This window comes from Heloderma suspectum, chromosome 4, assembly GCF_057233095.1.
Source record: "Heloderma suspectum isolate Gila_16-S chromosome 4, 16-S_ref, whole genome shotgun sequence".
NCBI lineage: Eukaryota > Metazoa > Chordata > Lepidosauria > Squamata > Helodermatidae > Heloderma > Heloderma suspectum.
Window position 1 is genome coordinate 37,463,252 of NC_139461.1, and position 1,151,641 is coordinate 38,614,892.

At 43.3% G+C, this 1,151,641-nt stretch overlaps 8 protein-coding genes and 1 long non-coding RNA gene across 18 annotated transcripts; 3 read left to right on the forward strand and 6 right to left on the reverse strand.

Annotated features, from left to right (window-relative positions):
* Window positions 1-105,799: 105,799 nt before the first annotated feature.
* Window positions 105,800-116,421, reverse strand: LOC146346704 (uncharacterized). The gene is made up of 4 exons (XR_014790019.1): window positions 115,902-116,421; window positions 115,012-115,098; window positions 113,490-113,644; window positions 105,800-107,703 (listed from the first exon to the last, which is right to left on the reverse strand). It is a non-coding gene; the product is annotated as an uncharacterized LOC146346704 (long non-coding RNA).
* On the forward strand, window positions 116,291-153,667 carry LRP12 (LDL receptor related protein 12). Of its 2 annotated transcripts, XM_084848957.1 has the most exons (7): window positions 116,291-116,642; window positions 139,367-139,423; window positions 146,312-146,447; window positions 147,883-148,085; window positions 149,296-150,394; window positions 151,232-151,364; window positions 151,968-153,667. In XM_084848957.1, exons 1-7 carry the CDS (start codon window positions 116,564-116,566, stop codon window positions 152,826-152,828), a joined length of 2,568 nt encoding a protein of 855 aa, XP_084705083.1. In that variant the 5' UTR covers window positions 116,291-116,563; the 3' UTR covers window positions 152,829-153,667. The 2 variants fall into 2 exon arrangements, with proteins under 2 accessions (XP_084705083.1, XP_084705084.1); XM_084848958.1 differs by lacking the exon at window positions 139,367-139,423 and having other exon boundaries at window positions 116,465-116,642; window positions 151,968-153,661.
* Window positions 153,668-166,563: 12,896 nt separating this feature from the next.
* On the reverse strand, window positions 166,564-271,919 carry DCSTAMP (dendrocyte expressed seven transmembrane protein). Of its 5 annotated transcripts, none has more exons than XM_084848965.1 (5): window positions 256,393-256,464; window positions 252,798-254,184; window positions 246,328-246,654; window positions 245,459-245,552; window positions 166,564-168,284 (listed from the first exon to the last, which is right to left on the reverse strand). In XM_084848965.1, exons 2-4 carry the CDS (start codon window positions 253,821-253,823, stop codon window positions 245,469-245,471), a joined length of 1,437 nt encoding a protein of 478 aa, XP_084705091.1. In that variant the 5' UTR covers window positions 253,824-254,184; window positions 256,393-256,464; the 3' UTR covers window positions 166,564-168,284; window positions 245,459-245,468. The 5 variants fall into 5 exon arrangements, with proteins under 5 accessions (XP_084705091.1, XP_084705087.1, XP_084705086.1 ...); XM_084848961.1 differs by lacking the exon at window positions 166,564-168,284 and adding an exon at window positions 243,594-244,818 and having other exon boundaries at window positions 256,353-256,618; XM_084848960.1 differs by lacking the exons at window positions 166,564-168,284; window positions 256,393-256,464 and adding exons at window positions 244,466-244,818; window positions 271,777-271,919.
* Window positions 173,939-247,724, forward strand: DPYS (dihydropyrimidinase). The gene is made up of 10 exons (XM_084848959.1): window positions 173,939-174,329; window positions 190,727-190,885; window positions 193,070-193,249; window positions 196,520-196,709; window positions 205,490-205,646; window positions 210,139-210,280; window positions 212,501-212,643; window positions 232,633-232,840; window positions 240,676-240,778; window positions 243,300-247,724. The coding sequence occupies exons 1-9, from the start codon at window positions 174,081-174,083 to the stop codon at window positions 240,748-240,750; spliced, it is 1,503 nt and encodes a 500-aa protein (XP_084705085.1). The 5' UTR covers window positions 173,939-174,080; the 3' UTR covers window positions 240,751-240,778; window positions 243,300-247,724.
* A 54,366-nt stretch (window positions 271,920-326,285) lies between the features above and the next one.
* On the reverse strand, window positions 326,286-943,185 carry RIMS2 (regulating synaptic membrane exocytosis 2). Of its 2 annotated transcripts, XM_084848966.1 has the most exons (36): window positions 942,784-943,185; window positions 884,839-884,871; window positions 884,359-884,445; window positions 865,232-865,442; window positions 803,561-803,829; window positions 703,548-704,461; window positions 646,694-646,902; window positions 645,183-645,302; window positions 636,217-636,316; window positions 633,273-633,396; window positions 630,821-630,867; window positions 629,183-629,295; window positions 616,642-616,689; window positions 614,073-614,203; window positions 601,653-601,824; window positions 600,598-600,751; window positions 582,666-582,734; window positions 566,331-566,487; window positions 562,698-562,811; window positions 535,036-535,101; window positions 525,216-525,323; window positions 514,091-514,162; window positions 511,209-511,271; window positions 508,438-508,512; window positions 506,666-506,743; window positions 504,623-504,796; window positions 503,401-503,510; window positions 460,070-460,170; window positions 418,030-418,202; window positions 416,010-416,276; window positions 392,886-393,127; window positions 336,283-336,424; window positions 333,670-333,782; window positions 331,836-331,937; window positions 330,573-330,712; window positions 326,288-329,446 (listed from the first exon to the last, which is right to left on the reverse strand). In XM_084848966.1, the coding sequence occupies exons 1-36, from the start codon at window positions 942,942-942,944 to the stop codon at window positions 329,228-329,230; spliced, it is 5,478 nt and encodes a 1,825-aa protein (XP_084705092.1). In that variant the 5' UTR covers window positions 942,945-943,185; the 3' UTR covers window positions 326,288-329,227. The 2 variants fall into 2 exon arrangements, with proteins under 2 accessions (XP_084705093.1, XP_084705092.1); XM_084848967.1 differs by lacking the exons at window positions 392,886-393,127; window positions 416,010-416,276; window positions 418,030-418,202; ... (26 more) ...; window positions 884,839-884,871; window positions 942,784-943,185 and adding an exon at window positions 362,109-362,481 and having other exon boundaries at window positions 326,286-329,446.
* Window positions 943,186-979,270: 36,085 nt separating this feature from the next.
* DCAF13 (DDB1 and CUL4 associated factor 13) lies at window positions 979,271-1,020,254 on the reverse strand. Of its 3 annotated transcripts, XR_014790020.1 has the most exons (12): window positions 1,020,080-1,020,254; window positions 1,014,384-1,014,583; window positions 1,013,383-1,013,490; window positions 1,011,266-1,011,355; window positions 1,009,601-1,009,756; window positions 1,008,349-1,008,426; window positions 1,006,496-1,006,578; window positions 1,004,009-1,004,173; window positions 998,067-998,202; window positions 984,018-984,141; window positions 982,135-982,298; window positions 980,621-981,569 (listed from the first exon to the last, which is right to left on the reverse strand). XR_014790020.1 is itself a non-coding variant. In XM_084848969.1 (11 exons), exons 1-11 carry the CDS (start codon window positions 1,020,147-1,020,149, stop codon window positions 981,482-981,484), a joined length of 1,338 nt encoding a protein of 445 aa, XP_084705095.1. In that variant the 5' UTR covers window positions 1,020,150-1,020,254; the 3' UTR covers window positions 979,271-981,481. The 3 variants fall into 3 exon arrangements, 2 of the variants coding, with proteins under 2 accessions (XP_084705095.1, XP_084705096.1); XM_084848969.1 differs by lacking the exon at window positions 984,018-984,141 and having other exon boundaries at window positions 979,271-981,569; XM_084848970.1 differs by lacking the exons at window positions 984,018-984,141; window positions 1,009,601-1,009,756 and having other exon boundaries at window positions 979,271-981,569.
* Window positions 1,020,255-1,020,492: 238 nt separating this feature from the next.
* Window positions 1,020,493-1,046,865, forward strand: SLC25A32 (solute carrier family 25 member 32). Its single transcript, XM_084848972.1, has 7 exons — window positions 1,020,493-1,020,774; window positions 1,025,327-1,025,477; window positions 1,035,409-1,035,494; window positions 1,037,459-1,037,619; window positions 1,039,621-1,039,734; window positions 1,039,995-1,040,140; window positions 1,044,772-1,046,865. The coding sequence occupies exons 1-7, from the start codon at window positions 1,020,561-1,020,563 to the stop codon at window positions 1,044,902-1,044,904; spliced, it is 1,005 nt and encodes a 334-aa protein (XP_084705098.1). The 5' UTR covers window positions 1,020,493-1,020,560; the 3' UTR covers window positions 1,044,905-1,046,865.
* On the reverse strand, window positions 1,045,878-1,056,379 carry CTHRC1 (collagen triple helix repeat containing 1). Of its 2 annotated transcripts, XR_014790021.1 has the most exons (5): window positions 1,055,862-1,056,379; window positions 1,049,776-1,049,997; window positions 1,049,285-1,049,501; window positions 1,047,476-1,048,080; window positions 1,045,879-1,047,221 (listed from the first exon to the last, which is right to left on the reverse strand). XR_014790021.1 is itself a non-coding variant. In XM_084848973.1 (4 exons), exons 1-4 carry the CDS (start codon window positions 1,056,021-1,056,023, stop codon window positions 1,047,938-1,047,940), a joined length of 744 nt encoding a protein of 247 aa, XP_084705099.1. In that variant the 5' UTR covers window positions 1,056,024-1,056,379; the 3' UTR covers window positions 1,045,878-1,047,937. The 2 variants fall into 2 exon arrangements, 1 of the variants encoding a protein (XP_084705099.1); XM_084848973.1 differs by having other exon boundaries at window positions 1,045,878-1,048,080.
* Window positions 1,056,380-1,073,816: 17,437 nt separating this feature from the next.
* Window positions 1,073,817-1,110,818, reverse strand: FZD6 (frizzled class receptor 6). Its single transcript, XM_084848968.1, has 7 exons — window positions 1,110,706-1,110,818; window positions 1,108,744-1,109,124; window positions 1,091,452-1,091,648; window positions 1,087,463-1,088,477; window positions 1,082,334-1,082,482; window positions 1,079,105-1,079,548; window positions 1,073,817-1,077,821 (listed from the first exon to the last, which is right to left on the reverse strand). Exons 2-7 carry the CDS (start codon window positions 1,108,921-1,108,923, stop codon window positions 1,077,656-1,077,658), a joined length of 2,151 nt encoding a protein of 716 aa, XP_084705094.1. The 5' UTR covers window positions 1,108,924-1,109,124; window positions 1,110,706-1,110,818; the 3' UTR covers window positions 1,073,817-1,077,655.
* Between the last annotated feature and the right edge of the window lie 40,823 nt (window positions 1,110,819-1,151,641).

The window sequence follows — 1,151,641 nt, forward strand, 5'->3', positions numbered from 1 at the left end:
CCCCCGGAATCCTCGCCAGCTGGCTCTGCTCCGCGGAGATTCTGCGGAGCCGCCGGCCAGTTCCACCAGCAGCCGGACATCCGGCCGCTGGCTAGCAGGGATGCAAATGGCGGCGGCCATAGCCGCCGCCGTTTGTGTCCCTGAATTCAGCCGTGATAGGCTACATAAAGACTTACGTAGCCTATCATGTCTGGGTTAAAAAAAATACGCGTACACAAATGGCGGCGGCTATGGCTGCTGCCATTTGCATTCCTTATTTTTGGCCATCTTAGTCTACGTAAATATTTACGTAGACTAAGACGAAGACAAGAAAGGGGAATGCAAATAGCGTAGCAGACGCTATTTGCGTTCCCCTTTATTTTCACCGTCTTACTCTACGTAAATATTTACGTAGACTAAGACGGCGAAAATAAGGGGGAACACAAATAGCGGCCACTACACTATTTGTGTTCCCCCTTATTTTCACCATCTTAGTCTACGTAAATATTTACGTAGACTAAGACAGCCAAAAATAAGGAATGCAAATGGCGGCAGCCGTAGCCGCCGCCATTTGCGTACGCATGTTTGTTTGTTTTTAAACCCAGACATGATAGGCTATGTAAGTCTTTACGTAGCCTATCACGAATGGGGGGGGAACAGACTGCAAATGGCGGTGGCGGCGGCCGGTCGGAAGACCAGCCGCCGCCGCCGCCGCCGCCGCTGGAGCCACTGCCATCCGGGACATCCGCCCCAGGTAAGTCTTGTCCAGGGGGGGATCCGTGGGGGGGCATGGGGCAGGCCATTCCGCCATGGAGTTCGGGGGGCTGAATGCACTGGCATTCGGCCTCACCGAGATCCGTGGCAGAATTCTCTGACATCCCTAAGTTCAGCTGGTGCAGACTGCAGTCACCTGAGTATTGGGCGAGGTCATTCAATCACATAATGCCTATACTGCACCAGCCGCACTGGTTACCAGTGTGTTTCCAAGCCCAATGTAAAGTGCTGGTTTTGACCTTTAAAGCCGTAAATGGTTTGGGGCCAAGTTACCTGAAGGACTGCCTTCACCCATATCAGCCTGCTACACTTTAAGATCAGAGAGCTTCGGCTATTGGGCGGTATAGAAATAAATAAATAAATAAATAAATAGAAAGAGAAGCCCTTCTCATTTGCCCACCTGTGAGAGCAGTTAGGTGGGCGACCACATGTGAGAGGGCCTTCTCTGCAGTGGCCCCACACTTTGGAACAAGCTGCCATCGGAGGTCCGCCATGCTCCATCATTGCAGACAATTAAGAAGGCCTTGAAAACATATTATTTTATCTTGGCCTTCTCTTGATATGACTGCTGTTGATGGTGTTTTTGCTGTTGTTGGTGTTTTTATTGTCAGCTTTTATTGTTGCTTTTATCGCTATTTATTGTGTTTGTTTTTATCACTTTTAATATTTTAACTGTTTTTATGTATTTTGTTGCTGAGGGCTGCCTTGGGAGGGCTTCTGCCCTGAAAGGTGGCCAAGAAATTTTTTTAATTAAATAAATAGGACTGCACCTTAAGTTCACATTAAAATGCAAACTGAACAAATTTCTGCACATCCTAAGTGAGCCCCCACTTGAAGTGATACAGCTCAGACACCGTTTTACCAATGTGGGAACTAGGCTGAAGGTAAAGATATTCATCATCATTATACTCTTCCAGATACCAAAAAGATAAAAAGCTGCAACTGCAAACCTTCACACAATTGTGCTGCTTAAATCTGATTTACTTTAATGGAATTTAAGCAGCTTATCTGTGCAAAGGATTGCAATTTAGTTCTTTACAACTGAGTGTTAAGATTTCAATAGCTGGTGGGTTGCAGTCTAACGAGTAGGGAGAATGTGCCAACTTTGTGAAACAGATATACATCCTTTTTACTACATCTTATATAGTGCACACCACTTATAATGGCTCAATCAGTAAAGAAGTATCCACTCGCAGCCTGCCAGTGCCAGTGATATTACGCTAGGGGGAAGGGCTGCTAGCACTACAGGAGTCTGGTGCTTCACATCACAACCCTGGTAGCTCAGATTAGTACTTCTGGAATGGGACAAGGCAGTGGAGCTCCTTTCTGCAAACCCTGCTGACTTGCTCCATTCTGGAAGCACTAGTCTGAACAAGTTCCTGGCTGTGCTGGCAAGTGCTAGCTTCCCATTGTGCTAGCAGTCATTCCCGTTAACACAAGGGCAGTGTTGGATACTGCCTACAGATCATATAAAGAGTCCTAGATTCCTGATCCTATTACACAGCTACAAACATATTCTGTATGTTTGTTAAAACATAATGACATGGAACTGTAGTTTGTTTGAAACTAGAAGCAAAAGATCCCCATCTTCTCATCAGGGATACAAAAGAGCCTCATCATGCTGACTTTCATAGCAGGAAACTATGGTTTCCTGTTACATCTTAACTGGGTCAAAGAGAGAGAGGCCTGCAGGAAAAGCTAGGGACCCAGGGGGACTATAGGCTAGGAAGCCAAAGAATAGCCAGGTCCAGGCCCCAAGAGGCCTTTAACAGTTACATAACAGAAGGATGAATTCTGCCAGATGCAGCTTCTACCATAACTGCAGTTTCATGACCTGGCATGAGGGCCAAGGGGAAGGGCTTAGTTAATGAGTTAGACCCAGACTTGCACTCAGCAGAATTCCACTAGACGAAGGAATGGCAATTTTCTCCAATTCCCCCTTCCCCCTGCAGACCCCAGTGCCACCTCTCACACTGTTCCTACACTAGACCCTCTCAAACAGTGTAGGAGGTGGCGCTGGGTGCTGCAGGGGGAAGGGGGAATAGGATAAAATCCAGTGGCAGTTGGTGGCTCCAATGGCAGCGTGGCAGTGAATACACCCTGGGTTTCAGTCAGAACCAGTGCGAAGCACCTTGGAGAGCTTCTTTAGAGTTCTGGCTGGTTCTAACTGAAACCCAGAATGGATTCACCACCCCACTGAGATTGGATCCACCAGCCTCTGATGATAAAATCACTGCCCCGCCCCCTTCTTTCCACTGAGAAGCCTCCTTCAGGTCCCAGATTTGTCTGCAAATGGAAGGAGCCCTTCCATCTGTGAAGGGGCAAGTCTGGAGCCCAGCCACTGAATTTAACATACTGATAATTTGAACTAGCCAGCCAATTTTTCAGTTGCAGGATTCTAGAATGTTATACACAAAAAGGTGCAGGATTCTAGAATAAAAATGCCAATACAGGATAGGGTGAGTATTTGAACATGAACATTAGTAGAACTGATAGTAAGAAACGGACAAATCTTCGGTATGACAGGATTAGCTGAAGAATGAATAAGAGAAAAGAACAATGGAGAGAATCGAACAATAATTAAAGTATAGGTATATACTGAAGACTGAAGATTATTGTTATTAAAAGGAAAGGAAATAGAAATTAAGATATAGATAAGGGCATCAAAACATAAGAACATGCCCTTGAAGAAGATATCTTTATCGAGATGTGTGAGCATTTTGTCTTGGGCATTGAATATGTTTTGGGCATTGTACTGGGTACTAAATAAATGTTTATTTGTTTTTATTGTAGCGGATGCATATACAAAAGAAGTGTAGTTTCAATTCCAGCTCTCCAGAAATCACATTTAAATCATGGTGCAACAACAGGGGCATTCTTGGTTCTGTTGGAAATGAGTGTAGTGAACAGTGTAACCTGTTGAGTATGTGCAGGGGAAATTCAAGTTACATTAAGCTGACTGGCTACCCTTGCTTTCTCTCAACCTTGTAGAGTTCCTGCAATGAGAACAAGGAAGGTTAGAGTTGTACATCACATTTACGCTGAAAAACCACGAAGAAACACTTCTTTATGATGAAATGAATGCTCCTAGTCTCAGTACGTCTTATGAGAACTTGAATATATTTTTCATTTTAGGCCTGGCCTGAACAGGAGCATAGAAAACTGAGGAAATTAAGAGAAGTACAAATAGAAAAGAACATTACGCTGATATTAGAATTATCTTCAAAGTTTGCCTGAACTTTTTTATTGGCCTTGAGTGGGGTCAATTCAAGAGGTGGGGTCAGAGAGAGAAAGAGAAGCACTTTAATACGCCAAACTCTAATTCTTGTTCATTTATCCATGCAGCCCAGCACTTTTTTTTTTTTTTTGCTCCAGAAACATTTGTTCACTTGTTACAAACCATGTCACAAATCTTCAGTGCCGCAGCTAATATTTTACAATTGATCAAATAAACTAGGGTATGTATTCTAAATATGTGACTTAATGAAAACAACTGAAAGATTTATGCTCCATTTAATGTACTTAGTTGAAGACCCAGGGGGATTGCCAAGGGAGATAAAAACTGCAGTATGGGTTAATGCTTAGTTATCTTTGGTTAACTCTATAGCTTAGTAGTCAAAGGACATGAAAGAAAAACCATTGATAAAAATTAGCCTATTTGTAAATTCCAAAACAGGCAGCTGCCTTTATGTGCAGGCAGCACACTGTAGACTTCTGTACTTCCTAACAAGGGGTTGTAGCAAAACTTCCTTTGCCATTTATGGACAAGGACAATATTTTTATTGATTTAGCATCTGGAGTGGGGAGGGGGGAACTCTCAAAATCAATTTTGTGAATAAAAAGAAAGAAACCTGAAATGATTAAGTCAAACAAATATATTTCCAAGTTATTTTCATTTATTTTGTTAAGGAAAAATGTGTTGGGACATAATTAACATATATCCTTCCATAACATGCAAATGTATCCATCCTACAGCAAAGCCAATGAATAGATAGTTACATTTCTCCAGTGCAATAAAATCAAGGTCATGAAGTAAAGGAAACCCATTAGGGTTAGGATGCCAATTAATTGACTAGTCGAACATTGCCAACTGACCACCTATTTTTTTACTGTTGTTGAATATTGTCAAATATCCCTTGATGTAAATAATGTTATTGTGTAAATATAAGCAGCAGTCTAGCTTTTTATTCCATGATGGCGTCAGCAATAGCAAGAGTGAGGACCGCTTGTTCCACAATCCTGCAAGAGTCAGGATATCACACACATACACACACCTACCTCACTTACGAACAAGCATACCTGCCCTGAAATTTTCTCTGAAGAGGTTCAACCTTCTTCATTCCCAATAAAGTCTCATGGTCTATCTTCTCCTACTGAGCATATGTCATAACTACACGTATCTTTGAATAGGAACACTAGGGATGGACAAAACATTCTACTTTTATTCCGCATCAGTTGCGCATGTATTCAGTCATAAGTCTGTTCCATCCAATTTCCACATCAATCCATAGTATTTTTTAAACCCGCACCAAAAATTGCATTTATTTCTTATATGCAATTTCCTCTACATACTTTGTATGCAATTTTTCCTAATAAATTGCATTTTTGTACATAACATTTCTTAATTTATTTGTATTTTTTTGCAACGTTCCCTAATGTTCATATTTTTCGTATGCAATGTTTGAGCTAGGAACTGCATCACAAAATTCAGAGAAGTTTTTTAATTTTTTTGTGAACCACCCAGAGAGCTTCTGCTATTGGGCAGTAAAGAAATGAAATAAATAAATCCAAATAATAACTATTCCGATCCATATATTAGCCTGGGAAGTGTGAAGTAGGTCATTTTGTTTAAAATGCAGACCAAAAGAAATTCTCCCCCAGCACTAAGGAGCACAGGATTCAGGAGGCAGCATGAAGCAAACATGCACTCAGAACTTTTCATCATAGCGGTTCAGATCACAAGCAAACAGGAGTCAAGGGCTAATAGTGATGCTTAAATAGTGGTCCTAATTCTTACACAACACAATACATCGTCTCTCTCTGCTGAAATCTGGACTGCTGGCTAATAATGTTATTCCATGATTCCACTATGCAAGTCCTCTTTAGGAAGTTAATTCATGCCACAGAGTGTTGAGCTTTTTCTACAAAAAACAAGTATTGTACTGCTGTTTTAGAAGATGTTCCAATCTATCTCCTTTCTCTACAAAGAAAACAACAGCAGCAGCAGCAGCAAACCTAGTACTTTGTGTAAACAGTTTTAAGAAATGTAGGACCAAGCTACATGTTATGTTACTAAGGCTGGTTTAGAGTAGGAGTGGAGAACCTAAGGTCCGCAAGCCAAATCCACCCCTTTTGAGGTCCCAGGGGGGTTCTCCACGACAACGGAAGGAGACGGAAGGAGAAGCCAATTCTTACCCAGATGTTTCAAGGAGCCAGCTTTGCTCCGTGCAGGGCTCCATGAGCACATGTATTGCACCAGTAAAAATTGCTTCACATAACATAGTTCCGGGGGGGGGGGGATGGAGTGAACGTCATCTGACTGGCAAGGGCTGCTCAACCAATAAGAGAGGCTCCCCTCTCCCAGTCCAGGCTCTCTCCCCCCCCCCTTTCTCCTTTAATAAAATCCTGGGAGTTTTCCTCCCCTGCCTTTAGGGAATTAGTGCTTTAAAATATGCTATTTCAATGGAGGTGGGGGGATCTCTGTAAATTCTAATGTGCGCATTTGGGGGACAAGCCTCATTGCCCACAATAGGAGTTACTTCTAAGTAGACACTAATTGGTTTGTGCTGGGAAACACAGGGGGGACAGGAACAATCTCCTTCTCTCCCCACCCCCCACCATTACTTCCTTCCTTAAATAAACAATCATTAGAGGAACACACTGTTCTTGCTGCCCTGCTGAGATCAATTGAAGCTTTGAAGCTTTGACATTAAGGCTCTCTAAATGCATTACTTCAGTAACTTTGGGAGTGCACATTTCTAGAACAAGCCTCATTGACTACAATGGAAGTTACTTCTGAGTTAGACACACACATGTTTGTGCTGGGAAAGACAGGGAGGGAAAACAAATGGATGAGAAACCAGCACCCTTTCTAACCCAGTGCTGCACAGGATCAGGATAATCAAAGGTAGAAGTAGTTACTTCCAAATGGCAAAAAACCAAACAATGGAAAATCGCAGCTTTGAGAAAGCACTTTACAGCCTTTAGGGAATTAGTGCTAACTATACCGCGGAGAACCTGACTTAAGGAAAAGAATCGGACTTTAAGCAGTCTCAGGAAACCCAGTTTTTCCCTGATAAGCTCCGGGGTGGCTGCTGGATTACCACAACATCATGTATCCCTAACGACCTCCAAATGCAGCCAGCTCAGAGTAAGTCACTCATGGAGTCACACACACACACACACACACCCAAAGTGGACCTCCTGGGTTTCCCAGATGGCCATGCACCTTTTCCACTGACCACTGATCATTGGGTGGTTTCACCACTTTTGTGCTATTTTTTCCCCAATTGTAAAAGGCTGAAATGCTTCTCCTAATGTTTGGTTGCTGGTAATAAGTGTTTTGTTTTAAACTAAAATATGCTGGTATTGTTGGTATTTCATCTCCACCCATTTGCCTTCCGCCCCTCCAGTTTCGCCTTCAGCCCTGCACACCACTGGTATGTGGCCCCTGAGAGTTTCTCCGAAAAGCCATTCGGCCCTCAGGTTGAAAGAGCTTCAACACCCTTGGTTGAGGGTTTAAATCAAGCTGCATACTGCGTAGAAGCAGCACTGGCCCATGCCAGGACACAAGACACGAGAACACAGAGCTGCCTCTGAAGAGGAAGGAGCACTCTGGGCTCCAGCATCTTAAAAAGGAAGCATGTGTCTCACCCCTCAGCTGATGGTCCAGGATCAAAAGCACATTAGTTGATGCCTGCCAAGGTATGGCTTTGGCAGGCATGAGGGAGAAGCCAATATGAGGGCTTTGGAGGGACAAGAGAGAGAAGCCAATGTTTTCTGGACAGCTCATAGATCCCTATGAAAGCTCTTCTCACCTACTATTGGAGTGAGATGTGCAGGCGTTAGCAGATGTAACAGTGGCCACAGTGAACTGCCTGAACTGCAACGTACCTCCAACTTCCACCTCTAATTTTTCACACATTTTTCAGGGGTTTCAACTTTAAATATTATACTGTAGTTCTTGCTGTTATGTATACGGTGCCTAAATGTATGTTATAAACCAAATAGGATACACACACACACATATATGGACGTCTGAGCTGTCAAGTGAGATTTCACCATCAGCAGTGGTCGCAAGGGGGATTTATATTTAAAGAGAAAGGAAGAGTCAAGAGGGCATGCTGGGAGGTTGCACCCCTAGCGCTAGTCATAGAATCATAGAATAGTAGGGTTGGAAGGGATTAATACACCATCGAGTCCAACCCCCTGCTCAATGCAGGAATCCAAGTCAGAGCATCCCTGACAGATGGCTGTCCAGCCTCGTCTTGAACACCTCCAGTGTGGGAGAGCCCACCACCTCCCTAGGTAATTGGTTCCATTGTCGTATTGCTCTAACAGTCAGGAAGTTTTTCCTGATGTTCAGCCGGAATCTGGCTTCCTGTAACTTGAGCCCATTATTCCGTGTCCTGCACTCTGGGATGATCAAAAAGAGATCCTGGCCTTCCTTTCTGTGACAACCTTTCAAGTACTTGAAGAGCGCTATCCCATCTCCCCTCAGTCTTCTCTTCTCAAGGCTAAACATGCCCAGTTCTTTCAGTCTCTCTTCATAGGGCTTTGTTTCCAGTCCCCTGATCATCTTTGTTGCCCTCCTCTGAACCCTCTCCAGTTTGTCTGCATCCTTCTTAAAGTGTGGTGCCCAGAACTGGACACAGTACTCCAGATGAGGCCTAACCAGTGCTGAGTAGAGGGGAACTAGTACTTCCTGAGGGGAGCTAGTACTTCCCGGGAGTACATTCATTCCTGTAATGACTAAATGTCAGTAGGGCCTGGTCTTGCCGAAATTAATCCAATCACAATGAAGGGATGAAGACAGGCATGTGTACGTCTATTGACTTTTCACGTATGTGTGATAATTATTGTAACATTTTCAAAAGGCCACAGACCTTTTGATGATAAATACATCTCATTACATGGAATTTTTAATATGTAATCACCCCATGGATCTTCATGTAATTCAAGTATTTATCATGTGTCAATCCTAGCATAACAAGCCTTTAACCTATTTCACTTAATTATAGGCATATCATATGATTTCCTCAAAAAGGCTTCTCCTACTACTACTACTACTTCTCTCTCTCCCTTTCTCTGTTCCCATCTCTGTCTCTAGGCTACATACAATTCAGTATTAAAACATTATTAAAACATAGAATCCATAAAATACTATCACAGTATACACTAAAAAAATCAAATAATACAGAAGCCAAAAGCAGAGCTAAAATAATCAAAAAGGGCAAAACACATCCAAACTGCCATAAAAGCAGAGACTAAAATGTTAATATCAATATTTAAATAATAGTAAAAGTATCAAGATGATGTTAAAAATGTCTAGGAGAACAGAAAAGTTTTTGCCTGATGCTGGAAAGACATTAGTGAAAGTGCCAGTCAAGCTCCACTAGGGAGAGTGTTCCATAATGGGGGGCCACTGCTGAAAAGGCCTTCTTCCTGGTTGCCACCCTGATCTTTCCTTCCTCATCTGCCTGCTCTTGGCTACATCCCTTACTGAGCATGGACTGGGCATGAGAGTCTTTCCAGTCTCCTGGTGTATTCTATGATTACTAATTTCAAGTCCTTTGAAGGCTCTGGCCCTGCTTCCCACACAAGTGATTCACACTGTACATAAAATGCACTTCAAATGCTGCGTTTTTAGTGGGCACACAACACAGGTCTGTACTAACGTGCATTTGTTGAAATCATAACTAAGTAGACCCTTATTTTTTCACTCAGATGGAATTACCTTCAACTGGCTGGTGTCAGACCTAGATATGATGGGGCTAGTGAACAATCTATTATGAACACTTTGGGGTACCAGTCTGACGTTTTTAGCTACCTGAATGACCAAGAAGTAGGGATTTCTCCAAGCCTTCCCCAATTGCTAAGTCTCTCCATGTATTTTATGGCAATCTTTTCTCTTTATACTATTTTGGCATCCATTGTTCTTTGAATAATGTTTTAAATCAAGTGGAGTCAGTCGAAACAACAGCATGTTTTGTGTATTATTTATGACAAGTGGGAACTCCTAAAACTTTCATGGCTGAAGGGAGAGAACTGGGCTCAGGAGAAGAGAAGTGTACCCCCCAAAACAGGGCTGGGGGATACACCATGAAGCAAAGTGAAGTGATTGCCTCAGGCCACAGAGGCTGGGAGGAGGCAGCAAGATGATGCAATAGACAGTTGTGGGTCACATGGCCTGCCCTACACCCCCTAAGCTAGTCTTATGCTTCAGGTGTGGGGGTGGTTGCAGTCCCATAGACAGCACTGAAACAAGAGTCAACTACCTCTCCAGTCGGCTTCTGTATATGGAATGGGAGTGGGCTCCATCTTGTCCTTTACTTCAGGCAACAAAATGCCTTGGGCTGGCCCTGCACCCTAAAGCTAGTTTTCCCCTGAGATGCTTTATGAAGCTTAAAGGATTTTATTAGGGGCAGGAAATGGGGCTCAAAGAATGCATGCCCTAGGGCTCCTTAGAAGTATGAGAGCAACACGTAGTCCCTGGTTCCTGATAGGTTTGAGGGTGGAGGTGGGGAAGGGTTGTTCCACATCATCCCTCAGTATTTTCCTGCAACAGTTGAAGCTATCTGTCTTTTACCACCTGCTCCTGACCTTGCCTTTTCCCACCACCCACCACCCCTTTTAGGCTCCAGTAATGTATTATTTATTAAAATATTAAATTTATTAATCGCCCATCTGGATGGTCACCCAGCCACTCTGGGCAATGTACAAAGCATATAATAAAACAGTTTTATTGTTTTATTAAAAACAATAAAATTCTACTATAAAAACATTTTCTAAAATACCCTAACCCACCCCAAATGCCTGCCTGAACAACCATGTTTTTAATGCACAGCAGAAGCTCATTAAAGAGGGGACATGGCGGAATTCCCCAGGGAGGGGGTTCCACAGATTGGGGGCCACCACTGAAAAGGCCCTCTCCCTCGTCCCCACCAGTCTAGCTGTCCTGGCTGATGGGACAGAGAGAAAGCCATCCGAGGCTGATCTTGTTAAGCGGCCTGTCTGGTGTTGCTGGAGGCGCTCCTTAAGATAGGCTGGGCTGGAACCATATAGGGTTTTAAAGGTCAAAACCAACACCTTGAATTTGGCCTGGAAAACAACTGGTAGCCAGTGCAGCTCCTTCAGCACTGGAGTGATGTGATCTTGCCAGCAGCTGCCTTTATTCAGGCGAGCCGCCACGTTCTGTACCAGCTGCAGCTTCCGAACCGTCTTCAAGGGTAACCCCATGTAGAGCGCATTACAGTAGTCTAAACGAGAGGAGGCCAGGGCATGTACTACCGATGGGAGCAGATGGTCGGGAAGGTAGGGGTACAGCTGCCGTATCAGATGGAGTTGACACAGTGTTATCCAGCTCACAGCTGACACCTGAGCCTCCATGGACAGCTGAGAGTCCAAAATGACCCCCAGGCTGCGGACCTGGTCTTTCAAGGGTAGCCGTACCCCATTCAACACCAGGGCAACATCCCTCAGCCTCCTCTTGTCTCCCACCAAAAGTACCTCGGTCTTGTCAGGGTTCAGCTTCAGCTTATTCCTCCCCATCCAGCCACTCCCCATCTCCAGACATTTGGACAAGGATTCTACGGCCAACCTTGGTGAAGATCTGAATGAGAGGTAGAGCTGCGTGTCATCCGCATATTGATGACACCGTACCCCAAACCTCCTGATGATAGCCCCCAGAGGCTTCACATAGATGTTAAATAGGATCGGGGAGAGGATGGAACCCTGTGGCACCCCACAGGTGAGTGGCCACGGGTCCAAAACCTCCTCTCCCAGTGCTACCCTCTGGTACCTGTCAGAGAGGAAGGACCGGAACCACCGCAATACAGTGTCTCCAATGGCCAACCGCCCCAGGCGGTCCAGGAGGATACCATGGTCAATGGTATCAAAAGCCGCTGAGAGGTTGAGGAGAACAAGGAAGGAGCATTCACCCCTATCCAGAGCCCTCCTCATATCATCCACCAAGGCGACCAAGGCCGTTTCTGTCCCATGCCCAAGCCTGAAGCCCGACTGAAATGGGTCCAGATAATCGGTTTCTTCTAAGTATGCCTTCAACTGCATCGCCACCACCCGCTCAATCACCTTGCCCAAAAAAGGCAGATTCAAGACTGGGCGAAAGTTGTTCAGAACTTGGGGATCCAAGGAGGGCTTCTTTAAGAGCGGTCTTATCACTGCCTCCTTGAGGGCTGATGGCATCACTCCCTCCTCAAAGGTTCACCACCGCCTTGATCCCCTCACCCAGCCTCTCTCTGCAGCTCATAATGAGCCAAGATGGGCAAGGATCAAGTAAGCAGGTGGTCGGCCTTACAGATGAAAGCACCTTGTCCACTTCATCAGAAGGAAGAAGCTGGAACCGATCCCACAAAACCAGTTTGCCACAGACCGCCTCTTCCTCACTAACTGTATCCACAGCGCACAGAGTAACACTCATACTCCAATCAATTTTATCTGCAAAGTGCCTTGCCAAGGCCTCACAGGAGGCCTTAGAATGCTCCAGCGGTTCCGGAGCCACAGGACCGACCAGGCTCCGGACCACTTGGAACAGCCTCCTGGGACAGCACTCTGCACTGCAGACGCGATAGAAGCAGCATAATATTCCTTTTTTGCTGCCTTCACCGCCATGTGATAGGCTGAAGATACAGCTCTGAATGTATGTTGAAGTCCCCCAACACCAATAAGTTAGGGGACTGTACACGCACATCAGAGACCACCTCAAGCACCTCGGCCAGGGAGTCAGTCGTGCAGCGGGGTGGCCGGTACACGAGCAGAATCCCCAGACTGCCCTTCGGGCCCAACCTCCAGTACATGCACTCAGCAACCTTGGTCTCCCGGAGAGGGGGTCTGGTGAAGACCAAGGACTCTTGGTAGATAACAGCCACTCCCCCTCCCCGATCCCCAGCCTTCGACTGCTGCGCATACGAAAATCTGGCTGGCTGGACACATGGCTGCAAGGGTTGGAGCAGCAGCCTCAGCCAGCCAGGTCTCTGTAATACATGCCAGGTCTGCACCCTCATCCAGGATCATGTTGTGAATGAGGGATGTTTTCTGGGTAACAGACCTGGCATTGCAGAGCAGCAAACGAAGGCCCAAAGATGGAGTCACACCTCACCCAGCCATCCTTTGGCTCTGGACGGGCCCAGAACAGTGGACAGATATTAGACATCTTCCCCTTGTTCCCCTTACCTGGCATGGCCTGCCCCTAGCGCTCCGCCAGCACCTGCCACCCAGCCTCAGTATGTTCTGGCCCCCAACACTCCCCCCACTGCCTCCATCTGGTGGACACGTGCCCCCTTGCTCCCGCCTATCAGGCAGGCTACCCACCCCTAAAAACACAACAGAATCCCCCAGAAATTAAAAAAATAAAAAAATAAAAATCCCCTTTAAAAATACTGCCAGGCAGGAGTCCACGGTAGTCATGGTGGCTGCGGCACAGCAGCACCAGCAGGCCCAGCAGCAGCAGGCATGCCTCTTCCCCGGTGGTGGCCGCTTCTCCTGCAGGCCCTGGCCAGCCAGCTTACGTAGCCCCTCCAGGAAGGGGCAGGTGGAAGTCGCACAGCTGGCTCAGTACCTGGGAGCCTGGTCTTGCATGGACTGGCGGTCTGCCAGGCAGAAGTCTGCAGGGAAGGCCTGGTGTTGGTGGCAGCAGCAGCTACAGCAGGCCCAGCAGCAGCAGGCACACCTCTTCCCCGGTGGTGGCAGCTTCTCCTGCAGGCCCTGGCTCTCCATCAGTAATGTCTAGGGATGTTAGAGAATTCCGCCATGGATCCCAGGGGGGCCGAATTCTAGTGAATTTGGCCCCCCGGAATCCGTGGTGGAATGGATTCCCCCCACCAACAGCCCGCGAAAGCCCTGCGAAATGGAGCCTACCTGGCTGCGGCTCTGGCAGCGGTGGCGGCGGTGGTGGCAGCTCTGGCAACTACCGGGCTGCTGCAGCCGCAAATGGCGGCCATCGTAGCGGCCGCCATTTGCGTCCTTACACCGGCCCATGATAGGCTACGTATATATTTACGTAGCCTATCACGGCTAAAGCGGGAACGCAAATGGCATAGAGGACACCATTTGCGTCCCTGCTTTAGCCGTGATAGGCTACATAAATATTTACATAGCCTATCACGGGCTTGCGTAGGGATGCAAATGGCATCCCCTATGCAGGACACCATTTGCGTCCGCACTAGCCCGGCAGCAGCTGGAAGCCCCCCTGCGGGTTGGCCCGTCCGGCGGCTCCGCAGCCTGGCCACGGAGCAGAGCCGGCCGGGCAGGATTCTGGGGGGGAGGAACGGATCACCTCCCCCCTCGTTGAGGATTCCGGGGGGAGGAACAGATCGCCTCCCCCCACCTGCAGAACCCAGCGGAGCCAGGTAAGTGGGGTTTCATACACCCCTAGTAATGTCTGCACACTCAGTATCCACTTTACTATTATCAGGAGCTGATACAGATTGATATTAAAATGGTCATATGTCCTTTTTTACAGAGGACAGTCCACTATTTGAAGGGCTGCCAGGGGACCATCCTCTGTTTGAATGTGTCCCCCATTTGAAGCACTATCCTGTCCAATTTGTCTTCAAAGATAAAGAATCATAAGAACTGTTGCCCATCAACAACTGAGCACCTGAACAGCAGGCTGAGCAGGCAGGCACACAGGTCACCTGGCCACAGTCTTCCGCACTATGGTGAGATGTACTCTATCTCTATTTAAATTATAATCATTACTTCAAACTTTGTACTGGATCTACATGTATAAATTAGCATGGGCACATTTTATGCAGATTTGTATCCTCTTCTGTTCCCTTTTTTGGTAATGCATTTCCTATTTTTTTGGTGATTCATAAGTGGCTATCCTAAAAATACTAGGGGCACTTCTACACCAGCCTAAAACCCTGCATTTAAAACAGGGCTTTCTGCTTCCATTTTAAATGCAGGATCACCACTGACTCCCTTTATATGCACTTCCTTCCCCCCTCTTCTCCCCTGTATCTGAGTCTTCCATCTCTTTCATTGACCTTGCTCCTCTTCTTGCAGCTTTAACTCTTTTCACGGAGGAAACTGTAGCAGAACACAACAGGGTAATTTGATAGCTCATTATCTGCAATCTATTTAAAAATGGAACAAAGGGCATTGAATGCGGGAGATGCCCTGGAGGTTCACAGCGTCATGTAAAGAGCCCTTAAACATCCATGAAGGAGCCATCTCAATCACAGGATAAAAGCTCCGTGTGAAGGAGCCCTACAAATCAGCTAAACAAGCCTACTAGGATTGTGCAATCTATAACAACTAACCCCTATCTTTGCTTCTTATCTCACCTCTATCCTCCAATTCCCAGAAGCAACTATCTAACCCTTTAGGCCAACTGTTCTCAGTAGCATAATAATTCATCAGATACGTTAAACGCCAATGAGAGTAACCCAAGTCAGATACCACCAGAAGCAGATTCAAGCCTTCTATTCCCATGACTTTGGATGACTGGGGTAGTAGTGGGCTTGCTACATTTATATGCAGAGCATACGTTCTAAATGGAGGGAAGTAATAAAAATGCCAAATAACTAAGCACCAGGGAGAGATTTAAAACTAAGGGCACAATCTTGTGCATGTTAGACATGTTGTTCAGCCTTGCCATGGCTGGCTGGGAAACGCTGGGAGTTGTAGGACTTTTTTCTGTCTAAACACGCACAAGTTTGTGCCTTAAAACATAATCTAATACACAATATAGATTTCATTCCATGGTTTCCCTGTGTCCTATATTTACATGCATACTTTACGTAATTTATAGACTTTTTGGTTATCATCCCACCCTCTTCCTCAGTATCAGCATGTTTGTGATCTTTCCTGGCACTGCTTTGATCTTTTACTTTGTTTGTTAAGAACTCTAAATTAGCAGCATGAAGCTGAGCTGTAATTTAGCATTTTATTTTATACAAAGTGAGAGCTGAAAGCCATCAGGTTATGAGTGGAGCCATACATTTAACCATTTAAACCATGTCCGTGGCTTCGGGGGCAGAGGAACCTATTAAGATGTCTACAGCACTTAATTCTGTACACAACTGTCATGCTTTTAATGTCAACCTTAGTCATTAAGGTCGGGGGGGGAGAGAGAGAGCTGGCTAAATGTGCCACTTCTTCACTATATCCTATTATGTAAGGCTGCAGTAACGTGATGACCCAAAGCAGCTCCGAAGCATGAGAAGGGCTTACTTGGTCTTTTTATTAGATTAGGGAACTGGGCAACATAGTGCCTCAGTTATAAAACCATTGAGAAATAAAACCTACTTTTGACTATTCATGAAAGTTAGCGATGTTGCTTAATGATAATTGTGAACTATTTAGGGACCTTCAACCTCTTTGGGTCAGTTGACATATTTGGGGTTTTGAGAGTGTCATAGATGCTCTCACAAAATAGCTGCCATGGGGCACCTTGCCTATTCATACAATGGCTGTCAAGCCAGCCTTAATAAATATTTAAGAAATAAAATAAAAACATCAGGAGGGGCAGGGAGCCTGGTGAGTGCCGAGAGAAGTGTCCATGGGCATACTGGCACCGACTGGCAACACATTGGAGACCCCAGTAATAAATTATTGTCAAGTGACAGGCTGCCACTGTATTTGAAGGAAACGGAGTGCCCAGACCCTACATTCTTCTAACCAAGTGTAAAGAAGCTCATGAAACATATGCAATGAGATACTATGACAGAAATAGAATCTTTAGAAGTTCCAGCTCATAAAAGCATACCCTGGATTGTTAGGTGCATTGGTGCATTCACACCAAGAAATGTAAGCCAGTGAAGCAAGACACATTCATTCAATCACACCGTTTTCTAATATGAAATATCAGTTTTTAAGAAGGAAATTACAGAACAACCTTGTCAATGGATAATGTGTAGTTATAATTCAAGGAGTAGCTAACTTGACCAGTCTCCCTTCAAGGTGTAGGAGGAAAAAGCCCATATATATATATAGGGTAAAGGGACTATCTGGGCAGTATCCAATTGGACACTAGCGCTAATGTAAATTGCATTACACTAGCATAAGCAACCTCTAACACAATGCCAATAATAATGTTTGCTGACGCAATGGGCTTTCCGTCGTGCCACCAAACGCTATTGGCATTGCACTAGAGGTTGAAATCATGGAATTTACTACCACAAGATGTAGTGATGGCTGCTAACTAAGCTTTAACAAAGGATTAGTCAAATTCATGGAGGATAAAGCTATCTGTGGCTACTAGTTACATATACAGAGTGGCCCAAAAGTTGGTATACAGTATAGTTTATTTGCATTTTATTACATAGTTTATTGCATTTACATTTGTTTAACACTGTTTAATCTCATAAGTGTTCGAAATGTATTCCATCAACGTTGCAACATTCCTCGAACCTGTCCAGAACAGTACAACACAAATTCCAGTCCGCATCAATGTCCATAAACACTTCTGAGATGAACTCTTTCAATTCGTCCACTGTCCAGGGATTCCTCTCAAAAACCTTATTCTTTACTATGCCCCCCAATAAGAAGTCCATTGGTGTTACGTCGGGTGAACGTGGCGGCCATTCAATGCTGCCATGTCGTCCGATCCAATGCTGTGGGAAGGTGTTGTCAAGATAGTCCTTACTGCAAAAGCATAATGAGGAGGTGCCCCATCTTGTTGGAAGAGCAGTTCGGCAAAGTTAGCCCTGGTTCTGAGTTGTGGCACTACCACGTCGCGTAACATGTTTAGGTAATTGTTACTATCCACAGTTGTATCGAAGAAAACTGGTCCTACAACACCTTCGCTGGACAGTGCACCCCACACTGTGATGCCTGGCTGGTTCAGTTGAGATGTGATCGTCAAATGAGGATTTTCATCTGCCCAATACACACAGTTATGCCTGTTCATGTGGCCTGACAACTTGAAAGAAGCCTCATCTGACCAGATGATCTTATCAAGAAGGTCTGGTTCGTTAGAGATTTGGTTATGCATCATCTCACAGAATTGCAACCGACAGTCTGGGTCATCCTCTGGAAGACCATGTAACAGTCTTGGACGGTATGGCTTCAATTTCAATTTACGCATTAAGCGTTGCAAGGACGTTCTAGGTATGGATAGCTGCTTAGATGCACATCGTGTGAACTTTTTCGGACTGTTCACAAATGTCAGAGCGACTCTCATCTCATTTTCCTCTGTCATAGATGTCCTAGGACGTCCAGATTTCGGTGCATTAGCCACTGCACCTGTTGCTTCAAATTTATCTCTGAGACAATAAATTGTCAGACATGTTGGTGGAGGAGTGTCAGATGCTTCTTGCCACGCTGTGCGCACCCACTCGGCATTTTCAGTCTTCCAGTACTGCTTTAGAATCCACTTTCTTTGTTCTTGACTCAAGTTCACTGCCATCATTCACAATATCAGTAAAAAGAATAACTAAAAAACTAAACAACTGTATACCTACTTAGTGGTCTCTGATGTGCATGTACAGTCCCCTAACTTACTGGTGTTGGGGGACTTCAACGTACATTCGGAGGCCATCCTCACAGGAGCACCTCAGGACTTCATGGAGACCATGGCCTCCTGGGAGCTGCACCATATTCTAACTGGGCACACCCATGTAGCCGGTCGTGCACTAGACCTTGTGTTTGTTTCTGGAGAAGCAGGGAGTGACCTGGAAGTCGGGGGTATATCCACCACCCCCTTGTCATGGTCAGATCACTATCTGGTGACGTTGGACTTCTCGGTTCCACAACCCCTCCACAGGGGTGGAGGACCCATTAAAATGGTCCGCCCCAGGCGTCTTATGGATCCAAATGGATTCCTGAACGCGCTTGGAGATTCTCTGGGGCATGCCAACGGCCACTCGGTCAAGACCCTGGTGGGTGGCTGGAATGCCGCAATCACTGGGGCATTAGATCGGGTGGCTCCGAAACGCCCTCTCCCCCTGAACAGGGCTCGGACTGCACCATGGTTCAATCCGCGGTTACGAGCTCTGAAACAGGAGGTGAGACGGCTAGAGCGCCGGTGGCGGAAGTCTCGCTCCAAAGACGATCAAACACGGGCTAGAGCTGTATCTTCAGCCTATCACGTGGCGGTGAAGGCAGCAAAAAAGGAATATTATGCTGCCTCCATCGCGTCTGCAGAGTGCTGTCCCAGGAGGCTGTTCCAAGTGGTCCGGAGCCTGGTCGGTCCTGTGGCTCCAGAACCACTGGAGCGTTCTAAGGCCTCCTGTGAGGCTTTGGCAAGGCACTTTGCAGATAAAATTGATCAGATTAGGTGTGTTACTCTGTGCGCTGTGGATACAGTTAGTGAGCAAGAGGTGGCCTGTGGCAAACCGGTTTTGTGGGATCGGTTCCAGCTTCTTCCTCCTGATGAAGTGGACAAGGTGCTTTCATTTGTAAGGCCGACCACCTGCTTACTTGATCCTTGCCCATCTTGGCTCATTATGAGCTGCAGAGAGAGACTGGGTGAGGGGATCAAGGTGGTGGTGAACGCCTCCCTTGAGGAGGGAGTGATGCCATCAGCCCTAAAGGAGGCAGTGATAAGACCGCTCTTAAAGAAGCCCTCCTTGGATCCTCAAGTTCTGAACAACTTTCGCCCAGTCTCAAATCTGCCATTTTTGGGCAAGGTGATTGAGCGGGTGGTGGCGGTGCAGTTGAAGGCACACTTGGAAGAAACTGATTATCTAGACCCATTTCAGTCGGGCTTCAGGCCTGGTCATGGGACAGAAACGGCCTTGGTCGCCTTGGTGGATGATATGAGGAGGGCTCTGGATAGGGGTGAATGCTCCTTCCTTGTTCTCCTCGACCTCTCAGCGGCTTTTGATACCGTTGACCACGGTATCCTCCTGGACCGCCTGGAGGGGTTGGGCATTGGAGACACTGTATTGCGGTGGTTCCAGTCCTTCCTCTCCGGCAGGTACCACAGGGTAGCACTGGGAGAGGAGGTTTCGGACCCGTGGCCACTTACTTGTGGGGTGCCACTAGGGATGGCGGAGAATTTCTCCCCGAAACTTCGGGGGGCCGAGCGCCAACGTGTTCGGCCCCCCGAACAAGTTTCGGGGAGAAATCCTCTGCCCCCCCCGCCCCCCCCCCCCCAGGACGGGACTTACCTTCCCTGAATGTCCCTCCCGGCGGTGGGTCCGGCTGGCGGTTCGTCCGGTGTTCGAGCGGGGCGGGAGCAGCAGCCGGTCTTTCGACCAGCTGCCACCCCCGCCATTGCAATGAAAGGAAAAAAAAAACACGTCCCCTGATAGGCTACGTGATGATTCACGTAGCCTATCACGGCAAGATTTGCAAAGTCAGCCGTGATAGGCTACGTGAATCGTCACGTAGCCTATCACGGGTGACTTTTAAAAAAAAAAGTGTGTACGGATAATGGCGGCCCCCATAGGGAGCCGCCATTCCCCTTCCTTATTTGGTCGCTGTAGTCTACGTCAATGTTTACATAGACTACGGCGAAAATAAGGGCAACGCTATTTGCGTTGCCCTTATTTTCGCCGTAGTCTACGTAAACATTGACGTAGACTACAGCAACTAAATAAGGAACGCGAATGGCGGCTCCCTATGGGGGCCGCCATTCGCGTACGCGCTTTTTTTTTTTAAGTCACCCGTGATAGGCTACGTGACGATTCACGTAGCCTATCACAGCTGACTTTCCAGATCTAGCCGTGATAGGCTACGTGAATCGTCACGTAGCCTATCAGGGGACGTTGTTGTTGTTGTTTTTTTACTTTCGTGTTCGCGGCCGGGCGAGGCGGGAAGCCTCCTCCCCGGCCTGAATTTCGGCCGGGCGAGGCAGGAAGCCTCCCCCCCCGGCCTGAATTTCGGCCGGGCGAGGCGGGAAGCCTCCCCCCCCTGGCCTGAACTTCGCGGGGGGAGCAGCGAAGCGCTCCCCCCCACCGCGAAAAAGCTGCGAGAAAAGGTAAGTGACTTTCGTTCACCCCTAGGTGCCACAGGGTTCCATCCTCTCCCCGATGCTATTTAACATCTATGTGAAGCCGCTGGGGGCTATCATCAGGAGGTTTGGGGTGCAGTGTCATCAGTATGCGGATGACACGCAGCTCTACCTCTCATTCATATCTTCACCAAGGTTGGCCGTAGAATCCCTGTCCAAATGTCTGGAGATGGTGAGTGGCTGGATGGGGAGGAATAAGCTGAAGCTGAACCCTGACAAGACCGAGGTACTTTTGGTGGGAGACAAGAGGAGGCTGGGGGATGTTGACCTGGTGTTGAATGTTGGTACGGCTACCCGTGAAAGACCAGGTCCGCAGCCTGGGGGTCATTTTGGACTCCCAGCTGTCCATGGAGGCGCAGGTGTCAGCTGTGAGCCGGACAGCGCTGTATCAACTCCATCTGATACGGCGGCTGCGTCCCTTCCTTCCCATCTGCTCCCATCGGTAGTACATGCCTTGGTCTCCTCTCGTTTAGACTACTGTAATGCGCTCTACGTGGGGTTACCCTTGAAGACGGTTCGGAAGCTGCAGCTGGTTCAGAACGCGGCGGCTCGCCTGATTAAAGGCAGCCGCCGGCGAGATCACATCACTCCAGTGCTGAAGGAGTTGCACTGGTTACCAGTTGTTTTCCGGGCCAAATTCAAGGTGTTGGTTTTGACCTTTAAAACCCTATATGGTTCCAGCCCAGCCTATCTTAAGGAGCGCCTCCAGCAACACCAGACAGGCCGCTTAACAAGATCAGCCTCGGATGGCCTTCTCTCTGTCCCATCAGCCAGGACAGCTAGACTGGTGGGGACGAGGGAGAGGGCCTTTTCTGTGGTGGCCCCCACTCTGTGGAACTCCCTCCCTAGGGAACTCCATCATGCCCCCTCTTTAATGAGCTTCCGTCATGCATTAAAAACGTGGTTGTTCAGGCAGGCATTTGGGGTGGGTTAGGGTATTTTAAAAAAAAAATTATGGTAGAATTTTATTGTTTTAAATTGTTTTATGGTATGTTGTACATCGCCCAAAGTGGCTGGGTGACCAGCCAGATGGGCGATTAATAAATTTAATAATAAATAAATAAATAAATAAAGGGCCTCACTCCCCTCACTCTCTACACTTAACTGATTTAACTGTCACTCCCTGTCACTCATTCTTCCCAACTGTCATTCGGACTCCACCCACACATCTTCTACTCACACATTCTCTCCCCTTCCCATCAACATTCTAAATAACTGTATACCTACTTTTGGGCCACCTGGTGTAGTATATCTTGCATTAGAGGCCATAGGCCTCTGAATATCAGTTGTCGGGGGAACATGAGCAGGACGATGCTATTGCACTCATGTCCTGCTTGTGGGCTTACCATAGGCATCTGGTTGGCCATTTTGGGAGATCTTATGTGCTTATTTGCTCGCTCTTTATCCATACTGAAAGTAAAGCCAATAGAAGTACTACAGGCAATTCAATATCCCTTACATTTATGTGTGGAAAAACACATTTTAAACCACATTAAACTGAAAATTAAACAAATATATACAGTGCAGGTTTAAGCCAGTCACTAAAATAAAAGTAATGCATCTTTCAGGAAATAATCAACAAAACACCAGGAATGAGAGCACCACCATTCTTTCTGTCTCATTTTCATTCAAGTGAAGCTCACCGTTGGCCTCAAGAAGGAAGAGGGTGTAGAAGATACTCTCTTATTGGGCCTTCGGGGTGGGGAGGAATGTAGGGAGCACAGCGAGCTGCGTTATACTGAGGAAGACCATTGGTCTATCCAACTCACTATTGTGAACATGACACAAGGGTGGTTAATAAGTCACGGTAGCTTGTTAATCACCCCTGCACATGCCGATTGCTGGGCACAGGTGGTCGCGATGTCCGAACCAAGCGAGGGTGGGTGGCTGGAGTGGTTAACAAACCACCCAGAACCATGGTCTGTTGTAGGGTTGCTTGGTAACGACCCCCAGCCCCCACCGTCACCAGGTTCAGACATCATGACAACCTACGCCCAGCAAAGGTGATTGGGGAAATCAGCCAACATGCAACGGGCAGGCATGGGGATGATTAACAAGCCACTTGTGTTGTGTGAACTGGCCCACTGACTGGCAATGGCTTTCCATCATCTCTCAGCCCTACCTGAAGAAACCAGGGATTGTATTCTAGACCTTCTCCATGTAAACATATGCTTTATCACTGAGTTACAGCCTTCCAAATGGCCTTCTCCTGATGTTATTTGACTGGATCTATTTGTTTAAACGCGACCAATAAAAACTTTAATAATAAAAAAGAACAGAGTGGCCCAGATTTGAAGAGATTTCAAAACATTTTTGTAATAAAAAAATGTATTAACTTGTATTAGAATAAAATGATTACAGTAATAAAAGTTTTGTTCTAATAAAAGTGATACAGAATCCTGCAAACTGCCTGCCATGCTTTGTTTTTATGGCAGATAGATCTCCATAGGTGCATGGGGTATGTTCCTCTCTGACAGTTAACAAAATTCTGGCTTACATGCATGAGACTGTATTGCTGGATCAAATCCATGTTATTTGGCAAGTATCTAATACAAAAATTACAGAAGCTCTCCCCTGCACACATTGCTGATCTAAATCATCAACACACACTGATCTAAGCAAATCTACTTGTAAATAAACCCCACTGATTCAATGGAACTTTCTTCCAAGTACATATGATCAATACACATAGGGCACTGACACTGTTTCTACCTATGTGTGAATGTGAACACACTAACAGCACAATACATAGTATGTCTACTCAAGTCCCATTGAGTTTAATGGGAGCTTACTCTCAGTTAAGTAAACCACCCAGTGATCTTTGGCTATTGGGAGGTATAGAAATTTAATAAAGGAAAGGAAGTAGGTATAAGATTGCAACCTAAGGGCATAATCCTATGGGGAGCCTTTCTACGTGAGGCTTCTATTGTGCACTCGTGATTGCTCACACACATGGTAGTTTGTGGGTCCTTCACACGACGTCGTCATCCTCCAGGGCCTCTCCCATGCTTTGCAACCATTATTGTGGTTTTTTCTTAACGAGGAATGTGTGGTATTTTTCCTGAAGGGCCTCTATAATGCCATAGAAATCTCATGCAAGTGTGCAATTCTGCTATACCACAGCACCACCTAGTGGTTGTATAATGGAATATATAGAAAGGCAAAGGGGGGAAATCCTGGGAGGAAAAAATGTGTAAAGGAGCCGACTTAATCCCACAAAGAATCTGGAAGCAGAAACCTCAGTAAAGGTGCGGGTTAAAAGCTTCATGTAGATGTTCACACAATAGATTGGAAGCTTCCAGTAATCCAATGCCCTGCTATTGCCAGCAGGGCAGGAGGCGCAGAAGAGGCTTTTTAACCTCTCTATCCTCCTTTGCTGTATTTTCTGCTAGATGGGCCTCTGAGCCTGTCCAGCTGTCTCGTGCTTCTGGGAGCAGGGAAGGGAGCAGAAAGGCCTTTGGATCTGGTGGATCCACAGCCTCTCCTCTCCCCTCCTCATGGATATTGCACTCTTGAAGGAGGAGGCCTGAAAACTAGGATTCACAGCACATGAAAACAACATTAGCAAAGACAACATTACTACATTAAGGGCACAATCCTATGCATGTTTAGACAGAAAAAGGGCTGGCCAGGCATGCTAGGAGTTGTAGGCCTTTTTTCTGTCTAAACATGTATAGGATTGCACCTTAATTCTATAACATTCTATCTATTGCCAAGGGAGCCCACCACCGGAGAGTTAAGCTAATAGGTGCTTTAAAAAAAAACCTTGTCCAAGTCAGTATATACATATGAGTTTCCTACTGCCAATCCATCACAGGATTTCACTTTCACATTAACAGTTGATTTGCACTCTGTGTAAACCCCATTTATCATGATGACAGAAGCAAAAGACCTTCATGATTTGAAATTCCTTCATAACTTTTCAAAGACTGATATAAGATGCTTGTAACACTTTGAAAATATTACAAAAAGAATTATTTATTTTGGAAGGAATGACTTATGGGGAATGACTGGATATTTTCAAGCAAGACAATATTTTTAGTTTGGGGGGAAAATAGCCGTGAAATGCAATTGGCTGAATATATTCTTTTAACCTGACAAAAATATGAGGCTTGTCTTATGGCCCGCCAGTAATAAAATCAAGACCAGCTGCCACATGGGATAGACTAGGAATTACCTACCAATGAAATATAGAATATAAGGAGTTAACTCAGAAGTGTATATATTCAGTTTCAAGGCTATCTGAGGCATTCACCTAACATAGAAACTTACAAACTAAATGTAAAGCTAGTGGAAAGTTATTGAATTTGGCATACAGAAGGCTTAGAACAATGGTTTTCAAACTGCTTTGCAAAATCCTAGAGCAGCTGCAGAAGAATCTGGATGTGTTCAACAGTGAGGCCCAGTCAGTCTGGCCAGTGTCCCCACATGAACTGTGTGTGCCCTAGAACATTATCCAGAATGCTCAAGGGTTGTTTGGCAAATAATCAATGTACATAAGAACATAAGAAGAGCCCTACTGGATCAGACTATGGGTCCATCAAGTCCAGCATTCTGTTCACACAGTGGTCAACCAATTGCCCACGGGAGACCCACAAGCAAGACATGAATAGAACAGTGCCCTCCCTCCCATGTTCCCCAGCAACTGGTGTACATAGGCATTTATTTATTTATTTATTTATTTATTTATTGCATTTATACCCCACCTTTCTCCCTCTCGCAAGGAACTCAAGGCGGCTTACATTATCCTCCTCCTCACCGTTGTATCCTCACAACAACAACCCTGTGAGGTAGGTTGGGCTGAGAGTCTGTGACTGGCCCAAAGTCACCCAGTGAGCTTCCATGGCCAAGTGGGGACTAGAACCCGGATCTCCCGGCTCCCAGTCCGTCACTTTCACCACTACACTACACTGGCTCTTTGTTTGTTGTTGTTCAGTCGTTAAGTCGTGTCTGACTCTTCGTGAGCCCATGGACCATAGCACGCCAGTCCTTCCTGTCCTCCGCTCTCTCCCAGAGTGTGCTCAAGTTCATGTACATAGGCATACTGCCTCTTATACTGGAGATAGCACATAGCCATCAGGACGAGTAGCCACTGATAGCCTTCTCCTCAAGGAATTTGTCTAACCCCCTTTTAAAGCCATCCAATTTGGTGGCCATCACTATGACTATGTCTCCATGACAACAGAAGCAGAAACTAATGGAGGAGTACCATTTTTTTTTTTTAAAGGCATCAGCTTTGCTGCGCTTTGGTCTATGCAGGGCTCCACGAGCAAGTGCCCCGCACCGGTAAAAATCGCTTCATAGAACATATTTCCTGGTGGGGGTGGGGGTTGGAGTGATGCTTGTTTGATTGGCGGGGGCTGCTCAACCAATAAGAGAGGTTTCCCGCCCTCTCCCCCCTTTTCTCCTTTCCCCTAAAATGCCAGATGCACCTGCATTTCAGGAGCAAGCCCCATTGAGCACAATGGGACTTACTTCCAAGTAGACACATTTGCTTTTGCTGGCAAAGAGGTGGGGGGACACAGGGATGGGAAACCATCCACAGGATCTCTATAACGAAGGTGTGAAGTAGTTACTTCCTAAGGCAATAAACCAAGCCACGGAGAATCGGAGAATCGCAGGTTTGGTAAAGCGCTTTACGGGCTTCAGGGAATGTGCTTCAACCTCTGTATTCAGTTCACGGGGATCTCTGTAAATTGTGATGTGGGCGTTCAGAGTACAAGCCTCACTGAGCACAATGGGAGTTACTTCTTTTAAAGTAACTTTTAAACTTTTTCTATTGTATTTAATGTTTTAACTTTTGTAAACCACCCAGAGAGCTTCGGCTATGGGGCGGTATAGAAATAACAACAACAACAACAACAATAATAATAATGATATAATAATAATACACTAATTGGTTTGTGCTGGGAAACACAGGGGACAGGAAACACCCCTTGACCAGGGTCAAGGCACATCCCTGAGCAGGGCTAGCACACCCAAGCTAAATGCAGGGGGTGGGGTACACAACAGCTATTTTCATCACCAGGAACAAGCAGAATAATAAATTTCTATGCAAGTAGAGGATAAAACATATAGCTCAATCCCAAACTAACATTCTATAGCCGAGAGCCAAAGAGCCACATAACTCATCCCACCCAGCCAAAGTGGCTTGTGTTTTGTATTTCTTGAACAGCGGTCTATCCTGCCACATAGTAAGCCATTTTTGAAATGGAGGGGACTGTCCAACGCAGCTTAATATGTCAGAGGTGTGTCCTTCTGTCCAGTTACATAGCACCCAGCCTGTTCTGGAAGGGGTTGCATTCCCCCACGTTATATGTGCGGCTGCTTTTGCAAATAATTGGGAAACTTCAGTTAGTCCAAAACATGGTGGCTAGATTGCTAACGGGGACTGGCTGATGTGATCATTTTTTGCCAGTACTTCTCCATCTGCACTGGCTGTCAGTCTGTTTCCAAGACTGTGCCCAGTTCAAAGTGCTGGTTTTACCCTTTAAAGCCCTAAAGGGTCTGGGGCTAGGTTACCTGAAGGAGTGTCTTCTAAGTTCTCCCATATTTTAGCTACCCAGACTTTACCTGCCCAGATAATCTTCCGAAGCCCTCCTCCAGGTTTCCCTGCCAAATGAGGTGAGTTGGGTGGCTGCAAAAGAGAGGGCCTTTTCAGTAGTGGCACCCCATTTGTGGAATGCTTTCCCCAGACAGGCTCGCTTGGTGCCTATGTTATGGCCTTGATGCCAGATTATTCTCCCAGGCATTTTAAGGAGTGTTTTTAGTCCTTTGACTGCTTTATTCTGTTGCTGGTTTTAATTTGGTTTTAATGTGCTGAAATGGTTTTATTCATTGTTTTAACTTGGTTTTCTTCTGTACTGTTTTTATTCTTTAAACATGGATGAACATCCCCCTATTCACTTCAAAACCCATCAAGGCTTAGCAGGCAAGCAGCTCCAAAAGTTGAAGTAATGCATCTGAGTATACTCAGAAATGTCGTTTCCTGCTGGGATCATGGGATTTGTAGTTTTCATTTCCAGTAGGAAATGGCATTTCCGAGTCTGTCTGAAGCAGGACATCAGCAGCTGGAGCATAGCAGGCTGGGACAGGAGACCAGCCTGCTTGCCTGCATGGGAGGCAGAGCTCCTTTTCACTGCTAGTTCCCCCCTCTCACAATGGTAAAGGAGAAAAATTGCTTGCAAAATGGAGGGAAAGCCAGGAAAGGGGGATTTAAAATTACAAGCCATTTTGTGAATCGATCCAGATTTGTATGCATCTGAAGCAGCCAGAAATGGCTTTCAATTCTTTGTGGGGGCTGGTTTTATGAGCCCCCTCTTCAGTTTGAGTCCTCACACTATCCTTACTGGGCACAAATTTGCAATTAGGATGCACTTGACCATCTTGCAAGGTTAGGCATTAGATTTCTACCGCTTTACTTCTAATAAGGCAAGAAATATATCCCTCCCTAGTGACACTTTAGGAAATAATAGTAACTATAAGACCACACAATACAAAGTGTCATGTGTAACATATAAATGAATGCGGATGAGAAGTATTCTTGAAATAGTCTGATGTAAGAATCATATAAAGTTGATCAAGAAAATAATTAAATGTAAAATAATTTAAATGTATAGAATATCATAGGTATTTTGAAATACCTATGATATTCAAAGGTATTGAATATCATAGGTATTCTCTGAGGGAGGCTCAGAGGGTGGCAAAAAGGGAGAGGGCTTTCTCGGTGGTGGCTCCCCGTTTATGGAATAATCTCCCTGATGAGGCCCACCTGGCACCAACATTGTCATCTTTTCAGTACCAGGTTAAAACTGCCCTCTTCTCTCAGGCATTTGGCAGCATGTAATGAGTCTCTTGACCATCTCTGGCCAATTGTTTTTGTTTTAGATATATGTTGTTGTGTGTGTTATTTGTTCTGTTATTACATGAATGGTTTTATATTTTATATAATGTATTCTAATGCGGTTTAATTTTTGTGAACCACCCAGAGAGCTTTGGCTATGGGGTGGTATAGAAATGCAAGGAAGGAAGGAAGGAAGGAAATATAACCCCTCACCCAGAGGGTGGGGTGCATGAGATTTAAAATACTTTTAGATTTTAAAAAGGATTTGAATTTCGCAAAAACTCAGAGAAACTGGCCATAATGACACAGTTTGGAGAGATCCTTTTGGAGCTCCTCACAATCCATTTTTATTTTAGCTTCCCTAAATAGTTTTGTGTCATCAGCAAACTTGGCCACTTCACTGCTCACTCCTAACTGCAGATTATTTATGAACAACTTGAAAAGCGTCGGTCCCAATACAGATCCCCATAGGACTCCACTATTTACATCCCTCCACTGGAAGAATTTGCCATTTATTCCTATTCTCTGCTTTCTGTTCTTTAACCAGCTACTGATACATAAGAGGACCTCTCCTCTTAATCTATGACTGCTAAGTTTGCTCAAGAGTCTTTGGTGAGAGATTTTGTCCAAAGTCTTTTGGAAGTCCAGGTAAACAATGTCTACCTGATTGCTCCTGTCCACATGTTTATTTATACTCTCAAAATACTCTAAAAAGTTAGTGAGACAATACTTCTTTTTTCAGAAGCCATGTTGATGCTATGTCAGCAGGGCTTGTCCTTCTACATGCTTTCTAATTTTATCTTTCATAATGCTTTCAACCAATTTACCTGGAATAGAAATTAAGTTAACTGGCCTGTAATTTCCTGGATCCCCCTGGATCCCTTTTTAAAAATTGGTGTTACATTGGCCATTCTCCAGCCCTCTGGTACAGAGGCTGATTTTAGGGACACGCTGCATATTTTTGTTAGAAGATCAGCAATTTCATATTTGAGTTCTTTAAGAACTCTGGGATGGATACTATCTCGGCCCAATGATTTATTAACTTTCCATTTGTCCGTAAGGTTGAGAACTTAATCTTGTACATTTTTAAATTTATAAATTACATCATATAAATTAGCACGTGCAAAGTTCATGCAAATCCGAGTCCTCTTTTGTCCTTTTTGGCAATGTGTCACTTGTTCATCTTAGGGGAAGAACTGCAACACAGTAGTGGAGGAGTGGCTTGAGGCTTACTTCTGCTTCACCCAGCAATGTGAACTAAAGCCACTGCATGAATGATCCAACCAAAAACAGGGCCAGTTCCCCTGATCCCATTCTTCCCCCCAAACAGAGGAAGATCGTCTCAACTGGGCCTCCCCTGGAGGCATGTAGAAGAGGAACTCTTCCACCGTGCTAGTACAGTGCTGCCCTAGCTGAATGGATGAACCATCGAGACACATTCACAAAAGTTCAATTTGCCTGCATAACCTTGGTGCACCAGAGTTCCAGCCTGGGCAATGGACATTCAGGATCTTTTCCCAAGAGCCAGCCTCACAGTGGGAGGCAAGTAGGCAGCTGGCCCCTAGATGGCATTGGACTACAACTCCCATCATCCCTAGCCATTGGCCATGCTGGATTTGGAGTCCAACAACAGCTGGAGGGCTACAGACTCTCCACTTCCTGCCTGAGATGTTCCACTGCTATCACTTCACTTCACCTGCCCCAATTAATCCACATTTTGAGACTGTATGGATTTAGCTAGTTATTTATTTGCAAATGTGCTTTCAAGCCCATATAAAGTGTCATAACACAATTCTCCTGCATCTGTTTTTCTTAGTATCAATTGTGCAGCCTGTGTACTCACAACTGTGCAGTAATGGTTGAATTCATGGTAGCTATAGTACCAGTAAGCTAAAATGGGTTAGGGTGACATAGTACATTCATTGAGGTCAATCAGTGTTCATAGTGTGGTATACAAGCTTTAAGAAGGAGTGCTTCTGGGAGAGATCATAGGGTTAATTCCTGTCTGTTTCGGACTAAAATAGTGTTTCAGAAGGCATTGGTAAAGCCAGGAGGTTAACAGGTTGTCATCCCCACAAATCTCCAGTAGGCATATAAAGAGGTGCCATCATTCTGTGCAGTATAGGAATAATAATTGTGTGTGTTAATTAGATAGATAGATAGATAGATAGATAGATAGATAGATAGATAGATAGATGATAGATAGATGATAGATAGATAGATAGATAGATAGATAGATAGATAGATAGATTATATATCACCATTGGTATGCATCATACTTTACAGAGTACAATAGGACATGTCCCTGCCCCAGGAAACTGACAACACGAAGAGGTAGTACATTGATAAGCAGCAGGATTTGAATTCATGCCTCCTGGTTGTTCCAATTGCAGCTGTTAGTGCCCACTAAGAACAAATGAGTTAAGTGCGGACAGCCGTTCAGCTGTAATGCTGCTATACGGTGATTGGTGCTTTCTATATACTGTCATGGGGTGGGGTAAAATCACAATTGGTGGGATAGCTACAATGTTGTTATGGCTGTCACTGTTACTGTGTGTATTATTCCATCAACATTATCAACATGTTGTTGAGTGAGAACAGAATACTGGCTACCATGCATTGCAGCAAGCAGCAGTATACATCCTAGCATGATCATAGGATCATGCTCCCTTGCACATCTGCTCAAGTGCTCAACCAATGGTACTGGGTCCTAGTGCATGGGCATGTTCTTAGTTTGCCACTTCCTTGCATCCCTGGCTGCTTGAGGTGCCATTGGTTTTGGGAGGGGAAATCTTGTCCCACTTGTACCGTTCCAAAGTTGTGCTGCCATACGTATTCCCAGTAGCACATAAAGTAATTCTCATTCTGCTTTAGTGGAACTTCCATGACACCTGAGATCAGTTCTATTGCATTTAGAAAATTTTAAAAGGAAGAAAGAAAGCCATTTTGTTTTATTTTGCAGCTGGATCACAAGATAAGCTGTTAATGGAGGATGGCTTTTTAATGGTCAGGTTATACAATACAGTCTCTAAGAATTTATAGCATATAGGTAGAGAGGTGCTATACTAAACATTATAATTAGGACTATTAAAGCGCTTGATAACTTTGTTTTTCCTTCCTTGATGAACCGATTAATGCCCCTTGGGTATGTGCTTGAGCACTCAGAAATGAAGGGTTTGGGTGTTTTGTTTTTTCCCTACATGGAAAACACACACACATACACACACACACACACATACATAAAATCTAGGTAATACAGCTAAGCCACATTCCAAACTGTGCCAGGATGGAATTATGAAATAAAAATGAATGGTCTTAAAGGCACTAGGAGTCTCTGGGGAATAAACGATAGAATTTTCTTATATTTCCTGTATATGCAGATAACAAATACATTTAATGCAAGAAGGAAATAGAATTTTAATAGAATTTTTAACTAAAGATCTTGAAACAAAACTAGACATACATTTTAATTGAATTTCTGGCTCAAATTACAGCAAACCATTATAAATCATTAGGAATCAGTTTTAAAACTGCTTTCACTTTTAGCCGTATTACAAACACAGAGGTAAGCTTTTACAGCTACAGATAAGTGTTAATAAATTACCCGAATTTCAAAATTAATGGCTGCCCGGCTGCTTTGGGGAGATATCATTGTGTTTCATGAATATTTTGATTTTGTGATTAGATCAAAATGCACTGAATTCCTAAACAGTCATAACTAAGGTCTGCTGATCATAAACTCTTCTTTTTTAATAAATTATATTCCTTGCAAATCTGCTGATATGGAATAATTAGAAATTGGTTGCCTGCATTTACTGTAAGATTTGCATGACTTTAGATCTCCACCTACTGATCTAGTGGCTGGCAGGAAATGTACATTTTGTACATTTCTAAATATACCTTGCCTGCAGAGATAATGGTTTATATTGTGATGTTAAGAAGGTTTTTATTTGCAAAAAACAAAGCAGTGTCACTTGCCAGTTCTGGAAGACATTGATTAGGCTGTTTATGTCATTCCTATTCAGAACTTATTATTTACAGCTTTTCTGTTTCCATTCCTTTGTAAGAGATAATGATCTGTCTCTTGTAAACTGCTTAAAGTGTGTCTATTTTCCCTCTTTTTAGCAAGTCTTGAAATACATTTTATAGAAATGTGGGTATATTAACGTGGAATGTAAATGCTGCAAAATGCAGCATATTAATCGAACATAGTATCTGCCAATATGATCTTTGAGTGGTATACAAAATATTTAGAGTTAGAGGGAAATGGAAATTGCACATCCATTCTTCAGCACGGAATACTTGCTATCTGACTGTGGCCCTATGGAAACATGTATATTCTACAATTAAATGCACTTTACATTTTAGATGCTGTTCATGTAACATGCCCATATTCATTGTTTCCTACAGATTTTCTGCAAGGCAGAAAGGTATTTTACCCATTATATTGAACCCGGTACTTCAAACTTGGTGTGGGTAATCATTCATGGGCTTTAGGATTGTTTTGAATATGGAACAGTATCTGTAATATTTGTCTATATGTGGTAAGACTATATGTATATGTTGTGTGTGTGTGTGTGTGTGTGTGTGTGTGTGTACTTTTTAACAGTGCACTTTCAACTGCACAGCAGAAGGTCATTGTCTCTGGTGTGGTAGGCAGTAGGCACAGATGATGGGACTGTATACTAGTTTAATAACTAGAATGTTTCTTCATTCTCATAAACCCCTGTCAGCTCTCCTAAGGCTCTGTAGTCCTGAAGACACATCAAGATAACATCCTAGTGCAGTAAGCAAAATGGATAACCTGTATCCTATCTTTACAATTTACTATACCCTTCATATTAGGAAAAGGTGACCTTTCAATCCAGATTATTGCTGCTACTATACTTCCTACTGTTCCAAACCAGAACAGCCACAATCGTCTATAAAAACTGCTCCGTCCAAAGTGATCCCAAAATAGTCCCACAGACTTTCAAGGGATTTGTGCAAGACTGCACAGGAATCTGGAAAGGAGTCTAATATTTAGAAGGGGCAGTAGCTACTGCAAACCATTCCACAAGTTGGTCATTGTGGATTGCATCCAACTGTAGTCTAACTTAACTCCCATTCATTTCAATGGGTCTACTCTAAGTAGGACTATTATTGGATACAACCCACTGCAACTAAGGTGGGTTACACCAACCACAGCATCAACATTAATTTCTTGTTGTTGCTGCTGCTGTTGTTGTTTAGGGTTGCTTTCTTTAAGAGGAGAAAATGGGGGAGAAAGAGGAACAAAAGAGAAAGATAAGGGAGCAAGAATGAGAAGAATTAAGAGAAAGACAGACAGGAGAAAGACAGACACACAGAGGGAGCAATCCTATGGCCGCTAGTCAGTGGCTAGACGGCCATAGGATATCTTGTTTTCCCGGAACCGACCTCGGAGCCCATCCTGGAGAACTGACCTTCCGCCTCCTTCCGTGCGGCCTCGGGTAGCGCAGCAAAGCCCCATGCTCTGCGCTCGCAAGAGGGGCATGGAGTAGCCAAAATGGGGCATTCCGGGGGGCGTTCCAGGGCAGGGAGGGTGGAAATGCCTATACGACACATCCAACGTGTCGTACGGCAGCCTCCTCCCCCGCTCTGCCCTCCCGTGGCTAGAAAGCCAAAAGCGGCTGCCTAGCAGAAAATGCAGGGCAGGAGGATCGTGGAGGGAACAATCCTCTCCATGCTTCTCCTGCTCTGCATTGGATAGGCGGCCGCCTCCAAATTCGGAAGCGGCCGCCTATCTGCGTAGGATTGCGCCTTAACAGTAAAGAAAGGGTTTTTTTAAGTGGATTCAGTCAGTGGTTCTGTCAAGACATGACTTTGCGGCAGAAATCCCATTCAGCAGAATGAGTAGGAGGGTTGCCAAGTGCAGCAGAGCTGGCTTACCCCATCTTGAAATAAGTGACGTAATACATATTGCCATCTAAAGAGGAGGGGACCCTAAAACCATTAAGTCCATAGTTCAAAATTACCTAACTGCACCACTGGATCCAGTGTTGCAGGTTGGACTTAAGTAGGCCTTGGGTCTGAAAAGGCTGAGGACTATTTCTGTAAAGTGTGAGTTAAGGTGATGGGAGAGGTGCAGTGTTAACAAATGTATGGATCCACAGGACTTTCAGGTAGGCACAAATTTGTTATTAATAATCCTTCGGTCCAAGGGCTATTAATCTTTCTTTCTTTCCTTCCTTCTTTCTTTCTTTCGGGACCTTTATCAACAGCCAAAGCTTGTATACTTAAATACCACAAATGGTATTGAATTGGGTGGGGCCAATGTAGTTGCATAAAAACACAGTTTTTACTGCTGTATTTTAAGAGCCAGGCTACGTGGTATGTTGGAGTTCCATGGCAGGAACTCCCAATGCAATTCTCTTCTTCAAAAAGTAGCTGTGGGCTTTAGATTGGGATGAAAAGGAACTTAAGCCCTTTGTCCTGCAATTATTCCCCAATATGAATCCTCAACCACACTGCAAAACCTGCTCTGTGCTGCTGAGGGGAAAACATGTGATACTAACAGCAGCTCTGAGTCTGTGTGTGAGCAAAACTGTGGCAGGGCAAAAGGTGGGACTTACTCCATCTGTGCTGAAGCAGTGATCCAAATACATGCCTCTTCCCCATAGTTGCTTTGGGGGGAAGAAATTTACATTGAGAGTTCCAGTGACCAACACCATGGCTCTAACAGGCTTCTTCGTTATCCATTTTTGCAGAATGGTTTGGGGCCAAGTTACCTGAAGGACCACGTTCACCCATATCAGCCTGCCCACACTTTTAAGATCAGAAAGAGAGGCCCTTCTTATTTGCCAACCCATGAGAGACCATTGAGGTGGGTGATCACATGGGAGAGGGCCTTCTCTGCAGTGGCCCCAAACCTTTGGAACAAGCTGCTATTGGAGGTCTGCCTTGCCATTACAGGCTTTTAAGAAGGCCTTGAAAACATTATTTTACCTTGGCCTTCTCTTGATATGACTGCTATTGTTGCTGTTACTGCTGTTAACGTTGTTGCTGGTTTTATGGTTGGCTTTTATTGTTGGCTTTTATTGTTTTTATGTTTTTATCAGTTTTAATATTTTAACTGTTTTTATATATTTTATTGCTGTAAGCCGCCTTGGGAGGGCTTCTGCCCTGAAAGGCGGCCAAGAAATGTTTTAAATAAATAAATAAACACAGAGTGAGCTTTTCTACACGAAGCATTTATTGACTCACAGTTGTTTATGGATTTACTTGTGTAGTTTACCTGTGTAGTTTACAGTTGTTTACTTGTGTAATTGCGATATTCTACTGCAGCACAGCGCCACCTAGAGGTTATGTAGTAGAAAAACAGGAAAGGAAAAGCTCTTTGTGTAGAACTCGGATCTCAATTCTGCGACAAAACTGAAAGTTGATACAGTGATGGACAACCTCATATAGAAAATCTCTTAAGACTCACATGAAGCTGCCTTGTATCAGCTGAGATTATTTGTCTACCTCGCCTAGTGATGGCTCCTCTGACTGGCAACAGTTCTCCAGAGACTTAGGCAGAGGCATAACCCCACCTTTTACATCACCCACCGCCAGGTGTTTTTCACTAGCATTACCTAGGATTGAACCAGAGCTCTTCTGCAAGCAAAGCAGGTGCTCTACCACTATTGTCCCTCCCTGTCTCTCAAATGCTACAGCAGCCTTCCCCATCCTGGTGCCCTCCAGATGTTTTGGACATTAACTCCCATCAGCCCCAGCCAGTCTGGCCCATGGCCAGAAATTCTGGGAGTTGTAGTCCAAAACATCTGGAGGACATTAGGTTGGGGAAGCCTGGACTAGAGGTATGCTTAGCCTAGCAGCAATGGATTTCTTCCTGTCCATTCCCAGCCTAGCTGGAAAAGCTGGAAGCTTTTAATGCTCACGTAAATACACCAGTGAGGATGAACCGCAATGATCATTTACCACCAGCCAGGTTACTAGCTCATTTATTGACACAGGTTTTTCCTGTGCCAACACATCCTGACCCTTAAGGTGCAAAATCTTGCGCTCCTAACTCTTGCAAATCAGAAGCTAAGAAGCACTCACATACAGCAGTACAGAAGTACCTTCAGGGCCTTGTGCTGAACCACATGGACTGAACTTTAGAAGATCAGTTCTATTCTGTAGCAGGCTAGAGAGCTGCCATCGGTGACACAAAGAGCCAGCCAGAGCTTATCCAGGAGGTGTGTTTGCACAGGCGGTCAAGAGACAACAACAGCCAGTGATGGGTTAAACAGGCCACAACTTTATAACAGGATTTGCAAACAGATGATGTATTTGTGTGCTGTTATCAATTGCCCAAGTCTTGGACAGAATAACGAATCAACAGGAGAAGGCCTACTTGGGCCAAACTTACCATTCCTGGCCCCCTCCATTTCCACAATTGGGGTCACAAAATGTATTTGATACAATCACTTGAGGATTAATGAAGATCTTCAGTATTATGTTTATTCTGAATCGGGTATCACTCCCAGAGTCTGAAAGGTCAGGATGTACTGATTAATCCCTTTGGCGACACTGGCGTGATCGTTTGTGACTCTGTATGCCAAACACATTCTCCCTTAATATTCTATCACTGGCCTCAAAAAGTAGAATAAGGAAATTTGTGAGGAAATTGGGCTTGACACACCTAGCAGTCTCACCCTGAAGGAACTGTAGCCATCCATGTCAGTGAATGTGATTGGGAAAGAGGAACTAAGTGATCACTTAAATGTCTGATCACAGTGACAATAAATTAATGGCAGGAGATAACAGCCATATTCTGTTACCTAGGGATGTGCGAAAGTCACCTACCTCTTCGAAGGGGTGATTCACGGTGGGGGGGAGGCGCTCCACACCCTCCCCCGAAATCCTAACCTGGCTGGCTCTGCTCCACGGCAGCTCCGCGGAGCCACCAGCCGGGTGCATTCGCAGGTGTGCAGAGCCTGTGGACGCAAATGGCGGTGGCCACAGCAGCCGCCATTTGCGTTCCTGGTTTTTTGCCGTGATAGGCTACATAAATATTTACGTAGCCTATCACAGTCTCCGCAGGGACGCAAATGGTGTCCCTGCATTAGCCGTGATAGGCTACATAAGTATTTATGTAGTATTTATGTAGCCTATCACGGCAAAAATGGGGTAGTGAATACGAACTGCACCAGGTAAGTGCTCCGTTTCGCGTGCCTTTCGCGGGGTGGTGGAGTGGGTAGGCTTCGTTCCACCACAGATTTCGGGGGGCCGAATGCACTGGCATTCAGCCTCACTGAGATCGGCAGAATCCTCTGACATCCCTCCTGTTACCATGCGAGATTTGACCATTTTTGTACTTAATTGGAAGTGCTTGAAGCACACAAGAAGAGATGTGCTGAATCAGACCAAAGGTCTGGCTAGTCCAGTATTCTCTTCCCACAGTGGCCAACCAGATGCCTCTGGGAGTCCCACAACCAGGACATGAGGGCACCAACACCCTCCCACTCATGTTCCCAAGTAACTGCTACTGAGAGGCACTCTAGGTACCAATTGGCTTTTCTGCATGAGGCTGTTAATCAGCTGTTAATCAGCTGTATCTACTTTCAGTTTTGTGGCAGAACTGAGATCCAAGCAATACATGAGGAGCATTTCCTTTTCTGTTTTTCTGATACATAACCACTAGGTGGCACTGTTGTGTAGTGGAATAGTGCAAATACACAAGAGGAAATTGTGTTTTCTTTCACTTTCAGAATTAAATGCTGCATTTTCCCTGCTCTAAAAAAAACCTCCCCAAAAATACTGGTTAGACACAAAAAATGAAACTAGAGGGTCATGATATTGTCTAAAGAACCCATGAACAACCACAAATACAAGATCAATGCCTCATGTAGAAAAGCCCACTATCAGTTAGTAGGAGTGATTTTTTAAAAAAACAACAACTGAGGTTTCATGTTTCAAGGAGAACTCAGTTGTCTCACGGAATTTGTATGGGGATGTCAACCAGGAATCTGGATGTGCACTAAGCTTAATGGTTTAATGTCCTGGTTCCTTCCTTGCCTACAGCCACATGACCCCTTTCCCTTGTCCTTTTGGTCTAGTTAGTTTAAGTCATAGGATGGATGAACTAGCTTGTGCTTAACTGTGGCATTCTGGTATGGAATCCTGATCCAGGGATGGATCTGTCACAATAATTGCAGGCTTGACAAAAGAAATCTCACTTCAGAATCCCTCCACTGCTGAAGGGGAAAACAAGAGTTCACCCTTCTTCCTTCTGTAAATGGGCAGGAAAATAGTAATATGAGAGGGGGGGGGAGGGAGGGGGAGAGAGAGAGATCAGCCTTTTCTGCTCAACTGGAACAAAGACTTAGAAGGAGAGAAGTTGATGGCTAGTGATAAGGCTAAATTACCAGAAATCTAAGATGACTTTTAAACACATGCATCATAATTGTATCTCTAAGAAGCAATGACCACTTTTTATTTCAGCATTGGTAGTGTGAGCAAAACTCAAGAGCAGACTGGAAAAGTGCAGAAGTGTTGCGTGGAATCTCAGAAAAAACAAGATGTGGGTCTTGAATGATATGACAGTTTTACACAAATCACCCATCCTGTTTTAGAAAATCGTACTCAGTTGGAGTTGGGTGCTGCTGACGCAAGCCTTTGTTGGGTGTGGGGGAGTGGCAGGCTTATTGATCAAGTCTTGGAGATCCTGAATCTTTCATGAAAATAGCTGGACTGCACATATCTGTTTGTTTCAAATGAAAACAAATGATTTAGCTTTCCTGATCTTGCAGCTATCTGGTAGTAAAGCCTAAGAAAACAATGTTTACAAATGACTAGGGATGCTTGAAGAATTAACATGTGGATCGGAACACAGTTATCCTTATTTTGCACTTCTCTGAATTTTGTAATGCAGTTTTCTATTCAAAAGAACATACCCAAATGCACAGAAAAATGCATATTTTGGGATGAAATAATTTAGAAATGCAATTTCTTTCATATTTTTTAGTTGTAGACTGTGGAAACAGGATAGATGGACTTATGGATGAACTGAACACCTGAAACTGACATGGACTTGAAATACACTGATCCTCCCATTCTTAAGAATTACTGCCAGTAAAGGGGTGGGGTGTGGGGAGAAATTTGATTGATTGCTTGATTGATTTAAACAAGCAAGCTTCATAATCCATGGTTTGAAGTTGACTTGTTTCAGTTAAACTATACTTAAGGCTAACCGCAATTTGTTGAGGCTGAGACATAACACTGCAGTGATTAGTTAAAAACGGGAATGAAAGCTTCCAATCTCCTCCCTGAAGTTGTGCCAGAGGAGAAGGGAGGAAAGGGGAGACTTGTGCCAGAGGATTGCTGCTGACTAATGAGTTGAAGGCAGACCTGTTATAAACTGATCTGTTATGTGATTGACTTTATTGATACATTTACAGCTATATTTTGAATGTTTAATGGATTGTTATTTTATATCTTAATATTTCTGTCTAATTACTGTATTATGAATTGTTTATTCCATTGTTCTATATATTAAGATATTGTGGATTAATTGGTTTTGCTGTTGATTTTTGTACTACTGTTTAATTTTGTCAGTTTCGCTCTAAACCACCTTGAGTAGTTTATATAACTAAAATTGACATTGATGTTGATTCCATTGGAAAGACTAGCACAACTGACCCTGCTCACATGGTTGTATCATCCAGATGTGCACTTTGGCCATGTGGAATCCACTTTGGCCATGTGGAAACCAGCTGCTATGACTAAAGCAGGGGTAAGGAAACTTTTTCAGTCCAATAGCCAAATTCCAATCTGGGAAAGGTCTCAGGGGCTGCATTCCATCTGTGGTGGGGCCAAAGGCAAAGTGGGTGAGGCCAAAATGTGATTCTCACCCATTCTAAGCTTACCCTGAAGTAAGCAGGACTGAATCACTCAGCAGCATTTTCAAAGAGTATCCCAAATACCAAGCATCTGGATGTCTACTCAGATGTAAGCATGAACAGCATGTCTACTCAGAAGTAAGCAGACAACCTTCTGCAGGACAGGTTTCAGAAGTTAGCACAATTTAATCACTCATCAGCTTCTTCCCCAGTCCCCCTCTGCCCTGCAGGGAAAAGCTCTTCTCTCTGATCAACTGCTGACTGAAGATAAGAGCATTTCCCCCTTTTCTACTGAGCACTGAAGAAAGGGAGCCCATTTCTGTGCCCAGAAGGGGAAAGCATTCTGACAGCACAAGGGATTGGCATCAAGGCCAATGTAGACTTCATATTTGCATTGAAGTGATTTCAGGGCTCAACTCTTTCGGGATAGTCAGCCACCCCCAAACTCAGAGGCAGCTGACTATCTAATGCAGGGCAAGCGGAGCATGGGGAGATCCTCTCCTTTGCACTCCAGCCACCCTGCATTTTTGTCTAGACCGCCGATTTTGGCTGTCTAGCTGGGGACATCAGAGCAGGAGTTGGGGAGGCCGGACCGCAGATAGAAAGCACCAAAATGATGCTTCCACAGTCTCTTCCCTTCCCCGCCCCTCGGAATGTTCCTTTTCACCTGTTCCGTGATGCGGTTATGAGAACAGAGGCAGGGAAGAACTGTGCCACCTATAAGGCAGCGGGAGAGGGGACGGGGAGCGCAGTTTCTGGGAACCAAGCTCGGAGCAGTGACTCCAAGTTTGGTTCCCAGGAACTGAAAGATCCTATGGCCATCTAGACACAGTCTATCAGCCACAGGATTGCTCTTTTAAGCACACATAGAAATTGTCACTTTAAACCTCGTTGGTAAAAACAACATAAAATTAGAGGTGCTCTCAGAAGTGGAAAACATGGGAATAGAGGGCCAGTTTCATTGAGATTACTGTTATTACAGAAAGGATATAGGATAGCTGAGGTTGGGGTATATGTGTGTTGTATTGTGTTTATACAGATCCACATTGCCATTGACTGTAAGAGTCAATGGCAATCGCAACACCAAAAAAAGACTGCTGATATAACCCATGATTCAGCAGTCACAGCTCATACCTCTCTGTCAAAGTTCTGCTCCGCCTCCTGAAGTCCCATGAAAAATATGGAGGAAAATGACAGGTTTCTAATAAAACAAAGGGATTAATGTTCTCCAATGGACATCCTATCAGTGTAGATTGTATCCAAGCTAATTGATATCTAAACTGCAAATTAAAGTGATTTGTGCAGAGGCCATTATAGGAAGATTGTGATTATAACATTCTCTTCGTCTTGCTGTGGTTTAGGTGTCCTAGGCAAAAATGATACTATCTTTGCTAAAGTCCAGTACTGGAATACTAAGTAGCAGCTCTCTTCTAGCCCACTGGCAATGCCAGATGCTAACATTTCATACCTGGCCATTATTTCTTTTCATTTTTACAAAGAAAACCCCAAACTTGACATAAAATAAAATCTTGAACCTTCTGTATTCTGGACTCTTGTCCTGAAGCTATTCACCAATATACCCCCAATATATGTTTCAAGCAATTGTAAACTCTTTGTTTGGTAAATGCTGACATATTTTGAACACAATGAGAATGGATTTCTCCCACAGAGAACCTTCGATTCTGCTGATGATTCTGGCAGAATTCTTCACACACACACACACACACACACTTTTTTTACTTGAAGATACAGTGCATGCAGACATATCTTTCATGAGAGATGAAAGTGAGAAAATCTCTCAGAGCTTTTCTACACAAGGCTGTTAATCTCTCTATCTACTTTTGGTTTCGTCACAGAATTGAAATCTGAGCTCTACACAAAGAGCTTTTCCTTTCCTGTTTTTCCATTATATAACCTCTAGGTAGCGCTTTGCTACAACAGAATAGTGCAAATATACAAGTAAGAAAATACCTTTTTGTTCACTTTCAGAAATAGTACCCCATTTTCCCTGTTCTAAAACCCCCCAGGGAAGTGTTCTTAAAAAACAAAGCCAAAAGTGGAGGATCATGACATCATTCCTGCATTGAGCAGGGGGTTGGACTCAATGGCCTTGTAGGCCCCTTCCAACCCTACTATTCTATGATCTAAAGAACCTGTAAACAACTATGAGTAAGAAAACACAAGTGCACAATAAATGCCTTGTGTAAAAAAGCTCTGTCTGTACAGATCCATGCTGTGGTGCTTTAATCTATGAATCTTAATGGAGTCTTCCAAATGTCTTACTGTAATTGTTCTGAATCCTGCATTATTTTAATCCATCATTTTAATATAGCTAACGCGTAATACAGGCAGAAGAAACAGAATGCAAAGTTGGCATTTCTTGGAGTCCTAACAAACTGAGAAAACTCATTAATTTTTACCATTATATTTTCTATACACCACCATAACTGTATTTCCTCAACACTTTCCTTTTGAATTCACCATTTATGGTATATGATATCAGTACACATGGTGGGTGCCCCTCTCCTGGCTGAAACCCAAATTTTGAGCGGGGGAAATCTTATACTTTTCATTATTCTTTTAAAGAAAACTCCAATGAAGCTAAATAATAAAATTGAAAAGAAACAATTTGTTGTCCATTCAGTCCAGCCCCTTGAATGGAAGCAGGATTCTAGCTACAGGCTGCCTTGCCACCATATTTATTCTTAAATACATTAGTAACCCAACCGTTCTCTGGCAAACTCCCATCCTGGAACTGACCAAACTCACATCTGCTTAGCTTCAGCAAGGTTGCTACAACATCTCCTTTCAGAACATATACTAAAGTCAATTTCACTGTCCCTGCTCCTGTGCCTTTAAAAGCAGCATGACACATGGGAGATTTAACAGATGAAGCTCTTTTGGCATCAAGATAAAGTGATGTGTAAAAGTTTCACCTGCTAAATTTCTGGGTGTCAGATAGCTGTTAAAGAGTGGCAAGCTGGCAAACAAACCTTCCACTTAGTGCTGGGACCTAATGGAGCAATTGCTTTTTGCAGTTTCCGTATAGATCTTATGACAAGCCATGGGTGCACATGGCCATACCTGCAGTTGCCATTTAGCTGCGTAAGACAAGAGGAAGATTTGCCAGCTGATCTGCCTATATTTTCTCTTAATAAGCATGCTTCTTTTATGTGTTGTTGTTGTTGTTCAGTCATTAAGTCGTGTCCGACTCTTCGTGAGCCCATGGACCATAGCACGCCAGGCCTTCCTGTCCTGCGCTCTCTACCGGAGTGTGCTCAAGTTCATATTCATTGCATCGGTGATGCTATCTAGCCATCTCGTCCTCTGCCGTCCCCTTCTCCTTTTGCCTTCAATCTTTCCCAGCATCAGGGTCTTTTCCAGGGAGTTTTCTCTTCACATTAGGTGGCCAAAATATTTGAGCTTCAGCTTTTCTGTATGTATTATGTATTATTATATTTATATCCCTCCTTTTTTCCTCTTGCAAGGAATCTAAGGCGGTTTATGTGGTCCTCCTCCTCTTGTCCATTTTATCCTCACAACAACTCTGTGAAGTAGGTTAGGCTGAGAGTCAGTGATTGGCCCAAAGTCACCCAGTGAGCTTCATGGCCAAGTGGGGACTAGAACCCAGATCTCCTGAGTCCCAATCCAGCATTCTAACCATTACACCACACTAGCTCCCTGCTGAGGCTATAAGAAGTCTGAGCACCCTTCCTTAATGCTCAAACAAGCCAGCCAGACCCAAATCATGCCTCAGGCACCATCATGGCTTGGAATATCTCTAGTCACCAGTCCCCCAAACTAAAAATATTACTGTGCCCTCCCCCTGAGTTCTCCGCCAATATTTTTCCTGGCCACACTAGTGAAAACTTCAGGATAATGAGGTTAGCAGACAGACTCATTCAAAAGCATGTAGAACTTTATTATAAAAGGTAACATAACCTTGGCAAGATAATTCACTTTCACCTTTTCCAAAGAGACTGGTTAAAAGTGCACTCAGTAAAGGCATATTGAGGGTTTTTATTTAGCACTCAATATGGTACTCTTCATGTTTTAATTTTTTTACTATGTATTCAGTTGGTATTCTGCTTCTCTCAAACTGCGATATTTCCAGTACTGCGCTGCCTTCTACCATTTGGATCATCCTATGCACTCTGTTCAGTATCAGGGGTCTTGCTCCAGTTGACTGTGTAAAAATAAATGAGGTTTGGCAGGGGTCTGCTACAACCAGGGCCTTTTCAGTTGTGGCTGCAAAACTATGGAATGTTCTTCACAGGGAGGCCTACCAGGTTGAGATGCTTTGTAGCTTCAGATGATAGGCTAAAACCTGACTATTTTTGCAAGGCCTTTGTGCTAAATTGATGCTGGCTGTTGATTCCTTTTTGGTCACTTTGTTTTTTGGCCCTGTTTTGGTTTGGTTTGGTTGTCTGGGCTTTTGTTATTGCTCAGTTCCTGCTGATTTGACCACTCCTGTTGTTTTTGGTTGTTTGTTGTCATGGAAGGTGCAGAGAACATATCAATCAGAAAGCTAGGCAAGAACTTTATGGTCTCTCTTAAACAAGAATAGAACAGGAAACCCCTGACTCAAGCCAAATAAACTAAGTCCAAGGCCAGACTAAACTATATAATGACACCATCCACATATTTCGTCTTACGCTTAGGAGCCCAATCCCAGGGAGATAGTTATCAGCCTCCAAACTTGAAGGCTGATGACCATCCACTGAAGGGTGGCCACAGGATGGAGATGAACCTTGCCTTCATGCAAAGCTGCGTAATGTGGCTTCTGCGGTCCCCTCCCTGCCCCTGGAATCACCCCCTTTTCCTCGTCTCCGCACTCAGTTTCGGAGCTTGGAGATGTAGCTGATGCAGAGAGAACCACACCAGCTACAAGGGGGTGGGGGAAGGGCAGGGAGCACAGTTTCTGGGCTCCAAAGTCAGAGCCCTGGTTCCAACCTTGGATCCCAGAAACTGAAAAGTTCTGTGTCCCTCAGACACTGTCTAGGATTGCTCCCTCCATAGTTTTTCATTTGTTGGTTTATTGTTTTAATATTGTATATAGTTTGATGCCTTGGATTGCCACCTGACAAGAGTGGTAGGATATACATTTATAAAATAAATAATAAAATACATATGTTGGGTATAGCAAATACAGAGAAAGAAGATCAACATTGCAGCACAAGCCATCTAACATTAACCATGCCTACAAGTCCCTCCTCTCTTCCTTTCCTTATGATGTGTTCTATTAAAATATACCCAACATGACCAATTGTAGCAGTGGTTGTACCAGTGAGCACCAAGCCTAACAACATTCATGCTAATTGTAGTTATGCATATTCAGTGGTATAATGCATGATGTTTATGACACTGCAGCTACCCAAAGGAAAAACACAGTAATGTAAGATACACTACTAGGGGGAAAATCTGAGGGAACATATTTTTAAACGCAAGGTCTGAGTGCTGATTGACATGCTTTGTATGATAGTAAAATCTGGCAGGTGCATTAACTTGCATTCCTCTGATCTGTACACATCCGCACTTGTCTTCTTAGGGTACTTGGTAATAAGCTTCTTTAAAGATCCCTGAGTAAGCACTGAAGATAATATCTGGAGTATGTAGCACTCAGTCCTTTTAGAATGGCTTTTTCCTGCTCCTTTCGTTTTCTTAAGAAAATGTCAGTTTAATCATATCTTAATGCTTTGATAATGCATTTCTTTACATAGCTGTAGAACACTCACTTCAGTGTTTTAAAAGAATTAATGTAGATGTAAAAAATGCCAGTTAAATGAGATTTCTTTCCAACAGGCTAATAAAACTGGAGTACAAGCTTTCACCAACTCAAAAAACATTGACACAGTAACACAAAGATGGGAGGCTCTTGTTGACTTTGTGCGCATCCCTGTGGGAGAAACTTGGGTTATGTTTAGGTGGCCTCTCATAATCCATGCATTGGCCAACATTTTATTAAATGAGAGAGATTAGCCATTTTGGCTGCATAATTGTACATGAATCCTATCCCATACAAGCATGCATCCTTATGATCCAACCCTATGATCTGTTGGGCTAGCAAGTACATTTTTAGAATGGGGTGCGCGTTGCACTAGATATGATTGATAGCATTGTGCTTGATCCAGAAAATAATCCAGATACAGAATCTGCTACAAGGCCAGAACCACCATCATGATATGTTGTGTAACAGTATCATGGGAAGCTGACAGTATCTACACCATGAGTGCCTATGCGGTGCCATCTCTCCTTCTTCCTTAAAACATCTGCTCAAGACCTTCCTCTTCTGCAAAGCTTTTGGCTTAACATCTTAGTTGTCATTTGTTGTTCATATTTGTGCTGCTACCATTGCTTCTTCCTTTTCTCCTTTCCCTCCCTCTGTTGTCTTACCATCAGCATGTGGTGTCAGGGCCAGCCCAAGACGCTTTGCTGCCTGAGGCAAAGAACAAAATGGAGCCCCTTCCCATTCCATGTACAAAAGCCAACTGGACTGGCAGGTGAATCTTTCTTGAAAACTGGCAATGGGACAGTGCCCTCCAATATACCTGAAGGCAGCAGGCTTGCTTTGGAAGTGTAGGGCAGGCCACATGGGTCACAGCTCTCTCCTGCAACACTTTGCTGCTACCTCTCAGCATCTGCCACCTGAGGCGACTGCCTCACTCTGCCTAATGGTAGGACCTGGTCTGTGTGGTGTTCTCAGGCAGCTACCAGAGCTGTGGTGACTCAGCAATTTAGGACTTTACATGTTAAAACCATCACTCTAAATTAGGCCCAGAAATGGACTGGGAGCCAGGGCAGCTGACAAAGCACAGGGTAAATGTGGTCAAGCAGTCCCTGTTTAAGCAGCTTGTGGCCCTATTCTGAAGCAACTCAGTTTCCAAACTGTTTTTAAAGGCAGCCCCACGTACAATGCATCACAGTAGTCAAAACGGGGGGCTACCAGAGCATGGGTAATTGCGAGCAAGCTATCTCTATCCAGGTAAGGTCTCAGTTGGCATATCGACCAAAACTGATGGCCATGTAAATGCATGTGGGAAAGGAATATTATTGTGTAGAACAATATGCTTATGTCGTCATCTACCAATTTGACAGTTAACATTTAATTTTGACCCCTTCTTTTAATATATATTCTGTTGAGAGACATTTTCTATTTAATCCATATACGCCAATTACTAACAGAGGGAAGGATCCAATGGTGTCCAGCTGCTAGCGCCATTTCCTAGGAAACCCATCGTGCTAGCCGGCACTATTGATGTTGCACAAGCATTACTTTCCACCAGCACAACATAAATCATGCTGTGCTAGTGGCCGGACACAAATGGATATTTCCCAGAGCAATAAACAGAACAATTTAAATGCAGTTAAAGTCACCAAAAAGTATTGGTTGGATGAGATGCCCATTGTCTTATTCATTGTCATAGAGACATCTCTGGCACAATGCACTTTGTGTCATGTTGTTTGGAATATATTCAAATGGCAGACTTTTTTCCTCCACCACAGAGTGATGTTTGCAGTCACTGCATGGAGGAATCTATTAAATACTTTTTCCTAAAAAGTTCTAATGCGTGATGAATTCTCCCCCCAAATCCAGCAATCTAAGAAGACCCGGGATCCATTATAGCAGGAGTGGGGAACTTGTGGCCCTCCATATGTTGTTGGACTGCAACTCCCATCAGCCTCAGAATGCATGATGGGAGTTGTAGTCCAACAACACCTAGATGGACACAGGTTCACCACGCTGGCACAAGTCTGTCAGACCTTTGGAAAAATCCATTCTTCCACCTTCGGATATCCCCATCTCCACTGTTAGGATTGCTCTGTTAATGAAGTTTGCTATTTTATTGTTTGCAGCAACTTGAAATTTTATAATATTGTTGCTTTACTGATAACTTTTTAGCCACTTGGGAGGAAGAACACCCTAAAAAGTGGAATAGAAGTCTATCAAATAAATGGATGGATGGATGGATGTTATTGGTTAAAAACCCATTCATTTCCAGTTTAGTTTGTTTTGTTTTTAATGGTGGGGGGGTGTTCTGCCTAATAATCAGGCTTTCTACCCAAGGCATTTATTGTGTGCTTGTGCTTCCTCACTCACAGTAGCTTGCAGATCCTTTACACGACATTGTCAACCGCCAGGGTCTCTCCCATGCTTTGCAACAATTATTGCAGTTTTTTTCCTAATGGGGAAAGTCTAGTATTTTTTCTCAGTGTGGCTTTATAGAACCCTTGTGTAAGTGCACAAGTCTGCTATACCACACTACCACCTAGTGGTTATGTAATGGAACATATAGAAGGGCAGAGAAAGAAAGATACCCGGAAAATAACACGGGTAAAGGAGTCGATTTTAATCCCACAAAGAATCCAAAAGGAGAAGCCTCAGTAAAGGTGCAAGTTAAAAGCCTCATGTAGAAAAGCCCCATGTCTGATATCACTTTTGAAAGCCAGCTCTTATAGCCAAAACCTCAGTTAACAGAAACAAGAAACCTTTTCTGGTGACTGCAGAGAAAAAAATTGAAATGTACCTCTGCAGACTCCCGAAATGCTTAACAGTGCATGTATCTGCTCAGAAGTAAGTCCCACTACACTCAATGGGACTTCTGCCCAGGCAAATGTGTATAGGATTGCAGCCCCCAATATTTCATAGGACTTTTCCTGTTCAACCTTCAGTTTACCCCCTCAGCCTCCTCCCACCAAGAGAAATAAAGAGAAACAAATGGGGGGGGGTGAAGAACAAGCAGAAACAGGGCCTGATCCTTTTCCAGGCACCACTTTGAGGTGACAAGCAATGAATTATACATGCGTAAGCAGTGGAGGCTGTTGGCTCCAATGTCAGTGGGGCGGTGAACCTGCTCCAGGTTTCAGTCAGAACACTAAAGTAGCTATCCAAGGTGCACCTTATATAGCTTCTTTAGAGTTCTGACTGGTTCTGAGTGAAACCCAGAGTGGATTCACAGCCCCACTGACATCAGAGCCACCAGCTTCCACTGTGCATAAGTCCCTCACAATTGATGTTGCATGCCTATGTTTTGTATTGAGGGTCATCTGTATCTGAACACACATCATTGCTACCCCAAGCTTTTGTGAAATATGCCCGTATTACTGTCGAGAACAATCTTGCTCTCAAGATCAAGGCAAAGCAATTTAGAAGTGATCTCTTCTTCGTTAAGAAAAGTTCACTCCCACCTTGGCTGCCATCACAACGAAAAGTTTAAAAATGAAGTACAAACCAGGCAGCCACTCACCACAAAATACAATGTTTCCTTCTGCTGATATAATCAATCTGATCAGGTTCAAAATACCACTTGCTTTATTGGAGGGGTTGGATATACTGAGATAGCAAACCGAGAACATAAATTATAGATACACATTTTTCCCCCAGCCTGATTGCTCATTTCCACTTAGATGCAAGAATGGCTTCCTGAAAGCCCTTGATTATTGCAAATTGCTGCAGTGTCACAATCGCAGCCTCATTTAGTTTCTTCTCTTAAAAAAAAATTGTTGAGCTTTTGAACTAGTAATATTAACTCGTATTTTCTTGTCTCCTTGCAACAATTATTCAATCAGGTTTTCTATTGTGAAGGATGGAAGATAAATTCCTCCATAGCCTGAACAACTATAGTGTCATGCATGAACAGCTCAATCTTAGCCTATTTTTTTTTACTACAAATAAAATTGTGTGTTCTTAAATAATCACCAGATAAAGGTTTCTTCTAGCAATGTTGCCTGATGATGAAATAAATGGCTTTATGGTAAAATTAATAGTGTAAACCTGTTCCTGATTCTCCCTCTACCCCCCCCTTTCTTTCCTTCTCTCTTTTATTTTTGTTTCATATGACATTTCTATACAAGTGCACTTCTTGGGTAAAACAGGAGACCATGAGTTTTATTTCTGGTTCTATTACTTGTCCTGTTTTGGATACTGAACAAACTGAACCACCATGTAGCACTTTAGCTATATTTAGTGATATGATTCACCAAGCATCTTTTGCATTTGTACAGGCAATGCCTCTGTACTATACAAACAGTTGAAAATATTTAAATTCCTAGGTGATAGCATAAAATTTGTAGGAGAATCACCATTTTAAGCCTTTGCTTTCATTTATTTATTTCACCTAAAATATCTTGTGTGTTCTCCAATGAACTCGAAGAAGCATACACAGCTCTTGCCCTTCACTGTTTTATCCTCACAGCAACCCTGTGAGGTAGGCTAGGTGGAGAGATAGTGGGGCTGTTCACATGACACAATGGCCCACCATGGGTTATTTAACCCACGGTGAAGCTGCGGTAAGTATGGGGCATGTGCAGCCGCCATTTTGAATAGGCAGCCCCTGACTTGCGGGTTGTGGTGTCGTGCGAACCTGGTGAACATTTATGCAAGGCTTATTTAACCCTCTCATAACCCACACTTGCTGGGTTCGCACGACACAAAAAACCCCGAGCAGGGGTTGGATATGCAACCTGATACCTGCGGTTAAATAAGCAATGACGAGCTGCAGCATGACATCCAAGCCCAGTCAGTGAGTGGCCCAAGTTGAGCTTCATGGCTTAGCTGGGATTTGAACTTGGATTTCCTCAGTCCTAGTCCAATGCTCTAACCACTACACCTACATATGCATAAGGCATGTACAAAGATGGGGAGAAATGCCAAAATTCTATGCACCTACATAAAATTTTTAGACATCTGGACAACCACCTCTGAACAAGGAGATTGCACTTAGCCTTCATAGACATATCCTCCATGGATTCGTCTTATCCAGGGCTGGCCCTATCATTAGGCAGGGTGAGGCAGCTTATTCAGGCAGCAGATGCTGGAAGGAAGGGGCAGCAATGTGTTGAAGGACAGAGTTGTGTGTGCCAGGAAGGAAGTCTGTCCTGCATCCCTTAAGCTGTCCTATTGTCCTCAGGAGCAGTGTGGAGGGCATCATGTTAAAGTCAGATTCTTCTGTAGATAGAATGGGATGGAAGCATTATCTTATCCTTCACCTCAGGCAGCAAAATGTCTTGGGCCCTGATCTTATCCCTTTTGTGCAACACAATTCTATGCATGTCTACTCAGAAGGAAGTCCAAATGTGTTCAATAAGGTTTACTTGCTGGTAAGTGTGCATAGGATAATACCCTAAAGGCATCTAATTTGGTGGCCATCTCCACATTTTATGGCACTGAATTCCAGAAATTGTTTTGTGTAAAGAACACTTTCCTTTTCTCTGCCCTGTATCTCCTGCAGATCAGTTTTACTGGATGAAGCAGAGTTTTAATATTAATTGGGGGGGGGAGTCTCTTTCTCCACACCATGCATAATTTTATAAACTTCTATCATGTCTTCCCTTAGTTGTCAGCTTAAAAAATGTCTTAGCCTTTGTCTTCTTTGATTGCGTTGTTTGCCCTTTTCTCCATGAGCACTGGATCCAGTGACAAATTTTGCATTCAAAAAATCTCAGCTGTAATTTTAAAGAGGCACCTTTATAGCCACCATAGCTTGGAAACAAATGGGGGAGGTGGGGTCTTGAATTCCCAGTGCTTTGCAAACCAGAGTAAATGAGTCATTCAAGTTTCCTAATTTGTATAATTAATTCAGATCAGATAATCTGGATTTCCTTGCTGTCAAATTTAGATTTTAAAATTCCAAAATACAATATTGAATTTCATGTGCATGAGAACATCAGAATCTGGAGCTTACACATTTCAGCCACATTTCGGGATTCCAGGATATGTGAACTAAACAGACAAACAAAAGCCACTCTTGATCTATTTATCTATGAGCGATACCATTTCATACTGCAGGTGAAGCATCAAAGTTCTGAAATTTTCCTCAGATGCTCCCCACAATACACAAAGCTAGTGCGGCAGGGAGAAGATTCTAGATCAGCCTTTTTCACTGACATGCTAATTTGGAGTTTAGCAGGAATATGTTATGTGGAGAAGAAAATAAAGGAGCAACTGTCCACCTGCCTTATGAATCTGCAGAGTCCAGCCACAGATATGCTTAGATGCAGCTTCTGTTCATCTGCTCTTTCATACAGCTGCTAACATACAGAGGAAGAAGTCATGGCTGTGGAGACCTTGCAAAATAAATGCAGATGCAAAAAAGGCTCCTGTAGCCCCCAGTCAAAACACTCCCCCCTACCCTGAGCCCAGGGCTGCCTCCCAAGCACAGCAACTCTGATGTGCCAATAGAGCTGCTCTGCCAACAATAGCTTCCTGTTCATTTCAAGATGGAATTCATTTCCGGAAGGGCGATGCTGACCTTTATGTGCATTTCTTCCTTTGCACACATTGATTTGGATCAGGCAGCCAGGTAATGCTCCAAACCATTTTCAGTTTATTAAGTTTTCATGGGGAGACACGGACCCAGGGGAGGGGGGTGAAATGGTTCTGACAGCATCTTAAAGACTCTGATCTTCCACTTGGGATAAAGGATCTTTTGAAAATATGTCTGCTAGAGGCAAAGAAGCAAACACTAAAGGTGCTTGCCCACTGGTATCTCAGGGCCACGTAAGGCATGACCGTGGCAGACTGGATTGTTCGAATGAGTCTGTCACTAAATCAATATAAAGTGAGTGTGCAAGGGGGGAGCAATTTAAAGGACAGTGTGGGCAGGTGCAAAGGAGGTGCTGACTCAGCCACCAAGTTAGGTTACTTGATAGATCACTTGTCCCCATATGAGCCTGCCCAGGCCTTGGGATCAGCCAAAGTGGCCCTGCTCACAGATCCGCCAGTAGGTACAATTAGGTTGGTGGGAAATCAAGACAGGGCCTTCTTTGGTGGTGGCCTCCCATCTGTGGAACTCCTCCCCCAAGGGATATATTTAGCCCTGTCCCTATTTTCTTCTAGATAGCCCCTAAAAACATTTTTTACTTAAATCCACCTTTGGTTTAAATTACATTGGGGTTGGTTTAAATTACATGGTTCTTGCTTAATTGTTTTGAAATATTTTGTTATTTTTATGCTGGTGAAAGTGATGTGTTTTTGCTGTTCTGTTAGTTTTTAAACTGTAAAAAAACTGGTTTTAAAAATTAGATATTGTTATTTTATTATTTTATTGCATTTTTAAAACCTGTTATTGTTAGCCACTTTGGGAAGACATTTGGTCTTGAAAAGTGGCATATAAGCCTCTTAGACAGATAAATACAATTATAACAAAATAGCCATTTACTTAAAATTAATGCCAAACAATTGCACTGGAGAAAAAACTAATTTATTTAAAACGCCTCCTGTATAATTTTAAAAAAATAAGTAAAGGAAGTGGCATGAACTGAAAACGGCAACACCTTTTAAATCAAAGAGATCTAAATGCATCCACTTGGACTTACACTTTACAACATTTTCACAAAAGTACACCCCATTAATTTCAGTCAAAATTAATCCCACATAAGTGTGATTGGGATTGCAGCCTTGTTAGTAATATTGATAATTTTCTCACATGCAACAATAAAATTGGATTTTGCATTGCCCACATTTGTAAAAGGTATGGAACAGCTTCACTAATTATAATGTACATTAACAGCACGATCCTATACATGTCTACTCAAAATTAAGTCCCATTGAGTTCAGTCGTGCTCACTCCCAGCCCCAGGTATACATGGATAGAATTGCATTCAGTCGGGCTTATTTCTGGGTAGAATGCATAGGATTGCAGTGTCAATTTTAAAATGTCAGTTTTCCATTTTCTGTGTCATATTAGCACTCACAAAGAACACATTCCAGACAGAAAGGGAGTCACCTGTGAAAATACCCATGGATAATATATTTAGGTGAAAACAAATCTTTGTACCCAAACCTCTACTTTAAAAAGGTATTGCAGGGACGGGGTGACTGACATCTGAACAATGTCAAAATAAACTGGAATCTTCATACCAGAGTTTGGGTGGGGGAGGAAAATGACGCTTTTCTAAAGTGGAGTGAGTTCAGTCTTTGCAGCGTAATTCAAATTGGACATGTAATTCAAGTCCTGGAAATTAACCCACTCAACCAAAGCTTGAAAAGCTTTAGATTTACCCAGTCTATCCACAATACAATTTCTTGCAGGTGCACAAGCATCCTGGCTTGTGGTGATACAGACAAACACAGTGTAATCTGTCATTCTAAAGCTCACTGTTGCTAATTGTTAAACACAGAGATCTGTAACAGTCTTCCTGGTTTGTATGGGTGAAATCATACACAGATTCCCACATTTAAATAGTTAAATCAAAACAAGGGTGTTTGTTTGTTTTTAATGGAGCTCTTCAGAGCGCTTCTAAAATTACTTTCCTGGGGATATTGTTTTCCTCTCATTTTTAAACTGTTAAGAAATATGTTTTGAACAACATTCTACTATTTTAATCCACTAGCTAGGATGAAGAGGGGCAAATGCACACAGTGCAAACTTATACATGTCTACTCAGAAGTAAGCCCAAAAGAGTTCAATGGGACTTACTTCAAAGTAAGTGAGAACAGGATTGCAGCCTTAATGATTAACAGATCACCGAGACACCATTTTCTTTTCCAACGTTGCTTCAATGAGCATTTGAATCTTAACTACAGAAGAATAAATATATTTTGGGGAAAATATAATGAGGTTTTTGCATTTGTTAGATTTACAACTATTTAAGGGGTTTCCTTGCGAGCGATTTAGGAAATTTTGGCCATTGTACCAATATCTAATTTGGCAGCTATTCAAGCAACAGTAGAATGCTAAATGAGATGTATTTAAATCTTCTTCCTTATCAGTGAAAAGTAAATATAAAGGGAAGACTTGGGTAAGGTAAGATCAATCCTAAGAACAGGTGAAAGGCATGAAAGCCTTGAAGTCAGGGTAGCACACATGGGATAATTGGTAAATACTAGGACCCAAACATGCACTTGTAAAGGTATTAAACAGCGATTCCCCTTGGTGACAAATATATCACTAGGATAAACCTGTAAGGAAATTAGTCTAAATCATTATTAACCCTTGCATTCTTACAGGGCTGCTTAAAACACCCCAAAATATACTCTATCTCATAAATAAAAATGCTCTAACCTTATGAGAAGGGGATATAATACTTTTTAACAAAACAAAACAAAAACCTACGCAAAACATTAGAGTTTTACCATTATATGGCTTTTCTCCCTTTTAAAACATTTATTAAGCAGAAAGACCTCAGTGACATATAAATTTCATTTTCTATGCCAGGCAGATTAAAATACATCAGCTTCAGACATCATTCAGCAAAGAAATAATTTGAATAGTTCATTTTATTAGAAAAAAGATTTATGTCAGCATTTGACTATGACAAGAGAGGAACTAGAGGCACACGTACAATGCTAAAAACAGATTTTCCATGGAAAGTAGCTGCATTGAATAGAATTGTGTCTGAAATAAATAATGTGATTTGTCAATGAGCAAGTTAACTATTAATGTTGTGGGCAAAACCTGAATTTTCATTCTCAAACATTCAGTACTTGCCCCAACTGAGTCCCTCAGGATTTCATATTCATATTTCTGAGTTTATTAGCTATTTATAAACCTACTGAAGCTCAAATATTTTGGCCACCTAATGCGAAGAGAAAACTCACTGGAAACGACCCTGATGCTGGGAAAGATTGAAGGCAAAAGGAGAAGGGGACGGCAGAGGATGAGATGGCTAGATAGCATCACCGATGCAATGAATATGAACTTGAGCACACTCCAGGAGAGAACGGAGGACAGGAAGGCCCGGTGTGCTATGGTCCATGGGGTCACGAAGAGTCGGACAAGACTTAACGACTGAAAAACAACAACATTTATAAACCACACAATAACATACTCTTGTCCACTTATAATAACAATAAAACATTAAACTACAACAATAAACAATTTCTAAAATTATACAGAGTATATAAACACCAGCAGCAGAGAATAAAATCAGTATAACCAACACTCTCAAGCAGCACAAGAAAATATTTTCAACAGATTTTAAGCTTAAAGTGGAAGTGTTTCAAGCAGGGGTCATCCAGATGCACTTAGACTAGAACTTCCATAACCCCTGACCATTGGCCACACTGGTTGGAGCTGATGGAAGCTACAGTTCACCAACATCTTGAGTGCAACCGTTCCCCTCACCCCCACCGCTGCCCTTTGGTTTAAAAGCTGAAAAGGCTTTGGAAAATGAAAAGGGGTTCAGCTAGTGCTGAAAAGGCCAGAGAGTTTCCCTTTCTAGGAAGGGCATTCCACAGCCATGGTGCCACCACCAAAAAGTCCCTTTTCCCTTCAGGTAACCTGGTCTTAAGACGTTAAAGGGCCTTCAAGGCCAAAAACAGCACTTTGAATTGGGTTCAGAAATGGACTTCAAGCTGGTGCAGATGACAAAGCACCAGTGTGTACAAGGGACAATGTAACTCCCTGGGTTAACTGTACATGTAAAAAAAACAGATGTACCAAGAAGAAGAAATTATCATGCCACTGCTAAACTACTTTTGCCATCTCTTCAGGATACAACAGCCCCAATCCCCATGCAAATCTCCTTTGCCCAGAACAGGTTGGATGACTGGCCATCTAAAATCTTTCTAAATACATAGGAGCCTTACAGGGCAATCCTATGAATATCTACTCAGAGATAAGTGCACACTTAGTTTAATAAGACTTGTACCCAGATACATGTCTTAGGATGGCACTGTCAGCAGCACTTTTAACATTGCCAGAAATGCAGGCCAGTGCATTTCTACACTATATTGTACTATATATTTCTACAATATATATTGTACTATATATTTCTACAATATATAGTACAATTAAACAAAAATCACAGTCCATACCATCCTGGCAACAAAACTATAACATTGCCCTAACATTTTGTATTTAAAATTCCAGTATATTTAAGATTTCAATATGTGAGAAAGTTTGTGCAGTGACCCTTTCTATAAAACTCTACACCCGGCTAATTTATCCATATACATTCAGTCCGACACAGCTCGAGACTATATAACACATGTGGAAGCAGACGTCTGCATGGGAATCCTTAGCCGGAAACACACACACGCCTCTCGGGCAGAACACCTGTTTACACGCAGGGTTTCTCCCCGTGATCCAGCTGATGGAGCTGTGTCTATGCAGAGTCCTAGTAAGAAGGCAATCATTAAACTAATCATCCCTTCAGGAGGAAGAGCAGAGAAGTTGGATTTCATCCCTCTTGCTCACTTCTCTCTACTGCAGCCTTCCCCAATCTGGTGTCCTACAGATGTGTTGGATTGCAAGTTCCATTATCCCCAGGCAGTACCAGCCATGCTGGCTGGGAATGATAGAGATTGCAGTCCAACACATCTGGAGGACATCAGGTTGGGGATGATTGCTCTACTGAACAGTGATTGAATGTTTTCCCAGCATAGGTCTAGATATGCAGCCCCAACTGTTGCACAGCTGAATCAGGGGTGTTATGGTCCGTCTTTTAAATTAGCCAGTCCTTGCACCCTGGTTTTAATTGTCATAAGCATATTGCCCATGAATTCCAAATCATGTGGCATCACCAAATCTTGCAGCAGTCCCCAAGGGCACACAAACAGCATAGATGGTAACATATATCCTATTATGTGAGATATCCTACGTGCAAGCTTATGCACATGTACTCAGAAGTAAGGCCTATTGGGTGAGATTCAAAGTTGTGCAAATGGACTTCCAGTTGTACAACAGAATTTTTCCTTCCCCTTGTAGACTCCAGAGCAGACTTCTGAGCAGGAGACTACAGAGAGGAGGGGAATTCGTTCCATTGGCAGATACGATTGGCTGCAACTCAGTATGTTCAATGGAACTGACTCCCAGAATTGCAGCCTAAAACTTCTTTCCAGAAGCCCCTAACTCATGACTTGACTTATATATGACATATAAGACATATAATATGAAATATATTATATATCACAACTCAGCCTACATTTAGATAAATCTTTAATTTGGGTAAGATACCACTCATAAAATTTAATTTGCATTGTAATCCACCATAGGATATTTATGAAGAGTGACATGCCTTAAATACATTAAATAAATATAAGATCTTAGAAAAAGTTACCTTTGAAGTTTATGCAATAGATTTCTTTGGACCATGACACCAGTTGCTTCTCCATTGTCCATCTGTTCACTGAATATTGCAGTCCTCTCCGCACTACTATCTTCTTTTAATATTCAAGATAGTATGTGACGAGCCCTGATAATTTTCATTGAGCCTATGCCTTTTAGTAAGTAAGGGCGCAATCCTATCCAGATAGGCGGCCGCCTCCGAACTCAGAGGTGACCGCCTATCCAATGCAGGGCAGGAGAAGCACAGAGGGGATCGTTCCCTCTGCGCTTCTCCTGCCCAGCATTTTCAGCTAGACAGCTGATTTCAGCTGATTTCAGCTGCCTAGCCGTGGGAGGGCTGAGTGGGGAAGGAGGCTGCTGTACGACACCTTGGATGTGTCGTACAGGCATTTCCGCCCTCCCCGCCCAGAACGCCCCTAGCCATGCCCCTTTTTGGCTGCTCCACGCTCCTCTTGAGAGCATGGACGATGGGGTTGTTCTGCACTGCCTCTGAGGCAGCGCAGAATTGAGGAGAGGTCAGTTCTCCAGGAACTGACCTCGGAGTGTGGGCTCTGAGATCGGTTCCCGGAAAACAAGATATCCTATGGCCATCTAGCTGCTGTCTAGCAGCCATAGGATTGCTCCCTCCAAAATCTTCACCAAAATACTTCTAAGTCTTGAACGACTGCATGAGGTTTACATAGGTAGTGTATTTTTATTTAATTCCTGCCAATAAGAAAGTAATAAATTATATGTATATGACTGTTCATAGCCTTATGTACTGTCTTTCATCCATGAATAATCCATGCTTTACCATCCATGATGATACTGTTTCTTAACATTACAGAGGAAATGGTGGAAGTTAGCAATTTAGGTAAAATTAATTAATTATTGTAATCCTACTAAAGCCAACAGAGAAGTTCCTATTGAATTATGGATATTTTGGATCAGGGTTCTCAAGGGCTTCTCAGACACGGTGTCTGCATAATACAGACTTGGCTTTGCAATATGCAGACATCATCCCAAGAAGATATTCCTTACAGGAAATTCCTACACCTTCAGTGGAAGGCTCCTAACTTTTGATATCTGTTCTAATCAAAATGATATTATTTGCTTGTTACAAATCCCTTGCTCTACCAGGACAATTTCCCCACTTTGTGTCCCTGAAACCATCCCATGGGAGGAGGTTTTAAAATCCTGGCCTTCTGCCATTCTTTGGGTTGGATCCAGAGAATCCCCAGGAAGTGCGGAAGTTGCCATGACTAGCTTAAGTCCCGTTGATTTCAATGGGTCTATACTCTGACTAAATCTGGATTCAACCCACTGTTTGGGGCACCATCGAGTCTTCACTAGTTCTCTGCTGCCTGCTGTCACTTGAACCCATCCCCGTGTTACTTCTTTATTAAACCCTATCCTCTGTGTCCTCACCGAGTTGCTCAGGATCTATTCATTCTGATAAGACCCCAGGAATCAGAAAGCAGAACAGAAGTCTGCTGAGCCAATCCTCCAATCGTAAGTCAGGCACCAGGTCGCAGAAGTTTCTTGGGAGATTATCTGAGGAACTCTTGAGTGTCAGAAGCTGAAGTTCAGAACAATTTTATGTGAGAAGTGCACCTTCTCTCCAGCGTTCCAGGGAAATATCTACATTTGTCTGAAATCTCCTTGAATTCAATGTCAGAGTGCCAAACTAGGGCTGCTAAGACACATAGGGATAGCGGTGCAGCTACGTACCCTAGACTAAATGGCCTTAAACACACGCACTTTAGAACTGGGTAAAACTTCATAGGTCTCTCCACCACCCCTCCACTGCCACCCCATGCTTTCCAATTGCTTAAACTCGCTTAACTCATAGCACTATCACGACTACAGCAATAAAATGGAGTTTGCATCTGCTGTCCTAAGTTAAATGCATTAACTTATGCATAAACACAATTTTGTTATAGAAAAGGTTAATATATTTTAAAAGAAAAAAAAATGAAATGAGCATCTGTAACCATATACATGCCTGCCTGGCCACCCCAGCTATACATTAAAGAAAAAAGGAAGGAAGGAAGGAAGGAAGGAAGGAAGGAAGGAAGGAAGGAAGGATTCTGTGGCGAGCCACATTAGCCCAGTAGGCCATGGCATGCTCATGCCAGCCAGCCCAGGTGCTCACACTGGGCTGGGCCCATTGGCCCCTGCAGGGCAGGGCTGGCCCTACCATTAAGCAGAGTGAAGTGGCCACCTCAGGCAGCAAATGCTGGGAGGTGGCAGCAAGGTGATGGAGGAGAGATGTGTGGGTCACATGGCCTGCCCTGCGCCCCCTAAGCTAGTCTGTTGCTTCAAGTGTGGTGGAGAATGCTGTCCCATACACATCATTGAAACAAGAATCAACTACCTCTCCAGTCGGCTTTTGTATATGGAATGGGAGGGGGCACCATTTTCTCCTCTGTCTCAGGCAGCAAAATGTCTTGGGCCAGCCCTGCTGCAGGGCCCTGAGCTTGGGCCCTGAGCTCCAGCCCTAGCTGCTCCACTGAGAGATATACTTGGTAGTTGCTACTGAAGTGTCTGATTGTTTTAAAGGCTTAGCAAATCCCAAGTCTAGGTGTCTCCCAAAAGTAATGAGGATATTTTTATATTGGTGCTGGCTTTGAACAGCTGGGGTTATGGGGGAGGGGTTTTAGAATTAGGCTTTAGTAGCCACCCTGAACCTTGAGGATAGGGTCAAACGGGCTATAACACAATAGTGATAGCCCAAACATGGTTCAGATCCAATTGAGGGACTCTCCCCAGTTAAAAAAAGAAAAGAAAAAAAGAGGATCCACTACTCTAAGCAGCAGCACGTTGCTTGCCGCACAAAATCTCTATAGTGTGAGAGGCACCCAGCAATATTTCCCCTGCTCTCCTTATTAAGTACCATTCAGTTATTACGGGCTGTAAAGTCAGAGAGCCTAAAAGAAAGAAGAAATCTTGGGGAGATCTGAGGGTAAAATAGCATATTTTTATTGGTTGAAAGATTATTTGACTTCAGAGCTGTAATGATGATAATTTCTGTGACCGAAAGTGCCCCCCTATGATTAATCAATTATGCAAACCATCACCATTTCAAAGCTAGTAAAAACTTATTTAACGACATTTTTCATGCATCTCATGTCTTTAATATATGATCATTCCCCTTTATCCTGACAGAGCCATCCACCGCAGAGCATCCGGCACCATTCTGCAGCCACTGGAATCACTGGCTCACATTGGGAAACAATTTTTTATTTGGAATAGATTTCTCAGAATTGATTGCTTTAGAAGAGCAGCTGACCATTGCCGGGCAGTCAGACTGTTCCTCTGCAGTGTGCCATAATTTTCCAGAGGAAATGCCTTAGCATAAGGAGGCAGCTGTAGGAACCGTTTCCTAGGCTTAACCAAAACCGACTCCATTTTCGTTTTCCTCTCCACCTTTACTGCCCCAGAAATGATCTCAGCTCAGCTTAGAGCACTCAAGACTGTATATGAGGAACAAGAAGTCATTCAGGCCTTTATTGCTTCACTTCCGGGCTACTTCTGAGCAGAGCATAGAAATAATCCCAAGCTAAAGATGTGCTATTGTGCACTGCACACACTGAGCAAAAGAGGGTTGGGCTCATTTTAGGAAGAAGTTAAAAGCATGCTGTTGTATTGTCCAAAGCTGCATTGTGTGTAAGACAGAAAAACACTTAAAACAAAACAAAACCTATTTCACATTAAAAAACAAACAAACTGGTAAGGAAAGTAATTGCTTAAAATAAGGACATTGCATTTCATTAATTTCTGATACTTCACACATAATAGACGGGAGCTGCACTGAAGTTAGACTGAATGCTGATGGACTCAGAAACCTTAGCTTAACCACTTTGTGCTCTTCCTCTTATTTTTGCATAAAGTCCTTCTTGTTTTCCTTTTCTCCAACAGTGCAGAAGAAAACAAGCCACATACAAAAAAAGGTGCATCCATAATTCCAGAATTGGTTAGAATGGTATCTGTTTAAACCATACGTTTTCCATCACGAGTGCAGATCATAGGGAATTTTGGGGCACAAAAAGACGCCACCTTTCGTGATCCGGATTCCTCCAGTTCACTTTTCCAGCAAGGATCCCATATGTCACAGAGAGAGGTATATAAAAGGGCAACTAAGAATGTATATGTCTCATAGTCACACTGGATATCCAACGTGCTGAGAAGGGCAGGGAAACTGTGCAGCAATCTGCTGGGGCCCAGACTCACGCCCCTCCTGTGCTTGGCCCAGAAGGATACTCCAAGCCAAGGAGCCAGCCCCAAGCAAGAGCTGGGCAGGAGAAAGAGGCAGGAGGCAAGATATTGGTGAGACAGGCAAAAGGGTTTTGGCAGGCATTTCATTACTACAAACAACGTGAATTGGGTCACTGCAGCCTCTTGAAGCAAATGGTTATTCTTCATTTCCTCATCTTATAATCCATCACAAGGCAGATCATTTCTACAGTACATGGTATGCTTCATAGAAAGCTGAGCAAACAGGGGCACTAGTCCACTGGAAATTAAGCAACATGATTTTGTAGTATGTACCATGTTGCCACTGATCCAAACATTATTTCCATATACTTCCACAATGTAATGGAACTCTCATTTGGCTCATAGGTTTAAAATGTATACTTTAGGCCTGTGGGTTTTTCCCTCCCACGGTTGGGTAAAAAAAAAAAATCCCAAAGAATAAAGTTGCATTGCATGGATTCTGCCATAAAACAGATTTTTAGAAAAAGAAAAATGTCTACGAATATTTCGCTATGACTGACTCAAGATCTCCATCTAGTGACCACATATAACTTAACAGTCTCCGTTCCAAGATAACCTTTTTTTTCCTACTGTCTGTAGCTTTGTTTCCACTACACATGTGGGATTTTATCCCTATGGCTATAGAATCTCTTCTGGGTTTTGGTGCATAATGACCAAAATAAAATCAGTGGCGGAATAAGGTATCATGTTTATTTTCCCCCTTTCCAAGAAACTGGTTCATGGCCATTTATAATATAGTAGATCATTATTGGTTTAATGAAACCATAGCAATGGAAACACCAGTAAAATGTCACTGGGAGGATATCACAGGGACCATGGGATTTTTCGGATATTCTTTCCAAGGGGAGAGAGGTCTACCCTCGGAGAGGGAGACCAGACTTTGCAACCCTTCTCCATGAGGCTGCAGAAAGGCCTGCAGTAGGTGATTCTCTGACATTGGAAAGCACAAAAAAGAGGTGTTCTCTGGGTATCCTGGAAAAGTATACAGGACCCAAAGCCCTCCTGTGTCCCTGACATGCACACACCAAGTGAGGAAACTACGCCAGCCCAGGGGCTGGCTTCATTAATTTCTATCCCATTGGGATCAATAGGAAGGAAATGTCAAAAAAGAAGAAAGAAAATGGCTAAATAAACAGGAAAAGAGCTGTGCACATCTCACTTCCCACCAGTGCAACCCAACAGGGTACAGCAAAAAGCAGTTATTCTGCCTCAGTTTTTCCCGCCCTGATTGGTACACTCTGCCCATCTGTCATTCTAAGTACATATATTTGAAGGTCCAAAAGACCCAGTGAGACTTTCTTCTCAGAAAATTAGTCATGTGTGAATATTTCATCTACTATGCTCCATAGTTGTTGTCCCCATTATTGCATTCATAATATATTTTAAATGGGCACAAGAGAAAGGGCCTTTTTGGTAGTGGCCCCACAACTCTGGAATTCTCACCTGGGTGGAATACATATGGCTCCTTCTTTATAGGCCTTCGGGTGGTTAGTGAAGACATTTATTTCAGGGTGTGTGTGTTTTCCTAGATAGGTTCTGTGATCCTGTTAATTTTCCTGATTTGAACTGTATTTTTATGGTTTATGGCTCTGGTGGTTTTAAATGATCTATGCTGGTTAGTATTATTTTTATGGGGTTGGTTTACTTCTATGATTTTATATTGTTTTGAGACAGTTTTTGTAATGCTTATATTTTATTTTGATGAGTAATGGTATTTTAACTCTTTAATGGAAGCTACCTGGGGAAGTCAGTTGCCCTAAACCTGGCTTATAAATATTCTAAATAAAAATTCTTTATGAAATTGAATTTCCTTCTTCCACATGTGTGGACCTTAAGATGCCTTCCTCCAAGAAACTAAGGAGAGAGTAAAGGAATTCCTTCCTGCTACCTGCTTTTTATTCTCACAACAACTTTATAAGGTAGGTTAGGCTGAGAAAGAGTGGCTGACCCAAGGTCATCTAGTAAACTTCATGACTGAGTGAGGATTTGAACCCAGAACTCCCCCCTCCTAGTCTAGTGTACTAACCACTGTTTTGATGGGGCATGAATGGAACAGAGAGGAATCTCCTTTTGCTCCACTTTGCTAAGAGATGGTTTGATAGCAGATGAAGGGAAGGGATGGGAAGGGTATGTTAAAGTACAGCTTAATCACTTAAGGGCTACATGTTATGCTTCAGCTGTGCATAATGTAGATCTTGGGGGGTTCCACCCTTAAAGGTTGTCGGGAAATAATTTTAGATAGGTGAACTGAGAAGGGATAAGAAGGAAAGAGAATTATCTGAAAAGGAAAGGGAGTTCTTAACCCATCCCCTTCCAATTGATTTCCCCCTTAAACGTCCCCCAATCTGTGTGTGTGTGTGTGTGTATGTGTGTGTGTTTGTAGGACTTCTTACCCTGCTCTTCAACCATGCAAATTCATGTAGAGCAGTCTTCCCTAACCTGGTGCCCTCCAGATATGTTCAACTACAACTTCCAGCATTCCTGACCACTGGCTGCAGCTGATGGGAGTTCAAACCTGAAACATCCGAATAGCACCAGATTGGGGAAAGCTGATGTAGGAGAAGGTGGCCCTTTAACTAGCCAGGACCCATGCCACTTAGGGCTTCAACAGTGAGATCATCCAGCACTTTGCACTGAACTGAGGAATGGACCAGAAGCAGTTCAGATGAAATGTTGCCAGAGCATTTAACTGCAGGCAGAACTTTCAGCATGGACCTGACCGGCAGCCCTTCCTTCTTGCCCCTTCTTTTATGAAAATCATCACCTCACCCGAAGGGATTGTTGCCCTTTGCCCCTTTGATGAAAATAAAGTAGAGCAGTAAACCAGATATATGGCAGGTTGAATAAAGAGGTATAATTAAAACGGATGGAAGAACAGGGGCAAGTTTGAAATCATATTGTGCCTGTGTGATTTTCCAGTTGCAAGCAGCAGCTGGAAGGGGCAATTTTCAGTGAGAAAATGGCACAAAGGGGAAAGTTAAGCCCCTCACCCATGCGCCTATCTGGATCAGGACTTCTGTGGCTTTATCAAACTTTGCAAAAATTTTATAAAGAGACAGAAATGAATTTGTGCATCTCTGTCATCATGTCTAGATAGCCCCTTATGCAGGCATCACTGGTGTCTCTCAAAAGTCTGGTTGCTACCAGTCCCACCCATGTGGCCAAGTCACTCCCACACACTTCCCCTTGATTCTACCCATCCAAAGCTCCTCCTTGCTCCACTTCAATCCCACCAGTCAGACACCCTCCTGTCAGCCACAACAGCTAAACAGAACCCCAGTGTTCAGGGGTATTATGGGCTTTTCTGCATGGAGCGTTTAACCTGCACCTTGACCGAGGCTTCTGCTTCCGGATTCTTTGCAGGATTAAGAGTGGCTCCTTTACGCTTTTTTCCCCGGGGTTTTCTTTCTCTGCCTTTCTATCTGTTCCATTATACAACCACTAGGTGGTGCTGTGGTATAGTGGGATTGCTCAACTTCATGAGATTTCTATGGCATTATAGAGGCCATTGAGAAAAAATACCACACTTTCCCCATAAAGGAAAAAAAAACGCAATAATGGTTGCAAAGCATGGGAGAGGCCCTGGAGAATGACGACATCATGTAAAGGACCCGCAAGTTACCGTGAGTGAGCAATCACAAATGCACAATAAAAGCCTTGTGTAGAAAGGCTCTATACCTTTGATTACCAAGTGCTGGGCTCAAACTACAGGCGAAAGTTGTTGCCTGCTTCTTAGCTTCCCAGAGGCCTTTGGCTGGCTGCTGTTGGAAACACCATGCTAGACTAAGTGGAGAAAAGGGCCATAAACTGAGTAGAAGGCAGAGGTGTGGTCTGTGCCCCAAACATTAAGCTCCTCTCGAATCAATCCCACTTCCATTAATTTACCCCTATTTCCCACCTGTCCTTCCAAAAAGACAGAAAACTCCCAATTTTTCTCTCACCTCACTCCTATCCTGCCCAGAGTTCTCCTTCCACGCAGCCTGATCCTGTACACTAGCGGCCAGATCCTCTGTGCCCTCCTCAAGCTTAAAGAGGGTGAACCAAGAAGGTGTGTGAGTGAGTGAGTGATTACATTTCTATGCTGCCCAACAGCTGAAGCTGCAATCCAGTCAACAGCCCCCTGATATGCCAGCCAGCCTATCTTGCCTGTCTCCATTACACTACCCCACCAGGCTCCTGCATCTAGCAACTCTGCCGGCACCAATGTGGTGCTCCAGCTTCCACTCTAGGGGCAAAAAGGGAGCAAACAGCGCAACTTCTTTTTCCACTTCTGAGCTGGCTGACCGGTCCTGGAAAGCACCTCTTAATCACCCATTTAAGGGCAAAACAAAACAAACAAAAGGGAGGAGAGGGGGGTTGTTTGAGGTGACAGCTCAGTAGTCTCTGTTCTGTACAACAACCCCCAGGTGCACTTACTGCTTCAGATGGGAGATTTTTGAAGAGATGTATCCATAGGTAATTCTCCTCCAATACAGACAACCTACAAGGACAAAAAGAGAGGAACAAGATCGTGTACATTAACTTCCTGGACCAGGAAGAAATCTCCTTCTGGCACTGCCTCCCAATCTTTTCTCAGAGTTGTCCTCAATCTTGTTCCTCTGGCTAGTGTTTAATGCCTCCTACAAAAGCTCCAACTTTCCTTAAATTATCCTTTTTATAATGTCACAAAACTTCCTTCAATAAAAACATCTACTAAAAATATTGATGTCTCATTGATTTTTAATGAAACTTCTGTATAACGTAAGATTTACGCTTCTGGTCTAAATATTGGGAGTACACTCTAGAAACCCTTAAAACACGCACAGACACACATGACTTTTAGACACTGATAGACTTTTGTCTAACCCCTTTTAAAATAGCTCTCCACATGTGGGGAGTGTAGCTCTTTGCGTGCGGGGGGGGGTGCTAAGGGTGGACAGAGACTTGCCAATGGGATACCCCGATGTGGGGCGGGGGCAGGAAAGTGGACTGTCCTATACGTGCCTTGTAGCATAGAGCTCAGTCTACCAGGTTTATAGGAAGAAAGAATGGGAAGTGCAGGAAGTAAAGCATTAGAACGTGACTACTGGGAGCCTCAGTTTGATAGTCCCTTCCCCTCCCTGTGCCTAGTAGATGCTAAGAGACGGTGCCTAAGGCCACTTAATGAGTTTGTGGCTAAAGTAAGAGATTATGAGCTTTTCTACACGAGGCTGTTAATCAGCTGTGTCTACTTTCTGTTTCATCGAATTGAGATCCAAGCACTACACAAGTGTTTCCTTTCCTGCTTTTCCGCTACATAACCTCTAGGTGGCACTGTGGTACCGTGGAATAGCACAAATACACAAGAGGAAATCACTCTTTCACTTTCAGAATTAAATGCCACATTTTCCCTGCTCTAAAAAAAACTTGTCGAAAGTGCTAGACAGACACAGAAGCAAAACTGGAAAGTCACAACATCGTCTAAAGAACCCATAAATGACTGTGAGTAGGGAATGACAAACACATGATAAATGTTTCTTGTAGAAAAGCCCTATATTCAATGGAGTGTACTCCCAAGCAAGTATGCAAAGGACTGTAGCCTTACAGTGCAATCTTGCACATGTCTACTCAGTAATAATCCCCACTGAGTTCAGTAGCACTTACCCCCAGGTAAGCATGCATAGGATTGCCGCCTTAGGCACACTTACTGGGGAGTACATCCCATTGAACATAGTGGGGACTTACTTCTGAGTAAACATGCTTCGGATTGCTCTGCACCACTCTTTTTTTTAATCACAGGCATAGAAAGTAATGTAAGCATGATTTTTGTTTTTTAAAAGTTGCTTGCCGCTTCCTCAGACATTAACAGTTTTTGTGAAAGTATACAGCATGTGTCTGCTGCAAATAACTCCCACTATAAATATAATAAGAGAAATCAGTCCTCCCTCTTTTCACTGTGCATTCGTATGTGCTGCAGTCAGCTTGCACCACAGTTATCCCCAATAAAGTGAATGGGACTGTTTTGAGCAACGTGGTCTGAGCACTGCCGCACAAGTGACGGAAAACTGGGCCTCGTAGTTCCTAGACCAGCAACTATCTTCCCATTAGTTCAGTGGGCATACATTTTATGCCGTGCTGTTTGATAAGATAGCAGGAAGGAAGCTATTTTCTGATTTACAGATAGAATATCTGCCTTCACAGTTTTCATGGCAGTTTTAAAAGTTCTAAACACATTTGGTTTCCCATTTGCACTTACTCTGATGGCAGAGACCAGATAAAAACATGTCAAATATTATCACACTAGCAAAGGTTCTTCATTATTTGAGATACAGACCTGGGCCCTTTTTTATCAGATCTCAATTCTTCAGGTAAACCATGAGTCACAAAGTGAAGCATTATGCTATAATGGCTACATTAACAGGGGACCTAAAGATAAAATTCCGGTCATTTTGACTGTGCACCTACTATCATTAGGAAGCTTTCATCTTAGGAGGTGATTTGTTGGCAAAGATTAAGGCCTCAGTTGGGTAAATTGTCTGGTCTTATAAATAAATCAGTTTCTGACGATCCCCTTTCGCCTCTCCTTCCATCTAACTTGGTAACAAAAGTTTTTTCATGAACCACACCTGGAGGTGGCAAGATGGTTGATTAAAATATATCTGACATAATGTTCTACAGCAGCCTCCCCCATCCTGGTGCCCTCCAGATGTTTTGGACTACAACTCTCATCATGCCTGACCATTGGCCATGCTCGCTAATGGTGATGGGAGTTGTAATCTTGGCTGATGATGCTGACCCTACTGGCTGGAGAAAGGATTTGTCGTTCAAAACATCTGGAGAGCCCCAGATTGAGGAAGGCCACTCTAGTTTTGATGAGCACAAACATAGTTTTGATCAGCACAAGAGGCAACTTCAACCAGTGCAGATTTTTAAAATTACATTTTAACATGATGTACTCTGTACTGAATGTTCAGTGAAAATTAAATATTAATGTGCTATATGTGGGGCTGCTCTGAAAAATGTTTGGAGACTTCAGCTGGTGCAGAATGTTGTGGCTAGACCTGGGCTGGTTACAGGCAGCATATGACTCTCTTGTTACAACAGCTTTACTGGCAACCAATCTGTTTCTGGGCACAATTCAAAATGCTGGTTTTATTTATTTTTTATTTAAAATATTTATTGGCTGCCTTTCAGGGCAGGAGCCTTCCCAAGGCGACATACAACAGTAAAACTCACATAATAAAAACCAATGTAATAATAAAAACAGCAAAAACAACAGGTTCTGAATATAAAACCAAGTATCACTTGGGACCAGGCTATCTGAAAGACTATATTCTCCCATATGAGCCTGCCTGGGTTTTAAGATATTAGTGGGAGAGGCTTCCCTTGGTCCTGCCACCATCAGAGGCATGTTTGGTGGGGATGCAGGAGAGGGCCTTCTCGGTGGCTGCTCCCAGACTCTGGAACTCCCTGCAAAGGAGGCCAGACTGTCTCTGTCTCCCTCTGTTGTCCTTCCACTAGCAAGTAAAGATATTTTTATTCAAACAGCCGTTTGGCTTTTAAGCTAGGCTGCTGTTGAAGAGGATGCTAACCAGTAGGGTGTTGGCAGTTCTTTTTGTTGATGTGTTTTAACTGAATTTTGGTTTGTTTTGGAATTTTAGCTGGTGTTAGCCAACCTGAGTGCCTTTTTTGGCAGAAAGATGAAATAAATAAATACATAAAATTATTAAAATGTCTAAAGGCTAGGAAAAATGTGACTCAGGCAATTGTATGCCCACTTTCCTGAGAATAAGTCCCTTTGGATTCAATAAGATTTACTTTGAGTAGACATCTTTAGGAATGTTATTTTTTTATGAATTGTTGTAAATCGCCCAGAGAGTTTCACCTATGGGGCGATATAGAAATGAAATGAATGAATGAATAATACATTGAGCCATAAGCCTACAGCAGACTTCCCCAACCTGGTGCCCTCCAGATGTTTTGGACTGCAACTCCCATGATCACTGACCATTCACCCTGCTGGCAAGGGCTGAGGGGAGTTGTATTACAAAAAATCTGGAGAGCACCAGGTTGGGGATGACTGGGCTAAGGTAACATACATGGTGTGGAGGGGGGAGTGGGGGGTGCCCAATGCCTCTGCCTTTAACAGCTGCATGAGAGGCAGAAATAGGCCTCTGAATGTCAGAAGCTGGGGACAAATAGGGAAGAGTCCTGCTTATAGATGTTTGAAATATCTGGCTGGGCACTATCAGAAACAGAACACTGGGCCAGATGGTCCTATGGTCCAATCTCCCAGAGCTCTCCATGGTCTTATGTAGAAAATTCTACAAGTAAAGCTTTTCTTGGCATGGAGATGACAAGGCCTTACCTGTTGCATTTTTGCTTGTCACACAGCTGGCAATGGCTAGTGAGGGATTTCTTTGTTAAATCATAAAAAGTTTTATCCCCACACATTCCGTCCAATATGAGATCTTCAGAGTCAATCTGAGCAGCATTGTAGCTATGCATAGTTAGAGTCAGAAGCAATACATGGCAGGGGCAAGGCAAACCCTGGCCACAAAGCAAGGGCTAGGAAATGGAGTGGTGCAAGCTTGCATCTAAAAGCCATGACACCAGCAGCCTGCAAGAAAAAGAGGTAGAAACCCTGGTGAATGCTTGTAATATTCAAAGCATAATGCTTTTCCCCATCCTGGTGCCCTCCAGATCCCTTCAGTTCCCAGCTGTGGCTGATGGGAGTTGAAGTCCAAAACATCTTGAGGGCACCTGGTGGGGAAGCCTTCAGTAAGGGTGTAACTCTGCCATTGTTATATGTGGAATCAATCTGGTGATTGATGTGGAACTAGCCATGGATCACCACCAGGCACTGGGTTACATACAACCTAAACAGATTACCTGTTAGCTATTGTGCAAAGAACCCAGAAGGCTCCAGCCAAACAGAAGAACTGTTTGGGGGTAGGACTCGATGGCCTTGTAGGCCCCTTCCAACCCTACTGTTCTATTCTATGAACTACCCCAAACATGCTATTTAGCCAACAGGAAGCTGTCCACTATAACAGTGCCATTGCTTTTAGACTACATACTGTGCTACCAGAGTCCAATTGGCTGGAGGTACCTGTCTCCACAATGGTGGGTGATGCTTAAAAGCATTCCATGTAACTTATGCAACATGCCATCCATCAACCACTTGCCTAGAACATTAGTAAATGCAGCATATAACTGGGCCTGTTTTACACTTGGCCTTAGGCTTGCTCCAGCTCTATTCCTTGCCTTTGATCTCTGTTTTACATCATCTCAGTCATGCATCTCTTTGGATTCTGATAATGCACAACTACAGTGCTGCCCAGATCCCAGGACTATAAAGATTTGACACCACATGCCTGAATTCTCCATGCCGATGCTGATAACTTCTTTGAATCTAATCCCCAGGGCCACAAACATTAAATGCGTATCATCAGATACAAAGGTTGCTACCTTCTTTCTCATGGGCAACAAGCTCCTATAGTTATAACAGCTTCATGACTGGCAAAATGCAAGAGTTGAACCTATTCCTTGTAGAGAGCAGTGGTGCAGCTAGGTACGTTTAGACCCTAGACTTAATAATCGGGGGGGGGGGGGCTTTAGATAGCCATGAGTATTACTTCAGTTGTGAAGCACACCGACTAACAATTCTCTTCCCCCTCCTACCTGGCACCGCCATTCCATGCATTACAACTGCTTCATCTTCAGGAGTCCTTCTCCAGGAGCCCCTGGAAAAGGAACTGAGGTGGGTGGTTACCAAGAAGAGAGCCTTTTCTGCTGTGGCAGCCTGAGTATAGGATGAGCTTCTCAGAGAGGCTCACCTGGCACCTACATTGTGCTCCTTCTGGTGCCAGGTGAAGACTTTTTTAAAAATTTCCCAGGCGTTTTAGTCTTTTAGCTCTCTTGTTTTAAATCTGTTGTCGTATTTTAAATCTCTGCATTGCTGCTAGGTTTTATTCTGTTTTTACTTTTATACTGTAGGTTTTAAATGTTTAAATGTTATGTTGTATTTTATGCTGTATTTTGTGGTTTCGCTCCTCTGTGAAAGGGGGATGCGTAATCAGTAGAAGCCCCCACTACCTCCATATGAGTATCTGGTCACCATGAAGGCAAGCTGCCTTATAGGCAGCAAGTGCTGCTGTGAAACATTATAGCCGAGAAACAGAACAAGGAGCTTCACCTCAAACTTCCTCCATGTGAAATGACCGCGCAAATTGATGGCCATCTCAGCATTTCTGCGCCAATCTGGCAAGCCGGCTTGCCATGTTGCAGCTGTTCCAATAAACTGCAAGTTACCAGCCCCATGTATGGGGATTCCACAATCTCCATTAATATTGTTTACATGAACCCTACCCCACCCTGCAATACCGCACTCCAGATGATGCATTTTATAAGTATCTGTACAGCTGAGAAAAAAAAATCTAGGCACTCCAGAGATTAAATAAAAATCCACAGCGGCAGGATGCCTAGGAAGAGGTAAGTCCTCTGTAGGGTCCCAGGTTTAAAATATACCAATTCTAAATGGTGAGTACCAGATATGGATAGATCGGTGTCATATACACTACTAGCTAATGTACCTGGCTTTGACCGGGTTGGAATAGCTCTTAGTTTGATACATCAGAGCCTTCAAAGAAACATGTCCAGCTGTCAGAGTTGGACACATTGTGCCCAACGCATCTGAGTGAAGCCATGCCCACTGGCACCCCTTGGCATGGCCCTTGCCACAGTGCACCCCTATAGCCCTGTGGGGGAGGGGTCTGTCCATTCCGTTCCCCTGAAGGGGAGCTGCCCCATAGCAGCGGCAGGGGGCAGGCATGTAACTCTGTCCCTCAGCCTACTAATCTCCCCTGGCTTCAGACTGTATGGGCTGCAAAGGTAGGGGCTGGTTAAGGAAGTCTGCCCTTACTGGCTGAAGATGTTGCTGTAGGCAAATATTAATAAAGGTCTTATCTTAAACCAAAATCAATACACAAAGCAAACTGGGTTCAAGAGAACTTATGAAGTGCAAGATTAGGATGGAGCTACCATTAAATACATTTTAATAGCATTAGATAAAATAACAAATCTGTAATACAAAGTGTAAAAAGTAATTATAAAAATTTAATTATATGACAAACCATATGAAATTGTACCAAAATGGAAAATCATCAGTCTCAAAGCTTATTTAACATTCCTGATTTGAAATAATCATATAGTAGGTTATACTAATACACATCAACCTGTCCCAGATGCGTTTCAATCCTGAGGGTCTTCGTCGGTGGGATAAAACGTGTTACCATAAATATAACCCCAAAACATTCAGTTTTGTTAACCATACGAAAACAATTAACCACATGAAGGCAATTAAAATTATACTTCATTAAAGTGTTTTTAAAACAAAATAACCCCAAGGCACACACCCCTAGGGTCCCCTTAGTATGCAGGCCAGGTTTTAGGTGTCTAGGTTTCACAGCCTTGGCACTGATGAATGGACAGAAAGACACACATCCGCTTACATTATTGTAGATAATGGCGGTTTGAGGACTCTTCCTGTAGAATTAGCAAACACCATGACTGAAGCAAGCAGGAAGTACTGTTCTGCTAAAGAAGCAAGAATTAAGAAGGTCAAGTTGCTGCTGTGTAAACTACACCTGGCCAATCCAGAACTTTTATAGCTGGTGTTGCACACTCCTATGGCTGAAGAAGACAACTTGGAGGCCTGAATATGCACTCCATATTAGCTCGCTAGCATAGACCTCTGTCTTTTGACTTCTTTGCTTCAAGCTCTGGTTGCTAAGAGTTACCTCCAAAATCAAAAAATTAAGGGAGGCACAGAATGCAGGAACAAAAAGAAGAGAACTGTTCTCAAATCACTTTGGCAAGAGTTACTTCCACCACCCTTCTGTATACTTTAAATATCACCTCCAAAATCCCAGAGAAAAGCTGAGTATCTGCTGAAAATGATATATAAGAACCCCCTTCCTTTATTTTGCATAGCCATGAGTGGTGGTTTTTCTTTTCACTGAGAACACCCTGTCCTTCCACAGATATAAGGCATGCTCAAATTTAAACAATCTACAAAGGCAGCTTCTGCCAATCCTTCTTTTTTCGTCTCCTATCTTTTTGGCTGGAGTCTGGAGAAATCATTATCATTTGCCCTTGGAATTCAAAGCTTCTCTCTTTCCAGGTTGCCTCAAGGATGTTCTTATCTCTCATTTCCACTAGAGTCACAAGCATTGTGTTGTTGGAAGGAGTACCTTTGGGTTAGTTCCGGGTGAGTATTTTACAGCAATTAATACAGGAAGCATCTTTGTTCTTTAGCAAATCTAGAATAGCAACTGTAATTTTTTTAAAAAAAGAAAAGAAAAGGTATCCAGTAATTTGTTCCATATGCTAAGATTAAAAATTCCATGGACTTCCTTACAGTTGTGTTTGAGCATTTTCATCATAAGTTCTAATAGTGAACTCACCTGTCTGTGCCACTCCTTATATAGCCAAAACAGCACTACCTGCACATGACAGAGGTATCAGCAGCTTTGGGGAAATCCCAAGGTTTGCAGAACTGCAAAAAAAAAAAAAAAAAAAAAGGACAAAAAAAACTCTTAAATTGGGCATGGGGGGGGTGCAGACACAGTCCAATAAAGACTGTGCATGAAGTAGTGATGCTCACAAGATGTAATGACAGCCACCAACTTGGACAACTTTAAAAGGAGATAAATTCTGGATAAGGCTATCAGTGGCCACTGGTCACTACAATATATTACTTCCACTATCAGAGGCAGTATGACTGGCAATGACAATACCAGTTGCTGAAGAACATGTGAGAGGGTGGTATTGGGGTCCACATCCTGCTTTTGGGCTTCCTGTCAGCGTCTGGTTGGCCTCTGTGGAGCCAGAATGCTGGACTAGATAGGCCTGTGGTATGATCCAGCATAGCTCTTCTTATGTTCTTAGTGGCCCCTTGGAATGCTGACAGACTGATAGGGGGGAAATTAAAAATGAGAGGGGGGAGGATGAAGAGGGTCACTCCACGCTGCAATATTTTATTGTAGATTCTACTTCTTCTAATTACATGCCATGCAAAAACAGATGTGCATATCCACCATATGTGCAGATGAAAAACATCTTTATCACAATTCCAGGGGCTAATCTAGTTGAAGGAATGTGCTTCTCACACTTTGGTCCAGTTTTGGGATGATGTAACAACAACACTATAATCTGATATCCACTTACTTACCTATTGAACTCAATGGGACTTCTGAATAGCCATGCACAGGGCTACATTGTTAAGAGAGTTCACGCTAACCACATTCTACTTGCCACTTGATGCATATTAGTGTCTATCACATATTTCTAGAACCAGCAAGAGGGAAAGGCGCCAACTGTATCCAAAAACAGACGAGAAAATGTTCTTAAGTGCCAGGAAAAGTTTTAATAAACCTGACACATTTCGGAAAGATATTTCCTTCCCCAGGGGCCGCTCATCCTTTTCTACATATATCTCGCAAAATCTTGCTGATGCTTCCTCTCTTTCAAACTATGCAGCAATATTTGTCAAAACCTCTCCTCCACATAGGTCGCCTCCCCAAACCCTCCCCCGCCACCTCATAGGAGGTGCGGTTCATCCCTAGTTCTGAGCCACTCCAGCTAGACAGCCAAAATCAGCCGTCTAGCCCCAAATGCAGGGAGAAGATCCCCTCCACACTTGGCCTGCCCTGCATTGGATAGTCATCCGCCTCCGAGTTTGGAGGCGGCCAACTATCCCCATAGCATTGCACTCATAAATATTAATTTATTATAATGAACCATAAATAAAACCTCCAGGCAGCCAATGGATCCCACCTATATTTTTGTCTGTAAAGGGGGGAATGTTAAATGTACCACCCTCTGTCAACAACTAGATTTAAATTCAGTGTGTTCATTCGTTTGTCATTGTTTAAAAAAAAACAAACGTTTTTTTCTTTTTTGCTGCAACAGGCTAACACAGGTACCCCTCTGGAAATCACAACAAATAACTAATCTTAGACAAATAAAAGATTTATATAAGGAAAATGGAATATATCTAAACTGAGGTATATAGGAAAAATGACTTGGCTACAATTCTACAGATTCAGATATACAGAGGTGTATAAGAAAAATGACTTGGTTCCAGAATTCAATGCAGATCCTGCAGCAGATCCTGGATGTGGAATAGTTATTTTATTTATATGTATTATGTTTTTTAATCTGCCCAATAACCAATAGCAGCTCGTGTACTACTACTGACCTTTGGGCAACAGAGGGGATTGATCTAAAAGAAATGCTTTTGTGTTGGGAGCTTGGCACAAGTTTTGTGTACTAATGGGGGTGGCTAAGAAACTGTACATATCTACTCAGTTGTGGGTTCTACTGTGTTTAATTGGGCTTACTCCAAGTTATGTGGTATATGATGCACAATTACCTGGAAGTAATTCCCAATTAACTCAATTGGATTTACTACTAAGTAGGCCCCACTTAATGGTAAAATTGTGCAAGTAAATATGCATAAGATCAAGCTATAAGTTTTCTTTTTTAAATGTTGCATATTCACTAAACTTGCAGTACTGACTCCATTGTAGTAATGGACATTTCCTGTTTCGGTTAAAATGCATTGCAAAATAATCAATAACTTTTAAAGTATATTTATCCTTTTTATGATCAAGTTTGCATTAATCGTTAGAAACTGTAAATTAAAATAGTTTGTTTTTAATAGTTTATTATTTTTAATAGTTCACTGTGTTTCTGATTTTTAAAAACTCAATTGCTACAATTTTTTTAACCTACAGTACTTTTCACTTCATTCCACTAGAGGGTGCTGATCTGTAAGCAGAGAAAATATGGTTGGTTTTGCTTCTTACTTTCTTACCAGAGACAGGAGAAAAAAAAGCTACTTGATTCTTCCAGGTTGCTCTTCTAGGCGCCCCTGTGATTCCGATTTGCTTCCACATCACATAATGATGCTTTTGAATTTGTCCACAGATGCAAAACTAAAGCCCAAAGCCATCGAACTTGCCCACAGATGCAAAAACCATAATACTGTATTTTTAATTGCAAATTTAATCACAGAAAGAACAAAGTCTGTTTCAGACTGAAACACAAAACTTCATCAACATGCAGCTACATGTAAGGACACTAGACTCTCTATTATAGAATTAATAGAAGAAAGACTACTTCGTGGTCAGACCACACATTATGCTGGGAGATCTGTGAACCCCCAAATATCTGTGATGATGATAACTGCAATAGTGAGGGGCCTGAAATTTGATAAGGGGAAAGGTGTGAGGGCTACAGCATTTAACCTTTTCTTCCTCTCCCATTTTACCAATTGAAATCACCCAAACTGCTATTTGATCAGCAATGGGGGGGATGCAGGTGCCTCCCCACCCCACCCCCCTCAACACACACACTCACTTAGCAGATAGAGTGGAGAGTGATTATAGACTGGGGGAAAGGCACTGGCGCAGATTAAACTTTCCATGCCCCCACCCACATGCCTCTTCCCAGATCAAATTAACAGTCCACAATGGCTGCATTTAGTGGGGGGGGGGTGTCAAAAGATCAATTTCTGATTCCCCAGCATAAGACACAGCTCAGCTCTTGCTGAGATTCTAAACCCATTTTTGGTCTGAACAAGGTTGACTGAATGCTCTTCTTCCATGCAAAAAAAAAAGTCCCTGCACACAGAAAACTAGATGTCAGACCCAAGGGTTCTTGCTGACATGCTAGTTTCCTACATGCATGGAATGATTTTGTATGGAGCTGACAAATCATGTGAGCCCCAAGTGCTACAGCCAAGACAGGGGTTTGCCACCTCAATGAGAACTAAACCTAAGATCAGCCTTCCCCAACCACCAGATGTGTTGTGTACATTTTTAATTCTTTTGTGTTCAATAAAATAACCCCTTTTTTGGAATAGACTGGTGTGTGCATGTGTCATTGGGACAAATCTGCTGAGATGTGCTACGATCAATGTTCAAGGATCCCTTAGATGCATTTATCTCGAAACGCGTATACTTATGCATGTGTCTGGAGGGAACATTCATTAACACAACGTTGCTATGAGGATGGAGGGGACTAGGTACAGCACCCTAAGTTCCTTGGAGGTTCCTAACTGTATTTGTACACTAGTTTGTAAATAATAATAATAATAATAATAATAATAATAGGCATGTCATACGTGTATAAAATACACACTGAACCCGGATGTTCTACTAACATACACCCTTAATCCAACACTCAGCATCACTCAGGAATCTACAGAAGTAACCACCATAGATGCACCCTGTCTATAGGTAATACACTGGGCCAGTTCACATGATCACCACAGCACACTGTGGCTTATTTAAGCCATGGTGGGTTGTGAAGCATGCAGGCAGTCATTTTGAATATTCAACCGCCAGTGGGGGGTCACTATGGCTTGTTGTATTGTCTGACTCCAGACAACAGGGGCTGTTTGAGGGTTAAACAACCCTCAAATAACCCTACAACAAACCATGGGTTATTTGAGGGTTGTTTAACCTTCAAATACCCCCTGCCACCCAGGTTCAGACAACATGACAAGCTTCAATGTGCATGGGCACCATAGCTCATTGTGGCTTGAATAAGCCATGGTGGGCTGCGGTGATCCTGCAAACCAGGTCACTGTTTAATGAGCAACTATGTATATCCTGCTTTTTAAGTTAAAGGTTAGAAAGAAACTGTTTTAATAAAGGTAAGAGCTATTGAACTTGCAAAAACAACAAAAAGTCTTGTGCCACCTTCAAGACTGAGAAATTAATAATGCCATAAGAATGTGTTTCTAGCACACAGGGATGCAAGTTTCTAGCACACAGGGATGCAACTCTTTTTTATTCTGGACATTCTCCTTGACTAGCTTTCAATCCGTTTTTTCACTTTCAGTGTCATGCAACATAATTTAGGCCCCAAACTTACCCTGGAATCCTTAACCATTACACTTTTTTCTGCCCCATGCCAATCTGTTGGGGTAGGGCAGAATGCATCAGAATAAAGTTTGGGCTTGAACACAATCAAGTGTTCAAAGATATGGGCTATAGTAAGCAGCTTCATGTAGAACAGGGATGGGGGCTGTGTGACCCTCCAGATGTTATGGGACTGAAATTCCCATAATCCCTCATAAATGACTGTCTAGGGCTGTGGTCCAGCAATGTCTAGAGGGTCACACATTCCCCACCCCTGATGGAACAATGAATCCCAGGGTGCTTCAGTCATACTGACTTGCTATCTCATACCCTTCACGGGGCAAGGTGCATCTTCAGGAAATCCTGCTTATCAGTGATAATGATCTGATCATTTCCATAGTCACGTATCCTGCTGATGAAGAAAAATACTGTGTATTTATTTATTTCATATATTTCTTAGGCGCCTTTCAAGTCCATGGTCTTCCCAAAGCAACTTACAATATAAAAACAGTAAAATTGAGTATTAAACAAATTACAACAGCTCCTTAAATTTAAATCATTTTGAAATAAGCCAGTTAAAATAAAATTTGCTTTCAGATAGATAGATAACAGCAGCAAATACCATAAAAAGAGGTGGATCAACAGATTTATGGATGTTCAAAGACATTGGGCAGTATCCAATGCTGCCACTGAGCTAGTGGGAATAACCGCTAGCACAACGAGAAGCTAGAACTGGCTACCACAACTAGAAGCTAGCCAAAATGGCCGCTTCCAGAATGCCACAAATCAGCGGAGCTCATGGAAGCTCAGCTGACCTGTCCCATTCCAATAGTTTGGGCTAGATTCCTGTTGCGCTACCCAGCGCTATTTTCCAGTTGTGCTAGTGATCTTTCCCACTAGCACAACATGTTTACAGCTGGCAAATTGCCAGCACTGGATACAGCCCCATATGCTCTAAATGGAGCAATAACTTGTAGGTGGAACATGGTAGGTGGTGTCTCAGAAGGGAAATTATCAGCTTGCCTTCATCCATGGCACACAGTTCAGTACTGGCTGCATCCAAGCGCTTCACAATAAGTGAACTGCACCACCTTTTGAACATACATACATACATACATAAAGTGCTTTGAGTTTTAGCATTTTAGGAAGTTCCCAACAAACTTTACAAACTTCTCATTCATCTTTAAACATAAATCTCTTTTGAGTTAATCATTTCAATTTTATATTCCACACTTTCTTTTAAAGTTTGCAGTGGAGATAGGAATGGAGCACATCATCTTCACAGTCTTCTATAGCCCTTTGTCTTTTAAATTAGATTTAAGATAAGCTTCAAGCTCACCAGACAGATTCAGGTAGTAATAATTAACTGCCAACATTCAAATGGCCTTTCTAAGTCAACCCTGACAGTTTTTATGGCATAAGTTCATTAAAATCACAAGTCTATTTGCATTTCTACATTTTTGCTGGATATGTGACTCGTATCTCTTTTATGTTCCTGATCCACATATCAGCCTCCACGCCTCTTGTCATAACCTCCAGTAGCCCATGGTTTGCTTTTTTAGAACTTTAGAAAGTGCCAAGTTCAACAACCAATGATAAGACAGGAGGTAACTGTGATTTACTTTGTCCTATAGATATATCTTCGCCCAACCAGGGAAGAAGTCTGCATCCTAAATGATAAACCTGATTGTTTTAAAGTTAATTTAAATGTTTTGGCTCCATACGAAGGTTCTTCAGATCTGTACTTCTGTGAAGATGCTTGGAACCCTTGCCAAGAGCTATCAAGGCTAGAAACAGAAGCCCTGGCTCTGTATTCAATTCCACCATGTAGTGAGCCACGAACACAACAGATTGTGGCAGCCTCTCCTCAGCCTGCTGCCTTCTCATCATTCCCAGCCAGCATGCCCATTGGCTCCACCCATCCTGCTGGCAATTGGCTCATCTCAACAGGAAGGGCTATAAAAGCTTCCTGTTCAGGCTGGGACTCTATGCTGCAATGGTCTTTTCTGACTGTTGGTTTGTTCTTTGGTTCTGACTTTTTGGCTCTGACCCTGCCCTGGCTCCACTCAACCATTGCTCAGCTCTGATAATCATATATTAGATCTCCATAGACTATTCACAGAATTGCAGTTCCCAGGGTTCCTTAGGGAGGCCATGATAGTTTACATCAAGGGAAAGAAACATGTGGCTAGGATCATCTGAATCAGCAAAACTGGAATTCGCCAAAGTCTCTGACTACCATCTCAAAGGTTGTTCCAACTCAAGTCCGCATCAGATTGTGAGCTCTGTGTTTTTCTTTTTGCATGAAAATCCATGCATATTTTTGTGTGTATTTTTCCAAATGTATGCATCTTTGAAATGTACGTATTCTCCTCCCATAGATTCAAGCATATTTGTGCACATTTTCCAAAAGTATGCATTTTTTCATCCTCATTTTTCAAATGCACACATGTTATTAAACACATTTTGGGGGGGTCCGCAAATCATACTGCAAGCCTGGAAATGTATGGACTTCAACCTCTGATTGCATCTAAATCTGTGTTCTGTCTGGAAGGTCTGAACTAGGTAAATACTGATAAAAAATGAACCGAAATGAATTTCTCCTACCTCCCTACATGTGGCCCTCCAGATGTTGCTGGACTGCAACTTACATCAGCCCTAGCCAGCATATCTAATGGTGAAGGATAATGGGAGTTGAAGTCCCATTAATATCTATACATTCCCTATTCCTGGCTTACACATATAGCATTTGTAATTCAGGTATGATTTAAGTCCTGTAAGACCATTCATTGTGCCCTCTTTGCCAACACAACGCTCCAAAAGTCAGCCTGATGGTCTGCAGTATTAGGGAACAAAATGTTATGTGGGCCAAGGCATGGCCTGGGGGCATATGATGAAGCCACCTTGTTAAAGCTAAACACGCTTAAGTCTGGTGTGGTTGGGAGATCACCTGGAAGCAGTTCATGACAGAAGACAGACAAGGATATTAATGTACTGAAATAAAAATAAATATTATGGGTAGGATCCAACGGTGCCCTACCACTAGCGGTGCCCTACCACTACCACTAGCACCAGCTCCCAGTATGCACATGGCCAGCCCTGACAGTGGCAGCATGCACGTGGCCCCTATGGCCAGCAGCGGTGATGTAGCACTTTCGGGGGCAAGCCCCCAAACAGCCAGACATGCAAGTTGCTGGAAGGCATGACCAGCCACTTCCAGAAACGTGCATTTCTGGTCATTTAGGGGCTTGCCCCTGAAAGTGCTACATCACTGCTGCTGGCCATAGGGGCAATGCATGCACAGGAAACCAGCAGCGCTCACCATCAGCAGTAGAGCACCACTGGATCCTACCCAGAATCTTTAAAACACACACACACAACCCAGGCAGAGTAATTAGCCACCCATTCCACAGTAAAGTCAACTGTTTGCCTTTTGCTTAGCCCCGAGGTCTGCTTTTGAACAGGTTACCTGACATGTATAGTATCCTAAAGGATACTGGAAAAAAGGTATTTAACAGAGATGGGCTACATAATGCATGTATTCATTAACATACAAAGTTTTCTAATATTACCCTGGTGATCATGACTAATCCTAAAACCAGATAGAAAAAAGAATGAACTAGTTTACTGTAAATAAATTAAAGCCTTTCATTTATTGCACTCATTAAAAGACTACATGTACAGTCTTTTTTTACTTTTAAATTATTGCATTGTAGGATTTAAAAGTGATTTGGGATTCTTGAGAGCTACCCTAAGTATAGCTAATAATCACCTCCTTTTTAAATAACTACAAAACTATCTTCTATTGAAATGTAGACAGATATGCAAGACACTAGGTCAGTTCACCGGAAAAGACAAAGAGAAAAGGAAAGCAAGATTAGCAGAACCTAAAATGAATGAATTTAGTGCTTAAAGACAAGAAATGCTGATATTTCGTAATCCTTCTAAGGCTTTTTTTGTGTTTGCAACAGACTTTTTTTCTCTGTCTGTGATATTATGCTTTCAGTAGTCCCCAGGCCAACACCTGCATCTTCACATCTTTGAAAGAGGAGGAGGTGTAGAAAAACTATTTTCTTACCATGGGATTCATCACATGGAGCTTTTATCCTGCTATTGAGATAGCTTTCTCTCGGAAGTTTGTGGGCTCTTTACTGTCCAAGGTGCGTCCTGCAATTTCCCCCAGCCTATCTTGTGTTTTCTGCAAACGCAAAAAAAAACGTGTTTTTTCCAGCCCACGGAACAGGAGCGCCATGACCTCCCCATGAAATTCTCCAGTAGTGGAAGAAACCGCTGTGTCTGCCTGTTGTGGGTGTTTGTTTTCAGTTGGGGGCATGGTCAGGATGACAAAGGCATTGAGGATGGGAGCGGGGCTGTCCGGAAGGAGACCCAAGCAGATTTGAAAGGCGCGAGGGCAAGAATCGCCCGCTGATTGCGACTCCTGCCTCTGCATTTCTCAGTTGGAGGGAGAAGAGGGTAAAATTCTTCCCTGCAATGAAGGGAGACACATCTGATCCCCCACCTCACCAGGCTCAGAAGCTACGTCCTCTGTTGTTTCGGAGCACCCTATTAAGTTCAATGGGGCTTACTCCCAAGTAAGTGTTCTAAGGGTTGCAGACTTACAAGGTGCTCTTATGTCTACTCAGAAGGAAATCCCATTGAGCTTAATGGGGTTTCCTCCCACATAAGTGTGCCAAGGGTTGCAGATTTACAGCACAATCTTACATTTTATGTCTACTCAGAAGTAAGTCAGAGGTTTCCTGGGGGCTGCGAGAAAACGGTTCAGCAGAAGTTAAGCTACGAAATCAGGTCTCCACCCACTCCTTCGCACACGTGCCAGGGAGAGAGGCACTCCCTCCGTTCAAACCAGGTGGCTGCCATGTAAAGATGCCCTTCCTAATCCCACAAAGAAACTGAAAGCAGGATGCTCTGGAAAGGATGTAGGTTTTTTCAGGGGGGGGGTTGCTTAATGTAGAGATACCCCCTGACTAGTTACAGAACTCATTAGGACTTGTGCATGCATAACTGGGTGCAGGATTTCTACTAAAGTGTAGTTGGGCATTTCCCGAGTAGTTCAAACAGATTTTGAAAGTTTTATATCATGCCTGGGTACTAATAAGATCTGTAAGTAACAGAGAAGGGTTAAGTATGCCTACCTCCAGGTTTCAGGCACCATGCAACCACATGTGATTATTCTTCCGCAGTATCTAAATCTGATGGTTCTGCACACCAAATGATTTTTGCTAGGAACAGTTCATATGGGCCTTAATGCTCGCCATGCATTCCAGTGATGTGAATTAGAGCCAACGGGGCGTAATGGAAAGAGCAGCCTTCCCCAAGGTGGTGCCCTCCAGATGTTTGGACTACAACTCCCAGCATTCATAACCATTAACTATGCTGGCTGGGGATGATAGGAACTGAAGTCCAAGACATCTGGAGGATGCCAGATTGAGAAAGGATGGGTTCATACGCAGCCACAGATCTGACTTGGGCCAGGCAGGGGATGTTTATACGAACCCCCATCACACGTATCCTGTCCTACGTCCTAGTGTTTGTTCCAACCATTAAGCATATGTCTGCACTTACTTCCCTGAGCCCCCTGGAGGAAGGATGGGATAAAGGTGTGATAAATAAATCTCTGTACAAGAAGAAGGGAAGATGGCTGTCTATCCCATTGCGTTGATAACACTGCAATAATTATGTGGTATAAATAAAATAAACACACTAAGGCCCTTAAAATATACCGCTTTCTGTTGTTTAAACTTAAATGTACCAAAAAGTGAGCTTCTATCTTGCTGAATCTTGCCCCCCACCCCACTGAAATCTGAGACAGCACCTTAAAATTTTCTTTCCTTGGACACATAGTAGATTTTTCACACAATGAACCTCAAGACAAACAGACTTTCTCAAGCTTTCAACACCTTGAGAAACTGTACCTTTCCCCCATCCAATACTGAGAAAACAATAAAAATGTGCATAGAGACATTACAAATGCTGATTGACGAGGGGAACGATCAACAGATTCTGATCTGGAACTATATTCCAAGGGACCAAATGGATGGATGGATGAATAGGCCTAATGACAATGTATGTTTTCTGCCTAAAATCAGTAATGGGAGAAAGGAAATAAAGATAGCTATTTGTTGCTCAGGGACATATCTCTGGCACAAGATGCAGTTAGGAAAAACACAGATTTACTTGCTTGCATGTAGCTGCCAAACTTCAAACCCTGTTGTTTAAAAAATTATGGTTCATCCTTTTTGAAGGAAGATGGATGCAATAATTCTGCAGTCCAGAAAGTGAACTTATTGATTTAAAATACAGGATGACACAAGGAAAATATTGAGCTCTTTGTTTTCCTTCTATAAAGTTTTGCAGTATATAATGTTAAATTCAAAAACAGTGTCCACAAATGGGGGCTGTTTTTAATGACTGAAAACAGACCTAGAGCAACGGTTGGCAACCCAGTGCCGGTTGGCAACCCAGTGCCCGTGGACATGATTCCCCACCCCCGACTTCCATTCTCCCCCTTATAGGAAGTCCTGGAGGATGCATCTCCATCAGGTTACTTTGGACATGCCTCTTGAAGGCCCATCACTAATTAATACATCTAGGTTTTTAGTTTATCCTTATTCATCTGTGAATATTAAACTATAAAATAATTCTACTCTAACATGCACTATGTAGGGCTGCCCTTAAAAGCACTTAGGAACTCTAATTCATCCAGAATGCTGCCACTAAAATCTTAACTAGGGCAAAGTGCTGGGATCTTGTGACTCCTTTATTAGATCAGCTGCACTGGCTGCTAGTTCATATCTGAGTGCAATTCAAGGTGCAGGTTATTACCTTTAAAGCCTGTCCTTTAAGTTTAGCTGTTGTACCCCTCTTGCGTGTACCATTTGGTGGTGGCAACACATACAGTATGTGGAACTCACTGCCTCAAGAGGTTGGGTCATCTTCCTCTCTATTTGTGTTCCACTGACAATTGTAGACATTTCTCTTTAAGCAAGATTTTGATTCTGTCGTTGCTTAATTTTATTTATTTTTTGTTTGTTTAAGCACTTGCTTTTTTATGCTTCTTTTAGCCTGATAACTGTGTTTTAATGACAGATTATTATTGCCTGCAGTTACCTTAATGGAGGATGCTGGTTACTCCCAGGCTCCCCAAATGTCCTGTTTCAAAAACAAATCACCTGTATCAGCATGCGTTTTGAAAACACATGGCTTCCTCTTCAAGACTGCTGGTAGTTAACAAACAGCAATAAGGTGCACTACCGAGAAACAAGCTTGTTAAGCAGTTCGCAAAATCCAGGCGATGCAGAGGGGACGTCAGTTCCAGTCTGAGGTCCAGTTCATGAAATCTAGCTCAGGAATTCAAAACACATGAAGCACACATGGCCACCAGCAGCAGATAACAACACTGCTACTAGCCACGGCTTGACCAGCCTTGCTGGTTTTTATACAGATCCAACTCTCAGCTGCAGCTCATTAGAGAGCTTTCTGGCAACGCTGGCTATATAAGGACGGCAGTCACAGAGCTGAGTTCCTGGCAGGGCTGGGATTGCTTCTGCACTTCACATGCTGTCTTTTAGAAGGGCTGGGTGGATGCTCCACTTCTGGCTCAGAATCTGAACCATCTGGGGAAGGAGGAGGCAGAGGAAGGAGGCCCCGGATATTCCAGACAGGCCTGCCTTCTCTTTACTTGCCAAGTTGGCATTCTCTCTTGCAGGCTATTCAGTGAAATGATGCTCTGAGGAACTTTAAAACAAGATCTGCCTAGCCCAACATCACCATTGACTGTAACACAACGCAGTGGTATAATCATCTTGGGTACCATCCAATGGTGCCCCAGCACTAGCACTGGTGACGTTGCACTAGCGTAAACCAGTGCTTGCAGAATGTGACTTCTGCTTGCTAGCGCAGTGGGGAAAAGCAGCTATTTGCGGCCAAATTTCAATGGCAAATTGCCACTTTCCCCCACTGTGCTAGCAAGCACTAATTACATTTTACAAGCATTGGTTTACACTAGTGCAGTCATTAGCAATAGCGCTGGGACACCATCTCTTGACATTAAAAGAAAGAGGATCGTAAGGAGCCTAATGGGCATTAGGTTAAGAGGAGGACTTCGGTCTGCAATCTCAAATCCAAACATCTAACCATACTTGCACTGGGGGAGGGGAAGGCCACTCATATGGAAGCAAGTCCTTACTTGTGTTGCATTTTAGGCAATTCTCAAAAATCCTTACAGCATAACCCTATGCATGTTTTCTTCTTGGATGTTAATCCTACTATGTTGGGTAGGGATTATTTCCAGGCATAGGACTGCAATCTTAGAGAAGTCCAGAACTGCCTGTAATTTGAATTGGCTATCATATGGGCCTACAGTGGAGGCAGCTGAAAATTCTGAATGCTCAGACAGCACAGAGACTATATTTCATGTGCCATATATTACTGATGTCAAATATTCTTCAGCATTTCACACTTAGTTCCCGTCCTCCCATGCTCTAGCCCAGTTTTCCCTAACTAGACAAAAAGAGCTATCGGTGGTTAAAAATATCTGTACAGAACCCAGGGAAAGGAAGCCAATACACTGATTACATGCTGCAGAGCCTTCTGGCAATAAATCTCTCTACCACTAGTCTTAAATATGTACTAAACATTGTAAATGTTTCATACAAATAATGAAAGCTCAAAAATAGCTTTCCAAGAAAATTGTTTGCAAGATGACTTCATCACCATGGAAAGCACAACAATTGTTCATTAAGCATTAAATAACCATGTTTTTTTTTAAATGATGCTATTAGTTGGGCTGAACAGGGATGTGGCCTGAACATAAGAAAGCAAACCCAGCTTTGAGCATTACCTCTTACACATAATCTGATTTTCACAGAATTTTATTTCTCTTTTGCTTCACAAATGCCAAATACTGCCACCAGCTTTTTAATAATACCTCTCAGTTTTCTTGAATTCAAAATACCAGCTGTCTTATATCGGGGGGGGCGGGGGACAACTCAGAAGTTAGAATGCCATCTACTGATAGTTCTCCAGGTGATTTCCAATAGATCTCCAAAGGGTTCTGACTCCCAATTGTTTGATGATAATGAGTAAAATTGCAAATCTTAAAAAAATCTACTATGGCTGGCTTCGTATCATGTGCTTATTTCTCAGCCTCAACATCCGTTGCCCTTAAGGAATATTAATTGGTTGTCTTTGACCAGGTCTTTGTGCAGCTCTCTTGGACAGTGTTAGTTTTGTAGTAGAATCCCTGGTCTGTAATAACTCAGACGTAGATTTGAATTTATATATGCAGATTATCTCACTGTATGGCTCATGGGATATAATACGTAACTGACCCCAGACCTTGAGCTACCATATTTTATCTGGCTCTGTCCCTGCCATTAATTTACATCTGTCTCTGGTTGGTGGATCTTTGGTGTTCCAGTAAAAAATTAAGCAGATTAAGCAAGCCTAAAGTCTGCCCAGCTCTGTCTTTCACGACCCTCGATAGTGTCATACTGTTAATTTTTCTATTTGGCTGGGTTGCTTGGGAGCACCTATGTGGACCATAGAATGTCAGTTTTCTTGCTCTAACAAGTTTCCATCAGAAAATCTAAAAGTGTTAGTATTTAAAGCTCAATTTCCAGACCCTGGAGAATATACAAAACCATGGTACCCTTAAAAGGTGTTTTCATGGTAATGGGGAAATGTGCCCTTGGCAATGGTGGTTTTCCAAATGTGTTAATGTGATGCATCAGCTACCAGGACCTATAGAAGTGAATTGTTCATCATTTCCCACTATGATGAGGTTCTTTCTGGTTAGGGTATCTTTCCTACAAGGAACGGCTTAAATATTTGGAGCATTTAGCACAGGAAACATATGACTGAGGGGGGATATAATAGAGCAACCTTCCCCAATCTGGTGCTCTCCAGATGTGTTGGACTACAGTTACCATCATCCCCAGCCAGCATGGTCATGCTGACTAGGTGTGATGAGAATTGTATTGCAACACATCTAGAGGACACCAGATTGGGGAAGCCTGCAACAGTTTTACATGGTGTGAACAGAGTGGAGCCATCTCCTCCCCTCCCTCCCTCTCACTTTAACACACACACACACACACACTACTAGAATTAGGGCAGGGGTGGGCAACAACTTCCATCAGCCCTAGCCAGCATAGTCTATGGTAAGGGATGATGGGAGTTGTAGGCCAAAACACCTGGAGGGCCACAAGTTGCCCACCCCTGGCAGTATTAGGCAAAGGGGCACATGCAGAGGAGCCATTTCCTGTATCAACGCAAAGGTGTTTTAAGTTGTATGTACCTATTATCACCAGGCCACGTTGGATGCTATGTGATGGTATGCAGTTCCTTTTGTTCTTCAGTTTTAAATTACATGGAGAGAGACAGACAGACAGACGCACGCACGCACGCACACACCATTATTTTAGGTTTTAGCCTCTCCAAAAATATTTAAGATAATCACTTAAGGCTGCAATGCTGGACACATTTCGTAGGGACTGCACTGGGAGTTAAACATGTAAACATACTTAAGATTGTGCTGTAAGTGATACTATATACCATATACAATATATGCTGTTTTGTTACAATTCTTGATTTGTTTTATTAACTAAAACCACCAACAATAAAAGAGTTCAAAAATAATTTAAAGAAATAACATCAAGACCTTCCCAGTGTTACTACTTGTCCTTTCCAGTGTATTGGATACAGCAGCCTTCCCAAACCTGGTGCCTTCCAGATGTGTTGTATTGCAACTCCTATGGTGGCTGGAGATTATGAGACTTGCAATCCAAGACATCTGGAGAACACCAGGTCATGAAACTCGGGACAGACATTTGCATTTTAACCAGGAAGTTATGGGTGCAAATCTTCACTCAACCATAAAGGCTGCTGGTATTGACTTTGGGTCAGTCACTATCCCCTAAACTAACCTTCCTCATAGGGTTATTGTGAGGATGGGGGGCACATCTATTCCACCTTGAGATCCTTAGAGGAAGGTTAGATAAACATATAATTAATAATAATTCAGTTTTGTGGAACATAATTTTTTAAAAATATAATTCATAGTTTTCAATTAATGGTTGGCCCTTGGGTATCAAGGAAGTTATCATTAAGCGCCTACCTCTACAGGTCTGTGGGAAAATCCAGGTCTTCAGAACTCCCACTAAAGACTCCTCTCTCATTTTTGCCAACTAATGCAGTCATTCTGATTGCATCCATCTGCAGTTCTTTACAATGTCTTAAAATGAACTGCAGCATCAACAAGAACGTACAACTTTTAAGATATGCACAAGCAATTAAATTAACATCTCTATCATTTCACCCATGTTTCCATAGAAGTCATTTGTTATATGCTGGCTGTGGTCACATTGCAAACTAGGCTATAGTCTTCTGTTGAAATGTGCAATCTTTATTTTCCTTCAACTCTACACAGTACTAATGCATCATTAAAATTGTCTTTACAGTTAGTCAGCACCTGCAGACTTTGATTTGATAAGGTATTGTGTGTGTGTGTGTGCGCGTGCGTGTGTGCGTGTGAGAGAGAGTACAAAGAAGAATAACTAAATATCTGTTGAAGAGTACCATTAGGGCTGCATCATTTAATCAATTAATACAATTAATCAATTACAAACATTTAAATTGAACATTTAAATTACTTAGTCTATTCAGGCATTACAGAAACTGGGTAGATGAAACTGGGTATATGCTGTTTCCCACTTCCTAGCTGAGCAGAGCACAGCAGAGCAGAGGAGGCTGCTCCAGGTGGTCTAGGGGTTATACAAGCAAGCTCGCAGACAGCAAGTCAACGGGGAGAGCAAACAGGAGTTTGCCAGGGAGGTCAAGGGGGAGGCCCCTAACATTTTTTAACACATTTCTTAAAAACATCTTTTTTTTGTAACACACACTTCATACCAGTGGGACTGTGTTTTTAACCTCCAGTGAATGGAGAACAAAGCACAGGCTATTCCAGTACCATCAGAAACCTAGAATTTTAAAGGGAATAGAGACTATGGAAGGAAAAGACTCTCCAGTGGTGGTGACCTGCAAGGTGTGTGCAATGTTTGTTTTCTTGCCTGAGATCAACATGGCCTACATGTGCAACAAGTGCAAGTTGTTGGAAGAAAAAGTAAGAGGACTGGAGCAGCAAGTGTCAACCCTCCAGGGAATAAGAGAACACGAAGAGCTCTGGGACAGAATGGTGGAACTGCAGCAGCAAAGTGAAGAACAGAAGCTAGAAGAGCAACAGCAAGCTGAGGCAGAAGTAGGGATGGCGGAGAATTCCACCATGGATTTCAGTGAGGCCGAATGCACTGGCATTTGGCCCACCGAAACCCACGGCAGAACGGCCTCCCCCCCCCCCGCCACCCCACAGAATCCCCCCGGGACAAAGCTTACCTGGGGCGGATGCTCCGGTGGCGGCAGCTCCAGCAGTGGCGGCTGGTCTCTCAGCCGGCTGCTGCGGCCACAAATGGCGGCTGCCATTTGCATCCTGCCAGGCTGCCGTGATAGGCTACATAAGTGTTTATGTAGCCTATCACGGCAAAGAGCAGGGACGCAAACGGCAGCAGCTATGCCGTTTGCGCCGCGGATCTTTCTGTGATAGACTATGTAAGTATTTACATAGCCTATCACGGTAAAGGCAGCCACGCAAATGGCGACCACTATGCCATTTGCGTGGCTGCCTTTACCGTGATAGGCTACGTAAATACTTACGTAGCCTATCACAGCAGCCTGGCAGGATGAAAATGGCGGCCACTACGACGGCCGCCATTTGTGGCCGCAGCAGCCCGGCCGTGGCCGGAACTCCGGCTGCAGACGGCCCTGGCCGGCTGCTCCGCGGAGCTGCCGCGGAGCACAGCCAGCCACGGAGGATTCCGGGGGGAGGACCGGAGCGCCTCCCCCCCACCGCAGATCCCCCACTGTGGAGCCAGGTAAGGGATTCGTACATCCCTAGGCAGAAGAGGAAACTGCTGAGGTGAGGAAAAAGGAAGTAAAGGATACTCCTTGGAAAAGGGTGACAGTTAGGAGCAGAAGAACTAGACGCCACTCTGCACCAGTGGAAGCAGTGGAGCTATGGAACCGCTTCCAGGTACTTGAGGATGAGACTGGAAGACAGCCTGCAGAGGAAGAATTACAGGTGAACCTGCATGACAGTGAGCAAGAGGCTGAAGGTCAGTCAAGCAAAGGCAATGAAACCAAGGCCTACAACAAGAAGAGAAGAGTAGTAGTAGTAGTGGTGGGAGACTCCTTGCTGCGTGGGATTGAAACCCAAGTATGTTGCGAAGACCCATGGACTCACCAGGTATGCTGTCTCCCAGAAAGATGGATTAGAGACATGACTGAAGGGTTGCCTGCACTCATAAAACCTACTGACAGGTATCCCTTTCTTCTCATCCATGTGGGAACAAATGATATCGCCAAGCAGAGCTACGAAGAAATCACGTCAGACTTTGGGAAGGAAACTCAAGAACATTGGGGCCCAGATAGTTTTCTCATCCATTCTCCCAGTAGTTAGAAGAGGGATAGAAAGGGAAAGAAAAATACTCCGGGTGAATGACTGGCTATGAAGGTGGTGCCGACTCAGGAGATTTGGTTTCTGGGACCACGGGCTATACTTCCTGGAAGATGGACTGTTGGCAAGGGATGGGTTGCACCTCACAAAGGATGGGAAGAATGTGTTTGGCCACAGCAGAACTTCATCAGGAGGGCTTTAAACTGAATCCTACAGGGGAGGGAGATGTAAAGTTGGGGGTAACAATGGAGAGAAGAACTCTAATAGTGCCCAATAATAGTCTTCAGAAACATGTAGGAAGAAAGCCAGACTATAAAGCGCATGGTCTTCAGTGTCTATATACTAATACCCAGAGTATGGGAAACAAACAGAACAAACTTTAACTCTTATTAATTATGGAAATTATGACTTGATAGGTGTAACTGAAACTTGGTGTAATGACTCCCATGACTGGAATACAGCAATTGAAGGACATAACTTGTTCAAAAAGTACCGCAGGAACAGAAAAGGAGGTGGAGTTGCACTATATGTTAAAAATACATATCTCTGCACAGAAATACAGGCGGATGCACTCGGTAGCCCCAACAAGAGCATCTGGGTTAAAATAAATGGAGCAAAGAATAAAAGGAACATGGTGTTTGGAGTCTACTACCGGCCACCCAATCAAGGAGAAGACAAGGATTAAACTTTTGAAAAGCAAATTGCCAATGTTTCAAGGAAGCATGATGTAGTAGTAATGGGGGACTTCAATTTCCCTGATATTTGTTGGGAGACAAATTCTGCAAAACATGGCCCCTCCAAGAAATTCCTGACTTGTGTTGCGGATAACTTCCTCCTACAGAAAGTAGAGGAAGGAACTAGAGGATTGGCTGTCCTTGACTTGATCCTAACCAACAGAGATGACTTAGTGGATAAAGTAGCATTACAGGAACTCTGGGGAAAAGTGACCATGTTATACTCGAGTTCTTGGTTCTAAAGGAAGCAAAAGCTGAGTGTAGCCAGACACGTACCTTGAATTTTAGGAAAGCTAATTTTAATAAATTATTATAAATAAATAATAAGTAAGGTCCCATGGCAAGCAACTCAAATGAGAAAAGGAGTCCCAGATGGGTGGGAGTTTTTAAAAAAGGAAGAAAAGGTGGAAGACAACAGAAGAAGCAAATATGACTTCACAAAAAGCTTAGGGATGACCTGAAAACAAAAAAGGACACATATAGGAAGTGGAAAGAAGGCCAAGTAACAAAGGAAGAGTACAGGCAGATAGCACAGAATTGCAGGGATGGCATCACGAAGGCTAAAGCTGAGAAAGAGCTGAGGTTAGTGAGGGATGCTAAAAGCAACAAAAAGTCTTTCTTCAGCTATGTGCATAGTAAAAGACAGAGGAAAGAAATGGTGGTTCAGCTATTAAATAAGGATGGCAAAATGATAACAGCTGACAAAGAAAAGGCAGAAGTGCTAAATTCCTACTTTGGCTCAGTCTTCTCCCCAAAGAGGTTCTATGACCCCCCTGGCAAAAGCGAAGTACTAGGGATGTATAAATTACATACCTGCCGTTCTGGTGGGGGGGTCCGCAGGGGGGGGGAGGCGATCCGTCCCTCCCCCCGGAATCCTCGCCAGCTGGCTCCACTCCACGGCAATTCTGCAGAGCCGCTGGCTGGCTCCAGAGCGCCAGCGATATGACCGCCATTGCCATATCGTTGACTGGGCTGACTGACTCTGGCCGCAAATGGCGTCTGCTACGCCATTTGCGGCCGGAAAGCAATTAGATTAAGGTAAATGCAGCTGTAAATGGCTGCATCTGCTACGCCATTTGCATCTGGGGGTTTTCACGCAATAGGCAGTCATTACTCGAAGCCAACATGGATTTGTCAAGAACAAATCCTGCCAGACGAATCTGATCTCATTTTTTGATCAAGTAACCTCCCTTGTGGGTTGTGGGAATGCTCTGGACATAATACACCTCGACTTCATCAAAGCTTTCGACAAAGTGCCCCATGATATCCTGATTAGCAAACTAGCAAAAAGTGGGCTAGATGAAACAACGATCCGGTGGATCCACACAGAATCGGACTCAAAGAGTGCTTATCAGTGGGATCTTCTCAAACTTGGGAGAGGTAACAAGCAGGGTACCGCAGGGCTCAGTCCTCAGCCCAGTGCTCTTCAACATTTTTATTAATGACTTGGATGAGGAGGTGCAGGGAATGCTGATCAGATTTGCAGATGACACAAAATTGGGCGGGATAGCTAATACCCTGGAAGACAGAAACAGAATTCAAAGTGATCTTGATAGACTGGAGCGCTGGGCAGAAAACAACAGAATGACATTTAATAGGGATAAATGCCAAGTTCTGCCCCTGGAAAAAGAAACCAAATGCACAGTTACAAGATGGGGGATACGTGGCTCAACAATACTACAAGCGAGAAGGATCTTGGAATTGTGGTAGATCACAAGCTGAATATGAGCCAACAGTGTGATGTGGCTTCAAAAAAAGGCCAAAAGGCCAATGCTATTTTGGGCTGCATTAATAGACGCACAGCTTTTAAATCACGTGAAGTACTAGTTCTCCTCTACTCAGCACTGGTTAGGCCTCATTTTGAGTACTGTGTCTAGTTCTGGTTGCCACACTTGAAGAAGGATGCAGACAAACTGGAGAGGGTTCAGAGGAGGGCAACAAAGATGATCAGGGGACTGGAAACAAAGCCCTATGAAGAGAGACTGAAAGAACTGGGCATGTTTAGCCTTAAGAAGAGAAGACTGAGGGGAGATGGGATAGCGCTCTTCAAGTACTTGAAAGGTTGTCAGGAAGGCCAGGATCTCTTCTCAATCATCCCAGAGTGCAGGACACGGAATAATGGGCTCAAGTGACAGGAAGCCAGATTCCAGCTGAACATCGAGAAAAACTTCCTGACCCTTAGAGGAATATGACAATGGAACCAATTACCTAGGGAGGTAGTGGGCTCTCCTACACCGGAGGCATTCAGGATGAAGCTGGACAGCCACTTCATGCAGGAATCTAGAACAGATGGAAAGCCTATATGCATAGGGGGCTAGGTGCATAGGCTTCCCTTTGCAGATGTCTACAGCTGATTGTGTGAACACTGAACATTCCCAACGGGAGTTGGGAATGGGGCCACTAGCATTAGCTGAGCACAGCCTAGCAGCCCTATTCTATGCATGATAACCCTTTACTCAATGCATACATAACTGGGGTTCCTGGGAAAAGAGGACACCCTCTCCCACAAAGTCACTGCTCTGATCAGTTTTGTGTACTTTGGCCCCTGGGTAGGTAAATCCAGAAGGAACTCAGGGACGAAAATCACAAATTTACAACTTATAGAATCATATAGAATCATAGAATAGTAGGGTTGGAAGGGGCCTACAAGGCCATCGAGTCCAACCCCCTGCTCAATGCAGGAATCCAAGTCAGAGCATCCCTGACAAATGGCTGTCCAGCCTCGTCTTGAAGGCCTCCAGTGTGGGAGAGCCCACCACCTCCCCAGGTAATTGGTTCCATTGCCGTATTGCTCTGACACTCAGGAAGTTTTTCCTGATGTTCAGTCGGAATCTGGCTTCCTGTAACTTGAGCCCATTATTCCGTGTCCTGCACTCTGGGATAATCAAGAAGAGATCCTGGCCTTCTTCTCTGTGACAACCTTTCAAGTACTTGAAGAGTGCTATCATATCTCCCCTCAGTCTTCTCTTCTCAAGGCTAAACATGCCCAGTTCTTTCAGTCTCTCTTCATAGGGCTTTGTTTCCAGTCCCCTGATCATCTTTGTTGCCCTCCTTTGAACCCTCTCCAGCTTGTCTGCATCCTTCTTAAAGTGTGGTGCCCAGAACTGGACACAGTACTCCAGATGAGGCCTAACCAGTGCTGAGTAGAGGGGAACTAGTACTTCCCGGGATTTGGAAGCGATGCTTCTATGAATGCAGCCCAAAATAGCATTTGCCTTTTTTGCAGCCACATCACATTGTTGGCTCATATTCAGCTTGTGATCGACGACAATTCCAAGATCCTTCTCGCTCGTAGTGTGGTTGAGCCACGTATCCCCCATCTTGTAACTGTGCATTTGGTTTCTTTTTCCTAGGTGCAGAACTTGGCATTTGTCCCTATTAAATGCCATTCTGTTGTTTTCTGCCCAGCACTCCAGTCTATCCAGACTTCAGTAGGGAAACTCAGAGGAAGCAGGGGCCTTAAAGATATTACTGGAGGCCATCCAAATAAGTGGTGTTTGTATTTTTTTTCACAGTAAGGATAATCCAGAAACAAGGTTTGAATGTAAAAAGTACTTGCTTTCTAAACTCTTATTTCCTATATTTTTCCTTCCACTCACTTCCTCCTTCCTTCCCCTCCCTCCTTCTGTATCCTGCTTGTCTCTGCCTCCACTCCACTTATTATAAGGGCCCTCTAGAGACAAACTTTTCACAACTCAAAACAAGAAAGTGCTTATAAATATTAGGACACAACAGGGGCTAAAACTGAGGTGTTAGTTGTGCTTATGTACCATACCAGTGTGTGAGGATGTAGACTTATTTTCTTTCACAAATATTTCCAGGTAACAGGAATGTTGCGAACAGATCCATATCTCACAAGGATGGTTCATGGTATGGGGATATGACAGTTTTGCAAGCCATACGTGCTTTTCACTCGGTGAGAGTTTGGCAGGGTTGCAAAAGCAGGATTTTGAAAAGCCTTAAAAAAAAAAAAAAACTGATGGCAGAGAGTTTCAGGCTGCGATCCTATACAACGGGGGTAGGCCACCTGGTACTTGCCAGAGGTTTTGGACTAGCCACTGATGCAGCTAGATAATTTTAGATTCTAGGCCTAATTCTCTTAGGCGGCCATGTCTATTACTTCAGTTGTGAAATACACAATTAACATTCCTCATCTCCCCACACAACCGCCATTCCATGCTTTACAACTAACATTCCAGATATGTTAGAACAACAACACGCCCCTCCCAAACACTCTGAGCATGTGCAGTTTTGCATTTTAAACTCACTTAAAACATAGCACCATCAGGACTACAGGAATAAAACAGTCTGCTTCTGCTACCCTCATCACTTGCCACTCTCTGGTTGGTCATTTGGGCCCCCCCGGACTTTGGCCCCAAGGTCCAAATGTAACTGCGCCACTGACTATAACTCCCATCATCCCTGACCATCAGCTATGCTGGCTGAGGCTTGTGGGAACTGTAGTCCAAAGCATCCGGAAGGTACAAGGTTGCCTATCTCTGCTATTCAAACATATTCTGAGCATAAGTCTCCTCTACTCAAGGAGACTAACTTCTGAACAGACATGCATAGAATTGTGCAGTTAAAAGTTAAAACATATGCATAATGACCCCCCACAATGAATGACAATTGAAATTACAACAGAGATAAGAAAATTGTGCCTGATATTCAGGGATCCCTTTCCTTCCATTTTAATTCTTTGGATTTGCCCTTAATCATGCAATCAAGTCAAAGGCTGGGCCAATTCAACACTGTTATAAGATTATTCCTGAGGGCTGCTTCACAGTCTCCAGGTGTGGAAAGTCTACATGTGTAAAACGGAGTAAATCCCAAGCAGACACAGAACATTTAGAGAGATCTAGTGCTAAGATGTGTACATCTGTATACACTTACGCTCCATCACGCATCCGTCCCAGGGCCAGTGTCAAAGGTCAGCATGATTGGGCACCTGCCAAGGGCTCTAACCCCAGCTGAGTTCTACTGACAAGAACCCTCTGGACATGTTCCTCCTATTCACCACTGAAACCTGTGTGTCCACCCTCCTCTCACTCTGACCCAGGCAATGGTGGTGGTATGAAAAAGGAACAGTAGATTCCACTGCCTATGTATTCCAGGTTATCTACCTAGAAAGCCAGAAGGTGGTAGCAATGAGGTCATAGAGGAGGAGGAGGAGCTACTGGTGAGAATGCTGGTAAGAAGGTAAGAGTAATTGAAGGGAGGGGGCCCAGTGAGGGTGTCTTCCCCAGGGGCACTCCAAAACCTGGAGCCAACAGTGATCTATCCATTCTTTTTTTGTGGTGGATGAATTGTGTGACTGGCGTATTCATTTATGGATGCACATGCACAGTTTCAGATCCACAACACATTCTACACACAGGGAGGACATATTTCTGTACCTTAGCATATAATGTATATAACCTATACCACTGCACCACTGTATGAACTGGACTAAAGTCCCATTCAAATCCCATTGTTTTTATGGTGCATTTGTTCCTGGCCCATCCTGACAAATGGGAAGCTACAAACTGATATGAATATACTTCCTAATTCCTCTGCTTGTTTTATCTCTCCAAATGTTGTAGGTTTTTCTATCTTTGTAGCAATGAATCAATTTAAAGTTTTTATGAATAGAATCCTTGGTAAAGAGAATTCTGTCTGTGTTTCTATCACAGGTCTGGCCTGGCTTTCTGTATGAATTGTGAAATGGAGTGAGGCTGCTGTGACTAGGTTAATAGTAAATTAGCATTTTTCTATTGGAGTGTGAAAGAAGAAGGTGAGAAGCATTGTTAATTCTCCTTCCCTTTAAAAAGCACTTATGAAACTAGTCAGTTATCTCTCAACATTTTCCACTGCTGCTTAACATTCAGCCACAGTAAGTAAAAACCAGCATTGGTTACCATTGTACTTATTAAAGCCAACAGAGCATTACAGAAAAAGATTTACAGTTACTGGGGAAAAAAGTTTTCAGCAAGAATGAAAATAAAATGAAGTGAAGGACAATTGCTTTTTTTGTCTAGTTTGTATACTATCTGTAATTGAAACAATGACCCGCCCACCCAAGAAACATATTACACACTACTTAGTGTGTAATAAATCAACTGCATGCAGTATGAATCATGTTCCCAGATATTTCTGTATGTGTCTAACTAAAGAACTGTATGTATTTGCATATCCACACAGAAATAAATAAATACAGTCTGACCTTAGTGACTAAGGCTTGTTTCACATGTGTACCTGCCATGCTTTCTGCCCCCACCCCATCCTCTTATATGTGGTGCCTTCCATCCAGTGTATATAGACACAAATGTGAGAGAGTCACATTCTGTAACATGCATAAGGATACCATGCCACCAAAGAACAGCCATAGATATTCCTATGCAAAGCTGGAGAAAACCAAAAATGACTCTGTGACAAAGGAAACCTTCTGTCTTCTTACAAATCTCTATGTCTACCATAGACTCTTTCCTTTCCTTTCATTACAGCAAAGCAGAGGAAGCATATAGATCCTGAGCTTTACTTGAATACACAAGAGGATGTTTTCCCCTTAGTTCAGGCTCTGAATGTGTTGGACTGCAACTCCCATCATTCCTAGCCAGCATGGCCATTGGCACTATCCAGAGGGCACCAGGTTGGGGAAGGCTGCCTTAGTTAATCCCATCTGATAGGAACCAATGGGGGGAGATCCTTCCCAATTCACACTTCTCTTTCCTTGTTCCTGTGAATGGCAAGGCTATGCACCTATTTCCGAGGGGTTCCGCCTACCTGAAAAACACCAGCAAACACCTCACATACCCTTTTGATTGGATACTTGCTCTCCCACTCTTGCAGCCCATCCTGGAACACAGCTTAAAATAGGACAGAATCATAGAATCATAGAATAGTAGGGTTGGAAGGGGCCTACAAGGCCATCGAGTCCAACCCCCTGCTCAATGCAGGAATCCAAGTCAGAGCATCCCTGACAACTGGCTGTCCAGCCTCATCTTGAAGGCCTCCAGTGTGGGAGAGCCCACCACCTCCCCAGGTAATTGGTTCCATTGTCATATTGCTCTTATAGTCAGGAAATTTTTCCTGATGTTCAGCCGGAATCTGGCTTCCTGTAACTTGAGCCCATTATTCCGTGTCCTGCACTCTGGGATGATCAAGAAGAGATCCTGGCCTTCTTCTCTGTGACAACCTTTCAAGTACTTGAAGAGTGCTATCATGTCTCCCCTCAGTCTTCTCTTCTCAAGGCTAAACATGCCCAGTTCTTTCAGTCTCTCTTCATAGGGCTTTGTTTCCAGTCCCCTGATCATCTTGTTGCCCTCCTCTGAACCCTCTCCAGTTTGTCTGCATCCTTCTTAAAGTGTGATGCCCAGAACTGGACACAGTACTCCAGATGAGGCCCGACCAGTGCTGAGTAGAGGGGAACTAGTACTTCCCGGGATTTGGAAGCGATGCTTCTATGAATGCAGCCCAAAATAGCATTTGCCTTTTTTGCAGCCACATCACATTGTTGGCTCATATTCAGCTTGTGACCAACAACAATTCCAAGATCCTTCTCGCTTGTAGTGTAGTTGAGCCACGTATCCCCCATCTTGTAACTGTGCATTTGGTTTCTTTTTCCTAGGTGCAGAACTTGGCATTTGTCCCTATTAAATGTCATTCTGTTGTTTTCTGCCCAGCGCTCCAGTCTATCCAGATCACTTTGAATTTTGTTTCTGTCTTCCAAAGTATTAGCTATCCCGCCCAATTTTGTGTCATCTGCAAATTTGATCAGCATTCCCTGCACCTCCTCATCCAAGTCATTAATAAAAATGTTGAAGAGCACTGGGCCCAGGACTGAGCCCTGCGGTACCCCACTCGTTACCTCTCCCCAGTTTGAGAAGGTCCCATTGATAAGCACTCTTTGAGTCCGATTCTGTAGCCAACTGTGGATCCACCGGATCGTTGTTTCATCTAGCCCACTTTTTGCTAGTTTGCTCATCAGGATATCATGGGGCACTTTGTCAAAAGCTCTGCTGAAGTCGAGGTATATGATGTCTACAGCATTCCCACGGTCTACAAGGGAGGTTACTTGATCAAAAAATGAGATCAGATTTGTCTGGCAGGACTTGTTTTTGACAAATCCATGTTGGCGTTGAGTAATCACGGCATTGTTGTCAAGGTCCTTCCAGATGGATTGCTTTATGAACTGCTCCAGAATTTTCCCAGGGATCGATGTCAGACTGACTGGTCTGTAGTTCCCAGGTTCCTCCTTTTTACCCTTTTTGAAGATAGGGACAACGTTAGCCCTCCTCCAGTCATCTGGCACTTCCCCCATCCTCCATGATTTCTCAAAGAGAATAGACAGCGGTTCTGAGAGTTCTTCTGGCAGTTCCTTTATGACTCTAGGATACAGTTAATCTGGCCCTGGAGATTTGAACTCATTCAAAGTAATGAGGTGTTCCTTGACCATATGCCTGTCGATCTCAAGCTGCAATCCTGCCCCTTCAGCCTGTACTTCACCTTTGCCAGGGGGGTCATAGACCCTCTTTTGGGAGAAGACTGAGCCAAAGTAGGAATTGAGCACCTCTGCCTTTTCTTTGTCATCTGTTATTGTTTTGCCATCCTTATTTAATAGCTGAACCACCATTTCTTTCCTCTGCCTTTTACTATGCACGTAGCTGAAGAAAGCCTTTTTGTTGTTTTTAACATCCCTTGCTAACCTCAGCTCATTCTCAGCTTTAGCCTTCCTGACGCCATCCCTGCAATTCTGTGCTATCTACCTGTACTCTTCCTTTGTTAGAGTGTTTGTATTTTCCTTTGTCTTCATCTGCTTCCTTTGTTAGAGTGTTTGTATTTTCCTTTGTCTTCATCTGCCTGGGGATGTCCCCTCCAAGACAATGTACATTTGTATGTCAGCCTAGGGCTCCCATTAAGCAGAGTGATGCAGTCGCCTCAGGCAGCAGATGCTGGGAGGTGGCAGCAAGGTGATGGAGGAGGGGGTTGTGGGTCTCTTCTTTCATTACCCGCTTGCATGGATTCCTTGTTGTGTCCTGAGAAAGGTGAACCCTTCCTCAGTGTATAGAGAGGAAATGCAGCAAGCTGGCAATGTAGGAAGACAGTGATCTCTTCTTTCACTGCCAGGTCGCTTGGATTCCTTGCTGTGCGCTGAGAAAGGGAGTTTCTTTCCCAGCACACAAACCAGTGATGAAGGGAAAGAGTGATCCCTGACCCTTGAGAGAGAAGGGGGAGTGACAGAGAAGGAGAGAAAGAGTTACTCTTAAGTCAGGGGTAGGCAACATGGTTCCCATGGGCACCACTGTGCCCCTGGACACCTTTCTTTGTACCTGCCAAGGTGTCCTATCCTTCCCACTTATTTTTTAAAATACGTTTTATTACCAGCAGTTGGGATTGCTGTGGAATAGGTTTCTGTTGGTGCTGAAACCTGTGGGTTCCACGGAGTTGTTTAGTGTGCTGGGGCTCTGAGCCTGCCTCTACCTTGTACTCAGTCTTTGGGGCAGGTTACTTCTCCTTTCCTATGCCCCCCACGGCAGACATTTAGTGGTGGTGTCCAAATGTCCAGGTCAGTTTCTCAAATTGCCAAATGTGCCCATGGCCCAAAAAGGTTGCCTACCCCTGCTCTAGCTGTGTGGGAGGTGCTCATGGAAGAACAGCTCAAATGTGGGTAGGGTAATGCTGAAATGGCCATAGAAGCATCTCTGCGTCTGAGAAGGAACACGCAAATTAAAACCTGCTATTGGGTAGTATCAAATTGGGGTCTTGCACATACAGCTAACCCCGCTGGGCCTCGGTCACATGCACCCAGCCCCACCGGCCCGGACACGCACACAGCCATGATGTAGCGTTTCTATATCATGTGGCTGCAATGTAACACTTCTGGGGGCAAGTCACGAAATCAGCAAAAATGCTCATTTCTGGAGGGGGCAAGTCATGCCCCTTCCAGAAACAACCATTTGTGCTCATTTCGGGGCTTTCCCCCAGAAGAACTACAATGCAGCCATGCACTGACTGGGGCCCCATCGGGCCTGGATGCGCACACAAGGCCCCAACTGGATACTTCCCCTTGTATTGTAAGTGTATGGGCAAATTGCCTCTAAGAATGAGGGAATCTTAGGGCCAAACTAGATGAGATAGCAGGAGGTCCATGATCCCAATTCCCATGTTTAAAAAAGAAATACATGAAAGTGTGTGTGTGGGTGGGTGTGTGTAAAAATTGTGTCAGGACCGTGGCACTAGAGGATGTTTGTTTTCATTGTTTTGCCCCTAAACTGTTTTCCTGATCTAAATTCTCCACCCACGAAGCTGTTGTTTGCCCATGGGAGTAAGCATGCAAGTAGCAAAGCAATAGCAGTTTGGGGGCATGTGATATGGTTTAGGAAAACAGGTGTCCAAGACTTAAAAAGAGCTGTAGCCTGGATCCAATTTGCCACCTAATCTGCTTTTAAACACTTAGGGAGACAAAAACACAGGAGATTGGATCACAGATCACTGTCTCATCTACTTACTCACAAATTGATCCTATTAATGTTTTGCTTGGAAATTAGTTTGCTTGAGTTCAATGGAACTCAGTAAATATCCATAGGATTACAGCCAGGGCCCAGAGCAAAGGAAGATCTTGCAGGTCTTAGGAAGGAGGTTCTCATGTGTTCTGAGCCCTTCCAAGAAGAAGAAGAAGAAGAAGAAGAAGAAGAAGAAGAAGAAGAAGAAGAAGAAGAAGAAGAACAACAACAACAACAACAACAACAACAACAGCCCTAAGCCAAAATACCTTCTATCACATCTGGAAGGCTCCAGGTGATAATTATGATCGAAACATAGTCATCAAGAGAACAAGACATCTACATCCTACCTATCCTTGTTTGCGTATTAAGCCCTCAAACCATTTTTTAAAAAAACCCTGAGGGCTCTGTGTATGTGTGGGGGGATAACTTCTCAGTCATTTCGGGCATAATCCTATGCATGTTTAGAGAGAGAAAAATCCTACAACTCCCAGCATTCCCCAGCCAGCTGGAAGTTGTAGGAATTATTATTATTATTATTGTTGTTGTTATTATTTTGTTGGAGAATGCTGGCTCAGGGAATGCTGGGAGTTGTAGGGCTTTTTCTGTCAAAACATGCATAGGATTGCACCCTTCATTAGCTTGTTTCCTTAAAATGAAGGGGTACATATCAATTACCTCCACTGTTCAGTAGATATCCCGTTATTCTGCACGTTTCCTTAGGTGCTTTCTCTCACTGGCAGGTCTCTTTACACACACGCACATAAATTTCAGGAACTGTTTGTTGGATGCAATACAAACTTGAAATACCTGCCTCAAGGATAATGTCTCCCCCTGTCCTTCGCAGCCACTGCTGTGAATCCCCCTCCCCCTGTCCTTCGCAGCCACTGGGGAAAGAACCATGCTAGCTGCTTCCTGAGGTCGCAAATGCAGCCTCAGAGGGAAGGAAAAAGGAGTGTTCCAGTGGGTGGGTAGAGGAGAGGCCAGGATATGACAAATCCTATGGCCTCTCTATCCCTGGCCCAGCTCAGCCCCTGACAGCATGCCCTCTCTAGATGGGCTCAAAGTTGTGGTTTCAAAGGCCCATCTAGAGGAAAAACATTTAAAAGGAGGACAGAGAGGGGAAAATTGCTTCCATCCTCCTCTCACCCTGCCAGCAACAGCCCGGCAGAGCACTGGAAACGTGAAACCCTCTGAGATCGGAGTCTTCCATCTTACAAGGGCACAATCCACAGGATTGCACCCTAAGGGACCTTTGAACTTTGGTCATGGAGAGTCTTGGCAGAGGTGACCCAATGATGCATACACACATAGGTCTCTCCAAAAATGGGAATTTTATTGAACGCACAAGAATCAGAAACATACACAATAATTATACTTGGGTTGGCAATAGGCACTATATGTGCTCTAGAGTGGACTCAATCAGTTCATACATTACAAGCACACCTAGATTAGGCAAATGTAGCAAAAGGCAAAATGAATAATGTAGACATCCATGTGCTAGGTTCCAATGGTGGGGAAATTAGCTCCAAAGAACTGCTTGGTATCTAAACTGAAGGCTGTGAGGCATAGAAGACTAGGCCATGGACATACATGGAGTGCCCATATTGGACAGGGCTGTCAGGGTGGAAACTGAGCCCATAGACCCCAGAGCAGTTCTGATTCTGAGGAAGAGCAACAACCCGTGGGAGAGGAGCTTGCTCATCGCTCACAGGCACAGTGGCAGGGAGAGATTCCTCCTGCCAGCATTCCTGAGATAGATAGTGGCCCTGGCAGCGAGGAAGCGGGGGAGGGGGCCTTGCTGGATGCTCGGGGCTGACACAGGGAGCGGCACCAGATGGAGGGCGCCGAGAGGAGGCGCTCTGCTTGCTTGGCGCTAAAACAACGGTCGCGTCCCGAGGACCCAAGGGTAAAAGGGAGGACCTCTCCATAGCCCATAAGTTCAGAGTCTTCCCGCCCTCCTTCAAACGGGGACCAACTGCCTTACCTGGAGCTTAGGCTACTCTGCTAACTACCCCAGTGCAGTTCCTTGCTTAGTCGTTGGGAGATTAGCATCTGAAAGAGTCATTAAGTTGTAAATGGAATAAAGCCTTGGAAAGAATCCTTTTCGCCTGTGTCTTGAGTTGGCTATTGGAGGGGACTGTAAGAGGCAGCTAGGGCGCTCCTGACAAGGGCTGGTCTAAGGCTCTGAGGGAGCTACGGAGGTCGGGGCTAAGTACATTGGGGTCCTAACACTGCTGATGTTACAAAAACCGTATTCTATCCCTGGTAGACTCATCCAATTTGTTTGCTAAGAACGAGAGGGGGCATAGATTTGGTCCAACATGATTTTATTCTGCAGAATAAGGCAATCTTTGGGGCTAGTGCACCAACAAAGACAGCAATCAAGTAGTGTGATCCAGAAGCTTATATACACAAAGTCTTTGGGGGCTGTCTTACACTTGCGCTCTATTAATCTCTTGTCTAGCTGAGAAGGAGACAGGAAACAGGCAACGCCTTTCACATACTCAGGCATGCGCAGAGAGAGGTAGCAGAGAGATAGTCATGTACTATCATGTACTAATGCATACTACATTCTTGACATTCCTGAGTCTCTGATAAGGCACTATATCTTTGCTAGCATGGCAGTTTCATACAGAGGTAGAACACACACACAAATCTGACTACATAGAACAGCTTAAGCTAAGCTAAACATATTAAAGCTGAAATTTCTATAACACTGGGAGAGAGGGGGTGGGCTTCCAGGGTGAGATTGCATGAGCAGGAAGGAGAAAAGGGTTCACATTGGCTTGTCTTTAACAGAGGGTGGTTCACCAAGGCTAGGCCTTCTGCACAGTTACAAAACAAAAAGAGAGGGCAGGACTTGGGTTACCTACACGCCACACATGCACACACTCCAGTTTCCAGTGCTTTGTGCGCAGTCCACTTCTTCTTGCCTCTTCTTCAAGGTTTTTGTCCTCCACAATTTGGACTCAGCATTGCATTGTGCATCAAGTCAGCCTCTCTGGAGAGTTTAACTTGATTACAATGGGGATGAAGAAGAAATAAGGAAAGCCTAAAAGAAAGCCTGGCTGTGGTCCCTCACACTGGACAACCAGGGCAAAGTGGCCAGGCTTCTAACCAAAGAAGAGAAACAGGTTGTCAGGATGCAAGACAGAGTTTATTATAGGAAGACCAATGCGTTTCGGCCTTTTTTCTTATTTTAGGCCTTCAGGGGGCTGTAACATAAATGATAATAACATTTACAAACAGGACAACACCTGGTTAAAACAGTACTGCAATACAAATTGCCACAGGGGCTAATACATGCATAACATTTTAAAAACTATATAAAACCTACTTTACTCCTAAGAATAACATATAAATACATACTTACTAAAGAAAAAAGTCTGCAGAATTTTTTCAGCAAAAGTTTGTCTCCTATGTCAATCTATTGACGACTGGGAAAAACATTTCTCAAATCTTATCTTATACTCTTTTAGACCTCTTTTTTTCCTTACTCTGTCAGAGGTTCCCACGCTGACGTAATCAGGCCAAGGTCTCAAAGCTGCACTGTGCTGTGATAGCTAGGGAGTGTATGTAAATCACCACAGGTCATAGGAGTGGCAGGAATTCAAGGTCTTCATTTGGACCACATGGAGAGAGAGTGTTCAGTCTCAAAATCCACTCAGCTTCTGTCCTCAACAGATATTTCTCCTCCTTGATGAAAGCCTATCCAGTGCCCAGATGGTGCTGAGGTGTGGAGAAATTCCTGAGGTTTTAGCGAAAGGTAGGAATCCTCAGAAGAGCCTGCAGGTGAGTCACCACTCAACTAGAGTGGGCACCTAGGCGGCCCTTTATCTGGGGAAAAGGGGTCTGATGAGGCTTAAACCTAACCCTGAGTTCCGTGGCTTAGTGATTTCAGCAGAGTGGGACCCAACAGACCCAACCAGGACTAAATGGGCTTCTCACACAACCAAGTCATTTCAGCAAAAGGGGCCTGCTTTGGGTGGTCAAGACCTGAGTGGTTTCAGCAAACTGGGACCAGCTGGAGTTGCCAGCACCAAATGTGTGATTTCAGCACATTGGGACTGGCTGGAGGTACCAGAATTCTGAGGACCTGAAGTCCAGGGTTCTTATATGTTTTTTTAAAAGACTACAAAGGCACAAAAGGCCCTGGGTCCAATGAAGACAAGAAAGAAAAGAGGGGAGAAGACTGTTGGAGAAAGTTGAGCTTGGTTTCAGACAACCATATAAAGGACTGAGATGACTTGTGGTAGATCACAAGCTGAATTTTGCAGCCAACAATGTGATGTGGCTGCAAAAAAGGCAAATGCTATGTTCGGCTGCATTAATAGAAGCATAGCTTCCAAATCCTGGGAAGTACTAGTTCCCCTCTACTCAGCACTGGTTAGGTCTCATCTGGAGTACTGTGTCCAGTTCTGGGCACCACATTTTAAGAAGGTTGCAGACAAACTGGAGAGGGTTCAGAGGAGGGCAACAAAGATGATCAAGGGACTGGAACAAAGCCCTATGAAGAGAGACTGAAAGAACTGGGCATGTTTAGCCTTGAGAAGAGAAGACTGAGGGGAGATAGGATAGCGCTCTTCAAGTACTTGAAAGGTTGTCACAGAGAAGAAGGCCAGGATCTCTTCTCAAGCATCCCAGAGTGCAGGACATGGAATCATGGGCTCAAGTTACAGGAAACCAGATTCCGGCTGAACATCAGGAGAAACGTCCTGTTAGAGCAATACGACAATGGAACCAATTACCTAGGGAGGTAGTGGGCTCTCCCACACTGGAGGCATGCAAGATGAGGCTGGACAGCCATCTGTCAGGGATGCTCTGACTTGGATTCCTGCATTGAGCAGGGGGTTGGACTCGATGGCCTTGTAGGCTCCTTCCCACCCTACTATTCTATGATTCTGTGATTCTATGACTTGTTGCTAAAGCCATCAAGGGTCCTAAAAGTGCTAGCTCAGGATGGGCAAAATCTAATCAGGACAGGGTGTGTGCCCCAAATTTGTGGTGCTTAAGACTGGGGAATTCCCTGCCATGATAAACCTGGAGGAAATCACACTGTGCCTGGGGTATATGCATAACTATGTCCCTGACAGCTGTGCCTGATCTAATTATGGGACACTTAATCTAGTGCTTCTGGATTGTTTGATATTGCTAAATCTGGACCGGGGTATGTGACTCAGTGTTGCTGTCCTCATGGCAAGATCATTTGCTAAACTGACCTGTAATGTCTTGAATCCTTCACTTGCTCCATTCTAGCCTGAGTGTCTTAAAAGTGAGCAGACCATATTCTGTCAAATACTAGGGTGGGCTATCTGCTCATGCTCTTGATCCAGGCAGCTTGCCAACAGTACCCATGTTCAGTCAGTCTGTATCATGGAAAGTCTGTACTGTGTGCTTGTTGAATTATTCATCCTATCTCTGGGGGTGCGTCTATATGGCGCCAACTTGGTGCATTGCTTTGTCAGAGCTGCGCAGTACCAGTGGTGCAGATCCCCAGATATCTGGATATATGGGGGCGAGTTACTGTGCAGGGGCAACCACATGAGGGGTTTCCTTGAAAAGCAAAGGTGCGTCAGTTTAGGGGCTCAGGAGTGCGCCCCACCTGAGCGAGGGCTGCTTCAAAGGAAGCTCTTGACTTACCCAGAGGAGTTGCATGTGGGCGCTGGGGGCGGGGGGCTTCCTGAGAGTCTGCAGGAGGAGAAGCACTTCGGTGGCGGCAGCAGTATTTCCACCACCTTGCAGAACTGAGGGAAGAGACAGGGGGCAGGAAGGGGGGAATCCCCATTTTCTCCCGAGGCGCCGGCTACATTCTGCTTCGGGTCTGTGGGGAGGGGGACCTGAGCGTGTAATAAAGTGTGTGGGACTGGCTGGCTCTAGGGAAGGGGAGAGAAAGCTGCGAGTTCAGTGGAGAAAATCAGCCTAAGAGTAGCAGGCGGCAGCAGCAGCAACTCACTTTGCTTTTTACATCCTAATAAAATCAATTCCTTCTTAGTTCTGTAGTGAATTCTTTCTCTTTCTGATCCCCCCCCTTTTTGCCTTTGAAGAGAAAAACAGTCTAGGGTTGGTGCCTTCTCTTTCTTCCCCTCCCGCAGCCCTTTCAAAAGACCTCTTAGTTTTCCTTTGGGCCTCTGTAACTGCATAGCTGTGAGCAAATAGGAAGAAGCCGGGAGGGGAGGAGTGAGAAGCCCACCGCAAACTGCGGTGTCAATCTGAGGCAGGGGTATTCAGCACACAAACCCGCCCTGAACCCACAGCAGCAGAAAACATCAGAGCAAAACACCTCCTTGGAAATCTGCATCTTCCGGGAGAAAGCCACGGATGGCTGTGAAGTCACAACTACGTCATCTATCATGAGGGACCTCGACTCGCACCCACCCTGGAGTAAAAGCCCTATATAGATGGGGCCTGGGATTATGATATGACTTGATATAATGAACCAGACCATTAGTCCATCTAATCCAGAACGGTCTACTCTAGCTGGCAGCGGGTCTCAGGGATCTCAGCAGAGGTCTTTCCCAGTCCGCCACCTGAGATCCCTTTAATAGGAGATTATGGGGATCAATCTACATGCAGTCTACAGATGAAGAGCAGAGAAAGTTCAGTTTTGCGGACGACATATACTTAAGCAAATCAGTTTTAAAGTATTTTGGGAGAGATGCTTATTTTGGAATTGGAAACACAGCCTAACCTATCACAAATTAAAGTTAAAAATAATTTATCAGTTCATTCTATGATGGGAAAGTGAACTCTTTTGTTGTTGTTGTGGTAGTAGTAGTTGTTGTTATTAGGCTATCATCATGGTCTGGTAAACTTAATGTATGATGCAAAGCCTAGAAGAGCAAGCTAATCTAATTATCGAGAGTAGAGATTCTTAAAAATATGTTCTTGTGAGCAAATCTATAAGGGGGAGAAACAGTGTAGCGTTCTGTCTAGTATAACCAAAACAAAATAAAGACAGCTTAGCCACAGGACTCAACCATCAATTCATCCTCAATGCAGGCTGACCAAGGACATAGAAGTCCATGGATTGGATCCAGACATCATAGAATCACAGAAGAGCAGGGTTGGAAAAGGCCTACAAGACCATCAAGTCCAACCCCCTGCTCAGTGCAGGAATCCAAGATACAGCATCCCTGACAGATGGTTCTCCAGCCTCGTCTTGAATGCCTCCAGTGTGGGAGAGCCCACCACCTCCCTAGGTCATTGGTTCCATTGTCGTATTGCTCTAACAGTCAGGAAGTTTCTCCTGATGTTCAGCCGGAGATCCAACCTCTCCCCCTTGCAGTCAGTGTGGAAAAAACCGCACCAGCTGCCTCTCCGAGGTTGGAAACTCGACTTCGGAGAGGGGGAAAAGGGGCATTCTGGTGGGCAGGGAAGGGAAGAGACCGGAAAGGCCAGAATATGAGTTATTCTGAACGTCTTCCAACCTCCTTCCCTCTCCCTCTAAAGTTCCCTTGCCAGATGGGCTGAAAAGCCTGCCTAGCAAAAATACTGGATATCAAAGGACAGTGAGATGAAGATTGCCTCTGCCACTCCTCCCTCCCTGCTGGCTTCAGCCTGGTAGGGCATAGGAAACTCGGAAGCCTCTGAGTCCGGGAGCTTCTGAGCAGCAAGGGGGCAATTGATAGGATTGTGCCCTAAGTTAGTCATGCTTTAGATCAATTGATCTAAAGCAGGGATAGGCAGCAAGTGACCCTTCAGATGTGTGGATCTACAACTCTGATCAGCCCTAGTCAGCATAGCCAATGGTACAGCATGAGGGGAGTTGTAAGCCAAAAACATTTGGAAGGCCAGTTGTTGCCCACACCTGATCTAAAGCATAGTCTGGAATCAATGCTATGATAGACTGAGTAGGGATGCAAAGAGCCTGAAGAAAATAGTGCTGCCCCATTGGTTCCATCGCTATCAGGTATGATGACTGGACAACCAAAATCCCACACAGCTTCTCATGTTATATTGGTTGGGCCAGAAAGCAGACCCAGTCCTCCAAGTTCAAGCACACAAAAAGGCTGGGCTGGAGTGGTCATACAGGAATTTGCACAAACAGCAATGTATGAGTTCCTCTTTAAGTATTCCATCTCAGCTTTTCTGTCTGCCTGAATTTGGAGAACTGGGCCTGTTTCCTGCTCTAGCCTGTGGAACAGGCAATTATGATATGAGAAGCTGTGTGGGATTTTGATCAACATATCAGATAGCAATGGATCTGTCCTTTCCTGCACCATGTTAGAGAGGCTAATCACATCGTCTGAGAACCAAGGCTCTGAAGAGATTTTATGTCCAGTCTACAGATGTCCACATCCAGTTTAAGTGCCTTGTCCTAGTTATAATCTGTGTAACCACAAAATAACAACAACAACAACAGTGAAAGCATAGGATAACATGGTTGGTTCTACCAAAATCAAACATTCCACAGTCAAGAACTGTGAATTCTGCATCTGAGTCGTTTGCTTTGGATGACCTGTTGTGTCAAATCTGCTGGTTTGAAAGTTATCAGGACAAGTTAAGTTTTATCTTGATTTATATATGCTGATGCATCACAAAAATTACTGCTGATCTTTATGAGGAGACATTCAGACACAGCTGGAAAACTTGGCATACAACTGCCTTTGGGGCTTTAATCATTAGTAACTGACAGGCAGGTAGCCAGTTCAGGTTATGGAAAACAAAGTTCATATGCACTTCCTAAAGATATTTTATGAAAAATGCACTGAATTGAAGCAACCTGTAGAGAGATACAAGACTAAACTTGTCTTTCTCCTCTCCAGCCCTACACACTGAGTGACAGTGTTGCCACAGATACCAGCCTTCATCAACATGGTGCCCTCCAGAGGTATTGGACTGCAATTACCAGCTGGCTGGGGAATTCTGTGAGTTGCAGTTCAACACATCTGGAGAGCCCTAGGTTAGGAAAGACTGCCATATACTCTCAAGTATACACTGCCATATACTTACAGTATACAGTGCAAATACTATGTGCTAATATAAATATTATTTTACTTACCTAAACAGTAGTGAATGTGGGGAATTGTACTAAATTGGTGTAAATCTCTTCACTATGAACATCTAATTTGTCCACTGTATTGTAGCACATATTTCTTTTTCTTGAGGAGATCGTAGCACATATTTCTTGTAGCACATATTTCTCTCGAGGAGATTCTAAGTAGGAAAGGATGGACTTTAGAAATGCTGGTATTTGTTACAGAATGTCCCCACATAGCTCTTTTAGATCCCTTCCATTCAGTTTTGTGAATTGTTTAGTGCTATGTTCCTCTTTCCACTACAATTCCCATAGAAACAAGGCATCTACTGCTCATCTTTTGTCTCCATAGAAATGAAGTGTCCTTCTAGTGTCTACAGAATCACAGTAACAATAACAATACTTATAAAGCCTCCCAAGCATCTAGTCACTGTACAGAAATAAGAGTAAAGGCCTTGTTCCCAGGCGTACACTGGAAAAGTCCATGAATCAATGGAAAGGTGGTAAGATATAGCATAAAGGGATTATGGAGAAGATCAGAACGTAAAGCCCTGGAGAACAACTGCTGCTTAAAAATAGTAATAAAGGTGGCATGAATATGTGGTAACTAATTCCAAAGGTTTAGCATGGCAATGGAGAAAGGGCATCACTAGGAACAAGAGTGATTTTAGGTTTAAAAGGTAGAAGGTGGTTATAGTGAGCATAAATAACAAAAAAGAAACAAGAAAAAAATGGAGTGAGAAGAAGGAGTCATTTAAAGGTTAAAAACAACTTAGAAATGCATACAGTGGGTTGAATCCAATGTTAGTCCTACTTAACTTAGAGCCACTGAAATAAATGGGCTTTAAGTTAATCAACTTAAGTCCCATTTATTTTAATGGGTCTATCCTAACTAGGACTAACACTAAATTCAACCCACTAAGAAAGAGAAGCTGATATAAATAATTAAAACATGGTGACTTAGTGGTGGGTGAATGATTAGAGAAGATCCGAAGAGAGAAATTAAGAACAGGAGAGTGGCATTTCAATTGAGACAGATTCTGGAAATCTGTCTCAATTGAAGATTTCCTTCTCTCTAGAGGAGGCTTCCAATGTATCCCTCTGACTGTTTGATGTTCCTAAACAGAATTCTGCAGAAAACTTGTTATTCTACACATCTCAGTGAATTCTACTATGAATCGGAATGACAGTGCAGAGGGATTATTGTTGGGTGATGTTGTATTGCGAGAACACTAGAAACACTAGAAAATACTACTGCGGCTGAAAAGGAGGTACTACTGAGAACAGGAGGTGCGGTAAGGCTGCATTCCCAATCCCAAGATCCCAGGAGACCTTCTGCCATCAATTGCCCTGTGGGAAGTATTCCAGGGAAGTGAGAGAAGCAGGCAAAGGAGGCTGCAGAGCTTGTCCAAGCTGTACTCCCTGCCCACCCCCCACCCCCATCTACCAGTTTTTCAGGTTTTAGGGAGAGCTCCCAATTTGACAATCTCAGGGAAAGAGGGTGGGCACCAGGAGATTTCCAGAAAATAATTTTGAAGTAACCCACCAGTTCTCCCTGTGTGCGTGTTCCAGTGGAATATTGTGCTTGCTGTACCGAGATAATCAGCTGTACCTTCATTTTAGAAATGAAGCACTGTGGGATAAAAGAAAAGCAGAACATATCTACACAACAAAGATTAACCATTTCAATGGAACAGACATGCTCGTCTCTAGGATCTGTAGCTTTTGGGTGGGGGGGATGCTCCTAGTTATCGTCCTTGCAGTTTCTTGTACTGTAGGCACGACTATAATATTAAAAGACTGTAGATCAGAAACAGGCAAGTTTCTGAGTTGACACAGTATACACAGCTAGCTCCCCATCTGCTCGCACACCCCCCGACAGTTAGCATATTCCTCTGACTTGCCCTCATTTACCATATAATATTAAGCATGCCATCCTATGCATCTTTAGACAGGGGAAAGTCCTACAACTCCCAGCATTTCCCAGCCAGCATGGTTGGCTGGGGAATGCTGGGAGTTGTAGGGCTTTCCCGTCTAAAGATGCATAGGATTGAGCCCTAAAAGATTGTAGATCAGAAACCAGCAAGTAAAAAAAAAAAAAAAAAGGTGCGTAGAACCTAGGAGGAAGGAAGTATAGCCCCATCTCAAAGCGAATCGGAAAAGGGGGCACGTGTGTCCCCAAAATATATGCGGAACTTATATGCGAGTCAACATGATGGGACTGGGGGAAGTGTGCGAAGAAGACCCCCGCGTCGTGTCGGATGCTGACAGCTACTTAAAAGGCTGCCATCCTATGCACATTTCCTTGGAAGTGACAGCACAACCCTTTGCATGTGTATTTGAAAGTAAGACCCATTGTGTTCAGTGGAGCCGCAGCAAAATGTCCTAAACACACTTTACCGGAGGATAAGCCTAATTGAAAACAATGGAACTTACTTCCGAGGAAGCATGCAGAGGATAGGGCTCCATGCTGTCCCAAAGAATTCAGAAAGAGCGACTTCCGAGAAAACACGCGTCAGGGTCCAGGGGCACGACTGCAGTCCTCGACGCACTTAATGGGTAAGCCCCATGGTCCGCGTCGGGCCTCCTTCCGAGGAAACATGTTTTTGCTTCCTCGTGTGGGGGTCACTGAGCGGCCGGCATCGCTCCCGCCTCTGAAGGGGGGACGAACGAGCACAGCGACGAAGCGGCGGACCGGCGGAGATGTCCCGCGTCACCACCCGCCAGGCTGCACTCTCCTCCTCCGCGAGAGGCCGGCTCTCCCCGGGTCCCTCCCCGCTCGGGCCAGCCGCTTCCTCAGAGAGAGGCTCGGCTTTCTAATGCGCAGATGCGCCGGCGGAGCCCCTCCTGCCCGCCGGAGGCGGAGAGCGCTGCCCGAGACCGCAGAGGAGGCCGAAGCCGGCGGCAGCAGCGGCAGCTCATGGCTCCCCGAGCAGCCGGTGGCTGAGGAGAAAGCGCGCGCGCGCGGGCGGCGGCGGCCGAGTCTCCCCCGGTGAGGCGACCCCGGGGCCCTCCCGCAGCGGGAGCGCTTGCTGCGCGGCGCGGCGGCGGCAACACCCCCAGCCCTTCCTCCTCCCGCCTCCCCCCGTGGCGGTGTTATGGCCTCTTGCTGGAGCACAAAAGGGTCCCTTGCTTGGAGGTCAGCGCAGTTCCTGCTCCTCGTCGTCTCCTGTTGTGGTAAGTACCGCTCTCGCCTGCCCGCCCGCCTCCCCCCCCCGAACCAGCTCCTCAGTTCCCCCCCTCTCGCGCTCCCGCTTTGTCCCCCAGCCCTCCGTTTACCAGACGATATGGCAGGGGGCGGGGAGAGACAAAGCCGCCTTCGTCTCCCCCCTTCTTGGAAAAGCGTGGTTTATTTCCCCCTCCTCCCTCTCGTCCTTGGCTTGCTTTTTCTGTTTCCTTCTCTGAGTGGAGGGAGGGAACCCCCCAAACAAGCCCTTTCATGCTGTTCACCACGTTCTCCTAGCATTTGGACTAGCATGCCTCGTCGTTCGAGATAACGCAGGTCTCGGACTTCTTCGCAGGGGTTTTATTTAAAACCTCGGCCCAGCTGTCTGCCTCGCTTTGTTTTGTGTGTGCCCCCCCCCCTCTCTCGCCCACACATAAAGTGCCTGCAAATTCGAGGACATGGAGAGTCGTGGGGAATAATTGAAGTTCACGGTGAAAATATTTCTTGCTGTATCTGTTCAAAGCCGACTCGTTTAAAACAGATAGGGCCTGGCTGCACCAGGGTATCTTCTCCACCGCTGCTAATCCTATATAACTCATTTCCGCCCACTCAGCCATCCACGCGTTTTCACGGGAGGTATGTCAGATGTAAACATTAAATTGTTAAAGGTAAGGTGATGGAGTGAGGTCTAATAACATGCATCTGAACTTCCAAAGGTCTTGATGCATTTGCATAGGCCTGTGCTCTTTGGCCTTTCATTTTATTTTTCACCGTTTATTTTTCACATTGATGCCTTTGATATCATAAACAATAAGTTTAAAGTCCAAGACAGGTGATTTCATAGAACTTATTTTCTTAGATATAGTTGACCAAATTACCTCTGATTTTGAAGTTACGCTGGTTTCTGAATACAAAAAGCCTTGTCTATATTTTTACTGTTTTTAGCCCATAGTTTGCCCTGGACTGCATGCAAGTGATGACCTTAAATCACCAGGTTTACGTAATACTTAATTTTAAATACTTAATTCCAAATAGATTATATGCATTTGACAATAGAAGATGTATTAATATGTCTGCTTCGTGGACCTCTGCAACAATGGGGTCTTTCTGGTAACACCAGAAAGCGGTACCAGAATTTTCTGTATATTTGGAGGGCCCTCAAATGTAATGTGGAACAGCGTACTAAGAAAACCTTGACGTTATACTAATGAGGCTGTGCACAAGACACAGGCAGTTTATGCAACTTTATATAATGATTTGTGAGAATCATTGTGGTCCAACAGATAAAGCAAAAGCATTGAGACAATAGGCCTAGGTTTAGATTCTTTTGAGCAGCTGGTTTCCGTGATCAGGAACCCAGGAAGGGTATCAAGATGCTTATTCGAGGTTTTTCCAATTGTGCACACAGATCTGTTTTCACACAGATCTGATGTAAGGGATTGCCTGACTGAATAATATAGATCCTAAGTTTATTTGAGACTTGGTCATCCTGGTTGCTGTCCACACACACATAACAATACACAACTAAAAGCAAGTTTCTCATTTGTCAGCCATGCATTTCCTGAACAAAAGTATGTACTAACTGGTTGCTATAACAGTGAACACACTGATTTGCAACTAAATAAAGCCTTTATACTACCTAGGAATGTAATCTAAGACTTGTTGTCATGCACCTTACAAGCCTTTTGTGCTACATAATTATATCTACATACAGACAAGCTGACAGTTGTGAAATTAATAGATTTGTGTTTTCTCTGTACATGCAAGGACACTAAGCAAAATCACTTGCTTGAAGCGAAAATCCATGAACTGCTGCAGAGTTAGGTGTGCTGGATTGCAGCCAAGTGTCTAGAACTTCAGGGAAAACGTTGCTAATTACTGGACAGAAAGTAGTGTTTCTCCATGAGTTGGAAAGTAAATATTCATGCTGTCTGGTTGATAGTTATAAATAGTTATAATTTATATGACTATAAATGTAATAAATGTGACTTGTACTATATATAGCACCTGAAACTACTTTTCACTACAGTTTTTTTTCATGCATTTGATCCAGGGTCATGAACTGAGCTTTAAGTGATGTGTTACATTTAATGTAAATGTTAAATTCAGATTTCATTTTAAATCAGATTGTTGTTGTTTTTTAAAATATCATTGGAGATGTAAAATGTCTGAACCTTTAGAAGCCGTGGGAAAGAAACAGTTGGGGGAGAGCGGGAAGCAGAGATCTTGTAGGGGAAAGATGAAATATATGCAATATGTACATTGTTATGAAGTCTAAACGAATCTTAAAAGTGTCATTGATAATTTAAAAGGTATACTTATTTAGGCCACCTTTTAGGGTAAAAACACTCCCAGGGTGGCTTACGTAAAATAATCCTATGCATGTTTACTCAAATGTAAGAACTACTCTTATTTAGTGGGGCTTACTCCCAGGTAAGTGAGCATAGGATTGAAGCCTCAAAACTAGTATAAGGATGCATTCCTATGCATGTTTTGGCAGAAAAAGGTCCTATAACTCCTAATATTCGCCAGCCACGCTGGGAGTTATAGGGCTTTTTTCTGTCTAAGCCTGCAAAGGATTGTACCCTGAATGCCCTAATTGTGTACAAGCAAAGTTATGGATGTATTGAATGCTTGAGAGAAATACAAACAACTGCATCCTATGCTACCTAACCACATGTATTTTAGTTATTTCTTAGTTATAGCCTAATTTATAATTGCATTGTAATTCTAGTATTTTAAACTGCCGGGACATGTTGAACATGACAGGCGATAAGCATATTTTTAAATACATAAATAAAATTTCCATCAGATGTAGGAAAAAATATACATTGAAAATATAAACCACACATTTTGTAGAAAACAAAAGAAAGTTTATTATTTAGGGAGAAAGTCTCATACAGTAACAATACTGAGGACTATTGGCATATTTGGATATCCGGTCACACTTTATAACAACATTACAAATATTGAATGCTGTACTATATGGAAAGATCATTCTCTAATGCTGTATATTGTCTTAAATAAAAATCTTCATACTACATATTTTTGAGTGAGTAAAACTGTGGCTTAAAAAGTATTTCAATCATTCTGAGAGAGAATATTACATCATTTTTTTCAGTGTTCCCCCAAATGCCCATTTTTCCTTTAAAAATGGGGAAAAGGTCCTCAGAACAAAATGGAGGTGGGGAGATCCTGTTGTGTTTTTCCCAGGCTGTCGTATCTCTAAATATAACAGATCTCCTCTTCCTCCTCCTCCTTCTAGCTGCAGCAATTTTTATCCAGCCCAGGACCATTTCCATGAAACCTAGTTTACCAGATGTATGAGAAGGAGGGGTGCATTATTATATAACCAGGGGTGCTGGTTATTCTTGTTCAGATCCTCAGCAGTCTGGGGGAATGGGAATGTGGGATCTTTTTTCACACACTTTTTATGGAGGTAATAACTAATATTATATATCCAGCATACTATCCATACTATAGATTTAAATTGGTTTAAAACGTCTTCCCAGGGAACAGTGATAATTATAGTTCTTTGAGCAGGGAGACGCTAAGGATACCTTCACTATTCCCTTTAACCTCACTTTTATTTCTATTTTATTTGCACCCATAGTTAAAGTGGATGACCTTACTGTGTAAATCCATACGTTTAGGTAACATGGCATGTCTGTGTGGATGACAGTGACCACTGGCAACACGTTGGGGACCACTGGTTTATTGTGATGTCTAAACAGTATCCAACATTGTCCCTGTGCTAAAGGAACCTACCACTAGCACAACAGTAAGCTAGTGGATCCTGCAGCAATCAAAAATGAGCCGAAACAGTTATTTCTGGAATGGGGCAGGTCTGCGGAGTCCTGTTCTGTTCAGGAAATGAGCATTTCTACTCATTTCTGGGGTTGCTGTTGGAAGTGTTAGTTCCTCTTGTGCTCACTGTGGGTACTGCTAGCACAACAGAAACAGTGGGAATGCAGCAGCAGTATTGGATGTTGCCTGTTTCCTATTTTTGTATTGTGTGTACATTTGATAAGTGTCCTGGCTGTTCCTTGTTCTAAGTGTCTATTCTTTCATCTCTTTTTTTTGGTGTTTTTGATTCAAATGTATCTTAATAGTATCACTTCATAGAATTTGGTGTGTTAAATCTTTGCTTGAAGGTTTCAGGCTGTGCTTCCGTTGAAAAATGTGCTAGATACTTTCTAGGTAAGAAAGATAAGCCTGGAGCATTCATAGTTAAGGTCTATAAACCTTGGTTGCCATTGTGATAGATCCATGTGCCAGCTACACATTGGTTAGCATTGCTAGACTATTGATACATTGCTGACCCTTGGATTTGATTTCATGCAAGGTTACAGTAACAATTGTGTAATCCACTCCTTCTTCATTGCTGGAAGCCTTTTCTATCCTATTATAAGGAAGATTTTTAGGATCCCTTCTGTTCTTGGCTTCTTAGCTTCTACAATACATCCCTATTTAAACGCATTATGATCACAATCTTTAATGCATTGTGTGAAAGTAAAAGTTTCAGTGGAAGTTACTTCCAAGTAATACCTTTAGGATCTGGCCAATCCTTATCCTATGTTTTAAACCTTCTAAAATAATAAGTTCTATAAATTTGTGGATAGCTCTCCCCCCTGCCCCATTGTAACAGTTCAGTAATATCAAACTCCTCATCTGCTATTCTGATGAAATCCAGTGAACACTGATTGTAGTTTTAAATGGTTATCTCTGAGTTACGACCCTCAAAATCTTTTGTCCCCAGTATTATAAGTGACATATGCCACTGGTCAAGTAGGGAGCTGGAGAAAAGCTCAACAGCAGCTGCTGCTGCACCATGACAACTTTAATGATGTCATGGAGTATGGCAGGGATTCCATCAAAAGCCTGCTACAGCTTTTGATGTGCCCTCCCTTACCACTTTCAGACTGTAGGCCCAGTCCTAAGCACAGTTACTTGAAAATTAGGCTCATAAATTTCAGTGGAATTTGCTTCAACTAAATATGCAGGACTAAGCTGCGCTGTATTCGTAATCAAAGCTTTCCAGATTAGCAGAAATTGATGTTGGGGTGAGCATGCTATTATAAACTGTAGGTCGTGATGGTAAGAAAACCTTGCTATCCACAAGTAGCTAAGTTTCTGTCGTCTTTGGGATACGTAAGAAGAGAGGGGACTCTACCACAGTATGATTTTACATATGCTGTTCACATTGTAACTTCAGCTATTACATTATTCTTATATGTATTTTCCCCCTTATCTTCCTGCTATGAATGGATTGTGCCCCTTTGCAAGTGGATGAGACTTGCCCTCCAAAGTCTAAAGAAAAGATCTTCAAAACAGTCCTTCATTCAGTGAGGTTGGGCCCGAAGGGCAGTCTGGGGATTCTGCTCATGTACCGTCCACCCTGCTGCATGACTGACTCCCTGGCTGAGGTGCTTGAGGTGGTCTCTGATGTGCGTGTGCAGTCCCCTAACTTGTTGGTGTTGGGGACTTCAACGTATATTCGGGGGCCACCCTCACAGGGGCACCTCCGGACTTCATGGAGACCATGGTTTCCTGGGAGCTGCACCATATTCCAACTGGGCCCACCCATGTAGCTGGTCATGCACTAGACCTTGTGTTTGTTTCTGGAGAAGCAGGGAGTGATCTGGAAGTCGGGGATATATCCACCACCCCCTTGTCATGGTCAGATCACTATCTGGCGATGTTGGACTTCTCGGTTCCACAACCCTTCCGCAGGGGTGGAGGACCCATTTAAATGGTCCGCCCCAGGCATCTTATGGATCTGAATAGATTCCTGAATGCGCTTGAGGATTCTCTGGAGCACGCCAACGGCCACTCGGTCGAGACCCTGGTGGGTGGGTGGAATGCTGCAATCACTGGGGCATTAGATCGGGTGGCTCCAAAACGCCCTGTCCCCCTGAACAGGGCTCAGACTGCACCATGGTTCAGTCCGCAGTTACGAGCTCTGAAACAGGAGGTGAGATGGCTAGAGCGCCGGTGGCGGAAGTCTTGCTCCAAAGACGATCAGACACGGGCTAGAGCTGTATCTTCATCCTATCACGTGGCGGTGAAGGCAGCAAAAAAGGAATATTATGCTGCCTTTATCGCGTCTGCAGAGTCCTGTCCCAGGAGTCTATTCCATGTGGTCCGGAGCCTGGTCGGTCCAGTTGCTCTGGAACCGCTGGAGCATTCTAAGGCCTCCTGTGAGGCCTTGGCAAGGCACTTTGCAGATAAAATTGATCAGTTTAGGAGTGTTATTCCATGCGCTGTGGATACAGTTAGTGAGCAGGAGGCGGTCTGTGGCACACTGGTTTTGTGGGATCAGTTCCAGCTTCTTCCTTCTGATGAAGTGGACAAGGTGCTTTCATCTGTAAGGCCGACCACCTGCTTACTTGATCCTTGCCCATCTTGGCTCATTATGAGCTGCAGAGAGAGGCTGGGTGAGGGGATCAAGGCGGTGGTGAACGCCTCCCTTGAGGAGGGAGTGATGCCATCAGCCCTCAAGGAAGCAGTGATAAGACCGCTTTTTAAAAAAGGATCCCCAAGTTCTGAACAACTTTTGCACAGTTTCGAATCTGCCTTTTTTGGGCAAGGTGATTGAGCGGGTGGTGGTGATGCAGTTGAAAGCACATTTGGAAGAAGCTGATTATCTGGACCCATTTCAGTTGGGCTTCAGGCCTGGACATGGGACAGAAACGGCCTTGGTCGCCTTGGTGGATGATATGAGGAGGGCTCTGGATAGGGGCGAATTCGCCTTCCTTGGGGTGCCACAGGGTGCCCTCCTTTCCCCGATGCTATTTACCATCTATGTGAAGCTGCTGGGGGCTATCATCAGGAGGTTTGGGGTGCGATGTCATCAGTATGCAGATGATATGCAGCTCTACCTCTCGTTCAAATCTTCACCAAGGTTGGCCGTAGAATCCCTATCCAAATGTCTGGAGACGGTGAGTGGCTGGATGGGGAGGAATAAGCTGAAGCTGAACCCTAACAAGACCGAGGTACTTTTGGTGGGAGACAAGAGGAGGCTGGGGGATATTGATCTGGTGTTGAATGGGGTACGGTTACCCTTGAAAGACCAGGTCCGCAGCTTGGGGATCATCTTAGACACCCAGCTGTCCGTGGAGGCTCAGGTGTCAGCTGTGAGCTGGACGGCGCTGTACCAACTCCATCTGATACGGTGGCTGCACCCCTACCTTCCTGACCATGTGCTCCCATCGGTAGTACATGCCCTGGTCTCCTCTTGTTTAGACTACTGTAATGCGCTCTATGTGGGGTTACCCTTGAAGACGGTTCGGAAGCTGCAGCTGGTACAGAACATGGCGGCTCGCCTGATTAAAGGCAGCCGCTGGCGAGATCAGATCACTCCAGTGCTGAAGGAGCTTTTCCGGGCCAAATTCAAGGTGTTGGTTTTGACCTTTAAAACCCTATACAGTTCCGGCCCAGCCTGTCTCAAGGAGCGCCTCCAGCAACACCAGATAGGCTGCTCAACGAGATCAGCCTTGGATGGCCTTCTGTCTGTCCCATCAGCCAGGACAGCTAGGCTGGTGAGGATGAGCGAGAGGGCCTTCTCTGTGGTGGCCCCCACTCTGTGGAACTCCCTCCCTAGGGAACTCTGCCATGCCCCCTCTTTAATGAGCTTCCGCCATGCATTAAAAACATGGTTGTTTAGGCAGGCATTTGGGGTGTGTGGTTTGATTTGTTATTCAATAATTTTTTTTATTGAATAGCAAATTTTTTGGGGGGGGTGGTTTGATTTGCTATTCAATAAAATTTTAGGCAATTTTTGTGTGGTTTGATTTGCTATTCAATAAATAGTTGTAGTTCATTGACCATACTTTTGCACATGCACCTACAAAGAAGTGTTGTCAGCGTGAAACTGATTGTCTATGGACAGAATCTGGTTTTACGTTCCAAGCCGGAGACTAGCTTCTCAGAGAAAGGACGTTTAATTTGTAACACCCCTAAGCATAATGACCTGGCTAAATTCATATTCTAAACCAGGTAATTACAAACTTTGACATCATTGATTAACATTTTTCTCTAGACAGCAGCTACTTTCCCTAGTTCCCCCCCCCCCCTTCCACCTTCAGGCAAAAGCAGTTGCTGTAGTAAGAAAACAATGAAAACAGCCCATGCTGTGATTTTATTATTCTCCTGGTAACGGAAAGTTGGGTTTTCTTTCAGGGTAAATGGAGAGCAACAGCTTCCAGATTAATAAGAGTATGAGGCAAGATGCAGGCTGCCAGAGGACTTCTCAGTAACAGGCATCCCTGTACTAGCTGTCAGACTTGGATGCCACTATAGGCACACTGAGGTTTCTGTACAAGTGGTGCCTCATTAAGAGTCTAACGTGTGATTTGGTTGAAAGAGCTGTGATAGGAAAGGTTAAAAGCCCTAAACACAAGAGCTAGAACTTACATTTGGCATGGAAGACAGAAAGCTAAGTTCAAAGGCTTAATGAGGGAGCCATTGTAAGTATAGCAATAGAAAAGAGTAGATGATAGAAACATTCTTTACTCAACTGAATGAAATGAAGCAAGGGTAGAAATACAGTAAGTCTTTAGAGAATGGCGTAAGGATGCATGATGATATATTGCCAAAATGAAGAGGCTCTCTGCCTCAGCAGTGGCTTCATAGGATACTGTCTGGAATCCCTGTGTAAATTACTTTGAGCTTCTCAAAGGAGGAGCAGAATAGAAAGTCTGGGATCTGTAATTCTCTAGGAAGTGTTTTCCCCCTCCTACCCCTGTCAATCTAACCATTATCAGAGTCCACTTTCCATCTCTTGACGCCTGGACACACGGATCATCTAGCATGTATTTGATTCTGCCAAGAAATTTACTTTACATTGTATATGCCCGTTGCATACAATGAATGTATTATACAGTACAATATGTTGGAAGTAACAGATGCGTAGATGCAGCTCAACATATTGAGCAAACATATTTTTAAGTGATTATACTTGTGTATAGTGAGTTTAGCACTTGTAGAATTTTTTCAATATTATGGCAGAATGCTGTAAATTTAATGGTAGAAAGTTTTAACAATGATAATCTTAAACTGAAATAATAAAAATTAGGTTTGACAGATTGTTGAAGACCCTAACAGTGCAATCCAATACATGTTTACTCAGACATAAGTCCCATTAAGTTCACCGGGGCTTACTTCCAGATAAGTGGGTATAGGGTTGCAGCCTAATGTATGTTTTATGTATGTAGTTCATGGTTCATTTAATAATTTGTAGGATAATGAACTCTTTACAAAAAATCTCAATAGTTGCACATTTATTTTGATTTTATTAACAGAAAAATAGTTGTCAAAATATAAAATCAAAGGGTTGTCTGAGAGTGTCTTTTGGCATGCTTTTTGTTTAACTTAGGGCACAATCCTATGCATGTTTAGACAGAAAAAAGGCCTACAACTCCCAGCATTCCCCAGCCAGGATTGCGCTCTTAATAACTTAGTTGCTGAGATTCAAAGTTTTAAGATTTTATATCATGATTTTTAAAAGCAGCCCTCCTACGTGAAGATGATATAAACATGATTTCCACTCTGAGGTCTCATGAAGGAACTTACTCAAAGGGATTCATTGACTTTTCTTAGACACTGAAAAAGTTTTAACTGAAATTGCCTTTTGCTTGCTGGTCATTCATATTTTTAAAACTCTGGGCTTAGAAAACTAGAAAGTCAGGAAAAGAGCAGTAGTCTTGTGTCTAAACTTAAATCTGTGTATCAACATAGTACACTGTAGACTGAATCAAACAAGTGATTCCTGTTAAGCCAAGATATGCACAATCCTTTTACTTGTGTGTGGATCCCTTCTGAGTGAGCAGTGATTAAACCAGCAGGCCATGATTAAACCAGGAAGTCTCTATCTACAGTTCTCAGTTTCATCCAAACTGATACATTCTGGTTCCAGCTTCAGAACAAGCTTGGTTCTGCTTGCTCAGAAGCTTGGACGAAATGGGAAATCATGATGGTCCAAATGCCGCCAGTTTAACAGTAGCATACATATGGATAACTGTCAGTTGTGCTTCTTATTGATGACAAAGAATACACTTATTTTTGCCTTCTACCCAGGAGTCAACAGGAAACATGGTGCAATATGACTTAGGTGCTACTGCACCTTATAGTCTCTACTCAAACTATCTGCCCATTGGTTCCCTGCGAAGGAAGCTTCTTGGATTATGTGGAAAATACTGTTCCTTGCCCACATAGTGACCACTAATGAAGGTTAATGAAGGGGGGGACAGCCCACTTTTGGTGCTGAAAGGGAAGAACAGTCTGTGGAATTGGGCTTCGAGAATGTTTGTATGTATCCTCTTAGTCCAATGTCCTTCACACTCTGCAAGGATCTTTTCAGTGTCAATTGGAGGTTTAGCTGTTCTTTGCCACTGAAAGGATTATTGTAGCATGTTGTAACACTTGTAAAAAATTTTTACAAATCCTCCAGTTATTTTTTTTTAACTCAGAATAGAGTCTTTGGAAGATACATGAATGATTAGGGTTCGAAATTAAAGAAATTGTACTGCATGTTTTCAGGGACTTTCAAAATAGAAGTGAGAACACAGTCAAATTGAAAAGGGTGTACACAACTGGAGATTTAGAAGCTATGGGTGTTTTGGATTTACAGCATGGGTGGGCTGGGGGGGCACATTACTTTTTTGAACCCTGCAGGGGCCATATTCCACCCCTGCTGCTGGAAATGGATGCTGCCAGAATCCCAGTGATTCTGCTACGAAACAGGACACATGGAAAGAACATGTTTTGTTTCCCAACAGAACCAAACTCCTAACACATGGGCTGTTGGGAGCCCCATTCTGTAGGAAGACAAGGTGCATGAGAGGAGCCATCCCTGCCCACAGTTTCTCTGGAGAAACAGAGATTCTGCTGGGAACAGGGCATGTGAGGAGCATGTGCCCTGTTTCCACGCAGAATTTTGTGCCCAGCGGTTCACCAAACAGCAGTTCAGTGCGGTGTCAGAAGTCCCATTCTACTGGGAAACAAGCACTTTGTTTCCCAGCAGAATCACTGGGATTTTGTGGGCAGCAGCAGCAGGACTGTGTGGAGGCACCCAGATGGCCATGGTGGACCATGTGTTGTCCACCCCTGTATTAATTTTTGTAAGTTTTATGAATAATGGAGTGATTGTGCATGAGCCTGGCCTGGCCATGAAGTGGCTTGCAGGCTAGGGCCCACATTTCTTGGATCAGACAAAAAAAAAGGAAGGAATATATAACATTCTCTGTTTCCCAGAAGAAAATAAAAATCTTTGGGAAGGGGGAATTAAACTGTCTTCTGTACAACCAGTTTACTGTTCTAGAAGGGTTTGGTAATCTTACTTAACTGAAGTATTTTCTGTATAAGCATTTGTTTGAATTATATTCTCTTATTTTGGAAAAACTTAGTCACAGGCTTGAAAGCTTGCTTAGTTAATACAAAAGCGGACATGTAAACGCTTGCAATATAAAGCCTCATTCAACAACAACCACTGGTTGTACAACAACAGTGTCTAAAGAAGCAGCCATGGTTTATACTACTGTAACTGAAAATTAATGTAGACCAGGGGTGCACAACCTTTTCGGGGCTGGGGGCCATATTTGGTGATCTATTGGAGGTTGCATGAGAAAGGGGGATATGGCCAGAGTCAAACTTCTCCCACATAACCCCCTCAGTATTTATGAATTTCCCACATCTCCCCACAAGTGTTGAAAATGGAGTTGTATCCCAGCCACCTCACTCCAATCAAGAATTTTTATTCATTCCTAACACCACATTTCCCTACCACTGTGTTTTAATTTTAGCCTTCTGACTTCTGTTTTGAAAACTGCTTTTCTGTGCAGCAGCAGCAGCACTTGGAGCCAGCAGGCAGGGAGTTGGCAGAGAACCATAGAGCACTTTGACCGTGGCTTGCACATAGTCTCCCAGGAGATGATCTAGCTGCCAGGCTCCATAGGCTCTATAGTTTTGACGATGGGAGTGCTGTTCCTAGAGCATCCTCCCAGAAGTGAAAAGATAGAGAAGGGGGTAAGCTGGCGGGAGCGATTTCTGCTGCAGAAAGTAGCAACAACACTATCCATCACAGCAGCTGTCTCGGTGGCAGCTTTGCATGTTGTTTTGGGTGGCAGAGGCTTTGGGGTCTTGGTGGGGCATGTGTTGTGCAGCCCTGTTCTAGACCTTAATGATTTTTTTAAAAGGTGAATGATATAGCAGAGTTGGAGATAGATGCAGCAAGGATGCCATCTGTTCTTATTGTTACGGACAGTTTTCAGCTTGTGCAACTTGATGATGTAAACAAGCTTCTTGGAGGATGAGGCCTGCCACTGGTATCCTGGATCCTTGCCCTTGGCTTTTAAAGTCTGCCAGGGAAGGGCTTGATGTCTGGATCTCAGAAGTAATAAATGCTTCTTTGACAGAAGGAATGGTGCCTATTGCCCTTAAGGAGACAGTGGTTAGGCCCTTCTTTAAGAAAAAAATCAAATCTAGAATCCTCAAACTGTGGGTATTACTGCCAGTGCCTAACCTTAAATTTTTTGTTCTGGAGTGGGTGGTGACCTCTCAAATTCAGGTAGTCCTAATGGATGGTGATTATTTGGATCTATTCCAGAATGGTTTCAGGCCTGGTTTTGGGACAGAAACAGTCTTAGTTGCATTGGTGGATGACTTATGCTGTGGAAATGGACAGGGGAAATGCAACCCCATTCGTTCTTCTGGACCTCTTGGTTGCTTTTGATACCATCAAAAGTGGTATCCTTCTGGATTGCCGGTTTGGGCTTAGGGGCATGGTGTTATGGTGGCTCTGTTCCTATCTGGCCAGTCAGTCTCAGAAGGTAGTACTGCGGACATCTCTGCCCTGTGGCCTTTAAACTGTGGGGCACTGCAAGGTTCCATCTTGTCCCCTGTGCGGTTTAAATTCTAGATGAAACTGCAGGGGGAAGTCATCTGGAGGTTTGGGATGCAATGTCATCAGTATGTGGATGACACACAGCTCTACCGTTGTTTTCTACCTATTAATCCCAGGGAAGCTGTGGAACTCCTGAGTAAGTGCTTGGATGCAGTTTTGAGATGGATGAGGGTAAACAAGCTCAAGCTTAAACCAGACAGGATGAAAGTACTTTGGGTATCCAAATCTTCTGTTCTGCATAAGGTGATTCAACTGGTTTTGGATGGGATTGTATTTCCCCTAAAGGATGAAGTCCATAGCTTGTGGATCCTTTTGGATTGGTTGCTGACTGTGGAAGTACAGGTTGGTGTGTGTTGGTGTATGTATGTGCACGCAGGTGTGGCTCCTAACCCACCGTCTGGCACTGCGTGTGACTCTTGAAGCCAAAAAGATTGCCCAACACTGTTATAAACTTTTCCAGTTAATATCCACAATGTATCATCCAAATGTCTTTGTAAAAAGCTTAATTTTTTTAAAAAAAAATTTAAACCTAAATTTAAATTGACCTAAATTCTTCCTACATTCTTCCACAGTGAATATTAAAACTGTGTGTTTTGTATGTTTTAATGACAAACATCACATCTGAGTTAGTTCAACCCCAGGCTTTGCTAGATCTCAAAGAATTTGAGCATGGCCAGTGTCAAGGGTCAGCATTCAAGGGCTTTTTAGGCTCCTGGACAACCCAAGTCCAGGGAGACCTCTTTGGGAGGGAAGGAGCATTTGGATTCCTCAGCAAACCCCACTCCCACAGAAGTCATGGGATGATCTGTCAGGCTGATTATCAGTGGTGGGGTAACTCCATCCCTTCCTCTCTTTCTGCCATCCCTTTTCTTCTCTTCTTCCCTACCTGGCTCGCTTCTGGGGAGGGACATGATGCTCTTTCCAAATGTCTGAACTGATCTACCAGAGAGTTTTTGAAATTAAGCCAAGGATTGCAGGTTGCCCATCCCTGATCTAAATAATCTTAGCTTCTGCTAGTTGGTCAGCAACTAGAGTGCATTGATAGTTTATTATGAAATGGGATAGAGAAGTTTATTTCTTTTTTTATTATTGATGCACCATCCCTTGAATACAGACATACTGGCAAAAACAGATTTTTAGAAGTGATCATAATATGGCCTATTACAGGTTTAGCTCTGCTTTGATTATACATTTCCTAGTTAAAATCCTACAGTTGTTCCAAGCCTCTTCCTTAATTGTTGACTGACTGGAAAACTTTTGAGCTTTTGTCTTTTTTTCCTTCTAACTCAAGTATTGCTCATCTCCATCAAAGCTAAGGCTTATCTGCTGGAATACATTTTACAAATATCAGTACAATAGGCACCAGAAAGAGTTTAATGGCATTTTGTAGGTTATTCCAGTTTGCTAGGCTTTGTGCACATTTTGATTCATTCATTCATTTATTATTTATTCATTGCATTTATATCCCACCTTTTTTCCTCTTGCAAGGAACCCAAGGCAGTTTACATTCTCCTCCTCCTCTCAGTTTTATCCTCACAACAACAACCCTGTGAGGTAGGTTGGGCTGAGAGTCTGTGACTGGCCCAAAGTCACCCAGTGAGCTTCCATGGCTGAGTAAGGACTAGAACCCGGATCTCCCAGCTCCCAGTCCAACACTCTAGCCACTACACCACGCTGGCTCTCCATTCACAGCCCATATTTACAATTTGTTACGTTAATGGCTGAACCTGAATAAGTTTTAGTTAAACACAGTTTTTTGTTGCCATTATAATGCTAAATTAGGATGATCAAATAAATGCAATTCTTCCTGGAGTTTTTCTTTTTCTCTCTTTTGATAGAACAGTTTTAGTTGTCAGCTATCCCTCAGAAAGCAAAGAGTAACCAACAAAAAGAAGCTGACACCATTTTGGAACTTTGGTTTTTGGTGTGTGTGTTGTTTTTCCATATATAGCTTCATTGCCCAGAAAATGTCCACTTGTATCTCCTGTAGTGATAAAGCAATAAAAGACGTGCTAATATGTCACTGAATTTAAGTTGTGATTGCTCAGGATATACAGGCAGGCATTATGTAGGAAATACTAACAAGTGTGATTCACTTGCATACTTGATTTAGTTAATTACAGAATAGCTGTATAGTAAAATACTTGAAACTGTCTGTCTATAAAGATTCTTGAGCTTCATTGATAGGAGTATCAAAATCAATTGATTTTTTTAAATATTCATATAAAATATTAGTCTAGTTTTAACTATTCATTAATTTAAAACATTTTACCCTGCCTGCTCTTCAGTTGAAAAGGCTTCCAGAGTGGCTTACATAAGATCAATAACAAACAAGATAATTGCTGCCTGCAGGGTTACAATCTAAAATACATGTCACCAAAGGAGAAAAGGAAAGTGAGGGAAGAGGCGAAGAAGCAAACTCAGTCACTAGTTCTTAAAGTTACAGACTTTAAGTTACAAACTTTTAAGTAGCGTGAGAAGATTTCAGGACTAGGGGAAGTCTTATTTATTTAGTCAACCCTCACTAAAAAACTGCCAAACCCGCATGAGGATGGCTTATTAAATTAGTAGTGCCAGACTACCTATACTCCCAACTTTTTTGGTTGCCATATTATCATAGGTAGATGCATCCATTTTAATGATGCTTGCTATTTCATGTGAGTAGATCAGGGGAAATGTAGAATCATTGTGGGTAGCTTGGGAGAATGTTGATATTGTCAGGATGACTGCATTTGTTAGTACTGCTTTCATTTTAATGTTAACATTTTAATGTTAAAACACCATACTGGCAGCATGGGAAGCTGACAGGCCTTTACTGAACTGTCCAGCCTTGTTATCAAAGAAACACTTAGCATTGCTGGAGTGACAGTGTTCACATTGTCTCCTTTTCCAGGCTTCCTGTGAATGGTGACACACCATCTTGCGAACCAGAATTTATCCAAATTACGAAAATCTAATTAGAATAAATTCTAACGTCCAATTTGGCAGGCTTTTGAATAAAATTCACAATTGCTACTTCTGAAAATGGTTTCCTGAGAAGTACATCTGATATTCATTCAGTTGCTTTCTGAATTCTGATTTTATTTTTATGGATATTTTTAATCCTTGATTTCTGTTTCAGTTTTTTTAAGAGGGAGTGGATGGTAGCTTTTTTTCTATCCTGTAGAGATTGTATTAATGTATTTCTTGGACTAAGTTGCCAGTTCTGTTTTTTGGCAGTACTTGGTGATTGCAGTGGCTGTCATTTTTTACACTGTCCTTAAATTGTTTGACATCATTCTGGTGGCTTATAAACACTTGTGAATTCTGAATGACTTTCAGTCTAGTATTGTGAAGTGTATCTTTGACTTTAATCTATAATATGATCATGTGACATGATTTTTGGCTTGCATAAACATTTCCCCCACTACAATTTTATATAAGATTATTTGTTTTATTTCCAGCATCTCTTTTGACATTAATGATTATTTAGTGTAATTCCTTTGCTGAATTTCAACTCCAGATTATTCTCCCAAATGCAGTGACTTTTCTTCCTAAAAGATCCCAACTTGCACACTTTCTGTACTATTTTTATATTACTTATGTACCTTTCTACTTATCTAGGCTGTTCATTTTTTGATTGCAATATATGATCATCATCATTATGATGATCATCATCTCATTATTACATATATGATTAAATGCATCCATACATGTAGTTTTGTTCTCAAGGCCACTAATGAAAGTGTTTGGCAATTCCTTCTGAAACCAATGGTGTAAGGACGGTATATGGCAGGGCCCCCCAACCTTTTTTGGGCTGCGGGTGCATTTGGAATCCTGACAAAGTGCAATAGGCACCGGTGACAAAATGGCCACTGTGTAGGCATGGCTACTCACAAAATGGCCACCATGGAGGGGTGTGTGGCTACTTACAAGATGGCCACCATGCGGGGTCAGGTCAGAAAGACGACAAGACTGCAAGATTGGAAATTATTTCATACATTAACAAATAAATGAAACAAATATAAACATCCCAACATTATCAACAAATAGTTATAATAGAAATACAAACGTCCAAATATTCCTGGCAGAGAAATACAAACATACAGCTGGCCCGCTCTAGAGCAAGTCTTGGCTGTTTGCAAGCACATACAGTGAGCAAGGCAATAGAGTAGACAAATGGGCAAGCACACAGGTTTCAGTCCAAGGAATTTTAAGCTAAGGCGAGAGTGGTCAAAATCCAGGCAGAGGTCAGAACACCAGCAATGAGTCAGGAAAGAAGGAGCAGGCAGCAGCAGAGTAGTCAAGATCACAAGCAAGAAGTCGAACACAGTAGAACAGTCAGATAATGTTACACAGTCCAGAAGCAGGGTCGTTAAGCAGCCCAAAAGGTCAGGAAACAGAGCACCAAACACAGGGCATGATTCAGGAGGCAAGGTACACGGCAGAGGATGGAAGGACCAAGTTGTTCCGACACTGGCTGGGTTTCCAGTGAAGGCTTTTAAGGCCAAAGCCAACCAGACCCACCCACAGCTCAGCTGTAGCAATCAGAGCTCCTTTTCCAGAGCCTATTCCAGAGGAGTCCCTTTCTCCTGGGGAGACTTCTTCTGGATGTGAGCATTCCTTTGCACTGTTGCTGGAATGATTGCTGTGAGGCTGTATCCCACTGAAATGGCACCTATGACTGCAACAGGCTCGAGAGGGGTGCTGTGATCTTTGCAAAGTTGGGTATAAACTGGCAGTAATAGCAAAATCCAGGAGGCCCTGGACGTCCTTAACCCCCTGAGAGGCCTACCAAGATGCTCTGACTTGGATTCCTGCATTGAACAGGGGGTTGGACTTGATGGTCTTGTAGGCCCCTTCCAACCCTACTATTCTATGATTCTAAGACGAAATTGTTTCCACCTTGGCTGGATCCATCTGAATCCCAGCTGGGGATATGCAGTGTCCCAAAAAGACCATTGAGGAAAGATCAAAAGCACACCTTTTCAGTTTGGCGTACAAATTACATTCTCTGAGTCACTGTAACACAACCCGGACACGATGAATATGGTTCTGTAGATGTTTGGAGAAAATAAGACTATCATCTAAATAAATTACGACAAAGCAGTCCAAAATATCACGAGAAATTATGTTCATGAAATGTTGGAAGACAGCTGGGGTGTTGCACAAACTGAACAGCATTATGGTATATTATTGGTGGCCATACCAAGTTACGAAATGCAGTTTTCCATTCATCCCGAGCACAGATTTGGACCAGGTTAGAGGCCCCATGTAGATTTAGTTTGATGTAGACAACTGCTCTTCAGAGATGTTCCAAAAGTTCTGGAATTAATGGAAGAGGGTACTGGTTGCGGACTGTAATCTTATTCAGTGCTCGGTAATCATTGCAGAGTCTGAGTTCTCCACACTTTTTCACAAAAAAGAACAGGGGCCGCTGCAGGAGAAGTGGGGGGTCAAATAAACCCCCTCTTTAAATTTTTGTCAAGGAACTCCTGCAACACAGCAAGCTCTGGTTCTGACAGGGAATAAATCCGCCCGACAGGAATCTGAGCTCCAGGCTTGAGGTCGATAGAACAGTCATAGGGCCGGTGTGGAGGAAGCTGGTCTGCTTCCTTCTTCCCGAAAACATCACTGTATTCCTGGTATTTGGCTGGGAGACCCTTGAGGTCAGTCAATAGCATCTCTTCGGTAATGGATCTCACCCTTTCACATAGACAATGTTCCTGACAATATGGTGAGGCAAAGTTCAAGCTACCCTGGGCCCAAGAAATTTGTGGGTCATGTCAGGATAACCAGCTCATTCATATGTTACACAGTCCAGAAGCAGGGTCGTTGAGCAGTCCAAAAGGTCAGGAAACAGAGCATCAGACACAGGGCACGATTCAGGGGGCAAGATACACGGCAGAGGCTGGAAGGACCAAGTTGTTCCAACGCTGGCTGGGTTTCCAGTGAAGGCTTTTAAGGCCAAAGCCAGCCAGACCCACCCAGAGCTCAGCTGTAGCGATCAGAGCTCCCTTTCCAGAGCCTACTCCTGAGGATTCTCTTTCTCCTGAGAAGACCTCTTCTGGATGTTATTTATAGTATTTTTATCCTGCTCCTCAGCCAGAAAAGCCTCCCAGAGCGGCTTACAATCAATGACCAAAGAAGACAGGCCCTGCCCTCAGGGTTATAGCCTAAAAAAAAAAACTACGCACAAGGAAAGGGAATGGGGAGGGAGGGATGCGATCACTCCTTTGCACAGGAGCCCTGCTAGCCTGTCGCTTGAGGCAACGATGTTCCTGGGGATCAGGGGGTGGCTCAGCCTCTGCCTCAGGGGCAGAGTCCCTCTCTCCTGACAAGGATGGCCCTGCATCCGCTTCCCCAGATGGTTCAGGCTTCTGTGGGTCTGGTGGCAGTCCCTGGTCTGGAATATCCTGGGCTTCTGGGGCCTCCAGCTCCTCCTCTGAGGAGGACTCCTCCAGTTTGGGGCATGACACAACCCTCTAAACTTGCCAGCACCAACCATAGCATGCATAGAAGGATCAGAGGCATGGCTTATCATGGTTTTTTTATGGGATCTTCCTCAAACCAACCTGAAATTGCAGATCTGTGATTTTAAGGTGGTTTGGGGGCAATCACATGTAGAAATCATAAGTAACAGAGTGCCCATTTTTAATCCAAGAACAACCCCAAGGGCCCCTGTTCAGTCACGGAAACAGTCCTCAAATGCAGCATTCGAGGGTTGTTAATGGAAAGAGGAAGAGGCTCACATGCGGCTCGGGTGCGGTGCACAGTTAATTAATGGGCGCCACTGTTACATCCAAACAGGACCTCTAAGTAGCTTCTTTACACATAGGATACAAATATTACTGTATAGTACTAACCAGTATTAAAAGAAAGTTTGCCAATAAAAAGACATCAACAACACAATCCTTAACCCCCTTCGGACAGCCATCTGAGGGGAGGTTAAGATGGGGCAGAAGTGCCCCTTTCCTGGCAGAGGGGTAATCTGCTGAGCAGGCCTGTGCTATGCCTCTGGAAAGCTCTGTAGGCATAGATCTTCAGCTGGTATTTTGGGGAAAGTCGGAGGTAGCTTTGTATTTGCTAGATTCAAAGCCCACTTGTTCCCTTGAGAGGTGCCATGGTAGGGCCCATCAACTACTCTAGCTTGGAGCTGGTGTAGTTAATTTCCCAACTCTTGGTTTCAGTGTCAGGGTTGTTAAACCTGGTATAGCAGGCAGGGGGATTTAAACAACTGGAGTTCCACCTGGCCTCTTGGCAGAAAAATCTGTCCTCCACCCTTCTACCCTGGCTGGCATGAGCCAGCAGGATTTTGGAAGTGGGAAATAGTTTGCTACTTCACTCGCCTGTGTAATAAATGGAACTGCACACCACAGGTCTTAAAATGTGTACCAAGCCTACATTGGTTTTATATGATTTTAGAATTACACCCTGAGTTTCACTAGCTTAGTTGGAATACTCCCCTGTACTGAATCAGGATCATACATATTTATCAGTATATATTTTTATTTGTAAGAGCCCACTGTTCATGTATTGTCATGACAAAGCAGTGTGCTGAGTGCAGTGCGTGACATACGTATTTGGAGGGAAGTCTGTTAAGTGACAAGTTGTAATGGAAGGCAGGCCAAAAGCAGATTTTAACAATCTGATTTTTTCATACTTTATGAAATCAGATTTTTTTTCATACTTTATGGACAATCTGCTTTGGTAACTTACTACTAGGAATGTCAGAGAAATCTGCAACAGATTCAAATGAATTCAGATTTCTATGAATCCATCCTATGGATTCCGCAACGGACCAGCTTTTTCCAAATTTCGCAGATTCTACAGACATGCAGACTGGTTTTTGTTTTTGTTTTTACTTTTGGGGTGGATTTGCATCAGTGCACATTAGTGCAAAGGTGTGTTTGCAACTGAACAAAATTCTCATACAAAAACTCCAATTCTGTCAATGAGCAGACAATGGAACGAAAGACAATCTGCAAAACACAGATGGAATGGATTTAACAAAATTTCTACATCCCTACTTACTACCTCCTTTAAATTAAACAGCACTATATGGTCCTATTTCTTTCTAACCCTGCAACCTTGTGAAATATGAAAACTTCACAGGATCTCTGTGTTACTTGCATAAGGCAAGCTCCTAGATTCAAACTGTCTCTTAAATCTGAGAAATTCTTCTGCAATAAGAAGTTCGTAGATCTCATCTGAGATCCAGCTGTGGGTTTCACAGAGGAAGGAAGACACTGCCCGCATCCCATTGTCAGCCCTGTCCTTACAAGCACATACACACATAAGGGGCACACTCCTGATATGCTCTTAGTAAGTATAATATCTGGAAAGGAGAGAAAGATCACATTCCATTCCCTGAACATATTAAGAGTCCGATTCTGCTTTTTGCAGTAGAACAGAGCTGGAGAAGGCTCTCAGTAAAGAAAGTGGAACTTTTAATTTGGGTTATACTAATCTCCTCCCATCAAAAGGAAAGCAGGTCTTTTTCTGGCAAGGAAACTGGGGTATTCCCCCTCAGCTTCTATCACCAGAAAGTTGAAAAACAGCAGTGCTCTCTGCTGCAGGGATGCTTTACCCGCTGCCTCCAGGAAAAGCATCACAGCAAGGACAAGACCAACTTGGCCCCATGCATCCTCCAGAGAAGGAACAGCTGCAGGCAACTTACTTCGCCCTTCCGTTCCGAAAAGAACCCCTATAAGAACTTTGTAACTAAGAACTAGTGCCTGAGTTTGCCTTTTTCCTCCACTCTCCCAAGTCCTTTTCCTTTTCTGTTGTGTGTTTTAGATTGTAAATCTTATTACTATCTTTGTAAGCTTAACTACCTTTCTCAACTACAGAGCAAGGTAAAAATGTTTTTAAAAATAAGGATTTCTGTTACGTTCTTAAAGTACATCACTTCTTATTTAACTGTCTTGTTATGCAGTAGCTACATTGCCTAAAACAGCCATTCCCAGTTATATACATAACAAGGCAAGAAAAATAACATTACGGAAGAAAAAGGTTGGGGTGGAAGTCTGTGTCATGGGGAGCATTGTACATGGAAAGGGGACTTTAAAGGTTTATCCTTCGTTTGGAAGTCCCATAGGTTAAATTAACCCATGTTCTGGCTGTCGCTAATTGGCAAGTCATTTGCAAGCATATTTTACCACGCAGATTGAGTAATTTTTATTCACAGCACTACATTGTTTGTTGATCCTCTAATTAATGAACAGAAGTAGAGATGCAATGTGGTCATGACACTGGAAAGATGCTGCTATAAAATAATATGGCAAGATTAAGAACTTGACTACTCCTAGGCTTACCAGGTGAAAAGCAGCCAAACTCCGATTGGTCAGAATTCTGATGGTGGCTTCCTCCAAACAGCCTAGAAAAGCTGGAGGGGGCTTGCCTTCGAGATTCAGCTGGTCAGTGATTTTTTTCTCTTCTCTCTGCTTATCTCACTCTGTTAATCTCCATTATTTGTTGGTGGAACGGGGAGGCTGGAACAGGATTATAAAAAGAGTGAAAGAGCACTGGAAGAGGAAACTTAAATTAGACTAAAACATCTGAAATCCCTTATAATCTGTTAGGGGGAAATGAAGCTCTGATGCCTCCTGGGTTCTTTATTTAACTTGTTCACTGTTTGATACAGAATCCTTTTGTGTTTTGATTGTATAATCATTATATTTTCCCCCTATTTGTTCTTCCTTTAAAAATGTAGTAGAAGAGGTCTTGGATCTAAAGTATTTGAATATTAAAGTAGCTCAGTTTTTGTTCTTTTTCTTTTCTGTAATACTATATCTGAAGAATTTCTACAAATTTTATCTTGGAAATTAGTTTATTCATTATGTTTAATTTTAGGAAACAGTGCTCTTGCAGAACGTTCTGAAAATGTGCATATTTCAGGAGTCTCAACTGGTAAGTCATTTTTTTGTAATGTTTAAATTTCATGCATGACTTAAATAGTAAATATTGAAAGCCACCTGGTATCTTATGAAGAGATATTTGGCTATAAAAATTATTACTGCCTTTTGCAGCATGTAATAAGGAATGAAGCAACTGGAACATGGAAACATTTTCATAAGATAAATTTGATACCTCCATGCTCGTGAACAGATTATTCCTTTCTAAATGTTTAATTATTTTTCCAAACATTAAAGAGAAAAGTTGGCCCAAGTTGATTTTTCTTACACCAAAGTTTTGTAAAGTGAAATTTATTGGAATATTCTTTTTTAAAGCAATATTACTATCAATAACACAAGCAGCCATATTATACATTTTCTTTGATAGGGCTTGAAGCAGCATCTGCTGTTCACCTGACTGCACAGTTATTCTAATACAAGGAGTAATTCAGTGCAACACTAATGGAGTACTGGCAGATTCCTTAAGGTTGGCTCCTCTCCTTTGCCACCCAGAAAAAAACTAAAGAGATTGCTGAAGGTCAGGACTTTTGCTCGAGGACAATCATTTGTTTTATTTCATGTATTTATTTAAAATATTTCCAGGCCATTAAAAGCCCTCTCAATATGGTTTACCAAATAAAGTCCCATGCAATAATAAACAGCACAATTAATAAATCAATAAAAACCAGCAATAACAGCAAGCATCAAGTCCAAACAGTACTAAAATCTAACACACAATTACAGTTAAAATCCAAGGATAGTCCAATAAAATCCAATAAAACACAGACAAGAAATGGCCAAAGAAACAAATGGGTCTTCAGAGCTTTCCTGAAATCATGTAATGATGGGGCCTGGCAGGCCCCCGATGGCAACTCATTGCAGAGGTGTGAGGACCCTGTGGAAAAGGCCCTCTCCCTTATACTTGCCAGCTTAACTGCCCTGCAAGGTGGGCAAGTGGGAACAACCTCCATTGCTGATCTTGATGTGCAGACAGGCTGATAAAGGTGAAGATGGTCCATCAAGTAACTTGTTTGCCAAACCTTAAACAATTTGGGACCATGTGGCCTTCCAGATGTTGTTGGACTGCAACTTCTATCAGCCCTAGCCAGCATAGCCAGTGGTGAAGGATGGTGGGAGTTGCAGTCCAATGATACCTGGAACACCAGGTTAAAATTGGCACTTTAAATTAGACTTGAAAACACACCTAACCCATGCAGCTGGTGCAGTATAGCTGCCACATGATCTGACAGCCTCACTCCCATCAACATATGGTTAGCTGAAGTTTCCAAACTACCTTTAAAGGTAGCTGCTCATAGAGCACATTATGATAGTCCAGCCTGGACATTAGTAGTGCATGAATAACCAAGGCAAGGTCTGTCCTCTCCAGACAGCTTAGGCGTACCCTCCTAACCTCATAAAAAACATTCCTGGCTGCTGTAGCCACCTGAGCTTTCCTACTTTGCACAGAGTCTAGGAGGGCTTCCAAACTGTGCACACGGTCCTACAGGGGAAGTGCAACCCCATCTAAGACCATACATTTACTCCATTCATTGTACTTGGTTTCCCTACCTACAACACCTCTGTCTTGCCTAGACTAAGTGTCAGCTACGTCTATTCTGCCAGCACACACTGAAAAGGATGCTTTGGACTAATTTAATTTAATTTAACTTAGCTTAAATTAACATAACTGCATTGGTAGATTTTGTAAGTAAGCTTTCACTAAATACCCAATCTTCATCATTTACATAATGAAAGTTCATACTTTAAAAACCCAGTTGTGCTCCAGCAGTCTGTCTCTAGTTATTTTGTACTGGCATCCATATTGAAAGATCTATAGATGGCTTTTGCATACCTGCTTTGGAGTAAGAAGTAGCTTGGAGTTTTAGAGTCAGTCTGCACTTATTTGGTCTGCTTATAATAAGGTGTCTGGAACTGAAAAGTTATCCTTTCTCTAGTCAACACTGAGGGAGCTGCCTATGCAAATAGTGGGGTGCATAAGCTACCCTGAAGGAGTTCTGAGTTGTTTCTTACATTACACTGGGAAAATGTAGGACTCCTATGTATATGGACACACACCCCAGTGAATGTGTGGTCACTTAGCATGTCAAGCCATTACAGGACGTGGGAGGTCTTTGTGCGCTTCCAGCATTCCCCCTCCCCTTTCCTCTGTCAAGGAACATGAAAACCAATGTGAAATACTTTTTATTAAAAGTTATAGGATATACTAATCTAAAATTGCCCGATGTTTGGTTATCCTGTGTCTGAATGGTTATCCTGTGTCTGAATATTTGGTCTGTCTGTTGTTGTTTTTAACGTAACCTGCCAAAATGGGCTAACATGGGCCACAAATTACATAGTTCAAAGTCTTTACTCTTTGTGGCTCTAAATTCGTAAAGTTGCTTAGGAAAAAAAAAACCAGACAGCCCAAATATTCAAATATAGGATATCTTATCACAAATTATGGAAATAAATAACTTGCAATGGGTATTCCACAAACAGTAAATTTCCACATTCTTTGGTACCTCTCCAAGATACACACAGAGAACGGGGGGATGCCTGAGAAGAGTGCCGTCTCCTTTACCAACCTGCCTGGCCACCGAGGTCATCAGAGCATGTCCCTGGTGGTTCCACATGGACCTGGCTGGAGTCCACCAGGAAAAGAGCCTTCATTGTAATCCCCCCCTTCCTGTGGAACTCTCTGCCTTTGGAGGTCAGACAGGCACCAACGTTGTGTTGCTTTTGGCGCCTCCTGAAGACATTGTTATTTTGAGAGGCCTTCCTTGAGTGACCAGCCACCATTTATTACATTCAGGATCTGTTTCTTTTAAAATGTTTTAATGGTTTTAATATGGTGTTTATTCTTTTATCTTGTTGTTCACCGCGCCAAAATCTTTGATGTGGAGTGGTATACAAATATTGTGAATGAATGAATGAATGAATGAATGAAAGAAACCCACAAGAGGAACAACAATGACAAATACCATAAAAGTCCTCAGCACAATATAGGTCCTCTTCTCTCTCCAGAATGCTTAAAAGGGCTCCTCTTTCTGGTACTACAGCTTGGGCCTGTAGAGACAAGTCTCAGTCAGTAAATCCCAGGCCATAGGCCTTCTCGCCTGTGTGGGCTGACTGAGGTATTTCTCTCCCTCTCCTCCTTTGGTTTACTGTTAAACAAGAAACCAAACCATCCATCACAGTAATTTAACAATATCTTAAATAAAAGATAAATGTAGGCTGGTAGGCCTCAGCCCAGTGATTCATTTACACTTTTGTAGCAGTATTTTTTCTTCTCTTTACAACAGGATTGAGCAACTTGTGGCCTTCCAGGTGTTTTGGCCTACAGCTCCTGTTACCCTTAGCCATAAAAAACTAATGGTGAGGGATCACCGGAGGTGTAGGCCAAAATATCTGGCCACAAGTTGCCCGCACCTACTCTACAACATCACTAATAAGAGCCGCTATCAAGGAGATCTTTTATTCTTTATTTTTAGGCCCAACACGTACCTGTAAAATTAGGGACAGCTCTCAGCCAGTAAATCCCAGGCCACAGATGTTTTCCCTTATGTGGAGTTCCTTATTCAGCTGGCTGAGGTATCCCCCCCCCCTTGCACGTTAGGACAAGTAATCCTTGTTGAAGGTGATTCTTACTTTATACAAGGTCATTATAAGAATTACTGAGAATGGATGACAGGGTTCGCATGACATGATGAGCCACTATGGTTTATTTTTGGGGGGAAAACACTGTGGCTTATTGCGTCATCTGCGTGCAGTTTTCCCCAACCACTGTGTTTTATTTAGCCAAAATAAGCCACCCTGATAAGCCACAGTCTGCAGTGAGATTTCTTTTAGCCACGGTGGCATATCGTGTCGTCTGGCACTCCAGTGTGGCTAAAGAGCACCAGCGAGCTGCTTCGCAAGAGCGGCAGAAACTCCCGCTGCTCTTGCCAAGCAAGGCACAATCACCATTCGAGATGGTGCTCAAACCGCTACTCATGCCCCTTCCTGGCTCCAGTTGTGATTGGGGTCAGCCCCCCTTTTTTATGTTCGTGGTCCCATTGTGCAAAAATGGGACTGGGAACCTTGTCCGCACTTCACTGTAATTTTTCCCATGTGCACAAATGGGAAATGGTATTTTTTTGTTCAGGTTCCTGGTCCTGCACAGGTGCAAAGCAGCGGGAAACTGGCTCCCCCCCCCTTGCACCCCTGCATGTTGCCCAAACATGCCAGGGCACAAGGGGGGAAGCCTGTATCCTTCAGTTTCCCACTTCTGTGCTCCAGTGCAGTATTGGGGGGGGGGAATTAAAAATAAAAAGAGCAGCCCTTTGAATCTCCAATGCAAGTCAGTGAAGATCACCTCCATTGACTTGTATTGGGGATCTAAAGGTGCCCCGTGAGGACTGGCTTGTCCCCACGGTTCTTGGCAGGGGGTAGATTTTGCCCCTCAACCCCTTTTTTATTATGGCTTTTTTATTTTGGGAACCCCTTTTGTTCAAAAGGGGTTCCAAGAACAGAAAATAAAAGGTAAAAATCAGGGGTGGGGGGCCAAATCCAACCCCCTGCCAAGGACGGGGGGCAAGCCAATCCTTGACAGGGAGGTGGATTTCACCCCCAACCCCAATAACCAGCGTGGGGCACCTTTAGATTTCAGTGGAATCCAATGGGATTTACAGGTGCCCATTCAATTCCATTGTAATCTAAAGGTGGGGGGAAATGGGATTTTTTGGTGGGGGGGAGGCATGGGGCAGGGGGAGTGGATCCCCAATAGGGGCATCCCCAGAGGGAGCTGTTTCACCCTGGCACGAAGGGGGTCCCCACTGGGAAATGAGTCTTTATTAAGGCCCTTTCTCCTGCCCCTCATGGGAGCAGGGCGGCAGGGTGGGGGAGAAAATTTTCATTTGCAGTTTTGGGAAGATGTTAAAGCCTCTTTGCCAGCAGTGGCTATGGGGAGAATTGCTCTTTAGTGAATGAGCGTTGATCCTGCAAACCTCCAAGGTTTTATAGCCACCTTGGATTTTTGCTGCTGTCAGTGTCAGGGCATTGGATTTTGAGGGTGTTTTGGATTTTGAGGGTGTAGGAGGGTGTATCCCCTCCTAAGTAGGGGAGGCTAGCTATGAGGTTTCGTCCCGATCTTGCAAACCCCCATGGCGTTATAGGCATCTCACCCTTTTTGCTGCACTTGGGATTTTTTCTTCCCTAGGGTAATTGTGCAGGGTTTTGAGGGTGGATCGGGTGCCTTATGATGGGCGGGGGGGGGGGGATGTGTAGGACATTTTGTCCGGATCCTGCAACCTTCCAGCACTTTAGAGGTGAAACAGCACTGCTGTTTGGGTGGGAGGATTGCAGCAGGATGGGGGTGGGGGGGTGAGTCAAATTACACATAGTAAGCTACTGTGAGTAGTTTAATAAGCTACTCAAAGTAGTTATTAGCCCAGTTGTGTGGCTGGGCATCGTGAACTATTTAAAAAATAAGCTACTGTGAGTAACTTATTAAGCCACCCTGGTTTATCGTGATGTCCAAACGCAGCCACAATTTAGCAAAAGTTACTTATAAGTGTAAAAATTAAATGAATTGCTGGGAAAGATTGAGTTCTATAATAGTTAAGTATTTTTAGCTGATTTGTTTCTCTGGCAGCTGTCTTTGTGTAGATTTGGGAGCAGAAGTTGGTGGGGATTAGGACTTTCCTAGTACTGGTAGTTTGGCCTGTGATTTATATTTTTATAGATGTCTTTGTCATAAATACCCAGTTGTACTCTTCTGTGCTTGAGGCAAATAATTGCATTTTTAAAAACAAGTCAGCATTTATAATGTTTCTTTAGTTTTAAAAATCTGACCATGAATTTTTTTGAAAGGAGATAGTTGAATATCATGCACGGTTCGTTGGAATTTACAAGTGTACATTATTATTTTCTTCTTTTTTTGTTGATGGAACCTCTATATCTTCTTTGTCCCATAACATGAATCCCAAGTAAGAGATTGTTCATTTGAGTACATTTCATAGAAATGAATGTAGAATTCCAAAGAGTAATGGAGTAAGAGCACCACCTAATGGGTGGTTAAACGAAAACAATACAGCTTCTGTAAAACCAAATCTTTACTGCTGGATTGATGAAAAATCTGACTTCTAAATTTCCGAGGCTTGCATTTTTCCATTTTCTACAACTGTCATGTGTGCTGAAGCATAAACCACTTTTTAATTTTACTCCAAGTACACATTTCAGCTTCACAACAAAAAAAAATGCGGGAATACTTTTTTCTTGTTGCTTTATTTACCTGCAGCGTGTTCCTTTTACATGCATCACCTTTCCTGGCATGGCATGTGTGTTTTGTCATTGTTCACATATGTTTGGAAGCTGCTGGTGTATTCATTTTGTTGACTTACCCAGACTAAATTTACCCATTTTTTTCTGCTCTTCAGAATGCAGTTAACAGTGTGCTGTCTGTGTTTTACTTTGTTTAGAATAAAATAATGGAACACTTCGGAATTTGAATAATGTGCTTTGCAAACATTTTTTCTCAACTCTAAGTACGTGTGTATCTGCTTTTGACTTTGTGGAGAAGTGATTGCAATGCTGATGATCCAGTTGTTCATACTTTTTAATGAATATTTTTATTTAATTTTCATTAGAGTTCAGTAATATTTTGCATCTTCATTTGTGTAAAGTCACACAATTAAAGAAATACAGCCTGTATCCAATGGATTCCCTCAACCATTTGGAGCAGATTTGTGGGGTGTATGAGGGATTTCGGGGGGGGGGGGAATCACTGAAAATAATCTCCCTTGCCATTCTGGTGGCAGACATCTTCCATGAGCACCCTAGATGTTCTTCCACTAAACCTTAGGGACTGACTTTTAATATGCTGAAATATCTTATACCTAATAACATCAACTTACATATTTTTCAGCTTGTGGAGATATTCCAGAACAAATTAGAGGCCCAAGTGGGATAATCACTAGCCCAGGCTGGCCTCTTGAATATCCTGCTAGATTGAACTGTAGCTGGTATATCCGGGCAAACCAAGGGGAAATTATTACGATAAGGTAATTTGGGTGTTGAACCTTCTAAAAAATATTGTGGAAGATGTCAATGATAGTTTAAAATTGTTTGCTTATATGTTTTGCTGGTGGAGAAATTAGTTCTTGTAAATATTTTGATTGATTGCTCTTAACTTCCATTCTCTTCGCCGTGTTCAGCTTTAAAAAAAATATCCCTCGAATTAAAGATCCAGATATACAGCAGCAGATAGGTTATGCCAGGCTGTCAGATTTAAAGTAAAAATCTAGAACTAGATTTTTGTGAACTGCCCAGAGAGCTTCAGCTATGTGACGGTACAGAAATGAAATAAATGAAATTTGACTTGGATTCCTGCACTGAGCAGGGAGTTGGACTTGGTGGTATTATAGGCCCCTTCCAACCCTGCTATTCTATGATTCTGTGAAATTATCGATGCCTGGCAGCATTCCTTACAATGTACATATTTGGTTCTGTAGTGATGATCTTACCTGATCAGTAAGTTCAGGAAGTAGATACTTAAGGCAGAATCCAAAGGGCCTCATAGGCTCATGTAACAGCTTTCACTAGCCCAGTGAACCTGTGGGGTTTTCTGATTTGAACAGCCAGTTTCCATGCAGTATTAAAGATTGCTTTTGAAACTACTCTGTTTAAAAAGTTTGCTTGTGTCATGGAAGTCTTCTCCTTGAAAACAACAATTTCCTTTGAGGAACTCGCTTTGGTAGGTTGGATCCAAAGGTACCCTTCTGTATGCAGAAGAGATGTGCCACTCATGGAAGTTTTGTTTCAAAACTCGTAACTACAGTGTTGTGTAATAGTTTTTAAAAATATTATTTTTACTGTTCGCTACTCTGAAATCCCTTTTAGGATTGAAGAGCAGAGTATCATTACCTGTAAGTAAATTAAATAAAAGTGACACTAAACTCCACTTGAGCAGCCTCTTGTACAAGTGGAAGCATGAAACTTGCTATAGAACCTAGGAAATCCAACCTTCAGCAATAGTATTTCAGGTTGCTACTTAGAATGGTTAAAAAATGGAAATAAATCATGTGTATGATATATCCTGCTGTTAGCGACAATAACTTAAAACCTCCTCTCAGTGACTCTGTTTTTAGTGGGAGGGGGGTTGAAATAAAGAGGGGAATTACCCACATTTTCCTAATAGACTTAAGAAAAAGCTCATGTCTATAGTTGATATTTAGATATGATTACCTGCAATTCTGGATTAAAAGCTGTTAAAGTTTTGAAAGGTATTTTTCCCGAGTAGAGAGATAAAAATTAAGATGCAGCTTTGTATAATTAGAATGTGTGAAAACCATGATCCTTAGGTAATGTAGTATAAAACAGTTCCTTGGACCTTGTTGAACTTCATGTCAGTCAAAAACTCATCTAAAATATTATTTAACATATTAGTTAAATGATGATTTTAAACAAAAATAATAAGACAATTTTTGCCTTTTGCAGTTTTCAGGATTTTGATGTTCAAGGATCACGGCGATGCAGTTCAGATTCCCTAACAATAGGGGCCTACAAAAGTATGGAAAATTACAGAGTATGTGGGTCTTCTATTCCATCTCCATATATCTCTTCACAGGACCATGTTTGGATCAGATTTCATTCAGATGATAGTATATCACGGAAAGGTTTCAGATTGACTTATTTTGCAGGTAAGCTTCAAATGCAGAAATGTTACAATAAAACATTTCCTGTTTTGTCTCGATTTGTGGGACAGTGTTTGTAGCCTTGTTTGTTTGAAAAGATTGTGCATTAACCACTCAATGAAAACAAACTTTCCCTTATTTTATTTATTTATTTATTGCATTTATATCCCGCCGTTTTTCCTCTTGCAAGGAACCCAATGCGGCTTACATTCTCCTCCTCCTCTCCATTTTATCCTCACAACAACAGCCCTGTGAGGTAGGTTGGACTGAGTGTCTGTGACTGGCCCAAAGTCACCCAGTGAACTTCCATGGCCGGGTAGGGACTTGAACCCAGATCTCCCAGCTCCCAGTCCAACACTCTAGCCACTACACTGAAAAATGCTGTTGCTAACAGATGTAACTATTACTTTGGATGTCAGTTTGGGACACATTTGAAGCATTAGGTTAGACATGTGTAGTATGTATATTCAAAATATTGATATTGAATTTCAAAGAAGGAGCCTGGTCCTCCCAAGAATTTTAGAGAGTGAGATACCATATTTTACACACTATGCCATTCATCCTTGATTGAACATGCACACATTTTGTATTTGTGCTTTCTTGAATACAAAGCATACAGACCAGAGTACAAAATGTAGCATATGAAGCTGCTCAAAACTTCATACGCTGTTGAATGCGTTGGGTTTTTTTTTTACACCAGTCCAGTTGAATCTGTCATATTGTTTTGGATAAGTTGTTAACTTACTATTTCCAGCCAAATAATTCTTATGACATTGATGAGTGAAAGCTTTAATAGTGTGTCATAACCATGACACACTGACGCACAGGTTATTTACATGAAAGGGTAATGTAGAAAGGGGCTGCACCTGTAGTCCTGCCCCATATGACATGAAGCTTCCAACTCTGCCATCCAAGCATTTGTGTGGATGTCTTCAAACGGGGAAGCAGACCTTTCCTAGATTCTGGAACCAGGATCACACAGGGCCTGGGGGAGCCTACCCACTTAAAGGTCAAGGTGTGCAGGCTTCCTTGCCTCAGACATCTGCACAAATGCTTGGATAGGGCCAGGAGGAGCTGTATTTCATTGGGGGTAGGGCTATAGGCATGACACTGTAGCTCTTTTCTACACATGAGTAATGCATGAAAGGGGCTACTGTAAAATCAGCATGTGATAAACTTTAAAAAATATATAATTTCTTAAATGTGCGATTTTTAGGGAAATCCAGTGAGCCAAGCTGCGACTGTAACCAGTTCCATTGTGCTAATGGGAAATGTATTCCGGAATCTTGGAAATGTAATGACATGGATGAATGTGGAGACAACTCTGATGAAGAAATCTGTGCCAAAGCTAGTCCTCCAGCTGCTGCTTCCTTCCAGCCATGTGCATACAACCAGTTCCAGTGTTTGTCTCGTTTCAATGTTTACACTTGCATTCCAGAAACTTCAAAATGTGATGGAAACCTTGACTGTCTTGACTTGGGAGATGAAATAGACTGTGGTGTGCCAACTTGTGGGCAGTTGCTAAAATATTTTTATGGTACTTTCAATTCTCCTAATTATCCAGACTTTTATCCTCCAGGTAGCAACTGCACTTGGCTGATAGACACAGGGGATCACCGCAAAGTTATTTTGCGTTTCACTGACTTTAAACTTGATGGTACTGGTTATGGGGACTATGTCAAAATATATGATGGATTAGAGGAGAATCCACGCAAACTATTGCGTGTTTTAACTGCTTTTGATTCTCATGCCCCTCTTACAGTTGTTTCATCTTCTGGTCAAATCAGAGTGCATTTTTGTGCTGACAAGGTGAATGCTGCAAGAGGATTTAATGCTACATATCAAGTAGATGGCTTCTGCCTGCCATGGGAAATTCCATGTGGTGGAAACTGGGGCTGTTACACAGAGCAGCAGCGCTGTGATGGCTATTGGCATTGTCCAAATGGAAGGGATGAAACCAACTGCACCATGTGCCAGAAAGAAGAATTTCCTTGCTCTCGGAATGGTGCTTGTTATCCACGCTCTGACCGCTGCAACTACCAAAATCATTGCCCCAATGGTTCCGATGAAAAGAATTGCTTCTTTTGCCAGCCAGGAAACTTCCACTGCAAAAATAATCGATGTGTGTTTGAAAGCTGGGTTTGTGATTCTCAAGATGATTGCGGTGATGGTAGCGATGAAGAGAATTGTCCAGTTATTGTGCCCACCAGAGTAATAACTGCTGCTGTCATTGGGAGCCTTATTTGTGGGCTGCTCCTTGTCATTGCATTGGGGTGCACTTGTAAGCTGTATTCATTAAGAATGTTTGAACGAAGGTAAGTATCCTGTTATAAAATCTAACCTGTATATTATTTCTGATTTACCTTAAAGTATTGTAGTCCAAACATGACACTGGATGGCTACCTTTATTGATGAATTCTGCATTTTTTTTTTACTAATACAAAAATGCTTTGTTAGTACAGTTCTCATTAAGTAGCATGACTCTGAATGCCCCATACTTTCATGGGAGTTTCCACTGCCTCCGTATAGGCAGTCACACCTATGGAATGAATTGGACTTACCCCATTGGTCCTTGGCTGTAGAGGATGAGTGGAGAGAGTCCAATATGCATCCAGACAAGCTACAGTACTGTGTAAAGGCCAGTGACCTTACTGACCAATGCCAACACCAAGAGCCTTTACCCCAAACTAGTATGGCCCAGCATACTGGGGAGACCTCCCAGAATCTACTATGTTTTATGGACATTTTGTGCCAAGATTTGCCATGCTTTTTAATGGACTGCAGCCATACTCGTAAATATACTTTGCAACCCAACAGCATTTGTAGCCTTGTTCTTTGAGATTTTAGGATATTTTGTTTATCTTCTTGTTCATTCACTAAATAGAGTTTGATTAGTCTTGTGTATTTACCACTTTGAAACTACAAATTCAAATTTGATTGTGTGTGTGTGTGTGTAAATTCTGTTCATCCTGTGAAATTTATTGATATTATGAGTGCAATTAATAGTAATAGTATCTGTGCATGGCACTTCAGATTACAAGAGGACAGATCCCTGCCCCAAAAGGGGAAGGAGCAGGCATATATAATGGTGTCGCTCTTATCTATGAGAACTGAATTTGGAGAACATATAATTTATTTGGATTTTTAAATAGATCATTTGAGACACAGTTGTCAAGGGTTGAGGCTGAGTTGTTGCGAAGAGAAGCACCTCCTTCTTATGGACAGTTGATTGCTCAGGGCTTAATTCCACCAGTTGAAGATTTTCCTGTTTGTTCACCAAATCAGGTAAGAGTTTTCATGCTAACTCTAAATAGGTTGCTCTGAGAATTAAAGAAGCCTAAGGTACCTCATCAGTTAGATAGTCCAACTCCTTACTCCAGAAAGATTCTCTAGACTTAAACCATATGTAACATACACATCAGCTCCCTCTAAACCAAGGATGGGGAACCACTGCACGCGGCATCTTTGGGTCTGGCCCATGGCCACCCCTACTTAGGGGAGACAGAGAGAGAAAGAAGGATAGAACATGGGATGGCAGAGAGAAGATGCAGTGGCCTTGTCGAAACTCACTCACTGTTGAAACCCACCCACTCCCTTTTTGAATACAATAATGCAATCCATTTGACCACTGGCGCTGCCCTGGCCATGTATGCCTTTTGGGTTCTAAGCAGGTACCTTTTGTGATAGAATGTAATCCAAAATGAGAATTTAATTGAAAAATGGCAATTTCAAGTTAATTTGCACACTGACATCTTCCCAGAAGGAAGCAAGCATTGTGCATAAGCAAACAATGAGACACACACCCTGATGAATAGAAGTGATTCTGCATTGTTTTATGTTATGTTTTTTTCTCCATTGGACTTAACTGTGTTTTTTGGGGTTTTGCAGGCATCAGTTTTAGAAAATTTGAGACTAGCAGTGCGATCTCAGCTTGGATTTACTTCTATTAGGCTTCCAATTGCTGGCCGGTCAAGTAATATTTGGAACCGAATCTTTAATTTTGCAAGATCTCGTCATTCGGGATCCCTAGCATTGGTTTCATCAGATGGAGATGATATCGCCAGCCAGAATACTAACAGAGAAGCTGAAAGAAACAGCTCTCACCGAAGCCTCTTTTCAGTGGAGTCGGATGATACAGACACAGAAACTGAACGAAGAGATACAGCAGGCGCCGTTGGTGGTGTTGCTGCTACCTTGCCCCAAAAGGTCCCTCCTGCAACAGCAGTGGAAGCAACTGTAGTCTGTGGAACTTCCTTGGTTCAGAATACTAGTGGTAGTATGGACAATGGAAGAGAAGCAACAGGTGTGGAACCCCCAAGTTCCAGTCCAGGACGCCATCAATTCTCTAGTGCACTAAGTCGTATGACTCAAGGGTTACGTTGGGTACGCTTCACTTTAGGGAGATCAAGTCCAGTTAATCAGAACCAAAGTCCTTTGAGACAGCTTGATAATGGGGTAGGTGGAGAAAGAGATGAAGATGATGATGTTGAAATGCTAATTCCTGTTTCTGATGTTGCATCAGACTTTGATGTGAATGACTGTTCAAGACCTCTACTTGATCTCACCTCAGACCAAGGACAAGGGCTTAGACAGCCTTACAGCGGAACACATAATGGAGTACGGTCTTGTAATCGAGACGGCCCCTGCGAGCGCTGTGGAATAGTACATACTGCCCAGATTCCTGACACTTGCTTAGAAGCAACACTGAAAAATGAAACTAGCGATGATGAGGCTTTGCTACTTTGTTAAGTATTGATTGAATGGGTGGAAATGTATGCAAGTTGGAGCAATATTGGTGATTGTTTTGTACTTCATAATTAAGGAGAAAACTAGTTATTTTTTGTTTCAAAAAGAATCCAGGGCAAATCATGTGACTTAAAATTTTTATTGTGCATGACTGAATTCATCTTTATCATGGGGGGACTAAAACAAAAGTTTTCCCAAGTCTGCATACATAATGTACTTCTGTTCCTATTTGGTTATTCTTCAACATTTATCTTCTGAGAGCTTTTCCCACAACTCCTTTTTCTACTAGTATTCTTAAAGCCTGTGAAAGGAAGTGACTATAGACAGGATGTCTTGTAATTTGTGAAAACACATGAACAACAGGTGAATTTTAACGTGTATTTCAGACTTTCCTGAACATTTGCATTTTAAGTATTGCAGAGGTATGCCTCTGTAGCCAGTTCCTCCCTACACGGTAAGGTTTAAAGCAGGCTAAGGTAACCTGGGAAGTGGCCCTCAGTTTCAGATAGTGTTTCAGATGATGTAATTCACAATAGAAACATGGCTGCTCAACCACTTTTGGCTATCTGCCACTCCAGATTGTCAGGCTACTTTGTACAGAATATTTATTCCTTTTTGAAATTAAAACCAGTGTACTATTGCCAATATAATTTAACTGAATATACTAAATGCTGATTATTGCTAAAGTATTCTTTTTTTCTCTTGTGGTTTATAATATTTTGTCTAATTACTGAATGTCATCATGGTGAACTTTTTCAGAGTGAGGAGAGGGTTTCTCCAATACACTGTATATTTTTTCTTTTAAAAGTTCAAACAGCAGTTAACTTAGATAAACTGATGGCAAAAAAATCTTTTGTAGCTTTTATAACATTGACTTTAATAAGTTGGTCAGTATGGTACAACCAAATAAGGTGTAAAAATTCAAAGTAATTTTTCATCTATCTTTGAAGATAGATATCTGAAGCAGTTAAAATATGCATCTGATTCTTGTACATAATGTGTGTTTTTTTAAAAGCTGAACTAGGTACGTATAACTCTAGAAAATATGTTCCAACCGCTAATGGATCTTCTCCCTAATAGGGTTTAAATTTGTTTGGTCGAAAGGGATTTGCACTAAAACTATGTTAAGGTCTCTAAAGAGCTTAGTGCACAAGCACTATCACTTTAAATACTAGTCTCTAATACAGCAATGACTATATATAAATATATATATATAAATATAAATATTTCCATGGCTCTATTCTGGGGTTCTTGCTTTCTTCTGTTGTTCGTTGCGGCGATTGGATCTGCTTTACTAATCTCCTATTTATTCATTGTATTTAAAAGTTGGTTTACCTGGCATCTGTTTTTGCTTAAAACTGTATATTTCAAGGTTTTTATTTTTGTTACATCACGTTGGTGCAAAACATACCAGCAGGAGAAACATTAATAGTTTCCAGTTTAGTGCCCAGCAGGTAGTTATTGTTACTACTAGATGATATCAAGAAATCCATCTTTTGAGAAGGTAAAGATTGTCAGTTGCTGTTATATTTATTCTTTAAGTAGGTTTAATGATTTAGTATGAAAATGTATTTGTGTGTGACTTGTATGCTATTTATTAAATTTTATATACATTGCTGAATGTCATTTTAAAGCATGTTTAAAGTGTTGTGAATTTCTTGTTGTGTTATGCTGTCAGAAAAACTGACAAATGTTTTAAGATGTATCAAATTAAAAAACTGTTATGTATTGAGATACTTTTTAAAGATAAACCTAAAGTTCTATTTGTTTTCTATTTTTGTTTTTGTCTTTTTAAAAACGCAAGTAGAAAACATGATAGAAAATCAAACAGAGGGGTGATACTTTCCTCATACAAACTGAAAAGTGGCCTATTTTGCTATTGAAAATTTTTTCTCTTGAGTCGTTGTATACAGAACTTTCTCTTTCCCCCAAAATATGGGAATATGGCACAAGCAAGAGGATATGAGTTGTTTTAATTCCTTGGAGGTCATTGGAACCGTGAGTAAAGTGTACTGGTCTAAAATAGTCAACCATAGCCAGTACCTCAGCGTCTAAATACAAACTGGATATAGAGAACTCAAAATGTTTCATTTTTTGCATCCATTTTTATTAACCTTTTGATGCTTGGGCCAAACATCTTTTCCTAGTATAAAATTGGAGGGCCGCTGTACTCTTTGCACTTAGATTCAGATATTTTCCGAATCGTTTCCCAAATTAATGGTCAATTTATTTTCTTTGTAACTGATCCTCAGAGCTAAAGCCACCTCATCAATATTGAAGACTGTGTAGATGTAAAACATTTTACTGACATTGATTTTAACTGAGCACTATTAATCTGCGATTAAAGGTTTTATTTAGTAGATTCATTAGGTGCTGATGAAATTGTTTAAAGCTTCCTGCCATAGTAGTTGCATCCCTTACAGTAAATGGGGAAAAAACCCTTTACTCATTTTCCCCACAGCCTGATACCCAGCTTAAATGTTCTGTGGGGAGGGGGTTGTCAAAAAAAAAAAAAAAGGGAGGCAGTTTATCTGGACTGCATGTCTTTTTAAACCAAAATTATGAACTGTTTTTATTTAAACTTTATTTTTGCGGCCTCACTGTAATTTATGTAACTTCAGAAATTTTCACTAATTACCTTCAAACAACTGTTACGGAGTTGCAGAAATCAGAGTCAGAGAGACCACGGAGTGAAGGAAAAAGAGTTGTTCTTTATTTAACGCGCGGGCTTTATGGCTGGAATCACTTCCAAAGAGCCAAAAGCCCAGATTTACATCAGCAGATTGTTTTTATAGATATTGTGACACATAGGAAACGGCTCTTCCTCTCCCTCCCGTGTGGGGTTGCAGTCCTCAACATTTCTTCTCTTAGCACCATTGTTTATATCCCAGGAAATGGGTTATAGGGTAGCCATGATAAGCAGAGAACAGCAGAGCACATGATATACAACTCATATACAGATATACAGAGCACATGATATACAATGACTTTAGCCTTTGTTGACAAGATAAGAAATTCCTGTGTCTCGTCAGCTTACAAACATATATTTCGGAGAGCAAGAGCTCAGCAAGAACATGAAGCATGAGACTGCATGAGGCTACTTAGTCTGACCCCTGATATGGCTGCTACATTCCCCCCTTAAATGCATAATTTTACTACAATTATAGCATTTTTACTAAGCAAATAGTCGTTTAGCAAATAGTCATTATAGTTGCGAAGCATGATAGAGGACTCTGTATCGCTGAGGCAGTAAACAAATTGTGGCCGAGGCAGTAAACAAATTGTTTAAGCAACGCATAAGCCAAGGAGTGCAAAAGCATAACAGTACCCCCATTAATATTACTGGTAAGATCAGAATAAACAATGCCTTGAGCCAGCTGAGATTTGGAAGCCAAGAGGTCAACCAGTCAAGCCAATCTTGTTGTCTTATTTTTATATCAGCTACTATATGGTGCAGATTGTTAATCTGTACATCTACAGCATTACTATTATCAGTTAAATTAAAACAGCAAAGCTTTTGGTGCGTCTCACAACCCAGATGATGAAGAAGGAAGAGGTAATCTATACCAGCTCTATTTTTTAGAACAGCACCTCTTAAGTCACGCAACTCTTTATTTATAGTGAGGTGGCATTTATGCTCTTGGCCAAGCTGCAAGCTAACCGGTTGATTTCCAGACCATCAGCCAAGGCTAGACCTGGAACTCCAACTAACGATACTGCCAGTGCCAATTTTTCTGAGTCTGAGTATAGCTGTAGGTGGCTATTACAATTTTCAGTTAGTTGGAGTGCTCTAGGCTGCCGTCGACGGATTTTTTTTGGCCACGGGGGAAGAATTGGCACCAGGCGGCTAAGGCAACATGGGTGGTTATCAGACAAGTTGGCTGGAATGAATGACCAGGTACGGGAACCACAGGTCCAAAACCATCCATGAGGCAGAAGTATATGTGCATAATTAAAAGATATGTTTTGAATTTCATTACAGTGGAAGGGGGGGCCAGGGATAGCTTTATATTTCCCAGAAGATTTTTGACAATTAATCATTCGTGCACAAGTGGCATTTGTTCCAGCTATGATGGGAGTACGTAGAGTGAACTCTGTAGGGGGTAAGATTTTCGTAACTATGCCCCAGTCAGAATTTTGGGAATAAGTCAAGTTTATATTAAAATTGCTTAACATAGTCTCGTTTTGAATTCTTTCAGGATGCTTACAGACAGGTATTAGGCAAGAGCTAATAAGCCTGTTTGCAGGTATATCTCTTGGTAAACAAAAATGCTTTATTCCAGTGATGTTAGCTAAGTGAAACCAGTAATTATCAGCGAATCGCTGGGACAGATATCCCTCTCTAGGGGTAGACCCCCCTTTTTCGCACCTTATTAAGGAAACACAATGCAACACTACTAACACTACAACACGTATGTTTGATTTTCCTTGGGATTTGACCGTACGCCGGGCAGCTATTCACCAGGCTAGCTGCAGTAGGGTCTAGTCCCCTTTTTCAATTTTTTCCAGTGGCAGGTCTGACCGTACGCAGGGTGGACAGTCTCCCGGTGTGCCCACAGTAAGGTCTAGCCTGAAACTTCTTACTGCTTTTTCAGAATAATTTTTAAAGGATTTTCAGGATTTCTGTTCAGACCCATATCGGGTCTGACCCCCGATATGGCTGCTACAATGGTTCTTTCCACCAATTAACAAGGTTAAAAAAATCAAGAATAATCCACTAGTAGAAAATCAAGAATAAGCTACAACAGGAGTATTCTTATCATAGAATAATTGAGTTGAAAGGGATCATTCAGGCTATCAAGTCCAACCTCCAGCTCAGTCCAGCAATGCAGTATAAAAGCATCCCTGAAAGATGGCTGTCTAGTCTTTGCTTGAATATCTCCAGCGATGCAGAGCCCACCACCTCTTTAGGCAGTTAGTTCCATTGCTGACCAGGAGGAAATTTTTCCTGATGTTCATCCGAAATCTGCTTTCCTGTAACTTAAGTCTGTCATTTCGTGTCCTACAGTCTTGGATTACAAAGAACAGGTTGTGGTCCTCTTCTGTATGATAACCCTTTAGGTACGTAAGTAACATTACAAAGGAAGAGTACAGGCAGGTAGCACAGAATTGCAGGGATGGCATCAGGAAGGCTAAAGCTGAGAATGAGCTGAGGTTAGCGAAGGATGCTAAAAGCAATAAAAAGGTTTTCTTCAGATGCGTAAAAAACAGGAAACAAATGGTGGTTCAACTATTAAATGAGGATGGCAAAATGATAACAGATGACAAAGAAAAGGCAGAAGTGCTCAATTCCTACTTTGGCTCAGTCTTCTCCCAAAAGAGGGTCTATTACCCCCTGGCAAAGGCAAACTACAGCCTGAAGGGGCAGGATTGCAGCTTGAGATCAATAGGCATATGGTCAAGGAACACCTAATTACTTTGAATGAGTTCACATCTCCAGGGCCAGATGAACTGCATCCTAGAGTCATAAAGCAACTGGCAGAAGAACTCTCAGAACACTGTCTATGCTCTTTGAGAAATCATGGAGGACGGGTGAAATGCCAGATGACTGGAGGAGGGCTAATGTCCCTGTCTTCAAAAGGGGCAAAAAGGAGGAACATGGGAACTACAGACCAGACAGTCTGACATCAATCCCTGGGAAAGTTCTGGAGCAGATTATAAAGCAATCAATCTGTAAGCCCCTTGAAAACAATGCAGTGATTACTCAAAGCCAACATGGATTTGTCAAGAACAAATCCTGCCAAACGAATCTGATCTCATTTTTTGATCAGGTAACCTCCCTTGTGGACTGTGGGAATGCTCTGGACATAATATACCTGGACTTCAGCAAAGCTTTCGACAAAGTGCCCCATGATATCCTGATGAGCAAACTAGCTCAAAGTGGGCTACATGAAACAACGATCCGGTGGATCCACAGTTGGCTACAGAATCGGACTCAAAGAGTGCTTATCAGTGGGATCTTCTCAAACTTGGGAGAGGTAACAAGCAGGGTACCTCAGGGCTCAGTCCTCAGCCCAGTGCTCTTCAACATTTTTATTAATGATTTGGAGGAGGAGGTGCAGGGAATGCTGATCAAATTTGCAGATGACACAAAATTGGGTGGGATAGCTAATACCCTAGAAGACAGAAACAGAATTCAAAGTGATCTTTATAGACTGGAGCACTGGGCAGAAAACAAGAATGAAATTTATTAGGGATAAATGCCAAGTTCTGCACCTGGGAAAAAGAAACCAAATGCACAGTTACAAGATGGGGGATACTTGGCTCAACAATCCTACAAGCGAGAAAGATCTTGGAATTGTGGTAGATCACAAGCTGAATATGAGCCAACAATGCGATGTGGCTTCCAAAAAGGCAAATGCTATGTTGGGCTGCATTAATAGAAGTATAGCTTCCAAATCACATGAAGTACTAGCTCAGCTCTACTCAGCACTGGTTAGGCCTCACCTGGAGTACAGTGTCCCGTTCTGGGCGCCACCCTTTAAGAAGGATTCAGACAAACTGGAGAGGGTTCAGAGGAGGGCAACAAAGATGATCAGGGGACAAAGCCCTATGAGGAGAGACTGGAAGAACTTGTCATGTTTAGCCTTGAGAAGACTGAGAGGAGACATGATAGTGCTCTTCAAGTACTTGAAAGGTTGTCACAGAGGGGAAGGCCAGGATCTCTTCTCGATCATCCCAGACTGCAGGACACAGACTAATGGGCTCAAGTGACAGGAAGCCAGATTCCTGCTGAACATCAGGAAAAACTTTCTGACTGTTAGAGCAATACGACAATGGAACCGCTTACCTAGGGAGGTGGTGGGCAATCCTACACTGGAGGCATTCAAGATGAAGCTAGACAGGGATGCCATCCAATAGATGCCCTTTACCCACAATAGCTTGGCATGTTTGGGTTTGGATGACACGCCAACCCATCTATTGTAGGGTAAACAACCCCTGCAACAGACCATGGGTTATCAGTGTGGGTTGTTTGGGAAAAAGAACCCACCCTGATAAGACCGGTCAGGGTTCAGACGACACACTAACTACCATGGGTTGTTTCAGAAAACAACACATCAATTTGGCATGTCATGCGAACCCAGTGTATACTTCTATTAATGCAACCTAAAATTGCATTTGCCTTTTTTGCAGCCACATCGCTGTGCTGACTCGTATTCAGCTTGTGATCGAGTACAACTCCCAAGATCCGTTTTTACACGTACTATTGCCAAGCCAGGTATCCCCCATCTTATACCTGTGCATTTTATTTCTTTTTCTTAAATGAAGAACTTTGCACTTGTCTCTGTTAAATTTCATCCTATTATTCTTTTTTGCCCAGTCTTTTAACCTCTCAAGATCATTTTGAATTTTGTTCCTGTCTTGTCATGTATCAGCTATCTCACCCAATTTTGTGTCATCTGAAGATTTGATAAGCCACCTCTTGAACTCTTCCTGTTGGGTTTTCATGCCATGGAATCCTACCAATCAGTGCTCTGAATTTATTAAAATCACCTTTCCTGAAGTCGTTTATGAAGACAGTTTGATGGTGCTTCATCATAATCAGATTTACATGCTTTTTTGGCTGCTTCAAAAGTCTTGTTGAAAACAGTCATTTTGCATTTCTTGCAACTGCCTCCCAACACAGACAATAAGTTTCAATGCTGTCTTGATATCCAGATTCTTCTGCTGCAGCAGTGATGTTACAGGTTTAAGATAGCCCAGTACTTTTAGCACGATTTCAGTAAGAAAGGGAAAAGAAAGACTACTGATCTGCTGAGCCATCCAGTAGCTTCAGTTTTTAGATGACAAAATTTTTCACAAGGGAAAGATGCATTAATTGAGTATGGAAGGAAGGAATTCTTCATCTGAATGTATAATTTTTGTGAACCGCCCAGAGAGCTTCGGCTATTGGGTGGTATAGAAATGAAATTGAACCAACAGGCGTTTTAAAGAACTGCCTTTATCAATTTGAGCAGCACACCCCTTCTTTAAAAAATACAACTGTTCGCATAAGTAAAAATATTCCTTCATCTCAGGTATAGCCCCAATTGCATGTAATATTAGGAATCTGTGGGCAGATTCCACCATAGCATTGCCCCAAAATAATAGCATCTGTATCTTTAAGAAGAAAAACAAAGACTTTCCTGTTGGTTTTCTAAAATGTCAGTAATAAATGTAATTATTTGTTCGCAAAAAAATTAGGGGGCAGGCCACCCTTCGACCCCCTAGCTATGGGTCTAGTGCCCCATCCGCAAAGGCCTGGATCAATACTAGATCAGAGAATCCACAGACTGCTGTAGTGCACATAATGGGGGCACAGTTTCTGCTGTAGGAACTGACATTGCTACTACTAACTATAGTCCTAATTCTTCACCTTACTCTGCAGATTCCCTGTTCAGCTGAGGATAGCTTCTTGGAAGTGCTTTGAATGTAGCCACTTTCCTACATATCTAGCATTGCAGCCTAGGAAAATGAACACAAGTTGTTATCACACCCTTCCTATTTTTCTGCATTATATGCTATCTGCGTAGGAAATTAATCACGTGTGATGGTCCTCAGTCATGAAATAGGGCAGTTCTTATGGCAGTGCAGCACATTTGTATACAATTAAAATATTTTAACAGTTGCATGGTAATTCCTACATGATAGTGTTAATAGTAGTGTTACAGTAGAGAGCTGCGTCAGAGAGAGAAACATAATGCTTAGGGCTGGATGCTTCCCCCCACTCCCATATGCCATTGCAAACCTTTACAGTGTGGGTTATGCAGTAGCATGTAGAACAATGTGTTGCCATTTATGAGAAATCTGCAGTTATTGAAAGGGGAAAAGCAACTCGCCACAAACAGACTGATATTTTACTGATTCTATGATAAAACCAGTAATTCCCAAGTTGGGAAGAATACAAATGATGTTGCCTGCAAATTGGCAAACTCCTCACAGTGAGCAAAGTACTCTGCAGGTGAAGGTCAGATCAGATTGACCAAGCTAGCTGCAATCTGTTGGATGGCACTTCATATATGACAAGGCCAGGGTATCGGAAAGACTGCATTATCTGATATGAGCCTGCCCAGTTTTTAAGATCTTCTCAGTCCTGCCACCATCAGAGACATGGAGAAGGCGTTCTCAGTGGTTGTTCCCAGGTTCTGGAACTCCCTGCTGAGCGGGGCTAGGTTGGCTTTCTCTGTCTTGTTGTTCCGCCAGCAGGCAAATACACTTTTATTCAGGCAGCCTTTGGCATATAAGCTGGTCTGTTGTTGAAGAGGGTTCTATTGGATTGGGTGGTATTTATTTCTTGTATTGTGTTTTCAAGTGCTTTTAATTTTTGATTGTTTATAGTTTTTTGTTTTAATTTTGGTCTTATACTTTACCACCTTCAGCACCAGTTTTGGGGGACAAGGCAAGACAGAAAGCAACAACAGCCCTATAACATTAGGGGAAATTGTAGCCATAAACTGCAAAGTTTTTGAAATACGCTGCAGCAGCTGACTTACTGTATAATGATTTACTCTCCTGTTTGAGGTGCCCAAAGTCATTAGTAAAGCCCAGGGCATAGTCTGAAGGCACATGAGGCAGCCATCTTGCTGAAGCTGAGCAGGTTTGGTCTGGTCAGTGCTTGGAGGGGAGACTACCTGGGAACCACATTTAGCCACCTTGAGTTCCCTGATGGAAGAAAGGTGGGATATAAATATTAGAAAGAAAGAAAGAAAGAAAGAAAGAAAGAAAAAGAAAGACAGCCAGCCAGCCAGCCAGCCAGCCAGCCAGCAAGCAAGCCACAGTTCAACCATACTTGTCAGTATGTTTTAACTATGTTAAGTTTAATATTCAAGAGAGTTCTGGAATTGCATAAGCTCCATGAATCTCAAGGGAAAGGTCCACCTACTTCCTTTATCTCCAACCTCAACAGAATTTACAGGGATTTATCTCTTCAGCAGTCCAATGTTCCTAAGAGCTGTAATTCACCATCCCAATTCTTGGCTAGTCCATCATACTTCTGTGAGGAGAACTGGCTATGAATGAAACTAACCTTCCTTAACAACTACCTTAGGTTGTGAATGAATTATATCCTCACTCGTGTTTATAGAAGTTTTACCATCCATGGGAGGGAGATTCAAGTGTGTATCACAGTAAGTTATTGAGCTATTACAGAAATGACAGTTTTAAACAGCTATACAGTATAAATAGCTCAGCAAGAAACCTTATATTTGGAGAAATTTAGCTATTCCTTTAGGCTATCGTTTGAACAGATGGACTTTTAAGAAAGCTCTTCTGGCACTCAGGTACAGAGTGGAGGGCAAGAAGGATTTTCCTCAAAGGAATCGATGGGACAATTCTGTCCCTCTACCCATTTGTTTTGCCAAGACGCAAAGGTTCTTTTAGGATTCAGAAGCAATAAACACAAAAGTGGATAGAAGTCAAGGAATGTATTAAACAGCAGGCAGAATGATACAGAGAAACACAAGAGATTGATACTGAGCAAGATAGCTTGCTTCCCCATTCAGTTGTTGGGCACTCCAGGTGAACGACAACAGAGAGACCCCAGTCAAACAGCTGTCACACAGCACCTCAGGGGTCCAGGTCTGTGTCGAAGCTCACTGTTGGCACATTTCTGGTGACTTTTATACTTGAGTTCTCTTGTTGCTATGTGCAGGTTTGAGGACCCTAAATAATCACACTTGGGGTGATGGACAGATTCTGAGGTCTCATAATGTTCATACATTCTTGGACTGACTAAAAAAAAAAAAAAGCTAATGCGAGTGGGCAGTGGCCAACCTAACTGATTCAAGGTTGTACGCTTCCTAAGCAGACAACTGACCTTGGAAAGCAAAGCCTCCAGCCTACAGGCTTGAGAACTCTTAAGGAGGCCAGGTTTTTAAGGTTCTCCAGAGATTAAGGCATGCGAGGAACAACTGTGGCACACCACTCTCCTATTGCCTCAAAATAAAATGGTCTTCCGGTGCATTTCATCTACACCATCACAGTGGGATTGTTAGAAGCGTTATCATGCCCCATTCTCTCAAATTCTCTAGGCAAGATCCTGCCCCAACTTGCTAGGGCAAAAGTCAGTATGATTAAATGGGTAGAAAGTTGGGATTACATGTGGGAAAGTTCAAATCTTCAGATAACCATGAGTCTCTCTGCATGGCCTTAGACAAGTAACACTCTGCCTAAGGTACCTTACAGGGTTATTGTGAAGATAACATGAATTCTCTTATCAGCCCCCTGTGAGGACTTGGAAGTATGGGGTATGAATGTGATTAATCAGTATTTTTAAAAGCCTTTGGCTTTAGAAAGCATCATTATGAGCCTGAGAGGAGATGCCTGGTTTGTCCATAAATTCAAAGTGGTGTATTATGGCTTAGGTTTAAAAGGACTGGGGGGAAAACATAATGAAACAACCTCTTTCCAAAGTATGCCATGTGTGTTTATGGGGTGAGGTACACCATTTACTATTTTCCAGTGGATTATAGCGGAGCTAGCCAGCATTGCCAGCTTTTTTGTGGCAAAACTTTTGTGGCTTTAACAGCTCCATGACAAGTAGAAATTTAGTAGGTAAAGTTTTTCCCTTCTGGAAAACTTAACCTGCATTATTCTCTATCCTAGTGTTAGAGGAACTAACTGTCTAGCTGTTAAAGTTAGAAGCTCCAGTGCCTAGACAGAAAAGCTAAGGATAACCTTAATGACAGCACATTGGTTACTAGCATCCTGGTTCATACATTTGAAGGATGTAGTGCCATGATAGAGTAGCAAGCTCATCTACTTTCTTCTATGAAAATGTTTTACATGAAAGTGTGCTCCACGTAGGGATGTACGAAAGTTCCGCCACGGATCTCGGGGGGGCCGAATGGCAGCACATTCGGCCCCCCGAAATCGGTGGTGGAACGCCCCCCCCCCGGGACTTACCTTGGGCGGATCTTCCTGGCGGCAGCTGCCGGTCTTCTGACCAGCTGCCGCCGCCGCCCTTTCCAGGTTAAAAAAAAACAAAACGTGATAGGCTACGTGAAGATTTACGTAGCCTATCACGGCTGACTTAAAAAAACGCGTGTATGCAAATGGTGGCGGCCATGGCCGCCATTTGCGTTCCTTATTTTGGCACGTCTTAGTCTACGTAAACATTTACATAGACTAAGACGGTGAAAATAAGGGGAACACAAATAGCGTAGACGCTACGCTATTTGCGTTCCCCTTATTTTCGCCGTCTTAGTCTACGTAAATGTTTATGTAGACGAAGACGTGCCAAAATAAGGAACGCAAATGGCGGCGCCCATGGCTGCTGCCATTTGTGTACGCGCGTTTTGTTTTTGTTTTTTTAAATCAGCTGTGATAGGCTATGTAAACATTTATGTAGCCTATCACGGCTGACTGCAGGGATGCAAACGGCGGTGGCTATGGCCGCTGCCATTTGCGTCCCTGCTAGCCAGCGGCCGGATGTCCGGCTGCTGGCAGAGCTGGCCAGCGGCTCCGCAGAATCGCTGCAGAGCAGAGCCAGCTGGCCAGGATTCCGGGGGGGGGAGGAACGGAGCGCCTCCCCCCCCGGCCAGGATTCCGGGGGGAGGGACGGAACGCCTCCCCCCCCCACCATCAGCATAATCCCCGAAAGGTAAGTGATTTTCGTACATCTCTAGCTCCACATCAATGCCCAATTGTTTGGAGGTGAGTTTTCATGATCCCACTAAAATTAGTGGTGCGCGGGGGGCGGCAGATCATTTGATACAGCCCTCCACCAACTGGATGTTTGCGTACAGTGCTCGGTTCATATTCAGCATTATTGCTATGATGTAATCTCAGCCTATTGCCTAAAATTCCACCGCACACAAAATGCTCCCTTGAGCAACTAGATAACAAGGGCAGGGTTTAGACTGTAAAATCTAATTATAATATTTATAAGGCACATTTGATGTGTTCAGTACCTTGCATAAATCATATCAGTAATCATATCAGTAAGTACAGCCTTGGAAGTTAGACTAGTGTAAATCCCTATCTGAAATAAGGCTAAGAGTATAGAAGTGTGCTCAAAGTCATAAGAGCCCTGCAGAATCAGACCAAGGGTCCATATAGTCCAGCATTCTGTTCACACAGTGGCCAACCACAGGGAAACCCACAAGCAGGACATGAGTGCAACAGCACTCTCCTATCCGTGTTCTCCAGCAACTGGCATACGTAAGCATACTCCCTCTGATACTGGAGGCAGCACACAGCAATCTGGACTAGTAGCCATTGGTAGGTAGCCTTATCCTCCATGAGTTTGCCGAATTCCCTTTTAAAGCCGTCCAAAGTGGTGGCCATAACTACATCTTGTGGAAGTTAATTCCTTTGTTTTAACTACATGCTGTGTGAAGAAGTCCTTCCTTTTATCTGTCCCAAATCTCCCACCAACTGGCTTCATGGGATGACCCCACTGGGTTCTAGTATCATGAGAGGGGGAAAAGTGTCTCCCTATCCACATTCTCCACACCATGCATAATTTTGTACATGTCTATCATGTCTCCCCTTACTCAACATTTCTTCAAGCTAAACAATCCCAGCTGTTGTAGGCTTTCCTCATAGGCGAGTTGCTCCAGCCCCTTGATCAGTTTAGATGCTTCCTATCTCCTGCTACCATTTAACTGGAAATAACAGGGATTGAACTGGGGATCTTCTGCAGGCAAATCATATGCTCTGTCTCTTAGCTATGGCCCCCTCTACAGTACACTCCCTGTAGGATGGTGGACAAGAGGGAGAAAGCTTGGTAAAAGCAACTCTGAAGACATTTGTGTTTCAGGACTGATTTATTTTTTAATTTAAAGTTTTTTAAAAATTATTTCTGAAGATATTCACATTCAGCTTTCAGACCTAAAAAAGGATCCCCAAAGCAGCTCACAATGCAATAAAGTACAATAAATATAATAAAACCAGGGGCAGGATTAAAAAACAAAACCCAAAACAAAGAAAGCATACACAATAGGGGAGAGAAACAAATCGAAAAGGCTAGGCAATTATCAGGTCACCCAACAGTTATGAGATGGGGGGGGCGCTCTTGCAGGGAGTTCCACAATCCCTGGGTGCCACTACAAGAAAGGCCCCATCTTGCACCCCAGCCAGTTATGCCCCTGGAAGTGGTGAGACAGCTAGCAGGACATCTGCTGCAGAAAATGGTGGGCCGGATCACACAGGAGAAGGCCATCCTTCAAGTATCCTGGTCCCATATCTTTTAGGGCAGAAGCGTAGAGCCTTAGGCCTGGGGGCCAGATCTGATGCTTTGGGGTTCCCCTGAAGGCCATGCCTCTTTTCTGGCTTTTGTGCATTTTCCTCCATTCTAAAAGGTTGAAATGTTTCTCCTATAGCTTTTTACTGGCAGGAAGAGCTTGAAGCTAAAACATACTGGCATTTTGTGTACTTTGGCCCCACCTATCTAGCCTTCAGCCCCACCCACCACTGGAATGTGCTCCCCCCCCACCTCCCTGAGAGCTTCTCCAAAATTGAATTCAGACCTTGGGCTGAGAGGGGTTCTGCACCCTGGTTTAGGGCTTCAAAGGTAAGAAGCAGCACAAGCTATAAGGAGTTACTCTCTCCTTCATACACTGCTGATCTTCCGTAAAGCTGAGCATAACTGATTCAAGTTCATTATTTCTCATGTTGCACATCGTCATTTCTTGTGTTGTGTTCATCTTTGAAGGCACCCAAGATATATAACCTTGCAACTCCCCCCTGCACAACTTTGCTAACTCCGAATAATGCCCATTCCACACAGCCATTCCATTTCCCTTGGCTTGAACACACACATCCCGTAACTGCCCCCCAAAAGGTTTATGAGTCCAACTCAGGGTGGTATGATACCCATCAGCCAGCTCTGACTGAGGCATGAATACATTCCTGTATTGTATTCCTGCTTCCTGTCAACAGCGCAGTGTTGACAGGAAGCAATATGGACAGTCAATAATTACAGACTTTAAGACTCAACAAAGCAGCTCTTCCCTCTTTTCATTAATTATCTTATGACATCTATCTTAAAAATGGCTATGCCAGGCCTGACCCAACCTGACTCCGCTCAAGATTTATTGTTTTGCTCAACAAAAAAAGGTAGAAAAGAATGGTTAACGTTGTCACACAGCACTTCTTCCTCTTTGTCCAACCCATCCAACACTCAAGGCTTTTTTATTATTTCTGAAAAAAATTATTATATATAAAATGCTTTGTTACAAAGTGCTGTACATAAAAGAATAGCTCAACAATTTAAATACATAATTACAATGATTCTAGTACAACTTAACTCAAAGATACAATATTATAACAATAGTCTTAATAACCCAAATAAACATAAAAGCCAGCAGCATACCTTACTTCAGAAACAACCAACCACTCCCCCTCCTACTCAAAAGGATACGTTTTCAAACTTTTCTTAAACACCTCCAAACTCCCAGTTAACCGTAATGGTAGGGGGAGCGAGTTCCACAGCTGCGGGACAAGGTCCTGGACTGCGCAATACTGGGACACCGCAACCTGTGAAGTAGAGCGGGTCAGAACAGCTTGGCCCATGGATCTAGTGGCCCACCCTGGGACATACCAGGACAGAAGAGAGGATAGATAGGCTGGGTAATGCAACCTTAGGGCCTTAAAGGCCAGGACCAAAATCCTGTAAACAGCCCTGGCCTTCAATGGAAGCCAGTGCAAGGCTCTACAATAACAGGTGATATGAACAAAATGGGGAAGGTCCAGAACAGTCCTGACAGCATTGTTCTGAACCAGGATTAAAGGATGGAGAGAGGAAAGAGGGAGGCCTGCTAGAAGACTATTGCAATGGTCTTAGTGCATGAAACCACTAAGGCCCAAACCAGAATGTCCACAGTCGCCTGAGCCAGGAACCTGTGGATCCAGCGGATATTAATTAAGTAGAAATTACAAGTCCTTACTATGCTCTCAATAAAGGAACACAGCGAGAGACGATCATCCACCAGGACCCCGAGGTCCCTGGCAAGGGGGACTGGGACAAGCTGAATACCTTGAAGGCAAAGGGAGGTAAGCATGGAAAAGAAGGAAAATCAGGGAGGAAAACCAAGATTTCAGTTTTGTCCATGTTCAACTTGAGGCGGTGGGTAGACATCCATGAAGAAATCTGTAGCAAACAATCTCCCACCGATGCCTATTCTCTCTCCCCAAGCTGGTCAAAGGACTGGTAAACCTAAGTATCATCGGCATACATATGATGCTGAAAACCACAATCAGAAATAAGGGAGCCCAAGAGAAGGGTATAGAGATCAAAAAGAAGAGGTCCAGGATGGACCCTTGAGGCACCCCAACCATGAACAAAAAAGAATCTGAAACAGTGCCAGGAAAAAAAAACTGAAAAAGGACGATTTGACAAAATAGAAGTAAACCAGAAAAGAGCAATGCTCATAATGCCCAGAAATGTCAAATATTTGCATTCAGCTTCCAGACCTAAAAAAGGACCCCCAAAGTGGCTCACAATGCAACAAATTAAAGTACAATAAATCAGTTAAATATAATAAAAGCAGAAGCAGGATAAAAAACAACCACCACCAAAGCATACACAACAGGGAAGACAAAATAACTGAAAAGGCTAGGCAATTACCAGGTTAAGAGATGGGGGGGCTCTCTTGCAGGGATTTCCATAACCCCTGGGTGCCACAACAGGAAAGCTCATCTCACATCCCAACCAGTCTTCCCGCTAGCTGTCTTACCACTTTCAGAGGCACATCTGGTGCATAATTTAGTGGGTGGGAAGGATCAGACAGGAGGAGGCTATCCTTCAAGTATCCTAGTCCCATACGGTTTAGTGCAGGTGTGTGATGCTGACAGGAGGGAATATTCATTTGTTGTTGTTCAGTCATTTAGTCGTGTCCGACTCTTCGTGACCCCATGAACCATAGCACGCCAGGCCTTCCTGTCCTGCGCTCTCTCCTGGAGCGTGCTCAAGTTCATATTCATTGCATCCGTGATGCTATCTAGCCATCTCATCCTCTGCCGTCCACTTCTCCTTTTGCCTTCAGTCTTTCCCAGCATCAGGGTCTTTTCCAGGGAGTTTTCTCTTCGCATTAGGTGGCCAAAATATTGGAGCTTCAGCTTCATTATCTGTCCTTCCAATGAGCACTCAGGGTTGATTTCCTTTAGGATGGACTGATTTGACCTCCTTGCAGTCCAGGGGACTCGTAAGAGTCTTCTCCAGCACCACAGTTCGAAAGCATCAATTCTTCGGCGCTCAGCCTTCCTTATAGTCCAGCTCTCACAGCCATACATTACTACTGGGAAAACCAAAGCTTTGATTAGACGGACCTTTGTCGGCAAGGTGATGTCTCTGCTTCTTACTATGCTGTCTAGTTTGGCCATAGCTTTCCTCCCAAGGAGCAAGCGTCTTTTAATTTCATGGCTACAGTCACCGTCTGCGGTGATCTTGGAGCCCAAGAAAGTAAAATCTGTCACTGCTTCCATTTCTTCCCCTTCTATATGCCAGGAAGAGATGGGGCCAGATGCCATGATCTTAGTTTTTTTAATGTTGAGTTTCAAACCAGCTTTTGCACTCTTCTCTTTCACCCTCAACAAGAGGCTCTTTAGATCCTCTTCGCTTTCTGCCATTAGGGTGGTATCGTCTGCATATCGGAGGTTGTTGAGAATTCTCCCAGCAATCTTAATTCCGACCTGTGATTCATCCAACCCGGCATTTCTCATGATGTACTCTGCATATAAGTTAAATAAGCAGGGTGACAATATGCAGCCTTGTCGTACTCCTTTCCCAATTTTGAACCAATCGGTTGTTTCATGTCTGGTTCTTACTGTTGCTTCTTGACCCTCGTACAGGTTTCTCAGGAGACAGGTAAGGAGGTCTGGTACTCCCATCACTTTAAGAATTTGCCACAGTTTGTTGTGATCCACACAAAGGCTTTAGCGTAGTCAATGAAGCAGAAATAGACGTTTTTCTGGAATTCTCTTGCTTTCTCCATGATGCAGCGAATGTTGGCGATTTGATCTCTAGTTCCTCTGCCTCTTCGAAACCCAGCTTGTACTTCCGGTAGTTCTCGGTTCGCATACTGCTGAAGCCTATCTTGTAGGATTTTGAGCATCACCTTGCTGGCATGTGAAATGAGCGCAATTGTGCGGTAGTTTGAACACTCTTTGGCGTTGCCCTTCTTTGGAATTGGAATGTAAACTGACCTTTTCCAGTCTTGTGGCCACTGTTGAGTGTTCCAAATTTGTTGACATATTGAATGCAGCACTTTAACAGCATCATCTTTTAGGATTTTAAATAGCTCGGCTGGAATACTGTCATCTCCGCTAGCTTTGTTGTTACTAATGCTTCCTAAGGCCCACTTGACTTCACTCTCTAGGATGTCCGGCTCAAGTTCAGTGACCGCACTATCATGGCTATCAGGGACATTCAGATCTTTCCTGTATAGTTCTTCTGTGTATTCTTTCCACCTCTTCTTAATCTCATCTGCTTCTGTTAGGTCCCTGCCTTCTTTGTCCTTTATCATGCCCGTCTTTGCACAAATATTCATAGTCAGTAATTAAAGGCTTTTAGACCCAACAAAGCAGCTCTTCCCTCTCTTCATAAATTATCTTATGACATCAATCTTAAAAATGGCTATGCCAAGCCTGAATCCTCTGACTTTCTATCATGTGCCATCTGAGCTCAAGATTAATTGCTTTGCTCAAAAAAGGGAGAAAAGGAGGGTTAACACTGATGCATGGTTCTTCCTCTTTCTCCAACACACTCACCACTCAAACCCTAAGGGCAATGCAGCAGCTGTTCTGTCTTCTCCGCACCAAGAAGAAAAGATTGCTTTGGCTACAAATTATTTCAGACACACAGCCAGGGGAAAAATTTGAATTCCCATCTAGCGGAGCTGGGCAGTCTACTCATATTAACACCAATCTTGCATCAGTTGCACCAGCTATATATCTGTCTCCAGGCTCCATTTAAAGTGTTGGTATTAACCTTAAAAGGTGCAATCCTATGCATGTTTAGACAGAAAAGATCTAAGGTCATGGTGAGACTTTATGGCCAAAGACTAAAGATTTGAACTTAGGCTTTCCCAGCTCACTCTTAGTTTGTTTCTGCACTGACTTGCTGATATGTTCCTTTTAACAGGCTGGGGGAGAGGCATGAGATGATAGCTAAGCTTACAGCTGGGAAGGCACTAATAGAAGAATTGGATAAAATGTCATTGCTAAGGGTGTGGTAAGCCATAGCTTAAAGAAAAGTATTATGGGTTTAATCAAACCATTTCTTAGCCACCTGACAAGGTCATAGTTTTCCCAGGATGGCTTACAGTATAAAAACAATATAAAGATATTAATAAAATCATATTAAATATAAACAATTTTAAATAAAACTTGTTTCAATTAAATACAATTTCAAAATGTCTGTCAACAGCAAATAGCATATCTGTGTTGTTTTTAACCCACTAAGTTTCACTCATGAGAAGATGATTGCTCAGTAGGTACAGATAAAATGTTTGCTTGTATAAAAGGTACTGCACCCGGACTGCTTACCAGCTGTCTGTAGACACCAAATAATTTCAGTTATTTGGGTTTTAGCAAATTCTATCCTTCATTATTCCACTGTGATTTATTTCGTGTAGGGTGTATCTTAGCTGTTTCACTTTATATCTTTAATTTTTAAAAATGCACAGCAACCCTTGTCTCGGGATCCTTCATGACAACTATCTTTGAAGTCACGTACTGGAAAAGGAAAGTATTATTTTTTTTTACCGAGGCTAAATATGTTATTTTATTTATAACTTTTTAAACCACCTAATAAACAAAGTTCTTTGGGTGGTCTACAAATTAAAACACCTAAGGGGCTAAGCATTGATTTTAGGGAGACATATTAACAGTGCAATCCTGTACATGTTTACTCAGAAGTAATTCCTACTGAGTTGAGTGGACTTGTTCCCAAGTAAAATATACGTGAGAATTCAACCAAGGGCGTGGGCATTCAACCAATCCATGTGTAGACAGAAAAAAGTCCTACAAGCCCTAGGATGACTGTAGGACTTTTTCTGTCTAAACAGGCACACCATTGCTACCTAAGGCTGCAATTACTGCGAAGTAAATCCGAACTAGGAAGGCCTGGCATGCTATGGTCCATGGGGTCACGAAGAGTCGGACACGACTGAACAACAAATCCGAAATCGGTGGATACTGATTAAAAACAAGCTTTGGGCTGCAAGGTGCTGTTGACTTTTATGTACCTCAATCCAAAAAGACAAAACTTTTACAAGGAGGATCCGTTTAATAATGTGGAAACTGAGACCGTTGTTTTCGGAAACAGATCCCCACTGAAAAGTACTTCGATTTCTAGACGCTGTTAGTGAACTATAGAGCACAGGGTCTCCGTAAATCTACACTGACATTTTTATATGTACAGCTGCTCAGTTTTCAAAGAGACGCGGCAACAAATGGTCTGAATGTGTGTGTTTTCAAGTCTGCAACTCTACGCACACTTGGACGTTAGTCCCATTGAATGCAGTTGTACACCTACAGTCCTGGGGCTGTGCAGCGCAATCCTCAACACGTTTGCCCGAGAGCAAGCCCCTCTAAATTCAGTAATCCATTACTGAAACAGTAATCCATGTTTGCTGGCGAGTAAGCTAAGCTCGTAGGATTGCAGTCTTGTTTTATTTCAAGACTCTTGAGAAGCCGCTTTCACCAGCCCCGTTGTTTGTACACCGAGGCATACGAAATTGAGGCTACCTAGCGAATAAAACCCTGCGATGTGTTAAGCAATTTTTATTTTTAAATAATTCTCTTAATCCTGCAGATGGCAAGGGTTTTTTTGGGGGGGGGGGGAAGGGGCTATAAGGAAAACGAGATACTATTACCAAAGGAAGCTATGGGTTTCCCATGCATAAAAATAAGCTATGTTTGGGAAGGTATTAGGAATGCTGCTGTACTGCTGAGAAGGTGATCTACTTTCCGGGTATTGTATTCTTTCCCAACCCCCCTCTGGCTCCTGTTGAAATAATAATATATCCCACCGCCACCACTTAGTCGCAGGAGAGATACTGCCAGCGTGGAGAAGCAGCCGCTTCCAGGGGAGCGGGGCGGGGTACGGAGTCCCTAAAAGCGCGCGCGCACAGCCGGGGGCGGGGGGTAATCGCTCGAACTCGCCGCCTCCAGCAGGCGGTGTTACACGTGACTGCAGGGCAGGTCTAAAGTCTGTGGGAGGGAACCTCGAAAGCGCCGCCGCCGCCGCCGCGCCGAAAGCGCAGCCTGCCTTCCCACCAGAAAGGGCTTCCAGAAACGCTTAGGGCTGAGGCGGGCGAGAAAGGGGCCGCCATGCGGAAAGTTCTGATCAGAGGCGGGCGAGTGGTGAACGAGGACTCCTCGCAAGTGGCCGATGTGTACGTGGAGGATGGAGTCGTGCGGGCGGTGGGGCCGCACCTCCAGCCCGCCCCCCTCGCTGGGGTCCAGGTGATAGAAGCCGCCAACATGCTGGTTCTGCCCGGCGGGATTGATCCTCACACGCACATGCAGTTCCCCTTCATGGGGACGCAGTCCAAAGACGACTTCTATCAAGGCACGAAGGTAACTCTTCGCGGACTGCGTGGCTGTTCCCCTCCCTCGCCGCCGCCGCCGGGTCCCAAGCACCTCCGGGGGCTCCGCTGGCACGGAGGGCTGACCGGCTGGGGGTGCCCGCCGGCTGCTGCGGAGAGGTGCGGGTTCCCTCGCGTAGATGGACCTCCCTGCTTCAGGGCCGTGCAAAGCCACAGCAGCGCTTCTCTCTCCCACCCGGATTGGGCGATAGTTACTCCTGCTGGTTGTTTCCGAAGTGTCAGTAAACATGTAGACGTGGGTGATCCGGTAGACATTGTTTACTTGGACTTCCAAAAGGCTTTTAACTAAGTCCCTCACCAAAGACTCCTGAGCAAACTTAGCAGACATGGAATAAAGAGGAGAGGCCCCCTTATGGATCAGTAACTGGTTAAAGAACAGAAAGCAGGGAGTAGGAATGGAGGGAAGTAAATAGTGGGGTCCCACTGGGATCTGTCTAGGGGCCGCTGCTTGTTAGCCTGTTCATAAATGATCCGGAATTAGGAGTGAGCAGTGAAGTGGGCAAGTTTGCGGATGACACCGAATTATTTGGGGTGGTTAAAACAAAATGGGATTGTGAAGAGCTCCAAAAGGATCTCTCCAAACTGGGAGAATGGGCACCCAAGTGGCAAATGCAGATCAGTGTAAGCAAGTGTAAAGTGATGCACGCTGCAGCAGAAAATCCCAACTTCAAGAATAGCCTGATGGGATCTGAGGTAGCGGTGGCCGACTGGGAAAGAGATCTTGGGGTTGCAGTGGACAGCGCAATGAAGATGTCAGCCCATTGCGCGGCCGCAGTAAAAAAAAAAAGGCAAACTCCATGTTAGGCATAATTAGAAAAGGAACGGAGAATAAAACTGCCAATATCATACTGCCCCTATCTATGGTGCGGACACACTTGGAATACTGTGTCCAGTTCTGGTCACCACACCTAAAAAAAGATATTGTAGAGCTGGAAAAAGTGCAGAAAGGGGCAACTAAAATGATCAAGGGGCTGGAGCATCTCCCCTATGAGGGAAGGTTACAACAGCTGGGATTGTTTAGCTTGGGAAAAAAGGAGGGTAGGGGGAGACATGATAGAGGTGTACAAAATTTTGCATTGTGTGGAGAATGTGGATAGGGAGACATTTTTCTCCCTCTCTCAAAATACTAGAACCCGGGTCATCCCATGAAGCTGATTGGTGCGAGATGCAGGACAGATAAAAGGAAGGACTTCTTCACACAGCACATAGTTAAACTATGGAATTGGCTACCACGGGATGTAGCGAGGGACACCAGTTTGGATGGTTTTAAAAGGGGTTGGACTAGCGATGTCAGAGAATTCTGCCACGGACCCCAGTGAGGTCCGGAGTCCGTGGCAGAAAGGATCCCTTACCTCTGCCTGCCTGCAGCATCCTCCCCAGCCGGATCCTCCCCACCAGCGGCTCTGGAGTGCCAGCGATATGGCCACCATTGCCATGCCGTGTTGCTGGCTGACTCTGGACGCAGATGGTGTAGCAGACGCCATTTGTGGCCGTAAAGCCCTTAGTTTAAGCTAAATGCAGCCATTTATGGCTGCATTTAGCTTAATCTAAGAGCTTTACGGCCGCAAATGGCGTAGTGGACTCCCCTTACATGCGCTTCCTTTCCCCCACCCCCTTCTCCCCGAATCTGAGTCTTCCATTATCTTTCATTGATCTCGCTCCTCTTCTTGCCTCTTTAAGTCTTTTCACGGAAGAAACTGAAGCGGAACACGACAGGGTAATTTGATAGCTCATTGGGCTTCATCACACAGAGCTCTTATCCTGCGATTGAAATTGCTCATTCAAGGAAGTTTGCTGGCTCTTTACATAACACAGTGACCCTGCCGTGACCCTCCTGCACTAAATGCCGTTTGTCCCTGTTTGTGTTTCCTCTCTGAAAAGACTTAAAGCCGCAAGAAGAGGAGCGAGATCCCTTTTCCCCAGCCATCAGTCATTTGGTGGTTTCCCAGCTTTGTGTGTTTTTCCCCCATCCTAAAAGGCTGAGATGCCTTTCCTATGGCTTGTTGTTGTTGTTGTTCAGTCGTTCAGTCGTGTCCGACTCTTCATGACCCCATGGACCATAGCACGCTAGGCCTTCCTGTCCTGCGCTCTCTCCCGGAGCGTGCTCAAGTCCATATTCATTGCATCAGTGATGCTATCTAGCCATCTCATCCTCTGCCGTCCCCTTCTCCTTTTGCCTTCAGTCTTTCCCAGCATCAGAGTCTTTTCCAAAGAGTTTTCTCTTCGTTACTAGCTTAAGAGCTTTAAGCTAAAATATGCTGATGATTTTGGCCCTGCCCCTTTTACATAGGAACATAACCGCCCTGCTGGATCAGACCAAGGGTCCATCTAGTCCAGCATTCTGTTCACACAGTGGCCAACCAGCTGTCGACCAGGAAACCACAAGCAGGACATGAGTGCAAAAGCACCCTCTTGCCCATGTTCCCCAGCAACTGGTGTACATAGGCATACCACCTCTGGTACTGGAGGTAGCACATAGCCCTCAACCCCAATAGCCGTTGAGAGACTTCTCCAGGAATTTGTCTAACCCCTTCTTAAAGCCATCCAAGTTGGTGGCCATCATTACATCTTATGGTAGCAAATTCCACAGTTTAACTATGTGCTGTGTGAAGAATTTCTTCCTTTTATCTGTCCTGCATCTCGCACCAATCAGCTTCATGGGATGACCCCAATGGATTCTAATATTATGAGAGAGGGAGAAAAATGTTTCCCTATTCCCAAAATGTGGACTTCAGCCTTGGTCATCACTGGAATGTAGCCCCTGAGAGCTTCTCCAAAATAGAATTAGGCCCTTGGTCTGAAAGACATTTAACAGCCCTGCAATGGAAGCTTGGCACCAAAGGGCAAGGAGGGCACACCATGGGCCAGTTGCAAAGGGACTGTAGCCTGGCAGTTCGCCATCCTCATTCTAGAACTTTAAAAACTGTTATGCGGGGTAGTGTTGCATTTTATTTTTGTTACTGTCAAGAGACTCCCCCCTAATTACTGCTTGATGGACAGGAATTGAACAGTTGCAGCTTTTTTCAGGCGTAGTAATAGTGATGGGTACAGCGGCACCTGTTCAGTTTGTTTCTCAGGCAGCTGTTAAGGGCATCAAGATGCTGTCAGCAAATTATATATATATACATAAGCTGTAAACACTAATCCAGAGAAGCATGCTGGATTATCTGTGTGCATTTAAAAAATAATAATTTTGATTATAAACACTAAAAGTTTACAAACTGGCAGAAGAGTGCAGCAGATAAAACTAACTTCACAGAAAAAATACAATTCTTCATCCATTGGAATGTTCTAACCATTGCAAGTCATTTGTCACTCAAGTGTATTTAATTATACTCATTTTAATATATCTTTACCAACCTTTTGACAATTCGTTCTCTGATTTCAATAGTGAATACATTAATACCTACATTCTAAGGAATCTTTTTTGCTCTCATGCCCTTTCCACAATTTCTTATAATAGGTTATCTTATATATTATTTTATCTTATATGCTGTCTCCGGAGGCCCAAGTGGCCACAGTGGCTCAGAGTGCCTTTTACCAGCTTCAGCTCGTTCGCCAGCTACTGCCTCTCCTGGACAGGGATACCCTGGCCAAGGTGGTACAAGCATTAGTAACCTCAAGACTGGATTACTGCAATGCATTCTATGTGGGGCTGCCCCTGAGGCTGGTCCGGAATCTGGAGCTGGTGTCAGGAGCTGCCCCTTTCCATCTTGAAACTCCTTTGCTGAGGGAACTGCACAGGCAGCCTATCTGCTACTGGGCCAGGTTTAAGATATTAGTACTAATGTACAAAGCTGTAAACAACTTGGGACCAGGATACCTGAGAGAGCCTTCTTCTTTACCAACCTGCCCTGTCACTGGTGGTTCTACATGGACCTATGGCCTGGATGGAGTCCACCAGGAAAAGAGCCTTCAGCATGGTGGCCCCCTTCCTGTGGAACTCCCTGCCTTTGGAGGGCAGGCAGGCACCAATGTTGTATTGCTTTTGGTGCCTCCTGAAGACATTGTTATTTTGAGAGGCCTTCCTTGAGTGACCAGCTGCAGTTTATTAAGTTTGGGATCTGTTTCTTTTAAAACATTTTAATTGTTTTAATATCGTGTTTTATTATTTTATCTGTTGCTCACCGCTCCGAAATCTTTGATGTAGAGTGGTATATAAATATTGTAAATAAATAAAAATAAATATTAAGATTCTTTGCCTAATACTTATTTTCCAGTCATTTAATGATTGGGGTAGGGTGGGGTTTTCCCTCCAATTCTTAGCCACTAAAATATTGTGATTTACATATTCCCTAACATTTAATGTAATTTATTTGATACTGGCTTTCAAAGTCTACCTAATAATAAAACAGTAGGGTCTGTTGGCAACTTATACCCTGTTGATGACCATGTTGATGACATTGATTACATCAATCCCAAACTTCTTAATTTCCCACCAGATATGTTTAAAGTCTGCTTGATTTTTCCTACATCTCCCAACAGTATGCATTATAACTGATACATCTTCTTTTTCAACTCCCATAGAACGTAATATCATAAATACAAGATTGAATCAGTTTTCTTTTGCTGCAACATCCACAGAATAATTAGGGCCATCTGTTTGGCATACTAATTTTAAAATTCTGCATTCAGTTTTTAAACTTTCTCTCCCCACCCCCCCGAGATTTAAATCACAAAGAAAAAGTGGTGACTCTGCTGGCCAGTAGATTGACACAGGAGACCCTCTTTTGCTGAAAGAATTCTGCAGGCTTTTTTCTTTACCCCCTGAAGAAGGCCTAAATAAGAAAAAAGGCTGAAACACGTTGGGCTTTTTACAATAAATTCTGTTTTGCATCCTGAGAACCACTTCCTCTTCTTTGTGATTCACTTTGGATGCTCACCTCCTTCTGTTTACTTAGTCAGAGCTTTAAGCAAAAATATGCTGCTATTTTTGGCTCTGCCCACCACTGGAATGCAGCCCAAGGGCCTCTCCAAAATGGAATTTGGCCCTCAGACTGAAAGAGGTTCTGCACCTTTTCTGTAGAAGCAAATCGTTCTAAAAACCATTCAAGAGGCCTGCAGCATTGGGGCCAAAGTGTATATCCCTTTTGTTGGCTATTTTCTTCTCGTTTATATCATCAGCCAGATATATTGTAATATTGGTAGCTAAGAAGCAAACTACAAGTGACACAGTTGCATGTACCTTTGCCCGGTGTTTTTTGTTGTTGTTGTTTAATGAACAGCAGCTTTAGGAGGGTGCAGTCCTAACCAGAAAACCCAGAAACAGTATTGATAGCTGGCATCCATTTCTGGCATGGTCCACTGAGCATCATTTTAATTTATCACAATACCCCTGATGTAGCCTTGCTCTAGCAAATTGTGGAAAATTAAAATGATGAACCTCAGCCACCCAGTGCTGCCACCACCAGCCATCATCACTGACAGGCAAGCATGCCCATCAACGGAGGAAGGGACATTAGAGTGTACTTTGTTTGCCTCTTCCCCCCTGCCCCCAGTTTAGAGATGACCCTGAAAAGACCAACAGGACAAGGAGTAAGTAGTTTCCCCTCAGGCCTTCCCCCAACCCCAGTCCCCACTTGCTGGATGGTGATGTACATTCCTTTACAATAATTTCCCTCTCCAGTTTTATCCTCCCTAAAAGCATGGCTTTGCATATATTTTTTCCCCTTTTGGATGAAACCAAAAGTTGTTTTTAATTTTTGTTTCCCCTGTATGTACTTAACCTCAGATTGATTTTCTATACAGGGTAGGCTGAAAAACTATTCCACTACAAGGTACATTGTCAGAGTCGTTTGAATAATTTTCTATGGGAATTCGAGGAGCACCAAAGCTTTCAAAAAATATTTTATAATGGATTGATATACCAGTCTTGACACACAGGGCAGAATTGCTGCATCTGCTTTTTTAAGTAGATTGGCTGGGATAATGAGTGGACCCAACATCTTGAGAAACTTAGATCAATAAATTTACTTTGGATCCTATTCATTTGGAACACACACACGCACACACACACGGAGAGGGAGGGAGAGGGACAGAGAGAGAGAATATCAAGAACTGAAATATTCAGTCCTGCTTTATGTAGGTCTTCATCTTCTTAAACAAGCTAAATGAAACATTCCTATATTGATTTCGTTGTAAATCTGCAAAATATTTTGTACAATTTTTAGGTTGTACAAAACCTAAACTTCCATTCAGAAGATCTACTCTGAATGCACATAGACAACCCAACTCTCCCAACTCTATACTTTTTCCCCTGCGTAATGGTATAGGCACTTCAAAGAGACCTGATGGATCAGACTAAAAGTTCACCTAGACTAACGTTCAGTTTTTCAGAGTAACGAACCATATGTCTCCAGGAAGCCCAGAGGCAGGTCATAAAGGTAATAGCCCTTTCCCATTGGTTCTCCTAAGCAACTAGTATTCAGAGGTATACTGCTTCTGATCATAGCTACTAGCCATTAATAGACCATGGGATTTTGTCTAATCCCCGTTTAAAGCTGTGTAACCTAGTAGCTGTCAGCACATCATCTGGCAGTAATTGGCTCAATTGACGGAGCAGTAGAAGCTGTCAGCTGGGGCAGGAATGTTTTCTAGGGATGTGAAGGATGCAATGTGCAACCTGAGATGTACATCCCTGGATGATGTTCACTGATGTGTTGAGGATTCTGAGATGCAGTAGGAGGGTCGTTCATGACTGCAAGAGTTCCTGGAGTGCACCTCTGGGATTACGCTCTGCAGCAAAAGACCTTAGGCCAGCTCTGCAAGTCCCAGTATCCAAAGGTCTGGAATGTAAAGGTAGCAGAAGATTAGCAAGGAAGAAGGATCCCACTTATTTCCATCTGCAGGTCTAACCTAAGCAGTGCACCACCCTTCTGCTTGTGAAACAGTCTCACACGAATTGCACAGGCTGATTACAGGGTACTATATAGTCTTGTTTTGCAAGAGGGGCTTGGATTGCCTTTGCATCTCTTTTAAGGTAGGGGGTTCTTATCAATGAACCCCTGATGGGGTGTGAGCCCTTGGCAGGTGCCCAACCATACCTACCCTTTTTGCCATCCCTGAAGAAGGGGCACAGCTTAGTGGTTAGAGCACTTGCTTTCCATGCAAAATGGCCTTGATTCAATCCCTGGTATCTCCAGGTAGAGCTAGGAAAGACTTCTGTCTGAAACCCTGAAGAGCTTCTGCCAATCAGTGTAGACAATATGGAGCTAGGACCATAAGAAGCAAGCGCCTATGTGCTGGTGTGAAGAGGGCTGTTCCGTTCAGTATTATGACTGATCACAGAGGGCCAAGAGCAGACTCTCCATCGCATGTTGGCTTAAACAGGTCTAATCTCTTCTTGAGCGCTGGGAAATCAGTCTTCGATATTTAGGTCATTCTGGGGGTAAGGTTACTAACCTTTACTGTAAGGGAACAATCCATTTAAAATTAAGTAGGATTTGACATTTTTTTTATAAACCAACAAAAAAACCCTATAGCTAGCAAAGCCAGTGAAAGGTTAGCCAGCTGGCAAACTTATTCCAGGGTCAGCCAGTCTTTGACAGAAGCTATACAAAGGTTCAAGTCCACTATTTGTATGCACTGTGCAATTATGTCATCTATTTCATAGAGTACGGTGTTGCAGTTTTAACCCATTAAATCACATAATTATCTTTATTAATTTAACCCCTTATATAACAGTAAAGTACACTGTGGGACATCTAATGGCATGATTGCATTATGCATAAATATATCATTTACATAATTGCAAATCAGTCTGCAAGTGCTGCAAAGCAATAGGCAGATCAGAAAGGAGGTAGCTTGTTTCCTGGGATAATGGCATTTTCACTTTGTCCTTCATAACTTGACCCGTGATTAAAATGAAGCCAAGAAAACCAAGATACAGTGCCAGCTCTAGGTTTTTGAGGGCCCTCGGACAGGACACCCACAATGGCTCCCCTCCCTCTGTGTCTGTGAGTCTATTTTCTCATCACCTTTGTAACCAGCCTCTAGTCTACCTCATCCTCTTTCTCATCATTGCTACCACTTGCTTGCTTGAGAGGTAGAGACCTGGTAAGTAAGTAGGCAGTGGCATCTGCTGCTCCTCCTCCTCGGTACCACTATTGTCAGGTGAACAAGTGAGAGGCAGGTGAGCAAGCAGATGGCAGTGGTGAAGAGGAAGAGCAAGTCCAGGGGGTTCTTGTCAGTGGGGCCCTTCCGGGGTGTATCCTTGGCAGGTGCCCAATCATACCTACCTTTGACATCAGCCATTCCAAGATAGATACCATTTCAGCCCTCCAAATAAGTTTACTGTTATGCTCACCCCACTTCTCTGAGTGGTTAGAAATTCCAGGGGTGCAACTTTTACCCAGATTTGGTTTTCATTGGAAGGAGGTCATTTGAGACTTATGTGTGTGTTTTTGTAATTGTTGTTTTTGTTTACAAATACATAGATAGATCATAATTGGAGGTGCAGCTTAAGCACTCCAAAAGGCAGCCAAAGGTCACTGCTCCTATATCAGATCTCTAGAGAGCCCCCCCTCCAATGCTGTTAGCTTACCGAGCCTAAACTCCGATCTCTGTGTCTGTCTGAAACTGCAGTCTATTCTGTTATACACAGACACCTAGATCGCATCGTCCTTAGTTGGGATGGGGAGAGAGGTATCCCCATTTCAGGTAGACCAGCAATCTCCCAAATGAAAGGAAGTTACTTGGCAACTTCGTGGAGAGGCAGTACTTCTGGCTCCATTAACCCTCTCCTTTCCAGACTTCCAATCGAACAACATTACCTTATTTTGTGTGTGTGCAGCTAATTGCTAGGGGCCGCAGTGGCTTAGTGGTTAAGACGCTGAACTGCAGACCGGAAGGTTGGCAGGACAGCAGTTTGAGACCTGAGTGCTGCGTGACGGAGTGAGCTCCCGTCTTCAATCCCAGCTTCTGCCAACCTAGCGGTTCGAAAGCAAGAAATTGCAAGTAGATAAATAGAGACCGCTTCGGCAGGAAAGGTAACAGCGTTCCATGCACCTCAGTGTTCAGTCATGCCGGCCACATGACCACGGAAAGATCTTTGGACAGCGCTGGCTCTTTGGCTTAGAAATGGAGATGAGCACCACACCCTAGAGTCAGACACGACTGGTTGGGGACACCTTTACCTTTACACCTTTTTAGCTAATTGCTAAAAAATCTACCTTAGTAGACACTGCTGTCCTTAAGATGCTTGCTTAAATTAATATTGGTGACTTTCTATGGCTGGTGGCTGCTGGATACACCATACCTGCTTGGCTTTGAAACCAGTGGTCAAAGCATGCTTGATTCTGCACTGGATTGTGACTTACAAATGTTTGGTGATTTCTCACAAAGGAGCCAACTCTAAAAAGCTCCCTGAAACTTTCTGTTGATCAGAGAACAGGGAAAGTATAAAGTGTGCTGAACAATATTTATATTTACTCATATAATATTCCTAAATGTGAACTAAAAGCAAAACCTTTGTTTTTACTTTTGTTCCTTATAACTAAATGTAAATGCAAAATTGTATTATACTGCTATCTGTAAACTCAAATCTGTATTGATTTACAGCTGACCTCTGAGAAGGCATGAATGCTTAGCTTGCTGGCCAAGGAGCAAAGATCTTGCAAAAAGCTTTGCTTTGCAGCTATCAGTTCACATTTAGAAAGAGTTTGTTGCAATAAGTTTGCAAATAGGTTAGTTTTCATCCGGCAGCTGATGTTTTGCAAAACTTATTTTTATCAGTTTACAGAGGAACCAAGATGTAGTGTTCTGTGGGTTGATCTGCTAATTTCAGTTCATGAAAAGCTTATTTGAAGACTCAGTAATATTATTTACAGCTGTTCAAAGAAGGAATGAAATCTGCTTAACTGGCAAATCAGTTTAGTAGACTTTAAAATAGCTAGGTTTTTTAGCTCAAAGTGGGAGATTGGTAATTCTTGGCCCTTTCTCCATGAGTGTTGGCCATGCAATACTAAACATAATATGATGTAAAGTGTTGCTGTAGGAAATCATTAAAAAGGCAGACTTAATCACTAGGGAGGATCAGAGGGGTCAACTTCATGTCATACCTATTGCAGAAGTGATGTTTGCTTTTAGTCTAATAATTAAAAGCGTGGTATATCTCTCTGTTCAGGTATTTTAAAAAAATAAGATGTGGTGGGGCATAAGGGCAGCAAAAGGGTAGATATCCCCTTGCATGTTTCCTTTAAAATGCTTACAAACCATTTTTGTAGTTGATTGCATGACATCAAAGGACTGGATTTGGGTAAGTAAAACCTTACTGTAAAGCAAAAGCAAATCAGTATGAAAAGGTGCATCAAGACTGATAAACATGGCCTACGAAGCTATGCTGACTAAACATCCAGGAGCCCTTGGACTATGCTCATTTAAGAATATTACTTTGAAATCCACAAAGCATTGCAGAAGAATTGCAACTGTAAAACAAAGAAACAAAAACACTTGCAGGAACAGCAGTAGGACAGAGAAACCTCATTCCTTAGCAACTGCTTACACGCCTACCCTAAACTGGGAGCAAAGATATGTAAGACCAATAGACAGATCCACATTTTTCAGCTGCTCCCACCTGCCAAGGGCATCTCTACACCAGCCTAAAATCCTGCATTTAAAACGGGGCTTTCTGCTTCCGTTTTAAATGCAGGATCACAACTGACTCCCTTTCCACATGCTTCCTCCTCCCCCCCCCCCCCCCCGTATCTGAGTCTTCCATTATCTTTCATTGATTTTGTTCCTCTTCTTGCTGCTTGAACTCTTTTCATGGAGGAAACTGAAGTGGAACATAACGGGGTAATTTGATAGCTCATTATCTACGATCTATTTAAAAATGGAGCAAAGGGCATTTAGTGCAGGAGATGCCTTGAATGATCTCTGCGTCATGTAAAGAGCCAGCAAACTTCCGTGAAGGAGCAACCTCAATCGCAGGATAAAAGCTCTGTGTGAAGGAGCCCCAAGTCTCCCCTCCCATTCCTAATTGAAAGGCTGGATAGGTAACGTGTGCTTCCTGAAGGTCCAACACTCTTCCCCACCCCCACTGGTAAGCACTGACACTGGTCAGCATAAGGTTCACCAGAGCAGAGATTAAAATTTCCAGAAATTTTGAAGCCATAAAAAAAAATCATTTTTTTCCAGAAAAGAATGGATATTTTGGACAAAATTGAAAAATAAGCAATACTTATATTTTAGAGCTCTTTACAGACCCAAAGTCACTTTGTTGCTCTAGGACAGTCTTCCCCAACGTGATGCCCTCTAGATATTTTGGACTTCAGCTCCTATCAGCCTCAGGCAGCATGGCCAGTGGTCAGGAATGCTGAGCAGGGTAGTCCAAAACATCTGGCGGGCATCAGATTGGAGAAGGCCGCTTTAGGAACATAAGGCACCCTTTATGGGCAGAATCCAACAGGGTGCTGTCTTGCCAAAAGCAAAGGCTCTTTTTGGATTCAGGAGCAATAAGCACACAAGTGAGTTGAAGTCAAAGGGTTTTATTTAAAGCAGGCAAAAGGATATCCAGAAGAATATACAATACCAAGCAATCAGTCCTCAATCAGTTGTCGGGAGCCCCAGGGACGACAACGAGGAGACCCCAGTCTGCGGCCAGCATGCAGCGCCTTCCCAGTCAGGCCTGCATCGAAGCTCCCTTTGGGCAAACTGCAGGGCTTTTTTATACCTTAATCTCTTGAGTGCTACATGCCGCTTAGGACAGCACCTTAATTAGTCACACCTGTTGTGCTTAAGCCCCCTGATGATGTATGTCATATCTGTACCACTCAAAAGATTAGGCGAAGCGGGTGGACAATAGCCAGATGGTACCCTCCCGCATTCCAAGGCCGTCCCATCGTTCATGTTCTCCTCCCTCATTTGAAGGCCGTGCCATCCCCACTTGCAACCAACTCTGAAAAGTGAAGTTCACACTAAAGGCCTTAAGGAGGCCTAAGTTTTAAGTCTTCCAGGAGACATGGGAATAGAAGGAACAACTGTGGCACACCATCCCTATCTCCTCGATAGACAATAGTCTTCTGGTGGTTTTCCTCTACAGATGTGTCTGCCCTTGCTGATGCCTCGTCAAGTTGCACAAGAATTTTTAAAAAAACCCATAGGTGGGATAACCCACATCTTATTTTTTTTATCCATTTTGAAAGGTGGTCTCTAGTGTAAGTTTGGCAATGTCAGTCCCATGCCTATGCCATAGGAGCCAGGCTACTAAGTTTCTTTTAGGTAGAGAGGGTTTGTTCTAGTAGCAGCAGTTAAAAAGGTTTTAGAGTTGAGGCAACATTCCCTAGTGGTGAGGTCTAATTGTGAACTTTATTAAAACGGAGATGGTGAGTTCTATAGACCCAGTCCTCAACGTTAATGTTAAAAAGAGATGCATAGGTGGGATAATCCATTTGCTGTTTTGTCACATCTGGTGACAATGACAGGGTAAACCACGGAGTTCTTTTCACATGTGGGTTGTAGATTAAAACTACATTAATTGACTACTACAGCATCTAACCAGAAGAAGCCCAGAAATACCAGACTCTGTAGAACAAAACCGAAACTCTCAAGAATGCACATTTTCTTCCATATTATGATATAGTGACTCTACTCAGATGGGGAAGCTGAGCATGACTTGGAGCATCCCTAAGGGTGAAATCCTATGAAGATAGTTGCCAGCTCTGAACTTGCAGGCTGGTGAGTATCTTATGCAGGGCAACAGCAGTGTGGAGGTGATCCAGTCCTCCATGCTCCAGCCACCCTGTATTTTCGAGTAGACGCGTGATTTCATGCATCTAACCAGGGATGTCAGAATGGGAGGGGGGAAGCTGCACAGCGCATGGGAAGCATTGTAAAGGGGCTTCTGGGGGCTCCTCCCTGGGACCGCCCCCTTTTCTCCCTCTCTGTGCTCCGTTTCTGAGCCTGGAGAAGCAGCTGGCACAGAGAGAACCGTGCCTGCTACGAAGAGGCCAGGGAGGGGGCATGGAGCACAATTTCTGGCAACCAAGCTCAGAGCCCTGGCTCCAAGCTCAGTTCCCAGAAACCCAAAAATCCTATGGCCCTCTAGATAGTGTCACGTGGCCATAGAATTGCTCCCTAAATGTCTATCAGTAAAAGATACATTAGATCAATAATTTGTAATAAAGAATAGAAGAAATAACTGCTGGGAATCTTACAGAGAGGATTAAAAATCCTTTTCCCTGTGGCTTTATTATTTCCAGACATTTTACATCTCTAGTCTTTCCCTAAAATCTTATTACATAGTTTTTAGAAATCATTAATGGGGGGTAAAGGCTGCGTAACAATATATAAACACTTTGTCTTAAAGTCTTAAAATACTTCATAATCCAAAGTTGTTAAATTTTTCCATGTTTTGGGGAAAAACAAAATAAAAATGGTCCTTCGGGGGGAAAAAATAGGGAAAAACGTGATTTTTGCAACCTAACTTTATGCTGTGACACAGGGAGTCTCCAGGACCACCTCCCCACCAAAGTCTTGTTCTGAGGAAGAGCCCCTCAGAGCGAGGCATTTGGGCTGGCAGCCTCCATGGAGAGCCACGCTAGGCCCAGTCTCACTGCAGGGCCCATGGCTCTCCACACGTGGCCTGTACCCTACTCAGGCAGGCAGCAGCTTCTCCGCAGAGCTGCCATGGCTGCTTTCTTGTTGCAGTATTTGCTGGAGAAAGTAATATTGCAATTATCAAAATTGTAGGGTGTTTTTTTTAAGTGTCTGACAAAGTAGAGAGATGCTTAAAATTATTAACACATTTAGGGTGCAATCTTATGCCTATTTAGACAGAATATGGTAGTGCTGGGAGTTCTAGGACTTCTTTCTATCTAAATGTACATAGGATTGCACCCTTAACAGTTTTATTACTGATGAAGGCGGCAGCTGAAATGCTTAAAAAGATAATTTTAAGTGTGTCAGTCTCTCTCTTATCAGTCACCTTTTAACTTATCTGAGTGTCCGTTTTTCAGTTTTCTGCATTTCCACCTCTTTTGTTCTATGATGTTACCTAGTCTGATCAGATGAATTCAGTGACTACTCAGCACCAACACAGTGGCTTTTCCCTAAGGGATGCAGGCCACTAACAGGCCACTAACAGGCCCTTTTCCCTAAGGGATGCAGGCCACTAACAAACTAACAGACCATTTCATTAGTGTGCATTACTCTGCACCCATTAACCCTGAGCATCATCTGCCATCGCATCTCATTTGCTTCGCCTCTGTTTTTTGTCCCTTAACATGCTTTCTAGTATTCCTTATCATGCTGTCTAGCCTTCCCTGCCCTCAGTAATTTTCGGGTCACCTGCAGGTTACACCACCTCCACACTGAAGTTTACCCTGTTGCCCTGCCTAGGGAGAAAAATATCCCAAGTAGTTTCAGATGGATCCTTCAGCATCCTGAGGGGCTTTTGTTTCTATAGCAAAGCTCTTCTGTATTGCAGGTGCCATATTTCAAAGTCATCACTTCCACCTCCATTATTGTTCTGCTGATAAACAGATTTATTTTTCTAGCTTAGCAGGCACTGGGGAAACTGTTTCTGCTTTAATTGCATGCCTAAGGTGCTTCTGGCTCCCTTCTTCCCATTCTGCAAGACCATCTGGTTGGTGAGGCTCAGCAATCCATAAATGCTGCAGACTTTCCCAATCAAAATATTTGCTGCAGCACAGAGCCTCTAACCTGTCCACACACATACACACCCAGAAGTCTTCCTGGTCTCAATACCGAGGAGGCCATAGCTCAGCGACTGAGCATGAGCTTAGTGTGCAGAAGGCCCCAGGTTCGATCCCGGCATCTCCAGGTAGGGCGGGAAAAACTCCTGCCTGACATTCTGGAGAGTAGGGATGTACGGACTGTGTAAAATCCCCTCCATCTGTGTTTCGTGGATTGTCAGGTGCTTTTTGTTCCATTGTCTGCCCACAGACAGATACGAATATTTTTTTCGTCATGCGGAAAAATATGTAAATAATTATTTACATAAGTATTTACATAATCTACCCTAGTACAACAGGATACCCTGGAGAACATGCTGATGCTAGGGAGAGTGGAAGGCAAAAGGCAGAGGGGCCAACCAAGGGCAAGATGGATGGATGATATTCTGGAGGTGACGGACTCGACCTTGGGGGAGCTGGGGGTGGCGACGGCCAACAGGAAGCTCTGGCATGGGCTCGTCCATGAAGTCATAAAGAGTCGGAAGCGACTGAGCGAATAAACAACAACAACCCTAGTACATAACATTTAGCATGTTGCTCCCCATTCCATTCAACATTTTGTCAGCAGAAATTTACGTATTTTCCTGTGAATTTATATATGTAAATTTCGGGAAAGTAAAAAAAAAAAAAAAACCATCCAAAAGTCCACAAACTCTGCACGGCCTGAGGGGGTGGCTCCACAGCTGAGTCTGCAAGCTGGATTCTTAGAAATCCAAGCTCACTGTAGTCGTCTCGAATTTCTCCAGCATCCCCACTGGAGAGCCATTGCCAGTCAGAGTTGACAACACTGGGCTAGATGGACCAAGGGTTTGCCTCAATATTAGGCAGCTTCCTATGTTTCACATTGTTTCATGCACAGAACGCCTTTGGAATGTACTTCAGCTGAGCAGGTGCTTAATGTTCCTGTTTGCTGCCACTAAGGCCATGTCTACACTGTGAAATCAATGTGTTTGCAAGTGCATTGGTTGGGAAGCGGCAGCATGAAACCACAGACAGTACTAGTTGCACAGCAGGATCAATATAGGCCCCAGAATCCACAGAGGGCAGAGCACACATTAGTTTGCTTCTCTCCAACCTTTCTTTCCAGTGCTTGCCATGGTCATTACAAAATTTGCTTCCTCCCTAGGCCCATATAATAAGCCCCTACATGTATCTTCCCCCAAAAGATCCTTTGTATTTTATATGCCTGGACAGCATAGCTGGTTTGAAAATATTTCTTGCCTCTTACCTAAAATGAGAAAATGATTCTTTTCCACCCACTACACTATTCAAGATAGTCATTACACTATTCAAGATAGTCATTACACTATCTTATTTATCATAATGGATGCAGTTGGAGCTGTTACATTTGGAGGTGTTACATAATGCACAAAATACAATACAGAAAAATAAAGGTAACCTTGCACAGTATTTTGTGACCTTTGATTTGGCCTAATAAAGGTATTATGGTGATACGGATTTGGGTGTTTCTTTGTTTGTTTGTTTGTTTGTTTTTTAAAAAATTGGAAACAAGAAAAAAAATCTCAGCAAAATACCATGAAAGGAATTCAGAAATAAGAAAAATATTATTTTGTATTTAGACCTTTGATACATAATAAGAGCCTGAAAGGTACATTGGAGAACCTCAGAATAGTTCTTTCATGGCCAAATGATGACTGTTTTCTTTTTCTTTTAGGCTGCCCTAGCAGGAGGCACCACAATGATAATCGACTTTGCAATACCTCAGAAAGGATGTTCCCTTCTTGAAGCCTATGAGACATGGAAAAGCTGGGCAGATCCCAAAGTCTGCTGTGATTATGGATTGCATGTGGCAGTCACATGGTGGAGTGACAAGGTTTGTAAATGCCACTGGCATATTTGTCCCTTCAATATGCAGTAAGCAGGGTAAGTGGAGTTTCAGGATAGGAGTAGCAAAGACCGTGGTCCTGGCAGTGGCATATCCATACCTGCAATGTAGAAGTGAAGCCCTCGAAGGCATAGAGCAGTAGAGTGGCCAGAGGACCCAATCCATTTTTAATTAATATTATTTCAATTTTATTTTATACCACTAAACAATATTGCAAGAGTTCATAATTTTCGTAATAAAAAAGTACCGACAATTCCAAAAATAAATAACATGATAAAATAATAATTGTAGTCTCTTGCCATAATTATTTCATGTCATGGAATATTATGTAGTTCCTTGTTACAACATTTGAAATAATTGTCTTCTGTCTCCAGATGACTGTCCAGTGGTGAGTGTTGCCAGGGCTCGCAGGGACGCAGCGCCAGCACTTTTTTATTAGCAGGGACGTGATGACATCTGCCCACTTGGCTCAGAATTCCCTGTTTCCTCTGAGCTTAGCTGTGATCCTCACAGTAGCTGGGGGTGGAAATGGATTTTCCCAGCAACAGTATATTGTTGCAAGCTATCCCTGGTGTAGCGCAAAGTATTGTGGGGTGGCTTGGTCTTGAATGGGCAATTCAGACCCATTAGCTCTACAAAAGACCTGTTCCTGGTGAGGTGAAAACTGCTAGAACTGATTTGTTGATAGGGAACAACACAGCTGCCTTCAGTTTTGGATTCTCCTTGGGCTATGGGGACTGTCATGATGAGCACGAGCACTTCAAAATGTATCACTACGCCACTGGGAAGGTCTTGGGAAGTTCTGCCAGTCTGCCAGTCAACTAAAAATGTCTGTATAGTACATCAAAAGCATGACATACAATAATTAAGCTAATCAGTTAGAAAGATTCAGTGCAAAAGAAATTACAAGAATTATGTTGAATCAAATGTTTACAGCAGATTATTGTGTTGGAAAAAAGTCATAATTATTTAGCTTTTGGCTCAGTTGCTTACCAACATAGGATAGTGTTTTCACTAACGTATATATAAAATAAAGTAACAGTGATTTTCAAACTTTTAGCAAAGCCTTTCCATTTTAATTTGTCTGCTGAGAAACCCCAGAATATTGCAGAGGATTATGGGAAATGTTCTAAGGCGCACACTCAGATCGTGTCGGGGGGAGGGGCGTGCACTGGTCAGGTTAATTGGGCTTCACTATAACTATGTATGGAAGATTCTGTTTCCAGTTTGGGTCTGTTTTGTATGTGTTCATTCATAAATCCGTTCTGTCACATTTCTGCACCAACCCGTGATTTTAAAAGCAAAAAATTTGCATTATTTTTTAACATATTTTTTCACAAAGTGCATATTTTTGTACACATTTTATGCTAAAATAGCATTTTTATATGCATTTGATCCTCAAATATGCATTTTTGTATCCATCTTAACATTAACAAATATGCATTTTGTAGGTATTTTGAACTGAGACTGCGTTGCAAAATTTGGAGAAGTGCAAAAAGTGAAGGATAACTGCTCTCAGATCTGTGTATTTGTGCAGGAAGTGTGAATCACATCAGTTTACTTAAAAATGTGGATCAAACAAATCCTTAGGAATCCCTAGTTATAGTTTGAACTGAGAGTGTGATCTAGAACACATCCAACTCTATCCTGCAGGTGACCATTGCAAGCTAAGTCTTTCGGGAAAACTTTCTTGCCAGAACTGATCTTCACATTGGGAAACCCCTGATAAATTTCCAAGGAATTTTAGGGTTCTCTAAAACACACTTTGGAAACAACCTATCTTTATATGGAAATGCTTAATAATTATCTTGGTATCCCTAGAGCAGATCTTCTTTCTACAAAAAATGTTGCAGACATTAAAGTATCTTTAATTTATTACATTTTTATATCTAACTAAATAGATTTAAATGTATCGGTAGCTAGAACAGGATTACATAACAATCTGTGTGCATTTGTTTTTTAAAAGAAGCATGTTGTTGCTATGAGAATCTGGAAAATTTTGATTGAACAGATCTGATTATAGGAATCATGGTGATATAGGAACAATTGTTGTGTTTAAATATATATCAACATACGTTGCATTTCTTTTAATTTTCAGCACTAAGCACAGAATCAGGAGAGGATTTGGGTTAAATAAATTAAATACATTTAATATTTTTGTTGCGTGTTTAGGTCAAAGAAGACATGAAAATTCTTGCCCAGGAAAAAGGGGTCAATTCCTTTAAGATGTTTATGGCATATAAAGATCTCTATATGGTTGGCGATCATGAATTACTCTTGGCTTTTTCTCAGTGCAAACACATTGGTGCAATTGCTCAAGTTCATGCAGAGAATGGAGATTTGATTGCAGAGGTAATTTTCTGACTTCAAAATGTCATGTGAACCTCACATACACTCCCCAAATAGATTGCAATAAATACTGTTATTTATTTATTTTTAAAAGGAAGAACCCTATTCAGATGTTAAACCCCCCCCCCCCCACTTAGAGAAAAGATATGGAGGCGTGATGGAGACTGGAAATTTTGGCCAGAATGTCACCATTCCCCACGAACTCCACCCCTCCCTACCTTTACATATCCGGTAAAGATCTGAAGGTTAGCCCCACACACCTTAAATATTAATTAATTAATTAATTAATTACATTTCTATACTGCCCAATACCCAAAGCTCTCTGGGCTGTTCACAACAATTAAAACCATAAAACACAACATGATACAATATAAAAGTTTAAAACTACAGTATAAAATAAAAGTAAAAACCAAAATAAAACCTAGCAGCGACACAGAGATTTAAAATACAGATTGAAAACAACAGAAACTGAAAGATTAAAATGCCTGAGAAAATAAGATCTCTGCCTGACATTGGAAAGAGCACAATGTAGGCGCCAGGCGAGCCTCTCTGGGAAGGTCATTCTACAACCAAGTTCCACAGCAGAAAAGGCCCTCTTCTTAGTAGCAACCCACCTCACTTCCTTTGGCGGCGCTCCTGGAGAAGGACAGTTGTGGAAGATCTTACTGCTCCTCCATGTTGCTGCTCCTCCATGTGATTAGGAGGCCTATGTGACTGGGGCTCCCAGTCACATAGAGGAGCCTACTTGCATACCACTAAATGTGCGTTGATTCCCCTTCACACCTCCGGTGGATGTGCATTTGGAAGGGAAGTAGCTAGTGGAAGATGGCTACATAGGACCAGCATAAGGGGCCGTACTCCCACTTCCACATGTTAGGCCTACATCTTCAGGATTTCTTCTGCATAGGGCTTACATTAATGATCCAGTTGGCTGGCTCAGAAGTAGAAGTTCGATCATCATAAATAATGTATGCTAAGGGATCTAATCAATACTCCCTTAGCGATACCGTTCCTTGGGCCTTAAAAGAAATTAACTTAATTCAGCAGGCAGGATCAGATGTGATTAGTTGCCACTGGTTGTGAACCTGCTGCTGCCCTTCAGGAGTGTTCTAGATGGCCTATGGCTGGTGTCTGGGATGGTGGGCAAGCCTGCTCTCACTCCCGTCCCTCCGCCTCAGCTGCCAGTAACACCAGGGTGCCAGCACAGGATGAACCCTAGGCGCCCATTTCATAGATCTCTGGTATTCCACAGTCCTTTCCCCCTGCAATTAGCAGCTTAGGGGAGGCAATTTAAATCAGGTAAGTGGTAGGGGAGAAAGGTTACCCTCCACTACTCAAATTATAGGGGGCTATCTTTTGTGATGCCCCCCCAACTGCTGTTTCAGAAAGCTACAGAAGGCATAATTTGTCCCCCTTACCTTTGTTCAAGGGCCTCCTCCATGTTACACAATGCAGATTTTTCTGCCATGTCTCTCTGTGGTTATATGCCTGGCTGAGCTGTATGTCTGGCTGGTCTCCAGCTCTGCATTGCTTTGTTTAATCAAGCTAGGGTGGCTACTTATGAATCACCTAAAAGATGACAAACATGGGCACTATTTGCATAAAATTGCATATGCTGGTTTTTATAGATGCAACTTTAGAAATGAATTTTCCTATTTAAATAGAAGTACAGTACATCACACAGTATAGTGCGGAAGACTGCGACCAGGTGACCTGTGTGCCTTGTCTGCTGTCTAGGTGTTGTTGATGGGCAACTTCAAGCTCCAGCTGTTCCTTATGATGGCTCTTTATCTTTAAACCAGACCTGGACTGGGCAGCCCTTCAAACAGAGGATGCCTTCAAAATAGAAGACAGTCCTCTGGCAGCCCTTCAAATAGAGGACTGTCCTCTGTAAAACAGGGGACATGGCCACCCTAAGTCAGGCTGTCTATCCAGTTCAACCCATGATCAATGTATGAATTGCAGGGAGGGGGCAATAGTTGCCTGGTCAATGGTGGGGGCAATAAACTTTTGTGATTTCTCCCACCCCCAGAAGGCTAAGGGAGGCCATGATTTTGATAAAATTAGAAGTAGTTGGGATTGGTCTTGCGGATTTCATTGAAGGCCCTCTTACCTTTCCCCCATAATTCGAGCACTTTCCCCCATGCCAAGGCCCCAGTCCAACTTGCCCACCCCCAGCTGGTGTCTCATCTTTTGCGCTGCACAGGTGGTATATGAATCCACCATTAGCACCAATAGTGACTGTTCACCATTAGGACAAGTTCTGTCATGTTCCCTAAATAGGTTAATTTACACCCCACCCCACACACACACACAAGCATGTCAACTAAGCACAGAACAATGTCAGTTGTGCCCTTTTTTCCAAATAAGCACATGTAACCATTGTTTACCTTCAAAGTGGTGATTCATTTTCTGATCTCCTTTGCTTAAAGCCAGTAAAATCCAAGCTACAGTTTCGAGGGGCCAAAGCTTAGTGGCAGAGCACCTGCTGTGCATGGAGAAGGTCCCAGGTTCAATCCACAGCATCTCCCAGTAGGATTAGAGAAGAATCCTGCCTGAAACCCTGGAGAGCCTCTTCCAGTCAGTGTTGACAATACTGGGCTATATGGACAAAGGCTCTGACACAGTATAAAACAGCTTCCAATGCTCCTATGTACACTTGATGTTATATATGTGGTTTGCCCCTTGATTGCAGGATTTTTCTTTCAGAAATAACAGAGCTGATCCGCTGAGCTGGACCCTAACATGGGGTATAGGAAAGATTTAGGCCTTTACTCTTCATTGCAGTCCAGATCACACCTGCAATTTGCATTGTTGGGGATGGACAGACCTCCCATTGAAGCAAATGGGAACTCATTTCCCCATACAAATTGAAGGTGCAGGTGGCCCAATCTGGATCAAGAGTGCAACAGGGTTCAAAGGGCTAATGCCCTTCTACTTCCTACACTAGGGGCCTGTGCTGGCTATTTCTGAAAGAAAAATCTTGCACTCAGGGGCAAACCACATGATTAATACCACATGTACCTTATCTAAGTATAGTGATTTGCTGGATTCTAAACATCACAATACAACTAGTTTCCTTGCTGTGAGATATGGAACGAATCTTGTGTCTAACAAGATTTGTTGCATATTCCACGGCAAGCAAATTAGTTGTATTGCGATGCTTGGAACCAGGATTTCGAATTACTTTGTTAGCTGGACCACAGTTGCTGAGAAGTCGTTAACACTGCTGTTGGTAACACTGACTTGTGTCTCGCTTTGGCTGGCCTGCAGGGTGCAAAGAAGATATTAGCTCTGGGAATAACTGGTCCAGAGGGACACGAATTATCTCGCCCCGAAGAAGTGGAAGCGGAAGCTACGCTGAGAGCAATCACCATAGCAAACTCAGTGAACTGCCCTCTTTATGTAGTTCATGTGATGAGCAAGTCTGCAGCCAAGCTGATAGCGGATGCACGGAGGGAAGGTATGTTTCTTGCTGGACATGTTTGAAGAGTCTAAGGAGGTGCTCTGGAAGCAGGATTCCCAGGTCTCAGGGTCTGACCTTTCTTTCCTTGGTGTCGGGGACGCAGCTCAACCCTAAAGGGAAAAGCTTGGTAGGTTGGGCCTGTACAGGAATTAGTCTGCCTTTCCCTTTACGAATTGCAGGAGAGGAAGGAAAGTACCCTTTCTGTGTGCCCAGAGAGCAACCATTTGCTATCCAAGTGCAGGAGTGCCTGGTGCTACGTGATATGCACGCACCGCATGACATATTCAAGGGAGCAGTTCCACATGGAGGGAGGACCGGCAAGGGAAAATAGAGGGAGTAGTTTTAAGGAAACAGGAGAACTTCAGTCAGCAGAGTGACTGGTGTAAAATCCATCTTACTTTTTTTTTTAGTAACAACTAGGAAGCTGCCTTATACCAGGTAAGACTGTTTGCCTATCTAGCCTATTATTGTACACTGGCAGTGACTTTCTGAGATCTTGGGCACAGGACTTTTCCATCGCCTGCTACTTGGGGTGCTTCCAGACAAAGCTTTTATTACACTATGGGGAATTTTATGGGGGTTCCAGATGTTGCCGTCTTCCTCTCATAAACCTCCCGTGTTTTCCCACTGCTTCTCCTGTCTTTTTTCTCACTGGAGAATCTGTTTTAAAAAAGACTGAATAGCTACATGGTGTCTTCTGGCTGTTAGCGCTAGGACTAGGGATAATGGAGAAATCCATAATAGGTTCAAATGAGTTCAGATTTCATAGAATCATAGAACAGTAGGGTTGGAAGGGGCCTACAAGGCCATCCAGTCCAACCCCCTGCTCAGTGCAGGAATCCAAGTCAATTTCCCTGAAGCAGACCTGCAGATTCCGCAGTGGGCTGGCTTTTTCCAAGTTGTGTGGATTCTGTGGTCTTGCAGACCAGTTTTTTACGCAGCTCCACAGTTTTTGCACAAGTGTACATTTGCAAACAGGAATGACACTCTCGTACATCCCTAAAATAAAAACCAATTCTGTCAATGAGAGGATGACAGAACGGAAGATCCCTGACAATATCTTATCTGATATTGATAAGAAGATCTTATCTGAGATAAGATAAGAAGATAGCCTGTATACAATGTTATGCTTTTTGCTGCACTTTTATTCGTAGTCTAATGGATATTTTGCCTGAAATTTCAGAATTCAGTATGTGGCCAACAGTTGCTCAGTCAATAGTTATAAAATCAGTGTTCTAGATTTTAGTTTTTAATTAAAAAAAAGCTTTAAAGTTTACTGAAAACTGCAATCCCAGAGACTGAAAACACCCCCTATTGGCAGACAGAATTATGGCATCACCATTCAGCTCTTCACACTACGGTTGAAAAAAATCCTCTAGCAGCAGCATGCTAGAGCTGCCCAGGTACAGATGCAGCAGTAAGTCGACATATGCAGGAGCATGTTACATGCATATGTACACAGGAGCACAGCCTGCATATGTGGAGCAGTAATTGAGAACAGTGCCTAAGCATGAGCATCACCACCATCAGCCTGTTTCCACATACTTAACATGAATCAGCAATTTTTTAGTGCAAATGGCACCTCCCTTTTCAGGGAAAAAGAAAATGCTACCTAAATTCAAGCACTGCCCCCAAGTTTGTCTGCTTGGTATTTCTTTTGGGATCTAACTTAAGTACCCTAAGATGTTTCCATATGAGGCTTTTATTGAACCATCACCCTGCCCCATTCATGGACTTTTATGGGGGGTCCAAATGACGTCATCTTCTGCTTATGTTTTCCCACTGCTGCTTCCATTTTTTGTTACCCTGAAAAAATTGTTAAGGAGCAAAAGACGGAATACCTGCACACTGTCTTCTGAATTGTACCGCTAGCAGCCCTCAGTATGAAAACACTGAAGGATTTCTCCTGTCTACAGCAGGATTGAGGTAGCCTGTAAAAGGCTAAGCTAAAGGAACAATTCCTGATTCTGTAATGACTATGCAAATGTGGGACTTCTATTAAAATACAAGAGTTAAGAGAAACTCCCCATTTTCTGTACCATGTTACACTGCTTTTGCCCACAAGATGTCACTGTTGACAGTACTGTAGATCCCACACTGTATGCTGTCCTTTGCCTTTGTAAAATCACTGAATCAAGTGGTTTCAGAATTAAATGTAAGAAACTGCAAAATCAGCCAAAATATGTAGGCCAAAGCGAAAATAAATAAATAAATCTCGAGGCAATCTAAAAGTTTCCGAAAGGAAGGGGTAGAATGTTTGCATTGCATCATGTAGTCTCAGTGATACGCTCTGTACAGAAGTCGCCGGCTAAAATAAATGGTATATATCCTTTTTTCACATTATATGTACATGATATGTTGGACCACAAGTCCCATCATTCCCAGTCAGCTTGACGGTTGGGGGTCATCAGAGTTGTAGTCCAACACAGCTGGAGGGCAGCAGGTTGGGGGTGGGTGCTATAGATGGTGAAAAAGCAAGCAGCCATTCACCCCTGCTTTTACAACATATACATGTAGAAGATGGGAGGAGATGGCATCTAGAGTGCAACTCTTTATACCTGCTGATGTATGTGCTAACACAAGTGTTTAGGAAGGACAGAGGTGTAAAAAACATAACCAGCTGTCACCTGATCAGAGAACTCTGGCAGATAAATGTTACATTGTTGACGAATGTTAAATTAATTTTGATATTTATATTTTTTTAGTTTAATTTTACTAATGTTGATGTGATATGTACTGTTTGCTCCTTTGAGTCTGATTATTTTTCTAGAATGGAAAAACAGGCGAGAAATAAATGAATTTGGGGGTTTCAGACCCAAAGGCCAGAACCAGTATATCTGCAAAGTGCACTTACACAGCACATTTTCAAAAGTTGGTGCAGTAAAAGCTAGGGTATATCAGATGTGGCAAGAGGGATTATTATTATTATTAATAATAATAATTAGAATTAGAATTTCTTAGTCACTTTTCTCTTAAGAAGACTCAAGGTGACTTACAACAAAATTATTAAAACATACAAGATATAAAATAGTTAAAAACGATTTCCACTAAAAATACCAAAACATAACAAAACATCAGTACAGATCATAACCAAAACAACCGATGCATAAAAAGCACATCTCAAATGCCTGGGAATAGAGGAAAGTTTTGACCTGCTGCCGAAAAGATGACAATGTTGGTACCAAGCGGGCCTCACTGGGGAAAGTGTTCCACCGAGAGGTGGGGATGGGTGCCTCCACTGAAAAGGCCCTCTAATAGCAGACATTAAAACATTCCCAGGACATGGAAACTTGAACCTAAGCCCTAAACCTATGCATAGTATGCCTAGAAAATAGATAGTCCTGTCAGAACACTTCACCATTCTTTCTTTTGGCATTTAGAACCTAAATGTTAAGTAGCAGAACTGCCTTTCTTGTCTTACTTGCATAGTGAGTAGGCCAATGAGATAGTTCTGCTATTTAGCAGTTAGGCTCTAAATGCCAAAAGAAAGATCAATAACGCATCTAGTTTAGTTCTATGGCTTTAAAATTGGGCCTTGTTTTCTCAACCTACTATCTGCTCTGGGTGCATATTGAGGTCAATAAGTATTACCACTTGCCAAATAGGCTGGCCAAGTGGTTGTTTGATCACTGTGCCACATAACCAAGTCAGAGATCATGGTTTCCACATTGGTTCAAGCAGGGCTGGCCCAAGACGTTTTGCTGCCTGAGATGATGGATACAATCCATCCCACATAGAGATGTTGGCCAGAGAAATAGCTGAACCTTACTTAACAATGGTGATGGTGCAGCTTCCTCCACCACACCTGAGGGCAGCAAGCTAACTTGGAGGGTGCAGTACAGGCTGCGCAGCACCCACAGTTCTTTCCTCCAATACCTCACTGCTGCCCCACTGTATCTGTTGCCTGAGGCAGCTGCTTCACTCTGCCTAATGGTAGGGCCGGCCCTGGGTTCAAGCCATGATACCTCTCTTTGTTTGTTTTTTCAAAAACTAGCCAGAGAGTCATCACATTCTAAACCTACAGTACACTCACTGTCTTAAATCCAGGCTATTTCTGTTTAACTGGGTTGCAGAGCAGGCTGTTAGTTACAGATAAGCAAGCCCCATTATACTAGATATACCAGTGATTAAGTATGAACATTGCTATCTTCTTTCTTGTCTCAGGGGTGATCTTTAAATTAATAATGACATAGACATTTCTTTATCTCTGTTCTGAGAGATCCCAAGGCATCTGGTTATGTGACGTAACTCGGCAGAAAAATTTAAAGCCGTGCAAGCGCTATTACAAAAAAAAAGTATTTTCTGATGAAACACAGACATTGAAGGACTGACTGAAGCCTTAAATTCACCTTGATGCATCTGTGCCCATTTAATGTTCACTGAGAGATTGGGGGGCAAACAACACACCTTTTGTTGAGAGTGTAACTTTAAAAGTTTTCAGAGCATCCTGGAACGATAATGCTTTTCTATATTAACAGTGCAATCCTAAGCATGGTTAGTTAAAAGTAAGTTCCATTGAATTAAAGGGGGCTACTCCCTACGTTTAGGATTGCAACCGAAAAGTGCTGACCCCTTAGGTATGGTTGCAGTAGATTACTTTGGAATGAAATGAGTTAAGGTGTTTTTTTTAATGCCTTTCATTGGCCATCTTCAAGGGCTCCACTGGGGTTGGAGACAAATAACTGATTTTAAGAGTGTTGAAGGCTGAACAATAAAGTCCTGTGGTGTACACACTCATCCTACTATCGTCTCCGCTCATAGGTATTGTGTGGTCTTGATAGTGTTTCAAAAACCTGTTTGACTAGAGGTGGTAGAGTGGGACAAAAGAAATGTGCTTGCTTCATTTAAGTGCATTTCTATCCCTCCTTTCAGCGTAAAACTCAAGGTGGTATACATAGGGTTCCCAGGTAGTCTCCCATCAGCAACATAGCAGTATGATGTGCCCTCCAACTGAATTTGCACTGTGCACCATGACTAGGATGCCCTGTCGCATCTCCTCTTCAGCTCTCTCTAAAAAGTTTTGTGTGCCTCTGTCTCAGTGGGTTGGGGGTCCGTTCACCAGTGGAACAGACACTGCTGGCAGAATGCATTTCCCCTCCTCACTGTAGCCCTCCATGTACCAAATCTGCTCCCGAGGGTTGGGGAGCCCTCTGGAGCAGATCTATGGGGTGGAGGGGGGAGAAAAGGAAGGGGACAACATCCCATTGCATGAGCAGAAGTCAGCTCACATTTATTTATTTATTTAAAACACTTCTTGGACGCCTTTCAGGGCAAAAGTCCTTCTAAGGTGGCTTACGGCAATAAAATACATACAAACAGTTAAAATATTAAAAAGCCATAAAAAATAAAAACAATAAAACCAGCAATAACGACAGCAACAACAGCAGTCATATAAGGAGTAGGCCATGGTAAAGTAATATGTTTTCAGGGCCTTCTTAAAAGCCTGCAGTGTTGGACCATAGCAGACCTCCAAAGGCAACTTGTTCCAAAGGTGTGGGGCCACTGCAGAGAAGGCCTTCACCCATGTTATCACCCACCTCTCATAGGTGGAGAAATGAGAAGGGCCTCTCTTTCTGATCTTAAAGTGCAGGCAGGCTGGTATGGGTGAAGGCGGTCCTTCAAGTAACTTGCTCCCAAACTGTTTAAGGCTCTAAAGGTCAAAAACAGCACTTTGAATTGGGCTTGGAAACACGCCAGTAACCAGTGCAGCTGGCGCAGTATAGCACATAATGCTGGATGGCGCCCAGAGTGAAACTGCTGTATCAAAACACATAGCACTCAAGGGATTTTAACAGGTAAAGCTTATATCGCCTTTGTGTTAAATTGCCTCCTAATATAAATCTAAAAACTTCCCAGAGCTCTGATCAATTTCAATGCTAAGAGTTATCCTTAGGTGTTGTCTGGGCTGACTTCCAGTTTCTGCAGGTTTTGCTATTGTCCTCAGAGTTATAAAGTTCCCCACCAAGTGCGGCCAGTCCCCAGATGTTGTGCACACACAAACATTCCTACATCACAAACTAGGCTTCAACTGCAATCCTGAAACACATTTTCTAAGGAGTAAGTGCCATTGAATCCAGTGGACTTACTTCCATTATTTACATGCTTAGGAGGAAGCAGCATGTCAGATTATTCTCTCTTGAGAGCTGCTGTGTTTGCTGGTTATGGTTGTTTTATCATACCTGCCAGGATTGTTGTGGGCATCGCACCTAGGAAATGTAGCTGCATATGTACTGCCCTGTTGGCCTGCTAGAAGCGTTTGCTCTGGCCATTGGCAGTCTTGAATTTCCCAGTTTGGGAGAAGAAGCCATGCCCTTCTTACATAACGTTAGGAGGTGAGAGACAGGGCCAGCCCTACTATTCCGTAGAGTGAGGAAGTCATCTCAGATGGGAGATGCTGGGTGATGTGGATGGGTCAGCAGCGGCAGCCCCCTGGCTGTTCCCCTCCATCGGAGGAGAGAGCTGTGTGTTCCAGGCAATCTGCCCTGCATCTCCAAAGCTACTTGCTGCCTGTAGGTGGAAGGAAAGGAGTGACATCTTGTCCTATGCCTCAGGTAGCAAAATGACTTGGGCTGGCCCTGGTGAGCGAAGCTAAGACAGGGAGAAGTGGGGTGGGGGGCCAGGGAATAGCATGGGAGAAAGACCATTGATTACAACTTATGCCACAATAAACCACATAATCTCTTAGGGGCTACAATACTCATTGCCATTTTGCTGATATAGAGTATTAACGTGGTTGCATTTCTGCCATTTCTTCGTTATTATATTTGAGATGCAAAGGACATTAAGGAACTTTTGAAACTCTCGGGTCAGAATGAGATGAAAATGTAATGCAGCCTTCATCTTGAATGAAACAGATTATCTATATCCATTTCAATCTGGCTTCAGGCCTGGTTTTGGAACGGAAACTACCTTGGTCGCCCTGTGGGATGACCTGTACTGGGAGAGGGACAGGGGGAGTGCGACCCTGTTGATTCTCCTGAACCTCTCAGCGGCTTTCGATACCATCAACCATGGTATCCTTCTGGATAGGTTGTCTGGGTTGGGAGTTGGAGGCACCGCATTGCAGTGGTTCCGCTCCTACTTGGATGGCCGACTCCAGAAGGTGGTGCTGGGGGATTATTGCTCTGTGCCATGGCAATTGTGCCATGGGGTTCCACAGGGCTCTATTTTATCCCCTGTGCTGTTTAACATCTACATGAAACCGCTGGGGGAGGTTATCCGGAGGTGTGGGCTGAGGTGCCATCAATATGCGGATGACACCGAGCTCTACCTCTCTTTCTCATCAAACCCAGGTGAGGCAGTGGCTGTTCTGAATCAGGGCCTGGGCACGGTAATGGACTGGATGAGGGCGAATAAACTGAAACTCAATCCAGACAAGACGGATGTACTGTTAGTGGGTGGTTTGTCTGCCCGGCTAAGTGATATTCAACCTGTTCTGGAGGGGGTTGCACTCCCCCTAAAGGATCAGGTTCGTAGTTTGGGGATGCTCTTGGATCCAGAACTGTCACTTGAGGCACAGGTGAACTCAGTGGCACAGAGCACTTTTTATCAGCTTAGGCTGGTATACCAACTACGCCCTGATCTGGACAGAGATAGCCTAGCTACAGTTATCCATGCTCTGATAATTTTTCGTCTGGATTACTGCAATGCGTTATACGTGGGGCTGCCTTTGAAAACGGTCTGAAAACTTCAGCTGGTCCAAAACAGGGCAGCAAGATTGTTAACAGGGACTGGCCAGCGAGCTCATATTACGCCAGTACTTTTCCAGCTGCACTGGCTGCCAGTCCATTTCCGGGCCCGATTCAAAGTGTTGGTATTAACATTCAAAGCCCTTAACAGCTTGGGTCCAGGTTATCTGAAGGATCGCCTCCTCCCATATGTGCCTGCCTGGACCTTAAGGTCATCCTCAGCGGCCCTTCTCTGTGAGCCCCTGCCAAAGGAAGCGAGGTGGGCGGCTACTAGGAGGAGGGCCTTTTCTGCTGTGGCACCCCGGCTGTGGAATGAGCTCCCTAGTGAGGTTCGCCTGGCACCTACATTGCATTCTTTCCGGCACCAGGTGAAGACCTTTTTATTTTCCCAGGAATTTTAGCATTTTAGCTCTTTAGACTTTTAGCTTTGCTGTTTTAAATCTGTATTTTAAATCCCTGCACTGATGCTAGGTTTTATTCCGGTTTTATTCTGGTTGTATTGTTTGCTGTGGTTTTAATGTTTTATATATTTTGTATTGTTTCATTGTGCGCTCTTTGGTTTTAATTTTTGTGAATTGCCCAGAGAGCTTCGGCTATTGGGCGGTATAGAAAATCAATCAATCAATCTTCTCTGTGTTCTCTGGGCCTTGATCTTCGGAAGCTCCTTGTTTCTAGGTTCCCTGTGTCTGTATGGGGTGGTTCGCACATACGTTTACATAATTTGATTTCTTAAAGAAGATTAATCTACAGTTAATTTGCTTTGTTCTTCGCCTTGACTTTGGGGCAGGTCCGAGTGGGGAATATTGGGGCAGGTCACAGTGACGTAACTTTGGCAACCACTTGTCCAGTTGTTTTTAATTCTGTCAAGCTGTGTCCAGAAGGTGGTGCAGGGGGATTACAGTTTGACTCCACAGCCATTTAAGTTAGACATGACTAACTTATGTCCCATTCATTTCAGTGGGTTTAACTCTACATATGACTAAGTCTGGATCCAACCCACTTCATAGTAGCCAGCTATGTATTATAATAGCACTGCAAGCCAGCACTGCTAGTACATTGTTCCTCTTAACATATATATTCTTCCCTCAGGGAGAGTTGTGTATGGGGAACCTATAGCTGCTGGTCTTGGCACAGATGGCACTCACTACTGGCATAAGGAATGGCCCCATGCTGCGGCACATGTTATGGGCCCTCCACTGAGGCCAGATCCTGCCACTCCAGACTACCTCATGGACCTTCTAGCCAAGTAAGCAAGCTCAAAACCCATGCAAAGCCTTTGTTTATGGCTGGGATTTATTTATTTTTTACTCTGTCCTGCTGGGGGTTTTTAAATGCTGTTGTGTATTTTAAAGCTTTATTTGATCTTTAATGTTATAATCTATTATTCTTGAAATATATTTCTTTTAACATGAGCTGCTTTGGGAAATTAGTTTGAAAAGTAGGGTGCATGTAACCAAGAACCTTTCTGCATGAGGCTTTTATTGTGCACTCAAGATTGCTCACTCATGGTAGTTTGCAGGCCCTTTACACAACTCTTCTGTGCTTTGCACGCATTATAGTGTTTTCTTTATGAGGAAAAGCTGGTATTTTTCTCAATGGTGCTATACCACTCGCCATCCTGTGATACCACAGTGCCAACTAGTGGTTGTACAATGAAACATATAGAAAGTCAGAGAAAGAAACCCCCAGGAAAAAAGCACATGTAAAGGAGCCGGTCGTAATCTCACAAAGAATCGGGAAGCAGAAGCCTCGGTAAAGGTGCGGATAAAAGCCTTATGTAGAAATGCCCTTAAATAAACGATGCATGAAATAAAGCTAGCAGGCACATGATAGCCAGCTGGTGAAGTCTGCAGTGTGGATATAGAGAATAGTTTACCACGTGGCGGCTGCTTATAAGCTCTTTACTGCAGGTTTACAGTCAATGACATGAGCCAATCATTTGTAGAGTGAGTCATGCTAAGAGAACTTTGCCACATCTTCCACTGCTATGCTTCCAGTTGGATATGGGAACCTGGTAAAGTTCACTACTTGTCGTTGTTTGGATATAGTGTCCAACCAATGATCTGGTTGGACACTATACTCCGCCAGCTCCCTGTTTGACTATATGCATCCCATGGTATGTTTACAAGTGACAACTATGTGGTAAAAGGTTGGTTTGTTTCTTAAGATTTTTATCTCTTCTTTGACTATCAAGTTCCCAAAGTGGTTTACAACATTTTAAAATAGAATTTTAAACTTTGTCTTCCCAGTTCCATAGGAAGCTGCCTTATATCAAGTCTGACCATTGGCCCAACTAATTCCGCATTGGCTTGAATACAGACTTAGGGAGCAATCCTATGGCCACTAGCCAACGTCTAGAGGGACATAGGATTTTTTGGTTCCTGGGAACAGAGGTCGGAGCCAGGGCTCCAAACATGGTTCCCAGAAACTGAGCTCCCCACCACCTTGTTGCCAGCACAGTTCTCCCTGCGCCAGCTATGTGTCCATGCTTGGAAAGGGCAAGCAGAGACAGGGAAAAGGGGAGGGAAGGAGACCACAGAAGCCGCTTTATGCAGGTTCCCGTGCTCCACATGACCTCCTTTCCTCTCCCTCCCCAAAGCCTTAGCTATACAGCTGAAATTGGCCGTCTAGCTAAAAATGCAAGGCAGCCAAAGCACGGAGGCAGGGATTGCCTCCGTGCTACAGCTGCCCTGCATTGGATACTCGGCAGCCTCTGACTTTGGAGGCTGCCAACTACCTCCATAAGATTGCACCCTTAGTCATATTTAGAGTAGACCCACTGAAATCAATGGGCTTTATGTTAGTCATGACTAATTTAAGTCCTCTTGATTTCAAAGGGTCTAGTCTAAGTATGACTAAAATCTGTATCTGACCCAATGGGGCTGATCACACAGTCTATTAACCCACACTCAGTTGTTGAGTGTGGGTTGAACCATGGGTTGTTTGTTGAACCGTGGATTAGGGCATGCTGTGAGAACTCAGGACTCAGTGAGTCTATACTCACTGGCAGTGGCTCTCCACTGAGCTATAGGAGGCCTTCCCAGGCCTACCTGGAGAAGTTGGGATTAAACTTGGAACTTTTTCCATGCAAAGTGTGTGCTTTCTGCCACTGAGCTATAGTCGCTCCCAACTCTCAGGCTATGGTGCTGCTGTAGGCCATTCCTTCTCACACACACGGCAACCCACCATGGCTTATTTAAGCCACAGTCGGTTGTGGTGCGAGCAGGCGGCCATTTTGCATATTGAACTCCTGGCAGAGGGTTGCCATAGTTCGTTGTGTCATCGGAACCCGGGCGGCAGAGGTTGTATGAGGGTTAAAATAACACTACAACAGACCATGGGTTATTTGACAGTTGTTTAATCCTCAAACAACCACTGCTGCTGGTTTCAGATGACACAACAAGCCACAGCTGGGGCTTGAATAGGTAACTTGGTGCCCATGGGCACCTGAGCTCATCGTGGCTTAAAACAGTGGGCTGCGGTGATTGTGTGAACCAGGTCACTATTTTGTAACCTATCCTTCCTCCACCTTTTAGACCTTGGGAACTGATGGTTACTGCAGTAAGAATGTTTGACACAGTGGAAATTTAAACCTGGCTGTTTGAACTGTCATCTGGTATGTGGGGCCTAAATGGTTCTGCAAAACAACAAAAGGCACAGAACATTCCTTAACAAAGATCATGCATCCAAAAACAAAGCTAAGGAGAGAGAGAAAATGAACACTGCATAGGATCTTTAATTACAGAATCTAACAGTAACATAAAACACACATACTGCCCCCCCCCCCAAGTCTGGTTCTCTGAAATCTATAACAAAATAAGCCAAATGTGTTTCAATGTGGAAGTTTTTATCAGTGGCCTCATTATTTCAAACCAAATCTGTGGAAAAAATTAAAAAACTATTTCAAGTTAGCAGTACCAAAATAAAAAAACCCAAGGGATTGGATCCAATGTCAGTCATCCGCTAGTGCAATGGAAACCGCTAGCAGAACAGATTTCCCTTCCCCCTTGCAGCCCCCCAGTGCCCCTCCCAAATCTGCTCCAAATGGTTGAGGGACCCTCTGGGGCAGATTTGGGGCACATGAGCGGGGAGGGCAGGACAGGGAAGTCCCACTGCAGAAGCAGAAGTCTGCTCATGCAATATTGGATCCAACCCCGTAAATGTATTTAAAAATGCACACCCCAAAGCCCTGACTCTTATATGCAAAACTTCAAAAGGGGGAGAACTAAACAATTCCCTTCAGGCACCTTTTTCTAAATGACCGTCCTAAATAAACTGACTATTTTCAGAGATCACTAGTTTGGATTATACTTCACATACACATACTTCAATTGCCAGACTACAAAGTTATCTCAAAATTTACTGATTATTCCTCAATATGGTCACTGGGGAAAAAACTTTCCAAGAACAATTACCATAGTTTACATTACCGCAAAGTCTCTTTTCTCCTACCTCATAGGTTGAGTCAAAGGCACTGGTAAGTAACTACATTTACCCTGAAACTGTCGGTGGGGTTATATCAAGGCCTTGTTACTGTCTTTCTTATCACAGCCATAAACTGTGAATTTCATTAGTTTAATTAACCACTTCTGTCCCCAAAAGCAAGTGCAGCCAAACAAAAGTGCACCCATACTACAAAATAGCATAATATAAAACACAATGGCTTAAAACACAAACAGCAAATTGTCGAACGGGCAAAAGCTGCTCCAAACTTGCACAAAGTCTAGATGCTGCTGCACCATAAAACAGAATGCTGGACTAGATGGACCCTTGATCTGATCCAGCATGGCTCTTAAAATCCCTACTCCGCCTCCCTCCCTTTCCTCCAGCATTTTGTAACCTATTAAAGAAAAATACGTGCCAAAGCTGTGCCTCCCAAAATAGCTGCATGCCCCCAAACCATCCCCTAATGGTCCCCAAATGGTCAACAAACTCGGTCTGCTGCTCCCAGGGCAACAGGAGCCTAAGAAGCCTTTATTTCTGGCCTTCACTGGCTGCCTGTATACTGCCTGTATCTGTACAATGTGAGACAGCTTTTGCCAGCCATCAACCAACCAACCGCTGTCTTGCTGCAATAATCCAAGAATTGGTATATTGAACTGTTTAGGAGCAAATTGGGCCATGTAGAAATTAGAAATTCATACAGTATTTTCCTAAGTGAAGGAAGTTGCCATCTGAGGGTTGAGTCCAGATTTATGCTGGAACAACTCCATTGATGGAAGTAGGAAGGACTCGCATGAGCTGTGGTGTGTGTGGAGATCCCCCCAAAATCAGGTGGAGGGCCCTTCCGTGAGTGGCGCCCTTCTTCTCATGGAAGGGCCCTTCCTCTTAGGAAGGCAGATCCTGGATCCAACCCTGAGAATGTAATCTTTCAAATACTTGTACCCAGAGTTAACTTTTGATATTGGTATCATTCTCTTGAAATAAAAGTGATTGCATGCTCTTAGTGGTGGAGAACAGCAATCAATGCATCCAGTGTTACCATGAAGAACATCAGACATTTATTGAAAATGTACTTGATTTCCGTGTGGTGCCATGCATTCTTTGTCCCCTTGCTAACCTACATCAGAGTTCTATTCTTTGCTTTTCAGATTTCTTCTTCAACACTTGCAATAATTAAAAAATGAAGCAAGATTACTATAAACAGGTTGTATTATTCTGGGAAATAATAGAATAGGCATGGAGCAGATAAAATAACCTGACCAATTCTCACTAGGAATGTTTTGTTTCCTTTTTAGTGGTGACTTGACTGTGACTGGGACGGATAACTGCACTTTTGATATCTGCCAGAAGGCTTTGGGGAAGGATGATTTCACAAAGATACCAAATGGGGTGAATGGTGTGGAGGACAGGATGTCAGTTATATGGGAAAAAGGAGTGGTGAGTGGGATTTCTTTCATTCTCGTACATAATGACAACAGTAGCAGTAACAAGTTGGCCTTTTGCCTAAGATGCCTGTAAACTCTCAGATATCCCTTGCTGTCTTAGCTCAGCCTTTTCCAACCTGGCACCCTCAAGATGTGTTGGGAGTACAACTCCCATCATGCCCAGCCAGCATGGGAATGGCTGGGAATGGTGAGAGTTGCAGTCCCAACACATACAGAGCCTTCTCTGCCATGCCCCCTCTTTAATGAGCTTCCGTCGTGCATTAAAAACGTGATTGTTCAAGCAGGCATTTGGGGTGGGTTAGGGTATTTTAGAAAATGTTTTTACTGTAGAATTTTATTGTTTTAAACTGTTTTATTGTATGTTGTACATCGCCCAGAGTGGCTGGGTGACCAGCCAGATGGGCGATTAATAAATTCAATAATAATAATAATAATAATAATAATACAGAGGGTGCCAGGTTGAGAAGGCCGCCCTAGCTTCTAGGACATAAACTAGCTATTTCCAAAGATGTGAATTGTGAAGTGATGTGACCAACTTCTCTCCTGGAAAAGAAACGTCTGGCCACTATGGCGCATGCCCTGATAACCTCCTGACCTGACTACTGTAACATGTTCTGTATGGGGTTGCCTTGAAGGTTGTTTGGAAGCTGCTGGTTCCGATTGCAACAGAATAATTTCTGCCATTGGCCATGAGGATCATATAACACCAATCTTATGTGAATTCCACTGGTTAAACAGTTTGGTTTGGGGCTAGATTCAAGGTGCTTGTGCTTACCTCCAAGCCCTTTATTGACTCTGCCCTGGATATATAAGAGAGCATGTCCTCACATTCGTGCTCGCCTGCTCCTTAAGATCTAGCACAGATACTCTGGATTTGGATAATCAGTGTGGGAAACAATGCAGCACTGGTTGTTTCCCAAGCCCCCGTGCCCAGTCACACAATCGGGATTACCCTTATTACCAGTGACACATCATGAGTTGCTGCGTTGTCCAAACCTGGCATGCGGCATCAGCATAGTGTATTTTCACCCACCCTACAACCCACGGCTTGCAGTATGGGTTGCAGGGTGGGTGAAAAAGTACTATGCCCGCGCCGCACGCTGGGTTCGGATGACATGGCAACCCACAACTGACACTGTGTTGTTTCCCCCACCAAAGAACCCATAATCTTCTGTCAGCACTAAACTTGATATGACAAGGTTCATGAAATTTGAAATTGCATGAATTATTTGTAAAAAAAAGAAGAAGAAATAATTAGGGCATGGGGGCTCCAATCTGGTGTGGGACCCTGGTAGAAGATGGGAGGGTTTAACCCTTTCTCCCACTGTGGTCCCAGTCTTGATTGGGGTCCCGCACCTGCTATTTGCATTGGGAGAAGAACTATTTATGCCGATGAAAGCATTCCTCTGAATGCACGTAGCAGATGCGGGGGACTCTGGTTAAAGCGCCTTTCCCCCACATCAGGATCTCAACCCAGGATTGAGCACCTGTGCCTGCTATTTACTTTTAAAAACCATTCACACTATTTGCATGAAAGGCATCATGTCATGTTTAGCCATTAGTGCCACCATGGAGAAGGCTTTCATTCCCTAAATTATGGAACCAAGTGCCTATTGAGGTCCACCAGCTTCAGGACCTCAGCCCTTTTAAATAGGCTTCAAAGACCTGTTTGTTCAGATAAGCCTTTTATGTTTAATGTGCCTGTTTGGTTTCGATGGTTGCTGCATTTGTTCTCTTCCATTCCCTTCCAATAGGTTTCTTGATGTTTTAATTGTATTTTCATTTTATTTTTTGTTCTCCCCTTCAAAATGGTTATAGTGTAAGGCAGGCTATTATTTTTCTGAATAAACCATGCATAACTGAGTAGACACCAACTTCATTTATTATCCTTTTCACTCTGATGGTAGCTACTTTCCCCTGAGCAAATGGGACCAAATTCCACAAATGAATTAGTATTTTAAAGGAGCAAGACTAGAAACCTGGGACTGTTCTTCGGTGCTTTATTTGCATTCTTCAGTACATTGTTGGAAGTTGAAATTTTTGGTGTTGAAACGTCCTGTCCAGCAGATTTCTAGGCTGTTGTTGTTGTTTTGCTTTTGCTTTTGTGTGTCTGTGTGTGGTTGCCAATAGGAAGTGGATTTGCTCACAATGAAGGTGTGTACTTTCCCTTCCTTATTAATATGTGTTTTTGGTTTTCTGTACTGTTTTGCAGCATAGCGGCAAAATGGATGAAAATAGGTTTGTGGCAGTTACCAGCACAAATGCAGCTAAAATCTTTAACCTGTACCCAAAGAAGGGAAGGATAGCTGTGGGCTCTGATGCTGACATTGTTGTTTGGGACCCAAAAGCTACAAGGTATGGCTTGAGTGATCAAATCCCATCTGTCCATCCTGTCTCTGGGCAAAGCAATAGGAATGTATTTTTTAGTCATAAATCCTGATGCTGGGATGACATTCCATTTGAATTATTCACAGGATATTTGGTGCTAGCTACAGCATATCTATGCAAAGGGTTTTGTCTAGTCAGAAGATTTTTTAAAAATCTATCTGGACTCCTGACCATATAGGAAAACAACTATGCTTGTACTTTTACACTAATTGCTGTTCTCCTGAAGATGGTAAGTGATTAAAAATAATCTCCAGGCAATTGCATTTATGGACTAGCTTATGCCCACGTTGTGGTGCCTAAAAATATCTAAATGATGCACCAAGGACTATCACATACTTTGCTGAAAATACATCAGGCAAATCAGACATGCTGTAGCCATATGTAAAAGGTCCCAGGTTCAGTCTCTGGCATCTTCAATTAGGGCTGGGAAAGACTCCTGTCTGAAACCCTGAAGAAACTCTGCCCATTCAGTGTAGACAATATGGATCTAGATCAGGAGTGGGGAACCGCTTACCCAGCTCAAGGGGATTCCCCTCTGACTCAGCAGTTTCTTCTCCTGGATATCACCAGATGTTTTTATCTACAACTCCCATCAACCCTGATTTTTGGCTGGGGCAGATGGGATTTGTAGTTAAAACATCTGGAGGGATCCAGGTTGGGGAAGGCAGGCTTAGATAGACTTTAGGTCTGATCTGGCAGGGCTCTTCTAATGGTTGCAAGAGGCTCTAAAGCTTCGAGACTGGTTCACATATGCATGTACTTCACCCGCTTCCTCTGTACTTTATTTCTGTATATAACACACCTTATAATTTCTTCAGAGCTAAAAAGGCCTTTATTTTATTAATGCAGAGAGAGAAAAATTGACAACAAAAGACAGCAGCTGTAGCAATTCCTACATCGAACCACTTCCAACTGCCAGTATGCTTGGGCATGTTTCACACTTTCATGTATGCCCCTTGATCATTGTGTATCAGATAAATGGAGGCTGGATGTGTGCACTACTCCTATTAAAAGGCATTCTGTTTGAGTATGTGAGAATATACAGACCTTCTATCTGTGATGTTAGATTTCTGAGGAGGCTCATTCTCACATGCAAGTTCTCACTTTATGTTGCAGGCATCAGGCGATGAACATAGATATGTAGACCAGCCCATAGTTAGAGAAGTCTAAATACATGAGCAAGCAGATGCATATGAAGTCATTTTAAATTTCTCTCTGTGGCACCTGCCTCCACTGCAAGCCATTCATTTGCACTAATGCACCATGCGGATAGAAGTCTTGCCACCATGCCTCTGCAAAACAAGATTCTGGGGGATTCACAATGGATGGTGTAAAGGCAGAAGGCTTCTCTGTGTGGTGGGTCGCTGCAGAGGAACAGGTTTCTGTGTAGCTGCCATGGGGAGCAATTTGAAGGAGTCAAGTGGTAGCTTTTTATGTGCTGCCTTAAGCTCCACCAGGGAGATTTCCTTTCACATGAATGTATTACTGTTGTTGTTGTTGTTGTTGTTATTTATAAAACCATCAGTTTGCAAGACTGTTTACAGAGTAACAAGTGAGGCAGTATGGTGGTGTGGGTGGCATGTCATACTAGGATTGGGCAGACCCTAATCCCCACATGGCCACGGGAGCTCATGGGTGACTTGGGCTAGTGACTCTCCCTCAGCCTAATCCATCTCACAGGGCTGTTGTGAAGACCGAGGGGGATGGGGAAGACCATGTTCACCACCCTGAGCTCCTTAGAGGAAGGGTGGAATATATTTTGTTTTATTTCTTTATGTATTTATTTATTCATCTTTTTAGGCTTCCTTGAAGGGTAAAACCCTCTCAAGGATTAAAATAAAACATACGAAAGTATACAAATAGGCAATAAATATACAATAAAACAGTAGACAACACTATAAAACAACACCAATAAAACCTGCAGCCTACAGATTATAGGAAGGCCAGCGAAAACAAGTGGGTCTTCAGAGCCTTCCTGAAGACCTCCTGAGAAGGGGCCTGACAAATCCTTCATGGAAGCTGATTCCTGAAGTGCAGGGCCACAACTGAAAAGGCCCTCTCCCTTGTACTCGCCAGCCTAACCACCCCTGGCTGTGGGACAGAGTCAGGCCTGTACTCCCACCTGCACTCCAGCTCATGAACCTGGAAGCAAAACAACTCTTAAGGAAGGATGGAGCAGCTTATGCACGATAGTATTTCATTTATTTATTTACTACATTTCTATATTGCCCAATGGATGAAATGCTCTGGGTGGTTCACAAATGTTAAAACCATAAAATACAAAAATAAGATAAAATATAGTATAAAGTGTTTAAAACTGTAGCCTAAAACCAAAGTAAAAGCCAGCAGCAGTGTAAAGATCTAAAAATACAAGAACACATTTTAAAACATCAAAAACTGAAGGACTAAAATGCCTGGGAGAATAAAAAGGTATTCAGCTGGCACTGAAAAGACCACAAGGCAGGTGCCAGGTGAGCCTCCCTAGGTAAGGTGTTCTACAACTGGGGTGCCACGACTGAACATGCCATCTTCTTAGTAGCCACCCACCTCATCTGATTTGGTGGGGACGCCTGGAGGGCCTCTGATAATGATCTTGGGAGTCTGGGCAGATACGTAGTATGCACCTAGGGGTGGCAGAACGGCCTGCGCCCCGCGGATCCCCCCCGGGATGAGACTTACCTGGGGCAGATCTTCCGGGAGGCGGCGGCTGCGGTGGCGGTGGCCGGTCTTCCGACCGGCTGCTGCCGCCGCCATTTCCAGTGTTAAAAAAAAAAAAAGAAAAGACGTGATAGGCTACGTGAAGATTTACGTAGCCTATCATGGCTAGGTTAAAAACAAACAAACAAAAAACAACGTGATAGGCTACGTAAATCTTTACATAGCCTATCACGTCTGATTTAAAAAAAAAAACAACGCACGTAAGCAAATGGTGGCAGCTTCATTTGCATTCCTCATTTTGGCCCATCTTAGTCTACATAAATATTTACGTAGACTAAGACGGCGAAAATAAAGGGAACGCAAATAGCGTAGCGGACGCTATTTGTGTTCCCCCTTATTTTCTCCGTCTTAGTCTACGTAAATATTTACGTAGACTAAAAAAGGTAAAGGTGTCCCCAACCAGTCGTGTCCGACTCTAGGGTGTGGTGCTTATCTCCATTTCTAAGCCGAAGAGCCAACGCTGTCCGAAGACGCTTCCGTGGTCATGTGGCTGGCATGACTGAACACCGAGGTGCACGGAACGCTGTTACCTTTGCTGCCGAAGCGGTACCTATTTATCTACTTGCAATTTCTTGCTTTCGAACTGCTAGGTTGGCAGGAGCTGGGACTGAAGACGGGAGCTCACTCCGTCACGCAGCACTCAGGTCTCGAACTGCTGTCCTGCCGACCGTCCGGTCTGCAGTTCAGCGTCTTAACCACTAAGCCACTGCGGCCCCCTAAGACGGGCCAAAATAAGGAACGCAAATGGCGGTGGCTGTAGCCGCCGCCATTTGCGTACGCGCGTTGTTTTTTTTTTAAGTCAGACGTGATAGGCTACGTAAAGATTTACGTAGCCTATCACGGCTGACTACAGGGACGCAAACGGCGGTGGCTACGGCCGCCGCCATTTGCGTCCCTGCTAGCCAGCGGCCGGATGTCCGGCTGCTGGCGGAGCCGGCTGGCGGCTCCATGGAATTCCCGCGGAGCCGGCCGGCGAGGATTCCAGGGGGAGGGATGGAGCGCCTCCCTGCCCCAGCGGAACCCGGCAGAGCCAGGCAAGGCCAATTTCGTACATCCCTATTGCACCACAGTGAGACATTATCATTACTGTTGCCATTTATTTGGCTTGTGGTGCACTTTCCAAAAAGGCTGGCCTTCACTGCATGACATTATGACTGCAGGGATGCATTTCTCCTCCTGGGATTGTTAGTCATTGAAGAAGGCATTTTTTGTCTTAATTTCAAACATAAAGTCTATACTCCGAGGGGGGGGGGGGAATGCATCTGTTGGCTTCAACTCTGATCCTGCATCCACTGTGTTTATCCATTACCTCTGAAATGAGTAAGACTGAAATGATGAGTAGCTTACAAGCATTTAATTCTGACTATGTATTTTACTTACTTACTTACTTACTTACTTACTTACTTATTTATTTATTTATTGCATTTATATCCCGCCTGTTTTCCTCTTGCAAGGAACCCAAGGTGGCTTACCTCCCGACTCCCAGTCCAACACTCTAGCCACTACACCATGCTGGCTCTTACTTATTAACTATTTAAAATATTTTTAAACCACCCTTCATCCTCACGGGTACCAGGGCAATGTACAAGAGAATGATCAAAATCATCATACAATGTACGGTAAAAGCAATAAAACAACATAATTTTTTTTTAAGCAGAAAGGCTGCAGATACAACAAACCGAGAGATCATATCAACCAGTCAAAATTCCTGGGAAAACAAAACGGGCTTGTGCTGGTGCCAAAACAATTGCAAGGAAGGTTGACTAGTTGCATGACCTCACACTTCACCAGAAGGGGGAGCACACGCCCTAGAAGAAGTAACCAAAAGCCAACTGCCAGCCAGCCTCCAGCCACCTGAAATATTGTCCAGTAATTATCAGCAGGTATCTCTAGAATATTCACCATCTTCCAGTCATTCAGAATAGTGTTGGGGTTGTTACTTATATACTTAAGCTGCATGAGATGTCTGCCTCTCCCTGGCAAAAGGCTTCATGCAAGCCATCACTTGATGTGCAGACACCATATGATGGTTAAGAAGAGCCCTGCAGGATCAGACCAAGGGCCCATCTAGTACATGATTCTGTTCACATAGTGGGCAACCAGCTGTCGACCAGGAAACCACAAGCAGGACATGAGTTCAACAGCACTCTCCTGCCCATGTTCCCCAGCAACTGGTGCATATAGGCATGCCACCTCTGGTACTGGAGGAAGCGCATGCCCTCAAGCCTAGTAGCCATTGATAGACTTCACCAGGAATTTGTCTAGCCCCTTTTTAAAGCTATCCAAGTTGGTGGCCATCACTACATCTTGTGGTAGCCAATTCCATAGTTTATGCACTGTGTGAAGAAGGACTTCCTTTTATCTGTCCTGAATCTCCCACCAATCAGCTTCATCGGATAACCCTGAGTTCTGGTATTATGTGAGAGGGAGAAAAAGGTCTTGCTAGCCCCATTCTCCACACCATGCATAATTTTGTACACTCTAGTAATGTCTCCCCCTACCCTCCTGATTATCTTTGTGTGAACTATTCCATAGCATAAGTAAGGGTAGGAACATAGGAACCTGCCTTATTCCAGTCCATTGCTCCATCTAGCTCTGAATTGTCTACATTAAACTGGCCGTGACTTTCCTGGATTTCAGACAGAAAATTTCCCCTATATGGAGATGCCCAGGATGGAACCTAGGACTTTCAGCATGCCAAGCATGTGCTCCACCACTGAGCTACCACCTCATAGAATCATAGAATAGTAGGGTTGGAAGGGGCCTACAAGGCCATCGAGTCCAACCCGCTGCTCAGCGCAGGAATCCATGTCAAAGCGTCCCTCACAAATGGCTGTCCAGCTTCATCTTGAATGGCTCCAAGTGTAGGAGAGCCCACTAGCTCCCTAGGTAATTGGCTCCATTGTCGTATTGCTCTAACAGTCAGGAAGTTTTTCCTGATGTTCAGCCGGAATCTGGCTTCCTGTCACTTGAGCCCATTATTCCGTGTCCTGCACTCTGGGGTGATCGAGAAGAGATCCTGGCCTTCCTCTGTGTGACAACCTTTCAAGTACTTGAAGAGCGCTATCATATCTCCCCTCTTCTCAAGGCTAAACATGCCCAGTTCTTTCAGTCTCTCCTCAGAGGGCTTTGTTTCCAGTCCCCTGATTATCTTCATTGCCCTCCTCTGAACTCTCTCCAGTTTGTCTGCATCCTTCTTAAAGTGTGGTGCCCAGAACTGGACACAGTACTCCAGGTGAGGCCTAACCAGTGCTGAGTAGAGGGGAACTAGTACTTCACATGATTTAGAAGCTATGCTTCTATTAATGCAGCCCAAAATAGCACTTGCCTTTTTTGCAGCCACATCACATTGTTGGCTCATATTCAGCTTGTGATCTACCACAATTTCAAGATCCTTCTCGCTTGTAGTGTTGTTGAGCCACGTATCCCCCATCTTGTAACTGTGCATTTGGTTTCTTTTTCCAGGGGCAGAACTTGGCATTTATCCCTATTAAATGTCATTCTGTTGTTTTCTGCCCAGCGCTCCAGCCTGTCAAGATCACTTTGAATTCTGTTTCTGTCTTCCAGGGTATTAGCTATCCTACCCAATTTTGTGTCATCTGCAAATCTGATCAGCATTCCCTGCACCTCCTCATCCAAGTCATTAATAAAAATGTTGAAGAGCACTGGGCCCAGGACTAAGTTCTGCGGTACCCTGCCCATTACCTCTGTGCAGTTTGAGAAGATTCCATTGATAAGCACTCTTTGAGTCCGATTCTGTAGCCAACTGTGGATCCACCGGATCGTTGTTTCATCTAGCCCACTTTTTGCTAGTTTGCTAATCAGGATATCATGGGGCACTTTGTCGAAAGCTTTGATGAAGTCGAGGTGTATTATGTCCAGAGCATTCCCACAGCCCACAAGGGAGGTTACTTGATCAAAAAATGAGATCAGATTCGTCTGGCAGGATTTGTTCTTGACAAATCCCTGTTGGCTTCGAGTAATCACTGCATTGTTTTCAAGGTGCTTCCAGATGGATTGCTTTATGATCTGCTCCAGAATTTTCCCAGGGATTGATGTCAGACTGACTGGTCTGTAGTTCCCAGGTTCCTCCTTTTTGCCCTTGTTGAAGATAGGGACAACGTTAGCCCTCTGCCAGTCATCTAGCTCTTCACCCGTCCTCCAGGATTTCTCAAGGAGAATAGACAGTGGTTCTGAGAGTTCTTCTGCCACTTCCTTTATGACTCTAGGATGCAGTTCATCTGGCTTTGGAGATTTGAACTCATTCAAAGTAATGAGGTGTTCCTTGACCATATGCCTATCGATCTCAAGCTGCAATCCTGCCCCTTCAGCCTGTACTTCGCCTTTGCCAGGGGGCTCATAGATCCTCTTTCAGGAGAAGACTGAGCCAAAGTAGGAATTGAGCACTTCTGCCTTTTCTTTGCCATCTGTTATCATTTTGCCATCCTTATTTAATAGTTGAATCACCCTTTCTTTCCTCTGTCTTTTACCATGCACGTAACTGAAGAAAGCCTTTTTGTTTCTTTTAGCACCCCTTGCTAACCTCAGCTCATTCTCAGCTTTAGCCTTCCTGACGCCATCCCTGCAGTTCTTTGCTACCTGCCTGTACTCTTCCTTTGTTGCTTGGCCTTCCTTCCATTTCCTGTATGTGTCCTTTTTTTTTTTCAGGTCATCTCTAAGCTTTTCGTGAGGCCATATTGGCTTCTTCTGTCCTTTTTTTCTTGTTGGAATTGTTTGTAATTGTGCCTTTAGAATTTCCTGTTTTAAAAGCTGCCACCCATCTTGGACTCCTTTTCTCGTTAGAATTGCTTGCCATGGGACCTTACTTGTCATCGTTCTGAGTTTATTAACATTGGCTTTCCTAAAATCCAGGGTATCTGTTTGGCTATACTCGGCTTTTGCTTCCTTTAGAACCAAGAACTCAAGTATAACATGGTTACTTTCCCCCAGAGTTCCCGTAACTGCTACTTTATCCACTAAGTCATCTCTGTTGGTTAGGATCAGTCCTCTGTTGGCCAGTCCTCTAGTTCCTTCCTCTACTTTCTGTAGAAGGACGTTATCCGTAACACAAGTTAGGAATTTCTTGGAGGGGCCATGTTTTGCAGAATTTGTCTCCCAGCACATACTGGAAAAATTGAAGTCCCCCATTACTACTACATCATGCTTCTTTGAAACATTGGCTATTTGCTTTTCAAAAGTTTCATCCTTGTCTTCTCCTTGATTGGGTGGCCAGTAGTAGACTCCGACCACCATGTTCCTTTTATTCTTTGCTCCATTTGTTTTAACCCAGATGCTCTCGTTGGGGCTACCAAGCTCATCCTCCTGTATTTCTGTGCAAAGATATGTATTTTTAACATATAGTGCAACTCCACCTCCCTTTCTGTTCCTCCTGTTCTTTTTGAACAAGTTATTTCCTTCAATTGCTGTATTCCAGTCATGGGAGTCATTACACCAAGTTTCAGTTACACCTGTCAAGTCATAATTTCCCTCCTGTATTAAGAGTTCGAATTTATTCTGTTTGTTTCCCATACTCTGGCCATTAGTATAGAGACATTGAAGACCATGTGCTTTATAGTCTGGCTTTCTTCCTACATGTTTCTGGAGACCTCTCCCCAATATAGTATGTGTGTGTATTTCTTCCTGTAGCCTCTGCCCCATAGGAAATACACAGTACCTAAGCAATATAATTTAAGAACAGATGCTCATAGACCCTCGTTCAGATTCTAAGTTCTTCCTCCTTTCCATCCAAGCAGACAGCTGTCTGGCACTATTCTTGCAAGCCCTTCTGTGACATAAGAGTAGATGAGCCAATGGCAGCTACAGAGGCTGACACACTCAGGTCCTCTGGTCAGGGCTGGCTCCAGATTTGGAGGGGGGGCCCTGGGCAAAGCGTCCTGTCTCCTCTGTCAGTGGTCCACAGTGGGCTTACTTGGCTGAAGTGGCAGTACTCTGAGCAGTGCTGGACAGCTGGGTCTAGACACCATTTAAATTCCCTACAGTGCTCTCAACATAGCAGCTCTCTGAGGCACTGTAGGAGTGATGTCTTGCATGAAGCCTTCTGCCAGAAAGAGGGCGAAACTAAATGTTTGTTTAATGACACATAATAGAGCTCTGCATGTTAGTTTTATTTACCTTTGTGTAAGTACATGTAGCGCTGAATCAGATCAGGACCATGGTGCTCTGGGAGAGGGGGTTAAACCTTCCCCCGTTTTCATCTTAATATTCCACCCTCCCATGAGGGGATTTTAAAAACAGAGAAAAAAGTCTCCATTGGAGTCAACAGAGTCCCCCCCCCCATTTTTAACCAACCCCCACCCCACCCCGGAGTGGAATTTCAAGCTGAAAACAAGTGGGAGGGGAAGGTTTAACCACCCCCTCCCCGAACACTGTGGTCCTGATCCAAATCAGGTCCATGTGTTCTCACATGAAGGAAAATACAACTATCACACACAGCTTCACTATGCGTGATTAGACGAACATGTAGTTTGGACCAGGGGCAGACTTCTCATGCTGCTTATGGATGTATGTGTGCCAGGCCAGAAAAGAATAAGGGGAGCTCAGGGCAGGCATCAGCAATGGGCCCAGCCTGGGTCCTGCCAGTGGGGATGAACAGATTTTGTTAGAAATATTCCATCTGTGTTTTGCGGATTGGCAGGTGTCTTTCATTCTGTCACTCGCTCATTGATGGAATTGGATTTTTTAAAAGATGTATGAGAATTTTGTTCCACTTGTGCAAGTGCACATTACCACTCATGCGCATTAGCATGAATTCCCCCACCCCTCGTGATCGGCTACGTAAATATTTTAGTCACCTGAAAAGTGGTGTTGGTCAAAGGAAGCACTTGGTTCAGGGCACAATGGTCTCCTTCGCTGAACACAATATCATCATTTATTGTCAGTGGGTAGGCAGCCAGCTAGCTTTAAGCTCACTAATGCTGACCATGTTTACTCAGACGCAAGTGCAATTGATTCCAATGGGACTTGCTTCCAAGTAATTACACCTAGGATTGTATGTAGCCATAAGAAAAAGAAAACAAAAAATAGGTTCCTTTCACCCAAACTATAGCTACAGGGGGTTGTTGCTCAGATCACTGCTTTTATTTTCATGATGGCCAAGAGGGATTTCCTAAATTCGCAAACTGCTGTTTTAGTCACCTGAAAAGTGGTGTTGGTCAAAGGAAGCACTTGGTTCAGTCTTTCACCCATTCTCTTAGCTGACTGAGAACAGACAAAGATAAAAAGGAGATAAATGAGAAGTACCCTTTTCCAGTCTCCACCTTCTTTTCTTGCCTCCTGCTGCTTCTATAGAAATTATGTTGGCAGAGTCTTTTCTGGGTTTTGATGAAAAATTAGATCTACTTTTCGATTTTTGCTTTGAGTTCAAAAGGGCTGCTTCCTGAACCAAAAACTCTGCATGCCTCTATTAATTTCATCTATAAGCAGATAGTATAATCCATATTACTTTTAATTCTAGAATAAGTAAGACAAGGAAGTGAGCTGGTTATGCAGTGGTATACAGTATGATAGGAAGAGCAACCAGGGCCAGCATCAAGGGAAGGCATGGTCAGGCACCCACCCCTCTGACAAGAGGCCCATGGAATTGCTCCTCCTCTTCAGCATTGCAACCTGCGGCCCAGACAATGGTGGAGGTGAGAAGGAGAAACAGCAGCAGCAGATGCCACTGCCTACTTGCTCCCTTGCCCTCTGCCTGTCAAGCAAGCAAATGGTAGCAATGATGAGGAAAAGATGGAGGAGCAGTAGCAGCTGGTGAAAATGGCAGTGAGAAGGTAAACTTACCGAAGGAAGGGGCCCATTGAGGATGCCTTGCCCAAGAGCCCCCAAAAACTTGGAGCTGGCTCTGGGAGCTTCGTGTAGAAAAGCTCATAAATCCTTTGTGTTTACACATATGTAAACATATTGTATGCTGAAGATGCAGAAATCTGCTTAATTCTGTGCTGCCTTTGCCAAGCTAACATGACTACGATTTAGATTTTGCCTGCCACAAGAGCACAATTTAGATCTTGGCTTTACCTTAAGCTGTCAGCAATCTTGTCTCTTTCACAAGTGTTTCATCCACATTCTTCTGTAATAGCCTCCTTGAGGCAGTCCCTGAACTTCCTTGAAATGGACGAATCAATGATCCTTCTCTTTATTTCCTTTTATGCCTGTCCTTGATGTTCTGTCTTTCCAGTTTTCCTATACGTGAACGTTGGATATGTTTTAAAAAGCACACAATATGGAAACAAATGTAATGCTGCATTTTTAAAAGCAGCACTTTAAAATGGCTGCAGAATCAACAGTGGTAGCTACAAAAGAAGGAAAAGTGGTGGCAGCAGGAACATGGACGGATCATGGAGGCTAGGATGTACTGTTGGGGTGCAGGGAGGGAAGAGGGACTGACTTATATCCTTACCAAGTTTTATACATAACCTTTCTTAACATACTGGAATTTTAAGCTCTTGATCTGGGAATTTTATACTACAACAGGACAATGTCTACTGCCTAGAATTAGTGTTAGTAAATACAACTGATAATGGGCAAATATCACTGCCTTAGTAATCCCATCATATTTTTAAAGATATACTTGTCTGCCACTATTTCTAAATGCAGAGAACTAAGAGAAATTGGTTCTAAGTTTCTTACATTTCTATGAATTTATCTAGGGCAGTTTCATGGAGATTTTTCAGTGCCATTTTTCTTCTGTGCGCAAGGGAAAATCATACACTTTGTCTGCATGCCCTTTTATTTTAGATAAAAGGAAGAACGAAGAAAGAAACAACAAAAGTCAGTCTCAGTGTGAACAGTGTGTATTTCCTCTGTCTCACAAAATGTTGGTTTCAGTAATCCCAGGATCTGACCCGCACTTCTTTGTTCCCCCTGTGCTCCGGTGTACTAGTGGTAAATATGGCCAAAATAGGTGATGGTGATTTGTAAATTATAGATCTCTAGGTGCATTTCAGAAGCTTTTGCCATTAGCTGAACAATCAATACCAGCCAGACATTCAAAGCAATTGCAGGAACTTTCAGGAGCTTCCTGGTAATGCTCTTCAGCAATGAAGTTGTCAGTGATGACAGAAAACAGTCTGATGTGAGACATTATTGAGCTGAGCCCTCTAGAACCATCAAAGTTTCTTTTTAATCAGCAGCTGCTCTTTTCTGCTTCGTTTGCATGTCTAGGAGCACTTTATTATTTCTGTGGCTGTTACCTGGGCTCCGGAAACGCCAGCCCAAACTGTGAAAAGGGGGGTGGGTGGGGGTAGGTTGGTATACTTCATGGTATATCCAGCGTACCTTAATTCTTGTTTTAAATGTCATTACAGACAGTGGTTCCTCCACGCCACCCCTGGCAAGAAGGCAGCTTCAGGCCAATATTACCAGTTAATTAATATTACCAAATAACTTATCTGCTGATCAATTAATTGTGATCTGAATTTTTACAACTGTTCGTGGCACTGCCAGTTGAAATGTCTCTAGATATGTTTATATGCAGAGATTTATATCCAGGAAAGATCTCTCAGCCTGGTTGGTTTGTTTTTTAAGGGCTACAACTTGCAAATATGGAATGCAGTGGTGGGGACACATACTGAGGGGTCTTTAGAATGATCAGATGAAGCCACCCCATATCGAGTTGGACCACCGATCCATCCAGCCCAGTTCTATCTACTCTGGTTGGCAGCAGTTCTCCATGGCCTCAGACAGGTCCCACGCTTGCAAACTGAAGATAGTGGGGATCAAACCAGGAGTTCCTGCATGCAAAACTCTACAAACTAACCATCCCCCAATGCAGTACTGGTTCCAGGGTTTTTGGGGGTGGATGGGCAGGACACCCTCAGTGGGAGTGTCTATTCCCACACCACTATTATCACCAGCTGCTGTTGTTTTTCCTTCTCTTCCTCATCGTTTGTGCCACCTGCTTGCTTGCTAAACAGGGAACCAGTGAGCAAGCAGGCAGTGGCTGTAAGCTGCTCCTTTTCCTCCTCACCACCTCTGTTTGTTTGCTTGTTTGGTCACATCCCTCTGGGTCTGGGAGGGAGTTGGGTGAACGACCCGATTGTAGTGGTGAGGAGGAGGAGCAAGTCCTGGCTGCTTTTGTGAGTGGGCCCCTGCTGGGGTCGTCCCCCCGCATAGGTGCCCAATCATGCCTACACTTGATGCCTGCCCTGTCCCATCTGTTGAGCCAGCCTCATCGAGTGTATGACAGGGGTGGGCAGAAGTTGATCTCCTGGTAGATCTCTGGGTGATTGGCATGATTTTCTGCTTCTCAGTTTTCTATCAAGAGAAACAATTGAACAGTTTTTCCTCCCTAAATTAGGTTGGTGAAAAAGAATGCTTGGTTGAAAACCAGGAGTGGTTTTTTGTGTGTGTGAAAGGACTTCTAATCTTGATTCTGGTACTGATGGCAAATTCTGGGGCTCAGGGCTAGAACACATGTTTTGCCTGTACAAGATCCTGGGTTCAGTCCTTGTCAGATAAAAAATCTCAGTTACAGAAACAAAGGACCTTCCCTGAGATTATAAGAGAGGCTAGAACTAATGCCAGACACAGCCCACAATACTGGGCTTGATTGACCAATGGGCTATCTTGGCAGAAGCTATCTTCATGTATTCATTTTTGCAGGCCGCAAATGGACCTGTACGTTCTATTCTGTACTTCAAACATTTTGGTTTTTTTTAAAAAACTCTCGCAACTTTTTAATGATACACACTGAGGGTTTATGTGTTTCTCTCATTACTTGGTATTGTTTCTGAATCCATAAATTTAATGTGCCAGTGCATTTGTATGCTCTCTTCCCTGAGGAGGTTGTAGATAATTATATTCTAGTCCCTAACTTCTTGCATTATTCACAACTGTGACAGTAGCACCCGGCCAGAATGAGTATTGTGGTAATTATGCTGAAGCCCAAGACAGTGTACCTAGGAAAATTCTGAGGACTAACAGGCCAGGAAGAGGCCAGGAAGAATAAGCCTGAGGATTGCAGCTTTAAGTCTGTTACTTCTGCTAGCTGGCATCTTTGCCATCACTTAGCTCCTGCATCCTCCTGTAACAGCCTGTGCCCCTGCCTCAGCTGGAAATGGTCTTGAACCTGGATTATTGTTATCAGTGGTCAGGGCCCAAAGCCCTACTGCATCGTACCTTTCTGTGGATTTTGATTGCAACCTTCCTTGGCAACCCAATTTTGACCGAAAAGCGAGGTGTAAATATAATAAGGTCAGTAATCAAATTGGGCATGCTCACATCAAAGTTAATGAAGAATGATGCGGCAAAGAAAGAACCAAGGCAGGAAAATAATGAAAGAGCCTGTTTGCTATATCAAGACTTGTGTTTTAGTGGAGAATTATGCCAAATGCTTCAGATGGGTGAATGTAGCCTAATGGTTGTTTTTATGCAAATGTACACAACAGTTAAACACGTAGGTGCTTAATCTGTGGAGGGTTGTAAAATAACAGGGGTACTTCCACACTGGGGTTTAGTGTGGAATCACCCTGCTTCATTCACTCATTGTTTATGGGGTATCTACATGACACCAGGCATTGTCATCCTGCATTTTCACGGTGGTTTTTCCATCTTTCCCTGTGGTTCTTCCATCACATGTTAGTAAGTTCAACACCTTTAATAAAAACTGAGGAGTAGTTCAATCTCCACAGGTGCAGATACGTTTAATGCTACTCTTCCATCTCTTCTAAAGAGCAGGGTTTTTATGTGGGCAATGACAAAAGTGAGGCTATCACAGCTTATAGAATCATAGAACAGTAGGGTTGGAAGGGGCCTACAAGGCCATCGAGTCCAACCCCCTGCTCAATGCAGGAATCCAAGTCAGAGCATCCCTGACAGATGGCTGTCCAGCCTCGTCTTGAAGGCCTCCAGTGTGGGAGAGCCCACCACCTCCCCAGGTAATTGGTTCCATTGTCGTCTTGCTCTAACAGTCAGGAAGTTTTTCCTGATGTTCAGCCGGAATCTGGCTTCCTGTAACTTGAGCCCATGATTCCGTGTCCTGCACTCTGGGATGATCGAGAAGAGATTCTGGCCTTCCTCTCTGTGACAACCTTTCAAGTACTTGAGGACCGCTATCATATCTCCCCTCAGTCTTCTCTTCTCAAGGATAAACATGCCCAGTTCTTTCAGTCTCTCTTCATAGGGCTTTGTTTCCAGTCCCCTGATCATCTTTGTTGCCCTCCTCTGAACCCTCTCCAGTTTGTCTGCATCCTTCTTAAAGTGTGGTGCCCAGAACTGGACACAGTACTCCAGATGAGGCCTAACCAGTGCTGAGTAGAGGGGAACTAGTACTTCCCGGGATTTGGAAAAAGCTTAGCACTCATTCATTCTAATTTTTACAATGGGTGCGAATTTATTATCCCAGTTTCTTTAACAGATCTTTTAATTATTTTAAAAACACTTTTCTGTCTAGAATTTTTTAAATGAAAGAGTGATACAGCACTATAAAACCATTATGCTATAATATTAATTAAAACGAACAAACTCTTTTTGATCACCACCAAAATGACAATGACCAGAAGGGTTTTTTTTTTTTTTAAGTTTATAAGTTGCCCTGAGAATATTTTGTTATAGGACAGCATATAAATAAGATGAATGAACAAATGAACGAAGAATAGCATGTGTGTTATCATGTTATAGTGCTATGACATCATAATACAAAAATTAACATTATGGCATGATAGTGTTATAGCACTACCTTCAGTTCACTGCCATTTTGGCAGGGCTTTTGAGAGAGACTCAGAGAGAGAGAGAAATTAATGTCATAGCATTGTATCTGTCTGGTTCAACACAGTATTTATTTAGGGGACTGCCATACAAGGAAAGCGGAGGGGCAGTCTACACACGTGCAGGAAGTGCCCATAACAGCTGGGGAGAGCAGTCCTGTACCCCAAGACAATGCCTGGGGACACAGGATATTTTGGTTTCTTGGCTCCAAGTTCTGAGATAGGGCTTCAACTCTGAGACAGGAAACCGTGCTCCCCACCCCCTCCCCTGCCCTCTCGCAGCCAGTGCGGGGAAAAAACGTGCTGGCTGCTGCTATGAGCTTGCAAACGTGAGCTCACGGGGTGAAGGGGCTGTTCCCATGGGTAGAGACTGAGGACATGGCTACAGGGTATCCCCAGCCTCCTTCCCTCCCACTCCCTGAAGCCTCTGCTGGATGTGCAAAATCACCTGTCTAGCTAAAATACAGAGCGGGAGGCACATGCTCATAAATTCAGAGGGTTACGAGAACAAAGGTTGCATCCCACAGGATTGTGCCCTAAACAGTCAAAGAGGATGCTGCATATTGTCATGTTTAAAAAGGAACTATTCCACCATCTTGCTTCTGTGTGGATATGTATGGGCTGCACCAAAGAAAGGAAGTGATAATGCTTCTGTGAATGGCAAGGTTTTGCCATTCTTAATGCTCTAACATGCTATAAAGGGAGCAGCTTATTGTTTGTAGAAGGTATGGGTATTTGGTCTGCTGCCCCAAATACCACATGTTGTAGGGCTTGGGTGCGAGAAGGTAGATCAGGCTCCAGGATCTCTGGATGATTTGAAGATCAGAGAGGGGTTTTGGCTCCCAATTGTTTAATAATGGCAGCAACAAATCAGCTTCCCCTTTCCCAAATTAGAATTCCTGTCCTCTAACTCAGATGTAGACTTATATATGGTTATCCCAGTGTATGTAGTATAGTAAATGGCTCCCCTCAGCCCGAGCCATAATTTTGCTCTCTAAGCCACTGTTTTGCGCCTGGATACAGCAGAAGGTCCGAGATTTAATCCCCAGCATATCCAGGTAGGCCTGGAAAAATTCCTGCCCGAAATCCTGGCATCTGACTCAGTATGAGGCAGTTTCCTATGTTCCTATGTTGTACCTCAGGGTTTTAGTTTTAAAAAAAGTTCCTGTAAGCCTGAAGTCTATCCACGCTTGGCATAGGGTTGCCGTGACATTTAGTCTACCTTTAAAGTGCAAAGGCAAATAAACAAAAACATCTGAATTGGGCATGCTCTCACTGAGAACGAATGAGGGTTTTTTTATCACGGAAATTGTGTTTCAGAGTTGCTGCTGGTTATTTTTTATCAAGCTGGCTCAGAACTATTGACAAATTTGATGGATATGAAAGAAGATTGTTCATGTTCTTGTTTTTCCCTTTTACCTCTCCAGGCCGAAAGGAGTGTATAATTGACCCTCCAAGAGATAAGCCTGGTGCTGAACACTAATTGTGTAAATAGGCTATCTCCTCCATGTAGGGCAGGCACTGACACATTACCTCCCCCCCAAGGAAACACATCACCATAAAAGAGAATAGAGTTGCATAAAAGGATCAGGTAGCATGGCCTTGCCCAACCTCATGTGCTCCAGATGCCTTAGAATGTAACTCCCATCATCCCTAGCCAGCATGGCAACCATACTGGCTGGAGATGATGAGAGTTGCACTCCAACACATATGGAGCAAACTTCATTTTAGGCATAGTTAGAAAAGGAATTGGGAACAAAACTGTCAACATCATACTGCCCTTATACAAACCTGTGGTGTGACCACACTTGGAATACGGTGTAGAGTTCTGGTCATCACACCTAAAAAAGGATATTGTAGAGCTGGAAAAAGTGCAGAAAGGGGCAACTAAAATGTTCAGTTGAGGGACTGAAGCATCTCTCCTATGAGGGAAGGTTACAACAGCTGGGATTGTTTAGCTTGGAAAAAAGGAGGGTAAGGGGAGACATGATAGAAATGTACAGAATTATGCATGGTGTGGAGAATGTGGGTAGGGAGACTTTTTTTCTCCCTCTCACATAATACTAGAACCCGAGGTCATCCCATGAAGCTGATTGCTGGGAGATTCAGGACAGATAAAAGGAAATAATTCTTCACACAGCGTATAGCTAAACTGTGGAATTGGCTACCCCAAGATGTAGTGATGGCCACCTTGGATGGCTTTAAAGGAGGGTTACACAATTTCCTGGATTGCCTCTATGCTACCTCCAGTACCAGAGGTGGTATGCCTATGTACACCAGTTGCTGGGGAACATGGGCAGGAGGGTGCTATTGCACTCATGTCCTGCTTGTGGTTTACTGGTCAACAGCTGGTTGTCTACTGTGTGAACAGAATGCTGGACTACATGGACCCTTGGTCTTGGCCAGCATGGCTTCTCTTATTATGTTATTATGTTATTATGTTATTACATTATTATGAGCATGCCAATAATAAAACAAATACATCAAACAGAATTAAAAGCACAACAATAACAGAGTAAAAACAGGCTCAAATCCAACAGACCCACTTATGCACGAAAGGCGTTCTTGAATAAAACAGTCTTTGTTTGCCAGTGGAGAGACAGCAGAGAGGGAGAAAACCTAGCCTCTCTTGGCAGGGAGTTCTAAAGCCAGAGAGCGGCCACAGAGAAGGCCCTTCCATGTTGCCACCAAATGTGCCTCTGAAGGCGGCGGTCTCAATAGAAGGGCCTCTCCCAAAGATCTTAAGCACCAGGCAGGCTCATATGGGAGAAGGTGGCCTTTCAGGTAGCAGGGCATTCTCTTTCCCAGAAACCTTGGAGAACCTCTGCCAGTCATAGTAGACAATACTGAGAGAGAGAGAGAGAGAGAGATGATAAAGAAGTATTTCCAACATGTCTACTGCAAGTCCCTGAGGTAAACAAGAAAATGAAAACATTTGAAAAAGAAATGCATGTCTGAAAAGAACCAAGCAGTAAACATGTGAAGGGAGTTCTGCTTTAAACTGCTAAAGGTTTTAAGGTTTTATATTACATTTGATAATGTTGTAGTTTTAATTTTTGTTAACCGCCCAGAGAGCTTTGGCTATTCAGCAGTATAGATATGTAATAAATAAAATATGGATAGGAGAATTACAAGTGATGTTTGCAATAAATTACAAATCAGGCAAGAGTTATATGAAACAAAGTCTTTTATTTATTTGTTTGTTTATTTATATTTATTTATTATTATCTTTTATTAAATAAGGGTACATATACTCCTCTACTGTGTGTGTCTCTCCTGCTCACTTTCTTTGTGCTGTTGTGTTGAGTCAGTCTTTGGCAGTTCTGTCAGTCTGTGTCTTTCCTTTGTGTCACTGAGTTATTCCCCCATCAGCTTTCATTGGCAAGTTTCGCATTTCGCTCTCACAAACTAAGTTTCCAAACTTACTTATTTTTCCAAGAAACTTAATATGTAAATGTATTGAAGCTCTCGCTTTTGAATCTTTTAAGTCATTTGCAATCATTACATGAACTGCTGTGCTGTTTGTGTTGTGTGTGTGGTGGCTGGGTTTTTTTGGCTGCTTCCAAAACATGGCACCCAAAGGCAACCGAACCAGACGTTTTCCTGCAGTAGCCCCATGGAAGTTAGGAGGAGCTGAGAAAGAACACAACTCAGTAGTTCTTGTTTTCCACAATAGGACTTGTGCAGGAAAATGTCCTGGTACAGTGTGCCTCAAATTTGTAATTTCAAAGACCATCCTAAACACACTTACTGAAGTAAGCCTTGCTTGTTTCACTGGAATATAAGGCCCTCCTCCAGTGCTCCCACCAAATGAGGTGAGGTGGGTGGCTACTAAGAAGGCGGCCTTTTCGGTGATGGCACATCAGTTGTGGAGTGCCCTCCCCAGACAGCTTCGCCTGGTGCCTACATTGTGGTCAGGTGAAGACCTTTTTATATTCAGAGGCTTTTTAGTTCTTCAGTTTTGTTTTTAAATGTGTGTTTTATTTTTAGATCCTGCTGGTGGTTTTTACTCTGGCTTTATTTTGTTTTGAGCTATTAAAGGTTTTATATTATGTTTTATCATGTATGTTAGGGTTTTAGTTTTTGTGAAACCACCCAAAGAGCTTTGGCTGTTGGGAGATATAGAAATGTAATACAGAAATAAAGAAGGGTCATTGGGATTGCAGCCTTTACCATGCTTCTCAGTTTTTCTCAGATCTCAAAGGTCTCAGTAGAATTTTGGTGCTTCTAGATGAGGCTTTTACGGCATCACTGCTCTGCCTCATTCATGGAGTTTTACAAGGGGGTTCAAGCAATAATGTCTTCCGGTCGTAGCCCTTCTGCATTTTCCCACCATTTTTTCCATCTTTTTCCTTACTACAGAAAACCCGTCCAGGAAAAAAGACAGAATGGCTGCACAATGTCTTCTGATTGGTAGCGTTAGAAACCCTCTGTCTGGAAGCACCCTTTTGAAATCTTGATTTAAAAAAAAAAAAAAAGCTGTAGCAACATTTTGCATCACTCTTCTTTTCAAACACAGGACAATCTCAGCAAAGTCACATCACCATGCCAATGACTTCAATATATTTGAAGGTATGGTCTGTCATGGTGTACCAATTGTGACCATTTCACGAGGCAAGGTGGTTTATCAAAGTGGAGTCTTCCATGTCACAGCAGGAGAGGGAAGATATATTCCATGTGCACCATTCCCTGAATATGTCTACAAACGGATCAGGCAGCGGGATCAGGTGCGTGTCTATGTGTTTTTAAAAATCTGGACTGTGGGGAGAAATAGGTGGGTTTCAGCAGGCCTCAGGAAGAGTGGACCACGGGTTGTACCCATGTGCAGTTATGGAATGCACCAAGGCTAATGGGAGCTAGGGGGTGGGATTCAGCAGGCCTCAGGAAGAGTGGACCACGGGTTGTATCCATGCGCAGTCATGGAATGCACCAAGGCTAATGGCAGCTAGGGGGTGGGATTCAGTAGTTAAAAACCTCTCCACACACACCATAGTCCCTATTTCACATCTCCCCTGCAGCTGCCATTGTTAAAGGAAAAAACAGACAAGTGCCATGTATTCATGTATTTAACATCACATCTTTTTTGACCCTTGGTGAGGGTGATTTCATAATAAAAACCTCATCTGGAAGAACCCAGAGTTCAGAACCTAAAATGGAGAGAGATGCAATGGAATCTAGTAGCACACTTAAAGCACAGTTTTACATTTTAGGCCTTTGCATAGCTTGAGGGTTAGGAGTACAAAAACCATTCACTTTCTTCCAATATGGACTATACCGGTACATGATATGTATGTGCCGTATGTCTCAGATGAAGAAAACATCTCCTAATGCATATTCTGTAGCTGCAGTCCTATGCAATCCTTAATGTAAATGCTCCAGCTACAGTCTTGTGCATTCTTTAATGCAAATGTTCCAACTGTGATCCTATGCAGTTTGGCTGCCTAAATTAATCCCCACTGAAGCCAATCGGGTTTTAACAGACTAACATGGCACAAAACTGCATCCCCTGCCCTAACTTTTCATTCTTTGCTCTAAACAAAAACTTGATTGTTTGAGGCTGCAATCTTATGTACACTTAGCCAGGAATAAGCTCCATTGAAGCTTACACTGGAACTTGATTCTGAGTAAAGATGCTTATGATTGCATTGTAAATTATTTGTATCTTACACTGCAAGATCAGCAATGTGTTTTTTTAAAAATAAGAGAAAATCTGCTAAATATGTATTCAGGAATATAGCATTATCACTAAATAAGTCAGCAGCACCAGACAGGCCGCTTAACAAGATCAGCCTCGGATGGCCTTCTCTCTGTCCCATCAGCCAGGACAGCTAGACTGGTGGGGACAAGGGAGAGAGCCTTCTCTGTGGTGGCCCCCCCTCTGTGGAACTCACTCCCTAGGGAACTCCGTCATGCCCCCTCCTTAATGAGCTTCCATCGTGCATTAAAAACGTGGTTGTTCAGGCAGGCACTTGGGGTGGGTTAGGGTATTTTAGAAAATGTTTTTATTGTAGAATTTTATTGTTTTAAACTCTTATTGTATGCTGTACAGCGCCCAGAGTGGCTGGGTGACCAGCCCGATGGGCGATTAATAAATTTAATAATAAATATAAATAAATAGCAGGCAAATTTTAAAAGATGTAGAGGCCCCCCCCCCCGCCCCTCCATGATCAGGCTTGGACTTTGATAAATCTCCAGAGGGGCACTCCAAAACTCTGGAACATCTGTTCCAGCTGTTTTCACATGTAGAGTGTATACCAGTCAAATTTGGTGCAAGGCTAAATAACTGCAAGAGATCATCCATCACTTACTATAAAAATTGCACCAGAATGTAGGGACAGAGGCTTATTTTCCGGAATAAAGGGCTGACACTGTTCAGAGCATTAAAGAGCAACATTTGGACATTGATTTTCTAGAAGAAAAATACAGAAAGGCAATGCAGGATGTAGGCTGCTGCACCATGGGCCTAGAGGCCTACAAGGATGGGTTAATTTAAATCAGGTTTGCGTAAATCATTATTTAAAGTTTTATTTGGATTGCCAAGCAAACGTTTTCAATTTAAATAATTGATTAGAATTAAAAAAGAACCCTTTCCATGCCCGTTTCCATGCCTGTTTTGCAATTCGTTGGTATAACTGTTAAAACATGTTCTAAGCTATAATAGGTAGATTTGTTTGATCTGCTGCATAGAGTGATATTATTAGATTTTTTGATGATTTTAACATTATAGAAAATACTAAGTGCTTTATTGCCTTATTTAGAGCATAATTTAACTCTCTTTAAGTCCAGCTTTCTAAATGTTCTTGATGTAAGCTGCATGCATTAGGATAATACAGTTCAATTAAACAAATAAAACAGCAATACTATGTATTGTTGTAGAAATGAACCACAATTCTGTTTTGGAGTACAATTCCTTCAGAGACTTTATTGGCCAAAGTAAAAACAAACTCAACAGCTCTTGAGGAGAAACCCAAGCGACACAGAAGGTCCATACTGCGGTACTCTTCCCAGTATTTCACAAGAAGCCCAATACATAGTCTTGCAAGGTAGCATATGGATTAACTGATTTACTGAAGCATCAGCAAAAATGGGAAGGGTCAGCAAGTTATAGGAGGGGTCAAACAGACAGTCACGAAAAACATGCTTAGCAGCCCCAGTTTTCCCCCAACTTGTTTGCCACCCAACCGCTAATGGCTGGTAACCGCACTTTGTACTTATTCTTTTCTAAAATTATATGTTTAACAGTTAGCATATTTCTCCACTGTTAGTATATCTCTTACCCTTTACCCTCCTCACTGCAAACTGCTTTTTCAGCAGCAAGGCCTAGCAGGCCTCTAAAGCTTAAACCAAAACACTAAAGCTTGAACCATAATACCTTCTTAAATTCCTTGCTTCTACAATATGATATACCCTAACCAAATATACTAAAACTATATTACTAAAGGAATTTTAAGAGATATTAATAGCAGAGAAAAAAAATTAGTAGCTAAAATTGAACTTAAATTATTTCAAGTAACACTGGGAAACATGTGCAGTACAATCTTATGCCTGTTTACTCAGTAATAAATTCCACAAAATGGGGCTCACTCTCTCAAATACGTATGCATAGGATAGCAGCCTTAGCCTGCGATTCTGTGTACCCTTGCCTGGGAATAAGCCCATGGAACAGAATGGCACTTACAGTGCTGGCTCTAGGTTTCTCAGGGCCCTTGCGCAGAACTCCCTCAATGGGGTCCTTCACTGAGTCTGCCTTCTCACTGTGCCATCGTCGCCAGTGCTTCTTATCTTCTTGCTCATCATTGCTACCGCTTGCTTGCTTGCTTGATAGGCAGAGAACCCGTGAGCAAGTAGGCAGTGGCATCTGCTTCCCCTCCTCCTTCTCACCACCACTGTTGTCTGGGCCAGAGTGAGAGGCAGGTGAACACACACGTTGTAATGGTGAAGAGGAAGAGCAAGTCCAGGAGGCTGTTGTGAGTGGGTCTCTCCTGGGGTGTGGGCCCTCTGCAGGTGCCCGACCATGCCTACCCTTGATGCCAGCTCTGGGCACTTAGTTCTGAGTAAACATACATAGGAGGATTGGTGTCTTAGTTACTAGGTGGATATTTCTTGTGTCCAAGGGCCGCAAGTTCATTTGCAGTGCCATGGCCACTACCTACACCATGGGCAAGGAATTCATTATGATTCAAATACATCCACCTATATTACTCAGGAACACTAACAATAAATTGCATGCAGTCTACTGTGTCCTTCGCAGATGTATTTTCTAAAAAGTTCATTTGTGCTTTAAGAGAATACCACAAGTACAAAAAGGGAAGACCAGAAATAAAACAGAAAAGGTATTGCAAGTTAAGATAGGCTGTGGAGATAGTTCAGTGAAGTTATATTAATCTTTGAAGTAACTGAAGGTGCCCAAACAAGGTATTAGTGAGCAACGGTTATACATCCCTCCAAGCAGTTCCTCCTTTATTGATAAATTAATTTCTATTTTTAAAAAGATCTTAGCTGCAGTTAGATGCTACTGCCACAAACCCATTACATCTCCTTTATCACTTCAGGCAACTCAGATGCTACTGCCACAAACCCATTACATCTCCTTTATCACTTCAGGCAACTCAGATGCTACTGCCACAAACCCATTACATCTCCTTTATGAGTGCCTGCACTCATAAAGCCCTCTGACAGGTATCCCTTTCTTCTCATCCATGTGGGAACAAACGATACCGCCAAGCGGAGCTACGAAGAGATCACGTCAGACTTTGAAGCTTTGGGAAGGAAACTCAAGAACTTTGGGGCCCAGATAGTTTTCTCATCCATCCTTCCAGTAGTTAGAAGAGGGATAGAAAGGGAATGAAAAATACTCCAGGTGAATGACTGGCTACGAAGGTGGTGCTGACGAGAGAGATTTGGATTCTGGGACCACGGGCTATACTTCCTGGAAGATGGGCTGTTGGCTAGGGATGGGTTGTACCTCACAAAGGCTGGGAAGAATGTGTTTGGCCACAGCATGAAGAATTTCATCAGGAGGGCTTTAAACTGAATCCTACGGGGAAGGGAGATGTAATGTTGGGGGTAACAATGGACATAGGCGCATGCACTGCAATGGAGAGAACAGCTCTGATAGCGCCCAATAATAGTCTTCAGACACATGTAGGAAGAAAGCCAGACTATGAAGCACATGGTCTTCGATGTCTATATACTAATGCCCAGAGTATGGGAAACAAACAGAACGAACTTGAACTCTTAATACAGGAGGGAAATTATGACCTGATAGGTATAACTGAGACTTGGTGGGATGACTCTCATGACTGGAATACAGCAATTGAAGGATATAACTTGTTCCAAAAGAACAGGAGGAACAGAAAGGGAGGTGGGGTTGCACTGTATGTGAAAAATACATATCTCTGCACAGAAATACAGGAGGAGGAGCTTGGTAGCCCCATCGAGAGCATCTGGGTTAAAATAAATGGAGCAAAGAATAAAAGGAACCTGGTGGTCGGAGTCTACTACCGGCCACCCAATCAAGGAGAAGACAAGGATGAAACTTTTGAAAAGCAAATAGCCAGTGTTTTAAGGATGTAGTACATGATGTAGTAGTAATGGGGGACTTCAATTTCCCCGATATTTGTTGGGAGACAAATTCTGCAAAACATGACCCCTCCAGGAAATTCCTGACTTGTGTGGCGGATAACTTCCTCCTACAGAAAGTAGAGGAAGGAACTAGAGGATCGGCTGTCCTTGACTTGATCCTAACCAACAGAGATGACTTAGTGGATAAAGTAGCAGTTACAGGAACTCTGGGGGAAAGCGACCATGTTGTAGTTGAGTTCTTGGTTCTAAGGGAAGCAAAAGCCGAGTGCAGTCAAACGCGTACCCTGGATTTTAGGAAAGCTAATTTTCATAAACTCAGAACAATGATCAGTAAGGTCCCATGGCAAGCAATGCTAGCGAGAAAAGGAGTCCAAGATGGGTGGGAGCTTTTAAAAAAGGAAATTCTCAAGGCACAATCACAAGCAATTCCAACAAGAAGAAAAGGTGGAAGACAACAGAAGAAGCCAATGTGGCTTCACAAAAAGCTTAGGGATGACCTGAAAACAAAAAAGGACACATATAGGAAGTGGAAAGAAGGCCAAGTAACAAAGGAAGAGTACAGGCAGATAGCACAGAATTGCAGGGATGGCGTCAGGAAGGCTAAAGCTGAGAATGAGCTGAGGTTAGCAAGGGATGTTAAAAACAACAAAAAGGCTTTCTTCAGCTACGTCCGTAGTAAAAGTCAGAGGAAAGAAATGGTGGTTCAGCTATTAAATAAGGATGGCAAAACGATAACAGATGACAAAGAAAAGGCAGAGGTGCTCAATTCCTACTTTGGCTCAGTCTTCTCCCAAAAGAGGGTCTATGACCCCCCTGGCAAAGGCGAAGTACAGGCTGAAGGGGCAGGATTGCAGCTTGAGATCGACAGGCATATGGTCAAGGAACACCTCATTACTTTGAATGAGTTCAAATCTCCAGGGCCAGATGAACTGCACCCAAGAGTCATAAAGGAAGTGGCAGAAGAACTCTCAGAACCACTGTCTGTTCTCTTTGAGAAATCATGGAGGACAGGGGAAGTGCCAGATGACTGGAGGAGGGCTAACGTTGTCCCTATCTTCAACAAGGGCAAAAAGGAGGAACCTGGGAACTACAGACCAGTCAGTCTGACATCAATCCCTGGGAAAATTCTGGAGCAGATCATAAAGCAATCCATCTGGAAGCACCTTGACAACAATGCCGTGATTACTCGAAGCCAACATGGATTTGTCAAAAACAAGTCCTGCCAGACAAATCTGATCTCATTTTTTGATCAAGTAACCTCCCTTGTAGACCGTGGGAATGCTGTAGACATCATATACCTCGACTTCAGCAAAGCTTTCGACAAAGTGCCCCATGATATCCTGATGAGCAAACTAGCTCAAAGTGGGCTAGATGAAACAACGATCCGGTGGATCCACAGTTGGCTACAGAATCGGACTCAAAGAGTGCTTATCAATGGGACCTTCTCAAACTGGGGAGAGGTAACGAGTGGGGTACCGCAGGGCTCAGTCCTGGGCCCAGTGCTCTTCAACATTTTTATTAATGACTTGGAGGAGGAGGTGCAGGGAATGCTGATCAAATTTGCAGATGACACAAAATTGGGAGGGATAGCTAATACTTTGGAAGACAGAAACAAAATTCAAAGTGATCTGGATAGACTGGAGCGCTGGGCAGAAAACAACAGAATGACATTTAATAGGGACAAATGCCAAGTTCTGCACCTAGGAAAAAGAAACCAAATGCACAGTTACAAGATGGGGGATACGTGGCTCAACCACACTACAAGCGAGAAGGATCTTGGAATTGTTGTCGATCACAAGCTGAATATGAGCCAGCAATGTGATGTGGCTGCAAAAAAGGCAAATGCTATTTTGGGCTGCATTCATAGAAGCATCGCTTCCAAATCCCGGGAAGTACTAGTTCCCCTCTACTCAGCACTGGTTAGGCCTCATCTGGAGTACTATGTCCAGTTCTGGGCACCACACTTCAAGAAGGATGCAGACAAACTGGAGAGGGTTCAGAGGAGGGCAACAAAGATGATCAGGGGACTGGAAACAAAGCCCTATGAAGAGAGACTGAAAGAACTGGGCATGTTTAGCCTTGAGAAGAGAAGACTGAGGGGAGATATGATAGCACTCTTCAAGTACTTGAAAGGTTGTCACAGAGAGGAAGGCCAGGATCTCTTCTCAATCATCCCAGAGTGCAGGACACAGAATAATGGGCTCAAGTTACAGGAAGCCAGATTCCGGCTGAACATCAGGAAAAACGTCCTGACTGTTAGAGCAAGACGACAATGGAACCAATTACCTGGAGAGGTGGTGGGCTCTCCCACACTGGAGGCCTTCAAGACGAGGCTGGACAGCCATTTGTCAGGGATGCTCTGACTTGGATTCCTGCATTGAGCAGGGGGCTGGACTTGATCGCCTTGTAGGCCCCTTCCAACCCTACTATTCTATGAATCTATGAATCACTTCAGGCAACTCAGATCCCCAAAGGTACTTACCACATGGACTCAGATCATGAATAATTTTAAATTTCACATAGTTCAATAAACTAACATACACAATTGAACAATGGGTATTCTCTAATCCAATAGAAATGACAATATTAGGAGTGTACCTCAGATGGTCCATCTGCAGTTCTCATGTGTAAACAGAGACACAGGTGGACTTCTAGTAGAGAGCTCAGAATGGTGGTAGTTTGAGGAGGTGAGAAAAGTGGCCCTAAAACAGGAGTGGACAAGATATGTGGGCCTCCTGGCCCTTCCTGTGGCTGCCACCAACAAATTCGCTACCAAATTTAAAAGGCCTAATTTTTCCTTCTTTTGAGGAACACAAATAGTAGGTTGCCTCCAACCTAAAGCCTGCCACACTTTCATGCATTTTAAATGCCATTGCGAATTAAGTCTGCACCAGGGAAATGGCAGTGTGCCATTTGGTTTTGGCCAGTTTTTAGGAAGCGGAATGAAGCATATAAAAAATGAAATGTGTCATTGCAGGTCTGCCAGCCTGTTCCTGTCAAGCGAGCCCCGTATGCAGGCAAAGTGATTTCATCCACTACAGAACGAAAATAAATCCCACAGTACAGTTCGTCATCTGCAGGTAACTGTCTCACTCTGCCAATGTAAACTGCTTCATCCTAGTTCAGTTCTACTTGCATGCAACAACTAGTGGGTCAAGATCCACATCAAAAGGTTATATAGCTATTATTGGAACACTTGCCTTTACTGCTATTTTTCAGAAAAGTATGTTTCATTACGCATTTAGGTCAGTTTCAGACTATTTGAACTTCCATGCTTCTCAGCTAAGGAAGCCTTAGAATTGTGGATCAGAGAAGAGACCAGAGAATAATTCAGCACCCTCCCAAAATTACAATTCCCATTATTTGGGGGGGTGGGGAGGGAGAAGGCAAGAGCCATTGGTACTGTAGATGTGCCTCATGCAGCATACAAGAATAATTTCTCTGTAACATGCAGCCTCTTCTCCCAACCCCCACAAAAGGCCTTGTCTGTTTAGAAAAACTGGGGGATTGATTGGTGCCTTTTAGGTTCTTTTAATTCCCTTTGTTTAAGCTCCTCACATTTCTGGCTGCCTGATCTGTACTTGTAGCCAGACATGGCAGTATGACATGCATGTATATTAATTATACAGAAGTAACAAATGAAGTTTGGTCAATGTTCATTGTCCCTGAGATCTACTGCCAGTTCTTCTCGTCCTCTGGGGACCACGGGCCTAACTAATTGATTTGTATATGTTCCAGGGCCTGTAAATCATATCAATAGTACTGCCTCCGCCGGTTCCTGGGACCTCCATATCCATGATTATTTCACAGTGCTTGTCTTTCACTGCTGCTGTCAGACTTCGTTGGCTCCTCCTGCCTGTGCAGAGGAAATGCCAGTAGGAGCTAAAGAACTCTGGGAGTTGTAGATCCTGAGAGACCACGTCTCAGAGGCAGACACACTTATCTCTGTCTCTGACAAGGGCCTGAGCTCACAGCTCACTGTTCAGGCTGTCATTTAAGACCAGTTCAGGCATTCCCGATGTGTGTTGATTAAATACTTGATCGTCACTGCCATCACCCTCTACACACAGAAGGCAACTTTGTGAAGAGGGAAGCCTCCTCCATCTGTGTGGGTTCCCCACATGATCCAGAATGCTTCACTACTTCAAAGGCTTAGCTTTACTTTAAAAACTGGGGGGTGTTTAGATGTTGATGTTTGTGCCACTGCAGCTACTCAGAAGTATGGAATCAGGTGTTAATGCAATGGGTTAGGCTAAAAGAATCAGCTAACTATATTTTGTGTTGCCCTAACTGTGATTTATGCCTACTAAGGGATATGGCAGAAGCAATAGAGTTTGTGCCATATAAAACTGGACCTGTACAAGGCATAGGAAGAAAGGTGCAGTGGCAGAATGATGGATTTTTCTAAACCACCTTCAATTTCTTTGGTCCTGTGAGAGTCTCTACAGAGCAAACTTTCGGCCAGAACATCACTGGCAGCAGTAATCAGAAGGGAGAAGATGGGAGGATTTTAGGTTATTGGGTTTGCACCAGCATCCCTAATAAGGTTTCAGTGGGCACCACTGCACCTGAAAGAGCAGGCTGAGGTGCCCACCAAGGTGTTTTCCCCTGTAAAAGTGAACAGAGTAATTCCTCCATTCAATTGTACAGAAGGAAGATAGTCTTTACTGAGAAAAGCTGGAGCTGGGGGCAAAATGCCCCCTCCAGCTGATTTTCAGCCAGGAGGGCTTTTTTGCTCCCTATACAAGCCTTTGAGGAATTGCTCCTTAGGCTTGTACAGAAGCCCCCCTGTAGAAAAATGACTGAAGGACGGATGAAGTCCACCCCCCACCAGGGATCCTTGTGACAACAACTTCCTTCCTTCCAAGGAGGGAAGAAAGGAGTTGGGGCTGGGGGGAGAAAGAGGAACCAGAGAGAGGGAGAAGGGAAGGAAGAACAGCCAGAGAGAGAGAGAGAGGGAGGGAGGGAGGGAGGGAGAGAGAGAGAGAGAGAGATGCCAGAGAGGGAAGGAAGGAAAGTGAGAGATAGAGAAAGGACAGAGAGCGGAAGGAAGGAAGGAAGGAAGGAAGGGGAAAAAGAAAGGAGCCAGAGAGAGAGAGAGAGAAATAGGAGCCACAGAGAAAAAAATAAGAGCCAGAGAGAGAAAGAGAAACTTGCCAGGGAGAGGGAGAGAAGGAAAAAGAGAAAAGAGCCAGAGAAAGGGAAGCCAGAGTGGTAGTACATACGCGCGTGTGCACACACACCCACACACAGGCACACACACTCTTAAAAATTTTGTGATTGCACTCCACCTCCTTACAGCAGTCAGTTTGCAGTAGTGCCCAAGGCACTTTTTCAAAATGCCGTATGTGCCCAAAGACCCAAAAAGGTTGGAGACCCCTAGTCTACACAATATTCATTTCCTCTGTTATTGAGGAAGGGACAGGACCTCTACAAAGGAACAAAAACTATAGCTTCAGAGGTATGAAGAAAACTATCATAATTCTTACAAGCTCTTTATGCATTAATTCTGCTATTGCCTTGCTTTGTGGTAAATTGCCAAGTAGAAGACATCTTCCTTTTGAAGGTTTATATTCTGTCATCGCCCTCTTGTCTCTGTAGGTCAAAACCAGACAAGAATTATTCTGATTCCCTGCTTAGGCCTTCTGTTTTGGAGCCATATTCGCCTGCAATTTTGATTTCAAGCCTTGAAGATTCCTGAATGATTTACCACTATTTACCAGCTGTGATTATCCTATTGAATAGACTTTCTCTCTCTGCTGTTTTGCTGCCTCCCTTGGAAACTTTCAGAACAACGTTCTCTTTCACTGAGGACATTATATTCCCATGTCGATATTTTCTTAGGTCCACTGTAATTTTACATGAGAACACAAGAGAAATTGCCACACCCCAGGTCCATATTTATATTAGGTTTTAATATACTCCTCAGGATTAAGATGTCAAACTGAAATGAGTTATTGGATCGGCCTTTCATGAGGAAACTACCAACAATATGGGCAGTATCCTATACTGCTGCTGCACTCCCACTCATTCTGTTGCACCAGCAGGACCCACTCGCTGGCACAACAGGGAGTTAGTGCTTTGTAAAGGAACCCTGGAAATGAGCAGAAACACTTGTTTCTGGATTGGGACAGGTCCACAGAGCTCCCTTCGCAAGCTCTAATGACCTGTCCTGTTCCAGAAATGATAGTTTCCACTCATTTCTGGTTCCTTTACAAGGTGCAAACACTCCATTGCGCTAGTGATAGGTTCCACTTGCGTTTGGGAATCATAGGATACTGCCCTATGTCTATAATAATAGGATAAAGCTATCACATAATTGCACATGGATATCCATGTACTTTGAGGTCAATCACTGTCGCTGTCCCACTACATGGTATTGTGGTTCTCTCGGCCTCTTTTTATATCTGGCTTATAGCAGCTAGGCTCCTTGGTGTGGCACCATTAGAGCTCATCCAGTGTGGATCTGATGTCTGAAAAATCAGCACACATGCCCTCACTGTCTCTTAGAATGAACAGTGCTGAGCTGGATGGACCTTTGCCTGGCTTGGATATAAGGCACCTCATAACTGCTAGTAACTCACTAATCTCAGGCAAAAGTATTCCCAGCCCTAATACATGAGGTCCTGTAACTAGAGATGACTGGGATTGAACCTGGGACCTCACACAGGCCACTCATATGGTTTTACAACTTAGTGATGACCTGCTCTGTTGCCCCACCTATCCTATCCCTACGGTTGGAAAAGAATACTCAGTTCCCCCTAACTGAACTCTCCAACCTTTTATTTGCAATCCCACTGGTACAAATGCATGCTCCCAGCACATGGAAATGAAGAATTGAACCATGACCCAAAACATGTCGAAATGCAAGTGTGGAGTAATTTCTCTGGGGAAATGAGTCATTCACAGTGTTGAGATTTTATAACAGAAAAGAGACACACACAACCTTTCAGCATTGTCTACATTATAGGTCATACTTCAGGAGTGTCAGTGGCCTGGATCCTGCCAGTTTTGATTGCCATCCCAAAGCAACTGGGTCAGCCCATCATTAATTTTTCAAACTGCGGCTGATCTTATCTGTGGATTTTTCTGGAGCAAACGTGACATCTTTTTTCATTGCCTTTAAAAAGAAGAAAGTTCTGCATTTTAGAATGTGGATGGGAAGGGCGAGTCAAAGGCGCAAGTCGAGGATTTCATACACAGTGTCACGGGTGCATGCAAGAATGAAGGAGGAGATGGGGGAATTTGAGGTCACGGCACCACTAGAAGCAACATTAGAAAAGAAATCCAGTAACCCTAATTGGCTTTGAATAACTAAAACCCTTCATTTCAAATCTGCATCGTTCATATTGAAAGCTAAAGTTCTTTCATCTGTGAAAAATAAAACTTGAAGTGGAAGGTGGCTGGAGGGACTGATGACACTTGGGTGATGATAGATATATAACAGGAAAGAAAATACCCACCCATGCAAAAGAACAGTGGAAAAGATAAGAAAAAGGCGGCAGAAAGGAAAGGGAAAAATCTGAGTTCTCATAGAAGGCATAAAGAGGCAGACTGAAACAATATTAAAAAAAAAAAGTGAAGTACAGAGACGTATTTCTTTCCAGGATGTCAGGATAACAACTTTGTACATTTTGATGACTTCAAAACTGAATGATGAGGTGAGATTCAGAGGTGAGATCAGTGAACCAGTGTAAGAAAAATCAAATGTGCCAGACGGTTTTTTCACTCATAGAACTATGGATTTCTTTAAACATTACCTTTACGTTGTTAAAAGCTGCTGTCTTTTTCCACACATGTTTCTTTCTTCCTGGCATTTCTCATTGCTCGGAGTATTGGGAACCAGAAATGTAACTGAGAAGAAAGGGAAAACATTTATTTTTACAAGTGTGAATACCAGTGATGAAATTGCAGGTGCCTTACCTAGCTTCTTTCTTTGTCCAGAGCAGGGGTGGGGGGAGAGCTAAGTTTTTACTCTCCTCCTTTCTTCTCTGAAGAAGAAGAGGGAAATAATGAGCAGCTTAGCACCCTTGTCAAGCAAGATGGATGCTAAGCATTCACTCCCCTTCATCTTTCCTGCAGGGGAAAGGGAAGCTTTAGTTAGGAACAGAGGAAGCTGCCTAAGTTATACTGCGTCAGACTGTTGGTCCATTTAGCCCAGTATTGTCAACACTGGCAGTGGCTCTCCAGGGTTTCAGGCAGGATTACTTCCTAGCCTTACCTGGAGATGCTGGGCATTGAACCTGGGACCTTCTGCATGCAAAGCGTGTGCTCTACCACTGAGCCACAGCCCCTCCCAGGTACTTAATTCAGGGATCTAATCCCCCTGAGCTCATGAGAGTCATTACGGCAGTGATTTGGCTGGGGATATGCGTGCAGTGCAACATGAGACCAGCCAATGCAGAAGTGGCTTCCATGTTTGTCAAAACATTTCCCTTCTGCCATGCACAGGGAAAGGGGGAAGCATCAGCACTGATGCCAGCTTAAAGATAGAATTGAGTCTTTACAAGGTACAATGATTCTGCTGCCTAGTCCCATTAGATGGAACCTTTGTGTGGTGGCTTCTAGGACTGGGGTTTCAGTTTTAGATTCTCAGCTAGCACTGTGTTCCATGCTGTTTGTAATTTACCGTTGCAATCCAGTTTAGTTTCCTTTTCGCATTTCTCTCGGAAAGCTTTGATCTTCTGTTTAATAATTTTTTGTGCAGATACTCTATCCGTTTCATATCTGTGCTTGGAAAGAATGACGTTGTCACCAGTATTTTAAGTTGTGTAAGCGTAGAAGTCAACAGCCCAAGCACTGTTAAAGTGAAGACGATGGCTCCCAGTTGGATCCATGTTGTAGAGAGGGAAAAAATTGGTTTGGGGATACAGGCTTGCTCAAAGAGAGGAATCTTAAAGGAAGTCTTGTGGTCAGCTATCTCCCCATTATTGAAGATGAATTTATAAGCATTTTTCTGTATAGGAGAAATGAAAACAAGTGATAAAAATGAAGTTAGAATTAGTGTTGATCCCTCCTAATACACAGTATTTCAAAGGCAATCATGTGGAAGTATTCCAACTCAACAGTAAAATTCCTCCTAGAATTCTCTGTGTGTGTTTTTGTGTTACAAGACGTTAACAGTCTCTTAGTTCAAACTTCCTTTGGGCTATTGCTTAAGCAAATAGCATCCCTTTGACAAGTAGTGTCTTGCAACAGCAGCATATGCATTGTGGTTGAGAGGGATTAGATAACAAGAACTCTGCTGGATTGGATTCCTGGTCCATCTATTTTCCAACAGTGGCCGGCTAGAGGCTTCTTGGAAGCTGGAGAGCTGCATGAAGAGACTCACCTTCCCCCCCTATTCCCCCAGTAATTGATATTTACTGTAATCTTTGTCAAAGAAAGCTTTGGCTATGGGATGGTATCAGAATGTAATAAAAATAAATTTAGTGGCATAGTGCTTCTGAACCTAGAAGTTCCATTTAGCTAATTCCTCTTGATAGACCTGTCCATAAATTTGCCCAATCCCTTTTAAAGCCATGTATGCCTATGGCTGTCATCACTTCCTGTGGCAGCAAGTTCTAGGAGTGTGCATTTGTTTTACAATAAATGAAAAATCAAACCAAATGGGACGCATTTGGTTCATCTTTTTGTTTGTTCTGAAATTAATGCCGTAAGTTCTGAATGACTGATGAACAGATACGAATGGACTTGTTTTTGTTGTTCCATTCATAACTCATTTGCTACTCACACATGCATGAGGCGAACTTACCTTTCTTGGGCAGCCACCATTTCATTTTCCCAAAATGCCCCAGAAAAACTCATTCTAGGGGGGAAATGGCAGCTGCCAGAGGGGATGGTTATCTCTCACATGCACATGCCCCAGAATAATATGACATCTGGGACATTCTGGGAAAATAAACTAGGGGCAGCCACCAAAACTGGCTCCATTGCTGTTTCCACAGGCAGTAAAATCCAGAAAGGGAAAAGCAAGTCAGAAAAACCACGATTAAGCCAAATGTACAATTAAGAAAAACCCCAATTAAACCAAAGAAATAGAGAAAATGTGATTTTAATGAATAAGTAATAAAACAAATGAGGCTTTGAATAATGAATATGAATAGAATAACGAAATGAAAACAATCTTGCATATGATTAGCGAACTTCATAAATGAATTATGAATTGAAAAAGGAACTTGTTTTGTCTGTCTGAAATATACTGCCAAGTAAGTTTATTGCTGGGTTCAAGTATTATGGGAGAGGGAGAAAAAAAATCAATCAACAACACACCATGCAGAATTATGTAATCTTCTATCCTCTTTCTGTCATCTTCTTTCTAATCTATATAGCTCCAAACATTTTAGCCTTCCCTAAAATTGAAGATGCACCAACCTTTTGATCATTTTGGTTGGGCATTATTATACTGGCTATTTTATTTTCAGGTTAGTTAGCTCCCCTAGCAGGCATGTTTCCAGTTCCTAATGGTGGAGCTAGGAGGTTGGGACTGGGCATGGGGGCAAATCCCACATTTTCTCTATAGCATTGATCACTCCCTAACATGTAGTGCATGGGAAAGTTTTGAAATAGGTGTGTGTGTGTATGAAGAAGTTTCTGCTTTATTTCCCCTCTAAAGAGTAAATTACCTGACACATAGGAGGAGGGAAAGGAAATGTCCCTGTCCCATCACACAGCAGCAGGTGTTAATTAAATCCCTTCCTGTTTCCTTGTAATTGGAAGCTAAGCACAAGTTATATTGGTGAACCCAAATGCCCTGCTCTCTGGAACACCCGAGTTTCTTATAATTGCTTCTTGGATAAATGGTTTCTTTAGGGGAGAAAGCAAAAATTGATTGCTCAGCAGAACCAGCTTTAAGAGGAAGTAATGGGAAATTCACCTGCTGAGAAGCAAAAAAAATTAATGCAAAAGGAAAGAACTTGGATGATGCCTCTAAACCAGGCAAATCTCTTGATGTCTATTAGAAATTATTTAGTTCTCAAGCATACCAAGGGATTGTGCCCTTTATGTAAGGGGGTCATCAGGATCCCCTCTTGCATCTATTTGGTAGGCCTATAAATCAGCTCGCACAGCCAGCTATTGATCTGAATTAAATAGTTCTAAAAACTGCACACAAGTAATAACTTCATATAACCAGTTTAAGAGATATCAAGAACAGGATACGTTTATCACCTCCTAGTATATCCTCCTGTCAGGGTTCCTCTTATGACCTGAACCCCCTGAGCAGCTCCTTACAGATCTCTTGCCTTCTTAAGATTCCCACCTTCCTTCTTTTAAACTTCCCCTTCCTAATAACATGGGGTTTAGGCTATAGATGTGGGGTGATTGGCACACCAGACACTTGAGATTTAACCACAACAGATTACTGGTAAATTAAAGCTAGCAAATCACAACTAAAGGCATTTACACAATAGAGCTGAGTGATATAAAAGGCCGTAAAAGAAAATAAAAGTTGCAAAGTGCAAGTTCCTTTACCCTATCTGTACTTAGATTCCTCCAGCCCGCTTCTTCCTGCTCTGGTCATCTGACTCTGCTCTCACTGCTCTGGTCTTTCTGGCTCTATTCTTTTATACCATCCTCCCCCCAAACCAAAAGTACTGCTTCAAATCTGAAGAAATGAAACTTAATTGGGGAAATGAAACTGAAACTTAGCCGGGGAAATGAAGCTGCTCCTCTCAGGGATACCTCCTCCCAATAAAAAAAAACAGGCCAATAAGCCTGACGCTCTGTAGGCCTCAAACCTTCACACCTCCCTTAGTAAGGGACAGTGTATCTCATATCAATTGGGGTTGACTCTGGTCAATAAGCAGAAAGCACTCTGCACATGTTCAAGCACACTCTGATTTCCAACAAGGCTACAGCTACAGAGAAATATATAATAAGCTAGTTCTTCATATGGGAGACTTAGATGTTGTTGGTTTTGGCTGGAGCTTACAGGGAGATTCTGTCTCTCTATCTCTATCTCACTGTATGGAGAAAAAGAACCTCCAGAACTCCAGGGCTTCTTCCAGATCTGAGAGTCCTCTAGTGGCCCTCTTCTCTGTCAGTCCTGGTGGGCTTACTTGGCTGTGGTGGCAGTACTCTGGGCTGGGGGGCTGGGTCTAGCCACCCATTTAATTTCCCACAATGCCCCACAGTGATGCTAGGTCCCCCAGGGCAACCCTCAACAGTGGGCCCTGACAAGGGTTTGGGGCCCTGGCATCTGCTCAAGGGTCCGAGGTGCTGACACCAGCCATATATATATATATATATATATATATATATATATATTCTATCCTGCTGTATATCATTAAGATCTCAGCACAGCATGCAGATAAAATCAGTGTAAATAGTATAAAACAATAAATAAGTTAAACACCTAAAAAAATATTAAACTATTAAGCTAAAACCAGTTAAAATCTAAAACAGAGAACAGCTAAAACAATGCTAGGGAATGCATGTAGCCCTCAAAGGCTTTGGTAAAAAGCCACATTTTTACTTGGTGCTGAAACAAGACCAATGTCTGTGCCAATTGGGCCTCCAAGGGGAGGGCATTCCACAACCAGGGTGCTACAGCAGAGAAGGCTCTCTCCCATGTCCCACCATACTCTTGTCCCATACCGCTGTCCCAGTGCACCTTCCATTCAGACCTTGAAGAAAATTCTGGCTTGAGTACAAACAACAAACCAGCCTGAGCCTAATCTTTAAAGTAATAAAGTCTCAGGCTGTTTGTTGTCTGTTTAAAGTTTAATGGCTGAGTTTTGAGCTCAACAAGCATCATGAGTTTATGAGCAAGGAGTGAGGTCAATCCCACTTCTCTAGGCTTACCCCTGCCTATTTCTCCATCCTGTAAATAGTGGTAGTAATTGATAATAAGGGCTGTAGTGCGGATGGTATGAGAGGAGGATTCCCTCCCACTACAATTCCACAGATCTTTATAATCCTGCTGCTGTTGCTGTGATTACAAATGAGTAGTGGGAACAGTTGTGAACTCTTTTCCTCAGCAGCTGATGCTGCTCTGTAATATTAGCTTGATATGCAGCCATCAGCAGGGGATCATGTTTCTAACTAGGGATGAGGGAGAAGTTTTTCAGTTCATGAACTTACAATACGAACTTAGCTAATTTCACACCTTTGAACCGCCATGTGAACTGAAACTCAGTTATCCTTTGAAATTTGGAACACTGTTTCTTTGCAGTGGAGTTCTCCAATCAAAAAATGCATACAACAATGCATACATTAGGGGAAATAATATTAAAATGTATTCTATTGGGAAAACTGCTTGCAAAAATGTGTATATTAGGGAAAAATTGATTTATTAGGAGAAATGTGCATGAAAATGAATTTTCATGTTATCTTTTAAAAACAAAATGGTCAGTGTTCAGGACAAACTGAACATAAGACTAAATAAATTCTCAACATTCAAGATGAACCAAACTTAAGATCTGAAAACTGAGAGAAACTAAAATTGACAGACCTATCCATCACCATGTAATTCACCACCCCCTCTGCAGGCAGTCATGCTCTGCAAGTCATTCGCAGGCAAGGAGGATCCTTGCAGGGCCTTCTCACTTCCCCCTGCCTCTTGCTCTCCAAGGTAATGTTTGTTTTGCTTGGGGAAGGCTGAGGAGGGAATGCAGGGAGGGCTGGGGAGCAGTGGGGCTAGGGTGCAAGCTTCATTTTGACTTTGGCTCAGCCTGAAGGGGGTTTGACATGACTTGGAAGTGGTGCTAGACTTGTCAAGCTGAGGATATTCACATGTTGAGCTTCCCTCAGTTGAAGTCTTGCCTAGGAGCAAATCAGGCCAAGGTTGTTTGGGTAAAGCAGAAACCCTCAGAAATGGTCTGGACAGCCGAGTCCAGTTTTTTCACTTGCCTTGCCTGACTTCTTCACACAGCACATAGTTAAGCTATGGAATTCACTTCCACAAGATGTAGTGATGGCCATCAACTGGAATAGCTTTAAAAGAGGATTGGACAAATTCATGGAGGAGAAGGCTATCAGTGGCTACTAGTCCTGATGGTTGTATCCTACTTCTGGTATCAGAGGCAGTATGCCTATGTCCACCAGTTGTTAGGGAACATGGGTGGGAGGGCACTGTTGCATTCAATTCCTGCTTGTGTGTTTCTCTTGGGCAGCTGGTTTGCTGCTGTGTGGACAGAATGCAGGACTAGACAGACCCTTGGTCTGATCCAGCATGGCTCTTCTTATGTTCTTATACACCATGGTGATGGAAACAGCAACTACCATATTCTCCTCACATCTCCTTGCCCTAGAGTATTTCTTCCAAAATACAGTCTCCTACCATGACTGGGCCTACATAGAGCACCTTGCTCACAATTCCCAAGATAGAGACAGTGGTTGGGATGAGGGATTATGAGAACATGTCCTTCTCTTTTCCCACCCAAGGCAATCCACTGCAGTTGATCAAAGGCAGCAGGTATGTCTTGGCCAGGGGGAGAGAGGCTTCTCCTCTTCATTTCACCATCCCACAGTCCTTTATCCCGATAGCTATGTCCATACTTGGGCTCATGATCTGAAATATTAGGGAAAAAATTTGGAATGTGTGAACATGCAGTTGCCCTATGCTGTGCCAGACTATTGGTTCATCTAGCTGAGTACTGTCTACTCCAGCTTTCCCCAACCAGGTGCCCTCCAGATGTGTTGGACTACAACTTCCAGCATCCCCAGGCAGCACATGAGATGCCAGGTTGGGAAAGGCTGGTCTACTCTGACATCAGTTTGCTACATTTGGGGGCAGAGGACTTTCTTTATCCCCTGCTACCAGAGATCTTTATAAGTAGAGATGCCAAGGATCTTCAGCATGCAAACAATGCTAGAACCTGTGCTTTACCACTTAGCAATGGCACCTCCCAAATTTTGTGCCTCTGACCTCTCTCCACACCAAACATTCAGCTTGACTGAATGATGGATGTTTCAAACCACCTTTTTACATGTGTGTGTGGGAGGATGATATTTACAGGCCTTTAAAACCCAGGGCTTTTTGTGCTGTGCAACCCACAGGCCTTCTGTACTTTGCATAAGTTTATTCTGCGGAAAAAAATTGTATCTATAGCAATAAAAGCCAGAGAAAAGTGCTGGTACTGTAGTTAAGATACTTACATGGTAATACAATTTCAAATGGACCTCTAGCTCAGGGAAATCTTGGAGATGCTTGCTCACTGAAAAAATGAGCCAGTAAAGCAAATAATCTACTGCTGCAAAGAGAGCCCAAATACAAAGGTTAGCAAGCACGGGGAGAAAAAAACGTGCTGTGCATTTCCTTTCTTTGTGCGTTTGGCAAAAAGATGGGACCATTGTGTACACATTTCTTTCTTCTTTGCTGAGGGGAAGGACTGAGAGCTTTTGTTGCTGCCACAGCTGCTCATTGTATCTAATAAACTCCTTTGTAATGTAAGTGTTCTTAAACTTGAGGTTGTGCGTGCTCAGGAATTTTCGGAGGAAGAGATATGTCCCAAGAAGAATGAAAGCAGTCCCCAGAAGAGGGAGCACTTTCTTCCCCAAACACGACTGTAGGGCTAGTATGGAGGAGATTTGGTTGGTGACATTCTGGATGACCACCATTGTTTTGTTCAGCCTGAGTTTCAAGTCTTCGTCTGAAACTGAATAAGACATACTCAGCTTGTCATCCAGTGACACTATATCTTTAAATGGATTGCTCAGGGCCTTGGTCTGATAGTAAATCCACCAAATTGCTTTAATGTAGTGGCTGAGAAAGGAAAAACGCTGGGATTCAAGGATACAACTTACACTATCTGCCAGCTGCTTGAGGTTGTGGAAAATATTTTGGATGTTGCCAGCTACCACTACACCAGTCCCAGCAGCGATTAGGGTGTTTCTTCCTTCACGCAGTCCGCAGGAAAGGAAGAAGAGAGCAGCAAAGCAGCGTAGACACCTGAAGAAGCACAAACTTATCGAAAGAGTAATCCAGGAAAATAGGCATGTGACTATAGAAAACGTGGGATAGTCCATTAATAAGGAATACCCGGCTAAGAACAGGAACACATTTGCTATTAAACTGACGGAGCTGCAGATTGCAAACAGAAGCCAAAGGTTCTTGCAGCCAGGCTTCCTCTTGGCCACAAAATGCTCCCATACATGCTGAGCAAATGCAGCAAAAGAAGTCATTTTCTTCAGGGGTCAGGAGATCCTGTTATGGCGGGTGAAGATGGAAATAGACAAGAGTAAAATGTGTCTTTGAGAGGTCACCTATGGAGTTTGTGCTTTAATGAAGGGCCTTGTTCAAAATGGAACGATTTACAAGCCAGTTCTCACATGCCTCCAGGCTAACCAGACTCGGGCATGATCAAGCCAAGAAAAGTGCACCGTGTTCCAGAGTGTTTGATCTTGCATGGAGGTGCCGCTGATTGTCTGTATCCTGTCTTCTCGAAGACCATCATGGGAGTTTTCTGACACATGGGAAGGGGTGGCTGCACAATTGAGCTGGTGAAAAATGATCATTTGATTGCTCTGCCGCTTATCCAGATTGCTGTTCAGTGTAAAAAAAAGGATGAATGGGGAAAAAATAATTCAACACAAATGCATTCAACAACTATCTGTGTGATCATATTTCTTACATACACACACACACCCCAAATGTCACAGGGCATTCCTTCCTTTTTTATTTTTAAAATTATAAAAATCCCAGCTGTTTAAAGAGATCAGCTATACAGTTTACATTTTACCTGGAAACATAACTTAGCAGCTTTCACTTGTTACTTGCTCCTTCTATTGCTTCAATAGAACAAAATGTCTCCTAAAGAGGCAGCACTGATTTATAAGCATATTAGCTTTTTAACACAACACAATCAGATTCTAATTAAATAAGACAAACTTTTCCAATTTTGTCCTGTAATGAGTCTGTTGTCTTAATAAATATCATTTTATAAGGATAACATCTTTTGTTTTTAACTGAAATGCAGCAGGTTACTGAGCAGTGGGGTAGATGTTTATACATACACAGATCTTAAGATTATTAATATCCTTCTCATTTGCAGTTTTTATTATTCATGTGTCTGTATTTTTATCCATTCTGATTCTAAAACAGACATAAAGTAAGAAAAGGATGGAATTTTCCAAAAGTTTATGTCCTGGAATCAAATACACGTCGAATAACATCTTTCCCCATATGAACTCTCCCCATCACCTGTGCAGATTCCCATCTCTGAGGGAGTAATAATATTATTTGGATGCCTTTGTCCTAGCAGCTCTTAGAATGTGGTCCTAAGGAAAGCCTGTCAATGTCTCTCTCTAATGATATTCTAGGAGAAATGCTAGGGCAGGTTCAGTTTCTTTTTCAGGGTATTTTATCGCTGATATATTGTGGCTGTTGATGTTCTTATTTGCTTGTGTTTTATTACAATGTGTGAGTTATAGGCATAATCAACAACTTTACAAAGCGTCACAATGTTTATAACAGGATCGTTGGTTCGAGCAATTAAAGGTGCAATCCTATGCATGTTTAGACAGAAAGAAGTCCTACAATGGCTGGGGCATGCTGGGAGTTGTAGGACTTCTTTCTGTCTAAACATGCTTAGGGTGATGCTATAAATCACCAATGCATACCTGATTTTGAACATCCGCTGATTAGATACTAAATAAATGCTTCATTGTTAAAGATAAATATTTGTTAACATTGCTTATAGCAGAGGTGGGCAACTTGTAGCCCTCCAGATGTTTTGGCCTACAGCTTCCATCAGCGCTAGCCAGCATAGCGAGTGGTAAGGGATGATAAGAGTTGTCCAGAAAACATCTGGAGGGCCATATGCTGCCCACCCCGGCAAACGGGGGCAGCCTCCCCAGTCCACTGATTCTACACTGTCTTGCTCAATGTGGTTCCACACTGCTGCTGCTATTCTAAATACGTCCAAAGACAAATGTATTTTCCCGCTTTCCCTGCAACCAGCAAAATGGCGATGTGGGCCAAAACTGAGGCACTACTACAACTATTGATTTGCAGTGCAATCCTAAGCACACTTACTAGGGAGTAAGTCCCACTAAGACCATTGATTTACTTCAAAGTAAACAAACTTAGGATTGCACTGCACACCTGCAATTATATGCATACTTAATTAGATGTAAATCGATACATAGCCTAAGAGGAGAATCATAGAATTATAGAGCCAGAACAGACCTTAGAGGTCATCTGGTTGAAGCCCCTCCTCAGTTCAGCATCTACAATGTAGGATGCAGTTACAACATCCCTCCAGCCTCTGCTTAAATTCCTCCAGTGATCTGTCTCCCAAGGCAGTCTGTTCTGCTGTCAAACAGCCATTAATTAGGAAGTTTTTCTTAAGGGTGAGCCAAAATCTGCTCCCCTGCACTCATTGGTTCTACTCCTGCCCTCTGGAGCAACAGAAAAAAGTTCTACATGACAGCCCACCAGATGTTTGAAGGCAGGTATAATGTCTCCCCTTAATCTTCTCTTCAGGCTAAACATACTCAGCAATTTCAATCATTCTTGATAGGACGTGGTTTCCAGACCCCTCACAATCTTGGTCATCCTCCTTCAGACATGCTACCGTTTGTCAATGACCTTCTAAAAATATGGTGCCCAGAACAAGACAGTAAGTACTCCAGACATCTGACCTGACCAGAAAACAAGGGAAATGTGTTACATATTTCTGCATGGATTTTGACAGATATATTATTACCCACCTGGAGTGTACTTGAAAGCATAATTCTGAAGATTACTTACAGATTTTCAGGCAAACCACCTTAAGATTTTTCATGTCGTGGTGTTTCTTGTCTCTGAGGAGAAGCACTGACTAGTGCTTACAAATAAGCTTTTGATGAGTCACTCCAGACATTTAACCCACCCACCTAATGAGTCAGACAAATGATGATCCTGAAATGGTTCTGGTTTTGATGGTAATAAATGTGGAAGTATTTGCAAGAAGAACCACTGCTGATCTGGACACAACAATACATATCCTCAAAGGAAGATTAAATATAGATTCAGTTGTGTGTTGAACATCTTCTTAAGGCTGAACTAGATGAGACATTAAGCCTGTGATTCCCGTTGCATGCTTGCTTTTTCGTTATTAAATAGCAGTCACAAGGGAGGGTGACCCAGACATGGGAGGGGCAGTGTGGGGGAGGGGCTTTAACCTTTTCCTCTGCCACAGTCCCAACTTGGATTGGGACCCACCATGGCTTCTATTTGCCCCAGGGGTCAAATAGCAACCTAGGCCAAAGAGCAACCATGGGGAGCACCCATCTGGATCATGACTAGGGTGGGTACAAAGGTTAACGCCATGATTCCAATCTGGATTGCCCGCCTCACAACTGCTATTTAGTAAAGAAAATCCAAGGATGGAAGAGCCAGTCTATCAGTGAACAGTTTAATTATAATGAAGGTAATCAATGGAGACATGGAACTGATCTGTTGAAATCAGACAAAGGGAGTTGTTTTTAAAGTAACTTCTAATTTTATGTGCCTATTAATGTGCCTTAATGTCCCATGTGTGCCTATTTATGCCTTCATCGGAAGCCCTGCTCCAAGTGACCCTACATGCTATGATTCTGTAGGAGGCTGTTTGTGAGCAGGCCTTTCAGTGGTGGCCCCCCAATTGTGGAATGCCCTCCCAAGAGGAGAGGCTCATCTGGTACCTTCATGGTTGATCTTTCAGTGCTAGACAACTCCCTTTTTATTCTCTCAGACATTTTAACTTGCTATACCTTTTTATTGCCCAGTTCTATTTTGTACTTTAGATCTTACGTTCTAAAATTGTGTTGTGTTTTGAGCTGTTTTATCTTCGTGACTGTTTTAAATCTTGTTTGCTGCCTTGTTGTTTCGGTCTCTGTTTCGAATGCTTATTGTGTTCTTGCTACTGCATTTTATTGTGATTGTATCTTGGAGTTCTTGATTACAGTTATCATTGTTTTGTTTTTATGCTGTATGTCACCCTGAGAGCCTACAGGGAAAGCCATAGGTTAAATAAACAAATAATGTTGCATGTATAAACTCTTATTAATAACTGCATTGTTACCCCCGCTTATGAAAATAGAAACTAAACATTTCTCAGCAAGCGCTTAGATGATCATCAAAGGAAAAAACTATTTGGTTACTACTAACTCTTATACATAGTTATGTATAAGAACTACTATTTTTTTACAGTCTTGTATACTGGGATAACAGGAAAGGAACCTCTAAGAGTTGCAAAAGTAACTCCTTGAAAAGGCAATAATTACTGAAAGGAGAAGCAGTGGAATATAGGGAAAAGCAGTGGAATATAGGGAAAAGCAGTAGAACTATACCATTTATAAAATCAGGATCAGAATTTATAGGGAATTTGTTTTGCTTCATAGGCAAAAAGGGTTTTGTCCCCCACTACTACCATGTGTCACATGACTTATGATAAACATTTCATGGAGAGAAGTGGGGTAGCGTGAGAAAGGAGAAGTGCAACTGTGTTGTAACAGTTTGTAATGATTTGGTTTGGTGTAAATGCGACTGAAACAGAACTAATGCATTTAGGTTCAACCAAATGCATAAAGAAATACAGTAGCAAAGTCTTCCTGAGGGCCATCCCACAAATTCTAGCAGCAAAATGAGGTTGACCACTGAGGGGACACTCAACAGGTAGCTACATCCAATCTTGATGAATGTACCTCTTTGAAACACATGTTTGCAAAGACATTTGTCTCATTCACATTTTTAGGTGCACACACACAAAAACACGTTAAGTCTATACCTAAAAATTGTAATGGCCAAAATCCAACATGGAGTTAGTTATGCTTCTGCCCCATTTATTTCAATGGTACTTAAATGCACATAACTATGCACTGGATTGTGGTTACTGTGTGAAGTGCCCGAGACACAATTCCACACCTCATGGTCCCATAAAGTAGAGAAATGTGAGTAGGAGTGTTCGCAGTGCTTTAAAGTAATTCTTCTATTTTTTTTGGAAATACTTTTTATTCTATTTTTTTTCTTTATAAATGAAATAAACAATACCAACAACCCAGTCATTATCTACAGTTTCCAACAATACAGGATTCTTTAAAGTAATTCTTAATGAATCTCATATGGGACATCTGAAATACTGTATTCATTACTGCAACGTTCACGTGTGTACATGTTTGCGAGCGCAAACACGCATATATGTTTGTTGTTGTTGTTGTTAAGTTGTGTCCGACTCTTCGTGACCCCATGGACCATAGCACGCCAGGCTTTCCTGTCGTCAAGTACCTAAAACATTGTGGGGATGATCCAGTTTTCTGCCTCATCCCCTTGCAAATATGCTGCACCATGTGGCCTCTCCCCTCCAGCCGCTTCTCTCACTGGCATCCCTTGTAGATGCAGGCAGCTTTGCGCACCTAATGTTATGCATAGGGGAAGGATCCAATCAGACCCATTTTCTAAACTATCTAGTGATCCTTTGCAATATATGTTGTATTCAAACATGTTGTTATTCTGTGTTGTGAATGTGTTCTGTATTTGTCCTTTGCAGAATTATTTTAAAAGAGAAAACTTAAGTATTAAAAAAAACACCAGAAAAGGATTTGTCAGGTATCCGGTAGGTTAGATTATTATTAATGATCTGGGAAGAGGAATAAAATGTATGCCATCCATAACTGAAAGTGATTCCAACACTTTGGAGAATAAAGGAAATCTTGGCATACTAGAGAACTAGCTGTAGACCAAACAAACGAATTCCCAAGATAACCTGAACAGCCCTTGTCCAGAAAAATTTATTGGCACCTAAGACCCATTCAAATCAATGGGACTTAAATTAGTCACAGTTAATTTGTGCTATTGATTTCAACATGACTTGTTGTTCAGTCGTGTCCGACTCTTCGTGACCCCATGGACCATAGCACGCCAGGCCTTCCTGTCCTGCGCTCTCTCCCGGAGCGTGCTCAAGTCCATATTCATTGCATCAGTGATGCTATCTAGCCATCTCATCCTCTGCCGTCCCCTTCTCCTTTTGCCTTCAGTCTTTCCCAGCATCAGCATCCAGTGACTTTTCTCTTCGCATTAGGTGGCCAAAGTATTTGAGCTTCAGCTTCAGTATCTGTCCTTCCAATGAGCATGAGATTTCCTTTAGGATGGACTGATTTGACCTCCTTGCAGTCCAGGGGACTCGTAAGAGTCTTCTCCAGCACCACAGTTCGAAAGCATCGATTCTTTCAGCCTTCCTTATAGTCCAGCTCTCATGTTACTAATGGGAGAACCATAGCTTTGATTATATGAACCTTGGTCAGCAAGGTGATGTCTCTGCTTCTTACTGTGCTGTCTAGGTTTGCCATAGCTTTCCTCCCAAGGAGCAAGCGTCTTTTAATTTCATGGCTACACTCACCGTCTGCGGTGATCTTGGAGCCCAAGAAAATAAAATCTGTCACTGCTTCCATTTCTTCCCCTTCTATATGCCAGGAAGTGATGGGGCCAGATGCCATGATTTTAGTTTTTTTAATGTTGAGTTTCAAGCCAGCTTTTGCACTCTCCTCTTCCACCCTCAACAAGAGGCTCTTTAGATCCTCTTCGCTTTTGGACATTAGGGTGGTATCATCTGCGTATCTGAGGTTGTTGAGAATTCTCCCAGCAATCTTAATTCCGACCTGTGATTCATCCAACCCGGCATTTCTCATGATGTAGTCTGCATATAAATTAAATAAGCAGGGTGACAATATGCAGCCTTGTCGTACTCCTTTCCCAATTTTGAACCAATCGGTTGTTCCATGCCCGGTTCTTACTGTTGCTTCTTGACCCTCGTACAGGTTTCTCAGGAGACAGGTAAGGTGGTCTGGTACTCCCCTCCCTTAAAGAATTTGCCACAGTTTGTTGTGATCCACACAATCAAAGGCTTTAACATAGCCAATGAAGCAGGAATAGATGTTTTTCTGGAATTCTCTTGCTTTCTCCATGATCCAGCGAAAGTTGGCGATTTGATCTCTAGTTCCTCTGCCTCTTCAAAACCCAGCTTGTACTTCCGGTAGTTCTCGGTTCATATAATGCTGAAGCCTAGCCTGTAGGATTTTGAGCATAACCTTGCTGGCATGTGAAATGAGCGCAATTGTTTGAACACTCTTTGGCATTGCCCTTCTTTGGAATTGGAATGTAAACTGACCTTTTCCAGTCTTGTGGCCACTGTTGAGTCTGTTGAGTTTTTCCAGTCTTGTGGCCATTTTTTGGCATATTGAGTGCAGCACTTTAACAGCATCATCTTTTAGGATTTTAAATAGCTCAGCTGGAAGACTGTCATCTCCGCTAGCTTTGTTGTTCATAATGCTTCCTAAGGCCCACTTGACTTCACTCTCTAGGATGTCCGGCTCAAGTTCAGTGGCCACACTATCATGGCTATCAGGGACATTAAGATCTTCCCTGTTTAGTTCTTCTGTGTATTCTTGCCACCTCTTCTTAATCTCATCTGCTTCTGTTAGGTCCCTGCCTTCTTTGTCCTTTATCATGCCCGTCTTTGCACAAAACGTTCCCTTGAGATCTCCAATTTTCTTGAAGAGATCTCTAGTCTTTCCCATTCTATTGTTTTCTTTGATTTCTTTGCATTGTTCATTTAAGAAGGCCTTCTTGTCTCTCCTTGCTATTCTCTGGAACTCTGCATTCAGTTGGGTATATCTTCCCCTTTCTCCCTTGCTTTTCACTTCCCTTCTTTCCTCAGCTACTTGTAAAGCCTCATCAGACAGCCACTTGGCTTTCTTGCATTTCTTTTTCTTTGGGATGGATTTCATTGCTGCCTCCTGAACAATGTTACGGACCTCCGTCCATAGTTCCTCAGGCACTCTGTCTATCCGGTCTAATCCCTGAAATCTATTCCTCACCTCCACTGTATATTCATAAGGGATATGATTTAGGTCATACCTGAATGGTTTAGTGGTTTTCCCTACGTTCTTCAATTTAAGCCAAAATGTAGCAATAACAAGCTCATGATCTGAGCCACAGTCAGCTCCAGGTCTTGTTTTTACTGCCTGTATAGAGCTTCTCCATCTTTGGCTGCAAAGTACATAATCAATCTGATTTCAATATTGACCGTCTGGTGATGTCCATGTGTAGAGTCGTCTCTTGTGCTGTTGGAAAAGAGTGCTTGCTATGATCAGCGTGTTCTCTTGGCAAAACTCTATTAGCCTTTGTCCTGCTTCATTTTGTGCACCAAGGCCATGCTTGCCTGTTATCCCAGTGATTTCTTGACTTCCTACTTTAGCATTCCAATCTCCTATGATGAAGAGGACATCTTTTTTTGGTGTTAGTTCTAGAAGGTGTTGTAGGTCTTCATAGAACCAATCAACCTCAGCTTCTTCGGCCTCAGTGGTTGGGGCATAGACTTGAATTACTGTTTTGTTGAATGGTTTGCCTTGGATTCGTACTGAGATCATTCTATCGTTTTTAAGGTTGTACCCCAGTACTGCTTTTCCCACCCTTTTGTTGACTATGAGTGCTACTCCATTTCTTCTAAGGGTTCTTGCCCACAATAGTAGATATGATGGTCACCTGAATTAAATTCGCTCATACTTGTCCATTGTAGTTCGCTGATTCCCAAGATGTCGATGTTCAATCTTGCCATCTCATGTTTGACCACCTCCAGCTTACCTTGATTCATTGATCTTACATTGATCTTACATTACATTCTAAACAATATTGTTTTCTCCATTCTGCCTTCTTTCCTGGATTTCTAATCAGGTGCGGGGCATACATGTGATAAGATTCTCCACAGTGCTTCCTTAAACAAGTGGAAACTCTCAAGGATGGCAGTAATTTGACAGCATTCACTTATTTGCTCCCAGCATCTGATATCCAAAATATACACTGCCTGACTGCCTCTGAACATGGAGATTCAGTGTAACTATATCATGGCTCTTATTCAACATGAGTATCTCTAATTCCTCTTTAAAAAGCTATATAAGCTAGTAGCTCCCGACACTGTTCCTATGATTTTGAACCAGACTCTAACATGGGCTCTGAAATTGGCTGAAATCCAGGTTCTGTCACAAGCTCACTGGCAAGTCACTTTTTCTTAGCGTTTCTGTTCTCCTAAATAAATGGGTATAATCTATAAAAATGGGTATTTATTTATTTTTTCATTTCTATACTGCCCAATAGCTGAAGGTCTCTGGGCAGTTATAATATTACAGATGGATATAATACCAATTTTAAATATTATTATATTATATATTATTATTATTTTACTATAGATGGATGTAATACCCATCTGCAAAATGGGTATAATTATCTAAACCAAATCAGTTTGAAAGGAGGAACAGCACAATTTGATGTTTATTGAGAAGTCAGTCCCATTCAGTTCAATGAGACTTTACTCACAGGAAAGTGTGTATAGGATTGCAGCCTATGGGTACACATACTAAGTAAGCTTAATGGGGCTTACTTCTGAATAAGCATGCTCAAGGTCACACTGAATGGAATAAAGATCACACTCAAGTGACACTATTGTTATGCCCAGTTCCTGAGACAAAATCAATTTAGGTGATTAAAAAATGAAGTAATATATAGATAAAATTGGCAGAGTTATGCATAGATTTTGGGGATGTCTGAACTCTTTTGTATTAAATATATTCTGCAAAAAATAAAACCACTTGCGTGAAAACTATCATGTTTGAGATCTGAGTGTGATTTTCTGGACAGCTGGTTCCTCCAGCAAGTGTTCATAACATTGGAGCATGGGGCCATGCTGTTTCACCATTGCAACAGACTTGACATCCACAGAATGGCTCTGTCCCTGCTGTTTCAAGGGCGTCTACCAAATGAGACACACAGCATGCGGAACTCATCAGAGCTTCTAAATTACATTTAATGGAAGAGTGTAATTGAATGCTCCATGAGGAGCACCCCTGACATACATCAGTATGTCAGTGTAGTATGTATTCTTTTCCATAGATGAGTGTTGCTGCCTCAGAAGAAACACTGCACAGATCTTCAAGTGAGAAGGACAGATTTAAGAGCTGCTCTTCCTGCAGCCCAGATTACAATAGTGGGGGAAGGCAGGGAAGAGTGTGTGTGAACATGTGCTGGTCAGGTTTGTCATCAACCGCCAGCACCCTCCAACAGCTGCTGGGGACTCAGCACCCTGGCAGGGCCCATGAGCACTGACGTCTGCTTCCAGGGCTCCACACGAGGCAGCTGGGTGTCCTACATGTGAGGTATTGTGGGAAATTTAAATGGTGGCTCTCTGCTGGTTGAAGCACTGTTGCTACTGGCCACCAGGTAACACTTCAGGGTCCCACCAATGTAAGACGGAGCCCATCACAGGATCTTTTGTAAAGGGACCCCTCAAAACAGTGCTGGTAACTCTGTTGGGCTGGAATGTAAACTTGAAGAAAGGAAATTCACTTATTTATTTAAAATATTTCTTGGCCGCCTTTCAGGGCAGAGGCCCTCCCAAGGCAGCTTACAACAATAGAATACATAAAAACAATTAAAATATTAAAAGTGATAAAAATATAAAAACAATAAAACCAACAATAAAAGCCAACAATAAAACCAACAATGATGTTAACACAGCAGCAACAGCAACAATAGGAGTCATATCAATAGAAGGCCAAGGTAAAATAATATGTTTTCAAGGCCTTCTTAAAAGTCTGCAATGACAGAGCATGGTGGACCTCCAATGGCAGCTTGTTCCAAAGGTGTGGGGCCACTGCAGTGAAGGCCCTCTCACGTGTAGCCACCCACCTGACTGCTCTCACAGGTGGACAAATGAGAAGGGCCTCTCTTTCTGATCATAAAGTGAGGGCAGGCTGATATGGGTGTAGGCGGTCCTTCAAGTAACTTGGTCCCAAACTGTTTAAGGCTTTAAAGGTCAAAACCAGCACTTTGAATTGGGCCCAGAAACGCACCGGTAACCAGTGCGGCTGGTGCAGTATAGGCGTTATATGACTGAATTGCCTTGACCCCACCAATACTCTGGCGGCCGCATTCTGCACAAGCTGGAGTTTCTGAACCATGAGCACTGACATCTGCTTCTTGTAATCACAGTTACAAGATGGGGGATACGTGGCTCAACCACACTACAAGCGAGAAAGCTCTTGGAATTGTTGTCGATCACAAGCTGAATATGAGCCAGCAATGTGATGTGGCTGCAAAAAAGGCAAATGCTATTTTGGGCTGCATTCATAGAAGCATAGCTTCCAAATAACGAGAAGTACTAGTTCCCCTCTACTCAGCACTGGTTAGGCCTCATCTGGAGTACTGTGTCCAGTTCTGGGCACCACACTTTAAGAAGGATGCAGACAAACTGGAGAGGGTTCAGAGGAGGGCAACAAAGATGATCAGGGGACTGGAAACAAAGCCCTATGAAGAGAGACTGAAAGAACTGGGCATGTTTAGCCTTGAGAAGAGAAGACTGAGGGGAGATATGATAGCGCTCCTCAAGTACTTGAAAGGTTGTCACAGAGAGGAAGGCCAGGATCTCTTCTCGATCATCCCAGAGTGCAGGACACGGAATCATGGGCTCAAGTGACAGGAAGCCAGATTCCGGAAAACTTCCTGACTGTAAGAGCAATACGACAATGGAACCAATTACCTGTGGAGGTGGTGGGCTCTCCCACACTGGAGGCCTTCAAGACGAGGCTGGACAGCCATTTGTCAGGGACGCTCTGACTTGGATTCCTGCATTGAGCAGGGGGTTGGACTCGATGGCCTTGTAGGCCCCTTCCAACCCTACTATTCTATGATTCTATGATCCTAAAATGCAGGACACGGAATCATGGGATTCCAGGAAACCAGATTCTGGCTTAACATCAGGAAAAACTTCCTGACTGTTAGAGCAATATGTCAATGGGACCAATTAGCTGGGGAGGTGGTAGGCTCTCCCGCACTGGAGGCATTCAAGATGAGGCTGGACAGCCATCTGTCAGGGATGCTTTGACTTGGATTCCTGCACTGAGCAGGGGGGTTGGACTCGATGGTCTTATAGGCCCCTTCCAACCTTACTATTCTATGATTCTATGAACCATCTTCAAAGGCAGCCCCACATATAGCGCATTACAGTAGTCCAGCCTGGACATGACTAGTGCGTGGATAACTGAAGGAAGGTCCGTCCTCTCCAGATAGGGCTGCAGTTGGCGTTCCAGCCTAAGCTGGTAAAAAGCACTCCTGGACACGGCAGCCACCTGGGCTTCTGCAGTTTGCTCAGAGTCCAGGAGGACTCCCAGACTGCACACTTGGTCTTTCAGCGGGGGTGCAACCCCATCTAAGACCAGTTGTAAACCTCCATCTGAAGCAGTTGGTTTCCCAACCCACAGTACCTCTGTCTTGTCTGGATTAAGTTTCTGTTTGTTCACTCTCATTCACCTGGAGTCCGTGGTGGAATGGCCTCCCCCCCACCACCACCCCGCAGAATACCCCCAGGATGGACCTACCTGGTGGCGGCAGCTCCGGCGGCGGATGAAGCGGCGGCTCCAGCCCCTGCCGGGCTGCTGCGGACGCAAATGGCATCCTGCGTAGGGGACGCCATTTGTGTCCCTATGCTAGCCCTTGATAGGCTACATAAATATTTATGTAGCCTATCACGGCTAAAGCAGGAACGCAAATGGGGTAGGGGACACCATTTGCATCCCTGCTTTAGCTGTGATAGGCTTCGTAAATATATATGTAGCCTATCACGGGCTAGCATAGGGACACAAATGGCGGCCACTACGACGGCCGCCATTTGCGTCCGCAGCAGCCCAGCAGCGGCTGGAGCCACCGCCGCCACTTCATCTACCGCTGGAGCTGCCGCTGCCGCCACATCCACCACCAGGTAGGTCTGTCCTGGGGGGATTCCGCGGGGTGGCGGAGGCCGTTCCACCACGGACTCCGGGGGACCGGATTCTAAAGAATCCGGTCTCACTGGAGTCCGTGGTGGAATTCTCCGCCATTCCTATGTGAGGCCACCACACACTCCAGCACCTTGCCCAAGAATGGCAAATTTGACACAGGGCGGTAATTATCTGGAACCATAGGATCTAAATCTGGTTTCTTCAGCAAGGGCCTCACCACAGCTTCTTTCAAAGCTGTGGGGACCTTGCCGTCCCTCAAGGAGGCATTTACTACCTCTGAGGTCCAGATATCCAGCCCAACTCTGGCAGATTTCACAAGCCAGGATGGGCAAGGATCTAAAAGGCAAGTAGTAGGCCTCAGTCCTCCAAGCAGTTTGTCCACTTCCTCAGGCTGCACAAGCTGAAAGGTATCCATAACATGACTAGATGCTGCACCAGCCCCGTCCATATCAGACTCTGTCAAAACAATGTCATCCAAGTCAGTGTGAATACAAATGATTTTATCTGCAAAGTGTCTGGCAAATTGTTCACAGCGGGCCTTGAGGGTTCGAGTTCTTGTGTTCCAAGGCCTACACCCAAGAGGCCTTTAACCACATGAAATAGCTCTGCTGGACAACACTGAGCAGATGCAATGGTGGCGGAGAAGTAGGATTTCTTCACCACCATCACCGCCACAGAATAAGATCGCAAGTGGATTCTTATCTGTGTTTGATCATATTCAAAGTCTTTTGCCATTTGTGCTCTAATCGTCAACACAGTTGTTTCATTGCCCTTAGCTCCTCAGAATACCAAGGAGCTGACACAGTTCTATGACTAGGTCAAGGACATTTGGGAGCAATCATCTCAATAGCCTGGGTCATCTCCTCATTCCAAACAGTGACCAGGACTTCGGCAGGACCGCCTGCTAAGCCTGCAGAAAAATCCCCAACAGACCTCATAAATCCATCCAGATTCATCAGTCTCCAGGGGCGGACCATCAAATTTGGTCCCCCACCCCTGCGGAGGTTACATGTGGCCTGAAGGTCAAAACTGATCAGATAATGATCTGTCCATGCCAAAGGAGTCACTACTGGCTCCCCCACCTGCAGATCATTTTCTCCCAATCCAGTACAGAAAACCAGGTCCAAAGTGTGTTCTGCCACATGTGCTGGGCAAGATATTATTTGAGACAGGCCCATGGTTGACATGGCAGCCATGAAGTCCTGAGCTGCTCTTGACATAGTAGCCTCAGCATGAATATTAAAGTCCACCAACACCATACGCTTTGGGGTCCTCAGCATCATGCTCAAGACCACCTCAGTCAGCTCAGGCAGGGAGACTGTTGGGCAGCAGGGTGGGCAGTACACCAGCAGAATCCCTATCCTGTCTCGGGTGCCCAACACTGGGTACAGACACTCAAAACTGGCTGACTGTTGGATAGGGAATCTGACCAGGGGGACAGAGTCCCTACAGACCAAGGCTACCCCCCCACCCCTCTAATCGAGCTTGGTGCTGCACAAGAAATCCTGGCAGACACATTTGGGAGAGACTGACTCTTCCCTGTTCATCCAACCAAGTTTCGGTAACACAAGCCAGGTCGGCATGTTCTTCAGCTATAAGCTCAGAAATGATGTTACCTTTCTGAGTAACCGACCTGGCATTCATCAGCAGCATCTTCGGGCTAGAGGGGCCTGCAGGCAAGACACCAAAATCACGGAGGTTGGCAGGCGGACTAGAGGGGGTTAGAGCACGCAGGTGTCTCAATTGCCTCCCCCTCTCCCAATGTCGTCGCCTCCCACCACCATAGCACCCTCTGCCCAGCACTACATCTATAGTGGCCTCAACTTCCTCCACCGGTAAACGCATTTCAGTCCCGCTAAAGCCACATTCCAGGTTACGGTTACCTGATGGCGCTCTCCCGTATTACAGACAATACTGATAATATAGATTGACACCCTGGAGGAGGTTAGGTGGTAGTACCTCCCCCCAGGAGTAGATGTTCCTGCTGCTGTTTTTGCTGCTGTACCTGCGTCTTCCAAGGTGGAGGGGGAATTCTGCTGTGCACTCCTGCGTGCGTCTCCAAGTGCATCGCTAAGTGCACACTTAGTGCCGCACTTGGAGACGCAGAGGCGCTGCCTCTGCATGCCATGCCTTATATATACCTGGAGGGACAGCAGAGGGTGAACTCAGTTTGACTGATGGGCTGGGAAGCCAGCAAGATGTCACAAACAACCAAACTCCCAAACTCCCCGCCTCCTTCTCTCCCTCCTCCCAGGTGGCTGCTGTGGAAAGGAATTAAAGGTGAATGGTTGGCTGTTTTTACATACATTTCAGAATGTAAAGGTCTTGCATACACAAGCCCTGTCCAGGCATTCAGGTGAATGTGTGAGGGATTAAAGGGGGTAGAGACCTGGGGCCTTGGATATTGGCCATGTCCCCTATATCTCCGGATGCACTGGTCCTGCTCACCTCAGTTCAGATCTTACAGTGTTGAAATGGCAAGGTCTAAAGGGAGCTTTACTCATATTCGCTTGAACGTGAGTAGAACTCTCTGTGCGACCAGGAATCCTGACAAGACAGGGTCTACGAGCACACAGAATTCTACTCGTGTTCAGGTGAACGCGAGTTGAAGTCCCTTTCACACCTTCCTGATCCAACATGACAAGGTCTGAACTGAAATGGGCAGGTCCAACATGCATGGCCTTGACTCACTACTTTCTTTAAGCCCTCATGCCTGAATGCATGATTAGGGTTACACTCCCAATGGTGAGATGAATTATGCTTCCCTGTAAGGATTTGCAGATGAAATATTATGAAGCAGAATATTATTTTTTGCTGAATTCTCTTATCCATGCATGTGTATCTTGCAGCTGCTATTAATTTGTGAGGGCATCTATAGCCTTCTAGATTTTTTTTTACATGCAATGGCCATATCCTGCAAGTACCGGGTTAGATTTAAGTTGGATCAACTGAACTGGCAGAAGTGAACTTCTTTACTCCCTCCTTCCCACAGAAGCGCCTGAAAATGCTACAGAGAGAGTCAGGAAACCCTTGCTAAATGAGGTGAGCTGTGGTTGTGGGAGGATCTCCTAATATCAGGCAGAGGGACCTTCCGTGAGTGGAGTCGTTCCTCTAGCAAACAGTCCCTTCCTCTCGCAGTGAGCAGATCTTGGATCCAACCCATTATTTATAATTTCTCATCAGCCTCAGCCAAACTCAACCAAGCCCACTCCTTCCCATGCCAATAGATTTTGGGCATTCTCGGCCCAGATTTCTAGGCTGGCCCCTATAGCTAGCAACATCAGGGCAGAGGCCGGCTTACCACAAAAAGTTACTTCTGGTAAAGGATTATGGGACAATGTGGCCTGGAAAGGGTCAAGACCACCTCCTGTGTCAGCTTACATCAGTGGCTGGGTTTGTGTCCATGTTAAAAGGGCACCAATCACAAACTGATGCTGTAACCAAGATTTTTTAATAACACTTGTCAGGTCTTCCAAAATATCTATGACCTTGTTAGCCCCTGATAATGAGCTTATAAACAGTAACCTCAGCGGGTATTGGAGGGCAGAGCTGCCATATAAAACTTGTTCAGGAGTGACCGCTACAAAGTGATTGGAGCTGCCAGCTCACTGCCTTGATTAACAAACCCCATAAATACTACTTCTCCCCTCTTCCACATCTGCCTGCTGGTGCAGTGCAGTTCTGTTTGCACAGCCTTAAAAGTTGGACATCAAGGAAAATCTGCAGTACTCACTGCATTTTTTAACCTCTTTTCTCTCCATTCAGTTCTTTGAATCCCCTGCATAGCATAATTACAGTTTGTCTCCAGCATGAAACTGAATATCCTGGCCAATATTTATTAATGCAGGTTGCACAGCTCTGTCATGTGTCTCCTAAATAGTCTTGTTTTGATTTATGTAAGGTTTTCAGTTCATGCATGACTGACATGAGGCTATATTTTAGCTGCTGCTGTAACATGCAGTGTGATTCCTTTCACCAGTGCTCATTTTGTCTCAGGGAAGGTTTCACTGGGTGGTCCACCGTGCGTCAAGAACAAACAACAGTAACACTACCAAAGATTCTACTGCAGCATATTCTATTTAAGCCAATTACATTTATTGTTCTCCTCCGCATGAGTCTGCCTGAGCAAAGTTAGCTAATTGCTGATGTCCTTTTTCGGCATTCTGACTTTAGGGAGTAAACAGAGCCAAAGGATCTGCTTTGGAAGTATCAGCGCTCTGTGTTTGGAAGTACAGATCTCTTTTTGCAGTTTGAAAGGTAGACAGAGAGGAAAGAGCATTGGATGGGGGAAGAGGGCTAGCACAAGACATTTTGCTGCCTGGGGTAGCGTAGCAAATGGTGCCCCCTTCCCATGTCTAGGTACACAGTGCCCAAGGCTAGTGGAGTTATTTTGGCACCTGGGAGGGAAAAGATTCCTACAAGCAGCTTCCCCACCCCCACCAGCAGTAAAAATACAATAAAAATACATTTAATTTTTAAATTAAAAAATTTAAAATTTTAAATTTTTGTTGTTAAAATTTTACCAACTAGCTGCCCTTTCATGACACCCAAAATTAGCTGCCAGAAGCAGCCAATTCACTTTGCCTAATGGTTGGGCTGGCCCATTTAGTTACAGTGCTGTCAACATTGCTTAATTTTTAACTTTTAAACTAAAGCAAAGGGACAAAACATTGCAGTCTGTAGTGTTAGTAAAATTACTTAATAGCATCTCACAATACTAGATGTGTTTACATCAGTGATCAAATTACAAGGGTAGGCAGAAAGGGCCTGCCCTCTACTGTTTTTTAGAAAGCTGTGGGGCGCGTAATATAGCTACAGTTATGTGGCTATGGGAAAGCCAGAAAAAGGAGGGCTGGATTTATTAAAGGCCTCCTATCATTTTCCCCATAATGTGAATACTGGTTTACATGACCAAAACAAAACTGAGGCTAGTTAAATAAATAAAAGAGCACAGAACAACCAGCTGTAATTTCTTCAGCTTGCTTCCTGTCTCATGATAACTGATCATCTACAGCAGGGGTGCACAATCTTTTAGGCCCCAAGGCCCACATTGGGGGTCTGCTGGGGTGGCGGGGGCCACATATACACACACACACGTGCACCTTCATACATACATGCACATGCAACTCACATTCACACACACAAACACCACTCACTCATTCCCACTGTGCTTGTCTTGCATAATTTCTAATATTGCAACACCTTTAAGACAGGGGTATACTACCAGTACTGCATTCCTTTGGGGGGTTCCCCTATGCCCCCCTGATATACACCAACTACTCCCACTCACATACACATCCCCTCACTTCTCCCCGCACTCACTCACATATACACACACCTACTCACTCACAGTTTTAAACCTTCCTCCATTGCTGCCCCAAAATGGCGGGGAAGGGGGGGCATCTAGGAAAGGGCACTACAGGTCCTGCCATGGAAGCCTTGTTCCTAGAACATCTCTGGATCGTCACAGGAAGCACGCAGGAACTTTCCGGTAATGCTTTCTAGGATGCTCTGGGAATGAGGCTTCTATGGCAGGGACTATAGAGCCTGTTCCTAGAGCATTATTTCCTCACCTTTTCTTTTTTTTCCCGTCTGCAGTAGATGCTGAGGGTCTTGAGGCCTGCCAGACAGGTCTTGGGGGTGTTACCTGTGGCCTGCAAGCCACACTTTTTGCACCCCTGATCTAGAATCTACATCAGGGCTCCCCAATGTTTTGGGTCCAGTGGAATCTTGTGAGACTGTCATGGGCACTCTTGACAAACTGGTTGCCACGGGGGCTTGCCCATTCATGAAATGGCTTGCCTTCTACGAAACAACCATGTCCCAGAAGATAAACTGGTGAGGATAAGAGAAAAGTACACAAAGCCACTCTTTTGAACCCAATTAAGATGGTTCTGGAGGGCAGCACTTTGCTGTGCAGCATGCCAGCCTCCCACTTATTTTTTTTTTAATTACAAAAAATCTAAAGAAATAAAATAAAAATCAGGATGGACAGGCAGTCTGGCAGGCATGAAGATAGGAACATTGGTGCTCACAGGCACCATGCAGACTCCAGGCCTAGACAATAGTGAGATACTTCTCAGAAGGAGGCATATTTCTTCTCTAGAGTGATGAATACAGGTGGGGCCATGGCTCAGTGGTAGGGCACCTGCTTTGCATGCAGAAGATTTTATTTATTTTTTATTGCATTGCATTTATACCCCGCCTTTTTTTCCTCTTGCAAGGAACCCAAGGCAGCTTACATTATCCTCCTCCTCTCCATTTTATCCTCACAACAACAACCCTGTGAGGTGGGTTGGGCTGAGAGTCTGTGACTGGCCCAAAGTCACCCAGTGAGCTTCCATGGCCGAGTGGGGACTAGAACCCGGATCTCCCAGCTCCTAGTCCAACACTCTTGCCACTACACCACACACTGGCTCTCAGTGTGTCCCACTGAAGATCCCAGGTTCAATCCCCAGCATCTCCAGGTAGGACTAGAAGAACTCCTGACTGAAATCCTGGAGAGCTGCTGCCAGTTAGTGTTAACACAGTTAGTGTTGACTGCGCTAGATGGACCCAGGGTCTGACTCAGTATAAGGCAGCTTCTATGTTTCATATATCCTCCTTTTTTCAAATATGCTGGGGCCCCATTATACATGCACTGAAGGAAAAGGGACTTTCACCCAGCCAGGATACAAGAGATTATAATTCCAGCGTGCTTGGCAATGCAGTGCAAGGGATTCTGATGCAACCCTCCCAAACTGTGGTGCAGCCACTTGGAGACAGCAAGATGTCTTGGATCAACTCAACCACTGGCCTGCTCAAATGAGGCTCCACCTTTACACATGGAGCCAGCATTTATCAGTTCATTAAGTTCTCAAGGCGCCTTAAAATAGCTTTCCCACTGATGCTGTTGGAAGTGGGATCAATGTAAAAGACATTAAAATTCAGAGTGGTCAGTGATTCATAATCCTGTCCACATTTTGTATTGGTGGCTTGCATGCAATAAGTAAAATCGACACATTAGACAAAGCATTTCTCTGCGATTACCCCAATCCCCAGAGCACATCAGTGAGATGGATGGTAACTGCCAAGAAATCAGCTCCTCAGAAGCCAGTTTTACTGCAGTATCTGGGTTAATTCAAATTATTCCCTTCGCCACTAGTGGCTAAACTAATGCAGTGATGGTGAATCTCATTTCCTGAGCCATGATTGGGAATAAAACACAATAAAGTTTCAAGTTAATATGAACAAACAAAAGGGAGCTGCTGCCTTTTGCATACAAAATTAAATGTCACCATTACAAACTCAAGATATAGCCAAAATAATTTTTCTTAAGGATGCAGGAGATAATTAATCTAACTATGAACTTGGAAACAAATGCAAGTGTTATATTATGAGTCACTGCTTTGGGATAAAATTTATACAGTTACGTCAACTGCAAGATTTTGAATGTTTCTATACAAGGCATTTATTGTGTGCTTGTGATTCCTTACAACTGTTTATGGGTTCTTTAGACAATGTCACGGTCCTCCAGTTTCATGTCTGTTTTTTCAGAGCACTTTCCTGTTTTTGTTTTTTTTAAGAACTGGGAAAATGGAGTATTCTTCATTTTCCTACTCATGTATTTGCTGTTCCACTATAGCACAATTCCACCTAGATGTAATGTAGCAGAAAAGCAGGAAAGGAAAAGCTCTTTGTGTAGAGCTCAAATCTCCATTTTGTGATGAAGCCGAAAGTAGATATAGCAATTAACAGTTTCGTGTAGAAAAGCACAATCCTATGCGTGTTTAGAATGAAAATAGTCCTACAACTCCCAGCTGGCTGGAGAATGCTGGGAATTGTAGGATTTTTTCCTGTCTAAACATGCTTAGGATTGCACCCTAAAAGATACATATTTATTATTAGTTTAGATTTAGATTCCCTCCCCTTACCCCTAGATATCAGGACCAAGACCCATATTTCATTTCTGATCATCTCCACAGCACTATGGGTTGTCTAATCTCTCCCCGCATTTTCATACAAAATGTCCCAAATGTGGATGCACTGGATGGGGAAAAGGGAAAGGAAAGGCCAGGCTAAGAGGTGGGGGTTCTTCATAGTGGGGGGAGGCTGAGGAATGCAAGAAAATCATGGTTTAAAAAAGTAACATGGCCTCCCCCAAACCTCTGAGGACAAGAGCTGTGCAGGAACACTGCTGTCATGCTGCCAGTGAACACTGGAGTTAAAGATCAATGCGCAGTCAGAAGTGGGTGGTATTAGAAGCCTAATCCCAATATGATCCTTTAAGCTAGGGGTGGATTGCTTCTTTGCAATTTAAAGCATTAGGGCAGCCTTCTCAAAGCTGTGTTGGACTACAGCTCTGAGCATCCTCCAGCCAGCCATGCATTAGGGAATTGTGTTGGCCAAAAATGTGTCACTGCCAGACAGCAGCCACATCCCAACCTCCCTGGCATCACTGCTGTTGGGTTCTTATTCTTGACCACTCCATGGAGCCACTGGGCAAGTAGAGTCACTGGCAGGCAGCAGCCATGTCCCAAGTGAAGGAGGAATCAGTGTCTGATGACCTTTACTCTTAGGCATGTGTTCGCCACGTCTCTCCTCCCCATGGAGATGGGTAAATGGGATGTGCCTTCAAATAGACACCCTACCTAGCATGGCTAATCTACTTGAACCATAGTGCTTTCAATGCAACATATGCTCAGATGTGTCTCTCAGTGTACATACCACCCAAAGCAATGCAACACAGATAGACTGTGCACACTTGGCATTTGGGATGCACATCTCAGTGTGGATTCTATCTATATACACCATGCTTTCAATGGAATGTGCATTTGGCTGCACATCCGAATACATGTTGCATTGAAAGCAAGTCAATGCAGGCAGACTGTGCACACACTGGGATGTGCATTTGGATGTGCTGCCTACACAAACCACCCCCACACGTACAAGGTGTACTTATTTCTATTGCATAGATGGGAAACTGAGGAGTGTGTGTGCATGCGTGTGAAAGAGATCAAAAGCAGTGATAGGTGACGAGATACAAAGGAGGACAAGGCTCTTGTGCTGAGTAAAAGAGGAAAGTTTGACAAAAGCTGCTTGTAATGCAGGAATGAGAAAATATGGATCTGCTGAAGTTACTGAAGTTACTTGCTGAAGTTAAAATCTGGATCTGCTGTAGAAGGTACCCTTCTACACTACAACTGAAGGTATACCCTTGCATCAGGATATGCTAGCCATTGATGGCTGAGCTAGGATCTGAGTCTAGGATTCCCAAATTCAAGTCTAAAATTAAGTGCATTAGAGCCCAGTGTCTTCATGCAGCAATGCAACAGAAACCAATCAGCTTTAGCTACGCCAGTCATGGAGAAAGTTTATGGGTCAACATTCTAGAGATCTGAGTTCTAATTCTTGCAACACTATTGGGGTAACATATGAACCCAATGAACCCATCTTTGGTGTGAATTTGGTCTGTCAGATTTAAATCCATCATCTCTTAAATCATTCCTCCCACCTATCCACCTATTCCATCCCATGCAAGCATGCGTGCATCCTAGATCCATGCCTATGGCAGATACATCTGCCATTTGGGGTGCAATCCTATTGAGATAGTTAGCAGCCTCTGAAGTCAGAGGCTGCCAAGTATCTAATGCAGGGCAGCCATAGCACAGAGGCGATCCTTGCCTCTGTGCTCCGGCTGCCCTGCATTTTCAGCTAGATGGGCAATTTCAGTTTTCTAGCCATGGCTTGGGGTGGGGCGGACAGAAAGGGGCTGGGCGATGCAAAGGAAGCTGTGTAAAGCAGCTTCCACGGTCCCCTTCCCACACCCAGGACCACCCTTTTCCACCATCTTCATGCTCCATTTCCAAGCACAGAGACGTAGCCTGTGTGGAGTGAACCATGCTGGCTACGAGGGGGCAGGGAGCGTGGTTTCTGGGAACCGCATTTGGAGCCCTGGCTGTAACCTCAGTTCCCAGAAACTGAAAAAATCCTATGGCCCTCTAGACAGTGTCTAATGGTCATAGGATTGCTCCCTTAGCAGATGGCAACGCCTGTTCTTCCCTCCAGTTTTCAAGCAGCAGCTGGTAAGGAGCAATGAATTTTGGTGGCTGAAGCAGGAAATGAAAATGGCACCCCCATGGCGGTAAAAAATAAATTAAATAATTGACAGTTTGCTGCCAATTTGGTGAGAAGGAGAAAAAGAAACAAGTGAGACCAACTATCATCATTGGTACCTCCACATGCCAGAACAGGGTCCTTCCTTCCCTTACAGAGGACGTTAGAACAAATTGCATTACAGCAAGCAAGTGAAGTGAACTCTTTCTGTAGCCATCTCCACTTGTTCTGGCTGGACAGCATCTCCTTCCCTGTCAGAGCAGGCTATTTAAAAACAAAGTGCACCTTTCTAAAAAGTGTAGGAGTGAGAGGAAGTTCTGAATTTCTACATCATAACAACAATGAAAATAGAATGAAAATTTTATTAACGAAATATTTATTAACATTTAGTTGTGCATTTGTGGTTTCAGAACTGGAAGAGGTAGATGACTAGAAGTAAAACAAAAGTATGTTGTGAAAGTGTCATATTTTGGGATAAGGGGAGTTGGGATGTGCGTACCAGCAAAACTTGAGTTTGTTGAATTTCTCCAAATTCCACCTCGAAGCTTGTTCCATCTCGTGGCCATATCAGATTACGATCTTGTTTTATTTCTTTTCGCGTGAACATTAGTATTTTCATGCATATTTCCCCAGATGTATCTATCAATTCTGCATGTTTTTGAAATGTACGTAGTCATCTCCCATTGATGAAAGTGTGTTTGTGTGCATTTTTCAAAAGTATGCATTTTTCATGCACATTTTTCAAATGTACGCCTACTGACAAACACATGGGGGGCATTCTTGAATCACACTGCAAATGTGGAAATGTGTCCACATTTTGTTCGAGTCCATGTTCGGTCCGGAAGGTGTGAACTGAGTAAATCAAAAACGAACTGAATGATTAAAGGGGAGTAACAAGAAATGTAAGTAGTGGGTAGAATTCATTATTTTCTGTTTGGCCCTTTTCGTTTCTGTTATATCTGTGTCTCCGATTGATAACACCTGAACACAACGTTGTAGTAACATCTTTATTAGGCAAATTCTTGTTTGCCTGCTTGCCTGTTTTTCACTGATATACACAGAGACAGCAGAAGCCTGCAGAGGCTTGTTGAATATACAGAAAAGTTTCCTCAATCCATCCAGACTTTTCAGATTATGAGCCTTTTGGGGATAGAGATGGAGACTGAGAAAATTGCTTTATACATTCAGGCTGAACTCATTGAACAGGACGGGGTATAAATATCATTCAAAAATTTTGTAATCCACTTTGTATATAGTTGAATAGAAAAGAATGATTAAAATATATAAAACAAAACAAAATAAATAAATAGCATTTTTCATCCGCAAATTTTTCCTTTTAGTGGTTTGGGATGTTCATATGAATCCACCCAACGTACTGTTATAAAACACCCTTTCTAGTCACCTACAGTACTTAGCAATTTTGACAGCATTTCATGTTACACAGAATTAAAGTCTAGGGGTTGGATCCAGATTTATGCTGGATCAACTGCGCTAGTGGAAGTGGACTTCCCTGACCCCTCTTTCCCACAGCAGGCCCCCCTCCCCACCCTGAAAACATCACACAGAGATTCAGGAGACCCTACTAAATGTGGTGAGTTGTGGTGTGGGAGGTTGTGGGGGAATTGCCAAAAATTGGATGGAGGGATCTTCTGCAAGTGGAAGCCAGATCCTGGATCCAGCCATAGGAAATGACAATGTTACTATCCACCTGAGTTTGTATTAGGATTAGGGATGGGCGGATTCCCTACCTGTCGTTCCGCGGGAGGCTACGATCTGTCCCTCCCCCCGGAATCCATCCAGGCCGGCTCCACTCCGCGTTGATCCTGCAGAGCCGACCACCTGCTCTGCAGGATCAATGGCGAGACTGATTTGACCTGGCCGGATTCCGGGAGGAGGTGGAGGTGAGTGCTCTTTTCCACCACAGACTCCAGGGGGCCAGATTCTTTAGAATCTGGCCTCATTGGAGTCCGTGACAGAATTCTCCGCCATCCCTAATAGGATTAAGGCTCATCCATAACATTTTACCAGACTACATCCATGATAGTTTTGTAACTGGTACAAATAGAGGCTGCTGCAATTTTTCTTGAACAAGGGCGCTTCAATGTAAGACACTCTCAGTAAATCAACTGTAATTTTTATTGACAGAAACACTGCAAGTTTTTTGTGAATGCCTACCTGCAGGGGCGTTGCTAGGTTCTTAAAAGATCCAGGGCACAGGCCCATAACACAAATTTGCATATATATAATATATCCGAGTCTAAGGGCACCTCTAATATATATGTGTGTGTGTGGTGTCTGCATGTGGTGTGCTTGCGTGTGTGTATAGATTACATACATACATAAGAAGTGTGCACTGACCCCCCACCCCACTTCAACTCAGACCCCCGATTCAGCATTTTGGAAAACATCCTGCTTCTGCTCGGGCCAATTTGTAGTCAGATCACAGGTCAGCACCAAACCTGAGTCAAGCTTTGGAAAAAGGAGTCTTTATGTTTCCTGTTGACTGGCATTGGAAATTAAAGAAAAACTGTTTTCTCTTGGTCAGAACTGGATGATTATTTCACGCATAGTAGCCCCCTAGAAGGGGAGTACACCTGCCCAATGTCAGAAAAATAGGTGCAGGGTTCATATTTTGATTTTCTTTTAAAGGGAACTGCCAATAACATTTTTATTACTTGGAAGAATTGGATAAACATTTCAGGATTCATTACCACATCAGAGGAGATTGTGTCTCCAAATTTCAGAATGATAGCCACAAGGGTTTTTGTGCAAGGGTGGCATTGACGCATTGAGGTCTCCAAAAAAGGACATACTTCTCTCCTTATTTTCCTTGTGGACCATTGTTCTGAAAATTACAGACAGCCTAGAGTTGTCCCCAAGTAAGAAACCAGCAAAGTTTCAGAAGGATAGTTCATGTGGAAGGGGAATTCTCCAATTTGGGGGAGGGAGTGATTTGCTTTCCCTTCCCTTCACCCCTTCCCCAGTAGTTTTTTGGGTAAATTTGTATGAAAATGCACAGGTTATTAGAGGTGTCTCCCAGGCAAGAAACGTGCAAGGATATACATGCATGCAAATTTAGAATGACTAGAATTTATTTACATTTCACCAATATTGGAACATAGAGAGCAGGAGTTGCAGGAGAACATGGGTGGGAAGGTGCTATTGCACTCATGTCCTGCTTGTGGGTTTCCTGTGGGCATCTGGTTGGCCACTGTGTGAACAGAATGCTGGTCTGATGCAGCATGGCTCTTCTTATGTTCTTAAATATAGAGTGCCTCTGAGCATATGCAGAATGCTTTCTTTCATCACTGAGCACTTACATTCTCCCCCCCCCGAGTTCTATTCCCCTCTATGCAATCATCCCTCCTCATCCTACCATCCTCCAGCAACAATTCATAAAAACAGATGTCTTGTTTTGTGCAACTCTCCTCTACCGCCTGCTTGTTATGCACAAGCTCTCAATGTATCTCCCCCCCCAACTTCATTTGTGCCAAGACTTCACTAGGTTTCAGCCGATGAGTCTGTTTTCAAAACTAGAGCTCATTTATGGAGAAACTCTGAGCATGTACTAAGTGCCTTTCTCTCAACAGTGAAGCTAAAGTTCATGCAAAATGAAAAAAACCCACAAATGACAAAACTGAGCTGAAAGGGTAGTAATTTCATTAGACGGAACTGGGTAGGCACTGTATTAAGCCTGCAGTACCATGCTCACCGTTCAGCAGTTATTTCTGAGTAAACATGCAGAACATCAAGGTGCAAACCTTCCTGCAAAAGTAACTCGTGCTGAAGTCCTATGCACACTTTCCTGAAGGTAAGCCTCATTAAACATAATGGGGCTTCTGAGTAGGCGTACATAGGATTGTATAAATGAGCAGTATTTATCTCCCCTCCACTTAAAAACAACAACCAAAAACTCCTATTTTTATTAAAGCTTTCTGTTCATAGGAACATAGGAAGCTGCCTTATACTGAGTCAGACCCTGGGTCCATCCAGCACAGAATTGTTGACACTGACTGGCAGCAGCGGCTCTCCAGAGTTTCAGGCAGGATTCTTTCCTAGCCCTACCTGGAGTTGCTGGGGATTGAACCTGGGACCTTCTGCATGCCAAGCATGTGCTCTGCCACTGAGCCACAGCCCTTCCTGTTGCTGGGCAATGGCAACTGACAAACAAAACAGCCCCAGATTTGTTTCTCTGCAACCATGTGAACCCACTTTTCTCAAACACTTGAGTGAGAAGAAGAAAACCCTTATCTGTTGTCTTGTCTGTTTGTATAAAGTCAAATACAGTTCAGAACTTCTCTTGCCCACTGAAGAGAATCCTCTGTAAGAATTCCTCAAGATATGCTCTGGGTGGAATAAAGAAGAGAAAGAAAGGATAGGGGAGGGAAGAAGAAAAGAAGAATGGTGATTGGAAATGCAGGGGGGGGGGGATAGAGTGAATTCCCTAAGCCAAGTGGCTCCTTTCGGAGAGGAGTACTTCAGAGGAATTTAGGAGGCTGTGGCAGGTTTGTAAGAATTGCATGTACTTAAATGAACTTTATGAGGTGAGGTGGCGGAGGGCTTTTTCTGGCTTTTTGTTAACTGTAGAACCTATTTAAAAGCCCCAGCAGTTTCTCGATCATGACGCCACATAGTCCTAACCCTCCTTTTGAAACAATTTGAGTCCTACAGTTATTTCAGAGAAATCAAAGTGGAGGGGGAGAAAGAAATTTGTGGAGGCTGATTGGATCTGTTGCTGTACTGAAGCCACTAAACTTCTGCAGAATCCAAAACTTCCACTTTGGGGCAGTAAAATCAGGTGCTGTGTGAAATACCAGTATTTCACATGAAGCTCTTTCTTCCCTTCCTTCTCCCTCTTCAAAATTTCATGGCAAGCAAGCTCCCAACAGTGGGCATGTAAGAACAGAAAAGTAGGGGGAGAGAGGTTTTTTGCACCTCAAAAAAAACCCTACACCAGAGATTAGGGATAGTGACTCCTAATGGTCACCTTAAATACCATCTCATTAGGATCTCTAATCCCCTGTGTGGCTTGGCAGTTTTTACTGTTTTAGTCTTTGAGAAAAGGAAAGTTTACGCTTGGCTAGCACAAAAGCCACTGGACCTAACTGTCTGAAATTTGGCAGGTTAAGTCAGCTCCATAGGGGCTGCCAGGCCCCCAAATTCCACGCATGTATGTGGAAGCACATAAAAAAATACAGCTCTTTGCTTTGACAGATTTTCTTGAAAATAGCAAATTTTACCTGTGACTAGCATAAATACCACTGGACCTAACTGCCTGAAATTTGGCTTATTCAATCAGCTCCACAGGGGCTGCCAGGTCCCCAAATTCCATGCACTTATGTATAAGAACAAAAAAATTATAGCTCTTTGCTTTGATACATTTTCTTGAAAAAAAATTTTTTTACCTGTGGCTAGCACAAAAGCCACTAGGCCTAACTGTCTGAAATTTGGCAGATTCAGTCATCTATATAGGGGCTGCCAGGTCCCCAAACTCTATGCACTTATGTGTAAACACACAAAAAATATAGCTCTTTGCTTTGACAGATTTTCTTGAAAATAGCAAATTTTAGCTGTGACTAGCACAAAGGCCACTTGACGTAACTGCTTGACATTGGGCAAGTTCAATCAATTCCATGGGGGCTACCAGGGCTCCAAATTTCATGTATTTATCATACCAGATAAAAAAGTTATGGCTGTTTCTGTTTTCCAATGCAAGTCAATGGGAAAATGTTTTTAAAAATGGCAATTAGGACAGCTCAAAAGATCCAGGGCACAGCTCAAAAAAGATCTGGGGCCATGCCCAGGTGGGCCTAACTATAACAATGCCCCTGCCTACCTCTCACTAATACATAGTTCACAAGTAAGTAGAAATCTAATTCTAATTTGGAATAGACCTTACTATGCCATGGCTCTAATATAGTAAAGTAAGATTAAAACCTCTCAGGTATGGGTTATTATTTATTTATTTATTTATTTATTTATTATTTCATTTCTATACCGCCCAATAGCCGAAGCTCTCTGTATTATGTACTCATATGGAAATATAATCACTTTGACTGAAAGCACTAGAAAGGTTTTTCTTCACTAACCAAGTCTGAATAAATCTTCCATTAATTAGATAGCTGAATATAAATCTTCTTATGAGACTTTTGGTAAATGGTGCTCAGCACCTTCCCACCAATGTCCTAGTTTTTCAAAGAGATTGACCAATATTTCCATCAATGCTTATGTAATTTCTGGTAGAATGGGTGGTTTTGCTGAATGCACTTAACAGAGTTATGATGGAGAGAAAAACCTGAGGAATAAATTAAATACGTAATGCATTAAATAAGTGAGGATGGGAATTAGACCCTGAAAGTGATTCAACCCTATTAGTCTTCCCCAGATGTTCCAAACATATTCATCTCAATATCAAATGGAACCTACAAGTCCGCTATATTGGCTGGATATCAGCTAATATAGGGAGGCAATATTTGTCAGGACAAATATTATGTTATATTTCGAAGACACTATAGCCCTATTCAGATGTTCACTGATGTTGTAAAACGTAACATGTGAGGAGAGGGAGTGCTGTAGACAAATGAGACAATGGATTCCCCCTTCTTTCCTGTCAGGTTATTTCTGAGATGAAACAATAATGCTGAGAAGTCCATTCCATGTTTTTCTAGTAGTTGTAACATCTGGAGCAGTTCAAACCCAGGTTTTACTGAGGACACAGCATTCAGACTAAACCATGGGATAGCTTTACAAGAATGAGCCATTGTGAGCCTTAGGTTCATGCACTTCACCATCACCTCTCCTCCTGTGGCATGGCTGAGGGGAGACCAGAAGCTTCCAATTCCATTTTAGATAAACCACAGTTTAGTGTGTCATCCAAAAGTTAAACTGTGGTTTGTTGAAACATGGTTTTAAGTTGGCTTAACCACAGTTTGTTGGGTTCAGACAACACAACAAGCTGTGGTTAATCTAAAATGGAAGCAAAAGCTTCCAAACTCCTTCTCATAGCTGCACCAGAAAAGGAAAGAGGAGGTGAGAGCATGCAAGCCCCATGAGTATCTACAGGCTGAGCCCGCTTAGTCAGCCTTGAAAGATTCTGGTAAGCATAAGCAGAGATAAAACATTTCCAGAAATGTTGAAGCCATGGGGGTCGGGGGACCAGTTTTTTCTCAAGATGGGGGACACTGGGAAAGCAAATTGAAATTTTGGACAAAATTCTTATTAAACCTAAACTAATTTTACTGGCTTGATTATAAAATTTCATAACATAATTAGCTAATTAAAATTGTACAGTTTGGCATATTTATGAAATTTACAGAGCAATTTAATGTATTTATTCAAATGTTTTTCTGGGCTACCTTTTAGGGCTGACGGTTTTACTGGCGTTACCCCTGTGGTTTGCATAGTGGCTTCGCGTACCGACATTTAGACAGTGAAGCATTTCCAGGGATGGTACTGAAGTAAGTGATCAAACACTTTGTGAGTTAATTTTAGTGTCAGAGGTCACACATCTGTTTTAGAGATGGCTCTGTGAACCTTTCTAACAAAAAGCTTCTAGAAATTATGGTGACATGTGGGTAAACTTCTATATTGTAATGTAGGATAAGACCCTCAGCGTAGGCAGCAATGTATTACTACTCCTGCTGCTACTATTACAATATATTAGTAGTAGTAGTAGTAGTAGTATTGTAGGAATCAAATCCAGAAATCTGCATCTCAGCCTGGACTAATTCTGTGCCATGCTACAAACTGTTTCCATAAATCATTTCAAACTTTGTACACTATGGAAATAAAGCATTTGCCGGACATTGAGTGGAAATACCAAATGAGTAACTGCGCAGCAAACAAGGGCTAAAGACACTTCCTGTTTCCAAAGGATTATAACTAATGCTTCTGAACAATCATACCAATGGGAAGTTTCATAAAGAGAAGTGTATTTAAGCCTTAAATTTTAAGAGATTGTGGTGTTGTTAATACTCACATGGGATACAGCTGATCTTTTGTCATAACAACTATTACTAAACTTTGGCAGACTTCAAAGCCTGCAAACTAGAATGCTTTCATGGCTAAGTTGCAGGTGTGGAGCAAGATCCAAAGAAATGGTATGAGCACACAGCAAAGAAGCAATAGCCACAGCTCAGTTTTTGTAACTGTGGTTGGTTTAGGGTCCTTGCCTTTCTTTATATTAAAGATAATTTGGCATCCTTCCAAGAATTTGGTAGCCCAGATGACAATCTATACTCATAAAAAAAATTAGGCAGTATCCCAATTCTTCTCAAATTGGGGAGAGGTACCACAGGGGGTACTGCAGGGCTCAATCCTGGGCCAGTGCTCTTCAACATTTTTATTAATGACTTGGATGAGGAGGTACAGGGAATGCTTATCAAGTTTGCAGATGACACACAATTGGGCGGGATAGCTAATATCCTGGAAGACAGAAACAGAATTCAAAGTGATCTTGATAGGCTGGAGCGCTGGGCAGAAAACAACAGAATGAAATTTCATAGGGGTAAATGCCAAGTTCTGCACCTAGGAAAAACAAACCAAATGCACAGCTACAAGATGAGGGATACTTGGCTCAATAATACTACAAGAGAGAAGGATCTTGGAATTGTAGATTGCAAGCTGAATATGAGCCAACAATGTGATGTGGCTGCAAAAAAGGCAAATGCTATTTTGGGCTGCATTAATAGAAGCATCGCTTCCAAATCCCGGGAAGTACTAGTTCCCCTCTACTCAGCACTGGTTACGCCTCATCTGGAGTACTGTGTCCAGTTCTGGGCACCACACTTTAAGACGGATGCAGACAAACTGGAGAGGGTTCAGAGGAGGGCAACGAAGATGATCAGGGGACTGGAAACAAAGCCCTATAAGGAGAGACTGAAAGAACTGGGCATGTTTAGCCTTGAGAAGAGAAGACTGACAGGAGATACGATAGCGCTCCTCAAGTACTTGAAAGGTTGTCACAGAGAGGAAGGCCAAGATCTCCCTCTGAAGATTGCAGTGTAATAAGAGAAAAAATCAGTCAAGAATGATATCTGATTTCCTTCATATCAAACTTGGGGTTCTCTAGGACAGTTTTCAACACTAGCTCTTTTGAAATACTAAAAAACAAACAAGGTATCTCTGTCTACATTTTTTCTTTTAATATGTGCTGAATTAATATGATCAGCATTCAGTATATGGATAAATACTGATTCATCTCCTTACTAACGAGGCAAAAATATCTTCTGACTCTGAGTAAACTATCAAATTGTCACCTTTGGTCTTTTCTATAGTTCCTCTGATCTTCAAATTAAATTTTCATCTTCTAACATTTCCATCCATTCTTCCAAACACTGTGCTTTATCATATGCATTACAGATTTTTGTCTCACAGATTTCAATTCATTACAAAGTCTTTCTAATACAAACAACTTTCCAAAAGATGTTCTTTTACAGCTATTTGCTCTTTCTGTAAAACTTCAGTACTTAATTGTTTGAAGCATCTGTTCATCTCTTGTTTTTAATTCCTCATATTTTTGTTCACATTTCTAAACTCTCACTAGTACCTTACTTAACTTCTTCTAATAGTCGCATTTTCTTCAAATGCTTAAAACTTATTGGTAAACCATTTGAATTAGGTTGAAAGCATTTTCTTAATATATTCTACTATTAATACTTGATGTTCCATATCTAGTGATTCAGCTCTATACCTTAATGTGCTTTACTCTTTTTTCTTTCTTTTTTTTGGGGGGGGGGCGCTTTGGTACTCATGGCAGAAAGACAAGAAATCATCTCAAGCGGAAGTTGTTAACTGATGTGTTTGTACCACACCATGCTATTTATTATATTATTTATATCCCACCTTCTTTCTTTTCTATTTTATCCTCACAACAACCCTATTAAGTAGGTTAGGCTGAGACTGGCCCCAAATCACCCAATGAGTTTCATGGCTGGGTGGGGATTAGAACCCGGATCTCCCGAGTCCAACACTGTAATCACTATACCACACTGCCAAAATTTGATAGGGCTATAGAGGGGCCACATAAATGGCTGGTGGGAACTCTGGCCTATGGTCCCTGTTCTACAACAGTAAAGCCATGCCAAAGCGGAAGTGAGCTGCAGTACTCTGCAAAATTGCCTCAGGAGGGATGCCAATGCAAGCAGCTTAGGGCCTGCGCCCAAGACCCAGAAGGGCTGCTAGCTAGAAGATGCACATCAGAGGGAGCCCAAAGCACACTGCCAGCCTGCCTCTCCCGGTCCCTGCAAAGGGTCTTCTAGCCAGCTACACAGGGCCCCTTTTATTCCCAGCCAGACTCACATGCTGGTACTGCTGCTGTCAATGGTGGTATTCTATGAAGGGACACAAGTTGTGCTGCTGCTGCCTTAACACTGCACCGGACCAGAAATTTTGTATTAGGGCTACCAGGCAGGGAGGGGCCAGCCCAGCCTCATGCAAGCCCCATCCCAAGCCAGCCGGGAAAGGAGAGTGTTTGGGCAGAGGTGCTGGGAAGCACATAGAATGTCAGGGTGGAAACTGAGCCGATAGAACCCCAGAGCAGTTCTGACTCTGAGGAGGATCAGTAATCCGTGGGAGAGGAGCCAACTCATCCCTCACAGGCACATCAGCTGGCGGAGATTCCTCCTGCCAGCATTCCTGGGATAGATAGTGATCCTAGCAGTGAGAAAGTGCGGGAACGGGGCTTGCTAGACGCTCGACGCAGATGCAGGGAGCGACAAGCAATGGAGGGGTAGTGCCCGTTTGGCGCGCAAGCAACGGCTGCCTCCTGTGGACCCAAGGGAAAGAGGGAGGATCTCTCCCTAGCCCATAAGTTCTGGGTCTTCAAGTGACTCTCCTTCAAACGGGGATCAACTGCCTACTCGGAGCATAGGCCACTCTGCTGTTTCTTGCTTAGTCGCTGGTGATTAGCATCTGAAAGAGTCATTAACTTGTAAAAAGATTAAAGCCTTGAAAAGAATCCTTTCGTCTGTGTCTTGAGTTGGCTATTGGAGTGTGCTGAAAGAGGCCGCTAGGGCGCTCCTGTCACAGAAGATGAGTTTCTGGAGCCACAAAGTTCTTCTCTGGCTCAGCTGCTGTGTGCTGACAGCAGTGATGTGGGGGAGGCGGCACCAACATTGTACCTTGCCTAGGTCACCAAAATACTTTGAGATGGCCCTGCTTCTTCCACATAAACCAACCCACCAATTAAGACTCTAATTGCAGGTTCTTCTGCAGTAGCCCCAGTCTTCATTGCTCAGGCAGATGGCTACCTAACAAAACGACTTTTCTGTGGTCGCACCAAAATGATCGAACTCCCTTCCTAGACATGTTCACCTGGCATCTTCTTTGTTATCCTTTATCCATCAGAGACCAGCCTGTTCTCCTAGGCCTTTAGTGGTATTTTATGATCACTCTTTTCCTTTTAATTGATTGACTTGATTGCCACCTTGAGGGGGTTCTAACCTTAAAGGCAGCCTAAAAATAATTTCAATAAGAAGTTAAATCAGTAAAAAACTAGGATTTTTAATGTGCTGTTTTATTCTGTTTTCTGCTGTTTTTAATGTGTTTTGTAAGTCTTATATTTTGGTGTTTATCATGAAAAACAGGATAAATTAAATTACATTAAGATTATCCTGTAACTCCATATATTTGCATGGTGTCTTGCAAAGGGAAGAGAACACTACTGGTAACATGGAACGAATATAGGTGAACGTAGTTACACATTCTTAAGTTCTATTCAGTTGAATATTAGGACTAAAGCAGAGGTGGGCAGAAGGTATATTGGAATCTACTGTTAGGTTGATGGATGAATGGCAGTAGATTGGCAAGGGTTTCCATCTCCCAATTGTTTAATAATAGCAACAATAAAAAGGCTCCCCCACTCCAAAATTAGACTGCTAGAATCCCTGATCTGTTGTAACTTGCAGAGCAATCCTAACGCCCTGGGATGGCTGTCTGAGGAGGGTCAGGGTGGTGTCTTTCTGTCACAGAGAAAGCACATCCACACTGGCAGCCCCTGATACATCTGCAGAAAGCTCCATGGGCACAGATCTACCAGTGGTGCATTTCTGCTGGTGGCAAGTCCCAAACATTCCAGGGACAAGAGCAAGGCAGTAAAGGTTTGCGAATCAGCAAAACTCAAGCTCACTGGAGCTCTCTGAATATCATCTTGAAGCTCGTCCCGACTGAAGTCCATATCAGATGGCGAGCTTTGATGTGTTTTTTTCCACATGAAAATCTGTGCGAATTTTTGTGCACATTTTTTCCAAATGTACACATCAGTTGTGTGCATCTTTGAAATGTACACATTTTTCTCCCACTGATTAAAGCATACTTGTGCATATCTTTCAAAAGTGCACATCTTTTTCATGAGCATTTTTTAAAAGGGTGCATGCTGTCAAATGCAATTTTTTGGTCTGTGAATCACATCGCAAGCTCGGAAATGTACGGACTTCAACCGCAGATTGCATCTGAGTCCATGTTTGGTCTGGAAGGTACAAACTAGGTAAATCCTGATCAAAGATGAACAAAAATGAATTTCTCATACACCCCTACAGGTCCACTGGACCCAAAGCCCCACTGTTCCCCAAGATGCCCGGATTAAGCTGCTCAGTTATACCAGCCTGCAGCTGGCACAGCTAATTCTCCCCCAATTGGTTTCAGTGGGGCAGGAGAATTCCAAAAAATATCTGCCAAGCTGAAATGCTTGGTAAAGCCATACGTTGCTTCCTGCCCCAGCTGATGTGAGGTAACTGGGCTCTGAAAATGGTGTACAATCCGCTACTTCTTCCCCCTACTCCACCCAGTTAGGATTATTCTGCCCAAAGTAGATTTATTTGTACTAACATATGTAGGGCATCCCAGTGTATGGCTCATGGGATGCAGTAGGTGATTGGCTCCATCCTTTGAGCCACCATTTCGCATCTAGCTCCACCCACACAATTAGTTTGCTCCTGGCTCTGGTTGGTGGACCTCAGAGTCCTACTGAAAAACAGATTCCATAAGACTGAAGTCTGCCTGTTTCAGTGTGGTCTAAGGGATTAATGCAAAGTCTTCAAGAAAGTACTGAGAGCTTCAAAGGACTGGAGAAAGAGAGACAGAGATGGGTGGCACTACATTGTGTAATATAAATAATAAAATATAAATTAAGAAGACTATGTCCAACCAAACTTTCTAGTCATAATCAATGCCATATGGAAGGTGAATCTTTTAAAAAAATCAAAGTAATGTCAGCCATCAGTTCATTGATAATGAAATGCATAGCTAATGTTCCTCTTAAACCCAGAACCCTTCCATTACCTGTCATTAGTATAGCTACTTGACTGCGCTGAAATACTGTATTGTTTCCAGAAATGCACTGTCTGGAACATCCAAGGTTGTCGGCCACTTTGCATTTTCCAGTATTTGTGCTGCAATGTCAGTCCTGGAAGGACTTTTTTGGCATGCTGTGGCGATCCCTCTATTAGCAGAATACACAACCTCTGCTAACCTCCAGCTGACGAGTACAAGCTCGGTCCTATTTAAGTCAACAACCAATGCTCCATTAAATAAATGAGAAGGATGCTTGCAATAAATTTTGGCTAGCCAACCAATGCAACCAGTACTACCTACTGTCTGAGTTGTTTCCTTTTGGAAGGAAAACTAGTATCCATTAATTTCAATGCTTCCTTTCCTTAAGGAACTGAAACAAATATTTTAAAATAAAATTTCCATGTCTTTGAATGAAAACAGCCACACTGCATCAAATCAATCATCTATCTAGGCTGTACACCAGTGTCACAGGTTCTGGATTCTGGCTACTCCACAGAGACCAGACACCAAACCATCCTGGGCCAGATCAAACACATTTTGCTCAACACGCTAGCAGTCGTAAACCATTCTTGGGCATGAGCTCACAATAATAACTGTAATAAACATAATGTGTGTACTGGATGGTCACACCCACAACCAGGAGCAATTTCCAGCAGCAATTTTTCAATCCTTTACAGTAAAAGTAATTGCTGCTGGCCTTATCCAAGACAGCCCAGATTTATTTATTTATTTTATTTAGAATATTTGAGGATTGCTTCTCCACTGAATGAGTGCTCGAGGTGATGTATAATAAAAATGCAAGGATTAAAATACATAAAAATACAAACACTTAAAACATATTTTAAAATCAAGGAATAATGATTTAAAAAGAGTGCAGTATTAACTCTTAACTGTTCAAACAATATTGTATACACCTGTCATCTAAAGGACACTACGGAGGAGGCTAACCTAGCCTCCCTGAGGCGGGTGTTCCACAACTACACAAAAGTCCCCATTACAAGTGCCGACCAGCTTCACCTCTCTAGGAGGTGAGACACACAACAGGGCCTCAGATGATGAGCACAAATTTCAGGCAGGCTCATACAAGAGGAGACAGTCTTTCAGATACCCTGGCCCCAAGCCATTTAGGGCTTTATAGATAAGAACCAACACTTTGAATTGAGCTCAGAAACAAAATGGAAGCCAGTGTAGCTGTTCCAAGATGATGTAGTATCATCTGTAAAATACACACCACACAGACGTTTAGCCACTGCATTTTGCACTAGCTGAAGTTTCCAGACACTCCTCAAGAGCAGCCCTGTGTAGAGCACATTACAGTAATCTAAATGCAAGGTGATTAAGGCATGGATCATTGTGGCCAGATCTACCTTCCCCAGGAAAGGATGCAACCGGCGCAACAAATGAAGTTGGTCAGAGGAACTCCTGGCTGCCACCAACGCCTGACCATCCAGAGCACTGCTAAAGCGAAATGCATCCAGAAGCTGCATACAGGATATTTCAGAGGGAGTGCTACTCCATCTGGACCAGGTTGTACAACCAGTCCTGGGCTGGCTACTGACTAACAGGACCTCCATTTTATCTGGATTGAGTCTCTGTTTGTTTGCCCACATCCAGTTCTTCACTTCATGTAGTCACCAGTTCAGGACTTCCACAGCCTCCTTGGCATCAGTTGAAAAGGCAAGACAGAGCTGGGTATCATCAGCATAGTGATGAGACCCAGCCCCAAAACTTACCTTCCAGCAGGCAAAGGAAAAGGCAGAGCTGCCAGTAGCTGTGGGCACTTCCAGTCCCCAGTGAAGGGTTTTTTCCTCCAAGGATGCTGGGACTTGAAATCAAGGGCTGGGAGTGCCTGCAGCCACCCTTCCCCTGCCCAAAGGTTCTTCTGGCTTTGGGCTGAAGAAAGGGGAGACAGAGGCAAAGTAGAGTGGATGCTTCTTGAAAACCATTGATGGCGTCATGTGAATTCACTTAGAACATGCGCAAAGCCTCAACATCTTTAGAGGTGGATGCAAACATGCCTATTCATCCCTACAAAAAAAAGCAGCACCATTAAACAAAACTCTGGGGATCAGACTACAGAAGAGCACATTTAAACAGATCTTTTAAAAAATAAACTTTCTGAAAGTTTGTGGAGAATGTGGATAGGGAGACATTTTTCTCCCTCTCTCAAAATACTAGAACCCGGGGTCATCCTATGAAGCTGATTGGTGGGAGATTCAGGACAGGACAGGAAGTATTTCTTGACACAGTTAGGGATGTCAGAGGATTCCACCATGGATCTCAGTGAGGCCGAATGTCAGTGCATTCGGCCCCCCCAAAATCCGTGGTGGAACAAAGCCCCCCCGCCCCACCACCCCATGAAAGGCACGCGAAACAGAGCACTTACCTGGTGCCGTTCGCGCTGCTTTGCGAATGGCGGCCGCGTCTACAGCCACCATTCGCTTCCCCATTTTTGCCATGATAGGCTACGTAAATACTTATGTAGCCTATCACAGCTAACGCAGGGATGCCATTTGCATCCCTGTGGAGGCCGTGATAGGCTACGTAAATATTTACATAGCCTATCATGGCAAACAACGGGAACGCAAATGTAGGGATGTACGAAACACCTACCTGGCTCCGCGCTAGGCAATCCGTGGGGGGGGGAGGCGCTCCGTCCCTCCCCCCGGAATCTTCGACGGGGGGGAGGCAATCCGGTCCTCCCCCCCGGAATCCTGCCTAGCCGGCTCCGCTCCGCGGCCAAGCCGCAGAGCCGCCAGCCAGCTCCGGCCGCCTGCAGCCGGACATCCGGCCGCTGGGCAGCCCCGTAGGGACGCAAATGGTGGCTACGTAAATACTTACGTAGCCTATCACGGCTAACGCAGGGACGCCATTTGTGCATAAATATTTACGTAACCTATCATGGCAGGGGGAAAAACCCAAGCGTACGCAAATGGCGGTAGTTGCCGCCATTTGCGTATGCTGGGTTTTTTCCCCCCTGCCGTGATAGGCTACATAAATACTTATGTAGCCTATCACAGCAGGGGGGAAAAAACCCGCCGCCATTTGCATACGCTGGGTTTTCCCCCCCACCCACCATGATAGGCTACATAAATATTTATGCACAAATGGCGTCCCTGCGTTAGCCGTGATAGGCTACGTAAGTATTTACATAGCCTATCACGGCTATGAAGAGGAGGAAGGGAATGGCGGCCGCAGGACGGCTGCCATTCACAAAGCAGCATGGACGGGAGCAGGTAAGTGCTCCATTTCGCGCGCCTTTTGTGGGTTGGGGTCGACAGGGACTTCGTCCAACGCACCTTTTGTAGGTTGGGGGGCGGGAGCTTCGTTCCATGATGGATTTCGGGGGGCCGAATGCACTGGCATTCAGCCTCACCAAGATCAGTCGCGGAATTCTCTGACATCCCTACGCAAATGACGGTGGCTACAGCGGCCGCCATTTGCGTTCCTGTTTTTTTGCTGTGATAGGCTACATAAATATTTACGTAGCCTATCGTGGAAAAAAAACAAGAACGCAAATGGCAGCTGCTGTAGCTGCCGCCATTTGAGTCTGCAGGCTGCACATGCCTGCGAATGCACCCGGCTGGCAGCTCTGCAGAATTGCCGCGGAGCGGAGCCGGCCGGGTTAGGATTTCGGGGGGAGGCGCTCCACCTCCGCAAATCACTCCTTTGAAAAGGTAAGTGACTTTCGCAGATCCCTATACACTTTGCATAGTTAAACTATGGAATTTGCTACCACAGGATGTAGTGATGGTGACCAATTTGGATGGCTTTAAAAGGGGGTTGGACAAATTCCTGGAGGAAAAGGCTATCAATGGCTACTAGTCTTGATGACTATGTGCTGCCTCCAGTACCAGAGGCAGTGAGCTGGGGAACATGGGAGGAAGGGTGCTGTTGCGCTCATGTCCTGCTTGTGGGTTCCTGGTTGATGGCTGGTTGGCCAGTGTGTGAACTAGCTGGACTAGATGGACCCTTGGTTTGATCCAGCATGGCTCTTCTTATGTTCTTATGCTCTAAAGTTGGGATGGAAGGAGCTAAATGAACCTCCTGAGGGAGGGAGCTCCAGATCCTTGATGCCAACTCTGAGGAGCCTCAGTCATCATCCATTTTGGGCCTTCTCCATTTGGGAGAAATTTCCAGTGAGCTGTGGCTAGAAAATGCAAAAAAAGATAAAACAATTTTCAGTTGCTATGAGGGTGCAAGCTTTTGGCTGAGATATTTAATCAGTCAGGACACTGGGACAGCTAAAACAGAGTTACCAACTTACAATGATGGTTCTTCTTGTGAGCATATATGGTGAACTACGGGTAAGCAACTGGTGCCCTCCAGATGTTTTGGACTACAACTCCCATAATCCTTGATCATTGGCTGTGACTGATGGAAATCGTAGCCCAAAATATATGTAGGGCACCAAGTTGCCTACCCTATTACACATGAGGGTTTCTCACCTCTCTGGATAAAGGACTTGGCCACTATCTAACTTAAGTTAGAACCTGTGGGATACAGTGGGGTACAAATATAACACATAAGTGATTAGTAGCCTGAAACACATTTGCATGGCACAAAGTCCCATTTAGTTCGTAGGCACTTAACTTTAAAGTCAACGTGCTTAGGATTCTGCCTAAGAAATATCTGCATTTTACATTAACTCTGCTGTTCCTCGGAATTAGCTTTCCAGATCCAGCATCAATGTAAAAAACATAGCAATGGGAACATAAGGGGTATGCACATATATTTGTTACATGTTTCCCACTTCTCCAAGCAGTGAGAAGTTTCAGGGGATGCCCTTGCTTGGACCTGACTTCCTTTGGATGGAGGCATCACACTGGATGTCCTGTAGTATTTGCATTTATTTACAAATATGTAAAAATCCTACAAGCTAGGCTTCAGCAGTATGCGAACCGAGAACTACCGGAAGTACAAGCTGGGTTTCGAAGAGGCAGAGGAACTAGAGATCAAATCGCCAACTTTCGCTGGATCATGAAGAAAGCAAGAGAATTCCAGAAAAACGTCTATTTCTGCTTCATTGACTACGCTAAAGCCTTTGATTGTGTGGATCACAACAAACTCTGGCAAATTCTGAAAGAGATGGGGGTACCAGACCACCTTACCTGTCTCCTGAGAAACCTGTACGAGGGTCAAGAAGCAGCAGTAAGAACCAGACATGGAACAACCGATTGGTTCAAAATTGGGAAAGGAGTATGACAAGGCTGCATATTGTTGCCCTGCTTATTTAACTTATATGCAGAGTACATCATGAGAAATACCGGGGTGGATGAATCATCGGTCGGAATTAAGATTGCTGGGAGAATTCTCAACAACCTCAGATACGCAGATGATACCACCCTAATGGCAGAAAGCGAAGAGGATCTCAAGAGCCTCTTGTTGAGGGTGAAAGAGGAGAGTGCAAAAGCTGGTTTGAAACTCAACATTAAAAAAACGAAGATCATGGCATCTGGCCCCATCACTTCCTGGCATATGGAAGGGGAAGAAATGGAAGCAGTGACAGATTTTATTTTCTTGGGCTCCAAGATCACCGCAGACGCTGACTGTAGCCATGAAATTAAAAGACGTTTGCTCCTTGGGAGGAAAGCTATGGCAAACCTAGTCAGCATAGTAAGAAGCAGAGACATCACCTTGCTGACAAAGGTCTGTCTAATCAAAGCTATGGTTTTCCCAGTAGTAACATACGGCTGTGAGAGCTGGACTATAAGGAAGGCTGAGTGCCGAAGAATTGATGCTTTCGAACTGTGGTGCTGGAGAAGACTTTTACAAGTCCCTTGAACTGCAAGGAGGTCAAATCAGTCCATCCTAAAGGAAATCAACCCTGAGTGCTCATTGGAAGGACAGATACTGAAGCTGAAGCTCAAATATTTTGGCCACCTAATGCGAAGAGAAAACTCCCTGGAAAACACCCTGATGCTGGGAAAGACTTAAGGCAAAAGGAGAAGTGGACGGCAGAGGATGAGATGGCTAGATAGCATCACCGATGCAATGAATATGGACTTGAGCACGCTCCGGGAGAGAGTGCAGGACAGGAAGGCCTGGCGTCCTATGGTCCATGGGGTCACGAAGAGTCGGACACGACTGAACGACTGAACAACAACAACACATATGTAAATTGAGCCCAGGTGGAAGGAAGCACACCTATGTGCTTTCTTAAGCTGTTCTATGAGAAACAAAGCCGCTGCCCTACATCAGAACTGTTATGTATTCTGTGGGTTAGTTACTGATTTTGAACCTTGGCAGCTTCTGTAGAATTGAGAACAGCAACAGTGGGTGGAGTTTCTGCTACGCCCTCAAATCTGTGTGTGCTGAATAAAGAGCAGTTGTGTTTGAAGCCCCCTGATTCCTGCAGTCATTCCTACTACCAATACAACAAGACCCTTAAGCAGTTCTATAAGAAACAAAGCCACTGCCCTACATCAGAGCCCCAGAGACAGCTAAACAGTGCCTTCCAGAGCTCAAAGCTCACTCTGTTACCAGAGGGGAAGCTGTGTTAATCTTAGGGATGTCAGAGAATTCCGCCACGGATCTCGGTGAGGCCGAATGCCAGTGCATTCGGCCCCCCGAACTCTGCGGCAGAATGGCCTGCCACCCCCCCACCCCCCGCGGATCCCCCCCAGGACAAGACTTACCTGGGGCGGATCTTCCGGACAGCGGCGGCTCTGGCAGCGGCCGGTCTTCCGACCAGCTGCCACCGCTGCCATTTCCAGGCTTGTGTGTAAAAAAAAAAAAAAGACGTGATAGGCTATGTAAAGATTTACGTAGCCTATCATGGCTAGGTTTAAAAAAAAAGAAAAAAAAGACGTGATAGGCTACGTAAATCTTTACGTAGCCTATCACGGTTGGGTGGGTTTTAAAAAAAAAAAGTACCGCGTACGCAAATGGCGGCGGCTACAGCCGCCGCCATTTGCGTTCCTTCTTTTTACCGTCTTAATCTACGTAAATATTTACATAGACTATGACGGTGAAAAGAAAGGGGAACGCAAATAGCGTAGCGGGTGCTATTTGCGTCCCTTTTTCATTCACTATTCTAGCCTACGTAAATCTTTACGTAGGCTAAAACGGTGAATGAAAAAGGGACGCAAATAGCACCCGCTACGCTAGTTGCGTTCCGCTTTCTTTTCGCCGTCATAGTCTACGTAAATATTTACGTAGATTAAGATGGTAAAAAGAAGGAACGCAAATGGCGGCGGCTGTAGCCACCGCCATTTGCGTACACGGTTGGTTGTGTGGTTTTTTGGTTTTTTTTACCCAGAGCCCTCCGCGGCCGGAAATCCGGCTGCGGACGGCTCTGGCCTGGCCAGGCTGGGCTGGGCCTGGCCAGATGCTCCGCAGAGCTGCTGCGGAGCACAGCTGGCCGTTCGAGGATTCTGGGCGGAGGAACGGAGCGCCTCCCCCCCCCGGCCAGGATTCCGGCGGGAGGGACGGAACGCCTCCCCCCCACCATCAACATAATCCGCGGAAAGGTAAGTCACTTTCGTACATCCCTTAATCTGTTGCAGCAAAAACAACAAAGAATCTGCCAATTTGAGCTTAGTACTTCATGCATCTGATGAAGTGGACAGAGTCCACAAAAGATTATGCCAGAATAAATGTGTTAGTCTTTAAGGTATCACAAGACTCTTTGGGGCTTTTCCGCCTCTCCACTATGTCTCAGCAGTGGTGTGGTGGAGCCAGGGACGCAGCACTGGCACCTTTTTTTATTAGTGATGTATACTTTACTTGCATATAGATAACCCGCCAAGCTCAAACAGCTACTCACATACAACAATGGCTTTTAAACTTTTTATATTGCATTTAATGTTTTGACTTCTGCAAACTGCCCAGAGAGCTTCAGCTATAGGGCGATATAGAAATGTGATTAATAATAATAACAACAACATCAACAACGGACCACCCCAAATGGACAACACTGGAACCCAGCCTTGCAACAAACACCACTGCCAGCTCTGCCCCCACATCTACTCCGACAACACTGTCACTGGACCAAACAGCTGCAGACACACTGTCAGGGGAACATACAACTGCACATCCTCAAACGTGATATATGCCATCATGTCTCAGAAAGGCCCTTCTGCCATGTACATAGGCCAGAGACTGGACTGTCCTTACGCAGGAGAATAAATGGGCACAAATTTGACATTAAAAAGGTAACATCGACAAACTTGTACGGGATCATTTCAACCTTCCAGGTCATTTGGTAACGGACCTCAAAGTGGCTATCTTGCAACAGAGAAACCTTAGGGGCAGAATTCAGTGTGAGACCTCAGAGCTGGCATTTGTTATTAAGTATAACACTTTGGAACTTGGCTTGAACAGATCATCCAATTGGCTTAGTCATTATGGTCCATAGAATTCAAGTCCCATCTTGTAGTTCACTTTCTTTAATATTGTAGATGTTTCTTTAAATTGAAATGGAATGTTTGCTCCCTACCTACCCGTACCTGATTTTTCCATCTTGTTTCTAGCCATTCCTGCATTTGACAAAGTGGGTTTAACCCACAAAAGCTCATGACTTAGTAATAAAACACTGTTAGTCTTTACGGTGCTGGACTCTTTTTGTTTTCATATCACAGAACAACACGGCTGCCCCATTCGAATCCCTAACAAAAGGAAGGTGTTACCTGGAATGGCTGGCCAAAACAATATGAAGCTGCCACAGTCTGTCTAATCCAGGGATGTTGAACTTCTTTAAGCCCAAGGGCTTCCATTCCAGAGAAGCTCTTGGTGCCATATTCCAGCAACTAAGCCTTAGGAGAGGTATTTCAACCTTTTTGAATGGGGGGGGGGGAACATCACAAAAGCCAGGAAAACCCCAAACTATTGGTGGCTAAGGGAAGGCAGTGGGGCCAGTTTTTCAAGGTTGGTGGACTGCACCCCACAGAACCAAACACTCTGCTGTACGAACAATCCTCCAGGTTTTATTTAAACAAAGGCCCCTCCACAGAGCTCTCTCAGCATGCCGCCTCTCTCTCCTCAGGCTAGAACCAGTGGGTGTTATCCTCCATTACTTCCTGGCTCCTCCCAGGAAGCACACCCCATCAAGGCCCAGTCCAGCAGTCCTTTCATATTGTTACAGCCAGGGGAATGGGCACGACCTTGTGGGGAACCCTGGAGACCTGAACTGGGACCCTGGGCCTGAGTTTCTGGATATAGTATATGTTACTGTTGTGTTAAGAGCAACTCCCAGAGGACCTCTAGCAGGAAGAAATTGGTCACAGAGCTAGGAGGTGGAGGGAATTTGGTGCAGCAGTCTGAGCCTGAGGCTTGTACTTAGTATGGATTAATAAGTTGATACCTCAGTTAATAAATAGTTATATTTGAACCATCGTGCCTCAGCTGATCTCAAGAGAGTACTGCATGGTGACAGAAGTGGCCACAGACTCCTGAATATTGCACAAAGAAATACCTAGTGAACTGTTCCCCCACCCCCCATCTCAAAAGAATACTACACTGCACCCTGATCTAATCGAATACTGTCTGCTTTGACTGGGGAGAGATACCCAGGGCTGCAGGCATATGTTTTTGCAATATGGCAGAATTCAGAGCAGAAGGGTCCAGGTAATTTGATTATGAAATATTTTATTTTATGTACACATACAAACACACACACATATACACAATCGCTGTAAGTGTAAAGTGGTGACTGTTCTCAGGTGTTGACAGGAGTCTAAGCAACCTTCATTTTTCAGGAATTACATTCAGACATCTGTATCTTGTAATTCCTTTGTGCCAAAGTGAGCCTTCCACAGCCTGTTTTCAGAGCAAATGTTCGAGTGAATTAAGGTCACATTACTGCCTGAGAAGTAGAACACTGTGTGTTTGCCAATCTGCACGATGCCGAATGCTGATTCATATACCCTGAGAACATTTTAACAATTGTTTTGCAGCTAAATATGAAGACGCTGCTAAATTCTCTAGTTTATAATTTTTGGAAAGGGCATGACTGCGAGTACTCAGAAAACAGTCAAACCACTAGAGAATCAAAATGAGAAGGTGGCTAGCTTGTTAGCCAGACATAGCTCTCATTATGTCCGTGTAATATAGGTTCTAGCACAAGGCAGTGCAATCCTGTTAAATCTTACACAGAAGCTGGAAAACGATACCGTAAATTAGTCTGGGTAAAAGCCTATTGTTGTTACCGCATGTCCTCATCTCCACATATATGGCAATATACATGTGTACCTGAATGACACAAATCGGGCTTTAACTAAAAGTCACAGTGTGTCATGGCAGGAATTAAGCCACCCAGGCGGGGGAAGGAGTAAAGAGGCTCACCTCTATGATTTAATACACAAATATAATAATTACATTTGCAGCATTCAGGTGGAACTGGCAGTTATTTGGTTACGCCAATAGAGAATGTAGGAGATGAGGAAAGACCAGATGAGACAGAGCAGTGTGTGCCAGTGATAAAGGAAGGCAGAAGAGGGCAAATTGATCCAGATAAGGAGAGAGGAAGGCAACAGAAGCTAGACATGCAAAGAGCCTAATGGGGTTGGAGAAATGTAAATTATACCTTTGCCTGATGCGGAATCGGAGAGGCTAGAGAGGAGACAGAACCAGAAAGGGCAATGATTTTTGAGAAGAGGTTTTTCCTCACACAAAAGAAAGATGAAAGGCTACAGATGATGCGGTTTGATTTTTCCTGCTGTGGGGGTTGAGCACAAAAAGGTGCAGGGTGCAAAAAGGAAGTGATGGGCATCTTTTGGGTGTAGGTTCCCAACTTTAATGGGTGCTGATGCATTCAGTGTATTGTTCTTAAGATGGGTTCCCCAGTGTTTTCTGCGTGGTGCCTTTCCTTTTTAGGGCTCTCAATAGCCAATCAGTTGGTTAATAGAGAGGCTTGATTAGACTGGGACTGTAGGGAGGATGGGATTTACACAATCTGGAGGTCCATACCTGCTGAATAGAGGGTGGGAACCACTCCTTTTGTCCATATCCATAGAGGAAAAGCATGCACATGCTTGTAACGGGGGGTTGGACTCGAGGGTTGGAGTCGGGGGTTGGACTCGATGGCCTTGTAGGCCCCTTCCAACCCTACTACTATTCTATGAACCCTACACAACCAGTCCAGTATAGCAAAATGGAGACATTTGAAGTTAAGGTGCCAGGGAAACAGTTAAAAATGATAGTGGGACTTACTGTTTTGGCAACAATACGGTGAACTCCAAAATGATGTTTCTGGAGATAGGCAGTGGTTTTTAAGTGGTATGCAAAAGGCATCATTGCCTTTGGTGTACACACACATTTATTTTGCCCACTATCATCTCTAGTCAAAGAGGTTTTGCGGGGTTTTCTTAAAAGTACAGAAACCTGCCAAACCTGTTTACCAGACACTATAATGGGAGGAGTGTACCACCTGTAACAAAACCTCTTCCATACTGCATTCAACAGTCCGGAGAGAAAAATAATAATTTGTCTGTAACATATTGAGAGGCAGCGTGATGTGGTGGTTAGGCTGGGACCAGGGAGATCCAGGCTCTAGTCCCCACTCCCACCTTTGTCCTGCGAGGCCAAGGAGTGGGGCGACCCAGGCAAGTGAGGTCTGTGTGTATAGCAGGAGGTTAGCCTGTGCTGGGACTGGATCTGAAAAGGAAGCAGAGAACTGGCATGCTCTCTGCGGGAAATCCTGTGGCACTGTGGGCTCCCCTAGAGACAGCTGATGGAGAGCAGGAATCTGTTGGACTGTTACAACTATGGATGCTCATCTTACATTCAGTCTGTATGCATGTGAAAATAAAACTTACGTGACAAATGCCGCGAGTCTCCAGTATCCCCCTTCTAAAGAAAGTGTACCCCGAGTAAGTGGGGTGCAAACATGTAAGAATATTATACACACACACCGTGCAAAGTGTTCTGAATGAAGATGAAGATCTGAGGGCAAAAAATGCTCATAGGAGTATAGATGTGAGGTACAAAGCCCCCTATTAGGTCAGTACCAAAAACAGATTAGTCCAAGGGGTTTTAAGGCAGCTAGAAAAGGCAGTAGTGGCTAAGCCCACTGCGATTTTTGCACAAAGCCCTGTACAGCTGAGCATTCCAGCTGTATCTGCTGCTTTCCTCTTTCCTTTTTCAAACAATGGTGTGTTGCATGTGAAGAAATAAATAAGCAGACCTGAAGCCTCCTCTGCAGCATGCAGCATCTCCTACTCATGTGCCTGGGAGTGTGACTGCTGCAAAGTGCCACAGACACAGTCAGATTGTGGATGTGTTAAGAGACTGGCAGGCTGTGGGATTTGGGAACATTGTTGTTAGATAACATTGGAGGCAAGCAAGCATCACCGGGGTTTTGTTTTCGCTTTGCAGTGTGCCAAGATTGGCAGTAGTATCAATTGCTCCCCTGGTGCAAAACGCTCGCCTCCAAGGACGAGCGGAAAAGCTGAAGCTCCTTCATCAGAGGCAGAGTAGAGCCCAACTAATTGGCAGGAAAGCTGCAGATACAGTACAAATAAGACACAGCCTCTCTTCCCCAGCCACTTCTCCCTCCCTTCTAAACCACTGAATACATTATCAGGAGTCCCTGGTCTTCCAGAATGTCATGTGGGAATCCCTTTTCAAACAACTTATCCACAGTGAATGCATGCAGAGAGAGAGAGAGAGAGAGAGAGAGCTTGGTGGAAATGCCTACCAACCCCCCACACTCAGTCAGCATACTATCAGTTGAATGCCTGCATGGAACCTGTGACCATGAGCATGCAGTTTATTTATGTATTTATTTATTACATTTCTATACCACCCAATAGTCAAAGCTCTCTGGGTGGTTAACAAAAATTAAAACCACAAAGTACAATATAAAACAATATAAAACATAAAAGCTTAAAACTACAATATAAAAGTACAGCCAGAATAAAACCTAGCCGCAATGCAGATATTTGAAATACAGATTTAAAACAGCAGAGCTAAAAGACTAGAATGCTAAAATGCTGGGAAAATAAAACGGTCTTCACCTGGCATGAAAAGGAGTACAGCGTAGGCACGTGGGAAACCTCTAGGGAGCTCATTCCCTGTGCCCTCCATGCAGAGCTCTCCATGGGGTCCCCAACCATAGGAAGGGAGCCCTGCAGGTATAGAGTTGAATGTTTGTAGACTCCATGGAAACATTCCACTCTACAGGCATTTCTTTCAAACAGGGATAGAGTGTTCCCTTATAAAGGGACCTTGGAGCAGGGGTTTTCTATCCTTTCTGGTTCACATGCTAGCACACAACTGCACATAAGGTAGTCTGAGTGAGGGCAGAAGAGGACATTGGTCATAGTGTTTTTACACAGCTTCTTATGTGGAGCTGCCCTTCCCTTGCTGACGTATGCATCTTACTGGTTTGCAATCTGGATAGGTGGGAGATTCAGTATGGTCTGCGCAGGAACTCATATGGTTTAGGCTTGTATAGCACACAGTGGTGTCATGGTAATTTTGAAGTGCAGGGACTCATCACGACAGTCTCCATAGTGGCCCCCAAGGAGAGTCCAAAAATTCAAGCAGCTATATTTGATCCATATCAACAAACCAGTTTTAGCCATTCTCATCTCTACCAGGAGCAGGTCTTTTGTAAAGCTTTTTGTTGTTGTTTATTTGCTCAGTCGCTTCCGACTCTTCGTGACTTCATGGACCAGCCCACGCCAGAGGTTCCTGTCGGCCGTCGCTACCCCCAGCTCCCCCAAGGTCGAGCCCGTCACTCACCTCCAGAATATCATCCATCCATCTTGCCCTTAGTTGGCCCCTCTGCCTTTTGCCTTCCACTCTCCCTAGCATCAGCATCTTCTCCAGGGCATCCTGTCTTCTCATTATGTGGCATTAATTGCCCATTCAAGACCAAGCCACCTCAAAATACTTTGCATTACAACAGGGAACAATACATGGTTGCTGATCAAATTAATTTCCTCCCAGCTACTGTGACGATTTCAGCTAAGCTCAAAGGAAACAGGGAAGCCCGGGTGGGGGAGCTGGGGGGCGGGGCAGGCAGATGACTTCAGCATCCCTGCTAATAAAAAAGTGCTGGTGCTGCATCCCTCTGAGACCTGGCTCCACTATGCCACTTACAGTACATAGCCTTCTGCAGACAAGCACCCAAACTTGATGGTTATTTAGAATGCGAGGGTATCAGCGGGGGGGGGGGGGACACACCTGTCTGCTTGTGGCTGTGCCATTAGGATTATTATATTAATTTTGGGACATTGCCCTGTTTGAGGCTGAGGCCTTTGGAGGAGCTGCTGTCCAGGGGTGATGCAGAGCTAAGGCAAGTACCTTCAGTGCCTGAAGTAGATGGATTTGAGAATCAGCCGATGAGGAGCCGGAATAAACAAATAGTTCTCATCCATCTCCTACTGCCTTTTCCAGCCCAGGGTGACACGCAAGGCCTCCAAGGAGAGACTGTGATGGGATATATGGTGCCATAATATTTTTCACCATAAAATATGGGTCAAATACAATAAATAAATACAATAAATACAGGTCAAATACACCACCAATATGTGGTGCCATAATATTTTTCACCATAGGGGATCATGAGTTTTAATTCAGCAGAGAGATGTAATACCGTAAATGCAGACTACCTCCGTGCCTTTGTGTATGCAATATCTTTAGACATGACATCATGTGGTCTAGACAGTGATGATATTATATGTTACATCTTCATCCTGTGCTCCTTCCAACAAATTCAGGGCTGTATGAATGATCCCTCTTCCTTTATCCCCACAACAATCCAGTAAGGTACATTGCTCTGAGAGTTTATAACTGGCCCAAAGTCACTCAGTGAGCTTTGTGACCGAGCAGGATTTGAACGTAGGTCCCTCTGGTCTAATTGCTGGCGCTTGTTGATAAGCAGCTAGATTGAGCAAGGGGCCAGTCTAGCCCAGAACCTAGGGTCCACATCCCTTCCCCTTTATTACTCACTTGCTTCCACCAACATGCTCATAGCTGCATGAGACCCAAAGGCCCCATCTGCTACTCTGCATTTCCTGAAAAAGAGGAAGAAAGTGCAGGAAAGTTCATATGTGGGGTAGCCTACATTTTTCCAGCTGAAAACAGCTGTGCAGAGGTTGATTTGGACCAAAGAGCTAGTTATAGGATGGCCACTTCGAATTGCCAAAAAAGGGGACAAAAGATGACACAGATTTCCATCAGATTTGCATATCTGAATGTATAGTTATAGATGCACATTTAGAAATAAGTATTATAATTTAAATAGAAATACAGTACATCTCGCCACAGTGTGGAAGACTGTAACCATATGACCTGTGTGCCTTGCTCAGTCTGCGGTGGAGGTGCTGTTGGTGAGCAACTGCAAGGTCCAACTTGTCCTTCTGATGGTTCTTTACCTGATAGTACCTTTTTTACTGGACATAGGCAGTACAGCCCTTCAAACAGAGGGAACCTTCAGAATAGATGACAGCCCTCTGGCAGCCCTTCAGATACAAGACTGTCCTCTGTAAAAGAGGACACATGGCCACCCTAGCTTAGCCACGAGAAAGGCATGTGGCCTGATTTGGTCCATGGTCTGCCAGTTGCTGACTACCGCCATACAGCCCACCAGCTCTTTCCCTTTCTTCTCAGTCCTTTTCTGCCTGCTGGAGAGCAACCTCGCCATGGCTATTGCTACTGCGCAGCCATCGGAAAATAACTGGCTGTTCCTTGTCGATCAGAGCTCCCTGTGCTATTCAAGTAGGTTCTGAAAGAGTCAAGCAGCTTTTCGCATCACCATTACATTACATTCAGCTCAGCAGGGGATGACACAACAGTGATTGTAACGTGGATTATAAAACGCTTATAGAAGCACTTTTATAGGGTGAGCGTTTCTAAACTAGTAGAAATGCTTTAAACAATGCTTTCAGAGCGCTGGAACAAATGTAGCTGACGGATGTTATCCCAGAGGTGGGGTCAGAGACGCTTCAGTGATGCAAAGCAGCAGCTGAAAATGAATCCTCTGCAGTGGAGGCTGGTGGCTCTGATGTCAGTGGGAGGTGAATCCACTCCGGGTTTCAGTCAGAACTCCAAAGGACCCATCCAAGGTACTTAGATAGCTCCTTCGGAGTTATGACTGGTTCTGGCTGAAAACTGGAGTGGATTCACCACCCACTGACATCGTAGCCACCAGCCTCCGCTGATCCTCTGAATGACTTCCACCAAAGCAGGGCGGGTGGAGGGACAGGCAGGTGAAGGCATAATCGTTGTTAGAGGAGACCTTGTTAAGTTTGTTTCCAAATAAGCCCAAGGGTCTCTCTTCCTCCATTAGCTTGCCGTGGAGTGCAGAGCTCTGCAAGAGCGGCAGGGTTCCTAGATCTCTTACCCCATACTTCCATGCCCACCAGATTGGCAGGAAGGGGCGCGCTGTGCAACCACATAATACACACACACATAAGGTGGGAAAGGGCAAGTGAGGACAATCCATGAATGAAGCAGGGGTATAGTTCTATGGATCAATGAGTTCTATGTTTGCATTTCCGTGCTTGCTCTTCTATGGATCAAGGAGAACATTTCGTCTGCAAGCTGGGTAGGTGTAGGATGCTGAGCCCGTTGAACTCCCAGTACTGAGAACTATATACCCTCCTTTGCGCCAGCTTTCCTTTCTCTCACCCCACAGAGAAGGACCCACTGGCAGTGTGCTCTCTGCTGGCTGTGTTATTATTTATTTAAAATGTTGTTTGAACAGCCTTTCAGCTCCCAAGGTGATAGACCCTTTTAAAAACAATAGTAATGCCTATTAGAACCACCAATTAAAAGCAGAACAATCTTTAAAGTTACCAAAAATCAGAGGGTGGAGTCTAAAAACCATCAAAAGCCAGGCGGAACAGAACAGGTTTTACAGCCCCGCATAGAGAAAATCTGCCTCCCTAGGGAGGGAATTCCCCAGTTGGGGCACTGCTGGCCCAGTTGAGATGGCATGGCAGTGCAGGTAGTCAGCAGTTCCGCACTCACGCAACCTGAGGGCCTCACGGATTTCGCATGGCCCTATGCAATCTCAGACGTGGGCCAAGCTTCTCCGTCTGAGTGAATTGTTGCCTGAATAAAGAGGATCATGCTACCCTCAGACCGCCCTTACCTGCTTGTCCATCTTCTCAGTCCTTGCTTGTTTTTGGACCACCATCCTTGCTAGTACCTGTGTATGCCCCTTCGCCCCAGCAGCCCTTTGTGCCAACCATCTCGGTGTAGATATTTGCCGTACATCATCATTCACACACGCGCACAAACTCACATGCGTACATGTGCAGTGACGAACACGGACTAAAGGGATCTCTACCAAAGGTGTGGCACGCACACAGCGGACTTATGCAACATATTTCAACAAAGTGGGGAAACAGCTACTTCTAAAGGGGTGGCGGGGAGGGAATAGCTCAAACAACCATTCAAGTCTGAAATGTCAGACTTTATCCGTCACACGCACACATTACAAAAGAGAAAAATGGTTTGGTTCATAAACCACAGCACATGGACCAGTATACTAATACAGAGCGCGAGAGATGGAAATTGAGGGAATTAGCGTTTGCTAAATCAGGAGTAGAAGGATGAGGAATGCTATATGACCACCAGGGGATCTCAGAGGCTGGTGTAAACAGGCCATGATGGGGGCAACTTGAATACATGTAAAGGAGGAAAAGAAAAGAAATAGAGCGTAGGTGGTTATAATTACCGAGTTTCAGAGTAAGGGGAATCCAAAGACACAATTTCCTGACTGGTCATGAATATTGTGGGCACAGGTTACTTTCAGATTTCCCAGATATTAGTCACAAATCAAAATGGGGCAAAAGCCTCAGCCTGCTTAGGCATTCTTGAATACCAAGTTCTCCAGAAAGAGCCAATAGATGATATATCCTGATGGATCCCTTGAACTCCTGAACCCTTGGTAGTCGTAGCAAAAACTACACATCTACAGACAGCCTGTGTGTCTGAACTCCTCTGTAATACGAGGAGGTATTAATTTTGTGCTGGGAGTAGCCAGAGGGACGTTTGTGGGACTTTATTTTCATTTGGAAAGATTGGTACACTGGCATGATGAGATATGAGCTAGCAAGGGCAGGGGGTGATTTTAGAGGTTTGGCTGCAAGAGGCAGGTGATAGTTGAGGGATGGGGTTTACAGGAAGGTGTTGGAGAGCTGCTACAGTGAATAATTTGCAAAAAGGACAAGTTTAGAGTGGAGGCAGATTTTAAGGTTGGGGTGGGCAACTTTGAGGGATCTTCAGGTCATTTGGGGGGGCCAGACCCCCCCCATGGGCTGCACTCCTGCTGCCTCCACCAGCATGCTGCCAAATTTGGCGGTGGTGGCGAAAACATCAGGCAGCTAAGACAAATTTCACTTTTTTTCAAGCTAAATTTGTCTGTATTAGCTTTCCGTAGTGGTTTCCCACTGAAATCCGGCAACAAACCCGCATTTTTTGGCCACCGCAAATTTCAGCGGTGCAGTGGCAGCAGGGCCTGCACTGGAGGGGAAGCGGGGGAGGGGCCTGAAAGCACCTGCAGCCTGTGTGTTGCCCACCCCTGTTTTAAGGGCTTGGTTTGATGGGGAGAGAAGGAGGTCAAATCAGTCCATCCTAAAGGAAATCAACCCTGAGTGCTCATTGGAAGGACAGATAATGAAGCTGAAGCTCCAATATTTTGGCCACCTAATGCGAAGAGAGAACTCCCTGGAAAAGACCCTGATGCTGGGAAAGACTGAAGGCAAAAGGAGAAGGGGACGGCAGAGGATGAGATGGCTAGATAGCATCACGGATGCAATGAATATGAACTTGAGCACGCTCCGGGAGTGAGCGCAGGACAGGAAGGCCTGGCGTGCTATGGTCCATGGGGTCACGAAGAGTCGGACACGACTGAACGACTGAACAACAACAACAACAACATGAGGCAAATGACTTGGCAGAGTGGGAGGGAGTGTGGAAGCAAAGAGTAGCTGGCACATATGTATGTTGCTGAACTGAACGGAGTTGGAGGATAGTTTGCTGATGGGGGTTGTCATCATGGAGAAAGTTTTGTATTTATTGGAGGATGTAAGCTGCCTTGAGTGCCTCTATTGAGTTAGGAAGGCAACGGGTATAAATTATCCAAATAACAGTAAGATAGAAACACATTTCCATTTGGGGATCATCCCTGACATTCAATGTACTAGCAAGGGGGTTAAAAGTGACTTGTTTGTTTTACTTTACAAATAAATTAAATCTCCCAATTTGTTTCTTCAGCCAGTATTTTGTTTGGAAGAGTGCAGGTCATTAATAAGTTGGAGTGGAAATCATGCTCCTGATCCAGTCTGAATTTGTCAAATGGTGAAGCACTGAAAATTTCACCAAGTACTCAGCTCACAACCTAACTCACATTTTCCCACACCATTTTAATCAGCATGCATGGTCAATATGGGATAGGTTATGTGCTTGCACATGGTAGAACAAGCAAGCAAGCAACACCTCTGGCCAAGCTGTGTTCATCTCCATTCTCCCTCAATCCCAACAACACAACTTGGCAATTTGGTCTCCAAAGCACATGTGATGCAAGAGATCCATGAATGATTCCTCCAATTTTTAAAAGAATGTTAAAATAGGAACAGAAGACATTTGCTTTATCAGAGTGGCTGGGATGGGAGAGAGAGGATTTAGCCCTTTTTTCTGGTGCCACTTCCCTGTGTTTACTTGCCCCCTCCTGAGCTGCTATTATGTCCATTGATGGAAAATACACAGGGGAGATCCAAATACTTTGTGTGACAAAGTAGTATTACCTGTATGTGATAGTGGTATTAAAAGTATGGCTAAGACTGGATCCAACCCACATCCAGCATTTATACCTGAAGTCCCTCTCCCAACCCCCAAAGCTAACAGCAGCTTGGGAGTGGGAAAGGTTAAACACGCCTCCCCCCAGCACAGCTGCTCCAATCAAATTCATAGCCTCTGGTTTCCATTTTAAAGTAATAAATAAATGAATATAAAATAACATCCTCAGATACTATCACAGATCTCCCATATATCCTGTGGTTGGGCCCTTAGTCTACCTGGTCCCAGGTATGGGATGAGAGTGACTCTTCTGTACTTATTTGTGAAGCCTGCGGGGGTGGTCTTAAAGAGTTTTTAAAAGAATCTTAGACCAAGATGGTGAGCTCCTGGTTTATAGCATGCACATGTCCTATACATATAGGCTGCAATCCTATGCATGCTTAGATGGAAATAAAGTCCTATGACTCCCAGCATGCTGGCTAGGAAATCCTGGGATTTGTAGGACCTTTATCCATCTAAACATGCATAGGATTGTGCCTTTAATATATATTAAAGCAAAATTGGCTGATATAGCCCAGGCAACAACTGACTGGCAATCAGCAATACAGTACTTTGCTTCCTATGATGATGGTGATGATGTAGTATTATGTACACTAAATTGATGGCAGAAAGCCCATGTAGGAGGCATGTAGGTCCTCTCCATTTACTGCCTGTAGGCTTGTAGGAAATGCCATAAATCAAATTGCTAGAGGATTATGTATTATACCGTGGTTGGTGACTGACATGTAGCTGAACACCCACCCATCCCCTACACACATTAGGTAATGGACTGGTTGTACTACAAGCGGCATAAAAGCCACCTCTGGCATTTCCCCCTTCTCACTGACTCCCCAGTTGTATGGGATCTGCACTGTAATTGGCTGTTGTACAAGACTTGTTTCTTGTACTGAACACTGCATGCCTGTTTCACAGAAGCACCGTTCCAGTTGTATACAAAAATGTCAAAATGGTAAAATGAATGGCTGTACAAATAAAGGAAAGTACAATGGCAAATCTAGCAGGCTACTCAAGGTAGAGACCTAGTAGAGTAAGTAATGGAAAGTACAGACTCACAAAACACTAGATAAGGCTAGATAACAGCCTCTTTCTTTGGCTACTTTCAAATACCCTGTGTGTGTCTGTGTGTGAAATAAGGTAGTACCTTTTCAGTAAATCCTTTGATTTCATCTTTTAGTCCTCATCCCCGAGTGCAACAAAGACTAAGGTTCCAGTCCTGTACATGTTTATCTGGGAGCAAGTCCCATTGAATACAGTGGGTCTTACTTCTGAGTCAAGAAGAGCAATTGGATAGGATTGTGCTGAAGTAGTTCACCCTTACCTTCACCTCTCCCTTTCTTCCTCCCTCCTCCTACCCTTCACTTTGATGTCCTCTCCCTGTTCCCACTATAAAACGTTCAGCACACTCCTATGCATGTCTACTCAGATGTCTAATGGAACTTACTCCCAGGTAAGTGTGTGTAGGATTGTAGCCTGAGGCTGTAAACCTCCTGCCCTTCTGGCTTGTGTTATTTTGTAAAGGAGAGGCTGGAAACCTGTGGCCCTCCAGATGTCATTGGAAAACAAATCCCATCATCCCTGATTACTGGCCATGCTTTCTGGGGTTGATGGGAATTGATCCAACGACATCTGGAGGGCTACAGGTTCCTCACCTCTGCTGTAAAGCTTTTTGTATGTAGATCAGCGGTAAGCAACCTGCTGCAGTCCAGATGTTGTAGACTACAAACCCCATAATCCTTTATCACTGGCTATGCTGGCTGGGGCTTATGGATGTTATAGTCCAAAACATGTGAAGGGTACCAGTTTGTCTACCCTGGTGTAGGGTTGGATCCAGATTTACACTGGCTCAACTGCGCTGGTGAAAGTGGACTTCCCTGGCCCACTTCTTCCCATAGCAGTCCCTCCAGCAACCTGAAAATGCTACACAAAGAGTGAGGAGACCCTGCAGAATGGGCTGAGCTGTGGGGAGGAGGGGGACCCCCAAACATTGAGCAGAGGGCCTTCCATTAGTAGAGCCCTTTCTCTTGGCGAAGGTTGATCCTGGGTACAAACCAAAGGTGGTGCCATATATAAATTAACTAATAATACCATACTCTGCAGCATTTGCCAGATGAAAACAGGGAGATGCTTGTAACATTTCAAGCCTCAGCTCTGGCAAGGGTTCTCTTTCCCCCCTGGCTATTTGTTTATTTTGTATTAATTAATTTGCCCTATATCTTCCATCAGTTTTGAAGCCAAGAGGGTGGCTGTCAAAAGGTATCTTGGGGAAATGTAATTGTCCTACGCTCTTTGATTATCAACAAAGTTCAAACTGTACATCAATAGCTGAGTGCAGCATGTGAAATGGCAGGCACTACCCGTCATAGTACCTTTGTGTTCATGCGCACACATCTACAAGCATGCACACTAAAGGCAAGCTGCAACTACTCCCGGCTCAGAATGCTAACTTCCAGAGACTATGGGGAGGGAACTGGACCTTGAAGGATCAGGGGTGCTTCCAGGCAGAGCTTTGATCATGCTGTTGCCCTGCCTCATTCTTTGAATTTTATGAGGGGTCCAGATCTTATGCCTTCCACTCATAACCCCCTCCCCCATGTTTTCACGCTGCTTCTTCCTTCTTTTTTCTTATTGCACAAAACTCCATTACGGCAAAAAAGACGGAAGAGGTGCAGAGTGCCTCCTAATTCATAGCACTAGGAGCCCTCCGTCTGGAAGCATACTAACAAGTTTTAACTGGCCATCTTCAAAAGTCATAAATAGGGACCCAAAATAAAGGTTAATAGGGGCAGTTAAAACATATGTAATGCCTGCCTTAATTTGGGATGCTTAGCACAGCCGCATTCCAGTCTGGGTAGAACCTCCAAGTTTTGTTCTTCCTTTAAAGCCCATTTCCCCTCCCCCCCCCCCCCCGCCCGCCGCCCCAGCACTAAATAATTTCTCATTTGGGCCATAACTGCGCTCCCTTTCTTTCCAAGGTGAGGAACAGTGGGAGCCAAAATGAGTTCAACAGTGCTCTAATTGCTAGAGACATTCCAGAAGATCTGCAAGCTTTCTGTATTTATTATGTTTGATCTATTACCGAAGCATTAAATATGACATGCAAAGGACACAACCTTTAAGGAACTGTAATAATGAAGTATGCATGACTTAACAAAATAAACCCTCTCCCCGCCTCAAAAGCCATTTCTGCCAGATGGATAGTTTCCTGCTCTATAAATCTTTTGTTCAGTAGCAACCTGTTCCCCCCAGCCCCTCTACACACACATCCCCCGCCCCCCATGTGTATATAAATGTTTATATGCAAAAGTACACCATGTCCACATAATAATAACAAAACATTTTAAAAGGGCAGCTCTGTAACAAGTTCAGGGTTCTTTTTTGCCTTATGCCTCTAGTCAGGCATGGGCCTTCTTCCAGCCTCCAGGTGGCAATCTTGCTAAGTTTCACATTTTCAAGTATGCAACAGCACTCTTGAGTGAAATGCATCTATTGCTGGTATTCCAAAAATAACAGGCAGCATATTTCGTGGAGTGCAGTTCATAAAACTAGTTTTTTTTATTGTTCTAAGGCACCTACAGGCTAGAAAGGCAGGGTATAAATGCACCAGTAAATAATACTTGGAGGCTGTTCCAAGTGGTCCGGAGCCTGGTCGGTCCTGTGGCTCCGGAACCACTGGAGCATTCTAAGGCCTCCTGTGAGGCTTTGGCAAGGCACTTTGCAGATAAAATTGATCAGATTAGGTGTGTTACTCTGCACACTGTGGATACAGTTAGTGAGCAAGAGGCGGCCTGTGGCAAACCGGTTTTGTGGGATCGGTTCCAGCTTCTTCCTCCTGATGAAGTGGACAAGGTGCTTTCATCTGTACGGCCGACCACCTGCTTACTTGATCCTTGCCCATCGTGGCTCATTATGGGCTGCAGAGAGAAACTGGGTGAGGGGATCAGGGTGGTGGTGAACGCCTCCCTTCAGGAGGGAGTGATGCCATCAGCCCTCAAGGAGGCAGTGATAAGACCGCTCTTAAAGAAGCCCTCCTTGGATCCTCAAGTTCTGAACAACTTTCGCCCAGTCTCAAATCTGCCATTTTTGGGCAAGGTGATTGAGCGGGTGGTGGCGGTGCAGTTGAAGGCACACTTGGAAGAAACTGATTATCTAGACCCATTTCAATCGGGCTTCAGGCCTGGGCATGGGACAGAAACGGCCTTGGTCGCCTTGGTGGATGATATGAGGAGGGCTCTGGATAGGGGTGAATGCTCCTTCCTTGTTCTCCTCGACCTCTCAGCGGCTTTTGATACCGTTAACCATGGTATCCTCCTGGACCGCCTGGAGGGGTTGGGCATTGGAGACACCGTATTGCGGTGGTTCCGGTCCTTCCTCTCCGGCAGGTACCACAGGGTAGCACTGGGAGAGGAGGTTTCGGACCCATGGCCACTTACTTGTGGGGTGCCACAGGGTTCCATCCTCTCTCTGATGCTATTTAACATCTATGTGAAGCCGCTGGGGGCTATCATCAGGAGGTTTGGGGTGCGGTGTCATCAATATGCGGATGACACGCAGCTCTACCTCTCATTCAAATCTTCACCAAGGTTGGCCGTAGAATCCCTGTCCAAATGTCTCGAAACGGTGAGTGGCTGGATGGGGAGGAATAAGCTGAAGCTGAACCCTGACAAGACCGAGGTACTTTTGGTGGGAGACAAGAGGAGGCTAGGGGATGTTGACCTGGTGTTGAATGGGGTACGGCTACCCTTGAAAGACCAGGTCCGCAGCCTGGGGGTCATTTTGGACTCCCAGCTGTCCAGGGAGGCTCAGGTGACAGCTGTGAGCCGGACAGCGCTGTATCAACTCCATCTGATACGGCGGCTGCGCCCCTTCCTTCCCGACCATCTGCTCCCATCGGTAGTACATGCTCTGGTCTCCTCTAGTTTAGACTACTGTAATGCGCTCTACATGGGGTTACCCTTGAAGACGGTTCGGAAACTGCAGCTGGTACAGAATGCGGCGGCTCACCTGATTAAAGGCAGCTGCCGGCGAGATCACATCACTCCAGTGCTGAAAGAGTTGCACTGGTTACCAGTTGTTTTCCGGGCCAAATTCAAGGTGTTGGTTTTGACCTTTAAAACCCTATATGGTTCCGGCCCAGCCTATCTTAAGGAGCGCCTCCAGCAGCACCAGACAGGCCGCTTAACAAGATCAGCCTCGGATGGCCTTCTCTCTGTCCCATCAGCCAGGACAGCTAGACTGGTGGGGACAAGGGAGAGGGCCTTTTCTGTGGTGGCCCCCACTCTGTGGAACTCCCTCCCTAGGGAACTCCGTCATGCCCCCTCTTTAATGAGCTTCCGTCATGCATTAAAAACGTGGCTGTTCAGGCAGGCATTTGGGGTGGGTTAGGGTATTTTAGAAAATGTTTTTACTGTAGAATTTTATTGTTTTAAACTGTTTTATTGTATGTTGTACATCGCCCAGAGTGGCTGGGTGACCAGCCAGATGGGCGATTAATAAATTTAATAATAAATAATAATAATAAATAAATAAATAATAGATACAGCCTGACAGTGGTTCAATGCCTATGCAAAGTTATTATCGGTGCTGAAGGTAAAAGGAAATTAAAGCGCACCCATGTGAACATCTGTCGCCATCAGCATTGAACCCTTGTGTGCAGCATCTTTGTGCAGGTTTCCCTGCTGATTGAACCACCAATCTGCCTAAAAGGCAAGTGGCCGCTAAAACCACTAATAAACGTTCCAAGAGCATCTCTGCCAGGATGTGCTGAATTTTAGTCAGGTGACTTTCAGGCAGCTGCTGATTGGTTCATCCTCCCCCTATGAAACTGCAGTTCCTGCAGCACTTCTGTGGGCAGAGTGACTCTGATCTCAGGTTCCTGGTGGCCAGAGCTTTGCACAGAAATTCTTGACTGCTGTGACAGTTTGCCTTGTTGGCAACATGCAAGATTCATGCTGCTAGCTCTGCTTCACTGCTCTCCTGGGTTTTGAGTCCGGACCCCTATTATCTAAGGGCTGTAGAGGTCAAAACCAGCATTTTGAATTGGGCCTGGAAATGAACGGTAAGCTACTGCAAATGTCAAAGCATTGGCATAATAGGTTACGAGTCTAGCAACCCTATTCAGACCACTTTCAAAGGCAGCCCTACATACAACACACAACAGGTAACCAGATTGGAGTTTTCTGTTCATAGCATGGATAACTGAGTACAGCTTCTCTCTGTCCAGGTAGGGTCACACTTGGCGTATCAGCCTAAGCTGATAAAAGACATCCTGAGCCGCAGAGGCCTCTTGAGGCTGTAGAGCTGGATCAGTGAGCACCCCCAAACTGTGCACCTGAGCCTTTAGGGCATGGGTGGGCAAACTTTTGGGGTTTGGGAGCCTCACTGGCCCTGTGGAGCACATTGGGGGCCACACAAGTGGTGAGTGGGGCAGCAGTGCCCGGGCCCAGGACACACACGCATTCACACACACTCCTCCCTCTCTCTCTCTCTCTCTCTCTCTCTCACACACACACACACACTCGTGCTCTCTCACACACACACTCTTGCACACAAACCCAAACACTTCTTCTCATCCCCTCGCTCCACTATCATGATCAGGATCACGTGGGAGGGGGGAGGCTTCAGACTTGCGCCCCCGCCCCGTGATCTGATCAACATGCTATTTGCGAGAAAACAGGGATTCCTGAATCAGGATTGCTGGGAAGGGGGTGAGGTTAAAGCCTCCCCCCCCCCCGCGATCCCAATTAAGGTCACTGTTTCCTCACTGGTTATAGAAGTGAGGAAACAGCAGTCCTGATTGGGACTGCTGGCGGCAGGGGGAGAGAGCCCCCCCGCTTGCAATCCTGATCAAGATCACTGTTTCGCAAGCATCATACCTCCATCCTTCTTTTGCTAGAGGTTCATCTGTTTCTCTTCGTCCCCCATGATATCGGATATGGCGGGGATGTGGGGCGATGAGAAGAGCTCATGGGTAGTAGAAGCTTTTAAGTGTAGATCCATGAACATGTTTGTGGTTTGTGTATGTGTGTAAGTATGCAGGGACTGTGTGGGTGTGGAATGCATCCAAATGCTCATCCCAGTGTCTATCTGTTCTACATTATTTCAGTGGAGTGCACACTTGAAATAAATCAGGTGTGCACCCAAATGTGCATTCTGCAATACAAATAAAGAGCCTCCACACCCAATGTTAATTTAAATGTGCATCTGAGTGCAGATAGTCCACATCCATGGTATGACACCCACTAGAACGTGCATTAGGATGTGCATCTGATGAGTATGAATTTTTTTGCAAGCTATACAACCTGGATAGGCACCTGCACTGAGATGTACATTTCAATGTGCAGCCTCAGCCCATTTCCGTTCAGCTGGGCAGAGTGGAGTGGGGATGTGAACAGTCCATCTTGTAGCTTATATGTTATTTCAGCCAACAGGGAGAAGCATTTCCTTTCAGGAAATAAGTTTCAGTTGCCCCTGAGCAAGAGTCTTCAATCTAAGTATGTTAATCCTCGATGAACTGCATTGCTTCTTGTGCACTGTCAGCACAACAGGCTCAGGGACACAGCGAAAAGAACTATTGGTGGAAAGGAGTATAGAGAAGTAAGCTGGTGGTACTGTCACGGGGGGGGGGGATGAACTGGTTAACTTGAAGGTATGAAGGGGGTGCATGAGCAGTAGTAGTGTGTCTATGATGCAGTCCTTGTGCGACTAGTATGTGTATGCATGTGCTTGGGGAATGGGTGGAAATAAAGCATTGCAAAAAAAAAAAAAAAAAAATAGCCACAGTTTTGGGGGGTGTCTGTCTACTTGTTAAATTCTATTAGTGTTCCTGAAATTAAAATTAATATAATAATAGAAAAGTACTGCTTGGAAATTATACTTGAATTAACTATTCATTATATAATTCTTCTAGAAGTTATTGAATTTCGATCAGTCCACTGCAGAATCTGCTTTCTTAACCTGGTCTGCAGCCTAATGGAATCACTCATATTAACCCTCAATGTATGAACCCATAGTGAACATACTCGTAGTGATAACAAGTGCTCCATAGCTGAACACAGTAATTTTAAGCACAACAATAAGCAAATCTATGAGGGTCTAGAAGGATTCACAGGAATCTGACGATTTTTTTTTTTTAAATCTTCTACGGCTGTGATTTTTAAGAGCAGAGAGCAAACTTCTGTCTGTCTCAGAAGAACCTGCAGTTTGTTTCACTGCAAGGACTAATTTCTCCTTTACACAGCACACTTATGGGAAGACCATTTCTTACAAACCTTACTTGCTTCCTATAATGTAATACCAAATTGGCCATTGGTCAAGAAACCAAAGCACCCCACTTTTCGCCCAGTGAATATTTACACAAATGTCCATAGCTAGGAGCAGTGCTGGCTCCACATTTTGGAGGGCCCTTGGGCAAGACACCCACAGTGCCCCTCCCTCCCTCCCTCCCTCCCTCCCTCCGTGACTCTCCCTTCTCACCACCATTGTCACCAGCTGCCATTGCTCCTCATCCTCTTTCTCATCATTGCTACCACTTGCTTGCCAGGCAGAGAGCCAGGGAGCACACAGGAAGTGGCATCTACTCCTCCTTCTCACCACCACCATTGTCTGGGCTATGTGAACAAGCAGGTTGCAATGGTGAAGGGGGCTTGTGTCAGCGGGCCCCTGCTGAGGTGTAGTTGAGCAGGTGCCCAACTATGCTTGCCCTCGACACTAGCCCTGGCTAGCAGAGAAAGTTGGTGTGTACCCAACTTGCTTCCAGTGGAGCAATACAATTATGGCATAGCTATGTTGAGCAGAACTCAAGGCCCACTGGTGAAGTGATCACTGGCATCAGCACCCGGGAAGACCCAAGGCCCATGGGTATATATTTGGTGGGATCCCTAATTCATTGATCCTGCTGCTTTCCTGGTGCTCACAATACCTTTAGGGGTGGTGCATTTAAGGACTGTGGAAGTGATGTGCGGAACACAGTCTTGGAAGGGAAAGACAGGTTGGTACCTGTAACTGTAATTTTTCAAGAGGTCATCTGTGCATTCGCACATATGGGCTCTGTGGCTGTGCAGAGACTTGATTCTGGAAACTTCTATAGCAGAGGAGTTTTGGCAGGAACCCTTCCCCCACTGTCTCAGTGTGCATGTCCCTTGTGGGTTCCCACTTATTTCTTCAGTTCCTTGAGAGTGACATTGTAGCCTCAGAACCAAGAAGAAATAACTTCGGTATCCAAGATTGAGCTCAAGTATGACACTGAAGAAGGGACGGCAGGTGGGTTGTGTGACTGCACAGATGACCATTCAAAGAATTACAGTTATAGGTAGCAACCTGTCTTTCTTCTTCATGGTCTCTGTGCATCACACATATGTGTGAGTAGCAAGCTAATTTACAAGGTGGTGGGTCGGTGTCCTATTACAATACAGAAGAAAGGATAGTATGACCAAAAGTACAGTACTTTAGGCAAGAAGGGAAAGTCAGGTCTGAGGACCACCATGTCTTGGTGAAAAGTGAGGTAAGGCTGATCTATTTTGAGGGCACAGAGTTCACTGGCATGATGTGCAGAAGTAACAACCACTTTCCAGGAGAGGAGGCACAAGTCTGTGGTCACCAGTAGCTCCAAGGGCTTGGACGAAAGTGCCTTTAACACTACTGACAGGCTCCAGCTCGGTATTGTGGAGTTAACAAGTGGTGTAAGATTCCTGATCTCCTTTAGAAATCTCTTCACTGTCAGATGTGAGAAAACTGAAAACCCCTCAACAGAAGGGTGAAACACAGAGCAGACACAGCAGACAGATAAACTCTTAAAGATGAGAGTTTGAGTCCTTTCTCAAATAGGGACAGCAGAAACTGGAGGATCTGATGCAAGGAGCACCAGAATGGGTGAAAACCTCATGCTCAAGTAAAGGAGGAGAAAGCAGTCCATTTCTTCGCATAAGAGCGCTGCATGGAAGGTTATGAGTGGCATCGAGGATTCTCTATATCAATGCCGGGACCAGTTCAGTCTCTGTCACCCAGTCTTCCACACCATCAAGCGACAGGTTGCAAGGTCCGGATGCCGGACTATCCCAGTCCCCTTGGTGACACAACGGATGTGACAGGAGACGATGGTATCAACCTTGTGCCATTCTGAGCAGTGGGGTGAACCAAGGCTGGTGAGTCCAACACGGGGTTACGAGTATGTGCTCGGTACCATCTGTCCCAATCTTTACCAGATGTTTGTAATCAATGGGAATGGAGGGAAAGGGTAGTACAATGCTCCCGTCTATGTGAGAATGAAAGCATCTCCCAACAAACCTGTATCATAGGCTGCCCAAGTGCAAAAAATCTGCAAAAAGCTTGGCAAACAGCATTACACTGTATGGCAAAGAGATCCACCTCCTGTATGCTTCAGTGCTGAAAAAGCATCCTCAGAACCAGCTTCCATTCGTGGTTGGCTAGCTTGGTCCGACTGAGCTCATTGAACAAGACATTGTCCACTCTGGCAACATGGATTGCGACCAATCTGATCAGATAAAGTGAGCACCACTGGAAGATCTCGAGTGTCAGGACAAGGAGTGGAAGCGATCTCATATCCCCTTCCTTGTTCAAGTATGTGATGGCCATCATATTGTCCAAGGTGACCTGGACCAGTCTGCCTGCAGGTCCAGCTCGAATGCCTGAGGGGCCTTTCTCACTGCCCTGATCTCTAGGAGGTTGATATGCTGTTTCACCTCTGTGGCCAACCATTGTCCGTGGACTGTGAGGCGCAAGCAGTGAGTTCCCCATCCCAAGAATGACACATCAGTAGTCACTACTTGGGGTGGCGAGGGTTGAAGGAAAGGCCTGCCCTCTGAAATTGGTTGGCATCATCCACTCTTGTAAAGAGTCCCTGATGTTCCATAGAAACTGCAGCCTGGTCCAATGGGTGTTCCGCTTGGTATTAAAGTTGCATATGAGCCAGTTCTGGAGAGGCCTTATATGCAAACGAGCATAATGATCAACAGACATCGTCACAGCCATCAGACCCAGTAGGTGCTGGGTCTTAAATGCTGACATGGACTTGTGATGAATGATCTACATTGCCAGCAAAGTCAATACCTCCATTTGCTCTTGAAGGAGAAAATTTCTGCCCACTCTGGAGTCCAGCAACACTGTAATAAGCTGAAGACTTTGGGTAGGCTGTAGATGAGACTTCTCCAGATTGAGGCAAAGTCCTAGGCCCTGAAGGAGATTGCAGGTCCCCTATATCGACCAGAGAAGACAGTTTTGTGTCGACGCCACCAACAACCAGTTCTCAATGTATGGGTATACCTTGACCCCCTGCATCTGAAGATGGGAGCAGACCACCACCATGTACTTGGTGAATATTCTCGGAGCAGTGATGAGGCCGAAGGGTAGCACCTGGAACTGATAGGTGTTGCTACCAATGGCAAAGCAGAGGTAGAGTTGGTGTGAACCCCTCTATGGCAATGTGAAAGTAAACATCCTTGAGGTCAACAGAGGCAAACCAATCTCCTCGGGAGAGGAGAGGAAGAACAGATGCCAGAGAAACCATGCGGAACTTTCTGGGCCAAATATACAGGTTTAGCTCTCGGAGGTCCAGGATCAGCTGGAGTCCTCCATCCTCTTCAGTACCACAAAGTATCTCATGTGGAACCCATTGCAGAGATGCAAATGTGGTACAATGGCTTCCTTCCTGAGAAGTGTGTCAACTTCTTGGTGGAAAACAGGTGATGGAGCCATAACTCCCACAGTACCAAGTGGAGGGAGGGTATCCAACTCGATCCTGTAGCTCCTCCATATGGTGGAAAGTATCCAGGAGTCCATGGTAATATTGGTTCAGGTAGAGAGAAAATGGGACAGAACAGTGCCGAACAGTGCTTGGGCGGGAGGAGCAGCTGGCTGAAGAGAAAGCAGAGACAGTTAAAGATGCTGCCTATTTTCTCTGTCACTCATCTAGAGGAAGGAATGCTACTTCAACACTGAGAAGGACTTCTTGAAATGTGAAGGCTGCTGTCGCTGCTGTGGGGCAGTCGAGACAGGAGGTTGGTATGGAGCACAAGATGGTTGAAACCATCGTCACTATCATGTGGCTGTAGGCTGTGGCTGGAACCCCATTTTACAGGCTGTTGTCCTGGCTTTTTGCATCAAATCCAATGCCTCATCTATTTTGGCATTGAATAAGCATTGGCTGTCAAAGGGGAGGTCCTCTATTCAGGACTGAGCCTCCTGAGAAAGTCCCACTGACCTGAGCCACACGTGTCATCAAAGTGCAATGGCGCTTACCAGAAATTTGGTGTCACAGTCCACGTGGTTTCTCAAGGTGTTTATCTGCTGTCTGGACAGCTTCATCGCCTCACTCCGAAACACACGGGCTAAAGCTTTCTTGTCCTCAGGTAGATGTTAAAAAAATTTCCTCACTTTGTCACAAAGGAACAACTGGTAACTGGATATAGCAGGCTGACAGTTGGAAACTTTAAGGCCAAGTGCAGCAGAAGAATACATTCTCCATCCCGAGAAGTCAAGGCGTCAGACCTCCTTATCCACTGGTGAGGAGGGAGCTCTACTGGATTTTCCCTGAGGTGCTTCAATCACAATCAAAGAGCAGGGTGGTTAAATAAAAATTCCTCATCCACCTCCTGCGGCCGATACATCCCCTCCAGATGCTTTGATGTGGGAGGCATAGTGGAGGGGGCCTTCCACGACTGTTTAATTGTGTCCTTCAGTGCAGGTAAAAATGAGATTGCTACCAGTCTGGCTGCATTCATGTTGATGCAATAAAAAACTGGGTTCTGCACCGTTGGGGTGGCCTGTTGGGTAGTGAGCCCCAATAACTGAGCCATCCTCATGATTTGGTCTGAGAATTGCCCAAGATCTTCTGAAGGTGAAATTGCATCCAGAGACCCAACTGCTGCATCTGGAGATGATAGAGGAGGACATTAAGACAAGAGTGATGTGGAATCGGACTCGTAAACCCTCTGTGCCAGATAGTGGCAACCTTTCTGCAGGCAGTGGTAGTGGTAGAGCAGTCTGCTCAATATCCTGGTCCTGTGGATGCTGCAGTGTCCAGGTGGGAGAAAGTAGCGTAGCTGAGGCCAGTAAATGTTGCCTGGACAGCGGACGAGGTGGGCTGTGCAGCTCTCTGGTGACTAGCAGAGGAACAAGAAATGTCTCCTGTGGTTCAGGAGGTCTCGAAACTGTAGCTGATGGCTGGGTTTGGTACCAAGGAGGTGCCCAATCTGAAGGTCTCTCTTGAAGAAAGTATTGGTGCCAGCTGTAAGGATCTTCTCTCTGCTCATCCCAGTCTCAGGGTCTTCTGTATGGGGAGTCCCAATCGTAGCATCTGCCCCACTCCGAAACCAGAGACTTGGACTGCTCTCACAGTCGCTCGTAGAATCTAGGGGGCTGACTCTGCCTGATGGATGCAACCGAGATGAGGGAGTCAAGGAGAACCTGCGCGTCTATCTTGGGGTCTGTGTCCCCTTGGGAAATGGTGAAAACGAGGTGGCCGAGCAGGAAGTTCAAGCAGGGAAAAGTCCCAGATCTCACCCAAAGTAGACGGAATCAGAATCGGGTCCGATCTCAGCATCAGTATCGCCACTGGGATAAGAAAAAGAAGCATTAGTGTAGCAGCAGGTATTGCCCTTGGTACTGGGGACACCAGTTGATCCTGAGGCCTCGTTGGAGAGTCAGCAACGACTATCGATGTTGGAGAGTAAGACCAATCCTGAGGTGGGGAACGCAGCCTGACTTGGTCCTGAGGGGAACCTGATAGTATCTTTGACAGCTTTTTCTTATTTTTTTTACTTCCAAAGAAGATTGACCTGCTTGCTTTGGCATTTTGGCCTTTTTTGTCAACTTCTTGGCCAATGAAAGTGTCAGCGTCTGCTCTGGAGTAGGGGCTTATTCGCAGTTGGGGGAACTTGTGTGGGACCCTGGGGGGGAGGTAACCCCCAACACTTGTGCAGGTGCAGGCAAGGCAGGAATACCCCCAGCCAAGGGGTTAGAAACCTGAGCTATTGGTTGGTCTGTAACCACCTCAAGGGCTTTCTTCCAAAGCATGGCTTTTAGCCGATTGGCACAATTTCTCCGAGCCTGTTTTGAGAATGCCCTTCAGTGAGGATGGGCCTCAACAACGTGTCCTTCACCAAGTCAGAAAAGACACAGCGAATGCCCATTGGGTGGTGGTAACTTGCTCCCACAATGAGAACACTTTCTAAACAGCGCCTTGAGGGCCGTACACCTGCAAGGGCGATCTCAGGATCATGAAACACAAAATAAATAAATTAATGCAGAAGAAAAAGGCAAAAATATATAATGAGGGAGAGAAAGGAAAAATAAAATCTCAGCTTTTTAATGACTTTGCTTTCAGATGAACAGAATGCAAGAGAAGTTCCCAGACAAGGCTACCACAATAGCGGTCAAAAGAGAACTGAGGGAATAAGTGGGAACCCACTAGAGACATGTGCACTGGGACGGTGGGGGAAGGGTTCCCGACAAAATTACTCAGCTATAGAGGTTTTCCAGATTAAGGCTCCACACAAGCGCAGAGCCCATCTGTGTGAATGCACAGAGACCATGAAGAAGAAAGAGGTGTTGCCTAGAAGCTGCTGCTTCATGCATTCATGTATGCAGGTTCCTGTAAGAACCTGCTACCCTTGTTGCTTTTCTTCATCTATCCAGTTCAGGAGACTAGGAGAAAGACAGACCTGGCAAGTACCATGCTTTCACTAGAAAGGGGCAGGTCTCTCTTGCCCCGAGCTGGCGTTGGGGGAGAGGAACAGACCTCAGCGCAGGTCTCCTGCCTGAGCTCGACAAATATAGAGTCACTCCTACATGCAATGGCAGTGTGTGTGTGTGTGTGTGTGTGTGAGAGAGAGAGAGAGAGAGAGAGAGCACTAAATCCACTACTCAACTACTGCTGCCAAGCCCAGGCCACCATTGTCTCTGCCTCTGCCAAGTAATGGCAGAGGCAATACCACTACCACTTCCTCTGTTTTCATTAAGCAGCAGATTCGTAAAGTGTTCCGCTGTCCTCCCCTCCCCTGCTTTCGTGGAAACGTTAGGGAATGCCCTGGTGGCTCAATAGGACTATCTCCTTAGCCCACTACTTATGTTACCCACAGAATCTAAAGAGACTTATAATGGTTCCTTATGCCACTACTCATTTTACCTATTAGTGACTACCTATAAGTCATAAGCACACCACTCTTAATACTACTAGTAATCTTATATAATACATAGAAGAAACAAAGAGTTTTTTACATACGGGAAAGAAAGACAGGCCCTTTCCACAAGCTCACAATATAAAGCTTTTCAGATCAGGCCATGAAGCTTTAGTACCCTAAGCAGGATTCTTGAAAAGGAAGTCCCATTGAAATCAGTGGCATTTACTCCCAAGTAAATGAGAAAAGAACCAAATTGCTCTAGCACTGACAAGCATTCTTTTAGCTGCATTGACTGCAAGGCACTTCAAACAGGAATTTATTTTCCTCCTTGCTTAGCATTTTTATTCCACAGCACATGCTGGCTCTATATTTTTCTTTAATGGCTGCGTTCTTTCTTCTTGGATTCAAGCTGTGTGTTAGTAGTCATGAGCTCCGTACGAGGCCTGGAAATAATATGCTGGTAAACAAACAATGTTATTGCAATTTGGGGGTGTTGTTGTTGTTGTTTGGAATTCACTTGGAGTTCCAACCATTTTGTCTGCTTTGCACTGCAGTCCCTAAGGTCTTCCTTGAGAAGTGAGATGAACAAGAGCTAGGAGAGCTGATTTGGATATCAGAATGACCAAAGGTTCAGAAGGGAAGCTCACTTGTGCATCTGCATCCCTTTTTCTAATGCAAAATGAAGCAAGGACTTGTGCTCAAGCATATGGATTTTGCTGTGGCAACTTCATACTTTAAATACAGACATTCAGAAGTGCAATTTTTCACTCTTCTGAAAATGCTAGCTTTGGCTCAACATCCAAATTAGCTGTGTTTTTTAAAATGTGTGTGTGTGTGTGCGTACAAACACACACACACACTTACTGTGCTACTGACTTCTAGGTGAAGAAAGATAGGCCTAAAAGTGGAATTCCTTAGACGTCTTTATTGTCAGTTATTTGCTGGCCAAGGACACCCAGATAGGCCCCAGGACAAACAGAGATTTGAACCCAGGTCTCCCTAGTAAAAATGTGTAACACTCTATATACTACATTGGGCTGGCTCTCTGTAACTTCAGGGATACAGTGATCAGCCTGGACCTGCCTTTGGAGAAGTCCAGCAGTTTGAAACATTTGAAACCAAAAGATACAAATACCTATGGATTTTCTGCTACCCCAGCTCCATAGAAATGATGAGAATTGTGTAAGCGCATCTTCCATTCAATTCAATCGGTCTTGCACAGGAAAAGTTCTTAGCAGATTTTCCTTAAATACTTGGTGGTTCTTTTGTTTTCCAAGAATTATGAGAACATAGGAAGCTGCCTTATACTGAGTTAGATCATTGGTTCATCTAGTGCAGTATTGTCAACACTGATGGGCAGCAGCTCTCCAGGGTTTTGGACAGGAGTTTTTACAGCCCTACCTGGAGATGCTGGGAATTGAACCTGGGTCCTTTTGCATACAAAGTATGTCCTCTACCACTGAGAAACGGCCCCTTCCTCCACCAGTGTCTCTGAAAAAAAAAAGATCACCAGTGAAAAGATCACTTTTTGGGAAGATCACCAGTGCTTTTTGAAAAAATGTAACAGGAAAAAGAATCATGAATTCTGTAAAGAAAATGTTTTATTTAAAGTGTTAAATACCATCACCAGAATGAATTTGATTTACATTAGTTGGTGTACATTAACAGGCCTAATCTGCCCTTTTCTCCCTCAACTCCAATTTCCTTTACTTTTAAAACAGACTATGTACAAGACAGCTGTGGTCACTGGAAGAGTGCTATTTACATGACTAAATTATAAGTAGAGTTGCAGACATGTGAATATTAAAAAAAATACAATCAACTTTGAAAATAAATACTGCATAATGACCAGGTATGTACAGACCTTCCATCCGGTCATGTCCTTCTTGTCTGAATTAAAAATAATTATATATAGGAAAATGCATAACAAAATGCATTGACTGCATGTCACAGTATCAGGAACAGAGTCATAAAAAAATTGTTTTACTCCTGGGGATAATGCATGTCTTTAGTATTCATGGATTGGTCATACACAGGTGGTCAAATTATTTCAATCCACACAGCTTACCGATCATCTTTTACTTAACCTATATATAAACTTGTAGGAAAAAGAGATCCTTCTAATCTCAAGTAATTCCTTAGGGATGCAAGGGCTCTGGTACACAAATGGAATTCCCACCAGCAAAAGCTTCCCCATTTATTACAATGTAGGGAGTAGTTCCATGAGCACATCTCTTTCCACTGGTGTACAGATGGTGTTCTAGATCATTGGATGGGTGCAATTTACCAAGTGTTTTAGCTACATAATGCCTATTCGTTTCAATGGTGCTCATGCATGGTACATGGAAACTTAATGGGCTGTACTCATAGTTTTGATTTATGTCTAATTGCACCATATCAAACAAAGGGCGTTAGAAGAGATACCTATTCTTCCTTTCACCTTCCTATGATTCATGTACATTTTGGGATACTATTACAGATCTTTCATACAAAATCAGAATATTTGTGTGCATGGCCTTAAATTTAAACATTACGTATATTAAAATGTCATTGCAATGCTTCAACATTAAACAATAGTTATGTATTAAAGGCATCTAAAGACACAGAAAAAGGATGATGCACTTGAACATTAACAAGTTACATTCCCTTTCATCAGGAGATGAGAGATCTGGCCTTAACAGTACCTCAGCCTTTCCATCCCTCCTTCCAGTGGTATGATGCACGAGACAGGTGTGTGTTTGTTTCTTCAAATACCTGGGGCGTTTGCGTTCGGCTCTTGGTGATGGTGTCAAAAATTAGTAAATTGCATGTACTTTAATTAAGGCGTTTAAAATCAAAAGGTGCAATCCTGCCATCTCTTAGGGCATGTAAGCAGCACTAATTTAAAGATTAAGTAGGTGCAGGACTGAGGCTCAAAATGTGACTTTTTAATGTCAGGCTCATATTTACTGATTTGCTATCACAAACATAGTTTATGAAAACTGAACAGAACAGCTTAATTGCTATTTGTTGTGACCCTAAATGGGTAGCAATTTGTTTCGCTCAGCGCAAATGATAAGATGCTGATACTGTTGTCTTGCTATTTCTTCAAGACTATCCAGAAATTATAGTTCAACCTTTGAATGAATGATGCTGGTGCTGAAAACAAATTTATTAAAGACATTTTACAAATGGCCACATGATTCCAGTATTTTGCTGCAGAATTTAATTGGAAGGTGAGAAAAAAGAAAATAGGTTTCCATGCACTGTACAATAAACTGCAAAAAGTTCAATTTCTTTTATCAAATACATGCTGAATTATTGTAATGTACTCCCCAAGCCATGTTGCAAAATTCTTTTCAACATGCTTGAAAAAAGTTCTTAAACAATATCTTTCCCTCAAATATTTCAGAAATGCAGTAACATCTGCAACTCTGAACCAAATATGGAGCATGAGTAGTAAGTCAAAAAGTAGCCATTTCAGAGTATAATGATCATCCTGGGAGGTAGGAAGGGAATGAGAGAGCAAAAGGAAGGGTGGACAAGAAGGGAAAGGAAGTGTACAATTTGCACATATTGTTGAACTTTACAAGGTTTGTACCTTTTACATTTAAATAAATTTAATATATTACACTTATTTCTTGTCACATAAACATAATTTTAAATATTTGCTAGAAATTATTAATTTTTCATTTATGTCTGCAAAAACACAGACCATGATTGGTTTAAAGAATGATAAACTTGGTGTGTCTTATCACCCTGTTGCATTCTCTCCCTTTTAAAACCATGCACTAGTGAAATTTATTTTAAAAATAATATAAATTGTTGAAAATGGCTGATTTATTCTTTTTTTGCAAGTTGCAGCCCCAAGAAAATAATTTTAAGTGTTCAGCATAATCTGTGTCCATGCAAAAAAGTGTCTTTGATTTCATACAGTACAGTATAGCCACATAATTTGTTTTCAGAGAGTCCACACGCTGGGTTTGACTCTAGCAGTAGCTGGAGTTACGAAGCCTGCCACTCTAAGTCTTCAACCTGATAAGGCGAGTTTCCTCTGCCGTTAATAATTGCAGTGACAGCTGGTTTTCCTTTAATGACCCTCTTTTCTTCCTCCTGGATGACTTGTGGCATGGCTTCTTTGGGTAGCTCCATATTTCTGTGGCATAACCAGGCTTGGGGAGGCTGGGGGCGGGCAGGAAGGGGCAGATAAAGAAAAGGGAGCAAGAAAATAGATGTGCCATTGAAAGGGATTCTTGTTGCATGAGACAGCTTGATTCTTTAGTTTAATCCATGGCTTCAGATTGGACTAAAAGTCGAGTGTCACTGAACTCCAAACCATTCAGTTCTTTCCAGCTTCACTCCTTCACCTGAGGACTTCCTTTAGAGCACAATGTGTGCAACTTCCTCTGAGAACACAGAATCGCTTTATAGCCCTAGAAACAGGCTCCAAAGACACAACATTAAGCATGCAGTGTTACCAGGGTTTGCGACCTGTTATTTATTTATTTTTTTGTAACGCTGGTTGCTATGACAACAGTTTCACAGCTGCTATGAGCGAGCATAAGAAGGTCCTGTTGAACTTTCCAGAGATGACTGGGAAGGCCTTCTTGTAAGGGGGGCCAGAGTTGGATCTACTAGGGAGGAAGGGGGGAAAAGTTTGAACCAGCCAATCACCATATTGGACAGGTCCAGTTCATCTAAAAGTATCTGTGCCACTCCCATAAAGGATTTGTGATCCATACGTCCATAGTCTCCCCACACGATAATCTGTTGGATTAAAAAAGAAGAAATAGATTTTAGTGGGCAGGGAATGACGTAAATTCTTCACGTCAATTAACAGGATGATCCAGAATCATTAAAAACCAAGAGAAGGTTCACCCTCTCCCAAGATAAGTAGTATGATGAGTGGTTGTTGTTGTTGTCCAACTGCTTTTATGGGTATTTGGGGACTTTCTCACTTTGATCTACTGACCGAAGCCCAACAGAGACCACTCTGGATAGCTCACTGACTTGTGGAGAGTGAAGTCCAGGCTGTGGTAGGAATAGGCTCACGTTGTATCTTGCCTCATGTGCACAGGCTAGGATTTAGTTTACTCAGAGCTGAACCTGATAGGAATTTCAACCTCTTTATCCATTGTTTAAAATGTATAGCCTAACCATATGAAAGATTTCTTGGAAGTAAGTTCCATTAAATTCAGAATGCCTTCTGTTTTCTGCCATTATGCTGTGCTTGGTTTTTAATCTGCAGTTGGATTTGGTTTATCTGCTACAGTTTCCAATTGCTTTGTTACATGATGACTGCTTATTGTTTATACTTTAATTGTTTTATTGCTCTTTTAATTTTTTATGCTCATTTGTGTGTCCTTGGGACAGAACAGGATAAAAATAATAAATGTAAATCTAATGTGATCTAAGTGCTTACAGGACTGTAGCTTTACTTTTTTCACCATTAGAGAGCATTTCATTATCATACTTTTATCAATCTACCTTGATAAAAAATATTAATTTTGACTGCCTACCCTGCTGCGAGTTAGGATACCCCACTTCCTCCTTTCAAACATCTGCAGGGCTACAAGTTGCCCAACCCTGCCCTAAAGGATCAGGTTTGTAGTCTGGGGTTGTTCTTGGATCTAGCATTGTCACTGAAAGCACAGGTGGCCAGATTACCTGAAGGATTGTCTCCTTCCATATACACCTGCCTGGACCCAAAGATCATCTTCAGAGGCCCTTATGCGGGTACAGGTGGATACTTGTGTGAAATTATTTAGATAGGATAATAGAGAGGTTAAGCCCTTTGCTATGTCAGAAAGCAGTGTAAGGGGGAAGTCAGTCTTAGGCAATGATGCTGAAATGGAGGGGTTTTTAGATATTTATGGCTACGGGTGCAAATTACCTGTAAAACTTTTCCTTGGGGACTCTCTTCAAATGACAACAGCTGCTGATAAAGAGGTTCCAGTGTTTTTCTTGCCACCTTTGTTTTCTTTTTGGCTATACAGACTCCATTTTCTAATAGGTACACCTTTACATATGGTGCTTTGAGGAGAAAAACATAAAGATTGGTTAAGAGGTCAATTTTCCACATTACCTACACTACATGCAAAATCCTGAAATTTAGTTGATAAATATTTTAGTTAAATACATCCCCATACATTGCATTTATGAGCATATATTCCCAACTGAGACACTTGTACATTCTGAACAGCCAGCCTTGTCTTTCCTTCCTTTCTCCCCCTCCCTTAGCAGTATGCACATTATGCAGTAAATCTTGGTTTCAACAAATGTTGATACTATTGTTTCATGGTAAAATAAATGAAGCTGGAACAAATCTTAGTCTTAATTCACTGCTATTCTGTTGTGATTTCCAGTACACAGATTTCCAGTATGGAGACCAATTAATAGATGGTGAAGTTCTGGATCCCAAGACTAGTAAGAACTTCCATAAGTATGCCCACTAATTAAATATGTTAATTTATAGAATTAACTATGTAGTTAAAACACTTTTATGATTTAGGGAGCAATCCTATGTCCCCTAGACAGCTTCAGCAGGACATAGGATAGTTCAGATTCCTGGATCTGAGGCCGGAGACAGTGACCAACCTTGGAGGCAGGAAACCGAGCTCCCCACCCCCTCACAGCGGGTGCGGAGGGAACTGTGCTGGCTGCTTCTATGAGCTTGGAAACATGAGCTTGTAGAGAGGTTAAAAGGGGTGTGCTGGTAGGTGGGGAGGGGAGGAGACTATCCCCAGCCATCCCCAGCTTCCTTCCCTCCCATTCTGCGAAGCCTCCGCTCAATGGGTGAAAACGCCTGGCTAGCTAAAATGCAGAGCAGGAGGCGCGATGCGCCTCCTGCTCTGCACTGGATACATGTAAGACTCCAAGTTCGGAGGCTTACAAGTACCCAGGGAGGATCAAATAGGATTCAACCCTTAATATATAAAGTAAAAAGCTCCAATATATCACTCAGTAAGAGAAGTTGGAAATTCAGTTTAAAAAATTGAATAGTCTGAATTGTGTGGGTGCCATTCATTAGAAGAGAGCTCTATAGAGGTGGCCTGTGAGACAAGCCCTTGGCTATTGTAGCTAAAACAAAATAGGTTTATGAGACAAATTGCTCATGTGCTGTCACAGTGTTATCTGTTATGCATTTTTCTTTTACCTGGCAGTGTCTTTGAACCTGGTTTTACAACAAGGCCTCGGGCTCGTATTATTTCCACCTCCAACTGTCCCTTTTTGTCCATCATTCCAACCTGGATATCACCTAAGAAAGAAAAGAAATCCAATTACTGCAATAAAAAATAAAATAGTTACATTGCAATAATGTTCTTAATAGGAAATTATTTTTTCCTTTCCCCTAAAATTATAATCATATAAAGAGGTCTTAAGTAATTAGCCCTTACCTCACCAGCAAGCTCATGTAGAAATATAGGCATGATAACAAAGGAATTATTTATGGTATACACTTGGCTAGAATCTCATCTTGCCTCTCTCTTCAGCACATGTGCCAACATCCTCGGTTATGGGACTGACTAAGAGATTTTAAATCCTCATTATAAAGAATTTATAGCATTGGCTATATTTGCCCAAGGCCAAGCCTAATTCATGAGAAATGCCGGGTTGGATGAATCAGAGGTCGGAATTAAGATTGCTGGGAGAATTATCAACAACCTCCGATATGCAGACGATACCACCCTAATGGCAGAAAGCGAAGAGGATCTAAAGAGCCTCTTGTTGAGGGTGAAAGAGGAGAGTGCAAAAGCTGGTTTGAAACTCAACATTAAAAAAACTAAGATCATGGCATCTGGCCCCATCACTTCCTGGCATATAGAAGGGGAAGAAATGGAAGCAGTGACAGATTTTACTTTCTTGGGCTCCAAGATCACCGCAGACGGTGAGTGTAGCCATGAAATTAAAAGACGCTTGCTCCTGGGGAGGAAAGCTATGGCCAACCTAGACAGCATAGTAAGAAGCAGAGACATCACCTTGCCGACAAAGGTCCGTCTAATCAAAGCTATGGTTTTCCCAGTAGTAATGTACGGCTGTGAGAGCTGGACTATAAGGAAGGCTGAGCGCCGAAGAATTGATGCTTTCGAACTGTGGTGCTGGAGAAGACTCTTAGGATCCCCTGGACTGCAAGGAGGTCAAATCAGTCCATCCTAAAGGAAATCAACCCTGAGTGCTCATTGGAAGGACAGATAATGAAGCTGAAGCTCCAATATTTTGGCCACCTAATGCGAAGAGAAAACTCCCTGGAAAAGACCCTGATGCTGGGAAAGACTGAAGGCAAAAGGAGAAGGGGACGGCAGAGGATGAGATGGCTAGATAGCATCACGGATGCAATGAATATGAACTTGAGCACACTCCAGGAGAGAGCGCAGGACAGGAAGGCCTGGCGTGCTATGGTCCATGGGGTCACGAAGAGTCGGACACGACTGAATGACTGAACAACAACAACAAGCCTAATTCAAAGGCTAATGGGGAGTATAACTTCAAAGTTTGGCTTAATAATACATCGATGCTGTTGAAGAGTTACGTATCTAAAGCTATTGCGCCTCACACCTAATCTTTTTGCAGACTTCTTTACTTTAAAATATTCTGCAGTGACATTAATGCAAACCCTAGTTTATGTATAAGGTGGGATATCATCCATCATGAACACTGACAGTTGCTAGCTTTGCACCTGAAGCTGTGCTTTTCACAACAGGATAGAAGTGCTCCTTTGAAAAAGTGAAGAAGGATTGTCACTATGGGAAAGTTAGGAAGCAGAGTAGGGCAGGAAAGCTGGTAGACACAAATTATTTAGATCATATTTTCTATTCAAGTTTAGATTTCCAAAAGTTGTCAGCAGCCACAGCTGTGCTGAGTTTTTCTGTGGCTGAGAGGTGATTTCTGCATTAAACTGTAACTAAGCCTGAATCGATCCAACAAGTCTGAAGTGAGCACAATTGTTATCGACTAATTCAAATGGCAACCAAAATGGTAACATTTCTTACCCATTGCTGGAGTAGCCAGTGTTTGGCGCCCAACAAGCTGCGCAGGACCAAGTCCATCCAGAAAATCACTGAACTGGCTGTCGGCAGCCAACCGCACACCAGGAAAGATCAAACTATTGGAAAATAAGTTTCTTTTTAATCACGTTTCTAAAGTAAAACTCTATTGACTGTGTTATGAACCTGGCCCACAACAGGGTGTTCATTTACATATACGGATCTACAAATATTATCAAGGATAAAATGATTTTGTAGGTATTCTAAAACATTCTGTCAGGGGCAAGTCAATCCTCCATTATATTTTCCTAGAATACTGACTGTTCCTACCTCTCCTCCAAATGACATTTCTTATGGCACAAGAAGGCATTTACTACTGCAGAAGAACGAATCTGGATTCATACCCCTCTGCCACCTATCCATATTACATTTGATATTAAAGATTTCTATGTCCTCATTACTTGGCTTCACGGAGTCTAAGCTGAAGCCAAAAGTCTCTAGCTCTGCTTGCTGAAAGGGTGAGAAAAAGGAATATTTTCTGGGAAATCACTAAAGTTAGATATTGTTACTGAATAAGACTGTTAATTCAAAAGTTGAGAAACAACTTTCCTGTGTTTTTATTTAAAGACGTAAGCACTTTTCAGACGTTCAAAGACTACAATGATGGTGTGCAGAGGAGGCAGACCGTAGGCAGTATCCAATGTGACACTACTAACATAAATGACACTGTGCTAGCATAAACTACTGCTAGTGCGACTGGTGTGATGGGTTTCTCTGGTGTTCTGACCCTGACCTAAGCATGTTCATTTAGAACATCTAGAAAGAGGCCATGCATTGTAGCTTGGGGTCAGAGCTGTGATGATGCTAGTGTCCCCCCCCCCCCAAGTGAGCTTAGCACACCCACTTTAAATATCTGAAAAGGACTTTGGCTAAGATGGGATGTGTATGTATCTTCCTCAAGAGCATGATAATCAAGAACACTTGCCAGTCTTTGATTGTGAGCTGTATTTATTTCTGATTAATATTTATATTCTGCTTTTCCAAGAGAATATTGAAAACTGTTTATTATCTTCCTCTCCCAATGTAGCACTTTGAATAAAGCTGTCGTGCCTTATCTGAACCACCAAAAATTCCTTTCAGTATGCTTATCTGCATGTGCATCCTTCTGAGGCACTGAGGCAGGCAGCCTGAGGACCCTAGACTGCAAAAGCCTACCCCTTACCTTTCCAGCAAATATGACCATGTGCGTAATCTGAACTAATGTCAAAGGTGTAGTGTCAAAACTCTGTAAATAAAATATCTCCATTTATTTTTGCATCTTAAAACACTCTAGTTATGTTGTCTAACTAGGCAAACCATATTACAAAGTATCAAACTTTAATGGAATTAGTATAATATATTTTTAAAAACATATTCTAAAAAAGAAAATCTATGAATTTGTGGACCAACATCAGACACCATCTTTAGAAGGAGAGTCAAAGTTGTGGTCAATTATGAAATACTTAGTTGATGACTGAGGACAGGATCCAGAGAACTGCATTCAGAATTATGCTTGCACATGGGCTTTCTTGTCTCCTCCTTCCCGCTGCAGTCCCATACATCTCCAAATAGCTGTTCCTGAGAGTTAAAGTACTCTCAGGAATAGTGTGGGATGTGGCCCAGGGAAATACTGCTGGAGGGGGAAGACTGGTGGAAATCCAGATGTCCCCACCACCTTGAGGAAGCAGAAGTGCCTTCTAGTTAGGTAAGGGGCTCTCTGGAACCTGCCCTATGAAAGCAAGGAAATACTTTATAGAACAGGCCAAATATATTCAGTTATATTCACTACTGGAAGCGCCTATGGGTGATGAAGGGCTAGTATAATATACGTACAAGGAGTGTGTCATGCACTTGCTACAAAGTTCTGAGAAGTTTAAAAAAACCTGACACCCCATATCCTACTGTATTACATTAATGTCATTGCACTGGAATCACAAAGATTAATTATCATGTAACTTGAAATGCAGGGCTGTGATGCTAAAGCTGATACACACAGGAATAAGCCCCATCAAACCCAATGACATCTTCTTTAAAAGTTAATATACTTAGGATCAGAAGCATTAATAGAAAAAAAGAGGTTACAGCTGCAATCCTATCTATGCCTTCTGAGAGTAAGTCCCACTGAACATAGTGGGATTTACTTTTGAATAAACACACAGAGGTTTGTGCTGTAAAAGTAACTAACCCATTCATCATTAATTTATTAGTCGAACAGTAGTATCCAGTGTACTTTACAATTTCCTATACAACATATAGCTTGGATGTCAGTTATATCTAGAGTCTCACTGGTTGAATGAAAGAAATATAAGCCCAAACCATTCTATTCCCAAAACATGTAACTCCCATGGAATCTCTATAACTTTTACTTCTCGTGAACTTGCTTTGTTCCCCATATAAATACACCAGACACATATATTCACTCTGTATTTCCAGCTGGGGATCCAGCATGTGCACGAAAGGAGGGTGCACCACATCAAAGCCCAGAATGACAAACATCCTGTTGGAGAGAAAAAAATCAATGGGCCTTTATTTCTTTTATTTAATTTTAGGATAAGAACGTCATAACAAACTCTGACTTACTTCCCCTCGGAGCTGTAACTGTTCATGCTGCCGTCTGTGGATTCGCGGCTGGCTTGACGCGTCATCCAGTTTCTCATCTCCACAGCCAATCCAGTTTCTGTGCTTCTCTGGACTGTGCTCTTTAACTTTTTGCCACCTGCTTCTAAAGAAATATAACAAAATGCTTAGTTGCATCAAATCTCTGAAACAAACAGAAATACCTGAAAGAGAACAATATAATCAAATCAATCCAAACCATGTCTGGTTTTACATAAATCATATTTAAAAACACACATAGAAAACACAAAAAACACTTGTGCAAATGAGGGCAACATCATAAATACTTAAAATATATTAGTTCTATAATTTACTGCTTTTTAACAGCAGTATGGACTATAAAAGCCTGATCTCAAAATATATTAAATTCATACAGTCAACCAGATTTACACTGTATGCATGAAAATAATTTTGGTTGAATAAGACCAATTGTAAAGAAACATCATTGATGAACTAACACCTATCATGGCAGCCATTGTAGGAACCTTCATATTTGGTTTGTATTTATGTAATGCAAATTACACAGTGTATAAAGTGATGTAATACCTTATAGTTTAACTTACGGTAATAAATAGGTTTTGCCATGACATTTTAGATTTGGACTACTTTTAAAAAATGATTTAGTGGTAATATTCAGGGAATCATCCTTTATCTAGCCATTTGAGGCTACGACAGTGAAGCAGCGTATAGTATATAAAATTGCTACTTCGTCACTTGAATCCTTCACTTTTATTTGTATGCTCTCTTCCATGTCCTCAATAACCTTTAAAAGTAATGGGCTGATGGAACATATTCCCCCTCCCCCTGAGTCATGCCCCCTTCCCCCAAATCTGCTCTAGAGAGTTGGGGGACCCTCTGAAGATATGGGAGGGAGGGGAAATTCTGTTGCATGAACATATCCACTCATGCATCTTTGGATGTTGCCTATTGTTACTGTTTCAAGGAATGTTTAAAGCGAGAGCTAAACTTCACTTTAATGTGATTATTTATCATAGTAATTAAAGCTGTAATGACATTTGCAAGGATGGGCATATTAATTCATGTTTCCTAGTGCAGACATTATAAGGAAAGCCACTTGATCTCTCTCTCTCTCTCTCTCTCTCTCTCTCTCTCACAAACACACACGTGCACCCCCCCATCAGCCTGACAGTTTTACAATGTACAAAAACTAGAAGTCATTAGAGTCAATTTGTTCCAGTTTTTAGAGTAGTGAAAAATACATTCTATGAGACATATGAACATTATACTCTTAAACCAAGTAATGACAAATATAGAACCATCAAAACAAAACAAAAATTTAAATGCTAAAAAGCTGAATGAATACAGTGGGTTGCTTCAGAAGATCCATAAGCAGAATTCTGCAGGATGGAGCACAGGGGCAGGCGACCGATTACCCTCTAGATATTTTGGACTACAACTGCCATAATCCCTCACTATTGGCCATGCTGGCTGAGGCTGGTGGGAGTTGTAGTCCAAAAATCTGAGGGATACCAAGACACCTACCCCAGTATAGGGCTTTCCTGCCTCCTTCTTCCCGCTCTAGTCCTTCCTGATACCGAAAAGCAACTGCTGAGAGTCAGGGAAAGGTATGGGATGTGCCACAGGAGGCTGCAGTTGGATGGAGAATTTGGTGGGAATACGAGATATGAAAAATATAGGCGGAAATGCCTTTTGCTTACACAAGCAGCTATTTGGACCCAACTTATTAACAAGACGTTCAAGAATTTATTTCCAATCTCTATTTTAAAACTTTACAGGTTAAGCTCAATTCTACATTTCCAAGATGTGAAGTCAAAATATGTTATGTTGTTACATTTTTCAGTACAAATTCTATGGATTATAAATATTTGATACACATTGATGCTAGGAGGTTCATTGCAAAACTAGACAAAATCAAAGATAAAGAAAACTCAAAAAAGCTCATTCTAATATGACTGTAACACGACTTCCCAGATACTAGTTGACACCAAACACATGTAATTGCATCTGCCACTGCCAATCTTGTTTAACCAGCATGAGTTTATAGTGAAGCCTAAGCATGCGTAACCTAAACAATTGCACATTTCTTCCCTCTTTACTGCTGCCTCCATGTCCCTCCCCTTCCTCTAATGAAGGCTCCCCTGGACAGGGACCTCTTCTCTTATACTCTGTAAAGTGCTGTTCACACTGATGGTGCTTTATAAACAAACAACTGTACTCACTGACCCAGTTTGCACATTGCCAACAACCCAGTTAACGAACTATGGAGTGTTAGAAATGCAGTCAGAGCGAGTGTGAGTGCTGGTTCATGTGCGCCCATCTGCCTCCCCTGTGATAAACAACCCGGAGATGCCTTGTCCCTGGGTGGTTTATATATGACGTCTGAACCTGTAACTCTGGGTTGTTGGTGAGAGACACCCGGAGTTTGAAGCCATTTAATCAACGTGAATGCAAAATGGTTGAGTTTGAATTCCAGGTTCGGATGTCATGTCCCTGGATTGTTTATTGCAGCAGAAGCTACTAGCTAGTGCACAGTTCCTGCTGCATTTCCAACAACCCACGGTTCATTAACTGTGGGTTGTTGCTGATGTGCCAACCTGGTCACTATCTCTTCAAAGGAGGGGAAAGCTGTGGAACAGCCATTTTGTTTCAGCCCAAAGATTTTAAACATTTGTATAAATGAAATAAATAAATAAATTCACCTATATATAATTTACCTTTAATTCATAAACTTGTCTGACTTTACAATGCATCATAACAAAAACATTAACGGCAAGAGTCTCATTTCTTTTTCTTTCCTATGTTGATTGACTTTTCCCGTATCATTTTCCTTACATGTTTCTATCAATATCTCCTACTGACAGGGGAGAGAAGTCCTTATTCATTCCTGTCACTGAAATCATGCAGTTGCTCCTGCAATATTCTGCAAAACCATATGCTTCACATGAACTAAGCACTCTGAACATGCTAAAGTGCTATTTAAATGGTAAATATTATTCTGAATATTTACAAAATTCTAGGTTGAATGATAAAACCCCGTCCATAGGTTCATCATACTTCCAAAACAGTTGCAATATTAATATAATTTTTAATTATGAAAAACAGAACCAGTCTTAGATCCTTTGTCAAATATAGTGCTAAGAGGAAATAAGATATGCCCACAATTTCTATGATAAACTCTTAATAAGATTTTGATACATATCCAAATTGGTACATCTGGAATTTTTCAGATCTTGCAGCGTAAAGTACAATGCGGGAGAGGACTTGTTACTATATTTAGTTAGGAAACTGTTCATTATGGAAAGTATGCAAAACGTATGCACTGAAGTGGTGATATAGTCTATTGTATGTAACTGGAGCAGGACAATACAGCATGACTTTTAATATTTTGTACCCTTAGTAATCAACAGGTAAACTCTCACTGACAAGAACATCACAGATTTCTGTAAAGATACAAACCGCAACAGATCTCTGTCTTTCCAAGAAAATATCTGTAGTGTTGCTGTAGTCATTGGTTTCAGAATATGAGAAAGAGGCAAGGGTTGAAGTTAATCTCCGTCCTGGAAAATATATTTTGGTGGACACAAATCTTTGAGCTTCACCAAGCTCTTTTTCAAATCACAGGGTAATATTGTTGGCTCTTCTCCTTCTAGGTCAATTTGCAATAAATAAATACATAAATTTGAGCTGGGCAAATAAACAGTGGCTATTTTATTGCTAATCTTAGGCTGTAACCCTATGCACATTTACATGAAGTCCCACTAAACTCCCATTCTGATCTGGGCTGGAGCAATTCCCCTACAAGGAAAGGTTACAAAGGTTGGAACTTTTTACTTTAGAAAAAAGGCAAACAAGGTTTGAAATTATTGAGGCTGATAAAATTACGCATGGAATGGAGAACTGGATAGAGACACATTTTTCTCCCTCTCTCGTAACACCAGAATCCATAGTCATCTGAAAAGCTGATTGGTGGGATATTCAGGAAAGACAAATGGAAGTGCTTCTGCACTTAGTGCACAGTTAACCAGTGGCGTTCATTGCCACAAGATGTAGTGATTTAGTGACCACTAGCTTAGCTTTAAAAGTAGGTTGGATAGATACATGGAGAACAGGCCTATCAATGTCTTCCAGTCATAATGGCTGTATGCTACTTCCAGTTTCAAAGGCAGTATGTGTGGCGAAGGGCTTTTACTCTCGTGTCCTGCTTGCGGGCTTCCCTTAGGTGGCTGGCCACTGGGGGAAACATGATCTGTACTAGATAGGCCTTTGGTCTGGTCTAGCTGGACTCTTCTTATGTTCTAAACATACATGAGACTTTTCAGAGCAGACTTTTTAGGGGCAGCTTGTGGGGCACTGTGGGCCGGTTTTAACCCCCCAGACACTGCCTGCCCCCTCGGGACTGCGCTGCCACTGTAAGCTGCCGAATTTCAGCGGTGGCAGCAGCAAAACAACTGGCCTGGGTTACATCCCTTTTGAAGTACTGTAACACACTTTACATGAGACTGCCTTTGAAAAGTGTTTGGAAACTTCTGGCGCTCCACAATGCTGCAGCCAGAATATTGACCAGGGCCAGTTATGTAGAGCTGTGTGAGCTTGAATTTACGAAGTCATATAAGCATATGCAGTTAATAACATTTGTCATGAGAAACTGGATAATACAGATGATATATTGGAAATTATGTCACACAGAACATTTTAAGGTGTGCACACAATACATATTATGGGGATATCTAAAGATGTATTATAGAGATATACACAAAAGGAAGAAGGCATTGGCTACTGCATTTGTTTACCTCTTTCTTAAATGGTCCATAGGATTCATATTATTCTAGCTTACTTTTATTTGCAAACACATGTTTTAACAACATGATATAAAGCACAACTTTACATATAAATTTGCTCATAGTACAATGTAGAATCTCTTCCATCTTCATACCTTCACCTGGGCATCTTTAATTTAAACACTGTTCTATATTACAATGTACATTTTATAGTCATTATACAGTATTAGAAATGAGTGTACAATATGGTGCATTTGAGCTTTCCTTCCACAACCTATGCAATGACATCTGTGTGCCTCCAACATGGGGCTTCATGCCACAAATTAATCATGTTGACAGCTATGACTACGGCCATATGCTTAAAAGAAGGTAGGGTGAATGGAGGCTGAAGAGGTCCCCAGGCCAAGGACACAGGTTTGCAAGGTAAAGAGGAAAACTCATTTGGATTATTACATGGTCCATTTTTTACTTGGAGAGAGAGACTTGTATTTTAAAGGATTTGTTTAGAGAGGAATAAGGTGTTGGAGGAGAATTCTGAGGGTGCCTTGGACTGCAAGAAGATCAAACCAGTCCATACTCCAGGAAATAAAGCCAGACTGCTCACTTGAGGGAAGGATATGAAAGGCAAAACTGAAGTACTTTGGCCACATAATGAGAAGACAGAATACGCTGGAGAAGATGCTGATGCTAGGGAAAGTGGAAGGCAAAAGGCAGAGGGGTCGACCAAGGGCAAGGTGGATGGATGATATTCTGGAGGTGACGGACTTGACCTTGGGGGAGCTGGGGGTGGTGACGGCCGACAGGAAGCTCTGGTGTGGGCTGGTCCATGAAGTCACGAAGAGTCGGAAGCGACTGAGTGAATAAACAACAACAAAAAGGCAACAAGGCAATAGTTGTCAATGTACTGTATATATGATGGAACTAAAAGAAAGGATATTCATGACAGCACAGACAGATATAGTGGGCTGGGGGTGGGGGTGGGGAGGCAGCCCAGTTGTTATTAATGAAGACGATGCAACAGGATAGAATCATAGAATAGTAGGGTTGGAAGGGGCCTACAAGGCCATCGAGTCCAACCCCCTGCTCAATGCAGGAATCCAAGTCAGAGCATCCCTGACAGATGGCTGTCCAGCCTCGTCTTGAATGCCTCCAGTGTGGGAGAGCCCACCACCTCCCTAGGCAATTGGTTCCATTGTCGTATTGCTCTAACAGCCAGGAAGATTTTCCTGATGTTCAGCCGGAATCTGGCTTCCTGTAACTTGAGCCCATTATTCCGTGTCCTGCAGTCTGGGATGATGGAGAAGAGATCCTGGCCTTCCTCTCTGTGACAACCTTTCAAGTCCTTGAAGAGCGCTATCATTTCTCCCCAGTCTTCTCTTCTCAAGGCTAAACATGCCCAGTTCTTTCAGTCTCTCTTCATAGGGCTTTGTTTCCAGTCCCCTGATCATCTTTGTTGCCCTCCTCTGAACCCTCTCCAGTTTGCCTGCATCCTTCTTAAAATGTGGCACCCAGAACTGGACACAGTACTCCAGATGAGGCGTAACCAGTGCTGAGTACTGAGCTTCTGGGTTTTGGAAGCTATGCTTCTATTAATGCAGCCCAAAATAGCATTTGCCTTTTTTTTGCAGCCACATCACATTGTTGGCTCATATTCAGCTTGTGATCTACAACAATTCCAAGATCCTTCTCGCTTGTAGTGTTGTTGAGCCATGTATCTCCCATCTTGTAACTGTGCATTTGGTTTCTTTTTCTTAGGTGCAGAACTTGGCATTTATCCCTATTACATTTCATTCTGTTGTTTTCTGCCCAGCGCATCAGTCTATCAAGATCACTTTGAATTTTGTTTCTGTCTTCCAAAGTATTAGCTATCCTGCCCAATTGTGTGTCATCTGCAAATTTGATCAGCATTCCCTGCACCTCCTCCTCCAAGTCATTAATAAAAATGTTGAAGAGCACTGGGCCCAGGACTGAGCCCTGTGGTGCCCCGCTCATTACTTCTCCCCAGTTTGAGAAGATTCCATTGATAAGCACTCTTTCAGTCCGATTCTGCAGCCAAGTGTGGATCCACCGGATCGTTGTTTCATCTAGCCCACTTTGAGCTAGTTTGCTCATCAGGAGATTATGGGCACTTTGTCGAAAGCTTTGCTGAAGTCGAGGTATATTATGTCTACAGCATTCCCACAGTATACAAGGGAGGTTACTTGATCAAAAAATAAGATCAGATTCATCTGGCAGGATTTGTTCTTGACAAATCCATGTTGGCTTTGAGTAATCACGGCATTGTTTTCAAGGTGCTTACAGATGGATTGCTTTATAATCTGCTCCAGAATTTTCCCAGGGATTGATGTCAGACTGACTGGTCTGTAGTTCCCAGGTTCCTCCTTTTTACCCTTTTTGAAGATAGGGAAAACATTAGCCCTCCTCTAGTCATCTGGCACGTCACCCATCCTCCATGACTGCTCAAAGAGCATAGACAGTGCTTCTGAGAGTTCTTCTGCCAGTTCCTTTATGACTCTAGGATGCAGTTCATCTGGCCCTGGAGATGTGAACTCATTCAAAGTAATTAGGTGTTCCTTGACCATATGCCTATCGATCTCAAGCTGCAATCCTGCCCCTTCAGCCTGTACTTTGCCTTTGCCAGGGGGGTCATAGACCCTCTTTTGGGAGAAGACTGAGCCAAAGTAGGATTGAGCACTTCTGCCTTTTCTTTGTCATCTGTTATCATTTTGCCATCCTTATTTAATAGCTGAACCACCATTTCTTTCTTCTGACTTTTACTACGGACGTATCTGAAGAAAGCCTTTCTGTTGCTTTTAGCATCCCTCGCTAACCTCAGCTCGTTCTCAGCTTTAGCCTTCCTGACGCCATCCCTGCAGTTCTGTGCTACCTACCTGTAGGGATGTCGGAGAAATCCTCCACGGACCCCAATGGGGCCGGATTCTATTGAATCTGGCCCCCCGAAGTCCGTGGAATATTGGATCACCTACCTCTGCCTCCCTCGCAAAGTCCTCGCCGGTGGATCCTGCCTGCCATCGGCTCCAAAGCCCCAGCAATATGGCCTCCATTGCCATATTGCTGGCTGGACTGACAAACTCCGGATGGGAATGGCGTCCAGCGTAGCGGACGCCATTTGCGTCTCTACTCTTTGACATGATAGGTTACGTAAATCTTTATGTAGCCTATCGTGCGAAGTTATAGGGATGCAAATGGCGTATTTGAGTTCCTGTTCCTTTGCGTGATAGGCGACGTAAAGATTTATGTAGCCTATCACATCAAAGAGCAGCGACGCAAATGGCATCCGCTACGCCGGACGCCATTTGCGTCCACAGTTCGTCAGTCCAACCAGCGATACGGCAATGGTGGCCGTATCGCTGGGGCTTCGGAGCTGGCTGGCGGCTCTGTGGAATTGCTGCGGAGCGGAGACGGCCAGCGAGGATTCTGGGGGGGGGGAGGAACGGATCACCTCCCCCCTTGGTGGATACCCTGCGGACGGCAAGGTAAGGGATTCATACATCCCTACCTGCCTGTACTCTTCCTTTGTTGCTTGGCTTTCTTTCCTCTTCCTATATGTGTCCTTTTTTGTTTTCAGGTTATCTCTAAGCTTTTTGTGAAGCCACATTGGCTTCTTCTGTTGTCTTCCACCTTTTCTTCTTGTTGGAATTGTGTGTAACTGTGCCTTCAGAATTTCCTGTTTTAAAAGCTCCCACCCATCTTGGACTCCATTTCTCGTTAGCGTCGCTTGCCATGGGACCTTACTGATCATTGTTCTGAGTCTATTAAATTGGCTTTCCTAAAATCCAGGGTACGCGTTTGACTACACTCGGCTTTTGCTTCCCTTAGAACAAAGAACTCAAGTACAACATGGTCGCTTTCCCCCAGAGTTCCTGTTGTTGTTGTTGTTTATTCGGTCAGTCGCTTCCGACTCTTCGTGACTTCATGGACCAGCTCACACCAGAGCTTCTTGTCGACCGTCGCCACGCCCAGCTCCCCCAAGGTCAAGTCTGTCACCTTCAGAATATCATCCATCCATCTTGCCCTTGGTCAGCCCCTCTTTCTTTTGCCTTCCACTTTCCCTAGCATCAGCATCTTCTCCAGGGTATCCTGTCTTCTCATGATGTGGCCAAAGTATTTCAGTTTTGCCTTTAATATCATTCCCTCAAGTGAGCAGTCTGGCTTTATTTCCTGGAGTATGGACTGGTTTGATCTTCTTGCAGTCCAAGGCACTCTCATAATTTTCCTGCAGCATCACAGTTCAAAAGCATCTATCTTCCTTCGCTCAGCCTTCCTTATGGTCCAGCTCTCGCAGCTGTAGGTTACTACAGGGAATACCACTGCTTTAACTATGCGGACCTTTGTTGTCAGTATGATGTCTCTGCTCTTCACTATTTTATCAAGATTTGTCATTGCTCTCCTCCCAAGAAGTAAACATCTTCTGATTTCCTGGCTGCAGTCAGCATCTGCAGTAATCTTTGCGCCTAGAAAGACAAAGTCTGTCACTGCCTCCATGTTTTCTTCGTCTATTTGCCAGTTATCAATCAAGCTGGTTGCCATAATCTTGTTTTTTTGAGGTTTAACTGCAACCCAGCTTTTGCACTTTCTTCTTTCACCTTCATCATGAGGTTCCTCAGCTCCTCCTCGCTTTCAGCCATCAAAGTGGTATCATTTGCATATCTGAGATTGTTAATGTTTCTTCCAGCAATTTTAACTCCAGCCTTGGCTTCATCAAGCCCAGCACGTCACATGATGTGTTCTGCGTACAGGTGGAATAGGTAGGGTGAGAGTATACAGCCCTGCCGTACTCCTTTCCCAATCTTAAACCAGTCCGTTGTTCCGTGGTCTGTTCTTACCGTTGCTACTTGGTTGTTATACAGATTCCTCAGGAGGCAGACAAGATGACTTGGTATCCCCATACCACCAAGAACTTGCCACAATTTGTTATGATCCACACAGTCAAAGGCTTTAGAATAGTCAATAAAACAGAAATCGATGTTTTTCTGAAACTCCCTGGCTTTCTCCATTATCCAGCGGATATTGGCAATTTGGTCTCTAGTTCCTCTGCCTTTTCGAAACCCAGCTTGTACATCTGGCAATTCTCGTTCCATGAACTGCTGGAGTCTACCTTGCAAGATCTTGAGCATTACCTTACTGGCATGTGAAATTAAGTGCCACTGTTCGATAGTTTGAACATTCTTTGGTGCTTCCCTTTTTTGGTATGGGGATATAAGTTGATTTTTTCCAGTCTGTTGGCCATTCTTGTGTTTTCCAAATTTGCTGGCATATGGCATGCATCACCTTGACAGCATCATCTTGCAAGATTTTAAACAGTTCAGCTGGGATACCGTCATCTCCTGCTGCCTTGTTATTAGCAATGCTTCTTAAGGCCCATTCAACCTCACTCTTCAGGATGTCTGGCTCTAGCTCACTGACCACACCGTCAAATCTATCCCCGATATTATCCTTCCTATACAGATCTTCCGTATATTCTTGCCACCTTTTCTTGATCTCTTCTGCTTCTGTTAGGTCCTTGCCATCTCTGTTTTTGATCATACCCATTTTTGCCTGGAATTTACCTCCGATATTTCTAATTTTCTGGAAGAGGTCTCTTGTCCTTCCTATTCTATTATCTTCTTCCGCTTCCGCGCATTGCTTGTTTAAAAATAATTCCTTATCTCTTCTGGCTAACCTCTGGAATTTTGCATTTAATTGGGCATATCTCCCCCTATCACTGTTGCCTTTTGCTTTCCTTCTTTCTTGGGCTGCTTCCAGTGTCTCAGCAGACAGCCGTCTTGCCTTCTCGGTTTTCTTTTTCTTTGGGATGTTTTTTGCTGTCGCCTCCTGAACAATGTTGTGAACTTCTGTCCATAGTTCTTCCGGGACCCTATCTAGTCCCTTTAATCTATTCTTCACCTCCACTGCATATTCATGAGGAATATTAGTGAGCTCATATCGAACTGATCTGTGGGTCTTCCCTATTCTCTTTAGTCTGATTCTAAATTGTGCAATAAGAAGTTCGTGATCTGAACTACAATCAGCTCCAGGTCTTGTTTTTACCAACTGCATAGATGTCCGCCACCTTAGGCTACAAAGGATGTAGTCAATCTGATTTCGGTGTCGACCATCTGGTGAAGTCCATGTATAAAGTCGTCTCTTAGGTTGCTGGAAGAGAGTGTTTGTTATGCACAGTGAGTTGTCTTGGCAAAATTCTATCAGCCTATGTTGTGCTTCATTTTGTTCTCCCAGACCATGCTTGCCTGTAATTCCAGGTGTTGTTTGACTACCCACCTTAGCATTCCAGTCTCCTGTAATGAAAAGAACATCTTTTTTTTGGTGTACTATCCAGCAGGTGCTGCAGATCCTCACAGAACTGATCTACTTCTGCTTCTTCAGCATCTGTGGTTGGGGCATATATTTGGATCACTGTGCTGTTAAATGGCTTACCCTGAATTCGAATTGAGATAATTCTGTCATTTTTTGGATTGTATCCAAGCACTGCTTTAGCCACTTTATTATTAATTATGAAGGCTACTCCATTTCTTCTGTGGTCCTCTTGTCCACAGTAGTAGATCTGGTGGTCATTTGATGTGAAGTGGCCCATTCCAGTCCATTTCAGTTCACTGACACCCAAAATGTCTATATTTAATCTTGACATAGCCCCAATAACCACATCCAATTTGCCCTGGCTCATAGATCTTACATTCCAGGTTCCTATGGTGTGTTGATATTTAGAACATCGGATTCGTCGTTCACCACCAGCACCATCAGCTGCTAGCCATCCTTTCAGCTTTGAGCTAGTTGCATCATCACATCTGGGGCTAGTTGAACTTATCCTCTGTTCCTCCCCAGTAGCATTTTGACCATCTTCCGACCTGGGAGTCCCATCTTCCGATGGTATACTGACATATCTCTGGTTGTACTGATCCATTTAGTTTTCATGGCAAGAATACTGGGGTGGGTTGCCGTTTCCTTCCCCAGGGATCATATTTAGTCTGACCTCTCTGCCATGACCTTCCCGTCTTGGGTGTCCCTTCACGGTTTAGCTCATGATGTCATTGAGGTGCTCAAACTCCAGCACCACGACAAGGCAACAATCTCCTTTGCTGAAGTTCCTGTAACTGCTACTTTATCCGCTAAGTCATCTCTGTTGGTTAGGATCAAGTCAAGGATAGCCAATCCTCTAGTTCCTTCCTCTACTTTCTGTAGGAGGAAGTTATCTGCCACACAAGTCAGGAATTTCTTGGAGGGACCATGTTTTGCAGAATTTGTGTCCCAACAAATATCGGGGAACTTGAAGTCCCCCATTACTACTACATCATACTTCCTTAAAACATTGGCTATTTGCTTTTCAAAAGTTTAATCCTTGTCTTCTGCTTGATCGGGTGGCCGGTAGTAGACTCCGACCACCAGGTTCCTTTTATTCTTTGCTCCATTAATTTTGATCCAGATGCTCTCGATGGGGCTACCAAGTTCATCCTCCTGTATTTCTGTGCAGAGATATGTATTTTTCACATATAGTGCAACCCCACCTCCCTTTCTGTTCCTCCTGTTCTTTTGAACAAATTATATCCTTCAATTGCTGTATTCCAGTCACAAGAGTCATCCCACCAAGTCTCAGTTACACCTATCAAGTCATAATTTCCCTCTTGTATTAAGAGTTCAAGTTCGTTCTGTTTGTTTCCCATACTCTGGGCATTAGTATATAGACATCGAATATATAGACATTATAGTCTGACTTTCTTCTTACATGTTTCTGAAGACTATTATTGGGCGCTATTAGAGCTGTTCTCTCCATTGCGGTGCATGAGCGTTCGTCCATTGTTACCCCCAGCTTTACATCTCCCTTCCCACCAGGATTCAGTTTAAAGCCCTCCTGATGAAGTTCTTCATGCTATGGCCAAACACATTCTTCCCATCCTTTGTGAGGTGCAACCCGTCCCTTGCCAACAGCCCATCTTCCATGAAGTATAGCCCATGGTCCCAGAATTCAAATCTCTCGCACCGGCACCACCTTCATAGCCAGTCATTCACCCTGAGTATTTTTCTTTCCCTTTCTATCTTTCTTCTAGCTACTGGAAGGATGGATGAGAAAACTGTCTGGGCCCCAAAGTTCTTGAGTTTCCTTCCCAAAGCTTCAAAGTCTGACATGATTTCTTTGTAGCTCCGCTTGGCGGTATCATTTGTTCCCACATGGATGAGAAGAAAGGGATACCTGTCAGTGGGCTTCATGAGTGCAGGCAACCTTTCAGTCACGTCTCTAATCCGTCTTCCCGGGAGACAACACACCTGGCGAGTCCACAGGTCTTCGCAACATACTTGGGTTTCAATCCCACGCAGCAAGGAATCTCCCACTACTACTACTCTTCTCTTCTTGTTGTTGTAGGCCTGGGTTTCATCGCCTCTGCTTAACTGACCTTCAGCCTCTTGCTCACTCTCATGCAGGTTCCCCTGTAATTCTTCCTCTGCAGATTGTCCTCCAGTCTCATCCTCAAGTACATGGAATTGGTTCCACAGCTCCACTGCTTCCACTGGTGCAGAGTGGCTTCTAGTTCTTCTGCTCCTGTCACCCTTTTCCAAGGAATATCCTCTACTTCATTTTTCCTCACCTCAGCATTTCCCACTTCTGCCTCAGCTTGCTGTTGCTCTTCAAGCTTCTGGTCTTCACTTTGCTGCTGTAGTTCCACCATTCTGTCCAAGAACTCTTCGTGTTCTCTTATTCCCCGGAGGGTCGCCAGTCGCTGCTCCAGTCCTCTTACTTTTTCTTCCAGCAGCGTGATCAACTTGCACTTGTTGGAGGTGTAGGCCATGTTGTTTCCAGGCAAGAAAACAAACATTGCACACACCTTGCAGGTCACCACCACTGGAGAGTCTTGTCCTTCCATAGCCTCTTTTCCCTTTTTGTGTCTAGCTTTCCCATTGTTCTAGACTAGGCTGTGCCTGGTCCTCTACTCACTAGAGGTTAAAAGCCCACTGGTGTGGAAGTGCATGTTACAAGAAAAATAATTTAAAAAAATGTTAGGGGCCTCCCCCTTGACCTCCCCTGCCGAACTCCTGTTTTTCCCCCCGTTCGCTCGCTCTGGTTGCTCGTTCGCTTCTGTAGTCCCTGGACCAGCTGGAGCAGCTTCCTCTGCTCTGCTCAGCTGGGAGGCAGGAAACAGTGTATCTCAAGTTAGAGCTTGAGCGGCCTTGATGACAGGCCCCCTGGGTTGAAGGTACTACTGCTGAATATCAGGTTTCTTGAATGGGAAAACCTTGGTGGATGCTTCACCTTGGTGGATGATGTTGAGGACTAGACAAGGGGAGTGTATTTCTGTTGATTCTGCTGGACCTCTCAGCAGCTTTCGATACCATCAACCATTTTATCCTTCTGGACTGCCTGACTAGGTTGGGACTTGGAAGCACTGTTTTCATGGTGGCCCTGCTTCTTCTTGGGCTGATTTCAGAAGGTGCAGCTGGGGGATTCCGATGCAAATTACCCTACGCAAATTAATGTAACTGGATTTTTCCAGAAAAACCACAAAACTAGATGATACCATGCAATAAGGTGTCATGTGTGACTAGAATAGAATCCCTTAGCACATATAAATATGAACACCTATTTGAATTAAGGTATGGATGGAAAGGGACAGTCACATCCTTCCTCTGCAGGTGTGCCAGGGGTTGTATTGTAATAGCAGCAGGCGTTTGTGAATGGCTATGCATCTTCATATTTTGGTTTGTGTAGTCAGACACAGAGACATCCAGTCCCTACCTCCTCATATGGATCGCTGATGTTTAGATCTGCCTTTTGTGGCTACGTGTTGCAGCACCCCAAGTTACAGCATGTGCACTGTTTGCATGTGCAAAGTCCCTACTGTGTAGGCAAACATTAACAAATATGTGTAAGTTTTTAAAACAATGTACCAAATCTACTGAAATAATATGCAAAGCTTTGTTAGGATTTAGTGAGATAAATTTTGGCCTAGAAGGAGATAGCTACCCCAGTCTTCCACAGCCTGGTGCCCTCCAGATGTTTTGGACTTCAGCTTCTATCAACCCTAGCCAGCTTGGCCAATGGTCTGGAGTGCTGGGACTTGTAGTCCAAAACATCTGGAGGGCACCAGGTTGGGAAGGCTGGGATACTCAGTACTGACACTGTCCACATCTGACCCAGTTTAAGGCCTATTTTTTTCCCAAGGCAGACCTTAAGAGATGTCAGAATGCTCTCACCTGCTGTCCAAATTTAGCTTCTATTTTTCGCAGATAAAATCTGTGTTAAAAGACTTCAGATTTTAATAACCTCCTTACATCATTTAAAACCAGCACGTCTTTACTGTATTATTTTGGCTGAAAAGAAATATTCAAACAGTATATGTGTGAAAAACTTCGATAAAGACCCTTCGGGCACTTCTGTCCATCAGCACTTGAAGTCCACTTCACAATATGAGAGAAATGGGTGAAAACAGCCAGATAGCAATGTGCATGACACTGCTGAACTATATTTAGGAAGACTCTGGGGCATTAAGCATCAGATCTCACTCAGACAGCATAACACTTTCTGTTGTAATTCACTGTCTGAATCAGCAATCTGTAAAGTAGAGAAGAAGCAAAGTTGACCTGTATTCTACGAGGTGCTGAGAAATCACCTTGCTAATTTTAGGGTACAATCCTATCAGGTTTAGACAGAAAAATTCCTATAACTCCCAACATTCCCCAGCCAGTCATGCTGGCTAGGGAAGCTGGGAGTTATAGGACTTTTTTCTGTCTTAACATGCATAGGATTGCACCCTTAAATACTGAGGAGCTTTTGTACAATTGCAGGAGGCAACATCTGTTGGGAAGGGCAATATAGAGTGGCAATCTCCTCACAAAATCTTGTTCTGATGCAACAAACATCAGGGACAACCAGAAAAGAAATAATAAGAATTCATCTGAGACATCTGAGTCCTACCTATGGCACATACAAAAGAATCAAGTCATGCACCTATAAGAGGGATTGCTTGTAAAATCAGGTCCTGAAACTATTCACAAGCTATATGTAACTCAGGACAGATCTACTGTACACATTATGAAAACAAAAAAAAAAGGGGGGGGGGATACTGTACCACTTCAGAAATCTGGTGGAAGTTCCATGTATGAATGCTCTCCCATATAAAAAAAACCTCCCTGCCTGAGTGGTTAACGTCTCAGGGAGAAGAGTCCTAAGGCATCTCTACATTAAGAAATCCACAGTCCTCACATTGTGGAGCCCTTTCTGTGTTCACTGCGGGCTCACAGATAGTGACCATGTGATTGCTGAGAGGGGAAGTTTTTAATTTTCAATGTTGTTGTTGTTGTTCAGTCGTTCAGTCGTGTCCGACTCTTCGTGACCCCATGGACCATAGCACGCCAGGCCTTCCTGTCCTGCGCTCTCTCCCGGAGCGTGCTCAAGTTCATATTCATTGCATCCGTGATGCTATCTAGCCATCTCATCCTCTGCCGTCCCCTTCTCCTTTTGCCTTCAGTCTTTCCCAGCATCAGGGTCTTTTCCAGGGAGTTTTCTCTTCGCATTAGGTGGCCAAAATATTGGAGCTTCAGCTTCATTATCTGTCCTTCCAATGAGCACTCAGGGTTGATTTCCTTTAGGATGGACTGATTTGACCTCCTTGCAGTCCAGGGGACTCATAAGAGTCTTCTCCAGCACCACAGTTCGAAAGCATCAATTCTTCGGCGCTCAGCCTTCCTTATAGTCCAGCTCTCACAGCCATACATTACTACTGGGAAAACCATAGCTTTGATTAGACGGACCTTTGTCGGCAAGGTGATGTCTCTGCTTCTTACTATGCTGTCTAGGTTGGCCATAGCTTTCCTCCCAAGGAGCAAGCGTCTTTTAATTTCATGGCTACAGTCACCGTCTGCGGTGATCTTGGAGCCCAAGAACGTAAAATCTGTCACTGCTTCCATTTCTTCCCCTTCTATATGCCAGGAAGTGATGCCATGATCTTAGTTTTTTTAATGTTGAGTTTCAAACCAGCTTTTGCGCTCTCCTCTTTCACCCTCAACAAGAGGCTCTTGAGATCCTCTTCGCTTTCTGCCATTAGGGTGGTATCGTCTGCATATCGGAGGTTATTGATAATTCTCCCCGCAATCTTAATTCCGACCTCTGATTCATCCAACCCGGCATTTCTCATGATGTACTCTGCATATAAGTTAAATAAGCAGGGTGACAATATGCAGCCTTGTCGTACTCCTTTCCCAATTTTGAACCAATCGGTTGTTCCATGTCTGGTTCTTACTGTTGCTTCTTGACCCTCGTACAGGTTTCTCAGGAGACAGGTAAGGTGGTCTGGTACTCCCATCACTTTAAGAATTTGCCACAGTTTGTTGTGATCCACACAATCAAAGGCTTTAGCGTAGTCAATGAAGCAGAAATAGACGTTTTTCTGGAATTCTCTTGCTTTCTCCATGATCCAGCGAATGTTGGTGATTTGATCTCTAGTTCCTCTGCCTCTTCTAAACCCCGCTTGTACTTCCGGTAGTTCTCGGTTCGCATACTGCTGAAGCCTAGCTTGTAGGATTTTGAGCATCACCTTGCTGGCATGTGAAATGAGCGCAATTGTGCGGTAGTTTGAACACTCTTTGGCGTGGCCCTTCTTTGGAATTGGAATGTAAACTGACCTTTTCCAGTCTTGTGGCCACTGTTGAGTGTTCCAGATTTGTTGGCATATTGAATGCAGCACTTTAACAGCATCATCTTTTAGGATTTTAAATAGCTCAGCTGGAATACTGTCATCTCCACTAGCTTTGTTGTTAATAATGCTTCCTAAGGCCCACTTGACTTCACTCTCTAGGATGTCCGGCTCAAGTTCAGTGACCGCACTATCATGGCTATCAGGGACATTCAGATCTTTCCTGTATAGTACTTCTGTGTATTCTTGCCACCTCTTCTTAATGTCATCTGCTTCTGTTAGGTCCCTGCCTTCTTTGTCCTTTATCATGCCCGTCTTTGCACAAAACGTTCCCTTGAGATCTCCAATTTTCTTGAAGAGATCTCTACTCTTTCCCATTCTGTTGTTTTCCTCGATTTCTTTGCATTGTTCATTTAAGAAGGCCTTCTTGTCTCTCCTTGCTATTCTCTGGAACTCTGCATTCAGTTGGGTATATCTTCCCCTTTCTCCCTTGCTTTTCGCTTCCCTTCTTTCGTGAGCTACTTGTAAAGCCTCATCAGACAGCCACTTTGCTTTCTTGCATTTCTTTTTCTTTGGGATGGATTTCGTTGCTGCCTCCTGAACAATGTTACGGACCTCCGTCCATAGTTCCTCAGGCACTCTGTCTATCAGGTCTAATCCCTTAAATCTATTCCTCACCTCCACTGTATATTCATCAGGGATATGATTTAGGTCATACCTGAACGGTTTAGTGGTTTTCCCGACGTTCTTCAATTTAAGCCGAAATTTTGCAAGAAGCAGCTCATGATCTGAGCCACAGTCAGCTCCAGGTCTTGTTTTTACTGACTGTATGGAGCTTCTCCATCTTTGGCTGCAAAGGACATAATCAATCTGATTTCGATATTGACCATCTGGTGATGTCCATGTGTAGAGTTGCCTCTTGTGCTGTTGGAAAAGAGTGTTTGCTATTATCAGCATGTTCTCTTGGCAAAACTCTATTAGCTTTTGTCCTGCTTCATTTTGTACACCAAGGCCATGCCTGCCTGTTATCCCGGTGCTTTCTTGACTTCCTACTTTAGCATTCCAATCCCCTATGATGAAGAGGACATCTTTTTTTGGTGTTAGTTCTAGAAGGTGTTGTAGGTCTTCTTAAAACCGATCAACCTCAGCTTCTTCGGCCTCAGTGGTTGGGGCATAGACTTGAATTACTGTGATGTTGAATGGTTTGCCTTGGATTCGTACTGAGATCATTCTATCATTTTTAAGATTGTACCCCAGTACTGTTTTTCCCACCCTTTTGTTGACTATGAGTGCTACTCCATTTCTTCTAAGGGATTCTTGCCCACAATAGTAGATATGATGGTCACCTGAATTAAATTCGCCCATGCCTGTCCATTTGAGTTCGCTGATTCCCAAGATGTCGATGTTCAATCTTGCCATCTCATGTTTGACCACCTCCAGCTTACCTTGATTCATTGATCTGACATTCCAGGTTCCTAAACAATATTGTTCTTTATAGCATCGGATTTTCTTTTCACCACCAGACACATCCACAGCTGAGTGTCCTTTCGGCTTTGGCCCAGCCGCTTCACTCTTTCTGGCGCTACTTGGAAATACCCTCTGCTCTTCCCCAGTAGCATATTGGACACCTTCCGACCTGAGGGGCTCATCTTCCGGCGTCATCTCTTTTAGCCTTGTGATACGTTCCATGGGGTTTTCTTGGCAAGAATACTGGAGTGGGTTGCCATTTCCTTCTCCAGTGGACCACATTTTGTCAGAACTCTCCGCCATGACCTGTCCGTCTTGGGTGGCCCTGCACGGCATAGCTTATGGCTTCACTGAGTTACGCAAGCCCCTTCGCCACAACAAGGCAGTGATCCATGAAGGGGTTTCAATGTTCCATAGATCTAAATAAAACAGCACCATCTAGTGGTTGTTTTGATAGCTCAACAACTACTATACACAGTAAGAAAAATCCAGGATATTTTATTAGCTCATTATCTCTGGATCTTTTTAACATGTAATAACTGGGAAATACTTCTGGATGTGCCCTGGATGTTGATGACATCATGAAAAGGACCCACAAATTTCCATGAGTGACCCACCATGAGTGCATGATAAAAGCCTTGTGTGATGGCGCTCCGAATTTAGACTTACACCCTCTCCCCAAGGTGTGAGTCTAATGTACATGCACAATGTTTTTCTCATACAGGAGAGCATTCAAAACATGTGATCCTTATCAGCTTCATTTATATTCTGAAGCTATGCATCTGCTTTATCTGAGTATGCTGTAGATCAACAGCAATAATATGTGCACACAACACAGACCATGTTTCTGCTGAAAATGCCAGGAAACCTACCCCATCTTTTGGCAGATGCACCCTATGTGTTGTGTTATAATCTGTTGCTTGGTAAGGCTACAGTAACAGCTGCAATTTTTGAAGCCACACTTTCTCTTATGCCACAAATGGATTATGCACCACTGTGCAAAGCAGAATTCACTTGAATGCACAGTAGAGCAGTGAAGAACAGAGGATGGCAGTGGCTCTAGAACAGGAAAATGATGGCTCACGGACACATCAGAAGAAATGGCCTCAACTTTTTGTCAGAAATGTCTGCAAGATTCTAAAGAAACAAATTAATTCAAAGAGGTCGTGCATTCTAAACGATAAAATATGAGGGGTAATGTTATTGTTTTTACCCATTGGCCATAATAGCAGCACATGTCCAAACAGACATCCACAAAATGAAAGTCAGACCCACATGCATAAAATACCTGGGGACCATTCAGGACAAATTCATCCATAACTTTTTTAGTTTTAAGAGGTATCAGTGTTACAGTATTGTCTTTTCAACAAATTTGGGTAATTATTAGCAAGTAAGGTTTCAATTCTACACATGCATACCTGAGAGTGAGCCCCCTTGGATTTAATGTATTGGATTATACTGTAAAAGATCTAATTTTGCAAATAAGACCTATATCCTCACCCTTGCAATAACTGGGAGAACCAGTCCCTCACTCTCTTCATTATCAGGCAGCAGAACAAACAGTGGGGTAAACAGTGGGGTACTAAGTATTAGTCCCATCTGCACCACAGACACCATGTAGTTCATAAGATGCTTTTCAAAATCTGCTAAAACAGCCATTGGCATTTGTTGAAATCTAATGAGAATGCTTCTGCTCAGGGGCAATTTTCTTATAGATATTAAATAACCTTACAGCTCATGCCAATCTTTGAATAAGCATGAGATATTTCTGATTGCACACGGTTGAGGACTTCACAAATGCAAATAAATGCTATCGAACTCTCTTCCAGTGGAGATTCAGCTGCTCCCACACTGTTGTCAGTTAGGCACCAGTTAAAGACTTATTTTTTTGTGCAGGTGATTGGGGTATAGACAAGTGCTCTACTTGTATTTTGACTGATTACTTGTGTTGATGGTTTTATTGTAATTTTTAATATATTTGTTATTTTAGAGTCATGATTTTAATATTGATGCGGTGTACTGTGTTTTATATAGGTTGGTAGCTCCCCTGGGCTCTTTGGGTAGTATCCATTACTGCTGCTCCACTTATGCTATTGATATAGCGCTACAGGATGCGAATACTGTATGGTGGAGCATCAGGTTTCCCTGAAAAACTATCACGCCAGCATACGCTGTTGGTGTTGTGCTTGAGGTTGCTTATGCTGGTGGATGTCAATTGTGTAAGTGGAGCAGCAGCCTTGGATACTGTCCTTTGTGAGGAAGGCTGGGATATAAAAATAAATAAATAGACAGACAGACAGACAGACAGACAGGCAATAGCTATGTCAACCAGGTGATGCCAAATCAAAACACTAATCATTTGCCACACTACCTTGAAAGCACCTGCTCCTGTCTTGGAAGTTAAGCAGTGACAAGCCTGGTTAATACTTGCATGGGAGACTGCCTGGAAATACTGGATGCTATATTATTTAGAGGAGGCTGTACCTAACTGATAGAGCACATGGTTTGCATGCGAAAGGTCCCAGGTTTAACCCCTAGCACCTCCAGATAGGTTTGGTAAACCCTACCCTAAACCCTGGACAGGTACTTTCACTCACTGTTGACAATACTTGGCTAGAAGGACAAATGGTTTGACTCGGTATACGGCGGCATTCTATGTTCCTATGAATTACGGCATTTCCTTTACAACACCGAAACAACAACAAATTCAAACACACTTTCATTGTAAACATACTTTCAGCACTGGACCTAACACTATTTTGTGTTGGTATTATTCTACTGTCAGCAGTAGATTAACTGCGTGGCGGTCCCCTTCCTTTGGAACTCCCTGCCCCTGGAGGTCAGGCAGGCGCCAACACTGTGTTGCTTCCGGCACCTCGTGAAAACAGCTCTATTCCAGGAAGCATTCCTTAACTGACCAGCCACGTTTTTTACTGGCATTCTGTTTTTTAAAACAATAATTTTAATATGGTGTTTTTAACTCTTTTTATCTTTCTACTATTTTACCTCTTATGTTCACCACTCTGGAATCTGTTTTAGATGTGGAGTAGTATACAAATGTTATAAATAAACAAACAAACTGTGTAACTATATTGGGTAATTAAAAGATAATTAAAAAGTGATGCTTGCTTAACGTACAGAACATACAATCAGGAGTTCGCTGGGTGCTTTCACATAGACTGTTATTGTGCAATCGTCCAGCCTCATTAATGGAATTTTATGGGTGGTCCAGATATTGTTTTCCCACTTTCCCCAAGTTTTTTCTTAACATGGAAAATGAAATAAGAAGGGAAAGATGAAATAGCTACACAGTGTCTTTTGATTGGTAGCGGTAAGAGCCATCCATCTGGAAGCACCCACTGTCTACAGGAGAAGTAAGGCCCCAAAGTGTTTATGTATATTTTTACTCCAATTACATGTGGCATATTACATGAGGCTGGGGCTTTACTTCCCCTTACAGTCATTCATGTAATATATTGGTGGCTAGAATCTAGCCCAATAATCACTCTACACATAACAGCAAAATCCCACCTATGCTACTGTAGCAATGCCACATGTAACTGGAGTAAAATGTACATAAAATTAATTTTGAGAAGTTTATATAGGCAAGTTCTTACTTTCAAGCTCTTACTACAAAACTTCTGTGTGTAATGTCTTACATTAATTTAACTAACATGCTTTTAACTACCTCAAGTAGGATTATTGTAAACAGCTCTGCTTTCTTTTTGTTAAAGTTACTGCTTGTGTCAGCCCTATCTACAAGGAGCACCACAGTGTTAAGAATTCAGCATTTTGCTCTGGTTTAAAGAGTGGCGGTACCCACTTTTAAGATGATATGGATCATGGGGTACATTTATAAAACACCCCCAGTATTGATTTCAGTAGATGTGTATGCTTACCACAAAGCAGATATTCACGGCACACGCTATGCCAAGAAGAATAATGGGTTGATGTCCATTATTTTCCGATGAAGAGATGTGTATGAATTCCTGCACACACCAGAATTATAAAGTAATTCTCTTGCTGTCAACCAATTAAAAATCCAGTTGATCACTTGCTTATATTCAATCAATCTAATGTAAAATACATGCATATTATAAGGGTCATAACTAGGGATGGGCAAACCCACCGTGGTCTGCGTTGTGTGCCGCTCACCGGACCCTCACGGCTGCCTGCCCCTGCTTGCCCTGTGCGGCAAGTCACTGGGCAGTCCACGAGTGCCCAGTGAGCAGTGCACAGCTGCCTGATCCTTTGCCAAGCTGCCATTTTGTGTAAAAATGGTGGCTCACCCTTTTTGTAATGGCCGATTTTACGCAAATAGTGACAGTAAAGCAGCCATTTATGCAAGATTACAGGCGTAAATGGCCATTTATGCCTGTAATCTTGTGTAAATGGTTGCTTTTCAGACACCATTTGCATAAAATTGGCCGTTATGAAAAAGACTGAGCCACCACTTTGTGGTCTGGTGAGGGATCAGGGATCCCTGCGCTTGCCTGACTCCATGTGGGCCGAGTCAGGCAAGCGCAGAGATCTGTGGACTGGCATCTGGGGGGGCCAAGCCAGTGATTTCTTGCTGGGCCTCGAGCCTCAGACAGACACCCGCGACATCCCTAGTCATAACTCAGTGGCACCCTTTGCATGCAAATGTTCCCAGGTTCAACCCCTGGCATCTCCAGTAGGGCTGGGAAAAACCCTGAACCCTGAAGGGTTGTTGCCAGTCAGTGTAGAGTTAATACTACTGACCTAGATGGGATCAATGGACTAGTGTAAGGCAGCTTCCTATGTTCCTTATGTATGATTTAATAAACAAAGCTACGATTGGCTATTAGACCAAAATCCAATGTTTAATATTTTCCTTTTATTGTATATTTCAGTAACAGAAGAGAACTGAAATAATCTCAAGAAATAAACAAGCATTACTTAAACTCCTAGTCTCACTGATTAAAATTGGCCTTCCCTCATTAAAATTGGCCTCTACCAATTAATTAGCTAGAGGTTTAGTGGATTAATATAAATGATGGAGGTAGCAATCCTATGGCCGCTAAACAGCGGCTAGACAGCCACAGGATATGCTGCTTTCCTGGAACTGACCTCCCCCCACTTCTGCTCTGCCTCAGAGGCAGCGTAGAACAGCCCTGTCCTCCACGCTCGCAAGAGGAGCGCCGAGTGGCTGGAAAGGGGCATGGTTGGGGGTGTTCTGGGGCGGGGAGAGCATAGCTGCCTGTACGACACATCCTATGCGTCGTACAGCAGCCTCCCTCCCCACTCCGTGCTCCCACAGCTAGGCAGCCGTAATAAGCTGTCTAGCCAAAAAAGCAGGGCAGGAGAAGTGCGGAGGGAACAATCCCCTCTGTGCTTCTCCTGCCCTGCTTTGGATAGGCGGTCGCCTCCGAGTTCAGAGGCGGCCACCTATCTAGATAGGACTGCGCCCTAAACTGATTAAGGGCACGTCCTTGCATGTTTAGACACAGAATGGAGCTGGGGAATGCTGGGAGTTGTAGGACTTTTTTCTGTCTAAACATGCATAGGGAAGCTTATAGCCCCACAATTTAGCAGTCTCTACAGGTTTTCTTTCTCAGAAGCCAGCAAACAACACAAGGAGGGGAGGGGATGATGGAAGCTTTCCTTTGGAAAGCAAGATGGTGGTATGTAGGCTAAAATGAGCAGGAAACAAACCACAGAGAGTCAATATGGAATAAAGTGCCTAGCTAGGATTGTGAAAATCTAGTACAATTCCACTCAGCCATGAAACTCACTGGTGACCAGTCACGATCTCTCAGCCTAACTTACCTCACAGGATTGTTGTGAGGATAAAACTGCGGGTGGGGAGACAACCATGTACTCCATGAGCTCCTTGGGGGAAAGATGGGATAAAGATGTAGTAAATAATATCTCAGAAGTAATTTTACAGTTCAGGAGGTGATGTACTATGAAGGTATTTTACATTATGTTTATATATTGGTCTTAAATACATCTATTTCTAGCCACATTATGGTTTTATAACCTATCCGTAGCTGAAGCATCAAAATTCTTCATAATTCTTCATCAGTAAGAGTCATTTTACAAGGATGTTACCCTGGAACTGCAGTCCATGAAATCACTCATACCTCTGATTTGTTGACACATCTGTATGGTGAAGCAGAGACTGAAATGAGTTGAATCAAATTCTGAAACAACCTGAGGCTCTTGACTCATTTCTCTTTCATCCCAGGATAAGTGAGCCACGGCAGAATTATCGCCAGAGTTGTGTGAGAAACACAGTGGCTGGTAAATGACCCAAAATATTTAGAACAGGGATATGGAGCTGGTGTAGTGGCTAAGGCTGCAATCCAATACACACACCTGGAAGTAAGCCCCAATGAATGCAGTGGGGCTTACTTCTGAATAGACACGTATAGAATTGCACTCATAGAGCGTGATCTGGGAAGTTATTGTTCAAATCTCATTTCAGCCATGTACATAACAGGTCGCCATAGGAACTCAGGCTGACCTACCTTTTAGAGCAGTGCAAGGCCTACTAAAATGGTCTACACATTCAAAAACCACTATATAAATGGTAGGCATTATTATTACTATTATTATCAGAAACTTCTTACAACTGTATTATTATTATAAACTTTTTCGAATTGCTTCTTCATGTAAACACAGGCTTTTGTCAAGCCGTAAGAACCAGGAGATAATCTAACTACACCCTTCACAGCGCAAATTCACTGTATATACGCAGACCGAGTATTAGCGCTGCCTGGGCGCCTCCCGGCCCCCCAGGAGGAGGCTCCCTTCAGCGCATGGGGCTCGAGACCTTCGCCGCCGCGCCAAGCAGCCCCTCGCGGGCTGCAGGGCGAGCGAGGCACACGCACACCACGAACACGGCCGCCCCTCGCCGGCCTTTCGCCCACGCTTTCCCACCAAGTCCGCGCCTCACCTCCGCCGCCTTTCTTCACCTCCTCCTCCTCCTCCTCCTCTAAGGAGTACATGCAAGGGAAGTAGACGGCGAGCGCTTCGAAGGAGGCAGAGAGGCTGCTCCGGCTCGGCGAGCGCTGCATGCTGCGCCCCCCGCTCGCGCTCTGCCTCCCCATCCTGTCGCCGGACTTGATCCTGCCGCCGCGTCTGGCGCGGTGGAACAAGTAGCGAGGCGTCCCGGCGGCGGCCGCAGGTGCTCCTCGGAGGGCGAGCGGGGACTCCGCGGACGGGGCGGAGGCAGCGCGCAACTTCTCTGCCTTTCCACCAACCCAACCCCGACGGCGCCCGACCCTCCCGCGGCGCCCAGCAGCCGCGTAGCGCGCGCCGCCTTGCGTGCGTCTGGCCAAGGGGGCGCTGCCTCCGCTTCCAGCGCGGCCAATCGGCAGCCAGGCCCGCTGCCTTCGCCGGGTTGCTCTGCCCTGGAACGCTCCCTTCGCGACAGCCTGTCACCGTGCCGGGCAGGCTGGCAGACATGACACGGGGGAGGAGGGCGGCAAGGCAGTGGCATGTGCAGCTCACACGCTTCGTTCCCGGATGGCTGTACTGTTGACTTCAGCCCGGTTTCACGGCCAGGAGGAGAAGCGGTCGTAATAACCGCTGACAAACTAGTTTTGCACACGAAGGTCTGCAAACTCTGGCTCTGCAGGCTGTCAACACCACGTCACGTAACAACGGTCTACCAGTTTGGTTAGCTTGCTGGCCGAGCGAAAACATGCTTGTGGCCAGCTCCGCGCCCTCTGGGCAAGCCCCCCTCCCCCGCAGGCTTCTCCAATTAAGAGGGCGGTGGGGAGTGTGCCAGAAGGCACTGAGCACTTCCAAGCAGCAGCGCCCAACACCCCCTCAGGCATCACCCAAATGATCCCAAGAGGGGTGGCCAACACCCCCCTCCCCTTTCCCAAGGGAAGGGCTGGTGAGGGCCGGGCCGGGCACTGCTGCTTAATGATACTGTGAACATCTCCAAGCAGTCACTCTTACTCCCCGACACACAACGCGCGCGCACTGTTTTTGTAAGGGAATGGCCAGGTGGGGGAATGGCCAGTTGGGCGCAGTTGTTTGAAGGCGCCCTGAGTGCCTTCAGGCAGCGGTGTCCAACCCTGCCCTACCTACCTTCCCTGCTCCTGAGCAGGAAAAGTTGGCAGGTGGGAGGTGTTGCCTGTTTGTCTCTGTATGGCTCTCCAAAGTCCAGGGGCCTGTGGAAGAATCATCTCCTTCCCACTGTTCTTCACGGGTCTGCCATCACAGGTTTTGTTGATACACCTTGGGGCTTTTGAAAGGCATGGCACTCATTTTGCAGGAAATAACTGTAACTACAACAATCACACTCCCACTGGAGTCAATGAGGACCCTCAGACGTTGGCCTCCACACCTAAGATACTGGAGTAATTGCAACAAACCAAATAGCCAATCACAACTCAGCACCAAAAAGCCCTGGCGAGGATCGCACTTCACATGTGTAGAAGAGTGACATGGGACAGCCTGTAACATTCAGGCATCAAGTCTGTAACACTGCGAGTATACAAGCAGGAACTTGGTGATGGGGATTTTTGGTGAAAAGGCACTCAGCAGTTTAAGACAAACAACAATGAAGAGAGATGGATAATGCTTGTGTTCACAAACCCCTTGCAGGCATGCTGCCTCTGTACAGAAACAGACACAATTTGACTGCTACTGGGAGAGGTAGGGCTGCAAGGATTAGGTACGCCACATGGTTAAGTAAGGGAGGGGGAACCTATACCTTAAGCATAACTCTTGATCTTCCAGCTCCACAAGGACCCCAAGAAAAGAGAGATGTGTGTATAGTATACTAATGCCCATTGACACAGAGTGTCTCCCCATCTTCTGGAATATGAGGAAACTGTATTATTTATTACACTTCTATACCGCCCCATAGCCAAAGCTCTCTGGGTGGTTTACAGAAGTGAAACAACTGGTTAAACAACTCTCCTTTATTCAGTAGTGTCTCTGACTGCTATGCCATGTGAAATAACAGGGCTGCTGCTCAACACAAACCCCGAAATCCAACAAAGCCATTTCTTTGTTCGTGATCGTCAAATACTATACCGATTGGCACCAATGGCTAAACACATCTGACTCGCTCTTTCTTGAAGGACAACAGCCAGGGCTCATGGTTCAGAACCAACAAAACCGAAGATAGAGCACCACTACAGCTCCATTTATCAGAAGAGTGAGCATTCTTGTGGCCACAACAGTATCCCCCCAACAGGGGAATAGCAAAATATCAACATTGAGGGGAATGCTAGGTGGGTGCACGTCACTGGGAGAGTGGAGAGTTTGGCTGAAGCGTATGGGATGGAAAAGCACATAGGGGCTGACACCCTTACACACTCGAGATGAACTGGAAGTGTGAAATCATATGATCAAAAATGACAAAAGTGTGTGAAAAACATACTTAACAAGTTGATTATTTCATCAGGAAATTATGTTGTTCTCCCAGAAATCCTTCCAAAGGAAAAATACAAATATAAAATGGCTGTTTTGCTGTGTCTTCACCTCTTGTTTCTCTACCTATGCTGTCTTGCACCCAGGTATGCCACCTAGAAATGCTACCTCCCAGGAAAGGAGGCATAGGTCCACATTAGCAAGTGGCTCAAATGTCAATGAACATGTTTTTAACACAACAGAAAGGCTCCAGCTCAGTACCATAGAGCGAAGATGCCAAATTCCTGACCCCTTTTAGAAATCTTTTCGCTCTCAGATGCAAGAAGACTGAAAATTCCTCAACTGGAGGGTGAAACACTGAAACAGCAGACTGTTAAACTCTGAGGGAGGAGATCTTGAGTCCTTTCTCAAAAAGGGATAGGAGGAACTGGAGAATCTGGTACACAGAGCACCATTTTGGATGGAAACTACTGACGAGCAAATGCCACAAAGGTAGTCCACTTCCCTGAGTAGGAGCGCTGTGTGAAAGGCTTACATGCAGCATCTAGTACTCTCTGCACCCCACCCTGGGCTGCAGGATTGTCAGTTATGCAATTGTTCATGCTGTTATGTAGAGAGTTGACAGATCCATGTGTCAAATCTGACCGTTCTCCCTGGTGAGGAGAGACAAAGTTGATGGGAACCACTGGTACCGACCTTAAAGGAGAGAGCCAAGGCTGGCGTGGCCACCAAGGTGTTATCAGTATGCAGTTGGTACCATCCGTCACAATCTTTGCCAGGACTCTGGTCATTAATGGGAAGGGAGGAAAGATGTAAAACAGAGTTCCTTCCCATTGAAAAGCAAAGGCATCCCTCATCGAGCCTAGACCTTATCCCACTCTGGTGCAGAAAGTGTGACAGACAGCAATGTTCCCCAACGCCTGAGGAGATCGCTCAGAACAGACCTGTTCATCTCCCATTCATGGGAGGTCAGTATTGTCCGACTGAGGTGATCAGCCATAACACTGTCCACACCTGCTACATGAATCGCCACTAAACCTATCCAGCATGGTATGCACCAGTAGGGATGTTGGAGAATTCCACCACGGACTCCAGTGAGGCCGAATTCTTTAGAATCCAGCCCCCCAGAGTCCGTGACGGAACGGACTACCCTCCCGCCACCCCCTGAAACCTGGCGGCGGCTCCGGCAGCGACTCCAGGTTGTCTTCTGGGCTGCAGCGGCTGCAAATGGTGGCCATCGTAGCGGCCGCCATTTGCGACCCTGCCAAGCCTTGATAGGCTACGTAAGTATCTATGTAGCCTATCATGGCAAAAAAGGCAGGGACGCAAATGGTGTAGCGGCCACCATTTGCATCCCTGCCTTTTGCCGTGATAGGCTACGTAGATACTTACGTAGCCTATCACGGCTTGGCAGGGACACAAATGGCGGCCGTCATGGCGGCTGCCATTTGCGGCTGTAGCCCGGCTGTGACTGGAAGTCCAGCTGCAGCCAACCCCGGCCAGCATCTCTGCGGCCTTGCCGCGGAGCGGAGCTGGCTGGGGAGGATTCCGGGGGGGGGGAGGGACAGATCGCCTCCCCCCTCCCGCGGACGGAGGTAAGTGGGGTTTCGTACACCCCTATCACCAGTCGAAGATATTGAGTGAAAGGACTAAGTGTGGAAGCAACCTGGTACCTCCTTGCTTGTACAGGTACGCAATCATGGTTGTGTTGTCCGATGTTATCTGGACCTGCCTGCCTGTCAGGTCCAGTTCAAAAGCACAAAGTGCTTTGTCCACTGTCCTTAGCTTCAGAAGATTTATGTGTTGAGTGGCTTCACTGGTGGACCACCTGCCATGCACCGTTAGTGTCCTGCAATGAGCGCCCCATCCCAAAAGAGAACACATCTATATTCAACACCACAGATGGGGATGTTTGGAGGAATGGGAGCCCAAGCTGGTTGGTACCACCCACCATCACAGGTAGTCCTTGATATCAGATGTGAGTGCCAGCCTGGTTTGCTGAGCATCAAGCTTGTTGAAATTGTGGATAAACCAGTTCTGTAGGGGTCTCCTCCACAATTGTGCATAGCAAATGACAAGTTGTCGTTGCAGCCATAAACCCCAGTAAGTGTTGGATCTTGTACGCTGTGGTAGATTTGCTTGCTAGCATGTCTGAAGCAAAAGTGACTAGTACTTTTAGTCTGGTGTCAGGTAGGAAACCCATCTCACTTGGGAGTCCAATAACTTCCCTATGAACATTATACTCTGGGTAGGCACAAGATTAGACTTTTCCACATTGATATATAGTCCTAGACCTGTGAGGAGATCACAAGTCACCTCTATCAATCTCTATCAACCGTAGGAGCTGACACCTCACTGATGCCACCAAAAGCCAGTCATCGATGTAAGGGTAAACTTCTATGCTCTCTGCAACTGAAGATGGGCACACACAACTGCCATATACTTTGTAAACGCTGTCGGAGTGGTGGCGAGGCTAAAGGGTAGGACTCTGAATTGGTAGGTGTTGGTACCAATGGTGAAGCGCTGGTAGTGCTGATGAGACTGCTCTATGGCGATGTGGGAGTAAGCATCTTTGAGGTCAATAGGGACAAACCAGTCTCCTCGGGAGAAGGAGGGCGAGAATAGATGCCAGTGTAAACATGCAGAATTTGGAGGGTGAGATGACCTTGTTGAGTTGCTGGAGAAGTGGTCGAACTAAGGCTGCCATCCCTTTTCGGTACTGTGAAGTACTTGGAATAAAAGCCTTCCACCAGTTGGTTGTGTGGGACCGGCTCGATTGCTCCTTTGTTGAGGAGGGTTTGTTTGGTAAGAAGGACTGGGGATGGAGCGATCACCTTCACGGTATCAAGTGGAGGCATGGCATTGAATTTGATGCGATATTGTTTCTGCACTATGGTCAGGCCCTATGAGTCTGTTGCGATGTCTCGCCAGGCCAAATGGTATTTTGATGTGCATGTCCTGAAAAAGGGAGGTTGTTGGTAGGTTGGGAGAGAAAAAGGCAGCAAGTCAAAGGCACAGTTTGCCCCTGCTGTCTGACTTTCTGCGGTAATCACAGAATTTGGATTGCTGGAAAGACTTTCCTTGCTGGCTTGACTGTGGGCATTGCTGCTGCTGCTGCTGACCTAGCCTGGAATTGTGGGGACGGTATCGAGGGGCAAAAGACTGGAACCAACGATGATGTCTAGGCTGTTACTCATGTTGTTGTGGGAGGAATCTCTTTCAGTGGGCCATGGTACCCGCTTTCTGTACTGTGTCAAATGCCTCGTCCATCTTGGCATTGAACAAGCCTTGCCCATTGAATGGTAGGTCTTCTATTCTTGTTCTTGTTGCCTGTGGAAGACCAGAATACCAAAGCCAAGCACGGTGTCGAAAGGTAACTGAACTTAGGGATTGTCAAGGGCTCCTTGGAGGGCTCTCTCAGTCTAATCCAGTAGCCAAGTTTAGACGCAGACAAAGGGATTCTTTTCAAAGCTTTATTCTTCTTTTACAACTTAACAACTCTACAGGTAGCAACTAGATCTGAGCAGCAGCATCCCTATGCCCTAAGTTGGAACAGTTGGTCCCCGTTTGAAAGGCAATTACTGGCAGACCCCTGAATATAAGGACTAGGGAGGATCCCTCCCCTTTTCCCTTGGATCCTCTGGGCGCAACCGTTCTTTGAGCGCCAACCGGGCACTACGCCTCCTTTCCGCGCTCTCCATTTGGCGCCGCTCTCTGCGTCTGCGCCGCGCATCCACCCAGTCTGCTATCGGTGCTGGGTCACCCCCTGGACAGCTTTCTAATCTAGGAATGTTGGTGGGAGGAATCTCTGTCAGCTGCGGGCCCTGGGAAAAAGGGGTGTGCTCCTCTCCCAGGAGTGACTGCCCCAGGACTTTAGAGTTGTAATCTGCGTGATGTTGAGATGTGTTTAACTGTTGCCTCAACAGCTTCAACGCTTCACTTCTAAAAAGACAACCCATCTCTTTTTTATCATTGGACAAATGATCAAGCAGCTTGCCCACTTTGTCCCACAACAGCAATTGGTAACCTGACAGTGTCATTTGATAATTAGCAATCTTCAGGCCCAACGAAGTGGAGAAAGAAAGTCTCCTGCCGAGCAGATCGAGCCTCCTCCCTTCTTTGTCGATGGGAGAGGAATGTGCCTTTTTCGCCTTGCCTGGCGCTGCCTCAACCACCATGGAATTGGGTGCCAGATGCTTGAACAAGTACTCTGTGTTGGTGTCCTGAAGGCAGTGCATATCCTCCAGGCACTTCAGTATTGATGGCACCATGGAGGAGGCATTCCATGACTATCTGATGGTCTCATTGAGGGTAGGCAACAAAGGAATAGCCGCTGGCTTATAAGATTCAGCATTTACGGACTCACAGACAGGGTCCTGGATGGACAGAGCAGCCTGTTGCATCTCAAGCCCCAGAGCCTGTGCCATTTGATCAGCAAATTGACCCAAATCCTCAGAAGGAGACGGCTTAATTGGTATTGACCATCATATCTGCCAAGGAGAGTGAGAGTGGACATGAAGACTCAGAAGCAGAGCCGGATTCGTATCTCTCTGTTTCAGACAAGTGTGGCTGCACTGTTGGTTGTGTGTATCAGGCTGTGATATTGATGCCACAACTGGAATAGACAGTTGAGTTTTAAACAAAGTTTGTACTAAACTTTGCTGTGGTGGTTCCCAAGGCAGAGTCAGTGGAGACTTATACAAAGGAGGAGGCAGGACAACCTGTGGAAGGGCTGCGAAGACACTGACATTGGTGGTACTGGCTGATCTGGTGGCTTTGCGATGGTAGCTGATGGCTGGATTCAGGGTCAACTTTCTTCCCAGACTGGGTGCTCAGGCAAATGGCGATAGTGCCCTACAGGGTTGTCATTGTATTCAGACCATTGCATTTGCCTGACATGTCTATGGTGAGAAGAATGCTTTCCCCAATCAGAGTGTGGAAATCTGAAACACTCCCAGTACCAAGAAAGGTCTCAAACAGATGTACACATCCTGTGAGATGATGCTATGGAGTACACAGACTCTGCTGATCGTTGATGCCTATCTCATCTGGGATCATAATAGTCATCTCTGGGCTGCAGTGGATGGGGTGACAGCTTCCTGATCTCACCCTCTGATGTAGATGTGAGAAGGAGGGGCTCCCTTTGTGGGACAGGCACCCTTGGTACTGGTGATGACAGGAGCAGCAGCGTGGGTACCAGTGCTGCTACCAACGGCATCGGTGTTGTCAGGATGGAGGCAGGAGGCTTGTCTCCAATTGGTGTGCCTGGTGGTGGAGCAGGCAGTGGCTGAATTTGAGGGACTAAATTTGAGGTGGTCTTCTTTGGTTTTATGTTCAGAAGACAAAAGGGTAGATTTTTTAGAACCTTTTGCTTTCTTTGAAAATATTTTTGTGAACATCAACGCCAAAGACCAACCCAGCGCTGGGGGGGTCTTGGGTGCCTGGCGAAGCATGACGTTGAGGGGATTTGGATCCCAATGCTACAGGCTCTAAAACTGCCAGCTGTGGTGGAACAACAGCCTCCACCATTTTCTTAGGGCCCTTGACTGACTCTAACACTCTCTTGCACAACGTGGCTTTCAGCCAGAGTGATTTTTCCTTGCCTGCTTTGAGAAGGTGTTGCAACGTTGACAAGTTTGCACAACATGCCCTTCTCCCAGGCAGAACAGGCACAGATTATGTCCGTCCCTGTGGGGTAATTTTGCCTCACAACGGGTGCACTTTTTGAAAGGCGCCCAGAGGGCCATATCTCCATGAGGGCTTTTGTGAAAGATACAAAAAAGGAACAAATAAAATGAAAAAATGTAGAAAAAGACATAAATACAATAGTAATAGAAAAAGATAGAATAAAACCTCAGCTTTTTCATAAGAAAAGCAATGAAGAGAGAGAAGGCCCCACGAGGCTTACACAATGGTGGTCAACAGCATAGTGAGGGAAGAGGCAGGAACCTGCTAGGGATATGCGCACTGGATGGTGGGGGAAGGGTTCCCGCCTAAAACTCCTTAGCTTTAAAAGTTTCTGATATGAGCTCCACGCAGGCATAGAGCTGATATGTGTGATGCACTGACACCATGAAGAAGAACAAAAGGTTGTCTCTTCATCTTTAATCACTAGTTTGGACTTTTATGTGGCATTTCATTTATAGATTGTTAAATTACAATTAACTCACAATGTGCCCTTCATATTGACGAAATTCAATCTACTTCCCGTGTCTCTCGAAAGAGTCTGTGCATGGATTATTTTGGTGCTTTCTTCTTTCAAAAACCTATTTTGATATTTCTTTCTCCCTCCCCCAGTAGATCTGGAGTAAGCTGTAGACTCACAAACAGCCGCTCCCACTACTCCCTCACTCTTCCCCACTCTGATTACTGTGGAGTGAGATGAGTGTTCAGACCAGATTCCGCAGTTATTTAAACATGGTCTCTTCTCTTACATTGGGAGATTGAACTCTTTTTAAAGATGGCTGGTGTGAAAGGGAAGAAAGAGGGCTCAAATCTGAGGTCTGCTCCCAGTCTCTTTCTAGAGAGAAAAATAATGCCTAAACAGGACCGAAGAATCACAGTCTTCCCTGTCTTACTGACTACAGTAAGTTCTTATTGAGATTTTTTTTTTCAAAAGTCTTGTTCCAGATCTCAAGTCAGTAAAAATTAACTGTAAGGAACTAATATTTTATGTAGTGAGTACCTAGCTATCTCCCCAACCAGAAATACTGCTTTGGCATGTAATAACTGGTGTGATTATACATCATTGAGAATATTGTTTCAGATTGAGGTGCTTAAGGAATGATTAACCATAATTTGAGGAATTAGAGCAGGAACGGGGAACCTCTGCGGGCCAAATATGGCCTGCAGAGGTTCCCATCTGGCCTGCCCATTTCTTCCCCAGGCCCTATCCCCTCTTCAGGCAGGAAAAACCTCTTATCTTTGATCAACTGCTGATCAGAAGTAAGACCTTTTCCCTGCAATGGAGGATGGGCAGTTCCTGGGAGGAAGCTCCAGAGTGAGGCTTGTCCTGCTTACTTGTGAGTAGATATGCAGAGTCTTGGTATTTGGATGCTACTGGAAAGTACTGCAGAGTGATTCAGTCCTGCTTATTAAAGCAACAAAAATCTAGTATTTAGCTATACAAAATTTATTTCTGTTATAAATATTGAAAAACAATGTTATTTAAGCTTTTAATTTGTTTGATTTTTCACTGAGGGCATCTCTACACCAGCCTAAAATCCTGCATTTAAAATGGGGCTTTCTGCTTCCGTTTAAAATGCAGGGTCACAACGACTTCCTTTTTCACGAGCTTCCTTTTCCCCCACCCCTTTCCCCCTCCTTCTCCCCCTATTGGAGTCTTCCATTAAATTTCATTGATTTCGCTCCTCTTCGAGCCACTTATACTCTTTTCACAGAGGAAACTGAAGCAGAACACAACCAGGGTAATTTGATAGCTCATTATCTGCGATCTATTTAAAAATGGAACAAAGGGCATTGAGTGCAGGAGACACCCTGGAGGCACACGGCATTGTGTAAAGAGCCCGTAAACTTCTGTGAAGGAGCAGTCTCAATCGCAGGATAAAAGCTCTGTGTGAAGAAAGCCTAAGTTAAGCATTCATTTTCTGGTTCAGGCAACTTACATATTTTTTTGAACAAAACCAACCAAACCAAACAAAAGTGGCTCAAGTGACCACCTTTCTTTAAAAGGACACACAAAATAAGTCACAATGCTGAATACATCCTTTTGTGAGTTTTAGAAATGAACAAACTATTAAGCCCCTTCAGCTTTAATAGCACATATATCTTTAGGATGGCACATAACAACAGCTATGCTGTTGCAGCATCACCATATATGATGCTAGCATGCCTTATTAGGATGTTAAAGCAGAAGAAATGTTAAGGATTAGGATATTCCACTACACTGAATAAACAATAAGTTCAGATTTTACTTAGGTTTGGGGAATAAGGCAGCCATTTCAACATTTAGAGCATAAGAAGAGCCATGCTGGATCAGACCAAGGGTCCATCTAGTCCAGCATTCTGTTCACACAGTGTCCAATTGCTGTTAACCAGGAACCCACAAGCAGGGCATGAGCACAACAGCACCCTTCCACCCATGTTCCCCAGCAACTGGTGTACATAGGCTCACTGCCTCTGGTACTGGAGGTAGCACATAGCCATCAAGACTAGTAGCCATTGATAACCTTTTGCTCCAGGAATTTGTCCAACCCCCTTTTGTCCAGCCCCCTCTTAAAGCCATCCAAACTGGTGGCCATCACTACATCCTGTATACCACCATCCTGTGGTAGCAAATTCCATAGTTTAACTATGTGCTATGAGCTACATCTACATTTGAAGATGTACATCCTCAAGTATAGAAACATGAATGACCTGAGAATTTAGCATACAAATTAAATTAGAGGACAACTAGAGTATAATGAGATATCATATGCAGCTAGCAGGATGATATATATTTCCTATCTGGTATTGGCAGTTCATATATAAGAAAAGCTTATTTTTGTTCTATAATAATGTCTCTTTGGTGTAGCCTCTAGAACCCCATTTTCACACTTATCCATCTTGGGAACCAAATATTACTTTCATATTCATTTACATGTGTGCCATTTAGTATCTTAGAAAAAATATGGGAGGGAGGAGGAGATTTTTCTTTAATTACAAAATTGTTTCAGAGTAGCTCTATTTATAAGGATAACTAACAAAAGCCAACAATGAAGTTTCACTAGATGTGGTGCCAGGAGTTGATCACCCATACATGGGAATGTATCTGAATACTCAAAGAAGACCTTATGGGATTATGGTTTTGTACTTAGCTAGTGATTACATATACATAATTAGCAATGATCGTTTTTCCAATAATTGAACCTGCCAAGAGTTTTAGACTATATAGCAACTTTAGAAAGTAATTTTCTCTCCACAGTGCACTCTCAGCTGCAGAGATTAGCCTTAAATAGCTGCCAGGCTTATTTTTTTTAAGGACCCTTTCTAAAAGATTATTATCTTAAAATTAACTGAGCTTGGAGTTTATGACTTTCAAGTTATTCGGTCTGGCTCCAGTCTGGGAAAGAGGCTATAGTGCAAGTGATGAGACTCACTGGCAGTCTGTGGGACAGATAATTAGGAACAGTTAGGTCCAGCAAGAGAACATAGCAAGGACGAGGATTAGTTCCTGGAAGGCAGCCAACCTATGACTATGTAAGGACCCAGGCATGTGTCATGCAAGGGTGACAAAGGTTACAAGGTCGAACACTGAATCCAGATACCGAACTATGTTGCACTAGCAACTGCTTCTCTGAGATAATCTGCCTTTATAATTTAATTCTATAGAATACACGAGAGAAGCATTTTAAACAATAAAAAGCATTTTGAATGTGTACATTTGAATGTATTTAGAATTTCTTTCTAGAAAATTCCATGTCATATGGATACGTCATAAAACTTTCTCAGTGGATGATATTAAGAATGTCAAAGGCAAATGATCCAGAGGAACAGCTTCTCCAATGACCAGGGGTAAGGAGAGCATAGCCATCCACGCTTTTCCAACCCAATTTGGTGAATATAAATTCCCCTCAAATTCTTCTTCTTGATGTCCACTAATCAACTTTGAGTGCTTTTTTCAAGGAGAATATCTGAGGTAGATATTCCTACTGCCAAGGCAAGGAAAAGAGACATTTCAAAAGAGACAGTTCGAAGGAGGATCCACTGCCAGACCAACTTCTAGAGGTCTGCTTGCTTCACCGGCCCAATGTAAAGAGTACTGATTTACTCAATCTTGCCTAAAACACATGAGTTAATATCTGTGATGAATTAAAGCTGTTTCAAAAGTGGATTACTTGTGACTATGCTAGCCAGCCTGCCATTTTTGCCTTCTTGGCGTTGAGAACAACTGCATATATGGAAAATAGTAGGGGTGATGGTCATATCAGGGATCCCAACATAAACTCTATTTGACATTATCTCTGGATTATACTTATGATCTGAGACAAGTGACACTTAAAGTGGTACATGGGGAAGCCAAGATTTGAACCAGGGACTCCTAGCTCAAAAATCATGCTCTGAACAACCCTGGTATAAAAACTGATGTCCCTTTGACCTTTGTAATATTGCCATATGTTTACTGGTTAAAAAAAAAAATCAAAAAGATTTAAAATGGAGACCATGTCATAATTTCCTAGAACAACCCTGTTGTACTTAACAGGCTGCAATTCTAAAACCTTATAGCAGCCCCACTAAATCTGTTTTACTACTGCAGAGTGAGAGGTTTGAGTATTACACAAGGGAGAGTATATCCCTTCATGCAGAACTGATTCTTTTTAGAATTAATGTGTTTTGCTTCCTTTATATACAAGTTCCTTCAAAATAGGTTTGTCATGATTTTGTGTTCTTTCTTGGGGTTTTTTTTTTTTTTAAACACAATTCAGTAGCTACCATGAAGAATGAGCCTTGAGCATTAAAGCAAGTTTTCAAGGACAGAAAATGTAATGCAATTTAACACTGGCAGTAAGCTAACACTCCCATCCTCTACATTGTAGTTTTGTTCATTACATGGGTCAAAGAGGATCAGCAGCTTTGTGACAGGATGCCAGTGAGACTTGCAGATACTTGATCAGGTGCTGCTATTTCAATGATCCAGCAGAAATTACAAGCAGAGTTAAATAATATGGATTGCAGAATGGTTTATACTATGATGCGCTGAATAATCATGTGATCCTAATTTGATTTCTCTTCCAATCCATTATTATGCCTATGTATTTTTTTTTCCTCAGTGAGACCTGGAGGACACTATACACCAGGGGTCCCCAACCTTTTTGAACCTGTGATCACATTTGGGAATTTGAGAAATTGCTGTGGGCACCATTTCAAAATGGCTTCCATGGAGGATGTGGCTAGTGACATAATGGCTGCTGTGGGTCAAAAGAGGTGGGGGGGGGAGATAAATAGTAAGGCTGGGAGTGGACAGAAATAGCAAGATAAAGGGGTAGGTGAGAGAGAAAGAGCAAGGCTAGGAAGGGAGAGAAAGAAGGATGCTAGGATCTAGGAATGGAGATAAAATAGCAAGGAAAGGGGTTGGATAAATAGCAAGGCTAGGAGCTGGGAGGAAGGGAGGGAGCAAAGGGGAAAGTTCTGTGTGGACAGCAGAAGATTGGGTGGATCCAGGAAGCAACTCTTTCCTTCTCTTCCTGCCTGCTGAATAGCAAAGCAGTGGTAAGTTCAGGAACAGGAAGGAGAACCTGGTGTGCTAATATTTTTCAGTTGTTTTAATTAAAAATACATTTTTGAAGGGGGCAGGGAGTGGAGAACTTTGTGGGCACCGTTTGAGGACCCTGCTGGTGCCATGGCACCTACTTCGATCTCCAGTGACAAGGCTGGATCAGTCAGCACCCCCAGACTGTAACCCTGATGCTTTGTAGCAGGTGTGGGCAGCTTTGGGAGATCTGGAAGCCATTTTTACCCCCATACTCCTGCCAGAGGTACCCCGCACAATAATAGCATCCATAGTGGCTACAGAGCGCCAAAAGGGTCAAAATCCACATCAGTGGAGGAGGGACACACACACAACAAGCCTGTGGTGGGGAACGTGTGGCCCTCCAGATGTTGTTGGATTGCAACTCCAATCAGCCCTTGCCCACATGGTTAATGCTGAGGGATAATGGGAGCTGTACTCCAATGACATCTGGAGGGCAACATATTCCCCATTCCTGCACTAAGCAGACCAAACCCCAACTGGCAACCTCTGCTAAGAAAAAACAACAACAAAATTTGCAAGTCTTTTCTATTACAGATCTCTATCAAATGAATGCAGAAACCACTCAAAGGATTTTCTCTGTGTTAGATTTCAGCATGAAACAGACTTTGATACTTCAGCCATTAAGAAGGGGTTTGTTTCGTTTTTTGCAACACTATTTAGACAGTCCTGATGGCAGAGATAGCCTGGTAAACATTAGATGAACATGGTGGCAAATAGCAGCCTCCTTTCAAATCCGGTATTTCAAACCAGATGTTGTGAAGTCAACTTTCCTACTATGGCAACATGCAATTCATTGCGCAAAGTGACAACAGACAGTATACAATCAGTTACCACAATTCATAGGAGCAGACATGAAAAAGAAAGAGATGCTATATACATAACTTTTTTCTGTCCTAAGGAAAATAGCTGCTCAATTAACTTTGTACTTTTCAACCTTGCCATTGTTCATAATAACCATTATTTAAAATGACCTTTGTTTAGCATTGCCATCATAATCATCACCCGGCAGTACTCAAGTGTGTTAGCTGTAGTAATACCATTTTTGTGAAAGTGTTGCTCATCCCTATCTGTTTAGGAGCAGTTCCTGTAACTATATTTATATTTCGGTCATCAGCCAAATAAAATACCAGCCAAACAAAGCAACAGCTGCAACTACTCTTGGACAGAGATAGCTTGGCCACAGTTACCCATGCCATGATTAACACCTAGATTAGATTTCTACAATACATTTCCTTTGAAGACTAGTTAGAAACTTCAGTTGGTACAATATATGGCAGCTGGATTATTGATTAAAACTAGTCTCATGGACCACATCTCAACAATGTGAAAACAGCTCCATAGGCTTCTTGTGCATTTCCTGGTACAACTCAAAGTACTGATGTTGACCTTTAAAGCCATTTATCCATCTACTACTCCATTATGAACATGCCTGGTCATTATGATCTTTTCCAAAGGCCTTCTATGGGCTTCTTTGGAAGTTTGATGTTTGGTGACTGGATATTTGACGTTTTTGTGTTGGTGGCAGTGGCCTGATTGTGGAATAGTCTTCCCAAACATGATCCCCTTTTATTTGTCTGGGCTCTTGATGAACAGTGAGTTTAATTTTATTGCTGCTTTTTGAGAGTTATTATGCTGTTTATTGCTTTATACTATGTTTTAATTATTTTATTGAATTGTAATTATTAACGGTATTGTGTTGTAATTAAGGTTTATGTTTTGTCCACCCCAGAAGACACCTTGATTTTTTTTTTAATTAAAAGGCAGGATACACATATTTTGAATGAACAAATAAGCACTGTAAATTGTTCCTTTTACCTCAGTGGCATGGTCTGTGTCCTTTGATTCCCTGAACTTGTCTTACTATGTGAGCCTACGCATGTTTACTCAGAAATAAGTACTGCTGTATTCAATGGAGCTTATTCCTAGGTAAGTGTACAGTAGCGCAACCTTAAGACACCGAGAGTAGTATGTTGCTCCTGCACTAGCAGGATGGACTGCTAATGCAACAGGAACTAGCATTTCCTGAAAAAACTGGAAACAAGTGGCAACGCTTGTTTCCAAAACAGGACAGTTCAGTGGAGCTCTCAGAAGGGAGTTCTGCTAAACTGCCCTTTCTGAAAATGAGCATTGCCCCTTGTTTCCATGGTTATTTTTGCAATCACTAATTCCTGTTGCACCACGGGTCTCTTCCACTAGCGCAACAGAACTAGTGGAGGTGCAGAGGAACTATAGCAGGGACCCTCAGCGTGGCATCCTGTTGAAGCCCTGTTAATAAGACCCATTTTGTGTACCATATTTGTGGAAAATAATTAGTTTTTAACATCTGCATATTACCCACTTTGTTTCAAGGTGCTAGCTTAGTAGAACAACAAATTTTAGTTCCCAATTGTAATATTGGAACATTCTCATTTACTATTTAAACATGTACATTTAGTATCTTTTCAACACCTGTCTTGTGCAGTTCTACTCAAATAATTGTTGCCTAAGTCATGGTGATTTCCCTTTAATTCTTGCCAGGAACATTGCAAGCTACATAATGTTCATTCCAGTCATATATGACTAAGATAAGATTCTTTTTTATTGCAGCTCCTTCCATTCCAACGGCACTTCTTCAAACCTGCAGTTTGTCATAAAAATCCTTACCAACAGATCTGTCATAAAATGGTTTAAGCACTTCGACATTCCTATGCAGCATACCTGGAGATCCACAATGGGAGAAATAACATTCAGTGACAGGGCATCAATCACACTACTTAATGAAGCACTACAAGGCACTCAAGTGAACAACACAGTGGTAAGACCTAGAAATCCAGTGCAAGCTACTAGTGCCATCTATACAAAGACGATATCAGCATATGCTAACATCTCTAAGGCATTGTGGAGATAAATCTCTTAATAATTAAGAGCAGCTGGATATAAGGATTTGGGGTCAATTCAGCTAAGCATAACAATATTTGAGGATGATGGCAGGTTCACAAGTACTGTTTATTGCCATCCCTGCATAAAAGGCTGCCAAGAGATTTAGCAGTGATAACAAGGGCAATGATCAAGGATACAATATATTGACTTACAAGACCTGACTCCTCCTCAGTACTCCCACTCTGTCTGGTATATTCAAAACAGAGTATAATATGAGCTGCTGTTAATGCCCAAAGATTGGGTTCTCAGTTGTATTGCTATGTCTAGGAAACTGATGGCAAATTGACACTGTGATATAAACATGCAAATCACATGGTGTGATTATCAAAACTTCTTTTACAAACACATAATATGGACGAACGTAGTGTAATACACCCTCATCTCTTGCCTTCCTAATTTGTGTAAGGTTCTTTTCTTATCTTCTCTTTTTCTGATACATTCAGTTTTTGGAATTGCACAGAAAAGCTCTTCTTAGTCACTGCATCTGGTTATCAGTGATGTTCTGTTCTATATCTGCTGTTGGCATAGACTAAAGCAAGAGGAAAAGCAACTTGCTAAGAGAGGTATCTCATTCCAGAAATTCTCATGGGCTCAAAAGAAGAAATCAAATGAGCCTTATTAAGATGTGTTACATTTTATTTCCCCTTCATGGATCACTGCCTTGTTGTGGCGAAGGGGCTTGCGTAACTCAGTGAAGCCATAAGCTATGCCGTGCAGGGCCACCCAAGACGGACAGGTCACGGCAGAGAGTTCTGACAAAATGTGGTCCACTGGAGAAGGAAATGGCAACCCACTCCAGTATTCTTGCCAAGAAAACCCCATGGAACGTATCACAAGGCTAAAAGAGATGACGCCGGAAGATGAGCCCCTCAGGTCGGAAGGTGTCCAATATGCTACTGGGGAAGAGCAGAGGGTATTTCCAAGTAGCGCCAGAAAGAGTGAAGCGGCTGGGCCAAAGCCGAAAGGACACTCAGCTGTGGATGTGTCTGGCGGTGAAAAGAAAATCCAATGCTGTAAAGAACAATATTGTTTAGGAACCTGGAATGTCAGATCAATGAATCAAGGTAAGCTGGAGGTGGTCAAACATGAGATGGCAAGATTGAACATCGACATCTTGGGAATCAGCGAACTAAAATGGACAGGCATGGGCGAATTTAATTCAGGTGACCATCACATCTACTACTGTGGGCAAGAATCCCTTAGAAGAAATGGAGTAGCACTCATAGTCAACAAAAGGGTGGGAAAAGCAGTACTGGGGTACAATCTCAAAAACGATAGAATGATCTCAGTACGAATCCAAGGCAAACCATTCAACATCACAGTAATTCAAGTCTATGCCCCAACCACTGATGCCGAAGAAGCTGAGGTTGATCGGTTCTATGAAGACCTACAACACCTTCTAGAACTAACACCAAAAAAAGATGTCCTCTTCATCATAGGGGATTGGAATGCTAAAGTAGGAAGTCAAGAAATCACCGGGATAACAGGCAGGCATGGCCTTGGTGTACAAAATGAAGCAGGACAAAAGCTAATAGAGTTTTGCCAAGAGAACATGCTGATCATAGCAAACACTCTTTTCCAACAGCACAAGAGGCGACTCTACACATGGACATCACCAGATGGTCAGTATCGAAATCAGATTGATTATGTACTTTGCAGTCAAAGATGGAGAAGCTCTATACAGTCAGTAAAAACAAGACCTGGAGCTGACTGTGGCTCAGATCATGAGCTTGTTATTGCTACATTTTGGCTTAAATTGAAGAACGTAGGGAAAACCACTAAACCATTCAGGTATGACCTCAATCATATCCCTTATGAATATACAGTGGAGGTGAGGAATAGATTTAAGGGATTAGACCTGATAGACAGAGTGCCTGAGGAACTATGGACGGAGGTCCGTAACATTGTTCAGGAGGCAGCAACGAAATCCATCCCAAAGAAAAAGAAATGCAAGAAAGCCAAGTGGCTGTCTGATGAGGCTTTACAAGTAGCTCACGAAAGAAGGGAAGCGAAAAGCAAGGGAGAAAGGGGAAGATATATCCAACTGAATGCAGAGTTCCAGAGAATAGCAAGGAGAGACAAGAAGGCCTTCTTAAATGAACAATGCAAAGAAATCGAGGAAAACAACAGAATGGGAAAGACTAGAGATCTTTTCAAGAAAATTGGAGATCTCAAGGGAACGTTTTGTGCAAAGACGGGCATGATAAAGGACAAAGAAGGCAGGGACCTAACAGAAGCAGATGACATTAAGAAGAGGTGGCAAGAATACACAGAAGAACTATACAGGAAAGATCTGAATGTCCCTGATAGCCATGATAGTGCGGTCACTGAACTTGAGCCGGACATCCTCGAGAGTGAAGTCAAGTGGGCCTTAGGAAGCATTACGAACAACAAAGCTAGCGGAGATGACAGTCTTCCAGCTGAGCTATTTAAAATCCTAAAAGATGATGCTGTTAAAGTGCTGCATTCAATATGCCAACAAATTTGGAACACTCAACAATGGCCGCAAGACTGGAAAAGGTCAGTTTACATTCCAATTCCAAAGAAGGGCAACGCCAAAGAGTGTTCAAACTACCGCACAATTGTGCTTATTTCACATGCCAACAAGGTTATGCTCAAAATCCTACAAGCTAGGCTTCAGCAGTATGCGAACCGAGAACTACCGGAAGTACAAGCTGGGTTTCGAAGAGGCAGAGGAACTAGAGATCAAATCGCCAATGTTTGCTGGATCATGGAGAAAGCAAGAGAATTCCAGAAAAACGTCTATTTCTGCTTCATTGACTATGCTAAAGCCTTTGATTGTGTGGATCACAACAAACTGTGGCAAATTCTGAAAGTGATGGGAGTACCAGACCACCTTACCTGTCTCCTGAGAAACCTGTACGAGGGTCAAGAAGCAACAGTAAGAACCAGACATGGAACAACCGATTGGTTCAAAATTGGGAAAGGAGTACGACAAAGCTGCGTATTGTCACCCTGCTTATTTAACTTATATGCAGAGTACATCATGAGAAACGCCGGGTTGGATGAATCACAGGTCAGAATTAAGATTGCCGGGAGAATTATCAACAACCTCCGATATGCAGACGATACCATCCTAATGGCAGAAAGCGAAGAGGATCTAAAGAGCCTCTTGTTGAGGGTGAAAGAGGAGAGTGCAAAAGCTGGTTTGAAACTCAACATTAAAAAAACTAAGATCATGGCATCTGGCCCCATCACTTCCTTGCATATGGAAGGGGAAGAAATGGAAGCAGTGACAGATTTTATTTTCTTGGGCTCCAAGATCACTGCAGACGGTGACTGTAGCCATGAAATTAAAAGACGCTTGCTCCTTGGGAGGAAAGCTATGGCAAACCTAGACAGCATAGTAAGAAGCAGAGACATCACCTTGCTGACAAAGGTCCGTCTAATCAAAGCTATGGTTTTCCCAGTAGTAATGTATGGCTGTGAGAGCTGGACTATAAGGAAGGCTGAGCGCCAAAGAATTGATGCTTTCGAACTGTGGTGCTGGAGAAGACCCTTACGAGTCCCCTGGATTGCAAGGAGGTCAAATCAGTCAATCCTAAAGGAAATCAACCCTGAGTGCTCATTGGAAGGACAGTTCCTGAAGCTGAAGCTCCAATATTTTGGCCACCTAATGCGAAGAGAAAACTCTCTGGAAAAGACCCTGATGCTGGGAAAGACTGAAGGCAAAAGGAGAAGGGGACGGCAGAGGATGAGATGGCTAGATAGCATCACGGATGCAATGAATATGAACTTGAGCACGCTCCGGGAGAGAGCGCAGGACAGGAAGGCCTGGCGTGCTATGGTCCATGGGGTCACGAAGAGTCGGACACGACTGAACGACTGAACAACAACAACATTTTATTTGCTACAAAACTAACAAACCCAAATGAAAGATAGAAAGGGGCAACAAATACACACAGCATACTCTCCAGCATTTCACGAATGAAAATAGGGGCATGCTTGTAATATCTCATGTTAAGTAGGGATGTGGATTGGATTCAGATAACGGTTAAGCGGAATCAGGCCCCTTTGAATCATTTGTGGTGCTTCCTAAGGTGAAGTGGGCTTCCCTCTGAAACCATGAGAACTGAAGCTGGGTCAGAACAAGGCTTCACTATCAATTCATGCTCAGAGATGCAGACATTCTATCTCCTCTCTAAATAGCACTGTTTGATTTCATTTCTCTAAAATGCTGATAAGTGGGGGAGGGAGTACAGTTGAGTGACTGACAAGTCCCCCTTCTAATTCTAGGGCACATTTTGCCAGGGGCTCCAAGGCGCGCAAGGATGGATGGCGAGGTGGCTATTCTTCCAATACCACCAGGCTTCACTATGAAAAATGCTTAAACCGGTTTTCAGTCACTAGGCCCCTGCACCTATCCTTCTGAAACTTTGCAAGTTTCTTAGGGACACCTCTAGGCTATTGGTCATTTTCAGAACAATGATCCACAAGGAACACAGTGGAGTAAGTGTGTCCTCTTTTGGTTACCCTCAAAATGTAAAACCTGCTCTTACATGAAAACCCTTGTGCCTATTCATCTGAAACCTGGCAGGCTAAACCCCCTCAGAATGGGCAACTATACCTGAAAATTTCATCTGATTCTGCCAAGAAATAAAAAAATTATTGACAGTTCCTTAAAAAATGAAAATATAAAAGTGCACAGTACAACCCCACCCCACCCCGCACCTATTTTTCTGACATTTGGCAGGCCTAATCCCTTCCTAAGAGGCTTCTATGCCTGCAAATATTATCCAACTCTGATGAAGAGGAAAAACATTATAGTTGTTTTTAGGAGCTTCAGCTGAAACAAGAGGCAGTGGCCAGCTTTCTGTTGTGGATGGGTCTTAGAGAGTAGATAACACCAGCCCCAGCCCCAGCCCCAGCTTACACTGGGGCTTCCTGATTTGTTGCTCCAGATTTTGACTTACAGTGTGGTAAACAGCTTGGATTTCACATACCTTAGAAACGGCCTTTCCTTCATGTTTCATCATATAAGGAAAACAGCCTTCTCCAAAAGAATGCCATCTTCACTAAACCACCTGTGTGCAAAATCCATACTACAAGTGCCCAAAAAGAGGTGCTATTTATAGCTACCCCCAAATTATAAAACACTTTCTTACCAGCATTTGAACACTTCTTTGAAATGTGTATTTATGCAGGCCAGTTAATGCCTGAGATTAAGCAGATATGAGATGATTTTAATTATGATTTTAATATGCATTTGATTTATTAGTTTTACTGCATTTTGATTTTAGTGCTGTAGCCCAGCACAGGCCACTGGAATGGGGAGGCCTAAGAATCCAAAGTATATTACATAAAAGTGCAGCCTTTAAGTTTAAGCCAGATGAGAAGGAGTTTTCTAGGCACTGTGCTGAGAGCAAATACATTCCAGGTCAGATCAGTCTTTCAAGGGAGAGAGAATTCTTCACAGGAAAGAATATTTATCTGTGCTTTCAGCGCCAGCAGCTGGGAGGAATATGATGGGGTAAAGAAATACAGCTGACATCAGAAAAGCAAACACTCCCTGTCTTAATACACAAACCAGAAAGATTTTTTTATTCGAGTACAAGCACTACCATGAACAAAAATGTCAAGCTTCATAACAGGTTCACTTAAGCGTCAAGGAACTTTGCAAAGTGTGCTAAGTTAATGAGATAAACGATTTCTGTTACTGAACAGGAGTCTTGAATAAACAGTACACAACCTTTCTCATTCATAACTAGAGATGTAAAATTTCCAGAAATTTTGAAGCCATTAGTTAAATAAATTGGGGTGGGAGAGCAGGAAGACATGCTTTTTTAAACGAAATATAGTATAATGGACACAGGCAGGAGTGGCACCTCATACCCTGCCTCCTCCATGCTCCCTCCACCAAATTACAGGAATACCAGTTTATTGCTGCTCACCTGTGATTTATTGTAAATTCTGTAAGAGTGCAATCCTATGCATGTTTAGTCAGAGAAAAGGCCTACAGGAATGCTGGGAGTTGTAGGCCTTTTCTTTGACTAAACATGCATAGGATTGCACCCTTAGTGTCTATATTCTCTATTCTTTTCAGCTGGGTCCAAGCCATGGAACTCTAGGAGGAGAGGGGAAAAGGATTTGCATTTTTGTCTCTTAGTAGTTAATGCTTTTTCAGAAGCTTCCCAGTCTTCCTTCTATACCAACTTGGACATGCCTGGAATCCATGCCAACATCCTACATGCCTGCATCCCTAAGGGATGCTCCCAGGGTTCTAGCCCGACTGGGAAATTTGGAACCGGGGAAATTTGGCTACGTGTCCTGTTTGTACATCCACATACTGCTTGGCCAGAACTTCCACCCATGGAGTACTTGATAGACTCCAGTAATCTCCTCCTGCACCTTGATATGGTTCCTTCCTACTAAGGGAACCCTCCTATCTCACCCTATTCATGTCCCCTTCACTATCTATTTTACAATGAGCAGACTTCTCTAATGAAGTCCCTTCTAGGATTTCAGCCACAGTGCCTCCTTGTGGAGATAAGTATCTTGTTTGTTGCTTTTCTCAGCCTCTTGTCACACTCAGCTGCCTCTTATCACAGAATCATAGAATAGCAGGGTTGGAAGGGGCCTACAAGACCATTTAGTCCAACCCCCTTCTCAATGCAGGAATCCAGGTCAGAGCATCCCTGACAGATGGCTGTCCAGCCTCGTCTTGAACACCTTCAATGTGGGAGAGCCCACCACCTCCCTAGGTAATTGGTTCCATTGTTGTATTGCTCTGTCAGGAAGTTTTTCCTGATGTTCAGCAGGAATCTGGCTTCCTGTCACTTGAGCCCATTATTCCGCATAATGCACTCTGTGGTATCATTGAGAAGAGATCCTGGCCTTCCTCTCTGTGACAGCTTTTCAAGTACTTGAAGAGCACTATCATCTCTCCCCTCAGTCTTCTCTTCTCAAGGCTAAACATGCCCAGTTCTTTCAGTCTCTTGTCATAGGGCTTTGTTTCCAGTCCCCTGATTATCTTCATTGCCCCCCTCTGAACCCTCTCCAGTTTGTCTGCTTCCTTCTTAAGGTGTGGCACCCAGAACTGGACACAGTACTCAAAATGAGACCTAACCAGTACTGAGTAGAGGGGAACTAGTACTTCACGTAATTTGGAAGCTATACTTCTATTAATGCATTCCAAAATAGCATTTGCCTTTTTTGCAGTCACATTACATTTTTGGCTCACATTCAGTTTGTAATCTACCACAATTCCAAGATCCTTCTCGCTTGTAGTATTGTTGAGCCATGTATCTCCCATCTTGTAACACTGCATTTGGTTTCTTTTTCCTAGGTGCAGAACTTGGCATTTATCCCTATTAATTGTCATTCTGTTGTTTTCTGCCCAGCGCTCCAGTCTATCAAGATCACTTTGAATTCTGTTTCTGTCTTCCAGGGTATTAGCTATCCCACCCAATTTAGTGTCCTCTGCAAATCTGATAAGCATTCCCTGCACCTCCTCCTCCAAGTCATTAATAAAAATGTTGAGGAGTGCTGGTCCCAGGACTGAGCCTTGTGGTACCCCACTCGTTACCTATCCCCAGTTTGAGAAGATCCCATTGATACGCACTCTTTGAGTCCAATTCTCTCACTACTCTTCCATCTCTTCCTTCTGCCACTTGTTTTTCTATCTCGTTAGTACTCCGTCTTCTCCTTTCTCCTCTCTGCTTTCTCCATTTCTCCTCCCTCCTCCCCTTCCTCCTCTTTATTTGTAAGTTGCTTTCTCGCAAGATTGTGCCCAAAGTGGCTCATAATATATCAAATGAAGAGCAATAAATATAACAAAATATGACAAGCAACCACAGTGTCAATAATACATGCTACAAATGTCATCAGTCATTCAACTTCATAGAAAACAATACAAATATAAACTGACCTAATCCAACATTTTAAAACCAAACACAAGCGAGAATAAAGATTAAGACAGAAAACACACACCAGCGCCCACATCCCACATCATTGGTGGGCACTGCAATTTGTGATTGCTCCAAATCAGTGTTACCACTGCCACTGGGGGCAAGGGGGGGCACAAAGGGGGAGGATGGTCCACCAAATCCCACCACCTGACAATATGCAATAATACTTTCTCACCAAACCTAAACTTACTTTAAAAACATGAAATGTAACTTAGTTTAGCACCTAAAATTATATTGTTCTGCAAATTTATTACATTTAAGAGTATAAGGGGGCAATCCTACAGGATGAAACCTGGGTTTTCGTAAGCCTCTGAACTTGGAGGCTTACGAGTATCCAATCCAGAGCGAGAAGTGCATTGTGCGTCCTGCTCTGCATTTTATCTAGACAGGCAATTTCGCTTGTGTAGTGGAGGCTTTGGGAAGGGAGAGGGAAGGAGACTTGGGATACCTCATAGGAGATACCTCCCATCCCCGCCCCTGAGAACACGAGCTCATAGCAGCAGCCAGCATGGTTCTTTCTGTGGGAAAGTGGGAGGGGGTGGGGAGTGCTCCGAGCTTGGAGCCAAGAAACCAAAATAACCTCTCTCCCCTGGACACTGTCTAGGGGGCATAGGATTGCTCTCTAAATGGCTTTCTTTTTTAAAAACAATAATTACAAATATACTAAGTGTTAGAAATGGAGCTGCTTCACTCTAAAAGTATACCATCTCTTTTTTGCCAGTTGGGAAAATGTTCAATAAAAGTTGAACATCAATACTGTAATTAGAAAAAGTTTGTAGATCTCCTTATTATCAGATAAACAGAAGACATTGAGAAAACTCAGAAAACAAACAACCTTAGCCTGTAATTAAGAGTAGTAATAACTTTGGATATTCAGTTATATTTTTATAATTCTATGCTCAATGCTATTTTATCATTATTCACAGCAAGTGCCATAGTTAGTATAGTTAAGACAAAATTGACTGTCATACATTTATTAGAATCACATCCTGCTCTATCTGAGTATAAAATATATCCTTGCAAATATTAGCCTGACTCAAGTTTATTTCTCTAGTTACAATCAACATCTGAAAGATTCAGAGCTTCCTATGCCGAACTTCCACTTTGAGCTTTATGGACTTGAGAAAACAGAAGGTTTGCATTAATTAAATGCTTTTCAACTATTTTCACGTGATAATTTGTTACTTGGTTTTGTGTGAGTACTCTCAAACATTCATCAGCATATTACACTTGTCTCAGAAATGGAAGGAGTATGAGGCAAGTAAGAAGCAAGATAAACTGGAGACTGTTTTGTATAAAAGCTTTCCTACCATTTGCAAGAGGAGTGTCTTGGCAAAGATTGCCAAGTTGCAACCTTAGCCCAAATACTTCGAGGTATTCTGTATTCTACGAAGTCTGAAAGACTGTTCTGCTCCATTACTGAGTCCTAACAGTGTTGCTTTGTTAGTAATTCAATAAAATGCAGTAGCACGCCTATCATCACTATCATTTCCACCTTTGAGTCTTGAATCTAAGAGATTTGCAGCAGTGCGAACAATCTGAGTAACAGTATTTTTAAATGCTAATTTTAAAAGTATTTTGGGCGCAATGCTATTACTTCCATGCCCGATGTTCATAAGCCTCCAGACTCAGAGGCTTACAAGCATCTAGTGCAGTGAGAGGGATGGCGGAGGCGATCATCACCTCCGCTGCTCCCCCTGCTCTGCATTTTTGCTAGATGGGCTTTTTTGTCCATCTAGGTGGGGCGCATCGGAGGGGGAGGGAAAGCTAGAGAAGCTTTGGGATAGCTCGTATCCTGGCCTCTCCAGTCCCCTCCCCTCTCTGCCCACTGTAATGTTCCCTCTCCCCCATCTCTGAGGTTGCTTTTCCGACCTCAGAGAGGCAGCTGGCATGGTTCTCTCCACCAGCTGCAAGGGGGAGGGGAGTGCAGATTCTCAGCTCCGAGACTGGAATGCTGTCTCCGACATCAGATCTGGGAATCTGAGGTACCCTATGGCCCCCAGATGCCATAGGATTGCTCTCCCCATTCATCATGCTGCAAGAACATGTTTTTCAATTTCCTGAACATTTTTCAATTTTCCCATCTTAAGCCTCAGAGGACACCACCCCCCACATTTTCCCACTGACTTTTTCTGGACCTTCATATCTGTTTAGTATGGCATTACTGGACAAATTATGAGCCACTAAAGTACTATCAAATTTTTAAAAATATTGACATTGAAATAAAGAAGTGACCATTTGTAGGCATGCAAATTACAGTAATAGACTACTGCATTTCATATAAAATACATTTATAAAGAGTAGTTCTTATTTCCGCATAGTAATAAGAATTATAAGAGTCATTGTAATAAGAGTTATAGAACAGGAGTTATAAGCTGTCTTTTAAAATCTACAACATGTTAATGTCAATGCCACTGGAAACAGCAATTATTTCCAGACACAATATATATTCAGTATGTCCCACGACATTGATCTTAAGGCACAGGATGCAGCAAACATGCCGAATCTGAGCAGCGATGGGTCTGGTCAGTGCCTGGATTAGAGAACACCTGGAAGCCCTATGTACTCTAGCTTGAATTCCATGGTAGAAAAGCAGAACATAAATGTAACAATAACTAACACAGACATGTCAGAGAGAGAGAGAGAGAGAGAGAGAGAATGGTTTGAGCAGCACAGAGGTATTATTGGGAGCCCTTTAGCTACACAACTTCTTAAAAACATTAATGTCATTATCTTTACAGTGTATTTTGGTAATGTATCTGCTCTGTATTCTGCCACTGCTATGCGTACAAATTATATATATATATATATATATAATACATTAGGAAAATATCACAAAACATGGGATAACACTGATGCTGCAGGAGTGTTATGCTGATGTCACAAGCACATATTTTGCAGTACAAATATTTAGAATCTAATGTGGCGTAACATATTTTTGGAGTAATTTATGATCATTTTCCTTCTGCTGTTTATGAAGGTAATGCTCAGTAGCACTAGTACGCAGTAATATTTAGAAATGAAAATGCACCTTCTATTACTCACTCATAAAACAATATCACATGTTCCTTACTATGGGTTATTTCACCTCAAACTGCAGAGTGTAAAGACAGCCTTTGTTGGCATTATACTAGCCTGCCATATAAGAAAGTGTGAAGAGAAAAGTGTAACGGCAAACAGTACACAACCTCTTAGGATTATGTAGCCAATATATCAGAGAGCAGGAAGAACTGTGAGTATTTATCACAGTCCACACAGCCAGCATGCTATACAACCGCTGCAACAGGAAGATTAGGAGGCCATGTCAGCTGACTTTCCACTAATAAAAAGACAGTATGTAACAATAAATATGTAAGAATTACATAACTGTATAATGGTCAGCTATTGCATGCTAGTTATTACAACATTTACTTTTACACGTTTACTTGTAACTATTACAAAAAGTTACCTTGTAACAATCTGCGAAAGTCCAATGATTTCATAACATAGCTTTTACCCCCCAAATCATATATTTATTTTAACTATAAGAGCATAAGGGAAAGAGGATGCTCTATGCTATCTTAAATCACAGCCTGCTTTAAGGAAGAAAATATTAATGTCAAACAATTCTTTCTTTAAAAAGTGATAGGCATTTGAGGTGGTATAATGATACAGTATTAAAACTTAGTCATATTTATGAAACTCTGGCATGTAGATAATCAACATGGATCTAATTTAGAGTATAACTAAATTTTAGACATGAAATCCATGTCTTGATGTCCCCATGGGATGCCCAGTTCTTTTACTTTTCATTAAATTCCCCTCCTGACCACGAGCCTAATAATTAGCTCCTCTTCAGTGGTTAGTCTTCTTCAGTGCCACATGCATACAGTCTTGTTCGGAATCTAACAATTGACTTAAAACCCTGAAAACCTTAAGCTTTATTTAAAACGGAATAAAAGAAAGTATATTGTTCAGATATATGTTTGAAAAGCTACACTGTGGAAAGCTGATACTCATAAACCAATTCTACAGAGAAACTGCCATGTTACTATGCAATCAGGTCTATTTGCAGATATTAAAGAATGAGCTGTAATCATATGGACGTATGCAAAATTGAACTGCCTATATGAATTCTGCCAGCCTTGCACATGCCTATTTGATCAAGGAACTGAAGATCATAAAGAGGTGCATTTTAATCCACCCATTCAGCAACTGACATGTCGGACACATGTTGATGGGCCACATGAAGGACCCAACAGAGAGCTCAATGCAGCGTAATTACATTCTGACCTTTCACAGGTGAGTATTTCTTTCTAAAATTATATGGTGTATTTTGATATACCTTTGCCCAACCAGTAGAAAGAGACTGATATCATGAAACCTCTAGAAGCAAGGCGGCATTGTTGAAAAGTAATCTTAAAAAGTCAACAGAACTCACTGAACAGTTCAAGTAGCAGTACCCTACAGAGATTTTACTTATTAAAAATATTTACTACAGTTAGGGTGCAATCCTATGAGGATAGGAGTCCGCCTCCGAACTCAGAGGCGACCGCCTATCCAATGCAGGGCAGGAGAAGCACGGAGGGGATCGTTCCCTCTGTGCTTCTCCTGCCCTGCATTTGCGGCTAGACAGCTGATTTTGGCTGTCTAGCCAACGGAAAGGCGGACTAGGGAAGGAGGCTGCTGGCCAACACATAGGATGTGTTGTACCAGGATTTCCACCTTCACCACCCTAGAACGCCCCCCGGAATGCCTCGTTTTGGCCACTCCGTGTTCCTCTTCCAAGCACCAAGCGTGGGGTTGTTCCACGCTGCCTGTGAGGCAACGTGGAAGGGGGGGAAGGTCGGTTCTCCGGGAACCAGCCTCGGAGCATGGGCTCCGAAGGCATTTCCCAGAAAACCACGTATCCTATGGCCGTCTAGCCGCTGACTAGCGGCCATAGGATTGCTCCCTCCCTCTGTCAGTTTAATCTTAGGGCACTCAGTACACTGCCTGGTCTCTTTAAGGCTGCTTCACCTGTTCCAATGCTTCCTCTGGCATACATGCTTTGACATTAATTAAATAGTAGTGTAAAAAGACACAGAAGGCTCTCTTAGTGCAAGGCACCGTACAGATATGCACTTCAGACCTAAATACACTAGTACAGCCTTCTCCAACCTGGCGCCCTCCCAATGTTTTGGGCTACATCTCCCAGCATTCCTGACCATTGATCATGTTGGCTGGAGCTGATGGGAGTAGTGGTCCAAAAGATTTGGAGGGCACCCGGTTGGGGAAGGCTGCACTTATGTCTGTTCCAGAGAGTCTAGAAATACAAATTCAAAGAAACTGTTGTCAACATGCACAATATTACATGTTTAGACTATGATTTGTGCAATAAATCCAACATTGTGGCTCACTGCGTTTAATTAGATGTTATACAGTCTTTGCACCAATGTTGTTCTTCATTTTTCAAGAGATGCTGACTAGCAAAGAATTTAACATGGTAAGGTATAAACACACCTCTTTTCATTTCAAATAGGTTGCAATAACTCAAATATTCTAACTAACGATCTCATTACAGAAATGTGTTTCCAGTTGCCTGCTATTTCTGCACTTTTGTATCCAAAAGTGGATGGCCTAAGTATAAAAACAGAAATCTTTCCTCTCTTTCCTAGAACACTTACATTTACGTATAGTACCTAAAATTGAGATGGCAATAAATAAATGCTGAATAGTAATTTCAGCTTTAACCTATAACCAGTGATGGTGATTTACTGCAATAGTAAGTACATTTTGAAACTGAAAAGAAGTAAAAATAGCAAGAAGTGAAACTATTATTCACTATGCTTAAAATACAATATACAACCTTGAAAGTGGCAAATACCAACCCACGGCAACAGAAATATAGAACAGGGTGTTGGAATATTCATTTAGAGGGGAGAAATCACACCAAATAAATTAATTGTACCAGCTGCATTTAAGCTGTTTTTCACAAACCATTAATGCCAATTCCCAGAACATAAACACAGCATGTCATGTTGGTTCCTGAAAAGAGAAGAGATTACTGCACCCAGTGTTGTCCAGTGAGCATACACATGCAAGCCACAGTAGTCCGGTCCGAAGGAGGTACTGGTTAAATAAAGTGGCTTAATAAACACTCTGAAAGATGAATTGTTTCAGCTTCCTCAATCTTTCCACCTAGGAATCTAGGTAATAATTATTCAGTTTATTTCTCATCAATAATAATGCATTGGAGTAAAAACTGGAATCTTGTTCCTACCAGTTTGGCTGAGCTGTGAGGTACTTCTGCTTTTCCGTGAAAGACCCACAATTGCTACCATCTTTGCGCCAATGCTGGAGCGTCGCTTTTTGCCTCCTGCACCCACAGTGCCCACTGCTGTGTCAGACTGGCTGCCATCGTTCTTCTCCAGTGTGTACATCTCCCCGCTGATGCTGGTGCTCTTCGTTATGTTCTGTCCTGATGCACCCATCTGTCTGCTTTGCATTTTGGATGTAAAGACACTGTCAGCCGGTGGATGGATATACAATGCAGTAAAAAAAGAAAGTAAAAGGGAGAAGACACAAAAGGAAGGTTTCAGATGGAAAGCTTAGGGAGATTGTAGGGAGAAGCAATTAATTCACACAGAAGATAGCTTTAGCTAGCAGCAGAAATTGACAACTTTTTTCATTTCAAGCTACCCTTAATGCTTGATTGTACTTGTCACACCATATATCTTATTTGTAAATCTTACTGAAGGTAAGCAAGACATTAATACTTTGTTTACACACAGTATGTCAAATTGTAACGATACTTGTGTACTATGCATAAATCTGAGACGCCATATATTTTATTATATTTTTATTGTAGAATTTAATGTTTGTGTTTTTAATAACAAAAAATTACTTCAGTGCAGACTCATTGATGGCAGATGTACATTTGTCCAATCTACAATTAAACAAGCTTTTACATAGAAAAAGATTGTTTAGGCAGGACAAGCGAACCAAAAGAAGTACAGGAAGGAACTTCCAGAAGGGTAGCTGTATTAGTCTGTTGCAGCAAAACCAACAAGGCGTCTTGTGGCATCTTCAATACTAACAAATGTCTTATGGTATAAACTTTCATGGACAGTGTCCACTAAAGCATATGCCATGATACATTTGTTAGTCTTTTAGGTGCCACAAGGCCCTTTGTTGTTTTTACAGAAGGGAATGTTACTTATCATGTGCTTTCTCTGCTAACACGTCTTAGCTGCAGATCCCCAACCACACCAATTTAGTTTTTGCACCAAGTTCTTCCTGAACATGCAATTACTTTTTACTGAAAAAACTTGCCTTAATCTGAGATTTGGTTGTTAGATTGCATTACAGCTATGCTGTGTCTGTGTCTTCCCATCAGACATATCAGTTACCTCTTCAAGAAAACAAAGTTGCCCAACTGTAATTGTTGTTCTTTAAGAGTGCCCCACATAGCCATACTTATGGATGGGTGGCCAAGGCAGCCACTTTACTGGAAACTGTTCAGAAGTAACATCAAACACTGTGGGAAGGCCCCTACCACTACCTATCAGCAGCTGGAAACTATATATAGGGTAGCCTCTTCTTCCTCAGTTCAGAACTCAAATGCAGCAATAGCAAAATATAGCATGTAGGCTCTGAATGTGGATGTAGGCCGGAGTGTGACCATCCACAAAGTACAAAAATTACAGGTAACCAACTTTGTTTTTTTTGTATGTTGACACACATATAGATGGCTAGCAAGCTTCCCTAAATAGGAAAGAGAGAAGGAGCATACACATAGTCAAAGCCTGACAGGACTCTAACTCTGGTATTCTTGCAATGTACTCTGACAGGATGCAAAAATGGCAACTTCTCACCCTTAATTGCCACACCGCCACATCAATGCAAATTTCCCATAGTGTAGCAGTGTACCAAACAGAGGAACTAGTTCCCCCTGCTGGTTATCAGAGTATGGTTTCAAAGGGACTGCCCTTGTCCTGGGTTGTAAATAGCTTCAATTGAAAACTTTACTATATATTTTAGGATAAGGAAACCAGAGCCTGCCGTGCAGAGCTGACCTGCTTGCTTGCTTGCTTATTTATTTATGCATCCTTGTTCAGCTACAGCCAGATTAAAGGACAATATGAGAAGTGGATGGAGAGGAGAGCAAAGGTCCTATCTGCTCTGAAATCCTTTACATCGGGGTGCAGAACTTCAGGCATGGGTTCCCAATCCAGCCCTCCAAGGGTCCCAGAAGGACCCACCCCTTCCCTAGCCCCACCCCTTTCCCTGAACCATCAGTGGTTTTTGAACAGTTCCCCCCCTCCCCCAAGGCTTAGTTATTGGCAGAAAGCGCTTTAAGCTAACATATGCAGGTATTTTGGCCTGCCTTTGGCCCCACCCATCACTGGAACGAAGCCCCTGAGAGGTTCCCTGAAATGCATTTTGGCCCTTGGGCTGAAAAAGTTTCTGCAGCCCTGCTCTACAGCTCTACAAACTCAAAGAGATGGACAGGAATGTGGCTACCCGTCACAAAGTACATTATAGTGCTCAGGAGGTGCCCCTCAAAGAGCTGGAGGTTTAGGGGAGGAGACCCAAACAATGCTTTTGGAAGGCCATTAGCAATCAGACAATTGAGAGTCAGTGTGGTGTAGTGGTTACATTCTTGGACTGGAAATTGCGAGACCCGGATTCTAGTTCCCACTCGGCCATGAAACTCACTTGGTGACTTTGGGACAGTCACTGACTCTCAGCCTAACCTACCTCACAGAGTACTTATGAGGATAAAATGGAGAGGAAGAGGATCATGTACGCTGCCTTGGGCTCCTTGGAGGAAAGGTGAGACATAAATGTAACAAATGCAATGAAGATATGAATTTCTGGTACGCAAAACAGCACTAGATTCATTTAAAACGAGCAAACAATAGCTCACAAAAAATCACGAGGGAATCATATGTGATTCTCCCCAAAAGGCAAAAGAGGCTAGGGATGTCAGAGAATTCTGCCATGGATCCCAGAGAGGCCGAATTCCAGTGAATTCAGCCCCCCGGAAGCAATGAAGCAACCCCCCCCCCGCCACCCCGCGAAATGGGCCTGGAACGGAGCCCACCTTGTGTTGGCCGTCTGGTGCTCCACGAATGGCAGCCGCAACTGCGGCTGCCATTCATATTCCGTCAAATGGCCATGGTAGGCTACGTAAGTATTTACGTAGCCTATCACGGCTAACACGGGGATGTCATGGCTAACACAGGGACGCTAACACAGGGACGCCCTGCGGAGGCCGTGATAGGCTACATAAATATATACGTAGCCTATCACGGCAATAGGCAGGAACGCAAATGGCAGCCGCTGTAGCTGCCGCCATTTGCGTCCCTGTCTTTTGCCATTATAGGCTACGTATATATTTACGTAGCCTATCACAGCAAAAGACAGGGGCGCAAATGGTGTAGCCCCTGTCTTTTGCCGTGATAGGCTACATAAATATATACGTAGCCTATCATGGCAAAAGACAGGGATGCAAATGGCGGCAGCTATGGTGGCCGCCATTTGTGTCCCTGCGCAGCCCAGTGGCCGGATGTCTGGCTGTGGGCGGCCCCAGCCGGCGGCTCTGTGGAGTCGCGGCGGAGCGGAGCTGGCCGGGGAGAATTTCGGGTGGAGAAACGGAGCGCCTCCCCCCCACCGCGAATGACCCCACGTGGAACAAGGTAAGGGATTCGTACATCCCTAAGAGAGGCAAAGAAGGCAATTCAGTGTCAGGGTGGAAACTGAGCCAATAGAGCCCCAGAGCAGTTCTGATTCTGAGGAGGAACAGCAATCCGTGGGAGAGGAGCTCGCTCATCTCTCACAAGCACAGCAGCTGGCAGAGATTCCTCCTGCCAGCATTCCTGGGATAGATAGTGACCCTGGCAGTGAGAGAGCGCTGGAGGGGGGCTTGCTGGATGCTCAGTGCAGACGCAGGGAGCGACAACAGATGGAGGGCGCAGAAAGGAGGCGTACCGCTCGTTTGGCGCGCAAGCAATGGTCGCATCCCAAGGACCCAAGGGAAAGAGGGAGGATCTCTCCCTAGCCCATAAGTTCAGGGTCTTCTCGTGATTCTCCTTCAAACGGGGACCAACTGCCTTACCTGGAGCTTAGGCTACTCAGCTATCTTTCCCCAGTGCTGTTCCTTGCTTTGGTGCTAGCAACTAGTATTCTGAAAGAGTCATAAAGTAATAAAGGAATAAAGTCTTGGAAAGAATTCCTCGTAGTCTGTGTCCTGAGTTGGCTACTGGTGGGGACTGCAAGAGGCAGCTAGGGCGCTCCTGACATTCAGGCCCACTGTCTCTCAGGTAACTGGGCAGCACAGCACCTTAGGCAGCTGCTCATAATTATATAGCAAAGCTGGGTTAATTCTTTAATCTTCACTTTTTCTTCTTAATTTGTTTTTGCAGTTCACTCTCCACTTCATTTTTTTTTTAAACCTGTTGTTCTCCTGAAGAGATTTCTTAGAGCAACAGGATTTCACTACTGAATGATTTAAAAAAGACATTAAGATGAAATTTCCCTCCCCTTGTATATGTGAGCTTTGCCTGAAGACCTCTCTGGGGTGGCATTCATTTTAACTTTGAAGGGTTCCCTGCCAAGTGACCAACTGCAAGGCAAATAGGAATGTGGGTGGATTGATTGTAATTTGGAAAAAGGTATGGGGCAGATGGTGTGGGGCTTACTGGATGCACTTCCCTCTTAATTATGGTGTGCTTGCCTCCAATGTGCACATGTACCCTAAGCTCCATTTGGTGCCACCAGCCCCCACCCCACCCCCATTCTACCCCAGCAGTCCACTCAGCATGTGTGTATTGCCTGGTGCCACCTTGTTAATAATGCCAGCACAGCCCTCAGCATTAGGAGGTGGTGCTGGCATCATAAACAGGGAGGTGCTGGGTACTACATGCATGCCAAGTGGGCCTGGAGCTCTGTTTGTTATAGCCAGCACCCAGCTGAACTGCAGCAGCTACAAGTGGTGGCTCTAGTAGGCCATTGGCAATACTAGCAATTGCCCCACAGTGGTGATGCATAGGGGTTCTTAAACCTTTGGCAACTTCCTTCTAGGAATGTGCAGAATCATGCCCCTTTATTTCACTGGCGTTTTCCACATTTTTACCTATTTTCTTGGATATGCATGGCAAGCCTGCAGACTGTTTTGGATAATGCCAGCATTTGATTATCGCCCCAGCCCTCCCATCCTTACACCCACAGCAGCAGGAGATGCCAGGGATTGGGCCTAGAACCTTCTGCATGCAGAGCAGGTGCTCTGCCACTCAGCTATGGCCCCTCCCTTAAATGGTAGGTAAGGTTACAGGTCAGCCTGAGTTTTAAATTGTTGAGAAACGCTGGCATGGTAGTTAATAGCACCGTCTATGAACTGGGAAGTCCACAGTTAAAATCTCACAGTGGCAGTTAACTACTCACGGAATGGTGTTAGACAAGCTACTGTCTCTTAAGTCTTTGCCCTCATTTGCAACATGGGGATAACAGGTAAGGGTTACTGAAGTAATGTAGGGATGGCGGAGAATTTCTCCACGAATCTCGGGGAGGCCGAATGCCAACGCATTCGGCCCCCCAACATTGGCGGTGAAATTCTCCGCCCCCCCCACCAGGATGGGACTTACCTCCCTCGAATGTCCCTCTCGGTGGCGGGTCCTGGCAGCGTTTCAGCGGCGTTTCAGTGGGGACGGCGGCCGGTCTTCCGACCGGCTGCCGCCGCCGCCATTACAAAGTAAATGTAAAAACACACCAACACACACACACACGTGATAGGCTACGTAACAATTTACGTAGCCTATCACGTGTGTGTGCTTTTGTGCTTACTTTTTTCTTTCGCGGCCGGGGAGACGGGGCGCTTCTCCCCGGCCTGAATTTCGGCAGCGAGGGATGGGGCGCCTCCCCCCCGGCCTGAACTTCGGGGGGAGAACCGAAGCGCCTCCCCCCCACCGCAAAGCAAGCTGCGGGACCAGGTAAGGGACTTTCGTCCATCCTTAAAGTAATGTAAGTGAAATGTTTCAACACATAGGAAACGGCTAGATAAATACGAAGTATATTATAACATGTTATTACTATTTTCAGCTAGATGAAAAACTAGATCAGTTTGGACGGAACAGGTGATTTCCAAAGGCTAATGGTTACTGAACAGCTTAGCATATAAATATACCCTAGGAGAAATGGCTCTGACTAGCCTAACTGCACACTGAAATCTATTGTGTATGCAAGGCCAAGCTCCCGCCTTACCACTTATGTGTTTCTATTAGACCAGGCATTTGGCAGTATAAGTTTTAATTGATCCTGGAATGGCTTATGGTTATGGTTGTTTGCTTTGAGATTGCTTGTTGAAGTTGTTTTAGATATATGTTCTTGTGTATATTGTCTGTTTGTGTGTGGGTTTTTTTAATGGAATTGGCTTTTAAAATTTGTATATTGTATTTTTAAATGTTTTTAATCTTTGTAAACTGCCCAAACGGCCTTGGCTATTGGGTGGTATAGAAATGTAATAAATAAATAAATACTAATATCTTATGAGACTGATTCTACAGGCTGTGCTTTGATTCAGTAACTCATAGGATCTGGCACTGGGGCCCTAGCAAAGATGCAAGGACACCATTGGTGGCCTCATACCAGTGTTGGCACTAGATCTTAAACCCACCATAGGCAGAGAAGGAGTGATTTATAGTTCTGTGCCAGTGAATTCATCCTGTTCTTGCTGCTCAAGGATATTACAGTGCTTGGTTGGAGCTGGGGGAAATCCAGGTGGGGCAGGCTATACAAGCCATGAAGGCTGGCATAAATGTGTGACAGCCAAATGCAAAAGTAATTTAGGATATAGGGGTTTCTAGCAAGCAAGACAGGGCTTGTATGCTATGACACAGCTGAAAGCAAGATGTGCCTTCAATCTGAAATTGCCTTAAATTCAACTCCTGCAATGTTTTCATTGTCCTCAGTTTACATAAAATATTACTATTACTTCCTCATCTGAATATTGCCTCATCATCATCATTATAATTCTCCATTCTTAAGAAACACAGACAATATGTATGTTAATACACTGATTTACTGTGGTGTTTCTAGTGAAATAATTTTGATGATTTTTAGTTGCTGTAGAACTAAACCTTAATCTGAGTCATGCCTCTTCAGATTTCTTAATTTCTGTGGCTTTAGCACAAGCCCTATTTCCTGTTTAATGAGGCATTCCTCCCCTACTGATTTGCCAAAGTAAGTGAATGATAACAGTTTTTTCAGGGCAATTTTGAGGCAAAAGTTAAGACTTTCAAGAGACCTTTCCTTCAAGAATATGTACGCTTTCAATTGTCAGCAGACATCAAAGGAAAGGGTCACTATTGGTTTTCAAATTATAATGACTCTGAAGTTCTCCCTTGGATAAAGACTGATCATATTTACTTAGGCCTTGTTTTCAATTAGGTGTCTAGCCTAAACCGCTTCAGACTGTAACTGGAAGCTCATATGACTGAATGATCTCCCATACAACCATTTCCCATTGAAAACTAGATGTCAGGGAGAAAGATTCTAGTCTAGCCTTCTCCCTGACATGTTAGTTTTCTATTTGCAGGGAATTCCTGCATGTATGTATGAAGTGCTCAATCACATGAATTGGTACAGCCCAGACAAAGGTTTACAACCTCAGAGAGAACTAGGCAAACGTCTTTAACAACTACATTTTTTTTAACCTGGGCAAGCATTAATCTTGAAAATGTCAGGTGGACTTATACTGGTAAGCCAAATGCCAAGTGAAATGCTCAAGCTTCTTTGTTCTCAAATTTGTCTAGACTGTGCTCTTAGAGGCCAAGAGTAAACGAAGTGTTGACCTTAGCAAATTATATAATTGATATACGCAATTATATAATGTGTTCTTTATGCAAATTGCATAATTTTTTCTTTAGCTTAATAACGTCATTAAAGGTAAGGATAGTTCTAGAGATATTGTGTGTTTGTATATGTATATTTTGGTATATTTGCCCCCTCACCCTGCCCCTGCATCTAGCTAGAAACATAGGAAATGCCATATACTGAGTCAGACCACGGGTCCATCTAGTTGCCTTCCCTGACTATAACTCCTACCATCTCCAGACAGAATGACCACTGGAATTCTAGCCCAACACACTTGGAGGGCACCAGGTTGGAGAAGGTGGCCTACACTGACTAATAAGTTGCTCTCTCCTGAGTTTTAGATACATGATGATTAAACCTGGACATGCAAAGCATGTGTTCTGCCACTGAGCTAAGGCACTCTCCCCATACTAAGCCTAGTATGACAAAGCTTGATAAATCATGGTTTAAAAGCATTATTACCTGGAAAGCACATATCCACACCTTACAAATTTTATTTGAATTACATTGACTGGGTTCGCACAATACAACAACCCACCATGGGCAGCCAGCCATGGTGGGTTGTTGTGTTGTCCAAACCTTGCTCATTCTCCATTGGGTGGCTTAATTTTCATGAACAAGCCATCTTGAGGACCCATGGGTCGTTGTGGGGTTGTTCATACCCATGGTGGGTTGTCGTGTCCTCTGAACCTGGGAAAGCAATTCTATCATGGGTTGCCAGGATCAGCTTCAGAGCTGCTTTACAAAAGTGGCAAAAAAGTCCGTGCTGCTCTTTGCAATCTCGCCAGTGCCACCTCCAGGCTCCCTCACCCATGACTGCCCTTCCACCAATGCCCAAACGGCACTTTGGAGGGGCTGTCACTTGTTCACCACTTTTTTTTTCTTTTGGTGCTTCGGGAGCACGCAAATGTGTTTGTAATTTTTAAAAATTCCTGTTATTTTCTAAGCGTGCAAGAGGACACTTCTACCTGTCCAATATGCCTTGTCAATGTCCTTGGATGCTTCAGCTGTCAAAAGGAAACTGAAGTGAGATAAACAGGTGTGCCAAAGGGGGGGGGGGAACGACACGATATCTTCCACTTGGCAATGCAATCCTCTTGCTTTCAAGTGTTGAACTGACACTTGTCAGTATCCTCCTCCCTTTCAATACTTCCCCGACTCTCCCCTGCAAGTCCAGAAAGGGGAGATACTGGCTTCTATTCAGAGCAGCTCTGGAACACTTGTGAAGGAATGGTAAGGAGGAGGAGGAGGATGATATACAACCCCTTTGCATACTCCCATAGCACTGGGGGGGAAAGGCAGTGCATGAAAAGAAGTAGCGATCAGAGTGGGGAGGGGCCGGGATGAGGAGATGAGGTGGGTTCTGCCACGAAGGAGCCTGGAATATGTGCTGGAGCTGGCTGGAGGACTGAGGGGAAAGGAGAGGGAGAACAAGCCACAGCAACCCGGATCATCTGTCAGGCATACCGTGGATTGTTCTGTGAACAAGCTACCCACCATGGCTTATTTGCAGGGTGGCTTAGCGTGACGTTTGAGCCTGCCCATGCGCACAATACATATTAGAACTAACTGTCAAGGTAATAAGGGCTTAAATACAAACAAGGGTCAAGAGCTTGGGTTTTTTTAACATCACACCAAACTTAGGGATGGATGTGAATGAGCTATAATTAGCTATCATTCAGAAATACTGTAGTAGTTATTTAGTTATAGCCTTATTACATTTATTAGAACACACAGACACATAAACACGGGGCTCCCTCCAAGATAAAAGGCCAGGTCTTAAATTAAACTTAAGATTTAGCTGAATCTGAGAATACCAAGTAAGTGACCTGTGAGGCTGGGCCACTACCAGGCACACCTTTTAGGCTATGAAGTGGACAGTCTTTCTCTTCAGCTTGTCAAATAAATAGCCAAATTTTAAATGGAATGTCAATAATGATGTTCCTTCCATTCATAAGTCTTTTTCAGGCAGTGCTACTCTGCAAAAAAAAGCACCTATTCTTTAGCAGAGTGACTAAAATTATGTGCTTAAGGATGTGTAATTGAGTTAGATAACTTTAATCATGTGTTCAACTCCAGTTGAATTCATGTTCACTCTTAAGTGATTTTCTGAATAGGAAGAAAGAATACAATCCTGCTTAAAGCCAGTAATAAAACATTAAAATCAAGAAATGGGAAGTGAGGCATTCAGCTATGTCTGAAATCCAACATGACCCTGAAAGCAAAACTGTAGAAGGAGAATTTTTAATTGTGTCATAAAAATGAGATTAAATAATACTGAAAAAGCTGTTTTCAGTGTTTCAGATTTGAGGCAACAAATTGTCAAAAATATATGAGATAAGAGAAATCCTGACACAACCTCAGGGTAAGAAGAGACATGGTTGACCAGTTTCATGCAATAAATTAAAAGGTTGCTGTAGAGAAGATTTGTATAATTAGCAACAACACTAGAAGTTAAGAAATATCCATATATAGCTATAAATTCTGCTATGGAGAGTTGGGTGATAATGACTATGGAAATGACATTAGGGGATGGACAGGTTTTAAATAGCCAGAAATGCCATGGGAGAGTTAGTTAAATTAAGATACATCACTTCTAATTAAACTGTACTTGAATTGTCTTCCACAAATGCAGTAACCAACAATTAACATAATCCAGGAATAATTCTGTATTGTTTTTTCAGGTTTACATGTGTTATTGTTAATTAGAAAAACAAGTAAAAGTAAAAATAAACATGGAAGAAATATATATTAAGATCCCACAATTCTTTATTTCAGAGCTTTCACTTTACATTCAAATCCTGCCCTCTACCCCACGTTGCTTTTACCCCTGCATTGTGCTGAATTAAATGTATACTGTGCAGAAAAAAATGGCTACATTGTATTGAGAGAGAGAAAATCTGCCCCTCCATATAAAAGAATAAAACTAGAAATAACATGGAGTTTCACACTACACATAATATATGAACTACATATAATAGAGGCTAGCTACACCCTATATATGAAAACATGTAACAGAACCTGCCACAAGAAAGAAAGAAAGAAAGAAAGAAAGAAAGAAAGAAAGAAAGAAAGAAAGAAAGATAGATAGATTTGGGAAGAGGGACTGTAGCACAGACTTGCAGTGGGAAAGTGCTTAACCTATTTCCTGCCTGCCATTTCTCTGCTCCAAATCACCCTCCCAAGCTATTTCTCTCCATGTTTGAAACCTCCCAGGAAGAAAAACAGCTTGGGAGGGATGATTTGGATCAGAGAAGTAGCAGGATGGGGAAAAGGTGAACAATCCTATGAATGCTGCTGTGACAAAGGATCGTTTGACATCAAAGGCTCCCCTCTCCCAAGAAAAGGCAGTGATATGTCTTGATCGATTAAATATATATTTTTAGAGAGTAGGTTGAGAAGTTCCATCCACATTGGACCTTGGTAGTTTCCTGCCTCTTTTGATGGATCCCAGGGGAAGGACCGTAGCTCAGTAATAGAGCACCTGCTTTGCACGCAGAAGGTCCCAGTTCAATCTCCAGCATCTCCAGGTAGGGCCCGGAAGAACTCCTGCCTGAAACTAGGGATGTTGGAGAAATCCTCCACGGACCCCAATGAGGCTGGATTCTATTGATTCCGGCCCCCCGAAGTCCGTGGAAGATTGGATCTCCTACCTTGTCTTCTAGCGCGAAGTCCTTGCTGGCGGATCCTCCCTGCTGCCAGCTCCAAAGACCCAGTGATTAGGGATGTTAGAGAATTCCGCCACGGATCCCAGGGGGGCCAAATTCCAGTGAATTCGGCCCACTGGAATCTGTGGCGGAACTGAGCCCCCCGCCTCTCCACCCTGCGAAACGGAGCCTACCTGGCTGCAGCTCTGGCGGCTCCGGCCAGGCTGGTGCAGACGCAAATGGCGTCCCGAGTAGGGGACGCCATTTGCGTCCCTATGGTAGCCTGTGATAGGCTACGTAAATATTTACGTAGCCTATCACGGCTAAAGCAGGGACGCAAATGGTGTCCCCTACTCAGGATGCCATTTGTGTCTGCACCAGCCTGGCTGGAGCCGCCGCCGCCAGAGCTGCAGCCAGGTAGGCTCCGTTTCGCAGGGTGGAGGGGCGGGGGCCTCAGTCCCGCCACAAATTCCGGGGGGCTGAATTCACTGGAATTTGCCCCCCCTGGGATCCGTGGCGGAATTCTCTAACATCCCTAACCATTGGGTCTTCGGAGCTGGCAGCAGGGAGGATCCGCCGGCGAGGACTTCGCGCTCGAAGACATTTCTATTTACATAGCCTATCATGGGCTACCATTGGGACGCAAATGGCGTTCCCTACACAGGACGCCATTTGCATCTGCACCAGCCCGGCAGCGGCTGGAGGCCCCACTGTGGGTTGGCCTGGCCGGTGGCTCTGTGGCCTGGCTGTGGAGCGGAGGCAGCTGGGCAGGGTTCTGGGCGGAAGGAACGGATCACCTCCCCCCTCATTGAGGATTCCGGGGGGAGGAACAGATCACCTCCCCCCACCTGCGGAACCCGGCAGAGCCAGGTAAGCGGGGTTTCGTACACCCCTACCAGTGATATGGCCGCCATGGCCGTATCACCGGACTGCAGACGCAAATGGCATCCGCTACGCCATTTGCGTCCCTGCTCTTTAACGTGATAGGCTATGTAAATCTTTACGCAGCCTATCATGGTAAAGAGCAGAGACGCAAATGGCATCCACTAAAGTGCAGGACACAAATGGTGTCTGCTACGCCAGATGCCATTTGCGGATGAAGACCAGCGGCTCCGCGGACTCGCTGCAGAGCGGAGCCGGCTGGGGAGGATTCTGGGGGGAGGACCGGATTGCCTCCCCCCCTGCGGACCCAGGTAAGTGGGGTTCGTACACCCCTACCTGAAACTCTGGCAAACTGCTGCCAGGCATTGTCAACAATACCGAGCTAGATGGACCAGCGGTCTGACTCAGTAGAAGGCAGCTTCCCGTGTTCCTATGACTTTGTAGACTCAAGCCTACTCTGACCATAGTCACAGGGCCCTGACAGGCTTGTGTGCCCAAAAGTTTCTGGCCACACTTTTAGCGTTGTTTGAAATCCAACATGATTCTGAAAGCAAAAGGGAATTTGGCCACATAAGCCCACTTTACATCCCTGAAACTTCTCTGTTGGTTTTCTCCTCGCTCCTAGAGCATCTGGTGGACTTTGCCCTACTTGTACATTCTCAGCCCAGTGCCATACTTTCTTTTCCAGCTCTCTCCACGTCCTGGTGATGCTATTCTGGGCAATAGGATCTGCGGCTGAGCAGGCTAGCTTCGTCGGAAGAGGAAGTGGGGCAGCAGCAGGTGGTGACGCTTCACATCTATCCTCTGCCATGTCTGCTCCAAATCCATCCTTCCCAAAGCTGCTTTTCTCCCGCCCAAAAAAGTCATTACGTCTCTGATACATGCATTTGCACGTAATGTGTAGGCCCTAACTTAAGGTTTTGGGTTTTTCTACATTGTCAAGAACAGTACGTATAAACCCTTTTTATCTGTGAACATTGTGAATTATTTTTACAAGATACTGCTACAATGTATTTGTCAGTCAGGACATATTTACAGGATTTGAATCAAGCCAAATGTCAGAGATAAAATGCAAACAGCATAGTGGAAGAACAGAGATAAGAATGAAGATATGACAGTGGGATGTAAAGATGTCAATTTTCACAGAGTAATTATGACTTAGAGACAAAAAATAATCAGCGTAGGAAGCAGCCTTCCCTAAGCATAAATGATTAGGCTGCCATCATGAACATGACTCATTGAAGTGATTCACCAAGAAACACTGGAAATACTTTTATTTCTTAGCTCAATATAAAATCCAAGTTTTTAAAAAATTAAGTGAAGATATGCTTGAAGATCAATGCCTGTTTTTAGAACTGAATATAAAACACAACTACAGGCAGCAGAGGAAATCTTGTTTGCTGCATTTAATTTATACAGGATTAGAGACTATATCACTGAGCAAAATAACTTTGATAAAATCAACTGAAAATCAATTGTTTTATAATTCCAGAAATATTTGATATCTTGCCATTCAACTTTAATTTTTTAATAAAGAATCCCAAATGTAGTTTGTAAGAAGGTAGGTCTGTTATACACGTTATACTTTTCAGTGGGAAACTGTGATGTTTCAAGTGGATGCACAACTTTTTTTGTTCATGGTACACTATGGCTTGGTTCAGACATAATAAACAGTGGTATATCATTACATGCAACAGCCCTGGACTCATGCACCCCACTCCCCTCTCCTCCTCCAGCATGGCCATGAGAAGATCAGACGTTTCTGCTACTCATTTCAATTTAACCTTATGTATGACCCCTCAACTGTGGTTAATCTTAACTACAGTTAGTCGAAACAAACCAGCTTCATAACCCATGCTTTGAAGTTGGTTTGTTTCAACTAACCATAACTATGACTAAACACAGTTTGTCCAGGTTTGGATGTCACCACAAGCTGTGATTAGTCAAAACAGAATGCTTTTGCACACCTCCTGGCCATGTTGGAGGAGGAGAGGGGAGAAGGCAGGCAGGACTCATTCTCATAATTATAAACCATGGTTAATCATTATGTCCAAAAGAGGTTTATGGATTACTCTCTGATCATACACATATTAAATGGGAAATTCTATTATTTCATGGGAACTTATTTCAAAATGTGTGTAGAATAAAGATATAAATTAGGGCAGGAGTCTGAACTAGATGATCTCTGGGCTTATTCCTTGTATGTGATTATATAACCTGGATTTTGTGGATTAACCTTTAATCCAAATATGTATCGGATTCTGTTTAAGGTCAGAGGGTTGGGCTGATGACCTTTGGGCATGTTCTACTCTTATGATTTCCATGATGGGCCATAAGTAAGTGATAGAAGTTCCCAAAAAGGTGTGGTTGATACAGCAGTGCAGTGGTGATACCTCTAACAATCCTTTTAAAATGTGAGAAGTACTGAAGAAGAAAGGCAGTTTAATAGCTTTCAACAAAATAGAGTGGAATCAACATATCAGGAGGTTTGTAATTTGGCTCTTGCATTTGATCTCTGGGGGGTGGGGGTAGGTGCTTTGGCATCCTTTAGAACAATTTGTGCTGTCTATATACAGCAGGGGTGGGCAACTTGAAGGCCCTCCAGATGATGTTCCTACACTCTCATCAGCTCTAGCCAGCATAGCCAATGGAGAGGGATTATGGGACTTGTAGGCCAAAACATTTTCCAACCCTGCTATAAATATTTTACTACACCAACTTACTGATATTCCAAGTTCTAACATCATCTGATTCCATTGTACCATGTTTCTGTACTGCAGGATATTTTTACCATACGGTTATCTCTTTATTTTGCTTACTTTGTGCAGTTAATGTAGTGGTTCTCCAGCCATAGGGCAGGTCTCCTTTATAGGGTAGAAGCAGGGTGCAATGTTTCAGGGAGAGATAGGATCCCTGAAACAATTTTGTTTATTTTATTTACAATATGTATATACTGTTCCACATCAAAGATTTTGGAGTGGTGAATAACAGATGAAAGAATAAAACACAAATTAAAACAATTAAAACATTTTAATAAAAACAGATTCCAAACTTAATAAAATGCGGCTGGTCACTCAAGGAAGGCCTCTTGAAATAACAATGTCTTCAGGAGGCACCGAAAGCAACTCAATGTTAGCGCCTGCCTGACCTCCAAAGGCAGGGAGTTCCACAGGAAGGGGGCCACCATGCTGTAGGCTCTTTTCCTGGTGGACTCCAACTGGGCCATGGGTACATGTGGAACCACCAGGAAGGCAGGAACATGACCTCTGATGACCTCAGTGACCGGGCAGGTTGGTAAAGAAGAAGGCGCTCTCTCAGGTATCCTGGTCCCAAGTTGTTTAGGGCTTTGTACACTAGTATTAATACCTTAAACTTGGCCCGGTAGGAAATAGGCAGCCAGTGCAGTTCCCTCAGCAAAGGAGTTACAAGCTGGAAAGGGGCAGCTCCTGACAACAGCTGAGCTGCTGCATTCTGCACTAGCTCCAGCTTCTGGACCAGCCTCAAAGGCAGCCCCACATAGAACGCATTGCAGTAATCCAGTCCTGAGTTTTCAAATGCCTGTACCACTGTGGCCAGGCTATCCCTATAGCTGGTGAACCAGCTGAAGCTGGTAAAAGGGCCTCTGAGCTGCCACAGCCACTTGGGTCTCTAGTGACAATGACTGATCTAGGAGTACCCCCAGACTACGAACCTGACCTTTCAGAGGGAGTGCAACCCCATCCAGAACAGGCAATGAGCCTATCTCCTGGACTCAGAACCACTCACCCACAGGGCATACGTCTTGCCAGGATTCAGTTTCAGTTCATTGGCCCTCATCCAGCCCATTACTGAATTCAGGCACTGGTCCAGGACTTGCACAGCCTCTCCTGATTCAGATGTCACAGGGAGATAGACCTGCATACTGATGGCATTTAGCTCCAAATCCCCTAATGACTGCTGTAAGTGGCTTCATATAGATGTCAAACAACATTGGGGTCAAGATGGTACCCTGCGACACCCCGTACCTCAGTTGCCAAGGGGCTGAGAAATAGTCACCCAATGTTACTCTCTGAAATTGGCCCCGTAGGTAAGACCAGAACCACTGTAACACAGTGCCTCCAATACTCATCCCATTGAGTCGATCCAGGAGGATACCATGGTTGATGGTATCAAAAGCTGATGAGAGGTGAAGAAAAATTAATAGGGCTGCACTCCCCCTGACCCTCTCTTGATAAAGGTCATCCATCAAGGCGACCACGGCTGATTCGGTCCCGTAACCAGATCGAAACTCAGACTGGAATGGATCTAGATAATCAGTATCCTCCAAGAGCACCTGCAGTTGTTCCAGTCTTCTCAAGTAAGTTCCCTAAGAAAGGGGTAATTGTGACTGGATGGTAGTTGTCTAATACCGTTGGGTCAAGAGTGGACTTCTTCAAGAGTCACACTCCTGCCTCCTAAAGAACAGCAGGGACCACCTCGTCCTACAGGGAAGCATTTATCACTCCCTGGACCCACCCAGTCATACCCCCTCAGCTAATTTTTTTTAGCCAAGAGGGGCAGGGATTAAGAGGGCTTGTAGTCAGTCGCGTTGCTGCAAGCACCTTGTCCACATGATCAGGCCGCAGTAACTGGAATGGATCCCACAGAATCAGGCAGATGGTGACATCAGACACCTCAACTGGAACTACAATAACAACAGCGTCAAGTTCGCCGTGGAGAAAAGCGATTTTGTCCTCAAAGTGCGATGCAAAAAGGTCACAGCAGATCTTCGACGGGGCCAGGGCCCCATTTGCCAAGGAGGGTATTAACAACCCCCAAACCACCCAGGAGAGTTCTGCTGGATGGCTACTTGAGAATGCAATGGAGGCAGCAAAATAAGCCTTCTTTGCTGCCTGTACCATCACGCAATAGGCACGATTATGTGCTCTAGAGCAACTGTCCCCAACCTTTTTGGGACCAGGGACCGGTCCATGGAAGACAATTTTTCCACGGACTGTGGGGGGGATGGGACCGGGCCACAGTAGGGGTGTGGGAACCCCCCTTACCTTGGGTCTGCAGGACGGGGAGGCGATCCGTCCCTCCCCCCTCCGGAATCCTTGCTGGCCGGCTCCGGCCGGGGAGGACTTCTGGCCAGTGGGACGCAAATGGTGTCCGCATAGCAGATGCCATTTGCGTCTCTGTTCTTTGCAGTAATAGGCTATTACTGCAAAGAACAGGGCCGGAGCTGGCCGGCAGCTCCACGGACTCGGCCAGGGCTGGCAAGGATTCGGGGGGGGGGACGGGACCCCATGGAGCCAAGGTAAGGGGGGGTTCCCACACCCCTCTTGAGGCCTGGTCCCTAACAGGCCACGAACCGGTACTGGTCCGCAGCCTGGGGGTTGGGGACCCCTGCTCTAGAGTGTGCTTGGTCATCTTTGCTTTGGCACTCAGGTGCAATCAAGTTGATGTCCCTCCGCATCTCACTGTTCCACAGTGAGGCTAGGGCCTCAGCTGGATCACCAGTGCTCTCCACTGGAAAATCCCCAAGAGCATTCAGAAATCCATTGGATTCCATCAGTCTCCTGGGGTGGACCACAGAAATGGGTCCCCCACCCCTGCAGGAGTGAAGTAGCACCATGAGTTCAAATCTCACCAGGAAATGGTCTGACCATGACAATGGGGATACTTGGACACCCCCCCCTCAATCGTCAGACCACCCAGCTCACAATTTGGAGCAAAACCAAACCAAGGGTATGCCCTCCTTCATGTGGTCGGCTGATGACAAACTGAGACAGCCCCATGGTTTTCATGGAGGCCATACAGTCCTGAGCTGGAACTCCAGAGGCAGCCTCAGCATGGATGCTGAAGTCACCCGGAACCACTGTCCTGGGTTCCTCCAACACCACACTTGAAACTGGCTCTGCCAGCTCCGTCAGGGAGGATGCTGGGCAGCAGGGTGGGCAGTACACCAGCAGCATCTCCAGTCTCTCTCTATGGCCCAACAGCAGGTGCAACCCCTCAAGGCCTGCTCCAAGGTGGAGTGGTTTTCTGGTGATAGAGATGGAGGTTCTATGAACCACAGCGACTCCCCCCCCCCCCGCCCCTCCAACCTATGTTGGTGCTGCACCGATTGCCCAGGTGGGCAGAGCTTGATGCCTTGCTTCTTATTTCTCCAGCTAAGATGTGGGTGGATAGAATTCCCCGTGGTAAAATCCCCTCATTGCTTCACATTGGATTTCTGTGAGTTGACTGCACACTCACTGAAAAGAACAGAATTCAGAAAGAGTTGTTGCCTCATTCTTCTGATGATTCTTTTATACATGACTTTTAGAGGTCAGTAGTCTTTTTAGCAGTTTCAGGTGGAGTAGTTGGCTGTAGTTTGTGTTTTAACCCTCAAAACAGAATTGTAAGCCAGATCAAAACATTGCTCAAATTACAGGGGTTCAGATGTGGTCCAGCCTCCTTACCTTTTGTGATTGCTTTGTTAACTACTGTTTTAGAAGGGCATGGGGAGGTATGATTTGACTAAAGTTGGGGTGCTGGTAAGGTGCTGGGACTTGTGGATGAACTGGTGGTTTGTGCTTGGAATGTGAAGATGACCTAGGCTCTTGATACAATTGCTCCTGAATATCCTTGACCCAGGTGTACTTCTGTGGGAGCTCCTTGGTACCCCAAGGAAATGAGAGCAATGAAATGCTTTGGCCAACAACTAGAGCACAGGTGGCAAAAGATTAGTGATGGGCACAACCAAACACATTTCAGAGCTTACTCTTTGCCAGCAATAGCAGTGAAGAAATATTAATTATCCATCTCCATTGCATTTGCTCAATGCTGGCCAGTGGAGCTTTTTTAAATGGTGAGAAGCCTTCTTTTGGTAGGCTTTGGAGAGGTGGTGGAACACTTGAAGGCCTGCTGTGACCAATTTGCTTTGTATTTTGCAGACAAAATTGCTCACATTTGTACCAGTTTGGATGCCATGATTTTAATAGAGTCATAAATGGATGCATCCAGAATACCATCTAATCATGCTGTATTGGATTGATTCAGCCCATGCAGCCTGAGGATGTGGAGAAGTTTATTACAGGGCTGAGACTCTACTTGCTCCTTGGATCCTTGCCCCTCCTGGTTGCTAAAAGCTGTCATGTCTTGGCTTACCATCTGGACCTCGGAAGTGGTAAATACCTTTTTGAGGCATTTCCTACTGTCCTTAAGCAAGCAGTTAAAGAAATTAAACTTTGATCCTATGACTCTGAATTATCATCCAACATCTCATGTCCCATTCTTGAGTAAGACACTGGAAAAGGTTCAGCTTCTCAACTCCAGGCAGTCTTGGATGACACTGATTATTTAGATCCATTCGAATCTGGCTTCTGGCCTGGTATGGGGACAGAATCAACCTTGGTCATTCTGGTGAATGACTTATGCTGGAAAAAGGACAGGGGGCTGCAACCCTGATAGTTCTCCTAGACCACTCAGCAGGTTTTGCTACCATCAACCACAGTACCTGGGGTCGTCTGGCTGGAGTAAGACTGGGAGGGGGGCATGGCGTTCTTCAGTGCTTTCCGTGGATTCACTGCTTTCTGGAGGGACAGGGTGGGCTTCTATTCCATCCCTTGTCCCCCATGCTTTTTAACATCTAAAAGCCGCAGGGAGAATTCATGCAGAGTTTGGGCTCAAGTGGCATACGCGTGCAGATTACACATGGACCCACCTCTCATTTCCATCTCCCGATCCTTGGAGGCTATGGGAACTCTAAAGGTGTCTGGAGGCGCTTGTGGAATGGGCAAGGGCAAACAAGTGAAGCCTTAATCTGGATAAGAAGATGGAAGTTCCCCACTGTAGGTGGGGAAACCAGCTGATCTGGGTGGAGGTGTGCAACTGCCACAAGATGTAGTGATGGCAAACAATGTAGACAGCATTAAAAGGGGATTAGACAAATTCATGGATGACAAAGCTATCAGTGGCTACTAGTCATGATGGCTATATATTACATCCAGTATCAGAAGTAGTATGCTTCTGCATGTGAGTTGCTGGGGAACACAAGTGTGAGGGTGCTGTTGTGCTTATGTCCTGCTTGTGGGTTTCCCATGGGCATCTCATTGGCCACTGTGCAAACAGAATACTGGACTAGATGGACCTTGGTCTAATCCAGCATGGCTCTTATGTTCTTATGATGTTGGATGGGATTCCACTCTCCCTGAAGGACCAAGTTCGCAGTTTGGAGGTTCTGCTGGACTTGGTACTATCAATGGAGGCACAGGTGGCACTGGTTGCTGGAAGCGCCTTGCATCAGTTTTGGCTGATTTACCAGCAGCAACCTTATCTGGAGAAAGAGGACCTGGCCACAGTCATTTATGCCCTGGTTACATCCAGATTACTGTAATGCCTCCGCATGGAGCTGCTTTTAAGTATGATTCAGAATCTTCAGAATGCAGCTGGTTCAGAATGCTGCTGCACAGTCGCTTGTGGGAGCCAAGCGACTGTTGCATATAACACCTATTATAAACTGGCTACACTGGCTTCCAGTGTGTTTCTGGGCTCTGTTTAAAGTGGTGGTTACCTTTACAGCCCTAAATGATTGAGACAAGGTTCTTTGAAGGACTTCCTACACCTATACATACCTGCTCAGACTCTAAAATCTGCCACCAAGGAGCAGCTTACAGGCCTGCCATTAAGAGGTTGGTGGGCATAAGATACAGGGCCTTTTCAGTGGTGGCCCTGTCTCTGTGGAATGTTCTCCCATGTATGGCTTCCTTTCTGGCTATTTTTAAATGGGCCTTAAAGACTTGGGTAATCCAGTCTGCTTTAACTGAATAAGGTTGCTAATTTATACTTTTCACTGCCGTTGATATCTATTAATTATGTTAGATGGTAAGTGTTTTAAGTTTTACATACTTTTATACTTTTAATTGTGAACCTCCTTGGGAGAGCCTTTTGCCCTGAAATGCAATATAGAAATTCCTAAATAAATAAAAACAAATACATTTCATTAAAGGCCAATTACCTCCACCACACCCACCAATAATTTGAGCACTAAATCAAACTCTAGTTTCTGATCTGTGTTTGCAAGGCAAGTGCAGCCTAGTTTGCCTCAATTCAAGAAAGAAGGGAGAGAATTGCTACACACTAAGGATGGGTGAACAGAATGAACTGGGCTCCCTCAAGCATTCCATTCAAACTTCAAACATATCAAGGAAAACACACAAATGGGTTCAATTCTATTTATCCATCTTGGTACCATCCATCCCCAAAGCCCACCCCACCAGTCCTCTTCCCCTTCAAACTTATTCCCCCACTTCCCTTGTAAAAGTAAATAGGTGCAGTGGTCTGAACAGCTAACATGGCGTTGTTTTCCCCCTCCCTCCTTACTTTCTCTGACACTCCAGTATACTGATTAGCTGCATGCTGGGGTGAAGGATCTCGGCAGCCCATGGGAGACTGGTGGCCCATGGGAGTTCTCACGAGGGCTGCTGCCACTGCAAGAGAGAGAGAACTATATTCCCTATGATCCACCAGGTTCTATCTCCCCTGCATGCTGCTAATCAGTGCACTGGAGCATCAGAGAAGGCAGGGTGGAAAAAATCCTCCCTTTCTCCAATGCTGCTGTTCATGCCACTGTGCCTATCTTCTCTTACAAGTGAAGGGGAAAATATGTTTTGGGTGGGGTGGGTGCTGGTGGGGATGACTTCTGGGGAGAACAGAGGGCAACAGGAATGGGTGAGGAGCTGGAAAGGAACTCTTTTTTGGCTTGTATTATAACCTCATACCATTAGATGCCCACACTAGGTCCCTCAAAGCAGTACTGGTCCCTGGAAAACATGGGTAAAATCCAACAGAAATCCTAATGAGAGTAAAGTCTTGACTAACTTAAATCCTATTCATTTGAATAAGTCTACTCTAAGTTGGATTTTACCCCATGAAACCATAACAATGCAAATGTAGTTTTAAAATTTATGATTTCGGTCTGACCCAAATAACTGTGAATATTCAGAAGAAATAGCACCTAAAAATTACTAATGCTTAAATGTACATACCCGTATTTGGTAATAATTAAAATCAATGTGACTTATTTCAGATTATTTCAAATTATGCTTTTATGACTGAAATGTTGCTTCACACACAACAGACCTACAAGCAAGTAACATATGAATTGAAAGAGACTTTAAGACCCATACACCTAGTACAGTTACTATACAAATGAACAAGATCAAGATTTCAGATCTTTCCGGATGAGGCAATGCAAATATTCAAGATATTCTTTTGTAGTGATGTCACCAGATAAAAGATAATTTCTCTGGAAAAGGTCATGTCTGGAATGTGAAAAACTACTGTAACATTGAATACTGTCTTTGAATACTTTAATAATAGTAGCACTTATAACAGTACTAATAATAGTACTTAGTATTTCTATAGCACTTTCTCTAAGGTTGTTCAAAGCTCAGCATGTAACATTAAATAATGAATTCTTAAAACAACCCAGTATTATTATACTCACTAATGAAATGCCTGTCAGTATGACAGGCAGGATATGTGGTATGTATATTGTAGGGCTCCGCAGAATTGTAACTCGATCATGAGATTCCTGTTGGTGAAGGTTAAGCCACCCATGATTAAGGATAATGGGAGCTTTTGTCTATTGTGTTCCACAGAAGCGTAACTACATAGCACCACCACTTAATTTACATATATTGTGGATTCTGTTTGTCAGAGTGTGTGATAAATCTCTGGGAATTGGTTGGCTTGTATAATGCCACCCAATGAGTTCCTGCTTGATTTGAACCGAGGAACCAAAGATGGCCAGTTCATAATTGACAGCCTCAGTCATTATGCTCTGCATTACAGCATGGCTGATGTACCTGTAATTCATTACTTCCTTTGCAAAAGCATTACAGTAGACAGCATTTGCTCAACTATTGAAATACTATGTCTGAACAAAGAGAATATAAACAACAAGCTATTGCAAACGATGGAGGGAGTTGCAGGGAATAGGGTCAAGGCATGAGGAAAAATGCCAACAACTCTCTAATAAATGGAGATCTATTTACCTGAGATCATCTTCTGAGTATCTCCTTTGCAAATCCTCTTTATTACTCGTTTCTGTCCCTTCCTCAATTTGTTCATCTTGGGCTTCTTCATCTGCTTCTGGTGCTTTGTTTTCCTCCTTATCACAGTTCTCTGTCACCTCTTCCCCTTCCCCCTTTTCATCATTTTGTTCATCCTTCACTTCTTCCTCAAGCTCCTGATTCTCCTCCTCCTTGGGGAATATCTCCCCAACCCCTTCCTCCCCAACCTCTTTTCTTTCCTCATTTGATCTTCCAGAGTTAACAAAAATTGAGGAAGCATGCAAACAAAAAAGAAGACAGAAGCTAGTTAAGGAGACTTGAGAGAAACCAAACATGCATTCACTAAGCAAAAAAGAAATTCAACAGAAATGTCATACAATAAATGGAATAACGCAGTGGTGACAGAAAAGCATGCTGGCTAATTCTTAAAACATTGTCTAGGGAAAATTTATTTATTACATTTCTATACTGCCCAATAGCCAAAGCTCTTCTCATGATGTAACCATGCTTTCTAGGAGCATGTAAAGGGAAAACAGTTTGTATAACAGGCTAAATGCCATCTATACAGATATTCTGTAGTGCAGAATAAGATCAGCATGGGTAGTTTCCTAGTAGTGCACCCTATTTATGAAGCTCTTTGGTATTGTATGTGTATTCATATAAGTGTAAGTGTATGTTTCATGTGCAAGCATGCACACACGTGCACATGTACACAGATGTAAACTCAGTCTGAATTCTGCAAACATATATACCTATTCCTAGCTGTCAGTTCTCAGGCCAATTTCAGTATGTGTTGGGAAAACGAAATTCTCACAGGCCAGCATTCCATCCCATGCTGGACTTTATGAAGAGGTAGTCACTCCTTTCTAGTCTTCCACCTCCAGAATTGCTTGAAGGGTATTTAGGATGGTGAACCAGCTTTCTTCACAGCTACTGCTAATATATTTCCTTCCCATGTGAGGCTGCTACTCTGTCATGTCAGCAACACACAAGCAACTCATACTTTGCACTATTATTATAACAAGTATATTATGAGGTTTTAACAGTCTAGCTAGTATAATTATTCTTTAACTATTTGGGGGTAAACTTTTCAAAGAAGATACATACAAATCCCCATTTTTGTGTTTTTGCAGTAATCATGGTTACATGTATACATGTTTCAAATGTCTGATGGGGAACTTGTTTCTGACGGGGAACTGCTCCAGCAATCTGGGTAGCTTCATAAATCAGTCTGGCAGTCAATCTCTAGCATCTCTGAATCCTCTATAGAGTGGTTAAATATGTGTTACACTGAAGAAAAATCTCGTAAGTACAGGATGTGATACATCAAAAGGTGAAATCTGTAGTGTCCTAGGGCTATGCAGAAAGGAAGCTTAAACATAGCCTCTGTCCTGCCTCCCACTTGGGCCGTCCTTGGTTCGCCTTCCCTTGGCCTCAAAAACAGTGTGGTGAACTCTGAATGCTTGCTGTAAACTGTATGTTTTTGTGTCATCTTCTCTCTCATTTTTTGTGGGAAGATTGCATGAATCACCCACAAATCACCATACCCACAGTAGGCTCACGAATGTCATAGGTTCATGTATATAGTAGGCCTAAGATTTTACAAAAGGAATGTTTAAGTACATGTAAGATATATTGAATCTATACCTCTTTGTTATAGGCTTATTAAACGTAGCCATTAAGACACATAAACAATTTTCTGTTATAACCTGTAAAATATTGTGATGTCCTTTCAATTGTATTTTCAGTCATCACAAAAATGACTGTCTTTAAACTGTATTTTTAGACACTGTCCATGGCTTGAAATTGCCAGTAACAGGTTCATTTCGGACATATATAGCTCAAGTCTATAACCGCGAACCGCTCCACTGTCACAGAAAACTAGCATAACATTTCTGGAAAGTATTTTGGAAGCTATGTTACTTGAACAAAGTGGAAACTGCAGAAAAGAGATTTGCAGTTCAAAACAAATCTGAAATTTGTCAACTTCACAGTTTCTTACCTAATTTTCTTGTTTCCTCTCGGTCGTTCCGATTGCACAGACATATAGCTAGTGCTGCTGAAACGTGAAGCACTACTGGTCCTTGATACTGCTGACACATCGCTTACATCACTGTCTGAAGACTTGTTGGAAACATTGTCAGAGCCTCGTTGAGGATCCCGCCCTGACCGATACTGTTAAAAAAAGTAAAAGATGAGTATATAAAGTCAGTCAGTATAGCCACAAGTCAGCTGGAACCTCTCTATACCAGTACTTTAGCTGCCAGTTTTACAAGACCCTTACAGAATAAATAGGACTGTAATTTATTTATTTATTCTGCAGGTGTTGCAATGGCATCATTACAAATTAAATAAGTAAGATTTATTTAACTAATTTAAAACATTTCAAGGCTGCTTTTTCAAAGTTCTCAAAGTGGCTTATGTAAAATAAAAATACATTAAAAGTAAAATAATAGAAAAATAGCTAAAAATAGCTGATTTTTAAAAGAAAATAATTTTAGTCATTGTGTGAAAACCCTACAAAACCAGAACCAAGTGATATATCCACCAGGATGAAATAACTGTTCCAAAGCATTTGATGCATTTCATACTCCTAAATGCAACATACTATAATTTTTAGGTTATTATATAATATTTCATCAACACTTCCATTTTACATGCATACCTGTAGCTATAGTAACTGCTATTTAGCTTTTACCATTTCTATATTCTGTGTGCTATATACATCATACTATGTTTGATGTTTATATGTATGTTAATATCTATGTCTAAAGCATCATTATTGTTCAATAATTCAGTGCCATGGACCAGCCAACTTCAAGATTCTTGGGAAGCGCTCTGTTTTCCAGTGTTCTGGAGGCTGGAAGTATACTTTGCAGAGCTGGCCCTACCATTTGGCAGACTGAGGTGGTCACTTCAGGCAGCAGATGCTGGGAGGTGGCACCAAGATGGAGGAGAGAGCTGCATGCCATGCAGCCTGCCCTGTGTCCCCTAAGCTAGCCTGTTTCCTTCAGGTCCATTCGAGGATGCTGTCCCATTGCCCGAATTGAAGATTCAACCATCAGTCCAGTCAGCTTTTGTCTATGGAATAGGAGGGGTCCCATGTTGCTCTCCACTTCAGGCAGCAAAATGTCTTAGGCCAGCCCTGATACTTTGCCATGCAAACAGATCTCCTCACAGGTGATCAGGCTCCATAACAAAAATTGGCACCATCCAACAGCGTGGAGTAATAGTTATGGAACTCATGTGGTCAGGCACAGCTGAGGTTTATGGCATTAGTTCTGTGGTGTTAGGGCCGGTTCACGCATGACAACTTGCATGTGTGAATTAAGCCATCCCATTTCAAAGTCAAACCTACTTCACAGGGTTGATGTGAAGAGAAATTATATTATGCTCTGAACCTTGGGAACTGGTCTACACAAGAAGCAGAATAAGGTGGTAGAATTAAGAAGTGGAAGAGTGGACTATGCCATTTAAGGTTGCAGGTGGGGGGTGCCGCTGTTGAACGCTTCTCCACTTCAAAAAAACTCTGAAAGTATTTTTTTTTTAAAAGAAATCTACTACATCAGGGAGAAATGTCTTAGACCAGCCCACTTCCTGCTCTATTAGTTTCTACTTGCAGGTGCAAGGAGTTTTTGTACTTGTTGTTTTTACATAGGGGAGCATTACAAACGTGGTTCCCTCACCTGAAGTAGTTTAGTCTATTCTACCCCTCAGTTCTCTATCCTTTTATTCTCACCTAATTTTACTGCATGAGCAAATGAAGCCTAAATCAAATGAAGCCTGCCTAAGGACTGAGATCTGTTGGAGGAGCCCTCCTTGGGATCCCACCAGGGCAAAATGTACATTACGGTGGGACATGGGAAAGGGATTTTTCTGCTGTGGCATCCCGGTTGTGGAACGCACTCCCTTTGGAGGCCTGATTGGCACAGACATCGGCTTCATTTCAGCGTCAAGCTAAAACATGCATTTTTGCCAAAGCCTTTGTGCGCTAATTGGATTCCCTGAATTTGCACACTGTTGTAACTGTTTTAATGTTTTAGATTTTAAATTGGTATTAGCTAGCTTAATGATTTAGTGTATCATTGTAAAGTACACATTGTAAAGTACACTTAATGTAATGTACACTGTTTACATTGGTTTTATCTGTACACCGCCCTGAGATCTTAATGATATAGCGTGGGATACAAATGTTTTAAATAAATAAATAAATAAAAATAAACAAAACCATACTTTATAACTGAAAATATTGGTGAAGTTTGTGTAAACAAAAAAGATAACATATCTCATTTTAGGAATATTCTATAGTATAGTTCCCATAATCGAGAAAGGAATTATTATGTAACTTTAGTTTAGAAAAAGAACTCTCTGGCAGTATTCTACTGTGTCACTGTGCTAGCATAAACTATGTTCCAGTAGCATAAGCGACTTGTAGTGCAACAGCAATAGCATTAGCTTGCAAGGTGGGTTTTTTGGGGAATCCCATTCTGTAAGCATTGTCCCTTAACCAGTACAATGTAATGTGCGTTGTCACAATGACACGATAGGATACTGCTCTTTGTGCACATATTTCCAGGTGAGGTGCAGCCAGTGGCTACTGGAGAAAAAACTTTTTCAGTGTGGCATCCTAGGAATGGAATTCCCTCCTCAGAAAGGCTCACCTGGCAGCTATTCATGCGGTCATTCTGGCGCCAGGTAAAGACCTTTTATATTTTCTAAAGACTTTTAATTTGTTTTAGCTTGAAATAGTTTATACTCTCTGCTGCTTGGTCTTTTATGTATAGCACATTTTTACTGTTGTGTTTTATTGCCATTGCATTTTTATTGGTTTTGTGAAAAGCCTGAGACAGGAAGAGGTGCAGTTTGGCCCCCCACCCAGGCTAGCTGGTTGCAATTTAGCACAGATGGACTGGACAAAGACAGAGGTGTATGATGAGCAGGAGGGGCAGGTTTGGCTTTCTAAGCAGCTGAGAATGCTGAGGAAGGGCGAGAGAAGAGAAGGGCTTACAAAGCAGCGAAAGTTTGCAAGGGAGAAGATGTAACACTGAAAGCACCAGAGAAGAAAGAGTCTGGTAATGATTAGATGGTTTGTAGGAGGGAGGGATGCTCAGTCCTCAACACCTGCGATGATAAGCAGAGACTCCTAGATGCAAGAACAGAGACCTGGAATGGTTCCAAGAACTGTTATCTGACATAAGAGGGGGCTGAGAACAGGAATGTACGAAAGTCACTTACCTTTCGCGGATTATATTGATGGTGGGGAGGAGGCGCTCCATTCCTCCCCCCCGGAATCCTCCGCGGCTGGCTGTGCTCCGCGGCAGCTCCATGGAGCAGCTGGCCAGGCCCAGCCAGGCCAGAGCTGTCCGCAGCCGGTAAAAACGAACAACCCCCCCCCGCGTACGCAAATGGCGGCAGCTAGGGCCGCCGCCATTTGCATTCCTTATTTTTGCCCTCTTAATCTACGTAAATATTTACGTAGACTATGACAGTGAAAATAAAGGGGAACGCAAATAGCGTAGTGGGCGCTATTTGCGTCCCTTTTTGATTCCCCATTGTAGCCTACGTAAATATTTACATAGACTAAGACGTGCAAAAATAAGGAACGCAAATGGTGGTGGCTGTAGCAGCCGCCATTTGTGTACGCGTTATTTGGTTTTTTTTAACCCAGCCAGCCATGATAGGCTATGTAAAGATTTACGTAGCCTATCACGTCGAGTTTTTTTTTTTAAACCTAGTCATGATAGGCTACATAAATCTTTACATAGCCTATCACGTCTTTTTTTTTTTACAAGAGTGGAAATGGCGGCGGTGGCAGAAGCCGGTTGGAAGACCAGCCGCCGCAGCCACCGCCGCTGCCGCAGGAGCTGCTGCCACCCGGAAGATCCGCCCCAGGTGAGTCTCGTCCCAGGGGGGATCCCCGGGGGGGGCAGGCCGTTCCGCCACGGAGTTCGGGGGGCCGAATGCACTGGCATTCGGCCTCACTGAGATCCGTGGCGGAATTCTCTGCCATCCCTAGATCTTGTTGATAGCCCCACAGTTTTTATTTCGCATTTTTATTTCGCAGGGTAAATTGCCCTGAGAGATTTTTCATAGATAGGCATATACATATAAAGAACAAACAAATGAACAAATGAAATTTCTCCAGGCAATGATGCCCATTTCAAATGACTCCAGCCAGTGATATCCTAGGGTGTGTATAGTCCCAGTCAGAAGATTTGTAATAGCTCCCATCAGCTGTTCAGGAAGGGAGTGGGAAGGAATGAAAGTAGCTGTCAGTGGATTCAATGACTGAATTTGTTATAGAAGTACAATAAATTATGAGATGAAATAAATTTCTGCTACCTCAGATCCTCATGTAGTCACAACTAGACACACTATTAACACACATGAAACAAACAAACAAAAAACAGCATGTCTAAATATTCTGATTTAAGAAGAACTAAAGGAGAGACCCCAGAGAATTATTAATGAGAAAGCATTTAAAGCCACGGCCATGAGGAAAAAACAGACAAAACAACGTAAGTTACAGAAAGGGCATATATAGTTGATCTTCTCAGAAATCAGTAACTAATTTGTAATTAGTAATTGAAATCAAGCAACTAAATAAATATAAAGAACAGCTGTTGGGGGGGGGAACCAAGAGGTCAGACTTTTGTTGAATTTAACAAGGTGTACGCTATGTTTTACAGTTGGTAGACTTGTAAGATAGCTACTTGCAAGGTGGGATGAGGACAATATTTCAGGAAATATCTTCTATCTAAAGTAGTTCATTGAGTGGCATATTCTTCCAGAAGCAGGCAGCTTAGCTCTTTTCAGTGTATTTTAAGACAAGCATTGAAACATACATCAGAAACTGATAAACTGCTTCTAACATTATCTCTAGTTTAGGGAAACTATGGAAAAATGCAGCTCCCCCTACTATACTGACCTGGTTTTTAAGAGTCTGGGATTATGTAGAAGCTGATCCATCAAATCAACTTCTAAAACCCTTACTAACCCTGACACACTCTTTGCTAAGTGGAACACATTTACTGTGTAAGCTGAAGGTGGCCCTGCCGTGGGCAGAATTCCCATCCCAGTATAGTTCTTTTGTTATTACAGAAGAAAATGGCCACAGTTACTAAGACTAGAAATGGATGTATTATTATTTTCAGTAGGACGTAATTATCTTTCAGCATTTTGTCTTTATTAACTGTGAAAATACTAAAGGTTAATTAACAAGGACTGGATCCAGACTTAAGTCATATTTAGAGTAGATGCAATGAAATCAAGTTTGTCATGACTACATAAACGCCATCAATTTCAGAGGGTCTGCTCTATGTATGACTAAGTCTGGATCCAACCCAAAAAATTAAAAATGTCATATCCTCATGGGGACCTGCTGTACAGGAATGATTCAAAATACAGTAATAACCATGGACTAATTACAAGTGGCCTAGTCATGGTGGTTGTAATGCGTACGTTGGCTTGGTAGAAGTCATATACTTGTTTTGTAACCATTTAGAATTCTTTGGCTGTTTTAACCTGGCGAGATAAAGTTATCCCAGACAATGGGTTGAATCCAGACTTAATTACACTTAGAGCAGACCTACAGAAATAAATGGTACTTAAGTTATTCATGACCGAATTAAGTCTAATAAATTTAAACGGGTGTACTCTACTCTAAGCATCACTAAGTTTGGATCACCAACCCATTGCCTTTTGGGTGGCAGTGCTGACTCATTTGTTTTATCAATTTGTCTAAAGATTCTACACAGAGTTCACCCCAGACTTGGCCTGAATATACTCAGTGGTCATATTCTCTCATTTGTAGCTTTTCAGTATTTGTTCAGAATTTGAAATTTTTAAAAATCATTTTTACCTTCTGAGTTCAGTATATGTTACCTAATGTTTTGAAGCCAGCAGTTACCAATGAAATCTGACCATCAGCCGTTATTTCATATCCCAGCTAAAAGTAGTTTTATATTAATGTAGAAGATATGTTGTTGTGGCAACAGCTAATAAATATTTAATGACAACAATTGTACTTGAGAAGCGCTTCCTGCTTTCTATAAAAATAGACATTCTTTATTTTCACATGGCATTAGAGCTCAAAGTGCACCATTTCATGTATGTACAGTGTTTAAAGCTGATTTTGCTTTCACCCCCATACAAATGATGCCAAAATTATTGAGCCTTTACAGTTCAAGCAAGTGCCACTGGCCAAGGTTTATTCTTAGTACTATGTGCTCCCCTTTGGAAGATCCTGGCATAAATTGGCATCAGAAAACAAAATATTATGTTGGTCTACCAGGTTTAGGAATGAAACAGAATGTTTTGGGATCCTTGAAAAACCCACTATCTCTGATAGTAAAATATATTTGTTTAAATGCTATTTTTGAATTTTCTTGATTTTTCATTATTTTGCATTGGCTAGTACAATTTGTAATGAAAACTTTGTAGAAAAGCATTAAAACTAAACAACAAAGAGTTAACAATGTTATATTAAGAGAAATACAGAAAAAACCATTCTAATACCATTTCCCAGCATTAGCGTAGATATTTCTGAACTGCCATTACATAAATAATAGATATGTTATCAGATATGTTTTAGATTTTATTTGGTTTTATGTTACTTTGGATGTCTTTAGGCAGAGAAGCAAATTCAGAGATATTGGCTTGGATCCTGAATACCCTTTTGTTGGTAGGAGCATTCTGTAAGCAGAGTTCTGCTCATGGGATACTCTTGCCAGTGGAAGGGGGTAGGTGACTTTCTCCAGTTCCACCTTCCCCTTGAAGCCCCTTGCACCCCTGAAAATTTGCTCTGGAGGGTTTGGGGACCCTCTGGAATGAGTGAGAGGTCTGCAGGGGAAGGGGGCAATCAGCAAAAAATTTGCATCACCCCTGTTCCGCTAGTGGGATGTATCAAAAACCTTCTGTGAACAGGAGGAGCCCCTGCCTTCTTAAAAGGGCCACTTGTGATTATAAATAAATTATAAATAAATAAATAAGTTATGAAAAACTGATGTCTGTAACTCAGTTGACACACACAGTTAAAATAATTGCTGCTGTGTCTCAATACAGTTTAATACAGTACTGCTGATCTCATAAGTCTGGCTCAGTCACTCAATTGCTTAAACATCTGATTAAAAAAAAAAAAGATTTCCCACTTCCTTCGTCAGAACAAACATAGATACCCCTCCCCAATAATTTGCTAAAGGTAAGTCAGTTCATATATTTTACAATTTTATGTGGACATATAATTCCTTAAGGGTGCATGGTAAGTGACTAGAAAATGGTACCTTCTTAAATGCATTACTCTTTATCCGCACCCACAGGGCATGCCTGTAATGGGAAATGGTAATGTTCAGAGTGTTACTCAGGTTCTATTTGGGGGGTACTGGGGACAAGGCCTACATGGAATGGCATAAATCTTTGGTTTGGCTCATAAATAGCATGACTGTCTGTCTCCTGCTGGAAGAGAGGGCAGAGATTTTTATTGGCCTGGACCTCTGGATTCTGAAATGAGGAAAAAGAAAAATGTTTGCTGTGGTGACTAGGCCTTGGCCAAGCTATGGCACAATGGAGCAGTATGGAGAAGGTACGAAGTTGGGTACTGCCAATGGCTCTTTGCTCAGAGTGTACCCTAACAAGACCCTAGGATCACATTAGCTCGCCAAGACAAAGGGGAGCTGTTTCTGGGCACTAATGAAAAGTGATGTAATGACCTTTTCCCCCTGATTTCCCATGTACCAATACAGAACCGAATTTTTAGTTATGAGGGAATGGGGGAAAGAGAAGGAACCAATCAGACAACAGGAAGAGGTTTGGGGATATTTTGGAACAGAAAGAAGCTTCAGTTCTTTTTCATTAGACTCCATCTTAGCTTCAGCTCACTCGCTTTCACATACAAGTGAGTTTTTTTTTCTCCTCTGATGACTTCTGTGTGCTTAAATATCGCTCTCTTCTCTCAAACACAGAGAGAAGGAAACTTTGTTTTTAGATGCAATTATTTTTGCTTGCAATAATTTAACAACAGGTTTGGGTTTCTGTGCTGAGTTTTCTGCAGATACTTTGCTCAGCTCAGATTAATCCTTGTTACTTCCTTTTTGGGAATTTTTTTTTCTCCTTGACTCTTATTGGAACTGTTCCTTGTTATCTTTACACAGAGCTAGCTTTTTCATGGGTGAGATTTTTTGTTTGTGATCAGCTTTGAATACATCTAGATTTTTAAGGTTTCCCTTCCTTTTTTCTTCTTTTAATTTCATTTACTTTAATTTCTTGTTGAGGCTTGGGCTTCACTACTTTATTATTAATAAACATTTTCTTCAGTTCCTACCTCAATTAATTTTCTGTTTGAATTCTACTGGATCCTACACCTTGGACCCTGGGACTTTCATCCAAGACCATATGAGTCTGTCTCCACTATTTGGAATAAGTAACTCTAAGTCTTTCTTCCTTAATTTTTAGACCAAACTGCTGTACAGCTGGGAACATAATATGTTTTAACTTAGAGGGCTGGTGGAAGATGAGGGCAAGTGTAGGGTGTGTTTTTTTTGTTTTTGAACGGGCTAACCGTGGTTAATTTTGTATATTATAATCCTTGTATGTAAAAGCCATTTCACCTGATGCATTAATCAAATTGTACTATTTATTGTACTATTTACTATATTATATTTTCTCTAAAGTTCATTTATTTTCTTGTTCATTGTGCCTTCATCTCATAGATGTGATTCCCTGTTTATCAGTTGTGATTTCAATAAACCATTCAAATATAAAGCACCTGTAAATAGCCTCAGGTCATCTTTGGCCACATCCTCTCACCTACTGGGCAAAGAAAGAACTTTATTTTCACAGAACACAATGAAGAAACATAAGGCAAGGAATACCTTTGTGACAGGTGGGGAAACATGTCTGGAGGAAGCAAGAACACGTCTACTTTGTTAAATTAATGATTTTTTTTATTACAGAACACTTAGTTAATAATTCATACCTATTTACGATCAAATAAATAAAAGATTTAAATACAAAACATTAAAACTGAAAGATGGGAAGGATGGAGATAAAGATATGTAGAATGCAGATTGGGGAAGAGAAGAAAAATAGCACAGAGATCCATGTCGGGTCTGAGGTAAGCCAGGTGCAGTATTATTCCGCTTACTCTTGTGTTAATGTCTTTTTGGTTGTAGTGTATCGTAAAATATACCAATAAGCAAGCTTCGTTTCATCTAGTTTCATTTTGTGGCTGTACTATGTGACCTCCTTCCTGGGTGCAATGATATACATGTCCTCTAGCCAATGCTTGAGTTTAGGAACAGATGTGTATTTTCATGTTTATAACCAGGGTTCAATAATATTCTTTGTGAGCTAAATGCAGAGGTAAGCTAACATACCTCCTCCCTGTAGTTAGCCTATGGAGCGCAGAGGCACAGCTCTTTTGGGGACTGGCTTTCAGCTTACGAAGGAACATGGTTGGGAGGTGGTGCTCAATGAGCTTTCGTTGGCTCAGCCCTGACTCCATTCCATTTTCTGCCAGCTGGCCCAACTCTCCATGCAACAAGTCAGGCCAGCTGGCAGAATTTCTGGGGGTGTGCGTGTGCGCGCATAAAAGAACATTTGTGCAAATTGCAGCCGCCAATAGGGATGTCAGAGAATTCCGCGACGGAACTCGGTGAGGCCGAATGCCAGTGCATTCAGACCCCCGAAATCTGTCGCGGAACGAAGCCCCTGCCCCCCTCACGAAAGGCGCGTGAAACGGAGCACTTACCTGCTCCCGTCCGTGCTGCTTTGCGAATGGCGGCTGTCCTACGGCCGCCATTCACTTCCTCCTCTTCATAGCCGTGATAGGCTACGTAAATATTAAGTAGCCTATCACGGCTAACGCAGGGACGTAAATACTTACGTAGCCTATCACAGTGTGGGGGGGGAACCCCCGGCGTATGCAAATGGCGGCGGCTACTGCCATTTGCGTACGCTGGGTTTTTTCCCCTGCCGTGATAGGCTACGTAAATATTTACGTAGCCTATCACGGCTCAATACAGGGATGCAAATGGCGGCGGCTACGACAGCCGCCATTTGCATCCCTGCAGGGCTGCCCAGCAGCCGGATGTCCGGCTGCGGGCAGCTGGAGCCGGCCGGCGTCTCCGCGGCTTGGCCGCGAAGCAGAGCCGGCCAGGCAGGATTCCGGGGGGAGGGATGGAGCGCCTCCCCCCCCCCACGGATTGCCCGGCGCGGAGCCAAGTAGGTGTTTCGTACATCCCTAGCCGCCAATTGCATAAATTTGCATAATTTGTGCAAATTTTGGCTGTGAATTGCATGAATTTGCATAATTTGTGCAAATTATAGCCATAACTTGTGCAAATTATGCAAATTTGCAGCCAAATTTGCACAAATCTCCAGCAAAATTTGCACAAATCTCTTATTTGTGGAAATTACAGGAATGACCAAAAAAAATGCATTAAAAGTCCCTGGAACTCGGGGAAACTGATGTGGCTTGGCTTGCAAAAACCAAGCCGAGTTTAGCGTGCTGCAGAAGTCCAGGGAGCCCCAAAAGGGCCAGTTTTCCTGGCAACAGACATCCCTATGTACCACCAGCTGAGGGGCTGGACTGGGTTTCTGATGCTTAGCCCAGGACTAGTTGTGAGGAGCTTGTAGAACCCAATAAGGAAAGAGCAATCTGTAGGAGGATCTTTGAGGGAGTGAGTGGAAAGCCTTCACCCCTCCCCCAGCAATCCTGATACAAGAGGCTCTCCTCTCCCTCCACTAGACATCCTCATACAGATCCCTCTTTCCTCACTGGACTGAGCGATCTGTATTGTTGGTAGCAATGGTACAATTGGCAAGAATATGGTGGGGTATGCATGTGTCAGAGCACCCAGGGAGTGCCGTTAAGGCCTTGGGGCCACAGGTTGTGCACGCTTGGTTTATATCTCACTCCAATTCCTTCCAATTATTAATTTATTCAGTGTAACCTGTGCAATTTGCAGTAAAACATCTATAATATGGGTATCAGTATATGGACCATATATGTTGTTGTTGTTGTTCAGTCATGTCTGACTCTTCGTGACCCCATGGACCATAGCACGCCAGGCCTTCCTGTCCTGCGCTCTCTCCCAGAGTGTGCTCATGTTCATATTCATTGCATCGGTGATACTATCTAGCCATCTCATCCTCTGCCATCCCCTTCTCCTTTTGCCTTCAGTCTTTCCCAGCATCAGGGTCTTTTCCAGAGAGTTTTCTCTTCGCATTAGGTGGCCAAAATATTTGAGCTTCAGCTTCAGTATCTGTCCTTCCAAGGAGCACTCAGGGTTGATTTCCTTTAGGATGGACTGATTTGACCTCCTTGCAGTCCAGGGGACTCGTAAGAGTCTTCTCCAGCACCACAGTTCGAAAGCATCGATTCTTCGGCGCTCAGCCTTCCTTATAGTCCAGCTCTCACAGCCATACATTACTACTGGGAAAACCATAGCTTTGATTAGACGGACCTTTGTTGGCAAGGTGATGTCTCTGCTTCTTACTATGCTGTCTAGGTTGGCCATAGCTTTCCTCCCCAGGAGCAAGCGTCTTTTAATTTCATGGCTACAGTCACCGTCTGCGGTGATTTTGGAGCCCAAGAAAATAAAATCTGTCACTGCTTCCATTTCTTCCCCTTCTATATGCCAAGAAGTGATGGGGCCAGATGCCATGATCTTAGTTTTTTTAATGTTGAGTTTCAAACCAGCTTTTGCACTCTCCTCTTTCACCCTCAACAAGAGGCTCTTGAGATCCTCTTCGCTTTCTGCCATTAGGGTGGTATCGTCTGCATATTGGAGGTTGTTGATAATTCTCCCAGCAATCTTAATTCCGACCTGTGATTCATCCAACCCGGCGTTTCTCATGATGTACTCTGCATATAAGTTAAATAAGCAGGGTGACAATACGCAGCCTTGTCGTACTCCTTTCCCAATTTGGAACCAATTGGTTGTTCCATGTCTGGTTCTTACTGTTGCTTCTTGACCCTCGTACAGGTTTCTCAGGAGACAGGTAAGGTGGTCTGGTATTCCCATCACTTTAAGAATTTGCCACAGTTTGTTGTGATCCACACAATCAAAGGCTTTAGTACTAAATGCTCTCTTTCTATTTGTAGCTGTACTATAAGGAATATACTTTCTAAATCAGCTAGGAAGTTTAAGTGTTCAGATTTTATGTAGTAAAAGTACTGCTGCTCCTCTAGCCTTTTTAAAGATGTCACTGAAGACTTCTCTCAGCGACATTTTCTGAATTGTGTTACTATCTAGAACTGGAATGCGCTTTTTCTGAAAGAGGGCTATACCACCTCTGAGTTTATTAGGAACTTTTCCCTCTTGTTATGGCTATTATGTATTTCAAACAAAGGCCACCTCTCATAGCAGTCTGCAGTTTTATTAGAAAAATATTAGAACATGAATGAAAATTTCGAACACTAAAAACCAGTAACAGAGAACTTCTATAAAGGCAAAATAAAACCACTAGATGAAAAAAATGCTTGTACAAATAAAAAGGGGGTCACATGGTGCTGAAAAGATAACAGAGGCAGTGCTAGGGGAGACTTCCCCAGGTCCCCACCTGCCTCACCTCAGATGGTGGAAAGAAGGATCCACAGAAGGGTTTCTGACAAGGATCTTAATATAAGCACAGGTTCATGTGGGAGGAAGTGGTCCTTGAGATATCCTGGCCTTAAGCTGTTTGGAGCTTTAAATGTTTATTTATTTATTACATTTATATCCCGCCTTTTTTCCTCCTTAAGGAACCCAAGACGGCATAAATAATCTTCTTCCTCCTTCATTTTATCCTCACAACAACAACCCTGTGAGGTGGGTTGGGCTGAGAGTCTGTGACTGGCCCAAAGTCACCCAGTGAGCTTCCATGGCCGAGTGGGGCCTAGAACCCAGATCTCCTGACTACCAGTCTAACACTCTAGCCACTACACCACGCTGGCTCTCAATGTTAAAACCAGCACCTTGAATTGTGCAGCTGCTTCAAGACTGGCGTGATGTGTTCCACATACTTAGTCCATTAGTAACCTTGCTATTTTTTTTTGTACAAACTATAGCTTCTGAACTGTCTTTAAGCCTCATGTACAATGCACCGTAGTAATCTAAGCTACCCAGACCTCTGTTTCACATTCTAAGCTATGTTTTAGTATAGCAATAAAGAAAATATACAGATTTAAACTCTCATTTCTTCAAAGCAAATTAATGGTGAAACTAAAAATCATTTTAAGTGTGAATTGTGAGGTAGTTGATATCCTCATCGCCAAACGTCTAATGCTGAGTCCATCAAGATATGCACCAAAAACATGCAACAGTGTTACGTGAACTCTGCATGTTATGCTTAACGGGGGGCAGGGGGGAGATATTGCTTGATTTACTCATTGTGCACCACAGAAAAATGCATCTGAGAATACAGATATAGAGTACCCCCATATCCCCCATACCCAAGCAACACTTAGCCTTTATCTGTCCTTTTCTGCCCATCTTTAAAGGTGAAAATTTACCTAAGCTTAAGTGGAATGATCCCTGGCATGTCAAACCCTTCAGTACTCTGCTCCCATCCTAGCCATTAGTGAAAAAAAAAGTTTTTAAAACTATACAGAACTTCAATTCAAAAAGTAGTTGAAAATAGCAAGGGACTGTTATTGAATATAGTGGTCCAAATAATATGTCTGAATGAGTGAAACCTGGAGATCTTAGCTTTTATGGCTATGATCCACTGTTATGTCCAACCCAATCAAAATAGGCAAGGTAATGGAAATTTATATCACAGAAATTACTCTAAAGTTTTAACACAACCTTTGCATACTTTTGTATTACAAAAGAGAAAGAAGTTGTCTAGCTAGAAACAATAATTTTGTCGAAAAGCTAACAAAAACTTCTAACATAAAATAACTGTTTAAGCTGACAGGCAAGGATAAAGTCAAATACGCTGCTTGAACAAAAACAAGGCACTTTAAATAAAAAAATCTATATAATGGGCCAGAATAAGAGCAACGGGGACTCACAGATGTTATAATAATACTCTATTATTAAGGAAAATGAAGTTCACCCCAAACAGAACACCATTTACCCTGGAGTCTTTAAGATGTTACAAAACCACATTATGCTTTTGCATTCCTGAAAAGAAAACATAGAGATGAGCTGGATGCTAGATATTAATTTTGTTCTCTCCAGGAGACACTTCAAAGAGTTTTGTGGTTAGTGTGTGCAGTGCATAATCTGAACAACAGGTAAAGCAATAAATAAACCTGTCATGTTAACTTCTTCCTTCACCATGTTCAGGTTGTTTTAATAGATTCAATGGTCTATTCAATGGTGTACTGCCTCACCAGGTTTCCTGAAGAAACTGTTGGTTCCACAATATCTGGCTATGAAAATCACTATCTATTCATTTATCTGATAGAAAAAAAGATCTATTCCTGGCTGCTCTCTTGGCATTGTTAAAGACTCACCTTTGGTTGTTTTCTTTAGTGTAGAATGGAGACAGCTTAATTTGGATCTGGTCATGACCCTGGGTGAATTTCCATTTACTTAAGCTCCGTGAAGCAGATCTTCTTTAGTTTGAAAGCAGTATGGTGTAGTGGGCTGGAACTCGGGAGATGGGGTTTTTGTCCCTACTTGGCCATGAAGCTTATTGGGTGACTTTGGGCCAGTCACTGACTCTCAGCCTAACCTACCTCACAGGGTTGCTGTGAGGATAAAATGAGAGGAGGAGGAGTAAGACACCATGGGTTCCTTGGAGGAAAAAGGGCGAGATATAAATGTAATGATAAATAAAATAAACAAATAAACAAATTATGAATGCCATTGGAAAGTCCCTTTCAGCAACCAAATTGTGATATGACCACTCATCCACAAGAGAGGTCAAGGACGTTGTTAAGTACGGTACTCTTAAAGGAAATTTGATTCTCTTTTTCTACCTTTTTAGTGACTCAAGTAATGTGCAAGGTATTCCTATGTTCTCAGGTTATTCATTTTTAACTAGAAGGGCTTTATTCTCTTTCCTGCAAGGGGAAACAGTCTCGCCTCCACTGCAGTGGTGTTATTGGCACACAGAAGACTCAGCGTTCCACATCCTCATTCTCTCATTTGCTTCATGGACGTTTGGAAGGTGCTCACAGCTGCTTTTATGCCAGTGGTGCCCTTGGCCATCATTTGCAAGAGGATAAAACAGAATGGAAACATTTCTCCTTTCTGCTCAGGGGGTAGGCCATTATCAGAGGCAGCTGGAGCAGCAGGTTCCACAACCATGTTATTCAGCTCACTGCCACTTCCCTGGTGTTACTTGTTTTTTTCCCCAAAAGTTTAGAAATAGACATTTACCACTTGCCTGAAGCACAAGGTACACAATCCCCATTTGCCTATTTCATGGGGACCAAAGTAGTGGTGGAACAGGAGCATGGCCTTTCAGCTCAGCATCCCAACCCTAAGTCCACTCAAAGAACTACATTTATCACCTTAGTAACTGAGGGTCCATAAGAGGGAAGAATCTGTGGATAAACTAGTTTTGCAGTGGTCTCATGCAAAGCCTTGCCAGAAAACTGCTGTGGCTGCAGCCATGAAACCCAGTAGTTGTTGTATGAAATGCACTTTGACAGTTTGAGTGTGAGTGGCATTGGCAGCCAAATGAATGATGGTTAGAGATGACCAGCATGACAGCTATACATTTGGTGAGGGCCCTGGCAAGATCAAGTGGTGCGACCTGAAACTAGAAGCAGCAGTCCCCAAAGGCAAATGAATCAGCCAGATGCTGATGTGAAGATAGATATCTTTGAGATTGATGGATGCAAACCCTCTGCAGCAAGGGGAGAATATTGACAAGTATCACAATCCTGAACTTCCTGGGCCTGATAAAGGTGTTTAACTCCTGAAGGTCCAGGAGAGGATGGAGACTCCCATCTTTCTTGGGAATGGTGAAGTACCTTGAGTAGAACCCAGTGCTCCCCTTTCTGAGGTGCGCATCTCTTCCTCTACAGCAGGAGGACACAGGTTGGTGGCGTGATAAGAGTCTGTCCAAAGGAAGAAGGTCAAATTCTTGAGCTTGGTAATGGGCTGAATGAGGGTAAACAAACTTAAATTAAATCTGGACAAGACAGAGATACTATTGGTTAGGAAGCCTACCAAGGTCCAGGGGTAGCATGTCAGTCTATTCTGGATGGGGTTCCACTCTCCTTTAAAAATCCAGTTCATAGCTTGGGAGTACTCCTGGAACTGGCCTTGTTATTAGATACTCAGGATGCTGTTTTGACTCATGCACCAGCTGCTTCTGTTCCTGATATAGTCAGACCCGCTGGCCACGGTCCTACATGCCTTAGTTAAATCCTGATTGGGCTACTGTAACAGGCTGTACAAGGGGCTGCCCCTGAAAACCACTCAGGAATGTCAATTAGAGAGCCAGTGTAGTGTAGTGGATAGAGTGCTGGACTGGGAGCCAGGAGATCCAGTCACAGACTCTCAGCCCAACCTACCTCACAGGTTGTTGTTGTGCGGATAAAACGGAGAGAAAGAGGATAATGTAAGCCGCCTTGGGTTCTTTGCAAGAGGGAAAAAGGCGGGATATAAATGCAATAAATAAATAAATAAATAAATAAGTTGCAATTAGTGCAGAATGCTGCTGGTAGAATTTTGACTGGGGCAAAGTGCTGGGATCATGTGACCCCTTTATTCTATCAGCTGCATTAGCTGCCAGTTAATTTCTGAGTGCAATTCAAGGTCTTGGCTGTTACTTTTAATGTACTAAACATCTTGGGCCCAGGCTACCTGAAGAACTATCTCCTCCCATGTGAACCTGTCCATCCTTTAAAATCAGCGGTTGTGCCTCTCTTGCATGTACCATGTCCTTCTGGGACACGACTGGTGGCAACTGCATGACTGGGCTTTCTTTGAGGAAGTGCCCCATATGTGGAACTCCCTGCCGCAAGAGGTTAGGTCATCTTCCTCTTTATCTGTTTTCCACTGGCAATTGAAGAAATGCATTTTAATGACATCCAGAATCTGAGAGGAGCTCTTCTGCTCCTGAAGATAGTAACAAAGCCATCAACAAGGTTGGCAGCAAGGGTTTCAAAGACAGGCAGGTTTGTACGTATTGGTGCAGGCACTGTTGGTATTGACAGACTTAAGGACTGTTGGTGGCATAAGTGCAGGCACAGAAATGAAAGGCACGGCCTTGAGTGGTTGATACAGATACAGCTGGTACCAAAGAAGCCATGTTGCTACCAAAGCAATGGTAACAGAAGTCCTGAACAGTGCAGAAACAGCAGTTGTCATCACTACAGAGGCAGATGATGCAGCAGGGTTAGGTCTTGCCATTGACATTATAGTTGTCAGGAGCCCCTTGTCGGCCTCTCTCAGTAGATTCCAATAGCCAACTCAAGACACAGACAAAAGGATTTCTTTTCAAAGCTTTAATTCTTTTACAACTTAATGACTCTTTCAGATGCTAATCACCAGTGACTGGAACAGCAGAGTGGCCTAAGCTTCAAATAGGTAGTTGATCCCCATTTGAAAGAGAGTCACTTGAAGACCCAGAACTTATGGGCTAGGGAGAGATCCTCCCTCTTTCCCTTGGGTCCATGGGAGGCGGCCGCTGCTTGCGCACCAAACGGGCGCTACGCCTCCTTTCCGCGCCCTCCATCGCTCGTTGCTCTTCGTGTCTGCGTCGAGCATCTAAGAAGCCCCCCTCCTGCACTCCCTCACTACCAGGGTCACTCTCTATTTCAGGAATGCCGGCAGGAGGAATCTCTGCCAGGTGCTGAGCCTGTGAGGGATGAGCTGGCTCCTTTCCCACAGATAGTTGTTCCTCCTCAGAATCAGAACTGCTCTGAGACTCTCTGGGCTCAGTTTCCACCCTGACAATAGTAGATGGAGCAGTACTGATGAGCTTATGTTTTGGTACGCATCTTGTAGGTGATTCTGGAGCTTTCTATACATGTCCAAAACATGGCAGCTGCAGCCATGGTGACAGCAACCTGTTTTGACACCAGTACCTTGGAAGTGAGTAGTAAGACTGATGATAGTGATGGTCATAACTCCAGGATTCATCCCAAAGTATACAGGTCCTCCAGGATTTACCCTATACTGCAGGATGGCAAACAATACTTCAAGTAGACAATGAATGATTATAACCTGTAATTCCTTGAATGTTTGGACCTATCATATTCATGGTAGTGTTTATCAGAAGGACAGCAGCATGAAGAATGCTGCGAGGCCACCAAGAAGCCCTTGGAGACTGCGGATGGCTATGAGATGCTGGATCCATAACAACGTCATGAGTGAGTGCCCTTAACTGTCCAGTGTGAGACTAGTACAGCATATGTTGGTATCAAGGAGCAGGGTCAGGGGTTCAGGATGCACTGGTGGAATTTGTGGAAATTGGATACTAACTTCTCCAGTATAAGGGTGGGTGGAGACTGCAACTTCATATCAGTCCCAATGGCTGCTGACCTTGGATGTGCTGTACAGATTACTGTTGCTCCAAGACTCCATTACCAACAGTGTCTTATCCATCTCCTTTTTCCTTAGGGGTAGAAGATGCATGCCGCTTTGATGTTTTAGTCAGAATTTTCTAAACTCTGTGAAATGGGGGTGTCAATCGGTACTGTTCCCTGTACCAAAGTGGACAGTCCCAATACTGTAAGAACTGCTGGTTTGATGTAGCCTCTGAATGGGTGTCAACTCACCCTGAAGACAGGAGAATGCATCTAGCATATCCATTAGAAGAGTGATGGATGGTGCCAGGACGGCCTTTCATGCCAGCCACTTCCAGCACTTTTCCCCAGAGGAACACCTTCAGATGCAAAGCCCAGTTGCTTCTCGCCCTCTCCTGGCATGTGAAAGCCTGGCAATGTTTGCTGGAGTCCACATGATGGCCCTACCCCAAGAGAGAGGATGTGGCCATCAATAGGTGGTAGCTTACTCCTGCAATGCTACCTTCTGAGCCATAGGCCCAAGAAGACATCAGTGAAGGTGCCAGAAGCACTCTGAGGGGAGGGGGGCACACAGAAACAAAGCGCAAACCAGAAAGGAAGAATATTTGAGAAAGAATTAAGAAAAGAAAAAGAAATTATGAAAAGGAAATTAAAGTGTTTTTTTTTAAAGCTCTGGTAAACACAGTGAAGTTTGACTGAGGCAGAAAGAGAATTGAGCCAGAAAGCAGGAGTAGAATTTGAATGTATGCATGTAGTAGAACCTGTATGTTGGACTGCACAGAGACCACAAAGAACCAATAGCAATAGTAAATTGTAAGTGCATTTAAAAAGTAAGTCATTTGTTTAACTGTCAGGCACAATCATAGAATCATAGAATAGTAGGGTTAGAAGGGGCCTACAAGGCCATCGAGTCCAACCCCCCAATCAATAATGCTGTTTCTCTCACAAACCCATGACAAATGTATTACTACTTACAATAGCTAGTCATTGTGAAAAATATAGCCAGTCAAGCCTATCTATTCGCTAATACAGCCCCTATTGTAAACATAACTATGAACCCTCACTATAATATGTCCATATATTTCATGTCCCCCTGTTATCTTCCTATTAAGAATGCACAGATTTAGATCCAAAGACCGAACAATCAGAAGGCTGTTCACACAAGGATCCTTCCTGTTCCCTCCTCTACCCTGCAGACCCCTCTGTCCCCTGAAAAGACTCTCTGAAAAGACAAAGTCCTTTCCTGAACAGTATGGGCTGTAGTTCCATTCATGGAAGGGGCCTTGCCGTGATTTTGCACAAGCCCCCCCCCCCCACCCATCACATCTCCAATATCTAGGGATTACTAGTAGGACCTGCAACATAATGTTGCAATGTATTTTCACCTCCCAACAAGAGTGATCCTATTCAGAGTTCCACCTATTACCTCCAACCAAGCACAGCATTCCTCTCTTCCCGCATTCCCCAAATTTCCGGGATTTTTCTAACTCAACATTCCATGGCTATTGCTCAGTCCTCATTGGGTTGTCGTATGTGTCTATTTCGGAGTACCCCTTAGGTTTTGTCCTTAAAAACTGTTGTAATTCTGTAAACCTTGAGGTTTCACTGACCACGCTAATACCACCCTCTTGTTTCTCAGTGGACCTGTTTTGGCTCCATTCATTGGCGCTCATTTGTTGTCTGGGTTAGACATTAGAGGAAGTGATTCCTTGCAGACTAAAATCTAATTCCTACAAGCCAGAGAAGCATGCAGTTAATTGCGAATACCCGATGGGACTTCAGAATTCTCAAGCAGCAACTCCCAAGACTCCATCACAAACTGCTTCTGAATGTCAAGAATTTATTTTTATGCACAACAATATCTGAGTCCAATACCCCTCTCTGTGCTTAAGGTTTTGGTGTTTTTTTTTAATTTCACCCTGTGTCATCCAATTAGAACAACAATGTGGAGCAATCTTGAAAGACCAAGTCATATGTAAAGGAAATTCCTGCATTTTAAGTATTATCTTTACAGAATGTTATAGATCCTTTAAGAATTTTATTTTGATGGCAAAGTATGATGTTATTTTTGTAGTTCACTGTTCTTTATATAAAATTAAATTGTAACACTTTTCCTTGGGCTTGTCAGTACTTCCTATGAAAATGTCAAGAACAGCTGGACCAACTTGGGGACCATCTGGCAAGTTTTCATTCCCCAGAGACCAAGGCCCCTGGGTAATCTATGCTACAATTGCTCACAATGAAAATATTAATTCACCTCTTTCCATTGTATGAGAGACTGCAGGATGTTTTAATTATGGGCAAGTTAATAGACCTGATGAGGGTGGTTAAAGAGAAAAGTAAGTTAAACTTTATGAAAGAGTAAGGTACACTAGACCTTATGGCATGAAAAGATCCCCTTTAAAGGCATGAGGTGAAGTGGTAAAAGCAGTGGTACAGGAAACCTTTTAATTTTGTTGATATCATTTGTTAGATTACACTGGACTATATGAATGATTAAGTAGCTTGATAACAGTATAGTACAAGACAGCCCTAAGACAGCTGTGAAAATCTGTCCGCACAGGGCTGCCTCTATATGGCGCCGCGTTGACCCCACCCCATCGCAATTGCACAGTGATTCGGCTTCGAGTCAGCATGCCCTGTGATACACTCGTGATGTACTGCGCACTTCCCTCACAGACTCGCTGTGCCCTTTTTTTTTTGCCATTTTACTGAAATGCGCAGCTGTGTAGTCCTGTGAGTGTGGAGGTGCGACACTTCAGTGGCTGCTTTGTATCTGAGGGGCTCTGCCGTGTCTTTCTGTCCTTTTTTAGGTGAAAAGTGGGTGTTTTGTGCTCCTTCATTTCTCCACCATCAGTTTGTCAGTTCCCCAGCCTGAGACTCTTGCGATGGTTCGCACTCACAAGCGTGACTGCTACGTGCACAGCCATCGCCGGAGCGATGTTGGTGCTTCCCCAAGGCCCCCCCCCCCCAGCCCTTGGGTACTCAGTCCACAACCGTTGTGAAGATACGAAGCTGCAAAACTGTGCGAAAGTGTGATTAAATAGATACAAAAAACACCCCTCTGTGCCTCCGTAACTGCGCAGCTGAGAAGGGATGGGGGAGTAAAGGGGCATCATAGAGTGATGCAGTCACCACACACGCCTACAACACGCCCACTGTAAGATGTGAAGTCAGTTCAGGGAAGGAACAGATGTCCCACAACCATGGGGGAACCCGTAGCAAACACCCCAAATCTCAGTAAAACTACTCCTTTTTCTGGGCGAAAACCGGATGGCTCCGAAGTCGCGACTGCATCATCTAGCACGAGGGACCTCAACCTGCACCCGCCCCAGAGTAAAAGCCTGGTGTAGAGGGCCCAGATTCTTTTGCATCAGACTTTGTGTCTGATGTGTAGAGGCTAAGGATTGGATGGGATGGAAGGTCAGGGAGAGACACTTTCCTAAAGGGACTGCCTAGGTAGGACCTTACAGAAATAACGTATTGTAGACAGACGGTGAAATGGAGCCAAGGAACAATTCCAAGCTCAGCTATAAGGTGTAGTTTAAAGTACAGGAAGGAGGGTGTTAGTGGTGGAACAAAGATAGCCAGCACTATGTCGTATTAAAAAAAATCCAATTTTAAAAACCTCTAGGACAACGGTGGGCAACTTTGGCCTTCCAGATATTTTGGTCTACAACTCCCATAAACCCTGACCAGCACAGCTAACGGTGAGGGATGATGGGAGTTGTAGACCAAATTGTCTGGAAAGCCACAAGTTGCCTACCCCTGTTCTAACGTTTCTTTTTAATCACTTCAGATTTTTGTTTGTTTGTTAAAGTAGCCATTTTACTTTAACAAAAGTTAAAAGCTTACTTTTACTGGGGAGCCATTTTCATGAACCAAGGACTGTTTTGTGTTATGCTTTACATTATAATGCAAAAATTAAACAGTCTCTGGCTTGAATCCAACAGTGTCCTTCTGCCAATGAAATGGAAACCGTTGGTAGAAGGGATTTCCCCTCCTGCCTGTAGCCCCCCCCCCCCCCCGCCATCTACTCCAAAAGATTAGGGAGGTCTGCTCACATAATATTGGATTTAACCTTCTGGTTAGAATTGTATCTATGATTTTGGCATATTCTTTAATTAATTTAATGGCAAATGTGCACAAAAGTAGCATCATGGAAAAAAATAACAAAAATCACACTAAAAGTTTCACAAAGGGAGCTAGAGAGCAGGGACACCAGCCCCAATCCAGGTAGTTATATGTGACTAGTTGTACTAGAATGTGCATGGGACGGTGCATTTAGAGGCACATCACGCTAAAGGCACAATCCTATCCATGTTTGGGGAGAAAAAAGTCCTAGAACTCCCAGCATTCCCAAGCCAGCAGTGTGATACAGTGCAGATTAGGAGCATTTGGAACTTTCTGAATAAGCAAATCATGCACATGAAGAAACCCTCTTCTTCATACAGATCTCCTGTGGACTGGAGTAACCACCCACAGACCTTCTTCTAGGCCAGTGGGTTGATCCTTCCTCACCACGGTAACATTGCCTATGTGAGAGAGCTAGGAGAGGGAGGAAAGTAAGCCCTTCTACACCTTTCCTTCCCCCATGTTCAGAGGAACTAATGATTCTCCCTTTGTGGGAGGTGTTGTTATTCTATCCTGAGTTCAATAGTTTAAAAATCATTTTCCGCTCCCTCCCCAGTTTCCCCTCTTTCCATTTTTATTCTCTTCCAGAGGTCATGAGGACTCTTTTAGCAACTATAGAATTTTAGCAACTATAGAATTGAAATAACATGGAATGCAATGAAAAACTGGTCACTCTTGCAGTTCTAAGCCTCCCAGCTACTTAAAGTATCAAGCCACTGCTACCGGAGGGGATTTAAAATATCAGTATCAGCAAAGCAGTGGTAATGTCCTCTTAAAGTTGTTGGAAGTGGCTTTAATTTTCCAAAGGACCAAGATCAATAGGACAAGCATTAGGAGATACAGCAGTGTCCTTAGAAGTGAAAGAGCTGGGTAACAAGTGCCTTTAAACTGCACACTGTAGAGAAATTATTTTTCCTGATGCTGTTGGAACCTGATATGTGAGGAGATCCAAAGCAAATAACAGAGTTAGAACAGCTGCTGGTAAACCAGCTGAGGGCAATGACTGGAACTATTAGTGCTGGCAACCAAGCAGCAGTGACAGTGTGGTCAATAGTTGCCTCCCAACTGGTGACATAGCCAATGACAAGACCAATGTTGTAAGGATCTTTATGGAGCTGGATGGGGCAGGTGCCAGTGCCATGGGTTATATATGAGAATGGCCCTGTTGCCATAGCCGTGTAAAAGAAATAAGTTATAATGTATGTGTTAGTCGACATACATTATACATACATTATAATCATGCGGAGGCCCCATTTGCAAAATTTCTTTCCCCTCAAAAACAAAACAAAACAAAAAACAAGTGCAAAAAAAATGTTAAGTGGAGTCTCTTGCATGATTAGGAGTTGGTGTCTGTCTATCTATCTATCTATCTATCTATCTATCTATCTATCTATCTAAACTTATTTCTACCTTTAAAATATATATAGCATTTTAAGGGTAGCCTCATGCACTTTCCGCAAGCAGCTACAGCCACACTGCATGGGGAACTTTTAAAGGAATGCAGCAAAATTTGCAAACTAACCAGCCCTAACTGTATGAAGGTTTAATTTCCTTTCTATACTCTATATTGAGGGTCATTTTACACTTTTCATTTCAGGCATTTCCAGACAGCGTTTTGGTAATGTCTGTCTGCCGGCCCCATGGAATCTCTATTTAACTGCAGCCTTGTTGGCAGGCAGAAGGGCTTGGTGTTCATGCATGATGTCATTCATGCCTGGTCCTGCTCTAATAAGCATTTCATAACCCCTGCCCCTTTGAGTATTTTAAGTGTGATTTATCCACACCCCAAGATAGAACCTTTTGCCCAGTTCTGAAGGCGTTCCCCTAATAAAGGGGGGAATTCTAGTGTCCAGATTCATATTGGTTTAGGTTCCTTCTGGAATCTGCTGTTTTGGAATAAAAATTTATATTCCTGATACTTTATTCTTTGTATTAACATGGGTTTGGAGGCAGCACTGGACAGTGGTCAATTTCATAGGCCCTGACTATGCCTCAGAAATGGATTTTAACTCCTAAATCCTGTAATTCGAGCAACTGTGTACTAGTCTCTACCTCACTGCCACACCAGGCAGAATGCTTAAAAAATATTTTCTTCTATGTGTTGAATTCTAAGTTAGCAGATTCCCTTTAAAAAATCTATTGCATTAAAATGCCAATTGTCTACACATACCTACAAACCTAAGTGCTCTGTTGTGCTATATGCTACTGGTCAGATGTTATTTTAAGTTTTATAGGAAAAGCTGAGATACTCCCAAATGCCATGGAAAGCTGGAGTGTTGACAGCAAATAGTTACCTTTCTGTCTTTTTAAAAACATTAATCAGGTATTGGCTGAGAGTGCAAATTTAAGAGATTGTAAAAGGCTCCCTTTGCGGCCCAGGCTAACAGTGCAGTATAACATAATGGGTAGACCTTTTTTTCATAAAGGGTAGAGCTATTCCCTTTTTAGAGAAAACCTTGCCCACACTAATGACTGTAGTGCACTTCTTTATATCGAGGTATAGCCCTGGTCACTACTTGAAGCCCCTGAAGGTTTGAAGTTCAAAATGGAAATACAAACATTTAAATAAAACTACAGTTTAACAGATTCTACACCCCCAAATGTCTACCAGTTTAACTACAATCCTTAGGCTTGCCACCAAAATAGAAGAGGTTTTACAATGTTCTGAAAAGTGTTCACTGGGGCATAAAAGACAGAAGCAAGATTTTTGGCATGTTGGGCCCTTAATCCTAAGAAGTCTATAATGATTTTATAGGCCAAAAAGGCCTTCATGCACACATTATTCAGAAGATACGAGGAAGCTATTGCAGATGCTGGAGGTTAGATGTGAAATGCTATGGCTACATACATCTGGAAAGTGAGTTGCCATCTTCTACATAGTAGTCTATCCCTTGCATTTGGGGTGAAGAAACAATACATTTGAAATAACCAGACACAGTCTTGGTTTTCAGATTTGCTAGACTCATTCCCATCCCTACCCCTCCACCATCAGTAACATATCAGTTGGCAGGTAGATAAAATGTTTTAGGCCTGTCTTCCGAATGACAGGAATTCTCATAAAAGCAACTTCACAGAATTACCCAGTGTTTGCATGTTTATGAGAAGATCAGACCACACAAAAAAAGAATTTTTTGTCTTTGGCTTGTATTTCACCAACTATACTGGATTATCAGGTGACAATATGTGTGTGTGTGGGGTGCATGTTCTGAGGAGGCCCACATTACACCTGTGGAAAACTGCTTCAGTGTAAATCTACTGCTGGGGGTGTTCACACTGGCGGTAGACTCCAGAATAGGAAATTGTGGGGGCGAAGCAGAGGTGATTTGGATCTGCAGGAACTGGCATAACTAACATTCCCCCTTCAGTTTCTATTGGGGGGGGGGATTCTGGAAAGAAAGACCCACTGAGCTAAAAACAACAACAGCAGCCAAAGCCCCTCCCACCCTGGCTGGCATTAGCCAGCAGGGCTTTGGAAGTAGTGAAGTATCCACCATTTCTCTTCCCTCAACCCCTAGTGCTTATGCAAATGCTAGATTTTTTGCTTTTTACTGACCATATCTGCTGTTTTTCATAAAGCTGGTCAATAAAGCTTCTTGCTTTGCCAGAGCATTTTGTTCTTTATCTAACTTGCATAGTAATCCTACCTCTTATTTCCAAATAGTATAGAATAAAATAAAGTATCATCCCCACCCCCTTCATGGATCACTGCCTTGTTGTGGCGAAGGGGCTTGCGTAACTCAGTGAAGCCATAAGCTATGCCGTGCAGGGCCACCCAAGACGGACAGGTCATGGCAGAGTTCTGACAAAATGTGGTCCACTGGAGAAGGAAATGGCATTGGCAACCCACTCCAGTATTCTTGCCAAGAAAACCCCATGGAACGTATCACAAGGCTAAAAGAGATGACGCCGGAAGATGAGCCCCTCAGGTCGGAAGGTGTCCAATATACTACTGGGGAAGAGCAGAGGGTATTTCCAAGTAGCGCCAGAAAGAGTGAAGCGGCTGGGCCAAAGCTGAAAGGACACTCAGCTGTGGATGTGTCTGGTGGTGAAAAGAAAATCCAATGCTGTAAAGAACAATATTATTTAGGAACCATATTCTAAACATAGCCAACAAAGGTCCGTCTAATCAAAGCTATGGTTTTCCCAGTAGTAATGTATGGCTGTGAGAGCTGGACTATAAGGAAGGCTAAGCGCCGAAGAATTGATGCTTTCCAACTGTGGTGCTGGAGAAGACTCTTACGAGTCCCCTGGACTGCAAGGAGGTCAAACCAGTCCATACTAAAGGAAATCAACCCTGAGTGCTCATTGGAAGGACAGATACTGAAGCTGAAGCTCAAGTATTTTGGCCACCTAATGCGAAGAGAAAACTCTCTGGAAAAGACCCTGATGCTGGGAAAGACTGAAGGTAAAAGGAGAAGGGGACGGCAGAGGATGAGATGGCTAGATAGCATCACTGATGCAATGAATATGGACTTGAGCACGCTCCGGGAGAGAACGCAGGACAGGAAGGCTTGGCGTGCTGTGGTCCATGGGGTCACGAAGAGTCAGACACGACTGAACAATCATCCCCACATCTCCAATATTACAGAATGATTCAATGCTCTCCTCATATAAATCTTGTTACTTCAGATCCCTCTGTGAACATGCAGATATAGGGAAGTCACATTAAGTCACATTACACTGTGTTGTCACATTCTCTGGTCACAAAAATGACCACAAAATGGTCACAAATGTTACTTTGAGAGAGAGAAAGAGAGAGAGAGAAACAATGATAACACAAGCCCAAATAATCTTTTGCACTAATTAGGCAATATATAGTTTGGTAATTATTATGTATTGGTGACAATTATTCAAGACATCAATAACCTTTCTCCGACTTATATTAAAACTGTTGATATCCCCAGACCCTTCCCTATCATGTCTAATATTGCACAATGTTTTCATTTCTAGTATATTCAAGCATTTATTCATCCATTCTTTCTGAGCAGGTATTGTATTTGCCTTCAAGTGAGTGTCTTGACAAAACTATTTTAGCTGCTACTAATAAATTAATGACAAATTCTCTCTTCCAGTTTCTGGTTGCAGGTTCTGTCCTAACATGGTTGCAGGTTCTTTCCTAACACTCAAGTGCTGTTATAGAATGTATATCCTGGATGACATATTTATTTATTAGATTTATATGCCACACAACTGGCAAATACCCTCAGGCTGGTTTCAATAATAAAAAAGCCAAAACAATAAAATAACAACCAAAATAATAGATACAACTAATGAAAATGGCAAAATATTAAAAACATTAAAGAGCCAGCAGTAAAGTAAATAATCAGAGCAACAAATTACAGATTAAATTCCTACAGGAAGAGGAAGGTCATAACCCACTGTCTAAATGTATACGGTGAAAACCCCAGGCAGATCTACCCGGGAAGGGCATTTCGCAAATGGGCCACTACAGAGAAGGCTCTTTCCCTGGTTGCCAACCATTGCACTGTTGTGGGCAGCGGCACCCACAATGGGTTTGAGCCATGGGACATGTCCATAAAGATAATGACTTGCATAACCAAGGTGCATTTCCAATATCCATATACATTTTGAAGAAATATTTTACTCAATCTCTCATGAATTTAGAAGGGTTGACACAAATGTAAATCAATTTAAGAAGAAATTGATTAGATCACAATCCTTTTTTCCTTCATACATCTTTTAAATTTCCTCAGAATGCCAGCCACATCCTGTATGCTGTGATTTCCTTTATCCATCATCAGATACATAAGTGCATTATAGTCTCCTCCCACAATCAATTTCCCCCCACAAAATAATTTAGTTAATTTTCCTATCAAATCAGATTGTTCTAAAAAAAAAAAAAAAAAAAGCATTTGAGAAGCATTCAGGGAATATATAGCTCCTTCTCCCACCCGCCATACCCTTGAGGAAAATATATTTCCCGTCACCATCTTAAATTTATGCTTTATTATAACATTAATTTAAATGCTCCTAAATAATATTGCAACAACTTCGGTTCTAGTTTTAGGGAATGCTGCATATTTTTCTCCTCCAAAAATTAGGTATTAACTTTCCTGCGCCAAATGAGACTCCTGCAAAACTATTTACACATAGTCATCTGATCTGAACAGTCTACTGATCTCCACTAAAGTGGATTTTAATGCCATCGCCATTTTTAGTTGTTCTATCATTCACAAAGATAAGGAGAAGTAAAAAAAAAAAAAAAAGACACTGATAGTGCAACCATATACATGTCTACTCAGAAGTAAGTCCCACTGAGTTCAATGGGGCTTACTCCCAGATAAATGGATAGAGGATTGCAATGTAAACAAACATAGTATTGGCAAATAAGACATTATAATTGTGGCTTTTTCTTGATAGCCACAAACCTGACTTCACTAAATGCCAATTTTGTAAATTTCAGAATCTTTTCTACCATGAGCCTCAATTATCTAGTACTCAATGTTTGTTATCTCAAGGTTATCAACAGTGTGATAAACATTTATGCCAAAACCAACTTTTTCTCATCAGCCAGTTTAGTATACCATTATGCTCATTACATTTTTTAGGACACCAACCAATTCCATTACCCCAGTATGTGAAAATTTATCTTTACTAAAAACATGTATTATTAGTACTATTTTTTCCCTTCCTTGCTCCCCATTTTAATCAATGGTGAATAATTTCCCTGGCAAATTGCCAAAATAAGCTAGTGATTGGGAAGCAAAGACAAGCATGCATCTCAGATATAAAAATATAATATCCAATTACCAAATAAAATGTACAAGGAAATATAAATTCTTGTGGCTTGTAACACAACCCATCCAACTAAGGAGCTTTCCCATAAATACTACTCTTAGGGTGCAATTCTATGCATGTTTATACAGCAACAACAACAACAAAAATCCTGCAACTCCCGAGTAGGGCTGGCTGGGGCGTGCAGGGAGTTGTAGGGTTTTTTTGCTGTCTAAACATGCATAGGATTGCGCCCTTATATATATACATCTCTTAGGTCCATCTATGCCTAAAGTCAGCAATCCTGTGTAGGTAAGGGCTCCAATGGACACAAGAGCTAACTTTCCTGAAAGGGCATTTACATTCATTTAACTGGAGAAGGAAGTCTATGTGAGCTGTGCTGTGCCCTCCTCTGAAATAAATGGGTGCAATCCTATGCATGTTTAGCATGGCTGCCTGGAGGGATGCTGGGAATTGTATGACTTCTTTCTGTCTAAATATGCATAGGAGTGCGCCTTTAGAAATATATCATCCATAAACTCTGCTGTTTCTGCTATGGATATGTATTGTTCTGAACTATGATTTTTGTACTGGATTATATTATATTATGTTGATGTCATCCTGTTCTCAAGTTGTCAAATAGAATATAAATGTCAGGATAAATAAACAAATAGGATTTCATTGGTAGGCTGCAATGTAAAGATCATGACACTTCTAAGCATACTTACATAGAATGCTACTGGCATTAGAAAGACTGACTTCCTATTAAATTTGCTTAGGATAGTGCTGTAATGTTTAATTGATTAATTGAACTGATTGATTAAAAAGTTGTAAACTGATTTGAAATGTGTCCTCAGTTAATCAGGCATAATTTTAGATTGGGTGCTTATCAACCCCCTGTGCGACCAAACTGCTTTTTTTCCCCTATGAGCCATCAAAGAGGAGGCTACAGTGGATGTTGGAGTCAGTCCAAACATCGTTCTGCATAACAGCCTCCATAATGCCTGCTCCCAAGAGTGACCCACTACCGGAGAGATGGAAAAACTGCTCCCTTGCCACTGGGTGCTTCCAGATAGGCAGCGCCTAATGCTATATGTCCATTCATTGCTCTTCCAGAATATTTAAAGGAATGTCTCCTCCTGTATGTATATGTTTGGAACCTTAGGTCATCTTCAGAGGCGTTCATCCGGCTGCCCTCACTGAAGGAAGCTAGGCTGGTGGCTACAAGAGAGAGGGATTCTTCTGTTGGTTTTGTTGTTTCCTGTGCTGTTTGTTGTATTATTTATTGTATTATTTTACAATAATTGTATTATTTTAAATAGTTATATTGTATTTTATATTTTTAACTGTTTGGCATTTTAGTCTTTTAACTGTGTGTAATCTGCCCAGATAACATTGATTATTGGGTGGATTAAAAGTATAATAAATAAATAAATCTATGTGCAGACTTGGAAAATGACTTTCCACACTGCCAGCGGTATCATGGTTTTAGTATGTGAACTTCCTGCTACATTCCATTCACACGTGTGTGTGTGTGTGTGTGTGTGTGTGTGTGACATAACCATGTGGGTGGGGAAGCGGAAGGTACAACTCATCTGAACACTGCCTTAAAAAAACCCCTTCCCTACCCTTTTTTAAAAAACAAGCTTCCATTTATGTTCCTCCAAATTTCTCTCTGCCCCACCCCCCAGGTAGCCCCGCCTCAGCCACATAATGACAGAAATCCCATCTGATTGGAGAGCATTCCCCAATGTAGTGAGTTGGTTAATAAGCAAAAAGTGGACTTCACAGTGTTATTTGATGCTGGTAGTAGACCTGTGTAATTTAGCTTAACCAGTAGCTTTATGGTTAAGAAAGCAGGCTGTTTACACCAAGTCTTAATTGGTTTCAAGAAAGTACAGCTCCATATGTCAACAATTGTACATTGCTAACCCTTGTCCAATTATCTCATGAAATGAATGAGATAAGGGTGCTTTGCCTCAGTTCTCATGGAGGAACTGGAATGTTGGGGCCTCTCTCTTTAAGCTCAGGAGCAATTATTTTCCAGGCTAGGATGCTTTGAGCCGGGGAAGCCCCCGTTCTCCTAAATTGTGTGTGCTGGCCTGCCTGTCAGCTCATGAGCTAGAGGGGGCATCTAAGCAGAAAAGCTTATAAGATCCAATCCACAGGATTTGAGCTTTGGCCTTGCTTCAAGGGGCAATGTGTGCATAGCCAGCTTGAAGAAACTTGTGGCCCCAGGAACAGCTTCTCCATCTATCTTGGGGGTCTGGATAGACAATCCAGCTATGACAACTTCATTAGCTGCAGAGAGGTGTGACCTTCCTTTGCATGTATATTCTGCAGCTACTTTCTATTAATAAACTGTCGTCTTTTTGCACAAGTAGCTTTTTGGCTGGGACCTGACAGAATCAGAACCCCAGATCAATATACCCAAGGATCCTGCTCCTGATATGATCCTCCTGTACTGGAAGGACAGTCAATTCCCTTCCTTCCCTGCTCTCTACAGAGAAACCCCTTTTGCTCACACTGCATTTGAAAAGTAGCAATGAAAGGGACGGGGGGAAGCACACACACAAATGTTGAAACAAGTTGAGATTTAAAAGAGACCCCAGGTGCTACTCCCCGTTCCCCCAACACAGACACTTTACTCAAAATACAAAAATTAGGATAAGGGAGGTGATCCTCCATCAAGACTGCTGATTAGCTAATTTAAAGCAAACAAGAACAAGACAGGTTGCTACCTGTAACTGAAGTTCTTCAACTGGTCATCTACGCATTCACACATATGGGCTCTGCACCTGCATGGAGCCTCAATTCAGGAGGCTTCTATAGCTGAGGAATTTTGTCAGGAACCTCTCCCCCGCCATCCTAGTGCACACGTCCCTAGCAGGTTCCTACTTATTCCCTCAGTTCCTTGAGACTGACATTGCAACCTCATAACTAAGAGAAATTTACACAAAAAATACCTTCAGTAATCAACATCAAACTCAAGTATGACACTGAAGGGGGGACGGTGGGTGGGTTGTGCAAATATATAGATGACCACTCAAAGAACAACAGTCACAGGTAGCAACCTGTCTTCTTCTTTGTGGACTGTATGCATCAAACATATGGGCATCAAACTAACTTACAATGGCAGTGGGTCGTGTCCTACTATAATACAGAGGAGAGAATGGCATGACCAAAACTACAGTCAGCTCTAGCCTGAACATCCAGTCTGTAATGTTTTCCAAAGGTGGACAGTGTCGATCAGGCTGCGGTGCGGCACAGTTCAGGGATGGCAACCCCCCTATCAAACATGACCAATGTCGCTACCACACAAGTAGAGTGAGCTCAGACTGGGGCAGACAGTTCAAGCCCAGCTAGCTCACATGATAGCTCAACAGTCTTAACAACCCAAGACATGAAGCACTGAGTCAAGAGAGGCTGGCCTTTGTGCTTGCAACCGTAGCAGACAAAGAGGTGCGGTGACAGTCGAAACTGTTCAGTGCTCGACTTATAAAAGGCCAAGGTACGACAAATGTTGAATGTATGCAGGGTTGACTCCAAATGTGTAGAAGGAGAAGCAAAGAAAGCAGGCAAAACAATGCCCTGATTTAAATGAAACTCAGACACAACTTTAGGTAAAAAGGCACAGTCAGGTCTGAGCACCACTTTATCTCAGTGAAAGGTGAGAGAATCTTGGTCTACTCTGAGTGCACAGCACTCACTGGCATGGTGTGCAGATGTAACAGCCACAAGAAACACCACCTTCCACGATAGGAGGCATAGGGCTTTGATTAAAGTGCTTTAAGCACCAGAGAAAGGCCCCAGCTCAATACCGTAGTGCGGACTAGTGGCGCTGGATTTTTGATCCCTTTCAGAAGTCTTTTTGCTGTCAGATGCATAAACACAGAAAATCCCTCAATAGGAGGGTGAAACACAAAAACAGCAGAGAGGTAAACTCTGAGAGATGACAATTTGAGTCCTTTCTCAAAAAGGAACAGGAGAAAATGGAGAATTTGGTGCAAAGAGCACCAGTGTGGGTGAAAACCCTGCTCATGAGCAAAAGCAGAAAAAGCAGCCCATTTTCTTGAGCAAGAACGCTGCATAGACTGCTTATGGGCGGCATCCAGGCCAGAGCCAAAGGGGCGTCAATCATCCGATTTCTTTGGCTGTCAGACTCAGCCCTTCTCTCTTGTGAGGAGAGATGGGTGTGATGGGAGCTGTCAGTACTGACCCCTTGCCATCTTGAGTAGCCAGGCAAACCAAGACTGGTGCGGCCACCACGGTATCACGATGATGCACTCTATGCCATCTGTCATGATCTTTGCCACGACCTTAGTCATCGGTGGAAATGGGGGGAACAGGTAGAACAGCGCTCCTGTCCACTGAAACACGAAGGCATCACCTATCTATCCCAGGCTTTGGCCCGCTCTGCAACAAAATGTTGTGCAAACTGCATTCTCCCTTGTGGCAAAAAGGTCGCTTTTTGGCATCCCCCAAAGCTGGAAGAGGCTGTTCAGAACTGTTCTGTCCAACTCTCACTTGTGGGAGGTCAGCATAGTCCAGATGAGCTGATCAGCCAAGATATTGTGGACACCAGCCACATGTAGCGCCACAAGTCCAATTCGATGGGCTATGTACCAGCTGAAGATGTGGAGTGTAAGACTGATCAACAGGGAAGATCTGGTACCTCCCTTGTTTTTCAATTACGCGACGACAGTCGTGCTGTCTGAAGGGACCTGGACCAATCTGCCCACCAGGTCCAGTTCAAATGCATGAAGCACTTTCTCCACTGCTCTTAACTCCAGAATGTTGATGTGCTGTGTGGCTTCGTTGGCTGCCAAAGTGCATGGACTGTGAGGCCCAGATAGTAAGCTCCCCATCCAGAGAGTGACATATCTGTAGTCACAACCCTGGATGGAGAGAGCTGAAAGAACGCCATGCCCTGGGTTAGATAGCTTGGTACTGACCATCATCAGAGAGAATCTCTGACATCCAGGGGCAGACAGACTCTGGTTCGGCAGGCATCCCGATTGGTACTGAAACTGCGTATGAGCCAATTTTGGAGTTGTTGCATATGCAACGAAGCATAGCGAATGACAGCTGTTGTCACAGCCATGAAACCCAGGAGAAGTTGGACTCTGAGCGCTGTGGTAGATCTGCTAATTTGCAGCTCTAATGCCAGGGAAATCAGCATCTTTACCCTGGTGTTGGGTAAGAAGGCCCCGCCCAGATGGGAATTCAATAACGCCCCTATAAACTGGATCCGCTGTGTCGGTACAAGATGCAATTTCTCCGCACTGATATAGACTCCAAACTCCTGAAGGAGATTGCACATCACCTCTTTCAACCAAAGAAGTTGATCTTTCTTTGACGCCACCAACAGCCAATTGTCTATGTATGGATAGAACTCTATGCCTTGCAGTCGCAGGTGGGAGCACACCACTGCCATACACTTGGTGAATACCATCAGGGCAGTGAAGGCACCGAAGGGTAGCACCTGAAACTGGTAGACGTTGGTACCGATGGCAGAGGTAGCGTTGGTGCGATTCATCTATGGTGATGTGAAAACTGGCATTCTTGAGGTCGATAGAGGCAAACCAATCTCCTTGAGAGAGGAGAGGCAGGATATATGCCAGAAAAATCATGCGGAACTGCCTGGGTGAGATGAACAGGTTCACAGCTGTCAAAGGTCCATTATCGGCTGAAGACCTCCATCCTTCTTTGGTACCACGAAGTCTGTTGAGTAGAACCTGTCCTGAAATTGAGTTCGAGGGAAAGGCTCAATCGTCCCTTTCTTGAGGAGGGTCTGAACTTTGGTATGGAAGATCAAGAACAGAGCAGTCACTGGTACACTACCATAGCAGGTACACATTCAAAAGGGGGCCCTGAAGGACATACGCCTGTGAGGGCGATCACGAAGCTCGTGAAACAAAAGAAATTAAAATAACAAGGACACAGATAGAAATACTTGATAGAAGAGGGAAAAGAAAGAAAAAAAAACTTCAGCTTTTTGTCAAAATACGTTTTTTAAAACAGCAAACAATGAGAGAAGCTCCCTATGAGGCACATGCAATGGCAGTCGAAAGATAACTGAGGGAAGAAGTGGGAACTTGCTAGGGACATACACACTAGGACGGGGGGGGGGGATTCCTGCCAAATTCCTCAGCTACAGAAGCTTCCTGAATCGAGGCTCTGTGCAGGCACAGAGCCCATATGTGTGATGCATAGAGACCACAAAGAAGAACATTCCCCCCCCGGCATAAGTGCCTCTCTGAACTCCTTACAAGTTGCAACTTTTATCACTACACCGTTTAGTGTCATGGTTTTAAAAAAATAACTATTGGAATTAGACAAATAATAAAGTATTTATAAAAAATAACACTTGTAGATCCCCACCTCAAACCCTGTCTTCAATTATTTCTCTAAACCTCTCTAAAAGCTTTTAAGCAGTAGGAACCCAAAGTTCTGTCAGCAGGAGACTTTGGCTGCACCAACTGGCCAGAGGGAAGGGGAGCAGAGCAGAGTCTGGAGGCAGCAGCCACACCCATTTTAAGTCTGAGGAGAAGGTTAATTAATTCCTAATTCTAACACAGTGAGGCTCTTCAAAGTGTGGGGGAGGGGGTAATTAGGGTAGGATCTTGCATGGAGAGGGCAGGCAAAGATGGGAGATGGATTCTTCTTTTCTCTAGGGATGTACGAAAGTCACTTACCTGTTCGTGGATTATGCTGATGGTGGGGGGAGACGTTCCGTCCCTCCCGCCGGAATCCTGGTCGGCTGGCTCTGCTCTGCAGGGATTCTGCAGAGCCGCCGGCCGGCTCCGCCAGCAGCCGGACATCCGGCCACTGGCTAGCAGGGAGACAAATGGCGGCAGCCATAGCCACTGCCGTTTGCGTCCCTGCAGTCAGCCGTGATAGGCTACGTAAATCCTACGTAGCCTATCACGTCTGACTTTAAAAAAAAAACAACACCGCGCGTACGCAAATGGCGGCGGCTGCGGCCGCCACCATTTGCGTTCCTTATTTTGGCATGTCTTAGTCTACGTCAAGATTTATGTAGACTAAGACGGCGAAAATAAGGGGAACGCAAATAGCGTAGCGGACGCTATGCTATTTGCGTTCTCCTTATTTTCGCCGTCTTAGTCTACGTAAATCTTGACGTAGACTAAGACGTGCCAAAATAAGGAACGCAAATGGCGGCGGCCGTAGCCACCGCCATTTGTGTACGCGCGGTTTGTTTGTTTTTTTAAAGTCAGATGTGATAGGCTACGTAAACATTTACGTAGCCTATCACGTTTTTTTTTTTTAAATCTAGCCGTGATAGGCTATGTAAATCTCTACGTAGCCTATCACGTCTTTTCTTTTTTTTTTTAGACTGGAAATGGCGGTGGCGGCAGCTGGTCGGAAGACCAGCCGCCGCAGCCGCCGCTGCCAAACCACCGCTGGAGCCGCCGCCGCCCGGAAGATCCGTCCCAGGTAAGTCTCGTCCCGGGGGGGGGGGTGGCAGGCTGTTCTGCCATCGATTTCGGGGGGCTGAATGCACTGGCATTCAGCCTCCCCGAGATCCGTGGCGGAATTCTCTGACATCCCTACTTTTCTCCCCCTGCTCTTGAACAAGCTGAACCACACAATGGATAGAGTGATGGGCAGGGAAAGAGTTGTGCTAAGTGGTGATAGTTTAACTACCCTATAAATAACTGCATACATCAAAACCATGCCTCTTGGGAAAGTTGAAAGAGTAGCACTAAGGCTGTATGTAGAGTTTGTGCTGCTTTCCTGTGCTTTTGAAAAGACCGTATTTTCTGTTGTCTAAAAACATGGAAGCAGCATGGAGAAAACACAGCGAGTCAAGGATTTGATTATGACATTGTGTAGTTTCCTCATAAAAGTGAGTGAACAAAAAGTGGTAATTCTAGAGTATATACCTCTAGGGCAGGTCCTCTTAGGGATCAGTAGCTGGTTAAAGAACAGAAAGCAGAGAATAGGAATAAATGGTAAATTCTCCCAATAGACGGAAGTGAATAGTGGGGTCCCAGAGGAATCTGTATAGGCACCAATGCTTGTCAGCCTGTTCATAAATGATCTGGAATTAGGAGTGAGCAGTGAAGTGGGCAAGTTTGCGGATGACACCAAATTATTTAGGGTGGTTAAAACAAAAAGGGATTGTGAAGAGCTCCAAAAGGATCTCTCCAAACAGGGAGAATGGGCATCTACATGGCAAATGTGATTCAATGTAAGCAAGTATAAAGTGATGCACGTTGGGGCAAAAAATCCCAACCTCAAGAATAGCTTGATGGAATCTGAGCTAGTGGTGACCAGGAAAGAGATCTTGGGGTTGTGGTGGACAGCTCAATGAAGATGTCAACCCAGTGTGTGGCTGCTGTAAAAAAAGGGAAACTCCATGTTAAGCATAATTAGAAAAGGAATTGAAAATAAAACTGCCAATATCATACTGCCCCTATCTATGGTGCGGACACACTTGGAATACTGTGTACAGTTCTGGTCACCACACCTAAAAAAAGATATTGTAGAGCTGGAAAAAGTGCAGAAAAGGGCAACTAAAATGATCAAAGGGCTGGAGCATCTCCCTTATGAGAGAAGGTTACAACAGCTGGGATTCTTTGGCTTGAAAAAAAGGAAGGTGAGGAGAGACATGATAGACGTCTACAAAATTAGGTGTTGTGTGGAGAATGTGGGTAGGGAGACATTTCTTTCTTTCTCTCAAAATACTAGAACCCAGGGTCATCCTATGAAGCTGATTGGTGAGAGATTCAGAACAGATAAAAGGAAGTACTTCTTCACACAGTGCATAGGTAAACTATGGAATTCGCTACCACAGGATATAGTGATGACCATCAATTTGGTTGGCTTTAAAAGGGGATTGGACAAAGTCTGGAGGAAAAGGCTATCGACGGCTACTAGTCCTGATGGCTATGTGCTATCTCCAGTACCAGAAGCAGTGAGCCTATGTACACCAGTTGCTGGGGATCATGGGAGGGAGGGTGCTGTTGTGCTCATGCCCTGCTTGTGGGTTCCTGGTCGACAGCTGGTTGGCCACTGTGTGAACAGAATGCTGGACTAGATGGACCCTCGGTCTGATCCAACATGGCTCTTCTTATGTTCTTATGTTTACCTCCTGTGGAAGCACCCACACTCACTGCCACCACTGACAGCAACATGGAGCAGCTCTAGCCTCTGCTGCCCACCTGTGTTGGAACCACCGAAATCCCACTTGGAAAGGCAAGCCAAGACTTTGGGCCCAAGTTTGTTTCCTTGTGGTGGGACTCAGAAAGTCTAAGGAGCTCTTGGCAGTAGCAGGGAGCACATTCTTGGTGGCAGTAGCAGCAGCAGGAAGCTTGGCAGTGCCAGGGCAGGTGGCAGAAGCAAGGACGTCCATTCAGTGAGTGGCACTTGGCCTGTGGTGAGAGTGGCAGCAGTGGATCAGCCTCACCAGGTGCCAATGGTAAGTTGTTCTTCCTACTCTGCTTTTTGTGTGGTGTGTTGTGCAAGTTTGAATGAGTGCACTTTCTCTCTCTGTGTGTGTATGGTCATGATGTCAAGTGGTTGTGAGCTTTTTGAAGGATATGTGAGTTCAACTCTGAGCAGGCACTAAGGATGCAATTCTGGTGCCTGCTCACAATATTCTATTCTGCATATTTCTGACTTACTACCAGAAATACGAGCACAGGGTTGCAGCCTTGTAACTTGTATGAATATGGAAATTTAATTAATTAATTAAAACTCACATGATTAATCTACTAAGGTATCTTTAATTGAGTGACAGCCCTGGTTTAGGATTGCCGTCCTAAGCAAACTACTACTCAGACTAGGAGGGATATTTCTATTTATGTTTTTACTTTTTCATTTGATCAACTATGACAATTGGATCAGCTTATTTCCACCATATGAGTGAAATAAAACAGAAATGCAATTCAGAATCTGTTGGTCTTCTTTGATACCTTTGCTTTCATAAAAGGAAAACTATTATTAGATTTCTGGAGTAAACACACTGCATTCCTCGGTAAGAAACGCTTGGACAATCACTAGGCCAGATGATTTAGAACTTAGAAGGAAACAATGCGTTTATGGTTGGACAGAAGTTATTCGGCATTTCAAGATAGGCTTCAACAGAGCCAGAATCTCATTCTAAGAAGCAAAATATTTACTTATACCTTTTGTTTCTCCCCCCCCCCAAATAATATTATTACTCATATAAGAAAGTGCTAAAACTATTTATGAGAACAAGAAGATGGGCTAGCAGTTTAAACCACAGCCCTTCAGTTACCAACTTTTATGCAAGAGGGCTTTTCAGCTCCTCTCTCCTGGCAGCAACTCCGTGTGTCCCCTGAAAAGACACCCTGAAAGTTGGGGGGAAGTCAAAGAAACCAATGAGATTCATTTAGTGCAAGTATTTCCAGCAGTGTAATCTTACAAAAAAGACATAAATTCTTCATACTAGTAATCATGCTTATTAAAATAGGGTTTATGTTTCAAGTGCTGGTTAATCTGGTTTCAAGACACCTTGCTCGATCCTTTCAGCAAATACCAAATATACAATGATGGCAATTAGTCTTTCTTTCTTAGCAATATTTCAAAGTGTGTAGCTAATAAGTTGCTTATTAATTACCAATGGTCACTAGGTAATATTATATAATAAAGCATTAAGCAAAAACACATTTATGTCATTAACAGACTCTGAACAGTCAAATCCAGTTTCTGATAGCATACTAATTTTCATATCACATGAGATAAATAAATAAAACCTGGCATAATATAACACGGCCTACTTTTTGTTAACTTGGATGTTTATGTTCCAGCAGCAAGAATAATACTATCAATCTATCAATTTATATAGAATTTGACAAAGATTATCTATCTGATTAGGCTACAAAGTAAGTCCATGGATATGGCAGCACCTGAAGCAATAATCCCAGTTTATATGCCAGATATTAACTATCTGCTCACTTAAATAATTTACAGTGCAACTCTGAGGTAAATGAGTACAGGATCGAAGCCTTAAAATTTAAAGCAGTGGCAGGGAACTTGTGCCCCCCACCAAATACTGTTGGACAACAGCTCCCATCACAAACCATTTGCCATGCTGTCTGGGGCTGATGGGTACTGGAGTCCAACAACATCTGAAGGGCCACAGGTTCCCCACTCTTGCTCGGAAGTGTAAAACTCTGTGAAAATAAGAGCTATATTAAAGGCTTTATTATATTTTTAGACATACAGCATAAGAATGAGGTACAGGATTTAGTGGATTTATTTCTAGGGATGGCGGAGAATTTCTCCCCGAATCTTCGGGGGGCCAAGCACCAACGCATTCGGCCCCCTGAAATCGGCAGTGAAATTCTCCGCCCCCCGCCCCCCCCCGGGATGGGACTTACCTTTGGCGAATGTCCCTCCCGGCGGCGGGTCCCGGCGGCGGTTCGTCGGCATTTCGTCGGGGGTGGCAGCCGGCCTTCCGACCGGCTGCCGCCGCCGCCATTACAAAGTGTAAAAAAAACACAAAACCCCGTGATAGGCTACGTAACGATTAACGTAGCCTATCACGGCTAGATTTCCAGAGTCAGCCGTGATAGGCTACGTAAATCGTTACGTAGCCTATCACGGGTGACTTTGGAAAAAAAAAAGCGCGTACGCAAATGGCGGCGGCCTATGGGCGCCGCCATTTGCGTTCCTTATTTGGTCCCGGTAGTCTACGTAAAGATTTCTTTACGTAGACTACCGGGACCAAATAAGGAACGCAAATGGCGGCGCCCATAGGCCGCCGCCATTTGCGTACGCGCTTTTTTTTTTCCAAAGTCACCCGTGATAGGCTACGTAACGAGTTGCGTAGCCTATCACGGCTGACTCTGGAAATCTAGCCGTGATAGGCTACGTTAATCGTTACGTAGCCTATCACGGGTTGTCTTTTTTTTTTTCCCTTTGTTTCGCGGCCGGGGAGACGGGGCGCTTCTCCCCGGCCTGAATTTCAGCCGGGCGAGGCGGGAAGCCTCCCCCCCCCGGCCTGAATTTCGGCTGGGCGAGGCGGGACACCTCCCCCCCTCACCTGAACTTCAGAGGGAGAAGCGAAGCGCCTCCCCCCCACCGCGAAGCACCCCTGCGAAAAGGTAAGTGACTTTCGTACATCCCTATTTATTTCTGAATGTTAATTCCACATATGTACTTATTCAATCATTTCCTCTCTTTACTGTTTACTACGCTCATCTCCTATTATTGGTCCATACCACTATATAACTAATTGGTGATTTATCACTTTTTGACGCAGGCAACTACTTTACATTCCTGCTAGTTTCTATTCCTACCATGCCAGTTCTTATTTATATTCCATGAGAGCTTGGCATAATTCGAGTTTTAAAGATGTGTTTTAAATCTCTCAGTTGCAATTCTATACACACTGACATGAGTGTACCATTAGCTTGGATTCCCACCACCCCTTTGAGCATGCAGAAAACACTTTTTCAAGTACACAGAGGAAGTGCATCGTGGCATCCAACCCTTCAAGGCCCTGACCTTTGGGGAAATTTTGGGGAAATGGGAGAGAGGGGATGCTCCCTAAGACAGAAGATGAAAAGCTCTCTTGTGCAAGGAAGTGACTTCATACAATGAAGCAGCATTCAGTGGGATTTACTTCCAAATACACAGGTACAGAATTGGGCTCTTAATAAAAAATGCTACCCATGTCATGACTATTAGCGTCTCACCGCTTGGTTAAGTTAGACAGTTACACACTTTGGTGCTTTTCAAAACAAAATGCCCTTGCCTTAGAATGATGATCCTGCTCCAGCCTGGAGTCTGATCCTGCTACCTGTTTGTACTTGTTCATTTTCATTTGGCGGTTTCTCTCTTCTACATCCATAGTACCTGTTAAATTCAAAATGAAATAATCAGTTAATTTGCAATTCTATTTTTTAAATGAAATCAATATTATAAGCACTTCAAACTATAACAGAGAATATTGGAGATTTACTTAAATGAGTGTGTATGTACTTCGACATAAATGTTAAACTCATTACTTTGTTTGTGATGAATAAGACAGCTACAAAGGCAAAAATAAACCCTTAGAGAAACAACCCCTCCACTTGTGAATTTCAGTGTTTTAACTTCAACGGTACAGATGATAAACATAGTTCTAATAGAAGGGTCTGACTAGGTATGATGCTGCTGCCAAAATATGCAAGAGAAAAAGACGCATTTAATTTTAGAAAAACACCACATGGAATATATAGATTTCCCAAATGGATGATAACTGATATCTTCTATTAATCTATACTCCCTTTTTAATGTGCCACTAAAAAGGCCAGATTAACATAGTCAACACAAAATAATGTTTCCCCATAATGTTCATGTATTGAAGTTGTCTTTTAAGTTTACTTTACAGATGGTCATGAGTTGACTTCTATGTGTGAAAGCTGATTATGTGTATTGGGTCTATGGAGCAGTTTAATAGACAGCAATAGCTACCATTTAGCATTTTTTAATGTATTGTGAGTGATGCATAAATCATTTGAATATATTGCCAAATATGGCGGTCTCTAGCAGTGTGGAAGACGATCTTAAGAGAAAAATCCTGTTTATAGTTAACAGAAAACTACTTTTTCTGTTTAAAAGTACCTTTTTTTGGCTAAAGCATCAAATCACATGGGAACAAATCACATGAGAAAAGCAAGTAATATGTTAGCATGTAGAAGCTAACAAAAAGTATTCTATTAATGGCTACTGTGTTGATGTACTAAGATAGCCCCAATAATCATTTCACCAAGTCAAGTGTCAAACAGCAATTGCAAACATTGCATAATAATAATTTGTTTGTGTGTAACAGCAGATTAAGCTAAGCAGAAGGATACTAATATTTATTTATTTGCAGTAACAATCTGGAACAGAACAGAACAACATAAGAAGAGCCATGCTGGATCAGATCAAGGGTCCATCTAGTCCAGCATTCTGCTCACAATGACCAACGAGCTGCCCCATGGGAAACCCACAAGCAGGACATGAGTGCAACAGCACCCTAAACCCTCAACTTTTCCCCAGCATCTGGTGTACATAGGCAAACTGCCTTTGATACTGGAGGTAGCATATAGCCATCAGGACTAGTAGCCATTGATAGCCTTATCCTACATGAATTTAACAGAACACTACAGCAGTCAACTTTGAGAAATGTATAAACAATCTCAGAATGGCAGTCTACGAGAGGGAGAGAAGGACAGCATGCATACAATGAGGTGAAAACATGTTTTGTTTTGTTTTAAAATAGCAAATTGTTACCGATACTCTTGCTAAAAGGGGCTTTTGCAAAATATGCAGGATACTTTGGTCAAGTACATTTTATTTTCTCTGGACTGCAACCATTATTTGGTAACCATGCAGTTAAGAGGTCTGCTCTTCTTGTTTAGACATAATTATTTAAGAATATTTAAGCAGAAGTTTTTTAAAAAAAGGATAGTAGAATTAGGCTGAAAGATTTTAGCTGCAAAAACTGTATTGAAGATTAATTATATTATTGCAGTATTGGATAGTGTTTTTTTTCTGTAAACAACCCGCAAGAAGTGCGGGAAATGATTTTACAAGTGGAAGCTGCAGCTACTGGCTATTCACATTTAGGAACCTTAATCATAATAACAACAACAACAATATAATAAAAAAACCTAAGACCAATGTTCTACCAACAGGCAGTATCCATTACTGTCCCTGTACCTTGGCTGCTTGTGTTGAGTCAGTGGAACCCAACTCTAGTGCAACAGGAAGCTAGCCCTTCCTAGAGAAATCCAGGAAACAAGCCAAACTGCTCATTTCCAGAGCGGAGTTCCCTTCTGCTAGTTCTCCTGACCTGTTCTGTCTGGGAAAAGAGTGTTTTGGTTCGTTTCCAGTTGCTTTAGGAAGCAGTCGCTTCCTGCTGCGCTACCAGTGGGTTTTGATGGCATGCAGGCAGCATTGGATATTGCCCAGTTTTAACAACTCTTCTTAGTGCTCCCTTCAGAAGCGTTACTTTGATGAGCACTGAACAGTCCATTTAATGTAAATTCTCAAATGTGGTTATGAATTAACTATGTCCCTAAGCTAATGTACAAAACACAAACTAGAGAAGCCAACAATTTAAACAGGAAATATATATTTGCCATTTGGTTAGTTGAAAATTAGCTTTACCAGCTTTTGCCTGTTCACTTTTTTTCTCCTAGATGGTGGTGTTAACACAACTATAATGCTATAAAGGCATAATGTTGATTAAAAAATAAAATGTAAGCAAATTAACAGTCCCCTCTGTGTGTGTCCCCCCCCCCCCATGGGCAAAAGGAGGTGATCCTATGTGGATATAACCCACAGACTATTTGTCAAGGACTTTAAACCATAGACTTTAACCCTTAATCCTTTCTTAAGGAAACATTTTCAAATGTTCACATCCTGTTGTTGTGCAGGATAGGCTAGTGGCCCTTTTGTGTTCATATTGCTCTTGGGAAAGCAATCATGTCTACAATGTCTAAGGTACAACTTTTTAACAAGAAAAAATTATTTCTCCCATAGGATGGTGCTTGTATTGTTTTCCAAAAGAGATTTACATGTTTGTGATTAGTGTTGTGTTTTTGTTGTGTTTTTTAAAATAGGACAACATAGTGATGGGACAGATGTCAGTTGTACTGCTTACCCCAAAGCAGTTTTCCTGATTGCATCCAACTCTACTATTTCTGGAAAATAGCAGCTGCTGAAAAGTAACACTGCAGCTTTTGTTTTAAATAGTGAGATCTGAGCCCTTTATAGAGGCAAAAAATGTTTGAAAATGCAACTACTCAAAGAACAGGAGAAAAGCAAACCCCACTGTTTAATACCTGACTTACAGCTATGATTGTTTTCATATATATTCTTGCTCATTTCTGTGGTCTGACTATCATTTACCATTACCTTGACTTGGCAACCAGTACTACCCACAGGGCAGTATACAGAATATTTAAATCTCTGACCATATGGCATTTTAGAGAACCTTTTTTGGTATCCCCCTTGCCCAAAGATAATGAAAATCTTTGAGATGTGAGCACTGAGATACTGGGTATCTAACAAGTAGCTTTGGTGAAAAAGTAAACCTGATCCCAACATTGAGGCTTTAAACCATCATGTTAATTTCAAATGTAGAACGCATATTTAAAAGGCTCATATATGGATGAGGGGGGGAGTGGAGGATCTGGAATGGACATTCAGAACCTAAAAATCTGTACAGGTGAATAATGTCACTGCAACTGCATAAACTGTAACACTGCACAAAAGCTAAATTCAATATGCACATATCTTGATGTGCACTTGCCTGATGACAAAGCATTCTGCCTCCAATCTGATTACGCATGTTGCAATATCTCTGCGATGTTACAGAGGATCACAGGGCCCATGTGCCACAGCCTCCTTATGACACTGCATTAGATTTTGGGGTACACCAGCATGCTTCATTGACCGGGCTAAAAATATTGCTACCAGCTAAAAATATTGCTACCCCAAATAACCACTTGGGCTGTTCATGCCTTTCTTGTTTAGGATAATGATTAGATGTGAAAATTAATGATGCGCTTGATAGGAGATGGCATTTCCATACCATTTCAAGAAGCATAATTATCCCTGTCATAAGGATAATAAAGACCTACACAGGTCTTTACCAACTGAAATTTCAAGGTAGTGACCGACAGGATATCCTTCTAACCATTCTTGAAGTACATTAACCCCCATTTTGTTCCATGAAGTAACAAGACTTTGGGAAAAGGTGCATCCACTAGTGCCTAGTGCTAATGAGATCTTTGCAGGCCCATAAGCCATAGAATAGTGCCACAATGCAGCTGTTACAGAACCAATAACACTCACAATAAAAACCAGAATTGAATATAATGACAACTGAAGTCCAAAAATAACTAAGAGCTACCCTGGGAATGGATGTCAAAATCTAGGCAGTTAGGTTCATGTTTCTATATATATCCTGAAATAACAATAACGATGCAAGATGCCAAGTCAGGAGGATGTGTTTGTGAAAAATGGTTGGTCTATACTAGTTTTATGTTCAGCTGAATTTAACAAAGAGTATGCAGATATAAATTAAAGTAAAGAAAAATACTTGGTTTTCATATTTGATAGTATAAAGATGGGAATTAGCAATCAAAAGAGGCAGCCCTGAGATCTACACAGCTTGATACAAGGGAGGAAGGTGATTTCCAGTACAGCTGCACAGGCTGCTTAAGACTCTGACCTACTGCCTGTGTACCTGTTAGTTGAAGCAATGGAGGAAGAGGGACTGAAGGTGGGGTTCCCTGGGTTTCACACCCAATAGGTTGGTGAAGCAGGACATCAGGATGGCTAAGGCCTTGCAACAAGTAGTTGCTTAGAGAGTCCACAGAGTGCTAGAAGGCCATGACTGCAAAGAGGGCTACTTGAGGCAATGATTTTTTAAATACAATATTTTCATCCCAAGGCATACACTCAGTGCACATACTACAGGCTGTGACATCTACAGAAGAAATAATAAAACATTCAACATGCTGCCCTACCTTCATCCCCATTCTCTGGCACTGTGATGGGTAAAAAAAGACGGGGTGGGGGTAAAGAAGAGAGAAAATGCAAAAGAAAAAGAAGATAATAAACAGAAATCATGAATTTAAAAAATAAAATATGCATGAATAAAATTCACCAAAACATTTTTTTCTCCAGGCTATCAACCAAAGTTAGTGTTCTATTTTTACAAATGTATCAACATTATTGGAAGCGTTTGTGGGTCCTGAGCGCAGCCTTACCAGAGGAGCCCCCTGGACATTTGTTCATTTCTAGAATCATTAACACCTTCTACACAAAAAGCAGCACAGCAGGTGTCAGATATAGTTAGTGTACACTTCCTTTGTGTAGAATGACAGAAGAATGAAAAAGAAGTATGCATGCTATATTTTAGCACAATGAATCTTCACAATATGCAGCCACGTAGTACTAGCAGAAACTGAAAGATTCAGTATTGTTTCCAGTAGCTCCTTTAAATATTTTTGTAGGTTATCCATTTGTAACAAGGGTATGATCTATAATGGCATGAGTAATAACTGGATAATTTTGGCTAGCTGGAAACAGTCAACCAGGAAGCAGCTGCTTTTGAAGACTGAACCAAATGCTTAGTGGAGAGACTACAATGGAGCCACTGGGATACTGGCTGTGAACAGCTAGCTGACCAGCAAACACAGTGCAGGAGGTTACTGAAAAAACATAGTGAAAAGCTTGTGTATAGTGGACTAGATATGTATAACATTATTAGAGACAACCCCCACTATGAACGGAGAGTCTGCCCAGAATCCCATTCAGAATACAGTGTTCTTGGAGCGAATTCTCAATTTCTGTGGGACGTAAGCAATGTTAGAAGGACCTGGAACCTGGACTCGTGCACTGCTTCAGCTATAGCGGGCAATTCTTGAATTATGCTGTCTAGTTTGTCTGAACAGTGGAGTAAGTCATGGTTTCATGCAGCAGCTATAACGTATGTAAGGGACTCACCCACCTTGATCAATGGAAAGTCTCCATACTAAAGCCACACATTTGTGGAAACACTGATGTAGACACTTTTCACATGATAGTGCTGAAGTGCCAAGCCCCTTACATTCATGTGTGTGTCTTCTTGAGGGTACACACACACACACACACACACACACTGACGTAGAGGCATTAACACTATTAAAAACCGTATTTTTCATGGAAATTCCTCCTGTCCACTACCTAGCATACAAAACAAAGTTATACGAGAGAAAGGATACAAGTAGAGGTCTTGAAAACATTTTAAGCAATATATGTGTTCCTAAGAATTTCATTCAATCAAAAAAGTACAAGAGTAGAAGAACTTATCACATAGTACATTGAAATCAAAGGTAGATGATTCACATGTCAGCCAATGCTTTTTCATCAGGATTAATTTGCTTGTAGCTATAAACATATGTTAAAATGAGAGTGTTTCTAAAGTATGTCCAGAATGTATGCTTAATGTGAGTTCTGAATGAACTTTTATATTTATATAATATGGAGACTGGATGTATTCATTTCCTAAGAAAGCACAACCATAAGCACATGCAGCTGACTAACCCCATATTGCTTCCCTGTTTAGCCTTGCCTCCCTTCCTCTGTTGCTTGCCCCATGTAGGATTTTAGATTCTAAGTTCCTCAGGGCAGGCACCTAACCTCTTGTAGTCTGTAAACCTCCACGCATACTGATGGCACTATATAAATAAAAGAATATCAACATAACACTTTCAATCTTTTGATAAGGTCTACATAGATTGTCTTTTACACACCACTTGTACAACCAAGATTTAACACTTCTTAGAGAAGCCCCAAAATGAGCAGAAACACTAATTTCTGGATTGGGACAGGTCAGTGGAGCTCCCTTATGAGAGCTCAGCTCACCTGCCCTGTTCCAGAAACAAGCGTTTTTGCTCATTTCTGGTTGCCCTTGGAAGCACTAAATCTGCATTCTGCAAGTGGTGGGCGCCGCTTACAGAAGGGTACCGGCAAGGTGCAACAGAATCAGCGGGGGCGCAATTGTCCCATTGGATACTGCCCAATACTAAGTTGTTATTAACACTACTTTGTGAATGGTCACTGCAGTCATTTTACATATAGCTAAGCTTTCATGTAATTATCATTGTTTTTATTTCTTGCATTTCATGGCATTTCATTCCCCTCTGACCTCATTGCTAATATTGTTTTCTTCTCCTTACATTTGTGAGTGTGTGTGCGCGTGCGCGTGCACGTGTGTGTGCACACGCATGCATGTGTGATCCTGAGCTGACTCAGGATGATATTCTATTACTCTGAAGAGCTCTGATCCACAGAGCTTATGCCACAATAAAATTGTTAGTTTTCAAGGTGCCACAAGAGTCTTTGTTGTGTTTGCATACAAAAGTGAAATGGACTGAAAACAGTGTGATCCGTCCACCCCTAGTTTCCAGTATCAAATTCTTTCTGAGAAGTAGTTATAAAAACAAGCATATAAATAAAAACTAAAAAAGCAAACTTAAAATATCTGTGCCATTATAATAAAAATGGAACTTTGTTATAATATTTGTAAAAATCCTTGTTTTTACAGATTAAATCACTAATTTATTGTTGCAATATTAAAAACCCTAAAGATGATTAAGAATAGATAAAGCCAACATATGACAGATAATACATTTGCTGTCTCATTTGTTACATATTGAATGGAAAATTATTGACAGTGCCCTGCCTCTAGTTTTACAATCTACAATAATGCCAAATAATTAAACTAAGGGGCTAGCTGACGGTTTCTTTCATTTTAATTTAACTAGATAGAATACAGAAATTTGGTGCACAACCTTAGTCCAAAGGATCCAGATTACTAAAAAAGTCTGAAGAAATAACATTTTTATGCCTCTCGCCCAAAGCTTGCAAAATAAAAGTACAAGATCTATTATTCCATTTCAAAATACATTATATATACCAAGTGCTTAATTTCCACCTTGCTAAGATGCATGGCACAGTTTGAGTACAAAGAACACCATACAACTTTCTGTTTCAGCCTCTTGTCTCAGTGAGAGCCTGGCATTGTAGAGTACTATGAGGTCCAGTTCACACGGAGGACTTGAGGCAAGTCAAGTTCAGTGGATTCTGACCAAGCAGAAGTCAGGTTTCCCAGACAGGCAGGAAATAGAGCAGCAATTTAAATGCTGAGGCTGGAAGCCAGACAAGCTTGTCTGTATGTTGTTCCAACAAGCTGGTGTTTGTGACTGGGCCTTAAGTATGGTTTTAGCTTCCTTTAGGCTGGATAGCTCCAGCTCCCTATTGACTTAGGCTTTCACCCGTAAAGGTGAAAGTTTCAGCATTTCTGTTGAAAGTTTCCGTTTCAGCACTCTTGGGCCGCAACAAAACAGAAGTGGTTGCAGCACAGTGGTAACTTCATCGCTAGAGCCCTCAGAATTTGAGGATGGCAACACCTCTGGATGTAGGGGAGCTGGTCTCTGCGGCGTTCTTGGAGAACTAGGTCCTAAGGAGGTGGGAACCTAATGGCGCCCTTCTCTATGTGAGCCATCTCCCTGATTCATTATGATGAGGACAAGGGCTTGGGGGTCCTGGACTAGGACATACACTGACTTAGGTAAGCTGCTGTTGTAGAAGCTCTTAAAAGGTTGTGTGAGATTAATTGGGGGCTTGGGTTTTGTAATAAAGAAGCAGGGCTTAACAAGATATTTTTTCTTCTTCATGCCTTCTGAGCAGTTCATGGAAGATATTTTACCTACATTCATTTTTTTAATCTGACACTTGTTGGACAGGGAAGATGCTGTGACTAACGGCGGATCTACATTACGCCTGCCATCACAATGAAGTCGGGGTCCTGTCGGGTTAAACACACTCGCATTAAACATGATTATCCACACTCACCCATTTTCCCCGTTGGGGTTCTTGATCGAATGCGCGAGCTCGGTTCACTCTCTGTTTTCCTGCTCTTAAAGATGGCGGCTCTCACTGGAAGAGCAGAAACTCTCCCTGTTTCTGCTGATTCCCTGCCCACCGCCCCTCTCTTCGTGTGTGTGTGTGTGTGTGTGTAGGGATGGTGTGAGCATCCTGTTGGGGCTTGAAGCCTGGTGAGAGCTTGTCCCTTGCTGCCGCCGCTGTAGCAGGTGGGGGTGGAGGGAAGGAGGCACCTATCCCCTTCTCCCCCCCCACCTGCTGGAGGCCAGGGCAAGAGGCTGGGGGGTGTCTGCCGATGCTCTTTTCCCCGCACCATCCCTTTGCAGCTAGTGTGAGGAAGGGGGGCAGCAGCAACGGGGCCCAGCACTCACTTTGGGGGGGCTGCCCACTTCTTTGAAGCTTCAAAGAAGACCATGAGATGACATTGCATAGGTTCCTTAGCAAGGGAAGTTTTATCATAAACCACTTACTCAGGAGTAAGCCACACTGAACTCAATGGCATTTACTATTGAGTAGACATAAGATCACCCTGTAGGTCTGCAAGCCTCGAGTACGCCCCATTGAGCCCCATAGGTTGCTCTGGAACAAAAGAGGACATTGCTTCTCAGCTTGGTGGAGTGGGGGATCACAGGTGTCTCCCTTCATTGCAGGGAGGCATTTTACCCTCTGCTCCCTCCGACTGAGAAATGCAGAGGCAGGAGATGCTCAGGTCGAGGGGGTGTGCTTGCATCTGCGAAGACTGCCCAGTCAAGAAATTTATGCTTGTGTGCAGGGAAATCAGGCTGGAGAAAGGCTATTCTTCGAAGATTTGAAGATATGAAAAATTGAAGTTAATGCCGTAATTAAAAAAAAAAAATCACCTACAGGGAAATACAAACACCGCCATATATGGCCAGGCGTGGGAGGTGACTACGACCTTGTAAGGTAATGAACACGGCAGAGAAGAGCACATGAATGGGAAATACCTGGATATCAGGGTATTGAAAGTGAGAGCAGAGAAGTGGGAAATTCCGGTCCCAATTCGAGGCAGGTCCTGCATAGTGTGAAAGACGAGTGGTGAAAGCTTATTGGAAGCAAAAAAACCCGTTAAGTGTAGATCGGGCCTAAGTGAAGGGAAGGAAATGACTTGGGGAGTCCTGTTACTAAACATTAATAATTTTCTGTCAGCTGAATCATCAGCCATAGTATTTTTCTGCATAGGATTTGTGGGTTTGGAGATGGGGGCATGATGATACAGTGGCTCTACTCCTACCTGCAGGGTCATTTCCAGAATGTGGTGCTGGCAGTTTACTGCTCAGCTCCATGGTATCTATGCTACACTGCTCCACGGATTTCTATCTTATCCCCTATGTTCTTTAACACTGATACTAAGTTTCTGGGAAAGGTCATTTGGGGATTTGGAGTGAAGTGTTATCACTGTCCTGATGGCACCTAACTCTACATCTTTTTGACATCTGAGTCAGGTAAGGCAAAAGCTTCCTATAGAAATATCTGGGTGAAGATTTTACACTGTAAAATAATGGAAATTGGTATTGTTAAGATTATATGATATTGAATGGCAAAATACGACATCCTTGGTGGTTAAATTTTCTTTTATTTTTGGCATTCAATTCTCAAGTGGGAGTAAAGGGGCTAATTATTTAAGAACCATTTATGTTTATAAGCCTTGGGTTGCATTTACATTGGCTCATATAAATGTTCTACCATCTGCCATGTTAGAGAGGAGATTTAACAAGGATTCTTCATTACAACCTTATTGTCCTTGTGGTTCAGGTGATTTAGAGACTATAATGCATGTCTTGCTACATTGTAATTTCTATTGGGATATTAGGAGAGAACAGATTATGTCTCTATTATCTAAATTGCCTGGCAGAAACAATCTGTTTTATGTATCTTATTGTTTAGCTGACATCATTCCTGAAGTTACTGAAAAGTTTTGTTAAGGTTTTTTTCTGTTGCAGTTAAGCCGAGAGCCCAGTTGACATGTTCTTGATTTGTCTACTGTGGATAATATACTGTTCTATATGCCTCTGAATATATATTTTGTTGCTCTATATATCTTTGTATATATATTTGGTATATCTTGCATTCTCAATCTGGTCATGAACCATAATAAACAGATTTGGATTTGATGAGGCAATAGAGATTTTGAACTGGTGCCGGGATTCAGTAATGGGCTGTTTGAAAGTGAATAAATGTGAACTCAGTCCTGACAAGACAAAGGTTCTGTGGGAGAGTCATGGTTTGTTTCTTCATGAAGATGGTGTTCAATGTGTTTTGGATGGGGCTGTACTCTCTCTGAAGGACAAGCTAGGGTTGGCGGAGAATTTCTCCCCGAAACTTCGGGGGGCCGAGCGCCAACGTGTTCGGCCCCCCGAACAAGTTTCGGGGAGGAATTCTCCGCCCCCCCGCCCCCCCCCCGGGACTTACCTTTGGCGAATGTCCCTCCCGGCGGCGGGTCCGGCCGGCGGTTCATCGGGTCTTCGTCCGGGGCGGGAGCGGCAGCCGGTCTTTCGACCGGCTGCCGCCGCCGCCATTCCAATCAAAGAAAAAAACAAAAATGCCCCCGTGATAGGCTATGTGACGATTAACGTAGCCTATCACGGCTAGATTTGCAAAGTCAGCCGTGATAGGCTACGTAAATCGTCACGTAGCCTATCACGGGTGACTTAAAAAAAATAAAATAAAAGCGCGTACGGATAATGGTGGCCCCCATTGGGAGCCGCCATTCCCGTTCCTTATTTGGTCGCTGTAGTCTACGTAAAGATTTACGTAGACTACAGCGACCAAATAAGGAACGCGAATGGCGGCTCCCTATGGGGGCCGCCATTTGCATACGCGTTTTTTTTTTTTTTTTAAGTCACCCGTGATAAGCTACGTGACGATTAACGTAGCCTATCACGGCTGACTTTGCAGATCTAGCCGTGATAGGCTACGTTAATCATCACGTAGCCTATCACGGGGGCGTGGTTTTTTTTTTTAAAAAAAACTTTTTAGTTCGTGGCCGGGCGAGGCGAGGCACATCCTCCCCGGCCTGAATTTCGGCCGGGCGAGGCGGGAAGCCTCCTCCCCGGCCTGAACTTCGCGGGGGGAGCAGCGAAGCGCCTCCCCCCCATCGCGAAAAGCTTCGAGGACAGGTAAGTGACGTTCGTCCATCCCTAGACAAGACTCACAAGTCCTGTTCAGACATTCAAAAAAGGGTTAACAACAACGCCTGAGCAGAAGGAGCTCCAGCCCTGCCCCTCTCCTCTGTCTTGTTACTCCATACTTGTGGAGGGTGACTATCTGAAGAGAGCCTCCTGTATCCGTGGTGGCTCTCCAACTGAGCCAAAATGTGGATTTTCAGTGTTCTGAATTAGTACAGAATGCAAATGCTATAGTTTTAACTGGGACTGATTGCTGGGAACATATCCTGCTGATGCTGAAAGAACTCCTGGTCTATTTCTAAGCAAAAGTCAAGGTGCTGATGCGTACATATCAAGTCATTGTTTGGAATCCTAAAGGAACGTCTGATGGCATATCAGTCTTCCTGACGCCCCGCAGCTCTACTGATACTCTTCTCTGATGCCCTGGCTCTTGTTTGCCTGGCACTGCTTTCTTTTCAGTGTCAGGCAAAGAACTTTTATTCTCCCAGGCTTCTGAGGCTGCAATTCTATAATCACTTACCTGGGAGTAAGTCCCATTGAACTGAATGGAACTGACTTCTAAGTAGGCATGCTTGTAATTGTGCTGTTAAAAACTTCTTTCTTTTAATTTCATTCATCGGCTACTTTTAATTGCTGTTTTATTGTTGTTTTATGATTTTTTTTCTTTGATGTTGTTTGTATTTTTTTTAATTTAGAAAAACAGAATCTTATGGAATCATGGAATCTTATGATGAGATTATATATAGAATAAATAGAAATAATCAACAAACAACACCCCCTAAAATTGTGTTTCTCTTCAAATTGTGTTTCTCTTCTCTTCAAATGTCTTCGTTTAAAGTGCTTTGCATGTAGCAGCTGTCATGATCAGCAATCTCACATCTATCTACAATGATCCCTGAATACATTTCTACATGTGCCATACAATATTTTTGAATGCCATCAGACAAAATGATTTTTAAAAAATATTCTCTGCTGATTTTTCTTTTGGTGTTGGCAGATTCAAATCTGGGCAGGAAGCCCTTTCTTCTTGCTGCATTAGAAGCCTTTGATGCTGGTCATTTTTATGACTTGATAATGGAAGTTAAATTAAGATCTCAAGCTTCTTTTAATGGATGATTACGAAGTTGTGGCTTAAATCTCTTGTCAGTCTGCCATTTTGTTTAGGTTGAAAAATATGTACACAGAGCATCATCAAAACAAGGGCAGAGCTCTTAGCCCATAATGGATATATTATTTTTTGCTGTAAGAACATGGCTTGAACTCATTATGTTTAGATTCAGCCATAATGAAAGGGCTAAAGAGCCCTGTGGTGTTGAAAAGGGGTTTGAGACAGAACATGCCTGAATGCCTTGGCATATGCATAGGTAACAAAAAGGTGACTAGTATTCAAACAAAAGAACAAGTTCTTGGGGGTGGGAGCTGGTAGGCTTTTTAAAACAACTTCTGAAAAACATGTTACCTCCAGATATACTCTAACCAGCTCCAACTTATAACTGCTCTAAAACAAAATATAAATAAACACCTGTGTTCATAGGCTCCCATGTTACTCAGACCAAGCGGTTGGTGATAATGGCTTTCTCAAAAGTAGCTTTTCCTAGCAGATTGACGAGCTGTGATTTTAAACCAACATACAGGGAGTAAACGATCACGAGAAAAGTTTTTACCAGGCGTAGTTCCTGTATTCTTGATACCCAGAGACCTTAATTCAACAGGATCTAGAACTTTTCAGCAATTTGGGGGAAGCTCCCTGCAATTGTTTTGGGGCATGGGATGGGGGTTGGCTTACCTTAATGTTATACAAGTTGTCCCCCGCTGCCACTTTTGAACAGCTAAAAAAAATCTCATCACAGACACAGCTGCTCATAGCAGTGAGGCTATTCACACAGCATCCTATTCATGTTTCCTGTGTGTTGGGACAGAAGAAAAACTATGGGAATGATGCTACCTGGGTATTCTTCTGGCCCAGGCCCTAGGAAATGTGGACAGGATGCTGCATGGAGAGCCTTATATCTTAGGACTTCACTCCCCCTGAAAGAAATCAAAAATCTATCTCACTTCATAGGCAATGAAGAATTTGTGAAACTGGGGGAGTGATTTTCTGCATAGCTCTGACATGCTCTTATAGAATCAATATAGTTGGCCATATTCCACTTCCCCAAATGCTGGGGATTTGCAGGGGCAGTACTATCTCAGCTTGATTTCCTTTGGATGAGAGCACTGGAGACTTAAGGCAGGTGATGGTGTGTGTTACCTTCCCCAAGCCTGATCTTTCATTCAGACACAGAGAGATTTGCAATTATGTCCTAACCATTTGCTCTCATCAGTTGGGCGTACTGGATTATTAACCAGCAATCTGCCTATCAAAGGAATGAGTAGCTAACAGTGTGCTCTTTTGAGCTATACAAAGGATTATGGGCAAGAGACAACCGCTGACCAAATTTGAGAGTCAAGTGGAAAGACTGCAGGACTGACTGGGGATATCTGTCATAATCTGCATAGGGGTTAGCCTTACTTAACATTGTGCAGCATTAATTCTCTTTCAGATACTGAAATTGGATGCCAGTTTTATCTTTCAGCATTAAGTAGCTTTGAAGGCAACACAGTAACTGCTTGTTTAAGACCCATGAGGGGACTCCTTGGTAACCTCCATTTTTGCAAGACAGACAAAGAGAGTATGGTTTTCCAAGAAAATCTGCCACACCGGCAAGCGCTATTGGTGTTGTGCTAGAGGTTGTTTACACAATGTAATTTATGTTAGCAGCAGTGTTGCATTGATACTGCCCCAGAATACATCTAGGGATACTGGAGGAATCTGTTGTGGGGTGCAGCTTGCCGAGCTTTAGTCGGCTCAACCCCTTGGACTTTGGCTCGCTTTCCTGCAAGGTGGCACAACTCGTTTTCCATCGAGTTGAGCCAACTTGCAGAGTTATGGCAGTTTTGTGTGTGTGTAAAAAGCGATCTGCACAAATTGTGGCTGTAATTTGCACAATTTACGCAAATTATGGCCATCAAATCCATTGGGTCCAAAAAGGCAATTACTTTCCCCCCCATTGTGCAGTATTGTTCCATTCACGCTAAGATCCTGATCCAACATACTGGGTTCCACAAGTGTTAGGCTCTTGGCCAATGTTGCGCAACATGTCTGTGCTCTTTATTTACTGGCAAATTTCAATCTGTGCATGTTGTGATACTGCTTGCACAATGTTTTCACAGAAATGCACCACTGCTAAAACTCTTCTGACAGAACTAGGGATGTACAAAAGGTACTTACCTTTCGGGGATTATGCTGATGGTTGGGGGGGGAGACGTTCCATCCCTCCCCCCGGAATCCTTGCCGGGGGGGAGGCGCTCTGTTCCTCCCCCCCGGAATCTTGGCCGGCTGGCTGTGTTCCGCAGCGATTCTGCGGAGCTGCCAGCCAGCTCCGCCAGCAGCCGGACATCCGGCCGCTGGCTAGCAGGGACACAAATGGCGGCGGCCACAGCCGCCGCCGTTTGCGTCCCTGCAGTCAGCCGTGATAGTCTATGTAAATGTTTACGTAGCCTATCATGGCTGATTAAAACAAAAAACAAAAAAAGCGCGTACGCAAATGGCGGCGCCCATGGGCGCTGCCATTCGCTTTTCTTATTTTGGCACGTCTTAGTCTACGTAAACATTTACGTAGACAAAGACAGCGAAAATAAGGGGAATGCAAATAGCGTAGCGTCTACACCATTTGCGTTCCCCTTATTTTCGCCGTCTTAGTCTACGTAAATGTTTACGTAGACTAAGACGTGCCAAAATAAGGAACGCGAATGGCGGCACCCATGGGCGCTGCCATCTGCGTACGCACATTTTTTGTTTTTGTTTTTAATCAGCCATGATAGGCTACGTAAACATTTACGTAGCCTATCACGGTGTTTTTTTTTAAATTTAGCCGTGATAGGCTATGTAAATCTTTACGTAGCCTATCATGCTTTTTTTTTTTAACTTGGAAATGGTGGTGGTGGCGGCAGCCGGTCGGAAGACCGGCCGCCGCCGCCGAAGCCGCCGCCAGGAAGATCCGCCCCAGGTAAGTCCCGTCCCGGGGGGGTGGCGGGCCGTTCCGCCACCGATTTCGGGGGGCTGAATGCGCTGGCATTCGGCCTCCCCGAGATCCGTGGCGGAACTTTTGTACATCCCTAGACAGAACACATCTGAACCTAACCCAAGGTTTCTAGTCACTGTGTGCAGTTAAATAATCAACAGCTTCCAGAACTAGCGTATCACAGGACCCCAAGCTATCATGCATTATATTTAGTAAGACAGACAGCCACAAACAAGCAATGGACATAAACAACAACTTTGACAGTTTTCTCTAATTGTGCCTATTCTTGAATACACTCTGTTTTCTTCACTGTGGATATTACGAACTGCTCTGACACAATTAAACCATAGTCTCCTCACTAATGCATATTCAGGATTGCTTAATGAAGACAAGATACCCCTTAAAGCTCTTATACTCACAAATAACATGAGTATAAATGATGAAAGGAGATATTTTTCTTCTCCTTTCCAAGTTGCCTGTGTGAAATGGAGATTCTAATCTGTGTTAATTGTTGTTATTACATAGCCAGGAGATAGTAGCTATTTTACAGAGTACAGTCGTGTGATCTTACATATTTATTTAATATAGAATCACTACAGTACCTTCTAACCAATTTTCGCCTTGTGTTCCTTATAGAAAACATCACTATTCAACAAACAGTCATTATCCATTCCCTTGGCCCTGCCAGTGTACACAATACAATGAGGCTGTGTCTAATTGGAAAACAGAATATGGCTCTTTTTTTCCCACCAGACACTACCTCATTCAGTGTTCAGGACAGACAGTGCTCTTATTTGCAGAGCAGGTCACCCATCAAGCACTCAGACATTATGAACTGACAGAATTATGTTTGCATGTACAATTTAAGAGATGGACTATGTGTCCTGATACAATGCAACTAATGAGGTCATTAAGCATGATGCTGATTAATAAGCTGCGGTAACTAAGTACTCACACTGACTTTCAGAATGATACTGTTATCATTTATAATTTGCAGGTGCTCCAAAATGCATAAATATTGAATGCTAAAGTACTCCCCAAATAGACCTAAATGTAATATATATATTACTCATTCCATTCCAAAGATAAAGGCAGGCAAAAAGAAAAAAATATCACCATTAAAAATGTTAATTATGACTTACAGTGTAATCCTATACATACCTATTAGAACAGGAATGGGCAACTGCAGGATGTCTGGGGGCCATTTTTGTCCCCTGGACCCTCCTGGGGCAGGGGGCAGGACGCCTGTCAGGAGCGCCCTCGCTTCCTTCTGAAATCCTCAAGTAGCCAGAATGATAGGGCTCTTTTCCAAGGCTTTATTTCCATTCAACCTTACAGATGCTAATTGCAGGAGCCTAATGAGGGAAACTTAAGAGAGCTGCCTACTTGGGGTTTCTAGCCTTAGTGAATCAGTTGATCTCCATTTGGAGGTAAAGGCGGGAAGCCTCTGAACTTAAGGGCTAGGAGGTGAAAGTAGGACTTTCCCGTGGGGCATCGGGGCGCAGCTGTTGATGTCGCACCAAGTGGGCTGAGCGCCTCCTCTCAGTGCCCTCCATCTCCCACTTGTCCCTGTGCCAGCGCCTAGCGTCCCGAAGCTCCAGCTGTCCCTCCCCCTGCCTGCCAGGGTCACTACCACTCACAGGAATGTGATCAGCGAGGGGCTCTGCCTACTGCAGCACCTCTGAACAGCGTGCGGGTTCCTCTCCCACCGTTTTTATCTCTTCCTCAGAATCAGAACTGCTTTGGGGCTCTATGGGCTCCGATCCAACCCTGACATCGCCCTCTGCAGGCACTGAAGAAAGTAATAAAAATGAAATGCTGTTCATAGTGACTACAGAGTGCCAAAAGAGTCAAAATTAGATTGCAAATATGCTAATTTTGATCCTTTGGGTGCTCTGTAGCCACTAAAGATGTCACTTTAAAAAAAGCAATTTTTTGGTTCCTATTTCAGGGGTCAGTAGCTCTACGTGGCAGTGTTTGGGAATGAAGGGGCAGGGCCCAGTGTGCAATGGAACACTGGGGGCAGGGCCAGCATGCAAATCCCTTTCCCCAATTTGAGCCCTCATGGGTTCTTTTAAATGTATGAATAGGACTTCTGTTGAACCTGAACTGGAACAGAACTAGGGATGGGGGAGAATTTCTCCCCGAAACTTCGGGGGGCCGAGTGCCAACGTATTCGGCCCCCTGAAGTAGTTTCGGGGAAAAATTCTCCGCCCCCCCCCCCCCGGGATGGGACTTACCTTTCCCGAATGTTGCTCCCGGGTGGCGGGTCGCAGCGGCAGTTCGGCAGGGCTTTGACAGGGGCAGGGGCGGCAGCCGGTCTTTCGACCGCCATTCCAAGAAATCTAGCCATGATAGGCTACGTAAATCGTCACGTAGCCTATCACGGGGGCGTTTTTTTTTTTTAACTTTTTATTTCGCGGCCGGGCGAGGCGAGGCACCTCCTCCCCGGCCTGAATTTCGGCCGGGCGAGGAGGGAAGCCTCCCCCCCCGGTCTAAACTTTGGGGGCGCAGCGATGCGCCTCCCCCCCACCGCGAAGCAAGCTGCGAGACCAGGTAAGTGACTTTCGTGCACCCCTAAACCGAACTGGGGTGAGGTGGGGAAATCAGATTACTGGTTCAACATAACTCCTGATGGAGTACACTCACTGGATCCACAGAATCAGAATGAGCACATAACACAAAACCAATATCTAAGAGGATTTATATATTTTGAGTTTGTACAGACTTCTTTACTCTGACCTCTTCAAGGACTAGGCCTGGGATGCATTAGGTTGTTACTGGAAGCTTGCTTCGTGTTTCTGACAGGAGTTTGGACACACTGACCTGATTCGCAGGTCACAGTAAACCACCGTGGTTAAATTCACCCGTGGGGCTCTGAGATGCATGCTGGCCATCATTTTGAATATGCAAGCCATAGCTGGGGCAGACCGCGGCTTGTTTGTTGTGCAAACCTGGGCATTGTGGGTTACTGGAGGGTTAAACAACCCTCCAATAACCCTAGCACAACCCTTGGTTTATAGTGACATATAAATCAGCCCAATCTGTTTAAGACTGGTAATTAAATATGAAATCAATTGAAAAATATATACTCAGTTTTGTGATTACTAAGTCCCTTCCTTTCCTTCCTCTTTAAAATTAATTTGGTTGCTTCACACATATCCCTGATTGTACAATTAAATTTAAATATTACAAATAAAATAGGTGTTTGTTAAGTATTTAGAATTAATTTGTTGTTTCATGCATGCTTTGTAGTAGTTAATTGCTGAGAAAGTTGCAATCATTTCAGACCTATTAGCTTGCCACATCCCATTGTGCAAATGAAAAGCGGGTATTAGGCTTTATCTTTTAAATAAAGAAATATTTACGTTTTCTCAGCTGAACCATACCTGAATTGGTTGGTTATATGGTGCTGAACCAGTTACTATATCATTATTGGCCCAAGCTGGAACCAAACCAGAACAATTTCAGTTACAACTGAACCTGTACCAGAACTGAACTGGAAAAAAAGGAATTGTTTGACCCTCTGCTTAGAGGGAAGTCCCAGGGAATTTACTGGGGCTTATTCCCAGGTAACTCCATACAGGATTGCAGCCCTAGAATAACGGATAAGTGATTGCAGTGTTTCTTTCACATGAAAACAAGATCATCTTTAGGAAACACGCACACACCCTGCCAAATTCTGCAATACCCAGATCACTTGAGAGATGGTCGGTGAATTAAAACAAACTAAAGTTTATGGGGCTTTGTTAACCATTAATAACAATTTTTGTCACTTTTTTTACATCCCAAGTACAATTTCCCATCCAATTAATCCCACAGAAAGGCGTGAGATTTCCAAATCTTGGGCTCCAAGATCACCGCAGATGGTGACTGTAGCCATGAAATTAAAAGACGCTTGCTCCTTGGGAGGAAAGCTATGGCAAACCTAGACAGCAGAGTAAGAAGCAGAGACATCACCTTGCCGACAAAGGTCCGTCTAATCAAAGCTATGGTTTTCCCAGTAGTAACGTATGGCTGTGAGAGCTGGACTATAGGGAAGGCTGAGTGCCGAAGAATTGATGCTTTCGAACTGTGGTGCTGGAGAAGACTCTTACGAGTCCCCTGGACTGCAAGGAGGTCAAACCAGTCCATCCTAAAGGAAATAAACCCTGAGTGCTCCTTGGAAGGACAGATACTGAAGCTGAAGCTCCAATATTTTGGCCACCTAATGCGAAGAGAAAACTCCCTGGAAAAGACCCTGATGCTGGGAAAGACTGAAGGCAAAAGGAGAAGGGGACGGCAGAGGATGAGATGACTAGAAAGCATCACCGATGCAATGAATATGAACTTGAGCACACTCCGGGAGAGAGTGGAGGACAGGAAGGCCTGGCGTGCTATGGTCCATGGGGTCACAAGGAGTTGAACACGACTTAACAACAACAAAGGCACATTTTGCATAAGAAAAATCACAGTCTGACCCATGGTATATATTCAAATAAAGAATTATAAATATTTTTGAAAAGTCCATTCACATATAGATTTTGTTGAAACAATCGAACATTGTTGAAGTCACGTAGCCAACTTACTGAATTCAAAGAAGTAAATACTGGCTTGATCCTAAGATACTTCACCACCAACTAAGCTGGATTCACCTACTGCTGTGCTACCATACCCAAATCCATAATTTTGCATGAATAGTGCAGACAGATCAAGCACCACAAATACTGAGGTGGAGATGTCAGTGTTCCTGCTATCAAGTGCTATGCTGCGAAGAAGAGGATAACTATTCACACTTCCTTCCTGAGACTGCAGTATAAACTCTATGTCACCCTAATGATAACTGGAATCAGACTAGTGACCCATTGCAGGAATAGCTGATATTCTCATAAGTGCCCTAGAAGTGTATTTTGCCATAAAACACACCTCCTTCTTGAGGTTCTCTAACAGGTGTGGGCTGTATTCCCTTGCAGATAATCTGTCAAGGGCTGCATGTGGGTGATAGGTGGAATCAATGCCAGTAGTGGACAGGGCCAGAGGCAAAAGTGGTTGAACCGCCGCTTTTCTCCTTCTCCTGCCTTCTTTTCTCTCTCTTTCTGTCACCCCCTTTCTCTCTCTTCCTCTTCCTTCCTGCCCAGCAGATCATCCTCACCAGAGGTCTGAACTGTTCACGTAACAGAGGGCTTTTCAAATTAGGCTGAAGGCCACATGAAATTAGGACAAGTGCCACAGGTTGCCCACCCCTGCTCTATAATAAATTGGGCAACACCTGACAGTAAGGAGTGTAAGCACCAGGGCATTACATTCAATGCTAAAATAAAGTTGCAACATTAAAGTAGGGATCTAAGAGAATTTTGAATGCAATTTGCTTTGCATTAGACAACTTCATAGAGGATAAGGCTATCAATGGCTACTAGTCCTGATGGCTATATGCTACCTCCAGTATCAGAGGTAATATGGCTCTGAATGTCAGCTGCTGAGGAACACAAGCGGGACAGTACTATTACACTCATGTCCTACATGTGGGTTTCCCACAGGCAGCTGCTTGGCCGCTGTATGAACAGAATGCTGGACTAGATGGACCCTTGGTCTGATCCAGCTCTCTGCCTCTCTCACACATTCAGTCTCTCTCTTTCTCTCTCTTTACAGTAGTGGCTCTCTCTCACAAGGGCCCTCTAGCTTTGCCGTCACATTTGCTTTAGTAGTGGCCAGCTTTAGGAGTTGACAGGAGACCTACTACTTATCCACTGTAAGGTAAAACTATAGATTTTAGCACCGTCTAGGCCAGATGTTTTATTGTTAATGTTTGTTGTTTTTATGGATTTTTGCTGTTTTATCATTCTATGGGCTTTTATTATATGGGATTTCACTGTTGTAAGATGCTTTGGGAGCGTTTCTATCCTGAAAGCTGGCTTAGAATATTTTAAATAAAGAAATAAAATGAAAAAGGTGGCTGGAGGTGGGGAGGGAAGAGGAGAATGGAGGCGCAATCATCCAATTAGCTAAGGAGGGGGAGCTCAAGAAGCAAAGAGCAATGTGAGCGGCTACCTTCTGCTGCACTGCACAAGGCATTTCGGAGCAAATTGTATGTGCCAGCAAGTGAGAGAGTAATGGGAGATACTACAGCACTAAGTAGAGTGGATGATATCAATGATGAGAAAAAGATCCATTACAATCCAAGGACCAAGTGAGCCTGTCAGAATTTGCCTGCCTGATGACTTCGTGACTGACTGATGTCTTGCTTATACAGTGTGGAAGGGGATGGGGAGGAGAGATTTGAAAAAGCCCCAGCTGAATCTGATGTACAGCACTGCTGCCTGAACATGGTGTGTGGGAGGAGAGGGCCCCCATGGCCCAGGAATGGCTCCCAAGTTGCCTCAGTGATGGTGCCTGGAGGCAAACTCCTGTTTGAAAAAAAGTCCTGCTTGAAAAATAGTGAAGATCTCTGCTTTAGGTAAATAATGGACACTCACAACCACTCTACTTTCCTACCAGGCATTCTGTAGCTGAAAATACATGAGGACTTGGGCTGCTTTGAAACCCTTTCAACTCTTTCATATCAGCTTCTACCAATCATGCAGGCTTTTGTTTAGTGCCCCTATCCAGGGAATGTTTTGAAAAGCACCTGGATCCTGATCAGCCTAGTTTTACTGCCCAAAAAAATCATACACAATTGCCTTCCAACTAGTAACATAAACAGAAATTTGCTACCCAAGATACTTGAATTTTAACTAGATTGGACAAAATGATTCCTAAAAAGCTCTGAAATAAGTGAAACAAATCATAGAACAAAATCCTAAAGACCAAGGCACAAGGGGTTTCTATATGTAAATATAACTGCTTGATGTTCTGGTTTGTGGCCTAATACTGGTTTGTGATAGACTTAGGGGTGTATGAAACCCCGCTTACCTGGCTCCGCCGGGTTCCGCAGGTGGGGGGAGGTGATCCGTTCCTCCCCCCAGAATTCTCGATGGGAGGGAGGCAATCCGTTCCTCCCCCCCCCGGAATCCTGCCCAGCTGGCTCCGCTCCGCAGCCAGGCCATGGAAACGCCAGCCGGGCCAACCTACAGCGGGGCCTTCAGCCGCTGCCGGGCTGGTGCGGACGCAAATGGCGTCCTGTGTAGGGGATGCCATTTGCGTCCCTACGCCGGCCCATGATAGGCTACGTAAATATTTACGTAGCCTATCACGAAGAAAAAAAAAACAGCGAATGCAAATGGCAGCGGTAGGGATGTACGAAAATCACTTACCTGTTCGCAGGTTATGTTTATGGGGGGGGAGGCATTCCGTCCCTCCCCCCGGAATCCTGGACGGCAGGGGAGGCGCTCCGTTCCTCCCCCCCCCCGGAATCCTCCTTGGCCAGCTGTGCTCCGCGGCGGCTCCACGGAGCAGCCGGCCAGGCCCATCCAGGCCAGAGCCATCCGCAGCCAGATTTCCGGCCACGGAGGGCTCTGGAGGGGGGGGAACCACGAATGCACTGGCATTCGACCTCACCGAAATCCATGGCGGAATTCTCCACCATGCCTAGTGGTAGTAGAGAATCTATAAGTATAGTCTAAAGACCTAACTCTAGAAAGCTTAAGGTATAGATATCCTCTTTAAAATGGTAGCCAATGTTAAATAGGGGCTAAAATGTTGTCAACCAAAATGATGAACAAAGATATAGATCCCTGCTTAGTAAAGAAACTCATTTGTTAGACTGGGGCTCATCACTGATTGGTTCAGATATCATGGACAAACTATGGTTTGGCCATTGAGCCTCAGGTTTACTCTCTCCACCCTCTGCCTGTCCCCTCATGTACTCTAATCCACTAATTTTTGGTATGAGCAAACCACAGTTTGCTGTAACGTTTGAATTAGGCAAAATATGGTTTGTGTAAATCATTGCTTGTCTCGAAGCCAGAACTGGAAACACAGTTAAAAATTGGGAGGTGAAGCTGGGAGGAGGAAGAACATGAATACAAAGCCTGTGTACTATGGTTTATACCTGAATCGACACACTCTTTTTCAGCCTTAACTTTTTTACAGATATTTTGTTATGAAAAATTTAACTTCCTCTAGGCTGCTGTGTGTTTCCTTAAGGAACAATAAGGTAGCATTGTGATAATTAAAATAACAGCAAACATCATATTTAACACAGTCAATGAAGAAATGAAATCGGTGTCAAAACTGAAGAAGGAAATTTATCCAGAGCATACAGTTCAGCATTAAATAATGTCCAACAAAGGTTTGACATTTTGCAATAATTAAGTACAAGAAACATATTTCCTGTGGGTCAACATCTTACATGCCAGAGATGATCAGGTCAAAACTAGTGCACAGTTTAGAAGATGAATCCAGGCAGGTTTGTAATGCTTGCCTCAATATAAGGCAAGCAATACAACCTTTCCAGCTCAGATTAAAGTCAACTCACCACCCTACTTGCCATTGTCCCTGCCCCTCACCCATCCATATGCACACCTCCAAACCTCATCCCAGCCCGTTCCTTTTTTCTGCTCCAGAAGTGAAGGATGGGAGGGGGATCTCTCTCTTCCCTCTCTAATGTCTGACATCCTACTATAGCCAGACCTATGTTAGTAGTGCAAGGGTAGGCAACTTTGGGGGGCTTTGGGCACACTTGGCCATTTTTGAAACTGTCTTGGATGTCACCAGAAAATGGCTGTCATGGGAGCCATGGAAAAGGACAAGTAATCTGCCCAAAGGACTGAATACAAGACAGAGGTGGAGTCTACATCCCAACACACTAAACAACTCTTTTGAACCCAGAGTTTTCAGCACCAACAGAAATCTACTTCACAACAACCCCAGCTGCCAGAAAGAAAATTTGTGAATTTTTTTAAAAAGGTTGTGGGGAGAGGTAGGGCACCTTGAAAGGTGTCCAGGGGCATATTGGAGTCCATGGACACCATGTTGCCTACCCCTGTAGTAGTGCAATGACCCAAGTTAACAGTGCTGTAAAAACTAAACTGCCCAGTATGCCAGGTCAGGGAGGGAGAACTCCTTCCCTTTCCCTGCTATAGCTGGGAAAACAACATAGGTAGGAGCATGGGAGAAGGGTCTTGGGGGAGGAGGCACACAGGCAGATAGGTGGAGGGGTGCTGGATTTCTACCTGAGGTTAGGAGACAGATTGGACCCTGTCACACTCCCAGTGACATAATCAGAGAAGTGGCAGGGTCTGAAATAGGTTTGGAATTGGGTCTGAAAGAACTGAGCTATTTTCCAAGATAGGCCAATTCTGAATCAAAACTCTTTATAAAATACTGCTCCTATCCTGCAACCTGATAAGACTTTCACAGAATCTTCTTTACAGGAAAATAAACCTGAAGTGCTTGCATTTCTTTAATTTCTCTAAGATGTTTTTTAAGAGAGCGATAATCAGAGCATAGGTAATCTATTCTATTAAACTAATCTAGTAGGAACCTCGAAATCTTAATACACAGAAGGACAGTGGCAGTCAAAACAGAAATTAATATGAATGAAAAAGTTTTCTTCCCTGACTTGTTAATGTAGTGTATCATTAAAATTGCTGCTTTAGTGTTCTGTATATTTTGTAACCTTTCCAGAATAATTAATAAATAATTTACATTCCTGTGTAGTGATGACAAAAGAATAGAGGAGCAGGAGAGAGAGAGAGAAGGAAGGAAGGAAGGAAGGAAGGAAGGAAGGAAGGAAGGAAATCATGTATGTAGACATGTATGAACGAAATGTGATGACAAAAATCACAGGACAAGTTTGAAGGAAAACAGAACAGAGAAAACCAGTAGAAGAGACAGACCTGTGTTTCTTCTCCACGATGAGTCCATTTCTTCTGTTATCACATCATGTAATGGACAGACAGAGACACAAAGAAGATGGACGTGAGTGGATGTACTCAGAAGGTAAAAACTGACACTGAGGGAAAGGGCCACAATTGTTTGAGAAAGAAACCTGTAGTGCATAGTCAGTCAATGGGAAAAAGAAAACACAGCAAACACTAAAAGGAATAAATTATCCATTTGAACCAGAAAGGATAAGAAAGATAAAGTTAGTGATCTAGAGAGAAAAGCAATGTTACACCTATCTGACCAGTGCAGCTGGAAAGACTTAGGAAAAAAAAGATTAAACATTTGTTTTGGGGTAAAGTTAAAAATTAATCCAACATTTCCCATATCTATATTAGTAAATAGTTTTAAATCTTTTAATAGTATTTTTCAGTGAAGTTGAACCAGTTTTACATAGCAGGAAAATCACATTTTCTAGAAGAGGAAACAAAACCAATGCTTCTCAGAATGCCCAAGTACAATGAGTACTCATCAAATAAATGCATAAATCTGAAATATTATTAAACTAAACAAATTAAGAGTGCAAGACAAGGTAAGTGAAAACTGGCAGCTTGACCTCAATTGGATTTACACTGACACAAAACTCAGCACATCCATGTCTCTCCCCTGACATTTCTGCCAGAAAATTATTTTTCCTATCACTCATGAGCTTCATATCTGATATATTGATCAAGCAAATAATACAAGCCAAGCACACAGAATGAGACTAAAATGTTACATTAAAATCTAACTTTCAAAACCATCCACTTAAAGCAATATATTTGTGCTGGGGAAATTTCCATTCCCTTAATGGAGGTCAGCATAAATTACCAAACAACTATTTGTCCCAAGAGCCCTCCATATATTCAAAACCTTATCACAATTCATGAGCCCTGAATTTAAGCTAATGCACAGATGCATCTGCCCATCAAGGCTGTCTGTGTTGGCTCTTTAGTAGACACACTGAAGCTGCATGGAGCAGTGGGAAATTCTTGGTGAACTAGATGCTCTATTCAGTATTTGAGCAGAAGAAAGGAAATGCTGCTACAGGAACCTGGATTATAGGGATAATCAACCCATGAAGAATTTAATACTGGAAACATTTTTCTTGTCCTAGGGTAAGCTGGAGACAGATTTCCTACAAAAAGCAAATAGAATAGGCTGCAGAGGAAACTAAAGAAGAGATGTATGCCTTGTTTGGAAGCATGATGATCAAGGTGCATGTCTACTAACAAAGGTGTAAATAAGTTGAGTGCTACTTGGAAGTGCAGCCTGAGCCTATGCATGTCTACTTGAAAGTAAGTCCCACTGAGTTCATGGGGATTACTCACAGTAAATGTGCACAGAGCAACTTCCTCTTCTATATCCCATGATAATATTTAAGATTGACCAAGAACATTTTAACAATATAAAGTTAATAGACACAATCGGTAATAACAACAGAACAATTTCTAAGAGTAGGAGGTTAAATAAAAGTTTCATACAAATCAGTAGGCTTGGATTTAGATAGATTTCTCATGAAAAAGGGTTCCAGAGTTTTAGGGTCATAACTGAACACAGCCTACTAGGCACTCTCATCAGTCTTACACACCGGCCCTTTTCAGATATTCAAGATGTGGATAATGAAAGCACGGAGACAGATTCTGCCCCCAACTTATGTGTGTTCACTAGAACATCTGCACAGAATCCTGCACACAAAGCTGAATACACGGCGGGCCTCAGCAGCAGCCACTGTAATGAATACATGTAGGCTGGGGTGGAGCCTGCTGACAGGATGCTCCACCACTCACGTTTATAGTCCCCATTTTGAGTGCTTGATAAGGGCAATTGAAACAAAGAAATCTCAAGCAGGGCCTCCTCCATAGCTTTCAATTTGTAAATACACGTTGAAGGGCACTCCCTCGAGCAGGGCTGGGCAACTTGTAGCCCTCCAGATGTTCTGGCCTACAACTCCCATTAGCTCTAGCCACCATAGCCAATGGTAAAGGATGATGGGAGGTGCGAGCCCAAACATCTGGAGGGCAGCAAGTTACCCACCCCTGCCCTCAAGTATGCAAGACCTGAGCCGTAAAGGGCTTTACTGATCACAAGCACTCTGAACTAGAGCTTTTCTTGCAGCCAGTGTAGCTACTACCACATACTCCCCACATTATACTTATTAATAGGTGGGAACTTGTACGTCATACTACTTGAAGATTCAAAGCACTCTTCAGCAATAACAAAAACATAGAGCACATTACAGTAGCTAATACCCTAGATTACAAAGGTTTGGACAATGCTGGAGAAGTTCTCATATTCCAAAAAGAGTTGCAGCCAGCAAATTCCTCCTGAAGTATAAGTAGTCTGGGCTACTCTTTCAGCACAATCCAGTTATGCGGCGTGTCTCAGTCCAGAGCACTGGAGATCTTCAGCGGTGTATAAAGCCTTTTTAGTATCACATCTCCAAACCCCTTATGCAGGGATTTGCTATGAAACCATTAATAACGAAGTATGTACAGAAGATCTATAAATGGCCCATGGATACGGAAGTTAAAAAAGGTGGCTTTGCACCTCCTTTATACTGCATAAATCTTTTCTGTCCCAGGCATACCAGGTTCTCTGACCGCTAGTGAATTTTAGAAATTCCAAAATCTTGATGAAACATCAAAAATGATTCAGTCTCCAGATTATGAGATTTAAAGTTGAATTGTTATTAAGGAATTGTGGGATCATCACAGGGGCTCTTCGAGAAAATAGTGTCAGAATAATGTTTTGAGAGAACATGAGCACATAGGTCCTTTAGCCCCAGTTCCAGGGAAAGGCAGTGTTAAAACCTGACACCTACAATCTCCTATGTACTCTTGAGGCATTTTATAGGCAAGGGGGAGGAGGAGGGGGAGGAGGAGGAGGAGGGAAGAAAAAGCAAGGAATTGAATGGAAGGATTATTTTCCAATTGACCAATTCTTCCTGGGCAAATGACCGCTCACCTATTCAGTAGAACATAATTCAAAGGAAGAGGGTGAAAATAAAGTCATGGGTCTGGTCTCTTTAGCACCACATTAAGGATTTGGGGATCCATTTCCTTGGTAAGGAAAAGCCAGGCCCTGTAACCCACCTACAATATAGTATCAGTACATCTTAATGCATAACATTTGTTAAATCTTCATAGTTTTTTTGCAGCAAATGTACTCTCTGTATTCTCAAAATCCAGACTGAGCAACTTTCAAATACAACAATGGCAGGGTTTTAGCCATTCAGATTTCTTATTTACTTCATGCTTGCTTTCCTATTCTCTTAAAGAAAGATGATCCTGTTTTAGGATGAATCTAACAATCCATTCACCTCCATACACCACTGTTTGTTTACCTTTCTCTCTTAATAAACCCTCCTCCCAAAATCCTGTTTTCTATTTATTTTCCTCTTCCTCATTCCACCCTACTCCTCTACCTTTCCCACTTTTGTCTCTGTCAAACACCCCACAGTGAAAATGATCCAGCCCAACCCCCCAAAAATCTACATGGCTTAGGTCATTTAATGGCCTTCAACATGTTTAAATTCCTGATTTTCAAACATATAGATTATGACAAAAATAATGGAACATTTTAAAAAAGGAAGGTCAATATACTAATTTAAGCCAAGCACTTTTCTAATTAAATGTGCATTCTAACACAAGTGGCTCTATTTTTGCTACTCTAAAAAAGAAACTGTGCCACATGACTAATCTAAATAATTTCTACATACTAAAAAAATAATAATCACAAACTGAAAAAAATAAGATACATTAAGCACACACTAATTACAAAAGCATGAAATGTAACACTTTTATAGTCTCATGCTTTCAGGTGGTTTTCCAAACCCTGACAAACCTGGCTGAGTATGATGTTTCTTTTTCGGCAATGATTTGTCATCAGTTATTGTACCATTCACCTTTTTCTGCTGGTCTTCCCATGTAACTTCTAGCGTAAATCAAAAGAAACCAGAGCTTGTCAGAAACATTAATTAACTTCTGTAAGATACCTATCTTCATCTGATGCAGTTTACTGTAATGTAATGCACAATCATTGACAGGCCCAAAGCTATGTTCTGTTTGTTATTCATTGAACACATGGGATTTACAAGCATTTAAATATGTTTATCTTGAAACTTCCTATTATATACATTGCCAGATAACATAAGCAAAGTCATTTTTTAAAAAATAGTATTTTAATTGATTGATTGATTGATTGAATTTTGTGCTATGAACATGCATGGTGCTTTACTGATAGGACTCTGCCCAGAAGAACTTACAATCTAAAAGTTAACACAGGGGAGGCAACAGAGGAAAGTGGGGGAGAGATGAAGTCTGGAATAAATTGGGGAATATGCATTTATTTCATATACACATACATTGGCTTAGTTACCATAGGGTTCTTTAGTTAATTATTTAGGCTTACTTATTAGTAAGGCTCTTCTACCTCAAAGATTTAAAGGAAAGAATATGTTTAAAAACAGGAAGAAAATACAAAATAAAAGACATTGCACATTTTTAAAAGTCAGTTTACTGCAAGTTAACAATTTAGGAAATAAAGAATTGCCTTGTTAGATCAGATCAAAGTTTCCAACAGCAGCCAGCCAAAAGACTGTGGAAACTAACAAGCAAGTCATGAAGATTATAATCTTCCCTCTGCTGTTTGTCCCTAATGTCTGTAACTGAGAAATACTTGGCTCTGAACAAGGAAGTTCTAGTCAACTCTCATAGCTTATAGCTTTGATAAACCTATGCACCATCATTTGTTTAATCTTTTTTAAAGCCATCACCATATCTTCTAATGGCACATTCTACAGATTTATTATGTATATTGTGGAAAAAGTACTGCACTGCCACCTATTAGCCTAATTGGGTGAACTATGAAAAAAGTAGAAAAAAATGTATCTATTGGGTTGGATCCAGATTTACTCTGAATCAACTGTGCTGGTGGAAGTGGATTTCTCCACCCATTCCTTCCCATGGCAGCCTGTCCAACCCCTTGAAAATGATACACAGAGTCAGGAGACCGTGTTGAATTGGGTGAGCTGTGGTATTTGTGGGGGATGCGAGATCCCCCAAAACTGGGAGGAGGGACCTTCCACAAGCAGAGCCCTTATTTATTTAATTTATTTAAATATTTTTTGGCCACCTTTCTGGGCAGAAGCCCTCCCAAGGCGGCTTACGGCAATAAAATACATTAAAAAATGTGGGAGGCAGATCCTAGATCCAGCCCACTGTATCTATGGCATTCTTAATTTTATAAAACCCTTAACATATGGTTATCACCTTTGTCATCTATTGGTCCTACTACTTCTCTAGCTGTTTTCCTGCCTCTAAAAAAAGTTTTCTAAATTCTTACCAGAAAAGGTCTCATGTGAATAGGGAAGGCCAGGCTGCACTGATAATGGATGTCTCACCCCCTTCAAGTCACAGGGCTCATCAACTGTTGTAACATCAATATTTGGAATTTGCTTCAATCATTCACCCACATTTTGATTCAAAACATGACCGATCCATTTGCAAGAACAGAAACTGCTGACCACGATTACCAATTGTTGTTATCTCATGAATGTATTAATGACACCTCACTCTGAATGGCATTACCTGTTGGCCTCTAATTTAGTGAGCAGGAGAAAAGAAAGTCAGGCTCTATGTTGATTGTACTGATACTATTTCAAGAAGGTAGCCCTGTTAGTCTATTGCAGAAAAAACAACAAAGAGCTTTTCTACATGAGGCTGTTAATCAGCTGTGTCTGCTTTTGGGTTGCTGCAGATTTGGACCCAAGCACTACATGAGGAGTGTTTCCTTTCCTGCTTTTCTACTACATAACTTCTAGGTGGCATTGTGGTATTGGGAATAGTGCAAATACACAAGAGGGAAGTGCACTTTCTTTTGTTTTCATAATTAAATGCCACACTTTCCCTGCTCTAAAAAAACTCGCAGAAAGTGCTGGTTAGACACAAAGCGAACCTGGAGTCATGACATTGTCTATACAACCTGTAAACAACTGTGGGTAAGGAATGATAAGTACACGATAAATGCCTCGTGTAGAAAAGCCCAGAGTCTTGTGGCACCTTAAAAATTAACCATTTTTTAAAACACCTGAGAAACATTAATATGCACTACAGTGTTGAATTTTTAATCATTTCACATTTTCAGTGAAAATAGTTATAACGCATATTTTCCTTTTGCAGGAACTAGATGCAAAGGTTTTGAACAGTGCCACAGGAACTTTTGTGATAATGGCAAAGAAGAGGAAAGCTTCAAATATGTGTTCATTAATGTATGTTATGTAATGCACAATGACAGTCTCAGTATTCAGCAGTTCTGTAAAAGCAGTGCCACTCAGCCTCACTTGCATTCTCATCTGAAGAATTCTGGCTTTTCGTGAATGAGTCAGCAGCATACTGGTGCAAGCTGCTGGGTTGTTCCTACTTAGTTCCTTCTGCATGCAGCTAAATGACTAAACAAACAACTAAACAAGCCATGGAACTTCCATCCATTGTTTTTTTACTAGGATGTGCAAACCAGGGACTTTTCCCCAGACCAGCCAGACTAATAAGCCATGTTTTGTTCTCCGCAGTTTATGACTCTGGCAGTATATTTTATGAAATGTAAAATTAAAAAATGGGGAAAACCTCTACACTACATTTTCCGAGTTTTCACTTCCTTCAGGAAGTTTTCAAATTAATTCATCAATGCAATCATATGCATGTATACACAGCAGTAAGTTCAAGTGAGTTCAATTGGACTTACCCCATGCCAGTGTGTATAGGATTGCAATCTGAGCATACCAAACAATTTCAAGTCAAATGTCAAGCTTCAGTTTCATCCTATTCCTGTCTCAACTGTTAAAATGCCATGGAGCTACTGCCATTCATGTCATCTCTACAATAGCTCATCTACAGCAAAACATGCATATTTAAAACAATAGTGCATTGCAAATTTGGTAAGTACAAGTGGGACCTGTAACAAAATGTTGCAGTCTGAAGTGCTCCTGTTTAGGGGTTCTAGCCAGCCACCTAGCTATGTCCTCTTCCAGGATACTCCATTCTATCCTTCCCCCTGGATTTCCATTCACACCCCACAACAATCAATCAGCATTCTGCGCCCACTGAGCACTCACAGTCTGCATTGGACTATTTTTATTTTTCCCTTAGTGTTTTCCCACTAGAGATGTTCTGTACATCTGCAAACCCTGGGATTTCCTTTAACCTGCCTTTAGAAGAACTTGTTCCTCTTGTGAATGGACGGTGCCAAATGCCAATTTAGCTACAAACGGTTTCACATTCTGAGAATGAGTTTGCTATTAGTATATAAGATAACCCATATATTATTAGTCTGCTGCATATGTCATGAAATTCCCTTATTTTAATAGTAGCAAAAAAATCACATTTGCAGAGTCCTGGACAGATAAATAATCCAAAGAATGCCATGCAAAAAGCGATTGAAAGATGTACCCTTCCTACTTCCCCCAAGTGCCAAGAGCCCTCTGGTCATCACAGTTATGCTGTGGAAGTGCATAAAGCCTGCACTTCGGTTGGGACAGAAGACACCTTGTTTAGCATAGGTATCCATTTGCCTAAGCTTATGATTTGCTGTCTCAAAGTTAACTGTTTTATGCCACAAGTGAGAAGAGGCATCACATGGACCCAATTTCAAATTCCTCTCAACCATCCTAGTCTTACAACTGTGCATATTTATTCTGTAGGCATTATCTGAACTTATACATTGAAGTAAAGAGCTCCACTGTGATGTTTTCGAATTGAGAGGTAGACTCCCAAATGATGGGAGAGCATATATTTATCAGAAGAACTGAATGCACTTAAGTCTTCTGTAGTCCTATAATGAAAATTTGCTATTCAGCTTGTCACACATGCTTGTTTTGGGGTCTTGCTGAAGAAATGTAGAAATGTATAAAAATGCATCATGTAAATCCCGTTCTTTTGTATTTGTGTGTTATAATGCCTAGCTCATATCATTTTATTCAGCCTTCTTATATAAGTAATAGTTGAATATAAAGCTGTTATTAAAATAGAGTAATTATATAGTACTATATGGGTGTTCAGTTTCTTATTTCCTACTGCTGGAAACTGGATAACTATCAGAGTTTTAACACAGAAAAAATGGATAGGCAAAAGGAATAAAAACTGTTTCTATTTATTACATTTTTATCCCACTCTTCTTCCAAGGACCTTAGGATGGGAGACAAAATACCCCCCTCCCCACCAATTTTATGCTTACAACAACTCTGTAAAGTATGATACATAGAGAGAATGACTGGCCAGTGAGTTTAATGGCTGAGTTGGGATTTGAACCTGGAACTCACTGGGCTTAATCCAACACTAACCTCTAACTACTACACCACACTGACATTTTCAATGTTAATAAGTGCAAATATGTGGACTTGGAGCCAGAAGAGATTATTCTAGCAGTTGACCATTATTCTAATTTCTAAAATTGCTTTTCTATGTTGCTTTAAACATTTGAACTCTTTAAATAGTAATCAGATTTATTTAGATTTAGCTTTTAAGTTAAATCTAAGTATCAGTGTCTGATCTGGAAAAAAAGCCTAAATCTAAGAAAATGAAAGAAAAATGAATATATTGCTGCAAGTTGAGCTACAATAAACAAAACAGTTGTTCCTAGACTCTGATGCTTTAGTGTGTCAGAAATTGGTTTAGAATCCGTTAAGGACCATAATCACAAAAAGTTATTCAGATTTTTTTTTTACTAAGATGCAATACAGTAATAGTGCCAGGACACACAGAGAATTAACATCTACCATGCAAGCACATAACTCAGATTATAGGATACATAAGTCAGATTCATTAGCCACAGTCTCTTCTATTCTGACAAACATACCGAGACATGGAGACATAAGCAGAATAAAGTTCTTGCCTACACAATAGTACAAAAAAGATAGAAAACTGTCTTACTGCTCTTTATGCTGGGCAACCTCCTTCCCTGTAAACAGAAATATGATTACCGTTCTTGTCTTGATAAAGGAATGCAATGGTCAATGTATACTGAAATGTGGGGAATTTTAAAGGAACACAGCACAAGAAGCAGAAGATGCACCCATTTTATATTAGGCAGCTCCAGGCTATGTTCAAAAGAAAATGGAGTTGGAACTAGGGATCTACAGACTGTAAAATCTGCTCCATCTGTATTTTGTGGTTTGTCAGGCGCCTTTTGTTCTGTTGTCCACTCACAGACGGATGTGAATATTTTCTTCATCACGCAGAAATATACACAAATAATTACGTAAATAATTACTTAAGAGGTTTCGCAAGTATTTACACAATTTACCTTAGTACGTAACATTTAGCATATTATCCCCCATTCCGTTCAGTTTTTCCTCAGCAGAAATTTGGATATTTTTCTATGAACAAATATGCATAAATTTTGGGAAAGTAAAATAAAAAAAATCTGAAAGTCCACGGACTCCGCATGGCCTGAGGGGGTCGCTCCGCAGAGGATTTTGAAGGTCAGATGCTTAGAAATCTGAGCTCATTTTAGTTCGTCTCGAATTTCTCTAGCATCCCGAGTTGGAACCACAGTTGCATGAGCAGAAGGCTTTTCTACCTGTTTCTCTCTGTTACAGTTGTCTCTGCCTGCTGAAGAGCATCTCCAGGGGTGGGGGACCCTCCAAAATGGTGTGGGATATGGCATGGGGGTTTGTAGCAGTAGGGGAGGCATCTTGTGGAAGTGAAGGGGCATTTCAGGGGCTGCAGTGGGGAGGAGGGGTTGGGAAAGTCCCATTGCATGACCCTTCTTCCACAGGCCAAACTCTCTTCCCTTGTATTAATTGATTAATTTAGCTTTCATTATGTAATAATTAAAATAGAAATACGTATTTTCTCAGTCTGTATAGTAAATGGGCAGGGCACTGAAAAGATACTGGGTACTGGTGAAAATATAACAAAAACTTTGGAAGAAACAGGAATTTTGAGGATGTCATAACACCTCATAAATAAATCATGTACCAAACTGAGATAAACCCAGGAGACTCTCTACTTAATTGAACCCATACAGTAGGCACCAAGCAGGAAGCACTGGTCAAAAGGCAGCAGGGAATATGATGGCAGAACAACTGAAGACCGCTTGGTCTAACCAAGGTAAAAGCAGAACTAGTAAGCTAAAAGCAGGCTCAAACAGACCTTGGAAAGGCTTCTGGCCTTGGATATTTTGTGAGGAATATAGCTGAAGATAATGAGAGTTAGAGTGGATCTATCTGTTCTATTATCATTGTAACCTGTGAGTAGAGGCACCAAACCAAAGTGAATTGTTATACATGCTCAGCAAAGTTAGAAATGATTAATATCTCTCCAGCCTCTCTCAAAGGGGAAGGTAATAGAGGACCTTTTGCTCAATTGCTCACAAGTACCAAAAGAAAACTAGGAATGTCTATGTTGGTAATAAGACAGATCCCCACATGGGATGTACCTTCAATTCACCTGGTGCTGTAGACACTAATTAACTACATAGATAGTATCAATAGTACAAATTAGGTTTGCAACAAAATGTTACAGTGTATCCTCCTCACTCAATAACAGGAGTCCTCCTGTTCAGGGGGCCAACCAGCACCTGAAAGTAAGGGGTTCAAGTAGACGAATTCATTTTCCTCCTCCCACCATATCATTTTTCTGTGTTGTTTTCCAATTGACACTCAATATTTTGTGGCTCTTGGAGGCCCCTGAACATGTTCACTCCTCACTGGACTCTTGGGGGGGGGGAGGCTTGCCCTCTTTTTAATTTAAAAGTGTACTTCCGCATTCATCAGGGCTCACCTGAGCATCTTTATACCTCCCCCTTGATTCTCAGTGGCCCCATTTTAGCTCCAATCCTGTCAGCACTCAACCACCTGACTTAACTATTAGAGGGAATGATAAAGTACTATAAATAACAACATATAGATACATTTAACATTACAAGGAATTGTATTTAATGAAGTAGTCCTCTTCACAATGTCCTACTCAGTTTTAGTTATTTATTTATTACATTTATATCCCGCCTTTTTTCCTCCAAGGAACTCAAGGCGGTGTACATACTCCTCCTCCTCTCCATTTTATCCTCACAACAACAACCCTGTGAGGTGGGTTGGTTGTCTTGTTTAACTGTTCCATTGCATTATTTGAGTTCCATGAATCTTCATGAACATGTTACAAGTATTCTCAATAGAGTGGAAATGACTACTGATCAAAATTTTTGCTTTTCTGAGACAGTCTTCACATTTTAGGACATAAATCCACATAATAAAAACTATATCCCTTCTGCTATCAAGCAACATACAGAATGAACAGCACAATAAGTTATGAGTAGATAGATATTTATGTCTCTGTACATAAACAGCAGTTAGATCAAGGTAGGATCACACAGTAAAAGGTAAAGGTGTCCCCAACAAGTTGTGTCCGACTCTAGGGTGCGGTGCTCATCCCCGTTTCTAAGCCGAAGAGCCAGCACTGTCCGAAGACACTTCCGTGGTCATGTGGCCGGCATGACTGAACACCGAGGTGCACGGAACGCTGTTACCTTTCCCGCCGAGGCAGTACCTATTTATCTACTTGCAATTTCTTGCTTTCAAACTGCTAGGTTGGCAGAAGCTGGGACTGAAGACGGGAGCTCACTCCGTCACGCAGCACTTGGGTCTCGAACTGCTGTCCTGCCGACCTTCCAGTCTGCAGTTCAGCGTCTTAACCACTAAGCCACCGTGGCCCCAAGGATCACACAGAGGAAAGACTAAAAGGCTTTCTCCCCCAACCTTCTTTCCAAGAAGTCCAGCATCCGGTTTCCCACTGTGGTTGACCAGATACCTCTGCAAAGCCCACCAGCGGAGTTTTGTTGCTTCCTAGCAACTCTACACAGTATTCCAGGTGTGGGTGGACCACAGATTATTATGTAGATATATTAGGTTATTATGATACTGGCAGTTTAATTTTCATTCCCAAAAGCAAGTCAACCATCCATCCAGGTCATCCACTAGCCACAGATCAATCCACACAATACAGATTACAGTGTGTCAAATGACGAGTATATGCACCCCAAGAGATGCTTACAGATCAATAGCTCCAGATCCGCAAATTCTGACCCACCAAGCCAAAGGCAGCCCACCAGCCATGTATGGTGATCCACCAGAGACTCCATAAACCTCCTATTTTCATTGGCTGTCCAGAACTGCAAAAGCAGAGGGGCTTGCCATGGCTAGTGGACTCATTCATCTTGATGCGAAACTAGTTATACTAGTCTAGTCACAATCCAAGTGGGCCAAGCAACACTGCAGGACAAGGCAAGGCAAGGGATAAAATAGGAAGACTCACAAAATTAAAATTTACCTAGTTCTTGATTGAAATTGTTCTTATAAAATTGTTAGAACTTTGGTCTCTCTTTATTGGACACTGGAATAAACATTTCAATAAAATGGGACTGAAGAGTATATTTCATTGCCAAGTATAGTTAATGTCAACTATCTATGTAGTTAATTAGTGTTTAGTTAACACTTCTGTTTTCTTTGTGTGTACTAACATATATCCATTAATATTTTTCTATGCTTTCAAATTGCATCCTTATGTTGTATGTTTTGAATTTGTTTTAATAAAATGTTCTGAGAAAAATAAAATTCTATAGAGAGCACTGAGATTGAGATAGCTTAATCAGGCGATAATCATACTAAACTGAAGCACTGATGAGAGCATCCAAGATAAGTAAGGCATTTGATGTGCCAGTCAGGAAATCAGTGAAAGTCAATGGTGGCTTTAAGGCCAACAATAAAGCTGCTAATACTACTTGACATATTTAGTACAAATGATGTGCTAGATGTTGAAATAAAACATGCTTACAGCATGTAACAAATCTGTGTCCACTAGTATACCATGATCTTACAATGGGTTGAATCCTGACAAAAGCTGGCAGAAGAGGGTGGGTGAAAATGGCTTTCCCACTCCCTGTGGCAGCCCCCCAGCTCCTAGGAAAGACTCTCTAGAGGGTCAGAGGACCTGCTCTGCTCATGAAAGATCCTTCTGCCGATTTTCAGCAATACCCCCTTCCCTCTCAGCCCCCTCACCACAGCCACCATATTCAGCAGGATCCTCCACCAGGGGAAAAGTGACAGAAAAGCCCATCCTCTTCTCCCAGCATTTGTCTGGATCCAACCCTGTGAAACTAGCCCTATGAGTCTAAGGTGTCTTTGCACTGATTCTCCTTGAATAGCAATCCCCATGCTTCATGACAAATGTCTTTTAAAACTGAGGAAAATTTCAAAAGCAATTTGTGATATGGCATGATACGTTTGAAATAAAAAAAAATCCAGTGGTCTCTAATGAAAACCTCTTGTATTAGTCTAAGTAGCTTTTTGGATCATGGCCAATGTATGTATGCAATAGTATGTATGTAGTATGCAGTTAGTATGACTTTATCATGACCATGAAATCATTATGTGATTCTCACTGTACTATTTTCCATAGGTTAGAAGTCTACTTTTTTATGCAACAATGTACTTTATTTCCTTTTTATTTTAACATTTAACTGCATTACAAGCATTTTCAAAACACAAAAGACTGTAGGAAAGTACAAACTGGGATGATGATCTCTGAACAAACATTTTTCTATTTCATGAAATTCAATTCTACAATTGCAATATACACAGCAAATAAAAAATCTCATGATAGTGTATGGAAAATAACATATATTAAATTTGCGGTCATAAACATTGACTGCAATTGATATAATCTTACAGCTTCTTGGCTCACAGAGCCTATGTAAATGTAATGAACCCCAACATCTTGGTTAAAGGATAAGGAGTGGGATAAGGACTTTGTGCTTCTTCCCTTCTCCCATGCTAATTCTCGCTGCCCAAGCTAACCTCCTTAAAACTTACATCAGCAGCAACCTTAATTATGGTTAACACTGAGCATGATTTGATATTAATCAGGATTAGGAACCACATGTTACATCTGTCCCCACCCACATTAATTTATGTTTAACTCCTTTCCTTTTCAGCATATTTTACCCTTAAAGGTGTCCTAAAAATAATTTTAAATAAATAAAATAAATCAAAGTATTAATTTTCAGTGCAAATCCTGCAACTCCTCAACTCTGATTTCAAAGAGTACTGTTATTTGTCTAATTAATGTATGCTGATGTAGGTAAATGTTAAGCTGTTGAGACATAGCTCAGTAGTATCAGTGTTTATCTAAAGCAATTCCTAAGTTACAAAAGGTGGCTTTTGAACAATGGATGTGTTACAAAAATAAAAGGTCACATATCTGAGTAACGTAAAATATATTTTAAAGATTCAAGATAAAATCTATAAAATTAAGTGATATCAATTGCAGCTGAGTTTATTTTTGCTTACAAAGCCTCCCTGGAAAAAGGCTTACAGCAGAAAACAAACCCTTCTTTATGTACAGACCTTCATAAGGTTCTATCTCCTTGTCTCCATTGTCTAGGGAAAATAAAAGTAAAACAGAAAAGGGAACCAAAGCATGGGATTAAAAAACCAGAATGTTTATAAAAGGTATGAAATGTATCTTCATTTGGAAGAGGAAAAGAAGGGAAAGCTCATCTGGTCAATGAAACAGAGCTTTGGCAGAGTATCTGAGAAGTCTAAATATGAATACTGAAACTGTAGTTTATATTCTGGACTCATGAGTATAAATTTTCCTGTTTAAAAAATCTGTAATGAGAGCCAAGGAGTGGAAAGTGTGATTTAACAAAACATAATTGAACCTGATTTGAGACCCAGCACATTTAAAATTAGCTATTGTCAGGGTTTGACTGACTATCCAGGCGACCAGGCCACAATCTAGAAAGGGTTGTTTAGTAGGTGAGGCTGCAACCCTTTACCCACTTATTTTGGAATAAGTCCCATTGAACTCAATGGGACTTACTTCTGAGTAGACATGTACAGGATTGCACTGCACGTGTCTTCACTGGTCAGGCCCCTTACTTTGACTGGATGTCTTGCTGTAGCTGAGGGAATGTATTTATTTATTTGTTGGTTTGTTTATTTCATTTCTATACCGCCCAATAGCTGAAGCTCTCTGGGAGGTTCACAAAAATTAAAACCAAAAAGCACACAGTAAAATAATATAAAATATAAAAACATTAAAACCACAATATAACAATACAACCAGAATACAACCAGAATAAAATCTAGCAGAAATGCAGAGATTTAAAATACAGATTTAAAACAGCAAAGCTAAAAGTCTAGAAAGCTAAAATGCTAAAATGCCTGGGAAAATAGAATGGTCTTAAACTGGCACTGGAAGGAATACAACGTAGGTGCCAGGCGAACCTCACTAGGGAGCTCATTCCACAGCCAGGGAGCCACAGCAGAAAAGGCCCTCTTCCTAGTAGCCACCTGCTTCACTTCCTTTGATAGGGGCTCACAGAGAAGGGCCATTGAGGATGATCTTAAGGTCCAGGCAGGCACATATGGGAGGAGGTGATCCTTCAGATAACCTGGTCCCAAGCCGTTAAAGGCTTTAAATGTTAATACCAGCACTTTGAATCAGGCCCGGAAATGGGCTGGTGGCCAGTGCAGCTGGAAAAGTACCGACATAATATAAGCTAATTGGCCAGTCCCTGTTAACAATCTTGCTGCCCTATTTTGGACCAGCTGAAGTTTCCAGACCGTTTTCAAAGACAGCCCCACATATAACACATTGCAGTAATCCAGACAAGAAGTTATCACAGCTAGGCTATCCCTGTCCAGATAAGGGCATAGTTGGTATACCAGCCTAAACTGATAAAAGGTGCTCCATGCCACTGAGCTCACCTATGCCTCAAGTGACAGCTCTGAGACCAAGAGCACCACCAAACTATGAACCTGATCCTTTAGGGGGAGTGCAACCCCCTCCAGAACAGGTTGAATATCACCTAGCCGGGCAGACGAACCATTCACTAACAGCACTTCTGTCTTGTCTGGATTGAGTTTCAGTTTATTGGCTCTCATCCAGTCCATTACTGTGCTCAGGCCCTGATTCAGAACAGCCACTGCCTCACCTGGGTTTGATGAGAAAGAGAGGTAGAGCTCGGTGTCATCTGCATATTGATGGCGACTGAGGCAGTTTCCATTCCAAAACCAGGCCTGAAGCTCGATTGAAATGGATCTTGATAATCCGGTTCATTCAAGAGTGCCTGGAGCTATCCTGCAACCACCCACTCAAGCACCTTGTCCAGGAAGGGGATGTTGGCCACTGGCCTATAATTGTTAACGTCCTCCAGGTCCAGGTTAGGCTTTTTCAGGAGTGGTCTGATTACTGCCTCTTTTAAAGCGGCCGGCACCACTCCCTCTCTCAAGGAGGAATTTACAACTTCCAGGACCCAGCCAGACATCCCCTCCTTGTTTGATGTAATAAGCCATGAAGGGAAAGGGTCAAGCACACAAGTGGTCAACTGGACTTGGCCAAGTACCTTGTCCGCATCCTCAGGTCTCAATAATTGAAACTCATCCAATAAAACTGGACCAGACATTGCTCTGAATGCCTCTACCAATGGAACTGCATTAATCATGGTGTCCAATTCATGACGAATCTGAGCAACTTTATCTTCTGTGACGAGTGCTGTGAAAACTCGTCACAGCGTGCAACTGAGGGTTCCAAAGTCTCTCTCCCTGGCCCAGAACGTAACAGGCCGCAAACCACTCAGAAAAGCTCCGCTGGACGACACTGAGAAGATGCAATGGTGGTGGAAAAGAACTGTCTCTTTGCCACCCTCACTGCCACAGAGTAGGCTCGATAATGAGCTCTAACCTGTGTCCGGTCAGACTCAGCACAAGTTTTCCTCCACCTGCATTCTAGCCATCTCCCCTCTTGCTTCATTGCCTCAGGTGTATACCAAGGAGCTGGCTGGGCTCTGCTCAGAGGGAGAGGACGCATGGGCGCAATTGTGTCAACCACCCGAGTCATCTCTGCATTCCACAGAATGACCTGGGCAGAATGGAGAGGTGGTGTTAAGCCATTGAGAGCTGGCAGATAGTTTATACTGTGGAATAACACCTGTGAGCAGATGCAGCATGACCCATCTGACTGGCAATACTAGCACCTAGCCTCTTTCTCCAACAGCCATCAATAAACACCTCCCTGCAAGCCTTTGTATGAAATGGGGGAAATAACATGAGTGGAAATGAAAATATTGTTACAACATATAGCACAAAATATGTGGCCACTCCTAACTGTGGTCCATTGTCTTGTTTTTATTCATTTAAAGACTAGGGTCACAGACGTGCTCCAAAATTTTAACCTTCATATTTCTCCATATTACTTTAAATATTCTTATAAAAATAACATTCATATGGCTGTTGTGGCACACGTTATGATAATGTATAATCCTAAATTCCTGTGAAATGAATGGAATTAATAATTACTTGCAACCTTTTAAGACGGGGTCGTTTATGATATGTTCATCATTATAAGACTTTACAGGTAAAATTCTTACCTACATTTTGATTGCAATGGAAACAGGAAAGATCATGATCTATATATTGTTTCTATCATTGTGATGACAATTATAGAAATCAACAGAAAGTATTAAAAGCTGCTGAAAAAGTAACAGGCAAAATAAAAACACATCTCTTGCAAAAAAAGCAGTTCCAGACTTTAAAAGTTCAAAGATTTTAATTCAAAGCTACAGTAAATATTATTTCCTTTTATACTTCAGTAACAACATCTATGAACTTTAAAAAGCTCACTTACTTCTCTCCAGTGTCCCCTTTGGTGGGAGTTGTGGCAATTGTCTACCTCTGCGTCCCGCTACTGGAGTACCTGATGGACTTGTTTGGACAGACCCCGTACGAGCATGTGACCTATAGGACACATCAAGAGGAACTGTCAACTGTAAGATACATTTATTCTTAGATGTCTGGAGAACAAATAAATGATGAACGTTTTTTATGCATGTTGAACCATTGTTGGCATTGTGGCCGCTCGGCCATGTGCGTTTATAAAGGCACAGTTACTGATAATCTGGAAAAAAAAGCCAAAATAATGCAAAAGGATGATACACGACATGGTTATGTAATTGCATCTGTTACTTGTCTATGGAAATGTATGCAGAAATATATGCACACAGATGCATTAACACATACAGAAAGAGATATACAGAAAATTGTGCTTTTGCATGTGTTTTATGTTCATGTTCAGCAGAAGGATATGTATGATTTAAGAATTCAGTTAATACATTGATTCAGTGTTTTACTCAGCTTGAGGACAGGCAATAAAGCAGAGGTACATTTCAATGAGTGAAATTAGTAATAACATCATTGTTCTTAATTATCATAATTCACTATTGAAAAGCAAAGAGGCTAGAAAATAATTTGATTTGGACAAAGTCAGCTTCTCACATTTCTTTGCCATCTTCATTGTAATTTTTATAGAAAGGGTTTATTTATTTCAATACTGCTTGATTATGAATACAATACATTACTTAAACGGGAACAATGCAGAACATGCACACAGCAAATCAGAGAAAACAGTGGTTAAAACAGTGGTTAATACATAAAATTAGTTCAATCAAATTTAAGAAACTGTTTTTTGAAAAAAGTTTCATTTGATGTTATGATGGTTATTCCATAAGCGATGCCTGATGACCACATACAATTTCTCATTCTGTAAGAGAAGTACATGGTAGTTATGAGGTGCTTTAGTGTGACAAATCACCCAGGATTCCTGATAAATGAGAAATCACAAAACAAATGTAATTAATTGTGTAATTAATTATTGTTAGTAAACAAATTACAATGGCAGCCACACCATTATATCCCTAATGGAATATAAATAGTGTGTTGACGTTGGCAGGGTTAGTATCTACGGCTAGTAGTGAACAGCCAATGATGAAAGGCAATACCATTGAGCTTTCTGGAAAATAAAAGAGTGAATTGGTGGGGCGGGATTAGTCTGATTCAATTGTCTGTTTCACCTCGATAAAGCAGGTGAGGGAGGGGCAGATCTTCCAGTCATTAATGAAGGCATCGATCTCATGAGGTTTGAGTCAGGACGCTCAGTGGATCGGGAGCGGGGGCTGGGCCGCTCTAGGACAGGACGTTGTTCTGTTGATCTGGATCTTTGATATGGTAGTCTAGGTTCCCAATTCCTGTAATGTTAGTCAAAAAGCAGCTCAATTGACCTTTATCTGTGGTTATGCATTATGTCGCATCATACTGTGTTTGGAGATGACCATCATTAAGTACATTTCTAACAATTTCTTTTAGTTTGCTTCTTGATAACACACAGATGCGTGTTAAATAAGTGTACTCCCATATACAAAAAAATGGTATATGAATGAAATCATTTTAAATATCTCAATAATGGGATGAGCTACAGTTTGTTCACTAGCGTATTCTGTATTAAAATGGGGTGGTGACTATGTTGTGAAGATTCCAAGAATTAAACATGCTGAATTGACTAGACAACTCAAGCCAAGTGAGTGGCCCATGTTCAGATGTAACAGCAGTGTCTGGTGGCAATTCGTTGGTTAATTAATTGTGGGGATGTGTGCTGCTTGCAAACTGCTTCTGGTTTCCTGGAACAACCTACGAATACAGCATTTGTAAGGTTGATTCTGTGATGTCCAAACAGGGGCACTTGGGCTTGTTCATGGGTTAAACAACTGCAAATTAACCCAAGAACAAACCTTGGGTTTTACCCATGAACAACCCCAAGTGCCCCTGTTCAATGTGACGGAAACAACTTACAAATGCTGCATTTGTAGGTTCCAGGAAACCAGAAGCAGCTCACGTTTGCCTCATACATAGTGCACATCCCCGCAATTCGTGGGGTAATCAATCCACAAACTGCTGCCAGATGCTACTGTTACATCTGAACAGGGTTATTGTAAAACTAAAGTCATATCTTGCATTCTCAGTCAGCAAAGTATACATTAATGACTGTATAGTATACCAAGATTACTAAATATAAACAAGGGATTTCAAGTTCAAGCTACAATGAAATATTCATAAATAATGTTTCCCATTTACAAAATAACGTTGTCAATCATCAGGCATAACTGCAGAAGGGGATAAAAAAGTTTTAAAGCAGATCAAAATTATCTGCTATTGAACAACAGTTATATGGCCTATACAGTAATACTAGCTGCACCGCTGAAGGAAAGAAATATAAAGCATATTAGATTGAAGGTGCTGGTATGACAGTATAATGAGAGAATGCAAGAAGCCAAAATAAAAGGCATAAAAAGTTTCCAAGTAATTATACAAATATGATGTAGCACAAAAAACATTTGAGGAATTACTTGTAAACTTGTAATTTAAAATAACTATAGGATTTTTGCAGCATGAATGTAGGGGCCTTAAAATTTGCAAAGATTGCTGTGGACATGAAGAAAATATTGGGTAACAAAACTGTTAAAAACAAAACAACAACTTCATACATTCATTTTGACTCATGGCTTGTGATTGTCTTCAACTGAAGTTTTAAGAAACACCACAATTACCCTATTATGCATAATGTATTTTTAATTTGTTTACAAACAATTCATTTAGGAAGTGAAGTGACTTCTGTACATTTCACAGAAAACTAAATTTAAAATAGTATTAAAGCAAGTGAGAGAACACAGTTGTATTATGAATCCCTTACATAATTAACAGCCAATTAAACTCCCATGTATCCAAAGCTGTCCTGTGGAGTCTGAATGATATGAATGGAAATTGCCCAATAATACATCACAGTTTCAATTCACTTTAATGGGATTTGTCCTGGAGAGGTTCATGATCGCTTGCCAACCTTTCTCTTGGAGGCAGTAACTTTGTGGATTTCTTTTTAATAAAAGCAACCGAAACAAATGCAAATATGTGCCTTCAGTGTGGTAGTAAATGAGAACCCCACATACAGGTTTCAGAATAATACCAGCCACTAAAAGCCTCAATCTAAAGCACCTAACAAGCAGACATACTGCACTGCGAAACATAATTGCATAGCTAGCCTCACACACACCCACGAAGATTACCTCCTGTTTTCTTCTGGATCTATATGTTCACTTTCTGAATAGGAAGCTTGGTCTGCCAATGCATCCACTGTTTCACTTCTTTAATGTTAAGGATAAACAAAGAAAGTCACCTTAGCTTGCAATAGCTGTCGCTCAGCTGAGACAAAATTTAAGGAGGGGTTCAATGCTACATTTGAAAGAGAGGTGTACATTCATGTGGTGGCAAGGCAATATGCTACCTTTGACTACAGATCTTAAGTGGAGGGTGGGGGAGAATGATTTACCTACAAAAGAATGTATTAAAGTTATATATAACTTAGGTCCCCTTATCAAATTATATTAATAGCATGGGAATTGCTGCATTATGGCTCCTTCCTGCACCAAGAAGGTAATATCAGAAGCTCTGGGTCATATGGGATGTATCCAGGAGGAGCAAAGCTGTTTTAAAGAGAAGCTCCTCCTGAGTAGTTACCCGCATGTCATGAAAAGCAGCTCCTATACTCCAAAGGTAATCCAAGAAGGGACCCAACAGCCAAAGGCTTTCTTATTCCACCTGCAGAACTAGAAGTGAGGGAAATAGAAGGTGCTTTATATACAAAAGAAAAGTTACTCAGGGGGTGGGGAGTCCATAAGAGGATCAATAAAAATGTAACTGCTGCAACCAGCTTTCCCTGAATACAGAGGACGGGCATACTCTTCAAGGTACTAGCTTTAATTAACCTATGTTTGTCTTACATCTCCTTGGACTTTCAATGGAAGATCCTTGCCTTGCCATATGTTTTTAAGTTTTTCAAGCATATGTAACTGAATGTAAATCATCCCAATGATATTCAGTCATAACTTACTGTTTCTCTAATAACTGCAAGCCACATAAAAATAAAAGTAGATTGCAACTACAATGAAAAATAAACCTCAAAATATTACTTAAAGTGTTTTGAAACTCCTTCTGTATTATAAAAAAAACCCTGTTTTTGCATTCCACTGCTTACTTCGCTGCCCTTCATCTTTTACTGGCAAAAACCAGTCAATTTTCTTATCAATTTGTTGGAGAGCTGAGGAAATGGGAAAATGCATCCAGATCTATGCTTCTTCACTAAGCATATAGATTCTGCAATTTCAGTGGGCTAAAAGTCATCATGAACACAGCATCTACAAATCCTTCAAACATTTCAAAATGAGAACTTAAATTGTTAGCTAAAATGTAACTTGACAAGCTAAAATGTCTTGTGATAAGAAATGAGTTCCTTGTGTTTTATGTACTACCACAATCATTTTGTTAGTGTCTAAACACAATATTTATGTATACCTTCAGTTGATTAGAGCACCTCATTTTTTTTTTAAAAAGTACAAAATCGTTCTTGGATACAAAACTTAAGTATAATTAAGTGAAGTGATCAACACAGACAGTCTTTAAAGTATAGGCTATTGCTACAATGAGCAAATTAGGAAACATGAAGATGCATGGACATCGTTAGTGCATTGCTTCCCAGTAGATGTGTTACCTGCTTTCTTATACACAGTATTTTGTATGCTGTGCATGATACCTCACACATGATGGCAGCAGTCAGGTTAAAACAACAACAAGATCACCAAAAAACAATGAATGTATCTGTGACAAAGAGACGAAAACATGAAAATGCAGCAGAATTATGGTGCATTTTAATTACCATATATGGCTTTTTCTACTTCTAGATACACTGACCACACCGCAGAAGGAATACAAACAAATGAATACCTAGGAGCGCCACATCTGTAAGTCTGTACCAGCTACTTTTTTTTTTTACTGGGAATACCTGTCAGTATCTGTGGAAGGCTGTTGGATTTCAATCCTTGGACATGCTATTCTTCTATTAGCTATTGGAATTTTGCTGTTTGGTTATAGACACAAGATCTTTTATTAGCAAGCCATCAATAACCATTACTACAAACAGATTTCTATTTCTTAACCAAGTAAAAATATCTAGTGATAAGCTATAAACAGAATATTTTTAAATGGTTAACTCGGTTGATTTTATTTTAAGATTTTTATAATCAATAATACTATATACTGATACTGTATATCCTCATATTATAAAATTAATATTACAAATACTATTATAATAAACGTAATGTATCACAAATTTATCAAATAGAGATCATAATATAAAGTATGTGAGACAAACCATATAATATGTGAATACATGATAATGCAGCAAACTACAAATATTTTCAATGAAGCTGCATCTATCTGCAGAGGAATTCATTTCCGCTGGTATGTGTATGTTATGGCTGTTAAGCCATATAACCCGCAAAGGTTAAGGACAGCAGTAATGAATTTCTCCAAAACATTTATCACAGCAATGCATCTGTTTGTGGAAATTCATCATTAAAAAAGTATTTCTAAAAGCTTTAAGAAGCATTTCCCCACCTTTTCTTCCTATAAAGATAACAAAAAACCAAATCTAAGAAGCCAACTTCAGAGGTAGAAGTAAATTTCTGATTAAATTTTAGAAGTTAAATTAAACAGTTTCCTAGACCTGTTTTAACAATATTTCACTATTTACTTCAAGCTTACCTAGACACACAGTCAGATTTTTAAAAAATCAGGTGTCCAATCCACAAGAACCTCTAATGCTAGTCTGAGAAGAAGATTCCTTTCTTTCCTAGATCCCAGGAAGTCTGGATATCCCATCTCTGCAATGTTCTATACTATTTATATATATTATATAGTATATGCAGTATTTGCACAAGTTTTATCTCATCCATTACAGAAGGCACACAAAATTTCTCTGTTCTGTTAACATGAGTACTCAGACACAATACAAGTAGTAGAAGACAATCCTATTTATTATTATTGCCTAAACAACCCATCTAAACTATGGGTTGGATCTACAGTAAGTTAGTTGCATTTAAGTCTCACTGAAATCAGTGGGGAATTTAGTCATGATTTAATAAGTCCCACTGATTTCAATGGGAAATAAGTGTGACTAACTTCAGAGCAGAATCTAACATCACACAAGCGGACAGCTGCTTGTGCAACACTTCCTTTTTTCTCCTGCTCCCTGCAGACCCCACAACCTCCGAAAATCTGCTCCAGAGGATCCCCCAACCCTCTGGAGCAGATTTTTAAGGGCACACAGGGGAGAGGGAATTCGCTTCAGTCAGCAGGGTGGATTCCACCCACTGGATTCCACCCATTGTTTGGATCCAAGCATATATGATTTAAATTAAGGATCACATCATAATTTGTGGAACGAAAAGTATTTGCCCCAATGCCAGTAAAAAGAAAAGTAAAGAAATGCTCATAGTATCTTGCATTATTCTTGCCCCATTAAATACCATGTACACTATCTAGGGGTCCATGAAATAAAGCCCACTCAACAAAATCTTTTGGTTGTTCCATTTTACTGTTCCCCAAGCAACATACTTTCATGGCAAATGCATTTGCTAGAACAAAATAAAAAAGGAGCTGTGTGGGCTTTCATCCTTCACTGCTTTCATAATAGTTTCTGAAAGTTTCTTCTGTGGAACACTATGCAAATATCTGCCCAAATGGACTCTCAACCCTTCACATGATGTACAGTTTCCTCATTTTATTTTCCACTGAAAAATAGAAATAGGCTACTATTTGGGCTTTTCGTAGCCTATACATGGCTGGCATAAAGTTTAAATTGGTCCTAAGAATACATTTGGCACAATACTGAAGCTTATCAAGAATGAAAATACTTAATAATAAAAAATACATGGAAAAAAATGAAGAAAAGGTAGATGATATCACTACTACAATATCCCTATACCATAGTAAATTGCAATAAAAAGGAACTGAGGCTCTTTACAATTCACAACATCTTTCTTGATATAAGATCACTTCACATGGTTAGGGGAGGAGCTTGGGTTTTTGAACAGAGTAGCAACAATTAGAACATTCCTAAGGCTTTCACTGCTGATAAATCCAAGTTCAAATGCTACAACATCAAATATATATAACTGTAAATGGACAGAGTTTCACTTAAATAACTTCTACTACACTGTTTCAGACTCATTGCCTCCCAGCTGTGTCATCTGGTTTCTACAAAAGATTTTCCAATAAAAGCCCAGATTCATATATTTGAAGCATATTTCCTATTCCTTCTCTTCTCATGGTAACGCTGAAACTAGCTCTGAAAGTAATAAGGCAAAACACACCTTATTAATTAATTTAAATGTTGTGTCAGCCCATCCCAATTTTGGATTTAAAATGGATCCTCATGAGAGGCTGAGATACAATTACATCACCTGTAAATCTGACTGAGTGTGGCGACCCACTCAACGACAAAAACAGGTTTGCTTATCTGCAACTGTTGTTCTTTGATAAAGACCTACATACAGTAACACTTATAGATGTTGACCTATAGTGTGACTGAATGTGGAAAAATAAAATAATGGAAACGTCGTACTAAAACCTAAGCTTGCTTAGGGCTAATGAAAACAGAAATTAAGGATAACTTCCTTTTATCGGGTGTGAAACCCATTTATATAATAAAATAACTCTACATTTAAATTATGTCTTTAATTATAGAATTGTAACACTACACTCTTTACTCACCCGTAGTTTTCAGCTGAACCATTGACTACATGATCTGCCCATGAACTTGCACCATTGTAATACCTTTGCAATGCAGTTAAAATAAAGACATGTTATAAAGATGAAGCTATTTTCATAATAACATTTTTCATGAAACATCTTTTTCATCCTACTAATCTGGCAATTATTTCCAGTATTTTCCACATATTACATTCAATGAATTTGAAAATGTATCTGGAAAATTAGACTTTTTTGGAGAATAAATATACATGTATTTTCCCCTTTACATCTTAGTGTATTCAATCACTGTCAGCACATTTAACCTATTATCTTTTAATATTCAATCAATGGATTGTTTGGTTTTCTGTGTCACATTGTTTTTGACAGGAGTTGTGTATTTATGAGATATATTCAAAGCACCACAAAGAACATCATTTTTTCCAGTTAAAATATGCATGACCCAACAATCATTCCTATCTTATTTTGCACTTCACCACATATCTGCATAACTGGCCCAAGAGCTCTGCAACAGTGAGAGCTGCTTCACTCTCTACAGGCAACAAATCTGTTTGTCATCCTCGTTAAATGTGTGAGGGACCCATGACCAATCCTGGTTCTCTGCTACATATAAGTATATGATGTATACAGCTGGAAACTTAAAAGTGGCATCCAATGGATACCTCCAGCCAAAAGTACAGCTTCCATGAGTGGAACATGTAATGATGTAGTTACTATGTTTTAGTTAGTATGCAGTTAGCATGCTTTAGCCTAACTATAAACATTGGGAGAAGCAAATATTTGAGTTGCAGTAATTAATAGATCTAATATTATATGAGTAAAGTTTGCAAAAACTGTGTTTCTATACGTTATGGTGTAATTTAATCTAATTTTTTGCTGTTTTTACAATCCACAGGTTCTTTATCATAAAGTAGGGCTGTGAAACATGTGCCCCTTCAGACATTTTGGCCTACAACTCCCATCATCCCTCACCACTAGCTATGGTGAAGGAAGTTGTAGGTCATAACATCTGGAGAGCCACAATTTGGCTGCCCCTCTGATAAAGCAATCCCATTGGCTCCAATGAATTTATTCTCAGTTATGTAGATTGTAGATTAAAGAAATGACAAGACTATTTATGACAAAAAGATGTGCTAACATAACTGAAATTTGAAATAAAACCTGTCCTTTGTTATATAAGGATGTGGGGTGGTTTACTAAATTATAAACGTGCCTTTCACAAAAAAAATCTTCAATAACAAAATTGTTAAAACAAAAAGATGATTAAAATAGAATGGAGATTTAAGAATATATATTGCTGTAGATACATAAATATGCACATAAATACATAAATTGTCTTACATAAGATCAGAACTTTCAATAGTATTCATAAATAATGCAAGGATAGATGTTTTTGTTATATTCCTTTCTGTTTAGGCTTTACAATTTCTCTCAATATACTCAACTGTAAGAACCTTAGGGACAGGGATATATCTGTTTTTGCCTATGAAACTCTGAAGGTGCTATGTACATTGAAAGTGCTGTATTAAGTAACAGCAGCAACAAGAATAATGTAGCTATTGTATATTCCCAAAATGTTTAGATACAGAATATTTTATTTATTTATTTATTTCATTTCTATACCGCCCAATAGCCGAAGCTCTCTTGAATAAAGTATATCATAGTAATGAAACATCATCCATGTATGGATAGCTATGTATGCTATTTGGAGCGGGGTGCACCCTCTACCTAGCTCGTATCTCTAGCAGTGGTTAAGACTATCTAGACTTGCAAAACTACTTTGAAGGAAACTAGGAAAGTGCCCACTTCTCATAGATATCATTAGCCCTCGCCATCCAGAAACTCTTGGCAACCTAAACAAATACACACATTAGAACAGGTATGGCAGGAGAGGAAGGAGGTGAGGTATGTTAAGCTGCAAGGGTGCAGATAATTTCCCATCCACCATAATTCCCCCACTAGTGCCACCTAAGCAAGGTCCCCACAATCTGTGGGGGGCCTGGAGTTGATTGCACTTAGAACATCCAATTGATCATCAGTGCCCCACAAGCCCTGTCCCTTGACAGTACTTGTGCAGCATTGCTGACATCTTAGGTTGGGAGAAGCCTATCAGTAAAGAGAAGCTTCACCATCCAGCAGCATTACTACAGATATGGAACGCCAATGCACACACAAAGCTTACACATAGATCCCCACATTGTATGTGTGGAACATTTGCCAGCACAGAGAAGAACATGCATTCCATGGGTCTGAAGAGCCTCACATTTCAGCTACATATGCATCATAGCACCACAGAAGCTTGGATTCATTCTCAAAATACCTAATTGTTGACAAAAGAACACAACGACGCTTAGCTGCTATGCTCAGTAATGGTTACCTGAAAAACTCAGGGGTTCATGGCACTGTTTTACCTCCTATACCTGATCTTGTATTTTATGTTGTGTCAGCACTTTTATTAGTTTTATGTTGTTGCTTTTATTGTGATTTATTTGTGGCATTATTATTGTGATGATGGTGATGATTACTCACTTATAGAAATGTATTTTAATAAATTCAATAAATAAATAAATAAATAGTGCCTTCTGAGAAGAAGTGTGGGATTATTTTCTTCTCCACATTGATGGTTTTCACTCCTGTCTCAGCTGCATACATTCTACCAATTTATAGCTTTCTAGTGAAAAAGCACTGTGCAGTTCATGCAATATTAAAACTACTCACTGCTGGTACAAGCCATTAAAGTAGATTGTTTGGAATAACATACTACAGGAAGAGCACAGAAAATCCAAGTATCACAATTCTTATCCATTTCAAAATTCTACTTCATGATGTTCACAAAATGCTACAACACAAATTCTTATCTATATCTACTATATACATCAAAATACCTTTCATGAGTAGGGGAAATATCAGTGTCATCAAAATATGTATTAGGCACTCTTCCCTCCTTCCTACTCCTCCTGAACATAAAATAAACAGCAAAGATATTTTAAACATTTTACAATTGACTTAAGTGCTCTAAGTTCTTTTCTTATTTTATCACAGAAGATAATAGTGATGATTTATTTTATTTATATCCCACCTTTCATCACAAGGAACCCAAGGCAATATATAATTATCATTATTATAATGCTGATCCACCGTTTTGCGGCTCCATGATGCAACCCAGCAAACATCAAGAATACCTAAAGGAGGAACTACACAATACAATGCAAATATTCTGTGTTGAAAACAGCAATTTCCCCCTTCCCCTCCATTTCATCTAGTTCAAATTATTATCCCATTTCCTGACATCATTAAGGAGGTTCACATGACACCCCACCCACACATCCTGAAAGCACACGAGAGGGTTGCAAGGTTCCATTGGCTAGCCTTGCCCTCCTGTTGGCAATGCATGTTCTGGCCACTCATCTGGCAACCTTGTGAAGGCCCTATGTGCATACCAGCATATGCACATAGGGCTCACCTATATGTGAGGGGGACCACTAAACACACAGCTGGTGGGATATGTGGCTAGTGTACACAGTAGTGGCAGGGCAGGGCTTTGAACACATATGGGGGTTGTGTAAACTGCCCTATTATGTTGTGTGTTTCCCAGCCTCTGCTAGTGGCAGACAATGATATGGAGCAGGGATATATCATAATGAAATCAGGACATGGGTAAGTACAGAGATGCCCTTACCTGTAAAAAGTGTAAATGAATAACTCTCTGTACAGTCCTTCATATGGGATCTGAACCTGGGCAGGTGAATTTATAGAAACCTCTAGAGCTTTTGGAAAGTGAGATGGTCCTTCTCTGCTATTCAACTAGTGTATTTTCTTGCCGAGCACCTGTGTCACAGAGCGCCCAGTTCCTACGTATGCTTGGCTATTGGTGGTAAGGTCAGCTTGGTCCTGGGCAGTTGTAGGTGAGGAACATGCACTGAAATTCTATTGTATAATTAATGCACATGGTGGTAAGAACCCAGTCATCCAACACGATGTTTAACCATTAATTCTTGAAATGTACAAGTCTATTGCCAGCTCTCAGCAATATTTAGGACTGTAAATGCATTTAGTCAAAGGTACTGTGTGACAAGAGTCTGAATGATTTTTAAGTGAGGACCAGGGATGTTGTGAGAAATCGAATAGGGGTGCCAGCAAATGTGAGTGCCCCATTACTTTTTTTGCAAGTAAGTTTGAAGTGAAGTTTGGCTTTTCACCGAAGCCTTTGAGAGCTAAATGAATTCCCTAAAGTTACACACTATTTTAAGTGTTTAATTGTCTTAGATTTTCTAATTGGTATTAGCTTGTTTAGTGGTTTAATATGTTTTTAGCTGTTTAAATTATTCATTGTTTTATACTGTTCAAATTGATTTTATCTGTATGCTACCCTGAGATCTTAATGATATAGGGAGGGATACAAATGTTTTAAATATATAAATGAATGAATAAAATCTCAGTTGTGTGCTTCTACTAACCCGTTCCCCTTTCTTCAAGGGTCCACACCTTACTGGTGGCGGTGTCAGTGGCAAATGCAGCAAGTTCTCCAGTTCCCTTGTGAAGCATTAATTCCCACAGGGACTGAGACTACAAGTCCCAATATGCCCAAATGGGAAATTTATGCTACTTGCAATGGTTCTCCAATGGCCAGGAGGCCTTATTCACAGCAGAAACTGACATAATTTTTCTACTGAAATCTCTGATCTGCCAGAGATCTGGAGTTTCCAGTGTTGCCTCTTCTGCCTTCCCTGTTGCCGGAACGTTGATAAGCCCTTGGAGAGCAGGCAAAAGAGGCAGTGAGGGGGATAGAGCTGGGAGTTCTGTGAGAGCCCTTAAGCCTTTGACAGTATGAAAACATAATTAAGAACATAGGAAGAGTCATGCTGGATTAGATCAAAAGCTTATCTAGTCCAGGATTATGTTCACACAGTGGCGAACCAATTGCCTATAGGAAGCCCATAAGCAGGACATGAGCACATTTATAGTACCCTCCTACCTGTGTTCCCCAGCAACCGGGGCATACTGATTCCGATACTGCAGGTAATATATAGCCATCATGACTAGTAGCCACTGGTAGCCTTATTCACCATGAATCTCTCTAATTCCTAAAACCACCCATGTTGGTGGCATTCACTATCTCTAGTGGTAGTGAATTCCATAGTTTAACTATGTGCTATATGAAGAAGCACTTTATTTTATTTTATTTTATAGTGAATCTCCCACTACCCAGCTTCACTGGATGACCCCAGGTTCTTGATGGCTTCTGCTTGCATCAAGATATTTATGCTCTAGTAACATAACTACACATGTAGACATCCTCTCCAAAATGAAATACGGATATTGTCCCATAAATGTTTGCAAGATTGGTATATGAATGACCAGAGAAGAGGATAAGAATACCATGCACCCCATAATATTCAGTTTCTTATCCATTCTGCCCATGGGAAGTATGTGTGTATTCTGTCACTTTTTGCCCAGTGTTCCACAGCTAGTAGGTTGGGAATGGCATGAGGAAATACAATGGAACAACCTTCTTGTTTTAGTCAGTACATCACCTCCAACTTTCATATCACTAGGGGTGAAGTAGGTTACCACTACAGGTCCTTGGTAACTTTCATGAGGCTGTGAGTCACTCCAAGACTGCCAGTTCCATGACTCTAGTATAGGATCTGTCTTCCATATCAGTGCTGAATGGACTTGGATTCCAAGGGATTTTGTCAAGCTCAGTATTGGCTCACTGTAAAACTGCGCTGGTGTCCACCTGGTGACACTGGGGAGTTACCCCCAACTCTTTCATCTGATAACGTTTCTGATATTACGTCTGACTCCAAATCAGTGTGTTAAGAGGCAGTATCAACCGTGTGTTCAACTGGAGTTAATTACAGATCCCTCATCTGCCTAAATGTCATCTAGATTCATATGTTGGACCTCATTGTCAAGTAGATGAACGGGATGAGAAGGCCTTGATCCTTTGTTTACAAGTCAGGAATCTTTGGTCTCAAAAAGTATCTCCATGGGCCTGAGCTCTCTTCTCTATCTCCTGGGAGCTGAGGCAGGTTCTGGTGCCTTTCCTAAGGCCACATAAATTTGTTCTGTCTTATCTAGCTGGGAAACTTCCCTTCTCAGAAATTCAGGTGTGTTGTTGCTCTGGAATCTGATCTGACACATCCTATCTATGTATCCTCCATGATAAACTCTACGATATATAGGACATCATACTGTAGCCTGACTGTCCCAATTCCACACCTCCATATAGTGTAGATACTACTGGTATGATGTGTGGAAACCAGAGGGTGCAGAGGTCCAAAGTTTGAGCTAGGTCTGTTACTGATTACAAGTAGCCATCCTGCAGTATTCATGATGGAACAGTCGGTAAGGAGTCTTGAAGATAGGCATGTTTTCTCATCTTGTATTGGGGCAATAAAGTTACACCTTTGTGAGTGGCATTTCTTCTTCTTTGCTACAAGTCCCTTCTTTTATTTCCCTTTCCAATATAAAATCTATGAAATCAGTCTTGGCGTCTTGTGCAGGGAAGAAGTTTGGGGCATCCCAATTATCTCCTGAAACTTCTCCAGCACCATAGTCTTCAGCATAACAAGGTGCAATGGATGTTTCCATCTTTTTCTTATCAGCTTGAATCAGCTGAGTCTCTGTTGTATTGTATCCCTTCTTGTCTGTCAGAACAAGGCCTTCAGGTCCAATGGCGGTCTGGATATATGAGCGGTCTTGGACTGGGCTACCATACCACCACACTCTTCAAATATCCTATATGGATACAACTCCAACTGAGAGCCCCTCCCTTCTGCTACTAACTGCCACTGCTGAGGCCAGCAGAGGGAGACAATGCAGCAGTGAAGCACCCTCCATTGTTCCTGGATTCACCTCTCCCTCCTGCTACTAACTACCACTGAGGAGGACTTCAGAGGAAGAGAAAGCAGCAGTCCTTCCACTGTACTAAAATCCAAGTGCATGAACTGTTGAATTTTACAACTAAGAATGTAGTGCCTGAATTTGCCTTTTTCCTCCTCCCTCCCAATCCTATTTCTTTTTGTGTTGTATCTTTTATGCTGTAAGCCTGTGGGGTTTGTAAACCACTCTGGGGCGTTTTTGGCTTAAGGGTGGAATAGAAACTCTATAAATAAATAAATGGATTCTACCCTCCCACTCTGCAGGGGTGACAAACTCTGTGTTGAAGAATCAAAGAATAAATGAAGAATAAAGTATTTCATACCCCTGCTTAAGAGGAGAAAAGACACTCCTCAGAGGTGAACTCAGTGGGCAAGGTGCTTACCTTACCCCAGGAACCGCTCTGTGCTAAAAAAGACATTAGTCAAGAAGAGGAAAAGGAGCAGCTCGAAGTCCAAATTTTCTAGAAATTTCTGCAATATGGCCTGGACATAGCTGCAAATCCCATATGTGGGACTACCAAGAGGCCACAATGGAGAACTCCATGTCATGGAGGAGGAAAGTGACATGAAACATGTAGCTGCTGTTTTTGGCAGCAGCTCTCCACTCTTTGCAATATATTGTTCCACCTAAAGTTCCAATGAAATCAAAGGAATTAAAGTGCATAATCTGCATGGAGTTCAATGGGATAACAGGCACATCTAACTTTTGCTGGATTGTGCCCATAATTAAAATAAAAATATAATCAAAGCTGAATGCATTTTAAAGCCTACATAAGAACTATTAAATTGATGAGCATTAATATATTTGGACAGCAGTCTGCATTAAAATCCCCTTCATGGATCACTGCCTTGTTGTGGCGAAGGGGCTTGCGTAACTCAGTGAAGCCATAAGCTATGCCGTGCAGGGCCACCCAAGATGGACAGGACATGGCAGAGAGTTCTGACAAAATGTGGTCCACTGGAGAAGGAAATGGCAACCCACTCCAGTATTCTTGCCAAGAAAACCCCATGGAACGTATCACAAGGCTAAAAGAGATGACGCCGGAAGATGAGCCCCTCAGGTCGGAAGGTGTCCAATATACTACTGGGGAAGAGCAGAGGGTATTTCCAAGTAGCGCCAGAAAGAGTGAAGCGGCTGGGCCAAAGCCGAAAGGACACTCAGCTGTGGATGTGTCTGGTGGTGAAAAGAAAATCCAATGCTGTAAAGAACAATATTGTTTAGGAACCTGGAATGTCAGATCAATGAATCAAGGTAAGCTGGAGGTGGTCAAACATGAGATGGCAAGATTGAACATCGACATCTTGGGAATCAGCGAACTCAAATGGACAGGCATGGGCGAATTTAATTCAGGTGACCATCATATCTACTACTGTGGGCAAGAATCCCTTAGAAGAAATGGAGTAGCACTCATAGTCAACAAAAGGGTAGGAAAAGCAGTACTGGGGTACAATCTTAAAAACGATAGAATGATCTCAGTACAAATCCAAGGCAAACCATTCAACATCACAGTAATTCAAGTCTATGCCCCAACCACTGATGCCGAAGAAGCTGAGGTTGATCGGTTCTATGAAGACCTACAACACCTTCTAGAACTAACACCAAAAAAAGATGTCCTCTTCATCATAGGGGATTGGAATGCTAAAGTAGGAAGTCAAGAAATCACCGGGATAACAGGCAGGCATGGCCTTGGTGTACAAAATGAAGCAGGACAAAGGCTAATAGAGTTTTGCCAAGAGAACACGCTGATCACAGCAAACACTCTTTTCCACCAGCACAAGACGCGACTCTACACATGGACATCACCAAATGGTCAATATAGAAATCAGATTGATTATGTCCTTTGCAGCCAAAGATGGAGAAGCTCTATACAGTCAGTAAAAACAGGACCTGGAGCTGACTGTGGCTCAGATCATGAGCTTCTTGTTGCAAAATTTCGGCTTAAATTGAAGAACATAGGGAAAAACCACTAAACCATTCAGGTATGACCTCAATCATATCCCTTATGAATATACAGTGGAGGTGAGGAATAGATTTAAGGGATTAGACCTGATAGACAGAGTGCCTGAGGAACTATGGACGGAGGTCCGTAACATTGTTCAGGTGGCAGCAACAAAATCCATCCCAAAGAAAAAGAAATGCAAGAAAGCCAAGTGGCTGTCTGATGAGGCTTTACAAGTAGCTGAGGAAAGAAGGGAAGAAAAAGCAAGGGAGAAAGGGGAAGATATAGCCAACTGAATGCAGAGTTCCAGAGAATAGCAAGGAGAGACAAGAAGGCCTTCTTAAATGAACAATGCAAAGAAATCGAGGAAAACAACAGAATGGGAAAGACTAGAGATCTCTTCACGAAAATCGGAGATATCAAGGGAATGTTTTGTGCAAAGACGGGCATGATAAAGGACAATGAAGGCAGGGACCTAACAGAAGCAGATGAGATTAAGAAGAGGTGGCAAGAATACACAGAGGAACTATACAGGAAAGATCTGAATGTCCCTGATAGCCATGATAATGCGGTCACTGAACTTGAGCCGGACATCCTAGAGAGTGAAGTCAAGTGGGCCTTAGGAAGCATTACGAACAACAAAGCTAGCAGAGATGACAGTATTCCAGCTGAGCTATTTAAGATCCTAAAAGATGATGCTGTTAAAGTGCTGCACTCAATATGCCAACAAATTTGGAACACTCAACAATGGCCACAAGACTGGAAAAGGTCAGTTGACATTCCAATTCCAAAGAAGGGCAATGCCAAAGAGTGTTCAAACTACCGCACAATTGTGCTTATTTCACATGCCAGCAAGGTTATGCTCAAAATCCTACAAGCTAGGCTTCAGCAGTATGCGAACCGAGAACTACCGGAAGTACAAGCTGGGTTTCGAAGAGGCAGAGGAACTAGAGATCAAATCGCCAACATTCGCTGGATCATGGAGAAAGCAAGAGAGTTCCAGAAAAACATCTATTTCTGCTTCATTGACTACGCTAAAGCCTTTGATTGTGTGGATCACAACAAACTGTGGCAAATTCTGAAAGTGATGGGAGTACCAGACCACCTTACCTGTCTCCTGAGAAACCTGTACGAGGGTCAAGAAGCAACAGTAAGAACCAGACATGGAACAACTGAGTGGTTCAAAACTGGGAAAGGAGTACGACAAGGCTGCATATTGTCACCCTGTTTATTTAACTTATATGCAGAGTACATCATGAGAAACGCCGGGTTGGATGAATCACAGGTCGGAATTAAGACTGCTGGTAGAATTATCAACAACCTCCGATATGCAGACGATACCACCCTAATGGCAGAAAGCGAAGAGGATCTCAAGAGCCTCTTGTTGAGGGTGAAAGAGGAGAGTGCAAAAGCTGGTTTGAAACTCAACATTAAAAAAACTAAGATCATGGCATCTGGCCCCATCACTTCCTGGCATATGGAAGGGGAAGAAATGGAAGCAGTGACAGATTTTACTTTTTTGGGCTCCAAGATCACTGCAGACGGTGACTGTAGCCATGAAATTAAAAGACGCTTGCTCCTTGGGAGGAAAGCTATGGCCAACCTAGACAGCATAGTAAGAAGCAGAGAGATCACCTTGCCGACAAAGGTCCGTCTAATCAAAGCTATGGTTTTCCCAGTAGTAACGTATGGCTGTGAGAGCTGGACTATAGGGAAGGCTGAGCGCCGAAGAATTGATGCTTTCGAACTGTGGTGCTGGAGAAGACTCTTACGAGTCCCCTGGACTGCAAGGAGGTCAAATCAGTCCATCCTAAAGGAAATCAACCCTGAGTGCTCCTTGGAAGGACAGATACTGAAGCTGAAGCTCCAATATTTTGGCCACCTAACGCGAAGAGAAAACTCTCTGGAAAAGACCCTGATGCTGGGAAAGACTGAAGGCAAAAGGAGAAGGGGACGGCAGAGGATGAGATGGCTAGATAGCATCACCGATGCAATGAATATGAACTTGCGCACACTCCGGGAGAGAGCACAGGACTGGAAGGCCTGGCGTGCTATGGTCCATGGGGTCACGAAGAGTCGGACACGACTGAACGACAACAACAACTGCATTAAAATATCTAAACCTGTATAATAATATCTCAAATAAGATTAGGAAATAGTAGAAAGCTATTTCATGACAATGGCCCACAGTTTGATCTTGTTTTGTTGTAGTTTATTATTGAGCTGAGAGGAGTTTGATGACCACTGTTTTAGTTATTCTGCCCTCCCTGCCCACTGAGAGTCATGAGGGTTTTGTCATTTTTTGCCTAGCAAATACTTGACAATATAATAATCAGAAGCCAAATACACTAACATCTATTCGGCTGAAACTAATACATTGTCTCCAATTTGCAGATGTGGAAGGCTCAGGGCTGGTTTGGTGCATGGTTCCTTCATGAGTCCCTTAACAAATTGCAGAGCCACAGTGCCCTCCATAACCGCCAAGGATTGGATCTGAATCTTCTACAGAAATAGCACGTACTTGGATGCTCTCTGATCTAGGCATTCAACATTTGCTAGTTGTATAAATTAAATTCCTTGGTAGAAGACATGGGTGTACTATCAACAACATTTTAATCTGGGAAACTGTCTGATGCAGTCTTTGAATCTGAGAGCTTCACCACATGAGGTTAAAATCCTGCATCCTTACCAGGGCTTCTGCTTCCAGATTCTTTGTGGAATTAAGATCGGCTCCTTTACATGGGCAGACACATGCTTTGAATCAGGGAACTCCTTTTTCAGCAAGTTCTATATGTTTCATTTTACAGCCACTAGATGGTGCTGTGATTATAGCGGAACTGCACAATTACACACAGCCAATATATCGGATTAATGTTCCATATCAGGTTATCTTCAGTCTTTTAAAAAACGGGATAAAGGTCAGAAAGCACAGGCGGCACCCTGGAGGTTGATGATGTTGTGTAAAGGACCCGCAAATTTCTGTGAGTGACCAATCACAAGCGTGCAATAAAAGCCTCCTGTAGAAATGCTCTGTGTTACATTTCAATCTCAGCCTTATGTTCTGAGTCAACAGTCATTGAACATTTAGCATCATCTGTGCCACAAGGTAGTGGAGTGTCCAAAGCCAATGACTGACAAATTTCTGTTACTGATCTGGCAAATTTCTGTGAGTGATCTGCGGTCTGTGTGAAAGGTCTGTCACCCCATTTGGGCAGAAAGGGCTTATGCTTGGATCTCTCATGAGATCTCAGATATCATCTCTGAGGCATTTAGAAGGAGCCTCCATAGAAAGTGCCTTCTGCTTTGCACTGCTGGGCCTTGCCAAATTGTCATCTCTCCTAATTGCTCATTAAACACGGGAAGCTTGGGTTATTTTATTTATTTATTTAATCAATTTATATAGTGCTTACCATACCTAAAAATACATCTAAGTGGTTCACAAAATCAAATATTAAATATATATCATAATAAATAAAAAGTCATCAAATAAAACATTTAAAATCAAAGGCATGGATGAGACATATTCTCCATTTCCAGTGTAAATGTCATTGCTCAAGTATCTGGAATACAAGGTTGTGCTGAAACTTAAATAGTGATGCTCATCATCTGCATACAGTGGTTAGGAATGACAGGTAGGATTTCATGGAACCAAAAAGGAAATCTCCAATCAGTGACATATGTCTGCCGGAGGTGTTCTGCACCAAAGCAATCTGGTTTCCATGGTGGGTTTAATATTCAAGCTGTCTCTGGAATTCCTCTACCATTGGGGAGAAGGTTGCATGAGTGGTACCTGATATTCCTTGCATATTCCTGATATTCCTCAAATAGAGGAAAGTATGCCAACATGGAATTCTGGGCCTTTGCCACCTAAATTTCCTATGTGATATCCATTTAGAAATCTTCTTGACAGTTCTTTGGTGAAAGTCTAATTGGTATCAGATGAATACCTAGTTGGTATTCTTTGCTGGCACATCATACACCTCATAATTCTGCTGGATATAAGACTGCCACAATTTTTCATAACTGCCTTCATTCCAGGGTTTTGGAAGATTTCTTCAGATCCACATCCTTTATGGAAGTTTTATGCATCCCTTTTTCATGACTGTGTGAGGTTAGGACCTCTGTCTGAGGGTCTGAACTGATCTCCTCTGCAGACTCTGAGCCACTGTGTTACTCAGGAGATTCAATAGTGGAAATTTAGAGATGAGGTTTTCAGGGAGGCCATCTCTGAAACTGCCAGTCTTCTCTCTCCACTGGACAGCCCTAAGTCTGGATTCTCCAACTGCCATGACTCATTTATAAATTTTAGGCAAAGACAGTGCCCATCCAACTAGGCAATCATGTCCCTACACTTTTCACACTTGTTAAAGAAAAAATGTTTTGCCATAAAATTCTCAATCTGAGGGACTCTCTAAGTCATTAGTGTCAACTAATCATGAAGAGAACTACACACACAAACTGTGGCTTTCTCTCCCGCTCAGGTCAGGAGGCTAACAGCTCATTATACCATGGCAGCAAGTTCCTTATATATCTTACCATGGAACTGAGTGGGTGAGGCAATAACTCCACTCCCTTGACTGAGTTTCTTCATGCTATAAGACATAAGTCAAAGGGAGGGGAATGAGCACCTCATGTTCCGAAAGTTCAAGTTTTCATGATTTAGTATGTGCAGGCACAGAACCCATTTGTAGGACTGAAAGAGAACCAAATAGTTATTTAAATATGATATTTTTGATAACTGAATTTTTCTGTTATGGAATGAATAAAGATACATAAATGTGAGTAAAGTGACATATAGTAGTAGTAAAACAAAACTAAAGAACCAAGGGTGGAATCCAATTACATTCTTCCACTAAACAGAACTGCTTCTGTCAGAGGAACACGAAGGGGGGGGGGGGGGCGGCGGATTTTTCCCCACCCTCTGCAACACCCCAGCCATACCCTCAAAATCTGCTGTGGAGTGTTGCAGAACCCTCTTGAGCAGATCAGGGTGGCAGGGAGCTGCAGAGGGGAAAAGAGGAGGAGCAAGTCCTATTGCATAAGTAGACTTCTGCTTGTGCAGTGTTCTTCTTTCTTCCAATGTATCATTTAAAACATAAATGGCTGCTTTCTGAATGTCAGTGAAGTACTGCCTGTTTATGTCTGATGTGGGAGGCTAAATAAACAGTCCACACCAATTATACCTCTCAAATTCATAGTAAGCACCCTCAGAATAGGTACGGCACATCGTACGGGATCGAAGTAATCTGATTGCATCTTCACAAAAGATAGGATACATTGAGTGATCCTTGCTGCCAAAACATAAGGGGTGAACATGAAGCTAAAGTAAGAATAGGCACACAAGCGAATACCTTTCAGGCACAAAGTTAAACATTACTCACAGAAGCAAATAAAAATGAATTAAATAAGAAAAGCATTGGCCAACTCAGAACTGTTATGGAGATAAAGCATATTAATGCATACATGTTAAATTATGGTTAGTGCAAGTTATTCTCAAAATAAGAATTAAAAAACTATAATGTTTTGGACTCTACATCTAAGAACAGGAGTCTCAGTGCAGTTCCAGATGTTACCAGAAGTGGCACCAGTCAAATGTACAAGGGACTTTGGTGACTGCCCAGCGGAGATTTTCCCAGGGAAAGTTCAATAGCCATATATGTGGTAGTTCACACATTTCTATCCACAAGTTCCCCTTCAAATACTACCAGACAAATGTGGAGATAAAAACAGGTTGCTTACCTTTAACTGTAGTTCTTCGAGTTATCATCTGTGCAATCACACATACGGGTTCTGCCTCTGCAGAGTCTCCATGGGAATCTTCTAGAGCTGAGAGTTTTAGGTGGGAAGCCCTCCCTTCCACGCATGCCTAGAGGGCAGTGGCCCTGCCTTTCCCCTCTGTTTCTCTGAGGATGCCATAGCAACAGCCCCAAACCAAGAGGATAATGTAATACATCCCAGAACACCTGTAGCAGGGTAGGAGGTTTGGTTGTGTGACTGAACAGAGGGCCATTCAAAAAAACTGCAGCTATAGGTAAGCAACCTGACCTCCTTCTTCATGGTCTCTCTGCATCACACATAAGGCTGACTAACCAGGTGACTTAACAAAAGGAGGAGGAAACAGGTGGTCAGAACAGTGTAGATGAAAGCACTGTCTGTCCAAAGGAAGCATCCTTCCTTGCTCAAACATCAAGGCAATAGTGTTTAATAAACATAATGGGCTGAGACCAGGCAGTAGCCCTGCATAACTCTTGGAGAGAAACACCTCTCAAAAAAGCAAATGAAGAGGCAATAGCCTGAGTGGAGTGGGCCCAAACCAAACTTGGTACCAGAAGCCAAGCCAGGGCATAACAAAGTATAATTGTGTCGAAGCCCCAAACAGAGTTGTGTCACAACCAGAGAGCCTTTACTTTTACCCCCATAAGAAATAAAGTGTTTGGGGTTCTTTCTGAAGGAAGCTGTCTGATGTTGATAGAAGGCCAGGGCCCGTCATACATATACGGAGTGAAGGGTGTAGTTAGATCTGGAAAAAAGACAGGAAGAATAAGGTCCTGGTTGAGATGGAAGGAAGAAACCACTTTTGGTGGACAGGTTGGATGTGGTCTGAGCACCACCTTATCTCTATGAGGGTCAGAACACTGGGGTCAGAACAAAGCGCAGCCAGTTCACCTGCTCTTTGTCCAGAAGTTATGACAACAAGAAAGAACATTTTTAAGGTAAGCAGATGAAGGTCGGACATAGCAAGAAGCTCAAAAGGTGTGGACATTAGGGCAGTCAAAACAACGGAGAGACTCCAGGTAGGAATAGGGTTGGAAAATTGAGGGTATAGATTCTTAAGTCCCTTGAGGAATCTCTTTTAATTGGATGAGAAAAAAAACATTGTATGCCTTGAATCCGACAGTGGGATGCAGTCCTCTCTTACAAAGTGTCAAGAACTGAAGAACATGATGAAGAGAATAGCTGATGGGATCAACAGGAACAGAAATGGCATATCACAGAAATGCTCTCTATGTTACTGAGGCCTGATGATATGGACAAGGTGCTTGCAGCAATGTGACCAACCACATGCCCTCAATCCCTGCCCCTCTAATAAAAGCTAGCCGAGGAGGTATGTCTGGGTGGGTTCAGGGAGTGATAAATGCTTCCCTGTGGGAAAGGGTGGTCCCTGCTGTCTTTAAGGAGGGAGCAGTGCGACCTCCCCTGAAGAAGCCCACTCTGGACCCAACGGTATTAGACAACTACTGTCCAGTCGCAAATACCCCTTTCTTAGGGAAGGTACTTGAGAGGATTGTGGTGGAGCAATTATGGATGCTCTTGGAGGATACTGATTATCCAGATCCATTCCAGTCTGGGTTTCGATCTGGTTACGGGACTGAATCAGCCTTGGTTGCCCCAATGACCTTTATCAAAAGAGGGACAGGGGAGACCAACCCTGTTAATTCTGCTCAACCTTTCATCAGTTTTTGATACCATCAACCATGGTATTCTCCTAGATCGACTCCACGGGATGGGTATTGGAGGCACTGTGTTACAGTAGTTCCAGTCCTACATACGGGGCCGATTCCAGACAGTAACACTGGGTGACTACCCCTCAGCCCCTTGGCAATTGTGCTATGGGGTGATGCAGAGTACACCTTATCCCCAATGTTGTTTAACATCTATATGAAGCTGCTGGGAGCGGTCATTAGGAGATTTGGAGCTAAATACCATCAGTATGCTGATAACATGCAGCTCTGTCTCCCTGTCACATCTGAATCAGGAGAGGCTGTGTAAGTCCTGGATCAGTGCCTAGACTCAGTAATGACCTGGACGAGGGCCAATAAACTGAAGCTGAATCCTGGCAAGACAGAAGCCCTGTGGGTGAGTGGTCCCAGGTCCAGGAGATAGGCTCATTGCCTGTTCTGGATGGGGTTGCACTCCCTCTGTAAGATCAGGTTCGTAGTCTGGGGGTACTCCTAGACCCATCATTGTCGCTGAAGGACCAAGTGGCCGTGGTGGCTCGGACTGCCTTTTACCAGCTTTGGCTGGTTCGTCAGCTACAGCCTGTCCCAGACAGGGATAGCCTGGCCAAAGTGGTACAAGCATTATTAACTTCAAGACTGGATTACTGCAATGTGTTCTATGTGGGGCTGCCCTTGAGGCTGGTCCAGAACCTGGAGCTAGTGCAGAATGCAGCAGCTCAGCTGTTGTCAGGAGCTGCCACTTTTCAGCATATAACTCCTTTGCTGAGGGAACTGCACTGGCTGTTTATTCGCTACCAGGCCAGGTTTAAGGTATTAGTACTAGTGTACAAAGCCCTAAACAACTTGGGACCAGGATTAGGGATGTACGAAAGTTCCGCCACGGATCTCGAGGAGGCCGAATGCCAGCGCATTCAGCCCCCCAAAATCGGTGGCGGAACGGCCTGCCACACCCCCCCGGGACAGGACTTACCTGGGGTGGATCTTCCTGGCGGCGGCGGTGGCTCCGGCGGCCGGTCTTCCGACCGGCTGCCACCACCGCCATTTCCAGGTTTAAAAAAAAACAAAAACAAAAAAAGTGATAGGCTATGTAAAGATTTACGTAGCCTATCACGGCTAGATTTTTAAAGAAACACCGTGATAGGCTACATAAATCTTCACGTAGCCTATCACGGCTGACTTAAAACAAAAACAAAAAAAACGTGCGTACGCAAATGGCGGCGCCCATGGCCGCCGCCATTTGCGTTCCTTATTTTGGCACGTCTTAGTCTACGTAAACATTTACATAGACTAAGAAGGCGAAAATAAGGGGAACGCAAATAGCGTAGCATCCATGGGCGCCGCCATTTGCGTACGCGCGTTTTTGTTTTTTGTTTTAATCAGCCGTGATAGGCTACGTAAAGATTTACGTAGCCTATCACAGCTGACTGCAGGGACGCAAATGGCGGCGGCTACAGGTTTGAAATTGGTACCATCTGATTGGAGAATAACTGAATATTCTATAGATGCCCTTTGGTCCTAAATTTAAACATAGGTGGTGCGATGGAATGTTGGTCACACCAAAGTTGGAGGGTTCTGACTGGAGCAAATATAAGGAGCTATTGAAAGGCAGATGCTGGGGGAGTTTGCCTGGGAAGTATTTTGCCAGAGGGAGGGTCTTTGTGAGAGCCTGGGAAGCCTGAGGAAGACATAATCCAGGAAGATGAGCAACCGTAAGACCAGGAAGCCAATCTGAATGCAGAGAGGATGTGAGGCAGAAGCTGAAGAAGATCTGCAAGTGAGGAGAGGAAGGCTCCTGGAGCAGCCTTCAGAGGAAAAAGCTGAAGCCTGAGTGTCAGCTGGTGGCAGTGGTCTGAAGCAGAGAAGGTGCTGGAACAAACTGAAACACTTCATGGGAAGCCTGGTGAACAGCCTTAAAAGTTCCCAGTGGAAGTCAAACCCTACCAGAGAGAAAGAAAACTGCCTTTCAAGCCCTCATTGTTAGGCCTGTGAGTTAACTGGAATGGAGCTTGATGGGCTTCTAACACCTGATTGGTGGTAATGGTAACAATATAAAGCTATGTTTTTAAACCTTGTTTCTAAAGTATAGAAACCTTGTTTCTAAAGTAACAGCAATCTTAAATAATAAACTTTCTCATTTTATTTCATAGAATCATAGAATAGTAGGGTTGGAAGGGGCCTATAAGACCAATGAGTCCAACCCCCTGCTCAATGCAGGAATATAACATTTATTTTTCAATAAAATACTATATATCTTTCTTTACTTTCCCTACCTTAGGATAAAGAAAAAGGAAAGGTTCCTCCTGTGCAAGTACCTGGTCATTACTGACCCTTAGAGGGACACCACTTACGCTGGCGTTTTCATGGCAGACTGTAGTGGGGTGGTTTGCCATTGCCTTCCCCAGTCGTGATTACCTTTCCCCCAGCAAGCTAGGTATTCATTTTACCGACCTTGGAAGGATGGGAGGCTGAGTCGACCTGAGCTGGCTACCCGAGACCCGGCTTCTGCTGGGATCGAACTCAGGTCGTGGGGAGAGTTTCGGTTGCAATACTGCCGCCTACCATTCTGCACCACATGAGGCTCTACCTTAGGATAAAGGCATATATTAAATAAAGGGGTGGCTTAATGGTGGCAGCTGAAGTGAAGTGTGGGATTGCCGAGTGATGAAAGGTGATCCTCACAAGTGGTGGCTATAGCAGTAGGCATGTCCCAGTAAGAAGAGATGTTCCTCCATATTTGGTGATAGCAGTGGGATTGTGCTAGAGTAGAGGGCAATCCCTAAGGCTAGTTTTATCACAAGGGTCAATCTGCTCAATGGCCCTTTTCTGGGACAATAACGTGACTTATTCTTCCAGAGGGGGAGTAGAGGCCATAACCCACAAGAGGCCTAAAGGGGAAGCCAAATGGAATTCGATCAGGTGCCTGACTGTGCCGAACAATGGCAAGAACCCCTTTGTCTGTGGTACTGCAGTGCCAAGCCTAGGGGTGTACGGATTCCCCACCGTCTGTTCCGGTGGGGAATCCATGGGGGAGGGGTGATCTGTTCCTCCCCCCCGGAATCCTCCGGAGCGGCTCTGCTCCGTGAGGATTCCAGGGAGGGGGAACCAGCTTGGGGCCACTTACCTTCCCTCCTGCCAGCCAGAGCCGTTCGCCTCCTCCCTGTCCCTGACAGATCTCCATGTCTTAAAAAAAAAAATGGTGATCAGCAGGATGTGCCCATAGACTTATACACAAAATAGAGCCTATGGACACATAGACTTAGACGCAAGATTCATGACTCTATTTGTATCTAAGTCTATGGGCACATCCTGCCAATCACTTTTTTTTTTTTAATTAAAGAAAAGACATGGAGATCGTCAGGGTCAGGGAGGAGGCGAATGACTCTGGCTGGCAAGAAGCAGCCAAGTGCCGATCTGCCTCCAGTCCTCCTGAAGCAGAGGTAAGTGGTCCCGATCTGCTGTGGATTCCTGAGGCTGGATTCCAAAGAATCCGGCCTCATTTGAATCTGCAGCAGATTTCTCTGACATCCCTAGCTGAGCCTCATGATACCTGTTTAAACGGGTGTTGAAGATTGGAACGTTGGCACCCACAGGTCCTGTGGTCAAAGACACTGCTTATGTCCATCCCCTGGCTTCCAACACAATTGTTGTCTGTACTGAGTCAAGGGGAAAGGTCTCTTGGACTTCCATCTTCTAAAAGGTTTGATCAGTTGAGGAATAAGTTGGCTGACACTGGCACTGAGGCCTACAGCATGAGTAGTAAGGTTGTTGGGCAGAGCCCACCCCCATCTTCTTCACAGATGGGATCAGGTTTTTTTGATGAGGCCTGCAAACCATAACCGCCATAGAGCAACTGTCCTTGCCATGGACTTTGTCCCACAGTCTGCCACATGCTTAGTTGTGTCGGCACCTTGTTTGGCCAAGGCAACGGCTTCATCCTGAAAGAGATGTGCAATCTCTTTCTTGTCATCCTGCAGATATTCAAGCAAAGAGGTGGTTTTCTGCCATAGGAAGAACTGGTATCAGGCCATACAGGCTTGGTAATTTTTAATGCAGAATGACAGTGCAGCCATAGAATAATTCTTGCATACTACAGCATCCAGCTTGTGGCCTTTCTGATTGGTCGGTGACAAGTGAGGCTTCAAGGATGCCTTGTTATGGCTGGATGTTGGGTCAGGTGCTGGAAGAGAAAGGCACAATTATTGTGTTGGACACGGTAGAGATTCTCCATTATTTTGGATGACAGAGGAGCAGAAGAGGGCTTTTTCCAGGACTCCCTTGCATCTGAGGAAAGAGGGAAGAACTTGTAATACAATGGGTCCAGTGGATTTGGTCTGGACAAAGTCCATTACTGGGTCATCAACTGAGGTATCCACTTCTGTACTATCAAACCTAAGGATCAATTGTTCTGTATAGGGATGATTATCCTCTGCTGGTGATGGTGGTGAGTGACTTCTGACTCCCTGATCTGGAGAAGAGTGGACAGGGGTTGACTAGGGGTTGATAGTCATTGGATTCTAATTCTAACTGTATTGGTGGATCAAGTGATTCCTTTGGAGTAGCAGCAGCAGCTGGATCAGGTGCTGGAGGACAACTAGGCATAGTCCAAGGGACAGATGGTGTATGAATGGTAGTAGGGACCTGCACCCATGACTCTACAGGGGTTGCATGGAGAGGAACTTCTTGTGTAGGTGGGACCAATGGCATTGTTCCATGGTTTAGGGGCAGTGGGACTGAAGCTACTGGGACAGTTGGGAGTGCTGGAGATATGATAACTGGTGTCTGTGGTACCAGTGTTATTGGCTCTGATACCATAGGTCTAGACAGAGTCACTGTAATAGTGTGATGTTTCTGTAAAGCCACTGATAATATGTCATGAGGATCTTTTGAACTCCAGCAATACCTCTTAAGTCCAAGGGGGATATGGTGCTCTTTGTAGTGTCTTGTTAGGGGATCCATCTGTTCCAGAATTGGGATGGCAAGCAAAAGGAACTACTGTCATAAGGCTCTTGCCAGGATGATCCCCATCTTCTTCTGCCCGGGTAGAAGGAGATAGAGTGTCTCGAATAGTACAAGTTGGGTGAATCCCTTCTGGAGACTGGTGAATCATGGGGATAATGCACCATTCACAATTCAAGGCAGCTTTCGATGGGTGACCAATGGACATGAAGCGTCTTTTATCTCCCCTTCTGACATACAGCCAACAATGCGGACCTCATTCAATGCCATGGGGGAGACCCATGGGGGACCCATCACGGGGTCACAGCAAGAGTGGTGGTGGCTGAAGTGGTTCCTGTTGGGAAACAGCCAAATGGCCCTGTGAGACGAGAGAGAACATGGATGTAGGTGACTTTGCATCTCTTGCTGGTGGCTTTGAAGTTTTCCTCTTTTTTGCTCAGGTGGACTTGCTCTTCCTTGGGATAGAATGACCTAGTATTAGCAGTCATTCTTGAGGAGAAGGTGCCAGAGGTTGTACTCCTGATGGAGCCATGATGGTAGCCAGAGCCAATGGTCAGATGGGGCCAATAATGATGGTACTGAGACTTATAAGGAAGCCAGAGCAATTGTAAGTGATGGCTTGGAAGTCTGGGGTGAGAAAGATCTGGACTGCTTTACTGAGTTCACTGCTTGTAAAGTGTGTTCCTACAATACGGCATGAAGACAGAAGAAGTGGTTCTGCTGTGCTTGTTTGGTAAATCCTTGGCAGCATGTACTGGATTCTACCACATGCCTTTTGCCCAAACAGAACAGAACAGGTAGAGATTGTGGCTGTCAGTGGTAGCTTGCTTCCACAATCCGCACACCTACTGAAAGCAGCCTGAAGGGTCATAGGCTGCTGAATGGGACTGCAAAGGTGGTATGGTGCCGATGAAAAAAGTTAATGCTAGTTTGAAAGGAAAGAAAAAGCTAGAGAAAAAGAAACTCAGCTCAATCAGCAGAGATGAGTGATTTAGTTTGGACAAAAGCTCTCAAGGCGGAGGCTGCTGCTGGAACGGTCAAACAAAAACCGGGGGGGGGGGGGAGGCAGGAAAACCACCCTCTAGGCATGTATGGGTACGAATGGGAGGGAGGGAGGGCTTTCTGCCTAAAAGTCTCAGCTCTAGAAGGTTCCAACAGAGGTTGAGCAAGTGCAGAACCCATGCGATGCACAGAGAACTTGAAGAATAACTGGTATTTCTCCAGTGACATCTAAACCAACTCTCAGTATTGATTCTGATGTAACATTTTCCATTCACACAATGGCCCATTCCAAGCAGATGCAAATGTAATCCCCTCTACAAACATCTGAACCTACTGCTACACTCTCAAAAAAACAAACAAAAACAAAACACCACCCTCCCAAGAAGAAATCAGTACTATCAGTGCTGGTAACTTGTTGGGTAAAAGGAACTTCATGGTCTCAGTCTGGAAGACTTCTCTCCCTTTTAAGTGATTATTAACACTGTCAGAGGCTGACCGTGAAAACCATCTGTCAGGAGCATTCTGCTTGCACCCCAGAGTCAATAATAATAATACAAAACATTTATACGGCATCATGCAAGTAATCCTTACAATTATTTTGTAAGGTAGGTCAGTATTATTATACCCATACTGCAGCTTGGGAGCACTGGAGCTGAAAGACAGATGCTCACATAAAGTAACCTAGTGAACTCACACCTTCAGCTATGCCACACTAGCATTAATACGTATTCTTCCCATTGTTGTTGTTTATTTGGTCAGTCGCTTCCGACTCTTTGTGACTTCATGGACCAGTCCGCGCCAGAGCTTTCTGTCGGACGTTGCCACCCCCAGCTCCCCCAAATCAAGTCCGTCACCTCCAGAATATCATCCATCCATCTTGCCCTTGGTCAGCCCCTCTTCCTTTTGCCTTCCAATTTCCCTAGCATCAGCATCTTCTCCAGGGTGTCCTGTCTTCTCATTATGTGGCAAAAGTAATTCAGTTTTGCCTTTAATATCATTCCCTCAAGCGAGCAGTCTGGCTTTATTTCCTGGAGCATGGACTGGTTTGATCTTCTTGCAGTCCAAGGCACTCTCAGGAACCTCCTTCTGCAAATGGTCAGCAATGCCTGGATAGTGACTTTTTGATGATATGAGATTGTGATCTTTTAGAAACTATATAGGGGTGTATTGCCCCTGCAGTAGGCTTCAAATTCTACTTTTGAAGCCTACTGCAAGGGCAATACAAGGTGGAAAAGCTATCTCAGAATGGGTTATCCCATATCTTTTTCTGGAATTACTAATGAGCAAAATCTAATATCTGGAGTTCGAAGACAATGTTGATGATCAAGTGCTTTATTTCACACAACAACAGGGCAACAGTTGCTATCAAGTGCAACTTGCTCTGTACTGGTTAGGCAAAACATTGCTGTTTTTAGGACATTACAAGTAATACTTAGTTAATACTAATGCTATTAGTAATATTAATTATTTTCCCATAAAACACATGTGAAACTATTCAGTAACCTGAATAGTTTGAAGGGAAAATATACGTTCAAGCAGGGATATGCATTTATACACACAGATTCACACAAAGGGAAACAGATACCTGGCATCTCTATGATGGTAGTCAGTGGACTGAGTATGATGGGACCAAGGCAGAGTGAGATAATGACTGAAAGCACAGCAGAAACAAAAATAAAAATGTAAGACAATGAAATGAAGACAGGCTACTATACATCACAAAATAAGAAGCTGAAGGATAGATGGCGTGAGGGCAGAACAGCTACAAAATCATAGTCTAAAACAGTGAAATAGCTGTCAAAACTGTAGTATTCACAAAAGCAGACCAAAAAATGCATAAAATACTGAATGACTCAAATGGATATGTTAATGATAGTTTTATCATCTAAAGGCACAATTTATAACTTTGCCCCACTGCACTGTGCTAATGCACCTCTCTTGCCGCAATGCCAGTGCAAGTAGCTGAGCCCCAGGCAACCTCAGGTATATATGAGGCCGGAATCTTGTGCAGCAGACAGGTCAAAGTAATTCATTATATCAGGTCCTGTTGTTCGTGTGATTACTGAAAAGGGTAACTGCCCCAAAGTAAATACATTCAGAACAGGATGAGGCAATAAGCTGAGCAGTAGGTTTGCAAAGGTACCCCAGTGTCAACTCATAGAGCCATCTTGGCATGTCAGAGCAGTTTAGAAACAAAGAAAACCCCCTTGACCACTTGATGCTAAAGTAAGTACATCCTGCCTACCCCTCCTCAAAGGTGCCCGTATTCTTCCCCACCACCACCATCATGGGGGACAAATGGTCCCATGAAAGTGTATGTATGGGGGGGAAGGGATTCTTCCCCGCCCTAGTTGGCTTCTTCCATTTATCTAGGTCCACTTTTATGTGGTGAATTATTGGGCCAAAACTGATCTTACGCATACTATTTAAGTCACATGAAAATTTGATCCCAAGGTAACTGATTAGCTTGTAAGAACATACAACACTAAATCTTGCTACAATACTTGCTTTTTTCTTTTCTTTTTTGCATTTCAGTACTTGCAATTAAGTCTGGAACATATGCATCCAAAACTCTAACTTCTTTTGTTAGTGCAAGCACATTGTATTTTGCTTTTTAAAACTGCACCAAATGCAGCTGCTATGAGAGGAAGTTAGCATGGGCAAGCAGACACTACAGGATGCCTGAACATTACAGGTTACCTGCAAGCCCTTTTAAAAACAGGTTTTGCTTCTTCAGAATCTGGCAGAGCCCTAGTCAAAAACATAAGACAATTTTTTTTTATTTTATAATTAAACCCAGCAGTCAATAACAAAAATCTCATATATGGAGGACTATTGAGAAATGTGACCTTTGCAGCTTCAAATAGGAAGTGATCTGATCTACATCTACATCTTCTCTTCCTGCAGCCTACAGCTACAAGAAGAGAAGGGTAGTAGTAGTGGGAGACTCCTTGCTGCGTGGGATCGAAACCCAAGTATGTCACGAAGACCCATGGACTCGCCAGGTATGCTGTCTCCCGGGAGGATGGATTAGAGACGTGACTGAAAGGTTGCCTGCACTCATAAAGCAGGTATCCCTTTCTTCTCATCCATGTGGGAACAAGTGATACCGCCAAGCGGAGCTATGAAGAAATCATGTCAGAATTTGAAGCTCTGGGAAGGAAACTCAAGAACTTTGGGGCCCATATTTTTCTCATCCATCCTTCCAGTAGTTAGAAGAGGGATAGAAAGGGAACGAAAAATACTCTGGGTGAATGACTGGCTATGAAGGTGGTGCTGATGTGAGAGATTTGGATTCTGGGACCACGGGCTATACTTCCTGGAAGATGGACTGTTGGCAAGGGATGGGTTGCACCTCACAAAGGCTGGGAAGAATGTGTTTGGCCACAGCATGAAGAACTTCATCAGGAGGGCTTTAAACTGAATCCTACGGGGAAGGGAGATGTAAAGTTGGGGGTAACAGTGGATGAAGGCTCATGCACCACAATGGAGGGAACAGCTCTAACAGCACCCAATAATAGTCTTCACAAACATGTAGGAAGAAGAAAGCCAGACCATGAAGCACATGGTCTTCGATGTCTATATACTAATGCCCAGAGTATGGGAAACAAACAGAACGAACTTGAACTCTTAAAACAGGAGGGAAATTATGATTTGATAGGTATAACTGAGACTTGGTGGGATGACTCTCATGATTGGAATACAGCAATTGAAGGATATAAGTTCTTCAAAAAGAACAAGAAGGATATAACTTCTTCAAAAAGAACAGAAAGAGAGGTGGGGTTGCACTATATGTGAAGAATACTTATCTCTACCAAGATATCTCTCTAGGTATCTCTACCTACAGGAAGATGAGATTGGTAGCCCCATCGGGAGCATCTGGGTTAAAATAAATGCAGCAAAGAATAAAAGGAACCTGGTGGTTGGAGTCTACTACCGGCCACTCAATCAAGGAGAAGACAAGGATGAAACTTTTAAAAAGCAAATTGCCAATGTTTCAAGAAAGCATGATGTAGTAGTAATGGGGGACTTCAATTTCCCCGATATTTGTTGGACACAAATTCTGCAAAACATGGCCCCTCCAGGAAATTCCTGACTTGTGTGGAGGATAACTTCCTCCTACAGAAAGTAGAGGTAGGAACTACAGGATCAGCTATCCTTGACTTGATCCTAACCAACAGAGATGACTTAGTGGATAAAGTAGCAGTTACAGGAACTCTGGGGGAAAGTGACCATGTTATACTTGAGTTCTTGGTTCTAAAGGAAGCAAAAGCCAAGTGTAGACAAACCCGTACCCTGGATTTTAGGAAAGGTGATTTTAATAAACTCAGAACAATGATAACAACTAAGGTCCCATGGCAAGAGACTCTAATGAGAGATGGGTGGGAGTTTTTAAAAAAGGAGATTCTCAAGGCACAATTACAAACAATTCCAACAAGAAAAAAAGGTGGAAGACAACAGAGGAAGCCAATGTGGCTTCACAAAAAGCTTAGGGATGACCTGAAAACAAAAAAGGACACATATAGGAAGTGGAAAGAAGGCCAAGCAACAAAGAAAGAGTACGGGCAGGTAGCACAGAATTGCAGGGATGGTGTCAGGAAGGCTAAAGCTGAGAACGAGCTGAGGTTAGTGAGGGATGCTAAAAGCAACAAAAAGGCTTTCTTCAGATACGTCCATAGTAAAGGACAGAGGAAAGAAATGGTGGTTCAGCTATTAAATAAGGATGGCAAAAAGATAACAGATGACAAAGAAAAGGCAGAGGTGCTCAATTCCTGCTTTGGCTCAGTCTTCTCCCAAAAGACGGTCTATGAGCCCCCTGGCAAAGGCGAAGTACAGGCTGAAGGGGCAAGACTGCAGCTTGAGATCGATAGGCATATGGTCAAGGAATACCTAATTACTTTGAATGAGTTCAAATCTCCAGGGCCAGATAAACAGCCCCCTAGAGTAAAAAAGGAAGTGGCAGAAGAACTCTCAGAACCACTGTCTATTATCTTAGAGAAATCATGGAGGACGGGTGAAGTGCCAGATGACTGGAGGAGGGCTAATGTTGTCCCTATCTTCAAAAAGGGTAAAAAGGAGGAACCTGGGAACTACAGACCAGTCAGTCTGACATCAATCCCTGGGAAAATTCTGGAGCAGATTATAAAGCAATCCATCTGTAAGTACCTTGAAAACAATGCCGTGATTACTCAAACCCAACATAGATTTGTCAAGAACAAATCCTGCCAGACAGATCTGATCTCATTTTTTGATCAGGTTACCTCCCTTGTGGAGTGTGGGAATGCTGTGGACATAATATACCTCTACTTCAGCAAGGCTTTCAACGAAGTGCCCCATGAGATCCTGATTAGTAAACTAGCTCAAAGTGTACTACATGAAACAACTATCAGGTGGATCCACAGTTGGCTACAGAATTGGACTCAAAGAGTGCTTATCAATGGGATCTTCTCAAACTGGGGAAAGGTAATGAGCAGGGTACCGCAGGGCTCAGTCCTGGGCCCAGTGCTCTTCAACATTTTTATTAATGACTTGGATGAGGAGATGCAGGGAATACTGAACAAATTTGCAGAGGACACAAAATTGGGTGGGATAGCTAATACCTTGGAAGACAGAAACAAAATTCAAAGTGATCTTGATAGACTGGAGCGCTGGGCAGAAAACAACAGGATGAAATTTAATAGGGATAAATGCCAAGTTCTGCACCTAGGAAAAAGAAACCAAATGCACAGTTACAAGATGGGGGATATATGGCTCAACAACACTACAAGAGAGAAGGATCTTGGAATTGTGCTAGATCACAAGCTGAATATGAGCCAACAATGTGATGTGGCTGCAAAAAAGGCAAATGCTATTTTGGGCTGCATTAATAGAAGCATAGCTTCCGAATCCCGGGAAGTACTAGTTCCCCTCTACTCAGCACTGGTTACGCCTCATCTGGAGTACTGTGTCCGGTTCTGGGCACCGCACTTTAAGAAGGATGCAGACAAGCTGGAGAGGGTTCAGAGGAGGGCAACAAAGATTATCAGGGGACTGGAAACAAAGCCCTATGAAGAGAGACTGAAAGAAGTGGGCATGTTTATCCTTGAGAAGAGAAGACTGAGGGGAGATATGATAGCGGTCTTCAGGTACTTGAAAAGCTGTCACAGAGAGGAAGGCCAGGATCTCTTCTCGATCATCCCAGAATGCAGGACACGGAATAATGGGCTCAAGTGACAGGAAGCCAAATTCTGGCTGAACATCAGGAAAAACTTCCTGACCGTTAGAGCAAGACGACAATGGAACCAATGACCTAGGGAGGTAGTGGGATCCCCCACACTGGAGGCATTCAAGATGAGGCTGGACAGTCATCTGTCGGGGATGCTCTGACTTGGATTCCTGCGTTGAGCAGGGGGTTGGACTCGATGATCTTCTAGGGCCCTTCGAACCCTTGTCAGTTGGATTTTGCACTTCCTGAGTATTTCAATAATTTTAAACTCAAGAAATATTATCAAAATACATTTTAAAAAAGTGTATTTTAAGAGAAAATATGTTTGGGGCACAATCCTATCCAGATAGGCTGCCGCCTCTGAACTCGAGGGCAGGAGAAGCACGGAGGGGATCGTTCCCTGTATTTTCGGCTAGACAGTTGATTGTGGCTGTCTAGCTGCGGGAGGATGGAGCGGGGGAGGAGGCTGCTGTACTACACACTGGATGTGTCGTACAGGCATTTCCGCCCTCCCTGCCCCGGAACGCCCCCAGACACGCCCTTTTTCGGCAGCTCCGCACTCCACTTGCGAGCGTGGACGGAGCTGTTCCACATTCCTCCATGTGGGGAGGTCAGTTCTCCGGGAACCGACCTCGGAGCCTGCGCTCCAAGGTCGGTTCCCGGAAAGCAAGATATACTATGGCCATCTAGCCACTGTCTAGCAGCCACAGGATTGCTCCCTCCATAATGCAAACGTGGGACGTGCAACAGAATGTTTCATAGAATGTGTAGAGTGCTCCTGTCCAGGATACTCCATTCCATTCGCCCTCCTGTCCTATTTGCACTCCCAATAATCATTCAGCATTCTGTGGCCACAGAGCATGCTCAGACCTCAGTGGGCTGGTTAGGGTTTTTTCCCCATCCCTTGAGGTTGTTTTTTTCCCTAAAAAGTTTTTACATTTCTGCAAACCTTAGGATTTCTCTGAGCCTGCCAATACCTCCTTCTAGTGCATGGATGGTGCTGTTTGGGCTATATAAGCAACAGCATTTGCAGATGAACATTGGAGATAAAAGAGTGATATTTTGAGAGAAAATAAATATAGAGATGTGTTGTTTGCAAGAAAAGAATTTAAAAATGAGAAAATATATTTAGAAAAATGTATTTTGAGGATTTTTTGTGTGGATTAAAAATATTCTCAAATTAATGTAAAAACGAGAGGGAACAGACTTATAGATGAATACATGCTAAAGTAACATGGACCAGATGATTTTACCATCTCTACTCATATTTTGTCCATTTCAACCCAAATATCTTTTTATTTTGGCTAAAAAAGGACCCACAAATATTGAATGTTCTTCATGTTATAATAAAGAAGGTGGGAATAACTGAGTGAATATACAATGTATTATTTTACAGTACTTACTAATTAGTAATGAAAAAAGAACAAAATGGTAATGAAGAGACCAATGCATAATAAAATCTCCTCCTGAATGCACCTTTTGAATTTCAGTGTTCACCTTTGGAATTACAAAAACACTGGGCTGGATCCAGATGTAGTCATACTCAGAGTAGACCCACTGAAATCAATGTCCCATTAATTTCAATTGGTCTACTCTAAGTATGACTAAGTCTAGACCATCCCAACATCGTTGTATTTTATATTCAAGACAAAGAGAGATGAGAATCTTAGATTCAGATTAATTTATACTTAATCAGAACTGGAGACAAAAAGAAGATTCAGAATCAAGAACAGCCATACTTTCTTATATAAGCTTAAATAATCAATTCACTTTACTTCATTATAATTCCAGATGTTATGTTAATGAATAACAGCACAGTTTTATTTGTAATTTCTTTTCCAATTTTTGAAAGTTTCTCATAAAACTGGGTTTTTCCAGTTCAGTATTTGTCTTACCAAGGTTACTTTTTATAGCACTTAAAAAACAACAGTGAATTGTCATGGATCATGTAGTAGCCTGTCATTTCAAGGATTTCTCATTTTGGCAGATCAAAATCAGTAGCTCTCATCACAATTCAAATAGCAACGCAGCATGATTTGTTGGTCTCAGGAGATACTTAAAGCTAATGCTTACATAGAGATTTAAGCTCTCTCATTCCATGGGACATGGCTTGTCTGAATCAGGAAAATGCAACCTCAGTATATCCTGCCTTTATCAAGATGGAGCATACCATACTGTGGGCCACCATTATCTAAGAAATTACTACTGGCCAGTAATATAATTCAGAGTTCATGCAGGTAATTTTCTGTGGATTATCAGGTATTTCAGCTCTCTCACCAAAAACAGTTATTCACTGGAATGATGCCTTAACAAAGGAAAAGTAATGAATACTGCCAGGCATGGCTGATTTGCTTACCTCCTCCTTTCCTGTCACCTTCTCCCCATTACATATAAATCAATTTGAGACTTCTCCAACAACATTCATGGCTCTCTTGCTGCTATTCCACCTTAGATTTAATTTTTATTTAACTTTATGAGTCATTAATATCAGACATAGAGATTATTCTGGAGGACACTGATATTGCAAACATGCATTTATGGAATAAACAGCTACAATAGCTTTTTGAGGTACATATATGCTCAAACTTCACACAGAAATTTTAACCTACATTTCTCCTTATGACAGGAGTCTACTAGGAATCTTGTGACAAAACTGAAAAGGAGCTACTGTGGAAGGTTTTTTATCCTGTTGCCTCCTTTGTCCAGCTGAAGAAAACTTTGCTGGAGGTTATAAATTTCTTCCAATCATCACCATGTGAGATAGGGGAAAAGCCTTTCCCATACCCTCTCTACTATTATCAAAAGTTAGCAACCAGTAGTACTGATTTCCCTCCAAGAATGGCCAAAACCCAATCCCACCATTGCTCATCCCATATGGGATAGAAAGATCAAAACAAATTCAAAAAGAGAAGATAGTATTTATTTAATTGTATTTATATCTCATCTTTTTTCTCCAAGGAACCCAAGGTGACGTACATAATCCCTCTCCTCTCCATTTTATCCCCACAACAACAACCCTGTGAGGTAGGTTGGGCTGAGAGTTTGTGACTGGCCCAAAGTCACCCAATGAGCTTCCAAGTGGGACTAGAACTCAGATCTCCCAACTCCCAGTCCAACACTCGAACCACTACACCACACTGATGTAGTGTACTGTATGTAGTGTATACACAGATACACTAGTATGTATCTGAAAATGGCAGCTGAAAAATGGCAGACCTAAGAACAAAGAGGACAGAACCAACTAATCACCAATTAGAGACTCAGCTAGTATCATTCATAACTTGGTTACTTCTGGATTGAACTCTTGTAAGACATTCTATGTGCTCATGATGATGGCTGCAAACTTCAGCTACTTCAGAATACCACTGCCCACTTGCTATTGGGTGTAACTTGGCGTGAACAGATTACAACTATTCTGCAATGTCAACACTGGTTACCACTTTGTTTCTAGGCCCATTTCAACATTCTAATCTTGATCTTTAAACCATATATGCTCTGGGCCTGACAATCACAGGGAGCATCTTTTTTTGACATATCCTCCACGTCATACCCCAAGCTTTAAGAGCAGCCAATGAGGCCCTTCTCTTCTAGATGAAAGGCTGTCATCCACAAGGAGCAGAACCTTTTCTCTGTGGTAGCTCCAGAACTTTGGGATGCTCCCAAGAGATCCATTTGTCTTTTTCCTCCTTCTTCCTTCACACATGAAAGGAAGGAATTGGAAGTTTTAACTTTCGCTTTTGAATAAATCGGAATTTCTCATTACACCTGAACTCAAGAAACTGTTGTTTGTTTGTTCGTTTGTTTAAAAACATTTCTATGCCACGTTATATTATAAAAATACCAAAGTGTACAAGTAAGATAATACAACCCCCCCACAACAATAAAAAAAGATTAAAAAAAACCCAGAACAATTCATAAAAAATACAATACCCAATCTAGCAGTAGTGTATATTGATAAAATCAATAGTCAGGAAATGCCTGTTGAAAGAAATATGTTTTTAGCAAGACAGAAAATGACAATATCGTTGGTACATGCCTTATGTCCAAGGGGAGGCTGTTCCAAATAATAGGTACTATCATTCCGAAGAACTTCCTCCTATGAAGGCTCGGTGACTGTGGTTATTTAAACCATGGTATCAAATGAGTTTGAGCCTGGTTTGTCTAATCAAAGTTAGAATAAACAAGTCTGCTGAGTTCAGATATAATGGGAAATCACAGTTTATTTAAAGTGAATAAAGTTAATTTTATTTTTAAATTTTATTTTTAACCTACAAATTAACTTTTAATGTTAAGTTAAAAGTGAAAGCAGAAGCCTTCAATCTTCTCCATGCATGGAGGGCAGGGGAGTGCGCAAGCCTGAGGCTGATGCAGGCTGGTTCCCATAAGAATAAACTGTGGTTTGTTATTAGATTTGAACTGGGTGAATGACTTGCTGAAAGTCATTATAATTATTTATTATTTATAAAAGTTCCTAATATGAATTAGGAATTATACCAAAACAGAAAACCACATCCCCGCCCACAACCTCATTATCTAAAAGGGTTAGTATAGGTCAACATTTCACATCCAGCTTCAACTTTTGCCTGCTATCTAACCCAAACACTCTCAAAATGGTATGATAAAATTATATAATGGTTCATACATGAAAACCAACCTTTCTCCACACCACCCTCATTATGTAGAGAACTGGGTTGTACAAGGATACAGTTTGTAGCAACCAGCAAATATATCCAATTACAGTGGCCATTTCTCTAGTTGTAGAAATAGCTATGGGTCACTGCCAGCTGTATCTGTGAACAGACCAGTTTATATTGAGATTTCCCCATGCAATCCTGTATATATGAGGGATCATATGAAGAAAATAAGCAGTCTGAACCAACCCATATTCTATCAAATAAGTGCAAATTAGTGTCACCTCTCTTGTGATTTCTGATTATATGTGTCCATTATCAGCAATACGGTTATTAAATATGGTTATTTATTTAGATTAAGATGAATTAGGAAATGTAACCTAATTGGACTGGTTCAGATGCAGTGTTCCTGGCTTCATAGACCATGGTTTTTAAAGTCAGGAATGAGATTCGGGCCTGCACACTGCTCCCTCACTCCTCCCCTACCAGGGTAATATCCTGGTTATTAAAACAACATTAAACCATATTTCCCTGTTTTGCATATAACATGAACTCTAGTTTACACAAAACAGGATCTCTGCGCCAAAGCTGGTGCTGAAGAGAAAGTGGGGAGGGGAGGGGTGAGGGAGGAGTGCCCAGCTTGACACTTGTTCTTGGTTTTATAAACCATGGTTTATGAAGCTAGGAACATTACTTCCAAACCAGCCCAGAGGCATTCATAATACTTGAAGAAGATGAGAAAGAACCTTTTAGGCATGAGATACAAATATTAATTAAAGGTACATGAAGATCTTCAGAACAATGCTTATATAATCCTGTTGGAGAACCATCTGTACTAGTGTTTCTTCTCAGCAAAAAGCTATTAAATGTGCTAATTTCACTCCAACTAATTTCATGCTTCAAAGAGAGCATATTTCAGTATTGTGAAATTAACCTTTGGTAGTTGGTAATAATATTAACAGAATTTCCCATCACTTACTAAAGAACCATCATATGTCTAAGCAATGTCTGCTCATTTGATACTCACAATCACTGCACCCATTCTGGAAAGTTCAGGGTATGCCAAAAAAATCACAGTTAGGTAAAGGAAATCATGGCAATTGGCAAAAAGGGAGAAAATTTACATGTAGTAAAAATGAGAGATGGAAAATGAAGTTATTACCTAATGTATTTAGATTCTTCTCATAGACAGGAGAAAGATCCTATCTCTGAGACTGGGTAGAAAAAGATAGCAAACACTTCCTGAAAAGGCAAGACCTCTCCCCAGATCGCCAGGAAGGTTCTATGACAGGATTTTATTTTAAAGCCAGGTGAACAACAGGGAAAGAATTAGGGATGGCGGAGAATTTCTCCCCGAAACTTCGGGGGGCCGAGCGCCAACGTGTTCAGCCCCCAGAACAAGTTTCGGGGAGAAATCCTCCGAACCCCCCCGCCCCCCGCCCCCCCCCCGGGACGGGACTTACCTTCGCCGAATGTCCCTCCCGGTGGCTGGTCCGGCCGGCGGTTCGGCGGGTGTTCGAGCGGGGCGGGAGCGGCAGCCGCCATTGCAATGAAAGAAAAAAACAAAAACGCCCCCTGATAGGCTACGTGACGATTCACATAGCCTATCACGGCTAGATTTGCAAAGTCAGCCGTGATAGGCTACGTCAATCGTCACGTAGCCTATCACGGGTGACTTAAAAAAAAAAAAAGCGCGTACGGATAATGGCGGCCCCCATAGGGAGCCGCCATTCCCGTTCCTTATTTGGTTGCTGTAGTCTACGTAAATGTTTACGTAGACTACGGCGAAAATAAGGGCAACGCTATTTGCGTTGCCCTTATTTTCGCCGTAGTCTACGTAAACATTTACGTAGACTACAGCGACTAAATAAGGAACGTGAATGGCGGCTCCCTATGGGGACCGCCATTAGCGTACGCGCTTTTTTTTTTTAAGTCACCCGTGATAGGCTACGTGACGATTGACGTAGCCTATCACGGCTGACTTTGCAGATCTAGCCGTGATAGGCTACGTGAATCATCACGTACCCTATCAGGGGGCGTTTAAAAAAAAAAAAAAAAACAACTTTCGCGTTCGTGGCCGGGCGAGGCGGGAAGCCTCCTCCCCGGCCTGAATTTCGGCCGGGGCGAGAAGCCTCCCCCCCGGCCTGAATTTCGGCCGGGGCGAGGCGGGAAGCCTCCCCCCCCGGCCTGAACTTCGCAGGGGGACCAGCGAAGCGCCTCCCCCCCACCGCGAACGTCCTTCGACGACAGGTAAGGGACTTTCGTCCACCCCTAGAAAGAATTAGCAGCTTGCTTGAAAGACAAGAGAAAAAAACCTCTGACTGATTCTCTACAATTTCAGCACTCAGAAGAGACCAAGAGTCTGTATCACAGGACACAGCACCATCTGGTGTGTGCAGATGCTCTCCCATCTCTAAGAAGAATAGAAAATCACCAGGTAAGAATTTCCTTTTTGCTCCTCATAGGAAGGCACCAAGATTCAGGATGCGAAAAAAGCAATTGTCAGGAGCACCTTGGCGGCCTCTCCCAGTAGATTCCAATAGCCAACTCAAGACACAGACAAAAGGATTTATTTTCAAAGCTTTAATCTTTTACAACTTAATGACTCTTTCAGATGCTAATCACCAGCGACTAAAGCAAGGAACAGCAGAGTGGCCTAAGCTTCAAATAGGCAGTCGATCCCTGTTTGAAAGAGAGTCACTTGAAGACCCAGAACTTATGGGCTAGGGAGAGATCCTCCCTCTTTCCCTTGGGTCCATGGGAGGTTGCCGTTGCTTGCACGCCAAATGGGCGCTATGCCTCCTATGCCTCCTTTCCGCGCCCTCCATCAGGTGGATTGCCTCAGCAGCAATGGAGCATGCACATTTTCCGCGGGTTCCCGGGATCGCTCATCTGGCCCGTACCCCTTCCAGTCCACTACATATTGCAGGTGGTCGCGAGAAAGGTGGGAGTCCAGAATCTCCGTGACCTCAAACTCCTCCTCCCCCTCTACTAGCACTGGTGGTGGGGGGAAGCTGACCGAGCGATGAGGGTCGCCAGAAGCCCGGTGGGACAGCAACGACTGATGAAAAACAGGATGGATCTTCATGGACGGGGGGAGAGCCAGGCAAAAAGCAACAGGGTTAATCTGGGCCGTAATCTGGAAAGGCCCTATGTGGTGAGGCGCGAGCTTCCTTGCGGGCGAGTGAGAGGGGAGGTATTGGGTGGACAGCCAAACCCAGTCCCCCAGTTGCAGAGACGGACCTGGCTGGCACCGCCGGTCTGCAGAGGCTTTGTAGGCTGACTTGGCTTGCTCGAGGGATTCCCTAAGAGGTGGTGTACCGCTCGCAACTCCTCTAAAAAGTCATGGGCCGCTGGCACTGAAGAGGGAGCTAAGGTGGATGGGAAAGCCTTGGGGTGGTAACCAAAATTGGCAAAAAATGGAGTTTGGCGGGTGGAAGCATGGCAGGCATTGTTATAAGCAAATTCTGCGAGAGGCAGCAAGGAAAACCAGTCATCTTGCTGGTAATTGACATAACAGCGCAAAAACTGCTCCAGAGTTGCATTGGTACGCTCGGTCTGACCGTCTGTCTTGACATCCTGACACACACAAGGCCACCAAAAATCCCGCGTCACTCCGTGCAGGGTCTTGGCGAAGCCAAAATGCCCAGCAGTGGGGGAGTCGTGGCACTGATGGAGGACCTTCTCGTGGAGGGGTCTAGGAGGCACATAGATCTGGCTGGAATGGTAAAGCAGGCCACCTCGCAAAGAGAAGGGGGTAGAATGGGGGGAGGCAGAGGCTAGCCCCAATTCCTCCACTTTTGTGCGAACAAAATCATCCTGAGCCTGTGCAGAGTGAAGGAGCTCCTCCCAAGAGCGAGGCACCGCAGCTGTCCCCAGGCTCTGGGGGGGAAGAATCAGAGGGGGGGATCCCCCTCACCCCCTGGCTGGAGGTCCGGCTTATGAGAAAGAGCATCATCTGCTTGTAGGTTGTCGGAGACCTTCACATGGCAAATCTTAAGGTGGAACCGGGGGGAAAAAAGCGTCCATCTAATCTGGCTCTGGTTTAAGGCACGGGCTGTCTGAAGATGTTCCAGGTTGCGGTGGTTGGTTCTAAGTTCAACTGGGTGCTGTGCCCCCACCAGCAGATGACGCCAGGTCTCCAAAGCGGACTTGATGGCCAACAGTTCCTTCTCCCAGATGGTATAATTCCTCTCAGATATGTTCAGCTTCTTGGAGTGGTAGGCGCAGGGTTGCAAACCGCAGCCTGCCCAATCTGGCTGAAAAAGCACCGCCCCCACCGCAAAGTCAGAGGCATCAGTTTGCACTACAAAAGGCTTCCTCGGGTTGGGATGCAACAGGATCGGCTCAGAACTAAAAAGCTTCTTAAGTTCCTTGAAAGCCTGTTGGGCAGATGCCACCCAACGAAAAGGAGATTTCCTGCCCTTAAGGAGGTCTGTGAGAGGAGATGTCAGCCGAGCAAAGCTGGGCAGGAACTTTCTGTAAAAATTAGCAAACCCCAGAAAACGTTGCAAGTCCTTCTTGGTGGATGGAGCCTGCCAGGAGAGGATGGCCTGGACCTTTGCAGGATCCATCCTGATACCGTTAGCTGAGATAATGTAGCCAAGATAGTCCAAAGAGGTTAGGTCAAATGCACATTTCTCCAGCTTGGCATAAAGATGGTGCTCGCGGAGGCGCTGGAGGACGGCGGAGACATGGTGCTGATGGGCGTGGGGGTCCTCAGAAAATAGAAGTAAATCATTGAGATACACAATGAGGAAAGTGTCCAAATAGTCCCGGAAGATGGCATTCATAAAACGCGAAAACGTGGGGGGGGGGGCGCAGGCGAGCCCAAACGGCATCACTAGGTATTCATACGCTCTGTACCGGGTGCTGAAACACGTCTTCCACTCATCCCCCTCCCGGATGCGAATCAGATTGTAGGTGCCACGCAGGTCCAACTTTGTGAAAATCTTGGCTCGCCCCAGGCACTCCAGCATCTCAGGGATCAGGGGAACGGGGTACTTGTCGGGGATCGAGACCGAATTCAAGGATCTGTAATTGTGCACCGGGCAGAGTTCTCCCGATTTCTTGGCCACAAAGATGGTAGGGGCGCAGGCGGGGAAGTAGGAAGGGCGAATGAAGCCACATCTGAGGTTTGTGTCCAAAAACTCCCGCAGAGCTTGAAGTTCCGGCTCCAACATCGAATACAGTCGTCCAGTGGGGATGGTTGCCCCCAGAATGAGGTTAATGGCACAGTCAAATGGGCGGTTGGGGGGGGGACTGGTCGGCCTCCTTCTTGTCGAAAACATCCTAAACAGCTGCTTACTTCTCTGGGAGGATCACGGTAGCTGAAGAACTGCCAGAAGCAGATGAGGAGGGGGAGGAAAGGGTTAAGGCCTGGGCTGAGACTGGTGCCTCGGTCGGGAGGCAATGCTCCCGGCAGTAGGGAGATGCAAACTCCACTTGCTGAAGCTCCCAAGAAATCTAAGGATTATGCTTAGAGAGCCAGGAAACACCCAGCACGATTGGGTATTGGGGAACCTTGGCCAAGTGAAACTGAATCTGCTCAACGTGGGACTGGGCGCGCAGACTGAGTGGAGCTGTAATCCGGGTCACTGTGCCCGAAAAGAGGATGTCCATCTATGGTCTCCACTGCCAAGGGGGCAGAAAAAGGAAGGGTAGGAATCCTGTGGAACAGGGCAAAGGTTTCATCCATGAAACTGGTCGTAGCCCCCGAGTCCACTCAAGCCAGGGCCTCCACCCCACCTCACTGGGAGGAGCAGAAGTGAACATGCAATAGCAGATGGGAGGGTGGGGGGGTTGTGAAAGGCACTCACCGGGTGTGGAACTGACCCCCACACTGGAGACCTCCAAAAGGCTCGGGGGGCAGCCTAGTCAGGCCTGGGGGCGAAGAGGAGGAGGGGGAGGAAGGAGAGGAGGGGGAGGCAGAGGAGCTGCGGGTCTAGCGCAGCAGGTTTTGGCGAAATGTCCCAGTTTTCCACACCGAAAGCATCGGCACTCAGCGCGCCGCCACTCTAGTTCCTCCGGCGGCAGTGGGGCTTGGGTAGCTCCCAGCTGCATCAGGGTCTCCTCCGCCCCCACCGCAGGGGCGGGGGGTGGGGGAAGGAAATGGGGGGAATGGGAGGAGGGAAATCTCGGCCCCCGGCGCCCAACCGGGTCTGCCGGCAGCTCTCCAGCCGACTATCTATTTGGAGGCAGGTCTGGATGAGATCCTCCAAAGTAGGCGGGCTAGGCGTGCATGCCAACTCATCCAAGATCTCGTCGTTCAAACCGTCCAAAAACTGAGCCACCAGCGCGGCATCATTCCACTGTAAATCCTGCATCAGCAAGCAAAAAGTTGTCGCATAGCTGGAAACTGAGTCCTTGCCCTGCCTGAGGCGGCGAATCTCCTGAGAAGCCGTCTGCATGCGCAGGGGGTCACCGAAAAATCTGGCCATCGCTGTCATGAAACCTTGATAGTCCCCGAGCAGGGGGTCATTAGCGAGAAGAAGTCCCGAAGCCCATTTAGCTGCCATGCCTGAAAGTAGGTTAATGATGAAGCCCACACGAACCTGTTCTGTCAGGAAATCCTCAGGTCGAAGGCGCATGTACAGCTCCGATTGGGCCCAGAAAATCTGAAAAAGTCCTTTCTCCCCAGAAAACTTCTCTGGCAAAGCCACCAGGCACTTGCGGCGGCGGGGGGGGGGGGGGGAATCGGAGGTGGTGGTGGTTGAACCACAGCTTGCAGATTCTGTGCAGCAGTTGTCAGTTGAGCCACTTGGTCATAGAGGATCTGGTTCTCTTGAGCCAGAGCTTGCACTGCCGGATCCCTGGCACCCTCCATTCAGCAGGAGGAAAAAAAAGAGAGGGAGAGAGAGAGAAAAAAATAGGAACGGGGATCAAGCTGTCAGGAGCACTTTGGCGGCCTTTCCCAGTAGATTCCAATAGCCAACTCCAGATGAAAGGATTTCTTTTCAAAGCTTTAATTCTTTTACAACTTAATGACCCTTTCAGATGCTAATCACCAGCAACTAAAGCAAGGAACAGCAGAGTGGCCTAAGCTTCAAGTAGGCAGTTGATCCCCGTTTGAAAGAGAGTCACTTGAAGACCCAGAACTTATGGGCTAGGGAGAGATCCCCCCTCTTTCCCTTGGGTCCATGGGAGGCTGCCGTTGCTTGCATGCCAAATGGGCACTACAACTCCTTTCTGCGCCCTCCATCGCTCGTCGCTCTTTGCGTCTGCGTCAAGCATCTAAGAAGCCCCCCTCCCGCACTCCCTCACTGCCAGGGTCACTATCTATCTTAGGAATGCTGGCAGGAGGAATCTCTGCCAGGTGCTGAGCCTGTGAGGGATGAGCTGGCCCCTCTCCTACGGATTGATGTTCCTCCTCAGAATCCGAACTGCTCTAAGGCTCTCAGGGCTCAGTTTCTACCCTGACAGCAATATACCCCATGGCGGGCAAGTCCAGCATCCAGCAAGACAGGATCCCGAAGACTCTGAAGAAAAACATTTGTCTGACACTGTTTTGGATGAAGCAGTATCTTTTACTTCCTTCAGAAGAAATCCACAGAGGCTCAAGTGGCTGTATTGTGAATCTCCTTCAAAGGCAGCCTTTCCCAAAGACTAGTGAGGCAGTGATACCTCTGGTGGAGTGGATTTTAATTTCATTGAAACTGATGAATATAATGGAACGATCCATGCTCTAAGCCTGAGGAAAGCATGGTCTCCACATGATCTTGTCTGATCTTGGAAGCTAAGCAGGGTCAGCCCTGGTTAGAACTTGGATGGGAGACCACCTGGGAATCAGGCTTCTTGTGCTGAGCAGGGGGTTGGACTCAATGGTCTTGTAGGCCCCTTCCAACCCTATGATTCTATGATCTTCTATGATCTAATTCCCCAGGAAAAACTGGCTAAGAAGGTCATTTATTAAGAATTATGAGTGAAAGGCCAAAAGGAGGGCCACAGACTGCCTGATGAGACCTAAGTATACAAAAGAGAAGGCTCAGCATTCAGAATTCCACCTAGGTGCGTCAGATGCAGAGGTGTTTTGCCAGCACTAATTTCAGATGTGTCTGACAATGCGATCTGCTTGTACATGAGATATCATAGTATCTCTATGTTAGACAGAGATACCATGTTTAACCTCTCAGGTGCAGTGAAACTAACAGATCAGGAAGGTAAATGGCTGCATTTACCTTAAACTAAAGCCTTTACGGCCACAAATGACATCCCAGACACCATTTGTGTCTGTGCTTTTCATTAACGTGATAGGCTACGCAAATATTTCCGTATTTGCATATCCTCTGGCAATCCGGAATCCGAAGAGGATTCCGCACGGAGGTGGGGTAAGTCTTCTGTTCTGCCACAGACTCCGGATTCTAAAGAATCCGGCCTCATTGGAGTCTGTGGTGGAATTCTCCGCCATCCCTACTTCCAGCAGAGATAAGATACGGGGCTTCCAAACAGAGGGCTTCTAGTGCAACCACTCAGAAGGCAATGTGCAGCTATTCTGTCTTTCCTGCCTCAACAGATTTTCCTTGGAAAGGAAAAAGTCAAAAGAAGCAATGAAAAACACAGGAGGGTTACAAGTGTAGCATATTGCCTGAACCCCCTATAAAATTAAGTGAATGAGGCAAGGCGATGGCAGAATAAAAGCCTTGTCTGGAAGCCACCTTGTCAGCTCTTCACTAATCTTCAAATCTTGTTTTCTTTCTCTCTTTGTTTCAATTTTTTGTATGTGCTTCTCAACTCCTGTAAGCAGCCCTGAGAAAGTCTTTCCTTTCAGGATGATGCCTGGGGATCTAGGAGAGGTCCCATCTCCTCAGGAAGGGCTTCTTAGTACTGCCAATGTCGGTTCTGAGCTGGAACCTTTCCCTCAAGAGAATGGCTTCATTCTTACAAGGGGGAGAAAGTGCCAAACTCAACTTTTGCAAGTGATTTTCATCTAAAGCACAGGATAGTGTCTAACCACCCTTTTCATTGAATGAAAGTGATCGAATGAAAGGTGGAAAAACAGTTCCTGAGCTTTCTGGATGACAAATCTTTCCTTTACCTTTTTCTATCAGGCTTCCAATTTAGTTATGGAATCAAGACTGCTTTAGTTGTTCTGATGGAGGATATTTGTAGTTAGAGGTAATGCTTCCTTGATCTCTCAGTGACATTTGACATTGTACATTCTACAGTGTAGAACATGGCACCTTATTGCACCATTTGGAATATCTGCATAAGGTTGCAAGGGTTGGCATTGGACTGCTTTTGCTCCTTTTTGTTGGAGCAATTCTACAAGACGCTTATTAGAAATACCTGCTCTGTCCCTTGGCAGATGAGGTGTATTACTGGGTTAAGTTTTGTCACCTCTCACCTGAAGTTCATCTGAAGCTGCTGGGAAGGTAACACAGAGTTTAAAGGGTTAGCAGTCATTGGTACACTGATGACACCCAGATCTGTAATTCCTTAGTTAAATGACCAGGAGCAGCTGTCACTGTTTTGAATCAATGCCGGAAAGCTGTTATCAGATGGATAAGAATTAACAAGCTAAAGCTGAATCCAGACAAAGCAGAATGCTGGTTTGGAGACTGCAGGTATGTGATCTACCTGCTATTGAAACAGATACTTTAGCTTGGCTGTTCTTCTAAATCCACTGCTGCTGTGAGAAAGGCAGGTCTAAAGGTTTTGCTTTTTTGTAAGCAAAAGTCACCAGCTGTACGTTTCATCAGCTGCATCTGATATTCTAGCTGCATCCATGTCATTGTAATAAGGTTGCTCTTGACAACAGTTTAGAAACTACAATTAGTGCAGAATGCCACAGGCTACCTGTTGGTAAGGTTGGTAGATAAGAACATATTCAAACGATTTTGTGCCAAACGCACTGGCTGACAGTGAGCTTTCATGTCCAATCTAAGATGTGGATTCCTAACCTGAAAACACTTCAGGGCCTGAGGCTGACATTTCATAACCTTTTATGATCTCAGGTGAGAACACTGCTCAGAATACCCTCCTTTGGGGTGGTTAAATTGACATGGGTAAAGAGCAGGGGTTTCTCAGTGGTTGTCCCAGCTTTGTGAAGTAGCTCCCCAAAGACATTTGTCAGTGTTCCTCCTTTCTGATCTTAGGCTCCTCTATAAAGCCCAACTGTCCCAGAAGACCTTTGGTTAAATGGAAGAAATAATGTACTTTGGTTTTGGTGGCGATGATGTTTTAAGTGTTAATGTTCACAGTTTTGTGTTTGTTCTCATTTGTTTGTTCTCATTTATTTATTTTCATTTCTATACTGCCCAATAGCTGAAGCTCTATTCTTAGTTTGTTGTATTACATGAAATTGGTTTGAATTTATGTTGTGAGCCACCTGGAGCAACTCTGGAAAGGTGGAACATAAATGTTTTAAACAAACAGGGAAGTGAACAAACATGGTTTTGCATACTCTCAAAAACTGGGGACAATATTGGATATGCTAGACAATTTCAATAATATCATGTGTAATATTAGATTTGGATATATCCTGGAGGGGTAGCTGTGTTAGTCTGTGCATCAAAAACTACAAAACGTCCTGAAGCACTTCAAAGACTAACACATGTATTGTGTCATAAGCTTTTGTGAAACATAGTCCACTTCGTCATATACATCGTCTCAGCAGCTTATCTAGCTAGCTATCAATATACAAATACACCAGCATAGAGATGTTATTACAAAGTGAGACCAGTATGCTGAGTAATGCAAGAGACAGGTGCATCCCATTACTGCTCAGAATCAAGTGCAACAAATTCCAGGGTAAAAGAATTCCAATTGAAAAATCCATCCCTGTTAGTAATAAACTGACAAATAAAAACGGTTTCCATGTTTACTATTCATCTTGATTTTCTGATTTATTGCCAGTACAGTATGGGTCACAGTCCAAAGGGAGCATTTAGCCTTTTCACTAGACCTTGATTACAATTCACGCTACATAGTAATAGGACACATTTATCCTATATCTTCCTTTTTCATGTGTGTGTTTGTGTTTGTGTATGCGTGTGTGTGTGCGGGGGTGGGTGCATGCACTTGCATACACTTGCCTGTTTATATCTGTATCTAGCATATCATTTAATGAATCTGACAAAGTTCACAAAAGCTCATGCCATAATAAAACTGTTAGTCTTACGTTGCCACAGGATTCTGCCTGCCTCCGGTCCTAATGTAAACATGCCTCATAGTACTACCAGCTGTATTGGCCCCAGAGCCCTGAGAATAAAGCACTGTACATCCCACTACCTGAGCACATTTCACCCCCTTTTTAAACCAGAGTAAACAATGATCTCTTTTGAGGACACACCTGGAGATAACCGTTCCAAGACCATCCATTTTGTACCTCAGGCTTCTCAGGTAGTTAGAGGCTTGAGGTCCAAAACTCCCCCAACATACCAGAGTTCCAGTTGACTGGGACAACTGAAAATCATGCACATGCTATTTAAAGTTATTATTTACTCATGTCACTGGGTTCATACAACATTACAACCCATTGTGGGTGGTTGTGTAAAACAAGCCATGGTGTGTTGTCGTGTCGTCTAAATCTGGACCACTTCCCGCAGGGTGGCTTGCTTTTCCCCAACAAGCCACCCTAGCAATCCATGGCCTGTTCCTGGGGTTGTTCAACCCTTGTGTGTCATCTGAACCTGGTAGAGTCAGCCCATTTTGGGTTGCAGTGATCGGGTAGCGAGCCACTTGGCAAAAGCAGCAAAACCTCCTGCCGCTCTTCCTGAGCAAACTTGCCCATGCTGCAGTGACAGCCCCTCCACCAATCCCCAACTGGCACTTTGGGGGGACTGTCACTCGTTCACCAACCCTTAAAAAAAAAAAAAAATCAAGCTCTGACAGTTACACAAATGGGGCCAGAATACATACATATATATTCGGCCCCAAGAATTTGCACAAAAGACTTTGTGAGTTTTTTAAAATTATTTTGCCAGTTTTGCACAGTTGCGCACTTGCGTCTGTCAAAAAATTATTTATATATATATCCTTGCCTTGCCTTGTCTTGAGTATTTCAGCTGTCAAAGGCAGCAAAGTGCAGTATGAAGCGTACAAGGAAAATGATAAAAGAAGGCTACATAAAGGCTAATTTATGCAGGTTTGACAGTGATGGGTTGAGAAAAGCGGACCAGATTGCCTGCTTTGCAAAGTTGTCCTCAGGGTTTGAGGTGTTGAGCTGACACTTGTGGGTGTCCTGGTTCCATTCCACACTTCCCCAAATCTCCAGCAAGTCCTTTTAAGACATATCTAGGGTCCACCCCCTTTTCACAGCTCCCATTTGGAGCAGTTGCTGCCATAGGTGCAGCAATATGTGCTCTGTTCACCAACTTTTCTTCTTTTTAAAAGATGTCTTCATGTCACTCTTGCACAATTCTGCAGGAGCAACTGACAGCTGCCGGGGATGTGGTATTCGTGTTAAATTCCCCCATGTTTTACTGCTTTGCTGTGAATTTGCCTTCTTTCTCCAGTTCTGTCAATGTCCTCAACCTTCGTCCCCCACCCCACCCCACCTTCTGCTTGACGCTTCTCCTCCGCTTTCATGTGGCACCGCTAAAAGAGTGCATGCCTGTCTACCCAGAACCTTCCAGATTGTTGGGTGCCATTTTGCCCCACTGCTGCAACTATGTCCAGCAGGCATGGAACCTATTGGGGGCTGGATAAGTTTGAGAAGCTGCTTGACCTGGTCTGCGAGACAGGAGCAGCGGGTAAGCTGATGGCCAGTAGTCTGCTGCCAAATGCCTCAATTTTGGGGAGGAGCGCATGTGGACTTAACGCTGCAGGGTTCCGAAGGACTGCTGCACAGACAAAGTCAAAATTAAAGGCCAATTTCTTTAAGGCCATGGACATGTTTGAGGGTAGGCCCCCAAAACAAGATATTTGTGTATACACTTTTGAATGCATAGTAGAACCATACTAAACTTCTCAACCTTAAGATCTTTAAGAAACATAAACTGTTTTAATTATTATTAATTTAATTATGTGCATTCAGTCTCATAGAACTATCCTGAAGTAATATGTCCATGAGTAACAACTCTGAAATTATGCTCTTGGTGTCTTACATCAATACTAAAGTAATACGCATCCTAATAAAATGCTGAATTACTGGGACAAAATCATGTGTCTCTTTGTCAAATTCTGTTTTATGTTTTAGATCTAATGTCAACTCTATCAGGAGAGGAAAAGTAATACTGTTATCCTCTCTTCCCATGTCCTTGAAGTAAAAGAGAGAGAGAGAGAGAGAGAGATTGAAAAACTCTTTGTTGGCACGTTTATCATTCAGTGCAGCACTGGAGGTGCATCAGTTATATAGAAAGTTTGCTATCTGAGACAAGGCCTGGGAAGGATATTAAACACAATCAATTTAGCATTGGTATATTTTGTTGTGATGGCCCCAGAGAATAAGAAGCAACAACAACAAACAGGCAAGCTATTATCATTTACTGGACCAACAACAGTAGCTTAAAAAGTATGCTGTTTCTGGTTTACAGAACTCTGTCAAGCAGATGCCTGGAGTAGTGTTTTTAACTCAATAGCCTGCATACCTTTTCAGCAACACAAGTTCATCCATTAAAAGATACCATCTCTTACCTAATGCCACAACATCTGTAAGTGATGGCCTCAAAGAGTATTTCAGTGCTCTAGGCCACAGCTTTTTCAGTCTAAAAGAACAGCTGCCCATACCAATTCTGCAATATGCCTTCTTCCTCTGGAAATTCTGAATAGAATCTGCCATTTGTTCTTTTATAACAGGAGGTAAAACAAAGGGGTATTATCACTAAGCAATATGCCATCTCCCACAAAAATATATACAATATATACGTTTTGTGGAGCATTTTGCATACTAAAATCTGCAGTACAAGTAATACATAATAATAATCAAACAAATAATTATAAATAATAATAATCAAACAAATAATAATAAAAATAATTATTTCATGCTTAAAAAAAACCCCTGCCTGTTTAAGACCACAGTTAAGGCTATCTCATGCTGGCTCAAGCTCCACAAAGTCAGGAAATGGAAGCTAAGGCTAATGCCTTAATAGCCATGCCCCGTGATCAGTAATGATGTTGTGCAATGTCACCCACACTTTTTCTTGGGAAAGATGGAGTGCCTGGGACCAGCATAGATGCCCCAAAGTTGTCCTGGTCCTGTATTGCTTTATGAAGCATCTGAACCTCCCTGAATCGATTGAGGAATACTCCTTGAGATGCCTCTTTGTTGTTTGTAAGCTTTTAAGCAAGCAGTTTGTGACATTGCACAGTACCATTCTACTAGCCTTAGCTTCCAATTTCTTGGCTTTATGGAGCATGAATCGACATGAGATAGCCTTAACTCTGGTCTTAATCTGGCAGGGTTTTTGTTCCCTATTTCCCTAGTTTTTAAAAAGGAAATTTATTATTACAGTGTTCTGAAATAACAAAAACACAAACTAAAAAACAAAACACAAACAAATTATTAATTGATATATGTACAAATGAATAGATGTGTCTCAGTATGTTCAGAACATCTTACTTCTGAGTAAGCCTGCACAGGATTCCAACATACATTTTTCCCTTTCCTCACTCTCTTCATCAGTGATCTGTCAGTCAGTGAGAGTGATTCCTTCATCCTTCAAAATTACCTCACTCTTACCTCAGTTAGCAGTTTCCTGCTACTCTTCCCCACTGTCAGAATGCTGATAGGAACAGTGGAATTTGTCTCAAAACACTTGAGTACTGGCAGCATTCTAGCTTCAAGGTGAAACTGAGCATGCCCGACATAACTTTGCCCACAGTCACTGCCATAGGTTTCACGAGGCAGAAAAACCTCAGAATTTGCTTGAAATTTCATCAAACTAATGAAAGTCACACCTCCTCAACAAGCCTGAATAAAATACACAAGTAGTTTTCCCTAGAATTTGAAACAAATACATGATATGCCGAGCTGCACCTTGGAGTAAAAACTACAAATGTGTCAGTTTTCAGCACCTTTAAACTAGCTGTATCTGTGGCAATTTGTGTCAGATCAGTTTAAAATCTTGCACAACTGTAGACCTCATCAGGTAGATTATGGATTCCAAGTTTCAAGTTATAAGCTCAACAAGTCTTGTTTTTATAAGTAGAATTTTGAGGCTTATAACGGTGGAGGCTTTTTTTCACAACATTGCTTTAATGAAGCCTATTCCTAATACTAGAAATTCAGAGAAAAGTGGGTATTATCATAGAATCATAGAACAGTAGGGTTGGAAGGGGCCAATAAGACCATCGAGTCCAACCCCCTGCTCAACACATTATCTTTAGCAATGTATAAAGAAGGTGGGCCTGAAGGTACACGACAACTTCACAAACTCATTGAAAAAATCTGGATGAGGGAGGAGATCCCAGCAGACTTCAGGAATGCCATAATTATCACTCTCTTCAAAAAGGGTGATAGAACAGATGGTGGAAACTATCGAGGCATCTCCCTTCTAGCTTTGTTGTTGTTTATTCGGTCAGTCGCTTCCGACTTGCCATGACAGCAACAATCTTGGATAGCAATGGCTCTCCAAGTGATTCATTTAAAGTGGGATCAGGCGTTAAACAGGGATGCGTTATTGCTCCAACTTTATTCGCTATCTTCATCGCTATGATTCTATACTATGTTGAAGGAAAACTTCCCACTGGTGTAGAAATTATATATCTAACAGATGGAAAACTTTTTAATCTCAGTAGGCTGAAAGCAAAAAGTAAAGTAATTACAACCTCTGTCATAGAACTTCAATATGCTGATGATAACGTAATCTGCGCACATTCAGAGGAAGATGAAGATCTCCAAATTATCCTAGACGTCTTCGCAGAAGCATATGAAAAGCTCGGCCTCTCACTTAACATAAAAAAACCCAAAGTGCTTTACCAGCAAGCACAAACCAACCCCTCTGTAGTGCCATCAATCCAGCTTAACGGTGTGATGCTGGAAAATGTCAATCACTTTTCTTATCTTGGCAGCCATCTCTCCACAAGAGCTGACATAGACGCTGAAATTCAGCATCGACTGAGCTCTGCAAATGTAGCATTCTCCCGAATGAAGCGTAGAGTGTTCGAGGATCGGGACATTCACAGGGAGACCAAAATGCTTGTTTACAAAGCCACTGTATTGCCGACCTTACTGTACGCCTGTGAAACATGGACCATCTATAAACGCCACGTCCAACTTCTTGAAAGATTTCATCGACACTGCCTCCAAAAAATTCTGCAAATTACTTGGGAAGACAGACGGACTAATGTCAACATATTGGAAGAAGCAAAGACCACCAGCGTTGGAACAATGTTTCTCCAACATCAACTTCGCTGGACTGGCCATGTTGTTCAAATGCCTGTTCATCGTCTTCCAAAGCAGTTACTTTATTCCCAACTTATGAATGGAAAACGGAATATTGGTGGACAGCAAAAGAGATGTAAAGATGTTCTCAAAGCTAATCTAAAAAAATGTAACATAAGCATTGAGAACTGGGAAGCTCTAACCCATGAGCATTTCGACTGGAGGTCAGCCTATATTAAAGGCGCTATGGACTTTGAAGAAGCACGAGTACAGGGCGAAAGAGAGAAGCGAGCTCGGCGGAAGGCACATCAAGCAAATCCTCATCGCGGTCGCCTTCCACCTGGAAACCTGCGTCCTCACTGTGGGAGGCTGTGTGGATCCAGAACTGGCCTTCACAGCCACCTGCAGACCCACTGCTAAGACTCTACCCCTAGAAGACAATCTTACTCGGTTACGAGTGATCACCATGATGATGAAGAATTTGGTACATAATGTTTTGAGAAATTTTAAGTATGTGAAATGATTATCTTCCCACCCTGCAACATGTGTCAAAGACACTTAGCCAGTTTAAATTTGCATGCTCCAGCTTAACTTGCTAGTGCATCAGGCTGTAGCATTCCTAATTCCAATGATGGAATTTGTAGTAAGGAAATTTTATTACAGCTAAACAGTCCCAAAGCACAATCCACTCAAAGTTACGTCATTTAAAGAATGAATGATTTCAGTGGCCGAGTTAAACAGATTTTTAACTTTACTTCTGAAATCAGTGGGACTTGTAATGTCATTTACTGTTTGAAAATCTATATATAGGAACCCAAAGAGCATTGTGTAGCCTTTCATGCATGCACTAGGCCTTTTCCATCTCCTCCCTTCCTCTTTCCACAGAAGATCCTGTATCTCCTAAAAAGACAGAATAAGGGAATGCCCTGGAGCAGCATTGATTTTGTTTTCAATCTGGGGCTACACATAGAAACAATTATCTGCAGAGGGACTGTGCATGTACTAAAGCACCTTAGGCATATGGACAAGGCTTCATTGGATCCCAGCCAACGAAATCTGTAAAATGTTAAACTTACCACTAGCTAACTCTCTTTCTGCTTAAAAACTATTGTAAATAATTAAGATAGTTTGAATATTCCTAAAGATGTAGTTCATTTTTTAAATTCAAGTTTTAAAAATGTACCTGTATGATTGTGGCAAATACAGGCCTGGTTTGCACATAAAGGCAACCCAGTGTTCAAAAATTCTGGTTACTGAGAGTGAGCCAGCCACCATGCTAGACAACAGAGCTCGATTGCTCCTGCTTGGCTCCTCCTGCCAACAGCAGTGGCTAGACAAGGCAGGGACTCTATCCTTGGCTTGGTTAGAATTACTAGGAACCCTGTATTAGGAACTCTGGTTTGTCTCTTCCCAACCTGAGATGCTAGTACATCTCAGTTTCTATAACTTCACAAGCAAAACTGTATAGAATGCCCTAATGAAATGCACTCCCACAGAAAACATAGTAATTCACTATTAGGAACCTCTAATCCCACCCACCCCAGCTTATATACAGTAAAAAACAGCTTCAACTCTTCTGTGGCATATGCAAAGAAAAGCAGCTTTCCTCTTTGGGAATTGGTGGTGCTATAGAAAAAACTTTAAGAAAATCCTCTATTTGTATACGGACAATTGAGGGCAGTGGTGTTGCACCAAAACAACGTCTAGAATTCGGCTTTCCATAAATATTGTAAATAGATAAGAATAATCATATTGGTAAACGGTTGGATATTTCTAACCAGTTTGAAACCTCTACAAACACAATATGTAAGTCAGAGTTATTATTCCAACGCTTGAAGACAGTCAAAGTAAAATAAAAGGCCAATGGAACCATTTCTACAGTTTGGCTAAAAAGTACTTTTTGCAGGCTTTCCTGGTTCTTTCCTCAAGTTTTTCAGACAGGTAAATGCATAATATGGAATTACTTATAAGTAATATACAATACACAACGATAATTGAAGGAGACTAATAATTTCTAGGACAGAATTTTTCTATGTTGTTTTTGTAAACTGGAAAGGCTGAATTTTCAATAGCAAACCGAAATGATTCTGCTTTGCTGAAATATATTATTGTTTCCATTGTTTACTCTGTTACTTTAGAATATCTACCTCTCTCTGTCTGGGGAGTTGTGATCATCCATTATTCGATGTCTATCCATTCGGTTCATGGTACTGTGATGTGCAGGAGTAGATCGGGTCCCTCGAGACCCCTGTTCCACATTCCTACTGAAGAAACAAAACCATCAGTGTCATAGAGGGGGGAAATGAGCAATTTCCTATGCTAAACTCTAAAATGAATCCTGTTAATGAAAATGTTAGCCGTAACCCTTAATATTCTTGACTCTGACATAATATCTTCAGAGCTGATAGGTTTTTGTGCTTCTGCATACATGACATCTCATTGCCCAACTGTGAATTTTGGATGGTATCTTATGTAAAAGTTAGCATGTGGTGCAGAGTCTAAAAAATTATACAAACTCTATGAATCTTGGTTTGTATATAAAGCATTAAAAAGAAGCTTTGAGGCCTTTTGGCTGAGGAGAGAAATTTCAAAATTTCAAAATACAATCAAACTTGAGGTATCAGTAAGGAGGGAGTGATACTTCTGTGTACTGATTATTTACATACCTTCCTGTTATGACCGACAAACACTTCTTTGTATTATACAACTTTACTGTCCATCACTTAACTAATACCAGATGGAAACAAAATCAGAATTCTAGAAACTAATATTCAAGTTCAGAATAAAGCATGGAAATTGGGACTACTGGTGCAAAACAACCAGTGTGCGCTAAATAAAACCTGGTTAAACGGGCAACTGGTGAATCTTTTTACTGGTTCATGTTGTTTGTTGAAATATTTCTTAAGGCAGGAGTAGAGAATTCGTTCTATGGAGGGGAAGGTCTGCAGGAGGGACTGAGTAATTCAGTGACTCCTGATCACTTATATATGGTTAGGAGTACCAGTGTTACAAATGTACCAGCTCTAAGTACATATTTTCATTTGAATCCTATGAAATATAATTCACGTGTTCTCCTCATTATGTTTTCACTTCTCTTTAATGAGCTACTTTATGTATGTATGTATGTATTTATTACATATCTATACTGCTCAATAGCTGAAACATTCAGGTAGTAATTTCTGTACACTTAGTACTCCCTAGGTTCACAGAAGTAAATGTCTGAAAATAAAAATTTTAAACCTCAGAAAAATAGACATGTAAACTTCCAGGACACTTGGAATATTGAGAGCACAAAGATAAGAAATAGCTACTGTAACTCATCTTATTGACAGGAAAGGGAACTTATAGGTTCACACTGGACACCAAATAGCTGTCTTTGCTGCTACCTTTTGTTGGAGGTGGGGGACTGGCATACATACTGGCCCAGTCATAGCTCTGGGATTTCTCCACTGCTTCCTATGGGCAACTCTCACTTCTGGGGCTGAAGGAACCAGAAGTTGTCTTTGGTTGAGGGTAACTGAGCTACGGAATGTTGTAGGATCCATTTAAAAAGGAACAATTGAGGAAAGAGGAGGAAAGGAACTCACCTACTACAGCCTTTATAATATCTTCGAGGTAAGCATTAGAAGCAGGGGGTGCATGCTGTGAATCTGAAAAACTCTTTTCCCCATGCTATACCCCCTCCCCACCCACTAAAGAGTGGGTGAATAAAATGTTCAGGGTTCAGGGCTGGCTGGCAACTTTGATTCTAAGCCCGTTAGCACTATATAGTACAGTGGGGGAGAGAGTGGGAAAGAAAAGAGGTGTCTTCTGCAAGCACCAAACTGCCACAAAGTTCCTGTTTATTTTATATATGTATTTATTTAGTACATTTATATTCTGCCTTTCTTCCATCATAGAACTCAAGGTGGTGTACAGGGAATTCCCATCCAAGCATCAACCGGGTCAAGGCCTGCTTAGTTTCAGCAAGGTGACTGCAACACATGCCCTCAACCCATGCCTAGTATCGAGGCTAGCCAGAGCCCTGAACAGAAGCACTCCTTTTAGAGGCTGGAGATATTTGTCTATACCTTTCTCATCCTCCCTGCCCACCCTCCCCCTTGTACCCCATTTGGGCACTTTGATACTTCTTGATCCTATCTTACATAGCACCCAGTTTATATATATACCAGAAAAAATACATGAGGACTGGCAAGCATAAGTAATAAAAAGCCCCACCCAAATATTCAGTAACCTAACAAAATGAGATCCCACAGCACGTGGAATATACAGCCAAAGCCGCAGAGTGCATAACCCTTCATACATTGCATAGTTGTCATATCACATAATGTTCTAGGGAAGAAACACCCAATATATATGCCTGTTTACATAGTATTCTTATGTGTATTTCAATTGTAAGCTGCTTAGAAGACAATCTTGGTTGAAAAGCAGGGTATAAATCTGATGAATAAATAGATAAATAAAATTTGCATTCTATTTTCTTGAGGTCATTAACATTTCCTGGCTACAAATATGATTTGGGAAAATCCAAAAACAAATTCTTTAACACACAAGTGTATGTGTTGGAGTGTGATTTTGCAGGTTTCCAGCTGTTGGTATATAACTACAAGTCTCAGTAATTTATTTATTTAATTTCCATACTGCCCAATAGCTGAAGCTCTCTGGGCGGTTCACAAAAATTAAAACCCAAAAGCACACAGTAATTCACTAGTGTACTAATAACTGATTATTAGTATGGTTTGATTATTTTTATTATTACTAAGAAAAAAGATTAGCCTTAATGTTGTATTTGAATGATACATACTCATAAAAATGCTTGTGATCATAGCCCTCAATAAATAAGTTATTCCCTAGCTTGTATATTTATCAAGTAAGAATCTTCCATTTTAACTGATAATCTGCAATGTTAGGTACGCACAATGGATGCTGGGGTAGAATAGAAGGCCTATGAAGAGAACTGGCCCTTGGTGTCTCAGCAGCTTATTAATATTCCAACAGGTATGTTATTGTACTGAAAATGAATTATTATGTTAGAAACTCCCAAGAAAAAGTTGCAAGACTCTTTTGTAGCAGAAAACTTTAGTTTTTCAAAATAATAGCAGTTAGTATCAGTATCACACATTTAACTGGACGATTGCAAACTTTGCTCCATCTCTTTATTTTTGTTTCACTGTGCAGAAGATTTTCCTACACACCTAAGGCCTTTCTGTGCTGAACAGAATTTAATGAGTACTTTTAATGTTAATATTGAAAAAGTCATACTGTACTCAAGTGGGAAATATGAGTTCACCAGTCAGTGGATATTGTTACACATACAAGAAATATGTGATGGTAAAGTAGTATAAAAATATAATATGCATAAAACCTCAGGTCATCACTAATATAATTATGAGCAATGGCCTTTGCTTAGGTATATATGTGCGTGCGTGCGTGCGAGTGTGTGTGTGTGTACCTATACTTATAACAAAAGATAGGTAGACCACACACTGTTGGACTTTTGGAAATACAAATGAACGAACAATAATTCTTGTTCTGAATGGAATGACTTCTACTGTATGTCTAATCATTGCCAAAGGGAAATAAAGAAATATGAGGTAAATGATGAATAAAGCACATCACTATATTATAAACAAAAATATTTCTTTAACTGATATAGAAAAGCAAAGTAATTTTCCTGTTCTTCTCTCACTCATTACCTTGGGTTTACAGGAATATTTTCAGTAGCTACATGATTTCAAGTTACATTCCCCAACCCCTCCTAAATTGATACAATAATTTACCTTTGTAGAGGCGGGACGCTGGGAGACCATGACCTGGTCCTTCCTATACTGTCTCCGCGGTGAGGGGACCCTGACCGAGAGCAATGATTGGATGACATAACTTGTTCTGGCACTGATAGCGTTGAGCTTTGAAAATCTCTTCCATTATGTCGGTAATCTGGGGGGGGAAAAGTTCAGAGAGCTGAAATACATGCACAAGTGTATTTGCTAGATTAGTACAGCCATTAGAAAAAGTCTCTGTCTGGAGAAAAGATGTCATAACATATAATATCAGATTTTAGTAATTATTAGAAGTTAATATTTATATAACACTTTTCAAATTGCTCAAAGTACTTCATTTATGCTGCCAATAGAACAGAACACTCATAAGAACATAAGTAGACCCTGCTGGATAAGGCCAAAGACCTATGTAATCCAGCATCCTGTTTCCCACAGAGGCCAACCAGATAGCTAAGGGAAGCCCAAAAGCAAGATGTAAGGGCAATAGCCTTCTCCTGCTGTTGTTCCCCAGTGACTGGTATTCAGAGGAATGGCTCTGAATACCAGTCTGATCCTGGATCCGGATGTAGTATAGCAGCCACTGATAGCCCTATCCAATCCCCTTTTAAAGCCATCCAAGTTGGCAGCCATCACAACGTTTTGAGGTAGTGAATGCTATAGTTTAACTATGCACTGCAGGAAGGAGTACTTCCTTTGTCCTGAAATTCTCACCATTCAGCTTCACTAGATGATCCTGGGTTCTAATATTATGAGAGATATTATGTCCGCTTTCTCCACACCATGCATAATTCTGTAAACCTTTACCATGTTCCTCCCTTATTCCCTGATCTTTTCTAAATTAAAAAGCCCCAAGCATTGGCATCTTTCCTCATTGGGGAGTTGCTCCAGCCCCTGATTATTTTGGTTGCACTCTTCTGACTTTTCCCAGCTTACAATATCATTTTTGAGGTGCAGCAACCAGAACTGTATACAGTATTCCATGCCAGTCGTACCATAGATTTGTATAAAAGCATTACAATATTGACATAATTATCTTCAGTTCCTTTTCTAATTATCCCTAACATGGAATTCATGTTTTTCACAGCTGCCTCACACTGGGTCGATGTTTTCATTGAGCTGTCCACCACAATCCCACAATTTCCTGGTCAGTCACCATCAGCTCAGATCCCATCACTGTGTATGCGTGAAGATTTTTTTGCCCCAATGTGCATCAATTTACAATTATTTACTGTCATGCCTTCCCCCCTCATGCCTTCCCCTGTCCCTGGCACTGCAGTCTGGGAGGAAGATTCATACTCAGGCAAAGAAGGGACTGATAAATTTGGGGGCTACTCAGGCAGTGGACTGTCAGAATGGTGAGAGCGGGCCTCTACCTGGCTTCTCAGTGGGGAGCAGGCCAGAGGAGTTGGACACTCCTTACCAGCTGCAAGATTCAACCTTGAGCAACATGCCTGCAGCTCAGGAGGCTGACAGCCCTTCTGTGGGGAACAAGTATGCCAGAGACTCAGCCAAGAAAGGAAGGGTTTCAAACCTGTCTCCTTGGAAACAGAGGTGTCTAAAGAGAACAGAAAAGAGATGCCCGCTTACTTAGACGTAGTTCATGCCTGCAGGGATAGGTGGACTGGCAAAGACCTCTAGGTGCCCTACCTGTGTTTAAGCAGATGCAGAACTTGGGGAGTTTCATGGATTCAATGTCTTTAGTCCCAGAAAGCTCTCTTGCTTGGACTATACCTGAACCTTGGTCTTTTGGCTTGCCTCAACATTCATGTTCATGGGACCTTGCCTTGGAAATTCCTGAACTCTTGTACGTCTAGAAACCTGTGCCTTTGAAACTCTATCTCAGACTACATCACTAGTCTTCAGGATCCTGCTCCCAGTTTCTGTTTGGATTGTGTCTTGGAACCAAATGCTGGATTTACAACCCTGTGTGTGCTCCTAGTTGAACTAACTGATTTATTGGGACTATAACCTCTATAAAGTTTCCATGCTACAGACTCTAAGGGAGTGCTTGTGTTTCCATCTCATAGAATCATAGAATAGTAGGGTTGGAAGGGGCCTACAAGGCCATTGAGTCCAACCCCCTGCTCAGTGCAGGAATCCAAGTCAGAGCATCATCTCACTACAATAAAGACAGTTGGCTGTTTATTTTAATCTTATGCTAAGTTGTCGGTGTTACAATGGAACCAGGCCTAACGTTTACACCGAACATATTTATTTATTTAATGTCCTGCCTTTCTACCAAAAAACAGCACTCAATGTGGCTACTTCATTTTCCCACTTCATTCCCCATTCACCCAGCTTGGAGAGATCCTTTTTTGTTTTTACCACATGGAATAATTTGGTGTTAGGAGTAAATGTAGACACCTCACTGCTCAGATAATTTATGAACAAATGAAAAAGCACTGATCCCAATACGGATTCTTGAGGTACCCCACTTTTTAATCCTGCTCTTACACCCTCAGTCCCAAGTTCTTGTTGGCCTTTCAGCTCCATGGCTCCACTTCCTAACATTTCATTAAGCACTTACTTTTCAGCCCACTGCTTACTTTATTTATTTTTTATTTACAGGTTGTTCCAAATACTACAAAATCTCCCACTAAGTTGTGTTAACATATAGTTAGTTGTATAACAATTAGAAACAACAATCTCTTTCAGTGGAGGCATGAAAATAACTTTTCCAACACAATCATACCAATTATAATACAATACACTGACTTAACACATATATTTCTGAAGTTGCTAGATCTCCTGGCCTAAGCCTATTCCAATAGTTGATAACAGGCATCCAGCTGATTTGAAGTTTGGATGGAGTTCATTCTTCCCTCCCATAACAGCTTATAACTAGTTATTTTATGGATCACCATAATAGTCCAAATCTTCTTTTTCAGTCCACTGCTTACTACTGTTATCTTTCTTTGAGCCACTCTGACTCTTGACCATTCTTTTTTAATGTTCTAGCCCTCTTGTATGTACCTTACGCCCACTTTTGCCAACAACATGCAGCTTCTGCTGTTATGCCCTATGTGAGCATGACATGTATTCCTTGCCTATCTTTTCCTCAGGTTTCTTCCACATATTTTGCTCCCTTCCTTCATCACCATGACACAGGCCTACCTACCTTATAGGTTCCCTATTTCTTGGGCCCTCTTCCCTTTCAGTTTTGCAATCATCACTGTCCTTATCCACAGTCCTTCCTGACTGTGAGGTTTTAATCCCTAGTAAACTTTTACGACCCTCACAAAAGCTGGTTTGTTTGCCAACATTCTGTTATTGAGTTTCATTACCTCAGCAGTTGAAATGCCAGTGAACATTTGTTGACATCATAGGACTGCTGCCAAGACTGCCAGCAAGATGATATGACAGGGGTGGTAGCATTCCCAGCCCCTTGCATAAGCCTTTGCCGACAGAGGTTGTTGCAGTAAAAGATAATGCCCCACTTATTCTGAATCATTTAATTTCCAAGTAGAAACACAATAACAGTCTATACCAAGAAAATTAAACTATACTATTCAATGCTCAACAGGAGGAAAAATAATTCTTGAAGAAGTAAGAAATACATTTCATAAAGGTGAAGGCAGAGTATGAATGCTAAATTTCATTGTTTCACATTTTAAATAAAGCAGTCCCTCATCTGGAAAATACTACTTTGTGGTATGTTACAGCTAATGTGCTCATAATGCACTTTCACTGGTTCCATGGGGGAGTCCTTTAGCATTACTAACACTTAGTATCTTAATTAAAAATCTGGAAGGTGGGGGAGGTTGCCAACATGCCCATTAAATGTGCTGATTATATTCGAAGGGGAGCTATTACAAATACAAGGCAGAACAGAAAAATCATGAGACAGCCTTAAGAGAGGCACAACCTGGAAAAAGGCAACTTAAAACATCTAAAGTATAAGAATCAGAAAGATTATTTGCAGGACAGTTACCATATCTGTTATATTCAGTGGAAGACATAGATTCACTATAGCCTTACTGAGTTCATGGGATCTCAGCAGCTATAAGGAATGATTTTGGAAAGCTTTGGGAGAGGCCAATTTGTATGCAGACTGAGAAGCAGCAAGAGGCTCTGTTTCCCTTCTCCATGTTGCCTCACCCTAGTCTCTTTTTCCTGACCACAGGTTCCAAAATGGAAAAAAAGCTTTGAGGGGTGATTTAGAGCAGTGGTCTCCAACTTTTTTGATTTCACACCCCTATCAGTAAAAGATCTTTGAGCATGCACCCCCAATATGTGTATATGCATTTATAAATGATATACACGTACTACTTCACTAATATATTATGTATATTATAACATGTACACTAAAATAGAAATTAAAACGGATGAGGTAAAGATGAAATAAATATTTTTAAAATAATTTATTTTATTTATTAAAAAACCTTTTTGCTTTCACTAAAAAAATGTAATAATATTTTTTAGTGAGAGCAATGTGATTGAAGATGCTTCATTATTTTTGAAAATCTTAGTTTAATGCTTTGTGATACAGCATTCAAAGTTCTGGTTCTAAGTTCAGTTTATTTCGATACTTGGTTTTAACGGCTGTCATAGCTGAAAAAGATACCTCACAAAGATACGTAGATACAAATGTTAGAAGTGCATCTAACTGCACTTACTAAATCATGATACTCATTTTTCAATCCCATTGATCAATTATGCAAAGGTTTTTGTTGAAATTCAGCTAGTAAACTTCCATATTCCCTGATGTCAATCAGTTGTTCTTGCAAACTAATCGGAAGGTGTTGCATTTCTATATTTTTAACAAATACCCAAACAGGGTTCAAAACCCAAACAGGTTGGAAATTCTATTTCCATGTTTTTAAGTGTGCTAATATGAGAGTTTTTATAGGTGACACAAACACATCATTTTCGGCAACAAAATCACATACCAATGGAAACATTTCCAAACATCCATTTTCAAAATTCTCTCGTGCTACGGAGCACGAGTTTCTTTTCAAAAGCGGTTACTTTCTCACTGTTAAAGCATCACCTTTACCTTGAAGGGACAGATTAAGTGTGATTTTTTTCAAAGTATCTCCTAGGTAGCATACTGACAGCCGCTTGTCATCACAGAAAAGGTCAGCAAATCTGGCGGAAATTTGCTGTCCTTCGGCAGAATGGCAGCTGCTCTGGTGCCATGGCCGAGCAAGCAACTGTGCCTTCCTCTGCTGTGGCTGGCAGAGACTGGCGCAGTTGCTCTCGGTGGCCGCAGCAGAGGCAGGATAGGATTGGAGAAGAGAGAGAAATGCCATGGAGCAAACTCTTCACATGGAGCTCTCGGCTCCCATCCTATCCTGCTGCCTCTGCTGCCACCATCACTGCACACAATGTCAGCTTTTTGGGGCAGCAGGAGGCTTGTGCACCCTGATGGATCAAGTGGCTTGTGCACCCCAATGGATCATCTTGCACACCCCCTGGGTTGTATGCACCCCACTTTGGAGACCACTGATTTACAGAACCAGGAGGCAGGGTAAGGATCAAACACTTGCTCCCCCTGCCACGCATAACTAAAACCAGAAACTAAAAACCCATATTTTTGCTAAAATCTGGGCATGGGCATTGGGCAGGAATGGGGTGGGGGAAATGGCTGTGAGAGCTATTTAGTTGCAGTTGCAACATATTAGACACAGCAGCAGCTCATTGGATTTGGAGAAAGCACATCAGGTGAAAAGGGGTTTAACTGGAAAGTTGTGCGTGGAGAGGGATTAGACTGGAGCAATCCCTCAACTAGGATGCAGTCATCTGCACAGCAAAAAAATCCTGAACTGTGTAAATGGAAGATTGTTCACTCCCCCAAAATTAAAAGGTATGTTGGGGGGGGGGGGGATATCTTTCATGACGTTGTTGTTGTTGTTGCATGGGTTTATTTATAGTCCCGTCAAATTTCTTACACAGAATAGCAGATTAATCTCTTCAATACAGGATGGTTCTGACATGTATGCCAGCATACCAAACTCTATCATGCAGTTGCTAAACCTGAGAAACACAGCATTAGTTTGCAACTTGAAGCAGAACACCAATAATTAGGTGACGCTAATTCACCACCTTCTGGAAGCACCTATGATATAGGAAAATGTTAAGCAGTTTGCAGAGCACGCAGTTCAATGCACAGCTATTTTAAATAAGCTGCACACTAGGGTATAACCAAAAAATTTCAGCACAGAAAAGAAGGCACTATTACAGCACTGGGAAGATAACTGTTTGTCAGCATCTCTACAAAGGAAGTCTGATCTTCAAAGTGCCCTCCTGGCACAAGACCTATGGTAGTGAATGTGGCTTATACAAGCAGAATATTTAACATCTGGGTTGTATATTTTTTCGCTAAGTAATAATATTAGCCTGACAATGTTCTTGAAAAGATAATGAGACGTTTTCACATCAAATTACAGTACAAACTAGATGAGTATTTTAAACCAAATAAACTACAAAAAGTTAACACCTACCAATTAGGACTGGGAAAACCCCTCATCCTAACAATTTTTGAATTGTTTCCTAGAAGAACTCTCGCCTCTAAGCTTTCAGATGTATTTCCTTCTGATCTGTCATATTCAGGACTGAACATTATGACCTATTGAAGAGTACACTATCTGGCCTCTACCATTATCCTTCCTCTTGATAATGTATATCAAACTATGGCACCAAAGCTAGAACAACCATTTAACACTATTACTATAATGTAGGCTGCCCACCAATTGACTTCTTTACAAAACACTAGAATTTGGGAGAAGGAATTGCACTTATGGTACTATACTACATCCATCTGGTTTGAGACTGATGCTGGAACAAAACCTGGGGAAACTGGCATTCTGTTTTGTGACAACAGGATATATGTCTAGTATTTCTAACTTCTTTACTATTATGTCGAGAACTTTGTCATTTAGACTGTGCAGTGTGCTCTTTGTCCTACTAAACTAATATGCTCTCAAGGTGCTACTAAAATCCAAAATAGTTATTGGCTGCATTCTGATGTTTGTGTGATGAGAACAAGCTGTAGAGAGCCTCAGGCTCATTCACACATCCTGCTCTCCCCTCCCCTGGCATAGCTATGAGGAGTCTGGAAATGTTGACTTGCTGGTCAGATAATCATATGTCACATATATTCATTTGTGCCCCTTTCCATGTTCTTTTGCAATGAGTTTAGGTTGTTTTTTAGGTCTCTTATAGCCTGAGAGACCACAAAAGGAGCTGAAGTTGTTTTGTTATATTGTGGTTTTTCATGAATACAGAATATTACATAACCCCGTCCCGTTTTTGTCATCCCAATATCCCGTTTTTGTCTCAAGTAAATATGGTCAGCCTAGTCTTGACACATGTGATGCATGTATCAAGTTCATAATGTGTCAAGTTCATAATTATCTGATTCAGAATACAATTTTGTCCAGCTTACAATTCCTGTCTCCATTACTAATGAAGTCCCTTGTCCCTAAGGATGGATGAATCTGTTTCAATTTCTACAACTTTTAATTTTTTTGAAGCTTACGTTCATTCCATCCTGTTCCCACATCAGTTTGTGAATTGTTTGGTAAGAAGTCAGCAAATAAATTCATACACATTTTGGCTAACGTATGCCCTTTGTATGTATTTCTCCTAATGTATACATTAAGAGAAATGCATACAAGAACACATATATTAGCAGAAATACATATAAAATGCATCCATTAGCAGGGGACCAGGGGAGGAACCAGGTAACAAAGGGTACAAATCCAAGTTTGCTCCTGATCTGTCTTTCAAGAGAATCCCAGGGGAAAAATAATGTATAACCAGGCCAATTTTATAGAAAGCATAGCTTGGAGTTGAATTCTTGCTTAATCATATGAGACCATAATAATATCAGAACAGCCTCGCTGGATCAGACTAAAGGTTCATCTAGTTTCCTTGGGGTAACTTAAAAGTCTCCATATTAATTCCCAGCATCTCCAATTATACTATGTCAGAGCTGCTTTGGACACTACCTAGCAGTGAAAAAAAAAGTGAGTTATTCATGCACACTAACGGGATGGCAAAGTCTCCTGCTTAAGGCCCTCAGGAACTAGGTCCATCATCTGCTGCTCGTCAGAGTTAACACCATTCAACTAGATGGACCATTGTTTGATTTAATAGCAGGTGGTTCCAATACCAGGCATGTCAAGGCTCTTCAAAAAAAAAAAAAAAAATCACCAACATGATCTCATATAAGAGATATTCAAACTAAAAATGGGACATGATAGGGCTGTATAGAATTATGCATGGTATAGAGAAAGTAGATAGGGTAGAAGTCTCCAACCTTTTTGGGCCCATGGGCACATTTGGGAATTCATGGAACTGCTGTGGGCATCACCACAAAATGGCTCCCAAGAGGATGCAGCTAATCACATAATGGCTGCTGTGGAGGCTTGGCTAGTCAAAGGACAAGTAATTCACCCAAGAAACTGAGTACAAAAAGAGAAAGGGTCTGAACCGTAAAGCCAATCCACATATCTGACCTCACAGAAGCATAACATTTAAGGTTCAATCCTATACATGCTTACATGGAACCCAACGGGAACTACTTCTAAGAAGACCTACATAGGGTTGCTCTGCTCATCCTATCCACCCAGACACTCACATCTTTCCCCAGCCTCAAAGGAAAGGAAAATGCCTCCAGCCCCAAAAGGAGAGAAAAAGTTTTCCCTGCCTTGACCCCAGCCTCAGCCACTTCATTCCCCACTCTGTGTGTGTCTGTGTGTTCCCATGCATTTGTGAAGAATGAGAGAAGGGGCCGGGAAGGGAGAGAAAAGAAGAAAGGCTAGGGGCTTGGAGGAGGAAGAAATAGCAAGATAAAGGGGTGAGAGGGATAGAGAGAGCGAGGCTAGAAGCTGGGGGTGGGATAGCAAGGCGAGGGGACAGAAAGAGTGAGCTGGGAGGGGGAGGAAAGGTGAGGTAAAGAGATGGTGGGGAGGAAGACCAAGGCTAGAGGCTGGGAGTGAGGGAGAAAGAACAAGGCAAAGGGGTAGATGGGAGAGAAAGGGCTGAGGGAGAGAAATAATGAGGCTAGAGGCTGGGAGTGGAAAGAGAGAACGAAGGAGAAATGTCTGCATGGGCAGAAGTCAATCAGGCAGGCCAGGAAACAACTCTTTCCTCCTGTTCCTCCCCACCAAACAGCTGATTAGCAGCAGGTTCAGGAACAGGAAGAAGAACTTGGCACCCTAAAATGTTTCAAGTTATTACATTTAAAGTAATTTTTTGAAGGGGGCAGGGAGTGAGATAGGTAGTTGCTGGGGACCCCTGAGATAGGTATTTGTTTTTCTCCTTCTCTCATAATACTAGAACCTGAGGTCATCCAGGTATTTTGAGTTTTTTCCCGTTTTATTAATCATGGATTTCTGTATTGTATGTGTAAGTTGCTTAGGGACTGCTTTTTGCAGTGGGAAGCAACGCATAATTTTACCGCTACTACTACTAAAGACGACGCAGCTGAATAGTATGAGATTCAGGACAGATAAAAGAAAGGATTTTTTCACACAGTGCATAGTTAAACTATGGAATTAGCTACTACTAGATCATAAGAACATAAGAGCCATGTTGGATCAAGCCAAAGGCCTATCTAGTCCAGCATTCTGTTCACACACTGGCCAACCAGATGATGATGATGATGATATTTATTTATGCCCCACCTTTTCCCCAGTACTGGGACACAAGGTGGCTTACAAACATTAAAACATATACAATGAAAACGTATGAAAATATACAAAAGTTAAAATATAATTAAACAACAATACAATTAAAATTATATTAAAACATTAAAACAGCATTTTAAAACAGCATTTTAGCAGCTTACCCCCAGGTTCCAACTATGTCCCAAAGGCCTGCTGGAACAAGAATGTTATAGCCTGCCTCCGGAAACACACCAAGGAGGAAGCCATCCTAGCCTCCCTGGGAAGGGTGTTCCACAGCCGTGGGGCAGCCACTGAGAAGACCCTCTCCCAGGTTCCCACCAAACATGCCTGTGACATTGGTGAGACTGAGAGAAGGGCCTCCCCAGAAGATCTCAGGACATGGGCAGATCCTAAGGGAGGTTACGGTCTTTCAGATAACCTGGACCAGAGCCATATAGGGCTTTATAGGACATATCCAGCACTTTGAATTGAGCCTGGAAACAGACTGGAAGCCAGTGAAGCTGTTTTAACAAGGGAGTTGTATGCTCCCTGTAGCCAGCCCCAGTCAACAGTCTGGCAGCAGCTCTTTGGACCAACTGCAGTTTCCGAACACTCTTCATAGGCGGCCCCAGGTAGAGCACGTTGCAGTAATCCAAACGGGATGTAACTAAGGCATGTGTCACCATGGCCAGATCAGATATCTCCAGGAACAGGCGCAGTTGACGCACTAGTTTTAACTGTGCAAAAGCACTCCTGGCCACTGCTGAAACCTGAGCATCTAGGCTTAGGGCTGAATCCAGGAGCACCCCCAAACTGGGAACCTGAGTCTTCAGGGGGAGTGCAACCCCATCCAACACAGGCTGAATCCCTATTCCCTGATCTGCCTTTCACCTTACCAGGAGCACCTCTGTCTTAACTGGATTAAGTTTCAATTTGTTCTCCCTCATCTAGTCCATTACTGATACCAAACACTGGTTAAGGACAGAAACAGCTTCCTTGGAATCTGGTGGAAAGGAGTGGTAGAGCTGGGTGTCATCAGCATATTGGTGGCACCGAACTCCAAAACTCCGGACAACCTCGTCCAGCGGTTTCGTGTAGATATTAAATAGCATGGGGGACAGAACAGAACACTGAGGGACCCCACAAGCTAACGGCCATGGAGTCGAACAGGCATCCCCCAACACCACCTTCTGAGTTCGCCCCCCTAGGAAGGAATGGAGCCACCGTAAAACAGTAACTCCAAGTCCCATCCCAGTGAGGCATCCCAGAAGAATGGTCGATGGTATTGAATGCCGCTGAGAGGTCCAGCAGAACTAACAGGGACACACTCCCTCTGTCCAGTTCCCAGCGTAGGTCATCCACCAAGGCAACCAAAGCTGTCTCTGTCCCATACCCAGGCCTGAAACCAGATTGAAATGGATCAAGATAATCCATTTCATCCAGGAACCCCTGGAGCTGGGAGGCCACCACACGCTCTAATACCTTGCCCCAAAATGGTATGTTAGAGACTGGACGATAGTTATCTAGTATGGTGGGGTTCAGGGAAAGCTTTTTCAACAGAGGTCTCACAACCACCTCTTTTAAGCATAATGGAACAATGCTTTGTTCCAGATTGGGATGTCAGAGAATTCCACCACAGATCTCGGTGAGGCCAAATGCACCCCCCAAAATCTGTGGCGGAACGAAGCCCCCCCACCCCCCCACCCCATGAAAGGCGCGCGAAACAGGACACCTACCTGCTGCCGTTCATGCTGACTTGCGAATGGTGGCCGCGGCTGCCATTCGCTTCATCACTATAGCCATGATAGGCTACGTAAGTATTTACGTAGCCTATCACAGCAAAAAAAAGGGAACGCAAATGGCGGCGGCTATGGCAGCTGCCATTTGTGTTCCGTTTTTTTTTTGGCCATGATAGCCTACGCAAATATTTACGTAGGCTATTACGGCAAAAGAGAGGGGTGCAAATGGCGTAGTGACCACCATTTGCGTTCCCCCCTTTTTTTTGCCGTGATAGGCTATGTAAATATTTACGCAACCTATCACAGCAAAAAAAAAAAAAAAGGGAACGCAAATGGCGGCCGCCGTAGCTGCCGCCATTTGCGTTTGCTGTTTTTTGGTGTTTTTTTCTGTGATAGGCTACGTAAATATTTACGTAGCCTATCATGGTAAAATACAGGGACGCAAATGGCTGCGGCTACGGCAGCCGCCATTTGCGTCCCTGCAGGCTGCCTAGCGGCCGGATGTCTGGCTGCGGGCGGCCCCGGCTGGCGGCTCCACAGAATCTCCACAGAGTGGAGCCGGCCAGAGAGAATTTCGGGGGGAGAGACGGAGCGCCTCCCCCCCACTGCGAATGTCACCCTTCGAAAAGGTAAGTGACTTTCGTACATCCCTAGTTACAGAGAGGCATTAACCACTCCCGTTGTCCACTCAGCCAGTCCTCCTCTGACCTCTTTAATAAGCCAGGAGGGGCAAGGATCCAGCATACATGTGGTGTCTCTCACCACTCTTGTCCGCATCCTCGGGCTGCACAAATTAAAAAGAATCCAGATACCCATGGGAAGACCACAAGTAGGACATGAGTGCAACAGCACACTCCCACTTGTGTTCCCAAACAACTGGTATATAGAGGCATACCGCCTCTGAATCTGGAGTTAATATATAGCCATCTCTACTATTAGCATTGACAGCTTTATCCTCCATGAATTTGTGTAATCATGAGTGGGAGGGTGCTATTGCATTCATGTCCTGCTATGGGCTTCCCATAGCCATCTGGTTGGCCATTGAGTGAACAGAATGCTGGTCCAGATAGGCCTTTGGTCTGATCCAGTATGACTATGTTCTTAGGTTCTTAAAAGTCTGTATTAGACAGAAAAACAAGTGGGCTTTATCTAATACAGGTAAAGACATGGAATATAGTGGTTTTAGTGGTACTGGTGAATGTCTTTCTGCTGTTGTTGGACAAAGATCAAATAGTCTTCTATTCCTCCTCTTCCTGGAACTCTTAGTAGCAATATTTAAAACTGCTGAACAATTTATCACTGTTCTTTCTGGCACAATTCAGGAGAATATTCAAAAAGAATTTAAATCTTTCAGAGAGGGAGACATCACCTAAAAAGGATAGCAATGAGAACTGGCTTCGCAGGACCAGGAGGAAAGGCCTCCTAGCTTATGTATCAAGGGACTCACTTATGATTAATACCAACAAGCAGCCTCTAGGATAAATGATAAGCTATACTGGATTGATGTGTCAGTGCCACACTGGTGCCACACTGACCTACTGTCAAGACCCACAGGAGAAGTTCAGACAATAATTCCACTTCAGACACATGGAAGGGGCAGAAACAGTTGTTATCAAAGAACTTGAAAATAATTATTGGAAAACTTAAAATAAACAGATGTCACCTTACTAATCATTATAAAACACATTAATAATAACTAGCAGTAAATGCTTGGTTATCTTTCTAAATTCTCCTTCTAAATTTAAAGGAGAAGACTCTTTCTAAATTCTCCTTTTCTCTTTTACCCTATTCTGACTACACTGACTCTCCTAACTGCCTTAATACTCCTGCCTGACACATATGGTTCTTCACTAACATTATAAAAAGCCTAAGGCATTTACACCTCTCCCAGCTTTATGATGATATATGCCACCTTCTTATAAACAGAAAGTGGCATCTGTAACAAAATGCCCACCTCCTAAGAGGTGACTCCAGAGAATTTATGTTCATGGCTCCAGACAATTTGGAATAGGACCTCTACAGTGCTGTTCAAGCCTTTCCAGGAGGGAGGGGGTTCAAGAGTGGGAAAGGATAAAGGACACCATTTTCCTTCTCTCCTCCCCACCCACTGCCAGCTCAGCAGGCTTTCCCCTGCTCTGCTATACAGCACTAGAGGGATGCCAGCCCTAAACTTCAGTATTTTATAGCTATATAGTGTGTGGTGTGTGGCATGCAGTTCTGGAGATGGTAGAGCATCCTCCCCAGTCTAATCCCCCATTCCAGGATACTTAGTATAAGCTTTCAGGTCTTGAGTCAGTCAATTCACTGTCATCCTTTGCCCTTCTTTTTCCCTTTTTCACCGCTTTTCCACTAATACACAAACATTCTGTTTTACCCCAGCTGTTTGTGTAATGTTTTTAATGTACTTATTACTTTATAATGTTTTTACATTGAATTTTATATTGTATTTTATGTATTCTTTAGGTAAACCACTTAGACATCTTAAGATCTCAAGTGGTATAAAAGTAGTGTGTATGTATGCATGTAAATAAATAAATTCCATGCCTCACATTGTTTTCAGCTACATACTTGATGGATACATTAACAGACATCTGCCTGACCTCTAGTTTCTTTAGACCCTACCCACTCCATGCCCCCACCTTGTGGGCTCAACTGCCACCAACAATGCCATAAGCTCACAGGTTCCCGTCAAGTAGTTTTGCTTTTTTAAAAAAGTCATTTTGTTTTAATTCACAGACCTACGTAGTTCTATATATCTAGGATGTCCCCCGAGTATGTAGAGACTCACTACAGTATTTTTGAATGGCATTATTTTGTTTCCCAATTGACAGGCACTCAACCATGTTAGTGTGCTATTAGAGGGAATTATATAGCATACAAAAAGCAATACATATTACCCTTATATTAAGCTCTTTAGGGAAACCCCACTGTTTGCTTTCTTTGAAGGTCTAGGTGCAATTCCTGGGTCCCTCTTCTTTTGTGTCTGGGCTGTCCTACAGTTCTACTACTTGTTGTGCCAGCTCATCACTTACTCACAAGAGGTGTTGAATATTCATTACAATTCTTTCGTCTTCTTATTATCTTCATGGTGAGAGAGTCCTGTACATTTGCTTTCCTGTCTCTAAAACTCAAATTCAGCCACCCCAAAACCTGGTTCCCTCCAGATGTTTTGGATTTCAACTCCATCAGCCCCAGCCAGTATGGCCAATTGTTCATGAATGCTGGGAGTTGTAGCCCAAAACATCTGGAGGGAACCAAGTTGGGAAAGGCTGCTTTAAATTATGAAAAATGGCTTTAAGCCTTGAGATTTCATTAGTCAGGGGTGTGGAACATGTGGTCCTCCAGATGTTGGATTACAATTCCCATCATCCCTGACCATTGGCCATGGTGGCTGGGGCCAATGAGAGTTGAAGTTCAACAGCATCTGGACCCCACCCCTGCTCTAGTTGTCGAAATGTGGTTTCATTCTGTTGCTTCTCAAGTTTAATTTTGCCTTCTGTAGCTTTGTTGCAAACCAGATTTTACTTTTCTTATGCCACTTTCAATTTAGCTTGTGGAGATGCCATCTCCTTCTGCTGTTCTTTCTCTTTCGCCTGTACTGACTAATTTTCTTCCTATGAATAAGCAAGGATCTCACCAAACTGGTCAGATCTACAAGGCTTTCCCAAAAAATATCCTTTGAGGTATAGCATGTGATTTATTCCCTGGTCTATACCTTTCTTTAGAATTCACTCACACAAGTCTAGCTTCTTCAGGATGAATAAAGCTGTCAACTGCATGATTTGGCTGGTTCTGAATAACTTTAAATTGTTGTTTGAAAAGGTCTTTCCACCACTGTTTGAGTTAGGAAAACAGACTATGATTTCCTGATTCATTTTTTACACTTGCATTTTTTGAGTCTAATACACAATGTAACTTTCCCTGGCATATATGAGCCTTTTGTACCTGGGTTTTCCAATGTAAGGACTTTCACCTGGTGCAACATCAAATGACTGGGATGTCTGTGGTGCTCTTTCTGTTACCCAGTGTAATGTCTCTCAACTTGACAACTCTCAACACGTCTCTATAAAGCCCACTTCTCTACATCTCTGACAAAATGGGTTGCTAATGAGAAAGTGTGCTGGTACAGAATCATAAACCAAAAATAAAACCTGGCTTATGATTCTGGCTTGTTAGGACAGCAACAAGCAAGGGATCCCAGTTTAGATGTAATACTTAACAAACCATGAACACAAGTTTCCTGGTTTAACTGCTCCTGCTGGCAGGAGGAACCATGCAGGAGCAATCGGGCAGCAGGCACAAGAATGCATGCTCCTTCCCAATAAGCCAGAATCCTGAAGAATACTGATTTATCATTATGTCCAAATCAACTCAATATGTATCAGGTGAAGTTAACTGGGCTGGATTCCGAGGAAAGCAAGTGGTAGTAATAGCAATAGCAAATCAGTTCAAATTTTTACCAAATATTTAGAAGATCGGAAGACACAATAGTTTTTCCAATCACATTTTGTTTGTTATGCATGAATGCACGTAATTTGCAGTGCTTGCTAGTTCAAGCTAGACAAAACATGAAAAGGATTTGAATATTTAACTTTAATATTTAACTTTTATATTTCTCATTTTTCTCTAGATTTAAATAGCTTATGAATGTTTTCATTTTAATAAGTGTGCCTCTACAACTGATAGTTTTCTAAGTTTCTCACTCTTATGATGCCATTACTTCATTATTTCCATAAGCAGCATAAAATATCTGAAATCACAAAATAATAAATATCTAAAATATTTCAACATATATTGTTAAAGAAATACTTCAGATATCATACAAATACAAAAGTACTAATATGAACCCTTTCTATGTCCCATTCACAGTGAAGTTATCTCATGGCATTTCTAAAATGAACAAGAAGACTTTTTGTTTAAACACTTTTGTGGAAAAGAGAATCATAGCAGAGTTCAATACAATGTGTCTATAAATTTGTTACCTGACACTACTCCTATTCCATCATCACAATCATAGTCCGAGACTTCACTATCACTTATTCGTTTGGACCCTGAAAAAAAGAGAGAGAGATAGGATTAATTATAGTTATTATATTAAATGAGTGCTACATTTATTGAAGTTTACTTATAATCATTAATAAGGCTCAATAGCTTTGTACGTATTCATTTGTCTCCTGTAAGAAAAATTATAGCTGTGGACATACGTAAAAAGTACTATTTTAAATATTACAAGAAGAGGCACAGCACTTACTAAAATAAGAGCTTAATCATCAAAAGCAAATTCTACTCCATTAGTAAAGTTTAAGAATAGGTGACATAAGAAAAAACATACTAGGCTCTAGTTTAATTTTATACAGGCAAGTTTACCGTCTTCTCTGTTTTCCTCAGAGTAGAAGAAAGATTGTCCAAGAGTTTACAACCCACCACATTTAACTTATTTGTCAACAGTACAAGAATCCTATTGGGCAGGAGAAAACAAGTTACCCCTCTTTGAGAATGCAAATAAGATACGAAAGGACTAGCATGGAGCTGGGTAAGTAAAGATGCTGAACAGATTGTATCTTTTACATATATATCCCTCAACAGTTGTGTAGGTAGGTCTCAAATGCAGTGGGAAAAAACCATGGGGAACACAGAATAAGCTCCTCCCTTCTTCCATTCATGCAAGGACCAAGGGGGCTGTTGTTCAATGTAGAATGAAATACAGCATAACCAAAGGGGCCATCTGGGCAAGGCTTTGGGGTAGAGGTCCAGGGCTCAGCCGAATGAGCAGAAGGGCCACCAAATGCAGCAGGGATGGCATACTGACATAAGTGTAGATTACAATTTAAGCCCAGAGCCTAAAATCAGCTAACTGTACCACTGAGCATAACCTTAATTAAATACATCCTTCCTCTTGAACACCAGGGCTATGCTTTTGACAGAGCAACCATTTAGTGTATGATTAGAGCCCAGTACTTTGGGTATAAACATAAAAAACATTCTACCATTGGATATAATTTCAGTTAACCTACTTTATCCCAAAACTGTGGAACTGCATTACAAGGGTATTATTAACAACGATGTATTCCTGCCAGTACAAAGGTTTCTAACTTCTCCACAGCAGTCTCACTCCAGGGTTCAATACAGACTTAATGCCATCTATCGTCAACAATTATTAAAGGAATGGGAATGGACCACAAGACTATGTGCTCATTACCTTCCTATCACTTCTTAGGCAAATTCCCTTTGCTGCCCCTTACCATGGTTTGGTGACATCTACATTGAAAACAGGAGGGAAGAGAAGCAGGGATATTCTACCGCCTTTGGCCCTCCCTCAACTGTCACCTAGTAGAAGCCATTTCAGCAGGCTGCAGAGCAGCCTTGGCCCTCCCTCAGCAGTCACCAGAGGCAGCCATTCCATCAGGCTGCAGAGCAGAAGGAGGAAAGAGAAGCACAGATATTGTATCTTCCTGACCGTTAGAGCAATACGACAATGGAACCAGTTACCTAGGGAGGTGGTGAGCTCTCCCACACTGGAGGCGTTCAAGACGAGGCTGGACAGCCATCTGTCAGGGATGCTCTGACTTGGATTCCTGCATTGAGCAGGGAGTTGAACTCGATGGCCTTGTAGGCCCCTTCCAACCCTACTATTCTATGATTCTATGATTCTATGTATCCTCTCTGCTGAGAGACCAGTTGCCTTTGGCCATCCCAACTGGGCATTATAATAACTGTAACCTGAACTTGCTTTTTTTCTCCTCCCTCCCCATCCTTTACATGTCATGTCTTAAATTTAGATGGTATACCTGAGGGTAGGTACTGTCACACTATTTATCTTTGTAAGCCGCTCATTTAAATGCTTTAAATAAACAAACAAACAAAAACCCTATGCTTAATGTTAACCATGATTTGTTCATAACCTAACATTTAAAACCAGTGTTTGAAGCTGATTAGAAAACTTAAATTGGAAGTAAGTCCGGATTACTTTTAACTTTGGTTAACTTGAGTGTAAACATCATGTTGAACCATGGTTAAGAGGGCAGTGTAATTAATATGAGAGATAGAAGGGACTGGCAAGAGAGGCGTCATCCTTTGACCTGTCCTCGATGCTTTGCTATAACTGAGCATATGTAAGCATGTTCTTTGGGTGATGAGAGCCACACTGAGCAAAAAAGTATAAGGAGAATTCTGTCAGTAAGTTTTAAGAACTATTAAAAGCCAATGTTTGTATAAAAAGGCAATTATAACTTTGTTTCATCAGACCTAGGACTCCAGAATGACATAAATCTCAAGATTTATTCCTAACATAGAGATTAAGGGATGTGGACAAACACAGCTTCAGGTATAGGTGTTTAGAATCAGAACTATACAGCAGAAAAAATGCAAAGGAAGTATAGATCTAATGCTTAGCAGCTAATTATTACTCTTAACAGAAGATGCAGATACTAAATTGCTCTGTATTCTATTTTCTTTTTATGTTCCATGTCTCTTCCTCAGAGCCCCGCAAAGCAACTTACAGAAAAACAAAAAGAACAAGAACATAAAATCACATTAACAAGTTAAAAAACTATAGTTCTTAAAATAATACATTTTAAATAATATACTCAAACATCACAAAACATGACCAGAGATAGGCGAGGGTTAGGACTGGAAAAGAGCAACTGAAAGAACATAAAACTAGTTTCAGATTATTGTCATTTTGAGGCTGAATTCATGAACTGAACATGTTGCATTTGAATAGGTATGTAAATCAGTTGATGAATTATATAGTACAACACACAACAGGACTCACATCAAGAATAAGAGATATTTAAACATTCATGGACCAGAAAGAAGAGCTGAAATGGCTTAACAATATACATCCTATCTTTGTTTTTCAACGCATAAAAGGAAGACAGATAGGTAAAAATCAAATCCTTGACTGAAGAACCAGAAAAATTGCACTGTTCTATCATTCCTTGTACTATTTTAAAGCAATGCTTTTGTAAGTACCTAAAAGAAAAATAAATAATGGCTGGAAGAACAAATAAACAAAAAAAAAATATTTTCTTCTTTGACACTGTAGTAGTTTTCATGGATAAAAGTAGAAAATGTAATGTACCCTGACACTAGCAAGGCTTTCCAAACAATTCCACCCAATAAATTTGAGCTGGGGAACATTGGCTGGAAGACCTTGGTATCAAGTTAATACACAGCTTGTAAAAATCTAAGAATGAAATAATATGAATGGACTCTAACTGGGAAGCAATGGGTTAGATTCAGAATAAGTTAACTGAACTTCAGTCCCACTGAAATCAGTGGGGCAAGTCCATTATAATTTAGCTTGTCTAATTGATTTTAATGGGAACTAAGTTCAATCCAACTCAATATAAACTGGAGTCCCAGGAGAATCACTGCTGGGTTCTGGGTTCTTGTTCAACATTGCTCTTAATAAATTTGATGAAAGAAGAGTCTGTGCTATTTGCATAAAATATGCGGATAGCACAGAGTTGGAAAAGATAACTATTCCTGAAGGTAGAATTAAGATTCACTATGATATGATAAATTGAAAAACTGAGATGTAAAAGAAAAGGCAAATATAAAATGCTAAACAAGTTGATGGCGGGGGGGATAAACAAATATTGGACAAAGATTATAATTATAAAGCAGCTTTTCTGCAAAGTAGCTAGATTTGATAGAAGAGATAACAATATGAACGAATTTTAGCAAAGGAGCAAAAATGAAAAATACTTCCATATAATAGGATGCAGCTGGAATACTATAACTAGTTTAAGCAGAATAAGGAGGACAACCTGTAGAGGATTTGAGAACAACAAAGATTATGCTAGAGAAAGATTAAAGAATGTGATTAACATTTGAGAAAGAGACTTGATAAATAATTACATAGGCCAATTTCTAGCCTCCATATTGTGGTCATGCTTCAGGTTCCAGCATGCTGTCCTCTCATCTCCTGTAGAGGCATGTGCAGCTTAAAATGGCAATGTGGTTAAATAATAATGGAGGTGGTACCTCCACATGCAGAGCAAGGCACTGCATCCATTGTTTCTATCAACAGTACCGCAACCATTACCTCCACAAAGGGCTGGCCCACATTGAGGGAAATAAGGTGGATAAGCCAATGACACCCATGTATTAAGGTCTGAAAATGGCACAGAAAATATGTAAATCACACTGTACGATTAGGTACAGATGTCTGAAGATGACACAGAAAACTCTTTAGTGTGTAGTGGGTGGAATTTGATTATAAAAGTGGAGTATTATTTTTACTGATCACTCAGCAGGGCGATTACAAATTCATATTAATACTAAACATTTATTGATGCTTTACTGATAGTAAGTTATTTATACTGAGTGGAAAGGCATTATCCTCAATAGTATTTTACCTACTTGGTTTTGCATTAGTAATAGAGAGCTTCGGCTATTGGGCGGTATAGAAATGAAATGAAATGAAATAAATAAATAAATAATTTTTAATAAGTCACAGCATAGTGTAGAGGCACAATTTTTATTTTTTAACAAAACTCTCAAAAACTATGGGATATAATCAATGTACTTACTAATATTGTTATATACACCCTCACACAGTCATAACAAATAGAATTCAGACAATCACTGGATTTTTCAGCAAAACACTTATAGTGCTAAGCAACTAAAATTAGAAATAATGCAAATCCACAGAGCAAATTACCAGTTGAACTGTGCACAAAGTAGCAGAAGCACATCAATAACATAAAATAAACTCTGTATATGTATGCAAGCAATAAACAGCATGCTTATAATTTACCTGAATTATATGAATATAAGCCTTTATCTGGAAAACAAATGTTAAAATGAAGTGATATCAGAAAAAATACATGAAGTCTTGGCATGCAACAGGGATGTTTATAATCTGGAGGCTTAGGCATAGATAACTGCAATCACAGTTTTTATATGGAAGAGCAGTTATGAATTACCTAGTTAAAGCTTTACAGTACAATCCTATGCATGTTTACTCGATGGTAAATCCTACTGTGTGCAATAGGGCTAAGTAATTTAATAATCCTAGTAATTTAGAATTGCAGTCAAAGAGTTTATTTTTAATATCCATACAAACCAGAACACAACATTATGCAAAATGAACTACAAAACACAATTCCTGTGAGGATTATATTATTTTCAATGTAATCGAACGGCAGTACCTCTTCTGTCCACATGCAAGTGGGACCCACCACTAGCACAATGGGGAGCTAGCAGTGCTTAAAGCAACTGGAAAAGAGCGGAAACACTAATTTCTGGAACAGGGCAGATCAGTGGACCTTACAGAAGGGAGCTCTGTTGACCTGTCCTGATTCGGAAACAAGTGCTTCTGCTAGTTTCTGGGGTTGCTTTGGGAAGTGCTAAGTCACCATTATCCTAGAAGTAGGTCTCCTGCCCTAATGGAATGAGTAGGAGTGCAGTACTCATTCTGTAAAAGAAAGAGTAGGATCCAGTACATTCAGAATATGTACTGCATACTGCCCTAAGTAACTAACAATGCAGTCCTCAGCAAGTTATATGTACTGGACAGGGATAGAATTGCCACTATATCCCTTATGCTGGTGGATAAAACATTATGGCACCATAGGAAGTTTATGGTAATATAATATTACTACCAGAATTACACAATCAGTACTAGTTCACTGCTATACTAGGAGTACAAAGGATAAAAATAGAAGAAGGGGGCATGGCAGTTAGGAGCAAAGCTTAATCAGATTCCTAAGCTAACTCAGAAATTGGTTTTTGTCAGGTTTCCCAATCCCCACAGTGCACATGCTGAGGCAATCTCACACCAGATACCCAATCAGTGAGATTTCTTTATTACAGGAAATCTCACGGCAAAAGCTTAATGGTTACATTCTTTAGAAATCATATAGCTGATGGTCAGTAGCTATAGGCTCTATGCAATTCCAGAACAGTTCAAAGCTAAACACTACTTCCATGACTGAGATCCTCATCAACATGCTTTCCCCATTGTCATTCTCCACGGTTCTGAACACAAGGGAAGGGACTCTGGACTCCTAGGTACCTAATCCAGGCAATCCTGTCACAGAGTTCCAACCCCAGCAATGGAAAGGGAATGATTCCTGGAGTGAACCTATCAGGAATCAAGGGATAACTTCTTGAAGGGCCTAAACAAACCACACCCATAGAGAGTCCAACTTTGAATCTTTTGTTGATAACTCTAGGCTACATGGTCAATGCCTGTCAAGATCAAAGTAAGGGTAATCCCAGACACACAGGGAGTTCCGTGCCACCACTTTCGCATTGGTAGGGATGTACGAAAGTCACTTACCTTTTCTAAGGGTGACATTTGCGGTGGGGGGGAGGCGCTCTGTCCCTCCCCCCAAAATTCTCTCCAGCTGGCTCCACTCCGCCGAGATTCTGTGGAGCCACCGGCTGGGGCCGCCCGCAGCCGGACATCCAGCCGCTGGGCAGCCTGCAGGGACGCAAATGGCGGCTGCTGTAGCCACCGCCATTTGCATCCCTGTATTTTGCCGTGATAGGCTATGTAAATATTTACGTCGCCTATCACGGCAAAAAACAAAACAGCAGACGCAAATGGCGGCGGCTACGGCGGCCGCCTTTTGCGTTCCCTTTTTCTTGCCATTTTAGCCTACATAAATATTTACGTAGGCTATTATGGCAACAACAACGAAAAGGAACACAAATGGCGTAGTGGCTGCCATTTGCGTTCCCCTTTTTTTTTGGCCATAATAGCCTACATAAATGTTTACGTAGGCTAAAACAGCCACAAAAAAAAAAAAGGGAACGCAAATGGTGGTGGCCATAGCCGCCACCATTTGCATTCGCTGTTTTTTTCTTTTTTTTCCATGAAAGGCTACGTAAATACTTACGTAGCCTATCACGGCGTCCCTGCATTAGCCATGATAGGCTACGTAATTATTTACGTAGCCTATCACGGCTATGATGAGGAAGCGAATGGCAGCTGCATTCGCAAAGCAGCGCGAACGGTAGGGACGTCGGAGAATTTCTCCATAAATCTCTGGGAGGCCAAATGCCAACGCATTCGGCCCCCTGAAATTGGTGGGGAAATTTTCCAACACCCCCCGCCCCCCCCCGGGATGGGACTTATCTCGCGCGAATGTCCCTCGCGGCGGCGGGTCCCGGCGGTGTGGCGGCGGCGGCCGGTCTTCCGACCAGCTGCCACCACCACCATTTCCAAGTAAAGTGTAAAAAAAAAAAACCCGTGATAGGCTACGTAAAGATTTACGTAGCCTATCACGGCTAGATTTTCAAAGTCAGCCGTGATAGGCTACGTAAATCTTTACGTAGCCTATCACGGCTGACTTTGGAAAAAAAAAAAAAGCGCGTACGCAAAATGGTGGCGCCCTTATTTTCACCGTAGTCTACATAAATCTTTACGTAGACTACCCGTGCCCAAATAAGGAACGCAAATGGCGGCACCCATGGGCGCCATTTGCGTACGCGCTTTTTCCCCCCAAAGTCAGCCGTGATAGGCTACGTAAAGATTTACGCAGCCTATCACGGCTGACTTTGAAAATCTAGCCGTGATAGGCTACGCAAATCTTTACGTACCTATCACTTTTTCTTTTTTTTTTACACTTTACTTTTTTCTTTCGCGGCCGGGGAGACGAGGCGCTCCCCCCCGGCCAGAATTTCGGCTGGGAGGGGCGGGGCGCCTCCCCACCCGCCAAGAACTTTGGGGGGAGAACCGGAGTGCCTCCCCCCCTCCGAAAAAAGCTCCGGGACCAGGTAAGGGACTTTCGTCCATCCTTAGCGAACGGCAGCAGGTAAGTGCTCCGTTTTGTGCGCCTTTCGTGGGGTTGGGGGGCGGGGGGCTTCGTTCTGCCACGGATTTCGGGGGGCCGAATGCACTGGCATTCAGCCTCACCAAGATCCGTGGCGGAATTCTCTGACAGCTCTACGGATTGGGAAGTCCACACTGCATGCATCCAGGCAGAGGAAAGTCCAAAAGTCGTAGATCAAACCCAGCCTGCCAGTATCCTGAGCTGACAACAAACAGACATACACAATCCACAGCAATGAGAGTTGAAGTCTATGAAAAGCCTCACAGTACTTTTCATGGCAAGTCCTTAACAATCTAAAGTTCCAGTCCCTGTGCAGACTGCCTCCAAAAGCACAGACGATGATTTATCCAAATAGAGAAGGCTTTGGGTAATGAAGATGAGATGTACCTAGCAAAGGCTTTTCACCTTTGCATCAGCTTAAAAGGGAAGGCATGACTGTAAGACACCCCCTCCAGATCCCTTGACAGGCAAGCGACTTTAGCCTTTCAGCAAGGCCTCTGTCTAAACAGGGTGTCACTACTCAGCCCTCCAGCTGTGATGCTTCAACCTGGCAACCCTTCTGCAAACCCCACCCCACCTCTGTGCGGTCCTCACAGCCAGCTTCCAGCCTCCCTGCCTGCCACGGCCAGACCAGCAGGTTGACAGGGAGTTGGGTGAGTCCCCCTGGCTCTGCTCTGGGAACACTGACAGAGAGAAGCTCACACAGATTCTAACATTCCAGAGGCTGAACAGGCCCAAGTGCTTCCAGGCAACTTCTAATCAAGTCTTGGCTATAACCTACAAGGCCCTGACAGTTCTGTCCCTAATGACAGTGTAAAGTCATGCCAACAATAGGTGGAGTATTTGAAACCACTCCCATTGCAATCAGTGGAGTGCCCAAGAAGATGACTGCCCACCACCTCCTCCCCCATATCCTCATATCAGAGGACAGGATTCTAACTAACTCAGTAGGAAATCACGTCAAACCACCCATATGTCCCGACAGGGAATACAGCTCATGCATCAAGACATGTGATTATGCTATTCTGCTCCTATACCTAAGAACTATTCACTCTGCAAAAACATTAAACAGCCAAGGATAACAATAAAGTAAGAAGGATGGCACTTAACTTATCAGATCCCTTATAGCAGGCTTGTCCGATCTGGGTCTTCCAGATGGTTTGTTCTTCAATCCCCATCAGTTCCAGCCAGCATGGCCAATATTCAGGATTGCTGGGGGTTGTAGTCCAAAACATCTGGAGGACATCAGGCTGGGGAAGGCTGCCTTAGAGGTACCTCTGCCTCAGGACCACTGGTACAAGCACCCACCAGGAGTTTCAAATGGGCAGTCCTATAGAGGTAATCAGGTGTGGTGGAATCACCACCTTTTCTATCCATCACCCCCATGTAACCCAAGAAAACAGGTATTTGTGAAAAGCATTCAAACTTCCATGGCCTTCGTCAACCACGAAACCAACGACCGAGATCGCTATCAGACCGACTACACCTGGCTCTTTGAAGGCAGCATGCCTCTCATGCCTGGCATGTGCTGGAACGATGACGCCATCTGCTACATCGGACCAATCTGGACCAAGAAGCCACACGTGGAGGAATACCAACACTGTGACATTAGCCACACCAGGGTGATGGCCTTCAGCCAGCCTCCCCCCCAGATCTTCATCAAGATCCAGCCCAGCCCACCCTTGTTGGGACCAACACAGCCATTGACGCCTTCACAGTTGACGCTTACCTCAAGCAGGAAGCCCACTGCATAGTCACCTACAGCATCAAGTGGGAGACCAAACCAGCCAACAAGTACACCAACAACCTCCCGCCTCAGTATGCTCCCAGACTGGCTGGGCCTCGCTACTTCACCCCCACTGAGAAGGGGCACATGATCAAGAGCAGTTTTGGCAGTGGCTGGGATTACGAGAATGTACACTGAGCGTGCTCGAGATGGAGGTGGCCACAGCCTTGATTACCTTGCATTATTATCCCATGCTTCATTCATAAAATTTGTAAAAACTACAGAAATAAACTCAATAGTTTGAGCAGCAATACAAGTCTATGAGTCCTTCATGTCTCACATCTCATACTTTGATTAGCCATACACAAACACTTCCCCTTTTTATGCAAGTCTTCCTGTGGTTAGCCATTTCCTCCTTCCAGCCACTCCTTTCATTTTTATTTTTAGCTGATCTGCAAGTCTTTCTATCCCTGCCCCTGATATAGGGAAACAGTGTACTGGCCCTACAGCCCTCCATTACTCAATAGGTAGAATGTACCATTGATCACAAACTCCTCAAATTCAGGTGAGTTTCTACCATGCACTAGTGAAGACAACAGAGAATATGTCACTTTTTCCCCCTTTTTTTTTTAACACAGAGAACTTTACTCTATTCATTGTTACTGCTGGCCAAACTCATGTTTCCATGCAGGATCAGAGTATGGAGCAGAACAACTTGGAGGCAAAGTTCCAATAGAACTCCCAACAAGGGATGGTCGCGCATTGCCTCAATAACATTATCTTCCGTAACCATTAAAAATCAGAAATTAAACACAGAAGTATTTAAACACTCTGCCGTCACTCGCACTCCCCGCTTCTTTTTTTGTGCCCCCAATTCCATCCATCATTTCATGGTTAGCCCTGACATCGGAATCAGACAGACTTTGATCTGTGCAAACCATAGCTTGCCTCCCAACTGGAACTGAAACATATTTCAAACTATGTTTTCCAATTCTGGTATGTAGGCAAATTATGGTTTGTGCGAACTGTAATTTTACCTGATTCAGATGTAATGGCAATTTATGGTTTGCACAAACCAAAAAGTGAATCAAAGCACATAGGATGGGTGGGGAGAGGAAGCCTGCAAGCCTAAGGTGAGGATGTTATGAGCCAAGCTAATGTCATATAAACAATGTTCTCAGAATCTGTCACTATGAATTTTGAAAACCTATGATGGAAAATTTGAAGTATACCATAGATCAGCTATATTTTCTATAGTCACCCTAATTTTTCTCTACTGGACAAACTTTTTTTTGACATTATTTTAACTTCAGGCACCTTATAATGAGCTTTAATATCACTGCACCTTGTTCAATACCATTTTTGTTGAATTACAGATCAATCCTACACAAGGTTTCTGAAGTAAGACCCACTGAGTCAATATGATTTCCTCCCAAGTAAGTGTGCATAGGATTGCAGCCTCAAATAACTCATTCATGAGTTATAGTACAAATTATAGTTATATCTCCTGGGTAGAAATGATTCCAACAAACAAATCAACATAACATGCCCAAGAGACTGATTCCATAAAAATATGTAAAAGCATGAAAGAGAAAAAATGTATGTCATTATTTTACTTATATATATATATATATATATATATATACTTTAATACATTATCCACGATGGAGCCTCTGTTGCCAAACAAATGAAGTTACAATAATACTTCATACTGGGCTAGTCCAAAAATTGGTAACAGTACAATAAAATGATTGCCCCAAACTCAAGCTCATTCTCATTTTCGCTTATATTACATTTTCTTATGAATAATAACTCTGTGTAGAGCACTCTTGGGGAAGTTTGTTTGTTTGTTTAAAACATTTGCATCCCGCCCTATATCATTAAGATCTCAGGGCGGCATACAGATAAAATCAATTTAAACAGTATAAAACAAAAAATAATTTAAACAGCTAAAAACATATTAAACCACAAAACAAGCTAATACCAATTAAAATCTAAAACAATAAAACAGTTAAAACAGTGCGCTACTTTAGGGCCCCTCAAAGCCTCTAGTAAAAATCCATGTTTTTACTTGGTGCCGAAATGAGACCAATGTCTGCTCCAATAGGGCCTCCAAGGGGAGGGCCTTCCACAACTGGGGTGCCACAGCGGAGATGCCCTCTCCCACATCCCACCATAGTATATGTCTCACACTGGAGAGACGTAGAGGAGGGCCCCTCCAATAGATCTCAGTCCTCGGGCAGGCATATATAGGGAGAGGTACTCCCTCAAATATCGAGGTCCCAAGCTGCTTAGTGCTTTAAATGTCATCACCAGAACCTTGAATTTCAACCAGAAGTGTATTGGCAGCCAGTGGAATTCCTTTAAAACTGGTGTTATGTGATCTTTATGAGAAGTTCCAGTCAGCAGTCTAGCTGCTGCATTTTGCACTAGCTGCAACTTCCAAGTTGTCTTCAAGGGCAGCCCCAAGTAAAGTGCTTTGCAGTATTCTAATTGGGAAGTTACCAGCACATCTGCTACTGTGGCTAGGTTATCCCTGTCCAGGAATGGCCATAGCTGGTGGATCAGCTGAAGCTAGCCCCAAGTACTCCAGGCCATGGCGTCCACCTGGGGTTCCAGTGACACGGATGGATCTAGGAATAGTCCCAAGATATGCACCTGATCCTTCAGGGGGAGTGCAACCCCATCCAGGACAGGTCACTTATCCAATTCCCAGACTCAGGAACCACCAATCCACAGAGCTTCCATCTTGTCAGGATTTAAAGGTAAAGGTGTCCCCAACCAGTCGTGTCCGACTCTAGGGTGCAGTGCTCATCCCCGTTTCTAAGCCGAAGAGCCAGCGCTGTCCGAACACGCTTCTGTGGCCATGTGGCTGGCATGACTGAACACTGAGGTGCACGGAACGCTGTTACCTTTCCCGTCAAGGCGGTACCTATTTATCTATTTGCAATTTCTTGCTTTCGAACTGCTAGGTTGGCAGAAGCTGGGACTGAAGACGGGAGCTCACTCCATCATGCAGCACTCAGGTCTCGAACTGCTGACCTGCCGACCTTCCAGTCCGCAGTTCAGCGTCTTAACCACTAAGCCACCGTGGCCCCTTGTCAGGATTTAGCTTCAGTTTATTGGCCCTCATCCATCCCATTACAGTCTCCAGGCACTCAGATGTCTCTGGACTCCAACTCCCATCAGGCATGGCCAATGGTCAGGGATTATGGGGTGGTAGTCCAAAAACATCTGGAGGGCCACAGATTCCCCACCCCTGGAGAAGCATGAATATTTAAATAATAAAAATGAAGCAATGGGTATAATTTGAAAGGTATAAGAAGAATACAGGAGGAAACATGCTAGATCAGCCAAAGATCTATCTAGACAAGCATCCTATTTCCAGCAGTGGTTAAACATGTGTTTATAGGAAGCTAACAATTTGTGCATGAAGCCTCCACTGTTTGCCACAAGCAACACCTATTCCTCTGCTATTGCTTCTGAACACAAAAACTCCATCTAACTATCAAGGGTAATACTGAGAGACCATTCATTTGTCTAATTCCTTTTTGAAGCCATATAGGCCTTGTCTACACATGCAGAAGAATGATGTGGGAATGAAGTGTGAAGTCCTGAGACTGTAGAATGTAATGTACCACTTCAGTTTGCAAGTGGAGATAACATTTTTAATAGTCCCCATGGTTTTTTAAAAAACTCAGTGTAAATAGAAACTAGCACAGCAGACAGCAGGTTGGGCCAGTACCTTTCTCCCAAATGTTACTGGTAGGGGTGCAGGGAGAACTTGTAGACAGATGTATTTGTTGGAAAATATGGTGAGACTTATAGCAGAGTTGCCTTATACAAGAAAGTGTGATAACACAGCATTTATTGTTAGAGGAAATAAATGCAGGCTAGAGACAGTTCAAATCGACTTACTTTATTAGTGCTTTTATACATATTGTTGAAGAAAGCTATCTAACACTGTTCAACTACAAGCACTCCCTAAAGCTGGGTGCATGAGTGTAAGTAAGCTGTGAAGCCCTTACTCATTGTTGTCAGCTTTATTCATAGAGCCTGACAATTGGTGAGATGGTTGGAATTCACTTCTAGTCCTTAGGCCACCCTGTGGAGAATATAGCACTTCCATCTCTGTCCCTGAATGCAGATGTTGGTTATTCCTGCACTAGACAATCCACAATGCAAATTTTGGACTTGCATACCCAAGTGGTTGTACATTTCCTTGTATTGCAATCTTAAAATCTGCAGAGTCTCCTTTTGACAATTTCATCAGTGTACCAGATGAATACCAAAAGGCCTTGGGTGCTTTCTAAGGTGCAAAGAGCAAAGTATCAATGTTTTAAACAAGTAAATTCAGCATTGCTTTATACTGAGGAATTCACTCATCTAACAGAACTAACTAAAGTTGGAGACAAAAAATATTCTGGAAACAAGGACAAACCTACTCTGTTTTGACGGCTTTAAATATTCAGGATTACGCTAGATTTCAATTGGGATTTGGTGAGGTACTTTTATTGGTATTTTATACCAGATTTCTAAATGTTGTAATGTGTCGAGAGCTTCTGCAATTTTGTTGTTGTTCAGTTGTTCAGTCGTTCAGTCGTGTCCGACTCTTCGTGACCCCATGGACCATAGCACGCCAGGCCTTCCTGTCCTGCGCTCTCTCCCAGAGTGTGCTCAAGTTCATATTCATTGCATCGGTGACGCTATCTAGCCATCTCATCCTCTGCCGTCCCCTTCTCCTTTTGCCTTCAGTCTTTCCCAGCATCAGGGTCTTTTCCAGAGAGTTTTCTCTTCGCATTAGGGGGACAAAATATTTGAGCTTCAGCTTCAGCATCTGTCCTTCCAATGAGCACTCAGGGTTGATTTCCTTTAGGATTGACTGATTTGACCTCCTTGCAGTCCAGGGGACTCGTAAGAGTCTTCTCCAGCACCACAGTTCGAAAACATCAATTCTTCGGCACTCAGCCTTCCTTATAGTCCAGCTCTCACAGCCATACATTACTACTGGGAAAACCATAGCTTTGATTAGACGGACCTTTGTCGGCAAGGTGATGTCTCTGCTTCTTACTATGCTGTCTAGGTGTGCCATAGCTTTCCTGCCAAGGAGCAAGCATCTTTTAATTTCATGGCTACAGTCACCATCTGCGGTGATCTTGGAGTCCAAGAAAATAAAATCTGTCACTGCTTCCATTTCTTCCCCTTCTATATGCCAGGAAGTGATGGGGCCAGATGCCATGATCTTCGTTTTTTTAATGTTGAGTTTCAAACCAGCTTTTGCACTCTCCACTTTCACCCTCAACAAGAGGCTCTTTCGATCCTCTTCGCTTTCTGCCATTAGGGTGGTATCATCTGCATATCGGAGGTTGTTGATAATTCTACCAGCAATCTTAATTCCGACCTGTGATTCATCCAACCCAGCGTTTCTCATGATGTACTCTGCATATAAGTTAAATAAGCAGGGTGACAATATGCAGCCTTGTTGTACTCCTTTCCCAATTTTGAACCACTCGGTTGTTCCATGTCTGGTTCTTACTGTTGCTTCTTGACCCTCGTACAGGTTTCTCAGGAGACAGGTAAGGTGGTCTGGTACTCCCATCACTTTAAGAATTTGCCACAGTTTGTTGTGATCCACACAATCAAAGGCTTTAGCGTAGTCAATGAAGCAGAAATAGACGTTTTTCTGGAATTCTCTTGCTTTCTCCATGATCCAGCGAACACTGGCGATTTGATCTCTAGTTCCTCTGCCTCTTCGGAACCCAGCTTGTACTTCCGGTAGTTCTCAGTTCGCATACTGCTGAAGCCTAGCTTGTAGGATTTTGAGCATAACCTTGCTGGCATGTGAAATGAGCGCAATTGTGCGGTAGTTTGAACACTCTTTAGCATTGCCCTTCTTTGGAATTGGAATGTCAACTGACCTTTTCCAGTCTTGCGGCCATTGTTGAGTGTTCCAAATTTGTTGGCATATTGAATGCAGCACTTTAACAGCATCATCTTTTAGGATTTTAAATAGCTCACCTGGAAGACTGTCATCTCCGCTAGCTTTGTTGTTAGTAATGCTTCCTAAGGCCCACTTGACTTCACTCTCTAGGATGTCCGGCTCAAGTTCAGTGACCGCACGATCATGGCTATCAGGGACATTCAGATCTTTCCTGTATAGTTCTTCTGTGTATTCTTGCCACCTCTTCTTAATCTCATCTGCTTCTGTTAGGTCCCTGCCTTCTTTGTCCTTTATCATGCCCGTCTTTGCACAAAACGTTTCCTTGAGATCTCCAATTTTCTTGAAGAGATCTCTAGTCTTTCCCATTCTATTGTTTTCCTCGAATTCTTTGCATTGTTCATTTAAGAAGGCCTTCTTGTCTCTCCTTGCTCTTCTCTGGAACTCTGCATTCAGTTGGGTATATCTTCCCCTTTCTCCCTTGCTTTTCGCTTCCCCTCTTTCCTCAGTTACTTGTAAAGCCTCCTCAGACAGCCACTTTGCTTTCTTGCATTTCTTTTTCTTTGGGATGAATTTAGTTGCTGCCTCCTGAACAATGTTACGGACCTCCGTCCATAGTTCCTCAGGCACTCTGTCTATCAGGTCTAATCCCTGAAATCTATTCCTCACCTCCACTGTATATTCATAAGGGATATGATTGAGGTCATACCGGAATGGTTTAGTGGTTTTCCCTACGTTCTTCAATTTAAGCTGAAATTTTGCAACAAGAAGCTCATGATCTGAGCCACAGTCAGCTCCAGGTCTTGTTTTTACTGACTGTATAGAGCTTCTCCATCTTTGGCTGCAAAGGACATAATCAATCTGATTTCGATATTGACCATCTGGTGATGTCCATGTGTAGAGTCGCCTCTTGTGCTGGTGGAAAAGAGTGTTTGCTATGATCAGCGTGTTCTCTTGGCAAAACTCTACTAGCTTTTGTCCTGCTTCATTTTGTACACCAAGGCCATGCCTGCCTGTTATCCTGGTGATTTCTTGACTTCCTACTTTAGCATTCCAATCCCCTATGATGAAGAGGACATCTTTTTTTGGTGTTAGTTCTAGAAGGTGTTGTAGGTCTTCATAGAACCGATCAACCTCAGCTTCTTCGGCATCAGTGGTTGGGGCATAGACTTGAATTACTGTGATGTTGAATGGTTTGCCTTGGATTCGTACTGAGATCATTCTATCGTTTTTAAGATTGTACCCCAGTACTGTTTTTCCCACCCTTTTGAGCTTCTGCAATAGGACAGAATAAATTAAAAATTGTGAGATACTACTTTAAATGAAATCAAAGAGAAAGCTGGATATTTAAAGTGTTAAAGATTATATTTACAACACCATATGCATATTTATGAAGTACACCTATAAGGATACTTTTGAGTGAAGAGACTAACATATTAGTTGAAAAGAAAAGAAAAACTTATAGAAAAGCAGAACAGTCATTTAGGGCACAATCCTATGGGGTGAGCCATTGTGAGACAGAACCCTCCGAACTCGGCTTCTGTGTATCCAATGCCCTGGCAGGCTGAAGCCAGCAGGATGGGAGGAGCAGCGGAGACAATCTTCACCTTTCCATCCTCCGATCATTGTGTTTTTCGCTAGACTGGCTTTTAAGCCTATCTAGCAACAACACTTCAGATGAGGAAGTAAGGAGGTTTGAAGAGGCTCAGGATAGCTCATATTCTGGCCTCCCCACTCCCCTCCCCTCCCCACCAACTGGAACACCACCATTTCCCTCTCTCTGAGGTTGCGTTTCTGACCTTGGAGGCCAGCCATCACAGTTCTTTCTGTGCCAGCTGCAAGGGGGCAGGGGATAGATCTCCAACTCCCCCTTCCAACATCAGAGTGCTGCATCCGACCTCAAAGAGGGGAATCACCACTATCCTATGGCCCCTCAAACAATGTCCTGGGGCCAAAGGATTGCTTTTTTAGAGAAGCTGCACACTAGTATTACTATCAGTAATAAATTAACTATCTATTACTAATCAAAGCCCTGTATATTGTGATATGAAGCCTTCTATTCTCCTCCAGAGTTTTGTGCATGAAACACAAAGGTAAACTATTATTATAAACAGTCATCTTTATATAAAGCATATATAGACTGTTGTAAATATTATAATATATGGTGCATTATAACAGCTACATTGTGCAAAGCAACATTATTCATACATTATATCTATATCTATATACAAGGAGGGAAAGGAACCAGGAAAGACAATGTTTCTTAATATAACAATGAATTCTCAATATGACCTTTCCTGAGTACCTAAAAAGCTCAATCAAAATACTAAAAGTAGTGCTTAAGAAAATGCCAGTACTACAGATGCCATCTTCTCATTGTATGTATTTCCAATTAAAATAAAACATGTTATGTATTCCACTCAAAAATGAACACACCATTAATAGAATTAATAACCTACTTTGCAACCTTCGCGTGGGACTCTCCCCATGAAGCTGTCGGCGTGGCAAATATGGTGAAGGGTGGGGAAGTGGCAATGAGGAGACATCGTGCGTCTGAAGTTTGTACCAGTGAGGTTCATCATCCAGAAGTGCTGTCTCTAATTCAATTAGAATCTAAAAATAGAATAAAATAGAAGTGTTCCACTATAAATGTTTTATAAATTATACACTGGCCCAGTTTGCACGACATATCAGGCTCATCGGGGGTTATTTAACCCATGATGAGCTGCAGCACGTCCTGGGAGACATTATGAATATGCAACACCTGATTGGGGTTTATCGGGGGGGGGGGTTGCTGTGTCATGCAAACCTGGCCACTGTGGGTTTATAAGAGTTAAACAACCCTCGTATAACCCTACTACAAACTGAGGTTATACCCAGTATGTCACGCAAACTGGGTCATTATGTTGTATTCTTATACTTCTAGCATTTCGTGTAAATTTAATGGCCAAATTGGTAAGTAAATAAGAAGCTCCATGCTGAATCAGACCAAGGGTCCATCTAATCCAGCATTCTATTCACACAGTGGCCAACCAGCTCCCTGTGGGAAGCCCAGAAGCAGGACATGAGCACAATAGTACCCTCCCACTCATGTTCCCCAGAAACTGGTATATAAAGGCATATTGCCACTGATACTGCAGCTAATATATAGTCACCATGACTAGTAGCCACTGATTGCCTTATCTTTCATGAATTTGTCTAATCCCCTTTTAAAACCATCCATGTGTTAACTAGTTCCTTCTGTGCATGGCTAATCTGGGGGCTTGGTGAATGGCACTGGACAATGGGGGAGAATTTCTCGGTGTTATCTTTTGCTTAGTGATATTGTTCTCTTTTCTACTTTTCTACTCACTCAGAGTACACTGAATATAATGCTGACATTATACTGTTGTTAGTGACGGTTAGTATCATCAGATCCATAGGATACGAGATTTTTTTCAAAGAGATCTTAATATTTTACTTTAAATAGTGAAAATGTTCTTATTGTTTACAATTAATGGATAAGACTGAATACCTCTCCTAAAAATTCACTTTCTTCCTCACGAACTCGTGCTTGGTCCCAAAGAGTAATTTCCAACATTCGTTCTCTAAATTCTCTCCGATGAACTGGAGAATAAATGAATGTTTGGTTCCATTTGGGTTCTAACGTTTTCTTTACTGTTTTTGTTCTTCTTTTGTTCTTATCACTGCAATTGAAAAGTACAAATTAAAGGTGTTACTATTCTATTGAACAAAGGATCTGTAATAACACTTGTCAGAACAAGAATAAGGCTTATTGCCTGGATTCAGGAAGCTTGCTGCAGATATATTAACAAATATGAATGAATACTCACAAAACCCTTCCATACACAGATATACTACTTATATGCTGTATGCGTTTACTGAAGTTATGTTTTCATATGAAAGTAATATGACATACACCAATATCCAAAGAGGTACACCTAATGACAAGTTTCTTAAAACACAAGACTCCTGTGCCATATTACAAACTAGTAATATTCCAGTTCCAAAAATGGTTTGCCATATGGCATGAAGGACAGCATTTTGAGAAACAAGGGTCCAAAGCCCACTTAGGCATGCAGAACTACTTGTGCAGTCCTTTAGATCCATTCCATGGTTTATTTGCTAATATGATGAACAGAGTTTTGTAGCATCTTAAAGACTAATAGATTTATTGCAGCATAAGCTTTCATGTACTAGAATGCTTATTCCACAATAAAATCTGTAAGTCTTTAAGTTGCAGCAGGACAATCCTTTGGACTTTCTTTAAAGAACTAACACAGCTATATCTCTGGAATTCACTAATATACTTATGTATGTAATTATTAAATTATCAGTATACAAACTGGTGAGAGTGCTGGACTGGGAGCCGGGAGATCCGGATTCTAGTCCCACTCAGCCATGGAAGCTCACTGGGTGACTTTGGGCCAGTCACAGACTCTCAGCCCAACCCACCTCACAGGGTTGTTGTTGTGAGGAGAAAATGGAGAGGAGGAGAATGTAAGCCGCCTTGGGTTCCTTGCAAGAGGAAAAAGGCGGGATATAAATGCCATAAATAAATAAAAAACTCCTGCAAACTATAGTAAAAGAGAGAGAAAGCGAGAGGAGTGAAATTATGATCTAGATTGACAAAACAAAGAATAATGGATCTAGAGAACGTCTTGCGTGAGCAGAAAACAATGAAAGATCCCCAATTTCTACCAATTCCCTTATATCCAGTTGAAGCCCGTGCACCACATCTCACATTATTCTGGAAGGCCCCCTAACCCAAAGGAAGAGAGGGAGGAGGCACAAGGGGCTACAGCAGGAAGGAGGATGTAGGAAAGCTCCATTTCATGTTCAGAACTCTGCTAACAGTTCTCTGACAGCCAAAACGGACATTACTTTAAATCTGTATCTAGCAGCTATGTCTTTTTTTGCCTTTTTACTCTAGAATATGTGCAGGGGGCCTGATCCAGATCTTAAGCCTTCCTTATATTGCATGCTAGGGCCCCAGTCCAAATTGGGGCCCTCTGCATCTACTCTAGAGTAAAAAGGAGTTTCTGCTAGATATGTTTTTAAAGTAATGCCTTCTTTGGTCCTGAATCCCACCCAATGACAGAATCCAACAACTTACTTCAGAGCAGCCCTTTTATTGCCACTGGTACTCTTCCAGAAAATATTGGTTTTGACTGGGGTGTTATTAACTATATTTTAACACTATAGGTTTGGTTAGTTTGGGAAACTGAACATTATTTTGTACATTTTTCTCTTGTATAATTTTAGTCAGAGCTTCACATCATTACCTAATTAAATGCTTGAGTTGTTTAACTGCACTTTATTTCTACCAGGTTATTTTTCCATATAAAAGAAATGTATTTTTGCCTAGTAAGTTTATTCTTCAGAGGGGGAGGGGGAGACTGCTTTGCTGTCAGAAGAGAACTAATTGAATAGAACAAGCTGCTTTGACTTTAAACTTGAAAGGAAACATTGTTGATGTTCAGTCGTTAAGCCGTGTCCGACTCTTCGTGACCCCATGGACCATAGCATGCCAGGCCTTCCTGTCCTCTGCTCTCTCCCGGAGTGTGCTCAAGTTCATATTCATTGCATCGGTGACGCTATCTAGCCATCTCATCCTCTGCCGTCCCCTTCTCCTTTTGCCTTCAATCTTTCCCAGCATCAGGGTCTTTTCCAGAGAGTTTTCTCTTCGCATTAGGGGGACAAAATATTTGAGCTTAAGCTTCAGTATCTGTCCTTCCAATAAGCAGTCAGGGTTGATTTCCTTTAGGATGGACTGATTTGACCTCCTTGCAGTCCAGGGGACTCGTAAGAGTCTTCTCCAGCACCACAGTTCGAAAGCATCGATTCTTCGGCGCTCAGCCTTCCTTATAGTCCAGCTCTCACAGCCATACGTTACTACTGGGAAAACCATAGCTTTGAGTATATGAACCTTTGTCGGCAAGGTGACGTCTCTGCTTCTTACTATGCTGTCTAGGTGTGCCATAGCTTTCCTGCCAAGAAGCAAGCGTCCCTTATTTTCATGGCTACAGTCACCGTCTGCGGTGATCTTGGAGTCCAAGAAAATAAAATCTGTCACTGCTTCCATTTCTTCCCCTTCTATATGCCAGGAAGTGATGGGGCCAGATGCCATGATCTTCGTTTTTTTAATGTTGAGTTTCAAACCAGCTTTTGCACTCTCCACTTTCACGCTCAACAAGAGGCTCTTGAGATCCTCCTCACTTTCTGCCATAAGGGTGGTATCATCTGCGTATCTGAGGTTGTTGATAATTCTCCCGGCAATCTTAATTCCGACCTGTGATTCATCCAATCCGGCGTTTCTCATGATGTACTCTGCATATAAATTAAATAAGCAGGGCGACAATATGCAGCCTTGTCGTACTCCTTTCCCAATTTGGAACCAATCAGTTGTTCCATGTCTGGTTCTTACTGTTGCTTCTTGACCCTCGTACAGGTTTCTCAGGAGACAGGTAAGGTGGTCTGGTATTCCCATCTCTTTCAGAATTTGCCACAGTTTGTTGTGATCCACACAATCAAAGGCTTTAGCGTAGTCAATGAAGCAGAAATAGACGTTTTTCTGGAATTCTCTTGCTTTCTCCATGATCCAGCGAATGTTGGCGATTTGATCTCTAGTTCTTCTGCCTCTTCGAAACCCAGCTTGTACTTCCGGTAGTTCTTGGTTCACATACTGCTGAAGCCTAGCTTGTAGGATTTTGAACATAACCTTGTTGGCATGTGAAATGAACGCAATTTTACGGTAGTTTGAACACTCTTTGGCGTTGCCCTTCTTTGGAATTGGAATGTAAACTGACCTTTTCCAGTCTTGTGGCCACTGTTGAGTGTTCCAAATGTGTTGGCATATTGAATGCAGCACTTTAACAACATCATCTTTTAGGATTTTAAATAGCTCAGCTGGAAGACTGTCATCTCCGCTAGCTTTGTTTTAGTAATGCTTCCTAAGGCCCACTTGACTTCACTCTCGAGGATGTCCGGCTCAAGTTCAGTGACCGCACGATCATGGCTATCAGGGACATTCAGATCTTTCCTGTATAGTTCTTCTGTGTATTCTTTCCACCTCTTCTTAATCTCATCTGCTTCTGTTAGGTCCCTACCTTCTTTGTCCTTTATCATGCCCATCTTTGCACAAAACGTTTCCTTGAGATCTCCGATTTTCTTGAAGAGATGTCTAGTCTTTCCCATTCTATTGTTTTCCTCGATTTCTTTGCATTGTTCATTTAAGAAGGCCTTCTTGCCTCTCCTTGCTATTCTCTGGAAATCTGCATTCAGTTGGGTGTATCTTCCCCTTTCTCCCTTACTTTTATTTATTTATTTATTAATTATTAAATTTATTAATCGCCCATCTGGCTGTTCACCCAGCCATCACCCATGGGCGATGTACAGCGTATAATGAAACAGTTTAAAACAATAAAATTCTACAATAAAAACGTTTTCTAAAATACCCTAACCCACCCCAAATGCCTGCCTGAACAACCACGTGTTTAATGCACGGCGGAAACTCATTAAAGAGCTTTTTGCTTCCCTTCTTTCCTCAGCTACTTCTAAAGCCTCATCAGACAGCCACTTGGCTTTCCTGCATTTCTTTTTCTTTGGGGTGGACTGAGTTGCTGTGAAGGCAGCAAAAAAGGAATATTATGCTGCCTCCATCGCGTCTGCAGAGTGCTGTCCCAGGAGGCTGTTCCAAGTGGTCCGGAGCCTGGTCGGTCCTGTGGCTCCGGAACCACTGGAGCATTCTAAGGCCTCCTGTGAGGCTTTGGCAAGGCACTTTGCAGATAAAATTGATCAGATTAGGTGTGTTACTCTGCACGTTATGGATACAGTTAGTGAGCAAGAGGCGGCCTGTGGCAAACTGGTTTTGTGGGATCGGTTCCAGCTTCTTCCTCCTGATGTAGTGGACAAGGTGCTTTCATCGGTACGGCCGACCACCGGCTTAACTTGATCCTTGTCAATCTTGGCTCATTATGAGCTGCAGAGAGAGACTGGGTGAGGGGATCAAGGTGGTGGTGAACGCCTCCCTTGAGGAGGGAGTGATGCCATCAGCCCTCAAGGAGGCAGTGATAAGACCGCTCTTAAAGAAGCCCTCCTTGGATCCTCAAGTTCTGAACAACTTTCGCCCAGTCTCAAATCTGCCATTTTTGGGCAAGGTGATTGAGCGGGTGGTGGCGGTGCAGTTGAAGGCACACTTGGAAGAAACTGATTATCTAGACCCATTTCAGTCGGGCTTCAGGCCTGGGCATGGGACAGAAACGGCCTTGGTCGCCTTGGTAGATGATATGAGGAGGGCTCTGGATAGGGGTGAATGCTCCTTCCTTGTTCTCCTCGACCTCTCAGCGGCTTTCGATACCGTTCACCACGGTATCCTCCTGGACCGCCTGGAGGGGTTGGGCATTGGGGACACAGTATTGCGGTGGTTCCGGTCCTTTCTCTCCGGCAGGTACCAGAGGGTAGCACTGGGAGAGGAGGTTTCGGACCCGTGGCCACTTACTTGTGGGGTGCCACAGGGTTCCATCCTCTCCCCGATGCTATTTAACATCTATGTGAAGCCGCTGAGGGCTATCATCAGGAGGTTTGGGGTGCAGTGTCATCAATATGCGGATGACACGCAGCTCTACCTCTCATTCAAATCTTCACCAAGGTTGGCCGTAGAATCCCTGTCCAAATGTCTGGAGACGGTGAGTGGCTGGATGGGAAGGAATAGGGTGAAGCTGAACCCTGACAAGACCGAGGTACTTTTGGTGGGAGACAAGAGGAGGCTGGGGGATGTTGACCTGGTGTTGAATGGGGTACGGCTACCCTTGAAAGACCAGGTCCGCAGCCTGGGGGTCATTTTGGACTCCCAGCTGTCCAGGGAGGCTCAGGTATCAACTGTGAGCCGGACAGCGCTGTATCAACTCCATCTGATACGGCGGCTGCGCCCCTTCCTTCCTGACCATCTGCTCCCATCGGTAGTACATGCCCTGGTCTCCTCTCGTTTAGACTACTGTAATGCGCTCTACGTGGGGTTACCCTTGAAGACGGTTCGGAAACTGCAGCTGGTCCAGAACACGGCGGCTCGCCTGATTAAAGGCAGCCGCCGGCGAGATCACATCACTCCAGTGCTGAAGGAGTTGCACTGGTTACCAGTGGTTTTCCGGGCCAAATTCAAGGTGTTGGTTTTGACCTTTAAAACCCTATATGGTTCCGGCCCAGCCTATCTTAAGGAGCATCTCCAGCAGCACCAGACAAGCTGCTTAACAAGATCAGCCTCGGATGGCCTTCTCTCTGTCCCATCAGCCAGGACAGCTAGACTGGTGGGGACGAGGGAGAGGGCCTTTTCTGTGGTGGCCCCCACTCTGTGGAACTCCCTCCCTAGGGAACTCCGTCATGCCCCCTCTTTAATGAGCTTCCGTCGTGCATTAAAAACGTTGTTGTTCAGGCAGGCATTTGGGGTGGGTTAGGGTATTTTAGAAAATGTTTTTATTGTAGAATTTTATTGTTTAAAACTGTTTTTATTGTATGTTGTACATCGCCCAGAGTGGCTGGGTGACCAGCCAGATGGGCGATTAATAAATTTAATAATAAATAAAAATAAAATAAGGGATATGATTTAGGTCATACCTGAATGGTTTAGTGGTTTTCTCTACGTTCTTCAATTTAAGCCGAAATTTTGCAACAAGAAGCTCATGATCTGAGCCACAGTCAGCTCCAGGTCTTGTTTTTACTGACTGTATAGAGCTTCTCCATCTTTGGCTGCAAAGGACATAATCAATCTGATTTCGATATTGACCATCTGGTGATGTCCATGTGTAGAGTCGCCTCTTGTGCTGTTGGAAAAGAGTGTTTGCTATGATCAGCGTGTTCTCTTGGCAAAACTCTATTAGCCTTTGTCCTGCTTCATTTTGTACACCAAGGCCATGCCTGCCTGTTATCCCGGTGATTTCTTGACTTCCTACTTTAGCATTCCAATCCCCTATGATGAAGAGGACATCTTTTTTTGGTGTTAGTTCTAGAAGGTGTTGTAGGTCTTCACAGAACCCATCAACCTCAGCTTCTTCGGCCTCAGTGGTTGGGGCATAGACTTGAATTACTGTGATGTTGAATGGTTTGCCCTGGATTCATACTGACATCATTCTATCGTTTTTGAGATTGTACTCCAGTACTGCTTTTCCCACCCTTTTGTTGACTATGAGTGCTACTCCATTTCTTCTGAGGGATTCTTGCCCACAGTAGTAGATATAATGGTCACCTGAATTAAATTCGCCCATGCCTGTCCATTTTAGTTCGCTGATTCCCAAGATGTCAATGTTCAATCTTGCCATCTCATGTTTGACCACCTCCAGCTTACCTTGATTCACTGATCTGACATTCCAGGTTCCTAAACAATGTTGTTCTTTACAGCATCAGACTTTCTTTTCACCATCAGACACATCCACAGCTGAGTGTCCTTTCGGCTTTGGCCCAGCCGCTTCACGCTTTCTGGAGCTACTTGGAAATTCCCTCTGCTCTTCCTAGGGATGGACGAAAGGGACTTACCTCGTCCCACAGCTTGCTTCGCGGTGGGGGGGAGGTGCTTTGGTTCTCCCCCCGAAGTTCAAGCGAGGGGGGGGAGGCGCCCCGCCTCGCCCGGCCGAAATTCAGGCTGGGGGGGAGCACCCCGTCTACCCGGCCACGAAAAAAAAGTAAAACACACACACACACCCGTGATAGGCTACGTAACGATTTACGTAGCCTATCACGGCTAGATTTCCAAAGTCTAGATTTCCAAAGGGTGACTTTGAAAAAAAAAAAAAAAGCACAAACGCAAATGGCGGCTCCCATGGGGACCGCCATTTGTGTTCCTTATTTTGGCACGTCTAGTCTACGTAAAGATTTATGTAGAGTACGGCGAAAATAAGGGCAACGCAAATAGCCCTTATTTTCGCCGTAGTCTACGTAAATGTTTACGTAGACTAGACGTGCCAAAATAAGGAATGCAAATGGCGGCGCCCCATGGGCGCCGCCATATGCGTACCTGCTTCTTCTTTTTTTCCAAAGTCACCCGTGATAGGCTACGTGACGATTTACGTAGCCTATCACAGCTGACTTTGGAAATCTAGCCGTGATAGGCTGCGTAAATCGTTACGTAGCCTATCACGGGTGTGTGTGTGTTTTTTACTTTACTTTTTTTTTTTGCAATGGCGGCGGCAGCAGCCAGTCGGGAGACCGGCCGCCGCCCCCGCCCCCGATGAAATGCCGCCGAACTGCCACCGGGACCCACCGCCGAGAGGGACATTCGCTGAAGGTAAGTCCCATCCCAGGGGGGGGGGCCGGCGGAGAATTTGCCCAACACTTTCGGGGGGCCGAATGCATCGGCACTCGGCCTCCCGAAGATTCGTGGAGAAATTCTCCGCCAACCCTAGCTCTTCCCCAGTAGTATATTGGACACCTTCCGACCTGAGGGCTCATCTTCCGGCGTCACAGCTTTTAGCCTTGTGATACGTTCCATGGGGTTTTCTTGGCAAGAATACTGGAGTGGGTTGCCATTTCCTTCTCCAGTGGACCACATTTTGTCAGAACTCTCCACCATGACCTGTCCATCTTGGGTGGCCCTGCACAGCATAGCTTATGGCTTCACTGAGTTACGCAAGCCCCTTCGCCACAACAAGGCAGTGATCCATGAAGGGGGAAAGGAAACTTATGGAATAATTAAACTAAAACATCTAAAACTACCGGCCTTAAAAGAAAAGGCAATTCATGTGAAAATTATTTTAAAAGGAACAAATTATAATTTCAAAGTACATTCATTTTGGTGCTTCCAGAATGACTTAATATTAAAACAGGTTTTATTTCTGTATATGTAGTATATATGATACGGAAGGTAAATCTTATGGAAAGAAACTTCACTAACCTAGCTATTATAGCAGTGCCATTGATTTCAGTGAAACTGCCAATTTATTTAACTTGTACCCCGCCTTTCCACAAAGAAAATGAAACTCAAGGCGGCCACTTAAGGAGATGTATGAAATAGATACTGTAAGTGAGGACCCATAAACTCTCATGATGAGTGCATGAATCAGGACTAGGGACAGGGAAGTAATTCGTTTGGTACCAAATTTGCACTTCCCGAAATTATGCATATGCCAAAATCCAGTTATATGTCAATATCTGCACTTTTCTAAGTTTGAGATGCAGTTTGCAAATTTAAAAAATGCAGGCAAACTTCCCACAAAATGTGTATATTACAGAAAACAGCACTCAAAGACTTTATTTTACGAAAATCACAGAAAACGCATATATTTGGCAAGTGCGAACAAAAATCCATATATTTTGAGAATTGTGCACAAAATATGGGCAATTTTTCATGCAGTCTTTAAAAAACATCTATTTTTGTGCACATTTCTCTTAGTATATTCATTTTAATGAAATTTCCCCTAATATTATGGAGCTGTTTGCATATAATGACAACCTATCGGTTTAAAAACTGATGGATTGTCATGCACAAGCGGGAGAAAGCGGGCACACTACCTGCAGTGCTCGAGCCTCTTCCACTTTTACTCTACAACCCACAATCTGCTCCTTTGTAGGTTGTGGAGTGTGATGTGCAAACCAGAATCACTGGGTTGTTTAGGGGCTAAACAACCCAGCGGTTAACCCATAGTTTGTTGTTGGATTAACTGATGGGTTGTTTAGCCCCTAAACAACCCAGCACTCCAGGTTCACATATCATGCTCCACAAGCTATGAAGGAGCAGATCATGGATTGCGGAGTAAAAGCCTGTTGCCATTTGGATGGATTGCCCTCTGATGCGGGATTCAAGTGTCTGGAGGGCTATGGCAATAGCAAGAAGCTTGAGTTGGTTGATGTGTAGGGTTCTCTCCCAAAAGGACCACAGTCCTCTGATCATGAGTGAACCACATTGGGCTCTCCAACTGTGAAGGGACACATCCGTGGTGACTGTTAGGGAAGGACAGGGAGTCCAGAAGTTGAGCCCCTGTAATAGGTATGTCCACCAGTATAGGGTATGTTAGACTGAAGCAGGAAGAGATAAGAGATGAATGCAGGAGTTCATTTCTGGGTTGAAGATTCGTAGGAACCATGACTGGAGTGGTCTCATACAGAGGCATGTTAAGAACATTATTGAGTTGGTGGAGGCCATGAACTTGAGGAGGAACTGGATGCTGATTGCTTGACACTGGTGGGTAGCTTCTAGTTCCAATGTGAGGCATCATAGGGTGTCTGCTCTGTCCTCTGGTAGGTTAGGTGCGGGCTCATTAGGAGTCAAGAAGTGCCCCTATGAATTGTTGGGTTCGAGATGGGATGAAATAGAATTTTTCTTTGTTGACCTGCAGGCTGAGGGATTACAGAAGCATAAAGGGCAATGTTGAAGTTGTCTATGTATGGAAAAATGATGGTCCCATGAGGGCTCAGATATGTTGCCACTACTGCCATACATTTCATAAAGACTCTCAGAGCCATAGCTAAGCCAAAAGGGAGAAGCTTCAACTGGAAGGGTTTGTTGCCCAAGGCAATTCTGAGAAAGGGGTGAGAAGCTGGGTATATAGCAATGTGGAAGTAAGTGTCATGAAGTGTCATGAGGATCTATTGTTACAAACCAGTTTCCTCTATGCAGGAGGGGAATAGTGTAGGAGAGCATAGCCATCCTGAATTCTTTTGGGTTTATATCCCAAAGTTCAAGTATAGGTCGGAGACCGTCATATTTTAGGAGGACTGTAAAGTACCTGGAAAAGAAAGCAGTGGTCCTTTGAGCAGGAAAGAGGTTTTCTATCACGCCTTGCTCAAGAGAGTGGCAATTACTTCTCTTAGAACCTGAGTAGGGCAAGTAGTGCCAAGTTGGGGGGGGTTGAATTTGATGGAATAGCCTCAGGCGATGATAGAAAGTAACCACTTGTCAGTGGTAATGGACCTCCAGGTGTGAAGAAAGGGTTCAAGCCTGTTCTGCTGAGAAAAAGCCTGAGGTTGGGCTCCTCTGTAGGACTTGAAGACACTGTTTGGTTTGGTCAGGGTGTGTGTCACGAGTACGCTGGCGGTATTTGTTCTGAAATGGCCTTTTTGAGTGAAAGGAGGAGTATGAGCCTTGTTTGGAAGCTCAGCTCAGGCCCAAGTTGGGTTGATGCCATTGTGGCCATTGGCATTACCAGTACAGACATGGCCAGTTGGTGTAAGTCACTGAGGATTGGGATCACATTCCCATCTTCCAAGCGGATGTTTTCATTTTGTAGATGTGGTCGAGCGTGTCATCTGTGGATGCAGTGAAAAGGCCTTCACCATTGAACGGGAAGTTCTCCACTTTCGATCTAGCTTTCCTGGTGAAGTCCTGCAGTATGGAGCCAAGCACTGCAACTCAAAGAAACAGCGCCTGACACAGCCTTTGAGAAGTAATCAGCCGTGTGGTGGGCTGTGTGATGAACTGTGGGCCTGCTAGCCAGTGGGATTCAGTTTGGGATATCATTACCAGGTTTTTTAAGTCTTCCAGGAGATGGTCGAAGGAGGTTGCTGCTTTTTCCCATAAGAACTGTTGGTAGGCTCCCATGAATGCCTAATAGTTCACCATGCAGAGTGACAGAGCTGCAGTGGAGTACATTCTGGTCCCTTCAAGCCCAATTTTCTTCTCTCAGAGTCCACAGCAGCAGAGTGAGGCTTTTTTTTTTTTTTTTTTAAGGGGAAGGAGCAATCCTCTTCTTGAACCCTATACAGATTCTCTTTTTTTCCAGAAATGGGTGGAAGAGTAGAGGGTTTGTCCAGAATTGCTTGATTCCATGTAGTAATGTTGGAAGAATTGGGATGATAACTGCTAGAGCTAAGTCTGGTTGTACCCTTTTAAAGACCAGATCCATGACTGGGACTGGAAGGACTTTAATCTCTAGTCCAAAGGATATGTTCCATGTATGGCCTGATGTCATCCAACAGGGAGAGAGGATTTTGATCCCCGTAGCTTCCAATGAGGAGGTTGAAGCTCAGACAGAAGAGATGGAAGACGAGACTGAGCAATAGTTGTCCTGTGCTGAAGAGGGGTCGTTAGTCAGTGTTTATATGTTAGGGGCCAGTCATGGCTGGATAAGCGGTGTTCTGTTTCTCCTGACCTGCTGTGTAAAAGTCTGGCACTGAGTAGAGGCGTCCACTATGTGTGCCTCTCTGAGGCAGAGAAGGCAGTTAAGAGTGTCCATTGGTCAACAGTATCTTCCTACCTCAGCAGGTGCAATTCCTGAAGAAGGCCTTAGAGGCAGTGATAAAAAGAAAGAAAGAAAGAAAGAAAGAAAGAAAGAAAGAAAGAAAGAAAGAACGGACTCAGAGAAGATAGGAAAGTAAAAGAGAGAAAGAAAAGAATTATTTTCAGCATCCCAGGAGGGGACAGTAGAATTGTTAGCTATTTTTAGTTGTGAGGTAAGAGAACGTTCCAAATGGTGCTAGTTGTTGCAGGAGACGAAAAGGAACAGGAGTCACACCCAGACCATGTGCCAAGGAGGTGGGAGGGGTTCCCGCCTAAAACTCTGTTTGGCTCTAGAATATTCCAAATGACTGTTCTGCACAAGCATATAACCCCCATATGTGTGAGTCACAGAGACCACAAAGAAGAAACAATGGTAATCTGAAGAGGCAGATTAATGTATGTGATTGTTTGTATTTATTTCCTCCTGCTTAAAGGGTTCTGGGAGGATTATAGCACTTGTTTACTATTCGTTACTGACAAGTTAACCGTTACAACATCCTCCAATATTTGATACATTTTGTAATATTATCTAGAGTTACATTCCAACACAAATGTGCTCCTCATTCTTGCATTTCTTCTCTCACAAAAAAATCCCTTTTAACAAGACCTAATGGGAGGCATGTTATGACTGATACTAGTTACCAAACACTGATAATTTTTCCACAGAACATATTTTTACAGAACACATGTGTTAATTTCTAATAAAATAATTAATCCCTTCCTTCATCCTACCTTCTGTCAGGAAGAAAGTAAATTTTAACATAGGGATTCCTTGGCCTCCCATCTTCCCTTGAAGGAAGATCCTTTGCTCCCAATATTGTCACTATCAATTGATGACCAACTTTGTCATACCACAGTTTTATCTGTAATGAGAAAATATGCATTAGTCAGCCCGAATACTACAAAAGTTTATGATAAATGTAGCTTTTACCTTCCATTTTGTCTGTTTTACTACTGCAATGAAGATAATTTATGTCATTCTAATTTGTGATATCAAGGCACAAAATGATAGGATATGCTATAATAAATGTAATGAAATGTCTACAATATTTAGCACCATCTTCCATGCAGAAAAATATTTGTGTTTTTTTACTTCTGGTGTGTGTGTGTGTGTGTGTGTGTGTGTGCACGCATGTGTGTGTGTAGGGTCTACAGATATCCTACCATTGCTGTACATGATATGAATTCATGAGTAACTAGTTCCTACTCTGATTAGTATATGATATATAGTAAGGCCATGAAATAAAGTTGTGGACACTATAAACCTACCCACATTACAGCAAGTTTACATCCAAGATAGAGACATCTCCTACATGCAAGTATATAGTTACCATCTTACTGATCCAACTCAAAACAATTAGTTAAATCAATATGGTAACCACTTATATTTCTCCACTTTTTTTGAAGTGTTACAAAGTAAATTCATCTCCCAAATGTCTAATAGCTTACAATTCGTGCAGAGTCCTAACAAATGTTTAGTTATCCTAGCATAACCATTATGCTACCAAACACTTCTGCAGACAAGACAGAATAAGGGTATCTAAAATTCAAGACTATCATATGATTGTGTGGTGATCTATGACTATTACTATTAAATGCAGGATGAAAAGGAAGTATAAGGATTCATTTGCTCCATAGAAAGAATTGCTAGTTTTGATGGGAGCAAGAGTATTCTCCATAGACCGCTGAGCTAATGCCCAACACTTTTTGGGAAAAAGACCACCATATCAGGTCATGTCACTCCACACCCACCCAGGTCAATCCTAGTTTGACTGGTTATTTTCACCTTTAACAGGATAAACGGAGCAACAATAATTCTAGGATGTTTTGATTCACTAGCAGTGCAATCCTATACATTCCTTCTTAAAGTAAGTCCCATTGAATTAAGAGTTTAAGATTGCAACCTAAAATTGATTGTATTTGTGGATAATCAAGACAGGCTGTACTAATTTACCGATATCTATTTAAACTCAGGTAAGATATTGTGCTTTTACAACATTATGCTTAAATGTTGTCTGATTTTAACACCATTGTCAAGAAATTGGCTAGAATACTATACTTCATATATTAAGGGCTATTTTCAGGTAATACAGGATTTCAGTTAGGCAGGACCTATCAGGAGCTGAACTGCAACAGATGCCTGAATACATTTTATTTAAGATCCATGTTTGTATTTTTCCTAAACTATCCAGCATAAATGAACAAAACTCTGTTATGCAATATTATCAACAATGTCCTCTTATTTTCCATTTTAGTGGCATAATAAATTGTGTAGACATTATGACGGTGGATTCTAGCCAAAGAGTTGAAGTCATTGGGCTTTGCGTGTAGACTCTCTGTATCCCATTTTGTTCTCTGTGACCTATTTCATGTAGCTTTAATTTAAAGTAATAAGTCCTCCCCTTTCTCTACAGTAACAAAAATATCAGTCTTACAAGTCAAAAACTTTTATTTTTATATTTTAAGCAGTAAAATAGCATAAAAATAATAAACTTATACAGCTTTTAAATGAAGGATGAATATTTCCACAATAACGTTTTATAACAAAAGCAAGTAATGTTGTCTATAACAAAATAAAAAAAATAGAAAAGCATGCAGCAAAGCAAGATAAGCATTATGACATTCTTACAACCTAGAGTTGGGTTAATCTACGGTACCTTAAAGGATTCCTAATGAAAAAAGGCAAACAACTTGCACCCAAATAAAACTGTAGAATATAGTAGCACTAGTAATGATGAAAAATTACTTTGCATTCATTTTTTGTTTTCAGTATTTCAACAAACATGTCAAAATGCAAGCAAGGTACCAATTCCTTAGACAAGGTACAAATTTATTTGCCCATCTTCTCCTCTTTGAACTATTATTCATTTGGAAAATGCAAAAAGGAAGTATTAAATATGAAATGAGTGATTTAAAGAGACATCAACTTTGACAGAATGAGGCCAAACATGTAAAGCACAAGATTAACTAGTTCAAGATCTGTATTTATGTCATAGAAACAGTTATTATTACTGTTAAAAACTGTGTTTGTTTAATTAGATATAGATATAAAGCAAGACTAAAAACTAGTTGTCTCTTTAAATTTGAATTTAGTATTCTTATTCCCATGCAGTACTTTTCAAGCTGCTCACAAGACAATATGGAATTTGTTAATATGCTCTGAAGCAACACATTAAAAAAATGAAAATGAGAAAAACGGACCAAACTGTGATGTTTTCCTACTATGCATTTTCCAAGACAAATAAAAGAGAAAAAAACAACAACACAACTTTAGTTTCTGTCAGGCAGATAAAGCCTTTACCTGAACCCTAGGAACAAAAGGCGCTGTTCTTCTACTAAGGCTTTGGCTCTGGTAAGCAAAATTAAAGAAAAAGCAATAAAACAAAACCAAAAAGACAACACGCTTAAAAGCAAAAGACTAAAAGTAAAACAAGGACACACAACTTTAAATACCGCTATACACCAAAAACATGTTTATCTAAAAAGATAAATTAAATCTGCAAATGTATTATTAAAAATCTAAAAATTCTGTATGTTCTTCTAACAACTGTATTTTCATCTGATTAAGAAATTATCTAATCTGTTTCACATTCCAAGTGGCATATGCTAAAAACTGCCCCCCCCCCATTGCTGTTCAAACTTCCGCTTCTTCCCATTTCTCTATACCAGAGCAGTTCCTAGAGAGGATTTTCTATGTGTAATGTCCATCACAATAAAGGACATAAGATATAAAACACTAAGGTTGTAATCCTATACACAATTACCTGGGAGTACGCCCTGTTGAACACAATGGGACTTATTTCTGAGTAGACATGCATAGGATTGGGCTGAAAGGCTACAATGCTATACCCACTTACTAGGGAGTAAGCCCCACTGAACACAGTGGGACGTACTTCTGAGTAAATATGCACAGGATTGCTCTTTAAAAGGTGGATAATAATTAGTACAGTATAATGTAAAAGATGACTATAAAGCATTATTAACAGCTCTAAAACAATATATTTCATAATTTTCTTTATTGTGTGAGTCAATGGTAACTTTCCTACAGTTAAAACCAACATTTGTTGGGAGCACTAAGAAAATTAAGAATTTCTAAAACAAATTTATAATACTTCAAGATACTGTTAATTAGAGCCAAAGCCCAGTCACAGACCTAGGCTCAGAATTAGCACATGTGAAGAAGTAATAAAAGAAAAGAATACCATTGAGCATGTACAGAATGCATTTCTCCAGCACTGTCCAACCATAGCCTGCTGAGAGTAAAAAGCGAGGGCTTCCAGGCAATTTCATCCCCAGTAATCCTCATCTTAAAATTAACTAATGATAAAATTGAAAGGTGCAATATACACAATTTCTTAGCAACCTTGGTAGGAAGTATACGCATTATAATTAATATCATCACTACATGCAGTTACACTTGTGCAAAATATAACAATATAAGAGCCTATGTTTTGACATCTCCAAAAATCAACACTTCTGAAAATGGATTCACCTGAAATCTCAATATGTATTGATTCATGTACAAGATTGGGTATCTGCCACAAAGTGACTGAAAAGAAAATCACTTGATAGTGGAAAATATATTTTTTAATTTTTTTTTTATTTCTATACTATCCAACAGCCAAAGCTCTCTAGGAGGTTCACAGCAAACAAAGTATCTACTCTTAGACAACTGGTTAGTTTCATACCCTCCATTCTCTAAGCACAGGGCAAGTTATACAAAATTTCCTTCAGAGGAGAAAACACATTAAGAATTATGATGTCTTTGTAATACGATGTACAGGTTAAGCAGGCATTGAGGGGGAAAACACAAAAGCAAGCAATACTAGTCTCAAAACAACTCCAGGACCCCACTCCAAATTATTAATCCTGCTCCCTAGTTAAATGTAAATATTGCTTCCTCATTCTTCTGCTTTTGCTCTTTGTCTGACCAGGAAAACTGATTTCAGTCTCCACTCCTGCATTCAGACGTAACTCAGGGTTCATTCCAGAAATCTCTAACAATGGTTGCCTTGCTACAGTTGCTCAATAATGGCCATTGATATGACACATTCATGACGGACAAAGTCAAAAGGAAGAATCAGTTTTTATGTCTTCTAGGAGAGTCAGTCTTAACACAACCAGTCGTTGTGAATAAAGCCAAAACGAAATAATTGGCTGGATGTGCCAATAAGGGGAAACAAACATGAAAACACAGGATGGAACAGATTATACACTTTGTTTTAAAATGGGAAAGATGGTAAAATACATATATCCTGGCCAGGACTGAGAGTAATGTGGTAGACATTGTTTACTTGGACTAAAAGGCCTTTGACAAAGTCCCTCACCAATGACTCCTGAGCAAATTTAGCAGACATGGGAATAAGAGGAGAGGCTTAGCGTTTTTTAGAGCAATGCTTTTTTGTTTAGTTGATTATGTAAATTTGTTGTATTTTTTGTTATTTGCATTGTAAGCCACCTAGAGTGGCCAGGTAGCTGGCCAGATAGGCGGCTAATCAATCAATCAATCAATCAATCAATCAAAAAATAAATAAATAAGGATCAGGAACTGATTAAAGAACAGAAAACAAAGAGTAGAAATAAATGGTAAATTCTCCCAATTGAGGGATGTAAACAGTGGTGTCCCACAGGAATCTGTATTGGGACCAATGCTTTTCAACTTGTTCACAAATGATCTGGAATTAGAAGTGAGCAATTAGTTTGATGATGACACCAAATTATATAGTGTGGTTAAAACAAAAAGGGCTTGCAAAGAGCTCCAAAAGGATCTCTCCAAACTGGTAGAATGCAGATCAAAATGGTAAATGTCAATGTAAGCAAGTGTAAAGTGATGCACATTGGGGAAAAAAAAACCCAAATCCACGTATACACTGATGGGATCTGAACTAGTGGTGGGGATGGCATGAGAGTCCAAAAAGGGAGTGGAGTCCGATGGACTCCCCCCCTTCCTGCCTCCCAGACCCCACTTGCCAAACCCTGGGGTACTGACAGACCCGGCCACCAAGAGCCCTGGATCTTGGTGAGTAGCTGGGAGCACCGCAGCACCCCAGCACTCTTGCCCTGGTGCTGGGGGCTGGCTGCACAGGGATCTGTCCTGCCTCTGCTGGCTGTCAAGGAAGCCCTTGACAGCTGGCGTGGGAGGAAGGGCCTTGGCAGCACCCCAGCACTCTCACCCCGGCCTCCTCAAGAAGAGGCCAGGGCAAGAGTGCTGGGGGCTTTCTGCACCAAGGACTCAACAGTCAAGCTCTTGTGCGCACAAAGCACAAGGGCTTGACTACCAGAGTCCTTGGCGTGGAAAGGAGGGGTGGCTCCGCGGACGGGCAGGGTGAGCAGGGAGGTTAGCTGAGTGGGTCCGGGCCACACGAGCTGGGGGGCAGCTCATCGAGCTCCCCCGCTAGGGATCTCAGAGAATTCCACCACGGATCTCGGGGAGGCCGAATGCCAGTGCATTCAGCCCCCCAAAATCGGTGGCGGAACGGTCTGCCCCCCCGCCCCCCCGGGACTTACCTTGGGTGGATCTTCCTGGCGGCGGCAGCTCTGGCGGCGGTTCGGTGGCGGCAGCGGCTGCAGCAGCCGGTCTTCCAACTGGCTGCCGCCGCCACCATTTCCAGTTAAAAAAAACAAAAAACAAAAAAAGTGATAGTCTATGTAAAGATTTACGTAGCCTATCACGGCTAGATTTTAAAAAAACACCGTGATAGGCTACGTAAATGTTTACGTAGCCTATCACGGCTGATTAAAAAGAAAAAAAAAACACGCGTACGCAAATGGCGGCGCCCATGGGCGCCGCCATTTGCGTTCCTTATTTTGGCACGTCTTAGTCTACATAAATGTTTACAAAGACTAAGATGTGACAAAATAAGGAACGCAAATGGCGGCGCCCATGGGCGCCGCCATTTGCGTACACGTGTTTTTTTTCTTTTAAATCAGCCGTGATAGGCTACGTAAACATTTACGTAGCCTATCACGGCTGACTGCAGGGACGCAAACGGCGGCAGCTACGGCCGCCGCCATTTGCGTCCCTGCTAGCCAGCGGCTGGATGTCCGGCCGCTGGCGGAGCCGGCTGGCAGCTCCGCAGAATCCCTGCGGAGCAGAGCTGGCCAGCCAGAATTTCGGAGTGGAGGGACGGAGCACCTTCCCCCCCGGCCAGAATTTCGGGGGGAGGGACGGACCGCCTTCCCCCACCACAAATCTCACCCTTTGAAAAGGTAAGTGACTTTCGTACATCCCTATGCCCCACACCCCAGACAGAGATGGGGCCGTTCATCATTAGCTAGTGGTGGTTCACCAAGAAAGAGATCTTGGGATTGTGGTGGACAGTTTGATGAAAATGTTGACCCAGTCTGTGGCTGTTGTGAAAAAGGCAAACTCCACATTACATGTAATTAGAAAAGGAATTGAAAACTGTCAGTATCATACCGCCCTTATACAAATCTATGGTGCAACCACACTTGGAATACTGTGTACAGTTCTAATCACCATACCTAAAAAAGGATATTGTAGAGGTGAAAAAAGCAATTCCCCTATGAGGAAAGGTTACAACAGCTGGGACTTATTAGCTTAGAAAAATGGTGAGTAAGAGGAGATATTATAGAGATTTACAAAATTATGCATGGTGTGGAGAACGTCAACAGGGAGACATTTTTCTTCCTCTCTCACAGTACTAGAACCCAGGGTCATCCAAGGAAGCTGATTTGTATAAGATTCAGGACAGATAAAAGAAAGTACTTCTTCACACAGCACATAGTTAAACTATGGAATTCAATTCCACAACATGTAGTGATGGCGACTATTTGAATTGCTTTAAAACTGGACAAATTCATGGAGGATAAGGCTATCAGTGGCTACTAGTTTAAATGGCTATATGCTATCTTCAGTATCAGAGGCAGTGTGCCTATGTACATCTGTTGCTGGGGAATGCAGGTGGGAGGGTGCTATTGCACTCATGTCCTGCTTGTGGGTTTCCAATGAGCAGCTGGCTGGCCACTGTGTGAAAAGAATGCTGGTAGGGATGTCAGAGAATTCTGCCACGGATCTCGGTGAGGCCGAATGCCAGTGCATTCAGCCCCCCGAAATCCATGGCGGAATGGCCTGCCACCACCCCCACCCCCTGCAGATCCCCCCCGGGGCGAGACTTACCTGGGGCGGATGTTCCGGACAGCGGTGGCTCCAGCGGCGGCTGGTCTTCCGACCGGCTGCCGCCGCCGCCATTTACAGTCTCGTCTTTTTTTTTTTTTTACATAGTAGTGATAGGCTACGTAAAGACTTACGTAGCCTATCACGGCTGGGTTAAAAAAAAAACGTGTACGCAAATGGCGGCAGCTATGGCTGCCACCATTTGCATTCCTTATTTTTGGTCGTCTTAGTCTATGTAAATATTTACGTAGACTAGGACGGTGAAAATAAAGGGGAACACAAATAGCACCCGCTACGCTATTTGCGTTCCCCTTTCTTTTCTTCGTCTTAGTCTACGTAAATACTGACATAGAGTAAGACGGCGAAAAATGAGGAACGCAAATGGCAGCGGCCGTAGCCACCGCCATTTGCATACGCGTTGTTTGTTTTTTACCCAGAGCCCTCCGTGGCCGGAAATCCGGCTGCGGACGGCCCTGGCCTGGGCCTGGCCAGCTGCTCCGCGGAGCTGCCACGGAGCACAGCCAGCCGTCGAGGATTCTGGGGGGGGAGGACCGGATCGCCTCCCCCCCATCGAGGATTCCGGGGGGAGGGACGGAACGCCTCCCATCACACCATGAACAGAATCCGCAAAAAGGTAAGTGACTTTCGTACATCCCTAAATGCTGCACTTGATGGACCTTGGTCTGATCCAGCATGATTCTTCTTATGTTCTTATGACTGGCTCAGTTTCTAGTCAGAATCCCATCTGAATTCTTCTTCACTAGACAAAGAAACCATTTAGAATGCCCTAATACTGGGGTTGGCAACCTCTAGGAGCTGAGGGTGGGTGAGTTATTGTGTCCCACCCCCAGACCCCCTGCAGGCTATCCGTCTGCCCCCACTGATGTACTGCCAACATTCAGCAGCCTCCATTTAAAAAATGCAGTGGTTTGCTGCAAAAATTCAGCAGTGCAGTAACGGGGGGTATTTTATTTTAAAATAGGCCCTTTTGCTGTGCTGCTTTTGCCTTTTAAGTGTTAAGTTATTTTTTCCTTGCCACTGCCATGGCACCCAATTTCGGCAGCAAATTCAGAGGCACAGTAGCAGTGGAGGCCCTCCAAAAAGGCCGATGGGGACTGCATGTGCCCCATGGACTATAAGTTACCCACCACTGCCCTAATGCATGCTAATGACACAAAAGTATTTTTCTGCCTATTTCTTTGAGATCATTATATTGCTAGTATCTCTTCTGATGCTACAGATCATTTATGCATTTTAATCACTTTGAATGTTGCCTTTTTTTACTATATTTACTGATTGCTTTTCCTCATACGATTGCAAAAACTCAAGCTAGAACATTGTATAAGCCAAAAACATAAAAATAAATGTTTAACCAGAACGTTACATTTCTTCCGGAAGAATACAAGGAGGCAGTATAGATCTTGGAGTGCTGCAATAATATGCTTTCAGAAATACATTTCATTTAGGAGGAGGGTCATCACATACTGCGTCCACCTCAGTTTCTGAAGTTATTAAGGTCAATGCCAAGTACAGCACTCTCCAGTAATCTGTCCTCAAGGTGACAAAAGCAGCCTTGTCAGGTAAAGTTAGTAAAATGTACCCTTTGCCATTGCTGCAGAATGGAGTTCCAAATAACACAATGGAACTAGGAGCATCCAAAGTAGTAGTGGAAGCCTAGGTAATAAGAACAGGTCAAAATACGAGTATTCCTATCCTTCCTGTCTTGTCTGGGTTCAAATTATATCAAGCTTATCTGCACACAGATCCCCACCCCCCTTCCCCACAACAGCCAAATACCACCACTTCTGTCCTTCCTCAGAATTTTGATTGGCTGCTGATGTACCCACTGTTTGGTAGGTAATTATAGATGACCAACTTGGACATCGACACATGCACACTGTAGTAAGTGACCACTTGATAGATGATTATTTATAATCATATGTATTGTCAGCTGAACCTTGATTATAGAATTTGGGTACTGCTCCACACATGTTGGTATTTTATTAGCTTTTAATAACAGGGTTTTATACAGGTTCCTTAAAGGGCTCTTAACACAGGCCTGTAGCAAGATTCAAAAGGGAAGGGATGAAAAGCTGGGAGGGGTGGAGTCTGGAAGGTGAATTGTACTTAAGGAAACAAGTGCACACTCAATTCACTGTCCCTGACTACAATAGCAGGACCTGGTCCAGATGAAAAAGAATGACAGAGCTGTCATCAGAACACCACTCTGATCACTCCACACCACTCCAATATTCTGCAAGATTTCCCTAGAAATTTAATACATGCATGGAACAGTAAGGTGAGCAAGGTAGATTCCTGTATGACCCCATACAGATTCCTCTATTCTATCCCTTTAAACCTTTCTGTCAATATTTCAAGATCAACAATTAAAAGGTAGCAAAAGATCTAGTGGGCTTTTGATCATTATCAAAGCAAAAAACCTAGACCAAGGCTACAACTGCATTCACAGAACTGTACCCAAGCCTACTCTGGAAGGGATCTTCGAAATCAACAGCATTCAAATGAAATTGCAGAGTGATTGCTTATTTGTTAGTCTTTCCTAAAAATTGAACATTGGAAACAGATTTGTAACAGGTGCAGGAATACATGTCAAGATATATATCTTTTTTTAGTACAGACAAGACAAGACAATCACTTAAAGATGTTCTGGCACATTGCCAGAGGGGGAATGAAAAGAAAGAGGAGTGGGGGTAGAGTGCAACATCATCTAGTTTGCCAAGTTTTTAACTTCTTCCATATCCATCTCACAACTGGTCATTTAAACAACTGTTGACTGCAACTGAAACTAATCCAAGTAAACAATATCCAAACAAAATTATTATAGCTAACATATTAAACTCTGTTGTCTTATCACATCAGCAGCCACCACACTGTCTGCAAAATATGCAGCATACTCATCACTTCAAATAACTATTTTTCCGGATTGAAACAGGTTTCTCAGACCTTCCACTGCTTAGAAAACTCTACTGCATGGCACTCTGAGGATGCAATAGAAGCAGCAAAGAATTATTTCTTTACCACAGCTGTGGCCCAGTCCCTAAAATAATCCAATAGGTTGTCTTCAGTATAAGCTAGAGGTGAGCCAAGCACTTTTGAAGGTTCTTATGCTCAGAAACTGGCTTGAGAAGGATAAAAAGTTTCACAAAATCTGCCTCACCCATCCATGCTTTTGTTAACCTTGCTGTCTGTTTATATTGACCTGGCAGCAGGGTCATGGAAGCAATGATGTTTACACCTTTGTCTCCCATTGTCTGCTATCTGCTTCAAGTTTTCCACCAGAAGAGAAGGGTGTGGAGGCAGGAACTCACTTTGATTTGGTTTCATGACAATGCCATGTGGAATCTGGAGTTTTCCTGAAGCCTGAAGTGGTGTGGAATCTAATGAAGTGGGAATGAGATGTCTTTTCAGCTATTTGGAGTACTTGGGCACAATCCAGCAAAAATGTGTCCTGTACCCTCTGAAGTGAATGCTTTTACTTCAAAGAAGAGGTATATCTGCACAACAGTCAAACACTCATACCTACAGTGTTTCTTCTCCATCCCTGAAATATAGCAAAATTGTGTACTGTCAAAACAGCCCTCCCTATAATAGGGTTTAAGTGTTCCCCAGAGGACACAGGGTAAATATGTATAGAAAAAGTGCCCCCGTTGACATTCATACCCAGGTAATACTCCATAATGCATTGGTGAAAGCAACAGGGAGAACAACCATCTTTATTGGTAAATACCAAAGACTCCGCTCCACCTATGGCCATTGCTACCTATATACTCATGACCCTTGCATGCTAAGAACTAGGAACACAGCAGCAGAATAGACAATAACTAGAGACAGAGTTCCAACTAGGCATGGCTGTCAGGGTGGAAACTGAGCCGATAGAAACCCAGAGCAGTTCTGATTCTGAGGAGGATCAGCAATCCGTGGGAGAGGAGCCAGCTCATCCCTCACAGGCACAGCAGCTGGCAGAGATTCCTCCTGCCAGCATTCCTGAGGTAGATAGTGACCCTGGCAGTGAGAAAGTGTGGGAGGGGGGCTTGCTAGACGCTCGACGCAGACAGCGATGAGCGATGGAGGGCACGGAAAGGAGGCGTAGCGCCCGTGTGGCGCGCAAGCAATGGCTGCGTCCCATGGACCCAAGGGAAAGAGGGAGGATCTCTCCCTAGCCCATAAGTTCAGGGTCTTCAAGTGATTCTCCTTCAAACGGGGACCAACTGCCTAACCCGGAGCATAGGATACTCTGCTGTTCATTGCTTAGTTGCTGGTGATTAGCATATGAAAGTCATGAAGCTGTAAAAGGATTAAAGCCTTGAAAAGAATCCTTTCATCTGTGTCTTGAGTGGGCTATTGGAGTGTACTGAAAGAGGCCGCTAGGGCACTCCTGACAGCAGCGGAGAATTCCGCCATGGATCTCGGTGAGGTTGAATGCCAGCGCATTCGGCCCCCCGAAATCCATGGTGGAACGAAGCCCCCCTGCCCCCCCCACTCCGCGAAATGGGCCCGGAACAGAGCCTACCTTGGTTGGCCGTTCTGGTGCTCCTCGAATGGTGGCCACGTCTGCAGCCGTCATTCGCACGTCTTTCGAAAGGCCGTGATAGGCTACGTAAATACTTACGTAGCCTATCACAGCTAACACAGGGACGCCCTTTGCATCCCTGCGGAGGCTGTCATAGGCTACGTAAATATTTATGTAGCCTATCATGGCAAAAAAAGGGAACGCAAATGGCAGCCGCCATAGCTGCCGCCATTTGGGTTCCCCTTTTTTTTGCCGTGATAGGTTACGTAAATATTTACGTAGCCTATCACAGCTAAAAAAGGAAACGCAAATGGCAGCCGCCATAGCCACTGCCATTTGGGTTCCCTTTTTTTTTTGCTGTGATAGGCTACATAAATATTTACGTAGCCTATCACGGCTAAAGCAGGAACGCAAATGGCGTAGGGGACACCATTTGCGTCCCTGCTTTAGCCGTGATAGGCTACGTAAATATTTACGTAGCCTATCACGAGCCGGCGTAGGGACGCAAATGGCGTCCCCTACACAGGATGCCATTTGCGTCCGCACCAGCCCGGCAGCGGCTGGAGGCCCCACTGCAGGTTGGCCCGGCCAGCGGCTCTGTGGCCTAGCCGTGGAGCAGAGCCAGCTGGGCAGGATTCTGGGGGGGAGGAATGGATCGCCTCTCCCCACCTGCGGAACCCGGTGGAGCCAGGTAAGCGGGGTTTCGTACACCCCTAGTTCCAACAGAACTCTTTTTATCACAGGGACAGATAGTATCTCAATGACCAAATCTCCCCCAACAGAGGAGGTTCCACAGGTGGATGCCAGGAGAACTACCATTGTGAAATTGGGGCATGCATCATGGAAAATCATCTAAGCATCAGCAACCTTTTTTATTATCTCACTCTACCAAATTTGATAGAGCCCTAACACAAGTACTCTCAGTTCTCATCACTATCCTTAGTCCTGCTACCATCACTATCCTCAGTTTCTTTTTCTCTCTATAGGGAGCAAAGCAGCCTTCCAAAATGCACAAAACTTATGTACACAGAAATTTACACATACAGATCCATTCCAGATGAGGGTTAACTGGACTGGGTCAACTCTCTGCTGTTTCCTACGGTGGAGGAATAGAGGTATAGCTTCTCTCATTAGAGAGGCATTATTCAAGTTTTATAAGCAGTCTCCTTTGTCTAGAGAATGATACAACAAGAATGGGAAGGATCCAAGGATTCATCTCAGAGCCTCCTCCAGCTTGTCTATCCCTGCCCCGCCCCAACCGAGCCATCTACTACCAAGAGCCCTGTAGGAGGATCCCAGGAGAGCAAGGCAGGCAGACAAAGACCACCTCAGAGCCTGTGTAGTTTGACTTTCTCTGCCCTCTCAAGGCCATCTACCTGTTGGAAGGATCCCAAAAGAGCAAGGGAGGCAGACAAAACCCACCCCAGAACCTACTCCAGCTGGACTACCCCCTCCCTCCTTAGGGCAATCTGCCACCAGCTGTCCTGTGGCAAGGATTCCAAGACAAAGAAGAAAGCAGATGAGGATAATGCCACATGCCCATACCTGTTCCAGCTGGACTGTTCTGTCCACCTACCTGTCCCATCAACCGCTGCTGTGTGTGAAGGATCCTGATGATGTCTTGTATTTTTTATATTGTCTATTGTGTTTTATTAATGAATGTTGATGTTACTTGTAAACTGCCTTGGATTTATATCCTAAAAATTAGGATATAAATAATTCTAACAAGTAAATACAATATATCACAGAGCAAAAGAAAGGGTAAGATATGCTAGTTTGGAGGAAATCAGAGGCCATGTAATTCACTGGTTTTGTTACAACAAAGCTGTCTTAAAGCACAGTTCCCTAATGATGTCAGCAGATGTAGTGTGGGAAAACATTTCAGCAGCAAAGTGATCAGTAACAGGAGTTACTTCTTCTTCTTCTTATTCTTATTCTTATTATTATTAACATTAATGAACCCCCAGTGCCTTTGGAACATCTACGTAATTCAGGAGAAATTAAAAGGTAGCTCTAAAAAAACTATTCGATTCTTGAACAAATACTTTCACTTCAATGTTACTTCTACGGAATAAATTCCCAGTTGACTGTGTGTCCTGCTGTCAAATAAGTCACTTTTCTACTATTAAGTGAAATTTAACAATAATGTGAAAACATTTATTTAATATGGATTAAAATCAATTTGTGTTTTTCTTGGTTTGGGAAGTAAACTAAGCAGTTTTGTAATCTTCTCTCTCTCTCAATCTCTCTATTATTATGGAAATCTGTTTTTAAAAATCAGATTCCCATTTCCCTATATTTTGTATATTCCAGTGCCACAAATTCTTTTTGTATTTATTTTCTACCTTATTCACCACTTAAATATAAACTCTTCCAAAATTGCTTTTCCTACTAAAAGAACATTGTTAGTTACTTTAGTGGAAGCAGATGAAGATTTCAAAGGCTGCACACTTCTGAAGATTCTTCTTAGATTTTCAAAAAAGAAAAGAAAAAGGAAAGTGGTTCACACTATCCGAAATTATTTGTGAGTGTGAATGTGAAATCTTGCACTGGTCTTAATGGTGCAACATAGCCACAGTGAAACTGAGTAGCATGAGAGTGATCAGGAGCTAGTGGAGAGGTTTCTAGAATAACTAAGGGTGCAATCCTATGCAGATTTAGGCAGAAAAAGTCCTACAACTCTCAGCATTCCCCAGCCAGCTATGCTGGCTAGAGCTGGCTGGGGAATATTGGGAGTTGTAGGACTTTTTTCTGTCTAAACATGCATAGGATTGTGCCCTTAATGTCATAAAGGAATCTTCTCAGGGAACAGTTGTGGAAGCCTGTGAATTCTAAAACTTCAGTTCTCTTAAATTACTGAAAACATGGGTCTAATTTTCCAATTACATGTATGGGAATCTACATTATCCTTGCATATTTTTGCTAGAACCTATCGTATATAGCTGTTGTCAACTGTGCACATTCATGATGTATATCTGTAAATGGAAAATATAATTCTAAGAACTTAAAAGATTGTGCTTAATAAGGTGCAGCCTCATCCATGTTGAAAATCTGCTGAATGAAAACAGAATTGAAGACAGCAACAATTTTAGTTTACAGATACCTGGCATTTTCCATTAGATGTATTTTATTACAAATAACAAAGTGAATAAGACCCATCAAATGTTTACATACTGAAAGTTGTCCAGATAAGAACTGTGGAACGTCTCTCAACATGCCAGGACTCATGGGAGAAGTGACTGAAATAGAAGGCCGGTCCATTTTTTGAGATTCAAATGAGCTAGAACCTGAAAGTACAATTTTATTAATAATATCAATTATACAATTTTATATTCCGATTATGTAAACATTAGGACTGGAAGCATTTGAACATAAAGAGAAAAACATACAAGCAGTATGGAAAAAGTCACGAGTGAATATTAACACTTGATTTAAAACTCTAAAGATGAAAGGTGAAAAATATAAATGGAATGCTGAGCAAATAATGGGCACAATGAGGCCAAAGCTAAATACTTATAGATCCCATTTATTTTAATGGGAAAGTAAAGCATATGCTTTAATCATACCTATTTAAATTAATATAACATAAACGTACTTAACTTTGGCTGGATTGTGTGACTTATTCTTAAAAAATCTACCATAATAAATATGTAGAATCCCTGTCAATTCTAAAGCTCAAATCATACACCTAGTCACATGAGCTTTTAGACTTGATATTCAATGGGACTGATTAATGGTTCAAGAAATTTAATTGGGACTCATTTGCATTAATATTCTTCTTGAGGAGTGCAGCTCAGTTCTTTTATTACCTTTGTTAAAAAATACTTAAATACAAGAACTTGTATTTTGTCATTTGGGTTTGGCAATATCAAGTATTCTTAAAGTAATTGTTTGCTTATTAAATTACATTTAGAATAAGTCCAGGACAATAATATTTTACAATAGGAAAATAAATATTTTCTTTCTCCAGTGAGAAGAAAATGTAACCGTCTTTTAAATACTGTATTTGCAAAAGCAGTATAGCTATTCTCTTCAACAATAAACTGGTGACTAATGCCTGAAATAATTACTGAGGTTTGTGTCATCCTTCAGCCATAAAAATACTTTGAAGCTGAAAGCGGTACACAAATCCAAAATCAGGAAGGAAGCAGCATCACAGTCCTTTCACAGTTGTTCAGATGCACCTGCCCAAACATCATTGTTTTGAGCTATTGCTCTGGCCTGCTGGTATGCCCTGTTCTTGACATATGCCGCAGAATATTGTCATATAACAAAAGACTGGCATGGGGCCAAATCTTAAATGCTTGGGCTGCAATCCTACATACACCTACATGTGAGTACGCTCCATTGAACTCAATGGGGCTTACATCTAAGTAGACATGCTTAAGATTGCACTCTTTAAGAATATTTCTTTGGTGTACTGATTTCTTTAAAATATAAAAATCCAGATATTAAATGTGTATCATGAAATGTATTTTATTTAATAAAGCTGCAGTATACAACATTAACAAAAAACAGGAAATTAAAAAGTTAGGATTGGCATCAATCCTATTTTTACACACTGTGTTTTCCCCCTTTTTAATAAAGAGTAGCATGATTTTTAAAAAAACTACCATAACATTGTATTTCCTGACTTCTGATAGTTTATTATTAAACAAAGATGGGAAAAGATAGAAGACATAGAAAAGAGATACCTATACAGACACAAACAAAGAGGCAAGATTTAGAAAGCACATAAACATCTTTTCAATTTCCAGCTTATGTTCAAATATCTGCCATTACATCTATCTGACCCAGAAAAATGGAACTTACTGGACTCCAACTGTGTCTGTGTACTGTCAGGTATTCTGGGAATATCCCTGCAATTATGAAGAACAAAACATGCTTAAACTTATCTACCATTTACAGAGTTAGTAAGCAAATAACAATTATGAAATTAAAAGAGGGAATACCACATAGCAGACTAGCTAAATCACAGAAAAGATAACATTAGTTGTCTATATACACATATGAATTAATAGGCTACACATCCAGCATTGTGCAACAGAACCTCCATTCCCTCTACCCCCACCATACCCCCTGCACACACCCACATCTGTTCCAGAGGTCCCCCAATTCTGCTTAACAGATTGGGGTGGGGGGATACAGAAGGAATCCATTTGCCAGTGGTGTCCATTCTGCTAGCACACAGACATCATTGGATACTACCCAATATTTTCATACAGTTACATGGATGCAGCTAAAGGAGCAATCCTATGGCCACTAGACACTGTCTAGAGGGCCACAGGATATGCTCATTTCTGGGAACCAACCTTGGAGCCCGTGCTCTGAGGTCAGTTCCCGGAAAACCAATCTCCCCCCTCGTCTGCACTGCCTCCCCATCCTCCGCGCTCAGAAGAGGAGTGTGGAGCAACTGAAAAGGGGGGGGTTCGTGGTGGGGACAGCAGAGCTGCGCATACGACACATGCAATGTGTCGTATGGCAGCTTCCTCTCCCAGTCACCACCCCCGCCGCCACTAGACAGCCAAAAACAGCTGTCTAGCGAAAAATAGCAAGGCAGGAGAGGCACAAAGGGAACGATCCCCCCTGTGCCTCTCCTGCCTTGCTTTGGATAGGCGGTCGCCTCCGAGTTTGGAGGCGGCCGCCTATCTAGTTAGGATTGTGCCCTAAAAGACAGAGACACAGTAATATATTATAAGGACCAACAAATTGTTTTAAGGGCAGTTTTATTAATTGCAAGGAGATTATCTCATGGGCATGTATACCTGCTGAAGTACACTGTACTCATGGGCATGTATACCTGCTGAAGTACACTGTACCTGCATTGAATGCCCTCCAGGTCCCACAAATGGTTTTGATATTTCTCAATGCCTAAATCAGATTGGATGCAAGTAACTTTTACAGAAATATAGAATGCAGTAAGTTCACTTAAATCCCATTGATTTCAATGGGGTTCAAATATACTTAGATTTCTTTTGATTGTTCCCTAAAGAGTATGTCTTTAGTTCTTAATTATAGTTTAAAGTACGTGTTTGCACTGCATTTCTGTAGCTGTGCAATTTAAATGGACAGGTTCAGACTTAACAATGAACTATGCAGTACAACAACAAGCCTGCACAAGCTTCAGGGCCATATGACCCGCCGCACCCCTAGTTAACAAACTATGGTTGGATCCCAGTTTGTTTTAATCACAGTTAGAACAAACCATTGTCCACCATGTTTAGATGTTATGGGGAACTGTGGTTAGTTAAAAGCTGGAAGTGGAAGCTTTCAATTTCTTCCTCTCATGTGTGAAGGGGGGGAGGGAGTCCCAGAGTCCAAGACAAGATGAATGCAGGCTTGTTTCCATAACAACAAACTATGGCTTGTCATTTTGTCTGCACCAGGGCTACATGTTGAAGCATTTATAAAACAAGGATACACACTAATCTGTACAGGATTATTGTAAGAAAGCCTTACTATAAGAAAACCTAGCTATGGTACTAAAAACTGATCTGTATCTATTCTATAATTCTAGACAAAAATATAAAATCAGACAATGACTATTTGTTTTATCCATAACTTTATGAAATGGTACTATTTTAGTAAAATCATTACATTTGTATATGCACTAAGAACTCCAAGCGGGACAATGAAATACTATTACTTATTAAAATATGTCTAGCCCAACTTTCCACTATAAAAAATACTCAAGGTGACTTTCAATAAACAATAAACAGTAAAACAATAAAACAGCCTAACATTAATAATACAAAGCTAAACAGCAGTACAGAATAAACATCAACCCGCATGGATATTGAGAGCTATTTTTAGTTAAAAGCTTGGGTAAATAGGACAGACTTGGCATGGAACCTGAATGATTAATGCTTCGTATTTAATAATTCGCCTGTTAGCCATAGGAAACCAGGAATTATACTCAGAAATAAACCAGAAGCTAATGCAGATCCTTCAATATTGGTGAGATATGATCACTATGATCAGTTCTAGTTTGAACCTGGCAGCCATGTTTGAAGTTTCCAAATATTTTATGAGCACCACCACATATAACAGATTTCAGTAAGCACTGCAGTACTCAAGAAATGCATCAATGCAAGGGGAAGGAGGCAAGCTGAGGTTAAAGAAGTTAATTGGTTATGGAACATGCAGCCATTACAATCTTTCTGTTTCTATAAGAGCTTTTAAAATCAGTTTGGAGCTTTTTTTAAAAGCAAAGTCTGTGCATGTTTTAAGCAAGTAAAGAATGGAATCCCTAATAACAACTCACCCAATTGGCCTCGAAACTACAAGCTCCACTTGTGGCTCTGGTTTGGATTCTAGAATGATATTGTACACTTCTTCAAAAGTGGCTCCTTGCAAAAGTCTTCCGTTCCATTCTAACACTTCATCACCTGAAACAGTAGCCACAGAAGTCTGTTTAGGAAGGGAAATGTGTTCTATGAACTGATGTTTGTGTGTGGACTACTTAACCTAATTTGTAAATTGTACAACTTTGACTTTTTTTGTTTAATATAGAAAGGTTTGTTTTTAAGCTACAACTTAGTCCTAGCCTTACCTGTTTTTTTACTGTAGAATTTTGTTTTAAACTGTTTTATTGTATGTTGTACATCGCCTAGAGTGGCTAGGTGACCAGCCAGATGGGAGATTAATAAATTTAATAAAAAAAAATACTTAAGGTGGCCACTTATAAATCGTCAAAAATGAGGAAGTGCATTACCAAAAAGAAGAAGACAAAAGAACGTAGAGATCTGCACAACATTTGCACTTACAAATTTATATGTATACATGCAAATTTAGAAATTTATTTATTTATTTATTTTATTGCATTTATACCCCGCCTTTTTTCCTCTTGCAAGGAACCCAAGGCGGCTTACATTATCCTCCTCCTCTCCATTTTATCCTCACAATAACAACCCTGTGAGGTGGGTTGGGCTGAGAGTCTGTGACTGGCCCAAAGTCACCCAGTGAGCTTCCATGGCCGAGTGGGGACTAGAACCCAGATCTCCCAGCTCCTAGTCCAACACCCTTGCCACTACACCACACTGGCTGTTTATTGTAAATTACAATATTGTAAATATTGTAAATTACAATATTTATTGTAATTTAAATTAAAAAACAGTACATCTCAGCATACTGTGGAAGACTGTGACCAGGTGACCTTTCTGCCTGCCTATTCAGTCTGCTGTCCAGGTGCCAAGTTGTTGATGGGCAACAGTACTTATGGTTCTTTATCTTTAAACTGGAATTTGACAGGATAGCCATTCAAATAGAGGATGCCTTCAAAAAGAGGATGGTCCTCTGGCAGCCCATCAAATGGAGGACTGCCCTCTGTAAAAGAGGACACCTGGCCACCCTAGAATTCATAAACACACTTTTTCTACCCAAATCAAAGAATTCCTCCTAAGATAATATTTTGCTTTACAGAAAATGTGTGTGATGAAACAGAATTCTCCCACTGATGTAAATTACCAGAATACTCTCAAAACAGAACAGTTCCCTTTGCACTATTCATTTTGTCTCATATTCTACTGAACACCCAACTGAATCCAGAGGCACCAATGAATACGTGTTCAAAAATAAATCTGTTCAGGTAGTAAAGCACTGGTTTCAGCAATAATCATGTTAAATGGTCATTTAAAGACGTCAATGGGTGAAAGGGGCCTTATGATTGGACCATGAAATTGAGAGCCTAGTTTAAGGGAGCTGTACATTAGGTTGAAAGTTGGAAATAATTTGCAAGCTTCAAACTAAGAAAAAGTGTAATTGCATCCCCCTAGCATAATTTCCCATGGGATAAAGAATATCAGCATAATACAACTGATCCTAAGCACATTGTGAGAAAGGCTCTTTGGCTGCAGTAGAACTTACATAAATGTGCTTACAATCAAAGTTAAAGACACCTATCCCACCAGGAATTATTTCCTGGAGGAGTGTCTACCTAGGAAAAAGAACAAAAAAGAAAAAAATATAAGCTTGATACTTTTCTTAGTAGTTTCCTTTCTAGGCCTGCTTCTGGGAGGACTAACTGAAATTGGGGTTCTCCTTTCTCAGACAGTTGCTCTCTGATAGTGAAGGTTTATTTCACATAGAATTTATATATATTCCATGTAACTTATGCTCTATTACATCCATATTGGACTACTACAATGTTCTGTATGTGGGACTACCTTTGGAGACAGTTTGAAAGTTTCAGCTAGTGCAGAAAGTGGCAGCCCAATGGAGCCTAGAAGTGTGGGTAATAAATAAAAAATGCATTTTCCTTCTTTATTTCCAATGGGCAAAATGCAAGGGGAGGGCTGGGTTAGTTTGAGGGGGTGAATATAAAAGAGGGTGGGATCTAGTTTGACCAAATTTTATTAACTTTGCCTTGTTCTGATGAAGTTGTTAAATAGTCAGATAATCACAATGGTATATTGTATAATCTAACAAGAGGCTAATGGCAGTGATTAAAAGGAATGAGTGCCTTATTCATTACAACAGCAGGAATCGATCTATGTTAAGTTTTTTACATAGACAGTTATTTTGTTATTTCTTGCCCAACGTTCAGCTTACTAGCTCAACAGCTAGTGCTACTTCTCTTGTGACTAGTATGCTGACTTTATATTATTACAGCCAGTGATTTCCACATCACATCTGATGGATGGGGAGGAGGGGGAGGCACAAAGCAGCCATCTCTTTTTCCTCTCCCAGCGATGGCAACTAGTTGTTCTCACGGCATTTTTCTTACCATATCTGCCCTTCAACTCCTTATTCAAGCCACTAGCACATGTGGGCAGTAGCTTGATTGAAAACATGAAGAAAGGGGAGGGAGTTCTTCCTCCACCTTCCTGGCTTTCAATATTTAATAATGTCATAGCTGTTGCCACACCTCCAGGAACCTGAAATTCAGCATGACTAAGATATATATATTGCCTATTTTATATGCATGAACTGTATCAGACCTCTAGTGGGGAAAGAGATTTTATTTGTAGAAAGCAGCAAAATAGGAGTGGTGTAAATTAGCATAATAAAAAATGAAGGGTATACCACAGAGGCTGAAGAACATATAGAAGGGATAACCTCAACTCTTGCAACAAAATGTAAGTTTTGCTTTTTAACTGGCAGTATTCTCAACAGCACAGTGGTAAATCATTGCACTGAATTCATAGTAAAATCAAAATCAAAATGGCCCCTTCCCACTTAGAGAATTCAACTGAATGTCCCTCTCATACCTGGCCTAAGATGTCCCACTGTATCAGCTAAACTTCCTTTTTTTACTTTGGTGATAAATGCACATAGCCGACCTGATTCAGTCATTTTTCCTCCTACAACCTGTTTGAAAAAAAGGAGGGAAAATATCACAGCAATATGAATATAGTAACAAACTACCAGTAAAGTCTCTCTCAAATCAGTGATAATCAGCTGCCCAAACACACAACAAATATACTATGAATTTATGGCATGCTGAGTACTGAAACCAGCCCATTCAGAGTTACTGAGAAGTCCTCAAGGGAATTTTCCAGAGTAAACATTTGAACTTTTGTGACCAAACTCTATTAGTTCCATAAAGTTAATTGCCCCAATCCAGTAACCTACTCCCTGTGCAGGAAAGGCAGATTGCTTATCTGCAACTGTAGTTTCTTCAAGTGGTCATCTGTGCATTCACACATATGGGCTCTGCGCCTGCATGGAGCCTCTATTCGGGAAAACTTCCATAGCTGAGGAATGCTGGTTTTTTGGGCAGGAACGCTTTCCCACCATCCAAGTGCACATGTCCGAGTGAGTTCCCACCGATCTCCTCAGTTCCTTGAGACCACACATTCTCGGATCCAAGGAAAAAATCCTCGGTATCAATACCAAAAAGATACTGACACCAAAGAGGGGACGATGTGTGGGTTGTGTGAATGCACAGATGACCACTCAAAGAACTACAGTTACAGGTAAGCAACCTGCCTTTCTTCTTCACGGTCTTGGTGCATCACATATATGGGCGATTAACAAGCCAACTTACCGGTGGTGGGTAGTTGTGTCATCATAACACTGTCGGCAAAACTAGTCTTCCAAACTTGCAATCCAATCTTGCATGCACATCCAACTTGTAGCGTTTGACAAAAGTAGATGGGGTAGACCATGTCGCAGCTTTACATAGGTCCTGCAAATGCTGTGGACGTCGCCATCGCGCTTGTCAAGCATGCTCAAATCTGAGACAAAGTGTCTTGACCCATAAACTGGTATGCTAATTTTACAGTCTGATTTTTCCAAGCAGCCAGTCTTTGGGATGATACAGGTGAGCCCTTATTGGGGCCACCATAGCAGACAAATAATGTCTGCGATTTTCAAAAAGATTAAGTTCGGGCTTTGTAAAAAGCCAGTGCCCTGTAAACATCCAGGTTATGCAGGCTTCTCTCCGAAGAAGGTGATGAGAAGAAGGCTGGGATAACCACCGGCTGGTTTACACGAAACTCGGATACCACCTTCGGCAGGAACAAACTGTCCAGTCAAAGAACAACCTTGTCCTTATGAAACACAGTAAAAGGACTGTCGATACAGAGAACACACAAATCTCATGCCCTCGTAGCTGAAATGAAGGCTATCAAGAAAACTACTTTCCAAGAAAGTAGACTAATGTCAATAGTAGCCACTGGGAAAGGTCTCGGTCTGGCACCATTACAGGGGAACCAAATTCTGTAGTCCATGCAAAAATGGTTTGGTGAGTGGATGCTTAAACACAGAAGATCCTTGTATCTGCCCTCTCATTACTGATATTGCCGCTGCATATTTTATACTCTAATTGATTAATACTTAAGTCCCTTCTTAAACAAGTGATGAAAGGAATGACCAAAAAAAATTGTAATTGAACAAGAAGAGGGGGAAAAACCCTTAGACTTTGCAAACTTTCAGAAAGTTACCCATTTATTATTGTAAGAGTGACAAGTAGCTGGTCGCCTTGCAGCATCCAATATTTTACTGAACTGGAGAAGGGACCAACCCAGTCAATACCTTGAAGGAATGCTCCAGAAGGTCAGCTTCAATGTATGTATGTCCAGATGCCAGATTCTTCCCCAATCCTGGGAGATCAAATGCCTTATGAGTGGGAGATTAATGAAGTTGCCTTTGGCCATGTCTGACAGGATCGTGAATGAAGGCTGTCTTGGCCACCATGGAGCAATCAACAGGCAATTGGTCCTCTCCGGAGGTAGCAGAGGAAATGTAGGAAAGAGATAGAAGAATTCTCCGTTCCAATTAAGGAAAAATATGTCTCCTAATAACGAATGGCCTGCTCACGCTCTCGAACAAAACTTCTTGCATACTGCATTCAACGGTGTTGCGAATAAACCCACTGACGGACAGCCCCATCGTCGAAATACTTTGCGTAGGATGACTGGAGTTCCCACTCATGGGCTGTCCAGAAGGTGTGACTGAGGGAGTCTCCTAAGATGTTTTCTGTCCTAACTATATGAATAGGTTGTGATGTGTATGCTCTTGTAAATTTTTAGGGTAAGGTCCACTAGCTTGGATGAGTGCCCCCGTTTGTTCAGATGCCAAAGAATGGAGGTATTGTCCATCAGGAGTTGAACGTGTCTGCCCTTGAGGTAAATTGCAAAAACCTGAAGAGCCTTCCATAGTGTGAGGAGCTCCAGAAAATTTATGTGAGCTTGATGCTCCACTGGCAACCAACGACCTTGGATTTGCAAAAGCCTGCAATAAGCTCCCCACCCAGTTAGTGAGGCATCAGTGGTGAGAACTCGAGATGGAGGGAGTTGCAGAAAAAGAATGCCTCGATTGAGACTGTTAGAATCCATCCACCAGTGAAGGGATTGGGCAATGTGATCCAGAATTCTGAGTCTAGTTTGACTAGCATTGGTCTAGTTGTAGGAAACCCGGATAAACTAGTTCTGCATGGGCCACATTCTCATTTGAGTCCACTCCACTACCAACACCATCGCTGCCATATGTCCTAATAGACAGTGGATGTCATATGCGGAAACAAGTCTCTTTCATGATAGAGTGCTCGCCAATTGTACTAGTTGAACTACACAGTCCCAAGGAAGATAAGCATGGCCTATAGTGGCATCCAAGAACGCCCCTATGAATTTTATATTCTGAGTAAGGGATAAGCTGGATTTATCCTTATTGAGACAAAGTCCTAGAGAATCAAGAAGGCTCCAAACAAAATTGACAGAATGAATCATGGCCTCTTTGGAAATGTTGACCAGGAATCTAAATAGGGGTAAACGTTAATGCCCCTGAGCTGGAGATATGCACAGACTACTGCCATGCATTTTGTAAACACCCTCGGTGCCATGGCAAGGCTGAAAGGTAGCACGCGGAACTGAAACATATCTGGTCCTACTGCGAAGCAAAGGAACCTCCAGAATGGCTCTTCAATTGCTATGTGGAAGTAAGCATCTCTGAGGTTCACCACTGTGAACCAGACACCTTTCCGAAGGAGGGGAGGATTGTTGAAAGTGTAGCCATCCTGAATCTCTTGGGTGTGAGAAACCTGTTTAACTTCCACAGGTCCAACACAGGGCAAAGATTGCCATCCCATTTCGGAACTGTGAAGTAACAGGAGAAAAAACTCTCTGGACAAAGTACACTGGTGTCAGAAGCACCTTGGCTGCCTCTCTCAGTAGATTCCAACAGCCAACTCAAGACACAGACGAAAGAATTTCTTTTCAAAGCTTTAATCCTTTTACAACTTAATGACTCTTTCAGATGCTAATCACCAGTGACTAAAGCAAGGAACAGCAGAGTGGCCTAAGCTTCAAGTAGGCAGTTGATCCCCATTTGAAAGAGTCACTTGAAGACCCAGAACTTATGGGCTAGGGAGAGATCCTCCCTCTTTCCCTTGGGTCCATGGGAGGCGGCCGTTGCTTGCGTGCCACACGGGCGCTACGCCTCCTTTCCGCGCCCTCCATCGCTCGTCGCTCTTTGCGTCTGCGTCAAGCATCTAAGAAGCCCCCCTCCCGCACTCCCTCACTGCCAGGCAGGGTCACTCTCTATCTCAGGAATGCCGGCAGGAGGAATCTCTGCCAGGTGCTGAGCCTGTGAGGGATGAGCTGGCTCCTCTCCCACGGACTGTTGTTCCTCCTCAGAATCAGAACTGCTCTGGGGCTCTCTGGGCTCAGTTTCCACCCTGACAACTGGATGGCTCTCTTCCAGAGGAGGGATCCCATCTCTAGATGTAATGCGACCGATGGCGGGGTCACTCAAACGGTTCCCACTGTGGGGAGAAAATCAAATTTGATCTTGTAACTGTGTCGAACAATAGCCGACACCCACTGATCCAAGGTTATCGCACGCTACGTCAGGAGGAAGAACAAAAGACAGTCGTGTAGGCCCAGGAGGGAACGACCAACGTGGGCTGGTACCAAGTCAATGACACCGTTTGGAGGAGGTGTCCGCCTTATTATGGGAGGTAAGGAATCTAGTAGCAGAATACTGCTTCCTCTGCTGGTGCTGCTGTGGCTGGTACTGAGAAGTAAGGTCTGCAACTTGCTTTTTATAGTATGAAGGCTGTTGTCTAAACCAATGGCGAGGTCTGTATGTCTATTGCTGTTGAAGTTGTTCCCATCTTCTTAGCTGTTGTTCTGGCATTCTGCACAGAGTCCATCTGGTCATCCATCTTAGAATTAAACAGGCCTTCTCCATCAAAAGATAAGTCCTCAATTCTAGAACGGGCCTCGGGTGTTAGTCCTGTGAACCAGAGTCAGGCATGTCGTCTCAGTGCCACCGAGCCCACCATTGACCTTGCACTGCAATCCACTTGATGTTGATATGTTTGAGTGACAGTCTAACTGCCTCCACTTGGAATACTCTGGCTAATTCTCTCTGATCTTCCAGCAGGTAAGTACATAGGGAATCCATCTTCTCCCACAAAAATAATTGATAACGGGACATCATGGCTTGGTAGTTAGCAATGCGGAGTCCCAACACTGCTGATGAGTAAAATCTCCATCCCATAAGGTCAAGTCTGTGTCCCTCTTTATCAACTGGGGACATGTCAGAGTGTTGCGATCATCCCTGAGCTGATTCAACTATTATTGAATTGGGATGTGGGTGTGAAAAAAGGAATACGGCATCCTTCTCCTGCACCTTGTACACTGATTCTAATCTTTTAGATGTAGGGGCCATTGAAGACAGGGCAGAAGATGTTTGTTTCACTGTTTGAAGAAGGGGTGGTAGGAACGGGATCACTACCGGTACCAAAGACTCGGAATACACTGCATCAAAGATTGGATCTCGAACCTTTTCTGTCAGCTGTTGCACCTCTATTCCCAATGACTGCGCCATTCATAGAACTTTTTCTGAAGAATGGCCCATATCCTCCAAAGTGAAAGCTCTATCTTGAGCACCCACCACATCATCCGGAGAAGAGATAAACGGTGGAATGGAGGAATAGGATGAAGAGTCCAACTGATAATCTTCCGCTGAGCGGTGAGATAACTTCTTTTGAGTGGCAGACTTCAAATGTTCACTTTGTTCCTGCACTGGTGGGGTTGGTAAAGGATGACTTGGAGGGCTCCTATCCATGTTGTCTCTAGCTAATTGTAAAGAGGTGGAGCGCGGAAGGCACCAGTGGTGGCAGCTGAGAAACCTCAGTCTCTGGAGGGCGTGAAACAGAAGCTGATGGACGGGATTTGTATTGAGGAGAAGTTGCTCCTAAATATCTCACACAATCATAGATTATAATCTGTCTCTTTTGAATAACCAATCATCTCATTGATAAGACCTCCAGGGAGGCATAGACCAGCCCGAGTATTGATCCCACTCCTGCTGGGGAGAGCATGGTCTACTGCGGTAATCCTCATCATAACAGTGAAGGCGTGACCGGTACCGAGGGACAGGATTCCCATGAGCTGTCGAAGCATGTGATCTCCCGTATCAAGAGCTTTGTATTCCTTGGCCATGGTATTGTGCCTCCAGAGAATGGTAGAGTCAATCCTGAGGACTGAGACTGGGTCAATGTCGCAGGGGGGGAATCTCTAATCTCCCCTTCCGAGACGGTAGACAGAGGATCCAACAGTACGGTGGCAGTCGGTAGCAAAGGCAATGTCTGGATCAGTGAGTTCAAAACTGACTGTGAGGTGGAGGAAGAGAGCTCATCAGTGAGGTGGAGGAAGAGAGATCCCTGACTTAGATGCTCTTGGTGGAGTCTTTTTAACCTCTTTTTTCTTCCTTTTTTAAGAACAGCCTCTGTTGCTGGCTTAGTGTGCTTGGCCTTTCTGGATGTTTTCTTAGCCACCAAAACTGCCAGTGAATGGCCAGGAGTAGGTGGGTCTGCTCTCTCCACCTCAGACGAGGATCGAGGAAGACAGGCTAAGTCAGAGATTGGCATCTACTCAGCTCCTGTGGCGCCGGAATGAGATCTGGACTTCTGGGTGTCCACCGCATGAAGAGCCTTTTGCCACAAAATCACCTCGAGTCTATCAGAACAATTTTTATGGGCTTGCTTGGAGAAAGATTGACAATAGTGGCAGGTCTCCACGACATGAGCCTCCCCAAGACAAAGAAGGCATAAAGAATGGCCATTAGAAGGTGGCAATTTGCTGCCACAATGGATGCATTTTCTGAAAGGGGCCTCCAATGCCATACACTGATAAGGTGAGAAAAAAAGAAATACTAACTAACCTACTTTTCTTTTCTTTTTTAGTAAGAAAGGACAAACAGCGAGAAGAAGTCAGGAAGTCGAACAAACACAGCAAAAAGAAACAACCTCAGCAGTCTAATCCTAGAAAAAAACATACAAAGTTCCCAGAGAGGCAACAGTAATGGTAGTCGAAAAGGAACTGAGAAGATCGGCAGGAACCCACTCGGACATGAGCATTGGGACAGTGGGGGAGGGTTTCTGTCAAAAAACCAGCATTCCTCAGCTATGGAAGTTTCCCAAACAGAGGCTCTGCGCAGGCACAGAGCCCATATGTGTGATGCACAGAACCCATGAAGAAGAATTTATGGGTGCATAAATCATGCAAAAGTCAAACACATACCTTTGCATGTGCAGATTGATTCCTTCCACTGAATTTACTATTTACATACAGAAGATCCACGTGCTTTTCTGATCATACACATATTTCTAAATTGGGAATTCTGTACAAGTTTTTATGGAAGGGAAATGCTGAAATGGTGATTGTGGGCCACTCACACAAAACCTGGAGGCAAAACACCGTAGATCTAAAAAGTAAAATTCTGCTTCTTGAAGTAACTATTTTAAAACAATTGTTCTTAAGCAATAGTTTATGATTTAAAGACAACAGTAATTTTTCAGCTTGTCAAAATGCTAAAATACTTTCTCATGAAACCATTTCAGGAGTGCAAAACAACCTATTTAATGTATTTATTATGAGCTGATACAATAAAAGAGCCCAATAATATACGAACTCTGTGTGTGTGTGTGTGTGTGCGTGCGCGCACATGCGTATACTTGCATATATATTGAATGAAATAAGTTGTTCTGCACTGGTGAAATGAATTCACTGGAGGTATTATTTTAGCATTTTGACAAACTGGAGAAGTATTATCTTTAAATCTTACATAGATGAACTGATACAAATACAAGTGCCCAATAATCAATTGATACTTACATCCAATAATTATAATATATACGTGATTTTATTCAACCCAAACCATATGTTACAAATAATTACATGTAATAGAATCCTGATAAACTTTTTAAGAAAGGAAAAACAGTTTGGGAGAGGAAATTTAAGGTGCAAAAGTAGCAGGAAGACAAGTTAAAAGGCAAGTTAAACACACACACCCTTTCCTTTTGTCCTCCAAATTGGCCCTGAAAAGCTGATTGTCCTTTAAAATGAACAGCTGGAGTTCTGTTACAGCTATTTATGTATAACATGTAGTTAGGCACTAAATGTAATTGGTAAGTAAATATAACATACTCAAACTTTAATCTACAATAAACTTGTTATTTCAATGGCACTTTCATCAGTTAGAGTTCCAACCAAAAATGTGAGAGCAAGTTAACATACTTTATCATATTTTTTGTCGTAATATTTTAGAAGTGCATGATATTATTTATTATTTATATAGTGCAAGTATTATCAATGTGCACAGTGCTTTAGAGCATAAATTGTCAACTTGAGCTAAATCCATTGCTAGATTAAATGGAGAGTTTCTGGATTAACCAAATATGTTGATAGTATGTTCTAATGAGGTATTCTTTCATTCTAGTTTTTTAAAACTGCAAACCCTTTCATGGTGTATTGGCCCCAGGAGCGAGCCAAGTCATTTGTAGTGTTAGAGGGGCCTAGAGATCCATAATGCTTGCTTAAGTTCATTATTGGTGCAATTCCCATGCTAGTAAGCCTCTGAGCATGTGCAGATGAGTCAAGGGCCGATAACAGCCTTCTCAGTGCATTCCTTACTAATGAGGAGAATGTCTTATCTCTGATGTGCCTGGGAAGCAAAGTCTGTTAACAGATGGCTGTGCCTGAGAACCAAACACTTCTAGCCTATGCTGAGAATGAACGCTAGGGGCATGTGCTGCTGTTCCGCTGCTTATCGCTAACCTGTAGAGTATAAGACCCATTGTACCCAATGGCTCGGGGTTCAGAGAAACTGTCTGATCCAATCATTGGGTAAGCCTGTGTGCTGTAAGTTACTCAATAAAGTACTATTTGTAAGTAAACCTTTGAGTCTGATTTATCACTATCATGGCACTTCTAACCTAAGAGTTCAAAGCCCATGGCCAGGGCAACACACATGGGATATAAAACTATTAACCCGCTCCACAAGTTACTCAGTACAGCTGTAGATGAGGATTTCAGTTCTGTTAGCCTTCATAGTACCAATCCCATGTTGGGATGGTAGATTCAATCCTCCATACCTGTGATTATCTAGGAAGGATCACTAAGAATGTAGTCCCTGATAGATAAATTATTATTTTTCACCCTTTTGCACATGCTAGGCCTGATTCTAAGGGCAGCAACACATGGAAACTGTACAGTCTTCTTTTGCTGCATTAGGCTACAAAAGTACACTCCAGCAGATGAAACTCTGCAACCCACTTCCATTTAAATTTGGCTGAGCTCAAAGTTTTTTACTTGGTAATACATGATTAAAGCAATTTTCTCTTTATAAATTAATAAAAAGCACAATAATTATAAGTTATAATGCACTTTTAGATGATATTGTAAATAATACCTAACATTTTGAAAAAATATAAACTACTACTAACCTTCAGTCCAAGCATTGCTCCAGAATCTCTAGGCACACTTCCATCTTTTAGTCGTTTGTTTAACAAAATTCGACCAATTAAACGGTCTCCATCTTTGGATGGCTGCCAGGTTACAGGATGCTACAGGTTACAGTTAAGGGGGGGTGGGAATCAGTAAAATTTAGTCTCAGAAAAAATCATAATATCAACTTTATTTCCAGTTGCCAGTTCTAGCCATTGTGAAATAGCTATGATTACACTACTATTGGCTTTATATGTAGAAATTAGGACTGCTTTCAATCCATTAGGTCATCCTGTCATTTCTCAAATCTCCCTAAATGACTTAATTCCAAATGTACCTACATCACAGCTCTACGCTAAAAAGCAATTAATCAATTTAGATATATCGCTACGGATTATGTTATTATTTGTACACAGTGAACATCCTATCTGAATAGAGACAAAAGGAATCGGAATGTTAGATCAGAAGCAATAATCATCATGCTAAAAAAGAGAGGCTGAATTAAAGCTGAATATAACTGAGACATGTTCTCAGGTAGTCCAAAAGTGTCGTATTAAATTTCTTCTTTAACAGCCTTAACCTAGACATTCTTACTTGGAAATAAATCCCATCAATTTCAGCAGGACTTGCTTCCAACTATGGGTACCAAGGTCACAGTCTAAGATCCTTTTAAGTTTAAAGAATATGAAGTAATTTCATATGTCCATGCAGCTATATTGGAACAGTTATTTGTTTACCATGCTGTTACTACAAAAATGATACATATCAATGTTACTATATCATATAGCCAATGTATTATAACGTAAAATCTATTTAAATCACATTTGATTTTGTGTAATCATAGCACTTTTTCACATCTGTGCAGAAGTTTCATGCCCTCACACATGCAAAACTTAGCATGCACATTTTCCCCTCATTATGTCTTAACAACACTAGAAAGATTTATCACAAGTCTCAAATAGAAAGCAAAAACAAACAAAACACACAAAGCAGATGGCAAAGAAAAATACAACACCATAAAGCCCAAAAAATGACACGTCAACAAAACAAATGAGTGAAAGTGGCAATGAAAGGGAAAAAAGAAAAACAACGTTTCTGTTCAAACAGATGCAATTTTTTTTCTCTCCCCACCCCCCTTTTTTTTCAACCTGGGAATTAAACTTATTAATTAATTTCAACCCCAGGGGCATCATAGCAGTAATCAAACATGCCAATCCAGAAGATATCTCATTTTTTTAATCACTTTATGGTTTACGGTGACGTCACCAATACTATTGTGCGACCATAAAAGCGATGCTTCTTTTTAGTGCCTGAATAATGTTTTGTACGTATGTTTCCAAATGTAAAAACAGCAGAGCAATCCAGGGGTGTGGTTTTGTTTTTCTTTTCTGCACCTTCAGAAATGTTAGATTAGACCTGCCTTTTTATTACTGATCTGTTTTAATGAGTGACAGAGAGCAAACAAAGACCAAATGAGCAGATTTAAATGCAGGCACAACAAAGCCAGTACCTTTTCACTCTGGCTATGCTCCTCATTTAGAGTTGTGCTACTACACGTGTCTACCCCAGAGTCTTTAATCTGAGGCTCGGACCATTCCAAATCCTCTTCCAAAGAGTGGCCACCAAAACACACCATTTTCTTTTGTCTTTCAGACAAGGTGTTAGAGTCCGATAAAACTGCCTGCTCACTAGTTTTTCTTTTTCCCCTTTGACTGTCCCCTACAGGTGCGGGATAAAAAGGATACAAGAAAGAAAACATGCAAAGATGTAAATAAAACAAAGGAAACATGAAATGGTAAAGGAAACGGAATGGTAAGGCTCCACATGTCTCACCAAAGACATTGGGGATGCCTCACTGCTATGCCAAGACGTATGGTCCCAGTTGTAATCCATGTCTCCTGTGAGAATCAGACAGACAAGATAGCGCAGTAAAGGAAAGGTGAAAGAAAGGACAGACAAAGATATAATAGACTTTGCATTTTTAAAATCATCCTGCCTACATAGCTTTTGACTTACTACCATATTTTTTAGAAAAAGCAGAAATTCCAAAAGGATGAAAAATGAGGTGTAGAAGACAGTGAACGAGTGTGTGTGTGTGTGTGTGTACTCTATATACATAGCATATAAGGTATTTGTAGATCTGTACAATTTGAAGGACAGATACTGAAGCTGAAGCTCAAATATTTTGGCCACCTAATGCGAAGAGAAAACTCTCTGGAAAAGACCCTGATGCTGGGAAAGACTGAAGGCAAAAGGAGAAGGGGACGGCAGAGGATGAGATGGCTAGATAGCGTCACCGATGCAATGAATATGAACTTGAGCACACTCTGGGAGAGAGCGCAGGACAGGAAGGCCTGGTGTGCTATGGTCCATGGGGTCACGAAGAGTCGGACACGACTGAACAACAACAACAATTGCTTTACATTTCCAAACATGACAAAAATATTTTAGAAACATTATGAATTTGGGAAAAACTTAGGAGATTCTAAAACATTGAAAATGTTCTGTTTATTTCAGCAGGGCCTATGTCTAAGGAAATATGCTTGCGGATCAGGATGTTTGGCTGTATTCTTAGATCCATAAATCTGAAATAAGCTCCACTGAAATCACTGGAATTTAAGAAGTGGAATGAAGCAATCTGTCCCCTATGGAGGTTCATGCCACAATCAGGTGACACAATACTTATTGATGTTAGCTAAAGATTAATTCAGTAACTGTTCTATAATGTATATAATCTTTCTTAACATGTATCTAGAAAACATTCAAACCATTTTTTTCTCTAAGACCTATAATAATAAATATAAGCAACTATAATTAGGGGTTTAGAAATCTGCATAGCTGAGATTGTGCGATATCACTTCTAATATCTGGTGGCTTCACAGAAATCTATCAGCAATTATACATTATAATAAATAACAAGTTAAAAGCTGGCTGCCAAAGCAAACCTGAAAATAGGTGGGCAGCTTCTGCTAATTTTATTTGAATTTATTTATTTAAATAACAACAGTGGCGTCAAAAGGCAATCAAGGTTTATAGGTGGGACTCTCTTTATTCTACAATTCCTGTTCCATTGTCTCCCCACCCAGCATGCAATGTTCACATAATCCAAATTTCCTACTTCAGGCAATTAGACAGAAATGTTCCAATTTTTTTAATCATATAAAATCAGACCATTATGTATATATACGTATTCTAATTTATAAGAATCTTTCCAAAAGCTGTATTGAGTTTAATGGCAGTACAAATTTGGAAACATTTTTCACGCAGATATCTAGACCCCTTAGCTATAATAATGTCTAAATATTTCAATGCTATATTCTACTATACTGCCTTATTTTTTTCAAATTGTTGACATACCTGTCAAAAAATGATAGACTGTTAAGAAAGGGTACAAAATAGTCCTAAAGTTAAACTTTGTCAAACCAAAGATCAGGTTTTACATGCTAAATTATAAGAACTGGCTGCTCTTCATCCAAAACAATCGTTAAGAACTATGTATAAAATATATAATTGTAATCAACGATGTATTAAGAATGTTTAGAAAATTCAGTCACATAATACAATACATTCGTTCACAACTTATTCCCCTCCTCCTTTTCCTTTTGTACATGTGAAACAAGCTCTAAACAAGGGGTGGGGGAATAACACATATATGGAGGTAGCAAGGATGAGATAAAATGTAAAGAAACAGAAGAACTATTTAGGAGGTGTAGCACTTTGGCACAGCACTATATGTTCTTGCATGTCTCCGCTCATTTCTCTCTGCAAAAGATGAAATATATTTTCTGCAATATTCAGCAGGACTGCAGCCCTATATTTAGGGGAATTTGACCACCCAGGAACACAAGTGGAGGTCCCTGTTTAAGGTTCTAGCAACAGATATGTATGTTTCAGTTTCTACAACATTCAGACTTTTTTTGATGCACAAATTCATTCAAATTTCCACATCAGGCTGCAAAAATTTTGGTAAGAAGTCCACATGAAAATTCATACTCATCTTTGTATTCATTTTTCCCAACGTACTTTTCTATGCATTTCTCAGGTAACTGCATTGCAGTATTTGGAAAAGTGCAGAAACTGATGGAAAATTGTGTTCTGGTTTGCATATTAGTTTAGGAAGTGTGAACTGGTTCAGTTTTTATCAAAATCTGAACAACACTAATCTCTCCCCATCCCTAGTCAGCCATGCATTCCATCCCCCCCTCCTACCCCAAGATTTACATCTATGTTTTCCTTCTCTGACATTTAGCCAGCATTTCATGCCCACTGAGCATGCCCAGAATTCAATGGGCTGTTTTGGATTAGTTTGTTTTCTAAGTTTTTTGTAGTTTTATAAACCTTGGGATTTACCCAAGCCTATTGAAACCTCCTTCTTGTGCCTGGGTGGTGCCCTTTCGTCTATATAGAGAACTACATTCAGATAATTGAAAATAATCCAGTGATTACTGGAAGCCAACATGGATTTGTCAAGAACAAATCCTGCCAGACTAATCTGATCTCATTTTTTGATCAGGTAACCTCCCCTGGAGCTCTGGGCAGAAAACAACACAATGAAATTTAATAGGGACAGATGCCAAGTTATGCACCTAGGAAAAAGAAACCAAATGCACAGTTATAAGATGGGGGATACTTGGTTCAACAATACTACAAGCGAGAAGGATCTTCGAATTGTTGTAGATCACAAGCTGAATATGAGCCAACAATGTTATGTGGCTGCAAAAAAGGCCAGTGCTATTTTGGGCTGCATTAATAGAAGCATAGCTTCCGAATCACATGAAGTACTAGTTCCCCTCTACTCAGCACTGGTTAGGCCTCACCTGGAGTACTGTGTCCAGTTCTGGGCACCACACTTTAAGAAGGATGCAGACAAACTGGAGAGGGTTCAGAGGAGGGCAACGAAGATGATCAGGGGACTGGAAACAAAGCCCTATGAAGAGAGACTGAAAGAACTGGGCATGTTTAGCCTTGAGAAGAGAAGACTGACGGGAGATATGATAGCGCTCTTCAAGGACTTGAAAGATTGTCACAGAGAGGAAGGCCAGGATCTCTTCTCGATCATCCCAGAGTGCAGGACACAGAATAACGGGCTCAAGTTACAGGAAGCCAGATTCTGGCTGAACATCAGGAAAACTGCCTGCCTGTTAGAGCAATACAACAATGGAACCAATGACCTAGGGAGGTAGTAGGCCCACACTGGAGGTATTCAAGATTAAGCTGAACAGCCATCTGTCAGGGATGCTTTGACTTAGATTCCTGCATTGAGCAGGAGGATGGACTCGATGATCTTATAGGCCCCTTCCAACCCTACTATTCTATGATTCTATGATAAGTTTGCCATTAGTATATAGGATAGTACTAAACCATTTCCCAACCACCATGCCCTATAGAGCCTCAGGACTCATAAAGGATGGGCCACATGGGTCCTGGCCCTATCCAGAAAGCCTCTAGCCCCATCATTGGCATCAGTAGTAGAGGACTGGGGAGTACCCAGGCTGTAAATCTGCCACAGAGCCAGGCTGTGGCACTGGCTATCAGATGCTGTGATGCAGTCAGGAAGCTGAATGTTTGGGAGGTAGGGAATCAATCACAGACTGCTGTACCGTGGACTGAATCCAGTGTTGCATGAGTGGATATCAGCTCACAAGATGGGACTTTCTCCTCTACCCCTGCAGCCCCCACCCTCCAAATGTGCTCTGGAGGGTCCCCCAGTCATCCTGAACAGGTTTTAAGGGTGCATGAGGGCTACAGGGGGGAAGGAGAATTGCGCTCTCCCAGTTCTGTTGATAGAAATAGTTCCGTCACAGAACAATGCAATTGGATTTCACCCCATGTTTATGCACCAATTTTTTTCTTGTTTTTGGACAAGAACAGTTTTGTTCTTGTTCTTGGTGGTGGTGGTTATATCCCTCACTCAAAATAAAATTTTGTACGAGTTCACACCTTATCTGTGGCATGAAGTGTCACCATAGCTTAGGGAGTGGCCATAGCTCAGTAGCAGAGCACAGGGATTACATGCAGGAAGTCCCAGGTTCAATCCCTGGCATCTCAAGCTAGGGCTGGAAAAACTCCTGCCTGAAACCCTGGAGAGCTGCTGCCACTCAGTGTCAACAATACTGGGCTAGATGGGCCAATGGTCTGAGTCGGTGTAAGGCAGCTTTCTGTGTTCCTATGTGAAGCTTGAACATTATGCTCTTCTGCATTAGTACTGTCAAATGCCCAGTTCTGACAATTTACTGCCACTCTGTGTAGGCTTCTAAATATCACGGAATGTGACTCAAAGCAACAAAGCATGTGCACACACACAGACACACCAGAAAAATGCACAGATGGGCTGTAGAGGCATGTGCTTGGAATGTAATCCATTTCTAAGTATTCAGTTTTTTTAGTAAGTTATGGCCTTAAATCCAGTGAGGCTTGTGGGATTTTAGAAAGGAGCGATTCTCACTTCCCCAGAGGATCTATCACTCCTGCTTTAGTTTTTTATTACCCAGCTTAATTTCTTTCTCATCCTCACTCCTCAACAGTTTTCTGCTCTAACCCTACAGGGAATGCTCTAAAACTAGGCAACAGAAGAAACTGGTCAGAGTCTAATACTTATGTATACTTTACTGGGCAATGGGTTGTGGCTGAGAGCTGTGCAGCAATTCTCCACCCCCAAAAAACCCTTAACACGAATTTAGAGCAAGGGCCTCAACATTTGCAGTCCATATATGAAACAAAGTATAATGAAGAATGGCTTACAGATTTCAAAAAGGCAATAAAGAGAAACTGGTGCTGAAAGCTAAAAGACAACTTGCTTCTGTACTGCTAAGAAAAACACCTCAAAGAGATACAGTATTTTGACCAAAAGAGACCAGTCAGCAGATCCAATGAAGATCTCACATCTGTACAAATGGTTCAAAACTAGATGTAACAGTAAACACATGGTTTGCAGTTGAATTTGTTTCATGGTTTTAGTGTTAATGGCAACAATGGGAACACTGATTTTCATCAGGAGCCCAGTGTGCGAAGAAGGAGTGTATGAAAATAAAGTCCTATGGGGAAATGTTGAAGGAACCTGGTATTTAGCCTGGAGAAGAAAAGACTGAGATGTGGTGGGGGACATGATAGCAAAGATATCTGCTGCTCAAGAGGGCAAGACTAGATCTAATGGGCTTAAATTACAAGTGGGTAGTTTTTGTCAAACTTTAGAAGAAACTTCTTAATGGTAAGAGAAGTTCAGTAATGTAATCAATTACCTAGGGCCGTAGATAACTCCCCCTCACTGGAGGTCTTCAGGCAAAGGCTGGACAGCAATTTTTAGGGATGCTCTAGATCCAGATTTCCTGCATAAAGCAGGGTGTTGGACTAGATAGCCTACAAAGATCTCCACCTCTATAATTTTATGACTGCTTACATGAGTGTTAGCTTCAGCCCCACCACATGCCATGCCATTCACAATTATAAACCAACCTGCAGAAGTGGCTTTACAGGAGACTACAGGGCGAAGATGGAGCTGAAAAACCTCTATTCCATGAGCAGAAGTCCACTGATAGACCTTAGGGTCCACCCCAATATATCTGATGAAAATTTCCATTGAAGCAATTCTAATATCAGAAGGAATTTTCAATTTCCTTATGGCGAATGTATGGCTACAATGCTCTTGACCGTAGTAAGTCAGTAGTGCTAAAGTGTTCCACAAGGATGGAACCAATACAGTATTTCCTACTTTCGATTCAATATAGTAGTAGTGGTAGTAGTAATTTTATTGTGTAGTTAAACCCATAACAAAAACAGAAGTAACATTCAGAGTCGAACAACAAGTTTAGCTCTCAATTTCCTAGCCACCAGCATAAGGAAACACATAAGGTAACATAATTTTAGTAATCAAATAACAGAAAACATAAAAATTCACTAGGTTAACAAAATTCTTTCTGAGCCTAAACTCAGACAAATATTTTTACATGGTTCCTTATTAAGCGGGCATTGGGTAACATAATAGACAATATCCTCAGTAACAGCTTTATAAAACACACAAGAATGCTGTTCCAATGGTAATTTCTTATAATAGCATTTTAAGATAGCAGAGGGCATAACTAAGTCTTAGTGCTGTAAAAGCATTCCTATGTGAAGTTAAAGTAATCTAGAAGAATAGATGATTAATGCATCAGTCAAGAAGTCTTTTCCAAACACAAAAAGCCTTAACTGAGATTTGGACGTGAACTGAAACTTAGTTGACAATCAAGACCTCTAGCAAGTGTCTGTAATGCCATTATTTTCCTTTGAGAATTTAAGGGAGAGTCATACACTTTACAGACTAAATATTAAGATGGCGAAGTTAATATTCTATTGTGAAAATTTAGAAGCTGGACTTGTATTTTATCCCAAACAGAAAGCCAACCTGCTTCTGCACAGACATGAGTGGCAGGGGTGCCAGCAAGCATGTAAAGCTCATACTCTCTTTAGAAAATACTTTTGCATCTTCTCCAGCTGCTGAACTCATGGTTGACTAAAGTCCCAAAACTGTACCATGTTCAACTGCATATAAAAGAATACTAATCCTTCTGTTCTCTGTGGCGGGTAGATGTGCATCTAGTTCCCCAAGCAGTTGAACCAAATCATTAATATAAAGCTTTAAAAAAAGGGGTGCCAGAACACACCACTGCTGAACTCCCTTCATAGTTGGAATTGGGTCAGGTAAAAGCCCACACAAAATACTATTAAGGGGGACCTTAACAGTTAAGGTTAAGAAGAAAGGTAGCATATATTTTGGATTATTGAGCTATAATTCTGCAGAGCAATTGTCTGTGTTTTATCCTATTCTTAAAAATGGGATGAAACACAATTTCCATCCTAGGAACATAGGAAGCTGCCTTATACTGAATCAGACTATTGGTCCATCTAGCCCAGTATTGTCAGCACTGACTGCCAGCAGCTCTCCAGAGTTTCAGACAGGAGTTTTTCCTGTCCTACCTGGAGATGCCAGGAATCAAACCTGGGACTTTCTGCATGCAAAACATGTGCTCTACCGTTGAGTATGGCCCCTCTATCCCGGAGGAACTAAACCTGTTGAATTAATCTAGGTGAACAATTTAACAAGAACAGGGGCCCGCCAGTTAGAATACATTTTAAACAGTTCTGGGGGCAAAACATCCTCTCATGGAGCCTTATTTGGCATTATTAGATCAACCAAACATATGACCACAGTTGAAGTTACTGGGTCCCCAAATAGGGAGAATTCAATATTCTACAATGGGAGTAGAAATTGTCTAAGAACTATATAATTTAGTAACATAATTAGCCCAATCAACAGAAATCTGAGCCTCAATGATCCCTCTTGCCTCAGTCAAACTATGGGCAACAATATCCCCAACCTTAAGCTCATTATTTTCCATGGCAGCTGAACCCAAGGCATCCCACTGAGTTCAATTGTATTCTAATTTTTTTTAAGAATAAAGTGTTTATAAAAGGATCTAAATTTAATAAGCTCTTGATGCTACTTCTGTTTTCAATTCAGAATGTTGTCTAGAAAGTTTAGCTGGAGTTTTCTTAGCAACGGTTTCAGTATATCTACTATATGCTGGCACATAATTGAAGGGGGAGCTTCCCCTAAAATGCAGTAAGAACAAAGTAAGATTAATTCCTTAGATTTATCTCCCACCCAGGCCCCATAAGCTTAATCAAAGAATTGGAAAGGACGTCACACCATCTCAAGAATTCAATATAGAATTCTCCCCATTAACAGAACATGACAGTGGTCGGATGTGATTTTTCAAAAATTACCAAATTATAAAAGGAATACTGATGATAAATGCCAATGACAGCTTCGTTCCCAACACTAAGAGAAGATTCAGCAGCAGGGGGTGATTTTCATCAGACTTCTTCCCTCTCCTCGCAGTCCCAATCCTGATTGCCCCACACACATCCCTCCTCTTTAATTTTTTTTTAAAGAATAATGCAACACAACCTATTTGTTTTAATATACGGTGAAATTTAGAAGGTGATTAGAAAAAAAATTGCCTAAATATAGAGTTTGTAATACAGATCTTGTAATACAATACAAATACATAATAAAGACCCCTTCATGGATCACTGCCTTGTTGTGGCGAAGGGGCTTGCGTAACTCAGTGAAGCCAAAGGTATGCTGTGCAGGGCCACCCAAGACGGACAGATCATGGTGGAGAGTTCTGACAAAATGTGATCCACTGGAGAAGGAAATGGCAACCCACTCCAGTATTCCTGCCAAGAAAACCCCATGGAACGTATCACAAGGCTAAAAGAGATGACGCCGGAAGATGAGCCCCCCAGGTTGGAAGGTGTCCAATATATTACTGGGGAAGAGCAGAGGGAATTTCCAAGTCGCGCCAGAAAGAGTGAAGCGGCTGGGCCAAAGCCAAAAGGACACTCAGATGTGAATGTGTCTGGTGGTGAAAAGAAAGTCTGATGCTGTAAAGAACAATATTGTTTAGGAACCTGGAATGTAAGATCAATGAATCAAGGTAAGCTGGAGGTGGTCAAACATGAGATGGCAAGATTGAACATCGACATCTTGGGAATCAGCGAACTCAAATGGACAGGCATGGGCGAATTTAATTCAGGTGACCATCATATCTACTACTGTGGGCAAGAATCCCCTAGAAGAAATGGAGTAGCACTCATAGTCAACAAAAGGGTGGGAAAAGCAGTACTGGGGTACAATCTCAAAAACGATAGAACGATCTCAGTACGAATCCAAGGCAAACCATTCAACATCACGGTAATTCAAGTCTATGCCCCAACCACTGATGCTGAAGAAGCTGAGGTTGATTGGTTCTATGAAGACCTACAACACCTTCTAGAGCTAACACCAAAAAAAGACGTCCTCTTCATCATAGGGGATTGGAATGCTAAAGTAGGAAGTCAAGAAATCACCGGGATAACAGGCAAGCATGGCCTCCATGCATCTTAAGGAGCGCCTCCTGCAGCACCAGACAGGCCGCTTAACAAGATCAGCCTCGGATGGCCTTCTCTCTGTCCCATCAGCCAAGGACAGCTAGACTGGTGGGGACGAGGGACAGGGCCTTTTCTGTGGTGGCCTCCACTCTGTGGAACTCCCTCCCTAGGGAACTCCATCATGCCCCCTCTTTAATGAGCTTCCGTCGTGCATTAAAAACGTTGTTGTTCAGGCAGGCATTTGGGGTGGGTTAGGGTATTTTAGAAAATGTTTTTATTGTAGAATTTTATTGTTTTAAACTGTTTTTACTGTATGTTGTACATCACCCAGAGTAGCTGGGTGACCAGCCAGATGGGCAATTAATAAATTTAATAATAAAATAAATAAAATAAAATTGGTGTACAAAATTAAGCAGGACAAAGGCTAATAGAGTTTTGCCAAGAGAACACGCTGATCAGAGCAAACACTCTTTTCCAACAGCACAAGAGGCGACTCTACACATGGACATCACCAGATGGTCAATATCGAAATCAGATTGATTATGTCCTTTGCAGCCAAAGATGGAGAAGCTCTATACAGTCAGTCAAAACAAGACCTGGAGCTGACTGTGGCTCAGATCATGAGCTGCTTCTTGCAAAATTTCGGCTTAAATTGAAGAATGTAGGGAAAACCACTAAACCATTCAGGCATAACCTAAATCATATCCCTTATGAATATACAGTGGAGGTGAGGAATAGATTTAAGGGATTAGACCTGATAGACAGAGTCCCTGAGGAACTATGGACGGAGGTCTGTAACACTGTTCAGGAGGCAGCAACTCAATCCATCCCAAAGAAAAAGAAATGCAAGAAAGCAAAGTGGCTGTCTGATGAGGCTTTACAAGTAGCTGAGGAAAGAAGGGAAGCGAAAAGCAAGGGAGAAAGGGGAAGATATATCCAACTGAATGCAGAGTTCCAGAGAATAGCAAGGAGAGACAAGAAGGCCTTCTTCAATGAACAATGCAAAGAAATTGAGGAAAACAATAGAATGGGAAAGATTAGAGATCTTTTCAAGAAAATTGGAGATCTCAAGGGAACGTTTTGTGCAAAGACGGGCATGATAAAGGACAAAGAAGGCAGGGACCTAACAGAAGCAGATGAGATTAAGAAGAGGTGGCGAGAATACACAGAAGAACTATACAGGAAAGATCTGAATGTCCCTGATAGCCATGATCGTGCGGTCACTGAACTTGAGCCGGACATTCTAGAGAGTGAAGTCAAGTGGGCCTTAGGAAGCATTACTAACAATAAAGCTAGCGGAGATGACAGTCTTCCAGCCGAGCTATTTAAAATCCTAAAAGATGATGCTGTTAAAGTGCTGCACTCAATATGCCAACAAATTTGGAACACTCAACAGTGGCCACAAGACTGGAAAAGGTCAGTTTAAATTCCAATTCCAAAGAAGGGCAATGCCAAAGAGTGTTCAAACTACCGTACAATTGCGCTCATTTCACAAGCCAGCAAGGTTATGCTCAAAATCCTACAAACTAGGCTTCAGCAGTATGTGAACTGAGAACAACCAGAAGTACAAGCTAGGTTTCGAAGAGGCAGAGGAATCAGAGATCAAATCGCCAACATTCGCTGCATCATGGAGAAAAAAAGAGAATTCCAGAAAAACGTCTATTTCTGCTTCATTGACTACGCTAAAGCCTTTGATTGTGTGGATCACAACAAACTCTGGCAAATTCTGAAAGAGATGGGAATACCAGACCACCTTACCCGTCTCCTGAGAAACTTTTACTAGGGTCAAGAAGCAACAGTAAGAACCGGACATGGAACAATCGATTGTTTCAAAATTGGGAAAGGAGTACAACAAGGCTGCATATCTTCGCCCTGCTTATTTAACTTATATGCAGAGTACATCATGAGAAACGCCGGGTTGGATGAATCACAGGTCAGAATTAAGATTGCTGGGAGAATTATCAACAACCTCAGATACGCAGACGATACCACCCTTATGGCAGAAAACAAAGAGGATCTAAAGAGCCTCTTGTTGAGGGTGAAAGTGGAGAGTGCAAAAACTGGTTTGAAACTCAACATTGAAAAAACTAAGATCATGGCATCTGGCCTCATCACTTCCTGGCATATAGAAGGGGAAGAAATGGAAGCAGTGACAGATTTTACTTTCTTGGGCTCCAAGATCACTGCAGACGGTGACTGTCGCCATGAAATTAAAAGACGCTTGCTCCTTGGGAGGAAAGCTATGGCACACCTATACAGCATAATAAGGAGCAGAGACATCACCTTGCCGACAAAGGTCCGTCTAATCAAAGCTATGGTTTTCCCAGTAGTAATGTACGGCTGTGAGAGCTGGACTATAAGGAAGGCTGAGCGCCGAAGAATTGATGCTTTCGAACTGTGGTGCTAGAGAAGACTCTTACGAGTCCTCTGGACTGCAAGGAGGTCAAATCAGTCCATCCTAAAGGAAATCAACCCTGACTGCTTATTGGAAGGACAGATACTGAAGCTGAAGCTCAAATATTTTGTCCCCCTAATGCGAAGAGAAAACTCTCTGGAAAAGACCCTGATGCTGGGAAAGATTGAAGGCAAAAGGAGAAGGGGACAGCAGAGGATAAGATGGCTAGATAGCATCACCGATGCAATGAATATGAACTTGAGCACACTCCAGGAGACAGCGGAGGACAGGAAGGCCTGGCGTGCTATGATCCATGGGGTCACGAAGAGTCGGACACGACTTAATGACTGAACAGAACGACAAATACATATCTGGTGTGAAAATATCAACAAACTGTGCTATACTATAATATGCTTTTAAAATATTGTTGCAGACAGATCATGAGCAGATGTTAAGTGTCAAGATGAAGGCTACCAGAAATAAAAGACAAAATTACTTTAAATAACTAATAAAAACATCAATTTTAATTGATACTCAATACGCGTAACATGAAGTTATACACTAAGGTAAGCCTTATAGAGACATTTGCTTACACAGAAGTGCTTGAAAGTACAAGAACATCATTATCTAGAATCAATTCCCATCTGTAACTTAATTGGCTATCCATTCATTGTGACTGAAGATCCGCTAGGTGTTTATTGATCAAATCATGTTTCCCACTCTACCCCTTTCCCCAATCATGCTTAGCAATTTTTTTGCAACCAAAACCAGAGAATAATTTATCTGAGAACTTGGCTTGCAGCACGAGACAGCCATCCAACAAATCAAACAGCTTCTAAGGGTGCAATACTGTGTATGTTTAGACAGAAAAAAGTTCTACAACTCCCAGCATTCCCCAGTCAGCCATGCTGGCTGAGGAATGCTGGGAGATACAGGATTTTTTTCTATCTAAACATGCATAGGATTGCACCCCAAGTTGATTAATGAAATAAACAATGATATTGTTTTTAAAATCAATATGAAATTTAAATATATTTTCTAATGCAGATCCAACTTTAAGCAAAATCTTAAATATAAAATATTTCATCTAGCATCTTTTTAAAATTACTACATCTATTTGCTCTAAGGGCTTTAAAGGGAAAAATACTTAGAAACATTTAATTTTACATCTTAAGACCAAGCTACATGTTACATGGAGTTCTCTGTTATTTTCTTCCTTGTATTGTGAAAAGCTGCCTCAATAAGCTAGTAGTCTGAGAAAAGAAAAGCCAGATAGTGGAAATTTGTTAGCCCTTTACCCAACCATTGTTTTTCAGCTCAAAAATGTCCTTCCCCCAAATTTTCAATCTGGGTGGATAAGACAGTGGTACTCGGTATCTTTTCTCCAAAGATGAAAAAGCAACTTGGGGCAGGCAATTTTGACCTGAAATAATGATGGGAGGGGAAAGAGTAAAGCAGCTTTGCCCTGGTTTGTTTTTCCCCACTCAGACTAGCAACCTGCTTCTAGGCAGATTTCAGTTAAAAAGTACATGGGGGAAAGTAATGTGGAATTCCAGATCTACTTTGGCTTTTAGTGATAATCATTACAAAGCCTACCAGTTATATTCTGATTTTCCTGCTTTTGACTTGGAAATTGCATTATATAGTAAGTGACATATAAGTATAAAATTCTACCTTGCAGACAGGAAGATAATACAGCTGCAATGACATGTATAATGTTTATATGGGAGAAGCTCATTGCAGGAAATTACAATACTCATCATTCCCCACATCTTTATTTTTCCCTATTTTGCCCAACTTTCTAAAAAGCATTAACAGTTGTGTACATACACACAGTGTGTGTAGATGTGATGGTGGCACAAACCATGTGTCAGAAAGCAGGTTCTGTTGAACACATGTGAAGGAACGGGATGCATTAAAGTGGTGAAGCAGTAGGTAGGAAGGGGCAATGAAAATTCCTTCTCCCCAAAAATGCACTCCACCAGCTGCTTTTTTTCTGTTCTTGGGATCTGGGTGGAAGAAATGCAGCCAGGGAAACATTTCACGGGAAAACTTGAAATATACATGAAATCGCTCCCTTACTCACCTCTTTTTATATCTCTTTGGCATCAACCTATGTAGGGATGTCAGAGAATTCCGCCACGGATTTTGGTGAGGCCGAATGCCAGTGCATTCGCCCCCCCCAAAATCTGTGGCGGAACAGTCTGCCACCCCCCAGCCCCCCCACGGATCCCCCCTGGGACAAGACTTACCTGGGGCGGATGTTTCGGGTGGCAGCGGCAGCAGCTTCGGCGGCAGCTGGTCTTCCGACTGGCTGCCACCGCCGCCATTTGCAGTCTTGTCAGGGTGTTGTTGTTGTTGTTTTTTACAAGACGTGATAGGCTACGTAAAGATCTACGTAGCCTATCATGGCTGGGTAAAACAAAAAACAAAAAAAACCGCGTACGCAAATGGCGGCTATGGCCACCGCCATTTGCGTTCCTTATTTTTAGCCGTCTTAGTCTACGTAAATATTTACGTAGACTATGATGGTGAAAATAAAGGGGAACGCAAATAGTGTAGTGGGTGCTATTTGAGTCCCTTATTTATTCGCCGTTTTAGCCTACGTAAATATTTACGTAGGCTAAAATGGTGAATCAAAAAGCTACGCTATTTGCGTTCCCCTTTATTTTCGCCATCATAGTCTACGTAAATATTTACATAGACTAAGACGGCCAAAAATAAGGAACGTAAATGGTGGCAGCTGTAGCCGCCGCAATTTGCGTACGCGGTTTTTGTTTTGTTTTGTTTTTACCCGGAGCTCTCCGCGGCCGGAAATCCGGCTGCGGACGGCTCTGGCCTGGGCCTGGCCGGCTGCTCCACGGAGCTGCCGCAGAGCATAGCCGGCCGTGGAGGATTCCAAGGGGGAGGAATGGATTGCCTCCCCCCCGTCGAGGATTCCGGAGGGAGGGACGGAACGCCTCCCCCCCCACCATCAACATAATCCATGGAAAGGTAAGTGACTTTCATACATCCCTAAACCTATGTTCTAAAAAATGGGTCTATCGCCACCACAGTACCATGCCAGGCAACATTAATTTAGAAGCTAGTTCAGCTTGTACATTAGAAAAGAGGACAAAGGAGCTCTTCCATTCATTCCTAATAGTACAAGAGTCAGACAAAGTAGAAAACACAGAGTTCACTTAAGCATGGGATTATAAGGATAGTATGCCTACTGACACTCATTGGCTGCAAGCGCTTTAAAGGCCACATATATTCTTTCAGGTATTATGGTTCGTCTGTCTGATCTCTAGACAATCCAGAAGCATTTTGACTTTCATTTTGCATCTGCTGTGCACAGACAAAATACCTCAGACCATTTCTATTCACCTGTTAAAACTTTCTGCAGTCCTTTTCACCAACAAAAGCCTTTTGAAAAGAGCAGCACCTTAAATTTGGATATAATAAAGGTCTGTATATAATAAGAAAGTATTTTCTTTCTCTGGGACAGGCAGTTATTCTACTGATATTAAATCATCTGACACATTCTCATTTTTGTCTTTACATTTATCAATAATAATCTCCTTTATTTTTCCTTCAGGATTTTCATTGTAAAATAAAGTTGATCATTTAGCTCCTTAAAATCAAGTTGCATTTTAAAAGACTGTATCAAATTATTTCTTACCTACTGAAATTAGAATTTGGAATATAGCTTAAAAATCTAGAATCTCCAATGTACACTATGGGATACCATGGGTTTTTAGCAAGTGTTACAGCTAGTGCAACAACTAATGCTGGTCAAGCATCTTTTCAATGGCTTTTGGAACACCTTGTTCAATAGTTTTTGGACTATTGCCTTGTACAATGCAATATTGTACAATGCAAGAGCTAGGGGATATCTTGAGCAACAGCTGGCGAAAGGGTTGTGCGATGACTTGTGGAACAGAGTGTGAAACTGTGTGCAATTGTTTGTGCAAACAGAATAAAAAATAATTTGACACTTGTGCAACGATGAAAACATGGGTTTGGCAAGTGGTAGAAGCTTTGAGCTAACAGAATTACATCACTGGATACAACCCAATATGTGAAAAAAAATCACTAAAGGATAAGGTTCTTCTTCAACAAAAGCACTTATAAAATTCCTGAAGACATCTCTAAAAAATAAGTAGGTGTTTCCTACTTATTTTTAATACCAGACTTCCATTTGTCTGTCCTGATCATTCTGAGTGCCCTTTTCTGCACCTTTACTTTATCTATGATATCCTTTTTGAGATGCAGTGTTTGGAACGGAACATAATATCCAAGTTTGGTTGTACCATAGATTTGTATAGTTCCACAGAGTATTTGGAAATCCTTTGATCCCTTGGTAAAAGTGCAATCTTCCTATGGCACCTATTTATAGAAGAGTGAACCTGAAATGCCCATATCTCTCTTGAGGGTAATATAGATTTTAGCTATTTGTACGTAGCAACAAGGGTCTAAGTTGAAGAGATTTCTGATTTAATGACAGAAGAAGAGTATGAAAAATCAAAGAAGCACCACAGACATTCTCTCATGTAAAATAGCCCAGAGAAGATATTTCCCAAGTTACTTTGCCTTCCCTAACTTTTTTCTATTTCTAATATTCAGGATATTCTTTCTAGACTGCTGGGAGGTCAAGCTGGCTTTGACAAACTGGCTTTGAATTACTACATATTTAAAACTTTATTTTCAGTGTTAGAAAGTTAGAAAGGCTTCTTTCTAACCTGCATACAATGGATCTAGTAGAGGGAACACTCTAGTAGAGGGAGCTGCTATTTAGGAAATCCTGCATAGGCGCTAATTGGGGATTTCCACCCAATTTCAACCATGGTAGGTTGAAAGGAGCACATTTTGTCAGGACCACAGCAGGGAAGAAAGGAGTTAAGCTCCCCACTCCCCACCTGCTGTGATCCCTATAATGATCAGATCTTCACACACAGCTGCTATTTATATTTTTTAAAACATGCACATTAAGTGTAAATATGCTTTTAATATCACACCTAGTTTGACTCTAAGAAGTGAGATTCTCCTATCCTCTTTTGAGTTGATACCTGTTGATACTGTGTTACAACTTCTCAGCTTTGGTAGGTTGACTTTCTCAAGTAATCTTCATTAGGTGCTCCATCCTTATAGATTGCTTTAGCAAAACCTATATATCTATAATCCCTTACTAACTAAAAACCCTAAGGAAAGAGCTGGTGGAATTGGGCTGCAAGGCAGTTGGTGACTGGCCTCCCTCCCCTGGCAGTCTCTGGCGCTCATCTCAGAAAAAAACAGAAAAGAATTATACTGCATTCAAAAGATGTTATCACTCAGAGTTTGGCAAGTAAGACACAGTGAAGGTTCACCTCACCAACAGCTCAAGAGAAAAGGGAACCAGTTGGAGAAGCTATTGTCAAAAGTACTGGCACCATGTCTCAGGAACTCCAAGGAATGCAGGCAGTGAATCTAAAATGTTCTGTCATCCAATACAGAAATGGATGGTGGTGGACACCAGGAGATGGCTTTTCGATGAAGGCGTGGTTTATCAATTTAAATAAATTAATGAATAAATAAGGATATGTACAGAGTATGTCTGGCCACTGCAATTCCAAGAGGAGAAAGGTAGAGTCTAGGAGGAAACTGAATGGGACAAGGATAATGAGGAGCCAAAAGCATTCCCTACACAGTGAAACAGCAACTATTCAAGGGGACCAATGTGTGGTATAGCCACACCTGTAATTCTCTCTAAGCCATGCAATAAGCCCAGACTGAGGGCTGGGTAGAATCAGCACATTAAACATGCTGGTGGAGGAAGTTCCACAACTTTGAGCCAGCAAGAATTGTTCTTGGTGTGCCTTTACTCTCTGAACATGGCCGACTAAGAGGGCACTGAAAAGTATTCAGTACTCCAAGGTTCATGACAATTCCCTGTAGCTTAATATCTCAAACAGCACATGTATACACACACACGCATGCATGCACATGCACACTTCCTTTATGAATCTAGTAAGCTATGCGATGAACCTTCAGACATTTTTAAAAAATCTCTGATTTCATGAAGAATGTTCTAGTCATGGCAGCAATTATATTGATGTGTTCCAAGCTGAAAGCCAGCAGGAGCCATATGACTAACAGCGAGTTGTTATACAAAATGCCCATTATTCATCAATTTAATTTCCTCCAAGTAGCAACTCTTATGCTGTATTCTCCTCTCCTGTGGTTTCAAAATTAGTGGCATTAAATATTGACAAGAATTTTATCATACAAAATTAAAGACCATTAATTGCAATAACAACATTAAGAATCCAGCTAGGGATTTCTTTCTTTATGAATTAAATGAAATATTTGTAACTTACCTATCTATTGATACAGAGGAACACAAATTTTGTATTAATAAAAAGGCCATGAGACTAGGAAAAAATGGTTCAGTCTTTTCTAAGATTTATCAAGAAAAAGCAGTTTATGGCACTCACTCATACCCCAGATGTGGATACAGGCACATTGTTTTGTTAAAAAGATAAATGATAGTAGCACAGCAATAAAAACAAGTCCATTACCTAACAGCTCAAGGAAGGGGAAAAAACATGAATAAAAATAATGCTATGGGCTCCCAGCACATCAGTGACCACACCAAGTGGTACAAGCCCATTTATTCTCAAGGAGTAAACAAATGTTCACCTTCAAATTTACTCATAAGGAAAAAAAAGAAATGTTTTCAGGGTATTTCACTCTCTAATGCTGGGATCCCGAACATGGTGTACCCAGATCCGTCCACTGGCACCTGCCAACCTCCCTGACCCTCCTGATTTTTTAATTTTAAAACTGGGAAGCTGCTTTACAGCTTCCATCAGTCTATGGCATCCAGCCCATAGGCATTCTTAGAAAACAGAAATGGCAAGAGGCTGCAGCCTAGTACATCATTTTGAAAAGCAACCAGATGCCCAGAAATCAAAAGGAAAAGGTAAGCTCGGCATTGTGGAAAGCATTTTGGAAGACTAGGGCGGGGGAGCATCCTGGGGGATTAGAGGGAGAGGCAGGGAGTGAAGGGGGATTTTGCCTGTGCTCTCTGTATGTGTGTGTACATGTATATTGTCTGAGGTTTTGGTATGGTGTATGTTAGCTGGTGTCTTTGCCTGAGAGTGAGTACACGAGTTTTGCCTAGATTTTTTTTGATGTAGTGTATTTTGCCTGGGCGTTCTAGGGGGAAGGAGGGTGTATTGTCTGGGGACTTTTTGTGTGGGTGTGTGTTCTGCTCTATCTGGGATTCAGTCATCTACTCTGGGCAATAGCTCAGGTGAGGAGGCACAACATGAGAGAGATGACTGGAACAAGAGCTGATGTTGAACAGCATGAGGGACAGAATAGAACCCTGTGGCACCCCACAGCTTAATAGCCATGGGGTGGAACAGGAATCCACCAATACCACTCTCTGGAATCAGCCCTGCAGGTAGGAGTGGAACCACTGTAGCACAGGGCCCCCACCTCCCATCACGCAGAGCTGATTCAGCTCAATGGTGACCATTTGATCAATGGTGACCATTTGACCATTTGATCAATGGTGTCAAAAGCCGCTGAGAAATCAAGGAAGATCAACAGGGTAGCACTCCCCCTGTCTTTCACTCAGAGTAGGTCGTCAGTCGGTGCAACCAAGACCGTTTTAGTGCCATACCCTGGCCTGAAACCAGACTGAAATGGATCCAGATAATCAATTTCCTCCAAGAATGTCTGAAGCTGCCCAGCCACTACATGCTCAAGCACCTTGCCCAAAAAGGGGATATTAGCAATAGGTCAATAGTTCTCACATACCTCTGGGTCCAGGGAGGTCCTCTTCAGGAGAGGGTGCACTACAGCCTCTTTCAAGGTGGCAGGCACCACCACCTGACAGAGTGAGGCATTTACCCCCCTGGACCCACCTAATCAATGGACTCTAGATGTCTCTGGACTCCAACTCCCATCTAGCATGGCCAATGGTCAGGGATTATGGGGGTGGTAGTCCAAAAACATCTGGAGGGCCACAGATTTCCCACCCCTGCAGGAACCACCCCCTGACAGAGCACAGCATTTACCACTTCCTGGACCCACCCAGCCAATCCACTCCTGCTAGATCATATAAGCCAAGATGGGCAAGGGTCAAGCTTACATGTGGTGGGCTGGACTGATTCAAACGTCTTGTCCACATCATCAGGCTGCAACAACTGAAACTGATCCCAGGAAACACAACCATATGGAGCACTAGACACCTCCTCAGACTCTGCGATAACTGTGGTGTCAAGTTCTGAGCGAATACAAGCCATTTTCTCCTCGAAGTGCCCAGAAAATTTATTACAGCAAATGACCGAGGATTCCAATCCCAGTTTCTCTGAGCCTGAGCAAGCTCTCAACAGGCCCTTCACCACTCGGAACAATTCTGCTGGGTTATAAAAGACCAGGGTTAGATTTGTTTAGCAGAGTGATCCCGAGAGAACGAGAAATGCATCATATATGCTTAGGCTGGCTTCACCCACTATGCCTTCCATTTAGGTAAATATGAAACTTTTATATTGACTGTTAGATTGAGACGAACCAAGGTTTTACCATGTTAACAATATGCTTGCTATTATTTTCGTTATATTCTTAATGGGCATAACTTGTGTGTATTGAGGGTTGTTTGTAATCTGCCTCATCTTAGCTAAAGCTTGTTATTCTCTTAGACTGTTTGAGCAATTATATATACATACATACATACATACACACATATATACATATATATCCATATTTGTGTTGTCTGGCTTGAGAGATGTTTCAGGGACCACTACCCATACATTAATTCTTGAAACCCTAAACACTTGGTAGAGATTTGCAAATCTATTACTGAGTTGGGGTCTGTCCTTAAAGCCGTTGTATTCTCTCTTGATCTGGTGAATCTCAGATACACCCGGTCAGGTTTGGGAAACAAACTAGTTGGGTGGAGCAAGAAAAAGTTACTTGTCTCAAGAGGAGATCCTCAAAAATTGGGCTGAGGGACCTTCTGGGAGTGGAGCCATTCTTTTCATGGAAGGCAGGTCCTGGATCCTTAAGCTGCAATAATTTTATTAGAAATAATGTATCTCAAATATAGATGTAAAGAGCACACCTGACCTGTATCACACCCTTTGCCCTTCAAATCAGTCCCCCTTGAGCAGAAATAAAGAATATATCCAGTAGCAAATAAGAATCAGGACTTTAATGCTAGTAAGATTCAACATTGGGAGAAACTATGAAGACTCCTTATACACTTTCAAACTGCTTCACCAGTTATACAGTAAGCAGTCCAGTCCCAAGAATGTACATCACTGAAGTGATGTACACAGCAGCACGTATATACAGTGACAGCCTGTGTGAAGAAAGTGGGGCAGGTCTGTCTGTAAACTGCAACTCCATTTTTAATCTTTGTAAACTGTCCAGAGAGCTTTGGCTACTGGGCAGTATAGAAATTTTTAATAATAATAATAATAATAATAATATCTTCCTATCAAACATTGCTAAGTACATAGGTTTGGGTCAGCAACTCCATAGGGCTGACATGTTTTTATGATAGGGCATCATAAGGCTCCATCAATTCAGTTTTGCACTACTGTTTTGTATTATATTATGATGGAAATTCCTCTCAGCAAAAATGGCATTACTTTTTAACTCACTATAATACACCAGTACAATGTTCCAATTCCTCTTATTATTATTACTTCATTCTCCTCTAAGGTTAGTACCTCAGATACCCACATTTCATAGTAAAGTGATGTTCTGGGTTTCCAAGCCTACAAAATAAGGAGTCTGGAGGTCAGTAAAATTCTTTGTTCCCAGACCTGTTCTTCCTTAGTGAAGGCCTAAACTGAGAAAATGGCCCCTAATCATATGTATTTTTCCAAAGAAACAAGAGGAGTTTAACAGTATGTGTATATACTTGGCTACTTCTTCTTGTAAAGAAGAAAGAACATTATAATTTCCAAATGTGTTCTGTACTAAATTTGCCAGGATTCCAACACTAACTTACCTCGCCCCTGAGTCTGACAAGCTAGAGTTCCTGGTTGCACATCACACTTAAACAACAGAGGGACAGAGCATTCCTGGACTGTTTAGCTGCTCCTGTTTGCAATGCAACCAATTAGGCAGCATGCACCAACACACTACTATGTTCACAACAACTCAGGGTTAAAAAAAAAAACAGGCCATGGCAACTATGGTTTTGAAGTGGGTTTCCATAGTTAAGAGAGAACCTAATTTTATTAACCATAGTTTGGATTGGGGTACATGTAAAACTATGGCAAGGGGAAATGGTTTTGGAGACAGGAAGGAGGAGGGAGTGCTCATTCCTGAGGCTAGCTAATCTCCAAGTGAGGTTTACAGACAGCCACCATTACTTACACACTGAGCTGTTTACAAGAACAACTTATATCCTGCTTTCATTATACACAATGCTCTGGTGTTCAGAATACTCAACAACTGTACTTACAGATGGACATCTTGAAAGAGAAAACAGTCTTAAGGTGTAAAACAAGGCTATAACTTTACATTAGAGTTCATTCATTTTGAGACCATCATGGAAAAATAGAACTAATTCAAACCCATGGGCAGGGAAGTGGCAAATAATTTGCCTTTCCCAGAAAGCATCCTCCCCCTATAACTTAGTCTGCAATTAATTAATAATTAAGGGCCCTGTGCAAGTTTAGACAGAAAAAAGGCCTACAACACCCAGCATGCTGGGGCATGCTGAGAGTTAGAGGCCTTTTTTTCTGTCTAAACTTGCATAGGATTGCACCCTAAATTGTGCTGATTCGAGGATTTATTTGGAGGGGGGCGGGTTCTACTACCCTCTGTTTAATTTTGAACAGATTTCATTCAGTTTTCTCACTCTGTGCACTAATCTCATTGTATACACTGAGAATATGAGAAACACTAAGAATTAGAGACTAGCAGAACACAGTTGCTTTGAAGAAACAAACAAAGCACAGGGGGCATAGGAAAGATGAATTAAGCCCAACTTAGTAATGCCTGCTTTGGTTTTCTCTAGGTAATTAAACAAAATAACAACAGCAACAAAAACTTTTGACTAAGAATACTCAGGTCTCATTAAATTTAATGAGAACTTTAAGTGTTCGGTGCATTAAGACCAGATGAAACAGCTTTGTGACTTCTGCAGTTTATTCACTCCACGGTAAAATGACTTCATTTATATTACGTATCCAAATAACCATAGCAATTTCACACAGAATGTGGAGTTTCTTTTGGGATGTGGAGCTCAATATGAAATGAAACCAAAATATAAACCACACAATTTTTACAATAATAAATATTCACCATGTCATCTGAGAAACTTAAGGCTGTTAAAATCAAGTTCACAATCTGTTTACAATTTCGCCTGTACAGGCCCCATTGAAAAGAATATGAACCACAGTAGTGCCAGCATTGCTCTTGAGTAACTTCCATTCCTTTCATCTTGACTTATATAAGAAGTACCCCTAGATAGTAAGTTAGATTAGTCACTGTCTTACCAAACAATAAACCATATTTATAACTCTGTTTCAAATGTCAGATCATGTACTGCTTAAACGAGAGGGATTCGGTTGCTCAATTCAATATTAAACAATGAATCAAGCCTACCAAATAACTGGCAAAATGTTACGTGTTGAAAATAGTTTCCAATTATTTTCTGCCAATTGTCATGTGCCTTTAAGTAAGAAAATTCTTTAATTCTAAACATCAACGAACAATAAAATCAATCTATTACTTGAAAGCTCCTCCCCCCCCCCCTTTACGCAAAGTGACATAGAATAAAGATAATCCAACCTGGATGGCATTTAGAGTGAAAGACAAATCTGCATTTTTTCTTCTTCCTTCCTTCTAAAGATTGCATGGTCAGACATCCTTGCCATCAGTTTCCAGAAATAATCATTTCATAGCAGTTAATATTTTTCTTAGTCTATATTCTGCAGCCAGATCCTGTTCTGATGTCACATTCTTCAGATAAAACTGAGTTATTTCCAAAGATTAATCAAAGGGTGGAACTAAGGATTAGTTTGTTTTATTCACTGATCCATGCCATCCATTCTGCTTCATTCATTTTAGTAGCTAGTGCTTCCAATTCCACCTCCAGTGATGTCACCAAAAGTTGAAATTTATGCTGAGTTCAAATTTGCTCAAACATACAACTTATGGAAAATTCATCTTCCTTTTTAGGTCAAAATTCAAATACTGCTTTTTCTCAGTTTGTGTTTCCTCTGCTAAAATGCTGCTTGAAAATGGGAGTAAGCTTCCTTGCCCAACTGAAAGGATTTTATCATCCTTGCAAAATAATATTTTGTTGCCTGTGCACAGGCCAAACTTCAAGCACCGTCCTTCACACATTCCATTTTGTGGCTATTAGGTGCACTTATTCAGAAAGCCACTATTCTCTCAACCACGATCCCTTATTTGTGATATAGGGCTGGTAACACTAACCTGCCTCCTTACAGGGTTGTTGTAGGGATTACTGTGGTAATATCTGTGAAGCACTTTGAACACTCAACAACTGCTGGCCACACAGAGTTGTGTTGATTCCACTGGGCAAAACAGCAAAATGAGACACTTGTATGAGCAGCACTCAAGGCAAAGTCCAAAATGGGAATGCCCTACTGCAAGAGTTCCCACTCTATGCAACTTTCAGGTTTTTGTGTGTTTTTAGCTACTTCTTCCCACACTTCTACTTTAGCATTAAATCATGCTACAAGGGTCAAACTAGACATGACGTTAATTATGTGAATGTAATTAACTTAACATTTTTCAAAAATGTAAATAGCAGCCATGGGGTGGGCAGTGGGGGACAGCTTCAGAACTGTGGGAGGTATGGAAAGAGAGTTTACTGGGTTGCCAGTATGGAACCTTTGCCTGGGTGCCCCAGGACCACCGCTGGCAGCATACGGGCAGCCCCTGCCACTTGCAGCTGCAATGGACAAGCATCAAAATGAACAAAAACTCTCCTTTCAGCTTGGGGCAAAACTTTCCCCCTCCAAAGATGAGCATTTCTGCTCATTTCGGCATTTCCCAGAAACTCTAAATTGCGGCCACCAGCGGCAGGGGCCGACTTTGCGTGCACTGCCACTGGTGGGCCTGGGGAACCAGCGCAAGAGTCCCACTGGATTCAACCTACTGTTCCCCTCGTCATGGTCCCAATGACTATCCCCCCTGAAGCTGCTATATGCTGAGGGGGACTGAAGGGGGAAAACAAGCTACAGCAAGTGCCCAATCTGTGAGGTTAGCGAGTGAACAACCAACCCATGGTGACTTATTCTGAAAGTGGCTTCGCGTGATGTGTGAACATGACCTCTCTCTAGCTTTAAGCCTCTCATCCCTTAGAGCAATATGAAGATAAAGATAGACTACACTATATGCCTAATATGTAATGTGTTTCTTGAATTAATTTATTTACAATATTTATCTACTGCTCCACATCAGAAGATTTCAGAGCACTGAACAACAAAGGTAAAAGAATAAAACACCAGGTTAAAACAGTTAAAACATTTTTAAAATGACAAATTCCAATAAGGTCGAATTTAATAAACTGCGGTTGGTCACACAAGGAAGGCCTCTCGAAATAGCAGTGTCTTCAGGAAGTGCCGGAAGGAACACAATGCTGGCACCCGCCTGTCTTCCAAAGGCAGGGAATTTCACAGGAAAGTGGCTGCCACACTGAAGACTCTTTTCCTGGTGGGCTCCAACAAGGCCATAGGTCCATGTGGAACCACCAGGAACATGCCCTCCGATGACCTCAGTGACCAGGCAGGTTGGTAGAGAAGAAGGCACTCTCTCAGGTATCCTGGCCCCAAGTTATTTAGGGCTTTGTACACTAGTACTAATACCTTAAACCTGGCCCAGTAGCGAGGAGGCAGCCAGTACAGTTCCCTCAGCAAAGAAGTTGCACACTGAAAAGGGGCAGCTCCCGACAACAGTTGAGCTGCTGCATTCTGCACTACCTCCAGATTCCAGATTCAGTCTTGAGGTTACTAATGCCTGCACCACAGTGGTCAAGCTATCCCTGTCCAGGAGAGGCCATAGTTATCAAATCAGCCGAAGCTGGTAAAAAGCACTCCAAGATGCCACAGCCACTTGGATCTCCAGTGACAATGATGGATCTAGGTGTAACCTGATCTTTCAGAGGGAATGCAACCCCATCCAGAACAATAAGCCTATCTCCCGGACTCAGGAACTACTCAGCCACAGGGCAGGAAATGGATTCAGTTTATTGGCCCTCATCCAACCCATTACTGAGTCTAGGCACTGATTCAGGACTTGCACAGCCTATCCTGATTCAGATGTCACAGGGAGATAGAGCTGCGTGTCATCAGCATACTGATGGTATTTAGCGCCAAATCCCCTAATGACTGCTCCCAGCAGCTTCATATAGATGTTAACAACATTGGGGACGAGATGGTACCCTGTGGGACCCCATAGCTCAATTGCCAAAGGGGCTGAGGAATGGTCACCCAATGTTACTCTCTGAAATTGGCCCCATAAGTAGGACTAGAACCACTATAGCACAGTGCCTCCAATACCCATCCCACGGAGTCAATCCAGGAGAATACCATGGTCAATGGTATCAAAAGCTGATAGAGATCGAGCAGAATTAATAGGGATGGACTCCCCGGTCCCTCGCTTGATAAAGGTCATCCATCAGGGCGACCAAGGCTGATTCAGTCCCATAACCAGATTGAAACCCAGGTTGGAAAAGGTCTAGATAATCAGTATCTTCCAACAGCATCTGCAGTTGCTCCACCCTCTCAAGTACCTTCCCTAGAAACAGGGTATTTGTGACTGGGCAATAGTTTTCTAATACCGTTGGGTCCACAGTGGGCCTCTTCAGGAGTGGTCGCACTAGTACCTCCTTAAAGACAGCAGGGACCACCCCTTCCTGCAGGGAAGCATTTATCGCTCCCTGGACCCACCCAGTCATAAGCCCTCATCTAGTTTTTATTAGCCAGGAGGGGCAGTGATTGAGAGGGCACGTGGTCGGTCACATTGTTGCAAGCACCTTGTCCATATCATCAGGCCGCAACAACTGGAGCTGATCCCACAAAATTGGGCAGATGGTGGCATCAGACACCTTGACTGATACTGCACTAACAACAGCATCAAGGTCGCTGTGGAGAAAAGCAATTTTGTCCTCAAAGTGCTATGCAAAGAGGTCACAGCAGGTCCTCGACGGGGCCAGGACTCCATTTACTGGGGAAGGTGTTAACAGCCCCCGGACCACCTGGAAGAGCTCCGGTGGACAGCTACTTGAGGATGCAATGGAGGCAGCAAAATAGGCCTTCTTTGCTGCTTGCACTGCCATGCAGTAGGCATGATTATGTGCTCTAGAGCATGCTCGGTTGTCTTCATTTCGAGTCTTGTGCCATTTGCAATCTAATCGACATCCAGCCTGCTTCACTGCCCGCAGCTCCCCAGTACACCAGGGAGCAGAATGGGCTCCACAGCACCAGAGAGGGCACTCAGGTGCAATCAAGTCGATGGCCCTCCACATCTCACTGTTCCACAGTGAGGCTAGGGCCTCGGCTGGATCACAAGCTCTCTCCACTGGAAGATCCCTAAGAGCACTGAGAAATCCATTGGATTCCATCAGTCTCCTGGGGCGGACCATCTAGGTAGGTCCCCCACCCCTGTGGGAGGAGAGTAATGTTATAAGTTCAAATCTCACCAGGAAATGGTCTGACCATGACAATGGGGTTACTTGGACCCCCCATCTCACAACTTGGAGCAAAAACCAAATCAAGGGTGTGCCCTACTTCATGTATTGGGCCGATGACATACTGAGACAGCCCCATGGTTATCTTGGAGGCCATGAAGTTCTGAGCTGGAACTCCATAGACAGCCTCAGCATGGAAGTTGAAGTCACTCAGAACCACCGTCCTGAGTTCCTCCAACACCACAACTGTGACTGCGTCTGCCAGCTCAGTCAGAGAGGATGCTGGGCAGCAGGGTGTGTGGTACACCAGCAGCATCCCTAATCTGTTTCTATAACCCAACACCAGGTGCAGCCCCTCAAGGCCTGCTCTAAGGTGGAGTGGTTTCCTGGTGATATAGATGGAAGTTCTATGAACTACGGTGACTTCCCTCCACCCCTGGCCCTCCAACCTATCTTGGTGCTGAACCGAGTACCCAAGTGGGCAGAACTGTGTCAGGTTGACCCCACCCAGCTCACCCACCCAAGTCTCACTAATACATGCCAGACTGGCCCTCTCATCCATGATTAAATCGTGAATGAATGTACTGGTGTTAAATAGCAGCACCACAAGACAGGAGGGCTCAGTGGAAGAGCTACCAGGTACATGACAGTTAGAGGAGGGGGGTAGAAATGGGAACAGTGTATAAGAATTACTGTGACCATAATTTAAAAAATGCCCTGCCTTGCTGTGTTGATGTAAAGATTACTGAGATATAGGTTAACTGCTTTCAACACTTTAAAGTACAGTACCTGTACTAACTATTATAGAGCTGCAGTAAAGTTACATTTTGCTACCAACACCCCTGCCCATGTGGCTCATACAATTTCAGTGGATTTCCTTTAAAAAAAAGAAAGGAAGAAAAGAAGGAAATTAAAAAATCCTTTGCTTTAAGCAAGAGTTAAGGCATTTACAAATTAACTCATGGGCCACAAGCATGGGAATTATAAGTTCAGGTGCCCACTCTAACTCCATGTCATGTTAACAAAATCTATAGTCTCACATTGTGTGCTCACTTACAACGTAGCCTCCATGCATCCACACTTTCCCTTTATCTTTCAGCCCCAACACTCTTCATCTGCAGACTGGGGAAAACAATGAAATGTTGTGTCGAAATGTTATGGGACTGGGGGTTGAGCTGGATGTCCTACTGGAATACCTTCCAACTCAACGATGCTTGGCTTTAAAATTTCTGTGAATGGTTTTTCTGTCAGTGTAGATTTCCTGAGGCATACCTGGTCAGAACCTTGGACTTGTCAGGCATCCTGGCAAAGTTCCCAGTACCTTTCCTTTGTTAAGGAGATTATCTGGCATCTCTAAACAGATGGCCTTTTGAATAATGAGGAAACAGCCAGGGTCTGTTCTGGAAGGGTGCTTATCTTCCCCATTCCCTTGGCTCTGGACATCAAACTGTGTGTGTGAAGAAACTGCAGTATGGAGAAAGGCAGACTGAAAACAGAGAGCTATTGGCTCTAGAAGCATCTTAGGATGCTGTCTGTTCCCCTAGAAATCTGTGTGGGAGCAGTGAATTTCAGGACATCTGTCAGAGTGTTTAATGCCATATCTCCACCTATGCTCAACTTCCCTATTTGTATGTAAACACAACTATTACAGAAAACAGGTGTGTTGGACATAAGAAAGAAAAAACAAATCCATATAGTATAATAGGTTTATTGGGACAACACAAAGATACAAAAAATGTACAAGCTTTTGAGATTTCAAAAGCTCGAAAAAATGTGATCTTTGAGTTGGCTTAATAAAGGTAGCTACACTATATGGATTTTGAAACAAATATTACAAAATGCCAGTAGGCCTCCAGTTACCACATTCCAACCCTGGGTAAATTCTGCACTCCTGAAACTTCTCTCTGCTTGAAGAATTGGGATGTGCATAACAATAAGATATATACTTTTAAATTCTAAACCTTTAATTCTGACAACCCATCTTCCTCCCACTTTTTTTGCATCTTTAACCAAAAGTAAAAATAGCAAATTAACAATTCAAGCAATATCAGAGCTCTGCTCTTCTTGCAAATTCTAACTATGTAATTAACTCATATTAAACAGAGCCAACCTGTTGCAAAGTCAAATGCTAGGCATGCTTACTCCTAAATGTGAGATTTGCCTCCTTCTTTGTTTTGGTGACCTCTGTATCACTTCATCATGATATAGACACTTGCCCCAATGCCTGTCTGTCCCCAGTTGTGTGTCCCTCTCTAAATCTTCCATCTATCAACTTTGCTCCCCCTCTTATTTTATACAGACTGTCACTATTAATGTATGCCATTCTGACCCAAATGAAACCATATACTGAAAGGACTGGATCAGTGTAGACCTAGCTGGCCAATGCTCTCATAGCGTCCTGAACTTCAGTGTTAACTTTTAATCTGCTGAGGAACAGGAGTAGGGCTGAAAGACCAATGAATATTTTGAATGCTTGGAGGCTTTATTAATTAATTAATTTATACATACATACATACATACATACATACATTTACTGTTTGGATGGCACAGAAATTAAGGCAGCCACCTTAATTTACAATCTGCATTCTTTTTGGTGCATGGATTAAGACTCTTATCTTCAAACTTTTTGATCCTAGAGTTATATCTGGCATTGCATTGCATTCAGAGATGCCAGTGATGCAAATAGGTATTTTTTAAATGAGAAGTTGTACAAAGATTCTTCCTTTGTACTGAAACACACTTGTATGCAAAATAAGCAAATGCCTCCAACAATAGAGGACTATACAGCTTTGTAATGAAAACTGCAGTATGACTGTAATTCGTATTACATAACTGATGTCCACACATTCTCCAATTTCCAAGTAAACAGATTATATAACTAGAGCCCTCAAAGAGAATCATAATCTAAGTGCTCACTACGGCATCAAATGTAAAACTTGAAATATTTTAAATTAAATGCTTGTCAACAATATAATGTGTGTAACGATCTTTGACAAAGCAAACAAAGACAATGAAATCATAGCTAAATTTTTATCCTCACAGATTCACCACATATTTCCCTGAAAGAACATCCTCACATTAATGTAGATTAGTTAGGTCAGGTTTTCAACTGAAATGAATTTTAGGCCATAATCAAGAAATTATGCTATACTAAACACTTTGGAGCTATCTATACAGTTTTATGCAAACATGTGGGATCAGTGTAGTAATCCATTCGTTATTGGGAATGACACAGCGGCTGCTTTTTTAGGCAAACAATAAAGCAAAGACCTGATTCAGACATCAACAATCTTGGTCTGAAAAACCATAGTTTACTGGACTGAAAACAAGCTTTTTTCCTGTGCCTTCTCTCATTGGCCCCTCCCTCCTCCTTTTGTGCACCTGGCTTTGAAGGAGATATTGGCCACATTTGGACTGTCAGCAGGGGAAACAGCGCAATGTCACAGGTTGCCATGTCATTTGAGCCCAGGGCGCAGAACAGTGGGGATGGCTTCTCACCCACCCCACAACCCCTACTGCAAGCCATGGGTTGTAGGGTAGGTAAGAAGCCATTCCCGCAGAGCCACCCACCAGATTTGGACAGCATGGCAACCTGCAACATGGCGCAGTTAATTAGGGAAATGCCGGTTGTGCAACCAGCATGCATGGCGGAAGCAACCCATACTGCGTTGTTTCCCCCGCTGATCATCTGAATCTGGTCAGTGATGTTGGTTAAACCATAGTTTCCTGTGATGTCTGGGGTTTAGGATGCAATCCTATGTATGTTTAGACAGAAAAAAGTTCTGTAACTCCAAGCATTCCCCAGTTAACTAGCTGGGGAATGCTGAGATCTGTAGCACTTTTTCCTCTCTCTAAATATACATAAGATTGTGCCCTTAAGCACTATTTACAAACCAGGATATGACTTCAACTAACCTCTGATTGACTAGGTAAATATACTAAATAAGCACATTTCTAGGTACCACAAATGACTGGTATCTTTAAGCATTAAGCCAACACAGCAAAAAGAGGAAATTCAATTCTTCATTTAATACAGAAGAAGAATGAATGGTAGGTGGCATAGTTCTCAGAGAAGAAAAAGGACATTGCATGGAAGTTGGAATCTTGGGAAAGGAATCAATATGAGTCCTGGGAAGAAGTAATGCAAGATCTGCTCTGTTTACCAATTTGCTTTCAGGCCAAACTCAAGGTAGTGGTTCTTACCTTTAAAACCCTATATGGCCTGGATTCAAAATATCTGAGAGAGTGCTTTCTTCTATATGTATCTCCAGCTGCACATTGATCCAATGAGATTCTGGCAAGGCTGACACTTCCATAAGAGGTAAGGCTGATTTCAAAAGCGAACAGAGCTTTTTAGTAATAGGCCTATATTTATGTAAAATCCCTGTCATCTGAGATTTGCCAGATCCAAGAACCTGGGTCTGTTTGGCTATGCCTTTTACTAGCTTTGTGTCAGGGTGGAAAGTGAGCTGATAGAACCCCAGAGCAGTTCTGATTCTGAGGAGGAACAGCAATCCGTGGGAGAGGAGCACGCTCATCTCTCACAGGCACAGAAGCTGGCAGCATTCCTGAGGTAGATAGTGACCCTGGCAGTGAGAGAGCGCTGGAGGAGGGCTTGCTGGATGCTTGACGCCGACAGTGACGACAGCTGGAGGGCGCGAAAAGGAGGCGTAGCACTCATTTGGCACACAAGTCGCGTCCCGAGGACCCAAGGGAAACAGGGATGAACTCTCCCTAGCCCATAAGTTCAGGGTCTTCCCGTAATTCTCCTTCAAACAGGGATCAACTGCCTAACCGGAGCGTAGGCTACTCTGCTATTCATTGCTTAGTCGCTGGTGATTAGCATCTGAAAGAGTCATTAAGTTATAAAAGGATTAAAGCCTTGAAAAGAATCCTTTTGTCTGTGTCTTGAGTTAGCTATTGGAGTAGACTGAAAGAGGCCGCCAGGGCACTCCTGACACTTCAGCTGGTTCACCAACTATGGCCTCTCCTGGACAGGGACAGCTTGGCCACAGTGATACAGGTGCTAGTAACCTCAAGACTGGATTACTGAAATGTGGTATATGTGGGGCTGGCCTTAAGTCTGGTCTGGAATCTGGAGCGAGTGCAAAGCACAGCAGCTCAGCTGTTGTCGGGACCTATCCCTTTCCAACTGATGCAATGAATATAAACTTGAGCACACTCCAGGAGAGAGCGGAGGACAGGAAGGCCTGGCATGCTATGGTCCGGGAGAATTATCAACAACCTCAGATACGCAGACGATACCACCCTAATGGCAGAAAGCAAAGAGGATCTAAAGAGCCTCTTGTTGAGGGTGAAAGGGAGAGTGCAAAAGCTGGTTTGAAACTCAACATTAAAAAAACGAAGATCATGGCATCTGGCCCCATCACTTCCTGGCATATGGAAGGGGAAGAAATGGAAGCAGTGACAGATTTTATTTTCTTGGGCTCCAAGATCACCGCAGACGGTGACTGTAGCCATGAAATTAAAAGACGCTTGCTCCTTGGGAGGAAAGCTATGGCAAACCTAGAAAGCATAGTAAGAAGCAGAGACATCACCTTGCCGACAAAGGTCCGTCTAATCAAAGCTATGGTTTTCCCAGTAGTAATGTATAGCTGTGAGAGCTGGACTAATTTAGGGATGGACGAAAGTCACTTACCTGATCCCGAAGCTTGCTTTGCAGTGGGGGGGAGGCGCTCCGTCCCTCCCCCCAAAATTCTGGGTGGGGGGGAGGAGCCCCGTCCCTCCCCGCCAAAATTCTGGCCGGGGGGAGGCACCCCATCCCTCCCCGCCGAAATTCTGGCCGGGGGGGAGCGCCCCGTCTCTCCGGCCGCGAAACCCCTTCTCCTGCCGGGACGCAAATGGCGGCCGCCATAGCCACCGCCGTTTGCGTCCCTGGCCTGCAGTCAGCCGCGATAGGCTACATAAATGTTTACGTAGCCTATCACGGCTGACTTTGGGGGGGGGAAGTGCGTACGCAAATGGCGGCGGCCATGGGCGCCGCCATTTGCGTTCCTTATTTTGGCACGGGTAGTCTACGTAAATATTTACGTAGACTATGGCGAAAATAAGGGCAACGCAAATAGCCGTCATTTGCGTACGCGCTTTTTTTTTTTCCCCCCAAAGTCAGCCGTGATAGGCTACGTAAACATTTACGTAGCCTATCACAGTATTTTTGAAAATCTAGCCATGATAGGCTAGGTAAATCTTTACGTAGTTTATCATGTTTGTTGTTGTTGTTTTTTACTTGGAAATGGCGGCGGAGGCAGCCGGTTGGAAGACCGGCCGCCACCGCCGCACCGCTGCTGCACCGCTGCCTGGAGCCGCCACCGCCAGGGACATTCGCTCAAGGTAAGTCCCATCCCGGGGGGGCGGACCGTTTCTCCACCAATTTCGGGGGGCCGAATGCATTGGCATTCGGCCTCCCGGAGATTCGTGGAGAAATTGTCTGACATCCCTATTAGGGATGGACGAAAGTCCCTTACCTGATCCCGACGCTTGCTTCGCGGTGGGGGGGAGGCGCTCCGTCCCTCCCCCCGAAATTCTGGCAGGGGGGGAGGCACCCCGTCCCTCCCCGCCGAAATTCTGGCCGGGGGGGAGGCTCCCTGTCCCTCCGGCTGTGAACCTCGTCTCCTGCCGGGACGCAAATGGCGGCGGCCGTAGCCGCCGCCGTTTGCATCCCTGCAGTCAGCCATGATAGGCTACGTAAACATTTACGTAGCCTATAACGGTATTTTTGAAAATCTAGCCATGATAGGCTAGGTAAATCTTTACGTAGTTTATCACGTTTGTTGTTGTTGTATTTTACTTGGAAATGGCGGTGGAGGCAGCCGGTCGAAAGACCGGCCGCCACTGCCGCACCGCTGCTGCACCACTGCCTGGAGCCGCCACCGCCAGGGACATTCGCTCAAGGTAAGTCCCATCCCGGGGGGGGGCGGGGGGCGGACCATTTCTCCACCAATTTCGGGGGGCCAAATGGATTGGCATTCGGCCTCCCGGAGATTCGTGGAGAAATTCTCTGACATCCCTATTAGGGATGGACGAAAGTCCCTTACCTGATCCCGACGCTTGCTTCGCGGTGGGGGGGAGGCGCTCCGTCCCTCCCCCCGAAATTCTGGCAGGGGGGGAGGCGCCCCGTCCCTCCCTGCCGAAATTCTGGCCGGGGGGGAGGCTCCCTGTCCCTCCGGCCGTGAACCTCGTCTCCTGCCGGGATGCAAATGGCAGCGGCCGTAGCCGCCGCCGTTTGCATCCCTGCAGTCAGGCGTGATAGGCTACATAAATGTTTACGTAGCCTATCACGGGTGACTTTGGGGGGGGAAAGCGCATATGCAAATGGCGGCGCCCATGGGCGCCGCCATTTGCGTACGCGCTTCCCCCGCCCCAAAGTCAGCCATGATAGGCTACGTAAACATTTACGTAGCCTATCACGGTGTTTTTTTAAAATCTAGCCGTGATAGGCTACGTAAATCTTTACATAGCCTATCACGTTTGGGGGGGTTTTGGAAATGGCGGAGGCGGCAGCCAGTCGCAAGACCGGCCGCCGCCGCACCACTGCCGGAGGTGCCGCCGCCAGGGACAATCGAGCAAGGTAATTCCCGTCCTGGGGGGGGGCAGACCGTTTCTCCACCAATTTCGGAGGGCTGAATGCGCTGGCATTCGGCCTCCCCGAGATTCGTGGAGAAATTCTCTGACATCCCTACCAGTAGTTGCTTCTTTTTGAGGAGAGTTTGTTACACAGAAAAATTTTGTACTGGCACAATCTTTAATATTCACTGATGTACATGCTCTTTTAAACTATTTACCTGCTTCGTGGAAATTAACAAATAGTCAGTGTAAATGGATTCTCTGCACCCTTTTGACAGCCAGAAGACTGATATTACAACACTGGAAGGATAAACACACTCCTCCTGAACTGAGGATCTTACAACACTTCCAATATTTGAAAGGGTGACATAAAAACATCCCCTTCAAATGGATACTTATGGGGATATTTGGTCTACTTTTGTTACAGCCCATATATAATTGCTAGAAGGCTGTATACATTTCATACAAATCCATGTATGTATATTTTAAAAAATGGAATTATTTTAAAATTGAGTGTTCGCAAGCACCGTGTTGGGGACCCGTGGGCATCGGGACCCCCTACTGTAATTGTATACTGGAGGCTTCTTGGGAGCCATAACAGAAAGATGTTTTAGTGAAGTACCCCAGCAGGTAGGAATTGATAATGGTGTGTTTAAAGCACAATGTTTACCAAGTATCAGAGGTAAGAACAGTAAAACAACTTTTAAACGTAGCATAGAAGTGTGGATTGGGAGAGAGTTTGTTTTCATTGCACATTTGAGTGGTCAGAGGAAAATCCCCACGTTACCAATTTATTGTTGGTGCTGTTGTATTTTATTTTATTATTTATTTATTTACTTGCTTGCTTGCTATTTATTTATTTATTTATTTTGTTGATCACCCATGTGGCTGGTCACCCAGCCACTCTGGGCGATGTACAACAACAAAACAGTTAAAACAATAAAATTCCACGTTAAAAATATCATGAAAATACCCTAACCCACCCCAAATGCCTGCCTGAACAACAACGTTTTTAATGCACGACGGAAGCTCATTAAAGAGGGGGCATGACGGAGTTCCCTAGGGAGGGAGTTCCACAGAGTGGGGGCCACTACAGAGAACGCCCTCTCCCTCGTCCTCACCAGTCTAGCTGTCCTGGCTGATGGGACTAAGAGAAGGCCATCCAAGGCTGATCTTGTTAAGCGGCCTGTTTGGTGTTGCTGGAGGTGCTCCTTAAGATAGGCTGGGCCGGAACCGCATAGGGTTTTAAAGGTCAAAACCAACACCTTGAATTTGGCCCGGAAAACAACTGGTAACCAGTGCAACTCCTTCAGCACTGGAGTGATGTGATCTCGCCGGCGGCTGCCTTTAATCAGGAGAGCCACCACGTTCTGTGCCAGCTGCAGCTTCTGAACCGTCTCCAAGGGTAACCCCACGTGCAGTGCATTACAGTAGTCTAAATGAGAGGAGACCAGGGCACGTACTATCGATGGGAGCACATGGTCAGGAAGGTAGGGGCGCAGCTGCTGTATCAGATGGAGTTGGTACAGCGCTGTCCGGCTCACAGCTGACACCTGAGCCTCCATGGATAGCTGGGAGTCTAAAATGACCGCCAGGCTGCGGGCCTGGTCTTTCAAGGGTAGCCGTACCCCATTCAACATCAGGTCAACATCCCCCAACCTCCTCTTGTCTCCCACCAAAAGTACATCAGTCTTGTCAGGGTTCAGCTTCAGCTTATTCCTCCCCATCCAGCCACTCACCATCTCCAGACATTTGGACAGGGATTCTACGGCCAACCTTGGTGAAGATTTGAACGAGAGGTAGAGCTGCGTGTCATCCGCATATTGATGACACCGCACCCGAAACCTCCTGATGACAGCCCCCAGCAGGTTCACATAGATGTTAAATAGCATCGGGGAGAGGATGGAACCCTGTGGCACCCCACGAGTGGCCACGGGTCCGAAACCTCCTCTCCCAGTGCTACCCTCTGGTACCTGCCAGAGAGGAGTGACTGGAACCAACGCAATATGGTGTCTCCAATGCCCAACCCCTCCAGGCAGTCCAGGAGGATACCGTGGTCAATGGTATCAAAAGCTTCTGAGAGGTCGAGGAGAACAAGGAAGGAGCATTCGCCCCTATCCAGAGCTCTCCTCATATCATCCACCAAGGCGACCAAGGCCGTTTCTGTCGCATACCCAGGCCTGAAGCCTGACTGAAATGGGTCTAGTTAATCGGCTTCTTCCAAGTGTGCCCTCAACTGCATCACCACCACCCGCTCAATCACCTTGCCCAAAAATGACAGATTCGAGACTGAGTGAAAGTTGTTCAGAATTTGGGGATCCAAGGAGGGCTTCTTTAAGAGTAGTCTTATCACTGCCTCCTTGAGGGCTGATGGCATCACTCCCTCCTCAAGGGAGGCGTTCACCACCGCCCTGATCCCCTCACTCAATCTCTCCCTGCAGCCCATAATGAGCCAAGATGGGCAAGGATCAAGTAAGCAGGTGGTCGGCCTTACAGATGGAAGCACCTTGTCCACTTCATCAGGAGGAAGAAGCTGGAACCGATCCCACAAAACCGGTTTGCCACAGACTGCCTCTTGCTCACTAACTGTATCCACAGCGCACAGAATAACACTCCTAATCCGATACATTTTATCCGCAAAGTGACTTGCCACAAAGCCTCACAGGAGGCCTTAGAATGCTCCAGCTGTTCCAGAGCCACTGGACTGACCAGGCTCTGGACCACTTGGAACTACCTCCTGGGACAGCACTCTGTGGACGCGATAGAGGCAGCATAATATTCCTTTTTTGCTGCCTTCACTGCCATGTGATAGGCTGAAGATACAGCTCTAGCCCGTGTCTGATCGTCTTTGGAGCGGGACGTCCGCCACTGGCACTCTAGCCATCTCACTAGGGATATCAGAGAATTCCGCCATGGATCTTGGTGAGGCCAAATGCCAGTGCATTCGGCCCCCCGAAATCCGTGGCGGAATGAAGCCCCCCTGCCCCACGAAAGGCATGCGAAATGGGACACCTACCTGCTGCCGTTTGCGCTGACTTGCAAATGGTGGCTGCGTCCACCATATTTTTTTTTTTTTTGCCAAGATAGGCTACGTAAATATTTACATAGCCTATCACGGCAAAATAAAGGGACGCAAATGGCGGCGGCTATGGCAGCCGCCATTTGCATCCCTGCAGGCTGCCCAGAGGCCGGATGTCCGGCTGCGGGTGGTCCTGGCCGGCGGCTCCACGGAATCGCCAAGGTTCAGAGCCGGCCAGAGAGAATTTTGGGGGGAGGGACAGAGCGCCTCCCCCCCACCGCGAATGTCACCCTTCGAAAAAGTAAGTGACTTCCGTAGATCCCTACGTCTCACCTCCTGTTTCAGAGCTCATAACTGCGGATTAAACCATGGTGCAGTCCGAGCCCTGTTCAGGGGGAGAGGGCATTTCGGAGCCACCCAATCTAATGCCCCAGTGATTGCGGCATTCCACCCACCCACCAGGGTCTCGACCGAGTGGCCGTTGGCATGCTCCAGAGAATCCTCATCCATAAGACGCCTGGGGCGGACCATTTTAATGGGTCCTCCACCCCTGCGGAGGGGTTGTAGAACCGAGAAGTCCAACGTCACCAGGAAGTGATCTGACCATGACAAGGGGGTGGTGGATATACCCCCGACTTCCAGATCACTCCCCACTTCTCCAGAAACAAACACAAGGTCTAGTGCATGACCTGCTACATGGGTGGGCCCAGTTAGAATAAATAGGGTGCAGCTCCCAGGAAGCCATGGTCTCCACAAAGTCCTGAGGTGCCCCCGTGAAGATGGCCTCTGAATGTACATTGAAGTCCCCCAACACCAATAAGTTAGGGGACTGTACACGCACATCAGAGACCACCTCAAGCACCTCGGCCAGGGAGTCAGTCGTGCAGTGGGGTGGACGGTACACGAGCAGAATCCCCAGACTGCCCCTCGGGCCCAACCTCCAGTACATGCACTCAGCAAACTTGGTCTCCCGGAGAGGGGGTCTGGTGAAAACCAAGGACTCTCGGTAGATAACAGCCACTCCCCCTCCCCGATCCCCAGCCCTCGGCTGCTGTGCATACGAAAATCCAGCTGGACACATGGCCGCAAGAGTTGGAGCAACGGCCTCAGCCAGCCAGGTCTCCGTAATACATGCCAGGTCTGCACCCTCATCCAGGATCATGTCATGGATGAGGGAGGTTTTCTGGGTAACAGACCTGGCATTGCAGAGCAGCAAACGAAGGCCAGAAGATGAAATCACGCCTCCCACAGCTATCCTTTGGTTCTGGGCAGGCCCGGGACAAGGGACAGATATTACGCATCTCTCCCTTGTTCCCCTTACCTGGCATGGCCTGCCCCTCATGCCCCACCAGCACCTGCCGCCCAGCCTAGTATTTTACTATTGTTGACTGTTTTAAATTGTATTTTTATGGTTTCCTGTTCTCCACTTTGAAAAATTTAAATTGAAAAGTATATTATACATCTAAATAAATAAATAAAGGTATTTCATACATATTTCATTCATTCCTATGTTTTACTTTCTCAGTGGTCCAGGAAACTATCTTGTTCTTAGCCATTCCATGACACATTAGTAACTAAACGATGAAATCTTTTATGTTTAACATTCCACAAGCAAAGAAAATGTCTCTTTTAATGTAGAGGTATCCATTCTGACTTGGTTCACATGACACAACACATGGGCTGTCAGGGATGAGCAGGAGAGAGCAAACACGCTGCCTGAAATGTGCCCGCCACTTCCGCTTCTACTTAGCAGTTGATGATCAGCTCCATCATAGATTACTTAGCATGTCATCTGAACCCAGACTGCTGGATTGCTTAGGGGCTAAACAACCCAGCAGTTAACCCATGGTTTATTTAGTTCACAGAGTGGTTCCAAGGAAACCCATGTGAAACAAAGGAGAGACAACGTAAAGGAAATGCCCATTTATTCTAAGAGTTAATGGGTTACTACTGCAGTCTCCTGCTTAAATTTGGAACTTTTGGCATCCCACTACCTGCTCTCACACAGAAGAAAATGTCAAAGTAGTTTGGACTCCACAGTGCCAAGCTATGTTTGATTAATTAAGGACGTTTTGATTTCTTTACCAATTTTGAAAACTCCAAACTATGACAAATATGTTTATGTGGCTACTGATGCCTCACACACTGGGATAGGAGCAGCGTTGCTAGAAGAATATAAAGGCGCTAAGCATCCAGTTGTATATCAGAACAGAAACTCATTGCAAAAGAAAGAAATCTGTCATCCGTTCAATACGATCGCCTTGCAGTTGTATGGCACTGAACAAACTGAGAACCTATCCCTGGGGACATGATTTCACCATTCTGGCTGCTCATTCAACTTTACAATAGCTATATATACTATGGGCAGTATGCAACACTGCCTGTGCACTAGCCGACCCACCTTAACCAAATGGAATCAAGCTTGCAGATCCTTAAGCAATGGAAATGAGCCAAAACACTCATTTTGGAGGATGCTCTTCATTCACCAGTATCAAGTGGCAATCCAGTCAGCTTCTGCATGTGGAATGGAGGAGGGGACGCCATTTTGCCCGTTGCCTCAGGCAGCAAAATGTCTTGGGCCAGCCCTGACTCCAGGACACATACACCAGAGATTCTCAGCATGCTATGAGGCATCCAGGTTACACTGGGACTTCCTAAGGGTGTAAACGTCAGACCTGGATATGATGTAAAGGAGAGACTTCTCAGCAACAATGTTCTGGTCTGGAGAGAGAATGTATTAATATTGGGGGTCATCTATCCTATTTTCTTTTACATTTTTGTTAATGAGCTTGCAAAATATTGTTATTTTACTGGATTCTTCTATAGATTTTAGAAGGAACTGTTTAAAATTTATCAAGCTCTTTGATTTTTGGTCCCAACCATTCCTAACTTGCCATGGTAATGAAAAGAGAAAGGGGGAGAAAACTCTTCTCATTTACAACTGTTGCATAAGTCTTACGGGACGTTGTCTTACGGGAGAGTTTCCAAGAGAAGATAACTCAAGGGGCAAGGGAGACTCTATTCTCCCATATAAAGAGGTTAAACATATATGAGCATTTAACTGATAATACCTCTATACTCCTGTTGCTGAGAACAAAGGTATCAAGCTTTATAACTGGGGTGAGGGATTAGGACAGGAAATTAAATTAAAATCGTATTCCTTGAGACCTAGCAACCTGAAGATTTTAACCTGTTGGCAGTTTCCCTCACCAGGTAAAACTGGGCACCTACAATTCATTTAACCACACTCACATTCTCACTGACATTGCTATGTATCATTATTTCATACCTGTAACTTGGGATGACACTTTGTGCATCTGATGAAGCAGACTGTACTCCATGAAAGCCAATTCCATAGCCCTGTTAGTTTTTAAGATGCCATAATATTCTGTTGTTTTTATTTCATTTCTGTACGTCAACAAATCTATATATTGCCATTTTAAATGTCATAGAATCATAGAATAGTACAGTTGGAAGGGGTCATTGTGTGTTTTTCAAATGCCAAACATTTGAAACATTTATAAACTTTCTATATTACCTTAAAATATCTAAAAAAATTAAACATAATGGCTTTTAGCAGAGGTCTAATAGAACAATGTTTAATTACTAAAAAAAAGTGGTAGTAAATGCGTTTAATCATATATTATCATTTTTTAATCAATAGGACATAATAGATCTGTCATATTTAAATGTAAAATTCAAAACTAAGTGTCAAATTAAAATGTTAACTGAGCAATCTTATGGTTCCTGGGAAAGTGTCTCAGTGACCATAGGATATGGCCAATCGCCCCTGCTATGACTTCAGGAGGGGGAATCTGAAATTGGATCATTCTCCTCCCCTTTGCAGCTGCACCACAGCAGCTGCTCTTCTGAGGTTACAATAGCGGAAGAGCTTGAGAAAAAAGGGAACAGGATGGTGGGTGGGGAGGAGAGGGAGTTGGAGAGGGAGATGGAGAGGGAGTTGGAGAGGCTAGGTTCTCTGTTGTCTGTTCTGCCCAAAACAAGGTAGGTCAGCCAGATGAGACCTGAGCCTTGTCTAGCTGAAAATGTAAAGAAAAGGAGGAACAAGAGGCGTTTTCACCTCCATCCTCCTGCTACCCAACCTGGCTTCTGCCAGCAGGGCACTGGATAGACGGAGGGCTCTGGAGTCCTCTGTCGATGGAGCAGCAATCCCGTAGGATTGCACTCTAATTCTAATTATTTTACATAGGTTACACAAATAAGAAGCAAAGCAACTGATGTTCACCACCTTAAATCATAGAAAAGATTTGTCAGCCAGTCAGAAAAGGGAAGCAAATCTCTTCTCATTTTCATTAATACGCTTTTAGCACTAGATTAATTTCCATATACTGAAAAGTTGAGACACATACTCAGAGAGTCTTTGCAAAACTTTCAGCACTCTGCATTACAAGCTCTACAAGTAATAGGCAAACATGGAAATTGAAGAGCTTTTTAAAAATTGTTTTATAGGAGCCTGCAAAATTAACCACATTACCGAAATGCCTTAACATCATTTAATAATGTTCATTTCTAAAGTATACAGGCTTTTAGAACAATCATCCGTAGACACCCTCTGGGCCAAATGTAATCTACAATTGCTCATGCTGAAAGTGGAGCAGGAAAGAAGGATCTCAACAATATGCAAAAGCTAAAGTATGATTATACTTGAATTATTCATATGCATTATTATCTCCTGCTGCTCTATCCCCAGTGGGCTACTGAAGTCCCCTCAGTGGGTTTCCTGAAGTCCCCAGTTTCATAAAATCATAGAATAGTAGGGTTGGAACGGGCCTGTAAGACCATCGAGTCCAACCCTCTGCTCAATGCAGGAATCTAAGTCAAAGCATCCCTGACAGGTGGCTGTCCAGCTTCATCTTGAATGCCTCCAGTTTGGGAGAAACCACTACCTCTCTAGGTCACTGGTTCCATTGTTGTATTGCTCTAACAGTCAGGAAATTTTTCCTGATGTTCAGCCGAAATCTGGCTTCCTGTAACTTGAGCCCATTATTCCGTGTCCTGCACTCTGGGATGATTGAGAAGAGATCCTGGCCTTCCTCTCTGTGACAACCTTGCAAGTACTTGAAGAGCGCTATCATATCTCCTCTCAGTCTTCTCAATGCTAAACATAGGGATGTACGAAAGTCACTTACCTTTTCGCGGAATTGATTTGCAGTGGGGGGAGAGGCACTCCGCCCTCCCCCCAGAATCCTCGACGGGGAAGGAGGCAATCCGGTCCTCCCCCCCGGAATCCTGCCCGGCCGGCTCTGCTCCGGGCAGCTCTGTGAAGCAGCCGGCCAGGCCCGTCCGCAGCCGGAGTTCCGGCTGCGGACGGGCTGCTGTGGCCGCCATTTGCGTCCAGCCAGGCTGCCATGATAGGCTACGTAAGTCTTTACGTAGCCTATCAAGGCTGGACAAAAAGAAAAAAACAAAAAAACCCGTACGCAAATGGCGGCGGCTACAGCGGCCGCCATTTGCGTTCCCTATTTTTTGCCATTTTAGCCTACGTAAATATTTACGTAAGCTATTATGGCGGGGGGAAAAAGGAACGCAAATAGCATAGTGGGTGCTATTTCCATTCCTTTTTTTTTTTTGCCGTAATAACTTACGTAAATATTTACGTAGGCTAAAACGGCGAAAAATAGGGAACACAAATGGCAGCCGCCATAGCTGCCACCATTTGCGTACGCCTTTTTTTTTCTTTGCATGGCTTGCCGTGATAGGCTACATAAATACTTACGTCGCCTATCACAGCAAAGACCAGGATGCAAATGGCAGCCGCAGCACCCGGTTGAAACACCAGCTGCCGCCGCTGGAGCCGCCGCCGTCTGGAACATCTGCCCCAGGTAAGCTTCATCCCGGGGGGAATCCACAGGGAGGAGGGGGGCAGGCCGTTCCACCATGGATTTCGGGGGGCCGAATGCCAGTGCATTCGACCTCACTGAAATCCATGGCGGAATTCTCTGCCATCCCTAGCTAAACATGCCCAGTTCTTTCAGTCTCTCTTCAAAGGGCTGTTTCCAGTCCCCTAATCATCTTCGTTGCCCTCCTCTGAACCTTCTCCAGTTTCTCTGCATCCTGCTTAAAGTGTGGTGCCCAGAACTGGACACAGTACTCAAGATGGATCCTAACCAGTGCTGAGTAGAGGGGAACTAGTATTTCCCGGGATTTGGAAGCTATACTTCTATTAATGCAGCCCAAAATGGCATTTGCCTTTTTTGCAGCCACATCACATTGCTGGCTCATATTCAGCTTGTGATTGACAACAATTCCAAGATTCTTCTCGCTTGTAGTGTTGCTGAGCCACCTATCCCCAATCTTGTAACCGTTCATTTGGTTTCTTTTTCCAAGGTGCAGAACTTGGCATTTATCCCTATCAAATTTAATTCTGCCCAGCACTCCAGTCTATCAAGATCACTTTGAATTTTGTTTCTGTCTTCCAAAGTATTGGCTATCCCACCCAGTTTTGTGTCATCTGCAAATCTAATAAGCATTCCCTGCACCTCCTCATCCACGTCATTAATAAAAATGTTGAAGAGCACTGGGCCCAGGACTGAGCCCTGCGGTACCCCACTCGATACCTCTCCCCAGTTTGAGAAGGTCCCATTGATAAGCACTCTTTGAGTCCGATTCTGTAGCCAACTGTGTGGTTGTTTCATCTAGCACACTTTTAGCTAGTTTGCTAATCAGGATCTCATGGGGCACTTTGTCAAAAGCTTTGCTGAAGTCAAGATATATTATGTCCACAGCATTCCCACAGTCCACAAGGGAGGTTACCTGATCAAACAATGAGATCAGTTTCGTCTGGCAGGACTTGTTCTTGACAAATCCATGTTGGCTTCGAGTAATCACTGCATTGTTTTCAAGGTGCGCTTACAGATGGATTGCTTTATCATCTGCTCCAGAATTTTCCCAGGGATTGATGTCAGACTGACTGGTCTGTAGTTCCCAGGTTCCTCCTTTTTGCCCTTTTTGAAGATAGGGACAACATTAGCCTTCCTCCAGTCATCTGGCACTTCATCCGTCCTCCATGATTGCTCAAAGATAATAGACAGTGGTTCTGAGAGTTTTTCTGCCAGTTCCTTTATTACTCCAGGATGCAGTTCATCTGGCCCTGGAGATTTGAACTCATTCAAAGTAATTAGGTGTTCCTTGACCATATGCCTATCGATCTCAAGCTGCGATCCTGCCTAGGGATGTCAGAGAATTCCGCCACGGTCTCCAGTGCAGCTGGATTCTAAAGAAATCCTTGGCGGAACGGCCTTCCCCGCCCGCCACCCCGCAGAATCCCCCCGGGATGAAGCTTACCTGGTGGCGGATGCGGCGGTGGCAGCGGCTCCAGCAACTGTGGATGCGGCGGCAGCGGCTCCAACTGGTCTCCTGGCCAGCCGCTGCCAGGCTCCTGCAGCCGCAAATGGCGGCCATCGTGGCAGCCGGCCATTTGCGTCCTTGCACTCAGCCATGATAGGCTACGTAAATACTTACATAGCCTATCACGGCTGACTGCAAGGACGCAAATGGTGGCTGCTACGACGGCCGCAATTTGCGGCCGCAGCAGCCTGGTCACAGCCAGAACTCCAGCTGCGGCTGGCCCTGGCCGGCGGCTCTGCGGAGCTGCCGTGGAGCGGAGCCAGCCGGGGAGGATTCCGGGGGGAGGGACGGAGCGCCTCCCCCCCACAGCGGATTGCCCGGCACAGAGCCAGGTAAGATTTTCATACATCCCTAATCCTGCCCCTTCAGCCTGTACTTCGCTTTTGCCAGGGGGCTCACAGACCCTCTTTCGGGAGAAGACTGAGCCAAAGAAGTAATTGAGCATTTCTGCCTTTTCCTTGTTATCTGTTATCATTTTGTCATCCTTATTTAATAGCTGAACCACCATTTCTTTCCTCTGTCTTTTCCTATGCACATATCTGAAGAAAGCCTTTTTGTTGCTTTTAGCATCCCTCGCTAACCTCAGCTTGTTCTCAACTTTGGCCTTCCTGACGCCATCCCTGCAATTTTGTGCTACCTGCCTGTACTCTTCCTTTATAGCTTGGCCTTCCTTCCACTTCCTATATGTGTCCTTTTTTGTTTTCAGGTCATCTCTAAGCTTTTTGTGAAGCCACACTGGCTTCTTCCGTTGTCTTCCGCCTTTTTTTCTTATTGGAATTGTTTTTAATTGTGCTTTGAGAATTTCCTTCTTTAAAAACTCCCACCCATCTTGGACTCCTTTTCTCATTAGAGTTGCTTGCCATGGGACCTTACTTATCATTGTTCTGAGTTTATTAAATTTGGCTTTCCTAAAATCCAGGGTATGCATTTGGCTACACTCGGCTTTTGCTTCCTTTAGAACCAAGTACTCAAGTATAACATGGTCATTTCCCCCCAGAGTTCCCATAACTTCTACTTTATCCACTAAGTCATCTCTGTTGGTTAGGATCAAGTCAAGGACAGCTGATCCTCTAATTCCTTCCTCTACTTGCTGTAGGAGGAAATTATCAGCAACACAAGTCAGGAATCTCTTGGAGGGGACATGTTTTGCAGAATTGGTCTCCCAACAAATATCGGGGAACTTGAAGTCCCCCATTACCACTACATCATGCTTCCTTGAAACATTGGCAATTTGCTTTTCAAAAGTTTCATCCTCGTCTTCTTGATTGGGTGGCCGGTGGTAGACTCCATCCACCACGTTCCTTGTATTCTTTGTTCAATTTATTTTAACCCAGATGCTTTCGATGGGGTTACCAAGCTCATCCTCCTGTATTTCTATGCAGAGATATGTATTTTTAACATATAGTGCAACTCCATCTCCCTTTCTGTTCCTCCTGTTCTTTTGGAACAAGGAATATCCTTCAATTGCTGTATTCCAGTCACGAGCGTCATCCCACCAAGTTTCAGTTACACCTATCAAGTCATAATTTCCCTCCTGTATTAAGAGTTCAAGTTTGTTCTGTTTGTTTCCCATACTCTGGGCATTAGTGTATAGACATCAAAGACCATGTGCTTTACAGTCTGACTTTCTTCCTACATGATTCTGAAGACTATTATTAGGCGCTATTGGAACTGTTCTCTCCGTTGTGGTGCATGAGCCTTCATCCATTGTTACCCCCAACGTTACGTCGCCCTCCTCCATAACATTCATTTTAAACCCTCCTGATGAAGTTCTTCATGGTGTGGCCAAACACATTCTTACTAGCCCTTGTGAGGTGCAACTTGTCCCTTGCCAACAGGCCATCTTCCAGGAAGTATTGCCCATGGTCCCAGAATCCAAATCTCTCACCCTGGCACCACCTTCATAGCCAGTCATTCACCTGGAGTATTTTTCTTTCCCTTTCTATCCCTCTTCTAACTACTGGAAGGATGGATGAGAAAACCATCTGGGCCCCAAAGTTCTTGAGTTTCCTTCCCAAAGCTTCTGCAAGGGTTTCTATAAGAGTTACAACAATGAGAAAACCTGAGAAAATGATTTCCGGTCAGAACCAATGTCACCCTTGTAGCACCCTGTGGAGTCTCTGCGGGAGGCTATCTCAAACAGCTTTTTAAAAGGTTGAAAAACCTTTTCATCTCTCCCTGGGAATGAAAAGGGGAGTCAAGGCAGCATCTGGATTAAGTCTTGGTAAATTAGTCACCTCAGCAAAGCGGCAGGGGGGCTGGATTCCAAGACTACCCTTCCAGAGCTTAATCATCGCCAAAAGTTCTTTTGAAACTCCTACTTAAATAGGTGAAACTAGGGCTGGCATGCTGCATTTAATTTATGGATTAAGAAATACCAACAACATCTGAGGAATGGGTTAAGAAATATTAACAATATTTTAGGGTATCTGAGGACCTGCAAGATCTGTTTGAAGAGAAACATGGCTACAGCAAGGACAAAAAAAGGAAATGCATCTCCGCCCACTCCCCCCGTACCTCCTTTGGCAAAGGTGCCAAGAACTGAAAATATAGGGGAGTTATTTACTCTGATAAAAACTTTGTCTTCGCAATTAGCTGAATAGACTAAAAGGCTGGATGTAATTCAAAATTCCATCACCACCCTGCAAGGGGTTATGGATTTAATTAACAACTCTTGGCAAAAAAATGGAAGCAAAGGTTAACGAGCTGGAAGATAGGGTGGCAGCCAATGAAACTACGTCACAAGCATTTAATGACTCGCTCATCAGAATTTCTCAACTGGAGGCTTTTACACGCAGAGCTAATGTACGTATAATTGGCATTAAGGATGTGCCTAGTGACATAAACTTGTCTACTTTTGTAGATAAGCTTTTGCATGAGATACTCCCTGTGCCATCTGATTATTTACTTGATCTTGAGCAGGCATTTCATGTGCCAAATGCCAAAGGGACTGCCTATATGATTATAGTCCAATTTGCAAGAATCTCCACAAAAAATTATATCCTGTGTTTGGCAAGAGGGGGTGGAAATCCTTTTTGGAAACAAGATAAAGTTATGTTATTTCCAAATTACATTAAAGAAATTGCTGAGAAAAGAAGACAATTCATCAAGGCGAAAAATCTGGCAAAACAAATGAACTTACAATATTACTTAAAATATCCTGCTACATTGTGCATTGTTTCTGAAGGTCAGATGAAGAAGTTCCCGAATCAGGAGATGGCGGAGGCATGGCTAAACACAAAAATGAGTGAGATCTCTGTTACAGCCCCATGAACTAGAATTCATAAACAGGTTTTGTTAGCTGGTTATGTCTAGTCTGAGTGACTCAGATTAGGCTAGAGTTAATTGCTTATGTATATATCCGTCTGCTTTCTCTTATTTTTCTTTCTCCTTTTTTTGGAAAAAAAACCTTCTTCTTTAAAATGGATATGACATACTGTACCTAAATATACTGTTTGAGGGTACATAGAAACGTGCACAGTCATTTATATATCTAGTATAAAATATATTACCGATTATTGTAAGGCTGTTTTTAACCTTTATTATCATATAACATTATAAAACTTATTAGTGATTTGTTATCATTATTTATCCTTTTTAATTTCTCTCCTTGATGATGATGAGGAGGAGGAGGAGGAGGAGACTGGCTATATGGTCATTGGAAATGAATTGTAGGCCTGCTTCCTTGTTATATGACTGATGACATGATAAGATTAATCATGCTATATTGAATTGCAATTTTATCAGTGTTATAAGTATAATTTTTAAGTGAATGGAATTTGAAGCCCGTGTGTACTGGGGTTTAAATTTAATCCTTTTAAATAATTTTTTTTCTCTTTTTCTCTCTTTTTTTTTTTTTGCTCCTTTCTGATATTGTTGTGTCCTCTTAAGAATATTGTATTATTGGGAAGCTGTACCTACCGATTAGGTTGTTGGTATTGTTTATTTCATTTATAAAAATAAAAAATAAAATAAAAAGTATTTTCAAAAACAAACGAAAAAAGAAAACCTGAGAAAATAATTATTGGGTTTTCCTCAACTTCCTTTATATATTTGCTTCAAACAAGGCCCTGAATGAGACTGTGAAGATCCTACAGAAAATAAACCAGAATTACATGGGTATATGGAGAATCACCAGTACATATTTTGTCAGGGGCCAACATATGAACATGTATGAGAGAGGACCATGGGTACCACACTGCTATGTGGGACAATCAGCTAATATTATGCTTGGGTGAGTCAGAAAGACTGCAATCATTTCTGTCAGGCATCCATTGGAAGCATGGTTCCTTTTTTCACACTAATATCTATTAGGGATGTTGGAGAATTCCGCCACGGACTCCAGTGAGGCTGGATTCTTTAGAATCCACCCCCCCCCCCGGAGTCCATGGCAGAACAGGGCAATCCCCCCAGCCACCCCATGGAATCCCCCCATGACGGAGCCTACCTGGCGGCGGATGCGGCGGCGGTGGATACAGCAGAGGTGGATGCGGCTCCTCTTCCGGCCGATGCCGGGCTGCTGCGGCCGCAAATGGTGGCCGTCGTAAAGGCCGCCATTTGCGTGGCTGCCTTTTGCTGTGATAGGTATGTAAATACTTAAGTTTAGGGATGGCAGAGAATTCCGCCACGGGTCTCGGTGAGGCTGAATGCCAGTGCATTCGGCCCCCTGAAATCTGTGGCAGAATGGCCTGCCACCCCCCCGCCACCCCCCGCGGATCCCCCCCAGGACGAGACTTACCTGGGGTGTATCTTTCGGGCGGCGGCAGCTCCGGCGGCAGCTTTGGCAGCTGGTCTTCCGACCGGCTGCCGTCACCACCATTTGCAGGGTTTCTTTTATTTTTTTTTTACAGAGACGTGATAGGCTACGTAAGTTTTTACGTAGCCTAAAACGTCTGGGTAAAAAAAAAAAAAAAAAAGCATATGCAAATGGCGGCGGCTACGGCCGCGGCCATTTGCGTTCCTTAGTTTGGGCCGTCTTCGTCTATGTAAATGTTTACGTAGACTAAGACGGCGAAAATAAGGGGAACACAAATAGCGTCTGCTACGCTATTTGCGTTCCCTTTATTTTCGCCGTCTTAGTCTACGTAAACATTTACATAGACAAAGACGGCCCAAACTAAGGAACGCAAATGGCCGCGGCTGTAGCTGCCGCCATTTGCGTACGCCTCCCCCCCCCAGAGCCCTCCGCGGCTGGAAATCCGGCTGCAGACAGCTCTGGCCTGGCTGGGCCTGGCTGGCTGCTCCACAGACCTGCCGCAAAGCACAGCCAGCCGCGGAGGATTCCAGGGGGGAGGAACGGGTCGCCTCCCTCCCCGGCGAGGATTCTGGGGGGAGGGATGGAACGCCTCCCCCCCCACCATCAACATAATCCACGAAAGGTAAGTGACTTTCGTACATCCCTACTTACGTAGCCTATCACAGCAAAGAGCAGGGGCGCAAATGGCAGCCGCTACACCATTTGCACCCCTTCGCTTACCCCGTAATATGCTATGTAAGTATTTACGTAGGCTATCATGGCAAAGGGCAGGGGTGCAAATGGCGGCTGCTACACCATTTGCACCCCTTTGCTTTGCAGTAATACGCTACGTAAGTATTTACGTAGCCTATGACAGCAAAAGGCAGCCACACAAATGGTGGCCGCTACGCCATTTACACCCCTTCTCTTTGCCGTAATAGGCTACGTAAATACTTACGTAGCCTATCACGGCTTGGCAGGGACACAAATGGTGGCCAGTATAGCGGCTGCCATTTGCGGCCACGGCAGCCCAGCCACAGCTGGAACCTGGCTGCGGCCGGCCCTGGCCAGCAGCTCCACAGAGTTGCCGCAGAGCGGAGCCGGCCAGGGAGGATTCTGGGGGGAGGGACGGAGTGCCTCCCCACCACCGTGGATGCCCCTGAATGGAGCCAGGTAAGGGATTCGTATATTGCTAGTATCTATGGAATACTGGTAACAAACCTGCGGAACAAGTTCCACAGAGGTTTGTGGAACTCCTAGATACAGGCAGGGGGTATGTGGGCCCTGCACAGAGTCAAACCTGCACTCCTCTGTGACTCCGTACTGCTGCCCACACCCCACCCAGTACGCTAGAAAAAAGTTACAAAGATTTCAGATTATGGGGATTGTTAACCACCCTGAACACCAACAAACCATGGTTCTCAAGATGGCTGGTTGAAGAAAAATAAGCCACACTGCATGGTTAACAAGCCACCCTGCAGAAAATGTCCTGGGTTCAGACAACATGCTAACCCATGGTTCAGCTAACAACTCATAGTCCAACAACAACCTACACTCGACCACTGAGTGTGGGTTAGCATGTTGTGCGAACCCAATCAATGTCTAGTTCTGTTCTAATCCAGGAAGTATCAAGGTTTGGTCTGCTTTGTTTGATTTCCTGAATTATAATCTAATACAATTTAGTTATAAGACTGAGAAGTTGGTCCTAAGTATGCAAAACCAAGGGTTTATCTCACAGGCCTTAGAGTCCTAGCATTACCATTTTTTAACACTAGATCTTATTAAAGTAGATTACCACATTTTGTCTCACATTACAATTCAGATAAGGAAACCATTTCCACACACCTAAGAGAATTTAACAACTTAAGGGCACAATCCTATGCATATTTAGACAGAAAAAAAGTCCTACAATTCCCAGCATTCCCCAGCCAGCCATGCTAGCTGGGGAATGCTGGTAGTTGTAGGACTTTTTTCTGTCTAAACATGCATAGGATTGTGCTCTAAGGCTAATATTTTTCTTAAAGTTAAAATTACAGTAATTATTACTGAATTCTATTTCAAATTAAAGCTAGCTGCATTTCTGTATTTACTTATGTTTTATCAATTGTGGAGAAACAGGTAGTAGAAACCTAGATTCTAAGTGGGCCTTTTTTCCTACTATCCTAAATATAATTCTGCAACTATTCTGCTTTTCTTTTAGAATCTGACTGAAGTGGTTTGGGACTGTTATATAGTCCTTGCAAAGTTCAAGGAGATTAATAAAGAAGTAAAAATATTCGGACTTTGTGAAAGGCTGGCACAAAGATAAGTTCAAGTCTTTTGTCCTAGATCGATGACAAAGACATGCACTAAACAAAGTAATGACTGACATCCTATTCCTAAAGGATTGTGTTGTTGCATGTTATATCTGCTTGAAATGCTAGATTAATGGCAACACCATGTCTTGTCTTGTTGCATTAACATAACAATTGGCACAGAAAGTTTTACTCCGTGTCTGTACCCCAACCCCTACAGTACTATGTCCTGAAGTAGGAGGAAGTGCCATGAGGTAAAGCAGGCACCATGTGGTGTGGGAAGACAGAGTAGTTAGTAACACTGCTCTGGATCCCATGCAGTTTCCTGAAGCTCATCTATAGCAGATTTCCATCTGTATTACCCAGTATGGTTAAACACTGGCATGTACCTGATGCACAACAGCTCTGTAGTATGACATCAACTGTTAAAACATAGATATACCATCACTTAGATACACACAGGTAAAAGACACAGCTCTAGCCATAAGACCGATTTAACAAACCACAAAATTAGCTACTGCATACTTAAAACACTTAAATCTTCTAGCCTGATGATACTTCCACTGCCATGTGGGTAACAACTCTTTGTGCTTAGCAGAGGAAGATACATTGAGATTTTATAGATTTAGCTCAGAGATGGCCTGCCATGAAATGCACAAAAAATACCAACTCTCACCATATCTCAGCAAAAGACAATGAACACAAATCAGTAGTGTACATTAGAAGACACAAGCCACAACTGCAAGATTTAAGACACTTATGGAGATGGAGAAAGAAATTTGGTACCATGCTATATAGCAATCTGCCATACATTCAGAAATAGAGGGTCATGAGCATGTAGTTTAGAAATTTGGTCTCTTCCACACCTTGTCCTTCACTTCTGATCCTCAAACTAGAGCTAATGCAAAGGATATCAGAAAGAGGGACTCCATAAGTGCGAGAGAGAGAGAGAGAGAGGGAGAGAGAGAGAGAGAACACCCACCAAAATCTATAAGGATGGATGTAAATATATCTGTGAGTGTGTGTATAAGAAAAAATGCATGTGTGCTTTTGGGAAATTGACCTGGTGATACCACAGCGTGGGGAAAAAGTAGTTCACAGCTCTACACTAGAGGTTAAGAATGGACAACTTCCACATAATAAAGATGACAACAATAATCTCTTAGTACAAGTTGAGACCTTAACTTTTCTTTTATAATCAGCAAATGCATTTGATCTAGAAAGCACTACAGAGAAATATGACTATATGATAAAGGTTGCAATCCTAAGAACACTTACAAGGAAGCAAATCTTCCTTCCTAAGCCCAAGTAAACATTCATAAGGGGCATGTTTCCACACTATCAGCTTCACTTTGTTTGCAACTTTGTTGCAATGTTTCCCCAATCGCATGGTCTCCTTTTCCAGTTTCCACAGTGCTTAAAGTCCCCTGTAGCCTGGGGCTCTGTGCTATTTCCACTGGGCTCTAATTGAATTATTTTCTTGAAGGATGGGTGGAGTCTGGGTTGGGTCTGATTACCTCATCAGTGTTCCCGCCTCCTTGGCCGTGTTTCCAAGACAACGGAAGGAGAAGCTAATGGAGGAGTACGGGATTTTTAAAAAGGAATCAGCTTTGCTGTGAAGAGGGGCTTCCCCCCCACCACCTTTCTCCTTTCCCCTGAAAGTCCAGATGCACCTGCATTTCAGGAGCAAGCCTCACTGAGCACAATGGGAGTTACTTCCAAGCAGACACACATATGCTTGTGCTGGGAAAGGGGGGGGACACAAAGAGGGCAACTAGCCCCCATTTTAACCCAGAGAACCTCATTGACCACAATGGGAGTTACTTCTGACAAGACAGTAATGGGTTTGTTGTGGGAAAGAGAGTGAAACCAGCCCCCATTTTAGTGCACAGGATCTCTATATGGAAGCTGTGAATGAATTACGTCCTAAGGCAATGGACCAAAGCCTTGAAATTGCCCTTAATCGCATTTAAGGAATTGGGTTTAGAAGTGTATCATTTCAATTGAGGGGGAATCTCTGTAAATTCTGATGTAGGCATTCCAAGGCAAGCCTCATTCAGTGCAATGGGAGTTACTTCTGAGGAGACACTACTGGGTTTGTTGTGGGAAAGAGAGTAGTAAAGACAAAGACGGAATCCAGCCCCCATTGTAACCTGCAGGATAGCTATAATGAAGCTGCAAAGTACTTTCTTCCTAAGGCAATTCATTGGAGTCTCGCTTGGTCACTTAAACGCATTTAAGCAATTGGGCTTTATAGTGTGCCATTTCAATTGAGGGGGAATCTCAGCCTCATCCACAGCAATGGGAGTTACTTCTGAGGAGACACTAATGGGTTTGTTGTGGGAAAGAGACCGAAACCAGCCCCCATTTTAATACACAGGATCTCTATATGGAAGCTGTGAATGAGTTACGCCCTCAGGCAATGGACCAAAGCCTCGAGATCGCACTGAATCGCATTTAAGGAATTGGGCTTTGATATGTGCCATGTCAATTGAGGGGCTTCTCTGTTATTTCTGTGGTCATTGAGAGGGCAAGCCTCATTCAGCACAATGGGAGAAAACGCCCCTTGACTGGGGTCATGGGCTGTGTTCTAGTGCTTATTTTCAATGATGTTTTAAAAGTTCATCCCTGCTCCAAAATGGCAATGAAACTTCTAGGAAACAGGGAGGGAAAGGGTTGGGTCACTGAGGTCAGAGCGACACACAGCTGGGCTACATGCCCCATGGGCAAGACTATGATACTGGACCCAGTGCGATTGTGGAAACAGGTCAGTAATGAAGCTGTGGTAAGCTGGAAAAGTCAGGCTATAAGCAATCTCAATAGAAGCAGTTTTTCAGAGATAAAATGCGGGGCTGGTGTTGAATGGCCATGACATCATGGAAACACAGAGACCTCACTGCGCAGCCAGGTTGGAGTAAATCACTGGTAGAAACACAGCCAAGGCTTACAATCCAAAGGATTTGGTGTAAGGGTCCCACTGCTGGTTAAAGGAAAATCTTTGCTCCAAAGTGCTGGAACTCTGCTTGGGACCTTATAACAGCTGAAGAATCCCAGCTCACAAGCAGGGAGAGAGAGATGTGGACACTCTTGGTACATTAATCAGAAACAAAGAGCCCACAGAACAGCTCCAGAGGTATGGGTGAGGTTTCAAGGCCATTATTTTATTAACAGAGAGAAATTTAGGGTTTTCAGTGGAAAGAAGGGCAGAGCAAGCTTCAATTGTTTACTGTAGCATTTCACTTTAGCACCACTATTTGCTTACACTGAAATAGTTGAAATACATCACAGCATCCGAATGTCAAGCACTCAAACGAACGCTCTGACAAGTTACGACATTACCATTTCTGCTAAAGGGGTATGCGTGTGTGTATGTGTGTATATTCTTGTGCAGATGAATGCATACTAGAACTCTGAACCACTGTTGTTCAGTTGTTCATCACCCTCGTTTGAATTCATGCGATTAATATTAGCCACATCCTTGTCTTTAATCAATGCACAAGAACAACACAGCAAAATCTTCTATATGTTCATGTCATGAACATTTTTGTTATAACTGTTTTCCTGTTTTAACCATCACTGAGGGTCAAACTAGACATGATTTGTGATTCCTGATTTTTTTCATACTTGAAAGCAGCCGGGGGGGTGGCCTGAATTAGATCAAGACATCAGTCTTGAAATTAGTGTTTAAGCCTTTCCCCCATGCCATTTTCCTAATTAAAATTGCCGTCCCTGGAGCTATTTATTTATTAAATTTCTATACTGCCATTAGCCAAAGCTCTCTGGGTGGGTTTTGAGCTACTATTAGCCCCACTAGGAAAAAAAGACAGATACCTGCACTGTCTCTTCTCTACCTACGCACCCTCCATGCACACACTGTGAGGCTAATGCATCTGCTTGTGTTTTATGTGTGTGTGATTTCAATCAGGAAAATAACAGGGAGGAAAGGGTTAACACACACACCCAGCACCATTGTCTTGATTCAGTTCAGCTCCACCCACTCCATACCAGGGTAGATTTGTTTGTTTTTTAAGCTGGTATCTCCTGTGTCATGTATAGTTTAGCTCTTACAGTTCTGACTAATTTGTAACTTCATCCAAACATATTGATCAGGGGAACCATATGTGTAAAAACTAACAAAAAACCCATCAAATACTTGCCGCATGCAGATTTAGAGATCTTTCTCTTTTACAGGATTAGAACAAAATCCATCTATACAGTAAGTCTCCAATGAAATTAGATGAAAACACACTTTAAAATTACACCATCTAGGATGGAAACACATAGTAATTAATTGCTTCTCTGTTTTTATAGATAAATAATGTAAAATAAAGCAATTTTGTCATAAAAAATGATGCATTATATTTTGGCTACAATCATTAAGGCAAATGAGAAAAAAGTCTTACCTTTCTCACTAACACTTTCACTTTCAATTTCTACATCATCACAGCTGGTATATTCTGGAGTAGAGGCCAACTCTTCTTCAGAGCTGCTCAGAGAAACCTGACGCATTTTACCCCCTTTTTTTGTTTTATGAGGCTTTGGTGGTGGAGGCCTAACTGATTCAGACTGGTCTGAACTTAGTGAATCATTTCTTAACATGGTTTCCATTTTTTCACGTTTTGTTTTCCGTACAGCTGAGCTGGGATCCAAATGGTGCTGTTTTCTTAATGAATCAGTTCGCCTCAGATCTGGCCTATCAAAAGGAATTGGACTCCTCCTAGGTGTTGGAGGGCTGTGATTTGTGGTCCTCTGCCGATTGGGACTTGGTCCCTGAGTTCTTTCCATTGAATATGAACGTTGGTCCATGGCAGCTCTGCGTTCAGATGCAGACCTTTGCCTTGATGGCCGTTCCATTCTCATCATAGATATCCGTGAATCTTCCAATTCAGTATTTGCCAAAGACACATCACTGTGCCTTCGTTCATGACGTGCTCGGGACACTTCAGCATGAATACGCATCTGTTCTTCATATGGCTGTGGTTTGACAGGATAACGAGCCAAATTAGGATCACTTCGGTATCGTGCTTGGTACTCTTCTTCCCGCCGCTGTCTCTCATATTCCTCTCTATTCTGCAGAACATCTTCCTCTAAAGTATATTCCCTCGAACGTCTGCGACTTCTCCTGTTAGAATCCCTGTAGTCAACAAGTTCAGGTTCTTCATATAACTGAGATCCATGTTGTGATCGTCTGTCTGTATAATCTGATGGTGATCTTGGCATTGCACTGTCTGATGTTGCATACTGTGTATAGTCGTCTCTCTCCTCCAGTTGGTTGAACCTTCTGTTCTGATCTCTGGATATTGATGGGCTTCTCTTTCTAAGTAATCAAGAAAAACAAGGAGAAAATCTTGTCAATATTTCCAATACTTAAAACGTACCTGTTACCTACTAATTCAGAAGTTACTGTTTTCAACTGACTGAATTACAGTAAATGTATTGGCTTTCTCATAGCCTGATGTAGTATAATGGACTGAGGCTGAATTAAAAAAATCTCCAATTCAAATCTGCCAAAAAACTCTCTAGGTGGCCTTAGGAAAGCCACTATCGATAGGCAGTTCACATGGCTCCAAAGCCCACCGTAGGTTTATTTACCTGCAAAGACTACAGTGTGTGCCAGCTGCCATTATGAACATGCAAGGCCAGGGGTTGCCATGGTTTGTCGTGCCATGTGAACCTGGGCAGTGGAGGTTATTTGAAGGTAAAACAACCCTGCATAATCCTAAAATAGACCATGGGCTATTGTAAGGGTTACAAGATAACATATGAGAAACATCTGCACACTCAAAAGTATTACATTAAAAAATATTAAAAGCTTAATATTACTATTTTTAGTTTCAATAAAAACCTAAAGCAAAGTACACGTATTGTTCATATACATCATTATTTTTGCACTAATTAGAGATAAACACACATACTAAGATAGGGTAACTTAAAAGGAAGGTCAGGGAAGGAAAGTTTCCTGTCCCTTCCTCCTCCATGCAACCACCTATACTTCCCAAAAAGCCTCTCCAGAGAGTTGGGGGATCCTCCTGAGAGGGTTTTCGGAGGGTGCAGGTGGCTGTAGGAGAGAGGAGGGGATGGGAAACTTTCCTTGTGTGAAACCTGTGATGTGGGTTTTCCAGAAACTTTTCCAATGCAAATTAAGTTCATTTGCATAGGGTCATTTGTATAGGAAACGTTTTAGTTTGTATTGGAAAATTTTCAAATGCAAATTAGATTCATCTGCATAGGGTCATTTGCATAGGAAAATTTTCAGTTTGCATCAGAAAATGTTCTGATGTTCTAGACCTAGAGAGATCTAATTTCGCAGAAGGTAGATCTCCATATGTGTTGGATTTCAACTCCCAGAAGCCCTTCCCAGCTTGGCCAATAGTCTGAAATCCTGGGAGTTGAGGACCGTTAACATCTGGATATCTTACTTTCTGCCCAACCCTGCTATACACATTTACCTAGGATCAAATTCCATTGAACTCAGTGGGTTGGCTCCAACTGTGTTTGTTCGCCAGCAGAACAGACACACCCGGCAGAATGGATTCATCCCCTATGGAGCCCCCCTGTGCTACAAATATCTGCTCCAGAGGGTTGGGGGACCCAATGGAGGAGATTGGGGGGTATGGGGGCTGCAGGGGGGAGGAGAGGAAGGGAAATTTCCATTACCTACTTGTAGGTCTGCTTGTGTGACACTGGTTGTCATCCAATATGTCTACTTCTTAGCAGACGTGTGTAGACTCGCACTGTAATTTCACTTATCTTAAGATCTAAGCCATACTTAACTATAGAGCATATTTCAGAAAAGGAGAAAGAAATTGCAAGAGAATACTCTGACATCCCCTTCATGGATCACTGCCTTGTTGTGGCGAAGGGGCTTGCGTAACTCAGTGAAGCCATAAGCTATGCCGTGCAGGGCCACCCAAGACGGACAGGTCATGGCAGAGAGTTCTGACAAAATGTGGTCCACTGGAGAAGGAAATGGCAACCCACTCCAGTATTCTTGCCAAGAAAACCCCATGGAACCTATCACAAGGCTAAAAGAGATGACGCCGGAAGATGAGCCCCTCAGGTCGGAAGGTGTCCAATATGCTACTGGGGAAGAGCAGAGGGTATTTCCAAGTAGCGCCAGAAAGAGTGAAGCGGCTGGGCCAAAGCCGAAAGGACACTCAGCTGTGGATGTGTCTGGTGGTGAAAAGAAAATCCGATGCTGTAAAGAACAATATTGTTTAGGAACCTGGAATGTCAGATCAATGAATCAAGGTAAGCTGGAGGTGGTCAAACATAAGATGGCAAGATTGAACATCGACATCTTGGGAATCAGCGAACTAAAATGGACAGGCATGGGCGAATTTAATTCAGGTGACCATCATATCTACTATTGTGGGCAAGAATCCCTTAGAAGAAATGGAGTAGCACTCATAGTCAACAAAAGGGTGGGAAAAGCAGTATTGGGATACAATCTTAAAAATGATAGAATGATCTCAGTACGAATCCAAGGCAAACCATTCAACATCACAGTAATTCAAGTCTATGCCCCAACCACTGAGGCCGAAGAAGCTGAGGTTGATCGGTTCTATGAAGACCTACAACACCTTCTAGAACTAACACCAAAAAAAGATGTCCTCTTCATCATAGGGGATTGGAATGCTAAAGTAGGAAGTCAAGAAATCACCGGGATAACAGGCAGGCATGGCCTTGGTGTACAAAATGAAGCAGGACAAAAGCTAATAGAGTTTTGCCAAGAGAACATGCTGATCATAGCAAACACTCTTTTCCAACAGCACAAGAGGCGACTCTACACATGGACGTCACCAGATGGTCAATATCGAAATCAGATTGATTATGTCCTTTGCAGCCAAAGATGGAGAAGCTCCATACAGTCAGTAAAAACAAGACCTGGAGCTGACTGTGGCTCAGATCATGAGCTGCTTCTTGCAAGATTTCGGCTTAAATTGAAGAACGTTGGGAAAACCACTAAACCATTCAGGTATGACCTAAATCATATCCCTGATGAATATACAGTGGAGGTGAGGAATAGATTTCAGGGATTAGACCTAATAGACAGAGTGCCTGAGGAACTATGGACGGAGGTCCGTAACATTGTTCAGGAGGCAGCAACGAAATCCATCCCAAAGAAAAAGAAATGCAAGAAAGCAAAGTGGCTGTCTGATGAGGCTTTACAAGTAGCTCACGAAAGAAGGGAAGCGAAAAGCAAGGGAGAAAGGGGAAGATATACGCAACTGAATGCAGAGTTCCAGAGAATAGCAAGGAGAGACAAGAAGGCCTTCTTAAATGAACAATGCAAAGAAATCGAGGAAAACAACAGAATGGGAAAGACTAGAGATCTCTTCAAGAAAATTGGAGATCTCAAGGGAACGTTTTGTGCAAAGACGGGCATGATAAAGGACAAAGAAGGCAGGGACCTAACAGAAGCAGATGAGATTAAGAAGAGGTGGCAAGAATACACAGAAGAACTATACAGGAAAGATCTGAATGTCCCTGATAGCCATGATAGTGCGGTCACTGAACTTGAGCCGGACATCCTAGAGAGTGAAGTCAAGTGGGCCTTAGGAAGCATTAGTAACAACAAAGCTAGCGGAGATGACAGTATTCCAGCCGAGCTATTTAAAATCCTAAAAGATGATGCTGTTAAAGTGCTGCATTCAATATGCCAACAAATCTGGAACACTCAACAGTGGCCACAAGACTGGAAAAGGTCAGTTTACATTCCAATTCCAAAGAAGGGCAACGCCAAAGAGTGTTCAAACTACCGCACAATTGCGCTCATTTCACATGCCAGCAAGGTGATGCTCAAAATCCTACAAGCTAGGCTTCAGCAGTATGTGAACCGAGAACTACCGGAAGTACAAGCTGGGTTTCGAAGAGGCAGAGGAACTAGAGAGCAAATCGCCAACATTCGCTGCATCATGGAGAAAAAAAGAGAATTCCAGAAAAACGTCTATTTCTGCTTCATTGACTACGCTAAAGCCTTTGATTGTGTGGATCACAACAAACTGTGGCAAATTCTTAAAGTGATGGGAGTACCAGACCACCTTACCTGTCTCCTGAGAAACCTGTACGAGGGTCAAGAAGCAACAGTCAGAACCAGAGATGGAACAACCGATTGGTTCAAAATTGGGAAAGGAGTACGACAAGGCTGCATATTGTCACCCTGCTTATTTAACTTATATGCAGAGTACATCATGAGAAATGCCGGGTTGGATGAATCAGAGGTCGGAATTAAGATTGCTGGGAGAATTATCAACAACCTCCGATATGCAGATGATACCACCCTAATGGCAGAAAGCAAAGAGGATCTCAAGAGCCTCTTGTTGAGGGTGAAAGAGGAGAGCGCAAAAGCTGGTTTGAAACTCAACATTAAAAAAACGAAGATCATGGCATCTGGCCCCATCACTTCCTGGCATATAGAAGGGGAAGAAATGGAAGCAGTGACAGATTTTACTTTCTTGGGCTCCAAGATCACCGCAGACAGTGACTGTAGCCATGAAATTAAAAGACGCTTGCTCCTTGGGAGGAAAGCTATGGCCAACCTAGACAGCAAAGTAAGAAGCAGAGACATCACCTTGCCGACAAAGGTCCGTCTAATCAAAGCTATGGTTTTCCCAGTAGTAATGTATGGCTGTGAGAGCTGGACTATAAGGAAGGCTGAGCGCCGAAGAATTGATGCTTTCGAACTGTGGTGCTGGAGAAGACTCTTACGAGTCCCCTGGACTGCAAGGAGGTCAAATCAGTCCATCCTAAAGGAAATCAACCCTGAGTGCTCATTGCAAGGACAGATAATGAAGCTGAAGCTCCAATATTTTGGCCACCTAATGCGAAGAGAAAACTCCCTGGAAAAGACCCTGATGCTGGGAAAGACTGAAGGCAAAAGGAGAAGGGGACGGCAGAGGATGAGATGGCTAGATAGCATCACGGATGCAATGAATATGAACTTGAGCACGCTCCGGGAGAGAGCGCAGGACAGGAAGGCCTGGCGTGCTATGGTCCATGGGGTCACGAAGAGTCGGACACGACTGAACGACTGAACAACAACAACTCTGACATCAGTATTATTTATAGAAAATCAATGCTATTCTGAAAGTTTTTATTTTATATACAAAGTCAAAGAACATAGGCTTAATATATACTTAATTTGTAACATGGAGCCACTTAGGTAAAAGAAAATTAACAATATAAGCATTCACCAATAATACAAGTATCCATAGTATTGTAAGTTTTATGATTTTAGGCCAGTATTTACCTGCAGTTGACTCTTTCTTTATAATAGTTCCCACCTTATAATAGCAAAATGCTGCTTGTTCTCTCTCTCTCTCTCTCTCTCCCTCTCTCTTTTATGCTTTTCAAATAAGTATAAAACACTTTTTGAAAAATGAAAATATAAGCCAAAGAAATGCTCAGAAAAGCTTGAAAATACATACTTATCTCCTTTCCTGCTTCATGCCTCTCTTCAAAGTTATCAACATAGCTTCACAGTTTTGAAATAATTTCATTACGTTATTGACTTCCAAGAAATACAAATCAAATCCTCATTCACAATTGATGAAAACAAATCTTTAAGAACGGGGTATTTATGTATCATCATGCATAAAACTTGGTATGTCCCAGATCGCAGAGGTGTATTGACTAAGGCATAGTGAGCTGAGAGCCAGAATGCCTCGTTTTAAATATCACATCATGAATAGACTAAAGGGCAATCTACACGCTACATGTTAACAGGTACAACCATCCCCCAAGGATTAAGCACCCCCACTTTCCCTGTAGTTTCTGTTCTCTAAATTTCACCTCCCCCAAAGTGACTTTTCTTTAAAAACAACAAAAGGTGTCAAAGGTGCAACATACATTCATGTACAACATGAAATTAGCCTCCAGGTGGCCTTACGTAAGGCCCCAGGCCTGAACCAAGCTATTCGTAGTTTTAGAGGGGCTTAGATGCCCCATAATGCTCTCTGACTTTGGTTCAGAAGGCTGCTGTTTTGTTTTCCCTAACAGGCTTCTTGATTTACCAGGATGAGTCAAAGAGTAATGAGGCAGCCTCAAGCACATTCCATACTAACGAGTGGAGTGCCTTATCAAGATATGCCTGGGAAATGAAGCTATGTTTAGGCTGAGCTGCAGGTGTCTGTGCTGTGGAAGTTGCCTTCTGAACAAGCACTGCTAGCCTATGATGGGAAAGCTGTAGACGGATGCTAATTAACACTTGCTGTTGTCATGCTGCCTCACTGCTGGCATGTATGGTATAAAACCCATTTTACCCCATGGCTCTGGGTTCAGAGAAGCTGTCTGATCCAACCATTGGGTACGCCTGTGTGCTGATTGTACTCAATAAAGTACTCCTTGTAAGTAAACCTGGATTTATTTATTTATTTATTTCATTTATACCCCGCCTTTTTTCCTCTTTCAAGGAACCCAAGGCGGCTTACATTATCCTCCTCCTCTCCATTTTATCCTCACAACAACAACCCTGTGAGGTGGGTTGGGCTGAGAGTCTGTGACTGGCCCAAAGTCACCCAGTGAGCTTCCATGGCCGAGTGGGGACTAGAACCCGGATCTCCCAGCTCCTAGTCCAACACTCTTGCCACTACACCACACTGGCTCAGTGTGATCTGATTTATCACTATCTTGGCACCTCTAAATTAGGAATTCGCAGCCCGCTACAGGGGCAATACAACTGGAGCAGCGAGCAGGGTGCCAAGAATACTGCTATGTTCAGATTCCAAGGGAAGGAGGATGAGGTTGTCAGCGTGTTAAACCAACTCCCGGACTGTCCACAGTTGGAGCTGTGGGGTCCGGCTGCAAATGTGGGTGTTGGCGTGTTAACCGACTCCCGGGCTGGCCACAGTTGGAACAAACATCACAAAGCCATCAGTGGTCCTGAGCGGACCGGGAGTAGGCATGGCGGAGAATTTCGCCACGGATCGCGGTGAGGCCGAATGATAGTGCATTCGGCCCCCCCGAAATCCGTGGCAGAACGAAGACCCCCCGCCCCGCGAAATGGGACCAGAATGGGGCACCTACCTGCTGCCGTCCGCGCTGCATTGCGAATGGCGGCCACGTCTGCGGCCACCATTTGCTTCATCCATATAGCCGTGATAGGCTACGTAAATACTTACGTAGCCTATCACAGCTAATGCAGGAACGCCATTTGCGTTCCCTTTTTTTTTTTGCCGTGATAGGCTACATAAATATTTACGTAGCCTATCACGGCTAAAGCGGGAATGCAAATGGCGTAGGGGATGCCATATGCATCCCTGCTTTAGCCGTGCTAGGCTACGAAAATATTTACGCAGCCTATCACGGGCCGGTGTAGGGACGCAAATGGCGTCCCCTACACCGGACGCCATTTGCGTCCGCACCAGCCCGGCAGCGGCTGGAGGCCCCGCTGTGGGTTGGCCCAGCCAGCGGCTCCACGGCCTGGCCGCAGAGCAGAGAGGCAGTTGGGCAGGATTCCGGGGGGGAGGCACAGATTGCCTCCCCCCCGTCGAGGATTCCGGGGGTAGGAACAGATCGCCTCCCCCCACCTGCAGAACCCAGCAGAGCCAGGTAAGCTGGGTTTCATACACCACTAACCGGGAGCATGCCCAGAGGCCGAGAAGGACTGCATGCCAGTGTCTCTGGAAATTGCATTGGAATCTCTGCAGCTGGAAAAGTGGTCAGCTAAGGAGGTGCAGAGTGCAGGAACTCTGGCATGGCTTGTGCTGACAGCATTGCAAACTGTCGGGCAGAAAGTGTTAGAACAGAGAGAGAAAACAGCAGAAAAGCTCAAGGACAAGCTGGGAAAAGAGCAAGATTTAAGGCTGTTAACTAAAGAAATGTTGCAAGACAGCCTAGTCTCTAACGCGGCATGGGAGCGTGAGGCTGAAGGAGCAGGCGTTAAACTGACACACCGAGCTCAGAAGAAATGCCCACAGCGTTCCAAGGTGTGCAACGTCATCACCTCACCCGATTGGGATGAAACCCCTAAGAAGTGAAAACTGAAGATGAAGACCCAGGAGATGAGGCCAAGAAACAAAATGAAGGTGAAGAAACAGCCCCCAGGTCACAGGCTAGACCCCTCTTAGAGCAGAAAGTGTGCCAGAGGATGGTCCCAAGGCAGAATGAAGCGAAGAGACCACTTTTAAGATCTCTGTCAAGGTAACAGTGTTTAGCTTTGAACTGTTTTAGAATTTCATAGAGCCTGTAGCTACTGACCATCAGCTATATGATTTCTGAAGAGTGTAACCATTAAGCTTTTGCCATGGGGTTCCCTCCAATAAAAGGAATCTCACTGATTTGGGCGTCTAGTGTTGGACTGCCTGAGCATGTGCGCTGAAGAGATTGAGAAACCTGGCAGCATATTCCTGACCAGGCCAAAAACGCGCTACTACCATGCTCCTGCAAGATGCAAACAAACTGTGCAAGCTGTGAGACCCAACCTGATTAAGAAGAAGATATCGTAGTAGCTGTCTCCAAAAACAGTGAGACCTGCATAGCTGGCTGGCTGGCACTGTAAGTGATGTTACAGTTGCAAACTAAGACTGTTTTCCTGTTTGAGGCCCCAGTGGAAAAAAAGCTGACCTGAGTCATTTGTCACCCCTGACAAACTAAAGATTTGGTTGCCCTGTACCTCATTGTGTCTTGTTTTGAACCTGGGACTTACAAATGCAAACAAACTGTGAAACTCTACTTTCAAGTCCTGCAAATCACCCCACCCGCCTCCCAAAGAAGATTGATGGCTGTGTAAAGAATGCAAGTATAAAGTGACCCCCATATCCCTTCGGCGTCCTGAGTTTCACCACTTTGCTTCTGTGTGCCAGGTTGAGGGAGAAGAAGGGTGTGTGTGTCATGTTGTGAATCCCTGGCTAGCCTAACTGGTGATATATAGCCCCAAGTGTTTTCCCCCTCACTCACGCCTCCGTTTCTTTAGTTCTCGTTTGAGAAGCATTTAAAAGTACAATTGTTGTTCCTTTGCTGTTAAGAGCGGTGCAGTTCAAAACTGCCCTGTAGCTGTAAGTTTACTTTTGCAAAGGGGAGGGGATCATAGCCAATATTATAGTGTGTAGAGCCACGTGAACAGCTTTAAGAATGACAGCCGATGTCAAGTTCATCTTTTCTCCTTGCAAAAGAGATAGTTTTGTTGTTTTTAATGTGTTTAAAATAGGTTAAATTTAGATCTCCAAGTAGACCCATTGAAAGCTCAGAAACACTGGCAATGTGTTTACAAGCTCTCTAGTTAGACAGTCGCTTCCCCTCAGCAATCTCTGAGCAATTAAGCCGAGAACATTTGAGGGGAGGGGAGTAAATTTTTAGAGTAAAGAGTTTCTTGAGAGCAAAAATAATGTCAAGGCCCAGCATCAGTACTGCAGTAGGCCTTGTAAGTTATTGCCAAGATTTGATTAGAAGTAGCCTGGAAGACTTTGGGCCTATTCAGTTTTTAGAATGTCAAAGTCTTTGTGAGCTTGTCTCTGTCATTGTTCTCAGAGCGGAGCCAGAAGGAGTCACCCAACTCCCTGTCCGCTGCTGGTCTAGCCTTGGAAGGCAGGGAGGCTGGAAGCTGTCTCTGACAACCTGACAGAGGCAGAGTGAGATTTCCAGAAGAGTCGCCCAGGTTGAAGTGTCACTGCTGGGGAGCTGGCTGCGCAGTGCCACTCTGTTTAGACAGAAGCCTTGCTAAATGGCTAAAAGCCCTTGTAACTGATGGAAAGGCAGGGAGCCTTTGCTGGAAAACATCTCATCTTCATTGTCCAAAGCCTTCTATGTTTGAATCCATCATCGTCTAGGCTTTTGAGAGACACTCTGCACATGGACTGGAACTCTGAACTGTTAAATACTTGCCATGGAAAGTACTGTGAGGCTTTTCATAGACTTGGACTTTCATTGCTGTGAATTGTGTGTCTGTGTTTGTAGTCAGCTCAGTGTATGGCAGGCTGAGTTTAATCTACAACTTTTGGACTTCCCTCTGCCAGAACTCATGCAGCGTGGAGTTGCCGATGCAAAAGCGGTGGCCTAGAACTCTTTGCATGTGTGAGTATGCCCTTCCCTTGATCTTGATGGGCCCTGACCATGCAGCCTGGAGGAGCAGTATTATTGCTAGATCTGCTCCACCATGTCTCACTATGCAAGAAGTGTTTTCCAGTCATGGTGTTAGATTTCAATGAAAGTTTGTTGTGTACATTTTATGATTTCTTAATACTATGTGATACCTGCAAACGTCATTACTGTCAGTTGCAACTTCAAATGACACCGAGTGTGGTTCTCAATGGTTTGATGTCAGTGCCACCCGGGACAGAGCCTTCAGAGTTAACACACAGAGGGCAAACAAATCCATGAGGATCAGAGAGGGGTTTGAGCAATTACACGATGGGATACGATGGCTTACCCCCTTAAAGGTGTATGCCCCACCACAGCCATTAGTGTGTTGGGAACAAGCAAGACACAACAGAGAAGCACCACACTTTCAATTACAAGTGGGGTTCAGTAGGGGGTGCCAGACCAAACATGCATGCCCTGGTGACAATGCCCAAGGATGGGTGTCCACAAATTGGAAAGAGTGCCCTGGCATTAACTGGGCCACCCCTAATGGTAGTTATTGGATCTGTGGAGAAAAAGCGTGGCCATGGTTGACCCCAGGGTGGATTGGAAGATGCTCCCTGGGACTGCTGTGGGGTCCCTATAGGTTTGTGAATACCCTGAAGAGCCCTGCAATAGGTAATTACAGGGCTTGGAAGGTGAGATGGCAATGAGACATCTTCAGTTCAGCTGATTATGACTGGAGCTTATTCCCTGGGGGTGGAGTAACCACAATAATGTACAAAGTTAACATTTTTGGAAGGACAATGGAAACGGTATTGAACAACACTGCTGAGGCGCTAGAAGCCATTGGGATAGAGATGACAAGCATGAGAACTGCTGTTTTGCAGAACCACCTGGCCTTAGACATGATTACAGCAGCCCAGGGCGGTGTTTGTGCCATGCTGCAGCAGGAACGCTGCCTGTCAAGCAAAGTGTGATAAATTACAGTATACGGGTTTTGTATGCACAAAGTGAGAAGATACATCACCTAGAAGGGGAGTCCCTCTTCAACCCAATTTCAGACTGGAATCGGGGTGGTGGTGGAAGCAAGTGGTTGCAATAATTCTGACTGTTATTGGCAGCTTTATAGCTTTGTGTGCTTGCTCATATGGCTGTCGCATTTTAAAGTATATATTCAAGTAGTTATCAACCCCCTGGTGATCAAATGGCAGGGCAAAGAAGATCCGGCCCTCTGGGTAAGAAGAGATTGTGATGTGAAGATTTAATCACCCTTTGATCATCTGGGGGGGTGGAATGTAAGGCCCCAGTCCTGAACCAACCTATTAGTAGTGTTAGAGGGGCTTAGATGCCCCATAATGCTCTCTAACTTAGGTTCAGAAGGCTGCTGTTTTCCCTAACAGACCTCTTGTTTTACCAGGATGAGTCAAAGGCCAATAGTGCAGCCTCAAGTGCATTCCAAACTAATGAGCTAGATGGCCTTATCAGGATGTGCCTGGGAAGTGAAGCTTGTTTGCTTTAAAGCAACCAGGTGTCTATAGTGGGAAAGTTCGGATTGTTTTCCTTCTGAGCAAGCACTGGTAGTCTATGATGGGAAAGTGGTAGATGAATGCTAATTAACGCTTGCTGCTATCATGCTGCCTCACTGTTAACATGTATGGTATAAAACCCATTTTACCCCATGGTTCTGGGTTCAGAGAAGCTGTCTGATCCAACCAGTTCATTTGTTTTGCCAGATTTTTCTTCTTGGTAAATTGCCTTCTTTTATCAGCAACCTCTTTGGTGTAATCCGAAAACAGCATAACTTTTATCTTGTTTCCAAAAAAGGTTTCCACCCTCTCTTGCCAAATGCAGGATATAATGTTTTGTGGAGATTCTTGCAAATTGGACTATAACCATATAACCAGTCCCTTTGGCATTTGACACACGGAATGCCTGCTCAATATCAAATGAATAATCAGATGGCACAGGGAGTATCTCATGCAGGAACTTATCTACAAAAGTAGACAAATTTACATCAGTAGATAAATTTTTAATACCAATGATACGTACATTTGCCCTGTGTACAGAAGCCTTCAATTGAGAAATTCTGACTGAGAAATTGTGGAAAAAAGCTTGTGATGTTGTTTCATTCCCTGCCACCCAATCTTGCAGCTCGTTAATCTTCACCTCCATTTTTTGCCAAGAAGTGTTGATTAAATCCACAGCCCCTTGCAGGGCAGTGATGGAATTTTGAATAGTATCTAGTCTCTTAGCCTGTTCTGCAAATTGCAAGGACAAAGTTTTTATCAAAGCAAGTAACTCCTCTGTATTTTCGCTTCTCGGAACCGTTGCCAAGGGAGGTGTGTGGGGAGTAGACGGAGAACCTTTTTTTCGCCTTAAAGTAGTCATCCTTCTCGTCAAACAAATCTTGCAGGTCCTCGAATATTGTTGATATATCTTAATCCATTCCTCAAATGTTGTTGGTGTTTCTAAATCCATAAACTACAATGGAGCACGTCAGCCCTATTTTCTCCTGTTTAGATAGGAGGTTCAAAACAGCTTTGAGCGATGATTTAGCTATGGCAGACTAGCTCCAGAGTCCAGCCCCCCTGCTAATACGCAGAGATAGCTAATCTTCCGAAACTTGATCCAAAGCTGCTCCTGCCCCCCCCTTACATTCCATGGGGAAGAGGAAAAGGTTTTTCAACCTTTTATAAAAAGCTGTTTGAGATAGCATCCCGCGGAAGCTCCGCAGCGTGCTGCAAGGGCAACATTGGCTCTGGACGGAACTATCAGCTCCTAAACATTCTTGAACTACTGCTTCCCCTGCCATCTCTGCAGAGAAATCTTCAAAATCGTAACTGACTAATGTAGATTCTTCACAGTATTTTAACATTAACTTCCAAAAGTTTAATCTGTCAGTCATGAACAGCTACTTTAAATAAACGTCAACATGTAACTATTTATTCTTCATCTCACAAAATTTGAGATTTGCCTAGCTGGCAATGACAATCAGCAACCACACACATGGGATAGCCAATCCCTGTCATGTTAGCAGCTGCCCACGCATGCCCAAAATCTGCTTTGGAGGATCCTCTAACCCATTAATATAGCACTACCAATGCACACAGTACTGAACGTCTGTCATGGCCCAGAAGTAAGTGAAGACAGTACCATCAGTGATGTTTCAGATACTGATGGTGATATGACATGCGCTTAAAACACTGAGGCCCCATTGAAGTCACATCTCACTGTCCTCCAAACCTGAAGAATCATCCATCCATCTTGCCCTTGGTCGGCCCCTCTGCCTTTTGCCTTCCACTTTCCCTAGCATCAGCATCTTCTCCAGGGTATCCTGTCTTCTCATGATGTGGCCAAAGTACTTCAGTTTTGCCTTTAATATCCTTCCCTCAAGTGAGCAGACGGGGCACTCCTCCCCGGCCTGGATTTCGCCGGCGAGGGATGGGTGCCTCCCCCCCGCAGCCTGAATTTCGGCCGGGCGAGGCGGGGCGCCTCCCCCCCTCGCCTGAACTTCGGGGGGAGAAGCAAAGCGCCTCCCCCCCACCGCGAAGCAAGCTGCGGGACAAGGTAAGTCCCTTTCGTCCATCCCTAGATATAAGTGGATTTTTTCCAATCTGGTGGCCATCCTTGTGTTTTCCAAATTTGCTGGCATGTGGCATGCATCACCTTGACAGCATCATCTTGCAAGATTTTAAACAGTTCAGCTGGGATACCGTCATCTCCTGCTGCCTTGTTATTAGCAATGCTTCTTAAGGCCCATTCAACCTCACTCTTCAGGATGTCTGGCTCTAGCTCACTGACCACACCGTCAAATCTATCCCCAATATTATTATCCTTCTTATACAGATCTTCCGTATATTCTTGCCACCTTTCCTTGATCTCTTCTGCTTCTGTTAGGTCCTTGCCATCTTGGTTTTTGATCATACCCATTTTGGCCTGGAATTTACCTCCGATGTTTCTAATTTTCTGGAAGAGGTCTCTTGTCCTTCCTATTCTATTACCTTCTTCCGCTTCCACGCATTGCTTGTTTAAAAATAATTCCTTATGTCTTCTGGCTAACCTCTGGAATTTTGCATTTAATTGGGCATGTCTCCCCCTATCACTGTTGCCTTTTGCTTTCTTGCTTTCCTTCTTTCTTGGGCTGCTTCCAGTGTCTCAGCAGACAGCCATCTATCTTGCCTTCTTGGTTTTCTTTTTCTTTGGGGCATTTTTTGTTGCCGCCTCCTGAACAATGTTGCGAACTGCTGTCCACAGTTCTTCCAGGACCCTATCTACTAAATGTAGTCCCTTAAATCTATTCTTCACCTCCACTGCATATTCATTAGGAATATTTGTGAGCTCATATCTGCCTGATCTGTGGGTCTTCCCTATTCTCTTTAGTCTGATTCTAAATTGTGCATTAAGAAGTTCATGATCTGAACTACCATCAGCTCCAGGTCTTGTTTTTACCGACTGCATAGATGTCCGCCACCTTTGGCTACAAAGGATGTAGTCAATCTGATTTCGGTGTCGACCGTCTGGTGAAGTCCATGTATAAAGTCGTCTCTTAGGTTGTTGGAAGAGAGTGTTTGTTATGCACAGTGAGTTGTCTTGGCAAAATTCTATCAGCCTATGTCGTGCTTCATTTTGTTCTCCCAGACCATGCTTGCCTGTATTTCCAGGTGTCGTTTGACTACGCACCTTAGCATTCCAGTCTCCTGTAATGAAAAGAACATCTTTGTTTGGCATACTATCCAGTAGGTGCTGCAGATCCTCACAGAACTGATCTACTTCTGCTTCTTCAGCATCTGTGGTTGGGGCGTATATTTGGATCACTGTGCTGTTAAATGGCTTACCCTGAATTCGAACTGAGATCATTCTGTCATTTTTTGGATTGTATCCAAGCACTGCTTTAGCCACTTTATTATTAACTATGAAGGCTACTCCATTTCTTCTGTGGTTCTCTTGTCCACAGTGGTAGATCTGGTGGTCATTTGATGTGAAGTGCCCATTCCAGTCCATTTCAGTTCACTGACACCCAAAATGTCTATATTTAATCTTGACATCTCCCCAGTAACCACATCCAATTTGCCCTGGCTCATAGATCTTACATTCCAGGTTCCTATGGTGTGTTGATCTTTAGAACATCGGATTCGTCGTTCACCACCAGCACCATCGGCTGCTAGCCATCCTTTCGGCTTTGAGCTAGCTGCGTCATCACATCTGGGGCTAGTTGAACTTATCCTCTGTTCCTCCCCAGTAGCATTTTGACCATCTTCTGACCTGGGAGTCCCATCTTCTGATGGTATACCGACATATCTCTGGTTGTACTGATCCATTTAGTTTTCATGGCAAGAATACTGGGGTGGGTTGCCGTTTCCTTCCCCAGGGATCGTATTTAGTCTGACCTCTCTGCCATGACTTTCCCGTCTTGGGTGTCCCTTCACGGTTTAGCTCATGACGTCATTGAGGTGCTCAAGCTCCAGCACCACAACAAGGTAACGATCTCCTTTGCTGAAGACTTGTTGTGTATAAATGCCAAATCCTCCAGTGAGTCACAGCTAGTGCCTTGCAGCAATGCCAGAATGCATAGCAGGCCACAATGATACCACTCCTTTAAGAGTGGGCCTAGAACCGAGATCTGTGAACCTGCCTTCGCTCAGTAATTTAAGAGTTCAATAAAGGATCTGGCCTTTGCTGGCACAACATTGCTGTTGCCCAAGCTCCTGGCCCCAGGTAGTGCTCTCTGTTTATTAACTTTATATCAATTCTTGCCAATAGCCTAGCCAAGCTCTTTCCAGTCCAGCATTCTCATCTGACATCCTCCACTGTCTTTGTCCTGAGGCTTTGCCTGCCAAGTGACACAGTGAGGACCACAGGCTTCTGACTAATCTGGAGCCCAACAGGATTCAGTTTGTTTCATTCATCCTCTTTAAGAAAAGTCACTATTATTCCCATTTTGCAGATGAAGAATCCACAGCCGAGCCAGCAATCCCAGATATAAGACCATTGGAAACATCCATTTCGAATTTTACATAGGCAGAGAAGAAGGATGTATCTTCATAAATATAAGCCCTCATTAAATTCAATATTATGTGTGACATTTATTTAAAAACAAAAAGGTAATTGCACCAATAATTCATTTTAACCAATGAATGAATGGAATGTGTAATGAAATCAATCTGTCAAGGGGAACGGCTAAATGTTCACATGTAATGTGGCAAACCAGAAGGTTTTTAAAACTCTGGGTTAGCATGAGTGAGTCAGCATACTAGTGCACATGGCTCAATCGCTCCTGCTTGGTCCAAGAACAAACCCAAGTTTACAACTCTGGCTTGTCAGGGGAAAGCTACGCCAGAGTCCCCAATTCAGATGTAGCTAACCAAGACAGAGACAGAGAGTCCCTAACCTGTTTAACTACTCCCACTGGCAGGTTAAGCATGTGGGAGCTATCACGTTGCATGCCCTAGTATGCTGGCCTGCTCACAGCATTTTAAAAAACCTCTGGGCTGGTGTTACATGTAAATCCCCCCGGGCTGTTCGCATGATCTAACAGCCCACTGGGGCTTATTTAAGCCATGGTGGGTTGTGGCACATACCGCTCACACGAATGGCCACTTTGAATATTCAATGCCCAGCTGCAGCTCGTCATGTTATGCACACCCATTGACCATGGGTTATATGAGGGTTAAACTATGGTCTGTTGTTGGGTTATGTGAGGGTTGTTCACACAACACGACAAGCTGTGGCTGGGTGTTGAATGCGCAAATCCGGCCTGGCACGCACCACAGCCCGTAGTTGCTTAAATAAGCCACAATGCTTTGATCATATGAACCATGTCAGTGTGTGCAGGAAATATGTGGACATTTCTGTGGAAAACATAAAAATAGAAAAGATTGCTTTGGATTGCTGGGAGCCAAAGAACTACTTTATGCATGCCCTAGCCCAGTAAGACTTTTTCCTTTTAAACAAGAAGCCCCATGCCATATTGTAACTTGTTTTTGAAACACCCCTTACTTTCAAAATAGGTTTAACATGTGGCTTAAGGATCTCCTGTTTCAGAAAACACAAGCTCAAAACTTCATTAGGTGTGCAGAACAGACCAAGTCATGCAGATCATCAGATATATGCCTAAATATATGCACATTTGTAGTTCAGTAATGCTACCCCACCCCCCAAAATAGAAACCTAAATTCTTCCATTCTCTTGTTCTGAGTGTTTTAAAACTGTATTAAAAGTTCTGCTATATAGTGCTTTAAACAGAATGATTCTCAGGATGATAGCAAAATCATCCAGTAAATATTTTTTACCCAAAGCTCATTAACACCATTAAAAGCCAAATTAAAACAGCTAGAAGAAATGACGTGTTTTACCTCATTGCTGCTTTAAACATTTTACATGTTCATATATCTGTGAAGCAACACTTGACAATCTGGGACTAACTTGTCCCATTGATTTCAATGAGTCTACTCTTAAGCACGACTAAGCCTAGATAGAACTCTATACTTCTACCCTAAGTGAAGTTTCTGAACATCAACTATAATACAAAATGGTAACTTTAATGAGCTAAATAGATAATATGCTCTTTTTAAATGGATGCAACTAATTTGCCATTTAACAGTTTCTCATAGAAAGCATGATGAACCAGATAAAAGAACTGCGTGCCATGTGGAGTACAATAATTATTTTTGTCCGGTCAATTAACAAATAAAAACAAAGATAACAACAAATCAGATCACATCAAATTTTTAAGTACTATTACTGTGCAATCTTTACTAGCCAAATGCCCAAAATTTGCACTTTCAAAAACCATAAATAAATTCTAAAGTCTATAACTCTACAGATGGTGATATTCTATTTGCAATGCTAATTTTAAAAAGCAAATATATTAGCCTTTGGTAAAAAATAAAACAAAATACGTTTTCATTTAAAACACTTTCTCATTTAAAGCCTACAATATACACATATTTGCTTTTTTAAAAATGACTTTTTAATACCCCTTCCCAAACCCCAATATTTTAATAAATGACAAGTTGACAAATTAATTTCACAGTTAGAGTCTGTGCATTTCTTTCCTTCTTTACCTTTTGAACAGCCACTGCACATCTGGGAAGTCAGGAGCACCAAATTCCAGAGAATTCATCAATCAATCAAGTAGTAGTGCAGCCTACTACTTCATTTAATCCTTCTAGCTTTGAGGAAGCTACATGAAATGTCACTTAATTTAGGAGCCCAAACTTCCAAACAATTTCTTCATAGATCTTTCCCTACCTCATACTACAAATTATAATGTATCTGGCGGGAAAGGATGTACTATATTAAATAAAATTACTAGTTATTTGAGTCTGAATGCTGACCTAACAGAGAATCTGTAGAGAACATGAGAGGGTTACAGTTTAATGCTGTTACCGTGTGCTGTATATAGCTGGAGGTCAAGTAAGAATTTACCCTATAAGGAGGATTATAGTACTTAGGTGATTAGTGCCTTGTTACAGTAGTATTGCCTGCAAAATGCTCATCACCAGGAATTTTAAACTGTTCAGAATTGTCTAACTTTAATGTTATCACATGAAAATATGGTTTTTAAATATGTTTAGTATCTTGTACTGAAACACATCTCAAACATATCTAAAACCTATACTGCTAAGTTGCTGAAACAATTTGTACACATTTTTAAAAGCTTTTTTCCAAATAATCTGTTCATAAATTGCTGAGCATTTGTTTGCAAGTTATTGGATATGAAAAAATAAAATGTAGGGGAATTTGCCCCTACATTTTATTTATCCATATCCACAAACTTTTAAAAAGGCAGTGAAAATTAATTTTAGTGTCTTTTTTATGGAACCAAACATGAAAGAAATGTGACCTTCAGAAGTGTAACATACACCAAATGTATGCCTAGCTTCCCCTACTTGGGAAATAAACAAATCAACCTTTAGAAAAATCATCTGTTGCAAAAATTAAGGACTATCTAGTGCAAACACACAAAGCAGAATAAATTAAAGTACATTTTATTTTTATTCTCATGCTTTCATGTCCCAAAAGTTATTCTCATACAGAACATATGATTTAGGGCAGATTTCACATTTATTTTTGGGATTATTTCCACCTGTGTGGTGGCAACCACTATATAGACAAAAGGGTTTATCACGCTGAAATTTAGTAACACATTTATGAATACTACACCAGGGAAAAGCAGCCCTGTGTTACATATTGCTACGGTGTTCGCACGGTGCTCCCCACAACAAAGACAGGAATAAACCCAAACAATGAAATTTTGAAGCTCTAACAATAACCTAAAATAGCCTTCCCCTACCAGATACTCTTCAAATGTTTGGGACTATAATTCCAATCATCCCTGTATGTTGTCTGGAGCTTATGAGAGCTGCATTGGAATATACATTGCAGAAGGCTGACCAAAAAGCTCTCTTCTTCAGTGTTAGCGTACTGAACTAACTGAACTAGTATACTGATAGGCTAAGTCCTGCTCTCAGAAATGTTCTTGGTAGGATGAAAACCAGGCGTCTACAAATTATGTCTGGATTTAGTAGCCAAGAATGTTCTCCTGGACAGCAAAAATATAGTAAAAGTGCGTTTGAACACATGCAGAGTCCCTTTCCCTTTCCACCCAGCAAGAGGCAGCCTGTCCCTCCCACAGAATTAAGGAGAAGGGCTAATAGCACAGATGGCATTGTTCCTGATAAGCCTGCATCTCCAGCAGGTCTCTTTCTGAAAATTAAACAGTCTCCCACTTTCCTGGCAAGCCCTAGCACGTCACAGCAAGCATCTGTTTTCAAAACAAGGGCTTAGAAAGGCAAAGAAACCTACTGCAGATTTTTCTGGACCCACTCTCCTAAGGAAACCAACTCCAGATTTTTCTTCCTTCCCTGCAGCAGCTCCCATTCACAACCCAGCCTTTTGTTGTTGTTTGTTCTTCTCTTTCTTTTCTTAATCAGCTGCCAGAGGACAAAAGAAAGGGAATTGTTCCTTCTTTTTTCTTTCTAGTGTGGAAAGGGAATTGAGAAATAGAAGCTGGGGAACAGAGAAAGGCTGATGAGGTAGAAACACGGAGGGAAGGAAGAAGTAAACTATTGAAAGAAATAAAAGGGAGATCTGAGATTGCCCTCTAACTTCTATCCAGTCAGTCCATAAATTTACAGAGCAAACCTTCTAATTGTTCTTAAAATATCTATCTGCAATCTGAATGAAATGGCAGGAACTTGTTGACTAGGAGATATTTGGAAGGAATATATTCTCAGAGTGAGGGGTGGAAGCTGGGGCTGCAAAGGTTCTTTAGCATCTGCTGTTGAGTTCCAGGAGGAGAATAGTGCTGGGGAAGGGAAGCAAAAGAGACTGCATGGGGGAAATAGCTTTGCACATGGAGAGGGAGAGAAACTAAAACACCATACTGAGCAGCACCAGAGAGTAGTTGAACAAACTCTCTCCCAGGTTTTTCTGGCAGGCTACAATAATGCAACTTCCCTCCCTGTTCGCCAAGATCAAAGTCACTGGCCTGCTAGGAAGTGAGTTTGTTGAAGGCTAACTAAAATTAGCACAATACAGTGCCCTTAGCCAGGCAGTCCAGAAGGGTATCATGATCAATAGTACTGAAAGGCACTGAAAGGCACTGAAAGGTACAGAAAACCACTGGGGATACCCCCACCTATACAGCTACCAGCATAGGCCATCAACCAAGAAGATCAGGGCAATTTCAGTCCCCAAAGTAGGCTGGGAACTGGACTGAAATGGGTATACATAATCCGTATCTTCCAAAAACATTTAGTTGGGCCACCACCATATGCTTGGGTACCTTGCCCCTAAAAGGGAGATTAAATACTAGCTGATAGTTATCTAGAATGGAAGAATGTAAGGACGTCTTTTTAAATGATAGTCTCACCGTCTATTCCTTTAACACAACTGGCACCCTGTCTTAACATAAAGAAGTGTTCATAATGTCCACTCTTTGGATATTCCCTCCCATGACAGCTTTAATCAGCTAGGATGGGCAAGGGTTGAGAATGCAGGTAGTTGGCTTCAGACTGCCAAGGATCTTGTTTACTTTCTCAGGATGAACACACTGCAAAGTATCCATAATGAAAGGCCAAACGAAAGCTTCAGGCACATCCATAGATACACAGCAATTAACTTGTACCTTAGATTGGAAATGATACAAGTGATTTTATGTGCAAACTGCTGTGTGAACTGGTCAAATAAGGCCACCACGGCTTCCTTCCCCCCTTCACAGAAGCCAAGATGTTGTAGAGCCCTCACCAATCAGAATAGCTCTGCTGGCCTGAACTGAGCTGACACAAGGGTGACAAAAAATAATACTTCTTTTCCACCATCACTGCCACTGAGTAGGCCCTAAAACAGCTGTAGTCCATGTTTGGTCATATTTGTCATTAGTTTTCTATCATCGCTCTAGTTGACCCTGCCACTTAATATTGAACCAAGCGCCGAAGAAGTCCTGAAAGTGGCCATCAGAAAGCAAACACAAATTTAGAGATGTGCTTACACTAGCATCCAAAGAAGACCCAGTTACTGCACGCAGGTTTGATCTAGTCCTTAAACTAAGTTTGTTGTTGTTGTTCAGTCGTTCAGTCGTGTGCGACTCTTCGTGACCCCATGGACTATAGCATGCCAGGCCTTCCTGTCCTGCGCTCTCTCCCGGAATGTGCTCAAGTCCATATTCATTGCATCGGTGATGCTATCCAGCCATCTCATCCTCTGCCGTCCCCTTCTCCTTTTCCCTTCAATCTTTCCCAGCATCAGGGTCTTTTCCAGTGAATTTTCTCTTCGCATTAGCTGGCCAAAATATTTGAGCTTCAGCTTCAGTATCTGTCCTTCCAATGAGCAGCCAGGGTTGATTTCCTTTAGGATGGACTGATTTGACCTCCTTGCAGTCCAGGGGATGCCACTTCTTAACTTTGAGGTGAGGACTCTAAAAGACTACCTCAAAAGGATAGTAACAGTAGAAACTTGCCTGAATTTTATACCTACATAGATAAGAACCCAAAACTACCAAAATGGGACACCCTGGCAGTGTACTTCTGAGGCTGCAAAATAGTAGTCATAAATGCTCTATTTGCTCAGAAGAAACGTATAAAAAAGATGCATTCAAATATTTTGGACAGAGTTTGAAAGGAAGCAGGAAAAGCATATGTGAAATAACCATGCATAATAAGAGCTCTGTCAGGAGCGCCCTAGCTGCCTCTTGCAGTCCCCACCAATAGCCAACTCAGGACACAGACAACAAGGATTCTTTCCGAGACTTTATTCCTTTATTACTTTATGACTCTTTCAGATACTAATCACTAGCGAGATAGCAAGGAACAGCACTGGGGAAAGATAGCAGAATAGCCTAAGCTCCAGCTAAGGCAGTTGGTCCCCGTTTGAAGGAGAACCACGGGAAGACCCTGAACTTATGGGCTAGGGAGAGATCCGCCCTCTTTCCTTTGGGTCCTCGGGACGCAACCGTTGTTTGAGCGCCAAACGAGCGGTACGCCTCCTTTCTGCACCCTCCATCTGTTGTTGCTCCCTGCATCTGTACTGAGCGTCCAGCAAGCCCCCCTTCAGCGCTCTCTCACTGCCAGGGTCACTGTCTATCCCAGGAATGCTGGCAGGAGGAATCTCGGCCAGCTGCTGTGCTTGTGAGAGATGAGCAAGCTCCTCTCCCATGGATTGCTGTTCCTCCTCAGAGTCAAAACTGCTCTGGGGCTCTATTGGCTCAGTTTCCACCCTGACAAGCTCAACATGAAGATGCAAAGACGGAAACCACATATACAGTTGGGGAAAGGGATCAGTTTATATTTTCTTTTTTTCACAGCTGTTATATATGCCAAAGTGGTTAAATGAAAAGGTCTTCACTTTACAGTATAGCTTTTGCTGACTGCTTTTAATGCTTTAAGCTTGCCCTCTATCCTCTCTCATGTTAAAAACCAGCCCTGCTGCTGACTTAACCAGCTAGACTGCACAGGCATATGTCAAATGCCATTTTGTCACTATGAAAGTAATTTCTGTAGATATACTCTTATGTCTCCTTCTCTTGGAGAAATATGTTTCTGATGAATATCCTCAAAATTCATCATAAAACATCAACACTGATTCAGTTTACACAGACAGAAGAGGAGAAATATGTTCAATTCAGACGTCATGTTTCCTAATCTCCCTTTCCAGTTCCCCTTTCTCGTATGATCCCCCCCCCCTTCGGTAGTTTTCAATAACCATAGTTTCCCATTACAGATTAATCAGCGCTAACTATGATTGGCACTAACCAGGATTCCCTCCAAACCATTATTTGAAAAAGGGTTTTATTAGCGCTAATTCTAATTTGGACATAGCAGCAAACACAGAAAGAACAAGGGCATCTGCAAGTAAGGGGGAAGGGGGACGGGGGGAAGAAGTGCGCATGAACTAAGAATGTGCACTAGAACACACCCAAAATTCTCCTGCAAGCTGCATGTTGCAGAGGAAGTTCAATGGTGTGGGCCAAGATGTTTTTCTGAGAAACTTGTTTACCATTATCTTCTCACTGAGAAGCTCCTGAGAAGTGTCCAAAGAACTCTAGATTTTGAAAGTCATTGATCTCGAGACAGGAGCTGTATGAAACCTACAGAAAACATAGGGACAGAGCACATTCACTGATATTTAAGAAATGGCATTCCTGTGTATTTTCTCTGTTCCAAAAAGGGATTCTTCCACTGTTTTAGCATCAGTCAATAAGGATTGTGTATTGTGAAACTGGGTTCTTAGCTGGGGTTGTATTTCCCTTTCTTGTTTTATTCTTGTTTTATTCTGGTTGTATTGTTATATTGTGGTTTTAATGCTTTTATATTTTTGTATTATTTTACTGTGTACTTTCTGGTTTTAATTTTTGTGAACCGCCCGGAGAGCTTCGGCTATTGGGCGGTATTTATTTATTTATCATATGGCACATTCACATCGCGTTACAATAAAAACATAGAGCATAATAAATATGAAATATAACATATAGACAGGAAGATCACAAACGTATGTCTAGGTTACAGATATAGTTTTTTGCTTCAGTTGTCACAGCCAGGAAATCAGCAAAATCTCCATTGTAGGCTCGGTTTTGACACTGTCACTATGTGTTGGATAGTTTGTTTTTCAGCCCCACAATCACAATTTGATGATGTTATTTTGCCCCATTTATAAAGGGCATCTGCACATCTACCATGACCCGTGCGAATTCGGTTCAAGGTTGTCCATATTGCACGGGGCTGGTCAAATCCAGGTGGTTTTTCCAAGATGCAGGGCAAGCTTCGGCACTGTGGAGGACAGTTTCCTAGCCAATGTTGTTTCCACATGTTGTGGATATTAAAATCATCTTCTAAAAGAGCTTTAGTGGTAGAAATGGCTAGATGTCTCGATCTTAGCCTGTTTCACTCCAAGTAGGTTACGTCATTTAATATTGGTAGCTGGAGATCGTTGATAATCTTCCAATATTCTTGAAGAAGGGCACTCTTTTGTCTTACATCCGGAGGTGGTATGTGGCTCAAAACAGGCAGGCAGCATGTGGGAGTAGGTCGTATCGTCCCACTAACGATGTGCATTGACTCATGCAGTTGTGTATCGATCTTTCTCGTGTATGGACTATTAAGCCACACTGGGGCACAATACTCTGCTGCTGAGTAAACCAGACTGAGTGCGGTCGTTCTCAGCGTATCCGCCATTGAGCCCCAGCTGGTGCTAGGGATATACAAAAATCACTTACTTTTTCGAAGGGTGACATTCGTAGTGGGGGGGAGGCGCTCCGTCCCTCCCCCCGAAATTCTGGCCAGGGGGGGAGGTGCTCTGTCCCTCCCCCCCGAATCCTGGCCGGCCGGCTCCATTCCGCAGGGATTCTGCGGAGCTGCCGGCTGGCTAGCAAGGACGCAAATGGCGGCGGCCATAGCCGCCACCGTTTGTGTCCCTGCAGTCAGCCGTGATAGGCTACATAAATGTTTACGTAGCCTATCACGGCTGATTTAAAAGGAAAAAAAACACGCATACGCAAATGGCGGCGCCCATGGGCACCGCCATTTGCGTTCCTTATTTTGGCACATCTTAGTCTACGTAAACATTTATGTAGACTAAGATGGCGAAAATAAGAGGAACGCAAATAGCGTAGACGCTACGCTATTTGCGTTCCCCTTATTTTCGCTGTCTTAGTCTACGTAAATGTTTACGTAGACTAAGATGTGCCAAAATAAGGAATGCAAATGGCGGCGCCCATGGGCGCCGCCATTTGCATACGCACGGGTTTTTTTTTCTTTTAAATCAGCCGTGATAGGCTACGTAAACATTTACGTAGCCTATCACGGTGTTTTTTAAAAATCTAGCCATGATAGGCTACGTAAATCTTTATGTAGCCTATCACTTTTTTGTTTTTTGTTTTTTTTTAACTGGAAATGGCGGCGGCGGCAGCCGGTCAGAAGACCGGCCGCCGCTGCCGCCGAACCACTGCCACCGCCAGGAAGATCCGCCCAAGGTAAGTCCCGTCCTGGGGGGGGTGGCAGACCGTTCCGCCACCGATTTTGGGGGGCCAAATGCGCTGGCATTCGGCCTTCCCGAGATCCGTGGCAGAATTCTCTGACATCCCTAGCTGGTGCCACATAATTTGTGTAGAATGTTATTTCTACTTCTCAGTTTGGGAGCAGTCTTCATCAGGTGTTCTTTATAAGAAAGTGTCCTATCCAGTGTGATCCCAAGATATTTGGGATGCATGTTATGATTGAGCCGGTTTCCCTTAAATTGAACGTTGAGCTCTCTGCCTGCTGATCTATTGCAAAGGTGGAAGCATGTTACTTCCATCTTTGTTGGATTGGGCTGTAATCTCCACTTATGAAAATATTTATCCAGTATGTCTAGATCGGAAGTGAGGACATCTTCAGTTGTCTCAAAGGATTTATGTTGTGTGGCTATAGCCCAATAATCTGCATAGCCAAACTTCCTAGACTTTGTGTGTGGTATGTCAGCTATGTATAGATTGAAAAGGAGAGGTGCAAGAACCAAGCCTTGTGGTAGTCCGTTGTTTAAAATTTTAGGGACGCTGGTATCCTCTCCTATAGTCACAGAGAAAGTTCTTCCAACAAGCGTATTATCAATAAGTCGGATAATTTTTTGGCATGAGGTTACTTGTATTAATTTATAAAGTAGTCCATGTCACCACACTGTATCATATGCTGCACTTAAATCTATAAAGGCAACTGACGTCAGTTGCCTTTATTGGGTGGTATAGAAATGAAATGAAATAAATTAATTAATTTCTAGTCTCTACAAATATAGAATGGCTGTTGAGCTGCCAGAGTTTCATAGACTGCTCTTTTGGAGTCTAATAGGAAGACTTTCCTCATATTCTCCATATAGTTAGTTTTACTGTTTACTTTGTTGCTGTTGTTGCTTCCTGTCTTCGGAAGTCAGGCAGGCGCCAACACTTTGTCGCTTCCAGCACCTCCTGAAAACATTGTTATTTCGAGAGGGCTTGCTTGAGTGACCAGCCACGGTTTATTAAATTCAGAATTTGTTTCTTTTAAAATGTTTTAATAGTTTTAACATGGTATTTTATTATTTTATCTCTGCTGTTCACCGCTCCAAAATCTTCTGATGTGGAGCGGTACATAAATATTGTAAATAAATAAATAAAGGAGGGCTAATGAACTTCTGTATTAAGATTCCAGTGCCTACCTACCAGATCCGACACTACTAGATCATTCCTTATTGCCATACTGTCATATCCAAATAAACAGAATCATCTTTCCTTTAAAAATATTTGTTTAAAGCACTTTAAATTACTTTTAAGGGCTACAGTCTCACAAAGCAACGTACAATGCAAGAAACAAAGATAAAAATTGCCACATCAGCACACATACAGGATACTGAAGAAATTGCTGAAGAAACACCCCAAATGATTTTTAAAATCATATTTACTATAAAGATTAGAAATAATATACCAGCTAATATATTATCACAAAGCACTTAAAACTGCTTGTCAACTTGCATTACACCTAAAGCCTTCACTGAAATTTAGAAAATTATGAAAAGTAACAAATCACTGTAGTGCCCGTGTTTTCTATGGTAGTGAATTGCAGGAGGGGTTTCAGGATAGGGCGCTTACAAGTGCAGTCGGTGAGGAGCTTCTTCCCTTATTTGTTCCTTTAAAAAAAATGTTTTTTCTCTTTTAAAAAATACTTCTTAAGGTATTTAAAGCAGTGCAGTGGCAATGGAGCTCTAGCCACCAATGCTGCCATTCTTCATTCCCAGAACGCCTCTGGAAGGGACATGAGTAAGTCCATACATGCCAGTGACTTGAAAAGGCATTCTTAAAAGAAGAAGAAGAAGAAGAGGAAGAAGAAGAAGAAGAAGAAGAAGAAGAAGAAGAAGAAGAAGCCGCCTTGCTTCCCCCCTACCCCGCAACAATTTTGAGGATCCTCAAATAATTTCACCTCTCTCTCCTTTTGCTTCAGGGATTTGACCGATGGCCCCACAATTTCAGGAAACCACCCATTCCCAAATCAAAACTAAGATATCAGCCCTTGATTTATTGCTCATGTTTTTGAAAGATTCAAATTTAACAGACAGCATGTATGTACCAATTTTATGTCAGTATAGTTTTTATGCAATTAGGAAACCAACATAATACATGCTAGATTGCTCTCCATTATGTTCTTAAATAGAAAAAAGCAACCCCCTGCTATGTTCAAGTAATACATTCTGCAAAATAAATGCTTCAGAAGTTTAACTTTAGTACAATTGTAAACATACAATCCTTCCAGCCAATAATAATAACAAAAGCATTTTCTTTGTTTACTTTTTTATAACTGCACACAGAAATATAAAACACAGTAGTAGGTAACTGAACAGACAAAATGTAGCCTCAGTCAAACTTTTACAAAGACAAGCTCTTTTTAAAATATCTCCAAAACAGCAACTAGATGACTAAAACAAAATATGCAATGTATTTGAGAGCCAACATAGTGTAGAGTGTTGGACTAGGACTGGAGAAACCCAGGTTCAAATTTGCAATCAGCCAAGAAGATCACTGAGTAACCTTGGACAGGTCAGCTTAACCTACTTCACAGGATTGTTAAAGAAAGGGGAGGAGCCATGTACACTGCTTGAGTTCCTTATAGAAAAGATGGTAAAAAATGTAATAAAACCAATACATTCTATGAGATATGCCAGACCAATCATATGTCTAACTTGTGATAGAAGACTTGATATAGAAATGGAAACCTATGTTGCAGCTATATTATTTGTAACTGCTAATTAAGAAAGCCATGTTTGTTTTAGTGGACATTGTTACATGATCTTGTCTAGCCATGTATAATTATTCACAAGTATACTCCAACGACACATGTAGGAAACTTTAACCAAAGGTCACAGTGCATCATGACAGAAATTAAGCCACACGAGTTGGTGAAGTAGTAAGCAGACAAGAAGGCAGAGATCACGTACTTGAACATACGGTTTATTACAAAAATAGACAGAATAGGTATATTAGCAGCATTCAGATGGAACCAGCAATTATTTGGTTAAATCTATAGAGGAGGTAAGAGAAGGGGGAGAAAGACATAGCAGCATGTAAGTGATATAGAAAGGTTGAGGATGGGGAACTGACACCAAATTAGGAGATAGAAGACCAGTAGAAGCCAGACAGGTACACAAGCAGGTAGGACAAGAGACCAAAAATGTAAATAATGTCTCATCTGGTGCAATACAGGTAGCTGTTTTGAGAGTCAGAGGCACACAAGAGAAAACAGGGAAATGAGGGAAATGAGACGAGAGCATGAATATTACCTGTCCACAGTGAAGGGGGTAAGAGGGGACTCTTCCTCAAGGGAATGCTATGAATAGGGAGACTGTCCTTTTTACTGAGGCATCAGGGTCAGTGAATGAACTATCAATGAACTACCAATGCGCTGAAGCACTCTAGCCCCTACATAAAAGATGGAATTTGTTTTCTACAAGCATCCAAGATAGAGGCTCTGATAGTGAAAACAGGCACTGGCAAGCCTTGGATTCCCATTGTGTCCTATATGGCACAGAACTTTTCAAAACATGGGAAGAATTCTTTTCTTTCTGAATCATTGTTTGGAACCAGTGACAAAGTGGATGAGAGTGAACAAACTGAAATGAAAACTGGACAGGACAGGGGTGCTACTGCTTAGGAAGTCTACTGGTCCACAGATAGAATGTCACTCCCTTTAAAAGAGGCTGCATTCCCCTTAAAAGAACAGGTTCAGGAATCAGCTGTATCTAGGGGCTTCTTCACATGGAGCTTTTATCCTGCTGTTGAGATTGCTCACTCATGGAAGTTTGTGGGCCCTTTAGATGACATCGTAAACCTCCAGGGTGTCTCCTGCACTAAATGACCTTTACTCAGTTTTTAAATAGATCGGAGGTAGTGAGCTATCAAATTACCCCACTTGTGTTCTGCTGGAGTTCCCTCTGTGAAAAAGGAAACGCCACAAGAAGAGGAGCGAGATCAATGAAACATATGGAAGACTCAAATAAGGGGGAGAAGGAGGGGGAAAGGGGAGGGAGAAAAGGAAGCACATGTAAAGGGAGTCCGTTGTGATCCTGCACTTAAAACGGAAGCAGAAAGCCCCCTTTTAAATGCGGGATTTTAGGCTGGTGTAGAGATGATCTAGGAATGCTTTTGCTCAGCTTTCGCTGGTGCGCTAGCTGTGTCCATTCCTGGTACAGTCAGATCTGACCATGGTCTTACACATGCTATATGGGGCTTTCCCAGAAAACCACAAAGAAACTTCAAATAATGCAGAACCCTGCTGCTAGAATCTTGACTATGTCAAAGTGCTGGGATCATATGACCCCCTTATTGCATCAACTGTACTGGCTGTCCATTTGTTTCTGAGTGCAATTCAAGGTGCTGGTTATCACCTCTAAAGCCCTATGCCCACCCATGTAAACATGCCTGTCTTTTAAGATCAACTGCTACATCCCTCTTGTGTGAGCCATTGCCTTCAGAGGCATGGTTGGTGGAAATACATGAGAGGACTTTCTTGGTGGCAGTGCTTCATATGTGGAACTCCGTGCCCCAAGTGGTTAGGTCATCTTCCTCTTTATCTGTGTGCCATCAGCATGTGCAGAGATTACTTTTTAAACAAGCAAGTGACTCTGCTGTTGCTTAATTTTATTACTGACTATTGGTTTTATTTGGAGGGGGGTTGCTGCTGGTATTACCATGTTAATAATGTGTTTTAATGATTACTGTTCTTATATTTTCTTTATTCTGTAAGCCACTATGAGCAACTCCTTTTCTGGAGAGGAAAAGCAGGGTAAAAGTTCCTTAAATAATAAATAATAATTTCTAACAATAATTCCTACTTAAAAATTCAGGTTGTGAGGAGGGTTTTTTCCCTAATACAAGGAAGACAAAAAGGTGTCAATGACACTGATGGGATGCTGCCTAGGGATTACTCTCTTAAAAACAGAAAATAAATGGAAAGTAGCAGCAGCAACAATATTTTAAAAGCAGAAGATAAATATCCAGGAAGCTAGAAAATTTAAAGATATATAAATTTCAACAGAGATGAACAGTTTTAAAATGCTGCTTTAGACCTATCGTTAGCAGTAAAACAAGTAGCAAGATAAACATTTAAAAGGCCTGAGAGAATAAAAAAGTATTTGCCTGGTGTTAGAAAGTTAACAATGCAGTTAATTGTTGCAGTACCAGTGCAGTACCAATGCAGTACCAGGCAGGCCTCTCTAGAGAAGGCATTCCACAATTTGGGAGCTACCACAGAAAAGGCCACTCACAAGTGACTGAAAGTCAGATAAAAAAGGGAAAGCTGTAAGAGATAACTATTTTTTCTGTTGCCGAGGTTAATACCAGCTTTGGTGGGGACAATTTAGTTTGGGGAAACAATGACGTTATTTCAGTTAACATTCAAATGTGTACTGCTGGAGCTTAGAGCAAAAGTATTTCACATTCAGCTACCAATCAGATTATATTTGAAAGGAAGTCCCACTGAGAGTGTGGTGGTCAGTAGGACTGCTCATTAGTAAAAATACATACTTGCATCTTTATGATAAAGACCCACCGAACTCAGGATAAACTTCAAGCATCTTTTTCAAAAGAATCTTTACTACAGTTTAGACATAGCCTCACAGAAGATGGATGTGGAGATAACAACTGAACTAGTCTGAAAAAATAACTTTTGACATGCATCCCAAGTCTTTATGCAGATATAGTTGGCTGAGGCTGTGCTAGACTGACTGAAAATTTCCACAATGCCATATGTAACACTTCTGAATGCAATTCCATAGGTGGTGGGATCTGTCTAGCTTGTACAGCAACATTTGATGGGCATTTTAGCATAAAGAAGCAACTATGCATATTTACTCATGAACAGTCCCAATAATGTCAGTGGGACATTACCTGTGCCATCTGGACTGCAAGAGGGATTGCCTCTCTTGGGTGATTTCAAACATCCACATACAGTATGGAACTGGTGGCAAGAAGTGAAATATCTTGGCCCTACCTGGCACTACACTGCAGTAATGGAAAAACTGACTAAATTGTTATTTCCCATGCTACAGACTATAAAATATATGGAGTTCTCATTCTCACTGATTGACCAGCACTGTGCTGTGCGACTGCACTATTAACTCATATTTAAGGCCTGTTTTTCCATCCCAAAACATCATCTTTAGTTTCAAATGACATTTATATTAAATCTGCATAACATATTTTGAAATCAGCAATGCTTCTTGCAATAGCTTATAAATAACTAATAAAGCACTTAAAGCACAATGAAACCTGAATAATGCCTTCCTTGATCAGTAATTAGAAAAAGCACTTTGTTCCTCAGTACAGCTGAACTGAATACCATAAATGGATTTTAATTTAGCATACCTTTGCTGTTGATTGAAAACTCTATTCAATCATCCAAGTTTTAAAAATGCATGTTAAATTAAGATCATCATGCAGACTGCTGAAGTTTTTTATATTTCACAGTGAAGATTGTCAGGTGAATCATTTTTCTCTATGAAAATACATCTAATACTAAAAGGTAACATTCACATTAATATTGTCATGTCTCTATAACATATACTTCTATGTACAAAAATGCTTTTATTTTCCAAAGGAAAATGTATACAGTACCGGACATAACTATAAACTAATGATAATACAATATTATTTTATTTATAAAATTGATTTCTTAACAATGAAGCAAAGCAAGCAATGTCTTATCATTAGCTATATACTAGGGAACCCCAAAGGGCCTCCGGGCTTGAGGTTCTGCACTCCCGCATTACAGCTTTTCACATAGTAAGTAGCAAGCAATTGCATTTCTTTTACAGAAATTTCTAATGGGCAGACAGAACATCCATGTGCCTAGCCCTTAAGGAAGAGGTGGAAACCATTTTTCTGTCCTGGGCCACATTCCCTCATGGGTAATTTGTCAGAGGCCATGTGCCAGCAGTGCACAAAGCCAAAGCCAGTGCCCTTTTCTCTCTCTTCCTCTTCCTCCCAACATAGTGGGCAGCTACAACATGTAGTGATGGCCACCAATTTGGATGGCTTTAAAAGGGGGTTAGATAAATTCCTGGAGGAGAAGGCCATCAGTGGCTACTAGTCCTGATGTTTATGTGCTACTTCCAGTATCAGAGGCTGTATACCTGTGTACATCAGTTGCTGGGGAACATGGGCAGGAGGGTGCTGTTGTGCTCATGTCCTGTTTGTGGGTTTCCTCTGGGCAGCAAGTTGGCCACTGTGTGAACAAAATGCTGGACTAGATGGACCCTTGGTCTCATCCAGCATGGCTCTTCTTATGTTCTTATGATTACTATTACTAGTTACAGATTACTATTGCCAGAAGTCTGAACTGATCACTTGCAGAGGGCATTTGAAATTAGGCCAAGGGCCACAAGTTGCCCACCCCTGCCCTAAGGAAAGCCTTATCTTGGTTCTCACTGGTGAGGTCTGAGTCAGGGGTGTGAGAAAATAAATTAGACATATACATACTTTGCATATTGCTGCAACATTACTAATGGCCAAATAACTGCCTGGCATAAAGTTCAGAATGTTCATGAAGGCTGCATTAATTTAGCATGAAAGGAAAAAAAGCTGTTTGCAAGTTAACTATGGAGGTGTTCACATGACACGCTAACCCATGGTGGATGACAAACTACGCACTGTTGGTTGTTTGGCAAACAACCAACTGTGCATAGTTGGTGCTCCCCTCCCCCCAGACAATCAGACAAACAACCAATAGTGAGTTGTTTGTTTCCCCCCTCCTCCCCCTTCTTCCACCTCTGGTCCTCCTGCCCAGCCAGGCAGGTATCCCAGATGCCTTTGTGGCAGAAACCATATCCCACCATCCCTCATGCTCCCGCTACATCAGCAGCCTGTCTCCAATTGATCTGCTTTGTGTTAAGGGCATCTTCCTCTGCCTTTGCCACACCTCCCCTCATTCTTCACCTGTTTGCTTCCCTTCCCTTATCACTGCCCCGCTTTCTCCCTGGTGCTAATTCCTTAGCTGCTGCCCCCCACACACACCCTGCACCATTTTCCTAGCTTTTGCCAGCTCCCCCCTCACCAGCAATAAACCAACAACACAGAATAAAAACAAACTTTTTATTGATGTACAAAGCAGCTTTTAGGGTGCCTTTGGCTTGCTTAATACTTGACTTGCTTAATACTGCTTTGAATTTACTAAGGCACTATCTGGCATAATTTGGGGTTGGGGGAGGGATGGCTAGGTTGAGGGGGCAATGGTCAGTGGCAGTGAAAAGAGAGGGAGGTACAGTCTCCTTGGTTCTGGAGAGGATGCATCTACTGTGCTGGAAGGGGGGATGCTTACATCATGGACAGAAGGGTTGATTCCACTGGGATGGATTAGGGCACTGCTTGGCAGAAGGGGCACTGAGCCATGTGGTTTAAGTTCCTTTACTCATGGGACACACGCAGGTTATGGTTCCAGATGCAGTCAGCAATGGCAGGGCACACCCATCTTGCCTCCTGGTGAGCTGCAGCTTTGGATGCCAGATTCAGGGGCATCAGTGGGAGCTCATTCCCACTTCTATCAATGGGCACCGTGTCGGTTTCTGTCCCCACTCCTGGGATGTCTCGATTGTCCTGAAGGAGCACATCTCCCCCTGATTTACAAATGTTGTGCAGAATGAAGTAGGCAACTATTATGTCTGGCATGAGATCGTCCTCAACATCCAGGAGTATGTAAAGGGATAGCCACCGTACGTTTAGGCGCCCAAATGCACGCTCCACAGGCATTCGGGCATAGTTGTGGTAGTAGTTGAAGTTTTTCTGTTTGGCCATCCTAGGAGCACAGCAGGGCACCATCAGCCACAGTTGGAGCACAAAAGCCTGGTCGCCAAGAATGAGGGGATGCATGGGCAGGCTGCTCACTGTCACTGGGGGGGCTAGTGAAGAATCTCCCCATTCTGAGCTGGTATGCCAAAGGTGAATTCCAAAAGATAGCCGTGTCATGGCTTCTCCCCGACACACCTGCGTAAATGTCCATAAAGCTCCCTTTGGCATCCACAAGTGCCTGCAGGACCATGCTGTAAAAACATTTTCGATTGTAGAACTCTCCCCTCCCTGGGGAGCGGGACTAGAATGCACACATGGGAAGAGAGTCTGAAGGAACCCCAAATCGTGGAAGCCCCTCATGTTCTTTCTCTTGTCAACAACCTTGATGATGTCAGAGAGGTATTGCTCATTGAGGATGTGCAGTTTTGCTCTGAAGATTTTGCAGGCAGTAGACTTGCCAACTCCAAAGACAGTGCTGAGTGTCAGGTAACCCAGGCTGAAAGCCAGTTTGTATAACGTGAGGCTTAGGCATTTTTTTACTCCAACTGAGCAGTGCATCACGGTATTGCTGGGCTGGATTTTGGGGCCAATTTCCGAGGCTATGAGTTCAATGTTCCCCGGGACATGCGGAAAGTTGCTCTAAATCTGGCATCATCCCAACCATCAACATCCAGCATTAACGTCCAGGCTGCTTCTGTCCACGGAAGGGCCCAGCGGTGCACGGCACACCCTCCTTTGCACCTGCAGCATGCAGGTGCAGAAAAGCAGGTTGGAGATCCGTTTTAGCTGTGAGGTGGCAGCACACAAGCAACTCCTCCTGCTCTGCACAGTGGTCAGCAAGGGCTTTCACTGCAAATGTCCACTGCAGCAGAAAGAAATGCTTCTGCAGCCACTTCTTCCTCCAAACGCTTGACAGGCCCAGGGCCTGTGTGTGTGACACCTGCTGCAGAGACAGGAGGAGAGAGGACAAGAACAGGAAGGGGGCATGTGGGCAGTGGGGCTGCAGGCAGAGGCGTGTGAAATGTGAGCCGCTAGTGGCGCTACTGTTTTTGGCACTGAGGTAAATGAAGGGAGGCTAGCGGGGGAGGGAAGTGGGGGGGGGCAGAAGGAGGTGTGAGAAAACTGAGCCACTATTGATGCTACTATCTCAGGTGCTGAGGTCATTGAAGGGAGGGGGAACAGGGGACGGGGAGCAGTGGGGCGAGAAGGGGATGGGGGAGCCAGGCAGCCATGTTTGTTAGCTTGTGAAGTTAGTTGGGGGTGCCCAGGCAGAGTTTGCTCCTGAAGACTGCGTGCTCCAAGTGGCACGGCCTATGGGCAGCAGCGAGCAGGTCTTTGTTCATAGCCCAAGACCTTCTTTCATTTTCTAAGAAAATGTGTATCTCCTCTCCAAGACTCAGACTAGTTTTGTATTAAGCAAGAACCGGGAAGAAGGAACAGAGCTTGAGGGAGATACAGTAAACAAGCAGAAAGAAGCAGAAAGTACCACTTGCAAAGATACTGTCAGGTATCGCAGGACGTCTGTTTGTTGATCCAGCACAGCTATCCATCCTCTCACTGCGTGTTCAAAAACGTCAGCAGCAGCCATTCATGCGTGCACAGACTGCCCAGATTAGTGGATTGCCTGTGCACACGCCCACCCAGATGCAGGATATTATCAGGAAAGAGTATTTGCTCTAGCTCCCCTCCAAGTTGTTCCAGGGGTTCCCCAGTCTGTGCCAGGGACTTCATCATCACCTGATCTAAATTGACAATGCTATGTTGTGTTCGTTGCTCCTCCTCTTGCTCAGTCAGCTGTCTCTGCATGACCGGGCATAGGGGCAGCAGTTCTTGGGCACAAGCATCCATTCCTGCGCCACTGGTCTTGAGCTCCAACTGCATCTCTCCTGGGAAAGCACTCCAGAAAGCTTTCCAAATGGTGGTGCCCAGCCCCATACTTTGCAGTGGTGCCAGTCTCACCTCTGTTTGCAAGGATCTGTCCTGTGGCTCTTTCTTGAGAGCAGAAGTAAAATATGTTGGTCTGCTTGTGCTAGATGAGTAGGTTGGTGGTAAACTCATCCCAGAAGGGCAGCAGGGACAAGATCTCGGGAACAGAGATCACTCATGAGAACCACAGCGACTGCATTTTTGGCTGCTCTTGCTGAGTGGCTATGTAAGCGATTGCCATAACTCACGCTTAGACAACACACCAACCCATCGTTGGCAAAGCAACTCATACTGCAGACCATGGGTTATCAGGGTGGGTTGTTGGGGAAAAACAACCCACCCTGTGGAAAACTGTCCAGGTTTGGATGATGCACTAATCCATAGTTGATTGTTCCAGAAAAGAAACTATCATTGGTTCGCATGTCATGTGAACTCTGTCACTGTGACCTTAACTACTAGGGAAAACTTCAAACTATTTTTGCTTCCTCATATCTCACATTATAAAACTATTCAATGACAACAACAAGAACACAAGACAGCAACAGACCGAAGTTCTGATACATCTGATCACCGATCAACTTTCCTCTCATAAGGGCAATTGGCTAGATTTGCCTCCTAATGTTCAATTTATCAACAGTTTTCGTCAACAGTTGGTTTTGAGTGTAACATGGTGGCTCTCAAAGGACAACTGATATGGGTTTGAGTTCTACTGTTTTTCTCTTTTGCAAGTTTAGGGTCTTCTGGTTACTCATTTGTGCGGAGTACAGCACAGTCCTTTTCCATCATTACTTATTTCACATGTGTATAAAAAAAACCCTTGGCGAAACCCCTTGGAGAGCCAATATGGGCTGAATTTTTATCAACAATCATTTAAAACAAAGATCTGTTTCATTTAATCACTTTGAAGCTCTGAAAAAGCTGTCACTCTTAGCTTTGCATATGTTTGACTGAAATAGAAACCCAGATACAACAAACTGGCTGGATGAAACATAACTAATGTTGATGTGATGAGAACTGTCATATAACCACTTCTAGTAACCTGGCTAGAAGACTGTAAACCCAGTTTATAGACTCATATTCACAAAAACCAAAAGGCCATCTAGTCCTTGCAGCAAGATAAGACCAACCAGGGGAGATCTTCACGACAATGGAATGAGAACTGCATTAGAGTATTATCTGGATTTTCATGGAATCGGCTTTGGTCCGTCAGGGACACAGAAAGCAAGATAAGTCGAGTGTACTGTACCTTTAAAACCCAGTTTTCAGGGGTCACACAGTGCTTGAAAGGAACATATTTCTGGGTGGGGTAGGGGGAGTAGAACTGAATGTCATCAGACTGGCAGGGACTGCTCAACAAATTAGAGAGGCTTGTTTCCCGGCTCATGCCCAGGCTCCCCTCTGCTACTACATTTCTATGAATGGAGAGCAACTCATGTTTCCCCATGTGTGCACTTTTGCCTTAAGAAGCCAAAATCCCTGGTTCTCAAGTGCAGAATCTGGAGGATCCCCTGAGAGCATCCCACCCACCCCCAATTTCACCACATTCCAGCAACCTGCTGCAGAGTTATTCCTCCCACCCCATTTTTCCCCATGTGTGCACTTTTGCCTTGAGAAGCTAAAATCCCCGGTTCTCGAGTGCAGCATCCCCTAGTTTTGCCCCATTCCAGCCAACTGCCGTGGAGTTATTCCTCTCTCCCCTATTCCTCAATGTGCACACTTTTGCTTTGAGAAGCTAAAATCCCCGGTTCTCAGGTCCAGCATCTGAAGGATCCCCCAGAGAGCATCTTACACCCCCAATTTTGCCCCAATCCAGCAAACTATTGTGGAGTTATTCCTCTCTCCCGTTCCCCAATGTGCACACTTCTGCCTTGAGAATCCAAAATCCCTGGTTCTCGAGTGCAGCATCTGAAGGATCCCCCTGAGAGCAGCCTACCCACCCCCAATTTTGCCCCATTCCACCAAACTGTTGTAGAGTTATTGCTTACACACACACACACACCTTTCTCCTTCTCTGGGCACTTTCTCCCTGCTTGCAATGACAGGCTCCGGAGTTCTCACCAGATTGGAGAAGTGACTTTACATACACAATATTGGAGATCTGATTTAACACAACAGTGGAGAAGCAAAGTAATGCAAACATCAGAGAAGTGCATCATCATGGAGGCTAATTACTGATGAAATGGGAGAGCTGGGGGATTCTGAAAGCTGGAAAGGCTCAGTGAGGTCATGGCCAGGTGAAAGACACACCCCTGGGCAGGGCTATCATGCCAATGTAAATGTAGAGGATAGGGGCATACAGCATCAAAAGCACAGAGAACCCAAATTAAAGAAATAAAATGGAGTAAGGGTAGTCTCAGAAAATTCAGCTTTTTCACCAGAAATCTGTGGGATGGCTACAGATTGGCCACGACGTCATCTGCTGCCAACAACTTCGAAATGCTCCCAATTTGCAGCAAATCCCCCATAAGGACAGCCCCTAGGTGCCAGCAAATTTAGCCAATTGCCTTGAATGCAGTTCAGGCAGTTGTACTATGCAAAATAGAATGCAAGTGTTACAGTTTAACAAAAAAGAAGATGCAGTGTAGTAGATTTGTGCTACTGGAGCTTTAGCTGATGTATGGATACTACTACGACGACGATGACAACAACAACGACAGCAACAACAGTTGTTGTTTCAAATTGCTTATCACTTAATTTATGCCAGACTGGACAGAAATTATGCCAGTTTATCATAGCTACCCTATAAAACAGTTGTTGGATGAAAACGTTATGAGTCTATATTTAAAGAGAATGTGTCTTTAAGGAGCTCTCTTTCTGAACCACCTGTAGAAAAAACCAGGGTGATCTTAAGACAAAAGTGGACAGGACTATAACAGGCACCGAAGCTTTACAAGTAGATCCTGATTATCCATAAAATACTAGCCCTTTCTGACATAAACTACTAGCCCTTTCTTAAAAGCTCCTGGACCAGCAAACTCCACCTAACACATGCAAAATATGAAATCCTGAAATCCAAAAACCATGCAGAAAATAGAGTCATAGAGTCATAGAATAGTAGGGTTGGAAGGGGCCTACAAGGCTATCAAGTCCAACCCCCTGCTTAGTGCAGGAATCCAAGTCAGGGCATCCCTGACAGATGGCTGCCCAGCCTCGTCTTGAATGCCTCCAGTGTGGGAGAGCCCACCACCTCCCTAGGTCATTAGTTCCATTGTCGTATTGCTCTAACAGTCAGGATGTTATTCCTGATGTTCAGATGGAATCTGGCTTCCTGTAACTTGAGCCCATTATTCCGTGTCCTGCCATCTGGGATGATCAAGAAGAGATCCTAGCCTTCTTCTCTGTGACAACCTTTCAAGTACTTGAAGAGCACTATCATCTCTCCCCTCAGTCTTCTCTTCTCAAAGCTAAACATGCCCAGTTCTTTCAGTCTCTCCTCATAGGGCTTTGTTTCCAGTCCTCTGATCATCTTTGTTGCCCTCCTCTGAACCCTCTCCAGTTTGTCTGCATCCTTCTTAAAGTGTGGTGCCCAGAACTGGACACAGTACTCCAGATGAGACGTAACCAGTGCTGAGTAGAGGGGAACTAGTACTTCCTGGGATTTGGAAGCTATGCTTCTATTAATGCAGCCCAAAAGAGCATTTGCCTTTTTTGCAGCCACATCACATTGTTGGCTCATATTCAGCTTGTGATTGACAACAATTCCAAGATCTTTCTCGCTTGTAGTGTTGTTGAGCCACGTATCCCCCATCTGGTAACTGTGCATTTGGTTTCTTTTTCCTAGGTGCAGAACTTGGCATTTATCCCTATTAAATGTCATTCTGTGGTTTTCTGCCCAGCGTTCCAGTCTATCCAGATCAGTATTAGCTATCCCGCCCAATTTGGTGTCATCTGCAAATTTGATAAGCATTCCCTGCACCTCCTCCTCCAAGTCAGTAATAAAAATGTTGAAGAGCACTGGGCCCAGGACTGAGCCCTGCGGTACCCCACTCGATACCTCTCCCCAGTTTGAGAAGGTCCCATTGATAAGCACTCTTTGAGTCCGATTCTGTAGCCAACTGTGGATCCACCAGATCGTTGTTTCATCTAGCCCACTTTGAGCTAGTTTGCTCATCAGGATATCATGGGCACTTTGTCGAAAGCTTTGCTGAAGTCGAGGTATATGATGTCTACAGCATTCCCATGGTCCACAAGGGAGGTAACTTGATCAAAAAATGAGATCAGATTTGTCTGGCAGGACTTGTTTTTGACAAATCCATGTTTGCTTCGAGTAATCACGGCATTGTTTTCAAGGTGCTTCCAGATGGATTGCTTTATCATCTGCTCCAGAATTTTCCCAGGGATTGATGTCAGACTGACTGGTCTGTAGTTCTCAGGTTCCTTCTTTCTGCCCTTTTTGAAGATAGGGACAACATTAGCCCTCCTCCAGTCATCTGGCACTCCACCCATCCTCCATGATTTCTCAAAGGGAATAGACAGCGGTTCTGAGAGTTCTTCTGCCAGTTCCTTTATTACTCTAGGATGCAGTTCATCTGGCCCTGGAGATTGGAACTCATTCAAAGTAATTAGGTGTTCCTTGATCATATGCCTATCGATCTCAAGCTGCAATCCTGCCCCTTCAGCCTGCACTTCGCCTTTGCCAGGGGGCTCATAGACCCTCTTTTGGGAGAAGACTGAGCCAAAGTAGGAATTGAGCACCTCTGCCTTTTCTTTGTCATCTGTTATCGTTTTGCCATCCTTATTTAATAGCTGAACAACCATTTCTTTCCTCTGCCTTTTACTATGCATGTAGCTGAAGAAAGCCTTTTTGTTGTTTTTAGCATCCCTCGCTAACCTCAGCTCGTTCTCAGCTTTAGCCTTCCTGACGCCATCCTTGCAATTCTGTGCTACCTGCCTGTACATTTACATGTGAATTCAAGCATGCAGTCATGTTTCAATTTTATCCCAGTCTTCACTGCTGGCTAGGCTATGGGACTGGAAAGAAGTTACATGGGCAACTAGTACTCAAACTGGCAACAGTACACACTTCATGTACATGAGGTGGGAGATCAACTGGAAGCAGGAAAAGGAAACTGAAGAACCTTATAGTAGAAAACTGAGGAAAAGGTTTAAGGGGAGTAGTTAAACTTCTGAGCAAGGTCCTGGTAAATTTTCAGAGACTAGTACAGAGAAAAAGGGAAGATGTGTTATGTCTTTCCCATAATGCAGTAGGAAGACACATTAGCATAACATAAGGATAGGGAAAGACAGAGGAGGACATATAATTTCCAGTTGTAGCAGAGAGAGGACAGAAGGTGAAATAGAGGAAGGGATTTGGTGCCACTGCTCAAGTAGCTCTGTCTGCTTGACAAGCATGCTGTTTTTCATGTTTTGGGCAACGTGAGAGAATATGTTTGGAGTCAACAATATCTGAAAGAGCAGTTTAACATAATTGTAACAGAATTTTAACAGAACCACAACCAGCACTGGTTATCAGTGTTTCTTAGCAATGGGATAATAGATCTTAGTATGCGTCTAACCATTCCCAGGCCTCTTGCACCCTGTCCTTCCTATAGTTAATTCTATTAACTGCAAACATGGTCCTTCAGCAGGAGTGCAACCCCACCCAACTACTCTCATACCTCCATCCAGATAAGAAGGTTTCCCTAAACAATGCTTCCATCTTATCTAGATTAAGCCTCCACCTGTTTGCCCTTATGATGCTAAGGATAAATGAACCTGTCAATTTTGGTTTCTCCCATTTTCTCATTTTTCCAATCTTACGTTTGGTTGCTTGCTCCTGAATTTTGATTAATTTTTTTTTAAAGTTTGCATGGCTCTTCTTATGTTTTTACGTTCCTTCATCTTCCTCGTGCAGGGAAGGAGAAGCAGGCACAAAGTTAGCTCTGCACTCAGTGATGCTTGCTAGAGCTTCTTCAAGGCCCAGATAAGTGCGCTTCACTCATCTTTCACCACTAGCAAAGCCAAGCACCAACTAAAAGAGCTATAGACAGCACTTTGACCCAATTACATCAGAGGGAGAGGCCCCACCCATCTGGCCCATTGTGGGAGCTAGCAAAGCAAACCAGCCCTGGACCAGATATGGTTCCCCACCTCTGAACTAGGCAATGGGATATAATTGGTAACCAAGTGGTTTCTATGCCTAGAACATGCTCAGATCTTTCACCATGACAGAGTGAAAGAAGGAAGGGTAGCCCTGTATCAAATGGTTCCCATTTGAGTTCAGATTTGACCTAATGCATGGGTATCTTCATGGATTAATAGTTTTAAGAGGGGAGAATATCCAGGTTTTCACATTTTTTTCGAATATGTCCATTCCATCCTACTTCTTTCAAGCACAGATAAGAATTCCTCTTACTCCTTTAACAACTGGAGCACAAAATGATCATGGCAGACTGCACATACCAAGTTCTTCTAAATTCTGCTCCTTCTTTTAATACAGCACTTTTCCTTCTCCCTGTGCCTTTTTTCAAATGAATCCCAGTTTAACTGAGAAATAACTCAATTTTTTGTTAATCCTTTACTGAGAATACATTTTCAGAACAAAGAAGACCTTTCTCTTTCAGAAAGTGTATTGTATTAAGGCAGTGTTTCCTAAATGTCTGACAGCTGACACATGTTTTTCTAAAGTAAAATTAGACACAAAATCTTACAGTCCCCCCTGAAAATTTACTTTTAGAATGTGTTAGAGCAGGAGTGGGAGGACTTTGGACTTGCAGGATTTTCTTTGTTTTTATTAGAACTCCAGGTTCCATCAGCTGGAACCAGGTCCAAAATATGGAGTCACGTAGGGATGTCAGAGAATTCCACCACGGATCTTGGAGAGGCCGAATGCCAGCGCATTCGGCCCCCGAAATCGGTGGCGGAACGGTCTGCCACCCCCCCGCCACCCCCCGGGACAGGACTTACCTTGGGCGGATCTTCCTGGCGGCTCCGGCGGCGGCCAGTCTTCCGACCGACCGCCGCCATTTCCAGTTAAAACAAAAACAAAAACAAAAAAACGTGATAGGCTACATAAACATTTACGTAGCCTATCACGGCTGATTTAAAAAAAAACAAAACGTGCATACGCAAATGGCGGCGCCCATGGGCGCCGCCATTTGCGTTCCTTATTTTGGCAGATCTTAGTCTACGTAAACATTTACGTAGACTAAGACGGTGAAAATAAGGGGAACGCAAATAGCGTAGACGCTACGCTATTTGCGTTCCCCTTATTTTCGCCGTCTTAGTCTACGTACATGTTTACGTAGACTAAGACATACCAAAATAAGGAACGTAAATGGCAGCGCCCATGGGCGCCGCCATTTGCGTATGCGCAGGTTTTTTCCTTTTAAATCAGCCGTGATAGGCTACGTAAACATTTACGTAACCTATCACAGCTGACTGCAGGGATGCAAACAGTGGCGGCTATGGCCGCCACCATTTGTGTCCCTGCTAGCCAGTGGCCAGATGTGCGGCCACTGGCAGAGCCGGCCGGCGGCTCCACAGAATCCCTGCGGAGCAGAGCCGGCCGTCCAGGATTCTGGGGGGGGGAGGAACGGAGCGCCTCCCCCCCGGCGAGGATTCCGGGGGGAGGGATGGAACGCCTCCCCCCAACCATTAGCATAATCCCCGAAAGGTAAGTGATTTTCGTACATCCCTAGAGTCAGGGGTGCAGACATACACTGAGAATTAAGGAATAAAGTTGCCTCAGAGCTAGGGATGGCGGAGAATTTCTCCCCGAAACTTTGGGGGGCCGAGCGCCAACGTGTTCGGCCCCCCGAACAAGTTTCGGGGAGAAATCCTCCGAACCCCCCGCCCCCGCACCCCCCCCCGGGACGGGACTTAACTTGGGCGAATGTCCCTCCCGGCAGCGGGTCCGGCCGGCGGTTCGGCAGGTGTTCGAGCGGGGCGGGAGCGGCAGCCGGTCTTTCGACCGGCTGCCGCCGCCGACATTGCAAGAAAAAAAAAAAGCCCCCTGATAGGCTACATGACAATTAACGTAGCCTATCACAGCTGACTTTGCAGATCTAGCCGTGATAGGCTATGTTAATCGTCACGTAGCCTTTCAGGGGGCGTTTGTTTTTTTTTAAAACTTTCGCGTTCGCGGCCGGGGCGAGGTGGGAAGCCTCCCCTCCGGCCTGAATTTCGGCCGGGGCGAGGCGGGAAGCCTCCCCCCCCGGCCTGAACTTCGCGGGGGGAGCAGCGAAGAGCCTCCCCCCCACCGCAAACATCCTTCGAGGACAGGTAAGGGACTTTCGTCCACCCCTACTCAGAACACATGCTCAGTCTGGGAACTGAGTTCACAGTACTGTCACTTTTCCCAAACTTCTCTCAGTTTCAGCAACAATCCTATACCAACTAACCTAGGATTAAATACAATTGAATACAGTGGGACTTACTCTAAGTAAATATGCATGGGATCGCACTGTGGGGGGAGAGGAAACCTTTCACAGCACAGTTCTATGCATGTCTACTCAGAAGTAAGTCCCACTGAATTCACTGAAGTTAATACCCACGTAAGTGGGTAAAGGATTGCAGTCCTCCTTGTTGCTATTGTTTACTAAAACTGTAAGAAACCCTTGCCAATCTACAGCAAATCACCCAGAGATCTACCAGTAGACTCCAACCTACCTACTGCCCACTCCTCTATTAGAGTAAGAATTGTTTGCATTTCTGCACAATTCACTGTTATGGGTGTGGCTCCTGCTTGAAAGGAGGCAAACCCAGAACAATGAGTCATGAAGAGACATAACAGGCAGGCTCATTGGAGGAGAGATAAATCTGTTGTTTCTCTGTACTGCATGATCCAGTCGCACCAATGCAGAGGCAGGACAGAATTACACATCCCCAGTGGAGGCTGATTGGAAGGAGCCAAGGCCATAGAAATGAATTAGGCAGAGATGCAGCAAGCAATTTATTCTGTAGCTGGGCTCAAAGGAACCTTAATTATTTAATTAATTTAATTGCTTGTGCCACACTTGTATGTCCCAGTTTTGTAATTAATACAGTAATATAAATGAGCATTTCATCCACCCATGGTGCAATCCTATAATTGTATGCTGTAACTTCATGGAGGAGATATCTTAGGAGAAGGACAAAGAACGTTTAAAGTTCTTCAGCTTTATTATGTACTTCAGATTAGAAAATGCAAGAAAAGAAGGAAGGAGGAGTTGAGCTGAGTTGAAGGGGAGATGCTATGTTTGTTTTCTAGAGGTGCCTATGCAAAGAGAATGGAGAATGAAGAGTTTGCTGTAGCTCTGATTACACAATTCTCATAATACGTGGGGAACATGTGACATCAGACTGGGCGAAAGAGGAAAAATGGTGGAGTGCCTGATATGGTGCAAAGGAGAAGGTACAGAGGAAAAGCACTAAAAAGAGGGAGGAGTGATGACAACACGGGTACAGTCTGGTCTCAATGCCAAGTTACCTGCGTTTATTTAGCAAAGACAACTAAACAGACAAGCATGATGCCCCACCCCCACCCCCTGGCCAACCACATGGGATAAGGCATTTATTACACTGAACTGTAAGGTTTTTTTTCAAGTAAACATGCAGTGTATGCTTGCAAGCATTTGGATCAAGTCTCTAATTCTGGTTCTAGCAAGATAGCAAAAACAATGAAGAGTTCTATGGCACCTTAATGAATAACAAAATATTGTGGCATAGGTTTCTAGGACCCACTTTATCAGATGCATCCACAACAGAGATCAGGGACCCTGAGTTAGAAAAAACATGTCCAAGGTCTGTCTTTGGATTGGGCTGGCCACAGCACTGACCATGTCAACCCCTTATTTCCACCTTATCTTCTACAGTGGACAGAGATAGGTTTTTCTCCCTCTCTCATAATATTACAATCCAGGTCATCCAATGAAGCTAAAAGGTGGGAGATTCAGGACAGATAAAAGGAAGTACTTCTTCACACAGCACATTGTTAAACTATGGACTTTGCTACCACAAAATGTAGTGATCGCTACCAAAACATGGATGTCTTTAAAAGGGTATGAGACAAATTCATGGAAGATAAGGCTATCAATGGTTATTAGTTATGATAGCTATATATTACCACCAGTATGAGAGGCAGCATGCCACCATATACCAGTTGCTGTGGAACTCTAGTGGAGGGTGCTATTGTCCTCATGTCTTGCTTGTGGGCTTTCCAGGGGCATTTGGTTGGACACCATGGGAACAGAATGCTGGACTAGCTAGTCCTTTGGCCTGATCCAGCAGGACCCTTCTGATGTCCTTAATTTCAGTTGCAAATGCCCTACCCTGCAGTAGCATTACAAGGCAAACAAGGGGTTAGGAACATTTCCTTGTAATGTGTCGTTCCACCCTCACTTCTGCTCTAAAAGAGGAACAACAACAAGGTTTACCCCCTCCTCAATCCCTCCAAGGCACAAGCCTTTTTAGACCAGATTATTTCCTAAGATTATTATTATTTAACTACTATGTGCAAAACAGACCTCTTTATTTTGTAATAACCTTCAGAAGTGAATATGTCCTAAGTTGTACAGTAATATGTTCTTTAAGATCATGATAATTAACAAAGATGTTCAAGCTTTGGCTATGATGAAGCCAAAGCTTGAACATCTTTCCAAAACAAGCGCAAAAAACTGATATCTGGACAACCATCTCTATTGCCCATGGCATTTTGATAATTGTTCTTATTCCTGATATGCCAGTGTCAATTACATTTATTCAATTTATTGAAAGATTACCTATCTTTATCATGCTACTTCCTGTGTGGCTGCAATTTATCTTCATCTCGCTCTCTCTTTCTCACTCTCTCTTTGCCTGAAATTCTGAGACCCATCATATTCCTGCCTTCAATATAGCTCTATTTTTGCCTCAGTTTCACTACTTGGCTCTCACCCAGCATAGCTACTGACTCTGTCTCTCGATGATCTCTGACTTCCCAGTTCTGACCCTGCTTGACTCCTGGCTTGGGACTGCTACTACATATTTCAGTAACCCCTGACTTCCTGGCTCTGAGCTCTACTCCTGTGCCAGAAGATAGCTGGAGTTCAATTACCACTGTTCCTAAAGGAGGCTCTCTGTGGCCCTGACAGCTTGTCTCACTGCATTCCATCAAGCAAGGCATTGATAGAGGCAGAAAGGAAAAGTTGGCTGGTAAATCAAAGAAATTCACACAAACATGCCTCAGTGTTGATGTAGAACCAAAAGAGCAAGATACAAAAGAGAGCTGTGGGGAATTTCAACTGCCATTTCTTGAAACTAGCATGGACTCCTAAGGCCCACAGCTACTGTTTACAGTGACATAAACAGCTTTTGCAATACTTCGACTTTTTGTCATGACAAAGATTTAGACTATACTTCCTTTTGCATTTCCATTATGCCTTTTTGTCATGGTGCAGCAAAGTGAAACAACGGCAGGAGCTCCATCTCTTCAGACCACTGCTGCTACCTCAGTGCTGTGTTGCCTTTATCTGTTGTGATAAAATAGGAGTCTACCTGGCATACAGTTTTGCTTATAACTGAAAACAAAATATGGTGGTAATTCACAGGAGGTGTGGACATAACAGATCAACACTTAGTTTTTTAGGTATGTGAAAACCAGTTTGTCTTCCTTTGACACATTCGCTTCAGTTTTCCAGAGAATCCTACTTCTGTGCTTGGGATTTTGAATGAAATCCCCAAACTGGATATTCCCTCTTAAGAGATATTTATGCTCATTCACTGTGATCATTTGCTCGGAAGCATGCACACTGTGTAGGAGCACTGTATATGTAACTTCTGGTGTCAGGTATAGAGGGTTTGCCCCTGCGCTGCAGCACCGTTTTGCGGCCCTGACAGTTCCCAGGAACTCCAGTTATTAGCACTGTGTATTTCTAATTGAAAATAAGGTGAAGAATAAATATACTATTATGTGAAATAACATGAGCACAGCCTACTAAAACGGAGGCCATCTTAACAGTGTTCCAGAAGCATGCTGAGACGCAATGAAAAACTACTGCAAAATTTCAAGCAATAGACTTTTATTTGTGAAGAGACTACTTTAAGAAAAGAACCAAATAGTTCATCTATCTCTGCAGTTCTTTCATCAAATGAAAAGAGCAGTAATACATTCTCAAGAATAATAGGAACACCAAGTAATAAAAGTGAATAAAATATAATGATTTCAGCCACACCATTTTCACCATAGATCAGACCTCTAGCTAAAGTAAAGGAGAGCAGTTCAGATATACCTTGATGCTGAATTTTAAGAGAGTAAACTGTTCTTACGGTTTTGGTACCGCTCTTGTAGATTCATAATGTAATTACATTGTAAACAGATTCTTATTACATTTTTACTGAGTGCCAAGGTTATACAAAAAGCGTTGAAGTCAGTTTGGTGATATGTGAATAGACTGATTAAGAAAAATAGTTGCATCTACAAATCCAGAAAATTGCTAGAAAAATATAGCATAATTTCTTCAGTGTCACTATATTCATTAATATGATAATGTTAAAATATCTATGCCAATATTCCTGGGAATCACATAAGATTTTCATGACTGAAAATAACAATAAATTGTTTTAGGGACAAATGGGGCAGGGCCAAAATACTAATAATCTTAAAAATGAGCATTAAAGTTCATAGTATAAGACAGCAACCACTGTGATATTTATTTTTAAAATAAAATATATTCCTTGCTTTTTTAATAGGAGTAGGTAAATAGCAAACATCAAAACAGAGCTCTCTGTCATGTCTCTGCCATGCACAGTGCCTATGATAAGAATAATTGTTTGACTATCCTCAGAAACCATTAGTTGTCTCATGCCCCTCTGTGGCCAAGATGGACAAAAATTCACCTTCTCACTCTTAAAGAGCAGCAATTAAAAAATAGATGAGAGAGAAAGCTGTTGTAGGCAATAAAGGCACTATGTTTTAATCCTCAAACAATAACAAATTAGGTCAAATGCACATTCCAAAAGTGGAGTTATATTGTTCTGTGAAGCAATTTTCAGCAGAAAAGATGCTCATTCTTACGCAATGGTGTGTTCATCTGAATATGCCCAAAGCATTTCTGAACTCCATTGCATCTAAAGAACACTACTACAAATAGAGCTTCTGACAGCCCAGTATCAATACATTCAGCTCTGAGGGAAGAAATCAGAAAGCCAAGTAAATCTCTTCCAAAATGAAGGGTTTTCATGAAATGTAAGAACCACTTGGGTAACTTAACTTTAAAATGCTAAAGACTGAATAGGTGAAACCCCACAAAACAAAAACATCTAAGGAAATCCGCCCTTAAACTAGATTGAGGCAAATGCAAACATTTAATTAGACCCATGTTAAATTCATTTTCAGAGTAGAATAATATATATCCATTCTTCATCAGCTTTTACTTCAATTGCCACACAAAAAGACACAAAAATTAGTTCATTCTATGTCCCAGCAAACTCAAAAACAGAATTAATCTAACAATGGAATTTTATAATAAAATATAAAGTATTTTATAAAGTATAAAGGCTGAAATAGATTATATATTCAACCCAACACACATTAGTATGATCTGTGCAGTAGCCCTGGGCTTCTGTGCAAAATTGTGCTGCTTCAGCAGAATGGAGTTAGGAATGGTAGGAAAATGACACATCTTTGGGAGCACACAACATGCCACAATATCACATGCATATAGGCCAGAATAGCAGTAATGCAGTGTAGTTATTAGAAGCAAAAGGATTAGCATATAAACATGAGGCTCCAATTAAATATATAGCTAATAAAAGAAGAGCCACTCAGCAAGCTTCCTAAGTGCAAATGGAGTTGGGGCTGGGAAGCTACTTCGAAAAATTCTGTTGTTACTGTGACATGAATGTGAGAAGCTAACACATACTCAGGATTCCACAAAACAGAAGTGTGTGTGACTGGCACACTCAAGGAATATAGATTATTATGCTACATTAATAGTATGATACACAAGCATACTGGCTGCACAATGTTTGCATTAACATTTTCTTTTCAGAGCTTACCAGTCAGCAGCTCATTCTCTGTCGTGTAACATTTTAGCTACAAATAGTATCAGAATTGCTAAGGAACCTTTCCTGCTTAATCTCTAAAAAAAACACTAATTTTAATATTGTTCTATAACATGAACTAGATTATGATTTGTTTAAAAGGGTGCCATAGCTAGTTCGCCCTGTGTGAACAGACTACTGGATAAGATAGACCTTTGGTCTGATCCAGCATGGCTCTTCTTATGTTCTTAGCATACCTCTCTTTTCAACAGCTTAAATACTCTTTTAAAATATGAACTAGTCATTAATTAGTTTTGAAGAAAAAGAGTAACAGATAAGATGCACACAAGTTGTTCATAATTATGACATTAATGCAAAACAATCTCAAATGAGCAATAAATCAATACATTTTTCAGTTTATTATTGATAGTAAGCAAACTGAATTCATGCACACTCCTCTGACAGCACAATCCTATACATGTCTACTCAGAAGAAAGTCCCACTGATTTCAATTAAGTTTACTCCCAGATAAGTAGGTATGGGATTGCAGCAGGGCAAATATAGGCCTTTAAAAGTTTGCAATGAATAAGCCTGTGTATATTTTATTACAAGAACAGGCTTAGCCTGTTTTTAATGCCACTTATACACTGTTAAAGACATAACAAGGTCTTCCCAAAAGCACATTTGCATGGAGAAAGAGAGCCAGTGTGGTCTAGCGGATAGAATGTTGGGCTGGGAGTTGGGAGATTCAGGTTCTAGTCCCCACTCGGCCATGGAAGCTCACTGGGTGACTTTGGGCCAGTCACAGACTCTCAACCCAACCCACCTCACAGGGTTGTTGTTGTGAGGATAAAATGGAGGAGGAGGGCCATTATGTACGCCACCTTGGGTTCCTTAAGGAGGAAAAAGGCAGGATATAAATGAAATGATGAATGAATGAGAAATAGCTCAGGATTTCTTGAAGTAATAAATAATCCTCAGCCTAAAATTATAAAACCAAGCATGAGGTTTCTGTTCTCTCATAAGCCATGGAATATGGATACTGCTATATGTAAATCATATCAAATGTAATGTAAGATTTAAAGAAACAAAAAGCATGCAGAGAAAAGGAATTTGTGCTTTCACAAAAAGCGAGCATGCTGTCTGCTGAACAGAACAGAATAGGTTTGTGTGTGGCTGAGAACACTAAGCTAGTTTGCAGGCCTTAGGATATGCACTTGGATGCAGTGTTTTGTATGGATTATTTCCAATTCAACCATTTTCATTCATTTTGTCAAACTTTTCAAGGATGAAAAAAAATCTAAGTCCAAGGGAAAACTATTCTTTTAACTACAAGTTGTGATCCTGTAAACTGGGTTATGTTGCTACAGAATTTATTAACACAGTTACATCATTTTGAATGGATCATCAGTTTAATTATCACTAATAATAATAATTGGGAAATTTAGAAAGTGATGCAAAACTTGTTTTAACAATCCTAAAATAATGGTCGGTCAACTGAAATCAAAAGAACTAAAAGCAATAATCAATGAACAACTAATAGCCTTATGATTAAATATATGGGATGTACTCCGTGGGTCATTTCTCCAAATTTTCTCAATAAAAAAGATGGAAGATTACATTTTCTGTTCAGAGTATTACTTGCTCTTTCTAGAACATTTCTGATAATGCATTGCCATTATAAAAACAACTGCTTGCTTTCTCCCTTGTCCATCATCACAAATGGTTCCAACTAAATATTTTTGATCCTCTCCTTAAATACTTAAATCATTCTTCAAAGTTCTAAACACCAGTTATGCAGAGGATGCCTATTAAATGCCACAAAAGATGCCAATTAATATACAATGCAGGATAGCTTTAAACACATGTAAGAACCTTAAGTACAATTAACAACCACTCGCTGTAATTAACAATACCCTCTCTCCCATCACCTCACTAAAAAGCAATGGCAACCTATAATGAAATAGTGCTTAAAACTGGCTGACCTGCTACAAAGCACCAGCTAATCATTCATATTGTGTCTACTTAATAAGCTTATTGAAAAGTGCTAAGCACAGAAAGACAGCCCCCACCTCCCCACACCCACGGATATGCCTTCGGTATATTTTGCAAATTCAATACAGGACTTCTAATTTACACCCTACAGCAAATTCTTTACGGTTAAGCAGTCACAACCTTGTGCATTGCCATATTCAAAGAGGAATTATTTTGCTTCATAAATATTCTATGAATATTTCATGACTGTATGGAATCCATACTTACTGCTACCTATTCGATCATGCTAGCTAAAGTATTCCAAAGGTACCCATATTGCATGTTTTTTAATGCAGTAATGCAGTCATTTAATTCCCGCAGAACAAGTTTAATTTAAATACATTACACAAAGCAACAGATGACCTATGGAAGACTCATTGCTACTATAAACATCTTAATATTTCAAGCTCTGTTTGACTAGTCATTGAAAAGCAAGCACATGCACATACTGCTGTCATGAACATTCCAATGCTAACGGGGAAAATGCTACTTTCCTACTTACCTAGCATTATCCAATGTTTGTGCAAAAAGATCATTTTGTAAAATATTTGGAGGAGATGAGAAAACCCCATGAAAATGCGATAACACAGAATTGCAGACCTGGCGCAATGTCTCAAATTGCATTTTTCTCTCTTCCTTTCTATTCCTCTTTACCACCTGTGCAAAAAGTCATCTGTTTTGCAGTCACCATCAAATGCAGATATGCCAATCAAGTTCCATATTTCTCCTGATCTCGATAAAAACTGTAACTAAATGAACAGGGGTTGATAGCTAATTGTACAGTCATTATTCTTCTAATTCAGTCGTGAAAGATTTAGCACACGCACTGCTTTCTCTTCACTGTAGCAAGAATTCCAAACAGCAGTGATCTTTTTGGGCATTCCCAGCTGAAGTGTGAAGCTGAGCTGCTTTCATGTAGTCTATTCATATTTCTCTAAGCCTCTTTAAAACACACAGTGTATAGATGCTGTCGTCAGGAGTTTCAGCACATCTGGCTGCCAGCTATAAAATCTCAGAAGTAATAAAAACGAGGACAAGGCATCCTCACACAGTTACTACTGCCAGAGAGGAGGAGGGAGGAGGGGGATTTCTGCAGCTTCTGCTCCTCCTTTCCGCCCCAGTAAAAATGACTAACACCAATGACGATGTACATAGGTCTCTTTTTTCTCCTTTTCGAACTTGAAGGCAGCAGGACAGGGTAGAAAGACCCCTCTAAAAATAGCAACCATATTCTTCAAATGATAACATACAGCAAGAAGAATATAACAAAAGGCCCTTTGTCTCCACTTTTTGAAAAGCTATATTATATCTTGCATAAGATAAAAGGTAATTCTGTCTTTGCCAGTTTAATTTATTTCCACGTACAGCTAAAAAGAACATCATACAGACTACACTTGGTTATCGTTCTATTACTTATTACACATATTGTGCTCACAGCATGAAGACAATGATTTATCACCAATTTTGCAAAATCTTCCAAAACAATTTGCCACTTAAATATACAGTGTGCTTCAAAAGTGGAAATCTGCTGCACCCTTCGGCAGATTACTGCATTCTATTCACTTAATGTTAGCAGCAATCAAACCAGTGAAGTACTCTGTTCTGTAGCTATCAATCCTTTCAGCAAAATATAGGACTGTAGATCTATCAGTCCAATTCATGTACAGTGCAGCAAGACAGTGACTTCCCTGCACGACTGTTCATCTAATGGAACACAGTTAAAGGTTTTATAGTGTAGTGTGCATAGCAGATAAAACCTAAAATACAACCATCTGTGAATACAAATGATCAGCTCACTGTTATTCACTATTCTGTTAGGCCAATTTGCAGCTTTAGAGTACAATATATGCTATCACCATCAAAGGGGAAAATACCAATGAATCAGATTTGTTTTAGAATATCTAATGTTCACTATGCTACATTTAATATTACACCAACCACTTACAAATTCCCCATATAAAATAAAATACAATGAGGGCTATTATTAAAGCCTGCATACTGAAAACAATTCTAACCCCTAAAGAAAAGAGAATAAGCAAGTTTCAGCTAATTAAGGAAGTGCAAAGATAGGCTCCAAAGGGAACCCCTACAGGGCTAAATGGATTATAGCCACAGTACTCCATGTTTCAGAGTGAAGCATAGAAAGATGGAGGAAACATGGAAGAAAGAGACAAATGTAAGTCATGGCAAAGGAGGGGGTATTCCATACTAACATGTGTTAAATAACCATTCCACTGCATAATGCAAAATTAATCAGTTATCACCTTTCATTTTTTAACTAAAAGAACAAGGTTACGTCTTACATTTTCTAGCAACATGCCTCACTGAGACATGTTAACATTTGCCTGATTAAGGTTCAACAAATAAAATGTGGGCATGCCAGAAGTATAATCTTTTCTGAGTCTTGCAGTGGATCAGTACCATGTTCTAGATAAGCTTTTATTTCCTCATAACAGTACTGAAATGAGGCAATATTAATGCATCTTACTACTGCCAATGTTATTGGTATTCAGTCCACATGGCATTGCATACAGCTAATAGCTTCATTCTGTTAGTGTTCAAATGTTCGTTGTTTAAAAGTGGACATAGATATTGTTAAAATCTTCTGATAATAAGTAGATCAGATATCTGGAAATTGGGGTTTATTTATTTTCTTTTTTTTACATTTTTATCTGCTTATTATGACTATAGAGAAGTCATAGTTTCCTATTTGGCACCCAAGGATAAACATGGTATCATCCTGTTTGTTACATTGACATAATTAGAATAAATTTACAAAACTATTCTGGTGCAGCATAGTATCCCGCATAAGGTAACAAATTCAGTTGGTCTTTAACAGTACAGTCCTATATCTCTTCTCAGAAGTAAATCCCATTATATTCAATGAGACCTACTCCCAGGTAAGTGTGTATAAGATTGCAGGCTCATCATGTTTCAGTCTAATACTGCAGGGATGGCTAAAATGCGGCTCAGTAGTAGGGATGGATGAATCTGATTCACTTTCTATAGCATTCCAAAAAAATTCAAGGACAAGTTAATTCCATCCTGTTTCTACATCAGTTTGTGAATTTTTTAAAAGTACACACACACAAAAGTCACAGACATTTTTGTATGCAATTTCCCCTAATATATGCATTTTTTCCAGCAATTTCCCCTAATTATGCATTTTTGTACATTTTATTGTAGAACTGAACTGCAAAATTAGAGAAGTGCAAACTAATGTGCATTCTTGTTCAGATATTAATTCAAGAAGTGCAAATTAGGGTGGCCCATATAAAAATACAAACCAAACCAATTTCTTCCCCCATCCCTATTCAGAAGCATACTGTGGCTTGCAAGTCATTCAGGTGTACTTCCTGGGCAGTTACAGAAAGGGATCGTCTCAGATAGTGTCAGGCCCTTGCCCTCATTCCTTTTCCAGCCAAAGACTGGTGAAGAAGGCAGAACCACAGGAGGGTAGAAAGTGGCATCAGCTTGAAATATGGGAGACCAAAGGGCTCCAGACTCAAGGGAGACAGCCAGCGTGATATATGGGAGACCAAAGGAATCCAGACTGCAGAATGTTCTCGCCAGGAGAGAGACAGAAATGGAGAAAAGATACTACTGGAAAAGGAGGAATTGGCAGGCTGTGATGAGAGTTGTTGGAGGGAGATGCAGAAGCAGCACAAAGAGTGAGTTGACATTGGGGGGTGGGGGGAAGCAGCAGCAATAGGAGTAATCATATTAACATTTTTGTGCACGGCTGTCAGGTCTAAATAATTTGGCAAGTGCTGCCAAATAATTGTTATGAAATGGTAAAGCAAAGGAGATTCTTGAAAGTCAAAAAAAAAAAAAGCATATCCTTCCTTTTGCATTTTCTGAGATTACATGCTATCACTAGTCTACAAGAAAAAGGTAGTTGTGTTTACCCAGAGCTAATTAGAAATTGGTTTGGTAAGACGAGCGTTCATCCTATCTACTCTTCTTTCAAAAGCATTCTTAGGATTTTAAAACTTTCCATTTGATTTGAAATTATCCTTATGCTACTGCATGACCGTATGCTTCAGAATAGCTTTGGTTTTGCTTCAGAAAAATGATGATTTCGTGAGACTGGACATCAGTTGCCAAATCCTTAATGGCAATTAAGGATTGGAACAGAAATGGAACACGGGAAGCTGCCTTATACCGAGTCAGACCATTGGTCCATCTAGCCCGGTACTGTCAACCCTGGCTGGAAGTGGCTCTTCAGGTTTGCAGGCAGGATTCTTTCCTAGCACTACCTGGAGATGCCAAGGATTTAACCTGGAACATTCTGCATGCAAAGCATATGCTGTCCCTGAGCTGTGGTCCCTCCACTGCAAAGACAGAATACCTCTTCTCACAAGGAATGAACATGGGTACCAGGCCAGTAATGGTCTGGATTAGTTCTAGAATATTCCTTTTCCCAGTTTACTAGAAAGCCATGTTCCTATAGCACCTCCAGGTACAGGGGCAGGGCTTTTGGTTTCCACTGTTTCTCCACAGAAAGATCTGATGAAGGGTCTACCCATGAACCCTTGTAACTAAAGGCGAGGAACCAATACCACTAAAAATCTTGGTGAGGGTTCTGGATAACACAGAGAGATCAAATGGCAGTACCATATACTGACAATACCATACCATCAAGTGTAATTACAAACAGGAACCAATGGGATGGTCATGTCAGAATGTTCAAGTACATGCCCTTAATGTCTCATATGGATGCAACCTGGTGAACTGTCCCAGTGGCCAGACCTCAGAGACTATCTACTCTGCCCTGAGCCATGGTGTCCTTTCAGATCTCAAATCACCCTTGTTGTTATTGTTTTTTAGAGTGAAGGAAGTTATGGACCAGCTGGTTTCCTTGATATTTGAGGGGGGGGATTCTTCCATAGGCCCAATGTTCAAAATCCTGTAAATGGACTGTGATGGGAGACAGTTACCTGGTTCACATGGCACGACAGCCCACTGTGGGTTAATTTACCCATGGGGGCCGTTGCATGATGCATCATGTCAGGCACCCAGCTTGCTGTGGCTTGTTGTGCTGTTTAAACGCAGGCAGCATTGGTTGTTTGAAAGTTAGACAGCCCTCAAATAACCCTAAAACAAGCCATAGGTTTTCTGAGGATTGTCTAGCCCTCATACAAACCCTGCTGCCTGAGTTTACATGACACAGCATGCAAAAATGGTGCCCATGGGTACCTGGCATGACATGAGAGCCCACACAGGTAAATTAAGTCACGGTGGGCTGTTGTGTCATGCAAACCAGACCAGTGCTTGTCATGATTTTTAAAGACTAGCAAAATGATAACACAAAATGGCCTGTTTTTTGGTGCCTGAATGAGAAAAGAGCTGATGAATGAGCAATGCTCTTGAGTATGCTCTTCACTCTCATTCTATCCTCTTGAACATCCAGTTGTAGGAAAGACTTTCTGTCCCATGTTGTCTGAACCAGGAATCTGTAGATTCCAGGATATGAAATTAGCATCTGGTTAAACCATAGTTACCCTCTGTAGCTGAACCTGTGAGAGCAGCAGGGAAGGAACGAAGGGTTCACTCAAACTCATCACTCTTTAATGCATCAACCTGTGTTTTACTGTAGAAACCTGTTACATCTACATCAGGCCAGTTTCTTGTAAATATAAAAATTCTAGATACCATATGCCCTGGGCATGTTTGTAATCACCACTGGTCACTGCTGGTCTGGCTTCAAATATTAAAGAGACTCTGGAGCCATCTTCTTGCCTGGCTTGGCCTATGAGACAGAAATCAGTGGTCAAGCAATTCAGCTTGTGTGGGGCTGCCTGCATGAGTTGCTGAGACAAATGGCAAAATCCTACATTAGGCCCCTAAATCAGGAACTTGTTACTGGACCCACTAAAGGGGAAGCATAGAAAGGAATGAAATTATTTACTCAGGGCCCAGTACTGGCTTGTCTGTGCCTCTGCAACAATGTGTTCATAGGGTCACCAAAAAGCAAAGTCTTTGTATACAATATCCATACTGGTGTGATCTTCAATAGGTTACCCACCTACCATGAACAGAGACATATTTAGAATCTTTTAGGAATGCTGGCATCATGGCCCTGACAGAGAGGCATCTGCCATGTAGGCAAGCTGCCAAAGACAGCTTATTAATTGTGAACTGTGCCCCGAAATGGCCCTATTCTTCTTTCTTAAAACCAGCTAACAAGTAGAGAGGCCTTAAGAGCTATAGCTGAAAAGATGAAGATTCTGCTGAGGGCAAGCTCCACGTTCCTCTGTGTCATCTCTGGGCAAACTATCTCTTTTACAGGAACAGATGTGCCCTGCAGATAGCATGTGCAATTTCCTGCACATATACATGGACAAGCTTATTTTCTTTTGAGGAATGTCATTCATTTGTTACTTGTCCATGTGTTCCCTACAGCCAAATTAACCTATAACTTCTCTCGCCAAATCTACAACATTTGCCACATTCATCCCAAACAGTCGACAATATTTGTGAATATTACACAACATTACAGTAGTTTAGCCAATAACTAGGGGGCTCATAGGCAGGCAATGTAAACAGTCAGATTTTAACCTATTGTATACAAGGTTAATCTTTGTTATAGATTTTTCCAAAAATCAATTAATGCAGATTTCAGAAAAATTCCAAAGGCCTCCTTTAGATCAAATTTTTATTCTTACCGAAGAAAGGCAGCCAGCTGCACTTTATTATATACTGTTCTTTTGCACCCCCATGAAATATGATGCTGAGAACTGAGTACTAAAGATTTAGGGGTAGTCAAATAACATCTGAACAAACCATAAAAAGAGCACTAGCATTCCACCAATGGCAAGCAATAAGCATAGTTACAGTTACAAGATTTCAAGCCAATTCTTTGAAAAAATTTAACAGATTATTTCAAATAGTTTAAGATCAAAGATCTTCTAGAATGTCTCTTGATAACGTTTCCTCAGTTATCTTGATTCTAGGCAGGAGTGTGGCCCGCAAATGAGTCAAGATGGACATGTAGGCTTTGTCTCCTGTCTCTCTACCCACCATAAAAAACCTTGACACTGCTTGCAGTGTGGATGACACTCTCTCTGCATTTTGTGGAGTGGCATGAAGAGGAGCTTTGATCAGACCCCAGAAAGAGGTCTTAAAACTTATTTCCCTCCTCGAGACAGTTTGGACCTTTCTCCCTGACTGATATCGTCACTACTTGCATGGCACCAGGCTTGACAAAGGCCTCAAAGCAGCTGAAAGGCAGTAGGGCCCTGCAGGAGGAAGACAATCTGAGAGCACTATTTCAACAGTTCTATAGTGAATTACAAGAGGACTGGTCAAAAGCACTGCAACCCCTTGATTTGAAATTGACCATGTTCTCTACAAAATTTATTAAAGTTGAGGATACAGCAAACATGGCTATGGAGCATAGCTTTATTCAGCAGCAGCAGCAGCTTAAGCACCTCAAAACCATAACCCAAACTCTCCAAGATAAAGTGGAAGATTTGGAAAATTGCAATTGATGCCAGAATATTCATGTCTTGATGGAAGGTGAGGAGGAGAGGAATGTAACTAAACATTTGGTGACCTGGTTTGGAGAACTCAGTCCTAACATGCCAATCTTATATGTGGACATTGAGAGGGCTCATTGTGCCCTTGGCCCAAGCAAAGAAGCCCCAGACCAGCCCCATGATGTTATAGTGAGGTTCACTAATTATTACAAAAACGCCCAGTTCCTCAATACACTTAATAATCTTAAAACAAGAAAATATAAGGATTTACCAGTGCAGATATACCAAGACCTCGCCAGGAAACACTGCAGAGAAGAAAAGCTTTATTTTCCCTTTCATTAGCAGACTGAGAGAGGTGGGAATTAAACACAGGTGAGGGTTGCCCTTTAAGCTCATTGTTACCCATGGTGGCAAGGTCCTCACTACAATCACCCAGAGACAAGCTGTAGTTATGTGTGAAACCTTAGATGTACCAGTACCTCAAGCTGAAAAACTTTCTGAAGAAGAGAGTGCAGCTGATCTTCTGCAACCTCCTCTACCCAAGTCAGGATGGCACAAAGTACAGGCCTCCCAGAGAAAGAAGAGAACCAGATAGAAGAAAGAAGCTGGCTGCCTTGTCCTATTGTTGTCGTTGTTGTTGTTGTTATCAGAATCTCTATACCACCCCATAGCCGAAGCTCTCTAGGCGGTTTACAGAAGTTAAAACATTAAATACAATATGCAAAGTTTAAAAAGCTATTTACATAAAAGCACACAGACAATATACACAAACAACATATAACTAAAAACAACTTTGAACAGTCAGACATAAGTAAAGATACATCCAGGACCAATTAAAACTCATCATGTGCTGCCAAATGCCTAGGAAAAGCAATAGGTCTTAACCTGGCGCTAAAAAGATAACAATGTTGGCGCCAGGCAGATCTCATCAGGGAATTTGTTCCACAGATGGGGGACCACCACTGAGAAGGCCCTCTCCCTCATTGCCACCTTCTGAGCTTCCTTCGGAGGAGGCACCCGAAGGAGGACCTTAGATGCTGAACATAGAGTATGGGTAGGTTCATTTCAGGAGAGGCGTGCCATCAGGTATTGCGATCCCAAGCCATGTAGGGCTTTATAGATTAAAAACAGCACTTTGAATTGAGCTCAGAAGCATATAGGCAGCAAGTGCAAGTGGGCCAAGTCAGTCTTATATGTGCAGACCTTCTAGTCCCAGTTATCAATCTGGCCACTGCATTTTGCACAAGCTGCAGCTTCTGAACTGTCTTCAAAGGCAGCCCCACGTAGAGAGCATTGCAGTAATCTAACTTGGAGGTTACCAAAGCATAGCCAACTGAAGCCAGGTTATCCCTGTCCAGATGGGGCATAGCCCCAGTTCTACCAGCAACTATCTACCAGAGTTGGTAGAAGGCACTCTGTGCCACTGAGGCCACCTCAAGTGACAATTTTGGTGGACTGCATGCAACTTTCTTAAGTGTGATACTCTACATATTGTTTATCACTTGGCAGGTGAAGAAGAGAGGTGTCATAGGTTATGGGTCAACTCTATCTCAGTTACTCTTCAGGAAAACTTGGAAGGCATGGTCCAGGTCAAAGGTATTGGTTCCTGTCCTGAATGGGTTTATTTTTCTGGTGTTCTTGGGTGGGGTGGGGAGGTTCCTTTAGATGTTCTGAACATTATTTAGGACTTCACCTCAGACTCATGGTAAAGATATGACTGACCTTAAATATATGTCACTTAATGTCAAAGGGTTATGCTCTGAGGTGAAAATGCAGAAGGTAGTCAAAGCAGTTAAGAGGAAAAAGGCCAGATGCACTTTTATTGCAGGAAGCTCACTAGAGGGTGTCTGTGAAAAGAGTTTTAACTCACCCTCCATTGAGTGAGCAGTTCTGCACAGGAAAAACAACCAAACGTTGTGGAGTTGCAATCATTTTTGCTAAGCAGTGCTCATGTGTGGTGGAAACTGTACTTAAGGATCCAGAGAGGGCACTAGGTTATAAGATCGGTGGGTGGCAGGGAACTGACTATAGGTTCATTCTATGCTCCTAAACAATCCCAAGGAGCGTTTATGATTGATTTCCTCAACACCCTGGAGGGATTTGCTTTAGGGGAAGTGGTGGTAGGAGGAGATATGAATATGACATTAGATAAACATCTGGATAAATATCTTCACTGCCACATCTTGCCAGAGTCTCAGGGAAAGTTACTGAAAGTTTGCATGAGAAGGGACTCATAGAACCGCTGTCTATTCTCTTTGAGAAATCATGGAGGACAAGGGAAGTGCCAGATGACTGGAGGAGGGCTAATGTTGTCCCTATCTTCAAAAAGGGTAAAAAGGAGGAACCTGGGAACTACAGACCAGTCAGTCTGACATCAATCCCTGGGGAAATTCTGGAGCAGATGATAAAGCAATCCATCTGGAAGCACCTTGAAAACAATGCCGTGATTACTCGAAGCCAACATGGATTTGTCAAAAACAAGTCCTGCCAGACAAATCTGATCTCATTTTTTGATCAAGTAACCTCCCTTGTAGACCGTGGGAATGCTGTAGACATCATATACCTCGACTTCAGCAAAGCTTTCGACAAAGTGCCCCATGATATCCTGATGAGCAAACTAGCTCAAAGTGGGCTAGATGAAACAACGATCCAGTGGATCCACAGTTGGCTACAGAATCGGACTCAAAGAGTGCTTATCAATGGGACCTTCTCAAACTGGGGAGAGGTAACGAGTGGGGTACCTCAGGGCTCAGTCCTGGGCCCAGTGCTCTTCAACATTTTTATTAATGACTTGGAGGAGGAGGTGCAGGGAATGCTTATCAAATTTGCAGATGACACCAAATTGGGCGGGATAGCCAATACTGATCTGGATAGACTGGAACGCTGGGCAGAAAACCACAGAATGACATTTAATAGGGATAAATGCCAAGTTCTGCACCTAGGAAAAAGAAACCAAATGCACAGTTACCAGATGGGGGATACGTGGCTCAACAACACTACAAGCGAGAAAGATCTTGGAATTGTTGTTGATCACAAGCTGAATATGAGCCAACAATGTGATGTGGCTGCAAAAAAGGCAAATGCAATTTGGCACTGCATTAATAGAAGCATAGCTTCCAAATCCCGGGAAGTACTAGTTCCCCTCTACTCAGCACTGGTTAGGCCTCATCTGGAGTACTGTGTCCAGTTCTGGGCACCACACTTGAAGAAGGAGGAGGAGGTTCAGAGGAGGGAAATGAAGATGATCAGTGGACTGGAACCAAAGCCCTATGAAGAGAGACTGAAAGAACTGGGCATGTTTAGCCTTGAGAAGAGAAGACTGAGGGGAGATATGATAGCACTCTTCAAGTACTTGAAAGATTGTCACAGAGAAGAAGGCCAGGATCTCTTCTTGATCATCCCAGAGTGCAGGACACGGAATAATGGGCTCAAGTTACAGGAAGCCAGATTCCAGCTGAACATCAGGAAAAACATCCTGACTGTTAGAGCAATACGACAATGGAACCAATTACCTGGGGAGGTGGTGGGCTCTCCCACACTGGAGGCGTTCAAGACTGGGCTGGACAGCCATCTGTCAGGGATGCTCTGACTCGGATTCCTGCATTGAGCAGGGGGTTGGACTCGATGGCCTTGTGGGCCCCTTCCAACCCTACTATTCTATGATTCTATGACTCCTGGATGTCTGGAGGGAAAGAAATAAAACTGCAAGGGACTACACATTCTTTTTTCCCAGATATCAAATATACTCACACATTGACTATCAATTTATATCAAGATCACTGCAACATGTGGTTCATGACACTGAGATAAGTTTAATTGCGATGTCCAATCACACTCCGATTGCCCTGACCCTAGAGCTATGTGATTCACAGGAACATACTCTAATCTGGAGGTTAAATGTTTCCCTACTCACTCACCAACCCCTTATGGATAAAGTAAAGGCTTGTATTCAAAATGTCTTAACGAAAATGTCCAGCTGGGGGTTTCTCATGCTTTATTATGGGACACTCTAAAGGTGGTCCTGAGGGAAGCTTTATTCAAGACGCTTCCATAAAAAAAAAAAAAAATCTTTTCCTCAGGAGCAAATACTGAAGGAGATTTAGAGCCTGTCAGATGAACACAAATATCCTAATCTCACAAAGTATATGCCCTATATCAGATGAAGAGGTAAAAGATTTAATCCAAAAGCTTAAACCTGGGAAATCTCTGGGACTAGATGGCTTCATGGGGGAATTCTTCAAAATATTTTGTGAGAACCTGTCACCACATTTTAAACTTCTTGTGAATAGTGCCCTGGATGGGGAGGAGGTCCCACATACATGGAGGAGGGTCAGTGTGATAGTACTCCACAAACCTGGCAAAGATCCCAGTTAACGGACTCATACCGTCTGATCTCCCTCCTTAATCAGGATGCAAAGATTCTCACAGGTGTTGACTAAACTTTTGAACTTGTTTATCACTGAATATATCTATGCTGGTCAAACAGCACATGAGTACATCTAAATGGAGGGTGCTCAATCTAGTACACCACAGGGCTCAGTCTAATACGCTGATGTCTTTTTGTCACGTAATGCCTTTAAGGCTTTCGGACATTTGGAGTGGCCCTATATTAATGAATTACTGAGTGGCGGGGTGGGGTGGAAAACAGTTCCTCACAGGAATAGGAAAACTGTATAAAACATCGGAAGCCCTTATATATACACCAATGGAATAGACTCCTTACCGGTGCTACTGGACAGAGGCACTAGATAGGGGTGTCCTCTTTCTCCTGTTTTGTTTGCTCTGGTGATAGAACCTTTGGCCCATATAATTAGGGTGGATCCCAGAACCAAAATTATTACTATTAGGGACCAAGAACACCTAGGGCTCCTTCACGCCGAGTTTTTATCCAGCAATTGAGATTGTTCCTTCATAGAAGTTTGCGGGCTCTTTACATGACGCCGTGATCATTCAAGGTATCTCCTGCGCTAAATGCCCTTTGTTCTGTTTTTAAATAGATCGCAGATAATGAGCTATCAAATTACCCCATTGTGTTCCACTTCAGTTTCCTCCGTGAAAAGAGTAAAAGCGGCAAGAAGAGGAGCGAGATCAATGAAAGATAATAGAAGACTCAGATACGGGGAGAAGGAGGGAGAAGGGGGTGGGGGGAAAGGAAGCACATGAAAAAGGGAGTCGTTGTGATCCTGCATTTAAAACAGAAGCAAAAAGCACCATTTTAAATGCGGGATTTTAAGCTGGTGTAGAGATGCCCCTAGTAAATCTGTTTGCAGATGATGTGCTTTTTTGTCTTTCAAATGTGGAAGAGGCCATGCCTGCACTTGCAGAGATTCTTTCCAAATTTAAAAACAGCTAGGGATTACAAATAAATTATAATAAATCCGTGCTGCTATGTATAAATTTTCCCAAGCAATCTAATGGAAAATACAAAATCAGTTTCATCTGAACCCTAAACTTTAATGCATGCAATCTGCCAGCTAACGATATGCAACTACAACCCAATAATTAAAGGCATTGAACAAGAACTATAAATGGAAAAAATAAACCTGCTTTATTGGGTAGGATAGCATCTTTTAAATGATGCTATTGCCCACATTATTGTTCTTATTCCAAATGATTCCCATAACACCCTCAGAGGCTAAGTTAAAAGGTGGCAAAAGATGGTGGAGTGATACATGAATAATGGCAAATGGAGCAGATTACCTAAGGGGGCAATATACAGACATCAGGAACAGGGTGGGTGACCAATACCCAATCTTAAATTGTACCTAGCAGTCTTTCAGATTCGCCAGCTTATCTCCATCATTTGTAGGGATGAGATGGCTCCATGGGTAATAATGGAAACCCCTTGGAACACTCCCAACATGAGGTGCTCATGTTTAGGAACCTCTCAAATAATTTTTTTGTTGAATTAAAAAATCCCTTTTTCGCAGCCACACTACAAAAACGGAGACCATGGGCTAAGTTCCTTGCACCCCAAAGTCACCATTTGTAGATGATCTGGCATTCTGGGGCCTTTGTAGATGATCTGGCATTCTGGGGCCTGCAAACACTCCCAATATAAGTCATGGGAAGAAAAGGGTTTATATCATTTATGGGACTTGTTCCAAGGGGGGAGGCAACTATGGCAACTTTAGAACAGATTTTCTCAGGAGAAGAGTTGAAATGGATGCTCTTTCACAAAAAAAGTTGTATGCCAAAAGGCGGTCCCAAAGGCCATTAACCATTTTTGAAGATCTTTGCATGTGGGCAGTAATGCTGCTTTGAAGGGGTAGTATCATCTCTCTATTGATGGCTATTGCAGGATACTTATAGTAGCTCACATGGTTTGAAAATCCAATGGGAAATGAACTTGACATGCAGCTGTTAGAAGCCTAGTGTAAACAGATTGGGTATCCTCCCCTCTCAAAACCATTTTGGCACAAATCAGAGAAGCGTCTTTAAAAACTTTGTATAGATGGCATTTTACCCCTATCAGATTTTCCAAAATTAACTCAGGGATGTCTCCACTATGCTGGAGGGGTTCGGGGTGCAGAGGAATGCTAATACATATGTGGCCGGAGTGCCCAGTGCTTCTTTAATATTAGTTGGCTATACTTCATATTTTAAGCAAAATAACAAATCAGTCAACACTAATTTGAACTTGAGCACACTCCGGGAGAGAGTGGAGGACAGGAAGGCCTGGCGTGCTATGGTCCATGGGGTCACGAAGAGTTGGTCACGACTTAACGACTGAACAACAACAACAGTGACATTCCAGAGGAGCTCCAGGATGGAGGAGAGGTGACTGCACAGAGACAGACACTGCTTCCCCTCTTATATAACCTCCATAAGCTGGAGTGGAGTGTCTCCAAATATTTATGTATGTATGTATGTATTAATCGCCCATCTGGCTGGTCACCCAGCCACTCTGGGCGATGTACAGCATATAATAAAACAGTTTAAAACAATAAAATTCTACAATAAAAACATTTTCTAAAATACCCTAACTCACCCCAAATGCCTGCCTGAACAGCCACGTTTTTAATGCACGGCGGAAGCTCATTAAAGAGGGGGCATGGCGGAGTTCCCTAGGGAGGGAGTTCCACAGAGTGGGGGCCACCACAGAAAAAGCCCTCTCCGTCGTCCCCACCAGTCTAGCTGTCCTTGGCTGATGGGACAGAGAGAAGGCCATCCGAGGCTGATCTTGTTAAGCGGCCTGTCTGGTGTTGGCACTCCTTAAGATAGGCTGGGCTGGAACCATATAGGGTTTTAAAGGTCAAAACCAATACCTTGAATTTGGCCCAGAAAACAACTGGTAACCAGTGCAACTCCTTCAGCACTGGAGTGATGTGATCTTGCCAGCAGCTGCCTTTAATCAGGCGAGCCGCCGTGTTCTGTACCAGCTGCAGCTTCCAAACCGTCTTCAAGGGTAACCCCACGTAGAGCGCATTACAGTAGTCTAAACGAGAGGAGACCAGGGCATGTACTACCGATGGGAGCAGATGGTCGTGAAGGAAGGGGCGCAGCTGCCGTATCAGATGGAGTTGATGCAGTGCTGTCCGGCTCACAGCTGACACCTGAGCCTCCATGGACAGCTGGGAGTCCAAAATGACCGCCAGGCTGCGGACCTGGTCTTTAAAGGGTAGCCATACCCCATTCAACACCAGGTCAACATCCCCCAGCCTCTTGTCTCCCACCAAAAGTACCTCAGTCTTGTCAGGGTTCAGCTTCAGCTTATTCCTCCCCATCCAGCCACTCACCGTCTCCAGACATTTGGACAGGGATTCTACGGGCAACCTTGGTGAAGATTTGAACGAGAGGTATTGCTGCGTGTCATCCGCATATTGAAATATCCACAGAGATGCACTGGGAGTGGGGGGACATGAGAGGGATGCGGAGCTAAATCTGCCCCAGTTATCCAAAGACATGGAGTGGTCAAGTTTTGACCTTCTCAATTTTGTTAGCACTGGGCAGCCCATTTACTTTGTCTCCAGAGAATACTGAACCAGCCCTTTCTGTATATTTCCTCCCCTTCATATGCATGTTCATATCTCTGTTCCATTTCTTGGTGTGACAGAACTCTTAGTGATCTGTGTAACTTTCCAGGGGGGAATCTCCACAGCAATGGGTTTAGTTCACTCTCCACTTCATTGTGTTTTTTACTAGAGTTGAATCTGCTCCGTCTGGGGACACACGGGGGTCGAAAACCTGGATTAACCCAAAGCTAGCCTGGGGCTCTCAGCAGGTCACATGCAGTTTACTGCGGATTGTTTGGGTGGCTACTGGGTGGAGTCTCATCCACGTCATCATTTAGAGAGCCTGTTCCCACCCTCCCACTCTCACTTTGTTCTGCCCCTTCTGCTTTCTCTGGCCAGTGTGTGTGTTAACACCCCCACCCTCTCCAACCTATTTCTGACCCTAGCCACCCAATTTTTAAAAAATTATTTTCTCTCTAAAACCACAATAGCACAATAGTGACAGGACTAAATACGCAGCAGCGACCCCTTACATTACCACATTAGTGGGGATACTCAATCACTTTAGATAGAGCCTGCTTTCAATCTTTAACATCCCTGCCCCCTTCTGTGCATGTTTACTCAGAAGTAAGAAATAAATCTCGCTCCCCTGCAGTGAAAGGGTTAAAGGCTAACTGTAGTAACTAGCTCTAAAGCGCTCTTTCGCTATAATAGTAATCATAATCATAATAATGAGAATCCCTTCCAAAATGGGCAAGATGAAATCTGAATTTGAAGACTTATTTGTGAACCCATCCCCCAGATCTCCCCCACCCCAATTTCACTGCATTCCAGCAATCTGCTTCAAATTCAGTCTTCACATTCAGGTTTCACCTTTGGAAGGGATTCTCCTTATCATCATCATCATCATTATTAAATGTTCCTCTTTTTGTTTCTCAGAACTCCTCTGGGAGATGTTGGCTGCAATTCTAAACCCACTTACAGGGGAGGAAGCCCCACTGAACCCAATGGGGCTTACTTCTGAGTAGAGATGCATAGGATTGCAATGTTCCCTGTTTCTAGTTCCATGACCACCTGAGCTCTGGAGGACTGGGAATTCTAGTTTCTTCAGGGAAATCTAAAGAATTCTTCTGAAGCAATTCTTCAGATTTCCCTGAATTATTGCCAATGGCTGGTGATGTGATATTTTATTTTATTTCCTTTTTTTCCTGGCTGCTGTTCTCTTGTCAATTGCATTTCTGTTCACAAAGAAGTCTTTAAATTCAGATTTCAGCTAGCCCATTTTGGAAGGGATTCTCCTTCTCATTTGTTGTTGTTATATTATTGAATATTCCTCTTTTTGTTTCTCAGAACTCCTCTGGGAGATGTAGGCTGCAATCCTAAACCCACTTACAGGGGAGGAAGCCCCACTGAACCCAATGGGGCTTACTTCTGAGTAGAGATGCACAGGATTGCAATGTTCCCCATTTCTAGCTCCCCACCCCACCCCAGTTTTGCTACATCCAAGCAACCTGCAGAATTACTGCTCCCCTCCCCATTTTTCCCCATGTGTGCACTTTTACCTACTGCTTCCACCCACCCCACTCTTTCTCCTTCCCCCTGGTCGCAATGAGAAGGCAAGATAATTACTGCAATAAAGCAATAAAGTGAAGAAAGGACTTTGTATAACAGAGAAACTACAGAACATCAAAGAAATACAGCTTTGCAATAGCGATCTAAGAGAGCAACAGAGAAATGAAAGAGCGATTTAGGGCGAGTTGCCACAGTTAGCCTTTAACCCTTTCACTGCAGGGGAGTGAGATTTATGTCTTACTTCTGAGTAAACATGCACAGAATAGGGGGGATGTTAAAGACAGAAAGCAGGCTAACTAAAGTGATTGAGTGTCCCCACTACTGCAGTAATATGAGGGGTTCTTTGAGGTGCTCTGGTTTCTCAGTTATTATGTAAAATTCCATCTCTGCTTTGTCGCTTTATTGCAGTAATGTTATTTCTGGTTTACAGGAGCATTCATAACATAGTAGCAGTGGGAAGCCTGGTTAGGGGCGGGAAACAAGCCTCACTCATTTGTCTCCCCACATTTTTTTTACTGTATGTCCACCCACCCCATACTCCACTTATAAATAACTCCACTCCCCCCCTCCCCAGGCAGCTGTGGTTGGTGAAACAGGAGCGCTTACTTCAGTTTCACGATGGAGTGGCAGTGCTATTTCGACGTTGTGCTTTTAAGGGGATTTTTTTTAAAGGTAGAGGCTGCCAAGCAGAATACACCTATATTTTCGGGGGGATGACCACCAGCTGTTAGTGGTAGGCTAGGCGAAGTAAATACCATGAGGAAACTCAGAACTCCTGAACGGCCAGCTGCAAAATGGAGGAAACATTGGTGAAACACAGGGAGGGGAAACATTGGGGGGAAACCCCTTAACTGGGGTCAGTGAGGTCATGGCCAGATGAAAGACACACCTCTGGACAGGGCTATCATGCCGATGCAAGTGCAGAGGGTTAGTACACACCACAACAGAAGTGCAGGCAAGCCGAATTAAGAAAGACAATTGAACTAAAAGTAGTCTCAGAAAAACCATTTTTTCCACAAAAATCTCTGGGATAGCTGCGAGATGGCCACGATGTCATGTGCACAGTACAACCTCCAAACACAGCCAACTCGCAGTAAAAAGCTTGTGGAGACACACACGCACACACCAGTAGCATATGGAACTTCTAGGCAGCTGGAACGTTCATAAACATTCTATGAAGCTCAGTTTCTAGGTAAATAGCTAGAAAGGCTTGAAACAAGATCCGTTACAGTCACTTGCCATGGAACTTTGAAGACTGCCAGCTGTTTCACCTAAAGGTTTGTTGTTGTTCTTTGTTTTTCTCAAATTTATGTAATGTAATTTGGGGCAGGGGGAATCATTTCCTGGGTGGGATTGGGAATCAACTGTTTCAGCTAAACCCAATCCAACTTTCTATGCATCACTTTGTAAAGTAGAGAAGCATCTTTCTATCCTCACACTACCCACTAGAAGTGGTGGCAGTCTCAGCCCTCATGATGGCTTTTACAGCAGCAGTAAGTGGAATGGATTCAGACTATCTTCATCCCCAAACCATTATGGGGGGCTTGTCTTGGGCACAGGAAAATAGAGCAGCAAGTGGCACCACTCAACTGAGTCCATGATGAAGACTTGGTGGTTACTGGGCTAACATGCAGCTGGGTGGATGTGTGAATACCAGCCTTTATAACAACCTTCCCCAACCAGGTGCTGTCCAGATGCATTTGAACTACACCCCCATCATCCTCAGCCAGGCTGAGGAAGGCTGCTGTGTAATATCCTCAGCAGCAGCATGCTAGCCCTGTGACCACCAGATCTTGGGCTCCAGGAAAGACTACAATGCGGCGTGTCACAGAGTTTTCCTGTGATATGATATGAATGTGCACTTCCCTCCACCTGCCATGATTTTGAAGAATTTTGGGGAAGAGTGTGGCCTAATTTGACCCTTTACTATTTTTCTTGTTGTTGTTTATTCGGTCAGTCGCTTCCGACTCTTCGTGACTTCATGGACCAGCCCATGCCAGAGCTTCCTGTCGGCCATCGCCACCCCCAGGTCCCCCAATTATCATCATCATCATTGTCATGATGATGATAATTATTTATTACATTTCTATACCGCCCCATAGCCGAAGCTTTCTGGGTGGTTTACAGAAGTTAAAACATTAAAATACAACATATGAAGTTTAAAACCCGTTTACATAAAAGCACACAGACAATATACACAAACAACATATAACTAAAAACAACTTTGAACAGTCAGTCATAACTAAATACACTTCCAGGACTGATTAAAACCCATCATGTGTTGCCAAATGCCTAGGAAAAGATATAGGTCTTAACCTGGCGCTGAAAAGATAACAATGTTGGTGCCAGGCAGGGCCTTAGATGCTGAATGGAAAGTTCATTTTGGGAGAGGTGTGCCATCAGGTACTGCAGTGCCAAGCAGTGTAGGGCTTTATAGGTTAAAGCCAGCACCTTGAATTGAGCCCAGAAGCATATAGGCAGCCAGTGCAAGTGGGCCAAGTCAGTCTTATATGTGCAGACCTTCTAGTCCCAGTTATCAATCTGGCCACTGCATTTTGCACAAGGTACAGCTTCTGAACTGTCTTCAAAGGCAGCCCCACGTGGGGAGCATTGCAGTAATCTGACTTGGAGACAACTGAAGCCAGGTTATCCTTGTCTAGACAGGGACAAAGCTGGGCCACCAAACGGAGTTGGTAGAAGGCACTCCGTGCCACTGAGGCCACCTGAGCCTCAAGTGACAAAGATGGTTCAAGGAGGACCCCCAAGCTACGAATCTGCTCCTTCAGGGGGAGTGCAACCACATACAAAACAGGTTGAACACCCTCCATCTGGTCAGCAGAACCACCCACCAACTGCATCTCAGTCTTGTCTGGATTGAGCTCCAGTTTATTAGCCCTCATCCAGTCCATTGTCCCAGCCAGGCACTGATTCAGCACATCCACAGCCTCACCTGAAGAAGGAGGAATAGAGCTGTGTGTCATCAGCATACTGATAACAGTACACTCCAAAACTCCGGATGACCACACTCAACGGTTTCATGTAGATGTTGTACAGCATGGGGGACTAAACTGACCCCTGTGGAACCCAATATTGGAGAATCCACAGGGTCAAGCAATGTTCCCCAAGCACCACCTTCTGCAGCCAACCCTCCAAGTAGGAGCAAAAGCACTGCAATATAGTGCCTCCTACTCCCAACTCAGAGAGCCGTCCCAGAAGGATACCATGGTCAATGGTATTGAAAGCTGCTGAGAGATCAAGGACAATCAACAGGGTCACACTCCCCTTGTCTTTCTCCTGAGTCCTGACATAGGTCATCACGCAGGGCGACCAAGGCTGTTTCCATGCCAAAACCTGTCCTGAACCCCAAATGAAATAGATCCAGATAATCATCCAAGAGTGTCTGGAGCTGGCTTGCAACCACCCTCTCAAGAACCTTACCCAGGAATGGAACATTTGCAACCGGCCTACAATTAGTAAGGTTCTGTGGGTCTAGGGAGGATTTCTTCAGAGTGGTCTCACCACTACCTCTTTCAGGCACCTCGGGACCACACCCTCTCGCAAGGAGGCATTAATCACCTCCCTAGCTCAGCTGGCTGTTCCCTCCCTGCCGGTTTTTATAAACCAAGAAGGGCAAGGATCCAATATGGAAGTGGTTGCACAAACCTGTCCAAGCACCTTGTCCATGTCCTCAAGCTGTACCAACTGAAACTCATCCAAGAAAACTGGACCAGGCTGTGCTCTGGACACCTCACCTGATTCACCAGCAGTAAAACTGGAGTGTAAGTCCCAGCAAATGCAAGAGATTTTATCTTGGAAGTGCCTAGCCAATGCATTACAGTGGGCCTCAGATGATTCCATAATGTCCTTAGGGCCAGAATGTAATAGGCTCCGGACAATCCTAAAAAACTCCGCCGGGCGGCATATGGAATATTGAGTAGAGGCAGTGAAATATTTTTGCTTGCTGCTCTCACTGCCTTTGAGTATACCTGGCCGTAGGCACACACCAGAGTTTGATTGCATCCACTAGGAGTTTTTCTCCACCTGCACTCAAGCAATCTCCTATTTTGTTTCATCCCTCTCAGCTCTGTGGTATAACATGGAGCTGTATGAGTTCTACTCTGAAGAGGGCACTCAGGAGCGATCGTGTCAACTGGCCGGGTCATTTCTGCATTCCACTGGTTGACCAGGGCTTCAACAGGAGCGCCAGCCATATCAGCCAGAAAAACCCCTGGAGCCCTCTGGAAACTACCTGGATCCATTCGCCTCCAGGGGTGGACCATCTTAATAGGCCCCCACCCTTGCAGATGGGAAAAGCTGCTGTAAGTCTAAACCTCAGCAGGCAATCATATGACCATGACAAAGAGACTGATGCAAATTCAGATCACCATCTCCATGTCCAGTTGAGAAAACCAGGTCTAGAGTATGCCCCGCTACATCTGTTGGGCCGATGACATGTTGGGATGGTCCCATAGCTGTCATGGAGACCATGAAATCCTGAGCCATCTTAGACAAGGTGCCCTCAGCATGAATGTTGACACCCCCAGAACCAACAGTCTGGGGCATCTCAGCAGCACACCTGAGACCACCTCCGTCAGCTCACCTGGAGAGTCTGTTGAACAGCGGGGTGGGCAGTACACCAACAGAATACCTAATCTGTCCCGCTGACCCAGCATAAGGTGCAAATACTCTAGACCAGTAATCACAGGGAGCCTGCAGAGGGAGATGGAATTCCTATAGACCACAGCAACCCCACTCCCCAGACCTCAAGCTTTCCCTGATGCTGGACCAAGTACCCCGGTGGGCATAGTTGGAAGAGAAGGACTCCTCCCTGCTCACCCACCTCAGTCTCAGTTATACATGCCAGATCAGACACCTCATCCACTATTAAGTTATGCATGAGGGAGATTTTATTTTGCACCGATCTGGTATTTAAAAGCAGCATCTAGAGACCCGAGGGCAAGCTGATAGGGTAACCACCAAACCTGCGGGTACAGGGAGGACCAGAACACAGAACAGCAATTAACTGTTTGGGCTGCATTCCCAGACAGTTTTCTGCCAGTGGTTTTCTGCCAAAAGTAGAGCCCCTTTTCTGTTTTGATAGAGCCCCCCCCCCACACACACACACACTTCCATTCCTGGTGGTCCACACTGAAACTCATCAGCTCAGCAAAATAATATACACCAGGGGTAGGCAACCTTTATGCGCCTTGGAAGCATCCGGCCATTTGAGAAATTGTCCTGGGCACCACCACAAAATGGCTGCCATGGGAGGTGTGGCAAAGGACAAGTAACCTGCTCAAAAGACTGAGTACAAGGTAGAGGTGGGGTGTGAACCCTAACACACTAAACAATTCCTTTGAAGCCACAGTTTTCAGCACAAAAACCTATTTCACAATAATCCCAGCTGCTGATGAAACCCTGGGGACCTGCTGCCACTAAGTGTTGACAATGCTGGGCTAAATGGACCAATGGTCTGACAGGCAGCTTTCTATCTTTGTACACACACACACAAACAGAGTGGCCCAAAACTAGGTATTGTTGTTGTTGTTTATTCGGTCAGTTGCTTCCGACTCTTCGTGACTTCATGGACCAGCCCACGCCAGAGCTTCCTGTCAGCCGTCGCCACCCCCAGCTCCCCCAAGGTCGAGCCCGTCACCTCCAGAATATCATCCATCCACCTTGCCCTTGGTCGGCCCCTCTTCCTTTTGCCTTCCACTTTCCCTAGCAGCAGCATCTTCTCCAGGGTGTCCTGTCTTCTCATGATGTGGCCAAAGTACTTCAGTTTTGCCTTTAATATCATTCCCTCAAGTGAACAGTCTGGCTTGATTTCCTGGAGTATGGACTGGTTTGATCTTTTTGCAGTCCAAGGCACTCTCAGAATTTTCCTCCAGCACCACAGTTCAAAAGCATCTATCTTCCTTCGCTCAGCCTTCCTTATGGTCCAGCTCTCACAGCCATAGGTTACTACGGGGAATACCATTGCTTGAACTATGCGGACCTTTGTTGTCAGTGTGATGTCTCTGCTCTTCACTATTTTATCAAGATTTGTCATTGCTCTCCTCCCAAGAAGTAAATGTCTTCTGATTTCCTGGCTGCAGTCAGCATCTGCAGTAATCTTTGCACCTAGAAAGACAAAGTCTGTCACTGCCTCCATGTTTTCTCCCTCTATTGGCCAGTTCTCAATCAAGCTGGTTGCCATAATCTTAGTTTTTTTGAGGTTTAACTGCAACCCAACTTTTGCACTTTCTTCTTTCACCTTCGTCATGAGGTTCCTCAGCTCCTCCTCGCTTTCAGCCATCAAAGTGGTATCATCTGCATATCTGAGATTGTTAATGTTTCTTCCAGCAATTTTAACTCTAGCCTTGGCTTCATCAAGCCCAGCACATCACATGATGTGTTCTGCGTACAGGTTGAATAGGTAGGGTGAGAGTATACAACCCTGCCGTACTCCTTTCCCAATCTTAAACCAGTCCGTTGTTCCGTGGTCTGTTCTTACCGTTGCTACTTGGTCGTTATACAGATTCCTCAGGAGGCAGACAAGATGACTTGGTATCCCCACACCACCAAGAACTTGCCACAATTTGTTATGATCCACACAGTCAAAGGCTTTAGAATAGTCAATAAAACAGAAATCGATGTTTTTCTGAAACTCCCTGGCTTTCTCCATTATCCAGTGGATATTGGCAATTTGGTCTCTAGTTCCTCTGCCTTTTCTAAACCCAGCTTGTACATCTCGTTCTCGTTCCATGAATTGCTGGAGTCTAGCTTGCAAGATCTTGAGCATGACCTTACTGGCATGTGAAATAAGTGCCACTGTTTGATAGTTTGAACATTCTTTGGTGCTTCCCTTTTTTGGTATGGGGATATAAGTTGATTTTTTCCAATCTGGTGGCCATTCTTGTGTTTTCCAAATTTGCTGGCATATGGCATGCATCACCTTGACGGCATCATCTTGCAAGATTTTAAACAGTTCAGCTGGGATACCGTCATCTCCTGCTGCCTTGTTATTAGCAATGCTTCTTAAGGCCCATTCAACCTCACTCTTCAGGATGTCTGGCTCTAGCTCACTGACCACACCGTCAAATCTATCCCCAATATTATTATCCTTCTTATACAGATCTTCCGTATATTCTTGCCACCTTTTCTTGATCTCTTCTGCTTCTGTTAGGTCCTTGCCATCTTGGTTTTTGATCATACCCATTTTTGCCTGGAATTTACCTCCGATGTTTCTAATTTTCTGGAAGAGGTCTCTTGTCCTTCCTATTCTATTATCTTCTTCCGCTTCCACGCATTGCTTGTTTAAAAATAATTCCTTATCTCTTCTGGCTAACCTCTGGAATTTTGCATTTAATTGGGCATGTCTCCCCCTATCACTGTTGCCTTTTGCTTTCTTGCTTTCTTTCTTTCTTGGGCTGCTTCCAGTGTCTCAGCAGACAGCCATCTTGCCTTCTTGGTTTTCTTTTTCTTTGGGACGTTTTTTGTTGCCGCCTCCTGAACAATGTTGCGAACTTCTGTCCACAGTTCTTCCAGGACCCTATCTACTAAATGTAGTCCCTTAAATCTATTCTTCACCTCCACTGCATATTCATTAGGAATATTAGTCAGCTCATATCTCCCTGATCTGTGGGTCTTCCCTATTCTCTTTAGTCTGATTCTAAATTGTGCAATAAGAAGTTCGTGATCTCAACTACCATCAGCTCCAGGTCTTGTTTTTACCGACTGCATAGATGTCCGCCACCTTTGGCTACAAAGGATGTAGTCAATCTGATTTCGGTGTCGACCGTCTGGTGAAGTCCATGTATGAAGTCGTCTCTTAGGTTGTTGGAAGAGAGTGTTTGTTATGCACAGTGAGTTGTCTTGGCAAAATTCTATCAGCCTATGTCGTGCTTCATTTTGTTCTCCCAGACCATGCTTGCCTGTAATTCCAGGTGTTGTTTGACTACCCACCTTAGCATTCCAGTCTCCTGTAATGAAAATAACATCTTTTTTTGGCATACTATCCAGTAGGTGCTGCAGATCCTCACAGAACTGATCGACTTTTGCTTCTTCAGCATCTGTGGTTGGGGCGTATATTTGGATCACTGTGATGTTAAATGGCTTACCCTGAATTCAAATTGAGATCATTCTGTCATTTTTTGGATTGTATCCAAGCACTGCTTTAGCCACTTTATTATTAATTATGAAGGCTACTCCATTTCTTCTGTGGTTCTCTTGTCCACAGTAGTAGATCTGGTGGTCATTTGATGTGAAGTGCCCATTCCAGTCCATTTCAGTTCACTGACACCCAAAATGTCTATATTTAATCTTGACATCTCCCCAGTAACCACATCCAATTTGCCCTGGCTCATAGATCTTACATTCCAGGTTCCTATGGTGTGTTGATCATTAGAACATCGGATTCGTCGTTCACCACCAGCACCATCGGCTGCTAGCCATCCTTTCGGCTTTGAGCTAGCTGCATCATCACATCTGGGGCTAGTTGAACTTATCCTCCGTTCCTCCCCAGTAGCATTTTGACCATCTTCCGACCTGGGAGTCCCACCTTCCGATGGTATACCAACATATCTCTGGTTGTACTGATCCATTTAGTTTTCATGGCAAGAATACTGGGGTGGGTTGCCGTTTCCTTCCCCAGGGATCGTATTTAATCCGACCTCTCTGCCATGACCTTCCCGTCTTGGGTGTCCCTTCACGGTTTAGCTCATGACGTCATTGAGGTGCTCAAGCTCCAGCACCACAAGGTAACGATCTCCTTTGCTGAAGAAAGTAGGTATACAGTATAGTTTATTTGCATTTTATTACATTGTTTATTACATTTACATTTGTTTAACACTGTTTAATCTCGCAAGTGCTCGAAATGTATTCCATTAACGTTGCAACATTCCTCAAACCTGTCCAGAACACTGTGACACACGGTACGACACAAATTCCAGTCTGCCTCAATGTCCATAAATGCTTCCGAGATTAACTCTTTTAATTCATCCACTGTCCAGGGATTCCTCTCAAAAACCTTATTCTTTACTACGCCCCCAAAAAAGAAGTCCATTGGTGTTAAGTCGGGTGAACATGGCAGCCATTCAATGCTGCCACATCATCCGATCCAATGCTGTGGGAAGGTGTTGTCAAGGTAGTCCCTTACTGCAAAAACATAATGAGGAGGTGCCCCATCTTGTTGGAAGAGCAGTTCGGCTAAATTAGCCCTGGTTCTGAGTTGTGGCACTACCACGTCACGTAACATGTTTAGGTAATTGTTATTATCCACAGTTGTATCGAAGAAATCTGGTCCTACAACACCTTTTCTGGACAGTGCACCCCACACTGTGACCCTGGCTGGTTCAGTTGAGGTGTGATAGTCAAATGAGGATTTTCATCTGCCCAATACACACAGTCATGCCTGTTCACATGGCCTGACAACTTGAAAGAAGCCTCATCTGACCAGATGATCTTATCAAGAAGGTCTGGTTCGTTAGAGATTTGGTTACGCATCATCTCACAGAATTGCAACCGACGGTCTGGGTCATCCTCCAGAAGACCATGTAACAGTCTTGGACAGTCAGGCTTCCATTTCAATTTACGCATTAAGTGTTGCAAGGATGTTCTAGTTCTAGGTATGGATAGCTGCTTAGACGTACGTTGTGTGGACTTTTTTGGACTGTTCACAAATGTCAGAGTGACTCTCATCTCATTTTCCTCTGTCATAGATGTCCTAGGACGTCCAGATTTTGGTGCATTAGCCACTGCACCTGTTGCTTCAAATTTATCTCTAAGACGATAAATTGTCAGACATGTTGGTGGAGGAGTGTCAGATGCTTCTTGCCACACTGTGCACACCCGCTCGGCATTTTCAGTCTTCCAGTACTGCTTTAGAATCCACTTTCTTTGTTCTTGACTTAAATTTGCTGCCATCATTCACAATATCAGTAAAAAAAATAACTAAACAACTAAACAACTGTATACCTACTTAAGGGCCTCACTCCCCTTACTCTCTACACTTAACTGATTTAACTGTCACTCCCTGTCACTCACTCTTCCCAACTGTCATTCCGACTCCACCCACACATCTTCTACGCGCACATTCTCTCCCCCTCCCATCAACATTCTAAACAACTGTATACCTACTTTTGGGCCACCTGGTATATGTATATATATATGTGTGTGTGTGTGTGTGTGTGTGTAATTTTTTTAAGTGTGTGTGGGGGGGCAATTTAGCAGGTGCCAAGAAAAGTGTCCAGGAATGCACTGGTGCCTATGGGCACCATATTGTCTATCCTTGATATTCACAGTTCAGAAGCACTGTAGTCTTCAGAAACACATCGTTTTTAAGGTAACCGTTTTAAGTTTTAAGCTGTCAACAGTTTTGATTCCTGTTATGTATCTACAATTGAAGCTTTATTCTAAAAATGGGTGAAGCAGAAAACAAACAAACATGTGTCTCTGTTCTGGAAGAAAAAATTGGCATAGCAATAATTAACTGATGTTGAATTAGGAGGTATCGAAATGCAATAAATAAATACATAATGGATGGCTATTGTTCATACCTTAATCTTTCGCTTATTAGTAAGTAGCCCCCTACAACAGATTAAACAATTCTGGCACCAGTCTAGTCAGGGCCAGCCCAAGATATATTCTGAACAAGGTATTATGTAGAACAGCAAATGGTCACAAGCGCGCGCACACACACACTGCTTCCCAAGTCAAGTTGCATAGTACCCAAGGATGGTCGAGTAATTTTGGCACCTGAGGCAGAAAATCTCACAAGTATATCTCTCTGGGAATAAAAATACAACAACAATAAATTAAATAAGTAATAATTTGTTGGCTTTTTATGACACACAGGAATAATGGTCCAATAATGGGTGTTGGACTCGATGGTCTTATAGGCCCCTTCCAACCCTGCTGTTCTATGAATGACAGTAGTTACAATGCAGCACACAGTTAAATTCACTAAAATCAGGGGTGGGCAGAAGGTAGATCTCCAGATGTTTTGGACTTCAACTCCAAGAAGCTCCTGCCAGCAGGGACAGTTGTCAGAAATGCTAGGAGTTGAAGTCTAAAACATCTGGAAATCTATTTTCTGCCAACTCCTAACTTAAATTCTATCAAAATCAAGTTTCAGCATTAACTTTGGACTGTATTGTCCCCTTAAGTAATATGAAGTATAAGAGACGGCATACAAGACATGTTGACAGAGTAGAGGGCAAAAAAAAATGCTGTAAATGTACTTATACATAGGAAAAACAGGAATGTGGGCTGTTAAGAAACTTTTAATTATGATTATATTGTGACCCTAAATTTACTGTTACAGTTTATCACTACTGTTCAGTACATCATTTCTCAATCTTCACTAATCTAGTAAGTTATTTCAGAGTTCATCCACATTACTCTTTGCCAAGGGGCTGCTCTGCTAAGAGTGATATGATACAGTTTCCTCTTTCCTGGGAGCACAGGAACAACTTGGATTAATCTTTAGTTTCATGAAATAAAGTTAATGAATGGTATAACTAAATAAAGAATTATTCTCCATAAAGCCCTCTGTAATTTTTAGGAGCATTTTGCTCACAAAATCAATTTAATCTGAAGTAGAAAAACTCTTTATTAGAACAGTTAGGGTGCAATCCTATGGCCTCTAGACAATGGCTAGGTGGCCATAGGATTTTTTGTTTTCTGGGAACTGACCTTGGAGCCAGCGCTCCGAGGTCAGTTCCCAGCAAACTGCCTCCCTGCCCTCCCCCACCACCTCATAGGCGGTGCTGTTCGTCCCCAGCTCCACACTTGTAAGAGCAGTGCGGAGGAGGGGAAAAGGGGGAATTCCTGGAGGCAGGGAGGGGGGGGGATGGCAGAAGTGCTGGTATGACGCTTCCTATGTGCCGTCCAGCCTCCCCTCGCCTGCTCCGAGCCACTCTGGCTAGACAGCTGAAATTGGCCATCTAGCTGCAAATGCAGGGCAGCTGGAGCGTGAAGATTCCCTCTGAGTTCGGAGGCAGCTGACTATCCCCATAGGATTGTGCCTTTAGTATCTCAGTTGCTTTGCTGAGCGTCTGACTGCAAATGGTACTAGTTCACAGCTCAAAGTTTAATACATTAACATTTACAGGATCTCTTGTTTTACTTTAAAAAAAGATAAATCTGTAAAATCCCTGGATTTAATACTAAATTGTGTTGCCCAGGACCTAGTACAAGATGTAAATGTTGTTGAACCAACTGGAAAGAGTGGCCACAGTTCTATCAGATTTAATATATATTTAAGTGGAAAATTGCCAAGAAAGTCCAACACAGTCACATTTGACTTCAAAAGAGGAAACTTCTCTAAAATGAGGGAACTGATGAAAAGGAAATTGAAAGGGTGAGTCAAGAGGTTAAATCCCTTCAAAATGTTTGGAAGTTACTCAAAACCACAATAATAGATGCTCAATTAAAATGTATACCACAGGTTAGGAAAGGTTGTACCAAGTCCAATAGGTCACCAGTTAATAAACAGTGTCACGGAAGCTATTAGAGAAAAGAGGGCTTTCTTCAGAAAATGGAAGTCTTACCCAAATGAGGAAAGCAAAAGGAGGCACAAGCTTGCACAAAAGAGATGCAAGCAGACAATAAGAGTGCAAAAAAAGCATTTTGTGGAGCGTATCGCTAACAACATCAAGGCCAACAATAAATAATTCTTTAAATATATCAGAAGCAGGAAACCAGCTAGGGAGGCAGTTGGACTGTTGGATGACAATGGAGTTAACGGAATACTAAAGGAGGATAAGAAGATTACAGAGAAACTGAATGAATTCTTCTGAACTGTCTTCACTGCAGAAGATATAGGACCAATACCTGTGCCTGAACTGATATTTTCAGGAAGGGAGTCTGAAGAACTGAGGGAAATAGTGGTGGTGACAAAAGATGAAGTTCTCAACCTTATTGACAAACTGAATGTAAATAGATCACCAGGCCCTGATGGTATCCATCCTAAAGTTCTTAAAGAACTCAAATATGAAAATGTGATCTAACAAAAATATGTAACCTGTCCCTAAGATCAGCCTCTGTACCAGAGGACTGGAAGATGGCCAATGTAACACCAATTTTTAAAAAGAGATCCAGGGGGATCCAGGAAATTACAGGCCAGTTAGCTTAACGTCTGTTCCAGGTAATTGGTTGAAAGCTTTATTAAGGATAAAATTAGTAAGCATATAGAAGGACAAGCCCAGCTGAAAAAGAATCAACATGGGTTTGGCCAAGGTAAGTCCTCTCACACTAACCTTTTAGGGTTCTTTGAGAGTGTCAATAAACATGTAGACAAGGGTGATCCAGTCGACACTGTTTATTTGGATTTCCGAAAGGCTTTTTTTTGATAGAGTCCCTCACCAAAGACTCTTGAGCAAACCTAGCAGTCATGGAATGAGAGGACAGGCCCTCTTATGGATCAGTAACTGGTTAAAGAACAGAAAGCAGGGAGTAGGAATAAATGGTAAATTCTCCCAATGCAGGGAAGTAAATAGTGGGGTCCCGCAGGGACCAATTGGGACCAATGCTTTTCAACTTTATTTATTTATTTATTCGTTTCATTTCATTTCTATACCGCCCAATAGCCGAAGCTCTCTGGGCGGTTAACCAAAATTAAAACCAAAAAGTACACAGTAAAACAATACAAAAATATACAATCATTAAAACCACGCTATAACAATACAACCAGAATAAAACCTAGTAGCAATGCAGAGATTTAAAAAACAGATTTAAAACAACAAAGCTAAAAGACTAGAAAGCTAAAATACTAAAATGCCTGGGAAAATAAAAAGGTCTTCACCTGGCGCCGGAAGGAACACAACGTAGGTGCCAGGCGAACCTCACTAGGGAACTCATTCCACAGCTGGAGTGCCACAGGAGAAAAGGCCCTCTTCCTACTAGCCACCCGCCTCACTTCCTTTGGCAGGGGCTCATGGAGAAGGACCGCTGAGGATGACCTTAAGGTCCGGGCAGGCACATATGGGAGGAGGTGATCCTTCAGATAACCTGACCCCAAGCCATTAAGGGCTTTGAATGTTAATACCAGCACTTTGAATCAGGCCTGGAAATGGACTGCCAGCCAGTGCAGCTAGAAAAGCACTGGCATAATATGAGCTCATTGGCCAGTCCCTGTTAATAATCTTGCTGCCCTATTTTGGACTAGCTGAAGTTTCCGGACCGTTTTCAAAGGCAGCCCCACGTATAATGCATTGCAGTAATCCAGACAAGAAGTTATCAGAGTATGGATAACTGTAGCAAGGCTATCTCTGTCCAGATCAGGGTGTAGTTGGTATACCAGCCTAAGCTGATAAAAAGTGCTCTGTGCCACTGAGTTCACCTGTGCCTCCAGTGACAGTTCTGGGTCCAAATACACCCCCAAACTACGAACCTCATCCTTTAGGGTGAGTGCAACCCCCTCCAGAACAGGTTGAATATCACCTAGCCGGGCAGACAAACCACCCACTAACAGCACCTCTGTCTTGTCTGGATTGAGTTTCAGTTTATTGGCCCTCATCCCGTCCATTATTGTGCCCAGGCCCTGATTCAGAACAGCCACTGCCTCACCTGGGTTTGATGAAAAAGAGAGGTAGAGCTGGGTGTCATCCGCATATTGATGGCACCTCAGCCCACGCCTCCGGATAACCTCCCCCAGCGGTTTCATGTAGATGTTAAACAGCATGGGAGATAAAACAGAGCCCTGTGGAACCCCATAGCATAATTTCCATGGCACAGAGCAATAATCCCCCAGCACCACCTTCTGGAATCGGCCATCCAAGTAGGAGTGGAACCACTGCAGTGCAGTGCCTCCAACTCCCAACCCAGACAACCTATCCAGAAGGATACCATGGTTGATGGTATCGAAAGCCACTGAGAGGTCCAGGAGAATCAATGGGGTCGCACTCCCCCGTCCCTCTCCCAGTAGAGGTCATCCGACAGGGCGACCAAGCAGTTTCTGTTCCAAAACCAGGCCCGAAGCCCGATTGAAATGGATCTAGATAATCCATTTCATTCAAGAGTGCCTGGAGCTGTCCTGCAACCACCCACTCAAGCACCTTGCCCAGGAAGGGAATGTTGGCCACTAGCCTATAATTGTTAACATCCTCTGGGTCCAGGTTAGGCTTTTCCATGAGTGGCCTGATTACCACCTTTTTTAAAGCAGCCGGCACCACTCCCTCTCTCAAGGAGGAATTTACAACTTCCTGGACCCAGCCAGACATCCCCTCCTTGTTTGATGTAATAAGCCCTGAAGGGCAAGGGTCAAGCACACAAGTGGTCGATTGGACTTGGTCAAGCACCTTGTCCACATCCTCAGGCCTCAATAACTGAAACTCATCCAATAAAACTGGACCGGACGGTGCTCTGAATGCCTCTACCAATGGAACTGCATTAATCGTGGTGTCTAATTCATGACGAATCTGAGCAATTTTATCTTCAAAGTGCCATGCAAACTCATCATAGCGTGCAACCACGGGTTCCAAAGTCTCTCTCCCTGGCCCAGAATGTAACAAATCACAAACCACTTGGAAAAGCTCCGCTGGACGACACTGAGAAGATGCAATGGTGGTGGAAAAGAACTGTCTCTTTGCCACCCTCACCGCCACAGAGTAGGCTCAATAATGAGCTCTAACCTGTGTTCAGTCAGACTCAGCACAAGTTTTCCTCCACCTGCATTCTACCCATCTCCTCTCTTGCTTCGTTGCCCTCAGCTCGGGTGTATACCAAGGAGCTAGCCGGGCTCTGCTCAGAGGGAGAGGGTGCATGGGCACAATCTTGTCAACTGCCCGAGTCATCTCTGCATTCCACAGAGCCACCTGGGCTTCGACAGGAGCACCAGCCATACCAGCAGGAAAATTCCCCAGAGCCCTCTGGAATCCATCAGAATCCATTAGCATCTGGGGCCAGACCATTTTAATAGGTCCCCCCACCTTTGCAGAGGGGAAAGGTTGCCAAGAGTCTAAACCTCAGCAGGAAGTGATCTGACCATGACAAAGGGACAGATGTTAATTTCTCCACTTTCAGATCACCATCCCCCTGCCCAGTTGAGAAAACCAGATCAAGTGTGTGTCTTTTTACATGTGTTGGGCCGATGACATGTTGGGACAGCCCCATGGTTCACAGACTTGTTCATAAAATGTTCTGGAATTAGGAGCGAGCAGTGAAGTGGCCAAGTTTGCCAATGGAAAACAAAAAGGAATTGAGAGGAGCTCCAAAAGGAACTCTCCAAACTGGGAGAATGCTTATCTAAATGGCAAATGCAGTTCAATGTAAGCAAGTGAAAAGTTATGCACATTGGGCAAAAAATACCAACTTCAAGTATAACCTGATGGGATCTGAGCCAGCAATGACCAACCAAGAAAGAGATCTTGGGGTTGTGCTGGATAGCTCGATGAAAATGAGCCAGTGTGCGGCTGCTGTAAAAAAGGCCAACTCCATGTTAGGCATAATTTGGAAAGGAACTGAGAATAAAACTGCCATTATCATACTGCCCTTATATAAATCTATGGTGTGACCACACTTAGAACACTGTGTACAGTTCTGGTCACCGCACCTAAAATAAGATATTGTAGAGCTGGAAAAAGTGCAGAAAAGGGCAACTAAAAGATCAAGGGGCTGGAGCAACTCCCCTATAAAGAAAGGTTACAACAGCTTGGAAAAAAGGCGAGTAAGGGGAGATATAATAGAGGTGTACAAAATTATGCATGGTATCGAGAATGCGGATAGGGAGACATTTTTCTCCCTCTCTCATAATACTAGACCCTGGAGTCATCCCATGAAGCTGATTGGTAGGAGATTCTGGACAGATAAAAGGAAGCATTTCTTCACACAGTGCACAGTCAAACTATGGAATTCGCTAACACAAGACGTTGTGATGGCCACCAATCTGGATGGCTTTAAAGGGGGTTAGACAAATTCCTGGAGGAGAAGGCTATCAATGGTGACTAGTCCTGATGGCTCTATGCTACCTCCAGTACCAGAGGCAGTATGCCTATGTACTCCAGTTGCTGGGGAACATGGACAGGAGGGGGCTGTTGCATTCATGTCCTGCTTGTGGGTTTCCCGTGGGCAGCTGGCTGGCCACTGTGTGAACAGAATGCTAGACTAGATGGACCCTTGGTCTGATCCAGCATGGCTCTTCGTACATTCTTATCTTCTTAAGACAAAGTCAGCATAGCGACAATAAGACATAGTCATAAAAAGTCTTTCAGAACAAAAAGGTCTGCATAGCACCTCTAAAGACAGCAAGAGAGGGAGTTTCTCGGTTTGCCCTGGGGAGAGTATTTCACAACCATAGCACCACCACTGAAAAGGCCCTGTCCCTGGTACTGACCAATCTGATCTTAGTTAATGACAGATCAGTGAGGAAGGCATGTGAAGCTAATCTTGGGACTTTATCTAATGTTAGTCTCACATAAGTCCTATTCATTTCAGTGGGTCTACTCTAAGTTGGACTAACATTGGATACAATTTTTAGGACTCAGGTAGATTCATATGGGCAAACACGGTCTTTCAGATGTGACTGCCTGTTTTGACAAAAAAACAGACTACGGTTTCTGTTCCCACATATAGTTTCACAAATAGTGACCAGATATTATTCCTGGAAGCGCCGCATAGAGAAATTCATAGGAGATGTTGCAGCACTCCAGAAGGATAGCCAAAGATATAATTTCCTCTTATCCTGCCTGAAAGATTGAGTTGAAAGGGAAAGTGGACCAAGCCAATTCAGTCATTCTTGAAGTGATATTCAAGATAAAGCATTGTTCCTTTGTGCCCAGGCATAGTACAATGAGATGAGCAGATACTTTCAAGAGAAGTTATGAGATAAGGGCCTCAGTCCCACAGACAAAAAAAATGAACAAGTGGCCCAATACTCTGATACTTAGTAACAGCAGCTTTTTGGTGAAGGAAGGGTGCTTCACTGCAGTTCTTTCAGCTGTACCCCAGTCTGTTTTTGTCTTCAGTTTACTACCAAGCAAGGCGGCCAATGCATCTGTGTCTGTGAAGCTGTGATTCAAAAAAAGGGGGAAATTGCTGGACAGGCACTGCCTACCAGCTGGAGCATGCCTGTATCTTCAGAAGGTACTGGGCTCCTCTTGTGCCCTTCATTATATTAGCTCCCGAAAAATGACCTGGAGCAGGCACATGGCAGTCTCTGAATTAATACTTTTGGGATGATATGTCATGTTTCTGCCAGCTAGAAACAGATTCTTAAGGTGACCCAGAATGAAGATCCAGAGGGCCTGCTGATAGCACTGGAAAATGGGTCAGGTGCCCAGTTTTCCCAATCAGCATAGTGAGGCAGAATGTGTTCCTTAGACATTCCACTCAAGCCGACAACACTGGTTGAAAGGATGAGATACAGAGATACTGAGTGCTGGAGTGGCCATCTCATAGTGTCGCTTTTCCTTTTTGGTTAATATTCAGTCTTCTCCCCATTCCCCTCATCAGGTGAAGACCCTATTAAACACTGATGTAGTCAGTGGTGCAGTGGAGCCAGGGCTCACAGATTTGAAACACAGGGACTTTTTGATTAGCAGGAATGATGTAATCTACCACCCCCATCAGACTTCCCTGTTCCTCTGAGCTTAACTGTATTTCTTACAGTAGGTGGAGCAAAATGGATTTTTCCAGCAGCAATATATGGATTTTTCCAGCAGCATAATTGTTCTGGGCAAAGTATTTTGAGGTGGTTTGGTCCTGATGGGCAATTTAGACCCATTTGCATTACAAAACACATATATAATACAGATAGAGAAAGATGGATCAACACAGTTGCCTGAATTTTTGGATTGTCCTTCGGAGCACAGCTACGGGGATTGTCATGATGAGTGCCTGCACTTCAAAATTTACCACTACACCGCTGGATATAACTAAGAAGAAACTTATCTAAAGCTGCAATCTTATGCACACTTACCTGAAAGTAAGTTCCAGTGAACACAGTGCAACTTACTTCTGAGTAAACCTGCATAGGATTGTTTTGAAAAAATGATTTTATTTTTACTATTTGTGTTTAGCCACCGTTGAGTATAAGATTGTAATTTAATATCTGAAATTTCCTGGCTGTTATTGATTGGGGGTTTTGTTCCTGTTTCAATGCTATTTTGTTTACATATTTTATCTGGAAATGCCTTCTATGGCTATAAGTTAGGGTTACACATAAATAGTGTTTGTCTCTTGTTTAACTCTTTTGTCTCTTCTCAGTTTTTCAGCTAAAATAATGTACTTCTCTTCTACAAAATATTGTAAGTTGTCATGATTATTTCTTGCCATTTATAAACTATTGTCATTTTGCATTTTAAAGTGGTTAACTTTATTTTCTAATAAAGTGAATTATGTTATTTTAGGGAACAAAACCAAATAGTATCCTGCAATGGGAATAACAAAGTGAGATCCCCTGTTTTGAGGTAGAATCCACCATAGAAAAATGTTCCAATCAGATTAGTGTATAGAACAGGAAAACAGCATGTGATCTTCCAAGTGATAACACACGGTGCCACCTTCAATGAGCTGTACATGCTAGAAAAATATGAAGATAAAGACTCCAATCCAGAGAAAGCTAACCAAATAACTCTAGAAATATTAATAATCTACAAGAAATTTTACTAAGGAACATGCACACACATGTAGATTTTAAAGTATTTGCTTGTTTCTTTTAATTATATGCCTTACAATTAGAGGTACAAAACTAGCATTCTAGAATTAAAGGATTTTTTTAGAAAAGGAAAAAGGAAAACCAAAGAGAAAAAAAATCTGGCATTTTATTTCTTCCTTGATGTAAAGTAGAACAAGCAATTTTTTCCCCTCCTACACAAAAGGGAAGAGCCAAGTTAATAGTCTCACTTGCATTGCTGGCTAATGTGGTTAGTTAACAAACCAGGATATCAAGCTAATACCTGATTCTGGTTTGCCTTAAGTTGCCACAGTTAGCCTTAATTTGTTACCCTATTCCTTCTGCATAATTTTTCCATGCTCATTAGTACCTACAATATATAACAACTCACTAGTCATCAAATGCAATGCCAAAGGTAACCAATTAAATTACATCGCTATCCTATATTGTTGTTGTTGTTCAGTTGTTAAGTCGTGTCCGACTCTTCATGATCCCATGGACCATAGCATGCCAGGCCTTCCTGTCCTCCACTCTCTCCCGGAGTGTGCTCAAGTTCATATTCATTGCATCAGTGATGCTATCCAGTCATCTCATCCTCTGCCGTCCCCTTCTCCTTTTGCCTTCAATCTTTCCCAGCATCAGGGTCTTTTCCAGGGAGTTTTCTCTTCGCATTAGGTGGCCAAAATATTTGAGCTTCAGTATCTGTCCTTCCAACGAGAAGTCAGGGTTGACTTCCTTTAGGACTGATTGATTTGATCTCCTTGCAGTCCAGGGGACTCGTAAGAGTCTTCTCCAGCACCACAGTTCGAAAGCATCAATTCTTCGGCGCTCAGCCTTCCTTATAGTCCAGCTCTCACAGCCATACATTACTACTAGGAAAACCATAGCTTTGATTATATGGACCTTTGTCGGCAAGGTGATGTCTCTGCTTCATACTATGCTGTCTAGGTTTGCCATAGCTTTCCTCCCACGGAGCAAGCGTCTTTTAATTTCATGGCTACAGTCACCGTCTGCGGTGATCTTGGAGCCCAAGAAAATAAAATCTGTCACTGCTTCCATTTCTTCCCCTTTTATATGCCAGGAAGTGATGGGGCCAGATGCCACGATCTTAGTTTTTTTAATGTTGAGTTTCAAACCAGCTTTTACACTCTCCACTTTCACCCTCAACAAGAGGCCCTTTAGATCCTCTTTGCTTTCTGCCATTAGGGTAGTATCGTCTGCGTATCTGAGGTTGTTGATAATTCTCCCGGCAATCTTAATTCCGACCTGTGAGTCATCCAACCCAGCATTTCTCATGATGTACTCTGCATAAAAGTTAAATAAACAGGGCGACAATATACAGCCTTGTCGTACTCCTTTCCCAATTTTGAACCAATCAGTTGTTCCATGTCTCAAAGCAAGTCCCATTTAGTTCAGTGGGGTGTACGCCAAGGTAAATGGGTATAAGATTGCAACCTTAGTATTGTTATTATATCCTGATTAGCAAACTAGCTAAAAGTGGGTTAGATGAAACAACGATCCGGTGGATCCACAGTTGGCTACAGAATCAGACTCAAAGAGTGCTTATCAGTGGGATCTTCTCAAACCGGGGAGAGGTAACGAGCGGAGTACCGCAGGGCTCAGTCCTGGGCCCAGTGCTCTTCAACATTTTTATTACTGACTTGGAGGAGGAGGTGCAGGGAAGGCTTATCAGATTTGCAGATGACACCAAATTGGACGGGACACCTAATACCCTGGAAGACAGAAACAGAATTCAAAGTGATCTTGATAGGCTGGAGCACTGGGCAGAAAACAACAGGATAAAATTTAATAGGGATGAATGCCAAGTTCTGCACCTAAGAAAAAGAAACCAAATGTACAGTTACAAGATGGGTGATACTTGACTCAACAATACTACAAGAGAGAAGGATCTTGGAATTGTGGTAGATCACAAGCTGAATATGAGCCATAATGTGATGTGGCTGCAAAAAAGGCCAATGCCATTTTGGGCTGCATTAATAGAAGTATAGCTTCCAAATCACGTGAAGTGCTAGTTCCCCTCTACTCAGCACTAGTTAGGCATCATCTGGAGTACTGTGTCCAGTTCTGGGCACCACACTTTAAGAAGGATGCAGGCAAATTAGAGAGGGTTCAGAGGAGGGCAATGAAGATGATCAGGGGACTGGAAACAAAGCCGTATGAGGAGAGACTGAAAGAACTGGGTATGTTTAGCTCTGAGAAGAGAAGACTGAGGGGAGATATGATAGTGCTCTTCAAGTACTTGAAAGGTTGTCACAGAGAGGAGGGCCAGGAACTCTTCTTGATCATCCCAGAGTGCAGGATGCGGAATAATGCGCTCAAGTTACCGGAAGCCAGATTCTGGCTGAACATCAGGAAAAATTTCCTGACTGTTAGAGCAATACGACAATGGAACCAATGACCTAGGGAGGTAGTGGGCTCTCCCACACTGGAGGCATTCAAGATGAAGCTGGACAACCATCTGTCAGGGATGCTTTGCCTTAGATTCCTGCACTGAGCAGGGGGTTGGACAAGATGGTCTTATAGGCCCCTTCCAACCCTACTATTCTATGATTCTATGATTTTATGATTAGTAGACCTTCAACCTTACACAATAAAAGTACAATCCTATGTATGTTTAGAAAGAAAAAAGTCCTACCACAAAAGTTGTAGGACTTTTTTCTGTCTAAACATGCATAGGATTGCAACCTAAGAGTACTCTCATTTGAGCACATTAAAAGTTGTGGACATTGTTTCAATCTCAGAAACAATACATTTTGTCCATACTTGTTTGAAGCAAGTCATCCAAGCTTTTTGCTGGCAACATAGGCCAGCTAAGGCCTTCCATGTGTGTCATTTTGATCTAGTTCCCCAGAAATTACTAGCATCAATAAGAACTGTTTGGTGATCCACAGACAGAACTTTGCATAACATTGATTTCCAAAGTTACTTATAAAAACACCTATATAGTTGTGTTAAGCTGAGAACTACATTCTGGTCTCCTTATCACTGATTTTCTATTAATTACCATGGGCAACATCAACCGTAACAAACCACTCAGAAATAGACAAAAATGAACACATCAGTCCACAGCAAAAGCTTTACTAGTACCAGTTCCCCTAACAGCTGTCTTTTCATAGTATTTATAGTCATAATGGCAGGGTCCTAAACTAAAAATACTAGCAAACTGCATAGCTCATTATTTGGATTCATTCCTGCATGATGTTATCTCTGTGATCATTTGTATTCATAAAACAATCAACACGCTTCTACTTTTGTGGATTCAAGGAAACTAATGACATTACTCTCATGTTCAAATATGGCATCAGGTTTTGAGGTTTGTCTTTGGAATTTAAACATCTGCCATGTTGAGACTCAAATGCCACCGACAATCTTTAATGTACACCAACTAACCCTTATTGACAATTGGGGTTTTAAAAGTTTGAAATTATTACTCCAGAATAATTTGTCCACAATATTCAGATTATTGTTTGGTAATATGAATGTTTTCAAATGCAATCATGTATTAGATAACTTGTGAGGATTCTTTTCTTTTAAAAAAGAGATGAACCTGCACACAAATTCAACTTGTAATGATTTGTTGTCAGGACTTATCTGTAACCATACAGAACTAATCTCTACTTAATGACCCAGTTTGACTATTTGGAAGCTTTGCAAACAGCTTCTGTCAACTCTGTCTCCATAATGGCTGAAGGAGTAGGCTTCTGGTTCAACTAGCAATGGTAAAGAACTTGTACATTCACAAACAGGAAGATCTGCCATGAAACACTGTCCTTCTCTAGATTAGTAGCTATAATCCAGGAAGGAGAACTTCCAACTAGTCAAATACATAAACTTTTAACTTAATTCAAAAAGAAAAATCTTCTGTTCTTTTATAAACATTACACATGAAGCTGTATAATTATATGCAAGAACAGGAAGACTGCAAAAGACTCCCTCATCATGCCAAATTCATCCTTATGCTGGATAGTGATGCTAAGGGTAACAATTTATGCAGAAAATATCAGACATTGGAACTTCTAAACCCCTGTAGTAAGTCATCACATTAATTCCTTTCATTTAACCAACTGGAAATCATATAAACAGTAAGATTAAGGTAAAATCTGTCCCTCCACAACTCTCCCAGTGCCTCTGAAACACAGCTAAATCTGCATTTGGCCCTAGACACTACTTCAAAAGCGAAGGGCCCTTCCACAACAGCCCCTTTCTTTAAAATTTACATCATTAACTCCCTTGGTTTGCTGGAGAAACCCAGGTTCAACCAAAGATGGGAAGGCAACATGGAAAACACTGGAATGCAACAATTTTGTAGCAAACACCTCGCTTAGAAATGGTAACTTAAAAACCAGCTGGTATTTAAGCACTGGCAAGATGCATTCCCAATGCTCAACCTCATTAGTAGCCTAGCAGGTGTACTTTGCTCAGAAACTGCAGTTTCCATGCAGTCTATATAGGAGTGGAACCATCAAAGCACTATGCCACTGACTCCCAAGGCAGTTTCTGTGGCAAAACCAGGTCTGAAGCTAAATTTATTTTTTATTTATTTTAAATGATTTTTAGACCATCTTTAAGGGTGGATTGAAATGGATTCAGATAATCAGTGGGCAGGAAATCCAGAACACACACAGAAGAATTCCTCCAGGCAGCATTTGCTTGGTACAAATTATAGAATCATAGAATCATGGAATAGTAGGGTTGGAAGGAGTCTATAAGACCATCGAGTCCAACCCCCTGCTCAATGCAGGTATCTAAGTCAAAGCATCCCTGACAGATGGCTGTCCAGCTTCATCTTGAATGCCTCCAGTGTGGGAGAACCCACCACCTCCCTAGGTCATTGGTTCCATTGTCGTATTGCTCTAACAGTCAGGAAGTTTTTCCTGATGTTCAGCCAGAATCTGGGATAGCCGATCATCTAATTCCTTCCTCCACTTTCTGTAGGAGGAAGTTATCAGCAACACAAGTCAGGAATTTCTTGGAGGGGACATGTTTTGCAGAATTTGTCTCCCAACAAATATCGGGGAAATTGAGGTCCGCCATTACTACATCATGCTTCCTTGAAACATTGGCAATTTGCTTCTCAAAAGTTTCATCCTCGTCTTCTCCTTGATTGGGTGGCCGGTAGTAGACTCCATCCATCACGTTCCTTTTATTCTTTCCTCCATTTATTTTAACCCAGATGCTCTTGATGGAGTTACCAAGCTCATCCTCCTCTATTTCTGTGCAGAGATATGTATTTTTAACATATAGTGCAACTCCACCTCCCTTTCTGTTCCTCCTGTTCTTTTTGAACAAGGAATATCCTTCAATTGCTGTATTCCAGTAATGGGAGTCATCCCACCAAGTTTCAGTTACACCTATCAAGTCATAAATTTCCCTCCCATATTAACAGTTCAATTTCATTCTTTTTGTTTCCCATACTGTGGGCATTAATACATAGACATCAGAGACCATGTACTTTATAGTCTCTTACATGTTCTTTAAGACTATTATTGGGCACTATTAGAGGTGTTCTCTCCATTGTGGTGCATGAGCCTTCATCTTTTGTCACCCCCAACTTTACGTCTCTCTCCCCAATAACATTCAGTTTAAAGTTCTCCTGATGAAGTTCTTCATGCTGTGGCCAAACACATTCTTCCCAGCCTTTGTGAGGTGCAACCCATCCCTTGCCAACAGTCCATCTTCCGGGGAGTACAGCCTGTGGTCCCAGAATCCAAATCTCTCATGTTGGCACCACCTTCATAGCCAGTCATTCACCCGGAGTATTTTTCTTTCCCTTTCTATCCCTCTTCTAACTACTGGAAGGATGGATGAGAAAACTATCTGGGCCCCAAAGTTCTTGAGTTTCCTTCCCAAAAGCTTTAAAGTCTGATGTGATTTCTTCCTAGCCCTGCTTGGTGGTATCATTTGTTCCCACATAGATGAGAAGAAAGAGATACCTGTCAGTGGGCTTTATGAGTGTAGGCAACCCTTCAGTCATGTCTCTAATCCATCCTCCTGGGAGACAGCATACCTGACGAGTCCATGGGTCTTCACGACATACTTGGGTTTCAATCCCACGCAGCAAGGAGTCTCCCACTACTACTACTCTTCTCTTCTTGTTGTAGGCCTTGATTTCATCGCCTCTGCTTGACTGAGCTTCTTGCTTCCTCTCATGCAGGTTCCCCTGTAATTCATCCTCTGCAGGCTGTCCTCCAGTCTCATCCTCAAGTACCTGAAAACTGTTCCATTGTTCCACTGCTTCCACTGGTGCAGAGTGGCTTCTAGTTCTTCTACTCCTAACTGTCACCTTTTTCCAAGGAGTATCCTCTACTTCATTTTTCCTCGCCTCAGCCTTTTCCTTGCACAGACCTTGCAGGTTGCCACCACTAGAGAGTCTTTTTCTTTCCATAGAGTCTATTCCCTTTATATTTCCACCTTTCTGATTGTACTGGGATAGCTGGTGCTTTGTCCTGTATTCACTGGAGGTTAACAACAGAGTCCCACTGGTATGGAAGTGTGTGTTACAAGAAAAACAAATTTTAAATAATTGTTAAGGGCCTCCCCCTTGACCTCCCCTGCCAAAGTCCTGTTTGCTCTCTCTATTCACTCGCTCTAATTGCTCGCTCTCTGGGAGCTTGCTTGCTTGTATAGCCTCTAGACCAGCTGGAGCAGCTTCATCTGCTCTGCTCAGTTAAGAGACAGAAACAGACTGAAACTTCCCGCCCACACAGCTGCTGGGAGTGCTCAGGCCACACCCCTTCAATTGAATTGGAGCTCTCAGGAGCACATGCTGAGCACATGGCTACTCAGAATGGAAAGTCCCATGGGCTTACTCCAACCCACTCACCACTTTCCCTTTGTCTCCTCTTCCACTGCAACTCCCCTGCCAAACTCCTGTTTGTTAAGTGTTATGTTATGTGTATTTCAAGACTGTTTAACCCTTTTGTTGAAAACAGTTTTTTGCTAAAAATCACCCCACATGCTGCTTTTCTATTGGGGAGCTAGGGGAGATACAGGGAGCGATAAACTATTCAACAGCAACCCAGCAGCAGCCCAACAATGGCTCTTCTCCTGCTCTGAGGTGTGTCCATGGCTCAGGAAAAGCAACTGAAGTATCAGAAAGAACCATACCCTCAGTTCCCCACTGTGGTGCCCACAATACTGTCAGCGGCCTTGAAAGTGCAGTTGGCAAAGGCTATTTTTGTTTTAGTCTTCAGAAATAAAGGAGATAGGAAGGAAGCGAAGCGGTTAGCGGGGGAGAAAGAAAGAGCAATTCTTTGAGGGAAAGGGAGTTAGGGAGCACTGCCACCGTCTCCAGCCCCATCCTCTTTCTCCATGGCACCCTCCATCAAGGAATGCTGTGGTGGTGGCTGCTTCAAATATGTCGTCAAGGTCCTGCTTCTGTTTCTTGCATCCCCTCTGAAGGGGGAGAGGGTTGCTCGGCCATCTGTCACCCATGGGGGGAGCACCCAAAGGATTGCCTAAATGGAGGCCAGGGAAGATTTGAGGGGGAGTGCCTGTAAGGGTTGGCATGGGAAGATGTTGTGGAGGCACATAAGGATACACCATGTATGGAGGTTGCCGATGTTGGCCTTGCAATGCCACTTGCAAAGATTCTGTCAGGGATCGCAGGACGTCTGTTGATCCAGCACAGCCATGCGTTCTCCCATTGCACATTCAAAAACATCAGAGGTAGCCATTCCCACCTGCACAGACTCCCCAGATTCACTGATCACCAGTGCACATGCCTGCCGGGACCCACGGATGCTATCACTTATCATTCGCATAGACCAAATAGACAGTACGCACTTGCTGACCCATCTTCTCTTTTTCTTCTCAGCCATTTCCTTGGACAGGGAATATGTGCACTTGCCAGCCATACCAGTTGCACTCACCATTTCCCACGTAAGTTGCAACCTGTCAGTTTTGTGCTTGTTGCACAGATGCACTGCCCACTGCGCATTGGTCAAAGGTGGCTCTTCTGCAGCTGTGTGTGTGTATAGCATTCTTTACTCACAATAGAATTTCTGGTCTGAACGCCAACACAATGTTAACCTTTCTTGTCTTACTCCCTACTTCTAGACTAGGTAAAAACACACTGTTTGAAAAAGGTTAATTTGCATAATTTTTACGCCATTGCAGAATTCATCACACGGAACTGCTCAAACCTCAAAGCTGTAAGCACCATGATTGCCATGCTCAGTTTCAGGACACAGTTTTCCCTTCTCATATTGGGTGAGTTTGCACAGCACTTAAATATTTCTTTTTTAATTGTGTAAAATCATTCTCAATTAATCAACTGGATAATTAGCTAATCATTACTTGAATACTGATTGACTGTCTAATTGGCTGATCAATTATCTCAATCTACTAGTTTATAAAGAAGTGTTTATGAATACTGAACTTCCAATCTAAGACAATTTCCATCCATTTTTAAATATGAAAAACAGGTTTCCTAAGTAATAAAGTGGAATCAAGCTGTACCTGTTATCACATTTACAACTGGGTTTCTGTACACAGGTGCACCAAGATCTGTATGCAGGAGGACTAGGGAGGTCCCAAGCAGAGTACCATGAGTTTCTCCACACAACAGCTCTATGGTCTCAGTCTCTCAACAGTTCAGCCAGACACTAAGAACTATACCCTTGACAGCTCCATTGTCCCTCTTTTAACAATAAAGAGCTCATAAGTTTCTATTTCCTGTACATAATTAAGGGAAAATATGAGCAATGAATATTTTTGTTCCATCTTCCTTTAACAATGAGTACAGCTGTCAGACACAGTATTGGGTCTTTCAAGACAATGAATATAATTAAGGAACACTTGGAGCCAATCAGTATTTGACCTGTCAACTGAAAACGGAGCAAAGGACAATGAGCAGGAAATTAAAAAAGCAATTTGATTTGGTCGGTGCTAGTAGGAAAGCTTGATTTGCTTACATTCAGGACAATCACAGCCAAAAGGGGGTAAAAAATAAATGTACTAGCCAATCAAGATTTCAAAGACTGGTAATTTTAACATAATTATTTTAAAGATAGCCATTTAATTTAATCACAGTTACAAGGAATACCCAGCATTATATATAAACTAGATATTTTATATAGATATTTGGCTATTGGGCAATATTATAATGTAATTAATAAATACATACATACATACATATACTCGGAGACAGTTTAAATAGCCTCCAGATTCCTATTAGAATACAGAGAATTCAAGCTTCCATTTTTAAAGAATCTTTCAGTGCAATCCTATACTTGTCTACTCAAAAGTAAATCTACTATACATGTCTACTCAAAAGTGAGTTCAATGGTGCTTATTCCCCAGCAAGAGGATACAGGATTCCAGCTTTGGGCTGCAATCCTATGTACTAGAGTAAGATCCATTAAGGTAAATGGGTCTTACTTCTAAGGAGACATGTATAAGATTGCACTAGGCCACGAACCTACACACACTTAGAGTGGTCAAGTGAAAAAGAGGACAGGGCTCCTGCACCTTTAACAGCAGTGTACAAGATGGAATTTCAGCAGGTGTAGTTTGCATAAAAAGCTATACCTGCTGAAATTCCCTCTTCTAGGCAACTATTACAGGTGCAGGACCTGTCTTCTTTTGCACCTGGCCATCCTACACATAAGTAGTAGGGAGTAAGCACCACTGAAACAACGGGACTAATTTATAAGTAAACATGCACAGAATTGTGCAGCAAGTCATTTTTCTGGGTAATGATACATTTGTGACTGTGCTGGCAACAGTGCTACAGAACCAAGGAGGCAAAGAGAAAGTTAAAGTCATTATGCTTTTGAACTTGTATGATTCGGATTCTGTGTGTTTGTATGTGTGTGTGTATGTGTGTGTGTGTGTGAGTGAGAGAGAGAGAGAGAGAGAGAGAGAGAGAGGAGAAATCTGACATTTTGGACTACAGTAAATTGCAGTTATTATGAGCTTCTGCCATATTTACTACTAACCTACATCTAATTTATGCTGCAGAGTTAATGATATAGGGCAATATTCAACTGTGGCATTCTGCTAGTGCAAATAACATTGCACTTGAAAAAAATAGGTTCCGAACTATGTGCAAGAGGAGAATCCAACTAGAGTTACATTTGTGCAAGTGGTTGCACAACTTGTGCTCATTATGCTTAAGCAACCCATTGTGCAACTGGTTATGCATTATGTTTGCATAAGCCATTGTGCAACTGGTTGTGCATTACATTTGTTCAATCCATTGTGCATTACACTGGCGCAACTGGTTATTCAAGCAGTTGTGTAACCAGTTGCACAAAGGGTTGTGCAGGCATAATGTGCAACCACTTGCACAATGGAAAGGTACGGCAGTGCTCCAGTAGCACTGTTCGAGTTTGCAGAATGACACCACTGGATACTGCCTACTTTGTGTCCTATTCACTCTACTAGGGCAATATGTACCCCTTTCTAATTTACAAAATAGGTGTGCTTCCTCTTCCAGCATCATTCCAATATAAATGGTAAGTAATGAAATAACAACACAGACTTTGCATACATCTGAAAATAATTAAATGTGTCTTTTGGTTCTCATTGGCTAAAGGACTTACTAAAACGAGATAATCTGACTCACATGACAAATGAGCCAGCACCTTACCTTTCTACTGTGTCACCTGCCACCTTTACTCCTGAGCCATTTATGGAGTCTTGCCTCGTGAGCCCTTGAGATCTACCTCGTTCCAATGATGCTACAGATTGTTCTTGCAGCTTTGCTTTTTTCCCTTGAGGTGCTTCTTCGTTCCGAAGTCCTCTAAAACCGTCTTGATCAGACCTTTGTGGTGTATTTGTTCCACTATTATAAAACCACGCTCCGGATTTTGTGAGGATTTCTTGTTGTTTTCGGCACGAGTTACATACCCACATTACCTACACATAACATGGGGAGATGTATATTAGTTTCCTAAAAGAAGGAAAGATAAGAACAATTTCATACCAAGTATATGCCAAATATAGGGCTACTTTTCCAGAAACAGGCCTACATCTATCACTTCCTAAAAATAATAATTAAAGATATTTTAATTACAAGTTTAACAATGTAAACAAAAGAGGCAGAGAAAAATAATTTAACCCAGAAGTCTTATGATGTGTTTAATAATATCTGACCAAAAAAAAAAAAGCAAACGCAGACATCAATGCTTTGAAGTACAGTATTAAAAACAAAAAATATTTTCTAGCAGTGCAATCCTATCCTAGAAATGCCTGCCAATCCCACAAGCTTACTCACAAGTAAGTTCACACCTCACAATAACCTAGAATTGCTGAAAATGCTGGCTTACTCCAAACGAGCAAGATGCTGATGGATACTGCTCAAAAAAAGCCCACTTGGCTTTTCTTCCCAATGGGAGCAACTAAACAAAACAGGGAACCTCCACCCATGGTATGTTTACTGTTATGTCCAAACTAGGATCTATGGTTTGTTCCTCTCCCAACAAGCCAGGATCATAAGCCAGAACTTGTTCTTGGCTTATGATCCTGGCTTGTTAGAAGATACATGCATCATAGATAGAAACTTGTCAAAAGAATTGGCTGTGTCTCTCTATTGAGTAAACACTTAGACTGGGTTTGCACAACTCGCTAACCCACACTCAGTGGTTGATTGTGGGCAGTTGTTGAACTGTGGGTTGTTTGTTGAACCATGGGTTAGCATATTGTCTGAACCCAGGACATTTTCCGCAGGGTGGCTTCTTAACCACGCAATGTAGCTTATTTTTCTCAAACAAGCCACCTTGATGGTTTGTTTTGGAGTTGTTCAGGGTGGTTAACAAGCATACACAACACACTAACCCACGGTTCAATGAACAACCCACAGTTCAACAGCAGCCTACACTCAACCACTGAGTGTGGGTTAGCGTGTTGTATGAACAGCCTCTTAGTAGCAAACCAGGATTTCTTTCTGCATGAAGTTGTTGCCAGAGATCCCGGTTTGGATATAATGGTAAACAAACCAGGGATGGAGGTTCCCGGGTTTGTTTAGCCACTGTCGCTGGCATGTGGAGCCTGTTCACTGTAAGTCAAAATTTTCAGCAATTCTGGCCTATCATGATGTCTGAACCAGTAAATATGTTTAGGATTGCAGCCTACCCGTCTCAGGAGTAATTTTCTCCATGCATAATTTTGGCATTAAAATCCAAAAACAATGAAATGGACTAAATAATTTTAGTCACTCATCAGACTATAAAGATGTAAAGATCTATCTAGCCCAGCATCCTGTTTCCCGCAATGACTGACCAGATGCTTCCAGGAAGACCACAAGCCAAGCTTGAATGCAAGCAAGAACCCACCCCTGCTGTTGCTTCCCAGCAACTGGCACTCAGAGGCATATTGCATACATAAATATAACACACATAAATAAAAAGTATGTCTTTCATAATAGTTTACATGACTGACAGGAAAGATTCTAGGCAAGAGAACCGCTACAAAAGACACTGAAATTCTGGGACACACTGGTAGACAGGCTAGGGGGCATTTTTAAAGAAAACTGTTGTAGAGCAGTAAGAGTGGATTATGGGAGTCTTGTGAGACATGTCTAGCAGCAATGCAGCATTCAAATGTGGAATCAGGACAAAATGTGGAATCAGGAAAAAATGTGGAATCAGGAAGTTGCACAACTTCCTTACATAATGGTGTACACAATTTTTCCTACTCCGGATGTATGAAGAATGTCATGTAACACATATAACTCCAGGAAACAAAACTTTCAGCTTTGCAACATTTCTTACTTTTAAAAGTTTGAGTACAACAATCCTAGCAATAATATGGCTGGCATATTCAAATAATGCATCTCTACTCATATATGGTTTATTAAACTTCACATGTTACATTTTTTAAATGTACACTTAAAAAGTTAAAAATATGAATATGAAAAACAGGTGTTTGAGAACACATGCATCATAGAGACAAACTTGTCAAAAGAATTGGCTGTGTCTCTCTGTTGAGTAAACACTTAGTAGCAAACCAGGATTTCTTGCTGCATGAACCATTTGAGTTATAAAAGATGCAGCAAACCTGTCTGCACACTCAGCAATAGGTCAGAATATTTCAAAGTATATTGACTCAGGATTGTTATCCTGAACATTGTATGCAAGGCAATATCCCTTAAGATGTGGAAAGGACAGTTGGTAGCTGGTAACATTCTGGTAAAGTGTTTCAGAAGGTGGTAGGATGGCCCAAGAAGGCATAGGTGATTGGCGGACATCACTCATATTTTTCCCCCCACTAGACAAGGGGAGGAGACAAGTGAATTCTGTGCATGTGGTAGGAAGTCAGTTGGTACTGGAACTGGATCTGAAAAGGAAGCAGATAGCTGACTTTGCTTTCTGCAGGAAATTCTATGGTACTACGGTTTCCCTTAGAAATCTCATGGGAACAGGAATCTGTTAGAATCCTAATGCTGTGAACCCTCATCTTACAGTCATCCTCTATAGATACGTAAAGAAACCTCATATCAGAGAAATGCCATAAGTCTCCAGTGGCATCTAAGGAAACTGAACCTCAAGTAAGTGCTGGAGCCCCTGAAACTTCTCACCACTTGGAAATGAGATGCACATATCAACAGAGTCTGTGTTCTCACCTCATAGGCCTGTGATATTGCAAAGTGTTCTTCTAATTTCACATGCTAGGAGGAAAAGAAGTGGTGCTTCATGCGCTGCAAAAAGACATGTGAAACACTACTTCTCACCCTACAAGCACACTATGTGATACAATAAAATACAGTATTAAACAAGCATGCTTGTTAGATCAGACATGGTGTCTTGTGCACTATGCCAAGGCCTCTTAGCTAATCTCTCAGGATAGAGCACAGGGAGGCATGGGAAGGGAAATGGTGGCAGGATGGTGAATTGGGAGGGAAGGCCAAGAGTAACTTTGGACAGGCAAAAGGAAGCACCACTTGTAGGTCTGACTTTCAGCAAATCAGTGCCCTTCCCAGCTGAAGCAGGAGCTACAGAAAACTAGATTGTGAGCCAGAACTATCCTCTAAGTCACCGGGTGACCATCATGGTTTACATGATCACTTATCCTGGTAATGAAATTGCAGATGAGCCAGTTCTGCAGAGGTCTCATATGCAGATGGGGATAGTAAATGACTGCGGTTGTTGCTACCATTAAACTGAATAGGCGTTGAAGCTTGAATGCTGTCATGGTTCTCCATACAAGTAACTCTGCTGCCAGAGATGTCAGAGCAACAACCCGATCCTTGGGCAGAAACGCGCAGCCCAACTGGGAATCTTAGGAGTGCTCCTATGAACTGGAGTATTTGTGTAGGTTGTAGATGGGACTTCTCCTGGTTGACATTGAGGCCCAACTCCTCGAGGAGACTGCAAGTCATTTCTATCGATCAAAGAAGTTGACACCTGGTTGACGCTACCAATAGGCAATCGTCTATTTATAGATAGTCCTCAACACCATGCACCTGAAGTCTGTCCTGATCACAAAGCAGAGGAATAGGTGGTGTGATTTCGCTATTGCAATATGAAAGTAGGCATCTGTCAGGGTTGTATCTGAGCCCATAGAGTCCCAAAGCAGCTCTGATTCTGAAGAAGAGAGGCAACTCGTGGGGGAGGAACTCTCTCAGACTTCAGAGACGCAGCTGGAGGGGGAGCCCCCCCCCTTCTCACATCCCTGGGAGTGACAGTGAACCAGGCGTGGAAAGGGAAGGACAACCTGAACTTTTAGACGCGAGGCGCAGAGTGAGGGCATGAGCGAGAGATTGCAGGGGCCGAGCTTTGGTGCTCAGCCCGATTGGCTCAACATCAACAGCTGCGCCCAGAAGCATCATGGGAGAGGGCCCTCCCATCCCTTAAGTTCAGAGAATTGCCGCCCTTTTCTCAAACAGAGATCAACTGACATACTTTCCCTTTGAACCCCTAGATGGCTGTTCCTTTGTAGTTCTCTGAGTCTCTAGCAATTAGCATTTGTATGCCTCATTAGGGTAAATGGAATTAAAGCCTTGGAAAGCAGCCCTTTTGTCTGAGTGTTGATTTGGCTATTGGAGTATTCAGTAGGCAACAGGGGAACCTTGATAGCATCCTTTAGGTCGATCAAACCAGTCTCTCTGGGAAAGTAATGGGCAGATGGATGATAGGGAGACCATGTGGCACTTCCTGGGTGTGATGTATGCATTTACCTCTCAAAGGTCCAGGATCAGATGGATGCCTCCTCAAGAGGTTATGATGTGGACTCTCCTTATCGACTGGTGAGGAATGTACTCTCTGAGATTTTCCTTCTGTCACCTCCCCTACAATCAAAATAGGGCTGGGTGATTGAAGGGATATTCAGCATTAGTGTCCTGGACCCGATACATCCCCTTCAGATGCTCAGACACAGAAGGCATAGAGGTAGGGAGCCTTCCACAACTGTTTTACCATGTCCTGAAAAGCAGGAAGGGGGATTGCCACTGGCCAAGAAAGTTCCATATTGACCATGGCAAAGACCGGGTCCTGAATGGTGGGTGCTGCACATTGTGTCACTAGTCCCAGAGACTGGGCCATCCAAAAAATCTGGTCAGAGAATTGACCAAGATCTTCTGATGGCGAAATTACACCTTGAGATCTGACAGCCTCATCGGGGGAAGACAGAGAAGGATGAATAGAAGACTGAAACACTCTCCCCTGGAGAGTGGAGATGCTCCCAGGGCCACTAACCTTTGAAAGAGTTGGTCCTTTGCCCCTGTCTAGTGCGAGGGGCCTGTTGAAGTAGAAGGAGCTTCAGTCATTTGATGGACTGGCGGAGGGTGTAGCACCTGTTGCTGAGCTGATGAATTTGGTAGCTGCAAAGAAGGTGCAATTGCAGGTAGGGGGTGGGGAGTTATTACTGGATAGAACAAAAGAAGAGTTGAAGGTGTCTGACTTGAAAGCACTAGCAGTATCTAGGTTGCCAATGGCTGACTACCGGAGGAGGGGAGAGGAACATTCCTTCATCATCTGGTGGCCTCGATACTGTAGCCAACAGCAGACAACGGTACTGATAGGCCTCCCAATCACAGGAGTCTGTGCAACAGTAATAGTAACGGGTATTGCATGGATTGTTACGATCCTCTTCCCAATCTCAGGCTCTCCTGTATGGCATGCTCCAATCCGAGTGCCTATCCCAACCTGAAGTCAGAGAGCTTGATCAGCATTGAGCTTGCTCATATGGTATAGGTGCATGACTCCTCTGAATTGAGGCCGCCGAGAAAGAGAATCTGGTGAATCATGACATCTCTCCTGGTATCTCTCATACCGCGGTGACAAGTATGGACATGGTGGCAAAAAAGATGGTTCTATCATGGAAGCATCCTGGATTTCACCCTCCAATGTCGATGTGATCGGGTCCAGGTCTCATGTAGGGACCAAAACAGCCACTGGAATCAGTGACAGTGGCAGCGGAGGTTGAGCAGGAGTTGCAATTGGTACCGGTGATTGCATACAGTCCTGAGACATTCACAGAGCAATGGGAGGAGCGATTGGTACTAATGATCGTGGACAATCTTGTGATGTTGGTGGAGGAGCAGGAAGAGCTATCGAAACGGGTGACCGTGATTGGTCCCATAATTACTTGGCCAACTTTTTAGAAGTCTTTTTCTTCTTTTTAAATTCAGAAGAAGGGAGACCAGCCTGTTTCAACTCCATAGCACTTTTTTGTGCAGTTTTTAGCCAACAAAAGTGACAACGATCTCCGCTCAGAGATGCATGTCTCGATGATTGAGAGAGATGCTGAGGGGACTCTAACCCCAACACTTGAACAGGATTTGGTGCAGAAGAAATTCCCTGAGGAGGGCTATTAGGAGATTGAGCCATTCAACTGCCTAGAGCGCCTTCCTCCACAATACCACTTTTAAGCGATCTGATGGATTATGCCTAGCCCCTGGCAATGTGGGCAGGACTCAACAACATGCCCTTCTCCCAAGCAAAACAGGCAGAGCAAATGTCCATCTATCTGCAGCAACTTGGTCTCACAGCGGACACACTTATGAAAAGGCGCCCTAACAGCCATATGTTCTTTGGGCAATCACTGGATTGTGAAAACAGAAACAATATGAAATAATACAAGAAGAGATAGATAGAGATACGAGAGAAAGAAGTAAAGAGAATTAAAACCTCCGCTTTAGCAATGGTATAAGACTGAGATCACAGAGAAGTTCCCTCACAAGGCTATCACAATGGCGGTTATAAGAGAACAGAGGGAATCCGCAGGAAACTGCTAGGGACATGCACACTAGGACGGTGGGGTAAGGGTTCCCACAAAAACTCCTCAGCTATAGAAGTTTCCTGAATTGAGGCTCCATGCAGGCACAGAGCTCATATGTGTGATGCACAGAGACCATGAAGAAGAACATGGGAAATCTCACCCCTGAAGCTGCTATTAGACTCAAAATGGAAAAAAGACCATTCAGCTCCTTCCCCGCATCTCCACACCATTATCTAATAGTAGGTTGGGGGGGGCACTTTAGATCCCCTTCCTCAGTGTCAATGCTCCACCTCATGGCTGCCTAAAATAAAAAATATCAAGAGATCCAATCAGATTTGTTTTGGCCTTGACACATCCTTGAAATGCCAAAGCAAATCAGAAATGGAAGTATTTAGGGGTTGTTACCATAAATGTTCATTTAAACATCTCATTACTAGAGGTACATGACAAAGTATCATATAAATAAACCATAGTAAATTAATCTCAAAATATATGGGCTTCTATGGCAGGAGTGTGATCTGCATGTTTTTAAAAAGGTACTATATCAACTTTTTGGGTGAGTCTCATGTTGCATCTTTTACACCTGTGCGCTTGTTCTACAAAGTGTGTTCCATATGGGACTACAATATCATCTCCATACGTTTGACATAATAACTACATATGTACACATATACAACATCCATATGCATGTTCAGCAATCTTTATCTCCTGCCATTGTGGGCTAAGGACTGCAATTTATTGGATAAGAACACAAAAGGATTTCTGCATGTATTTCCCCTTTACTACAGGCAGCTAAAATATAATTCTACAGCCCTGTAGCATAGGCCTAGATTCTCTTTATATTCATATATACATACATATACATACACACACACACACACACACACACACTATAGTGTTTATCTCACATACTCTGAGTGTGGTTTTATCCAAATGGTCCTCCAAAGCACACCACATATTTCTTCTGCATAATCCTCCCACAAATCCATCAACAATTATAACAACACTATATCTAGTCTTAGTGTTTGTGGGGGGAAATATGATTGTTCAGCCTTTTTTAAAAATGAGGGAGAGAAATAATTGTACACACTGTAGAGCTGGACAAGGGGGCCACATCATTTCTTGACGTAAAAGCTTTCACATACACAGATTTATTTATTTATTTCCAATATTTGTATACCACTCCATATCAAAAACAGATTTTGGAGCAGTGAACATAAAAGATAAAATAGTAAAAGAATAAAAATATTAAAACACCATATTAAAATTATGCTTTTTAAAAACAGAATGCCAATAGAAATTGTGGCTGGTCAGTTAGGGAATGCCTCCTAGAACAGTGCTACTTTCAGGAGGCACCAGAAACAACACAGTATTAGTGCCCGCCTGGCCTCCAGGAGCAGGGAGTTCCAAAGAAATCCAGTCTTGAGGTTACTAGCACCTGTACCATTGTAGGCAAGCTATCCCTGCCCAGGAGAGGCCATACCAGCCAAAGCTGGTAAAAGGCACTCTGAGCGGCCATGGCCACTTGGGCCTCCAGCGACAGTGATGGATCTAGGAGTACCCCCAAACTATAGACCTGATCTTTCAGAGTGAGTGCAACCTCATCCAGAACAGGCAATGAGCCTATCTCCCAGACTCGAGAACCACTCACCCACAGGGCTTCCATCTTGCCAGGATTCAATTTCAGTTTATTGGCCTTCATCCAGCCCATTACTGAATTCAGGCTGGTCTGGGACTTCCACAGCCTTTCCTGATTCAGATGTCACAGGGAGATAGAGCTGTGTATCATCAGCATACTGATGGCACTTGGCTCCATATCCCTTAATGACTGCTCCCAGCTGCTTCATATAGATGTTAAATAACATTGGGGACGAGATGGTACCCTGCAGAACCCCATAGCTCAATTGTCAAGGGGCCAAGGAATGGTCACCCAATGTTACTCTCTAAAATTGGCCCCGCAGGTAGGACCAAAACCACTGTAACACAGTGCCTCTGATACCCATCCCACAGAGTCAATCCAGGAGGATACTGTATTGCCCCCGCAGTAGGCTTCCAACTGTCAATTTATAGGTGCCAAGATAGTGATAAATCAGATCCAGGTTTACTTACAAGGATATACTTTATTGAGTACAATCAGCACACAGGCATACCCTATGGTTGGATCAGACAGCTTCTCTGAACCCAGAGCCATGGGGTAAAATGGGTTTTATACCATACATGTTAGCAGTGAGGCAGCATGACAGCAGCAAGCACCAACTAGCGTTCATTCTAGGGATGTATGAAACACCTACCTGGCTCCGCGCCGGGCAATCCGCAGTGGGGGGGAGGCACTCCGTCCCTCCCCCCGGAATCCTGCCTAGCCAGCTCCGCTCTGCGGCCAAGCTGCAGAGCTGCCGGCCGACTCCGGCTGCCCACAGCCGGTCATCTGGCTGCTGGGCAGCCCTGCAGGGACACAAATGGCAGCTGTCGTAGCCACCGCCATTTGCATCCCTGTATTGAGCCGTGATAGGCTACATAAATATTTACGTAGCCTATCACGGCAGCGGGGGAAAAAACCCAGCGTATGCAAATGGCGGTAGCTGCCGCCATTTGCGTACGCTGGGGTCCCCCCCCCCCGCTGTGCATAAATACTTACGTAGCCTATCACGGCTATGAAGAGGAGGAAGCGAATGGCGGCCGCAGGACGGCCGCGATTCGCAAAGCAGTGTGGATGGGAGCAGGTAAGTGCTCCGTTTCGCGTGCCTTTCGTGGGGTGGGAGTGGCGGGGACTTCATCCCACGCACCTTTCATGGGGGGGCCAGGGGCTTCATTCCGCGACAGATTTCGGGAGGCCGAATGCACTGGCATTCGGTCTCACCGAGATCCGTCGTGGAATTCTCTGACATCCCTAGTTCATTCCCAGCATAAACTAGCCGTGCTTGGTTCTCAACACAGCCACCTGCAGCTTGGCATAAACATAGCCTCACTTCCCAGGTGCATCCTGATAAGACCTGCTCGAGGCTGCCCATCCCTCTTTAACTCATCCTGCTAAATCAAGAGGCCTGTTAGGGAAAACAGCAGCCTTCTGAACCAAAGTCAGAGAGCATTATGGGCCATCTAAGCCCCTCTAAAACTACTAATAGCTTAGTTCAGGCCTGGGGCCTTACAGATACCATGGTCAAAGATATCAAAAGCCGATGAGAGATCAAGCAGAATTAACAGGGTTGCACTCCCCCTGTCCCTCTTTTGATAAAGGTCATCCATAAGGGTGACCAAGGCTGATTCAGTCCCGTAACCAAGATGAAACCCAGATTGGAATGAATATGAATATGCTTCCCCCTACCCGCACCCCCCCCCGAATGATGACACAGTTGTGGTTGAGGAGTCACAATTTTATTAAGCTTAACAGGAAGATCTGCAATGAGCAACAACATGTAATTGGCTAAGAGCAGACATCCAGCCTGCAGCTGATGAAAGCCTCCACAAGCCTTTTGTAGGGCAATCCCACACTGGCTTGAAGTCCCATGACTGAGGTTATCCTACATGGGCCTTTCGTTGCCAACCCACCTTGAAGGTGGGCCAAGAGATCACTGAATGTTCCACCCCACCCCCGCTGGGCAGTGTTCAATGGGGTAACAATTTAGGGTTAAGGTGCTCCACCCCCCAGCCTTTCATTCCCTCTTGACCAGGCTGGCAATGACAGCTAGGCTGTTGAATGCACCCATTCCCCTCCAGGCCCCTTGGGGTGCTCACCAAGGTGTGTTAGCTAAACTGACTGGGTGCCCACACTACCTGCCTGCTGTGACCAAATAAAGCCAATCAAGCCAAATTAATCTCACCACCACAAGATCCAGTAAGGAGAAGGTGAAAAAGGTCCCCCAGTCAGGGACACCAAAAAAATTCCTACACAGCTCCCAAAGGTGGCTAGCTAATCCCAATCAGTCATTTAGGGTGGAATGAAGTGTGCTGTGCCAGCTCCAAAAGAGGCTGAGCAGAGGGCGGGGCTAGCCGTAAGAGGTAAACAGACCAGCCATTCCATTGGCTCTCGGTGTACACATGGGAAGAATGCACCAGACCAGCATATCCCGTTCTGCCCAAAGGGCCAAGGGTGAGTAAAAACACCCCTCTGCTGAAGAGGCAGGTGAGTGGAATTCCCTGCTATCAAAAGCAGGGAGTGAAATTGACAGACTCTTCTACAGCATTGTCAGGGGAAGAAAAGGAATTCAGAGCTGTCAAATAACGTTGTTTTAAAATCATTAAATGGAGCAGCATTATTGACAAGAGAGAGGGGGTAGTCCTGCTGCTGTTCATCAGTTTGTAAATCTGCGGTTCTTTTAAATATAGTAGATGAGTATTTCTGTGTTGGAGCTATACAGTCACTTCCATTCAAGTAGATGGAAGTTTGAAAAAACAGCCACACCTTTAGATGCTACTGACATTTCTGGACAAGATGCTTGAGCTCCAGATAATGCAATACTTTTGGAGGCAGCTATTTATCTAGATTAAATTCACTCTCATTTTCAGCTTGGCTTGGGACAAAAACTGTCCAGGATGCTCTGCTTGATGACCAGGAATGGAGTACGCTGCACCAAGGTAGTGTAACAGTGTTGATTTGGTAGAACTCCTGGCAACTTTCAGTATCATCAACCATGGTATCTTTTTCAACCACCTATCTGGGTTGAAGGGCTTGAAGATACTGCTTTGCAGTGATTCCACATGAGTGCCTTTTACCAACTCTGGTTGATTCAGCATGACTGAAAGATAGAGACCTAGTTCCTGTCATTCATGCCTTGGTGACTTCCAGATTAGACTTCTGTAATGATTATGTGGGTCTGCCCTTGAAGATGGTTCAAAAACTACAGTTCGAAGAGAACGTTGCCACCCACAAGGTGAACATATTATACGTGTTCTGAAATATCTGCACTGGTTACCAGTTTGTTTCCAGGCCCACTTCAAGATCCTGGCTTTGAGCTTTAAAGCCTTACATGGTCTGGGCCACAAGTATCTCAGTGAGTGCCTTCTCCTGCATTACACCATATACACACACACACACACACACACACACACACACCCATCCCAAAGATCTGCCAATGAGACACTGCTCTGGGTTTCTTTCTCTAGAAAGGTAACACTTTAATCTACTGGGAACAGAGCTTTTCTTGTGATGTCTCTGGACGTATGGACTGCACTCCTTGAGAAATTACCTGGGGAGGTGGTGGGCTCTCCCACACTGGAGGCCTTCAAGACGAGGCTGGACAGCCATTTGTCAGGGATGCTCTGACTTGGATTCCTGCATTGAGCAGGGGGTTGGACTCGATGGCCTTGTAGGCCCCTTCCAACCCTACTATTCTATGATTCTATGAAATCCGTGTGTGTTGTTCACAGTGGTGACAGTGGAGGCTGGTTGCTCCAATTTTGGTGGGGCTATGAATCCATTCCGGGTTTCAGTCAGAACCAGCCAGAACTCTCAAGGAGCTATCCAAGGTGCTGAACTATTGTGGGGATAGAATTTAGCACCTTGTATAGCTCCTTGAGAGTTCTGGCTGTTTCTGACTGAAACCCGGAATGGATTCACAACTCTGCTGAAATCGGAGCCACTAGCTGTCAGGGTGGAAACTGAGCCAATAGAGCCCCAGGGCAGTTCTGATTCTGAGGAGGAACAGCAATCCGTGGGAGAGGAGCTTGCTCATCTCTCACAAGCACAGCAGCTGGCACAGATTCCTTATGCCAGCTTTCCTGGGATAGATAGTGACCCTGGCAGTGAGAAAGCGCTGGAGGGGGGCTTGCTGGATGCTCGGTGCAGACGCAGGGAGCTATGACAGATGGTGGGTGCGGAAAGGAGGAGTGGCGCGCAAACAACAGTCGCGTCCCGAGGACCCAAGGGAAAGAGGGAGGATCTCTCCCTAGCCCATAAGTTCAGGGTCTTCCCATGGTTCTCCTTCAAATGGGGACCAACTGCCTTATCTGGAGTTTAGGCTACTCTGCTATCTTTGCCCAGTGCTGTTCCTTGCTTTGTCACTAGTGATTAGTATCTGAAAGAGTCATAAAGGAATAAAGGAATAGTCTCGGAAAGAATTCCTATCATCTGTGTCCTGAGTTGGCTATTGGTGGGGACTGCAAGAGGCAGCTAGGGCGCTCCTGACAGCTTGGTCCCCGTTCCTCTTTTTTTCTCTCTCTCTCTGCTCCTACTGCCTCTGGAGGCTGCCATGGACTCGGCGGTACAAGCTATCGCGAAAGAGAACCAGGTTCTTCGTGATCAAGTGGCTCAACTGACGACTGCTGTACAGAGTCTGCAAGCTGTGGTTCAACCCCCACAACCTCCGATTCCCCCCCGCCACAAGTGCCCGGTGGCTCTGCCAGAGATGTTTTCTGGGGAGAAAGGAGTTTTTCAGATTTTCCGGGCCCAATCGGAGCTGTACATGCGCCTATGACCTGAGGATTTCCTGACAGAACAGGTTCGTGTGGGCTTCATCATTAACCTACTTTCAGGTAGGGATGGACGAAAGTCCCTTACCTGATCCCGAAGCTTGCTTCGCGGTGGGGGGGAGGCGCTCCGTCCCTCCCCCCGAAATTCTGGCTGGGGGGGAGGCGCCCCATCCCTCCCCGCCGAAATTCTGGCCAGGGGGGAGGCGCCCCATCCCTCCCTGCCGAAATTCTGGCCAGGGGGGAGGCGCCCCGTCCCTCCAGCCACAAAACCTCGTCTCCTGCCAGGACGCAAATGGCGGCGGCCGTAGCCGCTGCTGTTTGCGTCCCTACAGTCAGCCGTGATAGGCTACGTAAATGTTTACGTAGCCTATCATGGCTGACTTAAAAAAAAAAAAAAAGCGCATACGTAAATTTGCATTCCTTATTTTGCCACGTGTAGTCTACGTAAGCATTTACGTAGGCTACGGTGAAAATAAGGGCAACGCAAATAGCGTTGCCCTTATTCTCACCGTAGTCTACGTAAATGTTTACGTAGACTACACGTGCCAAAATAAGGAATGCAAATGGCGGCGCCCATGGCGTTGCCCTTATTAATAGCGTTGCCCTTATTTTCACCGTAGTCCACGTAAATGTATATGTAGACTACACGTGCCAAAATAAGGAATGCAAATGGCGACGCCCATGGGTGCTGCCATTTGCCTACGCGCTTTTTCCCCCCCCCAAAGTCAGCCATGATAGGCTATGTAAACATTTACGTAGCCTATCACGGTGTTTGTTTAAAAATCTAGCTGTGATAGGCTACGTAAATCTTTACGTAGCCTATCACGTTTGTTTGTTTTACTTGGAAATGGCAGCGGTGGCAGCCGGTCAGAAGACCGGCCGCCGCGCCGCCGCCGCTGCTGCACCACCGCCAGAGCCACCACCGCCAGGGACATTCGAGCAAGGTAAGTCCCGTCCCGGGGGGGGCGGGGGGGTGGCAGACTGTTTCTCCACCAATTTTGGGGGGCCAAATGCGCTGGCATTCGGCCTCCCCGAGATTCGTGGAAAAATTCTCTGACATCCCTACTTTCAGGCGTGGCAGCTAAATGGGCTTCGGGACTTCTTCTCGCTAATGACCCCCTGCTCGGGGACTATCAAGGTTTCATGACAGCGATGGCACATTTGTCATGAAACATTTGTCAAGGTTTCATGACAGTGATGACCGCCTGCGCACGTAGACAGCTTCTCGGGAGATTCACCACCTGAGGCAGGGCAAGGACTCAGTTTCCAGCTACGCGACAACTTTTCAGTTGCTGATGCAGGATTTACAGTGGAATGATGCCATGCTGCTGGCTCAGTTTTTGGACGGTTTGAATGACAAGATCTTGGATGAGTTGGCACGCATGCCTAGCCCGCCTACTTTGGAGGACCTCATCCAGACCTGCCTCCAAATAGATAGTTGGCTGGAGGAGCGCCAGCAGACCCGGCAGGGCCCCGGGGCCAGGATTTCCCTCTTCCCATTCCCCCACGTTTCCTGCCCCTTCCCCCACCCCCACCCCTGCAGTGGGTTTGGAGGAGACCCCGATGCATCTGGGAGCTACCCGAGCCCCACTGCCGCTGGAGTAACTACAGCGGCGGCGCGCGGAGCGCCGATGCTTTCAGTGTGGAAAGCTGGGACATTTCGCCAAAACCTGCCATGCTAGACCCGCAGCCCCACTGCCTCCCCCTCCTCTCCTTCCTCCTCCTCCTCCCCAGGCCTGACTAGGCTGCCCCTCAAGCCTGTTGCGGTCTCCAGTGTGGGGGTCAGTTCCCCACAAGGTGGGTGCCTTCTGCAACCCCCCCCACCCTCTCATCTGCTATTGCATGTTCACCTCCGCTCCTCCCAGTGAAGTGGGGTGGAGGCCCTGGCTTGAGTGGACTCTGGGGCTACAATCAGTTTCATGGATGAAATGTTCGCTCTTTTCCACAAGATTCCTACCCTGCCTCTCCCTGCCCCCTTGGCAGTGGACACCATCGATGGGCATCCTCTTTCTTCGGGCACGGTGACCCAGACTACAGCTCCGCTCACTCTGCGCGCCCAGTCCCACGCTGAGCAGATTCAGTTTCACTTGGTCAAGGTTCCCCAATACCCAAGCGTGCTGGGTGTTTCCTGGCTCTCTAAGCATAATCCTCAGATTTCTTGGGGGCTTCAGCAAATGGAGTTTGCATCTCCCTACTGCCGGGAGCATTGCCTCCCGACTGAGGCGCCAGCCCCAGTCCAGGCCTTAACCCTTTGCTCCCCCTCCTCGTCTGCTTCTGGCAGTTCTTCAGCTACTGTGATCCTCCCAGAGAAGTATGCGGCTTTTTGGTATGTTTTCAACAAGAAGGAGGCCGACCAGCTCCGCCCCCCCACTGCCCTTTTGACTGTGCCATTAACCTCATTCTGGGGGCAACCATCCCCGCTGGCCAGCTGTATTCGATGTCGGAACCGGAACTTCGAGCTCTGCAGGAGATTTTGGACACAAACCTCAGACGTGGCTTCATTCACCCCCCCTCCTCCCCCGCCTGCGTCCCTACCATGTTTCTGCGCAAAAAATCGGGAGAACTCTGCCCGGTGCACGATTTCAGAGCACTGAATTCAGTCTCGATCCCCGACAAGTACCCCCTCCCCCTCATACCGGAGATGCTGGAGCGCCTGGGGTGAGCCAAGATTTGCACAAAGTTGGACCTGCATGGCGCCTACAATCTGATTCGCATCCGGGAGGGGGATGAGTGGAAGACGTGTTTCGGCACCTGGTACGGAGCGTATGAATACCTAGTGACGCCATTTGGGCTCGCCTGCACCCCCCCCCCATGTTTTCGCGTTTTACGAATGCCATCTTCCGGGACTATTTGGACACTTTCCTCATTGTGTATCTTGATGATTTACTTATATTTTCTGAGGACCCCCACGCCCATCAGCACCATGTCTCCGCCGTCCTCCAGCGCCTCCACGAGCACCATCTTTATGCCAAGCTGGAGAAATGTGCATTTGACCTAACCTCTTTGGACTATCTTGGCTACATTATCTCAGCTGACGGTATCAGGATGGATCCTGCAAAGGTCCAGGCTGTCCTCTCCTGGCAGGCTCCATCCACCAAGAAGGACTTGCAACGTTTTCTGGGGTTTGCTAATTTTTACAGAAAGTTCCTGCCCAGCTTTGCTCGGCTGACATCTCCTCTCACGGACCTCCTTAAGGGCAGGAAATCTCCTTTTTGTTGGGTGGCATCTGCCCAACAGGCTTTCGAGGAACTTAAGAAGCTTTTTAGTTCTGAGCCGATCCTGTTACATCTCGACCCGAGGAAGCCTTTTGTAGTGCAAACTGATGCCTCTGACTTTGCGGTGGGGGCGGTGCTTTTTCAGCCAGATCGGGCGGGTGGCGGTTTGCAACCCTGCACCTACCACTCCAGGAAGCTGAACATGTCTGAGAGGAATTATACCATCTGGGAGAAGGAACTGTTGGCCATCAAGTCCACTTTGGAGACCTGGCGTCATCTTCTGGAGGGGGCACAGCACCCAGTTGAAGTTAGAACTGACCATCGCAACCTGGAACATCTTCAGACAGCCTGTGCCTTAAACCAGCGACAGATTAGGTGGGCATTTTTTCCCCCCTGGTTCCACCTTAAGATTTGCCATGTGAAGGCCTCCGACAACCTACAAGCAGATGTTCTTTCTTGTAAGCCGGACCTCCAGCCAGGGGGTGAGGGAAATCCCCCCCTGATTCTTCCCCCCCCCCCCAGAGCCTGGCGGTAGCTGCGGTGCCTCACTCTTGGGAGGAACTTATTCACTCTGAACAGGCTCAGGATGCTTTTGTCCACACAAAAGTGGAGGAATTGGGGCTAGCCTCTGGCCTCCCCCACTCTACCCCCTTCTCTTTGCGAGGTGGCCTGCTTTACCATTCCGGCTGGGTCTATGTGCCTTCTAGACCCCTCCACGAGAAGGTCCTCCATCAGTGCCACGACTCCCCCACTGCTGGGCATTTTGGCTTCGCCAAAACCCTGCACGGAGTGACGCAGGATTTTTGGTGGCCTCGTGTGTGTCGGGACGTCAAGACCTATGTCGCCTCCTGCCCAACCTGCCAGCAGGCAAAGGCCCCCTCAGGCAAACCCACAGGCTTACTTCACCCCCTGCCTACTCCCTCAGGACCTTGGAAACTGCTCTCCCTTGACTTCATCACTGACTTGCCTCGCTCACATGGTAAGATCACTATTGTGGTGGATTTGTTTTCTAAGATGGCCCATTTCATCCCCTGCTCTGGGTTGCCCCCAGCCAAGGAGATGGAGGCATTTTTTTCAGCGCATATTTTCTGGCTCCACAGATGGCCCGAGGGTCTCATTTCGGATAGGGGGGCCCAATTCACTGCCCATTTCTGGAGGGAGCTACTTGGGCTTCTCCATGTGACATTCCGTCTTTCCTCCACCCACCATCCACAGACCGACGGTCAGACCGAGCGCACCAATGCGACTCTGGAGCAATATTTGCACTGTTATGTCAATTACCAGCAAGATGACTGGTTTTCCTTGCTGCCTCTCGCAGAATTTGCTTATAACAATGCCTGCCATGCTTCCACCTGCCAAACTCCATTTTTTGCCAATTTTGGTTACTGCCCCAAGGCTTTCCTGTCCACCCTAGCTGCCTCTTCGGTGCCGGCGGCCCATGACTTTTTAGAGGAGTTGCGAGCAGTACACCACCTCTTACGGGACTCCCTCGAGCAAGCCAAGATAGCCTACAAGGCCTCTGCGGACCGGCGGCGCCAGCTGGGTCCGTCTCTGCAACTGGGGGACTGGGTTTGGTTGTCCACCCAATACCTCCCCTCTCACTCACCCGCAAGGAAGCTCGCGCCCCGCCACACAGGGCCTTTCCAGATTATGGACCAGATTAACCCTGTTGCTTTTTGCCTGGCTCTCCCCCTCTCCATGAAGATCCATCCTGTTTTTCATCGGTCCTTGTTTCTGGTGACCCTCATCGCTCGGCCGACTCCCCCCCGCCGCCAGTTTGAGGTCACGGAGATTCTGGACTCCCGCCTTTCTTGCGGCCACCTGCAATATCTGGTGGACTGGAAGGGGTACGGGCCAGATGAGCGATTCTGGGAACCCACGGAAAATGTGCATGCTCCATTGCTGCTGAGGCACTTCCACCAGCTGTACCCTCACAAACCTGGGGCCCCAGGGGAGGAGCACGAGGGGGGGCCTCATGGTAGCGGGGATGATGTCAGGGTGGAAACTGAGCCAATAGAGCCCCAGAGCAGTTCTGATTCTGAGGAGGAACAGCAATCCCTGAGAGAGGAGCTCGATCATCTCTCACAAGCACAGCAGCTGGCACAGATTCCTCCTGCCAGCATTCCTAAAATAGATAGTGACCCTGGCAGTGAGAGAGCGCTGGAGGGGGGCTTGTTGGATGCTCGGCGCAGACGCAGGGAGTGACGACAGATGGAGGGCGCGGAAAGGAGGCATGGTGCGCAAATAACAGTCATGTCCCGAGGACCCAAGGGAAAGAGGGAGGATCTCTCCCTAGCCCATAAGTTCAGGGTCTTCTCGTGGTTCTCCTTCAAACGGAGACCAATTGCCTTACTTGGAGCTTAGGGTACTCTGCTATCTTTCCCCAGTGCTGTTCCTTGCTTTGTCGCTAGTGATTAGTATCTGAAAGAGTCATAAAGGAATAAAGTCTCGGAAAGAATCCTTGTTGTCTGTGTCCTGAGTTGGCTACTGGTGGGGACTGCAAGAGGCAGCTAGGGTGCTCCTGACACTAGCCTCCGCTGGTAGGTGAGGACCTTTTTGTTCCACCAAGTATTTGGGAATTAGTTGTATATTCTACTGTTGCTTTCATGGGGTTTTAAATTGTTCTTTTCTGCTGTTTAACTGGACAGGTTGATTTTATTTTTGTATGTTTAATTGTTTTGTGAAGCCTTGGAAACATTTTTGTTGAAAGGCAGTTTTGAAATAGTGTGAATCAATCAATTAATCATATGGTTTGTTTCTTTGGGGAAAAAAAAACAAAGGTTGTCTGAAAAGATTCTGGTACAGCATCCACTTTTAAATTCACCATCATCCTGTATTGCAGCTTATGTGCAATGATATTACCACGGGCCTCTTACAACATTTCTTACAATGTTTCTCACACATTTATGGCAAGTAGAACACATGAGTTGCACTAATTAATTAATAAACTATTACATTTAGAAATATGAATTAGAAAAAGTATTCAAAAGCAATTCCCCAAAATTACAGCTTTTCACTATATCACAAATATCACATTTTATTTTTATTCATATTACCTATTTGCCACCTATAATTTAATTACATTATAACCTTTTTGATTACAATCACACAAACTGATTAGAATAGTGCATATACTAATTTTTAAAAACCTGGAATATGGCTTATTTTGAAAAGCAAACACACCATCCACACAGCCATTTTTCAACACTATGTTATTAAGAGAGCTGGCTATTTATAGCAAAGGTTGAAACACCACCTTGTGCCTAGTACTGGTATTGCGTTGTTCTCGAATAATGTCCAACATGATAAAACACATTTAATATTTTTAATATATTCTTGGTTCATTCCCCTGCCCCCTGCCTGCCACCCCCTCGTTAAAATGTGTGTGAGACGATTTTCTTTTCTGTGGGTACAAGACTGCATCTTAAGGCCTGCCATGTGATTCAAAGCTCCACCACGTTTTCAAATTCACTTGGGGGATCTCTGAAAACACAATGAAGATGCAGGCATAGTGCTGAATTAACACTGAAGTTAAATGAAGGAGCAGCTAAATTACTCCTAAAGATTTATAATTTGATAACGTGTACTGTATTCCAATATTATATCTCAGATATTATATACTGATGAGGACCAGAACTGGCTGTGACTACCCAGGAAAGAAATCCTGTAATCAGTATAAAGCTCTATGAAAAGATCAATTCACATGTGCTATAGAAAGGGGGGAAACCAAATTTGGTGTGAATACTTATTAGGAAGGCAATTAACAGTACAACAGTATGCATTTCATAATTATCTGGATCGTTTTAATCTTGTTTCTGGCCTAGTTTTGGCAATAAAACAGTTTGGTTGCCCTGATGGATGACCCATGCTTGGAGATGAACAGGGGGAATGTGACACTGCTCTTTCTCCTTGACCTTTCAGCAACTTTTGATCCCACTTTTGGTATGGTATCCTTCTGGAGCAGCTGTCTGAGAAGGGAATTGGGGGCACTGTGTTTCAGTGGTTCCATTCCTACCTGAATGACTGCTCTGCTCCATGGCAATTATGTTATAGTGTACCACAGCATTCTGTTCTGTCCCCATAGTACAACATCCACATGAAACCACTGAGAGAGGTCATCAGGTTGTCCTGGAGTGTGGTGTTATCAGTATGCTGATTATTTCACCTAACATTATTTCTCCTTTAATCTGAGTCAGGTGAAGCTATGGAGTGCTAAACCAGTGTCTGAGATTGGTAAGGACTGAAACAGTTAAACACGATCACATTTTTTTTTTTTTTTAAAGATACTGTTGGTGGGTGGTAGATGGTGGGTGGCCTGTTTTGGACAGGGTTGCACTCTCACTGAAGGACCAGGTTCAATCTGGGGATGCTAGTTGTTCTAGCCCTATCTTTGAAGGCCCAGGCTGACTTGGTAGCAGAAACTGCCTTCCACCAGCTAAGGCTGATGGCAGCTAAGGTCTCTCCTCACCCAGTGGCTAAGCTAAGGGATAGCTTAGCCACTGGGCAAGTTCATACATCACACTAAGCCACTCTGAGAATAAGCCACAATGGGTAGGTGGCTTGTCTGTAACTCCTGACAATTGCCCACATGGCAGCTTGCCATGGTTTGTTTCTCCTTCAGTCCCTCTCAGTCCTTCTGGCCACTGCCAGTGCATTTCCCGGCGGGTTCTGGCAGAAACCCTCGTTTCCTCATTCTCTACATCAGCACCCTTTATGCAACTTGTCCGCTGGGGTTACCAGCTCATGAGGGAATCCCACACACATCAGATCGTCAAAAGGATTTAAGTTTCTGAGCCCTTATGAATGTGGGAACATGTTATCAAGCTATTTTAATTTTTTAAAAAGCTTTAGGGGTCTTACACAAGTGTGCAGGACTGCAAGACCACCTGTCTGCTATTGAGCCCAGCATATCCATATCCCCCTCTTCTCAATGTCCTCATCAATTTCATCCTCCACTTTGGCACTTCCCAAGCAAAACTCCCCCTGCCCACCACCACTGTATCAGATCGTAAAAAGGAAATAATTTTCTGAGCGGGGGGGGGGGGGCAGGTCTTGTGCAAGAGCACAAGTCTGCTATTAAGTCAAACATACCAATAACCCCTCTTATCAATAACCTTGTCAATGTCATCCTCCACTTCAGGGCCTCCCTTGCTAGTGAACATCCTTTTTTAAAAAGGAGTGCTTCGTATTTTACTGAAGGTGAGGTGAATCGGTAAACATATGCAAATTTCAAGGTAGACAAATGAGACAGATTGCTAAAAATATGCAACTTTCATGGCAGAGTAGTAAAACAGAAGAGAAAATTGTGCAAATTTCAAGGCAGAGCAGTAAAACAGAATTCCTAGCAAAATTCCTAGCAGCGGACGTTTACTCCTGAGCGCTTGCGCAGGACTGGAAATAATAATTTAAAAATTGCAAACACGTTTGAGACATTCTCTGATGTCCTTTCTTCAAGATTTCTATGAAAAAGGTTAATAAAAATCCATCCTGAAGTGGAGGGCACTGAGAAGGGATGAGGGACGATAGTGGCAAGAGCAGCAGGGGTTTTCACTGCTCTTGCTGGGTGGCTCTCTAGCCATTCTCAACAACCTATGATAAAATTGCCCTGCCGGGTTTGCATATCAGAACAAGCCAGCCTGAGGTCAAGCTACCCTCAACAACCCTACTACAAGCCATGTGTTCTCAGGGTGGCTGCTTTGTGAAAAACAACCCACTACAGAAAAAATGCTCAACTATAAGGAGGCAGAGCAAAATACTCTGATACAAGAAGAAGAAAGAAACCTCAACGTTTGCCAAAAATGCTATTTAAACAGCCAAATGACAAGAGAGCTTTCCTTACAAGGTGCACACAATGGCGGTTGAAAGAGAACTGAGTGAGGAAGCAGGAACTTACTAGGGACATGCGTACTGGACAGCAGGGAAGGGTTTCCTGCCAAAACCTCCTCAGCTGTAGAAGCTTCCAGAATTGAGGCTCCGCACAGGTGCACAGCCCATATGCGCAATGCATAGAGACATGCAAATCAGAACACTGTTATTCATGCTCCGCTAACATCCCATTTAGATTACAGCAATGCACTGGGGGTGGGGGGTGCCCTTGAAGACATTCTGGAAAAAGTGCAGTTTGCAAAAAATACAGCTGCTAGGTTACTAGTCAGGACCAGCTATGCGGAACATATTTCAGCAGTTTTAAAACAACTAAACAGGGTCCCAGTACATTTCCAAGGCCAATTCAAGTATTAGTTTTAACCTTTACAGCCTAGTATGACTTGGATCCATATTACCTTAAAAGAGCACCTCCACCCACATAGGCTTGTCTGGTTTTTAAGATTTTCCTCAAATCCCCTATTTCAAGTCTACCAGCTTCAGAAGTTAGATGAGAGGGGACCCATGATAGGACCTTTTTGGTTGTGGTGCCCTGACTCTGACTCTGGAATTCTCTCCCCAGGGAGGCTCACTTGGTATTCAGCCTGTCTTTCCAGCATCAAGTGAAGACCTTTTTATTTGCTTAGGCATTTTAGATGTTGCATTTTTAAGCACTGTATATAACCTGGCTTACTGTCTCTCTGCTACTTTGCTTTACTCTGGTATTTTTACATATTCTCCTTTTTTAGATACAGTATATCTCCAATTACCAGGTACTTAAGGTAAACAACAGGAAACGGCTATCACCATCATGTCCTGCTTGTGACCTCCCTGAGGGATGTGATTGTCCTCTGCTGGAGACAGAATGTTGGATGGAATGGACCTTTAATCTCATCCAGGAAGACAAATTTTAGGTTATTATGAAGAGTACCAAGTGATATGTACAGTTTTATGTTTCTTGGTATTTTTTATATTCCTAACAATAGAAGCAGGCATTTTGGGATAATTGCACCATATGCCAGGCAGCAACCTGAAAAAATGACCTTTGCAAATGATATCAATGGCTCACAAAGAGCCTGATAACACAATGTAACCTTTAACATTCTTTTGTTCACATTACTGTGACCCCAAAAAATATTTGCTAAAAATTATGTATATAAAAATTAGGGCTCCAAGTTTGTACTTAGATTAATCAACTCTTCTAATTTAGTCTTAGACTCACTTAGATTAACAGCGTTCCGTGCACCTCGGTGTTCAGTCATGCCAGCCACATGACCACGGAAGCGTCTTCGGACAGCGCTGGCTCTTTGGCTTAGAAACGGGGATGAGCACCGCACCCTAGAGTCGGACACGACCGGTTGGGGACACCTTTACCTTTACCTTTTTCACTTAGATTAATCAACTCGCTGATTAATTAGCAGAGAGTCCAGTTTTAATTGATAAAGATGAGAGTTAAGGAAGCACTTGCTTTTCTATTTACTTACTACATCTTTATTCTACCTTTCTTCCATGGAACTCAAGAACAGAAACAAAGGGTTCCTAGGCATTTAGCAGGTGCAGGCTTGCTCGGCTTCAGCAAGAGTGCTATACTGTATTAACTATTTTTAAAGATATTTTGGTTTGGTGCCTTACTATAACAGGGAATGGGATACTTCCAGATCTAGTTCTTTTCATCAGATCCATGTGAAGTGGTAGAGACACCCTGAGTCAGTAAAGGACTGGATGAGGTCTAGGAAACCGAAGCTTAATCTAGGCAAGACAGAAATGCTCTTGGTTCAACAGTCAAGGGGAGGAGGTGTTCTGGAGGGGTTGCACTCCCTTAAAGTTCAGGTGTGCAGCTTGGAAGTATTTGACCTGGTTTCCATGGCATGAAGTACCTTTAACAAACTTTGGTTGGTGTGTCAGTTGTGACCTCTTCTAGACAGAGATAGCAGCCCTCTTTAGGCATTCAGAAATCTAATCATGAAAGGGAGATGGGTACACATACTCTGGTCCCATCCTCTCCTCCCCCTGACCTTCCTGTGTTAAACCAAAAGGGCTGAACATTGGTTGTAACCATGTTTGGTTGAATATGGTTATACCCTGCTGCACAATGAGGAACCCTGATAGTGCAGGGGTCCCTGCTGCATGGAAGATTATCACTGTGTTCAGCCAAACACAGTTACAGCCTCTTTTCAGACATTTGAATGCCTGAAGAGGCTTTGTCTTACCATAGTTATCCATGCTCTGGTAACATCCATGGTTGGCATCCATGCTGCCTTTGGAGACCATTTGGAAACTGCCACTGGTTCAGAAAAAATGTGCTAAATTATCTGGGATACCACCTGGGACTGGTATTTTGCCAGTGTTAGAAAGTTCTTCCAGTTTGTTTCTAAATATGAATTAAAGATGCTGGTTTTATCCTATAAGGTTCTAAAGGGTCTGGGACCAGGGTACCATGTTCTCCCATTCTTTAAGATAATCTTCTGAAGCTCTGTTCCATGTACTCTTGAAGTGCCCAGGCTGGAGACAGGGCTTTTTCTGTGGCAGTACCACACATATCAAACACCCTCTCCAGAAATACTTCTTTGGTGCAAAACCTTTATCTTTCAGGAACCAACTTAGGCTGTCCTGTTCTCCCAAGGATTTGATGGCTGACTGATTTATTGCTTTTGTTGTTGTTCATTTCCTAAATTGAATTTCACAACTGATTATGTATTAGATCTGAATTTTATTGATACTTGTTTTTACTTGCTAGCCATTTTGGAGACCCAGGAGCTAAAGAGCATCTATAAATGTTTCAGATACGTTAGGATACATTTGAGATGGTGCTTCCTCCTAATAATGAATGATATTTTATTGCTTAAATTATCATACTCCCTTCAATATCACAAAAAGCCCACAATCTTACATTTTTGGTGATATGCAAAAATTATTTAAATGTAAGCAGTTGTGGAATTAATTGGATAAAAGACAGTATGTCAATTAACTAAACATTCTTTAATCTATTGGCATTCCTAATAAAAATAACTATCAACTGTTTTTTCTTTAAATCTGCAAAATCTTCTGATACGGGGCCTCCGCTGTTCATGTAACTTTACAGTGCAGTCATAAATGACAAATAAAGTGAAAAACAGACTTCTGCACTAAGTTGAAAGGAATTTCAGTCATTACTCTCTATCTTCCTGCTAGCTATAATGGGCCATCACATATCACAATTCAAGTATTAGATAGTTTTTGTGTGGATAAATACTAATGCACTTCCAGAGGTTGAAGACAGGCCATTCAGGACTTGAAACAGACCTCACTGGAGGTTTAGAGAAAAACCTTAGGCTGTGCTAAGATATAAGGCAAAAAAGAAAAGAAAAGAGAAACAAAACATTTGAGAAACTGAAAGGCCTGAGCTCCTCTCCTATTGAATGGGATTTTGGCCAGCTGAGGAGATTCATAGCGGTGCCTCTCCAAGAGCTGCAGCCATACGTTTGGTGACCATCCCATCTTTCCTTTTCTTTAACTGTGCAGATTGCAAGGCAGAAAACAGTTCCTGCTTGCCTGTCTATTTTCTACTGAAACAAAGACTCTCTCCTACTGAATGGATGGCACTTGGCTGGCAGCTAAGGGGAAGAAGGGCCAACAGTCTTTCAGCTTGTTGGCTCCTGATACTGGCTCCTCAAGGGCCAATCTACATATTAGAAATTATATGAGAGATGTGTGATTGGGTCTCCCCACATTTTAATTTTTGCTTAAAAGGCGCCTTGGGGAGAATCCAGATTTGATCAGATTATTGGTGCTGTGGGAGGGACTTTTAGCTTTTCCCCTCAGAGGTCCCACATCTAACTTAAGAACATAAGAACACAAGAAGAGCCATGCTGGATCAGACCAAGGGTCCATCCTAGTCCAGCATTCTGTTCACACAGTGGCCAACCAGCTGTCGACCAGGAACCCACAAGCAGGGCATGAGCGCAACAGCACCCTCCTGTCCATGTTGCCCAGCAACTGGTGTACATAGGCTCACTGCCTCTGGTACTGGAGGTAGCACATAGCCATCAAGACTAGTAGCCATTGATAGCCTTTTCCTCCAGGAAATTGTCTAACCCCCTTTTAAAGCCATCCAAACTGGTGGCCATCACTACTTCCTGTGGTAGCGAATTCCATAGTTTAACTATGCGCTGTGAGAAGAAATACTTCCTTTTATCTGTCCTGCTGAATCTCCCACCAATCAGCTTCATAGGATGACCCCAGGTTCTAGTATTTTGAGAGAGGGAGAAAAATGTCTCCCTATCCACATTCTCCACACCAGGCATAATTTTGTAGACTTCTATCATGTCTCCCCTTATCCTCCTTTTCTCCAAGCTAAACAATCCCAGCTGTTGTAACCTTCTCTCATAGGGGAGATGCTCCAGGGCTTTGATCATTTTAGTTGCCCTTTTCTGCACCTTTTCCAGCTCTACAATATCTTTTTTTAAGTGTGGTGACCAGAACTGGACACAGTATTCCAAATGTGGTCACACCATAGATTTGCATAGGGGCAGTATGATGTTGGCAGTTTTAATCTCAATCCCTTTTCTAATTATGCCTAACGTGGAGCTTGCCTTTTTTACAGCGGCTGCACACTGGGTTGACATCTTCATTGAGCTGTCCACCACAACCCCAAAGTCTATTTCCTGGTCAGTTACCACTAGCTCAGATCCCATCAGGCTATACTTGAAGTTGGGATTTTTTGCCCCAACGTTGCTGTTTGCCCTCCTGTAAAAGAAGACAGAGATAGAGTTCTATTCTTCCCCTATGGGGATAACAGCAGGAGGAGGATTTAGACTGGGAAAATGGCACAGGTGGGAAGGGTAAATAACTCTGCTCTAGTGCCTTTGATCTGTTCTGATCAAATTCAGAGCCACCACTGCTGCTTTTTAAGCAAACTTGAGATGCTTTTCACAGTACGTCAGCCTTTCCCATACTGGTGTCCTCCAGATGTTTTGGACGATAACTCCCACCATTCCTGACAATTGCTCATGATGGCTGGGACTAATGGAAGCGGAACTCCAAAACATCTGGAGGGCACCGGGTTGAGGAAGGCTGCAATACTGTATTGAAAGAAAGCCAATTCAGCACAGTGATAATCCATAACAAATATTATTACCATGACCACAATACAACCATTTTTGTGAACTGCCCAGAGAGCTTAGGCTATTGGCGGGTATTGAAATGAAATGAAATAAATAAATAAATCACTTTCTTTTACTCATAGAGAAAATACAAGTCCTAGGACCAGAGATTCATTTATCTCTGGAAGTCAATATAAGGAAGCCTTTATGTTGTTTTAAAGGTGTATTTACATTACACAATAATTTATAGGAAAGTATCTCCCATTCTTTCCCTAAGCCACTAGTCTGTGCTGCAGGACTTTCTTTCATGCAGTAGTGAGAGGATAATATAGAGTTAGCCAAATGCCAGTTCCTCTACACTGCTGATTTTGTCATAGATCTATACTAATGCATTTGGCTACTCCTGCGTGACCCACAAACAAGGGGAAAGAGCACAGCAGAAGTTAAAACTTGTTCTCACACTAAACCCAAGGTTCTTAAACTATTTCATAATTAGTTCCTTTAATTATAAAGCAACCTGTTCAATTACATCTGTACACACCAAAACACTACAAACACAGGGAATTCTACAAAAACTAGGGTTCCATTACCAGTCACTATAGCAATGTGATGTGGGTACACAGCCACCATCACTTGATGGCTATCACTTAAACTGAATATGAAGGCATCCTGTTGTTGTTTTTTACAGTGGAAACCAGTACAGCTGATCCTTTTAAAATCCATACAAAGAAGTGGCCCCTACAACAAAATGTTGCCATGCGTGAATGCTCCTGTTGAGGGCTCCAGCCAGCCTGGAAGTTAGGACCCTCTCAGTCCTGTTCAGACCTCACCTCCTGGGGAAATTCGGGGGAGGAAGGCAGGGAAAAGGACCATTTCCCAACCTCTGAGGCTTTTCCCTGCTGTGCTATAGAGTGCTACAGGGCTACCAGCCCCAACCAAGGCATTTTATATTTGTATATATGTGGGTTCTGGAGAGTTCCTTTCCTCTTCTTCTGAAACCTCCCTTCATAGTGCAGGATGGAGTTTTTCACTTTACTGCATGCATCCTCCAAGCCCTAAACCCTCCTCCAAGATACTTAATATAAGCTATCACAGGCTTCAGAGGGTCCATTCCCTCTCTTCCTCTACCTCCCATTTCCCATTTTTTTGTGTTCTGTTTTGCTTTCAACTTACACCCTAACCTTCCATGTCTCAACTGCTCTCAACCACAGACTTAATTGATAGACTCATACAATCTCCCTGACTTCTGGTTTCTTTAGACTGTTTTCCTCCTTTCTCTATAGGCTCACTTGCCATCAGCATTCTGTACCTCTTGGAAGCTCACAGGTTCTTCTTAGGATTTTTAGCATTTTTTATGTCCTTTATTTTACAAATGTATATACTCGAGTTTCTAGCATGTAATAGAAACCACTATCTTATTTTTGAGTGGCCCTGTTTCCTTAAGTGCACAACTTGACTACAAGTAGAACTTTCTGTGTGATTGGGAAACCTGATTTATAGAGAGTTCTATTTGCATTCAAGGAAACTTGAGAAGAACTCCCCTGCAGACCATGGCATTCCATACAGCAACGGCAGGGACCTGAGGGGGCAGGGATGGTATGCGCAGAGACGTTGGGGCTCATCAGAGTGCACATACCTGTCCTCAGTTTTAGCCTCATGCATGAAGAGGACTATAATTATGGCAAAATGTAGGATATAGAGTAGAGCAGGGGTTAGACCACATCTAAGGGCAAGGTTGGCATAATCTGGGATAACAAAACCTACAAATTTGCTGTAATAGTTTGAGAGGCTGAAGTGAGCTGAGCATGATATACCTCTCATCGTAAGAAAAGTGAGAATGTACACTGTTGCAATAGAGATTCAGAAGTGTTCTTTGGCTTCCACAAACAATAGACACAGCTCTTTAGGAAATAAACCTAAACAATTTATTTTAGGATAAAACACAATAGAAGCCCAGAACCTCTAACTATAGCCAGCCATCTTAACAGCAGCAACAAAGGTTTTTTTTCCCGCACACACTACCCTGTGGGCCACACAGATGGCTCCTCCTCCAAATATTAACTTTCCACTCACAAAACTACTGTTTGCATGTACTTTACCATATGCACAGGACTACCGTCTTTTGACTACCATCTTTTCCCACCCTTTGCAGTTCTGTTGCCTCCTAATTTAGAATTATTTAGAATTATCTGTTTATGACTCAACATCATGAGGATTACACTCTTATGAGTTTGTAGTAGCAATATCCTTTAGAGCTTATGATAGTAGAAAGTTGTCCTTCCTTTCTATTAACATTTAATCTACTTTCAAGAACAAACCAATTTAGTGTACAAAACCATGGGACTCATTCAGGGAAAAAACTCAACTAGAGCCAACCTTAGAGCAACATGTTAGCAAGCCTTGAGAACTGGCAGCTTTCTATACAATCAATTTTTGTGAAATAAACATACATTTGTTACTCATTGGTTTCATGAAGTCCATACACAGTGTCCTTCAAGGTTCTGACTCTATTGAAAGCATATCACACTTCCCAAGCACTCAAAACAACACTGAGAAAATACAAGATGACCTCAATATTGCACAATCATATGACGATGGCTAGTGTAATACAGAAGTGACATGGGCTCCCAGGGCTTCTGGAGGTGGAGGGATAGCCCAAAATCAGGTGAGGGCATCTTGCATGAGCTGCTTTCCACTCATACTACGCAGGATCCAAACCCTTATATACAGATGCGACACTGGGTTACCTCATTAAATAAGGGGTTAAGGGAATATTGTACACAAAGGACTGGATCCAACCTTTGTGCAAGAGGCCTTCCTTGCCCTCTCCTCCCTCCTGCAACTCCCCCTACCCCAGGTGCTCCAAATCTGCTCCACAGGGTCCCCCAACTATCCAGAGCAGATTTTGGGACATGGGGGGGGCTATAGGGGGAAAGGAGAAATCTATTCCACCAGCAGTTCCCTTCTGCTGGTGGAACAACACCATCATACAACCAACTATATTTTGGAAGTCCCTAAACTTGAATTTCATTCTTTCAGAGGATGACTTGTAGGTCAGCTGATAGTATCAGCTTTTAACAATAGGCACCTGAGGAAGGGGGCAGCAGGATGAGCCAAACTGGGGAGATGAGGAAGCTATTACTATAGATATATAGGTTCTACTTTGCAGTTATTTATTATTTGTATTATTTAAAGCTTTTTATCCCAGTCTTACAAAGCAGCTTACAAAGATTAATATTAGTCCCTGTCCTCAGGCTTACAATCTAAAAGACACGACACAAAAGGAAAAGGGATTAGGAGGGAAGAGAACACAAAGCTGAAAGGGATATTTAATACCACTGAAGTGAAGACAAAGATTCAGGGTGATCTTCACAAGCTGGAACACTGGGACAAACAAGCAAATTTGATTCTGATTGGCTGGGAGTTCCAGCTAGGTGGGAAAGAGTGGTTGGGAAATGACTGTTGATCATTACGAAGCTGACAGTTAGGGAGTGAGATAGTCTGTTGTTACTGAGGAAGAAGGTCTGCTGTTTGGTGGGTGGTGTTATAGAAGAACTAGGAGAAAGCTGAGGAGAAAGTGAATAGCTACGGTGTGTATATTGAGCTATTCTTTCTCTGTGAGATAACCATACATGGCTGGTGAAAATAAGGAATAGGGAGGAGGTGTCTATGTTATGCCAGGAGGCTGCCCTAACATCTTGCCAAATGGTTACCCAAGCAGGCATTAAAACCCAAATAAATAGTCCAAGCAGCCAGAAATACAACAGGAGGAACTCTGGTAGTCAGAGGAAGACTGTACCCAAGACCTGGACCTGGTTGTGAGTGTATTTGGCTGTGGTGGAGGTTTAGGGAATTTGGCTTGAGGTAAAAGAAGTAATTAGGAGGCTTGTAGCAGCAACAGTATCTCAAGCAGTCTATTGCGTTAAGTAGTCTATTGTCAGTAAGCAGTCTACTGAAATGCCCAAAATAAATATTAGTGTTCTCTTACGTACAATATATCCCTTTAATAAATTAACTTGTTTAATAGTTCATCTTGTCTCTAGAGTTGGTGCCCATCTCACACCTAAGTCTCTTATACCAAACTACTAGGAGGTTTTAAAGTATTCTAAGAGCACTGTTGGCAGTGGAAAAGGGTCGGCTTGTGGAACTCTGAGTTATAGTTGCAGAGAGTTCCTTACAGAGCAATGCTATGGTCCCCTGGTGAGCATCCCAAGGACCATAGGATTGTTCAGATTCCCCATTCCAAGTTCAGAGACAGGACTCTGACCTCGGAAGGGTGAGTCAGAGATCTGCCCCGCCCCCCGCAGCCAGCTCGCAAAGAACTGCCCTGGCTGCCGGCTCAGGAGGAAGAAAGGAGGTGTTCCAGTGGTCAGCGAGGGAAGGAGACTGGAGAGGCCAGGATACGAGTTATCCTGAGCCTCTTCCAGCCTCCTTCTCTTGTCCTTTGAAGCACCCTTGCTAGATGGGCTAAAAAGCCCATCTAGCAAAAGCCCATCTAGCAAAATCTGCAGGGTGTAAAGATGAGGAGGTGAAGATTGCCCCTGCTGCTGCTGCTGCTGCTCCTCCTCCTGCCCGGCTGCATTAGATGATTGGACGCCTCCCAGTTCTGGGGCTCCCAATCACTGAGGGTGCAACTGATAGGATTGCACCCTTAGGCCCTGAAATATAAGCATTTGCTAAAAATAAGAAACCCCACAGGTGGGACTGCCCAGTGAAGGAGCAGTTTCCCCATAGGTGGTGGCAGTGTGGGAGAGAAAATTCCCCACAGACCCTGCTCACCATGATCATGTAGTCACCATAGGCCCAAAAAGATACTAACAAGATTAGGTATGCAGCTGCGTACACCATCCCTCAACCTCTTCCATTAGCAAGACTGTGGTAATGCCATCACTGAATTCTTTGCTCTGTGTCCCAAGCACTTACTAGAGTAAGCTGACACCCAGAGTTCAATACTGTGCCATGTCGTGAAAGCACCTTTTACAGACTCACTGCAAACATATTCATTTTATATCTCAGATACTAACAGAAACAATGTCCAGTAGCAGCGTAAATTAACATCATAATCTGACTTGCTTAATAGCCAAAAAACTACTTGTTTTAGTAGATGATAGATTATTTAGGATTAGTCCACAGACCATTTACATTTCTTTACAAATAAAAGGAAAATGCACATACCAACAAAATATATGTTTGTAACAGTATAGGGACAGCAGTTGCATACACTTAAGGTTAAATTAGGAAAATCAAGGTTCAGCATTTGCAAGTATCTTGGCTTTAGTATTTCTCTTTGGACCCCAGGAAAGTGGGGAAAGTATAAAAGATCCTCTTCTCTTATTTATTCTAGAGAAACTTGCCTTTCTACTGAAACATGTTCTCTTGCAAGGGCAGGTAGCATCTACATAGGTTTCCACCGAATATTCCTTGCATTCCAGAAGGATATTGTATCCACAGAAGACAAAGCAATGGTAGCTTTCCCCATCTCTGCTGTTTTCACCAAGTACACAGAGGTGGATTTCTGCAAGAACTTGTGTGGGAGCTGAATGACCGCTATTCTGATTTTTAAAATTTACATGCAATATTTTTAATTAGAGGTTTTTAGACCTTAACATCTTTTGGGCCGAGCAAATCTATGAATACATTCTATGTTGTTATTTCCATTCCATTTTCCTAAGACTTGGCGTGGTGCCAGTGGAAAAAACTGCTTTAGCTCAGCTAAAAAGCAAGCTATACAAATACTTCAAAGAACTCAAATTTGTTCTATAGTTGTTAGAATCACTGTGCAAACATCTGCATCCAAATACACTTATGTTGTTCAAAGTGTAAAAGCAAACAAATTAGAGAAAATCATTATAAAACCATCTACCATGGGTGCTCTCGTACCTAATTACAACTTGTAAAAAATATATATATTGTTACATGGACCTTCAAGAATGAGAAGGTCAGATTATAGACCTACGATCAACCCTTAATGGCATGAGTTACTGGAAGACCTAAAGGGCATTGCCTCTTCTGTATAAGACCAATTTTTCAGTATAAATGTAGCACAGAGCAAAGGAAGGTAGGACACAATTGGGGCATCATTCCTAGTGAATGACTGGGTTCACACGACCACAACAGACCATGGATTATTTGAGGGTTGTTTAACCCTCAAACAAACCCTGCTACCTGGGTTTGGATGACACGACGAACCATCGCAACCCACTGCTGGGGGAATGAATATTAAAACTGGCAGCTGGCACATGTGGCTTAAATAAGCCACAGTGGGCCGCAGTGATCATGCAAACTGGATCAATGTGGGTGAGAGTAGGGCATGTTCCATAGCTTGGTGTGAATGGGATGCCAACTTGCAGTTCTTTGTCACTTGATTATGCATGGCTTCTCCATCGTGGAGTTAAAGGTTTATGGCATGGCCATGTATGGCCACTCCATTGTGGAGTTACAGGTTTATTGTTCTTTCCTAAAAATAATAGTTATCACTGACACATTTTGTAAACCACCTTGGCTGGTTCCAGAAAGATGGCATAGAAATTATGTATATATACAGGACCCCAAACCTCGATATGGTATCACCCCTAAAAAGACTTGGGGGGGGGAGGTATCTAAGGGAAAGACAAGGCATTACTGGGGAGGAATAAATGAGTCTTCAACTCTAATTATCTTCAAGAGAATCCCAGAAACAGGAAAAAAAGCATGTGATAGAATATTACAATAGATTTTCAATTAAAGATGGGGAGGCACATTGAAAGAGCAGGGTTTCCTGGAGACTTACAAGTGTTTCTGTTCACAACATCTGGAAATATTTGAGGGCCAAAATAGATGAGATGGCAGAAGATCTGTGATTGGAACTCCCATATTTGTTGGTTTTTAATTAAAAGCTACCATGGGATAAATTTAATTGAATTGGGGCAGCACTGAAAAGGGGAATTAACTCTTTCTCCAGCAAAATTTTTCCCAATCTCCCCCCACCCCATAGCATAGAGCAAATTCAAGAAAGATCTAGATTTGTTATTTTCTCATCTTGAGTGGGCCTTAATAGAAAGTATTCCACAGCAGGCTCAATTTCCACTCTTACCCCTCAACAAAGTTCAGATGCTCAGAAGCTAGTTTTTCCAATAAGCCAGTCCATAGACCTCTCAAGATTTTTTTTAACACCAGTAACACAGGAGTAAACACACAGCTGTAGCTGGTTCTACACTTTCTGAACACAGGAAATTATTTTTTTTTGTAATGACACTCCTCTTTCAAAAGAACAAGTTGAAAATTTAAATTTGTATGATAATTCCAGTATATATGTCAGAATAACTACAGGGGGCAGTTTATCAGAAGTAATTCCTGTGAATAACGGAGTGCAACAGGAATGCCTGTCAGCACCATTTTTATTTAATTTGTATCTTAATTATATAGTTTCCTCTCTTTCTGAACTTTTCCCTCTCTGATTAAGAAAATGCAGGTTGCTTACCTGTAGCTGAGTGGTCATCTGTGCATTCACACATATGGGCTTTTTGCCTGCACGGAGCCTCATTCAGGAACATTTTCTAGCTGAGGAAAACATGGGGGGGGGGCAGGAACCCTACCACACCATCTACTGTGCATATCCCAGTGGGTTCCCACCCATACCCTCAGTTCCTTTAGACCAACTAAATGGCCTCGTTACCAAGGGAACCAGCTCACTCTGACATCGACAACAACAGTGACATCACAGCAAATTGGGAACAGTGGGTGGGTTGTGTGTGAATGCACAGATGACCACTCGAAGAACCAATAGTTACAGGTAAGCAACCTGCATTTCTTCTTCGTGGTCTCTGTGCATTACACATATAGGCGATTAATAAGCTGACTTACCGGTGGTGGGAAGGAGCATTGTTGTGTCCTACTGGAGAATCGATGACAGGACTCCAAGGCCAAAATTGCAATCTTCTCTCACCCGAACATCCAATTTATAGTGCAAGATGAAAATCAATGGCTTTGACCACGTCGCAGCCCTACATAAGTCCATTAGTGACACTCCCCTACTGAAAGGGGTTGAGGTAGACATGCTTCTAGTGAAATGAGCCTGGATGGGACCATCCAACGTCAATCCTGCAAGTTCATAAGCCAACTTTATAGCATGCACAATCCACAATGCAAGCCTCTGACAGAAAACATACAAACCCTTCTTAGGGCCTCCACAGCATACAAAGAGCCTTTGGGATTAGATCTCATAGATCTTATAGAATCATAGAGTTGGGCCTACAAGACCATCGAGTCCAACCCCCTGCTCAATGCAGGAAGCCTGATTCCCAGGCAGTCTCCCATCCAAGTACTAACCACGGCTAACCCTGCTTAGCTTCTGAGATCAGACGAGATCAGGCGCATCCAGCCCTTTGCTTGTGCTTTACAGAATGGTTCCATCCTGGACTTGTAGAATGCCAGTGTACATTTAAATAAATGTACATTTATTTATTTCATTTCTATACTGCCCAATAGCTGAAGCTCTCTGGGTGGTTCACAAAAAAAATCTAAAGTATGGAGTGTTATCTCCAACTGAGAAGATGTCACCGGGGAAAAAGTGGGAAGGACAATATCCTGATTCAAGTGAAATTCAGATACAACCTTTGGAAAGAAGGCTGAATCAGGTTGTAGAACCACATCCTTCTGAAATTTAAGATATGGAGCGTCTATTCGAAGGGCACAGAGTTCACTCAACCTCCATGCCATAGTTATGGCTATCAAGAATACCACCTTCCAGGAAAGAAGCTGAAGATCGGTTTTAGCCAGTAGTTCAAGCAGTCTTGAAGTCAACATCTTCAAGACCACCAATAGACTCCATTCCAGGATGAGAACTCAAGTTGGAGGAACTAATTTTTAAGACCCTGAAGAAACTTATGTGTCACTGGATGGGTAAACATTGAAAACCCATCTATAGGGGGATGGAATGCCAAAATTGCAGCTGAGTAGACTCCAATGGAGGCAAGCTTTAATCCTCTTTGAAAAAGACTGTGGAGGAAGGTAAGTATAGCTGGTAACAGATCAGAGTAAGGATCCAGTCCCCGTGAAGATGCAAATGAGAAGAAATTCTTCCACTTACTGTCATATGCCCACCTCGTAGACCGCTTATGAGCCACTTGCAACACTGCTTGAACCCTGGCTGGCAAACAAGTTAATTCGAATGAATTCTCCATGCCGTGAGGCTTAGGGTGTTGAGGTCTGGATGCCAGATGTGACCATGATGTTTGTCCAGTAACATCGGTATTGATGGCAGCCTTTGGTATTTCCTGTTCACCGATTTGAGTAGGATGGCTGCCTTGGCCTCCACGGCATTATCAGGATGCAGTATGTGTTGTCAATCCAAGTATTTTGCAGCACCTTGGCAATTCGCGGAAACAGAGGAAACATGTAAAAGAGGTCTTCTGACCAAAGAACTTGAAAGGCATCCCCTAGTAAACTTTCGTCCAGACCTTCCCTGGAGCAAAACCTGTTGCAGGCTGTATTCTGACTGGTAGTGAAGAGATCTGTCGGTGGTGTGCCACATCTCCGAAACAGAGAGTGGAGGGGAGAATAAGACACCTGCCACTCATGCGACATTAGATAAGTCCTGCTTAGGGAGCCTGCCTAATTGTTGTCTTTGCCTGGTAAGTGTAGGACTAATTCCTCTGTCCGTTGCCCAGTCAAGAAGATTGACAGTCATGTCCACTAGACCAGGGGAATGAGTTTCTCACTGCTTGTCCAGATACCATAACACTGTGGTGTTGTCTGTTAGCACTGGAATGTGCCTGTGAGAAAGGTGAGTCTCAAAGGATTGAAGAGCCTTCTTCACCACCAGGAGTTCCAGTGCATTGATATGGAGCAATTTCTCGTGCGTCTGTGAAAGACTTTGGGTCTGCAGCAAATTGCAATGTGCTCCCCATCCTTGCGGGGACACATCAGTCACCAATACTTGAGATGGAGGCATAGGTGTGACTGGCATGCCAGCTGTAAGATTGCAAGACTGCATCCACCAAGTCAAGCTGCTCACTACATCAACTGGTACTATTTAATGCATTCTGCGAGCATTGGTAGTGAAGCCAAAAGACTTCAGAAACCAGGTTTGCAGGCAACTCATGCAGCGTCTCACCCAGGCTACCACATAAACTGTAGATGCCATGAGACCCAGTAGTTGCTGGATTTGGAAAGCTGTCATCCTGCAGAATTGGGAAATTTTGTGATCCAGCTCTACTAATGTGTGACGCCTGTCCCAAGGTTGATAAGCCCTCACAGTTGTTGAATCTAAAACCGCACCAATGAAGAGGATCACCTGTGTGGGTTCCAACCTGGATTTTTCTTCGTTTATTATTAGGCCCAAGAAATTCAAAAAGTTCCTGATGAATACAATTGCTTGAGAAAGGCAGTGTTTGGACAATGCCACTGTTAGCCTGTTGTCCAGATGCGGATACACCTCAATGACTCAAGTGCAAATGTATGCACACACCACTGCCATACATTTTGTAAAGACATGTGGAGCAGTCGCCAGGCTGAATGGAAGTACTGTGAACTGGAACATCTGGTCTCCGATGACAAAATGAAGGTACTTCTGATAATCTTCCCAGATGGCAATGTGAAAGCAGGTCTTTGAGGTCCACCAAAGCAAACCATACACTGTGGCGAAGAGGCATAATAGTGGCTAAAGTAGTCATCTGAAACTTTCTTGTCCTGATAAAATTGTTGAGACACCTGAGATCCCGAATAGGATGAAGTCCTCCATCTCTTTTCAGTACTGTAAAGTAATGGGGGGGGGGACCCTGTCTCTCATTCCATAAGGCATAACTCTTTTGATGGCTCCTTTCGTCAAAAGCAAATTGGTCTCAAGCTTCAGAACCTCTGATGCTGCTGTAATCTGTAGGGTACTGAGAGGAGGGAGGACTTTGAACTCTATCCTGTATTCAGATTGGATGATGTCGAGGACCCACTTGTCCAATGTTATAGTTATTCAATTCGGCAGAAAACAAGACAGGAGGGAACCAAAAATGGGTGGCGCGGTGTCAACACGAGTCTGGAATCAAGGTAAGAATCATAGAATCACAGAATAGTAGGGTTTGAAGGGGCCTATAAGACCATCGAGTCCAACCCCCTGCTCAATGCAGGAATCTAAGTGAAAGCATTGAGTTTAGAGGAATCATCCCCTTAGAGCATGGCTGGTGAAAACGGCCAGAAGGGTGCTGTTTTGTCAGGGACTATTGTTGGTAAATCCGTGGAGTCTTATTGTGGTATTGGCAAGGTTGATGGAAATGCTGTTGCCTAAACCATCTTTTCTGCCTATATGGCTGCTGTTGGTACCATTGAGAAATTCCCATTTTCTTAGCAGTGTTTTTAGTCTTCTGGATTGCATCCATCGCCTCATCAGTCTTAGAATTGAAGAGGCCCTCCCCATCAAACAGAAGGTCTTCTATCTGCAACTGTGCTTCTGGCATCAAACCCGCTGACCTAAGCCAGGCATGTCTGCGAAGGGCTACCGCTCCCACCATCGCCTTCGCATCACAGTCGGCTTGGTGTCGAGTGGTGCTGATTCACTGACAAGATAACTTTACTGCCACCAACAGAAAAATTCGAGCAAGTTCCATTTGGTCTCCTGGAAGGGAGGGCCAAACTTTTTTCCCACAAGAAAAGTTGGTATCATGACATTGTGGCCTGATAGCCACACAGAGACCAAGTGCGGTAGAGGAATAAATCCGCCTGCCTAGCAAATCCAACCTGCGTCCTTCCTGGTCAGACAGTGAGGCATGGATTTTCTGGGACTTTCCCCGTGACAACTCCACAGTAATAGAATTTGGATGTGGAAGAATAAACAAAAATCCCACATCCTTTTTGTCCCACCTTGTAGACCGATTCTAATTGTTTTGATGTGGGAGCCATGGACAAAGGGGCCTTCCAAGATTCTTTTACAGTCTGAAGCAGAGTAGGGAGGAAAGGAATAGAAACTGGAGCCGATGCTTCCATAGATACAACATCAAAGACTGGGTCCTGTAATTTCTCAGCAGATTGTTGAGTCTCCATCCCTTAAGGCTGGGCCATCCTCAATATCTGTTCTGTAAAATGGTACAGATCCTCCGAAGATGAGGCTCCCTCATGTACCCCCACAACATTGTCTGGGGAAGAGACTGAAGGCAGTACTAAGGAGACAGACATCGAGTCTGATAGATAACCTTCAATAGACTGTGGAGATGCTGCTGCACCATGATCCTTCTCCTTCAATGCCGACAGAGACAGAGGCGGGAGAGGACGAGACGAAACTGATCCCATGGTGTCAGTAGCTAATATAGGCAGTGGTTTTTTTGTAGGCCACGGTTGTCCCCTCATGGAAGTGGATCGAACCAGAACCAGCAGAGGAAGTAAGAATGGTTCCTCTCGCGGTGGCCTTGAAACAGTCACTGATGGTACAAGATGATACCGAGGGGATGTTGCTCCCAAATACCTTGTACGATCATGGAGCACATCTCAAGGATAGTGCCAGTCATCATACTGATAGTGCATCGTAGGCAGAAAAGACTAATCATAATATTTGTCCAATTCACATACCAGTGAACACGATCTATGGCCTTCTTGTAGCAATCATGGTAGGGTATACCTGATCTCTCAGAATGAAATGAACCTGGTGATATATTCTGGTATAGGCACTCCCTTGGTACTGGGACAGATGGCAACTGCACCTGAGGTGATAAGCCATAGGGAACTGTCGGTGATGAGATGGCTCTAATTTCCCCTTCTGATGTTGAGGCTGTATGCAACAGCTCTGGTAACGATACCGAAGGTGCTCTCAGTACTGATAATGAAACAGATGGCGCTCTCAGTATTTATTTATTTATTGCATTTCTATCCCACCTTTTTTCCTCTTGCAAGGAACCCAAGGCGGCTTACATTATCCTCCTCCTCTCCATTTTATCTTCACAACAACAACCCTGTGAGGTAGGTTGGGCTGAGAGTATGTGACGGGCCCAAAGCCACCCAGTGAGCTTCCATGGCGAAGTGAGGACTAGAACCCAGATCTCCCAGCTCCCAGTCCAAAACTCTCACCACTACACCACACTGGCTCTCAGTATGGAAGAGTCCAATAATGGAAGCGGTGTCAGAATCAAAGTTTGGCATTCTTCCTGCATAGGTTTAGAGGGATGAACTCTTTTATCGTGGGCCTTCTTTCTCTTTTTTCTTAGGGACCTCAACTAACGATTTTAAAGCCCTTGGAGTTTTTGCTTTCTTAGAAAGCTTTTTAGCCATAGAGACAGTCAGGAATCTGCCCAGCGTGGGTGGATCAGCTCGACCCCGTGGTTAGAGTCAGAGATTTGGCCTGTTGAAGAGCAGGAGATTGCACTTTCTCTGCTATCGCCTGCATCTGTGAAGTAGAAGCCTTTAAGTGAGCAGAATCAACAGTTTCTAAAGCTCTTTCCCACAAGATTGCCTTTAAGCAGTCTGATCAGTGATGCTTAGTCTGTTTCGTAAAGTTCATACAATGGCAGCAGGTCTCCACAACATGTGATTCGCCCAGGCAAAACAAGCAAAGAGAATGCCCATCAGTGGGGGATAGCTTGCTGCCACACTGAATGCATTTGCAGAAAGGGGCCTTAACGGCCATACATCACCTTACTGTGATTAAAGATTGCAAATACAGTAAGATAAACTGCATAACTAATTTTAAAAAATTAAGAAAAAAAAGAAGAAAGAAAGAAAGAAAGAAAGAAGAAACTCTTTAACTACCTCAGCCAATAAACTGCAAAAGAGCCAATAAGCTGCAGCCAATAAACTGCGAAAGTCCTAATGAGGTGTCCTTTCAACAAGGCAGTAGAAAGAGAACTGAGGGAACAGGCAGGAACCCACTGGGACACGCGCAGTAGATGGTGGGAGAGGGGTTCCTGATCCCTCCCCAAATGTTTTCCTCAGCTAGAGAATGTTCCTGAACAAGACTCCACGCAGGTGCAGAGCCCATATGTGTGATTCACAGAGACCAAGAAGAAGAATAGGAGTATTTCTATTTTATTGTATGCTGACGCTGCTATTCTTTTTTCACACACCCATTTGGGGATGCATAGACTTTTGAGAGCCTTAAGTTCATATTGCACTAGGGAACTTTTACAAGTTAATTATTCCAAAATTAACATTTTGGTGTTTGGGAAGAAAAGGAAGAAATACCGATGGAAATTAGATAATCAGGTGCTGGAGCAGGTTGACTCATATAAATAGCTGGGTGTGACATTTAAAAATTCTGGATCCTGGTCCACTCATTTGAAAGCCTCCGCACTGGCAGTTAATGTATCGCTAGTGCTGTTTTTCGTTACTTAGCTGGATCAGGTGGGAAGTTAGTGATGCCTCTGCTTGGGCTTTACAAAACCAAATTACTGTCCCAACTCCTGTATGGAGCCCCTGTGTGGGTTAACTCAGATATCACAGCCCTGAAATCAGAACTGCACAAATTTCTGACTAGAGCCCTGGGTGTGCCTAGATCCACCCCAAGGCAATTGTCTGAAAGAAAACAGCCTGTTGTTTGGTGGGAACTTTAGCCTAGAAGGCAGCTATTTATTTCTGGCTTAAGATCATTTTTCAACAGGCCTCACCTCTTGTTTTACTGGCATTTTAAGACAAAGGGGCAGAATCATGGGCCACCTAAATGCATGAAATCATTTCTAAACTGGGGTTTCCAGTGAGCTATTTGATTGCAAGGGGCTATGATGGTGCCCGTCTGGAAATCTAAAGAAGTCTGATTGATACTGACTTTCAAGACTACAACAGCACTAGTGGCCAAGTGTTGTTCCAACATGCTGCATAAAGGTTTTACAGCCCTTCCTGGGAAATTGCCTCCAGATCTCTCTTTTATCTACCCATGATAGCTCTTAATTAAATGCAGATTAAACACCCTGTAGTTAATGGGGGTTAAGAGATGCTATAGTGGCCAACTTAAGGTGAATACATATTGTCCAGTTGGATGCCAGAAGGTAGAGGATTTGATTCATTTTCTTCTGGAATTAACAGTATATCCAGATTTTATTTGAGAACTCGGTACCTTGACCCTCTTACTGCTGGCATTAGATATAACTCCTCTTTGAACAAAATCTTATTTTTATTGGCTCTAGGGAAGAGGGTTTTTTTATCTCAGCAGATGACAATATAGGCTATTGAGCTATTTTCATTAATTTAATAATTTTAGTATACAAATCAGTTGTTGATGATTTGTTAAATTACTACTTATTTTCCTGTTATTATATCTAGCCCAATTTTCTTGTATGTTGACTATGTTTTTAGTCATATATTTATGCAAAAGCTTGGTTGGCTATTGAGCAATAAGCTGCATTGAATGAAATTAAAAATCACGACCTATACCTCAGGCTCTAATGCTAATCTAGATGCTTTGTATTTCAATGAGGTTTGCTGAAAAACAAAATTTGTGCAGTGGGTTGCAGATACTTTAATGAAAGAAGAGATGTTCTGGACACCCTTAAACTGGTAATAAGACAAGCCACTCAAAAGAAACTGTAGCTGACCACAGTCAAAGTTAACCATGGGCTATCACAGGAACGGCAACACATCATCTGTCCTCCATCCTAAGGGTCACTTTGTTGTTGTTGTTCAGTCGTTCAGTCGTGTCCGACTCTTCATGACCCCATGGACCATAGCACGCCAGGCCTTCCTGTCCTGCGCTCTCTCCTGGAGTGTGCTCAAGTTCATATTCATTGCATCGGTGATGCTATCTAGCCATCTCATCCTCTGCCGTCCCCTTCTCCTTTTGCCTTCAGTCTTTCCCAGCATCAGGGTCTTTTCCAGAGAGTTTTCTCTTCGCATTAGGTGGCCAAAATATTTGAGCTTCAGCTTCAGTATCTGTCCTTCCAATGAGCACTCAGGGTTGAAGGGTCATTTTACTTAGGGCTAAACTAGATATGACATGGGGGATCCATGAGCAGGATCTCCTATAGGGGTTTTTTTTTAATGTAAGAGCAGCGACGGGTGGAATGGTCTGCTTCACACTAGGACTGTGGCACTGAAGGAGGGGGATTAATTCCATCACTACCACCACCACCACCACCACCCCAGTGTCATTTTCCTGATTTAAAATTGCTCCTAGAACGTGCTACTTTGCCCATGGAGAAAACATATTGTTATCCATGTTTTCTACATGGGGAAAACACCACCTTCAGGAGGGTTATTTAAATTGGGGAAACTGGGAGGAGGAGCATTAAACACATACACCTAGCTCTGGAATCCAAATCTCCCATCTTGCAGCATTTACATTAAAAAAAAGCAAACCCCACCCATGGGGGATCTTGTTCATAGATCTTCCATGTTATGTCTTGGACAATTGCTTTCAGAAAGAAAAATGCTGGAGAAGGAAGGGAAAGTGTTAACTTAGTCACCCTTACTACTCTTCCTAGTTAACAAAAAAGGAATTCTAAAGTGTTTCAGTTCTGATTCATGCTTAGAACACCATAAATTCTGAAACAGAAACACTTATCTGCAAACATTTGTTCTAGAGCCACAATTGACCTGAACTCCCTAGAAAATATCCCCTGAATGTTTAGAGTCATGCATCTTCCCTTCAAATGTTATGATGTTAACCACAACAAACACTGGTGCACATCTCTCATGGTAAACATGGAAGCCACATGCCCTTAGGTAACTATCCTGGGTCATTGTTTTTCTAATCAGCTTTCCCCAACCTGGTACCCTCCAGTTGGTTTAGAGTACAACTCCCGTCAGCCTCAGCGAACATGGTCAATGGTCAGTGATTATGGAAATTATAGTTCAAAGCATCTGGAGAGCACTAGGTTGTGGAAAGCCACCAGAGATGTCTCTGGCTATTAACATGATCTCATATCCCACAATGAATAAAGAGACCCTGATTCTGCCAAGAGCCTTTGCGTCTCCTTTTCCCTACCATCAATGTATAACTCACTCTTTGAACTTGTAAACAAATCAGAGTTGTCAGTTTCCTAGGAAAAGCTTTGGACAGAGGAGTAGCACCAGAAAAGGGGTGAGGGTGGAGATAGGAACTTGAGCACTCTCCGGGAGAGAGTGGAGGACAGGAAGCTCTGGCGTGCTATGGTCCATGGGGTCACGAAGAGTCGGTCACGACTTAACGGCTGAACAACAACAAAAATACACCTTCTTAGAATTAGTGGTACAATTACAATGCAAAAGTGCCAAGCTGGTTCAGCAAGTACAGAATAATTATTTTCAAATTTTGAATATGTCGGAACGGAGAAATGTGCTTGGTTTCTCTACCAATCTGTTATTCTGTTACAGGATGGTGCATGCAGACCTCAATTGTTAGTCTGCATCTCTTCATGCTTGCTTAATACTTTGCTACTCTATGCTTTATTGTTGTTTACTGACATAATCTACAGTTGGACTTCAGATTGTATAATTTTTAAAATGTAATGTTAATTTAATGCAGGTATAAATAACAGCCTTGAAAAATAGTAAAATGGCAAACCAAATACGTGTAGTTATTTAATAATAACTAAATTACAGCTAAATGCGTTACCTAGAATTTACATTTTTATCTGAGAAATTCTAAGATATTGCTGAATCTTCTACCCCAAGTAATCATGTAAAACACATAATCATTTTCTACCTTAGGTAATCATGTAAAATATGTCACATTACATAATTTCCCCACCAAATCCAAGATCTCTCTGCCAACTACATAGTATAAGAAGGGAAATTAATTGAAATGATGTTACCCCTTTGGTGCAGGGGGAACCTAAAATGGTCACTTATACAACTTGCCCACAAACTACAAATACATACGGCTAAGGATCTAATATGGCCTTTGGTAGTCAATCAATTCAAATATTAAGTTCTTACTTAGGTTATTATTTTATAGAACAAAGTCAATGGAGATCTGTTGAAAGCTAAAATTACATAAATAGATGTTTTAACAACATTTGATAGATGTGTTATATATACATTAAAGTTCATTAAAAGTACACCGCAATATATAATTTCAGATACATGAAATTGTTGCTTTCCTGGTTACCATCCTTATCAATGACCCAAAACTCCAATAACTTTTCTTATATGCATAGATTTAAAAATTCAAAAAGCTGTTTATACAACCTGTACAGAGCAAATTATCTTACAGACAATGCTGAGACTACATTTTTAAAAATCCACAAATACCAGCCCACACTTATTAAGAAACTGAATTTAGCTACCTGAAATCCATGCTTCTCCGCTGATCCCCATGATGATGAATATAGACATCTTTTTATTATTAAGACCAATGCATTTGTATTGATCTGTTTCTTATATTTTGTACTTTGGAGAATTGCCTTGTTAAAACAAGATAGATATTTAAAAAGGGAAATAATGTCGTGTTGTAAACTTATTGTATCCAAGATCTTTAAAATATGAGCATAAGCTTGCTTCTCTTAAACCCATACTCTTGCTGTAGCATCTCCAATGTACATAAAGGTAAAAAGAAAAGCTTGCCATAAATTACCGTTCAAAAGAGAATAAAGCATTAATTAACTATTTTAAAAGGGGGATTAATCCAGTTGTAAGCAAGGACAGTCCCATGTAAATCCCGAAGTTTTCAATCAGCTGCACTTTATATATACTATCCATACAGAACTTTGAGCACACAGCCAAGGACAAAAGAAAGTCTAGATATATTTTCTACTTTACCGTCTTACTAGCAATGTCTTCATTATTTATATATATCGGCACTGGTTTCCAGCAGCTGAAGCCAAATCTATCTTGTTAAATATTCATAGTCCCCTGCTGTGCCATAATGTCCAACTGTACTAAAAGAAGCCTAGGTGTGCTGTTACACACCTGTGACTAAAACAAGGGATTTGTTTAGCTAACTTTGATAAAGGCCTATGCCTGAAACTTACCAGTATTCGATATCGTTTCTGAATGCCTCACCAGGTGGCAAATGTAACTTAACCGTCAAACGCAATTAAACATTCTGCCACTGTATCGGAAAAGCTTTTAGAGTATGTCTCCACTGATGTTTTGAGGGAGGGGCTTTACTTCAAATGGAGACCACACACTTTGGATATGTAAGGTCTCAGGCGCAATCCCTGGCTTCTATAGTTAAGGATCTCATGGGTCTGACGAAAATGACAACATTAATCTCAGAGAGCCTATGCCAGCCAGGGCAGGCAACACTTGGCTACACTGATCATTGGTCTGACTCACTATAAGGCATTTCAACATGTGACATTTCCTATTAATGGCAGATCTCACAAGTCTTCAGTCTTTTGAGATCTACTTTGATTTTACTAGAACCCCACAATCCAGCAACTGGAGCATGGTGCAAAAGACATTCACTTAGAATTAAAGAATTCTGAGCCCAGTTTTTGAGTGCCAGTCTTTCTCCACCAAAACCAACTCTTGATTACACCCCACTCCCACCCAAGCTTTCTTCATTTCAGCAGTATAATTTAAGGCACAGGTGAGGGTGGATTCATTTAATTGCTGCCACTGTTAAACAATTGGGGAGTAGAAATCCTTGCCATTGGCAATCACATCGCCAAGAGATCTACCAGTAGATACAGATCTATCTTCTCTTTGATCTTTTCTTTGGCAAAAGGGCGGTGACCAGAAAATACAGTCAGGGCCAGAAATACTGGAACACTGGATAACTGTTTTGGCAGTTGGCCTCTGTACACCACCACATTGAAGTTGAAAGGAAACACACCCAGATGGGAGCGAAGTCAGGACTTCCAGTTGTAATTCAAGGGGTTGGACAAAAGTGGGGCACTAACCATTCAGGAAGGATAGCCAGTGGCATACACACACACCCATCGTTGGTGGCTCACAAGTAATGGAACAAACCAACATCATTTCAAACTTAAGAATCGCCTTTAATACCTGGATGAAAATCCTTTGCAGTCAATGACTGCCTGAAGTCTGGAACCCATGGACATGACCAAATGCTGAGTTTCCTCCCTCAAGATGCTTTGCAAGGCCTTCACTGCAGCTGCCTTCAGCTGCTGCTTGTTTGTGGGTCTTTCTGCCTTCAGTTTTGTCTTCAGTAAGTGAAAAGCATATCCTATTGGGCTGAGATCAGGTGACTGGGATCATGAGCTGTTCCTACCCTTCTCCATACTTTTCTCTTCCCATCATTCTGGTACAAGTTAATCTTGGTTACATCAGTCCAAAGAATCTTATTCCAGAACTGGGCAGGCTTTTTTAGGTGTTTGCTGGCAAAGGCTAATCTGGCCTGTCTGTTCTTGAGCGTTACCAGTGGTTTGCACCGTGTTGTGAAGCCTCTGTATTTACATTTATAAAGCCATCTCTTGACTGTAGATGTTGACAATGACATGCCTACCTCCTCACGAGCGTTCTTGACCTGGATAGATGTTGTGAAAGGGTTCCTCTTCACCATGAGCAGAATTCGGTGGTCATCCACTTTAGTTGTCTTCTGTGGCCTTTTGCTGTTGCTGAGCTTGCCAGTTAATTCCTTCTTTTTCAGGATGTTCCAAACTGTTGTATTGGCCACTCCCACTGTTTTTGCTATCTCTCTGATGGGTTTATTTTGTTTCCTCAGCCTAATGATGGCCTCCTTCACTCGCATGGACACCTCTTTGGACCTCATGTTGGGAGTTCCAGTGAACAGCTACTAAATGCAAATGTGACACTCAAAACCACCTCCAGGCCTTTTATCTGCTTGATTGGTCATGGGGCACCCAGGAAACAGGCCACACCTGGCCATGCAGCTGCTTGTCAGCCATTCGTTCCATTACTTATGAGCCACCAACGATGGGGTGTGTGTATGCCACTGGCTGTCCTGCCTGACTGATTAGTGCCCTGCTTTTGTCAAACCCCTTGAATTACAGCTGAAAGTCTTGACTTCGCTCCCATCTGGGTGCATTCAACTTCAATGTGGTGGTGTACAGAGGCCAACTGCTAAAACAGGTAGCCTTGTTCCAATATTTCTGGCCCTGACTGTATATCCTTAGAGCATGATTCACTTTCCACTCAGGATCCTTTTGGTTATAAATGGGCAATTCCCTTTTGCCAACAAAACCATTGGAGAGGGAATTGGGTGTGGGTTACTATTCCCCCTTTTATCATAATCATTTCCATGCTGTAGCAGATAAAGGCTAGCATAAGCATGAAAGAACCATATTGTCCCATTTCTGTTCTTCCAGGGAAGTGATCCTGCAGAGCCAACGAAGTTCACTAAGAATCAGACGCTTTAAGGCCAGAATGCCGAAGGGCAACAGAGCTAGCCCCAGCACCATCAAGGTTCACTAAGGGACCAGAGTACTGAAGGACAGGGGAGTTGTCAAGCTACATTAAGCAGGTTTTATCAGATGTCAGAGGCCTAGAGACCAGATTACTGAACACTGTCCAGGTATTACAAACCAGGAATTAGGACAAATGATAGTTGCTTCAGCTGCTTCCAGACAGCAACTGATAGTTTTGTGGTCAGTCAAACTGCCCCACACTTCTGAGTGCATACTGGGTACTTAAATATGGTCAAGGCAAGTGTCCTACATAATAAAGATGCTGCCTTGAGTAGACTCTTGACACTAGATGATTCGTGCTGCCAGTTCTGAGCTTCTGTTTAGGATGGACACCATCTTTGTTCATGCAATCCTTGAGATCCCCAAGAGCATAGAGTCTCCAGGCTCTGCAGGGTGGAGATTTTGGAGCCAGGTGGGGTGATCCCGCAGGTGCCCAAGGTGTGTCTTCAGTTGGTGTTTGGAGATTTTCCTCAGGGCACACTGACTTCTCCTGGTCCCAGTAAGTGCTGGGCTCATGGTGGGGACCTCCTTCTCTGAGATGGTCTCATCCAATTCTAGTTCTAGACATGGGCTGATCTTGACATCAACAAGTGCAAGCCTTGCCTGGTATAGTTAGGGGCATTTGGGGGACCAACAGGGGTCTTTTTGCAGATATAGGTGATGTCTACCATGGGAAGAGGCCCTGATCTCTGCTCTTTGCACCAGTTTTACACTGTCACATACACACCCTGAAACCTTTCTGCTAAAGAGAGAGAGTAGCCTTGTGTCCCTAGTCATTTTCTGTTGTTCTAGGTTTAAAAGACTATTCCTTCATGAAAGCTATAAAGCAAGGAAATATAGAGCTTTCAGATAAATACAAATGTTTTTCCTGCCATCAAGTCAACTGTCTGAGGGAAGAACTGTGTAGCAAGAATAGTCCTGCCCTCCTGGCCTGAACATTAACTGCTCTGCTCCCGGATCTGAATTGGGGATCATGTGCTTCCAGGAATAGTTACTCTTTGCTGACACCAAGACAGCCAGAACTGACCCTGACATCGGGGTCAGAGGAGGGCAACTCTAACAAGCCCCCGCACCCAGAATTCTAATTGCCATCAAATCGGTTGCCTGAGGGAAGAACTGCATGGCAGAAGCAGCCCTGCCCTCCTAGCCTGGTAATTATCTGATCCATTCCCAGATTTGGTCTCGGGTGAGGGGAAAACAGGTGCTTTGAGGAAGGGGTGGATCTTCAAGCTAACCTAAACCCGAGTAGACATTGAGGTTGGATGGAGGAATATCTACATGTGAAAGCTTGCCCTGGCTGTAAAGTGTTTTGAGAATTTTTTGTTGAAAAGTAGTATCAAATATTCCAAATAATAATTTAAAATTTTACAAATTTTTGCAGGCCTGCTGAAATCTTAAGAAGGAATTTTGCACAGAAAAATGGGAGTGGGGGAGGCTGCAGAATGATCTCATTTCAGAAGACACAAAGGAGGATGAATTGCCAATGTCTAATAGGCTTCCATTTTCACAAAGTAAATTTGTAACCAAACAATTGGCAAATTTACTAGGAAAAAAGACTGATTTCCTCCATGCACATGTTTAATAGTAAGCCCCAGTGATCTCAAAGGAATGTATTCCCAAGCATGCAGAGGACTGCAGTTAAGGTAGGAAAAGTATGGGAAAGGAAAGGTTACGGATTATTTGCCTGATATGAATTAATTCAATTACAGACGCTTTGAAAAACTGACCCTATATCGCTAAAGAACCACACTGAAGTCATTAGAGCTATTGTCATTAGTTGGGAGATTTTACGGTTCTTTCTTAAGGTATCAAAAGTTGATGAGGAGAGAAACCCATGGAGAATTAATTTTAATTTATATTACATTTATTTTTCAGAATTATATGTTAACTTTCCACAAATGTAAATGCCACCAGCCCTGCGAGATTTCGAGCGTGCCCTTCGCGGACTTCTGCACCGCGCTCCTGCGCAGCCAGGCCAGAGTAGCGCGCGGGTGGAAACACCGCCAGGGACTGGGACTGCACCAAGTGGGCCGTCCGCCATCTTGGCCAGTCGGAACGGAGCTCAGTGGAGGCCAGAAGCCTCAGAATCAGCGTGCTCCCAATCACCTGGGCGAGCGCAGCTGCAGGCTGTCACCCAGTCAACCCACCTGCTGCTGGCTGAAGGGAGGCCACCCTCCCAAACCCAATGTGGCAAACAGCAAGCCACCTACCACGTGGCACTTATAATTTGATTTCTGCCATTTATTTTTATTTTCACTCTGCTGTAATTGTGGATTAACCACCCACCAGCAGTGTGCCACCGGAGAGCGCTGGAACTGGACTCTGGACATAGGCATTGCAAATATTTACAGCAATATAGCCTTGTAGTGAGACATATATTATTTACACCATTTTTGTTTGACTTTTGCTTCTCTACTTCATGTGTTTTTGCAGCTAGGCTCCTACCTGGGCCTATGTGTCCTAATATGTATTGTAAATACTTTAGTTAATTTTGTTTATTTTTCACATTTTCTTGCACATATTTACATACATTTACTCATAATTGACAACAATGTATGTTATTATCTTACAAATCATATATTTTTAAAATAGAAATGAAAGGTTTTCATGAGATATGTTTTATCCCCATACATTTCGTTATTACAATTTATGTATGTGTCCGTATCTCTTATAACGGGTTAGTTTAACCTCCAGTTTGCTAGTAAAACTGAATTACCGTGTCACAAAATGATGCATGTCTAAAAAGTGTGTCACCAACATGAAAAGTTTGGAAAGCTCTGTTCTAAGGGATCAATATCTAATTCTTGGGTTTTATAGAAATAATTCTTGGATCCATCTTGAAAGTATTAAAAGGTAAAATAAGGACTATTTTAAAAGAAGGCAATGTCTACTAAAATTCCTGCTTTTCAGAGCTTTTACTATGAAAAGATCTGAAAATGCAGAGGACCTTATGTGGGCTTTTGGTAAGCGGAAGGGACAGGTTTTAATTCTATAACTTTCTTCTTCCTCCTTAGGAATCCAAGTATCAACTTTCATGCCCCTAGGTCAGCCTTCCCTAACTTGGTGCCCTCCAGATAATTTCAGAGTACAATTCCCAGCATTCCTAACAACTGAATTTGCTGGCTGGAGCTGATGCGAGTTGAAGTCCAAAAGATCTTTAGGGCACCAAGTTGGGGAAGGTTGCCCTAAGTTACTGACTACCCCATCCCTCCATGCCAAATATTATTGCATTAGTTACATTTAAGTTACCTAACCAGTTGTTCGTGGTAGCATCTCACATTAGCTGATGAGAAGTGGAGTCTACAATCTAACAACAAATACATTTGATAAATGTGTTAGTTTAAATTATCAAAATAATTTGCATATTTAATGTTTCAATTAATTCAACTTGCAAAACGTCGGTTTTCCTGGTGATGCAAGTTTGGCAATTAACTTGCAGTGAGCTGGTCTCTGATGGTTACATTCAACGCATCATATTTTTAATCCAACATAGTTCAACACTGTGTTTCTCAGCTCAGCAATCAAGATCAGTTCAGAATCCACCAATCCAAATATTTCAACCCTCAACACCTTAGATTTCTCTTTGTGTTACTCCAGTAGCAACTTCAAAAGTCAATGTGGCACAAAAATGGGACTCTTTCTTTCCTGTGTCAGAGGCAATGTACATTCCTTAATATTATGTTTAGGTATCCATTCCCTAGCTGGGAATGCTGAAAGCTCACTGCTAGAGCACAATCTATGAATGTAGAAGGACCCAGGTTTCAGTCATTCGTATCACCAACTAAAAGGATCTCTGGTAACAAGACTTGAAAAGACCTTCCTCTACCTGAGGGCTTAGAGCGCCACTACACCATATAGTACACGTCATGTACTATTCTAATATCGTACTGCTTCCGGTAAGATTTCCTGTACACATTTACAGCAGTCACATTGAGAGGATGTTGAGTAGTAAATAGGCATTACTTTGAAGCAAACATAATTAGGACTTAGAATTACAAGATTATAGCAAGATCCAATGTTTCCATGTATGCACTGGGTCTTTTGAAGAGCTCTTCCCACAGCAGCCCCTCCCAAAAAAAGCTAATCACGGAACGCTTCAGAACAGTACCCAATGGAACACAAGAAGCTTCAATAGAAACTGAAAATCAGTTCCTGTAAACGAAAATGTTCCTCTAGACACTTGGAAGGGTTCTTATTTATTTTATTTAAGGGCATTTATCCCCCCCCCGACTCCCTGCTCCCCACCACACACACACACAAACACAATCTTCCAATGTACAGTGCTCAGGGTGGCTTACAGCAGGTAAAGAACATCTACAGACGTATTCATTAAATGTAAACAAACAAAATAATAGATTTAATCTTACACTCTTAAACCTCTTGGGTGGAAGTCCTCAAATCATTTACATCATAACAGTCCCAGAAACTTCTAAATTAACGGTTTCAGTGAATAAATACTTCAGGCACAGCTCACTACAGACTTCCTCTTGCGCAAATCCTTTTCATTTCAAATGTTACCTTCACAAAGGATGGTAAATGCAGCTAGAGAGTTTTCAGTACTACACAGTGCAATCCTGTATGTTTCTACTGAGAAGTAAGGCCCACTAAGTTTAGTGGGGCTTGCTCCTAGATAAGTGGGTATAGGATTGCAGCCTAAAAGTTGTAAAATTTGTTACAGCCATGCTTTCTTTCTGTCTGTCTGTCTTTCATCCAAATAAGCTACAGCTGCATTCAAAGCACATTATATTTATCCTAGGCCTCATGTGTTTTTCTGTTTTCTGTCAGCCGTGGGAGTGAAGGGAAGAGTACTTTAAAATGCCATTTAATACTGTACTTTAGTTTATATTCATGATTTTTTTCTCCTGAAAACAAAACCAGCATTTAAAATACTGTAGATATCCATGCATAATGTTATTCTTGTTTTAATAATAAGGACCATATAATAGTGCAGCATGGGATACTTCTATACATGAATGTTTAGAGATTAAAGGTCATTAAGGCCTACAATATTTTATTCCCTAAATAGCTTCTTTATGTTTTTTGTAACTTCATCATCATGTGGATTGCAATACTATGCACATCAGAAATAAGTCCCACTGTTTTCATGGAATAAGTGTGTTTAGGGCTGCAGTTAGTAAGATTATATTGTGAGCCATTTGGGGACAGTGACAAACATCTCAATGAAATGAGGCCCGGTTAGCCAATGAGATAAAGTAGGCTACAAATAGTAATTATATATCTATTTCAATAGCCGCTATATATAAGGCTCTATTCCTACAATCTCATATAGCAACATTCAACGGAAAACCAATTAATGCTGAGTCGATTATTCGTTTTGCATTTTTATCCACTAAACTGCACAAATATCATATGCAAATTTTAAAACAACTAACGATTTTGGTGACAGCTGACTCATACTACTCCAGCCTTCCTCAACATGATGCCCTCCAGAGGTTTTGGAATTCAACTCCCATCAGCCCCATGAGCAAAGGTCAGGAATGCTGGGAGTTGTCACTGAAAACATCTGGAGGGCACCAGGTTGCGGAAGGCTGTACTACAACTACCATAGATATACAGTATCTTTGTATCTTTTTTGCCACTGTAAACAAGAATGAAAGGGAAAGTCACATCTTCAACCATACAATGGACATGCAGCAGGGAACCACAACTATTAGAGGTCTATGGTGAAAGTGTACGTCTGTAGTGCATGGTGATATGTGTCTCCTCGTCACACATTATATATTTATCACAATAACATCAGGCAAACACCCATGTCCCCACAGTGCTGCTAAACTCTGAATCAGTCCCAAATTGCACCTCGGTAAAGGGAGGACAAAACCCAATCGAACATGAAAAACCAAACCCCAAATTATCTGAGACAAAAGAAAAGTTTCTAACCACTTTATCCTCCTGGAGAGCATATCCATGAAAGCAAGTAAGAAAGAACAGGAAAAGACAAAAGAGAAAAAGGAAGTTACTTCTATTTCTGAAAAATACCCAGCGACTTCTGTTAGTAAATAGACCACAAAGAAGTTATAATTGCAAAAACCATATTAAAAGTAAATTGCCAAAAAAGTTCTATTAGCGTGAATAGAAATGAGCACTATAGTTGCCAACAATAACACCTAATATCTCAGTCCTCCAGGAATGTCAGTATTGCTGAAGGCTTTTCATCTCCACAGAACTTGCAAACCACTAGACAAAACAGCAAGGCATTACATGACAATAGATGCACAAATAATAGTTTAGCTAATCAAACAATGGTTTATAATTATGTCATAGTAATTTTGGCTATGCTGGCTAGGGATGATGGGAGTTGTAGTCCAACACAACTGGAGGGCACCAAGTTGGGGAACACTGGGTTAGAAGGAGGGCTGTATATATGCCACAATGATATACATACAGCCACAATGGAGGGCTGTATGTATACCACTTTCTTCTACACATTCTACACAGTGTGTAGAAGAAAGTGGTACTGGGCACAGAATTCAACTTCCTAAGAATGTCAACTTTGATTTACAAAGCAAAACAGCAACAGGGTTCTAGTCAATACAGCTGCAAAGCTACTCTTGAACGTCTATGCCCAAAGTCTGCTGAAATCCTCCAAGTGAGAGGGGTGACTGAATATTTTTCTCCAAGAGTTGTAAGAGGGACTTCAGTGCCCTGCAAATCTCCTTAGCCATTCCTACGATGAGCAAAACAAGAATTATGGAAATCATTACAAATTGCAGACTGTATTATACATAATAAATTATGCAAATCAGCTTGCTTTGCATGATGTATACAGATTGAAGAATGTAGCTTTTCCTGCTCTAGAAGTTAGATAGTTGTTTTAATATTAAAATGGCAGAGTCTTGTGGCACCTTAAAGACTAACAAATTTAGGGAGCAATCCTATGGCCACTAGACAGTGACTAGATGGCCATAGGATATCTTGCTTTTCAGGAACCGACCTCGGAGCCCGCACTCCGAGGGTTCCCAGAGAACTGACCTCCCCCCACTTCCGCGCTGCCTTGGAGGCAGCGTGGAACAACCCCATGCTCCGCTTTCGCAAGAGGAGCATGGACCAGCCGAAAAGGGGCATGTCTGGGGGGCATTCTGGGGCAGGGAGGGTAGAAATGCTGGTACAACACATCCAATGTGTCATACAGCAGCCTCCTCCCCGCTCCGTCCTCCTGTAGCTAGACAGCCGCAACTGTCTAGCCGAAAGTGCAGGGCAGGAGAAGCATGGAAGGGATCATTCCCTCCATGCTTCTCCTGCCCTGCATTGGATAGGCAGTCACTACCGAGTTCGGATTGCACCCTTAGGATTGCACCCTTATTCTGGCAGGGACTATAGTCCATTTAATCTCAAAAGTTTATGCCAGAATAAATTTGTTAGTCTTTAAGATGCCACAAAACTCTTTGTTGTTTTTGGTACAATAGGCTAACACAACTACCCTCTGAAAATCATTTTAGGGCACAATCCTATGCATGTTTGACAGAGAAAAGGCCTACAACTCCCATGGCTGGCTGGGGAATACCGGAAGTTGTAGGCCTTTTCTCTGTCTACCTAATCTCCCAAAATCTCTAATGGTATTTTTAATATAAAAGTTATTTGTGTCAGTATTTTTCTTTCAAAAAGTATTTGAACTCTTGCGATTAAGTGTTAATAACTTCATGTCATTCAAATGCCAGCAGTATTACAGCTTCTGTCTGACACAGATGTAGAGGTAAAGAATCATAACGTATCATGTCGCGGTAGGTATCAATTATCACACTGGCCCAGTTCACATATAATGGCCAAACCATTGGCTAAACAACCCAGAGGTAACCCCTGGTTTGTTGTTGGGTTAACTGTGGGTGGTTTAACTTCTAAACAAGGGCTTCCAGATTCACACGTCACACAATAACAACTGTGAATGCTTAACTGAAAGCAGAAACCGCTTAACTGAAAGTGGAAGCGACAGGCTTCTCGCTCACTCGTGCTACATATTGGCAATTCCTGGGTTAAACAACCCAAGAATTTCTATTATGTGTGAAACAGATCATTGTAATGAAAATGAAACGGCCTCCTTTTTCTGTACAACGTATGTGGAAAGGAAACAGAAACGTCACTTTCCTTCCCAGCAACGTTTGAAGTTTCGGTTTGCACAATACACGGGACACAGCAATGATAGTGGAAGCTCAGCTGCCAGCTTCCATTTGATTTAAGTAAGTTTAGAAAAAAGAAAAAAGGAAGACCACCCACCAACCTCCTGCCACCCAAAGGGAATCATTATGTCCACCCTATTTATTATTAATTGAATTATTTACTGTATTATTTTGTTTATTCAAAATATTTAGACACCACCCTTAATTACCAAATCACAATTTAGGACAGTAATTATGTGATGATTAATGAATGGGTATGATTCAAGAGAAATTGATTTTGGAGCAGAATCTGGATCATGTGGGTGAGAAATTAATTGGTGGTAATGTGTAAATTGATTGAGCTGATATGGGGTGCACATTAATTGATTTTTCTTTTCTTTTTTGATGATTATGATGATTTGGTTAAGAAATTAGCTGGCTTTCCTTCTGTCAAATGCAAATTCTACTAATTATTTCTGAATGAACGTATATGCATATAAATAAGCATGTGTAAATGTTATGCAAATTTATGTCTGACAGGCCTGGAGCTTGAATCTGTTATCTATCTATCTATCTATCTATCTATCTATTTCTATACTGCCCAATAGCCGAAGCTCTCTGGGCGGTTCACAAAAATTAAAACCAAACAACACACAATAAAACAATTTAAAATATATAGAACATTAAAACCACAATATAACAATACAACCACAATAAAACCTAGCAGCAGTGCAGGAGTGCAAGGCTTCCAGGCCTTGGAATCCAGCTTTGGGAAAGGGACTTTAACTACTAAAACTCTGTAACTACTCAAGTTCGTATGAGCTGTGTCCTTTTTACCCTCCTGAGACAAAGCCAATTTTGAAATATCCCATTTTTGTTTATGAACGTATGCCATGTCAGTCTGATTTCCTAATAATAAACCTATATTTCAATTATACTGCCTTAGTGCACCTATGAATTTAACCCCACGCAGCATGCCTGCTCTGCTTGACTAGAGCAATACGACAATGGAACCCATTACCTAAGGAGGTGGTGGGCTCTCCCACACTGGAGGCATTCCAGATGAGGCTGGACAGCGATCTGTCAGGGCTGCTCTGACTTGGATTCCTGCACTGAGCAGGGAGTTGGACTCAGTGGTCTTGTAGGCCCCTTCCAACCCTACTATTCTATGATTCTTTGCTACTGATAACCAGATTTGGGAGGGGTGGGGCGTGTTATGTGAAAAGTTGGGGTGGTACCAAGTAAGAACTAGATTAATTTTTTAAGGTTTATTGGAACCAGTGGGGGCAAAACACACAAGCTTGGCCTTCAGTCTTGCCATATGCACTCTTTGGTGAACATGACATATTTTATGAGCATCAGAAATCACTTGCTATTAGAACTGAAGATGCCCTGGAACATTTTTAAGGACTACAGAATTGCTCCATTGTTTGGCCTAATACTTTTACTTTTCACTTATTTCTGGCTCTTTTTGTGGTAATATCACCAAAGTCTTTTACCCTGAGAGTAGTTAATTCACTGTTATGGTTTTCAAACTTGTGTTCCATCTGAAAATTTTGAATAATCAGAATAATAATTCAATATGTGAAAAAACATATGCATAAAACAAAAAGATCCTGCTTTAGAAGAAGTGAAATAATCACAATGGTGCTCATTTCTCTTTTATTAGAATTTCACTTACTAGATAAAGTTGGATGATTGTACTATAATGATGGCTCTTAACTGTCTCAGGTAATTTTGTAGCTCTTAAATGTCTCGGATCCTTAATGCAATATTAACTTATTTTTATGAAATAATGATCACTTTCTAAAAAATTTAAATACTTTACACACCTGGAATCAAGAAAATATACTGGGTATATTAAACCAGCAATGCTTTACTTCCTGGCCCCCATTCTGCATGCTATTGCAATTGTAGCCCATAACTGCCAGGGATTTATGAAGCCTTTCATCAGTTCCATTGGGACTATGACCCATACTTTGGAAATCAATAAGACGTGTAAAATTGTTTGTGACTTTTAGAAACACTACCTTATTGAAATCACAGTATGTTGCTAAATCAAACATCAACCTACCCCTGGAAAAAATGATTTAAGAGAGCACCTGCTTGAGACAAATTGAATCTCTGACCAGACACATTCCAGTACCACATTTGATTCATCGTTTAGAATTGTTAAGTGACATTCTAGTAATCATACTTGAAGGCAACACTGTCTAATGTGAGTAGCCTGAGTAGAATATGGAAGTGTTATGGTATGGGATGTTTTCCTTTTATTCTTATGCCCCCTCCTCCATTCAAACCTGGAGAGTCACAAAATGTATTATCATTTTAGATCCTATTTCCAGTAAGTGCCTGCTTTAATGTAGCCAAACAGCAAAATCCACGAACAAGAGGGAGGTATCGGCAGCCTCTGGGGAACCCTCAGGTTTTCAGAAATCCAAATAATCTTGGCGGGGGGGACCCTAAAGGGGGACACACAACCAGAAAACCCCCAGCCCAGTGAGGACTGATCATGCTTAGTGGACATGGAATGCTGATGAAAAGGAACTCAAAATGGCAAGTGCGGTTCAATGTAAGCAAGTGTAAAGTGATGCATGTTGGGGAAAAATCCCAACTTCAAATATAAGCTGATAGAATATGCTAGCAGTGACTGACTAAGAAAGAGATCTTGGGGTTGTGGTGGACAGCTCGATGAAAACATCAACCCAGTGTGTGGCTACTGTGAAAAAGGCAAACTCCATGTTAGGGGTAATTAGGAAAGGAATCAAGAATAAAACTGCCAATATCACACTGCCCTTATACAAATCTATGGTGCAATCACACTTAGAATACTATGGGCAGGAGGGTGCTGTTGAACTTGTGTCCTGCTTGTGGGTTTTCCATGGGCAGCTGGTGTGCCGCTGTGTGAACAGAATGCTGGACTAGATGGACCTTTGGTCTGATCCAGCATGGCCCTTCTTATGGGGGAATGCATTGCAGTGGCTAGAAAAATTGGACAGAGGAAAACACATATAGATATAAAAATGGTAGAGATAATAATCTCATTTTATGGATAGGGCATTTCCTGGTTAACACTGAAAACCCATTTTTAAATGGTTCCAGGGACAGAAATGAGAAATGCTCATAGAACTCAAGAGAGAAATCCAAAATTTTAATGAAGCTGGGATTGACCACCCATGTATCCACCACACACATACTAGAAAAAAACCTCCAAAAGGTAGCAGCAAAGCGTTCTTGCTGTTTCTAACTTCTTATTTATTGTGAAACATAAAACATTTCCCTGTTCATGCAAATTCCAAGGTGAATGCAGTTAATTGTCCCCATAATGCAGGGTGGAAGGGGCTCTGACTGGGAGAGAATAATGTATCACATTGAATTCTGCGTTCAGGCACTGAATCGTTTACAACAACAAAAAACTCCACTGATGACAATTTAGTGTGTTTTTTTTTCCTTCCCCATGCTGAGCGGGGGGGGGGGGGGGGGCGGGAGGCAATTTTTTAAAAAAAGCAGCTGGGTGGGAAGGTTTAAAACTCCCCTATCCATGCACAGTGGTCCCAATACAGATCGGGGTCCACACACCTTCATGGAAGTAAATAAAAGAGTGAGGATCAGCTACACACTGTGTATTTAAAATAATGTGTAGTTAGGCCTTAGACTTCCTCCCAAACCAAATGAAGCACTCAATTGCATACACAAGCCCCATTCTCCACTGACTTGCATGCAGACTGGTTGCACTTTTAAATGTTCAAAAGCTACCCAATATATTGCACATGAAGACTCATGTTAGAGCAGGGACTCCTTTATTTGATGCTAACTTTTGTTTTTTCAACCCCTCAGCCACAGGCTCAGGTAATATAGGCTCACAAGGGATAGACTTCAACATTTTGTAGCAGTCCCCACTTGCATATACTACTACCAATAAGAATGCTCACACTTACGTAGCCAAAATGATGCCACCTATGCACAAGAGGGAGCTATCAGCAGGCTTGGGGGAACCCCAAGGTTTGCAGAAGTTCGAAATATATTTAGGAAAAAAAAACTAAAGGAGGAGGAACCCCCAAAACAGTATAATGAGGACTATGTGTGTTGACAGAATGGTGACTGACTGTAGAGGATGGAAAGGGTCAGAAAAAACTGGGTGGAAGGGAAAATGTAATGGAGTGTCTGGAAACCTGAACAGGAGCACTCCACGTTGTAACATTTTGTTCCCACTTGCAGGTCTTTACTCTAAATCTACACATTCACACAGTATGGGAATTATATGTAATTGGCATTTTGACAACCCATAATAGGCTTCCATTTCTTTACAGCCAGGTTAGGAAGGAAGGCAGTTCAGAATCAAGGACCACATATGATATATAGTGCAAGCCAGAGAACTGTATATAATTTGCATACTTGGTTGAATGTATGTGTGTGTATGTGTATATGTGTGTGTGTATATATAATTTGAGTATCATTTTTCAGGTGATGGATTTGTTTCACTTATTCTACAATACATGAAAAATCTGAAACAGACTGAAAATTGTGACTGGCCTTAGAAATCTAGAAAAATAGATGTGGGATTATTTTTATGTAAAGGAGACACTTCTGCAGATAGCAGCTTTGAGGGCAAATAACAGCTTGAGGGGCAATTTTCAGCAAGAAAAATGTGGGAAGGATGGTCAAACCCTTCTTCCTCCACACCATGCGCCTGATATTTGTAAAAATAAAAAAGGCATGAGAAATTCCAAGCACAGGATTCAAACACACCTTTAACAGAACATGTATTTTGACCCCACCAGTTCTGGCCAGGGGAAGAAATGCACTTCGGCTATTTGAATGCTTAATCCAGACTCACAAGTAAGTCCACAAAAGTTACCAGCCCACAAAAAAATTGTTAGCTGGCTTACCTGCTCTTATGGGTGTGTGTGTGTGTGTGTGTGTGAACACCCTTTAACCACATGCCCTTCAAAGTCATGGGTGAAATAGCTGGTCTGGAATAGCCAGGTTACTAAAAAAAAAGAAGAAAGGCCTGGAGTGCAATCTATGGCTCCTAGAAGAAGGCTGTGACTGGGATTTGGAAAAGGTATCGATATGCACGAATTCTTCCATTTTACCACTTTACAATTACAGCAACACCATTTCATGCTGACCTCACACACCAACAATAGCAGATATTTCCAAAGTGATAACATTAACCAACATCAGAATGAAAGCTCAGGTATACTCTTCATAAACATGTATCTTACCTTGTTTGAGCGTAAAGACACTCTTCCTCCACAACGTGCACAGAATTTAGTTTGGCAATATGAACAATTATGGCCACAGCCATCAGCAAATTTTGTTTTGTGGCAGATACCACAGGTTGGAGCATCACCCTTCTGCTCCTGCTGTTGCTGTGATTCTTCACCCATCTTTTTCACCTGTTCTTTATACATTTCAAACTGTTGGTGCAATTTCCTGCAGAAGAAAATAGCAAAAGATTTGTAACATTCAAGTAAGAATAGGAAAATAGATCTGTCAGCTGATTATATTTTTAAGATTTAACTTTTATTACCAAACTGATTAATTTCATTTTAAAAGCATATGTTTATTGGCCCTGTTCGGATGTAATGGCAGTTTGTTCTTGGGTTAACATGGGGTTGTTTAAGCCACAAACAACCCCAAATGCATCTGTTTGGACATCCAAAAACAACCTATGAATGCTGCATTTGGAGGTTGTTTCAAGAAACCAGAAGCCGCTCATGTGCAATGTGCATCCCCACAATTTGTGGGTTATTACATTTTATTTATTTATTTATATTACATTATAGTCTCAAATAATTGCACAGGTATACTTATGTTTTATCCAGTTCAGTTAGACTATTATATGAAAATTGCATCCAACTACTCCCTGTATCGAGATAGTAACCCTGTTCAGACATAACTAACCCATGAATTTCCACCGGACACCACTGTTACATCCGAACAGGGTCACTGTCTTGATGTAGGGAATAGCTGGATGCTATTTCTGTATATTAAAGGCAAAAGGAGAAGGGGACGGCAGAGGATGAGATGGCTAGATAGCATCACCAATGCAATGAATATGAACTTGAGCACACTCCGGGAGACAGCGGAGGACAGGAAGGCCTGGCGTGCTATGGTCCATGGGGTCACGAAGAGTCGGACACAACGACTGAACAACAACAAATTTCTGTATAATAATCTAACTGAACTAGATAAAACATAGGTATACCTGTGCAATGCTTTGAAACTAGAATGTAATAATCAAACATGCAACTTAAGAAGAAGACTCCTTTTCTCTACCCAACAGGTCACTACATCCGAGTTCTGAACAGCAATAGTCAGGCAAAGCTAGAAAATGGTAAAGACAGGAAAACACAAGGGCTAAGCTACCCAGAGGAACTCTCACTCCTTGAAACTGGCTGACATCTCAACGATGTAAATGCACTCACCATTCTAATCTACCTGGCCCATTCAGTATACAACTGGCCACAGTGGGAGAAAGCAGAAAATGCATCCACTCTGTGGGCACTGTGACATGGTTAGGTGAGTGCCCGAGAGTAGTTAGGCCCCCCAAAATGGAATAATTGACTCTAAATCCTGTAATGCTTTCTTAGTTGTGCCTTCTAAAGGAAAATGGATGTGTAAATGGGTACATGAGCCTAATTAGCCTACTGATAAAAGGACGCTAGTATGAAGATCCTCTCAGGGATCCCATAGTTTAGCCCCCTATGGTACCTAATAAGGGGGAGGCTATAGCCCAATGCCTATCTGTAAACAGAAGGGAAGGAAGATGTGTTTCCTGCCACCCAAAGACCATGATCCACAGTTTTAAGTGTGAAGAAGTCCTGTGCCCTTTTATGAGAATCAGAATTTCATATATATGAAAATGTCCCTACCCCCACCCCTACTGGGTGTGCATATACAGTACCAATGCAGAGGATGACTAGTAACCAACATTCTGAAAAAATAGAAATTGCATTTTAAATTATTTAATGTTCTTCCTGTTTTGTGCTCAGTTCCAACTTATTCCCTGTTCAATGTGTCTATTATGCTCAAACTACTTGTGATCTGTGTTTAAATCTGGGTCTGACTCATTCATCTATAAAGCAGGGCTCCAAAGTTTAAGAGAAGCCTTTCGCAACATGGGGTCTCCAGATGCTGTTAGACCACAATCCCCATCATCCACAGCCATCCGGGCCAATGATCAGGGATGATGGCAGCTGTAGTCTAACAACATCTGGAGAGCCCACATGGGGAAAGTCTGTTTTGGAGGAAAGGGAGCTTTTTAGTAAAGGGAGCTAATCCTTCACATACTCACTACTTACGTCCCTCAGCTTGGCTGAGAATAACACCACAGTAGAATCCAGCTCTGCTCAGTACATGCCCTTCTTGTTCTAAAAATTGGACCTCCATCCACTGTTTTATATGTGATTGGGAGAAGCCCTGATTGAAAAAAATGGGTCTGCCTCCATTTCCATTACATATTATTTGAGCATAAACTGCTTAGTGAAATCACATGGAGATTTGAAGATAAATATGTACTTAGAAGCTTTAATTGATTATAGCTCCTGGGGATGATCAATAACTCCTGTAATCTAGAGGTAGACAGAACAACTCTCACTGATAACATCTGACCTCTCATTGATAACGTTTGACCATATGTACGGTGCCTTGGGTATTCCTAGGCCCCTCACTGCACCTATATTGTCAGGGTACAACGGGGGCTAGGGGTGCTTTTCATCACCTTGATCTAGTGCATAGGTTGTACATTTTTCTTTGTGACTCAAGCCAAACAACTGTCATTCACACCTTTGCATACACACTAGAATGCACGCTACATAAGGTAACTGAAGACAGTTTGCAGGACACAGCTAGTGGAAAATACAGGGACTCATCTTCTCAATGGAATGAACCATCGGAAGCATATTGTACTGGTCCTCCAGAAACTACATGGGTTTCTATAGCATTCTAGATATGATTTAAGTGCTAGCCATTACCTGGGATCTATATACCTTCCATACTACCATGGTAATTAGCTACAACAGGAGGCAGATATATATTTAGATCTCTGCAAGAGAATCCTTTGAGCAAAGGGAACTCCAATGACTGAGCTTGGCAACTGTTACAACTAAACATTTTGACAGGACAACAGGAGATTGAGGTTGCTGTAAGGGTCTCACTGCATGGCCATGGGGGTAAAGTTAACACACCATGCTTTTTACACTAGCTAAATTAAACAAAATACACCAAAATGCAGCTAAACCTTATGCAACAGAACCCACTTTAGGGGGAAAAAAACTCATAAAACCAACAAAAATATGAATTAATAAGACCAGCAGGTGCCATCCAGTGCTTTACACAGAATCTCACATCCATTAATATCTGCCTTCTGGGCAGAAGTTGTAAGTTTGTGCTTGGTGAGAAAGTCCGTTTCCTCAAAGCCTAGGTAGCTAACTTGGAGAAGCTGAGAGAGGCAGAGAAGTATCTAGACAAAACTTTCTGGTACACTGTAGTGGGATCCCGCTGTCATCTGTTCTGAATGGCAGAACAGGATAGTTAGCTAGACCGCTGCAACATTAGCTCAGATTTGCTTAACCTCTGCCCATCCTTAAAAACAGTAAGAGTCATCTCTGAGTTAAGAGGTGGTACCTGAGCATTAGAGAGTACAAGAAAATGCAGCTAGAGTTAGCATCCCAAACTGTTGCTTTACTAACCTACAACAAAGAAGAACTCAGGCACAAAAGATTAGCGAATCGAGGATTTGAAACATTTACAACTATGTTAAGTAAATGTACATAAAGGTAAAAAGTACATAAAATCCAGTGAATGAAAGAATACATATTATTTCAGTAATGCTAAGAATGATACACAATTATTGCTCTAAAAGTATCCCTCTGAAGGCAACTACACATTATAGTATCTGACCAAACAATTGAAAGCTGGTGTAGAGAGAAGAAAATTACTTATTTTGGCAGAACTCTCTGTTTGCTCTTTTCGTTCACAGTGTTCAGTACTGAATAAAGTTGAAGTTTTTGTTTATTAATCTAGCAAGTCTGTCCACCCCTGGCAACATGCCATCCAGCAAGTGGTTTGTAAATACAATGCTTAATGTAAGACTCAAATGTAAACAAGGAGAAGAGAGCTAAATGTCCAATTAAAAGGTAATTGAATAAATATGTTACACCATAGGTCTGCATGTATGGTGCTCTTATTACTGGTCTGCACTTATTACTGCAGGCTTCTTCAGAAAGTATATATTTGTTTTACTCTCTTTGATAACATTGTTTCATTGTTTACTGGTTCAGGTAGAGATACCACCAAAGTTCACTACTACCTGTTTCAGAAAAGAATTTCTCCAGCTTATAGTGCTCACCTGTCATACAAATCTAGTACCATTCCCTGAAGTCTCGAGTTCAAAATGTTGGCCAAGTTCCTTAGCAAGTGCACGTCAGCTGGGAGCACTAGGACATGTAGTTTCCAGGGCAACCAGATAGTGGGGATAGCAGTCAGGCACCCTGGAAATGACAAGTCACAGGATTCCTTCCACTATCGTGCAATATCACAGGTGCAGAGACCTGGGACATATCATTTCTAGGGCACCTCCCATTCCTAGAGCTCACTCAGGTGACCTGGAAAATGACATTCCTCCAGATCTCTGGCATCTGGAATGCTAGTGTTTCAGGTGCCATGAAGGAATGCAGGCACTGCAGAGAGGCATTCTAGTCACTGCTGCCACCACTGTATAGTAGTTTGATGCAAAGGGAAGGGAGTGGCGGGTCAGGACTGAAGAGCGTGTAGGAGAATCTGGGTAGACTCACAAATTGGGAAAACTATTTTCCGATATTTTGGGAAAATAGCTTGTATTAGTCAAGCACATTCCAAATCAAGTCAATGGGTGTTCTCTCATTACTAGAACTAGCTCTTTAACCATCAGCGTACATGTTCCATGTACAGTCATGGCCAGAAATATTGGAACAAGGGTAACTGTTTTGGCAGTTGGCCTCTGTACACCACCACATTGAAGTTGAAAGGAAACACACCCAGATGGGAGCGAAGTCAGGACTTTCAGCTGTAATCCAAGGGGTTTGACAAAAGTGGGGCACTACCCATTCAGGAAGGACAGCCAGTGGCATGCACACACACCCATCGTTGGTGGCTCATAAGTAATGGAACGAATGGCTGACAAGCAGCTGCATGGCCAGGTGTGGCCTGTTTCCTGGGTGCCCCATGACCAATCAAGCAGATAAAAGGCCTGGAGGTGGTTTTGAGTGTTACATTTGCATTTGGTAGCTATTCACTGGAATCCTCAACATGAGGTCCAAAGAGGTGTCCATGCAAGTGAAGGAGGCCATCATTAGGCTGAGGAAACAAAATAAACCCATCAGAGAGATAGCAAAAACAGTGGGAGTGGCCAGTACAACAGTTTGGAACATCCTGAAAAAGAAGGAATTAACTGGCAAGCTCAGCAACAGCAAAAGGCCACAGAAGACAACTAAAGTGGATGACCACCGAATTCTGCTCATGGTGAAGAGGAACCCTTTCACAACATCTATCCAGGTCAAGAACGCTCGTGAGGAGGTAGGCATGTCATTGTCAACATCTAAAGTCAAGAGATGGCTTTATGAATGTAAATACAGAGGCTTCACAACAAGGTGCAAACAACTAGTAATGCTCAAGAACAGACAGGCCAGATTAGCCTTTGCCAGCAAACACCTAAAAAAGCCTGCCCAGTTCTGGAATAAGATTCTTTGGACTGATGTAACCAAGATTAACTTGTACCAGAATGATGGGAAGAGAAAAGTATGGAGAAGGGAAGGAACAGCTCATGATCCAAAGCATACCACATCATCTGTCAAACATGGTAGAGGCAGTGTTATGGCATGGGCATGTATGACTGCCAATGGAATTGGGTCACTGGTGTTTACTGATGACCTGACTGCTGATAAAAGCAGCAGGATGAATTCTGAAGTGTATAGGGCTATACTTTCTGCTCAAATTCAGCCGAATGCTGCCAAACTGATAGGACGCCGCTTCATATTGCAGATGGATAATGACCCAAAACATACAGCAAAAGCTACCCAAGAGTTTCTCAAGGCAAAGAAGTGGGATGTTCTTCAATGGCCAAGCCAGTCACCTGTTCTCAGCCCAATAGAGCATGCTTTTCACTTACTGAAGACAAGACTGAAGGCAGAAAGACCCACAAACAAGCAGCAGCTGAAGGCAGCTGCAGTGATGGCCTGGCAAAGCATCTCAAGGGAGGAAACTCAGCATTTGGTCATGTCCATGGGTTCCAGACTTCAGGCAGTCATTGACTGCAAAGGATTTTCAAAGGAAAGCCACCAATGATGGGTGTGTGTGTATGCCACCAGCTGTCCTTCCTGAATGTTTAGTGCGCCACTTTTGTCAAACCCCTTGAATTACAACTGAAAGTCCTGACTTCGCTCCCATCTGGGTGTATTTCCTTTCAACTTCAATGTGGTGGTGTACAGAGGCCAACTGCCAAAACAGTTATCTTTGTTCCAATATTTCTGGCCCTGACTGTAACTCCTTCCCTTCCCTTAGCCTAGCTGCAACAGTGCAGCTAGATAATTTTAGTCTCTGGACTTAATGGTCTTGCCAAACTGCCGCATGCATTAAGTACATTTGTTAAGGACATTTTGTTAATGTTACTTTTTAACGTTTCTTAATGTGAAGTACATTTTCAAGTACACAGCTAACATTTCTCTTTTCCCCATCACCACCCGCCACCATTCCATGCTCTACAACTGATTCTACATTCCTGATATGTTAAAGTAAAACAAAACTGTTTGCCAGAAAATGAAAAAGAAATCCTCAGAGCATGGGCAGTTTTGCATTTTAAATTCACTTAAGTAACAGCACCATCATGACTCCAGGAATAAAATGGAGTTTGCTTCTGTAGTCCTGCTGCTAAACACATTAGTAGGCTGTAACCAACTGGACACAAGTGCTAACATAAATTATGTTGCACTAGCGTAAGGGACCTCTAGTGCAATGCCAATAGTCTGCTAGTCAGCTAGTCTGACAAGTTTTCTGGGGATTTATGTTAGCGCTCATGTCTAATTGGATACTGCCCACTTACTTGGGAATAAGCACAAATTTGATGTAGAAAATGATAATATATTTTTAGAGAAAAAATAATAGAATAACCTCTGTAACCATGTACATGCCTGCCTTCCTGGATGCCCTCTGACAATAACATGTCTTTAAAAATAAGAAGAAAGAATGCTGTGGTGAGCAGTGCAAGCCCCATAGGCGTGGTATACCATGCTTGATGTTGGGCCTGTTTGCACCTGCCACTCTCTAGGTGGTTATTTGGGGGGCCCATGAGCTATGCGCCCTGGACATCAGCCTCAAAGTCCAGCTCTAGCTATACCACTGTGTACCTGACCCCTCAACCAGCATGTTTATAGTAAAATATACTTTTAATTTACAGTAAACCATCAAAGGAATGCAATCTTTTAAAAATTGTAGTGTAAAAATAAGGGAAAATATTACATTTATGAAGAGCCTGCTATCTCAGGTATTTTGAGATGATGTAGAATAGATAGCAGTCATCTTTTTTAAAGCAACTCAGAGAATCTGCTACTACTGGGACTATATTACCTGTACTAGTAAGTGAAGAATTAACTTTCTGTAAGACTTCATCTCACGTGACGAAAATAAACAAGTGCCAAATAATAGATCAGTCTACCTTAACTCAGAAATATAACACCCCTGGACATTACAGTATCAGGAGTAGAATGAGTTCATTCCACATCATTTACAACATTCATGAGAGTGTTCAATTATTAAGTAACTTGTATCTTTTTACTGCTGCAACAGTATTGTTCTTACTTGATGGCTTTCCTTTTTAATGAATAGGAGATAAGCATGAACAATGCTGGGTGTACTAGGGTAGTCAGGGATCAGGAGTGTTTACCACTCCATCATCTAATCTTGCCCAGAGCCGTGTATGTGTGACAGTAGAAGAAGGAAAAGACCTGGAGCTATCTATACATGATGCTTTAGCCACTGATGCGTGGTACTACCGCAGCTGGTGATGCAATTATTTTAATGCAGGAGATTAAAATTGTTTCTATAATTAAAACTCTAAATAAAAACAGGGCAGAGGCACTGGCAGGAAATACAATCGTAGATAAAAAAAGGAACCTATTAGACTATGGAGGGCAAATAATCATGATAAAACCTGGCTGCCACATCACATACTGAAGGAGAAGGGGCAAAATAAACATAGATCTTGAATAAATGCTTTCCCCTACTACATTCTTTCCACATTGATATAGCAACACCCAACACAGGTACATAAGCCCAGTTCAAACATTTACTAAGCCAGTGAGAGTCTTTACATGATATGGGAAAAGGCACATCTCCTCTCCACCACAAAGATAATGTTATGTATGACTTTGGCATTCCGTGCAGATATCCAACTGTGCAGAAGGCCTTATTTTTTTTTTTTGAGGGGGAATATTCATGAAAATGGAACATCTGCATAACTGGGCACTGGCTTAGAGCACCCATACCATTCATGACATTATATGCGTGGTGGAGAGAGGAAGAAAGTGGCCATTCCTCCGTCATGCAGACTCTTGCTGCTCCAATAAATATTTGAATTGAGACACAGTTCTTATCTGTTGTTTTAGTTGTTTTTAGTGTTGTTGTTTTTTGGTTTTTTATTGTTATATTTACTATTGTTAGGTGACTTGAGGCTTTGGCAGTAAGGCAGGACAGAAATCTAGGAAAACAAAACAAACTAGGGATGCTTCCAGATGAGGTTTTTATTGTGCAATCGCACGCCTTATTCATAGAATTTTACAGGGTTCAGATGCTGTTGCCTTGCTGACCACTTTCTCCATCTTTTTCCTCACCAGAAAAAAAACAATTAAGGAAGAAAACATGGGATAGCTGCACCATGCCTTATGACTGTTGGTGCTAGGACCCCTTCATCTGGAAGCACCGTAAGACTATGGCAGAGTCACGATGGAGAATGTAATGTTTGTAGAAGATCCATTCCTTCATCTAGGCCAAGATTTCAGAATCTCCTTGGCCCAGTACAAACTAATCTACCTCAGGACATATACTAGATAGGCAAGGGAAATTCTGGAAGGAAGAATACAAGTCTGCTTGTGGCTGTATGCAAAGAAGGAACTATGAAATAAAACTGCATCTACTAAACTTAGTCTGAATCCAGTTTCTTATTTCTAAGTGTCTCAGGGTTCTGAACATGACAGCAATCACCACAAGAAAGAAAATACCTCTACAGTGGTCTAGACACAGGGCTGTAAAATTCAATACTTTGTTCTCATTTCACTTTTTGTAAGAGAAGATGAGGACAAAATGCTTATTTTATTTTATGTAAATGACTTATATCCTGATTTCCACCAATGGTCTCAAAGATTGTCACTGAAGCCTCAACACACTAGATATATTTCCATATGATCAGTGCTCCAAGACATGCTGGTAGATGAGAAAAACATCAAGATCTACAACAAGCTCTTAAAGAACTACACAGAGCAAGGCATTCCCCATTCTCTTCAAAGTTTCGGGAATAAATCCATGCATGCTCAATGTTTAACATACTTTCCCTGACCTAGTAAACACTGTCAGCATTCAGATGATCACAGGGGCGAAAGAACCCATTGTGGGTCCCCCCCCCCGTGTCATCCAAACCCAGTGCACAGCGCAGTAGGAGTGGCTTCTCACCCACCCCACACCCCTACTGCAAGCCATGGTTTATGGGGTGGATAAGAAGCCACCTGAACAGCATTCAGATAACACAGCAACCCGTGCTGCTTCACAGGTAATTATGCACATTATGGTCATGCACACAGCACATGCGGGGGCAGGGGAAGAACCCATGATGTGTTCTTTCACCCCCACGATCATCTAAACCTGACCACTGTTCTCTTCCTGAATTGCACATTCACATGTTATTTCTGCTGATTATAAAGAAAGGGAAGCACTGCAAGCAATTATGAGTGGAGGGGGGGTGTAGAAAAACTGGAAGAAAACGAAAGTATGGCACACCAAACTTTGCAAACAATGCCATGCCTTTTTGCAAAGAAGCAGATTAAAGGAACTTTTATATTTATGCACAGATACGCCCTAATGGATTCACATCAGCTTGGAATCTTTTCATAGAAATGCATGTGAGACAGGAAATCCATTCACAAGGTCTCAGAGCTCTGGTTCTGACAGTGGCTACAGGCAGCACTTCTGTTTGTTCCCTCTATTCTCGCCAACCTGCTACAGGGGCATTGCAGTGAAGTACTTTCACAAAAGGCAAGTGATTTTTTTTTTTAATAGTCCAATGGTCCCTTTTTACCAGGGACAGTCCCAATTCCTAGTAAACCACTGTCCCTATCTTACCTTTTGATGAGATTCTGGGGGAGCCTTTTCAAAATGTTATTAGTATGAGTTGTAGTATGAGTTGCAAGTGTTGCCACAGAGGGATTACATCTGGTCTCTAGGACATGTTTATATAAATATATGCATATGATCACCAAGGAAGCCACGCTGATATAGAGCCCCTAACACAGACACACACAGTATTTACCAAGCTGATAAACGTGTTCATGTGGTAGTAGAATAGGTTTGTCCCCCTTCCCTCCACCACACAGATTATGTCCCATATGATCCAGGCACTCTGTTAAATGGCAGGCTGTGCACTACACACTACAGCTGGTGAGATTCAGTTATAACTTTTGATGAGATATTATAGGACAGTACTGTTTTTTCTGAATATGAACTTGAGCACGCTCCGGGAGAGAGCGCAGGACAGGAAGGCCTGGCGTGCTATGGTCCATGGGGTCACGAAGAGTCGGACACGACTGAACGACTGAACAACAACAACAACAACAACTGTTTTTTCTAGAATATCTTTAAACAAAAAAACAAACAAGCCCTCTGCTTTTAAACAAAAGAACAAATAACTATCTTCCTTTGATGGTTAGTACCTCATATATTTCCAGTCAATGCCAAAAAAACTGGATAATCCTACTGGTCCCCTCTAGCTTTCTACCTATGAAATCCAAAAGCATAGTAAACAATGATGTCCCAGGGCTAGTACTCTAAATATGTAGGTTAGGCCTAGGTGCCAGAAGGAGAAAAAAACAGTGGGAGACACATTTTTTGGCAAAGTGAAATGAGCCATTGTGAGCCAAGAAAAGGAGGGTCTGGGGGACTCTCATTATATTACACTGAATGGAATTGTCTCAACTAATCAGAGCACAATAATGCTATTTGGTTACTGACCCACAGACATATGGCTCCAACTCTCTACTTTCAATATAACTTTACAAGTCTGATCTGCATATGAACCTGCAGCATTTTTTCAAGCATGTAAGTCCATTATCACGATACTTCTATACAGATGTATGGGACTACTTTGCTTTCTTTGATTCAGAAACTTTTCTTTCCTACTCCTACTTTGTTTCCCAGTTCTTGTCTTTGCACAAAGTTCCAAATGCAACCAATGAAGGAAACAATTATGTCAATTAAAAAGACTCTGTCCTCACAAAGGAGATGTTGGAAGGGTGCCAACCACCATATATTTCTTCAATCTTGCCATTTGGAATAACTGAGGGTATTTATTTCATAATAGGGGAGTAAATCATCTGACCAAGTTGCCTCCCTGGGCCCAAGCAGAGCTAGTCATGGGATACAACCCCTAAGATAGCCACACCATGTCTGTTAGGTTGATTGACTTTGCCTTTGATAGCTTTTGGTAGGACTTAACCACTGCCTGAATTATGTGCAGCTGAGAGTAGCTTCTCTACTCATGGATCCCAATGTTAAAGAGAAATGTTATGTTTATTCAAGGTAATGTTTTTCTTCAGAAAAACTCATGGAGAAGAACTCTCCATTTTCATGCTGTCAGCCACCTTCCACCCGCTATATTCAGAAAACATCTCAGCTGATTAATCCTTCAACTTTATCCTTTGTTCCTTGGGTATCTTCCCTGGGAAGCTTCACATTACTCTCTTTAGGAAAAATATAATTAGCTATTCTATTCTAGTGTAACATCATCAGGAAGACATATAAAAGAAGATTAAAAGCATGTTTAATCTGACTGGAAACCACAGGCACTAATATGCATCATCATAAAGTATTCCTAAAGGGTATAGCTAAGGTTATACATAGGATTCTTATTTAGGAATCTCCATACCATCACATGGTTATTTCTTTAAGATATACACTTATTTCTTTAAGATTACACTTCAATTATGCACATATCTAATAGACAATTCTTTAGCATCAAACATCACATTACATATAGTTCCTTTACTGTTTTTACCAATTGGGTTTGGGGGTTTTAATGCAATCTCTTTCTTTGCCACCTTTTTGTCTGCTCAAAATCACTATCACTACCCAAGCTGATTTCCCACTCATGGAGAAAAATATATAGGGTCATATTTTCCCTTTTAGGAAGAAAAATAGCTGCAGCAGCATCTTGAGCAGACAAATAGTCCTCTGCTCAGAAATCCCACTTGAAGCCATGTTTGGCTACTTTGAAAAAATTCTGATGAAAAAAACAATCACAGAACTACAAGTAAAACATAGTTCGACTCTTATATTTACTCTCAGCCATAACAGGGCCTTATAGCTTTTCTTAAGAATATGAACAGTTGAAGTGGGTCACACAGTGATAGCTATTGTTCCTTTGGAACAAAGACCTATGCAGTTTTATTTGTATAGTTAAAAATGAAATCAAGACGACATCTTCAAAACTGTGCAGCACACTTCAAAAATAGACAGATCAGTGTAACACCCCATTTCTGTGCCCTAAATCAAACTATCTGTTGCTTCCTTCAAAAGTGTTATAACTGTTTGGAAAATTAACTCCTTCTTTGTGTAAATTATTACTTATTGAATTATTCAAATATTGTCATCTATTTCAAATAGCATTCTTTTTTAACACCTTTAAAGGTATTCACTGTTAACTTCTATTTGTGCCCAATGAAGGAGGTTAATGAGATAGCAATGAAGTAACTAGTTGAGACACTGGCTGGGTTCACATGTAACACTGACCCATCGTGGGTCACATTCTGGAACAGCCCAAGATGGGTTAGTGTGTCATCTGGGGGGTGAAATGCCCGCCCACAATCATTAAATTACCCACCCGGGTACCCACCTTCTGCAGTGGGGGTAAGGGGCCTCTGGGTGACTTACCATTTTGTGTGGTGGGCATTCCATTGATAAATCCTGGTGCTCCTTCAATAAATGCGGCCACCTAGAGAGACAGCCGCCTAGAACATCAGGAACTTCTGGCAGTGCTTTAGCTGGCGCAGGCAATTTCTATGGTCAAGATTGCCATCTGCCGGATAGAGCAGCAGCTGCAACCCCATTCCTGCCGCTGTGATGCACAGCTACCACGATGGGAGGACGACAAGGAACTCACGCTGCAGGGATAAGGGAACCACGCTGCGGAGCGTGGTTCCATGGCTGTGTGTGGGGCACACACGTCATGGTTCCCTTTCCTCTCCCTGCACCGTAGTTCCCCTCCCCACCTTCCCCCCATGATCATATGAACGTGCCCATTGACTGGATTTGCACAACATGCTAACCTGCATTTAGTGGTTGAATGTGGGTTGTTGTTAAACCATAGATTGGTTTGTTGAACCGTGGATTACCGTGTTGTCTGAACTCAGGACATTTTCCACAGGGTGGCTTGTTAACCATGTAGTGTGGCTTATTTTTCTCAAACAAGTTACCGTTAGAACCCATGGTTTGTTGTTGGGTTGTTCAGGGCAGTTAACAAGCCACACTGCATGGTTAACAAGCGACCCTGTGGAAAATGTCCTGGGTTCAGACATCAAGGTAACCCATGGTTCAACAAACAACCCACGGTTCAACAACACCCCACACTCAACCACTGAGTGTGGATTAGCATGTTGCATGAACACCCCCAATGTGCCAGTTTCCACAATCAAAATAAGTCACCATGGTTTATTTAATGGGGATTTTTGAACCCAGTTTTGGTGCTAAATTCTTTTAACATTATATTCATGTACATCCCACAATTTATCTGTAGATTCTAAATAAATAACCCCCATTCAACATGTGGTAATATGATTTATTTATAGCAGTATCTATGTGAATTGTGCCTTACAAAATATGATGGTACAGGCCCTGTCCCAAGGAGCCTACAATATAAATCAACATAAGTGGGAAAGAGGATCATGAAAGAAATGGAGGCAGGGAAAAGAGGGGAACAATATTGATATATTTCACTTAGACATACAAGTTTAGTTATAGCAGAGCATGGGGCTAGAGGGTTGGTCCAAAGTTGTCACAGAAAAGGTGGATTTTGAGGAGCAATTTTGAGGAAATACGAGAGAAGGACTCATGGAGGTATTCTGAGAAGCAGTCCTAGGCATAAGAAGCAGCAAGGGAGAAAGAGCAGAGTTGTTTGAGGAACAGGAGACCTTTGGATGGCTGTGCATGGTGGAGCTGAGCAAAGGTCACAGACAAGGATGTGTTTATTTATTTATTTCGTGTCCAGATCAAACTTTGCTCTGCCAAAATGTAGCCACTGCCACAGCTTTGTCATTAGCTTGTTGTAGGTCGTCAACAGTACAAGACTCCGGCAGTAATCGACACACCATCAGATGTGCTGGGTCTTGGATTTCTCCACATTCACATAATGTATTGTCGTCAACCAACAACCCCCACTTAAATAAATTCATCTTACATTTTGTTACCTGCACCCTCATCCTATTCATTGTCCTCCAAACTATATAAGGGAGAGTATTTCCAGCAGCCATTTCTTCCTTCGTTAAAGTACTCGAGTCGGTATGCTCATTCTTCCATTTACTTATCCGATTCTGTTCTTTGGTCCCCTCTAGGATATTAGTTCTTGACATAAAGCTCTTTCTAGATCTAAGTTGACGAATTGGGGGAATATATCCACTCAAAGGGTGACGAGAGTCAATCTCTTGCTTAGTTCTTTCGGCATCTGCTTCTACTTCCCATCTAATCTTAGGTGGAGCAATGCCAACAAGAGAATATAGTTTATTAACGGGTGTCGGTTTGAGCCATCCCGTCACTATGCGCATTGCCTCATTCACAGCAATATCTACTTGCTTCACATGTGCCGATGTGTTCCATACTGGTGCCACATATTCAGCAGTAGAGACAGTCAAAGCCATAGCCGATGCTTGTAATGTAGCTGGCTGGGCTCCCCATATATAGTTTGTCAATCATCGGATAATGTTATTCCTAGCACATACTTTAGCCTTAGTATTCAGGCAATGTTGCTTAAAAGAAAGTGTTCTATCCAATGTAGCACCCAAATATTTAGGTGTTGGACAATGTTGTAATCTATTCCCTCTCCGTGTAATATCCAGTTCAACTCCTGCATCTTGATTACGAAGATGAAAGGCACATACTTGAGTTTTACGTGGATTTGGGTTTAAGTGATGATTATCATAATATCGCTCCAGTTCTTCTAAAGCCCAGGATAATTTTACAACACACTCATCAAAACTTGGTTTTTGTATAGCCATCGCTGTATCATCCGCATATATAAACATTCACGTATTGGCCGAGGAGGGTTAATCGTTAGTATATATATTATATAAAATCAGGGAGAGTACGCTTAGGAAAGGTAAGGATTCATTCTTTTGCTTCCTCCATCTACTGTTCTTACCATTCAGAGTCACATAAAACCTTCTATTTTGAAGGAAACTCCCTATAACCCTGGTGAGCTTATGATCTCCAGTAAAGTTGTCTATCTTGTGCAGCAATTTTCTATGATTGACTGTATCGTATGCCGCAGTAAGGTCAATGAACACCACTCCAGTGATTAGTTTTCTTTCATATCCATCCTCTATGTGTTATGTGAGATTCAATATTTGTCCGGAACATGACCTTCCTGGTCTAAAACCAGCTTGTTCATTCATGATCTTTTCATCAAGAGTCTCTGCCACTCGATTAAGAATCATTCGCTCCAACACCTTGTAAAGATGACAGATAGTTATGGTCGATAGTTCTTTGGATCAGTTATATCCCAACACATCCTTGTGGTTTGAACACCAGATCAAACAACAAGGATGTGTTGGGATATAAGACCAGAGAAATAAGGCGGTTCAAAGACATGGAAAGTTTTAAAGGTAAGGATGTTATGCTTGTGCAGGTACAGGTGCAGAAGTGGACAAGAAGTCAGTGTAGGGATTTATGGAGGGGCATCATGTGGTCAGAGTGATGAGAGAGATGAATGATGAATAATTTTAGCAGCAGACTGCTGGATAGAGGTGAGCAGACAAAGGGCAGTATTTAAGTCACAACACTAACTCTAATGTAAATTACATTGCTCTAGTGTAAGTGAGGTCTAATGCAATGCGAATAGCTGGCATGATGGGTTTTCCAGAGAAATCTATTGCTCCAAGGAACACTACTGGCATTAGAAGCTGCTTATGCTAGCAAAATGCAATTTACATTAACACTAGTATCGTTGGTTACTGCCCATTGAAATTAGAGCCCCATTTGTTCAGCATGCATTTTAACTCCATTGACATAAACCTGTTTACATCATACCAACTGATGCAAGATTAATCTCTTAGTTGTTAAAAAATTCTTACCACAATAATAGATGAGGTTCTGCATTTAGTAACATCACAGTCAATTCATGTAGCATTAAGACTAACTGATTTCAATGGAAATTCTAAGTTGCTTAGGACTCTGATTTCAGTAGACAAGCTAGGAATACTAGACACTCTAAGAACGCAATCCTATGAATGTTTATTCAGAAAAAAGCCCTACAACTCCCAGCATTCCCCAGCCAGCCATGCTAGCTGGGAATGCTGGGAGTTATAGGGCTTTTTTTCTGAATAAACATCCATAGGATTGAGCCCTAAAATGCTTTTTTTTTTAATAACTCCCTGCCACCAATTAAGCTTATACAGGATTATTTATTTTCATAGGAATATTTTAATTTTGCAGTTTTAACAACACATGCAAGGATATATTTGTCTATAACTCTGATTTAATATTTCTGAAATATCATCATAGAATCATGTTTAATGTCATAGTTCTGGTGGAAGTTGTTGGTATATCTCATCCCAGGCACATTGGGTTGTTTTATAAAGTTACTTTTCAACATAAAGAATGACCTAAAGAAATAAAACTTAACATAAATCATTATCTCATGTCTGGATTATCACTAAAATTATAGCCAAAATTATCAGTGAAATCATATAGTTCAATCATACAGTAAAACAGAAACAAAAATACAATTGCATACTCATTACTATTGTGAACTCTCTTTCACTCCTTTTCTGTAATTTCCACATATAAATGCAGTATTAAAAGCTTCACTAAAAATGTTATGGGATTTCAAAACATGCAGTTTGAGTAAAATCAGTAATATTAAATTGAAGGGTAGTGAGAAGTTTCTCCATTGCCCAGCAGAAAAGTTCCACTACACTCACAAAGATCTATCTGCCTCAACCAACAGTAAAAGCACTATATGCATGTCTAGCATATATATGTCTAGCATGACGAGGGATGTAGAGGGTGTGTAAAATCCATTCCATCTGTATTATGTGGTTTGTCAAGCACCTTTCGTTCTGTCATCTGCCCATTGCTAGAGCTTGATTTCTTTCTTTGTTTCTTAATTTGCACAAATGCACACTTGCATAAATGCACATTTACACAATTTCGCACATGTGAAAATGCTCAAATCCCCCCAAAATGTGCATTTCCATGCTTCAGCCTATGGGGGAAATGCACATTTTTGGCTAGGTTTTTTATTTTGTGTATTTTTCTATAAGGAAATTTGTGCAACATTCAGGAAAGTTAGAAAACCAGTCTGCAAGTCCACATAATCCACCCAACAGGGGACTACTGTGGAATCCACCGGCTGGATTCACGAAAATCCAAACTCATCTGGTTCCATTGCGGATTTCTCCAACATCCCTACTCTGGACCATAGGCTGAGTTTTTAATTTTACAAATTTCTCTAAAGACAATAATCAAGTTGGAAACCCAATTCTTTGTTTAAGCATGATATATTCTTAGTATGCCATACTGTGACAATCCTTATATAACTGTATTTTCCTATGTTTATATAAATATAGATTTAATATTTCCATAGAGGAAAAACTGGGCTTGAGATTCAAATCCTAACTTGCATTTGCATGTGTATTGCAAGACCTTACTATAAAGCCACAGACTTTTGTAAAGCTGTATACCTGTGTTGGGAACACATCATTCAGGACAGGAGTACAATTTCATATATTAATACAATAAAGAAACGAGTAATAAATTCTGTTTCCAGGAGTGATCCAACTAACTGTGTTCAGGAAGAACCTGAGAACAAGTCACATGCACCAGTAGGGGTGTCTGACATGGCTAATTTATGTCCCATTTTGCTGTAGCCATTGTATTACTAGCACGGAAGTAATTTATATTAATGTTTCAAAATGGTTAATAGGTTGACATAAGCATAAGAGATTAATCCCTAAATATCTTAAATCCCACTCATTTGAGAGCCATTTAAATACCTCAAGATGTCCCTATATCCTGTTCTTTAAAAAAAAAAATCCTACATCTATAACTCTCTAATGTTAGATTAAACTTAAGTCTGAGCCTTCTAGCTTTGCCATTTCTGTCACAACTACAGCATTTTAAATTAAAAATATGAGCTCTTTTTTCATATGGTTTCTTCAAGAGAAATCCATCTATGCATGACAGCAAGAAACAAAGCCAGTATCTGTCAAAGCCTTGCAACAACAGATATTGTAACAGAATGATAACAGTGATGACAGAGGGCTGGATGCGTCCGATCTCGTCTGCTCTCAAAAGCTAAGTAGGGTCAGCCCTGGTTAGTACTTGGATGGGAGACTGCCTGGGAATCAGGCTTCCTGCATTGAGCAGGGGGTTGGACTTGATGGTCTTGTAGGCCCCTTCCAACCGCATGATTCTATGTAGGCAAATGCTATTTGTATATAAACATCTTGGGAATCTACACTACTGGTCTTAAAATTTAAGCGCTTCATGCATATCAATCATATTAACTTGGAGGGAGTTCTACACATGAACTTCATGAAAGGAACTGGTCTGATGCAGAACAGGAAGCTCTCTTACTAACCAAACTGGAGACCAGGTTCACTTTCTCTTTGCCAATGGAAGCTTGAAAAGCAACACGAGTTATACAGCCTTGTCCTGTATGTGTTAACTGAGCAACAAGTTGCACTGAGTTCAGTGGAATTTACTCCCCAGTAAGTGTGCATAGGACCGCAGCCTCAATTTGTAAGTTGTTCTTTTAAAGGTGTTATCTATTATTTAAACATACTCTCTTGTATGTTTTAATGCTACAGAATACTTAGTCTACAGATAGCAGCTTACTTACGTCTGGGACTCCTTTTCATTTTGTTGTTTTTGCTGTGGCTGAAGAACGTTATTTACCAGCTCAGTGATCCCACTAAAGGGAAACCACCTGTTTAAATAAGCAAATAATGTGACTAAATAACCAAATAAAATCACACTAGTATAAATGCTTTCTTACCCAATAATAATAGTCATATAAAGGCAGAAAAGCTACAGCCAATGGGAATATTCACTGCAATTTAAGTAAGCCACTATTAGGATGTAAGGGAAATAAAGTTTTACACTTAAATAGTCCACAAGCAGGTAGCAAGAAACTACATCCAACTAAAATGTGGATGAAGTAAGAAGCTGCAGGCAGCTCTTACAAGCCAATCAAAAAGCAGATGACTAACTGCAGCCTCTCATATATTAGTTAAACCTAATACCATCAAAGGTGCAGAAAGCAGAATATGGCAAAAGTAGAGAAGTCAAGCCCACTGCACTTTTAAGATTTATTACTTACTGTGTCACTTGAGGTTTTTGTTCTTCTTTGACCCTAAAAAGATAAGTTTGTGCAACTGAGTGTGGTGTACTAGAAAACAAATCCTACCTTCAATCCTCTGTCTGTTTCTCCCTCTCTCTTTCTCTCTCTGTGTTTACTACAACTTTCATCTAGACCAGTTTTCTACTAGGTATTAACGTAACATCACAAAAACCTAAAATTCTTAATTAGTGTTGTGAGTCATATTTTGTCATTAACATGTCATTATTTTTCAACATAATTATTTGGAATATTAGTATTTTAAGAACTATAATTAGCTATGGGATCAATAAAATGTATTTAATCCTAAATTACTATAATAAATTTCATCCTTTATTTTAGTAAGTTAAAAGCAAGATAGGGGCTAGATATATACTTTAAAAAATAAATGAAATAAAACAAATATTGCAGCTGTTCATACATTTGTAGTAGAGGTAATCACTATTATCTCCAAAGTAACTTCATAGTTTCTCTGTAAAGTCCACACATTATGCTTATGGTAAAATGCATGGCTCAAAATGCTTATAGCTCTGTGGGGTTCCTTGTTATAATCATCAGAAGCACAGAACATGCAAACATTGGGAGCAAGTAGATATCAAATTGCATCCTCTAACCAAACACAAATATAAAATGTGAAGAAATCTATAGTTCTCCCTGGTTTGATAGAAAATTCTCTATTTTGATAAATAACTTAGAATTATGTTACAGTTTTTGCATGGTATATTTACCAAAGACTTTTTGTTGAAATTATTTATATTTTCAAAGTTCAAATATTTACATATTGCTCAGTGCTTCATGAACAATTTTGTAGGGATGTACGGAAGTCCCTTACCTTTTACGAAATTTGATTCGCGGTGGGAGGGAGGTGCTCCGTCCCTCCCCCCGAAATTCTGGCCGGGGGGGAGGCGCCCCGTCCCTCCCGCCGCGAATCCTGGCCGGCCGGGTCTGCAAATGGCGGCGGCTGTAGCCGCTGCCGTTTGCATCCCTGCAGTCAGCCATGATAGGCTACGTAAATGTTTACGTAGCCTATCATGGCTGAGTTTTAAAAAAACCCCGCGCGTACGCAAATGGCGGTGCCCATGGGCGCTGCCATTTGCGTTGCTTATTTTGGCACGTCTAGTCTACGTAAACATTTACGTAGACTACGGAGAAAATAAGGGGAACACAAATAGCATAGACGCTACGCTATTTGCGTTCCCCTTATTTTCGCCGTAGTCTACGTAAATGTTTACGTAGACTAGACGTGCCAAAATAAGGAACGCAAATGGGCACCGCCATGGGCACTGCCATTTGCATACGCGTGGTTGTTTTTTTTTTAACTCAGCCGTGATAGGCTACGTAAACATTTACGTAGCCTATCACGGTATTTTTTAAAAATCTAGCCGTGATAGGCTACGTAAATCTTTACGTAGCCTATCACGTTTTGTTTTGTTTTTTTAAAGTTGGAAACGGTGGCAGTGGCGGCCGGTTGGAAGACCGGCCGCCGCCGCCGCACCACCGCCGCCAGGGAGATTCACCCAAGGTAAGTCCCGTCCCGGGGGGGGCGGGGGGGGCAGACCGTTTCGCCACCGAATTCGGGGGGCCAAATGCACTGGCATTCGGCCTCCCCGAGATTCGTGGCGAAACTCTCTGACATCCCTACAATTTTGTAAACAGAAGATTTTAAACATTCTGTTAGGCTACATCTTTCAATTCACACCAGATGCTATAGGTCATGCTACCTTTCTCTACTAAAATCAAGGTATTCTCAACCTGAATAGAAGTGCCAAATGTGTCCAATGCTGCTAAGGTATAAATATGAAGCTTTTTAAGTTCAAGGAATACCCCCAAATTGTTTTTGTTTGTTTACATGATGCTATGTGGCAGTAGCTTATACTCTAAAGTCTGCTTTCCCACAGGATAGAGAACAGGCAACTGATGGCCCAATAGATTAGACAATGAATTTGTCCTTCAGGCTTCCTATCTGGCCTTCAGCATAATCCTCTTAGTTCCAAGGGCATCCACACAGACTCACAGTTTCACCCAAGCTGAAGCACAAAGGGCTCTTCAATCCTTACTCCCTAGAGTGCAAACAGAAGTTGTCCTGATTAATAGCAGCTGATACGTGTGTGTGTGTGTGTGTGTGTATAATATGCACATCACACACATATTTCATGTATTGTCTAGTCTGGCCGTGTTTGGGGCTCTTTCATTGTTTTAAAATTCCTCCGTGTTTTTGGTTTGTGTGAGTGTCATGTTGGTGAGGCAGTCAATCAGCAGAGTCAACGTTGCTGACGCTTCAGCCCTGGCTCAGTTCAGAAAATGCCCCCTGTTAATTAATTGTTGACCAGGATTACAGGTAATTCTTATTATGGGCACAAGTACGAACTTTGCTGATTGCGTCTCTGAGACAGAAGGATGATGGAGTGGAGCATGCTTGCTCGGCATGTGTGCCGAGAAAATGAAGAACGCTTCATAGAGAAATGGGTTGGACTGATGCAGTCAGTGTAGTGTAGTGGTGAGAGTGACGGACTGGGAGCCGGGAGATCCGGGTTCTAGTCCCCACTTGGCCATGGAAGCTCACTGGGTGACTTTGGGCCAGTCACAGACTCTCAGCCCAGCCTACCTCACAGGGTTCTTGTTGTGAGGATGCAATGGAGAGGAGGAGGAGAATGTAAGCCACCTTGGGTTCCTTGAAAGAGGAAAGAAGGCGGGATATAAATGCAATAATAAATAAATAAATAAATAAATGCGAAATAAAGCTAAAGTCATCTTTGAAATAATGGGAACACTTCAGTAGCATGCTGATATTATAAAATATCTCACACATTCTTTAACGTAGTAAGGAAGTATTTTTGTCCCTTGTTCCTGTAGAATATAAAAAGCTGCTGGGACTTATATCACGTTATGTCAGATTACAGGTCCATCTAGCCCAATATTATCTATTCTTACTAGCACAGATTCCCCAAAGCCTCCAGCCCTGACATCCCTGTAATTGGAGATGCTGGGGATTGAATCTGGGTCCTTATGCATGCATGTATGAGTTCTACCAGTCAGCTATAAGCCCGCCACACATCTTTGATAATAAGCTAATATATATCAAAAGCTATTTTCTAAATGCAGAATCACAAACTGAACCTTGCATTTCAATAACACCAAAATGAAGATGCTCAGGTATATTTAATATAGGACCCTTCTTTCCTTCTGTGTGTGTACATGCACACACACATACACACTCACAGATGTGAAGGCTTGGGGGGGGAACAGAAATAAAAGGAGGGGTTAAGAAAAAACATATTTTTTCCAAATTTTCCAAGAATCCCTGGCAAAAACGGACATGGGAGGGTTTTTCTGCACCCCCTGCCTTGTCTGGGTTTTTTTCCAGGCCTTTACATCTTGACACATATACACATGCACATGTGTATAACAATAAAAAATATTAAATATTATAAAAAATATAATAAAAATATTATCCCATTTTTTCTATAAACCATGTCCAGACAGAATAGTTCTTAATTTCAAATATTATTTTTTCATCCATTCAGTTTGGTCAGAATATGTCCATAGCACTGTCCACTCCAATTTGCATCTTATGTGGATTCAGTGTTAGGTTCCTCTCTCTGTATCTTTCTAGCTATGAGGTTTGCATCATGTTCCACACGTGTGGTTCCATGGATCAGAATGTCATCTGTGATGGCCTCACATCCTTGTAGTCCTTCCAAGACTTCATGGGCTTTTCTCTGGGAGGTTTCTTGAGCAGAGGAGATACCAAATGGTACCCTCATGAATCTCCATCTTCCAAATGGTGAGTTGAAAGTAGTCAGGTAACTGTTTTCTTCATCCAGTGTTAGCTGCCAATATCCTGACTGCGCAGCTAGCACACTGAAGAACTTTGCCTTGGAGAGCTTGTATGTGATGTCATCCAGTGTAGGAAGTCGATAAAGTTCCCTCATGATCACTCGGTTGAGATCTCTAGGATCCAAGCATATTCTAAGTTCCTCTGTGTTTTTATTTTCTGTTGCTACCTTTGAGCTTACCCATGGTGTAGGAACTTCCACTTTTCTGATCACTCCTATTTGTTCCACGCATTTCAGCTCTCTTTCTATTCTGCTCCTAAGTGCTATTGATACTTTCCTGGGAGCATGAATGACTTGGGTGGAGTCAGGCTTTATCTTTATCTGGCATGTTCCTGGTTAGCATCCTAGTCCTGCAAATACATCTCCAAAAGAGTCCATTATTTTTTGCTTGTTTAAATGTTCCTGTTCTGGTGTGACCAGCTTCACAATTTTGATTAATGCCAATTCTTGGCAAGCTGCAAATCCTAATACTGGTTGTGCAGGAGAGTCAATTATGTAGAAATTAAGCTTGTGCACGTTGCCTTGGTGTTCACAATCTAGTGTGTATTTCCCTATCACTTTAAGTGGATGTCCCCCATATCCAGTCAGTGCAGGAATTCTTTTTGTTTCCAGCTTTCCCTTTTTTGGATACATTTTCAAAAATATCTGTGATGGTATGCAATTTACTTGTGCCTCAACGTACATTTTGAACAACAAATTCTTTCAAGCTGCCCACTTTTATATTTAAAAGCTTCATCTGCTTCTTTATCTTTGGCAGAAACTGTTGCTAGGAAACTGTTCTTTGCAATTTGGTGTCATTGCATTGTCCTCACTTTCTTCTACAAGATTTACCTTCTTTTCTTTGCGGTCTTTTGCTTTACAAATTTTTGCAAAATGATTTTTCTTTTTGAAATAGTTGCATGATTTGTCCCATGCACGACATGCTGCTGCACCAAGGTAGTTTATCTTGCTATTTTGTGCACTGTTTCTACACAGGGATTTTGCCTTTTGCAATGTTGCTTGTTTGCTGAATGCACCCTTTTTTCAAACTGTGAGTACTTCCCTGGTTTGTTTTTAAGGTTGGTATCTGTGCTCTTGCCATTTCATGAGCTCTTGCCATTTTTACTGCAATTTCTAAAGTTAATTTGTCTTCCTGTAATAACTTCTCCTGTATTTCTTTGGAGTTTGATCCCATCCAGATTCTGTCTTTAATCATATCATCTGCATCATGGAATGCACAGTCTCTTGCAATTAGGCCTAGCTGTGTTACCCAGTCATCTATGGATTCAGCCTGTCCTTGATGCCTTTCATCCAAGAGTTTTCTCTGCACAGACCCATTTTTGCATGGAGTACAATATGCCTCAAACTTTGCAAATATTACCTCCAGCTTTTTCCTATCCTCAGGGTACAACTGGCCATTTGCAGTCCATGATCTACTAATGTCCCTTCCTTTCTGGCCTATGGATATAAGGAACTGTGCAACCTTTTGCTCTTTAGACCATTTGTCTGCTTCAGGGCCTGCAAACACTAATTCCATAATTTCCCTCCACTGTGATCAATTTTCTGCAACATTTCCAGAATCGAAATTCAGGGGTCGTACTTGCCTTGGACTTGAAGCCATTCTTTCTATTGTTTGCTGAGTCTAGATCCCACATGTTATGTCTTGTGCTGATCAGGGTAAAGAAGACACACACACACACCAGCATGCAGGGTGAGCTAACAATAAACTTTACTCCTCCCAGTAGGCAAATATATATACAGGAACTACCACTGCTGTCTGGTGGCAGTGAATGAACTATGCTACTTTTACATACATTACACTAATTCTGGACATCCAGTGTTCACAGTCCAATTTGACTCCAGCACTTTATATCTTCAAAGCACAACTCTCCCTTAGTTTGTGTTGTGAATGTTCAAGACTTCCAGCGCAACAGACAACACACTTAATAACCACTTGTGAAACAGTTAAACATATTCCCGATTGCCAATTTCTACCTCATTCCTCAAAATCCATGTACACTGTACTTAAAAAGGGTCACAATCATACTAAAAAATAATAAGCAATGAAGCACAGAGCATGAGAAGGGGATGCTTCTACTGATCACTTTCCAGTGAGAATCCACTACAAGCACCCTACCCTGCATCCATCCCCCAACTGCAGCCCAATAGAAAGAAAAAAATCTGGTCTTTTCATTAAGATCGAGTCAGGATTATAATGTTTCTTGTGAGTTGACACTGTTGAATTTTAATTTTGCTCATTTTCTATCCCTGAATTCAAATTAGCTCTACAAGAAACCATTGTTATTTCTTATTCGGGGCCACTGCGTTTAACCTTTACTGCTTACTTTAAAAAGGGTGAGAACTGGACTGAATAATACATAAACTGTTATTGATCTGCATAGATAAATAATTTAGTATTTTCTGTATAAAGCAGTGTTTTTTAAGCTTGCTGAACTTGGGCCCATATTCTAGATTTATTCTGCCTTCATCCCTCCACTCTCAACCCAGCACCAAACTGCTGTTCCAAATCAGAGATCTATATATACAGCCTGCTCTGATATGCAAACATTTGTAGACTGGTGCACTACTCCAACTCTGGCATGAGAAAAGGCCTGGGTCTTCCTAAAACCAAAGACAGTGAAGCCGCATCAGTACAAAGTGGCAGCTCTTCCCAAATGATGGGACAAGCGGAGGTGCAGGTATCCCCCAAAATCCAATGTGAATCAATGAGATTCCTCCACTAGAGGGTATTCAAATCAACCGTGCCTTGCTGGTTTTCTGGAGACAGATTGTATTAACACCTTGGAACACCTTTTGCTCTTTCCTGGAATGTAATTACGTCAGCCTGTTCTCAGGGCATCCTGTGACCAGTTTTTGATCTAGAGGTATCAAACTGACAGGATATCAAAATGTATTAGAAATGTTTTTTTCCATTTCAATGCTTATCCCATAACCAGTGTTATGGTGTGCAATGTGTGTTACAGTGGTCAGAATGTCAGACTAGGGCTGGGGAGACCAAAGCTCAAATCCACCCTCAGCCACAGAGCTCACTGGGTGATCTTGGGCCAGTCACTATTTTTCAGCCTAACCTATCTCACAGGTTTGTTGTGAAGATATGGAAGGGCGAGAGGAAGAATCATGTATGTCATCTTGAGACACTTGGAATAAAAATGGAATATAACTATAGTAAAAAAAAAAAATTAAATCCTCTAAAATAACACCTCCATCAAAGGAAATTTTACAGCCTTTCTAGGCAGCTTGGTTCACTGTCCCATGATCTTGACAGCTAGGAAATATTTTCAGATATTCAGCCAAATCTACATTGCTGCAACCTGAATCCAACTGTCCCCTTTTCCTCTCTCCAGTGGCCTGGTGAACTCATTCCTCTAACCCCACTCCTACACACATACACAGAGGAAATAGGTTAACTTCAGTCAGCAGTCAGCAGTATCTGAGTTCTCCTGTTTCAGAGCGGCTCCAGGTGGATGGCAGGCACAACTGCAAGAAATATCCTCTCAAAGTCTGCATAAGTATCAAAAGGCTGTGACTAACAATTACTTCTGTGGAGCAACGGAAGCAACCTCCCCTTTATCACTAGCTTTAATCCAGCAGTGTAAGCCTGATAACTGTATAAATGTAATGGATAGCAAGAGAGGGGGCTGCCTCAGGGAGAAAGCTTCCCCACACCCACTCATAATTGCAACTGCTTGCCCTACTCCAATATAAATCAATGGAAGACCGAAATTGACAAATCCTGACAGAAATCAGCTTCTGGTCCTCTCAATATTGTTCTGATGAGAAACTTTAAAAAAAATGTAAATATTCTTGAATGGTGGGGCAGCAGTAAAAGGACTGTGAAGCCTTGCATTTGTGTGTATATGTGTGTGGTTATTTTTAAAGGGTCACATAAGCATTGTTGAATATGTGAATAAGCAGCCACATAGAATGAAAAAAAAAAACCAAGCAAATAATTTCTCAGATTTTAAAAAAATTAAAATGAAATAAAATAAAAAGTAAGCTTTCCCTGGCTATACAGTTAGTTGAATAGAATGCAGAGAAGCCATTAAATTCAATTATGGGGGGGGGGGGGAATAAAGCATAAAAGGAAAAAATGTTTGAGGAGGGAAGAGAAAAACAAACCAACCCAGGCACCAATTCTGAGAAGTTATATATTCTTTCCTATAATGATCAGCTGGAATGGAAACAGTTCAGGCAGAGGAAGAGCCAAATGGAGCTGGTATCTCAACAGAGTTGAAAGAGTGGCCCTGCTTCCCATCTCTTCCCCCGCTGCAGCCTGATGGAATGGCTGTTGTCAGGTGACAGTTGAAAAGGGAGGCCGGTGGATAATTTATTTGTTTTTATTTTAAATTTTTACATCCTGCCTTTTCACTATAAAAAGTCCTTGAGATGCCTTACATCACAATTAAAATCACAATAATAGAAAGATCCGAAGTCCGCATGCACTAAGGGTGCAATCTGTGCTGGCTGGGGCACACTGGGAATTGTAGGACATTTTTCTGTCTAAACGTGCATAGGATTGCACTCTAAAATAACTGACCAATACCAATTACAAGAATGGCCACCAGATTGGAAAAAATCAACTTATATCCCCATACCAAAAAAGGGAAGCACCAAAGAATGTTCAGACTATCGAACAGTGGCACTTATTTCACATGCCAGTAAGGTCATGCTCAAGATCTTGCAAGGTAGACTCCAGCAATTCATGGAACGAGAATTGCCAGATGTACAAGCTGGGTTTAGAAAAGGCAGAGGAACTAGAGACCAAATTGCCAATATCCGCTGGATAATGGAGAAAGCCAGGGAGTTTCAGAAAAACATCTATTTCTGTTTTATTGACTATTCTAAAGCCTTTGACTGTATGGATCATAACAAATTGTGGCAAGTTCTTGGTGGTATGGGGATACCAAGTCATCTTGTCTGCCTCCTGAGGAATCTGTATAATGACCAAGTAGCAACGGTAAGAACAGACCACGGAACAACGGACTGGTTTAAGATTGGGAAAGGAGTACGGCAGGGTTGTATACTCTCACCCTACCTATTCAACCTGTACACAGAACACATCATGCGACGTGCTGGGCTTGATGAAGCCAAGGCTGGAGTTAAAATTGCTGGAAGAAACATTAACAATCTCAGATATGCAGATGATACCACTTTGATGGCTGAAAGCGAGGAGGAGCTGAGGAACCTCATGACGAAGGTGAAAGAAGAAAGTGCAAAAGCTGGGTTGCAGTTAAACCTCAAAAAAGCCAAGATTATGGCAACCAGCTTGATTGAGAACTGGCCAATAGAGGGAGAAAACGTGGAGGCAGTGACAGACTTTGTCTTTCTAGGCGCAAAGATTACTGCAGACGCTGACTGCAGCCAGGAAATCAGAAGAGGTTTACTTCTTGGGAGGAGAGCAATGACAAATCTTGATAAAATAGTGAAGAGCAGAGACATCACACTGACAACAAAGGTCCGCATAGTTCAAGCAATGGTATTCCCCGTAGTAACCTATGGCTGCGAGAGCTGGACCGTAAGGAAGGCTGAGCGAAGGAAGATAGATGCTTTTGAACTGTGGTGCTGCAGGAAAATTCTGAGAGTGCCTTGGACTGCAAGAAGATCAAACCAGTCCATACTCCAGGAAATAAAGCCAGACTGCTCACTTGAGGGAATGATATTAAAGGCAAAACTGAAGTACTTTGGCCACATAATGAGAAGACAGGACACCCTGGAGAAGATGCTGATGCTAGGGAAAGTGGAAGGCAAAAGGAAGAGGGGCCGACCAAGGGCAAGGTGGATGGATGATATTCTGGAGGTGACAGACTCGACCTTGGGGGAGTTGGGGGTGGCGACGGCTGACAGGAAGCTCTGGCGTGGGCTGGTCCATGAAGTCACGAAGAGTCGGAAGCAACTGACCGAATAAACAACAACAACCAATTTCTAAAACCAAGTCATACTTGGTTTTAGTCATACTTAGAGTAGATCCACTGAAATAACTGAAGTGATTTCAGTGGGTCTACTCTGACTAAGTCTGGATTCAGCCCAATATTTTAACATACACAGGTATGGTATATTTTGAAAATGATTTCTAACATTTTCTGCTAATAATGCTCCTTGAGCCACTTTGTTTCTAAAATAAAAATATTAAGACAGAAGGGCCAAAGCTACCTAGCTTCAAGTCTCTACTTACAATACAAAGTTGAAGCATCTCTACACCAGCCTAAGATCCTGCATTTAAAATGGTGCTTTCTGCTTCCTTTTTAAATGCTGGATCACTATGGACACCCTTTACACGTGCTCCCCGCCCCCACTTTTCGCCCTCTTTTCCCCCCTTATCTGAGTCTTCCATATGTTTCATTATACAGCCTCAAGATGGTGCTGTGATCTAACACCTCTTATTGCAGCTTTTCCTTTTTCATAAGGGAACTGAGCAGAACTGAAGTGTGGTAATTTGATAGGTCATTTTCTCTGATCTTTTAAAAAATGGAATAACAGTCATTTAGCACAGGAGATGCCCTGGAGGTTAACAATGTCATCTAAAGGGCCTGCAAAGTTCTGTGAGTAACCAATCTCAATAGCAGCATAAAAGCTCTGAGCTCTGTGTGAAGAAGCCCTTGATGCTAGAAAAGTTCCTTTCAGCCATATTTTCCCAGTGACATGAGCTGAGCAGTAACATTTTATTGCTATCGTGTGTAAAAATCGTATATATAAAGATATATGTGAGTGTGTCTGTGTGTGTGTATAATTTGCTGGAACGCTTTTGAATTTTACCAAAAGCAATTTGGTAAATTTTCCCCCAACATTTTATGCATACTTTCTAAAATCTACAGAAGGGCTTCATTACACTGCACGCTACAAACCTAATTTAGCAATACATTGTCAAAACCTTAGGAGTTCATTTTTTAATTTTTTTTTAAACTATGGTCACTTGATTTCCTCATTTGCATACCAATGAAACAGTCTTTTTTCAGAGCACTAAAGCAGAATCTCCGCAAGAGGTCCTGACACATTCATGTCTGAAAAGAAAAACAGAAGCCAACAGGCCAAATGGCCCAAACAAAGTAAATACACCAATACACCAGTTGGCAGTTGCTCAGTCTCACAGCTATGTCTGGATCTTCCAATAGCAGCTAAGTCTAGGAATACTTCTCATCAACTCTATATAGCAGAGCTTTCCAAACTTTTCATGTTGGTGACACACTGTTTAGACATGCATCATTTCGTGACATGGTAATTCAGTTTTACTAGCAAACCGGAGGTTAAACTAACCCGTTATAAGAGATACGGACACATACATAAATTGTAATAACGAAATGTATGGGGATAAAACATATCTCATGAAAACCTTTCATTTCTATTTTTTTAAATATATGATTTGTAAGATAATAACATACATTGTTGTCAATTATGAGTAAATGTATGTAAATATGTGCAAGAAAATGTGAAAAATAAACAAAATTAACTAAAGTATTTACAATACATATTAGGACACATAGGCCCAGGTAGGAGCCTAGCTGCAAAAACACATGAAGTAGAGAAGCAAAAGTCCAACAAAAATGGTATAAATATATATGTCTCACTACAAGGCTATATTGCTGTAAATATTTGCAATGCCTATGTCCAGAGTCCAGTTCCAGCGCTCTCCAGTGGTACACTGCTGGTGGGTGGTTAATCCACAATTACAGCAGAGTGAAAATAAAAATAAATGGCAGAAATCAAATTATAAGTGCCACGTGGTAGGTGGCTTGCTGTTTGCCACATTGGGTTTGGGAGGGTGGCCTCCCTTCAGCCAGCAGCAGGTGGGTTGACTGGGTGACAGCCTGCAGCTGCGCTCGCCCGGGTGATTGGGAGCACGCTGATTCTGAGGCTTCTGGCCTCCACTGAGCTCCATTCCGACTGGCTGAGATGGCGGACGGCCTGCTTGGTGCAGTCCCAGGTGGCGTTTCCACCCACGCACTACTGTGGCCTGGCCGCGCAGTAGCACAGTGCAGAAGTCCGCGAAGGGCGCGCTCGAAATCTGGCAGGGCTGGTGGCTGCTGTCACTTCTCCGCGCCTGCATCGGCCAAGCTCTGCTCCCAAGGTGGCGCCTCCCCTCCCCACTCTTCGCCCCGCGCCTCTACCTCGCTGTACTGCTCCAACACCGCCAATCATGTGCGCCCTACGTCAAGACGCCACATGATCCTAAAGCAGCTAATGTTAAAGCAGCTAAGCCTTAGCTGCTTTAACATTAGCTGCTTTAGGAAGTTCCGGGGGAGGAGCCAAGGGAAGCAAACGCGAGTAAGGGAGCTCTGCGGTGCCCTTCCGCACAATTTTCTGCATTTCGCGCAACACCCTACACACTGCCGCCGACACACTAATGTGTCGCGACACACAGTTTGGAAAGCTCTGCTATATAGTATGGATGTATAGACCATTTTTCACAATTGGATCTAGTAACCATCATGTATGCCTCACACTCTTTAGATTTTTCATAAGGCAACAAGGTCTATATGATACTGATTGACCCTGAAAACTTTTTAGAAGCTTTTGCTAGGAGAAAACACAGTAGCCTACTTCCTGACATGGTGTGTTGTATATTATACCAATGTTCCAGCATCTCCCCAGGTTAGCTGTAGTGTTCTGAGGCACTTCAAGGCACTACTTTTAATTTATTAACGGTACAATCTGATCTATGTCTATTCAGAAGTAAGTCCTGTTGTTGTCAATGGGGCTTCCTCCCAGGAAAGTATGTATAGGATTTCAGACTAAAGCAACCTGGGTCCTAAATACCTTGTGTATACTTCCATATACATGTCCCATTGCAATGTCCCACTATAAGCCAAGAATGGCCTCCTGAGGCTACCTCCTTAGTGATACCATGAAATAGTATCTGACAAGCATTCTACATGACTTCTACCCAGCTTTTAAACTCTCTTCCATCCAGGTCTGACTCTGAAGAAGCCCAAACTTCATCCCAATACTTTGTTTTCAGCCAAATATTTGATGATCAGGATAGAACAGGCCTAACAATGAAAGACTGTTATTACATGAAAAATGTGTTACTTAGTTAAGATATCTATCCTACTTTTTGAACCATATGGGTTCACAAGTGCTGTTTTAAATCTTAACTATAATTTAAATAATGTAAATACTGTAAATAGCCTGACTAAAATTATCTAGAATGTATTGCTATGCATGTCTACTCAGAAGTAAGTCCCACTGAGTTCAATGGGGCTTACTCCCCTCCCAGGTATGTGTGTATAGGATTGCAGCCTGAGAGAGCAATCCTAAGGGCAAGGAGCCTGCACAATGCAGTGTTCAGATCTCAGAGGCTCCAATCTATCCAAGCCCTGCTGGACACCTGCTGGCAGGACCAAAAGAATGGAAGAAGCATTTTGTTTTTGTTTTCCCCTCTGTATTTGTGCTTTTTAACTTAACAAAACAAAAAAATCCTTCCCAATGCAAGCAGTAGAAGGGAATCCATTTAGATCAACCTCAGAGCTGGTCTAAATTCACCTCTGTGTTGGGGGCATGATTGGGATCCTCAGCCTCTCCCTCCCTCCCACCAATTGCCACACCCCCAATATGCCTCTTTCCCCCCAAATGTCAGAGATCCAACCCCATGAAGTGAGCCATTGTGAAAATGTCTGCAGTGATGGGGGGGGGGCAAGAGGGAGGCTCCTAAATTGGGGGGAAAAACCTCCAAAGTCAGACCTTCATCTAAGAACCCGAAGAGGTTTTTCCAATCAACCCTATGGCCCCAGGGATGCATCTCCACATCCACAGGATTGCTCTCTTAATGATCCAAACTATATGATTCAATGGCCGTGCATTTTCAGACAGCCAAAATAACTCTATCCCCTGAGTAACAATGAGGTGAACTTGGTAAGAGAATAAAATTGAAACACTGGCATACAAAAAGCATCAGAGGTACATGACGTTAACTTTTTAAAGATATTTTTTGACAGCCATACAGCAGGAACAGCAATTATCTTCATTGCTATCCTACCCTATGTTTTCCTCACTCTGGTAGCCAATTGCTCCCATTTTTGAGGGAGCAAGCTGCAAAAGAAAGAAAGAAAGAGAGAGAGAGAGAGAGAGAGAGAGAGAGAAAGAAAGAAAGAAAGAGAGAGAGAGAGTCAGTTTGTGTTGAATATGGAGAGGAGCAAGAGCTAAGGGTGCAATCCTATCAGCTGAGCCTTGATGATCAGAAGCCCTGGAACTTGGAGGATTTTCATCATCCAATGGAGTGTGGGAAGAGCAGCGGAGGCAATCTTTGCCTCCCTGTCCTCCCACCCTGCATTGTTCGCTAGGCGGGCTTTTTCTAGCAACAGTGCTTTGGAGGGGGAGGGAAGGAGGCTGAAGAGCTTCAGGATACCTCATATCCTGGCCTCTCCACTCTCCTCCCCTCCTCACCCACCAGAACACCCCCCTTTCCCCCCTCTGAGGTTGCTTTTCTGACCTTGGAGGCACGCCAGCATTTTTCTTTCCCAGGTGGCTGCAAGGGGGCATGGGTGGGGGTGGATCTCCAACTCCCCCTTCCAAGGTTAGAGCACTGTCTCCGACCTTGGAGGGGGAATCCTCAGACAACATCTAGGGGCCATAGCACTGCTCCCTAATTGTGTGACTGTATTGCTCTCTGGTGTGTCCTGCCACATGGCCAGCCCACTCTGTGCTAGTTGGTTGGGGGTGGGACATGAAAAATGGGCCAGAATTGAGACTATTTTTCCGCTATCCATGTCCAGGAGACAAAAGGGTACCAAATCCAATAAGACTTCTATTTGGTCACAGTGGGAATAAAATGCAAAACTAAATCGGTCTTTGGTCTGATCCAGCACAGTTGTTCTTATGTCTTTATAACATTAAGCAGAAAATGTATTATTATTATTATTATTATTATTATTGACATTTATACTTTTATTTATAATATATATCCCAAAGCAGTTTACAATACAAAACAATATGTAGGTGGTTGCCATCAGTGGGAATTGTGTATCTAAATGCTTTTTTTCATTTTAAAATCCTTCATGCAATAAGTGATTCAATACTTATTGTGACATGTGACACTTGCACACTTCATACATTTGAGTAGCTTAGAACATAAACTGCTATAAGGTAGTTAACTAATGCAATTTAGTTATCTTCAAAAAAATTGTACTTGCTGTTAAAATTCTATTTGGTAGTCTGATTACAGCCATTTAATAATGCACTACATTGATTATCACACATAAACACTGAAGTTTTAAGTCAATATATTTTTCTAGGGCGGTTACTATTATTTTTTTCAGAGTAGAAATGTAATACTAGCTCTGTATTTTATTTCTGTGTGCTCTATTGAACAATGAGTTATTCAAACTTTTGCATGAAAGGAATTGCTGAATGTTTAATAACTGAATGAATACAGAGCCTTATTTACCTAACAATTCATTATTCTAAACCAAGGAACTCAATGCTCTAGTTACCAGTTAATTAGGAACATTTATTCATGTTTGTTTGCATTTGGTGTATTCATTTGAAATGAACAGAACTGTCATTCATTAAAAGACAATATGTTAGTGGCAGTCTGTAAATACAAAATGCCATTAACGACCAACCCAGATAACAATACAATTGTAAAAAACCCCATGAAATTAGACTTAGTAGAACTGAATGTCTGACGAAATTTGTTTACAATTTAATTTTCTCCCCAAAGGATTATTTCTTTAAAGGTTCTTTAAAACATTATTTCATTTTATAAGAAGTAATGTAATACATATTACTAACCCATACAGTAACATACTAAAACAACAGTACTGTAATGTGAATTGTACGTGTAATGTCGTGAATAAAAGGCTCCACAGATTGCTGATAGCTGTGAAAAAAAAGTAACTGAAACTACAGCAATTATATTATTTTCTCTTAACAAGCAAAATATTTCAACAGTTAGAAATACATAAATGTTCCATTGCATAATTAGCAATGCAGTTTTCAAAATGGATTAAGTTGTTCAGGAACAAAAAGAGAACTATATGTTACTTGTAGTATGCAAATTACTTTAAAGCATTAAATCAACCTGTAGTTATTACTATTGTTAATACACCAAAAATTGTTAATATTTTAATGGTTTTGACCATGAGCCAAAGTACTAGTTCCAATGTTCCATGTGCACACTGAGGATTTTTAGAACCTTTCTGCTTTAAGCCCTGAATCACTCAAGTCACCACTCCTGAAGTTGAAAGTGAGATTAATTTAGGGCACAATCCTATGCGTGTTTAGGAAGAAATAAGTCCTACAACTCCCAGCATTCCCCAAACAGCATTGCAAGAAGTTGCAGTTCTTATTTCTGTCTAAACATGCATAGGATTGCATGTAAGTACATTGGGCTGCTAACTTCCATTTAAAAAGGGTAAGCTCCATTTTACTGAACCAGAAAGGCACTCAGCCTAAAACATATATGCATCTCTTACGCCATGATTACAACAAGCTTAACTCTTCCCCCTCTCCATCTAGTGATCAATCAATCATCAGGGCCAAACTAAATAAAATGTTAAATGTGTGAATCAGTGTATCTGATCTTTCCCAGTTAGAACTGGGACCATGGTACACAAGGATTTTTTTTAACCCTTTCCGCCTGCACTACATTCCTGTGCCACTTCCATTCCTTCTGATGGCATTTTCCCTCCCAGGACTAATAAGAACCTCAGGACAATTTCCACTGGAAAGTGTTTTTAAAACCTCCCCATATACCTTGGTGGCATTTAATGTGTCTAGCTTGGCCCTCAGTGTCTAAATTGCTCTAAAGCAGGGGTGGCCAACTTCTGGGGGTCCAGAAGCCAATTTCTGACTCCCAGAACCGACCAGGGGCCACACACATTCCGCCGATGAAATTGCCACTGCCAAATTGCCACCAAAATTTGGCAGCAATTTGGTAGTGGCAAAATAGCCATGAAAATGTGGGGGGGGTTGCTGCCACTGCTGCACCACCAACATTTGCTGGCCATTCAGCAGCAGCGATGTTGGGGCAGCCAGGGTGCACAAAAAAGGCTTGGGGATGGGGGTTCATGTGGCCTGCAAGCTGTGTGTTGCCAACCCCTGCTTTAAAGGAATGTCACTCTTCCTAGGCAGACTAGTTCATAAGGGTGAGAATTAGAAAGTCTTCCTGTTACTTTCATTAGCATGAAAAATAGAAACCTATTATTAGAATAAGCTTCCCTGGTTGATTTTCCATAAGCCAAGTTGCTGATGTGTAAGATATGATTGGTTTTTAGTCACCAGGGGTGATGTACGATGAATCTGCCATTGTTATCCTTTTTTTAAAAAAAATCCTTCTGATCCTTCATTATCTATCACCCTTTCTCTTCTTCTAAAGTTCTTGAATGCATTGTTCTCTCCCAATGAGAATAATAACTTCCTCTCCTAGTGAGACTTTCTTTCTCTCTACCAATTGTGGTGTGCTTTTATTCATTCTTAATAGTTTCCAGCCTGCATTACCTCTTTTTTATTCAACTGAGACTGATGTAACCCAGATTTTAAGTTATCCTATTGCAATGAAATCTAAGGGGTGGTTTTCTGTACTTCTTCTGATAGTTCTTTATTTGGCCTTGGTACTGTCAAACATTCTTCTCTTCTCTTAATTTTTCAAGTACTGTTTTGTCATGGTTTTAATAATCTTTTCTTCTCTTACTTCTCTTGGTATTTCAAGTATTATTTTGTCATGGTTTCAATCATTTCTTTTTCATTGCTCCACTAAGGTTTATTCCAAATGACCCAGTTTTTCATATTTTTCCTTTCCTGTAGAACAGGGGTAGACAACATGGGCCCGCAGGAACAACTACAGCCAGGCACCTCCCCCTGTGCCCAGAAAGTGCCCTGGTGGTATCTGTGCATTTTTGTGGTTTTTTAAGTAAAAATATAGGGTGGCCAGGAACACTTCAAACTGAAGCTGTGGCCTCCATTCACCTGCCATCTTTATTCCCCAAAATGCCACTGAGTCCATGTGTACCCAGAGACATTTTTAGGAAGTAAAGATGGTGGGTTGCTGGAGGCCAGGGCTTCACTTTTTAGCACTCTGGGCGGCCTGAAAAAAAAAAAAAGGAAGGAAGGAAGGATGAGATAGACTCTATTGTCACTGTTTGGTAAGGGAGAAGGCTTGAGGATGGCAGTAGGGTCACTGGGGGAAGACTGGGGGGTGACCTAACGGAGTGGGAGGAAGCAGGGAGACTAGGCCTGGTATGAGGGAACTCAATGGGGTAGACAGAGGAGGCAGGGATACTGGGGGGGCAGGGAGAGGTGGTTACAGAGAGCAATAGGACCAGTTAGTTGGGTGGCTTGACGGTGTAGGAGAAAGCGGGGGGGGGGTCTGTTTGTGTTGTGACTATGGAGCAAGAGTGTGTATCTGTTTGTGTGTGTGTGAGGAGTGACAGAGGGAAATAATGAATTGGGAGGGGGAGGTGATCCTGAAAGAGAGAAAGGAATGACTGGGGTGAATAGATCTTGTATGCTGGAAGTGTGGGGTAAGAGGGAGGTGGGGGGAGAGTGTATGGCAGGGGAATGATCCTGAATAAGAGAAAGAACTGTAGTTTCCAAGGAGTTGGTTTGTGTTTTGGGGTTCAGACTCCACTTCTGCCATGTATTCAGGATGTTGAGCAAGTTATCTGTCTTTTAGCCTCATCAGTTTGTTTCTGTTGAAGCAGAAAATGGTGGGTTCAACAAGTGGATTTCTCTTCTGAGGCTCAGACCACACCTCTACATTGTATTCAAGCCCTTGGGCAGATTACTTGTATTTTAGGCTCACCACTTGGCCTCTTTGTGAAGTGTGTGTTTTGTGACTGACCGTGTCACAATAGAAACCATTTTGTGACAGTGCCCAGGACACTTTATCAGAATTCCAAATGTGCTCACCAGGTCCACAAGATTGGAGACCCCTGCTATAGAAGTTCTTCAGGGATCAGTATTATACCCAGGAGTTAAATTTGCTTTGATTTCTTGGGTTTGATTTCTCTCAGCCTGTGGATGGCACATGATAAGCGGTAGGTTTCTTGGGGAGGGCCTGACAGTCTCCCACCTGTGGGAAGCATGGAATAGCTGGATCTGATTTTGTAGCTCACAGTATAGTGACAGTTTGCAAAACAAAATTGAAATTTAAAATCAGCATGGGGTCATGCTGATTAAGTTCTTTGCAAGGTGGCATGGTCATATTGCACATGGGCTTGGAAGGTGTATTGATACAGCAACATTAACTCCAGCATTCAAGGGATAGAGTTAGTTCCTAACACTGGAGCAAGGAAACAAATGAGGCCAGATCTTGGTGGTGCTAGCTCAGAGCAGCAGCACTAACTTGGTCAGTACGCTAATTTGAAAAAGCCACATAATCTGCACAAATTAAGATAAACCTATTTAAGTATGCCAGTAATGATAGGACCTGAAAAACAGATTTTCATCAATTATCAAAAGGATTCTTGTTTTGGCTCCTTTTCACAAGCAACATGAAGTGTTTAAACATTACATGAGATGGCCAGAGTGAGTATAAGACTCTTTAATTAGTGCATGCTCCACTGTAGAAAACGGGCGTTGCGCCAGAAAAAACATTTTGAAACTTGACTCCTAGGAATGAAATGGAAGCAAAGTTCACTTTCACAGAGATGATTTTTTTAATCCTTCTGGATGAAGCTGACTCACCATCCTAACACTCAAATGAGCCATTCAGCTCAGTTTATTTTTAAATCAAACCTTCAGCAAAACATTGCTATTTTTATACTTTGCTGTCAATATAAATAAAGCCTTCTAATCAGTAGTCCAAAACACTTTTGAACATACAAATGGACTTCTCATTAATTATTTGAACCCAGAAACGAGGAGCACTCCAGACTCTTGATTTAGAGTAAAAAAGTGTCTTCATACAAAGGTTTCAATTAAACCTTCCCCATGATGTTCCAAATGAGTCTTGTCTCCTTAAAACTAAAATGGCAACATTAGACTAGATTACTTTCTATGTGGAACTAAAATCAAACACCATTGTAAGGAAGCTGTAACCTATGGCACCCAGCAGATTCAGATTAAAGTCACAGTTCATATCAAATCATTTGATCTATTCTGATCACATGAATTATATCTCAATCTCTTCCTATCACAATGACAGATGGGGTACAGTGAGTAATGGCTTAAGTCTTTACTTAATTTTTAGGGCTTTCAGATAAGATATCTGTCCAGTATTAGACTGGCAAATGTGGTTACATATTGTAAGTATATGTTTTGGTATGGTGGCAATGTACATAGGACTGGCCTTACTGCTCTTTTCTTCTGTACAGACTGCACATTCTGCACTGTTGGTCATTCCTCAAACACAGATATGGCTTCATGTAACAGCAGCTTGTTTTTTTAGGGAGCAAAGGGCAGCAACTCACTGCCTATCTGCCAGAGCCCCCCAGGGGCACACACTCTGTCTCCTATCCTCCATCCCCCCCCCCGCCCTTAACTTGCATTATAATCAAGAATTGTGTTCTGCTTCTGCTGCACATGCATCACTCAAAGGGTCAATGTCATCACTGACTTTCAGATAGGCATTACTGTGCGAGAGAGGGCAGGCACAGTGTGCAGGTGACCACTTGGCCTAACTCCCAAATATGGTCCTCCTCCAGTTCCCCCAAACCAATCAGGTTCCTGCATTTAGTATGTAAATGGACATTCATAGAGGATGCCCACACACAATAGCAGTCTTGAGGGGGGGTTCAACTTTTCCCCCCATGCTTGCACAGACAAACTCCATGGAGCTCTTTTCCTCTTATTCGAGATGAGGGCAGGCCAGGGAGAGCACTCACTGAGCAACATGGTCAGTGGCCTGAGCGCCTGAACACCTTCCTTTGAGCAACAGAAGCAGCAGATGACGGGGGGAGGGGGGAGAGAGTAGTGTGTTCACTGCCCACCCCTGACTTTTAAGTATAACTGTGAAAGAGTAAATGAATTATTTCGTCAGCTGAATCAGGAACTTTATTTTTGTTGTCTGTCACTGTGTTTATCGTCTTTAACACCACTATTGTCATTGGCTTTTTCTTAAACGTTTGTTGAATGTGTGGAAGAGAGAGAGAAGGGGAGGGGGGCAAAAGCAGGAAAGAACTTGTGAGACTGGGGTTGAACTCAAACAAGTTTCTTTATTTATTTTTCTATCGCTTAGCAGGACTGATGGACATATTAAAAAGCTTACTATCTAGCTCAGAACAAAATCTGCTCCAAACGTTGTGGGTTAAAGATGCACCATGCATTTTCCCACTCATCACTCACTCTGACTGTGTACAACTTGCTGCAGCTATTTAAAAACCTTTTAAACACTAGTTCCTTTTCAAAGAACAAGATCCCAAGCTGAGACTACTGGTTGCAACTAGTATCTTCATCCAGAAAGCACACAGAGTAGGTGAAATAAATGTGATCCATGTGAGTAGGATACAGGAATAATAATTGCATTTTTATCTGTAACCTCAGTTTCTTTTTTTCCCCATTCCCCCCCCCCCCGTTTGACTTTTCTGTGCAATGGGAGTAACTGGTAGAGCTGAAATGTGGGGGTCCAAAGAAATGCTTTTCTATTGCTGTGTGGATTTCCCCCACAGATTTGTGCTCATGGTCTTGAATTTATTTGCCTCAGTTTGCCTTTTCTGTGCAATGTGGGTTGCTGTTAGAGCAGGCAAATGTGAGTTCAAAAGAGTGCTTTAGTGTGTTGTGGGAATCAGACCCCAAACTATCCTTTGCAATCATGTTCTCTGTCGAGTGACTTGCCTATTTGCATTTCTGCAAAATGGGTTGCTGCTGTACGTACCAAACAAATGTGAGTTCACCTTTTCTCCAAACATAGAGCTAAATGTGACATCAGATAACCCTTCTGAACCATGGTATGACAGTACTGTTAAGTTTAATTTGATAAGTAATTCCAATGCATAGCTTACATATTTTAGGGTCTTTTCATGAGAGGAGGATAGGGAGACTTCTAGATCTAGTTAGCTCTGCCTACTCAACTCCTTGGTTCCACCTACAGTAGGTGCCTGTCCTTTGCCTCACCAGCCCCAATTGGCCCCAGCTGTCACTGACTTCATGACACATTTCTCTGTCTGTCTGATGCAGCAAGCTCATAGGTATATCACCTGCATGATTTAAATTGGCATTCAACATATTTTTATATTCAAAGATTAGTCAGCCACTGAGGCAAACTACTGTTTTCCATTGGCTATAAAACCCAATTTTAGGTATATGGGAGGCCCCCATGTCGGCTATGTGGCCAATTCACTTGAGTTAAGCCACAATAATGAATTGTAATAGTAAAAAGAAAAATCTATTACTAGCTATTCTCCAAAAACTGCAGATATACCAAAGAAAACTAAATTCTAATAATGATAGGGACTACAGTGAGTGAACTCTCTTGGCATTTAAGATAAGCAGAATAGTATCAAGTGAAATAAAATAATACTAGTATCAACATTAAATAAAAATGACTTTTTAAAAAATCAGACCCACATGATTAAGCAAAAACAATTTTGACAACGGATTAGAATTTATTTTCTTCCTTCCTAATACTGTGTACAATACAAACCTATGCGTATTTACTTGGAATTAAGTTCCACTGGGCTCTAAGAGGCTTATTCCCAGGAAAGTGTACATAGGATTGCAGCTTTCATTTAAAAATCATATGTATTTACGCAGCATTTATCCTTTTTGATTATTAGTTCTAAGTTTCTTCACTATCACCAAAAATAGTGGCTTAATGTATGACTTCTGCAGTTCCTGCAGAAATCATAGGGCAACATACTTTCTGTATTGCACTTGTATGTCTTAAGGCTATGTTAATTTCCTATCTTTTTTTTACCCATGGAAACATTTCTGACTTTACACTGGAAACAGAGAAAGTACAAGTTCTGGATGTAGGAGACAAAAGCTTGTATGCAGTTCCTCTTCCCTTTGGTAGAACAGTGCAAGATGGGACTATATACTTTCTCTCTACTAAGTCAGAATAAGAGATATTGATGGGATTGGTGTGTGTGTGTGTGTGTGTGTGTGTGTGTGTGATGAGTGCTCTGATGTATTTTGAAGTATTCCAGGTGCTGGCATATCAAGACTCTTACTGACTATATTGCTGCTCACCAGTATGGGGGAAAATGTTGAGAATCACCAATTTCAATTAATGGGAGTCCTGCATTTTTCCTCAGTCATTTGTGAGAATGACAATTATTCACACATTGTCCTTTGATTCACTGTTAGATCCCAGATGAATCTTACTAAACCAATGCACTCACCACATCAGGAATTTCTATCCACAGAATCATGGAAGGCAGTAAAGGCGCAGTCCTATGCATGTTTAGACAGAAAAAAGCCCTACAACTCCCAGCATTCCCTAGCCAGCATGGCTAGCTAGAGAATGTAAGCATGCATAGGATTGTGCCCTAAGAGCTTTTCAAAATAAACTTTACTACAGAAGCAATAATAAATGTCTGCAGAGAACTCATGAGGTATCTCTGAGTAAAGAGATGTGTTGATTCCTACCACAAATGTAATAGGTTAATAAGGCTGAAAGCATTAGAAATAGAAGCCAAGGTGTACATGATGAAATGCAACAATTTGTTGGGATGGACTTCTATAATTAAATGTGTGCCCTTCTTTCATGCTTTGTCTGGTTAACCCCTTGTTTCAAGAAAATTGAAGAGGAGAGACTACAGCCCTGTGGTAGAGCAAATGTTTGCATGCAAAAGATCCCAGGTTCAGTCTCTTGCTATTCTAGACCCCCATCTGAAATCCTGGAGAGCCACTGCCAGTCAGTGGAAACAAATACTGAGCTAGATCAACCAATTATTTATTTAACAAATTTACGCTCTGCATTTCCTGAAAACAGTCCAAGGCAGACTAATGGTTGCACTTGGTATAAGGCAGCTTCCTATGGTTTTTTAAAAATGAAATAAAATCCCTTGATTCTACCAGACATCAATGTACAAAAAGACTATAAGCCTCAGTGCAAGACTATTTCTATTCCATGGTGACGATACCAATGGAGAGGGCTTGTTTCTCTGCCACCACCCACACAGTCTCATTCAGCAGAGCTTTTGGGGGTGGTTAATCAATTATTTGTATAATTGTGATATGATGTATATTGGAAGATATGGAACTCTCTGTGGCCTGCTGAAGTTTTGTTGTTCTTTGTAGATAAAATCACTGGCATCCATTCTGACCTTGACTGCACTGTTACATCATAGTCAATACTGAAGTACGGAAAGCATCAAGGTCCTCCTTTGATCACGTTTTGTTGGACAAATTTCAATTGTTGACATCAAAGGTATAGACAGGATACTTGGTTCTGTTCATACCATGGCTTGTCTGCTTGAGCCTTCTCCATCCTGGTTGGTTCTAGCAAGTCAGAAGAAACTGGTGGCCCAAGAACTTATTAGCACCTCATTAAGGAAAGGTGTATTACCATTATTTAGAAAGGAAACTGTAGTGAGGTCATTATTAAAGAAGCTTTCCTTTAATCCTACAGATCTGGGGAATTACTAGCTGCTATTGAATCTTCCATTCTTAGCCAAGGCGGCTGAGCAGGCTCTGGCCAAGCAGCTCCAGGATGAAATAGAATATATAGATCCGTTTCAATCTGGGTTTAAGGTCGGGGCGCAGTAGATGACATTGGTTGCCATGATTAGCTTTGCCAGGAGAGCGGTGGAGGAATGTGACATTGTTGATTCTCCTGGACCTCTCCACAGCCTTCAGTACTGACCATGGTCACCTTCTTGATTGACTGGTAAAATTGGAGCTAACAAATTGCAGCAGTCCCACTTGGAGCTTGCTGGGAGATGCCAGAAGGTGATGCTGGGGACTGTAGTTCCTTTAGGTTGGGAGATCTCTTGTGGGGTTCCCAGGAGTCTATGCTGTCTCCCATGTTGTTTAACAGCTACATGAATCCCCTTGGGGAGGTTGTTTTACAGTGCACTGCAATCAATATGTGATGACATCCAAATCTGTTTATTCTGTCTAAATCAGGTATGGTGGCTTCATCCCTCAGTAGGGTTGGTAATAGTAGGACTGGATAACAGTGAATAAATTGTAGCTGAACCCAGGCAAGAGGGAGTAGCTCATGATGGACAGTCCTAGTTCTGGTTAAAATGTCATTTGTGAATGGGTTACAAACTCCCCCATAAAGAGCAAGATTATAGTTTGGAAGTGTTGCTTGATGTGGGACTTCTGGTCTTCTAGGCTGAGGCAATAGACAGAAGCATATTTTATCAGCTGCCACTAATTTGCCAACTATGGTTCTTTCTGGAATAGAGAGAAATCTGGCCATTGTGGTTCATGCCCTGGTTCAACCTCCTACTGACTACTGTAATGCAGTCTACATGGGGCTGCCTTGGACAGTCTAGAATATAGCACTAGATTGATTTCTACACTCTCCAATAGCTGAAGCACTCTGGGCAGTTCACAAAACAAAACATAAAACCATAAAATACAATAACATAATAAAACATAATATAAAAACCTTAGGTTTAAAACATAGGGTATCAGCACCTAAGAGAAGTAACCTTAAGACACACCTCCAACTCCCGGATAAAGGACAATGGGTGAAGGGGAATCTGACCAGGAGACTAGAACCATGACTGGCTGCTGTGCCAATAAATATCTTCCAAGCAAGTGAAATAACACTCCCTCCTCCCAAGACCTCATGGCTCTGTCTCTCAGTGGGAGCAAAAGTATTAGTGCCTTTTCCCCCTGAGTAATCCAGTCACCTGGAACTGAAGGATCAGCTGTGTACCCCAACCACACTTCACACAGCTGGGTAAATCCTGACATTACAGGGAGGGTTCCAATATTCCTTTCCTTCCTATATATATTTTTGGCCAGTGATGAGAGGTCAAGCACCAACACACTGGTGAGTCTGGGGATTTTTAGGGTAAGCCCAGGGCTGTGTCCTCTGAGGCACTAAATTCTACAGTGACGAAACTCATGACACTCTCCAATATTTACTTATCCTATTATTCTTCATTAGATTGAACTAGAATTTCTTAGTATCTTAGTGAAAAGTAGACCTACTTTGAGAATCAAAGAAAAGTATCCATTGTCTCACAAAACTTACAAAACATCATGACACCATATTATATACTACATTAACTCATATATTACAAAATGTAATGCAAAATAGTTAAACTCTGAAATAGTTAACTATGATAAACAGAATTCAGTTCTTTGTATTCACCCCTACTTAAAGACTCATCTGAAAACTTAGGAGAAATAAATACTGTATGAGGCTTCCATCTGTAAAAAAATTAATATATTTCTAAAGGTACTAGGACATTGTACTAAAACTCTCGTAGCACATTGCCAGCAAGTGCAATACAAAAACACATTTAAACAACCTGTTATGCCAAGCAACCTGACAGGTGGTTTGTGACAGAAGCCATTGATCATTCTTTGTTTAACATAGAACAAGCTGTTACTTAATAACATAGTGAACAAAACATTTCTAACACTTGCTGCACACGCAATGTATTAAAAATGGCAGGAAGTGGACCAGCTGCCTTTTTCTGTAATTATTTCCTCTGATTTTAGTTGCCTAAAGTATCTCCGAAAAAGCTTCTCTATCACTTTTTAAATTAAATAATAAACATTATCAACCCAGTTTAAGATTTGCAGTGCTTGCATTCAATGTGTCTGTTGACACATATGGCATTACAACATCTGATGCACTGCTGGCACCACAGATTTGTTATACTGACATTGCAGGTAGACATATACGCCAAAATGTTTAAAGTCAAGCATTGGGTTCTCATCCTCAAAGCACTCTTTGGTGAAAGCCCAACTGAGGTGGACTGAGGGATACCTTGAAAGACCATTACATTCATCCTTTGTAGTATCAAAACATGAAATTGGCATAAACAAAGCTCCCTGCTTACCTGGGAGCCATGTTGCGGAGGAGAGGAACACGGTCCTGGTGGAAAGGAGGGGAGCAGCAGGAGTCAGCACGGCAGCACCAGTGGTCCAACCATGAGGGGAGGCCTGGGAGCCAAGCAGGATCCTGGCTGGCTCAGCAGGAGGCGGGGCTTTGTGGATGGACTAGAGAGAAGACTACCTCCCTCAGGCCCGCCCATGGCTTATAAATCCAGGCCTTCCATGCGGCTTCAAGCATTGCTGTCGCCGATTTCCCCACCCACTCCAAGGTAGCATATATCTTGCTGTGGAGTAAGGTCAGTAGGCAATTAATGGGGCTGGGAAGGAATTTTACCCGCATATGAACTGGCACCACGGTGCAGGGTTTTTGCCTTCCCCATTGCAAGAATATTAATCCAGGTGTTGGAATTGTACAGTATTGGAATTGTGTGGCACGACAAGTATAACTGGTGGGTGAGCTATGCAAGCTTTCCATTCTTAGTCACAACTTTGTAGGCATAGAAGGCATTGGGATGAATCCACTGGAAAGGGGGAGCAGGAGCAGGTTCTCTGTTCCCCCATGGAAGGGTCCCCATAAGAGACTTTGGGCATGTGGCGTCAAGAGTCAGCCCAGCATGGGGCTGCGATCCTGCCATACCCTAAGGAAGCAGAAAAGGGGCTCACTTCAACAGTCTGTGGCATGATGCAGGCACCTGACTCCTGACTCCCCACTGAGGCCTCTGGCACGTGGGCCAGGGGGAGGGAATGGACAGCAAGCAGGCTGCCCAGTTAGCAGATCCATACTCTATGCTCCCGCCAAAATTCTATTCCAAGCTGAAACCAATAAAGTTGTGGTCAACCAAGTCTGTCTTGTTTTGTTCCCCCTCTTCCCCACCCTTCCACAAAGGGACCAGTTACGTGCTGCCACACACAACAAGGGGCTTCTTTGGCTTATTCTGTGAGTGTTGGGAGAAGCAGCCTTAAAATAAACAGAAGGCAACTGGATTACCATGAGCAAGTGATGTTTTCTAACGACTTCTATTTCTGAGCAGAGAATTGACTCATATTAATTAATGGAACTCCATCCTAAGGGAGATCCACCAGGCCTGCTCTGTGGAGACTTGTAGATGACAAGTGAAAACCTATGTCTTTCATCAGGCCTTTGATCTTCTGGATTTAAAACTCTTTTGGTTGCTGCTATTATTTTAAGTAATACTATATTGCATTTGAATAATTTTAGATGTGTTAGGTATTATGTTTTTATTCTTGACTGCAAACTGCTTTGAAGGCCATTGAGATGAAAAACAGTGCATATAACAGCTTTACCTATATTACAAAATCAGCTGAGAATTTCCTTGTATTTAGCCTATTCTAAGCTGCCTGTGTGACAGTGAAGCTTATTAAAACATAAATGTTACTTCTATAGCACCCTTTCCATATTAGAACAATGGTGTCTGAAGACAAAAGATAGGGGAAGGCATAGTGATGCTCCTCACAGTGCTGTTGTGTTCTACAACTGCATATCTAAAAAAAGAAATAAAAGCGCATAAAACACCTTGGGAATATATTGTCAAGATAGCTTTTAATTCATGAAGATTAAATAACTACCAGAACCATTGCTGAATATAAGTTTGGAAAATGCCCGGGGTTACAGAGGCCAGTGTGGTACAGTGAAGTAAGTTGTGTCTGAATGTCCAAATCCCCACCTAGCTATAAAGGTCACTAAATAGCCTTGAACAGGTTCTTATCTCTTAACTGGATGTATCATTTTACACCAGGTTGTTTGGGATTAAGTACTTTGGTTATATTTTGTGGCCCTTTTGAGACCGTTCACTTTCGTGAATGAAGAACGTATTTATATAGCACATTTGTACTGTTTCATATACATTATCTCAGTAATCCTATAAGGTGGGTCAATAATAATATCATTGGCTTAAATCCAACATCACTCAAGTGGACTTCCACTTGTGCAACAGGACTACTCCTTGCTTTCCTGCCCCCTGCAGCTCACCTGTGCAACCCCTAAATCTGCTTCAGAGGGTACACCAACCCTCCACAAAAGATTTGAGGGGTGCAGACAGCTGTAGCAGACCGTGGAAGACCATTCTGCCAGTAATTTCCATTCCACTAGCAGATGTAAACAAGTAGATCCCTACATGCAAACAAGAAGCTGAGGGGAATTATGTAGTAAATTCTACATGAGGATTATGGATAGGGACACATAACCACCCCTGAGCTCACCTCGAAAGAGATCTTTCTTCTTCTTTTTTGCACACATTTGGAAGAAATGCACGCAAAGCCCTTGAGGGCACTCAAACAATGCCTACTCTATTTCCACCTAGAAGAAAAGGTTACAAAACAATTTCTAAGGATTTGGGGCTCCACCAATCCACTGTCAGACACTCTACCCAGGAGTGGTCGTCCTACCAAAATCTCCCAAGAACAAACTGGCACATCAACCAGGAAGTCAAAAAGAACCCCAGAGTAACATCCAGGGATCTACAGGCCACTCTCGCTTGGCTAATGTGAGCGTTCATGACCCAATGATCAGAAAAAGACTGAACAAGAATGGTGTTCATGGGAGGATAGCCAGGAGGAAACCACCGCTCTCTAAAAGAGAACACTGCTGCCCATCTGAAGTTCACTAAAGACCACATAGATGAACCCCAAGAGTTCTGGAACAATGTTCTCTGGACAGGCGAGTCAAAGGTAGAACTTTTAGGCCTCAATGAGAAATGGTACATTTGGCAAAAAACAAACACTGAGTTCGAATAGAAGAACCTCATCCCAACCACCAAGCATGGTGGTGGGAATGTGATGGTTTGGACCTGCTTTGCTGCCTCAGGACCTGGATGCTTGCCATCATTGACACAACCATGAATTCTGCAGTGTATCAGAAGATTCTAGAAGAGTATGTCAGGCCATCCATCCATGAGCTGAAGCTGAACCAAAAGTGGGTCATGTAGCAAGAAAATTATCCTAAACATACAAGCAGATGTACAAAAGAACGGTTGCAGAAGAAGAAATTCTGTGTGTTAGAATGGTCTAATCAAAGTCCAGACCTAAACCACATTGAAATGTTGTGGCAGGACCTGAAGCAAGCTGTTCATGTAAGGAAGCCTCAAATGTCACAGAGTTGAAGCAGTTCTCTAAGGAGGAATGGGCCAAAATTCTCCCAAACCGATGTGAGAAACTGATCAACAGTTACAGGAAACGCTTATCTGAAGTTGCTGCTCAAGGGGGTGCCACCAGGTACTGAATCTAAAGGTTCACATACCTTTTTCACACATGGATATTGATTGTTGAATCAGTTGTGGATAAATAAATGTTGAAAAAGCATCATGTTTATGTGCCATTTGTTTAATCAAGTTATTTTCTTTATCTAGGATGATGGGGTTAGATTAAGACCTAATAACACTTTAGGTTGGAAATATGTGACAATCCTAAGAGGTTCACAAACTTTTTCTCGCCACTGTAAGCCCAATTTCATAAGTGACAGCCCTGCTAGATTTTCCAGTCCAGCATGCTGTTTTGAATAGCGGAGAGCCATATAGAGCTTTTCTATATGAGGCATGTATTTTGCACTCATTATTCCCTACTCACAGTTGTTTATGGTTTCTGGGGGGACAATGTGACCCTCCAGTTTAGCTTCTATGTCTAATCAGCACTTTCAGCATATCTAGAGCATGGAAAATGTGGCATTTAATTGTGAAAGTAAAAGGAGGTGCTATTCCTTTTTCTATATAGTATTTGCACTATTCCATTATACCACAGTGCCACCTAGAGTTTATGTAGCAGAAAAGCAGGAAAGGAAATGCTCCTCATGTAGTGCTCAGATCTCAGTTTTGCAACATTTGACATTTTCTGTTATGATATACACTAGATAAAATGGTTCTCAAACTGAAACTAGTAGAGGGGAGGCAACTAGACAGCTCCATGGTACTTTTAGCACCATGGAACCTCAGCTTTCCTTTTAAAATTACATTTTAGTCCTTATGATTACAGAGAAAATTGAAAACATGGAGCAGTGTTTGATGAAATCTCAGAATCCAGATGGGACTTCCAGTAGTCAAGCTGGTGGGACTTAGTACTCTGCATCAATCTCTGTGACCTTCACTCACTGACAGCAGAATTAGATCCAGACTAGTACTTGGCGGAGTTCCACTCACACTGGAGGAAGGCCGTGGTGGAGGTGATCTTCATGATTCCTGGTTCCCCCTGTGTCTCCAAAAAGGTGCTCTTGAGGGCTCTGGAGCAGCATGAGAAGCAACACAGGCATCTGCAGAGGGGAGGGGGAATTGATGATGATCACCCTCCCACACCTTCCTCCAGCAGGAAGCCTCCAATGGATTCCCAATGCATTCTGTGAACAGAAGAAGTCCTTCACAGAATGGCCAATCTGAAACCGACCCATACAAAAGAATTCAATAGAACCAAACAGACATTTCTCTGTATAGAATGCACACAGTCCAAGTTTTGCTTCTATGTTCCACCACAGCAAGTCCTGTCTCCTATTATTTCTGTATCATTTATAAGTGGTGTGTATCAGCACAATGATACATTGCTGATAGTGACTGGATTCTGTATTTGTTGTACAAACAAAAACAAAAAACACCTTGCTGAGTAAGACCAGCTGTTATCTATAGTACTGGAAAATGAAGAACATATGCATGCTATGGTTGGTGTTAGTTCTTCACCTTATTGTAAGAGCTGCTAAACATGGGTGGAAAGACCATACAGGGTTGATATGCCCTTTTTGGTAAGTGGGTTTTTTCTGTGGAACTTAAGGATAACATGTTTAAATAATATTTTTGTTTGTTCTGCATTTGTAACTGGGTAAAGAAGGGTGTAGAATGGCCTTTGTGATATGTGAGTAGATATTCTATTTTATGCTATTTTAAGACTTGCTACAAAAGATCCTACTGTTTATTACAGATTTATGAATGAAAGCTTTTCCCAGATTTTGCAAGTAAATATTAATACACTGAATAATTTTTATGTTCTACTACAATAAACAGTTTTACTACCAATGTTTTCAATTTTTTTCTGAATCTAGAATACCAGGAATTCACCATTTTATGGATTTAATGTGGGATATAACCGATTTGATGTTTATTTGATACATCTGCGATGCTAACGAAGTTGTGTATACCAAAACATTTTGATATGTTATCTAGAATCATTATGCAATTTTAAAGTGATTGGTCTGTATGGAACTCTTGACAGTAATATTTTAAGTGTTGTTTTATATGAGGTGGTTTACATATATCGTCTTTTTAAAATTATTATTATGATTTGAAAGGGTTTGTTCATGTTTACATGTTTGTATGAATATATAAGGTATGTTTGTCTAATAAAATACTTCAATTGATATAGATGATGCTGGTAATGAAGAGCTGTTCTTTGTATAGTGCAATATACAGAGATGGTACTATATAAATAAATAATCAGGTTCTGGGGTTACTGGCTCAGTATTGTGTAGCAGTCTGATGCTAGATTTCATATCTTGGCAGAAATTATTGCGGTATTTCTATTTTCTTGGAAATGTACATGTTCCTTTATAACGAATCATAATGAATAGTTTCAAAATGCTTAATTCCATAATAAATAATTGATAGTATATGTGGCTTATTTCCACACACACCCATCCTATATGTCCAGTGTAAGAATATTTACCTACCCTGCTGCACCAGTAGAAAGTCTTGTGTCAGTTCACAACATTCATATAGCACAGCCACAGTGAAATGGGATAAAATATTACACTGCCATACTGCTTGATCTGCTCTTCACTAAATGATTATTTACTAGCATTGCTGGTTTTAGGATTCATTATAAAAGAACATGTAGCATCAGACTGCCACACAATATTTGGCCAGAAACCCCAAAACCTGATTATTTATTTATATAGTACCACCTATGTACATGGAACTTTACAAAGAACAGATTTGGCAGCTTCCTACAACAAAGGGCTTAAAAACTTTTTTTTAAAATACACAAGGAACAGTAAAGGAAGGGAGAGAAATTGAGGCAGGGGTAAAGAGGGGGAGAACATGCAATTATTTCAGTACACGTACTGTGACTTAGTTACAATAGGATATTAGGACTAGGAAGTGTTTCCAAAGGCTTCCTGGAAACAGTGAGTTTGGAGGAGGGATTTGAAGGAAGTAAGGGAGATGGTCATTCAAAGGGGTTCTGGGAGGCAGTTCCAGGCAGAAGGGGCCTGGAATACAGGAAGCAAAGGAAAGAAGAATCACACAGAAAACCAAGGGTTCCACGGAGCTTCATTTTCTCCACAAAATTGTCTATACAAATCTCATTGTTAAAAGTATTATTGCTACATTAAAAAAAATTCCAAACAACATAATTGAAATTAAAGGATACAGAGTTGGTCCATGAGAATCCCATAGGTCAGGGGAAAGGAACCTCCAGCCTGAGAGCTGGATGAGACCCATAGAGCCTTCCTATCCGGCCCATAGCCTCCTCTGTAACAGACTCCACACAGCAATCAGGCTTTTTAAAAGACTAATTGCTGTGCTCGGTATTCTTATATTGAAAAATATTTTGTTAGGAAGTGGTGAAGCAGGAATTTTGTGTTAAGCCTTTCTCAATTTCTCTCTTCACCAGGCATGGCTACCTTTGGTCTGGCCATCCTTCCTGCACTATTTAGCATGTGCGTTACAGGTGCACTGATGACACTCCACTCACCCTCACCTTGTTTCTCCTCCCAGTAAGGGTCTTGGCATCTCTTCTGCCCTGCCTCCTTGCTTCAGGGATCACTAGTATGTCTTGTCCCCAAGTAAATGTAGGTTGCTTACCTGTAACTGTAGTTCTTTGAGTGGTCATCTGTGCATTCACACATAGGGGCACTGTGCCTGTGCTGAGCCTCATTCGGGAAATTTCTAAAGCTGAAGAACATTTTGGCAGGAACCCTCCCCCACCATCCATTGCACATGTACCAGCAGGTTTCCACCCATTCCCTCAGTTCCTTGAGGCTGCCTAGTGTGGCCTCAAATCTGAGGGAAAAATCACACCTCGGTACCAACATCAAAATTGGCATTGACACCAAAGTGAGGATGGTGGGCGGGTTGTGTGAATGCACAGATGGCCACTACAGTTACAGGTAAGCAACCTGCTTTTCTTCTTCATGGTCTCTGTGCATCACACATATGGGCGATTAACAAGCTCACTGACCAGACTTGCCCAAAAGCCTGACAACACCTGACAACGGCATGACTTGCCCAAAAGCACAGTTGAAACGTGCCTTCACATCCAGTTTGTAATGCTTTACAAAGGTCAAGGGTTTCGACCACGTCGCCACTTTACATAAGTCTGACAATGGCACACCTTTGCAAAAGGCTGTAGACATGGCTACCCCTCGCATGGAATGTACCCGGATGTGAGATGGACGCTCCAAACCTGACATTTCATAGGCTAAATCAATAGTTTGCACAATCCAGGAGGCCAGCCTTTGAGAAGAAACAGGGCAACCCTTTTTGGGACCACCATAACAAACAAAAAGTTATTGCATGTTACGGAACAATGCTGTCTGTGACTTATAAAAAGCCAATGCTCTCTTTACATCCAGAGCATGCAACTTCCTTTCCAGGTCAGAAGATGGGTCCGGGAAAAAAAGTTGGCAGTGATATAGATTGGTTGACATAGAAATCAGAGACCACCTTTGGTAAGTCAATGTCCGGTCTCAGGTCAACCTTGTCCTTATGAAACATCATGTAGGGATGATCCATCCATAAGGCACAAATTTCACTAACACGTCTGGAGGATGTGATAGCAACCAAAAAGGCCACTTTCTACGATAGCAACCAAAATCCGTAGTGGCCAGAGGTTCAAAGGGCTTTGAAAAAATGGTGTGCAAAACAACAGAGAGACTCCACTGAGGTACTAGAGTTCTTACTAGAGGTGCCAAATTCTTTAAGCCCTGCAGAAACTGACGAGTAGTGGGGTGAGTGAACAGGGAAAAATCTTGAACTTGCCTTCTATAAAAAGAAAGCTGCCAGATGAACCCTTAGGGATGACAGTTTAAACCTTTCTGAAACAAGCGATGCAAAAACAAAAGAACATTTTCAATGTATCCCTAAAGGAGATCAAAACTACAGAGACTTGAAAACTTCAAAAACGATGACTGCTTAGCCGCATAGGATCGACGCGTAGCCACTTGCGAGCTGCATCCAAAACTGCCTGGACCTTAGAGAGGAGTCGAGTACCAGTACTCACCGCTGAATCCTCCAGGCCAGTGATTTCAGGGTGTCAAGATCTGGGTGCCAGATCCTGCCTTGATCCCAAGAGATCAGATCCAAGGATTGCAGAAGATGCAGGAACTGCCTTTTGGACAGATGCAGAAGGGCTGCAAACCATGGCTGCTGCAGCCACCAAAGAGCAATCAAAATGCAGTCCGTCCTGTCGCGTGCTAGTTTTTGGAGCACCCTCGAGAGAAGGGGTAAAGGGGGGAATAGGTAAAACAGTTCCCTGTGCCAGCATAGTTGAAAAGTGTCACCCAACAACAATCGACTGATCCCTGCTCTCATGCAGAATCTCTTACATATCACATTTGATGGAGTCATGAACAAATTCGTCATGGGCCATAGAATCATAGAATAGTAGTATAGTAGGGTTGGAAGGGGCCTATAAGACCATCAAGTCCAACCCCCATTTCAGCAATTGGCCAACCCCATTTCAGGAAGAAACGATGCAGGATGGAAGTAGACATCTGCCACTCGTGGGACCATTTGCACAACCAGCTCAGAGTGTCCACCAAAACATTTTCCTTGCTGGCAATCATGAGACATACAAGCTTGGACAAATGCACGCAGCCTTGCTTCTTGATGTGCCACAACACTGCTGTATTGTTGGTCAGGTTTTGCATATACCTTCCTCGAAGGTGAGTCTCGAATGCATGCATCACCTTTGAAATGGTGAGAAATTCCAGGAAGTTCATGTGATGTTTCTTTTCCACTGCAGACTAGGTTCCCTGGATCCAAAGTGGACCAGACTGAGCTCCCCATCCCGAGAGGGAAGCATCTGTTGTCAATATCCGAACAGGCGATGCTTGGACGAAAGGAGCACCTCGACATAGGTTGCGTGGCTGCATCCACCACAGGAGAGAATCTGCTATTTTGTCTGGGATCCTCAAGTGACAGCACCAGGTGGCGGAATTGAAGTTTCGGAGCAGCCAGTTTTGTAGTGGTCACATCCGAAGCCTCGCCCAATGAACAACTGTTACCATTGCCACCATATGTCTCAAGAGTGTCTAGTGTGAGCGGTGACTAACTGCTGAGAATAAAGAGTCTCTGCGAGGGCAATCAACTGCTCCTGTCACTTCCGAGGAAGGTAAGTGCGTGCAACTGTCAAATCCAGAGTCTATGTCAATCCCTATGAAATGGATTCTTTGAGTTGGTTTCAAAGTTGCCTTTTCCCTGTTCATGTACTGGCCCAGTGCTCCCAGAAGGTTCAGAACAATCTCAATGGCACAAGAAAGGGAATCTTTGGAGTCCAAGGCAAGAAGCCAATCATCCAGGTAAGGGTAGAGTTTGATGTCTTGAAGTTGAAGGTATGCACACACAACTCCAATGCACTTTGTAAAGACCCTCAGAGCGGTTGCCAGACCAAAGGGCAGGACTTGAAATTGGAACATGTCGGCACCAATGATGAAACGCAAGTACCTCTGGTGAGTCCCTGCGATCGTTATATGGAAATATGCCTCCCTCAGGTCTATGCTCGCAAACCAAACATCCTTCCAAAGGAGAGGGAGGATCGAGGCCATCATAATCATTCTGAATTTTCTGGGAGTTATAAACTTGTTTCAGTTCCTTAAGTCTGTGATCGGATGGAGGCCTCTGTCCTGCTTCGATACAGTAAAGTACTGGGAGAAGAAACCGCCCTCCGGCTGGTATAGAAGAATGCTTTGGATTGCTCCCTTTTGGAGCAGGGTTGTTGTCTCCAAGAGGAGGGCTGGCAACAGAGGAGTGACATGAACAACACCCAACTGGGGAAGGGTATGAAACTCTATCATGTAGCCCTGGCTGATTATATTTAACGCCCAGCTGTCCATTGTTATTATCTTCCAGGTGGGCAGAAATCAAGCCAGGATGGACTCAAAAAACGGTTGGGTGCAGAGACTGGAGACAGCAAACACCAGAAAGTCAAAGCCGCCACTTAAAGGAAGAGTCAGACCTACCACGACCCTGACGAAACTTTGCAGAAGGAGCAGTCTGCTTCTTTTGCTGCTGAGGAGGCTGGTGACGAGGATAACAATCAAACTGCTGCTTGGTCATGTACAGTTGGTGGCAGAACCACCTGCAGGATTTGTACTGTCGCTGTGGAGGTTGAGGAACCAAACCCATCTTTCTGGCGGTAGTCTTCACCTTCTGAACAGAGTCCATTTGCTTGCCAGTTTTGGCATTAAAGAGCCCTTCACCATCAAAGGGCAAATCCTCAATTTGTGAGTGAACATCAGGAGTTAAGCTCGCAGACCTCAAGCAAGCATGCCTCCGGAGGGCAATTGCACCAACCATTGACTTGGCGCTACAGTCAGCTTCATGACAGGAACTGTTAATCTGCTGCCTTGACAGTTTGACAGCTTCCACGTAAAAAACTCTAGCAAGGTCCCTTTGGGCCTCTGGGAGATAAGCACAAAGAAGGTCAATTTTATCCAATAAGAACAGTTGGTATCTGGCCATCATGGCCTTGTAATTTGTCACATGGAGACTGATAGCAGTGGAAAAATACATTCACCTTCCCAAAAGATTCAACCTTCTCCCCTCCTTGTCAACAGGCAAGGCATGAACATTTTACAACCACCCTTGCGCCAACTCCACAATTAAATTCGGTCATGGATATGAATATAAAAATGCCACATCTTTCTCTTACACATGGTAGAGGGACCTGAGCCACTTAGATGTCAGTACCATCGATGACAGGGCCTTCCGTGATTGGTGCACTTGTTGGAGGAGGGACCACTACTGGTTTCGATGATTCAGTATGGACTGCATGAAAAACTGGATCCTGAACATGCTGCTCCAGTTGTTGTGCTTCAATAGCCAACAAATGGGCCACTCTCCTAACCTGTTCGGCAAAACTAAACATGTCTTCTGAAGGAGAAGCACCCTCCTGCATTCCAACTACATCATCTGAAGAGGGAACAGAAGGTGGAACGGAGGAGTATGAAGACGAATCGGACTGGTAATCATCAGCCAAATTATGAAGTGAAGATGGTCCAGGAGCCAAGGACTGGAGGAAGGACCAGTTGCACCACAGGTGAAGGTGGCATCTGTGTCTGCTTGGCTGCTACTGACTGGCTCCATACCAAGGATAAGGATCGAGGAGCTAAAGGTGGAGGTGGAACAAACTCATCTCCTGTGGGAGGATGAGAAATAGTTGCTGACAGCTGCAGATGGTACAAAGGCGAGGCTGCACCCAGTTACCTTGTTCAACCATAATAATAGCCTCAAACCTGAGAACAAGGCTAGTCAGTCCTCAAAGACATAGCACCAGGGTGGTGGGTAAGACCGCTCTGAACCTCTATCCCAGTCACCATGAGGAGACCTGGACCTCTCCCTATACTGATATTCATGACAATGTTTGCCATACAGAGTTTTTTGGACCTGAACGTTTCAGAAAGAAGGAAATTATGTTCTCGGTCCCAGCAAGGGGACAGCAATCAGTGTCGAGGAGCCTCATCTCAAAGACAGCTGGTGATCTCCCAATGGGGAAAACCAGCTGTGGGGGGGACAACTCTAAGGTTTCACCTTCCAATGCCACAGAAATTAGCTCAATCACAGAAATGGTCAGTATTGATGAAAGAACATGAATAGGTGAATTCAGTAAAGGACGGGATGCTGGAACCTTAGGTTTCGAAGGCTTATCACCAACCCTCTTTTTCTTTTTTTCGTCTTCTGCTAGCCTCTTCTTGAGGCTATCAGATCCTGACTTTGGAACCTTAGCCTTTTTTTAAACCTTCCTCACAGCCGAGAGGGCTAAAGAGCACCCTGGAGTCAGAAGGTCGACCTGCTCAGCAGAATGTGAGGGGCAAGGAGACAACGGCTACGAGGAAGATATAGGAGCTGCTGTCTTCTCCTTTATACCAGAGTCGGCTGAGTTTTTTTGGACCTGTGGCCAACAAAGCCCTCCTCCACAGTTCTGCGTTGTGTCTGTCAGATCTATTCTTCCGTGCCTGTTTAGTGAATGACTGGCATAAAGAACAAGCGTCAGGCAAATCGCCTTCGCCCAAGCAAACAAGGCAAAGAGAGTGAGGGTCAGTGGGGAGCAACCTATTCCCACATTTGACACATTTATGCAACGAGGCATTTGTGGCCATAAGAAGACTGCAGCTATGGTAGTGTCAGGGTGGACACTGAGCCCATAGAACCTCAGAGAAGTTCTGATTCTGAGGAGGAACAGCCGTCCGTGGGAGAGGAGTGCGCTCATCCCTCCCAGGCTCTGCAGCTGGCAGAGATTCCTCCTGCCGGCATTCCAGACATAGATAGCAGTCCTGGGAGTGAAAGAGCATGGGAGGAGGTCTGGCTGGATGCTCGACGCAGATGCAGAGAGCGACAAGCTATGGAGGGCGCGGAAAGGAGGCGTAGCGCCCGTTTGGCACACAAGCAACGGTCGCGTCCAGAGGACCCAAGGGAAAAGGGGAGGGACTCTCCCTAGCCCATAAGTTCAGGGTCTGCAAGTGATTCTCGTTCAAACGGGGACCAACTGTTTCCAACCCGGGGCATAGATTACTCTGCTGTTCATAGCTTGGTCGCTGGTGATAGCGTTATTAAGTTGTAAAAGGAATAAAGCTTTGAAAAGAATCCTTTGTCTGTGCCTGGAGTTGGCTACTGGAGTAGACTGAAAGAGGCCGGCTAGGGCCTCCTGAAAGGTAGATGACAAAAAGCTGAAAAAACAAATGATGAAAAAAATCTTTCTTTTTTTTAAATGACAAAAAATACGAAGACAACTAGAAAAAGACAAAAACAGAAAAAACAGCGAAAAGCACCTCAGCACCAGCATTAAAAACACTGACAAAAAGTTCTCCATGCATGGAGGAAGCTTCCTGAAGGGGCTACCGCTAGGCGGTTGAAAGAGAATTGAGGGAATGGGCGGGAACTCGCTGGTACATACACAGTGGACGGTGGAGGAGGGTACCTGCCAAAATATTCCTCAGCTTTAGAAGTTTCCTGAATGAGGCTCAGTGCAGGCACACAGCCCATATGTGTGATGCACAAAGACCATGAGAAAGAAGAGAGGAGCTTCTGCTTTGAATCACAGGAAACAGACACCCCTAGTCATGCTTTTCATGCAGGGCTCATAGGGTGGACTTCTTGGGTGGACTTCTTGGGTGGACTTCTTGGGTGCCCTGGACAGGCTCTCCCTGTGCTAAGCCTCCCTCCCCATATTCCAGGGCTTCCTTCATCGCTACCCTACCCACAGCTTAGACTCCAGCTGGCTCCTCTGGGTCCCTGTCCTGCTGAAGCTGCTGCTCCTGCTGATGGAACTGTGCCCAGAGGTCAATTTCCAGATAAAGATTGGTTTCCACTACATCCTCTGCTCCATTCTAACCTCAGCCTCATCTACCTGCTCTGAAACAGAGGCAGGACTATGCACAACGTGATAATAATAAAAAAAAATTGGCCAAAGCTTCAAATGCCTCTATGCCCTGAGATCTGATGCAAAGGATTTGGAGCACTTCCAGAATGAGGACCACTGTGCCATCATCTTGAACCATCAAAGTAGCCTTCCTCTCATAGCAACCCTATCTGCACCTTTGTCACCCCTCTCTGCAACTCCATCTGCCAGATACTTCCTCTTTCTCCCACCTCTTTTCTGCACTCTCCTCTCTCCTCTGTTTTTCTCTTCACACCCACAGCGTTATGCACTCCCATTTCTCAGCTACCCTATTTCTACTCCGCATCTCTAAAGTATTCCCCTTTCCCTTTGCATCCCCAGGTCTGACACCCTCTCTTTCTCTCACCTACCCCATCTCTCACCTACCCCAGGTCTGACACCCCATCTCTCACCTACTTCTATTTCTCTCTATCACCGTTTAATTCATCATTTAATTTATAAGCCACTTTTCCACAAAAAGTGACCAAAGCAGCTAACAAAACAGTAATACAAAAACAAAAAACATACTAATACATCATCACAATAGTATATCATTACATTAAGAAACTTAATATTTCACTAATACTAACATTATAACATTTCAAATTAAATGCAAAATAGGCAAAAATCAAACATTACAACACAATAATAATTAGTATTTATCAGTAAAGTGCAAGCAGAGCCAAATAAACTAAACCACTCCTATGTATTAAGGCTTGAATAAACATTACAAACTGCAAACAGCTACCCCAGAAATACAAAGTTCAGAAAATAGCAACCAGATATCTTACTGCCTACAGCAACTGCTCTCTCCCACACTCTACTCTCTCATGCTGGTGCAGTTCTCAAAGCTCCAACAGAAACAAGAGTGGTGGCGTTTAGTCTCTTCCCCTGCACTCTGGATGTTTCCACTGCTTCTGGAGGGCCTGTAGTGGCTGCAGATATATACCTAGCCACTGTGGAAACCAGGTGTTTTCAATTTCCCCAAGACAGAGTTCACCATACTCCACTCTCTCATTGTACACCTTATAACACTCTTTACACCTTATAACACTTTACACCCCCATCTCTCACCTGTCAATTTCTTTGTACCTCATCTGAGTTACCACCTTTATTCTCTTTATGCACCATACCACTCTCAAATTCTCTTTTTTTTCCTCATACCATACTATTCTCTTTTCTCTGCATCCCAATCTTCTACCCTTTCTTTTTCTTCTTCCCCATGATCAGCTTCAGTACGTGGAAATGGAGGGTGCCATCTTGTTCTTCACCTCAGGCAGAAAAATATCTTGGGTGAGCCCTGTTCACTCATCCCATATCACAAACTGCTTTTGAAAGCCCTGTTCTTTGAGAAAACCACCTTGGGCTCACAATTCTTTGGATCCTGGCCTGACTTCAAGATGATGTCTTAAAGATTGTTCTCATTCTCATAACACTTTATTTTAGATTCATGTTTCTTGTCTACCTTCTACTTAATACAATATGTACTTAGTAAGGTGCATACATAAGGGGAAAATGTTTTATCATGCCTAACATTTTTAGACAGCAAAAGGCTAGAGCTTACAATGAAAGTCAGCAAACATAAGAAAAGAAGCCAAAACCAAATAGGCTTGACAGTCCAGATTTGACTAGAGCAGTCTGCTGAAGTGCCATTATACACTGATAGAGAATTTTATTTTATGTTGAGTTAGCTTATCTGTACATAGAGATATAAAGCTTAAACTACCCACATCAAATATTGGAAATACTTCTGACTTAAATGCTTCTTTTAACACTTCCCCAGTCTTTTACCATCTATGACTAAATTAGATATATTTAACTCTAAATTAGATGCTATTTTTGTCCTTCCCACCCACAGAGATTTGGTCCTTTAGGGACAGTCACTTACAGGCTCTCAATACTAAAAAGGATTTGAAAGAAAGATACTGGGACAAAGATAACTCATGACAGAGACACTGGTACTCCATCAATCTACAGGCTATGATCCAGATGCACGCACACACAGGGTTGGATCCAGGATCTGCCTGGAGGGACTGCTGTAGAAAGAGCAGAGAAGTCAATTTCTGCCAGTGCAGTTGATCCAACGTAAATCTGGATCCAACCCACACTCTCTTTGGGTATCAACAAGAGACTGCATGTACACCAATCCTTCTGTCTATCCTCAACCCCAAAGCAGTATTGTGTGCTATATAGGAAGCTGGTTTTTGAAGCTCTTCCAAGTTTCAAACAAGGGCAGGAGCTTCTAGAAAAAGTAGAGTTAAAAGCCTTGCTGCAAGTCCAGACTACCACACAGCTTGTGGGATGAGGATTGCCATCTTTTTTTAATTACATAGTAGATTCCTCAGAAAAGTTCTTACAATATGGCCAAGCACTCTGATGCTACATTTCACTATTCCCATTTTTTTTAATGGATGAAGTGAAGCCACCAGCAAATGTTCAGACACACATTTTCTTGTTAAGTCCAAATTATGAGATGCAAGTATGAGACTTGAGACTTGAAAAGTTCCTGGAACTTTCACGTTCACAAATCTCTTGCTCATGGCTAACAATTCCAACATTATATGATTTTCTAGCAGCCTCCCTAAATATGTTTTCCAAATACAAATTGAAAAATGTGTCAGAAGCAACTAAATACAAAGCAGAGTAAGAATTAGTTTCATAGTTAATAAACATGAAAAGAACAGTTTGCCTGAGCAACAGCCAAAGCAGGACAAGTTCTGATATACTGTATAAACATACAAGAGTTCAGTTTATATCTGTTCCTGATTGACAATTTGGGTCTATTTTATCTCGAAAGTTTGAGGTTGCTATAAGTCCTATAACCTTTACCTGGAACTTACTTCTGAAGAGAGGTACATTGGATTGTGCTGTGACTCTTCAATGTTAGTAGCACACAAACTCAGTTTAAGGAGGATGGAGTCAAAGTCCCAAGGAATAGCTGTGTTAAGTCTGTTGCAGCAAAAGTCTTGTTGGCACCTTAAGGACTAACAAATGTATTATGGCATAAAAGCTTTCATGGGCTAGATTCTACTTCATGAGATGCATGAAGTGCCATCCTAAATTGGCTGCTATGTATACACATGGAGGGGGTGGGGGCAGGAATTGGTAGCAATGACGTTGGAGATAAATTAAATGTAAAATGAAGAGACTGTGATAATTATATTAAAGCTTAAATCCATATCAATTAGTTACAGTGACCATTCACAAAACAGTTTTGATTTTAACACAAACATCCAAACATTTATAAGTTAATTAACACCTGTTGTGAGATAAAAACCTGTTATGTCAATTCAGGCCACAGGTGATTATATATATATATATATATATATATATATATATATATTGCATTTATACCCCGCCTTTTTTCCTCTTGCAAAAGGAAATAATAAAACCAAATTTCTTGGTAAGTTACAAGTCTGTAGTTTCATGTGGGAGTCTCCCTTTGAAGTTTTTTTGTTCAAAAAAGCCCACTTCAAAGTCAGTGAAAAACTGCCCTGATCAAAGTGTCTCTTTACAGCAATATATGTAAACAAAAATGTATTTAAACTGATTTACTAATATCTTTGAAGAAATCATGAGTGATATTCTCTTTTTTACATCCATGAAAAATGCCTTGATGGCTATTTTTGTAAGCATTCTGATTTCCACTTCTATGACGGTAGCATAAACCAAATTTGAAAGTTTGAGAAATGTTGCTGTTGTGAAAATGAACAGAAAGAGGAGGGAACAGATAATTATCCTTTCGGGGATTATGTATAACATCACTAAGTAAATCTGATGTTAAACATGTATTTGAAAAAGGTGCTCAAAAACACTGTCACTTTTATTTTAAAGGAAAAGTAGCCAATGGGGTGAGGAGAAGCTATCATACAGTAAACAGTAAATAGGAATCTCTCCTCCTTTTCCCTGTCCCTTCAGCAGAGGATGAAAAAGAACCGGGGGGAGAGACTCTCCAGCCAGAACTCTCCAGGTGTTCCCTCCCCTACAAGGCAGCATCAACCCTCTATGCTGCACTGCTCAGAGGGAGACAGCAGGTGAACAGTTAAGCAGAAGTGTCTGCTCAGACTTTCCCTCTGGGCAGCATTGTGGGCCCAGTCCTCCCTGCTGTGGTGCCCAGAAAGGGTACACAGTAGAAAAAAGAGACAAAGTCTCAGGATGTTGAAAACATAGTTTTATTCTCTGAAGCAGCCCAACACTTTTTGGCCCTGTATATTTGCATTTGGGCCTTCTTCAGGGGTTCAGATTTTTTTAAAACTACCTTTTTAAAATTGCCTCTGAAAACTCGCTCCCATAGGGATTCAGCAGCCGACAATGGTGTAACAAGGTCTTCATTTTACAGTGGTGGGGAAAGTAGCAACAAGCTCAAGCTACAGGAAAGGAGAAGGGGGGGACACACTAAATCTAGGCCTTGCTCCCCAGTGAAACAGTCAGTCAGTAGAATGTAATCCTTTACAAAAGGGCTAACTATGCACAGCCCCAGTGTTTGGATTGGATCACATGAAGGACCTGTTTGTTTCTTTCATACTCTATTCATCTCAAGATCCAAACATAGAATCCTACTTCCACAAACAAAATGGCCCTTGGTGGGTCACTGTCCCAGTATTCTACACTGCAGGTATAACAGGCTGGTCTCACAGTCTACAATATCCTGAACTAATCTTGGATGTGTTTACTCTTTCCTTCTTTCTGGCAAGTGAGAAGCTTGCCTCAGCAAAATAATTTCCAGGAATGAAACATGCATTTCAGCAAACTTGGGCTCACACCCAAAATTAAGCCAGTCTCAGAAGAAACCCAAGACATCATAAACAGACAATTAGTACAACAACTTTTTCCACATTTCCTTACTAATACAATTAGCTGAATTTATGCAAAGCCAGTTTCAGTATGCCAGGTTCTGGGATCCTGGTGTTTGAAGAGAAATTCCTGAATACCAAGAAATGTGTGGGGCAAACAGTCTGAAACTTAGGAAGCTGCCTTATACCATGGCAGACTATTAGAATCATAGAATGTCCATCTAGCCCAGTATTGTCAACTACTCTGACTGGCTGTAGCTTTCCAAGATCTCTTTCCCATCACCTGCTACCTGTTTGGTGTTTGTTTTTTTGTCCTCTTGAGTGAGGCCTTCAACAGAGTTAGAGCAATTGGCTGGTTTAACAAAAATGTGAAGGAAGATGAGGGACACATGCATGTAATGTCAAATAGATAAAAGGGAAGAGTTCGTCATTATTCCAATTGCTCATGCTGAGTTTATCTTTATTTATATTTTGTAACAACAATGTATCAAAAAGATGACTGGTAGACTGTTTCAAGGGAGATACGTTCTAGAAAGACAATCCCCTAAAGGACCAAGTCTGACGTCTGAGGTTGCTTCTGGACAAAGCTTTGCTCCTAGATACTTAGGTCAGGAGTATCTTTTGCAGTTAAAGCCGATTAATCTGACAGCACCACTTCATTGATCATAGGGGCTTAGCCACTGTCCTCTATGATCTGATAACCTCTTTGAGTGATTAATGCATTAAAGTGGGGCTGCCCATAAAAACAGTCCAGAAATATCAGCTAGTACAGATTTCTATTGCTCACCTCATGACTGTAGTGGATTACAAAAAGCACACTGATGTTTCCTCATCTGCACTGGCTGCTTGTGTGTTTTCAAGTCCAGTTCAAGATGCTGGCTGTCATCTAGAAAGTCCTGAATGGCTTGGCCTGCAGGAACATGTTCTCCCACATGAATCACCTTAGACCTTAATCAAGAGAGACTTTGACCTGAATCTTCTGTTTTCAGGAAATTAGATCTGGTGATGCTCTGAAGCCATTAATTGTGCAATATCTTTCCTAGTAAGGTCTAATAGGCCATCTCATAACTGAGTATTTGACAGTCAATGAAAACCTCTCTGTTCTCTTAGGATCTTTAAAATGCCTGAGACAGTTGGGTATAGTGAACTCTAGAACTTCACCCGAGCTACTGGCTTGTTATATGTTTTTACTTTTGTGTGTATTTTGGTTTTAAATGTAATGTCTTAAAATATTTTGAACTCCATAAATGTGCATCTTTTTACTTTTTTGTGTAAATGTTTACATTTCTTCTTTGACTATTCTCTAGAAAGGCCACTAATATATTTTAAATAATAAACAAATAGTTGCGAAGAGCTGAACAAGAGCTACATGGTAAGCAGGGTACGTGCACAGAATAAGCTATTGATTAAAATGTAATGAGTGAATTAGTTTTTCTGAATCAGTTAGTTAGTATAAGAATCGATAACAGTGTTAGAGAGATCATATTATATCAGATCCTACACTGAGCCAGTGTGGTGTAGTGGCAAGAGTGTTGGACTAGGAGCTGGGAGATCCGGGTTCTAGTCCCCACACAGCCATGGAAGCTCACTGGGTGACTTTAGGCCAGTCACACACTCTCAGCCCAACCCACCTCACAGGGTTGTTGTTGTGAGGATAAAATGGAGAGGAGGAGGATAATGTAAGCCGCCTTGGGTTCCTTGCAAGAGAAAAAAAGGCGGGGTATAAATGCAATAAATAAATAAATGAGTGAGTGAACAATCCCATATTGCTTAGAGTTAATTCCCCCTTCTCCCAGCCTTGTTACTTCTTATGAACCCTTGCCCTTTCCCTTCATCTTTATCTTGCCTGTCTTTCTTAGAAGGCAAGTTCTCTGTGCAGGTATTATGGCATATCTGTATTCTATACATTGCTTAGCACAGTGATGGTGCTAGATGAGCATATGAAGATGCCGTCTTCCATCAGAACATTGGTTCATCTAGCTCAGTACAGTCTACTCGAAGAGGCAGCAGATCTCCAAGGTCTTAGGCAGAGGTCTTCCCCAGTTCTGCTACCTGAGATCTTTTAACTGGAGATTGAAGCTGGAGCCTTCTGCTTGCAAAGCAGGTGCTCTGCCACTGAACCATAGTGCTACAAATAAGTGTAGTAGTAGAAACAACAGCAGTAATAGCAACCATAGCAGTGATAGGTGGATATATTATACTTTGAAGTCCCACTTGTAAGCCAAAGCCCCAGTGTGATATCCAAAGAATATGCATGTTGTGAAACATAGTCCAATAGCTTACGAACTCAGGTTTAGGACAAGAGAAAACCTAAGAAAGGTTTTCTTAGGTTTTCTAAATGTCCAACTTTCATTCTTTTACTGACGTGGTTCACACAACATGACAACCCACCATCAGTGATCATCCCTCGTGGGTTGTTGTGACATTCGAACCCAGTGTAGTTTCTGTATTAGTGGCTTATTTTTCATGAACAAACCACCCAGAGAATCCATGGCTTTGGCATGAGTTATACAGTGACGTCAGCATGACTTCTTGGAAAAGGCTACTGAGGTGCTCAGCAAGAGTGGCAAAAAACCCTCCCGCTCCTCGCAATCTCACTAGTGCTGCCACCAAACTCCCTCATCCCTTGTCAGTGCCCCCCACCCTATACATCAAGAAGAAATTACACCAAAGACTGTCCTGAACCCATTCACAATCCTTTGTTTAATTTTTTATTTTTGGTCCTGCACAAGTGCACAGATGCAAAACTCTGCCACTATGAAATTTGCATATTTTTTGTGAGCTGCCTCACTGCTCTGAAACCCATCAGAGACGAGTGGAGGGAAGTGACAAGCATGAAGTGGGGGGGGAGCCAAAAGCAGCCAACATCTGCATGAGAAGGAGCTTTTGGGGTGGGTGTAATTACTGCGGGAGTATGTGAAGCAGCCTTTAAAAAAAAACCTGTTCACTAGCAAGGGAAGCATAAAGTGGAGGATAAAATTGACAAGGTCATTGATAAGAGGGGGATAGCAGACAAGCAGTCTCGCACTCTTGCACAAGACCCCGGAAAATAAAATACATTTTAAAAAGTTGCAAAAGTGTTTGTAAGTGCTCAAAAAATTAATTCTACTTGGCAATCTGATGCCGGGTGGGAGTTTCCCTCAAGAGCCAGCAACCCCAGCAGACCAATTGCAGAAAGGGTGCTGAAGTAGGGACCGAAGAAACAAGGAGTTCCACCACAAAGGTGCCTGGGACACATGCTGGGAGCTGGTGAGAGGACTGAGGGGAACTGAGCAGGGAAACAAGCCATGGCAAGCCTCAGGGCACCCAATCGTCTATCAAGTTAGCAAGCAAACAACCAACCCATGGTGGCTTACTCTCAGGGTGGCTTAGTGTGACATGTGAACTGAAGTATCTTTCTCCATTAATACTTCCTAACAACTTCTTCACCATGCTCTTCTTTTTTCTTTTTTTGTTTAAGCTGATAAGAATAATACCATTCCCACTCCTCCCCACCTCCAAAATGTTGGAGTTTCTTATATCTACCATGAATTGGTTTGAAGTATTGTTTTTTTTTAAAGGGGGTAATCAGCTTTAATGTGTATGGGTACAATCGTATGTGACAACAGCAGCACCTTTTTTCACAGGCGCAGTGGCTCCTTCTCACTGTTAACAACCTGATTGTAAGGAATGTGAAAATCAGTAGAAAAAGCAAAATTAAAGTAGGTATCCTGGGGTTGACCACAGTTACTAACTAAGTGCAAACAACTATTAGCCTCCTTTCCATCTCCGAACTTTCAAATTTGCTGTTTGCTGTGCCTGAAATGACTCCTATAGAGCACACTTTTTGTCCTTCAGTTTCCTCAAGATGCTTCTTCAGCGGTGCCTTTTCTGAACCACTACAGTGTTGACATCCACATTTTCCTGCTACTCCTGCTTTCCCTCATCTCATCCTCATTGTTCATTGTCAGGCCTAGGCCAACACAAAGGCCTTGTTCGGATATTCTGGTTTGTTCTTGGATTAACTTGGGGTTGTTTAAACCATGAACAACTGTAACTGCTCCTGTTCCTATGTCACAGAAACAACCTACAAATGCCACATTCATAGATTGTTCCAGGAAACCGGAAGGTGCACGCAGATGGCTGAGATACAGTGCATGTCCCTGCAATTTGTGGATTAATTAACCCATGAACTGCAGTCGGACACCACTGATGTCCAAATATAGTCATAGTGACAGAACATTGCATCCCATCTCTTAGGGCTAATTCCAAAATTTATTTTAAGGCATGAGTGTGCAGAGCACTTCATACAAATGTCACAATACATAGTTTGAACAAGCAATGCGCATCTTCACTGGGAATCAAACACAAATTCCCTTTCCTATGTGCATTTGCAAGCAATTTAGTTCATAGAGTTGTGTGCCAATGTATTTCAAACAATAACTTGAGAAGAAGCCAAGAGCTATGATTTTCTACTAGTGCATCCAAAAACATAATTTGCTTTTTAGGAGCAATATCCTTTTGTGGATAGTATATAGCTATATATTTGGTTTGTTATGTGCTATAACATGCTGGTCCTCCTCAGCATTACAACTAACAAAGCCACTTTTTCAAAAACCTACATTCCTATTTGCAATCCCCCACCCGCAATGTTTAAGAGTAAGAAGAGCACAAAGCACTCATTATATATGTATTTATTGTTTCCCATACGTTCTCAAAATCCAGGACAATTACATATATCAATGACATCAATATATCTACACAAAATGAAAAATACACAACCCATTCTGACAAGGCAGCCTACAGTCTTCAAATTCCCTAGAAAGCCTACTGAAAAAAAGGTCTTGCAATGTTTTCTGAAGCTCAGCAAAGAGGTGCACTTACTATGTCAGCAGAAACCATATTCCAAAGTTTAAGGGCTGCTGCCAAAAATACATTACACCATGCCACAGCTGTTCTCGTTTCCCTTGCTCATGGAATACTGAACAAAGCATGACTGGAACTCTTAACAAGTGGGGTTGGGGCACTGTTCATATAGGGAGAAGCAATATTTCAGATACAAAGGTCCTACACTTTATAGAACAAAGTCAGCACTGTGAATTGGACCTAGAAGTCAGTGTAGTTGCCAAACAACAGGTGGTTAAACTTTCAACTACCTGCTCCTGCAAGGATTCAAGTTGCAATATTCTGCATCAGCAGAAATTTCCAAACTATCTTCAAGGGCAATCCCACTAAGAGCACATTACAATAGTTGATCCTTGATGTTACAAAGGAAGGGCAGAGCCTTTTCACCTATGGTGGCCAGATTATGGAAATCCATCCTGTGAGAGGCTCCTTTTGTGATAGTTTTTCAGCAAATCCTAAAGGTATTCTAATGTTTTTGCCATTCCTTTGGGCTGAATTAGATTTTTGTCCCTCCTACTGTAAGTTTTTTCTTGGCTCAATCTACTTTTAGTTCTTCATTTTTATCATATAATATTTTGTTTTGCATTTTCAAAGTTTGTGTTCTAATGTTTTTAATGATTGTAAGCTGCCTTGGGGGTTGATTTGGTCAAAAGGAAGAGGATAAATGCTTAGGTAAAATAAATTAATAAAACGATGGGGGAGCGATCTTTAACTTTCATGGACTTGATATGTCAGCTGCACCTCCTCTTGGAAAATAAAGGTGAAGGAGGGGCAGAAGCACACAGACTTAATTTTATGTAGCATATTTATAGGCAATTCAGCAGTTATACTTTACAGGAAATGGAAATATTGTCAACACAAACTTTCTTCTAAGCCTGTTTCTTCACAGGAATAAACTTAAATTTAGAAAAAGACAACTACTGAAAAATATGATACAGACCTAGTAAACTCATTAATGGTTTTAAGAAGGTGATAATCCTAGAATTAGGAGATACCTAATTCAAATTAATCTTCAACAATTTTAAAATCAAAAATTATTCACAAGACCCACCACTAGTACTTGAAATTCAAAGGTGTTGACAATTTGATAGAAACAGGAAAATTCATGTCTATTACTAACATGGTAAAAACATTTTGATGGTGGCCCTTTGGCCCCAAACCTATACATCTGCATGAGAATAGTGACCTGGTTCACATGACACAACAGTTCACCGTGGGTTAATTTACCTGCAGGGGCTCTCATGTTGTGCCAGGTGCCTGCAGGTGCCATTTTTGCATGGTGCCCATAGGTGCTCAGCTTATCGTGGCTTGTCGCATTGTGCAAACCCAGGCGGTGGGTGTTGTTTGAGGGTTAGACAACCCTCAAATAACCCTAAAACAAGCGATGGCTTATTTGAGGGTTGCCTAACCCTCAACCAACCCCTGCTGCCTGAGTCTGCACAACATGACAAGCCATAGCGAGGTGCAAAAATGCAAAAATGTCACCTGCAGGCACCTGGCACAACATGACAGCCCCTGCAGATAAATTAAGCCACAGTGGGTTGTTGAGTCGTACAAACCAGGTCAGTGTCTCTGTAATATTGGTACAATAGACCATGGCTTGCAACTTTGCTTTGGCACAACTGTTGGTACAGAAATTTCAAGACTAATTTATACATGGCCCCAGATATTATACATGATGGGGAAATGTGAATGCTCATGTTCTTCCACCACACCTACAACATGATAAATGATGCAGCTGAATGCACAAACAATTCATACAATCTTCCCCTCCCATTTTGAGAGGGGGGAAATGTGCAAATCATCCATTCTTTTATTTAATATTTAAATAATAATTTATTCCAGAGGATTTCCAATGTAAACACAATGCTCAGGGAGGCTGCAGTTTATGTTGTAGGAATAATGGGAGTGCCAGAGTGTTCACATTTCCCCATTGCACCTGTATAAAGCTATGTATGAACTTGGCCTCAGAACTGGGAATTGTCAGGCTCAGAATACTGTGTAAATGGAACTATTGATTGTGCTAGGAGCCACCTATGTTCCTGAAATTATAAATAAAATACAACAGGGCCATTGAACATTTAGGGCAGTATACAATCCTGCCCTTGTGTAGGCAGGAATGACCACCAGTGCACTGGGAAGCTAGCAATTCCTATAGCAACTGGAAACTAGATGAATCTAGCATTTCTGGAATGGAACAAATCAGCAGAGCTCACAGAACAGCTAGTTTAGGCTAGTTTCTGAAGTTGCTGTAGGAAGTGCTAGTTTCCTGTTACACTGCCAGTTATTCCCACCAGCACAACCTAACGGGTGCCAGCAGATTGCCAGCATTAGTTACTGCTCATAGTATCATATGGGAATAAATTGTCCTAAAGAAAAAAATGGTATTCACTAATATATACAGAAATGCCCTCACCCCGGTGCCAGCTTGTCTGGCTGAAAGGGGGGGGGCCATTGCGGGTGGGTGGGGTGACAAGATGTAGGGGCCTCTGGTTGGTGCACCCCAGTGGCACCACCATGCAGGGAGGGGCAGGCTAAGCTGCCTTAAACTCAGCTCCCCCTCCCAATCTCAGCTCTCTGGCTCGACGCAGCTCCCTCCCACCCTCCCCTAAGCAGTGTGGGTTTTCTTACCGGTTGCCCTTTTAGGAGCCATGTAGGAATTTTTGGCTCACAGTTCGATTGGCCTATTACTGTGCGTCTTTTTTATCTACGTCACACTGTTTTGCGGGTCGAGTGTGTCCTGTAAGGGAATATGGTCTTTATCATCGGTCACATTCCAGTTGGCGGCTAGGACGGGCAAAAACAGGAAAGTAGGGATGGTGTGCATGCAGAGGCACCTTATGGTGACAGGTGACGCCTGAGGCCCCATGAACTGGGGGGATAAGGGTTGCCTGGGAGACCAACCCTACTCACTCACCCAGGTGTTGTGCAGCACCGGGTTGGGGGTGACACCGGAAGGTCTACCTCCCCCAGAAGGGGCAGTCTGGAGGGATGGCGAGATCACCGCCACCCCTCAGGCTGGGTGTGTTTTTGCCCAAGAAGTGCCAGCTAGCCGCTGACACAGTTAGATGCCCGTCCTAGTTACCCCTTTGCAGCTATTTCAATAAATGTGGCCCAATTTTCAACCCAAGCTTGTTGCCTGCGTCTTCTTTAACCCATCTCCACTCGCAATTATCATCCTAGAATCTCACATTTAGTCCTATATTTTAGTCCACAGAACAAAAGTTTGGCAAGTGAGCTAAGTATCAACAATTAGTAACAAGTACTGCAATTGACAGATAATGTTAATAGCAATATTAATCTTCAATATATAGGATACCTTTAAAGGAGAGAACAATCTTAACCGCAACAGAATTATCTGGGATCATCACAGTAGAAACCCATGAAAGTTCAACTCCCTCCACAAGAACGCTGCATGGGATCACCTAGTGCCTTTACAATACACAACCTGTCAAAAGTAGGTGCCCCTGCAAAATGGCAATTTCACATGTCATCAACTTCCATCAAATCCCAGCAGGAGTGTATGCTGACCTTATCAGTATGAACTCCTGCTGATTCTAACTCTGCGCCACTTCTTTTTCTTCAAAAGAATCATAGCAGGAGAAGAAAGGACTGCAGTGGGTTTAGGGATATACACGCATACATATCTAAGTCTATGCATAAGTTTGCCCTGGGAAGAGGAAGAGAGAGAAAATAATTGATGTAACAGATGCTAGTGATACTGCTGAATGCTCTTCTGGTAAGCAGTCCGATACCATAGTGACAGACTCATTAGACAATCTGAATAAAATAGAAATGGCACAGAAGAAAAAAATCAGAGGGGGGCTAATATCCAACTGGTTTCCATTCATCAATGCTTATATAAAACTTCGTATAATTTACACCTTGCAACACCTAGCAAATAAGCGTTGTTAAGAACTCTACAAGTGTCAGCCCCATTTCTGAATAGGTAATCTTATGTGCAAAAATATCTTAATTTCAGTGAATTTTTTTTTTCAATGAAGGAGGTATGTGAGAAAGCCAAACTGACAGGTCAAAAAGATACCTGGAAGTTACTTCCTCTTTTTAAATAGAAGTAAGTTATTAACCTAGGAAACCTTAAACTAATATTAGTTTTGTTATATAAAACTGAATGTGCATGAAATCGCATTGGCATTCTTCAAACACTTACATCCTCTAACAATGAATTCAACCACAGGAAATATTTTAGAAACAATTTTGAGACAGAGAGGACCTCTCTTTTTACAGTGCCACATAATTAAGAATTGTATATCACAGTACCAGAAAACAAGAGGTCAGGATTTGCAAAATGATCATCATGTGTGAATAATATCATGATGTGTTGCTTTGCACCAGTATCACATGCATGCCCAGGATCATGCCCAGGATGTTGCAACTGCAAAACAACATTTATGAACACAACCAGGAATCACTATTATCACCAGAAGCCATATAGTGCTATCATGTAAAACTGTTACCCTGCACAGAAATGGACAAAGATGGGGAACAGCATGACAGGAATAGGAGTATGAACTCCTCAACTAACAAATTATTTAAGTTATTGCACAACATACATATACTTGCTGTATGGTACGGACTTAAGGTGAGATTGCCACTGACACAGAGCAAAGTATGATAGACTCCCTTTTTTACTCACATTTGCTGCTCCAGCTATGTTCTGTGTACTTTTTCATCTATTCTACGCGTATCATCAGGATCCAGATGGCAGTCTAAGGCTGCAATCCTACATACACTTACCTGAGAGTAAGTCCCACTGAATTCAGTGGGGCTTATTTCAGGATAGACATGTACAGGATTGCACTATAAGATCTCTTGTTAAGATGTCATGAGAAAACATATAGACAGGAATATAAGAGCTGTGCTGGATCAGACCAAAGGCCTATCTAGTCCAACATTCTGTTTGCAGTGGCCAATCAGATGCCTATGGGAAGCCCACAAAAGGACATGAAGGCAATGCAATAGCACCCTCGCACTAGTGCTCCCCAATAAATGGAATGTGGAGACATGCTGCCTCTGATAAAATCTGTCTGCCTGATCCTATACCAGTTTGAAAATACTAACAAACCACCATTCATCCATTCATAGTATATTATAATCATGTTTTAGGAGAGAAGGCCTTCCCTAGTTTTCACATCTAACTATCTTGGACTGGTATGAATGTGAAATGTACGTAAATGTATATGATTTTTATCTAAACTCTGCTGAGAATTGTTATCCCACATTTTGCAACCATATGAATTTCTTCTCTTACAAATTTGCTTGTACTCTAAATGTTGATATAGTCTATCACAGCAAGATTTGCTCACCTACAAATACAAATCCTTTTTCACTTACGAATCTTTCGTTTATATATCTTTTATTTATTTATTTATTTATTGTATTTTTAACCCGCTCCTCAGCCAAAAAAGGCTCCCGGAGCAGCTTACAATCAATGAACAAAGAAGACAGTTCCTGCCTGCAGGTTTACAATCTAAAAAAGATACAACACACAAGGAAAAGGCAATGGGGAGAAAAAATAATTAGGTAGACTGTCAGCAGGGCTGGTGGGATGGCCCTGTTCCCCTCCCCCTCACCTCCCAAAGGAGGGGCAGTCGAACTGGAACAGGCCCTGATGTTCGCTTTGCCTGCTCCCTCGCTCTTTCTTCTTCCTCACAGGGCCATGGATGTCAGTTAGCCCTGTGGGGCGGCGGGGCGGGTGACTCCAACTGGAGCAGGCCCTGATGTTCCCTTTGCCTGCTCCCTTGCTCCTTCTTAATCCCCACAGGGCCATGGATGGCAGTTGAGGTGGGGTGGGAGGCCTCCAACTGGAGCAGGCCCTGATGTTCACAAACTACTGGTTAACAACCTTGCATTAACTTCTTCATTAATAATTATGAGAGATTTTACAGCTATAAACTTTTAACTTTTAAATGCAGAGAGAAATATACTTGTACCTATACACCAAACTTGCAATTAAAACCTAACAATGTATTCCAAACTTTATATTCAATATAAAAACATCAAAATTATATTTTACTCACAGGGACTGTGTATTTAAGTACAACTAGTAACTAGAAACATGCAAAATACTTTTGTATAAGTTAATGCTATTATTCAGTGATTGGCAATGTCACTGCTTACTTGCATATTTTAAAACCAAAACTGCACATTATTAATCTGCTAGATTTGGATACATTATTTTTAAATACATATTTAACGTGTAGCAGTCAAATAGAACACAAATGTCTGCTCATGTTGTAAGTTACTATAAATGATTAGTTAGGTTTGGAGTGGCAAAGCTAATTTGATTTTTTATTTTTGTTAATATAAGTTATAGTGTCATTCTTCAAAGTGCAAACACATCTCATTATTATTGGTAAGTATAAGAACCATGTGAAGGCTTTATGCGCCTGTCCCTCTTTATATGGAGATAAAAATTACCTGAAAACAATTATTTCTTTTTCCATGATCATGTTGCTAATGATACACTGATTCTAACACAAACCATCAACTAAGCCAGAAGCCTACTGGAAGCTTTCAGCTGCAGATTTTGAATCAGCAGTTCAGCAAGACAATGGGTTAACATCACTGTGAATGCCTAGTAATTTGGCTGGGTATTTTTAGCAGTATTTAAACTCAGAAGCATTTATTCTGACCCTGTGACAAAATGGTACACTGTGTCTGTCTCTCAAAATTAAAAACACAGCAGTATAAATTACAGCAGTACTGTAATAACTTTTTCATAAAGCAGTGAATAATAATTTAGAGGTCAGTACAGCCATTACATAAGAAACAGAGACATTTTCATGTTGATTACATGATGTTTGAGAAACATAGAACACTCAAAGACTATCGTTTCTACAGACTCCATACTAACAGGCAAATAACGGTTCATAGGACAGACCCTCCCCCAACCCTTAAAACGTTGCAAGACCACAAAAGGAGTTTGCATTTCAGCCAGTCAGGAAACTTCACCATCCACAACGCATGCATATAAGAACCCAAAATTCATGGGAAACATGGCTCTTCCTAACATCACTGGCAAATGGATCAGAACTGAACCACTTTGCAAGAGAAAGTGAGGTAATGGAGCCGAGGATAAAAGAAGGAATGTCATCAGAACCACAAAACAGTCCCCCTAACCCTGCCTGGACAGCTCCTGGGTGCTGAAGTTACTGAGCAGCTCCGCAGCTGTGTGGATGTGGCGGCTGGCTGCTCTTGAAGCCTGCAAGGCCTGCGCCGCTGCTGCTGCTAGCCAGTGACTAAAGGAACCCACAGGTGCAGAGAAGGGCTGCTTGCCAGAGCGCCAACTGGGCAGCAAGGAGCAGGTGAAGGAGGGGTAGGAGAGCTACACGTTGCTGGAGGAAGATGGCGGCTCTTGCAAACCCACCTCGAGACAGACACTAGAGTACAGAGCCTGGGCCTTAGCGGTACGTTTCTGCTCTGCCAGGGGTGTGCTGGCAAGACAGGCGGCGGGGGAGGTCAGAGACTGTGGCGGCGGCTGCGGCGCAAGGCCGCTCTGGACGCGAGTGTAAGCCTAGTTATTGCGAGACCCCTTTCCCAGCCGTGCCGCCGCGTCTTTCCCCTCAGACCATCAGCTTCGCACACGCCGGGTTGCAACAGCACCGGTGCGGCCATATTGGGTGCTTCGCCCCAGCCCGTGCCTGGACGGCGAATAGGAGCCTGAAAAGGGGGGAGGGGAGGGAACACTTCGCTCTTTTCCTCCCCCATCTCCAGCCAGAATGGACGGGGAAGAGGCAGCCAGCAATCAGGAGCAAATGCACTGACAAGCAGCCTTCATGGCTTCTCCTAAATAATTCCCATCAGGCGTCTACCCCCCGACACAACCCACACCACTCAGTCAGCCCTGCACAATCCAGGCAATGCCCTAGGAAGAGGTGGGAACCGAGGGGCACAGCTCCCCCCTTCCTCTCCTGAGTGGGCCACGCAGCGGGAGTGGGGGTGGGGAAGGAAGTGGCCCTTACTTGAGCACGGATTGCTCCTTCTCTTCTTCCTTCTTCTGGCGATCCATAACGGCCTGGATGATTTTCCTTTCTTCCTCCGTGAGGTGGCTGAGGTCGGGCATCTCGGCCTGAGGTGGAGGAGGCTGAGCGGGGCCGCCCCGGGGCCCAACAGGAGCCGACATATTCGGTGGATGGAGCTTCAGCAACAACACTCTATATTGGGAAAACACTGGGCTAACTCAGGCGGTGGCAGCACCAGCAGCCGCCGCCACCGGCGCTGGGTGAAATACATACAAATCAATACACTTTTTAATCAATCGGCAGCCTAATTAATGCCCTGCTGGGGGTGGGGGGCAGCCGTCCGTGGGGGTTGGGTGAGGTGGGAGGGGAGGGGAGTGACAATAAAGGATTCCTCCCCCTTCCACACACACACACAAGCCCTCAACCTGCTCAGTGGTGAGGAAATGGGGGTGGGGGGGGAGAAGAGAGACAGTAATAATGGGGGGGGGGCTAAGAGACCTGGGGTGGAGGATGAGCTTCCCCGGGAAAACTGAAGAGGGAACACGCACTCACTGGGGGACAAATGGGGAGGGGGCAATAGCACAACATATAGAAAACCTGAGGTGAAGAGCCGGGGTAGGTGAGGGGCGGTAGTGCTGGGCGGATACCAGTCTGAGGTGGGATATGGGGGCGGGCGGGCGGGGAGAGAGTGGGGGGTTACACCAACCGAAGGCGCCCCCTGCTTGTGGTTAGAGAGGAGGTCGCCTGGCGCCGGGGCAGGGGTGCCCTCGTGAGGCGTGAGGGCCGGGGGCTCGGGGAGCGAGCGGAGGGGGAGAAGCGTCGGGCTGGCTCGTGCTGTAATAATAATGGTGATGCTGATGGTGAGAGAGAAGCCCCGCTGGCACCCTGAAGCGCGGAGCGGGCGAAAACCCCTTGGGGCGAGGGCGAGTCCCGGGCGCCAGCAGCTCCAGCCGGCTCATAATTCCAACCCGCTGTCCATGGAGAGGACCGCGGGGCAAAGCAGCTCCCGCCGGCGGCTTCCTTGTCCTCCTCCTCCGCTGCCACCAGCAGCAGCTGCCGTTTCTGCCACCCGCGCTTCAGCAAGGCCTCGCCGCCGCCGCCGCCGCCTTTGGCCGCCTCGCCCGGCTGGTCTTCTCTCAGCTCCGCTGCTGGCTACGAGCCGCCTAACCCATCGCATCGCGGAATTAGCGGGGGGGACGGGACAAAAACGGGAATCACGGGAACGGGCTCTTCATCTTCCTCCCCGCCGCTCCCCCCGCCCTCGCTCTTTCTTCCCCGTCTCCCAGGCCGACAGCGACGTTTCTGTCTTGTCGCCCAAGGCGCGGGAATGGGAGAAGGAAAGGGAAAAAGGAAGGGGGGGGGAGAAAGACAAGCCGCTTTCCGCACGGCCTCGAGAGAAGGCGTGTGACACTGACGCGACGCGCGGCGGGGCCGGGGGGAAGCGGGGCGTGCGGGGAAGAGGGCGGGATGGATCTATCTATCTATCTATCAGCGCGCCGTCGGGGAGTGAGGGAGAGAACAGACGCGATAAATATCACGCGAGGCCGGAGGAGGAGGAGCCAAGCACCGGGGACGCGCGCGGAGCGGGCTGGGCCCAGCCGCTCCAGGGAGGGAGCGACGGGGCGGAGCGTCCCGGTGAGAGACTCTCACAGCCGTTACTTCTAGTGAGATATGGAGGTTGGAATGGAGCGGGGCGGCGGCGGCGATAAGGGAGGCGGGCCCAGAAAATCGGCTCGTGGGGGAGGACGGGATTAAGGGACAAGTCTGGGCCGGGGGGAACCTGGGGGAGGAAGATGTGCCACCCCAAGAACGGATGAGTTGAGGGAGCTTCGCGACATGAAACGGCCAGGACGTATATTCGAGAGCACCTAACGCGGATTAGCGGCTCCTCGACCATCTTAAACCAACCTGTCGTTTCACAGTTAGGGGCGGCCCTATGAGTGAATGGCAGTTGGCCAAGACGTTAATAGGGAACAAGACAGCTGCATACGACATGGGAACTGAGTACAGAATGGGTAAAGTGGGGGCTCCAATCTGTGTTTGTTTTGGGGGGGGATTATATAACCACGGAATGGTCGCTGTTTTGGAATCATTTAATTAAAGAATACAAGATTGTGATCCAGTGTATTTGGCGCTAGTGCAGCTGTGGCCTTTTCAGTATGTATGCACACCAAGGTGTCGGACCAAGGTATGAGATAGTGCCATAATCCAGGACATACAATATAGTATATATACAGTCCTCCATCCACCCTGGTATGGTTTTGCCTCTATTCTACTGAGTTAGGTAGTAGCAGTAGCACAGTGAATGAAGTGCAAGAATGCAGCCCATCCTGTGCCGCTTGTGACACACCCATGCCTTAGGTTACCCACCAGCGCACTGATGTCTCTGTATGAAGACAAAAATCTTTACAAATCATAGATCCAGTACTTTGTGGTACCACCATGACACAAGAACATGGAGCCATGGTATGGATCTTCATAATTGTAACATGAAATTCCCCAAATCTGCCGTCAAATTATGCTTGCTTCCATCTCTAGTGACCACAGTAAAAATCAAGGATCTAGCACTTTGTGGCATCAGTAAGACACAAATGAATCCTGAAGATGAATCCTCTTGGCATTTGGATGCCTCCAATCTACCATTATATCCTACTTCAGTCCATGGTACACCACAAAATTAACAGATCCAGCACTGTGACACAAGAACATATTTTCAAGGCACTGGTCCTCATAGTTTTTACACAATTACCCTACATCCACTATTAAATCACAGCTCATATCAGTCTTCATGAACTATAACATAAAAATCAGATTCAGTATGCCTTGGCACAAAAATATTGATTCAGGGCATAGATCCTCATGGAGGCACTTTACATCCACCATCAAATCACAGCTTACCTCCATGTCCGCAGTCTGCATCATAAATATGTCATTTCTTTGTGAAATACCTAGATCTGAAGCATGGATTATTATTATTTTTACATGGAAATGCCCCAACCCCTTCATGGATCACTGCCTTGTTGTGGCGAAGGGGCTTGTGTAACTCAGTGAAGCCATAAGCTATGCCATGCAGGGCCACCCAAGACGAACAGGTCATGGCAGAGAGTTCTGACAAAATGTGGTCCACTGGAGAAGGAAATGGCAACCCACTCCAGTATTCTTGCCAAGAAAACCCCATGGAACGTATCACAAGGCCAAAAGAGATGACGCCGGAAGATGAGCCCCTCAGGTTGGAAGGTGTCCAATATACTACTGGGGAAGAGCAGAGGGAATTTCCAAGTAGCACCAGAAAGGGTGAAGCAGCTGGGTCAAAGCCGAAAGGACACTCAGCTGTGGATGTGTCTGGTGGTGAAAAGAAAATCCGATGCTGTAAAGAACAATATTGTTTAGGAACCTGGAATGTAAGATCAATGAATCAAGGTAAGCTGGAGGTGGTCAAACATGAGATGGCAAGATTGAACATCGACATCTTGGGAATCAGCGAACTAAAATGGACAAGCATGGGCGAATTTAATTCAGATGACCATCATATCTACTACTGTGGGCAAGAATCCCTCAGAAGAAATGGAGTAGCACTCATAGTCAACAAAAGGGTGGGAAAAGCAGTACTAGGGTACAGTCTCAAAAACGATAGAATGATCTCAGTACAAATCCAAGGCAAACCATTCAACATCACAGTAATTCAAGTCTATGCCCCAACCACTGATGCCGAAGAAGCTCAGGTTGATCGGTTCTATGAAGACCTACAACACCTTGTAGAACTAATACCAAAAAAAGATGTCCTCTTCATCATAGGGGATTGGAATGCTAAATTAGGAAGTCAAGAAATCACCGGGATAACAGGCAAGCATGGCCTTGGTGTACAAAATGAAGCAGGACAAAGGATAATAGAGTTTTGCCAAGAGAACACGCTGATCATAGCAAACACTCTTTTCCAACAGCACAAGACGCGACTTTACACATGGACATCACCAGATGGTCAATATCGAAATCAGATTGATTATGTCCTTTGCAGCCAAAGATGGAGAAGCTCTATACAGTCAGTAAAAACAAGACCTGGAGCTGACTGTGGCTCAGATCATGAGCTTCTTGTTGCAAAATTTCGGCTTAAATTGAAGAACGTAGGGAAAACCACTAAACCATTCAGGTATGACCTCAATCATATCCCTGATGAATATACAGTGGAGGTGACAAATAGATTTAAGGGATTAGACCTGATAGGCAGAATGCCTGAGGAACTATGGATGGAGGTCCGTAACATTGTTCAGGCGGCAGCAACGAAACCCATCCCAAAGAAAAAGAAATGCAAGAAAGCAAAGTGGCTGTCTGATGAGGCTTTACAAGTAGCTGAGGAAAGAAGGGAAGCGAAAAGCAAGGGAGAAAGTGGAAGATATATCCAACTGAATGCAGAGTTCCAGAGAATAGCAAGGAGAGACAAGAAGGCCTTCTTAAATGAACAATGCAAAGAAATTGAGGAAAACAATAGAATGGGAAAGACTAGAGATCTCTTCAAGAAAATCGGAGATATCAAGGGAACGTTTTGTGCAAAGACAGGCATGATGAAGGACAAAGAAGGCAGGGACCTAACAGAAGCAGATGAGATTAAGAAGAGGTGGCAAGAATACACAGAAGAACTATACAGGAAAGATCTTAATGTCCCTGATAGCCATGATCGTGCGGTCACTGAACTTGAGCCAGACATCCTAGAGAGTGAAGTCAAGTGGGCCTTAGGAAGCATTACTAACAACAAAGCTAGCGGAGATGACAGTATTCCAGCCGAGCTATTTAAAATCCTAAAAGATGATGCTGTTAAAGTGCTGCACTCAATATGCCAACAAATTTGGAACACTCAACAGTGGCCACAAGACTGGAAAAGGTCAGTTTACATTCCAATTCCAAAGAAGGGCAACGCCAAAGAGTGTTCAAACTACCGCACAATTGCGCTCATTTCACATGCCAGCAAGGTGATGCTCAAAATCCTACAAGCTAGGCTTCAGCAGTATGCGAACCAAGAACTACCAGAAGTACAAGCTGGGTTTCAAAGAGGCAGAGGAACTAGAGATCAAATCGCCAACGTTCGCTGGATCATGGAGAAAGCAAGAGAATTCCAGAAAAACGTCTATTTCTGCTTCATTGACTACGCTAAAGCCTTTGATTGTGTGGATCATAACAAACTCTGGCAAATTCTGAAAGAGATGGGGGTACCAGACCACCTTACCTATCTCCTGAGAAACCTGTACGAGGGTCAAGAAGCAACAGTAAGTACCAGACATGGAACAACCGATTGGTTCCAAATTGGGAAAGGAGTACGACAAAGCTGCATATTGTCGCCCTGCTTATTTAACTTATATGCAGAGTACATCATGAGAAATGCCGGGTTGGATGAATCACAGGTCAGAATTAAGATTGCCGGGAGAATTATCAACAACCTCAGATACGCAGATGATACCACCCTAATGGCAGAAAGCAAAGAGGAGCTAAAGAGCCTCTTGCTGAGGGTCAAAGAGGAGAGTGCAAAAGCTGGTTTGAAACTCAACATTAAAAAAACCAAGATCTGGCCCCATCACTTCCTGGCATATGGAAGGGGAAGAAATGGAAGCCAGTGTGGTGTAGTGGCTAGAGTGTTGGACTGGGAGCTGGGAGATCCGGGTTCTAGTCCCCACTCAGCCATGGAAGCTCACTGGGTGACTTTGGGCCAGTCACACACTCTCAGCCCAACCCACCTCACAGGGTTGTTGTTGTGAGGATAAAATGGAGGAGAAGGAGGACTGTGTATGCCACCTTGGGTTCCTTAAGGAGGAAAAAAGGCGGAATATAAATGCAATAAATAAATGGAAGCAGTGACAGCTTTTATTTTCTTGGGCTCCAAGATCACCGCAGACGGTGACTGTAGCCATGAAAGTAAAAGATGCTTGCTCCTTGGGAGGAAAGCTATGGCAAACCTAGACAGCATAGTAAGAAGCAGAGACATCACCTTGCCGACAAAGGTCCGTATAATCAAAGCTATGGTTTTCCCAGTAGTAATGTATGGCTGTGAGAGCTGGACTATAAGGAAGGCTGAGAGCCGAATAATTGATGCTTTCGAACTGTGGTGCTGGAGAAGACTCTTACGAGTTCCCTGGACTGCAAGGAGGTCAAATCAGTCCATCCTAAAGGAAATCAACCCTGAGTGCTCCTTGGAAGGACAGATACTGAAGCTGAAGCTCAAATATTTTGGCCACCTAATGCAAAGAGAAAACTCTCTGGAAAAGACTCTGACGCTGGGAAAGATGGAAGGCAAAAGGAGAAGGGGACGGCAGAGGATGAGATGGCTAGATATCATCACCGATGCAATGAATATGGACTTGAGCACGCTCCAGGAGACAGCGGAGGACAGGAAGGCCTGGCTGTTATGGTCCATGGGGTCACGAAGAGTCGGACACGACTGAACGACTCAACAACAACAAAAATTCTGCCCAATAGCCAAGGCTCTCTGTGCGGTTCACAACAGATTTCACACCTTCTTTGCTCTATGTGAGTTGATGAGAAATTGATTTGGGGAGATCTGGGTAAATTAATTTTGTGGGTGCAAAATGAGTGTTGGGGTGTAAATTAATTGGGGATATTATTTTGAACATTTGGGACTCAGACCCAACCTCTGCCTCTACTACATTTGTGACCTTCATTAGTTTGCCTTCCATAAAATGGATATTGTACCATCAAATGTTGGGTCAAAGGAGTGAAGAAATTACAGATGTTTTAAGTGTACAGTTTTGGGTGACCGAATTTGATTCTTAGTAGATACAAAAGGCTAAAGAGGAGCACAGAGGTATACAAGAGTAGCTGAGGAAAGCAAATCACTTCAGGCAGAAAGCAGAGAACGAGGTGATACAACTGATGAATGCAACTGCTTCAGAAGCTGCCAATATGCTTTCTCTGGGCTTGTGTCCAGAGCAATGCCTCTAAGGACAGAATAAGGTCTCCTTCGAGGACTGGCAGTCCTGCACCACCCTTTTAAACTCAGCCTCTGTGGCTAATTGTTGCCTGAGGCAGTCTATGGTATCTTTACAAACCTTAGGTTCTCTATCTTGAGCTGTTTATTTTTAAATGGCTGATAAAGCTGCAAGCGCATCCCCCAGACGAAACTATCTTCTTTCAATTCCTTTATTTGATTCTGAGGTGAATGATCTGAAGTGTTAGAACAGCTTTAGAGCTCCCAGTCCTCAGGATGAGATATCCTACTCTATCTTTGGGAGGAGCTGCTCTGGGCACAAGTCCCAGAAGGCAGAACATGGCAGTGAACACAAAAATGTAAGTATGGTGAACCTCATGGCAGGGGGTTTCAATAGATGTGATGCAGTCAGTGGCTACCCATGAAGAGACCTTCCTTCAGTCTGCCCAAGTCAGGGCACTAGGAAGTCAGTTGGAGCCCTTAACAGTAGCTACTGTGGATGGAAGACTAGCAAACTGTGACCACAGAAGACAATTAGAAGCCCTAACCAAAAGCTTGACTTCTCCTGGCAGTACTCAAAAGGTGAAGGTTTCCTGAAGGTGTGAAGGAGAAACAATCTGATTTTGAAGGAACCGCTACAGAATTATCTCTTTGAACAGATTCCACCAGCATATTATGCAACAGGAGTTTCTCCAGGGATTCTACTGCAGATTCTGGGGGTGAGCTCTGAAACAAATTAAAATCTGGCATGAGCAGTCTGACTGTTGGGTTTCCTGGATAGGCATGAGTTTTATGCTGTGGATTAGATAGGCTTAATTTCTATCTATGCTTTTATGTAATTGTTTTTTGGATTTAGATAGGATATGTTTTAAAATAATTTTATATTGATTTTATATGTTGGTTGTAAATCTGCTGATATTGTATGATTGTTTTATTATTGTATTTGTTGTGTAAACCACTTTAAATTCATTTGTAAAGAAAAGCAGTGGTGAGAATATTGAAATAATAATTTAGTGATCAAAACACCTGCTGGTTTAAGACTACAGTTAAGGCTATCTCATGTTGGCTCAAGCTCCACAAAGCCAGGAAATAGAAAGCTAGCTGATGTGCTCCTTGATCAGTGATGATGTTGTGCAATGTCACAATTTGTGCTTGCTTACAACTTATCTTCCATGCACCTACACTTTTACTTGGTCTTTCAGGCCCAAATCCAGATGGGGAGATGGAGTACCTAGGACCAGCAAAGATGCCTCACATTGTCCTGGGCCTTATGAAGCATCTGGACCTTACTGTTTTGCTAGAAGAATCCTCTTGTGAGTTTATCCACGCCAGTTTGCTGCTTAGGATGTAGTGGGTAGGATGGGTTAAGCAGTGAAAGGGAACCCTTTTCTAGCAATAAGGCTAGCTGCTTCATAACACAATACAGGACCAAGACAAGATGGGGCATCTTTTGTGACCAAAGGGGAGCAAAGGGTTAAAATTTGAAATTTTGTACAACTGTAGACTTCCTCAGGTAGATCATGGATGCCAAGTTTCAAGTTATTAGCTCAGCAGGTGTCATTTTTATAAGCAGTAGAATTTTGAGGCTTATAATGGTAGAACTTTTTAAAAAACTCACCTTTAAAAAGGGTCACTCCCATGCCCTTTAACAACGATAGCAACAACAACAAACAACACACAAATGCTTATGCTATTATACATTTGTTAGCCTTTAAGGTGCTGCAGGACTCTTAGTTGCTTGTTTTACATAGAAGTCTAGACTGGAATGACAGGTTCGGTAAAAACTGAAAGCTACCATGGGCTGTGATTCTTTCTATGCCCAAGAGTCTATCCCTGGGCACCTCTGAAGTATAGATTTTGATACTTCGCATTGGAAGTTTAAGAGTGGCAAACTAATTCAATCGTAGACCGGAAGTGATTGTGCGCATATCTCTACAGTGATATGAGCTTTTCCGTCCCATCTTCCCAGAGAGAACAAAGGGCGGGGGCCTCTCCTGTCAGCACCAAAGAGTTAAGGGCGGTTGGCACGAAGGGTGAATCACCTCCTCAGCCTCCCATCCGTAAATGAGAAAGTTTTAGCCAGAAAACCACAAGTGGGGGTCAAGTCGGCGACTTCAGTCGCCCCTTGAGCTCTCGGCTACGGCGAGAAAACGAGGGACTGAGAGGTGGAAGGACGACAATTCATGCCTCCCCCAGCAACTCGGCCTTGCATTGGCCGTCCAGCACGATGCCCTGGGGCAGCCGGGAGCACAAGGCGGTGGAGTCCGGTCTGAAGAAGGCGAGCTGAACCTTCGGCTAGAAACACCAAGGTGCAGAATAGCAAATAGAAGGGCGAGGAAGTCCTTCAGGAAATGTCACGTCATCTTCCAACAGTGGAGGAAAGAGGGCTGCTGTGCAAAATAAGGCAAAAGAGGGGTGTGCGTGTTATCTCGCACGTTTGCTTAGGGGCCCATTGTATATCCTAGAAATCCCACCTCAGACCCTGAGGAGCACAGCCTAGAGTGGCTGCTATAATTTAAGAATTCATATTTAAAATCCAAATTCGTACCAGGCTGATTTCTTAACCCCTGTGCATTTGCTTTCATACCTGAATCCTTACATGTCTTATACAGTGCAATGCCCATATCTATGAGTGTCACTGAGTTCAATAACAAAGATAGCCATGCTGATCCATGAGGGGGGTGGGGGAGATCCAAATCCCACAGTCGATCAACATGAAGGAAGTGATAATGCTAGCAGGAAAGAAAACACAGGGACTACAATCTTATACCTGCTTATCTGGAAGAAAGTCCCATTGAACTCAAATCAAAAAACCACAGTTGGGCAATACCTTTATTAGGATCAACCAAAATTTCAAAAAAATGTGCAAGTTTTGAAGTTCTCCAGAACTCCTAATCAGGCTAGGTGGTACAAACATTGTACCACCTAGCATTGCTAGTTGTAATCCCATACCTGCAGCACCTACCACTGATGCATTCTAAATGGCAGACCTCATGGCTATAAGATCTGGTCAGATTTTTTGACTTTTCAGTTTCTTCCTCTATCCCCTGCTTTTTGTACTACCTAGTCTGATGAAGAGTTCTGAAAAGCTTGCACATAATAGTAGGAGCTGCTTGGGATTTGGTTGTGTCTGCAATAGCCGTGAGCAGTGGAAAGGGTTTATTTGAGGCATGCTTCGCTAGAGCTTTCTTCAGAACATGTTGAGTGCCCAACAATACTCTTGAGTCATCATGTGCAGCGTGCAGTTCAGACATCACCAAGCAAAGACAATTTGGCTCAGGCCTACCAGGGGAGAAGTTGCTATTTATGAGTAAGCTTAAGCCCAAGCAGCTCTCATTTTAGAAATTAGGCTTTGAATAGAAATACGCCAAGATTACTTGACTGGCACAGCTGACTCATTATAGGCATAATAAAGCAGTGAGATCAATAAAAAAAGGCTGTGCTTTATTATCCCTAAGGGAAGCAAAGAAGTCCAGAGCAAAAATCCTTTGTAGTATTTCAAGATTCGGTTTATTCATCCACCAAATACATGGGGAGGTAGAACAAGGAAAGGCTAATGTGTTTGGCAGTTTTTAGTTTAGAGGGGGGAAAAGATGACTAACAGTGCAGTCCTTTATGTTTACTCAGAAGTGAGTTGAGTCTAGTGGGGCTTATTCCCAGGTAGCTGGGTACAGGATTGCAGCCTTACAAGTACTTTCAGCCTTACAAGTAATTTCAGCCCAATTCTTTTCAGTCCACTCAGTCAACAGAGGGGGACAGGAACCTGTGATGAAAAAGCCACGTTCAGTAAGCAAGCCATTGCTTTGCTACTCCAGTATAATGCCCTGTCTTGCACTCTCTTCTATTTTTCACATACTCTGATAGATGTTGTTTCCCGTTTAGAATGCATGCTGTAATTGGAGTGGCAGGAAGGGACATAAGTTTTAACTTTAAGATATGGATTTCTTCCTCTTATAACTAAAAAAAAATTAACAAGGAAAGGTAGTCACATTGACTATAAGAAAAAAAATCCAAAATCCATTTTATAGCAATAACTTTAAATACTGCCTACCCAGAGGTCACAAAAGCAGTAATAATAGCATAAGAGAGACTGCATTTAAAAAGACAGGGAGAACAAAAAAAAGTCTTAACCTGCACCAAGAAGATAACAATGTAGATGCCAGGCCTAATGTACTATGGCTGCCCCTGTTCCCTTACAAAGTCCTTTCAGGATGTGATTGCATTGAAAAGGGGACAGGAAGGAAAGTTGTGCATTGTGAACTGCCCAGAGAGCTTCAGCTATTGGGCGGTATAGAAATGAAATAAATAAAAATAAATAAATAAAATTCATCCTTCCCCTATGACCATACTTGGAATACTTTGTACAGTTCTGGTCACCACACTGAAATAAAGATAATGTATAGTTGGGAAAAGCGCAGAAAAGGGCAACTAAGATGATCAAGGAGCTGAAGCAACTCCCCTATGAGGGAAGGTTACAATAGCTGGGATTGTTTAGAGGTGTACAAAATTATGCATGGTGTGGAGGAAGTGAATAGGGGGGTCTTTTTCTCCCTCTCTCATAATACTAGAACCCAGGGTCATCCCATGAAGCTGATTGGTGGGATAGTTAGGACAGATAAAAGGAAGTACTTCTTCACACAGTGCATAGTCAAACTATGGAATTCGCTACCACAAGACTTAGTGATGGCTATTTATTCTTATTTATTTATTTAAAACATTTCTATCCCACCCTATATCATTAAGATCTCAGGGCAACGTACAGATAAAATCAATTTAAGTATAAAACAAATAATGTAAACAGCTAAAAACATATTAAAACATTACACAAGCTAATACCAATTAAAATCTAAAACAATAAAACAGTTTAAACAGCGTACAACTTTAGGGAATGCATTTAGTCCTCAAAGGCTTTGGTAAAAGGCCATGTTTTTACTTGGCACCAAAATCAGACCAATGTCTGCGCCAATTGGGCCTCCAAGGGGAGGGCTTTCCACAACCGGGGTGCTACAACAGAGAAGGCCCTCTCCCACATCCCACCATAGTGTATGTCTCGTAGTGGTGGGATGCAGAGGAGGGCTCCTCCAACAGATCTCAGTCCTTGGGCAGTCATATATAGGGAGAGGCACTCCCTCAAATATCGAGGTCCCAAGGCATTAAGGGCTTTAAATGTCATCACCAAAACCTTGAATTACAGCTGGAAGCATATTGGCAGCCAGTACAATCCCTTTAAAACTGGTGTTTTAAAGTGTTATACGATTTTTATAAGGTGTTCCAGTCAGCAGTCTAGCTGCTGCATTTTGCGCTAGCTGCAACTTCCGAGTTGTCTTCAAGGGCAGCCCCATGTAAAGTGCATTGCAGTAGTCTAAACAGGAAGTTACCAGCGCATGTACTTCCGTGGCTAGGTTATCCCTGTCCAGGAAAGGCCATAGCTGGCAGATCAGCTGAAGCGGCCCGAAGTACTCCAGGCCACAGAGTCCACCTGGGGCTCCAGTAACAGGGATGGATCTAGGAGTAGTCCCAAGCTACACACCTGCTCCTTCAAGGGGAGTGCAACCCCGTCCAGAACAGGTTGCTTACCCAATTCCTGGACTCGGGAACCACCAATCCACAGAGGTCCCATATTGTCAAGATTTAGCTTCAGTTTATTGGCCCTCATCCAGCCCACAACAGCCTCCAGGCACTGGTCCAGCACCTTCACCGCCTCTGACGACAGGGAGAAATAGAGCTGAGTATCATCAGCATACCGATTATACCCTACCCCCAAACTCCTAATGACCTTACCCAATGAGTTCATATAGATGTTGAACAGAATGGGGGATAGAATAGAACCCTAGAATCATAGAATAGTAGGGTTGGAAGGGGCCTATAAGACCATCAAGTCCAACCCCCTGCTCAATGCAGGAATCCAAGTCAAAGATAGCTGTCCAGCTTCATCCTGAATGGGAGAGCCCACTACCTCCCTAGGTAATTGGTTCCATTGTTGTATTGCTCTAACAGTCAGGAAGTTTTTCCTGATGTTCAGCTGGAATCTGGGTTCCTGTCACTTGAGCCCATTATTCCGTGTCCTGCACTCTGGGATGATCAAGAAGAGATCCTGGCCTTCCTCTCTGTGACAGCCTTTCAAGCACTTGAAGAGCACTATCATATCTCCCCTCAGTCTTCTCAAGGCTAAACATGCTCAGTTCTTCCAGCCTCTTCTCATGGGGCTTTGTTTCCAGTCCCCTGATCATCTTTATTGCCCTCCTCTGAACCCTCTCCAGTTTGTCTGCATCCTTCTTAAAGTCTGGCGCCCAGAACTGAGTATTCAAGATGAGGCCTAACCAGTGCAGATTAGAGGGAAACTAGTACTTCACAGGATTTGGAAGCTATACTTCTATTAATGCAGCCCAAAATGGCATTTGCCTTTTTTGCAGCCACATCTCATTGTTGGCTCATATTCAGCTTGTGATCTACCACAATTCCAAGATCCTTCTCGCTTGTAGTATTGTTGAGCCAAGTATCGCTCATCTTGTAACTGTGCATTTGGTTTTTTTGTCCTAGGGGCAGAACTTGGCATTTATCCCTATTATATTTCATTCTGTTATTTTCTGCCCAGCACTCAAGCTGGGCAGATCACTATCAAGATCACTTTGAATTTTGTTTCTGTCTTCCAAGGTATTAGCTATCCTGCCCAGTTTTGTGTCACCTGCAAATTTGATAATCATTCCCTGCACCTCCTCATCCAAGTCATTAATACAAATGCTGAAGAGCATTTTTCGACTGAGCCCTGTGGTACACAGCTCGTTACCTGCCCCAGTTTGAGAAGGTCCCATTGATAAGCACTCTTTGAGTCCGATTCTGTAGCCAACTGTGGATCCACCTGATAGTTGATTCATCTAGCCCACTTTTAGCTAGTTTGCTAATCAGGATATCATGGGACACTTTGTCAAAAGTTTTGCTGAAGTTGAGATATATTATATCCACGGCATTCCCACAGTCCACAAGGGAGGTTATCTGATCAAAAAATTAGATCAGATTAGTCTTGCAGGATTTGTTCTTGACAAATCCATGTTGGCGTCACGGCATTGTTTTCAAGGTGCTTACATATTGATCACTTCATAATCTGCTCCAGAATTTTCCCAGGGATTGATGTCAGACTGACTGGTCTGTAGTTCCCAGGTTCCTCCTTTTTGCCCTTTTTGAAGATAGCGACATATTTCTTAAAGTCTGGCGCCCAGAACTGAGTACTCAAGATGAGGCCTAACCAGTGCAGATTAGAGGGAAACTAGTACTTCACAGGATTTGGAAGCTATACTTCTATTAATGCAGATTAATATACTATTCTATTAATATACTCCTCATCCAAGTCATTAATACAAATTAATGTAGTTCCCAGGTTCCTCCTTTTTGCCCTTTTTGAAGATAGCGACAACATTAGCCCTATACTTTTTTGCCCTGTAGCTCCCAGGTTCCTCCTTTTTGCCCTTTTTGAAGATAGCGACAACATTAGCCCTCCTCCAATCATCTGGCACTTCACCTCTCCTCCATGATTTCTCAAAGATAATAGACAGTAGTTCTGAGAGCTCTTCTGCCAGTTTCTTTATTACTCTAGGATGCAGTTCATCTGGCCTCTGAGATTTTTATTTATTTTTTTTTATTATTATTATTATTATTATTATTATTATTATTATATCCTGCCTTTTTCCCAATACTGGGACTCAAGGCAGCTTTACAATGTTAAAACTAATACAATTAAAACCTATAAATAGAAATATAAATACAAGTGTACAAAAGTTAAAAATATTATTAAATCATCAATATTAAAATTATAAAAATATCAAAACATTAAAAGACAACCACCACAACAAAAATAGTATCCATACGTCATATTTTCACAGGTCCAGACTAGTTACCCCCAAAGGCCTGCTGAACAAAAAAGTTTTTCCATGCCTACGAAAGCATATCAAGGAGGGTGCCACTCTCACCTCCCTGGGAAGGGAGTTACAGAGCCTTGGGGCAGCCACCTAGAAGGCCCTCTCCTGTGTTCCCACCAGGTGTGCCTGTGATGATGGCAGGATGGCAAGAAGGGCTTCCCCTGAAGATCTCAGGGCACAAGTAGGCTCATAGGGGAGACACAAGTAGGCTCATAGGGGAGAATACAGTCTTTCAGATAACCTGGACCCGAGCCATATAGGGCTTTATAGGACATGACCAGCACTTTGAATTGTGCCCAGAAACAGACCTGGAGCCGGTGAAGCTGTTTTAACAGGGGAGTTGTATGCTCCCTATAACCAGCCCCAGTCAGCAGTCTGGCAGCAGCTCTTTGAACCAGCTGAAGTTTCCAAACACTCTTCTGAGGCAGCCCCACGTGGAGTGCGTTACAGTAATCCAAATGGGATGTAACTAAGGCATGTGTCACTGTGGCCAGATCAGACCTCTCAAGGAATGGGCACACCTGGCACACTAGCTGTAACTGTGCAAATGCACTCCTGGCCACCACTGAAACCTGGGCATCCAGGCTCCCGGCTGAATCCAGAAGTGCACCCAAGCTGTGAACCTGTGTCTTCAGGGGGAGCGTAACGCCATCTAGCACAAGCTGTATCCCTATTCCCTGATCTACCTTTCGACTGACCAGGAGCACCTGTGTCTTGTCTGGATTAAGCTTCAATTTGTTTGCCCTCATCCAGTCCATTACTGCCAACAGACATTGGTCCAGCACCCCAACAGCTTCCTTGGAATTAGATGGAAAGGAATAGTAGAGTTGGGTGTCATCAGCGTACTGGTGACACCGAACCTCAAAACACCCGACAACCTCTCCCAGTCGTTTCATGTATATGTTAAATAGCATGGGGGACAAAACAGAACCCTGAGGGACTCCACAAGCCAAAGGCCGGGGAGTCGAACAGGAGTCCCCCAGCACCACCTTCTGGGTCTGCCCCTCCAAGGAGGAATGGAGCCACTATAAAACAGTGCCTCCAAGTCCCATCCCAGCAAGGCGGCTCAGAAGGATACCATGGTCAATGGTATCGAAAACTGCTGAGAGGTCCAGCAGAACCAACAGGGACACACTCCCCCTGTCTAGTTCCCAGCACAGGTCATCCACCAAGGCAACCAAAGCTGTTTCTGTCCCATAACCGGGTCTGAAGCCAGATTGAAATGGATCTAGATAATCTGTCTCATCCAGGAATCCCTGGAGTTGGGAGGCCACCACGCACTCCAATAACTTGCCCAGAAATTGAATATTGGAGGCTGGCCGATAATTTTCCAATATGGTGGGGTTCAGGGAGGCTTTTTTTTTTTTTTTAAACAAAGGTCTCACCACCGCCTCCTTCAAGCAGGCTGGATCTCTGCCTTGCCTAAGGGAGGCATTAACCACTCCCCTTACCCATGAGATTTGAACTCATTCAAAGTAATTAGGTGTTCCTTGACCATATCCCTATCAATCTCAAGCTGCAATCCTGCCCCTTCTGCCTGTACTTTGCCTTTGCCAGGGTGGTCATAGACCGTAATGGCCATGAGGTAGAACAGGAATCCCCCAATACCACTCCCTAGAATCAGCCCTACAGGTAAGATCAGAACCACTGCAGCACAGTGCCCCCAACTCCCATCCCGCAGAGCCGATCCAGTAAGACACCATGATCAATGGTGTCAAAAGCTGCTGAGAGATACAGGAAGATCAACAGGGTAGCACTCCCCCTGCCTTTCACCCAGAGTAGGTCATCAGTCAGAGCAACGAAGGCTGTTTCAGTGCTGTACCCTGGCCTGAAACCAGACTGAAATGGGTCCAGATAATCAGTTTCCTCCAACAACGTCGGAAGCTGCCCAGCCACCACACGCTCAAGCACCTTGCCCAAAAGGGGAATATTAGCAATGGGGCAATAGTTCTCACACACCTCTGGGTCCAGGGAGGTCCTCTTCAGGAGGGGGTGCACTACAGCCTCTTTCAAGGTGGCAGGCACCACCTCCTGACACAGTGAAGCATTTACAACCCCCTGGACCCACCCAGCCCATCCACCCTTGCTAGATCGTATTAGCCAAGATGGGCAAGGGTCAAGCTTACATGTGGTGGGCCAGACTGATTCAAGCGTCTTGTCCACATCATGAGGCTGCAACAACTGAAACTGATCCCAGGAAACACAACCAGACGGAACACTGGACATCTCCACAGACTCTGCGATAACTGTGGCGTTGAGTTCTGAGCGACTTTCTCTTCCAAGTGCCTAGCAAATTACAGCAAATGCCCGAGGGTTCCAACCCCAATTTCTCTGAGCCCGAACGAGACCCCAACAGGCTCTTCACCACTCAGAACAATTCTGCTGGGCGACATTTCAAGGATGAGATGATGCACGCATAATAACATTTTTTTGCCATCCTCACTGCTGCATAATAGGAACAACAAAGAGTCTTTGCTAATCATCAGTCATACTCTCTCTGAGACCTGCATCACCTGCACTTCAGCCATCATCCAGCCTGTTTCATTGCCTGTAGATCATCTGTAAACCAAGGTGAATTATGGGCTCCACAGCACCAGAGTGGGTGCTTGGGAGCTATTGTATCGATGGCCCTTCCCATCTCACTATTCCATAGTGAGACCAACGCCTCGACCGAATTGCCAGCACTATCAGCCAGAAAATCCCCCAGAGTATTCAGGAATCCATTGGATTCCATAAGTCTCTGGGGCAGATCATCTTAATCGGTCCCCCACCCCCATTCCTCCTCCCTCCCCTGGGATTCACCTGAGCACATATACAACTTTAAAATAATATAAAATTAATAACAAAAGGCCAGTACAGCCAGACAAACAAACCAGGCCAGTAAAAAAACTAGCAACAACATAACATTAAAATAGGCTTACTCCCCCTCCCCCCTCAAGCACTCCACATTCCTACACTCCCATAAGGCTGTCATCCAGGCTATGGCTAGCCTCTCACCCTAGCCAATTGCCCCCACCCCTCAGCTCTCACCTAAGGGATGGTTGGAACTCAGCCTCCCCAGCTGTCCCACATTCTCACCCTAGAATAGCTCACTCACCCAAGACATTCACACCAGAGAGAGAGAGAGAGAGAGAGAGAGAGAGAGAGAGAGAGAGAGAGAGATGCTCCAGAAGGGGAGGAGGTGGGGTCTCCCCCTCCTTGAAGGCGGGGCCCAAAGGGGCACACCCCCTTTGGTAGAAAGCCCACCACCTCAGCCAGCCAACTTATATGTTTCCTTCCAAGAAAGGACAGGTGGAGGTTGTCAGCAACACCTTGTGCAGTACTCAGGGGCCTGGTCCTGCAGGGAATGGTTGTCTGCATGGCAGAAGTCCACAGGAGCTCTGCCAGGCAGAAGACCACAGAAGAGAGCAGTGCTGATAATAGTGGTGGCGGCGGCGGCGGCGGCGAGTAAGCAAGCAGCTGCAGGCACTCCCTCTTCCCTGGATGGTGGCTTCTCCTCTTTCTCTTACAGGTACTGTTGCACTCATGTCCTGCTTGTGGGTTTCCCCGTGGGCAGCTGGTTGGCCACTGTGTGAACAAAATGCTGGACTAGATGGACGCTTGGTCTGATCCAGCATGGCGCTTCTTATGCCACTTTATCCACACCCCCCCCACACACACACACCCTCATCTCCCCCTCTGCTGTCTTTATTCCTGACAGCTCCAGACTCATGTTTGCCTTGTAAATATACAGCAGAAACCCCACAAAAATGAAAGCACTTGCTGTAAGGAAGCAAGGTTAAGAGCTTCTTTCCTTCTCATCCCTTCTCTGACGCAGATCCCCCCCGCCACCCTCCTGAGGGCACTTTGCAAGGGAGAAGAGGGGGGAAAGGCTCTTTGGCTGCAGTGTAACAACAAACATATTATGGGCACCTTTTGCTTGCTGTTTGTTCTGCAATTGAAAGGAATCCCAGGGAGAAATACTGCATAGGAATCATGTGAAGGAGTGAAAGCATGATTGAGTCTGTTCTGCATATTATTGGGAAAATGTCTTAAGGTATCCTTTGAGTTACTTTGCATTTTACAGTTCAGACTCATAGTGACTGTCTTATTTAATATTCCATTGGATCTAATTAAATATCTTACTCATCTTATGCCAAGATAACAGCAAACACCACAAATTACAGGTATCTCAGCTGTTGTGAAGCAACCCTCTGGAACGTTTCTCTGCTGTTCAATATACCGCTGGTGTAGGGAGGTGAGGATCATTTGTTTTAAAGTAACGAAAGATCACCATTCACAAAAATTGGCTGTTGTCATGCTCTTTAAAGGTTAAATTGTTCAAAGGTTAAATATCCTGCAGAACACACCAAATTCTGCAGTTTTCCTATAGTCTTCGGGACTCCCTTAAACATGCAGCTTTGCATTTAAAAGGCCATAAATTGCTTGGAATCTACATAGCTAGCCTTTTTCTCCATTTGGAATCTGACACAGTCTTCACATACTCCTATGAAATAAATTAAAAATTCAGGATAGAGATGCATTATCATGACTTGTGCTACTTATATGGTGTTTGCTTCTCTTTAATGTTTACCAAAACCTAGGCCCGGGTATCTCCTGGAATTCCTTGGGGGTGGTATTTCATTAATCGTTTGCATGTTTAATTTGCTCCATTACCTTGAGCATCCCTGGTAGATCAGACACAAATTCAAATAAAAATGTATACTAAACAATCTCACTATATTTTGGAAAGACCAGCTATATGTGTAATTCTGTGGGAGATAAATTCTACAGCTTTCCAAAAGCTCCACAGCATAACCCCCTGCCTAGAAGGGGAGCAGGATTTGGCAGGAAGGTGGATTGGGAGGCAGGTTGGAAATGCAAACGTAATCCTGCTGCAGTCATATGCTTGAAAGATCTAAGCAAACTCAGTGTGTAATGGATATTCAGTGGTGCCTTAAATTTCACATTGTAATCAATTAGCACCAATGCAGTTATCAAAGGTTTATGGTTGCCATATTTACACTAGGTGGTTACATCTTAGCCTAACCAAGGTTTGTGGATGGGGTTTATAGATGATTCTTGTATTGGGCTATTGATGAACACAACTTCACAAAACTGTAGATAGAAACACATCTTCAGACACAGGTAAAAACAGATCATGGTGTTGGATTATTTTAAAACAGCAAAGATTCTATATCATACCTTCATCTTGTGCTCTGCAGGACAAATATCAACCGTGGAGGGAGGCAATTTCAGGTAGGAAAATGGCATCAGTGAAAGAGTTAAAACCTCTCCCCCACTGCTATGGTCCCAGTCAGAATTGGTCCATCCCATTCTACAACTGCATTTCCATTTTAAAATTGGGAAATCCAATCATACTTCTCCCACTGTATCATTTAGTTCCACCCACATCCTTTTTTATGTTCTTTTCAAAACTAGAATAAAGCAGACATACTCAAAGAATAAAAGATACACACTACAGGTTCATCACTCATCAGGTCTGCAAAGGTCAGTAAAAACATTCTGCTTTCAAATCAGTTGGTTGATTTTTCTCCCCTGCAGAACTAGTGAAGCAACCTACCAATGTTACTAACCTCATAAAAAGAGCTACTATTTTTGAAAAGTAGAAACAATAGAATACAGTCCTGGGAGGCTGTGTGTTTAAGAGCCCGTAAGGCGCAGCCAATCTTTACTTGCCATTTTGGAATTACCAGGAAGGGGTTAACAGAATCCCTCTAAGAGTGCTTCCAAATGGACAGGTCCTAGCACTAGAAAGCATTGTGCAGCTATTATGTCTTTCTCTCCTTAAGGGTTTTTTTGTGCTAAAAAAAAAAAGATGGAAGAAGCAATGGGAAAACATAAGGGATTTATGCATGGAAGACCAGGTAAAATTCTGTGAATGAGACAGGGTGATTGCACAATAAAGCCTTGTCTGGAAGCCCCCTAACACAACATAGCCTCAATCTAGGTTGTACTTTTAGAAAGGCTATGATCAATTGTGTCAGAACTAGCAGAAAGGTAAACAGTGTCAGCAAAGTAATTATAAGAAAGGTCAGAATTAAAAATGATTTTCCCTTTTTTAAGCATCATTTTTAAACAGTCAAAAATATGGGAGACATCATCCCCATTGCTACTACAGCTAGAGAAGCAAACTGCAGAGCAAAAATATGCTGTCATTTGTTCAAGAACATTTCTTGCTGACTTTATATGTATCACCTATAGAAGTTAGTTTTTAAATGATATCAACTTATCAGGTTTTTAGGAGTCCTTCCTTTCAACCGATACAGCCATCATTGTCCCAATTTTCTTGCAAGGAAGGAGAAACATGATCTGTTCTCATCCATATTATCTTGCATACAGTTTTCATCCATGGTGGATGGATGAAATTATTAATTAATTATTAATATCTAAGTTATTAATATCTAAGTTACCTGGATGAGTTACACTTGAAAATGTGCCTTAAGGGAACACCATTCTATAGAAATCAGCAACTGCAAACTAATTAAAAATTTGAGGACTGATGATTAGGGGATTAACAAACTTTGATCTTCCATTAGCAAAATTCCACATTTTTATTGGAATAGAATGTTTCCAAACAACAGGTAGTATACAATGTTAGTCCTACATAGAGCAGACCCATTGAAATGAATGGGACTTAAGTTAGTTGTGACTAATTTAACTCATTCATTTAAATGGGTCTACTCTACTTAGAACTAACATTGGATACTACCCATTAGTTACTTTATAACCTGATCAGAAGGGTTATAAGCTTGAAGGCATGTTTAATATACAAATATACAATTTTGGGATATTTATTAACATTCCTGTTATTTACATTCAATATTTCCTTTCCGCCATGCTGAACTCTTTGCTAGTAAATGGATATGATTTTTAGAGAAACACAAAGGCCTGTATCAAGCTAAATAAATGCACAACAGTAGGCTGTTGTATGTGAGTTTCTCCTGGTCCCATTTTTATTATTCATGTATTTTCAGTATTCAAATACCGCCTATCATGTTACCATTTCCAGGAGGTTTCCAGGTGGTGTCAAAGAGATTAAAAATATAGACATTCCAAATGTAATATATTAATATATTGTATATTTAGGAGATAGTTGGAAAGAATAATCTGCATCACTGATAGCAATATTCACCAGGAGGGAATTGGGTAGCAGACGGAAGAACAAGGCACCCAAGGGGGAGCAGTTAAGGCCTTTGGTGTGTATGTGGGATCCCAGCCACAGGCTGTGCACCCCTGATCTACATGAAACCATTAGGAGAGATTTTGAATGATTTGGATAAGGTATCATCAATATGCTGATGATACCCAGCTCTGTGTTTCCTTTCCATCTAATTCAAGTGTGGTGGTTGATGTTCAGAAGAGTTTGAGATCAACGGGAGCAGGATATCTGAAGGGCTGCCTTCTCCCATATGAACTTGCCCATCTGTTGAGATCTTCATCAGAACCCCTGCTCCAGGTGGCCCTGCTATCTGAACTAAGGCAAGTGACAACCATAGCTGGATGTTCTGGTGGGGCACACAAACTCCGGTGTTTCTTCCCAAGAGGATTTGTTTGTTTAGTTTCTTCCCTTCTCTCTCTGGTGGCAGAAGAAAATTATTCCATTTGGTCAAGGTTTTGGAGACAGAGAAACTTTTATCTGCTTCTGTTTTACCTGTAATATTTATTTGACTTTAATGCTTGTATGCATGCATACTTACATATATGAATGAGTTGTAAGCCACCCATATACATTTGGTAGAAAAGTGGGATGTAAATATTTTACAGAAAGATTTTTGTGTGTGATGATGAAAGAGCCAGTTCTTCATTCAGGACATCAGTGTTGTTGTTTTAACCGTCCTGATAAGATCTGGATATCTGGCAACCTTGTTGTTCAGTAGTGTCCGACTCTTTGTGACCCCATGGACCATAGAACACCAGGCCTTCCTGTCCTCCGCTCTCTCCCCGAGTGTGCTCAAGTTCATATTCATTGCATCGGTGATGATATCTAGCCATCTCATCCTCTGCCGTCCCCTTCTCCATTTGCCTTCAATCTTTCCCGGCATCAGGGTCTTTTCCAGTGACTTTTCTCTTCGCATTAGGTGGCCAAATTATTTGAGCTTCGGCTTCAGTATCTGTCCTTCCAGTGAGCACTCAGGGTTGATTTCCTTTAGTATGGACTGATTTGACCTCCTTGCAGTCCAGGGGACTCGTAAGAGTCTTCTCCAGCACCACGGTTCGAAAGCATCGATTCTTCGGTGCTCAGCCTTCCTTATAGTCCAGCTCAAACCGCCATACGTTGCTACTGGGAAAACCATAGCTTTGATTATACGAATCTTTGTCACAAAGGTGATGTCTCTGCTTCTTACTATGCTGTCTAGGTTTGCCATAGCTTTCCTCCCAAGGAGCAAGCGTCTTTTAATTTCATGGCTACAGTCACCGTCTGCAGTGATCTTGGAGCCCAAGAAAATAAAATCTGTCACTGCTTCCATTTCTTCCCCTTCTATATGCCAGGAAGTGATGGGGCCAGATGCCATGATCTTAGTGTTTTTAATGTTGAGTTTCAAACCAGCTTTTGCACTCTCCACTTTCACCCTCAACAAGAGGCTCTTGAGATCCTCTTCGCTTTCTGCCATTAGGGTGGTATCGTCTGCGAATCTGAGGTTGTTGATAATTCTCCCGGCAATCTTAATTCCGACCTGTGATTCATCCATCGCGGCATTTCTCATGATGTACTCTGCATATAAGTTAAATAAGCAGGGCGACAATATATAGCCTTGTCGTACTCCTTTCCCAATTTGGAACCAATCGGTTGTTCCATGTCTGGTTCTTACTGTTGCTTCTTGGCCCTTGTACAGGTTTCTCAGGAGACAGGTAAGGTGGTCTGGTACTCCCATCTCTTTAAGAATTTGCCACAGTTTGTTGTGATCCACACAATCAAAGGCTTTAGCGTAGTCAGTGACGCAGAAATAGACATTTTTCTGGAATTCTCTTGCTTTCTCCATGATCCAGCGAATGTTGGCGATTTGATCTCTAGTTCCTCTGCCTCTTCGAAACCCAGCTTGTACTTCCGGTAGTTCTCGGTTCGCATACTGCTGAAGCCTAGCTTGTAGGATTTTGAGCATAACCTTGCTGGCATGTGAAATGAGCGCAATGGTGCGGTAGTTTGAACACTCTTTGGCATTGCCCTTCTTTGGAATTGGAATGTAAACGGACCTTTTCCAGTCTTGTGGCCATTGTTGAGTGTTCCAAATTTGTTCGCATATTGAGTGCAGCACTTTAACAGCATCATCTTTTAGGATTTTAAATAGCTCAGCTGGAATACTGTCATCTCCGTTAGCTTTGTTGTTAGTAATGCTTCCTAAAGCCCACTTGACTTCACTCTCTAGGATGTCCTGCTCAAGTTCAGTGACTGCACTGTCATGGCTATCAGGGACATTCAGATCTTTCCTGTATAGTTCTTCTGTGTATTCTTTCCACCTCTTCTTAATCTCATCTGCTTCTGTTAGGTCCCTGCCTTCTTTGTCCTTCATCATGCCCGTCTTTGGACAAAACGTTCCCTTGATATCTCCAATTTTCTTGAAGGGATCTCTAGTCTTTCCCATTCTATTGTTTTCCTCGATTTCTTTGCATTGTTCATTTAAGAAGGCCTTCTTGTCTCTCCTTGCTGTTCTCTGGAAATCTGCATTCAGTTGGGTATATCTTCCCCTTTCTCCCTTGCTTTTCGCTTCCCTTCTTTCCTCAGCTACTTGTAAAGCCTCATCAGACAGCCACTTTGCTTTCTTGCATTTCTTCTTCTTTGGGATGGATTTCGTTGCTGCCTCCTGAACAATGTTACGGACCTCCATCCATAGTTCATGAGGCACTCTGTCTATCAGGTCTAATCCCTGAAATCTATTCCTCACCTCCACTGTATATTCATCAGGGATATGATTTAGGTCATACAGTGGTTTTCCCTACGTTCTTCAATTTAAGCCAAAATTTTGCAATAAGAAGCTCATGATCTGAACCACAGTCAGCTCCAGGTCTTGTTTTTACTGACCGTATAGAGCTTCTCCATCTTTGGCTGCAAAGTACATAATCAATCTGATTTCGATATTGACCATCTGGTGATGTCCATGATGTGTAGAGTCGCCTCTTGTGCTGTTGGAAAAGAGTGTTTGCTATGATCAGCGTGTTCTCTTGGCAAAACTCTATTAGCCTCTGTCCTGCTTCATTTTGTACACCAAGGCCATGCTTGCCTGTTATCCCGGTGATTTCTTGACTTCCTACTTTAGCATTCCAATCCCCTATGATGAAGAGGACATCTTTTTTTGGTGTTAGTTCTAGAAGGTGTTGTAGGTCTTCATAGAACCGATCAACCTCAGCTTCTTCGGCATCAGTGGTTGGGGCATAGACTTGAATTACTGTGATGTTGAATGGTTTGCCTTGGATTCGTACTGAGATCATTCTATCGTTTTTTGAGATTGTACCCCAGTACTGCTTTTCCCACCCTTTTGTTGGCTATGAGTGCTACTCCATTTCTTCTGAGGGATTCTTGCCCACAGTAGTAGATATAGTGGTCACCTGAATTAAATTCGCCCATGCTCGTCCATTTTAGTTCGCTGATTCCCAAGATGTCGATGTTCAATCTTGCCATCTCATGCTTGACCACCTCCAGCTTACCTTGATTCATTGATCTTACATTCCAGGTTCCTAAACAATATTGTTCTTTACAGCATCGGACTTTCTTTTCACCATCAGACACATCCACAGCTGAGTGTCCTTTTGGCTTTGGCCCAGCCGCTTCACCCTTTCTGGTGCTACTTGGAAATTCCCTCTGCTCTTCCCCAGTAGTATATTGGACACCTTCCGACCTGAGGGGATCATCTTCCAGTGTCATATCTTTTAGCCTCGTGATACGTTCCATGGGGTTTTCTTGGCAAGAATACTGGAGTGGGTTGCCATTTCCTTCTCCAGTGGACCACATTTTGTCAGAACTCTCTGCCATGACCTGTCCGACTTGGGTGGCCCTGCACAGCCTAGCTTATGGCTCCACTGAGTTACGCAAGCCCCCTCGCCACAACAAGGCAGTGATCTTGCTTTAATTAATTTCTATTCCAGTAGGTATAAAAATTGCCTTTGCTAAAATATTGTATTATAAGCCAAACACCGGGACTGCTATAATTGCACACCTTATTATTAAAGTGCAGTAGTAGTATGAGAAGTATCCAACTGAGCCCTTGTACAGGCAGCCCCAGCCCGCTGGCCCCAGTGTGCGAGCAGCTGGCCCCAGTGGTGGTGCATGCACAGCCCCTACCACTAGCAGCCAGGGGGAGCACCATATTGAGTGGAAACGCTCGTTTCTGGAAGGGGCCAGTCGCACCCCTTCCAGAAACGAGCGTTTCCACTTGTTGCAGCGCTTCCCTCTAGAAGCTCTACATTGCAGCCACCAGGGTAGGGCCCACGCGCACACTGGGGCCAGTAGACTTGGGCTGCCCATGCAAGGGCACCATTGGATACTGCCCCTTATTTCCCCCCTAGCAAATGAAGTCTGCAATCATATGCATACTTACCTGGGAGTAAGCCACATTTAATTAATTTATAAATGTGAGTTGCCTTTTGGCCTGAATAGGGTCCCAAGCAACTTACAATTAAATCTTAAAACAATGTTAAACTAAGTTAAAAAAAAACTTTAAAAACAATTTTGTTTGACCTGATGCATAGGATAGGGCTGCAAGATCACTAATGATCTCTTGGGGAGTGGGGGGGGGGGCTTGGTATGCTATCTTGGGAAAAGCTTCCTGTTGCTTCTAAATTACTATAAGCTCAGAATATACCTTATCTCAAAGAATACAAACATACAGTGAAAGTTTATAAAGACCAACATTTCTTAGTTTTGGGCATTTTACTGTGCTTGGATATGAAACTGCATTAGACCAAACTGACGTCAGCAAACATAGTTTATTCTTCTTCAAAACAGAACGTCTGCAGAAATACTCCGTTAACAGAAAGAATCAGAATAAGACTTCACCAAATTATTGTGTATTTAATACTGTTTCTATTTTCAGATTTCTAATAAGCAGTCAGCAAAATGGCCACACTATCACCCAGCATCCTCATTTGCAAACTAAATAGGAAGGGTGAAGGTGGAATCGATCAAGATCTCTCCAAAGGGACCCTTAAATAAGTGGCAAGCAACCACATATCACACTCTAGGTTGCCCTGGGGGGAACTAGCAGACCAATTTACAATGCTCACACAGATAGATATTTGACACATTCTCTAGCTGAGCCTCAAGTACTATAGCCAGGTTGGAAACAAATTGGCAAATGTCCAGAAATCCAGTCTCATCCAAGTACACATTCTACAAAGTTATCCCCCAAAGACCAACAGCTTACTGGGAAATCCATAATTGCTTTATTGAGCAAATGCCAGACATTTTGAAGCGGTCTAGCAGGCAAATCTTGTCACGTAACAGTACATTTGGGTGCAGAGAACTGACCTGCCATCAACATGTGGTGTCTTTGGGTACCTATCAGGGCCCCCATCAGCTCAATACAGCCCAGAACTGATGATGCTTGCCCTTAAACCAGCACTCCAGTCTGTGTACTCGGTGATTTGGTCTGAGGGAACTGCCATCTTTATTTCCCAGAATGCCCCATAGTGACACTGCATCAAGTAGAAAATTAAAATGGCAGCTCTGCATTCTGTTGCTGCTGCCACCAAGTAACTCATAGCACCAGAAAGCTCACTGATGTAGAAATGGCCTACCGTAAGGCATTTTTTTGAGGACCCCTTCAAAAGTGGAGATGGCCCTGCAACGTAATTTACCAGGCCTCTCACCATCCTGAACAGTTCTACTGGAAGATATTTGGGAGATACAACAGAGATATGGAGAATTACTGAAGGACCTGCCAGGCTTGTATTGGGATGTGTGTGTGTGTGTGTGGGGGGGTGCACGCATTTCCTGAGCTATTCCGGTAATAATTTATAAATTAATGGTGATTCAATAAATGCTTTGTCCTTTCATCAGCATTGGTAATTCAGAATTCTTGATGGCAACATCTGAAAATTATTATGTCTGCTCTCTCCCTCTTTCCTTATATTTTATATTGACTGCCTTATATACATCATTCCAATAAGATGGGAAAATGAACTCATGTTTGTTCCAATGGGACACATACAGGATACATTCCACTAGAATGTTATCATTGTGTAATGCAGGGGCCCCCAACAGGGCTTCCAGGGGCATAGGTATTTCCTCAAGGCCTTTAATCGCACCCTTGTGGTGATTTCTATATATACAAGGCATGTCTGCTGACTTCCTGGTTGTGCTATATTTTTAAGTCTATGGACCTGGTTGCTCTATATTTTAAGTCTATGTACCTCAATTTGCCATTTTGACACGCCCCCTTGCTCTTTGATTGGCCAATCAGTTACAAACTGGTGTCCTTATTCCCATTCTGTGCCTGCTAGGAGTGGAGTGGGTGTGAGTGGTGGATGGCTGTGTTGTTGGAAGGGAAAGTTAAGTGTTCCCCTTGAATGCAAACTGGCAGTACAGGGATGGGACCGAGTGGGCTGGGTTCTTTTCCATGTGAGATGGGAGCACAGGCAAAGGGAGGGCATTTCCTGCCTGCTTGCTCACCCTCCTATCTGCATTTTTAGGGTGAGGGGGATGGTACTTGGTCTCCAGCCCTTTATTTTTGTGTGTTGGGGGGGTGTAGTGTTTGTCCTCTGTGCCCTTCTGTTTATTTGTTGGGGGTGGGTTGGTAAAGCAATGGAATTTCCAGCCCGTTCACTCATCTGCCTGCATTGCTTTACCTCCAGGCCTTTGTGTTTGGGGTTGTGGTGATGCGGGGGCATTTCCCATTATCACCCATAGCCGCTTGCCTTGTGTTTGCTGTGGCACTTTGAATGTTTGGTGCATGTGGGGAGCACATGCGAAGTTAAGGATTTTGCTGCATTCTTGCTCAAACGCCTATACTAGTTTTGTTCATTGTGCATGTTAGACTTCTGGGCTCACTGGCTGCCCCACCAACCCCATTTGTTTTTTGCAGTGCATGGTGGTGGCTTTTTATGGGGAAGGGGGGAAACCAGAACCTTTCCCTGCTTGCTTGCCCACCTGACTCCTTTCTGACCTGATCCCCCCTCCACAGTGGCCATTTTGTGAGTAGCCATGCCCCCATGGCAGCCATTTTGTCACTGGTGCCCATAGTACTTTGTCAGGATTCCAAATGCACCCACAGGCCAAAAAAGGTTGGGGACTCCTGGTGTAATGTCATATTCCTGGGAGCAGCACATTGGAACAACCGGCAGAGCGGGGCTGACAGGGCCACAAGAAACACCAAACCCTCTGCCTCATCTGCTGTTACCGGCTAGCAAGAGTACCTTCTTACCTGCCTTTTTTGCTGGCTCTGTGGGACTGTTTTACGCTGCAGCTTGCTAGTAAGGGTTTGCAGCTGGGGACTGTGTGGTGGCTGGAGTGGGCCAGAACCTCACCTATGAGTGGAGCAGCTCTGGGAAGAGGCTCATAAAGGACTAGCCCTGCCATGGCAGGGGTGACCCCAAAGTGGGTTGCCCCCAAAGTGGGTTGCCCCTTTGGGTTGCCACGTGGGCGAGCGTGTCCCTCTGATGGTCTGGGAGTAGGAAGGTTGCCAGGTGTGAGAGAGACAGGCCTGTGACCCTCACCTAGGGTGAGAGCCTGGGTGGGGAAAGTTTGTGGTGTTTGGAGGCCCCCGATGAGTGAGAATCGGGGTGGAGAAATGTAAGTGCCATCCAACTAGGGGTGGGATATCATAGACTCATAGGGTTGGAAGGGGCCTACAAGACCATCGAGTCCAACCCCTGCTCAATGCAAGAAGCCTGATTCCATATAGCCACCTGTGTAGGCTTATTACTTGGGTGAGCCACTCAGGGGAGCCACAAGGGAGCAGAGGGCCTAGGTTGTACTTTTAAAAAGTGTTGGTGGGTGGTGGGCTTATGGGGCTATGTTTGTGATTTTAGTGGTGGGTTGCCTACCTGATAGGCAGAAGTGAGGGAGGCATGTGTCCATCTGGTGGAGGCAGTGGGGGGAGTTCTGGGGGCCAGAATATATTGAGGCTGGGCAGCAGATGCTGGCAGAGGGCCAGGGGCAGGCCATGCCAGGTAAGGGGAGCAGGGGAAAGATGTATAATATCTGTCCCGTTTGGGGACTGTACAGAGCCGAAGGATGGGTGGGGGATGCGTGACTCCATCCTCTGGCCTTTGTCTACTGCTGTGTAATGCCAGGTCCATTGCCCATAAAACATCTCTCATCCATGACATGGTCCTGGATGAGGGTGTGGACCTGGCATGTATTATGGAGATCTGGCTGGCCGAGGCCACTGCTCCTACTCTTGCAGCCATTTGCCCAGCTGGATATTTTTATGCATAGCAGCCAAGGGCTGGGGTTCAGGGAGGGGGAGTGGCTGTTACCTAGCTGGAGTCCTTGGTCCTCACCAGACTCTATCTCCGGGAGACCAGGGTTGCTGATTGCATGTTCTGGAGGTTGGGCCCGAAGGGCAGTGTGGGGATTCTGCTTGTGTACCATCCACCCCGCTGCACGACTGACTCCCTGGCTGAGGTGGTCTCTGATGTGTATGTGCAGCCCCCTAACTTGTTGGTATTGGGGGGACTTCAAGTGTACATTCGGAAGCCATCCTCATGGGGGCACCTCAGGATTTCATGGAGACCATGGCTTCCTGGCAGCCGCACCCTATTCCAACTAGGCCCACCCATGTAGCGAGTCATGCGTTAGACCTTGCGTTTGTTGCCGGAAAGGCGGGGAGTAATCTGGAAATCGGGGGTATATCCACCACCCCATTGTCATGGTCAGATCACCACTTGGTGGGGTTGGACTTCTTGGTTCCACAACCTTTCCACAGGGGTGGAAGACCCATTAAGATGGTCCACCCTAGGCGGCTTATGGATCCAAATGGATTCCTTACTGCACTTGGTGATTCTTTAGAGCACGCAAACGGCTGCTTGGTTGAGACCTGGTGGATGGCTGGAATGCTGCAATCACTGGAGCATTAGACTGGGTGGCTCCGAAATGCGCTCTCCCCCTGGACAGAGCTCAGACTGCACCATGGTTCACCCCATGGTTGCGAGCTCTGAAGAGGGAGATGAGACCGCTAGAGTGGCGGTGATGGAAATCTTTCTCTGAAGATGATCAAACACGGCGTAGATCTGTAGCTTCAGCCTACAACGTGACAATAAGAGCAGCAAAAAAGGATTTTTGTGCTGCCTCTATCACGTCCACAGTGTCGTCCCAGGAGGCTGTTCCAAGTAGTCCAGAACCTGGTCGGTCCAGTTGTTCTGGAACCAATGGAGCATTCTAGGGCCTCCTGTGATGGATTTGCAAAGCGCTTTGCAGATAAAATCAACCGGATCTGTGGATAGTTAGTGAACGAGGGGCGGCCAGTGGCAGACTGGTTGTGTGGGATCAGTTCCAGCTTCTTTCTTCTGATGAAGTGGACAAGGTGCTTTCATCTTTAAGGCTGACCACCTGCTTGCCCATCTTGGCTCATTATGAGCTGCAGGGACAGACTCAGGGAGGGGATCAAGGCGGTGGTGAATGCCTCCCTTGTGGAGGGAGTGATGTCATCAGCCCTCAAGGAGGCGGTGATAAGACCACTGTAAAAAGATGCCCTCCTTGGATCCCCAAGACTTGAATAACTTTCACCTGGTCTCAAATCTGCCTTTTTTGGGCAAGGTGATTGAGTGGGTGGTGGCATTGCAGTTGCAGGCACACTTTGAAGAAGCCGATTATCTGGATCCATTTCAATCAGGCTTCAGGCCTGGGCATGGGACAGAAACGGCCTTGGTGGATGACATGAGGGCTTTGGATAGGGGAAAATGCTCCTTCCTTGTTCTCCTCCATCTCTCAGTGGCTTTTCATACTGTCGACCACGGTATCCTCCTGGACCTCCTGGAGGGGTTGGACATAGGGGATACTGTATTATGGTGGTTCCATTCCTTCCTCTTTGGCAGATACCAGAGGGTAGCTCTGGGGAAGGAGACTTCAGACCCTTGGCTGCTCACTTGCAGGGTGCCACAGGGCTCTATTTTCTCCCCAGTGTTATTTAACATCTATGTGAAGCCACTGGGGGCTATCATCAGGAGGTCTGGGGTACAGTATCACCAATATGTGGATGACACACAACTCTAGCTCTTATTTAAATCCTCACCAAGGGTGGCTGTAGAAACCCTGTCCAAGTGTCTGGAGTCAGTGAATGGCTGGACGGGACGGAATAAGCTGAAACAACCCTGACAAAACCGAAGTACTTTGGGGGGGAGACAAGGGGAGGTTGGGGGATGCTGATTGGGTGTTCAATGGGGTGCGGCTGCCCATGAAGGACCAGGTCTGCAGCCTGGGGGTCATTCTAGATTCCCAGCTGTCCATGGAAGCTCAGGTGTCAGCCATGAGCCAGGCAGCACTGTACCTCCATCTGATATGGCAGCTGTACCCCTACCTCCCTAACCATCTGCTCCCATCAGCAGTTCATGCCCTGGTCTCCTCTCGCCTAGAGTACTGTAATGCATTCTATGTGGGGTTACCCTTGAAGATGGTTCAGAAGTTGCGATTGGTGCAGAACGCAGCGGCCTGCCTGATTAAAGGCAGCCGTCAGTGAGATCACATCACTCCAGTGCTGAAGGAGTTGCACTGGTTACCAGTTGTTTTCTGGGCCCAATTCAAGATGTTGGTATTGACCTTTAAAACCCTATATGGTTCCGGCCCAGTCTATCATAAGGAGCATCTCCAGCAACACCAGGACGAGATCAGCCTCGAAAGGCCTTCTGTCTGTCCCATCAGGCAAGACTGCTAGGCTGGTGAGGACCAGGGAGAGGGCCTTTTCTGTGGTAGCTCCCGCATTGTGGAATTCCCTTCCTAGTGACCTCCGCCATGCCCCCCCTTTGATGAGCTTCCGCTGGGCTTTGAAAACCTGGCTGTTCAGGCGGGCATTTGGGATGGGTTAGGGTTTTTTAGAGCAATGTTTTGCTGATTATGTTGTATTTTGTGTTATTTGTATTGTACGCCGCCTAGAGTGGCCAGGTAATCAGCCAGATGGGCAGCAAATAAATAAATAAATAAATAAATACATGCAGCTTATAAATCTCCTTCCTCGTGCAATCCTACACATGTCTACTCAAAGGTAAGTCCCACTGAGTTCAATGGAGCTTACACCCGGGTAAGTAGGTAAAAGATTGGAGCCCTATCTTTCTTGCTGTCCTAACTCCCCATTTCCATCTTAAGAGCTCCATTCTAATCACAACAGTATCATAGATGATCCAGGCAGGATGATTCTTCTTACCTATCACTCAAGAAAGGTTGTAATGTCACCAAGCAGTTTCCCAACAGCAGCAATAAATTTTGACAAAGCAGTGTTTCATTTGGCACTCTCCAATTATAAAACTAGGTAGAATTACATTACAAGACCAATCCTATCTGATTCATAATTGTGATTAATTCCAGTAAGATTTTCTGAGCTTTGGCACTTTGAAGAGCACCACTTTAGTCATATTACTATAAGTTTGCCAATTCTAATTTTATTGACAAGCATTTACTCTGATTTGATTATTCTTTCTGCCATCCAAGCAAATGTGCAATATAGACAAAAAGGTCTATTCTGGATTGCATACTGTTCATCAGAAACCAGGTTGCTAGAGAAATGTTAACCATTTGATAAAATTAAAATATGGAATAACTGCTAACTATACTGCAGTAAATAGAAATAGCTGTGAATGCATGACTGTAGCTGATTAATTCATGCATTCAAGTTCTTTCTTGACTTATGTAAATGGCCTACACTCTACAGCAGGGGCTGTACAGTGTAACAGGGGGAAAGCACATATTTCACATACAGCATCACATGCTCTAAAAGGCTCATCTAAGATATCAGGAGTGGCTCAAATCTATGAGCTCCTGGCTCATGAACCACACTGCTCAAATGAATAAACCATGCTAGTGAATTAAAAAAAAACATTCACAAGTAATGTATGAAGCAGCCCTTGGAACTCTAGTTGACAAAGTGACAATATTCAGTCCTCTCTCAAGCCTTTTTAGAATAAGCTGCTCTCCTTTATTGCTGTGTGTGTAGCCACACACAAACGCAGCAGTATTAAATAGCTAAAGAGCCCAGAACCCCAATTAATATGGAAGACTTCAGCAACAAAGTCATGTGCTTTTGATAATCTTCCTACTTTGTGCAAAGCCTCCTAAAAACGTAAGGACACAGAACTGAGCTTTAGGATGTTAGATTTGAGATATTACATTTATATAATGTAAAGGGGGTGGGTGAGGAGTGTCATTACAGAAGAACCTCTGGGGAGGTCTTCCAGGAAGGTCTACTGGGGTCTCCCACAGACCTGTTGTTGGTGTTTTTCCCTCCCAACATAGTGATTTAACCCTTCTATGACTAAGATCTCTAAATAGAAATTTACACGTCTATGGGCCTGCATAATACGTTGCAGTGTATAGATGCTAAACATGCAATAATCTACATTATATATTATTTCCTACATAAAAATGATTTAAATGTAGGAAAAATGAAAGGTACATAGCCACTTTAATTTCTATTACAAATTAATCCATCCTTAGTGTATCCAAGATCAGTTTGCCCATTAGACAAAATTGTCCAACCCACTGAGATTGTAAATGGCCACCAGATAGTTACTTGCTGAGAGTCTATGTTGGCCCCCGATCATGCTTCAGATATTGGATCTAGAAACAGAATCATATATAAACTTAGCAATGTCTGTCATGCAGAATGGTTCTATTCTTTGCTGCTTGATTTTATTCCATGCTGCTCTTATTTTTTTTAATGTTTGTACTGTATGTTTTTAATGTATTGTATACCCCCCAGGGAACTTTAGTTACTGAGCAGTTTAAAAGTACAGTAAGTAAATAAATGCAGAATTACATAAATTGTATTTGCAGGCATCCCTTATACATCCTCAGTTTGCGGTGGGGGGGCAGGGAGAGAACAGGCAGAAATCTTTCCTCTCAAAATAGTTGGGGGGATTGGTATATCAGTCTGTATTAACTACTTAATGGCTGGATTCACACAACACGATAACCCACACTCAATGATTGAGTGTGGGTTGTTGAACCATGGGTTGTTGTAATGTGGGTTAGCATGTTGTCTGAATCCAGCCATGCTAACAAACCATGGTTCACAACTCAACAACAAACCATGGGTTCTCTTCATGGGTTGTTTGTAGTTAACAAACCATGGTTTGTTAGCACAGCTGGGTTCAGACAACACGGTAACCCACATTTAAACGACAACCCACACTCAACCCTTGAGTGTGGGTTATCATGTTGTGTGAACCCAGTGAATGAAATAGCGTGTATGCTCATTGCATTTGCAAAAGGCACAAAACTGAGAGTGAAAGCAAACATCAGCAGGTAAGTTAACATTAACGCCGATCTTGATAAACAGGTCTCACTTCTAAATAGTACAATTCAATATTAATTACAAATGCAAAACACTATGCAGAGATAAAAGAAACCTGTTATACCCACTAAAAAAAAAAAAAGCATTAAAGCTTCCTTTATCCAAGAATATAGAAAAACAAAACAGTAAAATTATGTACTGGGAAATAAAGATATATACATAATTATAAAACTCAAAATACTTTTGACTGTCTTATAATTTCGATAAAGATATATTATTAATTTAAGCAGGTAGCAAATTATCCCATGCCAGATTACATTTTGATAAATCATATCTATTCAGGCCCTTATATGCACTTATAGAGCCCAGTAATTAAAAAATAATAATCTTAATTTTGACTCATAGACTTTCCCAACAATTGCATTCTATTTCATCCCACATTTTGACATCACTCTTCTAATCCAATTACTTACCTTATGCTTCTTTAATCTTCAATACATTTTCTAGTCAGGATATTTTACACTGATGCTTTTGGAACTTAACAGACAGCCATAATGAGTAGGGCTTATTTTGAAATGGGGATTTATCAGGAATGTCCCAGTATCTTCCAACTGCAAATTCTATTGCAGAGTGATGCAGCTGCAAATATTGTTCATGGGTTTGTTTGCCAGGGTTACAGTTTTGCCTTAACTTAACAAAAGAACAGGCTCCATTCCTGAAATAGCTTATCTATAAATATACCTTTACTTACCCAGCTGTACCAATTAAATGCTTCTCCTTCCATCTTAAAAGCAAGATTACTCACTTTTTAGGAAGAATGTGGTTTATTTTGTCCTAGATGCTTATGCCATGAGAAATCATTTCCTGTCACCAGTACATAAAATGGCACAAGAAATTTGCTGATGTACTTCTTCTGTTCCTCATCTGTGAAGTGACATTTTTGTATGGTCAACATCCCTTCCTTCTCCGGGTCCTTTGTTCTGATGGATCAACTCTCCTGTGGGACTCTCTACATATTAGGCCCTCCTCTGAAACACTAGCACTTGGGATTATCTTAATCCTGCCCTTGTCGCTTAAAATGCAAGAAGCCCCTTGTTGAAGGCCCAGAAACAGATTGTTAACCCAAACCCACGGTTAGAAGTAGTGCTCATGGAGAAGCTGATTATAGCTCACTATGACTTGTCACAAGGAATAAGTAGCAGCTAATACAACTGAAGCAGGCAGCATACACAGTGGAAAGTTCAAGAATCATCAGAAGGCTGAATGATAATTGATCAGAAGAAACTGCACATACTTTATTCTTTATGTGTGATATAGACATATGCACAAAACCAGGGAAATGCTAATTAAGGTGTGATCTGTTTAATCTCATTCAGTGCCAACAGTGCTGCTCCAGGTTTTGGAGGGCCCTTGGGCAAGACATTCCCAAGGCCCTCCTCCCTCAGTGAGTCTATCATCTCGTCACCAGCTGCTATTACTCTTTATCCTATTTCTCATCATTGCTTGTTTAACAGGCACAGAGACTGCAAGCAAGTAGGTAGAGGCATCTACTGCTCCTCACACCACCATTGTATGGGCCAGAGCAGAAGGCAGGTGAACCAGCAGAATGCAATGCTGAAGAGCAGGAGCATGTCCAGGAGGCTCTTGCCAGTGGGTCTCTGCTGGGATGTGGGCCCTCGGTAAGTGCTGAACCATGCCTACCCTTGATGCCAGCCCTGAATGCCAACAGACCTTCCAGAAGTTTTACGTTTTTGCCTTATGCAGAACTTTTAAGAAATCATAGGAACATAGGAAGTTGCCTTACATCATATCAGGCCCTTTCTCTACCTAGCCTGTCAGTATTGTCTTCACTGACTGGCAGTGGCTCTCCAGAGTTTCAGACAGAGGTCTTTCCCAGACAAGCGATGAATTATTATCCCTTGATCAAGTAACAATTTGAGGCCAGTTCTGTTGTAGTACTGTCTCTCAGGAGTGCTTATTCAATTACTCCTGTAGAAGACTGCCGATGGAGAACATTGGTAATGGTCTATGTGAATCTTTCAAGAAAGACCCATGAGTAGGATACTAAACTTTTACTAGTTTAGTAAATAAGTACTCGAAGTACCTACATTGTCAGTTTCACACACACATGCCTCCACAATAATACTCTCAGATATTCTCAGTTAATTGCTTATTACTGTTCTGACATCATATCGTGTAAGCAGGGAAGTCTGTTAGTTTAATGTATGCAGGCTATTACCTAACCTAAAAATGTGGATTTAATGCTACAGGATCAAATCACAGAGGTGCTGGAGACATATCACAACATCCTAGAATGAAGGAAACTCATAATTTACTTGCCCCACCTAGGAAAAGAGTCTACCACATAAAGACCTGGTTTTCATGACACGACACCCACTCTGGCTTAATTTACCTGCAGGGGCTGTTGCATTGTGCCGGGTGCCTTAACTGCAATACATTTTCCTTGTGTCTTATCTGCTCTAAGATAAATGTGTATTATCTATACAACAAAGCCATGGCTAAAATTATTTGATGGTGTCTCGATTACTTAACAGATTCAAATTTGGGTAGTAAGGAAATAAGCAAGAGAAATAAATCTGTAGTGACTCATCACTGCTGTTACTTAAGTTAATTTCAAAAGATTTAATTTTACATTAGGCTGAGCAAGATTTGTTTCAATTTTGTACAAGATGGTCCACTTCTGGTTACACATAGCATTGTAGGAAATGCTCAAGTCTGAAAGGTATTTAGTTCTATGGAAATAAAGTTAGTGTGCCAAAAATGGAAGGATCCACCTAAAGGAATGGCATGTCATAACCTCAAATTAGAATATTTTATTACTATATGTATTCCTTGAGTGATAGTCAACATTTCACACTTTCAATAAAAAATTGGTATTAAGAAAGATACAGCCATATATATCAAAGGCCTGATCCAGCCAGTTAAGGATTTTTAAGTTCCACTTATTTAAATAAAAAAGTTAAAAGCCTGCTTAACTCTCTTAAACTGAAATTGATAGAATTAGTTACTGATTTTGGCTGGATTATGTCCCAAGGAAAAGAAGATAAGGTTTTACAGTAGATATCAAATCTTTTCAATTAGCCACATTCAAACCCTTGATATATCTTTTTCTGTTCCACATTGTTTTAATTAGATAGCTACACATTTCTATTCAACACAAATCTTTGCTTTAATGTCATATCTTGTTTGTCTTTTTCAGGCAACACAAAATGTATGCCCTGGTTGTGCAACAGAATGAAATGCTATTGGAGGTCACAAAATTAGCTTTCACTATAGCAATAGCAAATTTAACATAGGTCCTTACAACAGCCTTTTTATGCAATATCCAAAAGTGGATGATTTCACCATGACAAAGAAAGAAATATTTTAAAAAGAAAGATTTTTGGAATAATATGCTGTAAAAAATGCACAATGTTTAAGAATTCAAACACTGCCATCGGTAATCCTATAAACTATTACTTCACTACAGCCACAATGTGTTTCTTCTTCTCCGACATAAGCGGTAAAGTTCCAGGCTTGCTATGTTTCTGGCGGTTCAATTCCCTAGAATGAGAAACATCAACATTTAGTTTAATATGTTTTACTACTTATGGCTGAAAAAAACTAATTGCTTAGTTATTATTCTATTGCTTCTAAAAAAATCATATAATCTACTGAAAATGACTTATATTTGGGAGATTATCTATTTGTCTGCAAAATCAAAACCTTCCCTTCCCTTTTTTGTAGCCCTTGAACATAAAGAATCATTACCACCAATTTTGCCTGCCTCATCTCCCCTATTGACTCAGGCAATCCAATTGCTTAATTCAGCAAATAGATATTATTACAGAATCAAGGTTGGACAGGAACCAATGTGTTATCTAGTCCAACGTCTTGTCCTTAGAAGGATATTCAATAAATACAACTTCCCAATGGACTGTTGTCGAAATATTTTTTTTGTAAACTTCAATGAAGAAAATTCTATAGGCTTCCTAGGCAATTTTAAAAGCTGAACTGCTTTTAAAATTAGCATATTTCCTCTAGATGTATTCAGAAGTGCAACTGGTTGACTGAAACCAAGGCTCAACATAGTATGCAATTTAACAAAATAAAATGGGGGAAAGTGTACTTTCGCCGACGAGCTTCTCTCATGATGCGCTGCTCCTTGGCTTGGCTATAGACAGCCTTTGGTAAGTGACGATGGCGATTTATACGTTTGATCTGGGGATGGTGCTGAAATTTTTCTTTCAATTTTTGATTGTAGTTCATAGCTGCCTTCTCTCGAGGAGCAAGCTAAGGAAAGAAATTCCGATGATAAAACTGTACAGGTGATTACCAAAGCTATATTCCATAAAGCCAGAACAGTTTGAGAAGTGTGAGTTTTCCCATAAAGCCTTGCTGATTACCATGCACTAGTGGATACAGGACTCTAGCTGTAAGAATGCAAAGAACATGGCAGAGCAGTACCTGGCAAGTATCAGTTAAACTGTGCAATCCCACACTACACAAGTGTGAAAAAACAAACCTAGATTAGTTGAAACATAGGAACATTGGGAATACAGGGACCTGTCTTATATTGAGTGAGACCATCAGTCCATCTAGCTCAGTATTGTTGACAATGATGGGCAGTGGTTCTCCAGGGTTTCAAGCAGGTGTTTTTGCTTCCCTCCCTGGAGATGCTGGCATGCAAAGGCATGCAAAGCATGTGCTCTACCACTGAGCCATGGCCCTTTCTGTGACATTTCAAAGATGTCACAGAAACTGTATATTCTTTTCCTGGCTCACCACAAGCAGGCTATTCAGGCTGACAGAAGCGAGAATGAGAAGAAACAAACTCCACTGACACATTTAGGGTATAATTCTACACATGTTTAGACAGAAAAAGGTCCTACAACTCCCAGCATGCCACAGATAGCAATGCTGGCTGGGCAATGCTGGAAGTTGTAGGACTTTTTTTCTGTCTAAGCATGCATAGGATTGCACCCTAAGAAACCCTTCAATTAGCAGCTACCTCAGAATAGAAGTAGCAGTCATTAAGTAGTCCCTGGAGTAGATTAATAGACGATTTCCTTCCAACAACTGTAGAAGAAAAATGGCCAAATACTATGGGGATTTAAATCAAAGTTGAACTGAAGGAAACTGATTTTCAAAAAAAAAAAAAAAAAAAACAAGCACCACCAAGTTAATTAGAATTTATTTTCAAGTATTACTTTTATTTCTTTATTTAAAATATTTGTATCCTGCCCTATACCATTAAGATCTCAGGGCAGCATACAGATAAGATCAATTTAAAAAGTATAAATCAATCAATAAGTTAAACAGTTAAAATATATTAAACCATTAAGCAAGCTAATACCAATTAATAATAAAAAACAATAAATCACTTAAAACAGTGTACAACTTTAGAGAATTCAATTATCCCTCAAAGGCTTTGGTGAAAAGCTATGTTTTAACTTGGTGCCAAGTTGAAACCAATGTCTGCACCAATCAGGCCTCCAAGGGGAGGGCGTTCCACAACTGGGGTCCACAGCAGAGAAACCCCTCTCCCATGTCCCACCATAGTGTATGTCTCGCACTGGTGGGATGCAGAGGAGGGCTCCTCCAACAGATTAGGGCTTTAAATGTCATCACCAGCACCCTGAATTCCGACCAGAAGTGTACTGGCAGCCAGTGCAATTCCTTCAAAACTGGTGTTATGTGATCTTTATGAGATGTTCCAGTCAACAGTGTAGCTGCTGCATTTTGCGCTAGCTGCAACTTCTGAGTCATCTTCAAGGTCAGCCCCATGTAAAGTGCACTGCAGTAGTCTAATGGGAAGTTACCAGCACGTGTGCTACTGTGGCTAAGTTATCCCTGTCCAGGAATGGTGGATCAGCTGAAGCTGTCCCCAAATACTCCGGGCCACAGCATCCACCTGGGGCTCCAGTGACAGGAATGGATGTAGGAGTACTCCCAAGTTACGCACCAGCTCCTTCAGGGGGAGTGCAGCCCTATCCAGGACAGGTTGCTTACCCAATTCCCGGACTCAGGAACCACCAATTCACAGAGCTTTTGTTGTGTCAGGATTTAGCTTCAGTTTATTGGCCCTCATCCAGCCCATTACAGCCTCCAGGCACTGGTCCAGCACCTTCACCGCCTCAGCCAACAAGGAGAAAAAGAGCTGAGTATCATCAGCGTACTGGTGACACCCCACCCCAAAACTCCTAAGGACCTCTCTCAACGGCTTCATATAGATGTTGAACAGCATGGGGCATAGAACAGAATCCTGTGGCACCCTACAGCATAATAGTCATGGGGTGGCACAGGAATCCCCCAGTACCACTCCCTGGAATCAGTCCTGCATGTAGGAGCAGAACCACTGTAACACAGTGCCCCAACTCCCATCCTGCAGAGCCGATCCAGTAAGATACCATGAGCAATAGTATCAAAAACCACTGAGAGATCCAGGAAGATCAACAGGGTAGCACTCCCCCGTCTTTCACGTGGAGTAGGCTGTCAGTCAGAGCAACCAAGGCTGTTTCAGTGCTGTACCCTGGCCTGAAACCAGACTGAAATGGGTCCAGATAATCAGTTTCCTCCAACGTCGGAAGCTGCCCAGCCACCACACGCTCAAGCACCTTGTCCCCAAAGGGAATATTAGCAATGGGGTGATAGTTCTCACACACCTCTGGGTCCAGGGAGGTCCTCTTCAGGAGGGGGTGCACTACAACCGCTTTCAAGGTGGCAGGCACCACCTCCTGACACAGTGAAGCATTTACCACCCCCTGGACCCACCCAGCCCATCCACCCCTGCTAGATCGTATTAGCCAAGATGGGCAAGGGTCAAGCTTTCATGTGGTGGGCCAGACTGATTCAAGCGTCTTGTCCACATCATGAGGCTGCAACAACTGAAACTGATCCCAGGAAACACAACCAGACAGAACACCGGACACCTCCACAGACTCTGCGATAACTGTGGTGTTGAGTTCTGAGCGAATACGAGCAACTTTCTCCTTGAAGTGCCTACCAAATTTATTGCAGCAAATGACCGAGGGTTCCAATCCCAATTTCCCTGAACCCATGCCAGATCCCAACAGGCTCTTCACCACTCAGAACAATTCTGCTGGGCGATATTTTGAGGATGAGATAGTCGAGATGTAATAAGATCTTTTTGCCATCCTCACTGCTGCATAATAGGCACAACAAAGAGTCTGCTTAAAACTGCAACCTAAAACTTATAGGTATGCACCTTGCTTACCTAGTGCCTACCAGCTATGAGGTACTCAATCCAATTCAAACCAAGATTTAAAATCTGCAAACATTAGCATAAACCCATTTTATTTTTCATTATGTGTTTAAGGAAACAACTCACACCCATTGAGTTCGATACAGCAGTCTCATGAGTAGAGTTCCGCTTGTGGGAAGGGCGCTCCTGGCACCTGCTAATGCAAAGGAGGGGAGGGGATTTTTGAAGATTCTCCCTCCCCCCTGAAAATCTTTTTGGAGGGTTGGAAGACCCTTCAGAACAGCTAGAGATGGTGCAGGGGGCTGCAGAGGAATGGATCAAACATTTTAAAAAGTAAAATATCACCTTCCTTCTCCCCATTCTGCTAAGAAGGGCCTCAAATACAAGGACACCTTTAGAACTACATAGATAAGTCCCCACATTCCAATTTGACACAAGAACGTTCATATTTACATTTTAAGCTTGCAGTATTCTGAAAAATGGCTATCAGCCTATTTCTCATCATTTAGCTTTCTATTCTTGAATGTTTAATTCACTGAAAACGTTGTTGCTCCAGTATTTTAGGACTGAAATAGTTCTGAATTTCTGCTGATGGCAAGTAAACTTATCTTACTGTTAAAGACACAAATGAGATTAGCCTTTCTTCCTGAACACCTTTACTGGAATTTCTCTTATAGAAAGCACTTCAGTAAATTATGAAAAAAAATCACCAAGCAAGTTGGAGCACAAATGCCTGAAAAACCTTGCTGCTAAATCCCTGATTATTCTGACAAGATAAACAGATGGCAGAAGTCACCGTTTGGGGCTTGAAATTAAGTCCTAGAATACATTAAAAACCTAGATGTTCAACTGGAGTCATCTCCGCTCTTAAATAGGAGATATTTAACTGTATTTCAACATTAGTTGACATTTCGAGAACAGAAATACAGTAGAACTTCATCAAAAGGGCTTTAAACTGAATTCTGTGGGGGAGGTAGACATAAAGTTGGGGGTAACAATGGACAAAGGCACATGCACCACAACGGAGAGAACAGCTCTAATAGCACCCAATAACAGTATTCAGAAACATGTAGGAAGAAAGCCAGACTATAAAGCACATGGTCTTCAATGTCTATATACTAATGCCCAGAGTATGGGAAACAAACAGAACGAATTTGAACTCTTAATACAGGAGGGAAATTATGACTTGATAGGTGTAATTGAAACTTCATGGGATGACTCCCCATGACTGGAATACAGCAACTGATATAACTTGTTCAAAAAGAATAGGAGGATCAGAAAGGGAGGTGGAGTTGCACTATATGTTAAAAATACATATCTTTGCACAGAAATACAGGAGGATGGGCTTGGTAGCCCCATCGAGCGCATCTGGGTTAAAATAAATGGAACAAAGAATACAAGGAATATGGTGGTCGGAGTCTACTGCCAGTCACCCAATCAAGGGGAAGACGAGGATGAAACTTTTGAAAAGCAAATTGCCAATGTTTCAAGGAAGAATGATGTAGTAGTAATGGGGGACTACAATTTCCCCGATATTTGTTGGGAGACAAATTCTGCAAAAAACACGGCCCTTCCAAGAGATTCCTGACTTGTGTTGCTGATAATTTCCTCCTACAGCAAGTAGAGGAAGGAACTAGAGGATCAGCTATCCTTGACTTGATCCTAACCAACAGAGATGACTTAGTGGATAAAGTAGCACTTACGGGAACTCTGGGGGAAGTGACCATATTATATTTGAGTTCTTGGTTCTAAAGGAAGCAAAAGCTGAGTGTAGACAAACGTGTACCCTGGATTTTAGGAAAGCCAATTTTAATAAACTCGGGCAATGATAAGGAAGGTCCCATGGCAAGTAACTCTAATCAGAAAAGGAATACAAGATGGGTGGGAGTTTTTAAAGAAGGAAATTCTAAAGGCACAATTACAAACAATTCCAATAAGAAAAAAAAGGCGGAAGACAACAGAAGAAGCCAGTGTGGCTTCACAAAAAGCTTAGAGATGACCGGTAAACAAAAAAGGCCACATATAGGAAGAGGAAGGAAGCCCAAGCTACAAAGGAAGAGTAGAGGCAGGTAGCACAGAATTGCAGGGATGGCGTCAGGAAGGCTAAAGCTGAGAATGACCTGAGGTTAGCAGGGGATGCTAAAAGCAACAAAAAGGCTTTCTGCAGCTCCGTGCATAGTAAAAGACAGAGGAAAGAAATGGTAGTTCAGCTATTAAATAAGGATGGCAAAATGATAACAGATGACAAGGAAAAGGCAGAAGTGCTCAATTCCTACTTTGGCTCAGTCTTCTCCCAAAAGAGGGTCTATGACCCCCCAGGCAAAGGCAAAGTACAGGCTGAAGGGGCAGAATTGCAGCTTGAGGTCGATAGGCAGATGGTCAAGGAACACCTAATTACTTTGAATGAGTTCACATCTCCAGGGCCAGATGAACTGCATCCTAGATTAATAAAGGAACTGGCAGAAGAACTCCAGTAGCACTGCCTATTATCTTAGAGAAACCATGGAGGACGGGTGGAGTGCTAGATGACTGGAGGAAGGCTAATGTTGTCCCTATCTTCAAAAAGGGCAGAAAGGAGGAACCTGAGAACTACAAACCAGTCAGTCTGACATCAATCCCTGGGAAAATTCTGGAGCAGATTATACAGCAATCAATCTGTAAGCACTTTGAAAACAATGCAGTTATTACTCGAAGCCAACTGGATTTGTCAAGAACAAATCCTACCAGACGAATCTGATCTCATTTTTTTATCACCTCCCTTGTGGACTGTGGGAATGCTGTGGGCATAATATACCTTGATTTCAGCAACACTTTCGACAAAGCGCCCCATGATATTCTGATTAGCAAACTAGCTCAAAGTGGGCTACATGAAACAACTATCAGGTGGATCCATAGTTGGCTACAGAATCGGACTCAAAGAGTGCTTATCAATGGGATCTTCTCAGACTGGGGAGAGGTAACGAGCAGGGTACCGCAGGGCTCAGTCCTGGGCCCAGTGCTCTTCAACATTTTTATTACTGACTTGGAGGAGGAGGTGCAGGGAATGCTTATCACAATTGTAGATGACACAAAATTGGGTGGGATAGCTAATACCCTGGAAGACAGAAACTGAATTCAAAGTGATCTTGATAGGCTGGAGTGCTGGGCAGAAAACAATGGAATGAAATGTAATAGGAATGAATGCAAAGTTCTGCACCTTGGAAAAAGAAACCAAATGTACAGTTACAAGATGGGCGATACTTGGCTCAACAATACTACAAGCGAGAAGGATCTTGGAATTGTGCTAGATCACAAGCTGAATATGAGCCAACAATGTGATGTGGCTGCAAAAAAGGCAAATGCTATTTTGGGCTGCATTAATAGAGGTACAGCTTCCAAATCCTGTGAAGTACTAGTTCTCCTCTACTCAGCACTGGTTAGGCCTCATCTGGAGTACTATGTCCAGTTCTGGGCACCACACTTTAAGGATGCAGACAAACTGGAGAGGGTTCAGAGGAGGGCAATGAAGAGGATCAGGGGACTGGAAACAAAGCCCCGTGAGGAGAGGCTGGAAGAAGTGGGCATGTTTAGCCTTGAGAAGAGAAGACTGAATGGAGATATGATAGCGCTCTTCAAGTACTTGAAAGGTTGTCACAGAGAGGAAGGCCAGGATCTCTTCTTGATCATCCCAGAGTGCAGGACATGTCATGGTCCTCAAGTGACAGGAAGCCAGATTCTGGCTGAAAATTAGGAAAAACTTCCTGTTAGAGCAATATGACAATGGAACCAATGACCTAGGGAGGTGGTGGGCTCTCCCACACTGGAGGCATTCAAGATGAGGCTGGACAGCCATCTGTCAGGGATGCTCTGACTTGGATTCCTGCACTGAGCAGGGGGGTAGACTTGATAGTCTTATAGGCCCCTTCCAACCCTAATATTCTATGGTTCTAGTCCTAAACAGTTACAGGATACATTTTTTCTTGCTTGTTTAACCAAGGTATCCCATAATGGTTTGTTTAGTCAGCAATACATTCTAGGCATTCCTGCTGTGCAAATTGTCAATGCAATCCAAATTAAAAGGCTTTCATGTTAATTAAAGGCAATTACTTTTAAAAATGGTAGCTGACAGACTGTTTCCTGCAGACAAAAACAGTATTGTAAATTTAAGTGCACAGCACTCCTGGATTATTGCATAGGTGAACGTGCGCATAATTGTGGGGCGGGGGAATTTCCTATAGGAGGAAAAGTGGCAGTACAATGGCCACAACTACTCATAGGAAGGACAGCAGTATCTCTTTAAACTAAGGCATTACTTTTTACAAGGAGATACCTGGAAGTGGAATAGAAGCTAAGGACATGTCTCAGGATTAGGCACAAACTGTACCTGGCATTCACATTATGTTCAGGGCACTATCGTGTCATGAATACATGGCACAGACATTCTTCTGTGTAGATGTCAACCCCACATTAAACATTTTAAATGTCTGGGCAAAAGAACTGGTGCCAAAAAGAGAGCATGGTCAGGAAGCCATTAGGAAATGTACAAGACAGAGAAATGAAAACAATGAGGTGCTACACGTATCAGTTACAAGTGACTGACTTCGCAGGCCCCGTCTCTTGAAAGCACAACTTCAATCTGAAGGGGCTGTCTGGCCAGCCTCACACTATCCTACCAGTCTAGTCCTAGGACTCAGCTCTAGCTGCCATGTCACAAGGAGCCATTGCACCATTTAAAGCCTGGTATATGGCTGGTATGGTACCCTACCTGCCAAAAGCCCTCAGTCCACAACTAAAAATATGGCTAATACATATCAATCTCCTATAAGTTAAAAGCACCCACAAAATGCTCTGCGAAAGAGATGGAGGTGCCACATATCTTCCAAGTCCTCAGTAGATAGATACTGCCAGCTTTCTGTTGTGGCACGAATATATCCCATAGCAAAAACAAGAAGCATCTTCCAGAGCAGCAACATAGCGGGCTGTCCCTGTGCTAGTTGTTGGACTATGTTCAGATGACGGTAAAATCATTGCACAAAAACAAAACTACTTTTACAAAATATGCATTACTCTGTAACACAGTGAAGTTTATGTTTGGCAGAGTACCAATACTGGCCCCGGTACTCTTGTGGCTGTAACAAGTAGACTTCATTTATCTCTACAACAGTCACCCAGAATATCATAGGCTTAATTGTCAGTGGAGTATGGACAGGGTAAGAGACTCTGGCTCCTGTGGGGATGCTGTTCTTGCTTGAGCATTCCACCGATTTTATGTAATGAGTGCAACGCCAAATACATTAATACATCAAAGGAAACATGAATGTCAGAACTGATGAATACTGGGGCAGCCCCAGTGTCAAAGTACAGCCTACCAAGTGAAAATAAACATTCATCAGCTATGGAAGTTACAACGTAAGCAGCGTATTTAGGTCTAATCCTAAAACATCAAAGAAAATTCTACAATGTATGCCTGACAAAGAAGAATTCTGTAATTATCTAGATCAGCCTTGCCCAACCTGCAGCCTGGGGATGATGGGAGTTGTAGTCCAACACATCTAGGGGGTGCCAGGTTGGGTAAGGCTCATTTAGATATCATTACTAAAAGCTCTTCTTATTGATAGTGAGTTGGATCCAGATATATGTAGAGTAGACCCATTGAAATCAGTGGGACTTCAGTTAGTCATGACCAACTTAAGTTCGATAGATTTGAATGGGACTACTCGAAGTATGACTGGGCTTGGATGATGGTATTGGGGAAAGAAGCCATTTGGATAATTCCCCACACTGCAGTGCAGGTTGGCGTGCTGTCTGAATGTGGCACGGTGGAGGTGACTTCGTACCCACCCTACAACCCATGACATGCAGTAGAGGTTGTAGGGTGGGTACAAAGCCAACCCACGCTGCAGTGTGGGGAATTATGCAAATGGCTTCTTCCCCTTCACAATTGTCCAAACCCAGTCATACTTAAGAATAGATCCATTCAAACCAATGGCTTCACCCCCAGTCCAAACATCACCTATGACTAAATCTGAATCCAATCCAATGTTATTTTTAATTTAGCCTGCAGAGCACTTTCCGTTTTAAAGACTCTTGAATATTTTTCTTTAGAAGCTTAATATTTTGCAGTATCACATAAGCATGGAGCTGGATGACAGAGTCTACCATTTAGAGGGGCATTTAACCTAATATCTACTAGTGCTTCAGTCTCCTATACCTCTAAAAAAAGAAAGAGGATTTGTGTGCAATTCAATGGAGCAGAGCAAAAACCTTAGTCAATATTTATTCAACCCAGGAAAGCAAATGGCATTTTTGTTGTTGAACACCTCCACACAAACATTCAGCAGCTAAGTCCATTGGAGCAATGGAGTGGTAGAAACTCCTCCACACACAAAAAGAGCCGGGGGGGGGGGATCTGACCTGAGATTAGGCATTATAAATGACACAGTAAGTCATGTATTGTATTTATTATGATGAGCTTCCTACTGGATCCAGGGACTAAGTCTGTCATAGCAGGTGTGAGGATCCCGGAAATGCCATCCTATATATCAGGGACGCAGAACTTCCAGCCTGTGAGCCCAATCCAGCCTGTGAAGGTTGCCCATCCAGCCTATAGAGGCTTGGACTCCTTGTGCAGGCTCCTCTCCAAGCTTCAACTTCCTGAAGGCTAACGAGAGCTGGGGGAGGAAGCAGGGAAAAGAATCCCCAGTGTTCTCTCCGAACACAGATTATACAGATCTCCCTTATTTTGTGTGCTGCTCACCCTCCCAAGCGTGAAGTGTTTCTCCAGCTGAGGCACCGTGTGGCTTGGCTGGGCTGGCTTGGCTGTGCATGGGCCTTCCCCAGCTGAGGAAAGCTCATGTGCAGCAAAGCCGGGCATAAAGGGGACTGCTCCCCTCCACCCAGACTTCCCCAGGCTAGAGCCAAGTCTGCCCTCCTGATGGGGAAGGTGTGGGACAGGCAAAGCCACCCTGGCCAAGGAGGATCCAGGATGGTTTTGCTGCATGCTGGCCTTCCTCAGTCAGTGAAAGCCCCCGGCCAAAGTGCTGGCTGGAGGAGCTCCACTCCACTTTGGCCAGGGACCAAATGACATCAGGGGTATGGCCACGCCCCCGCAATGTCATTCAGCATGCAGAGGCTGGGGGGGATGTCATTCAGCATGCAGAGGCTGGGGGGGATGTCATTCAGCATGCAGAGGCTGGGGGGGATGTCATTCAGCATGCAGAGGCTGGGGGGGATGTCATTCAGCATGCAGAGGCTGGGGGGGATGCCATCCGCCCCCCTCCACCTGAAAGAGGTTCCCCACCCCTGCTGCATGTCATTAGAATCATTCCTAAAGCCTATAAACCCGTACTACTCTTTTATACCCTACAACTGCCTCAGCTCTGCAATATATTCAGTTCTCAAATTATGAGTATTGGGCTGTAAGTGTCTAGAACTTTCCATAAGCAGGTGTTGGTGGTTACTCTGTGAATGGAACACCATGGACATTACTCATATCCATTTCATTTCGAAACACTATTTCTCCTCAGTAATCACCAACTCCTGTTTATGTAAAGTTCTGGACACTTACAGCCCAATTCAATGCATAATTACTCAGAAGTAAGCAACACATCTGTTTAATGGGGCTTCCAATCAACGACTGGGTTCAGGCAACACATCGCAACTCGTTGTGGGTAATGTAACCCATGACAAGCCATGGTTTCTGCGGGTGCCACATTGCCTATGCACCCCTCGCTCAGGGTTGTTGTGTTGCACGAACCCAGCAAGCATGGGTTATGTGAGGGTTAAACAATCCTCGCAAAACCCTAAAACAGACCATGGGTTATGCGAGGATCGTTTAACCCTCACATTATTCGGGCTCACCAAGTTCCCACAACACAACAACCTCTGAGCCGGCTGCATGCATCCTGCATGCACCACAGTCACATTACAGGTTAAATGACCCACAGCGGGCTGTCGTTTTGTGCACACAGCCCGAATGTGTACAGATGTGCAGACTTAGCCACCAAGTAAGTGGGCTTGACCCCTTCATGGATCACTGCCTTGTTGTGGCGAAGGGGCTTGCGTAACTCAGTGAAGCCATAAGCTATGCCGTGCAGGGCCACCCAAGACGGACAGGTCATGGCAGAGGGTTCTGACAAAATGTGGTCCACTGGAGAAGGAAATGGCAACCCACTCCAGTATTCTTGCCAAGAAAACCCCATGGAACGTATCACAAGGCTAAAAGAGATGACGCCGGAAGATGAGCCCCTCAGGTCGGAAGGTGTCCAATATGCTACTGGGGAAGAGCAGAGGGTATTTCCAAGTAGCGCCAGAAAGAGTGAAGCAGCTGGGCCAAACCCGAAAGGACACTCAGCTGTGGATGTGTCTGGCGGTGAAAAGAAAATCCGATGCTGTAAAGAACAATATTGTTTAGGAACCTGGAATGTCAGATCAATGAATCAAGGTAAGCTGGAGGTGGTCAAACATGAGATGGCAAGATTGAACATCGACATCTTGGGAATCAGCGAACTAAAATGGACAGGCATGGGCGAATTTAATTCAGGTGACCATCATATCTACTATTGTGGGCAAGAATCCCTTAGAAGAAATGGAGTAGCACTCATAGTCAACAAAAGGGTGGGAAAAGCAGTACTGGGGTACAATCTTAAAAATGATAGAATGATCTCAGTACGAATCCAAGGCAAACCATTCAACATCACAGTAATTCAAGTCTATGCCCCAACCACTGAGGCCGAAGAAGCTGAGGTTGATCGGTTCTATGAAGACCTACAACACCTTCTAGAACTAACACCAAAAAAAGATGTCCTCTTCATCATAGGGGATTGGAATGCTAAAGTAGGAAGTCAAGAAATCACCGGGATAACAGGCAGGCATGGCCTTGGTGTACAAAATGAAGCAGGACAGAGGCTAATAGAGTTTTGCCAAGAGAACACGCTGATCATAGCAAACACTCTTTTCCAACAGCACAAGAGGCGACTCTACACATGGACGTCACCAGATGGTCAATATCGAAATCAGATTGATTATGTCCTTTGCAGCCAAAGATGGAGAAGCTCCATACAGTCAGTAAAAACAAGACCTGGAGCTGACTGTGGCTCAGATCATGAGCTGCTTCTTGCAAAATTTCGGCTTAAATTGAAGAACATAGGGAAAACCACTAAACCGTTCAGGTATGACCTAAATCATATCCCTGATGAATATACAGTGGAGGTGAGGAATAGATTTCAGGGATTAGACCTGATAGACAGAGTGCCTGAGGAACTATGGACGGAGGTCCGTAATATTGTTCAGGAGGCAGCAACGAAATCCGTCCCAAAGAAAAAGAAATGCAAGAAAGCCAAGTGGCTGTCTGATGAGGCTTTACAAGTAGCTCACGAAAGAAGGGAAGCGAAAAGCAAGGGAGAAAGGGGAAGATATACCCAACTGAATGCAGAGTTCCAGAGAATAGCAAGGAGAGACAAGAAGGCCTTCTTAAATGAACAATGCAAAGAAATCGAGGAAAACAACAGAATGGGAAAGACTAGAGATCTCTTCAAGAAAATTGGAGATCTCAAGGGAACATTTTGTGCAAAGACGGGCATGATAAAGGACAAAGAAGGCAGGGACCTAACAGAAGCAGATGAGATTAAGAAGAGGTGGCAAGAATACACAGAAGAACTATACAGGAAAGATCTGAATGTCCCTGATAGCCATGATAGTGTGGTCACTGAACTTGAGCCGGACATCCTAGAGAGTGAAGTCAAGTGGGCCTTAGGAAGCATTAGTAACAACAAAGCTAGCGGAGATGACAGTATTCCAGCCGAGCTATTTAAAATCCTAAAAGATGATGCTGTTAAAGTGCTGCATTCAATATGCCAACAAATCTGGAACACTCAACAGTGGCCACAAGACTGGAAAAGGTCAGTTTACATTCCAATTCCAAAGAAGGGCAACGCCAAAGAGTGTTCAAACTACCGCACAATTGCGCTCATTTCACATGCCAGCAAGGTGATGCTCAAAATCCTACAAGCTAGGCTTCAGCAGTATGCGAACCGAGAACTACCGGAAGTACAAGCTGGGTTTCGAAGAGGCAGAGGAACTAGAGATCAAATCGCCAACATTCGCTGCATCATGGAGAAAGCAAGAGAATTCCAGAAAAACGTCTATTTCTGCTTCATTGACTACACGAAAGCCTTTGATTGTGTGGATCACAACAAACTGTGGCAAATTCTTAAAGTGATGGGAGTACCAGACCACCTTACCTGTCTCCTGAGAAACCTGTACGAGGCTCAAGAAGCAACAGTAAGAACCAGACATGGAACAACCGAGTGGTTCAAAATTGGGAAAGGAGTACGACAAGGCTGTATATTGTCACCCTGCTTATTTAACTTATATGCAGAGTACATCATGAGAAATGCCGGGTTGGATGAATCAGAGGTCGGAATTAAGATTGCCGGGAGAATTATCAACAACCTCCGATATGCAGACGATACCACCCTAATGGCAGAAAGCGAAGAGGATCTCAAGAGCCTTTTGTTGAGGGTGAAAGAGGAGAGTGCAAAAGCTGGTTTGAAACTCAACATTAAAAAAACTAAGATCATGGCATCTGGCCCCATCACTTCCTGGCATATAGAAGGGGAAGAAATGGAAGCAGTGACAGATTTTACTTTCTTGGGCTCCAAGATCACCGCAGACGGTGACTGTAGCCATGAAATTAAAAGACGCTTGCTCCTTGGGAGGAAAGCTATGGCAAACCTAGACAGCATAGTAAGAAGCAGAGACATCACCTTGCCGACAAAGGTCCATATAATCAAAGCTATGGTTTTCCCAGTAGTAATGTATGGCTGTGAGAGCTGGACTATAAGGAAGGCTGATCGCCGAAGAATTGATGCTTTCAAACTGTGGTGCTGGAGAAGACTCTTACGAGTCCCCTGGACTGCAAGGAGGTCAGATCAGTCCATCCTAAAGGAAATCAACCCTGACTGCTCATTGGAAGGACAGATACTGAAGCTGAAGCTCCAATATTTTGGCCACCTAATGCGAAGAGAAAACTCCCTGGAAAAGACCCTGATGCTGGGAAAGAATGAAGGCAAAAGGAGAAGGGGACGGCAGAGGATGAGATGGCTAGCTAGCATCACGGATGCAATGAATATGAACTTGAGCACGCTCCGGGAGAGAGCGCAGGACAGGAAGGCCTGGCGTGCTATGGTCCATGGGGTCACGAAGAGTCGGACACGACTGAACGACTGAACAACAACAACAAAAGTGGGCTTGGTTAGTATTTTCGCATATGTACAGAAAGAGCCAAACATAAATCTGTCTCTTGTTTCTAAGAAGAAATATTCTGCAACATGTGTGGACAACCTGACCAAAAGGTATAAATGAATAAAAGGTATAAATCCATGAAGTTTCTACTCTGTTTAGAACAGTTAGTATGGAAGCTTTTTTAGAAGGCAGATTAATTTCAAAACGAGAAACATGATCTAAACTGGTCTCTTTCCTTAGCGATTTAAACCGCATTTACATTGCCTTGACTTAAATCAATATACCCTCTGACTTGCTCAATACCCTCTGAACGTTCTCAGCAATTCATCTTCTTGTAAATGGTCTTGCTCAGTATCCCTGCATCAGTACTCAGATACACAAGCAAAAAATCATTAATTTTACATTTAGTTCCTTGCAGCTTTAAACACAGAATACTACAGTACTAAAGATATGTGGGTCAATATGTACCCTACTGCATTTGGTGGTGGCAGATTTCACAGAGCTAAAAGGCATAATAGGACCCAACACGTGAACAATGCCACTGTGCCCCAGGATTTCCTGGGCCCAAGCCAACAGCTATTCACAGTCCTTCTACTAACGGTCCATAGAGCTGGCTGGTAGATGTGGCCACTAGGGAAAGAGAAGAGGCCAATGTGAGGGTAGTCTCCTTCTCTCAAGCCTCCATTTCATGCCTCCCTTCAACTCTATGTGCATGGGGATCTATTAGGGGAGACTCCTTTCCTCCCTTTGCTCCAGCCGCTTCAAACAAACTCGCCTCACTTCCCCTCCCTCTGCTGCACACCGCAATGTTTTGCAAAGCCTCACAATGATCAGCTGATTTATGTGCACTTTTGTTTTTAAAAAGAACAGAGAAATGCATTCTATATAGAATTCTACACACTGAAGAATTATACAGTGGAATATGTGTTGCCACATAATGAAATGCTCTGTCTACTGCACAGTCACAACATACCAAGAAGGGTATGAGAGCTTAATAAAATACAGAAAAAGTACAAGCAAAAACATAAAGGGGTTAAAAGATCTTCCTTGCAATCGAAAGCACCTCGAGGGCACCAGGTTGGGGAAGACTGTGCTAACCCACAGTTTAGCACAAGGCTTGCATGCTCCCCCTGCTTCAGTTTTGGATTAACCACGTTTCAGCATTACATCCAAAACCTCAACTGTGATTAATCTTAACTATGGTTAGTGGAAACTAGCCAGCTGCAAAAACTATGTTTGAATGTGGCTTGTTTCCACTAACAGTAGTTAAGATTAACAGAGTTTGTTGGGCTTTGCAAACATGGTAAAACTGTGGTTATCATAGAATTGAAGTGAAAGCTTCTGAACTCTTCCCCACAGCTACACTGGCGCATGTCCAAATAGGGAGCATGCCCAAATATGGCCACAATTGTTACATTATGTTGAAAAATATCATCTATAATAAAGAAATAAACTCAAGACAGACCGATTGCAATGGGTTATTATTTTCAAGCAATGAACGATGTCAAATTAAAGATTAGTATTTTTTTAAAGAAGTTAACCAAGGCTTTTTCTGCATTGCCAAATTTCATTATTTTGTTTTAAAAATATAAAGTGAATCTAAGGTTACTTACCACACCCAGCTTTTCAGAAGCATTCGCTTTCCACAAACGAATGTTCATTTCATCAGAGCCACACAAGATATACTTGTTGTCAGATGTCCATTTGACAGTGATAACATGCTGCATTCGCTTTGTATGATAGACCTCTCTGAAACAACAACAAAAAACTAGAACATTTATATTTTTCTTCCATTTCAATCATTCATCTTCCTTTCATTTGGTTAAGTGCTATTCTATTCCTACAATGAAATAAAGTATATTTTTAGGGTATGCAGCAAATATTATAGATAAGGAATATATTGTACCACTGAGAAATTACTACTTTGGTATAGAAGGCTCAAGAAGCTAATCTGAGGTACTTGTTGAAAGATGTCCTTAAATTAGACAAGTAGTTTGTCTGATTTAAAATTACAGTTTAAATATTTATATCTAAATATTTATATCTAAATATTTATAGGAGCATAGTCTTAATATATTTTTGCTTAATTATTCTCAAGAAAGATCTCTATTCTCAGGCAAACACCCAGAAGTTACCCAGTAAACAAGAGTGGTCACGTGAATCAACTCTTTTGTTATTCCTGAGAACTTCATCCTGATGGCCCGTTCACATGAATGGCCACAATGAGTTTTCATCAGCCCAGACTAACCTTCAGCTATGCTTTCATGAACTGAGTTGGTTGTGCAATTGCCAATACTAGGTGCTGAACTTAATACTGATCAGCTTTTGACATTCAGTCAATCAGGAGCTCAGTCAGCAACAGATTTCCTGTAGTTGTGACTACGTGCCAAAAAGTAATTGGCATATGTGTCATTAAAAGGCCGCTTAACAAGATCAGCCTCGGATGGCCTTCTCTCCGTCCTATCAGCCAGGACAGCTAGGCTGGTGAGGACGAAGGAGAGGGCCTTCTCTGTGGTGGCCCCACTCTGTAGAACTCCCTCCCTAGGGAACTCCGCCATGCCCTCTCTTTAATGAGCTTCCACCACGCACTGAAAACTTGGCTATTCAGGCAGGCATTTGGGGTGGGTTAGGGTATTTTTTATGATGTTTTAATGTATAATTTTACTGTTTTAAATTGTACTGTTGTACATCGCTCAGAGTGGCCAGGTGACCGGCCAGATGGATGATTAAGAAATTCAATCAATCAATCAATCAATTTAAAAATACAAGTCTATAGTTTAAAAATGAATGCATAGGATATAAAACAGCTAGAGTCTAATGACTATTTATATGGAGTCTTTATCCACCGAGTAGTCTAATTTTTCTTCAGTTTAGATCAGAAAATGACCAAAGCCTGTTACAATGATGAATATACATCCTTAGTTCCATATTATTATTCACAGAAGAGACGGGGGTGGGGGGGGACACAACAAAACCAGAGTCCCCCACATTGGGCTGTGCTCATACATAACATGGTTCTAGTACAACATGGGAAGGAAATAACAGCAACCACTGCATCACATGAGTTCTCTTAATCATTATGCCATTTATTAACTACTTTGTAGATGGCCCAGGGGGAATAACTGCTACTGATAACTATAGAGCAAACCTCCTGTTTACTTGACTTATTCTAGATACAGTACATTCCAGTCCACGTCACTTCCAATGGAGTGACATGTGTTGGTATTAGCTGTCAATCTGGTCCTAAATTTTACAACACAATCCTGTATCTACTCAGACTTAAGTCCCAATGAGTTCAATGAGGCTTACTAACAAGTGGATATAAGACTGCAGTCTTAATTTTTTATTTGCCACTAACTGGTTACATTCATACCTGTTCTCCTGGTCCAGTCACAATCCCTTAAGTGGGCATCTCTAACACTAGTTTTGTTGTCCTCCTTTATCTTTGCTGTGAATGAAATGGAACTACAGATGTGTATTCATCATTATACTGTGCTTTGGTCATGTTCTCAATTTTATGGAGGATAAGACTCCCAATGGCTACTAGCCATGAAGGCCATATATTACCTCCAGTATTAGTACTTCTATACCAGCTGCTGGGAAACAGAAGCAGGAGGTTGCTGTTGCACTCATATCCTACCTGTAGGCTTCCCATAGGCATCTGCTTGGCCACTATGGAAATAGAATGCAGGACTACGGAGGCCTTTGTTCTGGCCTAGCACAGCTTTCCTTATGCTCCTGTCATAGAGTTCTGCTGTGGTGCCTGTGAGGTTCTTGCCCCTTCCCTGTTTTATTATTTTTCCAGGGCAGCTGGGCATGCTGTGAAGTGTAACACCTGCCAAGTCTCCTCCTGCCCACCATCTTCAGTTGCCCAGAGTACCTCTGGGCATACATGGAACCCCACATGCACCTAGAGACACTCTGGGCAAATTAAGGAGGAGGATGGCTGGACCCTTGGCAAGTGCTGCACTTCACACCATGCCCAACTGCCCTGAAATTTTATTCGGGGGGGGGGGAGGGAACCCCTTCTTGCTGGCACCTGAAAAGCTGCTGGGAAGGATGTGACCAGAGACATTTATTTTGCATGTATGACAAATGAAGAGAGAGAGAGAGAGAGAGAGAGAGAGAGAGAGAGAGTGTGTGTGTGTGTGTGTGTGTGTGTGTGTGTGTGTGAGAGAGAGAGAGAGAGAGAGAGAGAGAGACAGAGACACAGAGAGACACAGAGAGAGACAGAGACAGAGACACAGAGAGAGAGAGAGACAGAGAGAGAGACAGAGACAGAGAGACACAGAGAGAGAGAGAGAGACAGAGACAGAGAGAGAGACAGAGAGAGAGAGAGAGACGGACGGACAGAGACGGACGGACAGAGAGAGAGACACAGACAGAGAGAGAGAGACAGAGAGAGACGGACGGACAGGGACGGACGGACAGAGAGAGACAGGGACGGACGGACGGACAGAGAGAGACAGGGACGGACGGACGGACAGAGAGAGACAGGGACGGACGGACGGACAGAGAGAGACAGGGACGGACGGACAGAGAGAGACAGGGACGGACGGACAGAGAGAGACAGGGACGGACGGACAGAGAGAGACAGGGACGGACGGACAGAGACAGGGACGGACGGACAGAGAGAGACAGAGACAGAGACAGTGAAGGGTGGGATGCATGCATGCAACAGAAACAGAGTGAGAGTGTGTTGCAGGGGTGAACCAGGGACAGAAAGGATGTGTATGTGAATGGGCAGTGATTTGGGGAGACAGAGACTGGGGCGGGGAGTTGGCTAGAAGAGGGGAAATGAGTGGACTGAAATTTAAAGTTAATTAACAGGAATCGGCTGGAGTAATGAATTTGGGGGAAACGGATCTGCGAGTGATATTAATTTGGGGACATAAATTAATTTTAGAGGAATTTATTTAGAAGTGATTTGAGGAAATTGACTAGTTTACTGTGAAATGCATGTCCTGTTGGAACAGAAAACTGTGGTTTCAAAGGAGCAGTTTCATGTTTTGCTACTCAGACCCCCACCTCTGTCTTATACTCAGCTTCTTAGGCAAGTGATTTGTCTTTCAGCCTCAGTCTGACTTCTGTGAAATGGGTGCTTTGCCCCACCATGAAAGCCATTTTGTGACAGCACTCATCATACTCTCTAAATCCCAAATGTGGCCACTGGCTCAAAAAAAAGTTGGGGACCGCTGCCTGAGAGTCAAGGGATCTTCTTATTACCCTAACATTAAAATGCATGGCATATGTAGTGGCTGTTATTGAATTCTCATAAAAAATAGAAAGTACATATAAGGACTTGGTTGGTACTAATTTTTTCAAATACAATTTTAAGTGTACTAAAATTGGAAGCCTATACTCTTCTCATGAAAACAAATTTTTATGCAAGTTTGGCAAATTTTTCCTTCTGTTAGCCTTTCAAGTTCTCTTTTAAAAAATAGTTTTGTTTGCTCTTGTAACAGATTTTAGAAAAAAATCACCCTTCATGGACAAGAGCAATAAAATAGCATATGGGTGGATAACTTGATTCTTTCATTTAATCACACAAACATCTGCCTCATTTGCCAAGGACTCTCAATGAACTTAATAAACAGCGTATCTCTTTTCTTCTTTCTTCTCAAGTTTCACATTTGGAGTTTAATTAGGAACATAAAATAAGCCATGGCTTCCGAGCCCTTGGGACTGTGACACAAGCCTATTTGATTAAACCAATAAGCTCAGAGGTGTGGTTTTGGTAGGTAAAGAATTACATATTTATGTGCAAGACCCATGGTTTTTAAAGCGATATTGTCAAAGAGGCCTACATAATCCTAGAAGCCAATTTAAAAACAAATAAATTATTTTAAACTGCCAAGATTGCATTATGGATGAAAATTGAGCCACTTTATATATAGATCCTGAACATACACGCAGCAACTGAGAGGACATGTTAACAGCACAAAATGCAAGGAATTGCGAAACGCTCTGCATACATGAGTTGGACAAGTATTACTAGGGATCTGGATTCAGCCTTCACTTCCCACTGGAGTAGAATCACTTAGATGTTTGAATCAGCAGCACCACATATGCATGTGCCCATGCCTGTTTCCACAAGCACGTCGTATTCTTTGGATCACTGCAACAGGGAGGAAGGAAGTCCTGTTGCTTTGTGCATACATTTCTGTGGCCAGGATTGAATCCCTGCAACCAGTTGTGTGTGCCCGAAGGTGTCCTGCTCTAGATTGAGTCTTGGCTATTTATAAGCAAGGAGAGAGAGCGATGCAGTAGAGTAGTCAAGTTAGCAAGCAAATGGTCAAGCACATGGGTTTCAGTCCAAGGAGGTTTAAGCTAAGGCAGGAGCGGTCAAAATCCAGGCAGAGGTCAGAACACCGGCAATGAGTCAGGAAACAAGGATCAGGCAGCAGCAGGAATAGTCAAGATAACAAGCAAGAGGTCAAACACCGTAAATCAGTCAGGTACATTACGCAGTCCAAAAGGTCAGGAAACAGAGCATCACTCACAGGGCATGATTCAGGAGACAAGGTACACAGCAGAGGCTGGATAGACCAAGTTGTTCGAACGCTGGCTGGGTTTCCAGTGAAAGCTTTTAAGCCCAAAGTCAGCCAGACCCACCCAGAGCTCAGCTGTAGCAATCAGTGCTCCCTTTCCAGAGCCTACTCCTGAGGAGTCCCTTTCTCCTGAGGAGTCCCTTTCTGGAGGCAAGCACTCCTTTGCATAGGAGCCCTGCTAGCCTGTCACTTGAGGTGACAACGCTCCCAGGGATTGGAGCTGGCTCTGCCTCAGAGACAGAGTCCCTTTCTCCTGACAAAGATGGCCCTACAGCCACTTCCCCTGAAGTTTCAGGCTCCTGTGTGTCTGGTGGCAGTCCCTGGTCTGGGGTACCCCGGGCTTCTGGGGCCTCTAGCTCCTCCTCAGAGGAGGACCTCACCAGCCAGGGCATGACAGAAGGGGACTTGTTTCTCAAGCAGCAGCCCATCATGCTGCATGGTAGCAGGAGTGGAGAGGGGCTGCAGCTCAGTGGTAGAGCACATGCTTTGTACGCAGAAGGCCCAAGGTTCAATCCCTGGCATCTTCAGGCAGAGCTGGAAAAAAACACCTGCCTCAAAAGCCTGGAGAGCTGCTGCCAGCCAGTGCTGGCAATACTGGGCTAGATGGATCAGTGGTTTGTTTCAGTATAAGGCAGTTTCTGATGTTCCTATGACATGCAAAAGCAAACATTCCACTGGGTGAGCGTAAGTCCTCAGGCTAGTCTGAATTAGCTCTTTGGATTCTTCCCAAAGCAAGTGTACTTTAATAGTGGAGATACCAACAGAACAAAGCAAAAGGTTTTAGAACTCAAGAAGACTTTAGTTTGTATGGTATAATATAAATTTTAAGAAGTAGTCAAAGAGTGAAATACTGGACTAACTGGAAAGTCAATAACTAAGGAATTAAAAAATGCAAGCAACAATGGTATGAGGGATCAACCACACTGAATAAGTTAATGAGAGTATTAAGATTGGTTGCAAAAGAGGACACATCACAAGAGAGGCTTAATTGTAAAATCACTGACCTGCTGTGACCTTTGTCTACAGGAAAAATGCGAATAGATTTATCAAAGCTGGCAGACACAAATTCTTTCCCAGTAGGAGAGTAATCCACATCAAGAACTGCAGACACATGATCCATATGAACCATTAAAGGCTTATCAAGAAACCGCATATCAAAAGTATACAAGCTACAAAAGAAGGAAAATAATGGCATTATTCTCAATTTCATTATATTTGATAGTTCAAGCATTTGTAGTAAAGGCATTGTCCCAACTGGATAAATTCTGGCATAATCAAATATTTTTGAAATATCTGGGCATTTTTTCCTACATAGCTAACATATTAAGAACCCCAAACCATTCATTGGATTAAAAACATCTAACTCTTATGTTCTATTGGCATCTTGGAAAGAAGTTATGATAACATCACCCTTGCTCTAAGATCTACAAGTTACTTTTAAGCAGCATACATGCATCCAAGCCAATATACAGCTTAATTGCTTTCAGTGGGTCAAGTACCATTAAGGCTTCACTTCAGTTAAACTGGCACCCTGTTTTAAACACATTAAATGGAAGTTAAGTCTCATCCATTCAAATAAACTTACATCCATTCAAGTTGGTGGATTGGGGATCACAAGCTAAATCACCTTAAATCCAAGTATTCTAGTATAACTGGATTTTAGATTGACCCATAGCAAGATGACCATGGAGGAGCAAAACATTGTTAAATTCAACAGCTAAAGTGTGCTCACATATAAGATCCCCTCAGGCTCTTAATTTTAATTTATATTCAAGTAGTATTAGGTACAGGAGAAGATGCGTATGCATTGATAAACATGGGATCATACCTTATAGAATAAAACGGTAGCTAATGTGCAAATAATAAAAATGAAAAAATATGGACAGACATTTATTCATGTGGAACAGTATGCTAGTTAAGTAGGACCAGGCGCCAAAGAATCACACAATTCTACACATGCCCCAGGAGGCTTGGTGCTTGCATCTCTCAAACAGAATCCCATGTTGCACAGCAAACTGTTTTGAAACTTAAGGGATTTTCAGAAGCACCCTTCAAGAGCAGCAGGATCTGCAATTTGAAATAAAACTATCTTACTGAATGCACCCAAACTCTTGGTTGCACCATGGCAGATGCCATGGTCACATCCAAATTAGGTTACTGCAACACACTCTATGTAGGATTGCCTTTGAAGAGTGTTCAGAAACTTCAGCTGACACAACATGGTACCGAATGGGGCCAGCTGCTTTGATCACATTGCACCAATATTGTATTGTATTATTTTCAATGGCTGCCAATCTGTATCTGGGCTGTTCAAACTGTTCATTGAGACCTTAAGGCCTGAACAGTTTGGAAGGTGAATCCCGTAAGGATTACCTCTTCACCTATAACCCACTCACACTATTAGATTTGTATTATATCCCACCACCAAGTTATGGCAGGTAGGTATGCAGGACAGAGTCTTCTCAGTGGTAGTGCCTGCTTTGTGGAATTCCTTCTCCCTGAATATTCATTCAGTTCCTTCACTCCTTCCCTCTAAATGCCAGCTGAAGATGCTCTTGCTTCAGTGTGCTTTTGATCTAGATGGTAACTGACTGTTTAGTCTTCCTTTATTGGAGTTTGCTTCTGGTTTTAGCATTTCCCTTTCTGAATTTTGTGGATCAAAATGTAATGGTGATGTATATTTTAATCATTCTTGATTTTTTACGATTGAGTCCGCATAGAAGGAAAATGGGGTAAAATACTTTAAATAAATGTTTATTGAAATAAATAAAGTAGCTCTTTGGATTACAGCTAAATTTTAAAATCCAACAGCCTCCTTGTGACTTAAATGAAATAATTTCCTTAAGCTAGTCAGAAGTCAAAATGTAACTTTTATGAACACCCTGTGGAGGAATTTAAAGACATGACTCTCCAATACTCTCAAGGTCTGGTTTATTCCCAAAACACAGCTGTGTGATGGTTTCAAGCCTGGGCAAGAGAAGAAACCCTATTGCCACATTCCATGAGCTTATATACTTTTCTTTAGCATAAGTACATCTTTGTATGCTCAGAGATTAGAACTACACAGGAACAGCATAAGCAAGGGAAGCAATTCAGTATACACTAGCCATTTCTTGTAGACAAGCTTATCAGTAAAAACAAAACCACATATTCTTAAGCAACTCACTAAACTGGAATTTTCCAGGTTAGGGTACACCTTGACCCCCAAACAATTTGCGGTTATTAGTTCTACACACAAACCAACTCCTTCTACGCTCTTCTTAGCTCTTGCTTGGCCTCATTTAGTTCACCATGCTTTGCAACATTTGTTATCATGTTCTGGTCTTGAGAGAGACCTTAGTTCCTACTTTCTATCACTTTACACTTTCTGGTACTTTTCTACACTTCTCCACAAGCCTCTGCTCCAGCTTTCCCCAACCTGGTGCCCTACACAACCCTGAACAAGTAAAGGAGTCTAAATAGAGAGCAAGCAAGACTAAGATAATTCTTACTTGTAGTCCTCATTTGCAGCAGTGAAAATGAAAGCTTCCATGGGATTCCAGCAAAGCGTATTTGTTCGCATATCCAAGATAACCTGAGAAATTTTAAATATTGGGAAGCAGATGTAGAGAAGCAAGTTTTCAAACATTTATTGCATAATTAGTAGAAGTTATACAGATGTGTTAACAATCGGTGCGAGTACTAATGTTTTCCCAAAATGTCGATAAAAGGTGCAGAATATGCTAGAAGTGGCATCAAGTATCTTCTAATCCAGAGATTACACTTCTTATTATAGGTATAACTGGCTGGCTGGGGCATGTTGGGAGTTGTAGTCTAACACATCTGCAGGGAACCAGGTTTCTCTACAAGCTGCTGTACAACCATCACAAGGACCTTGCATATAAATATACATCATAATTTCCCCATAAAAAGCAACATTTTCTGTACAATCGTTGCCCATCCATCTTTAATGAAGCAATAGATCAACAATTAAGTGGCTTCTATCCTTATGTAATCAGCCATCACTAGTGTTACATCTTTACTGTATCATGCTCAGAACTATAGGTTTGGAGATTCCTTAGGTATTTATTTAGGGTAGGCTTGTACATAAGATGGATATTGTGAAATTACATTAATTGGTTTAAAGCCAGTGCCTGGAACATACTTGCAGCAATTTGCTTTGCTGTTAACAAGGCTCGAAAAAAGCCAGATGGCAATGAAGAGAGACTGCCCTCATCCTCTTGCTGAAGAGATAAAACTGACAACTTCCTCTAGCCAGACCTCTACTTGGCAGAAGGCTGATTAGTTGAAAAGTACTAAGTAGTCCATATGTTATATGGTCCCAGTTGAAAGGGAGCTTTAGCAATGCTAGCGACAGCTGGGAGATATTGTAAACCAAGGAAGAAAGTCTGTTACCGTCAGTCCATGAATACCTTTCACCTTTACTGAACCCTGAAGAGCTTTCTAATTTCTCATTCTACAAGACATCTATTTGCACATAATGATCTTGTACCACTATTTGGCAAATAACTGCATTAATTATATAACTAACTGAATTAGAGAAACAGAATTTTCCCTGCATAGTGTAACCTGTTCTAATACACAGGTAATTTCAGTATTGAACTCATCCAATATCCATAATAATGAAACATTCCAGAAAAAGAAAAACTAAGCACTTCACATGCATTCTTAGAATCTGTCTGCAAGCCCACAATCCTAAATTAGGAATGAGAAAGGTATCACAAAAGTGTCCAGGGTGTTTTCTTCCATGTCCACTCTATTTTCAGTGTTCTATGACTTTATATCATTTTTAACTGTGTTCAATTACTTTACATATTACCACTATTTTCCTGTAACAGCATACAGCAGGGGTGGGCAACATGTGGCCCCCACCAAATCTGCCTCTGAAATTCAGCATCACAGCAGCAAAAAGGGGCCGATTTCCCCTTATTTTCAATTAAGTAAACTGCGATTTGCCGTCGAAATTTGGTGGCATGGTGGCAAAAAGGCCCATTTTAAAAGAAAAATTGCCCCCTTTTTGCTGCCACGCTGCCAGATTTCAGTGCCAGTGGGGGCTGGGCTGTGGCCAGTGAATTCCAAGGGCGGGGGAATGGCCCCCACACCCCCAGAGGCTGCCCACCCCACTCTACAGTGATCTCAAAGTCAGCTATTTTCTACATTATATATGTCCCATGTAACTCTAGATTAGGAGAACCTAAGCCTATACGAGCACTATGAAAATGAAGTAGCAAAACTTAATGTATAACTTATCTCCCAAGGTTAAAAAGAAAAAAAAAATGTGTACATATGGGTTCATGCATGTATGTCCACACAACACGCAGAGCTTTTACAGATCATACATTACCTTCTTCAGTGCAGTTGATTGTCTCATGTCATATAGCACAATATTCCTGTCCGAAGCACAGCTTCCCAAAAGATACATCTGAAAAATTGGTTGTACAGTCATTCTTACTGTAAATATCATTAGGCAGAAAGCATAAAATTCTTAAGCAAAAATAGCAGGTGCCAGGTGAAAATAGGTATAATATGTACAGGAGCTGTTTTAACAGTGTGGTTTTCAGAGGCATGTGCATATCAGCTGCGTTTTTAAATCTCCTGTTGCTTAAAAAAAGTCAATTGGAGGGATCAAATGCAAAATTTTCCCAGTTCTCATGCTTTTAAAACCAAGGAGAATCTAAAAATAGTTTGAGTGTGGGTGGAAGCAATGACAGGGAAACTCTTAAAATTCCTCAGTGCACGCACTGCATGCAATCCTCAGGCACATACACTGAGAGGTCTGCTCTTTTCAGGGTTAATGTTCCTATCATAATACATCTCACTAAAGAAAAGAAAAATTCTGAAAATCTAGTGTGTAATGTTTTTAAAAATCCCTACCTTTTCACCTCAGATGATGTTATCCTCCCTCTGCTTTTCCTTTACATTAATCTGCCAACAGGCTCCTGTGCTTTCCTTCTCTGAATTCCAGCTTTCATCACAGCCCTATTCAGGTGTTCTGAACCTGAACTGAACAAGCATGTCAGGAGAGGGAAAGTGCCAGCCCTGCCTCCCTACATCATATTTGTCGCCCTCCATCTGAAAAGGAGAGCCTCTGTATCTGTGGATCAAAAATGCTGGAAAATCAGGGTTCTTGCTTGCATGAAGAGCCTCCATGGATACAGGGGGCTCTCCTCTTCAGACTGTTGCCCTCCATAAGTAGATGGCGACAAATGCAATGACGGAGGGGAGCAGGGCTGGAGCGCTTCCTCACCTCATGGGTTTTTACTCTATTCACGTGCAGATTCTTTTCTGTGAACATCTCCTTCCCACTCCCACTGCCCCATTCAGCTGCTATCCATCAAGCCATCTCCCCGCTTCCAAAATCTTTCCTCAAAACCCACCATGCCTTGCCTTCCATAGGCTGTCCTTATCTGTGCTTTCAGCAGTAATTTAATGCCTTCTGATCTCCCGTCACCATTGTCTTATTTATTCAAGTTGACCTCCCAGTCCACTGGTAGGATGCGTATCTATGCCTGCATTTCATGTAACAACTACCATGTTGTTGGTACTAAAATATTTACAGATAGTAGTTATAGTGGAATATATAAACAAATCATTACCTCAATTGGATTGAATTTTACACTGCTTATGCTATCGACTCCCCAAGTCAAAGAGCATAAAGGACTGGTTCTCTGTTCATCCCAGATATCAACCTGATGACCACAAGTAGCAAAAACAGGCTCCTTCCAATGGTGATCAATTCCAGTGTACACGGTCTTTAAAATGTAAATTTAAAAACAGAACCAATTATTGATTTTATACTGAGAAGTTTTTGTTGTGTTAGGCTAGGAGCCATGAAGGACATCAGCAGAAGTTTGGGCAAGGAACCCTTGCCCTATGAAGGAGTAACATCTGGCTGTTTCAGCAGCTATTCAGCAGTAGCAGGTATCCCTTCTGAAACCCACTGTGGCCCAGAGATTCAGCAGCAGAGTGACTGCTGGAATATCTGGGGGGGGGGGGAACAATCTTGCCTCCCCCAGTAACTCTTGCATCTGCTGCCAAGGGCCAGAAGCTGCAAGAGACATGAGCAGCAGCTTAGGGCACAATCCTATGCATGGTTAGACAGAAAAAAGATCTACAACTCCTGGCATTCCCCAGCCAGCATGGCTGACTGGGGAATGCTGGGAGTTATAGGACTTACTTCTGTCTTAACATGCATAGGATTGCACCCTTAGAGGAGCATATCCCACCCCATGAAGTACTCTTAACATCCCAATTGTCTGTTTTACAGTATTTCAAATGTATTGCAATCCACTTCAAGAAATTTGGTTAGTAGGCACAGTATAAATATGCCGAATGCATAAATAAGTATTTTAAAGTTACAGGTCTCACCCTGTATACAGCACTATTGAGTACCTCAAAACCACCATGTATCCAACACTGCTGTTGGGATTCTGTTGAGATTCTGCACTTTCTCTTGAACCCACGGGACCCACTGCAAGTGCAACAGGAAGCTTACACTTCCTAAAATAACCTTGGAAACAAGCCAAAATGCTAATTTCTGGAATAGAATAGGTCAGTGAAACTCCGAGACTTCCACTGACCTTCCCCATTCCAGAAAATGATGTTCACTCAACTGTATTAAACTATAGCAACTTGTATGTATGTTAACTTATTTTGAAGTTGCTTCTTTCTTTCTTTTTTTTTTTACTGACTGTGGTTTTGTTGAAAGTGTGATCAAAATAACAAATTAGAGAACCTGATATCAAGAGCACCAAAAATATAGGGTAGTGTCCAACACTGCCCATGCACTAGCAAGACACACCACTAGCACAACAGGAAGCTAGCAGTTCCAAAAACAATAGGGAATGAGCTGAAATACTAGTTATTAAAGCTAAATAGTAGCTATTCTCTTAATCCAATTTCCAGAAACTTTTAGTATTGAAATATTGACACCCCTTTACTGCACTTCAAGAGAAAGAGAAAATAACCACCAGCACAAATATGAACACCTGGATGCCACAATTTATAACAGCAGGACACAAATACACAAGAAATATGGCAAGATAATTATTATAAACTGGAATTGTAGCAGTATAGTAAGGGCACTAAACCATGTGAATACTGTCTGATGAAAGCATTCAGTGACACCCTTTTGACTTCACCTATGACACAGCAGATCCAAGATCGATTGCGCTCTAGGTCATATTCAAGTAAAACAATGCCTGCATCTGAATTTTGGATGTACAAAGGAAAGGAAAGCCAGACAACAAATAAAGTAATACCTTTCCAAGAATTGTACTTATTGGTTCTTCTGTTTCCCCATAAGTTGGCCCTTCCATTTTCCAATGCTTCACCGTTTTATCATCACCAACCTAATAATTTTGGAGAAAACAGATGGAAAAGTAATTTCCATAGCAAGAGGTTTACAACTTAATCCTATGCATCTTTAAGTGGAAGCACCAACTAAGTATGCACAGGGCCGCAGTCTTAGATCAGCCTCCCAAACACACTTGCATGGAAGTAAGTCCAACTGAAATCAAGGAGTCTTACTTCAAGTAAATTAGTTTCCAGTTTTTCATACAATCAGAGCTTCCATCCTGGAGAAACATTTTCTATTGCTCTGCCTCATGTCTGCTTAATCATCTTACATCTGTTATGGAAGAGAATTATGGAAGCTACTGTATATCAGAGAGCAGCACAGTGCACTGAGAAATAAATGATGAATGAATCAGAGCAATTAGCTATAGCAGTGTCAGAAGACATCCATTCTAACACTGAAATCCTATGCACACCTGGAAGCATCAAAGTACTCGGTGGGACACATTGGATCAAGCTTTACAACAGAACATTTTTCATAAAATGCCCTATTAGATTCTTTTGATTCATCTCATGATAATCAACAGACATGTTTCTACCAAACAGAGATTTTATTTATCTATACTGTATACTGCAGGGTCACCAGTCACATAATTTATTGAACTGTTTCCTAAAAGCAAAATAATTACATGCACTGAATTACAGGGTACACACTTTATTTTCTGATGGCTGTATGCTGACAGAAGCAACTTCACCAGCACAACTGCAGGGTGGGGGAGGTTTCCCATGCCCACTGCAGCCTCCCCATGTGCCTCCAAAATCTGCCTCAGAGGGCTACGAAAAACTCCAGTGCAGATTTTTAAGTGGCACAGAGAGCTGCAGACATGAGGAGAGAGGGAGACAGTCCTGTGTGCTAGCAGATGCGCACCAGCACAATGTTTGATTTTAAAAATCCTCTCTCAGGGTTAAATCTGATACATCGATCCCTACTATTCAGCCATCTATAGTCTTCTTCAAACAGAGAACACAACCATTCAAGTTCTTCTTTGCATGTTTGGAATCTCAAAACAGGAAGCAGACACCTGCAACAGCAGGAGTGGGTTGCAAGGTTGTCTTATGCCTCAGCTTTCTTTAGGTTCTCAGAAAAGAGGACTAGTTTGAAAGACTAAGTGCTAAAGATTGCACAAAGAACATAAGAAGAGCCATGCTGGATCAGATCAAGGGTCCGTGTAGTCCAGCACTCTCTTCACACATTGGCCAACAAGCTGCCTGTGGGAAACCCACAAGCAGGACATGATAACAGCACCCTCCCGCTTATGTCCTCCAGCAACAGACATTCAGAGCCATACTGCCTCTGATATTGGAGGTAATATATAGTCATCAGGACTAGTAGCCATTGATAGCCCTGTCCTCTATGAATTTGCCTAACCCCCTAACAGCCATTCAAATCGGTGGCCATCACTACTTCTTGTGGTAGCAAATTCCAGTTAAATGATGCGCTGTGTGAAGTACTTCCTTTTATCTGTCCTGAATCTCCCACCATTCAGCTTCATAGGAAGACCCTGGATACTAGTATTATTAGAAAGGGAGAAAAGTTACCCTTTTCTGCCCTTTTTTTCAATTCTACAATATCCTTTTTTTAGGTGCAGTGACCAGAACTGTACACAGTATTCCAAGTGTGGTCACACAATGGATTTGTATAAGGGAAGTATGTATGATAAGCATGATATTTTATTTTTGATTCCTTTCCTAATTATGCCTAACATGGAATTTGCCTTTTTCAGCACAGCTGCACACTGCGTCAACATTTTCATTGAGCTGTTCGCAACAACCCTGAGATCGCTTGCTTGGTCAGTCACTGCCAGCTCAGATCCTATCAGCATATATATGAAGCTGGGATTTCTGCCACAATATACATCACTTTACACTAATAGGACAACAAATAAGCTGCAGTAATAAGTGAGAATCCTAAAATAAAAGTACTCTATTAAGAAAACAAAATGCAGCATGGAAAAAGTGAACAAAGAAAACAACTACAGCAAGCATTCAAGTATCTCTCCTTAATTCTCTCTATTACACTTACAGTGAAAAAAGAAGTACCACAAAACCGGGTACACATTCCTCTCACAAAGCCCTCATGTGCTTGCAATATACGGATGCATTCACGCTTCATCAAGTTCCAAATTCTAACCTGTTAAAAACAAACAATAACATGCTTATAAGTAGTTAGGGGTTTTGTTTGTAACAAAGCAGTTGACGCCTATTTGAAATTTAGAGATAACCAATTTTATTTAAATATTTGTTTCAGTTTTTATGGTTTGCTGCTGCTACATCTAGCAAAACACAGTAAGCTGCTCCACTGTGGGAGCTGGATGGGGACCAGGCAAATACAACTGAAGTAGGTTTTAGTGGCTAGAGTTGATTTTACAATTTGGCTTTTGAATGGTTGCAACTCACAGAGCTTGGGGTGAAATTTGCTGACCTTCCAAAGAGAAGCTTAGAGATGCAATTTTCACCAGCCAGGATGATAAAAGGTCCAATGCAAAGCTAATCATTTGTACTCCACCATCACAGTGCAATACTATACATGCCTACTCAGAGGACAAATCCCACTGGAGTTCAATAGGACTTACTTCTAACTAACTGAATATAAGGACTCCAGCCCTAGGAACCTTCTATGTTCGTAGGCAACACCAACCAAAATCAATCCAGATATCCAATCCCTCATGCGATAACTGGATCGTGGCTTTCTGAACTGACAGGTTCCTTACCCACCCTTCTCCCCAAATACTTGCCTCAGGAGGGAAGGAAAGCATGCACAGAGAAGAAGGAGTAACAGCTGTGGCAGCTTTAAGCCAAGACTACCTGTTTCCATTTAAATTGCCCTTGTTCTGGGGCACAGGAGCAAGCACTAAAACTAAGAATGCAACCTTGCTCACTTATAGCCACACACCTGACTGAAACCCAATAAACCTTTTCTTGAATAACTGAACATAAAGCAACAACCACAGTAAGAACATGACATGATCCTTTCCACTAGCTTTAGACAACTTAAAGAACACAAATTCTTAAAGTTACACTTACCTCTCCATCACATGCTCCAGACAAAACTGTAGACAAGCTCTGTGGATGCTTAGCCATGCAGTTAATGCCATCCCTATGACCATCTAATGATGCAACAAAAGGCTTTGCAAATACACGGTCTAATTTTGTTGCATTTAGAGCCCGTGTATATTCCCGCGGAAGCTCAAAAGGATGTAATGCAGGATCATAATTCCGTGGAACTGTAAGACAAATAATCAAATAAACATGATATAAACTGGGGGTGAAATAGCCATAACGTGCTTTTGTTTTGCTTCTTATGCAGTTTGCAAGTAGTCCATCAGTATTTTGGAAAACAAAAATGTTATTCATGGCTAAGATCAGCCTTACTAGCTTTAAGTTTGAAAATCAGATATAACTTTACAGCACCCTGTTGAAGCAGATCTAGCTGAGATCTTGTTCATAAACAATGAATTTTGTTTTGAAACACTTGCTTCTATTTGTCACAACATACATTTAGGGTGCAATCCTATCCAGATAGGCAGCTGCCTCCAAACTCGGAGGCGACTGCCTATCCAAAGCAAGGCAGGAGAGGCACGGGGGGGATCGTTCCCTCTGCGCCTCTCCTGCCCTGCTATTTTCTGTTAGCCATTTTTGGTTGGCTAGCCACGGGAAGGCCGACCAGGTGAGGAGGCTGCTGTACAACAGATTGGATGTGTCGTACACACAGCTCCACTCTCCTCGCTCCGGAACGCCCCTTTTCAGTCGCTACATGCTCCTCTTCTGAGCGCGGAGGACAGGGCTTCCCTGCACTGCCTCGGAGGCAGTGCGGACGTGGGGGGAAGTCAGTTTTCCAGGAACCAACCTCGGAGTGCGGGCTCTGAGGTCAGTTCCCGGAAAACTGCATATCCTATGGCCCTCTAGACAGCGTCTAGTGGACACAGGATTGCTCCCTTAAAGACTTAATTTGTTTTACCTTTAGTACCTGGCACGGTCCAGTACATTTGTACCTGGCACGGTCAGGCAAATTTTGGGGCCCACTACAGCTGACATCAGTCTCCTCTCTTTAAAAAATTCTTTTGAAAAAAAAACACCTCATACCGTAAGGAGAAGTGCTAGGCAAGGCAGAGGCATACACAGCAGGTGTCAGGTCCACAGGCATGGCGAATAAGGAAGTTAGTGATGGCTGCCTTGCATCCAACACTTCTCTGTAGAGCAATGGGTGACAGGGCTACAGCCACTGCTCACTTCCTTATCACAATGCCCCAGGCCCTGCCACCGATACACACTTCAGGGGCAGGGCTCAAAGGCATTGCAAATCAGCAAGTTAGCAGAGGCTGCTGCTCATGCATAGCGCTGGATTGGGTGAGTACCGGGTGGCTGGAGCTGCGCTGCTTGCCACCAGTCCCCTCTGTTGTTAGCTGCTCCCATCCCTATCCGCCCCTGCAAAGCTTTGCAGGGAGGCTTACCAGGGAGATGCTGCTGGCCCTGGCCCTGTTTCACTTCACAAATATAATCTGAGCTCTTAATAAACCATTGATCAAACTGGGAAATGACAAAAACAGAAAAAATTTAACATGTTCAATAGACATGCTTACTTGTCTCCTATGCTCCTACAAATGCACAAGGAGAAAAAACAGGAAACTATAGCATTCTACCTCAGGATATATTGTTAGCATCATGATTGAACAGCTTCTGCACCCATGTTTAGATATTTGTTTATTTGAGGTATTTATACCTTGCACTTTCAATCTCAAAAGAGACATTCAAGGTGGTGTAAATCAATTTTTTAAAATTCAATAGATATTAAAACAACAATAAGAAAAATGGGATAGTTCTGTATTGTACGCAGATATTTGAACTGTTTTGACTTTAGTAACATTTAGACATACTCAATTTGTAACTAAGTTGGTAGCCTTTTGTCTTCCCAAGCTGTAAGATTTTTTTTACTGATCCCTTAGTTTTATGTACTTTGTCTGCTATGGTTCTGTCTCCTAACCTTTAATTTTTTACAGGTGTACACTGTTATTTTAAAATATGTAGAAAGCTGCCTTGAGTATTTTCTTAATATGGAACAGTGCTACATACACAAGTCAGCAACTCACGAGGTTTCTTTGTGGTGTCACCACTCACAAGTTTGATGAAGCTGAATAACAGCGCAATCCTATACGTTTCTATTCAGAAGTAAGCCCTGTTGAGTTCACTGGGATTTACTCCCAGGTAAGTGTGTACAGGATTGCAGCCTAGAAATCTCTCTCAGCCTGAATGGAGAAGGGCTCAGGCACGGCATGCATGAGAGAAGGGAAGGAAGACATATCATGACTAGATGCCTTAACTGGCTTACTGAGTGCAAGGATGTTTGCCTTATCAGCAACAACTGCAATATTAATGACCACTGTTAATAATGTGGTTGTTGGTTTCTGCATTAAACTACCTTCTGACCCCCACTGTTTACAATTCTTCCTTTCCCACCAACCACATGTACTGTATGTAAACCTGAAACTCTCCATAATACTCCATGCATCTAATGAAGTGGGCTATAGTTCATAAAAGCTTTTGCCAGATTAAATTGGTTAGTCTTTAACATGCCACAAGACTGTCATTTTCGCTGTAACAGACTAACATAGCTACTGTCAGGAGTGCTTCTGAGCGCAGGGAGTGCGAGAGTAGTTCAGATTCTGAAGAACCGCCAGACATGTGGGAGGTATGTTCCCAGTAGGGATGTACAAAAGTCACTTACCTTTCCGCGGATTATGTTCATGGTGGGGGGGAGGCGTTCCGTCCCTCCCCCCGGAATCCTTGACCAGGGGGGAGGCGATCTGTTCCTCCCCCCAGGATCCTCGACGGCCGGCTGTGCTCCGCGGCGGCTCCGCGGAGCAGCCGGCCAGGCCCAGGCCAGAGCTGTCCACAGCCGGATTTCCGGCTGCGGAGGGCTCTGGGTAAAAAACAAAAACAAAAACAACGCGTACGCAAATGGCGGCGGCTACAGCGGCCGCCATTTGCGTTCCTTATTTTTCGCCGTCTTAGTCTATGTAAATATTTACGTAGACTATTACAGCGAAAATAAAGGTACGTAGGCTAAAATGGCGAATCAAAAAGGGACGCAAATAGCGCCCACTACGCTATTTGCATTCTCCTTTATTTTCGCTGTAATAGTCTATGTAAATATTTACGTAGACTCAGACGGCGAAAAATAAGGAATGCAAATGGCGGCGGCCGTAGCTGCCGCCATTTGTGTACGTGTGTTGTTTTTTTAACCCAGCCGTGATAAGCTACGTAAGTCTTTACGTAGCCTATCACATCTATGGGGGGGAAAAAACAAAAAAACCGACAAGACTGCAAATGGCGGTGGTGACAGCTGGTTGGAAGACCAGCCGCCGCCGCCCGGAACATCCACCCCAGGTACGTCTCGTCCCAGGGGGGGATCCGCGGGGTGGTGGTGGGGTGGCAGGCCATTCCACCACAGATTTCGGGGGGCCGAATGCACTGGCATTCGGCCTCACCGAGATCCATGGCGGAATTCTCTGACATCCCTAGTTCCCAGGCAGTTCCAGACATGGCTAGGCAGGCTCCTCAGGTTTCAAAGGTCCAGCTGGAGGAGGAAGGTCCCTCTTCACCCCCCCCCCCCATGAGAGACAGTGAACAGGGAGAGGCGGGGTTTGGGGAATCTGAATTAATAGATGCAAGGCACAGACGCAGCGTCAAGAGGGAGATGGCCAGGTCGGAACTTAGGTCTACCCGATTGGCCCTGCATGAACAGTGGTGCTTAGAAGCCTCTCGAGAGAGAGGGACCTCCCCCACCCCTTAAGTTAGGCTAGAGAGACCGACTTTCTTTCAAACGGTTGGCAACTTTCATAGCTATCTTTGAACCCCCTGAAGGCATTCCCTTGTAGACTGAGTGTCACTGAGAATTTGCATCTGTATGAATGGATTAAAAGCCCTAGATTGAAGCCCCTTGTCTGTGTGTGATTTGGCATTTGAAGTTCGGTGAGGGCAAAAGGAATCCTGACAGCTACTCCCCTTATGGAAATTGTTAGCATAGTTCTACAATTCTAGAACTGTTTTTCCACTGATAGTTTATTCTCTATGTGCAGGGAGATGTCAGAACACAAGAAAAGCAGAAATAGCTGAGAGGAGCAAAACACAAGCAGAGGAACTGCAGGACACTGTTGGCAGACAATGCATTTTTCTTTTGGCCCAAATTGAATGCCAAAATGGCATAGGTCATGACTCAAGCGGCATCTCACTCTTTTGAAGCCACTGTGGCGATACAAGAACAGCATAAGAACATGAGAAGAGCCATGTTGGATCAGACTAAGGATCCATCTAGTCCAACACTCTGTCCACACAGTAGCCAACCAGCTGCCTGTGGGAAACCCACATGCAGGACATGAGTGCAACAGATTTAAAATTGAGATTGATTGAAGAAAAATTGATGTTCCATGTATACTGGACAACACAGAAGCTTGGTAAGAAGCTGGCAAGCTCTGCTAGATGCTGACAATGTAATGAGGACAATGCCTCACTGAGGCATATGATGTGGGCATGTCCTATACCGGCTTCCTTTTGGTTGTAAATCATTACTCATATAAATTTTGTTCTTGAAAAATTTCTAATAGCAGCAGCTGCACATGCACTTTTAAATTACATCCCTGTGATATGGGGATTAACAGATGGACAGCAAAAGTGGATACTGAAAGCCTTTACAGTTGCAAATAGTCCCCAAGCTTGGAAGGGAAAACACCCACCGCCTATCATTTAACAGCCTGAAGATCCTACTGCTCTTGCTACATTTGAGCATATTTCCTATAACCATCAAAGTTGTATGGATGCTTATTTAGATATATGGACTGCTTACACTAACATATATATTTGAAATTAAAATGTTAATAATCTCCCTCCTTGTGTTTTTTTTCTTTTCCCTATATCAAGGGAGATGTTAATGATTACTGTACATTCATGTTTCATGATATGAATTCCCCCTTTTTTGCTTTGTGTGTGTGTGTGTCTGTTGTTGTTGTTGTTACAGTTGTGATGCAAATAAAAAGTAGCCATTGAAAGCCTTACCCTCCATGAATTTGTCTAACCACTTTTTAAAGCCATCCAAATTAGTGGCCACCACTACATCTTGTGGTAGTGAATTCCACAGTTAAACAATGCACTGTGTGAAGTACTTCCTTTTATCTGTCCTGAATCTCCCACTACTCAGCTTCATAGGATGACCCCAGGGTCTTGTATTATGAGAGAGAGAAAAGTGTCTCCCTATCCACTTTCTCCAAACCATATATAATTTTGAACACCTCTCTCATGTCTCCTCTTACTCACCTTTTATCTAAGCTAAACAATCCCAGATGTTGTAACTGTTCCTCGGAAGGGAGTTGCTCCAGCCCTTTGAACATTTTGGTTGCCCTTGCCTACTACACCTTTTCAAGTTCTACAATATCCTTTTTGAGGTGCGGTGACCAGAACTGTACAAAGTATTCCAAGCCTAGTCGCACCACACATTAGTATTCGGCTACTTTGAACCTGAAAAACTTCGTCGCTATCCACTCATCGTTCCCTAAAAAGCGTCCCTCTTCTCAAGTAACACCCCACCCCCGTTTCTCCTCCTCCTCTATCTAGTACAGCCTTCCCCAACCTGGTGCTGGCTAGGAATCATAGGGGTTGTATTCCAACACATCTGGAGGGCACCAGGTTGGGGAAGGGTGACCTAATGGAGCAACGGTTTTCGCGCTCACCCCGTTGAAGGTCGTGCTTGGTCTCGCGCACATAATCATCCGGGTTCCGGCTCAACACCTTCACCTTCATCCCTGGCGGCTGAAGCCCAGTTCGCTCTGTCAGCTACGCTCTCCGCAGAACCACATGGAACGCACAGAAACTGAACCCCTCCAAAATAACTTCCGGGTCAACACTGGCACGGTAAGTTTGCACTTCGGCTTACGACAACAGCCGAAGAAACAGACGGAGAAAGAGAAGCCGGCCGCTTCATGATGACGTAAACGTATTAAAACACTAGTCCCGCCCTCTCGGGGACACGGCTGTTAATGCCGCAATGTGATTGGAAGAACCACGTGGGAGTGACTGGCCGGCCCCATCTACGGGAGGAGAGAAGCGGCTGGGCAGTCAAAGGGTAATTTAGCCGTGCCCTGCCACGTGACCGGCGACGGTGCGCGCTGGGGGTCATTTAAAAAAAAATCCTCCTGGGTTTCTCTCTCCTCCATGAATCCTGCTACCGCCGCTCCGGCCGCCCAGAGGCCGGCATGTGCTCTGGCGGGGTCCGCGTCTTCTGCTGCCACTAGCACTCCTTCGGCCCCACCAGCGCGGCCCCTCTTCAGGCATGTGCGCTACGAGAACCTGGTGGCCGGGCTGAGCGGCGGCGTCATCTCCACGCTGGTGCTGCACCCGCTCGACCTGGTGAAGATCCGCTTCGCAGGTGAGGCGCCCCCCTCCGTCACCTGCCCTCCCTCACGGCGGTGATGATGTCATCGGCCGGCCCCACGGCCGCGACCCCCTCCCCCACCTCCGTTTCGCCCTCGCGGCACGCGCCCTGCTCCGCCTTCCCGGTAGCCTCTTCGCGGGCGGGTGGCTTACTTCGCAGTGTTATTTATATGTGTTGCATTTCTTCCCGCCTTTCTTCCAAGGAATTCAAGGTGGTGTATATAGTCTCTCCCGCCTCCCCTTGTAATCCTCATAGCAACCCTGTGAGGCAAGTTCAGCTGAAAGGGTAGTGATGGCCCAAGGTCAGGGCTGAGTGAGGATTTGAACCCGGGCCTCTCGTCTGAGGCTAACTGCTGAACTACGCTGGTGTACAGTAAATACGCGCATAGTCTTGCTGTAGTAGCCTGACTTTATGTAGGGTTGCGTGCTATTGAGTGCATTAATTTCAGTGGACTTAAGCATGATTTTACACTTGGGAGCGACATATGCGTAAATTAAATTTGGAGGTAGAGGTGATGGGCATAGAGAGCGTCTTGTGGTGATGGGTGTATGAATTGTGGTCGCTCAAAGCTTGTTTTGCAGTGTAGTAGTATGCAAACGTCAGCCGGACAGCTCTATGTTGAATAAAGAACTGGGAAACAAACCAGCTTCAGTTTCACTGCATACAATCTAACCATAAAAGTTGATTCAGACAACCAGATGTGCAGCAACTTACAGTCAGGCGTGTGCTAGAGAATCTTGCTCAACATGCTTTTGTTAAGCCTGGCTTTTCAAAGTTTAGGTGCCATGGGATGGGTGGATCCCTTTAGGTAAAGCAATTTCATGTGGACTTCACTGTGCCATGATGCAAGAGTTACTGTATGACAGGAAATGGAATTTGCCCGGATTGTGAGTTTACATAGTCATGGATATAAGTTGCAGAAGTCGCATTCTAGGCTTAAACAACAAAGAGTCTTATGGTACCTTAAAGACTAACAAGTGTATTCTGGCATAGGCTTTCAAGTATTGTGTCCACAAGACTCTGTTATTGTTGCTGCAACAGACTAGCATGCCTATCTAGCTGTAATGCTTCAGTATAGAACTGAAATAAAGAAATATCTCTTTTGAAATTCTAGACTTAGTTATTTCCCAAATCAGGGTCCATTGTTAAGTGCTTGTCTGAAGATATCAGAAAATGGATCATGGTAGCAGTTACGTATGTTGACCATGCAGTCCTATACACATTTATCCTCAGAAAGTATCATGATAGAGAACCACCCTAACCTCCATAAGATCCACTTGGATGGATTTACACTATCATTTCTGACAGGAAAACATCACCATGGGGTGAAGCTTCCTTCTGCTGAAGCCCTATTTTGGAAGATACAATATTAACCACACTTTAAGGGCAGTATCCAACGGGGCACTTATGCCCCTGCGGATCCCTTCCACAAGCGGTGGGTGTGACTTATTCCATTGAGCAAGCAGGACCCACCGGTTATGCAATGGAGATCTAGCACTTCCTAGAGGAAGCCCCAAAATAAGTGGAAGTGCTTGTTTCTGGATGGAAACAGGTTGGTGGAGCTCCCTTATGTGAGCTCTGCTGGCCTGCCCCTTTCGAGAAACAAGCATTTCCACTGGTTTCAGGTTGCCCCTGGAAGCACTATGGAATGGGCAGGACACAAAGGAATCAGTGGGGACATTAGTGCCCTGTTGGATACTACCCTATGAAACAATGGCCCTATGCAGACCTCACACTAAGCCATCATGTTTAGGTGGTTTTTGCTAACCACAATGGCTTAGCATGTCGGGGTGGGGGGAGAAAACCACGTTCTTCATGGTTAGCAATCACCCCAGTTAACCACCCCCCTGCCACTGGGTTAAGAGGCCTTCAGGTGGCTTACCATGTTGTTCTGCGGGCTCCCTGGTGGTTAAAATGGGTTCTGGAAGACTTCCATGTTGCGACCATAGAGTCTGCTGTCTAGAACATCCGCCATTGGTGGTGATGCTCCAGCTGCCGGGGACTTTCTTTATGGTCGCGTGGCTATTTTGGATGCCACAATGGCCGCTGGGAGCCCATTAGCGCTGCAGGGAACGATGGGATGCGCGCTAACCATGCCGGAATGATCACCAGGTAGCTACAGAGGGTATGGTTAGCAGAGCACTGCATGGTTCTGCAATTGTTTGGCGGGCCCACGTATTTTGGTTTTGCTCCGCCTCCCTGCCCCAGTTACCCTAACCACCCTCTCCTCAAGCGCGTCTGAACAGGGCCAACGTTTTCCACAGTGATACTTAGAATTGATTATATTGATTACAAAGCTTTACCACAAGAAAGTGACTGTGAGATGACATTTCCTTTTCTAAAAGTAACATGAATGCCCTTCCCATTACATATTGCATACACACAGAAATATCAGCCTGGTGAAAAAAGATATTTAAAAGGTGATACAAAAACATTAAATCACTTAGGATTGAAAGCTACTTGAAAATAGCAGCTTTGGTAGTTGCTTACATAGTTCTAGTAAGTTGTGTTTCTGTGGATTGATTTTCTGTTGCACTCTTACAGAGTGATTGTAATCCCCACTGCTGCCAGAGAGGAGCTCCATTGATGGGATGGCACAGCTGCTCTAGAAATCTCCAGTATGCCTGCGGAAAGCTCCATGGGCTTAGATCTATTGTTGGAGATGTTGTTGTTGTTGTTCAGTCGTTCAGTCGTGTCCGACTCTTCGTGACTCCATGGACCATAGCACGCCAGGCCTTCCTGTCCTGCGCTCTCTCCCGGAGCGTGCTCAAGTTCATATTCATTGCATCGGTGATGCTATCTAGCCATCTCATCCTCTGTCGTCCCCTTCTCCTTTTACCTTCAATCTTTCCCAGCATCAGGGTCTTTTCCAGAGAGTTTTCTCTTCGCAATGGAGATGTTGGAGATGTGCCCCCTGGCAAAGTGGCCCAAATAGGGCATTCCAGGAGTGGGGTGGGGTTGGCCTTTTATCTACTGAATTCAAAGCCCCCTCACCCCTCCGACGTGGCCCTGGATTGGGCTCAGGAACTATGGCAGACTGAAGCTGATGTAGTAAGTTTCTCTCCCATTGATTTCAGTGGGAGAGAAAAATGTTAAGGAAATTACTGCTGGGGAGAAAGCCACTGTCCCCAGAACCTGCCCTGTTTGCAGTGAGCCAGCAGGGCTTTGGTTATAATGGGTTATCTGCCATTTAACTCCCCCCATCCCCCTTGGGATTGCTGTGTTGGTCTTGAACATATGAAGCTGCCATATACTGAGTTAGACCACTGGTCGATTTAGTCCAGTAAATCTACTTTGACTGGCAGTACCTCTCAAAGATGTCAGGCAGTGGTGTTTTTCAGCCTGCTTTTTGAGATCTCCTCTTTTAAATTCAGAGGCCAGGGATTGACCTTTAACTTTTCTACATGCAAGACATGTACTTTTCCACTGAGCTGTCCTGAGCTATCATGTACTGGGCTTGTTACCTTAGTTCTTTCTGCATCTTCTATAATAATGTGCCACACATCTGCAAGTTTGTCTGTCTTTTCCTCCTGAATCATAGAATAGTAGGGTTGGAAGGGGCCTACAATCACTTTATTGGTGTGAGTGGGAGAGGTGCCAAAAAAGTTGGGAGAAAGGAGGAGAATTGTGCACTTCTGCACACCATGGATTGGTTTAAATCAAGATTTAAATCACCAAGAGAAAACCATGATTGAAATCATTGATTTAAATCAAGTTTTCCTCTGATAGTTCTTCACATTTCCTAAGCAGTGGTGCAAATCTGATCAGTCAAACACGTTAATTTACCATTCAGTTCAGCAGTGATGGGGAACGTCCTCCCTGCAAGCCAGATTTGGTCTGTGGAGGTTCCCAATCCAGTCTGCCGTGGAACATCTGCTGACCTTGCCCCCCTGACATCATCCCTTCCCACTTATACATTTCTCTGTGCAGAGAGGAGGGCACAGGTCAGAGAGAACAGAGATAAAAGGACTTGAAGAACACTGGGAGGAACTAATAGGGGACTATTACTGCTTTCATCTACTTTTGAAAGCCATCTGTGCATTTTGTGACATTGGTAACCATCACAGTAATCCCCAACCACCTCTCATACCTATTTGCATGTCTAGCCACTGACATACTTCATACTAGGGAAAGGGGTAAAGAGTGTGTAGCCTGAAAATAAAGGACCAAGAATAAACATGGGCATTCAGAGGTGTGTAACAAACAACACAACTACTCACACTATTTGGTGAGCATTATGCTGGTTGGTTTTTACATTTAGGCTTTATGCAAATACTTCCTTGTTGCATATGATACAATCCAGTGGACCCATGAGTTACTCCCAAATATATCTCTAGGTGGTCTCTCAGTCTCCTTTATTACTTATGAAAGAGTCTTTGTCTCACTGTTTTGTCACATTTTCAGAACAAATATAGTATGCATAACTGTATACAGTTCTCGCTTAGAAACATCTACTTGCAGTATGGTATTTTTATATATTTAAGTTCCTCACTTATTCATTCTAAAATGTGCTTTCTTCAAACTAATCTCCAGTTGTTTTGTATAGTGAATGATGGCTTGAAGCTGAGACCAAAATACAATGGTATCCTGCACTGTTTGACAACTGTCTGGAAACAAGAAGGATTACGTGGCCTGTACCAAGGTGTGACTCCAAATGTGTGGGGGGCAGGTGCCTCTTGGGGCCTCTACTTTTACTTGTAAGTTTAAACTCTTAAAATACTTACCAGTGTTTTATTCAAAATGTCACCCTGTGTAAACAATATTACTTTTTATCTAAATGTTTATATGTCCTGCAGGTGAATAACAAAGCTTGTCACTTGAAAGGTACTTTGTTGTTGTTTATTCGGTCAGTCGCTTCCGACTCTTCATGACTTCATGGTCCAACCCACGCCAGAGCTTCCTGTCGGCTGTTGCCACCCCCAGCTCCCCCAAGGTTGAGTCCGTCACCTCCAGAATATCATCCATCCATCTTGCCCTTGGTCGGCCCCTCTTCCTTTCGCCTTCCACTTTCCCTAGCATCAGCATCTTCTCCAGGGTATCCTGTCTTCTCATTATGTGGCCAAAGTACTTCAGTTTTGCCTTTAATATCCTTCCCTCAAGTGAGCAGTCTGGCTTGATTTCCTGGAGTATGGACTGGTTTGATCTTCTTGCAGTCCAAGGCACTCTCAGAATTTTCCTCCAGCATCACAGTTCAAAAGCATCTATCTTCCTTCACTCAGCCTTCCTTATGGTCCAGCTCTCGCAGCCATAGGTTACTACGGGGAATACCATTGTTTTAACTATGCGGACCTTTGTTGTCAGTGTGATGTCTCTGCTCTTCACTATTTTATCAAGATTTGTCATTGCTCTCCTCCCAAGAAGTAAACATCTTCTGATTTCCTGGCTGCAGTCAGCATCTGCAATAATCTTTGCGCCTAGAAAGACAAAGTCTGTCACTGCCTCCACGTTTTCTTCCTCTATTTGCCAGTTATCAATCAAGTTGGTTGCCATAATCTTGTTTTTTTTTAGGTTTAACTGCAACCCAACTTTTGCACTTTCTTCTTTCACCTTCGTCATGAGGTTCCTCAGCTCCTCCTCGCTTTCAGCCATCAAAGTGGTATCATCCGAGATTGTTAATGTTTCTTCCAGCGATTTTAACTCCAGCCTTGGCTTCATCAAGCCCAGCACGTCACATGATGTGTTCTGCGTACAGGTTGAATAGGTAGGGTGAGAGTATACAACCCTGCCGTACTCCTTTCCCAATCTTAAACCAGTCTGTTGTTCCATGGTCTGTTCTTCCCGTTGCTATTTGATTGTTATACAGATTCCTCAGGAGGCAGACAAGATGACTTGGTATCCCCATACCACCAAGAACTTTGTTATGATCCACACAGTCAAAGGCTTTAGAATAGTCAATAAAACAGAAATCAATGTTTTTCTGAAACTCCCTGGCTTTCTCCATTATCCAGCGGATATTGGCAATTTGGTCTCTAGTTCCTCTGCCTTTTCTAAACCCAGCTTGTACATCTGGCAATTCTCGTTCCATGAACTGCTGGAGTCTACCTTGCAAGATCTTGAGCATGACCTTACTGGCATGTGAAATAAGTGCCACTGTTCGATAGTTTGAACATTCTTTGGTGCTTCCCTTTTTTGGTATGGGGATATAAGTTGATTTTTTCCAGTCTGTTGGCCATTCTTGTGTTTTCCAAATTTGCTGGCATATGGCATGCATCACCTTGACAGCATCATCTTGCAAGATTTTAAACAGTTCAGCTGGGATACCGTCATCTCTTGCTGCCTTGTTATTAGCAATGCTTCTTAAGGCCCATTCAACCTCTTCAGGATGTCTGGCTCTAGCTCGCTGACCACACCGTCAAATCTATCCCCAGTATTATTATCCTTCCTATACAGATCTTCCGTATATTGTTGCCACCTTTTCTTGATCTCTTCTGCTTCTGTTAGGTCCTTGCCATTTTTGTTTTTGATCATACCCATTTTTGCCTGGAATTTACCTCCGATGTTTCTAATTTTCTGGAAGAGGTCTCTTGTCCTTCCTATTCTATTATCTTCTTCCGCTTCCGCGTATTGCTTGTTTAAAAATAATTCCTTATCTCTTCTGGCTAACCTCTGGAATTTTGCATTTAATTGGGCATATCTCCCCCTATCACTGTTGCCTTTTGCTTTCCTTCTTTCTTGGGCTGCTTCCAGTGTCTCAGCCATCTTGTCTTCTTGGTTTTCTTTTTCTTTGGGGCGTTTTTTCTTGCCGCCTCCTGAACAATGTTGCGAACTTCTGTCCATAGTTCTTCTGGGACCCTATCTACTAAATGTAGTCCCTTAAATCTATTCTTCACCTCCACTGCATATTCATTAGGAATATTAGTGAGCTCATATCTAACTGATCTGTGGGTCTTTCCTATTCTCTTTAGTCTGATTCTAAATTGTGCAATAAGAAGTTCGTGATCTGAACTACAATCAGCTCCAGGTCTTGTTTTTACCAACTGCATAGATGTCCGCCACCTTTGGCTACAAAGGATGTAGTCAGTCTGATTTCGGTGTCGACCGTCTGGTGAAGTCCATGTATAAAGTCGTCTCTTAGGTTGTTGGAAGAGAGTGTTTGTTATGCACAGTGAGTTGTCTTGGCAAAATTCTATCAGCCTATGTCGTGCTTCATTTTGTTCTCCCAGACCATGCTTGCCTGTAATTCCAGGTGTCGTTTGACTACCCACCTTAGCATTCCAGTCTCCTGTAATGAAAATAACATCTTTTTTTGGCGTACTATCCAGTAGATCCTGCAGATCCTCATAGAACTGATCTGCTTCTGCTTCTTCAGCATCTGTGGTTGGGGCGTATATTTGGATCACTGTGCTGTTAAATGGCTTACCCTGAATTCGAATTGAGATCATTCTGTCATTTTTTGCATTGTATCCAAGCACTGCTTTAGCCACTTCATTATTAGTTATGAAGGCTACTCCATTTCTTCTGTGGTCCTCCTGTCCACAATAGTAGATCTGGTGGTCATTTGATGTGAAGTGGCCCATTCCAGTCCATTTCAGTTCACTGACACCCAAAATGTCTATATTTAATCTTGACATCTCCCCAGTAACCACATCCAATTTGCCCTGGCTCATAGATCTTACATTCCAGGTTCCTATGGTGTGTTGATCTTTAGAACATCGGATTCGTTGTTCACCACCAGCACCATCGCCTGCTAGCCATCCTTTCGGCTTTGAGCTAGCTGCATCATCACATCTGGGGCTAGTTGAACTTATCCTCTGTTCCTCCTCAGTAGCATTTTGACCATCTTCCGACCTGGGAGTCCCAACTTCCGATGGTATACCGACATATCTCTGGTTGTACTGATCCATTTAGTTTTCTTGGCAAGAATACTGGGGTGGGTTGCCGTTTCCTTCCCCAGGGATCGTATTTAGTCTGACCTCTCTGCCATGACCTTCCCGTCTTGGGTCCCTTCACGGTTTAGCTCATGACGTCACTGAGGTGCTCAAGCTCCAGCACCACGACAAGGTAATGATCTCCTTTGCTGAAGATTTATATTACCTGAAAGGTACTAGCTAAATATAAATACCTGTCCATACCTATTATTAATACTGTTGCCCATGATAATGCAGCAAAACTTAAAAGTATTTCATGAGATAAAAGCAAGTGAACTTATTCATGATGTTTTAATCTTTTATGGATTGACTGGCTATAAATTTATCTTTCTGACTTTGGAAGATGCAGCTAAGCTGGCCAATTACACATTTTCCTAGGCTGATCAGAAATAAAACATGCTGTGGGGACAGGGCTTACTCCTTCAAGCAAGTGTCAGGATCTGGCTTCTTCATTGAATGTGGGATCACTAGCCGTATTAGGTCATCTTCTTAGGATTCTCAGTTCAGAGCATAAAGTATTTTGAAATATCACGGTCTATAAAATATTGAGCATAAAATATTTTGAAAAGACCCCTGTCCCAGAGGCTGCAGTTCACTTGAGAGACTTTGAGCTGGAGGAGGCAACACCAGTGTGTTTCCTAATTTAACTGTTTTTTAATATATTTTTATTTATTTTATATAAATGAAATAAACAGTACCAAAATTACCAACAACCTTATCAGTGCTTCAATTTCCCAGCAATACAATATTCTGATGAGGACACCACAGTAACAAAAAGAGAAGAAAAAAGAAAGGGAAAAAAATAAAGGGAAAAAGGAAGAGGAAAGGAAGCGAAGAAAAAAGAAAAAAAAAAACCTTTCCCCCTCGCTCCCCCCTTCCCTCTTCCTCCCCCCTAAAGAATTGAGTTTAAGCTCCAACACCCTCCTGGCCTCCAGTGTCATTCTATTTTAGAAATGAAGACTATATAACCTTAACAATCTTACAATTTAATAAGCAACCTTACATTTCTATATCATATTATCAATCTTATATCAAAGAAAGAGGTCTAGAATTCATTCCCAAAAGCCTACTATTATTAGTAATAATAATAATAAAAATAATATATATAATATTATATAATAATAAAACTTAATATAAACCTTCAACATTCAGTAATATATTTTATACTAGATATATTATCTATTTTAAAATCAAGAAAAAACAAGAAAAAATAAGAAATGAAAGAAAATAAGCAAATATATATATATAACAATTTATCTTCTGAGTTAGCCTGGATCATATAGGCTAAATAGAAACAATTAACAAAGCTTGTTTAAAAGTTCCAGTTCATAGGGTTGTAACAAGATTCTCACGCATTTTTCGCTCAGCCAAGCCTCCGCTATTTCATGATTTTGGAACTTCTTAATTTGACCTTCAGACCCAATGCAAAGAGTAGAAGGATATTTTAAGTAGTATTGTAAGTTCATTTGTTTTGCCAAGTTCTTTGCTTGATTAATTGCCTTCTTTTATCCGCCACCTCTTTGATGTAGTCAGGAAATAACATAACTTTATCTTGTCACCAGGAAAGACTTTGAGCTTCTCTTGCCAAGTGCAGGATATAATTCTTTGTGGAGACTTTTGCAAATTGACCTGTGATGGTGTAATCAGTCCCTTTAGCATTTGGCATATGAAATGCCTGCTCAATATCAAGTAAATAATCAGATGGAATAGGGAGTATCTCATGCAAAAGTTTATCCACAAAAACAAGCAATTTTACATCATTAGGCAAATTTTTAATCCCCAAAATACGTACATTGGATCTCTTCGTGAAAGCCTCCAGTTGAGAAATTCTATCAGAGGTGTTTTTAAAATAGATTTGAGTTGTAGTTTCATTTCCAGCCACACAGTCTTCAAGCTCATTAATTTTCGTCTCCATTTTTTGCCGTGACACATTAATTAAATCTACAGCTCCTTGCAGGGCGGTGATGGAATTTTGGATTAAATCCAGCCTCTTGACCTGCTCTGTAAATTGCGAAGATAAAGTCTTTATCAGCGTAAATAATTCCCCTATATTTTCTGTCTTCGACATTTTGGACACAGAGGATGCGGCGGGAGTGGATGCCAGCTCCTTTCTTCCCCTCGGCGCTGACATATTTCTCTCATACAGATCTTACAGGTCCTCAGATGTTCTCAAATACTGTTAACGTTTCCTAAATCATCCCTCAAAGGTTGTTGATATTTCTTAAAGCATATATTATATGGAACACGCCAGCCCTGTTTTCTCCTATAAAAATAGGAGTCTCAGTACAGCTTTTTGCATTGGTAAAGCTCTGGGGAGATAATCCTGGAATCCGGCCCCCCCCACTATCGCGTGGGAGTTACCTTTCTCCAAGATGTTGTCCAGAACTGTTGCCTTGCCCCCTCTTTCCATTCCAGTGGTGAGATGAAAAGGTTTTTCAGCCTTTTAAAAAGCTGTTTGAGAAAGCTCCCACTGGGCCCCGTGGAAATCTACCAGAGCGACATCAGTCCCAACCGGAAGTCCCTAATTTAACTGTTATTGAATGAAATAAAGTGAACATCTCTTTCATAAGCGTCTTATCCCTTGAGTTAATGGTGAGGGAAACTGGGCATCTGCCATTAACTTCGCCAAGCCCAAGGTCAAGCCTGAAGATTGCATTGAGGTAATCACCTAATTGTCAACTTGTCTGACTTCCGTTGCTCTCCAGTCCTCACTCTGGATTACTGTTCATCAGCCAGTAACCAAAGCTTATTACAGTCAACACTTAGAGGTCATGAAGTTATTGAAATATATAAGCTCAGTGTAATAAAGTACATAGACCACACTGATATTTGATGGTTTTTTATTAGCACTTTTGTCAGGCTACTACAGCTCCAGTAAGAAAATGAGCAGTCCCTTAGTACCAACTAAATACTACTTTAAAGTGGACTTAATATGAACTGCTGTTAAAAAAAAAAAAATAAACAGTGTAATTGCTTACTGACACCTTTTATTTTCTCCCCTGAACTGTTTGTTATTTTCTTCTGACTTGTAGCAATATTGTTGTTGTTCAGTCGTTGTAGTCCAGCTCTCACAGCCATACATTGCTACTGGGAAAACCATAGCTTTGATTAGACGGACCTTTGTTGGCAAGGTGATGTCTCTGCTTCTTACTATGCTGTCTAGGTGTGCCATAGCTTTCCTCCCAAGGAGCAAGTGTCTTTTAATTTCATGGTTACAGTCACCGTCTGCGGTGATCTTGGAGCCCAAGAAAATAAAATCTGTCACTGCTTCCATTTCTTCCCCTTCCATATGCCAGGAAGTGATGGGGCCAGATGCCATGATCTTAGTGTTTTTAATGTTGAGTTTCAAACCAGCTTTTGCACTCTCCTCTTTCACCCTCAACAAGAGGCTCTTTAGATCCTCTTTGCTTTCTGCCATTAGGGTGGTATCGTCTGCATATCGGAGGTTGTTGATAATTCTCCCGGCAATCTTAATTCCGACCTGTGATTCATCCAACCCGGCGTTTCTCATGATGTACTCTGCATATAAGTTAAATAAGCAGGGTGACAATATGCAGCCTTGTCATACTCCTTTCCCAATTTGGAACCAATCGGTTGTTCCATGTGTGGTTCTTACTGTTGCTTCTTGACCCTCGTACAGGTTTCTCAGGAGACAGGTAAGGTGGTCTGGTACTCCCATCTCTTTCAGAATTTGCCAGAGTTTGTTGTGATCCACACAATCAAAGGCTTTAGCGTAGTCAATGAAGCAGAAATAGACGTTTTTCTGGAATTCCCTTGCTTTTTCCATGATCCAGCGAATGTTGGCGATTTGATCTCTGGTTCCTCTGCCTCTTCAAAACCCAGCTTGTACTTCTGGTAGTTCTCAGTTCACATACTGCTGAAGCCTAGCTTGTAGGATTTTGAGCATCACCTTGCTGGCATGTGAAATGAGCGCAGTTGTGCGGTAGTTTGAACACTCTTTTGCATTGCCCTTCTTTGGAACTGGAATGTAAACTGACCTTTTCCAGTCTTGTGGCCACTGTTGAGTGTTCCAAATGTGTTGGCATATTGGGAGCAGCACTTTAACAGCATCATCTTTTAGGATTTTAAATAGCTCAGCTGGAATACTGTCATCTCCGCCAGCTTTGTTGTTAGTAATGCTTCCTAAGGCCCACTTGACTTCACTCTCTAGGATGTCCGGCTCAAGTTCAGTGACCGCACTATCATGGCTATCAGGGACATTCAGATCGTTCCTGTACAGTTCTTCTGTGTATTCTTGCCGCCTCTTCTTAATCTCATCTGCTTCTGTTAGGTCCCTGCCTTCTTTGTCCTTTATCATGCCCGTCTTTGCACAAAACATTCCCTTGAGATCTCCAATTTTCTTGAAAAGATCTCTAGTCTTTCCCATTCTATTGTTTTCCTCGATTTCTTTGCATTGTTCATTTATGAAGGCCTTCTTGACTCTCCTTGCTATTCTCTGGAACTCTGCATTCAGTTGGCTATATCTTCCCCTTTCTCCCTTGCTTTTCACTTCCCTTCTTTCCTCAGCTACTTGTAAAGCCTCATCAGACAGCCACTCTGCTTTCTTGCATTTCTTTTTCTTTGGGATGTATTTCATTGCTGCCTCCTGAACAATGTTATGGACCTCCATCCATAGTTCCTCAGGCACTCTTGTCTGTCGGGTCTAATCCCTTAAATCTATTCCTCACCTCCACTGTATATTCATAAGGGATATGATTGAGGTCATACCTGAATGGTTTAGTGCTTTTCCCTATGTTCTTCAATTTAAGCCGAAATTTTGCAAGAAGCAGCTCATGATCTGAGCCACAGTCAGCTCCAGGTCTTGTTTTTACTGCCTGTATAGAGCTTCTCCATCTTTGGCTGCAAAGGACATAATCAATCTGATTTCGATATTGGCCATCTGGTGATGTCCATGTGTAGAGTCGCCTCTTGTGCTGTTGGAAAAGAGTGTTTGCTATGATCAGCGTGTTCTCTTGGCAAAACTCTGTTAACCTTTTTCCTGCTTCATTTGTACATCAAGGCCATGCTTGCCTGTTATCCCGGTGATTTCTTGACTTCCTACTTTGGCATTCCAATCCTCTATGATGAAGAGGACATCTTTTTTTGGTGTTAATTCTAGAAGGTGTTGTAGGTCTTCATAGAACCAATCAACCTCAGCTTCTTCAGCCTCAGTGGTTGGGGCATAGACTTGAATTACCGTGATGTTGAATGGTTTGCCTTGGATTCGTACAGAGATCATTCTATCGTTTTTGAGATTGTACCCCAGTACTGCTTTTCCCACCCTTTTGTTGACTATGAGTGCTACTCCATTTCTTCTAAGGGATTCTTGCCCACAGTAGTAGATATGATGGTCACCTGAATTAAATTCGCCCATGCTTGTCCATTTTAGTTCACTGATTCCCAAGACGTCGATGTTCAATCTTGCCATCTCATGTTTGACCACCTCCAGCTTACCTTGATTCATTGATCTGACATTCCAGGTTCCTAAACAATATTGTTCTTTACAGCATCGGATTTTCTTTTCACCACCAGACACATCCACAGCTGAGTGTCCTTTTGGCTTTGGCCCAGCCGCTTCACTCTTTCTGGCGCTACTTGGAAATTCCCTCTGCTCTTCCCCAGTAGCATATTGGACACCTTCCGACCTGAGGGGCTCATCTTCCGGCGTCATCTCTTTTAGCCTTGTGATACGTTCCATGGGGTTTTCTTGGCAAGAATACTGGAGTGGGTTGCCATTTCCTTCTCCCGTGGACCACATTTTGTCAGAACTCTCTGACTTGACCTGTCCGTCTTGGGTGGCCCTGCACGGCATAGCTTATGGCTTCACTGAGTTACGCAAGCCCCTTCGCCACAACAAGGCAGTGATCCATGAAGGGGGTGTAGCAATATACAAGAATATAAATAATTACTTTGTGGAGAACAGCTTAATCTTTAAAAGTTTTATATTTCATTGGCTGTGGAAGTGAGAGGCAGCTCACACAACATATCTTTCTCATACCCTCCTCCCTTCTTCAGAGGGTCGGGAGGACCTCCAAGGATTTGGGGCTGTGTTGTAGAAGGCTGCAGTGGGAGGGAGGAATAGCCAGAAATCAGGCATAGGGATCTTCTGAGTTCCCACAGGCACAAATTCCCTCTGACTGATTTTGGATGATTCCACCCTTGCATTGCAGCCCTGTATGCAAACCCTCTGGATAATGTTTTTCAGTGTACAGGGGGCTACAAAGGGCAGGAGGAGGAGAAAAAGATAGGTTGTACAAGCTGTTTTTCCGCTTGTGCAGCCATTGAATAAAAACCAAAGTTGTAAAATATAAAAAGTTAAATGTAATGTTAATTTACTTAAATAAATACTATGATCAGGATCCAAGTAACAATACTCCTAGTTCCATGTATGCATAGGGCTTTGGACTTATTCCCCACCATGCCGTATACCAGCCTTCTCCAACACAGTGCCCTCCGGATGTGTTGAACTAGAACTCCTATTATACCCAGTCAGCATTCCTAACTGCCTTTGAAACTCAAGGAAGTTTTAAAAGCAGTTTGTGTTATGGTGTAGGGTTTGTTTTTCAAAGAAAAAAATGCTGGGTGGTGGAATCCTTCTAGTTGCTTACAAGACCTTGGGCACATCTGGAGTAGCTCTTTGGCCAATATATTTTATATGGATGTATAATTTGTGTGTTCATATATGGAATGTATTTCACATATTTGTAAAACAACTAGGTATCTGGATTTGTTAACCTTATCTCAACATTTCACTCTTCAGCTATAATGCCATCAAAGCATACAAGACAGAGGATAAGCTGGAAAGGCTTGGAGCAACTGAACACCTTGTTTCAGCTGCTGAGGCTGGTAAGGAAAATACAAGCAGAATGAATGTATAATTCTAGCCTGTCCATATGGTATATTTTGCCTTTGTTGATCATGTTGCTGTTGCCTCCAGTTCCAAATGCTCATGTTTAGTTCAGCAAATTTGTTTGTTCATCTCAAAATAAGTGGTAAGCCTTTGTGACCAAATATTCAACTTACTAAACGCCTGAATTCACAATGGAATCACTTGCTTTGAGCAGTAGCTATTTCTGATACAGATATAAATTGTTGCCCATACCATCTAGGCTCAATAGAAAGGTTCCCAAAAGTATATTTTGAATCTTACAGTGCAATTCTGTGCATGTTTGCACAGAAATAAGTCTTGCTGTGTTCAGTGGAGTTTACTCCTTACTAAGTATGTTTAGGATTACAACTTTAGCTAGAATTTACTCTTTGATAAATGTTTGCCAATGCACTATAGATATTGAGTTTTCTGCAATTTGAAACACTTGCAATATTTGTTCTTTGTCATATAAAATTGTTGATCTAAACTATTTAGAACATCCAGTTGGAAATATTGCAACACATTCCTTTTTTAGGCTGGAATCCAAAGAAGTGTGCTTTAATTCCATGTGCGTCAGGAGATATAGCAGCAGTGGGAAACATGTTTTAGGTGAGGGGCTGAATTGTGCCTCACTGGGCCTTCAACAGACCAGATGACAGTGGATGTGGCCATGCCCACTGATGTCACCACGCCACCCATTTTGCCTTTCTCTGTGCTGAGACAAGCACAGAGTTTTGTGCCTCTCAGCATGAAGAAAGGGACTTGGCCGGCATCAACATCGGCTGGTCCTTGGCTTTGCACAGTGCATGTTGTTACTATGGAGGCAGTATGTGAACACATTCATCTGGCGTTGGGAAGAGCAGCCATTCCTCCCAGGGTTGGCAGAGTCCCCATATTTGTGAACCGTGCATCCCTGTTGGGGCAGGGTGTGAAGAGACTCAGCTGATACTGGGTAGAGTGGCTACTCCCAGCACCAGCAAAGTGGCAACCCTGGCTTTGCACAGCATGCATCCCCCACACACATTGGAGTGGCACATGGTACGTGAACGGACTTGGCCGGCACTGGGAATAGCAGCCACTTGTCTATGCACTGGCCAAGTCCCCTGCTGTTCTCTCCCATCTGTGATCAGAGATAACAGCAGGGATTCCCCTGAGCACTGCTCATCCTGCCAGTTATATCGGAGATAACAGCATCCACCTGGAGGAATTCAAGGGGACTCCATGGGCCAGAAGTTCCCCATCCCTGGGCTGTGGACTTGTGTTTCATGAACAGCAAATTCCTATGCCTCGTGGCAATCCACTTCTGAACAAGAGAGGGAAGTCATGTACAAAAGCGGGAGGAGGAAGCAAGTGGTGAATTGTGCCCTTCTGATCTGACTACTGGTACTAACTGCAAGCTTGATGTCAGAAATATATAGGAGGTTTGATCCAGATGTCATGTCTGCTCCTGACAAATGGGCTAGCAGAAGCAGAGCTCCCCACCCCCTCCAACCCCCTGGCAGCCCCTCCAACCCCCTAAAAATGCTACACAGAGGGTCAGGGAGCCCTGTTGAATGGGGTGAGCTGTGGCGCAGGGGAGGAGGGGGAATCCCTGAAAATTGGGCAGAGGCAGTTTCTGTGAGTGGGAGGCAGATCCTGGATCCCATCCAGGGAATCCAAAGGAGGCATTTGACAGAGTGCACTCTGCGCCAGTACACCATATTCTATCTAGTCTTCTCCCATTCTCTTTAGCAGAATTTAACTCCTGTCTGCAGCTCTTGATAGGTGTAGAGGAATAGCCAAATTGGCCAGGAACGTTAAGCAGTGAACTAAAATTTCACTGAAATTAGAATTTTTTCAAATTATGTGTGCGTGTGTGGTGGGAGTGCTGTTGAAATGCTGTCGTTTAGTATTCTACAAACTCTGGCATTGATAGAATTGTCAAATTTCCATCTGATGATAGGAGCGATGACCCTGTGTATAACAAACCCTATCTGGGTAACCAAGACTCGGCTTGTGTTACAATATGAAGCTGGCATTGACTCCTCAAAGCGGCAGTACAAAGGGATGCTTGATGCCCTTATAAAAATATACAAGTATGAAGGTATACGTGGCCTATATAAGGTAAGTTAATTGGAAGTCAGAATACTGGTATTTAGCATGGGTAAAACAGATTAGTAGTTTGACACTGTGCACACTGAATGGTTATTGCATGAGTTTCAATACAATAGCTTTGCCAATAGGCTTCTTCCTCTTCTCACCAGCCATTTCAGGCTTTTCTGTTTTCTTGTCACAGAGCCATACTTGAGATTTTGGAATCCTTTGTGAGGAATCAGTTCTCAGCTGGCTCAGGAATTCCATTTTGGGCCAGCATATCCAAGTCAAGGGATAATTTTGTCCAGTAGTGAATATGATTTCTTCTTCTTGCTGGCAAAGACCATAATTCTGAGACCGATTAATCAGAAATAGTGTTTTCAGTACAGTCAGTGGGTCTGTATGTGATATGATCTTTGTCTGCTTCTGCTGTCAGTCATACACATTCTACTCTGTAAAATAAAATAAAAAAATTATAAAGCTTTGCCACAGAACAGAAATGGGAACAAAAACATTCTGTTAAAATATTGTATTGAAACTTCCTGTAAGGGGCCATTCCCATAGGAATTGGTACACATGAGAATTTTTTAAATGGTGCTTCTCATTTAGGTGTTAATATGGGACAGCCTTCTACTTGAGGAAGCCCCCTCCTAACTAGAATTCTACCTAAAACTTCTGATTTCTAAACCTAATTTGAGCAGATGCCCTCCTTTCTGAATGTTGCATTTTAAACTGTGCACTAACGGTTCTTATGTGATTCTTCTGTAACAAGTGAAGACTGAAAAACTGCAAGAAATAGACTGGGGAGGAAAGGACATACTTGTGAGTAGTCTGAATGCAAAGCAGTTTTTGAGTTCTTGACATTGGGAAGTGATTGAGGTTCTGAAGCTTCTGGTCTGGGGGAGCTGAGAGCCCTACTTTCTGATGAAGTCAGTGCTGTCCCCATTCTGGCCAGGACAAGGTACTTCCTGACCATAGAAGACTGTTCCACTGACATCACGTAACTATGAATTATGGATATTGATGCTTGAAAAACATCTAGTTCTAAGCTTTTCACTGTAGCAAGAGAGCTTGGAAACTGTTGTTTACTTGTTTAGTTATTATATATGTGGCTATTTAAAATTATTGCTTTTTTTCTTCAAGGAAGAACTAAGATATTAACCTGGTTCACAGGTAACGGCAATGCATTGGTTTTTAAACTGATGGGTTGTTGTGCCTAAGCAGGGACAAGCGGGCATGCTGCCTGCAGTGTGCCCGTCACCTCCATTTTTACTGCAAAACCCATAATTGGCTCCTTCTAAGATTGATGTCTGAAACCAGACTAATGGGTTATTTAGGGGCTAAACAGCCGAGCGGTTGACTCGTGGTTTATTGTTGCATTAACCACTGGGTTGTTTAGGGGCTAAACAACCCAGCAGTCTGGGTTCAGATGTCACAGTCCACAGTGTATGAAGGAGCTGATCATGGGTTGTGGGGCAAAAGTGGAATTGGCAGCCATTCTGCAGACAGTGTACCCACTTGTCCCCGCCAACCCAGCGGTTTTTAAATAGATGGGTTGTCATTACATGTGAACAGGCCCACTGAGACGCTTGCCTTAACATCGTAAGAGTTGTTGGTAACGCCAAGAAACGTTTACAGAAGTTTCACAATGCTGTGCATTTTAAGCTAAAGTTTCGAAGTAACAAAGTACATTTATTATATATGCAAAAAGTTACATGAATACATATAAACACAAGGCATACAAACATCACAACATAAAAACCCAATCAAATGTATAATGAAGGAAAGGTCTTGCATAGTTGGAATATTTAAAACATATCTGGCCATAATGTTCATCTGTGGAGACCAAGCTGCATAGCAGGATTCTGTTTAGTTTCCCTTCTGTTAAACGTCAGTTTCGGCCTTTCGGGCCAGTCTCCACGTTCTGACAATACAATAGTTTAACGTATAACTGTAAGGTTGTTTTGTGTGGTAGGCTTGTCAGTTTTCATATTTTCCACTTTAAGCTATCTGAAAAACTTCTCTGTTTAGGGATTTGTGCCTGGCCTGTTTGGAACATCACATGGAGCACTTCAGTTCATGGCTTATGAAGAATTGAAATCAAAATATAATAGACATCGAAACAGACAATCAGATTTCAAATTGGTAAGATAACATGGACAATGGAAGTATCTGGTTATATAAATATAATCACAAGATAGTATTGTACTTCACTTGTATAATTAAGAACAGGTATTGCTTTTATTGTCTCATAAATAGGTTTGAACTCCCAGAATATATAGTTCATATTAGTGACATTTGTTTGTTGTAATGATAAGGAGGGAAAGTGAAATATGAATTAAGTCTGAAGTACAGTTATTTAGTACAGATCTTGGAAGCTAATACTGGCACCATTTGATTTTTAGAACACTTTAGAATATATCACGATGGCAGCATTCTCAAAAATATTTGCAGTTTCAGCAACATACCCCTATCAGGTTGTGAGAGCACGTCTCCAGGATCAGCACAACATATACTCGGGAGTAGTCGATGTCATCCGTAGGACATGGAGGTAGGCCTGGGGAATCTAAATCTGGTGTGAAAGCTCTTCCTTCACTATCATTACTGTGTTCCAGTATTTTTTAAAACTTTAAAGTTTTCTTCCTCGTATGTTACTGCCTCATTAGAAATATTTTATAATGATTTAAGAGCAGTCCAAAACAAGCATGAATGGCTTTGGTACAATAGTAAAGAAACTAAGGCTACAGTCCTATGCACACTTAGCAAGGACTGGAGTAAGCACCACTGAACACCATTTAACAAAGTAGAACTTACTTCTGAATAAACATAGCATTGCACTGTAAAAACAGGAATGGTATTGGTAAGCGCAAACTAGTGACAGGGATTAACACTGTGAAATCTCAATAAAATCTGTAGGGCAACTCATAGGTAGCTTCTCCTTTGGGACTTGGAGATCCCAGATCATCATAACATTTCAGGAGCAATCCTCTGCAGGGGATCGAGACCCAAGTATGTCGTGAAGACCCGTGGACTCACCAGGTATGTTGTCTCCCGGGAGGACGAATTAGAGACGTGACTGAAAGGTTGCCTGCACGCATAAAGCCCACTGACAGGTATCCCTTTCTTCTCATCCATGTGGGAACAAATGATACCGCCAAGCGGAGCTACAAATAAATCACATCAGACTTTGAAGCTTTGGGAAGGAAACTCAAGAACTTTGGGGCCCAGATAGCTTTCTCATCCATCCTTCCAGTAGTTAGAAGAGGGATAGAAAAGGAACCAGAAATACTCCAGGTGAATGACTGGCTATGAAGGTGGTGCCGACGAGAGAGATTTGGATTCTGGGACCACGGCCTGTACTTCCTGGAAGATGGGCTGTTGGCAAGGGACGGGTTGCACCTCACAAAGGATGGGAAGAATGTGTTTGGCCACAGCATGAAGAACTTCATCAGGAGGGCTTTAAACTGAATCCTACAGGGAAGGGAGATGTAATGTTGGGGGTAACAATGGATGTAGGCGCATGCACTGCACTGGAGAGAACAGCTCTGATAGAGCCCAGTAATAGTCTTCAGACACATGTAGGAAGAAAGCCAGACTATGAAGCACATGGTCTTCGATGTCTATATACTAATGCCCAGAGTATGGGAAACAAACAGAACGAACTTGAACTCTTAATACAGGAGGGAAATTATGACTTGGTAGGTATAACTGAGACTTGGTGGGATGACTGTCATGACTGGAATACAGCAATTGAAGGATATAACTTGTTCAAAAACAGGTAGAACAGAAAGGGAGGTGGGGTTGCACTGTATGTGAAAAATACATATCTCTGCACAGAAATACAGGGGGATGAGCTTGGTAGCCCCATTGAGAGCATCTGGATCAAAATAAATGGAGCAAAGAATAAAAGGAACCTGGTGTGAGTCTACTACCGGCCACCCAACCAAGGAGAAGACGAGGATGAAACTTTTAAAAAGCAAATAGCCAATGTTTTAAGGAAGCATGATGTAGTAGTAACGGGGGACTTCAGTTTCCCCGATATTTGTTGGGAGACAAATTCTGCAAAACATGGCCCCTCCAGGAAATTCCTGACTTGTGTGGCGGATAACTTCCTCCTACAGAAAGTGGAGGAAGGAACTAGAGGATCGGCTATCCTTGACTTGATCCTAACCAACAGAGAGGACTTAGTGGATCAAGTAGCAGTTACAGGAACTCTGGGGGAAAGCGACCATGTTGTACTTGAGTTCTTGGTTCTAAGGGAAGCAAAAGCCGAGTGTAGTCAAACGCGTACCCTGGATTTTAGGAAAGCTGGTTTTAATAAACTCAGAACAATGATCAGTAAGGTCCCATGGCAAGCGACGCTAACAAGAAAAGGAGTCCAAGATGGGTGGGAGCTTTTAAAAAAGGAAATTATCAAGGCACAATCACAAACAATTCCAACAAGAAGAAAAGGCAGAAGACAAGAGAAGAAGCCCATGTGGCTTCACAAAAAGCTTAGGGATGACCTGAAAACAAAAAAGGACACATATAGGAAGTGGAAAGAAGGCCAAGTAACAAAGGAAGAGTACAGGCAGGTAGCACAGAATTGCAGGGATGGCGTCAGGAAGGCTAAAGCTGAGAACGAGCGGAGGTTAGCGAGGGATGCTAAAAACAACAAAAAGGCTTTTTTCAGCTACGTGCATAGTAAAAGGCAAAGGAAAGAAATGGTTGTTCAGCTATTAAATAAGGATGGCAAAACGATAACAGATGACAAAGAAAAGGCAGAGGTGGTCAATTCCTACTTTGGCTTTCTTCTCCCAAAAGAGGGTCTGTGAGCCCCCTGGCAAAGGTGAAGTACAGGCTGAAGGGGCAGGATTGCAGCTTGAGATCGATAGGCATACGGTCAAGGAACACCTAATTACTTTGAATGAGTTTAAATCTCCAGGGCCAGATGAACTGCATCCTAGAGTAATAAAAGAACTGGCAGAAGAATTCTCAGAACCGCTGTCTATTCTCTTTGAGAAATCATGGAGGATGAGGGAAGTGCCAGATGACTGGAGGAGGGCTAACGTTGTCCCTATCTTCAAAAAGGGTAAAAAGGAGGAACCTGGGAACTACAGACCAGTCAGTCTGACATCAATCCCTGGGAAAATTCTGGAGCAGATGATAAAGCAATCCATCTGGATGTACCTTGAAAACAGTGCAGTGATTACTCAAAGCCAACATGGATTTGTCAAAAACAAGTCCTGCCAGACAAATCTGATCTCATTTTTTGATCAAGTAACCTCCCTTGTAGACCGTGGGAATGCTGTAGACATCATGTACCTCGACTTCAGCAAAGCTTTCGACAAAGTGCCCCATGATATCCTGATGAGCAAACTAGCTCAAAGTGGGCTAGAACGATCCGGTGGATCCACAGTTGGCTACAGAATCGGACTCAAGAGTGCTTATCAATGGGACCTTCTCAAACTGGGGAGAAGTAACGAGCGGGGTACCGCAGGGCTCAGTCCTGGGCCCAGTGCTCTTCAACATTTTTATTACTGACTTGGAGGAGGAGGTGCAGGGAATGCTGATCAAATTTGCAGATGACACAAAATTGGGCGGGATAGCAAATACTTTGGAAGACAGAAACAAAATTCAAAGTGATCTGTATAGACTGCAGCGCTGGGCAGAAAACAACAGAATGACATTTAATTGGGATAAATGCCACGTTCTGCACCTAGGAAAAAGAAACCAAATGCACAGTTACCAGATGGGGGATACGTGGCTCAACAACACTACAAGCGAGAAAGATCTTGGAATTGTTGTCGATCACAAGCTGAATATGAGCCAACAATGTGATGTGGCTGCAAAAAAGGCAAATGCTCTTTTGGGCTGCATTAATAGAAGCATAACTTCCAAATCCCGGGAAGTACTAGTTCCCCTCTACTCAGCACTGGTTAGGCCTCATCTGGAGTACTGTGTCCACTTCTGGGCACCACACTTTAAGAAGGATGCAGACAAACTGGAGAGGGTTCAGAGGAGGGCAACAAAGATGATAAGGGGACTAGAAACAAAACCCTATGAAGAGACACTGAAAGAACTGGGCATGTTTAGCCTTGAGAAGAGAAGACTGAGGGGAGATATGATAGCGCTCTTCAAGTACTTGAAAGGTTGTCACAGAGAGGAAGGCCAGGATCTCTTCTTGATCATCCCAGAGTGCAGGACACGGAATAATGGGCTCAAGTTAAAGGAATCCAGATTCTGGCTGAACATCAGGAAAAACGTCCTGACTGTAAGAGCAATACGACAATGGAACCAATTACCTAAGGAGGTGGTGGGCTCTCCCACACTGGAGGCATTCAAGACGAGGCTGGGCAGCCATCTGTCAGGGATCCTCTGACTTGGATACCTGCATTGAGCAGGGGGTTGGACTCGATGGCCTTGTAGGCCCCTTCCAACCCTACTATTCTATGATTCTATGATTCTGTCTTGATAGTCGGCAGCCTCTGAGGTTAGAGGCTGCAAAATATCCAATGCAGGGCAGCCGGAGCATGGAGGTGATCCTTGCCTCCATGCTCTTTCTGCCTGCACTCTTGGGTAGATGGGATTTTGCCCATGTAGCTGAGGAGCTTTGGAGCAGGAGGGGCTACGTGCTGCATAGGAAGTTGCGTAAAACGGCTTCCACAGTCTCCTCCCCTCCATGGGACGGCCCCCTTTTCCCTGTCTCCATGCTCCGTTTCCAAGTGCGGAGACAGGGAACAACTGCACCAGGTACAGGGAGGGGGAGAGCACGGTTTCTGGGCTCTGAGGTCAGAGCCCTGGTTCTAACCTTGGATCCCAGAAACTGAAATAACCTATGTCCCTCAGACTCTCTCTAGGGGACATAGGATTGCGCCCTTAGCTGTGCAAACAAGTTTTCTTTTGGATTTCAGCATAATCTTTTTTTGGTGCTTTCCTGAATTAGATATTTGTCTAGATATTGAGGTTTCATATTTTAATTTTTGAATATTTTTTAGAAGTAGGATTGTGACTTGAATTTCAAAGAAAATATTCAGGTAATTATTTGTTTACATTTAGACCCCAGTTTTCTATCACGGATAATCAAGACAGCAGTAATCCAATAAAATCCAGAGAGCATCACTTAACATTAATCTGTTGAATTGTTTTTCTGTATCAGATATGCTTGGAAGTGTCAAATAAATGTTTTCTGCTTCTCCATAGGAAAGAAGGAGTTAATGGATTTTACAAAGGAATCATACCCAATGTGATTAGAGTCACTCCTGCATGCTGCATTACATTTGTCGTATATGAAAAAGTATCCCACCTGTTACTTGGCTTTAAGAATGGTGTTTAAATATTGGAGATTCCCTTGGGACATTATGATCGTTTGTTCTGCAACTTATCAGCAATACCGTAAAACTGTGTGGCTTAAGACTGAATTTTTCTGGTACTCACAGAAGAAGCTGGAGACACCTTTTGTTATGCTAGATACATCTCTTCTGTATTTCAATATGCAGTCTTTGCCTGGAATATTATTCCATCTGAACCTTATGACTGAGTGAATAGATGCAGCCCGGTAACAACTCTTCATCTTTTATTTTGTTCTACAGTGAATTGTTCTGTCTAGCCCAGTAATATGAAAGACAGTGGACTCTGAACTGCACAGTGCCAAGAGCTTATGGTGTCAAAATATTAAATGGAATAAGGTCACAAGCAAATTGGTTAAAATACATTGCATATGGGTGTTTACCTAGGTATATCTCCAATAAATTGTATATATATTTATTTACAATGACTTCAGTTTTCCAAATCCTTTCATTCCATAATTAGTGAATGGAAATTCAGTGGAGAGGCTGCTGGATTCAGTAGCATGGCAGTGGAGAAGCATGTCCACCATGTTACTCAGCATATTCCAAAATGGGGCTAAAGTTCCATGTTGTCGTCTTTAAAACAAAGGTTTATTGTGTATCCTCGTTGATGTCAACATGTTTTAAATCTGGATATATGTAATTTAACGTTATTTGTATATAATATTTTACAGCTTTTGAAATGTGATGTTTAGAGGTAAGCATGCAGGAAGCCTGGTCCTCCTCGCCCTGTTAAAGAGGGAAAAATAACCCTTTGACTCCCAGATGGAGAAGACTGAAAACTGTCATACTTTCCACTCAGCTCACTCATCCTCTCTGAGCAGTGAGAAAGAAGGAGCATCAGCAGCTGCTGGAAGAGCGGATTCTGGTCACATTTACCCACATCGGGCTGCTGAAAACGTGGAATTGGCATGAATCCTGACTTTTGTATGACACTTGCAGGAAAGCACGCACAGGATTGCAAACTTAAAACTTCTATATTTATTTTATGGAAAGATTTCTATCATGCTGGAACCTTATATGAAGATGGTGTACATGGGTAAACACATGCAAAGTTCTGTTTGTACATTCTGCTCAAGTTTTGAGGTTCAAGTTGTCTCTTCCAGATAGTGCCGTCATATTTGCGCCATTGATTAGTGCAGCCTTTTCCAACCTTGTGTCACTGGATGTTGTTGGAGTACAACTCCCATCATCCCAATCAGCATGGCAATAGTCAAGGACACACAAAGGCAACCTAGAGCCCTGGCGTGCCGTACTTATTTCTCCCCACCACCCAGCTCTTCAGCTGGAGTGTAGGGAACAGATCTGCTAATGGCAGCAAGGAAATGAGTGATCTGGATCAGAATGGGGGCAGAGGTGCCTTTAATCTTGCCTCTCCCAGGAATCCCGTCTCCTGATCTCAGCAGGCAAGTTTAAACCTCCCTATCTCTGCCCACTGAGTTGTGGTGTGTGGGGGGAGGGAGGGGAGTTGGTGTACATGCATTTGTGTGCAAGTGTGTAGTTGACTACGTGGCACTGCATACAGCCCTCAGGGCCAATAAGTTGGCCCAGGACAATAAGAATTGTAGTCCAGCAAAATCTGGTGACACAAGGTTGGGAAAAGCTGGACTAGTGTGAGATGCAGCAGTGCTACCAATGCAGTTTGGCCTTCCAGTATTTTGTACTTGGATCAAAACTTCCATGTATGTTCCAGTATGCACAGGCAGTGTTTCTTCTGTGTTGAATAATCATTCCTATTCAATACAGTAGAGGGCACAGCTTTGCATACGTAAAAGAATGAGCATGTAGGATTGTCCCATTCACTAAAGTTGCAGACAAGTTCTCTGCTCATCAGAGCACCTATGCCTGCCAACCTCCTGAAGACTCAAGTAGCAATTTTGTAGACTGTAACTATTAAAATGGTACTTATTTGCATCAGCATTCTGTCTTTCAATAAACAAATTATTCAAATCCCTTGTTTTATTCAAAATAGAAAAAAGTAGTCCCGTCCCCCCACCACCCCCATCCTTAAGTAAAAGCACACTTTGGCCCGGGGCAAGAATATGCTCAAATAAGGTTAAATGCTGTTTGCTAACTACATTTATTTACTTAAGCTATTTATAAAAGATGATCTTTATTAACAAATCTAAGAATAGTCTAGAATTTGTACAGATGTAGTACATAAATTGAGATTGCTGCTACAGAAGCTATATTCCAAAATATTGTAGAAAACATGCTAGGGATACTTAAAACAAAAATCAAAAATTCATCTGGTTACTGATGTTTCTATAAACAAGCCTGTGCGTTATAATCAAATGCTTACTTCTATACAGAGTGGCCCAACAGTAGGTATACAGTATAGTTTATTTGCATTTTATTACATTGTTTATTACATTTACATTTGTTTAACACAGTTTAGTCTCGTAAGTGCTCAAAATGTATTCCACTGATTTAACTGTCACTCCCTCTTCCCAACTGCCATTCTGACTCCACCCACACATCTTCTACTCAAATTCTACTCAGATTTGGATTCTGGGACATCAACATTCTAAACAACCGTATACCTACTTTTGGACCACCCTGTATACAGAAAAGTAGATCTCAAGGATATAGTGGGAGGCTATATATAGTGGTGTAGTGGAGCAAGGGCGCACAGGGCTGCATGCTGGCACTTTATATTAGCAGGAACACTGATATCAACTGCTGCTCCCCTTCGGACTTCCTTGTTCCCTCTGCGCTTAGCTGCAAGCCTCACAGTAGCTGGTGAGAAATGTTTCCTGTTGTAATGCAAAGCATTTTGGGTGGCTTGGTCTTGATTGGGCAGTTAAGACCCATTAGTTTTACAAGAGACCTGCTCCTGGTGGAGATGAAAACCACTAGAACTGGTTTGTTGAAATGGATTAACGCAACTGTCCACATTTTTTGGACTCTCCTTGGGAACTTGACTATGAGAGCTGTCATGATGAGCGCCTGCACTTTAAAATCTTCCACTTTACCACTGCTTATAAAAAGCATTTGGGGCAGGGGAGTATCACTGAGTTCTACTTAGGCAATTCTTCTATAATGATGCGAGAGACTGAGTTCCATCCAGTTGAAGCATCTCCTCTTGGATAATCTGAGCAAGTACCGACCCAAACAGCAATATCCACCAGTCCAGCACTGATTCCTTCACATAATCCTTCCACTGTTTAAAGACAAAACATATGCTGGTTTTGCTCAAAATTTACAAACCCCAAGGGAGGGTCAGGACGCAGAGAACAGGAAACTGGGTGAGGCTGGGTAGGTGAGGATCTCTACTAATGCTAGAGTCCTCTGACCAAAGGAAGCAGAGAACCAGAATGATCTCCTAGAACAACAGTGCAGCAGAGGGCACTCGGCAGGTACAGTCCTTGGCTGACCAGGGCCGGAAAGTTGGATGGCTGAAGAGGGGAAGGAAGCAATGCTCATCTCCACGTGGTCGCGTCACCTGACAGTGGAGGGGGAGTGGGGGAGGCTGGTCTCATGTCCCCACACCTGCACCCTAGCATGCCCTTCTGTGCTAGGTGAGGAACTCATGGCCAGGGTTGGGCGGGGCAAGAAACAGTCAAGGGCAAGAAGCCTTTCCTGCTTTCCATTTCCCTTCTCCCACACAAATTCCTTGCATATTCCTGCTGTTGCTATCAGAATTTTCAAACATACCTCACACGTGAAACTAGAATTTAAATCTTTTAAAAAAGAGCCATTCAATATGACAGCAGAAATAGCAATGCTCTCTTCAAAAACAACAGCAACACACCTCAAACAGCTAATAGCAGCTGTTAGTAAACATAAGCTTGCTCTCCTTTTAATAGAAACCTTAATTATGTTTAGTTGTCTCCTTATATTTCATGTGTGTGTGTCTGCACAAATTTCAGAAACAATAACATGATCAAGTTTGACCTTTGTATTTTGGAGCTGCCTAATTTTCGGGTTGGTGGCTTTCCCTGCACACTACTTTTCTCTGCTGCAGTATGATCCCAAAAGGCAGAGGGGAAACTGGGTGGATAAGTCACCATTAGCACTGGGCTTTGTATCTGCCTGCTTTCCTGCATTGAAACTAGCGGGGTCTAATGCTGGAAGGTGGGGCGGGGAGCTGTCTTCCATCTAACCTTAAAGAGGGAGTAGGAGTTCAGCCTTCCCCAACCTGGTGCCCCCCAGATGGGTTGGACTACAACTCCCAGCATCCCCCCAACCAGCCATGGTTGGGGAAGGCTACAGTAGTTCTTTACTAGACAGGAAAATTGGGATATACCTATTATTTTGTCACTAGCCTTTTTACTTAACCAGGCAAGTGACCTGGTTGGCATTTCACATTAGCCCAGGACCTTGTGAAATTCTCATTGCCTACATGGTATGGTCTTGATACATACCTGAAGAAGTGCGGTGTATGTTAATAGTGGAATTTAACTCTGGACTTCCTTGATCTAAATAAATTATGGCTTCAATTGGAAGTGGTCCAGAGCATTCGGCTCCGTTAAACGTAAAATACCATCGTTGACAACAAGCATTTTTGCATTTAAGCCGAAGTGATCCACTGAAGAGGACTCTCAAAGCACTGTTGGTGCGCATCTTTGTGAATGTACATTCCTGTTAAAAAACAAGAACAAGTTGTGTGCTGAAGCTGGTGTTTACTTATCATTTTAAATGAAGGTTCGTTTTTGTTCAATGAACTGTTTGAGATGTCTCAGAGGTATTCCACAAGGGGACACCTTTGGGTCCCCAGCTACTAAGAGAGGATTAGACAAGCGCAAGCAACATGGAAAACATTTCCCAGCACACCTTTGTACCCTCAATGTAGCTTGAGTACATTCCCAAGTTCAATTGTTGCGCTATTATAATAAATATAATGGTGCTTGCTTACTGCAATTTTTCCAAGGTCTATCCCATAGTTCAGGGCACTCCACGAACACTGTTTGTAGTTAGGTGTCCAAGACTCCTCAAAACTTTCCCGCATACATTCTCCTTTTTCTCCTTTAAGCCCATCTCGGCCAGGAATCCCAGGTGTTCCGGGGATTCCATTAACGCCAGGGTTTCCATCCCTTCCAGGAACACCACTAGGTCCTTGCAAACACATCCCATTATACTGAAAAGCAAAATTCACATGTATTTATTGTTTTTCCAATACTCAGCTGTGTTTGTTTACTCAAAACACAAACGTTTATTTGGTGTGTGCACTAGCCAACCAGCACTCTGTGCAGCCTGCTGGGGAGAGGGCCAGCCAATCAGCACTACACAGTCCTCTTATTATTGTTATTAATTACATTTTTTTTCCTCCCATAGCTGAAGCTCTCTGGGCAGTTTACAAAGATTAAAAACATTAAAAATCCAATATGCAAAATTTAAAAACATAAAAAATACAACAAACAGTATACACAGAGACAACATATATCTAAAAATGACTTTGAGCAATCAGCTAAACCATAAAATGAATCCAGGATCGATTAAAACTCATCACATGCTGATAAATGCCTGGGAAAAGAGAAAAGTCTTGATCTGGCACCAAAAAGATAGCAATGTTGACCCCAGGCAGGCCTCGTCGGGAAGATCATTCCATAATCAGAATGGCCCCAAGAAGGCCCTCTCCCTTGTTGCTGTTTTCCGAGTGTCCCTCGGAGGACCTTAGATGTTGAATGTAGAATATAGGTAGGTTCATGTTGGGAGAGGCGTGCCATCAGGTATTGCGGTCCCGAGCCATGCAAAGCTTTATAGGTCAAAACCAGCACCCTGAATTGGGCTCGGAAACACATAGGCTGACAATGGAAGCGTGCCAGAGTTGGTCTTATATTTTTGAGCCTTCTGGTCCCTGTTATCAATCTGGCTGCTGCATTTTACATGAGCTGCAGTTTCTGGACCGTTCTTCAAAGGCAGCCCCACATACAGTGCATTGCAGTAATCTAACCCAGAGGTTACCAGAGCATAGATAACTGAAGTCAGATTATCCCTGTCCAGATAGGGGCGTAGCTGGGCCACCAACTGAAGTTGGTCTTCAGCTAGAAACAAGAAGAACCAGATGACTTGAGCTCATTTCTCAAATCAAGAAGCCCCCAGTTGGAATGAAATTGTGCCTGTCGTGAATTTGCATGCAGCACAATCCCATGCACATTTACCTAAGTAAATCCTAAGTAAGTCTCACTGTTTCTGTTGGACTTACTTCTAGGTAAGAAAGTGGTCACAGGACTGCAGCCTATATGGTGTTAAACAAGCCTCTTTTGCAGACTCAAACTATTGCTGTTTTTATTGCCATTTTTATTGTGTTCTTACTGTTTTTATTATCTTTTATCGATTTTAATACTGTATTGGTTTTTATTATGTGTTTTATTGTTGTATGCCACCTTTCAGGACAGGTGGCCAAGAAATATTTTAAATAAATACAATAATAAATAAAATATTATGCATGTGAAGTGCTTTGAACATAATAAAATACTATATAAAATATCAAGTTTTAAAAAAATTAAAGTTCCTGCTACTGAAGTGGAAAGGAATAGCTGGCACAAATACGTTTACCAAATTTGGTTTGATACCAGTGACCATTTCTGCCCCTCCCCCTCTCTGCTCCGCCCCATCCCCACCCTGTCCAAATATCTTCCTTTTACATATGCGCATATATGCAAGTGTCTATTTTACTGCCTGTACATTCACCAGGATGCTATGACTGGCAGTGGATTCCCAATACATACCCCAGGTAAAACAAAAATTATTTATTATTTATGTAGAATATTTTTATACAACTTAGTATCCTAAAACCCCTAAGCGGTTCACATTAAAAATACAATATAGCAATATAAAAACAAGTTAAAAATAATAAATAATTAACAACATTACAACAAAATAATAATAATAATAAAATAGGGTAGTAACACAATCCTTTACAGGTCAAGGAAAGCCTTTGAGAACACGTATGTTTTCAAGAAGCGTTTAAAACTTGCCACTGTTTCTGCCTCTCAAACCACACATGTGAGAGTGTTCAAAATTTATTTATTTATTTATTATTAAATTTATTAATCGCCCATCTGGCTGGTCACCCAGCCACTCTGGGCGATGTACAACACACAATAAAAACAGTTTAAAACAATAAAATTCTACAATAAAAACATTTTCTAAAATACCCTAACCCACCCCAAATGCCTGCCTGAACAACCACGTTTTTAATGCATGACGGAAGCTCATTAAAGAGGGGGCATGACGGAGTTCCCTAGGGAGGGAGTTCCACAGTGTGGGGGCCACCACAGAAAAGGCCCTCTCCCTCGTCTCCACCAGTCTAGCTGTCCTGGCTGATGGGACAGAGAGGAGGCCATCCGAGGCTGATCTTGTTAAGCGGCCTGTCTGGTGCTGCTGGAGGCGCTCCTTAAGATAGGTTGGGCCGGAACCATATAGGGTTTTAAAGGTCAAAACCAACACCTTGAATTTGGCCCGGAAAACAACTGGTAACCAGTGCAACTCCTTCAGCACTGGAGTGATGTGATCTCGCCGGCGGCTGCCTTTGATCAGGCGAGCTGCCGCGTTTTGTACCAGCTGCAGTTTCCGAACCGTCTTCAAGGGTAACCCCACGTAGAGCGCATTACAGTAGTCTAAACGAGAGGAGACCAGGGCATGTACTACCGATGGGAGCAGATGGTCGGGAAGGAAGGGGCGCAGCTGCCGTTTCAGATGGAGTTGATACAGCGCTGTCCGGCTCACAGCTGACACCTGAGCCTCTATGGACAGCTGGGAGTCCAAAATGACCCCCAGGCTGCAGACCTGGTCTTTCAAGGGTAGCCGTACCCCATTCAACACCAGGTCAACATCCCCCAGCCTCCTCTTGTCTCCCACCAAAAGTACCTCGGTCTTGTCAGGGTTCAGCTTCAGCTTATTCCTCCCCATCCAGCCACTCACCGTCTCCAGACATTTGGACAGGGATTCTACAGCCAACCTTGGTGAAGATTTAAACGAGAGGTAGAGGTAAACCACCAAAGGGTGGGTGCCACCACTAAGAAGGCCTGCTTATGTACTGCTACTTGCTGACATTCCACTGTTCATGGAATGACCAGTAACACCTCCTCAGAAGATAGGGGGAGGCAGTCAGCTACAAACTGTAGCTTCCGAACCACGTTCAAGGGCATTTAAATACTTGTGTGATTGTCACGCATGATGATGAGTTTAAAATGGGAACACTGCACATGCCTAGAGTAGTTCTTTTTTATCAGAGCTGGCAAGCAGTTTTCTCTAACATATCGGGATTGTAGAAGCAGTTGTAAAGCACAGAATGTCAGCGGGGGAGAGGAGAAGAAAAATGAAGAGATATGGTAATTGTGTGCTTCACAACTGAAGTAATACGCATGGCCATGTAAAGCCGAATGTGCAGGGCTGGCCCTACCATTAGGCAGAGTGCCTCAGGAAGCAGATTTTAGGGTGTCATGAAAAAGCAGAAAATTGTTAGTTATTAATTTATTGTCATATTTTCACTGCCAGGAAGGGGAGAAGTAACTGAGAATTTCTGCCTCAGGTGCCCAAATAATTTTGTTGGACTTGGGTACTCTGTACTCTGTACCATGACTTTGGGGTAGGGATGTATGAAAGTCACTTACCTTTCGCGGATTATGTTGATGGTGGGGGTGGGAGGCGTTCCGTCCCTCCCCCTGGAATCCTCGACCGGGGGGGGGAGGCGCTCCGTTCCTCCCCCCCGGAATCCTCCGTGGCCGGCTGCGCTCCGCGGCAGCTCTGCGGAGCAGCCGGCCAGGCCCAGCCAGGCCAGAGCTGTCCGCAGCCGGATTTCCGGCCGCGGAGGGCTCTGGGTAAACCCCAAAACAAAAAACCGCGTACGCAAATGGTGGCGGCTACGGCCGCCGCCATTTGCGTTCCTTATTTTTGCTGTCTTAATCTACGTAAATATTTACGTAGACTATGAGAGCGAAAATAAAGGGGAACGCAAATAGCGTAGCGGGCGCTATTTGCATCCCTTTTTGATTCACCGTTTTAGCCTACGTAAATCTTTACATAGGCTAAAACGGCGAATCAAAAATGGACGCAAATACCGCCCGCTACGCTATTTGCGTTCCCCTTTATTTTCGCTGTCATAGTCTACGTAAATATTTACGTAGATTAAGACGGCAAAAATAAGGAACGCAAATGGCGGCGGACGTAGCCGCCACCATTTGCGTATGCGGTTTTTTGTTTTTTGTTTTACCCAGAGCCCTCCGCGGCCGGAAATCCGCGTACGCCATTTGCGTATGCGGTTGTTGTTGTTTTTTTAAACCCACCCAGTCATGATAGGCTACGTAAAGATTTAAATAGCCTATCACGTCATTTTTTTTTTTTTTAAACCTAGCCATGACAGGCTACGTAAATCTTTACGTAGCCTATCACGTCTTTTTTTTTTTTTTACAAGCCTAGAAATGGCGGCGGTGGCAGCCGGTCGGAAGACCAGCCGCCGCCACCACCACAGCCGCCGCTGCCCGGACGATCCGCCCCAGGTAAGTCTTGTCCCGGGGGGGGATCCGCGGGGGGGCAGGCCGTTCCACCGCGGAGTTCAGGGGGCCGAATGCACTGGCATTCGGCCTCACTGAGATCCATGAGGGAATTCTCTGACATCCCGACATTGGGGGTGGGGGGAGAGCAGCCATTTGATGTTCCGCCTCAGGCAAACAAATGACTTAGGCCAGCCCTGGGAGTGGGGGCATAAGACCATTAAGTCCAGAGTCTAAAATTACATAGCTGTACCACTGTTTAGTTACTAGCTATGCTATGCCCATCTGTAGTTTTATGGCATAGATGAAGTCTAACCAATTCAGTCCCAAACAATAAGCCAACAGCTATAGCATTACATTTTGTTTGGGGGAAAGAACCATTTCTTTCTTTCTCTCCTTCCCTTCTTCTACCCACACCTCCCTCTCCTCTCCCATTCTCATACACATGCACACACACGCACACCTAGATTTAACTGGGCGGTGCTTCCCGTACGTCTGGGAGAGGAGAGGATGTGGTGAAGACTAGCCACAGCCTACCACAGCCAGCTCTGCTGATGTGTCCAACGTGGAAATGAATGCCTTGAGAGAGGAGGAATGTTTCAGAAACCCACTAACCATTCCCCTAAAGGTTCAACTCAGTGAGCAATAACAAAGATTCGAGGAGATCAATCAGATTACTCATCCTCTGCTGCCATAGTGTCCCACCACAGCTGTCACTTTCCCAGCACTCCAACAATGGGTTTTTACATTAGCAAAGAGGGTGAGTTCAGGTCGTGACAATGGATACGATAGGCGGCAGTCTTCCCCAACCTGGTGCCCCCCAGATGTGTTGGACTACAGCTCCCATCATTCCCAGCCAGCATGGCCATTCATGTTGGCTGGGAATGATGGGAGCTGCAGTCCAACACATCCGGAGGGCACCAGGTTGGGGAAGGCTGAATTAGTAGAATTCTTGATTCACGCTGCAGGTGGGTAGAAACATTTTTTAATGCTCCCCCACATAAAACGTAAGAATTAGTGCTTCCATCGGCTTATTTTCTTGTTACCGCCCCAGAAAATATGAGGTACTTTGATAGCATCATCTCCCTGCATATAGTAAAGTAGCAGATCAGGAGGAGGGCTGCACGGAATGCCTCTCTGGTGCTCCAGTAACTAGCTGCACACAGAGTTTTTCTGCGCGAGAGCCTCCAAAGATACTGCCACCGCCCTGCGCCGTCTGAAGCGGCACAGCCCGGAGAGAGCTCTACCACTTCGCTTTACCGCCGCGTCCTGCGCAATGTGCTGACTGACTCCCGACGGAAAGAACTGGCTTGGGACGGGGCGGCGGGGAGCAGCAGCAGCGCCTTCCGCGAGCGCGGTCCTCCGGGGACCAGGCATGCCCCCGCCGCGCCGCGCGCCCTCGCTCGCTGAGCACGCGCCGCAGGCGCCTCCGCGTGGCTCCCGCGAGGCCCTTTGCATCACAGCCAGTCCGGGACCCCCGCCGCCCGGCGGGCCGCCCACTCACCACGTCCACCACCTCCCTCTGGCGCAGCGCCTTCTGCTTCCCTTTGGGGTTCTCCGACATCCCGGGCGGCGAGGCCGTCGCCAGCAGCAGCAGCAGCGGAAGAAGCAACGCGGCGGCGAGCGGAGGCGGACAGGGCAGCGCGGCCGGCGGCAGGAGCTTCATGGCCGGCGGCGGCGGCGGCGGCTGGCGCGCGTGAACCTGGTGGAGACAGAGGAGCGCTGCGCCGACGGGGCCGCGGATGAACTGGGCAGCGTCTGCGGCAGGCAGCCGCCGCGCGCGAAGACGCGCCGCTCACTGCAGCCGGAGCCCCGCCAGCTCCCTCCCAGGGGACGGCCAGGAATGCCCGCCGGCCGCGCTCTGCAGCAGCGCTGCCTCGCCAGCGAACGGCCCAGGGGCAGACGGAGGGGCCTCCGCCCCCGCCCCAAATTAATATGGCCGAGACAGAGAGAGGGTCAGCGCGCGGGGCGCAGTAGCGTGGGTGGGCGGCTTGCGCTGCACGCCTTCATCCCGAAAGCGGTACCGCCTTCCCGGGCCTGCGCGGGAATGGCCGCCTGGGGGCGCGTGGCTGACCCGCCGCGCCATCCAGACACCTTCTAGTTCCCCTAATCTAGAACCGTCTTGAATGAAGGCCAGAGTGGAAAAATGCGGCCGCTTCGTCCGTGAGGGGCTTCCATTTCCAGAGGCGACACATTCCTTGCGTTCTGGTACGCGTGCGCACAGCCCAGGTTTTGTTTCCATACCGGCAGCGCGCTGGGGGCGAGGGGGGCGGCGGCGTATTAACACAAAGGAGGCTTACTGCCAAGATATCGCACGGTGCAGAGCATTAAAAACAGGTCATAGTGATAGGAACAGGCGTGTGTGGCGTGCAATGGCATTTAATTTCTCCATGGGTATATATAAATGAAGGAAAAAGTATAACACTGCATGGTTTTCTGTTGGCGACACAGTGACATATCTGAACGAAATACCTTTTGGTGCAAGAGGGAGGTGGCGTTTATGAATATTGTTAACGTGCAATAGAAGAAAGTCAGCTTGAAACTTAATGTGCATTTTCTAGCCACTGTTGTGTGTTTTTCTAATTTGATTTGCAGAGTATGGAAATGCAGAAACTGGCGTAAGCATCGCTTGTTTAAGAAAAAGGCACCCAACCCCTCCTGTATAATGTTAGAACTGGAGTCAGTGTGGTGTCGTGGTTAGAGCCTTGGACTGGAACTTGGGAGATCCGGGTTCCAGTTCCCACTCAGCCGTGAAGCTCACTGGGTGACTTTGGGTCAGTCACTGCCTCTCAGCCTAACTTACCTCACAGGGGTGTTGCGGGGATAAAATGGAAAGGAGGAAGACCATGCAAAAGGAGGGAAAGGCAGGATATTAATGTAATAATAAATTAAAAATACAAATAGAGTTGCAAGTCCCAAGCATTTAGATGCCAATACTCCAAAGTTTACACCAGCAAAATGAGTTGGGAGTTTATGGTACCTTAGAAACAAAGACAAAAGCACAGCGATAGCAGGAGGAAACAAACCTAACATAGTAGGCAATGACAACCACTCCCTTGCAACCATGCGGCAGCCCACAAAGATCAACATTGCTCACAGGCAACATCCACGTAGCAGCCGTTCGTCCAGGTCTCAGTCCAGGTTGGGGGGGGGGCTGAGCAAGTTCTATACGGTGGCCCTCCCCTGCCATTTACTAGATGATAGGGCACGCTGTGTCACTGAATAGAGCTCCATGGGTGTGTTTCGACCAGCAATGTACTCCAACCTGGGTGCTGTGGAGGTCGCGCGGGTTACATGATGTGGCCATCCAGCACCCGCCTTGGAGTTTATGGCAGAAAAAATGGGTCTTCTGAGACTGGTTATAGTCTGATTTTTCCTCTATACTTCGGCTCGGTTATGGTCCTGTTGGGGTGTGTTCCATCACCCGCACTTCCTTCAGTATCATAGTCCTGCCCTTGGGGCATGTAGCCATACCCATGGGGGGGGTGTCCCTTACCTGCCCGTGACCTCACTGACCCAACCCCTACCTCCCAGTTTTCCAGATGTTTCACCGCCATTTTGGAGCATGGTACCGAACAACCCCCCTTCATGGATCACTGCCTTGTCGTGGCGAAGGGGCTTGCTTAACTCAGTGAAGCCATAAGCTATGCCATGCAGGGCCACCCAAGACGGACAGGTCATGGCGGAGAGTTCTGACAAAATGTAGTCCACTGGAGAAGGAAATGGCAACCCACTCCAGTATTCTTGCCAAGAAAACCCCATGGAACATATCACAAGGCTAAAAGAGATGACGCCGGAAGATGAGCCCCTCAGGTCGGAAGGTGTCCAATATGCTACTGGGGAAGAGCAGAGGGTATTTCCAAGTAGCGCCAGAAAGAGTGAAGCGGCTGGGCCAAAGCCGAAAGGACACTCAGCTGTGGATGTGTGTGGTGGTGAAAAGAAAATCCGATGCTGTAAAGAACAATATTGTTTAGGAACCTGGAATGTAAGGTCAATGAATCAAGGTAAGCTGGAGGTGGTCAAACATGAGATGGCAAGATTGAACATCGACATCTTGGGAATCAGTGAACTAAAATGGACAAGCATGGGCGAATTTAATTCAGGTGACCATCATATCTACTACTGTGGGCAAGAATCCCTTAGAAGAAATGGAGTAGCGTTCATAGTCAACAAAAGGGTGGGAAAAGCAGTACTAGGGTACAGTCTCAAAAACGATAGAATGATCTCAGTACAAATCCAAGGCAAACCATTCAACATCACAGTAATTCAAGTCTATGCCCCAACCACTGAGGCCGAAGAAGCTGAGGTTGATCGGTTCTATGAAGACCTACAACACCTTCTAGAACTAACACCAAAAAAAGATGTCCTCTTCATCATAGGGGATTGGAATGCTAAAGTAGGAAGTCAAGAAATCACCAGGATAACAGGCAAGCATGGCCTTGGTGTACAAAATGAAGCAGGACAAAGGCTAATAGAGTTTTGCCAAGAGAACACGCTGATCAGAGCAAACACTCTTTTCCAACAGCACAAGAGGCAGGCGACTCTACACCTGGACATCACCAGAAGGTCAATATCGAAATCAGATTGATTATGTACTTTGCAGCCAAAGATGGAGAAGCTCCATACAGTCAGTAAAAACAAGACCTGGAGCTGACTGTGGCTCAGATCATGAGCTTCTTGTTGCAAAATTTCGGCTTAAATTGAAGAACATAGGGAAAACCACTAAACCATTCAGGTATGACCTCAATCATATCCCTTATGACTATGCAGTGGAGGTGACAAATAGATTTCAGGGATTAGACCTGATAGACAGAATGCCTGAGGAACTACGGATGGAGGTCCGTAACATTGTTCAGGAGGCAGCAACGAAAGCCATCCCAAAGAAAAAGAAATGCAAGAAAGCAAAGTGGCTGTCTGATGAGGCTTTACAAGTAGCTGAGGAAAGAAGGGAAGCGAAAAGGAAAGGAGAAAGGGGAAGATATATCCAACTGAATGCAGAGTTCCAGAGAATAGCAAGGAGAGTCAAGAAGGCCTTCATAAATGAACAATGCAAAGAAATCGAGGAAAACAATAGAATGGGAAAGACTAGAGATCTTTTCAAGAAAATCGGAGATCTCAAGGGAACAAAGACGGGCATGATAAAGGACAAAGAAGGCAGGGACCCAACAGAAGCAGATGAGATTAAGAAGAGGTAGAAAGAATACACAGAAGAACTATACAGGAAAGATCTGAATGTCCCTTATAGCCATGATCGTGCGGTCACTGAACTTGAGCCGGACATCCTAGAGAGTGAAGTCAAGTGGGCCTTAGGAAGCATTACTAACAACAAAGCTAGTGGAGATGACAGTATTCCAGCTGAGCTATTTAAAATCCTAAAAGATGATGCTGTTAAAGTGCTGCTCTCAATATGCCAACACATTTGGAACACTCAACAGTGGTCACAAGACTGGAAAAGGTCAGTTTACATTCCAATTCCAAAGAAGGGCAATGCCAAAGAGCGTTCAAACTACCATACAATTGCGCTCATTTCACATGCCAGCAAGGTTATACTCAAAATCCTACAGGCTAGGCTTCAGCAGTATGTTGAACCGAGAACTACCGGAAGTACAAGCGGGGTTCCGAAGAGGCAGAGGAACTAGAGATCAAATCGCCAACATTCGCTGGATCATGGAGAAAGCAAGAGAATTCCAGAAAAACGTCTATTTCTGCTTCATTGACTACGCTAAAGCCTTTGATTGTGTGGATCACAACAACCTGTGGCAAATTCTGAAAGAGATGGGAGTACCAGACCACCTTACCTGTCTCTTGAGAAACCTGTACAAGGGTCAAGAAGCAACAGTAAGAACCAGACATGGAACAACTGATTGGTTCAAAATTGGGAAAGGAGTACAACAAGCTGGTTTGAAACTCAACATTAACAAAACTAAGATCATGGCATCTGGCCCCATCACTTCCTGGCATATGGAAGGGGAAGAAATGGAAGCAGTGACAGATTTTATTTTCTTGGGCTCCAAGATCACTGCAGACGGTGACTGTAGCCATGAAATTAAAAGACGCTTGCTCCTTCGAAGGAAAGCTATGGCATACCTAGACAGCATAGTAAGAAGCAGAGACATCACCTTGCCGACAAAGGTCCGTCTAATCAAAGCTATGGTTTTCCCAGTAGTAATGTATGGCTGTGAGAGCTGGACTATAAGGAAGGCTGAGCATCGAAGAATTGATGCTTTCCAACTGTGGTGCTGGAGAAGACTCTTACGAGTCCCCTGGACTGCAAGGAGGTCCAATCAGTCCATCCTAAAGGAAATCAACCCTGAGTGCTCATTGGAAGGACAGATACTGAAGTTGAAGCTCAAATATTTTGGCCACCTAATGCGAAGAGAAAACTCTCTGGAAAAGACCCTGATGCTGGGAAAGACTGAAGGCAAAAGGAGAAGGGGACGGCAGAGGATGAGATGGCTAGATAGCATCACTGATGCAATGAATATGGACTTGAGCACGCTCCAGGAGAGAGCGCAGGACAGGAAGGCCTGGCGTGCTATGGTCCATGGGGTCATGAAGAGTCGGACATGACTGAACGACTGAACAACAACAACCGAACAACCAACTTTTTAAAAAACATTGAATACAAGCGCCAGATCATTAGTGTGTATAAGCGTTCTTTCACTGGTAAGCTAGTATTCCTGCCACAGCCTGCAAATCAGATTCATCTCAGATAAGCTACCACTTGCCCAGGATGGGGTGCCAAGCATCCTCGGGGGAATGCATGGGTAATATTCCTTTGTGTCCCTTGGACCAGGCAAGGAGGATAGGGTGGGGGAATGTTGGCCCAGCTGCTGTGGTGCTAAGCAGAGCTCTGGGCGCACTCAGTGTGCATATACTGGCTGGCCCTACTCCTGAAGTGCATCCCTTGGGGAAAGGGGTGGTGCTAGCCAGTACATGAATGTGGGTGAGAACTCTGTTGAGTGGCACTGCTTTCCTCCAGTCTCTACTGCTTGTCCAGTGGGGACTGAAGTGCCGTTCCACTGTGGGTTAGCATGTTGCCTGAATGCAGGACATTTTTCGCAGGGTGGCTTATTAACCATGCAGTGTGGCTTATTTTTGTCTAGCCAACTTGAGAACCCATGTTTTGTTGTTGGGTTGTTCAGGGTGCTTAACAAGCCACCCTGCGGAAAATGTCCAGGGTTCAGACAATGGGGGAACTACAGCAGCAAAGTGAAGACCAGAAGCTTGAAGAGCAACAGCAAGCTGAGACACAAGCGGGAAATGCTGAGGTGAAGAAAAATGAAGTAGAGGATACTCCTCGGAAAAGGGTGACAGTTAGGAGAAGAAGAACTAGATGCCACTCTGCACCAGTGGAAGCAGTGGAGCTGTGGAACCAATTCCAGGTACTTGAGGATGAGACTGGAGGACAGCCTGCAGAGGAAGAACCACAGGGGAACCTGCATGAGAGTGAGCAAGAGGCTGAAGGTCAGTCAAACAGAGGCGATGAAACCCAGGCCTACAAGAAGAAGAAGAGAAGAGTGGTAGTAGTGGGAGACTACTTGCTGCGTGGGATCAAGACCCAAGTATGTTGCAAAGACCCGTGGACTCGCCAGGTGTGTTGTCTCCTGAGAGGACGGATTAGAGATGTGACTGAAAGGTTGTCTGTGCTCATAAAGCCCACTGACAGGTATCCCTTTCTTCTCATCCATGTGGGAACAAATGATACCACCAAGCGGAGCTACGAATAAATCACGTCAGACTTTGAAGCTTTTGGGAGGAAACTCAAGAACTTTGGGGCCCAGATAGTTTTCTCATCCATCCTTCCAGTACTTAGAAGAGGGATAGAAAGGGAACGAAAAATACTCCAGGTGAATGACTGGCTATGAAGGTGGTGCCGACGAGAGAGATTTGGATTCTGGGACCACAGGCTATACTTCCTGGAAGATGGACTGTTGGCAAGGGACGGGTTGCACCTCACAAAGGATGGTAGGAATGTGTTTGGCCACAGCATGAAGAACTTCATCAGGAGGGCTTTAAACTGAATCCTACAGGGAAGGGAGATGTAAAGTTGGCGGTGACAATGGACGAAGGCTCATGCACCGCAACAGAGAGAACTGCTGTAATAGCGCCCAATAATAGTCTTCAGACACATGTAGGAAGAAAGCCAGACTATGAAGCACATGGTCTTCGATGTCTATATACTAATGCCCAGAGTATGGGAAACAAACAGAACGAACTTGAACTCTTAATGCAAGAGGGAAATTATGACCTGATAGGTATAACTGAGACATGGTGGGATGACTGTCATGACTGGAATACAGCAATTGAAGGATATAACTTGTTCAAAAAGAACAGGAGGAACAGAAAGGGAGGTGGGGTTGCACTGTATGTGAAAAATACATATCTCTGCACAGAAATACAGGAGGATGAACTTGGTAGCCCCATTGAGAGCATCTGGATCAAAATAAATGGAGCAAAGAATAAAAGGAACCTGCTGTGAGTCTACTGCCAGCCACCCAATCAAGGAGAAGACAAGGATGAAACTTTTGAAAAGCAAATAGCCAATGTTTTAAGGAAGCATGATGTAGTAGTAATGGGGGACTTCAGTTTCCCCGATATTTGTTGGGAGACAAATTCTGCAAAACATGGCCCCTCCAGGAAATTCCTGACTTGTGTGGCGGATAACTTCCTCCTACAGAAAGTGGAGGAAGGAACTAGAGGATCGGCTGTCTTTGACTTGATCCTAACCAACACAGATCAAGTAGCAGTTACAGGAACTCTGGGGGAAAGCGACCATGTTGTACTTGAGTTCTTGGTTCTAAGGGAAGCAAAAGCCAAGTGTAGTCAAACACGTACCCTGGATTTTAGGAAAGCTGATTTTAATAAACTCAGAACAATGATCAGTAAGGTCCCATGGCAAGCGACGCTAACGAGAAAAGGAGTCCAAGATGAGTTCAGATCTCCAGGGCCAGATGAGTTCAGATCTCCAGGGCCAGATGAACTGCATCCTAGAGTAATAAAGGAACTGGCAGAAGAACTCTCAGAACCGCTGTCTATTCTCTTTGAGAAATTATGGAGGATGGGTGGAGTGCCAGATGACTGGAGGAAGGCTAATGTTGTCCCTATCTTCAAAAAGGAGGAACCTGGGAACTACAGACCAGTCAGTCTGACATTAATCCCTGGGAAAATTCTGGAGCAGATTATAAAGCAATCAATCTGTAAGCACCTCAAAAACAATGCAGTGATTACTTGAAGCCAACATGGATTTGTCAAGAACAAATCCTGCCAGACAAAACTGATCTTATTTTTTTATCAAGTAAGCTCCCTTGTAGACTGTGGGAATGCTGTGGACATAATATACCTCGACTTCAGCAAAGCTTTCGACAAAGTGCCCCATGATATCCTGATGAGCAAACTAGCTCAAAGTGGGCTAGATGAAACAACAATCCGGTGGATCCACAGTTGGCTACAGAATCGGACTCAAAGAGTGCTTATCAATGGGACCTTCTCAAACTGGGGAGAGGTAACGAGTGGGGTACCGCAGGGCTCAGTCCTGGGCCCAGTGCTCTTCAACGTTTTTATGAATGACTTGGAGGAGGAGGTGCAGGGAATGCTGATCAGATTTGCAGATGACACAAAATTGTGCGGGATAGCTAATACCTTGGAAGACAGAAACAAAATTCAAAGTGATCTTGATAGACTGGAGCGCTGGGCAGAAAACAACATAATGAAATTTAATTGGGATAAATGCCAAGTTCTGCACCTGGGAAAAAGAAACCAAATGCACTGTTACAAGATGGAGGATATGTGGCTCAACAACATTACAAGAGAGAAGGATCTTGGAATTGTTGTCGATCACAAGCTGAATATGAGCCAACAATGTGATGTGGCTGCAAAAAAGGCAAATGCCCTTTTGGGCTGCATTAATAGAAGCATAGCTTCCAAATCCCGGGAAGTACTAGTTCCTGTCTACTCAGCACTGGTTAGGCCTCATCTGGAGTACTGTGCCCAGTTCTGGGCGCCACACTTTAAGAAGGATGCAGACAAACTGGAGAGGGTTCAGAGGAGGGCAACAAAGATGATCAGGGGACTGGAAACAAAGCCCTGTGAGGAGAGACTGAAAGAACTGGGCATGTTTAGCCTTGAGAAGAGAAGACTGAGGGGAGATATGATAGCGCTCTTCAAGTACTTGAAAGGTTGTCACAGAGAGGAAGGCCAGGATCTCTTCTCGATCATCCCAGAGTGCAGGACACGGAATAATGGGTTCAAGTGTCAGGAAGCCAGATTCCACCTGAACATCAGGAAAAAATTCCTGACTGTTAGAGCAATACGACAATGGAGCCAATGACCTAGGGAGGTGGTGGGCTCTCCCACACTGGAGGCGTTCAAGACGAGGCTGGACAGCCATCTGTCAGGGATGCTCTGACTTGGATTCCTGCATTGAGCAGGGGGTGGACTCGATGGTCTTATAGGCCCCTTCCAACCCTACTATTCTATGATTCTATAACACGCTAACCCATGGTTCAACAAACAATCCACACTCAACCACTAAGTGTGGGTTAACATGTTGTGTGAACAGCCCTGGACTGTCTGTGTGCCTTGTGCATGTTGAGACTGTGTGCGCACACGTGTGTATATCTATGGATGTAGAATGAGTTCTCCAGAGAGGCTCACCTGGCACCTACATTGTGATCTTTTCAGCATCCGGTGAAAACGTTTATTACTTTCCCCAGCTTTTTAGCCCTTCAGTTTTAAAATTGTGTTAGTGAATTTTTTAGATTTAGATCTTTGCACCGCTGCTGGCTTTTATCTTGGATACTACTTTTGTTTTATTTTGTTTTAAATTTATGGTTTTATATTATATTTTACTGTTATTGTTATGATTTTAAGGTTTGTCTTGTAAACCACCCAGAGAGCTTCAACTAGTGGGCAGTATAGAAATGTAATAAATAAATATACCCAGGTATGTTATAGTGTGCACCTACTGTAAAATCCTCCCCTGTCTTAAAGCCCTCAGAGCCCAGTCTTTCTGCTCTTTCAGGCAAGGAGGAGTTCACAGAGCTGAGAGGTTCATCACTGTGGCTTTATGTTAAGAGCAGTTCTTTCTGGGAATGACAGAGGGGGCAAGATCAGTTCTTCCCTGCCTCAAAAAAAGAAATCAGACTCACCTGGATCCCCTATTATAGGCTACTTGGATGTACCCCCTTCACTAGGAGGGTGGTACCCTCCCTGTGCCAGCCAGCCACAGAGAAAGTGCTGGAGGTTGCAACTGTGGAGGGTAGCGCTTGTTTCCGGCTGGTGGAGATACTGTGGAACTCCACATCCCTGATGCTCAAAAGGCTGGGCAAGCAACAGGGAGCCATTCAGGTCAGGGAGTTTTCTGTCAACCACCCACTGACAAGACAGTTACTAATTGTGGTTCTCAAGCAATACATGAAAGTCGCAGAAACCCTGAGTACTGCTGCTGCTAACACACTCAACTAGCAAAACGTACAGTGAAACAGCTTCTGATATCTGTTCTACATCCCTCCCCAAACCACTGTGATTGAAAGTAAGAGAGCAGCCCTGGTAAAGTTATTTCCGAGTTGGAAGCTAGAACTGTCAGTCACAAAAATACACAAACAGTCCTCTGCCTCCCACCCCACCCCCTGTTCAATATTTTCGTTTTATGAAGAGGTTGAGTAGGGTTCAAAAACGATCAAATAAGGATTACAGAAGTACAAGCACCTTCGAGTTTAGATGCCTCCAAATCAACCTGCTTCACCTTAGACTGCTTCATACCCAGTTGCCCCAGATTCAGAGATGGTCTGAATATTTTTAAAGATGGGATATGTGCTTCATATTTGTGACTTGTGCAAGGTAGCTGCACAGCTCTACCTGTTGAGTTGCACCAGTGCCAGTGGGCCCTGCTAGAGCCCCAGCAGTATGTTTGTGGTAAGTGCTGTCTTTGCTACTGAGTGCCCTTTTACCCAAGTTCCTCATCACCAGGCTCCTACTTGCGCTGTTACGCAACCTTCTTCTACCTGGTGTCTTCCAGGTGTGTTAGGAACATAAGAAGGAACTTGCTGGATCAGACCAAAAGTCCATCTAGTCCAGCATTCTGTTCACACAGTGGCTAACCAGCTGCCTGTGGGAAACCCACAAGTAGGCTATGAATGGCATAGCACTCATCTGCTTGTGTCAGCAACTGACATTCAGAGCCATACTGCCTCTGATACTGGTGGTAACATACAGCCATCAGGAGTAGTAGCCACCGATAGTCTTCTCCATGAATTTGTCTAACCCCTTTTAAAGCCATCCAAGTTGGTGGCCATCAATACATCTCATGGTAGCAAATTCCATAGTTTAACTGTGTGCTGTGTGAAGTACATCCTTTGTCTGTCCTGAGTGTCCAACCATTCATGGGATGATCCTGGGTTCTAGAGCCTTGTGTGGCGCAGAGTGGAAGGTGGCAGTATTGCAACCGAAACTCTCTCCACGACCTGAGTTCGATCCCAGCAGAAGCCAGGTCTCAGGTAGCCGGCTCAGGTCAACTCAGCCTTCCATCCTTCTGAGGTCGGTAAAAATGAGTACCCAACTTGCTGGGGAAAAGGTAGTCACGACTGGGGAAAGCAATGGCAAACCACCCCACTATAGTCTGCCATGAAAACGCCAGCACAAGCGGCGTCCCTCTAGGGGTCAGTAATGACCTGGTGCTTGCACAGGAGGAACCTTTCCTTTCCTGGGTTCTAACCTGTGTGTGAGAGAGAAATGCTTCCCTATCCACTTTCTCCACAACATGCATAATTTTGACCCTCCCAAGTCAAGCTGCTCAGAAGCTCCAGCCTCCCCTGATGTGACACCAGCCATTGCCAAAGGAGGGTAGTCTAAGGGCTGAGGTGCGCTCTCTTCCTTTTCCATCCACCTCCAGCAAAGGTTAAAGCGCTTTTTTGTTATACCGCCTGCTACTCCAAAGCTAGAGATTCTTTATGCACAGTCAGCACAGATAATGATGTGAGGGCAAAAGAGGAAGCCATGACACATCCACTTTCACTGTGGCTAGTCAGAAGACAAACACTTGCCTAGTTCTGTACCCCAAAGCCAAGTGGGGCACCAGTGTTGAGCTATGAGCCTTGTCCAAAATCATGAAGTCAGTTGGATACTTCCCACACAGGCCACCAGTTGGTCACTCTTGGCATAGTAGAATCCAGAGCTATTTCTCAGTGCTTTGATGGCAGCCCCCTCCCAACAGACTGAACAGCCCTGGCAACCAACATCACCATGTTAAAGTACTCTGTTTTAATTGTTAAAACAGCCAAGCATACCAATTACACCTGAATGCAGCTAAATATATATATATGCTTGAACTCTGGCATTACTCCAGTTAACTGCTGGCAATTGTCAGTGGTTCAGAGGCAAAGGAAAGGCATTTAATTGCTTGTCGGGAAGCTATCTTTTACTATTCACATTTACCTTAGTTATTTGTGAGGCTTGCTGGGGCCTGCCCAGTTGCAGTTATATTTGACTGACATAATCCATCTAGAAATATTTAAACACTGTGCACCATTGATGCGTAGGGAATGACTTAGAAGGGAAATGCCTCACAGCTTAAATGAATACATACTGTTTTACCAAATGCTAGTAGACTACATATATTTTTTATAATGAAAAGCATGAATGTAGGGTGCAATTCAGCTCAATTAAAAACAGTGGGAGCTTTTTAATTGACTTTGGAGGAAGTGTCTGCATAGTTTATTGCATTTCATTTAAAACATTTATATCCAGTCTTCCATCCTAACATTGGGATTTGCAGGACGGCTGTTGCTGGTCATGCCAATGGCACACTGAAGTAAAACTGTCTTTAGTTTAATGGTGTATGTGACAATAGCCTGGTCTGCCTACTTAGCCACATAGCCTTGCACAGATTGGGATAATAAACTCATATTTACCATGAAGCCTTTGACTTAATCTAATGTTAAATAACAATTATATGTTCAAAAGTGAGGGGGGAAATCAACATTCATTTTAAAGACAGCATGTATAATCTACCAATTTATTTTAAAAATATTTGTCGGGATTTACCTTCTTTCATAGTTAATGTAACAGGAAATAATGCAGCTTCATTCATCACTGCATCACTATACTTGGATTTACTTCTCATGCAGCGTTTAAAAGGCACTGGAGGTAAAAGTGGCAGCCCTAGATGCAGATGTGCTGCTCAGACTCCATTTATCTTTATGGGGATATTATTAGTTATTAAATTTCTACTCCAGCTTTTGCCATGAAGCCTGTACACGTGGCTCACACCACTTCATAAACAATAAGTCAACAGAGATCAACATATCAGACATATCAGAGCTGGTTTCATGTTTTTTGTTCAGCTGTTGTAAGTCTGTAATTTCTATTTTCTATAATATTTTAATAGATTCTTTTTAAAAAATGGGAATATGAGTATTACATGAGACCATGACTGAAAGCATCTTCTGTCCCCACAAATTTGTATATCATACTGTGCTATAGAAGAGGAACTTAGCTTTTTGTTTTTTTTAGGAATGATGTGATTTAAACTGTGCAAATAGAGGTTCTAATGTTAACTACACTGATTCCCCAACTGTAAAGTGGCTGGCTGTGGAATTCTAGGAATTGTAGGGCTTTTCCTATCTAAACATGCATAGGACTGCACCCTAAGTATCTCTAACGTTTTGCAGTTCTTCTACAATTTGTTTGGGTACCAACTACAAAAATGAATTTCAACTATTAGCTTCAAAGTATATTTTTCAATTTTCAGTTTGGTATTCATTCTAGATAAAAATAAGCAGATTGTAGCTTTACTTTGAGGTGATATTACAAGTGCTATAAGCACTTCAAATATTATACTTACTAAAAACATTATAAATAATTTAAAAAGAAGGAATAAGCTGACTGGGGGTGATGAATGCTACTGTTGAAAGTGCTCCTCATCCAGGGCACATTATTCTAATGTTTCCACAAGTGCAGATCATTGGAATCCTTTACATTTCCCTATCAATTTAGGCAAGAGAAAGTCCTATGTGGGCCACTCCACCTCCAAGGATTCATCAAATAGATAAATTAGCTGCTTAAGACTGAAGTACAGATCAGCTATCCCATGGGAGAGGCACTTTTACTTGTGAAGATTCAGATTAATAAACTGCAAGATTCTTATGGGAAGATAGCTTTCTCACTTCTGAATAAAAACAAGCAGAAAGAAAACCATAGTAAAGAGAAATAAAAATGCAAGAGGGGCTTATAACAAAGCTCTTCTGTATAAGCCACATTTGTTGCCTTTGATGCAAGTCCTCTCCCTTTTTCCTGCATGTAAATACTGGATGTGAGCATTGGCAAGGGGTTTGCTCCAACAGCCAAACAAAAAGCAGCCTAGTGCTTTTCTTCAAAGCACCACAGAACACAGCAACCAGTAGCAGCTGATGGACGCAGTTTTCCTGTGATGTGGGGTTTAATGAGATATTCCAGTGAGAGTGGGTGGCCAGACTTCAAAAAGAAACCCAGTTCTTCATCCTGTTCAGCTGTTGTGCTCCTCCTCTGTGCTTCACAGAAAGCTATGCTTCTCATTTTGCTGAAGCAGCTGAACTGGAAGAACTTGGAACAGTCTTGATGAAATTGCTTACATTTGAAAGAAGGAGGGTCCTGCACTTTGCTTTGAAGCAGGTCACCACATTTCAAAGAAGAAAACACAACCTACATCTTCTGCTGCCTCCTACTCTTTGCAGGTGGTCACTTTCTTAACATTTAAGGAGGCGCTGCAAATTAGAAACATTATATACAATTATTTCTCTAACCAGGAGGTATTTAATGCAAGCTTGAGATATTAACAAACATGGAAGAAATTTTATTGAATTACACTTTGCAGATCACTCTTATCATGGAAGGCAAAACTTACTGAAAATCTGTACAATATCTTACTGCAATGAAAAAAAAAAAGCAAATTCAATATTAGGAATTATCAGGAAAGGAATTAAAAATAGCATGTCAAATCTCATGATGCAGTTATATCAACCTATGGTGCTCATTTAGGATGCTGTGTTCAGTTCTAGTTGTGTTATCTCAAAAGGAAACACAAGAGCTGTGAAAAGGATATTAAAATTATTGGAGTGGTGGTGGAACATGTTATCTGTAAACAAAAGTCTGATAACAATGGGGCATCTATATTTACAAAAAAGAGGACAAGGAACGCAAACATGATACAAGTTTGTAATATTATAAATGTGGAGAGCAGAGAGAAATGAAGAAGCCATCCAATGAGACTGATTGTCCAACTAACTTAAGTTCCCACTGATTTCAAGGAGTCTGCGCCAAGTATGACTAAATCTGGAACCAATCCATAATGTGTAATTACCTCATGGAACCCTTGCCATAAAGTGTTCCATTTTTTAAAAAGAGAGGTAAAGTCTATGGCTACTAGTCATGATAGCTAAAAAAAACCCTCAATTGACATATTCAGAAGCAGTATACATGCTGGGGAGAAACAGGGACAGTGTCCTCCACCACACCTAAGGCTAACTTAAGGAGTGCAGGTCAGGCCATGTGGGATACAGAACTCTGTCCTCCCAACACCATGCTGCCACACCCTGCCCCACACCAGCCAGCATCTCACTGTCTAATAGTAGGGCTGGACCTGTCCTAGCCCTTTTAATGAAGAAGAACACTTCTTTACACAGTATAGAAAAGTTTATTATTGACACTGATAGTAAAAATACATATGCCAAAATGTATACAATCTTTTTTTTAAAAACTTACAGATATTCCAGTAAGAGAACATTTGAGTTGTTTTTCACAGGGAACATTTACAATACTGTCAGTCTGCCTAAATTGTTGGAATACTGTGTGCTGAAAATAAGGATCCAGTAAAATCACCAATACTCTTTAAGCCAATAAATTACATTATAAAATGCAGAGAACATAATACATTCAAAATTCAGTATACTGTGATTAAAACAAGAAATGTTGGTCTGTCAGAACTACCTTTCTTATTCAAGTTTGCATTTACATTACTTTTTTTATGAAGTAGTTTTATGTAGTGTCCAAAGCATAACCCACAAAGTGGAATGTAAAAAACAACAGGGTTGTGTAAAAAAAGTGTATGCTAGCTTAAAAATGCAATTACCATAACAAATATGTAGAGATGCAGAACAGTAATAAAAGTATATCATTAGTTATATTGCTCTTATCTCTCTTAGCATTACTCACCCAAGACACCTGTATCGATTAAAATAATGAGAATGCTATAGGCAAGGGTCTACAAATTGTGGCTGAGCTTGGTAGCCAAATGATAAGTTCTTCTAACCAGCAGGAATATACTAAGAGTTCCTCTGAGCACAAGATGAGTTTCTTTCCCTTTCCACTGAGCAAGTGTGGTGTTACCCCCACCCCTGTTAAAACAGTCACACACGGCCAAGAAAGAAAGATGGGCTTCCAGGAGTGATAGAAATGGTTCCCCTGCTCCCAATTCTCTGCTCTTCTCTTTTTAGAAGCTAACACTGTCTCCAACTCCCTTTCAGGTATACTATACACACTGAAGAATACAGCCTCTCTTATCAAAAGAACCACCCCTCGTTTTTCATAACTCTTGTCCAGAAGCACTTTTTCCAAAGCCTGTCTCGGAAAGCTCTATAAACTCACTTGCCTTAGGAAGGCTCTCTCTTCTTTGTACGTAGGACTTAATTTGCCTCCAAGCACAGCCCAGGGGGCATCTGTACTTTTATTACTGTTCTAGACGTAGGTGGCATGGCAGGATTACTGACTCGGCAGCAGAGGCCTGATAACATGGGCATACACAGGAAAGCGCATGGGGGAACAGTTCCCTTCCTGGATGATCTAAAAAAAAGCAAGTCTCTAAGCCCTTGTACAATCCGAGATGTGATGCAAAATGTGCAGCCACTGTTCTGCCTAGTCATTCTGTGAGAAGCTAGCCTCCTCCCACTTTTTAGTGTTTTTAGCCAATGAATGAAGTCATAGCAATGGTTAACATACCTGCTATGTGGGAGTGTTAACCCTTCAGGGTGTGTTAAGTTTTTGAGGGATCTTTCCTGTTAGGAAGTAATTGCAGCCTCATAAAAATAATCAAGAGATCTAGGAGTTTAGTGTAGCTGAGTTTGGGGAGTACTATGCTAATAAACATGGGGAAAAAATCACCCTGACAATGAATGCAGATAAAGTTCATCATTATTATACCCATATTGCAGAAAGCAGGGATGTGGCTGAGAAAGTGTGGGTTGCACCAGTCCTGCAAAGTAGCCCAATGTTGTTATTCCCATTTTGCCAGGATGGGGGGGCAGAGTAGGGGATGACAACTCTGCAGTGTACTCCCATGTTGTAATCCAGTCTCCCGATATGTTGGTGTTTTAAAGAAATGCTGATGGGGCTGTAAAGCTAATTGCAGCAGCTGCAGTGCAATCAATTAAGGGGAGAGGTTGTTTGTGTGTATATAGTATAGAGAACCTGCCAGTTTTAGCTCTAGCAGGAGGCCCCAGTGGAGTTTCTCCCCATCTCTTCATGCAGGCCTTGGAGCTGAGACAGCGTGCCATGCAGCTCCTCAGAACTTAGTGGTTTTTCAAGTATTGTAGTAAAAAATACGCCTGTTGCAAAGGCACCCGAATCTAGTATGTGTTGCTTACAGAGCAGAGCCTAGGAGTGGACTGCAAGCAGAGCAGGTCACACCCCTCCCCCCCATTTAACTATGCCCATAACCCCTGTAATGGCTGTTGGCCCAAGGGCTATTACAGGGGTGAAAAGAGTCAGGGAAAGAATCAAAGGTTTCAACTATGGGTGGAAAGACACTGCTCAGACACCAGGTGTACTCACTGAGAAACAGAGGGGTAGACCTGGTATACAAATTTCTCAAAGGCCAGGTCTGCCTATCTTGGTAGACATAGTGCCCAGGCCTTGTCACCACTCAGTCACCAGATGTACCAGAAATGGTGGCCCTGTTCTCTGACGCTATCTGGTTTTTTTTTAATGCCCAACCATACATAAAATGTGCAGTTACAGGAAAAATATGAATTCCAAAAGAACACTGTTGCAGTTCAGAATTCAAGCCATGCAAAAGTTATATTGTTAGATGGTGTAAAAAGTAGCTGACAACAATGTGAAAAGTAAAGTGAGTAGTCCAGGCTCCTCTAGAACCCTGAAGCATACCCATTTCTCCTCCCACTGCCAAAGATACTCTACTCTCTAGAGCTGCCTTCCCAATCTGGTGCCCTCCAGATGTTTTGGGCTTCAACTACCATCAGCCCCAGCCAGTATATCCAGTGGTCAAAAATGCTGGGAGTTGTAGTTCCAAAAATCTGGAGGGCATCGGGTTAGGGCAGACTGCTCTAGAGAGTGTTCACCAATGCTTCCAAGATAAAGGAAATCATTCTGGGCAAGTAATGTGAAGCTGTCAGTGTTTTAACAGCAGTGATGCTCTAAAATATCCGATATGATATTCTTAAGACAAGTGTACTGTGTTTGTGCATTTGGGTTTATTTCTCTTGTTCCTAGATGTTTTTTTTTTTATCCCTCCAAATAAAGTTGTTGGGAGTTCATTCTTAAATATAACACTCTTCTGCATTAGTACTGTCCAATTCCCAGGATTGTGTAGGCGTCTAAATGTCATGGAATATAATGCTCAGCAAAAAAACGTACACAAAAGGAAAATGCACAGGTGTGTTGTAGTGGCAGGAGCGAATTACAACCACGAACTGCTGTGCACTGCAGCTTTGCCCCAGTCCCAATATCCATGCCTGGTAACCTCGTTTTCTGGCTCACTGGCAGGTTGTTGTTTAAAGAAACAAAATACCACAGCTGCTTCTTGCTGGATTCTGCTTGCCAGAACAAAATTCATGGGTGCTATGGCAAAGATGGTGACTGTAATTGCCAAATCCCGACCACAGGTGAGAGCCACTCTCCCAAAACCTGACTAACACAGTCACAAACTATTTAATCAGTTTTGGTATACAGAAGTAGAGAATTGCAAAACATTGTTTTTTTGCTAAACCCACAATAGGTTATGATAGAAGCAACTTTTCTGAAGTGCCTAAGAAGTTAGGGGTTTTAAAAATCACATTATGTAACCATTTCAGACTATAGAAGCCACAGCTGCCCTACACTACCCATAAGGAGAACAAAATCCATGCTTCCTTCTGCTCTTTTGCAGAAAGCAGCAAAGTGCAAGAATACAGCTACTATATCCCAATGCTTGCCTTTTTTTAGTTTAACTGCTGTGTAAACAACCTATTTAGCACTGCAGGGCTGTGAGGTATGGAGTGTCCATCTGACTCAAAGAAGGACAATAGGACTGGAAGTCAAATCCAGTGTACAGGAAACATGATCCAGTGAAACCAGAAGTGGCTCAGCAATAATAGGGGAAACTGCCTAGGGCAGTTTGTGAACATGCCCAGCTGGGCTGGGGTGTTCACACTTTTACTTGAGAAATACACTGGCCTCACATTTCAGGGCTTCATGGAGGCACAGCCCCCAACCCCTTTGGGGGTAATGGCCCAAACACTGGGGAAGGGGGGGAGGAGAAAGCCCCTCCACTCCTGAACTCTCATCCCATACTCGCCACACAAAATGATGTGCGACAGATCTGCACTATTATTACGGACTTGATCTGGGAATATGTGTCCCCTGGGTGAAGGTTGCACCTGTCAGCCATGCCCCAGTCACCCATCCAGTGCCATGAGCCCCCACTTCCTCCATGCCAGGGGGTGCCCCATCCCATCATTCTACCCCTGGGTTTCTGACCCTATGCCCCCTTGCCTGATATGAGTCCTGGTAATGTTTTTCCATTTTTATATGCTTTTTGTATCATAAACTGGCTGGCCCGGGTTTCCACACACCAAAGCAGCTGCTTTATACACCAGTAAAGCATTACTCTGCACCCTGGATTGGTCCATTGACTTGGGGGGCTCTGCAAGGGGCCTGGGGAGTGGAGGAGCATGGCGCCAAGGGCGTGCTTTCCTCCCTTTGCAACTGGGGACAGCACCAGGAGGCAGGAGCGGAGGCAACGAGATGTTCTGCATCTCTGCACTGCACTGCTGTGTGGAAGCATGGTGGAGGACTGGGGAACTGCATCTGTCATGCCAATGCTGGAACCCAAGCCACATTTTTGGCCTACAAGTGGGAGCCACAGGCAGCTCGGATGCGCACCTTCTGCATCGAGATGGTAGTGGTGGCGGATGGGGCAGGGATTGGCAGCGGCAGAGCAGGCCTACCCTACACGTGCCATGGACCAATGGGAAGGCAGCAGCTGCTGTGCCGGCTCCATGATGGCTGCCCGTGGCCATTTCAGCTGCATGGGCTGCTGGAATGCATGGTAGGGCGGCCAGGAGGACTGCGGTGGTTAGCAGAACCAGGTGCAGACCGCAGTTCTGTGGCTGTGTGGTGGGAGCACATGGCGTGGTTTGTGGTAACTACCCCGCAGCGTGGTTCCCCTAACCACCCTCTTGCCCTTCGTGTCTAAACAGGCCAGTGGCTATTTTACAGCTCTGGAATAAGGGCTACAGTATGGAGAAAACAGCACCTATATCAAACTGGGATCAGATAGATGCAGCTGATGCATGAGTTCTACCTGCAGACTAAAATGGTGGAGGAGGCTTACTTCATCTGCTGATTTCAGATATTTGGGGCTGTGAAGAGTAAATCGGCTTTGAAGAATCAATACATGGGCTCAAAAATCATGAGATCTGAAGTTTTGCGTTTTATAAAGTCAGGATTGCATGACTTCTGGCAAATAACATACTCATTTCCCATTTTTCAAGCTAATCCCCTTGTCCATAGGAAATATAAAACACAGTTTATAAAAAGTTAAAGCTTAGATCCTCAAAACTACCTTTAAAACAAAAAAAACCCAAAAACGGGTGTCATAGGTATTGTGGGTTGTATGTTGTCTATCAGAGGTCTATTCTATATGAGCACGATGAAGAGAAAAAAAGAAATGGGCTCCAGTGCCCATTTATACAGAAAATCACCATATAAACATGTTATTGTTATATTGTGTTCAAAACCAAGATCTGAAATGTAGCAGTTCGACTAAATACCAAAATTATTGCCTGCAATATCAACAGTGGTTTGCTCCCTGCGCCCACGCAACATCACTCTAGCAAAAAGAAACTTGAAGGGTTTGGGAGCAGTATGTATTAAGCATCCTGTACATTAAGAAAACAGTAGTTCTATATTAAACTTACGTAAGAGTAGCTGCTTTATATTGCTTTTGATTCAAGAGTCCCTTCCCATTTCAGTGTATAAACTACCATAAAATATTACTAATGGCCCAAGCCTATGAGCCAACCCGCTAAGGTTCTAAAAATAATAACTTGTCTCCTAGAGAAGGCACCGGAACCCAGGCCTCACACAAATGCATGCACTGAGATATCTACACCAATGTCCGCCCAGTGTCATTACCACAACTGTTTATTATTATTAAATGCGTTTCTTCACTGCCTTATAAGACTACAGTTCTACTGTGCAAAACCAGCTCACAGCTTTGGCAGGGACAGAAGCAGGTCTCCAATATCCTTTGGGGGAACATCCTATGGGCTAGTGTACCACAGGGATCACAGGTGTGGATGTAAATGAGCACCTGCCTTACTGGATAGTAAGAACAGGTGAGGGATTCCCTGGCAAGCAGGCCAGAGATGGCTAATGAGGTGGGCAGAGGTAGATACAGGATTATCTTCAACTGCAGGAGTTCAAGACACTGCTTGCCCAGTTGCGTCTTAAGTTGATCCTTAGAAAACAGCTCTGCCCTGTTATTCTGGCAGCTTCATCACTTCCCACAAACTGTATAATTTCTTTTTCCCTGCATGACACAACTATTTATGATGGTTTAAACTCCAGCTCTCATCAGGCCTAGCCACCACAGCATGGTTAGGGATGATGGGAGTTGTGGTCCAACATCTGGAGGGCCACAGGTCCCCTCACTTTAAACAGTAAATAGCACTGCTAGCAGGAGGTTAAAACTACTGAGTTTTCCCCAATATATTTCAAAATCTCAAACCTCTTCCCCTATTACTTTCACGGTGTTTTGACATAAAGCTTACTTTCATGGTGTTTTGACATAAAGCTTATAAAGTTGCAATATACATACTGCTTTCCCCCCTTAAGCCTACTGCTAACTGGTACACTTTGGGAGTTTGAGGTTATTGCTGGGCATTGACACAATAACATTTTAGTTTTTCCTGAAGTGCCTATTTACTGTGTGAAGTGCTTACTTACTGTGTGTAGTGTTTACTTACAAGACACAATGCAACAGTCATTTCCAGTGTAACATAGAACCCATCTGTTTCATAACTTGTATTCATGTAACATGTTTCATCTTCACGCGTTTGAACTATGACCAGACTCCTGAGCTTTTCTTGAGTCTGAAGAGGACTGGGCAAATAGCAAGGCTGACCCCTTGGTGCTGCCTGGCTGGGAAACATCAAGGTGCGGGTGACTGACGTGGAGTGGAAGAGTTTCAACAATGTCACTTTTAGGAGTTGCCCTGTTATAGACATAAAAAGAAACACTCTACATTGAGACAGATAATCTGAAGAACATATAAAAGAAACAAGCATTAAAGTAAACACATACCTTAAAAAAACATTTAAGGCCCAATGGAATACTCAACTTACACTGGTCAGATGCTTCACATGTACAATGTTTAATCTGTGGCATCTTCAGTTACAGATCTTGGGTTGCAGGGATGAGGAAGACCTTTGGGCCTCAGGTAGGCAGCAGCTACCATAGAAGAGCTGACCATATGGGCTACTTAGACCCATGATCTACTTCAGAATAAGGCAGCCCTCCCCAACCTGGTGCCTTCCAAATATATTGAACTACAACCCCATCATCCCACATAGTGAAGGCTATTCGCCATGCTGGCTGGATAGAATGGGCATTGTAGTCCACCACATCTGGAGCATGACAGGTTGGGGGAGACTAGAATGAAGCATCCTTCCTAAATAATCAAATATCAGGTCTCTTGTGTAGCTCAGTAATTTCCAGGCACTGGGTCAGGACCAAGAACAGGGGACTGTTGTGTCTGCTCGCAATGGGATTTGCTAAAATGTGGTTAGAAAAGGCTTAAGGGAGAGTCGAATGCCTGGATGATAAGATGGGGCCAAAGAGAAGTATTGGTTTCAGTAAAAAGTGAATTAACATGGCAATTTATATTTTCATATTTTATACAGTATTTTAATGTTTAATGCATGTTTACTATATTTATGCTGTTGATCCTCACTAGAACCTTGTGAGATGGGTTGCATTTTACAAACGTGAAACTGAGGTTACAGAGATACTGAGCCATCTTGGGCAAGACCTAGCAAGCATCCCAGATCCAAATCCAACAGGTCTGCACAGGCTCTTGCTCAGGTTTCAGAGTTTCTACTCTCATTATCCATCTGATTAGGCCCTTGTGTTTCTACTCGATCAAGATGTCTCACTGCTAATTTCTTCTGTTTTGGCCACTCTCCTTTCAACTGTTATACTGCAGCTCCAAGCTCAAAGACTGGATATTGCCCAGCCAACTGTCAAAACCATAATATCTGACACTCCATTTTCAGTGCACAGATGTGTAGATGTCTAAGAGAACATACATGTCTTCTGTTATGGATCAGTTCAACTGCCCACCCCAGTACAGATGCTGCAGCATCATGGGATAAAAGCTTGTTTGCAAGATTTCGTCCCATTGTGGAGTAAAATGTGTGCATTTTTTTCTTTCCAAGTTATTAACAAGACCACGAAGAAGTTAAAACACAAAAGAAGGGAAAACTAAGAGTGCCTTACCTTCCTTCAGTCACTTTCCTCATGCTTTCAGATAAACTGGCAATATCTTGCATGTTGTCTGTCTTGCCTTTCTTTTCTAGCTGTTCCAAAGGCACTTTAGGGCTGGATAGCTTTTGCAATGCACTCCGTTCACTGTGTGCAAATTCTTCTTCCTCCGCTTTCTGAGTGGGCATTCCATCTGCTTCCATCTCTCTCTCAGATGTTTCTCGACAACTTTTGATCTCAGTGAAAGTCTCTTGGCTTAAGTAATCATGGTTAGCGATTGCCACTGCAGAAGTCCCGTGATTAGTTGTGACGCCTGTGCTAGTGCCCATTGACTTTGAAATCACCTTCAGTTTGTGAGAGCTGGACTTGTAGTGCTTCTTTTTGTGCTTTGCTTTAGAGTTGTGCTTTAAGAAAAATTCACATGACTCTTGCAACACTCTCCGGCTTTCACTAATTGGACTGATCAGGAAAAAGACAGATGATATATGTTGATTATCAACTTCATTCATAATTATTTCATAGATGTGTCAATTGCATTCAGACCTGTACACCCTCACATTTCTGAAGGCAATGCCAAAACTCCTTATTGATTTTAAGTTGCCCCAGACTCTAAATAACGTTTTTCTGCTTATATGGAGCAAGCCTGCAGAAATATGGACAAATTATTTTCACTTACATAACACTAATATGCAAAAAAATGCATGTTTGACATTTTTTGCAAGGACCCATCAGCTAGATAATGATTTCTCCCTCCCACCTTTACAAAGTCAGAGATGGAAATATGATCTCCACTGACTTAGATTGTGTTAGACTCATTTCAACAGCTATTAAGACATACATTCTTTCTATTTTCTAGCTACAAAAGTGGAAGTTGAGAGTTGGTGATTTGCTACTGGCTATTGGGTAACTTAAAACTTAAAATCAATAAGGAGCAGGACATGGAGGCAACAGCCCTCCCCAGCAACTGCTATCCAGAAGGATACAGACTCTGAACAAGAAGGTTCCATTTAGCTATCACACCTCATGTAAAAGGCATCAGTTGACCTGTTCTCCATGAATTCATCTAAGCTAGGAGTGGGCCATAGCTCAGTGGTAGAGCACGTACTTTGCACGCAGAAGGCCCTAGGTTCAATCCCCACCTGGAAAAACACCCGAGAGCTTCCGCCAGGCAGTGTCGACAGTACTGGGCTAGATGGACCAATGGTCTGACTCAGCGTAAGGCAGCTTCCCGTGTTAGCCCTTTGAAAGTCATCTAAGTTAGGGACATGGGAAGCTGCCTTACGCTGAATTCAGACCATTGGTCCATCTAGCCCAGTACTGTCGACACTGCCTGGCAGCGGCTCTCCAGGGTTTCAGGAAGGACTCTTCCCGCGCCCTACCTGGAGATATTGGGGATTGAAGCTGAGACCGTCTACATCCCAAGCATGTGCTCTACCACTGAGCTACTGCCCCTCCTATTACCACATCACCTTAGTGTCCATCACCAATCACGTGACAGTGAATTCTGTTAGGTTCTACGCAATGTGTGAAATGGTCCCTGCTTTTGCCCTCTACCAGCTAGGCTGTCCTCAAGCTGCTTCTCAGCTGCTTTTCCTTCAGCCATCTTAACACTGTGCTAACCTCCCACTCTGCTTTCCAGGCCTCAGTCTTGCTACCCTCGTTCCCTCTGACAACACTATGTGTATTTTCGCCATGCGCACCCACTTTCCCCTTGGGTTACCTTTCCCCTCGACTTCCTACCTCCTCCATCCTATTGTTCCCTCAGGCCTGCACCTGCATCCCCTTGCTTCTCAAGCCATTGCTGGCTCTGTTCCTCTTCCTTACAGGAAGCCATTCCATTGAAACCCCCTGCCCCCACTTCTGGGGCACACTCTGCTTCCTGTTCTTCAGTCTTGTTGACTGACCACACTGTAATCAGTTGCTCCTATCGCTAGACTCTTGAGTATCCCTCACCCCACCTCGCCTTACACTTCACTCACAGAATCTGTATTGTTTGCCAAGGTTTTAGCTGTTAACACATTAACTCTGAACTGTTGGCTCATTCATAAATCTATCACACCAGCTCACTCAACAGCTAGAACTGCTCAGAGTTTCACACTATTGCATATAACTGCACATGCCAGGAACAGCAGTTTTTAGTGCAACAAAAGCAACATTTACCTAAAAGGAACTGCACTAGGGATGTCAGTAAATAAATCAGACTAGAACCAAGACAAACTAGGAGAATTAAGAAAGGGCTATGTGTTTAAAGAGAAGATTACTTTAAAAGGGGGGTTGAGCTAAGCAAAGACACAGGCTATACAAGAATGGGGTTATGGAATGGGATCTGTTAAGCAATGTGGACTGAAGGAGCTGTGGAAAATTGCTTGCAAGGCGTGACGGAAGAAGTCTTAAGATAATATAGAAATGTAAAAGACATATTAAGAATACAGGATGTAAAGAAATTCCAAAGGAAAGCAAATGGGAAAAGTATACCCAAGGGAACTTACACATAGCCTATTTATAACTGTACAAGGTAAACTCAGTAAGAATTTAAACAGAACAGAATTCTTCTCTGTGAAAAATTCAGGAAACAATTATCTCAAAAAGAGGAGAAATTCCACATGATCTACAAATAACTTTGTTACAGGCAAAATAACACAGTAAAACCAGTCATTAAATATTCTGTAAAATATGGCACAGAATTAAATCATTCATGACAACAACATGGGGTGCAAAAAAGAAGACACATATGATTTGACTAAATCAGTGCCCTGCTGCTTAGAATTAAACAGCTCATGCTCTTTTGCAACATGAGAAAAAGGACTAGCTTACCAAGGAAAAAGTGGTCAAGGGGATGTTTTGCATCTGGCTAACTGCAGCTTAAAAAAAAACACAGACCTACTTGATGGTCTGAGGACACCTCTAGACCTTGCAACTGACACCCAACTGGCGCTTGAAGTCAGTGATCACCCATAAGTCGCGTGTTCAAGTAGGGGAGGACAGGTGAACCCTGTTCCGATTTACTACTAGCCCACGTGTGTGTGCACTGGAGGTGGGGGAGGAGAAAAGGCAGAAAGCACCTAAAATAGTGAGAGCAACAGAAGTTCCACTTTAAAAATGAGGGACTTTGTTTTGGGGGCTATTTTCCTGCAACCTGAGATGCATACTGAGCACACATTTTTAAAGCATGTCAATTAACAGTGCCTAGTGTGATTTTAGACACTGTATAAACACCACCACCCCAAAACAAAGAAGATCTTACTCTCTTTTGCGATTTCTGTTGAAAAAACTTGCCCATTCCGAACAGGTCTTTTTACTTCCCACCCAGAAAACTGGAGAGATGCCAACAATTAAAGTCATCAGGTATTTCATTAGAAACAATATTATTTCTGGTCTTGCCAATATTTTGACCTGGAAAACAATAACCATTCATTAAGAATACAATAGAAAAATGGTTTTCCTGCACTACAGTTCTGAGGACAAAGTGAATAGTGATGAAGTAGTTTCCAGTTTTACACTAGCTATGCTACATGCAGACTTAAAACAACTTAAAAATAAGAGAATACCTACCCTGCACAATTAAATTATTTTGCCCAAGAAATTCTGGAAATTGCAGTGCTGCAGGTGGGAGTGGTAGAATATGAAACTTAGAATTCTGAACAGCCTTATTTTACTTTATTTAGAACACACAAAAATAAGAATTGAGAAAAAACAATAAATAGTTAGCTACCCCCACTACACAAATGACTTCACAAAACTACAATTCCAGAAATCCTGTAGAAGCAACCCAGAGAAACATCTTTTGAACATGTGTACATTTTAATGTAAAAACAACAACAACAACCCAGGTACAGTTAAGTCAAACACTCAAAACTCAAGAATCTGGCCACAGCTGCATGAAAGGAGAGATAAAAATGCAGAAAAAGTGTGGCTGATTATTCTGTGTGGAGATTGGCACTAGCCAATTTCTTTAGTGACACTCTGTATAGCAACAAGCAATACGGTTGTGTCATTTAAATGCAGAGGAAAGATGATGGAATTGATGAACTGAAGTTAATTAGATGAGGCAGAATCTTAAGAATGCCTTGGGGGTAATGTACCAGTGCTTTTTCTGCTGTTCATTGCGAAATTAATCCACTCTTGCGCAAAACAGGCTCAGAAAAAGCAATGATCTTTAACTCAAGTGCGTACTTGTCTGTCTTACCAAGCCCTCTTAATTTTATTTTATATATCTTGGTAAGTTCACATCTCTACCATCATCCTGAATTGGTTATTTTTAAAAGCTTGGAACAAGCTGAATCTAATAAACTATGAAGCAATGTTAGGCATCAATCTATGGCAACAAGCACATCACCAAAAAGGAAATATTCTCTTGTAAATATTTATGCTGAAATAATTTTTGTATTATGCTACCTCAAGAAAGTATACCATCTATCTAGGTATCGTTAGGCGGATATAGCTCATTTTGGCTGCTATTCCTATCCACAAAACAGGTAGTTCTGAATTGCTACATTTTGTAGCTAAACATTCATTTTATATAAAATACAGAGGGTGTTGCCATCTATTTTAATGGAAAGAAAAGAACGTTTTATGTACCAATTCTAAAAATAAATATTTTATTTTATTTATTTTATTTTTATTTATTTCATTTCTATACCGCCCAATAGCCGAAGCTCTCTGGGCGGTTCACAAAAACTAAAACCAAACAGCACACAATAAAACCACTTAAAATATATAGAACATTAAAACCACAATATAACAATACAACCACAATAAAACCTAGCAGCAGTGCAGGAGTTTAAAGTACAGATTTAAAACAGCAAAGCTAAAAGTTTAGAAAGCTAAAATGCTAAAACGCCTGGGAGAATAAAAAGGTCTTCACCTGGTGCCGAAAGGAATACAATGTAGGTGCCAGGCGAACCTCACTAGGAAGCTCATTCCAGAGCCGGGGTGCCACAGCAGAAAAAGCCCTCCTCCTAGTAGCCACCCGCCTCACTTCCTTTGGCAGGGGCTCACGGAGAAGGGCTGCTGCTGATGATCTTAAGGTCCGGGCAGGCACATACGGGAGGAGGCGATCCTTCAGATAACCTGGACCCAAGCTGTTAAGGGCTTTGAATGTTAACACCAGCACTTTGAATCGGGCCCGGAAACGGACTGGCAGCCAGTGCAGCTGAAAAAGTACTGGCGTAATATGAGCTCGCAGGCCAGTCCTTGTTAACAATCTTGCTGCCCTATTTTGGACCAGCTGAAGTTTCCGGACTGTTTTCAAAGGCAGCCCCACGTATAATGCATTGCAGTAATCCAGACGAGAAGTTATCAGAGCATGGATAACTGTAGCTAGGCTATCTCTGTCCAGATAAGGTCATAGTTGGTATACCAGCCTAAGCTGATAAAAAGTGCTCCGTGCCACTGAGTTCACCTGTGCCTCAAGTGACAGTTCTGGATCCAAGAGCACCTCCAAACTACGAACGTGATCCTTTAGGGGGAGGGCAACCCCCTCCAGAACAGGTTGAATATCACCTAGCCGGGCAGACGAACCACCCACTAACAGCACCTCTGTCTTGTCTAGACTGAGTTTCAGTTTATTGGCCCTCATCCAGTCCATTACCGTGCCCAGGCCCTGATTCAGAACAGCCACTGCCTCACCTGGTTTTGATGAGAAAGAGAGGTAGAGCTGGGTGTCATCTGCATATTGATGGCACCTCAGCCCACACCTCCGGATAACCTCCCCCAGCGGTTTCATGTAGATGTTAAACAGCTTGGGGGATAAAATAGAGCCCTGTGGAACCCCATGGCACAATTGCCATGGCACAGAGCAATAATCCCCCAGCACCACCTTCTGGAATCGGCCATCCAAGTAGGAGCGGAACCACTGTAGTGCAGTGCCTCCAACTCCTAACCCAGACAACCTATCCAGAAGGATACCATGGTCGATGGTATCAAAAGCCGCTGAGAAGTCCAGAAGAATCAACAGGGTTGCACTCCCCCTGTCCCTCTCCTGGCAGAGGTCATCCCACAGGGCAACCAAGGCAGTTTCCATTCCAAAACCAGGCCTGAAGCCCGATTGAAATGGATCTAGATAATCTGTTTCATTCAACAGTGCCTGGAGCTGTCCTACAACCACTCACTCAAGCACCTTGCCCAGGAAGGGGATGTTGGCCACTGGCCTATAATTGTTAACATCCTCTGGGTCCAGGTTAGGCTTTTTCAGGAGTGGTCTAATTACCACCTCTTTTAAAGCAGCAGGCACCACTCCCTCTCTCAAGGAGGAATTTACAACCTCCTGGACCCAGCCGGACATCCCCTCCTTGTTTGATTTAATAAGCCATGAAGGGCAAGGTTCAAGCACACAAGTGGTCGATCGGACTTGGTCAAGCACCTTGTCCGCACCCTCAGGCCTCAGTAACTGAAACTCATCCAAAAAAACTGGACCGGACGGTGCTCTGAATGCCTCTGCCAATGGAACTGCATCGTGGTGTCCAATTCATGGCGAATCTGAGTGACTTTGTCTTCAAAGTACCTTGCAAACTTATCACAGCATGCCGCCGAGGGTTCCACCATTTCTCTCCCTGGCCCAGAATGTAGCAGGCCGCGAACCACTCGGAAAAGCTCCACTGGACGACACTGAGAAGATGCAATGCTGGTGGAAAAGAACTGTCTCTTTGCCACCCTCACTGCCACAAAGTAGGCTTGATAGTGGGCTCTTACCTGTGTTCGGTCAGACTCAGCATGAGTTTTCCTCCACCTGCGTTCTAGCCGTCTCCCCTCTTGCTTCACTGCCCTCAGCTCAGGTGTATACCAAGGAGCTGGCCGGGCTCTGCTCAGAGGGAGAGGGCGCTTGGGCGTGATCGTGTCAACCGCCAGAGTCATCTCTGCATTCCACAGAGCGACCTGGGCTTCGACAGGAGCACCAGCCATACCAGCAGGAAAATCCCCCGGAGCCCTCTGGAATCCATCAGAATCCATTCATCTCCAGGGGCAGACCATTTTAATAGGTCCCCCACCCTTGCAGAGCGGGAAGGCTGCCAGGAGTCTAAACCTCAGCAGGAAGTGATCTGACCATGACAAAGGGACAGATGTTAATTCCTCCACTTTCAGATCACCATCCTCCTGCCCAGTCGAGAAAACCAGATCAAGTATGTGTCCTTTTATATGCGTTGGGCCGATGACATGTTGGGACAGCCCCATGGTTGTCATGGCAGCCATGAAGTCCTGAGCCGCCCCAGATACAGCAGCCTCGGCATGGAAGTTGAGATCCCCCAGGACCATCACCCTGGGGTCCTCAACACCAAGTCCGAGACCACTTCCATCAGCTCAGGCAGGGAAACTGATGGGCAGCGGGGTGGGCGGTACACCAACAGAATCCCTAATCTGTCCCGGATACCCAACACAAGGTACAAACACTCAAGATCTGCACTCGAATGAGCAGGAAGCCTGGAGAGGGAGACTGAATTCCTATAGACCACGACAACCCCCCCTCCCCGACCCTCGAGTCGGTGTTGGTACTGCACCGAGTACCCAGGAGGGCACAGCTGGGAGAGAGTGACCCCTCCCAGTTCCCCCACCCAGGTCTCAGTAATACATACCAGGTTTGTATTATGCTCAGAGTCATCATCGTCAACAGGAACAGATGGGTGTAAAACCCACAGAACTACAACTTCGATATGCCTCAGCAAGCATGGTGAATGCTCAGGGATTATGGGAATTGTAACCTAAAACATCTGGAGGGCACCAGGTTGCTTACCCCTGCTTCAATAGTATATTAGGAACATAGAATGCCGCCTTATACTGAGTCAGACCATTGGCCCATCTAGCCCAGTATTTTCGACACTGACTGGCAGCAGCGCTGCCAGGGTTTCAGCAGGATTCTTTCCTTGCCCTACCTGGAAAAGCTGGGGGTCAAACCTGGGACCTTCTGCATGCAAAGCATGTGCTCTATCACACTGAGCTATGGCCCACTCCCCTATTAGGTTTTTGTTTGTTTATTTTTACTGAGTAATAATCCTATTTCTAACTTTTTTATTTAGGAGATCATAGCTACCAATCACTAGCATCTTCAGGAGGGTTTTATAAAATTTGAGAGATACTCCATGGAAGTTTGGTACTCATGCAAATGAGTTTACATGTCTTGGAAAAGCACTATTCAATAGTTAGGGGTGCCACGCTGGATAAGGAACATTCTGCAAATGCCTTCATAGTCCTCCCTTTCACAATCACCTCTTTCACTGTCTACAGGCCAACAGCACAAAGCATACAACAGCAGCAGACAAAGCAATACTACATCTGTTGTTGCAACCAAATCACCAATGCTGCATACATATGCAGAAGAAGTTATGCATCTCAAAACTCAGCGTTATTCAGGTATAAATTGTGCAAGTATTTCACCCTTACCTGATAAGGGCAGGGTATATGGAATTCATCACAATGGTCATAGACCCAAGTGGTTTCCCAGATCTTCCTGTACACCTGCTCATAGATGTAACATCCCAAGAGCATCACTAGAGGTACCAGGTATAAGCCACTGAAGACACCAATTCGAATCATGAATTTCTTCAGCTTTTCTTGATTCCTGCCGTCATTTTGTATGACTTGCCGCACATGATTGAGGGAAATTATGCCCGCTAAAAGGAGAGACAAACCCACGAAGACACAAAGGCACAAAGGCAAAAGGACAAAGTATCGAGAAGTATCTAAGTCATAGAGGCCAACAAAACAAACACCACTGATGTTGTCACCTTCTACTTTGTTCATGGCGAGAAGCATAATTGTGAGAAAGCCAGGCATGCCCCAGGCAACTGCATGGAACCACATTGCTTTTTGTTCAATAGCTTCACAGCTCCATTTTCGTCCAGCAGCTAAGAACCAAGTGACTGTGAGAATCACCCACCATACTGTTCCGGCCATCGTGAAAAAATACAAAGCCATAAAAACAATCGTGCAGCCTTTGTTCTGGGAACCAAGAACAACCGTTTCTCCAAGCTGTAGTTTTTCATCTACCTTATTACAGGCTGTTCTGTTTCCCAGGACAAATCCAAGGAAGTACACAAGAGACACTATGCTGTAACAAACAGAATAATATATTATTGGCCTCTCTGGATACCTGAATCGTTTAACATCGATCAAAAATGTTAGGAATGTGAACAGAGTTGCACAAAGGCAAAAAATAGAGACAATCCCAATGAAGCTTTTGGCAACATCTAGTTCATGGTTATTGAAGTACATATTGGGACATGGGGGTGCGCACTGATCAATGCCCAAAAACTTGTAGCCTTGTCCACTGGAGGTCTGCAGATGGCGGGGACACCAAAATCCATAGTCCCTTCTAGGCTGTCCTGGTGTCCGCCGAGTGTCATGGGCTCTTGTGGTTAGAGAAGCAGTGACAGCAGTTTCATCACAATCCTCCAACCTAGGAAGGCAAAGGGGAAAGAATGTTGAGGGACCACAGAACTGGTCCACCATCTAGAGGCTTCATTACTGTTACACTCCTATAGCCTTTAAAATAGATCCTTCAGGTAACTTCATAAAATATCGAACTAAACTATAACTGAGTTTGTCTAGAAAAATAAAAGAGCACGTCTGCCTGTCTATAAGCATCATAGACCAAGACTGTAAAACCTAGACACCTGAAACCTGGCATGCTAGGTTTGAAATCCTAGGGACCCCTTTGTGCACATTGGGGCTACTTTGTTTATAAAACACATTTATTAATTTTATTTAAATGTGTCCAAGTGACTGAAGGCTGTAGTAACATCTTCAGCTACTGAACATGACTGAATTCTAGCAGCAGAATTCTTTAGCCAGCACATACCTTTACAGACCATACAGTTTGAAGCCAAGGGAGATTAGGAGGCTGAGGGACAGAATTATATGCCTGCCCCCTTCCCTTGCTGTGGGGAAACCCCACTTCAGGGGGATGGAGTGGATAGACTCCTCCCGCAGGGGGCTGTAGGGATGCACCATGTCAGGGGCTGTGCCTAGCAGTGTCAGTGGCCATGGCTTCACTCAGATGGGGTGGGCACAATATGTCCAGCTCTTCGACAGCTGTGTAAGTTTGCTTGAAGCCTTCAAACAAGCATACACAGCAACACTATTTAGCCCTCTGGGTAGGTTATAGTCTTCGAAACAGGAATGCAGTGAGTTCCAATTAGGAATAAACATTCATTTATTTTCAGAATAAATGGGTTCACAAACAAGAATCAGAGAATGGGGCCATTTCTATATTACTAATGTCAACTCAACCTGGGTTCTTCCTTTTACTAACTCCCAAAAGATTTGCTAATACATTTATGTGCTCTTTGACCATGGTGGAGGGAAAGGCACCCAGGTTCTCTTACCAACGCGCTTAATGTGTACAGTTAAAGGTTTTACTTATTAGGGTTCTTTAAATTCTCCCTCACCGTACCCTCTTTTAGAAAATTTACTCTCAACTACTGTTTATCTCCTACAATGCATGCTAGTCCTGTAAGCATCTCTGTCCCCTACACAGATAAGCAAGGGTCTGAAGAACCTTGTGAAAACTTGCAGTGGCGATTGGAAGAGCAGGAACAGTGGATTTGATTCTATTAAGAAACAGCCATGCTGATACACACAGGCCGCATTCAGTCATCAGGATAACCATGGTGGGTTAATAAGCTAGGCACAGTGGCTTATTTTTGAAATAGTCCATGATCCCCCGCCACATGAACAGGCTAATAAGCTACTGTGAGTAGCTTATTAAGCTACTGTGTGTAATTTGACTCACTCCCCGACCTGCTGCAGTCCCCCCCGCCTCAGCAGTGGTGCTGTTTCACCTGTAAAGCGCTGGAAGTTTGCAGTCAGGAGGCACCCAATGCAACACCAAAACCCCACCAAGGAGTGAAAATCCTGAGTGCACCAAAAATGTGCATGGGGGGTGGCTATAAAACCTTTAAGGTTTGCAGGATCGGAACAACACTTCATACACAGCCTCCCCCAGTCAAGAGGCACCCGATCCAACAACAAAATCCTGTGCAATTACCCCAGAGGAGCAAAAATCCCAACTGCACTAAAAAGGGGGTGGGTCAAATAAACCTTTGGGGGGGTTGCAGGATCGGGACAAAATCCTCAATTGTACATTTCCCTCTATAGCCACTGCTGGCATAGACACCTTTACTGTCATCCAAACAATAAACGACAATAAAGCGGAGTTGCTTTCACACATTTCACACACACACACGCCCCCAGACATTGCTGGCAGAGAGGCTTCTGTTCACTATAGCACTATAGTGCAATTGCGCAAAAGTGACCAGAGAAGGAAAAAGGGAGTGGGAGCTATAACTCCCTGACAGCTTGCTGGAATGGGGCAAAATTATACAGGCGGGGTGCCCTCATGGGGAGCCTTCAGATACTGTAGTGGATAATTGTGGAACTGCGCTTCTTCATGAAAAAGTGAGCAGTTCTTCCCCATTCTCCCATTTCCCCCTATTTCCCAAGTTGCGCACTTTCAAAGTAATGATCAGGGAAGCCTGTCCTTGTGTAACTTTGCTGTAGTGGGGTAGCGTGATAGTGCAAGGCTGCCATTGTACTAGGGGAAAGCTGTTGTTTTGTAACTGTAGCGTGGTATCAGGGAAAAAAGTGCTTGTTTGCTGCCGTTGTCCCTGGACTGTTTATCAGATCTCGGAAAAAGGGCTCTGCAGGCTGGAGCAGAGCAGCCACAGTGGCTTTGGCTGCTGTTGCCAGCTGACTCTGTAGGCCACTGGAATAAGCCACGGTGAGCACCACACGACATGATTAACCCATGGTGGGTTAATAACCCTTACTACAGACCATGGGTTTTCAGAGTGGGTTATTTCAGCCAAACAAGCCATCGTGAATTAAAAAATTCTCAACACACAATAACCAACAATGGGTTAAATAAGCCACGGTGGTTTATTTAACCTATCATGGGTTATCGTGTCATCCGAACCCAGTCACAGACACATTTGTCCAGCTCATGATCAGAAGGATAAAATATACTTGGTTCTAATATATACCCCTGGCAGTGCTCCTCTCTCTCTGAAGGAGGAGCGCAGACACCCTTTTCACTACTGAAGTGTTTTTGTGGGGCCAGGGAAATCAAGCAGGCAATCCATGTAAATGCCCAATCACACAGGTGCCCAATTCCCATGATTAGTTCCACCTCAAAAAAGAAACAAGGGAGTCATGGAAATGCATGAATCGGAGCATCACACAATTGGCTGTCAGCCTAGAGCATCTGTTTTACACACAAGATCACCTGTGTGGGGCAGGGAAGGGGTGGAGCCTGCTCCTCTGTTGTACAATGAGGAGTCCAGTTGGGTGAGTAGAAATGGATGAACTGGGACTTGCTCTCAAGTCCAAGTAAAGTCCAGCAGAAATGAAAGAGTGAATGAAAAGCACTGCACCTGTTGCATTCAAGCTCCTCAGGCCACATGATTCCAAAAGTGACTATCAGTTGTTTACAGTCGGAGTACACTCTTTCACAAAGACTTCGGCACGGCTGAATCACACGTGCTGGTTCCACGCAGGCAGGCACAAATGCTTTGCACAGAAATGCACGGACATCTGGTGAACAGTCAATATTCAGAAGAGGAAGAAATGGCTTTGGGAGGGGAAAAAATATTATGTTTAGCAAGTCTATAAAGAACACACCTCCAAGCAATGCTGATGTTAAATCGATGTAGCCTGTATTTGTTTTCTTGTAGACCTGACACCAACTTGTTACAGAACTTTTATAAAAGACTGATTAGGAATCTGTGATGTTTCATAGGTAGAATAGTCCCCTCTCACTTGCCTCTTCCAGCAGCCTTCCTCTCTTCCCCTATTGTACTAGACTAAGGAAGAGTAGCCTTCAAGGTAATGCTAGATTCCTAGAGCATCTGGGTTTGATTTCTTGGGGACAGTGGGAGGCCATCATGTTTGAAAGTATATAAAATATGGGAAGTGTTCCAAATTCATGAAAGATCAGAGTATGGTATGTCGCATTTGGACAGGATGGAAAATCTAGTTATTTCTTTCCAGTTAGCTTTATACAACTCCCAACTTTTATTACCGTTGTCAACACAACATATAAAAGCACTGGGCAACAGCTGCCCCAGGGAGGCCCCAGCTCGGACTGCAGAATGGAAACATTTACACCAAAACAAAACATGCATAAGCAACCATTAAACTTGCAATATTGTTATATATTATAATAAATATATTAAGAACTAGAGGAAAAAACCTTGCAGCCTGATTTTGTGAAAAAGCATATAGAATGGATTTTCTCCTGGAATCTTAGTTTTAAGCAATGTTTGCTGAATGTCAAAAAGCATTCTATAAAGCTATTTATTTCACTGAGATTACCACCAAGAGCTATTGGAAGTCCATAGACATTAGTGTGAATCAAAATTAACTAAATACCTAAAATTCAGTAGTTTAAAAAAACCCTCTTTCCAGAGTCTCATGTGATACTTATCTCTCCCATTTTTTGTTCATCCATTAATTAACCCCTTGGCAGAGGGAGAGCTAGAAAGAATGTATATGTATATTTGTGTGCATACCCATATCTGTCAGCAACTGCTGGATGAGGCCAAGTACCTGCTGCCACTGAGTAACTGAAGTCCAAGTGTCCACTGTGAACCCCATGGCATAAGCATCATATCTGAAGTCATTTTTCTTGTAACCATATCACACATTTGATTAAATACCCAAATCCCCCATTGCTCAGTTTGTAGATGACCTTTTCCTTCCACCGGATTGTTAAAATGACAGACAACTCTTTCCAAAGTAACACATTATGTACTTATCTAAATAAATAATGTTATTTGCTCATTATGTTCAATATCTACCTGGAAGGTATATAAATAGGCAGATTTCCCTTTGATTTTTGGTATTCATTATACGGGCTAATTGGAAACTTTCCATTATACAAAGCGAGAAGCCCACATTTCCTGACAACCACCAAAACAAAAAGGCAGTGGAAAACATTCTCCAGTTGAATTGTTAGCGCGGGGTGGGGGTGGGGGGATGCCCACCCAAATTATTTCTCTACAAGAAATTAAAGTACATTTCTTTAAGACTTTAAAGAAGATTTAGGCCCTTGGGGTCAGGGGATATTCCCCACTCAAATGAACATGCAATCTTGACTTATTGCTCTGGGGGAAAACAGCAGAGGGACAAAACAAATAATGCCAGTAAGCACACACAGCACTATATCCCATATAAGCAAACAGATATGGTGAAAATTTAAAACTTTGTTCCGATTTCTTGATAGTACCTATTTTGGGAGGTAGAGAAGCAGCAACTTCACCTTGGTAAAGAGGGGGCAACATACAGCTATCCTCAGGTGTAGATATTTATTTATTTAATTATTTAATTAAGGGCGATGTACAATAATAAAATCAGTTTAAAATAATACAATTCTACATTAAAAACATCATATTTCTAAAAATACCCTAACCCACCCCAAATGCCTGCCTGAACAACCACGTTTTTAATGCATGGCGGAAGCTCATTAAAGAGCAGGCATGGCAGATTTCTCTAGGGAGGGAGTTCCACAGAGTGGGGGCCACCACAGAGAAGGCCCTCTCCCTCATCCTCCCCAGTCTAGCTATCCTGGCTGATGGGACAGAGAGAAGGCCATCCAAGGCTGATCTTGTTAAGCGGCCTGTCTGGTGTTGCTGGAGGCGCTCCTTAAGATAGGCTGGGCCGGAACCATATAGGGTTTTAAAGGTCAAAACCAACACCTTGAATTTGGCCAGGAAAACAAGTGGTAACCAGTGCAACTCCTTCAGCACTGGAGTAATGTGATCTTCCCGGTGGCTGCCTTTAATCAGGCGAGCTGCCGTGATCTGTACCAGCTGCAACTTCCAAACCATCTTCAAGGGTAACCCCACATAGAGCACATTACAGTAGACTAAACGAGAGGAGCCCCTTCATGGATCACTGCCTTGTTGTGGCAAAGGGGCTTGCGTAACTCAGTGAAGCCATAAGCTATGCCGTGCAGGGCCACCCAAGACGGACAGGTCATGGCAGAGAGTTCTGACAAAATGTGGTCCACTGGAGAAGGAAATGGCAACCCACTCCAGTATTCTTGCCAAGAAAACCCCATGGAACGTATCACAAGGCTAAAAGAGATGACGCCGGAAGATGAGCCCCTCAGGTCGGAAGGTGTCCAATATGCTACTGGGGAAGAGCAGAGGGTATTTCCAAGTAGCGCCAGAAAGAGTGAAGCGGCTGGGCCAAAGCCGAAAGGACACTCAGCTGTGGATGTGTCTGGTGGTGAAAAGAAAATCCGATGCTGTAAAGAACAATATTGTTTAGGAACCTGGAATGTCAGATCAATGAATCAAGGTAAGCTGGAGGTGGTCAAACATGAGATGGCAAGATTGAACATCGACATCTTGGGAATCAGCGAACTCAAATGGACAGGCATGGGCGAATTTAATTCAGGTGACCATCATATCTACTATTGTGGGCAAGAATCCCTTAGAAGAAATGGAGTAGCACTCATAGTCAACAAAAGGGTGGGAAAAGCAGTACTGGGGTACAATCTTAAAAATGATAGAATGATCTCAGTACGAATCCAAGGCAAACCATTCAACATCACAGTAATTCAAGTCTATGCCCCAACCACTGAGGCCGAAGAAGCTGAGGTTGATCGGTTCTATGAAGACCTACAACACCTTCTAGAACTAACACCAAAAAAAGATGTCCTCTTCATCATAGGGGATTGAAATGCTAAAGTAGGAAATCAAGAAATCACCGGGATAACAGGCAGGCATGGCCTTGGTGTACAAAATGAAGCAGGACAAAAGCTAATAGAGTTTTGCCAAGAGAACATGCTGATCATAGCAAACACTCTTTTCCAACAGCACAAGAGGCGACTCTACACATGGACGTCACCAGATGGTCAATATCGAAATCAGATTGATTATGTCCTTTGCAGCCAAAGATGGAGAAGCTCCATACAGTCAGTAAAAACAAGACCTGGAGCTGACTGTGGCTCAGATCATGAGCTGCTTCTTGCAAAATTTCGGCTTAAATTGAAGAACGTCGGGAAAACCACTAAACCGTTCAGGTATGACCTAAATCATATCCCTGATGAATATACAGTGGAGGTGAGGAATAGATTTCAGGGATTAGACCTGATAGACAGAGTGCCTGAGGAACTATGGACGGAGATCCGTAACATTGTTCAGGAGGCAGCAACGAAATCCATCCCAAAGAAAAAGAAATGCAAGAAAGCAAAGTGGCTGTCTGATGAGGCTTTACAAGTAGCTCACGAAAGAAGGGAAGCGAAAAGCAAGGGAGAAAGGGGAAGATATACCCAACTGAACGCAGAGTTCCAGAGAATAGCAAGGAGAGACAAGAAGGCCTTCTTAAATGAACAATGCAAAGAAATCGAGGAAAACAACAGAATGGGAAAGACTAGAGATCTCTTCAAGAAAATTGGAGATCTCAAGGGAACGTTTTGTGCAAAGACAGGCATGATAAAGGACAAAGAAGGCAGGGACCTAACAGAAGCAGATGAGATTAAGAAGAGGTGGCAAGAATACACAGAAGAACTATACAGGAAAGATCTGAATGTCCCTGATAGCCATGATAGTGCGGTCACTGAACTTGAGCTGGACATCCTCGAGAGTGAAGTCAAGTGGGCCTTAGGAAGCATTACTAACAACAAAGCTAGCGGAGATGACAGTATTCCAGCCGAACTATTTAAAATCCTAAAAGATGATGCTGTTAAAGTGCTGCATTCAATATGTCAACAAATCTGGAACACTCAACAGTGGCCACAAGACTGGAAAAGGTCAGTTTACATTCCAATTCCAAAGAAGGGCAACGCCAAAGAGTGTTCAAACTACCGCACAATTGCGCTCATTTCACATGCCAGCAAGGTGATGCTCAAAATCCTACAAGCTAGGCTTCAGCAGTATGCAAACCGAGAACTACCGGAAGTACAAGCTGGGTTTAGAAGAGGCAGAGGAACTAGAGATCAAATCGCCAACATTCGCTGCATCATGGAGAAAGCAAGAGAATTCCAGAAAAACGTTTATTTCTGCTTCATTGACTACGCTAAAGCCTTTGATTGTGTGGATCACAACAAACTGTGGCAAATTCTTCAAGTGATGGGAGTACCAGACCACCTTACCTGTCTCCTGAGAAACCTGTACGAGGGTCAAGAAGCAACAGTAAGAACCAGACATGGAACAACCGATTGGTTCAAAATTGGGAAAGGAGTACGACAAGGCTGCATATTGTCGCCCTGCTTATTTAACTTATATGCAGAGTACATCATGAGAAATGCCGCGTTGGATGAATCACAGGTCGGAATTAAGATTGCTGGGAGAATTATCAACAACCTCCGATATGCAGACGATACCACCCTAATGGCAGAAAGCGAAGAGGATCTAAAGAGCCTCTTGTTGAGGGTGAAAGAGGAGAGTGCAAAAGCTGGTTTGAAACTCAACATTAAAAAAACTAAGATCATGGCATCTGGCCCCATCACTTCCTGGCATATAGAAGGGGAAGAAATGGAAGCAGTGACAGATTTTACTTTCTTGGGCTCCAAGATCACCGCAGACGGTGACTGTAGCCATGAAATTAAAAGACGCTTGCTTCTGGGGAGGAAAGCTATGGCCAACCTAGACAGCATAATAAGAAGCAGAGACATCACCTTGCCGACAAAGGTCCGTCTAATCAAAGCTATGGTTTTCCCAGTAGTAATGTATGGCTGTGAGAGCTGGACTATAAGGAAGGCTGAGCGCCGAAGAATTGATGCTTTCGAACTGTGGTGCTGGAGAAGACTCTTACGAGTCCCCTGGACTGCAAGGAGGTCAAATCAGTCCATCCTAAAGGAAATCAACCCTGAGTGCTCATTGGAAGGACAGATACTGAAGCTGAAGCTCCAATATTTTGGCCACCTAATGCGAAGAGAAAACTCCCTGGGAAAGACCCTGATGCTGGGAAAGACTGAAGGCAAAAGGAGAAGGGGACGGCAGAGGATGAGATGGCTAGATAGCATCACGGATGCAATGAATATGAACTTGAGCACGCTCCGGGAGAGAGCGCAGGACAGGAAGGCCTGGCGTGCTATGGTCCATGGGGTCACGAAGAGTCGGACACGACTGAACGACTGAACAACAAACGAGAGGAGACTAGGGCATGTACTACCGATGGGAGCAGATGGTCGGGAAGGTAGGGGCACAGCCGCCGTATTTAAATACACCCTGAACTGCCTCGGCATGGTACATCCAATATGTCTTTGCACTAAGTTCACCTAGGGCAGCCTTCCCTAACCTGGTGCCCTCCAGATGTTTTGGACCCATCAGCCACAGGCAGTATGGCCAATTGTCTGGAATGCTGAGAGTTGTAGTCCAAAGCATCTGAAGGACACCAGGTTGGGGAAGGGTAACTTAGGGTACAATCCTATTGATTGCACCCTCAATGGTCAGAAACTCCCAGACTTGGAGGCATCCAATCATCCAATGCAGGACATGAGAGGTGCCCAAAGCATTCTTCCCCTCTCTATCATCCCACCCTGCAGATTTCACTAGATGGGCTTTTTAACCTGTCTAGTGAGGGTGCTTTGGAGGAGGAGGCAAGGAGGCTGGAGGAGGCTCAGGATAACTCGTATCCTGGCTTCACCAGTCTCCTCCCCTCTATGCCGACCAGAACACCCCCTTTCCTCCTGCAAGGTTGTTTTTCTGACCTCAGAGAGCAGCCAGTGTGGTTCTCTCCATGCCAGCTGTGAGGGGGCAGGAACAGGGGGAGTTGGATGTCAGATTCCCTCTTCTGAGGTTGGAGAACTGTCCCATCTTCAGAAGGGGGAATCCAAACAATCCTATGGTCCCTGGGACGCTCACCCAGGGACCATAGGATTGCTCTCTCCCAATCGTTTCCTTGTTTGAGCAAGAATTTAGACATCCTTAAGTAAAGCAATAAGCTGCTTCATAAGCAGATAGATCTAGAATTATATTTACTGAAGGAAATATAAACAACTAAGGTTCTTGTGGCTCCTTAAAGACTAATAAGCATAAGCTTTCATGGACATGGTCCATTTCCACATGCAAGGAAACATGTAAACCAAATGGAAATATTGGAGATCTAGATATGCAAAAGTAGTAGGTAGCCATTTTGGTCCATTGGGGAGAAAAAACCCATTAGCCACAGTCTTTCTTTAGACCAACAAAAGTGTCAAAGTAGTAAGTGAACTTTTGAGTTTTCTAGAACTGTTAAAGTAGAAAAAAAGGGAGTAGGGGAAAGAAGAAAAAGCTGGACATGATAGAAATGTATTACTCCAGTGCTGCATCAACTGCAATGGTTACCAGTCATTTTCTGGGTCTCATTCAGTGTCAGTGCTGACCTTTAAAGCCTTAAATGGCTTAGGACCAGTCTACCTGAAGGAGTACTTTCTCCCTGCCCAACAGTTAAGATCATCTTTGGAGGCTCTTCTCTGGGTGCTACACCCCACAATGGTGTGACAGAGAGCCTTCAGGGAGGCCCCCCCCCCCCCGGTCTCTGGAATGCCCTTCTCAGGGAAATCCACCTGGTGTCTTCATTATATACATTCAGATGCCAGACTAAGGCCTTCCTCTTCAGGCAGGCATTTAATTGTTAATGCGCTGTCCTTATTGTCAGTTGTTGTTGGGTTTTTTTGGCTCTTTAGTAGCTTTAATAATTTTAATATTTTAATGTTAGGGTATTTTCACCAGCTGTATTATGTTGGCTTGAGGCTTTATGACCATAAACCACTTTTATGGCATTTGTCAACTGGGCAGTATGTATATAAATAAATCCTTAATATGAGTCATAGGAACAAAAGCCATCCTCAACGAGCTGTGGGCAGAACATGAATGGAGTCTGAGTGTGTGTGAAAGAGATTTTGTTTATCCCACCCTTTCTCCAAGAAGCTCAAAGTGACATATACAGATCAATCCGCACCTGTCTTGGTCATACTATCCCCACAAGAACCTGAGGGGTAGGTTAGGCTCAGAGTCAGCAATTTGGTCAAGATCACCTAATGAGCTTCATGCTTCCACTACGCACCAGGGATGGGCAGGCTTACAGAATTTACATTGTTTTTTATTAGAACCCTGAGATCCACTAAGCAGAACCAGGTGAAAAATACATACACTTATTGAGCACCAGAACTGAATGGCGCACATAGTTCTTCTACACAGAAATCCATTCCTGATTACTAAAAACTATCTTCATTTCAGTAGTATAATTTAGGGCAGTGTGCTGCTATTGCTTGACAACTGGAGTCAGAAATCCTTCCTGATCTACTGCATGTCTACCAGTAGATTCAGATCTACCTTCTCCCCCTCCCCTCCTCAGCTGCATTACAACATACAAGTTATAAAGTTCAGGATCTTATAACTATTGCTGCTTTCAAAGTTTATACATTGCATTTTCACAGATGCAACTGCATTATGATCTCATAACTGCAAAGTAGTTTCTCTGGGTTTAATGGAAGTGGTATCAGCTGGAAGAATAATGGGTTTATTCAAATGTCAATGAGATCACAAAAAGTGCTGGACAGAAGTACTGCTTGCTTCAGGCTAGACAATGGTCCAGTTCAGATGCCACACTATCCAATTACAAAACCATGGTTTTACTATCAGGAGTATTCTGCAGGCTTGGATGCTCCCCCCGCCCTTTCCTTCGGTCTCACACACTCCTTTCTAGTTCAGTGCTTCCAATTTCAATCTCTAGTTAAAAGCCAACTGTGGTTTAGTGGCAAATGCAGTTATGCCAGTTCAGACATAACAATGACCACAACTAACAGAACAAAGAATGGGGAGGGAAGAGGAGTGGACAAGCCCAAGAAATGCCCCCGACTGCCAAACTACACTCTGGCAACCGGGTCCTGTAGTGCTTGAACCTAAGGAATAATTGCCAGCAAAACTACTGAGTCTGAGACAAGAGCATGATTTCTTGGAGCACAGTATGTTACGTTCTAGTCACAGTAGTTGATAAGGAAAAAAGTTATCACATTGGGCAAATATGTTTACTTGAAAACTACGTTCAAGTTTGACAAATCATGTTTGCATAGACTGGAGGACTAAGGAAGAGCCTAGGAGCAGAAGATGCAGATCTGCACACTGATTAGGAACATAAGGAGAGCTATGCTGGATCAGACCAAAGGCCTGAGAGCCAGTGTGGTGTAGAGGCTAGACTGTTGGACTGGGAGTCGGGAGATCCGGGTTCTAGTCCCCACTAGGCCATGGAAGCTCACTGGGTGACTTTGCGCCAGTCACAGACTCTCAGCCCAACCCACCTCACAGGGTTGTTGTGAGGATAAAATGGAGGAGCAGGACAATTATGTATGCCGCCTTGCGTTCCTTAAGGAGGAAAAAGGTGGGATATAAATGAAATGAATGAAATCTTAGTTAGTCCAGCATTCTGTTTGCATACTAGCCAACTAGATACATATGGGAAGCCCACAACAGGACATGAATGCAACAGCACCCTCCTGCTCATGGTCCCCAGGAGTTAGTACTGTTAACTGTGAACATCTGATTCACATACAAACATGAAAACCTGTGAGCAAGTACATTACCAAACATATAGGTTTGCAGATGTCAAGGCAAACACCCATCCTACATTTGTCATTAATGCTCAAACTAATTCATGTAAGCCTTCCAATTTTGACCCTGTGTTGCATTTTCACATGATGCATTTTGCAAATAGTCATGCCTGAAACACTTCAACACAAATGAGCAGTTGGCAAAAATGCCAGGAATAGCTATTTCTGTAGTCCAGCCACAGTTGCACTCTTTAAGCTGACTCAGTGCTGTTCACTCTCCGCAAAAAGAGATAAGTTTTTAAAAGAGTTTTTCAATCACACACACGATCTCTTCCAAACGTATTTATATACATCATCTCACATAAATGAGACCCAACTTTCAAACTAGCTGTTCAAAGCTCCACAGCTTGGGTTAGAAGACTAATCATTCTGCTTTGCAATTCAGCTTCAAAAAGCAAGTAAAACATTAGCCAACCAAGCTGTTGGTTAAGCAACTCTGATGCTGTAACAATACAGACTTTTGGAACAGACTTCAAAATGTAATTAAGTGAGGTTCCAAGATCCAGAATGGACAATGTGTTGGATATGGAGGGTGTGCCTACAGCCAACTGCCCTGAAAGCACCCAATCTGCCTAAAGCCAGGAGTAGGGTCGGGGTCTGGTTAGTACTTAGATGGAAGACTGCCTGGGAATACCAGGTGCTGTAGGCTTCTTTATAGAGGGGAGGGACCATAGCTCAGTGCTAACCAGTCAGTGTCAATAATACTGGACTAGATAAACCAGTGGGTCTGACACAGCTTCCTATGAGAGTCCAAATCCTTGCTCAGACATGAGACTGTGTGACTTTGGGCAAGTCACTACAGAAAGGATAGAGAATGTTGCCCTAGGCCTAGCCTCATAGGCAATGGGGAGGGATAATAGGAGTTGCATCCCAACAACATCTGGAGGGCCAGACGTTCCCCATCCCTGCACTGCAGAGTTCATTTTAGAAGCGAGTTAACATACTTTAACCTTCTCTGCCTACAAATGTCAGTGGAAATCTGACTTACGGTGCAATCCTATTCACTGTTCAGACAAAAAAAGTCCTACAACTCCCAGCATTCCCCAGCCAGCCATAAGGTTCGTTCTTTTCTATATGAAGGAACTTGCCCAAAGGCAACAGTCATAGGCAGCTGCTGACTTACTCTACTACTTGACAGATATATGCACAAAATTATTCTGTGGATGTGCAAACACATAGCTGCTCCCTCCATTTTTCCACAATCCAGCATCTTGTACAGTGTAGTTGTACTACATGTTGAGCAGTTTCCTGAACATGAAAGTGGTAACTTTGAACTCAGTAAAAATTAACAACAGTATGCCATAAATCTGGGTAGGTTTTTTTTGGGGGGGGGGGGATAAGGCCCGTCTGCATTTTTACCTGTGATTCAAAAATAAAACCTTTATCCACCACTACATCCATGAAGCTATGCCCACTATCACAGAGTTTGCCTAAATTGTGGTATCATAACCCTATTTAAACTCTAACTCTTAGAAGTTTTGTTTAGCATTCTTGGATAAGAAAACAATAGCATTCAACCTTTATAAAAATTTATGTTATTTTTTTAATATACAAATTTTAATTCATGAAGCTCTGTCAATGCTATATATTTAAAATCCATGAAACCTCCGCCTTCTCATCAGCTCTAGAATGGAGGTGGCTTATTCCTATCAGACAGACTGAGAACTACGGCTGAGGGATGAGACCCACAAAGGGTCAGCCAAACAAGGCTATAGCCAATTTCCATAGCCAGAACAATAATTCCATCTCCACAATCCATAATTAAGATTTAGCTATTTAAGCAGACATAAATTTTCATTTGATGCATAAATAAGCATTTGCAGCTATCCTAGCAAACTGATGGAATAGCAAATCACTGCTAACTTTCAAGCAAGATATATCTCTCTCTACTAACCCAGAAGAAAGATTAAGAAACACTATTCAGTTATGTATTTATTTGGTCAGAGAGAACCACTAAGTACATAGTCATGAGTAACTGGGGATAGCCACTTAGGTGTGAATAATGAGACATCTATTCCCGGTGGTTTTCATGTTCATGTTAAACATAGACCGAGCTTTAAAAAAAACTTGGCTTTGATCATTTACTTCAAGTGGAAGCTTTGCTATAAAGAAGCTTGCACGTTAAACATAGACAGAGCTTTAAAAAAAACTTGGCTTTCATCATTTACTTCAAGTAGAAGCTTTGCTATAAAGAAGCTTGCAAAGCATTTTTCACTCAACTAGTCCAGCAACCTACTAAATTGCAATTCTGTGGAATAGATGTGAAGAGAGGCTTTTTTTCCCGATACGAAAGGCTAATATATCTTTCCGTCACCCCTCACCCCTTAGCTTGCAGTCTGTGATACACCTTGCAAAGCAATGCCAGAAAGAACAGATGCAATATCACTCTTTCCTCCCATTGAGATGTGTACGCAGCCTGCTTGTACTGTCAACTTATCTTGCATTAGTATTTGACTAATGTACATATAACTTACACCCACCCAGAATATCTGCGCTGCATAACAGAAAATCGACATTATAGCATTATATGAACTATCCCAGGTTGGAGTGCTCAAATGTACGACTACATAGCATGACCAAATGCATGCAGACAGAACTCAACCAACACAGGAGCTCAACCATTGCAGGAAGCATCTGACAAGATCTGTTCCTCTCCTGAACTGCTTCTGTGCATCCCCTGACTAGCAGAGCAAGTGCCAGAAACTCTTCTGATTGTGGAGGGATTCTGATTCATGCTGATGGCGGTCAACTGGGGGCATGGCTGGCCCAGAGTTTAGGAAGCAGGCTAGCCATTGCATTCCAGAGAAACCCTTCATGCATTTGCTACCCACAGACACCAAAACATATGAACAGTGCTATTAGAGATGGAACCACGGCAGACAAGACCCAGTAACAAATTTGGGTGGTCTGTGCCTATCAGTTTGGAAACAAAACAGGGACCCCTAAAACAAGGCAACAGTATTTGCATACTTTTAGAAAATCCAGATATGCAGAAGTATATTCATTTGCAAATGAAAAGCTTAAAAAAAAATTCTAACCACCCAAAACAACTCAACAAGGATCTGTGTTCACTGCCTTCCAGGACCTATAAAACTTTGAGAGCAATGAGCCATGGACTGTTGGGGGTGCACACTGGAAAAAAAAAAGAAAACAGAACGGGGGACTGGACTCTTAGGAGCCCCTAACAGCTTATAATATCCGGGATAGGCAAGCACAGTCAGGAGGATACATGCCATGTCAGAACACTAGATAGTGAGGTTTTAGGAGTGAGATTAAAGGAAGAAAAAAGCATATCTCTCCTTTCCCTTGTTCTAGATGTCTCCACTGGCACCAATATATAGCAACTGAATGTTTATGTTTGAGGCTAGCAGCCAGTCTCAAATCTAAGTCCTTTAGGGTGCAATCCTACGCCTCTAGAGAGCATCTAGATGGCCATAGCATTTTTCAGTTTCTGGGAACCGAGCTCAGAGCCACCACTCCAAGGTCAGTTCCAAGAAAACTCCCCACACCCGCCCCTTCGTAGGAGGTGCGGTTTGTCCCCGGCTCTGCACTCTGCTATGTCTTCCCCCCCCCAGATGTGATAGGCTGCGTAGCCTATCACGTCTGGGTTTAAAAAAATAAAAACGCGTATGCAAATGGTGGCGGCTACGGCCGCCGCCATTTGTGTTCCTTATTTTTCGCCGTCTTAGTCTATGTCAATATTTACGTAGACTAAGACAAAGAAAAGAAAGGGGAACGCAAATAGTGCCCACTACGCTATTTGCGTTCCCCTTTCTTTTCTTCGTCTTAGTCTACGTAAATATTGACGTAGACTAAGACGGCGAAAAATAAGGAACGCAAATGGCGGCGGCCATAGCCGCCGCCATTTGCGTACGCGTTTTTTTGGTTGTTGTTACCCAGAGCCCTCTGCGGCCGGAAATCCGAATGCAGACAGCCCTGGCCTGGCCGGCTGCTCCGCAGAGCCGCCGCGGAGCACAGCCGGTTGTCAAGGACTCTGGTGGGGGGGACCGGATCGCCCCCCCCATTGAGGATTCTGGGGGGAGGGACGGAACGCCTCCCCCCCTACCATGAACAGAATGCGCGAAAAGGTAAGTCACTTTCATACATCCCTAGTATTCAGTGATAGCTCCTGTTCCAGCTGGTTGGAGTCCTCGGCAGAAGCACTCCTTTAAGATACACTGCCACATTTCGTTGCAGGTCCCAACTTGTAGAGCATAAGGAAAATCCAGAAGTGCACCTGTTGCTTAACACTAGAAACAGAAATACCTATTACTAAAACCCAGTTTTTAGAGACTGTATATACAAAACAAAAAACAAGGTGATAAAAGACTTACTAGATTAGATCATATGTTAACTTCTTGTTGATCTTTTGGGATATCTTCCTGTACATCAACAGCACAATCCTATACCTGTCTGCTCAAGAAGTAAATTCAACAGAACTTACTCCCAGTGAAATGCGTATAGGATTGCAGCTTAAATCTGTTATATGGTTATATGCAGACACACTATGGTCGATCTCCATAGCATTATTTGCTCTTATTAGGGATGTCAGAGAATTCCGCCACGGATCTCGGGGAGGCCGAATGCCAGCGCATTCGGCCCCCCGAAATCGGTGGTGGAACGGTCTGCCACCCCCCCGCCCCCCGTGGGACGGGACTTACCTTGGGCGGATCTTCCTGGCGGCGGCGGCTCCGGTGGTGGCCAGTCTTCCAACCAGCCGCCGCCATTTCCAGTTTAAAAAAAACACAAACAAACACGTGATAGGCTACGTAAAGATTTACGTAGCCTATCATGGCTAGATTTTTAAAAAACACCGTGATAGGCTACGTAAATGTTTATGTAGCCTATCACAGCTGATTTAAAAAAAAAAAACCGCGCATACGCAAAGCACGTCTTAGTCTACGTAAATATTTCCGTAGACTAAGATGGCGAAAATAAGGGGAACACAAATAGCGTAGACGCTACGCTATTTGCGTTCCCCTTATTTTCGCTGTCTTAGTCTACGTAAATGCCAAAATAAGGAATGCAAATGGCAGCGCCCATGGGCGCCACCATTTGCGTACGCGCGTTTTTGTTTTTGTTTTACTCAGCCGTGATAGGCTACGTAAACATTTACGTAGCCTATCACGGCTGACTGCAGGGACGCAAACACTGGCGGCTACAGCCACCGCCATTTGTGTCCCTGCTAGCCAGCAGCCGGATGTCCAGCCGCTGGCGGAGCCGGCCGGCGGCTCTGCAGAATCCCTGCACAGCGGAGCTGGCCGGCCAGGATTCGGGGGGGAGGGATGGAGCACCTCCCCCCCTGGCCAGAATTTCAGGGGGAGGGACGGAGTGCCTCCCCCCACCGCGAATGTCACCCTTCGAAAAGGTAAGTCACTTTCGTACATCCCTAGCTCTTATTAACAAAAAATACATACTGGAAAGTTTTGAAAGTCGTAAGAGGAAGATGCGTGTTCAGCTTATTTTACTGGAAGCCAATACAAGTTGAGCATCTTTTCTTCTATCTCAAGGAACAAAATTTACAGCCCAGTTCTATGAATATTTACTTGGAAGCATATCCTGCCAAATTTAGTAGGACTTTCTCCCATGTAAGCATACCTAGAATTGCAACCTTAAGAAGTGTGCCCCTCTTCAAATTCATGGAATGTTTGTTTTCCATTCCTACAAGTCCTGGCTTGTCAGTTATATTACAAGAGAAAAATGAGTACTTAAATGCAAATTCTTACTACGCAAGTAGCTCCTGTCATATAAAGAAGAAAAAAACATTTGCATATACTTTTAATTATTAGGAAAGAGATACTAATAGCATTTTTGCAAAGATGCCATCCTAAGTCCCCTTTACACAAGGGCGAAAGGAAAATTCCTTTATGCAACCTAAAAAAAAGCTTCAAGTACAAAAAAGCACTGAACTACCTCCAGCGAATATATCCTAGAACTATATATGTCCAATGCAAACCAGAGTAAGTACTCCATAGGGCAGATGAGGGAAGGAAGCTGGTATGTCTCTTTCAAGGTGGAAGGGGAAGGATGACAATGGGAATGTTCAAAACCATTTTTGGATTGGTAATTTAATGCTTCTGGGGAATTTTTTATTAATTGTACATGTATAAACATTAAATGTTAGAAGACATATTAAGGTTTCTGGGTAATCTTAATATGTTGGAGAAGGGAAGTCATTTTCCCTATTGGATCCTTCCAATCATTTTGTCCAGGGTTTCAGTGGTTCCTAGGGAATTTCTTCAAGAACTTATGTCAACCATACTATGTCTAGGATGAAGCCAGCTTTAGTATCTCCCTTTCTCTACCCCAGCCAGCACTGTACTTCCAATAACCCATTCCTCAGGATCAAAGTACACATTATCTTGAATACAACACATTGCTTAACACTGTCATTTTTATTTTGAAAGAAAAGCAGCTGATCAACAGCTGTTGCTGGTAAGGAGATGCTAACAGTAAAGAGCAAACTCTCCTACCTTCCTTTGCCCAGTAGCAGAGGCTGCAAAAGAGCACGCTGGGGAGGAATCCTCCTTGCCAGAAAGCCCCCTGGAATCCCTCCCAGCATCATCTCTTCCACATGCAAGTAAGAGGCAGCAGCAGCTGCTCCCATCTCCTCTCTTGCTCACCCTCTCTGAGCACCCTGGCAGGAAGAAGTGGGCCCATGGTGGTACCCAGAGGGAAATTGTAAGTAGCTATCTGTCCACTTCCTCACCCTTCTCTCCAGGTGCATTTCCCGGTGCAGTGCAGATAGATGTCATAAAAGAACCATCCATCTCATCCTGCCTAAATCTTCCACACCATACCACCCATTGAGAGAGGGTGAGTGAGCAGGGAGAAGTGCTGACCGCTTGCTCCTTCCCTCTGGACAGTCTTGCTGGACCCAATCCTTCCTGCTCCACCACCTAAAGCAAGCAAGCAGAGCATTCCAGAGGGAGAGGGTAAGTGAGCAATCAGAGGTAACAGCAATCCTCACTTGTTCAATCCTTCCTGCCAAGAGAAAGATCCAGCAGCTGCTGCTTCTCGCTCATCCTCTCTCACTGAGCTGTGTAGTGAGGAGGTTTGGGCTTGCTGAGCTTTGGCTATTGGGCAGTACAGAAACAAAATAAATACTCACCACTGCTGCCCCACCCAGAGGGAGAATGCAGGTGAGCAAGGACAAGCAAGCAACAGAGATGGTGAATTGATTAGATTAAACAAGTAACATGCACTTTAATCAGAAACCCTTTTTAGTTGATTAATCTGTCCACATATTTCTTTTAAACTTGTAATTCATTTTTACTACAGCTAGCCATAAGCACGGTAGGTAACAAGCACTGCCTTAAAAGGTATTCCCTCTGTGTGACAGCAAAGAAGAAAAAATTCTTCTATGATAATGCCTGCTGTGTGCATCATCTAAAAAGACAGTGTCTTTTTTCTTTAGAAATAATGTATGCATTTAATCAAACTCACAAGATCAATCAGCTAAAATGTCTTTAATCAAGTGACAGTCCCAATTTACAGGCAGGTCATTTACTTAACCACACTACAGACAATTCTGTGACTCTAGTATTTGTCTTTAGTTTTAATGAGTATACAAGAATCAGCTTCAAGACACCTTAATGCTTCCCTTTACATAAATTGTGTTTGCCATGCAAAATGAGAGTACCAGCTACGCCTCTGCTTTCATACCCAGTTAGGGTGTGTGGAAAGAGATACAGCTCACACTTCAGAATTTTATAGGCAGCAATGAAGTTTTTATGCCAACTCCATGCAGATGTCAGAGGCCTGAAGGGATGCAGCAAGAGGCCACCTGCCATAAACAACAAGGAAGCTCAGATGACTAACACTTTACAGTTTTTAATATACCTTGGTGCAGAAGCCAATGCTGGTGTTGGCTCAAACAATACAAGAACAAACTCTAGAATCTGGTCCATACTATCTTCTTCACTTCACCATCTATGTCTTGGCCAGGAGGTGCTGATAGTTATTTCTAACCTTGTTTCAAAGTGCTTGGTGCTTTCCTTATGACATTTAATATTGTATCATGTCTTGCTCAGAACTCTTTGTACTGTCAAAATCACCTAGCTGTATGCATAACAGAAAAATTGCTCATCAACATTTGTGGCAGCGAAATAAGAGAATAACTCACCTCCATGTGGAGAGCTGCAGCATCCTGATCATAATGCCCCATCACATTGGGGAAAAATGTCATGTTATAGGCCATTCCAGAACATCTTGGGATATTAATGGGTTCACATGTGAATAAGCTGTGCCCATGTGTCAAGTTTAAGATTAAACTCCAAGTCAGAAGAAGTGCAAAGACCCCCATCTTCCCAGATATTTCAGGCTTCAACACATAGTCATGATCTGCTTCCCCAACAGGTTATTTGGTTCACACAGAAAGTAAACACATCTTCCTTGTTTAATCCCTCAGACACAGCAAAACAAAATGCCAAGACTGAATTTCTTGTTTCTCTTCATATTCTAATCTGTGCTCTTGACTACGTGAAAGTTAAACTTCATTTGCAAACTGTAAAGGAACAAAAATTAGTTAGCTGATACCAGCTGATGGGTGCTTCCGAATATTTCAAAGAGATTAAATAGAAAGGGAAAAATAGAAGTTTAGAAATGCTTTAAAGGCACAATCCTATGCACATTTAGATAGAAAAAAGTCCTGGAACTTCCAGCATCCCTCCAGACAGCCATGCTGGGTGGGGCATGCTGGGAATTGTAGGACTTTTTCTGTCTAAACATACATAGGATCGTGCCTTAAGAAATAAATTAGACTCATCACTCCACATTTCCTTGAGGCAAAAGACACCTGGGTAAGTTATTGACAGCAATGACAGCCAGGGTAGCTCAACTAAGAATCAGTTACTGTCATATAAAGCACAAGCCTACACATGCTTTACTCATAAGTCCCACTACGTTCAGAAAAGCATACTCCCAAGCAAGTGTGTTTCGGACTGCAGCCACAAAGACATACTAGTTGTTCCCAATAACTAAACCCACAGGCTAAAGTTCTCAAAAAACACCTTCAAAACTCGAAAGGCACACCGCAGCTTTCATAATGTAGGCCAGTCATAATTTCTGAGCATGGGATTTAGCCTTCTTTGATCTGTGAAACCATTGTCAAAAATATAAATTTACATCAGACCCTTAATACGGTACCTAAATTTATAGCTTCCAACAAATTTTACAAAGAACTGTTTGCATTATTTCCCTTATCAAAGACCTCTGCACTTCTTCCCTCACCAGTCAGATAAACAAGAACAAAGATGCCTGCACCAATTAAGCTGTCAACTCAGCAGGCATCAAAATCTCACTTTCCGCGATGAACCAAGAGGCACTCAACTCGTTCCCTCCCTTGACTGGTGTGTTTGGAGCCAGGTGCCATTCTAGCCTTGCAGCTACTATGACTCCCTCCACCCTCTTCTACTGGGACCAGATTCCCAACTGCAGCCCTTCCTTCAGAGACAATGGCCCAAGTGGGGGTCTGCCTGCCTAACAAGAGCTGGCAGCAAACTCTTCAAAACGCACATCCTTGCAGTCGCCTAAATGGCACGGTGCAGTGTGTGTGTGTGTGTGTGTGTTTAAAAGAAATGCAAAGACAAACAGAAAAGCTGGTTAGGTTTCTCAAACATCCTCCTCACCGCCACTATCCCCAACACGCTCACGCTCGGGAATAAGTCCTATGGCAGCCTTCCCCAGCAAGGTGCCTCCCAAATGTGTTGGACTACAACTCCTAGCATCCCCCAGCCAGCTTCCCCCAACCTAGGACGCTCCAGACGTGCTGGGCTATAATTTCTAGCATCCCCAGCCAGCCTTCCACAAGCCGGCGCCTTCCCGACGGCTGGGGGGATACCTGGAGTCGCCGTCCTACACGTCTGGGATTGACGGGGGCGAGCTGCGAAGAGCTCCGAGGACGGGCAGCGAACTCACCGCCCAGGACCCCGTTTTCCCCACTAGCCCCTCCCAGGGGAAGAGGAGAAAGCGCCCGTGTCGCGCCTCTCTCCCGCCGCTGCCCCGAGCAAACCGCCAAGCGCCCGCGCCGACCGGCAGCGAAGGGCCTGCGAGGGGCTCGGCGGGACGCGAAGCCCCGACCCCTCACCTGAGCCGCCCGGCGGAGCGGGGCCGCCACGCCTGGCCTGGCCTGGCCTGGCCTCGGGGCGACAACGGCCGCTCCCTTCCGCAACGCGGCGCGGCCTTCCTCCCCGCGCGAGCGGGAGCGGGGGACGGCGAGTCGCGCGATATTTGGAAGATCGGCGAAGGGGCGGCGCTGCCGCGCCCGGACCCCTTCCCGCCTCTCCTGTCCCCGGTCCCGGCGGCGCCCAAAAGCACCCGACGTAAGGCTGGGTCTGCACACCCGGCAAGGGGCGGAGTGAGACGGATCTTCGATTTCAGGCGGAGGGAGGGGGGGTCACGTTTTTAATTCGCGCGCATCTATCAAAAAATAATAATAGAACAACTAACTCTCTGCAAGTGGGAAGTTAGCTGCGCAGGGAGAGGGCGCGATCAGGACCGTTCCTTCTTGCTGTGCTGCTTTTCTACTTGCGGGGCGTTTGCTTTGTTTTGTTCTAGGTGGGCGAGCAGTTTAAACAGAGGATCCTCCTGTCGTCTGAAATGGGGCAGGCCGCTGCTCTACTCATTCCGCTGTTTATGTTAAGGCTTCGTACTTGGCGCAAGAGTCGGGGAGGGGAAGAAATGAGAGATGTGTGGATATAAAAGAGGGAGAAGGCAATCGTTCTTAACGATTAAGGCTTAAGGGTTCTTGGAAATGTTTAATGAGGATTAGGACCCACTTGTCAGTCCCTGTTATTTTCGAAGTACGTGTGGTTAGGTTGTAACCTGTTTCTTAGAGATACGGTAAAAAGAAAAGCGAGGCTCAGGCTACAAACCTATGCACACCTCCCCAACTCAACAGGACTTAACTTCTGAGTAGATACTAGGATTGCATTGTAATGCCATCAAGCAAAATTTGAACAAATATTGGCTCCTGCTGCCACCAAACCAGAAAGATGAATAAATACATATACTCAGAAGTACCATTGAATCAACAACTGACTCAGCCAGGTTGGTCTCTGGGACATCCCGCTGGTTTTAAAATCTTTACACTGGCTGCCAATTTGTTTCCGAGCAAAATATAAAGTGCTGGTTCTCACCTTTAAGGCATTACGTGGTCTAGGTCCAAGGTACCTTAAGGAGCGCGCCTTCTCCCCTACGTCCCCATCCACCACCTAAGGTCCTCTGAGGGCTCTCTGCTGCGGCTGCCTAATGAGAGACTGGCAGCCACACACAAGGGGACCTTTTCCTTTGCTGCCTCTCAGTTGTGAGATGACCTGCCGGTTGAAATGCGCCTGCTGACCTCGTTGAAGGTTTTTAAGCAGGCATTAAAGATGCTATTATTCCTGCAGGCCTTCCCTTTTTAGAACTCTTGTTCCTTTTACAGGCTTTTGTATACTGTTTTTAAGCAGTGTCATTTTAAGCTGTGTTTTATTGTTGGATTTTTAAAAAATTCTTTTTAGTTCAAAGTTGCTTTTAGTTATATGTTTGTATATATTGTCCATATGTTTTTATGTAAATGGTTTTTAAACTTTGTATATTGTATTTTAATGTTTCAACTTTTGTAAACCGCCCAGAGAGCTTTGGCTGTGGGGCGGTATAGAAATGTAATAAATAAATAATAAGATTTTTAATTTTATTTTACCTTTAAGTTAATCTTCTTAGGGAGCAATCCTATGGCCGCTAGTCAGCAGCTAGCCGGCATAGGATATGTGGTTTTCTGGGAACCAACCTCAGAGCCTGCGCTCCGAAGTCAGTTCCCAGAGAACCGACCTTCCCCCTCCCCTTCTGCGCTGTGTCACAGGGGAACAGCTCTGTGCTCAGAAGAGGCACGTGGAGCGGCAAAATCATGGCATTACGGGGGGTGTTTCAGGGCGGGGAAGGCGGAAATGCTGGTATAACACATCCTACGTGTCATCCGGCAGTCTCCTCCCCTGCTCCGCCTTCCCACAGCTAGACAGCCGAAATCAACTTGTCTAGCTGCAAATGCAGGGCAGGAGAAGCACGGAGGGAACGATCCCCTCTGTGTTTCTCCTGCCCTGCATTGGATAGGTGGTCGCCTCTGAGTCTGGAGGCCACTGCTTATCCCCATAGGATTGCGCCCTTGAGGATCGCCTCTTGTAACATATACCTCCCCGACCCTTGAGGCTGTCATCTCGGGCCCTTCTTTGAGCGTCCTCTCCAAATACAGTACTGCAGATGGCAATGAGTGAAAGGGGTGCCTCACTACTGAAATGGCCTTCCCAGAGAGGCCTAGTATAGTGTTATTTGGGTGCCATTTTGGTAAATACCTTTTTCTCAGGAATTTTCAATTATGTTTTGGTTCTAACATTGTTTACTTCTCTCTATTTTAAATGGGTCGGGAACTGTTTATTTTTACTTTTTTAAAGTGATACATGGCCTATTGCATTTTACTTGTTCCCTTTTACACCAGTTTTAAAGGTTCTGCACTGGTTGCCAATGAGTTTCCGTTCCACCTTCAAGGTGTTTGTGATGATGTTTGGGACCTCGATATCTGAGGGAGTACCTTTCACCATATACACCTGCCCAAGTATTAAGATCTGCCAAGGGGACTCTCCTCTCCATCTCATTGTGAGCTATACATTATGTGGAGATGTAACAGAGGGTCTTCTCGCGTGTGGAACATAAGAATATAAGAAGACCCATGCTGGATCAGACCGTTCACACAGTGGCTAACCAGCTGTCAATGGGGAACCCAAAAGCAGGATACTAGTGTAACAGCACCCTCCCACCCATGTTCCCCAGCAACTGGTATACATAGGCATACTGCCTCTGATACTGGAGACAGCATATAGCCATTGATAGCCTTCTCCTCCAGGAATTTGTCTAACCCCCTTTTAAAGCCATCCAAATTGGTGGCCATCGCTACATCTTCTGGAAGTGAATTCCATAGTTTAACTATGCGCTGTGTGAAGAAGGACTTCCTTTTATCTGTCCTGAATCTCCCACCAATCAGCTTCATGGGATGACCCTGGGTTCTAGTATTATGAGATAGGGAGAAAAGTATCTCCCTATCCACTTTCTCCCCACCATGCATAATTTTGTAATGGAATACTGTCCCTTCAGATGCTATGACACTGGCTACATTTTGGCACCATGTAAGATCTAACTATTTTTCAAACTTTTGAGTCTTATTGATGGTAGTTTGGCTTTGTTTTGGATTGTGGTTTTATGTGGAATTGTTTGTATTATTGTAGTATGCCCTGAAATCTATTGATATAGGTGGGTCAAAAATATTTTAATTAAAAAAAAATTAAATTCAAGGCTCCTGTGTTGCTCTGCCAGTTTTGCCACAGACTTACCGTGTAGCCTTAGGCAAGTCCCACAACTGTCACTTTATGAAATGTGGGTGGCAATCATTTTAATACCCTTACAAGCCTTCATTAGAGTCAGTAAAGTGCTTTGAGATCTGATGGAAAGAAGCACTCCAGTGCATAATTACAAACCAGAACATGATGGTGCTGAGACAAAGATTCAGTGCCAGCACCCCTCCCAAGTCACTTCAGGATTCACAGGCCCTCAGTCTTGAGGCATACTTGTATCGGTATGACCTGTGCACTCAAGTGCGATGAAGATAGTAGCATTTACAGGCAAGAGAATTTGTGGAGCAATAAAACCACAAGAAAGATAGTATTTTTCCTCTGCCCTGCTTTCCAGAAACAGAACCATCCTTTAGTTATAGTGGTACACGTCACTGCTTGCACTGAGGTTGTTAAAACCAACAATACTTAAGACTAGTGTGTTAAGTAGATAATACAAATATAAGTGTAAAACAGGATTCTTGTACATCACAAAGGTGCCATTTGCATTTGAGGGCAGCTTTGAATAGTTGTACAAACCATATTACCAATTTTCAGAAGGGTATTCATGTTAGTTTGTTGGGAGGAAAAAACAGTTGTTTTGTGGCATCCTGAAGATTAACAAATTTCTCAACATCTGTACTTTCTGCATCTCATTTCCCTCTGACTTCACTGTTTACAATTCCCCTTTCTACCATGGGTATATATTATACCCGTAACTCAGGACAACACTTCATGCACCACAAAAGCAAATGGCATAATTAATTGTATTAGTCTTTTAAGATGCCACAAGACTCTATTATATATATATTATGATACTTCTTTCAACAATCCCACTCTGCATCTCTGAGATGTTAATGGCTGTAACTGAGCTAGTAATATAATTATATTTTCACCAGCCTAGGCTAACTAGAACAGATAAAATATCTGTTAGGATTAGTATTGTGTTTGTTTATTCTCAACTTTTAACCAATTGATTATTTGCCAATTATATATGGTTTACAGTTCAATCCTATACATGTCTACTAAATCCAATGGGATTTACTTCCATGTATGTGGGTATAGTATTGCAATATATGTCTTCATATTTTGTCCCAAGTAAATGGAACAATCACTATCATATGGTCAGATATTGATTGTACATTCTGTATGACATGTCTTGAAGGTTCTAATAAGATCCTTTAAGATAAAAATAATGGCTTCTGTGGTGGAGTGGGATAGTGGGATATATTTTTTGTATGGATGATATGGTGACTATATGGTATGGAACTTGTCAGTGGGCAATGAGCATTTCCTGGAAACTCTTAATACCTGGCTATTAATAGTCCTCTGTTTCTGCTAATGTAAGATCACCTTGTTCCAGTGCTGGATGCAGATCAAGATGGGTGGATGTTATAGGTCAGTAATATTTTTAATAATACTTTATGATGATGTTCCCATTGATGATGTACATCTGTTTAGCCTAGCTCCCAAGGCCCAGTACAGTGTTTGCAACTTCTAGCCTTCTGGAAATAGCTGGCAACCTTTGGGGGGGTTGAGTTGGGTGACCACCTGTGCCTTTTACACATGCGTAATAGGTAAACATTTCAACAAGTGAAATTTGTTGAATTTTCATCACTGCAGCACAGTACAGCTGAAGAGTGCAGCTACGGAGCTTTCCCTGCCTATCATGCAGGCATAGAGTTGTTCTACGGGAGGGCCCGCGCATGCTTTGCATGCAGAAGGTCCCAACAGAGCTTCAGTTCTTCACATCACCACTTAAAAGGATCAGTTAGTAGGTGATGTGAAGGATGTCTCTCTGCTTGAGACCCTAGAGAGCCGCTACCTGTCAGAGTAGACAATACTGGGCCAGATGGAGAAATCTGACACAAGGCAGCTTCATGTTTTCCTAAAAGCAAAGGAACTCAGCCAGAAAAAAAACCATTAGCAACCCTGTTTGGAAGTGTTTCAGAAAGTAGATGAAGTAAAAGAACTATACTGCTGGGTGAAGGGAGGCAGTTTGTGGAAATTAGTGCAAGCTGAGCCTTAGAGGGGAACAGGCTGTAGCACCCATGGGAGAGAGACAAGTAGGATGACCCAGATGCAAAGAGGACAGGGTTGCTCTACGTTTAATAGCTATGTTGAGGGAATTTTGGTAGGTGCAGCAAATACGACAAATATCCAAAAGCGGGGCAGGGTCTGCTGAAGTTCCCGCTACACAACTACTAAAGATACAGGCGCTGTATCTTCCTTTAAGATACTATCTATGGATGGACGCTTAAGGTTTAAAGATGCACGCGGAGGCAGCAAATAATATTAACCAGTGGAGTTTAGGGTTCAGTGTACCTACAGCTGCCATAGGACAGAGGAGAGTATAGGTACATACCCTGTTCTGCCTACTGCAAGGAGATAACTTTTAACTGAGAAAGAGCATTACTCTTCTACACTGTTAAAACGGTATCTTTCTCCTACTGACCTGCTTGTTCATACATAAAACATGGTATAATTTAATTCTCCATTGTAAGGATTTACCAATGAAATGGAATTTTGTTAATGTGATAAATAAACTGACAATAAATGTACTTCCTGAAAGCATATCTTGTCACCCTTACAAATCTCAATTGATTTGTAATTCTTAAGCAATTGATTATGTGGGTACTACTTTTAATTTTTTTAAATTCAAAAGTCAACATTTTTAAGAACCAGTAGGTGGCACCAATAAATCTGTTGAGGAACTACAACACTGAAAATAAATCTTTATTTTTGTGCTTTGGTTTTTCAGCTACTATTATGGATCCTACTCATAATTTAAAGAACTAAAGAATTTTAATTGATTAAATACTTTCAAATATTGAATACTGAGAAAAAGAATTAGAAATAAAATAACTTGTCTCCAGGCTGCAGGGGAATGAAAAATCTGAGATTTAAGAGAACTTTGGTGCTCCTAAAGTAGCTCTTTCCAGCTTGGCTCATATGTATAAATAGTATTTTGTGTGTTCCTTGCATATTACCAAGCTACTCATTTTGATGAATTAACATCTCCTTTAAGTATATGTCTCTAGGGAGATAAAGCCCATGTAGTCTTGGGTATTCATGCATTCCCTGCTATTTTGGTAGTTCTGTACTCTCCCTCCCTCCCTACAACAGCCTTGATAAAAAAAGCTTTTCAAGTATCTTAAATACATATCTGGTTTAACGAGAAATGTCTATCCCTTTGCAAATTAATGTCCACCTATTGTACACGTTATAAAGCAGTTGCCTCAATTACTGTGACCTGCCTATGGCCACCTTCACATATTGCTTTTTTAGCAGGATCGTTCTTCTTTAATCACTGGTTTCTGCAGGAGTTTTAAACTGCCCCGCCGCTCTCCTGCTGCTTTCTCACAACTTCCCCCCTTCTGAGAACGGGGAAAACCCAGCATTTTCTGTGCTTGTGATTGAAATCGCCATCCCCCCCCCCCGTATTTCCCCCTTAGTGCTTTGTCCCGCTTTGTGTGGGCGTGTGCTAGGGGTTGTTGCTGGGCGGTGTTGAATAACACTGTTATGACAACAAATTGGGGGGGGCAGGTCACTGACCATGCTTCCTGTGACCATTCCTTCCTCTCTCCCAAACTGTAAAGTGGTTAACCATCCCAAATGCGTCCCTGAGATCCCTTTGAACACAGCAATGCCTACTTCTGAGTAAACTCATTGGCTGTAAGGCTTTCCTTTCCTGGGAGTAAGTGCCACTGAAATTTGTATGGCTTGCTTCTGAGTAGGCATGCATAGGAGTGCATTGTAAGTCTACTCAGAGTAGCAGTCTTAAGGTCTCCCATCCCCTTCAGTGCATTTACTTGGAACTTCCCGCTCTCATTGACTTCACTGACTGCTTCTTCTCCCTTTTGCCCACCAGTTTGATGGGCTTTTTTCATACAGCCATTGAATGGACATTCATATATCTATGTATAGGTTGTCTGGGTTAGGAGTTGGAGGCACTGCACTACAGTGGTTCCGCTCCTACTTGGATGGCCGATTCCAGAAGGTGGTGCTGGGGGATTATTGCTCTGTGCCTTGTCAATTGTGCCATGGGGTTCCACAGGGCTCTATTTTATCCCCCATGCTGTTTAACATCTACATGAAACCGCTGGGGGAGGTTATCCGGAGGTGTGGGCTGAGGTGCCATCAATATGCAGATGACACCCAGCTCTACCTCTCTTTTACATCAAAACCAGGTGAGGCAGTGGCTGTTCTGAATCAGTGCCTGGGCACGGTAATGGACTGGATGAGGGCCAATAAACTGAAACTCAATCCAGACAAGACAGAGGTACTGTTAGTGGGTGGTTCATCTGCCCGGCTAGGTGATATTCAGCCTGTTCTGGAGGGGGTTGCACTCCCCCTAAAGGATCAGGTTCGTAGTTTGGGGGTGCTCTTGGATCCAGAACTGTCACTTGAGGCACAGGTGAACTCAGTGGCACGGAGCACTTTTTATCAGCTTATGCACAGCTTAGGCACTGGTACAGATCGCGGCGGCTCGCCTGATTAAAGGCAGCCGCCGGCGAGATCACATCACTCCAGTGCTGAAGGAGTTGCACTGGTTACCAGTTGTTTTCCGGGCCAAATTCAAGGTGTTGGTTTTGACCTTTAAAACCCTATATGGTTCCGGCCCAGCCTATCTTAAGGAGCGCCTCCAGCAACACCAGACAGGCCGCTTAACAAGATCAGCCTCGGATGGCCTTCTCTCTGTCCCATCAGCCAGGACAGCTAGACTGGTGGGGACGAGGGAGAGGGCCTTCTCTGTGGTGGCCCCCACTCTGTGGAACTCCCTCCCTAGAGAACTCCGTCATGCCCCCTCTTTAATGAGCTTCCGTCGTGCATTAAAAACGTGGTTGTTCAGGCAGGCATTTGGGGTGGGTTAGGGTATTTTTTTAAAAAAAAATTTATGGTAAAATTTTATTGTTTTAAATTGTTTTATGGTGTGTTGTACATCGCCCAGAGTGGCTGGGTGACCAGTCAGATGGGCGATTAATAAATTTAATAAATAAATAAATAAAAAATAGGCTGGTATACCAACTATGCCCTTATCTGGACAGAGATAGCCTAGCTACAGTTATCCATGCTCTGATAACTTCTCGTCTGGATTACTGCAATGCGTTATATGTGGGGCTGCCTTTGAAAACAGTCCGGAAACTTCAGCTGGTCCAAATTAGGGCAGCAAGATTGTTAACAGGGACTGGCCTGCGAGCTCATATTACGCCAGTACTTTTCCAGCTGCACTGGCTGCCAGTCCATTTCCGGGCCCGATTCAAAGTGCTGGTGTTAACATTCAAAGCCCTTAACAGCTTGGGTCCAGGTTATCTGAAGGATCGCCTCCTCCCATATGTGCCTGCCCAGGCCTTAAGATCATCGTCAGCGGCCCTTCTCCATGAGCCCCTGCCAAAGGAAGTGAGGTGGGTGGCTACTAGGAGGAGGGCTTTTTCTGTTGTGGCACCCTGGCTCTGGAATGAGCTCCCTAGTGAGGTTCGCCTGGCGCCTACATTGTATTCCTTTCGGCGCCAGGTGAAGACCTTTTTATTTTCCCAGGCATTTTAGTATTTTAGCTTTCAAAATTTTTATCTTTGCTGTTTTAAATCTGTATTTTAAACTCCTGCACTGCTGCTAGGTTTTATTGTGGTTGTATTGTTATATTGTGGTTTTAATGTTCTATATATTTTAAATTGTTTTATTGTGTGTTGTTTGGTTTTAATTTTTGTGAACCGCCCAGAGAGCTTCAGCTATTGGGCGGTATAGAAATGAAATGAATGAATGAATGAATGAATGAATAAATAAATAAGCCGGGTCTAATGAAGGTGTCCCCGTGAAGCAGTCACCTGCAGGGGAGCTGCTAGGGATGACTTGGTGCACTGACTGTATACACTTCGTGGATTTCTTTCTTCTGTAGTTGGGAACCCATAAATCGGTATACCCTTCAAACTCAGTAGTGCAAGCAACGTGCTGCATTTAATTCCATCACACACTGACATACTTAGCAGAGAAGGACTAGCAGTGCCAGCTACCTCAGGGTAAGCCACCGAGAAGACTCTCCTCTCCCTCACCACAAAGTCGGAGGAAGGAGGGGGCAGGGGACTAGCTCCCATAGCCCACTATCCCGGTCACTAGAAGGGCTTCCGACTTCTGCTGTGGAGGAGTGAAGGGATAGGATGGGGCAGAGCCATCAATCATGTTACAGGAACCAATGATGAGGGGAGGGGGCATGGGGCCAGCAGCCCCCTTCTGTCCTGATTGTTCCATGCAGTTCCGCCCAGCCATGAAAAGGTATAGAGCAGAGGGGCGTACTATGAGAGATGCCTGTATACAGGGCCAGTGTAAATCCCGGAAAGGATCAGGAATCAAAAGGACCAGTCTGTAGTGGGATAAAATGCCAGGTGTGAGGAGAGCCTATATGTGTCTACCATCCAATGACACAGCTGGTTGGCCCTCTTTAGTCATGGTGCAATTCACCTAACCCACCAACTGAAGACCAATATTTCAGTTAACTCCATGCATCCAGGCACTTCTTTGCAAAAACTAATCTTGCTCTTTGATTGTAAAGGGACACTTTCATTTCTCTGTGCTTTAATTTGCTACAGTAAGTTATAGGTACTGTAAAAGTGCCTTTGGAGGGTTTTCTATAATAAATTTATTTTTGTATCCCAAGAACCCGTATCTCTTCTTTGTGATCTACTTTGGATGCTCACCTCCTTCTGTATACTTAGATCAGACCATTGAAATCAGTGAGACCTAAGTTATTCATGCCTAACTTAAATCCCATTGATTTCAATAGGTCCACTCTAAGTGTGGCTAACCTAATGCGAAGAGAAAACTCACTGGAAAAGACCCTGATGCTAGGAAAGATTGAAGGCTAAAGGAGAAGGGGACGGTCGGCAGAGGATGAGATGGCTAGATAGCATCACCGATGCAATGAATATGAGCCTGAGCACACCCCGGGAGAGAGCAGAGGACAAGAGGGCCTGGCGCGCTGTGGTCCATGGGGTCACAAAGAGTCAGACACGACTGAACAACTGAACAACAACAACAAAGTCTGGCTAAGTCTGGCTCCACCCCATAATTTCTGTCCTTTAAACCTCTTACACAGGGTCCTTCTTTTCTGGCATACTTAAACTGCCAAAAGGCATTACTGGCAAGCAATGGCATGTAAGAGCTTAATGGATGTGCAGGTGAAGGAACTCTTTACTTTGCAAAATTTTGATTTTTCTTGAAAATAATTTTTAGAAGAAATGTTGCAAAACCTCTAAATATTTTTATAAACTATAAAAGAAAAATTCCCATGCATAATGAGATCAATCTTCAAAATGCACATAAGTAATCAGTCTCAACTTGTTCTTAAAACCAGCCAGCCCCATCGATAGATGACAGCTGTGCCAAGATAGAGCCCAAATGATATAAAAAGTATCTTCTATGACTCTGCTCTTGTGTTTGTTTCATCTGTGTTATGTTCTCAGTAACGAAGGTTTTCTTAAGTCTGGAAGACCAAAGAAGTCAAAGTTAAAGATTGCCTAGTCTTCCAGTATGTGACAGGCCTGGTAGTGAAAAAATTAGTCCTGTAAGAGACAGATCTTTTTCACCTAAAATGAGACTTGTATGTGCTGGGTAAGGGTTGGTGACAATAATAGCTGTGTTAGCCTTTTTTTTAGAGAGAGATTTCCTGCCACTCCATTTGATACAACACACTGGGCTACAGCCTAGAGTTACAGCCTCTTCAGCATCTGTTAGATGGATTTTTGTGTATCTGTTCATTTTTAATTGGTGAATTACTTTGAATACTGCCTCTTTAACCTTTGAACTACTATTTTGAGTGGAAGCTTAGTCCAAATCTGATGAAGGATCACTTTAGAACAGGAATGATACTATTATGTTGCCAGATTAGATAAGGAGGTAACATTGGAACTGTTAGTTTGTTGCAGGGCTTGGTTCCTTGATGGCTCTCTGTTGGGTGGTTTTGCCTTTGTTTTAATTTGTTTCATTTTTTTCTAAGCTGCCCTGGGGACCCATTGAATAGCAGGGTATAAATCAAGTAAATATAAATACATATAAATACATATAACAAGGCCTGTGCTCGTTGAGAATTTTGAGCAATTGTTAGCAATTTAGGCTTAGAATACTGTGTACAGTTATGGTCACCACACCTAATTGTAGAGCTGGAAAAAGTGCAGAAAAGGGCAACTAAAATGATTGAGGGGCTGGAGCATCTCCCCTATGTGGGAAGGCTCCAACAGCTGGGATTGTTTAGCTTGGAAAAAAGGAGGGTAAGGAGAAACGTGACAGTTGTTGTTGTTGTTCAGTCGTGTCCGACTCTTCGTGACCCCATGGACCACAGCACACCAGGACTTCCTGGCCTGCGCTCTCTCCTGGAGCATGCTCAAGTCCATATTCATTGCATCAGTGATGCTATCTAGCCATCTCATCCTCTGCCGTCCCCTTCTCCTTTTGCCTTCAGTCTTTCCCAGCATCAGGGTCTTTTCCAGAGAGTTTTCTCTTCGCATTAAGTGGCCAAAATATTTGAGCTTCAGCTTCAGTATCTGTCCTTCCAATGAGCACTCAGGGTTGATTTCCTTTAGGATGGACTGATTTGACCTCCTTGTACTCCAGGGAACTCGTAAGAGTCTTCTCCAGCACCACAGTTCGAAAGCATCAATTCTTCAGCGCTCAGCCTTCCTTATAGTCCAGCTCTCACAGCCATACGTTAATACTGGGAAAACCATAGCTTTGATTAGATGGACCTTTGTCAGCAAGGTGATGTCTCTGCTTCTTACTATGCTGTCTAGGTGTGCCATTGTCAGGGTGGACACTGAGCCCATAGAATCCCAGAGTAGTTCTGATTTTGAGGAAGAGCAGTCGCTCCTGGGAGAGGAGCGCGCTCCTCTTTCCCAGGGCAAACAGCTGATGGAGATTCTTCCCACCAGCATGCCTAGGTAGCAGTCCAGAGAGTGACAGAGCGCGGATAGCAGACTTGGTGGACGTGCGACACCGACGCAGAGAGCGGCACCAAATGGAGGGCGCAGAAAGGAGGCGTAGTGCCCGGTTGGCGCGCAAACAACGGCTACGCCCAGAGGATCCAAGGGAAAAGGGGAGGGACTCTCCCTAGTCCTTAAGTTCAGGAGTCTGCCAGTAATTCCCTTTCAAACAGGGACCAACTGTTCCAACTTAGGGCATAGGTACTGTGCTACTCAGATCTAGCTGCAAACGGTAGAGTTGTTAAGTTGTAAAAGAAGAATAAAGCTTTGAAAGGAATCCCTTTGTCTGTGTCTGGACTTGGCTACTGGATTAGACTGAGAGAGGCCTCCAAGGAGCCCCTGACAGCCATAGCTTTCCTCCCAAGGAGCAAGCGTCTTTTAATTTCATGGCTACAGTCACCGTCTGCAGTGATCTTGGAGCCCAAGAAAATAAAATCTGTCACTGCTGCCATTTCTTCCCCTTCCATATGCCAGGAAGTGATGGGGCCAGATGCCATGATCTTAGTTTTTTTAATGTTGAGTTTCAAACCAGCTTTTGCACTGTCCTCTTTTACCCTCAACAAGAGGCTCTTTAGATCCTCTTCGCTTTCTGCCATTAGGGTGGTATCATCTGCGTATCTGAGGTTGTTGATAATTCTCCCGGCAATCTTAATTCTGACCTGTGATTCATCCAACCCGGCGTTTCTCATGATGTACTCTGCATATAAGTTAAATAAGCAGGGTGACAATATGCAGCCTTGTCATACTCCTTTCCCAATTTTGAACCAATCAGTTGTTCCATGTGTGGTTCTGACTGTTGCTTCTTGACCCTCGTACAGGTTTCTCAGGAGACAGGTAAGGTGGTCTGGTACCCCCATCTCTTTCAGAATTTGCCACAGTTTGTTGTGATCCACACAGTCAAAGGCTTTAGCGTAGTCAATGAAGCAGAAATAAACGTTTTTCTGGAATTCTCTTGCTTTCTCCATGATCCAGCGAAAGTTGGCGATTTGATCTCTAGTTCCTCTGCCTCTTCTAAACCCAGCTTGTACTTCCGGTAGTTCTCGGTTCGCATACTGCTGAAGCCTAGCTTGTAGGATTTTGAGCATCACCTTGCTGGCATGTGAAATGAGCGCAATTGTATGGTAGTTTGAACACTCTTTGGCGATGCCCTTCTTTGGAATTGGAATGTAAACTGACCTTTCCCAGTCTTGTGGCCACTGTTGAGTGTTCCAAATATGTTGGCATATTGAGTGCAGCACTTTAACAGCATCATCTTTTAGGATTTTAAATAGCTCAGCTGGAATACTGTCATCTCGGCTAGCTTTGTTGTTAGGAATGCTTCCTAAGGCCCACTTGACTTCACTCTCTATGATGTCCGGCTCAAGTTCAGTGACCGCACGATCATGGCTATCAGGGACGTTAAGATCTTTCCTGTATAGTTCTTCTGTGTATTCTTTCCACCTCTTCTTAATCTCATCTGCTTCTGTTAGGTCCCTGCCTTCTTCGTCCCTCATCATGCCCATCTTTGCACAAAACGTTCCCTTGATATCCCCGATTTTCTTGAAGAGATCTCTAGTCTTTCCCATTCTGTTGTTTTCCTCGATTTCTTTGCATTGTTCATTTAAGAAGGCCTTCTTGTCTCTCCTTGCTATTTTTTGGAACTCTGCATTCAGTTGGATATATCTTCCCCTTTCTCCCTTGCTTTTCGCTTCCCTTCTTCCTCAGCTACTTGTAAAGCCTCATCAGACAGCCACTTGGCTTTCTTGCATTTCTTTTTCTTTGGGATGGATTTCGTTGCTGCCTCCTGAACAATGTTATGGACCTCCGTCCATAGTTCCTCAGGCACTCTGTCTATCAGGTCTAATCCCTGAAATCTATTCCTCACCTCCACTGTATATTCATAAGGGTTATGACTGAGGTCATACCTGAATGGTTTAGTGGTTTTCCCTACGTTCTTCAATTTAAGCCGAAATTTTGCAAGCAGCATCTCATGATCTGAGCCACAGTCAGCTCCAGGTCTTGTTTTTACTGACTGTATAGAGCTTCTCCATCTTTGGCTGCAAAGGACATAATCGATCTGATTTCGATATTGACCATCTGGTGATGTCCATGTGTAGAGTTGCCCCTTGTGCTGTTGGAAAAGAGTGTTTGCTATGATCAGCGTGTTCTCTTGGCAAAACTATTAGCCTTTGTCCTGCTTCATTTTGTACACCAAGGCCATGCTTGTCTGTTACCCCGGTGATTTCTTGACTTCCTACTTTAGCATTCCAATCCCCTATGATGAAGAGGACATCTTTTTTTGGTGTTAGTTCTAGAAGATGTTGTAGGTCTTCATAGAACCAATCAACCTCAGCTTCTTCGGCCTCAGTGGTTGGGGCATGGACTTGAATTATTGTGATCATGAATGGTTTGCCTTGGATTCGTACTGAGATCATTCTATCGTTTTTAAGATTGTACCCCAGTACTGCTTTTCCCACCCTTTTGTTGACTATGAGTGCTACTCCATTTCTTCTAAGGGATTCTTACCCACAGTAGTAGATACGATGGTCACCTGAATTAAATTCGCCCATGCTTGTCCATTTTAGTTTGCTGATTCCCAAGACGTCGATGTTCAATCTTGCCATCTCATGCTTGACCACCTCCAGCTTACCTTGATTCATTGATCTGACATTCCAGATTCCTAAACAATATTGTTCTTTACAGCATCGGATTTTCTTTTCACCACCAGACACATCCACAGCCGAGTGTCCTTTCGGCTTTGGCCCAGCCGCTTCACTCTTTCTGGCGCTACTATGAAATACCCTCTGCTCTTCCCCAGTAGTATATTGGACACCTTCCGACCTGAGGGGCTCATCTTCCGGCGTCATCTCTTTTAGCCTTGTGATACGTTCCATGGGGTTTTCTTGGCAAGAATACTGGAGTGGGTTGCCATTTCCTTCTCCAGTGGACCACATTTTGTCAGAACTCTCCGCTATGACCTGTCCATCTTGGGTGGCCCTGCACGGCGTAGCTTATGGCTTCACTGAGTTACGCAAGCCCCTTCGCCACAACAAGGCAGTGATCCATGAAGGGGAAACATGACAGAGGTGTACAAAATTATGCATGGTGTGGAGAATGGGGATAGGGAGACATTTTTCTCCCTCATAATGCTAGAACCTGGGTCATCCTATGAAGCTGAATGGTGGGAGATTCAGGACAGACAAAAAGTACTTCTTCACACAGCACATAGTTAAACTATGAAATTTGCTATGACAAGATGTAGTGATGGCCACCAACTTGGATGGCTTTAAAAGGGGGTTGGACAAATTCCTGGAGGAGAAGGCCATCAGTGGCTACTAGTCCTGATGGCCCTATGCTACCTCCAGTACTAGAGGCAGAATGCCTGTGTACACCAGTTGCTGAGGAACATGGGCAGGAGTGTGCTGTTGCACCTGTGTCCTGCTTGTGGGTTACCGGTCAACCGCTGGTTGGCCACTATGTGAACAGAAAGCTGGACGAGATGGACCCTTGGTCTGAGCCAGCTTGGCTCTTCATATGTTCTAGGCTGCAGTCTTATACCTACTTACCTGCCAGTAAGCCCAATTTAACACAGTGGGACTTAGGAACATAGGACACTGTCAGACCACTGGTGTATCTAGCCCAGTATTGTCAACACTGACTGGCAGTGACTCTCCTGGGTTTCAGGCAGGATTCTTTGCTAGCTTTACCTGGAGATGCCGAGGACAGATCCTAGGACTTTCTGCATGCAAGCATATGCTCTACCAGTGTGGTACAGTCCCTCCCACTTCTGAGTAGGCATGTATAGGATTGTGCTCTTAGGATGCATTATATTTCTGTCTGAGAATGGCAGGTAACCATGAGATGTCAGCTGTCATCTTTCCTACAGGAGAGGAAAGGTTCCTCCTGTGCAAGCACCGAGTCATTGCTGATTCCTAGAGGGATGCCGCTTTCACTGGCATTTTCATGGCAGACTGTACCGGGGTGGTTTGCCATTGCCTTCCCCAGTCGTGTCTACCTTTCCCCCAGCAAGCTGGGTACTCATTTTACCGACCTCGGAAGGATGGAAGGCTGAGTCAACCTGAGCCAGCTACCCGAGACCCAGCTTCCGCTGGGATCGAACTCAGGTCATGGGGAGAGTTTCGGTTGCAATACTGCCAGTTTAATCATGGAGATGACTGGGCTTTGGTCCAGCCAAGTGATACACATGGTGCTTCCAGACAAGGTTTTTATAGTGCCATCACCCTGCCCCATTCACAGAATTTTACAGGAGGGTCCAGATTATGATACCTTGCACTCATAACCTCCTGTTTTTTCACTGATTGGTAGTGCTAGGAATCCTCCATCTGGAAACACCCACATTGTAAGCCTGTCAGCAGAACTAATCAAGAACAATGTAAGAAGACACAAAGCAAAAGGAAAAAGGAATGGTGAGAGGAGAGGAGAAAAGCAAGCAGCCTTTCAGCAGGGCTGACCCTGCTCTCCATCTCAGCTCCCTCTGCTACAACCTGCTGGAATGGCTGTTGGTAGAAGCACGTGTGTCACTTCATATTTCTCATTTAACTTGTCACAAAGTGCATCCCCCCTCCAGGGGAATGGGTCATTCCCCATGACTTCCATCTAAAAAAATCAACTTGACCGCTTACATATAGTCACTATAAACTTTATTAGTCCTTGTCACCACACAGGACCATTACATTCAGTTGTTGCAGAATCAGGACCACTTCTTGACTTTACTAGGTAAGTACTCACAGGAGCAGGCTGTTTGTCAGTGGGCCACTACTGGTGAGTACCTGCAGGACCAAGCTGGACATTCACTGAGACAAGGTAAGTTAATGCAATACTATGCACCACCTCTGCAGTTGATACAGATAAGTACAGGCAGGACCAGGATGCATTCTCACTGAATGATTGAAGTGTATACAGGATCAAACTGGATACCCAAAAGGCAATATGGTCAAGTACATGAGGAATCAGGCCTTGTTTAGTAATTGCCAGATCAGACCCAATGCTCACCAAGGTGGTTGGAGGAGTAATAAATTTCCTCCACATTCAATCCTCATTGTATCCAACCCCTTGCTGTTGTCTATGCTGGTAGGTCATCCTCAGTCTCCAGGTATCTATTTCAGCCCCTTTTCCTAGAAAATAACAAGTGCCTCTCTAGACCCTCCACCTTCTTTCTGTGGCCCCTTCAGGGTGGCTTTTACCTGATGCTGCTCAACTTCCTATTTTCCCTCCCCTACTTCACCTGCATCCAGCCTTTTATCTTTTGTGTCTGCCCCACTTCCTTCACCTGTCTGAGTCCTGGACTCAGCCTTTTAAAGAGCCCTTGTCCTGACTTATGTTTTGTTCACTTAGCTTTAACCGATGTGGGCTCTTTTTACCACATACCTGAGAACAGTTGTGGTTTTGCACAGCAACCCCTGACTGTTCCTCACACTTGTGCAGAATTATTTTGGTCAGTAGTGCATGATTGAGTGTAATCCTTGTTTCTTTTTAATGTTCTGTTTATGATAATAGATTTCAGTCACTGCTTTTATTGCTTCTGTAAAATGTGTGCCTCTCACATACAAAATAAACAAATAAAACCCAACAAAGCAAAGATAAGGAAAAATAATGTTTTTACTATAGTATATTGTAGACTCAGGCTACAAGGCTTCGCTGTTCTGCTTTATAGCTCGGCAAGTCTAACCAACACCCAATATAATTTCTGGAACAGAACAATCAGTACAACGTAACTTTGGGGGATTGCCAACACATGTGAAGATAGAAACAAATAATTAAGGTTGTCTTTTCAGCACATAACAATAAAACCTAGGTTTTTTTGAGCTCCTGGGGATCTGAACAAATTACAGAATATGTTCCATTTATATAAGAGCGAGACTCCCAAGTATTAGTTTCAGTACCAAGTAAATCTGCACAATCCCATTGCCAAATGGTTTTGCAAAAGGCTACAAATGATGACCCACAGGGATGCTGTCTCTCTCTATGTCCCTGTCAGGAAAAAATACAAAATTTTGACAATGTCATATGTTTGGATTGCTTTGATATCCACATCAGAATTTGACATTTCAGAGGAAGAAACTGCAACACATCTGCTTTTTGCAAATGACACGAGTAGAACTGTTAAACTTCGTAAAGGCGGTCTCAACCCTGGTGAGTTGGGAATAGTTCACATCTTGCTTTATATTCATGATCTCCAGCTGCATCAGACTGTTGCTGAACCTGAAAGCTAAGAAGAGACTGAGGAAAGAAAGGCCTGCTTTAGTGGGGCTGACTGAAAGTCCCACACTAATTTAATTGCTTTAGAACAGAATTTGCAGTGTGCTATTGACTGTTTTCTAAGGACAGCAGGCACATAATTAATTCTGACTCTGGAAATGACTGCTTGAATTTGTGACTGCCCAGCAAAGTAATTATTTTGAATTGTGTGGGGTAGCACAAATCTATTGTCCCTAAAATCCTTAAAGAAGCATCATGGGATGAATATTGAGTTGCACCTTCCTAGGGTTTGATCAGCATACTGCAGGGGAGTTTGTGGAAGGCTGTAGTAGCATTGAATTGGTGTACTAAATGGCATCAAGATAATACTCAGACCGACCTGTAACTGACTCAATTTCAAGTTCTTATGGCAAAAACTGAAAGCAATTTTGTAGAGCTTATTGGATTCACATTCCCAAAGCTTGGATTTTCACATGGGACACCAGGTCTCAAAACTCCAAAATTGCATTGATCAATTAAATGCCAATATGAGAGATTGCCAAGATGGTGCATTTGAGCAGGTTATTCATTATCAAAAATTCATATCCTCCAGAAGAAGCACAGGCCAAGGACCTCATGCCATCATCTCCCAAGGAAACCACCAACATACCCACCTTCCCAGGTGCCACTTAAAGATTTGTGTGCCCTAAAGGAAGGCAAAGAGAAGCCCAAACCAGGGAGCATATGCCATCAGGTCCTGAAGAGATCACAAGGGTCGATACCAGTCTGCCATGTTATTGTTTTGTCTTTTGTAAGACACAAACTGGAAGCATGCAAGGGGAGCTACATTAATATTTGAGGCACAACAGATTAGAAAATGCTGCTTCTGATCAGTGGTGTAGGGAGACCAGGGCTCACAGGGTTGAAGAACCAGGACTTTTGGATTAGCAGGGATGATGATATAATCTGCCACTTTCCTCAGGCTTCCGTGTTTCCTCTGAGCTGAACTGCAATCCTCACAGTAGTTGGGGGTTTCACAATGTATGTCCCCTCTATTGAGGGGGATAAGCCCCTTTGCCCTATTCGCTCCCAAGTGAACAACATACGCATGTAAATGCAGCTACTATGTTGTTGTTGTTCAATCATTAAGTCGTGTCTGACTCTTCATGACCCCATGGACCATAGCACGCCAGGCCTGAGTGTAGACTTCATTAATTATTGTTACAGCATAGGATTATTGAAGTCAATAGCTACAGGATCAGGATCACTTCTTGGAAATTGTAGTAAGTAGCTGCAAGACAAGGTGAAGAGTCTCTGGAGTAATAACAGGAAGTGCCTGCAGGACCAGGATAAAAAGTCTGAGTGAAATAAGTAGCTGCAGGACCAAGATGGATGCTTGCTGGGTGATTGAGGTAAGTATCTCAAGATGGATGCAAGATTAGGTTGAATGTCTATGGTGGGGGTAAGGAGCTTCAGGGCTAGAGTGACTGTCCATAAAAAAATAAAGGTAAGTAGGTGTAGGATCAATGAGAATGCTTACAAAATGATGTTAGATGTAGATAAGTAGTTGTAGAGTCAGGATGATCTGTTACTGAGCTTGCTGTGGAATTGAGTACATTTTTTGTCCACTTGTTCCTGACTGCACTCTAAGGTCTTGCCTGAGTTTCCTAGCAGCCTCCTAGCCCTGTCTTCCCATTGTCTCACATTTGCCAAGGTAATGACTGGATTTGCACGACACAACAATCCAACATGGGGAGCCAGCCACGGTGGGATGTCATGTTGTCTGAACCCAGGGCTCTCTCTGCAGGGTGGCTTAATTTTTGTGAACAAGCCACCCCAAGAATCCGAAGCTTGTTGTAAGGTTGTTCATACCTATGATAGGTTGTGTTGTCTGAACACAGGGGAGCAATTTGATTGTGGGTTGCTGGGATCACCTACAGAGCCACTTGGCAAGAGCGGCAAAAAAGCCTGTGCTTCACAATTTCACCAGCCTCTGGCCTCCCTTGCCAGTGACTACCCCTCTACTGATGCCCACATGGCACTTCAGAAGGACTGTCACTCATTTGCCACCTTAACAAAAAAAAAGTGCCTCAAAATTACACGAATGGGGTCATAATTAAAAAAAATCCTCCTGTTCTTTCGCAAGTGTGCAAGAGCACACTTTCAGGTGTCCCTTATGTGTAGTCTTGCCTGGTCAATTTCCTTGATGTTCCCTCTGTCAAAGAGAGCCCTTTAGAGTAGGTAACATACAAGAAAACTGACAAGATGAGACTACATAATGTACACACAGTTGCGAAGGACTAGAGGAGAAATCATAGTAAGAGAAAGGAGGGACCTAGTGGCAAAATACAGAAGCGCCAAAACGGGGGCAAAAGGTGAACAGAGTAAGTGCACCAATATCTCCTCTTGGCAATGTAATCCCCTCGCTTTTAAGTATTGAACAGACACTTAGGATGCAATCCTATGGAGATAGGTGGCCGCCTCCGAACTCGGAGGCGACCGCCTATCCTAAGCAGGGCAGGAGAAGCACGGAGTGGGAGCATTCCAACCACGCTTCTCCTGCCCTGCTTTTTCTGCTAGACAGCCAATTGTGGCTGTCTAACCACAGGAGCACGGAGTGGGGAAGGGGGCTGCTGTACGACACATTGGATGTGTCGTACACACAGCTATGCCCTCCCCACCCTGGAGTGCTGCCAGCCGCACCCCTTTTTGGCTGCTCTGCACTCGTCTTGTGAGCATGGAGGATGAGGCTGTTCCGTGCTGCCTCTGAGGCAGCGTGGAAGTGGGGGGAGGTCGGTTATCTGGAAACCAGCCTTAGAGTGCGGGCTCAGAGGTCGGTTCCTGGAAAACGGCATATCCTATGGCTGTCTAGCAGCCATAGGATTGCTCTCTTAGTGTCCTCCATGTTCTAAACACTTCTTCAAGTCTCCAGCTAGTCCCTTTCGGAGCAGTAACTTTTTCGGTTACTGCATTTCAGCAGGTATATGCAAATCCCCGACAGTTTACAAAAAACCAACCCTGAGAAGGTGGCTGCATGGAATGGAGTGAATGGGGCCCCATTTGGGGGGTGGGGGTGGGGGGTGTAAGTACTGCTAGTGCAGGCACACAATTTGCTCCATCCCATTCAGCCATCCTCTAAGGGTTTTTTTAAACTGTTGGAAATATTTGTGCAAATTTAATGGCTGGGAAGTATGTGGAGGGGAAATTTGTGCACCTGCAGTAACTGTCTGAAGAGGAGGTGTGAAAGCGGGGGGGGGGAATATCTCCCCTTTCTGGACTAGCTGGAGACTTGGGAAAGTGTTGAATGGGAGATGGGAGGAGGACACTGAGAAATGTCAGTTCAACATTTAAAAGTTATAGGATTATATTGCTGAAGTGAAGATATTATACCCCCCCCCCATTTTGGTGCATGTACTCCTTTCGCCTTTCCCCATTTTCAGAGCTTCTGAATTCTGCTACTGGGTCCCTCCTTTATCATATTATTTCTCTCCTGGTCCTTCACAACTGTGCACCAATTAACCTACAGTCAGGGCCAGAAATATTGGAACAAGGATAACTGTTTTGGCAGTTGGCCTCTGTATACCACCACATTGAAGTTGAAAGGAAACACACCCAGATGGGAGCGAAGTCAGGACTTTCAGCTGTAATTCAAGGGGTTTGACAAAAGTGGGGCACTAACCATTCAGGAAGGACAGCCAGTGGCAGACACACAACCCCATCATTGGTGGCTCATAAGTAATGGAACAAACCAACATAATCTCAAACTTAAGAATCGCCTTTAATACCTGGATGAAAATCCTTTGCAGTCAATGACTGCCTGAAGTCTGGAACTCATGGGCATGACTGAATGCTGAGTTTCCTCCCTCGAGATGCTTTGCCAGGCCTTCACTGCAGCTGCCCTAGCTGCTGCTTGTTTGTGGGTCTTTCTGCCTTCAGTCTTGTCTTCAGTAAGTGAAAAGCATGCTCTATTGGGTTGAGATCAGGTGACTGACTTGGCCATTGAAAAACATCCCACTTCTTTGCCTGGGGAAACTCTTGGGTAGCTTTGGCTGTATGTTTTGGGTCATTATCCATCTGCAATATGAAGTGGTGTCCTATCAGTTTGGCAGCATTTGGCTGAATCTGAGCAGAAAGTATAGCCCTATACACTTCAGAATTCATCCTGCTGCTTTTATCAGCAGTCAGGTCATCAATAAACACCAGTGACCCAGTTCCATTGGCAGCCATACATGCCCATGCCATAACACTGCCTCCACCAGGTTTGACAGATGATGTGGTATGTTTTGGATCATGAGCTGTTCCTTTCCTTCTCCATACTTTTCCCATCATTCTGGTACAAGTTAATCTTGGTTTCATCAGTCCAAAGAATCTTATTCCAGAACTGGGCAGGCTTTTTTAGGTATTTGCTGGCAAAGGCTAATCTGGCCTTTTGGTTCTTGAGCATTACCAGTGGTTTGCACCTTGTTGTGAAGCCTCTATATTTACATTCATAAAGCTGTCTCTTGACTGTAGATGTTGACAATGACATGCCTACCTCTGCAAGAGTGTTCTTGACCTGGCTAGATGTTGTGAAAGGGTTCCTCTTCACCATGAGCAGAATTCTGCGGTCATCCACTTTAATTGTCTTCCGTGGTCTTCCAGGCCTTTTGCTGTTGCTGAGCTTGCCAGTTAATTCCTTCTTTTTCAGGATGTTCCAAACTGTTGTATTGGCCACTCCCAATGTTTTTGCGATCTCTCTGATGGGTTTATGTTGTTTCCTCAGCCTAATGATGGCCCCCTTCACTCGCATGGACACCTCTTTGGACCTCATGTTGGGACTTCCAGTGAACAGGTACCTAACGCAAATGTAACTCTCAGAACCACCTCCAGGCCTTTTATCTGCTTGATTGGTCATGGGGTACCCAGGAAACAGGCCACCCCTGGCCATGCAGCTGCTTGTCAACCATTCTTTCCATTACTTATGAGCCACCAACGATGGGTGTGTGTGTATGCCCCTGGCTGTCCTTCCTGAATGGTTAGTGCCCCACTTTTGTCAAACCCCTTGAATTACAGCTGAAAGTCCTGACTTCGCTCCCATCTGGGTGTGTTTCCTTTCAACTTCAATGTGGTGGTGTACAGAGGCCAAATGCCAAAACAGTTATCCTTGTTCCAATATTTCTGGCCTGACTGTATATGCCCTGAAACATACAAGGACATTGACCAGGCAAGACTACACATATTGGACAGCTGAAAGTGCACTCTTGTGCACTTGTGCACTTGGGGAAGGAGCCTGGGGAAGGAGGACCAGCCAGCAGCTGCACCGGGTGAGCCTGAGCCTGCTTCTGCCCCCGCCACAGGTACTTAAGGCGGGGCTGCCAGAGGCAGCGCCTCGGCGTCACACCAAGTGCGACGCTAAGTGCGCACTTAGCGTTGCACTTGGAGTCGCAAGATCTACCCACCTGCCTCTCCAGAGACACCAGCAGCCACAACACCAGCAGCAAATAGCAGCAGCAGCAGAGGGCAGCAGCTTTAAAGACCAGGGGAAGGGGCAAACATGGACTATCTGCTCCTTCTTAGCTGCTGTTCTCTTTTATCTCTTTTATATTCTTTTAAACTGTTGTATATTTTATATCTTAATATTTTAATATGTGCCTGGGAGGACTATTGGACAACTCAGGGGGTGGGGGAGGTGCCACCATAACTGTGGTCACGGGCAGGGGGAGGTATGGCGTTGGGGGATTAACAGGCCAGCTGAGGAGAAGAGGGGCTAGACACCTTACAGCTGTCCCCTCTTCTGGTTCTTCCCCCAACCTGATGGTTCCTGGCAGCCTTACCAGTCTGCCCTCGGGTCTGGTGGTGCTGCTGCTGAATGCCAGGTCGGCCCAAAATAAGACCTCCCTCATCCATGATTTGATTGTGGATGAGGGGGCTGACCTGGCATGTATTACTGAGACCTGGGTGGGGGAACTGGGAGGGGTCACTCTCTCCCAGCTGTGCCCTCCTGGGTACTCAGTGCAGCACCAACACCGACTTGAGGGTCGGGGAGGGGGGGTTGCCATGGTCTATAGGAATTCAATCTCCCTCTCCAGGCTTCCTGCTCATTCGAGTGCAGATCTTGAGTGTCTGTACCTTGTGTTGGGTACCCAGGACAGATTAGGGATTCTGTTGGTGTACCGCCCACCCCGCTGCCCATCAGACTCCCTGCCTGAGCTGACGGAGGTGGTCTCGGACTTGGTGTTGAGGACCCCCAGGATGATGGTCCTGGGGGATCTCAACTTCCATGCCGAGGCCGCTGTATCCGGGGCGGCTCAGGACTTCATGGCCGCCATGACAACCATGGGGCTGTCCCAACATGTCATCGGCCCAACGCATATAAAAGGACACACGCTTGATCTGGTTTTCTCGACTGGGCAGGAGGATGGTGATCTGAAAGTGGAGGAATTAACATCTGTCCCTTTGTCATGGTCAGATCACTTCCTGCTGAGGTTAGACTTCTGGCGGCCTTTCCCCTCTGTAAGGGTGGGGGACCTATTAAAATGGTCCGCCCCCGGAGATTAATAGATTCCGATGGATTCCAGAGGGCTCTGGGGGATTTTCCTGCTGGTATGGCTGGTGCTCCTGTCGAAGCCCAGGTCGCTCTGTGGAATGCAGAGATGACTCGGGCGGTTGACACGATCGCGCCCAAGCGCCCTCTCCCTCTGAGCAGAGCCCGGCCAGCTCCTTGGTATACACCTGAGCTGAGGGCAATGAAGCAAGAGGGGAGACGGCTAGAACGCAGGTGGAGGAAAACTCGTGCTGAGTCTGACCGAACACAGGTAAGAGCCCACTATCGAGCCTACTCTGTGGCGGTGAGGGTGGCAAAGAGGGAGTTCTTTTCCACCAGCATTGCATCTTCTCAGTGTCGTCCGGCAGAGCTTTTCCGAGTGGTTCGCGGCCTCTTACATTCTGGGCCAGGGAGAGAGACGGTGGAACCCTCGGTAGCACGCTGTGACGAGTTTGCGCAGCACTTTGAGGATAAAGTCGCTCAGATTCGTCATGAATTGGACACCACCATTAATGCAGTTCCATTGGTAGAGGCGTTCAGAGCACCGTCTGGTCCAGTTTTATTGGATGAGTTTCAGTTACTGAGGCCTGAGGATGCGGACAAGGTGCTTGGCCAAGTCCGATCGACCACTTGTGTGCTTGACCCTTGCCCTTCATGGCTTATTAAATCAAACAAGGAGGGGTTGTCCGGCTGGGTCCAGGAGGTTGTAAATTCCTCCTTCAGAGAGGGAGTGGTGCCTGCTGCTTTAAAAGAGGCAGTAATTAGACCACTCCTGAAAAAGCCTAACCTGGACCCAGAGGATGTTAACAATTATAGGCCAGTGGCCAACATCCCCTTCCTGGGCAAGGTGCTTGAGCGGGTGGTTGTAGGACAGCTCCAGGCACTCTTGAATGAAACGGATTATCTAGATCCATTTCAATCAGGCTTCAGGCCTGGTTTTGGAAGAGAAACTGCCTTGGTCACCCTGTGGGATGACCTCTGCCGGGAGAGGGACAGGGGGAGTGCGACCCTGTTGATTCTCCTGGACCTCTCAGCGGCTTTCGATACCATCGACCATGGTATCCTTCTGGATAGGTTGTCTGGGTTGGGAGTTGGAGGCACTGCACTACAGTGGTTCCGCTCCTACTTGGATGGCCGATTCCAGAAGGTGGTGCTGGGGGATTATTGCTCTGTGCCATGGCAATTGTGCCATGGGGTTCCACAGGGCTCTATTCTGTCCCCCAAGCTGTTTAACATCTACATGAAACTGCTGGGGGAGGTTATCCAGAGGTGTGGGCTGAGGTGCCATCAATATGCGGATGACACCCAGCTCTACCTCTCTTTCTCATCAAAACCAGGTGAGGCAGTGGCTGTTCTGAACCAGTGCCTGGGCACGGTAATGGACTGGATGAGGGCTAATAAACTGAAACTCAATCCAGACAAGACGGAGGTACTGTTAGTGGGTGGTTTGTCTGCCCGGCTAGGTGATATTCAACCTGTTCTGGAGGGGGTTGCACTCCCCCTAAAGGATCAGGTTCGTAGTTTGGGGGTGCTCTTGGATCCAGAACTGTCACTTAAGGCACAGGTGAACTCAGTGGCACGGAGCACTTTTTATCAGCTTAGGCTGGTATACCAACTACGCCCTTATCTGGACAGAGATAGCCTAGCTACAGTTATCCATGCTCTGATAACTTCTCGTCTGGATTACTGCAATGCGTTATACGTGGGGCTGCCTTTGAAAACGGTCCGGAAACTTCAGCTGGTCCAAAATAGGGCAGCAAGATTGTTAACAGGGACTGGCCTGCGAGCTCATATTACGCCAGTACTTTTCCAGCTGCACTGGCTGCCAGTCCATTTCCGGGCCCGATTCAAAGTGCTGGTGTTAACATTCAAAGCCCTTAACGGCTTGGGGCCAGGTTACCTGAAGGATCGCCTCCTCCCATATGTGCCTGCCCGGACCTTAAGATCATCATCAGCGGCCCTTCTCCGTGAGCCCCTGCTGAAGGAAGTAAGGCGGGTGGCTACTAGGAGGAGGGCTTTTTCTGTTGTGGCACCCCAGCTCTGGAATGAGCTCCCTAGTGAGGTTCGCCTGGCGCCTACATTGTACTCCTTTCGGCGCCAGGTGAAGACCTTTTTATTTTCCCAGGCATTTTAGCTTTCTAAATTTTTATCTTTGCTGTTTTAAATCTGTTTTTTAAACTCCTGTACTGCTGCTAGGTTTTATTGTGGTTGTATTGTTATATTCCCCTTCATGGATCACTGCCTTGTTGTGGCGAAGGGGCTTGCGTAACTCAGTGAAGCGATAAGCTATGCCGTGCAGGGCCACCCAAGACGGACAGGTCATGGCAGAGGGTTCTGACAAAATGTGGTCCACTGGAGAAGGAAATGGCAACCCACTCCAGTATTCTTGCCAAGAAAACCCCATGGAACGTATCACAAGGCTAAAAGAGATGACGCCGGAAGATGAGCCCCTCAGGTCAGAAGGTGTCCAATATGCTACTGGGGAAGAGCAGAGGGTATTTCCAAGTAGCGCCAGAAAGAGTGAAGCGGCTGGGCCAAAGCCGAAAGGACACTCAGCTGTGGATGTGTCTGGTGGTGAAAAGAAAATCCGATGCTGTAAAGAACAATATTGTTTAGGAACCTGGAATGTCAGATCAATGAATCAAGGTAAGCTGGAGGTGGTCAAACATGAGATGGCAAGATTGAACATCGACATCTTGGGAATCAGCGAACTCAAATGGACAGGCATGGGCGAATTTAATTCAGGTGACCATCATATCTACTACTGTGGGCAAGAATCCCTTAGAAGAAATGGAGTAGCACTCATAGTCAACAAAAGGGTGGGAAAAGCAGTACTGGGGTACAATCTTAAAAATGATAGAATGATCTCAGTACGAATCCAAGGCAAACCATTCAACATCACAGTAATTCAAGTCTATGCCCCAACCACTGAGGCCGAAGAAGCTGAGGTTGATCGGTTCTATGAAGACCTACAACACCTTCTAGAACTAACACCAAAAAAAGATGTCCTCTTCATCATAGGGGATTGGAATGCTAAAGTAGGAAGTCAAGAAATCACCGGGATAACAGGCAGGCATGGCCTTGGTGTACAAAATGAAGCAGGACAAAAGCTAATAGAGTTTTGCCAAGAGAACACGCTGATCATAGCAAACACTCTTTTCCAACAGCACAAGAGGCGACTCTACACATGGACGTCACTAGATGGTCAATATCGAAATCAGATTGATTATGTCCTTTGCCGCCAAAGATGGAGAAGCTCCTTACAGTCAGTAAAAACAAGACCTGGAGCTGACTGTGGCTCAGATCATGAGCTGCTTCTTGCAAAATTTCAGCTTAAATTGAAGAACGTCGGGAAAACCACTAAACCGTTCAGGTATGACCTCAATCATATCCCTGATGAATATACAGTGGAGGTGAGGAATAGATTTCAGGGATTAGACCTGATAGACAGAGTGCCTGAGGAACTATGGACGGAGGTCCATAACATTGTTCAGGAGGCAGCAACTCAATCCATCCCAAAGAAAAAGAAATGCAAGAAAGCCAAGTGGCTGTCTGATGAGGCTTTACAAGTAGCTGAGGAAAGAAGGGAAGCGAAAAGCAAGGGAGAAAGGGGAAGATATACCCAACTGAATGCAGAGTTCCAGAGAATAGCAAGGAGAGACAAGAAGGCCTTCTTAAATGAACAATGCAAAGAAATCGAGGAAAACAACAGAATGGGAAAGACTAGAGATCTCTTCAAGAAAATTGGAGATCTCAAGGGAACGTTTTGTGCAAAGACGGGCATGATAAAGGACAAAGAAGGCAGGGACCTAACAGAAGCAGATGAGATTAAGAAGAGGTGGCAAGAATACACAGAAGAACTATACAGGAAAGATCTGAATGTCCCTGATAGCCATGATAGTGCGGTCACTGAACTTGAGCCGGACATCCTCGAGAGTGAAGTCAAGTGGGCCTTAGGAAGCATTACTAACAACAAAGCTAGTGGAGATGACAGTATTCCAGCCGAGCTATTTAAAATCCTAAAAGATGATGCTGTTAAAGTGCTGCATTCAATATGCCAACAAATCTGGAACACTCAACAGTGGCCACAAGACTGGAAAAGGTCAGTTTACATTCCAATTCCAAAGAAGGGCAACGCCAAAGAGTGTTCAAACTACCGCACAATTGCGCTCATTTCACATGCCAGCAAGGTGATGCTCAAAATCCTACAAGCTAGGCTTCAGCAGTATGCGAACCGAGAACTACCGGAAGTACAAGCTGGGTTTCGAAGAGGCAGAGGAACTAGAGATCAAATCGCCAACATTCGCTGCATCATGGAGAAAGCAAGAGAATTCCAGAAAAATGTCTATTTCTGCTTCATTGACTACGCTAAAGCCTTTGATTGTGTGGATCACAACAAACTGTGGCAAATTCTTCAAGTGATGGGAGTACCAGACCACCTTACCTGTCTCCTGAGAAACCTGTACGAGGGTCAAGAAGCAACAGTAAGAACCAGACATGGAACAACCGATTGGTTCAAAATTGGGAAAGGAGTACGACAAGGCTGCATATTGTCACCCTGCTTATTTAACTTATATGCAGAGTACATCATGAGAAATGCCGGGTTGGATGAATCAGAGGTCGGAATTAAGATTGCTGGGAGAATTATCAACAACCTCCGATATGCAGACGATACCACCCTAATGGCAGAAAGCGAAGAGGATCTCAAGAGCCTCTTGTTGAGGGTGAAAGAGGAGAGTGCAAAAGCTGGTTTGAAACTCAACATTAACAAAACTAAGATCATGGCATCTGGCCCCATCACTTCCTGGCATATAGAAGGGGAAGAAATGGAAGCAGTGACAGATTTTACTTTCTTGGGCTCCAAGATCACCGCAGACGGTGACTGTAGCCATGAAATTAAAAGACGCTTGCTCCTTGGGAGGAAAGCTATGGCCAACCTAGACAGCATAGTAAGAAGCAGAGACATCACCTTGCCGACAAAGGTCCGTCTAATCAAAGCTATGGTTTTCCCAGTAGTAATGTATGGCTGTGAGAGCTGGACTATAAGGAAGGCTGAGTGCCGAAGAATTGATGCTTTCGAACTGTGGTGCTGGAGAAGACTCTTACGAGTCCCCTGGACTGCAAGGAGGTCAAATCAGTCCATCCTAAAGGAAATCAACCCTGACTGCTCATTGGAAGGACAGATGCTGAAGCTGAAGCTCAAATATTTTGGCCACCTAATGCGAAGAGAAAACTCCCTGGAAAAGACCCTGATGCTGGGAAAGACTGAAGGCAAAAGGAGAAGGGGACGGCAGAGGATGAGATGGCTAGATAGCATCACGGATGCAATGAATATGAACTTGAGCACGCTCCGGGAGAGAGCGCAGGACAGGAAGGCCTGGCGTGCTATGGTCCATGGGGTCACGAAGAGTCGGACACGACTGAACGACTGAACAACAACAAAATTGTTATATTGTGGTTTTAATGTTCTATATATTTTAAATTGTTTTATTGTGTGTTGTTTGGTTTTAGTTTTTGTGAACCGCCCAGAGAGCTTCGGCTATTGGGCGGTATAGAAATGAAATAAATAAAAATAAATTGTGAAAGAATGGAGGGCAGAGGATTATGAACATATTTGTGTACTTCCAAAGCACTGGGAAAAGGTTGCAAACAAAAAAGGGGGAGTGATTGAAATGGAGATGGGGCGGGGCAAGGAGACAAGATGGGTTCTGCTGCAAAAGCACTGGGAAGTGTCAGAGCTGGCTAGAGGATTGAGGGGGAAGGAGGTGGAGAACAAACTATGACAAGACCAATCGTCTGTGGGTCGTATTGTGGGATGTCCAGTGAATGACAAACCCACAGTGGCTTATTCACAGGGTGGCTTAGCATGACATGTGAACCCACCCAATGTCTAGTTCTGCCCAAACCTTTCCCAAATGCTTCAAGCCTTAAAATCAATTTCTGAGAGAACACAGAGCAAGTATAGCTTTGCAAAAGCTTTGTAATGATAGCTGTTGCTCATGTGGCACATCAAGGTACTGAAAAATCACTAAGGCTTGGTTGACAAACTGCTTAGTTAATTAACTTAATGAATAAAAAATAAGCCTTAAGAAAGTGCTGGAAACAGTTTACTTCAGAACCCAGAGACCCCACAGGCAGTGGGTTCTGTGCGTCACCTAGGAATAATTTGCGCTCTCTCTCTCTCTCACACACACACACACACACGGCATAAATCAAAGCAACAAGTAAGTTCTGGATCCACTGTGGATGTAATCTCTTAAATAAAAAATATATTAGAAAGATTAACAGAGTGATTTCAAGCTATATTTAGTGTTAAACATTTAGGCTTTCACCTTTATCAGTAGCTTTTAACTTCAGAGCTACTGCTGAGGGCAGAATCCAAGACGCTTAGCACTAACACCCCCCCCCCCCCGAGAAGACAATTTATTTGCTATTATTTTCCTGACATTTTAGGGTTTTTTCTTCTTCTGTAAAGCACTGATGAAGTGAAGAAATGAGAAAGAGAACATCCATTCCAATTAGGTTTGCTATTATTCCAGAGGCAGCAGGGCTGGTCATGCTGATCCACAGTATTCTAGCAATTAATGCATGTGCCTCTCAACTTGGCAGTTCAACGGTGTAATTTTTGTCAAAGAAATAATCCAAAGCATTGAATAATTGTTTTGTTAGGTTGTTTGAAGACACCTTAGGCATATATTAAAATCCCTTCCATTTCCATTTGTCCATAGTGGAGCTGTAACATTTTCCAGCTTTTCATCTGCAAAAAATCATAGCTGCGCCATCATCACTCTTCAAGGTCTCTGGCTACTCTGGTGCCCTTTTGTGGCACTCCTGGATGGCTGATGTCATCCCCAGATCTGGACGACATCAGTAGGCCTGGCAGCAACATTGTCACTAGATGTTTCCACTGCCCTGTACAGCCAAGACCAAATAGAAGCAGTTGAATGTACAATGTTGTACTTATTCTTGGATGAATCTACTGTTAGATCTGGTAAAAAAAATTAGTAAGAACATGGAAGCTGTGGTTTGCATTTGAAGATAGCTTTGGATGGATGAAAAACATTCTGCAGATCTGCAAGCTCTTACACCTGGAACAGGAAAGTATAAAGGTGAGCTTCCTCCTGCTCCTTTGAACCCTGATCTTCTGATTTTGCCTTTCTTCTGGCAATTTTAAGTGTTACACAATTATTATTTCTTCACTGGGATTTCTTGAAGCTGGTACTTGAATTATGGGAGAGAAGTCAGAGGTGGCATTAAGGAAATTCACAAGCCCCCAACCCTGACTTCCTCCAATTTTAGCCAAATCATGGGCCCACTCCTAGCCTTCTAAAAACAGTAGCTAAGTGGGCTTTCATAAAAGGTAAGGTGGCGAGAACCTCTCTGTGTCCCGGCCCCCTTAATCTGAGTATTGTTGGAAATATTTGGCCGGATAGTTAGACCAGTTAGATACTGGACTATAGAGTCTCTTCTTGGGTTCTTAAAGTGTTACTGGAAAGTGAGCTAAACTTACTGGATGAAAACACCCATAGGTAAGGTAACTCCTTCCCAAGCCAATTTAATGTCCATACTGCAGTGCTGTTTATTTTCTCTTCTGCATCTCTTTCCAGCTGTGGTCTGGAACATTACCAGAAAGGACTTAAAATGCTTCTGTATAATACAGACACACTAGTTTTATACCTGTTTAACTGATGTGACATCCCTCAAAGCATCCTGAGAAGAATTGTTTTGTGGGTATACTGAGATTAATTCAAAGTTAACAGATCCCTGCCCTTTTCATGGGGAGAGAGAATGGCAATTGAACAGTTTTAAGCCTGTGGTGTAGATGCATTAAAAGAGGCAGGAAGTAGGATATGACCATGTAGATCACAATTTCTGGGTTTCTCCTCATGGTTATTGTAGTAATGGGAGCTCCCATTAACCTTAATGTAGCAAAGCAGTACTGAGGTGACCGACCAGGAAAGATATCTTGGGGTTGTGGTGGACAGCTCAATGAAGATGTCAACCCAGTGGCTGCCACTGTAAAAAAGGCAAACTCCATGTTAGGCATAATTAAAAAAGGGAATGAGAATAGAACTGCCAATATCCTACTCCCCCTATACAAATCTATGTTTTCACTGTGCAGCCACACTTGAAATACTGTGTCCAGTTCTGGTCACTGCACCTAAAAAAAGATATTGTAGAGCTGGAAAAAGTGCAGAAAAGTGCAACTAAAATGATCAAGGGGCTGGAGCACAACAGCACTCTCCCACCCATGTTCCCCAGCAACTGGTGTACATAGGCTCACTGCCCCTGGTACTGGAGGTAGCACATAGCCATCAAGACTAGTAGCCATTGATAGCCTTGTCCTCCAGGAATTTGTCTAACCCCCTTTTAAAGCCATTCAAATTGGTGGCCATCACTACATCCTGTGGTAGCGAATTCCATAGTTTAACTATGCGCTGCTAATAAGTACTTCCTTTTATCTGTCCTGAATCTCTCACCAATCAGCTTCATAGGATGACCCCAGGTTCTAGTATTTTGAGGGGGAGAAAAATGTCTCCCTATCCACATTCTCCATACCATGCATAATTTGATACACCTCTATCAGGTCTCCCCCTATCCTTTTTTACAAGCTAAACAATCCCAGCTGTTGTAACCTTCCCTCATAGGGGAGATCCTCCAGCCCCTTGATCAATTTAGTTGCCCTTTTCTGCACTTTTTCCAACAATACAATATTCTTTTTTATGTGTGGTGACCAGAACTGTCCACAGTATTCCATGTGTGGTTGAACTATAGATTTGTATAAGGGCAGTATGAAAATCGCAGTTTTATTCTCCATTCCTTTTCTAATTCTGCCTAACATGGAGTTTGCCTTTTTTACAGCAGCTGAACACTGGGTTGACATTTTCATCCAGCTGCCCACCACAATCCCAAGATCTCTTTCCTGGTCAGTCACCGCTTGCTCAGATCCCATCAGGTTATATTTGAAGTTGGGATTTTTTGCCCCAGCGTGCATCACTTTACGCTTGCTTTCATTGAACCACATTTGCCATTTGTGTGCCCATTCTCCCAGTATGGAGAGATCCTTTTGGAGAGCTTCACAATCCCTTTTAATTTTAACCACCCTAAATAATATGGTATCATTGGCAAATGTGGCCACTTCACTGCTCACTCCTAATTCCAGATCATTTATGAACAGGTTGAAAAGCATTGGTCCTAATACAGATTCCTTTGGGACTCCACTATTTACTTCCCTCCATTGCAAGAATTTACCATTTATTCCTACTCTTTGCTTTCTTTTCTTTAACCACTTACTGATCCATAAGAGGACCTGTCCTCTTATTCCATGACTGCTAAATTTGCTCAGGAGTCTTTGGTGAGGGACTTTATCAGAAGCCTTTTGAAAGTCCAAGTAAACAATGTCTACTGGATCACCCCTGTTTACATGTCTATTGACTCTCTCAAAGAACTCTAAAAGGTGAGTGAGACAGAACTTACCTTTGCAGAAGCCGTGTTGATTCTTTTTCAGCAGGCTTGTCCTTCTATATGCTTACTAATTTTATCTTTAATAATGCCTTCAACCAATTTACCCAAAACAGACATTAAGCTAACCAGCCTGTAATTTCCTGGATCCCCCCAGATCCCATTTTGAAAATTTGTGTTACATTGGCCATCTTCAAGTCCTCTGGTATAGAGGCTGATCTTAGGGACATGTTGCGTATTTTGGTTAGAAGATCAGCCATTTCATATTTGAGTTCTTTGAGAACTCTAGGATGGATACCATCCAGGCCCAGTGATTTATTTGCTTTCAGTTTATCAATAAGGTTGAGAACTTCATCTTTTGTCACCACTGTTTGCTGCAGTTCCTCAGACTCCCTTCCTGAAATCATCAGTTCAGGCACAGTTATCTGTCCTATATCTTCTGCAGTGAAGAAGGATGAAAAAAATTCATTCAGCTTCTCCGCAATCTCCTTGTCTTCCTTTAGTACTCCTTTAACTCCATTGTCATCCAACGGTCCAACTGCTTCCCTAGCTGATTTCCTGCTTCTGATATATTTAAAGAGTTCTTTATTGTTGGTCTTGATATTGTTAGCTATATGATCTTCAAAATGCTTTTTGCATCTCTTATTCTCTGCTTGCATCACCTTTATGCAAGCTTGTGCTCCCTTTTGTTTTCCTCACTTGGGCAAGACTTCTGTTTTCTGAAGGAAGCTCTCTTTTCTCTAACAGCGTAGGTGAGGGTAGGCGAGAGGAAACACATTATTTGCAGTGACCACAGAGAAATGGGATAGAGAAAATTATTCAGTCAACCATATCTGAATTCTGGTTAGCACACGCTCGCATGATGCAAACAATCCCATTTACTTTATCATAGCTATTAACAGTGTGCCACTAGTATTAATTATAATCAATCAGTAGCTATAATCACAGCGCACAATTATTTTATTTAACGTCCATTGAGATTAATGGGCCTTACTTGGGGCAGGGTTGTATCCAGTTTATTGACAGAATCTGTTAAATAGAGTTTCAGTCACAACAGTATTAATTCTTCACACATATGAAGTCAGAATTAAGCTGCCTTCCTCAGTGACATGAGAAAAGGTTCTTCTCACCGTGTTTTCATTCCTAAGGCATCTGTAACAAATGCTTATTAGGGGATCTGTTTGAAGAAATACAATTTGGCACCTATGAGTGAAAAGAATCAACGCCCTTAACAGTGGTTTTGAAGAATCACAAAGCTGGTGCTGTCTTTGGCTTCGAATTAAGCTACCACCAGCCTAGTGTTGTTACTTACAGTATCTCATACATGAGCCTGATATCTACAGAAGGCTGAACATCAATAGTGTTTTTGGTCTGTCTGTTGTGTTGTTACAGATTAGTTTATTGATTCAAAACCAGATTCATTTCTGATACTTATTAAAACTATCAACAGTTAAAAACTGGTTTCAGAAATGTCAAAAACTGATGTGATAACTTGGGTTCAGTAATCAATGCTGCCTAACTGAATGGCTTCTTCCTGTAAACTGAGCATACCTGATCATTTAATTTATGTGTCACCACACAGGTACCATATTACAAAATTCAGTACAAGTGCATTTTTGCCCTCATTGCTCTCTTGAGTAGAAGCTGACCACATTTTTCCCCCATTGCAATCCAAAGAAAGTATCTGTGAGAATGGTTCTCCTATTACTGAACTAAAGATTTAAGAAGCTGGGGCTTACTTGAAAGTGCAATATCAAGAAATCCTAAGTGGACTGAGGAAAGATCCTGGTTTCTTGAGCCATTATAATTCTTTGTGAGCCCTTGCTCATGAAAGTATTGTGACTAGGTAGATACCTATCTGAAAAAATTAAAAACTCTTGCATTTGTAACCAACCTTATATAACTAGACTGCAGCTTTAGCAGTCTGGAGCAAACCAAAACCTTGCATATTCCTTTATTAAACAATAACGTTCTCTTCCACAGATGTCAGGATTCTGCTCCCCCAACCCCAAATATACAATTTTAGTTCAGTGAATTCATTCTGCAATCCTTCCAACAGCTGTCACCAGTTTTTTCAATTTATGTCTTTTCCTGACCTGTTCTGCTGACTCCAGAGGAGCAGAAGCATGAAAATCGCCTATGTTCCAACTGGGATAAATACATGTGATTTGTACATGAGTCCTATGTAGATATCCCCCCCCCCCCCGCACATTCAATAAATGTGTGTGGAAAGGGGTAATGTGATGGTGCTCACTGGCTGCACTCCAGCCTCCACATCTTTAGGGCTGATAATATTAGATTAGTTATTGATCTAGTTACTTTAAACTTTGAAAGAACTGACCCAGCAGCCATAATTTGCTTGGACACAGAAAAGGCCTTTGATAAAATTCATTGGAAATTTATTTTTACCACACTATTTTGGTTTTCCTATAGAATTTTTTAGTGTAATTTGTGAAAGGGGCATCTACATGTGCACAGCTGTATGCTGTCTAGGTTCTCCATGTGATCAGGAATCCCAATAATGCAAGTAAGTCTATGTGCATAATAACATGTACATATGTAAAGGCCCTTTCCACACCTGGAGGGCAGGGCATGACAAGGGCAGGGCATGACAAAGCTGGGACAGCGGATGCCATCACACTTCCCTTTTCACATGTTCAGTGAACATTTATTTATTTATATAAAATAAATGAGCTTTAAGCAGTTTAGCTGCATGCAGGAGACATTCTAGGTTAGTGGATATGGCATAATCCAGCCTTCCCCAGCCTGGTACCCTCCAGATCTTTTGAGCTCCAACTCCCATCTGCTCCAGTCAGCATGGCTAGTGGTCAGGAATGATGGGAATTATAGACCAAAACATCTAGAGGGCACCAGGTTGAGGAAGGCTGGTGTAATCCATAGAACATCCAGTACTGTGCATGTGTACTCAGAAGTAAATTGAGGCTTATTCCTAGGTAAGTGTAGACAGTCTTGAGCACAGGCTGTACTGAAGCATCAGGAATCCATTCTAATTATGCATATCACACATACATGCATTTGGAATTAAAGCTATTACCCAGGGAGTAGGCAGATCTTAAATAATACCCACAGAGATGTGTGATTCAAAGGTTATCCTCACTTAATAAGCAATCCTCCAACAGTTATAATTAAGCCTAGAATGTGTATATATTTCAAACAATGAATGTCTAGCTCATGCAATTTCTTTAAAAAGTCAAAACATTTTTGCTAGTTACATTTTTAAATTGTTTCAACGCCCTGTTCTTCGGTGATTAGTGCCTTTTCTATATGTCAACCATTATTTACTTTTTTTGGTAGTGTCAAATTATGCCCCAGTATGTTTGGAACTGCAATTTTCTGATACTCCTAGGCTGCTCGGTCTTTGGCATTTTAATGTTTCTCTTCTCAATGATGAGAAGTTTAAAACTCAGATGTTAGTTGAACTAACAGAGTATTTTAATACTAATAAGGGTACGGCAGGTTTGTGTGCCATTGAGTAGGAAGCCAGTAAAGCTTTTATAAGGGGCCAAATTATTTCTTATGCTACTTATCAAAAGAAACTTTAAAAAACTCAACAGACATTTTTAAACAAGAAGCTGAAATGTCTAATAACTCAGTTTGCCACTTCCCCCACAGCACAACTCTATCAAGAGCTACAGAATACTAAGCATGAGCTGAATAATATTCTTTCACAGCAGGCAGAATTTGCTCTGAGCTGTCTACGACAGAAATATTGGGAAAATGGTGAAAGGCCTAGTAAGATCCTTGCACATCGTCTTAAACAGCATCAACATCAAAATGTCATTTTAGCTATTAAAGATGAGAGTGGCAAAGTATATTCTTCTCCTACAGACATAAACTCACAATTTTAAAAGTTTATTCTGATCTTTAAAGGTAAAGGTAAAGGTGTCCCCAACCAGTCGTGTCCACCTCTAGGGTGCGGTGCTCATCCCCGTTTCTAAGCCGAAGAGCCAGCGCTGTCCGAAGACGCTTCCGTGGTCATGTGGCAGGCATGACTGAACACCGAGGTGCACGGAACGTTGTTACCTTTCCCGCCAAGGCGGTACCTATTTATCTACTTGCAATTTCTTGCTTTCGAACTGCTAAGTTGGCAGAAGCTGGGACTAAAGACGGGAGCTCACTCCGTCACGCAGCACTCGGGTCTCGAACTGCTGACCTGCCAACCTTCCAGTCTGCAGTTCAGCATCTTAACCACTAAGCCACCGCGGCCCCTACATTCTGATCTTTACAGTACCGGTAATAAGATACCAGAGCAAGATATGGACGCTTTTTTTTCTCAGATCAATTTTCCATGTTTAGATTATTCACAACAGCTTCTTTTAGCTCCTCTGCATTTAGAGGAAATTATGAATGCAATAATGAAAATGAACACTGGGAAATCACCCAGTCCAGATAGATTCCCAATTGAGTGGTATAAAACATTTTCCAGTTTTTTAGCTCCAAAGTTCTATCGCCTCTGTAACCATATTTTTGAGGCAGGCTCTCTTTCTTCATTGTTAAATGATGCTTATATTACCATGATTCCTAAGCCTGGCAAGGATCATACTTATTGTGCTAACCATCGACCTATATCATTAATTAATGTAGATATCAAAATATTAGCAGCAATCTTTGCTGATAGACTTTAACGAGTTATGGCCGCATTGGTTAGACCAGGTGGGATTTATTAAAAACAGACAGGGGGCTGATAATATTAGATTAGTAATTGATCTAGTTACTTTAAACTTTGAAAGAACTGACCCAGCAGCCATAATTTGCTTGGACACAGAAAAGGCCTTTGATAAAATTCAGTGGAAATTTATTTTTACCACACTATTTTGGTTTTCCTATAGAATTTTTGAAATGGGTTAAAATCTTATATTCAGCTCCAAGAGTGAGAGTAATGACTAACAGGGTTTTTTTGGCTTTTTTTTTTTTTACTTGGGTGGGGCACCAGACAAGGTTGTCCACTCTACCCATTGATATTCAACTTATGCTTGGAACCCCTGGTGTGTGCTATTAGACAAAATAGTAGTATTCATGGATTTGTCCATTTTGGTTTAGAATTTAAAATTAGCCTTTATGCTGATGATCTCTTGTTGTTTATCTCGAAACTCCAGTCGTCGGTTCCAGTTTGATTAAATTGATTAATACTTTTGGTACATTGTCTGGCTATTCAATTCATTGGTTGGAAATAATGCCGATTGGAGATAGGATATACACTAGTGTATTAGCCAATTGTTCTTAGAAGAAATGGAGTAGCACTCATAGTCAATAAAAGGGTGGGAAAAGCAGTACTGGGGTACAATCTCAAAAATGATAGAATGATCTCAGTACGAATCCAAGGCAAACCATTCAACATCACAGTAATTCAAGTCTCTGCCCCAACCACTGAGGCCGACGAAGCTGAGGTTGATTGGTTCTATGAAGACCTACACCACCTTCTAGAACTAACACCAAAAAAAGATGTCCTTTTCATCATAGGGGATTGGAATGCTAAAGTAGGAAGTCAAGAAATGTATTTATTTATTTATTGCATTTATATCCCGCCTTTTTTCCTCCAAGGAACTCAAGGCAGCATACATGATCCTCCTCCTTCCTCCATTTTATCCTCACAGCAACAACCCTGTGAGGTGGGTTGGGCTGAGAGTCTGTGACTGGCCCAAAGTCACCCAGTGATCTTCCATGGCCGAGTGGGGATTAGAACCCAGATCTCCCGATTCCCAGTCCAGCACTCTAGCCACTACACCACACTGGCTCTCACTGGGTATAAGAAATCACTGGGATAACAGGCAGGCATGGCCTTGGTGTACAAAATGAAGCAGGACAAAGGCTAATAGAGTTTTGCCAAGAGAACACGCTAATCATAGCAAACACTCTTTTCCAACAGCACAAGAGGCGACTCTACACATGGACATCACCAGTCAATATCGAAATCAGATTGATTATGTCCTTTGCAGCCAAAGATGGAGAAGCTCTATACAGTCAGTAAAAACTTGTTGCAAAATTTCGGCTTAAATTGAAGAACATAGGGAAAACCACTAAACCATTCAGGTATGACCTCAATCATATCCCTTATGAATATACAGTGGAGGTGACGAATAGATTTAAGGGATTAGACCTGATAGACAGAGTGCCTGAGGAACTATCGACGGAGGTCTGTAACATTGTTCAGGAGGCAGCAACGAAATCCATCCCAAAGAAAAAGAAATGCAAGAAAGCAAAGTGGCTGTCTGAGGAGGCTTTACAAGTAGTTGAGGAAAGAAGGGAAGCGAAAAGCAAGGGAGAAAGGGGAAGATATATCCAACTGAATGCAGAGTTCCAGAGAATAGCAAGGAGAGACAAGAAGGCCTTCTTAAACGAACAATGCAAAGAAATCGAGGAAAACAATAGAATGAGAAAGACTATAGATCTTTTCAAGAAAATCGGAGATATCAAGGGAACGTTTTGTGCAAAGACGGGCATGATAAAGGACAAAGAAGGCAGGGATCTAACAGAAGCAGATGAGATTAAGAAGAGGTGGAAAGAATACACAGA

Bases quoted from the DNA above. Each gene is read 5' to 3' on its own strand.
- LRP12 (XM_084848957.1), top strand. From the start codon at position 116,564: ATGGCCTCTTGCTGGAGCACAAAAGGGTCCCTTGCTTGGAGGTCAGCG. The intron at 139,424-146,311 runs GTAAGTCATTTT...CATATTTTTCAG, and splicing joins TATTTCAGGAGTCTCAACTG to CTTGTGGAGATATTCCAGAA. The intron at 146,448-147,882 runs GTAATTTGGGTG...TGCCTTTTGCAG, and splicing joins GGGGAAATTATTACGATAAG to TTTTCAGGATTTTGATGTTC.
- DPYS (XM_084848959.1), top strand. From the start codon at position 174,081: ATGCGGAAAGTTCTGATCAGAGGCGGGCGAGTGGTGAACGAGGACTCC. The intron at 190,886-193,069 runs GTTTGTAAATGC...TTGCGTGTTTAG, and splicing joins TCACATGGTGGAGTGACAAG to GTCAAAGAAGACATGAAAAT. The intron at 232,841-240,675 runs GTGCGTGTCTAT...GTGTCATTGCAG, and splicing joins GGATCAGGCAGCGGGATCAG to GTCTGCCAGCCTGTTCCTGT.
- DCSTAMP (XM_084848965.1), bottom strand. From the start codon at position 253,823: ATGACTTCTTTTGCTGCATTTGCTCAGCATGTATGGGAGCATTTTGTG. The intron at 246,655-252,797 runs GTAAGTATCTTA...TCTCCTATACAG, and splicing joins ATTTGAAATTGTATTACCAT to AAAAATGCTTATAAATTCAT. The intron at 245,553-246,327 runs GTAAATTACAAA...CTTTCTTCTCAG, and splicing joins AACTAAACTGGATTGCAACG to TTACATTTCTGGTTCCCAAT.
- RIMS2 (XM_084848966.1), bottom strand. From the start codon at position 942,944: ATGTCGGCTCCTGTTGGGCCCCGGGGCGGCCCCGCTCAGCCTCCTCCA. The intron at 803,830-865,231 runs GTAAGATACATG...TGTTATGTGTAG, and splicing joins TGTCTTTACGCTCAAACAAG to GTAATGTGGGTATGTAACTC. The intron at 525,324-535,035 runs GTATCTGTTTCC...ATGTTTTGGCAG, and splicing joins TACCATCATAGAGATGCCAG to CAAGGATCACTCAATGTATC.
- DCAF13 (XM_084848969.1), bottom strand. From the start codon at position 1,020,149: ATGAAGGTGAAGGTGTTGAGCCGGAACCCGGATGATTATGTGCGCGAG. The intron at 1,008,427-1,009,600 runs GTAATGATTTGT...CCAATTTTTCAG, and splicing joins TAAAATTCAATCCAATTGAG to ATGTATCTTTTGGGAAGCTG. The intron at 1,006,579-1,008,348 runs GTAATGTATGAT...AAAATTTCTCAG, and splicing joins AATCAACTGCACTGAAGAAG to GTTATCTTGGATATGCGAAC.
- SLC25A32 (XM_084848972.1), top strand. From the start codon at position 1,020,561: ATGAATCCTGCTACCGCCGCTCCGGCCGCCCAGAGGCCGGCATGTGCT. The intron at 1,035,495-1,037,458 runs GTAAGGAAAATA...ATCTGATGATAG, and splicing joins TGTTTCAGCTGCTGAGGCTG to GAGCGATGACCCTGTGTATA. The intron at 1,040,141-1,044,771 runs GTAGGCCTGGGG...GCTTCTCCATAG, and splicing joins GTCATCCGTAGGACATGGAG to GAAAGAAGGAGTTAATGGAT.
- CTHRC1 (XM_084848973.1), bottom strand. From the start codon at position 1,056,023: ATGAAGCTCCTGCCGCCGGCCGCGCTGCCCTGTCCGCCTCCGCTCGCC. The intron at 1,049,998-1,055,861 runs GTGAGTGGGCGG...TTTGCTTTTCAG, and splicing joins AGAGGGAGGTGGTGGACGTG to TATAATGGGATGTGTTTGCA. The intron at 1,048,081-1,049,284 runs GTATGTATCAAG...GTCTTTAAACAG, and splicing joins CATACACCGCACTTCTTCAG to TGGAAGGATTATGTGAAGGA.
- FZD6 (XM_084848968.1), bottom strand. From the start codon at position 1,108,923: ATGGGGGTCTTTGCACTTCTTCTGACTTGGAGTTTAATCTTAAACTTG. The intron at 1,082,483-1,087,462 runs GTAAGGGTGAAA...ATTGTTTTCCAG, and splicing joins ATATACCCTGCCCTTATCAG to GTCAAAATATTGGCAAGACC. The intron at 1,079,549-1,082,333 runs GTAAGATCTTCT...TTTCCTGATCAG, and splicing joins AACAGAAATCGCAAAAGAGA to TCCAATTAGTGAAAGCCGGA.